Below are 1,123,537 nucleotides of genomic sequence, written 5' to 3'. Positions count from 1 at the left end.
CCTCTGCCTGTGTCTCTGCCTCTCTCTCTCTCTCTCTCTGTGTGACTATCATAAATAAAAATAAATAAATAAAAGTAAGAGAAGGTAAATGTGGCAAAATGCTTAAAATGGGTGAATCTAATTGGAGGTGCTCACTATAACTTTTCTCTAACTTTGAAATTTTTCAAAGTAAAAAGTTACAAGTATAGATTATACTAATTTCTTTCACTTCCAAAATTTTTAATCGGAATTGTTAGTTCCGTGGAAAATGGTAGCAGCTGACTAGACAAAGAAGGATTTTCATTTTTAATAAGATAAATCATTGATTCACAGAAAAAATAAATGAGTTTAAAGTTGGGGGAAATCCTAAGGATGATAGGAGAGCTTTACAAGGGTAGGTTCCTGGGTGGCTCATTCAGTTAAGTATCTGCCTTCTGCTCAGATCATGAGCCCAGGATCCTGGAATTAAGCCCAGTTTGAGGCTTTCTGCTCAGCAGGAAGTCAGCTTCCTCCCTCTTCTTCCACCCACCCTTCTCCTCCCTGTGCTCTCACTCTTTCAACTGGATTTTTTTTTTTTTTAATAAAAGAGCTTTGCTAGGTACAAGAGGATAAAAAGGAGGCGGTACATTTATTTGAAGTCAATGGTGTAAATTAACAGGAGTGAGAGAGAGAATTCATTCACTTCTGTTTTGTCTTTATCATTTCAGTGAAGGAAGTGGTGCAGAGTGAAAAGGGATATAATATGGATAAATAGGGATAGGAACCACAATAAAAGGTAAGGTTATAAGAGTACCTAGTCTCTCTAAAGCACGTTAAATCTTCTGATCTTAAGCCATTAACATCTCAGAGAATACTGAAATAACCTGTGAATGACTTAGATGAGCAAATGCCAGGGAGCCCTAAAAGACTGTTGAGTTCATCTGGAAATGTAGTAGAAGCCTGGAAACAATCAGAAATATTTCCAGTTTTAAGAACAGGAAAGAAGTCTTTAAAACAAATGGTGCTGAAACAATTTTTCCATGTGCAAAAAAGTAAAGTTCCTTACATCATACATAAAAATTAACCCAAACTAAATCATATATTTAAATGTAAGAGCTAAAAATATAAAACTCCTAGGGGGGAAAAAAAAGTAGAACCAAATCTCCATGACTTTGGGTTAGGCAATAGATATGACATCCAAAGTACAAGCTAATAATATATATTATATATATATGGACTTCATCAAAATTTAAGACTTCTGTGATTCAAAGGACACTGCCAGGGATCCCTGGGTGGCGCAGCGGTTTGGCGCCTGCCTTTGGCCCAGGGCGCGATCCTGGAGACCCGGGATCGAATCCCACGTCGGGCTCCCGGTGCATGGAGCCTGCTTCTCCCTCTGCCTGTGTCTCTGCCTCTCTCTCTCTCTGTGTGTGACTATCATAAATAAATAAATAAATATTTAAAAAAAAAAAAAAAAAAAAAAAAAAAAAACAAAGGACACTGCCAAGACAATACAAAGATAATCTACAGAAAGGGAAAAAAAAAGAAGTTTGTAGCAAGGATATGTAAAGAACTCTACTGACCCTAAAGTGAAAAGACAACACTAAAATGAACAAAGCATTCGAATAGACATTTTTCCAAAGAAGATATACAATGGCCAATAAATGATAAAAAGATGCTCAATATCATTAGTCATTAGGGAAATGCAAATCAAAAGCACAATAAGATGCTTCACACCCACTAAAGCTATAGTTAAAAAGATGGACAGTAACAAGTGTTGATGAGAATGTGAAGAAATTGGACTCTTCAGGGTGCCTGGGTGGCTCAGTTAGTTAAGCATTTGCCTTCGGGCTCAGGTCATGACTCGGATCCCCAGACCAAGCTCCACGTTGGGCTTCCTGCTCAGCGGGGAGTCTGCTTCTCTCTCTTTCTCTCTCTCTCTCTCAAATAAATAAATAAATAAATAAATAAATAAATAAATAAAATCTTTAAGAAATGAATTGGAATCTTCATTTATTGTTGTTGGGAATGTAAAACTGTGCAACCATTTTGGAAAAGAGTTTGGCAGTTTCTCAAACAGTTAAACATAGAGTCTCCATATGACTCAGCAATTCTATTCCTAGGTATATATAGTCTAGAGAAACGGAAATTAATTTCCACACAAAAACATGTACTTGATGTTTATAGCAGCATCATTCATTATAGCCAATAAGTGAAAACAATCCATATGTCCATCAACTGATGAATAGATAAACAAAAGGAGTGGGATTCCACAAACTAAAGACAGGGATTTTGCAGTTAACCCACTAATCATGATTCTAGAACATAGGATTTAGGAGCTGAATTTTTAGGAGGTAGTGTAACTGAAATAGCTAACCTCTAAAGATTAACTTCTAGAATTCTATGATTGTAAATCATGTTGTCAGACAACCTCTTTTTTTTTTTTTTTTTTTTTTTTTTTTTAGTTTCTTAACTAGTGAATACAAGCTATAGCGTGTGACCATCAGGACAGACCAGGTCATTCCATGAGAATAAACAACCATAAAATATTAGTGGCTTTTAATTTTTTTTAAAGTTCATTTTTCTTAAAAAAAAATTCATTTTTCTTTCATGTTATATGTCCAATGTCAGTGTTTGGAGCGGGGGGAGGAAGGTTTCTGATCATAAATATCATCCTCATTCCAGAATCTTGACAGAGCATTAACCATCCGTAACATTGTTGATTGAAGTAGTAGAGAGTGAAAAGGCTCTGGAGAATCTCACACTGGAAATTAATGCTCTGCCAGAACTGGACATACGACAACACAGAAAGTCAATCACCAGGTGCCAGAAGGTGAAGAGCCATAAATATTCAATGGGCAATATTAATGGCTGTGGTAGTCAATGAAGTACCAATGTTATTTGTAATAGCAAAACCCTGAAGGTAACCAAAATGTCCATCAATGAGGGAATATTTAAATAAGTTATAATGGGTGCCATGTAAACATCACCAAAAAAATGAAATAGATCACTATGTACTAAGTGGGATATGTATGTGGAGAAATAATATGAAAAGTTTTAACATGATGAATTAGTACAAGTCATTAAGAAAAAGGTAAAAATCCCATGAGAAAAATGGGCAAAGTATATAAGTAGGCAATATACAAAAATGAAATCTAATCAGTAAATATGTGAAAATGTTTAACCATATCAATAACCACAAAAATTAATTTTTAGAAATTTTATTCAGATGTAGCTGACATGCAATATTATATTAGTTTCAGATATACAACAGAGTGATTAAAGCAATGGGCTATCAATAAAATTCCACTTTTGGGATGCCTGGGTGGCTCAGTCAGTTAAGTGGCTGACTCTTGATTTCAGTTTAGGTTATGATCTCAGGTTGTGGGATTGAACCCCACATCAGGCTGAGTGCGAGCCTGCTTGAGGATTCTCTCTCTCCCTTTGCCCCACACCCTGCTCTCCATCTCTTTCTAAAATAAATAAATAAATCATTTTTTTAAAAAATAAATAATAAAATAAAATTCTACTTCATCTAACCCAGCAGCAAAAATTAGTAAAGAATAGCAAATGTTGGCAATAATATGGGGGAAGCTGTTTCTTTAATATACTGCTTATAAGAATGAGATTGATAAAACCACTTTAGAAAGTATTTTGGCAATATCTAGCACAACTGATAATATGCATACCTTATAGTTGAGCATTTCCATTCCTAGATACTTATTCCAGAGAAAGATGTTCATTGATATATTGCCTTAAAATAGGAGAATGAGAACAATCTGATGTTCAATTAAGGGTAATGAAATCCTCTATGCCAGTTTATTATTTTTTTTAATAATTTAATTTTTATTGGTGTTCAATTTACCAACATACAGAATAACACCCAGTGCTCATCCCGTCAAGTGTCCCCTCAGTGCCCGTCACCCATTCACCCCCACCCCCCGCCCTCCTCCCCTTCCACCACCCCTAGTTCGTTTCCCAGAGTTAGGAGTCTTTATGTTCTGTCTCCCTTTCTGATATTTCCCACACATTTCTTCTCCCTTCCCTTATATTCCCTTTCACTATCTATGCCAGTTTAAAGAATACATTAGATCTTTCTCTGTGTAAATTTGGTTAGATCTCAACAACACAGCACCAGGTTAAAAACAAAAAACCAGGTGCCCCAGTAAAGTTTATTTCTTTGATAAAAAAAAATAATAGCAATTATGGCAATACATTACTGTTCCTTGAGTAGTAAGAATATGAATGTTCTCATATTATTATTTGTACTTTTTGTTACATTTTAAATATCTCAAAAACACAAGTTATAACACTATTTTGTTACATGATGCTTTATAATATATTAATATACTTTTATTTTCTGCAGTATATTGTTCTATTATACTGTGAATATAACTGAAATACTTATAAAAAAAAAAGAAAGAAAAAAATAGAGGGGGAAAAAAAAGACTATACTAGTGACCTTCAGAAATTTTAAAGACACATGCACAAGAAAACTTCGACTTGTTGTCAGCCCCAGAGGGTAGTACTAAGGACTGAAGTGAAGATTTCATTTTATATAATAATCTTAATCTAGAGGCAGTCCAACAAGGAAACAGACAGCCTCAGAACAGAGTGAGTTTCCCAGTGATGGAGGTACTTAAGCCTCCATTAGATGAATGTGATAGAAAGGACCCCAAGTGGTCAGTCAGTTAAGTATCTGCCTTCGACTCACGTCATGATCTCAGGGTCCTGGGATTGAGCCCCACTGATTAGGGCTCCCTGCTCAGTGGGGGGCCTGCTTCTCCCTCTCCCTTTGCTGCTACCCCTGCTTGTGCTCTCTCTGCCGAATAAATACATAAAATGGAAGGAAGGAAGGAAGGAAGGAAGGAAGGAAGGAAGGAAGGAAGGAAGGAAGGAAGAAGAGAAAAAAGAAAAGAAAAAAAGTGGTTAGACCAATTCAGTGGTTTGTCAAAGGATTTTCTAAGGACTCCTAGTGGCTCTACTTGGTGCCTCAAGAACCATAGCAGGGTGCAAGGAGAAAAGTGAGGAAGATGGAATCTAGACCTCCAAGCCCACTCAAGGCTGAACGGCACTCCTTTAACTTGCTTAATGGACTGCATTTTGATGAAAGATTTAATCTAAATGAAGGATTCAACAAATAAAAAGTTATAAGAAATATGAGGTTAGATGAATAAACCAGTTATTCATTCAACAGAGATGTATTAAACCTATACTGCCAATCATTGTGCTAGACACTGCAGGTAATATTAGCAGTCTCCAGTCTTGATCACGATGGGCTTTGTCAATTACCTCAAAATATAACAAAATATGAGCATAATTGGACATAAATTCTGCAAAATGAGGTATAAGTGATGAAAAACATTGAGGGGACATTACATAAATATTACTAATGAAGATATCTGGGTGGTCATAGAAGTATGATTTTATGTCCTTTAAATGTATGTGTATTTTCCAAAATTAGCATGTTCTACTCTTATAAAAACATACACAGGTCCAATCAGAAAATGGCAGAGTGAATTTATACGGCATCTTTTATTCTCTGAAATCTCAGTGTTTCATATCTATGTGCAGTATTGTTGGTAGTTGTATAAATTTGAAGATTCTTCTACCCTTGCCAAGGATTTTATCATCTAATATACTGCAACATTTCTTATTATATGTATTTTATATTTCTATTTATATTCTTTATCTTTGTTATTTGTTATGGATGACATGAATTACATTTATATATTTGAAATACTATTTCTCATTTAATACATCACTTGCCCTAAGTCTCCTACATATCCTTTTCACTTAATCTTTTTTTGTTATAAGTGACTGAATACTTCAAATGTCTTTTAGATTTCACTGAACATTTCCAAATCTACATTAAGTAGTTTTGATATTCTACTGAAAGTGCAGTAGATACAGGAGATGTTGTTTCAGGCCTTTTCAGTTTCAATAAAACCTAACTTAGTAAAAATGCAAGAGCTGACAGCCACCAGAGTCCAAGGTGAAATTCCATCTCTACATCTCTGCTGCTCCTGGCACATCTTCTTTGTTCTTTCTCTTTACTTTCTAATTTGTATGGCAGTGTACGTGCTTAGTTCCTGAGTTTACATATTATAGTTCTATCCCCCAGAGAGACCCTCTCTCATCTTAACCTCAAACAGAAATTTCAGGGAAGGCATCTGGCATGGCATGACATGGGTAAAGAGCCCAGCAGGGGGTTGTCAGTATGGTCAGAGGATGGAATCACATGTTACACAGAGCCTGCCACAGGACCACCACCTGAGACAAGCAGGCGATTTGAAGTATTTACCTGAGCAGATGCTCCAAATCTATCTACCACAGTTGCATTCCTCCTAAATGTTCATAAATCAAAATTTTAAGAACCTACAATCTAAAAAAAAAAAATGCTAGTTACACCCACTTATAAAATCGATCCCAATTTAGTGTATTTTCTGGATATAGTCTATTTTTCCCATAATCATTTTTATTTAAATAAAAATCACCGACAGTCACTTTGCAACAACTTTACAATGTAGACAAGTTTCATAAGTAAGTTACAAGAGGAATTGGCCCATTTTGTTTTCTTCATGTCACAAAGTTAGGATGCATATATTCTGGTTATTTTTTTCAATACACTTCAAGCACTACATTCTATCATATTCTGTGAAGCCATTGAATTTACCTTTTAAGCTGTTGGGACAGAGACCATATGGATTTGGTGTCCACACATGAGCTAAAATAGCACACAGGGTGATCTGTTTTTAAAGAGAAATGGAAATTGCCTAGCCAAATCTTTGTAGACTTTTGCTGTAATATTCATACTTAACGAAATTTGCTAAGATTACTTCCCATATTTTCACACCTTTGATAAAACTACCATATAAATATTTTCTAAATCATTTATTCTCTTCAAAGCTTGCCAGTAACACTAGACCTAACATGCAGCTCCCCCTTCTAATCTTCCCCAGAGTTCAAACACTGCCATTTGTCCCTGCTTTTTGGTACTTAAGCCACTTTTCACCACACTGATAAGACTTATCTAAACTAATTTGAATCAATTTTAGAACTAACATTTCACAAGAAAGTACATGAAAGAACACATAAATATCCTTTATTCTTCCCCTTGTTTTCAACTGATGTTAACTCCTTGCTTTAGAATGATAAAATTCAACGTAAAATGTATATTAGCTACATTTCTTTATGGATATTTCTTCCACTCTCCATTTCTCTTGAAGTATTGGGAAGTTTTGATCAAATATATACATATATGTATCTATCAAAAAATATATATATCAAATATATGTATATATCTATTTATTTAGTGAACTCTTACTGACAGGTAATTCAGTTAAATTTGTAAATGATAGAGCTATGATTCCAGAGTATTTTGACTCCAAAACACACCCACACTTAGCTCCAGCACTCCTAAGAAACTGGAAAACAGTGGGATCCTTGACAAGGAGAAGAGGATGAAATGAATGTGCTGATTTTAGATGTGTTAAATCATAAGTGACAAAACCTACCAAGTATCATTTTGAAATTTGGCTATAAACAGATGAAGGGCAGATTTAGAGATGATGATTTTTGGCGCCATCTTCTTCCACAAAATTGTTCAAGCCTTAAAAGTAAACAGGTTGGGAGAAATAATGTAAACACTGAAGAGAGGCCCAAAGATAAAGCCTAAGGCATGACCACAGTAAAGAGCCAGAGAAAGAGGAAGGAGCAAAGAAACAACAGAAGCTGTATTCAGATGCCAGAAGAACTTTGATGAAAGAAGAGTAAATGACATGATTGGATGATTAAGCCAAATAAACTGAATTCAGTTAGAATATATTTGCTTGACAAGCTGCAGACAACACTTTAATAAATAGCAAAAAATATATAGTTTTATCCTGTCCATTGATATTCACATATCATCATCATCATCATCATCATCATCACCACAACAAAATGTATTGAAAGTGCCAAGTATTTTCTTAAATGCAAATAAGGAAATGGGATTATAATGGTAAAATGAACTTCTTGAGGTAGCTGTGCCATTAAATGACAAAGCTAGGATTTAGATCCATGTCTATCCAACACTCAGATCACCTTCTTAACCAATACACCATTCTCAAAATATGGGACAAGTAGAGAAGGAGATCATTTCTAGATTTCTACCATGAAATCTCTATTATTTCTATCATATACGTTTCTGTCATGATTATGGACATGGTTTGAATGCCATTGACCCAATAAATATTTATTGAATCAATAACATAGTGACAAAGTTGCTCCCCTTTTCAATTCTCTTTCAGTTTGTCTAATGGTCTCAAAAAAGTGGTGTCACTTTGAAGCAAGTATTTCTAACATCCCTCCAGCATTTGCCAACCTCCATTTTTAACAAAAATGATAGCAGACCTGAAGGTCAGAATCCTCTGTAGATAATAACATCTAAGCAGAATTAGTAATGTTGCTCTGTTTTCACTGTATGTATGTATTTATTTATTTTTAGAGATTTTATTTATTCATGAGAGACACACAGAGGCAGAGACATAGGCAGAGGGAGAAACAGGTTCCCACAGGGAGCCTGATTCAGGACTTGATCCCAGACCCCCAGGATCATGACCTGAGCCTGAAGCCAGACGCTCAACCACTGAGCCACGCGGGTGCCTCTGTATTAATTTTTTAGAGCTAAAAAACAGCTCTTTGTGGCAAATTATTCTGGTTTTCCATTTATAGCAGTGAATACAGTTTCCTGTCTGAATACACACAAGATTTTAAAAAGTAGCTCTGTTCAAAAACATATTTTAAGCAAATAATAATACAAGAAGTATGTGGAGACGAGAAAAATAGGAGGGTAGCTTGTGGAAGGACTAAATTTAAGAAAAATTGAATTATGTGAAACATCTCTTCCCTTTCTGTGAAATCCTTCATCGTAACATTGATGTCAGGAATCAGTTATTTCCCTCCCTCCACTCATTTCCATCATTCTCTCTGTAACCCTGTACCAAGTAACGCTTTCCATGTGATTGCTGTTCATATGGTAGGTATTGTCTTGACTTCTCTTCTTTTTTCTCTCCCTCTTTCCCTTCCTCCCTCTCTCTCTCTTCCTTCCTTCCTCCCTTCTTTCCTTCCTTCCGTCCTTCCTTCCTTATTCTTGCTCACCAGCTGTAGGAGCAGGAGCTAGCATACTGAGCTCAGATGGAATGTTATTAGGCCAAAAAGTTGAGCTGACCTGTGTGACTGCTCTCACAATCTAAATCCCTTCACTGGCTTTCCAGGGATAAAAATAGTGAGAGCTCTGAATTACCTGCCAGGAGTCACCTCTGATAATTTTCGCTGTAAAGGATTAGAAGGAGAATTTTCTAAACCCAGGGGAAATAAAGCTCATTCACATTCACTTGTATGCCTAAAATGTCTCCCACAGAAATAAAAGGTTGGTGATTGCTTTTCAGAGCTTTGTTGTTTTAACCCTCTGCTCATTCAAAACTATTCTATTATCTGTGTTCCACTTCTCAAGAAAGATCTTTAGGCACAGATGATTTCATGTAGTAGAGGATCATGTAAGTAGAGATTAAGGGAGTTTCTGGCAGACTAGTTCTATCTAGTTAGTGCTTTGAAAAAAACTTGGCCTATAACTCTCATATGAGTTAGGTAATGGGAGTTCTTATGTTGTGCTTTATACCTTTCTATGTATTAGTGCACTTAATCTTAATAACAAAGCTATTAGAGATTGTGTGTATAAAAATCCCCATCTTGCAGGTGAGGAAACAGGCCCGATTTATAGTTGGTCAACAGCAAAACTGAGGTTTGAGCCTAAACTTCTGATAGTAAGTTATCTATCCTCCACTACCTACTCAATCCCATTCCGCTTGCGCAAACCATTTCAACTGCATATTTGTGATTTTTGTAAACTCCCAAAGCTACGCTGGATTTTGGGCAGCAGAAGACTTAGAAGTGAAAAAAAGAAAGGTCAGGTTCTGAGAACAGCAAAGAATAAAACAATAATCAGGGCAGCCAATGGAAAAGGCTGTGGATCTCAACATTTCAACAAAAAAACCTATAATGATGTTTTCAAATAGTTAAATGCTTCAGTAAATGATTTTGAAAAGGGTGATAAACAGAGTAATTTTATAATGCTTCTGCTTGACTCAGAATGAAAGGAAGAGAAAGTAACAGTTCCATGTTTTAGGTATAAGTTATCCAAAACCATTCCTCCAGATACCCATCAAAATTCTGAGAAGTCAAATAAAATCATTGCTAATTAAATGTTAATTATAGATAGCTTATTAGTGGGATCCAAATTTTCACAGATCTTATCTTCCTATGGGTTCAAATGAGGCTATATTAGCATTTATATGCCAATTTTACTGTCACTCTTCACAACACAAGACTTAAGCATTACTTGACTTTGTCCCCTTCTCAATCCCTGCAATAATTGAACCTAGTTTTGCAAGGATTACTCAGACGCTGTGTAACACACAAGGAGCAACAGTACTTCGCTGTCTTCTGTTCTGGCCTCTTATTCCTGTCTCCTGACTCCAATCCACTAGAGGAAAGAATTTGGATATTGTAATTGTCCAACAACCTCTCTGAAAATGCCAGTTCTCTGTCTAGGAGATTGTTTATTATTCCCCTAAACCTAGAAAACCTCAATATGTCAAACAGCAACGTAGTCTCTACACTGTGTCATATACATAAAATGGGAACTGCCCCTCTACCTTGAGTCTCTCAAGCAGCTCTACCTTGAGTCTTGCAGATCCCTTTGAAAAAGTTTTGCTTCAGCTCTTGGACTTCTTACAGCTCAAACTGGAAACCACATGGAACTAGGTTGAGGAACAGACAATATACTATCCTCTCTATTCTTCTGTCTTGCTGAAAACCATCCCATCTCGTTTATGCAAGAAGATGTGAGGGAGGTCACAAGGCAGCCAGTTTGTCAGACACATTTACACCTTTTTAACCCCAGCTGGGAAACATCCTCCCCCAGTATTAGTTTCAAAAATTTAGATTTTTTTTAAATTTTTTTTAAATTTTTATTTATTTATGATAGTCACAGAGAGAGAAAGAGAGAGAGGCAGAGACACAGGCAAAGGGAGAAGCAGGCTCCATGCACCGGGAGCCCGATGTGGGATTCGATCCCGTGTCTCCAGGATCGCGCCCTGGGCCAAAGGCAGGCGCCAAACCGCTGCGCCACCCAGGGATCCCCCCAAAATTTAGATTTCTTGCATATAAGAATTGTATTTCTTTTACATGAATGGTTTTATAAACATTAAGCCCTTTTTCTAATCAAGGAACAAACTCAGGGACGTTTGCTGGGTTCAGCAAATCTGGGTTTGACCTCTGACACTATAATAACCCATTGAATGGCCTCACTCAGACCATTTACTTTTCAGGGACTCCAGAGAGTTTTTTTTCTTCAAAGCATTGGGTTTCTGGATAATTGGATTATAAAGTCCTTTAGGCCCTCCAATTATACTTGTATGGTTTCAATTTTAATTTTATTATTTCAGATGTGTTAGGTTCACAGGTTGTATTTTCAGAGATGGCGGCACCAATATGTATCCCATCCCACATGCTCTTGTTACCATGTGATATTCATGTGTCAGCCTCTACTGACAGGTGGAGTTGATCATTTGCTCCTTTCTTGTCTCTATAACTTCGTTGACCATTCCAATATGGGTGAAGTAAGGCTGCTTGATTTCAGAGGCTTAATCACAGAAGACAAAACAGCTTCCGTGTAGCCTCTCCCTCCCACTCCTACCCACCTGTTCTATCTATCTTATGGGTGCCCTTAGGCCCCAAGCACCATATTGGGAGGAAGCTCAGGCCACATAAAGATGCCACGTGTAGATGTCAAGCTTGGGCCCCCAACAGATAATCACCAGCAGCTGCCAGACATGTGAGTAAATTAACCCTCAGATGATTCAGACTTCAGCATTTGGCTCTTCCAACTGAGGGCTCAGATACCTAGAGTGTCCTGATTTCTAGTTCCTGACCCACAGGAACCGTGAGAAAGAATAAGTGATTATTATTATTTTAAGCCATTACACTTGGGAGGTAATCTGTTAGGCAGCCACAGCAATCAGATCCTGGGATATGAGAACCTACAATTCCCTATCATGTGCCAGGCATGGTGCTTGGTCCCTGATTTGTATCCCACATCCTTTAGTCTGCACTATGACCGAGGATTTGCTTTTATGCTACATTATTGGACATATCTGTATTTTATGCCAAGTTTTTGGTCGGTAATGCAACTACCTGCTATAACGCTGTCCCTTGGGAAAAATAATTAATACTTTAAGATGTTCCATTTTCTAGTGCTGTTCCCAGAAATGCCCTGTGCTGCCTGTTTGTACAAAGGAAAAACTACTGTGAGGTAATGAAAACCCATTTCAGAGTTGATGCTCAGAGAGAAATATTTTTATGTCGAGTTCTAAAAAATATATCTTTAAAATGATTAAAAGTGAACTCTACAATGCCTTCCATCTCTAAGGCTTAATTCTGTGAAAGTATCAATATATTTATTTTTTAGGTGTCTTTCAGAAAGAGGAATTTCCATTACTATTATAAAATATGTCTTCTGCCCCTTCTCTCATAATAACTAATATCCATTTTTTCTTAAGCTTTGCTGAAGGTAAAAAGTATGAGAAAAAAGTGATCAAATTAGATAGCAGTGTTCACTCTCACAATGGAAAAAAAAAACATGTTTTAGATCAGACTCCGATTGTTTACAGAAATGTAGCTGGAGCTTATAGCTAGTGTTTCAGGAAGATACCTATTTCCCCCAGTCTCTATTATGCAGAACCAAAAACAGTAAATTTAGTAATATAGTAAAATTATACATGTACACATAGATATTTATATATATGATTAAATTTATGCATTAATTATGATTGGTGTTAATGAGTACCAGACACAAGTACTATTATTATCAATTACAAATATTTAAATATTTATTACAAATATCATTATTCTTATTGAAATATTTGGGGCTGAAATTCCACTCGTATTGAGTTCAAAGCAGCAATTCAAACTGCTTTGTTTTATCGGTCATCAACAAATGGAACAGATGCAGTTTTTTGTTGACAGATAATATTCAGTGGTATATTGGATCTTGAGCTAGAAACACTGGTGAATATTAAAGTCATAAATAATTCAATCCTTTGTAGCGTCAGTGTATGACCTCAAAATAACCCTGTTCAATCTGAAGCCACTGGTAATGGCCCAAAGTTCGGCAAGGCCAAATCATACTCTGCCATATATAGTAACACACTGTAATATAGAGTTTCAACAAAGAAAATACAGTTAGCATAATAATGAGGCATTAGCCGAAATGCACACGGAGTTGTTGACCTGAAACAAAAAATCTACAGAAAGGATGCGTTCTGAAGGATGCTGACAAAGTAATTAAAATAACTAGAAAAAAGACCTAGCTTAAAACTTAGCAAGTCATAAGTCCTGTCTTAGTCACTTAACCTCTAACTTATGCTCCCTGATCCCTACAGACTATTTTAATATTCATTTATTCAATAGAGTAAATTCAGAACATTGCTGTATTTAATTCTAACACTCCTGCCACCAGCACCTCTACCCCAATACCAAACTTTGCATGATTTCCATAATATGATAATGTCTTTTCCTCTTTGGTGGCTCTTTACTGACTGTGCTCTTAGCCTTGAACACACCTCCCTTCCTTTGTGTGTCAGACTTCACTTCTGGAAGCTCCTACCTGAATGACCCAGACACAACTGCTGCCTCCTCTGGCTGTAGACTCACCGGTCATTTTGTATATCCATTTTCTACAGTCCTCACTGCACCACGTTGATATTAACGATGTATTTATTCATCCATTTCTCCCTTTCCACTGTGAGGTGCTTAAAGGCAGGGACCATTACTTCACTCTTTCATTACCCAGCATGGTCACAAAGCATGGTGGTCAACAGTAGGGACTTGGAAGTAAGACACCCAGGTTAGCTCCTAGCTTTACCTTTTATTAGTAGCGTGATCCAAGGAGAACTACTTAGCTTCTGACCTCGTTATCTCTGAATGGACCATCCTAACAGGATTGCTTGGAAGATTAAAGGAGAGAAAATACACATACAGTACCTGTTACACAGCAAGTCCTCAACAAACATAGGTTACTGAATGTAGTGTTTGCTGTCATCTGATCAACTTGAAGTGTTTATACTAGGTGAGATCACTCTAGTAGGCTCAGATTAGTGCAGTGATACCATTTGTCTTTTCTCGATTAAAAGAACTTCATGCACTTACGAATCTTATTCAAGAATTCTGCAATGCATGGAGATTACTATAAAAAGAATCCATAGAGATATCATTTGACTCAATACCTTCACCTGGTCCAGGACATCCTCAAAACCACAAAACAATCACCGTCATCATAACAGTTATAAATTTATACCAAATTCAGTCCCCATAATCTTTATTAATATAGAAGTGCATTTAAATTAATTTGTCAAAATTAAATATGAAAATGAATTCAGTATTACTACTATAGAAAATATTATTTTATTATATATGAAATATTCAAAATATATAACTATTTAATATCTTTAGAAATGGTCTTTACCTAACGGTAAAGAAGTAGAAACAATAGAGGAATAGTTTTCTATTGTGTTTTCTTGTATAGTAGCACTGTCATTATGCTTAGCCCATTAAATAATGTGAAAGTCAGTATTCCGAAATGGGCAACTACAGGCTCACATGAAACATAATCATGCAACAGAGGCCACAATCAAGGATGTGACACGTCCAGTGTGCGGCCACCCGCATGCTAGACACGTCAAACTGGACAAGTGAACTTGCTATGGAATCTAATCATGCTTTTGCTACAGGGCCAGAAGACTTTTGAAACATTTGGTATTTTTCAGTATCAACCTCACTCTGAGAAGGAATTTAATCTGGATAATTGCCTGGGTACAAGTTAACCTTCTTCATAGTCCTGGACAGTAATAATAATAATGAGCTACCAACTGCTTGAAGCTACAGTCCTGAACACAGAGCAGTGGCTGAATGAAATGGGAATGTCTGTGCAGAGTAGAGAAGCCCTTCTCAGTAAACTGGAGAGGGTTTCTGAAATAGAGAAACAACAACAACAACAAAATACAACCCTGTCTGTCCCATCTATGCCCACCTCTTTGTCATCTAAACACTGAAGATAATTTCCTCCTCTCCACATGAAAATGCAAAATAACACTAAAGACAGCTCCTACTACTTAAAACCAGTGTGCACAAGGTAGGAAGTGAGAACTGAGCTGAATAATAATACCGTTCAATATTTCCCTCCATTATCACTGCTCTTCGTTTCTTCTACTTAAGCTCTTTTCAGAAACGTCAAGCAAATAGCCAGAATGGTAATACCCCAAAACTCACACTGTATTGACAAATAGTGAGGGGTTTTGATCTTTATTATATATAAACTATAAGGCTTTTAAAATTCAAGCTTCTTAGAAAAGCCTAAGTAAATTCATTCATTCTTACATTTAGACCTTCCAGCAGATGTTAGCTTAAAAATTGATTATTCTGACTCTAACAGAGTAAAATAAGATTTCCCAGTAACTATTAATAAGTGGAATTAAATGTAATGGATAAAAATGTAAATATATTTTTAATGCCTTGAATTCATATAATTTTTTATTGCACCTGAAATTATTTATTAAGGATAGTTTTGTCCTTGTTGCAGCATTGTATAGATAATCTTTTATTTATTTATTTTTTAAATTTTAATTTATTTATGATAGTCACAGAGAGAGAGAGAGAGAGGCAGAGACATAGGCAGAGGGAGAAGCAGGCTCCATGCACCGGGAGCCCGACGTGGGATTCGATCCGTGTCTCCAGGATCGCGCCCTGGGCCAAAGGCAGGCGCCAAACCGCTGTGCCACCCAGGGATCCCCTAGATAATCTTTTAAATTCCATGTTAGTCATGAAAAAAATTTATATATACATATGCACATATATATGGGAATTTAGGTAACTGTCTCTTGATCATTTGGATGGTGAAGGAGTTAAAAGGAAAACTCAGGAATCCTGAGCAATTCAAGTCAGTAGATAAATAAGCTCTCACAAATTCTCACCCAGTAACCCTAGCTAATTACCCTGATATACTATTGACTAACTGAAAAGACAAAGGCTTTGTTTTTGTTTTTGTTTTGTTTTAACTCATTCTTGTGGTATCCATAGGTAATATCAGGTGAGGGCTCACTAGAATAGTTACTGGAATGTGAAGGACCCGTAGAGAAATATCTTTTTTATTAAAGGAAATATATTCAGGGACAGGCAATCAAAAACTTAACAGGGGTGGAAGTAATTTTTGAAGCTCTTCTTGGCAGCAAAACCCTGCCAAAGACTTACTTTCTCCAATTCCTAGGACTCCCCCCATTCTCACCTAAGCCCATTCTATTTTGCCCCATGACACCATTGAAAATGTTCTCATGGGGGTCGTCATAGACCTCCACATTGCCAAATCCAATGCTCACTCTACAACCTATCCAGCATTGGCATTTAGCACATTAATCTATCAGCCCTGACAATGAGCACAATTGAACACTTTTCCTCCCTGATACACATTCTTCATTTTGCTTGCAAAATGCTATCCTCTTGGTTTTTCTTCCACGAGAAAGACAAAAACTTCTTAGAAATTGACCCATTTGAAAGAAAAAGAAATCCATGCTCAGGAAGGCACTCTGCACCAATGCCCTATAATCCAAAATGACTGAGGGCCAGGGATCTGAAGGTTTGCAATATTATTAAAACAAAATTCTCGGGATCCCTGGGTGGCGCAGCGGTTTGGCGCCTGCCTTTGGCCCAGGGCGCGATCCTGGAGACCCGGGATCGAATCCCATATCGGGCTCCCGGTGCATGGAGCCTGCTTCTCCCTCTGCCTGTGTCTCTGCCTCTCTCTCTCTCTCTCTCTCTCTCTCTGTGACTATCATAAATAAATAAATTTTAAAAAAAAGATTTAAACAAAATTCTCTGCACCAAACCAAAGAAATACAAACAAAGCAGGAGGTGGGAAACCTAGCATGAGATGAGATTGGCACTTCAAAATGTCTAATGCTCAGATTCCTATCTGGCATCTCCTGTTATGAATTCTCTTCTTGCAAAAGGGGATAATTATTCTAATTGCAAATATTCAGTGGGCTTGCAGCTTAGGGGCTAAAGCTGCTTACTTGTTGTCTGTTCACTTGCAGACCATATGCTCATGGTGCTGTGAGACAAAGGCCAGGAGAAAGGCCTTGCCACTGAGGTCTGGGCAAATGAAAAAAACTTAAGGTAATTGCTAAGACATACAAATTCCCTGCCCAGATTCTGAATTGGAAGACTCTAATTTAACAAGATAAACAGATTTGGTGATTAACCCATGGAATTGCAAACTCAGAGCCAACAAAATTCGTAAATTGCATTGCTAGAGAAATCTCAAACTTCGTAAACAAAAGTTGGTGACGGTTCAACCTTTAAGTCCTATGTCATCCTTGGACCTTCTCTCTGTGATGTTCTGATAAATGGTAAATTTGGCTAGAGGGAAGGGGATGATGATTACTGATTTCTGTAGTATAAATACTCCCACCATGGCCATTTCAGACTGCCACTGTGTATCATAGAATACAGAGTTGGGATGAGATAATACACCATTGGCTCTCACACTCCTGCCTTCTTTGCCACAATGGAAAGTGGGGTGCTAGAGACATACATCCACCAGCAGAGGAGTCTTTCCTAATGCTCATTATCTGTGGAGGATAGAATCTAGAGAGATCCTTCCAGAGAAAGTACCAGAGGCAGCTAGGTTGACCAAAGATCTTCCTTTATTTCCCAAGCAAAAAGTCCATATTGGTCCTTATCTGTGACCACCCTCGGTTGTTTGCTATTCTATCCTCCTTTCTCTAACAGTTCTAAATCAAAATTAGCCAATTTCAGTTGGCAGTTGCCTTGTGAGTACATTAGAAGTGATTAGGTTTTGCATTTATCCATAGGTTCTCAGCCCATGACCTATTTGAAAACACGCATCATGCAGTTATCTTAGAGTGTGATGCAGTAACAGGACCAAATGCTGAGTTGTCCCCCTTTGGGAATGACAAGAGTACACATGGAAGTATATGTCATTATGTGCCAAGCTAAGGCATATTTGGAAGTTTGTGTATGTAAAGAAAGATATAAATTGGTGTTGAGTCTCAAAAGGGTAGATTCCACTTGATTTTCTCCAACATTCTCCCTCTTTTGCTAACTGTATCATATTTGGATTTTTTAAAGGTCTCCATTTCTCTCCCACTCTCATCCATATGGGTCAAGGTACAATTTTGTCTTTCATTCTGCAGAAAACTAGGTGACTCAGGCCTGCCCTATCAAACTACTGCTTTCGTCTAGAGAGTAATTTGATCTAGGATAGGCAGTGAGGTCCAGTATAAACAAAATCTAGGACTTTTGCTGGAGTTACTGGCAGAAAAAGAGATATTTTCTCTTTTCTTCTGGACTAGAATCTTGAAAGATAGAAGCCTAGAGATCCAGAAGCCACCATTTGGAGCCCTAAAATGATGCTCCACAATGGACAACATGGTTGAAAGAGGCAAATTGATTTCAGTGCCTGGATCAAGCCAAACTGAAGAAAGTAGATTATATGAGCCAATAGGTCATTTAGCCACTATGGATTGGATTTTTTTAACCCCTTAGGGCCATTTCAAATACTCCTCTTAGCTTACTTAAAATTAAAGAGAAAAAAATTTGTGCTAAATTAATAAAAGTTTTATCTTTTAACACTTATGCTTCTTCAGATTCCCTTAGATTCCTTTAGCCACAATCTGCTTTTTTAATTAAATGGAATACTACCATTTCACAAAAAAAATCAAATCTCATTTAAGAGTGACAGAACTCTTGGGAAGTCTGGGTAGCTCAGCGGTTGAAAGTCTCTGCCTTTGGCTCAGGGCATGATCCCAGAGTCCTGGGATTGAGTTCTGCATCAGGCTCCCTGCAGGGAGCCTGCTTCTCCCTCTATGTCTCTGCCTCTCTCTCATGAATAAATTTTAAAAAATCTTTTTTAAAAAAGAAAGAGTGATAGAATCCTGATTATTTTCTTCCCTATCTGTTACCTTTTCACAAATCCCATAAAATTAATGCATAAGACAAACATGTCCATATTTTATGTTTACTAAATTAAGTTGAAAAATTGAGATTTCCACAGTAGTTGGTTTCTGTGACATTGCCCCAGCCCTGTCATCTATGATCAAAAATTCTGCTGCCATCAAGATCCTGTCTCTGCTGCATTCCATTCAATTTTATTGACCCTCAGTCCTGTCTCTACAGAAGTCAAGATGACAAATAGCTCATATAATTAATTTATATTATCATAATAGGAGAAGGACATGCTCCAGTAAAATATCCCTTTTGTCATCACATACAGAAATATTTTGGAACAAGATGACCTTTTGGTGTCCTTCAAATGAAAATTGTACTGGAAACTCCCACTTTGCCCAGTTATTGCAACAATCCCAGTGACTTCTTTTTAAGTCCTGAGTTAAACTAAATATGTCTTGAAAGAGCATGGGATTTTGATTATGTAAAGCTTTATTTACATAAGACAAGTATCAACTGACACCAGGAAAGTGCAATCCAAACATAAGTTAATGTGTCTATTTTTTACATTCAATGATCTATACTCCAAAATAATGCATTTGATCTTTCATTGGACAGAGATGTTACATTTTCTTTTTCTCTTTTTTAAACTGTATGTTTCTGTGACATTTCATCTTTCCATTCTCATATTCATAAGGAACGCCTTGTCCCCTCTACTACATGAGGATCAGATAAATTCCCAGGTTGTTTCCTGAACTTTCAGAACTCAGTTGATAGTCTTGGAAACTAGTTTGAACAGAGGAAGGCAGAGAATTTGTGCAGGTCAAGAAGGAAAGAAATTAGGCACGAAATTTTTATCTCAAGAAAAAAAATAGGTACTTAATGGGATAGAAATGTAGGGAACATTTATTCTTAATCAGCTGTGTTAAGGATAGACCTATATCTGCACAGAGAGATAAATTAACTAAGATGTTCCATCTACTCTTCTGGCTTCAAGTTCCTTCTTCTTTAGATAGAAGTGGATTTATTGTGCCTGTTTTGTAAAATTGGCCAAAAAAAAAGAAAAGATATTTTAATCACAGTTTTGGTGTTTAAATGGGGTGTCTCTCTCTGTGAGATGAGGGCTTCCAAATGTAGGGCAGCTGACTGGGGGGCAGTTGGTGTTGCAAGTGGTGAAAGCATTCACCTAAGACAGAACAAAGAAGATAGAACTTGATTGAATGCGCACAGCAAAGGAGCTGCAGGCAGGACAGCAGAGGCAAGGCAGTGGGTGTGGGCTGTTTTTAAAGGGGGGAAGATGGAGAGGTATGGCGAGGTAGTATGGATAGAGTTCTCCCTTTTTTGGCAACTATGTCTGATTATAAATAGTGCATTGGTTAGTTAGGGCCTATGGATATTCTGAGGTAGGGAGCCTGACGAGCCTGTCTCTATTTAGCTAGGGGGCTAAATTCCTTTTTTTAAATTTTTTTTTTATTGGAGTTCAATTTGCCAACATATAGCGTAACACCCAGTGTTCATCCCACCAAGTGCAGGGGGCTAAATTTCTTTAAAAAACCCCTCTCTTCCAAATTGTATAAGCTTCATGAAACACAAAACCTGGATTCACACATGCCTTCAAAATAAGTATCAATAAAATTTTATCTATTTAAATGCAAAGTAAAAAATTCTGCCTATTATCCTGGAGTTTCCAAATATCTGATGATTTACTAAATTTTTAAAAAATCTCTCATCAAAATGACTGTCTCACCAGGTAGTCATAATCAATGACTGACATTATAGGAAAAAAAACAAAAACGAAACAAAACACCATCAAATCTGGTTGACAGTCTCTGCCAATTCCCCAGGCAATGAGACTTCATTTCTTTGAGGGTTGAATCCCACTGAAAATTAAAGAAAGTTTTAAATTACTCCAGTTATCATGGAAAATCATGTTCTGGCTCTTTGCCTCCTTCTCATATGGTTCTTCTCATCTAAACACAGCAAGTTCTTCCTTTACATTTTTATTCAATATCTTTTGGCTAAGCATAAAACAGTCTCTATCAATTTCTCACCAGTTCCTGAACATTCCTAAATTGAAATTATTTTAGAGTAGTTATTCATGGGGCTTGCAAGTTGAAACGAAAAAGCAGTGAAAATCAATTTCATTATAAGCTTTGAAGTAAAGGGATGTTGCATCAAAAACTTGACTGGTTGGTAGGTGGTATTTGCTTATTTTATTCTGGAATGCTACAGCACAGCAGCTTTTAAACCACTGAAAAACCCAGCTGGTGATATTCTGAAATACATTCCCTGTACATAATCAGGGAAGTCTCAGCTTGACTGGGCATTTTTGCACAAAATTCACTGAAAAGAATACATCTGTATTATTTCATGGCAGTGACTTCATTTAGAACATTACGCACTTTCCTTCTCATAGTGGATGCTTTGGTTAATGATCCTGTTCTATAGCAGGTTGGGTATTTTCTCTAGTGAGTATCAAGATAGTGAGACAACAAACGGTTCTCAAAACCCTAAGGACAGTTCAAAATTCAAAATTTGCAGTACTTAATGGGCCAAAAGCCTAAGGTTTTGAAGCTATGGATACACAAGCAATGTGAAATGGAGGATATTTAAAAATTGACACTTAAACATTTTAATAGTCCAATGTGTTACTGACTTCTATGGGAAACCAGAGCTCTTCCCTGACTCCATTCACTCCAACTAGTGAAAAGAGTCAAGGGCAAAGTGGAGTCCCAACTATACACAATATAGGTCTTGATATTTAAAAAAAGGATAATTTAGTGGAAATTACAAAGATATAGTCAATAGAATTTAAATGAAACCATCATCTTTCCTTCCTATGCCAGTGGGCTGGCTTTCTTCACTCTCTTCCCTCACTGTGACTAAATGCATCAAGGTAGAGCTTGAGGGTATTTCCTGTATGGGGACCTTACCCTACTTCAATTTGAACAGTATAGCCCTTTGGAGTACCGGAATATCCTAGAGCTAACAGAGGTCTGTTTACCAGCAGAATCCTTATTGAACGTGCCTTAGTTTTGGAAGGTCTAGTGGATGGTTGGGTGGGGCCACAAAAAAGAAGGCATGAAAGTTCTTCTTCAGCCCTCAAAGACATGGCTCTCTTTTTCTCTGCCAGGCTTCCAAGGTGTTGTTTCAGGGGGCTAGATTCAGTGCTTTAAGCCAAACAAAGAAGATCCAAGAGCCACCCCAATCTGTCTCTGGTATAATCCGAAGGAATTCTCGTGGATCTCGTGTCTACCTACTGCACCAAGCAGATGGCCAAATAAGGATTTTGTCCAAAGCCCAGGCATCAGACTTGCATATTACAGTGCCTGTGGGTATCAGGCGGGTAGCATGACTGAGCCAGGCAGGCCAGGCCTAAGGAAAATAACAGCATGAATGCCATGAAAAATGATTAATGCCACTCACCTTCAAGATCGGGGGAAAGAAGTGGTGGGATTGTGGCAAACTGGAATGCTTGCTCGGTCCAAAGTGATCCACTGCTCCTCTGCTCCAGCTGATTATTGTCAGGCATCCTTAATTTCAAGGGAAATTGGAAATCTGGATTTTTACGTGTAATATGCTGATTTCTTACGTTTTGTCAGTTAATGAAATTTAAAAACAGCAACAACATGCTGGTGGATACTATGCAGGTCAAGCAAATAATAGCTGCAAACAGGATATGATTAATGGGCCAACAATTTGCAGTCTCTGCCAGGTGTGTATCACGTGCTGTGTGATCTTGATGTCCCTGTAACTCTGTGTGGCAGTAAGTTGTTGTTTGAGGAATAGAGATGTCTGGGATTCCTATCTCTTTTTATCAGGTAGTGAAAATAACACTACCCACTTAAAATAATAGATTCTAAAAACAAAATGGGGAGATTAGAATTCATAGTAATATAATTACTATATTGCATTGAATTGGAATTGAGGTGATAATTTTGCTTTCATTTTCATCTCAAAAGCTTGGGTAGAAAGAGAAAAATCAATGAGATATAAGCCAAGCTACAAACTATAGAGAACTCAGAAAGATTAGAGTGCCGTAAAACACTTACATTGACAAACACCGAATGTGAATGAGATTTTGAGGATTAGTTTCTATGCAATATTCAGATTAATTCTAAAAGGTGATGTTAGAGCCCAGAAAAAAATAAATTATATTAGATTTGGAAGAAAGAGTAAGAAGTTCTATCAATAGAAAATCTGAAAGTGTACCACTATTATATGAGCTATCACAATATGATTCAACTCAGGGGAAAACCCAAAAACTATAGTACATTTACTTCATTTTACAAATGTAATAAAATAAGTGCATTTATTAGGGGAAAATTCATGGATTAATTTAAAGGAAATAAGCCACAGGCTCTCTGCAGATAATTTAAAAATAACTCACTGGAAGCTCAAGAAAATGTGTGGCATGAATTAAAAAGACCAGATTTCTGGAAGAAAAAAATTCTTCATGGTTGATTGCAATGTCTAAAATAATGCAATGTCAAAGATGCTATCACAGAAAGGGATAGAACATTTCTTTTAAAATGTAAAGATTGCTCAAGGGAAAGATCAGGTAAAAATAAAATTATGTGAGGAAAAAATTATCTAGAGCTCACCTTGACTTAATATCTCAACGATGTATAGAAGCATGCACGCACGCACACACACACACACACACACACACACCACACTCATGAGTACTAGTGAAATGGGAAATTTGAGTAAGTCAATGGACTGGTCAATGTTAATATGTAAATATCCTTTTGATATTGTAGTAATGTTTTGCAAGATGTTGCTATTGAGGAAATTGGCTAAAGGGTACATGTGATCTCTGTATATTATTTTTTACAACTGTATGTGAATCTGAAACTAGCTTAAAATAAAATTTTAAAACACTAATAACAATGTAAAATATCTACGGTAAATTTTTAAAATATTGAAAGGTAGGAATCTTGCTAGATAGACACTTAATAACCACAGTATACATGTACAGAGCAGAATAGAGAGAGAATAATGAGTTGTTGGCTTCCGTCAGAGAAAGACAATTAGGAAACATCTCATTTCTGCATCGTTTTTTGAAAGAGCAAAATAGCTGGTACTATATTAAATATTGGGAAATATATGTACTAGCCTCAAGTTAGTAATAGGTTATGGTAGTTCAGTATCTGTGACTTGTTGCTGTTAGCCACTGTGAGCCCAAGAGGAGTCACATTACATTATTATCTTTGTATGCCTATTGCCCATGAGAGTACCTGGCACATAATAGGCATTCAATAAATGCTTATTTTTCTATAAAAAAGAAAGAATGAGGGAGTGAAGATCTGAGGATTTGTGAAATGCCATGGTAAGCAATGTTGTCAGGAGACAGTATAACTCAATAATTAAGTGAATGTAAGTGAATGGGCACAGAACTTGGACTGAGTTCAAATTCTGGCTCTGTCAATTAGCCAGGGAAGTGATCCAGGGTCTCTAATCCTTAGACAACCACCCTTGAAATGAGGCTGGTGGCAATAACACCACTCACTTCAAGGTTTTTGAGAAGCTCAAAAAAGGTAATGCAATAAGGGCATATCAGTGCGGAGTCTACTACACAATCAACGATCCTCTATGAATGTTAGTTGTTCCTATCCATGAGCAAGATCCCAATGTTAACTTCAAAAATTATAGGCCAGTAATCTTTTTTTCCATACTGGGAAAATTAGTAAAAAGTAGAATAATACTAATCACTAACAACTAAGATAAATAGAGCAAATGCAAGATAATCCTCGCACATTTACTGGAGTTCTTCACAATTACAATTGTTTATTAAATACTTAGTAAATGGCAGGCGCTTTATAAAGTATTTAACTTAACTTTAATAATATCCCTAAGAGGTAAGTACTATTATTATACACTGTTCACACACGAGGAGAACAAAAGAAGTCAACTGATTATTCAACTAACAAAATCAAATGACTTAAAATTGGAAAAGTCAAACTGAGGGGCTACCTTGAGAGCCCCTGATTTGACAGCCACATGATAGTTGTTCCTTTTGGGGAATAAAGAAAATTAAAGTGTGATCAAGGGCCTAAAAATGAAAAGCCATACTGTAGATTATCTGGTAGTACATATTTTATTAGGCAGTAAACACCAAAAATTGTGAAAACAGGAGTCTTGATTTTTAATAAAAATTATTTCTAATGGCTATGTAACTGGTATAGAAACAGTTTTATATATAGGCAGAACCCATGATTTAACTTTCTAATGCCTTGATGATTCACGGAAGAAGCAGTTAAAATGATAAAGTAATTCCTGGAAGAATAAAGAGAAAATTAGTGACATCAACTGCCTCTGAAAGAATTGTGAATAATAGGAAGACAGAGAGGAGACCTACCTTTTACTATATACCCTTTAGACTTTTCCAACTTTTTTAACCATGTATTTACAAAAATAAATGGTTTTTAAAAATACCATGGTCAGGACTTCAAGAGTATTTTTGAATATACAGTTTGATACTATAGAAAACTAAAGTCTCAAACAAATTATCCCTGGGTAGTTACTAGATTAGATAGAGCTTGGCTTCAAGCCAACATGGTTAATGGTTTTTCTTAAACCTAAAATCTATTAATTATTAGATTAACTCTAGACTTCACATAATCTCATTAGTAAATACCTTAATAATTTTTATTTCTATACAACTTCAGTCTTTTGGTTTAATTAACGTTTTAGAATCTGGTCTCAATTTTATATATTTCTTTGCTTGTCTGGTAGAAGAGTAATGAACTTTGTGGTAGCCTGAGTAAAGTTCTCCCCAAAGATGTCCATGTCCTAATCCCTGGCATCTGTAAATATATTACCTTACGGAGCAAAAGGGATTTTGTAGAGACGTGATTAAATAAGGATCTTGAGATGAAAGATTGTTTTGGATTCTTTGGGTGGACTCAATGTAATCACAAGGGTCCTGATATGAGCAAGGAAGAATGGTCAAAAAAGCAGACGTGAAGAAGACAAAAGCAGAGCTAAGAGTGATGTAGCCATAAACCAAGGAATAAAGGCAGTCTCTAGAAGCTGAAAATGGCAAGGAGTAGATTCTCCTACAGCCTCCAAAAGAAATGCAATCTGCTGACACATTGATATTAGCCCTGTGAGACTCATTTCAGACTTTCGACCAGCAGAACTGTAAGATAATAAATTTGTGTTGTTTGAAGCCGCTAAATTTGTGGCAACTTGTCACAGCAGCAATAGGAAACTAATGCAAATGCTAAGTTTCCAGCTTGTTGAATATTGTAAGTCAGAGAACAGATATATGGATAATAGCAAAATCTAAAGATAAAATACAAGACAGGAAATCAAGATTTTACTATAGGCACCAAGTTTACCTGCAAAATTCAAGATTATTATAACAGGAAGGAACAATCAACAAAATTAATTATATCAATGGCAAATTTATAAACACTAAATAATTATCTTAGAAGTGAAAACTCATTATTAAAATTAATTCTCATTGAATAAATATTTACAGACCTAAGCTGGATGTCTGTTGAGGTCTGAGTCCCAGGTGAGTTTAACAAATCTACAGAACTGAGCAGAGAGCAAGAGCAGAAGGGGAATGAATGGGTCAGCCCCGCAGAATAGAGTATTTGTGGAAGCAGAGCATAGAGGGTGGCTAAGATGCACTAAAGTGCAGGGTGGAGGGAATCTGTGGGTAAGAAGAAAACCTATACCTACATCTGTGGATGAGGATGAACTGTTGGGATTTTTCCAAACACCTAGAATGGTCACCGTGATTTGCCCAGTTCATGAATTCATCTTTATCTACAACTCAATGGTCTATAGAAGGCAAGGAGACTTTCCATTTAGAACTACAGTAGCCATATGTCAGTACAACAATCAGTACTTGGGGAATCAGAACTCTTGTTCCATAAAAGAATAAAAATATTCCTGATAGTTTATTTCTGTGAGACTTACCACGTCCTTTGTTCCCTTCTTCCTCTACTATAATTTGGTTCTTGAGCCCAACAGACGGATTGCAGATCATGTATAAGAACCTATTTGACACGAGTTAGTTATAACTTTCTTTGCCATGAGATTTTGTGAATATAAGTGATAGATGTTCAAACTCTGTGTTTTAGAGCATTTACTAGTAATTACTTAAATTTATCTTCTCTTAGAAGTTAAAAATGGACAGGAGAGAGTGTTGCTCAGTAGAGTTATAATTCATTGGTTAAACAGAATTAACATTTATAAGGTATAAACATGGAGAGATTCATTTCATATAGACTAATAGAATCATTTCTATTTTACTGTTTTGACTTCTCAAACAAATTCACCTAACTTTTGAAACAAAATTGGAAAAGTTGGTGTTCTTAACTCATTTAAAAGCAGGTTAAATATGTTATGATTAAATGAATAAATCTATACTTTAAGGGATAGTTCAGAGAAATACTTATATACACTGTAGAACTGTTAAAACTTAACTTGTACTAATTGTGTTCAAATTAACTGTCCTATTATCTTCATCTTACAATTCTCTACACTTAGTTAAACACATGGTTCACAATATATTAAAGGATGATGCCTGAAAATAAGAATTAGATAAGCTTATGTTATAATTGGTAAATCAAATTAAGTTGACTAGATGAAGGATAATGAGAGAAAAAACTATTCTTTTTTTATTATTGAGGTAAAATTGGTATATAACATTATATAAGTTTCAAATGTACAACATTATAATTTGACATCTGTATGCACTACAAGGTGATCTCCACTAAGTCTACTTACCATCAATCACCATCAATTGACTCCTTTCATCCACTTTGCTCATCTCTCATCCCCCTTCTCCTCTGATAACTATAAATCTGTTCTCTGCATCTGTGAATTTGTTTTTGTTTTATTTGGTTTGTTCATTTGTTTTATTATTGTTGTTATTTGCATTTCATATGAGTGAAATCATATGGTATTTGTCTTTCTCCACCTAATGTACTTCACTCATCATAACACCTTTAAAGTCCATGAATGTTGTCACAAATGGCAAGATTTCATTCTTTTTTTAATGCTGAGTAGTATTCTATTGTGTGTATATATACCACATCTTCTTTATCTACTCATCTTATTGATAAATACTTAGGTTGTTTCCCACTCTTGGCTATGAGAAAAACCATTGTTACAAAGAGATGATGAATCAAGAATGTGAAGTGCTTAAACTCTCTGTGCTGTCATTTATAGAGTTTTGTATCCTAAGATTGAGATTGACCTATGACCTTGACCCATAGTTGCATATTACCTAAACTTCTGCTCCTCTGAGTTGTTTTTTATTTTGTTTTATTTTGACTTGTTTTAGAAATAGAAAAAAATGTTTGCACACTTTGCATGTTGGGACGCAAGGAAGTATCTTGCTGTGGACTCGTGCTCCATGAAATGATATACCTGGGGAAAGTGATGGATCCAGGCAGAAGCATTCAGTCTACGCTGGGCTGTTTATGTCACCTCACCTCCCTGCTACAGTACAATGGACAAGTGACTCAAGATGACTCCCTGGAAACCTTCCCCAGGAGCTGAGGATTCCTTCCTTCAGAATGATGAAACTTAGAGGAAGTGAATTTGGGGTTGGACTTCTGCTCTCCGCACTGCCTGACACTGCCCTTATCAAAAGTCCCAATACATTCAGATTGCCAAAGGACTCACTTTTCTCTTATTTGACTTCTCAGTACATTCAAAGCAGTTGAACACTTTGGCGACAAGTTGACACCTTTATCTTCTATGGAACTTTTCCCTTACCTTCTATGACTCTATGCTTGATTTTTCCCTACATCACTGGCCATTTCTTCTAAGGCTCCTTGGCTGACTTTTCTTCCTCTGCTGCTCTAAATATTGAATATTCTAGGGTTCTTCCCTTTGCTCCCTTCTCTTTTCTGTCTACACTCTTTCCCTAGAGGTTCTTAATCTAGAACCTGGGGTTAAATATCATCTATATGATATTATGGGACCCAAATCTCTCAGTCTCCATATCCATCTTCTCACCTTTGCCTATTTGACATCACCCTTTCATGTCTCTGGAATCTCAGTCCTACCATGGTAGAGCTAATTCACGATTCTCACATTATACTCATCTTTTACCCTAAACTCTTTGTTTCCCTCTCAGGTTTTCGATCTGAGTAAATAATACACCATCAATCCAACCTGGTTGGTAGAATAAAAAATATTGGCACTATCCCCAGTTGAAAACACTATCATTTCTTACTTAGACTACTGCAGTAACCTTTCCAACTGGTCGCTCCACTTCTGCTGTCTAAGTAAATCACTTCTTGCCATAGCATCACTTGGCATCTTGTCATTCAGATTCAGTTTAAATTGCACCTCCTCAGAGAAATTTTCCATGACCAGTCATTGTTAGATAGTCAACCCACCCTGTTTTAATCTTTGGCATAGCTTTTTTCTCTCCCTTTTCATCTCTCTGTCTCTGTCTCTTTCTCCTTAATTTGCAGTTTCTATGCTCCATGTCTTGCTCACCACTGTGACCCTAGCTCCTAGTACAGAGTACAGACTTGATAAACTTGTATTTAGTGCCTACTTGAAGGAGCGATTGTGCTCCCTGGAGCTTCTCTGAATAATTTGAAATTCTCTTAAATCCCCTGGCCACCAAAAACCTTCTATACAATTAACAACAGCTCTCTGTATTCCGTACCAAGTCATCAACCTTGCCCCCATCATAAACTTATTGAGGTGTTTCTAAGAAGCACCCAAGTTAACAAAACTGAGGTCTTTATCTTTTACTTATTGATCTAAAAATCTCTGTATACATTAAGATATTATCTTTGTATATCAAATTGCAATATTTTACCCCCTATTTTGTTACTGGTACTTTGAATTTATCAGTGGTCTTTAATGTTATTTATTTATTTATTACTGTATAGAAGTTTAAATTTTTATGTTATTGTCTTTAGTGTTAGACTTAGAAATACTTTTTATTCCTCCAGATTATATTAATATTTATTTATTCTCTGGTACATATTGGTTTTGCAAATTGTTCTAAATGATTTTCAAGGGTACACAGGTGATTTACTTGGGTGGGACATATTAAAAATTAGTATTCATACTCTTTTTTGTCTAAAAACAAGAAGTTAACAATAGTTTTATTTAATATAGGAGTGAATATTAATGAAGATATGATATACCTCAATACCAGTTACTCATAAGTCCATCCTTTTGCCAGTGATGTGAACTTGAGGCAGTATGTGTGGGGGCCTTGAGTTCAGATGACATGGGTTAAAACCAGGCTGATCCTCTTATTTCTATGCTGTCTAACGCTTTTTAAAGCTCACACTCTTCATCTGCAAATATGAGATAATAGTAATATCTATCTCAAAGAGTTGTGGCAGATAATTGTGAAATTCTCAATATGATCCCTGGCACGTGGTATGCATCATTACAATTCTTTACTTTTAGCCCTTCAACTTCAAATGGAATTTTGGTTGAAATTGTATTGAATGTATAGATAATTTTATAGAATTGCCATTTTTATAAAGTACAATCTTTCCACTCAGGAGCATAGCATATCTCTCATTTTTCAAGACTTTCTTACAAGCTTTGCTTTCTTTTTTCCCATTCTTATTAGGCATCTTCCTAGGAGATAGATAGATGGATAGATAGATGGATAGATAGATAGATGATAGATGATAGATATAATATGTTTATTATTATAAATATATATTGTTGATATTTTTAATGGAGTCTTTTCTCATTCTATTGTCTAATTGATTACTACTTTGAATTCTATCATTATTTAAAGACTTTTCTCCGAATGTATGGTCATATTTCTTCTTTACTAATGATATATATTTCTCTTCTCTTTATTTTATTGGTCAGACTTGTATGATGTTTGCCTAACCTACCAGCCTTAAGATTTTACATATCAATTCTATTTTTGTTTTGTCTATTTTATCGTGCCTCTTTTTAACTTAATTTCTTTTTCCTTATTGATTTATTAATTCTTCCCACTTTCATTTTTTCAAGTTTTAATTTAAATTCTAGTTAGCTAACATACAGTGCAATATTAGTTTCAGGTATAGAATTTGGTGATCAATACCTACATACAATACCCAGTGCTCATTACAGCAAGTACACTCTTTAATAGCCATCATCCATTTAACCCATCCCCCTGCTCACTTCTCCACATGCAACCCTCGGTTTATTCTCTATAGTCAAGAGTCTGTTTTCTGATTTGTCTCTCTCCCCCTCTCTCCCCCACCATGTTTATGTTTTGTTTCTTAAATTCGACATATGAGTGAAATCATATGGTGTTTGTCTTTCTCTGACTGACTTATTTTGCTTAGCATAATACTCTCTCACTCCACCCATACATTGCAAATGGCAATAGTTAAATTTTTATGGCTGAGTAATATTCCTGTGTGTGTGGTGTGTGTGTGTGTGTGTGTAGCCTCTTATTTATCCATTCATCACTCAATGGACACTTGGGCTAGCTCTATAATTTGACAGTAAATAATGCTGCTATATACATAGTAGTGCATGTGCCTCTTCGAATCAGTATTTTTGTATCCTTTGGACAAATACCTAGTAGCATGATTGTTGGATCATAGGGTAGTTTTATTTTTAACTTTTTAGGAATCTCCATACTATTTTCTAGAGTGGCTGCACCAGTTTGCATTCCCACCAGCAGTGTAAAAGCATTCCTCATTCTCTGCATCCTTACCAACATCTATTTTCTGTGTTGTTGATTTTAGCTATTCTGACTAAACTCATTATAGTTTTGATTTTTATTTCCCTGTAATGAGTGACATTGAGCATCTTTACATGTGTCTATTTTTCTGCTTTATTTTTTTATGTTTTTGGGTTTTCCCTCTCTAATGTTTTAGTTGCGTATACTATTTATTTGAAATATAGCTTTGGTTATAACCCACAGAATTTTTTTATTCTCTTGGGAGGTTCTTATTTCTAATTTTTAAATTGTCAGGGATCTTCACTTCTGGTAACTCTAGGCTAGAAAATTCAACATTCCCTGGAAAACAATAATCTCCTTAAAATGTTATTGATTATTGACATTCATATACTTCTATGTCCTGTTCTACTTAATAGTTTCATTTTTTATATTTAGGAATTTAGGTTTTTAGCATGTATTTGTTATCTCTTTTTGTGTAACAAACTACCACAACTACCACAACTCAGTAGCTGTATACAACATATATTTATTATCTCACAATTTCTATGAGTCAGGAGGCCAAACACAGCTTAACTGGATCCTTTGCTCCAGGTCTCATAAGGCTGAAATTAGGTGTGAAGCAGGCTGTGACCTCTTGCAGAGTTTGGGGTTCTCTTCCAAGTTTGCCTGTTTGTTGTAGAATTTATTTCCTTATAATTACAGGACTGAGGACCCTCTTTCTAACTATAGCTATGGGTCACTCTCAACTCTGAAAGGTCCCTGCAATTCCTTACTACATGGCTTCCCCCAGAGGACCTCCCATAAAAGAGATTTTTGCTTCTACAAGGCCAGCTGAAGACTCTCTGACGTGGAAACCTTCTATTAAAAGATTCACCTGATTAGGTCAGGCCCACCAAAGACAACCTTCATTTTGATTAATCTTTTTTTAAGATTTCATTTATTCATTTAAGAGAGAGAGAGAGAGAGGCACCAACAGACAGGAGAGGCAGAGAAAGAAGGAGAGAGACAATTAGACCCCCTACTGCTCAGGGAGCCTGATGAAGGCTCGATCTTAGGACTCAGAGATTATGACCTGAGCCATAGGGAGACCTTTAACCATCTAAGCCATCCAGAGGTCCCTTCATTTTAATTAATTTAAAGCCAACTGATTAGAGACCTTAATCACATCTGCCAAAACTACTCACTTTTTCCATCTAATCTAATCTAACTACAACAGTAACACCCATCATATTTACAGGTCCTGTCCATAGTCAGATGAAGAGGGCTATACAGGAAGTGTAAACTAAGGGACAGAAATCTTTATTATCTTGCAGGAGTAGTTTTATCTCAGTATTTCTTTTTAAAGAATTTTTGTGATTTATTTTTGCTTTTAATTTTTCAGTGTGAAATTTAGGAACAATTTCTCTAGGTAAAAATAAATCTATTGTACTTTTATTGGGATCACATTAAATTAGCTAATTGACTTAGAAGAAACTTATTTGAAATCCTAACCAGGGATATAATATGTATTTTTGTTAATTCAAGTGTTCTATATGTGTCCTTCCTTTGTGTTTAAATTTTTTTTTTCATATAGGCATTGCAAACTTGTGAAAAAGATAGACTTGGAATTTTAATTTTCTTGAAATTGTTCCAATAGCATTAGAGTTCTTTTTTTAAAAGGTTTTCAAAATTCCTGTAAAATTGCCTGGGCCTGGTAATGTTTTTAGATCACACTTTGACAACTGCTATTTTTTTCTTGGAAATTGGTCTGTTTACATATTCTATCTTCTTTATGGTAATTTATTCATTTCATCTAGGTTTTTCAATTTATTTACATAGAGTTGAACAGAGTAATCTCAGAATTCTTTGTCCTTTCTGGGGTTGCTTTCCTACTGTCATTTCTTAATCTATGTAGTTACACTTTCCCTATTTTTCCTTGATTAAGTTAACTTGTTTATGTATTATATATTTTTTTTTCCTCATTCAGGTTTTGGATTTGTTTATCAGTTTTATTTTTCTATTTTTAAAATTCATTGATTCTACTTTCACATTTATTAATACTTTCTTCTATTTTCTTTCAGTTTATTTTTTCTTTTTCAAACCTTTGAAATTGGTAGTTCAATTCATTTACTTTTGTTCCCTCTTTTTAAAATAATATACATATTTAGGGCTATGATACGTTTTAGTACTGTAATATAGTTTTTATTTCCCTGTAAAGTTAAAGTTTAAAGTTCTACAGTTTGAGTTTATATTTCTCTTTTGACCTGTGACCCAAGTCATTTACAATTTTTTTAAATTATCAGATGAAAAGCCTTTTTATTTTCTAATTTATTTCTAGTTTTATTATATTGTAATCAAATTTATTGATTGAGGGTAACTCTAGGGTCCAATCATTATCACTTTCCATGACTGCTCCTTAGGTATTTGAAAACAAGTTGCATTTTATATTTTCAGGAACAGAGTTCAACATGCATGAAATAGATTTATTTAATAATGTTGTTTAGGTCTTTTAGAACTTATTCTTAAAAAAAAAAAAGTACTTACTCCTCTCCACTCATGTTTTTTTGTCTATCTCTCCTTTTAATTCCTATCATTTGTGCTTTATGAATGTCACTTCTGTTTTGATTGGTGTATAGATTTTTATAACTTTTATATTTTCACTATCAAATGTCCCCTTTGGCATTATAAAGAATAAGTATTATATAATCCCTTTTATCCTGAATTCCATGTTATCCGATTTTGGCTTCTCAAAACCTACTTCAGTTTCAACTCTTCTGAAAGTTTTAGATGTGTCTGTTGCATACAGAACAAAGTTTTGCTTTGATCTCTAACTTGAAAATATTTTTTCCTTTAATAGGTAAGCTAAGCACTTACATTTATCAATATAATAAGTATGTTTGATCTTAGTTCTGTCATATTGTTCTATGTGATATTATATGATCACAATTATTTTTAAAGTCTTTCCCATGTAGTTTGTTTAGTTTTGTGTGTATGTAGTTTTTTTGATGTTTAAAAGGGTCTAAATTTTTATTTCTCTATTTATTTCTTTAGACACTATTAGTTGCCTATGAGGATCAATGATAATATTAAAATATTTTCTCTTCTCTTTTTTTCTTTTTGTCCTTTTGTGTTCTATTATTAATCAATAAAATTGTATCATGATGTTTGTTAAATCTTCTCTTACTTCCAGTATTTGACCACAAACTTGAAGTAATATACTTTGACTTCCAAAGACTATTGATGGGACAATCTACCTTTTTCTCCCCTGACTCTCCCAATTTGCTTAACTACTTAATTTCTAAATTAGAAGGACATCATGGTTTATTTCTGTCATTCTAGTCTTATTTCAGTCTTGATTCTACAGTTAAATATATTTAATTCTCACTGCAAGTTGTTGCTTTTGTTTCCCTAGTCTTTCTTGGTTGATCATTAATGTCCTCAATAGAAGCATGGGCATTCTTACTTTTTGAGTTCTTAAATGCTTAAAATGTTTCCCAAGGCCTTGAAGGAAAATCTGGGTGGTTATAAAATCATTAACTTAGTAACTTTACTGGGGTATGTCTTGGTATTGACAATTCTAGGTCAACTTTCCAAGAACCAAGGTTCCATGAACCTTTTCAATAGACTGATTAAAAATTTTTATAACCTTAAGAATTTCTTGTATTATTTGCCATTGATCTGGTCACCTTTAAGCAGTCCAATAATGCATACATTGGCTCTTCTTTGCTTGACTTCTCTATTGTGTTTTTTCTATTTCTTTTAAACTTTTTTTTTTAACTTTTCCCATTTCTATTTTTCTATCCCAAGAATTTTCCAGTGTCTATTATCCTATCTTTTACAATTCATCTTTATTTTTGAAACGGCTTTCCCTTTTCTCTTTTATTATTTTTTTAGTTCTGCCACCTTATGTTTTATTTCTTTCTGTTATTTCACAATACTCATATATAGTGCTTCCATGTGGTTTCTTTTTACAGAAATAATTGTTTCTTTTTGTAAGATTTATTTATTTATTTGTGAGAGAAAAAGAGAGAGAGAGAGAGAGAGACTCTAGGCATTTGAGGGAAGGGGCAAAAAGAGAGGGAGAGAGAATCCCTAGCAGACTCTCTGCTTAGCAAGGAGCTGGACGTGAGGCTTGATCCCAGGACCCTGAGGTCATCCCAGGACCTCAAGATCATGACCTGAGCCAAAGGCAGGTGCTTAAACGACTGAGCCACCAGAATGATCTTACAAAAATGTTGTATCTATCTCCTGCTCAATGGGCAATTAGCTGGTAATTTAACTTCATGGGTCTGTTTTTGTATCTCAAGGTGCCTAGACTTAAATATCTAAAACTAATATTCAAAGAGTCTATAACTCTCATTATCTTTTGAACAGAGACAAGACCTCTTGAATCATATATAAGATTGAATTGCAAGATGAGACTCTTATGGCTGTACTTGTCTATAGCAAAGTTAAGTACAGAGCTTCCTTAGGAGGAGACAGCATGGGAAAGGCAACAGAACATTCTACTGGCTCATAATGTGTTTTGGTCAACCTTCGCCTCCCCACAAACAGTTCAATTTTACCCAGCATCTCAATCTTACACAAACTGAAACTAATGTTCTAGGTAATTCCATTGGACAGAGAGTAGGAAAGGCTCTTCTTCCTCTATTTCTTCTACAGTTTGTCCCAATCTCTGTCTCTCCCCTCATTGCCTTTCTCTGATGTAATGTTGACTACTGTTGTACGTCTTTGACCCAACAAACACATAGTTTGTGCTTAAAACACACCAACACAGTGTTAAGTACTGGGGTTAGTGCTTGAGAAATAACTTTTATTGAAAGTTATAAAATTTTGATTTATTGTGAGGGAAAAAGCTATGGAAATTCAATCAATAAAGGAGAGAGGCTGTCATACTACAGCTTATTGTTATCTCCAATCTGGAAATGTAACAACAAACATACTTTGTGGTTTGCACAGTTTTTATTTATTACATATCATTTTCTCCTTCAGCCAGATTTGTGGCTTGTAAAAATAACCAAATATTTGCTTACAAATTGTTATAATGAAAATCTGTAGCCTGCTGCAGTAAGATTCATGGTCATGGTAACTTTGAAAGCATTTGTTTGCATTTGGAGTGTGGGGGGAATAATTTAAATTTAAAATTTTTGCATAAATTATTTATATGTTGAGTCCAAGATGCAGTGCAATTACGACAACATTTTTTAGAAGCAAGGCAGAAGTTTGAAATTTATAAATACCTCTTTACATTTTGGCGGCACTAGATATAGTTTTCTAGAAAGCTGTATTTTTTGTTGTTTGAATAGCAGTTAGCTGTTTTCATTCTCTCTAACAGATGGAACCAAAGCATTGTGAACATTTTTATTAAAACAGCAAATGAAGCTATGAAAGAAGTGTCACATTGCCAAGTATTCATCTTGCAAATTAAATTCTACAACTTAGCAGGTGGTTTAAGTTCCCTTTAGAAATTTAAAATCAGCTTATTTCATTTCTCTGTGGTTTAACAGAGACACAGGTTCACTTCTGCATTCACTTACACAGAATCTGTTTGCACGTTTCTTAGAATTGACAGTTGGGAAAATATTTGCCAACTCTCACTCAAAACGACTCATGATTGCCATATTCAGATGCTTGAGTCTTCAATTTCCTTCACTATTAAAGTCTTCTATTTGTCTCTGGAATCTGTTTGCAAGGCTCTGATGGATCAAAAATTTAAAGCCCAAATTCAGTTTTTTTTTTTTGCCTATTTTGATATACATTATCATTTACTGTACTGGCATGATGCTATCCAGTATGAAAAACTCCCAGTATTAAGTGGTAATTGCTATGGACTCAAAACTCATTTAATCATAATCTCCAATGTGATGGTATTTGGAGATGGGGCCTTTGGGTGGTGATTAGATCATGAGAATGGAACCCTGATGAATGGGATTAGTGCCCTTATAAAAAGAGATTCCAGGGAGCATTTTCTCCCCTTCCACCATGTGAAGATACTCAAATAAGTGTTATCTATGAACTAGGGAGCAGGTCCTTGCCAGACACTGAATCTTCCAACACCTTGATCTTGGACTTCCAAGCCACTAGAATTATGAGAAATAAGTTTCTGTTGTTTATAAACCATCCAGTCTATGATATTGTTTCAGTAGCCTAGACTGCTTCAAGTTTAGAGAATGACAATGAGTTGGCTTTTCCAAGTCTCTACAGGACTGTACTGATTAACAGTAGCAAATCAGACACATTATAGGGCTGGCTTTAGAGGGCATTTCAGAGGTGATGAATTAGAAGCACTTTTACTCCTTTTAATGTCATTACCATAAGATTAATTTCACAAAAGCATCAATTTTCCTCCAAAAAAGTTTTCAATGTTTTTCTACTACCCACAAAATAAAACTTAAGACTCATCATTCACATACTTCTGTTTCACCCTCAAACATTTTTATGACTACTTCTCAACAGATTTTCTTATTCCCTATAAACAGATCTATTTATGTATTGTCTCCCAAGCAAGTTGGTACTACTTTTTCTACCCCTCTGTTCACTTTTACCCTGTGCCTTCCTTCTTTTTGATTGCCTACATCCTTCTTTTCCCTGTAGGCACAACTTATATCATAATATGCCATATCATAACCCTCCTTAACCATCCTAGGTTGCTCCTATTCTCCTTTAAGCCAGTCTGGAACCACTTATTACATAGTTGCTTGTATTGTTTATTTTTCATGTGTACGTTCTATCCCCCCACCAAGTAAAATGTAAGATCCTAATAGTAGAGATGTCATTTTACACACTGAATTTCCAGCACTCCAATTCCTAGGACATAGTGATCAGCAATCTGTCAATGTTGGTAAGGTACAAGATTTCTCCAGGCCACATCAAGAAATATGCAATACAATTAGGACTAGCTCATAGTCCTTGGGATTTACAACTATGGCTAAAGCTTTGCTTGCCTGGCAAGCTTTCTCATTTCCCTTCTAGCTTTTCTGAACAGTCTACCCTTACAGTGTGTAAACTGTAGTGCTGAATTTGTCAGAACAGGCTAGTAAACAACCTCAGGGTATTAATAACTTTAAACAAAGTTTGAATTCTCATTCACACCATGTCGGTTCAGAGCCTTTCTCCACATTACCCTTACTCTGAAACCCATGTTAAGATTCCAGTCCCTATCTAGAACATTACCAATGAAGAAGCAGAGGAATCAAGTGTGGCAAATTGTGCGCTGACTCTTAAAACTATCACGTAGAAGTAACACACATGCCCTGGGAGAAAGCTAAACATACAAATCAATGAAATAGAATTAAGAATTCAGAATTAAATCTGTACATTCACAGCCAATTAAGTTTTGACAAGGGTGCTGAGAAAATTCAATGGTGAAAGAATAGTCTTTACAATAAATGGCATGGGGATTAGATATCTACAGACAAGAGAATGAAATTGAATCCCTACCTCACGCTGTATAGAAAAATTAATTGAAATAGATTATATAGACTTAAATGTAAAATCTAAATGTAAAATACAAGTATAAAATGTAAATGTAAAATGTAAAGTTAAATGTAAAAGCTAAAATTATAACACATGTGACGTAAGACTAAATCTCAGGCTTCTTATATATGACCCAAACAACAAAAGAAAAGAGATAGATAAATTGAACTTCATTAAAATGAAAATCTTTGAGCTTTAAAGGATACTATCAAGAAAGCAAAAAGACAACCCAAGGATTGGGAAAATATATTTGCGAATTATATTTGACAAGGGATTTATATCCAAAATGTCTAGAGAACTCTTACAACTCAGCAATCAAAACACAACCCAACAAAAAATGGGCAAAGCATTTGAAAAGACATTTTTCCAGAGAAGTTGTCCAAATGACCAGTAAGCACATGAAAAGATGTTGAACATCATTTGTCATTAGAAAAATGCAAACCAAAATCATAATGAGGTACCCACAAGGATAGTTAAATTTGAAAGACAGAAAACAAGTGTTGATGGAGGAATTGAAACCATTATACATTGCTGATGGGAATGTGAAATGGTACAGCAACTTTGGAAAACAGTTTAGCAGTTCCTCAAAAAGATATTCATAGAGTTATCATATGATCCAACAGTCCCATTCCTGGACATTTACTCAAAAGTAATGAAAACATATGTCCACACAAAAACCTGTAAGCAAATGTTATTAGCAGCATTATTCATAATAGCCAAAAAGTAGAGACAGCCCAAATGTCTGTCATGGATGAATGGATAAACAAAATGCGGTAAATCTATACAATGAAATGTTATTCAACCATAAAAAAGGAATGAAGTGCTCATTCATGCAACAGCTTGGATGAACCTTGACAACTTCATGCTAAGTGAAAGAAGCCATTCATGAAAGGCCACATATTTCTAGCAAACATCCAGAATAGGCAAATTTCCACAGAGACAGAAAATAGCAATGGGCAAGGGAGGGAGAAGAGGAAATGGCGAGTGACTGCTAATGGGTATGGGCTTTCTTTTTGGAGTGGTGAGAATGTTTTGGAATTAGATAATGGCAATAGTTTTACAACTTGTAAATACACTAAAAACTACTGAATTGTACAATTGAAGAGGATGGATTTTATGGTATGTGAATTATATCTCAATAAAGCTTTTTTAAGTCAGATCAAATCACTTCACTCACTTTCATTAGTCAAAGAAAGTCATATGTCCATAAGCCACTCCAATAGGACAGGGAAGAGCAATCCTACCATGTGCCTGAAAAGAAAGTGGAAATATTTGATGAACAGTATTAAGGACTAAAAAAGATAAGCTCAGTCTTGAGCCATACAGGGAGTGATGAGCCGCAGGTTAGGCCAATTGTGACCCTACCCTTCTGGATATAATGATTGGTCTGGTAGTAGGCATGTAACTTAAGCAGGCCAACCAATCCTTTGATGGGATGAAGGAATGTTGCAGGCTGAGAAATCTTAGGGTTACTAAGTAGGAGGATGGAGGTCGGAAGCTGTACTACAAGATGTCACCCTTGTGAAGAGAGGCTACATCCAGCTGTGATTTCAACTCCTAGATGTTCAAGATGCAGAAGAACTCTGACTAATGAGTCATTAACAGCCAAGTGGAATCTAATCTTATAATTCTTTGCCCAGCAGAAAGTCTCACATGATTTCCTGAGAAATCTTGAGACTATTTCTTCTCTGCCATCTTCTAGAATTTGCTCTCTTCCCCCACTATTTCCAATGTCTAAAGGGAAGAATTGTTCTCCAACCCAGTCTCTCATGCTCCCCCTTACCTACAACCTCAGCTCCATCTTTAACAGTGTCCCAGAGTGAATGATTTTTAATGGGGCTTATTCTTTCTGTATTTTACTGCCTCTACAGAACAGGTTCTCAAAACTCTCAGTGATCTCCAACTATTCACACAAATGTGTAATCCCATCCTCTCCAGAGTGGGTTGCACCTTGCGACTGCTTCTAGCAAATAGAATAAAGCAAAAGTGATTTATCACCTCCAAAATTAGATTATGAAATGACTCTGATTTCTGATTTGCTTGCCCTCTCTCACTTTCCCCCACGCTCACTCTGATAGAGGCTAGAACCATGCTGTGAGCTTCCCTTTGGAGAGGCCCACATTGCAAGGAACTGAGGGGGGATAACTTTATTATCCCCAAGATAATAAATCCTGTCCATATCACGTGAATGAACATGGCGATGGATATTCCCCAAGTTGAACCTTGAGTTTTCTGCAGCCCAACTGATACTCTGATTTGCATCCTGCCAGAGAACTTGAGAAAGAGGACCCACCAAAGCCATGCCCACATTTTTGACATACACACTTTGATTCAATTGTTTAACTCACTAAGTTTTGGGGTAACTTCTTATAAGAAGTGATAGCAAGTGATTACTAATACAGCACCCCTTCCTCAAAATCTTGACACAAGTTCTCTAGAGGTTAGGGTAAGAACTTGTTACATGTAACTTTGTTCTAAATTGCCCTCAGAAATTATTCTTACTGACTCCTTTCTCAAGACCCTGAACCAAATCAACTCATGCTGTATTTCTTCCTTTCCGTGAGCTGCTTCCTTGCCCTGGTATGCTACCTGGGGAGGTGAAAATGAATTATGTCTCTTCCTTTGCTTGGGTGGTTTTAACCAGAGTTTCAACCCATTGTGCCCCATAGTTTCTTCTCCCAAGGATACAGTATTGCTTTTACACCAGTAGAGCCTCATCCCTCCTGGACACTCAACCAAAACTGTCCAATTTGCAATGAGCATGTAGTTCATCACCCACTATAGGAAACTCATTATAATAAGTTCTGGGCCTGGATGAGAATCAGGATAGTGGTGAATTATAGAACAGGCTTACGTTGGCTTTTCTATATAAGCAAGTGATGGTTCAACAATCAGGATCTGATCATGTCACTGCTAGCTAGCTTCAATCCCCCGCTGGCCTATCAGTCTCCACTAACGATGCCCCAGCTCCTTAGTGTTCCCCCTCTCATGCTGTTCCCCAATATCCATCCTCACATCCTGGGGTCCAGCGATGCTGTGTTCCTTGGCATTCCCTAGACTTGGTAGGATCTCTCAAGCCTGGTGTGTTTGGTGTCAGGTTCCTTCTACTACTAAGAAGACTCATTTCTAGGTTTCCTCACATTCAAAACTTAGGTCATGTAGCACTCTGGGAATCTCCAAGGAGGTCAGGCCTCCTCTCCTCACCTGTCTCTTTTCCACAGGTACAGGCATTGGTAAGATAGGTCATTTGAAGGGCATTTCATTGATCACCACGAGAGCACAAGGGCTTTTCCCTGGGCTGAGCAAAGGGCTTAAGAGGTGAAGCCATGTAAGGCAGCCCTTGAAGTGTTCTGATGTATTGCTAAGAGGAGCAGCGAGCCCAAGACTGCTCTTGTAGCCTCAGCCTGAAGGAGCCTGTGGTAGGTGGGAGCCAGGGTGAAGGACGAGACGGAAGGAGGCAAAGAAGGACACTGGGGTTGCATCATCTCAAGGTAACCTAGCTTGCATGATCCTTATGGTCTGTCCTAACTCATTTCAAGTGATTTAGGGGCAAAGCTGATTATCAGTTTCTGTGTGTATGTTTCTTTCTAGGACTTTGTAAGAAGGGACTACTGGTTTAAAAAGGATTTGGTGATCCAGGAGCCCTTGTCCCAACTATCTATATCTTTTCTTTTTTTTTTTTTTTTAAGATTTTTTTATTCATGAGAGCCACATAGACAGAGGCAGAGACATAAGCAAAGGAAGAATCCCCTACAGGGCGCCTGATGCGAGACTCAATCCCAGGACCCTGGGATCATGACCTGAGCCAAAGGCTCAACCACTGAGCCACCCAGCTGCCCCTAGTCTTTGACTATTCTTTAATGCATGTGTTTCTCCACCAGACAGGGATCTTCTTGAGAAAAGTGACTATGTTATTCATCTTTGTGTCTTCAGTAGCTATTATAGTTCTTGTCCTATGGTATTTTTTCTCAACATGTACTTAATATATGAATTAATGCTCTACAGGGCCTTAGTTCTTACCTAATCTTTGTCAGATTATAGAAAATGATCATATATTATTGTGACTTGTTCTTAACAAGTTAACATTTACAAGTCTCATCCCCTCATTCAGAAATAAAAATCTGTCCACATTGATATCAGTCCCTGTCCCCTTTCCAGATAGTCTTGATGGCCCCTGCACCTGCAGGCTACTCTGCCCTGCCTCAAAATTAAATAAGAAGATATCAAATCTGCCTATCAACTTTCTCATCCAAGGAATCACTAGGATGTGAAAATATTCAAGCCTAAGCCAGCATTACTAAGTGAGCCCATGAATGCACCTAGGAGAACCCCATAAATAACTGGGGGCTAGGCTGCCTCTCCAGCTTCTTCTGTTTGGGTTTCTAGGATTCCTGTGTCCTAGCCAACATCTCCCACACACATGCCTGCTCACACACAAGTAACCTTAACTACACTGGTCAGTGCCCAGGTTTCCCATGGAAGCTCAGCAATGTCTCCTGCCAGCAGCGGGCATCTGCCCATTATTGTGTTCCTGCCAACCCTATTCCCCCCAGGGGATTGGGTCCAGCCTGACCTCCCTTGATTTGGTGACAATAATGACATATAAGACATAGCCAGTGACTAAAATACAATAGGCAGTGACCATTTCATTTCTCCTGTATAACCTACTGGTCACCCCAGGCCCATTTTCCCCTCAGACCCAAGAGACATCCCTATCCACAACTCATTTCCCTCAACTCCTCTGGGAAGGCCTTCATCTTTGCTTCCTTATGTCCTGAATATCCATCTCTACCTCAACACCAATTCCTACAAGAAATCCAGCCAAATAACATATTTTATAATTTTATGTGCATTTTTAGTCAAATTGGGAGGATCAAGGAGCATGACAGTTTCCAACACAGCCTTCTATCTGCCTCTCTGCGTCCATTTCACCCCCTTGGTGCCCTCCCAGGTGATCAAACCTGCTGAGCACAGCCCCAGGGACATGTGTCTGGCCCCTCATAACATCAGGGCTTCCGCCAGCAGTTTTGGTTTAAAAAGTTTCCTCTTCCTTGTTCTACTTGTTTTGCATGAAATTTCTAGTCTGATTTGGTTTGTGTCTCATAACAGTTCCTTCTGTGTAAATCCCTCCATGTCTCACCTATTTGGCTACGCTCTCCCCAGGAGCAAAGCATCAACTTTGGTTCCCACACTTCTTCTGGAACTGGGCTGCCTCTGCCATGCTTGTGCTGGCCTGTTCCCTGAGATTTCGTCTCCCTTCCCCCAGCTGATCCGGCATTGTTTACCACTAAACCCCTGCTTGGGGAAAACCTTAACAATTGACTGGGACAGCAAAGCTTTTTCCATCTCATAGATGTGTGTGCTGAGCCGAGCCCGAGGCGGTGTTTCCTCCTGAATCTGCATGCAGGGAAGCAGATTAATCACAAAGATCTTAAGCAGGCACTGTTTGTTTTGCATGAACAAACAGCAATTGCTCTTTGTTTAAATTTAATAGTTAAAAATGAACAGTTCTAGTGATAATTACCACATATTTATATTGGCATTTTACTTTTTAAGTTCCAGAAGAACAGCAGTTTAACTCAATTGAATCATATTTATCAAACCAAAGGTTAAATACAACTGCCTTTTAAAATTAGAGAAGACTGTGAACTTACTAAGAAAATGCCCCAAATTAACAGTTATATATAATATACACTTTTGTTGGAGAGGGGGGTGGGTGAAGAGAGAAATGAAAGGAATAGTAGATCGAAGGAGGGAAATATAAGATTTGTTTACTAACATGGGGGGAAATACATAGAAAGTCACCATTGCTGCTCACAGTCACACAGGCTGACTTTGGTCATTGGACCAATGAAACACGTTTGTCATAGAAGGCACCGTAGTACAAACCAAACACTAAAATCTTTTCATACCACACAACTAATCCTGTTGATGCAGCACTTACCACACTTATCACTGAGAATGTTGACAGTGGCATTTTTACCAACAATATTGTTCATGATAATTTCATGATTTATAAAATGCATTACTGGCCTATGAATCATGCTTAATTTTAATTCTGTTTCTATTCACTGCAAGGAGGAAATGGCTCTTTCTCATTGTGACAATCTATTTGCACCTCTCTTTAAAATGTGTCTTTCTGGTGCATGGAACATGGACATTTTAATTAAAATTCACCTACATGGGAGCTTCCTACCTGCCTCTAGTAAATAATTCCAAATAGGAATGTTGGAACAATGACCAAATTATGAATTGAAAGCAATCACCAATTTGGAATTAGAGTATATTTCATATAACATGTTTCTTTAAAAAGTGCCTTTAGTTATTTTACTTTCGAAACTGAAGACATAATTTAAACGATGGAATTAGAGGACTGGAAGAGCTTTACATGAGAGATCAACCTCTCCTCGGTTTCCTGGATAAGGTAACGAGAGGTTAATTATGTACCTGAGAACAACAACTGGTAGAAGGCTGGAACTAACACAAAAAGCTCCCGACTCCTAGATTCACATTCTTTCTATAGCCTCAGTCTTCCGCTAGTAAATAAAATTAATCTGAAGTATTAAGCTTCATTGTGTTTTAATAGATCAATTTTCTAAATGAAATTAAGATATCAATATTTCAACCAGTCAAACCATTGACTTTGTGTGGATATAGTTTCATGTTTATAGTATTTTTGCATATTTAATATTCAGGATGGTCTTTCCATAGACCCAATTTTCAATCCCTACAATTACTCAAGGTCGAAGGAAAGATAAGACATAGGCTTTCAATATTTGCGTCTCTTATGCCAAATGAGAATTCAAAAAATTAGTTTCAGTGAGGTTTTAATATTAAAATATGACTTGAGGGATCCCTGGGTGGCGCAGCGGTTTGGCGCCTGCCTTTGGCCCAGGGCGCGATCCTGGAGACCCGGGATCGAATCCCACGTCGGGCTCCCGGTGCATGGAGCCTGTTTCTCCCTCTGCCTGTGTCTCTGCCTCTCTCTCTCTCTGTGACTATCATAAATAAATAAAAAAAAATTTAAAAAAAAAAAATAAATAAATAAAATAAAATATGACTTGAATTGTGGAAGAATACATTAATAGGAAATATATATTCATTCTCAGATAAGTAAAATGCTTAATCCATTATTTCTAAGCTGATTTTTTTTGTTGTCTTATGAGATTAGGTTGCTGATTCCATTTTATTAGAAAAGTGCTTTACAATATTCGTTGAACAATACTTCATACAAATAATCTTTCTTGAGAATTTGTAATAAATCTGTGACTTTCTGACAATTAAAAATAGAAATAGCCTTCATATATCACTGTATCAGATAAGCTGCTTCCAGCTACAAGTAACAGAAATCCTAAATTAAACTGACTAAACAACAGGGAAATGTATTAGCTCACAAAAACAGCAAGTTCCCTTTGGTTAATCAGCAGCTCAACCATGTCACCAGGGACTTTGCTTCCTTTAATCTCTTTGCATGGGTGTCCAAAATGCCAGCTTCATCCTCTGTGAAGTAGGTTTTAGCATTATTCCCATTTTACAAATGAGGAAATTTATGGCCTTGAAATGATACCTGCACGGTCCCTTCATGGTCATAAAATGCCTGCCAGTAGCAATCAGGGTTATATCATTTACATCCAATGGGAAAGGCAGATACTAGCTTCTTGTTGCTCTCCCTTAAGAGGAAAGAGGAGTTTTCACAGAAGTCTCTAGTACATTTCTTGCAACTCCTTGACCAGAACTGAGCCTCAGATTCATTTTTGTACCAAATGTTGGTAAGGGGGAGGGACAGCTTTTAACTCAGTGTGACTGGATTCTTGAGTCAGGGCCAGTTCTTCAACAATTCATCACAGCTACATTCTGGGGCGGGATGGTGGTGGGGCATTCTGCATTGATCAGAGGAAGCCCCAACTCCCACTGAAATGTTCTATCATCTTGATTTCCATGACATTACACTCTTAGTTCACCTTCTGGCTCTCTAGTCTCTACCATGACTTGAACTCCTTTTCTGGCTCCTCTTCTTCCTCCCTCCTAAATGTTGGAGCTCTGCATGCCTCCTTCCTGGGTCCCTCTTCTTTCTTCTTTCTCCAAATCTCTCCCTGGTTTATCTTACCCATTCCTGTGGCTTTGGATATCGCCCTAAGTTGATAATCTCCAACTCAAAACTTTCTTTCTTTTAAAGATTTTTATTTATTCACGAGAGACACAGGGAGAGAAGCAGAGACATAGGCAGAGGGAGAAATAGGCTCCCTGTGGGGAGCCTGATGTAGGACTCGATCCCAGGACCCCCAAGACGATGACCCAAGTCAAAGGCAGACACTCAACCACTGAGCCACCCAGGTGTCCCTCAAAACTTTCTCCTGTGCTCAAGATTCATATATCCTATCCAGCTCTATTCCAACCAAGTGCCACATTCAGGGACTCATGTCTCTTTCGTTTCACATCTCTTTTTTCTCCTACAACCAGTGGTTCTCAAAGTTGAGCATGCCTCAGAGTCATGCAAGGACTTGCTAAAACACAAGTTGCTTGGTTTGTCCTCACAGTTTCTGATTCAGTAGGTCTGAGTGAGTACTAGAGAGTCTGCATTTCTAACCAGTTTCTGGGAGATGCGGCTGCCACTGATCTCAGGCAATACTTTGAGAACAAGTGTCCCAGAGTTTTGCCCTGGGAACATCCAAAGCTGAGTCACGGCCACAGAGAAGGGGTAGCCAGTGGTAAGGGAGGAAAAGAGAGGATAGGGAAGGTACATCCACTGCCTGAGGTATTGGCCCTAAAGTATTATTCATCATTCCCACTGACATTCTATTGGCTCCACCTCAGTGAAGGGAAACTGGGAAATATGATGCAGTCGGACAGTCATTTCCTCGCCACACACATTCTAGTGCCATGAAAGAAGAGAAGAATGGGTTTTGGTGGACCGCTAGGAGTGTTCACCTCTCTCCAGTCTTATAATACCAACTAATAAGCATCCACGCTTGCTTTCTCTTATTTTCTCCAGTGTTTACCAAGGGTTTTCACACTTGCGTCCATACTGTTCTATGCCCAGGTCTTAATTTGTGAAGGTAACTGAGTGACACCTCAGAAAAGCGAATGCCATTGAAAGAAGATTTTTGTATTACTTACATTCCTCAAGAGAAAATAGTACACATACATACCACACCATGCAGGGTCAAAGGGGCAGTGCTAGGTTTGGGTCATGGCAGGAGACAGGAGTGAGAGAGAGGCTGGCTCAGTCTCTGTTGAGGTTTCCATGGAAAGGCAAGACAGGGCATACAGTTGAGGACTGGTTAGTCTAAATCATCCGGGCTATCAAGATGGGCTCTAATTGGCTGGTAACCTGGTCTTGGGATGATTTAGGGTGGGAGAAACATTGGGGTAGTGTGTGAGAACTAGATAAAGTACAGTTTTTGAGAGTACAGATTTAGGTAGGTTGGTTTGCATATGAAAGGAGTGCTCCTGGCCAGGGCCCTTTGCTACCTTTAAGAATTGGCTACTGTTGGGAAGGGTGGTCTTTTCCTGTGCCTGGAAGGCCCTCAAAATGTCAAAACATCATAAGATGCAGAAAATAAAAAACATGATTAATACACCCATGCTCCTCTCCACTTTGTATATGGCTGATTTGTCCTCATTCTTTCATCTCCGTTTAAGTGTCACCTCCATTGAGGGGTCTTCTCAGAAACACTTTTTAAAAGCAGGTATCAGTCTACTTCACAGACCCTATTTATTTCCTATTTATCACTCAGCACAATGCATTATCTTATTTTATTTTTTAAATTTAGTATCAGGAATACTAAATTCCTTGCTAGGAATCCGCTTCATCAGGACAAGAACCATGCCCTTTTACTTACCTCTGTATTACTTACATAAGGAGACCATTTTTGTCGGTGACTCAAAACTATGTACCTTCCTTTCTTTCTTATTAGCAGAATCCTAATTAAGTCCAGGTATTGGGACGTCCTGTTCTCAGGGAGGATGGGACTAGAGGTCTAGGGACAAGCATGTATTCTAATTCTAGCCATTGAGATGCAATGAGAAATCTGGAAAATCTTTTTTGAACTGTATGAGGATGTAATGTCTGGAACTGCAGCAGCCATATTGCAACCATGAGGGAATGACAAGAGAATTGCAGAGACACCAATCCTGAGATCTGACATCATCAAGCTGCTACACTTGCCTCACAACCACCTATCAATTGTTAAGGGAGATAATAAAAAACACTACATTTTTAAACCACTCTCTGTTGAGGTGGTTAGATGGAGCCAAATGTATTGTGACTTAGCATACTACTTGACACATATAAGCAGTATGTGTTCAATTAATGCAGGTATTTGTTGTTGTTGAATGAATGAAAGACTACATAGCTACGGTAAAATGAGAAAGGTTGAGGTAGATATCCATATATTTTAACTCACATAAATGACACAATTTTGTTTTTTGGACTTTAAATTTAGAGGGGAGGGATGTGGATGCAGGGCACATATTACAAAGACTGGCTATCTTTATTAGCCAACTTATGCACATATTCTTTTGTTCATTTAAATAAAAATTTAATGAGGACTTACTACTTTGAAAAGAACTACATTAAGGAGTCATATAGCATACTGTTTGAAAACACAGGCGACATAAATACTTAAACACAACCACTTAAAACATGGTGACCTTAAGGCAAGTCACTAAATCTCACCTAACTATAGTTTACTTCTCTTTAAATAAAGGAAATATTTACACTTAAAAAAAGAAATATTTACACTTTTTAAATGTTAATGTGATGAAATAATAAAGTGCTCAATGTCATCCATACCTAGAAAATAGTAAACACCTGAAAAATAGTTTTATAATTATTATTAAGCATATTTGAAAAAAACATACAGATGAAAAATAGCCCCTTTCCATATCTAAACTATCAGAGAACCCTTAGGTAATAAAACAGCACAAGGAATGTGAAGAAAGGAAAGGTCTTTCTGCCTTGGATGGTCAGACAATGTTTCAGTAGAAAAGACATTTGATTGGGACCATTAAGGAAAAGTTGCATTTTAACCTGCAGAGATGAGCAGGGAAGCATGTGTGTCATGGGGGCTGGAAGAGGGACAACTGATCACGGCAACCATATCACGGGCAATAAAACATGGGGAAAGGAGAGCAGACAGTAGGAGGCAGTTTAGATAGTGACTGATAGAATAGCATGGCACCAGTATAGGGTTACAGAGGAGGCTCATGGAGATGAGCACATGGAAGGGCTACATCATGGAGGAGTCGCAGAACCTGAGAAGCTAGAGATTTTTGGGTAGGCAATGAGGTGGCAAGAAGGGTTTTGAAGCCAGGCAGGAAAGTGATATGATAAAAGTATGGCACTTAATTGCCTCACCATCCTTCCTTTGGTTTTCCAAGCTTTAATGGACGTTGACCACCAACTCTGATAATGTAACACAAGTCTGAGAGCAATGAGCTGTGAAGGAAACCCACTGGGGTGCCTTTGGAAAATGAATTTTTTTTTAAGAGAAAGATAAACAAGGAGAAACTCATTTTGCTATCCCCTTCTGCATCTGGTTCCCCTTGCTGAACTCATGTGAATTCTGTTGTGTGGGGATGTGGTGCTTAGAGCTTCAGCAGCAATCTTGAGTCCAAGAGGAAAGAACTCTCTTAAACACTGAGGATGGTTAAATGGGAAGATTAAAGAAACCTGGGTCTTTGATGACATTATTGATCTGTAGAATCAATTCTGGACCTACCTAGTCCCAGATGACCAGTTAAGTAAGCTGTAAATATATTATGGTTTCAGCCACTAGTGGTTAGGTTTCCTGTTATTTGTGGTCACAGCGTTCTAACTAAAGCTGAGAAGGATATTTAAGGAAGACTCATAAGAGATCAATGGAAATGGATTGAGGCAATGATGAAAATGAAGGCAGGCAGTAGAAAAAAATTACTGAGTATGTCTTGTGGGCAATTTTTAAATTACATGTATAGCACTTAAATATACCAGGCCCTATGGAGCACTGTGCTCATCTAATTCTCATAAAACCTCTATGAGGTAAGCACATCATTATTACCATTTTCAAACGACGAAACTGTATTATAGACAGATGAAACAATTTGCTCAAGGACACACAGGTAGTTGGTAGCATACATTTATCCAAGCAGTCTAGCTCCAGAGTCCGTGCTCTTAACACGATTTATCTTTCATTTACACACAAGCCCTATGTTACTTCCATATAACAATTCCTTTTTTTAAAAAAGATCTATTTATTTATTTGAGAGAGAGAGAGGAGGGGAAGCGAGGGGAGGGGCAGAGGGAGAGAATCTTCAAGCAGACTCTCTGCTGAGCTAGGAGCCCAATGCAGGACTCCTCCCAGGACCCTGAGATCATGACCTTAGCCAAACTCAAGTCAGATAGATGCTCAACTGACTGAGGCACCCAGGTGCTCCCATATAACAATTCTATGAGGTAAATGCCACCAGTAGTGCCATTTTACAAATAAGGAAACTGAAACAGAGAGGTCAAGAAATTTAAGGTAAAACAAATAATAAAAATCAAATAAATAAATAAATAAATAAATAAATAAACAAATAAACAAATAAATAAAAATAAAAAAAGAAATTTAAGGTCACACATATACCAAGGGATGAAGCAGAAAGTCAATCCCAGTTCCACCTGACTCCAGAGTTCTAACCTTGATGCCAAATTCCCGGTGAGAAGGTTGTTCCAGATATCTGCGTCAGAGAAGTGGCTTCAGAAATGTGAAAGGAGAACCTTATGCAAGATGGATTGGGAAGACGGTTAAAAAGAACTAGGGATAGATGATATGTAAGGGGGAAGGATGGAAAGTGATTCTGTTTTTTTCAAAGCTAAGTGAAAACACAGGGATATGATTTTTTAAAGAGGAAGTCTAGAAAATAAATGAAATGTATAGTCTGAGTGAACACTTCAAAATGATTGTCAGCATATCCAGTGAGTTAGGATCAACTCCAGAAGCAGACATGAGGATGAACTGTTACTTCTTTAAGCAGCAATTTCTACAGGCACCTAAAACTGTGGTCTGGGAGAATGGGTAGATAATTCTACTTAATCATTTTACAAATTAAGATCATTGAGTCCGTTCTCTAAACAAAGCTCCCTGATAACCCAGCTCCCCCAGAGGTAGGATGGGATTGTCTGCCCCCCCACCCCAGCTCAGGCCTCTGCCACTGCCACATAGAGTCTCCCTTGATGTAGGTCACAAGCCACGATTTGTTTTCAGAATACAACATATCATACTCCTGTGGAAGGAGTTCATGACAGGAGCTATACTCACAGAGTCTCTGTGGGCTATTTCCAGGGCTGCCTTCCCAAGGGCCCAGTCGGATAGTAGCTCCAATCCTTAATCACTTTGTTCTTTCCTCTTACAGAACCCTACTTCTACCTCTTGGCCAACACAGATGATTTTCCTAGTTTCTATAGTCCCTGTAGAAGTGTAGCTCTAGGTCAAGGCTTGGTTTTGTGTCAAAAAATTACTTTTCTCATCTCCACTGGAAGCTCAATTTGGTGGCCTCCATAAATTCAACTTAATTCATTCAATAAATAAATAAAATTACGCATTAGCTGAGTGCCAGGCACCACACTAGAAGCTTAAGGCCTAGGAAAGCGGTGCCTCAATGTCTGTAATGTGCAGAAGAAACACCTGGACAGCTTGTTAGAAATAGAGATGTGAAGGCAGTAGGTCTGGGGTGGGGTGGAGATGCTGTAGTTTTAAAAGGCTCTCAGGTGAGATCCATGCTGCTCCCACGTGAGATCCATTTTGATAACAATGAAGGAAGACAGGAATATAAATAATTAAGCTAAAGCAATAAAGATTTACAGACACAGTGATACATATGTGAGAAACTGAGAAAGGAAGGGTGTTTCCCAAAACCCTCTGATCTGCACTGTTTCCTCAGGAAACTCCCTTAGACTGCTCTTTGTTCCTTTCAGTATTTCTGATTCTACTCTAAGCCCCCACCATCAACTCCTACTCTAAACGCTTGGTAAACACCCACTCCCAACAAATGTTCTCTCCATGTCTGTAAAAGCACCCCTGCATTTCCCCAATACTCTTCCATTGTTCCACTTTAACTTTTACCTGAATTTCTCATTTTGGCTTCTAACTCCTCATCCTTGGTCATCAGTCACTCCTTAGGAAGGTCCATTTGTCAGACTTTTCATACAATGCCACAGTCTGTGATTTTATCCTGTGAACATTAGTAGCGTATAAACATACACATGCTATAAGTTTACATTTATATGCTGATTCTTTATATATTATAAGAATAATGGCTAACACTTAAGGAAACTTAAAGGATGCCAAGCACTGTGATACTCATAAAAGTCTATGAGATAGGAACTAATATCACCTCATTTTGCCTATTGAATATAATTGGGACAGAGAGGTTGAAGTCCTATTGCCATTAACTGGTCGAGTCATAATTTCAACGTTGCATCAGCAGGTAGATCTTCAGAGAATGGTGCCATTTAAAATAAAAGTAGTTACCATACAACCTACTCACTGTCATGATAAGGTTAAGAATGTGTGTTAACCATTCCTCAGGCATGAGGAATCTCCATCATATAAAAGGAACTGGGACATATTCTCTGCATGTGAGGGGATGCGTATTGGGGAGACTTGGTAATCAGCCTGCTTTCAAACCTGGTTAAGTGGCTGTACCATGGTAACTTAGAGCTCTAGATGAGTCTCTTAAACTCTTAATTCACTTCTGCCTTATATAGATGAGAGATTCACTTTTACCTGATGCTTTAGGTTCTGATCAAGCCGTTCAGTCAAGAGTCTCAAATGCAAATACAAATTTTGGTTTTATAAAATCATCTGGGTTTAGCAGGAAATTTGATCTCACTAGAGAAATGTATCATGTTGGGTTCTTTTTAGGCCGCCACTATAATTGAATTGCCTTTTGCCAAAAGGATTATTTTGAACTCATGGAAAACTCCTTTAAAAAAAAATGACAATGAAAGCCCAAAGGACATTCAATATAAAACCAAATTATTATAGCATTAAAGGATCTAAGTTAAATCCATGAAGGCAAGAAAATTCAAAGCAAGGTTATAGGAATAAAATTCCCTCAGTTTCATGCCTCACTGCATGTGTATGATCACTTCCTTAAACATATAGGAGGGTGGAGAGGCAGTGAAATTATTTAGCTGGCAACATCCATGGACCTTTAGTTCAGTTAAGGAACTCAAAATATTGGTAATAGGAGCAGGATCATAAGGAAATAATCCATTTTTTTTCTTTTTCTTCCCCGAAGTGAGCCCTTTCATTGTTACTATTCTCTCATCTTTTCCTTGTCATTAGTATTTTCTTCAGCATACTTCCCAGAAGCTATCTTTTGGCCATCAAAATGATACCACAAAAATGTGATTCCATTTCAACTGCTATCACCATCCCTTCACCTAATTACCTTATCATCTACTGCCCCCAATCCTTACTGCCTCCCAGATTCTATCTCCTCATGTTCATTTTCTTTCTCTCTTTTGGCTTATCCTAACCAGAACAATCTTTGTTCTTTTTATTTGGCCCCCTGTTAAACCTCAAATACAATCCATTTCCCATATTGGTGCCTTCACCAGATCTATCTAGTGTCCTGATAACCAAGTACAACTGTTTCAACATGCATGCATGTGGGGTTCTGATATAAACAGGCAAGGGAAGAACTCCTGAATCAGGGCAAGTAGCAGCTTTTGTCTCTTGTACCAGGTCATTCAAAGAGACTTAGAACTTAGCTATAATGTGCTTCATATTGAGCCTACAAACATTTCCTGGCTCTTCCTATAACAAATTAAAATAAATATTCTGGAGTCATTTTCTTTTATACAGTATAACTCTTTTCTATAAGTGACAATAATCTCTGTCAACTCCCTGGATTCTTTTTCTATGACAACTAAATAGTGTCCCTGCCTTGTATAGGTTCTGATGAGTACACAGTGCAGTATTTATCCTGAGTTGGAAACAATTCCTTCTCCTCTCAACTGTTTGTAGCACATCTTTGGTTCAATCACATATATAGCTTTGCAATTCAGAGAATCAGACATAATTTATTCCTCTCATTCTTTCTCCCTTTGGAATCAAACTGTTCTGAAATTTGGTAATTCTTCTTACATGGTTTCAATTCAGTGTGTTAACCCTTCCTTTCTGGCTATTATCCATACTACAGAAAAATCTGGGAGAGTAGTGAACCCACCTAGATTCTATTTCCTTAACATTAAATCTCTCTAAGTTAACAGAAATATGCTGATTGATCTTTGTTATGCACACAACTCTTTAACTCAATATCCCTTTCCCCACCTATGTCAATTTATTCAAATGAGTTAATATAGTGCAATTCTACATCTTTTTCACAAGATGGCACTATAACTTTCTGTATTTGTTATCAAGCAGGGAAATACAAAGGAATTCTAAAATTTATAGTTTAAATTACATAAATTGTAGTTGAATATTAAAGGGATTATAATAGCACAAAACTATATGATGATCTAATTTTCTTTAAGATATTTTAAGTCCCTTAAAAAAGTAATCAGTGAAAATCAGAATGAACGCAATGAAATTTGTTTTTTATTTCTCCCTTGTTTTTAATATCTATTAAATCAGGAAAGGCTTTTTCTTTTCTTTAGAATAACATGATATGGTAGTAGATGCTAGGCCTCTACTTAGCTTCCACTTTCTTGGTTCAATTTTTCTAATAATGTAGTAAATATTTACCTGGAGATCAACCATTCTGTTGTTATTAATATATAAGAATATCAGAATTTGTTTTTACAGAAATTTATTCTGGGGGAAAATCACAGAACTATGAGTTCAAATTGAGATCTTATTGCTATCTATGAGTGTGACCCTATAAAGAGTAGACATCTTTTCAAAATTAAGACCTAGATAATGGAAGCAATAGAGGAAATAAAAAATAAAGCAAAAAATAATTATTTTAAGCAAAGGCCCTGAAATATGCATTTCATGTAACTCTACAGAATTATAATAGTCAACATTTATTGAACTCTTACCCTGTGGTATACACTATGCTAAATTCTTTTTTTTTTTTCTAAGTTCTTTACATGCATGAACTCACTGAATTCTTAAAACCCTATGAAGTGGTTATTATTATTCATATTTTACTTGGGAAGAACTGACATTTAGTAAGATCATTCATTTATTCATTTCTTCCTTCCACAAGTGGTTGTTGAACACCTACTATGTGACTTGAACATTTGAATGGGGAATTTAAACCAAGAATCTACTGAGACCAAAATCCAAGACTCATTCACTTAATTACGGAGCTATAAAGAATCAGTTTCTCAGATAAGCTTAACAGGCAATTAAGTGCTGAAAAAGAGAAAAAAAATCCACTATGAGTAAGCAATTTGACACACCATCAACAACAGCATTAGTTTCTTGCTCTATGTGTTTTCCATAATGTTGATTTCAAGCTTCTTTATACAAGGTTCAAGTTGACCAGAATATGATATGTACTTTAATTATATAATAATTCAACAACCATTTCTTGAATACCTAATCTGTACCAGAATAAAAAACACTTTTGAGCTAAAGATAGGCTTGGCATGACTCCCAATTAAGGTGGTAGGCTAAGCAGAAGGGGAAAATTCCTCTATCCCTCTAACAACAACAAAAATATATAGAAATCTTGAAAAAATACTTGAAAATAATTTAAAGTATTTAAATGTAGCCATGTAGCTATGCTCAAGACTAGGAACAAAACATCTCCAGGTTACATAAATGTAAGAAAGGATTCAGAGGCTCAGAGTAAGAAGGAATTAAAGTTGCATAGCCCATAATGCACCAGGTACCATAATTGGGACTTTAATACTTTGTGGAGATAAGATGTAAGGTGCAGATCCTATAGACAGCAAGAACTCCATCTTCTGCTTAAAGAGAAAAGAGAAGAAAGAACTGTTGGGCCATAAGACCACCAGGCCTTAGAAAGACCCCAGAAGCAGCCATCTGCCTGGGGATCAAGAAGAAATAATCCACATGGAAGAGTCTAAGTTTAGCTCAAGTGAAAGGATCTAAAGTCACACTACCTGCATTAGTTAGTTGGTACCTCAGTAGAGGCGATAGGAAACAAGCCCTGAAAGGTCCTCCTAGGCTCAGGAGAAACTGCTAGGGAGGATAACTCTTATGGAAGATTAACTCAAACGCAGTCATTACATGACAAAGCTTAGTGGCAAATAAGAGACCCCCTAGTCCTAGCAAAGGGGAGATTTCACAGTCTAATAACAAAGCAATCTGAAGAGGACTTTAATATAAACATGTTTTAAATGTTTAAAGAGACAGAATGTATGTATTTTTAAATGAGCAGATCCTTAAAGCTGAAAGAAGTTGATCACTGGGGGAAAAAAAATCATAGAAAAGAAACAACAGAGTCACTTTTAAAAATTCAACAGACTTGTTAAATGATGGTTTAGTTATAGTATAAGAGAAAATCAGTGAAATTAAAGCTAAATCTCTGGAGGTAACCCAGAACATAGAGAAATAAAAAGACAGAAACCATAAAAGAAGAGCTAAGAGAAGTAGAAGATAGAATGCAAAGATCTGAGTATGAAGAGAAAATGGAAAGAGATTTCCAAAGGAAATCAGGACATGAGACCTCGGACTGAGGTAACACAAGTATTCTGAGCAAGATAAATAAAAACAAATTCATTCTTAGACATATAATGCAACTGCAAGATAGAGTGTTCAAACTCAAGAATAATGCGAAAACCTTAGGAGTAACCAGAGAAAAAACTGTTTCACTTCCAAAATGGACCATCAACGTGGACATTGACTTTCCATTAGCAAGAGATTTTTTTTATATGTTTGTTTGTTTTATATAGGCTCCACACCCAACCCAGGCTTCAAAGACACAACCCTGAGAGTCGCATGAGTAAGCCAGTCAGATGCCCCAAGAGGTGTATTTAAAAAAAAAAAGTACCATAGACAAAAGGGGTGTTGAGTATATTAAATTGTATTCTAAAGTGAGGGTAAATTAAAGACACTTCCAGCTTTATTTGCTTTATTTGACATCTGAAAGAAGTGTAAGTTGGTCAACATGTTCCTCTCATACAAGCATAGCTTTCTCTTTAATGGAAAAGTTGCCCAAAGTGGAGGTGGGAACTGACAAGTACAAGGAAAGCCCACTTCTGGTTAAGGGAATGTGTACCAGGTCAAACAGTGGGAAATATTTCTTTTATTTTCTGTTCTGCTAAAAAATGTTGTTAATTGCCTTCCTAAGAAACTCCCATTATGTGAGTGAACAAAAGATTAAAAAAACAAAACAAAACTTTTGTTTCAGTGAAAAAGAGGGTTGGACAATTTTTAGACTTCAACATGGACAATTTTTAGACTTCAAAATGTCAACAATAAAGGTTTTCCTCTATGAGTTTTCTTATAGCTTTTGTGTGTATTGCTTTTTCTTTTTTAAAATTTTTTATTTATTTATGATAGTCACACAGGGAGAAAGAGAGAGAGGCAGAGACATAGGCAGAGGGAGAAGCAGGCTCCATGCACCGGGAGCCCGATGTGGGACTCGATCCCGGGTCTCCAGGATCGCGCCCTGGGCCAAAGGCAGGCGCCAAACCGCTGCGCCACCCAGGGATCCCTGTATTGCTTTTTTCTCTGACTTCTATGTCTATCCTTGGGTCAGGGGTAGATCACAGAAGTACAACTTTAGGCATTTTAAATCCCGGGCAAGCTAATTTCTTCTTGTGTGGGTCTGTTCTACACATTACAGGGCATTCAGCATCTCTGGCCTCCACCCACCAATGGCCAATAAATCTCCTTCCCATGCCAGTTACTTTGGCAACTAAAAATTCTCACATATTTTCTGAGGACCAGTTCCACTGCACCACAGACTGCTCTTCTTTTTCCAGTCACCATTAGAGCTACCATCAGCTAGTACGTATCTAAAGATATACTCTTACCACCTTCATCCCCCATTGTCTTATCACCTAGCCATTCAAACAAAGCTGGTTGCAACCAGAACAGCAATTTTGTTCCAAATGATGCTAATTCCCAATCTCAATCCAATAAAATATAATGTTCTCTAATTAATCAATTGTATTAAAGTCAAATTATGAAGACTCATGTTACAGCAGAGAGGCTTGCCCCCTTATCACTGTGTACTCTTCCTGTGCCCCTGTCCATTGACAAATCCTTGAGTTTGTTCTTAATTCTGAGCCCTGAGTATAGTCTCTCAACCTCTTACCCATATACACTGATTGCACTGAGAAATTCAACTTCAGGTTCACACTGTGTAGTACATATTAGGTCAGAAGTCTGGGAAAATTAGTATTTAGGTCCATATGAAAGTCAGTGAGAAAATCTGGGAATAGTAATATTACTTCTTTCCTGATGACAGAGCATTTTTAAAACCATAAATAAATAACAGGCAGAAAGGAGTAAAATGTTTTCTGCTGACCTCCTAATCGCAGACATAACTGAACCAGGCAAGAGAGGAAACCAGTGAGAACCTTAGAAGTGATATGTTCTCTTGGTTTCTTTTCTGAATGTGGTAAAGATCTTCAAACAGGAAACCAGCCTACTTTTATAAACAAAGTATTTCCTCATGGAGATTTTATCCCATTAGAGAGCAGAGTGAGAAAAATGTAATCAGTAACAAAGTGATGAGGCAAGAGGTTGGCTTATTTTAGTGGTCAGGGCTGTTTTGAGGCCTGTTGAGATTGTGTAGTCTTGGCATTGGAGGCAGACAACATAGAGGGACCCTCTGTAAATGCAAGGAGAGGAAATGCAGCAAGGTGTCAGACTAAGCCTGAGGCTTAGAAAGAATCCTACACGCAAGTGACAATGGACAAAGCAGCCACCGGGAAAGCAGCCCCTTCGTCCTGTGTAAGATAAGCATCCAGAGAAAAATGTGCAGGACAGCAAAACTGCCAAAGAAAAAAGAAAGAGGAAAGAAAATCATGCCTACATCCAGGACATTTATACCTAGGCCATTGAGGATCGTGTAAAGATCAATGATTCATTCTTTCATCTGCCCATTTATTCACTCAAGCTTTTATGGCATTATTATTATACGTTTGGTGCTGTGCAAGGTATTGCACAAAGATGACAAGATAAAATCCCTGTCCTTCAAGGTTTGGTGAGGAAGACTGACAAATAAGCCAGCAGAATCAAAAGAATGTGATCAAAAGAATGTGATCAAGTGCTATAACAGAATATAAGAGGCTGAGGGAACTTCGAGGAGAGAATGACTTTTTCCTAGGGTGATAGAGAAGGCTGAAAAATACTTCACTGGCTGTGTCTTTAAGGGGTGAAGAAAAAACCTAAGACAGTGGCACCTGGGCAGCTCGGTGGGGTAAGCACCCAACTTTTGATTTTGGCTCAAGTCATGATCTTAGGCTTATGAGATTGAGCCCCGTGTGGGGCTGGGTGTGGAGCCTGATAGAGATTCTCTCTCCCCCACCCTCTGCCCCCCAGCCCCCCTCCCCATGTGTGCCCTCTCTCTGAGAGAAAGAAAGAAAGAAAGAAAGAAAGAAAGAAAGAAAGAAAGAAAGGAAAGCTAAGACATAGAAGTATAGAACAGGATGCTGTGGTGTAGGAACTGCATTTGGCTCATAATGGTCAAAACTTAGGTTGCCTATGGGATAGGGTGGAGGTGGCGGCGAGGCTAAAGAGGCAAGCAAAGGCCTATTTGTGAAAGACCTGTGCCATGATAAAGAGGTTTGACTTTATGTTGTAAGAAAACCAGATAAAGGAATGGATTCCAAACACAGAAAATATGACCAACACTTATTACTGAACTATCTAATAGCCATTTTCAAATTCCTTCTTCTTGTCCATTTCTCTTTCAAGAAGCTGAAAAAAACCCCCAAAATACCCATCTTGCTGTTCTCCCTTGCAGCTTACTTAGCCATAGGACCCAGTTCTGTTCAAGGTGACCTGAGAGGAAGTCTTCTTGGTAGGCTTCTAGGGAAGATTTTTCCTCCCAGATAAAAGCAGACAGGCAGGAGAGAGAAATGTTCTCATCACCCTGGCCATACCCTTGCTTCTTGTCTCTTAATTCTGAGGCCTGAGGACATGATGCCTGGTGCTCTGGAAAGACCTAGAGAATCACAGAACCATCAACCAAATGTCATAAAATTTGGAGCTGCTGATCTGATCCCCGACCATATGCATTCAGACTTTTGTTACATAAACAACATTCTTATTTCTGGCTTCAGCCACTGTCAGCTGGAGTTTTCTATAATATGCAGCCCAAAGCATTCCTAATTGTTACAGAGAGTAAGTTACTAAGAATTACTAAAACATGGAATTTATGAACTAAATTAAACTTAGTCTAGGATTTACCAAGGACTGTAAATCGGTATTCTACTTGCTGTTAAACAGCTCTGCAAAGTGTTTATTTACTACTTATGTGTTTCAGATACTTGAAATTTCTCCTATTTCTGAAAGTATCCTTTATCATCAGTATAACAATCTTATATCGGATTGGCCACAGTTCTAATTCACCATGATACTTAGTCTTTAATTATACAAGACTATTAGCTTTATCCTTATCAGTTTAGTTTGTTTTGCATTCTTTGGTTCAGTTAGCAGTGTAGGCTTCTTTTCATTTGATCTTTAATTTTCCAAATACTTGATTTGAGTTCATGCATACACTGCGGTTCAAATAGAACTCAACCATACTGCCTATTTTTTTATTTATTTATTTTAATTTTTTTTATTTATTTACGATAGTCACACAGAGAGAGAGATAGAGAGAGAGGCAGAGACACAGGCAGAGGGAGAAACAGGCTCCATGCACCAGGAGCCCGACGTGGGATTCGATCCAGGGTCTCCAGGATCGCGCCCTGGGCCAAAGGCAAGCGCCAAACCGCTGCGCCACCCAGGGATCCCCCATACTGCCTATTGATAAAGCAGTAGCTCTCACCGAAAACTTGTTTGTACAGGGGGATTTTTAATATGGATTTGTGATTTTTAATATGCAAATACTATCGGGGTACCATAAAACTACATGTAGTTACATAAGCTTAAGTATGAAATCATATTTGTATTTTCCTAAAGTATAAGCAACTCATATATGTTATGAAATACAAATTTTCCTAGTTCCTTCTTTTCCCCATTCATAGCACTCTCTACTCTATAGGGTAGCCGGGTTTGGGCCTTCCATTTCTCTAGAATGCTTCTCTATGATTGCTCCCACTGACCACCCAACAGTACTGCCAATCACTACTTGGAACCCTTATCCACAGTCCACTTCCCTGAGGCCACCATGTTTCTTTGGTCTCTTCAGACAAGTACATCATACTGTGCAGGTGTCTGCAAATTTCTCTACTAGAGTGCTAGCAGGGAAAGTATAATTTTCTAGCTAACATAACATTTTTTATTTTGGTATCAAAAGGAAGGGCACCAGAGACATCTACCTTCGCAAGGAGGTCAGTCTTCCTTCGTAGCCTGCCTCTCCAGCTTACAGGAGAAGTCGTGCCCTCTTCTTCAGTTCTCTCCACCTGCAGCTCTCCTCCTGGGAACACACCACATCTCTGCACAGTAAAAGTCCCCATTTCCTGGTCCCTTCTCCTTCCCCATCCCCAAATACATACTGACGTCGGGCGATTAGGGTTCGATTCCATTTCCGTGTGTGAAAGTGAATATAGATTTTCTATTCTGAGTACCCATTCTATTTTCTTGGTGGTGTCTTCACTTGTAACATGCGGATAATAATAGTAGCCGCTCTCAGAGAGTAGCTAGGAAGGTTAGGGTGATAGCTCACAGCTTGTAACAGTGACCGACACATAGACATCACTGTAGAGGAGTTTGTATTGAAAAATAATGTGGGAGCTCCTTTGCCTGGTGTATCTAATTAAGGCGTGTATATCTCCTGATGACAAATACTAATTTCTTTTTGAAATAGAACAATCCAGTCCTAGGCCCGGCTATTAGCTTGTTTAAATTAATGAATAAATAAATAAATACTAAGATTCAAACAGTACTATTCCAGAAAATACAAATGTAAGGAAAAACTAAGATTAGAAAAGGGCATCGGATTATTTTTAAAACAACCTAAAAAGAAAATAATGAAATTCAAGGTGAACTGCAGAATAGGAAATATAGTAAGATAACATACTATGGAAACACAAAGAGAAAAGAGAAAGAAAATCAAGTTGTTTGTTCCATTAAGCAAGCCTCAGAGTTAATGAATCTAGTTTCCTGTGGATTACGGCCAGGAGAAAATGAACAGTTTAGGTAACAGCCAATCCTCACTGGATGCAGAAGTCCAGAAAATTGCCAAGGCAATAGCAGCTATTTATGACATTCTGGGAAGAAACGGATATTGGGAATTTCTTTTTATTAAGCAGCTGAGACAATGGCAGGATACTAGCAAATGATGAAGGTGAGGGACAGAGCATGTTCAAAACTCAGCAGAAATGCAGGCAGCAGCAATACACGTGTCGGGAGTGCTCTGCTCTAAGTGTTTCTTGAATTCAGTTGAGTTGAACAATGAAAGAGATGTAAAAACAGTGCAAAGAAATATGGAAACTAAAAGAAACAGAAGGAGGGGATCCCTGGGTGGCTCAGCGGTAGCAGTTTAGTGCCTGCCTTTGACCCAGGGTGTGATCCTGGAGACCCGGGATCGAGTCCCACATCGGGCTCCCTACATGGAGCCTGCTTCTCCCTCTGCCTATGTCTCTGCCTCTCGCTCTCTCTGTGTCTCTCATGAATAAATAAATAAAATCTTTTTAAAAAATAAAAATAAATAAAAGAAACAGAAGGAGAAACTCTGTGCTTTACAGCCTCTCTAAAAACGGGACATGGCTTTTAGTGCCCAAAAAAGTTGGCTTCTAATCTGAACCATGTGTTATTAGGCAAATTCTTAAATACTGTGAACCTCTGTTTCCTCATCTGAAAAAAAAAAGATAATATTAGAGAATTGTTATTAATCTGAGTGAAAATGTTACATTGTCCCTGCCTGTTTTATAGCAAGTGCTCTATAAATTATAGACCTCTTCCTTTTTCTGTATGTTCACTATTTATTAGCAGAAAATTAGCATACTAAAAAATTAGAGGTCATAAAACAGAAAAAAGAAACATATTTAATGGTTTGTGTTGGATACACTTAAAAATGTAAAATTGTTGAAAGAGGTCTGAGATTTACTTATGTCAGTTCTTTAAGAAATCAAAGAATTAGGGGCACCTGGGTGGTGTAGTCCACTGAGCAACAGACTCTTGGTTTCAGCTCAGGTCATGATCTTAGGGTCGTGAGACCAAGCTGTGTCAGGCTCCAAGCTCAGCAGATAATCTGCTTGAGATTTTTTCTCCCTCTCTCTCTACCCCTCCCCTACCCCATGCTCTTTCCTTTCTTTCTAAAATTAATAAATAAAATCTTTAAAAAAAGGAAACTGAAGAATTAAATCACCAAGCATAATCTTCCATGCTGTATATATTTGTAACTGAAGCCGATCATAGAATAAAATTTGCTTTATACTTATCATATCTACCTCAAACTTCTATATCCCATTTCCTAAATTATATCTTTACTTGAATATCTCATAGACATCTCAAACTTTGCATGTTCAAAACCAATCTCCTGAGTATCTCAACACAGAGGTCTCTTTAGAGATTTCCCAGAACAATGGCACCATGTTCACTTAATTCAAACACTGAACCAAACAGGTTCTCTTGAATCATCCTTTCCGTTAGCTCCCACACCCTTTTCATCCCGCCTCCAAAATCTGCCCATGTCTTCATGTCTATTGCCATTCGCTGCTCTAAGCCAGTTCCAATCTCTAGGCTGGAATCTGGCCATGGGCCTCTACCCAGCTTCTGACATCATCTTGCTTACTTACTGTCTGTACCTTGCACAGGAAGGAATGGTCTTTTGCCATAAGAATTATCTTTTGAACACATCAGATGATGCCATTTGGAGCCTAACAGCCTTCAGTGGATGCCCTCGGACCTGGAGTAAAACTGCATTCCATTCCAAAGCCTACAAAGCCCAAAATGATCTGGCCCATGACTACTGCTCCACCTCATCTCGCTGCACTCTCTGCCAGGCTCACAGACCTTTGACTGTTTCTAGAACATGCCACGCTTGGTCTTATTACTGGGCTTTTGTACTTGCTACATCCTTTGTCTGGAAAGCTTTCTCCCGGCTCCTGACATAGTCGACCCCACCCTTCTTTTAGATCTCAGACAAGCCTCTTCTGAACATCCAATGTAAACAATTCCTCCTTTTCACTTTCAATCACTATCACAACTTGTAATTATTTATTGATTTATTGCTTTAGCTTTTACTTATCTGTCTCTCTCACTAGAATTTAGGCTTTATCAGAGCAGAGACTGCGTTTGGCTGATTCTGCAGTGTATCTCTTACATTCAGAACTTGCCGGGCACTTAGGAGATGCTCAATAACTATTTGTCAAATGAATGCATGTTTCATGTGTTTCCTATATTTCTCTATGAATGTATATGTGTGAGCGTTTACATTTACAGTAGATGCACTGCTTTTTTTTAAAAAAAAAAGTGAAGTCCCTGTGAATCAAGTTTTTCTTCCTTTAATTTTCCCATCATTTTAAGAATATTTGCATTTTGTTGTTTCTGTGGTTATTCAAGCCAGACATGAAGATTCCTTTCTCCCACAGTAATTAGCTCCTTCTGGGAAAACTTTTAAGAAAAATTCCTTGTGGTCTTGCCCAATCTGAGCACTGATCTTATGTAAATCTTTTTTAAATGTTGCTCTTTATATTTCATCTCAACTGGCAAAAATACTGATTGACAGCTTAAAATCCATGTTCCTCTCTTGGAGTGGGAATTGATATAGGGATTAGGAAACCCCAGAACAGAGTCAGAAATCCAACTGGCTGGTACAAAATTGAAGTCCAACAGAACACCCAGGCCAGATGGTTTAAACGTGCCTTGTTACTAATAACTTAGTATAAAGGAGATAATAACTCCCTTGCTAGATAGCATGTTTCAAATGGTTTTAGAGATGGGAATTAAGGCAATAAAAACCAGGTGAATAAACCAATTTTTCTTGTTGAAAATGCAGGTGGTACTTTCCAGTGCAGCTCCTATGTTTTAAGGGAAGATAATAGAAATATAGTTTCCTAATTTTATTATTTTGAAACTTGATTTTTCTTTGCAAAAATTTGAAACATTACACAAATGCAAGAGTTTATTATAGTTAATGTTATTAACATTGACACCATCATTTGAATTAGCTATCAATTGCTGTGTAACGAATTGCTCCCAAAATTTGGTTGGTCAGAGCAACAAGAGTCATTATCTCAGTTTCTGTAGGACAGGAATCTGGGCATGACTTAACTAGGTCCTTGGCGCGGATTCTCTCACATGTCAGCTGCAGAAATCTCAAGGCTCAAGTGGGGAAGGATCCACTTCCCTGCTCACTCAAGTTGTTGGTTAGGAAGATCCAGTTCCACATTCCTGGGCTGTTCTTCATTTCCTTGCATTGTGGACCACTTCATAGGACAGCTCACTACATCATACCCCGCTTCATCAGAACAAGAGAGCAAAGGGGGCAAGAAAGAGCACTAGTAAGACTAAATGAAGTGACGACTGGGTGGTTCAGTGGTTGAGCGTCTGCCTTTGGCTCAGTTGTGATCCTGGGGTGCTGGGATCGAGTCCCACATTGGGCTCTCCGCAGGGAGCCTGCTCCTCCCTCTGCCTATGTCTCTGCCTCTCTCTGTGTGTCTCATGAATAAATAAAATCTTAAAAAAAAAGACTAAATGAAGTCACAATCTTTTAAAATCTGTCCAAGTGGCAACCTATCACTTTTGCTATATCTTATCTATCTATCATCTATCTATCTATCTATCTATCTATTTATTATTTATTTATTTATTATTCTTTTTTATTTATTTATGATAGTCACACACACAGAGAGAGAAAGAGAGAGAGAGAGAGAGAGAGGCAAAGACACAGGCAGAGGGAGAAGCAGGCTCCATGCACCGGGAGCCCGACATGGGATTCGATCCCGGGTCTCCAGGATCGCGCCCTGGGCCCAAAGGCAGGCGCCAAACCGCTGCACCACCCAGGGATCCCATATCTTATCTATTTAGAAGCAAGTCATGAGGTCTATCCCACATGCAGAGGAAGGGGATTCTATGAGGGAGTGGACACCAAGAGGCGGGGATTGTTAGGACTATTTGAGAAGCAGACCCCTCTATCATTACCACTTTCACTATGCTGAAGCAATGTCATCTTGTACTGAAGAAAACAAGTGTTGAAGTTGAAGAAAAGAGATTGAATCCCAGATCTGTTATTTATTAGCCATGTGGCCGGACAAGTGGCTTAACCTCTATAGGTGTCCATTTCTAATCTCTAAAAATTCTTTCCATAGGATCAGGAGGATTAAAGGAGACATCAAAGTGGGCAGCCCGGGTGGCTCAGCAGTTTAGCACCGACTTCAGCCCAGGGTGTGATCCTGGAGACCTGTGATGGAGTCCCACGTAGGATTCCCTGCAGGGAGCCTGCTTGTGTGTGTCTCTGCCTCTCTCTCTCTGTGTCTCTCATGAATAAATAAATAAATAATCTCAAAAAAAAAAAAGGAGACATCAAAGTTAAGGCACTTAGCACAATCCTTGGCAATGATAAGTGCTCAATAAGTATTATTAGTAATTATCGGTATAAGACCATACAAGTGGCAGGACCATCAATATTTAGAATTCATATGTGAAAAACCCAAAACCTGAAATGATGTTGGTTTTCTCAATATACATTTGACCCTGACAATGTGGGAGCCAGGCGGTTGACCCCTTGTGCAGTCAAAAATCACATGTAACTTTTGACCTCCCCCTCCCAAAACTTAGCTACTAGCCTACTATTGACTGGAAACCTTACTGATAACATATGTAGCCAATTAACACATATTTTGTATGTTATACATATGATATGCCATATTCTTACACTAAAGGAAGCAAGAACTGGGTGATACGCTATATGTTGGCAAATTGAACTCCAATAAAAAAAATAAAGGAAGCAAGAGAAAAAATGTTATTAAAAAATCATAAGGAAGAGGGATCCCTGGGTGGCGCAGCGGTTTGGCGCCTGCCTTTGGCCCAGGGCGCGATCCTGGAGACCCGGGATCGAATCCCACATCAGGCTCCTGGTGCATGGAGCCTGCTTCTCCCTCTGCCTGTGTCTCTGCCTCTCTCTCTCTCTCTCTCTCTCTCTCTGTGACTATCATAAATAAATTTAAAAAATTTAAAAAAAAATCATAAGGAAGAGAAAACACATTTATGATACGTATGGTATTTATCCAAAAAATTGTCATATAAGTGGACATGCACAGTTCACATCCACATTGTTCAAAGGTCCACTGTATTAGATAAATTAATCCATCTTTAGGTCCTGTGGAATCTACCTCCAAAAATATACCTTCAATTTATAGGCCTCTTTATTTTTTCATAGATACATTCTCTTGCAACATCCTCCTAACTGGTCTCCCCATGCCTCTCTTTAAGGTCCTCCACTGAAGCTTCTGTATAGCAACCAAGGTGATCTTTAAAGTATTTTAAGAGACTAAGCCACTCTCCAGCTTTAATACCTTCTAGTGACTTCTCATTTTACATGGAATTCAAGTATTTTAATATGATCTACAAGGACCTGCCTGTTTTTCCAACCTCATCTTCTCCCACTTTACCTTGCCCTTATACTCAGACATACTGGCTTTCCTTTGAGTCCTTGAACTTGTCAAAGCCTCATCTGCCTCAGGGCCTTTGCACAAACTGTTTTCATTACCTGAAACACTCTTCCTCAAATACTTCATCTAGCTGACTCTGGTCATCCTTCAAGTCACAGCACATATTACTTTCTCACAATAGTCTCTGTTCCCTTCCTCCTCCAATCCAAATGGGGCTTTCCCATGACTATTTCCTGTAGTATCTTTTGCCTTTCCTTCACTGTTTCTAACATTATACTCTAGAGGATTATATGTTTAATGTCTGCCTCTCGTGAGAGGGCTGAAACCACATCTGTTTTTATTTACCATTTCGTATTCAAGTACAAGACAATACCTAAATCATAGTAGGTATTTGCTTTTTAACAACAGTTCTATGTATTTTGAGAAACACTTAAGCACACAAAGGAAGTTTGGAGGTTAGAAAGATAATGTGAACAACATTCGTGGCTTCTCTGATAGAGAATCTAGTGTCCTTTTAGGAAACGGAAGATGCTCAAAAGTTGCTCCCCAGTTTCTATCAATAATTCTCTAAAAATAAACATATCCATTGGATAGAAACATACAAACTTAAAACAAGGGTGTAAATCAGAATTGCTTACCATTTTCAGATTGCTTATGTGCCAGAAAACATGCAGTCATTAAAAAAATCCCAGGGAGGTGGGGACAACGACTGTCTGGATCTGTACAGCAAAAATGAATATCATCACTTCAATAGGTAGCAATTCATGAAGAAAGAGGCATCCTTGGAGAGCAGTAGCATTGAAAGATGGCAGGTCACAAGTCTGGTGATGGGGGATAAGATGTATGGTATGTATGGAAAATGGTAAGGCCCATTTTCCCCAGCATCATACTCAAGGACAAAAGAACAAAATCTCAATACTTGAACTGCAGTGTATTTCCTAATACTACATCTCCTTACTTATAACCTCACCTTACCTTCAATGAGCATCCTCAGTGAAAAGAGGCACCTATGTGGATCAGAGAACAGCTTTCTCCCTTTTTCATTCCACTTTAAGGTATGGTACTCGATTTCTTAAAACTAAGTGTTTAAAGGGGCGCCTGGCTCAGTCGGTTTAGTAATTATCAGTATAAGACCATACAAGTCTTATACTGGCTCAGTCGGTTGAGTGGCTAACTCTTCATTTCTGCTCAGGTCATGACCTCAGGGTCCTGGGATTGGGCTCTGAGTTGGGCTCCACGCTCACTGGGCAGTCTGCTTAAGGATTCTCTCTCTCCCTCTCCTGCTCCCCCTCCTCCCACTCACACACTTTCTCTCTTAAAACAAATAAATCTTTAAAAAACAATAAAAAAATTGTTTAAAGACTCAGAATAGTCTTGTTATTTTTTATTTTTATCTGAAATCATAATACTAAATTTTTAAAATAGCATCTTTTAGAGGTACACACAATACTTACAGATGAAGTAATATTTGGGAATTGCTTCAAATGATTTAGGGCAATGGTGGGGACTGCCGATTTAGATAAAACAAGATAGATAATTATTGAAACTGGATGATGATATATGGACGTTCATTATACTATTCTGCTTATTTTTATTCACCTGAAGTTGTTAATAATCAAAAGTTAGAATCTTTACAACTTCCTAGATTCAATTCTCCCAATCCCACCTACGATTACAATGCTGACCATAGTACACATAAAATCCTCGTCGTAGAGAGTTTGGTCTGGTCCACACTGCTACTGTTGGGATCTTAATTTTGCCACTTACTAACATGTATTACTGGTATATGCCGAGAGAGGCAGCATAACTTTTCTGTGACTCAGTTTCCCTTTATGTATAATAGGGAGAAAAATGCCAACCTCACGCTATTGTGAAGGTACAATGAAATCATAAATGTTAAATGCACGTAAATGTGAAAGTGGCATATAATAAGTGCTTATTCAGCTAACAATGACAATCATTTATAAATTAATACAATCGATCATTAATTGAGGACTTACTCTACATTGGGCACTATTCTAAAGGCTGCTGTTATTATTCTTAGATTTAGTTATCAGCTAAAATATACAGAAATACTGAGTAAGAAGAGAAATCTGCAGAAACGGAGGAGTTGGAATAAAAGAGAAAAAGCACTGAAAAACCAGAATGAGGAAATAGAAATAAGTCACGGATGCTGGAGCAGCCCTGATGGCTCAGCGTTTTAGCACCGCCTTCGGCCCAGGGCATGATTCTGGAGATCTGGGATGGAGTCCCACGTTGGGCTCCCTGCATGGAGCCTGCTTCTCCCTCTGCCTGTGTCTCTGCCTCTTTCTCTCTGTGTCTCTCGTAAATAAATAAATAAATAAATAAATAAATAAATAAATAAATAAATAGTGTCATAGGTGCTGTGTTTTGACCTGTCTCATTAAGCAATAAGAGGACATCCTTGGTTTCTGAAGGACATAGGACTCCATGGACAGAGATGTCCTTTGGAGGTTCTCCTTATAATGGGTAAGAACACAACTGCCTGGTTAATTAAAAGAAAAAAATCTATTTGCTGGGAAGGAACCCTTATCCATTCAGTAAGAACAAACCCAGGAGAATTCTTATCTCAAATTCAAAACCTAAGGGAAAAGATTCATGAGGATTTGATGTGCATTTGTTTCTGAGGCTGCATCTAAAGGAAAAGCCCCATACCTGGTCATAAGTCTGCTTTGCTTACTTACCTGTAGCCACTGTGGCTGGAGAAAGACTCAGAAGCAAGGGCAGGAAGGAAGTTTTTTCCAAGGATAAAGTTTCATTGACAGGTTGAGTGCCACGCTTCGCTTCTCCTTTTGTAGCTGCCCGGTGCTGTTCCTTGTTCCTGCCCGCTAGTTCTCCCCCACCTCTGCCTCTGGTCAGGGACCGAAGACCCCGTGGTGTCCCAGCCCTGATCTGGAGCCCCCTTATTTTCTTGTCTTCTGCTGCCTGCCCGGCTCCTGGCCCACCTGCTTCGACCCTGTAGCCCTCCCGCCCGGTGCTGTCCACCTTGCCACTCTCCAGGTCACCAGTTCCGTGCACCTGCTGCCACCTCATGCCTTGGTGCTGTCAAGAGAAAGCAAGAACAAGAACCGTGACCTTGGAGACTAAGACTCTCAACAGTAACAGAATTATTGGGAGTTGTATTACACTAGAAGGGGAGACAAGTACTAAAGAAAAAAAGTTTGGTTTTTTTTGACAGCATATCAGGTTTTTTTTTTAATGTGGAACTTTTGTTTAGGAATTCTTTTAGAGTGTATTTGAAAGACTCAGAAAAAATTAAAACTTCAACATAAATCTCGATTACATCATCTATTTCAGGGTGAAGGCGGGGCGAGTCTGGTGTAGGTGGGGATTTGGGCCTCCTCTCGTTGACCACCGTATTCTTTGAAGTCATTTCCTCTTTTATGATGCATGTCAGGATCTGAATTTTATTTTTAAAAATTTCGTCTTTTCTTTGTTTCCTTCCTTAAGCTAACAGCTAGGGAGAGAAGGAGAATCATCGCACGGTCTCTCCTAATGGCATTTGTAGCAATTACAGGGGAGAATTTGACACTCAGTTTGGCTGATATGATCTTCTAAACATTGCTGTGAATTTTAGAGAATAACCGATGCTCTCCAGTGACTTTTTTTTCTTCTAATTTGGGTGTAGGGGAGTAGTGGGAGTCCACAGAACCCCCACATTGAGAATCCTGGGGGGGGGGAACTGGTGGAGTCCAGTTGGGTAAGTGCTCGGTGTTGCTTGCATGGGGACTCTTTACCCCTCCTGTGCTGGTTCCTGTGGAGGTCACCAGAGTGGCCTTCGTGCACCTTGGCCGCTCTCCTGAATATCCCCCCAACCCCCCCCTTCTCTTTGAGACCATCAAGGCTATGCAAGGGAAGCTTCCTCAACTTTCTTCCTTCCCACCAGTGACACTTGGTATCTGTATCATCTCAGCGAAAGGTAACATGTATGTGTGTTAGGGATGGCAGGCAAGAATGCTGCCAAAATGATAGCAGGGGTGTTCACTGGTAGGGAAACTATAAGCGATTGATGCTTTCTTAAAATTTCCATCCTCTGCAAATTGTCGGGAAAGAGCAGCTAATAATATTTCGATCAGAAAAAAAAATTGTTTTGTGGGGCACCTGGGTGGCTCAGCAGTTGAGCATCTGCCTTCAGCTCAGAGCCTGATCCTGGAGACCCGGGATCGAGTCCCGAATCCGGCTCCCTGCATGGAGCCTGCTTCTCCCTCTGCCTGTGTCTCTGCCCAACCCCCTCTCTCTGTGTCTCTTATGAATAAATGAATAAAATCTTTAAAAAGAAAAGAAGGAAAGGAATAGAAAAGAACGGTTTTTTGTAAGCTGACTGAAAGAAATCTTTTTTTCTCTTCCCTTCAATTTTTCTCCTCTTTTCCTTCTTCTGGCACCCTCTTCATTCCTTAGAGGAGAGCCAATATCAAGTTCAGAAAAACAGGAGGGAGAAACATTTATTTTTGAGACCTCGGAAGAAATAGTTCTTTCCCCTCAGCCCAGTATTCAGTTTGCTCTCAGTTTCTTCTGTAGTCCCAAGACTCTCTCCATTTTTATCCCTCACCCTGGTCTTGTTCCCTGACCTTTTTCCAAACTCTGTCCTTCACACAGTACCTAACCTTATAATCCTTTACCCTTTCCTGACCTTTCCTGTTAGTCCTTCCCATGCCTTCTAGATCCATGATCAGCAAAATCCCTTGTATCTACCCCCCCCCCCCCCCCCGCCTTGAATGTATCTGGCTGTTCCCTGAGGATACCGCTCCCTGGTCTCCTGTCACCTCAGGGCTGGATGTAAAGCATAAAATGCTCCTCAATTCCATCCCTAGGCCATCTTTCTTCCTTCAAAGCCCAGATCTTCTGATTCTCTGGTCTTCTCATTTGCCACATTCACTTCCCTCTCTTGGCTGTTATCTGTTAACTCCCTTTCTAGAATCCTCTCTCAGAAGACTTTTGTTCATTGTCTTCTCCATCCTTATAGTTGTCATTATCCTCAGTGATGTTTGACATCCACAAGGATGACACATCCTGGACTCTCTGGTCTTGCCCCACCCCAGTTCCAGTAAGCTTTCCTTCACCTCAGGCATCCATAGCCAGGGCGGTGACCCTGGACATCACCAGTAATGGGACACCCCTCTGACACTGCACTTTCACTACACTATTCTTAAATCCTACCTCCTGTCTTTCCAGTCCACTTGCTCCTCCACAAACAGTACTAATTCTTTGACTCCCTCCCCCCCGACCCAACATATTTAGTAACCATTTTCTGCTATTCATCATTCCTTTTCTGTTTTCATATCCCTGTTTCCTGGATAAGATTTCATGGTCCATCACTCCCTGGCAACCACCCTCAATAAACTTGCCCCTCTAATGAAGACATCACATTCGCCTGTCAGAACTCCAACTTGCTTGAACACATGTGTGCACCAAAGTGGCTAAACATTGCTAGGAAAATGACACACAGGACTACTGGGGTGACTGGTTGCATCCTGATCATGATCACAAACCCCAAACAAACAGCCTAGTACATTTTTCTAGCAAATGCCCTTTCCCACTGCATGGAACCACGCTTGCACCTTCTGCATCTTCCCACACACCTTCTTGCTCCCTCAGGCCCGCTTTCTTCACTCTTCACTGGAAAAAAAAAAAAGAATTAAGAACTCTTTCTTCTTACTGTTACCAAGTAGAAAAACCTACCTACTACACATATTACCTCTTCTTCTTCCTACCTTCCTCTGCTTGTGTCTTGGCTGCCTTCTCCTCTGTCCTTCTCAGACTTCACTCCTTTGACTACTTCCTCTCATCCTAACACTATCAGTCTCTCTGGTTCTACAAGATCATTCCCAGCAGCACACTGGACACACTCAGCTGCGTCCTAATTAAAACAACCATCTCTTACCCTACATTTCCTTTTCACTTTCTCCTTATTTCTCATTTGCTTTTCTCTGCAAAACTATTCCCGGATAGGTCCTACACTCACTGTTTCTACTTATTTATTCTCATTTTTTTTTTCAAATCACATCAGTCTGACTTTTGCCTCCACTGTTGCACTTCAGTGTCTGCTGTGTATCTAAAATGTATGTGTCCAATGCATCCTCCACCCCTTGAAATCATCTGCCTTCCAGTCTTCACAGTTCAGACAGTGGGACCTCTTTCCAGAAGCTCAAGCCAAACATCTAAGGGACATTTTTTTTTCTATCTTGTTTCTTTCTCTGCCTCACTTCAACAAGCATCTGGAATCCGCCTATTTCTTTTTCTGTTTACTATTGCCACTCTCTTCCAGGACAATGTTCTCTTAAAAGAGTTTATGCTTCCACTCCTGACCAATTCCAGTCTATTTTGTACAAAACAGCCAGAAGGAGTAATCTGTTTAAATGTAAATTGCATGTTTTAGCACACCCTTTAATGGCATCCCATTATACATACAATACACTCCTAATCACCTCACCTCCAACTCTTCCCTTAGGGCCCAGCTCAGAAATCACTCTCTCCAGATAAGTGTTCTTCCTCCACTCTCAAGTCTGAACCACTTGCCCTTTCCATAGCCCCAGGGTAGCTAGCTCTTCCCCTACCACCCTATCCCACTCTTGTCTGTTTCTCATAATGCTGTAGATTCTTTTAGAGTGGGGAATATGCTTACTGTGTTTATGATGATGTCCCAAGCTTCGAGCACAGTGTCTAGCAGATAGGATTTCCTTAATAAATAGTTATAAATAGACGAATGATTCTCCCTACTTTCTATGTCTCTCCCTCATAATCATCACAGTTCATGTTTTTAATATCTCCCTCGTAGACCACTCTCCCCACGTGTAATTCATAAAGAATCCTTTTACTGATTTAAGTGAATTTTTTAGCCCATACAGGTTTATTGACACTTATCTGATGAACACAAGGCAAATAAGATAAGCTAGCAATTTCTGCAGTCCGTAGAAGATTCAGAGACATGAAAAGGTTCTGTGAGAGAACTTTCTCCTAGAGTGCCAGCCACCATAATTACATGTGAAATGGTGACATATGCAGGACCTTCAGGGGCTGATCACACAAAGATCTATCCCAAGGGTCTATGTCCAGGAAAGATGAACAGCAAAAAATAAATAAAATTTTAAAAATGATAAGAACAACTAGGATTAAGAACTTTCCAGAACAGGGGATCCCTGGGTGGCTCAGCGGTTTAGTGCCTGCCTTTGGCTCAGGACGTTATCCTAGAGACCCAGGATCAAGTCCCAGTCGGGCTCCCTGCATGGAGCCTGCTTTTCCCCCTACCTGTGTCTCTGCCTCTCTCTCTGTTTCTCATGAATAAATAAATAGAATCTTTAAAAAAAAAAAAGAACTTTCCAGAACAGTTTTTCTTCTAGGTGTAGCTTAAAATTAACCCAAAGCTCAGTGTAAAGTATATTTCATTTGAATTCTTTTTGAACTTTATTGTGTTCTAAACATCTGCAATATATATTAAGGAAGATAGTTTGTTTTATTTTAATTAATTAATTTATTCATTCAATAAATATTCATAGAGAACTTCGAGGCATAAAGCATTGGCCCAGGTACCAGAAAAGCTCAGAGGGAAAGACCCAAAGGATTAGCTGCCTTCCTTGAGTTTGCATTTGAATAGAAAGATAGACAGTAACCCATTAAGTATATAATCCATTTTTTTAGTTTTAATTGTGGCAAGAGCTATGAATAAGAAACCAAGAAACTATGAAAGCACGTAAGGTAAATAATCTTCATTGGCCCTTCCATATGCATCTCTGCTTTTTCTACTCTGCTCTGTGGCCTGGGAGGCTGACCTCTCTGGGCTACACCATGAGTTTCCATGCTGTCAGGCTTCCCTTTGGGTTTAGCAGAAGACAGGCAGGCAGAAGGGGATCAAGGTCATGGTAATTACCCCCCAGCTCCCTCCCAGACCCACCATGGTGAGGCAGTAGTTGCATTGCTCTCTTCAGGTCCTGGGAACCACTTCATTTTTTGGTCACTGGGGCTTGGGGATAGTCACAGCTCCCATGTGCTGGTCTGGCACTCCTCACCATCCTTGTTGGTTCCCCTTAACCCTGCATGTGTCGTTGTGAATCACCTCCACGTTGAACCCAACAGTTTCCAGTTTGTGCCTGCCACCTATATGCTTTTGGGATCCTGATGAAAAGAGCAGAGAGCTGGGGAAGCTGACTTAGTTTAGACAGGAGGGATAAGGGCAAAGAAGACTCCCAGGACAAGTCCTATTTAAACTGAATGTTGACAGATGTTGCTTTCCTGGTTGGTCCTTCTTATGTTTCCTCTTTTCTCTCTGTATCAATCTAGAAACATCCACATGTCTGGATGTGAGTAATGGCATATTCCACCCATTATTCTCTCCTTTATCCCTTTTTATCCACTGTCCTCCCTCAACCCTCGCAGTAGACACTTTCTCCTTCTGGTTTCTCTAGGCCTCTCCTTGAATTTCTTTTTGTCCTCTGAGATCTTTCCTCCTTCCTTGCTCTTCCTCCCCAACCTTTCATGTCCTGCCAACATCCCCAACATACATGCACCCTCCTCAATGTGCCCCACAATGTGACCAGAATGTGCCTTCTCCTCACGGCTCCTCTATATTCAGCCATGTGAGATGCTCGCTGTTTTGTGCCTTTGTTCAGTTTTTCTTCTTCTGGATCATCCTAACCTCATCTGTCCCCTCTGTTGAAATCCTATTCAGTTTAAATGCCACCACTCCACAAAGCCTTCTTAAAGGTCTCAGCAGGAAGTGTTCACTTCCATTATTTTTTGTTCCCATAAATACTTTTTAACCTTTCTTATGCTTCCCACATGATTTATAGTTTTGATATTTGTGGAAATGTCTTATTTCTCTCCCATGTTTATTAACTGTGAGAAGGCAGGGACTAGTTTGTCTATGGAACCAACATGCAACGATGCATCTAATATGATGTAGCACGTAGTAGGAGCACTAAGGCACTTAGTATCCATTGCCACATATTTTATCTTCTATGTTGTAGAAAATCATTCTAAGATTATTCCCTCATACAAGAAAATAAATGAAAGCATTAGTGCGCTCTCTGTGTATGTGGTCCTTGGCACTGCTACTTTCATAATGTGCTTTTTTATTGCGATGTAATTAAATTGTACAACTAAACCAAACATAGCTAAGGGAGACAGAGCTAAGACTATTTCCTCCAGTTGCAACTTGAAAGCCCTGACTTTCTCCCTCCATTTCCAGTCTTTTTACATTCGAGAATCAGTCATGCCAAAATATTTATCATCTCAGGAAAAAGAAAATAAAAACATTTTAAGGGCCTCTAGATACCATATAGCTGCATGAAGCTAGACAAGTAGGAATGGGGCATAGACAGATTAATTGAGGGGGAAATGAAAATACGTGTCCCCTAGCTTCATGTTCCACGCTTCAAATTGAGATTTCTAAAAGTTTTCTTCCAGGAGGTTTTTCTTATGTCTATTATTTGGTTTGACAATGTTGGAAGATGAGGAATTGGGGAATTTTAACACCCAAAAGATTTAAATTTTATGTATTCTTTGTAATTAGATCTGGTTTTAAATGATAACTTTCTTTATTCTGAAGAGATATTTAAAATAGGGCTGCCTGGGTGGCTCAGTCTGTTAAGCATCCGACTCTTGGTTTCGGCTCAGGTCATGATCTCGGGGTCCTGAGATCAACCTTGTATCAGGCTCCATGCAAGTGTGGAGTCTGATTGAAATTCTCTCTTTCCCTCTGCCCCTCCTGCTCCTGTTCTCTCTCTCTCTCTTAAATAAATAAATAGGGGACACCTGGGTGGCTCAGTGGTTGAGCATCTGCCTTTGGCTCAGGTCATGATCTGGGATCCCGAGATCAGGTCCCGCATCAGGATGCCCCCCAGGAAGCCTGCTTCTCTCTCTTCCTATGTCTCTGCCTCTCTCTGTGTCTCTCATGAATAAATAAATATAAATAAATAAAATCTTTAAAAATAAATAAGTCAATATTTAAAAAAGAAGATCTATTGAAAGTAAAGTGCTAATAATACCATGAATTAATCATTTAATGACTTTTTAAACCTTATCATCAGCTCCAATGCAGATATTGTCCCCATTTCATTGATGAGGATACAGAGGCTCAAGATATTAATTATCTAATGGCTCTGTTCCAGGCACAGTTGTCAGATGACAAACCTTCCTTGGTCCAGTGCTCAGGTTCTTAGACGCTATGCATCCCTCCTCCTGGCACTATCACTGGAGTGAATATACATTTGCTTGGCCGTCCTCTGTGTATGCTGCAAATGTCCTACAACTCTCTGAACCCTATATTACCATAGAAAGCTTCTTCCTTAGGCAGGAGAGCTGCACAGAGAGCTAGAGAAGAGATGGCCTGGCCAGAATCATGGCAGGGAAATGGATGCAGCCAGAATGGACCTGTCCTATTCAGAGACCTGATAGGGATTCCTTTGCCTTCTAAGCCAACCACAGCTGGGAAATGAGTCTGATAATTTTCTGGGAAGGAGTCTGTGGGAGGACAATAGAAGGACTTTCTACGCTGCACACACAAGTAAGCATGCTCTGAGAGCATATATCATCGTCTATTTTAAAAATCGCTCCTGTGAAAGTGGGTTTTAAAGTGGTTGGGTGGCAGATGTTTTACATAGCTTTCTATGCATATTTAAATAAATTCCCTCCATCCCTCCCCAAGTTGTTATATAAGTTGTTTAAACCTCACAAGCCTCAAAGACATAAAGACCTGAGAAAAATATTTTTTATTGAATTGAAGTGATATTTTTTTTAATCGAGAAAGCAGTCATCTAAGTGGTTTTTCCTATTTTCTATCTCACGTATAACAAAACACCTCAACAGTAACATGAGAGACAGTATTCAGAAAGCAATTCCAAACACATTAAAAGAGCTGCTTTGGAAAAATGAGTCAAGTGAGTTTTTTCCTCTTTAAAGGCCACAAAAAAAGAAACACCCTTCTAACAGGGTGCTGGGTTGAAAAGGGGATAAGAGGGGGAACACAATATCTCATCTAAAATCTTGCAGGCAAGAGCGTTTATTACTGCAGGAAGCAGAAGGTGAGCCTAGCTTATAAATGAGATCCTGCAGACGAGGGAGATGCATCTTGCTGAAGTATTACTGTACAGAACGAACCTTTAAAGCTTGGACTCTGAAGACATAAAACCACTGTCAAATAAATCTAAACCAATGTATTCATTTTTAATAAAAGAAAATGTGACATAGCATGGCCACAATAGTATGTAATTTCATCCTTGCATTTCAATTCTCAAGGGTTATTTAATTCTCCTTAAAACATTACTGAAAACTGCAAGGGGTTAGATGAAAATAAATATTCTCACCTAGAATGATCTTCATTTCATCAGCATTTTCCCTGCCATGGAGAAACAATAGTGGAATACTCAAATATGGAGGACCATCTACAATTTATCTATATACTAATTTCAAATGCCCAGTTTGACATATAAATAGTTAGGAGAAGGAATGGCTAATTTATTTATTTATTTTTTTGGGGGGGATGGCTAATTTAAAGAAAAAAAAGGCTATTTAAAGGCTTTTTATTGGGATATTTAAATTTCCAACAAGGAAGGTAACTCCCACAGGAAAGGCATAAATATTAATTGTGAAAAATAAAGAGAATTGAATAGACATGGAAGTTTTTTTATTAAAAATGGCTTGCAATATGAATAATCCATGGGGATAATTGCAGCCCTCAAACAAATAATTGACAAAGCTGTTTTAAAAAAATGTTTTCCTTAATGTAACATTAGGTTTTTGACCTCAGGTTTTTTTTTTCTTTCTTTTTCTTTTCCCTGCTTTCTTTCTTGCATTCCTCCCCTGCTATTTCCAAAGTAGGTTTGTTATTTATATCAAAAACACACAAACAAGTTGGTAAGTGAAATAGAAATAAAAATTACTTGAAAATAAGGACTTTGCTACAATCCTCTATGAAACTATAGACTCTTTCTGTCACCAACAATGCAGCTGAGTGAATTTTATGGTGACCAAGGCAATGTTAGGCCTTCTTTTTCAATGACCAGAGTCATTAGTTACATCCCTTTTCCAATGCCCAACATACCAGAGAAAATTCTAACTTCCGTTATATAACTGTATGTCATGTAAGGGTGCCTTTCTTGAAGTTCATATCATTCAAAGGAACAGATAAAACAATCAAATAATAAGTTTGATTCAAAAAAATCTGGATACAATTTAAGAAATTCTAACTTTCAGGGATACCATTTCTAAAACTTTAGTCTCCATGTTGAAGAGAACCTTAAAAAGTTAAGGAGGAAAAACGTTTGGCAGGTCCTTTAAAAAGTTAAACATAGAATTAACCATATCACATAGAAATTCCACTCCTAGGTATATACTCCCCAAAATTGAAATAAGTATTCCAACAAATACATGTACGTGCATGTTCATAACAGCACTCCTAATAGGCAAAAGGTGGAAACAGCTGAAATGTCCAACAGTGGATGAATAGATAAACAAATTGTGTATAAATAAATACAATGGAATATTATTCAGCTATAAAAAGGACTAAAGTATGATTCATGCTACAACATGGACAAACCTTGAAAACATGCTAAGTAAAAGAAGCCAGAAACAAAAAGTCAATATTATATGATTCCATTTATATGGAATATCTAGAAGGGGTCAATCCACAAAAACACAGGTGGACTGCTGATTGCCAGGAGCCGGGAATGAGAAGCCATTGCTTAATGGACACAGGATGATGAAAAGGTTTTGGAACTAGATATTTACCAATATTGTGAACATCCTAAATGCTACTGAAATGTTCACTTTAAAGAGGTTAATGTAATATTGCATGAATTTCATCTCAAAAACAAAAAAAAAAAAAAGCAAGCAGCCTTTCAAAAAAACAACAGCAAAAAAAGTTAAGGAATGAAAACTCAAAACCACTGAAATTATAGCTCAGAAAAATATGGACAGGAAGCATTGGACAGTCAGAATTTTATGTAAATGAGTATGTGATAAGATCAAGAAACAGAAAAAAATATGAGTCCAGTGGCAAGTATATTATGAACAAAAAACTTCCACAGAAAAACATTCTTTTTTTTTTTTTACAGAAAAACATTCTTAACAAAAGCAAGCCCTCTCTAGAGCAAACTTAGGAAAAACTCTTTTTAAATGAATGAAGTATTAATAGTACATGTTTTTAAAATGTATATGTTTGAACCAATTACCTAGTAAACATCCTAATTCGATTATTTTGGTTGGTAATTGATAACTCATTCATAGTTCATTAAATTATATAATAATTATCAAATATATGGTGTACTTCAAGGAGTTTAAATTTGCTCCCTCAATCTTATTTATTTTGGTTTGTGAGCCCATTTTCTGAAAGTAATACAAAGGAAAATTTCAGTCTATCTTTGGTCTGTTGCTTAAAAAAATCTGGACAGGTTAGGTTTAAATAATATTAGCATACAAGGGGAACCTGGGTGGCTCAGCGGTTGAGTGTCTGCCTTTGGTTCAGGTTGTGATCCTGGGATCCTGGGATCAAGTTCTGCATCAGGCTTCCTGCAGGGAGCCTGCTTCTCCCTCTGCCTATGGCTCTGCCTCTCTCTGTGTGTCTCTCGTGAATAAATCAATAAAATCTTTAAAAAAATAATTTTAGCATACGAAACAAAATTGTATCAGAATAAAGGACGTGGAGCAATCCTTCAGCACAGAGCAAAGACTAGAGATGTCTACATGTTGGGTCTGAGTTATAGAGATGGCATGATAGACTTATTTCAAATAATTTTAATGATGAGGGTAAGTTAATCGGAGAAAAAGGAGAAAAGTAATCTGAAAAAATGGAGAGCATGTTGAGTACAATACAGCAGGATAAGAGAGCAAATAGGAAAAGGAAATGGAAAATGTTCAGGAAGCAATTACTCGCTCTCCCAGGGTTCTGTGAGTGATCTAACAGTAGGTGCCCCGTGAGTGGAAAGGGGCCACTGTGAGTGAATAGGACCTGAGGGAAGTAATCAGAGATAAGAATAACGAGTATCAGAGGCACAAGACACAGAATAGAGAGAGAGGATGACAAAGTTTACAGCCTGAACTTCAAAGACATGGCACAATAAGGAAGAAAGCTAAAGCTGAGAACTGAATAAAGGGGCTGCTCACAAATATTATGAAAATGTGAGATGATGGAATACAAGCTCGCTCAAGGAGGCAGTGAGGGCATGGGACGGAAAGCCCAGGGATGATGTGCAAAACGCAGTAACATTGTCAAAAGCATAAATGAGTTTTTAGCCTTCGCGTTCCAATGTGTAGATAGGAAAGGTGAATAGGTGCTGAGGTTCAGAACAGAGTTCTCAGAAGAAACCAGTTTGGAAAAGCTCAGTCCCATTCTGACTGCAAAATACATAATTAGTCACTGGCAATCAGGGCCATGCAGGGGCCGGAGTGTCTCTTCTACAAGTTTCGAGGAGATGCAGTTAACAGAAACTGAAACAGAGAAACTTCGAGCCTTTCCCAAACAGTGACCGTGTCCTTGGGGAAAAACCAAGTAAACAGCACAAAGTAAATCACTGGAGGGGAAGAAAATCACTAAGAAATCACTAAGAAAAATCACTAAGAAAAATGATGAAAGAAATCATATGTTATCCTATATCACATTTAGAAACAAATGTGAAAATCAAGGAGTATATTTAACTATTTATTTGAGTTACACCAAAACCAGACCTACCACTTCAGAACCTGTTCAAAAATATTTATATGTATGCATACATATTGGTATCAAGCCAAGTGTTTTGTCTTAATTACTGTCAATTACGATTTCAAATGTCAAATGATAGGGTTTTACATCCAATTTCGTCTTTTCCAGCTCTGTCACTTAAGACTTCTAAGTGTCAGTTTTCTGATCTGTGAGAAGGAGCTAAGGACACCTCTAGTATATGCCACTTGCCATCGAAAGGACCACATGAGATAGTGTTCTGATGCTCTCTGCAATTGGTGAAACACTATATTAATATTAACTTTTTGTTGCTATTATGCTTACTTATCATTAATGGTCATATTGCCAGTATGTCTCAGTCAATATGGAAAGGGGGGAAAAAGGTTATGATCAAAAACAATATAAAGCTTTTGGGTATAGATGTAACATGATGCAAGAGAAGATAACAAGGTCACTTTCTTCCTACAGAATTGTTTTAATTAAATGCTATATTTTATTAACAACCATATTTTTGTCATAAAAGAGGACATAAAAAATGCCTCACACAGAAATTAAGTCCAGCGTAATTAGTGTGAATTATCAAAATACCAGCGTATAAGGGCACATGTGCCCTATTATAAAAACCAGGTGTTTAAATAAGATAAAACTGCCTCCTGAATCAATAGGGGATTTGAGCTGAGTTATGCTTTTCAAATATAGAAAAGGTTGTTTCTAATTGCTTTTTCCATAGGTACCAAATTTGTGCGTATTATAAAAATGTTTCAAAAAGAAGTTATCAATGTGATGTGAACATTTGTATGCATTTCAGCCACTCTCAGTGTATCTTTGGCCCTAAGAAAGAGAATTTAAATATCAATCTAGTATAGAATAATAGAAGGAGAAAATGCTAACGAAAGTGGATGGGGAAAATATTTCTTCCAGAATCTTGAGTTTAGCATAGAAATGTCTGCATGGATTTTGAATCCTGGGAAGGGCATGGAAAGATGGAACAAGGTCCTGAAACAGGCAGAGAGTAACCATCAAGAGACAGGTGGTGGGGTTGGCCTTAAAAGAAAGGGGACACCTGAGCCCCTGAGACAAGGTAAGGAGGAATAGAGTACAGGGGTGAATGCAGATAGTTTATAAACAGGGGGTCAGAATTTAAGAAAGGTCATACTGAATGGCCTCAATTTTCTTGATTAATTGGAAAGCAAGACTATCTTTTGAGAGTGGGGCGGGAAGGGGCAGGTGGGGGGAGCTAAAATTAAAAGCAAAACCAAATGAACCATTTGGTCAAACCATTGTCACAGATCTAGGACTGGGATTAACCCTAAGAAATGTAAAACTTTTTTTTTCTTTTTTACATCTTTTCCCAAAGATGTAAAAAAAAATCACAATCTGGAATCCTAAATCTTTCACATGATTGTCAGATCATCTTTCAATAGTCTATGTTATTCCCATACTCTCTCTCATACATGTTCTTCACTAAGCTGCTAAAGACACACATAGTGAATGGGGCGTCTGGGTAGTGCAGTCGGTTGAGCAATCAACTCTGGATTTTGGCTCAGGTCATGATCTCAGGGTCAGGGGATTGAGCCCCGAGTCGGGCTCTATGCTGAGCCTGGAGTCTGCTTGGGACTCTCTCTGTCCCTCTCCCTCTGCTCCAGACCTCTGGGTTTGCAGGCCTGCTCTCTTTCTCTCTATCTCTCAAATAAATAAATTATTCTTAAAAAAAAAAGACACACATAGTTTGTGTTTTGCTCCGGTTGAAAAAACTGATGCATTAATCTCCAATTCTCCCAGGTTTCCCATGCTTGCAAAAACTAGTTCTCTTCAGATTGATAAGAGAGGTCATTTCCAGGGCCTGATGCATGAGGCTGTCTCTTAGCAATAACATCATTATGAAACCTTAATTCCTACTAAATATCTTCATCTCTGAAGATAATATTCCGGGGGAAATGCCAGCAATCTCTACTCTAATTACTACAGGGTTTCGAGGAAGCTAAGGGTGAAGTCAGTTTGCCCTTCTACTTTTATTTGCCAAGAAATAATTTCGATATCTTGTCCCTTCCATTTTTACCAACAAAAATGTATTAGATAAAGAAAAGTTTGAGTATCTTACCAACAAAGCTCACCTGTCTGATTAGCAATAATAAGCATCTCTTTAACTTCAAACATTGGCAAAGATTCTGTCCTTGGCCCAAACTCTAATCAGGCTCCTCCCCTGAGCTCTTCCTTTCAACTAAGCCTCAGCTTTTGAACTTCTGTGTTTGTCTCTGCATTGTCCAATCTCAGCAAGAATCCTGCTAAGTCATTTTAGCTAGAGTCCCTCACCCTTTATACCTTGTCACCCCCAGATAGCCAATTTCATTTTCCGCCCTCTCCCAGGTGAGGTCCAATTGCCCTGGCCTGCCTTCAGCAAGGATCCTGTTAGGTCGGTTTTGCCAGAATCACCTTACTCCTAAATGTTTCCTCTTAGTAATCATGAATTTTTTTAAAAGATTTTATTTATTTATGAAAGACGCAGAGAGAGAGAGGCAGAGACACAGGCAGAGGGAGAAGCAGGCTCCATGCAGGGACCCCAATGTGGGACTCAATCCCGGGAATCCAGGATCACGCCCTGGGCCGAAGGCAGACGCTCAACCGCTGAGCTACCCAGGCGTCCCTAATCATGGATTTTTTCTTTAACAACATCAACAGTTAGACGTAGACTTAGAAAGGTGACCAAAGCTTCAGTCCACGTACCATAAATCTGCCAAACCGCAGTGAAGTGGGATCCATAATATCTCAGCATCCAGTGAAAGAATTGCTCTTTTGGGCCAGTCCCCTAGGGACTGTACTGGTTGCATTGGTTTATGACTACATTAAAGGCAGACACAATGATGGGATCTCCAGGAAGAAGTCTGGTGCCAATTCTGTAAGGAAGCCCCCTTAAGTCTTTGATTAATCTTTATCACATCCCATCAGAGTCATTCAAAACAGCTGGTCAGGGAGGATTTTGGACTCCTGGGGCTGGAACATATGGGAAACTATTCAATGTAATACTATACATGCATAAAGAAGACAGGAGAATGTATGTCCGCTATGCCTGACCCATACTGAAGGCACAGTTTCATCTTATCCATAGCTGATCCACATGGAAAATCAAATTTGTGGGTTGTATACACCACAATAGTAAAGCCCTAGATGTCTGGCTCGGAGAAAGGAAATGATGAAGCTGTACGATGTCCTGGAAATAGTCAGGACTGCTTCAAAGAGCTAGAGGCTCTATTACCAGGGCACAGCCTGTCTTCCCACTAACATTCGGCCCATGAAAGGCTGTTGTTGGGACTCCTCCTACATGTGTCAAAGCATTAAGAATCTGTGGTTTGATAGAGAGCACTGAGTTGAAAATGATGCATCTCAGAGAACAGCAAAGACCCAGGAACCAATTAAATGTGCCTACCCAAGGACAGGCAAAATGGGATGGCATGATCGGATTTAAGGACATTGGGCACCTGGGTGGCTCAGTGGTTGAGTGTCTGCCTTTGACTTAAGTCCTGATACCGGGATCCTGGGAAGGAGTCCTGCATCAGGCTTCCTGCGTGGAGCCTGCTTCCCCCTCTGCCTATGTCTCTGCCTCTCCCTCTGTCTCTCTCATGAATGAATAAATAAAATCTTAAAAAAAAAAGATAAAGCAGTTTAAATGAAAAAAAAAGAAAAGAAAAGATTTTTGGATATTTGTCATATGTAGGGAAACAAAGTTCACAAAGCCCATGGTTTATGAGGGTACGGTGCAGCAGGGCCCAAGCTGAGAATACCAGAGCACACGATTTATGACCTATACCTGAACTGGGCCCTTGGTTTGGCCCAGGGACTGGCATCCCTCTCCAGAGTCGAGGAGGGAAGGCAGGCCAGCCTGGTGGCCCTTTTACCCCTCTATTTATATCCTTTCCTTACCCATCTCTGTGAGTGAGACAAAACAAGCCCAGGCCCAGTCTCTGCTGGCTCACCCATCTACCCAAAGGCTGACTAGAAAGTATTCTGAACTGGATAATGCAGACCACTGATGTACCCACATAATCCCCACCGCTCAGCAATGCAGCCTCACCCCTACCCATGGCCAAATCTTTCTCTAATTTCCCACCAGGCCAAGGCAAGACCCTATTGTTAGATGGGGTCTAATTGCTCCTTTAACTTTTTAAATTTGGCCTATCTTGTTTTCAATCATTCCACTTGAAATGACTGTACCACAGTTGCTTGGATTACTTGCTATACATGAGCAGTTCATCAAAGGCAGGTAGAAGAATGCATTAACACCATAGTCAGCTGGGTATGCACTTTGGCCAATTTGGACGCTGATCCCAAGTCTCCCGAAATAGACAAGAGAGATGAATAGGAGAGGTTAGGGTCCTCATCTCCATATGCATCTGACTCCCACAATTTCTCTACTGCTTGGTCACCATGTGTGGCTGATGTGGGAGAGGTCGCAGATGAGCTATGGCTAAAGCATTGAAAGAGAGTATCATGAAATCTATTGGTCAGGCCAGTTCTTCACTGTAACAGTGGCATTGAGGAGTGATGGGTAAGTGTGAGGAATATAAACCAGAGAGGATACTAACCATGAGAAGACAGTAAGAGGCAAAACACAAGAGATGGAAGGGAAACGTACACGTAATATTATCATAGCCATTTGTGTAGATCAAAGCAAATCATCAGCAACTTCACAGTATTTAGCCTAACAAAAGGAGGCTTGGTATGGTCTCACCTATGATATACTTGAAGAAATAAATCAGCTATGTCATGTCACCGATTAGTTTATTCATTCGTGTAGTCATTCATTTGACAATAATTTACTGAGCTTCTGCTATGTGCCAGGTATTGCTCCAGGCATAGGGATTCAGCAGTGAGCAGGATATCCAAAAATCTCTGTCCTCGCAGAGTTGACATCCTGGTAAAGAAAGATAGACAATTAACAAATTATGTGTATATGTGTGCAAGCATGTGCAAAAGCAGTGAATATATATTATGTTAGTATTTACATGTACATGGAGTATTACAACCTAACAAAAATCTAACATTTTTTTTTGTGTGTGTGTGTGTGGTATGTATTATGAAGAAAAATAGGTGGAAGTGAAAGGTAGGGAGGGACAGTAGGTATGGTATGCAACTGTAAATAAGGTAAGAAGGGTTCAGATATTTGACTTTTGAGCAAAGATCTAAAGGAGATGATGGAGTAATCCATGAGAATATCTGGAAGAAGAAATTTCAGGGAGAGGGGGAACAGCAAAAACATCCAGGCAACTCAAATGGACCGAGCAAAGGAGAACATAATTAGGAGGGGAAGTCAAACCAGTAATGGGAACCATATCATACAGGGCACAGTAAAGATGTGTCTATTACTTGAAGTGGCCAGGAAGCCATTGGAGGATCTTGAGCAGAAAATGATGCTCTGACTTACGTTTTTAAAGAATCACTCAGGCTGCTCTGTTGAGAAGAGACCCTGTAAGAGCAAGGGTGGGACCAGGGGGGAGTTTGACAACTATTAATCCAGGAGAATTCAGAGGAGAAGGCGAGTGATAGTGATGGACATGGGAAGGAGCCGCCAGATTTGAGGCAGAATTTTGGGGGTAGAATGAATAGGATTTGGTGAAAGAGTGGTCCTGAGATGTGAGAGAATCAGAGGGGTAAGGAAGACTAAGTTTTGGGTCTGAAAAACTGACTGAATGGAGGAAATGGGAAAAGAAACTATGATGGGAGCAGTAACAGGGAGGTAAACTGTGAAATGCCCAGTTTAGATTGTGTTAAATTTGAGATGTCTGGTAGGCATCTTAGGGCCGTATTATGATCCTGTTCACTCCAGAGCCAGAGTCGTAAACATTTTCACATATGTATAATTTTTAAATCCCCTCAGATGATCGTGTGGCTACATAAATACTTAGTTATTTAAAATTAACTTTATTTTTATGTTATCCCATATGTTAACATATTATTTTTCCAAATGAACGGGAATTATAACAACTGACTGTAAAGAGTGCTATACAAGAATAAACAGAAGTAGAATCTGATCCAACTTATTTAGCATATTAATCACACGATTTGGAAATCTTTGCACTAAAAAAGAAACAAACATGAACACATTCTTCTGTTCTGGCTGATGTTGACTTCACTTTCAAAGTCATCTGTGTTGTCAATACTACAAAGATTAAAATCTATTAATCCTCCTTTATCCATATGTACATGAGAAGTAAAATCTGGCTATTTCTTTTTTTTTTATTTTATGAGCTTATATCTAGCATTCAGTCATGCAGGACTGTAATTTGCTTGTATGTTCTCTATTTTTTTTAAAGTTCAGCCTATACGACTCTCTGGTGTCAGAACAAACGTGTCCAGAGTCTTCCAAACCTGTGCACGTCATCCCTTTTTCTTTTACAGAGTCCCAGAGAGGTCAGGGTCTGAGCCCCGGGAGCTGCGAACACAGGTCGTACTGCCCCCAGGCTGGTGGGTCGTGACAATCACCACGACTGTGGATCAGAGGCAAATGGACATGCGAGGCAGAAATACAGTTATATGCACGTCAGTATTTCTGTGATTGAACTGGTTTGACTTGAGCATTTTATCACATCTCTCATTTGTTTCAATAGCCTTTCAGTAAACACTGAAAAGGCCCTGGATTTCAATTAGCAGGAGAAATTCTTGGATGGCCAAAAGAATGAAAAGAGAAATGAAGGAAAGATGCAGTGCGGGATAGGATAGAATTTTTTTAAGATTTTATTTATCTATTCATGAGACACACAGAGGCAGAGACATAGGAAGAGGGAGAAGCAGGCTCCCTGTGGGGAGCCCGATGTGGGACTTGATCCCAGGACCTGGAGATCACGACCCAAGCCAAAGGCAGATGCTCGACCACTGAGCCACCCAGGTGCCCCAGGAAAGAATCTTTTTTGGAAAGAAAGGAAGGTAGGTGGGAGGGAAGGAGAGAAGGAAGGAAGGAAGCAAACAAGGAAGGAAGGATGGAGGGGAGGAAGTGAGGGAGAGAGGGGAGTAACCAATGACTCCCTAAATCCAGCTCTGTGCTTATCATATTTTCCCCAGTTTTCCCGTCCCTCCCATTTCCTAGCTGCTACTGTGGTAGGTAGTTTCACAGACTCTGACGAGGCTGACTTTGTGATTTCCCTCCATTTCCTCCCTCTCCTCACCTCCCTTTTATTCTATTAACCCCCAGAGAGCTTTGACAGAGATAGGCATGCCTCTTAGCCTAAACGTGACATTTTGATCTAAATCAAAATCCAGTGTGAGTAGCTGATGATGCAATTAACAGCACAGTCCGTGTTAACCTCGAGATGATCTGGGATTCCTTCCCAACACCTCCTGAGGAAAGACCAGACTCCTCGTAGTCAGCGAGAATTGCAATGCATCTGCGATCTTATGCTCAGCCTGCTATGGGAGAGAATAAAGTGGTTGAACAGGGAAGGCTGCAGACTGGTATTTTTAAATTAAATTATCCAGATAATTGCACAATTCTTGATATCATTACGCTAATATAACACACAGACGGAGCTCAGGGCTGGTCTACCGTAGTAACGTTTTGTGCAACCACTTAAGTGCTTAGGTGTCACCACTGAGCTTGCCTTCCTATGGTCTTTTTCAGTTGCTAGATTTAAAAGAAAAGTAAGCGGACCAAAAAAAAAAAAAAAAGCTAGAAAGAAGAAGGAAAGATGAGTGATTTGATCATCACGAACCCCGAAGCCCTGTTAAAAAGTATTTGTACTTTAAAAAATCTTTTTTTGCTGAAAGCTTTTTCAGGAGAAATAAATTATACTGACTCTATATAAATAAAAGCAGAAAGAGCAAAGACGAACATGAACATATATTACCAAAGCCATTCATCAAATATAGTTGACACTTCAATCTAATCCGGCAAATGAAAACACAGAAGTTTATAGAGTTATAGGAAGTAAGCAATTTAAACACACCAGGGCACAAGGTCATCTAACAACACAAGTAGGAAGATGTTCCCCTTTCTTTTCTCTTTTTCTTTCTTTCTTCCATTGGAGTCTCTCAAATACCGGCGGATATCCATCCTTTTCACTGGAGGAGGTGATCTTGAAATCAGATCATTAATAATAGCGGTCCAAATGCTCCTTAACAAGTCCACCTTCCTCTAATGTCATAAACTAAAAGGACATTTCGTGCATTTCATACTGTCATTATGGTGCCAGGTTTCCCTTTCCCCAATAAAGTAATACATTTCTTAACTAATTAGTTCATTAATTTTCGATGTGATTCCCAGTAAAAACTCTTTGAGATAGTTAATCTTTCTTAAAAGCGTGTGAGGTTGTAAAAAACAGCTCTTGGAGCCCTGTCACCCCCAATCGTTAACGGTCTGAAAGGGTGAGGAAATGCAGAGCTGCGAAGACACATCTTGCTTGTTTTTGAAAGCAAACCTCCAAGGCCGCTTTATAACCAGAAATCATATCCATGTCATGCAGATGCTGTGGCAAACTTTACGGTTCCAATTAGGAACGGACAGTTTTCAATGCACTGCTCAAACACTTTGCTAGTCTATATGTAAATACTTCACTAAAACCACTGAACGGTGATGGGGTTCAATATTAATATCGCAAATTAAAGATGACATCGGAATGCCTACTATCCAGAAGAGCGATCAGAGCTCGTGGCAAGGCAATAATCAGCGGCTTAAGCAACTTTCAAGCACCATGGGGGAAAAAACAAATGTGATGGAGCTTGGAAATTGCACTGGTGCATGAAGAACATACCATATTAAAGAGCAAATGCTGATTGACCCGGTGATGAAGTGGAGGATATGACCATATGCTTCCATAAAGGACATTTGGAAATGGCTTCCAGAGTATCCCCCGAGAACTCCTGACTATTACCTGGTGTATTCCCATTAATTGACAGTGTAAACTTTATCTGTAACAGTGACACAAGCTGTCAAAATAATGGCCTGCCCTCCTGGGAGGGAAATATTACCTGAATAATTACCTCGCCCAGCATATTTTCCCAACAGAAATATCAAAGGGTGATGATGGCTGGATTTCCCTTAAGTATCATAGTCATTGCCTTGGAAAGAGGAAGGGTTTCAACTGCCTTACTCGGCTACCTCGGGTGGGGAAAACAGGTATGTTGATGTGGGGGATGGGAATTAACACAAGAGGTAGGAGAGGAATCAGGGCCGAGGTTATAATCCCAAGCGTGAGGCCCTCTGCTGTATGCTAAGAATCCTATTCTGGGTCTGCCTCCTTTGGTAAATCATGGTTTACTCATAGAAATTTTTTTAATAAAGATTTTATTTATTTATTCATGAGAGACAGAGAGAGAGAGAGAGATGCAGAGACACAGGCAGAGGGAGAAGCAGGCCCCATGCAGGGAGCCCGATGCGGGACTCGATCCCGGGACTCCAGGATCACACCCTGGGCCGAAGGCAGGCGCTAAACCTTTGAGCCACCCAGGGATCCCTACTCATAGAAATTAATAACAAAGACCATGTAAGAGAGTGTGCACTGATGGCACCAGGCCTAAGACCTAAATCCAAGGATCTCCGCAGAAGAAACTCTGCAATTCTACCCAAGGCACTGTCCTGCCATTTATTTCTTCCTTGATGCTGGGACAAAGACAAGAAAGGAGGACAAGCACAAACATAAATAGATGTTGTGTGTCCGTGACAGTGTGAGCAGGGGTCTCAGGAACAGACTCTGGAGAAAGGCGGCTGGACCTCAGATCCTGGCCCTGCTGCCAACCAGCTGTGCGGTATTGGGCAGGTTACTTAATCTCTGTGCTTTAGCTTTCCTCGGGGAAATGTAGCTTCCCTACAGGTCAGAGCCTGGCAAATGTGCTATATAAAGGCACCACTTTTTATTAGTGTCTCCTGGCCCTACAACAGTCTAAGGATATTTTGGGGGAGCAATGTAAGAGCCCAGTGGTTGTTCTGGCCTCAGTTCATCCTCTCTTTGCTTCAAAAGTGAGAAGACAAGTGTTGAGACTGTCTCCTGACCCCCTTCAGCTGTGGCTGCCCTGGCTCCCCTGGAGAAGCTGCTGCTCCTGAGGAAGCCGGGTCCAGGCAGGGATGCTCCACCCGCCACCAGCGCCTTCTCCACCTGGGAAGGAGACCCGGGCCATAGGCCGGGGGCCACAGGCACCTTTTGCCCATACTGCCTTTCTTTGAACTACATTTTTCCACAAGCTACTCTGCTTCCAAGCATGGGACTATAGCACCATCCCCACCGGTTTCCTGAGATCACCTCCTGAATACATAGTCTGTGTTAGAAGCCTTGCCCCAGGGTCTTCTTCTGGGGAAACCCAAACTAAGACATTCAGTTGGTGCCTTTTCTTTTCTTCTCTTTTTAATTTATTTATTCATGAGAGACAGAGAGAGAGAGAGAAGCAGGCTCCACGCAGGGAGCCTGACATGGGACTCGATCCCAGGTCTCCAGAATCATGCCCTGGGCCGAAAGCAGGCGCTAAACCACTGAGCCACCCAGGGGATCCCAGTTGGTGCCTTTTCTTTTTTTCTTTTTCTTTTCTTTTCTTTTTCTTTTTCTTTTTCTTTTTCTTTTCCTTTTCTTTTTCCTTCCTTCTTTCCTTTCTTCTCTTTCTTTTTCTTTCTTTCTTTTTTTTTTTTTTTTTTTTTTTTTTTTTGCCTTTTCCGATGGAGAAACAGAGCCTAAAAGTCGGCCAGGGAACTGCAGTGGTTGCGCTGCTTTGGGTGTTACAGATACTGTGTCCACGGCAACGACAAGACAGGTAGCCCGTCAGCAGGTGCACAAAGTAAGACATGACCATAAACAACGGTGTTTTATGCAAATCTGGATGGCATTTATTTACAGCCTCCTCTTTTCCGGAGCATTCTTGTTTTCCAAGAGGCTTTCAACTGGTATCAGAAGAAAAGAAACGGGATATGAAAAGGCATCAAAGAGAAGGTCGCTTTGTACTCTAATCGCCGCGAGTGGAGAGACAGGGCGTGAAGAACAGTTGCCACGTTGTGTTGAGATCCCCCCCCCGCCCCTTCTCGGGGAGGCTGACACAAATGAGGGGATGTGACATGGGAGCAATCTCCCTGTAACGATCATCCACCGCAACTGTACAACCCATAATGGCTGTGATAGAGAAAGCAAACAGTAATAAAGGCCCATCATCGCCTTGCCTCTGTGAGATCAAACAGTGCTCAGGTTGATGGAGGGTACACTTTCATGTCTCCTGAAAAGTCCATATTTCTGGATATCACTGAACTACCAAGACTTTTCCTAAGGTGAGGTTAAAAAAATAATTGTGGTTTAGGCGCCTGCTTCAAAAAGGAGAACACACTGCTATTCGAGTTCTGTGAGAGAACAACAGAGATCCTGAATATAGACAGAGTCTCTGACCCATTGTATCGCACGAGACACATAAAGCTGGGGCTGGCCGTTAACACCTGCCTTGAATGCAGGAGTAGTCAGAGTGGGTAGGACAGGCAGGTGGTGTGATGATTTTTTAATGGCCACTTCAGCAGAGATGGTCACACTGGCATTGTTCTTGGGGAGCAAGCTTCCATTCTGTGAGATGCTTGTCACACTCCAATTAAAAACAGATTTATTGTTAAGGTGCTGTAGATTCTCGGTCTTCTTCCAACCTGTAGTTTGTCTATTGTGGAGAATCTTACATAAAGAGAAAGTTAGAGGCCGAGAAGAGCTTTTTATAAGTGCGGAGTGGGCAAATATTGCCACTTAAAAAAAATACTATTTCTGAAAGAAAGCAGAGGTGTCAGAGACAAAGAGAAAAAGAGGGAGATGTGTCAGTCAGTCAATAGTATTTATTGAGCACTCACTGTGCGGGGAGGACACAAAGGGCATAACGTACTCAGCGCTTGTTCTCTGGGAGCTTGGAAGCTGATGGAAGGACAGGCATCAGCACAAGGAAACACTTGGAAAGCATATGATTAATTGCAGCTTTGAAGAAGAGTGTGTGTGTGTGTGTCTGCATGTGTGTGTGTGTGTGTGTGTACGTGGGCGCGTTCGTGTTTGTTTGTATTTAAAGGGAGCTTGAAAGTAAGAAACAGCCATGGTAATGAAATCACAGACTAAACGCTGCTGAACACAGGAGAAATGATACAGGAATACAAATTATCCTGTAGCCCTTTTGTCTTTCAGTTGACTCTTCTCTGAGTGTAAATCAGAAGTGGAAATACAACGCAGGGTACCTTCCTTGTCATTGGGACATCGAGTAACTGGCGTCCTACCATGTCTGATAGCTAACGCTTCAAAGATATGCATCATGTGTATTACTGTTCCACCCCATGGAAGTGATCTGACTTGAAAATGCAGTGACAGCGAGCCATATTGGGGAACAGAAATTGTTTACGGAATTGCTTGGTCTGTTGGTGAATCCAGGCCCTCATTCAGAATTCATTATTTTATAAACTGCACAAAGGGATTTCCAAGTTGTCAAGCTTGGTTTGTAAAAAATAAAATAAAAAGATATGATAAAATGTCTGGCACAAGCTTTTCTGACTTTAATTTTTTTTCTCTCTCCCCACTATTCATCTTCCCAGTCATAGCGGGTACTCCATCAGCTGTGATAGCTGCTATTTTCTCTGGATTTAGATCAAACAACCTCAGAACATCCATCAGGGCCATTTTTACATCCTTTCTCCTTTGATGCCAAACCCCAAAGATTCCCCATCATGTACAGTCTGCAAGTTGTGGGGCTGACAAGCATTAGTAACCTTGGAATGTCACCCAGACACCAGCTTTCATCCTGGAGGAGGCTAATGAATTTTGCTGCAACCAACTTGGTCTTGAAATGATTTTTCTTCAGGTCACCTTTCATAGTTAAAATAGTTTGCTTTCTTATAGTTTACTTTTCGTCCGCTGAGTGAGAGCAGCCGAGAGGATTGAGCCCGGGGACAGGAGCGTCTGGAGCACAAAATTGTGCTAACCGCTTTTAACACTGTGTATTTTTTGAGCATCTGGGCAAAAACTCTGATTTCTTAGCGTCCTCATCTGCTAAACGTCATTATGAAGGTGTAGTCCACAGTGTAGGATTTTCAACTTTCTAAGCGGATGATTCCCTTAAAAAATAAATACACACCATACACACATAATCTACTTCGAATATATGTGAGTCTAAGAAATTAAAGTTTGGCCCACATGCTTAATAAATGCACAGCGTTGGAGGCAGGGATCAAAATTTCGTGCCCCAGACTCTTGTCCTCGGGTTGGATCTGTGCCATTTTCACTTGGCAGATGAGAAGTAAACTACAAGAAAGTGAATTATTTTAACTATGAAAGATGATCTTTAAAAAAAAATCATTTCACTAGCATGCGTGCATGCACACACACACACACACACACACACCATGTAGTATTAATTATCCATTTGATACACCTTAAAGGAGAAAATGCAGAATGACATGAAGCGAACTTAATAAAAAATTCAATGAATCTGTGTTTTATTAAGCACCAGAGCAACTCCACATACTCTTTAACGGACTAGTACACACACGTGTAAGGTGTGTCAAGGCTCCATGCAGCTTGGGCATGCACAAAAGTTTGCCTATTCTTCAAAATAACGGTTTCACAAGTATAAGAACCACGGCTCGGGCACCTGGGTGGCTCAGTCAGTTGAGCATCTGAGCCCTCAACTCAGCACCTGAGTCTTCAGCTCAGGTCAGCATCTGAGCCCTCAACTCAGCATCTGAGCCTTCAGCTCAGGTCGTGATCCCAGGGTCCTGGGATCGAATCCCGCATCGGGCTCCCTGTTCAGCGGAGAGCCTGCTTCTCCCCCTCCCTCTGCGGCTCCCCCTGCTTGTGCTCCCTTGCACCCTCTGTATCTCAGCCAAGTAAATAAATTTTAAAATTAAAAACAAAAACAAAAAACAAACTACGGCTCTAGGTGTATACCAGGCGGTCCCTTATTCCTGGGTCTGTAACGTGCTCGTGGTAGAGAAGAGTTGAGGTGGGGGGGGGGGGCAAGTCAAAGTGTTCGAACTCAGGATGCATGCGTTCATGTTAACATTCGTGGAAGTGTAACCACATGCATTCACCACCGCTTACTCCCCGGGTGCTTAGGACTGCAGAGCCCCTCAAAATTTCAAATCCTAGTAAACCTCATGAATGCATCTTTGCAAGCTAAGTTTCCTCCCCTCTCCCCAGCGTGGGGCTGCTCCTGCAGTCACCTGAATGCCCGACAGCTTCACGGGCTCCGGGCTCCCCAGCACCCAGCGGCCCCCCCCCCCGCAGCGCGGCTCCCCCTCGGGGCACCTGCACCCCGCGCCCGGCTCGCGCTCCGCCCGGGGCTGGTGTCCCGCGCGCCGCGCCCCCGGATGCGCTAGAGGGCGCCAGAGCCCTCCCCGAGCGGGCGCGCTCCCCGGCCGGAGCATCCCCGTGCGCTGGGAGGCCGCGCTCCTGCCCCGGGACGGGGGTGGGGGGTGGGGGTGGGGGTGGGGGTGCCTCTCCGTCCCACTAGGCGTCACCCTTTCTCAGCGAGGATCCAAGCAGCAGGTGTCTCTCCCACCCCTCCTCCGTGAAAACAGCTCCCCGCCCCACGAGCCCACCCACAGACTGAAATGTGCCCCCTGCTGTCCTCCCGGGCTTTGCAGGCCCAGCCCTGCACGCCCACCCTCCACTTGGGGCGTCTTGGAGCAACCGCCGCAGCACCTCCAAGTTTCAGGCATCCGAATCCCCTGGGGGGGGGGCACCTCGTTAAAAGGCAAATTCTGCTGTAGTCAGGCTGCCCTGGGCCTGCATTTATCAGCAGGAACTAGGCTCAATATTTAAGGGGGCTACAAAACACTTAGCAATCAGGATAAATAATATTCTAATGCAATATGAATAATACCTAATGCAATGTTTGGGATGTACTATTTATTTATAATCAAATTGGTTTAATATATTAAAATCAATGTTTATTACCATTAATTATTAATAGAATAAATATTTATAGGGATATTTAATTAACGCAATGTTGAACATATTTAATGCGCTATTTTGAAAAAAATGCAAATCGATACCCAAAAAATCCATGATAAACAAGATATCCAGACTTTATTTATTTATTTATAAATTTATTTTTTATTGGTGTTCAATTTGCCAACATATAGAATAACACCCAGTGCTCATCCCATCAAGTGCCCCCCTCAGTGCCCGTCACCCAGTCGCCCTCACCCCCCCGCCCACCTCCCCTTCCACCACTCCAGTTCGTTTCCCAGACTTAGGCGTCTCTCATGGTCTGTCTCCCTCCCTGGTATTTCCCACTCATTTTTTCTCCTTTCCCCTTTATTCCCTTTCACTATTTTTTATATTCCCCAAATGAATGAGACCATGTAATGTTTGTCCTTCTCCGATTGACTTATTTCACTCAGCATAATACCCTCCAGTTCCATCCACGTCGAAGCAAATGATATTCCAGACTTTAAATAAAGGATTGAAGATCCTAAGTGATGTTGTCCACATTTTCAGCAGCAAGGCCACGTATCCAAAAAACATTTTAACTTCTCTGAGAAGTTATCTCACCCCCACCCCCACCTCCCACACCATTTTACCAATTAGGCATCAGTCCCTAATTGGTACACCCTTTGGGTACATGCTAAGACCACTGACATATATAGGATGTCTCATCTTACCTTACAACGGCCATGTGAAGAAATTATAATTAGCCAAGGAAACATTTTAGAGCAGTGGTTCTCAACTGGACACTTAGCAGGGCCTGGAAACATTTTGGGTTGTCACAGATCTAAGTGGTCTTCTGGCATCTAGTGGGGAGGTGGCAGGGATCGCACTAACCATCACACAACACACAGGACAGCTCCTCACAGCAAAGAATTATCTGGCCCAAAATGTCAGTAGTGCCAAGGTCGAGAAACCATGCTATAAAAATAGGATACTATACATAGATTATTATATCCCAGATAGTAGACATCATAACTGAATTTGAACTAAAGTTTCCTGACTTTCAAGTTTTCTTCTATTCATCATCTCCCCCCAGCAGAAAGCAAGCATTTCTACTTCTAACCCTGGGCATTGACTTAGTCACAATAAATACTTCCTCTTTGTGTATAAAGGTACAATATAAGAAAATTAATATTCTAGGAGTCTTTGGGGAGAAGCCCGTTGGGTGACAAATAGAAAAGGTTAGGAAGAGTTGCTGTTACCAATTTAGAGCCAATTAAGGATACAAGCCCATTGTGGTTCTATAGAAAGTCAGCTTCAACTATGTATAATGAGAGTAAACCTTGAACCACATTCTCTGGTGTGAAATTTGGAAAAGCTTAACTTACCCTTAAAATTTGTAGCACCCTAGATTTTTTTTTAAAGATTTTATTTATTTATTCATGAGAGACACAGAGTGGGAGAGGCAGAGACACAGGCAGAGGGAGAAGCAGGCTCCATGCAGGGAGCCTGACGTGGGACTCGATCCCAGGACTCCAGGATTGTGCCCTGGGCCGAAGGCAGACGCTCAACCGGTGACCCACCCAGGCGTCCCAGTCCCAGCACCCTAGATCTGAAGCCAGTGGGAACTCACCTAGTTCTCTAAAATGTTTTTATACCTGTCAGTTGATTCATGATGTCAGATGTAAACAAACAAAACAAAAACAAAACAAAATGCTTAGAAACGTGTAAATGTGTAAGTATATGAATTAATAAAACATCAATATAGTATTTTCACCTCAAAATATTTTAGGAGTCCAAATGATAGACTCCAAACTTACTGTGTACTCCTCGCAATCACGAAAGTATAAAACAACTATGAAAGGTTTTAAAGATCTTAAAGTAAAATTTGCCTGCTCTGTACAAAAAATTAAACATAAAGGTAATGTATTAGTTAATAATTATTGCAGAGGGCAGCCTGGGTGGCTCAGCGGTTTAGTGCCGCCTCTGGCCCAGGGCCTGATCTTGGAGGCCTGGGATCGAGTCCCGCATCGGGCTCCCTGCATGGAGCCTGCTTCTCCCTCTGCCTGTGTCTCTGCCTCTCTCTCTCTCTATGTGTCTCTTATGAATAAATACGTAAAATCTTAAAAAAAAATATTACAGAGCTATGGATTGATGATCTGTTTTCTTTCAGCTCCAAAGCCAGTGTTCTAGGATCTGTTCTGTGACCAACTACATTTCTCAGGCCCCCTGATGTCTACCTTGTGTTCTTCAGCGGAAGCAGAGACAGGAGACTGGAAGGCAGAAGGAAGGGAGGGTGTTTCTGTCCTGTTGCCCGGTTTCTGGACACCACTGCTCCAAGAGCCTCTGGACTCCTTTGGCGCTCCCAGCACCGGACATGTCATCTCCCCTCAGGGGACTGACACCAGCTGGGTGACATGGGGACCTCCCATGAATTCCGAGGTTCTAATGACCTCTTCTCCTTTGCTCTCCCAGGCCCGGGATGGGGGTAGCTGCTCCCAGAAGTTACTAAAATCGGGGCTGCTTCAGGATTTCCTTCAGCCTTCAAACTCTTGTGTAAATAGTTCCCTGTATGCAATCCCCTCTGCTTAAAATACCTATTCGGGGCTTCTATTTTCCTGACTGGAACCTACATACAGGGTATTATGACAAATAAGATACAACAACAAAACGCATGCAAGAGTGCTAATTACACCTCTTTGCATACAGCTTATCAGTTGTGCATTTCTCAGTGACCCTATTAGAAAGAACATATGTGAAACATGACATAGCATGCTTGGAACAGAACCGGTGCTCATAATAGGGATATTTATTTATTTATTTATTTTTGCCATTCATGCTTTGCTTTTCCCCCACCGCAAGAAGTTGGAGATTAGGTGGATCAAGATGATTAAAAAAAAAAATTCCAGCTGTTCAACCAAAAGAAGCAAGGTCTGGAATGTATTTCAATAATGTATCTCAACCAGATGTTAACTAGAGTTTTCTCCTCTTTAAAGAGCAATGATGCCTGTCCAAGAGAAACACTTTAATCATCCCATTTTCCCTTTGGGACTATGGAAAATTGCTGCATGCAAATGCTGCAGGCCTAATTGATCATGTGTGAGTATGGATATGTGACTGTGTATAACTTAGGTTATTCCATGTCTGGCTTGCCCGTTTAGTCTTAACGATACTTCTGCATTTTCCTATGTATCCTGGCTGTTCTTAAGTCTTAAAGAAACTTGAATAGTTTGGCAGCCTGGTCTCAGTCATCTAAATTATATGGTGACATAACTGTGAATGTTTTCTCCAAAACACAGAATCCTAGAAATGTTGAGATTTTTCTGACTAGTCTGACAATCATTTTATTCTAAATAAACACAGCAGTTAGTGATTTTATGCCAATTTCCATGACATTTGGTATGTAGGTAGGAGATACATAAATGATTGTATCTTTATAAAGCCAGTTAGACATCTTATAAAATATAATACCTTCTCGTTCATGAGATTCGTGTGAGAGAAGGCTTTCCTTGCCTTCAATTCCCTTGACCATCCTGAGGTCTGCAGTTGATAGAACTATTTATATGGCCACTTTCTGCAGGTTACTGGTGGTCCGACACCATCTTCACTCTCCAGTGAACAAAGAACAACATCTTGGATGCTACTAGGAGTACCCAGGAAACATAAGATATGGGTCTTGCTTTATTAATCAGCACTCTCCAGCAGAATGTGATGGGATAATCATGTGTCTTGACATTAGTGTGGTAAAATGTGTAAATGTATGCCCATGTGGAGGGCTCATTATACTGCACTTAGACACGCATAATGAGAGATAGATAATCCACGGCAGTGAGGCCATGTGGAAGTAAGGGAAGTAATTAGAGTGACCTGGGATATTATTCTGTTTTCTTAGTCTAAGTTCATCCCAGGAGAATAAAGCCTGAGACTTAGGCTTTTTGTAGATAGTTTATTTTGGAAAGTGATGCCAGGGACCAGGAGTGAAGAACCAGGTTAGAGTCAAACCAGGAAGGTGGAGAAAAAGACAAATCAAGTGTGCATAATTGAGTTGGTCACCATTGTGGGCAACTGGAGGTCTACCCTGCTGGTACCCCCTGAGTGGCCACTCACAAGAAGCCATTCAGCAAGAAGCACTTACCCATTGGCTCTCCAATCTCCCTTGGATCTTCTTTGGTTGGGGATTGCCCGTGGAGAATTAACTCCCTCCCACACCTGAGGAGTACCAACCAGAGCACAAGGAGCCCAGGGCAGGTGAGAGAATTGATATTGTCAGCATAAAATGGGTCAGAGCTTGTGCACATCTGTTCACAGTAGCTGTGGCTACAGTAGGAAGCAAGATCAAGAGGATATGGGGCAGTGTCCAAGGGCAATCTGGCAGGGCCAAAGGTCTCCCAATGGAGTTTAAGCAAGGAGGTCTTCTGCAAAAGAGATTTGGCCCTATACGCTACAATCAATATTTTAATAAGGAAGGTCCTGTCAGGGGGTCCTGGTTTATATTTTCCTAATTTTGTAAACCATCTCATTTCCCAAGACATATTACTACTAAGCTCTTGTGTTAACTGATAACGTCCTCAACTTTGAAGAAAGGGAAACTTTCTTGTCTTCTTTTAGTCTGGTTCAGATTGTAATCTTTATTGGTTATCAAACAACCAACAGGGCCCCCCTACTTTGCCGGTGGAGGGGGCAAATATTTTGTTTCAGAAAGCAACTGTCTATATAAACAATTTGAGTTACCCGAGGTCAGTGTGTTGGCACTACTCTGATGGCCCATACATTCCTTTAAAAGAAATACTGAGCCTTGGGTAAGAATGATTTGCTCACCAAGCTACACTCCAGGAATGGGCAGGTGACCACAGAGACCCAGGACAACACCACCGATGTGTGTGTGGAATCTCCTCATAGCATCTAGATAACCCCCAAACCTTTGATGGTGGGGGGGCAGGATTGCAGAGCACCCCAAAGAGGAACAATGGAGCCCAGGGCCCACACAGGATGGTCTGGGTCAAGGCAGCCTGCTGGGATGGCACTGCACCGCCACTCTAGCTGGTCCCAGCCACCAGAGGAGGACTTAGAACATTCTAAGGAAGATGCTCCAAAACACAAGGGAGAAAGAGGCCAGAGGACCTGAGATCCCCTTGGTCCGGGGTCTAAGGGCAGTACTAGCTTTCCTCCTCACCTGCTTTTTCAAAAGCATCTTTTCTAAAGACCAAATCACTGCTGTTCTGGTGGACTGAACACTTGGAGAAATGGACTTTCCTTTGTGTGCTAATGCCAAGCATTTATAAATTGGGTTTTACGCAGTGCAGAAATTATATATATATATATATATATATATATATATATATATATATATATATATGGAAACCAGTTTTTATCTGCAATACAACCAAGGGGCAGCTCATTAGCAGTATTAAAACACAATCTTCATGCTTTATCTATTACTCTCTAGACATTCATATACCACTTAGAATGTAGTCCTGGTTTGAACAGAATGGAATGTATCTCATTTTCATTTGATCTGTAATGGAATCTATAGGTTATACCATATATTCTTTTCTTTATTTTTGAAGACGCCTCTTTATTATTTTAACACTTGGTTGATATTTCTTACAACCTATATTTATACCACAGATCCTACAGAAAACAACGTTGCCAAGGTCAGATGGTACAGATGTCGTCACACGTGCCCTTTCTTAAGACAGCATTAAAATGCTGCTGCTACTGTTGAACTGTTCCTGTTTCCATGAGGTTAACATATAAAAATGCATTATTCATGAAAGAAAATGCATTTCATATATTTTGCCAATTGTTATTATTGTTCTAGAGGGGCAAATAAATGAAAATGGTGGTAGTTGTGGAAATGCATCCTTATTCAGAACTTAATATACAATACCAATTTAGACTACTTACCTTCTTCAACTTTAAACCTTCCATTAAACTGCAAAGCTTGATGTCAGCTAAACTCTATAAATGTTAATTTAAGGTCAAGGTGCTCCTGGGAAGCATTTGAATGCTTAGAGCAGAGCCCAAGAAAACTTCTTTTCAAAGATTTATGGGATGATATGGCTCCTTTTTGAAAAATAGGAACTCTATTTCTACTTTTTCCAATCACATTCTATTTCAAGCTCTAGGACACACTTTTCTTTATGGATCTTTCTGAGATATTTAATAGCATTCTGGAGATGTTAAAATGCAAATTTTTTCCATGCGTAATGTATAGTGTCTCTCCAATTTAAACTTCATTTAGTAATGCCAAATGCTTTGTATAGTGAGGGATGAATCATCCATAACTCGGGAGCACCTTTGTCCATAAAGTAGCCAACACAAATGCATCCTTTTAAATATCCAAATTATCATGAGGTAGGATTTTTAGCCAATAATCACTTTTTTTGAATCTGAATCATGTACCAAAATGCATTCAAGTTTCAATTCAAGGAGGACTAGGGTTTATTTTCCTTTTTGCCCTAGTTACTGTATAGGATAAAGCTGGCCACAAAGGAATCTGAACGTGCCCTCCCCCACCCCCTGGTAGGCTACCAAAGTCTCTTTCAACAGGGATCTGAAATCTTTTTGAGGCAGTGGTTGGGACGAGCAACACAGCTTTTTCTTTCCTGGAAGCCATGAGACCATTCCACTAGTGCAGGAACGTGAGGTGCCCCAAGGGGAGGGACAGCATCATTGCCATATTCATACCCCTCTCTGGGTTATGGACTTGACAGGCCAAAGTTTATGACTCTCTTAGGAAGCCCCCATCCACAGCCCCTGGTCAAGGAAGGCAGGTCTAGATGGTCCCTTATGCATTTATATAACATCGCCTATAACATACCGGCTCCTAGAGCAAGTGATGAAAACCCCAGCAAATATATAGACTATCCAGAGGTTTCGTAGGTGGTTTGACATAACAGCTTTGCTCAGAAAGGGATAATGTTCATTAGGCAGGGCAATGAGATTTTTCTCTCAGAAATTTGAAAGTGAACAACAACACAGCCCAGCGATTAGCGGAGGAGTTGAAGGTGAAGGATACACGGGGAAGGCTGTTTGCAGAGGCCACGTAGCAGGAAAGGTTGTGAGCGAGCAGAAGCTCTAATAATGCCAGAGTCATAAAGTGGAAACTGGGCATGAGAGAGACATTCTTCGGAATCATCAGCGGAGAGAAGTTAAGTCGTGGTAATTACAAATCACCAGAATCAGAACCATGTCCATGAGGCTTGGTTGTAAACCTGTCCCTAGTTCCCTGAAATACTTGCTGCCTTTATTATCTGTTTTTACACATTTCCTGCTAATCAAGATAACCTGAGTTCTTTGCCAGGACCCACAAAAAAGGGGTCCGCTGGTGGCCCAGGGAGCTTCAAGTAAGGCTTTGAAATGGACTACCGAATCTTATCTTCTGAAGGAGGACTCTGGACATCCATGACTGACAAGAGGCTGAATCACACAGACTTAATAATAGTTATTGCATTCCCGAGGGAAGTCCAGTCTAAATAGTACCTCTCTGGGGGGGGGGGTATGGATGCAGCTGGAGGTTAGTAGGATGTGATTTGCCTCAACAGGAATGCAGAGGAACTGCTGCTCTGAGGGCCTGGGGCAAGAACACCAGTCCTAGACTCACCCTAGATGACACTGAGAGGCTTGATTGTCTGTCTTTCCTTCTTTCAAGATTTTATTTATTTATTTGAGAGAGAGTGAGCAGTGAGAGAAGGCGGAGGGGGAGGGGCAGCGGGAGAGGGAGAAGCAGCCTCCCCACTCAGCAGGGAGCCTGACATAGGGCTGGATTCTGGGACTCCGCCATTATGACCTCAGCCTAAGGCAGATGCTTCACCGACTGAGCCACCCAGGCACCTTGAGAGGCTTGATTTTCTAGACAAAAGCACATGGTGAGGCCTCTCTCTCGGTTATCTGAGTGTAGAAGGAAGACTCCAAAATGAAACAGTCTCTTGGAGCTCTTGACACGACAGACTTGTTTGCAACCAGCATTGGCTACCCATTAGGAGCTCATCGTCTGAGAGGAAATCTGGTCTAAATTAGCCAGGAGAATAAGATTAAAATTACAAGGAACTCATCCAGACTTGCTTGTGTGGTGGTGGGCTGAGGTAGAAAGAATGGAACCTAGCCTGAGAGTACCTGAGTTCACTTCCCTGGGCGCCAGTTCCTTCATGGGTAAAACCAGTCGGGGGACTAGATAAACACGAAGACCATAATTTTATTTTATTATTTATTTATCCAATTTATTTTTTTAAAGATTTTATTTATTTATTCACGAGAGACACAGAGAGAGAGGCAGAGACATAGAGGGAGAAGCAGGCTCCCTGCGGGGAGCCCAGTGTGGGACTCAATCCCAGTACTCTGGGATCACTCCCTGAGCCAAAGCCAGGTGCTCAACCACCAAGCCACCCAGTTGTCCCTTTTTATTTATTTTTTAAGATTTATTTATTTTATTTCAGAGAGAGAACGAGTGGAAGGGACAGAGGGGGAGGGAAAGTGAATCTCAAGCAGACTCCCCCAGACACAGAGGCCGACCCAACCACTCAGAGATCACGACCTAAGCCGAAACTAGGAGTTGGACGCTTAACCCACTGCACCACCCAGGCGCCGCAAAGACCATAATTTTATTTCTATTTTTTTTATTTATTTATGATAGTCACACAGAGCAAGAGAGGCAGAGACACAGGCAGAGGGAGAAGCAGGCTCCATGCAAGGAGCCCGACGTGGGACTCGATCCCGGGTCTCCAGGATCACGCCCTGGGCCAAAGGCAGGCGCTAAACCGCTGCGCCACCCAGGGATCCCAAGACCATAATTTTAAAAGATGAGGGTTTCTGTTTTTACTCGGACACCTCCACAGGTTAGAGCCCTGCTCTGCCTGTCACATACTCGGGGATGGAAAGGAATATTTTTTGAAGAGCTTTGCAGTTCTTGGCTTTAATTACCATATGGTAAGTTCTGAGGTTGTGGACAGAGATGTAAATATTGAGCTATAGTCTACTCAGACTCTTAATATTCTGACTTAATCAAATTTATAAGATGCATATGAGAAAGGGTACAATTCTGTTGAGTAGGCAGGGTCAACGATGGCCTAGAGGGCAGGATGGAAGGGCCAGGGAATTGACACCCCTCTTGCTCTTGAACCCTCAGGCAGAGACTGACCAGGGCTGGTATATAACTGCTCCTCAGGAGGGATAACTTTTTATTTCTTAAGATTTTATTTATTTATTCTTGAAAGACACAGAGAGAGGCAGAGACACAGGCAGAGGGAAAAACAGGATTCCCTCGTGGAGCCTGATGTGGGGACTCGATCCCAGGACCCTGTGATCACGACCTGAGCCAAAGGCAGACGCTCAGCCGCTGAGCCACCCAGGTGCCCCCAGGTGAGATAACTTTAAGGCACATGTCCTGTCCCAGGTCCCAGAGTTTCCTTGGTGGGATTTGGCTCCAGCTGCCCACAGCTATAAACTATAAATCTGGCTCTCTGAACCAGCGTCCATCCTCAATCTCCCGCCTCCCAGTGTAAAGTCTCACAAGATGGAAAGGCCCTCATGATAGTTCCCACCTGTCTTAGGCTTCTCTGACAGATTCAAGCTCCTAAATAGAGAACATATGCTTGTTGGTGGTTGTCTTGGTTTGAGTTCCCCTAGAAGCAACCCCTGAGACAAGACCTTGAGTTGATGTGGATTTGGTCCTAGGAAACCTTGGAGGGAAGTAAGACAGGGGTTCAGGAAGGGTGTGTTGTCAAGCCAGCTCACACTTCCAGCTGCTGGAGCCAAATCTCACTGGAACCCCAGGGAGCCAGCGCAAGACACGTGCCCTCAAGTTACCCCACCTGAGGGGCTGTGATAGACCAGCTCTGGCCAGTTTTTGCCTGAGGATTGAAGAGGAGAGTTAATGACCTCCCTGGCCCTCCAAGCCTGACTGGGAGGCTGCCAAGTGGGCTCTGGCAACAGGAGAAAGCGTGAAGCAAAGGAATATGGATGCTCACAGTTGGAAATTATTGAAGCAGTAAGGGTGAGGAAATAGGATTGGGGGGAGAGTGGGTCTGTTACGAAGATGCTAAAGTCTTCACACTTTTATGAGACTTAAAGGGAAAAACAGGAGCCCAATTCTCCTAAACTCAGCTCTGGGGCCCTGTGTTCTGGCAGTCGTGCAGCCAGCTCGAGAGAGCTTGCTAGACTCGGCCGCTCTTGCTATGGAGGGATATTTTGCTTTGTGACTGCACCTTTGGTGTTTTACCCTGAAATCAGAATTTTGCCTGATTCTGAGAAAGAATCAAGGAGTCTGATCATTGCTGCCCACAGGTAAGAAATAATCCATGGCTTATTTACTCATATGTCGCCTCTTTCTAGAAAGATCAGACGCGTTCAGGGTGGTACGGCCGTAGACGTCTGCTGCTGCCTCTGTCTAGAAAGGGTCTAAGACAGGTTCATAGCATCATTGGAAATTTTTACAGAGGTTTTGAAATGATTCCTCCGCTGAGATGAGTGACATATATTTGTATGCTGACAGTGACAGGGATCTTACTTCCTCACATTTTTTGGATAACATTGTTCAAAAGTTTCTTTACTCATTTATTGAAAAAATATAGGGGCGCCTGGGTGCCTCAGTCAGTTGAACGTCCAACTCTTGGTTTCAGCTCGGGTCATGGTCTCAGGGGTCATGAAATTGAGCTCCACATTGGGCTCTGGGCTCAATGGGGTGTCTGCTTGGGATTCTCTCTCCCTCCCTTCCCCTCTGCTGGAACCCCTGTGCTCGCTCTCTCACACGCAAGTAAATAAACAGCCAAGCATGATACAGTGTGGTGAGCTCCTCGATGAGGTGCATACAGAAGGCATACACAGGAGTGTACCCGCAGGAGGACAGCACTGAGTCTTGGGGTGCTACAGGCCAGAGGATTGAACATGAATGACTAGGCCGAAAGGCAGTGTGGGTATATATGGGTGTGCGTGCACACTTCTCTTTTTGGATATTTGTATGTGTGAATTTTGAGGACGGATCAGTTAGTTTCAGGCCTGAGAGCACACACATGTGTAGGGCTTAGAAACTTAGTGACTGTGACTAGAGTGTCAGCTGGGAAGCAAGGAGAGAAAAGATTAGAGGTGGAAGCAGAAACCAGTCATGCCTAGTTGGCGAGATTGCAGGTTTGGCTTTAGTCTGAATGGGCAGTTATCGAAGGTGCTTAAGGGAGGAAACGACATGATCAGGTTTCATTTTTGGAAAAGGACTCTGGCATGTGGATAAAGAGTGGAAGCAGCACACTGGAGGCGAGAGAGCGGCCCTGAGGCAGCTGTGGAAGGTGATGAGAGCTCACAGCCTTTGGGATGAGGTGGTGGCCACTGGGAAGGGAGAAGTAGGCTGCTCCCAGGCTTTCCTTGGCACCCCCAGCAGGGGCAGGAGGCCTTCCTCAGGTCTCTGAGAACTAGACTTACCTCTATGGTGCCTGTAGCGTGACCTATTATAATGTTGACTTGCATGTGTATTTCTCCACAGGATGGTAACATTCCTGCAGTGAATTAATGCTTATTTTCATCTTGTGTCCAGTCCTCCAGCTTTACTTGGCACATGGTCACTTCTTAGATGTTTGCTGAGGGAGAAATACGTATCCCTTACACAGTTCACCCATTTTTCTAGTGTTACCCCTTGGCATCTGTAGGGAACATACTTAAACCTGTTTTGTATTTAAAGTCTTGCCAGAGCTCCCCTGGCTGCTTCCAGTTTCAACAACATAATCTTTTCCAAGGTTGTGTACCCAACTTGGTTTTGAATGCTTTGCCATCCTAGTTCATCTAATGACAGTGAACTCCTAGGCCTTCACATCACACCTCTAGATTCTTTTTTTTTTTTAAGATTTTATTTATTTATTCATGAGAGACAGAGAGAGAGAGAGAGAGAGAGGCAGAGACACAGGCAGAGGGAGAAGCAGGCTCCATGCAGGGAGCCCGACGTGGGACTCCATCCTGGGTCTTCAGGATCAGGCCCTGGGCTGAAGGTGGCGCTAAACCACTGAGCCATCCGGCCTGCCCACACCTCTAGATTCTTGAGAGAGAAAAGTCAAGCTCCAGAAGGGAAGTGAGACAGAAGAATCTAATCAGCGTTATACTGTTGGCCAATGTCCACTCCTATCTGCATGATCCGTTTCTCCAAAGGCCAAGCTGGAGAGACTTAAAGCAAAAAGAAAGTCCTTCATAGGAGTGAACAGCTTCCCCATACATTCTACAACGTTCTCCATGTAAAGATTGGTGAAGGGGTAGAGAGATTGGATGGAGGGCCAGGTGGGCAAGGGTGGATCCAGCCCCTAAAGCAAAGAGGACAAGGAGAAGCCATCAGTTGAAATGAGAACCCGAGAGGGTCTGCCTTGCAGTTTATCCCTTAGGCTGTCAAAGCAGAGTATCAACTTCAATCCCACTGAGTGTACCAGCCGTCTCCTTCCCACAAAACTAAGGCATTTAACATTCCTTGTCATTTTCCTTTAGATATACATGTATAAGCACATACTTTCTAGCAGGAGAAGGAGACAGCAATATTGAAGAATAAAAGTTCCATTGTTCTGTTGCCTCTAAAGTAAATGATGGAAATTATAAGCTAATTTACATATGGGAGATTAGCAGGGTATCCCTTTATTCCTATTAATATATTTTCCCTTCCTAATTATAAAGATTTGAATCTTTTTAAAACAACTTTATACAAAACATTTGTGTGGATATAAGAACTGCATGTTAAATGCTAATTCTGCATGAGTTATTTGCATAACCTCACAAAGGAGCTAAATTGCTTGTATTTAATAATAAATAGAGAGTTTAAAAAGGATTGAGGATATCTTGAGAGAATGTGAAACAGAGAAAAAATTTGCTTCTATTTTAAGATACGGAATTTTTTTTTTCCACTTTGAATTTAAAACTACTTCTCCGTCCTCTAGGGAAAACTTGTCCTAACTTTCCGATAAGCTTAATATTCCAGGGCTCCTCCAACATGGCAATTCAACTATATTGAAGGTGAAGAGCTAATATGTTTTTAAATGAACATGGATAATTTTCAAAAGATGATAAACTGCATCTAAAATAGTTTTACACTTGGAAAGTGGAGACTTTTGAAGATTATAGAGTCTGCATATGCTAGCAAAATGGAAAGAACTGGAGAAGTTATCCAGAGAATTCGAGGAGAATCAAAATTCATAAAGAAGGAAAGATGAAAGACTTTTCTGTAAAGGATGGGATTTAACAGTGTCCCTGACTTGGATATCAGTTGTCATTTCTGCAGGTGAGAAGGAAAAACATGCAAGTAGGGAGAACACACGGAATAGCTTAGATGCTAAACATCAAATCGAAATTAGACGTATTTCTGTTTTGTTGAAGGCTGGAACCAGTCTCTCCTCAGCATGTAGCATGGTAGCCACTTCATCCTTCTCTTTCTCCTCTTTCCCTCAGCTTCCTGCCTAACGGACTCAATATTCTCAATGCACTTTCCATCTCCTTGCTGATTCCTCTTCATTCTCTTTAGTAGGCACCTGTGTCTTTGACCTTTAACCCTTGGCCTTGCATTCAGTCCTGAGCTTGCTTTTCTTTTTCTCCTATCACCCACTTCTGGATGATCTCTTCCGTTTCCATGGCCTAAGTTCTATCTCTGTGCCCCAAATGCCAAATTGACACCCCAGAACCTGCCCTCTGAGCTTGGTTTGCAGATCCATACCAGTTACTTCCTCTCCAGTGTTTCCAGCATCTCCCATGCAGCAAGCCTATTCAAGACTACGCTCTTGATGTGGTCCGCCACCAACACCTCCTCAGACTTCTCCACTTCAGCAACTAGTAGCACATCTGCCCATTCTAGCTGCTGGATAGCCACACAATATCTCTGTCACTACTTTAATTTTTTTTAATATCTTATTTATTCTAGAGTGTGCATGAGTTGGGGGAGGGGCAGAGGGAGAGAGAGCATCTCATGCAGACTCCGTGCTGAGCATGGGGGTCGATCCCACAACCCATGGAATCATGATCTGAGTGGAAACCAAGAGTCAGCTGCTTAACTGACTGAGCCACCCAGGTGCCCCTCTCTGTCACTTCTATGTGGGAAAAGCATGTCGGATTCTTCCATTGTTCGTTTCCACCACTGGCACTCACTCTAGTGTAAGCCACCATCTCACAGGGACAATTTGTTGGCCTCCCTGACAACTACTGGTACTGGCACTCCACAAACCAGTTTTTCCAGCAACAACAACAACAATAACATCTTTACTTCCTAAATTGTTATCAGCTTCCTGTCCTTAGAATTGGGAGTCAGATTCTATACCCTATTGCGAAATGGCTACTCTGGGTTGCTGCAAGTTTGACTTGATCTATGAATATGCCACTTTTTAAAAAAAAACTTTCAATGGCTTCCTAGTGCCTAAGAATAAAATCTAAACTCCTTACAATGGTGTTATAGACTGAATGTTGGTGCCTTACCCTCCCCCCCAAATTCATATGATGAAATCCTAACCCCCAAGGTGATGGTATTAGGAGGTGGGGCCTTTGGGAAGTAATTAGGTCATGGGGTGGGGTCCTGTGAATGTGATTAGTGCTCTTATAAAAGCGACCCCAGATAGCTCCCACATTCCCTTTTGCCATGTGAAGACGTGACAGAAAGACAGCCATCTATGACTCTTATTAAACGCGGAATCTTCTGGCACCTTGATATTGGACTTCCCACCCTCTAGAACTGTGAGAAATGAATGTTTGCTATTTAAGCCAGCTAGTCTATGGCATTCCACCATAGCAACCCAAATGCTCAAAGGCAAATGGTCCATAAGGACCCCACATGATCTGGCCCTTGCCAGAGAAAATGTGCCCATCCTCCCGCCCCTTCTGTGTTTCTGACTTCTCGGCAGCCACACTGATCTTTCAACCCCTCAAATACTCGCATACTTTTTCCAGTGTCTGAGACCTTACACATGCTTTTCCTCTACTGGAAATACCCTTTCTCCTGCTTTTTATGTAACCAGCTCTTTGAATAAGGGGGGGGTTTATGTAACCCCCCCTTAGTGAGGTCTTCCTTGCCTACCAGTTCTGAATAAACTTTCTCCTACAGTTTATTATATATCACTCTACTTTGTCTGTTTCCTTCAAAGCACTGATTACACTTTGTATTTAGTTTTTTTTTGTTTACTTGTCTATTGACTGCCGCTACTACTAAACTGCTAATACCCTAAGAACAGGGATTATATTTGTTTTATTATCTAAAGAGCTTAGTACAATACCTGTCACATACTAGACCTTCTTCTTCTTTTTTTTTTAAGATTTTATTTATTTATGAGTGACACACAGAGAGAGGCAGAGACATAGGCAGAGGGAGAAGCAGGCTCCCTATGCCTGATATGGAACTCGATCCGAGGACTCTGGGATCACGCCCTGAGCCAAAGGCAGATGCTCAGCCACTAAGCCACCCAGGCATCTTCATACTAGACCTCCAATAAATATTTGTAGAATGAATGAAAAAATAAGTAAATGAATTGAGGGCAATTACAGAAGTAAAACTGTCTACAAAATTCTTGGTGAGTGAAACTAGTCAACTGCTTAGTATCTGAAAATTCAGTGGTGAGTCGCTGTAGTTTGCTACTTGATGACTTAATACAGTTTAGGGAAGAAATTGTGACCTATAGCAGTATTTCCATGTCTGAAGAATATTAAAGGTTTTGGAATATAGCCTTTCAAAATGTCAAGTGCCTATCGTTTGAGGTTTTTAATGTTTTCAAATGATTTCAGCTAAATTGCATTCTCGTTATTTACTCACAAAACACTTGCATGGCCCCAAGGAATAGAGTCAAGCCTACAAACGAAGATAGGGAAGTCAGCACACGGAGACCGAAGTGGGCGATCTTTGCACATCTCTAATTTTCCTATCATGAGACAGAAAAAATCATGGCAAAGTGACTCTAGAGTAGAACTATACACCAGTGTGGGTTGGGACTAGACAACTTCAGCTCTGACAGTATATGATTCAATGACTCTCAACATTCAATGAGTTGATATGTTTCTTTGGATTTCTATGCCATTTTTTTGGTTCTAATATAATTTTTCCTCAAGTCCTAAATATTACTTCTGGAGTTATCTGGAATAATTATCTATGCAAGGATGATATCAAACCCTTCGCATTCCCAAAAACAAAAATGAACCCCCCCCCCCAAACCAAGAGCATTGTGACCTGCTAGGGAATAGCCTCTGCCCTGATGATTCCTTTGAGTGACATTTCAAAGCTGATTACTTAGGCCTATTCAGACAGATATCCCACTGCAATCAACATCCTTCTTGTGTTTGCCTCAATAGGGATTTTGCCTTAATAAGAAATATAGAATTGGGTTCTTAGTGATAATTATGATAATAATTTTCAAAGGACAAGTCTTTCCCTTAATAAATAATCCTTCTCTAAGAGCAAGCATCCTTGAATCTTATCTCTCCTGCTTTTCAAATGAACATTTCAAAAAATCAATTTTGATACTTGAGACTGATGCAAGGATAAGTGGAACTCTGAAATGACAGACTCTGCTTTTATGTGGATATGAATGTGTACCTAATGCCAACAGTAGGGGGGAAAGAAGCAAATTTATTAAGGTCTTCTCTAATCTTCCAAAACCAAAGATAATATCAGATTTATATTAAACAAAATACCCCCTCTCTGTCCTAAAATAGTTAATTAAAACCAACAGAGGTTACCAGATCAGCATATTGCTACCGTTGTAGTTTAATACAAGGCAGGTGGTGTTTGGATGGCTTGAGGTGATTTAGAGCCTATTTGCATTCACCATCCCTCGGTCTACCTCCAATAATAGATAATTAAGTAAAAACAGAGTATTTTCTAGCCTATAGACATCAGTCCTCTGGCCTCCCTTAAATTCACATTGCTGCCTCTAAGCTGCTCATATGTAAGAATTCTGGACCCACCATTGGACACAGCAATATGGTGAGGTAGCTAAAATTATACAAGATTCTAAAGGAGTACAAAGTTAAAATAAATGGCTGGCAGGCAGTGGAAGTACACTATGTTCATGACATTGTCTCTATACCATCACGGTTTAAGGTAGATGCCTGAATTTCACTCTAACAATGGTAAGAGCACTAACCAAAGAGTTGAGAGAGCAGGGTTATGCCATTAGCTGTGGATCCTTATCCTAAAATTGAATGCATTGTATTTCTGCTTGTGGAAAAATAAAATAGGCACTGTTTTCTTTACATATCCTGTTAAAATACAACTTAAAGACCCCAGAAAGAAAAAAAAAAGAGAAGACCGTAGACATTGTATATAAAATAAACATAAGACACTGAAAGGTGGAGAGAAAGCAGATCGACCAGAAATTTTGGGACTTAAGACACCGTGGTGAGTTCTCTACTTTCTCTTTTAGCCTCATATGTCCCAGACTGGGAGTTGAAGAAGCCAACAATATGGGAATGCCAGTAGGAGCAAGGGAAAAGAGCCACAACAAAGACCTGCTCTCACTCTAGCCAAAGGACCAGAAAATGACAGCCTGGCAAGACAGAAAATTTTCAGACAATAAAAGCCAAGCATCACAGAAAAGACTTTGGCCCCATCCCCATCCCCACTAGCAAAGACTGCGTAGAGTGAGGAGCTGAGACTTCCACTCACACTCTGCTGTAACAAGGTGCCACAACACCCTTTTAGGGTGATGTCGGACAAGTGGGAAGCCAGGGCATTCATTCCTGCCAAGCAGTAATGAGCCCTCTCCCTCTCATATCATTGGAGATCACATGAGAGTCTGTAGTTCCAACCCCATCCAACAGGAATAAGCTGCCCCTACCCTCGCCCTCCCAGGGTGATGTCGGAGGAAGCCTCGAGGGGAATCAGGACTTTTACCATCAACCAGCAGTAACAAGGCCAGCTCCACAATGATGTAAATACCACAAGGGGAACTGAAAGTCCCACCAGGTGGGGAAGATCCCCTACCAGGTATCAGCCAAGGCTAAATGACTATAGAGGCTACCTCTACCTGGCAGTCAAAAGGAGGTACCCTTGCCTGTCCTTGAAAGAACAGTGTCCAAGAAAGACAGTTAAATAAAAGGCTTAAATAACATCTAGTGTCTCATTATAAAATAGTCCAGATTTCCATTAAAAACTACCCATACCAATAACAAGGAAGATCTAAAATTAAATTAAAAAAACTTGTGGAGGGATCCCTGGGTGGCACAGTGGTTGGCGCCTGCCTTTGGCCCAGGGCGCCATCCTGGAGACCGGGGATCGAATCCCATGTCAGGCTCCCGGTGCATGGAGCCTGCTTCTCCCTCTGCCTCTCTCTCTCTCTCTCTCTCTGACTATCATAAATAAAAAAAAAATAAAAAAAATAAAAATAAAAATAAAATAAAACTTGTGGAGCACGTGGCAATTAAGTGTCTGACTCTTAATTTTGGCTCAGGTCACAATCTCAAGGTTGTGGGATCCAGCCCCAAGATGGGCTCCACACAGAGTGCAGTCTGCTTAGGATTTTCTCTCTCCCTCTGCCCCTTCCCCATTCTCTAAATTTTTTTTTAAAAGACTTGATAAATGCCAATACCAAGATGCAGAGATGTTAGAATTATATGACAAAGATTTTAAAGCACCCAGCATAAAAATGCTTCAATGAACAATTAAAAAGTTCCGAAATGAATGAAAGAAAAGGCCTCAGCAAAGAATAGAAGGTATAAAAAGAACTAAAGGGAAACTTTAGAACTGTTACATACAAATCACTGAAATAAAATGGGCACAAAAGCAGAATGGAAAGGACAGAGGAAAGAATCAGTGAACTGGAAGATGGAACAACAGAAATTACCCAATCTGAACCTCAGAGAGAAAATATACTGAAAAATAAAATGGGGCAGACTGGGTGGCTCAGCGGTTTAGCGCTGTCTTCTGCCCAGGGCATGATCCTGGAGACCCGGGAGTGAGTCCCATGCAGGCTCCCTGCATGGAGCCTACTTCTCCCTCTGCCTGTGCCTCTGCCTCTCTCTCTCTCTCTCTCTCTCTCTCTCTATCTCTGTAATAAATAAATGAAATAAATAAATAAATAAATAAGAACAGAGTCTCCAGATCTGGGGAACTATAACAAAAGATCTAACATTTGAGTTATCCAAATCCCAGAGAAGAGGAGAAAAAGGAGGAGATTGAAAGAATCCTCAAAGAATTAATGACTGGAAACTGCCTAAATTTGGCAAGAGAAATAAACCTACAAATTCAAGAAGCTGAGTGAAACCCAAATAGGAAAAGCCCAATGAAATCTATGACAAGACACATCATCATTAACTTCTGAAAACAAAGGACAAAGACAAAATCTTGAAAGCAGCCAAATAAAAATGACACATTACCAATGGGAGGAAAAGAAGAATTCATATGATCGTGGACTGCTTATCAAAAATCACAAAGGGGGCACCTGGGTGGCTCAGTCAGCTAAGCATCAGACTCTTGATTTCCACTCAGGTCATGAACTCATGGTCATGAGATCGAGCCTCTCATTAGGCTCTCTGTTGGGTCTGGAGCCTACTAAGATTCTCTCTCTCTCTCCCTCTCCTTCTGCTCCCCCACCCCCCGCACTTGCTCACTCTGTCTCAGAAAACTAAAAACCAAAACAAAACACACACAAAAAAAAATCATGAAGATCAGAAGAAAGTGAAAATTAAAAAATGTATTGAACTAAATGAAAACGAAAACAGAACATACCAAAATCTGTGTGATGCAGCTAAAGCAGTGCTGAGAGGGAAATTTATAGCACTATTAGTATGTTAATAAGAAGAAACATTCTCAAATCAATAATATAACACCCTACCTCAAGAACCTGGAAAAAGGAGAGCAAGAATAAACAAAGCAAGCAGAAGGAAAGAAATAATAAAGAGGAAAAGTTAATAAAATTCAAAACAGAAAAACTATGGAGAAAAATGAATTGAACAAAGAATTGGTTCTTTTTTTAATTCAAGTATAATTAACATACAGTGCTATATTAGTTTCAGGTGTACAGTACAATGATTCAACAATTCTATATATTTCTCAGTGCTCATCAAGATAAGTGTACTCTTAATCCTCTTTATCTATTTCATCCATGCCCCTCCCGCCTCCCCTCTAGTAACCAGCAGTTTATTCTGTGCATTTAAAGGTGTTTTTTGGTCTCTTTCTTTGTTCATTTGTTTCTTATATTCCACACATGAATGGAATCATATTTGTCTTTTTTTTTGACTGACTTATTTCATTAGTAATATACCCTCTAGGTCCATTCTTGTTGTTGAAAATGCCAAGATTTCATTCATTTTTATAGCTGAGTATTATTCCAGTGTCTGTGTACTACATCTTCCTTATCCATTTGTCTATCCATGAACACTTACATTGCTTCCATTCTAGGCAATTGTAAACATTATGACAACAAACAGAGGTACATACATCTTTTCAAATTGTGTTTTCATTTTCTTTGGGTAAATACCCAGTAGTGGAATTAGTGGATCATATGATATTTCTATTTTTAATCTTTTCAAGAACCTCTATACTGTTTTCCATAATGGTTGTACCAATTTGCATTATAACCAACAGTGCAGGAGATATCCTTTTTCTCCACAACCCTACCACCACTTGTTATTTCTTGTCTTTTAGCCACCTGGCAGATATAAGATGATATCTCATTGTGGTTTTAATTTGCATTTTCCCCACCATGAGTGATGCTTAGCATCTTTTCATGTGTCCTTTGCCCATGTGTATGACTACTTTGGAAAAATGTCTATTCAGGTCCTCTGCCCATTTTTTGGCCAAATTGTTTGAGGGTTTTTTGTGTGTTGAGTTGTATGCAAGTTCTTTATATAGTTTGGATGTTAACCCCTTATTGGATACATCATTTGCAAATATCTTCTCTCATTCAGTAGGTTGCCTTTTGGTTTGGCCAATGGTTTTCTTTGTTGTGCAAAGGCTTTTTTTTTTTTTTTGGTGTTGTCTCAATAGTTTGTTTTTGTTTTTATTTTTCTAGCTTGAGGAAATATATCCATAGATATGTTGCTAATGGTGATGTCCAAGAGTTATAACCTAGATTTTCTTTTAGGAGTTTAGGGTTTCAGTTCTTATGTTTAGGTCCATTTTGAATTTATTTTTGTGTATGGTATAAGAAAGTGGTCCGGTTTTATTCTTTTGAATGTAGCTGTCCAGTTTTCCCAGCACCATTTATTGAAAAGGCAGTCTTTTCCTAATTGTATATGACTGCCTCTTTTTCATTGATGAATTGACCATATAAGTGTGGGGTTTTGTTTTCTGGACTCTCTTTCCTGTTTTTTTGTTCTGTGCATCTATTTTTTAAAAGCTTTTTTTTTAATTTTTATTTATTTATGATAGTCACACACACACACACACACACACACAGAGAGAGAGAGGCAGAGACACAGGCAGAGGGAGAAGCAGGCTCCATGCACCGGGAGCCTGACGTGGGACTCGATCCCGGGTCTCCAGGATCGCGCCCTGAGCCAAAGGCAGGCGCCAAACCGCTGCGCCACCCAGGGATCCCTGTGCATCTATTTTTATGCTAGTACCTTATAGTTTTGATTGCTGCCACTTTGTAGTATCATGAAATCTGGGATTGTGATACCTTCAGCTTTTCTTTCTCAAGATTGCTTTGGCTATTTGGGGTCTTCTGTGGTTTCATATAAATTTTAGTGTAATTTGTTCTGGTTCTGTGAAAAATATTGTTGGTGTTTTGATGGAGATTGTATTAAATCTGTGGATTGCTTTGGGAAATATAGACATTTTAGCATTATTGATTCTTCCAATCCATGAGCATGGAACATCTTTCCATTTGTTTATATCATCTTCAATTTCCTTCATCAATGTTTTGTAATTTTTAGAGTATAGATCTTTCACTTTTTGGATAAGTTTATTCATAGGTATTTTATTATTTTTGGTGTAATTTGTAAACGGGCTTGTTTTCTCAATTTCAAGGATCTGGTTCTTTGAAAAGATTAATAACTTTGACAAATTTCCTGTATGGCAAAGAAAAGAGAGAAAAGACAGATTACTAATACAGTAATGAAACAGGCTATTGCTAAAACCCTGAAGACATCAAATGATATTAACGGAATACTAAAAACAGGTATGCACACAAATTTGGCAACTTAGAAGAAATGGACCAATTCTTCAAAAAACACAAATTACCACAATTCACCTAATATGAAAAGTTCTGTAACTGTTAAAAAATTGAATTCATAATTTTAAACACTACTGCCAAATACTTCTCTACTCTAAGTGGTTCTATGGAGAATTCTACCAAATGTTTACAGAGTTAACACTAATTTTATACACGATCTCTTCTGGAAAATAAAAGTGCAAGGAGCAGTTCCTAATTCGTTTTATGAAGCTAATATTTTTCAGATACCAAAACCAGAAGAAGACAATGCAAAATGAGAAAACTATACACCAATATCCTTCATGAATATATATGCAAAATCTTTAATAAAATATTAGCAAATAGAATTGAGCAATATATAAAACAGAATGATTATATCATGAGCAAGTAAGATTCATTCCAGAGATGCAAGACTGGTTCACTATTTGAAAATTATTTAATTTAATCAATTTGTTATAATTTACTATGGTAAAGAAGAAAAACATAACATTAAATCAATCAATACAGAGCAATCATTTGACAAAATTCAATATCCATTCATAAAAAATAGGAGTAGAGGGGAATTTACACAACTCGATAAAGAACATCTACAAAAAAAAAAAAACCCTACAACTAACATATTAAATGACACATTACAAGGACGTCTGCCTTTACTGATGTTATTCAACAAAGTGCTGGAATTTGTTACCAGTGCAATAAGACAATAAAAGGAAATAAAATGTATATAGATGATAAAAGAAGAAATAGAACTATGTATTCTACTCCAGAAGACATAATTGCCTATGTAGAAAATTTCAAAATCTACTAGAAAATCTCCTAGAACTAAGTGAATTTAGCAATGTGGCAGGATGCAAGATATACTAGCAGTGAACATATGGACCCTAAAATTAAAAACACAACACCTATACAATAGTTGTGTGTGTGTGTGTGTGTGTGTGTAAATCTAAAGACATGTACAGGATTGTATGATAAAACTACACATGCATGATTTATGACATCAAAGATCTAAATAAATAGAAATACAGTGTTCCTGAGTTAGAAGAGAGAAGAGTCAACATAATAAAGGTACCAATTCTCTCAAAATTGACATACAACTTTGACACAATTTCTCTAAAAATCCCAACAAGTTTATATATATATATATATATATATATATATATATATATATATATATATATAATCTAAATTTTATATGAAAAGGTACAGGAACTAAAATAGCTAAAACAATTTTGAAAAGAGAATAAAGTGGGAGGAATCAATCTACCTTGTTTACAGATGGAAGACACAGGTATGCTGTGGTATTGAAGAGGAATAGACACGCAAATTAGTGGAACAGAAGAGAGAACTCAGAAATACATCCACACAAATATGCCTAATAGATTTTTGACAAAGGTACAGAGAAAGGTGGTCCATTCAACAAAAAGTGCTTCTAAGAACTGGAAATCTTAGGGTTAAAAAAACAACAACACAAAAACCCTTGACCTAGGTCTCACAACTTATTCAAAAACTTATCACAACTTATTCAAAAAAATTAGCTCAAAATGGATAACAGACATAAATGTAAAAACTACAAAACTTTTAAGAAAATTTTCAACAATAAGAGTTAAGCAAAGACTTCTTTGACTTATACCAAAAATATCCTTAAAAAGGAAAAATTGATAAACTGGATTTTATCAAAAAATTTTAAATGTGTGCTTTGTGAAGGACCCTGTTAAGAAAATGAAAGGACTAAATACAGGCTGGCAGAAAATATTTGTAAATCACCTTTCAAAGGTGTATTTAGAACATAAAAAGAAATCTCAAAACTGATTCAAACAAACAATCCTACTAGAAAATTGACAAAAAAAACATGAGAAGACATTTCACCAGAGGATATAAAGTGGCAAATAAATACATGAAAAAATGTGCAACAGTATTTGCGGTTAGAGAAATGCAAATTAAAATGGAAATTAGGTATCACTGTATGCCTATCAGAATGGCTAAAATAAAGAATAGTGACAACGCCAAATGTTGGTGAGGATGTGGAGAAACTGAATCACTTATATGTTACTGGTGGGAATGTAAAATGGTACACTCACTCTGGAAAACAGCTTGGCAGTTTCTTAAAAGAATAAAATAAACATGCAACTACTATATGACCCAACAATTACACCCCTGGGCATTTATCCCAGGGCAATGAAAACTTACAGTCACACCAAAAAACCTGTGCACAAGAGTAGACTGTAGTTTTCTTCATGATCAACAAAAGCTGGAAACAATCCAGATGTCCTTCAGTGAGTGAGGGAGTAAACAAACTGGGCCATCCATAGCACAGAATACTGCTCAACAATACAATGGAACAAGCTATTTATTGATCTATCTAACAACTGGATGACTCTCCAGAGAATTATGCTAAGTGGAAAAAAGCCAATCTCAAAAGGTTAGATTTCTGTAACATTGTTGAAATGACAACATCATAGAAGTGAAAAACAGATTGGTTGCTGCTAGCAGTTAAGGAGTGGGTGATGGTGGGAGAGAAGTGGTGTGGCTTTTACCACAACATGAAATATACTTACCATGATGGAAATGTTCCTTAACTTGACTCTATCAATGTTAATATCCTGATTATGACATTGCATTTTAGTTTTATAAGATGTTACCTTTGAGGGAAAATGGATAAAGTATACACAGAACCTCTCTGAATTTTTTTTTTTACAACTGTATGTGGATTTACAATTGTGTCAAAAAAAAAAAAGGAGGGTATCAGCCTGGGTGGTCTCTTAGACCACTTTTCAATTCTCTAACTCATGCAGTTATTATTTGAGTTGAACTGTTGTAAATACAAAAAAGTATAAAGTTAAGACACAAAGGCTAATTTAAGCTAATAAATTTTTAGCATTTATGACTATAGTAGAAATAGGTCACTGAGTTGGAAATTAATAGACCATATTCAAAATGGTAACTTCTCCTTGCATAATCATCTCAGGTTGAGAATAGTAACTTTAGGGTCAGCTTCTGATAGTCTATCTGAAATAAAGTAAAAATCTCAGGTTCATTTCATGTAATCTTGTAAAAAGCCCGTGGGAAAAAAAATTCTATCACATACGTGTGGCCTGGAGTCAATAGGAAGGAAGGAATGATAATTTCCCACGTGCTACAAAATACTATTCTAAAGAACACAAGGTTAGGTAAATACTGTGTTATCTCTGGCAAAAACAAGGAGAACACAAACTGCACACATCAAAATAATACAATATGGAACAAAACCCAACAACCTATTTGCACAGTGTATCTTTTTTCTGAATGTAACTCATGCATTCATTCTGATCGAATTCTCTTGCATAAGCCAGAGTTTGGTTGAATATAGGCAAAAACAGGACAACCTCGCAATGTGCACTAGGGCTGAACTTGTGTCAAAAATCAGCACCCAGGGATCCCTGGGTGGCGCAGCGGTTTGGCACCTGCCTTTGGCCCAGGGCGCGATCCTGGAGACCCGGATCGAATCCCACGTCGGGCTCCCGGTGCATGGAGCCTGCTTCTCCCTCTGCCTATGTCTCTGCCTCTCTCTCTCTCTGTGTGTGTGTGTAACTATCATAAATAAATTAAAAAAAAATCAGCACCCAGGGGTCAACATGAAATAGAAAGTTAGGCAGGCAATCTAACTAACTGCATTCCAAGGAGTCTAAGATAAGAGGTGAAGTCCAGACTTGAGGCCACGGGTCAGAAATCAGGAGGAGCAGAAATTCTACCCAGAGTAGATGAAGCCTGGGGAAATTATCCACACTATTGTGGCATCACTGAGGATATGTCTATAGAATATTTGTGTTTTCATCATAGGTGAGAGAGCTGCTAAAGAGTCCAGGTTAGTTCAGACACATTTATTTGACAGATAATTACTAAGAACGCCATATATATATCTTGGACTTTCTGCTAAGTATTGGGGGAGCAAAGGACATTAAATGCCTACAGCTCAGTTGAAGAAAAAGATAAGGTAGCAATGACCAAGACCTTGCTACTTGAATACAGATTGCCCTTGGACACTGCCCCATATCCTCTTGATCTTGCCTCCTACTGTAGCCATGGCTACTGTGAACAGATGTGCACAGGCTCTGACCCATTTTATGCTGATAATATCCATTCTCTCACCTGCCCTGGGCTCTCTGTGCTCTGGTTGGCACTCCTCAGGTGTGGGAGGGAGTTAACTCCCTGAAAAGTTGGAGGTAAGCACAGGGTGAGATGTGTGCTCCCATAGAGACATTTGTGTTGTTCTGTGGGTTTGTGATGGTAGAGAGATGGAGAGGACGGTAGGCCTGAGAAAATGTTCCCAAGATCCTGTCACTTGAACTGAGTATTGAAAGGACAAAAAAGAAGAGGAGGGTTGGGAAAGGAATTTCAGGCAGAGAAAAAAAGAATCTGGAAGATACTAAAGCTTGGAAAACTGTGATACCTCTAGAAAAATTATGTTTCAGAAGAAATTGACCAAATAAAGCTGGGGCCTTGAGGGACACTAGATAAAGCCATTGATTAGGGGAGGCAGAGAACTGAAAGAAAGGGCACTAAATGGAAGACTGCACAAAGAAAGTTATGTCTTCAGGTTGTACTCTATGCCAGTCTCCAGGTTTTCCTCCCTGAGATAGAGATTTAGAGCCAGTGGTTCTTAAACTGTAATGTGTGTGTGATTTTCCTGGGATTTTAGCAAAAATGCCCATTCTGATGCTTTAGGTTTGGAGAGGGACCTACCTTTCTAATAGGGCTCCAGATGATGTTCTACTCTTGGAGTGAGCTCTTGGTAGCCATGTAGTGATGTCAAAACAATGATTCCCAGATCTTGAGTCCTAAGTTCGTTAAAACTAAATCAAGGGATCCCCAGGGTGGCTCAGTGGTTTGGCACCTGCCTTTGGCCTAGGGCATGATCCTGGAGTCCCAGGATCGACTCCCACATCAGGCTCCCTGCATGGAGCCTGCTTCTCCCTCTGCCTGTGTCTCTGCCTCTCTCTCTTCTCTCTCTGTGTGTCTCTCATTAATAAATAAAATCTTTAGAAAAATAAAAATAAAACAAAAATAAACAAATAAATCCTAAAGCAAAATGATATTTGCGGTATGGATTTACATCTAATAGTAGCAACTTATTCAACATCTAATAGTAGCAACTTATTCAACACCAGGAGTGTGTATTCTTCCTTGCGATATCAGTGAAACCATCACAATTAGCAAGAATTTTTAAAACAACTCCATAAAGCATGCCTCTACTATTTCTCAGGTACATTTAAGACATGCAGTACTCAATCGGGGACAAAGTTTTATTAAATGATGATACATTTTTAAAAACAAATTTGCATTTTCTTACATAAGAGCAGAGGTAAAAAATCACCTCTTAGGGGATGACTTGGTCTTTCTGGTGGAGTAAGAAATGGCTGCAAGACTCATGAAAATACGGCAACCAACCACATCAAATACCAGTGACTCAAGGACCCACAGGTCCCGGAGTCATCTCCATTGAGTGAGAAGTTGAGAGTAGTACATGGGAGATTTTTGATAGGCCCGGAAGTGGCTGACATCATTTTTGCTCATATTCTGTTGGCCTGAATTCAAAACTTGACTGCAACTCACTGCGCAGAGAGACTGGGAAATGTCATCTGCCAATATTTTAAAAAGAGCTGAGTTTGAAGTTAATATCTCTGTCAAGTAAGACTGGAGGCTGGGAAGAAGTGGGCCAGGGAACTGTTGTATGTCTTATGGTTACATGTGTGCATGTGGGCTTTTTGAGAATTATTTAAAAAAAATAATAAGGACAATAAAATAAATGGGCATCTAGTCAGGCATTTAGAACTGGCAACTAATCTGTTTTGAGTGACTTTTTTAAGGTTTTATTATTATTTTTTTTGAGAGTATACTTGTATTTAGACCTACTTGAAAGTGTAGATAATGAAACAGGAAAATAATGCCTAAGGTCTGTTAATATTTTATTCAAAATACATATAAATGACTTTCTACTAGATTCCTATGAAAATAATGATGACATTAATAGATTTTAGGGTGTACTATGAAGACTAAGCATTAAAATATATGAATCTAGATGGGTTTACTTTCTTTTAAAATTAGTCTATAAACTAGTATGTAAAATACCCATTTCTGAATGCTTAATTGATATCTAATAATATTCTCTAGAATTTAGGGAATTAATCTAATTAATTTTGCTAGGCTGACAACAAAAAGCATAGAAAACAACTCAAGAAATGCAGACCATATAACAGATGACTGTTCTTATTACCTCTGGAAATAATAATTCCCAGGGAAGATAAAGCGTTCATCATACTGTTGTAAAATGAATGAAAGCTGCAATTTAAAATTCCAAACCCTGATAACATAACTGTACAAGAGGGGAAAGTGAAATTTACAAGGAACAATTAGAAAAATCATAAATACTTACATTTTCTAAAATTATTTTATAATGTATTTGATCGCTGAGCTATTAAGATTTTTCTCTCATAAAATTATAATAAATTCTAAGCAGTCTGAAAAATCCTATCAGCAGGAAGCATGTGTCTTTTTTTTAATGCAATGTGGCTTTAAAATGAGCAATCCCCAATTATTAACCTTAACGCATCTCAACAGACAGAAATAGAGATAAATGCTTTGTTTTTCTGGAGCTCCACACCAGGCACTTTCATCCTTTCCCCCTTCCTTCATAGGAAGCAGTTATATCTTTGCATGGAAGATTTTTAAATCTTTGGAAAAGCAAAATTATTAGAACAAAACCATGTAGCCACTTGAAAAAAGTACAGGTTTGCCCCACTATCCAAAAGTAGAGCCTTCCTGTAAGCTGAAATGGTGCCAAGGAAAGAAGCAATTATCATTAGTTTATATGGGAAAATTTTGAGCATTCTGAGACCCAAAAAATAACCTTAGTCTTTTCTGATACCTTGTGACACATCTTGCTAACAGATGCACAAAATCAATTGAGATGAAACAGTTGCTCACAGCCACAGTTCAAAGCTATGGTAGCTTGATGCGGAGTGCAGTTTCCAGGGAAGAAGCTTGTGGGGGGAGCCCTCTCACTGGAAAGAGTGAATGCTGCCTTTATAAAGACTCACCCCAAAACAAATGCTGAATGCTATTTTCACTTTTCACCTTTTTTTTCGTAAAAGCAAAAACCCTCTTCAGATTTCTTTCTGTTAACAAAAACACACTCGTGTAGGTCTTTTATAAAAGCAAAGTGACATAATGTGAACTTTTGAAAAAGCAGGGGAAATTTGTTTCAGGGTAGGTAATAACAATTGAACTTTTGAGTTATTAAAGCAATAAATTTTTTAATCAATTTGGGGAGTATGATGAGTATCTGAAATCTTTACTTGGTATTAAATGATTTTTCTCTCCTAAGACAAGAATTCTCAGACTGACCTCTTCAGGTTTCTTCAAGACCTAACTCAATTATTATATTTTTCTCTCAGACTTTGTAAAGCAATAAAGTATTTTTAAAAATCAATTTGGTATTTGTTATTTGAGGTAATTTTTTTGGTAGTTAGCTGGCACCCAAATCTAGCATATTTATAAACACTTCTTTCAAGCCTGATGTGATGTCTAGAGTTTTGCTAGAAGCGATACCAGGATCCCTGCTCTAAGTAGAGTTCAGGTGCATATGTGATGATGCTTGGAGGTTGTAGTTGATGATCTCATGTTGGAATGATCCCATCAAGAAAAGAATGAAGCAAGGTGCTTGATGGATCCAGTCTGAAAGTAAGCATATTTGAGGTTGCAAACAGGATTTGGGAAACTAAGATTGGAATTTGTTTTAGATCTTCTGGGAAACTCCTTCAGCTCAAGAGAGTGCAAACACCATAAAAAAATCTTTCAGTTGTCGAACAGCTGAATGCTGATGAATGTGCACCTGAAGTGCTCACACCAGCAGATTTACCAGATATGGTACTAACTTGGGGAGTCAGCATATACTGTATACTCACGACCTGCCAGAGTCCAAGGACAGGCCTCAGCCTGAAGACGTAGGAAGCAAAAGACACAGTTTGGAAACACACAGTTGTGAGTCACGACCAACTCAAAAATGTCCCAAAATATTTTCAAGGGGATAGAACCACGTATTTGGTGGCTGCTGTCAACAAAACAAAAATCCTTACAATACTGCCTCTATCCTTGACTTGACCTGCTATGAGCCAAATGTTTGTATTGCCCCCAAACTCATATATTGAAATTTTAACTTCTAAAATAGATGGCATTAGGTGGTGCAGCCTTTGGGAGATGTTTAAGTCATGAGGGTGGAGCCCTTATGAATAGGATTCATCTTATGAAAGAGACAGCACAGAGCTTTCTAGCTCCTTCTACCATATGACGACACAGCCTATATGAGAAGGTGCCAGCTATAAACCAGGAAGAGTCGCTTCACCAGAATGCAGCCATGCTGGTGCCTTAAGGCTTCTTAGACTTCTCAGCCTCCAGAACTGTGAGAAATATAGTTCTACTGTTTATAAGCCACTCAGTCTGTAGCATTTTGTTAGAGCAGCCCAAACGGACTAAGACATGCCCTTCTACCTCTTATGGGGATTACTGACTCAGCTCCCTCCCCCATCTCCTTCAGTCTCTTCCATGACTTCTCACATTTGACTGTGAGCTCTTGCCAAGCTAATCTTCCTAAAAAGATATTCTTATGATTTCCTTTTTTTTCGCATGACTTCTGTACTTCAGTGAGGTTGGCCCATGAGAAAGATCATTTGTAAAAATGGCTGTTCCCTGTGTTCTATACCATTTGTAATGTGACTTTGCAGCTCCTTCCATTGAGAGGTGGAGTCTAATTCCCTACTACTTTAGCCTGGCTCTGTAAGATGCATTGACCAAAATAATGTGGCAAAAGTAGCTGTGAGAGTGCCAGGTTCACGTCTAGGCCTCAAGGGGCCTTGGCATGCTTCTGCTCTTGCTCTCTTGTATCCTTGGCCCCTGCCAAGTGAGAAAAAAAACACACAGCAGCCAACCAGAGCATGAAAGACTGTGGAGACAAGCTTGGGCACTTCAGCCAACAAGCCAGCTGACAAATATAAGTGAGTTTTTCTAGACCAGACCCCAGCTGACCTAGTTGACTGTAGTCCAACTGACAGCAGGCCCAATTAAGATAACACTGAGCTAGCTCACTTCGGCAGAACCACCCTGCCAACCTTAGAATAATAGGCAATAGCAAATGGCCTTTGTTTAAAGTTGGGAGGTGATTTGTCACATAGCAATAACTAAGGAATGTAGCCCCTCTGCATTCGATGCTTATTCCCAGCTCTGTGTTTATATGCTTTTCCTTCTAGAATGCCTCCTTCACTTCCTCCACTTGCATCTGTTCACTTTTAAGACCCAAGTCAAGAGCTGTCTCACAAAGCCCTCTTTGACTACAATCCATATAAATATCTCTCTTCAGTTCAGTAGCACATTTTTCATTTTTCTCTGTAATATTTCATGTATCCTGTATTCAAGTACACAAACCCTGAGTGATATCAACCCCAAACACAGAGCTAGCTCATTTTGGAAGCTCCATAAAAATTTACTAGCTAAAAACAAAAAGATTTTCTGTTCTCCTCACCCATCCAACCTGTGGCATGGTTTGGGCATCAATACCAACTGCCTCAACTGACCGTGTCTTAGAAATGATTCATAAGTGCAAAAGTTTTCCTGCTGAAGATCTTTATAAAGAGAATTGATGGATATATAAATATAGTTTACTTACACCATCAATTTCCTTTAAATAGAAGAACTGTATTGATAGATTTTTCACACATATATGAAATATATATATGTGATATATATATATTCTTAGGAGAATTCCCCCTTTGTAAGGCTATCAGTTTTTGTTTCTGCTTATTAAGGATGTACTTCATACTCATTTTACTTGACACTACAGGAAATTGCGCGTGACTCAGGCTACATAATTCTGAGCTTATTTCTGAGATGCTTTGTCTATTATTTCAAATTGTCACAAGGTCCGTTGACTTTTTACATGCATCAGGTAAAATAAGAAATATGTATATACATAGCAATTTAAATGCCATAATAAATTCCCATACTCAGGATCATCCATGACCACCTCGTGTTCTAACATCCCTTTTTTTCCCCAGAACATATGCTACTTACACATGATACTCCAACTATTATAGCATCGGAGTTTTAGTCCAATAAACAGTTATAGCATATTTAACACTTTGAATTCATCCATTACCTCGGTACAATTCCAACAATTATACTGAGTAATTTATTGAAAAATTAATTTCTTGTAGGTGTAGTTTTACTGGATTTTCTTTAGAAATCAAGAAATGCAAGCTCATTTATTTAAAAAAAAAATCTGTCAGGGGATTCCCTGGGTGGCTCAGTGGTTTAGCGCCGCCTTCAGTCCAGGGCCTGATCCTGGAGACCCGGGATCGAGTCCCACGTCAGGCTTCCTGCGTGGAGCCTGCTTCTCCCTCTGCCTGTGTCTCTGCCTCTCTCTCTCTCTCTCTCTCTCTCTCTCTCTTTCTCTTTCTCTCTCTCCCTCATGAATAAATGAATAAAATCTTAAAAAAAAACAACCTCTCAGCTCAAAACTCTTAATGCTAAGATTAGTGTTAAATAATGATATTACTGAATATTATATATAGACCACTCAAGAAGCAAATTTAAGCCAACTTATAACTTGGCTCAGAAAGTTATCTGTTAGAAGTGGTACTGGTTAGAAGGGATAAGAGTAGATCTTCCTTATTTAAAGGCGACCATTTACTGACTTTTTTGTTACGTATCTGGTATGCATAGAGAACCTTAGCTTTATAATGTGATTAAATCTTCACAATATTGTATTGTGAAGATGAATAGGCATTAGTATTAGTATGAGGTATTAGTGTTTGCAAATAAGGAAATGGAGATTGTGAGAAGTATCTTGCCTATAATCACATAGATAATGAGCCATATTTTTTTTTCCTCGTTACATGCCTCCCAGGTTGCTCTTGTTTTCAAAAGACCAGATCTATCTCTAAAGTTCCTCTTGAGATCATTCTGATGGCAAAGCTTTTCCTGTTTTCACAGCATATCGCTTTATCTAGGTAGCTGTTGACTTCTGTACATAACCAGTACAGGCGAGTGGGTGTGCTCCATGCACAGTTTCCTCACATATATAATTGTAATGCTTGTGTCATGATTTAAAAGTCTGATAAACTTATTAGTGCTAAATTACTAGAAACTTGAGGATTAAATCTTTAAAAGTATTTGTGTTTCAAAAGAAGATCACCAAAAAGCAATTGCTGAATCCAAAGGAAGCAGTTACTAGTGATAGAATTTTGGGCAGCTGTGAGGATGTATAATTAGCTCAGTGGATCTTAGTTTGGGTATATATTGGAGTCACCTGTGAAGCTTAAAAAAAAAAAATCCTTACTCAGCAATCCCCAAAGGTCTGATTCAATTGCTTTGTGCCGTGAATACTGGGTATCAGTGTGTTTTATAAAAGCTGAAAATATAATGATAATGATCAACCAGGGTAGAAGGCCAATAGTTTGGATAAGGAAATCATAAAATACCTGCATATCTAAAAAATAGATCTAGCCTTGGTTTTCCTCAGATGGTGTGTCAATGTGTGGCACTGAACTTGCTCTTTGAATGAGACACAAATTTCTCACCAATATGCCAGTAGGTGCACTTCAAGATTTTTAAAAAACCTTTTCTGTGATACTGCTGGAAGACAACATGGGAATAAATGTTTGTAACTCTGAGATGTGAAATGCCCAGGTTAGACATAAATTCCAGAAGCCAAAACAAAAACAATGGATAAATTGGGCTACAATAGGATCAATTATTTAGGCATAGCTCAAATCACCACAGAATCAAAAGAAAACTCCCAAACTGAAAAAAGCTGTTTACCGCATTTTGCCAAATATGTCATTTTGTTGAAATATAAAGGTCTTGAAAAGGCTGAGAGAGCTGGGAGCAGCAATACCCTGATATCAATGAGCACACCTAGCAATCAAATCTTGGTTTCTAAATACCATCCTCCACTGAAAGGAACTTGGCTCGAAAGAGAAATGGTTGAGTCCATAGCCAGAACAGCAATGAACAAGATAAGCCTGGGACATTGTTGTGCCAGAAAGTAAAGAAATGCTGAAAGAATAATGATGACACATCAAAAGGACACAGGACTCAGGTTCAAGAGAATTCCACTGCCTAAATCTGGGACAATTTCAGTACCCCAAAAATATAGTAACTTATTATAATCCATCTAATAAATAGGAACCCATGAACTCTTGCTGATATAAATTTTAAAAATGAAAGTCAAATGAGGAACAGCATATTTACATAGTCTTGAAGCATCTCCCCACAGAATACATATTAATTAAAATAGGGAACATGTAACTTTATAAACAGGGCAGGCAGACATTAGTTGACTTGGGTGATCAAAGTTAACATCAATCAGTAAGGAGATGAATCAAAGTCACATTCCATCAGATAGGATGCGGTGAGAACACAGCATCTCTTCTGTGGTACTCCTGCCACAGACACGTAACATGAATCTAATCATGAGGAGACAAAAGGAAGGAGACTATTTAAAAAAAATGATCTATAATCTTCATAACTGTTGAGCTCCTGAAGATCAAGGAAAGACTGAGGAATTATTCTGAACTGAAGGACACTAGAGATATATATAGCACAATTAAATGTAAACTTGATTTCAAACTAGATCCCTTTTCTATAAAGGACATCATTGGAAAAATTGGAAAAACCTGAATGCAGGCCAAAACTTCAATGGTAGTAAAATGTCACTTTTGATCTCCCAATTTGGGCATTTGTTGATAAATAGGGATATGCCTTTGAACTAAATACTTGGAGATTATGGAACATCAAGTCAGTAACTTACTCTCCAATGGCTCAAAAAAAAAACTCCATATTGTATTTGCAATTTTTCTGTAAGTTTGAAATTGTTTCAAAAAATTTCAGTGCATTGGAATTTATTAGGAAAGCTCAATGAGGTAGAGACGTGCATTTACATATTTTCCCCCAAGGAAAGCAAGAAAATAACAACCCTCTAGATACTAGATATGCTAAACTATATAAGAATTTGCTAGGTAAGTATAAAAAATCTAAATCTAACCTCAAGTTTCCCATCACTGGTCTTACTTTGCTTCTAACATTTAGGACTTCTGGAAGTATAGGGAGCTCTCATAAGCAGTATGACTGTTTTATTTCCTTCTCAAAATTCAATGGAAGAAGGAAAGCATCTTTCTGAAGGATGGAAGAGAAAGATATGTAAATAAGCAGAGCCCAAATTTTCTGTGGCAGCTTTCTAACAAATTTGAACCCCAAACTGCAGTTAAAAAAATGTTTTTAAGTACATTTATGAAGTTGCGACAAATATTTCACTTTTTTTTTCAGAAGTACACTTTTTTTTTTTAATGCTACCTCTTCTCAGAGATAAGAAAAGCATAGTGTTCATTGTATTAGACCTTAAAGAGACCTCTGGAGCTCATCTAACCCAAATACCTCCTGCTGGATTATAGCCCTAGCCCCTTTGTTCTGCCCTGGTGGGTACAGAGAACAGATGGAAGTCATCCTCTGATCCTGTGAGCTCCAGGGTCTGCAGATTGAGAGCCTGACCCCTGTGAGGGTGCAGCCATGCCATTCCTGACTCCCTGTGGATCCCCTCCAGCCCGTGTGGATGTTGATATTTTGTGGTTCACAGGCTCCACGGGCAGAAAGTTCTTTAGGACAGCAATGCTTACCTCCCAGCTGGTGGTGTTAATCCTCCTGAATTGTGTCGTTTGTGGACCAAGCTAAATGCAAAAGGGCAGAGACTGCCTTTCATTCTGCTCTGAGGATATCTAGGTGACACACAATGGTCATAGTCCACTGCTTCCCAGAGTGTAATCATCTTTCAAACAGAATGGCTTCTTAAAGTCATGTGTTCAGCTTCTCTTCCAGACTTCACCTACCCTGAAGAAAGAACATACATTCAGTCTCATGCTCCTCCTTCCTCACCCCACCCTCCTGTAAGATGTATTAACCAGCCATCAAGTGGATTGACTGAATTATGCTTTCATTTTTTGCTGCTACCTGTTAGAAGAGGACACAATATGGAGAGCACCACAGGAGAGGAAAGCAAAAGACAGAGATATTACTGAAAATAGAGAAATTAACGGGGAACTCTGTCCCAGGGAAATTTGAATTCAAATGTTTTATATCTGAAAGAAACCCCAGGAAATCAATGAATCTTCACAAAATCCGAGTGGGAAAAGACTGTGTAGTCATTTGTTTCAGCTGAACCCTGCTCACTATGGATATTCACAGAAGTTCTTGATCTATAATCCATACTTTTCATTTACAAAAGCTTTTTTCCTTTTTTTCCTTAAATCCAGAGGAAGCAAATTTGTGTAGTATGATCCAGTCTCTGTACTTTAAGTCCTTGTGCTCTACCTGGATAAGGATGTATACACTCTATATTTCTGAAGCCATCCAACCTCATTATGAGTTAGGAGCTATTATTTCCTCCATTTCTCAGATGAGAAAACTTAGAGAGTTGAGTCACTTACCCAGGGCCACATAGCTTACTAGTGGCAGAGGCTAGATTTGAAGCCAGAACTGTCTAATTCTGACCAATTATTTTAGTGACCTCATTTTTGAAAAATCATCACTTTTTTATGTGTACAAAGGAATATATGTAACATATAATATCTGGTTATCTATTCAAAATAGACCACCTTAAACCATGTGACTTAAAACAGCAATTAATTACTATCTCACAGTTCTAAGGATTGATTCAGCTCAGTGGGGTACATCCCACTTGGGTTTCTCACGTCTTTACAGTTGGGTGATGTCTGGGGCTAGAGTCATCTGAAAGCTCAGCTGTGCCGGACACTCATGATGGCTTCTTCACTCTTATATCTGGATGCCTCCACTGGGATAGCTGGCCAGACATCTCCCTATCTCCATGCAGTCTGTCCATGTGGCTAATTTGGGTTTCTTCACAGCATGGTGGTCTTGAGGTAGGTAGACTTCCTACATGGTGGCTTACTTCTCCAGAGTGTGTGTTCTAGGAGGCCATGAAGGCAGACCCAAGGCTTTTAATGACTTAAGCTTTTAAGTTGCACAGTGTCACTTCTGCTGCATCTTCTTGATTTTGCTGCCAGCTTTAATGTGGGAGGAGACTCCACAAGAGCATAAATATTGGGAAGAGTGGTGCATTGGAGGACCATATTTGCAGACTGGTTGCCAAATATAAGTTATAATGTATAATCAAAACAACAGCAGCCATCAGTGTTTCCACCTGACTTACCCCCTTGTGCTCTAGGAGTGGTAAATGCTATCCTGAATTGTATGTTTTTATACTCTCATGTGGTTGAAAAACTGTGTGTGTATACAGGCTATTTAGTTTTGCTCATTTTAAAATTCTGTTTGAATCATGTCATATAGGATGTAGTCTTCCATTATTTATATTTTTACTCTCAAAACTATTTTTAAGATTCACTTATTCTGTTGCATATAGATTTACCTACTCATTTTCACTGTTACAGAATATTCTGTTGTGAGAAAGTACCAAAATTTACCCATTCTTCTATTAGTGGATATTTGGGGTGTCCCTGTTTTTTGCAACTATACACACCACAGATGTGAACATTCTTATTTATTTCCTGAGGTTCATATATTAGAATTTTTTCAGATATATCCCCCAAGAGGGGATGCTGGGTTATGGGTCACAGGGAAAATAGACTTTTAATTGGTCTCCCTGACTCCAGGCTCATGCCTCTCTAGTCTATTCTCTACACACTTGGTGGAGTGATCTTTCTAGAATACAAATATGGTGTTATTCCCTTACCTCAGGGCCTTTAGTGGCTCCCCACTGACTATACTAGTTGTTTTCAAACTTTTGTGTAGATTAGAAAAACCTGAGGGGTTTGTCAAAAACATTAGTGTCTTGATCCTGCCACTGGAGATTCTGATGCCATCAGTAAAGGCAGACATATATGTTTTAATAAGTTTCCCAAATAATTCTGTTGCATATCAAAATTTGAGAATCACTAGATACATGATTAAATCTCAACTCCTTAGTATCATGGAAAATCCTCTCCACGATTTCCATGGAGATTCCTCCTATGACTCCAGCTTTATCTTTTGGCCCACCTTGTCAAATACCCTCAAAGCAAGTAAGGCCAAAGGGCTTGAAAATTTTGGAAATGCCCCCATCCTCATCCCATCCATTTTTTTTAAAGATTTTATTTATTTATTCATGAGAGACAGAGAGAGAGAGAGAAAGAGAAAGAGAGGCAGAGGCAGAGGCAGAGGGAGAAGCAGGCTCCAGGCAGGGAGCCCGACTTGGGACTCGATCCTGGGACTCCAGGATCATGCCCTGGGCCAAAGACAGGTGCTAAATCACTGAGCCACCCAGGGATCCCCCCGTCCATTTCTTAATGTTGCACCTGACCAGACTGAGAACCAGAGTTCTTTATGCTGATTCCTTTTTTTTACTGCCAGACTCTTTTTACTAAGAGGATAGAATTTGGAAGTCAAGGAGTCTTTTCCATTGCCAAGGTATCTTCGAACATCTTGCATAGTACCTAGGTGCTTGAGGAATATTTGTCAAATTCATTGATTTCCCCAAGGTCACAAAACCAGTTAATGGTGAATCTGGGACAAGAACTTGGATTTCTTCATTTCTAGCCCAATGATCTTTCTATACCATGCAGCGGGTCTAATGACTAAACAGCACATTATCGTAGTGTTCTTAGTATCTGGACTGAAAGGAGACGGTTGACCTTCATTCCCCACTCTTAAGAAAAGAACGCACGTTCACTCCTGAAGGATTATGGTGAAGAGAGTGTAGAAATAAATGTAAATCCTCAGGCCTCCATTTCATCTCCAAAGGACTAAATTATTTTTCTCCAAAACATAGGAAATTTTGCTTCTATTTGCTTTGGCGAATACCTTAACTTTGAAAATCTTCCATTATTTTTAAGGTTGCCTTTGGAAAATTATATCGACCTATTTAACCACTCATCTTGTTCTTATTTGTTACGACTTTATTGGCATTCACCTGCCTTATACATAATTGCATTATTTATACTTATTTCCATTGTTTTAATAAAAACCCAGGTGGACAATGTGGAATCTGTATAAAACTACCCATATTTTATCACGCAATTTTGAGAGAGATATTTTGAAGATCCCCCATGGAGCAGAATGTGAATGGGTTGTTATCGCCGTGTTTTGATTTGGCTTCTAGCTTTAGAATTCTCTCCAAAGGCTTTCTCAATCAGACTTTGCAGCACTACAATGTAGTGTTTTCATGCTTCTAAATTCCTGCTCTTTGTAGAAAAGCCATGCTGTATGCAACTTCAAAGAAAATATAAACAACAAAAAGATTTATCTGGAAAATCAATTAAGGTGATTATCGGTTAAATGAGGTTAATGCCATGTTGAAAGAAGCCAAGATATTTCCCTTTAGTGACAGATCCTATTTTGCTAATATAAATTCTTTGCCCTGACCGTGAGCCACGGCAGACAATTTGAGACAAGAATAATTAATTAAAAGATACATTTCATGAAACAGATGACATTGACAGAGTAAAAAATAAGCAAAGCAGAATTCACAATCTAAAGATAAAGCACTAAAAAACGTTCAGCCCTTTCAAGTGCTAGAGGTATTTTCTTCTGAGGCACAAAAATGCAGAGAGCAATTCAACCCTTTAGAGGTCTGTTTTTCATCAGCTTTGATCTGAAAATTGAGACAAGTGTTTGGAGTACTGTCGCTGATAAGGAGGAAAGTGAAGGCTGGAAGCATACTCGAACAGAATGTGGTTACTCACACCCTGAACGATTAAACACTCACTGCATTTTTTTTAAAGGCAAATTCTACAAGTCACACAGTTTCAGAAATCATTACAGAGAAAAAGAACAGCACACACAGTACTTTCATAAGAGCAAAAGCTGTCATGACCACAGAATACCAAAGCATAAGCTGTGCACATATTCCCAGTTTCATCTTTAGTTTTTCTTATTTGTTTCTAGACACTGTTTTCTCTGCCACCGACAGTGTTTACAGTCTCTGGCTGTCACATAATGAAACAGAAGTGGAAAGCCTTTATTATGGTTTTAGTGCTTGAGAAAGATACCAGCATAGCTGGGTATCAGACTTCCTTTTGTTTTATTTTATTTTGTTTTTATTCTCTCTCCTGGGGGAATACTATTATTTCCTTGATCTGAGAGTCCTAGGGACTCCTTGGTCAGCAGTCGTTGGTAATTGAAAGGTCAAATTCACAGACCAGTTGTGTGGTTGAGATGCAATCCAGTTTCTCCCTAGAAGGGGGAGAGACATTCCATGAACCAACCCCTCACTGCAATCCTAAATCTTTGGGTCCAGGCAAGAGGTGGGCCAATAAATAGTGAAACTCCCCCAAGTTGGCCTATGTTCAGCCTGTGGGAAATCTGACCATTTTTCCCAGAGCCTCTTTCAATTTTAGGGAGGTAAGTCTTCACACTCCACAGCTGAAAAATGGAAGCCTCTCACTTAACCCCTGGGCTTTAGTTTCTTCTTTGGCATTAGCCAGAATATGTGAAATCTCTTTAGAGTTTACCTTTTTAGTACCCATGCTAAATGAGCATGGGAGACGAAGAAGTATAGTTAATGGAATCACTGAAACATGACTCAGCACCACCTATGTGGCAGATGCCACATGACAGCGGAGACACGAAGAGCAGTGAGACGTAACTGTGCCAGGCCTTGAGCGGTCAAGGTCTGGCCGGGAAGACAGATCTGCAAACACCTGATTACAATCTAAGGGCAAAATGTGGTTAAGTGCTAGAGTAGGGCCTATGCAGGTTGCTGCAGGGGCTGAGAGGGGATGAACTCATTCTGCTGGATTTTGAGGAGAAAAGGAGCCTGGGACCATGTGACAGGGGAACGGATGTATTTATCAGCTGAACTGGAGTTCTCCAAGTAGAGAAGGCAGAGAAAACCATTACAGGGGCACCTGGGTGGCTCAGGAGGTTCAGAGCATCTGGTTAAGTGTCTGCCTTAGCGTGTGCCCTTGACTCAGGTCTTGATCTTGAGGTCCTGGGATCGAGCCCTGCATGGGCTTCCTGCTCAGTGGGGAGTCTGCTTCTACCTCTCTCTCTGCCCTGCTCCCAGCTCATGCTCTCTCTCTCTCTCTAATAAATAAATAAAATCTAAAAAAAAAAGAAGAAAGAAAGAAAAGAGAAAGCAAGCAAGCAAGCTATTACAGAAAGAGAAACCTACAAAAGCCATGGTCAGTTGAGTGTTTGAAAAGGTGTATGGAAAACAGTTTGTAAAGTTTCCTATCAAGTGACCTCTTCTGATAAGACTTTGAAAGAAAAAATTAATCCCACCTGTAACACTGGCAGAGAGGCGAGCAGATGAGATGAATATCAGAGCTGCTTTTCAAAAGAGGTAGAGATGGCTCAGAGGCAGTGGGCAGCAAGACAGGGAAGGAGGAACAGAGGAGAGAGGAAAGCCAGCTGCAGGCCAGGGCCCTTTCCTCCCTGCTGTTCCCACACTGATCTAGTGGATTTTTATTCAGTTTTGCACACATTACCCCAGCAATCTGGTCTTTGGGGAAGCACTGATCCCTTGAGTGTCTGGATTCAAAGATGTTTCCAGGCTTTACAAAGTCCCAGGGAAAATGTTGTCTAAGTCCCAGGAGGGAGAGATAGGCAAGGGGTCTTCTCAGAAGAACAAGAAAAGAAAGGGACAAACACTGCCTCTGTAGAACTGGGGATCTTGGGACGCCTGGGTGGCTCAACAGTTTAGCACCTGCCTTAGGCCCAGGGCATGATCATGGAGTCCCAGGATCGAGTCCCACATCGGGCTCCCTGCTTGGAGCCTGCTTCTCCCTCTGCCTTCGTCTCTGCCTCTCTCTCTGTGCCTCTCATGAATAAATACATAATATGTTAAAAAAAAAAAAGAACTGGGAATCTGAAGGGGGTCAGCTCTTTGGGAGAACTGAGCCTTGACAGCAGTAAAATTGAAAAAAAAAGCAGAAGCCTGTTACCTGAGTGACCAGGGACCCTCAGCCAGCATTATTACTGGTCATGAGACTAGTATTGAGGACACAGAATTTCCAGTCCAGTGAGGGACCTCAACAAGATTGGGGCAGATGGAAATCTAAATGGAGAAAAGATTTCTCAGAGAAGCCTTCCCTTATCCCATAATGGGTCAAGAGTCTTTGTTATATTCTCTCCAGCAATTGCTCCTCATATAACTTAGCACTTACCCCAGTGTAGGTGATTCAGTTTCATTTTTATGATTATTTCCTTAATGTATTTCTTTGGTCCTCTTAGACTATAAGGTCAATGAGAGAAAACTCTTTTTGCTCATCACCATGCCCTCAAGTGCCTGGCACAGAGCTGGGCACGTTGTAGGTGCTCAATAAATATTTGACGAGTACATGCCAAGTTGGCTTCCATCTTTTGGGAGATTGATCCATAGTTACATACGTGACCATGACTGTACAACAAATATCAGGTGTTTGACCTATGACACCACTCATTTAAATATTGCCTATGGCTGCTTTTTTTGGCTACAATGGCAGAGTTGAGTAGTTGGGCAGAACTTACAACCCATAAAACCTCAGATAGTTTGCTACCTGTCTCTTTCCAGAAAAAGTTTGCCAACTCTCTCTTAGAATTTTCAGCAACTATAGTGGGTATAAAATCAAGTCAAATGATACAACAATGACACAATCAGCCAAATCCAGAATGTGGCACATTCTAGCCCAGTTTCTTCAACAAATCAATTGCATTAAAAAGAAGGGAAGGATTCTATAGTCATGAGACTTAACAACACAAATGCTCACAAGGTTACAAGGAGGAAAACAGATGGGTAAATGTGCCACGTATTTAACAAGAGGGAATGAGTAGTCGGACCTAAATGCATTCAAGTGCAGATTTAAAAAATATATATATAATGGCTCCAACTAAACACGTTGACTGAGTGAATTTGGTCAAACATGACCTGTGAGTGCCTATGTGGCAGATGAATGCCCCTTTGTGCAGTTGATTGTTATTATTATTCTTTTGTTTCTTGAGATTCTTCAGATCAAATATCCGTAATTTCATTGTATTAGTTATTAAGAGGGCTAATTATCACCCCTAAGCCCTGTGGAATGTTATCCTCTTGGATTTCTTTTGACTTGCAATATCAATGTTTTTCCCCCGGGAATGAATACCAGTAGGTGTTTTCCCAAGATGAATCACATGTCATGATCATCTACCCACACATTTGGAACCTTGTTAGTTCCATATGTGCTGTGTTTCTATCCTTCCTTCTGTTGAAAACACCTCATTTAGTACCATCTGCAAAGTTTAATAAATTCTTTATTTGTTCCTTCATAGAATGAACAAGAATATCAAATGAAACCTTTTAAACAGAAATCAGAAGTTGCACACAGCTCGGCCTTTGACTAGGTATGTGATCTTAGTTAAGCTATTAAATCTGGAGGGAACTTTCCATTTTGGTACTTTCCTCCATTCTTTCACTCTCTCCACTTGTTTATTACCTGGAGTACAAGTACTTTTGAGGCCTTCCTGCTTTTTATAAGTGTCAGAATCATTGAATAGCCAAGTTGATATACCTTCCTTTTAAAAAATGTTTATTTGTTCTAACTAAATGTTTCGTGAAGGAATTGCATGAAGGAGTTCTCACATGAATTTGTTTCTTTGGTTCTGCTGTGTCATTTAGCCACATTGTGATAAAAAATGTGTGCTTGTACAATGCAAACAGTATAACTGATAAAATATGTGACGTGCCCTAAATTTCTTCTAAAGGAAAAGAAAAACATGGGATATGTACATTATGTGAAATTATATAAGATAAATGAAAATTTATCACATAAGCAGTAGAATGTGTATAGAATTTCAAAAGACACATCTATAAAAAGACATCTAAATACCCCCTTTGCAAGTTGAGGGACAAAGAACAAAGAACTTAATAGAAAAATGGGAAAAGATACAAATAGCAATTCCCCTAAAAGGTATAAAAATCATCCATGGTATATGAAAATATGTTCCATAATATATTTTTTGTAATTAGAGAAACGCAAATTAAGACAACATTGAGATGCAAGTTGTAACCAATGTGGTTGGTGGTGTTAAAAAGTATGACAACATATTCTGTTGGCCATGCTGTGCGGTGATGATGTTTTAAGTGAAACATCCAAGTGCAAGAGATTATCATAATATATATAATACAACATGGGAAAATACATGTATATGTTCTCATACAAACAGAAAGACAGGAAGGATAAACCAGAACTAAGAAGATTGGTCTCTAAAGGACATGAGAGGGGAATGGGCGAACAGAATGCCAACAGGTATAGGGCTGAAAGAAGGGACACCTCTCTGAGTACACCTTTTATATATATATTTATATACTATATATAGAAATATTTATAGAAAGATATATTTATATGTATATTTTATATATTTATGTATTATATTATTTTTATAATTTTAATTATATATATTTTATGTATTTATAAATTTATATATAAAACTATATAATTTATAAATTATTTATAAAACTATATAATTTTAATTATTATATATAATATATAATATATTATATAATTATTTATAGAAAAATATAAAACAACAAAAAATAATAATAAAAAATATTTAAAAAAGAAAAAGAAAAAATATATATTTCTGACTCTGGGAATCATGATAATTCCATGAGTAAGGTTAGCCATCCTCAATAAATAGATAAATCAGGAAGCAGAGAAAACTCAAAATACACACTTAACAAATTTGGAAAACAGTCATTGAACTATATATTGTAAGGCTAAAGAAAAAAATCCCAGGGGTTATTAGTTACTAAATTTGTTTTTCACTGGGGTATGGGTTAGCAATTCAATACCTATGTGTATCCTAGAATTGAGCAGATAAATAAATATACCACGGGTGATCAAAGACTGGTTTTTCCCTGCTGGGGAAAGGAATGAGGTAGGATGGAATGAACCATGGTGGGGTTTTAGAATCAGAGGTATCAGTATGAACTCATGGTCTTTAATATATTTAGAGAGATAGAGAAAAAGATAGAGGTGAGTGTATATATGTATTACATATATACACATATACAAATTTCTTATGCCTTTTCTCTATAACAGCCCAGGAGCAGTGACACCTCAATGAACCCAACTGGCACTTGATTCTTCAATAAAAAGAGCCAGGGCTCCAGCGTTGAGGCAAGAAAAATAGAGTATCTGAAGTATCTTGTGATGCCAGAAAGTAAGGAAATGCTCAAAAAGAGATGGGGACCTGGGAAAAGGACACAAGATTTCCTTTGAGGGAACTTCCATGGTCAAAGCTGGGAAAAGTCATAAAGTATATAATGAGATTAATAGATTATAACCTGTAGAATAAAATAAAATTCCATGAGTCCATGCTGAGAGAAGCAAATAATTAATATTTTTATGGGAGCCCTTCTTTTCCACAGTATCTTCATCTATAAAGACAGGAGTCAGTAGTATTTAAATTGCGATATCGTTGTAAGGATTCATTGAGACAGTGGATTCAAAACAACAGTTCAAAACACATGGAAAAGTGTCTGTAAATGTTAACTTCTCCCCCCCCTTTTTTATTTTTATTTATTTATTTTTTTAATTTATTTATTTATGATAGTCACAGAGAGAGAGAGAGAGAGAGAGGCAGAGACATAGGCAGAGGGAGAAGCAGGCTCCATGCACCGGGAGCCCGATGTGGGATTCGATCCCGGGTCTCCAGGATCGCGCCCTGAGCCAAAGGCAGGCGCCAAACTGCTGCGCCACCCAGGGATCCCTTTTCCCCTCCCCCCCCTTTTTTTAAAACACAATCCTTTCCCAAAAAGATCAGAGTTCATAGTCTTTGAAGTTAACTAACTGGTAGGGTTTTGATTTAGTTTTAGAAACATCATCTTAGTCATCTTAGTCTTTTTTTTTTTTTTTTTAGAAGCCTCCTTCAAAATGGTACCTTCTACCTCTTGTCCTGGGGGTGATGGCTAACCTAGACTAGTCACTAGAAATCCATCATCACTTCCCTATGTATTCTGCTTCTTGCTTCACCTTCCCTCCAGGTAGAAGTGATGCTCAGCCTCAAATGGTCGGAATCTGTGATTTTGTGTACACCCTAGACAGATGGCCGTTGAGGGAGCACTGCAGGCTTAGAAGAAGTGACTTGTCTCCTCCTTGGAGGACAGGGCTCTAGGTGGAGCAGCTGTCATCTGCATAAAGATGCTGCTCTCCTAAGGAGGAAGTTCACCTTGGCCCTTCAGCATTTTTCTTTTTTCTTTTTTTTCTTTTTTTGCCTTAATATTTGGGTGGCCCCCTTTTAGGGTTGTTAAAGGGTTTGATGGACCTCTATGTGTATTGTCTTCTCTTTCAGAGAGTTAGTATGATCCTTGAAGGCAGAGAATATTTCTACTTTTCTTTGCTAATCCTTTATCATCTAATGTAATAATCTGCACACTGGACTTGATGCTATCAATCCAGCTTTGAGTGCAAACTAATCTTAGCAAACAGATATAAATCCAATTCTTCTGTAGGAAACAGATATAAATCCAATTCTTTTTCTGTTAGAAAGAGATAATACTATCTGTTTTTTTTACATATTATATAGAGATGTGCAGTCACTTCAGTTTTTAAATTAGAAAAACATACTACGATGTATGTATAACTGCTTTGGATTCCTTGGCATAAAGACAGATAATTCACTGAATATACTATTACTTCATTTACTCAATAAATATTTACCAAGCATTCATGAGAGCCCTGACACTGTGTTAAGCAGGATAAGAATGAGACTCAGAGGCCAATAAATGGTAGTATCTGCCCTCACTGGGTTTGCCGTCAAATAGAACATGATAGATGTGTACATATGTGCAGCAAAGTGTCATGCCACATGTGCCATGATAACCATCTGGACAAGATACACTACGACACAAGGAAGTTTCAGTAATTCCACCAAAACTATTGAGAAAGGCTTCCCCAAGAAACTATCAGTTTAAGCCAAGTGGGAAAGATCATCGAGCAGCAGCATGAAGAACAAATAGAGACTTGACTGCAGGGAGACCAGTTAGGGGACAAGTGCGAGAGCCCAGGCTGGAGACCACGAGATCTGGAGCAGCAGAACGGAGAGTAGCTGGCACTATGCAGGACTCACGGGAAGGGCTGAGTAAATATTTATGGAATATGTGCAAGAGATAACATCTTTATTAAGATGATAAATGTTAAAGTAGATGCGATAGGAATTAATCATTCATTCACCTAACGAGTATTTATTGTGCATCTACTACATGTCAAGCACTGTTCTGGGTGATGAGGACATAGAGTTAATACAACAGATTCTGCTGTCAAGAAATTTGTATTCTGATGGGGAAGAGAGAATAAACAGAGAGGTAAACATGTATACGTCAGGTGTGTGTAAGTGCGATGAAGAGAAATGAAGCAGGATAGGAGAACCAGAGAGTAGGAGGCCAGTGGCTTGCCGCTCTTATGTCAGGTGGTCAGGGAGGGCCTCTCGATAGACTTTTCTATCAGCAGACAGCTGACTGAAAGAAGGTGGGGAGCCATGTGGGTATCTGAGAGGAGAAAGATCCAGGGAGAAATAGGAAGGCTAGTATGTGTGGCACAGAGGGAGTGCAGGAGAGAGTCAGCAGAGGAAGACAGAGAGGAACATTATGGTGGGATGACCTTGGGCAGATTGCAGTGGGATATCTTTTTAAGAGTGCAGGTATCCTAAAGGTTCCGTAAGCAGGTATCGAAGGAGAGTTCTGGGGCTTCCACTGACAGCTCCATTTTATGGTGGGGGTATCTCTGGAAGCACACAGGGCTAGAGAGCTCCAGGCCATTGAGGAAAGGGAAAACCAAAGAGTGACTCCAGTAAGTGCCCCTTGATAAATAGACAAAACTGTAACATACATTTATACGTACATGCACGTGTGTGCATGAGTGCACGTGCACACACACACACACACACAGGAATATCATTCAGCCACAAAAACAGAAATCCTGCCATTCGCAACAACGTGGATGGACCTTAAGGGCATTATGCTAGGTACAGTAAGGCAGACAGAAAAAAGCAAATACCTTATGATTTCATTTATAATATAGAATCTAAAAAAAGCTGAGCTCATAGATACAGAGAACAGACTGGGGGTTGCCAGAGGTGGTGGATGAGGGGTGGGTGAAATGAGTAAAGATGTTCAAAAGGTCCAAGCTTTCAGTTATAAATAAGCGTTGGGGATGTAATATACAGGATGGTGACCATAGTTAATATTGTGTTGTATATTTGAAAGTTGCTGAGGGAATAGTTCTCGAAAGTTCTTATTATGAGGAAAAAAAATTGTAACCGTGTAGAGTGATGGATGTTAATTAAGCTTATTGTGGTGATCATTTTGATACTTGTATCAAATCATTTTGTTGTGTACCGAAAAACTAATACAATAGGTCAGTTATTTCTCAACTTAAAGAAAAGGTGACTCCAGGCTTCCTTATTTGGTTCCTGGTGCCATTCAACCAAATCTAGAATACAGGGAAAGCAAACTAGGGGGGCTGCAAATGATTTCAATTTGGGTATGTTGAGTTTAAGGTGTCTAGGGGATGGCCAAGAGGAGATGTTTAGCAAGTGGTTTAAGTAAGCAACTCTAGCTCAGAGAGACTTTGGAGCTGGAAAAGAGAGTCATGTGCTTATTTATGATGGTAATATCACGGAAGTTAATGCGGTCATCAGGGAGATGGGAAGGGGGGAGGCAACTGAGGTCAGTATTTGAGGATTAGCAACATTTTAAGAAATGACAGAAGTAAATGAGCCTGCGAACAGGACTGAGAAGGAAGGCTGAGAAACAGGAAGAGAAATGATAGAAGTGTGGTATCAAAGAAGTCAATGGAAAAGAGATTTCTCAAGAAGACAGGAATAATCAGCACTGGCTGGTGTGGAAATGCCAGATGGGAGGGGAGAGCATAATGACATTGAGCATGGGTTATTTCTTCCAGAAGCTCTGGTGTGAAAGGAAAAGTGAGGGAGGTGCTAGCTAGGAGGGAATCAAGACAACTCAAGGCAGCGTAGTCGTCCTCGTGTGTTTTTTGTTTTAAAGGTGTTTAAAACTTTGAAACTTGAGAAGTTTGTAGGCTTTGGAAAAGAAGCCTTCCTTAAGAGGAAGCAGAAAATCTAGGAGAGAGAGGAAATAGCTAACTGAGCAAACTCACTAGTGCCAAGAGAGAATGGGAACAGGAATGCTCCTCTTGGAAGAGTGGTTTACAAGTGAGAACGCCCACCCTTTTTATTAAATTATGATCTTGTCATTATTTTAAAATTTGATATTTCAAAAATCGTGGGTTCCTTGCATGACTTGATTTTTTTAATTAAAATTTTTAATTTAATTTAAATATATATATTTTTTCTTGATTATAAAGGTTTTCGGTGCCCCTTAAACTTTGCACCAGAAGCAAAGGCCCCACTTGCCTCGCCCTAGTCCCAGCCCTCTTTTACACAGACATACACCTTATCCACCAATGAAAATGTTGTTAGGATTAATCATCCAGAATAGAGATTAATCCTAGAGTAAGCGCTAGGGACTAGAATTATAGGACTTTGGCAGAGAGGGACACTGAGGCTTTGGCATGTGAGGCCTGGGTTCCAGGAAGGGAGAAATGCTCAGTGACTTCCATGGAAGGACACTACACAGAAGAGCACCCACAAGGCACCCCCTCCCCCCAACAAATGGGACTGGCTTTGAATGTAAGTGCACATAATAGTCACTAAGTGTTCACTCAGTCATTCATCTATGATCTAACTCATATCTTCATAAAGTCTTCTTTCTACCAATAATATACTACTGCCCAGAAGAAATATCCCAGACTCTTGATAATGAGCTTATTACATTATTACAGAATTATGAACCCATGTAGTACATTTCCTTATTTCGGTACATTCCTTTCTTTCCACTTACCACAATTTATGTCCTTCCTCTTGTGATGACTTTTTATCCATCTATGTCTGATATATTCATGCAATAGATTTATGAGTTTCATGTCTTTACTCCTTTTGTAACAGTATAAAGTGCTACCCACACAGCTGATTGGCATAGTTTTTATTTCTTGTCGAAACCTAACTTAATTCTTTATTGTTACTGACTTACAATTTTCACTGGTGATAAAGAGAGAATGAGGGAATCCACTTGTGATTATCAGAGTTCACAGCATTATAAAAATAGCTAGTTGATGGCAAAATGCCCCACTAGCCAGTCATGTAAACTTAAGTAATTGTTTTTTCAGGTATCGGCAAAGGAGTAGATTTCTATTAATTTTCTCCTTACCAGCGGTATGATAGTAAACATTTAAAAACTAGCTCTCCAGAAAATAAAAAAAGCCCCAATCTTTTGTGTTTACCAATTTCTATGTTATAAATTTATGATTGATTTCAAGCTGCCAATCTGACACAGCAGAATATGAAATAGGAAGGAATATGAAATTCCAATAGGAATATGAAATATGTGTATCATATACACAATTATATGATATTTCCACCATGCAGATACAAGGAATGTGTAAGGGTATAGGTAGTTATAAAATAACTAGGAAGTGATGAGTTTTGAGCATTTGCTACTCTTTTTTACAACAAATCTTATTTAGTTCCAAGTTTATACAATTTAGTTTTTAATAGTGGCTTGCAAAATTCCTAAAAATTTAACAATCTGCACTAATGAGCTTGTCATTTACAGCTCCAGGACACCACTGCCCCTTACTGACTTTAGTGAAAAGGAGTGGGTCATGAGGAGACAGACCTGAAGCATAAAATTCCTTATTTGAAGGACTAGCAGCAGCTCTGAGGGATGGTGGCTGCGTGTGTAGAAGAAATGATGATAGAGAAACTGGAAGATTCAGGAAAATAATCTTTCAATGCAAGGGGTACAGGAGTAAAATGTGTTATCATGGCTGTCTTGTCCTCTGAGAAATTCATGAGGCTTTGACATATCTAGTTTTGTGCTATACCAGTAGGGCCATGCTATTGGATCTGCCTCATTCCATAACTTCGTTTAGAAACTGGAATGTTTTTCATCTCTAGGTTTATAAAAGCCAAGGATCTCATTCTGAAGTTGGAAAATGAGGGTTTATCATAGAGATGGTGAGTCTTCTTAAAAATAATATAAGGATCCCTGGGTGGCGCAGCGGTTTGGCGCCTGCCTTTGGCCCAGGGCGCGATCCTGGAGACCCGGGATCGAATCCCACGTCGGGCTCCCGGTGCATGGAGCTTGTTTCTCCCTCTGCCTGTGTCTCTGCCTCTCTCTCTCTCTCTCTCTCTCTCTGTGACTATCATAAATAAATAAAAAATAATAATATAAGGGGTTATTATTATTATTTGTAGAGTAATGCTTCTAGGATCAAAGGTTCATTTTCTTTCTTTCTTTCTTTCTTTCTTTCTTTCTTTCTTTCTTTCTTTCTTTCTTTCTTTCTTTCTTTCTTTCTTCTTTCTTTTTTTCTCAAAATAATATTAGGCATGCCTGAATAGGAAGAAAAGTTCCATCTCTTCAGTTTTATGTCAAAGACAGAATAACTTAGGACACTGTCTTTGTTACTGTCTCTGCTATAGGGTCTTCCAGATGGGCCATATTCTGGACATGGGCACATGCAAATTCTATTTATTGGGAGGAGAGTCATTTGGGAGAGAGGTCAGTTGATTCTGTGTTGCTCCAGAGCTCTAGCTCACCACATCTGGAGGAAAGTAGGAAGTGCAGACTTGAAAATGTAGTATTGAACCTATGGCCACTTCTGTTTCTAGTGATGAAGCATAATACTGGAATGCAACTTTTTCATGAATGTAGTTACTATACATTATTGTGTTCTATTTATGTGCAACTCAGTGAATTTCCATTCTTTGAGTAAATTACACTTTGATGGCTTCTCCATTTTGGCTGTGAACTATGCCGGTCAAACAAGGCACTTTTGGTGTAGGGCAGTGCTTTTCTAAAGATCTTCCTGATAGGAGACGCTGAGCAGTTCCACTCTGCTGTTAAGTTCTAAGTAAGATTCTGTTTGAAAAGAGTTTTTTCATTGCTCAGAAGTCAAGTTTGAAAACCACCAGAAAGACAGAAAAGTGGCTCTACCTATGCCACATGACAAAAGTAAGAAAGAATTAATCTGGAAGCATTGGAAAATCACTGTTGGAATTTAGAATATGATACAAGCCCGTTGGTTTAAAGCGTAAAGAGATGTGAATAAAGCCCTTAATATTAAATTGAAGATTGTTGTCCTGATACCGTTTGTACTCAAGGACTATTGATTTTTTTTAAAAAAAAATCAAGCTGTTTAAAAATGTTGTGCTAAGGATGAAACCATATTCAATGACAAATGGACTGCATAAACTGTCTTCACGGGGGCCTTATCAAAGCTTTTCACATGGTGCTTGGATGGTTTGTTTTGATGGGGAGAATCTGAGTCAGGCACCCTTATCTGGCTTCATTATTATGGATATGAACATGGTTCCCGAGACTCTCACTAGTTCCACAAAAGGAGATTTAGAAAAAATGCAGCCTGATAAATTCTCCATTCAATGAGAGCTAGAAAATGTTTTATTCTACTGTACTGTAGCTTAAAGACATCTGACCTGAATTTCTGCAGAAAGTTGTTTTTTTACAGGGAGAATATTGAGGTTACAATGTTCGACTATTACTCTCATTTCTTCTCTTTCTCCAAATGGGGTTTGAGTCCCCTCCTCCCCCATTTAGTAATCCAGGAGAACCTAGACATGAAAAACAGCCATCAGGAGAGATGAGAGTTCTGCCAAACATCTGGAAAAACATCTGGAACATCTAGCTCGCTTCATCACTGTATTAACTCAGATCAGTCCAATTCACTCAGGAAAAAAAAAAAAAGCAAACCAGAAAAAAAGAGTCATTTTAGATCTGAGGCCCCATAGCACCTCATTTTCTGCTACTGATGCTTCCCAAGCGTTGGTGCAGTTGTCTCTTCTGTTTTTTCACGACTAAAAAGCTGGAAAGAACTTAGTGTGTAGGTCGGAAGAAAAAGAAGCCTGTCTTTAGGGTGAACAACTTCGGACTTTCCATTTACTGGCCAGAGTATTCACTCCAGGGCGGAGCATTATGCAGAAATAACCTGATTTATTTCTTATAACAATGCCGAGGAAGGAAACCTTACTATCCCTTCTTTGTAGATTGGGACATTGAAGTTTCAAGGGATTTCAAGTCTTACCCAAAGTCACTCAGCTGGTAAACGGTAGAAAAAGGCTACAAATCCAGACCATGGGACCCCAAGGTCTGAGCACTGAAATGTATACTGTACAACAGTAGAGTCAGAGAAAATGGTGGGCAAGTATCCCGGCCACAGATACCCACGCAGGGACTGAGAGACAGTGGAAGATGGTGAGCAATTGCTCTTCTCTGGGTAGGGTCTATTTTGGGCCTTGCCTCTGGCCGTTCATCTATGCCTAGACTTCTTTTTGTTTCCATACATAATGTGAAATTTTCTACATCTCTAAAATTTTATTATGTGCCTTATGTAATAATTTGTATAAGGTCAAGTTGCACAGGTCAAGTGTTGAATAACCCAGTGAGCATCCATCTGTACATCATCATACTGTAACTACACAGAAAGGGAAAGGAGAAAGATGGGTAGGTTTTTTTATTTGGAGACTCACAGGGGAAGTGTTACATGGCACAAAGGAGTGGGAATGGGAAGGAAAACAGAAGTTATGAGAGGAACAGCGATTGGAGGTCACAAGTTAACTCTTGATAGCACACGTGCTTCAACAGCATCATGGCTTTGGCTTCTTTCTGTGTATATCACAGCTTATGCTAAAAGAAAGTCTAATTTATTCATTCTTTCATTCAAAGAATATTTGGCTTGGATTAGTCATCTCCCTCATACGTTCCCTTAACTCTCATTTCTTCCATGTCTTGAATACTCTTTGGAACATTTGACCAGTTCACAAGAATCCGTCTAACTGTCCCTTCCACCCCTGTAGGTGTAGACACAACAGTCATATAGTACAACATGATCCCTCCAAGGACAGCCAAGTCCTTGTTCCTGGCTTAGTCATATACTGTCATGTTTTTCTCCAACACAGACAGAATTTGGCTCTCCCACTAGTTTCCATTAAAATTTCTGATAATCCGGAATATTTTATAATCTTTATAGTTTTTACAGTAAGTTAGGTAAAGGGGAGAGGAGTCATTCAGACGTTTCCTGCACTCTCCTTTTTAACCATCTTTCCTGGGTCACACTCCTTCTTCTCCTTATGTCTGCATAGTAGTTTAGAGTAATCATCTTTTGCAATTTGAGCATGCCCTGAGGGCTGACCCCTTAAGCCAATCAGCTTATAAAATATTACTTCCAAGCTAGATATTCCCTCTCAGGGGAGTTCTGGTCAATATAATGATCTTCTTCAGAGAGGTTTATACTTAGAGGCTGTGACCACTTTTATAATAGCAGTGTTTGGTGAACAAAGAAGTCAATCTTCAGGAAAAAATAAAGAGAAGTAGGGAGCAGAGTGAGAAAGGGAACACTTCTTGGGTAGGTAATGGCTCTCCACAATTCCTGGTTTCTGTTTTCCCTAAGGTCTCTTCTCCCTTCTGTTCTGCCCCTGGTTCTGTGGAGTAGAAGTTCACGGTTCTGTGAAGTAGCCCATTGCCTTAATAGTTCCCCTTTTAAAGTTAGATTAGCTAGGCTATTTACTTGTCATCCAATAACCTTAATTAAAATATTTCCCTATCAAAAAGCATCACTTTTTATTTATTTTATTTATTTTTATTTTATTATTTTATGTACTTCATCGCCAACTATCTTGTCTGTGTTTTCCACCCGACTAAAAGCTTCTTAAGGGGAAGGACAGCATTTGTCTTGCTCACTATTTTATTCTCAGCACTTAGCATCTTTCCTGGACGCTGAATAAATATATTTTGAATGACTGCCAGCCAGGTACCAAGCACTATTTTGTGTACTGCGATTATAAAGATAAAAGGTATGATCCTAGACCTTAAATTGTTCAGACTCTAAATTACTCCCAAATCAGCCCAGATCTACTGCTATTCTAATTGTCCCTTGTACTAGTTTGAAATCTTTGAGCTTCAGTCAAGGGGACACTGATGGCTCAACTGACCAAATCTCACAAAACAGAGGGAAAAAACTGGACCTTGCAGGTAGCTGGAAATGGGGACTAATGTGATCAGAACTCTTCTCCCTTTCTTGTCTTATGGATTGACTTCACCATGTCAGAGTTATTTCCTTCCAGTTGCGTAATAGTAACCACCAGCAGTTTTCATGTTTATGTTATTCCAGTTTTATCATGATTTTCCTTGGTTCTATTTTGGGGGAAAATCCTGGGGAAGCCCCCCCCCCCCCGCCTGTTAGTCCAGCTTGTGTTAAATGTACTTCTCTGTGCCAATTACAGTTGAGGGAAGGTACTGGGATTATTTCAGCTTGGATCATGACCAGAAGGATCTGTAGGATGGTGGCAGCTTCCAATATCAGCCCCACGAATGAGACATGGCTAGAAAGTGATGGGTGCTTTTCTAGGTAGACAAAATAATAGATATCTACCCACCCTATCCCCTCATCCTCACATCCATCAACTTTCTTCTTTGACTTATTTAACAAAGATCTCATTTAGTACAAAGCATTGTACTAATCTCTTGGACTAAACACTTATATTTTATGTATCAAAATTAAGTTTTTCAAGGAAAAACTATTTTTTCTTAGCTCTTATAATCATAACCTAGTTTTTCCTGCATTTATTTTTCAGAGTCACAGTATAGCAAAACCTTCAGGCACTGGTTTATTTGGACCATCCCAGTGCACATGAATCAGGTGATTTTTATCTTTTGTTCCTATCCTTGCCATCCCTAATCTGTCAGGCAGTCCTGAATCTATACCATCAGACTTGTTTGTTCTACTTCTCTATCCTTTTATCATGGTTCCATTAACTCACATCCAAGGATGTCAAGAGAATAAATAGCCCAATAAAACAAAAGAATATACTTCCAGATTTAAAAAGAAAGAAACATACAAGAAATACATAAATCATGCTGTATGACAATACCCTGGAAGATTGCATAGGAGGATCTTAGTGTTTTCTGTAAAAAAGAAAAAAAAGAAAAGAAAAAGAAAAATGGAATTTCCATACCTGCATCAGCACTTGACAGCTAGAGTTATTGTATACTGGGCACCGAAAAGAAGGGATGGTCATCAGGAATAATAAACATAATTCCATGAAGAATGACTATTTATTTTCTCTGGTGATCATCTTATAATTGGGGATAATTTAAGCATGAATCTAACCTACTTGTTGTCTAAGAAATTCCTAATCACATTTCTTCTTCACAAAGCATAGTTCCCTACAACATGGGTTTGGCATACCAATGTCCTATCATTTAATGTCACACCTATATAATGGAGACTCATGTCCTGATGAACTCTTCCTAGATAAACAGAAAGCGCTTGTCCAAGAGTAATAAACACCTGGCACACAGGTTGCTAAGAGCTCAAATAAAGATAAATTTGTTAGCCTGACCTAAGTGTTCTCAGGACCTCAAATTAATCTAATGTTATCTGACATTTGGTACTTTCTCTATCTAAGCCAAAAAGACCACTCTTTGATCAAGGTCTCATCACTCTTTTTCAAGAAGCAATTGTTATTTTGCCTCTTGGTACTCACCTGCTGCTCCAATCCAATACCTTGTGATTGTCAACTACAGCACCCAAACTCAAGCAGAATATAATTCTAAGGCACTCTGAGTCAAATGTTTGGTTTTTAGAGTCAATACTGATGTAAGGCTAAGCCTAACATCAAAGGGGAACTTTTTTCAAGATTCTCTCATGACTTGAATTAGAAATAAATTATATTAGCATTTAAAAATGCACTTTAGAGATCTCTTAATTTAAGCTCGTAGTTTTACAGTTGAGGAAACTCAGATTCCAAGAAGTAATTTCCCCAAGGTCACACAGATCTTAGTAATAGTGCTGACTTACCCTAGAACATAATTTTGTTTTACCTTAATTATGGAGAAAGTGAAACTATTTAACTGTTCAAAATATGTTCTATACATTTTAATATGTTTAGTTATGAAAAACAAAGAATTTTTTCCCCTGTCAATAGAAAGCAGGATTGGCAGGCAGCCAGCAAGCTTACCTGCCACTTTCTATAGATTCACAAGTTAGTAATTACTCTACCTTTCTAGGAAATAAGGATTCAGTACACCAAGCTCTGAGACAGAGAAGGCAATGCGGGGTGGGAGGGGGTGAGGAAGGGGAACCACTGAAAAGATCATCAGCTGTCCATGCAGAAAACACCTGCCCCAAGATCCCCAGTCAGTATTACTACCTTTACTATTATTATTTAAAGTAAACAATCTAACTTCCGGTATCATCCCAGAACCAGCTGTGAACACTGAATGTTTGCAAGCTCTTAGAAATTTCTTCTTTCCTGACCAAAGCCTGTCTGCTCTTGTCAAAGGTTTACAGAGGCCTGAGGTCACTCCCACTGAAACCTAATCTGATGTGGTGCCTGAAACAGGGAGATGGCTTTCAGTAGGACAAGAATAAGACCACTGGAATCATACTGCATGTACCTCACACCCTAGAGTCCAAAGGGCAGTGTGATCAGGGGGTTTCCTACAAACCCTTCTGGGCTTGCAAATTTCCCTTGTGTACCATTTTGGCCAGTTAGTCAATTCCTCTCTTCTCTGGCTCTGCCTACTGTCTACACAGGATCACCATACAATGCTACAGATTTCCCCAAATATCTATCCATTTTATTTATTCAGAGGTAACAGGCCTCCAGCTGACTAGTCTGACCCATGGGGACCAACTGCATTTAAGGGAATTTAAAAATTATTATTATTTCAAACTTTCTCCTCTCAAGATAGTTGATTTGAGCATGCATTTGTTTAACATCAGAGTGAAATTTAAATAAAAGCAAATTTGCTAACCTGCCTATGTTCTTCAGGAGGCAGATTACAGAAATTGTAAATCCAGAGACAATTCCACAAAGCAATGAAAAAGAATGAATTCTAGCTACTTGTACATCATGGATGAATCTCCCAGATATAGCGGTGAGCAAGTGAAGGGGGACACCAAAGAATACATGCTGAATAATTCCATGTTTATCATGTACAAAAGCAACAAACCTAATCTATGGTGATACAGGTCAGATAGCGGTTGCCGTTGGCAGGGCTATCAGCTGCAAGTGAGCACTGTGGTCCTGCCAGGAGAGTTCTGTCTTGATCTGGGTGGTGACAAAATTTATACTTATATAAATATTCACCCAGTTACAGACTTAAGATGTGTGTGCTTTATTATATATGAATGTATATATTTATATAAGTGTATGAACACACGCAACTATTTATTTACTTTTAATGATTTTATTTCAGAGAGAAAGAGAGCACAGGAGTACAAGCATAAGGTGGGGGGAGCAGAGGGAGAAGCAGACTCCCTGCTGAGCTGGGGGCCCTATGCAGGGCTTGATTCCAGGACCCCAGGATCATGACGTGAGCAGAAAGGAGATGCTTAGCTGACTGAGCCACCTAGGCACCCCACAAATATTTATATGTAATGTACACTATACTCATTTGTCTATACTATATATGTATACATTTACTATGTAAGTGTATATATAGTGTGCTTTAATTTTTAAAATTGTAAAAGTGTATTATACCTCTATTTTTCAGATAAGCTTTTTAAAGATCTAGTGGCATGCTTCAGTCTCAGATTCATATAAGGTGCATTTGTAGGCTCATCATTCCTATAATTACAAATTTCATCTTCAGAGATACAGCTTATAGCCCTAGCTTTTGTCAGTGGGAAGGTTCCTGGCTCACTCCCAGTGTGGTTGCTCCTCTGGGGGCGATCCCAGCCAGGTAGGTTCCCCACCTTCTCGCTCACTTGGTTTGGTCTTCCGGTGTCTCTATGATCATCTGGTGCTTTAATCTTTTAGACACTCCGGATTACCCACACATCATTTTGGATATGCCAGGCATAGGCAAAAGAACCCTCAGAAATCCTCCTTAAATCCTTCAAATATTTAAAACTTGTTTTATTTCAATTTATTTTTCTTAGAGAGAAGGGCAGAGGGAGAAGGAGAGAATCTTAAGCAGGCTCCACGCCCAGTGTGGAGGCTGATCTCACAATCCTAAGATCATGACCTGAGCCAAAATCAAGAGTCTCTTAACCGACTGAGCCACGCATGCGCCCCTAAAAATTATTTTAAATATAACACTATCATAGTAGCAAAGAACATTGTGGTGGATTCATATTCCCCACAAAACTAATATGAGAAACACAGGAATGGGATCCCAGTGATTACAGCACACTAATAAATCATTTCTTTTCCTGTGTCCCTTTTTTTGTTCAGCTTTTCCTATATGTATAAATAATTTAAAATGTGTAACATGCATATCCGTAACATTTTTTATTAACAATTCATCATAGAATTTTGAAAAATATTTCATTACATTGGTATATTATTAACTATTCTCATTTTATAAAATGTTTGGTGTGTTTTCAGTTTTTTTGGGAAGGAGTATCTTAGAGCATGTAACTTTTTCACTGTTTTGATGCTGAGCATGGCCTAATTTCCCAGGTACAGGATTATTGTATGAGAAGACTTGTATGGCTCTTGGAACATATAGGCAAGTTTGTTTTAGAAAAGGACTATACTGGGGCACCTGAGTGGTTCAGTGGTTGCGCTTCTGCCTTCAGCTCACAATGTGATCCCAGGGTGCTAGGATCGAGTCCCGCATCAGACCTGCTTCTCCCTCTGCCTATGTCTCCACCTCTCTTTCTATGTCTCTCATGAATAAATAAACAAAACCTTAAAAAAAAGGACTGTACTAATTTCTCAAGTGCTAGCAATGTATAATATATATTATATATTGTACATATAGTATAAGACTAGTTTCACTTGTCAACATTAATTTCTTTTTTTTAGATAACAGCTTTATTGAGATTTCATATACTACCCACACCCATTAGCAGTGACTCCCCATTTTTCCCTAGTCTCAGCCCTTGGCAACCATTAATCTACTTGCTGTTTTCATGAGTTTGTCTATTCTGGACGTTTTCTATAACTGGAATCATACAGCATGTGATCTTTCATGTCTGGCTTCTTTCACTGAGCCTGTTCTTTAGGTTCATCCATGTTGTAGCATGAATCAGTATTTCATTCCTTTTAATGGCTACATAATATTCCGTTGTATAGATATAACACACATTTTTATTAATTCATCAGTTGATGGACAATTGAGTTGTTGCCACTCTGCTGCTATGAGCATTTGTGTGTAAGTTTTTGTGTGGATATACTTGAATTCTCTTGGATACATAACTAGGAATAGAATTGCTGGGTTGTAGCAACTCTGTTTTAGTTAATGAAGAATTGGCAAACTGTTTTAGAAAACGTGTACCATCTTACATTACCATAGGCAATGTCTAAGGATTCCAATTTCTCCACATCCTGGCCAATGCTCATTATTATCACTCCTTTCTTTTTATTGTAGCTATCCTAGTGTGTGTGAAGTGGTATCTTACTATGGTTTAAATTCAATTGCTGAGTAACTAAAGATAATGAGTATTTTTTCACATGTTTCTTGGCCATTTATAAATATTCTGTGGAGAAATATCTATTCAAATCCTTGTTTTTGATTGGGTTATTTGTCTTTTTGTTGTTGAGTTGTAAGAGTTCTTTATATATTTTGTTTTTTCTTTATGTATTTTGAATACATGTCATATGATTTGTAACTGTTTTCTTCTATTCCTTCAGTTGTTTTTTGCTTATCTTTGAAGCACACGTTTTTAATTTGGATGGAGTCCAGTTTATTTATTTTATGTCATTTGTGCTCTTGCTCTAATATCTAAGAAACCATTCCCTGATCCCAAGTCATGGAGATTTATGACTATGTTTTCTTTAAGAGTTTTATAGTCTTAGCTCTTACATTTAAGTCTATGAACCTTTTTGAGTTAATTTTTGTGGGAAGAAGGGTCCAACTTTATTCTTTTTACATGGATATCCAGTTGTTCCAGCTCCATTTGTTGAAAGACTATTCTTTCTCCCATTGAATTATGTTGGCTTTTTTTTTCTCTTTTAGATTTTATTTATTTTTTTTCGAGAGAGAGAACATGAGCAGGGGAAGAGGGTGGGGGAGGGGGAAAAGCAGACTCCCCTCCTGAGCAAGGAGCCTGACCTGAGGCTTGATCCCAGGACTCTGGGATCATGATCTGAGTTGAAGGCAGATGTTTAACTGACTGTGCCACACAAGTGCCCCAAATGATCTTGGCATTCTTACTGAAATCAGTTGGCCCTAAGTGTAAGGGTTTATTTCTGGATTCTTAGTTTCAATTCCATTGACCTATGTTTTCATCCTATACCAATTACACAGTCTTGATTACTGTATCTTTATAGTAAATTTTGAAATCAAGAAGAGTGTGTCCTGCAACTTTATCAAGATTGTTTTGGCTATTCTAGATTTCCATATTAATTTTATAATAAGCTTATCAATTTCTACCCAAAAAAGGCAGATGAGGTTTTGATAGGTATTATGTTGAATCTGCAGATTAATTTGGGGTGTGTTGCCACGTTAACAATATTAAGTCTTCCAATCTATGAACATGAAGTATCTTTCCATTTATTTACGTCATCTTTATTTTCTTTTCAACAATGTTTTCTGGATTTCAGTGTGTAAGTCTTGCACATATTTTGTTAAATTTATTCCTAAGTAGTTTATTCCTTTTAATACTATCACAAATGTGATTGCTTTGTTAATTTCATTACAGATTATTCATTGATAGTTCATAGAAATACAACTGACTTTTTAAAAGATTTTATTTATTTATTCATGAAAGACCAAGAGAGAGAGGGACAAAGGCAGAGGGAGAAGCAGGCTCCCTGTGTGGAGCCTGATGTGGGACTCGATCCCAGTACCCCAGGATCACGACCAGCCGAAGGCAGACATTCAACCACTGAGCCACCGTGCCCTTGCTAAATGTAATTTATAAGTTCCAATAGTTTTTTGTGAATTCCTTTAGATTTTCTATCTATAAGATTATATGCCATGGATTACATACAATTTTACTTCTTCCTTTCCACTTTCCACTTCTTTTTTTGTTCTTTTTTTGTTTTGTTTTGTTTTTTTTTTTCATTTTCTTGCCTCCTTTTTCAAACCTCTAGTATGATACTGAATGAAGGTGTTGAGAGCAAACATTCTTGTCTTGTTCCTGATCTTGGGGGAAAGAATCTAGTCTTTCATCATGAGTATTATGTCAGCTATGGGTTTTTTAGATGGTCTTTATTAAGTTGAGGGAATTCCTTTCTATTTTTGGGTTATTAAGTTTTTTTCTCATGAAAGTCTATTGGATTTTCTCAAATGTTTTTTCTGTATATATTGAGATTATTGTGTGAGTTTTTTTTCTCCTTCATTCTATTAATGTGGTATATTACATAGACTGATTTTTATATTTTGAACTACTCATGCATTCCTAGGATAAAACCTACTTGATCATGGCATATAATCTTTTTTATATGTTGCAAGATTTGGTTTGCTAGGATCTTGCTGAGGATTTTTACATTTATATTCATAAGAGATATTGGTCTATAGTTTTTTTGTGATGTTTTTATGTGGTTTTAGTGTCAGGATATTGAAGCACAGAGAAGCAACTGGGAAGCATTCCCTCCTCTTCTATTTTTTAGAAGAGTTTATGAAGGATTGATATTAATTGTTTTTTAAACATTTGGTAGGATTCACCAGAATATAATTTCCTTTACACTTCTAAATATTATGGTTTTTAACACAGTGTTATTTTAATTTGTATTTTTTGATAACTAGCAAGGCTAAGCATTTTACCATATGTTTGCTTGCTAATTATCTCTGTTGGCATGTATTGTTTGTTCATGTCCTTTGCTCATTTTCATATCGGGGTTTCAGTGTTTTTCTTATCAACTTTAATGAGCTTTTTATAATAGTAACTCTCTGACCATTATGCTTTAATCTAGTAATTCTTCCTTATTCAGAAATATTAATGTATTTTAGCTGTAGGGAGGATAAGTCAGGCTTTTATAACTTTTGTTTACAATAATTTTCTCACAGTTTATCCTGTTGACACACAAAATTATTTCATATTTAAAGGAGGAAATAGGAAGTGACAAATCTAATTAACATTTTTATATTCCTTGATGCTCAGACCAATTATTAAAAATTTATTTTCTTGAATATTTATTTGTTTTTATGACATCAAGCTAGGCATATATATTGGACATATCAGATCTGTAAAGTTCTATCCTTCCTCTGAGCTCTTGTTGATAATTCCATGTGTGGGTTTGACTTACTGAGTGCATGCTTACACATGCTTACATGTTCAGTTCAACATCAAACTCAACATTCTCTGACTTTTTTACCCCAGGAAGACATCAAAATGGGAGGAAAACAATTTAACCAATATGTACATTGAAAAATTAATTTTGTTCACCATGCTAATGAAGACTTGATGAGTCCTCTATAGTGTCTGTCAAACATTTAATTAACAAGACCAATTGGCATAAAGTCTAATTACAGGATTTTAAGTTACAATAGCATTCCCCACAGACCTATCACAGTGCCTAGGATATCTCCTATTAGAAATGTATTATTAACAATTAGATCTGGAAAAGTCTTATTCCACATATATTGTGTGTGTGTGTGTGTGTGTGTGTGTGTGCATATGAGAGAGAGAGAGAGAGAAAGGGAAGGAGGGAGGGAGGAAGGGAGGAAGAGAGAGGTTGTGTAAATTTAAATGCAGGAAAAGTAAATAACACTCAGAGTCCAAAGGTGCATTTTTGGTAGCACAGATTAGAACCAAATCACTCTTAGAGTCTGCTTTAAGAAAATAAATTAACTAGTGCAGACATTTTTGTTTGTGTGTGTGGGAGGTTGTTTTGTTTTGTTTTGTTTGCTTTTTGGCTCTTTGCATTGTCACCAAAAACAAAACTGTCATTTGTGTTAGGAAGTAAAGGCATGTACACAGTTATATGTCTTTTCATTTCAGACATACACAGATAAGTGTCCATGCTGACTATATGGAAGGTGGGGAAAATTTTGTTTTAATCATCCTTATGTTTTTTCTTCCCCTTTGATACATTTCTCTTGATCATAAATGTTACTATTCCTATAAATTTTATTCCTTTAAGAAGCATCTCCACAGAATACATCTCTATATGTGCAATTCAATGAAGTATGGTAGACACTATATTCAACAAAATTCTTTTTCCCCTAAGTTATTCTCATTCCATGTTTTGAACTAGATAAGGCTATAGGCTCTATCATTTATGTCTACATGGTCTTTGTCAAGGTACCTAACCTCTCTGGGTCTCAGTTTCCTCTTTCTTAAAGGAGATAGTGCTTTCCTTTTAAGATTTTTGAGAGGGTCCACCAAAAATTTGCTCCAGCCCTTTTAGCACATGTTGCAAGAATAGAGGCCATTGGCCAAAGGACAAAAGGATAAAAGGCAGCATAGGACAGAGGAGCATCATCAAAGACACGACCCTGTCTTCTCTGCTGCCCAGATTATTTATAGGCCTTGCCCATTAACCGAAAAATGACTCCAAGTGAAGGGAAGGAGAAAAAAGAGAGAAAAAAAATCCTGAAATAATGTGACTATGTAAAATCATGAGTAAGCCAAGGAAACACAGGGATGCCTGAATTCACTATGAATTGGCTAGATGAACTTTTCTTCATTAATTTTAAGTTGTAAGGCTCCTTCCTTATAGTTTGGTAAGTGCCTCAGTCCCCAATATGCTCTTCAATCATAGTTGGATCCAGCTTGTGAGAATAGCTGGAAGATTTGAGGAGGAGGATTTTAAACACTGTTTTTATACCCTTTCTCCTTATTATAGCCTTCATGGATATCCTATGCATTATTATATCCTAAGTGTTGACTCAGCATTTAGGCATCTGCTTCCTTTTGAAGCAAAAAATCTGTGAGTCACTGCTTGGAAACTTTTCTCCAACCTTTCTTAAGTCACCATTTATTTTGACCTATTACTAATGGAAATATTCTGTCCAAAGTCCAGGACTAATGTAGCCTTTACTCACCTTACTCATTTAATCCTCAAATTATGAAAGCCTCTACAGTTCTAAGTGTATCAACATTACAAATAATTCCAACTAGGTCATCACAACTTCAAATAGTAATAAGCATTACCATTAGCAAAAACCCAGAGAGCAGAGGTCAGGAGTTAGGTTTTCATACAAACTAAAGGCTTCTAAAAGCTTTTACATAGGAAACTGTTTATCAGTTCTACATCCAGTCACATGGATAGGTTTTATTCATCCAGGGAAGTACATATTGATGTGTCAGAAGAAAAACTTCCCTCCCTGAAGACAACTTCTTTATTGCCATCGGTGATGATGCTTCCCGATAAGAGTCAACACTGTGCCTTCACATTATCTGTTTTTATAACTTTGAGAACCTTCCCAGCACATCAGCAAAGGAGGAAAATGAAAAGCAAATGAAAACCCGAGAACAACTTGAAGAAAACAGAGGCACCTCCTGTCTCATTACAGAGTTTAATTAAACTGAGAACTTTTTCCTAAGTTTGGATGCAAATTCATTTGGCAGTGGAAACTGAACTGATATAAAACTGTTTAAAGACTATTTATCCTACTTAGTATGAATATTTACATATTTCTCTGCCTAAATAACAATGTGCTTGATTACAGGACACACACCCATTGGGGATGTTATATCTCCACACATGACATAAGGTATATGCATTTAATTACCTTCCTGAAACTCAAAAACTTCTGAACTGTACAAACTCCTCGTCTCAAAGGTTTTAGATAAAGGAGTGTGAATTAGTGCTAATTTTTCCACTTAGGTTATATAGAATTATTTTAGACATTTTTTCTTTACATGACATTATATCTCCTCATCTGTATCCATAAATTCTAACATATCTAAATGAGAGGACTAGGTAATTAATGATAAGTAAGCACTTCAAATGATAATATGTGTACATACATATAAGTAAAACAAACATATGCTTATGTGTATACAAATACACACAGAGCTCCTATGGCAAACCCCTTGGATTTAGCAAACACAAAGGTGTATCACTGATACTTTCGTTCAACAATCTGTTCTCAGAGGCAAAGCTTAAATCGAGAGCCCTGGCAGCTGGTAGGAAGGATTCCCCCTAAAATGTTTGGCTTTAGAGAAGCTATCTTCAGGCAGAGAACTCACAGATTTCTCTTCAAGTTGCTAAATATCTTAGAGGAGCCTGATATTCATGGAATCTAATGTATCTATATATTATTTAAAGAGCTTATATGTGGCATCTGTATCTACGCTGAGCAAAGCTGAGTGCCGCAAGCATTTCTTCTCGATTCTATTGCAGGAGCAGCAAAGGAGTGAAGGTTTACATTGTTTTGTTTTGTTTTTTCAAAGAGCTGCAATATATATTCTCTGTATTTCATTTTGTATAATGTGGATAATAATAGTCACATCAAGCGTTGTTCTGCACATTGGATAACACATTAAATGTCAATCCCAGTGCATCCCACGGGAGACCTCTGTGCGGTAATATAGTTAGCATTATTATCCCCAGTTTTCAAATGAGGACCAGAAATTGTAGGTGGCTTGCCCAAGGTCACGTGACTAGCAAACTGGGAAAGTGACACTTGATCTCATTCGGCTGGTGACAGGTTCAGTGCTTTTTCCATACCATCTCACCATCTAAAATAAATAACGATACCTTTTACCTGAGTTTTTGAAAATGGAAAGGGCTTTGTTATTTTTGTTGGTTATTCAAATAATACATGCTTATTATATAAACAATTGCACAGTTCTAAAATTGGATAGATATAAAGAAAAAAAAGCACGATAAAATCACTCATCATCAAATCACCCAGAGAGAAGTATGTTTAATTGAGAGTACAACCTTTAAGACAGTTTTTCATGCATAAGCACATGTAGATACAATGCAACAAGCAAAACAGGTAACATATATATCATGTTTGTAATGCAGTTTTTTCATATAAGATATAGACACGTTTCCAATAAGTAAATGTTTTAGTTATGAATTTCAAAATATTTATTAAGATGTACAAGACGGTACTTTTTCAAACAAAACAGAAACAGAATCATAAATACAGGGAACAAACTGGTTGATGGTTGCCAAAGCGGAAGGATTCTGGGTGAGGGGGTAGATGAAATAGGTGAAGGGGATTGAGATGTACAAAATTCCAGTTATAAAATAAACAAGCCACGGGGATGAAAAGTAAAGCACAGGGAATACAGTGAATAACATTGTAATAAATGAGTATGGTGAAAATAAACCTGTACCTTTCTGAAACTCTGCTTAATTTACTCTTAAAATCTGCAAGTCAATCTGTCCAATGCACAGTGGAATCTGTCACTCCTGTGTTTTCTTGCTTATTCAGTGTTTTCATAGTTACATCACTTTATGACTTTTGTTCTCTCTCTCTTTTCCTTTCCTTCACTGGGGGAAATTTTTCGCTTAATGCGCAAGAGCCATGAATCACTTAGGCAGCAGAGAACACAAGGTTGGATACTTGATGATGCTCTCCTCTTCAATGATGCCTTTTATCTGCCTTTTGGCCAACAGTTTGATGCTCACCACATCTGCTAAGAGGGTTGGAATCATTTTTTTGACATCTGGCTGTCAGATTGTACATTCTGTCTACTTTATTCCAAACACAAGGTCTTCTCAAGTTTCCCCACCATCCCATCTGTCTTAGTCTGTTCAGTCTTCTATATCCAAAATAACATAAATTGGGTAGCTTAAACAATAAATGTTTATTTCTGCTAGTTCTAGAGGCTGGGAAGTCTAAGATCAGGGACTAGCTGATGTGTCAGTGGCTAATGAGATCCCATGTCCTGGTTCATAAACAACTGTTTTCTCACTCTGTCCTCACATAGTGGAAGGGTCAAGAGAGCTCTCTGGGGCCTCCTTTATAAGGGCACTAATGCCATTCATGAAAGCTCTACCCTTAAGACCTAATCACCTCTCAAAGTCCTCACCTCCTAATACTGTCACATTTGGGGTTAGGTTTTCACATGAATTTTGGGGGACACAATCATTCAGTCCATAACACTCCTCTCAACTGCTCTCCCCATGCCAAAAAACATTGCGCTTGGGGCCCTCTGCTGACAGTCATTGTTATTCTACTACTAGGGTACCATGTTGTGGTAGGCTGGATAATAATCCCCCCAATTATTCACATTCTTCTTTCCAGAACTTGTGAATATGTTACCTTATGTGGTAAAAAGGACTTTGCAGATGTGGTTAATTAAAGATCTGGGTAAGGAGAGATTTTAGTGGATTCTTTTGGTGGGCCCAGTGGGCCTTTATAAAGGCCTTTATAAAAGAAAAGCAGAAGGATTAGAAGCAGAAAAGGAGAAATGGTGGAAGGAGAGGAAAAGAGAGAGAGACTGGAAGATGTTATACTGCTGGCTTTGGAGATAGAGGAAGAAATCATGAGTCAATAAATGTGTGCAACCTCTGGAAGGTAGAAAAGACAAGACCAGATTCCTCCCAATAGCCTTCAAGAAGGAATGCAGCCCTCCCAACCACCTTGATTTTAGACCATTGAGACCAAGTTTAAAATTTGACCACTAGATGTATAATTTTATACAAAATAAATTTTATACAAAATAAATATATTTTGTTTTAAGCCACTAAGTTTGTGGTAATTTGTTGTAGCAGCAATAGGAAACTAATATACATATGAGGCACAGGGTTTCTTTAAAAGTCCTGCAGTGTCCCTGGGCTTTATCTAGTGAAATAGAACATAGGTGCTCCTCCAGCCTGCTGCCAAACTCCACTGGACTTCTATATATGTGTTCTATTTGTCCTTCTCCCGAGCCAATGAATGAATTGCTTCAGTAATTTGAGGAGAGAGAAGCTGGACACATATCATTGCAATTTAACCTTTTTCATGTAGACCTCCAGCAACATTTTTAATATTTGCAGAATATTTTAGTATGTGTTTGCTCCAGAACTTATTTACTTATTTAATTCCCCTTTGATGAGTATTTTGATTGCTGTCAATTTTTTACTACTACAAAAAATGCAGACATGAATATTCTTGTATATATATTTTTGATGAGTTATAAAATCATCTCTTTAAGGAAAAGCCCTAGAAGCAGATTTTCTAGGTCAAAATTGATGCATATTTACCTTTAGAAACTTATTGCCCACTTGCTTTTCTTTTATGGTTGAAGTAAAAGAGGAATCATCTTCTGGTTGTACCAATTTTTGCTTTCACTTATACTCCAGTGTGTAAGGTCCAAGTTTGTCCATACTCTGTCCACTTACGGGTGTTACTCATTTTTTTTTATTCTCAATGGACCAAAAATATGATCAAATCGGTCTTTTACATTGTCTATGTTAATTATTAGGTTTATAATTTTTTTATGTTTCTGGGCCATTTTTATTCCTTCTCTAGATTCACCAATCATATTTTCAGCCCAATTTTCCATGTCTTCTTTGAGATTAGCCTTTATACGGCACCAATTTTCTCCATGCTTGTCACTTACCTTTCTTCTTTGTATTTATTTTTACTTTTTTATTTTATTTTTTCATTTTTTTAATTGAAGTATAGTTGACACACCATGTCAGTTGCAGGTGTACAACATAATCATACAACTTCTCTATCTATATTGTGCTGTGCTCACCACAAATGTAGCTACCACCTGTCACCATACCACCATTCAACCCTACTACTACACCATCAACTATATTCCCTATTCTGTGCCTTTACTTCTGTGACGTATTCATTCCATACGTGAAAGCCCAAATCTCCCACTCCTCTTCATCCATTTTGCCCATTCTCCCTTCCCCCTCACCTCTGGCAAGTGTCAGTTTGTTCTCTGTATTCCTGGGTCTGTTTCTGCTTTGTTTTGTTTTTTAGATTCTACATATTTTTAATTTTACTTTTATGGTTTCTCTGCCCCATGAGATTGTCAAGTATGTCAATCATTCGTGTAAAGGTTCTGATTTAAGGTTGAGCTTTTCATTTTAGTGCTATTTGTGATTTGCAGAATGTGATATCTGAAAGCTTGGATCAAGTAGGCCTGTTGAAAAAGAAAAACTTTTCCATGACACATGTCAACAGGCTTTATTTCATAATAAATAAATAAATGTACTTTGATTTAATTGAAGATTCAGGCATAATTGAATGACTTTCATAAGTTATACAGTTATTTTTATAAGTTTGTCCCCCAGAAAGCACAGTCATTTGATGTTATGGTTCAACTAATAAGTTATGCTTCACAATTGGCATCTTTCCCTTCTACAAACTAATTGTCTTTCTAAAGCCCATTTACCTGACACTTCTCTTCCTGCCATGTCTATTCTTTGCAGAATTGTTTGGATTTTCAAAAGAACTTGGAACACTTCATCTCTGGACAGTTTCTCTCAATGTAGTGTCTTGCTATTCAGACTTAGGTGACAGGAATCGAATCACTGTTGAGCTTACCAGAACTACCTTTGTGCCTGCTGAGAGGTTAGACTATTTTGTTAGGTAGGGTATATCTCACTGTCTCCTCTACAATAACCATCAGGAAGCCTTGGGAGAGTATTTATACCAGATTATCAGATCAAACATTTTGACTAAAATGAAGGTTAACTCAGGGTATTTACCTGAAAGTTACTGAAGCAGTTGTTTGTGTGAATTAACCGAAACAACCAGCGATTTGGTATTTTGTGAATACAAACTCTATTTTGGATTTTGAAAAATTGAAATCACTGTCCTGGCTTTCATATTTTATTTCAATACACTGTTGCTCTTGGTACTTTGGAGTATGTGTATATGTGTGTATGCATGTGTGTGTGTGTGTGTGTCGGGGAGAGGCAGATGGTAAAGAGAGAAATCCATGCATATAATTGTTTTACAGGTTAGAAGTGTTTTAGCATGGGATTTTCTTAGTATCAGTAACTCCTTCAAAGACATTCTTGATCAACTGACATTAATAAACAATTCTCTAAGTAAAAACTACTGTTATTATGTTCCAGATAACTTAAATGTCCCTACTTAAAATAAGTAAAAGATGCTGGAGTATTACACAGCCATTAAAAGGAATAAACATCAATTTAAAATTCACATTTGTTGAGGTTTTTTTTCCCAAATGTGCTTCTACCAAGTGAAACCTGCTAAATCCAATCGATAAACATTTAAGACTTAAACTATGAATGGAAACAAAACCAATGCATTATTTAAAAAATTATAATTTCTGGCTCAAAAATATTATATTGAATATTTTAAAATGTCAGATAACTGGAATGCTAGAAATCTTTAATTTGATTTTGCTAAAACAGCTTGGTTAAAAATTGACTCTATAGGTACTATGTTTTTCCCCTGATAAATTCAAGTAGCTTGTATGAAAAATATCTGATATGTTTTCATCTTATAATCTTTTCTGTAGACATTCAGAAAGCTTTGGTTCCTCTTGACCACATTCTATCTAAATCAAATTCATTTTGTCCAACAAAAAGTTCAGGAAGACTGCACAGAAATATTATTAATGTTGAAATACCAGACATTTTCTAGATAATTCCATAGAAAAGATAATTCTGAATAGGATTTTTTTTTATCTTGATAATGTGCTGTTATTCATTTCTCTTGGAACTATTTTTTCCTGATAAATACAGTTTTTCTCCTGTGGTGGTAAAACCACTATTTTGCTAATAGTTAACAATGTATCTTCCACATGGTCATTCCCTCTGCTTTGGTTCCTTGACCTTTTACTTCAACAGTGCGAAATTCTCTTCAACAGATTCTTCCTAAAGCTATCCACTAGGTTTAACTATGAGATTTTCAAGGAACCCAATACACCCTCTGTCTAATTGCTTTTCATCTCTGACCAGCTTGTCAGTTTTGGCTTCTGATTTATGTGTCCAGAATACCTAAATTCCTATGCTTGTTATGAATTGTAACTTTGGCAAGATCTTTTCTATTTCTAAATTGCACAAATTCCTTTTCATTTCTCTTGTTGAAGGAAGATTTTTTAGAAACAAATTTCAGTACTGTAGACATTTAAGGGACATAATTAATTTCATGCTTGTCCTCATTTATCAGCAAGCTTGCTTCCTCTTTTTGTGTCTCCTTCCCCTGATATATTTGTTAACACTCCACTGAATAGTGTTAATCCTTTATATTATTAGAATATTTTGCTTACTTGCAAACACATATCTTTGCAATGAAAGTTGTCTTCTTATCTGATGTGTACACTTGGTTTCCTTCTTATCTCCTTATTTCCCAAACGGATTTTATTTGCCACAGTGTTTTAGTGGTGTGTATTCATGCCGCTTGTTTTCCTGAAGGAGTTAAAAGATAGGCTGGGTTTTCATTGAAATCCCTTAAACTGAATAGTTTCTCCATACCTCTTGATTCTTTTTCCCTGAACACTTAGATTATTTGGGATTTTTTTTGGTATGAATTATTATATCCCAAGTTTCTATTATTATACTGGAATCAATGATTATCTGCAGTGTATCTGATTTTTATCCATACTATTCTATAAATACCTATTTATATTTCATCTACAAAATAGCTCTTTATTTTTTAAGTTTTTCTTTAAATTCTAGTCAGTTAACATACAGTGTAATATTAGTTTCAGTTGAACAGTATAGTGATTCCACATCTCCAGTGCTCATCACAAGTGCCCTCCTTAATCCCTATCACACATTTAACCCATTACCCCACCCACCTTCCTTATGGTAACTATCTATGTTTGTTCTCTATAGTTAAGATTCTATTCCTTGGTCTGTTTCTCCTCTTTCGCTCTCTCTCTCTCTTTAACTTTTGTTCATTTGTTTTATTTCTTAAATTCACATGAGTGGAGTTATATGGTATTTGTCTTTCTCTGATTTATTTTGCTTAGCATTATATTCTCTAGCTCTGTCCATGTTGTTGCAAATGACAATATTTCATTCTTTTCTGTGGCTGAGTAATATTCCACTATATATATATATATATATATATATATATATATATACACACTACTTGTTCTTTATCTGCTCATAAGTAGATGGACATTGTGTTGTTTCCACAATTTGGTTATTGTAGATAATTCTGCTATAAACATTGGGGTGCATATATCCTTTTGAACTAGTATTTTTGTATTCTTTGGGTAAATACCTAGTAGTGCAATAGTTGGATCATGGGGTAGTTCTATTTTTAACTTTTTGAAGAATCTCCATACTGTTTTCCAGAGTGGCTGCACCAGTTTTCATTCTCACCAGCAGTGCACAAATGTTTCCATTTCTCAACATCCTTGCCAACAATATTATTTCTTGTCTTTTTGATTTTAGCCATTCTGACAGGTATGAGGTATTATCTCATTGTAGTTTTGATTTGCATTTTCCTGGTGATTAGTGATGTTGAGCATCTTTTCAAGTGCCTGTAGCCATTGGTATGTCTTCTTTGGAAAAATGTCTATTCAGATCCTGTATTTATTTTTTAATTAGATTTTTTACTTACTTTTATAAGCTCTTGTATACTGGATGTTAACCTCTTATTCTATATAGTATTTGCAAATATATTCTCCCATTCAGTAGATTGTCTTTTCATTCTCTTGATGGTTTCCTTTGCTGTAAAAACACTTTTTAGTTTGATGTGGTCTCATTTGTTTATTTTTGCTTTTGTTGCCCTTGCCTGAGGAGACAGATCAAAAATATATATCCATCATTAAGATAGGTATCAAATAGCAAACATATTGCCTATGTTGTCTTCTAGGAGTTTTATGGTTTCAGATCTTATACTTAAGTCTTTAACCTATCATAAGTTTATTTTTATATGTTTTTGTGTAAGGCATAAGAGAAAGATCTATTTTCATTTTTTTTGCATGTTGCTTACCAGTTTTTCCAGCACTATTTATTGAAAAGGCTGTGTTTTCCCCATTGTACATTCTTGCTTCATTTGTCATAGATTAATTTACTGTATAATCATAGCTTTATTTCTGGGCTCTGTATTCTGTTCCATTGACCTATGTGTCTGTTTTTTGTGCCAGTATCATACAATTTTGATTACTACAGCTTTGTGGTACTTGTTGAAATTTGGGACTGTGATAGCTCTCTCTTTGTTCTTCTTTCTCAAGATTTTTTTGGCTATATGGGGTCTTTTGTGGTTCCACACAGATTTTAGAATTATTTGTTCTAGTTATGTGAAAAAATGCCATTGGTATATTGATAGACATTGCATTGAATTGGTAGGTTACTTTGGGTAGTCTGGATATTTAATTTTATTTTATTTTTGTAAAGATTTTATTTATTTTTTCATGAGAGAGAGAGAGAGAGAGAGAGAGAGAGAGAGAGAGAGAGAGGCAGAGACACAGGCAGAGGAAGAAGCAGGCTCCATGCAGGGAGCCTGACGTGGGACTCCCTCCCGGGTTTCCAGGATCACACCCTGGGCTGAAGGCAGCGCTAAACCGCTGAGCCACCCGGGCTGTCCAGTCTGGACATTTTAATAATATTAAGTCTTCCAATGCATGAGCACAAAATATTTTTCCATTTGTGTTGTCTTCAATTTCTTTCATCAATGTCTTATGTTTTTCTGCATCTAATGAGATGATCATTATCCTTTGTTTTATTAATGTGGTCTATCATATTGATTACAAGAAGTAATTCTGAGAATAAAATAAATACATATTATTGAAGGAATTATGTAAATTATAATATACTCTGCATAAATTAATTTTTATTAAAACTCCCTCTCGTTTTTGTAAGGGATCAGAAAATGTGATGTTAATTAATTTATTGCTAAAAGTTTGATCTAGGGAAAGTATATACATTAAAATAAGATTAGGCACAGGAGTTGAGGTTGGATAAAAGAAGGAAAAGAGAGGGCTTCCTATTCTCTTGGAATCTTTAATTCTTTTTTTTCCCACTACTGAGTGGTTATAGTTAATTAAAAGGGCCCCTCTAGTTTCTCCCACCATCTTTGTTTTCTACCTTCCTACCTATTCCATCAGCTCAGAAGAGCTTGGACTCTGAGCTAGACAATGCAGCCAGGTCATATCTACACTGTAAGACAATGTATCATTATCACTACTCCAAGGAGTCTTCGTAGACATTTTATACCAAATCACCTCTCTCACAAAAATATTTAATACTACAGACTTAATGTATATCTGTTTCTGTACTCTGATCCTTTGGAAAGCCACAATTCATTGCAACTAGCTCTAATATTTTTGGCCCCAAGTATCAATTTTTACCCTTTAGAGGGTTATTATTATCCCCATGGAGAATATGTGTAATGAGGGACAGGTGAGAGAATTAGGATTTCAAGTTCAGCATCTTTCTCCTGTTTAATGTCATAACAAAGCTCCCATTAGCTGAAAACAACTGAAAGCCAGAAGGCAAAGGAGTTCACAGATAGTGTATTTACATCAACCTCCTAGGACACAGAGCTGGATAGAGAAGGATAAGGAGTGGATCTGGTTGGGTGGGCAGAAGATATTAACACAGACAAAAGCCAATAGCCATGAAATACATTTTCTATGTGTGGTGGTTCTGAGAACAGGCAAAGTCAAAAGTCAGAAGAGCAGATATATCTAGCAGAGACAGAACAGATGGGAAATCAGGGTAATAAAGAGAGCTTAACACAGAAAACAATAACAATGGCTAGACTGATTCAAGATCTAGCTCTTCTTCTCAAATCTTAAATGCAGGAGTCCTCAAGCTGGAACTGACACTAGTTCATGAAGGTTCTGTTAGGGATGTGGTCCAAAAGAACTGATTACAGCATTTCATTTGATAGATAAAAGAGGCTCAGGAGAAGAAGTGATGTGCAGGAATTAGAACTTGTGTCTAAATCTCTAATAGACCCCAGATCTTTCCTGGTACACCTCATTATACCACTATATATCTCTTGCTGGCCCGAATTTTCCAGCTCTTCTCTGAAGGCTTCTACTTGATTCTTTCCCATTTCCCTTGCATTCTCCTTAGATTTTTATGGGTAGCAGAGTTTATTCTTGAACAATATAGATGTTAGGGGCACTGATCCCTGGCATAGTCAAAAATCCATTTATAACTTTTGACTCCCCAAATACTTACCTACTAATAACCTACTGTTGACTGGAAGATTTACCCATACCATGAACATATATTTTATATATTATGTGTATTACATACTGTATCCTAATGATAAAGTAAGCTAAAGAAAATAAAATGTTTTTAAGACAATCATAAGGAAGCGACAATACATTTACAGTGCTATACTGTATCTATCCAAAAAAATCTGCATATAAGAGGACCCACACAGTTCAAACCTATGTTGTTCAAGTGTCAACCTTATTAATAAGTTACAAGTGCTTACACTGGGAAATCACATGCAGTAAATTATTCTCAAGCATTCACATATTTGACTTTTCAGCTTGTGACTAATTATGAATGACTCCAAGTTTTCATGGCATATAGTGATTTATAATTTTGCTGAGGGTGCTAGTTTTAGTTCTTTGTGTTACACTTAGCTGTCCTTTAGCTATTGAGTAAGACTAGCTTACTGTCCTGCATTCACATTCAAATCAGCTTTGTGCTTTGCAACTTTTATGGCCAAATACAAAGTGAAACATGAGCACAAAACCTTTGTGTGTAGTGATTCATATTGTAATTTTATGATAACAGTTATGCATTCTGGTGGTATTTACAAATGGAGGGATTTGCAAAGATATGATGAGGGTCCACTATAATTGAAAATCTAAGGTTATGAAACATAAAAGAAAGATTTTCTCACAAGATTTTAGTTTTGTCACTGTTTTAGATAGCACATAAGAGAAGTCTTCAAAAATGCACAATTAGAAGGAAAAAAGAAGAGACTGGGTCATTATTTTTTTCCTTATAAAGTCCTAGAATAGGGATCCCTGGGTGGCGTAGCAGTTTGGCGCTTGCCTTTGGCCCAGGGCGCGATCCTGGAGACCCGGGATAGAATCCCACGTTGGGCTCCCGGTGCATGGAGCCTGCTTCTGCCTCTGCCTAAGTCTCTGCCTCTCTCCCTCTCTCTCTGTGTGACCATCATAAATAAATTAAAATTAAAAAAAAATTAAAAAAAGTCCTAGAATAAGCTGAGTTTTCTTAATTTATCTAACACCCTTTATAAGAGGCACAAAAATGAAACAAATGGTAATTTTAAGAGAATAGATACTCTGTTCTGCTTAAGATGAAATTACATATTCTCTTGTAAAAGAAAAGATGTCAGAGTTAGCACAGAAGAATGAATTCATGTTATTAAGAATTCACAATTAAAATATTAAAATTCTGACATTATAAAAATGCTCATAAACCCACAACCATCATTTGATGTCAAGATGATATTGTAGTCATTAAAAAAATAATATTACCTAGAAATTCTATTCTGAACAAAGACATTAGATAGAAGAACTTTATTAAATAAAATTAGCATTCCTAAAGATGTTTGAAATCCACTTTGAGTAACTTTTGTGATTGTGAACTGTAAATATGAACATTAAGTACATATTTAAACTAGGTGAGTTACGTTGACTTTTTATTTTAATCACATATTGAGTTCTGCAATTTGTAAGAAATAGTAGCAAATTTATATTCAGGACAGCTTTCAATGTTTATGTGCATATTTAAACATTAAAGGTACATTTCTAAGTGATGTGACACCTCAATAGGCACTAAATATAGTCAACTTAGCACTGCGGGTGAATTGTATTCATGTATATGTTCATCAGTAAAATAGAGGACATGCTTATTTACTTTTTTTTTTGTCTATATAGTACAACAATATTGGCAGGTGGTTAACCTTTAAATGAATGTCTGAACCTATCCCTTAGCTTCACTGTCTGGCATTAGTAGCAAGAATCAATTAGTAATGAAGTTTATATAGAGTTGGAAATGTGCACTATAACTGCAAGCTTATTTACTAATACTAATGTGTTTAATCACATGGACGATAGCATAACAATATAGGGGCATTTTAAAACTATATTTTCCCTATGTCATGTAAAATTACAGAAAATGTGGAAAAAATCATCTACAACCATTGTGAAAAATCAACTTTTTTCATTTGCCAAGTTTCTTTACATTCTAGGCTATATGCAATAAAATTCTCCAAAATTCATTAACAGAGCTATTATTCTGTGGAAACACATCTTTTCTCTTCATGATGGAGAAAATGATATTTACTGGTTTGTGGAGCATGACATTTGGTGTTACCATATTGCAAATGTGGAAACAAGGATTTTATGAATGGTTTCGTTTTCAGATTTTAGGAGATAGTTAAATTTTGTGCAACAAAGTTACCATTTGAGATATACTCCAGGAAACTTATTCTCACTGTCTTCATACATATGTTGACTCTCTAAGGAAATCTATTTTGAAATCTCAAGGTTCATTATAGTTCTATTGCATACATCCTCAGTTTAATCAGAAATGTCTTTGCAAATCATACATTTCTTTTTTTCTGCACCTATTAGTTCACTGGAACTATACATTTCTTTGAGTTTCCCATCTCCCTTAATTTGTAAATAAGGCAAATATATACGTTCTGCTATAAGAATATTTTAGGTAAATTTAAGTAGAATGTTCTGAGACATAGGACATTCTGACCTCAGTTACTTATTTTACTTCTATGATTAAAGATTAATATTCAGATTTTCTTTTTCATTGCTACCCATATAATACCTTGCTCTTCTTGGTCAAGTGCATTTCCTCACCTTCTTCATAGTCTTCCTGAAGTTCTGTTCTTCTTCTTCTTTTTTTTTTGTATCATTATTTTATAAATGTTTTCCAAATAAGTAGAATTATACAACCACTTTTCCCTGTAAATGGCAACATATACTGACCGCTATGTAGGGCAGAATAATGGTCCACCAAAGATGTTCATGTTCTAATCCCTGGAATATGTGAATATGTTACCTTACATGAAAAAAAAAAAAACAACTAAGGGTGCAGGTGGAATTGAAGTTGCTCATCTGTCGACTTCAAACTAGGGAGATTATACTTAATTATTGAGGTGGATCCTTAAAAGTAGAAAGGGAAGACTGAAGAATCAGTGAAAGATGTGATAATAATGAAGAGACAGGCAAGTTTTGAGGCATAAAAGAATCTCCTATTCCTTCCAGAATTCTATTGAAATATTAGTAAAAAAGTAAATAGGAAAATACATTCATTAAAGAATAAAAAGCAAGAGTGAGAACATCATCAGGTAAGAGATTTTAATAAATTTGTAGAAGGTAGGAAGTAGATGGGAGCCTGTGATGAATAACCTTAAGTAGAAGAATCTACAGACAAAAACCTATGTAGGAAAACGTCTAGTGGAAGTGAGCATCAGTATTCCCTGCCAAGTTCTGGGAGACTTCAGATTCTATATTTGAAAGTTTAGGAATGGGGAGTGAAAAGTGAGACAGAAATTGAGGTGATTGTGTGAAGACAACTTTATAGCTCAGCTATTCAAATTTCCTCATCTGTATCCCCAGGCTACAAATAAATGAGATAATCTGCCAGAGAAGGGCTAAGTATCCCGTGTGAGGGTTGTCCACCAGAGTAAGCCTTCCTCAAACTGAAAGATGGGAGAAAAGAATCCTGCCTATTCCTTCACTTAAAGTGAAGATAGTCAATTGATTTAATTATATTTATCAGGTAAATGTTATAAACATTGTCAATGTAAACACTATAATCTAATTGATAGAAATGGCAAGTGGTCAAGCCAAGAGAGAGGTAGAAGAAACTAATTTCCTCATTTTATGATAGTTGAGAGATTTCATCTACAGATGTTGAAATGAGAAACAAGATTAAGTTTGTATATTATTTAAAATTATGAATGTAACATATTGTGGTAAGCAGCCTCTAAGATGGTCCCCAGTGATCCCCGCCTTCTGGTATTGACATCTTCACGTAATCTCCTCACTTTGAGTGTGGGTTAGATTTATTGATTAACTTCTAAGGAATAGAATACAGCAGAAATGATAGGATGTCACTTGGGATTAGGTTATAAAAAAGGACTGTGACCCCCTCTTCCCCCCCCCGCACCCCGCCCCGGTGCTTTGCTGGCCTGCTTAGCTGCCAGGTTGTGAGACAGTCATGTGGAAAGACCTGCAATGATCCTTTTTCCCCATAGGTGAGCCTTTAGGCACAACTGAAGTCCTGAATGGTAAACTCACTGCAACCTCATGAGAAATCTTGAGTCAGAGGTACTCAGCTTAGCCATACCCAGGTTCATGACCCAAAGAAAACTTGGGATAGTAAATCATGTTGTAACATTATTTTTTTTGTAGTATAAATTTATTATGTAGCAATAGTGAATATACATTTTTATATACATATTTACATATGTACACATATACACACATATATAAATGCTATTGAGTTCATAAAAAATTTTTGCATATAAAAGTTTAATTTTTATATAATTTTTTTTAAGATTTTTAAAAAAATTTTTATTTATGATAGTCACACAGAGAGAGAATGAGAGAGAAAGAGGCAGAGACACAGGTATAGGGAGAAGCAGGCTCCATTAACCGGGAGCCCGATGTGGGATTCGATCCCGGTTCTCCAGGATCGCGCCCTGGGCCAAAGGCAGGCGCTAAACCGCTGCGCCACCCAGGGATCCCTAATTTTTATATAGTTAAATATATAAATTTGACTCATCATTTCTTTTTTTAAAAGATTTATTCATTCATTTTAGAGAAAGAGAGCAAGCACGGGGAGGGGCCGAGGGCGCGGGAGAGAATCCCAAGCAGATTCCCCACTGAGCATGGAGTCTGACTCGGGACTTGATCCTAGGACCCTGTGATCACAACCTGAGCTGAAATCAAGCCAGTCACTTAACCAACTGAGCTATCCAGGAGCCTCTGTCTCATCATTTCTTTCAGAAATTTTACCTTCTCTATCCATAGATTGTACATATAGTCTATTACATGTTGTATACAAATGTTTTAAACATTTTATATTTTAACTTAAATCCATATGACACGTATTTTTTGTTTAAAATAGAGTCCAGGGCAGTCCGGGTGGCTCAGCGGTTCAGCACCACCTTCCGCCCAGGGCATGATCCTGGAGACCTGGGATCAAGTCCCACATCGGGCTCCCTCCATGGAGCCTGATTCTCCCTCTGCCTGTGTCTCTGCCTCTCTCTCTCTCATTAATAAATAAATAAAAATAAAATATTGACTTTTCACACATGACTAGTCAGTTTTGTCTGCAAAACTTATTAATCTATCATTTTCCCACTTATGTAAATAAATAATTTAATGAGTTATCATATATACTTGGATTTGTTTCTGAAGACTGTACTGTTACCGATCCATTTGTATCTTCCTGTAACAATAACTTACTGATCTGATGAATGCATACTCTAGCTAATTAGTAAAGCAAGTTCTGACTTCATCCAAATTGCTTTTCTTTTCTACATTTATGGGCAGTCAGTCTACAATGTACAAAAAGCTCAGATGGACAAGAAAAAGTTCAAGTTAAAAAATCAGCAAAGATCACAAAAAACATTATTTATAAAAGAGCAATTCTAAATGACCAACAGACATAAACCTATGAAAAAATTCAAATTCTCTAATAGTCATTATTAGCTGATTAAATCAACCATGAGATATAACCTTACCCTATCTGACTGGCAACAATTTAAGAGCTCTAATATCTATTTCTGTTGAGGCTGCAAAAGAAAAGGAACACTTTACCTTACTTTACTGATCTTACTGACGAAAAACTGAAATATGCATTGTTACTGCCTTTTGGGAATTGGTACAGCCTTTTGGTGATATCTTAAAAAATTTAAGAACAGTTCTAACTTTAACCTAGAAATTCTACTCCTGGGAATCTATATCATAGAAATAAATTAACTAGTCATTGAGAGTATTTGCACAGAATGTTAATTGAAGTAATGATCATTGAGGTACAGAACTGAAAGCATTTTTCATTCCCATTAGTAAAAGAATGGCTCAATAAATTATGGAACCTGTATATCATGAAATTTTCAACAATTTAAAAAGAATCTTTAAAATTGTTACAGTTGATTTAGAGAGATTTCCACAAAAAATTCTTGACTGAGAAGAGAAAATGCAGAAAAGTTCAGTAGCATGATCTCAATTTTGTATAGTAAGTAGTGGCCAAAAATATACAGGTATTATGCCTATACAGGCATTATCTTTTTGCAAGTGGAGTAAGACCCCTCAAACAAATAAACAAGCATGCAAGCTAAAATCATGTAAATTTATCTTAATAATCAATGGATAGGGCAGCCCTGGTGGCACAGCGGTTTGGCACCGCCTGCAGCCTGGGGTGTGATCCTGGAGACCCGGGATCAAGTCCCACACCGGGATCCCTGCATGGAGTCTGCTTCTCCCTCTCCCTGTCTCTCTGCCTCTCTCTCTCTCTCTGTGTCTATGAATAAATAAATAAATCTTAAAAAAAATAATCAATGGATAAAACTATGTTCTAAAGCCTTTAAAAATGTAGTCAAAAATTAAAACTTCTGGGTCAATTAGTCATAAATGTATGGAGAAATTAACAAATTGTAAAGCTAATGTTTATTCAGTACACTGTAAACTAATATGAAGAAAATTAAGAGTTAAAGCATTTTATTTCTTTGTAAAAAATGTATTAAAACAAACTTATCAAGAATAATTGGAACTAGAACAAGCAATCTCAAAACTTGTGTAGAACCACAAAAGACCTAGAATAGCCAAAGCAACCTTGAAAAAGAAAAAAAAAAAACTGGAGGTATCATAATTCCAGATTTCAAGTTATGTTACAAAGTGATAGTAATTAAAACAGTATGGTGCTGGCAAATAATAAATAAACAAACAAAATTTTAAAAACCCAAACAAACAGATCAATGGAACAGGATAGAAACCCAGAAAAAAAAAGCCAAACCCAATTTATATGGTCAATTAATCTTTGACAAAGGAGCAAAGAATATGCCACGAGAAAAAGACATTCTTTTCAGTGGTGTTGGGGAACCTGAACAGTTACATGCAAAAGAATGAAATTGGACCACTTGTTTATATCATACACAAAAATAAACTCAAAATGGATTAAATGCCTAAGTGTGAGACCTGAAATCATAAAAATCATTGAAGAGAACACGGGCAGGATTTTCTCTGACATTGGTTACAGCAAAATTTTTCTAGATATGTCTCCTTAGGCAAGAGAGATAGAAGCAAAAATAAACTATTGCGACTACACCAAAAAAAAGTTTCTGCACAGCAAAGGAACAACCAACAAAACTAAAAGACAACCTGTGGAATGGCAAAAGATATTTTTAAACAATACATCCAATAAAGGGTTAGTATCCAAAATATATAAATAACTTATACAACTCAGCTTCTCCCCAATAAATAGTCCAATTAAAAAATGGGAGAAGGGCAGCCAGAGTGGCTCAGGGGTTTAGCGCCGCCTTCAGCCCAGGGCATGATCCTGGATACCCAGGATCGAGTCCCACGTCAGGCTCCCGGCATGGAGCCTGCTTCTCTCTCTGCCTGTGTCTCTGCCTCTCTGTGTTTCTCATGAATAAATACATAAAATATTTAAAAAATGGGCAGAAGACATTTCTCCAAAGAAAATGTCCAGATAGCCAATAGACACATGAAAAGATGCTCAACATCACCCATCATCAGGGAAATGCAAATCAAAACTACAATGAGACATCACTTCACACCTGTCAGAATGGCTAAAATCAAAAACACAAGAAACACTAGTGTTGGCAAGGATGTGGAGAAAAGGGAACCCTTGGCACTGTTGGTGGGATGGCAAACTGGTGCAGCCACTCTGGAAAATAGTATGGAGGTTCCTCAGAAAGTTAAAAAATAAAACTATCCTATGATCTATTAATTGTAATACTGGGTATTTATCTAAAAAAATACACAAACACTAATTCAAAGGCATACATGCACCCCTATGTTTATAGCAGAATTATTTATTTATAACAGCCAAACTATGGAAGCAGCCCACATGTCCATCAATAGATGAATAGATAAAGAAGAGGTGATATATATATGAATATTACTCAGCCATAAAAAAGAAATTGTGCCATTTGCAACAACATGGATAGAGCTAGAGACTATTATACTAAGCCAAATAAGTCAGAGAAAGACAAATGCCATATGTGATTTCACTCATATATAGAATTTAAGAAACAAAAGTAAGGGGCAAAGGAAAAAGAAAAGAAAGAGAAATCAAGAAACAGTCTCTTAACCTCAGAGAACAAATGATGGTTACCAGAGGGAAGGTGGTAGGAGATGGATGAAATAGGTAAATGAGTATTAAAGAGTACACTTATCATAATGGGAAAAAAAAGAGTAATTGTAAAAATGCTCTCTTCTTTTCACTGGATAACTTACAAAACAGTGCAGGTATCTCTTCCATGCTTTGGGGAGTTGTCATACTTCTTTATGAGTTTGTTTCAGTTTCTGACACTTTGCCCTTTGCAATTTTTAAAAGAAAGATTTTATTTATTCATGAGAGACACACAGAGAGAGACAGAGACATAGGCAGAGGGAGAAGCAGACTCCCTGTGGGGAGTGCAATGTGGGACTCCATCCCTGAACCCCGGATAACGCCCTGACCTGAAGGCAGGTGTTCAACCATTGAGCCACCCAGGTACCCCTATCCTTTGCACTTTCAATGTTGTGAAATATCTTCAGAGATTCCTTTATTTTATTTTATTATTTTTTTTTATTTACGATAGTCATACAGAGAGAGAGAGAGGCAGAGACACAGGCAGAGGGAGAAGCAGGCTCCATGCACCAGGAGCCCGACGTGGGATTCGATCCCGGGTCTCCAGGATCGCGCCCTGGGCCAAAGGCAGGCGCCAAACCGCTGCGCCACCCAGGGATCCCCAGAGATTCCTTTAATGTGAATTTTTCGATGGTGTCACTCCCTCTGGAGCATGATTCTTTTAATCACACACTTTGCTCATTTCGTTAAATCCACCTTGCCTAAGTTCCTCTGGGTGCATAACTAGAGTCTCCTGAATGGCTGTAGTGTCAATATTTCCATACTCAGTTATTTCTCTTAAGCTCCATTTATATTTGATTTGAATTTCACTTCCAGCATTATTACTTTTTCTATTTTTGCTGCTGTTTCGTCTTTGCAGCTTATTTCTCTCTTTTGATTATTTAAAATTTGTGAAATATCATGTGGTTTTATCACTGGCAGAGAAAGAGGCAACCCAACTATACAGTTTTCCATCTGTGGGTGACTTGAATTAAAAATGTGCAGTGAGGGGATCCCTGGGTGGCTCAGCGGTTTAGCTCCTGCCTTCGGCCCAGGGCATGATCCTGGAGTCCCCGGATAGAGTCCCATGTTGGGCTCCCTCCCTGCAGGGAGCCTGCTTCTCTCTCTGCCTGTGTCTTTGCCTCTCTCTCTCTCTCTGTGTATCTCTCATGAATAAATAAAATCTTTTTTAAAAAATGTGCAGTGACCAATCATCCACAGATTTTGAAAGAAGGGACGTGATTGGTTAGTGATCACATTTGTTACTTACATGTTGCTGTGGACTAACAAGCTAGGCCCCAAGTTTGTACTTCATGCAATTATTCACAGCTAATACATCATGGCAACTGAAATTTGAACCATACTCTTGGGGCACTGGTATTATTTCACTGAATGCTGTGGTAAGTGAAATTGCTTTGGGTAGCACCTATGCAAAGTGAAGACTTCCTATACACCAACATACACATGTGATTATATAATCATTTATTTTAAGAAAAAGTTTAATTGTGGTAAAAACCCATAACATAAAATTTACCCATTTTAACCCTTTTAAAATGCACAGTTCATTAGTGTTAGGTATATTCACATTGTTGTGTAACAGATCTTCAGAACTTTTTCATCTTGCCAAGCTACAACTCTATACCCATTAAGCAAGATGAAAGTTTTATATGTTTACATAATCATGAAGAAATATCAAAGGATTCCTAATAGACTGTAAACATGTGCTAATGGGGAAAGACTGTGTTTCTGAATTAAGGGGGGGGGAGAATTAAGCAAAACATAAAAACAAAACGCAGGAAAAATTGTGTTAAGACAAAACATATACCATATTAGCACATTTATGTGCTTATAAATGCAAAAATATTTGTGTGAATATATATGCATAAAAATAAAGGTAACTAATCGACAGAAATAAAAATTAGATTAGCAAAAATTGAGAGTAGGAGATAGCAGAGGGAGTAGAGGGGAGCTAATTTTCCTTCATAATAAAGTCAGTTGATACTGTTGAGTGCTGATAAATTTAGAAAACAAGGCCTAAGTATAATATTCAGTAATATAGAGGTAATGACCAGAAGAACTTGAAATTAAAATGGCTAAATATGTTTATTTCTGCTAAATAGAACTAGGAGTAAAGAATGGGAGATTTTTGCTTAGTGTCTTAATCTTCTGTATGTTGGATTTTTTTATTACCATATTTATTTTGTTTTTATAATTAAAAAAATGGTAAACTTAGTACCTATTCTCTGGTGCTTACAATCAAGTTACACACCACACGAGAATTAAAGTACCATGGAAGGCAGTATCATTCAATGATATAATTATCTTTTTCTAAATATGTATATAATATGATCATTTCTTGTGAAGAAGTGAAGTTTTGTAGCAGCATTAATAAGGAAAAATGAGACACTACATTTAAAGCTTCTATGATCATTATGCAGACAGTAATGTCTAACACCATAAAATACTAAGATGAATTAAGGTAACAGGACAGCAGTAAGAACATTAACGTAAAATTTGAAACCAATTTAAATATCCTATGGTCAGCTATACTATATAATGGAAAACCAAGTCGGTATCCTCCTTAAGTGGATCAAGACACTTTAGTATTACTAGTATTAGTTAGACATAATAGAAAAATGGATGCTGATCTAAAAGATTTTCTAGAACATGCTTGATGTTGAGTAATTTTAGTATAAGTCATTCATTTCTTTCAAAACTAATCACATTTAAATTATGGCTTTAAATATAATTGTGGGCAAATTTCCAGACTTCCAGGGAAGACGTGAATGTATGCGAATGGGGGGGGTAGTGATCAAATTTTGCCAGGATTTGTGAGTAAAAGTCAAGTCACCTTTTATAGATGTTAAATATAGCATGATAGTGTGGTAGCAGCTGTGCTTGTCTGCTTTCCCCTGCTGTTCTTAAAAGAATGCACCTTGGCACATTTGTATGGAGCTAAAAAATGGTATGGGTTTTTAATTTGCGCATGGTGTAGGGTGGTAGTTGTAATACAAATTTTCTCTAAGTTTTGGTATTGAAAGATGACATATTAATGTGAGAAATTAGATTTTGTTTACCAAGAGGAGCAGAAGATTCGATTACACTTTCTCAATACTAATTTTCAGAATGAATCATGTAAATGGACAGAAAGAATGAAATAAATTAGCAAACCACATGTAGGAGAACATCTGTTGTCCAATCTTATACATGGTAATTAAGGCAGATAGACTATTTGTTTGGTCCCAGCTTTCTCTGAATGCATGTGAAAATCCATCTTGCGGCTATTGCTTTTCTAGGACCATTACAAAGGCTTTGACTCCTCCTAGTTGAGAGCGAGAGAGAGAGAAACATGGGTTGTATATTAAACACTTAGTATGCTTTCTCCATGAGAAAATAAGGATTAAATATATTACAAAGAAGGTTCCATGAATCAGTACACATAAAAAAGTTTATAGTATATTTTCAGTTATATTTTGTTTTGCAAATATGCACATACAAAAACCTACTAGTCATCTACCATGTTAAAATGTTTTTTACTCCTCAATTTAGTTCTGAAGGTATAATCCATATTAACAATAGTAAAAGAGTTGAGGATTAAGATAGTTAAATAATTTTCAGAATGTTTAAGGTTTTTAGAAATCTGTTTATACTGGTGATTGGGTAATTCTCCATGTTACTCTGTGTGGTGAAAGCAAAACGTTGCTCCTACCTTTTATGTTTTTCTTTTACCAGTTCTCTTGTCTGTAATTCCCTGTTTAGCTTTTCCTAGAAATCAAACTTAATTCCTTTCTCTCTGAAGGTGCAGAGAGCTCTTTCTAATCTTCAATAAATTTTCAATAATACATGGGTTAAGGTATACTCATGTGTAAAAGAAAGGAAACTCTGGAATACAGCTCAAAAGTTGAATGAGAAAGACCCAGAAATAAAATAATCTGGATATCTGAATAGGTAATGGCAGCTGGGGAGTGTTCATAAAAGGGCTTCTTAGGATTCTTAGGAAAGTTGTATTTGGTAAATTTTAAAAATTTCCTCTTGTTATCTCCAAATCTTCAGAAGAGTTTTATTTTTTATTATGGACTGTTTGTCTTTACTGAGAGGAACTAAAGGGCACATCAAATCCTTAAAAATAATGGGCACTAGCTGTACTTATGAAAACCTACTCTGGAAAAAAAATCATAGTCTTCATATTATCACACAGGTTTCTTGTCATCTACCCTAGACTTGTCCTCTGGCTTTCTCTCAACCATTCTATATGTCAATTTTTCAGAAAGGTTTAGAACCAGTCAATAGCTGTGCAGTTTCCCAAGTTAATGATAAAATTTTTTATACCCAAGGTCCACACTAACATTAGGACATGTAAAAGAGACTAATGATTATTGAATGTTCATAGTGTAATATTAATCATCTCATTTCATCTTCATAACCATGGGCCAGAAAGATTAAAAAACTATAACCAGTTAGGGTAACAAGTCAATCCCAATGGTTATTACTATTTTTTTTTTTTTTTTAGACAGTGGGGAAGTAGTAGAGGGAGAAGGGGAGAGAGAATCTTAAGCAGGCTCCAGGCCCACTGTGGAGTCCAATGTGGGGCTCAATCCCATGACCCTGAGATCATGACCTGAACTGAAATCAAGGGCTGGTCACTTAACCAACTGAACCACCTAAGTGTCCAAACCCAGTGGGTTTTATGTGGTAATTTCAGTTATCTGAAATTGGCTGTTCAAGATACTGTTCTATCTCGTTTTTATTGGCTCTTATAAGGAATTCCACAATTCCATGTGGCTGTATCTGTGCATCCCAGGATCCCACTTGTAGAACTCTGCTGCCCCTGCTGGGTCCCCTCAACAAAGTAAGACATTTCACTCCAGTGTATCAGTCAAAGCTCTTTCTCAACTTAATTTGCTTGAATTAGCAAAGAAGATTGCTTGGCCATGCCACTGTAAGTAGGGTCTCAGAATGAAGAAATCATTAAAAAAGAAGGAAAGAAAAGTAGATGTGAGAGATATTAGGGAGGAAGAGACAAAGGAGGTCCCGGTTGACTTGAATCTCTAGCAGAACGAGCTTTCTGGGCATGCAACCTGTACAGTCATACAGGATTCTGAATTTGGAAGGGCTAGCACAGAAGGTTTAATGCTTCGCTATAGCCATCCTGAAATTTTGATGACTTTTAAATAAAAGCATCATGGTTTTGTGTGTTTTTTTTTTTTTTTCATTTTGTAAATTATGTAGCCAGTTCTGGTCTCCAGTCTAGTTTCTGAAATCTAGTTCCTCCTAGAATGTGAACTTCCTTAGTATTTTTCTCTGCTTTGTAGGAAAATAAAGTCCTTCCATGTTTAAGCTAGTTTAGGTTGAGAATTTGTAACTTGCAATGGAAACACTTGTGACAAACATGTCTTCAAATCTCTACTTTCTATCAGTCCTCAGATTGTGATACCAACAAACCCTGATTATCTCTGAAGAATAAATTATTCACTTATGAATGATTTATGACACAGTTTTAACACTAAATCTTGTTTTCCTGCCATCTGCCATGCCTTTAGTTGACTTCACAGCATCAATTAGATCGTCCATGGAATGAAAACTAATGTTAGCTACTCTTAAAAAATATATATATATATATGTATATATATATATTTCATTTATATGTAATATTTTAATATATAAATACTTAAAATACATTTTTTGAAAGTAGAAATATATGATACCTATGTAGCATGTAGCAAATGCACACCAGGGAAAATGATAACATGTGTAGAGTAGTTTCCAGTTTATAAAATGCTTTTACACACAATATATTACCATAGGAAGTTCTCTCTTTTGACTAGAACCACTGGGCGATTGGTGGGTAAACCATCTCCCTGATAATGGGTACATTTTCACATTTCATTATGTTGGAAACAAATGAAAATGGTATCTCACTGCCATATAAAAGCAGGGCTTATCTACATCTGAAATTCAGTTTGTGATACTGGTCATTCTAAGTTTGTACAGATAGAGGCAGAGAAAACTCCATCTATGATCAACTGAAGCGACAGCAGAGGTCAGCTGCTGCTTTATTGAGACAGAACTCAAAGACAGGGATGCTTTTACCGGAGGAGTAAAGCCAGGTAGGACGAGGACAAGATGCAAGCAATCACGTGTACTCATTAGATGGAAAAGCCCATGTGCTTCACATTATGAAATATTAGGATGAGGTCCTGTCCTCTGCAACCTCACTGTACTAAGTTTGCTGGAACTGGACTTAATTTCAAAAAAGGCATGTGGACAAATTTATTAAGGACAGAAATACTTGGTTTTAAAAGTAAATAGATCAGGTCTGCACGTGAAGGTTCAGCAGTGATTTGATGGAGGGCTCACACCCTCCACGGTTTTGTGGGTACCTGAACTGTCTTCCCAGCATCCTCCATAATGCTCATCATTTCTTCCTTTTCCAGAGCAGTCTGTCTTCGCTCAAGACCACTGTTTGGGAAGTAAGGTGCCTCTCTTCCTTGTCACAGTGTAAATGAAGAGAGGATGTTTTATTTTGTTTACAACAGTTCACTCCCTCCTGTTAGTAAGAAGTGGAAATCAGGTCTCGGGACTCATATAACCGAGAGAGGTGAAGAATGGAGTTATAGAAATGGCAAGACCTTAAAATGAATTCAGGATTTAGTAACCAGCTGAAGGACAACAGCAGATGGTAAGTTTAGAGGTGTACAAATATAATGGGAGGAGGTCAGATGAATTTCGATAGCAATTGCAGGAGAACTGCGTGATAGTTTTGAGGAATAAAGAAGAGAAGACAAACCATATGGTGAGATGGTAATTAGGCTCCAGTGTTTTGCCTTTAAGAAAAGGAAAACCTTGGAAACTTACTTATGAAGACACAACCTAAGGTAAGGGAAAAGATTTATTGGAAAAGGAAAGAAAGAGAGATGGCAATCTAGGTCTAAGTTGTAGAGTTAGGGGGAGATTTTACGGTAACATTGAAAGTAGGGACAGGAAGACAGGAAATATATAGTAATTTAAACAATACAAAACTATGAATCAGGCTTCCTTATTATAGGAATAGTCGAAGAGTACTGAGAAATGGAACAGAGTTTGCAGATAAATTATTTGTAAAAAGTAAACAGGAACATTTTGACACTGACAATAAATGAGTGAATTCTCTGCTTATTACAATGCAAATCCATTCTTCGTGTCCAGGAAGAAAAGTCAATGTCTTCTTAGAGTGTGGAGAAAAATCTCTGCTGAGTACAGGTGACTAGCTAAGTCTATAAACTCAGAGGTTATTCCATTAGGTGATCCAGGCTTGGGTCTGAGTTTGTTTCTTTTAAGACAATTGAATTCCAAAGTTTCACGCTGTCAAGCAACTAGTGAAAATGTTTTTCAGCTGCTCATTCTCTAGTCAAGGCAGGATTGCCATGCTGATTTGTGTTAGCTTCTGCTTGAAAGGTTTTCCCTCCTATTCTTTTGAGGTCTTGGAGGGGTGTGGAGGCAAAATAGCTGGATTTTACTTTACTTATTTAAAGATTTTATTATCTATTTGAGAGAGAGTGAGAGTGAGAATGAGAGATTGTGAATAGGAGGAGAGCAGGGAAAGAGAGAAGCAGACTCCTCACTGAGCAGGGAGCCCAACTCAGGGCTCGATCCCAAGACCCTGGGATCATGACCTGACACAAAGGTAGATCCTTAACTGACTGAACCACCCAGGTACCCAGAGTAGCTGGATTTTATTTATTTATTTATTTTAAAGATTTTATTTATTTTAAAGATTTTATTTATTTATTCATGAGAAACCCAAAGAGAGAGGCAGAGACACAGGCAGGGAGAGCAGCAGGCTCCATGCAGGGAGCCCAATACGGGACTCGATCCTAGGACCCCAGGACCACGACCTGGGCCAAAGGCAGACACTCAAAGCCACCCAGGTGCCCCAAATAGCTGGATTTTAAACTGAAGGAGTAAGGAGCAGATTGGATAACCTTTGCAGGGTGCTGTGGCCCTGGGCTGCAGAGTGCACAGAGGGGTTAGAGGGGTATCAGGGAAAGTGGACTGAGGCTGGCTCAGTCTGGAGGAGCAGACTGATCAGCAGAGCCTGATCTGAGACAAAGGCAATAGTGTGGAGAGAATGGATTTGAGGGGGATTAAGGAGGAGGAATGGACAGGATTTAGAGGCTGCATGTGAAATGGAGCAGGCCTCTGCCTGGATAACTGGGTAGGCTGTGAGGCTATTCACTGAGGCGAGCTCAAGGGGTGAGAGGCAGGTAGAGAGAGAGATGCTGAGTTCACTTTTGTTTGTGGTGCACTTTAGGTGTCTGTGGGATAGTATCATTTCTTTCCCTTCCTAATTCTGACCACCAAACTCTTGATGAATATTTTTCTTTACGTTGATTAATTAATATACTCTTGAAGTCGGAGTTATCGGTCTTCTAACCCAGAAACAACAATAGCTTCCCATTATCTGCTAATTTAACTAGTTCAGTTCTTAGAGAGGCAACCTTATTTCATTTCTCCTTCCTAGATTTCAAGGTGTCGTTCACTGTTGACCCTATAACCCTTTGACTTGAGTGTAACTTATCAAAGAGAAGGAAAAGTCAAAGAGAGCTTTCAGGATTTCTGTCTGGAATCCTGAAGAACTGTGGTGGTATTGGTAAACATTGGCAGTTGGTAATGGAATTGTGAGAGGCTCAGTTTTGTTAGGTATTTAAACGAGGAATATCCAAGTAGAATTGCGATTTCATAGAATGTCGGACTAGAGGGGACTTTTTTTTTTAAGATTTTATTTATTTATTCATGAGAAACACAGAGCAAGAGGCACAGATATAGGCAGAAGGAGAAGCAGGCTTCATGCAGGGAGCCTGAAGTGGGACTTGATCCCAGGACTCCAGAATCACGCCCTGGGCTGAAGGCAGGTGCTAAAATGCTGAGCCACTCAGGGATCCCCGAGAGGGGACTTTTAAAGTGAAAGAATATTAACACTATTGATCATATACTATATGCCAGGCACTTTGCCAGAACTCCTTCATATATGTCACCTCAATTAATCTTGATGACACGCTTACAGATTATTTTTCCTGTTTTATGAATGGACATAAAGATCCTCAGATATATATATATATATATATATATATATATATATATAATATTTTATATATTTCTCTATATATTTACATGTATTATATATAACATAAATATATAGTATATCTAAGGTATTAAAATTTCATGGGGTGATTAAGGAAAAATGTCAGCAATGACTCGTTAAGGGGGTGATAATAAATAAAAGGTTGACAAACACCGATGTAGACCCGTTTCATTTATAAAGTTTTTCCTTTTTTGCAGAATTCTTTTTTGTTTCATATGAAATCACATGTTAAACACTAATACATACAACAGGTAAAAACAGCATTGGTTTAAATGCCACTGGGGAGATGGGCCAGAAACATGCCATTTCTGATGCCTTTCCCTCACCTTCTGTGGCAGCCCTTGAGGTACTGATATGAAGCTTAGAGCTCTGAGCATCTTAGTTGGAATAGCTGAGAAACACAATTTAACCTCTTTATTATACAGATGAGTAAACTGAGGCGAGCTTGTAATGTGTAAGCATGAACTCTTACGGTGATTTTATTATTCACACAAAGTGGAACTGAATCAGGCTTTCTATCTTGGGGCAGACTATGGAGGAGAGACACACAGAAGATGGGAAAAGAGAGAGAAAAGCCAGAGCAGAGGGCAGGTAAAGAATGTTTAAAGAGATGATGAGAAAAATAAGTGAGATGTTCAAGAAAGATACTCATCACAAGAAAAAAAAATGGGGAGGGGGACTGTGCATAGTGACTAAATGTGGTGAACATTTCACAATATCTACAAATATCTAATCACTATGTTGTATACCTGAAACTATACAATGTGATAGGTCCGTGATATCTCAAAAGATAAATTAATTTGAAAATGGATACTGTCCTCAGCAGCCGCAAATGGAGAGGCCATGGTTTCAGGACAGTGTGTGGGCAGAGCTTGGTTTCACAGGAAACTGGATATTTCAGACACCATCAGCAAATAGGTAAGGATGTTAACTTTGCTAATTATTGCAACTAATTACCTTTCCATGATCAAATAGAAACATCAATACATTAATCACCGCAAATTGAGAAAACAATTTTTAGTCTACTGTATTGATAGGTTCAGCTTACAGAATTAGAACACAAAACAATGTGCAAAATGGATGCCTTGAGGACAGACCTCAAGCAAAAGCAGGTTGCATGTACATTTGATTTTATATAATGTCGGAAACACAGCATTTCACCTGAGGCCAAAAAAGGAAAAACATATATGATGATGAGATAGAGACATAGATGAAAGAAAAAGAAAATTTGAAAACCTCTATTGAGCACCATGGAATTCTTCCAACAGATTTTACATGCATTTTTACCTTTGAGTGACATCATTGCTCTTTGCTATTGTCAGACAAATCGTTATCCAGGTGACTCAACAAATTATATTTGGGCTTTAGTAATTGTGCTTAGTATCAGGGAATTAAATTGTAATCTTACAAGAGTCTTAATAATTACTTAATTCTTCTTTGCTATTTATTTCAAATATTGGGAGTGCAATCTGGTAGTGACATCTAACACTTTCAATTGAACCTTAGTTAAGTGTCTCACACTAACAGGAATATTCCTGTTATCCTTTACACAGCTCTATCATCTACAAACATGGGCAGATTAATTTTCTAATCAAAACATTCTGGGAAACTATTAAGCATGACATTAAACTGTGTTATACTAATTATATTCCCTATGAAGGATTTCTATCTGAACTTACAGCAAAAGACCCTGGAGAAAACTTATCAGAGAACAAATTGCTTAAACGTGTTTTAAGAAGAATCACATATTCCTATAATAATTTTGCTTTTCATACCTACCTTAAATCAACTCTGTTCAAGGTGATTCACTATGGTGGCAAGATCTTGTTGACCTTGCTAAACAGATTTTTTTTTAAAGTGTTAAATCCTGCATAAGTGTGTAACATGGCAAACAGAAGTATTTAGCTCTATTGTGAACATTTGCCCAAAATTAGTATTTGCTTCTTACTAGAATACTACTCTCATCAAGAAAAAAGAAATAACAGAATTAATTGTGATATACCAAGGGGTGGGTGGGGTATGGAAATCATTTTAGCAGGGGTCAGAAATAAAATTTCTATAAAGGACCAGATAGTAAACAGCTTAAGTTTTGCAAGCCAGATGGTCTCTGTTGCAACTACTCTGGTCTACAGTTGTACAGAAAAAGGAGTTCTGGACAATATGTAAAAGAATAGGCATAGCTGTATTCCAATACCATTTTATTTATAAAAAGTAGATGGTTGATCAAAACCATAATGAGATAACACTTCATACCCACTAGCATAGCTAGATTCAAAAAGTCAGGTAAAAAAAAATGTTAGTAAAGCTAGGGCAGAATTGGAACCCTCATGCTCTACTGGTGGGAATGTAAAATGGTGCAGCCACTTAGGTATAGTTGGGTAGTTCTTTAGATATAGAGTAACCATATGACCCTGCATTTCCTCTCCTTTGCATATATCCAAGAGAAATAAATACTTGTGTCCATGTGACACCATGTCCATGAATATTTATAGTGGCATTATTTGTAACAGTCAAAAGAAACAACCCAAATGTCCATCAACTGATGAATGGCTAAACAAAAGGTGGTATATCCATACAATGGACTATTACTCAGCCCTTCAGGGATATTTGGCAGTCTTGCGAGATTTTTGGTGACATCTAGTGGCTGAGGTCAGAAATGCTGCTAAACATCCTACAAGGCACAGGACAGCCTCTTCTACCCCCATCATAAGAATTATCAAATGTCAATAGGGCTGAGATTGAGAAACCCAAGTTTACATATGTACATTATATGATTATATCAGTGAGCATTCTGTGTGTATGATTTGCTTTCTCCCCATCTTACATTATGTTGTAAAACAGCAGCAATTTAAACCAACACAGACAAGCAGGTGGAAAATGTGGACCGAGCCAGGCCGCAAAGCCAGCAGGGTAAGCAACACTAGTATATTTTGCTCCTGAAGGTTTGAAATGAAGGTGCCAAGTCAGTGCTAATGGCCAGGTAATTATTCTGAAACCCTGTGATTAAGTACGAAGTGCTATAGAACTTTTGTAAAATGAGGTACGCCTCCACTGCAGTAAGGTGGTAAAGCAATGGAGAAAGTGGTCAAGCCACATAAATTAGGCCTTGAATTAGGCTCGCAATTATGTTTCTTTTCCTAATCCACTGACTCCTTGGAAAGTATGCACAGCAAAGCACTGAATTTGTAATTTTTTTTTGGTAGTGTTTCTGTAGAACTACAAAACTTCTTTTGTAGAACTCGGATTTGTTGAGAAAAATTTGTAGAAAGAGGGAAATGCAGTGTTTTTTTGTTGTTTGTTCCTGGTTCTCTGCCTCTGTATTAATCTGAGGGAGAGAAGGAAAATGCATGTGATAGGAGAGAATAAAAAAAGTGGAAGACATGTAGTGGGAAGGGAATATTTTATTACTTAAAGTAAAAAAAATTAAAATCCTAAAAGAAAATTAATTATTTCACTTTTCCCTACCAGCATTTAATAGCTCATTGTGGTGTCAATGCCACTAAATTAAGATTTTTTTTTGAGGAATGGAAAGAGTTAAGGGAGAGATCTCCAAAGTTCCTATATTTTTATTAATTTGTATATTTTGTTAAAAACTGAATATAAAACATATCTGACAAACAGAAAATTATAGAAAATAGTAAAATAGACACAAATATACTCACCACTGAGAGGAAATACTTGTCCTAGAAATAAAGTCCTAGATTGACTTCAGATCTTTCCCTTTTATTTTTTATTTTTTTAAAGATCTTATTCATTTATTTATTTATTTATTTATTTATTTATTTATTTATTTATTTATGACAGAGAGAGAGAGAGAGAGAGAGAGAGAGAGAGAGAGAGAGAGAGAGGCAGAAACACAGGCAAAGGGAGAAGCAGGCTCCATGCAGGGAGCCCGATGTGGGACTTGATCCCGGGTCTCTAGGATCAGGCCCTAGGCTGAAGGCAGCACTAAACCGCTGGGCCACTGGGGTCGCCCAGATCTTTCCCTTTTAATAAATAAAACATTACAGATACCTTAGCTACAAAGTTGCAGCTTCAATTACTTACCTCTTCTTTCTTTACTCTCTGGGAGTAGGTGAAGTTTTGGGGTATATTTCCTTCGTGTTTTTACACATACATACACACACACACACACACACACACACACACTAAGTGTACTTGCCACTTGATTTTCCCTTTTATTCTTGAGATAGATCTACATGTAGACCCAGCATTTATTTTTATTTTTAAAATATTTTATTTATTTATTCATTAGAGACCCAGAGAGAGAGGCAGAGACACAGGCAGAGGGAGAAGCAGGCTCCCCATGGGGAACCTGATGCAAGACTCGATCCCAGGACCCTGGGATCACGACCTGAGCCAAAGGCAGCTGCACAACCACTGAACCACCCATACACCACAGACCCAGTTATTTGTTTTCAATACAATCTAGGATTCTATCCTATAATAAACCTCTGTGGGTTTTTATTCTTTTTGTGACTGCAGGATGGTGAAACAGTTTACTCTGTTTTGCTATTATGAAGTGTTCAAGAAGTATCTTTGGATGGGTACCTTTGGGCTTCTCCAAGGAGACCTGTAGACATGGAAGTGCCGGGTCACAGGTACATGTACCTTCACCTTTACTAGATCTTACCAAGTTTGCTGTCCAAAGTGGTTGTACCACTCTAGTCATCTTTGTAGGAATCCCTACATCTTGGCCAAAACTTGGTGACGTGAGACTTTGTAATATTTGCCAATATGATAAGGGTAAAATGGTGCCTCATAAAATTGTCATTAAAAAAATAGATTGGGAATGATACATCCTTTCCCTCAACTTTTCACACCATTCTCTCTTGTCATTAGGAGTGAACCCTCGCAAAAATTGCATTAGTCATTGTCTGGATGTTGAGACTGAACAGAAATGGTAAAGGAAAGAAAGATATTTTTGGATTCCAAGCTTCTTCAGGCCTAGCTTTTGTCTCATTAAATTTTGTTCAACTCCTGGCCCATGGGGCGTGTTTCCAAAACTATTGACTCAGTGGGGTATAACATCTTCTTGCGGGGTTATCAGAATGAGAAGCAATGCATGCTATTGTAAAGTTTAAATAATAAGCAAATTAAAAATGTACTTTTAAAAATGTAAAGCTTAGACAAAAGTATTATTTTTCACAGATGCATTGCAGTTGCAAAGAATTTTTTTTTTAAAGATTTTATCTATTTGAGAGAGAGCATGAGCAGGGGGAGAAGCAGAGGGAGATTGACACACAGAGCCCCACACAGGCTCGGATCCCAGGACCCTGAGATCATGATCTGAGTTGAAGTTAGATGCTTAACTGGCTGAGCCACCCAGGTGCCCCAAGAGTTTCTATAAGAAAAATTTCAGAGTAATCTATGTGAAGCTTGAAAATTAATTATAATAAATTGTTAATAACTTCTGTTAATTTATACTTAGTACCTTCTATATGCCAAGGACTGGAGAAAGAAAAGAGCAGCCCCCTTCACATCAGGTAGCTGGTTTGACACTTAGAGTAAAGGCTCAAGGTTTTTAAAAGCTAGCCTGACAATCACAGCTAAGCCACATTGTTCTCCTCATGGTCATAATCTCTCAGAGCCCCAATATCGGATAAGGTCACGCTGTGTTGAAGTGAGACAGAACAAGACCACTTCTAAGTTTATGCACAAACAACAGCAAGGTCAAGTGCAAATCACAAAAGACCTCCCCCACCCCCCATATTATGAATGACTGTGGCTTTATTGTCAGTTCCAACTCTAGCCTCATCCTTTTTTGTTTAAATTTTTAAAAAGATTTTATTTATTTATTCATGAGAGACACAAAGACAAAGGCAGAGGGAGAAGCTGGCTCCCTGTGAGGAGCCTGATGCAGGACTCAATTCCAGGACCCTGAGATAACACCCTGAGCCAAAGGCAGATGCTCAACCATTGAGCCACCCAGGTGTTCCTCTGGCCTCATTCTTTACCTGCCATTCTCCTAGATAAAACTTATTAGGATACCCAATCATTTACTGTCCCCAATTCCTGACAGCACTGAAATCCAGAGTAACCCTCCTCACTTGGTTTCAGAGGAACCTTCCACGATCACCTAACCAAAGTCCAAATCCTTTGAGTCCTTTCTGATACTTCCCTACTGGGAGGCCCCACAGTTCCCTATAGTGCATGATCTCATTCCCAGAGAGTAATGAATTCCACTTGTTCAGCTACAAGTGGTCCTGGTGGGAAGCCCTTCCTCCTGGTGGTCTCTGGTGGGAAGGGCTTTCACAGACATTTCTGAGAACTTTACATATGCTATCCCGTGTAAGCCTGGCAACACCCCTGTTTGTTAGGTATTATTATTACTATCCCCTTTTGCAGGTGGAAAGGCAAAGAAAGAAAGTGTAAAACAAAGAAGAAGAAAGAAAGAAAGAAGTTGTCATCTTCAACATCCCATAGCTAGTAAATGACAGGAATAAAATTTATACCTTGGGCCTCATGGTCATTAAGACCTAAGGAACTACTTCAGTTCTCTGGACCTTGCTGTTCACCTGGACTTTCCCCTAAATATTATGTGCTCTTTCAAGACAAAGACTGGCACAGAAAGTCTGGAACAGTATAAACAAATAAATATTAAGCAAACAAACAACCCAATGACTATAGCCTGAAGACATACTTGGAACTAAGGACCCTTTTCTGAACCTCCCCAGAGTTGCTAGAGTTGTTTCTTTCTTTCTTTTTTCTTTAAAGATTTTATTTATTTATTCATTCATGAGGGACACACACAGAGAGAGAGAGAGAGAGACAGAGAGGCAGAGACACAGACAGAAGGAGAAGCAGGCTCCACGCAGGGAGCCTGTTGTGGGACTTGATCCTGGGTTTCCAGGATCACGCCCTGGGTCAAAGGCAGGCACTAAACTGCTGAGCCACCCAGGGATCCCCCCTAAAGTTGTTTCTTGTACCCAAATCAGGACTGCATGTTTACCAGAGTCTTGGCCCACACCACTTGCATGTAGCCAGAAGACGGATAACTTAAGGAAATAGTTCAAAGGAAAAGATGACTTTAAAAGAGGGAACAAGCACACTGATGTGTGGGAAAACTGCTTTAGCCTTGAGGCCTGATCTTGGCTATACTCAACAAACTTGCATGGTTTCAGCTCCAGGCCCTTCATTGTACATCCTCAAGATTTTTCAGCTCTATGGTCTTGAGCGCTCTGGGCCTTGCTTCTCACCCAGAACGTCTTGTATCTGATGGCCTGCCACTCTTTCCTGCCTGGTGAAAATCCATGGACTCTTCCTTTTGGCTTTCCAGATCTGCTCCTTCAGATTGGAAATATCCCCCTTCTTTGTTTTCAATGAACCTTTAAAATGACTGCTATGGGGATGCCTGGGTGGCTCAGCGGTTGAGCATCTATCTGCCTTTGGCCCAGGGCGTGATCCTGGAGATCCGGGATCGAGTGGGGATCCGGGATTGAGTCCCACGACGGGCTCCCTGCATGGAGCCTGCTTCTCCCTCTGCCTGTGTCTCTCATGAATAAATAAATAAATAAATAAATCTAAAAAAAAAAAATAACTGCTATATATTTATATTATTTTGTTATTTGTGTAAAGGTTTGTGAACCACTGACTGTGAGCTCCTTAGGGACGTGGCCAAGCCCCTTCTGATTTTTAGCGGACCCTTCTGCCGCCCCAGAGCAGGCCCTCAGCACTTAGGTACTCAGCAGGTGCTCGGTAGGTCCAGAAAGCATCCTTTGGGAGCATCCTGGTTGCTGTTGTTCTCACCTGCCTACCACCTTTTCAGGTTCCGAGATGTGGGAGAGCTAGGTTCTCGTCTCACGGAGTCCCAGAATGAATCTCGGGGAGAAAGAAGAGTAAAGCAATAGTAGTGCATTAAGCAAAGACACAGAGCAAGCTCCCAGAAGTGAGAGGGGTCTGGGCAGGGCTGCCAATGAGGTGTTTTTTTTTTTTAACTGGCCTTTTATAGAGAACCTGACTAGGGAGATTTCGGCCTTGAGATGTCTTGTGCCATCTTGAGTGAATGGCATGGTTTTGTTGTTGTTTTGGGTCTGGGGAGTCTCTGCGATTACTCTGTAGCCATCAAAGGAAGATACTCCCCAACATTTGAGGCCCGGTGGCCGGATCTGCTTCCTTATCTCTGGTTGTGTTGCATCTCGGTGTCCTTGGGATTTATGGGAGTCTGACTCGGGGGCCTTGCCCTTATCGGTCCCGGCCCAGCCCCATCTGTCCCTTTCCTCTTCCCAGCGGCCCATCCCACCAGGGCCCTCCGGAGTGTTGAGCTTTGTAAGCGCATTGCTGCATCTTACCCTGCCTTCCAGGAGGGCCTTACCGGGGATGCTCTTCTCCGCGGTGGTGGTCTGGGGAGTGCCCCTGATTTGGGACCAGCTCTGATGGAAGTAGGACTCTTAAGGGTTGGCAGAGGCCTTCTCCTTCCAGAGCTTCTCAGACGGTGGAGCAGAGGGTCTCGCCCGCCCTTCCAGGTTAGCAGGAACCGGTTCCCCCAATTCCCAATTCCCGGGAGGCTCTCACGCCTTCCGGACCCGGTCCCACCCGGGCCGGGTCACGGCGGAGCGGCTAGGACCGCCAGAGGGCTTGAACGGCCAAACGGAGGGGCCGCACAGCCAATCACGTTTCGCTCTGCCCGGAAAAGGCGGGTCGTGGGCGTGGCGATGTTGGCAACGCCGCGCCTGATTGGCCGGCGCGGAGCCGTCCGCGGTGGCGGGAGTTTTTGGACGTGCTGGCAGCGGCCCCGGGCAGCAGCGGTTGGGCCGTGAGTTGGGCCGGCGCGGCGGGACCGGGCGGGACCGGGCGGGCAGGTCCCCTCTGGCGGGCTCGCTGTGCCGCCGCCTTTTGTCCCCCACCCCGCCGCACCCCGGAGCTGCGGGGAAAGATGGATCGGCCCCGGCCGCGGCCGCACCACCCGAAGCCCGGCTCCGCCGCCGCGGGGGCGCCCTACCCCGCCTCCGCCTCGCTCCGCAGCTGCAGGGAAAGCAAGATGCCGCGCAGGAAGGGCCCCCAGCGCCCTCCGCCCGGCGCCGTCGAGGAGCCTGGAGAGAAGCGCCCCAAGTTCGTGAGTGTCTCCCCGAGCTGTGCTGGGGCAGCTCCTGCCTTCCCCGAGGGCCGCGGCTCGGGTCCGGGATCCTAAAAGTTCATTCAACTTTGACCCACGGGGTGGACCCACGGTGCCTGGGGGATGGGGATGGGGGTGGGGATGAGGATGGGGTGGGGATGGGGTGGGGATGGGGTGGGGAAATTTTGTTCTAGGTTTCCAGAGCTGCCAATCTCCCAATAGATTTACGGGCCCAGGGCCTAATTCCGTTTGGCTGACACTTGCACTGATCATTGAGTTGCCCCAAGTTCCTTCTGGCCGGCAGGAAAAGCAGGTCGAGTATGTATGTATTGACGTCACCGAGGTGAACATTGCTTTTTTTTTTTTTTTTTAAGACTTTATTTATTCATAGAGACAGAGAGAGAGAGAGAGAGAGAGAGAGAGAGAGGCAGGGACACAGGCAGAGGGAGAAGCAGGCTCCGTGCAGGGAGCCCGATGTGGGACCCGATCCCGGGTCTCCAGGATCATGCCCTGGGCCGAAGGCAGGTGCTAAACCGCTGAGCCACCCGGGCTGCCCAACATTGCATTTATTTATTTATTTATTTTTCCAACATTGCATTTTTTTTTTTTTTTTAAGTCGAACTTCTCCCCACCTCTCTAGCGTCTTGAGGCTACCAGACATTGCAAAGTGAACTTTTAGGTGATAGGATTTCTTTTTCGGCTTAATTTTAAGGACAATAATTTTTTATTTTTATTTTTTTAAAGGCAGATGTGATTTTCCCAAGTAGGAACAACTCGTTTTAAAAAAAAGAATTTTTTTTTTTATTGGAGTTCAATTTGCCAACATTTAGCATAACACCCAGTGCTCGTCCTGCCAAGTGCCCCCCTCAGTGCCCATCACCCAGTCACCACCCCCGCCCACCTCCCCTTCCACTATCCCTTGTTCGTTTCCCAGTGTTAGGTGTCTCTCATAGGAACAACTCGTTTTAAAACTTGGCGGGCTGTGTAGTCACTGCTAAGGAATGTTTTGCTTAGATGTGCAAAGAAGCCAAAGTATTTGAAACTCGCCATTCTGGGAAAAGTTTTCAATTAGCAATAATCGCGCCTCGGATAAACCTCATTGGCTACGATACTGCCACTTCGCAAAGCTGAAACTCGCCATTCTGGTTGCTTCTCTTAGTCACTTTGTCTCCCGAGGCAGCTGTCATGATCAGAGAGGCTTGCAGATCTTTTTGTTGGTGTCAGCTAGTGAAAATAGGCGGCGATGATGGTTTTATATATGTGTGTGTAAGTAAATTACAGAAGGGTTGATAGCTTTGGGGTGAATCAAACAATTGAAAATTTAATATTGGACCAGTCCATTTTCCTTAGGAGTATGGAAGACTTTTTAAGTTGTAGGTAAAATTATACATGTGCCTTCTGTAAACAAGACTCATTAGGAATTTAAGTCAGGACACACACATTAAAGGAGTAGAGATTTGTGGAGGGGGTGTGAGTTGCTAAGCCTAACAGTTAGTTAATAATGATGGTTGAATGAAACTGGGAGCTGAGCTATAAATGTGTATCAGAATACTGAAAATGAGGGATAACATGGATTAATTTTGCTAAATTAAATATCCACATGGCCATGGGCCAAGTGAAGTTTTGCGGGAGGGTCAACTATGTTGTTACTGTTATTTTAACAGAGTTGAGGAATGAATAGGATGGAATTAAACTGGCAAATGCAGGATTCTAGCCAGTATGAGAAGAATCCTGGGGCAATGAGTCTTCTTCCTTTTAGAGGCTGCTCTCTGGGTTAATAATGTCATTCCGTTTTGTTTCTCACTCCTGTGCTCCAGAATGCATGAGGTACGATTTTCTGTGACTCTTCCAGCAAGAATGTCTTGAAAACAGAACCTACACTAATATTTAGATTTAGTTTCATTGAAGGATATATCTGGCGATTTGGATCCTAGTCTGTTCATTTCTTTAAGTACGTTAAAAGGGTTGTTGTAAAGATAAAAAGACCTCTAAAAGCAATCCTTTGAGGCTTAAAAGTTAATAAACATGTCTAACACAGTGTTTGCTTTTATTTTTTAAGATTTACTTATTTAAGAGAGAGAGAGAGAGAGAGAGAGAGAGCACCTGAGCGAGTGTGTATATAGGGAAGGGGCAGGGGAAATGGGAGAGAGAGTTCCATGGCAGACTGCTGATTGCAGCGCCTGTCGGACTCGATCTCACCACCCTGAGATCATGACCTGAGCAGAAACCAAGACTCGATCCCTTAACTGACTGTGCCACCCAGGCGCCCCCACGGTGTTTGTTTTTAGATAGGAGTCTAATTTGAATCATGGCTTTATAATTAATTTAGAGGTAATTTGGACTATTCCTAATCCCCGAAACTAATTTGGATTCTTGCTTACATGGTAGTTTCTTTAGCTGTATTTTCCATCTCACTAATTCTGTTATCAGCGATATTTAATCTGCTATTTAACTTGTTTGGGATATTTAAATTTAGCAATTACAGTTGACTCTTGAACAACATGGTTTTGAATTGTGGAGGTCTACTTATGCATAGATTTCCTACAGTATGGTACTGGAAATTTCTTTTTTCTTATGGTTTTCTTAATAACATTTTCTTTTCCCTAACTTTGTTGTAAGAATCCAGTATATAATATAGCATACAAAATATATGTTAATTGGTTTATGTTATTGGTAAGGCGTCCAGTCAACAGTAGGCTATTGATAGTAAGTTTTGGGGGAGTCAAAAGTTATACACGAATTTTCATTGCATGGGGATTGATCGGTGCCCCTAACCCCTAGGTTGTTCAAGGGTCAACTGTATTTTTTCAGTTCTGTAGGTTCCATTTATTTCTTTTTCAAATCTGCCTGGTCATTCCTGACAGTTCTTTGTTTCCTATTAGTTTCATTTTTAAGGCATTTCCTATGTTTGAGTCCTTTTGTTCTTTATCTGATAGTTCAGGTGTGTGCAGTTTTTGGACCATGTGCATTGACTCACACTCATGGTGGCTTATTCCCTTCTGTGCTTGTTGAGCTTTGTAAGCGCATTGCTGTATCTTAACCTGTCTTCCAGGAGGCCTTACCAGGAATGCTGTTCTCCGGAGTGTTTTTCTGGGAGTGCCACTGATTTGGGACCACCTCTTATGGAAGTAGGACTCTTAAGAGAGCCCGGAGTTCCATCCTGAGCCCTTACTCTGTACCCAGCCTTTCTGAGCTGCTCTTCTCAGTTGGCCTGCTTCCGCACTGCTCTCAGTCTCAGCCTCATAACTCTTGTTTTGAGGATGGACACCCATCTCTGGAGACTGTCCCTTGCTTGTCAGATCTCAGCAGTGCCTCTGATAGTGAAGAGCTAGATTCTTTTGTCACCAAGTCAAAGAATGGATCTCGTGGACAAGGAAGAGTGAGCAAAGCAATACAAGTTTATTAAGCAGAGATACAGAGAAAACTCTCAGAAGTGAGAGGGGTCCCAACAAGGTTGCCACTGAGGCCTTTCAGTGTCAGTCTTTTATTGAGCACCCAGCCAGGGAGCCCACTGCCTTGAGATCCTTGTTCAGTCTTGGTTTGAGCAGGGACTATTGATAACACCTTAATGACTTCTTTGTGGTCTGGTGAGTTTTTGTGGTTACTTGGTAGCCATTAAAAGAAGATATTCCCTAACATTTTGGAGCTGGGGAGCCAGGTTTATTTATTTATTTATTTATTTATTTATTTATTTATTTATTTATTTATTTATTTATTTTTTTCTGTTTTTGCTGCTCTATCTCTGTTTCCTTGGAATAGGTAGGAGCCTGTATCTGGGCCTTTTGTTGTCCTTGGGATCTATGGGACCCCACAGATTTCTGGGAGCCTTTCCCTTATCTTTCCCTGTCTAGCCCCATCTGCCTCTAACTCCTTCCTACATCACCTATACATGTGATTCCTCTGTAGCTTGGTTTGCTGGACTGCTAGGTGTTGAGTCAGTTCTTGGCTTCCTCTTGATTTTCTATGGAGCCATGTTAGCCTGTTAGTGATGTCACTCCTGTGGGCTAATTTAGGTGTTTGGTGTTTTGCATGCTCCACAAAGCTGTAAGCTGGTAGTAGAAGTGAGTAACTGGCCGCTTGCTCCAGTCTTAGATTAGGAAGGCACAAACTCTGGTGCCTGCTGAAATCTTGTTTTACTTTGAGGCTTGATAAAGCAAACACATCCTTGTTTTCTACCATAGGTATAGTCATGAGTCTCAAGTTACTTTTGAATTGTATATAAAAGTTTGTAGTACAGAATTTCTCCCCATAGATCTGTATAAATAGTAGAAATTGCTCTATTGTAAATGTGTAATATTTTGGCTGCACAGGAAATTAATGATGTGTGGGCTGTTTGTGAACTAACTGACTTGACTTCAGTAGAAAATATGGTAAGCAGTGAGTATGAGGTGCTGGCGATAGTTACTAGGGGATAGGATGGAACCATTGGAGGCTGGGGGTCAAGGCAGGTACCTGGAAGAAGGCTGTGAGAAGGTAGAAAGAGTTCAGGAGGATCATTAAACTTTGCCCTGTCCTAGGTCACACTCTCAGTACCTGAATCCAAGCCTGAGTCCAATTCCCCTTCTAGAACAAAATAAAACGGTTGCCCTACTTTCATGAAATGCCTTTCAGTGATATTGGGCACTTTGTTTCTACCTTTTACTACTCCTAGAAACAAACAGTACAAGCAGTACAAACAGTGGTGGCCCCCATATCTAGATTGAGAACAGGATGTATGGCTTCTGGAGAAGTCTACATCTCAGGGCTGTGGGCCAGTTTTTTGGTAGGAGGCCTGTGCATTTGGTGATCCTAGTTGGCAGAGTAGCTCTTATGTTTAATTAGGAATATCCTTTAAAAGTTCTCACAGACTTTAGTGTAAATCTTGCATCTAATTTTATGGTTTCCATCAAACAGATTGTTAATTATTATTTAATTATGTCATTATAGTACCTTCAATTTTGGTTGTGAGAGGTTTTTCACCCTGTCCAGTAATATCTGTATGTCTCCCATCGTGGGCATCATCACTAATAACAGTTAACCTTAATGAACCAAGCTCTGTTCTAGGTGTCCTACACACACACACTCTCACATTCTCCTTTAACCCTTACAACAACCCTATGAGGTGTGTATTTTAGCTTTGTTTGCTGGTTGGGAGAAGCAGAGTGCAGAGGTTGAATTTTGAATTGCCTTAGTTCACACAGCTGCGTGTTGGTGAGGATGGGATTTGAAGCCAGGCAAGCTATCTTCCATATTTTTAGTCGTTGTCCTGTATTACTTTCCCATGCTATTGGGAATTTTAATCTTTACTACTTTTCTCATTCAGGAACCATTAAAAATAGTAACACCTTTAATGAGTACAGAATTAGTAATTTCCTGATCCTAGGCAGATTGTGAGGTAGGAAGAGGTAATGAAGTTGGAGTACTATTGTCTATTGTACTGGGAACTTGAGTGGAGTTGAAATCAGAGTAGGCTTGATGAGATTTCTCTCCATAGCAGGGTGGTATTGAAATACCTTACCACTGGGAGTAATTTTTTCAAATAGCAAATCAAATAATCATTATGAACTTAGGGGAGGATTTAAGAGTTTTAATAAGTTAAAATTTGGTGCTGGAATATTTAAGTTACTAGCTTATTAATGAGAACTGTTTGGAAATGCTTGCCATAGGTTGTATTCTCCAAAAATACCCACTGCCATCCTTTCTTAACAGTTTTTTTTTTTTTATTAGAAGAGGCATTATGAATAGCATTTATGAGCAGTAACTTGGTTGCTTTGGGTTTATTTGGAGGCAGGTGTGGCAGGCTGAATAATGAGCACCCTCCAAGGATAGTCATGTCTTAATCCCTGAAACCTGTGTTACCTTGTATCGAAAAAAAGGACTTCAAGTTAAGGTTTTTAGAATGGGGACATTGTTCTGTATTACCAGGCTGGGCCCTAAATGCAAACACAGATGTCCTTGTAAGGGGGAGGCAGGAGAGAGATTTGACCACAGAAAAGGAGAAGGTGATGTGATTCTTAAGGCAGAGATTGGCAATGTAGCCACAAGCCTAAGAATGTTGGCAGCCATCAGAACCTGGAAGAGGGAAGAACTGGTGTCCTCTAGAGCTTCCAGAGGGAGGGAGGTACTGCTAACACCTTGACCTGAGCCTGGTGAAACTGTTTTCTGATTTCAGGCCTCCAGCGGTGAGAGTACGCATTTTTGTTTTAAGCCATCAAGTTTGTGGTGATTTGTTTTGGCAGCCGAAGGAAACAAACACAGACAGTGTAGTTATGAGGGTGATCACATTGAAAGGAGGTGTGGTCTAACAGTTTACATCAGATTCGTCTAAATCTCTTCCTTGTATCATTTTGTTTTGGACTCTGTAATGTGGGTGGGTGGGGTGGTGCTGGTGTGGATAGAAGAGTCACAGTTTGGTCCTCTGGAACAGCGACTAGAACTTGAGTTCATCTTGTTCTGCCATCGTAGTTTTGTAGTTGCTAGAAAGCTGAGAAAAGGTGGAGGTGGTTTCTGGGTGCTCTTTTTTTTTTTTGAGTTTATTTCTTCCTTGAGTCCTAAGCTAAAGTGATGCTTTCAGTTGTCCTGAATTGTCAAGACTTGGAGACAGTGTTCTTATTTGAAGGCTTTAGTCACTTGAGAGTGTCCTTCATGCCCAAATCCACCCAATCCATCCAACATTGAAAGGATCATTTATTTTATTCAGGCCAGTCTTCTAAGTCAATTGCCTGAATTGCCCCAGACTTTTTTTTTTTTTCCTGTTTATCCTTACTAACAAGAGAAAAGAAGTTTTTTTTGTCTGTTTGTGTGTTTGTTAATACATGACTTATCAAAAGAAACAAAATATGCCAATTGGCTTTTGGGAGTATGTTTAGCTGCTGAAAATAGATGATATATGGCAATTATTACTTCTGGATCACTCTGGATCTTTTGTGTGTGTGTGTGTGGGTAGGTAGAAAGGGGTGGGAGTAGGGATAATTGACTCAGATTTAGAGCAAGGCTTAATTGCTTTTTTTCAAAGACTCATGTCTTTAATTATGAAGCAAGCAAACTGACATACATTTATTACACTGTGAAACCTTGCATCTCATCTAGTCTGTCTTGTAGCAATTGCTTCTGAACAGATGTTACCTGAAACACCTTTGTGCAGTTGGTAGAATGCTAAAATTTGTCATGCTTTTATTATTGTTGTCGTGAATTAACTCTACTTTATGGCATAACTTTATTGCTGTGTCCTAGAATCTTTATATATTTATTGCCTTATAAATTGGATTTAAAATTGGCTTTTTATATAGAATGTAAATTAACATGTGTATAACTTGTTTATGCTTGCAGAATAATACAGGAAAAAAACTGCTACGTATTATACTAATGTAAGTGTCTTTAACTCAGCACATAGTATCCTCCAAACCAGGAATGAAATGAGTGCTACAGAAATATGCTTACCATCACACTCTGCTTGTTTCTCCCAGAAACTAATTTGACTTTTAGATCTATAAAATATAGATTAAGCATAACCTTTTACTTCATGGGATATTAAGGATCAAAGCATGAGCTTTCTTTGAACAGGATCTACAAAGGTAACTTTTCTCTCCATAGCAGCAGGGTGGCATTGAAATACCTTACCATTGGGAGTAATTTTCTCAAATAGCAAATCAAATAATCATTATTAACTTAGGGGAGGATTTAGGAGTTTCAATAAGTTAAGTTTTGGTGCTAGAATATTTAAGTTACTAGCTAATTAATGAGAACCGTTTGGAAATGCTTGCCTTCGATTGTGTTCTCCAAAAAGACCCACTGCCATGCTTTCTTAACAGTTTTTTTTTTTTTTTTAATAGAAGAGACATGTGAATAGCATTTATGAGCAGTGACTTGGACCACTGTTAGGGTTTGAATCCTAGCTCTGTTATGCATTCTCTTGGGCAAGTTGCTTCTCTCTGTGCCTCAGTTTGCTCATGTGTAACATGGGATTGTTGGGAAGATTAGAAGTTACTGTGTGATGGGCCTAGGTTAGTACCTGGCTTTTTGTAACCACTATGTAAATATTTGCCATTTATAGGATTGTTGTTGCTGTCATCATCAGTAGTAATAGTAGTAGTACAAATTTTTCCAGTTTTTAAGGCTTCAGGGATACTACATTGGATATTTGAATGACTTTCCTAGACTGGAAACTCCTAACAGGGTCAGGCTTTTTCCTAGTGGTGTGGAAGGGGCAGAGTCCTGCTGTTATCATTCTGTTGTCCTGTTGTCATTCTGGCATGCCAGGTGACATTCAGGTTGATGCAGGCTTGTGATTGTGATGGCCAAATGGTCAGAGCAAGTTTCTCAAGCTTTTGAGAGGTTATGTTTTTATATGTAAAATGGGGATCATGAAACTATGACTCTTGCATACAAATGAAACTTAGAAAAGATACCTATGAAGGAGACAACCTCAAACTTAGAAAAAAAATTCTTGTGATACTTCAATGTGGACTTGAATAATAATAAAAATAATGTTTCTTATATATGTATAGATATAAAGTAAAAATATAACTCCTTATGCTTATGGCTCTTTTACAACTATAAAACTCAAACAGATTTACACATAAAACCCAAAACAAAACTATAAAACCAATAAAATTCAAATGAACAACAACATTAATTTAATGTGATTAATGATGATGTTTTGCTGAAATTAAGTCATTGTTGTTGGATTTAATAGTGGGAAGATATGGTTTGCTGTTTTCCTTTTCGTCAGCTTGACTCTTGGATGAAACTGGAATCCCAGACGCTGAGGAAGCAAAGGACAGTGATAAAGTGAAAGACTGAGCCCCACACTATCGGTAGAGGCCTGTCATCTACCATTACTATCTTTTTCACAAAATCTTAACGTGAGGCTCTGGATGAAGTAGTAAACTCTTATAAATCTGTTTATGATTAAAAAAAATAATCTAGCCATATGTAGATATTTTCTATTCAATTGTATGGAATTGTTGAAAAGGAGTAGGGGCCAAGACCACCAGCATCTCATTTTCAAATTTCTTGAAATTTGACTTGCCATAGCTCTGAGTATGTGGTTCCTTGAATAGTGTCATCTTGGAATTAAGGACAGTCTTTGGAATGGGATTCTTCCTAAACAGAGGAGATTATGAAAACCTAGTGTGATTGTTGTTTGGCCTTCTTCTAGTGCCCTGTTGTGGTACACACACACACATACACACACACACAAGTGTGACCACCACAAACACCACAGGAAGGAAGGACTACGGTTGTAGAGTGGTTGTTCAGATTTCCAGATTATGCTTATGTTACTTTGAATGTTTAAGATAATCTTAGAAAAATACAGCATTTAAAAAGTCTTGTGGACCTGGAGTGTCCATGAAAGGATTGGCAGAGTCAGTTTGAGGAATCCAAGACGTGACTTAAGAAGTTAGTAGAGTACTTGAATCTGGCAAAGGTTTTGCACCTTTATCTAGCGATGCGCTCAAAGTGATTAGTCTTCGTCTAGCAATGAGCTAAAAGTGATTAGTAAGTGTTTCTCAGTTGTGAAGGGTGTATACAGTGTGCTTCAAAACAGTTTACTTCTTAATAATTTATTGAGGGTAAACATTTCCCTTGCAATTAAAAAATATTTTTTCATAAAAAAGAAGTATAGAACGCCATGTACTCGCCAACAGGTGTCAGAAATGAAGCTTTATAAATCCTATTGAAATGTCTGTTTTCTCCTTTCCTATCAATATCTCCTTGTAATCTTTGTTCTCCATTTCCTTGAGGTAAGGGCCTAGAAGGATTTATATTTATTTCATGAGGGACCTTCATGGGTTAAAGATGGATAAATACCTGTTCAGCTCTCCAAGGAAATTATTAATTCTAGATTATTCTGAAAGTTAGAAAAGTATATGCTTCTTTTGGAGTTATGATGTAGAATTTCTTGAAACTCTTAGACACATGGGTTAATCTAATTGTAGGATCCATAATAGTGCATTTATTTGGCTTATTTTGTTATAAAGTATCTTCCCAGGGTGTGGGGAGTTTTATCCTGTAATTGCTGCATTTTCCTGAGGTGGGTGGTTTATTTGGGCATCAGAAAATGAAACTTGGTAACATTCAGTTTTTAACTAGGATTTACAAATTGGTGACATTAATTATGGATTCTACTATAGTATTAAACTGTTTTGTTGATCAAATCCTTGGGTAGAATGCAATTCATGAGGACAATTACAATTCATTTCTAATGAAAAATCTGACAGCCTGAGAAATGAACATAAAAACCAGAATGCGCATAATCTACAATCAGAAATTCAATGCGACAGTTTCATTTCTTTACAAAAGGTGGTGGTCTCTAATTAAAGCCATACTCTAACTTCATTCAGCCTCTCTTCCAAGGGTATTATTTTGCTCTATTGATATGTTATCTTGAACCTGTTTTCCCTTACTTTATGCATGTATTTGTGAGCTTTTGGAAGTCACTTTCTCTCTTTGCAGTGCTTGGCATAGGCTTGAGTTTGCTAGGGTAGGTCTGTGAATGCTTGGCTAATTGAAAATCTATGCAGAATTACTCTTGTAACCTTATACCATCTGGTTCATTAATCTATTCATGATTAATTTAAATTTAAATGTTATTGATATACTCTAAATGTCTATTTCTTTTTATAAAAGATTTCAGTGGTGGTGGGGAAGGGCATGTAGAGGCTACCAGAAACATATCTGGGTCATTGGAGACCTGAACCTGCCCCTTCACTTCAGGCTCCTCCAGGGGCCGGCAGTGTGGCTTCAGAGCCCCACTGTGATTAAAAGGGCTTAGAATGGATTCAGTGGATTCAAATATGGCTGTGTATCCTTGGGCCAATTAATGAACTTCTGTGCCTCAGTTTTCTTTTCCGTAAAATGGAATAGATAACCGCAGCATGTCCTCTTAGAGATTGTTGTGAGGAACATTTGAGGAAATGCATGTTTCTGTAGCTTGGGCACAGTGCCTAGAGGTTAATACATGACAGCTATTATGAGTTTTACTCTTTTGATTCTTTCTCAGATACCAGAGTAGAGGGGGAAATCTCATCTGTAGTGTTGCATTCTCTAGGGCTGGTCATCTTAAAGGAGATGTGACAGGATCTCAGTTATTAGCTGCATTTTGACCATTCTTTTTACCTTCCTACCTCCCTTTCTCCCTGGGTTCCTGCTAGATACCTGCATTGTGTCCAGGAACCCAACCTTAATTCTAGTGGGGAACACACCAAGAGGTCTGGCTCCTGGACATAGATAACCCCCTCCTTTCTGTTTCATCTGGCCCTCCAGTCCCTTCCTTGCCTCTTCTGCCTCTGTCAGTTTCCTGCTGACCCTGAAACTTTTGAACTAGGATGCCTTCACATTCCTTGCCTCCTTCAACCTACATAAGGTAGACTGGAAGTAAATAACAGAACCTCTGGTTTCCTTGTCCATTTGCCTCAGATCTCCAAGCCTGGAGCAACCCGACAGGCTCTCCTGGGTCTTGGGTCTTGAAGTGGGCTGCTGCATCAGGAGGGAAACCCTCCCAGCTCTGTGAACTGATTCCCTTACACTCAGGATCTCTGGGCCCACTGATGAGCTGGGTCCTCAAAGCTGCTAGATAATAATCATCATCACAATAGCTACATTTATTCAGCTCTCCCAGTGGGCTGGGCACCATTTTAATCAATCCTAATTCACTGCTTTGAAGTAGGCTCTCTCACCACCCCTGTATTGGACATAGTAGAACTGAGGCAGGGAGAAGGGTGTGGGGATTTTCCTGAGCTGCCCTAGCGGGGCGTAGGGAGTGATGGCTACCAGCACAGCCAGTCTAACTCCAGAGTTAGAGCTCTGAACTAGCTCTTTGGTTACCTTCTTTTCCATTTCTCGTAACATTTATGCTTAACCGTTATCAGCACTCTCTTTACCTTCGCTATGGGCCTGATTCCTTTTTGTTGCAAATAGTTTTTTAAATTGAAAACATAATGTATGCACCTCTTGAAAAGGCCAGCAGTGTAGGAGTACAGAACGAGATTCACCGAGACTTCCTTACGTCCCAGACCACCAATTCAGCTTTTTCCCCGAACAGAGGCCATGGTGACTTCTATTAATTTCTTTTGTATTCTTTAATGATATTCTGTGTGTATGTGTAAAATACCCACTTGTACCCACATGGGAACATTCCACAGCTTTCGCTTAAAAGATCTTAGAGATAGTTATGCCTCACTCCTAGCACTCACCTTGACACCTTCTTCAGAGAGAAAATAAAGGCCGTTTTGCTTGAACTTGCTCAATTTCCTGCTGTCTGCACCTGTAATCTTCTATATCTGCAGCACTCCCTCCTTTCCCTTCCAATATCTACAGAAGAAATGTCTGTTTTCCTGTTCAAGGTTAATCCCTTTACCCCTGTTCTTGACCCAGTCCCGTTCCATTAGGTATGCTTCATTCTTTATAGGTTGCATTCTCTAAGGATGCTTCAGTGCCTCCCATTATAAAAGAAAAGGCAGAAGCAAAACCAGCCTCCCTCTCCGACTTTCTCTTGGCCCTTCTCCCCCTCTGAACTCCATGCTCTGCTTCCTTCTCTTATATTCCGTTAGTTCTTTTCACTTATTCATTAAATATTTGAATGCTCTTCATACTAAATATAGCACAGGTAGGTACAGTTTGGTCCTTGTCTTCAGGAGGCTCACATTCAGTCTGGTGTGAAGAGAGGTGTGAACCAACAAACGGGAGGTGTTACCAAGGAGTCCACTTTGTGTCACCTTGAAGGACTCCGCTTCTAAAATTAACCTGGATTAAAATCTTGGCTCCATATTTGGTAGCTGCATGACCTTGGGGAATTACTGTGTTTTTTTGTTTGTTTGTTTCTTCATCTATGAGATGGGAACATCAGTACCTATTTTGTACATTGGATGTGATGATTTAATGTGTTAGAATAGGTGTTGACACATAAGTATTAAACAGCTCTTAGCTTATTGCTGCTATTATGATGGCATTGGGGAAGGGTAGAGTGTTCTCATTGAGGAGGGATTCAGCGACCTCCCATTGGTTCCTCAACGTTGCCTTTGCTTCTGTTCATTCCACTGAAATTGTTTTGGCAGATCAACAGTTGCCAACCTGGTGGCTGATTTTCAAACTTAATCTTACTTGACTTCTTGACAGTTTTAGCACTGCCCTCACTTCTTGAAACCTTTGCTGTGACACGTTCTTCTCTTCTGATCTTTGCTCATCTCTCCTTGCACCCTTTTAAATTAGTGTTCCTAAATACTGTCTCAAGTAATCTTCCAGTTTACACCTCCTTTCAGCATGAGCTTGTCCATTTCTTTAGCTTTTACTACTACCTAGGTCAGTGTTTTTCAGTAGGACTTTCTGTGATGATATGCTCTGTTCTGCTGTGTCCAGTTTGATAGTCACTAGCTCCATGAGGGAAATGCTACCAAAGAGCTGAATTTTTAATTTGGATTAATTTGAATTAATTTAAATAGCCATATGTAGCTAGTGGCCAGTGACAAACTTTGACCTATGTTCCTTTTTAAAGGGACTGCCTGTGGCCCTCATTGTCTTCTCCCCTAAGTCAGACTGCCTGCTGGTGATGTGATGATTTAGTCCTGTTGGATAACATACACATCTTATTCTGGGCAAGATGATGCACTTGCCATCATCAATGATAGGTTTATGAGCAAAACATCAGCCATGACAGAACCAGGTGTGGGATCACACCTGTTAGAATGGCTGTCCTCAAGAAGACAAGAGATAACAAATGATGGTGAGGATATAAAGGGAACACTTTATATGCCCTGGTGGTGGGACTATAAATTGGTTCAGCCACTGTGGAGAAGAATATAGAGGTTCTTCAAAAAATTATAAATAGAACTACTATATAATTCAGCAGTCCCACAGAATATATTATCCAAAGGAAATGAAATCAAGATCTCAAAGATATATCTGCACTCCCATGTGTATTGCAGTATTATTCATAGTAGTCAAGGTATAGAAACAATCTAAATGTCTGTCAACAGATGATTGGATAAAAAAAGATGCAATAGATATACACATACACAATTGAATATTATTCAGCTATGAGAAAGAAGGAAATCCTGACCTTTGTGACAACATGGATGGACCTGGAAGACATTATGCTTAATGAGATAAGCCAGACAGAGAAAGACCTATTATATGATATCACTTATAATGTGGAAACTAAAAAAGCCAGACTTGGACAAACAGACAGAAGAATGGTAGTTACTGGGGGCCAGGGAAGGTGAGAGGGATGGGGGAATTGGGGAGATTTTAAAGGTTATAAACTTCCAACTAGAACCTAAGTTCTAGATCTCTAATGCACAGCATAGTGATTAGAGTCAACAGGTATCGTATCATCTACGGCAAAATCGCTGAGAGACCAGATCTTAAATGTTCTCACTACAGAAATAAGTAACAATGTGATGTGATAGAGGCATCAGCTAATGCTATGATGGTAATCACTGCAATATATAAATGTATGAAATCAACACTTTGTACACCTTAAACTTACACAATGTTGTCAGTTATATTCAAAAAGAAAATAAATAGGGAGGATAATCTTCACACTCTTGCTAGATGTGCAGTCTTCAATAATTTGTACTAGGTTATTAGGATCATTGGGTACCTTGTAGCTATGGCTGTCAGCTGAGGACTTGCCCATGATCCTTGTTATTCTGTTTTATTGGTGTCCTTGAATGGTATGATTATCAGCATGAAACTATGTACTTTTAGAAGTCCTTTACAAATAGACTTGGGTTATTGTTAGAGTGTTGAATTTTGGTGTTGCTGGAAGGTTGCCAAGGGCAATTTAGGCTGTAGTTGCTTGAGCTTGCAGTTTGAATGCAGAAATTGGGGTGCTGAAAACCTAACTTGTGACATAGAATGCTATGTGTTGGAATTTCACTGTGTTGTGATATGACACAGTGCAAATTTGGTGCAGTGTTGGGCTACTCTGTATTTAATCCCATTCATGGATTTATCTTTCAAAATTTCTCTGGATGACAAGTGCAAAAAGCATTAAGATGAGGATCCTCTGTATTTCAGTGTGGGCAGCCTTCGCAGTACAGTGGTAATAGTTTTTGAATCACCAGAAAGAGAAAATAAGTGATCCAGGCTCTTCATGTTTTTCTCTGGAGCCTACTGGATTAGGGTAGCAGCTTCAGGGCAGCTGTTGCGTTTCATAGTTGTTTTTTTTTTTTTTTTTTTTTTAAATAAAGATTTTGTTTGTTTATTCATGAGAGACACAGAGATAGAGGCAGAGGGAGAAGCAGGCTCCCTGTGGGGAGCCTGATGCGGGGCTCCATCCTAGGACCCCGAGATCACGCCCTGAGCCAAAGGCAGACGCTCAACCATTGAGCCATCCAGGCGTCCCTCATAGGTTTTTTTGTGCCAGGCTTAGCATGTTGTCTGCTTCTCTTAGATCCTAACTATATCCAGCTTGGTTAATATTTCTAGAAGAAATGTACAGTGAACTACATTTTATGGATATACTAGGACTGCATGTAAGAGCTGGGATTGTGCTCTTTTTCTCTGTTTTTCAGAGGTTAACTTTGTAATATACAATCATACTTTGGGCTAATTTTCAGTGACAAACCAGTGTAGAGAATAGTAACAAAAAGTAGTAATCAAATTATGCAAGAAAACTTTGCAGTGATTTAGTTTTTATAAAGAGTTCAGACTCCTTCAATAATTTAAAAAAACCTTAATTTTCTTTGATTAGCTATTGCCCTGTAATTTTTTATTTAGATATGTTTTTTTTGAACATGGATATGTTTGTGGCTTATGTTTTAGCCTGAATTGGGAGGGCATAGTTTTATATAGCTTGTGGTATATGCTGCAGATTAAATTCTACAAACTGGAAATAAACTATTCATTCCATCTCTATTATACAGTTAAGAGAGCAACTTTAAGACATAAATGGGGAAACTCCCAAGCAAAATATATTCTTATTAGTTTGTAGAAATCACAATCCCCTACCACCCCCAGTTTCTTATATTCACTTAGCTGAACTATTAAGATACAACTTTGTGGTCGGTGTTACAATACTTATTAATCATCGAGTTGGGATTATGCTCATTTTTCTTGTTAAGATTTCATTTTCAAATTTCTTTCCCTCAGAAACTGCTTCATATCCACTTCCATCCCTAGATTTGATAACAGCAGCTGTCCCATCATAGCAGTGAGGACTGAGAGAAGGTGAATGAGTCTGGGTTTTGGAGTCAAGTGACCAAGGTCCCATTTCCAGCCTGGCCACTTTTCACTCAGGCAAATCACTTCTGTGACACTTCATTTTCTTATCTCTAAGATGGGGATAATGGCTAATTAAATAGGATTGTTGGGTATATCAGTAATTATGAAGAGTGATCAGGAAGTGATGTTAGTAATGATGAGGCAAGCTATATCATAGGAGTACTGAGGGAGGTCTTGGGTTTTCTCTCAGTTAGAGGCTTTTTTGGCTTAAAGAAACAGATTATTGTACAATATCTAGTTTGAAATTGAAAAGGGCAATTGTAAAGACAAGGAGGGGTGGTATCTTCTTGGATCAAGCACAGTTAAGTGTAGCTGTCCTCCCAAGGGTTTGGAACCAAGAACTGAAAGCTGGCAGCTTCTCTCATTCTCTTTTCTGGGGTCATACAGCCTTATTTTGCTTCTTACTAGGCATTTGCTCCATTGTTGTATCTCTGCAGAGTACAGCTTCTACTTTGATCTTCACATAGCCAAGCCCAGAGCCTACCAGTTCCAGGTATACATGCTCTTGGCTCATGCAAGAACAGATTCTCATTCTTATCTCCAAATACCGATTTCTGGTAGAGTGAGGATTTGATTGGCTCTGTTTGGATTTAAGGGTTTAGCTTTGCTCACATCTGGGGTCAGGCCCAGCTCACAAATAACAGTGAAGACTCGGGTACATCCCTGTGACATAGAGAAGGGACTTTGTGCATGAGGCAGAGAAACCAACGATATATACCATATCTACACATATGGGTCTTTGGAGATTCCTTGATGATAGTCTTGGCACTGGAAGACTGAGTTCAGAAGAATTTGTCCAGGTCAGTGGTTTTTAACCCTGACTGCACATTACAGTCACTTGGGGGAGCTTTATGACAGGCTCTCCTTTGAATATTCTGATATAGTTGGTTTGGAAGATTACTCAAGGAAGGAAAACAAAAACATTTCAGCTGATTCTCTTGTGTGGCCAGGTTGAAAACCCTGACCTAAAATGTTCCCTGTAGTAGGTCTAGGGGCTCAAAGATGAGGGAAATAGGGCCCCTGGCATATTAAAAATAAAACAAAGTAAAAAAAAAAAGAAAAGAAAATGAAAGACATAAACTGTGAACAATGTTTGTGACTCAAGGGAATTGTAAACAAAGAGCTTTGGATGAAGAGAGGTGGGCTCATAATTTTTTTTTCATATCATTTCTTGATGATAATGAAGGGTGACCCACCCTTACCACAGGTTTATATATACCTATTCAGTATGTTTGGTTACCTCCCATCTCATTCACCCATCTAGCTTGTCCGTGTCCTGAAGTCTAGGTCCTGGGGATGGCATTGGGCAACTGTCACTGCTTGAGTTCTCAGCTCCAAAGAAAAATGACAACACATGAGAGGCCTCAGCCACTGTAAAGAGAATGGTCCAGTATAACTGACACCCAGCAAATAAGAGCTGCTGGCAAAATGATCCTGACAAGCATCTCAGGAGCCCCTGCTCAGTTTGGGAGGGGGACCTGCACACATTTACATCAATAACAAATGGATTTAAGTGGATTAGAGGATGACTTCAGTGCCCAGTGGGAGGAGACTATTGGATGTGGCCTTGAGGATAATCATGGTGACCTGAACCAAGGTGATGCTGGTGGGGTGTTAGCTAATATTTATTAAAGCCTCTTCACTACCAGGTGTGGTACGATGGGAACTTGATGTGACCTCTCCAACTAAAGCTCCTAACAAGCCTATGGGGACAGGTGCTTTCTGTTATCCTGGTACCAGGAGAAACTGAGGCTCAGAGAGCCCAGGGTCACACAGCTGATCAGTATCCAAGCTGGATTCCAAACTAGGTGAGTTTGCGTCTAGAACCCAGGCTGTTAGCCTCTACCTGGGGAACACAGGGCAGTATATAAGAGCCCCAGGAGAGGCATGCTGTGGGAAAGTTCCAGGATCTTCCTGAAGCAGGTGGCATTTGAAAGGTGAGTAGTTGAGGTGCAGGGTAGCAGAAACAGCCTGAGCGCAGGTATTGAGGAGCAAGGGACTAGGGTAGTGTCTCAGTCAGAACCCAGACAAGAAACAGAAACACTGGTGGGTCAATTTAACAGGGGAATTGTTTACAAAAGTGTCAGAGGGGAAAGGGCAAAGAGGAGATACTGTCTGAGAAGGACCCTGTGGCAGGGCTTAGATATCGGTGGGCACTTGACCATTTGTGAACACCTTGTGGGAGGACACCCTAGGGCTGTTGCTCAGGCTCCGGTGGGGTCTGGGGGATTATGCTGTAAGGAAACTGCTGTAATTATACTTTTTTTTCTAACTTCCTTTCTCCAAATGTGCTTGGCTGTTCCTTCGACTACTCCCCTGCTTCCTCCCCCGCCCCATAACTAATTCTACATTTAAAAAGTAGTTTTGTGAATACAATAGAACTAGCCAAGTTGGTCCCAAAAAATGCCTTTGTGGTCTTTACAGAGTTTTGAAAATATTTCTAATACTTTTTAGTAAGTGAGCCAAGAAGCCCCTTAAAGAGCCCTGAAGGAATTGGTTGAGAGCAGCCCTGTTGCTTGTGTTTCCTCTGGGGCATTTTGCATCATGTGCAGATACAACTCTTGTTTACTGGTTAAGTTGATTACTCATAGCGTGTTTTTATACTTCTTGTGTTTGTGACCATTCCCTTAGGGGAATAAAAAAGCCCGTGGCCTTGACATGGTCTGGTGCTCACCTGCTGCAGGGCCCTCCCTTTCTTTTGACTTGTCTTGCTGTAGCTGCGCTGGTTCCCTGTTCCTTGCGCACCCTAGACTCGTTCCTGTCTGGGGGCTGTTTTTCCTCGGAGATTCCTTCCTCCAAGTCCACACAGCTGCCCTGAGTCCGCTTTCTGTTCTGCTCCAACGCCACTTTATCAGTCACACCTATGCTGGTCCCAGCTCCCCACATTGAAAATTGCAACCTGCAAACACTCCCACCTTGCTTTCTGGCCTCCCCTAACCTTGGGCTTCTCTTCTTTTCATAACAAGTGGCCCCTTCTAACACCCTCTGTAACTTGTTTATTGTGTTCTTCCCCAATGGAAGGAAAGTTCTGGGGGGTCTGGGTGGCTGGGTTAAGCAGCTGCCTTCAGCTCAGGTCATGATCCCAGGGTACTGGGATCAAGCCCCACATGAGGCTCCCTGCTCAGTGGGGAATCTCCTTCTCCTTCTCCCTTTGCCTGCCACTCCCTCTGCTTGTGTGCTCACCTGCGTGCTCTGTCAAATAAATATAATCTTAAAAAAAAAATTCCTTTAGGACAGGAGTCCTTTTTTTATTTACTAGTGTACCTCTTATCAAGAATATAGTAATATTTAATAAACATTGGTTGAGCGCATGCCTTAGGATTCTGTTATGCTGTCAGAAGAGGAAATTTTGTGTTCCACGTTTTATCCAAATCATGCTAAAGATTAATTTGACTTTAGTCTTCAATCGTGGCTATAAGATTTGCCTGTTAATAGCATGTATGTAAGCATGTGTAATTAGCAACAAGAGATTGCATTGCCTTCTGGTCACTGTTGAACACTTCTGATACGTGCTTCTTTCAGCTGTCTCGTTGTGGTTATTATCTTGCTGCTCTTTTAGCTTTAAGCTTCTAAGGGCAGGGACCAAGTCCTCATCATTTTTAATGTAGTGTTTTGCCCATGTTGGCAGCCTAATTGTGCAGGAAGAAGATTAGGAGTATGAGATTAGGTTTTGCTTAAAATCCTAAATCCTATTTTATTTTGGTAACATGTCCTTGTTTGCATTAAAAAGTTATCAGGTGAGTGGTATTTACCTTAACATCCTCAACATAGCATGAGATCGTTTACATTTACAATAAAGAAAAATGATAGATTTCTTTTATCTCTGCCATTAATAAGTGTCATAAAATAGAAAAATAAAGCTAAGTCAATATATTATTGCCACAGAAATTGAATTTTTGTCAAAAGGATTTGTGCTTGTGATGTAGTGATTCGTATATTTTTCTTGGAATTAAGTCTCTAGCAGGTGACATCAATAATTCACAAAACCAAGGAGCTTTTTGAAATTGGTTAATTTATATATGTGAATTACAAAACCAGTGAATAATGTGCTTAATGTATTCTGACATATTTGAAAATATGCATTGAAAAACCCCTATCCTATTACAGTCTGTGTTTACAGTATTAGATTTTTTAGGTTTTTTTTTTCTTTTTTTACTTTTACTACTTACATTATTATTTGAAAAGGAACTTATCTGTATTTTCTGCTTGGTGTGGTATTATCCACTGTGATGTAAAAAAGCTTTTCTCATTATAAAAATAAGTAAGCCTATTCTAGACAACTAGGAAAATACAGGAAAATATGGGGGAAAAATTGCTCCAAATCCCACAATCCAGGTATATAAAATTAAATGGTTCCTGTCTTTTTTTCATAAGAATGTATATTAATGATTAATGGAGTGGAATTATATTGCATATGCAATTTTAAATGCAAGGTTTTTTTCCATGTAACAATTGTGAGCATTTTCCTATGTCATTATAGTTCATATGTCAGGACTATGGTTATTTAATCATTCCCACATTCTGGGAAGTTTTAGGTTGATAATTTTAGCTATTTAAGATAAACTCTATATTGACAAGTATTTGTGTACAAAACTCTCGGTGTTATTTTCTAATTCTAGATTCTTCAGGTAGAATTACAAGGCTAAAGAATGTGAACATAGGATTTATTTCACCAGATCACTCTCTAAAAAGATTCAACAAAACTTAATTTCCTTATGGTGATGCCAGAATGTAAAAAAAAAACCAAAATCCTTCTTGAACAGATAGGGAATGAATGATTCATGGTGCTTTTAGCTTCAGGAATATTCAGTCTACATTTGTGTCTTGGACAAGACCTCTAGGAGACTGAATCATGCTCAGAAATAACCCAGTCATTTAGGTAAGCCTCAAGGTAAATCTGGAAGCTTTAGGGCCATTTCCTATAGTGAATACTTATAATACTTTTCCAGATGACTACAAAGGTCTTGGATTCTGGTGACCTAGAACTAAACCAACTTGTAGAGTGGATCAGAGACTTGAATTGCCTTTCCTTGGACTTCTTGCAGAGGAGTTTTTGATCTGGGAGTAGAGGTAAAAAGAAATGGAACGGCTGAGGAGAATCTCTTAAAATTATTTATTAAAATAGGTATTAAAGCTGTTACTAGAATTAGCCATTCTGTTTTCCTTTTAATTTTACCTCAGGGTTGAAGTTTATTGAAGGAAAAAGAACATTGGAGTTCTATTAGAATAAAAAAAAAAAAAAAGACTTGTTAGGTGCTCAGCTCCTGTGATATCATCTAGGACTGAGGTCCAAGTAACAATTTGATAATTTTTCTAGGGAGGTGGTGGTTTTCTAGCAGTTATGTTGCTGCCTTTTGATCCTTTTAAAAACTTTTTCTCTTAGAAATGAATTTTTTCACTTCTATGAATGCTTGAATGATGTCTCTGTCTGAAAGGTAATTTTTCTTGATGACTCTTCTTTCCTGAAGAAGGAATTATGGAGAAGGGAGGTTGGATTCTGCGGTGGGTTAAGAGTAGAGAAGCCCGGGATTATGGCCAGGTGTCTATCTTTCTGAGGTAGGTGGGGTTTGAATAAATGAACAGATTAAAAGTAGCTAGAGAACTTTTACTTATTTTCTCCCGTCCCTAGTCTCTCTCACTTGTGTATGCCTGGAACTAAAAATAGGACCACACGAAGAGCCAGTCAACTTAAAAGCTTTTTTTGTTTGTTTTACATTATCAAAGAGCCAGCTCTACTCTATCCTTGGTGCTATGAAAGCTTCAGTATTATTTTTGGACGCTTCTGAGATGTTAAATATGGAGCCCTTGAATATTTTCACATCTAGGTATGTTGTTTAGTTGCCTGGGAAATGAACCTTTAGGCTCTGTAGTTATGGTTAGTGTCATGATGAGTACTATTCCTTTACATTCCTGCCATCTTTACAGTTGGTATTGACATTAAAACAAACAGGTTTTGTGGACCAGAAATAATGTTAGGATAAAGTACATGTTAGTATGCTGGTGGAAAGGAATAATCTGGAATTTGAGGCAAGTGTGAGCAGTGCTTTAACATCACCTCACCCACATCTTATGATTAAAAGAATACTGATTTTTTTTTTGGTTATAACTTTGTGTCATTAACCCATTACTGATTTATTTTGACAAGCAAATAGTGTCATGTCACAGCTTGATCTAATGAGCAAGCTTTGATAGTTTAGTACCAAATATATTCTTATGAGGTTGAATTATTGTACCTTTAGAGATAGATTAAACATTTGAATAAGTGATGCAGTAATTCACCCTACACACCAGAGAGTGTCGAATTGTCTTAGAACAGTACTAATTGGTGCCTGTCATTACATGGCAGTAAAACCTGTCCAGATTTTACCAGCTCAGTGTTTCTCACTTCTTTGAAAACTTCTTGTACTTCCTACCTGTACCCTTCATTTAGCTTGTTTCAGGGACACCGGTTTCCAAGCCACAAGTCAAGAAATTGGAATGTGTGCAGGCCAAGGGGATTTTAAGGGCTGGTCCTGGTGGCGGTGGCACGTGGAGCAGGGTTTCTCACTGGTCCTGCACTGGGTGCTGCATTGCCCTCAGGGCCTCTAGTGCGCAGGTTCCTCAGCCCCCTACTGAACCAGCATCTTGAGAAGCTGAGACCTTGTCATCTTTCGCAAAGAAAGTCTTGGTGTGCTTCTAGTGCACACTTAACAAGGTGAAAACCAGGTGGCTGAGAGTGTCTAGTTTATGAAAATTTAGTCTGAGTCAGGTGCCTTCAGAGGCTTTAATCTTACAGGTTTTCCTCCTGTTAGTGGTTCCTCGTAATGACCAGAAGGATGTCAATTAATGAAGTAAAATTGCAACAGCTAAAAATCTTTATGTATGTATGTATGTATGATAGTCACAGAGAGAGAGAGAGGCAGAGACACAGGCAGAGGGAGAAGCAGGCTCCATGCACCGGGAGCCCGACGTGGGATTCGATCCCGGGTCTCCAGGATCGTGCCCTGGGCCAAAGGCAGGCACTAAACCGCTGCGCCACCCAGGGATCCCTAAAAATCTTTTTAAATATCACCATCTGTTTGGCTTTGACAGTGATCAAGACTTGCTAGCTTGACACTTGATGTTAGCTTCCACACACCTCATGACATGAATGGACAAATCCTTTGCTCCTTGCTAGTTCCAATGTGCTAACCAATGAAAGAAAATATAAAATTTGCCAGAAGTCTTGGGCTACAGCTTAGAATGTGTGTGTGTGTATGTATGTGGACCTTGGGTTTGTATGTTGCTTTGTATTGTATAGTTTATTTGGTCTTGTTTACGTCCTTGTAAACTAAGTTGGTTAGAGAAGGACTATTTCTTCATACCCTTGATATTTACAGCATTTCGTGGAGTGCTCTGAAAGCTCTAGATCTATTTTTTGACAGCATGTATGGTCTTCAATAAAGGTTTTGATGCCTTGCTTAAATGTGAATATAGAGATCTATGTTCTGTATTTTTTTTTTCTTCAAAAGAACATAGGATCTCCCCCCCCCCCGCCCCCAGCCAAAAACCTGTAAAGAACTTTTCTCTTAAAATTCCAGAGTGATCCTCTTGACCATTCATCCTAGGAACAGTCATTAGCAGAAAACATTGTTTCCTATCTATATGAGATGCTCTTTACTTTTATAAATAGAATTAGCAAATTGAGCAACGTAGGAAAACAGGAAGAAAGAGGAGTTTTTCAGCTTGGGAAAGGAGCCCTAATGTGCTTTAGTACCACAGCTTAACCAATTACCAATGGTTCTGTATACAGAACTGTTTTTTTGAAATTACTCCAGTTTGATTTATTCCATTACCATAAAGCATTAATGACACCTAAACAATCATAGACCAGGTAACGAAACTAAAGGTCATAGAATCGCATTTAGGTATGAATGTTTTAATAGGTGTAAAACTGTATGCTTTCAATTTCTGTGTGTGTCTGTAGGTACACATATAACCCTAAAGGTTGCTATTAGGTTATTTTTCAAGTGCTTCCCTTTAATGTTTCTCTTCCTCCCCACCCCCACCCCCCCTTTCTTTTTTTAAAGATTCTATTTATTCATGAGAGACACACACACACACAGGCAGAGAAATAGGCAGAGGGAGAAGCAGGCTCCATGCAGGGAGCCTGATGTGGGACTCCATCCCAGGTCCCCAGGATCATGAGCCAAAGGCAGACGCTCAACCGCTGAGTTACCCAGGCATCTCAGAACCAAAATTTTTAGATTGGTTTTCCACCTGTCTGCTCTGTTAGTATCTGATCCTGTTGTGGGTCCTTGCATTCACTGTCTCTTCCTGGCCTACTGGCTTCTCTGGATCGTGGTGTGGATAGTGGGGAGAATTGATAGGCAAGTGTGTTGCAGAGGAAGAATAATGAACTTGATCTTGGCTTCTTTCTTTTCTTTCAGACTGTTAAACTTCCTGCACTTGGGTCCCTTTGAGTTTTCTTACTTACCCCTGCATTATAGTTCTGTCATAATTCATCACGCTCTTTTTTGTGAAAGATTGTGTGTAATATAGTTAGTAACTGGGCGTATGTATTTGCCTACATAGTTCTTAAAAAAACAACTAAAGCATTGAACAAATGGAGTCCTTTTAAAAGCTAGATTCTCGGGATCCCTGGGTGGCACAGCGGTTTGGAGCCTGCCTTCGGCCCAGGGTGCGATCCTGGAGACCTGGCACGTCGGGCTCCCTGCATGGAGCCTGCTTCTCCCTCTGCCTGTGTCTCCGCCTCTCTCTCTCTCTCTCTCTCTCTCTCTCTCTCTCTCTCTCTCTCTGTGACTATCATGAATAAATAAAATCTTTAAAAAAGAAAAAATGCTTAAAAAATAAAAGCTAGATATTCTCTCTCTCTCTCTCTCTCTCTCTCTCTCTCTCTTTTTAAGATTTTACTTTATTCATGAGAGACAGGCAGAGACACGGGCAGAGGACAGAGGGAGAAGCAGGCTCCATGCAGGGAGCCCGATGCAGGACCCGATCCCAGGACTCCAGGATCATGCCCTGGGCCGAAGGCAGGTGCCAAACTGCTGAGCCACCCAGGGATCCCCCTAAAAGCTAGATTCTCAGTGAGATGGTTCAAGGATCAAAAGAAGTTATGACCCCAGAAATGGATCTTATGCGTCTTGTTTCTACATGAGGGTGACTGTACCATTCTGAAAGTTATGAGTCCGACTTTGACTTGAAAGGGCTGCTCAGCGTTAGGCCTTCGAAGTTAGACAGAAAATGTTGTTTCTGGGTATATTTGTCTTCTGTATATTGTGTCCTTTAACCGTCACCCCCCCCCCCTTTTCCTGTCTGGTACTTTATTTTCCATATCTTTTATGTAGTTTTTAGATCATAAATCTTGCTTGGGTTCTGCTCTCATTTCCCTTAAAATTGTCTTAGTTCTCTCAACATCGCTTTTGACATTTTCCTCAAGCAACTCAAACTGGCATCTGGGAATATTCCATTGGTGTAAGAAGGTGTTTTTTCTTTACCATGGCATACTTTTCTAAGCAGTATTCCGGCCAGATCCTTTTTCTTTGGCCTTATTAAGTGTTAGGCCACCTAGAATGCCTGAGTTCATAGTTGGCCATATTTCTCTTGTTTCACGAGAGGAAGGTGAAATGACCACTTTCAGGTGTGATGTGTCTTGTGATGGGGGTGGTATCTCTGGCTAAAGAATAGAGAGGTGGTTAGCCACTTGCAATAGGCTGGAAATCTCTGCTGGCAAAGCACGCAGCAGGCAGTTTAGAGGGAAGGGTACCCCACCCAGCCTTTCCACTGCAACTTTTTCGGTGAACTTGAGACGTAGGTGGGCTGGGGTTTAATTTTAATAATGGTCTGTGGGAGGATACTGTGGCCCTGAGTACCTCAGAAATCTTACAGTCCTGCTCAGGAGTACACCCACTCTTACAGACTTCTGTGGTTGCTTGTTATTTTCAAGGGCTGAAGGTAATACTAAAGACAAATTCTAGCCCAGAATTCAGTCCTAGGTCTGTTAATTTTAGTCTTATCCCTTCTTTGCTCTCGGTTTAACAAAGAGTTTAGGCTGAAGCTAGTGGCCTGGCTGGTAAGTGTGGTCAATTATTTAGCTTTGGTTAGACACAAAGCTCGTTCTGCGCGCCTCCAGTTAGTATATTCTCTGCTCTAGAGGAAGGAATGTCTTGGTCAAAGAGGAAGAGAATCTGTGATAGTGATTTGCCCCGTACAATTTTTTAATCTGGATTGTCACTGAGATCGATTGATGAGCATAAAGGTGTTTTCCAGTATATAGACACGAATGACAAATTTCATTCCATCAATGCTGAGTTTACTGCCACTCAGGCTGTTAGAAGATGAATGCTAACACATGTCCTTTTATACTTCTAAAATCGGATCTATTTAGGAATGCACTTGACCCTTTTCTGATCTTTTAAAAGATCTAATGCTACTGAATAAGACGAGGGAACATTGGAAATTGATTCTAGCTCCTTGAATACAAAATCTTGCCTTGACTCCGGAATTTATAAAACTTAGATTTCTGGCCTTCTTTTTTTCCCCTAAATAGTTTTTCTTTTGAACACCACTTTGTAAGAAACTAATTTATTCACTTTCTAAAGTGGCCTTATGTTTGTCTAGCAGGGAAATCAGCAAAAGGGTTCTCAAAGAAACTAGCAATGAAATTGAAAAGTGTCTACTGTCACCACTGGTGATAAATCAAACTGATGTTAAAGATGCAAATAGTCATTCCAGTACTCTCTTCGTTACTAGAATTGTTTAAGTTAATTAAGCCAGCAAAGTACTTCATTATCTACTAGGCTGCATGCTAATGGCAGATTTAAAGTTTCACTGTCTTATGGTTCACATTCCACCCCCCCACCCTGCATTTTAAGTCTCCTTATCCATTGTGTTCTAACTCCATATACTTAATGGAAACTAATATTGCTAATTGGGACTATAGATTTATTGAGGCATAGGTTCCTAATTTGTCAGGTTTGCAAGTCCAAGAAATCTTGGGAAACTACCACATTCAGTGTATCTTTTGTCCATCTTTTTGAGAAGGTGATTAAAGCAATATATAATTTAAGAAACAAACAATATATGATTCATTTTTATTAGACTGTCGGGGATTTAATTATGTTCAACGTAGCATTGTAGAATTTTAAAATATATTTTATTAACTAAAGTAAAAACTTTTATAAATTACTGATATGATTGGTTTTTCTTTCATTTGCAGCATTTAAATATTAGGACATTGACGGATGATATGGTAAGGTTATGCTCAACATTTCTTTTGTTGTGAATCTTAACTAACCATGTAATGTGGATGGTGTGCTATGCTAATACCTTTGAAACTGCTTAAAAACCTGCATGTTTTGGAAATGTGCTCTTTTTTATAGTGCTAAAATAAGAGGCAGAACTGGTAGAAAAAAATACATGATATTTTTTGCTTTTAAGTTGTAAAAGGAACTAGTTGATATGTTAATTTAAAAAATTTGTTTAATTACAAATTGTTAGTCAACTTTGAATCATTCAAATCAGCTCTCATTCTTTGGGGATGAATTGCACACTTCAAAAAGAGGTGTAAAAAAAAAAGTAGCTAAAGACCTACAGCTTTTTTGAAATATGTAGTTGCTAATTAAACCAGACTAAAATCTCATGCATATATTAAAAAAAATATTGCTCAAAAAAGAGAGAACCAAGCATGCCTTCCTGTTCTGCCTGTTGGTAATCTTGCTTATAAGTAATTAACATGTGTAAATTTTTGTCTATTCAAGTACATATTTCTGAGAAATAGATTTTTTGACTGTAACTCTTGGCTAATGGTGTAAAGGATAACAAGAACAGCAACGAGGCCCAAGTAAACAATAATATATATATAAAAGAAAGTCAGCATGCTAGGACAAAGCAGAGTGTGCTATTGACCTGGTTTTGAATTCAAATTCACCTTTAATCTAAAATGAAACAGAGATTCTAGAACACAGCATTCAAAAAAATGTTTAGCACCCTTGTTATCCAAAGCACCATCTTGGGTACTTGGATGAAGTGGACATGCAAAGTTGAATGAGACCTAGATTTTGACATGCAGGATTGAAAAAAATCAATTAGAATGTTCTGTTTTATTCCTCTGGGTAATATCTAAGAAAAGAAGTTAGATGTGAACAATTCTGGATAATGTTTTCCATATAATAGTATTTAGAAAATTGTAGTGATATGGAACGCTTACACAGAGGATGTAATTTCTAACCCTGCAAGGTAGATGTTGTCCTCATCTTTGCACTCAACTGCACTGAGGGTCAGCTAGGTTAAGTACGCAGTTTGCCCAAGTATGCACAGCTGGCCAGTGCTGTAGCTATGGCTTGAATCTTGTTCCACAAAGCTCCAAACCATACATTTCTGTGTGGACTTAGCCTTCAAATGGCTGCTTATGACTAATAATAAAACCATGTGCAATTTTTACAATTGAACATCTTTGAGAATATACAATGGCGGATTCCTTCTTAAAATATAGTTCATATGGCATCTAGTTTACCCATGTAAAGTATACGGTTGAATGGTTTTTAGTATATTCAGGGTTGTACAACCATCACTGACTGAAGTCAATTTTAGAACATTTCCATTACTCAAAGAGAAATGTCCTACTTATAAGCAGCCACTTGCCCCAACTCCACCAGCCTCAGGCAATGGCTAGGCTACTTGGTCTATAGCTTGCCTCATTGGGGCATCTCCTATGAATGGAGTCATGATAAAGAATTTAGTCACAAAAGACCACTTTGCATCGTATTTTCAAGGTTAATCCGTGTTGTAGCTTGCTTTACTACCTTGCTCCTTTCTATTACTGAATGCTATTCTAGGACATTTAAGATTTGATTATGTTTTATGGGGCACTATCCATCTTTTCTTCCTCTTTCTGGTCTTACCTTCATTATGACTGACCTTGCAGATTGCCAACCCACAGCCTCTACCCTAAGTTCTAAGAGTACTTTATTTGCTAAAGAGGCTTTAAGAGGTCCTTCTGGAAGACATCTTGCTCTGATTTTAAGTTAATAAATGGGTTCCTCCACTGTGAAGACTGTAGTCTTCTCTCTCCATTCTGTCTCCATTTCTCTCTCTGCTTGTCCTGGCAATTGGGCTTGGGAAGTTACCATAGTGTCTTGTGAGGTATTTTTATCAAAGCTATATCACCATATGACATTCTCGCCAGTTTAAACATCTTTAGGGAAGAGACAATGTGTTAATTACTTCTAGGTATGTTGTGTGGTACATGTTAAGCATTTTCACTAATTTTTCATTGAAGGAATAAAACAGTAAATCTCTATATTTAATTACTTGCCTAGTCATGTGGCTTTATTGGACTTGGGGATGGCTTGGTCCTGGTTAGGCTTTCCAGGGATGGACCCTTGCCTTTATACAGGATAAAGAGGTTTTTTTGTTTTTTGTTTTTTTTTTAAAAAAACTTTGACAACTTGCTGTCAGACTTTCTGACTACCTGTGTGGATCACTGATGACTGGCTTACCCCTGTCTTTGTCTTAGATGTACACATGACTGTTTCTTATAGATTTCTCCTTGGCCTTTTTTCTCCTTGACCGGCTGACTGAACTGCTGTCTCACTAGTTCTCACTATTCACTTCTGATATTGTGCTTTAGCTTGGCTCTTTTTTTTTTTAATATTTTATTTATTCATGAGAGACACACACCGAGAGAGGCAGAGACACAGGCAGAGGGAGAAGCAGACTCCATGCCGATAGCCTGACGTGGGACTTGATCCCGGGACTCCAGGATCAGGCCCTGGGCTGAAGGCAGCGCTAAACCATTGGGCCACCCAGGCTGCCCTTAGCTTGGCTCTTGAGTGGGTTAGGGCTTAAGTCCGGGGAAGGATCAAGCAGGCAGTCTAGTTCAAGCGGCTAGATCCATTGTTGTGGAGCTTAGAGAAGAAGCCTGGCTATCTTGAATAGACACAGTAAAAAGCAAACCTTACTCATTAATTGATGCAGTGTGGAAAGAGCATTGGATTAGGAATCAGAAGACTTGTTGAAAGACAGAACTTCACCTCTTCTTAGCTCTTTGACTTTGGCAAATCAATTAATTTGTTCACTTGTAAAGTGGGACTAATTATACATACCTTCTCTACTTTGCTCATGGAGTTTTTGTGAGTTTCATTTAAGCTGAAGTGTGTTGGATGGCTGCATTCATTTCTGTCCCTTTTTAACCCCTTTATAAAATACTTCCCAATGCATAGGCAGTGGAGTGATGTGATGCATTTGCAGTTGAGACTTACACGGTCTATCACAGACCAGTGCAGAATTCCAGGAGGGAGGGAGGGAAAGACAGCTGGATATCTTGGGTGCTGTGTAAACTGTTTCTGGTGAGCGAGAGCTCAGGGAAGCATTTGCCAAGGATGCTTTGATGTGTGCTAGCAATATTTTCTAACTAAAGGTGGCCACCCCCACAACATATGTGTTGCATGTGTACTTAATTTAGAACGTCTTCATGTGAGAATAGCATGCTTCAGACAGAACTTGAGAGAAGGTACATAAGAATGGTGTCAGCTTTAGTCACAGGTTTGTATAATAGTATGTTAGAAACATTTAGTCAAAACATTCTGGGAAGCATTAATGTTAAACACCCATCTCTTTAAGTTGCTTTGGTGAAGACCTACAAAAATACTTCACATTTCAAGGTTATTTCTTGAGTTATCAGAATTTCATAGGACATTTGTTGCAGGAAGTATTGCTGTAGTGTTGAGATCCCTAGGCAGAATTTATATACTTGAAACAGTGTTTATTCTGCAAATATCTGAGACACCATGATGTATAAAGTACAGTCCAAGGTGAAACGTCATTTAGTTTACAACCATCCATTGTCTATACCTGGGTTGAAAAGAGTGCTTTCCTTGTGGAGACAAAAAGATTGAGACCAGGGCAGTGAAGGGAGGCCAATTTGAAAAGGTAAACTGGAGGAAATTGAACGTGAACAACATGATGCTGAATTCTCCATCAGTGTGTCCACAGAGTGTTTTGTGGTCTAGAAGTCATTTTTGACTTGCTTATCATCCCTCACAACCATCTGTCTAAAGTGTGGTGCTCCTGCTGATTCTCTTCTTTTATCCCTCCTGCAGCCAGTTTTTACAATTAACTGTTGCAATCTCTGGTATGGCCTGAAGCAGTGATTTTCAAACTTTCCTGGCTGGGACCCATAGTAAGAAGTACCCTTCATTTTGTAGCCCGGCACACATATGCATATAAATTCTCCCTCAGCTGAAACAATTTTATGAACGATTATTTAATGTTTCTAAGCATAATGAACTCTGATCTTTTCCACTCTTTTCTATTGCTTTTTAGTCCTCTGCCTTCCATTTTAAAAAAGGAGTGGGGGGCTTGCAGATCCAATCCACTATATTGATTTCTTGTCCCATACGTGGTTCACACCTATAGCTTGAAAACAGACATTGGCCTATATAGCAACCAGAGGAAGTCCTCGGGTCTCTCCGTAAAGTGTCTGCTCTTCACTTTATGACACATAGTTGAAAGTGGGTATCTGGGTTTGGGTGGCAGCTCTGCTACTTCCTAGCAGTGTGACTTTACGTAACTCAGATTTAGCTGTTGAGCCTTGATATATCTGGTTATGGAGATTTTTAAGGGATAAATAACTGCTGAGATGCTTGGCAAACTATGCATTCATAGTAGTAGTGGTATAGTTAGGGTCATAACATGCATTTTTTTTTTGAGGAAAGATTTATATACAATGCACCAGTTTTATGAATGTAAAATGATGAATTTTGACAAATATATACAATCATGTATACGTGATGATCATGACATAAAAGCTTTCCATCACCCTAAAAGATTCCCCCTGAGCCCTTGCAGTCAATTTTTACCCCCTATCCTGGCTCTTGGGAATCATGAATCAGCTTTCTGAAATATATAATTCAGTTTCTAGGATTTCCAATAAATGGAATCACTTAGTATGTTGCCTTTGTGTCTGTAGCATAATGCTTTTGAGACCCCTCTAGTGCTTTGGGTATATCAGAAATTTGTTCTTTTTATTCCTGAGTAGTATTCCATTATTTGCTAATACTACATATTATCTATTGAATATTATATATTCAATAGTTTGCGTTTCTGTTTTGGGGGGATTGAGTAAATCTGTGAACATTTGGGTACAGTTCTTGTGGACCTGTTTTCATTCTGGAAGGGGAATCATCTGGTAACTATGATTAACTTTATAAGAAACTGACAGATTGTTTCCCCTACTGACAAATTATGTTGAGCATCTTTTATTATGCTTATTTGCCATTCTTGTCTTGTCCTGTCTATCACAAGTTAGGGGGCCAAGGCTTGGGCTTTTAAGGAATTTTTTTGTATCTATATTCTAGAATTAGGAGTTTGTGGTATTTCCTTATTTTTTTTTAAACAAAGGACCTATATTTCTCCCTTTCTAACCCTGATAAATACTTGCATTCCACTCCCTCCCTCCCCCATCAGTCTGGGTAGAGGTTTGTCAATTTTATTGATCTTTTCAGAGAACCAGCTTTAGGTTTCATTAATTTCTTGATAATTTTGTTTTTATCTTAACTTTTGTCTTAATCTTTTTATGATTTCTTAAGGTAGAAACTTACATAATTGATTTGAGCCTTTTGTTTTCTAATATAAAAAAATTACATTATAAATCTTCCTCTGAGAGCTCCTTTAGCTGTATCATTTTCTAACTATTCAAAATATTTTCTAATTTCCTGTTGATTTCTTCTTTCACCCATTGGTTATTTAGGTCTGTGTTTAACTGCTAAAAATGTGGGGTTTTTCCTGATAATAGTACTTGATTCTCTTTTGGCCAGGGACCATACTTGACTTCAGTTGTTTTCAGTTTTCTGAGTTTTGCTCTCTGTTGTAGACTGTGGTCTGTTTTTGTGAATGTCATGTGTGCATTCTGCTTGTATTAGAATTGATCTATAAATCATATTGGTTGACAGTGTTATTCACATCTTGTATTCTGGATTTTTCTGTCTGCTTGCTGTAACAATTATTGAGAGAGAAGTGGGAAGTTTCCCAACTATAACTGGATTTTTATTTCTCTTAGTTCTATCAGTTTTGCTCTGTATATTTTAAAGCTCTGCAATTAAGTGCATGTATACTTGGGATTGTACTAAATCTTTCATCATTATGAAATGACTATTTTTATCCCCAGTAATATTCATTAAGTTGTAGTCGTTGGAAATTTACAAGATTTATTGGCTATACTTGATACAGTTACTGCCATCCTCTTTGAACAAATACTTCTCAGCTCGTGGGACACAAATTATATTGATTTTTGTATCCCTATGACCTTTCCTTTTCTATTTTGTATGGTTTTCCTTTCCCTATCTTAAACTATTACTTATCAGGTTCTTTCCTGCAGCCAGTGCTGTATATAGTGCTGGACTGGGGTGATTACCTTAGTCCATATCTTTGTCTATGACCTTTTCTTTAAGTTGAGACCTATTACTGCATTGGCCTACCTTCCTTTGGGTGTCTCATCTCTACTTGAAACTCTACTTGCTCCACATTAAATCTTTCACTTTCCTCTTAAGCTTGTTTCTGTTCCTATATTCTCATAGAAGATAGCTTCTTGACGATTATTTCTTGAATCTATTTCCTTTCCTCAGTTCCTTCTATCAGAGCGCAAGGCTTCCTATCTCTTATCAGGATTCTCAAGCAAATTTCTGTTGCTCCCTAAAAAGCCAACTTCTTGCACAGCAGGGTGACCTATCTAAATTATATATCTGACCATATTTTACCTTATTTGAAACTACTTAGGTGCACCTGTTATCTGTAAGTTAAGCCTGAGCTCTTTAACATTGGCATATAATAAGGCCTTCAAGGTAGGACCCTGCCTCTCTAACTTGATAGGCGTTTCTTAGTCCACATACAATAAAGATTCTGTAATTGTTAGCTGTGTGCTGAGTAGGGTTCTAAATGTTAGCTTTATAAATACTTAATGCTCACTTAGAAGCTTGTTGTGAAAATTATCATTCCCGTTTTGAAAGATGGAGAAACTGAGGCAAGAGAGATTCAATAACTTAATGTCAGAGGGGTATGAGAAAAAAACTATGACTCATTTCAGAGAACATGGTCTTTACTAAGAGAGTTATATTGCTATTTAAGTACTATCTCTTTCTCTGCTGAGAGTACCAGTGTGAAATCTCTACGTATATTTTGTTTTCTGCTTTTCCTCCTGAAGCTGTCTATATGAGACTGCTGACCTTTAAATTGACTAGGAAAAATTGTATCCTAGCCACTGATCTTAATTCGGAGAACTATAAAGACCTATTTTTCTTTTTTTAAAAGATTTTATTTATTTATTCATGAGTGATAGAGGCAGAGACTTAGGTAGAAGAAGAAGTGGGCTTCCTGTGGGGAGCCTGATGTGCGATCTTATCTGAACCCAGGATCATGCCCTGAGACATGATGCTCAACTGCTGAGTCACCTAGGCATTCCTATAAAGACCTATTCTAAGATGTTTTCTATGATTGGAAATTATTACTTATTTTTTTAGTATTTCCAGTAAACAAAACTGTTTTTTGAGAAACCTTTATCCTGAAGGAATAGTGATGTGAGTGACTGAGGTATGGCAACAGGTTAAGGATAGGGGTATTTTTTTTTTTTTTCTTTAATTGTGAAGGACATGGGAAAACTCTATTGAAACCACTTCACAGATCTAGCAGCAGCAGTCTGTTCCCAGATATAAGTAGAGCTTTCCTGATTCCCCTCAAATGTCCCCTACAGGAATGAGGTCCTAGAGCCATTGGAGATACTACCTACGTGTGGGTTCTAATGAGTGCTTTGGGAAGCTTTCATTGTTCTCTGTGGGCCTTGTGACTAGTTCAATGTAACTGCTACTAGACTACTCCAGAACATTCCTGAATGTTTTTTTTGTGAGACTGGTCCACTCAGAGAGGAGTTCCCCTAGATGAATATGCTTAAAGAACTGGGTTTTGTCTACCTGCAGGCTATTCCTGGAGTTACCTAGATGTGCCATCCCTTCTGGGATATATGCTAAATTGGACATGGTACTTATGAAAGAAAAGAATCATTTTATCTATGTGCCTCAATTACAGTTAATAGAACATAAATCATTAGCTTTAAAAAAGAAAAAAGGGCTTAACTTAGAAGAATTACTTAAATTATTCTTGGCCTAATAGAATATAAAACTTTACTAAAAGTTCATTTTGCATTTTTATGAACTTCTGTTTTCCTTGGTAAGTTTACAAAACCATGAATAATCAAAAAGTGAGATATTTTCCAGTTTTTCTTTGAAATGATATATTCAAAAGAAACACTTCTGTGTAAAGTAGATAAACCATCATTGACTGGGACTACCAAATGTATGTGGCAAAATACATCAAAACAAGTTCTATAAGCTTAAATTATTCACTAAGTCAGGTGGGCTTTTCTGAGCCCATTAATATGAGTTAATTAGAGCTTCCTGTACTTAGGTTTTCAGTAGTAACACTTAAGTACTGTCTTAGAATCTTTAAATATTTATGGGATATTTTAGAGAGCTCCTACTCAAATCAGTAGAAACTTGGGAATAAGATCAAGAGCTCTCAGAGTTGAATACACTAAAATGTAGGGTGTACAGACTTGTTTATTCATCCTTTTATCCTTCATATTAAGCATTTGAGTGGTTAGTACTGTTATAGGAATACAAAGATAAATATGACTGTCTTTGCCACTTGGAACAGTGGGGAAGCAGATATGTATACAGTTTCCAGTTGTATTAGGTAGGTATATACCAATACCATCCTAGGCCCATCACACTGTAGATAGTGTTCATTGGAAGTGGGAAGGTCAAATTTTTTTTAAACTTTTTTAAAAAAATGTATTTATTTATGATAGTCACAGGGGGGGGGCAGAGACACAGGCAGAGGGAGAAGCAGGCTCCATGCACTGGGAGCCCAATATGGGATTCGATCCCAGGTCTTCAGGATCGCGCCCTGGGCCAAAGGCAGGCACCAAACCGCTGCGCCACCCAGGGATCCCATGGGAAGGTCAATTTTATTTATTTTATTTTATTTTATTTTATTTTATTTTATTTTATTTTATTTTATTTATTTATTTATTTATTTATTTATTTATTTATTTATTTATTTATTTATTTTTTAAAGATTTTATTTATTTGAGAGAGTGAGAGAGAGAGAGGACACGGGGCGGGGGGGGGGGCGGGGAGGAAGAAGCAGGACTCTGAGATCATGACCTGAGCTGAAGGCTACTTTTTTTTTTTTTTTTTTATGATAGTCACAGAGAGGGGGGGGGCAGAGACACAGGCAGAGGGAGAAGCAGGCTCCATGCACCGGGAGCCCGACGTGGGATTCGATTCCGGGTCTCCAGGATCGCGCCCTGGGCCAAAGGCAGGCGCCAAACCTCTGCGCCACCCAGGGATCCCGGGAAGGTCAATTTTAATGGTGGGAGAAGACTTGGTAGAGAAGGTGACTTTTCAGCTACTTCTGAAGGACAGATTGGAATAGAAGCTGGCAGGAGAAAAAAAAAAAAGCTGGCAGGAGTTGTAGTAATTTTTTACTCTAAGTTTACTTCCTGGATACCAACCAAATGGATTCCTAATGAAAGTGTCGGGTTGGCAAGTAGAAAGCAACTGTTGATGTTTTCAGGGGACCTTTGTTTATGGGTATTACTCCTCTTCTAAAAAAAAAAAAGTGTAATATTTATCTATAAAAACTAATTTGTATTTCCTTTCATGTATGTAGTATTAATATTTGCATACAAGAAATTAGAATTGTACTTAAAGATGTGAGTAGGCATAACTTTGGGGTTGTTTTGAATATAGTTTTTAAAGGATTCTTTTCCATTGAGTAGGTATTTTTCTTCCCCGCCTGGTGTTGTGTTACAGAACTAATGGTTGTTTTCAGTCTAGGAGACTAATATTCAAAGAATCAGTGTTGGGGAGAGTCTAAGTTATTCTTTTTTTTTTTTTTTCTAAGTTATTCTTAATGAATGTATAAAAGGCATAACATCTGTAATTCTTCCTAATATTGTTGGGAAGGAATTAGCAAAGCAAGAAGCAATGATTTGTATCCCAGACATGGACGATAGATAGAATAGATAGATTATTCACTTAAAACTAATAGAACACCCACTATATGCTTTGAATAGTTCCAGCAGTAGGTCCAGTAGTGAATAAAATAATAACTCCTCAAGGACTTATACCCTGGTTGGATAAACATATGATAGAGGTAGTTTCAGAATACTGTTCATACTACGTAGCAGCAAGCACCAGACTTGTTGGCATCTTGCCTAGTCTTGAATCAGGGAGGCTCTTACCTAAGATGTAGTTCAAATTGAGAGCTGAAGATTGAGTTGAAATGAGCTAGATTAAGGGGATGGGATAGGAGTTGTGGTTGTGGATAGGTTTTAGGCACAACATGCACATTTAAAGAGACTTTGGCTTTTTCATTAAATCTGGATCCTACAGTGTAAGAGGGGTGGAGTGGTGAAGAGATTGTCTGGAGGTTCAGATCAAGCTGGACCTTTTTGAGCCACAGTAAGATTGGAATGTCCCCAGAGTAATGGGGATGCAAAGATTGAAAGGTTTTAAGCATAGGAGCGAGGGGGCAGGATTGGATTTGCATTTCAGTAACATCAAAATGTTGTTCAGTATAGAGAATAGCTCTGAGAGTGGTTGTGGGTAAAGGGGCAGAGCACAGCTAGAGGCAAGCCAGGAGGCTGTGGCTGTTGTCCAAGTGTCCTGAAGTAGGACAGTGGCAGTCTGGCAGAGAGAAGACGATTTAAGAAGAGCTCGTCTATATGGTTTCATTTGTTTCCTTATTAGTTTTCATTAGCCACTACAATTCACAAGACTTTTCTATTGATCTAAGTCAACATCAGAAGTCCTAATCAATCCATATCAGCACCTAGATATTTCTTTCCCTATCCAGGTACATTTATTCTTTTTCTCTGAAATTCTTTTCCAACTCCTCTGGACTTCTCAAGCCCTCCTACTTTGCCCTTTGGTGGTCAAAGCCTGTCTTTGAATGTTTGTTTTCCTTCTTGCTCTAATTGAAACCTAGATGTTCTTTGAAGGCTTTATATTCCTGTTGGCTTCTTCCTTCAAAAGCTTCCAGCTCTTTTTGAGTATTTTTGGTGCAGTTCTCCTGGTTGGTCTAAACTTTAGGTCTTGTAATTTCTGCCACTAATGCATGAAAGACATTAGAACTTGAGTTGTTTTCCTTTCCACCCCTATTTCTGTTATTCTGTACCTACCAGGGGTTCTTAAACTGCAGGCCATGGACCACCAGAGGGTCTGTAGTAAAATTCATGGTATTCTTGAACTTGAATGGAAAAAAGATTAAATATTTTCATTAACCTTTATGTAAAACTTAGGTTTTTAAAATTATGAAATAGGTGAAAACAAAAAAATTCCAAACACACATATACACAGAATTTGACCTGTGACTTGATGACCACAGAAAACTGGTATGTTCTGTGAAGTTATTGAAGATACTTCAAAAGGTAGTTTGTGTTCAACAATATGTTGCAATTAGACTTACTATTACTTCATGTTATATAATGCATTCATGAAGACCTACTATATGATTTTAAAATATATTCTTAACACCCTTTTTTTGGGTAATTATATCTATTTTAGGCATTTAAAAGTATTCTAAGAGGAGCTCTTTAGTCTTCTGTTAAATCCTTATTCTAAAGCTTGATGGGTTAGAACAATAATAAATATATAACATTACAGTTTCTTGGGTTTAAGATTTGGAAGCAGCTTAGTGGAATAGCTCTGGTTTGAGGTCTGTCGTGGGATTATAAGCAAAACATTGGCTCAGGCTGCAGTCATGTGAAGCCTTTGGGGCTAGAGGATCCATTGATAGGATGTTCACTTCTGACTAGGAAGTTGGCACTGATCATTGGTGGGGGCCTCAGTTCTTTCCTATGTGGGCATCTTCACAGGCTGGTTTGCAACACTTGGCTTTAGTATATTACATACTACGTATTGTAATATATTTTCAAGGAATTTTAATAACCTGCTAAGTACGCTTCTCATTTAATAAGCTACCCTATGAAATTTAATGTGAATACACTACTGTAGGTAGGTACAGTTTTGGAGGGTGATGGTAAACTTTCTTTTCAAAGCCTCTGGCTAAAGAAGGTCTTAGAATTTCGCTAAAACCTTAAAAATTTAAGGCTAGGAATGGCCATTTCTAACACTTAGGGCTATGAAAGTTAGAGTGCAATAATGGGTGGCTTGGTGGGAATTGTTAATGAATGATAGGATTGTGGCCTTGACTTGGATGATTAGCTCTTCACACCTGCAATAATGAATGGCTAATTTCTTTTTTAAAAGATTTTATTTATTCATGAGGAATAGAGAGAGGCAGAGACACAGGCAGAGGGAGAAGCAGGCTCCATGCAGGGAGCCCGATGTGGAGCTCGATTCTGGAACTCTAGGATCATGCCCTGAGCCAAAGGCAGACAGACGTTCAACTGCTGAGCCACCCAGGTGTCCCAAATGGCCAACTTCTTACCATGTTCTTTCTTAGTAAGACTGATGTCACCAGCATTTTAGTAAAGTCCATGGAACAGGCAGGTATACTATTGGGCTATCAGTGTGTGCCGTGTCCCATAATTCTCCCGTCAGCCTCACCAGGTTCCCTGATGTATCCTCTTTTCAAGCATTTTTGAGATTTCCTCATCCCAGAATGAATCACTCGTTCCTATCTGTTGCTAATTTACTTGGCTTATGATTTTTCTTGGGGGCATCTATGTATTTTGCCTTTATTTATAGTAGCTTCTCTTATTTTTCTTTCAAGTGGTAAGCCTCTTCAGGGACAGTACAGTATCTTTTATATTTTCTCCAGTAATTGCTCATTCCCTTGTACCTTCACGTGTTGATTGCTATCTCTGCTAGATTCCTGAGTGACTCTAACAGTTACCTGTTGCTATGTTAACAAATTATCCCCAAACTTATGACTTAAAACAGCAAACGTTTAACATCTTGCACTTTTTTCTGGAGGCAGGAATTTGATAGTTGCTTAGCTATGTGGTGTTGGCTTGGGGTCTCATGAGGTTGTACTGAAGATGTTGGCTAGAGCTTTTAAAAGTAGTACTCTCTGAGGAGCTATTAGTCCTCTGTTGCTATGTAATAAGTCATCTGAAGGCTCCATTGGGCTTCCAAGATAGCACTCACATGACTGTTGGCAAGAGGCTTCTCTGCCTCTTTTAGTTTCTGTAGCTTAGTTCTTTGCCATGTGGACCTCCCCTGAGCCTTGAGTGTCTTTCTGGTGTGGCAGCTGTCATACTCAGAATGAGTGATCCAAGAGGGAGCAAGATAAAAGCTGTAATGTCTTTTATGATCTAGTCTTGGGAACCAGCACTCCATAATTTCCACAGTATCCTACTGGTTATACAAGACAGGATTATCTGGGACCATGTTAGATACTGGCTACTACAGTGACTCAGACAGTTGATGGTTTGTCGAGCATGGCACTTATATTTTAGTGGGAAAGAGACCATCAGCCTTTTCAAAATAAATGAAGAAATTACATGTCTTCGTAAGTCTTACAAATGGAAGAACATAAAAGGGGAATAAGCTCTGTGCGGTGATAATGGGGAGTGTGAGGATCCATGTGATGTGTAGAATGGTCACCAAAGGCATTTCAGGCCATTTAACCTAAAGCTGAAAGGTAAGAAGCAGTTTCATTTCCTATTAACAACTCACTGTGATAGGTCTTATCATGGAAAGTTTAAATAGCTTTGTTAAGGTAATACTACAAGCAGGTGGCTGGGCAGGATTCAGAAGTCAAACTATGGAACCAGTTTTTTAATCAGCAAGTTGCTTATTTAGTAATAAAGTTAATTAAAAAGCCAAGTGATTTTGGCTGTTAGTTTTTTTTTTTTTCTTCTGCCCCCCCCCCCTTTTAAAAATATTTATTTATTAGAGAGCAGGGGGAAGGGCAGAGGGAAAGTGAGGTGGAGAGAGAGCTAGGAGATAAGCAGACTCCCTACTGAGCACAGAGCCCAGAACCAGGATGTGGAGCTCAGTCTTACTGCCCCCTACCCTGAAATCATGGTCTTTTTCCAGATTTCAGGTATGCATTCACATAGAATTGACTTAAAATTACAGTGGACTTTTATTTGCTTAATTCTCTTGGATTGCATGAAAATAGGTACTCCCTTAAAGGTTCTAAGGAAGTACATTTAGGATACTTTTTCAGGCTTTTCAAATTAAAAATGGCTAATAATTACAGTATCTTCCTTTTGTTTTAAATTAAAAAAAATCATTGCTGTTAGTATTTAAAACACTGTAATAGAACTTTGTCACTATTACAGTGTTATACTATAGTTTAAAATCCAGATAGTTTTTTTTTAGAGCCTGTTTTTGGTTTAGTTAATTTTATTTAAACTGTAATTACTGATTATCAGTGTGAGATAATACTCAGTAGGGTGCTCATTTAACTTCCTGTGAAGATAAGTGATATTAATTTATAAAATTCGGTACACCCCAGACACAGCTGAAGCCATATTAATTAAGTGTGGTGTACCACCTCCAAATAGCATTAAAATAGAATTCTCTCAGTCTTCTGTGTGTTTAACCAATTCTTCAACAAAGACAAGGCATTGGTGGAGTTTACCTCCTTAGGTTGTGTTCCTAGCTCAACTTCAAGAGCATTCACGTAAAAGGAAAAGCAGCTATGTCCGCGCACAAATTGCAAAACATGTTCCCAAATTGCCACATACAGCACAAATAACTTCTAGTCAGCATAATGGGCATTTCTATTGTGTATTTATGGACAAAAGCTTTTAAAACTTTTACTCTTAGGTTCCATTGTATCTTGCCTCAAGCAAATTGTATGAGCAATTTCATGAAAGATAAATTGGGGGTGTTACCTCGCCCCCCCCCAATTTCTAGGTGGAGTCACAGCATCCTCCCTTGAAACAAAAACAGTCCTCACCCCCAAACTCCCAAAACTTTAGAGCGTTTAAAATGATGTGATAAAGTTCATTTTGCACCTAACTTGTCGGTCATGCCCAGGTTATGTGGAATCTACCTGTAGTGCTCAGTAGAGGATCACTGGGAATGCTTTTACTTCAAGCCTGAGGTCTTCAACAAATTCAATTTACTGTTGTAGCATGGGAGGATCATATGTATTTTCTTCCTATGGCTCTTTGTGCTAATTTTTCCTACCTTGCCTTTAGCTATCCTAGTGGTAATGTGTGAAATTGTTTTCCACTTGAATAAAATCCAACTTTCCCCCAGAGTTTAGGTGCTAAGCCTATGGGGGAGGTGTACTAATTCTGTTTTATTGTTGTTATTGTACAAATTATGATACTGTTTATTGATACAAAAGCAGTTCTACTTCTAAAAGCACAATGGAATTTTTTTCATTTATGCAGTTTTAGAAGTTAAATACTATGAAATTATTACATATAAAAGTGTGTTGGAGCTCGTCCTTTATTATTTAGACAGGCAGTTTTCTTATTTTAAGAATTAAACAGATGCATCCAGCCTGATGCTGCCTTTCAAGCTCTTAACACAGTGTGTAAAACACAGAAGAGGCTCAATGACTTTGAGAGAATCTTATTTAGAAAGTTTTGGTTTGTGGAGAAAATTAAAATTTTTTGAACTATCACTGATGGAACTATTAGGTTATATATTCACAAATTAGCTTGTGAATTGCTTAAGCTTACTATTTCTATTCATTGACATGTTTACATTTATAATATTGATGTTGCATTAATGATGTTTGCTTAATTTCACTTCATTATGAGTTTAACATATTAATTAAGTTACTTTTGTGTGTGTGTGTGTGTGTGTGTATGTATGTGGTGTGTGGAGTCAGCATAGGTTTAACACTCAGGAATTGATATTCTCTGTAGAGAAGTTACAACAATGAAGTAGTGATTCAGAAGACAGGTGGAGGAACCAGTACCACTTCTTAATTTTTTTGGTGTCTCCTCATTTTTTAAAACTAATATCAAGAATTGGGGTACTAAGGTACATAGGGACACTAATTTTTGGACCTCTAATCATGTGGAGACAATTTTATGTTTCTGGCTGGTTATTTTCAAAGTAAAGGAATATGTAGATGAGTTGGATGCCCTCCCCGCGCCCCCTATAATTCATCGTGTGTACCTCTTGCTGCGTTTTTTTTTTTTATATCTATATAGATTTGCCTCTTTATATGCTTGTCTCTGCCACTTGATTGTTATTTGACTTGAATTGAATATAGCTTTTTTTTTTTTTTTGTATTATAAACATCTGATAGAGTAACATCTCTGTTCTTCATTTGGTAGATCTGGGAACCTGATACCATTTTTTTCCCCCCCAGCCTGAAAAACTTTCTTGACACGTTTTGTAGTACAGGTCTGCTGGAGATCAATTCTTTCCGGTTTGGCTGTCTAAAAGTGTATCCTTCTGCTTTTATTTTTGAAAGGCATTTTTACTGGATATAGAATCCCACATGACAGTAGTTTTCTTCCAGGACTTTAAAGATGCCTTTCTGTTGTCTTCTGTAGTTTCTGGTGAGAAATTACTTATTTGTGACATATTTATCTTGTATATAATGGGTCTTCGTATCTCTGGCTGTGCTTTTGTGGTTTGCCCTTTTAATTTTTAGCAGCTTGACTATGAGGCACTTGGGTGAGGGCTTGTTTGTTTTGGTATTCTTAATAGTTGGCTGCGCTTCTTGTATCCAAGAATTGATTTCTGAAAAATCAATTATTTCAGTCCTTACCTCCTGGAATAGATCTTCGGTATCATTTGCTTTTTCTGGTCCTCAATTATACTTATGTTACAGTGCTTCATTTTGTATCACAGCTCTTGGTTTCTCTGGTGTTTTTTTCGTGGTGTTTCAATCTGCATGGTTTTTGTCAATCTAGGTTTAGGTTCACCAGTTCTTTTCTCAGCAGTGTTCAGGTTATTCTGGAGTCCACCTAATGGATTCTTCGTTTGTTGATACATTTTAAATTTCTAATCTGTCTTTAAAAATAATCTCCATGACTCTGTTGCTGAAATTGCCCATCTTACATTGTGTCCACTCTTCTTTATGTTCTTCAGCGTTTTTATAAATATCCCTTGAAATGGTCTGACTAGTAAGTCCATCATCCAGCCCATCTCTAGTTCTGTTGCTTTTTGTCTGTGGGTGACATTTCCTTGGTCCTTTGTGAATCTAGCAGTATCTGATTATATGATGGACATTTTATTTAAATACTGGGGAAATTAACACTTCTAAGAAAGGGTGTGCCTTTTTTTTCAGGCTGCTGGACTTGGGGGCCTAGTTGGTGTCATGTCTAGTTGAACTGGGTTTGGCAAAGGTGCTGTTTTAATTTGATTAGTGTCCTCTGGGGCTTCAGGGTTTCTTAGCACTAATGAGATTCAGGCATTCTGCTTTTGGCTTTCTAACTGAACTATTAGTTTTTAAGGCTGGGATAACTCTTTCTGCTTTAAAGTTCTGATGCCCTTTCCAGGGTTAATGTAGAGTTCTCTTTGTTTTCCATTCTACTTGCAGCTCTGTTTCTTCAGGATATCTCTCTGACCTGGTATCTACCCCTCTCTTCAGGTGGCAGTTGTCATTTATTCTCTGAAGGTCCAAAATCTGTCTTTGAGGCTGCTCTCCTGTCTTTTGCCTAATTGAGAATGTTTGGGAAGACAAGGCTCTTTGCCTGGGGAGAGGCCTCCTGGGACACTTCATGCCTTGAGGCATCTCGCCCTCCCTCCCGCTTCTAGCTCATACACTGGGTAAAGGCCTGAGGGGAAGCCTGGGTAGGTGGGTGTAGACTTGCTTCATACCTGGGGCTCCCTGGAATTCTAGTCTCCTGCCAGAATCCATGCTGTCAATAGTTCATTAAAAATCTGGCAGGTTTTTCTTTATCCTTGTTTAACTTACTGGTCTATAACTGTTTGTCAGGATCAAAGCCCCTTGTCATTTCTTGGTAGTCTTTCCAGGAGTTCTGGTGAGTCCTCAGCCCCCTGATGGGTTGAAGACAACAGAAACTAACTCTGGAGGTTTTCTGGCTTGTTTTTGTTATGAGGATGAGAGCAGTGGTGGTATTTTGTTACTTTCTAAATCCTACTGGAAGCTGTCCTGTTCTTAGTACTTTAAGGATTACATCCTGTTTGATGGACCATGTGTGCGTGTCGTACGTGGCATTTTTCCTAGGCTTTATCTTCACAGTGAACTTAAAGATCTGTTTTGAAAGATAGTGTTTATCTTTGCATCTTACTTAAATCTTGTTTCTTTAGTGAAATAATACTGTGAAGACTTGTCCTTTTATTTTTTATTTATTTTTTATTTTTATTTTATTTATGATAGTCACACACACACACACACACACACACACACACACACACAGAGAGAGAGGCAGAGACATAGGCAGAGGGAGAAGCAGGCTCCATGCACCGGGAGCCCGACGTGGGATTCGATCCCGGGTCTCCAGGATCGCGCCCTGGGCCAAAGGCAGGCCCCAAACCGCTGCGCCACCCAGGGATCCCAGACTTGTCCTTTTAAATTCAGTGTTTTATATCACATTTCTTTAATGGGCTATACTAGCACTATCTGATAGAATTTTCTGTGATGATGGGAATGGTTTATATGTGCTTTGACATGTGGCTCTTGAGGACTTGACATGTGGCTAGTGCAACTGCCAGTCCAAAGAACTGGACTTTTAATTTACATTTAAATAACCACATGTGGCTAGTAGCTACCACGAATAGCACAAATTGATATATACATTATGGCAAAAACAATGTAATGTATAGTTACACTGAACAATTCAGAGTGATTTTTGAGTATACTTCTATTAAGTACTTTAAGGCATTTTTTTTGCCTTTTTGGTTGTTACCACTTGTAACTTTGAGTCTGGGTTTTATGTGAGGAATACAATTTATGAAATCAAGTAATTTTCAATGAATAAACAATTAGCTTTATAAACTAATATCTGTGCACTTTGAAATATCAGTGAACTATTTCATTTAATAGAAGAAATCCCATTATAGCAAAAACCCTGGCTTTATATTCTGAGGCTTTAGCCATCTTACTCTATAGTTGCTCATGAAATTCAAATACAGACCAGCCCGAATGAAGAGAAATGTGGTATTTATCAGATCTACAAGTTCTGGAGGTATAAGTAGAATTCAACTCTTAGAATTCCTAAATCACGGTTCACGGTATGCATTATGAAAAGGGCACTGGACAAGGGGGCTGGGAGCTAAGACACTAAATATTAGTTTGATTGCCAACTACTAAATTAGCCCAGTTACCTTTTATAAAACTGCTTAGTTTGCTAATCTGTAAAGCAAAGGTCGCCTGCCATTAGAATCTTCTGTAATTTAAGATTAGAAGGAATCTTTTGGAGGTTGTCTGATTTTTCTCTTCTGCCTTTAGACAGGATGGTTACCAAAAACATTTTGTGTTTTTAACAATTTTAGAGATTCTAGAGCTATATGGCTTCTGATGAAATCATAGTGATAATGTGACTGACCCTGTGGGTTTTTTATTTTGGCAATTAGATAAATGTTGTTGAAGGAGATATTAACATATGTGCTACTTTATCTTTGTAGCTGGATAAATTTGCCAGCATAAGAATTCCAGGGAGCAAGAAAGAGAGACCTCCACTTTCTAACCTGAAGACTGCATTTGCAAGCAATGATTGCTCTTCAGAGGTGATGGAAAACATTCCAAAATCACTGTCAGAGAATGAAGTCTTAGAACTTTTCGAAAAGATGATGGTAAGAATTCTGACATTTTTCATAAAGTGGTTGATGTAAAAACCTTAGCTTCTAATCATTTAATGGAACAGTAAACTTTTAAGACTTGTGTTCTATAGGGTGATTTCTTTTGTCATTGAAGATAGCATAGCACTTTAGGTGTACAGAGCTTTAGGATTACAAAAAAGAACCAGAGGAAAGTTGGCATGCTAGTTTCCTGTGTTTTGTGTATATGTTTAATATATAGAGTATATAAAAAAACCCTCTCAAGTATCAAATGATAAGTTGTTTATTGGCTATATTGGACATATAGTGTATAAATATAAGCTGTACAACTTGTTAATTTGATACATTTATATATTGTAACATGACTGCCGTTGTACCAATATTAATACCCCTTACTTGCTTCGGTCATGTCATTTGCAAAGAGTAATGCTAACCAGTCCCCCAGCCACAAATGATAATCAGAGTAAAGTGCCTAATTCAGAAGTAGTTCTGTACAAGCTGGACCCAGGAATACTACCGCCTCTGAGTCCTCTCTCTTAGGAAGCTGATCTCTCTTGGGACACATGAACAAGAAATCCATGCAGCAAAGATTATCCACTTAGGATCAGGCCAGATCCCCTGTAAGTTAAAACTAAGCTATTGTTCCATGTCTCCATAGGATTTTCTTCTCTCTTCTTTTTTTTTTAAAGATTTTATTTATTTATTCCTGAGAAACACAGAAAGAAGAGCAGAGACACAGGCAGAGGGAGAAGCAGGCTTCATGGAGGGAGCCCATTGCCAGACTCCATCCCAGGACTCTGGAATCATGACCTGAGCCAAAGGCAGACGCTCAACCACTGAGCCACCCAGGCATCCCTCAATGGGATTTTCTATATTCTAATCACGAAAGGAACCAAGCAAGCCCCAAAGTAACAGGGACCTTGTGATGAGAAAGATAACTTCCCCAAACTTACATGGCATAGGAGTTAAGTTCGGCGATGACTTCTCGTTGTTTCTCATTTCATGACGTGTTCAAAGAGTGCAGATTTTAGAGTTGAAAACCGGACTTTGAAGTTTTCTTCTGTCATTACATTAGCTTGAGCAAGCCTCTTAGCTCCCATTTTTCACTTATACTTTATCTAGTGGAAGATTGATAATGGCTCTTTTAAATGTTGCCTTGGGGATTAACATTTAGCTGTGGAAAGCAGCACTTGGCATAGTACCTGATACTTACCCAGCATTTAATTTTTAATTTTTAAAAATTTAAATTCAATTAATTAACATATAATTATTATTAGTTTCAGAGGTGGAGTTCAGTGATTCATTCAAATGATACATTTTGAATCTTAAAGATTACCTAAGTGCTCTGTTGGGGTTCATTTGCATTTTAGAATGATGATCATGGTGCTGTGTATGTTATGTGTGCTGAATTTGTTGATCTTTTTTTCTTGTTTGATGCCTCTCTTAGTTCTCAGGATAACCAGGTTCATGTGGTCCTAGAACATTTAAATCTGAGGAGACTAGAACTTAGTCATTTGGGGTGTGCCTTTTCTGGTGGAGCCACACAGTGTTGTTAGAAGTTGCCTTCAGTTGGTTCCAAAAAAAAATGGAGATTCTGACTCTGCTCATGGCTAACCTTATTTGACCCACAACCCACTATGTTAAGTATGTTCAAAATCATTTGTCACAAAATGAAAGCTAATTGCATCTAAATGGTTACATATATAGTTCTTACCCTCAAGCTGCTTATCTCCTAGGAGTCAAAACAAATGTTTGAAAAATTAAATAAGAAGTGCTGGAGGGTGGTAATTAATGGTTAAGTTCTTTATAAATTCAGAGTAGGAAGAAATTAAGTTGTGAGATACCTCATTAGCTTCAGGGGAAGCCAAAATTGAAAGGTTATTATAGTAGCTTAGGGAAATTTCAGAGAGAAGATGGACTTAGCGGCAGGTATTGTCTTACAGGGTTGGAATAAGCAGAGGAAAAGGGCATTCTCTTAGAAGGGGAAATGACAGTGAGCCAAGACAGAGCTAGGTGCAAATAGCTCATGGGGAGAACCTGTGACAGGTTTGGAAAATGAGACTGGAATGATAATTTGGGGCCAATTAGGAAAGGATTTTGTATGCCATTCTGAAGAGTTGTATAATATTTCAACTCAGAATTTATTTTCTCTCTTTTATTTCGTCTGCTGGTTTTGACAGCCTAATGAGTTTTTAGGAAAATTCACTTATTTAGAGTGTAAGATTGTTTGAAATTTGAGACTATTATTCAGCTGGAATCACCAAAATATTTACCTTTATAATGGCTTATTTTCTGTTCATCAAATACTTGTGTACGGTGTTCTAAATGGAGCTTTAGAAGGCCCTAGAAAGAAAGCATGCCTAATTTGTATCTCTATAGGATTAATTAGTGTTAGTGATTCCTAACTTTTCATCACTGAGCAATAGGTTTCATTAGTATTGTTTTACCTGAAACCTAGGCTTGGGATATTCTTACCTGTTATGTTAGTTCTTTTTTTTTTTTTTTTTTTTTTTTTTAAGATTTTATTTATTGGGATCCCTGGGTGGCGCAGCGGTTTGGCGCCTGCCTTTGGCCCGGGGCGCGATCCTGGAGACCCGGGATCGAGTCCCACATCGGGCTCCCGGTGCATGGAGCCTGCTTCTCCCTCTGCCTGTGTCTCTGCCTCTCTCTCTCTCTCTCTCTCTCTGTGTGTGTGTGACTATCATAAATAAATAAAAAAAAATAAAAAAAAAATATTTTATTTATTTATTCATGAGAGACACACAGAGGCAGAGACATAGGCAGAGGGACAAGCAGGCTCCCTGCGGGGAGCCTGATGTGGGGCCTGATCACTGGACTTGGGATCATGCTCTGAGACATGTGACGCTCAACCACTGAGCCACCCAGGCATCCCCTTGACAAAGGTGCTAATGTTGGTTTTCATTAACTACACATGTATAATTCTTTTTAACTCTTTTGTCCCTGTGGGTTAATATTATTTCAGACTTGAACAACCGCCTCCCCCCTCCCCGTAATTTTAGCATATGAGCTGCCAAAGTGGGCACTTTTGTTTTCTTTTGGTTTATATTTTGCTAGCTTTTGCCTCTGTTAATGAGGGTTATATCTTGGTAGTCCTCTTCAATACCACCTTGGAGGACTCAAGATGATAAAGTGCCCTTAGCTACACCCTCATTTCATGTACCATATGTGGAACCACTCACTTAAATTACCTAGGAGATTCTAGAAGGATACTTTTTTTTCATTCCCTTGTGACTACTTTAAGTTTTCCTTTTTGATCATAATTGCTGGTACCATCTGAGTATGCAGAGTGAGTAGGCTATTGATGTTAGATCTTCACAAGGCCACATCTTAACACCACAAGCCATTAAAAGTACAACTACCTTGACTACTGAATATAGTTCACGGTATTCTGTACCGACTGTGATTGCTTGAGGTATTTTTCAGTTGCTCTTAGGAGAAGAGTAAGACTCTGAACCTTTTGTAGTTATGTGTAGGGCAGAGGGATATTGGCATCTTTGAAGTGTTTACACAATACATATTTAATAACTGGGCCCGATCGCCTGTTAAATCTTAAACAGATATCCCTGTTGGCAGAAAATTGTTTGGAATCAAACTCATTTTACTCAGCAGAAGTAAGATGAAATCATTGATGGGTCAGGGCTGGCCAGTTTGCTAATAAGTAAGTTTGTGAGAACTAAGGTCTTGTTTTTGTTTTTGTTTTTTTTTTTTTTTAATGAGGAATAGGTTCTTCTCCTTCCCTTTTCTGATTGACCGCATGACAATATATTATAGTGGAAGACCTGCTGATGGTTCTGAGGCTGTGAGAAGGGTCTTTTCCTTTCACTAATGTAGGTAAATGATATTTCTCAGGCTTTTCAGGGTATTGCATTTTTGACAAATTTAAAGCTGTTCCTAAGTCTGTAGAGAATGCTGGATGTAGGTAGTACTTTAAAAAATTTTTTATTTATTGATGGAATGAAAGAGAGTGGAGGAAGGGGCAGAGGAAGAGGGAGAGAATCTTGAGCAGAATCCCTGCTGAGCACAAAGCCCAGTGATGCAGGACTCCATCCCACCACCGTGAGATCATGACCTCAGCCAAATTCAAGAGTAGGATGCTTAATGGACTCTGCCACCCAGATGCCCTTGTTCATAGTAATTTTATTCTTTTGAAGAAGTCCCATTGAATTGCAGTTTTAATGTCTTGGCATTTGCACCTACAGGGGTTTCTTACCATTTAAAATTTGCATCTAAATTTTTAGTTTTGACATTGTGCATTTTTTTTAAGATTTTATTTATTCATGAGAGACAGAGACAGAGAGAGAGAGAGAGAGAGAGAGAGAGAGAGAAGCAGGTTCCATGCAGGGAGCCTGACATGGGGACTTGATCCCAGATCTCCAGGATCACACCCTGGGCTGAAGGTGGAGCTAAACCGCTGAGCCACCTGGGCTGCCCGACATTGTGCAATTTTTAAAGCCTTATTTAACTTTACCAAAGATATTGAAGTAATTTTTAGATAAAGTAAAAACTTTTTATGAACTTTTTTTAAGTCTTCAGTGTGCTGACTTGATTACTTAATGAGAGGTACAGAGTAACACTTGAATATTTGTGATCTCTTCATTTTTATTTTGAAGCTGGATTTACTTGGTCTCTGAGTAATAGTTTCAGTGGGTTTTTGGGTAAGGTTTGGGTTGGGTTTTGTTTTCTAAGCAGTGACCAACACTTAGACTTTTTTTTTTTTTAAGATTTTTTTATTCATGAGGGACAGAGAGGTAGAGACATAGGCAGAGGGAAAAGCAGGTTCCTCACAGAGAGCCCGATGAAGGACTTGATCCTGGACCCTGGGATCACGCCCTGAGCCGAAAGCAGATGCTCAATGGCTGAGCCAACCAGGCATCCCAACACTTAGACTACTTAAGGACTCTTTCTCCCATTTGTATTTTGGTAAAAGTGAAATTATTACCCGAAAGCTCTTCTTGGTTTCTCTGTTTATCTAGCTTTGTGAAATAGCTGTGGGAACATCTTGTATATACACATTTGATTTCTGGAATTCAAGTTCCAGCATTTACTATTGAATTTACTGTAGGTCTATGTTAACTGATGCTTGAATGAGTTGAATGTGGTAGGTACAAGTTGAAAGTGATTTATGTACTGTAGCTGTTGCTCTTTATATCAGCCCCCTTGGCTTATTCTTACCTGCCTCTAGGCGAAATCCCAGGCAGGTCCCAGAACTTTCTGTTGGCTTTGAGATTAAACAGAAAGATCAATAAAAATAATTTTGATCCCCCCCCCCCCCAAAAAAAAAAGCTTCTCCCTTTCCCCCTTACAAGCTGGCTCCACTTCAAGTCTCTAGTAGGGACACTTGTTGGGTAGTGAGCTTGGCCTCCTCTGTTTGTCTACCTTACTTTGCTCTGCTCTCTAGACTGCATCTGTCTGCTCCAGGACTAGATGGGAAGCAAGGAGAGGAGGAATAAGAATATGCTTCTGGCCCAGGGTAGGGATGCCCTGGGGTGGTGTTTTTGTTGTCGCTGTAACAAATTACAGCTGATTTGGTGGCTTTAAGTGTCAAAATACTGCCTCCTAGTTTTGCAAGTCAAAGTCCAGGTTCTGGCCCCCCTGGTTTCTCTGGTTTCACAAGTCTAAAATCAGTGTCTGATGGTTGGGCTCTTAACACATGCTTTGAGAAGAACCTCTTCCAAGTTCAATGATGGACAGAATCTAGTTCCTTGCTGTTGTAGGACTGAGATCCCTGTTGTCATCGTAGGCTGCCTTAGCTTCCAGAGGCCTCCTTCCTATCCTTTGTGTGGGCCCCTACCTCTCAGTTACCTCAAATCTGTCTCCTGCTTAGAATCTGTATGCCTTCTCCTGTGGCATCTCTTGTCTCCATCTTTTAGAAAGTTCTCTGCTTTTAAGGGTTTATGTATTAGATTAGGCTTACCCAGACAGCCCAACATAATACATCTGCAAAGTCCCCTTTTGCCATGTAATAGAACTTATTTATAGCACCAGAGATTAGGGTATGGGTGTCTTTGGGGGACCATTTTGCCTATTACAGGCATAGGAGATCACAAATGCCAATTCTTTTCTCCTGTGCCATTTTGTATCCTCTGCTCCCCAGTCTTGCCTATAATTCCCTTGTCACTGGTGACATCTCCTTTGGTTCTCTGCCCTGGTCTTCCATGAGCCCATTCCTTTGCTGGTGTTGCCTTCTGGATGCAGGATCTCTTAGATGGTCTAGGGTTGCTGCTTCTCTGGGATGCACCCACTATCCATGGGAAGCTAGTGTATCCTTTGCCCCTTGTTCCTGTCCTTTCTCATTCTCTTCAGAATCTGTCCTCTCTGAAGTCTAAACTACTCTGGTTCCTTCTTGCTACTCCAGATGTTTAGCCTTCTAACTGTAAGTTGTTTTCTAATCATTAGATCTTACATGTAACCCTGCTGACCATTCCCTCTCGTCTGCATTTCTCTTTCCTTTAGTTACCATGACATTCCTTTTCTTCAGGTTTTCCTCTTCTCTGGCCAGTCTTTACCAGTTTCCTTTCTAGATTTCCTGTTCTGATTTTTATTTCCTTCAGAGTGTTGCCTCTTGCCCTCTGGCCTTTTCTTTATCCACTTTGGTTCCTTACAGATTTCTCATTGGGCATGGGAGCTCTTCCATGTTAGAATATCCCCAATAGTCTGATGCTTAGCTGTGTCTTCAGGAGAAGAATAGCTATGAAGTGATATCCTCTTGTGGTTTTTGATTTGGATTTTCCTGCTCATTAGTGATGTTGAATGCCTTTTCATGAAACTGTTGGTCACTTGTTTATCCTCTTTGGAATAGAGGTTTATTCTGTTCTCACTTTTTAATAAGATTTCCTTCTCTGCTTTGAGTTGTATGAGTTCCTTGTATGTTTTGTATATTACTCTTTTATCAGATGTGTGGTTTGCAAATTTTTTCTACCATTCTGTAGGTTGCCTTTTCATTTTATCGATGGCTGCTTCTGTGCAAATTTGATGAAAGCCTACATGGTATTTTTGTTGCTTATGATTTTTTTGTCATGTTCAAAAAACATTGCTCAAGACAATGTGAGCTTCCCTCCTGTATTTTCTTCTCGGAATTTTATAGTTTTAGGTCTTAATTTTAAGTCTTTAATCTATTTTGAATTAATTTTTTGAGTGGTGTAAGGCAAGGGTGCAATCGCATGTGTTTTGTTTTGTTTGCTTGTGATTATCCAGTTTTCACAACACTGCTTACTGAAGAGACCATCTTTCGCATTGAGTATTCTTGGCTTTCTTGTCAAATATTAATTGACCATATATGTGTGGGTTTCTTCCTGAGCTCTTGATTCTTTTCCATTGATCTAAGTATCTGTTTTTATGCCAATATAATATTTTGATTATTGTAGTTTTGTAATGTAGTTTGAAATCAGGAAGTATGATGCTTCCACCTTTATTTTTCAAGATTGCTTTGGTTATTCCTGGTATTCTCTGGTTCCATACGAGTCGTAAGATTGTTTTTGTTTCTATCAAAATGTGGTTGGAATGTTGATAGGGATTGCATCGACTTTATAGGTGGCTCTAGGTAGGATGAATATTTTAACAATACTAATTCTTACCTATGAGCATAGAATATTTTCCATTTATTTGTGTCCTCATTTTTTTCATCAATGGCTTTAGACTTTTCAGTGTACAGATCTTTATCTCCCTGACTAAATTTATTCCTGTTTTATTGACTTCCCATTCTATTGTAAATGAGATTAATTTTTTTCAGATAGTTCATTGTTAGTGTACAGAAATGCAACTGATTTTTGTTTATATATATGTATATATATATATATATATATCCGCCACTATACTGAATTCATCTATTCTCAGTTTTTTGATGAAGCCTTCAGGGTTTTCTATATATAATATCCTCTATAAATAGTGACAGTATTATTTCTTCCTTTCCAATCTGGATGCCTTTTATTTCTTGCCTCTGCTCTGGCTAAGACTTCTAGTATTGGGTTGCTTAGGAGTGGTGAGAGTAAGCACCCTTGTCTTGTTACTGATCTTGGAGGAAAAACTTTCAGTAACCAATTGAGGACAGGTGAACTGTGGGCTTATCATGTAGCCTTTATTATGTTGAGGTATGCTCCCTCTCTTCCCAGTTTACTGAATTTTTATCATAACTGGATGTGGAATTTTGTCAAATGAATCCCACTTATTCATGGTGTATGATCACTTTTAATGTACTACTTAATTTGATTTGCTAGTATTTTGTTGAATTTCTGCATCTAATTTCATTGGTCATAGTAGCCTATAGTACTCTTGTATCCTTGTCTGGTTTTGCCATCAGGGTAATGATAGCTTGGTAGAGTTTGGGAATTGTTTGCAGTAGTCTCTTATGACCCTTTGTATATCAGTGGTAGCATTTGTAATGTTTCCTCCTTCATTTCTGATTCTGGGGGTTCTGTCTTACCTAAGAATTGAACATTTTTTTCCTTTTGAACCCACTTCTTGGTTTCATGATAACCACCCCCCCTCTGCCATTTAAAAAATATTCTGTTTTTCTTCTAATCTTTATTATTTCTTTAATTTTGGGCTTAGTATTTTTTCTTCAGTTCCTTGAGCTATAAAGCCAGCTTATTAATTGGGGATATTTCTTTTCTTTTAAAGATTTATTTATTTAGAGTGAGAGCATGCATGTGTGTGCAATGAGAGTTGGGGGAGGGATAGAGAAGAGAGTGAATCCTCAAGCTGACACCCAGCTGAGCTTGGACCTGGGAGCTTGGACCTGGATGCAGTACCTTTAGATCTTGACCTGAGCTGAAACCAAGAGTCAGCTGCTCAATGAGTTGAGCCACCCAGGTGCCCTAATTTGGGATATTTCTGTTTACAGTTTATAGCAGTAAATGCCTGCATTAAACTTGCCTCATAGCACTGCTTTTACTGTATCCTACTGGTATTGGTATGTTGTGATTCTGTTCTCATTGGTCTTCAGGTATTTTTATTTTTCCCTTTTCATTTCTTCTTTGTCCCATTGATTGTGCAAGATGGTATTGTTAAATTTCCACATGTTTGAATTTTCCAGCTTTCCTCTTGTTACTGTCTTCTAGTATCTCACCATCATGATCAAAAAAGATACTTGGAATTTTATCTTGTTGAATTTTTTTTTTTTTTTTTTGAGGCTTGTTTTGTGGCCTAACATGTTAAATCCTGAAAATGGTCCATGTGTGTTTGAGAAGAATTAGTATTTTGCTGCTAATAAATGGTAGGCTTTGTATATATCCATTCTATAGTATTGTTCAAATTTGGTCTTTCCTGACTGATTCTGTCTGGATAAGAGTGTGGGGTCATCGTATTGTGGTTAATTTCTCCTCAGTTCTGTAATATCTACTGGATATTTTTAAGTTCTCAGATATTGGGTGCATAAATATTTAGATTTGTTTTTTAGCTTCTGAATGAATTGACTGCATCATTACATAATCTTCATCTTTTGTGACCATTTTTAGCTGAAGTCTGTTTTTCCTGATAGAAGTGATTTCTTTCTTATTTTTAAGATTTCATTATTTGAGGGTGATAATGAAAGAGAACAAGCTGGTGGAGGGAGAGGGAGAAGCAGATTCCCTACTGAGTAGGGAGCTCTGATGTGGGGCGCCATCCCAAGACTCTGGGGTCATGACCTGAGCTGAAGGCCGATGTTTAACTAAGCCATTCAGGGGCCCCAAAAGTGATATCTTTTGGTTACTGTTTGTTTGGAATAGATTTTTCCATTCCTTTACTCTTAGCCTACATATACCCCTACAGATAAAGTGTTTCTCTTGTAGGTAGCTTATCATTGGAGCTTCATAAAATCCATTCAGCCATTTTGTGTCTTTTAAGATAATTTTATTTATTTATATTTATTAATAAGGATTTATTATTCTTTTGTTCCTTCATTGTGGTGGTGGTGGTCATTTGTGATTGACTTTTTGTGGCAGTATGTTATGATACCTTATACCTTATACTAACCAAAAGATTTCCCCTGGTGGTTACCATGAGGCTTGTATTAAGATCTTAGAGTTAAAATAACCTGGTTTATGCTGACAATTTCTTTTACTTTTTAGGTTGTGTTACAATTTGTATTACTTTTAGTATTGTCTATCAGTAACAAATTATAGTTCATAGGTTTATTAACCTTTTAAAACTAGCTTTGTAAGTGACTTATGCATCACCATTACAATATTACAGAATCAGAATAGGAGTTTTTTAGTGAATGAGTTTTATATTTTCCTATACTTTTTGGTGATGATCAGTGTCCTTTTATTTCAGCTTGAGAATTTCTTTTAGCATTTCTTGTAAGGCAGGTTACCGGTGATGAACTCTGTCAGCTTTCAGAAAGTCCTTATCTCTCCTTTATTTATGAAGGACAGCTTTGCTGGATATGGCATTCTTTGTTGAATTTTTTTTTTTCCTTTCAGCACTTTGAGTGTTTCTTTCATTTGTCCTGGAAAGTGTCCACTGAGTAATCTGCTAATAGTCTTGGGGGTCTCCCTTATATGTGACTAGTCCCTTTTCCTTTTTATGCTTTCAACATTCTCTTTGTGTGTGACTTTTGGCCATTTAATTATAATGTGTCTCAGTTGCAGCCCTTTTTGGGTCCAACCTATTTGGAAACCCTTGGGACTTTTGAATCTGGATGTCCATTTCTCATCCCAAGTTAGGGAAGGATTCAGCCATTATCACTTTAGACTTTCTGTACCTTTTTTTTTCCCTCTGGAGATTTCTACAATGGATATTTTGTTTCTCTTGTTGGTGTCCCATAGACATTTTTTACTTTCATTTTGCTCCTTTGACTAGAAAACCTCAAATGACTTATCTTTGAATACCTTTTGTTTCAGAGCTCTTCAAAGAGGATTATTTGGAATTTTTTTGTCAGCGGATAGACCTCTATTTATTTGGGATCAGTTATTGGAAATTTTTTACTTTAGGTGTCATGAATACCTGATTTTTAATACCATCCTTACCGTCTTTTCAGTCAGGGGCATGCTTCAGCTTTATTCCTGGTTTCTGGGATTTTCATAGTGCTATCTAGCTTATGGATAGTTAATTGCCTTTGTAGGGGGTATCTATCAACTTTGGCAATCAATGACCTATGTCGCCATCTTGTTGACTTCACCTTTCTGTCTTACTCTTTTAAACAAAATAAATTCCTCACAAAACTGCTCCTTCCTTAATTCTCTCTCAGAAGCCCACACTGAGATCTGGGAATCCTTCTTGGTCCCACTCAGGCATTAGTCACATCCATTCATTTCCGTCTTTAATAGGTCCTAGTTTTGTTTCTAATCTGTTGAAGCTTTCATTACCTCTTCCCTGGGTTATTGCACTAGTCTTCCATTCACCCTTCCATGTCTCTGCTAAAGAACTCTTACTCTTTAAGTTCTGGCCCAAACATTACTCTTCTTTGACACTTTTCCATGTTCTATCAGACCTAGCACTCTTTAAACCTGCCTCTCACAGTTGCTTGTGTGTAAATCCCTGGTAGAACTTCTCCTTTGTTATTTTGATCTCCCACTAGATTAAATTCATGCAGCAGCATCCAACTGGTTTATCTTAAATAATTGCCTGTTATTTGCATCTTCCTAACTTTTAAGATTTCTAAGATACCACATTCTTCTTACCTGCAGTTCTGCTTGGATGGAAATTACTTTAATTGCCAGTTTTCTCAGTTACATAAAAAATATTAAAATAATAGGAGAGAGATTTCATGCATTCATCGCTTCCTGTTTTGATTTCTCACTTCTCTCTGAAAGAATGAAAACTATGCAAGAAAGGTCACCTATCTAGATGTGATCACTAATAGACATTAAATGAGTGCCACTGATAAGATTATTCTGGCAAAGTTTTTAAATTCTGGACTTCCTGTCATCACTTCTAATAATGGAAGAAAAATGGTCTCCTAAAATTGTACAAAGTATATAAGTATGAATAGTGATGCCCTAATCTTTTCTTGGGAAGATGTTTGTCAGCTTTATCTAATATAGGAGAGAACACATTTATAAAACCCTATCATTATCTCTTAAGCATGTGCTTTAGGTGTCTACTGGTATTAAGAGCTTAGATGACCTGTTTAATACATATATCAGCTTGTAGTGTGGGGAAACGTAGAAAATAGTAAAGGTGTTCACAATTTGACTTTTGTTTTGTGGTTTTTTTTTTTTTTTTTTTTTTTTTTTACAATTTGACTTTTGAAACTATTTTCATTGTGTAATGTTGAATCTACTTTTGTTGAAAGATGCTTTTGTTAAATAGGATATTTCAAGTACACAAAAAAATAGAACATAACAAACACCACCACAGATATAATTGAAGTGCCTTGTATACTCTTTAATTCCGTTCTTCTTCCTTAATTCTTTTTTTTTCTTCCTTAATTCTTGAAGGTGAACAATACCCTGAATCTGATAGTTTCATTCCTATGTCAAACTTTCTGTGTAATAATGTATAGAAACTTTTTAACGTATAGAAACTTTTTTCTTAACCATTGATGGTAGGTCGCTGACTTCATATCCCATAATCTACTAAGTTTTTAGTATTAGTCTCTACAAATAAAGGACATTCTTCAGCATAACCACAATACAACCACCCAAATAAGAAAGTTAACAGTGATCAATTTCTATCACCCAATGCTCAGACCTTATTCAGGTTTTATCTGTAGTATCAAAAATGGTCTTTATAGGAAAAGAGTACAGTTTAGAATCATATGTTTCATTCAACTGTCAAGTTTTTAAAATCTCCTTCATTTTGGAATAGTCCTCATACTTTCCTTTTATGTTTTGAATTTGACATTTTTGAAGATTCCACTTGGTTAATTTGTAGAATGTCCCTGGATTTTCATTGGTACTATAAAGCTTTTTAATTGTAGGTCTGTTAATTGTAAACAGGTTACCTCTTACTTTAAATAATTCATTTTGTAATGATCATAAGAAGTTTGAACATTTCACACATTTATTAGCCCTTTGGTTTATTCTTTTATAAATTTCTTCATATCTTTTGCTTATTTTATTACTAGAGATTTTGTCTTTTTTAATATTGATTTATAGAATTTGTCACCTATTTGGATTAATATTCATGTCCATTTATAAGCTGTAAAGCATCTTGTCCCAGTCGAGGTCTTGTCTTTTTTACTTTCTTTCGGGGTAGATGGATTAAGGTACAGAACTGTCAAATTCCATGTGGACTGAATTATCCATCTCTTTAAGGTCTTGGCTTTTTGTATATTTAAGAAATCCTTCTTGATCCTGACATCATAAATCTGTTCTGTATTTTAGGATTCCATATCTGTATGTCTTGTAAGATATGGTTACAGTTTTTCTCCTATGTGGATTTACTGATTTTTTTTTTTCTGTTATTGATTTAATAGTCCTTCTTATCCTTCATTTATCATACCTCCCCTGGTAAAACTCAAGTTCCTGCCATGTATGTGGATTTGTTTTGGAGATTTGATTTTGTCCATTAGTCTATTTGTCTAACTCTCATTTACATCCATTGTCTTAACTATCTTAAAACTTTTTTTTAAAGGTTTTATTTATTCATGAGAGTCACAGAGAGAGAGAGAGACAGGCAGAGGTAGAAGCAGGCTCCATGCAGGGAGCCTGATGTGCGACTGGATCCCGGGTCTCCAGGATCAGGCCCTGGGCTGAAGACAGCGCTAAACCGCTGAGCCACCTGGGCTGCCCTTAAATTTTTTTTAAACTAAGAATATTGCCAATTTTTGTTATGAATTTTGGTACCTGGTAACATTACAGAATTCTCACTAGTTTTTATTTGTAGATTCCCTTATATTATTTTGTGTCCTAACAGAATATATGTGAGAAACTTATGTTTTTTACTCCTTTTTCATTGTACTGAGAATTGTACAATAAAAGTTAAAACTGTCTTCTTGAAAGTGATGAGTTTTTTTCAAATCTGAGATTTCATTCCAAACATAATAAACCTTGAATTAGGGGACTGAGAAGCTGTTCTTATTTCTATGTACTGCAGCTTCTTAAAGTCCTCTTCTGGCTCCAAATAAGTACTCCACCTGTTTTTTTTTTTTTTTTTTTTAGTCCTCTTCTTCTGAAATGAAGATGAAACACAATCAGTTCCATAAAGGTTTTTCTAAAAACCCTAGACAAGAGTTAATATGTTCAATTTTTCTCTCCCTAAAGTATTTAGAAAGGTCTTTTCTCATTTTACATTTCAGTTACTTGAGTTATGGTTATTTCCTCACTAGACTGGCCTTTCCAGTAAGGTAGATTCTTGATCCTGCTAACTTTTTTTTTTTTTTAAACTGTGTATTTTCTGATTAAATGAGTGATTCTGATATTTATTTTACTTGTTGATTCATTAGAACTGTAAAAACTTTTTTTTAAAGATTTTATTTATTCATAAGAGACACAGAGATAGAGACAGACAGAGACAGGCAGAGACACAGGCAGAGGGAGAAGCAGGCTCCTTGCAGGAAGCCTGACGTTTGATTTGATTTTGGGTCTCCAGGATCACCCTGAGCTGAAGGTGGCGCTAAACCGCTGAGCCCCCCAGGCTGTCCAGAACTGTAAGAACTTCTTTAATGATAACTCTGCTATATGAACTTTTTTTCTAAGAAATGTATGTTAGTGGACAACAGATATTTAACTTCACTCATCTCTGTCTCCATAGTGGCTTCACAGTGCATATTGCGTGTATTGTCTAGTTATCTGTTTTTTCGGCCTTGGTAACACTGTGTTTAAGCAATCAAATGAAAAAAAAAATTAGCACATGTAGAGTTAAATATTGAATGTCTTTTTTTTTGAATGTCTTTTTATAAACAAATCAGATGTATTTGAAGTATAAGGTCCAGAAGAAGAAAAAAAAGCTCAATGAACTTATAAAATAGAATATGACCACATACATAAGTTTTGATACTTACTGTAGTTGGTGGGAGAAGGATTGATCTTGTTAACTTCTTTTTATATTTTTAAAAACTTATTTGCGAGAGTGTGCACATGTGAGGAGGGAGGGAGGGAGAGAGAGAGCTCACACATGTGGAAGGTGGTGGGGTGGGGCAGAGGGAGAGAAAGAATCTCAGGCAGACTCTGGTTAGCAGGGAACCCCACCTGGGGCTGGATCTCAGGACCCTGAGAACATACCTGAACTTAAACCAAGAGTTGATCACTTAACCAACTGAACCAGCCAGGTGCCTTACCATCTTGCTAACTTTATTCCATGTTCTCACTCTTTGGATACCTGTGAAAGACTCTATTTCCTATTTCTTTCCCTATCACTTTTTTCCTCCTTAATCCTTGGTCTTGAGGATTTATGCATGGCTATGTCTCCATTCAGATAAATGAATGAGTGCCTGTGTTGAATGTGGGGGTGATATCTTACCCATAGTTGGAATGAAAAGCTAAACCAAGAAAGATTCTTTTATGTTAATTCTGTTTATTGGTTGCTATAGATTCCCACTAGCAGTTTATTTCAAGTATTAGCATTCTTTACAAATCTGCTTTTCTGTATCATGAGTATTTTTTATTTCCTAACAACTTAAAGTATATTTAGGGTTGATCAGATAAAATGAGAGTGGTTGTGTGGGAATGGTTTGTTTTGATCTATTAGTTGTCACCTTTCCCTTTCCTTTAGGTAGAAATTGAAAAGTTTAGGGAAAGGTGGTTTAAAAGCAATCCGAATAATAATCCAAATAGGAGGAGGAGGAGGAAAAGAGAAGTATTAAGGCAATTGTCAAGTTGATTCATGGGTTGTGTTTGTCAGGGGGGAATAATGTCAATGCCTAGTTGTTTCTCTTTAGATCCAGATAAATGAGAAAATAAATGATTTAGGAGCATTGGATTTTGCCTGGCGAGAGTTCGTTGAACCAATAAAATGGTTAGAGGAATTTTAAGAAGAATAAGTATTATGATAAAGTTTAGGCATGCTCTTTCACCAATTAGGAAGTGTGTAAGTCTCTTCTTTTCCAACTGTGTGGACTTTTTCTCAGTCTTCTTTCATCTCAGAAAAGTTGGCTTTTGTATGTTCAGTCCAATGACTATTTATCGTTCGTGTAATTGGTGAAGAAATGGCTATTTGTTTAGAAGAGTTGAAAAGCAAATAAAAAGCTACTTTTATCAGTAGCTGTGTTCTTATCTAAAAGATCAGATAACAATTGTTTGTGATTGTACGTTCTTATGTATATGCTTGACCAGTTCCAGTAAGATAATATTTCAAAATAAATTAGTTGTGCAGCTCCCTGCATATTAATTTCATTTCTTGTCTATTCAGCTAAAACTCATATGGAAGAAAAGTGATGCTTGAGTTTCTTTTTTGTTTTTTGATACTGGCTCTGGGACAAATTGAAATTTGGTTTTAAATTGAGATACTTTACACTTCCTATAAGCTCCAGCTAGAGTATTTGGTCAAACATTTTATGTGAGTTCTTTATTAGTCTCTGGATAAATACTGTTTTCTGGCTGCTGTCCTGTTAACGAGCTAGCTGTCTGGATTCCTATTAATTTTAATGGGGATTGAGTAAAGATGCCATGGATAGAACAGTGAAAATCCAACATCAGTATTGGCGGAACAAAAAAAAAAAATCTCTATAATCACATTGAAAACAAAAGTTTACTATAATGTTAAACATAAGAACATAGTAAAAAGTGGTCAAAAGAAAGATCAGTTATTCTGTAAGGTTAGCATATTTATGGACATGTTGAATATAAAGTAGTAATAGTGCTAATTCTGATTTTTTTCCAAGGTGTATTTATCTCTTAAAGGTTTTCTAGTTTTATGTAAACCTAACTTAAGAATAAAACAAATTGCCGAACTAGATAGTAGATTCAGTTAATGTGCACGATTTGAGTGTATATAATGATCTGGAATGAGATCATGAAATCTTTCACCTTATTTGGCACTAATCTGTTCATGATAGTATAAACACTACCCTAGTGTAGGGATAAGCATTAGCAAGACTTTTTTGACATATGGTATGGAAGATGAATTCCATTGTGATTAAGAACAGAAGAACACTTTTAGTGGAGATAGAGGCAAAATTGTGCTTTTAGGATGTTGAGATCTGAAGTCTCAGGAGAAGTAATTAGGGGATCTTGTGGACCTCTGAAAATCCTTAACCAATTTGTTGCTGTAAACAAAAGAGCAAACTAAGCAAAACAGACTATTTGCAAGAACGATTCTCTTAGTTTTAACTCATGAAACAGAAGCTTTAATACACTATTGAAATGAGAGGATTACTTTTGACTTAAGAATTAATGTTTGATTTTGATATTACTGTGCTTCCAGTTCTTACCTTCTGATATTATGCTTATTGATCCACATGAATGTTTGGATCGAGGACTGTCCTGTCTCTCCACAAACATTTTCCAGCTGGCATGCCTCTACCTGTCTGTAGAATTTTTCCTCTCTGGGTGAATTACCTCAAACCTGACCGGCTTCAACTTGCTGCCTGTGCATATTCACTTAATTCTCCAAATAGTCAATCATTTTAAATTTAATCTGACTCTCCATGGTGTTAACTATCCCACTCAACTTGATGTATGTAAATTTAATGAGCATGCTGTCTTGTAAAATCCACATCCGTGAATGAAAATAGTGAGACTAATGTTTGTAACTCAGTTGAAAATATGTCCATTCTGTTTGCCATTCTTTGCTTGATTGCTCCTTAGTGCTCTAACTAGTTGCATGTATTTGCAAGAGTATTAAGATTGTATCTCCTCCCCCCGCCCCACCTCAGTTTTGCCAAGAAAATGTGGGAAATATTTGTACCAGTATTTTTTCAGTAGGATGGAGTCAGGGTGTGTAAAATATAGTAGCAAACTTGTGACTTTTTTGTTGGTGGGAACTTCTGGCCCCATCCAGCACATAGGCAAAATCTTTTGCAGTATCTTAAAAAGCTGCTAATTTGACTATATTCCTTTGACTATATCCTATATCCGGGTCAGAGCTGCTCTTGACACATATGATGTCCTTGTGCAACTTAGAAGAAGGCATAGCCCTCATTCCTCTGGGTGGACATAGAACATCACAGAAACCTAGACAGTTTGAGGGAAGTCTGTAGGATCTCCACTCTGTTCACTATCCCCCACAGATACCACCCTTGTTCCAGCTCACTGAGGTGGTGTGTGGTTTTCCAAGGCTCCGTCCTGGATTTCAGCTTGGCTCTATTTACCGGTGTCAGTACTACTGTCTGAAGAATCCATTTCTGGGGCTCAACCTTGTTTCTGTCACAGTTCTCAGCTAGGGGTGTGAGTATTATCTCTAGCTCCAGCTCCATCCTTCAGAAAATCACCTCAATTTCATGTTTTGTCCTGAAATAAGATTAGGAAATTCTTTTTGGGAACTTTTGTTACATCATATTTATTTAGCAAACACCTGGAAGGAAATCCACTGTGGTGTATGCACTGTGAAAGTGGCAGCACATGTGCAGAAAAAATCCTTTTAAAGGTTACCTGTGAAGGAGAATCAAGGAGGCCATATATAAAGCAGAGCTAGGGTTGAGGGAAGGCTCTTTTTCCTTTTAATTTTAAACCATTAAGGATTAGCATGTTTATATATTGAGACCCAACCAACTGAGAACAATTTAGTGAGATAGGATTGAAAAAGAATAATTGATATGCAGTGCCCTTTCAGGAGGTGAGAGGAATGAGGATCCATAAATGAATGGAATTATCTTTGGATGGATGCAAGAATTGATAAAGATTAGTGTGCAAATAAATTGGTAATATAGGAAATGGGAAATTGGAAGCTTTCTTTTCACAGAGGAAATTGAAATTTGTTTACTGAAAATGATAGGTAGAAGTGGTAGTTTCATAGTTCTTGGGGAAGGGCAAGTTTGAAATAAGTACCTTAGGGAATTTGAGAAGGAAAAACTAGTTGGCTTTTCCATAAGGAAGCGATGGACCATGGAATTAACTTGCTTTGGGAGAAAATGGAGGAGATGAAGAAGCTAGAGGTTTTATTGAAGTGGTCTGGGTGGAAGTAGGACAAGTAAAAAGAACATGGAGGCCAGAGAATAGGGTCATGGGGATTATGATGATACTTGAGTAGAACAGTTTTTAGAGAATGAAAAAGTCTAGGTATAGTCATGAAGACTGTGGTTGAGAAAAATGAAAGTAAAGACTGCTGATGTGGGGAGGCCAAACACTGGATGGCAAGGCATGGGATGGGAGAGGAGTCAACACAAGTTGCTGGCAACATAAATAATAAGTCTAATAGTATTAGCCACAAAGGAAATGGGATTTTAGTTGATAATGGAGATAAATACTATGGGAATAAGAATGGAGAGTTAAGGCAGACCAGAGTTCAAATCTCAGCCATAGTACTATGGGCAACTGAAAGAATTTCCCTAAGCCTCCACTCTCTCCTCAATGAAAAGAGGCTAGTACATACCTTGGGTGGGTTATTCATGATGATTAATGAAAGAGCTTATATATGTTTAGCACTGGCCTGGCCCAAGAACTTAACCATTATTTAAGATGACAAAAATACTAAATCTTTGTGAAAAGCTGTAGAAAGAATTGTGGGAAGAGTGAGGATGGTTTGCAGAGCAGGTTTGGAATGAAAGTGGAAGGAATGTGAGCAACTTAAATTTTGGGGAAAATCCCAAAGGGTGCCTGACCTTTTAGATTTGGAATGGAATTCTGATACCTTTGTCTTAACTCTATCTCTAAGTAGTCTCGGATTTATTCTGATAGTGGCTTTACTTCCTTCCCACTCTGTCAAGTCTATATTTATTGTAGCCAAATACACTGCAAACTTACTCTTCTTACTTAGACTTAAAAAAAAAAAAGAGTGAGTGATGTTCCATTTTTTTCATTCTTAAATGATTTTATGGCAGAGATGTTATGAATATTTCAATTTAGTCTTACGAGAATATGATTTTTTTTGAGAATAGGATTTTGAAACAATCTTAGATTTACAGAAGGGTCACAAAAAGAGCACACAGTTCTTATGTAACCTTCACCCAATGTTCTCAGATGTCACCTTCTGTAACTTGAGTGCAGTTATTAAAACTGAGATATTAATGTTGGTACGATACTAACTACATTATTGAGGTTTTGCCAGTTTTTCTACTCAGGCTTTTTCTGTTCTAGGATCCAATCCAGGATCATACCTTGAGATCAGTTTGCTATATATACTTAGACTCCTTCAGTCAGTGGCATTTCCTTATCTTTCATGACCCCAATACTTGAGAAGAATCTTTATTTCTAGAGTACCCCTCAATTTGAGTTTCTTTTGCAGTGTTTTTTTTTTTCTTTTACTAAAATCTATCCTTAGTTCCAGTCAGCCTCATGTAGTAAAATAGCACAGTGGTTCAATTAAGGTAAAGTTTTTAATTAGAAAGTAATTAACTGAAGGAAAATTAGTTTTTGATGTTGCAACTCCCTGTGTCCCCAGGCAAAACTGTGTCTCAACATGTATATGAAGGTAGCACTATAAATGAGTTAACTTATAATGTATGTTAAGATATTAATAGAACATTAACCATACTCTTCAAAGTTTTGATTTGATAACTGCTTAAGTATTTTTGAGATTATTCAGCTAAATAGCCGACTAATAAATATCTATTAAGTGGGAAAATTGTACACTATACACTATATATCCTATCTGCTATATACTCTTACACTAAATATTAGCCTCACTCAAATTACTCAGCTGGTCTTTTGCAATTATGTTCTGTGTATTTCCTGTTCAGTACTTGATTTGTAATATTTAATGAGTTACATACATCCATCCATTCCAGTACATTGATATGTTGAAGTAAACCACATTTTAGGGTTCTCAAAATTTGTACCTGTAGTATCATTTTGTACCTATGCAGGGTACTAGATGATGTCCCATCCTATGTTTGAATGGAAGAATTGGTTAATACAGTGGCTCATATTGCTTGTTGAGGCCGTGAATATGAGTTTCTGTATTATTAAATTCTGTTTAGAAAGAAGCCTTACTATAAATATAAAGTTATTTTCAAAAGGTGTAGTGGGTGCTGTTGGTACCCCTACAACCCCCACCCCCACCCCTTTACCAGCCTGGTGCTTGCAAACCCCAGGTGATAAATATTGATTCCTAGTGGCTCACAGCTGCCCTATTCAGAGATTTGGGGTTCGGTAACTAGGACCCCGAAGCTAATTGACTGATTTGGAGGTGTGAGGCTGCTCTCTCCCTCTTGGTAGTACTGATAGCTGGGCAATTCAGGTGAAGCCAGAGTCTAGCTGAAGCAACATTTTCAAATATCTTTTGCCCTGCTCTGTCTTGTTTTTTTTCACTCCCCTCTCCTGAGTGCATCCCCTCCATTAGTCCTCTGCACCAGAATCCCTGTCTTATACTCTATCTCTAGGGAACTTGACCTAAGACAGTAGAGATACTGTATCATCTGGAGCAGATGTAAACTGAGTAACATAAAAATTGATGACTTGCTTTCAAGGGACCTATTATAATTACCTGGAAACTGCTCTAGACTGGGAGTCTAAGCTCCAGTTCTCACATTTTGAATAGCCAGCTCTCCGCGAAAAGTCGTTTGATTTCTGGGAGTCTGTATTTTCTGTTCTGTAATTCATGGAGTTGAGACAGTGTGATACTCAATCTCAGGCTGAAGATTTCCCCTTAAGGCAGGGGTCATTAAATGAAGATGCTAGGCTCCTCTGGATCCCCTGCACCCAACCCTCCTACTCCAGTTTCTTGGAGAGCCTTCAGAGGTGCTTAGCTTAGTTCCTATGGGATTAAACATAAAAACGCTGACAGTGTTCAGAGCAAGTTTCCCCCATATGTGCCACTTGGGCATGTGCACTATTTGAGCTGAAGGCAGTTGAGACTCTGGACTCGAGAAACTTTTTGCCCCTCTCTGAACCACCTAGAAGAATCTAAATTGGGAGTCTGTCCCAGAGAGTTATTATGAGAGAGGAATTTTATCTGAGCAATCCGTGTGTATAGGAGGACAAATATCTAATTAACAAACTTCTTACCTCTCTGTGAATTGCCCTTCTTCCCTTTGAAACCCTTAGCTTATTATGGCATATAGACCTCATTTTACCTTTCTGTCTTGGAATCTTTCATGTATGTGGGCTTCTTGTATGTGTGAATCAAATTTGATTTTTCTCCCATTAATCTGCCTCCTGGCAACTTAATTCCTAGATTAATTTAGAAGAACCTATAAAGGGTAGAAGGAATTTTTTTTTCTTCCCCCATAACATAGATGTGCATTTGTTAGGAAAAAACTTCTAATACATTTACCAAGGAATTTGTACCACCGCCAACCCCTCTCCTGCCCCACCGCTAAAACCAGTGTCCAATAAGGCTTTTTTCTTTCAGCCTTTTTCTTTGTAGAGGTAAAAATCATCTATTTTATACATTTTGCATTTTTTATACACAACTACATATTTTTCCTTTTCATTACTTCTGTATTTTCTTTTGTAAATGGCAGAGCTGGCTTTTCCAGTGCCATTTCTTTCTGGCCATATAGAGATGGCCACCGGTGAGTTAGATGCCTAATGTGAAAGGTGTGTGGTACCATGTAGCTAATTCCAAACTTCTTAGTATCATTTCTTCTTTGTTTCTCTTTTTGCTTTTAAACAGGTACTGTTATGAAGCAAGTGCTATATTTGGATAAGAAAGATGGGATAAGGTAGGGTAAAGAGATTGGGAGAACTCTGGGTTTCTTCCTTAATTCCCAATATACTACCTTTGTGTGAGCTATCCTCTTGAATATGCCTTTCAAAAAAGAAAGCAGTAGACTTTTTAAAAGCATATCCCTTAAAATTTTATTTTGATTTTAGCCACAATTAATGGACTTCTAGTTTTTTTTTATATTCTGTATTTACTGCATATTTTGCTGGTTAAAGAGTCTGGGTCATGCTTGGCCATTGGACAGAAAAAAATAAAAGTGAATAATTTAATACAGAGGTTCTCAGTACTCTTACTATATCCCTTGCCCTTTTATAACAACTATTCCCATTACTTTCCCCGTAACTTCCCCATTACTTTCTTTCAGTGAAATTCTTTATAGGTAATATACGCTATCTACACTCATAATTTTTAAAATGTACTTAATGCCTTACTGTACTGCATAATACAATAATATACATTTCAATATAAGCAGTTGGCTTTGACTGCTCAGGAAGGTATAATAAAGTCATTCTTGAATCTTTGCTTCATGTGAGTATAACAGCAGTGGTGCCACATCCAGTGTTGTCCAGGGATACTCATATTTCAAAAATAGAACACGATTGATGGTAAAGGTTATTTAAAACAAAAACAAAAAACCCAGTGTAACTATAATTTGAAGAGTAGTTGAATTCTTAGAAAAATCAGTGTATCTTAAAAACTCACAATGCGAAGTATTTGATCTGTGACAATTTACATATTGCATTTTACATTTAATTCGATTGAATTAGTCTAGCCTTATAGGTTACAGTTTTCTTTAAGATATGTGCATTTGTCTGCGGGACGCAGGACAGTTTCTTATTGTGTAGGATTAGCCCAGGTGTTGAAGAATGTCTAGCACACCTTAATAAATGCTGGTAGCATCCTCTCAGTCACTGACACCCAAAATATCCCAAGACCTTTCTAAAATCCTAAATGGTATTAAGGCCTATTGAAAGCCCTTGGCTTAAAGGAAAAAAAAAAGGGGGGGGGGAGGGGAGAAGAGGGGAACAAAACAAACCCATTATTCACATAATAGGATATTTCTAACCTGAACAGCCAGGAGTGACATTACTAATTACTACCTTTTATTAGAGTGTCAAGTGGAAGAACTTCTAAGATCTTAAATATTTATATCAAGGTGAAATGAAGGAAATTTTGACTTTTAAGTGCTTGAAGGGATTAGTAGCCAAAAACTGAGTCAGCTAAAGGCATAAACTACAGCGTCTGATGAATTGTAGCACTCTTATAAAACTTAGAATAAATTTACCCTGCTGGGCTCCACAGGTGATCTAAAGTTCTGATTTTTTTTTTATGCACCTGTTTCTGCGTGGCAATGGAATTCAGGTGTGTTATATCGTACATCACAAATGACCAAGGGCTAATATCTGGAGGAAATCCATTTGCACTGCCTTCCCTCAGCCTCCTTTGCCTTTGCCAGAAGAGCCTCTAGCTAAAGTACCTCTTACATAGGAATTCCCATATGTAAGTGGATATTCTTGATATGTATTTTTAGTTAGAATGCAACCTATAGCAAGATCTAGGTTACTTAACCATTTATTTTGATTGGTGCTATTGAGAAATGTTGGATTTTAGGGATGTACTCTTTTTACGAGTACAATTTTTATGTGATTTAGAACACAGAATAAACAAAATAGTGGGTATTTTTGATATGCGTAGAGAAGAGACAACTATAGGATGCTTTGCGTTTTGCTAGGATCTAAACCAAGTATTTGATTATATGAGCTTGTAGCTACACAATCTGGAAAGTACTTGGCTTATATATCTTCTAAATTTTATGACAGCTTGGAGCAGCTCTTTCAGAAATAGTGCAAGATGGCTTCAGGTGCAGCTGTTGTTAATTAAAAAAAAAAATAACCTATAGTTGTATATGTGTTTTTAAATTGTGAATCTAGATGACCTAATGAAAGGTAGAAGTCTTCAACTATCTAATTATCTACAGTGAAGAGAATGTAATTTTACTAACTCTCTGAATTTAAAAAGATTTTCTGATAAGCATTTTAACCTGTTAAAATGATCTAGAACATTTTTTTTTTTTTTTTGTCAGTATCTCCTGCTCTTTCTTTTCTCCGGGCAAAACTACACGTAAATCATTCCAAAACAATTAATGCTGCTTTAGTCACAAATTATTGATCCCCCCCCCCCTATTCCTAGGGTATGTAGAATTGCTGTTCTACTTAGATTCTAAAATGAGGCTTTTTAATTGTGTTTTCCAGGAAGATATGAATTTAAATGAAGATAAGAAGGCACCATTGCGGGAAAAGGACTTCAGCATCAAAAAAGAAATGGTGATGCAGTACATTAATACTGCTTCTAAGACAGTAAGTAAAACTGTCAAGTTGAAAAATACTGTTGAACCGTGTTCTAGTGTGGAAAACAACGCATTTGTCTAACGAAGTGCTTACGTTTGTGGGCAGCTGGAATCACAGGGTTTTTGAATGTATAAAGGCCACAAGTAGGATGTTTACTTAATTTAAAAATATTTCTCAAACCTTCTAAAACTGCTTTTGCTTTTTAGCCTCTGGTGTCGGTGAGGAACACTGACTGGGTTGGTTTCCTCACTCCAAGACTTCTTTCCTTGTTAGTGGATTAAGATGGCTATTGATCTCTGATGTCACTTATAAATTGGGGTAATATTTGTATTACAGAAAAGTAAGACTGATTTTACTCTAACTACCTAAATCAGTTCACATAATAGTGGCTGAGAGGCATATCTTTAATGTGAGTTTCCCTACGGATAAAATTATCTTGTAACAAATTATAAATGTAGACATTGAAAGGTGCATTAAGCTTCCACGTGGCTACCCGTTTTCCAGGGAAACATGAAATATGTGGGTGGAAGTAATGAGGGAATGTCTAAGAAACCATGACTGGCAGGCAGAATCAATTACATTTATTTCATGGGACAACAAATGAGCTTGACCAGTCATATAGAAATTGAATAAATGGATTAGATGAAATCTACAAAACGGGAGCTAATGAAGAAGCAATCAGGAAGACAGTGGAAAATGATTTTGGCTGAATTTAAAATAGAACTGGGTCAGAGAAAAATAACACACTGTGGTTTTCACTAGGTACTTTAACTAAAGGCCAGGTTACGAGAACATAAGTTACCTATGCTTGAGTTCAATTTATCTGAGACCACTCAGTGACTTGGAGGCTTTTCTTTTGGAAGACAGACTCAAGTGATGTTTAATTTTTAAACATGCCTTGTGTTCAGCAGTCTGATGTTGAGTTGTAGAAATCACTGAGTACTGTACTTTTTCTGGCTCCTTATATAGATGGGTGCTCTATCCTGCTATTTTGACGAAGGTTGCTTTTTATTCCTTAATGCTACCTGGTTATTGCAAATGAGTGTTAGGGACTTGAGAGACCACTTGTGTTGTTGATGCCCTTTGACATTGGGCATCTTATTTTACCTCTGATTCTCAATGTCCTCATTCATAAGGTGGGACTAATATCTATATCATAGGCTTGTTGTTAGAATTTGTTTATTCCATGAGTGGAACATAAAGATTTTTATAACTGGTGGCTGCCTTTTGTGTTAGCAGTGGTGGTGGTTAGCAATTGTTAGTTTCTTGTTTTTTTTCTTTGTGATTTGTTTGTTCTTGCTGTTGAAATCATTGCACCGTAATTACTGATGTGAATTGACTACATTTTTGAAAATGCAGATTGACCATTAGTGAGTCTACCTCACATTTAGTAAAGTGTCTTTCTATTGGGCAATATTTTAGGCAGTGGAGTTAGAGTGCCAAGATAGGCAGTCTTGTGGCCTATGGAGCAACATAGGACACACGTAACAAACACACAAATGTTTGGTAGATGAAATAGAATGTGGAAAAAACACAGGGGGAGTGGAGATGGTATATTTCCTTTTATTGTATAGTTAACATGCAGTGTTATTAGTTTCAGATGTACAATAGGATTCACTGATTCTGTACATTAGGGCTCTTCACTGGTAAGTGTATTCTTAATCCCCTTTATTTTACCCCATCCCCTCACCCACCTCCCTCTGATGTAACTGTTGCATGGAATAATCAGGGAAGAGTCTCCTGTTAGGGAATTTTAAATCCAATAGGCATGAATTCACTTAATAAATAGAAGGGATATTACATTAGTTAGATCTGGTTTAGGGGCGTCTGGGTGGCTCAGTTGGTTAAGCATCTGCCTTCAGCTCAGGTCAAGATCCCAGGGTGCTGGGATCCAACCCAGTCTCTGGCTTCCTGCTATACAGGGAGTCTGCTTCTCCCCCACCCTCTGCCTTCCATTCCCCCTGCTTGTGCTTTCTCTCTCTTTCAAATGAATAAATAAAAACAAAAAAATCTGGTTTAGAGAACCTTGGCATAATACTGCATTTCAATTCTTGAATTTCAGATAATAAACAGACTTTTTAATAGAAGAACAAACCGCTTTGAACTTCATTAAAGTGGATCTATTTCAGTTTGCATTCACTAATTTTAAACTTTAATCCTCTAATCGTTTTGGACTAAGGTTGGAATTTATTTACTAGAATTAGATAATTAGATTATCAGGATTGAAATAGATTAGTTATCTAAAGTATGATTAAAGCATTCACTCATTTAATTAGTGTGTGGAGGATCATGGCTTTTCCTAGGAGGGTTCTGAATAATTTGGCAGATGGTTAACATTGTGGAAAGTTCAAGCTGACCAGTCATCTATTTTTGCTCTGGAAGTAGAAGCACATTAACTCTTAGATACAGACTTTGTCATACCAGCGTATTGAGGTTAATGAGTACAAAAAAAGCTGTTCTGAAGAAAAACCATCAAAATCCATTGATGGGTTGTTCTAGAGAGTAGAAGGGGTATTTGTATCAGATAAACTTTTATTATAAATGTAGCCTTAGACTTTGCTCTGAGATTCTCTTTTGTGGGTAAGCATTAATATTTTTGAAAATAGCACTGGATGCCTACAGTTGATAATTTGAAAATGTTTTAGAATTATTAACCCTCAAACCAGCCCTAAGTAGTTAAGCTTGGTTTTTGGATTTGGGGGAAAAACAATTCCTTCATCAAGCTAGATTATTTCTAAGACCTTAAGTTTGTTTAAGTAGCCAAATAGTAACGCTGAATTTTTTCAGTTAGAAAAAGATTGTTAAAATGTTAGTAAGCAAAGAGCCTATTTTAGAGGCTGAAAATTCCAGAGTCCCATTTTTCCAGCTTCCTATGGTGTGGATATATGATCCAGATTTGGCCGGTACAGTCTGGAAGCCAGGTATGCTGGGGGCTTCCGAAGAAGGTTTTTTTTCCCCTCCCTCATAAAAAGATCCAGAGCAGAAAACCACTTTTTTTTCCCTTCTACTTGACATGGCTGTGAGAGGGTATGGGATGCTTGGCACAAGACTCCTTAGAGCTGCTGCTCTAGCTGTGTAAAGTCCTGCCTCCAGATTCTTCCTCATGTGAGGTGATGCATTTCTTATTTAAACCACTTGAGGTTGGGATTTTGCTTTGCTGTTGTGCGTGTCTGGCTGGACTTTCCCGATAGCCTTTTGACTACGTAGGGTCTCTATCTCTAATTCATTGTGGAAAGTACTTCCCACGTCAAGTATACTCCAGCTACATGAGAGTGGGTACTACAAGGCCAAGCGGACATTCCTTGGTAGATGACTTGCCTCAGATGTTCAGTAGCAGGTTTATTAAAGAAAACTTCCTTCAGAAAAGAATGAATACGGTCTTGACTTTTATTTGATTACTAGGTGGATGGTAAGTATTCTGCAGTAAGTAGTAAGGACCTTGAAATTAGGATGTAACATGACAGTCCAAATGGAAAAGAATCTCTGGTTCCCAAAGAACAAAAGAAGAAAATTCTGAAATAAAGCAGCGAGGAGCTCTGAAGCCCCAAATTGTGTGAAAATTTCCCCTACTTTCTACCTGGGACTATAATTTAACAAAAATATACCTTATATATGTATTCAGTCATGCTTACCTTGACTTTGAGTGTTCTCATTCTTTATTGTGGTTTAGTTATTTTTCCCCTTAAAATTCTTAAAGCACCCCTGCAGATAATGTTAAGTGATGATTTTGTGTCAGGACTCTAGTGCTTGGAGGAGACAAACCAGGCTTTGAGATAAATCCTAATAGACTTGCTGCCTTCACCCAGTTTTTCTTTCCTTGGTGTTGGTGTATCTATGTCTGTGATTCTCTGACACCAGGTTTGATGTTGGTGTTTGTTTTCTGGTGGGGGCTTGAGTTGTATTCAGGGTGAACCTGCTCTGGGTATATGATGTCTGGGTAATGTGAAAGTCACAGGAAGCCATAGATTACCTTAAAAACAACTGAAGACATGTGTTAAAAGGATACCTGTAGAGAAGAGGCTTTAGATCCATAAGGATTCTTCCCTCCTGCAACCCCCACTCCTGCCCCCATCACAAAGGAGTTGCAAAAATGAAAAATATACTCTACTTTTCCCATATGTTGAGAAGAAAGAATCTTCTATGTGCTATATCATTTTTCAACTTTTTCAGGATAAACTGTGGCAATACAAAGCTGGAGAGGAGTCCTGAGAAGTCAAAACCTGCACCCTAGGAAGTGAAAGCAAATCCCTGGAAGGAGAAAGCAGCTCAGAGGGTGTGAGAGGGAGGCACGAGGCTGAATGAATATAAGGCTTTGCATTCTGTGAACGTGAGCTTTTGCTTATCACTGCTTCCAAGTTCACTGCTCCCCTCTGCCCAAATTATTTTTAAATGCAAGATGGTGAGACTGCCCCATCAGTTTACTTCTATATAGATTACAACTGGACTGCTACCTGTCGCCATGTAGTCTTGTCCTTTGGGTGTATCATTAGATGTGGATAAAAGGCTCTAAGAATTTCTCCAAAATTTATACCTCTTGTTCCTTCTGAATGTGTTAGCTTGGAATCCAAAATCTCTGTAGGCTCCCTGTTCCCTGACTCTCCGTGTCCCCACGCCGCACCCCCCGCCCACCCCAATCTGTATGTCATAGGAAAGATGTATCACAGCTACAAGTAAAGGGTGACTTTTTTTTTTTTTTTTTTTAGGGGTAGCTGCTAACCAGTAAGGCCTAATTTCACATTTCTCAGCTTCTTAATTAGAACATCTATCCTTTATTTCCTGTTTATATTGAGTTTTTTTCCTTTTGTGTCCCCCGCCACCCCACCCCCCCCAAAGAAGCAGACTTACTCTTTTTGCTCCTGGAAGTCTGCTAGCTTCCTTGGAGTTTTTTTTTTTTTTTTTTTTTTTCAGCTTTTCTCTTTCTTAGTCATCTGAGACTGCAGACAGCTGCCTGCAATGCTCCTCTGAGGCATGTATTGGAAAAGTCTGCTTAGTGTTTGACTATACTCCTTCTACCCTTAAGTATTTCTGTAGTTCTTGCTTAGACTTTTTTAGTAAGAAGTAAATATCAAATATTACAGAGCATAACTTTAAAAGGCACATAGACTAAGATTAGTATTTTATGCAATGTGATAAAACGAGTCCAAATGGAGTTTGTAAATGTGGTATTATAGATTCTTGAATGTGTGTATGTGTACAAGTGTATGTATAGTGTATTTTGAAAGGTGTTACCTGGTATTACTTGTTCTAGCCCAGTAGGGTATGCAGTTCAAGTATGGAGGTCATGGTTTTGTCCAGTGTCTTCCATCTAGGCATATTTTGATCAGAAAAGAATTGTTTTAGAAAAATACTAGTGATGTTCAGATTTGTGTATTTTTCCCTAGAGTTCATTTCTTTTAGCCCTAATTTGTTAATACTATATTATTAGGGCATTTTCAGACCTTTCAGACTCTTTGTTTTGGGGTGTCATATGTTAATTTTTGGAAAACATTGTCAGATACAGATAAGTTCTTTTTTTTTTTCTCACTTGAAAGGTTTATATTTTAACCACTGGAAACTTAGGTGAATCAGACAGTTCTATACATTCTTGCTAATTAAAGTTAACAGATTATTTTTTTGGCTTCCATTTCAGGTTAGGGATTTGATTCAAGCACACTTGTAACATAAAAGCTTAGGAAAAAATTGTGGCTGATCCTTTGTATTAGACGTTTACCTATTTATCAACAATGCCCTTGCTTACGATATTTTGCCTTTTTGTCTCCAGGTCTTGCTTGCTGACTAGGAGGAAATATCAGAGCCCCAGGGCAATGAACCAATTTCTTGTTAGGAGTATTTCTTAATAATCTAACTGGCACTTTAATTTCCATTTCTGCCCATATAGGACGTGTTTTATTTATATACAATTAAAATGATCTTCGAACAGCTCAAATTCATCCAGCTTCGTTATGAGTTGTTTCTGGGCAGCACCAGTGGCAGTTAATATGCTTCTGTTCTTACTGCACTGTGTTCTTGCTTAGGCAGGAGATGGTAATGAAGAAACCAGTCATCTTTTTTTTTTTTTTCTTATGAGAAATTATGTTAGGTTTAAATTAGAATTGTATGTTTTTTGATCCTTTAAAAACCTTAGGGGCACCTGGGTGGCTCAGTTGGTCAGGCATCTGCCTTTGGCTCAGGTCATGATCCCTGCTCAGCAGAAAATCTGTTTATTCCTCTCCCTCTGCCCCTCCCCCTAGCTTATGTTTGCAAGCGTGTGCTCTCTCTCCCGCTCTCTATGTCTCTCAAATATGTAAATAAAATCTTAAAAAACCTTAAAGATATCTTCTCTTAAAGCAATTTTTAAAAAGACTCACCAGATATAGAAATAATGTCTGCTTTGGGAAAAGATGCCTGATAGATCAGCATTAGTGAGAAGGAAAAGAGTGTATGCCTGGTTTCAAAGCTTCAGTGGACTGATTTCTCTTCCTCGTTGGGGGTTGTAAACTTAAAACCCTCCTTAATTTAGTTTGGGCTTAAGAGACAGCCTTTCAGTCCTTAATTATTCCTAAATAGAATACATTCTCTACATACTTAAAAATCCTTCAAAGGTTAATCATTTTGATACACAAAAAGCATTAATTCCTAATTTCATGCCTCCCTGACTTATTACCAGTTTCCTAACTGGTGCAATGTAATGGTTCCCCCTACTTTGAAGAAAATAGGGTTGGTATAGCTTCTTACCTTCAATGTAATACAAAACTATTTCAAATCCTTTCAATATCAGAAAGCTTTCCAGGGATAGACCAAGTAAACTGGGAATTCTATCCTTGTGATTCGTTAAGATGTGAAAAAATAGTCCAAAAGTAAATTTAGATAACCCTAGGTTTTGACTATTTCTTGCATATCATTGTTATGCTAGATTTTTTTTTTCTTTTTGGTAGATCTTTTTTTTTTTTTTAAACTTGGGAAAGCTGATCTGTCACTCTCGGTGAGTTAAGTCATTTTCTGGCATTATTTTTGTAAAGAATGGCTTCATTATACTCATTTAGTAGACATATTTGTAGTTTATTTACAGTAGGTGTGTAATAACCGTCAGTTCTCTAGTTAAGAGTCTGTTTCTTGATTTGACTTTTTTTCTTTGCTCATTTGTTTTGTTTCTTAAATTCTACATGAGTAAAATTATATGGTATTTCTTTTTCTGAGTTGTTTTGCTTAGTATTATACTCTCTAGCTCCATCCATGTTGTTGCAAACGGCAAGATGTAATTCTTTTCCAAGGCTGATTAATATTACATTGTATATCACCTCTTCTTCATCCATTTATCTATCTATGGACAATTGGGCTGTTTCCATAATTTGGCTGTTGTAAATAATGCTGCTATGAACATAAGGGTGCATGTATCCCATTGAATTTGTGTGCTTTTTTTTTTTTTTTTTTTTTGATAAATCCCCGGTAGTGTGATTACTGGATTGTAGAGTAGTTCCATTTTTAATTTTTTGAGGAATCTTCATACTGTTTTCCATGATGACTGGTACCAGTGTGCATTACATCAATAGTGCAGGAAGGCTCCTGTCCCTCTTCATCCTTTCCAACACTTGTTTCTTGTGTTTTTGATTTTTAGCCATTCTGACAGGTGTGAGGTGATCGCTCCTTGTAGTTTTGATTTGCATCTCCGTGATGAGGAGTGATGTTGAGTGTCGTCTTATGTGTCTGTTGGCCATCTGTATGTCATCTTTGGAGAAGTGTCTGTTTATGACTTCCCATTTTTAAATTGGATTATTTGTTTTTGGGGTGTTGAGTTGTATAAGTTCTCTAGGTGTTTTGAATACTGTTTATCTAGAAAAAAGTTGTGATGTCCTATGTCAGAAATTACTACCTGTGCTCTGTTCTAGGATTTTTATAGTAACTATAGGCATATAGCTATGTCTCACATTTAGATCCTTAATCCTTTTGCAATTTATCTTTGGGTATGGTGTAAGCCAATTTTCCCAACATCATTTGTTGAAGAGATTGTCTTTTTCCCATTGCCCATTCTTAGTTGGAATACACTTCTGAAGAGACATTTCCTTGCAAATACTAATGACTTAATGATACAGGAATTTAAGATAATTGCTTGATCCTTTTCTTTTGCCAGTTTTCACTATATTGAATTGGTTTCCTATCAACCTCTGAAGGTAACCAATTTTTAATATTAAGATATTATCATTAACATAATTTATACATTATAATTACTATTCTTGGTGAAGCTTTGTTGTCCCATCTTTGACCAGTTGGCTCCTAGTTCTTTTGGCGTGACCTTAGAAGTTTTGAGTTGTTTGATTCCTACTTGGTGTAAGATATGATGATTGAGGTGGTTCTTTGACACTATGCCTAGAATTAATCTTTTCCTTCAGTGGGAAATGGTAACAGTCTGGGTAAGGATGCTTATTGCTGGTGGATTAATCACTGTTTCCAGGCCTCTTCCGTGGAGACATAGCAAAAGAAAAACATTGGGTATATTAAACAGACTTTTTCCTTTTGCCTATGGGGTCTCTACCTGCTGCTGCTGTTGTACTATGTCTGCATGAATGGAGCATATAGACGTTACATTTTATAGTTTTTTCTAGTCTTAGGTAGCCTTTTCTTCTATGAGTAATTCCCTTCTATTTAGCCCCTGCTTCTTCTTTATTTCTAAGTTACTGTATTTTAATGCTCACCACTAGTCTTTAAGCTGGTGTTTCTCTAGACGTTTGTCTGAAGTTCTGTAGTAGATTCTCTGCAGGGCCCCTGGGAACAGCATTTCCTGAGTATTGCATATTGATAACTGTATGTGCCTTCTATCATTTAGTCAGTTTTATTGGATATAAAATCTTCGGCTCACGTGTTTCTATTTTTTTTTTCTTTAGGATGTGAAATATATCCTTTTCTTCTGCCATAAGGCATGACAGTATTGCAGTCAAAAGTTCTGCTTGTAACTATTTTTATCCCTTACAGATTACTGGCTCTCTTTATCTAGATGTCTGAGTTGGGATTATATGATAAACAGTATACTTTCATTATGTACTTTTTAAGTCTTTAAAAATTGTTTTTCTTAAATTTCATGCAAGTGTTCTGTTGTCCTGCTTTGGTTTCTTCTTCAGGGATCCTGTTATCTCTAGGTTAGATTTTTGTGTATCTTCAATTTGCCGCTTTGTCCCAAATTCTTTATATCTTCTTTATTTTTGTTGTTCTGATTCATTCCTTCTAGTTTCGTTTTTACTTCTGACGTGATTTTCTTATTTTAGTTACCAGCCACCCCTCTCCCCTTCTCCCAGTTCTCTGACCTTACTTCTGAGGTTTTTTTCAATTCTGTTTTGATTCCCCCCATCCCCCATGTCCTATACATTGTCTTAATGTCTCTTACCTCATTTTGAAGTTGTAAGTTACTTTGCCAGGTCTGCAGTTTTGTTTTTGTGGTGACTGTTCATTTTCTGTAGGAATGTTCTGTTCAATTTTGATTTCATCCTCAGCACTTGGTCAGAGTGGGGTGCTGTCCTGCAGGGCAGGTTGGGCAGCTCAGTGCTGGGAGTTCAAGGACTGCTCCAGTCTCATTAGGTCTTTTTTTTTTTTTTTTTTTTTGCCGCTTGTGCTCTCCCATAAGTGGAGTGGACCAGACTCTACCCAGTTTAGCCACTGTCTTCAAAATAGCCTACTGAGCTTTCTAACGACCACTTCAGGCCTCTTTTGGGCTTCTGGTGTTTTCATGTTCATCTGGCACCTTCTTGCCTCCTCTGTTTCTTCCTGCATAGACATTGATACTGTGTAGATTTTTAGTCATTAGTGGTTTATCTCTTACTGCTTGTATTTTGAGGATCACGGAGATAAGTTGTTGCTTGGTATTGTTAAGGTTTTGGTTTTGCCCTTTAGTTGTTATTTTCTGTGGGAACCCAGTGAATTCCAAAACCTGTACTGCTGCTGCCATCTGTCCAAATCCTCTAGTTTTCTGATTGTGAGTTTTATATTCTTGACTTGATGCCAATTTATGTCTTTGGTTACAGAACAATTCTGGATTATCCACATTTCTTCTTTCTGGTCCACACCCTCCTTGACTCAGGGCGGGAAAATGTCATCCAGTAAGGAATACCATTTCTCTATGTAACCTTACCTGAGAGCTCCGAGTTTTGCTGTTTATTCTACCCATAAACTTTCATCAAACCTCTTAATGATCCATGACCTACAAATAGATTTAAATAAAACACTAGTTTTAGTTTTAATTTCTATATTATGTTTATGCAGTGCTATCATCTTCTCATATAATTTCAATAGCTTATGCAGAATGCATCCTGTTTTATATCCCATTGATAGTTGGAAAATTCAGACTGCCCTTCAGTTCTTTACCCCACCCCTGGAAAAATAGGTCTCATCTGCTTGTGTGTGTCTATAAATTAGTGAGTGTGTTAAATCTATCGCAGCATGAAATCACTTCAAGCACTGTGAAAGACTATCTTAAAGAATTTAAATTGATTGCAGATGTTGGTGCAATTAAGCAGGCCTGATGAGCTCAGAATCCTGTTTCTCAGATTTGAATATGAATGCATTTTTAAAAATTACAGTGATGTACTCCATGTAAATGGAGTTCATAGGCATCTGAGAATTTATTTCACCTTGGATTTTAAAATGGTTCGGTGATGTGAAAAGTACGGTGTGACCCCTTTTGCAGATACTGTATTACTATGAAAGTGTATTACTAATGAAAATGTATCACTCCTCTTAAGTATATAGTTCTGTGCCATCCTTAACCAACCAGAAGTGATTTTGAACGATTATTTCCTTTGTTATTTCATTTGTGAACTTTTTGTGCCTGTGATTCATTTTAAAATTATTCTATAGACAGAGATGTAGGATATCTCCAACTCATTTTTAAGGGGAAAGAAAAAAAAAGTATAACAAGCCAAGGGATTTGGCTTTGAGAATGAAAGCCAGGGATCTTCCTTCCCCTTGAGGTCACACTTTGTGACTACTAGAACTCCACCTTCCTGTAGTTGCTTTGGGTTTAAATTGCTGAAATGTAAAAGAAATCTTCTATTTTAAAATACAGCCTACTGGGTTGCAAATTAGACAGTGAATTCTGAAACAAGACTAACAAGATTAAGTAGAGTGTACGGTGTGTTCATTTTCAATTTATTTCAAATTGATCTGTGCACATTAAGTAATTAAACTCATCAATTTCTGTAACACATTGTAAAATGTTATGGACATTACGACTTTATTATAGATACAGTAGTAAAATAAATTACAAAAATGGTAACTGTATTTAGATACTGTTTTTAAATACTAAGAAAATTGCTGAAATATTATTTGAAGTATAATATTAATGACTGGAAATAGGAACAAAGACTACATTCTATCATTTCCAGAAGGTATGAATTATTAAACTTGTGTTCTACAATATTTTATAAAAGCTTACTTTACTCATCCTAGCAGTCCATGTTTTTTTTGAGTTCAGAATCCCACTTTGTTATTTTTGATATGAGAAAATTCATTATCCCTCTCTAAGGCATAACTTACTAAATAATAAGATTTTAGGAGCTTTTGTGTTGTAACCTATAGGACGGGAAGTAGGGCAATGATTACATAAGTTTGAGTCATCAAAGTTTAAAGTGTAAAATGGCACTGAGTAAATGGATGATATAGCTGAAGCATTCCTATGTTGGATTAATAATGGAATAAAGTTAAATTAATAAAACTGGCATAAAATTATTTTTGCTTCTACCTAAAAAATGAACATACATATTCACATGCTGGTCTTTGGATATGGGGCCAAGTCCCTTTATTTGAGTAGGGTTTGCTCCTACTTTGGTTTGTTCTGTGTAAGGCATACCTATGAAGCACCATTTGTGCTTTGTAAGTTTTAGTTTGACCAAGAATTTATACTTGTAAAGTAGTCTTTTTTTTTTTTTTTTGTAAAGTAGTCTTAAGATCAAACTTAGATTTGTCTGATTTTTTTTTTTTTTATTTATTTATTTACGATAGTCACAGAGAGAGAGAGAGAGGCAGAGACACAGGCAGAGGGAGAAGCAGGCTCCATGCACCAGGAGCCCGATGTGGGATTCGATCCCGGGCCTCCAGGATCGCGCCCTGGGCCAAAGGCAGGCACCAAACCGCTGCGCCACCCAGGGATCCCTGATTTTTTTTTTTTTAAACGATATGATCTTATCTGGTATCTTCCCCCTATCTAATTTGAAAAGAAGTTTGTTTGTTTTTTTTTTTTTTTTTTTGAAGCACTCATCCTAATCTTGTCTTTTCTAAGCATTAAAGTAATTTATCACAGAAATAACTTCTTTCATTCTCATGTATGGTTATATTAACTAGAAGAGATATCACAGCTCATAAACAGTTTGGGGTACAAAAACTGGGTAGTCAGAAAACTCAATTCACAGGAGTAACTATGTGTGGTTACTATGTGTGGTTACAGCATGCTTTGGGTACCTGTCACTGGAAGTTACAGCATAATAGAAAGCTTGATTTTGGATATCTATATTCAGTACCTTAAGGAAGTCACACTTCAGTGGATTTTTTTTCCTTCCCTTTCTCTCCCCAGTGGGGTCATAAAAATATAATTTTCCATATTTTATCTTTCCCCTACTTAATTGTTCTACCCTCTGTTAGAAATAATGGTCTCTGCTCAAGTGGACTCAAAGAAAATCAGGAACATATTGCCTCATGCATCCAAGAAGCTATTGACTTCAGATGAGCCTAGATATAGGTTCAGTATATTGGGTATTATTGGCTTCTGACAGGCCTAGATCTAGGTTCTCAAATGACCTAGGGACTCAGTCTTTCTATATCTGTTAGCTTTGTTTTACTAGGTCTTGGCTTCATTCATGCAGGCCTTTTCCATGGTATATCTAGATGGATAGCAGAAGCTTCTGGCTTAACTACTATATTTTAGATTATCTCTGAAAATTCTTGGTCAGTTACTCCATCAATTAAAAAAAATAAGATCATATATGCCAATGAATGTTGGCTTATTAATAACGTGTCTGCTGTACTAATACTTAATATACTATTCATTTTATGTAAAAACTAATGTGTTGGGACACCTGGGTGGCTCAATGATTGAGGGTCTGCCTTTGGCTCAGGGCCTGATCCCAGATTCCCAGAATCGAGTCTCACATTGGGCTCCTTGCATGGAGCCTGCTTCTCCTCCTTCTGCCTGTGTCTCTGCTTCTCTTTCTGTGTCTCTCATGAATAAAATCTTAATAAAAAAAATATCAAGTGTGTGATTATGAATTGACAATAATAAGAAATGATTTCATTTGAGAATTTTGCCTCCTTCACAAATGTTTGGTTTCTCTTTTGTTTAGTTATGAACACATTTTTAGCTATGCCAGATTGATGATATAAACGGATAAATAGGCCCTCTTTCTTCTCGAATATTTTTACACAGTCTACAAATTACTTGGTGTGTTGCTGTTTTTAAGAACTATAAGATTTTCTGGGCTTGGTGCCTTTTTTAAGATAAAACTGTTAAATTTTTTTATCTGTTTTCTTCTAAATATTATACTCCTGCCCCTCAATTTTAAAGGTCTTCTTAATTTTAAATTACCCATTTAGGTTTTCTAATTCAATCAATTTTATCCATTCAGGAATGTTCTGGGAGCATGCATAAACCTGTAGTAGCTACTGTAGTTCTCTAAAGCTCATGTTGACTTCCTTCTTGTCCACAAGAAGGTACCATGAACCAGCTCTCATTCTCTACTTAGCCACATTTGAAGACTTGTTTAAATTTGTTGTTGTGACCTGTGCTTTGCCACCTTTTATGCCTATTGTGTTAGTGCCCTGAGTAAGATATGATGTGTCCTCACTCTGCCTTTGTTATACTTGGAGAAAAATGACATTGAGGTCGTGTGTCACCTGGACAAGATAGATCCCTTTAAGAGAATTGTTGTGAATTTGTGATTGCCCACATGTGATGGATCTTGAAGGCTCACAAACTTGGTTTGTCAACATTGTAAGACTTAGTGTACGCATTTTGTGAACCAGGTGTATGATCTAAGCTGTACAAAAGACTGTATAAAATGCAAATGCCACTTTCATAATTTGTAATAAAAATACCATTAAGGGGAAAATTGTTTTGTCATCTCTTTGTAGGTTAGTCTACATAAGAAGCCAAAAGATACAGAATTATTGGTTTGTTGAATGATGTGCTATGAAGATAGTAGGGTGTGCTACCCATAGCATTATATGCTTTTCCTACCTTAACTGTCTTCCTGCTTCATATAGTTATCCACTGAATTAATGTAATAGACTAGAAGCTCCATGAAGGCAGGAACACCCAATGCAGCACAGACTAGATATTTGTGTTAATGTGCCTGGTACTCCCTTTCCTGGAAAGACTCAGTGGAACTCTGCAAAATTTTGTGTCTTTGGGCATGTCTGCAGGTAGCCATGCAGACTACTTACTTTCTCCTATGTTAGAATACCTGTTAGAGTATCCTGAAATTGTTAAGGTCATATTTTTTATGGTAACAAAATTCATTTTATCTTGAGGTCATACTTGAGCTTGGTGCACATGTGTAATTTCTTGACACATTTTAATAGGCTCATATTTGATAAATTTTGATTTTTCTGAATTTGTTTTTGAAGTTAATTGTAACTTAGTTTTTTTTTGGTGTCTTAATGTTGGCAAGATACATCTCCCTTGTGGTTCATTTCTTTTAGAATAGAATGTGACCAGACTGTTCTTTTTATTTTATTTTTCTTGATACACATTTAAGTTCTGTAGCTCATGATTTTTATTTCCCCCTGAATTCTTGAGAGTTTTCGTAGGACATTGAGTGTTTCAATAACTAAAGTGATTAGAAATTCTAAGATCAACTTGTTTAGTAATCAAGTAACATTGCAAGTGTCATTCATTTATTCAGATGTTCAAATTTAAAATTATTAAAATCAAAGATACAACTTAAAAAGATAAAGTATCACTTAATGAGATGGTCTATGACCAATGTGGAAGAATTTCTTACCATCTTAATATTGCTTTGTTCTTTGGTGAAAAATGATAGATGATTTCTAAGTACTTTTTACATTAAAAAGTTCTGGAGAAGGAATGCTTTTCTTGTAAGGTATGATCAGAATTCAAATGCCATCTTAATGCATAATAAATAAAAAATGAATAAATGAATGGAATGGCTTGAAGTAATTACTTCTGTATAATGCTTATTTAAAATTAATAACAAAATCTAAGTTAATGTGAATGACGGGAATGCACTAAAGAAAGGTATTTAAAACAGCGATTTTAAGTTTTTTTTTAATTTCACAAAGGATGCATTGTTCCAGAAAACTTAGTAAATTTAAGACATAAAGAAGGATATTAAAAAAAAAAATGCTAGCAACCCAAGGAGTCAGCTAAAGTATTAAAGTGGTTTTGATTTCAAAACAGCCTGAAAATGCATTAAAACACTAAAACTGAAGTTTCTATAGCAGAAATGTTAAATGTGACTTTTTCTGTTTTGTCAGAGGTTTGGTAGGAGTCCAGAGACTGAAGATAACAGGAGCTAGACCAGTGTGGCCATGAGAAGAGATTGTGAGATTAGTCATGCTATTGTTAACTTCTCATTCAGTTCTAGGCTATATGAGAATAGGTTCATAAATACTTAAAAAAATGGAAGATTAATAGGCTTTCTTTGGAGAGAGTGATGTCAGGGTGCGATGGCATTATCTCCAATTCTTTGTGAGGGAATAAAGCTAAATGAGTGGCCGTTTGAGAGAACCTCTCAGAAGTTGACTGTATCCCTTTCAACATGGGGACCTGGGGATTGGAAACTGTCCCTATTTGCAAATGGTAGACTCTAAAGGCAAAAGGCTGTGTGAGCTGAGCTGCTCTGATGGCAAAGCAAAAAGAAAAAAAAGTTGACCTGTTGGACAAGTTAGACTTGTACCAAAACATCGACTAGATATGGACCTCTCAGAAGGCAGCTGGGTTTGAGTATCCTAAGAGTTTTATCTGAGGAGACTACCAGCCACGACCCCAACAGAGTCTATGTAGGCTATACCTAGAAGTCTCAGCAAACTAGTGTCTGAGTAACCCACTTATGTAAATGTTGCCTCCTGGAATGCTTATCAGCTACAACCAGAGGACAGAGGCACTGGGGTATGACTGCAGTATCTGGTGACAACAGTTTACTGCATCTTACCTCTTTCCTTCCTACTCCCCTCAGCCCTGAATGAAGAAGGTATTGGAGACAACCCAAGGAGTAGGGATAATGGAGTTGAATCAGTTGGGAAAATAGTGAAGATCTGCAGCTGTGTTCAACACTATTTCTTAGTCTGAGTGAGGGTCCCACTGAGGAAAGGGAGGAACTTTAAGATTGAAATTTGTGATACTATACTCGCCTTTTAAGGAAAAAAAGAACTCAGTCTTCCTTACTATGTTAGATAAGTGGTATGAAATGTGAATATTTTAAGATAATCTTGAGGTGAGTTTTTTAAAAAAATATTTGAGAAAGTGAGCACACAAAGAGAGGAGAAGCAGACTCCTCTCTGAGCAGGGAGCCAGATGTGGGACTGGGTGCCAGGACCCCGGGATCCTAATCTGAGCCAAAGGCCAGACACTTAACCGACTGAGCCACCCAGGTGCCCTTTGAGGTGGATATTTTTAAGTAAGTTAAATTTCAGAAATTATGAAGAAAAAGGTTGTGTATGTTTGTTAATGTAACAACTAAAAACTTCTATATGGGTGATGGGAGAGAAAGGGAGTAAATATAAAATTTAGAAGAAATAAAATGGAGTAAAATATTTGCTACGTATCACTACTGGGTAAAGAATATGTACACAAATCATTAGGAAAAAGATGAATAACCTAATAGGAAAAATTTCACTTAGTATGAATAGGCAATTTACCCAAGAAGAAACATAAATGGTGAATAGCCATTTGAAAAGATGTTCAATCTCAGTATGTAAATTAAAACAGGTATGGAAAGCATTTTTCATCTGTCAAAAAAAGAAAAGCTAAACAGTATTGCTGACAGTATCATTTGGTGAGGGAGTAGAAATATGTAGCAACACAGCCTTATTGGAATATAATTTGTCAGTATCTATTTAAATAAAAAACTTCCATACCCTAATGATCTAACAAGCCCCGCTATTTTGAATCTATTTGTATAACAATGAGTTGAAAGTATAAAGATGTATATATGAAGCGGGTCCTTGCAGCACTACGTAAAATGCCAAGAAACTTAACCAGAATACCCACCGGTGGAAAGTGATGAATTTACAGCATATTCGGGGCACCTTGGTGGCTCAGTGGTTGAGCATCTACCACTTTGGCTCGGGTCGTGGTCCGGGGATCCTGGGATCGAGTCCTTCTGTATCAGGCTTCAGGGAGCCTGCTTCTCCCACTGTCTATGTCTGCTTCTCTCTGTGTCTCTCATGAATAAATAAATTAAATCTTGAAAAAAAATTACAGTGTATTCATGTAGTGATGGATAATACAGCCATTAAGATGAGTGCGTTAGATATGACTTGGCAAGTTAGCTGATAAGAAAGAAAAAAGAGCATGTGGATGGTACAACCAGACTGTGTTTAAAGGAAGTTGGTGCTTGAGTGCATACGTTTATATGTGAATGAGTAAGTGGTCTGTGTGTTCTCTACCCATTGAAAAGATGACTCTTGGTGGATTCTCCCCAAACTTGCAAAAGCATTTTCAGTGTCATCTTAGGCTGTGGTTGGGGAAACTGAGGCAAGGACTTTAATTTCCTTATATACTTAAAAAAGTCTAGTAGGACTACTGATGACTTTTAGTTTTTGGTGTTATTGTGTATTTCTTAGGATAAATAGGTTTTTGGGACTGGAAATGAAGAGGATGATGAGGGGTGAAGAGCTAGAAGGGAGAGAGGGAGGGCAACCAGGTTAGATCCCACTTCTGGATGTGGCTAGATGTGAGCAGTGAACTTATGTAACTGCCCCTTGATTTTTTTTTTTTTTTTTTTTTTTTTGGGCTACAGTCATCCAATCTGTGCATAAAAAAATTGGGGCAGCTAATGTGAGCAGATCAGGGTCTTTAGAAACCTTCAAGGTGACTTCAAGGAACTCACGGTTTAGGAGAGACCACATGTGTAACAGTAAGAGGAACTCCATGGGATATATGAGCCCTAAGCATATGGTCAAGTGCAGGATTATTGCCCACAGCACTGTGCTGAGAATGCGTTATACTCTGTCTTGGGGAGCTAATGGGGGAGACCCTGGACTTTCCTAAGTCTCCTAGCTGGCTGCCTAAGCAGTGCAACAGAATGCTCCTACTGTGGGTTCCTTCAGCCAAGTCTTCAGCCTTGGTCCCAGAAATTATCTTTTTAGAGTATTTTCTTAGCAGAAACAAAATCTGATGTTGTTCCGAATGGAACACCATTTTTGTCTTGTTTATGAAGTCATTTTGCCACAGTGCAGATGGCCTGATAACATGGACCACATTTCAATTACAAAAATAAAAACAAATCAGCAGAGCTAATAGTGTGCTGTTTGCAAAGCTTTTAAATGTAACTTGGAATAGCACACAGATTCATTTTATATTCTCGTAGTAAACTGGCACTCATTTAATAATTACTTTTATTTGCAGACCTTAAGTTTTGGAAACATCTGGGTAAATCTGTGAATAAATTAAATGTTCAGTTTGTGATCATTGCCAAATCGCGTTTATTAAGCATTTTACCTATGTGTGGCAATGCTGCCTGCTGTAAATACCATGCTAAATGAAAAATAGAGATAACCTGGAGACTTGATTCATGAAAGAGGTATAGAATTGAAATATATGGAAAGTCTTATTTATATTTGGAGTATTTCATGATTTTTCTGGGCCTTAGAAATTATTACCTAAACTAATTTTTTCTCCCATCTTAAAAATTAGGAGAGTAGATCTGATAACCTTCAAGTTATTTTCCCTTGCTGACAGTTCTTTGATTCCTGCTTTTACCCAGAAATGTCACTCATGTACAAACCCTGCTTTCACAGCCATTTAGTTGAAAACTTGATGTCTGTTTTCACTAAGCAATTAATGTTTTCATTAAGTGATATATAATCATTGTAGAAAAAAAAATACAGCCCAAAAAGAAGAAAATAAAAACCATAATTTCTTTGCAAGAGATAATGGTGGCTAGCATTTTTGGTTACTTTTCTCTGGATCCTGCAAAGCAAGTTGAGAGTATCAACTTAAAGGTAGTTGTGGAGAGTAAGTAAAAGTCTGCATATTGTTACTACATGTGTGGTGTGCAGCATGTGTTAGGTTAAGCATTTAGCAGTACATACCGACGGTAGGTGTGTTTTCTAGTGATTTTTAAAGTGTCGGTCTTATTTCTAATATTTCTTATTCTGATATTTATTTCTGATATTTCTTCTGTCCTGATAATGTTCCAACTGATTTTATTCTGAGGCTTGAGAGACACCCTTAGTAACTGACTTGCAGAGGTAGTGTAAGGAACTCTTTGATAAAAATGCATTTGCCATCTAGTGTTTTCTAGTATTCTCCGTTGCAAGGAAAAATTTAATGTTCACATATATAAAAGTGAAGTCTGACAGACCGTTTAGCTGTAGAGAACAACGGGGTGTACAGATTTTTCTCTGAAATTCATGAAATTGGTTATGGCATGCCAAAGATTAGTTCTCAGGTTAATTGGTGTCAAGACATGGTTGCAAACTTACTGGTAAAGTTAAATTAGCAAGAAGAGAAGAATAGTAGAGACACAGTGAAAGCCTCTGTTCAGTGGGTAGAAGCGGAGAAACAAAATAGAGGATTTTGAGAAGCTGCTGCAGCTGCATTTTCAGATAGGATGTACGGCAGTAGAGAAGGATTAGATGGGATTGTCTAGGAGAGGAGGGCTCAGGTGGGAAAATACAATAGAATTGTGCTTCAGGGAGATTGCTGGCTGGGCCCTGAGATGAGGCTTAGAGATGAGGAGTTCCTTGGTGGTCATTTGTAAGAGAAACTTTAGGAGAGGGTTGATGGGGCAGTTCACCAAATCTTGAGGGCTTAGAAGTGGATGCAGTCAGGAGGGGGGAATAGTGAGATTACACCATGCTTATCAGTTTTGGTGGTGGTGATAGAAAAGAAAACTAGTAGCCTGACGGGGAGCAGAACCAAAGGAGTTGAAGATGGATATGATTGAAGGATTTGTGGAAAAAGTCATTGGAGGAAAAGAGGTGCTTGGATTAGACTGATGATTTAGTGTGACAGTCTTACAAATAAGGAAGCAGACATTTTTGCTGAGTAGGAGATTGAGTAAAGCTAGAGGAATACTGATTTTCTTGATTGAAGAGGGAAATTGAGTCAATACTGCCTAGTTTGGCTATTTTTAGGGGAGGTGAGGGGCAAAGTCCTGTGTCAAGATAGGCAGAGATAGGGATAAGAGCTTCAGAAAGAGCTAATGGGTTTTAAACAGGTATTAAAGGGATGGAACATGAATAAAAATACTAATGAAGAATAATGACTTCTAAATTCTGTTTAGTGAAAGAATCTTTTTTTATAAAAATGTAGTCTTATCCCCCCCCCCCCCACCCCCAAATCGCAGATAGAAGCACTAGTTTGACTTAGGGGCCATGGTTAATCCTCATGTGGTCCACTCTGAGGCTAGGCTATAGAAGCCTAGAGCTCTGAGGAACACTGTCCTAATAGGAGACAAGTAGAATACACAAGGGGATATGATCTAGATAAATTAGAACCTTGATTATCCCCTTCCTTTTGACTATGAATAGGCCAGAACATTCCTGATTGGGCAAATCACACCAATTCAAGTGACCCTGAGATTAAGGCTAGGCTGAGGAGCAGATACTAGAACTAGAAGATCAAGTAATCAAGTAAGAAGCTAGAACACATGCCTAGGAAATCATCCAGAGAAAGAAGCAACACATGGATCTGAAGGGTTCACGTTAAGCGAATGGTTCTACAAGTCTGGGGAGCAAAATCTGTGTAGCATAGGATGTTAATATTGCCTGGTTGATTTTCCTCTCATTTTCATCCATTGGGTATGGATAACTGAGTGTGGAGTGATAACTGTGTGTGTGTTCTCGGGGTACATGAGGTCTGCGGCTAAAGGGAAATGCTGCTTCTGGAATTGTGTATGGCTGTTGTTGGGAGGAGGGCATTGGAAGGCTTTCTCCGGATTGTACTATGTAGGTGCCGCAGACAGCACCAGATGATTCAATGACCCTGTCGCTGCATCCAAGGGTGATTTCTAAAGCTCACGTTGCAAGTAGCCTCAATGACTACTAGGTAAATGGGTAAGTCAAATGTGGGCTTTATTAAAACTTTCTAGAACTCTCGAGAGGGGTTCATGGATTCATTTTTGTCTCAGATTCACAGAGTTATTTCATGAATCCTTTTGCTTACCTGTGTAGTGAGCTTTCATGTCTGATTGCTTCTTTCCTCCCAGCGCGAGATGATCTCAGTACAGACTATTTGGGGCAGCACAATGTTGGTATAAATTTTCTCTTTCGTAGTTGTTACCTAATGGTTATTAGTAGTCTAATTTTTTTCCTCTTTGTCTAAATTTTAAGAAGGTAGAAGGGCACCTGGGTGGCTCAGTTGGTTAAGTGTGTGATTCTTGGTTTTGGCTCAGGTCAGGATCTCAGGGTTGTGAGATTGAGCCACGAGCCTGGTGTCAGCTCATTGCTCAGAGGGGAGTCCGCTTGAGATTCTCTTCCTCTCCCTTTCCACCACTTTGTGCTCTCTCTCTTTATCTAAAATAAATAAATTTAAAGAAAAAAAAGAAAGGTAGAATTATGTAGGACTAAAGCCATTAGGAATGTAGGTTTAGGGATCCCTGGGTGGCGCAGCGGTTTGGCGCCTGCCTTTGGCCCAGGGCGCGATCCTGGAGACCCGGGATTGAATCCCACATCGGGCTCCTGGTGCATGGAGCCTGCTTCTCCCAATGCCCGTGTCTCTGCCTCCCTCCCTCCCTCTCTCTCTCTCTCTCTCTCTCATAAATAAATAAATTAAAAAAAAAGGAATGTAGGTTTAAAATGAGAACAAACATGTAAAATTATAAGTACTTTCTAAAATTAAGTATTAGCCATAATATCCACAGCTTTTGAACCTGGTACCTGGAAGTAAAGCTTATCTCCCTTCTGGTATAAAAATTTAGAACATTTTAAAGGATAAAAATTGTGAGAAATTGTATGTTAAGAAAACGACACATTTGTCAAATGGAAACTCTTAAGTGTATTATTACCATGGTTCTTAGGAGTAATTTAAATAATACTGTCAATTATACATAAATTTCAAGAGCTTTAGCTATTGTGCATTAAGAAATAATTAGATTTCATTTTCCTTAAACCATGTAGTGATATTTTCTTTGTATAAACATGTGGAGACGTAGGAACACTGACATGGGTGGTAAGAATGAGAAATAATTTAAACAGTACTGAATTTTTTCTGATACCTTCATGTATCAAATGTAGCAATTCATTAGGGGAGAGTACATCACAGTGTTAGTCAAACCTGTGCTGGTTCAGTGATAGAAGCCCAATTTGAGCTAACTTGAGCAAGAGAGGCAATTTATTGACTCTTCTATCTGGAAGAGAATGGATAAGCAGAATGAGGGTCTGATGCTAGGACTTTGACACCCTTCTTCCTTTGGCCTCTGAATGTTGGTGTCTTCCCGCCCACTTGGAAATGGAAACCTTGCAGCTGGAAAAGAAAACAAAGGCATAGTTAGTTGTTAAAGCTAAAACCAGTTTAACAAACTTAGCATAGGCAAAAGACAAATAATCCGGTGTGTGTGTGTGTGTGTGTGTGTGTATATACATACACACACGTATTTCTAATGGTTTTAACAAGAGATTAATACCTATATTCTGGAACAAGCTTTTATGAATTGCCTAGAAAAAGAAATCAATAGAAAAATGGGCTAAGGGTCTGAAAAGACCATTCAAGAAGAAATCTAAATAAATGCAAATAGAGGTCATTGTGGATATTCAAACGAAAGTGACTTTATAGCCATTGCATATTAAAATTTTTTTAAAAATTTATGAGAGAGAGAGAAGGAGGAGGAGGAGGAGGAAGAGGAGATAGGGGAGGAGCAGAGGGAGAGGGAGAAGCAGGCTCCCCGCTGAGCAGGATAAGCTGGATGTGGGCTCAATCCCAGGACCCTGGGATCATGACCTGAGCCTAAGGCAGACGATTGACAGACTGAGCTCCCCAGGAACAACCCCCTCCATTGACTATTTTACTATTTTAGTGGGAATGTGGGGGGAAGTACCTTCATACATGGCATTTTTAGAAAGCTATCTGAAATGTCTATGAAAAAGAAAAAATACACATGCTTTTTGACTCAGGGGTTCCACTTCTGGGAATCTATGGAATAGAAATAAAAACCCCAATAGGTGAGGACATTGCACAAAAAGATTTGTTTTCTTTGGTAATATTTATGTTAAAATACTGTGTTAAAAACCTGGAAATGGGTGCCTGGGTCCTGGGATTGAGCCCCGCATTGGGCTTCCTTGCTCAATGGGCAGCCTGCTTCTCCCTCTCTACCACTTGTGCTCTCTCATATGCTCTCTGTCTCAAATAAAATCCTAAAAAGCAAACAAACCTGGAAACAAGGGATGATAGATTATCTGTAACTTTGAATAGTCTGCCAATATTAAAAGGAATGAATCATTTCAGAAACTTCCCTGTGGTGCAAACTAGAGAAGATGCAGAGAATTATAGAAGATGGTGCCATTAAAAAAAGCAAACTCTCTAACTGTATAATTGTTTATGTATGTGTATATTTGGATTATGTGCTCCTGGATTAAAATACAGAAAGTACATACCAGACTTTCTTACATCAATTCCTTTACAATAAGAAGAGGATATAGTAGCTAGGTCAAAGAAAAAATTCACTTTTATGGATTTTTGTTAGATTGACTTATTTATATAAATTATATGCATCACATTTAAACTATATATTTAAAAATGTACATACACACATGAATAAAGTTGTTTTAAAAAATAGGCAAACCATATTAAAAGGGCAATAAAGGTTTGGTTACATTAAAAAAGACTATTAAGGGATTACAGAATATCATATTTTGAATCTGCTCAAAGTAAAGTGAGAAACACAGAAAACCCTAATCTTTGGGCATAAATTGTAGATGGCAGATTGACTGGGAAGGAAATAAACTTGAGGTAATTTCTTAATCACTTTGGTGTTTCCTTCTCCCAACAAGAGATCTGCTTTGTGTGTGTGTGTGTGTGTGTGTGTGTGTGTGTGTGTGTATGGCATTTTATAAATATTGGTTGAAAAGAGAGATGTATAATGCTTATTAAACTGTGTGTGTGTATATAAAATCAGGCCATATATATTGCTTTTAATAAATACTGGTTGAGTAAATGAATGGAAAGATGTAAATTGAGAGAGAAATGGACCTTCATGAAGAAAAAAAATTTAAATATAGTTTGGAATACCAATTATATACATATAATAAGCATGTAACTCTTGAGGAAAGACCTTAAGTTCACTGACAGTTGATACATTTAGGTTAACTTGGTCCTTAATTAGAAGAATAGGGGTAAATGGGATTGGTGGTTGAGCAACTGAAAAGGAGTATAAGCTGTTGCCAACTGAAGATGAAAGAGATTAGTTTTAGATTTTTAAGAGTTTTGGAATACATATGGCATTATGCCATTCTAGTTTACACAAAACGTGTAATACACCCTAAAGCAGTGATTGTATAGTTGTCCTCATGCCTCCAGCCCAATCTGGAACATAGTGTATGCAAACAAAGTTATTGAAGGATTGATTTATGACTATAGCATGTGACCTACACAAATTAGTCTAGCACAGTGTACTTTTCATTGGTGTTCTAGAGGTGGTTTGTCTTACAGTGTTATTGCATTGTTTGCTTGAAGCTGGCAGTTGGGGAGTATTTATATAGATTGGCAAATGTTACCAAAAAGTTATTATTTTTTTTCTAAGAAGTGGCTTTCCAGCAATATACTGTTATTTAATTATGAATCAAGACCTGTGATATGGTGACTGAAAGTTGGAAAACAAATTCTACATTTCAGAGTTGAGTTGTAATTTAATTTTTTTAAAATCAGGAATTAGTAAGTAGGACATACAAAATGATATTTGTTTTATAAAAGTGTTAAATTTTATTTTGATATTTAATAATTATTAGGGGATATGTAAATTTCTGCAGAGGATCTTCAGTTATCATTCTGGAATACATCATTTGAAATGATGATTAAGTAATGCCTCTAGGACCGTGTATTTCCTCCTTGGTTTTTGGAATGCTATTTAGTCCCACCGTCATGCCACCCTTATACCTGAATTTGTGCAGTTCTTTATGGAGCATTTCTTTTTGTTGCTTAAAGCTGTGATGAATGGGCATTTCCCTCCTCTTGAGTTAGCAGTGATTTTAGTAGTTAATGACAGTCATTAATGACAGCCTATTTATAAACTACTCTGGGAATTTAAGATCAAATCCAGAGATGAAAAACATGTTGACAGCTTGACACAGGGCAGACCTCTGAGTCATGATCTTTTTTTTCTTTTTTTAAGATTTATTTATTTATTCATGAGAGGCACACAGAAAGAGGCAGGGACATAGGCAGAGGGAGAAGCAGGCTCCCTGTGGGGAGCCTGACGCAGAACTCGATCCCAGGACCCTGGGACCACGACCCAAGTCAAAGGCAGACACTGAACCACTGAGCCACCCAGTTGCCCCTGAGTCATGATCTTTATATTAAGTCCTTACACAACCAGATAAGTAGAAATAGATGAGTGGAATTGTTTAATCTCATTCTACGTGTCCGTCTGTCCTTCCCATCCCATCCCATCCCATCCTACCCCCACCAGGTAAACAAGTATTTTGTGCCAGGCACTGTTCAAGGCAGCAGGGATATTGTGATGAACAAAGCTGACAGTACCCCTGCTCTAATGTAGCCTACATTTTAATGGAGGAAACAAATGGATAATAAAATTGTAAGACAAGGTCTGGGAACACAAGGAATTTGTATTACTTTTTTACTGTTAATGCTTTTGTTCAAATTCTTCCACAGAACTATGGAGCTTGAGATTTGACTCTACTAGGACAGATATCTTTATTTATTCATGCGATTCATGAGGGTACAGTGCTTGGTAGATAGAATACTGAACCACCCTGGAAAGGAAAGAATTACCCCACAAATTGGTAAAAATCCCAAGAGTGCATTTCCAAAGCTTAATAGGGATTATTGCCAGTATTGTTTATTATTTGTAACGTATGAGTCATTGCTGGCATTTAAGAGATGCTCAGCAAATATTGTTGAAGAAATGGGTGTAACTATGTTGTTTTAACCAACTGCCCTAACATAGTTTTGATCAGGATAGGATTTAAAAAAAATTTTTTTGTACTAGTTTTTGAGCTCCAATATTTTGCAGTTCATATAAAGATGAGCACAACATTTATCTTATTCCCAAGTTTTTAGGAGTCTAAAATATACAAAGGTACTGCTAAAACAAGCTAGAAGTTACTAATGTGCCCAATAGGAGAATTAAACCTTAAAGTGAGAATTTGGAGGTTAAGATCATCTCCTGCAGAGGTGACAGAAAAAGTTTCCATGGGGAGTGGCATTTAGCAGGAATGGACAGGTAATATTTGAACCATTTGGAGGTAGGGATGTGGAAGGCTGTAGGAATTACATCGGCAAAGATGTATTTTATGTGTGAGAAACCATGATGTGCCTCTCTGCATTGGAAGTTGTTTATTTTGTCCAGAGTGAAGTTCCTTTGAAAGAGAACAGTAGGATATGAGACTGAAAAAGTAGGTTTGGAAATTTTTTTTTTTTTACCTCCCCTACTGGAGCACTGAATATTTTCGAGAAGAGTGAGATGGTTAGAGAGAGGCTCCTTTGTGTCTGTTAACAGGAGAACCCATTCTCCCTCTTTTGTCTTTTAAGCACCTTGGAGATGGAACATGTTAGGTTTCCTTGTGTGAGGCAAACACACTTTTGTGCCCAACTCTAGTAACACTTTCCAGCTGCTTCTTTCTTACGGTGTTTTTTTTTTTTTTTTTTTTTTTTTTTTTGTAGTTGTTGTTCTTTGTTTTTTAAAGGTTATAATAAAACTGAGAAGATAATCTTTCTTCCAGTTTCACCTGAACTGGCCTTGTGTCTCTAACCTCGGAGGCTCCTGTTTCTGTCTTCCTGTTGCCCTGTGTCTGACACACAGCTTTTCTGTAACTTGATTTCCAATTATGCAGTGACTTCCTGTTAGCTGTGGGCTAAAGGCACCTTCCATGATGTGGTTCCTGCGTATTTTGTGTCTTCATTCTTTTCACTCCCTATACCATCTGTAATGTAGCCATCTAGTTCCTAAAATGCCCTATCTCTTTCACCTTATTTTGCCCATGTTGTCTGTATAACTCTACTTTAAGCTCCCCATGTTTTAACACCCTGTTCTTGAATTACCTTTTACTGAGAGTCCTTCCTTGATTTCCTGAGTGACAGTTGGGACCTCTCCTCCTGCTCACCAAGGATGGATTCCTGTCCAGGCGCCCCAGCCTTGTAACTGTTCAGGTGCTCTTTCTCACCCGATGATGACTATCTCAGGGGCAGAATTTTCTCTTACTTGCTTTTGAGAATCCCATTATTGACCATAATGGTTGGCACACAATACATTGTTCCAACTGTGTTTATTGAATGACTTATTAGTTGGATAGCTAGGTTTTACAGAACATCCTAGAAATTATGAGCTTGTAAAATTGTTACCATGGCACTATTAAAGTTTTTAAACTTAGCATTTTTTGATGGTCTTTGCAGGAGCATAGTTGTTGAGTAAATTTAGGGACATTACCTTTATTTATCCTCTGATTTTGTTTAATAAGTGTTTATGTAGTATCTGCTTAGAACATAATGTCAGGGATTCTGGGAAATAGAAATTGGGACAGTTTTAGCTTTTCTGTATATGTACTTTGACAAGGAAGAACACAAATGAACAATTAACTCCTTTTTGTTGGACTTCAGTTGCTTCTCTTCATTTGAATCAATTTGTTAGTTCATGTTGCTTTCTCTCTAAACAAACCCTGCAGACTATGGGGCCCTCCTTTGATCTGTAAACTTGCATTAAAAACTGCAAAGTAAAGAGGAATATATACTTTTTGTGACAAAAATCACATAATACATAACATAATGTTACTTAAATTAAGAAAAATCTGAAAACTATTAATTTTGTGCTGTTCTATATTATTTTTTTTTACTAACATACAGATTACATTTGTAGGATAGTATGTGTATATGAAGAAATTGGTTTTCTTCTATAAATTAAGAAAAAAAAACAGTCTTATACTGTAAATGTAACAATGACACTTGAAAGTACTCAGAATTGTGGAGGCAAATAATTGCAATTACCTGGAGGGACTGAAAAACAAATCGCCTAATTTTGAAGACTGAAACAGCTGGTGTTTTCTTACCTCCCTCTCTCCCCCTTCTTTTTTTGGTAAATGCCCAATGAAGTTTTGTTGTTTTTCTTCTTACATAAACATAATCAACACAATAAAGAAGATAATGAACCAATGACTAAGAGCATCAGCACATTTTTTTTTCTCTCTGTTCAGATGTGCCAAATAGATCTTTATCCTTCACTGAACCATCAAATAGAGGCTGGCAAATTAGAACATCCATGTTTATTTAATCAGCTCCTCCCTCCCAACTTTTTTGCTTTTTTGTTTTGTTTTTGTTTTAAAGTACAATTTGTTGTTCAGATGGAACTAAACATATTCTAATTCTAAAAGGTATACTGAAGATGGTAAATAGAAAAAAGTGGCCTCATTTGATACAGTGTAACTTGTTTCATTTAATTTCATCTATCTTTCTTTCTTTCTTTCTTTCTTTCTTTCTTTCTTTCTTTCTTTCTTTCTTTCTTCTTTCTTTCTTTTTTTAAGATTGATTTATTTGTGAGAGACACACAGAGAGAGGCAGAGACATAGGCAGATGGAGAAGCAGGCTCCTCACAGGGAGCCCGATGTGGGACTCGATCCTGGATCCTAGGATTACACACTGAGCCAAAGGCAGATGCTCAAACGCTGAGCCACCCACGTGTCCCTCATTTCATTTTTCAGCAAGAAAATATGACATTTAATGTAAAACATTTTATTTTTTATTATTTTTTTAACGTAAAACATTTTAAATGGAATGCTTTAAAACCCAAAGATTTGAAAGGAATTCAATTTGAATATAACTGTGTAGCCTTAGAAATAAAGCATAAAAATTAGTCAATTTGAATATAGTTTTTAAATACTTTTGAATAAAAATTATATAATAAAGTTCATACATCTTTAGTATACTGCTGGATAAATGAATACAGAAAAAATACACTAGTGTAACCAGTACCCAGCTGGAGCAATAGGATGATGTTAGCCAGTGAATATCTCCTGGTCCTTATTCCTCCTTCTCTTCCAGATAACTTCTGACTTCTAAGACAACAATTTTTCTGTTCTTTAAATGTTTTGTAAAACTTTTTTTTTGGTGGAAAAATCCACATAATATGAAATTCATTGTCTTAATGATTTGTAAGTGTACAGTTCATTGACATATAATATCTTTACAATCTTGGTGTGCTGCCTCTGTCTAGTTCCAGCACCTTCCCATCAGCCCCAAAGGAAACCCCTTGCCCTTGGAGCAGTCACTGCGTATCCCACCCTCCACCCAGTAGAAACCAATAGAAACCCTTTCAAGCTGGTTCCTTTGTCCTTTGGCATATCTCCACCATTCTTTGAACACTTCTCACTGTCTTGTGGGAAATCTCCCAAGATCATACTGTAGTGTCCTAGCCCCTGCCCTGGAATTAGTCCTTTGTCCAAGGAAGTGTTTCTTTTAGTGGAGAATGCTATTGAGAAATCAGGTCTTCTAATGGGCGGTCTTTATCTCTAGGCCCTTTCAGAGAGAGCTAGTGTGTGTGTGTGTGTGTGTGTGTGTGTGTGTGTGTTTATATGTATGACGCAAGTATATGCATGTGTGCATATTTAGAAATTGCATACATGTATGTTAAACATAAGTAAATCCATATATAGAAAACCTATAGTATATGTTTGTACACATACCCATATCTATTTTTTCCCTTAGCTATATCTATCCAAGTACCTCTCTTTCCATCAGGCTACAAGTTTATACTTTTACCTTAGATTTTTACATTCTAGCTTATTTCTCTGAAATAATTATCTAGTTGAAATATAATCAGGTTCACTTATTTGGATTCATCTCATTTTAGGATTTTCTTCCCATCTTCGTTGATCTGATATTTTTTTCTTTCTGAGTGTATGAAAAATTATAAGTCAGAACTCTATAGGGGTATACTCAAAGCATTGTCACTTACCCTCTTTTCTCTTAGGCGTTCTATTCCTCTCTTACCTACCATATCCCTGTTTACTTCCTGAAGGTATACAGTCTCAGGAATGTTCCTGATTATTTCTTCCTGCCTCTTTTTTTTTTTTTTAACATAAGCAGATGTTTATTATATCTTATATCTCTTCATAAACAGAGGTAATAAATTCTCTGCTAATATTTCCACTTCAAACTTTATCATGAAAATCCTGCTGTAGGGGATCCCTTGGTGGCTCGGTGGTTTAGTGCCTGCCTTCGGCCCAGGGCGTAATCCTGGAGTCCCAGGATCGAGTCCCACATCGGGCTCCCTGCATGGAGCCGGCTTCTCCCTCTGCCTGTGTCTCTGCCTCTCTCTCTCTCTGTCTCTCATGAATAAATAAAATCTTAAAACAAAAACAAAAACAAAAACCCAGTACATCCTTTGAAGTTTAAAAGCTAAAAGAACAGGGGTGCCTGGGTGGCTCAGTTGGTTAAGCATAAGACTTGATTTTCACATGGGTCATGGTCTCAGGATTGTGAGATCGAGCTCTGCACTGGGCATGGAGTCTGTTTAGGATTCTCTTCCTCTGCCTGCCTGCACCTCCCCCCATACTTTGCCTTCCCTCTCTCTCCAAAAAACAAAACAAACAAAACAAAACAAACAAAAAAAACACCACCAAAACAACAATGAAACAAACCTGAAAGAACACCTCGGTTGGGCAGACCCAGTGGCCCAGCAGTTTGGCACTGCCTTTAGCCTGGGGTATGATCCTGGAGACCTGGGATCCAGTCCCATGTTGGGCTCCCCGCGTGGAGCCTGCTTCTCCCTCTGCCTGTGTCTCTGCCCCCCCGCCCCCCGTCATGAATAAATAAATAAAAACTTAAAAAAAAATAGCCTCGCTTTTGGTTATGGTAACGAGGTGAAAGTTTTATAATAGTAGGATTCAGCAGTTGAAAGAACACTCCTTAAATATACAAAATAGTCTAAAAATTCAAGTGTTATATTGAAGGCAATGGGCTAAAGCTTTCCTATGAATAGCAGTGATGTCGATGCTAGTTAGGTATTGATGGATAATACGAGAGATGTAATGTGTTGAATTTCTTTTATTACTTCAAGTTAATTTCTGAGTGGCTAAAATTAGTGTTGGATCAATCTGTTTTTTTTTTTTCCTTCTCCTGTAGAGCTATTTTAGAAACTGAAGGGGAGAACAGCAGGTTTTTCTGCATTTTTATCATGTTCCTTTGTAAACTGTATTTGATAATTCAAAACTTTAACATATGCTATTTTTAATGTATGCTAAAAGCAGCCTCCAAAATTATAGGTAGAGTTCTTGGTACATAATTGTGCTCATTAAATATTTACGGAAAAAAAATAACTGCTAAAAGGAACTCTTTGCTAGACTTTTTTGTTGGTGGTGGTGGTAGTGGTGAACGCCCCTTTTGTGCTACTTTTCCTTGCTTGTAGATTCTATGAGTTTGCATAACATCATCTCTGAATAACAGATTTTATTGGTACTGGAGATCTGTTGGGGTTGTAAATGTTCTGAAAACAAGTAATTCATACAGTAATGGCAGTTTAGTGTTTCTGTTGATCAGTGACATTAGAGATGCTAGAAATCATTTGAAAAATGCACGGAAATTGTTGCAATGCATTTTAATAGCAATATACATGATAGTAATTTAGATTATAATTACCCCCTTGGCAGCAACTGTGCTTACCCTTGTTTTGCACAGTGCTGACTCTGCGGTTTTCTTAAAATATGTCATTATCAATGCAAACTATTTCGTTAAATAGTCTGCAAGTTTCATATTATCTTATTTGTCTTCACTAGTCTCATCACCTGAATTAGGTGCCAAAAATACAGGAGTTACAATGCTAAAGAGAAACTGAGGCAGTTAACTTAGAGTTAGTGACAGAAACAGTCATACAGGGGACCTGGGTGGCTCAGTTAAGCATCTGTTTTCGGCTCAGGATTCCAGGGTCCTGGGATCAAGCCCCACCTTGGACTCTCTGCTCAGCAGGGAGTCTGCTTCTCCCTCTACTGCTACCCCTGCTTGTGCTCTCTCTCTGTCAAATTAAATATTAAAAACAAAAGGCACACATAGGCATACAGGACCATGTGTGCATGTACACACAAGCTCATCACCATAAGAACTTAGGCTTTTTCACTCCTTTGGTTTTACGTTGATGGAATTTTTTGTTGTTGTCGGCCCACTAAAAATGACAAAGTGAATGTCATGGAGAAGGATCTTGAGTCTAGTAACTGCATATAAAAATCAGTTAAGGTTTCCGTGGTTTCTTGTAGTCCTCCCCAAAATGCTTAGTTTTTACCTGCTAGAGGCTATGTTTTGGGTCCTGTTAGAACATGCCGAGTTTTCTTTGTGCATTTAGGTTTAAGAGACCATTCTCTGTTGTTGGGGATGTAGTATGGGGAATTTGGGTGCAGGCTACATTCCGGGAGGAATAAGGTATGATTTAATGAGTTTAGTACTTGTTTATAATGATTGGAGTTGTATGTAAGAATATAATTTCTAACTTCTGTGACATCTCAGATAGTGTAGGTAAACTTTTGTCATATGTTAGACATTCTACTAGGGACTAACAGTCATTGTCCTCACCCACATACACCTTAGAGGGTGTCCTCTTCCTCTAAAAGTCTGTAGAACATGCAGACTTTTAGAGATAGCTCATTTTACTATTTTTATTTTTATTTTATTTTTTCTTTTTAAAGATTTATTTATTTATGATGAGAGAGAGAGAGAGAGAGACAGACAGACACAGGAGGAGGGAGAAGCAGGCTCCATGCTGGGAGCCCAACATGGGACTTGATCCCGGGACTCCAGGATTGCGCCCAGGGCCAAAGGCAGGCTCTAAACCGCTGAGCCACCCAGGGATCCCCTCATTTTAGTATTTTTAAAATTAAATTACTGTTAAAGGGTAGATCTCCATATTTGTATAGAAACCATTCAATTATTTGATAAATGAGAGAAAGTTCCTTAATACTTTCTACTGGTAACTGGAAATAGGATGTATTTTTAATTTATCATAGAAATGGTATTTCAAATTCTGCAAACAAGTAAATGAGATAGAATAATGGAGAAACATACCGAAAAGATCTGACACCGGCACTGAGATGAAATGCAGGCATGGACACAGGTACAGATGAAATGACTACCATTACCTTTAATAGTATATAGCAAAAGAAAGAATATTTGGTTTCAGAAATACAGAAATGGTGAAGGAAATAAGTGGTGAAAGTATGTATTACTTTCTATACCTTATTGTTGTACCTTAGAATACATTTAAATAATGAATCTGACAAGGGGAATGTTATATACATTTCTTTCTATCCTGCATTTGGTATTTCAGAATAAAATTTACTAAGGGATTAAAAAAAGATTTAAAAATTATGTTGGATAAATATCCTTCTAATTTTTGTGATGTCAGGCAGACATCCTTATCTCACTAATGTGTTTTGATACCACAGGGGATAAAGCTTTCTAAGTATTTTCATCTTCATGGCTAATGGAATCAGAGATAGGCAGACGTGAGTGTCCTTCCTCTCTCCCCCTACTTCCTGCTTCCTTTGAAGTTCTGTAAAATGAAAGAAACACAAGAAGAGCTGTGCTTAAAAGGAATATTTTTGATTATTCACGTATCCTATTTCTCTCTACAGTTTCGTGTCTTTTGTACCTTTATGTTGATAGTACTCTAATGAAAGGGGAAGTCTTGCTGAAAGCTGATCACCCAAAATTATCTGCTCTATTTCTTATATCTTCAATTTGAGGTCTTCCTTTCTGAGGAAGTATTCATTCTTTCAGAAATTTTTCCTGGTAACTTAACTTCCTCTCCTTTCTGGTTTTAATCCTTAGTCTATGTATCCCTTTGATTTTATTATAACCTCATTCATTCATAAATGCCAGGAATTTTACGAGGCAGTCATGAATGAGGCTGCAGCAGAGACACTGTCCTGGTAGATGCATTTCAGGGGACAAGGCTTCACACACAGGTGCTAGCAGGTACGGACGGACTCCTTATCCATAGCTCCCTTCTTGCTCAGAGGGCACCCTAGCCTTTGCTCTTCTTCCTGCTGCTACTGCTGCCCTCATCCTTACCGATGTTGTCCTCCATCCAGCGTTCCATCCTCTCATTTTTTGGACTTTCTCTGATCCACCAATCTTTATTTTTTTAACCAATCTCAACCACTCATTGCCTTGGGTTAAAATAGCACCCATAAATACGGCTTACAAACCTTCCTGAGCATTATCCATTTCTGCTTACTTCCTCTTCCCACTGTAAGAATTCCATAACCCTTCTAGAACTGCTGATCCATTGACTCTACCAGTTGTGTCCATCTCCATCCAGCCACCACACCTTCCTTCCTTTGTGGACCTTATGGACACATACTCCGTTGTTACCTTGAGTAACAATCTGTTCATTTGCCTCTCTGTCCTTATAAACTCTGTCCTGGATTGAACTAAACTTCCTACCTCTTCGGCCTTTGCACCCCCACACTGCATCTGGGGGAAGGGTGCAGCCACACTAGTGTTTTCTGAGTGACTGCAGTCAACAGGTGAGTCCGTAACACATACCCTACCGCATGGGTCTTGCCAGTACACTTCGTGACTTTCTGAAAAAGATTTCATACCTTTTCTTATACCTCCAGCTCTGCCATGTGGTCAGAATGAAACTTTCACACCTCACTTCCTCATCACCACATCTGCCCGTCTACCTGAACCTTTTCCCTTTGACTCTGCTTTTGCTCTTCTTACAGTGATATACTTTATCAGTGACTGTTTAAAATCAGCTGCCTTCTTTGTATCATAGGTCACATCCTGTGTCATCGGCTTGAGTTTTTTTTTTTTTTGTTTGTTTGTTTCCTTGTTTGTTTTCCTGCATCTGTACCTATCTTATGCATTCAGTTTCTCCCCTGCTTGGCCATTCCCATCAGCACGCAAACATAGTGTGGTTCCAGCAATACTCCCTCCTCCCCAAATTGTGCTATAGGTTCCCCTCCAGCTGCTGCCCCAGTTCTTTGCTCTCCTTTATGGGAAATCTCCTCAAGGAATTGTCCATTCTTCTTGCATTCCCCTGGACCTTCTGACCAGGCTTAATCCCCAGTCCACTTCTCCTACCACTGTTGACCAGATCTCAATGATCAGTAGATGGCAGCACCGCTCACTTAGTTGTTAAGACCGAAAACATCTTTGAATTTAACTTCTTTCACACCTCACTTCCAAATTATCAGCTGCTCTTGCATGACTTAACTTCATATTGAGCTGATCTCATGCCTTCCATCACTGGCTCCTTGTATCAGGCTCCTGTCAACTCCTGACCAGACAGTACGCAAGCCTTTTTTATTTTATTATTTTATTTTTTTTTCCTTTTTTATTTTTAATTTTTAGATCTTATTTATTTATTCATGAGAGACAGAGAGAGGCAGAGACACAGGCGGAGGAAGAAGCAGGCTCCATGCAGAGAGCCCAACATGGGACTCGATTCCGGGTCCCCAGGATCACACCTCCGGCTGAAGGTGGTGCCGAACCCCTGAGCCACCGGGCTGCCCTACGAAAGCCTTTTGATTGGTTGTTTCAGGTTTTGCTACTTACAGTCTGTTGCCACACAATAGCTAGGATAATCTTTTAAAAGTGTTTGATTTTAATAGATCTAAAAAATTATCTGCTAGGTCTCTGCCTGTAGTATTCCATCCACTCAGATCCAAAGCCCTCACCTGTGGTTTGTAAGACCCCATCAGGGACCAGCAAACTTCTGTCTGAAATGGCCTGACAGTCAACATTTCAGGCTTTGTAAGTCACCCAGGGTTTTACTTACTTGTCCTGGTGCCAGTGTTTCCTCTTCCTCCTCTTCCTTTTTACAAGTTTTTAAAAATGTAAGTAACACTCTTAGCTCAAGAGTCCTACAAAAACATTTGGCATTCAGGCTGCAGTTTGTTGTCCTCGGTCCCCAGGACCAGGCACCAGCTTATTGTGTGTCCACTTGTCCTCTACAACTCTGTGTCATGTTCCTTGGCATCTTGAGGTGTCTTTTTGTTGCCTTTGAATCTCCCCAGTTCTTTTCTGCTTTTCTCACATCTCCTCCTCCTCTTCATTATGGTCTTTGTCAAATGCTATTTTCTTTCCTCCCTCCAACCCTTCTCCCCTCTCCCTTCTTCCTTTCTCTCTCTCTTTTCTCCTCCCTCCCTTCCTTGATTTATTTGAGGGGGAGAGAGTGCATGAGTGGGGAAAGGCGAAGAGGGAGAGAGAATTTCCAGCCAACTCTCCACTTAGTGCAGAGCCCGACACGGGGCTAGATCTCATGACCCTGAGAATGACCTGAGCCAACATCAAGAGTCAGATGCTTAACCAACCAGCCACCCCTCAAATGTTATTTTCTTAGGAAAATGTCATTTACTCAGACTTAGGACTCTCAAATAGCTACTTCACCTATCACTTACTTTGCTTCTTTCATCTTCCCGGTTTAAGCAGATAGCATCACATTTTAGCTTAGGCCAAAAACCTAGATAGGAGTCATCTTTGACTTCGACTTCACCCCCATTATCTACATCATGTAAACGATGTCAGGAAAGAATGGGTGCTCAATATCCTTTAAGTAGTAAGTGGTAGTTAAAATAATTTTAATACCGAGTGGTGAACATAAAGAACAAGGAATCCATAGATGGGGGACTCAACTTTTGTGGCTCACTAAGGCCTATCCCAGGAAGTTAATCTCAGCCCAGATCTGATATGTAGGAGTAGGCCTGTATCGGGATGCGTGTGGTAGTGTTGGTGAGGGTTTGAGTGAGAGGGGTGGGTGTTAAGAGGAAGGAATCTCGGGTGAAAATGCAGAAGTTTTTAGATAATAAATTGTTCAAGCTGGAAATACTTAACTATGGCTGAAATAATTATTTTTAGCCAGTGAGATTATTGTCTTTCCCAGTGTTGGTTGGTAAAACCTACTTACTGCCCCATTTAAAATGTCTGTCTTTAATCCCATCTTCCATCCAAACACAACAAAAACTACTTACAGATTTACTTCTATGTCTTGTACTAGAGAGTGTCGCTGGACCAAAGATGGACAGGTTAGTCTTGGTCTTTCTTATGAATTCAACCATACATTACATTGTATTTCTTGCTTGACTTAGTTTATAGATATACCACAACTTGACAAATGCTTGGGTTGTTCCCAGTCTTTTATTCTTAGGAAAAAAACTGCTCAGAACATTGTATGAATGTTGTTTTGTTTTTCCTCCTGCTTTATGCTTAGCTGTTCAATTGCTGAGTCTTCTGCTCTGTGTATATTTAAAAGAAACTGCCAAACTTTTTGCCAAAATGCTGATACCATTTTTACATTTCCACCAGTAGTATAGGTGAGTTTTAGGTACTTCACATCCACCCCATTCTAGGGGATGTGTAGTGATACCGCATTTGTGGTGGGTGGGTTGTGTTTTGTTTTGGTTTTAAGCTGCATTTCCTTGGTGACAGATGATCTTGAACATCATATGATTATTGGTTTTTCATATATCTTCTTTGGTTAAGTCCTTTGATCATTTTTTATTTGGGCTGTTTGTCTTGTTACTACTGAGTTGTAGGACTTCATTAAGTGTTCTTTTTTTTTTTTTTTAAAGATTTTTATTTATTTATTCATGAGAGACACAGAAAGAGGCACAGACAGAGGCAGAGGGAGAAGCAGGCTCCATGCAGGGAGCCCGTCGTGGGATTCGATCCTGGGTCTCCAGGATCATGCCCTGGGCTGAAGGCGGCGCTAACCACGGAGCCACCTGGGCTACCCATTAAGTGTTCTTAATATAGATCTTTCTGAGATACATTTATTGTTGGGAGAGGCTGTCTGCCATAGGCCTTGAATATCCATGTATATTTATTCTGGCTACACCAAGAATGCAAGGGCCTGAGCCTTCTTTACTCAACCATTTCTCAATGTTGTGCTTGCAGTAAGCTGCTTTGAGAAGTGATTAGTTCTCCCTGTACACAATGAGCAGACTTGTTACCAATTATTCAGCATAAAATTGGTGAGTCCCCCAAGCTGAGTGTTCTATAATTCAATGCCCTGCATGTGCAAGCATCCATCAGGGAGGCGTGTGACATCCCTGTGGGACTTGGTGGGTTGGGGAACCAGTAGAGGCATAATAATTTCTAACTGAGGACTCCTCTGTTTTCTGCCAGCACTCACCAATCAGTAACAGGCTTATGTGGCTTGTTATGTTGCGTAAAGTCTCAGACCAGACTGCACACTTCTTAGCTTGTATTGCAGACATTTTCACCTAGTCGTGGCTTACTCTACATTGTCTTAATGAAGCTTTTGTTAGGAGTTGTTTGCAAAATGGAAGGTTTAAATTTTGATGAAGTCTAATTTATCAATTTTAGTTAGTGCCTTTTGTCCTAAGAAATCTTTGCCTTCCTGAAGGTAGCAAGAAGATTTTCGTCTATGTTTTCTTGTAGATATTAAATTCTTAGCTTGTACATTTAGGTATAAGGTCTAGGTTCACTTTTTCTCTTTTGGAGGTCCAGTTTGTTTGTTTGTTTATTTATTTATTTATTTATTCATTCATTTATTTATTTATTTATTTTAGTCCGAGAGAGAGAGAGAGAGAGAGAGGCAGAGACACAGGCAGAGGGAGAAGCAGGCTCCATGCACCGGGAGCCTGACGTGGGATTCGATCCCGGGTCTCCAGGATCGCGCCCTGGGCCAAAGGCAGGCGCCAAACCACTGTGCCACCCAGGGATCCCTGGAGGTCCCGTTCTAACACCATTTGCTGAGGAGGGTCTTCTTACTCCAATGAATTACATTAATACTTTTGTTGGAAATCATTGACTACATATGTGCAGGTGTATTTCTGGACTATCTTCTATTGATGCTTATACTATTTTAACTTGATTACAGTAGCTTTATAGTAAATCTTGAAATTAGGTAACATCCCCCAACTTTATTCCTTTAAATTGTTCTATGTCAGGTTTCCTGCATTTTTATATACATTTTATTATTTTCTGCATAAATTTTAGAAACTGCTTCTCAATCTTGGCAAAACTTGCTAGGATTTTGATGATTATATGGAATATATAGATTATTCAGAAAATGTATTTCTTAGCAATGTCATAATATTGAGTCTTCTGACCCATGAACCTGGCATCTTTATTTTGGTCATCTTTAATACCTCTTCACAATGTTTTGTAGTCCTCAGAATATAGGTATTTCTCTTGTTTTATTAAACATTTTCCTAATTACTTTGTGGGGGCTCTTTCGATATTTTTTACGAAAATGTTAAATTGTAAAATTTTATTTCCTGACTGCGAGTAATATTTGGAAATGAAAACATTTTTATAGAGGTTGAGCTTTTATTCTATGATCTCACTAAATTCATGTAGATAATTTCATTTACAAATAGACAGTTTTCCTCCTTCTTTTCTAATTTCTATTGTTGGTGCCTTACCACACTAGCTAGTACCTCCAGTACAATAATGGATAGGAATGGGAACATGCTTCCCGTGTTCCCACTTTTAGGGCGATCAATGTGTTGGTTTGACCAACATGGGAATAGAGTAGCTGGAAGACTTTATGAATGGGGGTGTATGATATTCTATTTTGTGTCATGAAACAAAGAATTATTAAGTTCAGTTATCCAAAAATCTCTGTATCTCCTAGAGCATGGATCCAGCTTCCATTTCATGGAATTGACATCTTTTGACTCAATTGAGTTTACCTATAACTATAGTCAGATGGTGGAAGAGTACAAATTCCAGTGTTTTAAGATAACTAAATCCTTACCTTTCATAATAGTCAAAGGTAATATTGAAAATTTATAAGTTTAAAAAGATCAGAATAAACACATTATTTAGATATAATTAAGTAGCTATCAGAAGAAATAGTTAAGGGTATTAAAATGATTGCCTCTGAAAGAGGTTAAGTGGTGGGGCAGTTGACTGCTTTTCTTAAATTTTACTTTTATAGAAATGCATTTGTTGCCTTTTATTCTTAGATTTTATAAGTATTGACTATATGGGCTTACCCATTTATTGTTGAAGGGAACCAGCTGATATTTTCAGTTTCTATTTATTTTGATTCCCTTAAGCACCACCCCCCCATGCTCATCATAATTATTTCAATGATAAACCTAGAGAGTACTACAAAAAGAACATTTGATTTAACTTCTTTTGTTATATATTTGGATAAAAATATTGGCCTGATGATATGCACAGGAAACTTGCAACCTACATGCCCAATGATACAGGCTAAATTAGGTAAGTAATAAGATGTGTTAATAGTCTGTAGGGAGGAAAAAAAATTCATTTAAGGTACTGGGATATGTTCATGAAATGTGACTAAAAAGTAGCTTACCAAATAATAATGCATGATAAAAGATTTTTGAAAGTAAAGTACATGTGTTTATGAATGTATACGGAATATAATGTACATATTCTCATGTGAGAAAAAAACACTTCAAGGAGAAATATCAAATTAGTAGTCATTTTGAGGCACTTTTTTTCCCTCTGTTGCTTTTCAGTTTTCCAGATTTTCTGTGTTGAACAGCCAGTTCTGAGTAATTTAAAGCAGAAAAAAAGTAATGCTATGTCAGTAAAAATTGAATGTATTCTCTTTAAGGTACATAACATAGTCACTGAATTTTTTAGAAGTAGTGTTTATTTTCACTTCATTTCCCCTTTCCACTTTATTTTTTTTATTCTGAATTTTGCTTGTAAATTTTCTTTCTCCCCCCCTTTTTAATAAATTACCACTTTGCTTTTGATGAAAACCATCAGTTTTCCAGTTTTCCATAATGCAAAGCTTGTTTTGCATTATTGAGAATGTTTCCTTGAACAATATTATGGCAAATTAATAAGGGAATGAAAAAAAGTGCATCTGATTTCCTGCCATCCCTACTAACCTACTTTTGAACATGGATAATTCCTTCCCCTTGGTTGTATAGTCTGTAATGAAAATAGATACAGTTTTGGACTTTATTGTTTGTTCATCATGCTCATCGTTTTCCATCTGGACCATCTTTGTGTCTTCTTAACAGGTTTCCTGCTTCTGATGCTTCTAATCTGACAGTAAAAATCAAAGTTCTTTTGGTGGCCTGTGAGGATATAGTCCCTTCCATCATAACTTTTCAGTTATCAGTATGGTCACTTTTCTCTCGTTCAGATCTTTATTCTAATACTCAAGTTTGAGGCCTTCAGATTCTTCTGTGACCACCCTATCTGAAATTTATCCTTATTCCTCTTCCCTGCTTTTATGTTTCTCTGTAGCACTTTTTACTAGCTACAAAGCAACCACTTTAACTGCTTTTTTTATTTATTGTCTGCCTGGCTTTCTTCTTCTCCATGGAGAAGACAGCTCCATGCATCTAGGGATTTCTGCCTCCTGTTCACTGTTCTCTGTGTTTGTAACACTTAGAACACTGTCTGGCACTTAGTAGGCACTAAATGTTGAATAATGAGCCAACTCCACCTCTTACAGCCTGAATTTCAAACTGCTGCCAGAGTGGTCCTTCCAAAACCACCCTGGAACATCTAATTAGATAGGCTTGCTCTGGCTGCTATCTTTAGTTGTGCTTCCAGTTTGCTTTGTGGTTTTACCTATGTGCCATGTTTTAGTGAAAAGAGTTCCTAATTCTTGGTCTGCTTAACTGACTGCCCTTCTACCTGTTACTCAAGCATCCCTCATCTCTCCACCAAGTTAGGGCTTCCTTCTCTGAGTGCCTTGGGTACTGTGTTAGAGGAGTTAGATTTCACTGAAAAGCATTATTTCCTGGCTTGCATTTCTCTTTCTAGACTTAGGTTTTGATAATACCTGTGTATACTGTGCTTAGAACTGAGCATTTAATGGTAGTTGAGTCAATTAATGACTTAGTTGTTTTTTTGTGGTGCTTGAAGTATTAACTTTAATAGGACTGTTCCTCTATTGGGTTTTGATTTTTATTTTGCATGTGCCTAAAACTACTATATTTTCAGATATTTCTATGATAAATACCTCATTGTTTTCCATGATATTTTGGATTTAAAAAAGTCATTTTAATTTGCAAACCTTTGATGTTTTTATCTTTTGTGAATATCATGGATGATTGTATTTGTGGGCAGAAGGAAATCATTCCCTCAAAATGATACTCAGAGTAGTTGTGTGCACATGCTAATATAAAAAGTGAGATTAATGTAATTGATATTACTCTAATGAAGATAAATTAATTTATTTATTTTTAATTACAGGGAAGTTTTAAGAGTAAGCGCCAGATCTCACCTCAGGAATTCATCCATGAACTGAAAATGGGGTCTGCAGATGAGAGACTTGTCACATGCCTGGAGTCCCTCCGTGTGTCTTTGACTAGTAATCCTGTGAGGTAATTCAACTCTCTGAACATTACCAGGGCATATTAGTAAATTAAACAGATGTCCTTAATTTGTTCTTTTTACTTAATTCTTTCTTCATGGCACCTGTAAATAGGTGCTATACCTCAATGAGATCTCAAGGTAAAAAGTGAATATGTAATATTTATATGCATGATGAAATATAGTGTCAATAGTAATTTTTGTATTTATTACCGAGTGGTACATAGGCTGTGGACTTCAAAACAAAAACTTATTTTTTTCTTATAGTTTTAAAGAACTGGGGCACCTAGTGTCTGACCTATAATTTCAACTCAGGTCAAGATCTCATGGGTCATGAGATCAAGCCCCACTTTGAGCTCCATGCTTAACAAGTAGTCTGCTTGAGATTCTTTCTCTCCTTTTACCTCCCCCTACTTGTTCTCTCTCTAAAATCTATTTTTTAAAAAGAGAACAATCATGATCACAAATCCATTTGTCATTTTTGAGTTTCACTCTAAATTTTGTTATTGTAAATATACTTGCTGTTTTTTTGTTTGACATAGAAATACCATTAATTAACTTTTCCTTTATTGGAAATGATATAATTTAGGAGCATATAGATTAGTATTGCCAAAATTAGCAAATAAAAATACAAGATGTTGAGTAAAGTCTAAATTTCAGACATACTAACGCTGAAAATTTTTGTTTATCTGAAATCCAAATTTAACTAGATGTCCTGGATCTGGCAACACTAATACAGGTGTCTCTGTAAATCAGGTTTTAGACTTTTAAGCTCAAAACATTGTTGAAAATCTTCAAGCAGAAGTTGTTTTGAAATGTCTGAGCAGTCATAAAATCAGGATTTCAGAGCTGCAAGGGTCTAAGGTAGATCAGATTTGGCTGCTTTTGTATAATAAATGAATGCTTGTTTTTGCATGAGACTATATATCTGTATTAAGTATGTGTGTATTCTTAGGGCTAGAGCTGACTGACTATGGAAGTTAATAATATATAATAGAATCTCTTTGATATCCTCTCTGATTAGTACTTTCCTGGACACTTCTGAAGTTTGGTGACAGTATGAAAAAACCCTTGATGGTACAACTATTTAAAACAAAATCCCTACCTGCTGAGACATGAAAGTGAGTGAGCTTTAACTGAGGAGTATGAAGAGTGAACAAAGTATATTTCGGTATACTTCAACTTAATCTTTGTTTTTCCATCTACTTCCAGTCTGTTCTTTAGACTGTAAGTTTGGTGGGTAGGAGGCCAGGGACCTCCTATGTCTTATTTACCAGTCACAATGCACAGCACGTAAAAAGTACTCAGAGGACCTCTGTTGATTGAAACATGAAGTTGAATTTTAGCCTCTTTCAGTTTTCCCTTGGCTATTGTTACAGACTAAGTTGAATTGGGAATTTGACAGGTATAATCATATATGAAGAGCTCTGGTTTCCAGTTTACTCTGTACCTGTTTAATATATTCATTTAAAAATAATTTTGAGCACCTGATATTTACTAAGCATTGTCTTAGATGTGGGGCTTGGGTCAATAGCAAAGCAGGCCCAGGTGCTGTTCTTAAGAAGTTTAAATGCAGGAAGAGGGTGTTTTGGAGTTGACTGGGGAGATGCACTCATGTCTTAGTTTTTCTGGCAGCCACTGAGCAATGGATTTATTTGTGGCTTTTTAATTTAATTAGAAGTAGACCCTTCCCTTTATCTTTGTAATTTGATTAGATGAAAATGGTAGCAAAAGAAAGACTACAAAAGTATTTTATATATGAATTAATGTATATTCCAGTGGAAACAATTATGTGTGATTTTGCCTTAAACTACTGGAAAATAATGCTATGTTTTTTAACTTGAACTTTATTTAAAAAAAAAAAAACCTGTGGAATTGTTTTTCCAAGAAAGCCAATTCTAGAATATATTATCAGGAATCCACAAGCTGTGGTTGTTTCCTGTAAAGGTCTTTTTTATTGAAAATAATGGAAATCTTACCATTGGAGAAGCTTTTCTGAAATTGTGGCACAAGATGTAGAGAGAAAATAGAGTAGAGACCCAAGAATATCTCTGTGTGCTGCTACAATTTGAGGAATGACTTGCCTGGATATGCCTACATTCAAATATTGGGACTTAGTTTTGTGTCTGCTACTGTTAACGTCAGTTTTTCTTTTCTTTTTGTGGTTTAAGATTTTATTTATTTATTTTGAGAGAGAGAGTGCCTGAGAAAGAGAGAGAGCATGAGAGAGGGGAAGGGTAGAGGGAGAGGGTGAAGCAGACTCCCCACTGGGCAGGGAGCCCGATGTGGAACTTGATCCCAGGACCCTGGAATCAAGGCCTGAGCCTAAAGTAGATGGCGGTAGATGCTTAACCGACTGAGCCACCTGGCATCCTAAAGTCAGTTTTTCATATTTTCTTCTTTTTTTTAATGTATAGTTTGTGACTCAGTTTCAAGAGAAACAGAATTTGACTTTTTGTCAACTTTTTAGATCTGTGGTATTACTGTAAATCAGAGTTAAGATTCTTTAACATCTGTGAATAGAGTTGAGAAAGAAACACATCAACTAATGAATGATGATTTTCCAATGCTGGTTTGGGATTGAGTTTTATTTAGCTCAAAAATGAAGGAACAAGAAGGAAACTTCCCTCCACCCTACCCCCACCCAGATATGCAATACTTTTAGAGCACTGCCTGCCAGTTACGAGCCACGTCAACCTTTTACCATCTAGACAGTGAATTATATGGAAACTAGTGCATTAAATACCATGTTGTTTGTTACCTTTCATGAAGAGTTGATTTGAAGATCACAAAGTTCTTCTGTTTTGAAGTTTTATTGATTATTCAGTATTCTTGGTGACAGTTTTAAGCTAAAAGACATAGTTGCTTTACTTTTGGAACACAAGAAAAGACCAACTTCTTCAAATTGTCAATTACAACTTTTAGGGGATCTTGACATAGGCGACAATTAGGTGTGAGCTATCGAACACTTTGAGATGGAAACATAAAAGAGTAGACCCTAACATTATTATGATTGATATCAAGCATTTGAGTCCATATTCATCTATGTGTATAGCAAATTAGTTACGGAATGGATCTTCATTTTCTCACTTTGATGCAGCTGTCAAGGACACGATTTCTTTCTCAGAAAATCCAGTCTATCAGGTCCCATGTTTTGTGATCTTAGGCATTATTTTCCTTAAGTTACAGTTAACACGTGCATTTTGAAGTTTACAAGACCTGTTTTCTGGCTAACATCCTTTGGTTAAATTTTTAAGGAGCCTTTGTAACCAGGTTTGATAAAGTTGATGACTAACTTCAAAAAAATGACTTTAGAAAAAATGTGCAGTAAAATGTATGTTTACTGCAAGGCAAGTGAACATTGAGGGTCATTATTCCATTTGATCAGTGTCATGTTTGGAATCTAGTTTTTCTGCATTTCTGGGCTTAAACACAAAGCTGGTAGATCAGCTTAATTTTAGAATTGCGTATTTTGTGCCACATACCATTTGTGTGAAGAGACAAATAGAAAAGGTTCTGGCAAGGAATGAGATCAACATACTCATTGGTATCAATATGATCTGTAGAAAAAAGTCGAGACCAATAATTTGAGGTTACTGATTCAAATTCAAAATCTTATTTTTATAAAATGTCAAACATATAAAAAAGGCTTTACATTAGAATGAAACAAGAACCCACTTGCCTACTAATGAGGCTAAGGTAGGAATACTGCTTATAACTTTGAAGCTCCCATGCACCCCTGCTAAATCCTGTGTCCCCTTCTTCCACTATACTGTGGTTTGCACTGTTTAGAATTTTGGGCTTATCTTTTTTTCTTTTCATTATGTTTTCACCACATATGTCTTCTTAATTGGTGTATTATTTGGTTTTATATCTTTTTGTGTAACTGGTGGCATATTCCGTGCATTCTTCTGGGACTTTTTCCTCTCTGTTGTATTTCATAGATTTATGTATGTTGATGTGTGCACCTACTTACATATCATCAGAATTCGTTCTGTTCCATACCTTTATTTTTTTCTTATGTTTTAGGCATATCGTAAGTAGCATGCAAATATGCTTTTTTAAAAAAATTCTGATAGTCTTTGTTTTCATCTGATAGTTTTATCATAGGCACTGTAAAAAAGTATTGGAACCTACATCTGACATTTCATTATGAATTTTCAGTCAATTTATGCTACTTTACCACATTCATCTTCTTTTCCACACCCACCTTCTGCTCTTTGTTCCTTTGCTGTATTCTTCCTTAAATTCTTTTGGACAGATTTTTGATCTTTCATTTCACTTTTTTCCTTACTTACTGATTTGGAAGACATTCCTTTTCTGATCTAAGGAAAGAAAGTTAACTTGTACACAATAAGGAAATTTAATATGCATATACATGAAAGGGACAAAAATAAATAATATCCCTTATTTTAAACCTGAAAATACTTTAGCACCAATCATCCTCAGTTAATTTGTTTGCTAGTTTTGTGTGATTTTTTTTTAAAGATTTTATTATTTATTCGAGAGAGAGAGAGAGAGAGAGAGAGAGAGAGAGAGAGAGAGAGACAGAGGGAGAAGCAGGCTCCATGCAGGAAGCCTGACGTGGGACTCGATTCCGGGACTCCAGGATCACACCCTGGACTGAAGGTGGCGCTAAACTGCTTATCCACCTGGACTGCCCTTGTGTGATATTTTAATTTTTTCTTTTAAATCTCACAAATTAGCTATTACTATTGACTTAAGCTACAGATGAGTGTATATGTATACATGCTTTCACACACACATAATTATTCCTTTTTGGGTCTTTTTGGTTTGCTTCTGATTTTACTCTTGATTCAGGTTATTATTAGGTCCTTTGGTATAAATCTTTTGATGGTGAAACTTTTATTTGTCAGACAAGGACTTTCTTTGCCTCTACTTTTTTTGGGAAGAGATTTATTTATATGAGAGAGAGAGGGAGAGAGAGAATGAGAATGAGCAGGGAGGGACAGAGGGAGGGAGGAAGGGAGAGGGAGGGAGGGAGGGAGGGAGAGAGAGAGAGAGAGAGAGAGAGAGAGAGAGAGAGAGAGAGAGAGAGAGAGAAGCTCCCTGCTGAGCAGGGAGCTTGCCACAGTGATCAATCTCAGAACCTGGAGATCATGTCCTAAGCCCAAGGCGGATGCTTAACTGACTGAGCCACCCAGGCATGCTTCACCCCCTGCCTTTTTTCTTTTCTTTCTTTTTTTTTTTTTTTTTTTAAGATTTTGTTTAATTTTTGCCTCTACTTTTGAAGGATGGTTTTCCTAGAGAATGAAATAGACAGTTTTTAGATATGTTATTACATCAAAAATACTGTTTCTTCTTCTGCCTTTCATTGCTGTTTTTAAGAGGATGGCTCTTGATCTAAACTTCAGTCTTTTCCAGATAATCTGCCTTTTCTTTCTGTCCTGCTTTATGATGCTTTTTCTTTGGTGTTCTATAGTTTTAAGTGCCTGATTGGAATACTTCCTATTAATCCTGCTAGGGGCTTTATGTGGGGGCTCCTGAATATGTGTTGGTGTCTTTAATAAGTTCTGTGAAAATTTCCACTATTTTCTCTTAAAATTTTTTTTTCTAATTTTGTCTATGTTAGAATGTGGGCCTTCTTCCTTCATGTGCCATTACTTATTACCATCTTTAAGGTTTGCATATATTTGTCTCCCTCTACCATAATTAAAAAAATTTATTTAAATTCAGTTTGTGAACATATAGTGTAATACCCAGTGCTTATCCATCCCATCAAGTGCCCTTCTTAATGCCTGTCACCCAGTCACCTACCCCCTCCCCCACCACCTCCCCTTCTGCAACTGTTTGTTTCCCAGAGTTAGGAGTCTCTAATGGTTTGTATTCCTCTCTGATTCCCCCTCCCCCCGCAGTGTCCTTCCTTTATAGTCCCTTTCACTATTTCTTTATTCCACATATGAGTGAAACCATATGATAATTGTCTTTCTCTGATTGGCTTATTTCACTTATATGTGGAATATTTAATACCCTACAGTTCCATCCACATTGAAGCAAATGTCCTTGTTCTTTCTGATGACTGAGTAATATTCCAATGTATACATATACCACATCTTCTTTATCCATTCACCTGATGAAGGATGTCGTGGCTCCTTCTGGAAGCAATTTTTAAAGATTTTCCAGTTTCCTATTTGTTTTTTCACTGATGTTAAATCTGTTGAGTTATACATTGCATTTTAAATTTCCATTTTTATAATTTCATGCCTATAATTTCTCTTTGGTTCTGTTTTAAAACCTCTTGTCTTTTTTTCATAATTGAAAAATTGTTTATTTGTAATAGTTTTATTTCTTTAAACATACTAAATATTCTTATTTTCTATGTTGGTAATTCTAGTAAAATATTTCCCAGGCCTAATCCTGATTATTTGGTTGTTTGGTTATTTCTTTTCATCTTTATTCATATCTTATTTCTTTGTGTGCTCTGTAATTTTTAAGTGACCTCCTGTCCCTTTGAACTTTGCTAGAATGAACTAAATGATTTTTGACTACTGGGCATGTATGGGTACTAATAAGCTAGGACCAACTTAAACTAAAATTTCTGGTTTGAGGTTTTTGTTTGTTTTTATCACACAGGTACCTTACATGTATCTGGCTCCTGAGTTAGAAGTTACCAGAGCATAATTGCCTTGCCCTTTCCTGGGCAGCTGGGCTGGTTTATTTCTGGTTTACTTTCTTACTGCAGATGTGACCCTTTGAGATTCTTAATTTTTGCTGTGTGTCCTAGACTTTAGCTCTTGTCCCTTTGACTCTGCATGATGATCACAAATGAAACACTGATTTCCTTTACATCTGTCCCACAGAGCAGAGCAAGTGGGGCTCAAGGCTGGCTTACCTCTCTGATTCCTCCTCCACCTCTTTAAATCTTTCTTTTAAGGAGGCTTTCCTTTTTTGTCACTTCAGATACAAATCTAAAATCATGTTTCTGTGATGTTTGTTGGTAGTCTGGTTGTAGATCTCTAGTTTAACACAGGAAAAAAAAGTATTAAATTTCTCTACCCAAAATCTAAATTTCTTCGAAAGTTATAAACAGAAAAGTAAAAGCTTTTCTCCTTTTTGTCATTTGATTGTCAGACATGCGGATCAGGGGTGAACTCCTGTTAATAGTTTCTTGTGTATTTTTGCTCCAGATTTTTAAAGTGCATATGTTAGTATGTTTATATACTTATTTTACTTTACCTTACTGTTGCATACTTTTTTTTTTTTTTAAAGATGAACCTAGGAACTACAGTTTGGTTGCTCTGCACAATATTAGTCTTGTATTTAAATTAGCTTTCTTCTATCCTTTAAATCACCTTAAATCCTTTGATTTTTCTAGTTCTTTTTGAAACAGCATCATCATCTTGCTGGTTCCCTCATTAATGTGGTAAAGAAATATTTGACACTGCTCACTATATCTCTGTGAAGCAATGTGCATATCTTTTTGAAAATCATGGTTTGACATTAGAGGTTTGTGGAATGTGAGAATTCCTCAATTATCCTAGAAATTCATGGAGGGAGTGGATGGGTAGAAAATCTGAGTTTTCTACATCCTCTGCCTATCACAGGGTTGGCGGAAGGGACAGTGAATATGATGAAAGGTAGGGTGTTTGTTGAGTGGAGAAGACTTAGTGTCCCACCTTAATTGTCAGTGCGGTCCCACAGGCCATCATCCTTCCTCCCTGCCTGCAGAGCCCCTATTCTTAGTTGATCTAAATGATGTTGTGTGGGGTGAGATGTATGTGTGTATGGGGGCTTGCAGGTTCTTTAAACTGAAATATCGACAAATCAAACCTTTCTCTTACCAATGGACCTCTTCTTTTTTTTAAACTTTATTTATTCATTTATTTTTAATTTAATTAATAAACATATGGTGTATTATTAGTTTCAGAAGTAGAGTTCAGTGATCGGTTGTATATAATATGCAGTGCTCATTATATCACATGCCCTCCTTAATGACCATCACTCCGTTACTCTATTCCCCTACCCACCTCCCCTCCAGCAACCCTCAGTTTGTTTCCAATGGTTAAGAGTCTGTTATAGTTTATTTCTCTGGTTTTGTCTTATTTTTCCCTCCCTTCCTCTATGCTTCTCTGTTTTGTTTCTTAAATTCCACATCTGAGTGAAATCATGTGATAATTGTCTTTCTCTGATTGACTCCTTTTGCTTAGCATAATACCTGCTAGGTGTGCATGGTTGCAAATGGCAAGATTTCATTTTTTTGATGGTTGAGTAGTATTCCATTGTGTGTGTGTTTGTGTGTATAAATATATATATATGTGATATATATGCCACATCTTCTTTATCTGGTCATCACTTGATGAGTATCTTGGCTCTTTCCATAGTTTGGCTGTTGTGGACATTGCTGCTATGAACATTGGGGTGCAGGTGCCCCTTTGGATCACTACATTTGTATCTTTGGTGGAAGGTGGGCCTCTTCTTAAAGCTTAATTATACCATGTTATGATCCTAGAGGAGTCTCTGTTGCTTTTGTCAGTCTTACCAGATGCTTTCCTAGGAAGGAGATGGAATGGAACCAGAATGAGATTATATATATATAAAATGTGTGTGCGCACATGCGCACAGTGTATAAGCTATCAGAATCTTAACAGGAAGACAGAAACCAGAGAACGCATGTAAATTTTTTTTTTAAGTTAATACCAAAAATTGGTTAGATAACTCATGGAGAGACTGAGAAACCAAATAGGAAACAGTGAGGCACTTGATGAGCAGTAACAGGAAGCTGCTCCCCTCCTGTACTGAAAGGAGAGAAAGAACTGTTCTGGAAGCTAATGGGCTGATGTTGAATGGCAGAAATTGGATCCATGGGGAAGATGCAGCTGTTGCCAGAGAAACTTCCAAGGCAGAGAGGGAGAGAGAGCATTATTCCCTGTTTCTTTTTTCTTCCCACTGGTCATGCCTAGCAGGGAACAGCTGATTACCAACCCTGGGAGCTGAAGCTGCCAGAGTCAGCCCCTTTGAAACTAGAACAGAGCAGCAGAAGGGGAAGAAGAGAAAACCAGGACAAGAGTCAAGATTCTGTAAGTTAGTGAGTGGGACACAGTATAGATCAGTACAAGTTAAATTCTTGTAGTTTCATTGGATATGTAGGTAGGTCCTTCGTTTTAACTACCAGGGGCTTTAAATAAGTATTTTCATAATATGCTACAGGACTTGAGTCAGTCATAAACCTTCTAAAACTAAAAAGGACTCTCCTGCTCTGAATATCCTGAAACTACGTCGACTTGAAGGTAGTCAGTTGAGTCCTGCTAATAAATAAAGGGTCATGTGCTGAGCTCCTCTGTTGACTTCATTCCTTTTTTAATATTTCACTTTTGCCTCCCAAAGATCTTTTTTTTTTTTTTTAAGATTTTTAAAATTTATTTATTCATGAGAGATGGGGGGGTGGGGGGTGGAGAGGGGAGAGGCAGAGACACAGGCAGAGGGAGAAGCAGGTTCCACGCAGGGAGCCTGACATGGGACTAGATCCCCGGTCTCCAGAATCATGCCCTGGACTGAAGGCGGCACTAAACCGCTGAGCCACCTGGGCTGCCCAGATCTTTTTTCTATTTATGACTTCTCCCTTGATTCTGTTTAAAAACCAAAACACTTTATCATTTATTTCATTTTCTCTAACAGCTGCTCTGCTTCACAAACACCCATGCAAACTCCTGGTTTTGTGGAGATACGAATAGACCCTGTTGGTGCCCTGGAATTCTGAATGTGTTGCGGTAGATACAGAAGTGAGGTTAGGAATAACAACTTCTGTATTCCTGGCTAAGTTGCAAAGCACAGCTGGGACTTCTGAAGGTTCGGTGTAGTTCATCCCACTGAATCAAACTTGCCATGTTGTCATGAATAACAAGAACAGACAACTCTAGGTCAGGGTCAGGATCCCTTCCCCACTTTCACCAGTTGGATAAATCAGTCTTTCTGGGTAGTGGTTGGTGGAAGAAAATCTTCACATAATGAGTTGGAAGGGGTGACTGAGGGAAGTAATCCCTCCTATTCCCTTCTAGGGAACATAGTAGTAGGCCTCTCCCTGTGTAGAAATGAGATGAGGAGGATAGTAAATGTTCTCACTAATTATATGCTCTAGTTTATTTTTATTCCCCTGACATATTTTAGAATTTTAAAGTAAGACATGAGCTATACAAAAAAATAAGCCTTAGAAAAAAGTTTGAGAATTAATAATATGTACAGATGTATGGTGTTATTAATAGTGATAATTTCTGAAGTGGATGATGAGAGGAGTAAAGGTTTTCCTAGGTGACCTAATTCCTAAATTTCTTGTGTTTCAATCTTTTTCTTTCTTTCCTCTAATTAGTGATACCAGAGGGGCGAGTCATTCAGGTGGCTCTATGTTTTCCTTCCTGTGCTGCTTTGATGAAGTAGCTGCTAGTTACTTGAGGCATTTAAACTAATGAAGGGGGGGGGGAATCCAAAACATTTCAGGTGCTCAAGAGGTACATGTGGCTAGTAGCAAATTGAACAGCACACACAAACCATTTACATCATTGTAAAAACATTCTATTGGACATTGCACCTTGGTTCTTCATAGGTCCTTGCTTTTTTGGCATAATTATATCCTCAAAGTTAGGTTCAGGACTATGGGAATATATAAAGGAATTGAAGTCTGAAAGATTAAAGAATTTTTAAACCTCCAAGGATGATCGAGCATTTGTATCAAAAGCACTGAGAGAAGAAATGAGTGATCTAAGGGAGGCTGCCTTCATTGAAGGAGTACTGTCTTGGAAGGATAAGGCAAAGGGAATAGGCTTCATATCAGCTGTTAAGGAATAGAAATGGAAAGGAGAGGTATGGTGTGTCTGACAATACAAAAGCTATGATCCATGGGCAGCCTTCAGTGTGGCTGGCAGTAGCTGGGATGAGGGAATCAGCAATATGGCACATCATAGAAACATCCCCTTTGATAGGTTAAACATTAGTTGGTTGCATATTTATTTTACGGAACTTTTCTCAGGGAGATGCACTTTTACCTCTTCAAAGTATTTTTTATAGCTTGGTTTCTAATAAAAAGTCAAAGTATAGGTAGGATGTTAATATTCTTCATTTCTTTAGACAATATCATATATCTTAGGACATGTTTTGTATTATTTATGTCTAAATTAACATTCAAGATCCATACTTTTATGGCCCTTAATATTGCTTATTAAAGAAATATTTGTTGAAAATGACCTCTAATTTTAGGTCATTTTGCAGTCTTTTCCAAAGTGTTTTAAAAGAATGAAATATTAATGAAAAATACCCTGAAAGGAAATATTAATGTTTATAAATGAGTACTAACCTGATATTTTAAAGGGCATGCCAGTACATTCCAGTGCTTTCACAGTCCTTCCAAAGTTGCTGTAATTTCTTTGAGGGACTTTCCAGAAGACTGATGTTCCCACTGATAGGAGACTTTCTGTTTTGTGTATTGTCATTCATACTACAGCTTGGTTTTGGCTTACGGATGTATTAAAATGTATTATAATTATTTGGTTTCAGAGTTAACTCTATCTGCATCTGAAAAGCTTTGACTTTGAATTCAAGGTTAATAATAAAAGTACAGTACATTGAAAATATAGTAATTGCTTTTAACTGAGAAATACATATATTCTGTACATGGTGAATAAGAGCTGTGTAGCTCAATTTGTACTTGACCTGAAAGGTCCTAGAATTGTAAAGTCCTCCCAATCTACTTTATAATATATAGATGTCCTAGTCTATTTAAAATAAAATATAAATTGCCATCTGAATAGCCAGGATTAATTTTATAAAAAAATACTCTATTCAAATGTAAAGTCAGTCACAATTAACGTAGTGTCTCAGACCTTTTTAAAATACAGCAGTTTGATATTCAGCATAAAAGAAAAAATATGTGACTGAAAACTAATTTTTCAAAAAGATTACTGTTTAAAAGACAACAAAAGGTAGTGTTGTAAGAATTTGGGAGAAATACTGTTCTTAAAATTGTATAGTTGTTCCTTACTGTAGCAGTGAAATACAAGAAACTTTGCTTTTCAATGATAATTGTCCATGTCCTCAGAGAATGTAAGCCTTCTATGTCCAAATCTGTAACAGTTATCAGAATGATGTTATTTACTGAATACTTTGGTTTCTTTGGCAAGGATAAATATATTTAGTGGAAAAATTGCTGAACTGCAGATTCTAAAACCCCCTAGTTATTTAATATCCTACATACAAAGAGTCTACATAGTTTGTTCTTTAGACTAATTTTTTCGGCCTTGTGAGATGTTTTAAAAGTATTGCATGGTGTGGGGCTCCTGGGTGGCTCAGTTAGTTAAGTGTCCAACTCTTGATCTCAGCTCCAGTCTTGAACTTAGTATCCTGAGTTCAAGCCCCATGCTGGGTATGGAACCTTCTTTAAAAAAAAAAAAAAAAAAAAGTATTTAAAAATAGGATTTTTGTCTTGGTATTTCCTGCTGTCTCTATACCTAAGAAGGTACATCACTAAAGTTGACCTTTGAACAACATAGGTTTATGTGTATCCACCTACATGTAGCTATTTTCTTTTAGAATTTCTCAGTATTTTCTGTAGCTTACTGTATTATAAGAATACAGTATATAACACATATACAACATATCTGTTAATTAACTGGATATGTTATCGGTGAGACTTCCGGTCAACAGTAGACTATTAGTAGCTGAGTTTTTGGGGAGTCAAAGTGTTTACATGAATAAACTTTTCCACTGTGCCAGAGGGGATTAGTATCCCTAACACACCCAAGTTGTTCAAAGATTAACTGTATATATATATAAGGCCTAAATACAAAGTTAGGTAAAATAATATTGATAATAGGAGAAAGTTGTAATTTTTATAATTCAGAAAACCTTGTGAATTAAAACTCAACTTTATCATCCATGTTAGTCATGGATTTCCAAGTATTTTGTTATGGGGTAATCAATATATGTGAGACAGAAGTAGGCGTAGTTTTCATTTGTTAAACATCTTTTATATGTTAAAATTCATAAAAGATAAAAGAAACACTTCAGGGTTAGATCCACTGAGGTCACTTGGAGTGCCTCTGTGGAGCTAAAAAATAGGCTCATTTGAGCATAAGTCCAATAGAGCTTTGTATAGGAAATGTTCTTGGTCTGTGCTGTTCAGTACTCAAAACATAGGACCATTCAGCCCATGAATTGTGCTTACTGTGACTAAGGAATGGAATTTATTGTTTTTAAATATTTTATTTATTCATGAGAAACAGAGAGGCAGAGACATAGGCAGAGGGAGAAGCAGGCTTCTTACGGGGAGCCCAATGAGGGACTAGATCCCGGAACCCTGGGATCATGCCCTGAGCCAAAGACAGACGCTCAGCCGCTGAGCCACCCAGGTGTCCTAGGGATGGAATTTAAATTTAAATCCACATGTTACTAGAGACTTCCCTTTTGGACAATAGTTTTACAGATGAGAAAGTCATATGATATTCTTGGTGTGCTTGTTTTGAGCCTTTGCATTCTTGAGTCTCTATAGGTATGGCTACTTTCTCTGGCATACTATGGATTTCTGAGGAGGTACACAGAATATTCTGTTGTTGTGGGACTGTGATATGGGACTCAGGAGATCAGGGTGCATGTTAAATGGAGTTGAATAGTAAAAAGAACAGGGAAATTAAAACATGAATTAAAATGCATGAGCCGGTATACTGCTCATTTTTCAGGATAGGGGATCAAGTATTTTGAGTGTCGTTATACACCTGTCTGTTGGAAAACTAGTAGAAGTCCAAGGCCTTCTCCCTGTCCTCAAATTGCTGAGATTCCATTTGGAGCAAAATGTCTAACACAGCATAGACTAAGTAATACCACCAGCTCTTACCTAATTTAATCTTTAAGTGTGTGGTATGGGTAAAATGCCACCAGTGTATGGCAGAAGGGTGTATTTGTTAATCTGCTCATGCAACAAGAATTCTCAGGGGCTGTGCTAGGTATCATGATAATGAGACATAGTGAGGAGAGACTTAGACAATACGTAATAAATAGAAGATACCACTTCAGTTAAGAAAAAATAAGGGACTGAGAGTAATAGATAGAGGGCTTTTAGGTGCAAACTGGTCAGAGAATGTCTTTGAGGTGGTAAAGTTTTACGAGCATAAGTAGACAAGGAATTAGTTAAGAGAGGCTCAGGGTTTGGTGCAGGCTTGAAGTATCCCCTGGGCAGCAGAGCCCTTTTGTAGGGAAACAGTGTGGCAGGAGGGTGGAGAGAGGGAGGTGGAGTCCCAGAAGCCATGGAGTCATCAGAGAGTTGGGCAGTGCCCAGGACACAAGAGGCCTTAAAAGTGATTTGGTAGAGAGATAAGATTTTTAATCAAAATAAGTATGAGGCTGTTGATGAGTTTTATACAGGAAATGACATATTTCTAAATATACCTGTTAAAGGAACTGCTGTAGGGAGGATGGATTGAAGTGAAGGAGTAGACAGATCAAGAAGGAGACTATGGCATAGTCACAGGGGTGATGTGTTGAGCATGGCTTGGATGAGTTGTAGTGGCGGAGCAAGGAGTTGGGTGGATTGCAAACAAATTAGAAGCAGAAACTGGAGGACATGTTTAGATTGGATGGTGTGAATGAAAACGTGAATGAAAACGAAGGTGTGAATGAAAATGAAGGTGTGAATGAAACGAAGGTGTGAATGAAAACGAAGAATCAAGAATGCCACCTAGGTTGTGTGTGACCTGAACAAATAGGCGGATAGTAATGCCATTAACTGGAACAGGGGAAGATGATTTTATGACTGGTTTCATGCATTTTAGAGAAAATATTTTTTTTTATTTTTTATTTTTTTTACTTTTTTATTTATTTATGATAGTCACAGAGAGAGAGAGAGAGGCAGAGACACAGGCAGAGGGAGAAGCAGGCTCCATGCACCGGGAGCCTGACGTGGGATTCGATCCCGGGTCTCCAGGATCGCGCCCTGGGCCAAAGGCAGGCGCCAAACCGCTGCGCCACCCAGGGATCCCCATTTTAGAGAAAATAAAGATATTATTAGTCTTAACCAGGTTAAGTTTGATATGTTTGAGTTTCACAATTTAAGATACCAAGCAAACAGCTAAATCATGGAGTCTGGAGCTCTGTGGAGAAATGTAGAGGTATTTATGTATTGTTTGTATGTAGACTGTACATAAAGCCCTGCGAATCGCTGAGAATTCAGGTAGGACAGGTAGGGGTGCGTGCGTGTGTGTGTGTGTGTGTGTGTGTAAAGATATAGAAGAAGGCCCAGAATAAGCCCTGGGGAATCTCCAGCAATTATCCATGGTCTATCAAGGCAAAAGAATCCAGGAAAGAGTGGTCATTTGGGAGGAGGAGAACCCAAAAAGACTGGTTGCCTTGAGCCTAAGAGAGGGAATGTTTCAGTAGGGAAAGTGACAAACTACAGAATCTTGAGACCTGGTGCAAGATATTACTGTCAGAATTGGCAAGAGGAGGGTTGTTGGTGACCTTTGCAAAAAGCAATTTTGTGGAGTCTGGGTGGCAGAAGCCAGATGAAGTGAGATGGAATAAACGGACAGTGAAGAACTACTGACCATTCTTGTGATGAAATTGAGACCCTTTGCTATAAAAGAAAGAGAAATGGACATAACTAGAGGGATATCTGGGGCCAGGCAGGTAAAACCCAGTAAGTGAATGGAGAAACTTAAATTAACGGGAGTTCAAAGAAGAAGGACACTTGAATTGGCTCTTGAAAGATGAAATAGTTTCATTTGCAGCTGAGGATGCAGTTCTGTGGAGGGGAGCATTGTGAGGGAACATGCAATGAACTTGATCGAATCAGCAGCAGATGATAGACTTAATAATGAAGTTTATGGGACGGGTGTTGGGCAGTAGCAGCAAGTACTTAGGATGAAAACGTGATGGAAGACCTGCAATGTAATGATTTTCTCCCCTATACATTGGTTGTCAAATTACTCAATTTAAAATGAATAATTCATTAATGCTTTCCTGAAGTAATGATGTTTTGATTTGATACCAAGAAACCTCCTTACTCATATTTAATACATTCCCAATGATTTCTTTTCCTACAATGTTTCTTTTAATAGTGAACTGAAATTTTGATCAGAGCACATGCTAGGATATGTTATTTTACCTCTATAGTTCTCTTACTTTCATCTAAAGATCAAGAACTCATGTTTCTTATTTTGGTGCTTTGTTTTTCATCACTTCAGTTCATCTGGTTTTCTTTTCACTTTATTTTGAACACTTTCGCTAGACGTTTTATACCTTTCAGTATATTATAGTTAAAAAAGTAACCAGGAGAATAAATTTCTTAGTTTGTTACTCTACTGTTTCATCTAACGTTAGAAGTGAGAATGACTGGTTTTAAATACATAAATTCTTTAAAGTCCAATTCCTAGAAAATGCACATTAATGAGTATATTTTGAAGTTTGGAAGATTTTTAAATCAGAACATTGTTTAGTTCTTGAATTTCTGAATTTCCTTTCTGGCTGTATAATTTAGTGTAATTTTTATGGATGGGCTATCCACTGGGATGTGGGTGTATGTTTGTTTTGCCCTACAGGGCATGTTAATTGCTTTGTGCCCCCCCCCCCCCCGTTCATTTTAAGTATTTAGTCACCTTGCTAAGAGTAGGTGAAAATGAAAGCTAAAATAAGCTATAATTATATTCAGCTTTGGTGATATATTACTCTGACAGAGGAATGTAAATTGGATTTGGATATTACACAGTATTAAAGCTGACCTTCTAAGGTTAAGGTATAAAATTTGTTACTTTGTCACATGTGACCAGTGATATTTTTTTTCCCCTTTTAGAATGTTTCTTATATTGATTTTTTTAGCAAAATAACTTTGTGTTTCCCTAGGCATTTATGTAAGATTATTCTTTGGGGTAATTAAAAAGTTTTTTTCTTACTATGAAAAGAGTGCATTATAGGAGGACAAATAATACACAAAAGCAAAATGAAAAAAAGTGGAATATTATCTACTTAGACACTGTAACTTGGGTGGAAGTATGTATGTGTCTACTGAGGAAACCCTTTTGTTTAATGCTATTGGTTTTTTTGGAAAAAAATGGCTAAAGTGGGGCATGATAAATGATTCACATATATCCTAAACATCCTTTGGATTCAAAAGATTAAAAATCCATTTCTTTTCTCTCTAGGCTTTTGATGTGGAGGCCAGGGTAGTGCCTATCTATTTCTTAGTAGAAATAGATGTGGAGGCCAGCCTGGGTCTACTCTACGTCTTAAAGCAGACACAGGTTGATTATATACACCACATCTATGATGCATTAGATGATGCAAAATCTTCCTCATATTGCTATTTTAAGGTGTAATGGAAATGTAGCATCTCTTACAAAGTATAGAGTATAGAATTCTTCTTTAAGAAGTCTTTTTGATGATGTCTGTCAATTATATACACATGTGTTCACATCTTCTGGGGCACTTTTTAAAATGTCACTGAAAAAGCTTTTTCAAAACATTAGGCTTAGTTTTCATAGAAATAGCCATTTTTTACAATGACTTGTCTGTTTATGTAATTTTAATTATCTAATTACAGTAATTAATACGACTGGCAAAAATATATTTGGAAACAAACCTCACCTCCCATTGGTTGTAGTGGAGATTACTTGATCATAATGAGGCAGTCCTACTTCTCCCTGCCAGGGAGGGTACCATGGAGACCAGGTGGGGAACTCAGATTCCCACTCATTTCCAGCAATAACAAGAAACCTCTGCTTGGGGCACCTGGGTGGCTCAGTCGGTTACATGTCTGCCTTTAGCTCAGATCATGATCCCAGGGTTCTGGAATTGAGCTCCACATCTGCCTCCCTGCTCAGTAGAGTACCTGCTTCTCCCTCTCCCTCTGCAGCTCCCCCTGCTTGTGCTCTATCCCTCTCTCTCTAATAAATAAATAAAAATCTTAAAAAACAAAATCAAACCCAAAACCTCTTCCCAAGAAGTCAGCGAAGGCTAATTGGAGAACGTGGACTTCTGTTTTCACCCAAAGCATTAAGGTGATGCTTTCCTTCATCCACTGGAGAAGTATGATAGGATGGAAGCTAAAAAAATAAGAAGTTGAAGTAAAATCTGGAGTATTATAACGTAATAATCTAAGCTTCCAGCTTTCAACATAAATACTGTCTTACTAAGAAGGAGGAAGATCACAAACTGAATGCTAAAAGAAAAGTTATTAATAGATGGCAACACTGAGTTGACAGAGATATTTGAATATTCTTTTAAAAAATATATTTATTTTAGAGATAGAGAGTGAGTGGGAGGAGGAGCAGAGGAAGAGAGACAAGCCAACTCTGTGCTGAGCATGGAGTCCAGTGCCGGGTTCAATCCCACAGCCCTGCAACCATGACCTGAGCTGAAATCAAGAGTCAGATGCTTAATGGACTGAGCCATCCAGGCCTCCTGAGATATTTGAAGCATCCTTAAAGGATGCTTAAAGGAGCTATCATAAAGATATTTTAATGAACAAATAAGAATATGCTGGAAGAAAAAGAATAATCTCAGCAAATAAATAGAAGAAACTATTCTTTTATAAAGCTCAAAAGGAAATTTTAGAATTGAAAAATACAGTAACTGAAATGAAAAACTCCCTGGAGGAGTACAACAAAAAATGTAGGAACGAGAGGAAGGAATTGGTGAACTGCAGTATAGAATAATAGAAATTACCCAGTCTAAACAGAAAATGAAAAAAATGTCTTGGTGACTTGTGCTATAACCAAAGACTGAACATTTTGTTACCTAGATCCTAGAAGGACTTGAGAAAGAGGGCTAGGTAAAAGTATATGAAGAAATAATGGTTAAATATTTTCCAAATTTGGCAAAAGACAAACCTACAGATTCAAGAGACCAAATGAACCATTAAAGAAACTAATATTAAAATGTAACATAGTCAAACTTCTGGCAACTGAAAACAGAAAAAAAAATCAGGAAAGCAGCAAGAGATGCTACTTTAGTTATGGGGAGAACCAATGGAATGGCACTGGATTTCTCATTAGAAACTATGGAGGCCCAAAGCATGTCGCAAAGCAGTTTTTAAATGAAGAAAGCAAAGAATAGGTCAGAATCTTACATGCTGTAAAACTATCCTTCAAGAATGAAGGGGAAATCAAGACATACTCAGATGAGGGAAAACAAAGGGAACTTGTGGCCAGAAGATGCAACTTAATGGACTGACTAGAGAGGGACACCTGGGTGGCTCAGTGGTTGAGCATCTATCTACCTTTGGCTCAGGTCGTGATCCTGGGGTCCTGGGATGGACTCCTGTATCGGGCTCCCTGCAGGGAGCCTGCTTCTCCCTCTCTCTCTGTTTCTGCCTCTCTCTCTGTGTCTCTCATGAATAAGTAAATAAAATCTTAAAAAAAAAAAAAAACTGGCTAAAGAACATTTTCTAAATAAACCACAAAAGAAGACATCCTTGAAATACTAGGAAGAAAAAGTGTACAGTGTAAATAAAAATATGGGTAGGTATACTTTTCTTGAATTTTCTAAATTATGTTAGTTAGAAGCAGAAATTATATCTGTCTCATATGGTTCTAAATCGATGTAGAAGAAACACTTTACCCAACTATACTCTAAATGGGGAGGGTAAAGGTGCATAAAGGGAGATGTGTTAGCTTGGGCTGCTATAACAAAAGGGCTACAGACTGAGTGGCTTAAATTCATTCTTCTCACAATTCTGGAGGCTGGAAGCCTTAAGATCATAGGGTGACAGCAGGGTTGGTTTCTTATGTGGCCTGTTTCTTTGGGTTGCAGATGGCCATTGCGTTGTAGTATCCTCACATGGCCTTTCCTCTGTGGGTGTGCAATCCTGGTGTCTTTTTCTCTTACAAGGATGGACAGTAGTCAGATTAGGGCCCTATCCTTATGCTGTCATTTAAACTTAATTATCTTTGTAAAGGCCTTATCTCCAAATACAGTCATATTGTGAGTTTGGGCTTCAACATAAGAATTTTGGGGGATACTCTTTTATTTATAACAGGAGGGAAGGTTTGTACAATTCACTCAAGCTTGTAAAATGATGATGCCAATAAACTCTGATATTTTATGATGTACCTACACTGACCTCTAAAAGAGCTATATGAGCTATAAATAAACACAATAAATTAATAAAAAATGGAATTCTATAACATGTTTAGTAAGCCATGGGAAGACAGGGAAAAGAAAGTAAACAAATAGAATGAACAGGATCCGAAAAATAAATACTAGAGTGAGACCTTAACATGTCAATAATTACATTAAGTGTAAGTGGTTATGCCAATTAAAGGAGATTGGCAGAGTAGATTAAAAAATATCACCTGATTATATGCTTACTATCAGAAATTCACTTCAAATATATTGATATAGACAGATGGAAAGTGAAAAGGTAATAAAACATATTATGCAAACATTAATCAAATGGCGGTTGTGGCTATTTTAATATCCAGTGCTATAGATCTCAGAGTAAAGAAAAAGATGGATTTTTATGAGTCATTCCACCAAAAGACCTACTCTTCAAACGTCAGATGCGCACAATGTATGAAGCAAAAATCCTAGAATAGGTAAATCCACAATTAGATTTGGAGACCTGACCACTTGATTCACAACTTAGAACACCTAGACGAAAAACCACCAAAGGTGGAGGAACTCAACACTGATATCAAGCAAAAGTACATAATGTGTATTTATAGAGCATCCCATCTAACAGCAGAGTACACATTCTTTTCTTGGAACATATACCAACATAGACTGTAATCCTGGGCCACAAAGCAAACCTTATCAAATTCAAAAGAATTGAAATCCTTCCAAATGTATTCTTCCACCAAAAAACTCAAACTAGAAATCAATAACAGAAAGATAACAGGAAGATATCCAAACATTTGGAAAGTAGACAACACACTTGTATAGAATCCTTGAGTCAAAGAAAAAGTCTCAAAGGAAATAAAAAAAAAATACACTCAAGTTAATGAAAATACCACCTTTCAGAACCTGCGGCACATATCTAAGGTATTACTGTGAAGGTAATCTGTGGTACCGAATGCCTATGTTAGGTAGAGAAAGAGGAAAAGGACTTAAGTCAATAATTTTAGTTAACCCTTCATCTAAAAAAGAAAAAAAAAACCAAAAAACAAAAAAACCAAAATCAAAACAATTGAAAACAGAGTAACAATAGAGGAAATAAATGAAATAAGGATGTAGTTCTTTGGGAAGATGAATAAAACAGTTAAACCTTTATTATTGATGACAAAAAGAGACAAATTGCCAGGATCAGCAGTAAAGCTTTATCACTGCAGACCCTGTGTCACCAGGGTAAATAGGCAGTACTACAGACTTTCAACAAAATTGGACAGCTTATTTGAAAGACCGATTCTTCAAAAAGCAAAGTACTACAACACACCCAGTATGAATAAGAAAATTTGAATTGTCCACTATTAAGGAAATTATGATCTTAATGCTCCCTAAAAAACCTTCAAGTACAAATGATTTTCCTGGAAAATTCTACAAAGATTAGACAAAAAATTAATACCAATTCTATACAATCTCATCCAGAAAATACAAGATCAGGGAACAGCTCACAATTTATTTTATGATGCTGGTACTGCTAGCAAAACCAAATAAAGACAATAAAACAAAACCCCAAGCCCCAGATTTACAAACTAATGTCTATCATGTAGACATGAAGATCTTCATCGTAATGGGCTTTATCACAAGGCCGAAGAAGAAAAATCTTATATCAATAGATGCAGACAAAGCTTTGACAAAACTTATTACTGAACACTTATTACTGATAAAACATTTATTTTATTACTGATAAAAACTCTGGGAAAGATAGAAATGTTATGGATTGAGGTTTTTTAAATCCTGATACCTTGGAATGTGACCTTATTTGAAAAGTGGGTCATTACAGATGTAATAAGATGAGGTCATAAAGGAAGAGAGTAGGCTCTTAATCTGATTTATGTCTCTTTAAGAAGAGAGAGACAGAGTGCCATGTGGTGAGAGGTATGGAAATCCTGGATTAGCCATTATCCCCAGAAGCTGGGAAGAGGCAAGAAAGGGTTCTACCCATGGTCCCAGAGGGAGCCATGCCCTTCTGACTTTTGTCTTCTAGCCTCCAGAACTATGAGAATGAACTTCTCTTTTATGTCCTCTATTTTGAGGTACTTTGGTATAGCTACTCCAGGAAACTAATAGAGGAAGACTTTCTCAACCGATAACATGAATCTTCAAAAATTCTAAAGTTAACATTAAATGTTAACGGCTGAACATTTCCCCCTCAGGCAGGGGACAAGGTAAGGATGTTTGCTGTCACCCCTCTTGTTCAACATGATGCTGGTAAAGTTCTAGCCAGAGCAAAGAGGTGTAAGCAAAATGAACAAGAACATAAAAATCAGAAAGGAGGAAATATTAACTGTCCCTATTTATAGATGATGTAATTGTTTATTACAGTTGAATCTGCAAAAACTAGAACTAAAATCAGTAAGTTCAGCAACAGTGCAGGATTCAAGATAAAAATCAGTTTTTTTTTTTTGCAAGATGCAGAAGTTTTAGAGCTTTGTCATACCACAGTGTCCATATAGTTGAATATACTGTATACTTAATGGGAAATTTGTTTTTCATCTGAAAAAAGATTTTTTACTAGCAACAAACTTTTAGAAAACACCATTTACTACTGCTTTTCCTTAACCCCCCCCCCCCCAAAAGAAACCCCAACAACTATGAAAAACAAAACTGGTGTAAATCTATCAAATCATGTACAGAACTTATGGTGAAAACTACAAAACCATAATGAAAAAAGTCAAAGTTCTGAATAAATGGAGAGAGATCCTGTGTTCTTCATGTCTGCTTGATTGGGTTCTTGGCAAAATTCAATTCCTTGCAGTTGTGAGACATCTCTTTTTTTTCTAGGTGGCTCTCATGTGAGAGTTGTCTCCGCTCTAGAGCCTGCTCCCGCCCTTGCCATGTTCCTTCCTTCTTTCCTCAGTCTTCAAACACATGAAGGCAGAATGAGCCCGTCTCATACTTTTGCATCTCTCTTCTTTCTTCTAGCTTCTCTTTGATCCCACTGGGAAATGCTTTCAAGTTCAAGGAACAGATAATTAGACTGGATTCACCTGCATAATTTAGGATAATCTATTTTAAAATACGCTGATTAGTAACCTCAGTTTCCTTTTTTATTTCCTCTTTTGCTATATCAGATAATCATAGCTCCTGGTGTTAGGAAATGGTCTTTTCCAGAGGACAGGGGTGGGATGACTCTGCCTACCACATATGCCTAATGGTTTCCCATTGCCCATAACATTGTGTAGTTTTTTTTTTTTTTTTTCCAGAAGCTCTTTCTTACTTTTTTGGTTTTATCTGATACAGCCACTTCTGGTAGTCAGCACAGGTCAGATAGTCAGCACAGGCCATGTCTTTCATATTTAATACATTTGCATGTATTCCCTCCGCCTCAGAAACTGCTCTTTCTTTGACTTTTCCTTCAAGACTCAGGTCAGACCTCAGTGGCTTTGTTCTTAGGAGAAGTAGATCCTTCTGTTCCCTTATCACCAGGATTATAACACTTATTACATTATGGAAATAATTTAGCTCAACATTTGTTTCAACTACTAGTCTGTGATCCTTTCAAGGACAGAGAACATATTTTATTCAGTTTTGTATTTGTCATACCTACTGCTGTATGGGGCACCCAGTGAGCCCTTCCTAAAGGCTGAGTGACTTCATTAATGAACATTTGTTATAGTAGTAATGAAATCTCACCCTTTAAGCTGCAGTCAATCAAGTCCTAAAGTGTGTTGAGAACAGGGACTCTAGATCCATCATCCTTGGTTCAATGTAGATAAGTACCAGTTCTGAAATCAGAATTGATGTTTTTGGCATGAAGTTTCAGTGATGCTATAGAGAGAGCATCACTGCTTTGTGCAGTATATAAAGTCAGGGTGTGAGCCTGGGCATCAGCAGACCTGGGTGCTATTTCTGAGTGACCTTAACCTCTGCGTGTTCTTCTCCTTATAGATAGAAATGGAAGGAAATTCAATTTTATTTTAAAACCATTATGGAAGTACTTATTCTGTCCAGGTGCTGAGGAATTTAAAGACAAAATTAGAAATGATCCTTTTCCTACAGGCATCTGTAACTGGCCAGGTTGGCCTTAGGATGTGGTAGTTTTATTCCAGCTCTGACGATCTATGATGCATTGGTCTTTCTCTTCCCTGGGGCACATTTAGGAGGAGAAGTGATAACTAAGCGTAGTTTGTGGGAAACCTATGTGGGTAGTGTTCCTCTGGTCAGGCAGTAAATCTAAGACGCGATTGTTGCCTCTTTTTTTTCCTTTATTTTTTTAATTTAAATTCATTTTGCCAACGTGTAGTATAACACTCAGTGCCCATCCCATCAAGTGCCCTCCTTAGTGTTGCTTCTTCTGCTCAACAAGGTGACTGTATTTGCTTCGCAAAGCCAACAATACCTAGGAAACCACTTTGCATACCTTTGATTTCATCCTGTCTGAGGAAGCAATAACTGAATTTCAAAGCCTAAGCTGCTTTGAACATTTAAAGATAGTTTGAACGTTTAATCCTAGAGACCTGCTCTCCTCTTTTTTTTCCTCCCCTTCTGTTACCTCTTCACCTCTTCTTTTCTCCTGTGTTGAGCCCCCTGCTAGCAGTGCTACATGGCAATATACTTAGAAGTTTTTTCTTGAAGCAATTAAAAGAGAAGAGTTTGATATTTCCTGTTATAGAATTTTAAGAGGTAGATTTTGTGTTAAATTAGTACTTAACACATTACTTTTTGCTGTTTTAAAGCAATTTTTCCCCAATACAAATGACATACTAATCTCTATGTCATTTCTATTCATGAAGAAGAAACATTTGCACAGTGCTTATTCATCCATGAATGCAGTTTGTAGTTAAACCACATAATGCCTGATGGTACTATGCTGACAGGCACAGAATAAATAGAACAGATTTTGTTTTCTGAAGATTGATCATTTATAGATCAGTTGATAATTTTTTCTCCAGGTTGCTTCTTACATTGATGATGAGAAATTTTTTACTTTTGTAAGGAGCTATGGATTTCAATGAACCCCTGTCAGGACCACAGACCTACCTACTCAATATCACTTTTTATCTTGAACATCTTTTAGAGAAGTAATATTTGCCCCTAGTTTGAAAAATAATGTTGCTGGAAATAGTAAGGGTAGGGGCCAAGGTTTTGAAAGAATGAGTTTGTGAGTGACAGCTTATTAGTAACTATATGCTGGCCTTGCAAATTTTTAAGAAAATAGGGAGTCTTTTTTTGTATATTTAATTTGTGTTTTAAAACAACCTTTCAATAAGTACTTTTACCAGCTTTATATGTGTAAGTATTTAAGTGTTTCTTTGTCATCAAGCACCTTTACTTCCTCCCCTGTGCCCTATCTTACTTTGCTTGTTTTTGATGTTTTAGGTTGTTACCATTCTTTCTGATTTTATTGAGAAATTAATTCCTACCATGAGTTAAAAGACTGTAGTATAATTTGGTATTAATGCCTCTTTACATTCGACTTATTAAGTTTGTTTTATAGAGAATTAGTTTGGGGATCCCTGGGTGGCGCAGCGGTTTGGCGCCTGCCTTTGGCCCAGGGCGCGATCCTGGAGACCCGGGATCGAATCCCATGTCGGGCTCCCAATGCATGGAGCCTGCTTCTCCCTCTGCCTGTGTCTCTGCGCCACCCCCCCTCTGTGACTATCATAAATTAAAAAAAAAAAAGAATTAGTTTATATGTAATATGTATGAGTGGATGTAAGTTTTATTTTAATGACTCATATAGTCTAGTGCAGGAAAGTTATTGGTGGGTCCAGAAATAGCTGATTTGAGAACTTCTGTGGGTTCCACTAATTCTGACTATAACGTTATATTCAGGGTGATAAATTAAAAAAAAAATGGACGTGTTCTATTAATTACTCAGACCAGAAGACTTAACTTGATTTATTTGGATTGATAGCTTCTTAAATTTTATACTGGGCTCCAACATAAGCATATTAAGTGAAACAACATTTTTTGTTTATTAACATTATTTAAAATTGTTTTGGTATAAGGCAGTTTTAGGAATAGTGACTTTGTTTTCCACAGTGATTGGAGGAGATAGCAGTCTGAGTAATTCTAAATCAATTATTAGCTTTAGAATATATTAATGGATATACTTTTATATATACAGATTGTAAAAATTCACTTCAAACAAAATACTGATGTCCTGTTGTGGGGTAATGACCCAGGATGGCCTGATGAACAGAATCTATCCACATGTCTCAGTGTCACCCCAAGGAACAGTCTCAAAATTATTATTATTTTTTAAGATTTTATATATCCATTTAGAGAGAGAGAGAGAGCGAGAGCAAGAGGGAGGTGTGGGCGAGGGTGGGGGGTGGAGACAGAGAATCTCAAAGACTGTGGGCTGAGTGCAGGGCCTGACACAGGGCTCCATCTCAGAACCCTGAGATTGTGACCTGAGCCGAAATCACAAGACGGATGCTTAACCAACTGAGCCATCCAGGTTCCCCTATCAAATTACTCTTCAGATGTTTGATTTCAAGCTTCCCTGCTCCATTTGAAATAAGAATAAATATGGAATAGGATGTCAACAAGGTAAACAGTTAAGTGGATGCTGTAGGTGTTTTTAAGAAACATGAAAGTGAAATTTGAAATGCCTACAGGTAACCTGTGTGTTGCTGATAGGGGAGAGTAAACTCGTTACTTTTGAAGTAGCATCCTGTTTCAAAATACTGACTTCTCTTTAAGTTGTTTTTCTCCCCTTCACTATAACAGTGATTTTTTAGGCTTTTCTTTTATAGGAGAGAATCCGAGTATGTTTTATTGCTTAAATACATTCTTGAATTAGTTACTCCATTGCTTTTACTGGACAAGAAAGAGATGAATAAAATAGTTGACAAGAGTCTGCCAATCTAAATAGCAAATTGAATTTTTTTTTTGGTGGTGGGTAGAATCAGATTCTGAACACTTATAGATAAATAAGCGGTATTCACAAGTGTACAAAATGAGGGTGAATTTTTTAAACAATATTTTTATTTCTTTCACTGCTGCATTTGGTTTTTATCCTTGTCCTGGGAAATGTTCTATTGTATCTTAAGTAAGAAAATGGTGTTATATACTGATAGTGACTTAAACGTGGTCTTCATATTTAAGAACTTCTTTTAATTATTGGATGAAATTTTGCCCATAAGGTTCCATCTTTCAAAGGTCCACACTCAAAATCATACATATAAACATATATACAAAGAAGCAGTTACATATCCTATCTTTTCCTTTCTTCCTCTTTATTGAAGACAGCATATATTCTTTATTGTTCAAGGTTTTCTAAATCACTACTGAAAAAAATGTATTAATTTCCATTAAGGTAGCTTTCCTATAATCAAGTTGTGCTGTTGTCAGTAATGTTCTAATTACATTACAGTACTGTGGTTATATCAATGGGTTTATGAAAAGAGGTGGTTTAATCAAGATGAATATATTTGTTTAAAAATAATGGTGAAGCTCTTTTAAAAAAAATTGTGCAACTTGGGAAACTCGCATTTATAGGCTGCATGTCATTGGTTTGAGAGATTTTCCTAAGACTTTTCTTTTGATAATTTGATGAATTTTTTCAGCAATCTTTATGTAGATCTGAGTCTTCCCTCTTTCAGTCTTGCCCAATTTCTGCTCTTAGGAAAATTCTAAAATGAGATTTATCCAGTTATGTGCTGGTAAATGTTTAACAGCCAGCTCTGGATGGGGGGAGATGCTCTGATTGGCAGCATTTGCTGATTCTGTGGTAGAGTACTTCCAACATGGCAGATTTTAGCTACTAACACAATATCACTGAACACAGAGAATGGAAATGATGGGCATAGTCAGCTCTCAAAAGCTGGTTTATCCCATCACTACTCCCCTTTAACTAGTAAGATTAAAACCATGAGTGATTTTGCACATGGTGTTATTCTTGTATTTATGATTAGAACATAACAAGTATAAAATGTTTGTGACTGTATAGCATTATTGTGATTTTCCAAACTGGAATACTGACTGTGTATAACTACCTTTTTTTCCTGTTTATCAGTTGGGTGGAAAGCTTTGGACGCGAGGGGCTTGGATTATTACTGGACATTTTGGAAAGACTGATTAGTGGCAAAATGTAAGTATATTGTTCATTTTTATTTTCAACTACGCTACATTTGCATGTCCAATTATAACTCCAATATGGATGTTTTTTATGCCAATGCAGGCAAGAGAAAATTGTAAAGAAGAATCAGCATAAAGTCATACAGTGTCTAAAGGCTTTGATGAATACACAGGTATGTACTTAGGTGACTATATTATATTTGTTCTTCATCAGTTCTTACAGAATTCTTACGAAATAGAGTTGTGTATTATAGAATTTGCACTAGAGAGATGTACTGCTTTGATAAGCTATTGAGTACATAATGGAAAAAATATTGAATTGCATTGATTTCTAGTTTTGTATCAAATCAACCATCTCTCAACAGGAGAAACTTACGGATGAATGGATCCTCTCCTGATGCTTAAATCCTCATGGGCACATTAATTGTCCCTTTGTACTCTTTTTTTGTTCCCTTCTCTCTCCTTGCTTTCCTTTTCAATTTTCAAAAGTGTAACACAAACAAGTTTTGAAATCATATCTAGTAATGAAACATGGTCTGCAGTTATACTACCAAAGAATTAAGTTGGAAAGTCTTAGTTTTTATAGTCTAGGAACTGAAATATGCAATGAAATTAACGTGAGTAGTTAGGAAACAGGCCTCAGAAATGGAGCAGTGATGCTTAATATACTTAAGTAATATTGAAACCAAAGGTAATAGGGTGGGTCTGCAGAGCTTGCATATTTGAAGAGGATACATTAGAAGAAATACTTGAAGCACCTAACTGAAGTTAGATATATCTGATAGTGTTTCCTTTTTTTTTTTTTAAGAATTTATACTGTTAATTTCAGAAAATAGCTCTGTCCCATGCCATGTCTTTAGCTTCAACATCTAAACATATCTACCTCATGATGGGTGCAGTAATGACAGGTGTTTTAATTGCCATTAGACAGCAGGGGAGGAATTTTACCTATGGTGTTAGGATGATTTCTGTTTTAGAGCAAAACTATATATTAACTTTAATTTTTAATATTTTTACATCTTTAAAATAAGCCTTTAGAGGACAACACACTTAAGTAAGTACTGGTACTTAAACTATTAACATTCGTATTTCTTTTTACTAAATGTAACAAATACTTGTATTTTCTAATTATTTTTATCTTGTTTTTCAGCATTTTCTTGAGCTGAGTTTTCTGTTTCTCACCAGTGACCTGTTTTTCACCTCTCTGCCTTCTCTAATCAGATATGATTTTCAAGGAGCTGATCTGTTGTAGAAATACTCTCTATGTTGCTATATATTCAAGTATATTCTAGATTTGACCTGATTGCTCTGTGAGAAATAGATTTTAGGTAGATAGTCTTTTGTAGAATATACCTTAAGAGTAAATGAAGAAAGGGAGAGATCTTTCCATACTGAGGAGATAATACTGCTTTTGGGAGGCTCCTTCTAGATTGAGAACATAGATGCTGATATTTTCACTGGTGATGAGACTGAGAGTAGAGAAAACCCAGGAACATAAGTCTTAAACCAGAGAGGCTTGCGGATCATTCTTTGAATTTGAGAAGAATACCATTATTAAAGTGAGGTGAGGTGGTATTTAGGGATTAATATTTGTGTTTGGTTTGAGACTGAGTTAGAGAGGGAGTAAACTTTAGGTATTTAGGCTCTAATTAATGTAGTGTGTTCTCTTACAATAGAATGCTTTTGCTTATACTTGTGGGGCTGGAATGTATTGTCATTTGTGTTAATTGCTATCACCTGTACTAATAAGAGTAAAAAGTTGCTGATACTAGGAATTAGTATTATAATGTCTGAATTATAAACTTAATGTGTGAAATAATTTTTCAGGAAAGACCCCCACCCCACCAAGATTAGTTGATGGTTTTTCATTTATCTCACTGTGCAGTCTTTATAGGAATTCATAGAATGATGAAAAAAATAAAGGTTTTAAGAGAAAAGTGGTACCTTATTAGATACTAGTAATTAGTTATATCCGTAATGAGCAAATCTAGCAATAGGGGAAAATGAATTTTTAATAGTAAACTGGACTACATGGGATTTTCTAAATGGAAGAAGATTTTGAATATTGGAAAAACAAAAGGATGGAAAGTTAAGTCAGTAGCAAGGTAATCAGAACAGGGGCTTCATTTTGGTCAGTTAACTTTTTGTGTGTTGTTTTATGGTATGCGCCCACAGCAAAGGTGCTTAGCCAGCCCTCTTACCTGTTATCTTTGCCCCTGGGACTAACTCAGCATAGATAGTTATTCAGCATCAGTGTTCATGTCCTCTTGAGCATCCTACATGAGGATTTAGGGTATTCCCCTTCTCCTAACTAACACTTTTTCAGTTTCTTGAAATTCTATTAGGTAATAATACGTCTCAAGTAGAATGCAAATGGAACCTGGCTTTAGTCTTCAGTTTAGAACACATGAGTTTTCATATAAACCAGAGTAGGTCCTTGACATTTCAGTAGAAGACATCCTTAGACCTTCCAAAATTTTGTCGCTGCCTCTAATCTTAAATAGGCTTCATTTAATGCACTTTAGATGCTAGCACTGGTAAGTTGATTATTTTTTTCAGAGTCAGCAGTTTTTGTTTTGTTTTACTTTTTTTCTTTTCTTTCTTTCTTTTCTTTTTTTATTAATAACTGAACAAGAGTAATTCTATCCAAGCAGGAAGCAATTCTGTCTGCATTTCTAGGAACTCAGTGGTAAGCTGGCCTCATTCCAGCCTGAAAGTGAGCACTATGTGTTCTTATGTTAGCAAAGTCAGAATACTGCCTATGATGGAGCTTGGGAAGTTAGACTAGAGGGTACTAGTCAAAACTACGAAATCAGAGAATGCTCATATTCTGCTCTCCACACGTAGTAGTTTAGAGCTGGAGGGCTTCACAGAGAAGGTAGGTAGTATCATCTGGAGGAAATCTGTATGAGTTCCTTTGAGTGGTTGGAAGAGCTACAGGATTCTGGTTCCAGAGATGCAGGCATTGGTTAAGGACATCCTGGTGGGTGGGAAATGAAGGGAAAAGGCATTTACTCAATCCTTAGGTTTTTAAGGACAGAGCCAGCCCTTTGGTACTTGGTAATCATTGACTGATTGACTTTTTGAATTGGATCCAAGTGGTACTTTATAAGCTTCTGAATTCCCTGGAATGATTATTAAAGGATATTGTGGTCCTTGGCCCCATGCCTGCTCTCTCTTTCTTTGTTTCCAGTTATGAGAAAGCCCAGGGCATCACAAAAGTGATCGTTTCCTGGCTGGTTTAGCTGTCTATTTGTAAACATTTTCCTATCACCAATGAGAGGGAGAAGTCTCTCTAAAAAGTGTATCCTGGGGCCCTTGGCCCTTTTGCCTGTGCTTCTCCCTTTGTACCTGTGTTCCTTAGATAGCGGTTTAAAGCAAATGTGGTTTTTCAACACAGTGTAACAGCTTCTTTATATAAATGGTATCTCAAGATAGGAAAATTATAAACAAAATTTCATACTCCTCACAGCATTTAGGTCTAAACTTGTTATAGATTTAGCTTTGATTCTTATATCTAGTGTTAATTTTGAGTTAAGCCATAGTTCATAGGTCTGTTATTGGGATTAAGGTCCTTTTTTGTGCTCAGTAGTAATTCTAATCAAGCAATTTCTCACTCTTTAGAAGGATCCTCTGGGATGCATGGAAGATAAATTGTATCATTTTATTGCTTCTATTTATCCTCTGTTATTTGATACTTATCTTCCATAGATTGTAAGTGGGCCCTAAGAGATGTATATATCCTTAAATCAAAACATGAAGTCATTAACATGACTCCTTATCTTCTAATTGGATGTGACATCCTGGCATTAGCAAACAAACTTTATCCTTATCCAGCATCATCCCATTTCTGTAATGTGTTTACAACTGCTTTGTCTTTCTTATGTGAAAATATCATTCTGATTAGAATATCTATGCTCCTTATGGCAGTTTCTACATGGTATCTGCCCAAATCCTCTTTCAACTTGTGCCCATTTTATGAATCTACTGTTACTCTTTAGGTCTGCACTCTGTTATGTGGTTGCCACATGTGGCTGTTGAGCGCTTTTGAAATGTGGCTTGTCTGAATTGAGGTGTGTTGATATATAAAGTAGACACTGGATTTTTGCATACTTAGGAAGAAAAAAGGGTACAATAGCTCATCAATAAATGTTTTATATTGCTTATGTTGAAGTGATCATATTTTAGATATATTGGATTAATTTTATTCAAATTTTACCTTTTGCTTGAGAACTACATTGCATCTGTGGTTCTCATTCTCTTTCTGTGGGATATTTACTTGGGGTAATATGTCCCTTACCAACCTTTAAGAAGTTATTTATATTTGGTTGAACTATATTTATATAGTTCTTGATGTGACTACTTCTATGAATTTCTATTTTGTAAAATATTTCATAGAATGTTATATATTCCTTATATTTTCTGGCTTTTATTAAGTGTAAATATGTGTTATCCTCTAAACTTTTTAAATAATTATATTTCCTCGTGGTGCTATTTTTTCCAATAAACTGACATTTAACCTCTTATTTCCAAAATGTTATAGTATGGCTTGGAAAGAATTATGAGTGAAGAGAGGAGTCTTTCGCTATTAGCCAAAGCCATCGATCCTGAGCACCCAAGTATGATGACAGATGTGGTGAAACTCCTCTCTGCGGTATGCATTGTAGGAGAGGAAAGCATGTAAGTCTTCTCATTTTTCTAATGACATTACAATATAATTTGATTTACTTAAAGTTTTCATTATTCTATTTTAGACTAGAATTTACTGTTAATAAATGAAGTATTAAGTAGCTGATTTAGATTCATAATTGACTTAACAGAAATGTTTGAGTAGCCATTATTTCTCAGTCAATATAGTAGTTATAGGCTAACAGGTTTCTATGAAAAACTGATTTCTTCATCATACTTACACTGTTCTGTATTCAAACCCTAAATAAAATTTCTCAATGAAGACTGAAAAATAAATTCAGATGGATTCTGTTTCTTACATATTTTTGTTTTTCAGATAGAGTTAATTCAAAATCGTGCATATTCCCTTATAAAAGCAAACATCGTACTACTAGCAAATCTATTCGTAAAGTAGATTTACAAGGGCTGTATGAAATAGTAGTACTTTACTGGTTAAGGGTACATAGTCTTTGACCGTAAAGTACATCCTGAAGTTTTAAACTTTAATGACATTATCCATATATGTTAGGGTTGGAACTAAAAGACCATTGCATACCTTTAAAACATAATTATAAAGATAAACCTTTTCTTTTTTTTTGAAAGGTTGGGATACTTACTACAGGAAGCATTTATTTTTTAAAAATTTATTGTTTTTACAGGAAGCATTTAAAAATTAAATGCTTAAAATGCTTTTTTAAAAGACTAAAGATAAGGGGATTTATTGTGATGAGCACTGGGTGTTACATGCAAGTGATGAATCGCTAAGTTCTCCTGAAACTGATATTATGCTATATGTTAACTAACTAGAATTTAAATAAAAACTTGAACAAAAAATACCCCAAAAGGATAAAGATAGAAATGCTGAACAACAAGAACAAAGAAATAGCTCTCTCATAAAGGCTAGGCAGAGATCTGCAAGCAGAACCTCCCGCACACATTTGAAAATTGTCCTGGTGGTGACCGTGCCGGGGCAGGTGACTGTTGGGCTGCTCGAAGTGGACTCGCTGGAGAGTGCCCGGGCACTACTGGCCTCGCTCCCCACCTGCAGGCACAGCTGGGGACAGCGCTTCCCCAGCGGCAGTCCCAGCCTGCAAAGCCAAGGTGCACAACTTCAGCACGTTCCCTTTCCCATTTTCAAAGACCATATTAATTTTATTTGCAGAACCCTAAGGGTGTATTAAATATTTACACATAAGATGCTCTTTATACTCACCCCTCCATCTTTCTCCTCCTCCTCCTCCTGCGTCTACCCCTCCCATTTCTTGTTTCTTCTCTTTTCCTTCTCCCTCTTCCTTTCTTAATGTCTTTTTTTTCTTTTCCTTCTTCTTATCCCTCTCGTTTCTCTCCTCTTTCTTTACCCTTTTTCCCCCTGCTCCTTCACCTTCCTCTCTTTCCACTTCCATATTTATTATTTCTTGACTTCATAATTGGTTATCAAAATGATGTTGATCATGTCTTTGGACCGCATGCCTGTGTCTACAAACTGAGCTTCTACAATATGTTGGATTATGATAACACACTGAAGGAGTAGCAAGTGTAGTTCTTGTGTATCTCTTATTTTTCATGTTTGACTATAAATCCTTACCACTGTATATTCTTGACTACCAGACTTCATTTATACTCACAAAGAAGGAGAGTGTAGTGGTTAAGAAAGCAGAGACGGTGCTCTCCACACATGGTCTGATTTCAGATGCCTCCTCCATTTGGAGATGTGAGACCTCAGACAAATTGCTGAACTTTTTTCTCCTTTTTTCCTAATCTATAATAAGGGATAATAATACCTACTTCATAGAACTATATACATTAAAAAAATTAATATTTGTAAATTGGTTTAAATAGTGCCTGATATGTATAAAGCACTCTATAAATGTTTGATAAATAACCTTCATCATAGGGTTATTAGGAATAAAGGAATAAAAAAAAAGCATGTAGTAGTACTTGATACATGCTATGTACTCAGTAAACTTTCAAAATGTTGCTGTCTGCCTAGGAGTAGGGACTCTGGAGTTCAGCAGATCAAGCAGTTTATTAAGGCTTTTGGATTATTTGCTGTTTGCAATCTAATTATTTTTAAAATTTTTGATAGCCTCGAAGAAGTTTTAGAAGCTTTAACATCAGCTGGAGAAGAAAGAAAAATTGACAGATTTTCATCCATTGTGGAAGGTCTCCGGCACGATTCAGTTCAATTGCAAGTAGGTTTCATGTATAATCCTCTGTATTGTTTTGTAACATTCAAGGATGAAGCCCTGCATATCCTCTAGTATTTGGTAAAATTTCAAATAATGCGGAGAATTCAAATGGATAATAGATCATAATGCATTTTCAGATATAACTTGGCATGTACCTATTATTATTTCCTTAGGTTACTTTCCTAGAAGCCGACTTACTAGAGATCTCTGTAAAATATATAATTATAGTCCATGAATTGTTTATTCTTTGTTATCTCATTAGTTAATGATTACAAATTTTAAGATGTTTTGACAATTAAGTGAATTATGGCTTTTCACCGATTTATTAGTTTTTATGTTGGAAAAGTTGAGTTTACAGGAATAATAATAAGACCAAGGTACACTAAGATTTTCGAAGATATTTAAATATTTAAGCGCTCCTAGAAAGTCACTTTTAGACTTCACCATTATAGTGTTCAAGCTGCATAACTAATATTCATTTAATTTCTCCTTTTTTTAAAGAAGAGCTTTTTATTCTGAAATTGTTACAATTATTGCTAACAACCTGAATATCTTTAAGAAAATAATTGATATCTGACCCCTCACCTCTAAATATTTTTAATATTTAATTGATGTGACCGACTGTTGGGATTTTTAAAGATTCTCAGATGATTCTACTGTGCAGCAATATTTGAAAACCAAGATGTTCTAATAGCTATAAAGTAAATCTATTTCACTCTTAATTAGTAAAAAGTTAGTTTTAAATTTTATTTTAAAGCTCTGTGTAGGTTGGCCTTTGTATTGTTTCTTGTTGTGGTAGGAATAGAAAAACCAAATCTTCATGTTAAAAAAAGAAAGATGGTTTTTGATGAACAATCAGAAAATCTTAGGGATGGTCAAATTAATAAATTTACTGTGGCATTTCCGATGATGGTGTTTGTGATGGTGACCTTTCAGATGACACTGTGAATGGCTAGTGAGGAACCCTTTAGTGATTTGTTTCTCTGCCAGGAGGTGGGCCTGGAAATTCGAGTATATGGTCCCTGTTGTGTAGGTCTCCTTCCTGGAGCTTCTGGAAGAAAGCCCCTCCTGACTTATCTGGGCTTGTCAGAAAGCCTGGGAGAGGGGTCTGGGATATGTTGTCCACCTTTGATGTGGACTCTGCTCCTTCAGTATTTTGATGTGTGCTCTAAAGTCTTTTTATACATCATTGCTTTCATTTTTCTTCTCCTCTTTTCTCATTTGGCTCCAGAGCTCCTATTTACCACAAGCCTTAATGAATAGTAAATTGAGATTTGTAGAGAAAAGCTGAACACTTAGTTTATCTGAATTTTCCTTTAGTACTCAGGTTACCTTTTATCCATATAATATTTGTACAAATGGTAACAAGTTATCAGATTAATTTTGGTCATTTGTGTAGCGTATTAGAGATCATGTTCAATTCTTAAAATCTCACTTAGGAAATGTAAGAGTCACATGTAAACTTTATCCCTTAAGCACTTTTTATGCTAATGTATACTTTTTATATACACACACTTTTCTAATAACACACATGTCCCAAGAGTGGGAGGAGGAGGGTGGTATCTTATGATGCAAGGAGGAGACTTGTGAGTCAGACAGCTTGAATTTAAACCCCAGCCCTTAGCATCCTGGCTCTGTGACTCTGGATCATGTCCCGATCACTTTTATGCTTCAGTTTTCTCACTTGTAAGAGAAGGATAATATTGATCACTATCTCATTGTTGATGTGGGGATTACATAGGTTAGTGTATTTAAAATGTTTAGTTTATTTCACATTAATGTTGAGTAAGAGCCTTAGAAAGTAATTTTGTTAAACTAAAAACAAAGTCGGTGGAGAATGGAGATTGAAGAGGATCTTCCTTCTTCAGAAACATTAGCTATGTTGATGTTAAAGTTGTTATATTACTACAACTCAGCATTATACTATGAACATATCCTGAGATGAACGAAATGCAGGTTCACACACAGACCCATATGCATACTTTTATTGCAGCTTTGTCATAGACTCAAATTGGAAACAATCCAGATGTTCTTTAACAGGTGATTGGTTCAACTGTGGTACATTCATTCTACAAGAATACTAGGTAATGAAGAAGAATGAACTATGGATTCATACAACTTACATGAATCTCCAGGGAATTACCTTGATTGAAAAATGCCAATCATGAAGGGTTACATACTGGATGATTCCATTTATTTAGTGTCCTTGAATGAACCAAGTTTTAGAGATGGAGTGCAGTTTAGTGGTTGCCAAAGGTTTGGGATGGGGTCAAGGAAAATATTGGATGTGGCCATAAATAAATGGCATCAGAGAATTGTGTAACAGTTGTGTTTTTTTAAAAAAATCTTGGTAAAACTGGGTCCTAATTTGTTGATAGCAGTATTATGGTTACATAACATTTTAAAGCTCTGAGGAAAGGGGTACAGAATGTCTTGTTAAGAACTAAGTCATGTTTCATCTAAGTAAATAACATGAATGACTCACTAATTGAAAGGTGATAATTACAACCTTAAAATTCTTGGTTACTTGCATATTAATTTGTTTTGGCTTTCAAACATTGAGGTAAACCTTTAGAATTATAACTGATTGCCATATGAACCTGAAGGCAAACTACATGTATCAAAAACATTTTTGGGTGTGTTTAGTCATTTCTTTTATGGGTGATTACTCTCAATTTTCCATATGGAAAATAGATTGGTATAGTTAAAATAAATTTATATTTAGCTAGTAAATATAAGAATTTCTGAAATCAAATGGTCAGTTAAAAATTGGGAATGTATTTATAGAAGACATTAAGATTTGAAGAAATTAAAATATATTTAAACATTTGGTATGATTTTTGAAATGATTCCTTTTTAAAAACACCTTTATTGAGGTAAGATTCACGTATCATAAGTTACCCATGTAAAGTAGACAGTTCAGTATTTTTGTATAATCAGAATTGTATGCAACTTTCACTATAATCAAGAACATTCTCATAACCCCTAAAAGAATCCCCTCATCCCCCTCCAGCTCCTTCACCATCACCCTGCAATACCCTCATTCCTTCTAGCTCTAGGCAACTGCTAATCTACTGTGTCTATAGATTTTCAATATTCTGGATTTTTGATAAAACTCTTACAACATGTGGTCTTTTCTGACTTTTGCTCTCACTTAATATTTTCAGTGTTCATTCATGTTGAGGTATGTATCACAACTTCATTTTTTCCCCTCCAAATAATTATACTATTTTATGCATATTCAACATTTTATTTATAATTTGTCATTTGGTGTACATGTGGGTTGTTTCTACTTTTTGACTTTTATAGATAATGCTACCCGTGAATATTGGTGGAGATGATTTCTTTTTTAAATGACTGCTTGTTTGCCATATTTAGTGTTAAGGGAAAAAGGGTGAGGGCATCGCTAGCCAGGAACATCTCCCTTGGAGAGTTGTTGAAGTCATCTGTTTGACTCAATTCTTGAAAATTTTTTTTTCCAAGACATAGGTGGCTGATTATATTTGCTCTTATGAAACTAATTGCCTTAGTTTTAAGTAATTATATTTTCTTTTATGGTTAGTTATTTTTTGAAACACTAAAATTCCTTGATGCAGTTTTTAAAGTTTAATTCTTATTGAGAATAGAAAGTTCACTTTAGCATTTTTTTTTCATTTTTCTCATCTGTTTAGATTAAAATTACCCTATTCAACATTTTTGTTCTGCGTTTTTACTTTTGAAGGAAGTTTCTCATTATTACTAAGCCTAAGCTAGCAGGTGTCAAGCTTAAGTTAGGGGCTAAGGGTACTGTTTTCTAGATAGCTAACATAGGGAGATGGAGGGTGGTGGGGAAGTAAGTAGATTGTCTTTTCTGGGATTGCTGGTTGTTCTCTATTTCCTTTAAAAAGATCAAGCAACCCTTTAGTAATATCTAAAAATACTTTCCTCTATGGGTGTTCCTGAATTTTCTATAAGTAAAGTATATTTTTTAGAACTAGCTGGTTATCATTTTTTTCCATAAAGCTATTGATATAAGTGCCCATTTTATACCATTACCTATGTAATTTGCATTTATTGAAATGTACTAGTGTGGTTGATATTAACAAATCACCAAATTAAAAATAAAACTTGTTTGTTGCTGAACAAAATAGAAACTGTTTGCTTTTAAATTGGAGAAAATGGGAGATAGTAAAGTAAAAAAAAAATCATTGGTCTTTTATTGCAAACTACATAACAAAGTACTTTTTAAAGGAAGATTGTTAGATTTTTTTTGAATCTGATAATGAGATAATGTGATTGCCCATGTTTCTGATAGAATTGAACATCCTTTCATTCCTCCCACTCATAGGGTACAGTAAGACAATAAAAAAAATTAGTGCCAGAAACAACTTAAAATTATCTTCAGGCCTTAGAGAGTAAGAAAAGTCTTACTTTTCAAGAAAGTACTAATATAAATATCAGACTTAAATATGTATTTTTCTCAGGTGTATCAGAAAGGGGTTTACAGATCCAAGCAGCATAAGCCACTGTGGGTAATTTAAGCAGGATGTGGTACTGGGTACCATAACAGAATTTTGGCAGGCCCCGGGAACCATGTGTGGATGATATTAGTCAGAAGTAATGTAGAAGAAATGCCAGGCCACTTCTGGGAATGTGCTTTATGGGAGATGCCTCTCCCAATAGTCTACTCTTGTCAGTACCTGACACACTGGGACTCATGGCAATGCGTCTCTCACAGCACCAAACCTTTCCTCCTGGGGCCCAGTCTTGATACGTGTGATTGCGCCCTCGTGTAGGCTGTTTTCCTTACAAGAAGAGGGTTGGAATAAGTGTGGGTAAACCAATCTCTAGTTTTCAACCACATGTTGAATTTATGTTATTTTCATTTTTTTCCCTTTTATTTCTCTTTTCTATGTGTGTCTTATCCCTTCTCTTTTTAGAGCCATACTTTGCTACCAGAAACATTAGATATGATTCTGAAGAGTTTGTTCAAACTCTTGCTGTTGGTCATGGGACTGTTTGTGGTAGATTTTTGTCAGAAAAGGAATCAAGGTGTGGGGATCCTAGAGTTTTTTGGGTGGATGTTTGCTTTTCTGTACATTTATTCTCAGGCTTGTGGTGACAGCATGCTGTGTTTTCCTATGATTTCTCCCTCTTTCAGTCCTCTTGGACTCATGGGTAGAGAGTGTCAAGATCATGAAAGGTCTGTGATTTTACGCCACTTGTATATTAGTGTGTTAGTCTGCCATAAGTTTTATAGGTGCTATGAGAGGACATAATCCCTTGGTCCACAACAAAAGACTTCATTACTCGCAGCAGCAGTAGTGGCTGAGTATAGCTTTGTATCAGCCACAATTTCCATTTGCAGTGGATTGTGTTTTAGGAGAGAAACCATGAGTACAGGGAGTTCAACTCTCACATCATTGGCAGCACTTATTCTGATCAACACAGGCTGTGATGAAATCACTTCGTCTCAGAGTATTTATCTAAGGCTGTTGCTCAGCCAGATTCTGAGCAGCAGGTTGAGGCCAACCTGCAGTATGGACCTCAGCCAGGCCTTCCATGTCCCAGATGCAGTCAAGTGAAGAAATCCCACAGACCATCAGGGTCTAACTTAGAACACCAGAAGTCTTTCTTAATTTTTTCTATTGATCTTTCTACTTTGCCTGAGGTAGTCAGGTACAGAATGATGTATTAGTGATTGCACAGACTTCCCCTCGTTCAGTAAGAATGAAGTCTAGGGCAGTTCTTTTATCCAAAACATCCCTAGCTAGTGAGTTGAAGCTGAGTGCTTTCTAAGGCCAATGTGGTATCATTGATCACTTAAACTAAAATCAGGGACAAATATCTTACCTCTTTTTCTGATTGGGTGACTCCCATCATATGGATAAATGCATACGGATATATATAAATAGTTTTTTTTTTTTTTCTCTAGGACCACTTGTAGCCTTAGTTTGGAGAGCTCTTCATGGTTATCTGATGGCGTAGTGCTAGTGTTTGCTTAGATGCTTGAATGTCTTCTATGGTGACCTCTGAGGTGAAAGTCTGAATTTGGAGAGACAAATTAACATCTCACTTATGTTATGAAACATAGATAGTCTTGATGTTCTACATGGTGCTTCTGGATAGAAAGTATTATTTGCAGTTATTTGGGGTTATTGGGGTCCCCAATTGGGACCTTTATCAAATGGGTGGCTGCTGGGTAATCATGCTTTCAATGTGGCTTCCCAGCTGGCTGATAAACTTTAGAATTCTCAGTTCAGGATAAAATTGAGTCCAATCCTTGCTTTTGGAGGGTCTGAAGATAAGGTGGAGATGCCAGGTTGTGCAACTTCTGAGTTTAGAAGACTCTAATCTTTTTTACTGGATTGTAATAGTGCCTGCTTTTAACTCCAGATAGCTATTGTCATAATTATACAGGACATGAAGCATGCCTATCCATTTACTATTCAAACATCATTCAAAAGATCATCCAGAAGATGGACCACCAGTGCCTCTACTTGCAATGTGTGCAGAAATGTAAGAGACTCAGGGTGAATTGTCGTGCAGTGGGGAACAGACCACTGAACCTTCTCCTGTTAGCCTCTTGACTTCTCCTTCAGTCTGATCCTCTTGGTATTTTTCCTATACATTCATGGTACCTTGTTGTAGATTAAATAGAATGAAACCTTCATTAATTTTGGTTCATGTGATCCTACAAAGTCTTTTCCTACCTTAGTTATAACTAAAGGGACATCGGACAAGGGTGGTAGATGATACCCTTACAGGATTCCATGGACAGGAATGATTGATAAGTCTTTCTAGGATTCTCATGGTAGATCTTGCTGTACCCCAGAAGATGTTTTTCAAAGAGGCAAAAGGCAGAAATATAATCCAAGTTTTGATATCTTTAGAACTGTTATTAGAGGAAAATCAAATTTCAGACCTATTCAGACACCTGGCATGCACATGGTCTTAAAAAATATCTCATGGTTACATATTAAAGTGCATGAGGTGCTCGCATTAGAGAACAGGAGGAAAAGGTGAAAGTGTCCTGTCGAATATGAAGTTTCATTTATAATACTTATGAATCAGATAACTTGGAAGTGATATTCTTGCTGAAACTTGCTTTGTAGAACAAGGATGTGTTAATCTGGGTCTTTTGAGAAGCAAGATATTTAATATGCATGGGACTAGGGAAAGGCCTCTTAGAGGACCAGGAGAGGGCTGGGGGAGGTGGGGAGAAGTCTAACTCACTGCAGATCTGATGCCAGGTGGAGGAGAGAAAGAAAGGTGAGTTGAGGGATGTATCTTTGGCTGCTGTATAGTTCCAAGAGAACTTGGCAGGATCGTTGGGGAATCTTCAAGCTAAAACCCCTGTGTCCCATTTTAGTATTCTTGGTGTGTTCAGACATTGGCTGGGAGAAGCCCGTGGGAGCATGGCCTCGGCTCACCTGTTGTGATGGATTTCACAGGGTAGCAGCTGGGGCTGGACTGTTGGTCATTTATACTCCCTGCAGTCAAGAGATTGAGAATTGCATTTCCCTGGCTGCTGCAAAGACAGTTTTTCTTAAAAACAACAACCACCAAAAAAACCCAAAAACAAAAACCTCTTTAATTTCTGGATTTCATTGAGCTCAATAACAGGATGGATATTTGCGAAATTGGGTCACATTTTGTTATGTCTCAGTAAGTAAAAATTACCTTTAATTGAGTTATAGTCACTGTATTTTGAAATTTGTTACTAATAATTGAGAAATATGACATTGAAATCATGTTAAAATGACTCTTTAGCTACAGTCAAGTTTATTTGCTTCTGTTTCTTTTTGTTTTTTCTATCCCCCTTAAAAAACTCAAAATATTCCCAGGTTTAATTTTACTGGAGCCCAAATAAAGATATTGAATGAATGAAGGAATGAATATAATATATACTATAATGAATAGTCATATTCATTAATTTACTCCTTCTTTTTGTTTCAAATATCTCCACCACTACCCCCAAATTACTAAACAAAGTTATTTTCAATTTCAAATAACTTGTTCTCACATTTAATGAAGAACAGAATGAAGAATAGGGATAGTAGAATGTTTTTATATTTAGGACAGTGTTGGAGCCTTCCAGAAGAATATGGAATAAATTTGTTTGAATTCCTCTGTTTTGACTGCTTCTATTGAAGTTTACATCAGTAGGATTAATGTTTCAATATAAATCGAAATGTTACATGTATTAAAATGGACTGGTAAATATGCCATTATGCTAAGATGTTAAACACAGTGAAGAATAATCTAACGTGAACTCCTGTCATGGGGAACATACATCTAAGTATAAATTAGTGGTAAAAATTTTTGTCTAGAATATACTGCCAGTTTTCCGAGTTTGCATAATAAATTTCTTCACTTATGCTACAGTAGATCATAAGAAAGATAAACTTGCCTCATGCTTCAAAGGTAACTGCACAGTTTCATAATTAAGCAGTCAATTAGTTAATTATTCAGTGACTGCTGTGCAGTGAGTTATACAAGAGCTATAAAGAAGTACACTCCTGCCCTTAAGAAGCATATACTTGGGAATCTAAAGCTAGCTAAGTTTTAGAAGTAAAATACAATAGTAGGAATTCCAGCAAAATGCATAGGGGGACACAGAAGAAATTAATGCTGTCTCAGTGGGAGTATGTCTGAATAAATATTTAAAAATCCGTTTGTTTTTTGAGTAGTCCTGTTTCATATAAATTATAGCCTCTTAAATCCTACAATTTATTTTTCTGTATTTGTATGGAAACGATACAGTTACCTCAAGCTCTGATTTGTTCTCTTACTGTGTCTATCATTTATAGAATACTCAATTGGAAGTCTAAATAAAATAATCATAGAACTTTACATCTGCTGATCTACTTTACTATTCCTGTGTTTGTCTACGTCTCGTAGTCTGATTAGTTTTTATTCTGAATTAACGCGTGTGCTTTTTAAATTCTTTGGGGTTTCTTTGCACTAGAGGCAAACTATTTCTCTGTAAGCACTATGTACTCATTTTAACTTGATAAATATGAAATTTGATTGTGCAAAGAGAAACAGATGATTTCTGCTATGAGGTAGGGAAGATGAATAACAGTCTAAGCTGGATCTTCCAGGCCCAGATAATAATTATTCACAGATTCTGATAGAATTTTTATGTAAGTACTTGACTGGTACTTGTTTATAATGTGAATTTAGATTATAAAGCTGATATATTTTGAGTGTTGTATAGCCATCATTTTACTTGTAAAGACCTCTACTTGTATTCAGGACGAACATGTTAACCAAAGTATGAGCTTTCTAAAGAATACACTTGCTTTGGCTGTCAGATACCTTCTCGATTCCTTCAGCACAATCATGGACACAAAGCATTTGCTCTGGTGGCCTTTGAAAAAATTGGATGGGCTTAATATTTGAGCCTCAGGCATCACACCTGTTAGAGTACCTTGAATTTTGTGCTTCAGGTTGTTTGTCTGAAAGGGTCACAGGTTTTTGGTCAAAATTTAAAAATTCTTAACGTGTTTATTTTTTCTCATATTTTCACTGAGCATGGTGATAGCAGTAAGTTAAATTGTGTATGAGAGGAAATTTAGGTGATGGGTATTCACAGATGAAGAAACGTGACCATTTTCAAGGGCAGAAAACTACTTTGCTGATGAAGTGATGTAGATGGTGGCATGTTCCTTTCTTTGTGTTGCTGATTAACCTCTTTCTAGGTCTAATGATTTTTCCTTGATCATTTGCCTTGTTCCTCAGATTGCCTTTGACCAGCTCTGTCCCTCATATTGAATATCTCTTCTGAGACTTCTGTTTAAGGTTTATTTACTTGGCCCCCTGTTACGCATCTGTGCCTTCTAGTTTCCTGCTTTGCTGACATTTGTTCCACTCTTTGTAATTACGCTTCCTGCTGCTCCTTTTCCTGGACTTGGTCTGTGGGCTTTGCTGGTCCCATCCCTTGCGGTGAACCGTTTGTTTGCTGCTGCTCTTGAGGAAACCTCCCTTCAGCTATATCCTAAGCCTGAGTTGGTCACACACACACACACACACACACACACACACACACCCCTCCAGGTACAGGTTAGGCTAAAAATACTTTTTCTCACGCAAGCCACCTCCTTGATAATTGAGACAAGAGTAACAAAATGAGCTTGCAATATCTGTTAGAATTGAGTCCATGATTTAACACCTAAAGAGAAACACCTTACTTGCTGAAACCAAAGGTTAATAAACTGAAGTATAAAGATGCGTTTGGAGGAAGGAGAATATTCTAGTGCCAATTTTAATGATCTTGGTCGCATGTGGTATATATGAGAAAGTAAATATTTTCCTACTTGAGACAGCAGCTCTGTCCCTTTATAGGAACTGTTCTTGTCAAGTCATCAATTTGCCAAATGCACCTGTAACTTAATAGTCAGCTTAGTTGACCTATTAGAGCCCCTGACTCATTTGGTCACTCTCACTGTCAAAACACTTTCCTTCCTTAATCCCTGGGCATTACAATCTTTCTTCTTCTACATCACTACATATTCTACATCAAAAGGCAAATATAAAGCCTTTTTGCTTTATTTCCCCAGCCTTTAAAGCAAAACCTGCAATTGAAATACCCTATTGGTCTTTTCTCTCTGCTACTCCCAAGTGGTTCCCTGTAGACCCTGATTTTTGCCCGCAGTTGCTGTGGTAACCTCTTTCTTGAACCTGGCTCTCCTAGAGCCAGTTACCTTCTCCACCCTTTTTTTTTTAATGCTAATCTCTAATAGATATTTCTAACTTAACATCTCTAAAACCCACCTCCCCTGATAGGTCTTCTCAAACCTCTTTCTCCATCTGAATCAATGATAATCCCATCCTTCGAAATGCCCAGGCCACAAACCTTGGGGTCAGTCTTGACTCTTTATCTCTCCTAGTGATTTCTGTCTTTTTCCATAGCTGTATCCCTAGCACTGAGAAGTGCTTAGTGGGTACCAATAAATAGTCTTGGAGAGAGTGAAATGGTTGAGCATGTAAACAAAGGGTGAATTCTGTATTTTGATGTTCAGAGATAGAAGCTTTAGTTAAATTAAGATGTTTCTAGGAGAGCAGAAGCTCTTTGTTTTCTTATCCTCCTCTATTCCATAGGGAAGTTCATTTTGTCATGCTGTCGAAACAATATGTTAAGTGCAAATAATGAAAATCATGTATGCTTCATTTTTGGAACATCAAACAGCATGGCGAATATCACAATACCATTACTTCCATGAGCTTCTTTTAATATCCTTAGCTGACATGGGCTAAGTACCCAATAACTATTTTTTTTTTAATGAATGATTTCCTAATGTATATTTATTTAATTTATTTTTACTTTTTTTAGAGTGCGTGGGGGAGGGGCAGAGGGATGGGGAGAATTTTTTTTAAAAGATTTTATTTATTTATTTGAGAGAGAGAGAGTGTGTGTGTGTGTACATGAACAGGGGGAGGGGGCCAAAAGAGAAGCAGACTCCTTACTAAGCAGGAAGCCTGATGTGGGGCTTGATCCCAGGACTCTGGGATCATGACTTGATCCAAAGGCAGATGCTTAACTGACTGAGCCATCCAGGCACCTGGGGAGAGAGGCTCTTAAACAGGCTTCATGCTCAGCTAGGAGCCTGATGCAGGGCTCTCTCTCATGACCAGAGATAGTCAAGAGTCAGACACTTAACGTACTGAACCACTCAGGTGCCCCTCCTAATGTACATTTCAGTCTCAGAATTTTAAAAGTGAAGATTTATCCTATTCTCTAAAACCTGTTTTTCTCCTTGAATTTTATAACTCTGTTGATGGTACTACCTGCTATCTAGTTGACCCCTAGGTGAGGAGTCTCTCGTGAATTCTTCTGAGTCAACCCCATGTCCACTCAGCCCTCAAATTCTCTCAGTTTTTCTTACATTTCAAATATTCAAGCTCTCATTCATCAGTGCTCACTAGTTGATTCTATAGTAGTTTCTTAACTGATACTGTTACCTCTACTCTTCCCTCTCCTTTACATAGAATTCCTTGTGGTTTCCCTTATTTCCAGTTGAACCTGAATTTTCTGACTTGCCACATAAGACTGTGCCTCACCTAGCCTGTCGTCTTGTCCAGGCTCATTTCTCATGACTTCTTGTACTGCTCTCTCCATTCCCACCCTCACTAACTACTCAGGAAATCGGAATTCCTTGTATTTAAGTGGAAGGTCCCATGGCTTCTATAACATGTTCATTCTTTAGTTGCTTAGAACATCTCAGCTTGACCCTTCACTTCATCAGGCTGCTGTCTTACTGATCCTTAAGAGCCTGTGCTGTTATCCATCTGTTTTTGTCTTTAGTTTCTCCATATTCCTTATATGTGGAACATATTCCTTCTATGATTGTATCTGTCTTCATGAGGGTAGGCAATATATCCTGTTTACCTTTATAGTTCCCAAGCCTTTCCCACTCACTGTCTGTAGGAATTGATTTTGATGACATAGATGCTATATTGGCACCTGTTTCTGCTGGTATGCAATATTAGTGTGAAATTGTGTGATAAAATGGATCTATGTATGTCTGTGTACATGTTGAAAACCTAGAGCTCTTTGATCTTTACCTTGATTATAGAATTATTTTTCTGTAAGGAAGCACTGCATTTTGCTATGTACTTGCACATATTCATAGACATGTTTACATGACCTTGATTAAGAGCAGTTATAGGTCATGATAATAGCAAATTACCATTAGAATTGGGAAGGGATTTTAGATAATTAACTTAAATTCATTATTTCAGCTTTTATAGGAAATTGCCTTTTAGGATGTTTCCTGGAAAGAATTTGGATTATCCTTTTCCCTTCTTTCTCTTCCATTTCAGGCTGCTATTGTTCTGCACATATTTACATTTAGGTCATATTTTCTGCTAATTTTTATGCTGCTTATTTTTGCTGCTTTGAGTTGTCTATAATTCACATCTTTTCCAGAAACCTAGCGACTGATACTAATTTAATTGCTTTAAATGTAGAGAAACGTTATTTAAATGTCCTTTGAAATCGTTAATATTATATACTGTTGCTGAAAAACTATTTTTGTGGGTACCAGGTACTTGGCAAGGAGGTGGATAGAAAGCATTTTAAACTTTGTGACCTGAGACGGTTATAGCTGAGTGAAGTGTACTGGAAAGGTAGCCTCAGTTTTAAGAGTTTTAAGTTTATTCTTTCTTTCTATTTTAAATGTTTCCCTTTTTCCCTATTTATCTTCTGGCACATTTCCTTCCTTCAGTTTAAATAGTCTTAAGTTTTGACAGTAGAGGCATGCTGGTCAGATTTTAGTATTTAGACATCAAATACAATAATTACGATATATTTCAACCAGCAGGACCTGAGACCCCTGTCGGTGTCTTAATCCAAAAAAGGCATTTTAAATTCATATAAACCTTGCCTTAAGGGATGGAGAAAGGACAATTTAGGGAACAGCATGAGGTTAAACATATTGATCAGTAAGCCAGTCATTCTTGTTAGACTCTGGTAGAATGTAGAGTTAGAAAAATAGCATCGTCATCAACAACAAAGAATGCTTTGCTTCTCTAGAGACCATCTCTTTTGCTTTCAATCTCTTTTGTTTCGATTACAGGGATTTTAGAGAATGAAAGATTTCATCCAGTAATTTTTAAAAAAATGTAGACCCACTTTTAAATTTGGAGAGTTAAATAAGTGGAAAATACAGTGATTTTTACATTTTTATCATTTAAGGTATATAGTAAAGGATGTAATTAGCTGTGTAATTTCTCTATGCCTTTGGAATAAACATGACATATATTTTGAATTCTTGCCAAAGTTTAAGAACCACTGCCTGGTTAATTTTACCAATTAATTGTGCAGAGCTGGTAAGATAGTTTTTGTTATAACAACCCCATTAACCAAATTCAGGACACTTGCTGACCTTGAAGTGTTTAGAACTTTGGGTTTCTCTTGATGAATGGCAAGTTATTTTACCACTCTATTTTAGGTAAGTATTACATATCCAGTAGAGATAATTTCTCAACTAGGATGTTCAGTTTTGTGTTGTATGTGCGTGGAATGATATTTTTGTACAAGAAATTAAGTTTGGGCTAGAGTGAAATTTTTTATGAAATGGTACCAGGGCCTAAATGTTTCTCTCTCCTATTCCACGAGAACCCCCAAACAGATGAAGAATTAAAAAACAAAACTCCACTGAAATAATATTTCTTGTTTAATATGTAATTGACTAAAATAATTTATATACATCTTATTGTTTTAATATATTCTTCTGTGAAGGAAGATATTTGATAATTCTTAGAATGAAACCTTGATATTTCAGTTCTGACTCTTTAATGTTGGAATCCGAGCCTAAGTCTCACTGCGCAATCTATTGTAGGTAGCGTGTATGCAGCTCATCAATGCCCTTGTTACATCTCCTGATGATTTGGACTTCAGGCTTCACATCAGAAATGAATTTATGCGTTGTGGATTGAAAGAGATCTTGCCAGTAAGTGCCCCGCAGTCTCCTTATTAATATTTAAATTAGAGGAGTACTTGAATAGGGGGAAATTTAGATAAATTACCTTCAAGAATAATTTATCTGTGGGGAAAAAAGGCTTGAGTATAAAAATTTGTGAAATATAGATAAGATGTGAGTATTATTTAACACTTTAAGTGTTTGAATGCTATAAATCCAGTCAAATGGTTGGTTTATTGTTTATGTTTTTCATTAACTTTTTTGCATTATTAAAAAGAAAACCGTTAATTGTCATTTCTATTTAATGCCTGTAGGATTTAAAATGTATGAAGAATGATAGCCTGGATATCCAACTTAAAGTCTTCGATGAGCATAAGGAAGAAGATTTGCTTGAGTTCTCCCATCGCCTTGAAGATATTAGAGCTGAACTTGAATATCCTTTTGTTCTGAATTTAGTGAAATATGGAAAATTGTTGCTAAACCCCAACCAACCTTCCAAAATATTAAACTTCTGAAGCCATTTCTGTATAAACGACATAAAGTCAAACCTTTATGAATCAGATTGATTCTATATAAACTTTTCTTATTAGTTTAATTTTGTGTTTTTCTGAGTAGATGCATATGTAAATAGACATTACAGCCTACAGATGGATTCTATTAGGCCTCTCATGTATGTGTACTATCTGTTTTTTCTTCTCATGTTTGGCACCTCCCCTCTCCTAATACTTTCCAACATTAAAATGAGTAAGGTACCCTTATCCTGCTGGTTGGCTTCTGCCCTATGGCTTGGGTGCACACTCACATGGACCTTTTTTTAACTCTATGGGTCTGCAGATCTCTGTGCTTTTCCAGAAGTCCACCAGGTTCTCATCCTCCCCTGGGGCTTATTTGTCCATGGTGGATAGTGCCTGGCAGCAGCTCTCTTGATAAGGGCACTCTGAAAACCTAATATAGTATTCACAACCAGCTGCCTGTTACCCTTGCCACCAGCAACAGCTTGGCTTGAGAGAGGGGAGTGGTTGGAGTTGATCATGGAGGAGAAGTCAGGGAGTCAGGTCAAATTGTCATTTGCAAAATGTTTTCCTGTACTCTGAATCCTAGATACCTGTGTTTTATTTGACATTGACTATACATGTTACCTATTCTAGGCTAAGGCACATAATAATCTTTTGAAGTCTTATAGAGAGTAGTTTCTATGCCACGTTACTGCAGTTGTTTGGTGTAGAGGATAAATAAATCCATATATTCCTTAATCAGTTTACTGAAGCATATGATATTTACAACATGGTGTGGAACTCAGTTAAGGAAACTAAAGCAGAGGGATATTTCATTTCTATTCTTCAGCACCTTTTGCTGATTCGAAATGATTATAGTATAAGGTAAGAGGAATTATTTTATAAGGTAAGAAGAAGTTATGTTCTTATGTTTTCTTTTGCTAATAAAATTCTATTAATTATGAAAATCACCTGATGTTTGATTTGGGCAAACAAATAAGTTTCAGATTTTTATTTCTGTCTTAATATTGACTCATGGAATGTGGCATTTCTTCTGGGCATATATTTAGACAGGTGATGGTAAAATGATATTACCGTTATTTTTAAAGCTCCAGTGGATTCTTTGGTAACAAGTTTTCATCTAATAAAACTGTGAACTAGCAACAAATTACTAATTTATCATATGATGGATAATATTTTCTGGTTAGTCTTTAGGGTAGTAGGAATGATGTTGATAAGTTTCTTTTTAAAAGTTACATGAAGGGTGCTAAACCTTGCTTTTATTAGTGTTTAAGTAGCTAGAAAGTGCCTTGATAATACAGTTACATTTAATGTTGCTAATGTATCAGAAAAGCTAGACAAATGACATTTCAAGCTTGATTATATCCTAGCCATCTTGAGCTTAACAGATTGTTTATCCTGTCTGTACCTTGTCTATCTGTAGCTGTGTAAGGATATTAGCATCTAAGTTGCTGGGTGGTTATGAAGATGGAATATAGTAGCATGGATAAAACTCCTAGCCAAATAACTGGCACATGGTGTACCCTCAGTAAATGCTCTCTATATCCTCTTCCCACTTTGTTACTGTTTTATGAGGGAACTGAGATCCTTGAATATAAAACCATTTTTGTTGCCTTTAGTTTTGCTGAAATTTCATTCTCAAATACTTTGGGTAGTATGTCATTTCTAGTTTCATGCAGAAAAATTTGCTAGATGTGTCTCATTCACTCTGGGTGACATCAGAGGGTGTAGTTCAGGCTTTTGACATACCTAACAAGTGAATAGAATAATAGTTTAAAAAAAAAGTTAAAATTTAGGTTCTTTGCGATGAGTACAGATCATTTGTCTTATCTCTTTCTCTTGTAAATACTAATATAAAATACTAATACATAGACAAAAGTATTAATAAAATACTAATACATTGATTAAAATACAAATATTAATACATTTATTAAATAATACTTTTAAATATCAGAGGTACTTCGCTGATTATACTACTATATTTTTTCCCAAATGTTCTTAAAAATAAAATCGAAGCTTCCACTTACTCTAAAGTAACCCCATCCTTTTCTTGATCCCTGTATGGTTGGTTCTGTCAACCTCTGTTTGATGCTGCTGGAGTTTTCAAGAATTCAAGAATATTGTTTGCTTTCAAAGTTTTCAGTCAGGGGGGTTATATCTTACTTTTGATCCCTTCATTTTACCCTAATCCCTTAATCTGTGCTCCAAGAGGGTGCATGCAGTTGTGTCTACCTTTAAAACAGATTGAAAAGCTCAACTCTCCTAGCACATGCTCAGGCAATCTTCTCACTTCAGTGGAATTAAGAGTCTCAGAGAAAAATTAAACTTGTAGCATCACCAAAGTGACATTACTGAGGCATAGAGAGTTATTTTGGTCATTTTTCAAGTACCACATTTTTTTTTTTTAATTTTTATTTATGTATGATAGTCACACACACACATAGAGAGAGAGAGAGAGAGAGAGGCAGAGGGAGAAGCAGGCTCCATGCACCGGGAGCCCGACGTGGGATTCGATCCAGGGTCTCCAAGATCGCGCCCTGGGCCAAAGGCAGGCGCTAAACCGCTGCGCCACCCAGGGATCCCAAGTACCACATTTTTAATTTGATTCTTATCTATGCTGGATTCTTCTTTGACTCTGTAAGCCCCAGGACCTTGGTCTTTGTTCCAAATACGGTCCCTGTGAAGTTATTGTTCCTCCTATGACTACTGTAATCAAGACAATTCCATGTTTTTCCCCTATATGCCCAAATTCTCATAGGTATTTATTGTTGTGATTTATTCTTATAGAGCATATATTTTTATTACAAGATTGAATCAGATTATAGTCATTTACATAATTTGTCATATAGTTATTTAAAATTATTTAACTTATATACAGTAACATTCACACTGAGAGATGTGCAGTTCTATGAATATTGTTCTTTTGGTTTTAGCTTCATTTTTGTTTGGTTTTTACTATCTTAAGATGGACCTAGATTTTTCCTTTAAATCTTTAATTATCTGAACATTTTTTGTTTAATGAACATTCTAAATAAATATTGATGATATTCTTAAAAGTTTTTATAAGTGGCATTATTTTAGAATGCAAGGTATTCCCATTTTAAAGAATTAGTGGATAGGAAAAATAGAAATTTAGCTTACTTTCTCATTTAGAACAAAACGAAATTTTACTGAAGTGGAACTTGATTGAGAATGTACATGAAAGGTAGGCCCCTGCCCTCAAGAAAAATGAAGTGCAGAAAGATAATTGGAGGGTGGAGTAGAATATCAAATTCAATTCTGTAACTCCATGGCTTACATATGCAAAATATTATGCTAGTTGAATGTACATGGGAGATAATTCTGATATCTGGTAAAAATACTAAAGAGAAAGTGAAGATGATTTTTAAATTTCTCCAACAAAAATGAGATATCAGTGAACTAATGACAATTTATGTTTATCCCTTAATTAGGTTATCCACTTATTCCTCTGACATATTTACTGACTCACCAATATTGCTCATGGAGATTATTTTCTAGATATATATTTCTGGAATCCAGAAGTACATTATTTATTTATTTATTTTGCTAGTGTTGCCTTGAAAGAGTTTTTGCATGAAATTTCAGTTACTTTGTAAATGAACTTATCAGTGAGAACTGTGGAGGTGAGAAAATATTTACTGAGATTATGATTTAAAGAAAAAGCACACTAAATAGCCTATGTTATTAATTCAAAGTCTGTTTGTATTAAAACAACACTAGGGTAACATTCAGTAAGAGTAAAAAAGAATATATCATCTCAGTTTTCAAATGTGATAGATATAAACGTGTATGCAATTTATGTACCTTAACTGAAAATGGGGTTATTATGCCAAAGTATTAGGAAATGGGAGACTATTTTTTTTGAAAAAAGTTTAGAACTTTGAGGAAAGCATTGGTAATACCATGTTGCTTTGGTATGTACCCAAGATCAGTGTCTTAAACATTTTTAGTTTCTCACAATCAATGACCATTTGCTGTCTTTGCTAATGTGAAGTTGTTGTGAATTTCATTCAGCACAATGGGTCATTTATTAGGTGTGAGTAAGTAGATCAAAGGCAAGTGAGACAGTTTCTAGGGCGAAGAAAAGCTCAAGTGGCTAGATATTCCACATGATAAAAATGAGGAGGGGAAATGTGTGTCAAAAGTCTTTGAGGGAAGAAATGAGTTTTAGGATTGGCTTGGGATGAAAGGCTGACCTCATTGAGATAGCACCCACCCTTTCTGTCACTTTAGTTTGATTTTGTCATTAAATCTGTTGAATATATCTTTTAAATTTGTTGACTTAAGTTTTAAGGGATGTTCTTTTGCTTATTACAAACATCGGTGGACTAAAAGCTATAGTGAAAACATCCCTGTATGGAAATTTTAGTTAAACTTTAATTTTTGGACAAAAAACTGTCATACTAAGTTTTTTCAGTTGTCTTTTCAGTAAGAAATATTTATTTGGAATTGTATATAATTTACAATATCAGTTTTTAATTGGACTCCACAAGCATTCTAAAAATAGTTTATGTAGAATTTTAAGAACCTTCCAAAGAATTTTCTTGAAAAAAATATATTTTGGCTTGTGTTAATAAAATAGTGGTAGCTATTTTAGTTTGGTAGAGTGGTAGGTTGATCTCTGTTGAGGACTGCTTATAAGCACATATCACTTCATCTTAATTTTTTTTTTTATGCTTTGTAAATAAGTCAAGGTTCTGATTTTTGTAAAACAAATCATCATTACGGCACTATATTGGCTAAAATAGTATAAAAATTTAATGTCTTAAGATCACTGGTAGGAAAGTGATGACTGTTGTATTTACTCTCACTCCTGTGTTAGATCTGACCTATCAATTGTGGAACCATACAAAGGTGTAAATTATTGAAGCTTACCAAAGTACTTGATTTTGATGTTAAGTTACACTAATAAGTTGAGTATACATGTATTCTTTTTCTTGGTTTTAGGCAACAATACTTCAAATTAATTGATGAGTGTGTATCTCAGATTGTATTGCATAGAGATGGGATGGATCCAGACTTCACATATCGGAAAAGACTGGATTTAGATTTAAGTCAGTTTGTTGGTGAGTATTTCTCTAATATTTAAATGGAAACATTTTATTATTCCCTACTTTGCATCATTGGTTCTCATATTGTGACCTGTAGAGTCCTGAGGGCCCTTGATACCCTTTCAGGGCATCCAAAGAGTCAGAACTATTTTCATAACCATACTAAGACCTTATTTGCCTTTTCCGTTGTGTTGGTACTTGTGCTAGTGATGTAAACGTTGTTGGGTTAAACTGCTAGCACTTGGTTAGAAATCAAGGCAGTGACACCAAACCGTGTTAGTAGCTGTTGTATTCCTCACTCCGAGTAAAACAAAACATTAGAAACTGCTGTGTTTTGAGTGTCCTTGATAAAGAACTGAAAAACACTATTTTATTAAAAGTCTAACCCTTGAGTACACATTATTTTAATATCCCCATGACAAAACAAATTATACATGTTTATCACTCTGCCTACCAAAGTACAATGAGCTAATACCTGTGTGTTTGCTTGTACTATAAGCTGAATTGGTTGTTTTGTTTTCGTTTTGTTTACTTTTAAGGGATGATCATCATAAAAGCTGTGGCTACTCAGGTGTGACTGTTAGACACACACTTTCTTAAAAAATGAAATAGGTCTGTAATGTCAAGGAAAACAACTGATAGAATTTGTTACCAATGATCAAATTCAAGCTTTCAAGTAAAATTTGAGTTTTGGAAAACTTATATCTGCTATTGTTAGCTTGACAGCTTCCCAGTACTCAAATTTTTTTTCTGATGAGATCATTGGTGATTATTTTGATATTGTATAATGAGATATGTCAGCATTTGGAGAATCTGCATGACCCTGTAAACCACTCTTTTCCAAATTCCAATGCCTGATATAAATTCTGCATGGGTAAAGAATTCATGGATTTTAAAGTAACAGAGAAGAAAATATTCATTGATATGTGATCCCACATAGAAACTAATGTGTAAGGAATATGTATATGTCAAATTTTGGTGTAACATGAAAAAATATCCATTATTTGAGTGAGGTGTTTTTTTTTTTTTCTTCATAGGATATTTGAGTCCAGGAAGATGTATGGAATATATAGAATGAGAAAGGAGCTAGATAAAATTAGTGGCACTGACAAAGAAAGTGCATATTTCTCTCCACAGGGGAGAAGCAATTAGAAGTTCCTCTTAGTAGTGGGAGGGACAGAGAAATGAGGAAAAACATACTGTAAATACAAAAACAAACTAAAATGTGAGACGATTTTGAATAGTATCTGAAAACCAAGTTTATTCCACCTGGCTATTGGGAATGTTTTTCTTGAGCAGATTAGAGATTTAGACATTGAACTCTTTTTTTTTTTTTTTAAAGATTTTATTTATTCATGAGAGACGGAGAGAGGCAGAGGCAGAGACACAGACACAGGTAGAGGGAGAAGCAGGCTCCATGCAGGGAGCCTCATGTGGGACTCAAGCCCAGGACTCCAGGATCACACCCTGGGCTGAAGGTGGTGCCAAATCATTGAGCTACCCGGGCTCCCCCTACGCACTGAACTCTTCAGAAAGAAACAGACTCTGACTCCATGAGTGAAAGATATTTACATAGTTATGACAAATGTGTTGATTTTAAATGTTTAAAAAAACTTAGAAACACAGTGCAAAGGACTTACAGAAGAGAGTATCACTGTATTTACATGGATAGGTGAATGTAAGTACCTGGGGTTGGACATGAGGGTAGAGAGACATTGGAAAATATGAGGCACAGATAACTTCATATGTTAGAGTGAAAATCAGGAGATACTCTTTTCTTAAGGGGAATCAGAGGTTTAAGTATTTATTTAGTGCTACAGAGCCAGCCATTTTAGAAAATAAAATTATTAAAATAAACAGGATTAGACAAGGAATGCCATTTTCATCTTCTATAATAGGAAGCTATCTATAATATATTAAACACATAAATCAAGAAATAATGGTAAATTTTATTAAGAGTTAGGAAGCTAACTGCCAGAATAATCTAATAAAAGAAGAACTGTAAGAGGCTAAATTTCAGAAGTGGAATTGAGTTTTTAGTGTAGTGATTTGGTTGTTACTTTTCATCATAAGCCTTCTTTAACGTGTTTTTAAAAATCATATTTATGTATTCCTTGTATTTAAAAAAGGGATCAAGTACGTTATGGGGGATCTATAGGAATCCCTTCTTCTGCATTGTATCCCATCATGTGCATATATATTGTAGCTTATTTAATCAAACAGTTATTGATGGACATCTATTTCCAGATGTTGGCTAACAATATTTTAATGAACATTCTTGCTTAAAGGCAAAATCCTAACAATAAAATTGTTGAATAAAAGAAAATGCATATTTTAAATTTTAGTACATGTTGCCTATTCATTGGCCAAAATTCATTAATTATATTTCCATTACATGTACTTATGTAGGCAAGTCAGTTTCTCTGTGCTATCTCCAGCACTTGGCATTATTGGATCATTTAATCTTTAATCTGTGTCTCATTAAATAAAGTTTATATTTTTGTATTAGATGAAATGAAATACCTGCTCATACGTGTTAGCAACCATTAATTTTGTTGTTCCTAATTTTTGGTTCATTTCTTTGCCCATTTTCCTAACTTGTGTTGGATATCATCTTCTTCCTTCAAAATATTAATGAATTGATGATAAAAACCTTTGAATATTCCATGTTACATTTGAACATTTTCCTCCTCTTGTCTAATATATTGAAATTATACTTGCGTTTGTCTTTACCTTTATATCTTATGGTCTTGGTATCACACTTGGAAGATCCTTCTCCATTCCAGTATTAGTATTAGGTTTCTGTGTTTTGTTTATTTTATTACTGGCACTTTTTCTCATTCTTTTCTATGGTTTTCTTTCTAAACTTTTCAAGTCATAATGATTTTAAGAAGTACTGGAATAAAAAAAATGTTATTGCAATTTTAGATACTTGCATAGATCAAGCAAAACTAGAAGAGTTTGAAGAGAAAGCATCAGAACTGCACAAGAAAGTAAGTAATTTTGACTAACTTCCCAAGACTATGTGAAGAGTCAGGCATGCTTCTACCTCAGGCATTTTGCTTTTTGTGCCCACTTTCTTCTTTACCTCCTTCAGGTAGCACAAATGCCATCCTAGATGAAGATTTCCTAGACCATTATATTTAAAAATTTTAACTCTCCACTTCCAACCCTGTCCCTCTCTATGCTGTGCTTTCTTCTCTTGTATTTATTATCAGACTTCCTACCTGTATTGTCTATTTTTCCCTCTATAGTAACTTTAGGAAGGTTTTTTGTTTGTTGTTGTGTGAAGGATTTTATTTATTCACTGTCCCTGTACCTAGAATAAACCCTGGCCCTCAGAACTTAAAAAAAAAAAAAAAAAAAAAAAAAAAAGAATGCGTGAATGAATAAATGAACAAAATGTATAGCGTCAGTTTTAGGATTGGAGTATTTCTCAAGAAATTCTATAACTTAGGCTCTTAAGATTGAAATTATATCTAAAAGTTTTAAGAGGTTAACTTGCTTTTTGTTTTGAGTAAAGTGGCTTCATAAGATCTAGTTGAACATGTAAACCTTTAATTTTAGAGGTCAAAGGTATCAGATATTACCAGTTCTACTTGTTTCAGCCTAGTAGTATTGCTGACCATCCAGCCATTCCCTTACTTTTCCCTACTTTAAGGTGATGTTCTAGGATTTCATGTCTGCTCAGCATATACCCATTAGACTTTTTTTCTGTTTTGAAAAACTTATTTTGCCATTGTGGGGTTTCTCACATCTTAAGTAGTCACTTTGCCTTAAATTCTTGTGGCTGGTTTCTCACATTGGAGGAATAAATGGTAATTACTACTACCAGCACCTGAATGAACATATACTAAATGAACATTTACTATGTGTTTGGTACCATGTCTAAGAGGCTACATTTTTTATTTATCCGAACCTAGATGAATCTTGAGAGAGCTATACATTTTTGTAATATTTTAAAATAACATAACTTGCAAATGATAGACAGTTTTTCATAAGTTACTGGGAATATATGAAAAACTTTGTATGTGTCCTGTGTAAGAAGTCCTGAGGTTTACCACTTAGTGAGAGATTAATAACTCCTGAGCCTATGGCTACAGGCTAGGATTATAGCTATGAATATGATACTGTCCTTGCCCTGGAGCAACATAGGAAACAAATTAATGGATCATTTAAGTGTCATACGTGTTACAGTTGATAGGTGATCATGTCGTAGTATGACCCCTCACCTGGACTTTGTATTCCAAACTCTCTACTTCATGTTCTATTTTAACTCTTCAAGAGAAAGTAGTAGAAAACTTTCAAGTACTTGATTTGGATGCATCCCAGATAGTATAAATTTTCTTTTATAATCATTTTTAGGTATATGGTATATATTAATGTTGTTAAACATGATACCTTTCTCAACATATTGTTTTGAAATTGTAAAGTTTAAGTGTAAGTAGAAGAAAGACCTTGTTCAAGGTTACTTGTCTGCTTTTAGTCAGAAGTTATATGTCTTAGGTATATTCAGAAAATATTGTTTGCTCCATAAAAGATTTCTATTGCCATACCATTTTGTATATATCAGCAAGAACTTCTTTCTGATAGCTTTATAAGGACACATGTAAATACTTTGCTTTAGGCAGGAAGCTATCACAGTTGCTAGACACATTCTTTATTTTGGTGCATAAATTTGAAAAATGAAGACCAGAAATGTCAGAAAGTACATAGAGAATATTGAAATATTGAATTATCAACCTTCTTGTACAGATGCACTAATACATTTACCCCAGGGAATGAAATTAAGCAGAGTCTCAGCCTTAACTGTGTTTCTTGACATTTTTGCATGTAATTTTGTAAAGCGTAATATTGCTCTACTAACTCTTTTTGGAGAAGAAGGCTATCATATCTGTTTTTATAAAGTACGTCTTTAATGGAGATTCATTTTTATCCCCAAGGCAACTGTGATTTGACTATGGATATTATAAAAATGCTAAAGCAAAGTTTATATTTTGTTTGATCCTTTTAATAGGTTAGGATGTAGAAATTTATCTCTTTGGTAAGTAATACAGATATTTTAAATATGGCCAAACTAATTTTTTATTTTTTATTTTTTATTTTTTTTTTGGCCAAACTAATTTAATAAATTATTTCAGAGTGTACTAATTATGACTCTGGTGGTTTTGGTAGTTTTATCATTGTTCCAGTAAATAATCCTTTTTCCTTCCAAATCTTATTCCGAGCCCTATGAGGTAGGATTGTGTATATATATTGATATTGTGAAAAAGACTTCATTTTTGTCCTCATAACAATTTAATTTTTTACTTCTTACTAAGCAGCAGTAAACATTGAGCAGTCATAAAACGGAGAATAGAGAACATGACCTCTAAAAGATTTTCATGCTGGGAGACTGGGGAACTTTAATATATGATATTGACATATTTATTCACAACATATAAAGGGAGATTTGACAGGAATTGGCTCCATTTGTTCATTCAACAAATATTTATTGAGTTTAGTTATAAAGGTAAGGCTTTGGAAAGGTAATGAATAAAATAGGTTTTCACTATTAATAAGCTTCCAGGTTGGTGATATTACTGAGGTGTGTGCATTTTGATATTTTTATATTACAGTGTAATAACTGTTATGGTAGGAGTACCCTATGTGGTATGTAACCCTATAGAAAGGATTCCTCATCTAGTCTTGGGTGGCCAAGGAAGGCTTACCTGAAGAAGAGATAGCTAATGTGAGGTGACTAGGTGAGATAGCCAAGAAGGAGGGAGATGGAAATTTATGGTGGATTTCTTATAGGCATCTCAAGGTTAATATTTCTGAAACCAAATTCAGTTTTCTTTTATCCTAAAAATGCCTTTTCAGGGGCACCTGCATGGCTCAGTTGCTCAAGTGCCTGACTCCGTGATTTTTTCCCCCACTTAAGTCACCATCTCATGGGTGAGAACTAATGTTGTTGGGTTCCACACTCAGTGGGGAATCTACTCACAGATTCTCTCCCACTTCCCTCCTCCCTTGCTCTCTCGTCCTCTAAAATAATCTTTTAAAAATATTCTTTCCCCCATTTATTTTATATCCCTATTTCTCCCTGAAAGTTCTAATACTTGTTTCCAGCTTGCAAAGCAATAGAACACCATAGTCATCTTAGATATACTCACCTCACTCATTTCCTTCACTCAGCTGTACACTAAGTTTTTAGATTCTGTTAAAAAAAAAAAAAAGTCCCTTCATTTTTTTTTCCCCGTTCCTCTGTCTCCTACCTTTGTTTGGGCAGACCTTCAGTTCTTGCTAGGATAACTATGGTAGCCTTGAAACTTGCTTTCGTGCCTCTGCTGTTTCTCATTCAGTCCACCTAACACCCTGCTGCACGTTGGGTTTTTCAAAGTGCAAATTTGATCATGTTAATTTCTTATTATAAGTACTCTTGATAGCTTTCCATGGTTTTCAGGCAAAAGGAAAAACATTTTGGTCTATTGTAAAATTCCTTTGAATAATTTTGTTCCTCTCTACATCTGTGACTTAATTCCTTGCAATTTGTTTTCCTCCCTCCTATGGCCCTTAAACACGGTTGCTTGTCATGTATGCACTGGGCTAGACCTTCTGTTTGAAGTGCTAACTGCCCTTCTCAGCTAACTGGTCAGGTTCTTTAATCCTGGGGTCAAGCATCATTCACTCCCATGTCTTCAGTCTATTTCTCTCACTGGTAATTTTCATAGGTTTCGGGTTACTCGCTTGCTTTTGCTTTGCCACCAGACACCACACTAAAAGCGATGGCCATATTCTATTCAACTCTGTATCCCTAGCACCTACCATTTTGAGGAACAAACATCAAATGCATGCTATTATTTATTGTATAATGGGAAATAGGTAGTTTGGGGCCAAGTCCCAGGAGATTCTTAGGTAGTAGATTAATGAATGTGGCCTTTAAATGTAGCCACTGACAGTGTAAGAGCAAAGGAAGTCCTGTCTTTTGGGTCATTCTTTTTCTTTTTAAAGATTTTATTTGTTTACTCATGAGAGACAGAGAGGCAGAGACACAGGCAGAGGGAGAAGCAGGCTCCATGCAGGGAGCCTGACCTGGGACTTGATCCAGGGTCTCCAGGATCATGCTCTGGGCTCAAGGCAGGAGGCACTAAACTGCTGAGCCTCCCGGGCTGCCCTGAGTCATCCTTTTGAGAGAATAATAGTGTTCAAAAAAGTTGGGGGGGGGGGATAAAAAAAAAATACTGGTCTTGTTTTTTGCTTTGAAAAATGTTCATTGAGCATTTGAAAATACTTTTATGGACTGATTAGCAGTTTGGAATTCAGATGAGAAGCTGAGCTGGTGGTAGGAGTTTGGACACCATCAGTGTATGAATGGGGATTGAAGCACGTAGGTGGGGAAGATACCATTCTACCAGGCATACGAAGTGAGGCCAAGAGAGGGGTGAAGAGTCTTGTCACATGGCAATGTTAGAGTATGGCCCTGAAGAATGGGCACCTATAAAAGAATTGATAGGAATAGTCAAGAAGGTAACGGGGGAACCAGAACAGTGTGTTGGAATGCAGCACACTGGCACACAAAGAATGAATATGGGAGCAGATTTGCTTACTGTAATCATGGGGGAGGCAAAACGTATGAGGGGGATGGGTATATGGAAAATCTTTGGAACCTTTGCCTAATTTTGGTGTAAACCTGAAACAGTTCTAAAAAATAAATTCTACGTAAAATAAACAAACTGTAGAGCATTATCTAAATGTTAGTTGGAGGAAGGTGGTATGGTTTCATCTAAACGCCAGATTGGAAGACAAAATCTGGCTTTTACTCTCACGTCTTCACTTACCGGTTTAATGATGAGGGATTAGTTAAGCATCTCTTTGAATTAAGGACAAAATAAGATTCATATATAAGTGCCTTTTGTAAACTGTTGTTTTATATTATTTTTCCCCTACCTGAGATTTGACTGTGTTTTAATATCTAAAGGCTACTTTTGTGAAGTAGTTGGATATTTTTAGATTTATTTTATTTTTTAAGTGTCAAATAAATGTTCTTGACCATGAGACACTACCCTTTTGAAATTCACCTCTGCTAGGAGAGGTTTTTAGTCATGATGATGGCATGATGAAGTTATTTGAATGCAAGATGGGAATTTGCGATGAGTAGCTATATAAATTAGAAAGCTCATTGGATTCACCCAATTTTACTGTTTGCCTTCCTCCCATAAGGTAATGCACCAGGGTTTTTGAAAGATTACCATTAATCTCCCAAAGATTAATTTCCAAAAGATTAATGATCAACAACACAGATTTTATTCTCTTTAATTATTGCTGAAGGTTAGAGCCTACATCAGGGCTCTTAACTCTCCTGACAATGTAAGAGAAAGTGACACATTTACAAAATGGAGTTATTTAATAATAATAAAAAAATACTAAAATGGGATTCTTTTAATTCCTAGTGATAAACTTCACATAAGTTTAAAGTTTTGCAGGTAGAGGTCACAGAACTCAGTACAGTCCTTTGCTCTTTATTATTGTACACAAAGTTGCAATGATATTTAGGGACTTTTAAGAAAAATGTCAATGTTGAAGATACCTCTGGGCTACTTTGCTCCGCCGAGAGGAGAAGGTCACAGACTCCATCTCTGGCTTTGTCTGCTCCCTTGCAAATTGAATGGTTTTTGGTGGGATCCGTAGGGACCTAGAGAAAGGCTTTGGGTGACTTAGCAAAATCTACCATTCCTTTCATAAAATGTTTGTGTCCTACTGACAGATCATTAGAATCCTATTTCTCTATGAAGAATAGTGCTTTTCAATGCCTTCTTTCTGTCTCCTGTTTTTTTTTGTTTGTTTGTTTGTTTTCCCCAGTTTGAAAAAGAGTTTACCGACCACCAAGAAACTCAGGCTCAATTGCAGAAAAAAGAAGCAAAGATTAATGAACTTCAAGCAGAGTTACAAGCTTTTAAGTCAGAGGTAAAATACCATCTCTCTGGATTGAATTTGGGTATTGAAAGCTTACCAGGGAAGCAAAGGTCATGTCATATCTTCGTAGCTCACAATGTTTAAACTTTAATTTTACTTGTATCTTTTCATAGAATTGTTTATAAGTATTTCTATTTTGTAAATTAAAAAAATTATTTTGCTACCTTTTTTTCAATTTGCATTTTTAAGGATGTCTAAACTTTTACTAATTAATCTGCTTCCTTATTTTTAATTTGGATTTTGTTCCTAATGTCACATGTTTTGTATGTAATCATAAAGGGTAAGAAAGTCTTTTTTACTCTTAGATTTGTCATTCATCACTGATCTTTATCCCACTACAGGAAATTATTGCTCAAGCTATTTATTTTTCAAAACCTTCAGCCTATGGGTACCTTGCAGTGAAAGATAACCTCTAGCTGAATGAGAACATTTTCTGATAATTTTTCAATTTCCAAAAGTAAACAGATTTAAAACGTGACAAAAAAAGAGAGCAAATCTGGATTATGAGGCAGATAGCTCACATACACCCTCTACACATAAAACATTGAGATAGCAAGAAATACATCATCTGCATGTTATAAACGGATGACAGTAAGGAGCTGGAATATTCATAGCAAAATTTCTTCATGCAGATTTGCATATAGGATGATGAGCAATAAGTATAGTTTTGCTCATTTCCTTTCATCCTAATTTATGGTTATGTCGAAATAGTCTCAGATGTACCATTTCCTATATCGGTGTACTATTTCCTCTATTATTGGCTACTTCAGTTTTCTTTTAAAAACTTAGTGGATAGTTTTGTTACAGAGGCTGTAAGAAGGTACCCAAAGAGACAGCTATCTGTTAAGTGTTCAATTTTAGGGGAAAAAAGCTCTTATCTGTAAGAAAATGACTCTCACTGATCTTTCTTTAGTGTACAAGGAGGAAGTAAAATTCATCGAAACTTTGCATCTTTCTTGTGTGCCTCCTTGTCTCTCACACCAAAAGAAATGTTTGATTATATTTCAGATTGAGTTATAGACAGTGGCTGAGAGTTTATGTCCAGTTTCCCTTGGTCTGGGCTAATATAATTTTAAAAACTTTTCTAGTTGAAGCATTACTTGTAAATCCAAACTAAAGAATTCCTGTTGATAAAAAAGAAAATAACCACCAACTTTGGATATATTATTGCTACATATATTTTAATATGAATATGGGAATAAATTTGTCTTAAAACTGAGATTAAATCCAGGAATCTCTTATACTATTTGAAAATATGGATAAGGATGACTATTTTGGCCATAAGAAGCAAGCCTAGAATTAGAGACTTCATATTGGCCACCATGTTAATTTTTGAAGAACAACAGGAAAAGGTTTTTTTTGTGAACAATTGTTGTTGTTTGGGTTAGTGTGTGTTTCTCATGAAATCCATTCATTTATCTTAAGATCCTTCTCTTTGATCAAAGCTATAATGAATATGAGGGGTATGAATAAAATATATCCCATTGTCTGATTTTACTTCATTTACCTTCATTCACTTAACCAAGTATTGTCAGGTGCTGGGAATATAATCAAGTTAATCACAGGATAATCTGGCCTCATGAATAATATATTTAAGTCAACCATACTCTACCCAAATGAACTAAAAAGAGAAGAAATTCAACCATATCTTTAAGATGTTAATAATTATAAAATGTATATTGAGTGTGAAAATAACATACATCCTTAATGTTCACAGGGCATACTGTCCATCTTAACAGCAATGCAGCATAATGCTGAATTGCTTCTACTTTATAGTTAATGTTTTTGTTAAGATCTGTTTTTTGATTTGTGGTTTCAATTTCTTTTATGACACGTTTTCGTTGTGTTGATCTCAGATGTCAATTTCAGGCTTTTATACATGATCTGTTTTCCATAAATTTGCCATAAAACTTTTAAAATGATTTATTAAAGGCCACAATTTGCAAGATAGTGTGTTTGTGTCTTAGAATTGAAATGAGTAATTACAGGAAAATAATCCTATCACGAAAAATTACCAACTCTGATCTTCTTTATAATAATCAAAATGCATTTATTCTTACCATGCCATAGACACAGAACAAAAGTGACCAGTGGACCTATTTGGCTCTTTTTCACTCCTGGTTTTGCATTGCTTTTCTGTGACCCTGGACAGTGTAGAATAGCAACCCCCTTCACTTGTGATTCATCACCCTGTACTTGTCTGCTTTTTCTCTCATCTTTAATTCATTCATCTTACACCTCTTTTTTCAATGGCTGTCATTTGCCAGTTGCAACTTTAGGTGTTGGAGAAAGAGGTAGTAAATTATACAGACTTAGTCACTTCCCTCGTGGAGCTTATAATCCATCAAAGAGATAAATGCTAATGATTCCATAAGTACTTACCACTATGATAAGGGCAATCAGAAGAGAAGCACACAGTGCTATCAGGGTAAAAGGAGTGACCAGATGAGGCTTTTCTGAGGAAAGGTTATGCTAAGACTTGAAAGGATTGGCAGGAACTACCATGTGCCGAGACTTAGGTTCCAGGCAGAAGGAATAGCATGTGCAAGGGCCCTGAGGTTGTTATGAGGTTGGCATAAAGGTGGAATTATATATGAAAGCCACTTGAAAGGCCAGTTCATGAGGATTGTTATGTGCCCTTGCAGGGCCTACTTAAGAATTTCAGATTTTTTTTTCTCTTAAGATAAAGACATGTGACAATGCTATTTAAGTCTGATGATCTTATTATTTAACCTCTCATTTAAATGCTAGTATTCCATAGAATTCTGTATATAGACTTGACTTTATGCTGCATACTCTGTAAATACTGATTGAACTTACCTACTCTCGTGACTTTCATTATCACCTAGAAGCTGCTGATTTTCAAATCTTCTAGACCCATGTACCCATATCCTTCCTGGACATCTCTAACTAGGTGGCCATAACTACCAAAATAGGAAATAATATTTTTGGCAGTTATACTTTTATGAAAAAAAAATGAAATTCTTTAATTGAGGTGGGGGGGGACCCAACTTGGTTGGAATTTTGTTTTTCAGTTAATCCATGTGAAATTGCTGATACTGAATTATCTTTGATTTAAAGTAATTATGTTTGAGGAGAGTATACTTTTACATGTTTCACAGATATTTTTAGTCATGTTTCTTTTTTCCTCTTCTCTTCTAGTTTGGTGCCTTGCCAGCTGGTAGAAATAACTCTTTGCCACAGTCAAAAGAAAATGGAACTGGCCCCCCAGCACTTGCTCCTCCTCTGCCACTGCCATCTTGTGGAGGCATGCCACCTCCACCCCCTCCTCCCCCACCTCCTCCACTTCCAGGAATGCCAATGCCTTTTGGTGGTCCCGTGCCTCCACCACCTCCTCTGGGATTTCTCAGTGGGCGAAACTCTCCTCCTCCACCAACCCTACCATTTGGGTTAAAACCAAAGAAAGAGTTTAAACCTGAAACCAGCATGAGAAGATTGAATTGGTTAAAGGTAAAACAGAAATAGAGGGAAAAAAACATAAACATACTGCCACCTAGATTAAAATTTAATATTTACTTATGTTTAATTTCTAGTGGAAATCCTAATCAAAGCGATATTAAATAGACAAGCGTTAATTGAATTCAATAAAAGTGTTGAGACAATGCCCTTTTCTCCCAACTGGGGCTTTCTGGATCAGAAACTTGGTGAGAGTTAATAGTTGTTACAGTGGGATTTGATTTGTTATTAAATTGGCAATTCAGCATTAGCATCATTGAACCCTATATGAAGTGTTTCTTGGTGTTCTTTGGAACTTTCTATATTGGTAGCCATTGGAAAAATTCCTGCTAATTATCACAAGTTGATATTCAGTCAGGACACAGAAATTCTGAATCCTACAGCAAGATTGTTTCATGGTCACGCAACATTGGGAAATGATGTGTAATGTGCACTTGAATTGTTGGAGTGCATGCGAGCATTACCTGAGACTCTGAGAGGAATAATTAAGAAGAAACAAATTTAATTTCACTCTGCTTCAAACCCTCAACTACGTGATGGTGGAACTTTGTTGTTGTTGTTCCCTTAATAAAACCTTAGCTTCCCGGGGAATTTGTATTTTATTGAACACACTTTGGGGAAAAATATTACAGGGATTACTTCGTAAACATCTGCTGGCAGCTATGGGACCCTGGGTCTGAATGTAGTGATTGCGCTGGGACAGTTGAAACACCCAACTATTTATGAATCCATCTCTCTGCAGATCAGACCTCACGAAATGACTGAAAGCTGTTTCTGGATCAAAGCAAATGAAAATAAGTATGAAAATGTGGATTTGCTCTGTAAACTTGAGAATACGTTTTGTTGCCAACAAAAAGGTAAGTTGAGCATCATGCTTATTTGTTAATTTTAGTATGTTAACACTGCCAATTTTTATATATTAACTTCTGGAGAGCTTCTTATTTTAAGAGTCCTAGACATGATATTTTTACTTCACTAGTGGCTAAATAAATTATCTAATAAAAAGCAATGTTTAAAATCCAAATTTTGCTATTTACATTAATAGCATGGGCCATGTTTAAAATGCAAATGGTTCATACAGAACTTTGTCAAATTTTCAGTATAATAGCTTTTTTGAAGATGTTCTAAGTTGGACTTTTGAAAAAAAGGAGGATGTTTTCATAGAGAATTTTGGCATGAGAGTTCCTTTTTGTCAATGGGACATAGAAAAACACAAAAATGAGAGCCTTCTGGTTAGAATTTTACCACCCTTTAATATTGCAGTGACTGTCAAAATAACTGGTATGAATCACATGGGACAGAAGAAATACCAAATTTATTGAAACCTTGAAAGCTTAAAATAGAAGTATATGAATAGGTTATATGGTCTTTCCCTTAAAAATGATAGCATTCATTTTCTTTCCTTTTTTTTTTTAATAATTCAAACATTCTTATCTGAAAATTGGATCTCTACCACACGTTTCAGAGTTGATATCCACTTAAGCTATTGAGTTAATTTTAAGTTCTGTAATGCTTACATTTTAGGCCTATATTACAAGGTACTTAGATCAGTGATTACCTTTTAATTTTCAAAAGGAACCTTTTTCACCATAGGCTATGCCACTTATGACTGGGCTCATTGACCACAGAAAGCTGAAGGAGAGAGGTGCATTCCAGGAGATGGGAAAGCTTGCTATCGAGAGGGAAGAATTAACTTCTTAAAATACATACTGGGGGGCACCTGGGTGGCACAGCACAGTCCTTTACGTATCTGCCTTCAGCTCAGGTCATGGTCTCAGAGTCCTGTGTCGTTGGGCTCTCTGCTCAGTGGGGAGCCTGCTTCTCCCTCTCCCTCTGCACCCCTACCCTGCTTGTCCTCTCTCTCTTCTTTCTCTCTTTTTCTCTCAGAATCTTAAAAAAGAAGATACTATGTATTAGGCACTATACTATGTATCTGATTAAACTTGATAATCAGAGCAATGAAAGGATATTGGCAGATCCTAAAAGAAAAAAATAATTTGCATTCCTTTGAAATGCTTGTAAAATATAACTATAAATTAGAATCTCTTTCTAGAAAATAATTGTAAGTTAGAAACTCTAAAAGGTGATTTTAAATTAAGGTGGCTTTCCAGGATTTGGGATTAACTCCAAACCTTCAGCAGATATTTTTGGGTACTGTTCTTGACCAAAATAGTAAAACTTGTGTTTTGATCTTTGAAAACAGTGGGCGTTTTCCCAGCAGGCTTATCCTAGGAAAACTTGTGAAGTAAGCAGATCTTAATTTTACCTTTTGATTATGGAGAATGAACATTTTCTTTGAATAAGATTAGTGCACTCTTCAGGCAATCAAGGAAAATATATGGCAGTTAAAATGTGTATTTACATGTAAAACACTTCAGAATTTCAGATTTCATAATCTGGAATTGATTAGTTTTCCCTTTGCTTTCCTAGTAGGTACAAATGGTGGTACCTTAAAGCTATTTAAGTTATACTGCCATCCAGCTACTGTCTCTTTTTTTTCTCTCTTTACTCTGATTACTTTCTTAATTAATGAGGCCCAAAAGGGAAACTTGTTAGCATGTCTTTAATTTAGCTGTAGTGCTAGCCCTAAATGAAATAATTGGACTTTTAAAAAATTCTTAAGTCATCTAACTTTAGCCTTGAGATTCAAGGTTGGAAAAAAAAAAACAACAACAACAATGTATTTGCAGGATCTAATACTAGTTATAAAGGTGAAGGTGAGGGAAGGACAACCTTTTTCTGAATATTCTGTACTTCCATCCCTTTCTGCCTTTGGACAAGCTGTCCCCTCACCCCTGAGTCTCTCATTTGACATAGTGGCTGGCCGAGCCCCACAAATTCTATCATTTCTCCTCAAATGCTACCTTCTTTCTTCTGTGATGGTGGATGATTTATTGGAAAACAAAATTGATGCTTGCAGAAAAGCAGGATTTTCTATAGATATTTTGTACTAAAGATCAGAAAAGAAGGCGAGACTAAAGTATTTGGAAAGCTTAGACAAGACTAAGGGGCTGGTGGAGTCACCACCTTGCTCCTTGTCTATTTATTCATGGCCTGGCCCCTGAGGCTTTAGGTCCAAATCTTTTGCCTGTCTCCTGTGACTCCAAAGGTTACTTTGAATCAATTTTGTAATTTCCACAGAATTCAAAATTAAACCTTGTCACTTATTATTCAGTCCAAGGTGGCCAGACAGTTGCTCTCTGATCTCTAGCTGGCAGGGAAAAGTAGAGGCATTGCCTACTGGTTGATTTTCATCTTTGGTTTGCATTATAGCTTCATGGAGAAGGACACAGGATTCTTGTTATTGGAGACGCTACCGGGTTTTTAGAGAAATAGAATATCTGTTTTTTTTTTTTTTTTCCATTGCAGTAATTCTTCTGTCTAAAAACCAGGGCATTTTGTGATAACGTGGATGGACCTTGAGGGCATTATGCTAATTGAAAATATTCAGACAGAGAAAGAGAAATACTGTATGATTTCTCTTATATGTAGATTCTCAAGGCAACAAAAAAAGTAAACCAAGCTCATAGATAGAACAGATTGGTGGTTGCCAGAGGCATGGGTAGGAGAAATGGGCAAAGGGGGGTATAAATTGATTGAACAAACAAAAAACCCAGAGCTATTTCTCTGATTACAAAAGTGAAAGTTCCATCCCAGGAATTTAAAATGGTAAATGCCAATCAGTTGTACTCCCTAAACATTTGAAATAGGTAGAAAGAAAAAAGGAACTGAATTCAATCATTTACTCTCTATCTGTTCTAGTCACATACTCTGTAGTTTTTGGTCACTAAGGTTTTTTGTTTCTATGGAAGACACTGCTTTGGGTTTTATAAACTTTCAGGTTAAGATGCCTGGGTTTTGGTGATTTTATACACTGAAAGTTGGAAAAGGAAGAGGGCCTAATAGTATCCATAGAGCATCTGTGGTGTACCACTCGCTGAACTGGGCCATTTTCACGTTACCTTGTCTAATTCAGGAACACATCTCTACTGAGATTTTTCTCCTGCACAACATGCTAACTCTCCAGAATACCACCCTGCCTCATGCTCTGGTAGAAAATAGCAAGGTATTCTAGGTAGGAGCTTGGACATTTCCTCCTAACTCATCTTCTTTATTATATCTTCTCCCAGTTATATTTTAATAATGTTGTCTTTTAAACTAACCTTCCTGTGATGTTTATAACATTGCTTTATTAGGAAAGTGCCTGTGCCCTATCTTTAGGAGTACAGGAAACTGTCTTAGGGTTTTCCTGTGAAATCAACATGTTTGCCTGATTCAATTGTATTGCTTTTTCTTCTATACCTTATTTTGCTATCAAATACGACTTTGGGGGGCAGCCCGGGTGACTCAGCAGTTTAGCGCCGCCTTCGGCCCAGGGTGTGATCCTGGAGACCCAGGATCGAGTCCCACATTGGGCTCCCTGCATGGAGCCTGTTTTTCCCTCTGCCAGTGTCTCTGCCTCTCTCTCTCTCTCTCTCTCTCTCTCTCTCTCCCTCCCTCCCTCCCTCCCTCCCTCCCTCCCTCCCTCCCTCCTTCCCCCCATCTCTCATCTCTCATGAATAAATAAATATTTTTAAAAATGTGACTTTGGTTTCCTTATCTTTCTCCTACATTTTCTAGATTTTTGAGTTCTATCTTAGCTTTCTATATTTTAAATTCTTCTGAAAACAAAACATAGTCATTTTTCCTGGTCATATTTTTCTTTTTCTCATTCTTCCTCATTCATTCCTCCCATTTTTCTCTCTCCTGTTTTGGCTACCACTCTTCAAGCATATATCTATTGGGTATACATTGTATGTTAGGCCTTGTGTTTGGCACTGGGGAGAGAAAGGCAGACACGTGCCCATTCACGTGTTGCTTTCACAATCTCCATCAAACTCAGTCAAGTTCCCCCTCAAATTGAAGCACTAGAATGAGGAATGGAATGACAAATGTTGATTTTGATTCAGAAAGGACTGCCATGTTTTACTCTCTTGGGCTCCTGTTAAAACCTAACAAGATTATAAAAGAAAATTGTTTATATATCTCTTTGAAATTTAATCACAATATTCATATATTGAACATTTGGTATCATCAAAATAATGCTAATGACCTGTGTACTTTTTTACCGGATTGAAAGCATCTGTTGGCTAATTTTTACAGGCTGTTGGAAAATGGATTAAAATATACTAACAGGTTATTGGTGTTGGATTTATCAACTAAAATTAATATTAATTACTTTCATTATTCACAAACTGTTAATAGGGATTAAAGGGCTTTTTGAAAGTACATGAATAGTCTAATTCACTTAGACTGATTTATTATAAAAATGTGATTCCACAATTGTTAGCTTTCTGAAGTAATCACATTTTATAACAGGTGCATCATATTTGCTAGATAAGGCCAATAAACTGGTTTATAAATAATTTCTCAACTGAACTGTTATGGCATATGGAAACAGTTAATGGATTATGCACTTAAAAACAAATCAAGCTTAGATTTCTGACATCATAGTTCAGTGGACAAAGTATTGGGGTAGGGAGTGATAAACCATGGATTATTCCAGGGACTTGGCTGTGCTCAGGGTGTCGCTTTGTATTTGAAACACAATTTATTCCTCTGTATGAACAAAAGTGTATAAAAAAAATTCCTAAACTAGCTCACAAGCCTAAATGAAGATGAATAATATAATTTGTAGCAGTGTTTTTTTGGAAATATGTGTTAATAAAGAGGTGATGCCAAGACGAATGCAATGTGTCTTAAACTTTTCTGAGAAGACATTTGACAAATGCTAATTTGGAAAGATTGAGGGGGAAGTCAGTGAAGAATTAAATATTTCCCTAGGGATTTATCCTTTGGTTCTTGTCTGTGTCTGAATCTGAATCGAACTAAAGACTTAAGGAAATGATGGCATAGGTCAGAAATGTCTTGTTTCACCATTAGAAAGTATCTCATTGTTACCAATTATTTGTATTTTGTGTTGGGTTGCTAAAGAAACAGAAATTTATTCTGAAAGCTCTAAAGAAATAGAACTTAGTGAAAATGGCTAAAGAGAGTGGGGTTGTTTAGCCTGGAGCCACAGGCGACTTTTAAGTCCCAGAATGCTTCAGTTACACGCTTAGTTATACAGTGTATCTTTGGCATCTGTGATGGGAATTTTAAAGGCCCTTGTAACTAGGCGCATTACTTGTGTATTGTACTAATGCTATAAACAGAAAAGGAGGAGACTTAGATGTGCGTGCATGGGGAGAGGTGCCCATAAACATAGCTTCCTCCCCCTGCTGTTTTCCTCTTCTCTCTTTTCCTTTTAACATTGGAGAGACAAATGGTTCTAGGGAGCACTGGATGCCTAGAGTCACTTGACTAGTAGTAGATCCGGGTAAACTGTGTTCCTTTTAGATTACAAGGTCACCTTTGGTGTTTTAATTCTTGCAGTCTGTAGTGGTGCACTTGTAGCTGTCCTCTCTTGACAACATTGTAAGGTTGTTAGATTTTATTGTCCTCACACATGTTTTTCACTCAGGATTTCTCTTCAGATCCCCATATCTTCTGTCTTCTCCCCATTTACCTAGGTCATCTCTTGTTGCCCTCTGGTTGCTCAAAGTCCACTTCCCTATTTTAGGCAATTACTCTTTGCTTTGTCTGCATTATGTTCTCAAGACTCCCACTCATAATTAGTGTACAGTATTAGTCACCTGAAAAAAATAAAGGAGACACATCCTTCTGAATGCATGGTTTTATTTTATTTTGCTTTAAAGATTTTATTTATGTCTTCATGAAAGACACAGAGATAGAGAGGCAGAGACATAGGCAGAGGGAGAAACAAGCTCCCTGCAGGAAGCCTGATGTGGGACTCGAGCCCAGGACCCCGGGATCATGACCTGAGCCAAAGGCAGATGCTCAACCATGGAGCCACCCAGGTGCCATGAATGTGTGATTTTAATCTTAAAGCAATACTTGTAAATCTGGCTCTTCACACTGCTCCTTCTCTCTCCCTCTTCTGCATTCTTCCCTGTTCCCTCTGCCCACCTCCAAAGACACTTGCTAGGCTTGGAAGAAATAGGATCATGTGGAGTTAGTATTGCAACCTGATGCCATCACTAGAGAAGAGTGGGGGGTCGTGGTAGGAGTGTCATAAGGAGATAGAGGTAGGAGGCTTCTTGCTGAATTGTATGCTGTTGGAATTATAAAATAATGTAGCAAAGTCTTTTGTAATAGGGAAAAAACCTTTAATGAAAATAACTTTTTTAACCTTGAATTTCATAAGTTAGTTTTTGAGGTAACTATGTATTTGTGTTTTTGTGAGTTGGGTGTGTTTTGTCCCTCAAGGCTAAATCATTTAGTCACAGCTTATAATTTGTAACATGTCCTATGCATTTAACACAAGCAATCATGGATTTTCTGGCATCTAAGGAGAGCACCAGATTAGAAACCTTTGGTTATCACAGCTTTCACTTGTGTAAGTGCTTGTCTGTGTCTTAAAAGAATGGCTGTTTCCAAGGCAGATGCATTCTAGTTCAGGAGTTAACTTAGGGTCTTAGAACTTGGATAAGAAAAAAAAAATTACTTTCACTAATCTCTAAATGAAATTTAGCTTTTCCTTTGGTTATAAATACAAGCAACAAACACATTAGCACCTATGCCATTTCTACTTATTTAGTTGATATATACTTTTATTTATATCCCACTAGAATTATTTCAGATATGTTAAAAATATTATTGAAACTTCTCACTACTTCAAAATGCGGGTAGCTGCGAGACCTGCAGCTGGCTTCTGTTGTTCAGTACACTAATAAAGAAGCATATTTTGTCAGTTGGGTCCTCCAGGAGCCAATGCTGAGAGATGTTGGTGTACCAGGTTTTTTTTTTTTTAGGACTTGTGCTGTGGGCAATGCAGGTGAAGCGTGAAGGTGGAGAAAGCAGGACTAGGGAGGGAGAGCCTTCAACCGTGATGGAATATGACAAATTCTCAGCCATCCTAGCTGGGAGGGTGCTCTGAGGCAGAGGGCATGTGAGGGGAGTCCCGGGTAGTGCTGCTGTCATGCTCAGCCATTGGCTCGGGTTGCCCAGGAATAGCATGGCCTGGACTCAGGAGGATTCTGAGGCTGCTAACGGCTTGACTTGCCAGCCAAGTGCACTCCTTGCAGGTATACTCCCTTCATAAAGGGAGATCTCCTATGTATTTTATTTTCTGCACTTAAGAATTATTCTGAGAAGCAGTCCACCTCTCTACCAGTGGGACCCATGGCAGCCAAGGTTATGAAGCCTGCCATAGCCTTTCTACCTTGTACAGTGCTGGGCATGAGGCCCAGGCCGGGGGCCTAGGCCTGGACTTGACTGCTGCCTATTTACGTATATGCAATTTTATTTTATTTTTTAAAGATTTTATTTATTTGGGGGAGAGAGTGTGTGCACACCCACAGGGAGAGAGGGAGGGAGAAGGAATCTCAGGCAGACTCCCTGCTGAGCGTGGAGCCTGATGTGAGCTCGATCTCACCACCCTGAGATCTGGACCCTGAGATCACCCTGGAGCCAAAACCAAGAGTTGGAAGCTTAACTGACTGAGTCACCCAGGCACCCCCTTCCCCTTCTTTTTAATTCAAGGGGCTAATACATTATCTGTAATGAGAATGAGATATTTCATTCAACTAGGAATACCTTTTTATGGTGACTTTAACATCAGGTCGTTCATTTTTGGATCCTCTTTAACAGATGAATGTATTTGTTAAAGTATGTCAAATCTGGCAAAACTAAGAAACTCCTTAATGAGATAATAATACAATGGCATTGATGATAATTTTTTTTTAGCAGTTGTGTTTACCTCATATCATTTTATTTGCTCCCCAAAACAATCCTGTGGGAGAACCAAGGCGAATATTGCATAGATGTTATATGTAAGAGAAACTTGCACTCTTCAAGCCAAGTTGAGCTAAAAGGAGCTGCCCCTCTGAATGGAATACAGATCTGAGTCTAAAGCCAATGCTTCTCTGCTGTGGCATGCTGCTGCTCTGATTAAAAGAAATCCTATTATGTTTTATTTAAAGTGCTCTTCTTTGATTTAAAATAATTTCCTTCTCATCTCCTGCCACCTTACCGCTGCCCCACAGCAGTTCACCCTCAGCCCACAATTTATATTAAAGGCTTTAAAAACTTGCCATTTTTTATTAAGACCATCTTTCATCATTTGGCCCCTCTATTCATTTTTGTAAGTATTTGAGCTGTAAATACCAACACCCTGCTGTGGAGTGTGGAAGGGAGAGGGACTGTGGAGTCTCCCCCACCACACACACACACACATGTGTGACCCTGGCTTTTGCGGCTGTAGTTCTTTATAAAATGGGGGAGATGATACCCATCTCAGAAGGTGATGTGAGGATTATATCATGAAGATTTTAAAGCATCTTTAATGGCCAGCTCATTGTAGTTGTTCAGGAGTTATTAGCTGAACTTAAATTTTGAGAATGCAGGCTCATTTCCACTTGTAAAATTTTGTGTGCCTCCTCTGAATCTTCTGGATGACCTAGCCAGCTTTAGCCCCACTTTCCACATGAAGTCTTTCAAACCCTAGAACTGCTGCATTAGCTGCCATATGTTAGTGGCCACTTGAGAAGAATTCTGTAGCACTGATTGGTACCATCAGTTTTAGAAAGTATTAATAGATTCTGTACATCCTGTTTCTTTCATTTTTGTGTATGTCTTTGTTGTCAGATGCTTTATTAAATTCCTGTAGAAGGAGGGATCTATTGAATCAGGAAAATCAGACTGGTTTGTTTTTCTCATTTTTTCCCTAAGTTTGTCCATGATTTTTTTTTCTTTCAGTTTATAAATCATTAATGGAGTTGAGCCAATAATTTCTGTGATATTATGAGATTTAAAAACTGAGAATTTTAACTTGGCGCGATTGAGCTAATGCTTTGAGAGTGAACTTGAAAAGCTCAATCAGCACTTGGTAAACTCCAGTTCTTGTTACTTACTCATGATTATTTTTGACAGTTATTTACAGTTTCAAAAATTAGCGAGGATGGTATGTAAGACTTAATGTAATTATAGAACTGGGATGTATTAAGGCATAGGGAACCTGCATTTGATAGGCCATAAGCTTTACTTGGCTCTTGTATTTGCCTAAATTCTCCCCAGGGTTTGCAGGAAGGGTGATAACTGTTAATTTTCTTATTTTCATAGAGTGCTAGAAAAAGGTTCAGAGGAGTGATAATTTTTTAGGAATATATTTTTCCCCCTCCTCCTGCTTTATGGTGTAAGCTAAAGAAATTATTAGGTGAACCTTATACAGTAGTTGAAATTCTCCTGTTTTGACATACTAGGACTTCCTATGGTTTAGCTCCATTCTTGTTTCCTAAAGTGGTGACTAATTAAGGAAATACATAGAGCTGTCTTTATAACTTAGTTGATAATGAACATTGGTATTTCAGCTTTTCTAACAGCATGTCAAATAATCGATAAGGAGGGAGTGAAACCCCTGAAGTGAGAAGTCTTTATTTTGGAATGTCTTACAGCCCCCAAATCTAAGATTGAGAGACACCTTTGGAATTTTCCATGCTGTATTAGTGTTTATAAATCAGTGTTTTCTGGTGAGTCGGTAAGGATCTTTGCCTGCAAGGAAACAATAACTGGCTAAAAGCAATTTAGACAAGAAGTCAGGTGGTTGGTTTTCTTAGATTTGGTAAATTCAGGGTCCCAATGATGTCAGGACTCAGGATTAGCTCTTCTTTACTTTCTTAGCTTTCCTTCCATTTCTAGCATAGCTTAGCTAGTGAGGGTAGGAGGAATCATGCTCACAGATGGGGCTTTGTATTAATTTTGTATTGTTGCTATAACAAATTACTGTGAATTTGGCAATGTAATGCAAGTTCACTGTTTTACTTTTTTTTTTTTTTTTAAGAATATATTTTTTCGTGAGAGAGAGGCAGAGACATAGGCAGAGGGCAAAGCAAGCTCACTGCAGGGAGCCTGATCTGGGACTCGATCCCAGGACCCCGGGATCACTATCTGAGCCAAAGGCAGACTCTCAACCACTGAGACACTCAGACACCCCACTGTTTTACATTTCTGTGGGAAGTGCCTCATGGTCTCACTGGGCTAAAATCAGCGTGTCAGAAAGGCTACATTCTGGAGAGTCTGGGGGGGCAATCTGTCTCTTCCTTGCCTTGTCCGGCTTCTAGAGCTGCTCACATATGTGGCTTCCTTAATGACATCCCTCTCAGACTCTGACCTCTGCCAGGAAAGTTTCTTTTGAAGAACTTTGTGATTCAATTGGGTATACCTGGCCAATCCATGCTAGTGTCCTAGTCTTCAGGTTTCTCACTGTCATCACATCTGCAAGGTTTGTTTTTCCATGTAAAGTAAAATATTTACAGTTCTAGGGATTAGAACATGGTCATCTTCCGCAGAGGAGGATGAGGGTGCTAGGATGAGCGGTCCAAAAATTGAAACATTTCACAAGGTACTTGGCTCTGTTTATTCCACTCATTAAAATTATGTCTGTCTTCTTTATGTGTATGTTCCTTTCACAGGAATGCCATATTATGGTCCTGGGGCATTTTAACTCTGTAAATTTATTTGTTCTGTTCAATAAATGTTATTGAGTTTCAGATTTTTAATAATCACGTTAACATGTTTTTGTTACCACTCCTAAGTGCTTTTCTGGAGTTTTAGGAAAAATCCTTACAAAATGTCTTTCTAAGTACCAGGAAAGATTTTTTTTTTCCCTTCTTTAGTCAAATATACTATATTTAATGAATGGGCAACGGGTATCACACACAGTCTATTAAGGTATTTTCTAGTTTGTAATGTATGCTATAAATTTTATTTTTCTTTCTGAGAAATTACTAAATTCTGTATATTTATACATGTATTTTCAACCCAGAAATCTAGGGTAAAGAACCATTGGCATTTAAAATCAAATGGGTGTGGCACCTGGCTGGCTCAGTTGGTTAAGTGTCTGCCTTCAGCTCAGGTCGAGTCCCTAGTCAGGCTCCCTGCTCAGTGGGGAGTGTACTTCTCCTTCTCCCTCTGCCTCTCCCTCTACCACCGTGTTCTCACACACGTGCTCTCTTTCTCTCAAATGAATAAAAAAAGTCTTTTAAAAAAAGAAAGAAAACAAATTGGTTCTTTGCTCTTATTTGTTGCCTTTGTATTTTAAGAAAGAAGGAAAAAGTGGTTCTAATTTAGAAAAAGAAATGCATTATATTTTATACATTATTAATTTTTGGGAGATAACTTATGATTACATTATTAACTTTCTACACTTCCTGTTGAAAAACAATTTCCTCACTTTGTTGTTTAGTTTAATATTTAAAAATGCACATTATGATTCTTGTTTGTGATTTTCACAACATATTTTCATCTGAATAGTGTTTGTTTTGTGATAGAGACTTTGGGAAGAGGGACGTTTCCTGGTCCAGATATTACTCAGACCTAATAAGCATCTATAAATGGATATGAACATACAATTTCATTACAACCTAGAAAATATATGTTGTTATAGTTGCATATTTCACTGGGCAATTTCAAGTACAATATATAAAAAGTTTATTTTAATTGGAAAAATTTCATCACTGAGGAAATCCCATTTATCAGAAAGATCTCATGCAACCACATTTCACACAAAATAAGCAATTTATTTTAATTTAATTGTTGGCTGTTAGTCATTTGCCAGTCTACTCTTCTATCATAATAGTGCCTTAGACTCATTCTTTCTGAAGCAGAGCTCTTCTTCCTCCTTTAATCTTCTTTTCTTTGTCAATTAGAGAACCAATTATTTTTCAGGGTTTCACAGGTCACAGTGGGACAGTTTGGCGCTCTGCTCCCACAGCATAGGATTCAACCCAGAAGAGTTGAAATAGCCAGTGGAATAATTGTTTGTTTTTAAATGAGGAGTATTAGTGTTTAGAGATTTAATGTTTTTCTTTTTTAAAATTATATTTTTTTCTGAATAATACTTTTCTCAAGTTTTATTGTGCTTCATTTCAAACCTTGCCCATCTATATAAAAGTGAATATGAGCTCTCTGACCAATCATTTGTGTTTCCATTACCCACTTTAGTAGATTGCACAGTGTTTCCTGGACTGATAGGGAGTAAAGCAGCAGTCTGTGCTAGCTTCAGTGTGGTAACAATACTTTTATAATAGAATTTCCTAGATGTGTGTGTATGTGTGTGTGTGTTTCATAAACTTACATGTTTATGAAAGCATATCCTTCCATGAACCAGATAATCCAAAATTGATAATCATTTTTTACCGGCTGCTTCATTTTTTACCGGCTGTTTTGCTCTGCAAGATTGTTGAGTGCAGAGAAGGCAACTGATGGGATCATCCCATGCCCATTTTTGTATCTCTGAGGTGTGCTTTATCAAAAAAGCTATTTTCGTGAATGTGTTCTTGATGAATAAGCGTAACTTACCACCTCAATAAATCAAAATTTCTCATTATTCTTGATTATATGAGGGTTGTAAGAAGTCCAGAACAGCTGTTGGAAGCAAAAAGCAATGAGAGAAAGGAGCTGACTTGAACACTAAGAGGGAAGAGGAGCACCTGCTTGGCCCCGATAACCATGCCTGATTCTTGTATTTTAAGATTTAGGCCTTCTTCCCATTTTCATGTGTAGAGGCTGAGGCTCAGAGAAGTTAAAAATCTGGCCCTTGGGGTCACATCATTATCAAGGAGCTAGCAGTCAAGAATTCACTTCTTCCGGACTCCCTACCTTGTGTTCTTTCCTCTCTCTCCTGTTTATTTTATTTTTTTTTATTTAGTTATGATAGTCACAGAGAGAGAGAGGGAGAGAGGCAGAGACACAGGCAGAGGGAGAAGCAGGCTCCATGCACCAGAAGCCCGACGTGGGATTCGATCCCTGGTCTCCAGGATCGCGCCCTGGGCCAAAGGCAGGTGCCAAACCGCTGCGCCACCCAGGGATCCCCTCTCTCTCCTGTTTAGACCAGAAAGGGAAAGAGTCCGTGGAAGTGGATGCAGACTGGTGTGGAAATGACCTTGGTATCAGCTCCCCTGACTACCTGTGTGGTACACAGTGACCTCTTTTCTTTTCTTCCTTTAACCTTTGGAAGCTCTAACAGCTATTTCATCCATTACATACGTATTTCCAACTTTTTTTTTTCCTCTTAAATACCTTTTATATTGTTTTCTCCTGTTCTTCCTCCTCATTTTAATTAATTAATTAATTAATTAATTAATTAATTAATTTATTTATTTATTTATGATAGTCACAGAGAGAGAGAGAGAGACAGACAGACACAGGCAGTGGGAGAAGCAGGCTCCATGCACCGGGAGCCAGATATGGGATTCAATCCCGGGTCTCCAGGATCGCACCCTGGGCCAAAGGCAGGCACCAAACCGCTGCGCCACCCAGGGATCCCTTGTTCTTCCTCTTCTTAAGAAAGTAATGCCAGCTGTCTTCAAATTTTTCACCCCTACAAATAGCACATTTTTCCTATGCCATGTGTGCATGCGTTCTAAAGGATTAAAAAGAAAAAGAAAATCTTCTCTGTTATTGGTAGCTTTTTCAGGGTCTGGTCCAACTTGTATTTCTAGCTGTATCCTCCTTGTTATTTTTCTGCTCTCTACACTAGACTTCAGTAACTTTGGTCTATTTTTTCCACCAAGTATGGCTGTGCATTTCATTGCCTCTCCCTGGGTCATCATTTACTCTTGAGTGTTTTAATTTGCAGTCTTTACCCATTCCTCATCTCCTACGACAATTCCCTGTGGGAGCTACTGCCACCTTATTGGCAGTACGTCTTCCACCAGGTTCCACCTTGGCGAGCTTGCCTGGGTTCTGCCCCTGGCTGCCACCTGCTGTGCAGTTTTCTGCTTTCACATGGTTGAACCCTTTCTCTTTCACTGGGAGAGTGCCAAAGCCTCTGGAAACCGTTCCCTCTCCTGCTGCTCTGCTTTCTCTTTCATCTCCTACTACCTTCTCCTTTGTTCTTTTACTTCAGCCACACTGGAGACCCCCCCCCCCCCCAGATTCGCTGCAGAGGTTCCCTGTCTTGGACATGGAAGGGGAAAAATTAAGTCTTACCATCTGTGACTGTTGACTCCAATGTCGCCTTCTCTGTGAGGCTCCTGCCTTAGTACTGCCAGGTTTTCCCATGCGCTCCACCCCTGCATCCCCATGCCAGCTCTTTCTACCTTGTTTTTGTTTGTTTTTTTTTTTTTTTAGATCGTCTGTCAACTTCTAGCATATCATTATCTACCAAGCATGTGTTTGTCTTTTTATTTCTTTGCCCTCATTGGAATTCAAACTCTTTAGGGGAGAGATCTTTGTTTTCCTTTCCTGATGTACTGGTAACCCCTAGCAGAATGCCTGACGCATAGCAGACAGGGAATTAATGTCTGCTGAATGAATGAATGGGCTCTCATTCCTTTAAAAGAGAAATACAATAATTTCATCTTCTCCCAACAAGCTATCTTTTTCTTTTTCATTTTAAGCAAATAGGAATTTTGGATGGAGAGTAGAAATATTTAAGTGATCCAGATTCCAGTGAACTCTGCCACTGATGACTTTAGCTCCAAGTGAATAACAAGCTCTTCTGTAAACTAGGTTAAAAAAGTTCAGAACTGTGAAGGTGATTGAGGGTGGGATAGGTTCAGGATCTAGATGCTGAAATGATTGACCTTTCTTGCTTGGTTTAGCAGCAAGGATCTGTATAAGGAGGAGGAAAGAGTTGAGGTAAGTTCTGTCTTACTGTTGGATGGACCTTGATTCCATGTGTGCAAACCAAGAATAACTGTTAACAAATAGATTGTAACACATTTTATAGGCCCCCCCCCCGAAAATTGCACCTTTGTTGGATATTGATTTTTTTTTTGTAGGAGATGAAATTCATATCACATAAAAACTATTTTTAAGTGAATAATTCCGTGGCATTTAGGACGTTCACATTGGAGTGCAGCCACCACTTCTGTTTAGTTTTAAAACCTTTCCGTCAGTCCAAAGTGAAATCCTGTACCCATTAAGCATTTTTCCCCCTTTGTTCGTTTTCTCCAGCCCTGGCAACCACCAATCTGTTTTCTGTCTGTGTGAATTTATACTGGGTGTTTCATATAAATGGGAGACCTGCAATATGTGACCTTCTTCTGTCTGACTTCTTTCACTTAGCATGGTATTTTTTTAGGACCGGACACGTTGTAGCATGTACAGTGCTACATTCCTTTTATGTATATACTATGCTATGTATATATGAATTTTTTTTATTCCTTCTTTGCACATTGAAACTGTTTCCTCTTTTTCTGGGCATTTGTGAATAGTGCTGCTGTGAACATGTATTTGTTTAAATACTTGTTTTCCATTCTTTGCATAACAGACTTAGGAGTGAAATTGCTGTGTCACATGGTAATTTGGTATTTAGCTTTTTGAGGAACTGCCAAACTGTTTTTCATTGTGGCTGAGTCTTTTTACATTCCTTCCATCAATGCATTAGGGTTCTAATTTCTCCACATTGTTGTAAATGCTTGTTTTTTTGTTTTTGTTTGTTTTTTGGGGGGGATAGTTGTTGACTTTAAGCTTTTAAAAATGTCAAAATTCACTGGAACTGTTTTTATGTAAATATTTGATTGGGCATTACAAAATCAAGTACATTAACTCTTCTTATAGAGACTAATGCAAGCTTTAATCAAGTAGAGAAACTTGGGATACAAATAATAATATAGAAAATTTGAACAGTGGTAGGATTCACAGGTGATTACGCCTGGGAAGCTTGCAAGTTTACATGAAAGATAATGTGTTATGGGTTATTCTATATTATATCTATAAAATATTACATGTGAGTGAAGTAGACATGTAATATTATGTTCCTTAAAATTTTGTAAGGATGGTTAACTATTTACACTGCTATAGTTTATTATTATAAAATAATTGTTACAGAAAACTTAGAAATAGATGAAAGAAAAAAGTACCACCCTAAACTCTGCTACCTACTTTAAATCAGTGTAGGGTTTGCCTTTATTCCCTTTTATCTTTTTGAAATGTGTATAAGCAATATAATTTTGTATTATTTGCACAGATGCATTCTATGCTATTAAATAGGTTTTATAATATTTTGGCTGGCCATTTAGTATTATGTCAGTCATATCACAACTCTTAGACATATTCAAAAATCTATTGATTGAAACTGGATTAATTAGAAACAGCCTCATGAGGGGAGGTAGCTTCACCTTGTTGACCCCATGTGAACTTTCTTTCTTTGCTCTGGTGTCATTTCCTTTGTGGTATGCTCTCTATGACTTTCCAGATTGGGATAGACCTCTCTGTAAGTCCCACATAGCTCTTTTTCATTCATAGTATTGGTTTGTGATTCTCATAAAATTCTTATTTGTGTATTTATTTAATGTTCTCTTTCCTTAATAGACTCAGTCTTTCCATGGATAAAACTAGATCTGCCTTCTTCCCTCTCTATTCCTTTCACTGAGGCCAGTATCTGATGTTCACTGATGCTTCATAAGTTTTTTGGATGGGTTAGTGAATAAAAACACAGGGAGAAGGAGAAAAAGTGTGAGTAAAGGCACACTTTTGGATATGTGCCGAGTGAGTTTGGGGAAATATGTAGGCTTCAGAGTTAAAGAGTAGTAATGGTGTGTACTTCAGTTTCTGTGGGGATGGGTGCAGGGGATAGGTGAAGCAATGTCACTGAAAGATGAACCAGGAGAGTTGTATCCATATTATGGAGGTCTTTCTATGTAAAATTCATGCATTTAAATTTAGTTCTATCACATCAATATTAATAATTTAAAATGTGAAATATATTAAATTTTGTCAAAAACATTGAAATGTGTTGAAGATAGATATACTGTGACACAGTCTCTGTTTTAGTATGACAGCTCAGTATTGGGCAGCTCTGCGTTGTAGAAGGCAGAAGCCATAGGCTGGGCTACCATTCAGAGGCCACCTGAATTACTCAGGGAATTAATGATGAAGTCTGGAATCTAGGTTCCTTCCATAGGAGTAAGAGAGATATGAGAGAGATTTTGGAAGTATAGTCAACCAGGATTAGACAATTATTAGCGGGTGGACTTTGGAAAGCATTGCAGAGCCTAGGCTGATGTCAGGTTAATAGCGTGAATTAAGCTGGTGTCTGTAGATTTTAGGCTGATGATAAACAGCTTTTATTTTTACCCAGTTGACTTGAGGCACTGTTGTGGATCTTCATTTTAGGTTATATCATAGGTTCGCAAAGCTTTTCTGCTTAAGTCCATATAGTAAAATATTTTAGTCTCTGTGGGTCATAGGGTCTTTGTTATAGCTACTCAGTTGCACTGCTACAGTGTAAAAGCAGCCGCATACTCTATGAAAACTAATGATCATAGCTGTGTTCTAGTAATATTTTATTTACAAAAACAAGTGGCAGACCAGACTTGGCTCATGGGGCTATAGTTTATTGACTACTGAGTTATATAATTGAAGTTTTATTTCAGATTATATTATTAAATTATACTGGATCCCAGTGTGCATTATGTGACTTCCTTTGACAGTGATCACTAACTGGAAGTAGGACTGGAGAGATGGACTGTTGTATTTAGTTAGGTTTGGCAATTCACCTCACAGACATTTGTGACTAAATGTCAGGTAAGTAAATGGAGAAAGGGCATAGTAGCAACTACCTGAAGAAGTTTGGAAAGTCTAAGTTGGGTGGTGGAAGAAATAAAGGTAGGGGATGTTAAAGGGAAACTAGTTAAAATACAAAGACTAGAGATTTTTGTGAATTTTAAGAGCAGGCTTCTTGGACATTAGTGAGAAAATGTGGAATTCTAAGTGCTGTATCTTAGAAAAAGACCTTTCAGGAAGAGGTTTAATTCTAAAGAGTCAAATAGTTGTATAGCCAGAATTCTGAAATAAAATAATGGGAATAGAAGCAAGATTCTGAAATAAAAAATTAATAATGAAAAGCTTCATTTTTGGAATCAGAATGCCGGGTTGGAATCTGGTCTCTCAATTTTTTTTTTTTTTTGGAACTTGATGAATTTGTAATATTTTTCAGATTAATTTTCTCATCTGAAAAAAGGTTAATAGCTACTCACAAGATTTTCAAGAGACCATGTCTACTGAATGCCTAGCATGATACCTGATTCACATTACTTCATAAATGGCGACTCTTATTATTGGTTCACAGACTGCCTCCCTGTGCACAGAGGGCAAGGAGAGACCACTGAAGGAGGCAGACCACTCCAGACTGATAGATGGCATGTTTAAAAAGCAAGGGAACTTAACTTACGAGACTTGTTTGGGGCAGCTGCAAGATGAGTAGATGTTTGTACCTACCCATCAAATCTTAAAAATTTATATAGAGGCTTTAACTGGATCCAGTCATGTATACATCTGGATGGTTTCAACAAAACCCTACTCTCTCAAGGCTATGTTCTTGGACCAGCCTCCACTGTGGGAGTAGTAGAGCATATATTCCAAGGACAGCAGGTCAGGAGTCCCTAATCACCTGGGTCAAGCTCAAAGATCAGCTGGTGATCATGTCCTCTTGATTACCTTTTCCAACAATTATACTAATTTCACTTGTATTCCTTTATGACAAAGAAGAGTAGCTGTTATGAATCAGGCATTTGGACTGGATATTCTCTAAGTTCCCTTCCATAGCTAAGATTCCTTTTTTATTGCTTTTTAAGGTTTCTTCAGTGACAATTAACTTGAATTCATTTTTAAAAATGTTTTATTTATTCATGATAGAGAGAGAGAGGGAGGGGCGGAGAAGCAGGCTCCATGCAGGGAGCCCAATGCGGGACTCAATCCCGGGACTCCAGGATCAGGCCCTGGGCCAAAGGCAGACACTTAACCGCTGAGCTACCCAGGGATCCCCTTGAATTCATTTTTAAGACCTAGTATTCAATGCCACTTTTTTTGAATAGTAAAGACCTTATGAGATTTAATACAAAACAACTGTTAGAAAGATGTAAAATATTCCCTTCCCTCGTGGTGGTCTTTAATTTAGATCATAAGTTTAGTTTCTGAGTATACTACATCAAAATTACTGCTTCCATTCATGAAATGGTATAGTAACTGGGGTCAATTTTTGTCATTGATTTATATCAAAATAGTGAAGAGTTAAGAGAATCAGGCAGTGAGCCATGCAGAGTTAAAGTTAGAGGGGAATGCTGTTTTTGTAATGACATTTTCTTAATTTTTTTTGAAAACTATTGAACATGAGCATACGACTCTTTATACTAATTGTAATGCATTACTGTACCCCATAATCTATGAGAGTGTTCACCTCTGCACTCTGCCTGTCCAGCTGTTGTCTTGAACAATTATCAGCGAGTTATTATTCCGGTATGAGCTGTGTCATGCTCGAAAGTGGGATAAAAAATGTTAATGAGCATGCATGAATGTTGGTTGATGAAGGTTAAGTGCTTGCAGATATGCTCTCTGCATTCTTCCCTGTGAATGTTCAGATGGAGGCAATGGGTTCTGATGAGGGATTACAAACAAATGGTGCTGATTGACAGTTCTTGATTTAACATTAAAATGGTATCTAAAGGCAAATTCAGTGTTTCCGCTGAATAATAGACACAGTGTTGTTGACCTCTGATGCAGCTCTATACTTCATCATCAGTTTATTTTACAATTTTCCTTTTCTTTCTGTTGTACCAGATTTTCAAATTCTCTCATTTTGTATTACACAGTATTTTAAAGTTGTGCCTGGTGATCGTGCTATAGTTTAGAAAGAAACACTAACATGTCCATCATGTACTTGGGTTTTTAGAATAATAACTTTTCTTTTTTTTTTGAATAATAACTTCAATTTTAAGTATGACCAAATTAAAATATTATATACAATAGCTATTCAAGCTGATAAGCATGGTCCAGTACTCATCAGCAATATGTTCTTTGTCTTTGTGTCTGTTTTCATGTATTTTTAAATGATGCCCAAGTGCTTTTTCAGCATTTGTCATTTGTATGCTAATTAAAATTAGCTACATATATATTCTTTAGAATTTTCAGAGTTGATTTTTGCAAACATTGTGTTTCCCATGCTGTATATTGAACACGAACTTGAAATAGTTTTTTTTTTTAATGACAATGCAAGGAACAGTATTAAGTAGTCTTGATGAGGCATTTTTTCTCAATATTGTATCCATTATTAATAATACAAAACTTGGTGTTCCGACTGGAAATTGTGCTTTATATAAAGTCTAAAATATTATACAAATGTTTGTTTTTAACCAATTTTAGCTGAAAGGACTACACAGCAGGATCACAGTGCTTTGCATCTTGTAATGGAAATGGAAAAAGTGGGAATGTTGGTTAGGTAGACATAGAATTGTCAGGTTAGTAAGATCTATAGTGATAATTTTATCATTTGATAGATGAAAAGTGTGATGGCCAAACACAGGATTAAAACCTTTGCCAGTAGAATCATCATTGGATTATTTGTGTTCTATGGAGACAGCACCCTGTAATTCAATGCTTATTTAGGAGATTTTATTTAAGATTTTGTTTTATTTATTCATGAGAGGTGCAGAGAGAGAGAGGAGAGAGGGAGAGACACAGGCAGAGGGAGAAGCAGGTTCCATGCAGGGAGCCCAGTGCGGGACTCGATCCTGGGTCTCCAGGATCACACCTGGGGCTGAAGGCAGCGCTAAACCGCTGGGCCACCGGGGCTGCCCCCCCTATTTATGAGATTTTAATAATATGCTAGAGTGTTCTGTTTTATATATATATGCATATTTTGAGTATGTGAAGCTTATTTTATAACAATTTATAGGTTTTTTTTCCTGATACTATAAATTCATGATTATTAGAGGAAATACCGATGTGTTAACTCTGAATTCCAAGGGAAACAGCACAGGAATACCCACCTGGACCTCTTGGCCCTGGTTCCCACATGCATTCTATAGATCGATATTCCTCCACAGAAGAGGGCCTCCTTATCTCCTAGCCCAGCAGCTTTGTACTTACGGACTATTTCTCCTTGGAGCTCCATAATCCCTATTGTATTAAGTGCTTAAGACTTCGTGTTCGTGTGGCCTTTTTTTTATGTCAGCAAGTGAAATTGGATATACAAATCATATTCCCTCAAGGCTAGCTACTTCTCAGTGTTATGCCTAGGATTGCAGTTATCCACCATCAATCAGCAAGCAGAGGCTCTGGTTTTGGTTATTGAATCAGCCATGGCAAATCATGCAGCACAGCCAACCAGCCAGTCAGCCAAACGACAAATATTGGGTGCCCCTCCTATGACAGGTACAGTCCTAGCTCCTGTGATGCAGTACCAAGCAAGACAAAATTCTTGCCTTTTTGTGGTATATTTTCAAATAGAGAAGGTATTAAATAAACAGCCAAAAATAACTACAGTTTTTTGAATGTTCTATGAAAGTAATGAGCAAGTTATGGCGATAGCTGCGAGACTGACTAAAGAGGGTAGTCACTGAAGGCCTCTGAGGTCCCGATGTTTCATTGGAGACCTGAAGGGGAATTAGGAATTTGCCAGGCAGGAATCGAAGGACAAGCTCCACAGATATGGGAAATAGCATGTTCAAAGTCCCTTAGGTTGGGAAGAATCTGTTATCTAGAATCCTTCAGAAGCTCAGTGTGGCTGGAGCATATTATGTAAAGGGGAGAATGGTGGGGAGTGGGGTTTGCGTCCTGGATTGCTTGGAAAAGCTTCAGGCAAAAATTTGAGTTGTTTTGGAGAGTGAATATGGTTTATGAAAGCAGGAAGGAAAGGAGAAGGCTAATCCTACAGAAGGTATGATCAGGTCAGCGGAAGATTTGCCTCACTGTTGCAGTATATTCAGGCCCAGGGCATAGGACTATAGAAGGGCGCTGTGGTGGTTGATGTTACAGCCTAGGAAGTGGCCTGCCGCGATCCTAGAATGATTGATACTAAAGACAAGTTCTTTCTATATGCTTTGCCACTCTGTTTTCTAAAAAAGTGTGTAAAGAAAGGACTATAGCCCCTTTTCTTTGTAACACATAAGAAAGTTGTTTGAAACAAGTTAGTGTCAAACGTAGTGGTTTTTGACTTAGCTATGCTTTAACAAATAATAGAGACGTATTTCAGTAAACTCTCAAAATCCCATTGCATACAAGGCATGGATGATGGTAGAAATCCAATGTGACCACTCCCCTCTTCAAATTCTGTTATTGGATTTCTGCTTCCCTGTGCGGATTGGGTTTGCCTTCCATCTCAGAGATCTGCTATGAGTTCACGAGTAATGGTAATTCTTGAAATAAACCATTCTGTTCTTCAACTGCCTGTGCAGAATGAGACTGGAAAAGACTGAAGCTCTTGCCTTTTGGACTTCTGTTTTTACTAAGAATTTTTTTTCTACATTCTCAAAAAACATAACTATTTTACTTCTTTGTGCATATGTATGTAAATTCATATATTTACATATAGAAAGTGACTCTTCAGACAGAGGGGAAAGAGATGCTTTCTAATCCTGTCTCCTATTCAGTTTTCAAGCCCCACACCTAAAACCACTTAGTCCATGAAGATTTTCCTGATTAATTTAGTCAGATATTTTGCTTCTTTTTTTTTTAATTTAAATTTTTTTTTTAAATTTTTATTTATTTATGATAGTCACAGAGAGAGAGAGAGGCAGAGACACAGGCAGAGGGAGAAGCAGGCTCCATGCATCGGAAGCCCGATGTGGGATTCGATCCCGGGTCTCCAGGATCGCGCCCTGGGCCAAAGGCAGGCGCCAAACCACTGCACCACCCAGGGATCCCGATATTTTGCTTCTTTAAACCTCCCTGTGTCTTTTCCCTGGATTGGTCTCATTTCTTTTAGTCATTCAAAAATTCACTAATTTTTAAGTAAACCCTTTTAATGGGCTTCTGATGGGTTGTCTTTTAAAAGATGCCTGACTCCTTTAAAAATATTTCACTTTATATAAATGATTCTATGATTGTATAATTTTTATCTTCGTACATATTACTGGTCCAGTTTTTTTTAAAGATTTTATTTATTCATGATAGAGAGAAAGAGAGAGAGAGAGGCAGAGACACAGGCAGAGGGAAAAGCAGGCTCCATGCCGGGAACCTGACGTGGGACTCGATCCCAGGTCTCCAGGATCTCGCCTTGGACCAAAGGTAGGCGCCAAACTGCTGAGCCACCCAGGGATCCCCTACTGGTCCAGTTTTAATTGAAATTTTTTAAGGACCAGGATGATGTTTTACTTTCTCTATCTTTCCTTGGATATCTCAGTGCCTTGTGAATGAGTGAGTGAATGAAACTGCTTAAAATTGTTCTTTGTGGTGACAAAGAAGCCCTTGGAGGAGCTCTATATTGACAACTCTTTTTTTGTTTTTTTGACAGCTCATGTAATTTTAGTTGTTTTCATTGCTCTAATAGGGCTTTCATTGCCCTGGGTGTCTTCCTTCCAAAAATGGAGTTTGGGACTGTGAGAATAGCCTAGAATCAAGAATCTGGTTTTTAGTCTCGAATCTGCCACTGGGTACTTCTTTGGACTTGGGGAGGGCATTTTTCCAGGCTCTATTACATATCTATAAAATGAGAGTTTCATTTTGGTTTAATATTCTGGGATTTTTTTGAAACTACTCATCTTTGTTAAAACGAAGAACTAAGCTACCAAAATAAACTTTGGGAAAACTGCTGTAAAATTCATGTATCTAGGCTCAGTAGAGGAAGAACTGTACTAATGGTGGTAAGTTTGATCATATTTCTTTTCTCAAAAGAAAATGAGATTATCACTTAGGCATGCTACACTGTAGATGCATCAAATGCTTATATACATATGGAAAAATACAAGGATGTTTATTGTAATAATACTGGTGGCAAAAATTTAGAAACCCCTTAAATAATCATTAAGGAAAGTCATTGATTATGGTAAATTAGGACATGTGGGTGACATACCGTGAAGCTCTTTCAAAGAATGTGGTTGATCCAAACATAGGAACATAGAAGAATGTCTAGTGTTTATTACCTTGTCAACAAGTAAAATGTAGAACAATATATATAGTAAAAGTTTGATTAAAAAGAAAAAAAAAACCCTAAACCATATATTTGTATACATGTGTATGCATCTGTTTTATATACACACTTAAATATGTATATTTATATTTTATGTGTAGCTCTTTAGAAGATGACTAGCAGGGGCTTTATTACTAGTAACTGTTAACAGTAGTTTGCTTTGGAGGAATATTTACAATAACATGTAGATAAGGGAAAGGAACCTTTGCTTTATTGTTTGAATTGTTGTACAGTGATTTTTAAAAATTCTTTCTCCTAGAAAACATTTCTAGCATAACAGAACAATTAGCTGGACTAGCATGCTTAGGTTTTTGTTTTTTTGTTTTTTTTTAAAGTCTATATTTTATATGTTTAACCGGAAAGTAAAAAGGTGACTTTGCCCTAGTCAATGTAAATGAATCTCAAAAATTGTAACAAGATATGTGAGTCATTTGTTTGATTTTTTTTTAAACAGTCACTGCTTAGAAATGACCTTAGCTTTCCAAAGTGAAAGAAATTTTTGTCAAGTATATTACACACACAGGGTTCCATTAATTCAGTAAACTGCATTCAGAAAGCAGTATATTCGATAGTTAATTATTCCAAATGGTGCCAGTGATCAGAAGGGACACCCATTTGTAATGAAGGGAATCTGTGTAATGGTTATCCTGAAGAATGTTTGCTCAAGTGTGAGGCTAGAAGTAATTGATGAAGTGGAAGTTGTATATATCTTCCTCTGGCTTAGAAGGAGCAGCTTGTGAAAGGCTGAGAAAGCATTGTGAGTATTCAAGTAGCCAAGTAAAGAGGGCTAAGTAGAGGAATAGGATTTTAAATTTTAAATGCTTTCATGTCACATATTATGTAAGTCAATAGAAATGTGTGTGTTATAGGTGACTTTCCTTTTGGGCATTTTTATGTATACATGATAAGAGTTTTTGTGATCCTCATTGGCTTTTTAAGATTCGGAATATGATATTTGTTGCTATAGATATCCTTTCCTACTGGAATTGTAGGGGAGTTTATATCCAATATGAATTTCTCTATGAATTGAAGAATCTAATGTAATACAGCCCATATTTTTGAAAATAACATGTCTGCTCACCTATTAGCACTTGCACGTCTCCCATTCACTGCTTACAGAGCAAGATAGTTTAGTAGGCAGGTGCACTCGCTGCCTAAACATGCCGTGTACCGCGCTCACTTTCCAGAGCTTGCCCTGCTTTGGTTGAGGACCATCCTTCCTATGGAGTCCCAGACCGGAAGCTGGGCCAAATACCTTCTACTCTTAGGTTTCCAAACCCTATTCTGTTGTCTTTTACCTCAGACCCTTCTCCCTATAAGCCATTTCTATCTGTGGGAGGAGGAGAGGAGTATAACCCTCTATGGTTGGGTCTAAATTCTGATCCTATCTCCTCTGGTCATCTGCAAGTTTTCTCTTGGTCCAAGAAGTTCTTTTTGTCTTCTTCTGCCTGAGACTCTGTCCTTACCTTCTCTTCTGCATCTTTCCTTTGCACTGTGGAAAATGGGATCCTGTCCCCTTTTATGTAAAGGAAAACCGTGAGCTCATTTAAACGTATTCTCCCTGTAAGTTTCCAGTTCTTGAACTGAACCACATAGCTTTCAAGACTCTTGTCACAGTGTGGATATTAACAGAAACCTAATTTTACACTCAGTGTTGAGGAATGACCTCTTATTCTAAGCATTATCTTTCCCCCAGAAGAAATAAATGCCATTGATCCCGAAATGGCAAGGCTATGGGAAAAATCTCTGAATAAAAGAAAAAAAAAATCTTCAGTTATCGTCTCCATTTATTCTCTGGCCCTACTTTCTCTTCAGGGTGGAATGAATCTTAGTCATTCTGCCTTTAATTCCATTCATCTCACATGTTATCACATTTGTAGTTTCTGCTGATGGGCCAGATAGGCTCTGAATGGCCAGGTTGATCAGATTTCCAGAGCAGAAAGAGCACAAAAAAGGGAGTCTAGAGTTCTGATATGCATTTGCCAGACTGTTTTCTATTTTCTGCTTCAATTTTCTTAATATAAAGTAAGATTTTTATTAGGTGATATTTTACTAATCATTTTAATAGGGGAGAAAGGATTTGAAACTTTGAGAAATTCAAGTAATCATTTGAAATATGTATTACATGTTTCTTGGATAAACAAAAGAGTAAAATAATAAGAATAGTGATATTATTTATTAAAACATTTTAAAGACTCAGAATTTTGACATACACCAGAGTCCCCAGTTAATGGGTGTTCCTAGACGTCAAAAACGTTCCTGGTATTTCATTTTGTGTTCTACGTTGGCTTATTGGTATATGTCTTTTGAACATTAATTTTCACTGTCTGACATTTTCATGAAGCACTTAAACCAGAGATAGTTTTTAATTAGTAAGATTGGGTAGTTTACAGTAAGGGATATTTCAGTTTCCTGTAAAGATTGTTCTCTGCTATGATGTTAATGCTTCTCTGCTCGAGTGTCAGGTGGCCCAATATAATGTGAAGCAATTGAGTTTAAAGGAGATTTTCTAATAAGATTTAAACTGTTGCACTCCTATTAATGAAAAGTTTCTTCCCTTTCCCTTTCACGGAATGGTTCTGTTAAGTACTTTCTTCTTTTTCATAGCACATTTGGTTAGTGTGCTAATAAGCATACGATGTTTTTGTGAGCCAGTCTGGAAGATAACTGGAAAATGATGGTTTTATAAATACCCTGTAACTTTAAATATGGATATTAGGAGGGAGGTTATCTTAAATTTTAGAGTTTTTATGGGAGTTTGGGGGATTATAAAACATCAGGGGATTTCAGAATCCTGTCTTGGTTCAGCCCTCCTTTTTCCTTAGTAAGATATATCTATAGGTATCCACAACAAAGGAAGATAAAGCACCTTTTATTGTTAACGTGGTTATCTGCAGATACTAAGACCTAAGGCTGGCTCCTTCTCTGGGACCCAATATGGTAGTTTATCCATGTGCCAGCTGCTTATGTGACTGGAGATGGAGGGTTGGTTTCAGTGCTAGAAAATGTCAGGCTCTCCTGATGGTGCCAGGTCTTCAGAAGGGAAGGAAATAAAGGATGAGAGGGCCACACTCCATGCTGGACCTTTTAAAGTGGAGGAGTAAGAAGAGGGTGGAAAGAGGAGCTAAGATCTGCCTTTCATGTAAGGGACTACCTTTGCTTCCTCGCTTGTCTTCCTTAATGACTGTAGTTGACCAGGCTGACATAGTCTTAGGAATAGGAGAGCTGGGCTGTGACTTTGGAGAAGCTGGAAGAGTGATTAGGTTCTTTGAAACCCTGTATTGCCCAAGAAGCAAACTCCTTCTACAGTTTGGAGAGGTAATCCAGAGGGAGGTACTAGAGGAAGGATTCTTCCATAGCTGTGTTATCTATGCCATCACCTACGCAGTCATACCCATATCCATATTAGAGATGCCCTGTGCAATGAATAAGCACCATCTGTGTTTTTGAGCAGCCCTCAGGAAAGACTACATGCATTTTAAATAATCCCAGTTTGATCTGGCTTGAGAATTTGGGGGTCACTTAAGATTTATTGTCTTTTCATTAAAAAAAAAATCCCTTAATCCCTCCATACATTTTTAAATCAAAAAGAGGTCAGATTCACATTATTAAAAAAGAAAATGGTTTGGAATGCAGCCTTACTTTTCCTCTCTTTTTTCATGGTTAATTAATATAAAATTTTATCGCTTAAAGCACATTTAAGTCTGCAGCTCTGTGGCATTTTATATACTCATATTGTTATATAACCATCGCCACTGTCCATCTTCAGAACTTTTTCATCTTCTCCTGCTGACACTCTGTATCCATTAAACACCAGCTCCCCATTCCCTTCTCACTCATATAAAGATCATTTTAAAAAACATTTCCCTAATCATAGTATACACAAACCCTACTAGTCCTCCCTTAACCACTTCCCTATAGTTGGAAGGTAAATGAGAGACCTTTGGGTTACATTTAGGAAATGTGGCACTCTGGAAGAGAGAGCTGAACAGGAGCCAAGAGTTTTACATGACTATTTAGGATCTACACAATCCAAGATCTAGCTTGAAGGGATGATAATATAGACACCTAAGTATCAAAGGCCCAGATTAAAAAAAAAAAATCATCCTGAGTTCCAATGGTTGTGGCATGGAAAAAAAAAGCATAGGCTAGTTGATTCTAGAAAACAGAGTAGAACTCTAGGTAGACCAGTTGGAGACCAGAATGATCTGGAATATTAGCTGGGAGCACTCTTGATCACAGAGGAATAAAGATTTAATAACTGAGAAATTGGGGAAATGACTTGAATTTTCTATTGAGCTATCAGAGATAGGAACATGATATCAGAGGGACAGAGTAACTGCTTATCAGAACATTATAATGTTCAGTTGAATTGAACAAATACCTGGAAACCAACACTCTAAAGTATTTTTGGATCAGAGAAGCTATGTATACTAAAGTATTTTTGGATCAGAGAAGCTATGTATACTCCTTTCTAGGGCAATGTTAAGCCCATGATGGAGACAAGTCCATGGTTCTTATGGTAGCATGAGTGGGGTGACAACTTTATTTTTCTAATACTAAAACAAATGTTAATGTGAAATATGCATTGATGCTCCACATTCTGATTAGTTTTTTTCAAAAATACAAGATCCTAAAGAATATAAGCATGCTGTCATTGAATCTAATTAAGATAGTAAAATTCTACTTCTTAAACCTGAAATTTTTTCTCATTATTTTGGAATAATGGTCATTTTTGTGTCTGATCAGATTTCTTCTACTGAAATTTCGATAACCACTCTGGCCATTTTGATAAAATTCTGTCTTTGCTTTCCCCATCCTCTGATACACCAGGGATGGTCTGCTCACAGTTTAGTACGGCATTGCTTCTTATCTGTTAGTTAATACAATTTATTGTTACTTTTTCTATTCCCTGGTTGCTTAGCACTGTGTGTACAAATACTAATAAGCTGGCTTATTAAGACTTTCCATTCTCTACAGCATGCTAGATATCCTGAATTACCTGTGTCCTCATTTGGATTTAATCCTCCTTTTAAATTAGGAATGTACACCGAGTTCTCATTCTTTTTATAATAGGTTTCCCCCCTTTAGTACATTCTCTTGTGTATGCATTAGCATGCCATGCATTAACTTTTTGAGTCTTTGCTCTGTAATTTCTTTTAGCAGGGATATATTTTTACTTTCTAATATCAGTTGAGGATATATGGGAGTAGGTTGTACTGGCAAAAACAATAGTTAGTAGAAAAATTATATTTTATAAGTACATGTATTATTCCAGGACTGGGAAGTAGCAACATTCAAGAAGAATTCCTAGGGGGAGTTAGTTACAGTGGGGAGATTTTGAGGATACATAATAATAATAATAATAATAACCCCTGAGAGATGTTTTTATGAATTGTGATGGGCTGAGAAAGATCATGTGACAATAGGTCTCTGTTTTTTTGGACTGAATTTTTTTTTAATTCTTTCCTGATTCTTTTAGTTTCCTCTCTGACAAGGTGTCACTTTTTTGGTCTATTTAATCAAAGGTCATCTCAATTTGTAACTTAATTATAACATTTAACACTAAGATACACATGATAAATAGACCTAACTGATTTGGTTATTATTCTCCCCAGTGCCTGGCTTATTAAGTTAAACATTTTGTTGAATATGTGAATTTGAAAGATATTGATCTTGCCTTTGATTTGAGCTCTTGTTTTTCTGTTCTTTCAATTTTGGTTAAGAAGGGGTGTTTACATACAAGGGGACCTAAAGAATGTAGTTCTTTTAGTTTGTGGTGCAAATACATTTAAGATGGGCAAAATTGCTTAATTTCTTTGATTGTGAAGGTCCTTAGAAATCGCTTGATTTGTTATTTTATATGGGAATAAAGAAAGGAGGAAACATACTTTTAGGTCAGCTATGTAGAGACCATTATAGTTTTGAAGCATAGTTTTCAAGTTTTTTGGCAGACTATATTCTCCTTACCTTAATGATCCTTTTGTAGTAATGGTTCAAAATGGTGTAGTAATGGTTCAAAAATTTTTTTTAAAAGATATGACTCTAATTAAAGATTTGTAAAATAATGAAATCCTTCTCCTTGTCCACGTAAGGTTTGAGTTGTAGAGAAAAGTCCTTGAAGACTATTTGTTTTGTGATATCGGTTACTGAAATAGGATGTCATATAAAAAGAAATATGCATTTATTGGCTGCACTTTTGATGATTGCTCTGGTTGAAATAATCTAATCCACAAAATTTTAGTTAGTGTGTTAGCCACTCTTCTTCTTATATCATTCGTAGCTTGGAATTGCCAGGCAGACATCTCTTTGCTAGTAAAATACTCTGATTAGTAATGACAGTCATATATTAATATTTGAATAGAAAGATAGCCTATCTCTTTCTCCTCTGTTTATTTTCTGTGTAGTTAGGTGCATCGTCATTTATTTATGTGCCTAGAAATACTGAAACTGGGTTTGACAGATCAGATATGACTAAAGCTGTTTATACAATTATGGTTTTCAGTACCAAAGCATTTACTTTGACATTTTGCCAAGGGGGGTATTGCCAACTTAAAAAGTAATTCATTCCAAGTTTTCACTTTTTTCTATGTATTCCATGTCTTTTACCTTCAAGCTACCTAAATCTTCTTTGAAATAATATTCTCCTATCACAGTCATCAGTAGCGATAACTGTCAGAAATCTTATTTTCCTTTCCCTGCCATTAGGTTATTTTCAAATTCTGACCCTTGAGATTTCCAGGTATATTCCTTTCACAATGTATTGCTGGATAACTGAACCACATTCAGGTAACCACCATTTGGGGAGAGGTAGTGATGGGTGAAATTAAGATTTCCCTTTGGAACTATACATTCTTTCCATAGCATTAAATCCTCCTTGTGCTTAAGAAACCAAGCATTGCTCTCCCTCCACCCCACCCCCAAGTCCATTCACCTTGAATGCTGAACATGTTCAGCAAGGGAAAATCCTATCAAGTGTCAATGCAAAGCTTGAGGAGTTACCTTTCTCTTACATGCTGGGTTGCAGACCACTTTTCTCATATGGATTCCCTGCCTCAGACACTGCTCTTGTCCGTGGTGTGACTATCAGTACCCGTGTCACCTTTTGTGTGGCTGTGGACAAGAAACTCAAACCCTGTGCTTAAGCTTCTCATCAGTAGAATGGTTAGATTTCAAGGACAGTTCTTCTAGAATCTAGACCCTACAAAATCCCGATACTCTTTGTTAGCCTTTTAGAACCTCAACAGTTAGAAAGCAAGAAGAAAAACAAGTGTAATTAATGCAAAGAAACTCCGATTTATGGATGTCTTCCTGTCCCTGCCTTTTACCTTATATGAAGATTGTGCTCGGCCTCAGTTGTCATTTCCCAAATGTGTGATATATGCTTGCTTTATTTCTGTAGTTGAGTTGATTTTATTGGCTTCTCTGAGTGTCACAGAGAATGCTTATTTAATCTGGTACACTTCCTTTTATCTTCTCAAGGCTGGTGTAATCTAATGAACAAAGGTAATTTATTGTGAACACCTAACGTGTAAAATTTAATAGCATTTGTGCCAAATGAATACCAGAAAAAAATTGAAATGTGTAGTATTTTAAAAACATCCTGACATGAGATACATTTAACCAGGAAGCACCAATGAAAATAGAATAAACAATTATTAGTAGCATTCTTCGATTTAGAATATTCATTATGGAAAGAGAAAACTGTGCTATTACCTTTTGTGCCTTAGCTACTAGCTACTCACACATTTAGAATTGCATATTCTAGAATTTTTGCAGTGGTGAAATAATGTATGATAGAATATGTTGGATCTTACTTCTGAAAAATGTCACATTTTTAATCAATCTGATTAGAATATAATGGAAAATGAACTGGAATAAACTGCATAACCATGTACCATGGAATTATGATTTTAATGGAAAATTTAGTATGAAAGCAAAGATTTTGAAAGGAGATTCTTTATATAATTTTGCTGCTATTTTTGAAACTTTGAAAATAGAAAAAGAATAAAGAGAAAATGTAATTAAAAAAGACTTTTTCAGTTCATGGCTCTTGGAAACATAGAAAGTTTTGTCATCTTTGACTTCATTCTGACATAAAACCCTCATAAAATGCGGCATATGCTGTGTTAGTGATCAGAACCATTTTTGAACAGTATTAATCTTCTGTTGGAAAAATGCCATCTTACACAACATCTCTAGGAAATAAGATTAAACACAGACCTCTAATGGCAAAAAAAGCCAGATCACAAGTATAGATGGCACTAATAGTCTGACTTTATGATTCAGAGTTTCATCTTGTACTTGAGAAAATTTTGTCTTTTAGCAGAAGTGTATTTTATTAGCCTTAGAAGAAGAGCTCTACCAGTGGATGGGATGAGTCCAAAATGTCCTCTGTCAGCTTGTGAGCTGTAGTTAGGCACTCCAGTTCTTGTCCCTGATTTCCCTGAGCCCATGGAGCCTGAGGGAAGGTTACAGGAAGGTAATGATGGTCCTATCTCCTTCTCACAAGTTCTCCTAGAGGTCCGGTGTCCCAGGACCGGGACCAGGTCATAGATAAGGGATGTAAGCCACAGTGAGTTAAGTGGTAGGGCTTGGGATGGGGGATTTGATTGGAGATGCCAAGCTCGAGTTGCCTGCAGGACCCTGCACTCTGTTCTGACTAGTATCTCACAGAAATGACATCACCATGGGTAAATGAAATAGGATTTTGTATATGAACTTCATTTCCACTAAGCATCTTCATTTGCTCTTATTCCTCTTGAATGCATTTTCAATGTTGCTGCAACATTTGAATCCTGCTTTATCAGGACCTTTGCATAAACATTTCTGTTGGTATTACACTGATTTAAGGCAATCTATTACCTAGGTTCATTTTTTTTTTTCAATCTCACTTTTTGTTAGTTTTCCATGTTGAAGCTAAATCAGTCTATTTGGCTAATAAATTATCTGATTTCTAGGGTGTGCGTGTGTGTGTTAATCCTATTGTCTTTCTCAGAAAACTTTGCTGCTGCTTATCCCTTTGTCTATATTCTCACTATTTGAAAACTTTTTTTTTTTAAAGACTTTATATACTACTTGAGAGAACAAGTGAGAGAGAGCATGAACAGTGGGGAGAGGGAGAAGCAGGATCCCCACTGAGCAGGGAGCCCAATGTGTGGCTCCATCCCAGGATTCTAGGATCATGACCTGCACCGAAGGCAGATGCTTAACCTACTGAGCCACCCAGGTTCCCCTCTGCTCACTATTTCAGTTACATCTTTTCCTAACCATCCTTTGACTATATGGTAATAGGGAAGAGAGAAGAAAATGTAAATATTGTACTATGGGCATGCTGATACATTAAACTCAGTAAACCTCTAATTTGTTACATCTATGAAAAGGCAGAGAATTAGTTAAAACTGTGTCAGCCTCTGATTTGAAGGTTGAAGTGGTCAAAATCACTTGGTCACCACCCCCACTCCCTTTTTAATGTGACACCTAATATATTTGAAAGCTAGTGGAAAGAATTTGGAGAGAAAGTCTTGTGATTGCTCTTTTATCAGATTCATTGCCTGAAGTTACTTGCCCAAAGCATTCATTTTCTCATCATGATCATGAGGAGAGCAGTAGTATGACTAGTGATGAAAATTATGTGACCGGTGCAACCAAATGTGTTCAGTGGAATGCCTAGGAGATGGTCAGAGGATGTGGCTTAAAATTAAAGGTTACTAAGTTTCTTTGACTTTTTTCTTTAGACATGCTGGAACATATTTCAGAATGTCAGAGGATATTGGTATTGAGAAATGAACTGATTAAAAAAAGACTCTGGCCTTTTTTTTTTTATTATTTCTTCGCAGATAAAGATAAGAAAAATATACGTTTTCTGAAAAAAGTAGAGAATTGCCTTTCTCCTTTGGTCTGCAGATTCATACATAAAAACATACACCCTACAGCTATTTATTGAATACCTGCCATGTATGTTCCAGGCCTTACTCTGGGATACTAAGATATAATGATGAACAAAGTTTCTTCATTTAAGAGCCTTATTTCATGGTGGAGGGAGAAAGATAAATGCCATGTTTAAAGTATGTGAAGAGTAGGTGCTTTGGAGGAGCAAAAGGGGCAGAATGATGGTGTTAGGGGATACTGAGTGGGGGGGTGCTATTCCATGTAAGGCAGTAAAGGAAAGCTCTTCCGTTAATGTTGAATAGGATTCTTTGCCCTTTGGTGAAGAGACTGCAGTTGATCAAACCAGGAAGTGGGAGATGTGTTAGAAGGAGTTGTGATGCAGGTGGGAAAGGATGGTAAGCACGAGCAGAGGAAAAGTAGTAGCCAGGGAAATGGTGAGGAATGCTTAGCTTAGGTAACATTTTGGAGTTAGAATTGCCTGGATTGAATGATGGATTGGATATGATTTTGAGGGAAATAGTGGAAAACAGGAGGACTTCAAGCTGAGTTCAGCAATTGCAACAAGAGCATCCCTGTTTTTTTAAATTATTTTTTTTTATTATTATTTTTGAGATGAGGAAAACTGCTGGAAGAGCAGGTATGGAGGGGCTGTATGTGTCTGGTTTTGGACAATTTAAATTGAAGATTCCCATTAGACATCCAAGTAGAGATGCTGAGAATAGGCCCTTGGGTATTCAATCTGGAATTCAGGAGACACATGTGGGCAGGATTCTACTTTTGGAAGTCATACCTTCTTTTCATCCCAGTGGCTCCTGCTCTAGATGAGGGCACCATTTATTCTCCTTTGGGTTTTTAGGACTCCCTCTGTCTTGGACTTCTACTGTTTTACTTTTGCCACTCTTTCAATTCACTTCGAAGAGCCTGAGTTTTTTCTAAAATGCAACTTTTGTGATGTCTGTCACATACTTAAATCTCCGTGGCTCCTCATTGCTTAGAGGATAAAATCCAGACTTCTTAACCTAGCTTAGAAGGTCTTGCATGATGTGGCACCTGCTTAGTTTCTGGTGTCATTTACTTGCACGCACTCAATAGTCTCTGCTCTTACTATTCTCACTTCTTTCTGTGCCTATCAAGTTCTTAGATCTTTAGACCTTCAAACACTGTCTTTCTGTTACCTGATCCATCCTCCTACCACCCCAAACCCTTCTCTCCTGCCTAACTCCTTTTCTCTTTCAAGCTTTTGATTAAGTATCACTTATTACATGAAGACACTCATAAATATGGGTTATGGAGTTCTTTATTTACTGTGGTTCTTATCAAAACATTGGAGACTTATCTATATATTGTAGTTGACATTTGCTTTGCGTTCACCGTTGTTGGTCTTTAAATTCTGTTGGGCTAGGATGTCTCTATTTTGTCTAGAATTATGTCTATATCGCCTAGCACAGTCCCTTTTAATTGGTGCTTAAAACTCATTTGAAAGAATAAGTAAAGTTACTTATATGCAAAATTCAACAGTTTCTACATTCTAGCAGTAACTAGTTACAAAGTATAGTGGGGAAGGGTAGAATTAACCAATCTCTCTGCCCCCCATCCTCTTACTTAAGAGTATAATTTAGATATACTTAGGACACCTAACTCTAACAATGTGCAGGTTGCCTACAAAGAACACTGTGCTAATCTGAATAACTGTAAACACGTGTCATGTTGATGGCTGGGAATTTTGAATATTGTCAACATATCAAATCTCCTTGAATCTATTTACAAATGCCTCATGAGTCAAATACAATTCAAATGGATTTTATTTTTGGAAATTTTGAATTACTCTAAGGTTTGCATGGAAAAATACATGAGAAAAAGGAAGAAAATTTAGAAAGGGAAGCAAAATAATTTGAACATACAATTAAGATACATCATGCAAGGCTTAAGACAGAATGATAGCAGCACAGGAACAGTACTTAGAATAATGGAACAGAATTAGAAGCCCAGAAAAACAATTAAGGATAAAAGTGTAATATAAAATCAGCTGGGAAAGAGGACTATTAATAAAATGGTAGAGGTAATTAGTTAATAAATATTTTGAAAAATTTAAAAATTGATCCCTGTCTCACACTATGTACCAAAACATGTGATTATGATGGTCTTTTTTTTGACATAATGTAATTATATTGTGCCATCTTATATATATGAAGATGCTTTTGGAAGCTATTTCCCCTAATATTAGTGATTTATTTGTACATATGTAACTAAACACTTTGCTCCATTATTCTTTATTATCAAGATCCTATTTTTATAAGATGAATGGCTTTGACCACAGGTGCTATCCATGGACACAAAGGAGAGGGAAAATGATAGGATCATTATTGGTTCCAGCTCTTAACCTTGACTATCATATACTTTGCTGTAAGGACACGTCATACATAGGTTGTTGTTTAGCATGATACACTTATTCTCTTATTTTTTACTAAGGATAGGGAGGTTAGATGCATTTGTTGATTTTAAAACTCTCAGATACAATAAGCTAAGTATCAAATTTTGACTGTTTTCAAAGATTTGGAAAACAAATTATAAACCACCTACTCTTCCAGTTTATTAGGAACTATATATTTAAATAAGCATGGTATATCAGACATAAAATAGCCATGTGTATGTGTTTGCTTAGCCCTCTTAGAGCTAACTTCTCAACCTACCCTAAGTGTAAGTATATTCGTTTATGTAATCATACATAATTGAGTCCTGTATACTGCTCAAATGTGCTAAGTGTACTCATTCTTAGACCCAATGGTATTGGTTTCTATAATGAACATCAGTTTTGTTTTTCCTGTTTGACTTTCAAGTATTTACTCTTAGTTTTTCTAGCATAAAACCACCAGTGCCTATTTGAAACAGTTTAGGTCTTGAGATATCTATTCTTTTTATAACTATGTTTAAAAGAATTCTAGCTTTTTAGATTCTTTGATAATAGTTCACGACCTGTCCTTTTACTGCTGAATGTTTTACTGACATGGATCTATCCTTGGTTTTACAGAGAGAAGAGAAGAAGAAGATTTTGAAGAAAAGAAAGCTATTAAGAAAAAAATTAAAGAGCTTAAATTTTTAGATTCTAAAATTGCCCAGAATCTTTGTACGTATGAAACTTCAGTACTATTACATTAGCAAAACACTGGAGGTGGTTCCTGTAAATTATTTGATTTTCTTTATGGCTTGTTTTTCATTATTTTAATATTTTATTATTTGCATAACAACTTCAAAGATAATTCTTTTCCTTTAGGCAATCTATGGGTTAAATTCTTCAAAAAATTAATGCATGTTAGAAAATAAAATTGCAAAAAAATAAAATAAAATTGCTAAGGAAAGTGTTTAAAATGAAAATAAGTCTATAACTTACCCTTTGTCTATATAAATAATGAGTTAAGAAATTTAGGTGATAACATCATATTTTAAAAAATGGTAGTGGATTATTTCTTTTATACCTCTGAATCTCTATTATTTTTGATACTTGATCACACACAATAGAGGTTGGAATATTAATGGAAATTAGGATGATGAGTAAAATGAATTCCATTATCCCATCTGAGCAGTTCAAAGCCTTTCCTCAGAAGTAATGACTGGAAATATTTTAGATTTAATTACTGTTACAGGAGCTAAATACTTAGTTTTGAATTGTCTCCCTGACTGAATTACCCTGGGAAAAGAGGGCAAAGAGTTTTGCTTCTAACTCATTTCCAACTGCAACTTAAATGCATCAAAGATAGTTTGCTTGGAACTGAGATAATACCATATGTATGTATTACTTTCTAAATTTGTGAGAGGAATATAATGTCGAGAATCTAGAGGCATGGAAAGTTAACATGGCTTTTTAGTCTGCCTTTCAATTATTACATGCCTCTAGAGAGCTTTAGCAAGTATTGGGAACAAAATTCTTTGGTAAGAGGATAAAGATCCATGCTATCAATGGAAGAAGGAATTATGCTGGGGGCAGTAAGTATAAAAGATAGAGCTGGGGATCCCTGGATGGCTCAGCGGTTTAGTGCCTGCCTTCGGCCCAGGGCATGCTCCTGGAGTCCTGGGATCGAGTCCCGCATCGGGCCCTTGCGTGAAGCCTACTTCTCTCTCTGCTTCTCTCTCTCTCTCTCTCTCTCTCTCTGTCTCTGTCTCTCATGAATAAATAAATAAAATCTTAAAAAAAAAAAGGGGATCCCTGGGTGGCGCAGCAGTTCAGCGCCTGCCTTTGGCCCAGGGCGCGATCCTGGAGACCTGGGATCGAGTCCCACGTCGGGTTCCCGGTGCATGGAGCCTGCTTCTTCCTCTGCCTGTGTCTCTGCCTCTCTCTCTCTGTGTGTGACTATCATAAATAAATAAAAAAAAAAAGAGCTGACACTCCTATGGAAGTTTTGAGACCTCCTTCCTTTCATGCTTACTATGACAGAGGACCACCCATTTTTGCAGTCTGGATGTACCAAGATCCCCACAGATAGTGTGTAGACATCGATGTGCTTGGCCAATATACTACTCTATTTCTGGGTACAAGTTGATTGCACATCCTCTACATTCTTGAAATTAGACGTCGCCATGTGACTTGTTTAGGCCAAGGACAGCGTAGGTGGAGATGAGGTAGCTTTTGCATGGAAGCATTTATTGCTGGTGTGAGAAACTCCAGTGCTCTCTCCCCTGCACGCAGAATGGCAGTCAAAATGGTGTCCATCACCATGATGTGAAGATAGTATCAGAGCTCTTTCTGTTGTGTAATAGAATGTAGTCTGAATTAGAAATGATTTGTATATTGTATATGTACATGGACATGCTTAGACTACTGAGATTTGGGGGACTGTTACATGATATAGTTTCAGGGAATTTTCCCTTTAAAGAAATGTTGACTTCAAAGCATTATTAACATAGATAACATCTAAAAGTTCTGTTCTCTGTGATCTGAAAGAGAGAGTTTTTCTTGAAAATTGTCCATGACTTGCATTACTGATTCCTAGGCTTAACTCTCAACAGCCTCGTTAAGGTCCTGAAGAAATCAATCTATTCCTTTTCCTTTTCCTTTCCTTTCCTCTTTCTTTTTTTTCTCTCTTTCTCTTTCTCTCTTTCTCTTTCTCTTTCTCTTTCTCTCTCTCTCTTTCCTCCTTTCCTTTCCTTTCCTTTCCTTTCCTTTCCTTTCCTTTCCTTTCCTTTCCTTTTCCTTTCCTTTCCTTTCCTTTCCTTTCCTTTCCTTTCCTTTCCTTTCCTTTCCTTTTCCTTTCCTTTTCCTTTCCTTTCCTTTCCTTTCTTCTTTCAAGATTTTATTCATTTGAGAAAGAAAGAGCGCACACACATGAGCAGGGAGGAAGGGCAGAGGAAGAGGGACAAGCCAGACTCTTGCTGAGCAGACACCTGGACTCGGCTTGATCCCAGGACCCTGAGATCATGACCTGAACTGAAGGCAGACCCTTAATCAACTGAGCCATGCAGGTACCCCCAAGAAATACCATTTTTAACAGAATTCTTTTCAGATGGATCAGCCATAATAAGTTAGCATAAATAGCGATCTCAAAGTTGAATAATTGACGTTGATATTATTTATGTGACAAAACATGTGCTAAATGGGATTTGAAATTTAATTGTAATAGCTAATAATTATTGATTACCTTTATGTTCTAGTTCTATGTTTGGCCCTTTAATCTTTATTACAAGCCTATCACATAGGTGGTAGCATTGATATTATGGGTGGGTATAGCAGTTCAGTGACTTGAATAAGGTTGCTTATTTTGAAAATGGTCAGTAGGAATACAGTATGCTATTCCTGTTTGGAAATAACAAATCATATTATACAGAGGATATTGTTTGTCTTTTTGTTTTAGCTAGAGGATATATATTCATTCATTTATTTGTTAAACATGTTTTAAAGTATAAGACCGAACAGTCTAGAATTTATACCATGTCATATTATGATGTAATCCATTTCTGGATTCTTCTTGCCCTCTTTGATTGTAGCGAGTATTATGACTTAAGCTTTAAGAAGCTTTAGCAACCTATAATCTTGACCGTAATTATAGTCTGATTCACAGCTGGTTTTTGTCTGTGAAATTCAGTCTTTTGAGATACTGAATTCTGAAAAGAGTCTTGTGGTAGTGCCAAGACTCTATGTTGTCACTTAGAAACCTGAGATACTTTCTCTGAGATTTCTCTTAACTGAAATCTTTGATAGAATTTTTGGGAAAGGATCTAAAAATCTCCTTTGTTTACCTATTTATTCAAGGGTGTATTAGGTTCTCCCATATTTGAGTTCATAATTGGTTTGGCAGAGACCCTCAGCTGAGCATAAAAGGTACAGTTCCAGCCACTCTAGGCTTGAGAGATGTCTTAAGAGTTTTACAAAGTTCATATGCTTTACCAGATTTTTGGAGTATTAGAGCTGTAAAGGGAAGAACCCTGGAATCTATGAATTAATGTAAAGGTTTAAATATTTATAAGTTCCCTTGAAGAAAACATGTGTGACTGGTTCCAAAATCTGCACACTTTACACTTCTTCACTGAACTCAAAGCTCCCCACTGGGATCTATATAATCACATTTTGAAGGATAAGATGCATGCTAGTAAAAATATTCACTTTAATGGGTCTTTTGGAGGCTTTAAATGAGTATCTCATTCTCAGTAACTTTTAATTTGTTTTTTAAAGGTCTAGGCTTGCCTTCTGAATTGTGTGTTATGCATTAGGCCATTTTCAACTATTCTGTCACTTTTTTTGCCCTTAGAGCAACTGTTTCCAAAAACCTTATTCATAAGCGATAAAAACAACATAGTTAAGAAAACACAACAATAACATAGTTTAGTCTTTGTAAATATAGGTGTTTGATGTGCATGTTATTTTGACTATATAATCATTAATACCTGAAAGCAGTGGATGAATTGCAAATATAGAAGAAAGTAAAGGAATAAATGATGTCCATTTGCAAAATAAACTCTTCTATTAACATTTCATTTTTTTATATGTTACTTATTGATTATGCAAGTTGTGTAGTTTTGCTTATTCATATGGTTTTTATACTTCAAAAGTGTGTGACATCATAGAAGGTTTTTATCTGTAATTTTTTTTTATCTCCAAGATCATTTTCACTTCGGGCACCAGTTGCAAGTTTGGGGGTCCCCAAGGCCACTCTTAAGTATGATAATTTGTTACAAGATTTCCCAGAACTGACAGAAAGCTATTTGACTCACACTTAAATGGTACAGATTAAAATCAGTCAAGTAAAGAGGTACATGGAGCAGAGTTTAGGAGAATTCTGAGGGTGGAGTTTTCAGCCATGGAGAGCTTTAGCTTCTCCCAGCAATGATGCATAATAATACTCACAGATTATTGCCAACCAGGGAGGCTCACTTAAGCCCTCGTGTCCAGCATTTTTACTAGGTCTTGGTTATATGACCTGAGTTTTCAGACCCTCGAGTGGTAAGGCTAATACTGTGACCCAAAGCCCCCACCATAGTTCACATTATTAGCGTAGACTGTCTGGTGTAACCCGGTGTCTCCAGTAAATAGAGACACTCTCATCACACAGGACAAAAGCCCCGGGGCTTTTGAGAATAGCTCACAGGAACCGGACCTCACTCGAGCAATCTGAATCATTTACCACACAGTCAGTGTCACCTTTTTCCACCCCATGTGTTCTGTTTTCATATTATTCTTTTAAAATTATTTTAATTGCATTGTTATGACATATTATACAGGAGTGAATATATAAAATGCATGCTACAGTTTAATGATCTAAATCAAACACCTGCAGCTAAAGAAATAGAACGTGACTCCTACTTTGGAGACTTAATAGGACCTTTTCCAATTTTATCTCCCTTACTATGTGAAGTATCATTATCTTAAATCTTGGTTTAAATATTTCTTTTCTTTATAGTTTTACCAACCATGTACATATTCTTAAGTAAGTTGTTTGGTTTGGGCTGACTTCGAATTATAGATGAATAAAATTATAGCATATTGATACCTCTAACTTTAGTATATTCATTTTTATTGTGGTTATGATACCATGTCTTTGAATGCTATACTCTATTCATTTACTCCTTCGTTGACTCTTGGGTTGCTTCCAGCTTTGGTGGTACTAAGGCAGAGTGTGGCAAACTATAGTCCTCATGCTAAATTTTGCCCTTGCCTGTTTGTTGAAACACAGTCTTTTGGAACTTAGCCAGGACATTTATTCATATATTATCTATGGATGCTTCTGTGCTACACTAGCAGAGTTGACTCGTTGTGATAGAGACTGTATGGCTTACAAAACCTAAAATATTATGTAGCTGTAACAGAAAAAATTAGGTGACTATTGCTCTAAGTTTATACTGTTCTGTGTTTGTACAAATTTATTCCTTGACAATCACTGCTTGAATATTCTTGCTTCCGTACCTTACCAGTGCCATGTGTTTTACAAGGATCTAGTGTGGCTTTAAAAAAATTTTCCTTGTGATTTGTTGAGCATTCTTATTGTGATGATTTGTGTGTCTCTCTGTAATTCTAGAAAATTCTAACATTTTCTCTTCAAATCAAATTTCCTTCAACTGTGTTCTTTTTGTGATTGCCTGTTGCAACGCCAAGTTGACATTTTTAAGGTACCTTTATTCCTCTTCTAGATCTCTTCACCTAGTATTTTCCCATCTCTTTATAATTTGTGTTTTGGATCACTTCTTTGCCTATGTCTTTCATATTTTCAGTTTTCTCTTTATCTGATGTCTGGTCCATATGTTGTTTTTAATGTCAGTAGTTTAATATATATATATTCACATATATATGCATATATTTTTTTCCAAGTTTTTTTCTCCCTCAAATCTTGTTTCTTCATAATAATCTTTTTCTTCCTTTCCTGGCCATTATTTCAAACTTTCATTTTTTAAAATATTTTTTTCTCCCAGGATTTCTGTTTTCCTTCCTTTCAGGGCAGCTCAGTAATTCAGTTCATACGTACATGCACATATATATGTTTTTTAGGTGTTTCAAGGTTTTATTTTTTTATTCTTGAAGTATAGTTGATGCACAATATTAAAATTAGTTTCAGTTCTACGAGAGAGTGATTGGGGAGCTCTATACTTTTTGCTGTACTGAGGGTATTTCTTGATTAAGATAAAAAATATCCTTTCAGGATGGAGTAGATAGATATTTCAAGAGCTTTTCTCTTCTTTTCCATAATAACTAAAATATATAAAAGTATAATTTTTTTCTCTCAATGACTATATTATGCTTCAGAGTAACTTTATCCTTTGATCTTTGTATTTAATGTTATAATCCTTTCTATATTTCTGTGTTGTATCCACAGACTAGGTTTCTTGAGTGAAATTTATTGCTTCCTAAAGGGAATTAATAATTTCAGAATTTCTGCTTAATCTTAGGAAATTTGCAATTCAGGTGTATTTTAACAATTGCCTTTTCAATTTGCCTACTCCTAAGGTTTAACATATTATTACTTTCTTTTTTCTTTGGTCTTTTTTTTTTCTTAATCTTTTAATTAAGTCTATATACATTTTGCTCATTTTTCTTTTTAGATCCCTGGGTATTCTAAATGAACGAAAAACAAATGCTTTCGATCTTAAGGCAGGTTTATCCACTCAGCCTCCTTGCTTTTTAATTGTTTTGCGTGCTTTGATGGTGTTTCCCTTTTATGGTATCAGATATCAATCTTTTCACAGATTTTCCATCAACTTATACGATTAAGATGTTCTCTTACTGGGGCACCCCTGGTGGCTCAGCGGTTTAGCGCCACTTTCAGCCCAGGGCCTGATCCTGTAGACCTGGGATTGAGTCCCACGTCAGGCTCCCTGCATGGAGCCTGCTTCTCCCTCTGCATATCTCTCTCTCTCTCTCTCTCTCTCTCTCTCTCTCTCTCTCTCTGTGTGTGTGTGTGTGTCTCTCATGGATAAATAAAATCTTAAAAAAAAAAAGTTCTCTTAACCATACAGGAGCCAATTTGGCACGTTAAATTTCTTTTAGTATTCATTTGTATTAATATTTACATTTAATTCTACAATCATATGCAACTTGTTTTGTACATGATATACAGATTTAGATTTCTTGTCCCATCAATTGTTTATTGGTGATTTCTTTCAGATCATATAGTTAATATATTTTTGTGCTTTTTTTATTGTCTTCTACAGGGTTATCCTGTTATAATTTCATTAATCTCTGTTGCATTAATATTTATGTCATTTATTCTATCTTGTTGGGATACTGAGGATTATACCGATCCATAATTTCTAGTACCATTATCTCATATTTATGACTGAGTTCAGAAATGTGTCAATGAAGCTGATGATGAGAATACAAATGGTACCCTTGTTGCTTATCTGTAGATGATCCATGGTATCCTCAGGTATATGAAATAAAGCCTTCAGGAAAGAAGTAGATCATATTTTCTCAATCTTATAAAAAATACGGTCCTTCTATGAAAATACGTACAGACAAAATGACCTACGTTCAGCATATAAAATAAATTAGTGGGCTAGTGGTAGCAAATTCTGAGTATGTTCAGGAAGTGACATAATGCCACTGAAGAAGAGATAGAATAGTAGAGTAAGGTAGGAAACAGCAAAAGCATTACATCTAATACTGTGAAAATACACATATTTACCTCAGTAGAGCTTTTGAGATCATTGTGTTTTATTATTAGATATATGAGGTATTTAAAAAATGTAAATAATGTTGAAACTCTTAGTAATAACATATTATACATTTGGGTAGTTACCCAGGACAATTTATCTTCTAGTATTGGATATTCAAACTTTAGTTACAAGCAAAAGCTATTTTTCTGGCATATTGTCTAATATTTTTATTTTTTATTATTTTTTAAAGATTTTATTCATGAGAGAGAGAGAGAGAGAGAGGCAGAGACACAGGCAGAGGGTAAAGCAGACTCCACGCAGGTAGCCCAATGTGGGACTCGATCTAGAGTCTCCAGGATCATGCCCTGGACTGAAGATGGCGCTAAACCACCAAGCCACCCTGGCTGCCCTAATATTTTTAAACTGGGAAATGCTACTATAATTTGCAGTAGTATTAATGCACTACTTATGAGTTTTCCTAAAATATTTTTTGTTAACTACTTAGTAGGGCTAGAAGATATTATTCAAGTGAATAACACGTTTAGACAAATATTACATGTGCATATTGGTGTTTCATGGCTCTTTTTATTACAATGTGATATTTTTATGGCATACCAAGTATATTTCAGGGTTTTTTTTAATCACATATAAATTGGCACCATTCCATGATAGGCTAATAATGAAGTATGAAAAATCAACCTTGGAACCAACATAATAATATAGGACCATTGCTTAAATACTAGTTCTAAAGCCACAATAGAAAATGCGCTAATGAACGTTTCTCCCGTAGTAATTATATATAATGTTTAAAGTCTCTCATTTTATGAATTATTTTTGATTTTATATATAGAACTACATCTCAAATTCTTCTCTTACTCATTATGAACCTCTCTTTTCTCCTTTTAGCCATCTTCCTGAGCTCTTTTCGGGTGCCATATGAGGAAATCAAAACGATGATATTGGAAGTGGATGAAACACAGTTGGCAGAGTCTATGATTCAGGTAAACTGGCAGAGAGCTTAAATTCCAATATTTCATCACAAGCTTCTCATTAAATAGAAATCTGTAAGTGAAGCAAAATTCTTAAACCAAATCATTCAACTGGAAAATCATTGCTGCATAATTAGTTTTAGCATAACTTCTGCTTTGCCAGGAGATAAAACTCTGCATCTTCTCTTAACTGCAAACCAAATATAATGCTATCAAAATGATTGCATTTCAATTATTTTAAATGCCTGTTCTGAAAGGCAAATTGTTTAATTTTACATATATGTTTTTGTTTTGGTTACAGTTAAAATTAGTAATATGTTCATTAAAATTTATTTGTATAATTCTTTTAGAATATGTTTTTCTTTGACTTTTGTCTTATAAAGCTCTATTTTGATTTGGTCTAGAAGATAGAGGGAGTGTTCTCTTTATTTAAAAGTTACCTTTATTTAAATGACCCTTCCTCGAGTCATTTATGTTTGTAGGAGTGCTAGAAGTTGTAAGCATAGCATTCTGAATTCATTCAGGAGGCTGCGAGATTTTTTTAATGGCTTTTACCCAGAATAGCATATAAGGAATACTAGTGTGGTGCCAGAGTTACTTCCTGAATTCCACATAAGGCATCAATAATGCATATCTTGATAAAATATAAAATCAGAGTATCAAGCCACAAATTATATAGTGAGAGAATAATATCATGTTGACTGTCTTTCATTTTTATAATGGATGGTAGTTAGAAAAATGATTTTTTTTAGCAATAAAAAGAAACCAGAGATTATTAGTGTCAACATATGTTTAAAATTATTTTAGACATTTAATCCATCAGTAGATGGTACCTTGAGCAGTTTTTAGTTTTGCCTCTCCTACCTTGTCTTCTGAATGTGGTTGTAATGTAATTCCAGTAGGATTTTTTGCTGTGAATCATTGGGACTCCTAAACACCTGATCCAGTAACTCTTTAAACCTTTATTCTCCAGCACTTTCTTGTTATGAGATCTTTGTCTTTGTTACTGTTGGTTACTGTTGGATTGTAAATGTGCCTTGTTGTTGGGAGTAGATTTCAAGTTCCTTAAAGAACATTTTTCTCCTTAATACGTGTTGTATTTGTTGAATATTTACAGAGTAGCTTTTAACTTGATTACATGAATGTGTTGGATGTTCATTTGGATTTTGTTGTGTAGAGATGGGGAAAAATGTGGATTTTTAAAATTCATGTCAAAGATCATCCAGGTCCATACAGTTTCTTAATATATTAGTTTTCTATTGCAGCTGTAATAATTTACCACAACTCTAGTAGCTTAAAATAACACATTTCTATTGAACAGAAATCTGGCACGTGTCTTACCATGCTAAAGTCAGGTGTTGGCAGGCTTGCGTTCCTTTCTGTAGGATTTAGGGGGGAAAGATCCTTTTCTTTGTCTCTCCTGGTTCTTCATGGATGCTCACATTCCTTGGTTTGGGACAGCTTTTCTTCAACTCTGGAGCAGTGCTGCCTCCCTCTTCTTTTTACTATAATCACATCTCCTTCTCGCTCCATTATTCTGCCCCTCTCTTCCACTTTTAAGAACCATTGTGGTTCAGATAATCCAGGAAAATTTTCCTATTTGAAGGTCAGCTGATAATAACCTTGATTCCCTTTGCTGTGTAACTTAATATTTCCACAGGTTCTTGGGATTAAGTGTGAACACCTTGGGGTAGGAGAATGTGGTTCAGGTTGTCATTCTGCCTACCACATCTACTAAATATAAAACTGGTTTTAGAAATTTAAAATCTAAAGACTTGGTTTGGGTATTTATATATTGACTAAAAAATAAGAATTTCATGCTATTTGAAGTCTTGTTTTAATTTTTTTAATAACTTTTTTTTAAATTTTTATTTACTTATGATAGTCACAGAGAGAGAGAGAGGGGCAGAGACACAGGCAGAGGGAGAAGCAGGCTCCATGTACCGGGAGCCCGATGTGGGATTCGATCCCGGGTCTCCAGGATCGCGCCCTGGGCCAAAGGCAGGCGCCAAACCGCTGCACCACCCAGGGATCCTGAAGTCTTGTTTTAATTTTAAAGATATGTACCTAATTGTAAAATGAAGAACTGCTGATTTTGAACAGAGCATGAAGAAAACATTATTTTATAATAATCATCATTTTGGTAAGCTCTGTTCACACTCATGATTTTATTTTGGCATATCTAATCACTTATTCATATATAACTAGATGTCAGTAGTATGTTATTTTTGATGTCAGATTTCTACCTCATTCTTTGCCCACTTGCCTTCATTTGTCTTTTGTTAATTAATTCAATTAGCAAATATTTTATTACACCCACCATGTTCAGGGCATTATTTCAGGCTCAATTATACATAGGTTTTACCTTTTTGGAACCTGTAGTTTGGCAAGGAAGATGACATTTACATATAAAATTATAATACAAGATAAACATGGATAGATCAAGATTTTTTTTTTCCGAATTAGAGGGTGTGTTAGAGGAGTACTGTGCCATGTGTGAAGGTGAGGGTACTTCCATGTGTGCATGTGTGGAGGTGAGGGTTCTTTGGTGTTGAAATATGGATATAGAAAGGGCAGTAGGATTGTATGAGTTACATAGCAAGGATCAGTTATTCTGGCACGAAGAATTCCCTGTGCTGTGAGGGAAAAGCTGGAGGGTGTGTGGGCAACTGCTAAGAGTTTAGTCTGATAGGACCTTAGGATTGGTGAAAGGATGGTACCTTTGATAAAGGGAAAGACAAAGGAAGTTTGGCCTGTATTCTTACAAATCATAATAGTTTTAATACTTCACAAAGCAAAACTGAAGAAGTGAAAAATTGATAAATTCATGACAAAAGATAATTATATATTAACTACAAATATTTAAGGGGATTTGATATTTATCTAAAAGGATACTGAAGAAATTCAGAGACCTGATTAGTAAATAACTCAAATAATCCAACTGTTGGCTAGAATGGTTGAAAGAAACATAAATAACCAGGTCTTTCGGCCTCAGGCAATTTTAATTAGAGAAATTTTTCTTATATGGAAAAATCTTCTACCTGTATTGTTTTTATTCAGTTGGTAGTATTAATAGTAAATACTTTTTTTTTACGGAAGATCTTAAATTGCCACTTTTTGTTTGTTTGTTTTTGGCCAGTCAACCAAGTTTTTGTCCAAAGGTACACAGTGAGTCCAAAACTTGTTCTTTGATCTAACTACTTTGATATGTAACATTCTCTAACATTATTTTTAACTAATGACACTTGGGGGGGAGTTTTTCCCGATATATATATATATATGGCATGGTATAGGCTTAATTATAACTTGTACTTGACTTTGGGTTTGTACAGAGTATATTGATACTATAATCTGGGGTTGTGAGCACCAACCACTCTTTTAATTTTAATATAGGGACACTAACTTGTTATAACACTATTATAGTCAATTATAATTGGATACAGTGGATCTGTATAGACTTTGTCCACAGGATTGTGTTATCATTTAAGTTCTAACAGGGAAGATAAGTTGTGTGTTTATTTGGTCTTTCTCTATTGGGAGTATTTCTTTTGTCTAAATGTATGTCTTGGGAAAGGCCATGCACAGACAAAGAAGACAGAATAACCCAGAACCTGTGGTTTCTAGACTGCAGATGATACAGGCAAAAGGCCATGGGCACTTAAGTTCCTAAAGGATTTCTTTATAAGCTTTTTATCTGCAAAGTACATCATCCTGTGTCTTCAGTGCCTTTTCAGATTTTCTTTCCTATCAGAAAAGTTAGTTTGTCTTTGTTTTAGAAATATTTTAATTTTTATTATTAAAACTGTAATCGTGTTGATTAAATCTTGCAAGCACTTTCATTAAAACTCTCTGGATTTCATTTCTTTCTCTTTCCTTTTAGTACCAATATGATAATTTCTTTTATCCCCTCAAATGAAGTGTTAAAATGTTTGGCTTTGCTGAAATTTCTGACATTTAATTCCCTAAAGCTGAAATATAATTGATCACATTTACCCAGGTGAGAAAGCTATTCCTTTGGTGTAGGTTGAGTTTTTCTTTCTCAGTTATATAGTTAATCAAATAAACATTCAGTAGTGCTTGATATGAATATATAACTCTGGAGAGAGAAAAGGGAAATTGACTCTTTCAAGATGCAGAGACTGTCGTATAAGGCTGAGGTTACCTAGAAATAAAACTAAAGATTGACTTTTTCAGTGGTTTCTTTACCATAGTTTATTAATAAATCTTTCTAGATTTCAGGAAGCGTATATAGTGAAGATATTTTCTTGTGGTTTTCATTTTTAGAACCTAATAAAGCATCTTCCTGATCAAGAACAATTAAGCTCACTGTCTCAGTTCAAGAATGACTATAACAACCTATGTGAACCCGAGCAGTTTGCTGTTGTGGTAAGTACTGTCTCTCAGCGTTAGCTTTCCTGGGCGGGGAGTTTTAGACTCTGTCACACAGGAAAGGAACTGTCAGGCCTTTTCACATCAGGATTGTTTCACAAATCTTTAATATCCATTCTGCCTTTTTTTTTTTTTTAACCTAAGGATATTTATGGGAAATTATCTTGATTTCAAATATATATGTTGAAATTGTAACCTCAAAGGAAGTCCAAGGAGTTTTTTAAAAGTATAAACATGATATTTTTGCGTGTGTTCTCTATTTCATGTCAAAAGGTAAGATGAAAACTGCACTGCTGTGACTGAAGAGTATATTTATGATTTATTCTGGAACTATGTATTCCAGCATATTACAAGAGTAGCTTCAGTTTTTGGTTCTAATCTCTTACCTCCATTCATCTTCTATGTTAGACTCTGGAATTAGAAATACAGTCTCTTTCTGGAAAATGAGGGTGAAAAAATGAATATGTTTAAAAAAAATCTTTAAGATACCTTGATAATCATCTTGTTTCAGCCTCCAATTTTATAGAAGTTGGGGTCTAAAGGGGTGAAAATACTTGTCAATGTTATATATTAGCTGTGTTGCAACTTAAGATTTTATCAAGCTTGCTTTCTTTTCTTTTTTCCTATCATTAAATTATCATTTTGAAGTTGATTACATTCAGTCATCCTGACAATACTTTAGTGTTTCATTTCTTTTTTATATGTAAGGTTATTTTTTTTCTCTTTTATCTTCAGTTCTATTACCAATCACCAGGGTATGATAGAATTGCTATTTGATATAATTTTGAAAACTAGGGCTGGGTAACTGCAGGGCTGTCTGCCTACCATATTTTGCATGTGGTTGGCATTTGCTGAAAAAACCAAGATTTTTCCTTTTTTTTTTTTTAAGATTTATCCAATTTATAGTCTTACAATTTTGATTATAAAACTTTATAACTTATAACTTATTTTCTTTACAAAAATGTTTTTCTTTTTTTTACGCAGTTCTCTAGGGTTCCATTTTTTTCTCCTCTTTTTCTCTTTTCTTCTGTATTTTCTTATTTGCTTTATATTCTTTTACCTGATCACTTTGTCTTTATTTTGATTCCTGTTTGATGCTCTACCTGTAATATCTTCCACTGGGAATAAGTGAGTAAGGGAGAATTTGCATTAAATTTTTAACCACAAACTACTTAGAGATTTGATTTTTGCCCATCTTTTTTGACTTGAATGAAGATTACAAAATGTAAAGTTACAATTTTAAGATATTTCCCATTCACATTAGATCTGAAATACATATGTGAAAAATGCCTTTTTAGCAAGTAACTTTTACATTGCACATCATCACAGAACAAATGTAAAACTCTTGGCATGTTTTAGTGATTTTCACAGAAGAATGAGCTTAAACTTGCAGTTATTTTAGGTGTATTTAAGATAGCCAAGCTATGCCCTCCTTTGAAAATCTGAAGTTTGCATCAAAGAGCCATGATTTACAAGCGGTGTTGTCATAGGGGTCAGAAAGCTAAAACAATTATATTTCTAGATACTAATGCTAGAGGTTATAGTTTTGATTTTAAGACAGAGATGGACCACTTCCATTTCAGGAGGTGTCAACTCAAACTTGACCTTGAATCTACACATTCCATGCCAGGTCATACCTGATTGCAACTGGAATTTAATGTAGAAAGATTAATGTTATTGAAAAACTTCTGCTATGGACAATATGAACACTGCTTTATCATATATTTGTGAATATTCTTGAACACATTTTCATAATTTCTAGTTTGTGTGGTACTAACATTTTAAGACCTAATTGCTTTGGTGAAGAAATGAGAAAGTTGAGGGGGAAAAATACCGTAATACAAGCACACGCACTATATATATAAATATATATATAAATATAAATATGTAGGAATGTTAAAATAGAAATATATATAAATGTTTTGGTTGAATAATAATGTTCTTCAATTATACCTTCTTGCATTCCAACTTTTCACCATTCCCAATCTGTCTCCCTCTACCTCTCAGACACCTCCCTCACCAAAAAAAGAAAGGAAACCTGCTTAAAGTTCTAAACAATACTTGAGAATTACCAAAGGAACATGATGGACAAAACTTGTAGAACAGTGTGGAATGCCTCAAGTTTTTGCTCTTGCTGGATTAAAAGCTCAATATTAAGTTTCTTTAAAGAGTGATATGATATATTTTCAATTTACGAGATTATATAAGTAAGGTGATTTGGTGTTTTTAGGTAACTGATTATCATGTGTATTTCTATGATTCCCATTATACCATTTCAGTTTTAAAGTAATAAATTATGTTTGTAATGAAGGTGGGCTATTACCTTGAGGAAAGATAAACTACAGATTCCTACACGACTTTGATCTTGTAGAACAACATTTACTTCTTGACTAAACTTTGGCTTAAAGTACGAATCATTTCTACCTAAAAACCATCAGTGTATCACAGACAAAGAATAGGCAAGGATTAGGATAGCTTTTGCACCCCCAAATAAGGCCAACACTTGCCTTTTCATTTTCACCCAAGACAAACATACTTTTAGTTCTGTATCATCTTCAGGCTTTGTAATCTGATAGTGATTTCTTTTTTTTTTTTTTTTTAAGATTTTATTTTTTTATTCATAGAGACACAGAGAATGAGAGGCAGGGACACAGGCAGAGGGAGAAGCAGGCTCCATGCAGAGAGCCTGATGTGGGACTCGATCCAGGGTCTCCAGGATCACGCCCCGGGCTGCAGGCGGCACTAAACCGCTGCGCCACCGGGACTGCCCTGATAGTGATTTCTATATTGTTTTCATTTTAACAAAAATCATTTAACAATAGCTCAGTTGATTAAGCATCTGATTCATGGTCTCTGCTCAGGTCATGATCTCTGGGTCATGAGATTGAGCCCCGAATCAGGCTCTATGCTAGATGTAAAGCCTGCTTAAGATTCTCTCCCTCCCTCCCCCTCTCCTCTCTCTCTCGCTCTCTCACTCTAACTAAAAATATATATATGTATATATCAGTTAAAACTCTAGTTACATTGTTTACCAGTTTAACTCTTTCTTTTATCCAGTTATACAAATTTACTAATTTGATACATGTGATTTCTCAGAAAGGTGTGTTCCATTTCAACAAACCTCAAAATTTGATATGCTAAAACTTACTGTAGTTGTTTGCATTAAATAATGAACCTTAATTCCTTAAAGAATTATGTAAAATTCAATAAACAAAAAGCATCTCCACCAGGACATTGGTATTTGTTTTATTTTCTCTTTGATAGAAAGGCAGTGTGTAAAAGTAACACATCCAAAATGCTAGTAACCAATGTCAATTGAAGACCAATTAGAAAAACATGTAAATTAGAAATATGTTTTACTTTTGTCATGTATTATTTAGATAGAACTTTTTAGGACTGTATTGCCTATATAGAGTGTGGTATATAAATAGACTATTGAGAAATACTATGCCAATATTCATTAAATTGTGTGTCCTTGAAGCTTTCTTTCAATCATTAAACCATTTGCTATGTCTGTATTCTTTCCAGGTTTCCAGTAATAAAGTGTTTCATGTGCATTTTATTTCTCCCTTGAAATTGGAAGCACAATGTTTTAATGCAAGTACTATCATTATTCCTTTAAAAAAAAAGGACCTTTTAATTCATGAATACTAGATATAGGTACTTTTATGCTATGAAGGATTTAGTCACTCATATGTTACTTTTAATAATTCAGTCTTAAGGTACCAATTCTCTTCACAATCTTTATGTCTTGGACATTGGCCAGTATGAGCAGGAAAGTTCTTAGGTGTTCTAGACCTGGTCCTGTCCATGCACTGTAGTCTAATTCGCGATGGTGACATTGGTGGTAGTTGGTGGTCTGGTATCTTTTGGAGTTGATCTTCTGGTGCTATGAATTCAAGGCCTAATAGTTTCAAGATACTGTTAATTTGTTTTTGTAGCTGGGTATAGTACACTTCTATGCCCTATGTTTTCTGGGAGTTTTTGACATATGAAAAATAATACTCCATCCAAAATCTGAAAAAGTTGTCATTTAATGCTGAGAGATGAAAGGTTCTAGTCAAATGGCATTTTACTTTATTTTATTTTTATTTTATTATTTTATTATTTTTTGAAGATTTTATTTATTCATGAGACGCGCGCATGCGCGCGCGCGCGCGCACACACACACACACACACACACACACACACACACAGGTAGAGACACAGGCAGAGAGAGAAGCAGGCTCCATGCAGGGAGCCCGACATGGGACTTGATCCCGGGACTCCAGGATCAGGCCCTGGGCCGAAGGTAGGCGCTAAACTGCTGAGCCACCCAGGGATCCCCTCAAATGGTATTTTAAAGGAGTGCTCTGAGAGGTGGTCTGTCTCTGAATCTTTTTGTGTGACTTGAATGAGACAGTTTGCATGCTGATTTTATTTATTGGTTTAGGTTCTGGGCAAAAAACACTGAATACTGACTGATGTGCTTAATTTGAAATATCCTTTTCCCTGGGCAGTTCAGGACTCTCTCTCTGTTGTTGAGAAATTGCTTTATATTTGGTATGCCCTATCCTGGTGCTTTTATTCAACTTAATTTTCTATCAGTAAGTGAAGAAGTGAAAATATACGTGCCTGTCTCTTTGTTTGGGTTCCTTCCTTCCCTCTTTAGTTCTAACACCTCCTCACTTATCCTCCGCAAATCCTGACTTCTTACCAAAGGTTGGCTCCCATTGAGTGGGACTTGATTTTAGTTGCGAGACCAATTTTTATATTTGCAGTTTTTTTGGATCAGTAAACCATTAGGTAAAAATCACTGTTTTCACACAATCGTGGTTTAACTGTATAAGAAGTAACATAAGTGATTATTCATTGGGATCAGAAGATGAGCTAAAGTTTGGAAAAATGTCTAAAAATTTGCATTTGAAACTTGGTGTAAAAGTTTTTGAGTATTTGTCTCCATATTATTAAATTCTGTTAATCTGCCTGTTCTTCAAAGGGATTAAAACATTTATAGGAAAGTTTGAATTGAACAAATGTCCTGTTTGTGTTCTGTATTTCGAGCTGCCACCATTTGGTGTCACTGTAGGGCAGGGCTTTTAAACTTTGTGCAGGAGAGACCTCCGTTGGTTCTTTTTTTTTTTTTTAATCAAAAAATGTTGTAGGAAGTTTATGCATATTTCCCTGCATTAAAAATGCCTGTTTTAAAATATATGCTCATATTCTTGTAAGACATTTAAATAATGTATAAAAGTATTGAATACAATGTGAAAGTTCCTTGTATCTCACTACCTCCATTCCATACAAATTATTTTTAACATTTTGTTGGACTTCCAATCCTATTTCTTTCTATTCACAAATATATATGTGTTCATATGAACATTTAGAAAAAATACATTGTTTTGAAACTTTCGTTATAAAAAACCTATTTGGAGATCTTTATTTTCATGATGTACTGGTTTTAAATTCTTAAATGGTATTCTTTGGTCTCTCCTGTGACTTTTTTTTAAACTTTTATTATTCTAATGAAGGATGGTTAGTTGGAGGGTTTTTAAGAAGTTTGGATACATCTTCATATATGTATTTGAATATACTGTTCAGAAATATTATGCCAATACCCATTAAATTTAGGTCTCCAGCGTTTTTTAAAAGAGTGATTCTACATTCATCCTGATATATGCATTTGAAGGCAGTGTATCTTATGCATTGTAAGTGTGGTCTCTGGGTTGAAATCCTAGACCAGCCTTATTAGCTGTGTGCTCTTGAGTAGTTACTTACTTTTCGGTACCTTAATTTTCTTATTTAGGAAATGGGACTATATTATTTCCTGTTGCTGCTATAAAAAATTACCATAAATTTAGTGAGTTGCAAACAACAAAAGTTTATAATCATTTAATTCTGGAGATCAGAGGTTCAAAGTGGGTCATCAGGGCTACAGTCCCTCAAAGTCTGTAGAAGGGGATTTATTTCCTTTCTCCAACTTCTAGGGGCTGCTCATATTCCTTGGCTCATGGTCCAGCATCTTAGTGGCTTTTGTCATCATGTCTCCTCTGTCTCTCTCCTCTCCTTTTATAAGAGCCCTGTGATTATATTGGGCCTATTTGGATAATCCAGGATGATCTCCTCCCTCAAAAGATTCTCTATTTAATCACATCTGCAAAGACCCTTTGGAGTGTAAAATAATATATTTGAAAGTGTTAGGATTAGGGCAGCCCCGGTGGCTCAGCAGTTTAGCACTGCCTGCAGCCCAGGGTGTGATCCTGGAGACCCGGGATTGAGTCCCACATCAGGCTCCCTGCATGGAGCCTGCTTCTCCCTCTGCCTGTGTCTCTGCCTCTCTCTTTGGGTCTCTCATGAACAAATAAATAAAATCTTTAAAAAAAAAAGTGCTAGGATTAGTACATGGTTATTAATTAAGGGAACATTATTCTACCAATCACAGAGACAGTAATAGTGCCTACCTCCATTGTGTTCTCCTGAGAATTAAAAAATTGATATAGTGAATATGTATAAATCCTCTAATAATAATAAACTCTAAAGGTTAGCTTTGTTATTTTTTTAGGAAAGAGTCACAGAATTTCAATTGCTAGGTTAAAGATACTTTTAATCTTGATAGTTACTGCCAAATTACTTTTCCAAGAGGCGTGTCAGTGTATACTTTTGTGAACAATGTATATGTGGACTTTTTTCTGGTATGGTCTCCAGTATTTAATTTTTTTGTTTTTATATATTATAGTTCTTGATTATGAGATGATATTGAAGCAGTTATTATATATTTGTTATTTATTTTTCTTAAAACTGCCTGTAATACCTTTTTTCTCCTATCTTTTCTGTCCTTCATTTGCAGGAGCTCATTATATAATCTGAGTGTTACTTTGTAAATATTTGCCACTTTTCTTAATACTTCTCACTTGTCTCTTTGCTTTTATTTATGTCTATTGTATTTTTTGGCAGTTTTGAAGTTTGATTTTACTCAACTGTCAGAAAGGAGGAATACTTAGCATTTACATTGATGTGGATAGAACTAGAAGTTATTATAATGAGTGAAATAAGTCAGCCAGAGAAAGACAATTACCAATATCTGAAATATAAGAAATAGCACAGAGCATCATAGGGTAAGGGAGGGAAAACTGAATGGGAAGTCATCAGAGAGGGAGAAAAACCTTGAGAGACTCTTGACTCTAGGAAACAACCTGAGGGTTGAAGGAGGGGAGGTGGGTAGGAGTTTGGGGTAACTGGGTGATGGGCATATTAAGGGGGGGCACATAATATGATGAGCACTGTGTGTTAAATAAGACTGATGAATCATTGACCACTACATTTGAAACTAAGCATTTACTTTATGTTGGCTAATTGAATTTAAATAAAAAAAAAGTGAGTTGAGATAAAGAAAACTTCTGTTACTTAGTGATAGGAATGTATTCTTGGTGTATGGACAAATTTGGTCCTTTGTATATAATAGGACCAGTTGATTCTGTCTTTATTTTTTAAAGATTTTATTTATTTATTCATCAGACACAAAAAGAGAGAGAGAGAGGCAGAGACGTTAGGCAGAGGGAGAAGCAGGCATCATACAAGGAGCCTGATGTGGGACTCGATCCCAGGACTCTAGGATCACACCCTGAGCTGAAGGCAGGCGCTTAACCACTGAGCCATCCAGGCATCCCTGATTCTGTCTTTAGTTTGATTGTGGGGAACACCTGTAAAGATGTAAAATGAGTGTGAAATGCCACAGACTTTACTGCGTCCCTAACATCCTTCAGTTGCTTTTCCATAGCTCTTACATGGATGTCTTCAGTTCTTCTAAATAGCATAGACTTTAAAAAAAAATCATTGAGGTATAATTGACATACGATAAAATGCACTTCTTTAGAATTTGTAGAATTTGATTAATTTTGACATATGACTATACTCTTGAAACCATCCCCATAATCCAGATAATGAGCATGTTTCCTCAGGTCTTTCTAGAAGCCCCTCCTTCCCATCCATCCAGAACTCAGTCTTTTTTTTTTTTTTTTAAAGATTTTATGTATTTATTCATGAGAGACACAGAGAAAGAGAGAGGCAGAGATACAGGCAGAGGGAGAAGCAGGCTCCATGCAGGGAGCCCGATATGGGACTTGATCCCGGGAGTCCAGGATCACGTCCTGGGCTGAAGGCAGGCACTCAACCGCTGAGCCACCCAGGAGTCCCAGAACTCAGTCTTTAATGAAGCATTCCTGCTGCTCCTCCTTCCTCTGGTCTCAGTTTTCACATATACTTCATCTTTCTTTAACTTGCTGAACTCTGAAGGTACCAAACTTAAGCCAATTGGTATGCTGCCCTTTCCTCCTCCTTTCCATTTTGAGAAAGACTCCTCTGAAATACTTTCCCTATAAAATTCAGTATCCCTCCTCTTTGTTACCTAAATGTCCTGTGCATATCTCCGAATGGTTCTTATACCACTAGAACATAATTGTTCTTTTACGCATGACAGTCTTCATTTATGCTCAGAACTTTCTGCAGGCTGAAGTAGCTCATGTTCATCTTCATATTCTCAGCACATGGTATATCTTCCAGCACATGGTGACCATAGGATATTAGCTAAATGAATATGTGCAATAAAGAAGACATAAACAGAAAGTAAGGAAAATATATGGTAAGAACAATAAAATAACAAAGTTTGAAGAATTTTTTTAAAGAAGATTTTGTTGTTTTGGAGCAGTTTTTAGTTCATAACAACGGTGGGAGGAAGATAAGAGATTTCCCATATACTGTCCCGCTACCACATCTGTGGCCTCCCTTATTATCAACATCACCCCCACCTCAGAGTGATACATTCATTACAGTTGATGAACTTACTCTGACATGTTATTATCATCTAAATTCCATAGTTTACATTACAGTTCACTTTTGGCGTTGTACATTTTCTGGGTTTCGACAAATGTATAATGATGTGTATCCATCTTTATGGTATCATATGAATATTGTTATTGCTTTAAAACATATGTCTTTTAAAATCACTTTAAATTTTTTTAATTTAAATTTCAATTAGTTAACATACAGTGTAATATTAATTTCAGGTATACAATATAGTGATTCATTGCTTCCATACACCTGGTGCTCATTACAACAAGGGAACTCCTTAATTCCTATTACCCATTTAAACTCTCCCTCTAACCAACTTACTCTGGTAACCATCAGTTTGTTCTCTGTTAGTTAGGAGTGTTTATTAGTTTGCCCCCCCCCCTCTATTTATCCTTTTGCTCCTTTGTTTTGTTTCTTATTCATTCACTGGTCGATGGATACTTGGGCTGTTTTCATAATTTGGCTATTGTAGATACAAGATTGGGATGCATGTATTACTTTGAATTAGTACTTTTGTATTTGGGTAAATATCTACTAGTGCAGTTGCTGGATCATCGGGTAGTTCTATTTTAACTTTTTGAGGAACCTCCATATTATTTTCCAGACTGGCTGTACCAGTTTGCATTCCTATCAGCAGTACAAGAGGGTGTCCGTTTCTCCACATCCTCACCAATACCTATTGTTTCTTACATTGTTGTTTTTAACCATTTTGACAGACATAAGGTGATATCTCACTGATTTGATTTGCATTTCCCTGATGATGAGTGATGTCAAAGCATCTTTTCATGTGTCTGTTGACCATCTGTATTTCTACTTTGGAAAAATATGTGTTCATGTCTTCTGCCCATTTTTTAATTGTATTATTCATTTTGGGGGTGTTGAGTTTGATAAGTTCTTTATTTTGGATACTAACCCTCTGTCTGATATATCATTTGCAAATATCTTCTCCCACTCCATTGGTTTGCCTTTCAGTTTTGTTGTTTCCTTGGCTGTGCAGAAGCTTTTCGTTTTGATATCCCATTAGTTTATTTTTGCTTTTGTTTCCCTTGCCTCAGGAAACATAAAGTCACTTTTTAAACTAAAAATCTTAAGTATTTTTGAGATAATTATTTTAATTTTTGTTAAAATTAATCTCTCTAGATAATGGCTTCTCTGAATTTGAATGGGTGAATTCAAAAGCAAACCAATAACTTATGACATAAAAGTCTGAATTCACTCTTTTTTTAAAAAGTGGAACTTAACCACCCTGTGTAATGCTGCCATTTGTTCAACTGTCACAATACACTACTGTTCTTTTGATATCACACCTACCTTGGACTTTTACCATGATGCTCTTTGAACTCAGAAGGCCATTTTTTTTTCTGTCCATTAAATATTCAGGGTAGCCTGTAGAGTATTTCTTATGATACCTAGTGGTTTTATTTTATAATAGATGTTGAGGAAATTATGATTTGTTGCAAGAATCATGGCTTATTGAAACACCTTTAGGAAAAACTGAGCAAGATAGGTAAGGAATCCGAGAGAATATCTCCACTGAGCTATTGCTTTCCCAGCCTGAATATCTCCAAGTCTGTCTTTCATGCTTTAGGTGTTGATTATTTCAAGAGCTTTGCAAATGTTCTGCTACAAGATCAGTAATGTTTCACGGAGTTACCACTTTAAAACATAATAAAAGACGTGAAGTTAGTATGATACAATTTCTTTTCCGTTTCGGTTTCTGTAATTACTTCTTCCTTTTCTCCTTGATAATTCATCTTCACTCTCGCCTGTCAATGAGCGAAATCTCGCCAGTCTCTCCTCCTGGAAGATAGAGTTCTGTTTTGTCTTCTGCTTTTTGTGCCTGTCCTGGAGTCCAAGTTCTTTCAGATTCCATGATGCTTTAGACAGCGCTTTGGCAAACTCATCTGCAAATCTTTCACTACCCAGGGAGGACATTTGTTTAGAATAATAAATGATTATAACTAGATTCATAGCTATTTAAATCTTAGAGGTCTGCTTCTCTTAAGATCCTAAGCATTCAGCTGTTGTTCGGTTATTCTTGTCACTCTGCTTTGCAACCTTCTTGACATGCTTCTACCAGGATCCAGGACTTAATATAGGCTCGCCAGCACAGATGGTTTTTCTTTCACCTAGTTCAGGGCTTATTAATTTAGCTTGCTTTCGATTCTCATTGATTTGCAGCTAAAATTCTGCAGACATGTAGTACTTCCATAATTTTTCTCATGCTCTGATTTTTGTCTTCTGTCACCTTCAGTAGTTTAAGCCAAAATAGTCACAATGCTATTTGAAGTTAGATACATTTTGTTGGTTTGAGGAGTTAAAATCAGTTGTCAGTTGGAAGGTATCTTCACCTTGCCCACTCGACTCTAATAATTTTCTCAGAAGATCTTTTTCCATTTTTCCACGCAGATTTTTTTTTGTAGTTCTTCCTACACATGACACAATGGAATTAGAAATTGATAAAACTTGTAAAAGTCCACTTACTTCTTCTCTATACAAGCTTAACAGGTAGTACAAAATAATGTGTAATACATGTGTCGATTCAACCAAATATACCGAAATACACAGAAAATTGGAGGTTTTCTTATGTTTGACTTAACATGGCTTCACTGCCAATAGATTGAGTATATTTAAGAACCATTCTACTATTGATTTGAGCCGGCATTAGAGTCTTATGAAATGGCTCCAGGTAGCAATTTTCCCATTAATGTAGACCCTGGCCTTTTGATGTTACAGGGGACTTAGGTTGCCAGATATTTTATGGAAGAATTGAGACCTTGAAGTTAAATTGGTAACTGCACCACCATCTGATCTTTTTATTTTAATACCTTGCTCCCGGGGTTCTGAAATGATTTATTGATTTGTGCATTTATATGACAAATATTTATGGAACACCTACTGTGCACTGGGCATTGCTCTAGGCCCTGGGTGAGTTGCAGTGGGTGTGTCTCTTATTCCTTATTGGTCTTCCATTTCTGAAGATGCTAACATACACATAAACAGTAAAATATCAAGTAATAATAACTACTCCTCAGGAAGTAGTGGGGTGAGGGTATGTGTATGTGTGTATGTGAGATTGACAAGACTTGGGAACACTTCTGAAGAGATGATATTTAGCCAGAGCCACATAACTGTAGTTTGCTGTGTCGCTGTCTTGGGGAGAGCACATCATAGATGGAGGAAACCATGAGCAACCAGGCTTTGAAGGATAAGTGAGCTTGGCACATCCAGGACAGTGGCTGTGGCAGAGTAAGGAGTGGTAGGGGATGAGGTTAGACTTCCTGGGCCTTGGAGCCATGACGTGAGGCCCATGTACTTTATTCTAAGAAAGCTGTCAGGGTTTTTAACAAATAAGTGAAATGATCAGACTGATGCTTTATGAGTATTGTTCTGGCAGCTATGTGTGGGAGGACAGATTGTGGGGTGGGGGCATAAACTGAAGTCAGTGACCATTTAACATGCCATTCTAACTAATTATTAAGGTGAGGAATAGTGCTGGCTTGCCAGGCTGGATGGCATGGTCTCTGTGTGAGCACTGGTCAGATTCTGGATGTATTTGGATAGATTGGATTGGGGATATGAGAGAAATCAGGCTGACTCCAAAGTTTGTGGCCTGTGTCACTAGAAAGATAAGCATTTCCAGTCACAGAGATGGGGAAAAAGGCGTGCCAGCGGAAGAGACTGGGAAGGAGCCTCACTTAACATGTCTGTAGACATCCAAGTGGACACATCAAGAGTGTAGTTGGGATGTAAGCTAGGAGTTCAGGGCTGGAGGCATAAATCTGGGACCATGGCATTTATAGCTGTGGCTCTGGGTGAGATCACCTAGGGAGTGACTTAGAAATGCCACACAGGAGGCAGGGAAGGGCAAGGTGAAATATGCAAACCCTACTGATTTGGTTTTGTTTTGTTTTCTTCCCCCATCATCTCCCAAGAGAGGGACTCACCAGCAGCAAGGTTTTGTTTTTTGCAACTACCACCTCTCTGAGGAGAATTATCACCACCGGTCTAGGGAATTGTACCAGGTGATTTTTATGGTATGACACTATTGCAGTTTGTTTCAAAAACGAAGTGTGAGGTCTATTTGGCATTTGTAGAATATAATTCATCAGGGACTTTTGGAAAGAAGCTACTGTTCATAAGAATATGTATCTGCAGAAAGAAAGAAACCTCTTTTGCCTCTGAACCTTGCTCTTTATATGAAAGAAAATGGAATAATCTCTAATATATCATAATACTAAAGGTATAGTGACTATATCATAAACTAAGATAAAGTTAAAATGCCTAAAGTATGTAGGCATATTCCATGATACAATAACCCTCTCATTTAATCAAGGGATTGAGTTCATTTAGTTCAAATCGACATAAAAATAGTAATATCAAATCCTGCCAGTAAGGGGGAAAAAAAATCACTCACATACTACCAATTGTATTCTCCGTAGAGTGGGAGGGTAAGTTGAATTGAGCTCTAAACGAGTTCTCTTATGAGCTTTTGTTACCATCGTTCCCTTGAAATTAGTAGAATGTCAGCTATATTAAATAACTTTGCAATTCCTTAATTTATTAGAACTAATGAAAACACAGCATGATCAGAATAATAAGCTCTTTCACTGAGTTACTAACTCACAAAGTTTGAATTTTCAACTGTGATTTATCTTGATCTTCCCTCTTTATTCACTTGACGGCAAAAAGGTACAATGTTTGCTTGTGTTTTATATAACATGCTGGAAAATGTGAGAAAGATTTGATATCAAATAGTATCTACCTCAGTTTATCTTCAACTAGTCTATTTTTCACACACCAGCCAGTGATGTAAGTCAGATAATATTCTCTTTACCTATAATCCTAGAATGGTTTCCCACCTCAGGGGAAAATCCCAAATCCTTGGTGGTTGACCAAGCTCTATAGAATTTACCATTGCCTCCATATTTTTTTTAAAGATTTTATTTATTTATTTATAAGAGAGAGAGAGAGAGGCAGAGACACAGGCAGAGGGAGAAGCAGGCTCCATGCCGGGAGCCCGATGTGGGACTCGATCCCAGGACTCCAGGATTGCGCCCTGGGCCAAAGGCAGGCGCTAAACCGCTGAGCCACCCAGGGATCCCTGCCTCCATATTCTTGATTCATCTTCTACTGTGTTTTCTCAGCTAACTCTGCTTTAACCACACAGCCTCTGTACTGTTCCTTGCAATGCCAATCACATTCTTGAGGGTTTTATATTTGCTGTTTGCTCTCCTTGGACCTTGCTTCCACCACATAACCAAATGACTTATTCCTTAATGTCCTTTCAGTCTTTGTTTCATATGTCAACTTCTGAAGGTCTTCTCTGAGCACTCTGCTTGAAATTGCATGCCTACTTGCCCAAAGCACTTCTTTTCCTCATCCCTGCTTTTTCTCCCAAGTATTTATTGTCTTCTCATTATATTATGTTCTGTCAATTAACCTATCTATTAGTCTATCATAAGAATGTCTGTCACATCAAGAATCATTGTCTCTTGGTGAATTCCAAATGTCTTGAACACTACTTGGCATGTAATAAGCACTCCATAAATATCTGATGAATGAATGAATAAATGTTCCGTAACGTACTTTATGATTTATTTTAAATATTGAAATAAAGTATGTAGGCTTAGTGAGGCTTGTTATACAACATATTCCTATCATTGAGACATGGATCTGGGTTTAAACAACTTGGTATTCCAAATTCCTTCGAATATCCTTCATTGTATTTCTAACCCAATTAGACAGGTCTGAGTTTGAATACTTAATTTACCACGTACCAGCTATGAAACTTTGAACAAGTCTCTTAACACTCCTCAATTTCATTTTCTTTATTTATAAAACATGTGAATTTAGAACTTATCTCATTAGGTTGTGGTGAGATTTAAAGGAGGACATTTGTGGGTGGTCCGTAGAGAATCAGTACCCAGTTATGTTAGCTGCTGTCCAACTCCTCCTCATACTTGTGTTTTAAATGTTCTCATGCGTTGAGGTCCAGTTGAGAACCCACTTTCTTGCTTTGAGTCCTTTCCTAATTTACAGTTGGAATGCTCTCTCTCTCTCCGTTCTCTGATCCTCTTTCATGTTTTACACTGAGAGTTACTTTCAGGTTATGCACAACCTCATAATTCCAAATCCAATGTAATCCTTTTGTGTCTTGTCTGTGTACTCTCGACCTAGGGTCAGTATTTCACCCTGTTAACTCTATCTACTTGCTTGTCCTCTCCTTCAGCTCCCATGTGCTGCTTGTCTGATTACTTCCTGGACTCTTTTCCCATTTCTTCTAATACTTAAACCAGCATCTTACTCAGGTTCTGTTTTCTTCTCTCTTTTCATACACTCCTCTTTCTCAATGATTTTATCCACCCCACAATTAGTTATTAACTCCTTTTGGACAATGTTTAGACATTCTAGACTTTTTGTACTTTGTATATTTTTTAAATATGCAGAATTCAGTGTTGCACAAAGCAGCAATGGGGATAAGTAAAGGTGTGATGCAAAAGTAGCTACCGACTGATGAACATTTTGGTTGCAATTAGTTATCCTAACTCCAGGATCTTCTGTTGAGACATGGTGCCAGATTAGTTGTTTTCTGTTTGTGGGAACAACCTTCAAGAGTACAATTCTAGTTACTGAAAACCTGATTAGGTTAAGTTCCCCTGCTGGTATTAGTTGCACGTATTAGAGTCAAATATATGAGCTACGTAAACTTGACTAGGTCTATTCAACTGAAGACCTTAGTCTTAGAAATCCCCTGAAATTAAAATCATCCAGTTGCATACAGTAACAGCTTGATGGTTATTATTGAAAGCATAATCAAGGACAAAAGATACTAGAACTTGAATTTAACTCTATGAGATATTACAACACAGCAGGTTAGACTTGTGCTTATAAGGCAGCCCATGCAATGGGGTAGCTAGAGATTAGAATCTGACTCAATGTTAGTTTAGTCTATTTTTTTAATATATCTGAGATTTGTTGCATTTAGATGAGGGTTTGAATGATAGCAGAGATAATAAATTTTGGAGTTTCAGTTCAATGATGTAAGTGTCGCACTCAAATGAGTAACCGTAGAGCAGCCAAGTAACTACATGGCAGTTAAATTAGTTGACTTCTGTATAGTAATATACAGTTCACAAAGTGGGTTTATATACATTTGCCTGATAGATCCCTCACGGCTGCCCTTTAAGGTTGCAGGAACTGAAACTCTCATATAGAGTAGGTGCCTTAATCTCTGTATCTTATAAACAAAAGAGAAGGACTCATATTCAGGATTTCTGTATTTTGTTTCAACCACACTATGGTGTTTTGAGATACAAGACTCTTGACATGTTAGCAAAGAAGTGGATGTATGTATACAGGAGGTGGGCAAAAGGCAAATGAAAGGAAAGGTTTTTAAAAAGGCTTTAGCCTACATTGCATTTCTGCTTAAGACCAGTCCTGTCCCTCCTTTTCTTTGCAGAAAACCAAATATCATTTTGTATCTTCAGAAACTCAGGGCCCAAGTGGGAGGGAAATCTCTGTCCTTCCTTGAAAAGCCTGATGAGTGTATGTGTTTTTGGAATGTGAACTGCCTTATTGGGCTCATTACTCCTTAAATCTGACCACTGAACTTCATTAAGAAGCCTTTCCCTCATTTCCTGTCCTCTGGTTGACAGAAAACTGGCACTGGGATGCTAAGGATGAGAGCCCTTGAAAACTTTTCTGGGATACCCAGAATCAATTTTAAAGTTTCATTTAACTTATTTTGCACAGTGGCTCCTGAGACGGAAGATGATGGTGTTCGGTGCTGTGTTTTTCTGGCTCGTTATAGTACTTGTCTGAGTTTTGTTTTGTCTTTTCCTTTTCTCTCTTTGCTTATATTTTCATTTTGTGTTGAATTGTATGTTTCATTAAGCATTCTTATCTTCCATACCAGACGTGGCCTTTTTGAAAGGATAAATGTGTTTGTTTTCTTTCCTCTAACACTGGGTCAAGTTTCCTGTCCTGCAACTCAACTATTATCCATTATTAATGTTATTTTTCTTTCTTTACCAAGGATGGCAATTTTGTATCTAAGTCCACGTATTATATTTATTTAAGGGATGGGATAGGGAACAAAAGGATTTCCTAGCCCCCTTTATTGGAAAGCAACTTTTTATGTACCCTTGGCCTAATCACTACCAAATTATATGACATTATATTTGTCCAAGTTCCCGTCTGCTAGGAAAATCTAATTGTGTGTGTACTGTAGCATTCACAGTACATTAACTTATATTGATGCGTTAAAAAGTCACGATTTAGCATAAATTTTAATATGCTTAAGAGTTCTCATGGTTGGTGGCTTTATGCTAATTGTGATTGAACCCAGTATTCTGTTGATTCCCCCCCACCCCACCCATGTCACATTATGTGTCTTCCTGCAGTAAGCCATGTGCCATTACTAAAGTTTTATGCTGTGGGCAAGTAGAGTTTTTCTATTCTCTTTTATCAGTGTTTTCTTTGAAGGTAGCTGCCCTTGGAATGACTAGCCACAGTCAAGCCCCTAAATCATTCTGATCAATTCAGTGCTGGTATGTTCTGAAAGGATTTAAGGTTCTAGCAGCTTTGTAGTCTCATTTTGTTTTTTTTTTTTTTTGACGTTATATTTATGCTTCGCCTAAGTTCAGACCCGGCATTTTTTTTTAAAGCATTCCATAGTTTGAATGTAATTAAGAGAAAACCAGTTCACTTCATGACAGTCCTTCTCTTGATTAATTTTCTATCTGTTCTCTTTCATTTTACTACTTGACACACTTTTTTGCCTTGTTTACTTTTCTAATTTTATCTCTTAGGAGGGCTGTGTTCTTAGCCCTTTATTTCTCGCTAGGTTCTTATAATCTCCTTTGGAATGATTTGTAATTCTGACTGCTGCTAGTTCCCTCTCTTGCCAGTTAAAGACTACCTTTTCCCAAACTTTATCCTCCCCTGAGATGCAGGTTTTCACTTATTTTTTTCCTAACCATGCTCTGTGCCGGAGCCTGAATCCTGCCATCAGACTGCCCTTTGTCTCACCACACCTTAATCAGTATCTCCCTAGTTCCCCCATTTCGCCTGCAATGCAGATACAGACCTGGCCCCTCCAACACCTTTGGGCAAAGTACAGACATACTTTATGACTGAAGGGCAGAGATGTTGACAGAAAACCGTATCACAGTGACTTGGTTGGATTGCTCCCGAATGCACCCACCAAGTCAGTGGCTTGACTATAACCTAAACCTAAATGCTGAATGAATCTGAAAGGCCATTGATTTTATTTTTAGAAGCCTGTGAATGAATTTTATTTGTCCATGTGTAGAAACAGAGAATAAGAATTGCAAACAATTGATACTAAGAGACATGGCAAGGTGTGTGTCATTCTTAATGGGTTTATATTTGGAATAAATATAGAAAAACCTTTGCCATTAATATTCTGGCATCAGAGAAAGAGCAAGATTTTGTAAAATAGCATAGGAGAAATCAAAGTGAAGGCAAGGAATTGGTCATTTAAGTAAGAGTATTTGGGGACACTTGTTACTTTAAAATATGAAGTAGTTAGCAAATGTCACAGGAAAAGGCCCTCTTATTCTTCATCACTTTTGAATAATCTAATCTACAACACAGAGCTTTTCCTGTGTCCCTGTCTCTTCCCTCCAGTATCCCTGACCCTGCTTCCCCTTAGTACCACCCAGAACTTGAATGTCTGCTAGTGAGATCAGCTTCCGGAGATAGAGATAAAAGGGTCAGCTGGTTAGAATTACATCCAAGGATCTGACTATGTTATGTATGTACATATATTTGCAGGCAGGTGCGGGGGGGGGGTATCTATCAATTCCAACTTTCTCTTTTACTCTGTGACTATTTTTATCTGGTCCACTGATCAATCTTGAGCATGTAATTAATTAGCCACTTGCAAGTGTAGAGGATTTAGCCAAAGTGGCTCTTAAATGTAAGTATCATGTTTATGGTATTTTGATGATTTCTCTTAATCCCTCTTTTATTAAATGAAGGCCTGCAAGCCAGGCAGAGGGATTGCCATACCTGGAATGCTTTTGTTTCATACATGTTAATGAATGGTAATGGGAAGCCAACTTTAACATAGAATAAAGTGTGGGCATTAATTTTAGAATGATACTGAGAAAAAACAAACCTTCAAGGATGGTGATACTGGGCCAGTCTGTCATAACTGCATTTTTTTTTCATTTTTACTGTTGATTATTTACTGTGTTTTGGGCCCTGTGCCTCACACTTTTTTTTTTTTAAGAACTAATTTTTTTTTAATTTTTATTTATTTTATGATAGTCACACAGAGAGAGAGAGAGAGAAAGAGGCAGAGACATAGGCAGAGGGAGAAGCAGGCTCCATGCACCGGGAGCCCGATGTGGGATTCGATCCGGGGTCTCCAGAATCGCGCCCTGGGCCAAAGGCAGGCGCCAAACCGCTGCACCACCCAGGGATCCCATGCCTCACACTTTAAACGTACTGTCCTTTCCCACAGAGCTGCTAGTGATCTCTTATGATAAAACTAAATGGATGAAAAAAAAAAACTAAATGAGATTATGTCACCTCCAAGCTTAAAATACTCTAAAAGTTTTAAAATTTACTTTGTGTTGTATTAATACAGCCACTCCAGCTTTATTTTAGTGATAACATAACCTATCCTGTTTGTCCTTTATTTTTTAAGCTATTATTATTATTACAGGTAGCATATGAGTTCTTTAGTCCAATCTAATGATTTCTACTTCTTCAGTGTAGTATTGACTGTTTTCTAATGTGGTTATTGATATGGTGGGATTTGAATCCATAATCTTGCTATATCTATTTTCTTTCTCATGTATTCTTTGGTACTCTTTCTCTTGGATCAAGTATTTTAGTGATTTTATCTTTTTCTTGACTTATTAGGCATTACTCTTTGTTTTATTGATGGTCGTATTAGTGTTTATACTATCTATTTTTTAACTCCAATTGATATGCTGTTTTATGTGTGGTATAAAGTCTTAGAACAGTGTACCCCTGTTTTCCAACACCTGGGGGCTTTATGCTATCGTTATCCTATATTTTCCCTCAGCAAGGGTTTAAAACTCCTAACACATGGTTATTTACTTCCAAGGATCAGTAGTCTTTTACATCTACTCACATAAATATTTCCAGCATTCTTCACTTGTCTGTGCAAATCTTTCTTGCATTTAGAATCTTCCTCCTTCTCCCTGAAGAAATGGCTATAGCATTTCTTCTAGTGCTAATGAATTCTTTCGGTTTTTGTATGTATGAGCAAGTTTCTTCCTCACATTCATTTTGAAAAATATTCTCATGGATATAGAATTCCAGACTAATACCTTTTTCTTTTGGTCCTTCGAATGTGTTCCTGCACAGTCTTCTTGTTTGAATTATTTTGGGCAAGCAATCTGCCATCACTCTCCTCTTTATTTTTTTGTCCATGTCTCTTTTATTCTTTATTGTCTGTCTTCAAAGGTTTTCTCTTCATCACTAGTTTTGAACAATTTGATTTTGATGTACCTTGCATAGTTTTCTTCATATTTGTTGTCCATGGAGTTCATTGAGTTTGTGAATCTGTAGGTTTACAGTTCTCATTGAATTTGAAGATTTTTACCATTATTTTTGTTTTTTTCAAATACTTATTCTCTGTTTCAGGGACTTAAGTTGCATATATTTTATTATTACATATATTAGTCCTTTTAAAGGTGTTCCATCTCACTGATGCTTTTTGTTTTCTTTTTTATCTTTTTCATTTGTGATAATGTCAATGACTGTGTATACCAGTTAATTATTTTCTTGTGTGGGGTTTAATCTGCTTTTTTTTTTTTTCATTCATTCATCTCAGACATCATAATCTTTTTCTATACAAATTCAGGCCTGGGTATTTTTAAAAATATCTTTCATCTCTTTAAAATTCTTAATTTTTCCACAACCTTCTCAACATGTGAATAGTTTTATAATAACTTTTCTCTGTTTATACTTCTGTCATTTTTGCATTCTTGTATCAGTCTTTCTCATCAATAGTTATATATTCTTATTACTTTGAGTGGCTAATAATTTGTGTTTGAGTACCAAAGGTTTGTTTGTTTTACCATGCTGTACTCTAGATACTTTTGTACTCTTATAAATATTCTTGAGCTTTATTTTCGGAGGCAGTTAAGTTACTTGCCAACACTCTTGATACTTAACATGGCTTATATTTAAGTTTTGTTCCATGGAATTAGAGGAGCCATCAATCTAGAGCTTATTTAACCCCAAAATTGAGGCAATACTATTCTGAGTATTCAACTCAATGTCCCGTGAATTGTGAAGTTTTCCCATTTTGGCTGATTAGAACAAGTACTCTTCCTACCCTGTGTGAGAATCAGGCATAGTGGCCTCTGGTGTTTTTAGCTGATGGTTTTCTCACATGCATGTGCAGGTCAACACCAGAGCTAAAAACATATGGGGAACCTCTCGAGATCTCCAGAGCTTTTTCTCTGTGCCCCTCTTTCTGGTACTCTGTCCCAAGAACTCCAGTTGCTTTGGCATTATCAGACTCCTCCCTGCCTCTCCTTAATTCATGGAGACTTCGTGACTCCACCTGACTTTCTTCTCCCTGTGCTGCACTTTGGAAATTCTTTCCAAAGAAGTGAATTGGCATGGTCACGGTCCTCATCTTTTTTCCCCTTTTTCAGGCACCACTGTCCCATACTGCCTGGTGTCTATCATCTAAAAACTATTGCTTCACTCAGGGTGTTAAGTCTAGTCCGTTTTCCCATCTTTGGCCAGAAAAGGAATTTTCCTTTGGAATTGAAAATGGTTTCTAATTTTATTATAATTTGTAAGATGATGGAGTACCTATTTCTTGAAACCTGTAGTTGACTATTCCCTTCCTTATTTACCATGTTGCAGTCCTATTTATTTACTGTCCCCATCACAGATTTGCCTTTACTCTGGCAGTTCCAGCTGCCTCAGCTTAAATGCCACTTCATAATGGAAGCACACATCCTAATGATGTCCCGCATCATTCTCTATTTCCTGTACCCTACTTAGTCATAGCACTTGTCTTTATCTTAAAGGATATTGTCAATTTGTTTCCCTTTTTTGCTTCCTTTCTCTGCTTTCTTAGAGTACTCTGCATTTGGACCAGGTCCTTCCTTGTCATCTTATTTTTAATGTGAATTTCCAAGGCCAAAAACTGTGTTTGGCACATAATAAATATTTGGCACATAAATAAACAAGTAATTGTATCTGACTCCAAAAGGAGGCACTACCATTTCATAGATGAGGCAACTTGTTCACTCAACCAGTAACTATTTCTGCTCAGCTGTGCACTCATTCTTTTCTGACACTAAAAGATAATATTCCCATTTCTTGTGGTGGCCACTGCTCTTGTGTTTCTCTTTGCTGTAGGCACTCACTGTACCTGAAGTTGTTTTTAGTAGTGGTTTCGGTATGCTTCATTACTGGAGCAATTTATTTTTAATATTTAAAGATTAACTTTGAGTTAATAATAGATACAAATACTTAGAACATTCAAGTAGGAGCTGAAATTATTGAACTTGAAATTAAGTTTTTAGAAATTTGGGATTTTAAATCTTCTAAATAGACAACTAAAAAGTGGAACATTTAAGCCTATAATAGGAAATCTGGTTTCTTTGTTGCTTTTTGGTATGGAAACATGATGCTTTCTAGTCAGACCCTCTATGTAGTATTGAAATTTTATGGCACAATCTGCTTAATTTGTTTCATTTGCAAAAACAAAACATCATTACAGTCACATACTAATTACTAGCCATACATCATTCATTTGAAATAAAGCCTAAAGCATTTTGTGGTTATAAGCAAAAAAGGTCTCTTATGATTCATCACTTTGCAAGCAACATTGTTTTAAGGTTGCTTTTTTAGATCCAAGTATCATCTAGTGCCTGGGAAGCATTTTCTGTATTCTGCAAATCTCATTATCTAGGTTTTCGTGTTCTCTTCTTGAGCCTGTTTTGGAAATAATGGAAAGGAGAAGCTGGACTCAAGGAACTAAGTTACTATAGAGCCAGGCAGTTGCATCAAACTTGTGGCTCAAGGTACAGTTGTGGCTATTGGCTGCTTTCTGTCTCATTCGTGAGGCCTTCAGAAAAGGTCTTAAAGTGCATTTTTAATAAAATTGTGGGAATACTACAATATTCTACTCAATGAACTGACCCCACTAATGCAAAGGTGAAAGTTTGATGAAAATATATTATATATGTACTATTTAGGTAGACTTCAAGTATCTCCCCATAAACTGCTTATTAGTTACAAAGGAAAAGTACAGTAACTTTACATTGGAAGAACTGGCGAGCATCACTTTAACCGTGTGTGTGTGTGTGTGTGTGTGTGTGTGTGTGTGTGTGTGTGTGTGTGTGTAAGATAGAGAGTATGATAAAACAAATGGGGCAAAATAGAAATAGCCGGTTAATATAGATAAAGTCTCTTTTTTTGGTGTTATTAAAACTGAAATTATAAGTTTTTAAAATTCCATTTACAGTAACATAAAAACATAAAACACTTAGTAAATTCACAAAATCTGTATAAACCACTAACAAAGATAAAAGTAGCAAAATATGTAAATCATCTGTTATAAGGCAGTTGACAAGCAGTAGAAAAAAGCTGCATGCCTTGAGAAAAGAAACTAATCCTAACTTCATGAATGCCCAGCTTTTAGCCTGGTGAAAGTTTTACAGTTAATAGAATGGAGTGCTGGAGTTTAAGCAGAAGCTGTGTTTTTCTCCAGATTTGGGATTTCACGTGCAAAGACTTTATATGGATATTATGAGTATGTTCAAAGAACTAAAGGAAATTATCTTCAAGAAATTAAAAAAAAACACACAAAACAATATGGTCTTAATTGAGAAATCTCTGCAGGAAAATGAAAACTATAAAAATTTACCATATGGAAATTCTCAAACTGAAGTTTAATAACTGAATTGTAATATTTAGTGTGTAGGTTTAATAGTAATTGGAGATAGAAGAATCAGTGAATTTGAAGGCAGCTCTATGGAGGTTATTTTATCTTAAAAGTGTAGCTAAGAGAATATTGTGTAAAAAATGAACAGAACCTTATATTTTGCTGGATAAATACTGGTCATTCCAAAACACCTATAATTGGTGTCCCCAAAGTTGAAGAGAGTGAGATTGTGGCTCCCAAAATATTTGAAGAAATAGTGGCTAAGAAATTCCAAATTGAGTAAGAAATAGAAATTTAAGGCTCAAGGAGCTCAGCATATTCCAACCAGGGTAATATAAAGGAAAAGACACCTTGGTACATCCTAGTCAAACTGCTAAAAGCCAGAGATAAAGAAAAAAATTATGAATGTAACTTGGTGCTAGGTGTTGGGGTGAGGGTTGATTGAGAGATTGCATAGGGAAAACGAGAGATTTTGCCAACTTTGTAGAAATAATGGAAAGCAGAAGTCAACAGAGGGGCGTATTTAAAGTGTTGAAATAATAATAAGAAAAACCCCTGTAAACTCAAAATTCTCTCTTTAGGAGATATGCTTCCCAAAAGAGGATATTTTAGAATAAAGACATTTTTAGTGAACTGAAAATGTTGGCTTAGTATGTGGCTATCAGACCTGCCCTACTAGAAATGCTAAAGCTTGGGGCACCTGGGTGGTGCAGTGGTTGAGCATCTGCCTTTGGCTCAGTTCGTGATCCCGGGGTTCTGGGATCGAGTCCCACATCAGGTTCCTCACAGGGAATCTGCTTCTCCCTCTGCCTGTGTCTCTGCCTCTCTCTGTGTCTCATGAATGAATAAATAAAATCTTAAAGAAAATGCTAAAAAGGTTATCCTTCAAGCCAAAGGGAAACGATACCAGAAAGAAGCTCAGATCCACAAAAAGTAATAAAGAGCACCTGAAATAGTAAGTTGTTTTCCCTTCTCATAAATTACTTAAAAGAAAACTGATAATTAAAAAAAAATTACTGCAGGATGGGGTTTATAATGTACATAGAAGTAAAAGGTGAGATAATTGCACAAATGATAGGGTTGCAAGTGAAATTTTGCAAATAAAACATTACACATCTGAAATGAATCACATGGTGTGAAATGGAGGAAGGCTGAGGCAGGAAAAGAAAAGCATGTACAGGTGTCATATTTTGACTTAATAGTAACTCTAAGTAGACTGATACGTAGGGATGCATTTTACTAGTCCTAGAGCAGCCAGAAAAAATAAAATGAAAAGAGACAGGACTCAGAAGCCAGTAGAAGTAAAATGGAATGCTAAAAATTGCTTGATTACATCTCTCTTATCTTTTTCCCGCTTTTGTAGTTGAAAAGCAGAAGGGACAAACGGAAAATAGCAACAATAAGAAAAGTAGCCTAGCTATGTATATTTCAGAGAATATATACTTCAAGGCAAAACATATTATAAGAAATAGTGATATTACACAATGATAGAGGAGTCATTTAGTAGGAATAATTGTCTTCAATATATAAGCTCCTAATAACAGCATCAAAATTCATCAAGCACAAACTGGCTGAGTTAAGTGGAGAAATAGATAACTCCCTAATCTTCACCTTTAATGTCCCTTTTTCAGTAAATTCTAGAAAAAAATATTTAGAAAATATATCCCCTCCAATAAATTAAATATATAGAAAATCAAGACTATTCTATGAGCTGCCTTGTTCTAGTGTTTGGGGCTTCCTCAGAACAACCGCAGAATATGCATTCTTCTCAAATAGACATGGAACCTTCACCAAAGTAGGCCATATGGGAATGTAAAATATATCTCAGTAATTTTCAGAAGATTGAAATCTTAATGAGTAGGTTTTCTGTTAAAACTAAATTGGACAATAAATAATAATGGAACATCTCTCTGTTTGAATATCGCATAATGTGGTTTTTAATTACTTGTAGGTCAAAGAGAAAGCTATTTTGAACTGAATGCAAACACTGAAAAACAAAATCAAATTCTTAAATTACTGATATCAGGAAACAAAGAATTTCAGTACAGAAAATTAGACTTGAACATCTATGCAAAAGTTAACAAAATATTTTTACATCAAATATTTCAGGGCATAAAGAGAATATGTCATGACCAAGTGGTAGAAGGTTGACTTAGCATTTAAAAATTAATGTAGTTAACCATATTACCAGGAAAAAAAAGGGGGCAAAAATCACATTATCTAAGTAGATGCAAAATAACAAGTATTCAGAATTTAAATTTATGATAAACAAAAATTCTTAGCAATGAGAAACAGGACAAGCTTCTTCAACCTGATAAAGGACATCTACGGAAAACCTGTAACTCTCCTCATAACTGATGGTGAAAGATTAAATGATTTGTCACTTTTGACTGAAATCCAGGCAAGATTATCTATTCTTACACTTCTATTCTGCATTATAATGCATGTTTTAAGCTGTATAGTAAGAAAAGAAAAAGAAATTAAAGGCCTGTGCATTGGAAATGAGGAAGTATAAACCATATTTTGAGTGACCCAATTGTTATGAATCCCTTATGGATTCACATAAAGCAATGTGCTTAAAGTTACCAGTGAATTTAATAAGATCACAGAATAGTCAGTATACCCGAATAAGTTGTAATTTTCTCTATAAGCCATGGCATATTGGAAGCCAAAATAAAAATAGTACTATTTACTCCAGTGTCCAAAAACTTAAAATACTTATGAAAAAAATTTCACTAAAACCTGCTAATTTTCTGCAATGAAAACCGTAAGATATTTCTGAGAGAAATTAAAGAAATTGTAAATGGGAAATTAGGCATGCTCATCGAGTGGAAGGCTCAGTATTGTTAAGATTTCATTTTTCCCTCAAATGATCTTAGATTTCTAATATGATACACGTTCCCAATCAAAATCCCAGTGGGTTTTATTATAGTAATTGACAGGAAATTACAAAAAAAAAATCTTATGGAATGCAAAGGACCTAGAGGAGTTAAAATGAGTTTTGAAAAAAGAACAGGCTTGGAAGATATAGACAACTGATGTGATAATCAAGACAGTAACATTTTGGCTTAAAAATACACAAACTTTTTCTAGAAAGTTTAGAAGTAAATCTGCAAAGATACCATCAACTGATTTTCAACAGAGACTTCAAGGCTAGTGAGTGGGGAAAGGATCTTTTACTTATTTAACTGTACTGCACTGCTTGGATATCTTACGAACTGAAATGAATCTCAAGTCTTGCATCATACCACACAGAATAATTAATGAGGAATGGAATATAGATCTGACATGCAAAGATAAAATATAAAATACCTATCAAGTGGTGTAAACCACAGCAAAGCAGTTTAACAATTTCTTATAAAGTACACATTCATATTCTATTTTTTAGATACTTAATTAAAATGAGAAGATTCATACAAGAATATTCATAATGTCCTGTATGAGTTTCCACAGGCCTCCATAACAAATGCCCACAACTGTGGTGGTTTAAAACAACAAATTTATTCTCTCACATTTCTGGAGACCAGAAATCCTAAATCGAGGTGTTGGCAGGTTGGTTCCTTCTGGAGGCTTTGAGGAAGAATCTGTTCCCTGCCTCTCTTCTCACTTGTGGTAGCTGCTCACAGTCACGACTTTGTTTCCTAGCTTGTAGGATTACTCCTCCTCCCTTGCATTGCCTTCTCTTGTGTGTTTCTCTCGCCCTTCACTTTTTTTTTTAATTAAAATGACGTCAGTCACTTAATTTAGAGTTCCCTAAATCTAGCTCGATCTCATGTGGAGATCCCTAATTCCATCAGCAAAGATCTTATTTCCAAATAGAGTCATGTTCACAGGTACCTGGGATTAGAACTTGACATACCATCTATCCAGTTCCCTGTTTAACCCAACCCCTATGTAGCCCCAGACTAGAAAACAAGAGTCCCTCAACATGGTATATTTTGGGTATATTTTTACACTGAAATATTGCTCATTAATAAAAACGAATAAAGTATTGCATCGCATTACATGTATATGAATCTCAAAGTCCTTTTGTTCAGTGAAAGAAGTCAGACACAAGGAGTGTTTACTGAAAGTTTCATTAATATAAATTTGAAGAACAGGCAAAACTTAGTTATTGTGATAGAAATCAAAACATTGGTTTCCTATGATAGGGTGGGGATTGTCTGGAAGCAGACATGAATGAATTTGAGACACCAGAATGGTTCTGGGTTTTATGCCAGCTTTTTAATTCATCAGATATGAAACTTCTGTGTTAAGAGTATTTGCTAAGACTGCCAAATTAAATAAGTCTCTTGCTCTCTAGCTTTCCCACTTGCAGATCCTAAGCATTGACAGAACTCATTTGGACCTCCTATGAAATCCTTAGTGGTCTGGAATTGATAAGTACTTGTAAACAAAGATAAAGCAATATCTGATGGCTATAACTAATTTTCTATTTCTTGACTAGCTAGAGGAATATACATTTTATCCTTTTAATATTTTTTGTATAATTTTTGGCTTTGCTCCTACAAAAAAAAAAACTGTAAGAAAACATACCATATGTACTTTGCTGTTATGTGGTTTTTAAAAAATAATTTTAGCTTCAGAGCTTTAATATCATAAGGGCACATTTATTAAAACTCTTTTTTTGTATTCTGAGCACTGCCCAGACATAAGGTACTTAAAGAGCTATGTTTTGATGCATTTTTCTCTCTCTCTTTTTTTAAGATTTTATTTATTTTGAAAGAGAGACCAAGTGAGTGAGTGGGGTGAGGGGCAGAGGGAGAAAAATCTCAAGCAGACTCCTCGCTGAGCACAGAGCCCTACATGGGGCTCCATCTCAGGACCCTGAGATCATGACCTGAGCTGCAATCAAGAGTGGATGCTCAACCAACTGAGCCACCCAGGCACCCCTTTGGATGCATCTCTTGAAAATGAAATGAACTGTCCTTTTTTCCTGAGGATTCGGGAAATCTTGAAGAAAATAGTGGCCAGCTAACAGTAAAGGATAGATATATTTTTATGTATAGTTCAGCTTAAGAAATCTAGTTAAAAACTTTTTTCTAAGAGTCTTAATTCTGCTAATAGATGTGCATTGCTTTCTTAGATGTCACATTCCTCCCTCAACCCTTCCTCATTTTCTCTTGGACAATGATGCCTTTGTTTTTTCACATTCTGCTTGCTTATGGCACCTCTCCCACAGAGAACGGAAGAATTAGCTAATGAGGAAATATGAGTGGAGAGTGCAGTGTGAGCGGACAACAAACACGAATCTGGAAAATACTAAAAATTCAGCACAACAGGAGGTAGTTGGGAAAGGAATGGAGTCTGAAGTAGTAGCAGGCAGTGCTCACAGCAGGGTCATCTCTATAGTGTTTTGTCTTATAACTATTTTGGTGCAATTAAAGTCCATTCCTACTCCTGGGAAAACATAAGGGTAGTTTGAGGATCCGATGGTTTTTAAGTTGTGATTATTTATTTCCACACTGTGTTGTTCAGAGTGGCATGCACACATGATTGGCAGCAAGTTAGCTCGAGGGCCGTGTCCTACTGGCATGTGACCTCAAAAGAGTCCTTTAATCTTTGTGAAACATTATTGTGTTATTCCCCCCCTCCTTTTTTTTTAAGATTTTATTATTTATTTATGAGAGACCCACAGAGAGAGGCAGAGACACAGGAAGAGGGAGGAGAAGCAGGCTCTATGCAGGGAGCCCAATGTGGGACTCGATCCGAGGACTCTGGGATCATGCCCGGAGCTAAAGGCAGACACTCAACTGCTGAGCCACACAGGCACCCCTATTGTGTTATTCCTGATACATGTACAAAGTGTATGAAGTCAAGGTTTAGAGCAGCCAGTTAAGACTGAAGTGAATGGCTTTTCAATCTGTTGGTTACTTGTAGTGTTAACTAAGTAAATGGTTAAAATAGTTTTAAAATGACTTTAGGGAAGGATAGCAAAGATATAGAGCATGTACTAAAATTTCTTTTGAGGTAAGCCTATTCAAGTTTGCAGGCAAGAAGGTGGGGAGGACCCAACAGGTTTTAAATAAGCTGGTTTCGGGGATCCCTGGGTGGCTCAGCGGTTTGGCGCCTGCCTTTGGCCCAGGGTACGGTCCTGGAGTCCTGGGATCGAGTCCCGTGTTGGGCTCCTGGCATGGAGCCTGCTTTCTCCCTCCTCCTGTGTCTCTGTGCCTCTCTCTCTCTCTCTCTCTCTCTCTCTCTCTCTCTCTCTCTCTGTCTATCATAAATAAATAAATATTTTAAAATAAATAAGCTGGTTTCTGAATATCTCTTATCTATAAAAGAAGTAATGAGGACTAGATTTGGCACTAAACATAGTTGGTATAAAAATGCCTAATTCTATTTTCTCCCCAGTAAATCAATGGATAACATTAAAACTATATGTGAAAAACATAATCGTAATAAGGTGATGGAAGTTGACATCTTCCTGGACTTTTTCTACTTTTTACCCTTTAAGATAGATGGAAAGACTCAGATGATCCAAGGGTGGCAGTCATGACTTATATGACTCACAGCTCTGAGAGGGCACTGAGTCAGTACCTGTTGGTTCATTATTCTCTAAAGGTCTTTCATTTCATCTCTTTTCTGACAGCACTCATGTTGCCAGCAACACAAGACTATAAAGATTACCCTTGGAGTTCTGTATATTGCTTGTGGTTTGATTTTCACCAGCTACTCTTTTAAAGGTGTTCTCATTGTGACATGGGACATCTATGGTCATGGGGTGGGGAGATTGCAGGAACCCTGCCCTCTGCTTTCAAACAATGAAATACTTGTAATCCAAGTATTTTCACTGTATTTTTCATGCCTTTAGATTGATCTTCAGATTACAACTCCTTATTGTCAGAGTTTGGTGATGTGAGTTTATATTACGAAGACTCTAACAATTGGAAGTCTACCTCTGTGAAAGCAGAATTCTGATTTCTTCTAGAATTCTAATTATTATCTCTCACCATTAAACTTTTATGACTCATTCCCCTCTTCCTCCTCCTCTTTGGTGACTTTTTGTTACCTTTGAGAGTATTGAACACTACAGTGCTCCATTTCTGCATCCAGCCTCGCTTGTGGCTGAAATATGAGAGGTTCCTTAGCAAGCAAACAAAATGCAAATCTTGTGTTAACACATCATGTGAAGTGACAAACATCCTTCAGGAATTTAAATAAATTTTTTTTTCTAATTTATAAACCTTTTTCCTTTGATCCTATGTGAAGAAAGACTTTGATTTGATTAATGACAAAAAGGACCCTGTGATTATCATAGGTCCCAAGATCTAGATCTTAGAAGGTTAGTGTTCTTTCAGGGCTTTGTTTTGTTTTTAAATAACAGGGACAGATTTCCTGGAGGATCAGAGTCGGGCCATTCAGTGGTGGACTCGAGACTATAATGAGCTCCAGGTTATTTCTCAGGTTCTTTTTCAGCTCAGTGATTCTGTTCACTAAAATAAATGTATTTCATGTTAGAATACTGTTTGAAATTTGGAAGGAAAAACAATATGAAAAGGACATCTAATTTTAAAAGATGTTGCTCAAAGATGTGTTCTTTAGGATTCCTTTCCTGACTTTGCTTTGTAAGGCATTTTCATGAACTCGGAGCATTTTGTTCTGCATTACATCATACACTTACTCTATCTTTTCAAGGTACCTGTCCCCAGTGCCAGGTACACTCATTACTCATATAAATCTAGGTTATATTTTTCTAGGAAAATTAATTACTTTATACTGGCTACATATGGTTAGCTTGTCAGCAGGAAGGCTTTAACATATTTTGGGGCAGTATAATATAGCATTTAAGCAAAGTTTTTTTCTCTTTGTGCGTAAGGTAGTACGTTAATATAGATTAAAATTAACATATTTCATAATACAAATATTTTCCTGGAATGCTTCCAAGTTTACTGCAAAGTAACAAAGTATCATGAATTGAGGGCACAGGTTGAAACTATGCCATGGGTGCATCATATACCTTTTGAATGGCCATAACCATGTGTACTTAAGTGATTACTCATGTGGCTTACTATTCTAAAGGATATAGTAAATGTAATAGAGCATGATACAAAATTGACCCAGGATAATATGAATACCATTTGCAACATTTAAGGAAAAAAAGGTAGGGAATTTGGCCCATTGGGAACATTTAAGACACCTGAAATAACGTTGTGAGACATAATCACTGCTTAACTTTACTTCATGTCCTGGAAAAACAGGTCCAAACAGAAGGATTCATGCCCAGTAAGAATTGGTATTCTAACAGGGCTTCATTTTATCTTTCTAACATTTTGTATTTATTCCATGAAGCCATTATTTTTGCTTTGTTTTTAAGTCTTTGTTGAGCCTACAGTCTTTCTACTTTCTTGTAGGAAGAGAAAAAAGCTTCCTCTACACAGGCATATTGGAAGACATTCCTTGAACTGTGGGAGTTTTAAGATACTTAAAAGTCTTTGTAAAGAGAAGTCATTACAATAGTCAAACTCTTAGCATCTTGGCCATGTACACTTAAACATTTAATCGGTCAAGTAGCTGGGAAGAATACTAAATGTGAATTAGCTATTTATATGATTTACTAAAAAACTTTTCAGTCACTGTGTGGATTCGGTCCATCTGAAGATGTTCTCTCAGAGGTATCTGTGGAGAGCTAATCCCTTATTGCTCAGTCCTGGTTAGATGGGGATGCTGGGCTGTACCATTACATCGAGCAGTGTCTGTAATATCCTTTTGAATCGAATAAATTCAGGCTTTGGTCTATCTCATTTTAAATAACAGTCATTATATTATGAACAGATAGTCTTGTGCCTCCTGAACAGAAATCCTATAAGCTTCATGTGAAGCTGTTGTTCTTTAATTTTTTTCCTTTAGGTTCTGTGACTGATGGAACTAGTCCCTATTTTAACCCTATGGTGTCTGTCACTATCTTCCCCCCCACCCCCGAACTTGCTTCACACTGCTTTTGATATTTATAATAGTTGTTGACGTTCAGTAGTTTTACTGTTACTGCCTCATTGAGGTGCTTCACCTCTCAAATCCCTTAGTGTATTTGGCCAAGGGATTCATAGCTTAAATGCTCTCTGTCTCCAGCCTTTAGTTAAATGGCTCTTCTCTTCCCTTGTGATAGAACTGGAGGGAGTAAGCTCCAGGCAAGAACTTGCTGACGCTCTAGCCTTTTTGTTCTTTTTAAAGATTTCAACCCCCCTCCCCCGCCCCATTCCCAACAAGGAGTCCCAAACAGGGTTAACTTGGCATAGGATGGACCTGGAACTTTGCATGGCTTCTGTCTTTGGCTTTGCCCACATCCCCTCACACCGACTCTGCTAATCCAGTGTGTGTCAGGAGTCATTCGACTTCGTGTGTTTCTCAAGAAAGTCAATTTAGTACAAATTGGGACCTATTTACTTTCCCTCCATCTAACACATACTGTTAGTCAGCGGGGCTTCTGAGGACAGCCGTTGCTATTTGAAGAAAACAAACTCTCTTTAGACCTTTCAGAATGTTTTAAACATGACCCAACAGTTTCAATATTGAACAAAAATTAATGATAGAAATGCTTGGTGATTTGTGGCCTCTGTACCCTGTTACTTTTTTACAATGTGGTTTCTGTTAAGAAATTATATGCACTTTATTACTCTAACATTGTCCTTTAATTAAAGCTTGCTTTTCATGGGGGCATCTAAATTGTTAATTTTTTCTTTGAGGACTGACTCTTGATTGCTTACAAAAACAAGCAGGGCTTTTCTCTCTCCCTGCTATCAGTTTGAAGGGACATATTGCTTCCTCGGCACTGTCATACCAATAAATCATCCCAGATTACTTGCAGTCGTACAGTACTAAAGTATACCATGCATTTTAAAGGAAATCTGCTATTTTCTTTTCAATCAGATGAGCAATGTGAAGAGACTACGGCCACGGCTCAGTGCTATTCTCTTTAAGCTTCAGTTTGAAGAGCAGGTGAACAACATCAAACCTGACATCATGGCTGTCAGTACTGCCTGCGAGGAGATAAAGAAGAGCAAAAGCTTCAGCAAGTTGCTGGAACTTGTATTGCTAATGGGAAACTACATGAATGCTGGCTCCCGGAATGCTCAAACCTTCGGATTTAACCTTAGCTCTCTCTGTAAAGTGAGTTTGTTTTTTAAAAACACATATTTACCTGACCACTTATTCTGAAATGTCAGCCCTGATTACATTATTTAAATATTTTTATTTTGATGTGCTCATTATCAAGAACTTGAACTAAACCAGGAACCCAAACCCAGAGTGAACTGAGCTAATTTACTCAACCTCTGAGCTAAATCCAAATACTAATTTTCTCTGATCTGCAAATCCAACTGAAGGATTTTGTTTAATAACAGAATTATGTTGTAAACCTATGCTTTCCCAAACTAATGAAATGGAACATCAAAATATTATTTAAATCTAAAATTCAATTCAGGCCCCTGCAAATGATGGTATATGTGTATTGAGAGTTGCTTAGGATTGCCACTACGATTTTTACCTTTAACTATTTGAATATTTCTTTGCTGCTTTTTTTTTTTTCCGCAAGCTGTCTAAAGGGAGAAAAGAATGAGACTGCTTTATATAAAGGGAAAATTGTTTTACTAGGAATAAACATGCCTCAGATGTCATTGATGATTTTGAAAAGTTTCTATCTAAATATAATTTTAAAGGATGTGAAAATTGAGTAAGTTGAGAGATTTGGTTTTTTCCTCCTTGGTTCTTCTACAGGTTAAATGTCCTTACAGCAAATATATTCACTGTTTTATGTAACAGAGTTCTTTCCTCAGAAGTGGGCCATGGTAATAGCGCTTTATTGATCTGCTTACAACAAACTCTTCTCCGTTATACATCACAAGAAAAGCTTTCTTTTGTTCTTGACCTGCTAACATCTATACTACCTGATTAAGGAGTTTGATGACTGGTTTTCCCTGCTATCCAGAAATTTCGCCTCATGCCACTTCGCTTGTACAAAAGACCGATGTTCGTATGAACCTGTTTCTAAACTGAAATCTGAAGAGGATTGCTTCTCTGCTTTACACCATTTGGCTTCTGAAAGTTTTCATGGCAACCCTATAACTTTGGGTAGCAGGAGAAAGTTGATTGCTATTGCCAGTTAGATAGGGAAGGTGAGAAACAAGTCCAGTTTAAGCCAAAGGTTTGCTCTCAGTGCTTTCATGACTTACCTTGTATGATTTTCCTGACCTACGCTGCCTCTTGGTATCAACACCTTGTGAATTTGCTCTACTCCATCTCCATCTCCATCTTTGTATTTTCCTCTCATTTTCTGAGTCTGATAGATCAGTTAAGATTCCTAGCATGGGGATGCAAATCCTAATACATGTGTTGAAGACTTTGCACACTTAAAGAGTGCTTACTTATTTCTACACCAGATGCTTGACCTCATCATCTCATTGAGTGGATGCAATTATCATGTGGCATACAGGGACCCCTGTTTTTCCACTTGTAAACCATTATGATTAAAATTTTTAATAGTACAATATACAAAAAGTTATGGCAACAGAGTTGAGAGAGAAAGGCTAACTCAGTTACCGGAAGAATGTTAAGCATTGAGAAGAGGAATAGGAATTTAGAGCTGGATCTGCAAGTATGAGTGGATGTTCCTGAGAGGCAAAGCCATTCTAGGCTATAGTCATCAGTTTGCATAAAGGAACATATAGTGGCATACATGAGTACACCAAGTGATCAGAAGCCTAGACGGGAGAGGAGTGGAGAAAATGGAAATGGAATAGAAAATTGGTCTAGATTGAAAAGCATCTCCAGTGGCATGCCTTATGGTGAAGATTTAGTCAGTCCTTTATTTCAAGAGCAGTCTCATAGCAATGTAATTCTAATAGCAGTATGGAAAGGAGTAAGCTGCACTGTCCAGTACCGTTACCATTAGCCATGTGTGGCTGTTTACATTTAAATTAATTAAAATTTAAATAAAATTCGGAAATACTTTGGTCACCCTTGCCACATTTCAAGTGACTAAGTGTCCATATGTGTTGGCAGTGTAAATATAGGACATTTCCAAAACTGTAGAATATTCTGGATAGCGCTGGGTGAGAAGGTTATGCTTGGGAGAGACTTGGTGACTGGCTAATGTGTAGTGAGTAACCCAGGAACTCAAGCTGAGAACATAGATGGGGAAATAATGAGGGGGGAATGAGAGAAAAGAGGGAGGCATCAAAGATAACTCCTTGTTGCTGACATGTTTGAAGTGGTTGCTCCAAAAGGATTGATTTCACGCTGTTTTTAGTGTTTCCTACCCCTGGTTTACCTAAGTGTCTTAAAGGGAATCTGATGGAAGCTGCCTTCATTATTTAGCAAATATTACAGAACAGTGTGTGTCTATTATGTACTTGAGATGATGGAAATGCAATTAGGGTAGCAGTGAAAGGGTTTGGGATAGGATGGGAGAGGGGGCGAAGGGGAGTGGTGTATACATTTGAGGAACATCTAGGGAACTGTCAGAATATAGTCATAATGAACGAGGAGGTGGAAGGGCAAGGAGGCAAGTACAACTGCCAAAATCAGGCTTTCCCTGAACAGGGAAGCAAAGGAAGAAAAACAAGATGAAGAGCGAAGTCAGGGAGAAGTTTACATCTGCAAATCAACTGGAGTTTGTTTCTTAGTATTAAGTGTTTATTCCTCTTTAGAGCTTGCATCTCAGAACTCCAGTCAGCTCACAGAGAGTTGACCATATGCCCTCCCTCATGCCTTCCTTGCAGAGGAGCTGTGACAAGAGATTAGGTCTGATCCATGAGGTTGAATAGCCTGATACAGTGCCGGATGCATAGTAGATACTCAGTAAATCGCTATTGTGTGAATGGCAATGCAACAGACAAAATGGACACAAAGTTGTGCCTCTTAATTATGCAGTTGAAAGTAGGCATCCTCTCATACTGATGGACGGTGGCTGATGCACAGTAAGTCACAAAGGTAATGATGCTGCTATTACTTTAGTTAATCTTTAGACCAGTCTGTCTCCAGATAAGAGTCGACTGTATTTTCAGGCAATGATACCAGATATTTTGATCATCCCTATTAGAAGTCTTCTGTTGTGCAAGAAACAAAATAAATACTACAACTTTTTGTTTTTTATTAGCCTACATGTCAAGTTGAAAGCATATATTGAACAAGATGATATCTCATCATGTTTGTTATCTGAAGTAGCAGCTTGATCTTTGACAATTGTGATTGAATTTTCACACTGAGTATAAAGCATTTGGTTTGATGATAAGCCCCCATAAAAGGAATTCCATATTTATTTGACAGTAGAAAGACAGGATAATATTTTAATCTGGTAAAACATGCTGGATAATTATATGTCATCTAATATTCTATATTCAAAATCTTTACTTTTAAATACCCCTTATAAATTTAGGTCTGGTACAAAAAGTATATGAAAATTTGTATTGTTAATTTTGCATCGTTTAAAAATAGTTATGTGAATCATGAAATATGCATACATTATTAATTTTAGGGGCTATACTACATCTTTGTATACATTTATAATTGAGGTAGCTAAATGCAGTAACTGAGTTCAGAGGGAAAAGGTTTGTGTTCTCTTTTTTCCCTAAAGATTTGATTTGGTCTATGATAAATATAAAAGTAAAATATGGGACATAAGATAAACATGAGTAAGAATCTATTAAGATATAAAAAATTGGGGCAGCCCAGGTGGCTCAGCGGTTTAGCACTGCCTTTAGTCCAGGGCCTGATCCTGGAGACCCAGGATCGAGCCCCACATCGGGCTCCCTGCATGGAGCCTTCTTCTCCCTCTGCCTGTGTCTCTGCCTCCCTCCCTCTCTCTGTGTCTCTCATGAATAGATGAATAAAATATTAAAAAAATAAAAAATTGAAGTAGGCATTTAGGTTTGAGGCTTAGTGAAGTGCAAACACGGTAATGAAACTTTTCATGAGCTAAAGATGAGATTTCTCTTATTAGCCAAAGCTGAACTGTATAAGAAAATGTATTGTTATAAGAGAAAAATAAGATGTTGAGCTATGGTCTTTAATACAGTAAGTGAAAACATCAGTTACATTAGAATCTTTCTTTTAGAGCTATCTCCCCTGCCCCTCCCTCTTTTCTTATCCTACAAATATGAACAGAGCCTCTTAGGGCCTGACACTCCAAGAGAACCCTCAGGGTAAAATACAGATGCACTTTTCAGGTACATAATGCTATTCCTAGTTTAAGTAAAATGGTGTAAGTACCTTGCTTTCTTATGGCTTGACCATTTAAAAGTATAAACCTTAGAATATATAAAAGAGTGGATGGACTTCTTATCATTCATGAAGTCCTCCAAAGATATTGCTAGACTTTAAATAATAATTGGATAATATGCAGTTGGAGATTATATTCTCTTTTTTCAGGACCTGCTATTGATTAAATGCAAATCCATTTCCTTAGAAATTCAGGCAGTAAATGGTAAGTGATTGCCTGACCAAAATGCACACCTAGAAAAAATGCATATGTGGTTGTGTTGAAGTTAATTTTCTTAGAGAACCTGTTGGTAGGGCAAAGATCTTTTTTCTTCAAGTAGATCAGTAGTCCAGCAGAAGAGTGAGTTGACTCCCATCATCAAAGTTAAACACCATATTAAAGTATATGAAAGGATTTTAACTTGTGAGTTTAAAAAGCAGATGTTATTAATCCCTACACTATGGCTATAACATATGTTTAATATTTCTTAATGCTTAATGATAGGTAATTTTGAATTGCAAATTATCCTGATCAATACAACTGCATGATATAGCTGTAAAATGTAGGTCTTTGTTCTAAGTAATTAAATAAACTATATCTGGAGAGTAGATAGAGATTTTGGAAGAGTTTACGGATTGCAAGAATTTTGTCAGTGTTTATGCTGTTTTGGGGGAAAATTGCAGAAACAAGTAATTATTGATTCCATTATAAGTGTATCAGTATTATCATTTTGTAGGAGACTTTTCTGTTCTCCGTGGTGGTCGACCACACAGTGAGTTCTTCTCAAAGATGAAGTCATCCAAAGATATGTAGTAATGGGAGTGTGGAGGGCTTAGAAGTTGGGTATTAAAAGGGTAGGCGGTTGGAGGCAAGATTTGTTTTTGCTTGATTTTGATTTTTTTTCTGTTCATTTAGGTGCATGAAATTTCTGTCTGATCTCCTATATATTCTCTTTACAAGTGCAGCCTAACCAAAAGTAGAATAAAGCTGACCAAAGCTGTGATGGAGAAGATTTTTATATTTATTCTTTCTTTATTTTTTAAAGATTTACTTATTTGTGAGAGAAAGGGGGCTTGAGCAAGTGAGGGGAGAAGCAGAGGGAGAGAGGGTCCTGAAGCAGGCTCCCCACTGAACATGGAGCACAACTGGAGTTCTGTCCCATGTCCCAGTTCTGAGATCATGACCTGAGTCGAAATCAAGAGCTGGCCGCTTTACTGACTAAGCCACCCAAGTTCCCCTGGAGAAGATTTTTTAAGGAAAAAACTCCCCAAAGCAAAACTGTTTAATTTCCTTTTTTTGTATAATGCCCCCACCAACTCCAGTGAGTGATTTCTTGAAATTATGAAAAGCTCTTCTGGTAGTACGTTGATTCTCAATTTCTACAGTACCTTTAAGAAATACTGATGTGTCAGCTCCACATTGAATCAATTACTTCAGCATATATGGATATGGATGTTTAGTGGCTTTTTAAAGGTCCCCGAGGTAATTTTAGTGCACAAACCGAACTGAGAATCACTGTTTTCTACCCTACTTCATATCCCAGAATGGAAAATCCCTGATTGGTGGTGTGGAACCAGCCAACAAGCAAACATACAAAAGCAAAACCCAACCAACATAGGAACAAAAAAAAGAACCAGCTCCATGTCACTTAAGGATGAGTGGTGAAAATATTTAAAAAAAAACTGCCTTTTTTTTTTTTTTCCATGCCAAGCTGAGCACTATTCTGAAAGTGAAGGAAAGGAGTGAGTGGAGTGTGAATCTCAGGCACCCAGCGGAACTGAAATAAGTTGATGGCCAATGTCCTGAGTTATTTCGCAGGGCTCTATCTTGTATAGGTAGAATTTCACTCATTATAAAAAGCAGGAGACAAATACCTCTGCCTGTCACCTGTTATTGTCATACAGGGTAATACTGTGAAGCTTTTGTGAAATTTTACTTCTGATATATCACCTTTTCCCTCGCTCTATGAAGTTATTTTAAAGAAAGACCTCTGCCAAACAAATCCATTGTTCCATCTGCATTGTGTTTTAGAAGGATTTTAGAGAGGTTTTTATTCTTTATCAGATTGGCAAAATCACGCCAGTGAATTTTGGCACCCTTTGAAAGTAAAGCAGTTTTTGGCCAAAGACTTGCAGATAACAAATGCCATTCTTATTTTACATCTAGTGAATTAAGTCATTGAAATATTTACTTCCAAAGTAATGTGAAACTATTTAGGATTCTTAACCCCTTTGATTCATTCATTAACACAATTAATCTGTAGCATTTTTCAATAAATACTTAATTTTACTAAGTAATGTTTTTGATAAATTTTACATTTTTTTTCAGTTGCTATTAAGCATTGTAACTTGGAATTATTCTTTTACTAGGATTAGAGTGGCTTTGCTCATAAACAGCAAATACACTGTTTACTGTCATCTCACCATTCTCATGAAGAGCAAAGCTTATCCATCAAAATTCCTTTATCCCAAACACAGAGCCTCAGCATTGTCCTTAACACTGTACTTGTAGACAGCTACTATCCATTAGAGGTATTAGAGGTAGCACCCAAGATGAATCTTACCAACCATCTCTGTTTTAGTTCAGTCTCCTATTTTTATACATTTTAAAAATGAAAAATCAAAAGTTGAATAATATGCTCCATTCCTGATACTCTAGGAACTTATTGTTTACCTCTTCTTTGTCAAGGATCTGCATTGTACTTACGTTTTTGGGATAGAGGCAAAACGTGTGCCATTATTATATCTATAGTTATAGTTAGACAGTGGCATTTGTGAACATTTGTTCTTAGATGGCAGATGTGAGGGAGTACGATGATAAAAATGGGTGCACACCCAAGGCAAAGACATTACAAGAAAGGCAATTATTGGTTAATATCTCTCATAAACATAGATTCAAAAATTCTTAGCAAAAGGTTATAAGCCAAAACTAATGATGTATAAAAAAAATTACATGCCACAGCCAAGTGGGACAGGTACAAGAGGCTAGTTAAACATTTGAAAATCAATTAACAGAATTCATTACACCCACAGGCTAAAGAAGAAAAACCATTTGATCATATCAGTATATGTAGAAAATGCATTTGATAAAAGCCAACTTCCATTCATGTGAAACACTTAAACTAGAAATATAGGGGGGACTTCCTCAAATTTATAAGAATATCTATAAAAACTACAGTTCCCATTATACCTAATGTAAGAAACTGAATGTTTACGTCTTTGGGAACAAGGAAAGGCTATCCCTGCTCACCATTCTTATTCAACGTTGTATTGGAAGTCTTAGCTAATACAGTAATACAAGAAAATTGAACAAAAGGTATTTAGATTGAGAAGGAATAAATACAAGTGTCTTTGTTCATAAGTAAAATGATTGCCTATATAGAAATCACCCCAAATTGACCAAAAAGAAAAAAAAAGTAAAATACTTCCTGGAACTAATAAGTGATTATAGCAAAGTTTCAGGATATGCCATAGACATAAAAAATTTAATTACTTTCCAAATACCAGTTTTGAACAATTGGAACTTGAAAGTAAAAACAGTATCACTTATGTTAGTACACAAAAGAGTAACACTAAAATACATACAAGATTCATAAGAGAAAGACTATAGAACTTTGATGAAAGAAATCAATAAACATCTAATAAGGAAATAGATATCCATTTTAAGGGAAAAGAATATTCGATATTAAGATGTCTCTTCTTCCAACTTAATATGTAGATTCAATGTAATCCAAATCATAATCCCAGTAAATTATTTTGTGAATATTGTTGAGCTGATTCTAAAGGTTATATGGATATGTAAAAGATCCATAATAGCCAACCCAACACTGAAGAACAGAGTTGGAGGACTAATACTACTGGACTTGGAGACTACAGTAGTCAAAACATTGTTGTATTGATTTAAAACATAGATCAATGGAACAAAATAGAGTGCTCAGAAAAAGCTCCACATTGTCAAATCTTTAACAAAGAAATAAAGGCAATTCAGTGGAGGAATAATACTCTCTTGAAGAAATGGTACTGGAACAATTGCACATAAACATGCAAGAGAAAATGTGTGTACATATAGACCTCACGCCTTTCCTAAGAATTCACTCAAAATAGAGGCTTAAATGTAAAAATGCAAAACTCTACAACTTCTAAAAGAGAAGAGAAAATATAGGTGACTTTGGGTTTGGCAGTGACTTTTTAGATAGGATACCAAAAGCATGAACCTTGAAAGAAAAATATTGCCAGGTTGGATTTCATTAAAATTAAAAATCTCTGCTCTGCAAAAACCACTTTTAAGATAGAAGACAAACCACAGACTCGGAGAAAATCTTTGCTAATACCTAACTGATAAAGGACTTGTATCCAAAATATACAGGTAATTCTTAAAACTCAACAAGAAGTGGTCAAAAGACTTAACCAGACACATCACCAAAGAAGATTTACAAATGGCAGTAAATATATGAACAGATAACCAACATCATATGTCAGTAGAGAATTGCAAGCTAAAATAATGTGACAGCACTACACACCTAAGAGAAGGGCCAAAATCTGAAACACTGGTAAGACCAAATCCTGGCAAAGATGTGGTACAATAGGAACTGTCATTCATTACTGAAGAGAACGCAAAATGGTACATTCTACATTGGAAAATTGTTAGGCAGCTGTCAAGTTAGACACAGGTTTTTGTTTTTTTTTTTTTTTTTTAAATATTTATTTTAGAGAGCACGAGCAGGAGGCGCAGGGGGAGAGAGAGTCTCAAGTAGACTCCATACCCTGACACAGGGCTCGACTTAATGACTCTGTGATCACTACCTGAGCTGAAACCAAGAATCGGATACTTAACTGACTTCACTACCCAGGTGCCTCATGTTAAACATATATTTAACAGAGGATTCAGTGATCACACTCTTAAACTTACTCAAAGAAGTTGAAAACCTGCACAAAAGGGCAGCCCTGGTGGTGCAGCGGTTTAGCGCCGCCTGCAGCCCAGGGTGTGATCCTGGAGACCCAGGATCCAGTCCCATGTTAGTCTCCCTGCATGGAGCCTGCTTCTCCTTCTGCCTGTGTCTCTGCCTCTCTCTCTGTGTCTCTATGAATGGATAAGTAAAATCTTCTAAAGAAAACCTGAACAAAAATATTTATAGCAGCTTTATTTGTAATTGCCAAACTATGGAAACAACCAGGATGTCCTTCGGTAGGTGAATGAGTAAACTGTGATACCTCCATACAATAGAATATTATTCAATAATAAATGATCTCCCAAGCCTAGAAAAGACTTGGAGGAAGTAATATGCATTACTTAAATGCATATTAAGTAAAAGAAGTCAGTTTGAAAAGCCTACATACTGGAAGCCATACATATGTGGCTTTTTGGAAAAGAGAAAATTAGATAGTAAGCTGTGTTAGGAAGGCAAGAAGAAAGAGATGAATAGATTGAGTGCAGGAAATTTAGGGGGGGAGGGAGGACGTATTCTGCATGACAGGGTAATGGTAGATACATGATATTATGCATTTTTTATATACAACTGTAGAAGGCAGAGTGAACCCCAATGTAAACAGTGGATCTCAAGTTGATGTATCAATATCAGCACATCATTTGGGATGTACAACATACTAACAGGGGAATTTTGCTGGAGGAAAAGGTATATGGGAACTCTGTTATTTTCTGCTTATGTTTTTTCTGTAAAGCTGGAGCTGCTTTAAAAAAAATAAAATCCAGTGTTTAAAAAATAAAGGTAAAACTTTTACTTTAAAATTAATATATTTGACCCAGTTATATTAACTGAAGAACACTGAACTGTTTTGTATGTCCTGTGGAATGAGAAGGCTGTGTAAACAGAACATTGAACAATACAGTAGATAATGTAATAAGCTAAGAGTTTTACTACTGCACAGAAATGCTGCAACATTGCAGTTTCTGTGCACCAAAATCCAAGAGAAATAAATTAAAAACATAATTCAGGGAAAGTTGAGGGGGAATATGAAAGAATTCAGCTTATAATTATAGGAATCCACATTATATAAAGCATTTTCTTCCTTATTTAATGTTTGAACTCATCATTTTAAAATGAAAATTACACAATATAAATTATGTTTACTAATGAATATCACAAATTATTTGTCTAATGTTCTTTTTTTTAAATCTATTATCAATTGATCTCTACCTATATTAAAAATCATTTTGAAAGTTTATGGTATTAATAGTTACAGCAATGACATAGATGACATTAAGCATCTTATTTAAATTAAGATTTTATTTCCATTGTAGAGATAACTAATCTCCTTCAAAAGTTTAACCAACATGCTGGTTATTTTGTTAATGTGGTTACACATATCAAGAAACATTATTCATTGTATAGTTGTGATTTACACTAGTGGGTTTTTACTGGTGCATTGAGCTTCCTGTCCAAGAAAATGTGTTATATTCTATGTCCGTATGTGTTAACGCATCTACTTCTGTGTGAATACCTTTAATCTAAATTTAGAGATACTATTTCATAAGTACGCAAATCACTTTATTCTGCACAGGATTTAAAATGGAGTATGATATACTTGTTAGAGGATATACTTGTTCAAGGCTGTTAAAGGTTAAACTTTACAGCCATCTTTTCATCTAACCATATTCCTATAATGTTTTGTCAGCACTAATCTATCAGCAATGTTGAAAGACTTGTTGTTTGAGTGATAAGATTCAGGTGGCATTTTATTAAATTTATAGATATAACTCTAGAAAGAATGTCATGCTCTCAGAACTAGAGAATGACTCAGGGTAGAAGGTGTCTGGTTTTTAGAGGCTTTCCAGGCTAGAATTAACAGGTTACAGGACTTCAGTATTTTAAATGTCGTTGTTCTTTTGTTGCTTACTATTATTTTTGTCCACTGTGGTTTTGAGAAAGTTGTTTATTTGACACATGATAATCTCAAGATTTTTGTAGAGAGACTGTTTTGTAGTGGTTACCAACTTTGGATTTACACAGACATGGGTTCAAACCTTGGTTTTACCAGATAGAAGCTATGTTATCTGGGGTATGTTACATGATCTCTCTCCAAACTTTTTTCTCCTCCTTAGTTATGGGTATAATACTAGTTCATCATAAAGATATTATGTGTTTTAAGCACTAAATATTTCTTTGGCTAGTTCTGGTGTCAGGATAAGTGCCATATAAGAGTTGTGGCTATCGGGCAGCCCCCGTGGCCCAGCGGTTTAGCGCCGCCTTCCGCCGAGGGCGTGATCCTGGAAACCCGGGATCGAGTCCCACATCGGGGTCCCTACATGGAGCCTGCTTCTCCCTCTGCCTGTGTCTCTGCCTCTCTCTGTGTTTCTCATGAATAAATAAATACAATCTTTAAAAAAAAAAAGGAGTTGCGGCTATAATAGTATCAGTGATATTAGTGTTAATGGCAATAATATTAATAATAATTATTTATAATTAAAAATCAGTTAACATTGATCATTACCAATATTAATGGGTCTTCTAGATTCTCATAATTTTGTCATTTTATGATGTTCAACAATGTCAACAGCTAGAGAGTCTGTGCTGTTTTGATACATACTTAGATAATAGAAACACGGTAATGGGACCAAAGTTAATAATTTGGCAGTACTCTATGGCTTAAGTGTCATTAGTCAAAGAATAAGGGGCCTTTGGATTCTGAGGATCACCAAAAAGATACTCAGCTTTTATTTTAGGAATTTGCCTTGTGATTAAAACAATGGAATATTCTTAAATGTCATCCAAATTTGTGCTGAATGGCTTAAAAATATTTCAAAACATTGCATTGTAGCTACAAAGGAATTCTACTCCAGAGTGACAAGTAGGCCATGATTTATTACAGGATCTTCTTTTAACATTATTTGTCTGGAATGAACAGAGCAGTTGAAGAAACTCCATCCATCTTTTTGTTTATTTGACATTCATACTGCATTATATGTACCTTAAAGAAACAATATACAAATAAGAAATTCTCCTTAACAGCCATGATTACTCATCAGCAAGATACATCTCTTGGCAATAAAACAAAAGGAAGCCTGTCAAGCAATGTCTCTTAAAATTTAAATAAAGCAGATTTTTTAAACCTAACCGAATTTTTAAAGCAAATATTTTAGCTTCATTTTCTTTCCAAGAGTTAGCGTTACGAAGTGTGCTCAAGTGAACTATTCTTTCTCTTCAACAAAATTAGCACCATCCCCCAAGCTTTCCTTATTCTGCTAGCTCAGATGCTGATTATGTAGGATATGAGTAATTAGTGGAAATAGAATGCACCTTTTTGTTTATCAAAAGTCAAAAAAAATTAAGCAAATAGATAAAGATGTTGATAAATATCTTCTTGTGCATTCATGCTTTTAGAAGATGGTCTTCATTCTTTTTTATAAAGCATTTTGGGGAAAGGAGGGAAGGAATAGAATCATTGGGGGAAGAAGAATACCTTTGTGCACTTTGTCCTGAAAATGTTAGGATCTGAATGAAGATTCTCCACCCTGGAATTTAAAGCAACAAAGCAATTTATACATGAGACACCAGATGTTATCGACAGTTGGTTGCCATCTTTGTTTTTTTTATCTAAACTCCTCATTTATTAGTCCTACTTTCAAATTTATTTGGAAATTTGATTTTTCTTTTGTCTTACAGTTGTTGAATACAGATTCTGAAAGGATGGGAGAATGTTGCTTCCATTTACTATTCAGTAGATATTCTTTTTAATATTAGGCTGTTGCCGATTCTCTCCTTGCTAACCAGTTGATGTTTTCAGTAATACAGCCAGCAGAGAACCCTCCTCTGTGAATTGCCGTCTAGCTCTGTAATGGTCTTTGAATAACTTGAATCTTTGTTTGACTTGTATACTTAACATTTACTAAACTGGTGGATGCTATAAACTATCTTAAACTCCAGAATTCTAAATCTGAATTTTTATTGCTCATGAATAAAGATCAAGATTGATCCAGCTGGTTGTTGTTAGATCAGAGAGTTTTCTTGATATATTAATCCTAGCAGTTGCTGGCTATTTAGATATGTCGTATCTAGCACTGGAAAGCTTTTTCCAGTCTTTACAGATTATAGAGGTAGATGATGCTTGTGCTGATCAACATTCCATATGGGCTGCATGTCTAGTTTCACAAGAAAGGAGCATTGTGAAGAGGGGATGTAACCAGTGGGAGTCGGGAGCTGAGAGTCCATAGAAGCGATGCTATTCCCCACATGGTCATTGCTGTCACGGGGATGGAGGGATAGAAGAGAGAGTTCACTACTAGGGTACTTGAAAAAATAAATAAAAACAAAGCCAAAGACAGCTTTTATGTTGTCTTGGTCGTACAAGATAAAATTATTAAATTTATGAAAGTTTGCTACTTTTACTCTGGCCTTATCCACTCAAGATGATAGTATGAAGGAAATTATGGACCAAAGGTAGCTTAATAAATCAGATTAACATTCTCAATATATGTGAATACAGACTGAAAGATTCTAAATGTCCTTATTAGCATGTAAAAAATAACTGTGAACTGGGATTATCACTAGGTTATATATTTGCATGTAAATATATATATTTATATAAGTATATATACACAGGGACATTTATATGTAAAAACATACATACATATATATATATACACACACACATGCATGTATATATATGTTTTCATTCTGTGCTCCTGTTTGGATTCATTTGATCAACTTTTGAGCTTTGGGCACTTAAGGGCTCACAAAATGGCAAGCCTAGACCATTATACTCCTCTGAGTTCTAGCCAGGGCTGCTCAACGGTTTATCCACCACCAGGGGATAGGAAATTCATTCTTGGGAAGCAAAAGTATCTGGCTGTTTTTATGTGTAAAGCATAGATATACAGTATGTGAACATATATATGGTATACTTATGATTTTAAAATTTCATAGATGCATATGCTTAGGAAAAAAAATACCTAAAAATGCTCTTGAGCCAGCAATGATGAAAGAAAAAGATCAAGAGATACTTTTGTACACCTTTATCCATCTACATCCTTTGTGGGCATTTTTACTTGGATGCTCCTTAAAAGCTTCAACCTCAACTTGTGCAAAACTGAAACCAGGCTCTTTGCATACTGCACTGCACCTGCATCTGTTTCTCTATCTTTCCGTTAACTTCAATCCATTGCATCACCTGGGTCTCTGTGCCCCCTCTGTCCCATTGTTGCCATCCCCGAGGCTCTGCCCTGGGTCAGGCTGTTATCTCTCCCTGCCTGGACTGTTGTTAGGGGTTTGTGAGTTACTCTTCCTTCTTCTGTTCTTTGCCTTGCCTTTTTTTTTTTTTTTTTTTTTTTTTTTTGTCTTTTATCCACACTGTGCTAGAGGGAGCCTTCTAAACTGTGGGTCTCATCATCTCTTACCCAATTTAAAAACTCCCCAGTTCTTAGGGATCAAAATCTTTCTACTACTGCATGGCATACCTTTCCTCCTGTTGTCTGGTCTTTTCCTGTCTTCCCAGACTTATCTTTCTACTCTCTATTGTCTTCCTCAACACACACTTCTTTTTCAGAGTCACTCAGCCTCCTCATATGTGTCGTTTTCTTCCTCATCTGTGGCCTTTTTCAAATACTGCTCCATCTGCTTGTGGTATAGCACTTCTAAAGTTTCTTCTTCCCTTCCTCTCTGTCCCATACAACTTCCTGTCTACCAGTGTTCAGTCCAGGTGTCTAGTCCTCTGAGGCATGCTTTGTGATTGTTTTAGTATACTGTTGGTCACACCTGGGTAAATGTCCCTGTGTGTGTGTGTGTGTTTATGTTTATTGTGCATGTGTATTTCTCCCCCCACTAAACACTTCTTGAGGAACCAAACCTGTGTCTTATTTTGTTGTTGTATCTCCAACTCCAGCATCTACTAGGCATTCCATAAATACGTGCCAAATTAAAAAAAAAAAAAAGGAACAAATGCCTGGGGTTAAGTACTACTATATAGACTTTCGGGTTCTTCTGTTTTCTCAAGTGTTTGTCATGTATTTTCCCCCATAGAATGTTGCATAATAGATTGGATTAAGTTTATACTTTCTTTTCAACAAATGCTAATGACTTGAAACAACAATACTTAGAGAGTAGCTTTTCAAGTATTTAAGCATTTGCGATTCAAAAATAGAATTAACTAATTTTACAATTCATTTACTTCTTACCTACAAAATACAATATTAACATTATGTAAATAGACATATTATCAAAATATTTTTAACTGTTTTTTTCTCCCTCTCATCTTGTCTAGCTAAAGGACACGAAATCAGCAGATCAGAAAACAACACTACTTCATTTTCTGGTGGAAGTATGTGAAGAAAAGTATCCTGATATCCTGAATTTTGTGGATGATTTGGAACATTTAGACAAAGCTAGTAAAGGTTTGTGCTTTTATAGAAAACATTTTATTGTGCTGGGTCTTCAGTTAGTACATAAAGACAGAAAATAATGCCTTTTATTTGAACATACTTGATACTTTGCCACAGTGTTTTCATACTGAATCTGTCATTCTAAAAGCAGAATGTTGTAGGACATTTATTTTATGAGTTGTCATTATTGGAACTCTGAATTTAATTTGTTTTATTACATAACAAGGCCCTGAATTTAAAATATAAAAATATACTGTTGTGTAGTTTAAACCTTATCAACACCTGCCAGCCCCACCCCCTGCTGCTCAGCTGCTTCCACCGTAGCCATGGTGATGCTCTCTTGATTCAGTATCCTTCACTTGGGGGCTATCATTGTGTCTGGGCCACGCCCCAGTAATCAATGTCCCCACTTAGCCTGAGTTCTAAATCTATCTCCACCCACACCAAAGATAGAGACTGCATCCTTTGTCCTAGTAGAGCCTAAACTGCCAGAAATTCCATTCAGCCCTTTATAATGCCCAGATATCTAATCTTCTGGTTCCTACTGGATTTAGATCAGGTTTAAAGGATCATGATAGGATAGGACCTGTTATTAATAGCTCGTTATGAATATAATTTAAATGCAATTTTTGACCACTTGAAGAATCCAATTTTTATATATCGATTCAATGGAAAAAATTTTATTTGTTCCAACAACCAATTTATGAATACATGAATATATGCATGCATACATACATGCATGCATCTTGGAAGACAACTCATTTGAAATGGTGAGCTATCTGTATTGTCATCGTGTTGAAAACTGGTCATTAGAAATGTCAGAGTATTTTTGTGATGTTTATTGTCTTAAAATTGGAATTTGTCAACTTAAGAGCGCTTCCCCTCACCCCCATATTTCAGTGAATATTCATTCTTTAAAAAAGTCACCTTTGTCATTTTCTACTCCCTTTAAGTTGTTTCTTCTGTAAGACGGGGATTGCAGCACTCTATCTGCAGAGTGGCATTGTGGTTGGATGAGATGGTCTTTGACATTTTTCCTGAGATGTATGTTTCTTCGAAGTATGTATCTCATACAGCCAGCTGAGGTGAGGGTGGTGGGTAGTTAGAAATACTTAGTCTGAATGTTTAAGACCAAAAATAGGCTTTATACTCTATGCTCCTGCATGCTTAATGTTGTAATGATATTGGAATTAGTTACTTCGCCCTTGTGCTACCTACCTTAGAATGTCCTCGGAATAAGAATATAGTGACCTAGGGGTGGTGGAAGGGGAGGAGGGCGGGGGGTGGGGGTGAATGGGTGACGGGCACGGAGGGGGGCACTTGACGGGATGAGCACTGGGTGTTATTCTGTATGTTGGTAAATTGAACACCAATAAAAATTAATTTATTAAAAAAAAAAGTAAGATGGCAAGCATAAAAATAAAAAAAAACTGGAAAAAAAAAAGAATATAGTGACCATATATATGGGTGTGAGTGTTTTAATGGAATTTAAAAAGGGAAATAATTAAATTATTTTCTTAAACAATGATTGGTAGGGCAAAAGTACATGAGGGGAGCAGCATTAAAAACAACTCAGTGATACTCAAAATAGCTTTTAAGTGATTAATTCATTAATTCAGGGAAGGTAACTTCTCTAAAATGAGATTTCGGAAATTTTGGAAAAAATTTAAGTAAACAGGCCAAAAGAGAATTGAAAGTGATGAATGGTAAGCATGATAAGTAAAAGAATAGTAGATGAAAAAGTTACTCTTAATACCTTGAAATATAGAGAAAGCTCTTTTTTTGGAGAAAAGATAGCGGAGTGGAGTGATAGCTTATCAACATTAGGTCCTTGGGAAGAATTAAATCTATGTGAGCATTTTATGATAATGACACTTTGCATTCCTTGACCACTTCACCATTGTTTCCTCCTGGTTCTAAAACTGAGCAGTAAGCTGGAACATACTTCTTTTCAGATGTATGTTTTAGTATAGAATTTATTTTCCAGCAGTTTTGCTCTAAATTAAGTTTTTAGAATATCATTTATCTATTTTGACTCACTTGATTGTACTAAAATTCTGTATAAGTATTTCATTATTTTGCCTTTGAAAACAAACTTTAATAAGGGCTTGTAGAGTTGTAACTTGGTAATTAGGTACTTCTGTTTGTTTTCTTTTTTAATGTTTCTATCGGGGGCATCTAGGGCCTTGGAGGTTTTTCATTTCCATCTGTCTTAGCGGAGGCATGCATATGTGTATAGGTCAGCAGATCACATGAATGTGTTTCACCGGCAGCAGTCAACTAGATATTTGAAAGAGAAAAGCCATCACTGAGATGTAGCAGATATAGATGGATATAGATTTTTTTATACAGTATAAGTGGTTATTGAGTATAATTTCTTCATGTGATTATATTATCCTATTAATGAGTGAGATTTTAGAGGAATGAGTATAATAGTTTTCTATGAAATAAGTCTGAGTTTGCTTTGGAAAATTTCAGTGGCTTTATATTATATATCATCATTTAAAAGTTTCCGTATTTGAAGTCTCCTCAGTGAGCTATCACATGAATTAAAAAGTACCTTTGTTTTTGAGACATAACAAAATCCTGGCCATTAAGTCCTCGTGGATCAGCAGGGGGATCTTTCAATGCAACTAATGAGCTTACCCGTATGACAATTTTCAAAAATCTACTTCATTAAGGCTGTTTCTTTTCTAAGAGATAATGGCTTACAGCTTTTCTGTTGTATTTCAGTGAAAATATTTTGGGTCATTATTGTATTTCTATATACCATTGCAATATTTCTTCCTTTTTTTTTTTCCTGGTCTTTTAAGGGTTGAATACATTGTTCTCTTGTCTAAACAGTTGAAGTTAATGGACTCTAATCTGTGAAGGTTTTATTGATTATTTCACATTAACCTGCCTCATTATTAACTTGGAATGGTATTTTATTAATGAGTAGAAAATATGACAGAACTCTGGGGATTTGGGGGAGCATATTAAAGTAAAACCAATATAAGTTTATAAGTGTCACCTTGTTCAGCCTTGTCTCTTTTAGGGTCATCGTATCTCTGCTGTATATTTATTTCTCTTCTTGCCTAGATAGTCTGAATTCTAGGGATGCCATGCAAGTCCAGTCTGTTACTCATCTCTTCATTTGATAAGCATGTGTTGTTTGTTTGATAACTCAGTGTCCCCTGACACTGTGCCCTTGTCTTGTCGCTGGTCCAAGGTTTGGTTCCTGCATTATGGTGCAACCCAGGTGACCATACTGGCATGTCCTCACTGGCTCCTCTTGCATTATTATAATATAATCCTTTACTTCCTCCTCCTCTTCGATTCAGTCTCTTAGTATTGCCAAGTGTTATCAGACTAATCCTGAGCCCTTCTTTTCCTTTCTCCCATTAACTCCTTAGGTGATCTCTTCAGTTTCCAAGGGCTTAAATACCGTCATTCCATTAATGACTTACAAATCAGCACCCCAGTCTGCCCTGCTAAGCTCCCCATGTGCATACCCAGCAGGGTCTTTGCCATCTCCAGCAACACCACAACCCAGAGACCATACTACACCCCTAAAGCATGGCTTTTAATTCCTCTCCTTCCTGTAACCTCTCCTCCCCAAATTTTACTTACTTGAGAAAATCCTTCTTAGCACCCTTTCTTTTGATTTCCTTCTTCTCATTCACCTGGTCCCTTTCCAGCCTTCAAGTCACCTAGAGCCCTGTGGTAAGTTCTAAGTTAGATCTATGGCAAGTGGCGGCTGCAGCCTAGAATGTTGCCTCATTGCCTCCTTCAGCAGGCAGCTTAGTGTAAATGTCACCTTCCCTCTGGTGCTTTTTCCTGGCCATTCTGAGGAGCCTTACCTAAGCTACGGTGTGCTCTACTTTTTCCTTCAAGATAGATTCATGTTTTCCAAAAAATCTGAGACCTCTCTCAGAGTCCAGGTTAGAGACTATTCCTGGAACTACTGAAAGAGCTGCCAGAGAAAGAGCTGACTTCCTTGTATTGTCAGAGTGGATTTAATGGTTCCCCATTTCTGATGTTTTTCACTTTTTTCCATTTCCACATGGTTGGCTTTCAGGAGCATTCTTTGATATCCTACATTTGATATTTGTCCTCTCCATTTTATTGACTTCTCTGCTTTTAAGATGATTTGTTTGCTTTTAGCTAGTAACTCCTTGATCTGACCCAAATATTTGTCTACTCAAATACATCACCAATTCCAGTGCCTTGTGACTTTCCAACATTTGATGATAAATGGCTTACTAAATACCAAATGTTTATCTTTTATTCACCTACTGTGAGCACTTAGAACGCTTCATTTCCAGGTGGCTGCCACCTGGAAATGCGTAGTGTTTGAAAATTCAAATTCAACTGCTGTAACAGGCAAAAAGCATTTTCAAAGGCTCCCATTAACCTTCTTATACTATATGCTTCTAAAAATGCCAATTAAAATGTATTAGTTTGATGTATATATTTTCAATATTCAGGATTAATTATTCAATTGCATTTTGTACATTAAGTGTATACTGTAAATACATAAAAATACTTGTGCAATAGACTTAACATAAATAACATTATGTTACTTGAAACCGTTATATCAGGGAAGTCATAGGTTGGGGCCTCAAAATTTTGTGAGATAAATAATTCATCTGGTATTTCAGGTCAGTTGTAGGATATTAGAGTTTTATGAAAATACTCATTTGTGTGCATTTTCGTCAATATAGTGAAATAATTTAAAAGAATAAAGTGGGGGGCGTTTATAATAAAATAATTTAGAGAAGACAGCCACATAGAGTATCACTTTAATTAAATTGTCAAGAAAGAACACAAAAATATATTCTGGTAGAAGCTGAATTCTCCTTTGTGTCCAAGCCTTTTCCTATGTGGATTCTTAATCCTTAGTCTCTCAGATTGTGATTGAATGTGGAGGTAGGTGTTTAAAGAGGCGATTAAGTAAAATGAGGCTCTAGGGTAGAACATAATCCAGTGTGAATTGTATCCTTATAAGGAGAGGAAATTTGGACAGATAGACACCAGGGATTTGCACGTACACAGACTGACAATGTGAGGACACAGCAAGAAGGTGGCCATCTGCAAGCCAAGGAAAGAGACTTCAGAAGAAACCAAATCTACTGACACTTTGATCTTAGACTTCAGAACTATGAGAAAATAAGTTTCTGTTGTTTAAGCCACCCAGTCCATGACATTTGTGATGCAGCCCTGGCAAGCTAATAGAATACCCTAAGGCACTTCTCTTGCTTAGAGTTTCTTTCTTTCTTTTTTTTTTTTTCTTCTAAACATTTTATTTATTTATTTATAAGAGACAGAGAGACAGACAGACAGACAGAGATAGGCAGATGGAGAAGCAGGCTCCATGCAGGGAGCCCGACATGGGACTCCTGGATCAGGCCCTGGGCTGAAGATGGTTCTAAACAGCTGAGCCATCCGGGCCCCCCTGCTTAGAGTGTCTTTGACAGTAGAATAGAGTACGTATGTGGAATGATTTTTTTACTGGATCAGATCACTTAAACAGTTAAAGACCTGCTGTGTTAGGTGTTCACTAGTAATCAAGTTTGGGAAATCAAAGGTTCTTGTACAAACCATGAATTATCACATGACTTTATGTAATTATAAGTATGCCTCAATTCCTTTTTTGAATAGACCTAACATAAATTAGTACATGTATAAGGAAATATTGAGGCAATCTAAATAAATATATTCATGAGTATTCACATTTAATTTCAGGGTTAGATCTATGGTATCTCCTAGATTTTATTTTTGGAATGAGTTTGTTTATACTGGTATATTAAGTTTTTGTTCTATTTTGCCTTTTTTTTTTACTTGCTGTATCCCTCTGTATATTTCTTTACCACCTACCTCTCTTTTGCTACTTTAATAGTTGTAATTTTATTATAAGCAAGTAGTCAATAAAGGCTAGTAACACTCTGAATTATCTTTTGACTCTTTTCTGAAAGGGAGGTGTGGATGGATGGTTGTACCTTTTTTTGCATTGTCCTTATAGAAATAGTGAAAACAGGATACCTGGGTGGTTCAGTGGTTAAACGTCTGCCTTTGGCTCAGGTCGTGATTCTTAGGTCCTGGGATCAAGTCCTGCATTGGGCTCCCCTTGAAGAGCCTCCTTCTCCCTCTTCCTATGTCTGTGTGTGTGTGTGTGTGTGTGTGTGTGTCATGAATAAATAAATGAAATCTTAATTAATTAAAGTTTATATTGTAGACTTGCACATAAGGTTGTATTGCACGGTTTCTCTGTGCGAATATAAACTAATTTGAAAAGCAGCGTAATGGAATGTAGAAAGACCATTGCCAAAGTCCCCAGAAGGATTAAGGATTCTCTAGACTGACATTGAAGAACACTAGGCGTGAAGGAACTATACTTCCAGCTAAAGATTGCTTTTTGAGATACTGAGCTGAGAACATTTCCTGAATCGGCTGCTGCTGGGGCTGATAGATGATGATGAAGAAGAAAAACACATCAGGAAGACCCCTCTCTATCTTTTTGGAGGTTAGCAGACTGAAAATGGCATCAATACAGCATTAATCTTTTCAAGAAACTAACAGTTTACAGTGTTTGCAGATTTGGGGCCAGCTGCAGATTTGAAATAGCTACTGGAACAATTCTATCAGTGTCACCCGTGAGCCCTAGCTAACATCAAGTAACAGGACATCAAGTAATAGGGCAGGATCAACAGTGACAACCAAGGTCTTAGAGTTCTCTTAGCTGGCTGACTGCAAAGCCATCTAAGTTTACTGCGCCTCAGTTTTGTAACAGGAAGTGGAAAATTATAAACAAGGTGGATGAAAGAAAATTTCAGAATGAGAGCTTTCTGAAGGATAGCTTCACATAACAAATCTGTACACTCTGAAGAAGCCTAAGCAGTGGATGGAACTAACTCCCTCACCGCAATCTGCTGAATGTCATTGCTCACTAGGTTGACAGGTAGCCAGCTGGTTGAAGAGGCATGGGGTGGCTCAGCTGCTGCAGGTAAAACTGCCAACTGCTCCCCAGAAACCAGGCTGTACACAGCTTGCAAAGTCTTGAAATAATAGTTGTGTTAGTTTCGTTGGGCTGCCATAACCGATTACCACACGCTAGGTTCCTTTAAACAGTAGAAATGTAGGAATTTGTTCTCTAATTATTCAGGAGTACAGAAGTCTGAAATCAAAGTGTTGGTAGGATGAGTTATTTCTGGAAGCTTCTCAAGGAGGAGGCATCTCATGCCTCTCTCTTAGCTTCTTCTGGTAGCTGCTAGCAATCCTTGGTGGTATCTTCTCCTCCATGTCTCTCTCACCTTTCTTTGTAAAGATACTGGTCATTTGATTTAAGGCTCACCCTAAATCCAGGGTGATTTCATTTCGAGATCTTAAACTGCTTCCTTGTGCAAAGATCCTATTTCCAAATAAGTCACGTGCTGACGTGCTTTGTGGCCATGGATTTGGAGGTGAGAGGGAGGCTGATTAACTCCCTCTAGTCATCCTTGTTCTCACTCCCATAACTGCATGGAAATTAGCACCATCTGAGTGTCATGAAATGGTGAAGTGCAGTCACACAGATAGACATATATATATGGAAAGTATTTAGCATTATGTTGCGAAATGTTTGGTTGTTTAAGGGTTATTGTTGATGAGCTTATGAAATACTCTTTTCTTTCATCGTTACATGCATTACATGCAAATACTAAAGCAGTTAAATCCATGGGACACCTGGGTGGCTCAGTGGTTGAGCATCTGCCTTTGGCTCAGGGTGTGATCCTGGAATCCTGGGATCGAGTCCCACATCAGGCTTCCTGTAAGGAGCCTGCTTCTCCCTCTGCCTATGTCTCTGCCTCTCTCTCTTTCTCTCTGTCTCTCATGAATAAATAAATAAAATCTTAAAAAAAAACAAAACTGAAATCCATTATATGCCTCTGAATTTAGGGAATTTTTACTAACAAGTAGTGACAGTTACAATAACTCCAATAAATCATTTCAGTGGGCAAAATAAAAATGTGATCCCAATTAGATCATGGAGGCATTATATTATGGGGGAAGCTGTTGTAGTCACAAACTCTCAATTTAGATGATTAGGAATCAAGCCCCAGCTCTGCCCATTGCTAGAAGTAAAACCTTGGATGAGTTCCTTGTCCCCACTGGGTCTCAATGTTCTTACCTGTAAAATAGGGATAATAGCTAAACTTAATTCAGAAATTTGTTGTGAGTTTATAGGTTAATATGTGTAGATCATTATAAAGCTTGAATAGCATACTATAAGAACTATATAAATATTTTCTATATTTGCTATAGGTGTAGCTGTTACTTTTCAGTGATTATTTCTTGTTGACACATCTGCTTATTCTATCATTAATGATGCAGATAAACATGAGTCTCTGTGAATAATATAATTACATAATTTTAACATGTATTCTCAATAGTTACTTGAACAGATTCCAACTGTGTCTTGCCTGAAACTTATGCAAGCTTTACAGTTTCTTAGATCTATGTTATTGAAAAATGTATTTACCTTTCTAAAAATTAAAGACTGATATACATGTAGGAAACTGTACAGATTATAAATGCGCAACACAATGCATTTTCACCAGTTGAGCACACTAGCAAAGGGAATGAAATTTGGAAAATGAGTTCAATTTTCCTTCAGCCTGAGTCACTATTTTTATTTCCTGTTTTGAACTTTGATAATAAGATTTCTTTTGAAAGAGAGCTTCTACTATTAAAAAGCTATATAAAAAGTTGCTAGGGTCCAGCAACTCTTCAACAATTTGGAGCAGATTTTTTTCTGTAAGTGTTTGCATGTTATTTAAGTTGTTTTTTTTTTAATTTTTTTATTTATTTATGATAGAGAGAGAGAGGCAGAGACACAGGCGGAGGGAGAAGCAGGCTCCATGCACTGGGAGCCCGACGTGGGATTCGATCCCGGGTCTCCAGGATCGCGCCCTGGGCCAAAGGCAGGCGCCAAACCGCTGCGCCACCCAGAGATCCCTGTTTGCATGTTATTTAAAAAACAAACAAACAAACAAACAAACAAAAAAACAAATTTACCAGCCTGGAATTGTTAAGGAATTAGTTACTTGGAAATGTTTTCCATTTCCATGTGAAAATATGAAATATGAGCTAACACTTAAGATAAATGATACGTGATAGAAACATTGAAAAAGATATTTACCTTCATAGAAAAACCTAAAGAAGATATGTTCTCAATAATCTTCCCCTCTGCTCTCAGCAGAGGTCATCTTCAAGTATAGATTTAAAATTGATCAGCAGTGAGGCTCTTTTGTCAGTAAACATGTGTATCACTATTAGGACAGTTTCTCAGCAGCTGTCTGTCAAACTATGTATTTTAAGGAAAAAAAAGTACTAGTGTTCATTAATAGTTTGGGATATGTTTTGACCCCATAAGGAAAGAAATCTTTCCAAACAGTTTATTAAATTCTCACTGTACAAACAATGTGCTAGGCACTTGTGTTAGTAAGGATCAGACTTGACTTTGACAGGGAAAAAAAAAAACAGAAACAATGACTTAAAGAAGATTGATTCATTCATTATTTTAAGAGCCATTTAAGAGCCACAGTGAGTGCCTCTTCTGTCCAGGCACAATTTAGGATACTGTATAGAGCCATGAGGGCATAAGAAATGTATCTGCCCTCTTGAAGTTTACATTTTATGGAATGTATGCCAAAGGAAGAAGCCCATATATATTATGAAGGATGGTTAGCTCTGGAGTTCCAGGACAGGGTTTTGGTTTTGTTTTGTTTCACAGTTAAGGTCAGGTGGTCAGAGGACACCCCATAGAGAAGGTGGTCTTTGTGAAAAACGGTGAAGAAAGTGTGAGGGAGGAGGCAATGCAATTTGGGTGTCTGAGAGAAGCACTCTAGGCAGAGAGAAGAGCAATGTTTAAGTCCCAGGATATAGAAGTGAGACTGGAACAGAGGGAGGGAGGGCAGGTGAGGAGATAAGGTCAGAAAAGTAGTAGCAGGTTCTATAGGACAGATTCACCATTATACAGATTTGGACTTTACTCTGAGATGGGATGCCATTAGAAAGGTTTCGAGTAGAAGACTTGCATCTGACGTTTATTTTTAAAGGATTGTTTTGACTGCTGTGCTGGGGAAAAAATACAGAAGTACAAGGGCAGAAGCAGTGAAACCACTCAGATGCTGTAATAATCATCCAGGGAAGAAAGCATGTTGGCTAAGGCCAGAAGGAGATAGCAACAGTGGTGGGAAATATTCACGTTTTGAAGGTAGAACCAATAGTAGTGGGCGTGTTGGGTATGAGAGAAAGAGGAGTCACAACACCAATCATTTACTGAGATGTAGAAGCAGATTCAAGGAGGAAGATATGTTCCAATCTGAAAATGTGAGGTTAAGATGCCTATGAAATATTAAGGAAAGATATTTAACAGACAGTTGGAGTTTAGGGGAAAGATACTGGCAGGAAAAAAAAAATTTGCAATTCTTCAGGTCTAGAGATATGCAGTCCAGGATTTGTTAGTCTGTGTGGTCCCTCATAGTCATATGTGAAAATTTGTCTTATAATTTGCACAGCATCCAGTCTGTACTTAATATTTAACCATGGGCCACAGTAAAAGTGGTGACATCTCCCATACGCATGCACACAAAACCATTATCCTGAGGGGACATTTTGAATATTGTGACAAAGTTCTCTCTGATGGACCTCTTTTGTGTAATATTTACAGTGTACTTGAACATCTTATTTGGAGAAGGAATTTTCAGATTCTTAGAGGTAAACATAGTGTGTTAACTAGGTTTGTATGTACCACTGCTACTGGTTTCTAAAAAGCTGATTTACCTTAACACCCTCTTCATAGTTGTAGAGGACAAGGCTGTAGAGGGCAAGGCTGAACTGACCCGAGGGAGACCTTCCACTGGGCTGCGTTCACCCTTACTCTGCTTGTCTCCCACCTTACCTCCTTCCAGGTGCCATAGCAGATGTAGGCTATTCCTTTGCAGCATGATGTATTAAAAAAAATAATAACCACATTATTTAAAAAATAAAAACTCTCATTGCATATAATACAGTTAATTAGGGAATGCAAGTTAGGACAATTTATTTAATATATGGGGTCCCATTAAGAATTAGAACAATGAAATGGCAGAAAAGCTGAGCAGAGGAAGGCCAGTGCTTGGTGAGGACAACTGGCCCCTCGTTTCCCACTACTTCTTTCAATTTACCTTTGCCTGTTATGAACCAAGCTGCAATTCATTTTGAGCTTGTGCTTTTCTGTCCTCTTGCTTCAGTTCTATACTTTTTCAAAATAATAATGGGTTTCATAATGCTCTTCTAGGACTTAGATTTTGTTATAAGCCTACTTGATGTTGAGGTTTTTATAATGCTACTGAGGTCTTCTCCATTTTGTCCATCTACTTTGCTGTTTTCTTTAAACTTGCATTTATAAAACGTTCTTAGAGTTATATAAAACACCTTTATTTGGTTGGAAGCCTGAAATGCTCTAACGCCTAGTTTGTTGCCCTTGCAAAACAACTGTGTTTGTGAGCACAGGAAAGTTCATTTAGGTTGCGTGTCTGAATTGTTTTACGGTAATGTTGTTACGGAAGCATCCTTTAAATCAATTTACCTAGACTGTTCCATGATATGTAAGGATGAATGTGACACTTCTTAGTAAGCTTGTTATAAAATAATAACCAGCACCTTCAGGAGATAGCCACAGAGGATTGTTACTTAATTGCAAAAATTACTTAAATGTATGTACTTTCTACTCTCTTTCTTAAAATCTTAGTAGATGGTGGTGGAGGCCATCGCATTACAGAAAGCCTATATTCATGATTACTTTAAAGTTAAATATTTATGCTTGTGACTTTTAACTTTTATACTTAACACCTCTAATGCATAATTATCGTAATGACAAGGCACTTGAAGACAAATCTGTGTGTTGAATTTTAAGATTTTAGATATGTACTCTTATTAACCTCAAGAGGTTAAAGCTAAATCCAAAATCCATTCCTTCAGCAAATATTAGAGTGTCTGCAGTATGTTATGTAACTGAAGATGCAAAAATAAATAAAATATGGTATCTTCCCTCGAGGAATTCCTAGTCATTTGGGAGAGGAAGACAACACACAAAGATAAAAGTAATGGAGTGTAGTAATTGCAAAGATAGAGATAATTACCAGGTGTGATGAGTGGGGAAGGCACCTCACTAGGGGGCTAGCCAGAGATTTTGACTCTTGTTATCATGTATGAGTAGGAGTGATGGAGGGGTATATTGGACAAGATGTATTTTTTCCAGCGTCAGTACCTACAGAGTGTGTGAAAAGGGGTGGGGAGAGGGAACTAGGAAGAAGATGTTGCTCTGAGAATAAAGTGTAGCAGAATACGAAATAGTCAAGCCAGGTTGTGGGTGGAGCTCCAACGTTGTCATGATTGCAGTTTCCTAGCTGGCTTTTAGCAGCGAAAGGGCATCTGTAAATTAGTGTTTGTCTGAAAACTCCTCTGCAGTGTGGAGGAGGCACTGAAGAAGAAAAAGGAGACCAGAGATCAGAGAAGAGATTAGGATCCTGATGACTTGAATGGTGCTCCAGTGAGCAAGAACTTAAGTAGCAGGCAAGAAATTAAGAACTGTTTGCCAAGTAAAATGGCTGTGATGTTGTGATTGGATCTGAGGGCTGCAAGGAGAGGGAAGAGTAAAAGCTAGCAATTTTCTACCACAGGAAACACAATTCAGGGTTCTGTTGCCCACCGGGATGTGGAGATTACAGATGGACAGTTGCCTGGGGGCAGACATACCTAGCATCTGAGGTGACAGAGAGACTTCCCATCTGACTGAATATTAACTGAGGAAAACACAAAAGTGAAAATTGCCCTTAAAATAATCTAATCTATTTCATTTGATGCTAGCTATGTTTTGTTACTTCCAAATAATGGAAAGGAATGAAAAAAATAAGATTAATTTCTTGGTCAAGGAATGTGACAACGTGGAAAGATAAAATTCATACAGGTCACATACAAAGATACCAGTAAATTAACACTTCCTTGAGAGTGTACAATTTAAAACTTTGCTGTAGTTGAGATTTTTAAAACAAAAAATGCATATAATCACTGGCTTCAAAGAACTTGACACTTACAAACAGTGTGATTAAAATTATGTTTGAAGATGTATAAAGGAATTATCTGTGGAAATAGAATTGCTGAAAAAGAAAGACACCAATGAAATTCCTCTGTATTCTTTGGTTTTACCCAGTGGTTGGCCCAGGCATGGTTAGCCTGGAATTTGCTCACATACCTTCTCTCTTCCAAGTGTGCTTTGGTCCTTATTTTAAAAACCAGTGAAAGTTGGTCACTTAACACTTAAATCCTCTTAAGCATAATGTACAAATACTGTAACCAGAGACCGATGATGAAGCATAAATAATGGCTTAGTGGGATTTGTAGAGTAGCTGCAAGAAGTGTTTTTGAAGACTACCTGCTTACTCTTTGTGGCATCAACATGAAATGTTTGAATATACCCCAAATGGTCTTAATATTTTATTCTTGAAATTAGCAACTTTTCTTTTTAGACTGACTTCCACAACACTGTTCCTGGCCTGATGATGATGGTGATGTTTCTTTTTACTTTGTCTTTGAGTCTACCATTACTTATTTCAGCCTTTAAGCTTTTCATTTCTTATTGAGTGCTAAGAATCACACTTCATCATGTACTCTCTTAAAAAGAATATCCTCTTTGTCCTACGTTACAGCATTTGATCTTTTATGAAATGCCTATGAAGTAAAAGTAGGAGGTAGGATTCTTCCCATTTCACTGATGCGGAAACTAAACCAGTGAGAAATTGCTTCAAATCCTAATGATAGTAGAAGATAGTTTCTGACCCACTGGGTAACAAAGAGTTGGAAAAGGCTCACAGGATAATTTCATACGGGCTTTTTTCTTAAACCTCTCTCTCATCACCCTGGGAAGTGCTCATCACTCACGGGGATGGCTCTGTGTTCAATTACAAGCATTTGGCTCTTCAGGGGGCAGCCCAGGCTGTTAGACCCCTCTGAGCAACACAGCTCGTGAATCAAAAAATGTACTTGTTTTACACCTCCTCACAGGTACTGGAATTTTGCCTTCTTTCCAGACATGTACTTCTGTATATCCATGTGGCATATTTAAAAATATGTACTTGGTCATTTTCCAGGTTCCTGGTATAGAGCTTGTAAAACCTTTGGAATTTCTAAAGTGATAAAAGTGTATTTTGTATGCTAATGAGATGACCCAGGCAAATGAGGGGCGGGGAGGACCCTAGATAGCTCCAGGGTGAGGGCCTGGTCCCCAGAGGCAACAACATGTGATTGGAGGGTTAGAATTATCACCTACCCTCTGACATCCAGATTGGGGAAAGGGTCTGGAGATAGAGTTGAGTCACCAACGAATGTTTATTTATTTGATCAGTCATGCCTGTCACATGAAGTTTCAGTAACTCTGAAACAATGAGGCTGAAGAAGCTTCTCTTTGGAGAACACGTTGAGGTGCTAAGGTATACCCATAGAAGCCATGGAAACTATACTACCTCCCCACCCCCATTTGTTTTATGCATAGCTTCCCTATGGCTGTTCCTGAATTGGATCCTTTATAATAAAACTGTAATAGCAGGGATGCCTGGGTGGCTCAGCAGTTGAGTGTCTGCCTTTGGCTCAGGGCATGATCCCAGAGTCACTGATCGAGTGCCACATCGGGCTCCCTGCATGGAGCCTGCTTCTCTCTCTGCCAGTGTCTCTGCCTCTCTCTTTGTGTGTCTCTTGTGGATAAATAAATAAAATCTTAAAAAAAAAACAAAAAAAACAAAACTGTAATAGGTATAGTGCTTTCTTGAGTTCTGTAAAACATCAAATTGTGGAAAATAAGTGGGGAGAGGGGCATTGAAACCCCTGAATCTATAGCCAGTTAGTCAGAAGTGTGGGTTATGGGTGGTCCCTGGGTCTTGTGATTAGCTTCTGAAGTGAGGACAGTCTTGTGAGGCAAAGGCCTTAAACTCCTGGAGTCTGCATTAATTCGAGGTAGTTAGTGTTAGAATTGAACTGGAAGATGACCCAAATGGTTTCAGAGAATCGGAGAACTGATAGCTGCTGGAATGATGTTTTAGGTGTCAGGAAAAAAAAAAAAAAAAGAATTCAACTATATTCTCTCCCAGTGTTTGCCTTGTGTTTTTTGTTACATTGGAGTCCCCTAGACTTTTATTCATTGTTTCTTTAGGTATTTCCCAAATACAATGTGTATGTATAATAAGTTGGATTAGTTGATGAAAACATAATATTTTAAGCATGTGGTTTTATTCCATGGTGTATTAACACATTAAGTTGAAATGTTCATTTAAAAAATATGGTAGCATATCTATCTGCCACCCAGCCATCCGTCCGGAATGCTTACATCTAGTCCCCTGGGTTTGGCCATATGTGGATTACTTGTGACTGCACCAGGCAAGATTATACAAAAAGACAGTCATTGTGTGAAAGCCACATCTGTACGTAAATATTGTTACCAACAGATAGGTGGCAGTTGTAAAAATAAAATCTCTGTAGAGCAAAATTGTTAAAAATGAAAAATGAAGTCTGGAATGGAATTGCCTGAGTTCAAATTCTGACGTTACTACTTTTAGTTGTTTGACTTTTCCTTACTGAACTGTGGTTTTGTTATCTGTAAAATGGGATAATAGCTATATCTATTTTTGTGATTATCTTGTGAGGATTCTAAAAATTAATGGAAAATGCTTAAGACAGGACCTCAGGACACGCAGTACATTTTAGCCACTGTTACTTTTATCCCTACCACTACCACTACAACTGTCACTACTAATATTAGACTACTAATGGGTTTTTTTTTAACCTGATTTATAGCATAAAGTAAAGCTGTCCAGCTTATAAACTGTTCTGAGCACATATTTACTCAAAATGATTTTATGTGTTTTTGAACTTTTATTTATTTAATGAGAAGTTTCCTAGTTTAAGGAAGTATAAAAGTGAGCCAACTGTAAGATTTCTTGAGAAATGATAGAGGAAATGCTAACGAAATATTAGATAAGAGATCAAATAGACTAGCAGAGCAAAAGGAATCTTCTTGTAGTGCAGATAGAGACCTTAAAAAGAAGCAAAAAAAAAAAAAAATTGAAAATGAGAAGAGTAAATGAAACACCCCAGGCCTAATTAAATAGATGTCTTGGTTGTGAATAATTGACAAACATATAAAATTGGAAGAACATAGCATAGGAACCATGTGTTACCATCATGAAACATGTACAGCAAGATTTGGGCACTTGAGTTAAATAGATTGAATTAATTAATGCACTAAATGCTGCCATGATAGAAATATTTTATGTACTCTTTTATCTGTGTCATTGTCTTAAACTTAAGGCTGACAGAATGGGGAAACATGAGCAGCAAAAAGCTAATGAGAAAATATGCACCCGTATAACTTCAGAAAGACTTCACTACAGTAGGAGCCAAAGGCTAAAGTAGCATCACTTGGGCACAAACAGCTACTAGGTTCTCTGAAGAGTTCATTCGTTCATTGGCCTCACTGGGCATTGATGCCTGGGTGGCTCAGTCGGTTAGGCTAGGCGTCTGACTGTTGATTTTAGCTCAGGTCATTATCCCAGGGGAATGAGATCCTGCTCCCTGCTGAGTGTGGAGTCTGCTTTTCCCTTTCCCTCTGCCCCTCCCTCTGCTCATGCACACTCTCCCTCCCGCCCTCTCTCTCTCTCCGACCACCACCCCCCGCAACATGAATTAAAAAAAAAAAATCAGAAACTTGTATCTGTAAAGTAGCCTGTAATTGATTTTATAACAAAATATGTCAAGGTTTTATTATCACCTATTAATATGTTAGAATAGCAAATGTTATTTTGCATACAGCTAGTTTAAAAAACAAAACTCCATGTTCTTATGCAACATTGTTTTTCATGCTTCCCTTCTAATTCCATTTTATTGAACCAAGACTATAAACATATATATATTTTTTTAACTCAGTCCCATTTCGTTGGGCATTTAGGTTGCTTTCAAAGATATTCTCGTTCTTACAAATGAAATCTGACTTATATCCAGTCCTCAGGATTGTTTGGAAGCCTAAAAATGGTAGCATGGTTAGAATTATTATATGTATTTTAAACATTATTTTGTATCATTCACAGTAATGGGAGTAAAAGAAAAAAAAATTTTAACTAAAATTCAATCTGAACCCCAAAATTTGATTTGGGTCACTATATCTTTATATAGTGTTAATTTTTTTTTTCTTGATGTCATTTCAAATTACACATAGATTTTAGGCAGTGACTCTTAAACATCCTGCTGGGTGACCAGTACGTTCAGATTGTGCCTTAGTGCCCTGCTTTACCATTTGCTCTTTCATGTGCACTGTGAGAGCAACTTGGAGTCAAAGAAGGGAAATTGGTGTTAGATAATAAACACAGATTGTGCTCAGGGTACCAGTAAAGCAAATGTGACATTTGTTCCACATGTTGCTCAAGTAGCTTCTGATACCTTTACATTCCTGTGGCAGATTAGCTCGGACAAGAGAGCACTCTTTTTCCCCTATCTTTTCCACATGTTCATTGTTTCTTCTCGAGATCAAGATTTTGAAAAATATTAAAATTATATTGAAATGAGTTTAATGTTTAAAGGTCTGTATTTACCCCTCTTTTTCTGAATATACTGATTGTTTTGTAATGTTTATGGAGGTCAAGGGGCCTAATTTTAAACAAAACTTTATTAAGTGTGGTTTGTTTGTGTGAGCATTTCCTAAATTTCATCTTATGTTTATTGAAATATGAAATTTCCTTTATTTTTGCATTTGAAAATCTAAAGGTTTAAAAACAAATTAGTGACATTTATTTTGTGTTTAGTGGAATTTTCTTACTTTATTATTGTAAGGGTTTTCACAAATATTTTGTTCCTAGAGTGTTTTACCTTTTATATATTATAATTTTGTCCTTTCAAGACATTTAATATACTCTCTTTTAGTCTCTGTAGAAACGCTGGAAAAGAATTTGAAGCAGATGGGAAGGCAGCTTCAACAGCTTGAGAAAGATTTGGAAACCTTTCCCCCTCCTGAGGACTTGCATGATAAGTTTGTGACAAAGATGTCCATATCCTTCTGATATCTAAATAACTTAAGTCACTAGTCAACTAGAGTTACAATTTATTTAATGTTGTAGGTATAATTGCATAACCAGTGGTTATTCTGTAGTGCCAAATAACAGTTTAACTTTTGCCTTCTTGCAGGAAAATTTATCGTGTGTTTACCTATCATGAATAATACAGAAATGTATTCTGCTTTCAATTCCTTTTTTTTTTTTTTTGGTATCAATTTGGATATTTTCTCTCCTCTCTTCCCTTCCATTTGCTTTGTATCCTTCTGATGTTCATGGTAAATTGAAAGGATATGAAAACTCAGTTCGAATCTAACATCATGATGTGATTTAGATACTTTTGAAATGTTTCAAGAAGGAAACAAAGATTTTATAAACTGGTATGACTCTTCAGTCTAATTTCAAGGGTTGGTATAAAAATTATCTCATATTCCAGAAACTTTAATATTTCCTTTAGAAATACTGCATGGTTCCAAAACTAAAATGGAATTTGTCATGATCACCACTTGTGTAGGTCTTCTCTAAACCCAAAATAAAATCCCTGTGTGTGTGTATTTATATATAAATGAGACTTGAGTCCTGCCTAATTTAAGGTTTCTTTTGAATTCGATTATCTTTGGTTTCACTAACTTTGTGGCTTAATCTCTATTGAGTAATTGAAGTAATAAACTTTTTTTTAATTTCCTGAAATGAATGTTGAGTTGCTTTGCAAACCATTCTGTGAGATTAGAGACTGATATCTTTTGTGTTATAATAAAGTATCACTACTATGCATTATTAAAATCCCATATGGACCTCAGAATTTTATATGAAAGGATAACCCACTTCCAATGAGCTCTTATAAATAGACACTCCTAATATTTTAAACTGTGAGACTTGAAATAAAATAACTATTTTTCCTCTTTTCATATCTGTTCCCCTGAGATTTTAGCAAATCAAAAAATTATTATTTGGTTTGTCATAGATTTTATTGTATATGCTTTCAGCTTAATTGTGAATTAGCTCAATTTTTAGCTTTCTTTACTGTCTCTTTTGGGAAATACCATAAAAATGTACTCAAGCAACAATCAATTCAGGCTAATGTGTTTATTTCCTTTCATATCTTTCCTCCCCATTCAGTTTCTTCTTTTATTAGGCAGGGCACCCTTATTACTATGTTTGAGAAGGTGTTTTTTTTTTTTTTGTTTTTGTTTTTGTTTTTTTTTTAAACTAAAAGTAAAGTCTGTTTACTCATCAAAAAAATATTTTCTCAGCACCTACTCATGTGGTGAAGTATGCTTTTTAAAACTAAATTTGTTATTGCAGAGTTACATTAGCTTCATCATTCTTAGCTTTCCCCCCCTCAATCATTTTATCATGTTAAAATATTCATATGTGACAGTTTATTTTAATCACTAAGCACTATTAATTGAAGTACTTTCATCATTCCCTATAGAGAGAATGCATTTTAGAAAAGGGTTTACTTGGCATACAGTTTCTGGCAATACACTGTGAGCGTACTAATTAGGCTCAGGTTTCTGGAACCTATAACCTAAGATAAATTCCTGAGCTTAGAGAGAAGGTGATAGAATCCTGCTCAGCAGATGATCCCAGGACCTATCCATACTTGTATTCATATGACACAAGAAGCTGAATGATGTCGGTTTCTTGAAAGGTATGCAGCTCATAAAAAGCAACCAGCAGGAAATCAGAATCAGGAAGGATGAGGCTTTGTTGGAAACAATTTTTCATTCAGAGTACAATTATACTCCATGGACAAGAAAGCTACTACATCCTGTCGCTAAATATCACAACCTAGAAGCCTCTAATGAACTGATTAGCATTCATGTATCTCTTGGAAGTCAGATATATGAACAGTTGGTGCACTTTGCTATTGACAAAGCTTATAATCATAAATATTCTTTGCTGAGATTAGATTGCACTCGTTTGCTTTTCATCTTGGTTAGACATACTAGTTTCGAAGTAATTAAATTCATTCATTGCAAAGCTTTGTTTACTTTAATTAGGACTGACAACAAGTCACATTTGGAATATTAAATGGACTTATATAGATCTTATTAACATGGCAAATTGTGAGCTTCATATCAGATCTTAGAAAGTGAAAGAATTTGGAAACTAAAATGCACAATGAATAAAAATTATTTAACTAAAATGTGGGTTATTAATGCTGGAACTTTGTTTACATTTTAAGTTTTAGTGCTTATTATTTGAAACACATGTCAAGTGGTTTGGTTCATCAACCAGTTCTGAAAGAATTGATATTATCTAAGTTGTTAGGGATGCATTTTTACAAGTAGATATTTAAACAATCATAATTTAGTAACGTAAATAATCCATTAATTGAATTGTTTCCAATTATAACAATAGAACTTTGTTATCTGAAATTTCACTATTAGCATTCAATTATAGTATATTGTAATTTTACTCTTCCAGTGCATGCTTTTTATTTACATACACTACTGAGTATAAAAAGATGAATTTAGTTCATCCTTTAAAGCGCATGTACAATTATTTCATATATATCACATTAACTTTTTAGTAATAATTATGTTATTCTCCAATTGTTAAGCCAGGGTCAGAAATATAATTGGAGTTGACTATTTCCACTGTAAATATTTGCTTGAAAAATGTGTGACACGAATTCGAAGCAGGGCCACCGATATTGGTATGTGCAAACTATTACATGTGAAATATACATACTTAGCTCCTAAACGTGAGAAAATTAGGAAAATGCCAGGATTTGTGTCATGTGGTACCTGTTCGTTTCTTCTGAACTTTAGATTCTAGAATATTTATTTTAAGGAAACTAACAAATAGATCCTAGATTGTTGCCTTTGAAGACCTCCTTGTGCAGGATTTGCCTTTTCTTGTCTTCCTACCCCATCTCCTGAGTTTCTTAGAAAAAAAGTTATTCTGCCCAACATTTATATATTTTTCTATTTGTCACAACTTATGTTACAATACCTTGGCTTTTTCCATGTTACAATCTTTACATTTCTTCATTACAGTCCTACTTTATTTTCGTATTTTTTTCTTGTTCTAGTATATTGCAATGTTTTAGACATTTTTGGAATTATTACATAGATGCTAAAACTATTACAATAAATTCCTTGAAAGACTTGAGTCATATATCTATATTCCACACTGTGTAAAACACAGCATCTTTTAGGTAAAGGAATTCAGTACGTTTCTATTTAATTAAACAGTGGTTAGGGGGATCCCTGGGTGGCGCAGCGGTTTGGCGCCTGCCTTTGGCCCAGGGCGCGATCCTGGAGACCTGGGATCGAATCCCACGTCGGGCTCCCGGTGCATGGAGCCTGCTTCTCCCTCTGCCTGTGTCTCTGCCTCTCTCTCTCTCTCTGTATGACTATCGTAAATAAAAAAAAAAATTTAAAAAAAAAATAAATAAACAGTGGTTAGTAAAATAAGGAATGGGATCTGTGGAACATAAACTGTATAATGTACATTTGTAAGAGTGCAAGTTTGGGTAATTGGATGATTTGTATTAGCAGATTTTTCTTTTGAATTACCCTTCTCTCTCTTTTTCTTCCTTCTTTCGTTGTCTTCCATTTACATTTTTTTTTTTAAGATTTTATTTATTTGACAGCACAAGTAGGGGGAGCAGCAGAGGGAAGAGAAGCAGGCTCCCCATTGAGCAAGGAGCCCAACACTTGAGGCTTGATCCCAGGACTCCAGGATCACTACCTGAGCTGAAGGTAGATGCTTAACAGACTGAGGCACCCAGGCGCCCTTTCCCTTTACATTCTTAACAAACTTTTAAAACTCTGGTTAAAATATCCTGGTTCTCATCCAAATTGGTAATGATCTTTTCCTCCCCTGAGATCTCACAGTGCTTATAGAAGGTACTACACCACGTGGCGCTCATTGCTTTTCATAGTTACACCCTGGTTGTTCCTAGTAATGTCACCTTAGTCAGGACTTCCCTGACAACCCAATGTAAACTAGCGTCTCTTAGTCTGTATAATATCACACACATTTTCATCATCCTACTTCTCAACTCTGAACATCTCATGCATTGACTTCTTTATCCTCTGTCATCACACTCCAGAACATGTGTTTCATGACATCAGGGATTCTGACTACCTCGTTAACTAGTATTTTCTCTATTGGCCAGAAGAGTAGAATGCAGTGGAGCTTAGTGAATACTTATCAAATGGCTGGCTGGATCCTGAGTACTTAAGATGATCTATAAAAGGTATTAGACATATAGGACTGACTGAAGCTGGTCCTTGTAAGATGTGTTAATGGAAGTAATGGATATCTTTCTTGGGGGAAGCACTATAATGAGGGCGGGACATGAGACTAAATGTAGACTGTGTTTGTGCTGGGAGGTTTCACCATCTCCCATCAGTAATGATGTAGAGTGCCTCGTTAATGTAACCATTTATTCTGGCCTATCAGACAATCATTTTAAACCGAAAATTAATTTGACTATTTCCCAAATTGTTTCTGTTCAATCACAATTTTACCCATTCTTGTGGGTAATTCCAGTTATTCAAAGCTCCACTTCATTCCTTTGGAAGCAAATTGTTTCAGAGATAACAATGATAAGAAAATTAACTTATAAAGCACTCTAGATGTTAAAACAGACCATGTCATTTCCATGGTTTTGGCTTTTGGCTTTCATTCTCATCACATCTTTTTACTGTTTACAAAGAACTGTACTTTGATTAAGAATGCTCGGGGGTGGGGGCGCCTTGGTGCCTCAGTCATTTAAGCATCTGCCTTTGGCTCAGATCATAATCCCAGGGTCCTGGGATGGAGTCCTGCATCAGACTCCCTGCTCAGTGGGGAGTCTGCGTCTCCCTCTGCCTCTGTTTGCCTCTCCCCCTGGTTTGTGTTCTCTCTGTCAAATAAATAAAATCTTTAAAAAAGAAAAGATGATCAGGGTGGCACCTGGGTAGAGTAGTGGGTTAAGTACCCAACTCTTGATTTCAGTTCTGATCTAATCCTTAGGGTCGTGAGATAGAGCCCTGGAACGGGCTCCACACTCAGTGGGGAGTCTGCTTGAGTTCCTCTGTCCCTCTCCCTCTGCCTTTGCCCCTCTCCTCAAATAAATAAATAGATCTTAAAAAAAAAAAAAAAACTTCTCTCTCTCCTTCTGCCCTGCCCATATGCACCTTCTCTCTCTCTCTCTCTCTCTCTCTCTCTCTCTCCTCTCAAAAAAAAAAATGTTCAGGCATATTTCTGAAGTTTCACTAACTTGTGATTACTACCTGAAAATCTTAAGTGTTATTGGATAATACTTACAGTTTTATTTTAACCTGTTGACCAAATTGATTCTTGAGAATGGGCATATTCCCAGGTATGAGGATAAAATTACTAGTATTTGTAAAGTGCCTATTATTAAAATGCAAAACATTAACACACAAGGAGGGGAAAGAAAAGGAGTAACTTTAGGGCAATACAATTAGAAACCCCCCCTTAAAGTAGTATACTTGGTGTGTTGTCCAGTACACCTAATTTTCAGGGACACAATTAGCCCTTAGCATTACAACCAAACTGTATGTGTGTGAACGCATAGATGTGAAATATTTTCAGTGGAAGTTCCATGGCTTTCATCGCACTTTTGAGAAGGCCTGTTACCCATGCCACCAAAGTTTAGGAATGATGACACACTAGGGGAAAATGAATAATTGGCACCAATGTAGTGGCAGATGAGTAGACTTAATGCAGCAGAGAAGATGGAACATAGCATCCACAGACAGGGCTGACAATCAGAGGTGACCATCCTCCAGAAATATGGCAAGAACAAAGGACAAGTAGGGAATTGAACTAGAAGAGAAAACTCAGCTGTGTTCCAGCAGAGTACAATGGATTACCAATGCTATGTGTTCAGTGGAATGAACATAGCTGAAGAGATGAGAGAAGGCTTTGTGGAAAGGGAAGAATTGAAGGAAGCTTTGAATGATAAGATAGAAAACAGTTTCTCTTTTAAGCAAGAGTTAAGGATGTATAAATAATCCATATGGCGATAGTCTGTATCTGAGACACAAATGATTTTAGGTGAGAGTTAATAGATTGAATAAAGAAACCAATATTGATTTCTGACCTTACTATATAAATGAAGGAATGATTATTTCACATTACAAATGAATCACCATATGGTCCATTTAATGTTAGTTCCTGAGTGCGTTTCAAATGTGATTTTTAAATTTACATAAATTCACTTTATAATATTTCATGAATATGGATATTTCATAAGACAGAGTGATTGGAAATCTGTCACGTGTGACTGTATTGTTAAAATTTCTTGTGATTTTGTGATTTGAGTAATTATACAAAATCTGTTCTTATTTAACCAAGTATTAAAAAGTGATACCACACTTAAATTCATCAACCACTGCTACTCTTATGATCTAGATTCTAAAAAATGTAAGGAGGCATTTTGCTATTCAGATGATTATAAACTGAGCCACAGAATGATCTATAGATTTTTCTTAAAGGTTGTTAAAAAGTATCAACTCTTGCATTAGAATCCAGACTTCCTACATTCTAGTTTATTCTTTTTTTCCTAAAATACTATATATAAAATAACGTAGTATGAGGGTGGGGGGAAAAGGAGGAGAAAGAAAGAACCCGCCTAGAAGGGCAAATAAGTAATCTGTAGACTGACTAGACATAGATACAAGTCAGCTGTGATTGCCTGAGATGTCTTTCCTTTTGGAGAAGTTGGGTTCGAATTATTAGAAATTTTCCATGCTCCTTAGATGTCACCACCCATGTGGCAGCAGTGCTACTTCTTTCTTTCTCAAAATAAAGGGCCCCAATCAGTTTCCTTATTTTATCTTCCACTGAGGAATACTCTGATTAGAGGAGCCCTAACTTTTGAAATTGTGGAAAACCTTTCCTTTAGGTTATAAACATTCCATGTTTGGTTTCCTTTTCTTAGTCTGAATCTATTATATCTAACTTTTTTAAAAAAAGTCACACTATTTTGTTACATTCAAGACAATAAGATGGCTTCAATAAGCTTAATTCTGTATGTTCCATTTCTTTTAAATGTCCCAGTTTAAAGGAGCCATAGAGGATTATGGATGATACTCTTTACAGAGTCATCTTTTCAAAATGAGGTATAGTATATCTAACTGCATTAGCAATTTATCACACCACAAAGGAAATTCTATGGTTTGTTTAAAAATTGTTTTCTAATGCCATCACTACATTCACACTGTTAGTCTTCTGAAAATCAGTGTGTTTTGAACTGTGTTGTCATAAATAAGAATGAGAGAAGAACATTTCTGTATGTGCACGTGTTTGTACCAGATCATAGTTGTAAATCAAGCAATGCATAGAGTAAGGTATGTAACCACTTTTCCAAAGGAGAGTTAAAACATGAAGTTACATAATATTTGAAGTTTTTAATGTAACTCTTAATTTGTTTTTTAATAACTTTAGGAATTTAAAACTTAAAATGAGCAAGTGGGCAATAAAAATACTAAGTATTCACATTTATTACTAAATTCTATTTAGTTCTCTAAGAACTTTGCCTTTTTAATTCCTGTAGTCCTCACAACAGCCCTGTAAAATGAGTGGTATTCCATATTACAAATGAGGAAATTATAGCACACAGAGATCGAGGCATTTGCCCATAGCCACTACCACTAGATGCAGGAACCTCAAATTGACCCCGGTTGTCCAATTCCACTTCTATGGTCAGCACCCATGTAGTTGATTTCAGTATCATTGGAATTACTCAATTTCAACTACTGAGCTCTAATTTAAATTGTGTTGCGTGATCTGGATAACAGGCAAGTTGGAAGTAGAATTTTCTTAAACTCAAGTTGTAAAAGAAAAATATTAAATAAATATTCAACTTTTCTGATAATTTAGACAAAGTTAAGAGATTGAATTTAAGATTTCACTGCTGTATAGGATAGATTGAATTATAAGAGCAGTGAAACCGGTAATTTTGGCATTTGAGAAATGTTTAACAGTGACTGACAATTCAAACATTGGACTCACAGGGTTTATTTATTTATTTTCTTCTAAAACATCACTTTGTAAACTTCAGAATCCCTTAACTGTAACATACAGCTTTGTTATCAGTGCAAAAGAACAATATGAGAAACTTCTAAAGTTACATGAAAATATGGAGAAGTTATACCAGAGTGTGATGGGATATTATGCCATTGATGTGAAGAAGATGTCCGTGGAAGACTTTTTTAATGACTTGAATAATTTCAGAACCACATTCATGGTATGTTAAAAATTTTAATTTTTTTTAAAGTATTTGTGTCTATACTATCTCATTGATGATCATTTTAATTTCATTACTTTATTCCATTCTTCTTGTCTGCAGTAAAACCTACCTTTCTTGATGTTGAAAATTAGCTTTAAAAATTTCAGATTTTAATACTATTGAAAACTATGTGGTTTATTCTCTTGTTGGTCTTCCCAACATTAAGCTGTAATTGGAAATTTTGATTGAAAATGTGACAAATTCTGAAGTTTTTCATAAAGATTCCCCTCCTGGCCAATTATAGAGCACTTTTGTAATATGTTTTTGGCTATGAATTTGTTTCTTTATACTTAATATCAATTTGTATTTTTGTGGTGTAATTTTACCAAATTCCATGAAGCTTTTATGAAGGGTTTTTTCCCTTCCCTTCCCTTCCCTTCCCTTCCCTTCCCTTCCCTTCCCTTCCCTTCCCTTCCCTTCCCTTCCCTTCCCTTCCCTTCCCTTCCCTTCCCTTCCCTTCCCTTCCCTTCCCTTCCCTTCCCTTCCCTTCCCTTCCCTTCCCTTCCCTGCATTGTACAATAAGCTACCTGTGATTTGCCTTTGAATGGATTTTACATTCCTAGGGTTTCCTTTAGATACTTTAATAGGGAGGTCAGGTCTTTGATGTGGAATCCTTTCATTTAGGCATTAAAAAGATCTTTTGAAAAGTATTAGCTGATTAGATGAGGGGAAAAAAAGCCACACACATATTAAAGCAAGAAAGCATTGCTGCCTCCCTGGGGAAACTAGTGATACATTTCTGCAACAAAAAAATATATTATTGTAAATAGATGGGTAAATTATTTCTCTATCTCAGCAGATGTTTGTGGGGCTTAAAAGTTTCGAAGGGTAAAGAAAACTTGAATTTTAAAGAAGTGGCTTTTTTTTACTCTCAGGAAAAATTTATTGCTGAATTTATTGGACTTGGTTATAATCATTTGGTTATAGAGATAGTCCTTTAATAAAAACTCAGTATTTTAAAGGAAAACTACAATAAATACACACTTGGCTTATAGCTTTAGTTTTTTCCCTCTGCAAGTTCAAAATGATTCTTTAATTTTTTCACTACCAGAAGTTGAAGTGGATTTGATTGATAAATATATTTACTATGTGCCTATGTGTGTGATATATTGTACAATATATGTGGCCTAGTAGAGTAGCAAAGGCCTTGCAGTCTGAGAGAGCTAAGTTTGGACTCCATACTAGTTATGTGACTGTGAACTTATGTAACCTTCCTGAGCCTGTTTCCATATTTATAAATAGAAACATTAATTCCTCTCTCATAAGAGTATTTATTAAGTCAGGTAATATAAAGTATTTATCACAGCTCCTTGCACATGGTAGTTGCTTAATAAAGTAGTGTGCAGTGAAGGATCAATTTAATAGGCTTGAGGTATTCTAACCCTGCATATATCAAAGAAAGTCCTCACCTTCTACTGGCTCTAGGCAGATCACCTGTAAGCCCTTGGAATATCTTGTCTCATAAGGATGTTTTTGTATGCCTGGGGACTTGGACCAAACTACAGATAGTTTTTTGCTAGAAATGTGATTTATGATGAGCACCTGTTCTTGCTCACCTGAAGCACTGGACCCCTCTGTTCAGTTTCTCCTCCAAAGGAGGCTAGAGGCTGAGTAGCTAAGGTTGTCCATGTGGAAGGTCCACTGACCTTCTTGATAAAAAACTCTTGACACCAAGGCATGGGAGAGTTCCCTTGGTTGGCAGTACTTCCTATGTGTTGTCACACATCATTGCTAGAATAATGGAACTCCTCTGGGAGAAGTCAGTGGTGATTTTGATCTGTCCCCTTTCACTGTAATAAACTATAGCCATGAGTACAAGAGCTTTCTAAGTTCTGGATCCTTCCAACAAATTGTCAGACCAGAGGGTGGTCTTGGAGACCCCTGACAAAACTATGCATAAAAGTATAAGATAGATCTATGAAGTAATAATACCTATCATTTTTTAGTGTTTCGTGAGCCAGATATTCTTCCAAATGCCTTATGCATGTTATCTTAGTCAATCCTGATAATAATCTTCCACCTGTCACTCTTATCATCCTTCTGTGGCACAGAAGTAGAACATAACTAGCTCAATGTCATCTAGCTACGAAATGGTGGAACTAGAATTTGAACCCATACAGGCTTCTTCCAAGAGCCTATGCAATGAAATACTATGTAGCGCTCCCTCCCATGTTTTATAGCTTGTGTTCTATTTTGCAAGTAATATCACTGGCATAGGAAGGGTTTTCTAATGAAACCAAGGCCATACTGTTATCAGGCATTCAGATTGGCATTTGAATCAAGTCTAATTGCAAATTTTCCTAAGATCTAATAGGATTAGAGGACTTTGGGCATTCTCAGAGTAATTTAAGCATTGTGTTACTAGGTGGTGGGCAGAAGGAGAAAGTGTGTGAATGGAGAAGCATTCAAAGGAGAAGGGTAATACAGTGACAGCTATACTTGGTCTCTTTCAGAGTTCACGTGGGTCCTAGAAATAGATTCTGTCACATACACATACATACATTGTACTAAATTAAACTCATTAAACTCATTAGCGCTAAATATTAAAATTATTATTATTTAAATGAATAATTTGGAGAGGAAATTTTTTGGGGGGGCAAAAATAAAAACTGGGAGGAGAGTGATTCTGTCAAGGTCAAATTTTATTCTTTCTTCCTTTCTGGTAAATATGGTTATACTGCTTGAATTTTAGATAGTGTATGTTGAAAAAGATCCAGTGTCAACATTGGTGAAAACTTTTGACAAATGTTTCTCAAATTCTCTTGATCTCTTAAGTTGCTATTTAATTCTACACTATTCAACTTTGAAAATTCAGTTAACTTACTGAATCAGTGTGAAAATATTAGCAACAGATGTGGAACTTTAATGTGTTGAAGGTCTGTTCTGGAATAGCATATTAATACAATAGGCAAAAATATATATTTCCTTTTTAAGAAATTACTGGTAAGGTACGTTTATATTATTACTCATCCACTGGTATTTAGGAATACTTTTTGTCATGAATGAGCAAATCTTACCGTTAAAGTGGAGGTCCATTTTGTATTACATACAAGGAGTTGGAATCACTGTCCGCATTCCATACCTGTCCCTCACCCCCTCAACTATGGCAATTTTCTTTTTTTTTTTTAATTTTTTTTTTTAACTATGGCAATTTTCCATGGAATATTTTCTCTCAAGTTTTTTTTTTTCTAAGATTTTTTTATTTATTCAGAGAGACAGAGAGAGAGGGGCAGAGACAGAGGCAGAGGGAGAAGCAGGCTTCATGCTGGGAGCCTGATGTGGGACTCGATCCCGGAACTGCAGGATCACACCCTGGGCTGAAGGTGGCGCTAAACCACTGAGTCCCCCGGGGTGCCCTTCTCTCAAGTTTAAACCATTCTACTTACAGTTCCCTAGGCCTAGAACATTCTGTCCATACTTTGCTTGGCTAAATTACTATCTTCACCTTTCTGATCTCTGCTTAGACTTCACTTCATCTAGTAAGACCTGTGTCTATCTTGCTTACCTTGGTTTCTCTAGTGTAATTCATGGCATATAACAAATTTGTGGAGTTACAAATATTCTCATCTACAATGGGTGCCAGGCTTTAAAAGCTAATATATACAGTGCTAGCTAAGTGCCAGGTGCCCTAACAATAACCAGATGTGGTATCCATACTGTTATTATTCCCATTTTAGAGTAGAAAACTGAGGCTTGGAAAGGTTGTGGCTTGCCAGCAGTTGATGGAGCTGAGGGACTAACCTGAAGGAGTTTTGCACAGTCTTTGCTGTATATGGCTGAAGTCTATTAATTCCTATTAAACATGGAAATTACATTTAATAGAACTAACAGGACTAATCTGAAACCTAATCCCTACCCAAAATTTAAAAAAATGCGGCTTTTATTTTTAATAGTGATTTGGTTTGTGAATACTTTATCCAGAAATCTTTATATTTTAGAATTGCCCCAGAATTTACTCTTAAGCAATTAAGGCCTGGCTCATTTTTATTTTGAGCCCTTACTATACCTTTTACCAACCCATGTAATCTCTTACCAGTGTTACTAGGATCTCTTACCATTTGTTTAGATATAGCTGTTCAGGTTTTTTGTTTGTTTGTTTGTTTCTCCCTTTCCTTTCTGAGAGCCCTTACACAATAGCTAAAGAAGGAACATCTGTTCTAGACTGCTGCCTCAAGCCATGTAGGCCAAGGGGGAAAATGTCTATGATCATGTAACTTCCTCTGAGGAGCACCTGTTCATTGTGACAGCAGCTTAACTCACCTCTTTTCTAGGTGGAGATTCTTAACAGGCAATTCATTTGTTGTTGTTTTAACAATATACTCTAGGTAGATGGTTTCTACTTAGAACTGCTGATCAACTTCCAAGAAATAGGGAGTAAGTTTCCATTGTCATTTTATTTAGTTCCGTTTTTATTACCTTCTTCAACAAGACAAATCCAAAAACAACCTCCACTAATTGAGGGCCTCCTTCTTGCTATACTCCATGCTACAGGCTTTATATATATGTGTCATCCGACTTTGTCTTCCAGCATTCTTGTGAGGTACAGAATGTCACCCGTACAGTAAGTAGGGGTAGAGAATCTTAGTGCCCTTTTGCAGAGGGCTTCAGAATTGGTAGAGGCTAGGATTTGAATGGGAGCCTGGGTGACTCCAAAGCCTGGACTTTTGAAAATATTTCCAAGTAGACTGTTCATCAGAGAGTTTGGAAGAATTGTTGAAATGTGTTTTTTTTTAAAGGCATTTTTGGTAACTTATTAGAATCAGCACAAGACATACTTTATTTCCTCACTCCTTGATAGAGTAACTTTCTATTTACAGCGATGGGTTCATGATAGAAGAATGTTTGTTGGTCTGGTTTAATTTCAAATCATTGAATGTTTTCTTTCAAAACTAGAGGACTATTAATATACCCCCAAAATCAGAGTGAAGGTTAAGCTGAGGGATAGAGAGTCAGTATCTTTGTGTAATAGATTTTTTTTTTCCCTGTAGGATTCATTGGAACCATTGAGTTCTAATTGAAGATACTTGATCTTGTACTATAGGCTGAGTACATTGGTGTCTTAGCAGGCATCAAGCTTCATTCACCAAGTGAAGTTCATGCCTTCAGTTGTGTAGTGTTATAAAACAAAAATCATGCTTTTCCACTTCTGATTGGCTTTAGATACATTGTTACATGCAATTACCAATGTACCCATTACTCACAGAGGTGCATGCTTCTACAGGATGAAGTGAGTCCATTATGGAATTCTTGTTGGCTTTTAGTAGGACCTTCCACCTCCCCCTCTATCCTACCTAACAGCTGTAGCATGTTCATGTTGGTCCTTTGAGTTTAAACTTAATTTTCATAGGTCTCTTTGGTCGCTGTGACCTTGAAGCATAATGTGTGTCCTCGCCTCACTTCTCATTTATACTTACATTGAGAATTTTGCTCAAAGTGCCTTTACTCACCTGAAATATGTGGTCTCTTCTTTAACATTTTCATTCCTTATCTTGGTGATACTTTCCTTTTCCATCACTGAAAATTCTTTTGCAATTCTTTCTTTAGCAGAATTATTAGCACAGTACAACAACACTCTTAACTCCTTAAGCAAATTTCATCTGGAACTTTATTTTGCTTAACAACCTCATCTTAGAGAAATACTCCTGAATGCTTCCCCTCTTAGCTCTCCTTTGTTATTTGTTCCCTTATAGATAACATGTTTAAAAACAATTTCCCAATTGAATTATACTTATTAAGAATATGTCAATTTTCTGTTTATTTGGAGTATAATTGATACACAATGTTAATTTAGTTTCAGGTGCACAACATAGTGATTCAACACCTCTATACATTATGCTGTGTTCACAAGTGTAGCTGTGTAGTTACCATCTATCATGACGCAATATTGTTGACTATATTCCCAATGCTGTATCTTTCATCCCCGTGACTTATTCATTCCATAACTGGAAACCTGGATCTCTCACTCCCCTTCACTCTTTTTGCCCTTCCTCTCAGCCCCCTCTCCTATGACAGCCACTAATATATTTTCTTTATTTACAGATCTCTCTTTGTTAATTTTCTGCTTTAATTAGACATATGTAACCACTATGATGACCCTCTGAGTTTATAATTTTATATACTCCCATACAGAATTGGTGTCATTACATGTAAAAAAGTCAGACTTTTTTGGTTCATGTAGCTATTTTTTTTCTGAGCACGTGTAGGGATTTTAAATTACTGATGAAAAAGATCACTGGACATCCTTCTTTATCATTCCTCATAACCTGCATATCTAAGCACCCCACTTTCAGGTTAGGATTTTGATGATGAGAAGAGCAATCCCTGCCTTAAAGAGGATTACTGTTGCATACACAAAAGGTTGGGGTAGCCTCTGTTAGGTTTTTTGTGCACTGGGTTTGGGTATATGTGCCATACTTTGCAGTTTTTCTTGTCCCTAAAGTCCAGTTGTTTCCTCCCTAAACCTCCTTCCCCACATACATACCTCTCATCTGAATTGTGTAATGACAATCACAGAGAAAGATATCACTGTGATTTATTCAAATCTGATGTGATTTATGAACTTGGCCTATGGTAAGCCTCACCCTTTCTGCTTGTTTTTAAGAGTGGTATTTTGCCATCTGCCTTATTTTTGGGAAGAAGGCAGTGGCTGAGAGTGCAGGCTCTGGCATCAGAGCATCCGGGGTGATAGAACTATGGCAAGTTACTTAACCTTACTGAGCCTGTTTTCTGTTAATAACACCATGTGTTTCTCAGTGATGTTACGTTTTGAAGATCAAACGACATAATGTACATACACCCTCAAAACACATTAGCTATCTGCAAAGAATAGAAGTAATTTTCCCCATTGCCATTTCAATATAACAGAATCGATATTTTATGTATTTTGTCCCTTTTTTATTTTATACTTCCGTATAGATGCTTTGAACTAAATAAATAGCTGTTTTTTATCAATAGCTCCATGTTTAGATTATTTCTACAATTTTGTTAAAGTTATGTTTCATCCAGTTAAAGATCCATCATTCATGCTACTTGAAGACTTTAAGTTAATTTTTGGTTCATACAATTGAAATACACTGTATAGTGAACAAATATAAAATCAGTTATAACTCATTTAATCTTGCTGCATGGGTTGATCAAATATAATTTAGTCTTCTACTGAATACTGAGACTAGTGATTTGCCAAACAAAAATGAAATCATCTGATGAAGGGATATTTTTATTATAAAATGTTCTTGATAAAGAGGACAACCAGAACAAAACCAATTATTTAAGTTGTACAGATTTGATGCTTGTCAACTTTAAACATCATTTCTGATGACCATTGGTACGGACTAACTAGCTGATGAACAGAAACTCCAAAACTGTAAAGTCCCGTGGTTGGATGTTGAGCCAACTTGTGTAATTATTGTAGGAAATCTCTTCTCTCCTCCCTTGTTTTGGTGAGTTTTACAGCTTAAAAGATGTCTCTAGTAGCACCATTGTTTTTCTGAGATCATTCTGGGAGATATAAAGCTCCAAACCTAGAACAAAACAAGTGTTTTAACTATAGGATGTTTTCTTTTTATCCTTTAGTATCTGATTATTTATGGAACTAGAACTATTCCAGGTGCTGAATATTTGGGGTTTGCAACCTTGAAAATAATTCTGATAGATTCTTCTAATCTTTACGTTTTATTTTTTTTATTTTTTTTTATTTTTATTTTTTTATTTATTTACGATAGTCATACAGAGAGAGAGAGAGGCAGAGACACAGGCAGAGGGAGAAGCAGGCTCCATGCACCGGGAGCCCGACGTGGGATTCGATCCCGGGTCTCCAGGATTGCGCCCTGGGCCAAAGGCAGGCACCAAACCGCTGCGCCACCCAGGGATCCCAATCTTTACGTTTTAAATGACTTTTCACAGTAAAAACTAATTGACTTAAATTTCCTCTTTACTGATAAGATTTATAATCACTATGCAAATACATCTGACAGGTTCTATATGATTAAATGACTGGTAATTTGTATTTCCCTTTGACATTTTAAATATTTTGTTCACTGAAATAATATTAGCAAAACGTAAAGACTGGATTGTTCTCATAAAATGTTAAGGTCAACAATTGATAGATAATGGAGGGAAAAGAAGTAAACTAATACATAATAATAAATATATTAACCTACGTAATTGTAAAGACAACATAAAACTAGGAGATCACAAAAAATAAATAAAATGGCATGTTCTATGTATATCTGATATACTGTTCTTCTACATTCTGTACTAGAGAGAATGCACACACTGTTGACTTAAGGCTACTTTTAATGTTATGTTTTAAACATGACCTGGTTTACATGGAATATTGTAGGGCTTTAGTTGAATGTTTTCCTTGAAGAGGTGATTAGCAGTAGCTCAAAAAACAAAATTACCTTATCACCAAGCTACCTTTAAGCATTATACTTCATGACTACCGTCTTATGCCTTGCTACACCTTTAAGCCTCACAACTGCAGAATAAAAAGAGTATTTTTATACTACTATATCACTTCAGAGCACAAAGGAAGAAAACATACTTAATGGAAAATCAAACTGTACTTTGGGAAACCATAATTGTGAATATTGTATATGCTTTCTGTTAAAAAAGTTGTAGAATAGGTTGAACCATCTCATTGATTAGAGAATTGTGCAAAATATTTGAGAGAATCACCAACAAATTCATTACAAAGTTATAAAGGCTCAGTAATGTTAAGTCCCTGATAGGCTTATAGGGAATTTGCTATTTCATCTGAGACTGATCTTACCAAAATGAGCAATTTGCAGCTGAAATAGTTTAATCACCAGCACCTGCACATTCTTGGGATATTCTCAAAGGATAGTTTCCCATTTCCGTAAGTTTTATGGTCATGAAAAGTTCAACTGACAACACCTTATATTGAATGTTAAGATGATGAATTGTTTGTGCCAGTGTATGCTCTCCTCTTCTCATTGATAGCATTTCTTCATTGAATTTGTTAATACCAGAGAAATTAATTATTTATTAATAAATTTTATTAATATTGTCATTTTAGATTCCTCTCTAAAGCATCTACTTACAATTATTGCAAAGAGAGATTTCTAAGAATAACTCATTTTCTACCAGGTAGTTATAATTTATTGTTTATTTTTTGCATGTGGGAGAAATTTTGTATTTAGTTATAAAAGAAAATCTCGATGGAAAATGGACAAATAGGTCACATACCTTTTATATTCTTAAAGATTTTTGTGACTGGTATTATAAGAAAACTTTTTAAAAATCTTACTTATTTATTCATGAGAAATACAGAGAGGAGAGAGAGAGAAAGGCAGGCAGAGACACAGGCAGAGGGAGAAGCAGGCTCCATGCACGGAGCCCGACGTGGGACTTGATCCCCAGTGTCCAGGATCATCCCATGGGCCAAAGGCGGCGCTAAACCTCTGACCCACCCGGACTGCCCTAATTATAAGAAAACTTTCTTTCATGTTTCAGTATAGGAATAATAGGGATACATATTTAAGATTTTCTTAGTTAAAATGTCTTCCATTTCTTCCTGAAAAATGTAGTCATCAAGAATTTCTAGAAAGCAGTCATTTAGTATATTTGGACATTGCCTGTTCTCAAAATTGAGTAAACTCCTAAAAAAAGCATTTAATGGGAGTGTCTTGGACTCTTCCTTGGTTGTTTACTCTGAGAAAGTTAGCCTGTGTTTTCACAGTACCTGATATTCATCCCTCTGGGAAGCACACAGATTTAAATTCAGTTTGTCTAATCTTATTTTAGGGATCTGATAAAAAAATTAAATAAGAAAAGAATATTTTGAGCCTAGTGGAAACTGAAGAGATCCCTGGTTTCCATAGTTTAAATATTCATTAATGTTGAAAGAAATATAACTCTGAACAAGAAGACATTTATAAGCATTTCAATGTTTTTCTTCATATAAGATCTCCAGTAGTTTTAAAAGTTACAGAAATATGTAGAATATTATCATATGCTGAAAATGTTGAGTAGACAAAGTTATTCAAATGAGCTAAGGGACGCCTAGGTGGCTCAGCAGTTGAGCATCTGCCTTTGGCTCAGGGCGTGATCCCACGGTTCCAGGATCAAGTCCGGCATTGGGCTCCCTGCAGGGAGCCTGCTTCTCTCTCTGCCTCTGCCTCTCTCTGTGTGTCTCTCATGAATAAATAAGTAAAATCTTAAAAAAAAAAAAAAGTGAGCTAAGAGTCAGAAATGAAGATGAGGTATGATCAAAAAGTTGACATCTGTGGAAGTCCACTTGTGTTTTATATCCTTATTTTTATGTTACAGTTTTTCTCTTATAAGACTGATTTTTTTGACAAAAGATATATTTGGAATATAGACTATAAAGCTTTTTTTGGAAAGAGGCAATGTGCACATTGATTTTTTAAATTTTTCTTTTGAGGGAAAAAACTGAATTGTGTCATTGGGCAAAGTTTTAAGTTAATTTGTCAAGAATGCCTTATTTCAAAACCAAGCAGTACTTTTGGGGGAAACAGGGAACTAAACCCTTTTTCAGAGTAAAATCTCTGATTTTACTTCTATAGAATTAGAAGTATTAAAAACAATGTGTCTATGAAAATATAAATATACAAATATGTAAAATTTTAGTGGTAAATAGCTAGACTTGTGGTCAAGAGTGTATCTTGTCTTTCATATTTAATTCACCTCTACCTTACCTGTCAAGTAATCCTGCTGAGTCAGATAGAATGCTTTGGAGGAACTTCCATCGAGTCAGTGTACAGTCATATCCCAACACTTCTAAATGGAAAACACTTATAGGCTCATAGGGACTATGAAAATTGACACTCCCCTATATGCTTGATAGAAGCATATATAATTGATGCAAGCTAGAAAATGGCTCTTGCTTAAATTGTTGCTAGATAAATAATTGTGTGGGGCATTTCACTAATGATATAGTAACAGAAGTAATATGAATTAGTAATATTACTACTAATTACTATTACTGCTAATAATAATTGCTACATTTATAGAAGTTTTACTCTGTGCCAGGCACTTAATTCTTATATCACCATAAAGTAGGTGTTATTTTGCCCATTTCACAAAAGAAGAAACTGAGACACAAGACTTTAGATTTCTTCCTCCTAACCATGTAACTGCCTTTCTAGTAAGAAATAATAAACAGATTTTTAAAATACATTTCTGAAAGTAGTAAAAAGTTATACTTACTATATTTTTGATGATATTCTTTATTGTCCAGTCAACAAACTTATTTGAATGACTGCCCAGCACTTTATGGTCTTTCAATGTCAAATTGTTTACTTTTGGATCCTAAAACACACAGAAATATATATGGTGTATAAGAATTGCCACATTATTCAAAAGTATTTAAGAAATAAAGATCTAGGTGTCGGTCAGCCTTCTATAAGAACACACTTTTGAGAATTTCCTCACAATATAATAGACACTCAAAGATCAATCCCACCACAATACAACAAGTTATTTTAAAACATGGCTGTCTTGTGAGAAAGTTGGGGAAATCTTCAAGGCAAAATATTGTTTTCCATGAACCTTTCTCTGTTAAAGAATCTCCCAAAGCAGGGTTTGACTAACCATTTAATAAGCCAGATAGTTAATATTTGCAAACCAGATGTTAACAACTACTCAGCTCTGCAGTAGCAGTGCAAAAGCAGTCATAGGCAGTATGTAAATGAGTGGATGTAGCTTTGTCCAATATAACTATTTACAAAAATTGCCGACCAAGCCACAAATATAGTTTGCCAACTCCTGCCCTAAAGGATGTATTTAAAGAACCAACACTTTTTTTCTTCAGAAAAAAATAGACTAGAAGGCATACCTACTATGAAACTAAATATAAAGAAAGTATACAGTAAAATAATGTCTAATTTGTTTTGTAGAAAAGGAGGTATAGAGCTTAACTACTGCACAAGATTGTGAAATAAACTGAACCAGGTATTTGGAGTACAGGTGTTGCATCTTTTCTGTATTGTTCAAAGGAGAGGAAGGGAGATAAAGCTATCCGTGAACTTTCAGGTCTTGTTAAATTTATGTGATAAAATTACAAGGATAACCAGTAAAAGGATAATATCTAGTATACATTCCAAACCACAAGGGGAAAAATGGACCAAGAAAGACATGCAAAGAAAATAATAAGGTACCTTGATAAAGGAGGACAAATAAAAGGATTAATAGAAGGTGGTAAAAACATATTTTATAAATCACAGTAAAATTTTTAAAAGACTAATATTGGATAAACAGACATAGCCTTAATGCTATTTGAGACCTACCTGTAACCCAAATACATGGAAAAGTTTGAAATAACAGAACAGTTAATGAATATGATATTAAAGGAAAAAGGAACCTAATGTTGATAACAGAAAAAATAGACTTAAGAGAACATTACTTAATGATAGAAAGCTTATTAATTCATCAGAAACATACAATTCAAAAATTGGCATGAGCATAATATGGCACCAAAACATGTAAAAATTTATAATTTCTAGAAATAAGTTGACAGATTTATCATCATATTGGGAAACTTCAACAAAGTTCTCTAGTTGATATGTCCTTAAAGATATGGGAGCCTTAAACGATGCAATTAATAGAGTTGATTTGATTAATAAAGAGAGAATCCAACTTAACAATTAGAAAGTACACTTCTCAATCACAAGTGGTACTTTTATCAAAGTAATCATGTACTAGAAGACCATAAGTGAAATCTTGATAAATTTCTAAGCTGCAGCTTTGATAACTACAATAATATGAAGTTAGAGATAAATTTTTTTAAAAAGATGGAATTTTAAAACCTCCTTTGAAAACTCTAAAATTACATGAAATAACTCCTCTTAAGTATTATAGAGAAAAATTAGACCTGAACAATACTGAAAATACTCTAGAATTTATGGGATGCAGTAATGGTGGTATAAGGAAATTTACACCCTAAGTGCATACGTTAAAGAATCAGAATGATTGAAAATTAAAGTAAGCATCTGATCTCACAAGTTAAAAAGGAATTGTATAATCCTAGAAAAAATAGGAAAATAAAGGAATGAAGGAGAAAAGCGAGAATTTTTAAAAAGCTGAATTGTCATTTTGAAAAGACAATATTTCTGAAAAGATTAATCAAGACAAAAGAAATATTGAGTACATATCAAGTATTATAATTAGTTACAGAAGATAGTAAAAATAGACAAGCCAATTCTAAAGAAGAAAAATCTGTAGAAGCTGTTATACTGAGGAAAGAGTTACTGATGCAAAAACATAGCTACAGTGACCAAGTAAACTAGAACGGTTCCCAAATAACACCACCACAAAAATGGCCACTCCACATCCAGAAGAGATGGCTTTGCCAATCAGTTGGCAAAGGATAGGTTAGTTGTGAAGAGTTATGGTTCAACTCTTTTTTCCATGGATAAAAGTAAATAAGGTCCCCACCTCCTACCATTCAAAAACATTGATTCCAGATAAAGTAGGTACTAAAACGTGAGTAGCATCATTTAAACTTAAGAAGAAAGTAGAGAAGAATCTCTTTGTCTTTGAAGTAGGGAAAGATCTCTTAAATAAGCTATAAAAGGTGCTAGCATTAAAAAGATATTTTTGACTACATTTGAGAACTCCTGTTTACTGAAAGACTACATAATTAGATGAAATTTGACAGTTAAAATCCAAAATATATTTATAAAGTAAACCAATAAAAAGATCAGTATCCAGAATATATAAAGAATTGCAAATTAAGAAAATGATAACCTAATGGAAGAGTGAATAAAAGATATGATGGGCATTTTACAGAGTAGGTAATAACAAATGTTTTATATAAACATGTGAGAAGCAGCTTGAACTAATGAGCAACCACAGAAATGCAAGCTAAAAGCACCATGTGATACCATTATAAGCCTGCCAAATAGAAGACTGGTGCTAAGAATTTGGTTGGTATGGAGACTATGATTATGCACTGATGATAGGTCTATGTTTCAGCACAACCACTTTGGAAACACTTTGACATCATCTAGTAAGATAGAAGAGGAACTTCCCTTATTCATCACCCACTCCACTCTTACCCAGGAAAGCAGTGGCCTTCAAACTATGTCAATCATAGCCCACATTGTCAAATATTTTATAAGGGGATCAAGCACTCCTTAGAACAAAAACAAAAAGCATCAACAAAGAATATTTATCATTACTGCTTGTGTCACATTCTAAAATGTTCTGTTTTCTTTCACTTAAACTGTCAAGCATTTCTAAACAGATTAAAGAACCAACTAATGGGACCTACCATTAAAAAACCCTTACACATAGGCAAGGGAGACCTGTGCAAAAATGTTGTATCTGCATTGTTTATCATAGCCAAAAATCCAAAGCAGTTTAATTCCCACTGATTGATAGGTGAGTAAATAATAAAATGACAATATTATAAGCAGTGAAAGAGAGGTGCTATATATACATTAAAATGTGACTAAGTCTTAAAATACAGTGTTGAGTGGAAAAAGCAAGTCACAGAAGTTTATAATAAAGATGATGAATTAAAAAACAAAACTCAAAGCTAGTGTTTAGGAGAGGAGCCACAGGGCAGCCTGGGTGGCTCAACGGTTTAGCGCTGCCTTCGGCCCAGGGCGTGATTCCAGAGACCCGGGATCGAGTCCCACATCGGGCTCCCTGCATGGAGCCTGCTTCTCCCTCTCCCTGTGTCTCTGCCTCTCTCTTTCTCTCTGTGTCTCTCATGAATAAATAAATAAAATCTTAAAAAAAATTAAAAAAGAGGAGCCACAACTTATGGAGGATTACGCTCTCCTAGACTGTTCTAAAGTCTACACACACACACACACACATACATACATACGCATGCATGTGCTCATTGAAATTCACTGGGTTTGGGTCATTTCGGTTTCTCTGGCACAAAATGTATGATGCTGTAATGTATATTTAAACTCGTGGCAAAGTTCTTGTTATGCAGAAAACAAATTATAGGCGGGAAATAATTGTGAGCTCATTTTCTTTCAGAATATACACAAATATGTACACATATTTGACATAGCTATCTATATTTTTGTATACACTTATTTGTTAACATACCTATGTATTTTTATGTGATATTTTAGAGTCTGCTGTTAGGATAAAATGCATGTGAGCCTTAGGAGCTCAGGTAAATTGATTATGACTTTGAAATGAACAGTCAAAATGTGACTGAAGTTTTAAAACCCTCTGTGGTCATTGCCCACAGATCTTTTAGACAGGAGCATGTGCCAGGCTATCTATCTCTGGGACATTCTGCAAGCACCCAGAGAAAGTTTTTTGGCTTTGCATAGCTGAAAGTAGTTAGTAGCAGTACAATTTATTTGCCAATTAACTAAATAGAAAACCAGGTCAAGAATAAGGTAAATGTAGCATAATGTCTATAAACTTGTCAAATCACTAAGTCTTACACTTGAAACTAATGTAACATTTTGTGTGAACTATACTAAAAATAAAAAAATAAAATAAAATAAGAGGATGAAGAAAATCAATGCCTTACAGCTATCTTTAGGAACAGCTCATCTTTAACTTTTCTTTCTAGCTTTGAATTGAGAATTGAAGTAACTAAGAGGCAATTGTATCTGGAATAATGTGGTTCTCTAACTGTTCATCTTTTCTGTTTTCGGCTACTTTTGCTTCTCAACATTTAGAATAAAAGAAAATTCCCAATTACTGTTTGAACTGGGATATTAGTTTCAGACTAAATACCTATTTCTATGCTGTCTGTTGGTATTTTTCCAGCTAAAATTCTTCTAGTAGTTATAATGTCAGAATAAGATATGTCTTAAATGAGATTGGCTTTTAAATGAAAATCAATAGTGCATTTTCCATAAAACAAAATAGCTCTAAGAACTACTTCAGACCTTATCCCTTAAATGTAAACATTATTTTTATAGGTCCAGGAAGTAATTTTGATTTTTTATTGCCCAATGGAATACTAAAAGGGTGTGGCAATTATGTCTGGTAATAGGTTGTCTATTAAATGTTCTCATTGAAATGCACCCAGTCATTAAAGTAGACAATTTACATCAGAAAATTTTGTACTTTAATAAGTTTCATAAATAAGCTACATGATTTTTTTAAATCTCTTGTAGGTTCCTCGTATTCATTTCCCTCAAGCAAGAAATACAGTTTTGATTTCTGAATTTTTGCCCATCTTTTTCTCCACCACAATGCAGTCTTCCCCAACCCCCTTACCTATACACATGTGGGTACTCATGCACATGCACATACACACACGTACGTATACACACTTGTCTTTGAAACCACACTTGTTTTCTACTTTTAGGCTGCCTTCTCCTACTTTCCTTATGTTGATTTTTATAATAGCATTGTCTTATAGTTGGTGCTTAACATACGGCCCCATATGTATGAAGCAGCATAGTGGAAAGAACGTACACTACAGGTAGCTTTCCCATCTTGCCTCTGCCTCTTCCTGCACTCATTATAGTGAGCAACTATTGAACCATTCCATGCCAAATGGAGAATGCAGAATCCATTTAGAGGATTGGGAAGATTGCATAGGAAAGCACCTATTACTGCAGTTGGCATTTCGTAGCTTAGCAGTAATAGTGTTAATATATGTTGTGAACTGTGAGAAGTAGGAGAATTTACCTTATTAGCCTGCCATCATTTCATGGATGTTGGCAGAAGACACAAGACTGTGGAGTCAAAGAATTTATTACAGCAATAGCACTAGCCAGAGTAAACTGTTTTGTAGATTCCTAAGTCTAAATTCCCACAGGACAATGTGAAGAAGGCCAGGTTTAATACCTACGTGCCCAGTGGTTTGATTTAACTGGAGTGAAATCTTGAACCCATCTTTTTTAAGAGGTAATGACTGCCTGGCCTTTGCCCCAGTTTACATATTGGCTGGAGGACAAATCCATTTGCTTAAGAGGGAGACCCTACCTCTGTCTTCCAAGACTTTTCATAATATATAAGTATCTTTGAAAAGGTAGTTTGAAACATAGGTGCTTAATTAGCACTTATGTCTTAGAGTGCTTGGTCTTGTACACTCTCTTGAAAATCTGATTGTTTTCTAGGTCCCTTAAAAGAAAATCCAACCTCCTGATCTTGGTTGGAAGACCCTAAGTGAACAGGCTTCAGCATATCTCCTGACTTCACCTTATATCACCACACTGGCCACCTCTCTCTCAAACCCACCAACAGCCTTTGTGTTTGTTCTTCCTCTAGATTATCACTGAGTTAGCTTTTTTGACATTGAAGATTCAGCTCAAATCAATCAGTGAGTGAGGCCTTATCTGACAGCCTTAATGTAAAGTAACTACCCAAGTGTCTATCACACCACTTCTTTTTTTCATGGTACAATGTTTATCAAACTTTTTATTTATCGTCTGTCTTTGCCTTCTGGCCCACCCTGTCATGCAGAATATAAACTTGTTTTAGAACTATATATACATAAATACATATATAAGTCATATATATGTGTGTATATACACACACACATGCATATATATGTTAAGTGCTTAGAATAATACTATTCAGTGTCTCAGTATTTATTGCATGGATGGATGGATTAATTAATATTGCTTCTACTTTAGGCTTTTTGTTCCTCCTCTTTTCCCATGTACTTCTCAATGGTTTGGTCAATTCAATTTTGCTATTTGATTTTTTTTTTCATTTTTTAAAGATTTTATTTATTCATGAGGCACAGAGAGAGAAAGGTAGGGACACAGGCATAGAGAGAAGAAGCAGGCTCCATGCAAGGAGCCCCGATGCGGGACTCTCCTGATCCCAGGTCTCCAGGGTCACACCCTGGGCTGAAGGCGGTGCTAAACTGCTGAGCCACCTGGGCTGCTCGCTATTTGATTTCTAATGAAGACCATGCACTCTCTCCAGGGTTAACAAAAACAAGACTATGACAGTAGAGAAAGTTTCCCCCCAAAATTACATAAGCCACCTACTTGTTAAAGTTTAGTTATGCACTTTTCTATTTAATATTATTAGTGATAAACAAGCAATTAGGTCATCTGTTTGCATTCCTTCATACTGAGAACACAGTCTTTATAGGAGATTGTAATATGTGCTATGCTGTTTGTTGGCTCATAGAAAATCCTTGTCTGGCTGTCAATTCCCATTAATGCCATGTGAGAGGTGCTTCTTGATTTGTATAAAACTTACAAAGGAGGAATTAAATCGCGTATCTATCAAGGCCCTATAGTTCACATATTACTGGTTTTGAGGAGAAGTCAGAGGTCTGGCTTTGAAATGCTGAATATTCTAGTCATCTTATGACACTTGTCTTCATGTGAGAGAAATTGTTAAATGATGGACTGTAATAGGAAACAATCATTGCAAAATTTCAGCTCTTTGCTATCATTTCTTTGCTTTTCTGATACTCAGTGGTTTGCCTAGCAGAGGATGTATGGAAGGCTCTAATACATTTGCTAGACCCTCTTTTGGAAATATATATATATATAGGGAACAGTTTTGATTTGTAAATTAAATGCTTTTTTATTTTTAGTTTCTGTCTCCCTTCTCTTAGTTGATTCCACTAGGATGCAGGTGCTTTAAACATAAGTTGTATTTATAGATCCATATTTAACAAGGGTTCCTGTGCTAATCTTTTAAAAGACTGTTACTAATATTAGAAGTAACCATTATCTAAAAGATATTTAATCATAGTTCTACAGATTAATAATTTTTCATTTTCTTCATGGAATCAATGTGGTTGAAATCGATCATTTTCCTAAATTTGTTTGTAACAGCAAGCAAGAAAGGAGAACATCAAAAAGAGAGAAGCAGAGGAAAGGGAAAAACGTGCCCAAATAGCCAAAGAATTGGCAGAGAAAGAAAGACTTGAACGCCAACAAAAGAAAAAGCGCTTGTTAGAAATGAAGACTGGTGAGTACTGTCAGATTTGTTATATGTACTGGTTATTAGCAGTTTAATAAAGTTTTGTGAAAAAAGATATGAAAATTTATTTGTATAGTTAAACCATAGAACTTTTTCTTTTTTTAATGGCTCTCCCCCTTTAGTTTACTACCAAGTGCTTTTATTCTAACTGGTCATTGGTTGTAGGTAATATTGGTCTCCTGGTCTATTCTTGTAGCAGCAATATATTTGCACTGTTTTGACTGCTACTTCAATAAACAATCTGTAATAGTTTATATCAATCAGTAAATTAATAACTGTAGAAAACTGGGAAATTCTGTTGGACAGGTACCTTGTTTTTTTTCAACAAAATATTCTAAAGGAGGGAAAAAGTGATGAAGGGGAAATGTATTGATTGAAAGAATATGAAGAGACTTATCAACCAATTGCAATAAATGGAACTTACGTATATTCTTTTTTTTTTAAGATTTTATTTATTTATTCATGAGAAACACAGAGGCAGAGACATAGGCAGAGGGAGAAGCAGGCTCCATGCAGGGAGCCCGATGTGGGACTAGATCCTGGAACACCATGCCCTGAGCTGAAAAGGCAGATGCTCAACTGCTGAGCCACCCAGGTGTCCCGGAACTTACATATATTCTAATCCAAATCAATGTAGACAAAGGCAGTCTGAAAATTTTGAATACTTTTTTTTCCCCTGTAGACATGACAATGTTGTCATGAATATATTTTAAAGTATCTTAAAGAAACTTACCCTGAAATATTACAGGCAAAAATATGTCGGGGATTTCAATCAACATGGTCTAGCATGACCAGGAGAATAGGCAGTTGTGTAGATGAAACAAAATTGGCTATAAATAATAATTGCTGAACTTGAGTGATGGTGCTTGGAGGAAAGGGTATGTTCACTATGCCATTTTCTCTACATTTTATATATTTTGAAATTTTCTTTAATAAAAAGCTCTTGGAAAAAAATTAAAAGAAAAAATAGAAAAATTACAATTTTACAAAGATATGTATGTATATATTCCAAAGCTTAAAGACACCACCTAATTTAGAAGCAAGAATTAAGTAAATTGTAGTTACATTTTTACTCCCTCAAAATTCTGGCTCTTCCACCTCTAAGCCACTAAGGATTGCAGAAGGCTTTAATTAAAATCCATCAACTTCACTGCTAAATTACCATAGTTTACAACTCAGGGCTGCAGATTCACCTAACGTTCCCCCAGGGGTAGACAGAGATGCCTTCTTTGCCTTTTTTACTCTCACTTTTAGAGACATATTTTATCTTTAATAAAGCAAACTGAGTACCTTAATGTATCACACATGTTTCTTCCAGGACTAAAAAATAATCATCTAAGCACGGGTTCTTGTTTAGAAGAGTACATTTGAAATTCAGGAAAAGTGTTAACTAAAATGGAGATCAGAAAGGTTTAACATTGATTTTTAAAATATGTTCCTGGAAATCGTTTTAAAATAATTGACTTCTGCCTAATTTACCAAACATTCTTTTATTTGAACATTAATTCATTTAGTATTGGCCAAAGAATCATCTGGAGTGAGTTACTTGATAGCACGTGAGCTGTTTTGTTTGTGGGTTTTGCCCAGACCCTCTGGTCTGTCATACAGTGCCGCTTAGCAATTCTGTGTTCTATCAGCCTGGAAAGTTAAAACCTGATAGGAAACAAAAATTTTAACAAAATGTTAGATCCAATGTAATCTCAATAATGTGTTTGTTTAAATTTACATTTCTCCTGAAGGCATTTTATTTGTAAGAATAAGTTCATTTGATTTTTCCAATTTAAAAACAATACTGTTATGTTACAGAAAAAACCTAAAAAGTAGTTGATTAGAGGCTCTTGGGTGGTTCAGTCAGTTAAGCCTCTGCCTTTGGCTCAGGTCATGGTCCCAGAATCCTGGGATGGAGCCCCACATGGGGCTCTCTGCTCAGTGGGGAGTTTGCTTCTCTCTCTCTCCCTCTGCCTGCCTCTCTGCCTACTTGTGCTTGTTCACACTCTGTCAAATAAATAAAATCTTAAAAAAAAAAGTAGATCAAAAGACCATTACCAATAATCCTCTTATCCAAGCAAGTAACTTATAATATTTTGACACATCTTTCTTTCAGTTTTAAATTTTTCTACCTTTTAATAATAGCCATGATAGTGAATATGCAATATTTCCTGACCTTTCTGAATGTTTCCTGTTATTATTGTGATTCTTAATTTGTAATTTGCAGGACCTGTGTCATTGCCTTCTCTAGATATGCCATATTTAATTGCATTAGTCATAATGAGATCACAGAACAATAGTTATTTCCATCTTTTCAGTGTGATACACTTCTGCATAAATGGTTGACATATTTGTAATTATTATTAGAAAAGAGTAGTTTTAAGACTTTTTGATGCATGTTGCAAATTGATTTGCAAAAATATTATTCTAATTTCACCAACTTTGCATATTGGTTTATGAACATGCTTTGGTTGAATATTCTCATTTTTAAAGATTTTTGTTAATAAAGTAGAAAGTTGCTTTATCTTAATTTGCCTTTGAGTACTAATGAGGTTGGACATTTTTTCAAGTGTTTATTAGTCCATTTATATTTTCTTCTTTGTGCATTGTGTTGTCTTAATCTTTTTTTATTAACTTACACATTTTAGCCCATTAAGCATCAATATTTACCTTTTAACTTTATTTTCTCACCTTGACTATGTATTTTTATAACTTGAAATATTAAAATGTTTTGTTATAATTATTGCTTTCATGATTTTTCTCATCTTTAAGTTTAGAAAGTCATCTTTATAGGATTTTATATCCATTTTCAATTTTTTTCTAGCTTCAGTTATTCATAATACAATTCTGCTCCACTTAATTGTAATTCTTATTTAATCATTCATATACTAAGATCTATTTCTGAAATTTACTAAAACTATTCTAATACTTACCCATCAGTTATGGTTAATAATTGGTTTATTTTGGTTTCAGATAGATAATTTTGTGTTGAGAACATTAGTTCTCTTTTCGTTCTAATATAGTTAACATACAGTGCTATATTAGTTTCAGATGTCCAATATGTGATTGAACAATTCCATGCAACACCCACTGCTCTTCAGGACAAGTGCCCTCCTTAATCCTCCTTGCCTATTCGCCCATCCCCCACCCAACTCCCCTCTGGTAACCATCAGTTTGTTTTTGTAGTGAAGAGTTTCTTGGTTTGCCTATCTCCATCTGTCTGTCTGTCTGTCTTTCTGTCTCTTTCTCTTTCCTTGGCTCATATTTTTGTTGTTGCTTCTTTAATTTCACTTAGCATTATACTCTCTGGCTTCATCCATGTCCTTGCATATGGCCCGATCTTATGGCTAAATAATATTCCGTTGTATATGTACGTATGTATATGGCATATATGTATATATTTATATATATACACACACACCACCTCTTTTTTATCCATTCATCTGTCGATGGACCCTTGAGCTGCTTTCATAGTTAGGCTATTGTAAATATGCTGCAGTAAAAAGGTATGTATGTATCCCTTTGAATTAGTGTTTTTGTATTTTTTGGATAATTACCCAGTAGTGAGAAGACTGGATCAGATCATAGAATAGTTCTATTTTTAACTTTCTGAGGAACCTCCATACTGTTTTCTACAGAGGGTACAGCAGTGTGCATTCTCAAGAGGACAGTATTTTTCTATTCTTAATTGTTAAAGGAGATATGAATTATTTTAAATAAAGTTTTCTTTTGCATCTTTTGTAAATCACAGATCTTATCTTACTTGACCTATTGAATTACTTTATAAAACTTTATACTCTATCTCCCTGAACAGGATCTGGGTCTGAAGTATAGGGCTCCTGCTTGATAAAAGTCCCCTCAAAACCTTAATATGCTAAGGTTCATATGTGCCAAGACATTTTGACATTTCCCCAGACAGTGTTCTTCCAAGGATAGTCAGAGTAAATTATATTAAATAAATAATTTCAGAAAATAGATCTTTACTCATGTGAATATTTTAATAGATTTAATCAGGAAGTCTTTTGATTATAAAAGAAAGCTCTCATGTAGGAAGATACTTTTGAAAACACTTGAAAATTTTGGAAATCAACTTTGAATTTCTTTTTTTCCTGTAGCCGATGGAATTTTAAGGAATCTAGAAATGTATTCCAAATTTCAGAGCACCTAAACATGTAATATTCTCACCAAAGTGAAATATCTCTTCTAAAACCCTAATAAATGATTATTTCAAATAATCATAATAAGGGTCTTTAGTTTACCTTTAAACATCGGAAGACTGCTAATAGAGAAGAACAAAATATTCAGTCTCTTAATATAGCTGTTATAGCTAAGTTAGTCATGTAAGTATCAAATATGTTTGTTACCTTTTTTACATTTAAAAATAGTACACAGGGATCCCTGGGTGGCGCAGCGGTTTGGCGCCTGCCTTTGGCCCAGGGCGCGATCCTGGAGACCCGGGATCGAATCCCACATCGGGCTCCCGGTGCATGGAGCCTGCTTCTCCCTCTGCCTGTGTCTCTGCCTCTCTCTCTCTCTCATTCAATGTGACTATCATAAATAAATAAAAATTAAAAAAAAAATTAAAAAAAAAATAAAAATAAAAATAGTACACATATGCAATCACCTTTTCCTTTCCATATTAGATGTAGAATATGCTTTTGTCAAATTATAATTTTCATAACATTTGGAGGCTTTTTGAAGTAGAAGTCAATAAAGTATTATATCTAATTAACAATTACGGAAAATATTCTTATGCAAAGTATCAGTGTTTGACACTCAACAGATACACTGGATTTTATGCATTTCCAATATTTGACAAATACTATCTTAAAACATTGTATCATGAAAAATATAAGTTCTACTGTTTTCCACTTCATTGGTATAGAAAAAGATTTTAATAGGTCACTTTTATTTTATTTAACAAGAAATGTTTTTTGTATTTATTTGCTGGGATTATGCTGGTAAATAAGGATAAATAAAGTCCCTGGTGAAATGAAATTTGTCATTCTAAAGAGTCAACCAGACAACCACATATATAAGATAATTTCAGGTTATTATCAGTTAGATAAACTAAAACAAAGCAGGACAAAGAGATTGAAATGGAGACTGGCTGGCATGGTGGGTAGTGATGATAAAATTTGGTCTTAGAGATCTAAGAATATTAATGTATTTGGAAATTACTAATTTAAAATACTGATTCTAAAATTCCTTAGAAATTGATAAAAGAAATGACTAGGTTCATGTTCATATCCTATGCTATGTATGCTAATATGGTTTATTTTCTAAATGTCTTATTGTGAGCTAAAAGTTTATATTATTTTTCCTTATGAGTGTTCTATTTTAGTACAGAACATAGTACTACTTCAATCTTTGTAGAAGTTGTCAGCCTGGCTTTCCTAATCTTAAAAAGAAATGTAGGCGGGCGAACTGTTGAATTACATTAGGGCTTTGTCACCTCTCCAGACCGGGAACTTTTTGTTTTATCTTATTTTTGTATGTAGGGCACGCAGCCCTGAATGATAGAAGGAGAGAAAAATGTTCACATAACCCCGTCATAAACCCACAGGGAGCTTCCTTCCATATATTTTCATGACTTTAGTATTTTTACCATGCAAATAAGAACTGTGTTTTTCACAGATGTACAAATTCTTCTATCACCACCTGAGGTAGTAGAGTAAATTAAATCTCTACTCTTTCTTATCCGCCATAAATCATTACTTGCCCTTGGCAAAAGAGCAGGTAACTATTTTCAAGTCTACTATTTATTATCACTATCATTTCAGGATGTGATTTTTGTTAATAGAATGAACATAAAAATAGAATAGTGAGCTAAATTTCCCTAGGAAGAAAAATGAAGCATTGAAAATCCTTTTGAGCAGCAAAACTAAGCAAGCACAGAATCTCGTATTGTCATATTACAGCTTTAAAAGGTCATTTTTCTCAGTTTTGTTTTCTTTAAAAATGATGAGCCTGGAGGTCTCTTAAATATTCACACATACAGTTTTGGTTATTTCTGTTGAATGATTTGTTATTACATTAAACAAGGAAATTAACTATTTTCATGATGTCTTCATTTAATCAGTATGTGAATTTTGAATATGTTTTCTGAGGTTGGTGTTTAAATTTGAATCATTTTAATTGAGAAAATATCCAAAGTATTAAACATCCGATGTAAAAACTAGATGTATAGACATTAGTATTTGTTTGAAGTGCACAGCTATCCTTATGTGTAATCATTTCTAGTAAGACAAATAGTAATAGCAATTTTATGTGATTATGTGCAAGTTTTTCGAGACTGCATTTCTGTTTCTTAATCATGGAAACGAATAGGGCATTTGATAATAGAATTCAAATATTATGCTTTAAGACTTCCTGAGTATGTAAGTTGATTCTCATAATTTTTAAATAGCACATCAGAATGGCCTTCAAATGGACCCAGTGTTGTATAATTATGTTTTGTGAGGGAAGTAAATAAGAGCTTATTTAATGGAGCAATAAAAACTATATGAGCAGCTCCTATATTTCAGTCTTTAGGTTACAATTTGTTTATTATTTATTAGACTTAAATGTCTCATTTGGTACAACTTCAGTCTATTAAATAAAGAGATAATTAGCTTTTAGAAATCTGTTGTTTACCCACATGGCCAAAACGGCTCCTTTGTTTTCCATTCTGCAATTTAGAATAACTAAGCAATTAGGCCTCCATTTTAGAGGAAATGCATATTACATAAATACTACTTGGGAATGTCTCTGCCAATCTCTACAGATAGGCAATTAATGTGTGTACTTGCTTTCATAAAGGCTTTGACAATTACCCTGTCCTCTGCAGATATCATAAAACTTAGATTATTTTCCATAATGGTGTATATTCTAGTTTTGTTCAGTGGTGCTTTTAGCTTTCTAGCATGTTTGGAAATTGGTACATATAAATAGGCCAATGGTTTTGATCATTTCTCTATTTAGAAAAATATAACAAAAAAATTACACTGGCTTTGATATATTTCTCTTACCCTCATCTTTTATGGGGCAGTAATAATAGCCATACCCGCTTCTGCCACCATTTATTAATCACATATTATTTGCCAGGTTCTGTGTGTCTCTTATTGCATGTAACACAGCAAATTTATGAAACCATTTTTATCAAAGGTCGCTTAATGTCGTTGTATGTGATCACAGATTTAACAAGCGCTGAAGCCAGATTTTCTTTTTTTTTTTTAATTTTTTTTTTAATTTATTTCTGATAGTCACAGAGAGACACAGAGAGAGAGAGGCAGAGACACAGGAAGAGGGAGAAGCAGGCTCCATGCACCGGGAGCCCGACGTGGGATTCGATCCCGGGTCTCCAGGATCGCGCCCTGGGCCAAAGGCAGGCGCTAAACCGCTGCGCCACCCAGGGATTCCCCTGAAGCCAGATTTTCTGATGAGAGGACATATTTTAAACTATTCTGCTATTCTTGTAACACTGATGGTCTAACCATAGTGCAGGAAAAGGGGACCAAAACCAATTTTCGTAATTAATAACGAGTACTAGACCATACCTATGTATGGAGGTTGAGAATTATCTTCTCTGGAAACCTTGGGTGAGAGGGACAGCTCCGTCTTTGGTAACATAGTCAATGATTTTAAACCATGGATACCCTCTTCCTTTGCGTTGGGAAGTTTAAGGAGGATTGTCAAATTAGGAAGACTTTTCTACTCTGGTTCAGATTCTACTTTAATTCTTCTGATTTTTCAAACATTAGATTATCCCAATGCCCAGAACCATGAGGGGAGTAACATCAGTACCACTCTTCCCCTCTGTAGAAGGGTTTTTTGATGGTCTGAAGAGTTCTGGGCCCAACCGAGTAGTCAGAGCTCAATGGTTCTGAAGGGGGTAGAAACGTCTCTAGTATTTTCATTACTTGACCCAAGTTAGAAGTGAAAGAACCAGGGAATCTTGTAGGAAAGTAGTTTTTAGAAGGGGCACAAATACCTTGGTGTGCTTTATTTGAGAACAAATGCCCTTAGGCACCCTCATCCCCACCACCAGATCTACCATTTAACAATTTATTTTCTGACAGTATTAGGAAACCAATAATCTATGAATAGTATCGAGGACTGTCCGTGGGAAGTTTTCCCAAGAATATTGCTAATAGTTTGTTTTGTTTTTTGTTTTTTTTTTTTTAAGATTTTTTTACTTATTTATTCTTGAGAGAGAGAAAGAGTCAGAGACACAGGCAGAGGGAGAAGCAGGCTCCATGCTGGGAGCCTGACGTGGGACTCCATCCCGGGACTCCAGGATCAGGCCCTGGGCTGAAGGCAGGTGCTAAACCACTGAGCCACCCGGGCTGCCCAAATATTGCTAATAGTCCTACAGGTTTTCATTTGTGTGCAGGAATCTCTTTCACTAGAATAACACGGTTTCATTGTGAAAACTCATTCAGAGTCCAGCCTTTGTGTGCACTGATACATGTCTATATGGCCGTGCAAAGCCCACATACCATCCTCTGTCTCTTTACAAAAAGGAGAAAAATATGGAGAGGAGGCTCTCAGACTCCCCTAGCACAACATATCTTGAAACTGTGATTTTTTTTTTCTTGAGTTGTGTGTGTCATTCTTTATTAAACATCTTTATGATGCATCCTCATACTAATTGGCTTACAGTTCATCCAATATTTAAGAATCATTTTGAAAATGGCTTTCATTGCCCTTCTGAGTATTTTGTAGTATTTGCTATATGCCGAGTAAAAAATGACTCCCAACTTTTGTTGTTTAAATTCATTTCGTAATGCAAGATTAAATGCTAATTATGCTAAACATTTTGGGGAGCAAAATAATTTCGATCTTTATAACATTGCATGGGTTGCTTCTAAGAATTTTACCAAAAAAAACCTGTTTACACATGTCACTTAGTTATGACTTTTCTCTTACCAAGCCTTACCAAGCCCAGATTCACCCTGGGTTCATATTCGAGGGCAGAAATCCTAGCAATCTTAATCTTTGTACCACGTGGAGAACTTTATAACTTCAACAACATAGGCTACAATCATGGTGCATATTTTGTGCATGTAACATTGACTACTCCTTGGGTAACTTTCCCTCCCAACCCTTTCTTACATGGTGTATACTTTCCAAACCAGTGGGCCATTGTCATGATGAGCTCTCCTATGTCACATTACCAATTCTGAGTAAAAGTAGTATTTGTATTTGAAGTTTTTTTTTTTTTAATTTCAGAGGCAGACTGTGAGTATTGTCTTAATTTCAGGCGTAACCATAGATCTCTCCATTTTTTAAGAAACTTATCCCACTCCTATTACCTAATGCATACTCTTCATGTATTGTGTATGTCTGTCTTTAACATTTACCCTGTAGAAACACAGACATCCAGAGAGAGCAATTTTTGAACTTGATTGGTGCCTGCGTAGAGTCCAGTTCAGCACTTCCAAAAAAAAAAAAGAAAAAAGAAAAAAGAAAAAAAAAATTCTATCCCAGTTGAAAAAGAGGTAAAATATATGCCACCCTTGAAGCCTGTTACATATTGGCACCAATCAAAAAGCTAATAATGACCAGTCAGACAAAGTTGTAAAAGAAACTGGATTGCTTAGGGCTTGGGGCAGCTGAATCTACTCTGTGTCTGCAACCCCTTTGCAACCCAAAACTATAAAATGCCCTGAAAACCAGAAGTTTTTAAGTAACTTCATTCTCTAAGCTCATTCGATGCCAAACCTGGCCTGAACTGAGAGGAGTCCCCATCGAAGCAGAAATATAATGAGTTTAATTAGAGGATATTGCCCTAGGTTATTCTGGATATGTTGTTATTTTACAGCATATGCATGTTCTTGACCTTCCTACAGTCTGCAAAACAGATTCTAAAACATCTGATTGTAGAGTTGGTGGATAAGAGACTGAATATGTACTTCTCAGTGCCTGTTCTGTCTTCTGTTGAACTGGTTATAGCATCCACTCTACCTCAGGCACACTCATTCCTACTTCTCTGAGCTTATTTCTGGTGTCGTCCTTGCCATAAATACCTTCCCTCTAATTCTTAACTGAATCAAACAAAATCTTGTTTAATTCAGGCGTTCTCTAAAATGTCTTCTCTGAATATCTGTCCTTGATAATAGACAATCTCTTTTTTGTAAACCATTATAGCCTTGCCACAAAACTTAGTGTATGGACTGTTTGGTTATACTCATTTCATTTGCTTTAGTCTCATGCTTCTAATAGATTGTACATTTTTCAAGAACTTGGCCTTCAGCATTCTTTATCTCATAGGACCTAGCCCATGGTGTGGGCAAGTAAATACCACAGAAGACATGCATAAGATTTGTCAAACAGTTGATAAAAATGTAACTGGTCAAATGACATCTCTTCATTTTTGTGTTCAGTTTAACATGTTGTTATTTATGTGTAAAGTAAAAATACACATCAAACTACAGAACCTTGAGCCCTATTAGCCCTGCCTGTTTTTATAAATAAAATTTTATGGGAAGATAGCCACACTCACTCCTTCACATATTGTCTATGACAGCCTTGGTGCTGCAGGTGGAGAGCTGAGCAATGGGACACAGTGCATATGTCCCAGAAAGCCTAAAATATTTGCTATCTTGTGTTTTACAGAAAAAGTTTGTCAGCTCCTGATACTGATCAATAATCTATAGAGACTATTCTTTAATTTTTATGGCACAATATGTGGGGGGGGGGGAAGACCAAAAAACTACTCCATTAACTTTTTTCATCCTCCTGTAACCAAAAGCATGCATTTGCTAAATGGCCAATATGTGTAAGAAAATGAGGATCTTGTAGTTAAGTAAACAAAAATATTGATGAAAATTAGTGGTGATTGTTAGGGAAAAGTAAATCAGCACAGAAAGAGAATCATGTGATTTTTAGATTCTATTAATTTAAAATGAAAAGTTGTGCAGTTGAACTTTTGAAATGCTAGCAAGCATCTGGACTGCCAATTGTTCAAGTTACCAATCCAGCACAACTATTGTGCTGTTATCCTTTTATCCCAGCTCATAGTCCCCAGTATTGCTGTACTATTGTTTGTATATCTTTTGAGATGAAAATATCAATGTGTCAGAAGGTCATAGGGGAAGCCAGGTTTTTATTTCTTTATTAATAGGCTGTCTCTTTTCTCTTCCTATTTTTGGTCATTTTGACATTAAATTCTTAAGGTTGAAGGAAATCCATTCAGTGGTTGCTGAACTTGGACATGAAGGTTGCTAAGTCTAAAGTGATTATCTTGCCATTTTAAAAAAGGACCTCAGTAGTATTTCGCTTTTGATGATGAATTTAAAAAATCCTAGGGCAGATGGGGAAAATTAAGCAGAGATACTGAATATTTATGTGTTACTACAAAATGGTATAAATAGGCATTAATGTTTAGATGAAATTAGATGTTATTTTGTAATATGATTTTAAAATATTGTTTCCTGGATAGCTTCCTTCCTCAGATATCTAGTGTTCCTCAAGAAAATTAGAAGCAGCATAATATTAACAGAGTTAACATTGAGGGCAGCCTTACCACAAGCTAGGATGCCCCAAGGCAGGAAGAATTTGACAGAGTAGTGTAATAATAGAAAACACATGACTGACTGTTTTTGGAACAAGCAATTCTTGGGAGACCATTGCCTGGGTAGAATGAACTGTCACCGTAGAACTTCCACCAATAATTATCATTAATGGTTAAAAGTGACAGTAATTTCAGTTCAGTACAATCCTTTGAAGGTTTATTTTTAAACTTGTAGTACTATCCATGCAGTAACTCTTGCAAAGTTGAAACATTTTTTTTGTCAAATTAGTGTTGAGTTAGAGGCTTCATCAGGAACTTGTAAGTGTTGTGTGAAGGTTCAGTGCCTTTAGAAGCTGGATAGTTTTCCCCCAAAGTCATCCTGACTTTGATTCTCTGACTTGCCATTAGTTCTAAGATTCTAAATGTATAACAGTTCCTCTTTTTAACTGCAAAGTAGCCCTCAAATGTCGTGAAGTCAAAAAGGTTGGTGAACAAAAGGGATGATCTTAATTCCAAAGCCAAGACTTAAGAGAAAGGCAGTCTTTTTATTGTACTTCAGGTATATTTTATAAGTATTGATTCTGCTACTGCTGAATTGCAATTATGATCTCTTATTTCTAGTGGATAGTTTTAATGCTCATTAGATTGTATTTGCCTTTGTAGTCATATATCAATAAAAGGGATTTTTTGTTTTGTTATACTTTGCCTTTATGTAGTTTTTTTTTTTTTAAGATTTTTATTTATTTATTCATGAGAGAGAGAGGTAGAGACCTAAGCAGAGGGAAGGGGAGCTTCCCCTTCCCCTGCGGGGAGCCTGATGCAGAACTCCATCCCAGGACCCTAGATCATGACCTGAGCCAAAGGCAGACTCTCAACTACTGAGCCACCTAGGTGCCCCGCCTTGATGTAGTTTAATATTTATTATAGAACAATGTTGATTTTTCAAAAAAGTGTAATGTCTTTTGATAGTCAGTTGGTATTATTTCTTGAATGTGTGGAGTGTTTTTATTAAATATTAAATCAGTCAAAAAATAAATTACTAAATATTTTAATTGATTATCCTACCAAAAAAAAGATTATCCTGCAATTTTGCTATACCTCTGTTGGTTATACTCTTATTTCAACTTCGGTAGAGGAAAATATCATTTATGATAATTAGAAATACCTTTCATTCTTGCAAAAAGACCCTGCAACTTTTTTAGGGACCTTTACCCATGGGATTCTAAAAGAATGTGGTCTAAGGCAACATGGCATTTGGGTTATACTGTGTTCTGATTGACTCAGATTTTGACACTTTTAAGACACACAGCATTGCAATCTGAGGAAATGCCATTTCCTAAATCATGGTATCTGCTGGGACTGAATGTAAATGTCTCAGTGTTACATTTGGAGGCATAATGGAGAGTTTAAAAACGGTTCTTGTTCCACTTAGAAAATTAGGAGAGCCCAAATGATGCTGAGCTCTGTTCAGAACTGCTTGATTTACTTGTGGTGTGGGAAAGCTTGGGAAGAAGTACTGTTTTTCAGATCTTTCCACTCCCCCATGAGAAAATTTCCATTTTATGTTTGGACCATCTTATTTCTAAAGCATTACACTTGAATATAATAGAAACGGAATACCAACCGAGTAGCCATTCACCAACTCTAAAAAGGGGAAGGAAAGAAATGAAAATTATCTCCAGTAGTGTTTAGCAATGTTAGAATCTTAGGAACTCTTGGAGGTATAAAAATTTCCATCGGAGTATTACGACTTAGCTAGGCTAGGCTTGAATGTGTGCGCATGCTTTTAGCCTGCTCTCATTTAAGCACAGTTAATATTGAAAACAGAAATAAAACGTCTTAAGAATTTGGTGTATTCCTCCTAGAAACTTTTCAGAGGCCTCTGTGGAATAAAGGTTTAGCTAAATTCATTAATTAGATGATATTTATCTTTTATAAAATACAAGAAAAGAGGAAAGTGACTTGAAGCATTTACTATAGTTACTTTACATGATATTTCAGCTAATGTTCTAATTTGGCTATAAAAGATTTGCTTCTTTAAACATGAAAATCAAACATAATATTATTTCTCAATTAATCTTACGAAAATAAGACTCTTTTATACAAAATTAGCCATGTCTTTAAAAAAAGAACCTTTTAAAGTGAGCTGCTGTTTCTAATGTAGTATCTTTCTGTAGCAGGTGTTTAATAAGCACTGTTAAAATATGTATGGAATTCACGTCTGTGAAGCAGAAATTCCTCAGTTGTCCACATTCTAATTGAGCCGGCCACTTAATGGTGTACTTGGCCCAACTCTAGGACGAGATATGGCATCTGTCCAGTTTGTTTTAGGTGCTCCTTATGGTATCAGTAACAAATAGGTATTTCACTGTCAGGAGAACAAACTCAGATGTGCAAAGATATAAGGTGTTATAAATGAAGTTTAATTTCTGACTCTGAAACATCTGCCCGCATGATGGCAAACAGCTTAGTCATTTCTCTCTGTATATGTGTTTCAGCTCAGTAATTCCAGCATCAGATTCAGTTATTCTTATTTGAAATACCCTTCCATGCTCTCGTCTTGCTGTCCTCTCTAAAACAGATTCCAAGCTCGAAAGCCAGCTTGCGTGCCCTTCTACAGGTGGACACTCTTCTTGATTCAGTTCTGTCTGGGCCCAAACCAGCCTCCCTACCTTGACATACTTTCTTGTGTCTTCTTTTGGGAAGGGTGATGTCTCTTTTGCTCTTGAGGGGTAGTCCAGGCGATCTGTTTGGCTGCTCTTAGATGCCTCCTCCACTCCCTAATATTGGTGATTCTCAGAGATGTCTCCATGTTCTTTACGTGGACTTGTTCTTTCTATCTGCTCACTTCTTTTTCTCCCCAGCCAGTGCCCCTAGAAGTCATTCATCTGTGAGGACTTCTGTAGGCCACTTCTCTGGAGTGCATGACGCGTCTGCACGGTGCATCAGTGGATCTGCCCTCTCCCAGTTCCCCACATTGGACACGAGGTGCTTCCACTCTTGGATTCTACTCCCTGTGATTCCATGTGAAATACTACTCTGTGAGCCCCATTTCCTCCTGGAACTGGGAGCAGTGCATGGCATTCCTACACTGCAGGAAACCTCCCTTCCCAGTTTCTCTCCCAGCAGATGCGGGCTTGTTTTCCATTTACGTACAACCCAAGGATGTGATATACATTCTCTCCTATGTGAATAGTTCCAATATTGTGAATAGTCCTGGCTTCCACATTAGGGTAGAGCTGGGGAAGGTGGGTTGGCATTTGAGCAGTCATGCCCAGACTTCTATTGGTCCTTTGAAATGCAGAATCTTGAATTAGGTGGGTACCAAATGGACACAGTAAAATGAGCCAGGACTTCTAAGTCTGGAAATCCACTGGGCTGTGTAAATTAAGACACAGAGGCACGAAATTCATATTTGGACAGCAGCAAATAATGTAGCGGGCCTGAAATGCTCTTTGGGTAGAGCTGTAGGGAGCGGCAAGGCTAAAGTGGAAATCAGGATAGCAAACTATGCTTTAGAGTTTTGCTTTATCCTGTAGGCACTTTCCAAGGGCATTGAGCAGAGCAGTGATAGGGTCTTCTTTTAGAGAGATGGCTCTGGTGGCAACAATGCATGCAGATGGTTTAGAGGATGTGGCTTAAGTAGAAAGAGTGAGACCAGTTAAGACACTGTTGGAATTTTTTAGGAGCTAAATGCCAACAACCTGAACTAGGATGTACTGAGAAAGAGAAGACAGGGTGGATTTGAAAGGCGGTTTAAAGTGGTACCAAGAGGGCTTTGTAGCTGAAAAAGTGTGAGGACCCAGGGAAAAGCTTTCATGACAGGGTAGGTGGTACCTAGATGAGCTTCAGGACATGTGGATTTTACCTCTCTAATTTAAAACCTTTTTATCTGGGGTGTAATTTCACCTGAAAGGGCCTGGCATAGGATATGAAATATAGCTACACATAAATGCTAACTTCTTTCCTAAAAGAGGAGGACGAACTTCTTAGTTAACAAAGACAGTTTGGGCATCTGTTTGTAGCTACACCAACCAAAAACATTTGAAAACAAATCACGTTCACTCGTGAGGGTAAACTGGGGGTGATCCTCTTATGGAGCTGCCAACTGAGGTTTGAATGTGTGTCAGGTAAAACAATATATCCCGTTATCCCCTCGGAGGAAAGAGGGGCAATCCCACTCCTTCCTCTTCAGCAGAAACCAGCACAGGCATTCAGTTCCAAGACACTGGGATTTTCATCATTAAAGTTTGCTTTCACATTTATCTTTCTGTACTATGTGACACTGTTCTAGTTCGTATTTTGTGAACGTTAAAAAGCATTGATCACGCCTTACTTAGCATTCCAGAAGACATTCCAAAGGTCTCCTGTATGATTTGCTCTCATGGTTTAAAATTTCTAGCAACAAATTATAAAAACTGGCCTCAGAGTACCTCCTTTATTAATAGAACTGTTACTATAATGGTGAAAAGAAATTCTTCCCATCAAAAGGTTTTCTCCAACAAATATTTGTTGAGCACATATCATTTTGTGGTACTTTCCAAGGCCCTGGGGATATAGCAGGAAACAAACCAAGCAGATAGCCCTGCCCTTGTGGATCCTGATGGAAAAGACAGACAACATTTAAGATATCTAGTGTTAGAAGTCAGTAAGCTCTTAGCAGGATAAGATAAAGCAAGGATGAGGGATAGGAAGTGTACAAAGGAGTAACATTTTAGATAGGAAAGTTTTTTGTTTTTTGTTTGTTGTTTTTTTTTTTTTCCTTTGCCACAGTTCTGATCCTATGGACAGTGTTGTTATTCTCTTAGAATGCAAGTGGTGTCCTGTACTGTTGAGTGCTCCAGCCTAGGGTGTTGGGGTGACCAGTATTCCAGCCCTGGCTCTACCAGTAGCTAAGTGATAGTAAGAAGGCCAGTTAGCTTCCCAGAATATAAATCTCCTTCTCTATCAAAGAAGGTTCCTTGTAACCCTGCAAATTCTATCTATACTCTATAAGTCAATTTTTAAATCAATACATGCCTTAGCAGTCAAAATTTGTCCAGGCCCTTCACCTACTCATTCTACAACTTATCCTCTATTAAAATACAGAGTCTATTGTAAGACACTTTTCATTTAGCTGTAAATAAGAGTCTCTCTCTCCATGCAGTATTTTTTTTCTTTGGTTTTGCTTTCCATTTGGTTATAGGACAACTTTATTTGAAAGTACCTGTTTAGAATATAATGTGTTCACCCCAGTTTTGATTAGTAAAAAAGGGAGACATGGGTTTAGAAGAAGTTGCTAATTTGGGGAACTTAGGCAAATGCATATGTATGCAGGTATGTAGAAGGACAAACCCTTTCATAAATGAATTCTGCTTTTGTCAATTACTACTGTGTTATCCATGGTTTCCTAATTTTCTGAATGGAATGTGTTTAGTATACATGTAGAACAGAAATGAAAATGTTATATATTACAGAATTGGCTGACCTTTTTTACAGACTGACAACTTCGCATTTTCCCTGACAAATACTCAATCAGCACTTCAGTCTATTAAGAGCAGAGCTCATTAACATGCATAAACTAGCAGCCTGATCTAGTTATAATGCATCTTTAATGTGTGCCTTATACACCATAGTGTAGCTCCTTAGTCTTGTAATAAAAGGTAGAGTGGCCTCCAGTGATCAACAGGGTTCCGAGATCAATTTAACCTGGGTAAAACCTTTATCCATAACAACTGTCATTAGGAATGACTAGCATTTCAACTAATTAGCCCACCATTTACAACCCATAAGCTTCTCACAGATGATAAATGTTTATAAACACCCACAGATGTGTGCACAGCTGACTCTCAGTTATCCGCAGGACTAGGGGACATAGATAATTTGGATTCACTTACAATACAAACCACTCATTTTAGCTAGTTTCAGTCTCCTTTCTCTTTGGACTTTTTACCACAGCTGTTAATGATGTAGCAAATTAACTAATGTAATTTCAACTTCTCTTATTGATGCACATACTCTGTAGTGGAAACATTAATGTGTACACATGTGGTCACAAGATGGCTGGCATGAGGATGAAAATAGGACCCACAGCTTAGATAAATATATTAAGGAATGGAGAATTGTCCCTATGTACTTAGAGCTGTATGTCTCATCACTACCTGAACCCCTTGGAACGGAAGAGAATATCTCCTTATATTTGAGATAAAGGAAAAAACACCATTTCCCTTGGCACTTTGCTTCCTGTGTTAACAATTTTTTCCAGATAATTCTTTCCATAAGTTAGTCTCAATTTTTCATTAAAATGTCAGCCTGTCTAATGTCTCGTGCTGAATGAAGATGAAGAGATATAAATATAATAACCCAAACACCATGAAGTTATTTCATTGCCTTATTTCCTTCAGCCTGAAGAGTCTTGAGTCTTGCACTTCTTTCACACGTTCATAATCTAAAACTTTCATTTATTCTCCTTTGTGCACTGGATGTATTTCACTTGTCCAGGTGAGTTTAAAGGCAATATTTGATAGAGCTCACCCAGAGACAGGAGCCACCTGAAGATAATAGACTCTACAGAATGTATTGTGAATGGCAACCATTTTGTTTCCTGGCAACCTACAGACTGTATATTGTCTTCAGGCTGAGGCATCCTTAAGTTAATACAGTTGTTTTCCAGAGTTTCCTTACTGGAGGAATATTTCTTTATTTCAGCTTCCTGGAGAGGAAAATTAATCATTCTATAACTGCATGTTAGGAATATTACAAAGTGTTTAAAGAAGAAATTGTATAATACATTAAAGAGTGGCCAAAATTAGTGTCAAGAACTTGAATGGTGGAAGAATGTGGCACTAAAGAAAGAAACCTTGCACTACTGAGAGCTCAGCAGTAGATCTGTAACTTTTCAGATAAGTGATATATACTGGTTTTCTACTGTTTTTCATTGATGAGGATTTGTAAGTAGTAATAGGTTATATAAGAATCCTATCGGATATTTCCCAGAAAGAAAAGTGAGTGGGAACTCAGTGCTTTGAAATACAGAGATCCTTCTGTACATATTTGCCTTTGACAGTTTCCTCTGCTTGAATAGGTGATAACCATTCACTGAGATAAGAAATATAGGAGGAAGTGGAATTTGGGGGAAAATAGTGGTGAATTCCATTTCGTAGATGCTAACCTTTGAGATATCTATAGAACACCCGAGTTACCTTTTCTCAGTGATTGGGTAGGAGCAAGAGTAACTCAAGCTAGTTTTCCCTGAGACTTTCCCAGTTTTGGCACTGCAGGTGCTTTGTTCCAAGAAGCCCCTTAGTCTTCGGCAAATGTGGATTGTTGGTTGCTGTAGTTGGGACTCAGGAGTAGAGCTTGCACTCTTGATAAAAACTTGGAGTTCTTCACTTATATGCTGTGGGATTTAATAAACTGCTGATGGAGAATGTGAGGAATGGTGTACGTGTGGGCCAAGGAGGAGGAGCCAAGAAAAGTGCTTGAGAAGGAGTCACCATGGAAGTTGTAGGAAACAAAATTTCTGATATCATAGAGCCCAGGGAAGAGATCATTTCAAAGGAGAAGAGGTAGTCTACATTGTCAAATGCTGCCAAGAGATCATATAATAAAGAGAATGACAATTGTCCCATTGACTTCGATTCAAAGGAGGTTAGAGGGTTTATAAATGAACATGGGAAGTGAGACTGACATGTAAGAAGGGTAGTAACTAGAGGAGACTTGGGGTTAAGAGAGGGCCAAGCAGGTGTTCAAAGTTGTTTGAATGTAGTTGGGGGAATGAGAAAAGAAGGGAGATTGGGAATGATACTCAATAGAACGAGGTCCTGGAGGCAGCAGGACCAGTGCAGAGGGTAAGATTGCAGACACTTCAAGTGGAGGAAATTGTCTTGGAAAGCAAAGAACGCTCTGCTATTGTGATGGGTGGGAAGGAGGAAAGGCTGGGTCCAAGTGTAGATATATTTGTTGATTTGATGCTAGGAAGTTACACTATTTTTGTCAAGGATTTTTATTTTATATCTGAGGGAGTCAAAGAACTCATTTGCTGTTAGATTAGTTGTTCACATGGGGTTGAATTCATGCAGGATAATGGCAGGCCTTGGCTGGAAAAGGAAGATTGAATCAGATGACCAAGTCTATCCTGAATAGAGGGGAGACTAGTGTACAGCCAGGTGACATTGACCCAGAGGGATGGCAGTGATATAACCAAATGACATGTTTCTCAAATAGTTCTTTTTGCATCAGGGAAAAGAAGTAAAACTGATATACCAGTAAAGATGAGAAAATAAATACTCCCCTCTCCACTACCTACACTCCTACACATAATGTACCAGAGGATGAGTGACATCTACTAGGAAGGGGCAGTGGAGATACCCAGTGAGAGGGTTGTAGAGAGGGACCCTGAAGCCACAGGCTGACTAGACTGATTCTAGCATTTCCAGATAGTCCTGGTCTTAGGAGAAGGAAGATGTCTCTGGCCTTTCTCTGTGGGGAGGAAGTCTTCTGTGACCTCCATTTCATTTATTGCCAGGTTCTGGAGAATGGGAGCAGGCTTCTAGTGAATTGGGAGAAACCTAACCTGTGCTTGTTGGCTATTACCAGATTCAAAAGCCACTGTCTATCTGTACCTTGGGGCATTTCCTGAAACACCTCTGAGTACAGCTCAGCAAAACTAGGATCTGAGCACTACTCTGCGTACAACACCTCTATATTGAGAAAAGCATACAATGGAAAGAATCAGAAAGATACTGTGTCTGACCTCCCCTTAGCTACCTACCCATGGTTGTGCTTTGGGGACATTACTTCACCTCCTTGAGCTTCAGGTTCCTTGGCTTTAAAATGGCTGTGATAATAGCTACTTTGCAGGGTTGGAGTGAGAATTAAATCAGAAAATTTAGGTAATAAACTCCACACAGACGTTCACACAAAGTGATGTTTCCTCGTATATCTTAATTCATATTTAGATTTTTTTCTCATGCATTCTTTTCTAAATAAAATTGTGCTCAAACATACCTAATAGCAGGTTTTATTGGGGAGCTTCTGTGTTCATTTTGTCAGGTTTTTTGTAGTTGAGAGGAAAATCTTCCATTGTTCTCTTGAAAGAGTTTGGCACGTTTTTGCCTCCAGTTTCTTTGCAATTGTTAAGGAGTTCATCAAAAGTTCAGTTGTCTCCCACTTTCTTTTCTTTTCTGTGTTATTTGCTTTCTCTGGAAGCATATGTCAATTCCTTTCTTCCCCACTTCCCTCTCATTCAGAGTTGCCTATTGTCTTTGCTGACTTCCTTTCTTTGAATAATCTGTTGCTGTTACTCTGATTAGGATTTTTGCATTTCTTCGGTGTGTACTATTAATGCCATGCATTTGTGTCTGATTGGGAAAGGAAAGGGGAAGGAATGCCATATTTGTGCAGAATAAATCTGTATTTCTCCTACGAAAAGAGCTGGGGGAAAAAAAACTTTATGTCATAATAGAAACAGTCATAATAGAAATGACACTAGAGCTTGAATCTAGTAAACTTCCTTGGCAAAGTTGGCAGCAGGGCAGTGGCATTTGAGAACATCCCTGTGCTAATACACAAAATGCTAATACACAAATTTCCACTGTTTACTGTGTCATCCGTAGAGTATTTTATTTTATTTTTATTATTTATTTATGATAGTCACAGAGAGAGAGAGAGAGAGAGAGAGAGAGAGGAGAGAGAGAGAGAGGCAGAGACATAGGCAGAGGGAGAAGCAGGCTCCATGCACCAGGAGCCCGACGTGGGATTCAATCCCGGGTCTCCAGGATCACGCCCTGGGCCAAAGGCAGGCGCCAAACCGCTGTGCCACCCAGGGATCCCCTGTAGAGTCTTTTAAACTGCAGTTGAAACCTATCTTCAGAAATCTAAGTGCAAATATGGGTATTAAAGAATAACTCCTGCAATCATCACTGGGCGGCCATAGCTTATACTATCTCTACAGGAAGCAATTTCCTAGCACTCTGCTCTCTGTTTTTGGAACATTTATCCTACAGGTAGTCACAAATGAAATTGCCCTTAGACTGTAAGTCCCATGAGAGCAAGGGCTGAGGCTGGTTTCAGTGGCTGCCACATATTCGTTGGTGTGTACGTGTAGGATTGACTTGAACTACAGATTTTATAGTCATGTTATTTCCAACTACTTCTTGGACAAAGCAGTTTGACTCTTTGCCAGCACCTCAACATCAATTCATCTAAAACCTAACTTATCATGCTCCACATAAAACCTGATTTTCATGTTCTCATTTTGGGTTAATGATACCACCAATTTCCCAGTCACCCAGGCTTGACACCTTCACACTATGCCAGCTTTAATCATGGTGAAGTACAATTTTGATTATTTCACACCTTTCAAAACCATTCTATGGCAGTTCTTCAGCCTTGACTCTCAGCTCCCTGGGCCTCACTTCCTGACCTTTCTTCCCCCCTCTTCTTGTGTGCACCATATGTTGCTGTCAGCAGCACTTGGCTGTTGGGGCCCCTCTGGGCGCCAGTCAGTGTCCAGGTACACTCACCGAGAGTGGCCCCTCATGACCTCAAGTCCATTTATCCCAGCTTGTCCTGAAAGAAATTCCTTTGAAATGACTACTATCCCCTAGATTACCCTCCCTTCTTTTTTTCATTCAGGGTATTGAATTAAACATTTTCATTTTCTGTATCTGAAATCATTCCATTCTTTGCTCAAAACCTTGAGAAGCACAGCCATTGAAAGATATTTTTCAAAATTTCTTACTCATATAGTGAGACAATATTAAGGAAATATTAAAATAGTCAAGAAAAGGGACGCCTGCGTGGTTCAGTGGTTGAGCGTCTGCCTTCAGCTCAGGGTATGATCCCAGTCTGGGGATTGAGTCCCACATCTGGCTCCCTGTGAGGAGCATGCTTCCCCCTCTGTGTCTCTGCTTCTCTCTGTGTCTCTCAGGAATAAATAAATAAAATCTTAAAAAAAATAGTCAAGAAAATATTAAGGAAAGTATTTAAATGAGTCTAAAGTATATCCTAATATATTTTTAACAGGAAGGAAGCATTTGCCAAGCTTAAACAGGCTTATTTCTCAGAGTAAAGTGAAGCTCTTGTGGGTAACAAGTGAAGCTTCTCCTCACAAGTAGTGGTGTTAGGCCATGTAATTAACCTTTTCCTATCTGGGTTACTGTGTGATGAAAGGGTCATGGGCGTTCACTGTGTGTGAGTCACATCTTGTTAAATGCCATTATCATTTCACATCTACATATATATTTAAATAGATAATTATCTTCCCTTGACATTCTGTGTTTTGCAACTGAAGACATCTGTTCAGCATCCTAGTCCCTACGTAATACACAAGGACAGCTTTGGCAACGTATTTTTTTTTAAACCAGAGTCAAAGCTGATTTTTAAATGTTGCTTTCTTTGGTAATTGCTGGAATAGGTCACTATGAACAAGCTAATCAGAGCTGAGCACTTGAGTACTTACATGGGAGACATTTTAACAAACATTTAACACTGGAAGAATGATTACGTAATGCCTTTTTCAGCACCATGTGGTAGAGTGATGGCTAATCAAGACGTCCAAAAATATCCTCTGTTTTATAGCTAATATCTGTGAGTGGTCATAGAAAGTTCTATATCCAATATCTTTATTGATCAAATAAGTAATTGAGTTTTCACTTACAAGTGAGCAAGTTCACTTGTTATGTTTTGGAGGTCGTCCATATGAACAATTTAAATATGCTTCAGGGTGCTCGAGTGGCTCAGTCAGTTCAGTGTTTGCCTTTGGCTCAGATGGTGATCCCAGTGTCCTGGGATCAAGCTATGCATGGGTCTCCCTGCTTGGCGGGGAGCCTACCTCTCCCTCGGCTCCCCTAACCCCCTGCTTGTGCAATGTGCTCTTCAATGCTCTCTCTCTCTCTCAAATAAGTAAATGAAATCTTTGAAATAAATAAATATGCTTCATTATTTTTTCACCTCTCAATATATTTTCATATGTGAATATCGTAGTCTATATTTTTTTTATCGTAGTCTATTTATATTTACTCTGTCTCTTGCTGATGGGCATTTAGGTTGTTTCCAATCTCCTGATATTATAAACAATGTTATCATGAGCATCCTTGTATATATTTCCTTGCACACATGTGAGTTATAAGTAGGATAATTTTCTTAGAAAAAATTATTTCATCAAACGGTATGTGCAATTTAATTTCTGATAGATTGCTAAATTGCATTCTAAAGATGTATTAGTTTTGTATTTCTACCAACAATGTGTGGAGTGACCTGTTTTCCAGCCTATACCAATTATCCCCATTTTTTTATTGCCATGATGATAAGTGAAAGATGATCTCTCACTGATGTATTTGGAATAGCCTGAATTATGAATGAGTTGAAGTATGATATTCTCTCTTTAAAAGCCTTGCTTATTTATTTTTATAATGAGTTTCCTGAACATATCATTTGCTTGTTTGGAGGTTTTTTTATTGAGTTTTTTTCTGAGTCATAATTTCTTCAAGAAAACCAGTCCTAAGGAATACCTATGTTTAAATTTTTTTTTCTAGTTTCTCCTTTTATTGTTTGTGTAGACTTTGCTTTTATTTTTCTTTCAGTTTGCAGACAGTAAAATCTGTATGACATTTGGATATTTAGATTTTTCATAAGGCAATCTTCCCATTCCAGAAGTAATGAAAAATACACTTTTACATACTGTCTGCTGTACTTTTGCAATTTAGTTTTTTAATGTTGAAATGTTTTACCTACAGTGCCTGGGTGGCTCAGTGGTTGAGCCATCTGCCTTTGGCCCAGGTTGTGATCCCAGAGTCCCGGGATCGAGTCTTGCATCAGGATCCCCTCTGCCTGTGTCTCTGCCTCTCTGTGTCTCTCATGAATAAATAAATAATGTTTTATCTACTTAGAATTCATGTTGGTGTATGTAGCAGAGTGGGAGCTAGATAAAATATTGTCACTATAGTAGTTATTGAACATTTTCTTATCCTCTACTGACTTGAAATGCCACATTTATCATAAATCATGAATTATATTTTTATGTATATTTGATATGAATTCCCATTTTTAGTATATGTGCTGCTGAAGTGAGCACTTGATATGAATTCCCAAGGTCAGTATATGCAACACATTATTTTCCAAGCTTATTTGACCACAGAACCACCCTCTTTTCCCCCACAACACTCACACAGACACATGCATTCCTCATGGGACTAGAATTCTGTGATACACACTTTGGGAAACTCTTACTGAAATTTTTTTTTAAGATTTTATTTATTTATTCATGAGAGACAGAGAGAGAGAGAGAGAGAGAGGCAGAGACACAGGCAGAGGAAAAAGCATGCTCCAGGTAGGGAGCCCGATGTGGGACTCGATCCTGGGACTGCAAGATCACACCTCAGGTCAAAGGCAGGCGCTAAACCACTGAGCCACCCAGGGAGCCCCTGAAATTTTGTTTTTTTAATAGGGGATGTTTATCTAATGCAGCTCAGCTAAGTTTTTCTATATTATTTCTAATAACAAACTCATTCATTGATTATGTGTGGTTAGTTGTAAATCTTGTGCCTTAAGTATGTTGACATCCTAAAAATGGTGTATTTGGTGTATTTATTTGGAAGGAGAATTAAATGAGCATATACATAACTTATTTTCCTGAATTTTGCCATTTGTTTACATTAGTTTTAAAAATAAAAGAACTCTAATAAAAGATTTCAGAAGATGATAGACTGCATATCTTCATGAGTTTAACTAAATGACTGTGATACTAGAATCATTTTCTTACAGCAGACTCTAAAATGCAAGAACTAGAAAACCAGAAACTAGCAATGTAGTATGATGTGTTACAGTATATTTATATTACCTTTTTTTTTGCCTGGGTGTTTACATAATTAAAATAGAATCATACTTTAGGCATGACATCCAATATGGTTTTTTTTTTTAAACTGGAGAGTTTATATGAGAAAAATACTTTATTTCACAAACACTTTCTTATTTTTATTTACTATAACCTTATTTACTATAAGACATGAGGGATCCCTGGGTGGCGCAGTGGTTTGGCGCCTGCCTTTGGCCCATGGCGCGATCCTGGAGACCCGGGATCGAATCCCACGTCGGGCTCCCGGTACATGGAGCCTGCTTCTCCCTCTGCCTGTGTCTCTGCCTCTCTCTCTCTCACTGTGTGCCTATCATAAATAAATAAAAATTTTAAAAAAAGACATGAAATTATTTAGATTCTGATTTGCATAAAATGCAATAAATAGTATAATAATCATGGTTTAGACATCCAAATGTACCTGTGAAATATGTTTATACTCAAGCTTTGAAAATATAGCTTGTATTATCTCCAGAGCTACTATAAGAATGGCCCCATGGTCTGGGTTCAGAGTTATAAGATGACCGCCACAAGTCCAAGCATATTCAAGATAGCAAGAACTAGGTAGTAACATGTGATTGAAGACAGAGCTATGTCACAGCTCCAATAGATACTCAAGATAGTAAGCAGAGGTAGAGAGGTTATCAACTGTTCTATTTTTTTAAAAATAAAAACAGTAAGAACTTACTCCTTTGTAAAAGATTCTAATTTTTTCCTTCTAACTTGCAACAGGAAATATGTTGAATTCAAGTTGTACAAATAATGAAGTAGGGAAGAATAGGTTGAAATATTGTGTGTTTTTTTAAATATAAAATTCTCCTTATGGTTGAGCCACTTAAGTATAGTATAAAAGAGAACTGTTCTAATTATCATTTTATCAGTTAAATCCCAATGAAAATTGGCTTTCTAACTCCCTTGACTCAAATTTTCAGTTTCACATCTAGATTAAGACAAGTTCAAAGACTTTAAGTTATTCCTGTCTTTTTGCTGTCTGGTTTAAGTCATATTTTGAGCTTTGTTCTAGGTTAAAGACTGAACTGGGTTACCAAGTAAAGCAGATACAATCTGGTTCCCAGAAGGTCTATAACCAGCAGCGTTGAAAAATAATTCATGTAATTTTGTAAGGGCAACTGTCACTGTTTCTTTTAGAAAGAGTTGGGTTAAACTATGAGCCTCTGAATTTTGCGCATCAGCTGTGCACTTTTAACACTTCTTGGGAGACACTGAGCTTTTTCTTCCCTAGCCCCACTCCTGATCCCAGGCATTTAACATTCCATCTTTTACTGCTACTGAAACCCTATAAAATGTGGTGGGAGTTAAAAGAAGATATACAGGGGGCAATGGAGTAAGAAGGGGAGCTCTCAAAGTGCATGCACAGTAAATACGATGGACACTCAGACTGCGAACACTCATTTCTTCCAAAAATCCCCTTTACACAGTAGTCTACCTTGTGGCTTACCCTCGGCGCCCTTGTCACTGCACACACTCTTCCTAAGAGCTTGCACTATGCCAATCAACAGCCTACCACAACACAGGTCAATTGATAGGAAGATCATACTGTGTGCCAGGCACTCTGCTGAGCATTGCACACCTCGTATCTCTTTTAATCCTCCGATAACCTTGTGAGACAGGTACTATTCCTATATCTACATTAAAGGTGAGGAGAAAGAAAATGAGGGTTAGTAAGGTTAAATAATTTGCCAAGCGTCATACCTGTGGCTTACTGGAAAGCCAGTATTTCAGTCCAAGTTGTGTGAATTCAAAACTTGTGTTCTCTACTTGTCACTATGCTTACGCTCTTTTCCATAGCTGCAAGTGTAACCACTATGCTTCTAAGTGAACCCTGTTCGTGTGACCAGTTCTCCTCCCCCTTGTGTTAAACCTGTGAAACCATCAGCCTTCTGAACACCTCTAATCACAGTTGGATGTCTCCTGAACGTCCCAACACATCCAAAAGTGAATTCCTCTCTGGGCTTGGCCCCATCCCCCTACCAAACAAGAATAATTCAGTACTTGGTGAATGATATCACTACATACCCAGTTAGCCATGCTGGATACCTAGGAGTTAACCTCAACTTTATTCTTCAGTGCTCCCATCCGTGCTCACCAAGGTGTTTCTGTTCTTTCTCTCTACATTTTCACCACTTCCCTTCCTTACTTGGGCCCCTGCGATCATGTTTTGCCTAGATTTAAATCCTCAGACCTGCTCTCACCTTATTTTCCTTGCCCCCCCATCTTATCTCTCCTCAGAGTATTCTTTCTAAAACAGGAATTTGATCATGTTTTCAAAATAATTTGATGGGGGCACCTGGATGGCTTAGTCGAGTGAGTGTCTGCCTTTGGCTTGGGTCATGATTCCTGGGTTCTGGGATCTAGCCCTACATCAGGCTCCCTGCATCAGGCTCCCTGCTCAGCGGGGAAACCTCCCTCTCCCTCTGCTCCACGCTCTCCCTCTCTCAAATAAATAAATACAAATCTTTTAAAAATAATAAATAAAAAATAAAAAATTTTGATGGCTCCCTTAAAGATAAACCCCAAATTCCTCTGGCCTATTTAGTACATGGGGTGCTGGCCCCTCCCTGTGCCCACAGCCCCTCTCAGCACAGCCCCGCAGGTACCCTGCTTTCCACTCCCATGCACATCTGAGTCTCCCAAGTGTTTTGTGACACTCTGGAACCCCTGCCTATTCTGTGAGCTTGAGTAGGGCTTCCCTCTTCAGGAAGCTGTGACAAACAGAAAGCTCTTTAAGTCTTTGGTATCCAAGAGGCCTTCTATGACTGCTGTCCCTTCTCCCTGTGCCCCATACCAGGTGTCCTTCTGGGCTGGAAAGCTCCATCACAGTACTTGTCATGTTGTGTTACACCATTTGTTACCTCTCCTCTTCCCTTTATCTGAGGAAGGCACCCTTATTTCAAAATCAACTTCTTCCTTCGTCTCTGCCTACTTGGTCATCTTTCCCTGTCATGAAATCTTTTGTTGTCCATTTTTATCCATGTAATATCTGCAAATTCCTAAATGAAATAAGTTAAGCTCATAGCATGATAAAATGTATTTTCCCTCGCTCCTCTCAACTTCTTCCACTTCCTTCCACTTCCCAGAGGCAGCCACTTTTAATCCTTAGGGTTCTTTTTCTCTGTATTTATTTACCTCTTCTCTATTTCTAGATAATATGCTTAGACTGTTGTTAATTTATTTTAGGAATTACAAAGTTCCTGATAAGTGAAGATTTCGTTCCCTTTGTTTTCTCCCCACCTTGTAGTCCCCTTGTCCATCCCTCTTCCTCCATCCCTACCGTCCTCACACTACAATTGTATTGCAATTGATAGAAAAATAGCCAGTGTTTATAATATCACAGCCGTGGAAATATTCCTTACCCATACATTTAGTATTCTATGATTATTTCCTGTTGGGTAACAATGTCCTTTCTAGATTTATACTCAAAAAAAATTTTTTTATTTACTCAGTAGTTGTGTACACCTGTCACGGTTTTATCTGGACTCTCAGGTATGTGAAATCAGCAGCAGTCATTTGTGCAGATGGTTCCACACAGTAGATTTGCTCTTAGTTCCTTGGCCACGGTTCTCTCCCCCAGTGCAGTTTTCTTCGATGTCATCAAACTGGCTGCTCTGGGCCTGGGACACAAGTCATCCTGGGAAATATTTTTGCCACTTTGCTGTTTTGTCCCCTCCCCTTTCCTAGATCCCATGTTTGTTTCTTTTTCTTAACTTTCTTCCCTTCTTGACAAAGGCACCCCTTCCAGTAGCTTTCTAAGAACCAGTGCTCATAAACTTGGATGTTCCTGTTCTGTCTTCCTCTTAAGACAGTGTAACCATTTCTTCATTGGAACAACTTTCTCTTCAGAATTTGAAATCCATACCTTGTTTTCTGGAACTCAGTGTTGCTCTTGAGAAAGCCATTTCCATTCTGATTCTGTACTTTGTACGTAAGCTATTTGGTTTGTTTTTAATGTTCTGGGGCCTTTCGGGATCTTCTCTGTATCTGGGGTTATCTGTACTTTCTGTGTTGTACCTTGGCTTGGGAAAAGTGGAACAAGGGAAAGAATATGCCTTACTGTGTCCCCCACTGCCTCTTCCTGGTTCTCAAGGTGCTGCCTCTCCTGATCCAGGCCTATGCACTTCTAGAGTACCACTGGCATTTATGAGGCAAGGATAAAGTCAACCCCGGTATTTTCCAGGACCTTTCTCAGGGTCTGGCCCCTAGTGCTGAATATCTTCTGTAATATAGAAATGATTTCTGAAAATATAACTACAATTTTTGTCTGAATTTGAGGCCAGAATTTCCAGCTTATTATCAGAAGTTATCAGGAGGTCGCTGCTAGCATCGTGCACTCACATGTCCAAAAGGAAGCTCATTATCTTCAACATTTGTTCCCCACCAAACTAAATATTATTTTAAAACATTTTCATATTTTCTACTCTTCTAGTCATAGGCCCCTGAGACCTCAGACTTCTCTGACTCCTCAGTGGGCCACCCTCTGCTTGTCTGCGTGTCCTATTGATTCTTCTTTAAGAGATAGCTCATCCTGAGCTCCCCCTCCTCCATTTTCCTTGACACTGTACGATTTTTGTAAATACCATTTACTAATTAAACAAGGTGAGGTGCTATTCAGGCACAGCAAAGCTTTGACCGTTAACAGCTAGTCTATTGATTTAAAAGAGTTCACAGCAGGAGAAAGCCTATAAATATTTTGGATATGAACTGACTTGTAGTTAGAGAAATTGAATTCTAGTCTACAATTAAAAAATAGTTAATTTTTGTTACTCTTTGTAGAGGAATAATGTATTAGAATGATATAAATATGAATTATTAGGTTTCTATTAGAATCATGTAAATATAAATCATTTAAATACTCGACTCAGGTTGTTTTTTATCCATATCTTTTGCCTTTGTACCTGCTATTCTTTCTCCAGGTATGCTATTCTCTCTATATGCTAATTCAGTAGGACACGTTACATCTCCAGTAATTCATACAAATCCCTCTCAATACCTATCACATTGTTCTGCTTTTTGAGATCAGAGAACATGTATTGTTGACTCTTGGGACCTAGGTATTTCTGGTGCCTAATAATGTCCTGGCACATAGTAAGCCCTTAGTAAACATATTGAATTAATATTCTAAATGCACTTTTAACATTTGGAATAACATCTCCATTATGTCTTTATCTTATGCATTGGATTATTTAAATACTATTTAAAGGGCCTACTTCTGATAGGTACTTCTGATGAGTTTCCCTTAGAAATGATGATAAGCACATAACAAAATACACTATACAAGTCCATTTATATTGTATCTAAAACAGTGCTTGAAGCATAATCAAATATTTCATAAACTTCCTTTAGTGCCCTATGGAATTCACTTATGAATTTATTTTCCTACATTTTTATATCACTTAGCAATTTACCAAATGCTCTAATTTGTATTATCTCATTTGATCCTCTCATTAACCCTAGATAGGTATTCTTTTTATTACACTTGCCAGGAACAATCATGTAAGGAGTCCAGTATCACACAGGTAGTTAGTTGAGAGCTCAGACTAGAACCAGTTATCTTCTTACTTCCATATTATATTCTTTCCATTATGCACATGGGAATGAAGGCCAAGAAAAGCCATCAGTTCTGGGAAACAGGGGCACAGACATTCCAGCTACATAGTGAAGGATAGGAGAGAGAAGGTGTGTGAAGAAAGTTGCCCTTAACTGAAGAACAGTTTGTGAAATTGGAAGAGATAAGATTAGAAACACAATTGGAATCAAGTGCTGGGGCAAGTGAAAGAGTTGAGACTTTATATTGTGGAAAGTGAGAGATATTGAAAATTTGTGACTGGAGGATTGAAGATCCTAGCTTGCTTTTGAGTTTACGTGCCGTGTGGGATGAATTCAAATTTGGGATTAACTAGACGCATTGTAACTCCTGGCAACTCAGGCAACTCTTGCTATATTTCAGGTAAAAAGTAACTCAGTTCTGGGCAGTGAACTTAAAAGTTAAGTCAGAAAAGGAAACAAACGATCAATTCTTGAGATATTGGGGAGTGTGCACAAATAAGGTCTGGCAACTGAATGGATGTGTGAGACAAAGGAAGAGGAAGAAACAATACTAGGCTGTTTGCAGTGGTGGTGGTGGTGTAGTACTCATACCACTTCCCTGGTCTTCCTTCCACCTGTGACCTTTATTCTCCTGCATGAGTACCCCTTCCCATTGGCCATATTAGTGCCTCCTTTGTTAATTTAGTCAACATATATTAATAAGCACTCTCTAGGTAAGACTGTCATTTTGCTAGGTATTAAGGATAAACAAAAGCCATAACCTCTGTCCTGCATGAACTCAGTCTAGTGGCAGGAACTGTCAAGTAAATTATATTGTAAGGGATTTATTGTGTGGCTACCTCATGCCATTAAGACACAGAGGGGCACCCGGTTCAGCCCACATGGATCAGGGAAGGGTTCTCCTTTCTGTCTTGGAGGAGGAGTTAGCTTGCTGAAGAAAAGGGAAGGATGTTCTGTGTAAAGAGAACAGCACATTCAAGGGCAAGAAGTACAGAATGTGATACTGGGACATATGCTGCTTAGTGAGTCTCAATGTGTCAGCATCTACCTCCTGAGAACATGGGATTAATCTACCTAATGATAATATAATTATCGCACTCAGGGAACTGAACATTGGTATAATACAGTTTTGTAATATCCAGCCCATTTCTAAATTTCCCCAATTATCCCAACAGTATCATTTATAACTTTTTTTTTGTAAGTTTTTTTATTTATTTATGATAGTCACAGAGAGAGAGAGAGAGGCAGAGACACAGGCAGAGGGAGAAGCAGGCTCCATGCACCGGGAGCCCGATGTGGGATTCGACCCCGGGTCCCCAGGATCGCGCCCCGGGCCAAAGGCAGACGCCAAACCGCTGCGCCACCCAGGGATCCCTATAACTTTTTTTATAGTCCAAGAGCTAATCAAAGATTGTGTATTGCATTTGGGTGTCCTAGCTCTCGAATCTCCCGTAATGCCCCTAATCTTTTTTTTTTCTTTCCCTCCTTCCCTCTCTCTGTCTCTCTCTCATTTTTCATAATTGATAGTCCTGAAGAACCCAGGCCAATCACTTCACAGAATGTCCCTCCCTTTGGATTTCTATCATACTTTGCTCATACTTAGATTCAAGATAAATATTTTTTTGTGCAAAGTACTACACAGGTTGTGTCTTTCCCAGGGCACGCTTTCAGAAGGCAGTTGTTGTCAGTGTATACCATTACTGTTATATTTGATGTCAGATTTATTTATTTGGTTGAGGTGATATCTGCGAGATTTCTCTAAATCCTGTTCCCTCACAGCCTTATACCCAGTAGTTTTTGCACCCATTGATTTCTGCCTCAATCAATTCTTACTTTCTGAGTTGTAATATAGTAAATTTTCTATTTCCCCCTTATCTTTGGCACCGTTTGGTTGACATTCTTCTCTAAAGAGGAACTTTCTCTTCCCCCATATTAATTTTTAATTTTTTAATATCAGTATGGATGCATTATGGTTTCCCTCCCTCTGACCATGTATAATAATCCATCCCTATTATCACTCATTTGGTGCTCAAATCCTCCTAAACCTGGTCAAGGCTAGCTTTCAGTCTGGCTCCCTTCTGTCCTTTTGACATATCAGTGTCTATCTGTGAGCACCTTAAGAATTTTCTGGTGCGTCAGTACATTCCTGGCTTTTTTTACACTTTTGGTCTCAGCCTCAGAATCAGCCATTTCTCTTAAGTTTTCCGGTTTTCATTAGGGTATTTAGAAACCAAGATCTGGAGACGAGGCGTGCTCATTGCTGCCACAGAGTCATTACTTCTGGGTTATTTTGGAAAGCTAGAAAAAGTGGGGGGTTTTTTGTTTTGTTTTAAATCTCTGAGCTTATATGATGCTTGTAAATGCAATCCAACACTTTATGGTTCTTCCTCTCCTCCTATTCTATATTTGTACTTCCTTTCCCACTATGAGTTTACTTGTCTGCTCAGTCTTATAATACACACATAATGGTTTTCAAAATCACACTGTCAATACCACTACCAACAGTAAACTTATGAAAGAAAGTTCATATTTTCTTTGTAGTTCTTTGTTGTTGTTTTTTTCCTTGAAGTGTATGCCATTAATCTCATACTTGCTTTCTTAACATTTTAGGTTTTTAAAATGTTGCCTTTTACTAAAATTATATACACAACCTTGAATATGGGGCATTACTTGCAGTTCTTTTTTTTTTTAAAGTTCGAGTTTAAATTTTCAAAGATAGTTACTAATTAAGGTGTCTGAAATTTTTAATGTATTTTAATTAAAATAGCCATCAAGCCACTTGAGAATTAAATTTACGTGTAAATTAACCTCCAAATACTCTACTTGTCACTCACCTTTTTTTTTTAATTACACCTACAAAGTTTAGTACTTTTCTAAAAATATGAGATAGAACTAGATGGAAAGGGGCCAATACGTATTTATATTCATATATCTGCTTATAAACTGTAAATGAGTTTGCTATCTGTACTCTACTGCATTCATTTGTCATCTGTTCCCAATCAAGGGATTGCATCTCAATAAAAAAAATTTAAAATCCAAAAGAAAATAGTTTTCTATTACTTTAGATGTAACTATACCAGCCATACAAGTTCATAGAGAATCCTACAAATAACGTCTTTCTGAAGGACAAAAAAGTGTATTTCCTTGAATTGGGGTTTAGGTCAGTAGGTTCTTTGAAGCTCTCCCCCCCCCCACACACACACACACTTTAATAATATATTTGAATAATATATTTAGCACTGACAATGATAAGTAACTATGAATATTACAAGATAATCTGGTTTTGGAGAAAGGATTGGCTCTATCACCACATCCTTCATTAAATATATACGGAATATCAATTTAAACTAATCATAATGGGATGAAAAAATACTTTAGATATTTGAGAGCCTCTTTGGGTTTATTTTTCATTATAGAAGACAAACTTTTCATACATTCCATGAAAGTTTGTAGTGATTGTTCTGTGTCACCGAAAGTCAGGAGATGGTTATCCTCTGATATGAAAAGGCAGTTGTTGGGAGCATGTTCACAATAGTTAACCTGGAAATATAATTTTGTACAATAAGTTTAGGCAGCAGAGTCTTGATAACAGCAACAAAAACATTCTCCTGCACCTGGTCGATTTTAGAATGGAAGCTGATGCTTTGAAAATAACCCATTTCTACAAGGGAAATGTGATTTATGATAACCCAAGACACAGATATGACTAGAACCGCATCCTATTTAAAGTTATTGTGCTGCCAGACTATAAAATGCAGTCCTCTGAAGGGAATCAATGGAACCCAGTCCTCCTTAGTGGACAGTAACACAGGCACTAATGAGCCCGATTTCATTAAAAGATACTTGATTTATGAGAGAGTTAAAGTCCTATCTTGGTTTGAAATTGCTGGCTGAGTCCTGGCATCTGATCTTTCCTCCCCCTACCATCACCATCACCAGTTTCTGTGTATGCTTTGACATTGCTATGGTAACCCTGAGGGCTGATGGAATTCCCTGCATCTCTTTTCACAGAGGGTGATGAGACAGGAGTGATGGATAGTCTGCTGGAGGCTTTGCAGTCGGGCGCTGCCTTCCGCGACCGAAGAAAAAGGACGCCAAAGCCAAAAGGTGAACATTATACTTGTTTCATGTTACTTTCTAGGGAACTATCACAAAGAACAGCCTTTTCTTTTTTTTTCCTTTTAATTCTTTTAAAGTCCTGTGTCAAGAATGTAGTGCTCTGGGCAACAACTTTCAGAAGTTTCATGAGTTTACTTAATCCTTCCCTTGCAATGACAAATGTCAGAGAGAGAAGCATTCCAGTTGGCCAGTGTCAGTAGCACATTAACAAACCAAAGCACTGAACATTGAAAATCCTGGTTAGTGTGACAAGTCTCATCTAAAGAACCATATGCACCTTATCCCAGTGGAGTTTACAGTAGCATAATTAAATGGGAAGTAAAAGTCATAACATCATGGCTTCAAGTATTTCAGGGTACTGAAGCATTGCTTTGGGTCTATCTAGATATATTTAACCTTTGAAAACAGTCTAATACTGTTAACACTTCTTGAGATGAAGAGACTTCTATATTAATCTCTCTTTCTTTCTTCTTCTTTTTTTTTTTTTTTTAATAGATATTCGGCAAAGTCTCAGTCCCATGTCCCAGAGGCCTGTTCTGAAAGTTTGTAACCATGGTAATAAACTCTATTCATAAATTGCACTTTCTTCTTATCTACTTTTATCCTGTTGATCTATTATTTTAATAGGCTGCTATGAAGGTTCTCATGTTTAGATATAACTATAGGAATAGAAATGTGCAGATGTACCTATTGCCCTGAGATTGTATTTTCATATATTCCATACATTATTGCCTGATGGTAGTATCTAGGGTTCTTCTTTCAGTTCTCAGATGAATTTTTAAAATTAGTGTTATTTGGAATTATTTGAAACCTCACATATTTTTGATCAGTGTTGTCCAATGTATCCTTTCAAAAAAGAGTTTGCTCTCAAAGTAATATTGTACATAGTGGATTTGCTTTACATTTAGATACAATTTGAAATATCGAATCTGTTACCCATTTTACTCTACCACATTTGCCAGTATGGTTTGAAATACTGTGACCAGCATTTTGGCAAAATCATGAATACGGATGAGCTTCATGTGCTCATTTTGTGGAAGGATGTACTAGAATCACTGTAAAGGTGAGTTAACTTAGTTTCAGATGTTTATCTGAGATTGATTGCTTTCAAAAGTCCCTAACCAATGCCTGCACACCCCTCTCCCACACAGAGCACTCTTTTTCTCTTCAAGGTGCCAATTCATGCTGGTTGGGTTTTATTTATGTTGATTCCCTTTCCCTCATTATTATGTTTTATGGGGTTCTGCTTACCTTCCATAGTCATAAACGAATTTATCAGTTACTATTTTCATTTATTCAGAGTGAGATTGTCATCAAAGTTAGCCAGTTTTATACATGGAAAAAGACTTGACAGATTTTCATTTAAGGATCGTTTCGGATACGGATGAGTTAAGTTCTGAAAGTGTTAATATGCGACTAGGTACAGAAACTTGTGTCAAATTTCTAGGGTAGACTAAAAAAAAAAACTATGATGTGAGTAAGAAAAGAGAAGTGAATGTGGGTAATTAATCTTAATAGATGGGTAGATGCATATTGTTCAAGGTAAAATGTTTAAATAGGTCTTTCTGGTATTTTCAACAGTCTGTTTTTTTACTATTGTTTGGCCATTCCCTTCTCTAATAGCAAAAGAAAGGAGCTATAGTATACCACAGATATTCATTGTGGATAATTAAGTAATTCCTAACTTTGGGTTTATGATTTGGAGGCATTGTGACATGGTAAATAATGGCAAAATGTCTAGAGAATCGAGCTACCTTGAACCCGAGATTATTTTGTTTTGTAGATGAATAAATGGAAACTCAGAGAAGCTGCAAGCCTTCCCAAGAGTACAGGGCTAGTTAGTGACACAAACAGGACCATAATGCAGTTCTGATTCCCATCACATTTATTTTTTTGATTACATATGGGTATTTAGTATTATTTTTTATTCATTAAAAAATTGTATAACATAATACAGCCCCCGTGGTGTGTCATTAAAGACCCACAGCCAGCACAATGATCATGAAATGATGATAATGGCATACATATACCCATGCTATACTCAATTTAAATTAGGTATTTTAGGTATTATGTGAGGAAGATTATTTAAGATAATTTTGTGCACTGGCCTTGGGGAACCCAGTCCTTTTCTGACAGTAATGTCGGTAGAGTTACCAGGCTACAAAGGCTCTTCCATAATTATAACCTATAAATTGTGCTGTTTTGGTCCATTGCATAAAAGCGGACGAACCTTGCATTTCTGTCTTTACTCAAGTTGACATGTACTATCTGAAGTTCTAAGGCTATTGTGATAATTAAACTAATAGGTTATACAGCAAGCCAAAGGAGATAAATCACAAAGGTCAAATTCTTTTCTAATATAAATGTAGTGGAATAAAATGTTTTTAACACTTATTTTCTATCAGTATTCCTGTTATGTTTTACTTTCATATATATAACCAAGTAGGGGAAAATTCAAATGACCAGTTAATCTTTAAGAACTCTGTTTATAAAAGTAGATTTATTAGATTAGATGTTGAAAAGTGCAGAATTTAAGGAAAGTATCATCATTGCAACAAGGATCATGATGATTGTTAGGAAAAGATGATATTTCAGAGTATTTTGTAATCTTGCTATTTCTAAAAGTTGTTTTTTGTTTTGAAAATGCTAAACTTATAACTCAACTATGTGAGTGAAATGTAACTTGAACCTATTTTACTTTTTTATCTGCTCTCATGTACTTAAAACTAATGTCTGATATTTTCTACCTGCTAATAGTAGTTCATATTATCTTATAAGCTGTTTTTTGAAGACATATAAGATTTCCTACAATTATTTTAAACTTACTAATATAATAAGCTAATGTCTATTGAGTTATTTGACTTACTAGATATCAAGCACCATGCAGAAATTTTATACATATCATCCTATTTCGTCTTCACAATGACCCTATCAGATGGTCAGTATGCTTATCTCCATTTTATTGTTGAAAATAACTAAAGATTAAACAGGTCTGATAGTTTGCTTGTGGCCCTGTACCTAGTTTTAAACCTGAGCTGAGGTGGACCCGGTAGTGCAGTGGCTTAGCGCTGCCTGCAGCCTGAGGTGTGATCTTGGAGACCTGGGATCAAGTCCCATGTCAAGCTCCCTGCAGGGAGCCTGCTTCTCCTTCTGCCTGTGTCTCTGCCTCTCTTTCTCTCTGTGTCTCTCATGAATAAATAAATAAAATCTTAAAAAAAAAATAAACCTAAGCTGACTTCTGATTCCAAATTCTTAATCTATCTGCCATGCTGTACTCTGAATACATGGCTTAAATCAGCATCTATTTCTCTTCACACCCTTGGGCTATGAGCAATCTATGTACCTTTTTTTCTCTTCTTGATATAAGGTTGACCTATTGAGATAAATCTTTTCAGAGGTTTTCTAGCCTCTGGTATATCGTGTCTCTTGTTCCCAGATTTAACCACTAGGTATCACTCTTTTCCAAGAATATACCATCTTCTGGAATTATGACCGCTTTTATTTCTTTTAATAAACTCTGTATTAAAACACCTATATTAATTTTAGCCAACTTATACTCAGAACCGTGGAACACTTATTTTGTATAGATTATAAGTACAGATTTAAATTATACCTGCAGACACAAGTGTAGTTGCAGACATAGGTCATCCTTTATTTCAGAATTAGAAGATAGATCCTGGTAGAGTATCCTCTGGGACCTTGCGGCTAAAATATCCCAGTGTATATTTTGGCAAAAGATGACCTCAAGCATTCCATCTACTACAGGCTTCAGAAGCACAGAAATTTTACATGCTGAGTAATCCAGTCCTTGTGCTATGCTCCAAACCCCTACCAAAAATACTTTGGTTAAAACCGTTACTTGTTTTATCTTTTGCTTTGCCTTTTTACAGCCTCAGCCAAAATTAAATATCCAGTATTTTTCCTTGCTAAACCTTTCATTCATTCATTAATTTAGCAAAATTTATTAATCACTTCTAGGCACTTAAAATATAGAGATACTCTCTAAGAGTTCATCATCTAGTTGGGACAGATGAGTAACAATTCCCATATATTTGGTTAATGCCAGGATAGAGGCAACAAAGCTTTGGGAATGCCTACAGGTGTGGAAGACCAGTCCAGACCTTATGAGGACAATCACCATTCGCGTGTTCTAATTGATAAATCCGTGTTTAAGATTCTTGAGTGAATATAATGAATTATAACATAATCCAAATTTCAATATATATATAACTCCAATTTCATAAATTATTTGACACATCATATTAAATTACCAAAATAATAAATAAATTTTTAAAAAAATCATAATAACTAAAAAACTACCGATACATCCCATTTAACATATAAAACTTTACTTTCAATTCCACCCTTACATCATCAACCAGCATACCTCTCACCCATCTATTTATATCCCATTCATAAACCCCTATATATCTATCCCTCCAATAAACATAACCTAAAAATCCATTCCAACCATAACAAACAATATCCCCACCTTATCATACATAACACCCCCACCTACTTCAAACCACAAAACCAATCACAAACTCACCTATATCCCATAACCAACAAAACTCCCATAAACATACCACTCCTTCTCACAATAAACCTATTACATATCAACCCCTTATAACACACCCATTTTCTCATTTAACCCAATCAATTCAAAACCACCAACTCAAATCATTAATCAAAAACCCATCAAAAAAAAATACACCCTCCCCATCTAAACCCCACCATAAAAAAACAACCACTTCACATTCTACTACAATCTACCTTGTCAAACACACATACATAACCCACACCCTAGCAACCCACATCCTAAAAACATATCTACATATTACAACTACTCTCAAACCTAAAAATTCAATAACAAACAAATAAAAAATCAACAATCCCAAAAAACACCCTAAACCCGAACAATAAATTTTAAGCTCCACACTGTCTTACACTCCACATTGAAGAGGAACATCTAGTACTAATAAGTATCATGCAAGTATATCAACGTTCCCAAATGACTATGTACCCATTATCTTAATTAATTCATGTGGCCACATGATCCTCTGTCATTTCTTGTAATTTTCTGGAACCAACCAGTGACCACAGTGCTAGGATTAAAGGGTCCCCCCACAAAAGGATTGACAAATCCACCAGATGTGACAATTTAATTTGTGTGTGTGTGTCTGGGAGAGCTTTTCAAGGTCTTGAGGAAAGACTCCTGTCTATCGAATCGCGCCCGTCTCTCGAGCAGACACACATCATCGCGTTCGCGTCATTTAACCACTTTCGAAAGTAGGTTCTCTAAAAGGAAAATCTTTAAATCTCAAGAATGGCAAGTCAAAGGTTACACCTCATGTGGGTAACAATGTGAGCAAGAAGCAAGATGAAGAAATGAAGAAGATTGCATGATAGTGGAGCCAACACTGCAAAGGTTGAAAGAAGACTTTCAAAGATTTGGTTTCCTCATTTTTCTGTCTACTTTTGTTGTTTGTTTCTTTGTTTCCAAAACTTGATGGTATACCACTGAGTGACTAGTACTTTTCAGGATATGTTACGTCCTGCTCTTTTCCAGGACATCTCTTCCTCTTCATGCCATAAAATGTTCCCAACAAAGGTTTCTCAATTATGAACGGTGTAGCCACACCTTGTGGTACATCTGCCTGCAATTTGATTGCATCCTCATTAGAAGGTTCTCTTTTCATTAAGTAGTACAGTGGATTTTTTTTTTCCTCAGTTAAATGGATATAGAGTAATCAGAAAGAATTCTATAAACTATATGCAATTAAAACCCCTAATGATAAAACTATTTAACTGTGACAAAATAAGATAAAACATAATCAAAATTTTAGGCAAACAAGTATTACACATTTTTAGTGAACATCCATAACCTAAACAAAATCTTGCTATATTATCTTTACACTAAATCAATTCTTAATAGCCTTAATTTGGATTTGATTATCTATTTTTACTCTTCCACTTATATATGGAGCTTTGAGAGATTTTTATAGAAATAAGATTGTATTGCCGCCAGGCACAGCTGCTCTGCTACTCTAAGATTTGAAGTCAGAATTAAATGTGAAGCTAGTTAGATATCTTTGAATTAGCATATTTCTCCACAAAATAAGGGAGGCACATAAGACAGGCTTTGTTGTTGATCTATCAAAACTTCACACATAACCACCCCACCCTTCCTAATCCATTCAGTCTTGGGTCCTCTTTATTTATTGACCTGCCTTCCCCCAAACAAGAATTCATCCTGAGGCAGAATTCTGAAATTCGTAAGGTTTTCAGTAGTGTCTACTGAACACCAGCTGCCATAAGGCTTGTTTGAAAACAATGAGGACAACAGCAGACCACTCCTTGCCTAGAAAACCTTATCTATCAAAGTGAATTTTGACAACTACCATTTTTATTTCTTTAACTTGTATTCTGATTTAAAGCAGAAAGAGCCTAGAGAATAATAAAGTAAAATCATACGATTTTTCCAAATGTCATTGGCTCGGATTCTTGAGATTATTTTGTGTTCTCTTTCCCATGAATTTGTGCCTGCTAAATACCTAGGAAAGAAAGGAAGCCATTAAAATACTAATTGTTTTTGACACCCTTAGGCTGGAGCTTTCAAGCAGAATCAAATGCTACCTGTAACTGTCAAAGACTTAAATATTTTTTAAGATTTTTCTAGGCCAGGAGTAAAACAATTTGGGTGATTTCACATTTTCAAATATCAGTCTCTCCTATTTACTATGTAGTCAAGCAAAAGGAAGAATGGACTCAGCAGGGCTCCTGCCTAGGTAAGGATGCCCTGTGGGCATCAGGGAAAGGCCTTTCTAATTTATAGTCAAGGCAGGGACAACCTCCTAGCTTAGTCATTAGCATATAAACTCTTAAACACGAATAGGTTAAAAAAATCCTCAAGCAGTGAGGACTTCAAGTTGTTTTAAAAGGACATTTATGCAAGAAATAGCAAATGCCTTTCATTTAATGAGCATTCAGAAATGTATGCTGAAGGCTGGAACTAAATTGAGTGAAAAGGGATAAAGGACTACTGCATAAGGAAAGTAATGTCCTTGACTTCCCTGAAACAGTTGTTAGGATTAATATGTCTTTTGTTCTGTTTGTGTGCCATAGTGGACTATAATTACATGATCTTTCAAAATTTCTGGCCCACTCGAAATTTCTCCCTTTCTTCCTAACATAGGTTCAGAAGGAGTCAGTGCATAGACTTTAGAAACTTCTTGAACTCTATCCTTGTGTTTTAGATTTTGTATTTGGGGATATTTTCTTCCCTGGTGACAGGATCTCTTGATTTGATCAAATTTTGTTCCACACCCCACCCCCGAAAGATTAAAGGAGAATTATTGATTTTGTTGCTTGGTTACTGGCTTATGTGTTGTTTGATCACTTTATTACTTTTCTCTATTTCCACATGTTATATGGTTACATGTATATCTTTAAAAGGAAGCCACTTTTACTGTAATTTTGTCACTTGAGAACTAAAGTTGCATTGACATTATCACAAATGGGGAAAACATGTCAAATCATTGGCAGATCTACCATTTTAATGACAAATAAATTAAGATAAACATTTATGGTTCAGTGAAATGGTGCCACTACTGTGAAGCTTCCCCCAGGATCCGTAGAGGAGAAAGAAGGCAGCACTTGTGCCTAGGATGGTCACTAGGCTTCCTGGGTCTTCCAGGCAGGATGGTGTGCAGGGCTCATCTGAGCTACACTCTTGGAGGAGGAGGCAAGGGCAAGAGGAGCCAGGGAAAAGCAGTCAGCAAAGCCATACGTGTCAAGGAGGCCTGGCAAGAAAAGGATAGGGGAGTGCCTGGATACAGATGGGCTTGAGAACATGGGGGCTGTTGTTCACCTCAGGAAGAGCAGTTTCAATAGAATGGTAGAAACTGAAGCCAGACAGCATTGGTTGGACGAGTGTCAGCTCCTCTTTCTAAAAGCCTGGATATGAAAGAAGAAAAAGAAGAGAAATAGCTAGGAATAGCTGGAACTAGAATGAGTCATGGTATAATGAGTAAGCTATGTTTCTTTGCCTTATGTGTGGCATTGGCTTTACCATCTTTGTATTCTGAAGGGAAGGGTGCTTTGGAGGGAGGGGTGAATATTTATAGTGGGGTAGTGGTTAGAGTGAGGTTCCTGGGGATGACATGAGAGAGCACAGGTGTGACAGAGGAAGGATGTACAGAGAGAAGTGGATATGAATACAGAGTGAGGGGGGATCTGGAGGTCTCACCTGATGACATCTGTTTTTTCTGAGAACTAAGATAAAAGGTCTCCTCCTGAAAATCTCTGAGTGGAAAGAGAGGCAAGGGTAATGGGGAGGCCAGGTGGCACATGACCTGCATGGACAGGGAAACAAAATCATGTTTGCATCAATGGTTCAGCTGAAGAGGAAGCCTATTAGGTAATGATAGCATTCTGTAAAGTCTGGGAAGAAGAAAAGTGGCTAAGGTGCTTCCCAGGTGCTACGATGAAGGGCAGTTGGTTTCCCAGTAGCCTAAAAGTTCTAGAAGTTCATCTCCAAATGTAACCATACTGCTCAGTGTGGTAGAAGGCAGTGTGAGCGTGCTTCAGAGTACCAGTCAAGCAAAGTCGTCCCATTTTTTAAGAGGATAAGATATTTCATCCTTTAAAATAGTGTGGTAGTTCTTTAGGAAAGTAATGGAAACTGTTGGGGCATCTTACATGATGTGTGTTTCAGCATTGTTGGGGTGCTGTGTTATGTACGAGGCAAGCCTTCATTCTAACAGAGAAGGATGGTGGCTCGTCTCCTTCACAGAGCGTGTCAACCATATTACGAGTCTGAGATCCTTTCCTATGAAAACAACCCCTGGTACTAACCTAGTTATCACTAAGGTACCATTCAATTTATTTTTATATTTTATTTATCATTAAATGTCAGTTTGGAGGAGCCAGATACAGAAACCACTTTTCAAGATGGTTGTATTAAAACTGAATCTTTTGTGGGGGCACCTGGTTAGCACAGTCAGTTAAGCATCCAACTCTTGGTTTCAGCTCAGGTATAATGATCTCAGGGTCATGGGATTGAGCCCTGCATTGGGCTCTGCACTCAGTGGCGAGTCTGCTTAAGTTTCTCACTCCCTCTGTCCCTTCCCCCATGTACCTGCTCTCGCTCTCTCTCTCTCTCTCGCTCTCTCTCTCTGTCTCTCTCAAATAAATAAATAAATCTTTTTTTTAAAAATCTTTTGCAAAATGCCTGCCAGGCACGTAGTAGTTACCTTAAAAAAGAGCAATAGATGTTCTTATTCACTATGTGTGAAAACATAAAACTGGCCAGATTTCTGTCTGTAGAAGCCTTAAATTATCTAGCCAAGCAGTCTGACCTTGAAAGACAGCTTGGAGTCAGGCTTGGGATTTAGAGACAGGCCTTGATTTGACTTTTTGACTTACTAAAAGGGTGATGATAGTGGTTATTTAATCTTTGAATGTCCTCTTCCTCAGTTGTAAAACTGAGAAATTACACATTTCATAGACTATTAGGAAGATTTAGTAAAAGTATGGGAAAACTCTGTACTATATATAGTATCTAGACTGGAGTAGATGTTCAATAACTTCAATATCAGTTTTTCCTCATTCTTACCCCTTCTCTACCTATCTGCTGGGCTGCATTTTTCACTAGAAAGTTATAAATGCATGAACAAAGTGACGGTAGTATGCAGAATGGGTGCCCTAATTAGAGAGGTTGAAATTTTCTTTCTATGAATAGTTCCTATATTGCATTTAAAATGCATTAATTGGTATGAGCTAGTTTAGAAGGGAAAAAAAAGAGGAAAAATTAAAAGACTATAGAGATTTTTAGTTTTAAAATGGGACAGTAGAGATGTCCCACAGAACCACTAAGAGAAGGAATCACAAAAACCATTCTCAAGTCGTCTGAAACCAGGACATCTTTCACCTGGGACAACAACAACTAATGACAGAATAGAGTAGAAAATTCTACAGAGGGCAGCCCCGGTGGCTTAGCAGTTTAGTGCCACCTTCAGCCCAGGGTGTGATCCTGGAGACCCAGGATCGAGTCCCACGTCGGGCTCCCAGCATGTAGCCTGCTTCTCTCTCTCTCTAATAAATAAAAAAATCTAAAAAAAAGAAAAAAGAAAAAGAGAAAGAAAGAAAGAGAGAGGAAAGGAAGGAAGGGAGGGAGGGAGGGAGGGAGGAAGGGAGGGAGGGAGGAAGGAAGGAAGAAAATTCTACAGGAAGAGAATGCTGAAATCCAGATGTACTCTTTTCTAAGGTTACCATGACAAATTACCACAAAATAGGCGTCAGGGTAGGGGAAAGGCCTTAATAATTCTGGAGACTAGAAGTCTGAAGGTGCTGACAAGGTTGGTTCTTTCTGGAGGCTCTGAGGGAGAACTGTCTCCATCCCCTTTGTCCTTTCATGTTGCTCGTGGTGGCCAGCAGTCCTTGGTGTTCCTTGACTTACAGCTGGGTCACTTGAATCTCTGCCTCTGTCTTCACATGACCTTCTCCCTGTCTCTGTCTCTTGACATGGCCATCGTATCAGAACATTAATCATTTTGTTACAGGCACACTAATCAAGTTTGAGCTCCTTAACGTGATTACATCTGCAAAGGCTGTGTTTCCAAATAAGGTCACATTCACAGGTACCAGGCCTTAGGACTTCATAATTGTTGAAGTGACAACAATTGTAGAGTGACACAATTGCTGGGGTGACAACAATTGTGGGGTGACACAATTGAATTCAACATGGTTGTTGACTTCAACATAATTGTTCAAATGACTATTGTGGGGTGACAACTATGGGGAAACACAACGGGGTGACACAGTTCAACCCATAACAACATGTGACCCCAATGAAAAAACAGACTAATCTACTCACAGCTCCACACGAGTGTTCAGGAACCACAGGCAGGAGGAAGGAGGCATAGAGCTGAAAATGCAAGGATAGTGAGGGAGCAGTTCAGCCTCCAGCCAGACTTGTAAACAAATCCAGATTTGTAACCACTATGCTGCACTTATTCCTCCCCCACTCCCCATTTTGGCCTTTCCTCCACACCTCCAGGAAGTGAAAAGTATGCTGTTTATAAAAAATGTGCTAGAAGCTCTAGAATTAGAATACAAGCCAGAATTGAGGTACTCCACCAAAAACAGATTATGTGAATATAAAGGAAGGTCTTGAGAAATGAATGGCAAAATCCTCTTTTGACCCCATCCTACCACCATAGGAGCCCATGTCTCCAAGTAGATGTCTGAATATCCCTTTTGAGGTAATGAACAGTCCAGAGAAAATGCCATCAGATATTAACCTTTGGGCTCCCTTCCCTCAAAACGTGCTAGCTTGCTGCCAGAACATCCCATGGAGAAGCTCACTAGTTAACAAACCTATCCCTCACTCAAAATGTTTGTTTGTTCTTAAATGTTAATTTGAGCCAGGGATTCATCATCTGACATTTGAGGAAATCATTCAGCATGAAAAAAGAAGAGGAAAAAACAAACCAAAGGAACTCTTAGTAGACAGACAAAATGTAGGGAATAGCACCATAATTAATATATATTAAACCATAATTATATACACACACACATATATATACATATATAAAATCCTTTTTGTCATTGAGATATAAAATGTGTGTGTGTAAAAAAAGATTTAAAAAATTTTTCAGGTATGAAAAATGTAGCAGAAAATAGTACATATTTGGAGAAGCATAAACACAAAGTTCAGGGCAAGATCAAGAGGAAAATGAACTTAAAGATAATCTGATCTATTTGGCTGTGTGTACAATTATATTGATGTACACACAGCCTTATTTGTACAATTGTGTATTTGTGTATAAATGTATAGTGAAATTTGGGGGGCAGGTATGGGAAGAGTAGCAGGTACTAAGCAAAAAAGAAAGAGGCAGTTTTAACTCTAGGGAAAAATAGAGATATATAATCGTGGTACACTGCTTGAATTTGACATAGCCTTGTGTGCGATTTTACAGTCTTACTAATATAAACACTGTGGCAGCCAGACTGTAAGGTGGCCCCAATGATTACTGCCTCCTGCTGTTTGTATCCTTATGTAACCTTATGTAACAGATAGTTTCTAGGGTTAGTCTGTAACCAATTGAATATAGCAAAACTAATGATATGTCACATCTGAGGTCAGGTTATAAAAGATACCATGGCTTCCACCCTGGTGGCTCTGTCTTCCTCCCTCTCTCTTGGTCCTGGGGGAAGCCATGTTGTTAGCAGCCCTTTTAAGACAACCAATCTGTAAGGAAGCTAAGCTGTGGTCTGTCATAACAGGAAATCAATAAATAATGTCTAAAATTGATTAATCAAGAGATAGCAGGGAGTCAGAAACAAGGAACTGCTAAAAGACAAGGAACTAGAGGCCTTTTGCATTTCTTTGTAAACTAAAAATTAACCTTAAAATTAAATTTGGGTATATTAAAGGTCTAATGGGCAGTGGGCAAGCAACTGAGATAGGAAGACATCTCCAGGAGTAGCTTAGTTTGTCCCCATTAAAATACAACCAGAAGCCAAATCTCTTCTCTCATTCATTAGTTATCTTTTCTCCTAAAAGCTGCTGCTGCACTTGTATTTTTCCTTTTTCCTTTTCTCTCTTTCAGCACTGTGCATAAACCTAAATGGAACTTCTGTTTATCCTAGCTCTTAGCTTTTCATCTTAATGTGATCCAGAAATGAAAGGGACTCTTGACAGTGCATTCCTAAAGACGGTAAGGCATGATGAAGAGTCCATAATATAGTGCCTCTAGCTCAAGATAATGAATGTGTCTCTCCACATAACATGGCCACTCTCCCTACCTTTTTGCATGTGTTATACCATTGCCCAGCGATTTTGTAGCATGTATCTGAATCTTCTTTCCCATGTAATTCCTAATGTGAGAGAACATGGTGATGGGAATGAGTAATACAGAAAGTCAAGTACCACTCTAGTTTGTTTCATAGAGTAAAGGTGATCTTTACTAGTGCTGCATGCTAACCTGGACCCACTGAATCCATAGAAAGCAAGAGACTGAAATGAGATCGGTATTTTGAAATAGTAGCATTGGTTATAGTCATTGGATCTTTGTAAATAAATGTCTTCATCCATTACACTGGAACTATTTGTGCTTTGAAGGGAAATGGTGGTATGACTACCTATTACACAGTCCAGGTAAAGAGATAAATATTTTTTACTTTAAAAGGCTCTATAAATTTATTGAAGAAAGCATTGACATGCATTAAGAAAGCTGCATGTCCCATTGATTCCCAAGTAAATTAGAAGTTATTAGCGTTAGCCATGATGTACATTATTGTGATGTGACAGCATTTGGCTTAAACAGTTTCACCATTTATTACCACTGATATTAGAATAAATGATAATGATCATTAAGTGCTATGTACATCATCATTTAACTAATCATGCTTGCAATCTCCTTCTATTAGTCAAATCTCCTTTGGTTAATTAGTCAGAGGAGCTGTCTAATCCAGATTTCTAGAGGAATAATGAAATAAGGGAATATTGAGATATAGTTAAAAAAAAGTGCATCACCATTTACCTCATATATCAATTTTATTTACCTTCACCGAGTCCGTTATAACAGCCTCAAGGTTAAAAGATTCTGGCTTTTTCTTTTTTTTTTTTTCTTTTCTTTTCCTTTTTTCTTTTTTCTTTTCTTTTTTTTTTTTTGAAATACGATGATAAGGCCTATTAAATTATATGTACATACTTTTCTCATTAAAACACTTATGCAGCAGAAAAGTGCTAATATGATATGCAAATAAAAACAAAATCCTCATTTACCAACATATCCACATTGAAAGATGAACCAATAAGTACTGTTTAGATTTAGCATTAAAAATGTTAATAGCATCTTATATTTTAGTCCTGACAAGCCAATAACTCAATCTATAGAACTTCAAGGCTACAAATATAAGACACAACTAAGAAACTTTTATCATCAGTCCTTTTATTACTTCTTATTAATACAGTTAGCCTGAGGAATTCTTAAGCTGATGTTTGATAAACCATGCACTAGGTTTTATTTAATTCAAAGCATATTTTATCACTGGGTTAAAAGAAAAAAAAAAGCGTATTTTCATATCTTTCCCTTAGTATTCCCCACGGCCCAAAAGAGGAGAAAAAAGAGAAAAGGATCTTTTAAAATTAATTGTGATCTGTCACCAGGCAACTGCTTAAATAAGAATGGTGATGCTCCATGTTTGAATGTGCAGACACCAGTAAAGGAAGGACGGAGAGCACATGAGATCCCTGGGATAGTCTCACAGGGCTCAGGGCCGAGGAAGGTGTTGCCCAGAGGTATTGCCCTGGATCCTGGGCTGCCCTGGCTGCCTGTGGTGGTAGCTTCCCCTCCACTAAGCCTCAGGTCTCCATCACTTCTTACACTCTGGTTCCTCCCCACTTGCTGGAGACTGAACATAACCTCATTACCCTCAGTTCTGTTAACCTCTACAGTCACTGATCCCCATTTGCTTCTGTCATATAAACAAAAAGACGTGATCTCAGGGTGCGAAATAAATATATTCAGTCATGGAATGAGGTAAGGAAAGTTAATAACTGTAGGTACTATGTTGTTGAAACTTGTAATATTTCCTAGAAATGAACTCTGTGTCTCCTACATATGTGCTTGAGAGTCAGCAAAAGAGAGGGTTTTGAGAGTAATTTTTTAAATTATTCTTTGGTGATGAGGTTTTATATCCTGCTGGTATACTCTCCTTGTGGTAGATTCTGTGCCGCTGCCCCCATGCCTATCTGTTCTGAAAAGTGTAATTTATTTTTTTCTTATTTTAGACCCATATGGTTCATCACATGTTCCTCTTCTAAACAGATCCCCAGCCCTATCTAGAATCTCTTTGTAGTTTTGCTCTAAGATCTTCTTTAACCCTGTTACTATCGTTTTTCTACAAATACCAAACACTATTTCCACTTTGAAAATCAGGAATAAAAGACTATAAATGTACAAATTCATGCCTCAGCAAAGCTCTCTCTGCTTTACTTAAGTATTGCACTATGTATAGCACTGAACTGGGAGGTTTTGTTGTATTTTGTTTAAACTTTCCTTATACTCTTTTGCTTCCTCCCTCATTTTAAATGAAGACTTTATATTGGGAAAGAACATAAATAGAAGTAAGTACACAGTGCCTAAGTATATGGCTTGATGAATGCTCACAATGTGAACTTACCTCTGTAACCAACACAGATCAACAAATGTTAGAATCCCAGGAGCCCCTCTTGCTCCTCCCGTTCATAACCTCACGTCGTTGCACACATATCCTGACTCTGACAGCATCAATTCATCCTGCTTTGTTCTTTTTATAAATGGGATCTATGCTTTGTATCCACCTTGTGTGAATTTGTAATTTGTTCATTCTTATTGTGTACTCCACTCTGATTATCCCATATTCTCCCCTGCCCTTTGTTGTTAGGTATTTATGTTATTTCTTGATTTTTGGCTAATACAAATAGTCTAAGAAAAAAAATAGTCTTGCTAAGAACATTCTTACATGTGTCTTTGGGCTCTGTCGGGTGTATACCTAGGAGTGCAGTTGCTCTTTCATTGAAAATAAATAAATAAATAAATAAATAAATAAATAAATAAATAAATAAATAAATAATAAATAAATAAATAAATAAATATTTTATATATATGTAATATATATAATATATATTCAGCTCTTGTAGATCCTGCACAATGCCCTTCCCTTCCAGAATGACTGTAGCAATTTATGCTTCCAGCAGCAATCAATGGGTGAGAGTTTCATTTGGACAACTTTCCTAGGGTATCTTATTGTGGTTTTAATATGCATTTTCCTCATGAGCAACTCGAACACCTTTTCATATGCTTATTGGCTTCTTGAATATCCTGCTGTGTGAAGTGCAGTTTTTTGCCTATTTCAAGTTTTTTGCCTATTTTTCTATTGGTTCACAAATGTTTTTCATATTGAGAATAGATTTTGATACAACTTAGAATTCCACCCTAAAATGTCTGTTAAACTGCCCATTAAAGGAAAGATTGTGTCATTTTATGGTTTTATAAATTTTATCGGTCCCTCAGATCTTCCTTAAAATGACAGATCTGCTCAGTATTACACAAAAAAGAGCGAGCATGTTGTAGACTGCCGCCTGCTTATCCTCTTCAGTTAACTTGGTGTGTCTGTCCTTGTTGTCATGTGATAGCAGTCCAGAGCCTTTCTAGATTCTCTGAACTGCTGACACTCCAAAAACATTCTTCAAGAAAAGCTGACCAGGCCTCTCTGTACACTCAATCACGTCTCAATATTTACTACTAATCAGGAAATACTGCTTAAGTGTAGTCAACTGTTGTCATAAAATCTTGTCCTCAGCTTGTAGCTCACCTCATGAATGGGGGGTGACCTCTCCAAGTCACAAACTTAAAAAACATTTAGGTTTAACTTATGATAAAATATGAGTGATTTCTTCTATAGACTACTTTTAAATACATAGTCTATAGCCAGTGAAAAAATCCTTCATATTGACTCCAAACATGTTGATGAGTTTGGTTTAGAATTAAGTGACTAAATGTTTAAGGTTTCTTAGAAGATTACTCATTTATTTCTCTCAAAAAAATATTTGCTGTCGGGCAGCCCGGGTGGCTCAGCAGTTTAGCATCGCCTTCAGCCTAGGGCCTGATCCTGGAGACCCGGGATCGAGTCCCACATCGGGCTCCCTGCATGGAGCCTGCTTCTCCCTCTGCCTGTGTCTCTGCCTCTCTCTCTCTCTGTGTCTCTCATTAATAAATAAATAAAATCTGTAAATAAATGAGAAGATTATAAAGGAGAAAATAAAATTACCCATAACCTAACTACTCACATATAAATATTATTAGCATATTAGTATCACTCTTTCTAATTTTTAGCATACATATTAATTCATACATGTTGTGCATAGTAACTCGTGTTAGGAGTTTTTCCCATATAAAATGGATTCTCTTTGAATAGTTTTTAATGGCTGTGTAATATCCCCATAGTAAGCCTGGGCTATACATTATTTAACCAGCTTCCCTAGGGTTTGACCTTTTCATGGCTTTTAAATTTTCATCATTATAATAAATAGCACCATTTCTTTAGGATAAGTTAACAGATAGGAACAATTTTAAGGCTTTTTATACATATTGCCCACACTGACCTGGGTAGAGCAAAGAGATTATATTGTTATACTCCTCCCAGCAGCCTATGGCTGTGTCCCTTGCTCAAACCCTCAACAGCACTAGATGTGTTTTAAAAATTTTAGTTGTACAAAATTATATCTTTTTCTTTTTTTTTTACATTTTTTAATTAGCAGTGAAATTGTATATTTTTCTATTTTTTAATAAAACTGACCAAATGTGAGGAGCAGGGAGGTGAGGAACAGAGGGCAGGGGGAAAGAAACTTTCTGCATATTTTTTATCAAACTGTCATCAATTAAGGAAAAATCATAAACTTTAATATTGTTAGCTCCTGTCTTATTTCTCCACTAGGAGCAATTATTATTACTGTTTATCTGTGATGATTTTTCAGTGCTGCCAGTCTAGGGATAGGTTTTATTTATACATTTTGACCCATGATACTAATACATACAACTAATACTTGATTTACTGGAGTGATGAGGAGATGGGGGATGGAAATCAGAGAGAGACCCACATCCCAGCGGCACCTAACTGATTAAGGAAGGGGTAGCTGGAATATCACCTGGACTGGTGCTTCTTTCCCAGGGATTTTGGGTCATTAGGTAGCAGCTTAACAGATCTGTAAGGATACTCATGACTAAACTTTGTCTACTCAATGCCAACAGAGCTATATAAAAAGAAACTCACCCAACTAATTAACTTTTCTTCTAGTCTATTTTAACACCAATTTTAACAGACTTTTTTTTCCATTGAATTTACCACATGCATCCATTTAATAAAAGCTATTGCAAAAATAAAGGTATTTGTATATTAGGATCACTGCTAAAATGGGATTCTTTAAACTTTGAATTGATATATATATTTCTAGGTAGAATCTGAGGTGACTTACAACCCAAGGCATATAATATGCTTATAATTGTAAGAGAAGACATATACTATAAGAAAACAGCAGAAAGTTAGCTCTTTTGCTTAGAGCCTGATTCTCCTCTTTAGCATGTATTAGAATCACACAGGGGGCTCATCACAGTGCAGGTTGCTGGGCCCAACCCAGAGTTAGTAATTCAGTAGGTTTGAAGTGGTCATGAGAATTTGCATAACAAATCAATTCTCAGATGGTACTCATCCAGGAACTGCACTTTGAGTACCACAGGTCTAGATCATCTTGTTTTGGTTTGGAGTGTCTGGAATCATTATTGATATTGTGGGATTTTTATTAAATAGTTTGTAAGTCGTATATCTGATCATACATAATGATAGCTATGTTATTAGTTTCATAAGGCTGTTCATATGGATATAAAAGCTAGGATTGATTATATGTCCTGGTGGTTCTGAAACGTGGCTGCATTAGAAACACCTAGGGAGTTTTTAGTAACACCAACATGGAACCTTATCTCTATATGGTCTGATTTAATTGGTTGAGGACAGGGCCCAGGCATTATATTTTTTTTAAAACTCCGCTTGTGATTCCTGAATACAGCCAGAATTGTAAGCCACCGATGGAGAGAAAAACAGCCTATACTGCCAAAAAAGAGCATATTTCTTTGTGGCTTGGGTTTTGTTGTGGGCTTTTTTTTTTTTTTTTCATCAGTGTGGCTAGCTACTTATTCCCATGTTTTACCTATGTGATGTCTTCTTGGTTCTTAAGCACACGGTTTTGTTCTTTTCTTAATTGAACTTCATCCAGTTTTTGATGAACCATTCCTCTAATCTATCAAGGTCATTTTAAATTCTATTTCTTTCTTCTAGAATGTTTAACCCCTGCCCAACTAAGTATCATCTGCAAATTTAATGAGATTTTCAATTTCCTAATTGAGACTGTGCTCATTAAGTTTTAATATTTTATAGTTTTACTGCAAATTATTTCTACCATGTGGGTGATGCTACCTTGACTTTGCCCTGGTCATGCACATTTTCTTCATTATCATTGTACATTTATTTAGTGCTTAGAAGTTGTATTAAGTTCTATGACTTCGAAATTGTTGAAAATAAATGCTGAATCTGATTTCATATAGTTTTAACTCTAAGGAGAATATGTACATTAGCATGAGCTGCATGAGCAACACAACATACAAGCATATATATACAAAAATTGAACATTGATAATATAGTTCATAGGTCAGATGGACGTAATGAGCCTAACTATGGCTACATAGAAGAGTACCAGCTGCTACTTATTAGCTGTGTAACCTTGAGCAAATTTTGGCGTCCATTAAGTAAGATCTTATTAATTCCTGCCTTGGTCTGTTGTGAGGATTTAAGTCAGATAACGCATAGAAAAATCTCAACGGAGCCTACCACATAACAACAGTTCAAATAAATGGTTGTGATTGAGAGTCAGTTAGTTAAAGAATTGATAGTAAGAAGATATTTTAGGTTTGGTTGGACAAGACTGATAATAATCCAAGTGACACAAGGATGACTGATCTGGGATCTGCCTTATTTGTTGATGAATGAGACTCATCTTGGAACCTTTGATTTTTTTTTTTTTACAAGTTTAGGCAGGTTTTTCGATAAACAAACAATTAAAATTTTCATTCTCTGTGTGCTGTGTTTCTTATTGGAAATATGCTTTTGTAGATGATTATAGCTACCAAGTGGCAGAGCCAGGATTCAAACTCAGGACTTCTATCTACAAATTGATAATTACTAACTGACAGAAACAAAGGGAAGAGATTGCCCCTGACAGAAGGAGTGAGGGGAGTGGGAATCTTTTTTTATAGAAATAAGATTCCCAAAAGCATAAAGTAGCCAGTATTTGACCACTTACTGTGTGTCAGACCTTGTTGACAGCATTATTTACATTGTTGCAAACTGAGACTTAGAAAGCTTAAGGAACTTGCCCCAAATCATACAGCTGATAATGACAGAGCCAGGAATTAGACTCAGATCTGTGACAGCAAACTCCATCTCTGAGTCACTTCCATAAATTGCCTATCTTTGGATGGAATCAGGAACTTACTTTTTCCTGGAGAAGATAACACTCAAAAATACCAGTTAGACTACAGAAAGATAAGGTAGAGACAGGAGTTCTGTTTAACGTCCTAACTATATTGTGACAGAGTAAACGGGGAAAATCAGCTAAGGGATTTTCCTCTGGAGTTTAGCATGTATTTAAATGAGTTAAATGGCTAAAAAGTAAAGGTGTCCCAGAAGGAGGAGGCTGAAAATGGACCAAATGAGGGTTTATAGATTAGAAGGGGCGGGGAGGGAAGATGAGTTAGAAAGGTAGGCAATTTATATACTTCCTTTCTCCATTGATTTACTTAAAATAAGTAAGCATCAAGGGTGATCTCTTTGAGCCCATAAAAGCTAACACTTTTTTTGGTGAAACACACATTTTTATAGCACTCTACAGTTTTCAGAGTGCTCTCACATGCATTATTTTGTTTGATCTTAACATATTGGTGAGCACTTTTACAATTTTGCTTCTATTATCCTAAAATATCCATAAGTACAAGAAACATGTCTATACCCAATTGGAGAGAAGCCACAACTGTACTGGAGTTTCTTTTCACATATCTTTTTAATGCATATATCTCATTATAAATGACAAGTTTAGTTATCAAAATTTAAATTTAGCTATTATTCAGAAAATAATGCCCATCAGGCAGTGTCATGGAAGATCTTTGCTTTTCTTCCCTCTCATTTTAACACCTTCTTTTTCGATCTCAAAAATCTCAATACTGCCACTGCTCAAACATGTTCAAAATGAAGTAATTTTCCTTGTATAATATAGTTTTGAATCCTAAAATATCAATTTAATTAAAAAAAAACTTTTTCAGGTCTGCATTACTATAGCAATTGGAATCCTAAAAAAGACTTTATACTACATTGCATTTTATCTGAAGTTTCATTATTTACAAAAACTTTTCATAAATTAAAATTAGCCCTAAAATTCTTTTTTTGTTTTCTTTCACCAAGCTTGATTACCTTTAACCCAGGAGCTAAGTAATATGGTATGCTTTTAACTATCCAGATAGCATTTACAGAGCTATAAAGTGGGATTATTTCTGCCAGGCAGTAAAATTCTTACCTTTCATTAGTGGCTACTTCTAATAAAGTGTTTACCTTTTAAAGTAATCTTTTATGAAATGAAAATAAATATCATACATGAGTTATTAAGGGATACAATTTCTGTTCAGACTATATGTATCTTTTCAAGCATTTTGTTCTGAAACTAGTACTAGCAAAGTGGTCAGGGAAGAGTTCAGTTCTCTGTTTTCACTCCCCCCACATTCCTATATAATTATTTAAGAAACTTGATCAAACTGAATGTCATTATGCTCATCATATATACTACCATCATTTTTTTTCACTTAGACCTTTCCTGTTATAGAATCTGTACTTTTACTATTATTCTGAAAAGACTGCAGCTTTAAAATGAATACATTATTACTACTTGTTGTATAACTCCTAGAACATCTTTGAAGAAAATACTAGAGGATAGACGGTTTCAAATTCCAGCTGTGCTCCTTAGATGCTGGCAGTTACTGAATCTCTCTGCAGCTTGGTTTCATCATCTGTGTATGGGCAGAAATTAGACCCACTTTTTAGTGAAGACGAAATGAAACAAGCTATGCAAAGCACTATGTATTCAGTAAGCGTGAACTATTATTACTGATGATAACATTTGGCCCTGTGCTGACAAAGTTGTTGGCTGGGAAAGAGACAATGCTCTGGAAATGTTTTGAGTTTTGGAAATTATAGAAAAGAAGGAAAAGGAGATCCTCATCTGCCAAATTATTCCAGCTAGCCACATTGTCCTGTTGTTGCCTGAACATATCCCCCTTCTTGGCTCATTAAGAAATGCTCCCAGCTCAGATCTACAGAATGACTTACATGACTAAGAGTGGCAATGATCCAATTATATAGCTTGACTGCAGAGGTGTTTAACGGTAACCAAGGTAGCTTATTTTTGTCATTTAGATTATTTTTTTCCATTTCACTTGTACTACCACCAAACAAATATCAAGATAATTTCATTTTTCTGCTTTGAAAGTTTATTTCAAAAGCAGTATAATAGTCTCCTGTTTGATTTTAAACAATATAGAAGACCTACAAGATTGTAGTTCCTGATATAAATTGCTCGAATATTGTTGCTCTTTCTTTCCAACAATTACAGACATCTAGAGTTTGGCTGAATATCCAAGCATAAAGAAATGTGTGTTAATTTTTCACAGGTTGTATACATCTGTATCACGGCAACTGACTGAGGCAAAAAATGGGTTTGTAAATAACACTTGTAGAAATAAAAGGGGCTGCTGCTTCTTAAGGTCAGTAATAGGAAAATCAAGTTAAGAGGAATCTAATTTAATCACTCTGATGATTTTACTGGATTTTAAAAGAATGGATCAATAACAGTATTTTGTTTCAGGCTATTAACAGCCAGAACCTTGGCTCCCAAAATTAAGAAATCAGTTCTTGTTAATTAAACCTAAATATGATGGCCGAGATCTTTGTGCCGTGAAGCGAGAGCCTGATTTCTGGCTATTTTGTTCAGTTCTTGGTAGAATGCAGTACACTGTTCTCAGCCAAAGCCCCGTGTTGTCTGGGCAACTCCCGTTGCCATAGCAATGAAATTCTTTTGCGGGGAGCTGGGCGGATGCTAATTGTAGCCATTTGTTGTTCCTTCTGTCGATCCCTTAACTAGCACAGTTGTAGAGCAGCCAGAGACTCTGGGTGAACAGCACAGAGTGCCCCCAAAAGCATCACTGCTGAAGGCAACCGGCTGCTCTGCTTAAAAAATCATTTGAGCAGCCAACGATTGCTGACAGTGCCACTAAGTGGGCAGAAGCGCAGCCTGACTCAGACCCTGACAACTGTTGATCTGGGACTAAGAGGGAAAGAGAAGACTGTTTAAAACCTGTTGAGAAGGTACTGATGACATGGAGATTAATTTGACACCAATCCCTCAGAGGTAGGTGCTAGGCATATCATAACAACTGTTTATCCAGGCTCAACTCAATACTAGAATGCCCAGAGGCTGTAGGAGACAGATCAATGGTTCTTCCCTTATTTCCATCTGAAACTGCGTTCCCGTGGCCTAAGGTAAAAATATTCATTCGGTTGAAAGCAACCAGGTGTAATTCGCCTAGGTATTGGATTCAGCCTGTATTGGTAACTCCCTCCTCAAATGCCAGAAAGGAGCTGAAACTGAAAATCAACTCGGTGTAAATGAGAACAGGCACCCTTTGAAAAACAAAAGACAAAGTGACATCTACCGATCATATGGTCTTTCATGCTAGTTTATTTGAGAAAATGTTCTTAAACCTGGCATGCAGTAATTCATTGTAAAATCTAACCTAATTGCTACAGGTACTTGGGAAAATTATTATAAGGTGGAAGTACCATTATATTATTATATCATATCTCCCTTTAAAAAGTGTATTGACTCATAAAAATGGTCAAGTTCATGAGATTTTTAAAACCAGCTACTGTGTAAACATAGTGATAAATATCAAGGTGTTTTTTTTTAAGTATAAATTTAATGTACATGTCTCCTAGCCGAGTAGACTAACAAAGGTGCATCCTGGCTGAAATGTTCTTAAAATTCAGAGGAACTGGTATCACACATTTGTTAGATTGAGCTGTTCTTTACTGTAGATTTATGTATGTTTGTATTCAGATAGTCAAAATTGATCTAAAAGTGGCCCAATCATAACTACAGATTCCTCTTTTTATTGGAGACCAGGGAAAGAAGGCCTTTCAGTTCAATATGTTTTTTTTTTCCTTGAAAGAACTCCATGTATATTTACTGTTTTTTATCCCGTGTCCTGCTTTTTCCAGGGAGATAGCCACCAGGGTATCTTTCAGTGCCCTGAAGAAATTAAGTTTCTGATGACAGTGATCATGAGTCATTAGTGTGCTTCAAACACTAAACAAATTAATCCTATCTCATTGATTAAAATAGATACTCAACCCGTAAATTCCAAGGAGAAAAATCTTGAAATCGTTGAAATTTTCTAAGATATTTTTGTTTTCTTTTTTCCTATTTTTTAATTAAGATGAAGTATCTATAAACTATGTAACAGATACTATTACTTAAGTATTATATGTATATCTTATTTGTGAGTTTCATATGAAAGATATCTTGGATATATTCCTTAATAAGCCCTATGGAATATAATTTTAATAGGTTGTTTTTATTATAGTCTCAACTTTAAAATATTTGGCTCTACTCCTACAATACTATATTCCCAGCATGATAAATAAGAGAAAAGCTCTAAAAGGTAAGAAATATTCTTAATTCCTCAGTCAAGAGAGATCAAATTACTGTCAAATTTATCACCAGTCATGGCTTCCAGCCTCCTCAAATGATGAGGTCGCCCATACGGTTCTGAGAACAAATGAAGTCTAAAATACCAATACAATGAGGCTGCACATTCATTTCTCCTTGGCAGGGAGAATTTGTGTTAACACAAAACTTAGCAGTAGACTGGATGATAACTGGCAGGATAAATTTCCATCATGATCAGGGCACAGTAGCCCTCTGGAGAAATAAGAGTAGACAGTCCATCTTCACTCTGCCAAAGTTCTTTTCCTTAATGGCCAGAGAAATGAAAGGGCTGAAACCTGAATATGGGATGAGGAGTGCTCTAATGTCAAGGAGTGTTCTGAAAGCACATAATATTAATATTAAACCTCATCAGGAAAGCAGCTCTTTGTGGTAACCGAGAGCCCCTCCTCCCCAACATTCTTCTAGGGGCAGACTCCTAACCATGGCTAACTGTGTTCCACAGCCTTCCAGGGTAAAAAGGTGCTGCCCAGTTTGTCTTACTGGATGGTTTGTAGACCTTTGTTTTTGGGGATGCAGCATGCCCACCATCTGGCTAGCTAAGCTCATCTGGACCAAGACAAACCAAAGCCTCCCCAAGCAACCTCTAGTGGAAGGTGACAGCCCCTAGGCTTTTAGAATCAGATCACTTGACTGGAATGAGACTTATCCAAGGACTGTCACCTGGGAAGGAAGAGTTGACTGTGAGGAAAAGGCATCAATCCAGGGGCCAACTAGTTCTCTTGTCCTCAATCTGGTGTGGATTTTATTCTTGAAATGAGGATAGTCACCCATTAATCAAATGTGCATCCATTGTAGGGTGTAACTCAAGAAAGCCAAGAGGAAATATTGTCTGTCTGCTTATGAAGTTAGATTGTCCTCTTCTTTCAGCTTGAGATTCATTCGGAGGCAGGCCCCAGACAGGACCCAAGGTGGCTTAAAAGAATCACTCCACTGGGAAAATGAGAGAATGAGTAACCTGAAATTTAAAACTCTATTTTAGGGCAGCGCGGGTGATTCAGCAGTTTAGCGCCACCTTCAGCCCAGGGCGTGATCCTACAGACCCGGGATCCAGTCCAGTGTTGGGCTTCCCTGCATGGAGCCTGCTTCTCCCTCTGCCTGTGTCTCTGCCTCTCTTTCTCTGTGTCTCTCATGAATAAATAAATACAATCTTTAAATAAAAAACAAAAAATAAAACTCTATTTTTAAAAATTCTATTTTAACCCAGGCTCAAAACACTCATTCTTTGTCCCTCCTCTTAAAGGAAGTTTGAAGGACCTATGTCCCATTAGGTCAATGAACCATTCTAGCAATGCGTACATGGAAGCAGGCTGGTTTTTAAATCTTGCTGCAAAATCTCTATCTTATGTGAATAAAAGACCCAGTCTCCCTTTATCTTTGCCACAGTCGAGTTTTCCCAGGATGTTACCTGGAAATCCCTCCCTGAGTACATATGCCTCAAAGACAGTCCTGACTGAATAATGGTGGTAATTTTTTTCCCGTACATATTGGTGATTGGTGATATGGATCAACTTGTCAACCTGCTAGATTTTTTTTTTTTTAGTAGTTTGGTTCCCTTTTACAGTTATTTTCTCAATTATTTTCAGCCAAATAGGCCTTATTCACAGTTTAGCAATATTTTCTGACTTTTCAATGTGCCCAGCATTAAACAATTTGCACCTAAGAAAACCGGTCCAAAGTTTTTCCATATACTAAGTGTGTGTGTATGTATATATATATTTTTTATAACTTTGGGTGATGGTAGTTCAAGCTTTTAATTTTTAAAGCTTAGATTTATTTTTCCCTTGTCAGTCAGTGCCTGAAATGACTAGTGAGGGGTGAATGGGTGGCTCAGTCAGTTAAGCATCCAACTCTTGATATCCACTCAGGTCTTGATCTCAAGGCTGTGAGTTCAAGCTCTGCATTCAGAAATAAATAAATAAAAAGACCAGTGAAGCCAGAAGCTGACACTATTTAAATTATACATAATGAGAAAAACTCTGTCGCAAACCTTACTGTGTGTCATAATCAAGTGGGCAATTTCTTTAAAAAATAGTTTTATGTACCTCATTTAAGGCCTACTGAATTAGAACTCCTGAGGGTAAGAAGCTATTAAACAAATTTCTCCAAAAGTTATTATGTGTAGCTGAGATGTCCCTGGTTGGAAAAAGGAGCATTTTGGAAATGGTCTAGAGTAATATTACTCACCTTTTAATGCCAGGTTTCAGTGGGAAAACAAAGCTTAAAATCTTGATATCAGTTCCAGAGATATTCAAAAGTAACTAGTTTATATTTTTCTTTTTAATCCTTTATTGATATTTTTCTCTTTAAAAGGAAAATATTTCATATATTTGAATATGAAAGATATCTGCAGTAAAACGTGTTAAGTTGATCATGTATTAGTGACTAAAAGTAAATTTAGAGTATAAGTAATATAGAACATAGACAGAATTGCTCTTTTTACAATGTAAAGATTTGTTTTTTTAACCCTGAAATGCAAAAAAAAAAAAAAAAAAAAAAAAAGAAGAAGAAAAGAAAAAGAAAAAGAAAAGAAAAGAAAAGAAAAGAAAAGATGCCATTGCATGAACCGGTGCTTGGAAAGATTTGTTTTCCATCCATATCCTTCCAAACTATTTACTTAGAGCTTGAAACATAGTTTCAACAGTAATGAAAACTATAAAGCAGAGCATATATAATTGGCTAAAATTTAATTAGAAAATTTGTTTGAAAAATAGTTTTTAGAAAATCCTAAAATGTGCATTGATACATGCATTCATTTTTGATCAGTTTGCTAGTAACAGGTCCCCTAGACCTAACAATTCTAGGTCCAGCCTGCTCTCCCTTTGCTAACAGCAACTCATTGTTCCAGTAAAGTCTGGGCTGCTGGATAGTGGGATTATAATTAAGGCCAATTTAATTTTTTTAATAATAAATTAATTTTTTATTGGTGTTCAATTTACCAACATACAGAATAACACCCAGTGCTCATCCCGTCAAGTGTCCCCCTCAGTGCCCGTCACCCATTCACCCCCAGCCCCCGCCCTCCTCCCTTTCCACCACCCCTAGTTCATTTCCCAGAGTTAGGAGTCTTTATGTTCTGTCTCCCTTTCTGATATTTCCCACACATTTCTTCTCCCTTCCCTTATATTACCTTTCACTATTATTCATATTCCCCAAATGAATGAGAACATATGTTTGTCCTTCTCCGATTGACTTACTTCACTCAGCATAATACCCTCCAGTTCCATCCACATTGAAGCAAATGGTGGGTATTTGTCGTTTCTAATGGCTGAGGAATATTCCATTGTATACATAAACCACATCTTCTTTATCCATTCATCTTTCAATGGACACCGAGGCTCCTTCCACAGTTTGGCTATTGTGGACATGGCTGCTATAAACATCGGGGTGCAGGCAGGTGTCCCGGCGTTTCATTGCATCTGTATCTTTGGGGTAAATCTGCAGCAGTGCAATTGCTGGGTCGTAGGGCAGGTCTATTTTTAACTCTTTGAGGAACCTCCACACAGTTTTCCAGAGTGGCTGCACCAGTTCACATTCCCACCAACAGTGTAAGGGGGTTCCCCTTTCTCCACATCCTCTCCAACATTTGTGGTTTCCTGCCTTGTTAATTTTCCCCATTCTCACTGGTGTGAGGTGGTATCTCATTGTGGTTTTGATCTGTATTTCCCTGATGGCAAGTGATGCAGAGCATTTTCTCATGTGCATGTTGGCCATGTCTATGTCTTCCTCTGTGAGATTTCTCTTCATGTCTTTTGCCCATTTCATGATTGGATTGTTTGTTTCTTTGCTGTTGAGTTTAATAAGTTCTTTATAGATCTTGGAAACTAGCCCTTTATCTGATATGTCATTTGCAAATATCTTCTCCCATTCTGTAGGTTGTCTTTTAGTTTTGTTGACTGTATCCTTTGCTGTGCAAAAGCTTCTTATCTTGATGAAGTCCCAATAATTCATTTTTGCTTTTGTTTCTTTTGCCTTCGTGGATGTATCTTGCAAGAAGTTACTGTGGCCCAGTTCAAAAAGGGTGTTGCCTGTGTTCTCCTCTAGGATTTTGATGGAATCTTGTCTCACATTTAGATCTTTCATCCATTTTGAGTTTATCTTTGTGTATGGTGCAAGAGAGTGGTCTAATTTCATTCTTCTGCATGTGGATGTCCAATTTTCCCAGCACCATTTATTGAAGAGACTGTCTTTCTTCCAATGGATAGTCTTTCCTCCTTTATCGAATATTAGTTGACCATAAAGTTCAGGGTCCACTTCTGGGTTCTCTATTCTGTTCCATTGATCTATGTGTCTGTTTTTGTGCCAGTAGCACACTGTCTTGATGACCACAGCTTTGCAGTACAACCTGAAATCTGGCATTGTGATGCCCCCAGCTATGGTTTTCTTTTTTAAAATTCCCCTGGCTATTCGGGGTCTTTTCTGATTCCACACAAATCTTAAAATAATTTGTTCTAACTCTCTGAAGAAAGTCCATGGTATTTTGATAGGGATTGCAATAAACGTGTAAATTGCCCTGGGTAACATTGACATTTTCACAATATTAATTCTTCCAATCCATGAGCATGGAATATTTTTCCATCTCTTTGTGTCTTCCTCAATTTCTTTCAGAAGTGTTCTGTAGTTTTTAGGGTATAGATCCTTTACCTCTTTGGTTAGGTTTATTCCTAGGTATCTAATGCTTTTGGGTGAAATTGTAAATGGGATTGACTCCTTAATTTCAAGGCCAATTTAACCCGTATTTAGATGTGCAGCCTTGTTTCACCAGATATGTTACATGCCCTTGGGAACTAGCAACCATGGGCTCGCAGGTAATTCTCTTGAGCAAGTAATAGCTCTCTGGCACATACCAGCCATTAGTGCATATATTTCTTTTTTCTATTCCCTAAAATCATGAGAGAAGTCCACACCCTAAACTCACTTGATTGTGATACTTCTAAGAAATTTTGTTCCCCCGCTATTGGAAGTACCCTCTCCAGATACACCAGAAGAAATCGCTAAACTTTTGGCATTCTCTTTTTAAAAGATAGCTAACCTCCAGGTTAAACAACCTTCACACTTGAAGTAGTATTGGTTCCTGCCATGTTGGGTTTTGGTCTCCCTTCTATTTTGCCTTCTCTTTCACTTTCTTAGCTTTGTTCTTGTAAAACGTGCTGACAAACCTCAGGCTGTGTGTTAAAGCTGGAGGAAAAAGAAAGACAAAAAAGTAACTAAGTTTTAAAATACTTCCTTCCTGGCAGGCTAAAGTTGTCAGTTCTTATGACAGCAACTACTTCAAGAAACCTTTCTAGAACAAAAAGGCTTTGAGTTTTACAAGTTGTCCATAAACTCCACACTAGTCATTCCTAACTAAAATGCCACAGTCCTTCCACACCTCGGGTCATTCCCTCTGATTTAGATTCTTTTCCTTCCTTGTTGCAGGCACACTCTTAGTTTCAGACTTGCCTTTTCAGATGTCACCTTCCAGCCCCACTCTTCCCCTAAGAATGATAATCCCTGCTGCTCTGGGCTGCAATAGTAGGTTCGGTCTCCATGATCACTTGGTGAGTTGTTGTTGTAGTTGTCTCTCTTGCTGGAATGTGAGCTGAAGGCAGAAGAAGAGGAACCGTCTTTATCTTAGGTTCTTTGATGCCTAGTAGAGTGCCCAGCAGGTAATATGTATTAAATGAGTTTGTTGGTTATTATTTCTGCCCACACTTTGTCCTCTGTCCCTAATGTCAGGGATGAGAGAGTATCTGTCTGCATTGTATGTATGGAGGTCTCCATCCTTGGATTCCCCACAAGAAGATTTACAGGGGGAATCTGTGCTCAGATTAAAGACAGCCAGAAGGAAAGCAGCTTATTAAGGTGAAAGTACATTCTCAAGATGGGAGAGCGGACGGGTTCTGAGAAGTGGAACCAGCCCCTATGTTGTTTGGAATTGGATATTACTGGGTTTCTCTGGGTTGGGAGGAGCTGTGATGTTCAGTGGGCTGAGCTCTAATGGAAGCTCCTTCCACTCCTTTGGGAAACTCCTCCAAAGGGAGTTTTTGACTCTGCAAGGTTTATACCAGAACCTTCATGTCAGCCTTTCGTATGGGGGAAAGGGGGAGGTCTTACTGTCCCTGCCTCCAGCTACCTCTCTTCTCCATCATTCCTCCCTTCTAGGATTTGGGACTCTGTCTCAGGGTGCCCCTTTCAGCTGTTCACATCTAGCTTCTGCCTAACACTAAAACCATTTTTTCAGATAATTGATTGATAACATCAGTCTAAATATTGGATGTTACATCTTCATCTGGTATTGGACTTACTCATAATCATTTTATTTTATTTTATTTTATTTTTATTTTTTACTCATAATCATTTTAAAAGTTGAGTTTTTACTTTTGGTTGTGTGGGGTTTTTTTAAATTGAATTATTACATACAGAAAATGCACTAATCATAAGTGTGTATATAGTTCAATGTATTTTCACAGAATGAATTCACATGTAACCAGCACTCATATAGTATTTCAGTAATATAGAAGTTACCAGGAACAATAAAGAAATGGATCCATTTATAAATTCAGTGTAAGAAGAGTATGGTCCACCACCATTTTACTTAATTGTCTGTGTGCAAGCCCATGTATATTTTGAGACGAGGAAGTGACAGTGATGCCTGTGGTATACAACCTTTTCCTTCTATTAAAGTGCTTTTTTATTCTCCCTGTTGCAGTCCCTTGGCAATTTCAAAGGAAATTGAATTTAAATATGCTTTTCTAGCTGCATTTAAATGTATGTAAATGGATTGTAAATAAAAACTTTAAAGGAAATGAAAATGCTTTACAAATATCTCATTAATTCCCCAAGCATCCTTATATGACTGTGAAAAAGACAGTTGTCATAGAATCAAAAGGCTAGAAGGGACCCTTCAGTAGATCTATGAATAGCCATTACAGAAAGTTAATTGGCCACTTTTTCTGAAGTGTTCAGAAAAGAATACTTCTTCTTTTTTTTTTTTTTTTTTTTTTTTTTGACAGTCCTCAGTTTGGGATGTCATGCAGACCTCCTAAGAGATAAGGCAAGGGTGAGCATGTTCTCTCCATGGGTGATCATCTCTCAGATACCCCAACAGGATGCTTCTTATCCCAACAAGTTCCTCTTATCTTACCTCCTAACTCCAACCCAACATGTTCTTTATTTGTTCCCCACCCAAGAGACCTCCTCCTCCCTGACTCACTACCACCACCACCACACATTCATACCACCTTGGTCACCAGTACAGTTTTTCCATTGCATAAGGTTGGGTAAGCCTGGCCTTCCCTCTGAGTGCTGCTGCCTTCTTTCTGTCCATAGTACTTTCTAACGCTTCTACTGCAGTAGTCATCCTGTTCACACTCCTTTCCTCCAGTGTCCCCCCCAATCCAATTCATTCCTTCATACTGCTACTATTAAAGAGATCATCCAAAAGTACAAGTGTTTTCCTGCTTTGTGTAAATTCTAGTAGTTTCCAATATAAATTCCCCAGTGACCCCTTGGGTTTCTCCCCAGGCTCTTCTTTGTACATTCCACCACTTGGCTGTACTTGGCCATTTGTAGTTCCCACTGTGACTCAACACTTTTCAATATGTACAATTCTTTCATCATTTAGGAATGTTGCCCCTGTAAATCACATTCCAACATTTCATTAGGATTAAGAATGTTAATCTTGGGGCCCCTGGGTGGCTCAGTCTGTTGAATGTTTCTTGAATTCAGCTCAGGTCATGATCTCAGGGTCATGGGATTAGGCCCAGAGTGGGGCTCCACACTCAGCGCAGAGTCTACTTGTCCCTCTCCCTCCCCACTTGCCCCCCTCCCCTCACACTAGAACTCTCTCTCTCTCTCTCTCTCTCTCTCTCACTCAAATAAATAAAATCTTAAAGAATGTTAATCTTCATTAACATTATGATAATTTACATTAAGAGTTATTAATGCTCTCTTTGAGAACATCCACCCCCCCAAATCTGTCATTTCTTCAGTTTTAATGAGTCTTGTTATAATTCATGAAAGGTGAATTGTCAAAGCTGCTTAAATATAAACATAAAATGTGATAGAATAAAGTAGAAACATGACCTACTGTGTAGATATGTCTTGATCTGTTCTTTTTATACATTCCTTTTCTCTTTTTATCCCTTCCTTTTAGCAGCATCTATGCTTAGATCACATGCTGGTCTTTTGAGATTACTACTCATTCATGGATTGCTGAAAATAGTATGGGGAGGAATTGAGATGGGTGGGTGGTGAGAGCGAGTTTGTATAATAATCTCAAACTGAGATCCAGATTTCTTCAAATATTTTCTTTTTGTTGCCCTCGGTCTTCTCATACTTTTCAGTGTTCAAGTAGTTGTGGCACTTACTAGCTAGTGCCTCTTAAGTCACAGACTATTTGTGATTGAGCCTAGTGGGCTCACTTCTTTACCTATAGCTTTCTTCCTTGGTTAGGAGGGTGTATGTCACTATTACTTCTCCTTCAACCCCATATCCTGCACCATACTGCATAATGAATCTGCTCTCCCTTCCTCAGCCCTTCCCTCAGTTGGCCGTCTAATCACATGCCTTCCAGACTCTGAAACCTTTAGAAAATCTGTATTTTGCTGAAAATCAACAGAGTCTGTATCAGCAATTAGCATCCCCGACTTGGGTGTTTTGCAGATATGCCTCTCAGTACATTATGATCCTTCCCATTTTTCACTGAAAATTGAGGGATTTTCACATTTTCACTTAACCCATTTTCTGATTTTAGTTTTAATAATTATGGATTTGTTCTTTCATTGTTGAACTTTTTACTGAAATATTACATACATGCAGATAAATGCATAAATTGCAAAAGCGTATAGTCCATGTATTTTTTTTCAAAATGCACACAGCTATGTAACCCCACCCAAACCAACAAATAGCACATCACCAACACCTCCAGAGGCACCATTTTTTTTGTCTTTTCCCAGTCACTAACTTCTCTCATTCCTCACCTCATCTCCCAGTGATAACCATTCTGTGCGTTTTAGAACCATCAGTTCTTTTGCTTGTTTAGTAACTTCATATAGATTAGTAACACAGTCTGTTCTCTTTGGAAGTTGCCTTCTTTCACTCAACCTGCTAGTTTCAATCATAATGTTGCATAGAACAATTGTTTGCTGGTTCTTTCTGCTGTCTAATATTCCATTATTTGAATAGTGTCTAATTTATCCAACCTGCTGTTGAAGTGCATCTCGTTTGTTTCCCATTTAGAGCTGTTCTGAACAGCGCTACTCTCAACATTTTCAAACATACCTTTCAGTGAACATAATTTGGCATTTCTGTTGAGTGTCCACATACGAGGGGAATTGCCGGGTCTTAATATGTGCTTATGTTTCACTTACATGAATACTACCAGAAGATGTTCCAAGGAAATCTTTTTTTTTTTTTAATTTATTTATGATAGTCACATGGGGGGGGGCAGAGACACAGGCAGAAGGAGAAGCAGGCTCCATGCACCGGGAGCCCGACGTGGGATTCGATCCCGGGTCTCCAGGATCGCGCCCTGGGCCAAAGGCAGGCGCCAAACCGCTGCGCCACCCAGGGATCCCCTGTTCCAAGGAAATCTTAACCAATTTTGCATCCATCAGCAGTGAATGAGATAACAGTTGTTTCATATTCTCAGTAACTTGGTATCACCAGTGTTTTAAAGTTCTTTTTTTTCAGCCATTTTGCTGATATATATGGTATTACACTGGAGCTTTAACTTGTATTTCCTTTAATTTGTAACCTCTTTTTTGAAGTGTCACGATTTAAGTCTTTCTCCAGTTTTCTAATGAATTGTCTTTTTCTTATTAATTTGAGTTCTCAATACATTCTGGATCCAGGTTCTTTAGTGGATATTCTGTAATGCAAATAACTTCTTCCTCTCTGTAGCTGTCCTTTTCACTTTTTCCTTGGTGCTTTTATGAACACCTTAATTTTAATGTATTTCAGTTAATTAACCCTTCTTTTTATGGTTATCACTTATAGTGTCCTATTTAAGAAATCTTTGCCTATCTCAAGGTCATGACTATATTCTGTTTTCTTCGAAAGTTTTTTTTTTTCAACCTTCCATATTTAGTACTATTATCAAGAATATAGGGGTTTGGGGGCACCTGAGTGGTGCATTTGGTTAAGCATCCCACTCTTGGTTTTGGCCCAGGTCCTGAGATCAAGCCTATGTTTGGCTCCTTGCTCAGCTCAGTGGCTCTTAACACCTTCTCTCTCCTTCCTTTTCCTTCTTCCTTTCCCTCTCTCCCCTGCCCATGCTCACACATGTTCTCTTTCTTTCTCTAAAATAATAAAAAAAATAATATAGGATTTTAATTTTCCATTGTTTACAATTTTATCCTGTATTTTTCATCATTTTTTCTTATATAAAGATTTTATTTATTTATTCGTGAGAGACAGAGAGAGGCAGAGACATAGGCAGAAGGAGAAGCAGGCTCCCTGTGGGGACCCCGATGCAGGACTCAATCCCAGACCCCAGGATCACGCCCTGAGTCTAAGGCAGATGCTCAACCACTGAGCTGCCCAGGCATCCCTCTCATATTTTTTTAACATATTTTTTATTTTGATGAAATATACATAACATAAAATTTATCATTTTGGCCATTTTTAAGTGTACGATTCTGTGGCATTACATTCACATTGTTGTACAGCATCACCACTGTCCACCTCCAGAACTTTTTCATCGTCCACAATTAAAACTCTGTACTCATTAAACACTAATTCTCCATCTTAAATATTTTAAAGAATATTTTTAATACTTTCCACTTTTCTTGTAGCAAAGTTAACAATTCCAGATCTGAATACAAAAACATATTTTAAAATCTTACCTTTTTTTTTTTCCAGTTCTCAAGTGTGAATACAAGCTGTCAGGGAAGAATATAGCTTAAATATTTGAAAATGTTTTACTTTTTGTTTTATGTATTTTTAATTTGCTTTACATAATTTTGATTTAGCACTGTTATGTTGAAACTAAATAGAGGAGGCAGAAAAATATTCTTATGTCAATTTAAGACTCTACTCATGATGAAAAAATAAGAAACTATGAACATGATTGGTATACAAGTAATTTCCACAGATATTTTTTCGATTTTAAAATCGTTTTATGTTGAATAATATTCAAACAGGTTCAATTTTAGAACTTAGGAGACTTTATAAATGTTTACTATAAATGTATTAATTATACCTGAATTGGGCCATAGATCTTATTCTGGCATAAAGTCTTTATTATCTACCTAATAATTTTTAACTTACTTAAGATTATATAAATAATTTAGCATTATAGAGTGGAATGTACCTCTGAAAACATAGCATTTTGCAACTCTTTTGCTCATTAACAGTACTTCCAGCTTTACCTTCCATTGGTATTTTTCTCCCTGAAACACTTAAATCTGTAATATTTTATTATGTAGATATGAGAAATTCAAGTATAATAGCAGAAGTGCTACTAGGATATGTTTTTTTCATTCCTCTTTATACATGTTTACTTACATTTTCTCTATATTTTTCTCCCCCACATATACCTCCCAAAATATCCCTGTAATGTCAATAAATTCAAGAAAAACACCTCTGTATAGATTTCCTCTTTCTTAACTACCCTATTCCTTGTACCTTGTATCTGTTCTCTTTCTTTTAAAGAGCACCTGCTTCATTTTAAAGTTTTCTTTAAGTTGATCATATTTGTCTCATCAGGGGTGGCAGCTTATTAAACTGTAAAAATGATCTGTTACTGGCTGGAGTGGGACACAGGAAATAACTAGCCGCCTTGCTTTCCTACAATTCTAGGTCAGCCCTTGTTGACCAAACCTGCTCCTCATCCCCATGGCTTATTTTCTCTTCCAAGCCTTGGGCATGGATTCCTTGAGCTACTCCACTGTTCTCAAACTTTTTTGAGAAAATGCCCTCCATACTCTCAGGGGACACCCTCTCCATTCATCTTCTTGCTCCCCCATGCCCTGTTCCTCATCCTCTTAATATAGTGTGAAGAACAAGAGGAAAGGAATAACTAATTTAGGTCAAATGATTTTAACATGTAAAAGAAAAGTAGATTTGACCTAATTTAGGTCAAATGATTTTAACATGTAAAAGAAAAGCTATTTAATTCTAGCTCATTGTAAGTTTCTTGATCCTTTATATACAAAATTGTTGAAGGTTTTCTCAAGATACCGAAGCTAGAATTTTTGATTTTATTCTCCTCCATAGCATTTTTAGTCACTCCTTTACATGTCCACTGTTTGCTATTTTTACGAGCTGTGGAAGGCCTTGGTGCACAATGTTACACTTAGCATGTGAGAAATCCCAGCACACGGGTTACTTAAATGTCATCAGGACAATCATTACAATTAGTATTAGCAGTTATCATTTACGGAGCACTGTCTATGTGGCAAACACTGTGTACTTAACTCTCACAGTGGTCCGATAAAGCAAGATAAACTATTCCTATTTCCAAGGTAGAGAGAGGTGAAATCATTTGCATTTGGTCTCATATGTAGAGTACAGTGGAGGTGAATTGACACTCAGATCTTTCTGACTCCAAACCCGCTATTTCTTAAATTCTGTGTTTAAAATGTTCCTGAATGATGCTTAGACAAAAACTTATTTTCCAAGGAATTAAGGAAAGAATATTCTGAAAGAATTCTGCAACCTACCCTTGAGTAGGTAGGGAAGGTGGGCATATACGTGGTATCAAAAATGTGAATGTTGCAGGTCTGCTAAAGTGTCATGATTGGTAGTAAATACAGCCTTGTATATTTTCTGGTGTTCTCCATTGCATTTTGTAGTGCTTAACCAGAGTCACTGTAGCACTGTAGTAAGAGGACATGCATTGGCATAAGAAGACCTGGGTTCAAATTCCAGATTTGGTATTAATTTTAATTTTATTATGTCTGTGTCCTTTTCTTTAAAATCCATAAATGAATGTAGTCTGTAGGTACTAAGTCAGTTCTGTATTTAAAAGCTTTTTGCAGAACACCCGACCCAAAGTAATATTTATAAACATGAATGAGCATGGAGGCTATTGTACTTCTGATGCCACCAGTACTGGTGGTATTGTCATTGATCCTCTAAACAACACTGTGAGGCACACATGTTGATATAGTATTCCCAAGCAATGAATGAAGAAAGGGTAGTCAACAGTAGTTAACTGACCAGCTCACATTACCCCATACAGAATAAAGAATTTTATTTTTCCATCTGATGTGGTTTTTCTACTATATCATGCAGCCTTCAACAGTTCAGTATTAGATTGCTAAATACATTCAAGATCCAAATTACAATTCAGTAAGTGAAGTGTGGTTAGTTATTTTATACGGCATGTTATTCTACAGGATCACATTCTTAACAAAATGCAAATTCAAAACTTCAAATCCGTATACTAATCCCTCTACTAACAGTTGTTAATTTTGATACTTTGGACCCTGAGCCTGAGGGATAGATTTTTACTGCATGGTCAGGAGAGACAAAAGGCTGGTAAGGAGCATCTTAACCCTGCCTCTGAAACATTCTTACTACATGAAATTATATTACTTCCCTGCTGTTAAAAAAAGGAAAAAAAGAAAGGCATCATGAAGTGGAAAGCCATTGGTTGTAAACATGTAAACACAGTCAGATTTTTGTGGACAGATGATATGTTGGTGAAAATACCCCAATAGACAAAGAGGTATATAGGTAATATGTACGTGGTCAAACCAAGTTTTTAAAATTTAGAAAGGTACATTTAGAGTCAGTCTGTAACTGCTCTTGGAAGAGAGGCAGAACTGACTTGATCCACAGAATTCCCTTTTGGGTGCTGCAAGCCATTATTTTAAAGGACTAGATTTTTAAAGTGGTGCCACTTTTAAAATATCTTCATGGATTAATAGGATTATAGCATTTAATCATGTAATGTTGAGGAATATATTCTCGTGTGCATATTTTCTTCTTGCTAGTCTTAGTATATAACAGTAGGTCAAATCTATCTTGACCTAGACACAATAGCCCTTTTCTCCCCCAGGAAAAATAGAAGGGAAGAAGGAAGCTAAAGAGAATCTGACCATTCTTAAGCAACTTAGGCACTGCTGTCACTACTCAGTAGCATGCTCTGGGCAATGTGTAAAGCCCAGTCTGTGTAGAGGCTGCCCTGCTGAGCCCTTCCTTCTGCAGCAAGCCATCCCTGGGTTCCCCCACCCCATTCACCTGTACCTGCTTACTCCTGTGGTGCCCTCACTTTAGCAGAACACCTTCATGACCAGGATCTTTATTAAAATGACCTCAGACCATTATTGCTGGGATTTCACTCTGGTCAGGGAATTCTATAAATCAGGTAATTTTACGTTTTAAATGAATAAGGTAGATCTTGTCTATTTCTGAGGATGGCAGCTAACTTGGAATGTGTTTTGAAGGTGAGAATTTGTATATGAAGAGTGAGGGTACTATTTAACGATCGTCTACCATATGCCCAATGTTTTCTGATACAGGTTCATTCATTTTGAACTCAAGTCCGTCTTTTTGGGGTGAATCCATTTTTTCAGATGAGAAAGAGGTGGAGTTAAGAGAGCAACTTACCCAAGGTCACCCAGCTTGCTAGCTGAATTGAGATTAGAATCGAGCTTTGAAGCACACACCTATTGGGGTTTGGAACTGTAGCATGGTTACTGCCTTAGTTACTGTGATGTTCTTTTTATATGCCACGGCTGGCATGCCACCTCCTTGGTTTTGTTGTCTGCGTTGTTTATCTGTTGCCCCAGTGTGTGAGCTTCATTCCTTTTTCTACGTGTAATTCTTATCTTAGCATACACTATATAGTAGGTTTTCAATAATAAAAATAGGTGAGTAAGTGATAAATGAACACACAAAGAATATAGGCTTTAAAATCAAGCAGAACCGACTTCAAGTACAGTTGGATGGACTCTATGCCTGTTTTCTACATTGAAATAAAATTGCCATTTTAGAGTTTTAAGGAGCCGATGAAATCATGTATACAAAAGCCCTGTGGGTGCCTTATACAAAGTAGATGCTTAGTATGTTTCTTCCCTTTCTGTCCCCTCTCCCCCTGTATAAATGCTTCATGTTATTATCAATTATCTTTGTTTTACTCTTACTGCACAAGATCCCTGCAAGTCTCATTCATTCCTGCTTATGTTAGTATGCTACCTAATATGATATCAAATGTAGCCAAATATTTTATTAAGTATTTTTTGATGTCAAAAATTGCATAGTAAGGTGTTAAAGATTCTCAAAGTGTTTTCCAAGCTATGCAAAGTAGATCAGTGTTATTTTCTTTCCCTGCAAATGACCAAGGTGTTATTCATCTCTGTAAGATACAGTGAACTGGCTTCATCCATATGTAGCTTTTTCAGAAAATTGTCTATTTTCATATCTGCAAAGTATGTCCTTCTGCATGCAGTTAATATTAAGTGCTGATTGATTAATGCTTATAATAATGTATTGAGTTTTTACTTCGTTTTTGCAATGACTTTCCCAAATAGTAAAATAAATCCTCTTTTTTGAGATATTTTGAAATAGCTAAAATCATGCCATTAAACTTGAAATAATCTGAAAATAAAGGTCATCTTCCTCTACTAAATGTAACATCATCACAGGATTCCAGAGTGTACAGTTTTGTCTTTCAAAGTTTTAGAGATGTCTTAGGCGTTTGGAAATCGAATTAAACAATAGAAACGTTGAGTAGTATTAAATTATGTGATTACTTACATGTAATATCAGATACTTCAAGGAATAAACTTTTGGCATTAATATTCTTAAATAGTTACATTTTCAAAATTTGAAAATAAAGTGAGACTACATGGGCTAAGAGTGGCCGGCCCCTTTCTGCAGGGTGGAATTGCTATTGATTTATGACAAATGCCAGTAAGAGCAGGCAGGGACTGGCTTGTTGCTGTCAGATGAGAACTGAAAGCAGATAGGTTTTGTTATCAATCACTGGTTGTCGGTGTAAGACAGCAAGGGCTGTTATAATTGATTTGATGGCTTCGAATGACTTGAGCTTTAGTAGCCAAAGCGGATTGTGGCAACTCAGCCATGCAAGACATTGACATGAAGAGGAAGTGACACAACTCCTTGGAGGCAAAGTCAGATGGTTTCAAGGGGCAAATTTACTCACCAATTCAATAATTCATAAACTTTAACTTTTGATATGAGATGATGTTGATGAGCCAAAAAGAAAATCCTGTATTTGCTTTTAACAAGCTTTAAGATGCTTTTTGTTGAATTAGACTAGTCTTGTGTGTTTTATTTTTTTCACCCCCAAGACTCTGTTGTCCATAAATAATACTTATTATATTTATTTTCATGCAGAACACCACATATTATGGGTCATTTTCAGGACTAAGCCATTTGATGGGAGTGTGAGTTTTAAAGGGAAACAGCAAAAGGGTTATTTTAAGAACCAGATATCTACTTCCTTACATGACCTTGATTCTTAAGTTGGATTTGATTAAATCAAGCAGTTTCAGGAATGAACATAATAAAAGGTTAGAGTTGATGGAGTGTATCAAGACTCACCATTACCTAAATCAGACCAGATTTCTGAATGTGTGTATCTTTCAGTCAAGTGAACATACAAGGGTAGCAGTGTGTATGTAGTAGTAACTTGGTCTCCGTTATCAAAGTTTTCTGACATAAAGTAGATTCTGACTGGGCCAGAAAAGGAAAACGTTTCCTCTCAACAACTTACTGACTTGCATTGGCTCCCTAGAGTACTGGCTTTGGGAAAGGTTCAGGTGGAAAGAACACTGCTCTGCTCATTTAGTGATGTCTCTGATGGTCCTGTATGGGGAAATGACATGCTGTATCCCACGCATTTGTCCCCTCTGAACAGCACTAGCACTTTAACCTGTTAAGATTGAAAGTGAAAAGAGATTGGAATGAACATGAACTTAGGGTTTTCTTCATCTGAGCAAACGTATGTCTGAAACCTAAGGACTGTAATTCTGAAGGCATAGAAGACTTAAGTATAATTAAACCCTCCTATTTTGAATATCCTTCAAATGTTATCTGTAATGAATTCATCAAGTTTATATATTTTCTTTTGATAAAGACTTCTCCCAGAAACCTTCCAGGGTATTTTTATTTCAAACTTTAGAATAAGATGATAGGACACACTAGTTACACTACCTTTTCAGCAGGAGATTTTATTATTGTCTTCTCAGTAGTTATAGTTAGATGAAGGTGTTTCAAATTAAAACTTTTTAATGAAAATTAAGCTCTGGCTTTGTTTGTTTTGAAAAAAGGAAATAGCTAGAAATCTATTTCTTTCGAGTTTTACTCCATAATGAACATCTTCTTATCATGAATGTGCTTATGTATTGGAATTTTTCTTAATATCTCCTTTGGGTAAAATTGCATGTGATTCAGTAGTAGTCCTTAATGGGCAATGATACAGGAAGAAAGGTTAACACCTAGGTGAATGCCTTAGAAATTATAGAATGTAGATATTAAAGGAACCTAAAGATCTTCTATCCCCAGTGTCTTTCAAACTTTTATGATTTCAGCCCACATTTAAAAATAATAATACACCAAGACCCAGGACCTATATCTGCATACACACCTATCAAAAAATCTGAAAACAAAAATTTCACAATTTTTACCTTTGTATGAGGTAGTTGATTTTCTAATCCAATCTGCTCTAATCTATATTCCACTTAAAAAAGAATATATAATGCCAGCCTTGGTGGATAGGGGCCTGAAATGTAGGAAATATCTTTCTACTCTCTTTGTTACAAAAGGAGAAGAAGAAGAAAATGCAAAGGCCACAGTCTCCTACTCAGAACAGAAATTAAGTTCCAGACCCTCGAGGAATTTATAGACTCAAGTGTAAATGGGACAAACACAATTAAATATATTACATCATTAACAATCAGTCCCCTTAATACCAGCTGATAGCACATAGAATTGCAAAAAAATGCTTCAATTATACTAATGAGAAGAATATAGATAGACTAAAAAGACTATAAACAAAATATTTGGACTAAATTTTGAAGAAATGGAAAAGCAAAAGCTATATGTTTCAGAAAAGGACCTTTTTAGGAAGGTGTTTTAATAGTATTCTGTGCAGATATGAAAACATGACAAATCAGGTTTTACAGAACAATGAATGAAGGTCAAAGTTGGAGTCTACTGTACTCTGGCTATATCAAGAACTTTATACTATTGCTCTAAATTAATCTATAGCCCACAAAGATTCAGCATAGTTTAGCATTGTAGATAAGGTTTTGCAATAACAGGCTTTTAAATGTTTTCACCAATATTCTGACAGATGACCAGTAAAGACCATCGAGATGTTAAAAAAAATCTTTAAATTCAAGTGAAACCAGCAGAAACCAAGCTAGAGCTCTTTTTAAATTTAAGCACAAAAATTTTCATTTCAGCTATAAAAAGCTAAACAACCTTTTTGGTGGTTCTTGCTGTTTTCATGTAACTATATTGGACTATAGATAACAAGCAGCCTTGAATGGTCTTCGAATATGGCAATTATGTCTTCTACGTTTATTTACTGGCTCATTCTCTTTCTAAGCTTTTTAACTGTAGTGATTGGTGTAATTACAGAGCTGCCTCTACTGTGTGAAGGCACAATTTGCAGGTCAAAAATGTTATACAGAAGTAGGTATGGTGGCTGTCTAATTAGATTGCTTAATATTTATCAAAATGGCATTCTTTTTTGTTGTGCTTTGCTTGTCTCAGTGTTCCAAATATTCTTTCTTAATATAATTATATGATTGGATTTTCTTTTTCACTTTATGAGACATTAATCAGAGTTAAACATTTAAGTTTGAAATATGATTTGCTGTTGAACATGAAGTCTCCAGTTTCTTCATCAATATTTTGTAATTCAAAGACATTCACACAGTAGATGTTCATTGTGTAGCTCCCAGGATAATCTGTTGATACTGGGGTTCTGCTATTCCTGTCCTTATGGACCTTACAAGTTCCACCTTCTCTTGGAACAGCAAGGAGATAGAGAAAAGAAGTATCAGCTTATTATAAGTGCTGAGAAGGAAATAAAAGAGGTGTGATGATTAGCTGGAGCCTTTCTTAGTGACATTTGAGCTCTAGCATGAAAGGAGGCCCCAAAAAGTGACAGCTAATCAAAGAGCCCAGAAGGAGCAATACTGAAGGAATAGAGGTACGAGGGATCTGGACTTGTTAGAAGAATCAACAGAAGAATAATGATGAATTGGAGCACCTGGGTGGCTCAGTGGTTGAGCATCTGCCTTCTGCTCAGGTCATGATTCTGGGATCCTGGGACTGAGTCCTTCATAAAGCCTCTGCCTATCTCTCTGTGTCTCTCATGAATAAATAAAATCTTAAAAAAAAAAAAAAGAATGATATTGAATAAGAGGTGATCATTGAGCAGTGAGAATGAATGAATGGAGAAGACAGAGAGGTAGGCTGGGACTACCTGGTCTTTGTAGGTAAGGTAAGGAACTTAGTTTTATGCTGACAGCAATAACCCTATCTGATTTTCCTGGGTACGTACTACGTGCCAGGAACTATACTAAGTGTTTTACACGTGTATCCCTGTGGCGTAATTAAAAAGTAAGTAGAAAGCAAGTGGTAATATCTCTGCTTTATAGATGCTTTATAGGTGGCAGAAGTAAGGAACCTGCTGATATAACATGTAGTGTAACCTCTAGATTAAGGAGGAATCCCAGTGGTCAGGTTCTAGAACTCAAATTCTCAGCTACCATAGTAAACCTTTCATACCAACTTCATTTTACCTTTAACTAAGACTACATTTGCCTTCCCCTTGATATTTTTCAATACCTTACTGGGGTTGCTAAATGTATGAGCAACAGGGATCCCTGGGTGGCGCAGTGGTTTGGCGCCTGCCTTTGGCCCAGGGCGCGATCCTGGAGACCCGGGATCGAATCCCACGTCGGGCTTCCGGTGCATGGAGCCTGCTTCTCCCTCTGCCTGTGTCTCTGCCTCTCTCTCTCTCTCTCTCTCTCTCTCTCTCTCTCTCTATCATAAATAAATTTAAAAATTTAAAAAAAAATAAATGTATGAGCAACAAATCAAATAGCAGACTTTACCTTGATGAATTTCTGCCCTAAATTTTTCCTTCCATACTAAAAATAATTTAGAAGGTATTTCTTCCCAGCTTATCATATTTTTGTTTTATTTGCCCCTTATGTAGTCAAATGCAATGTTTTCCATTTGTAATTTTTTCAAGTGCCTCCAGATTTATGAGACCTGAGGATGTAAAACTGTCATACTGCTGGAGTAGGGACATAAACGAATATAGCACTCGAGACTGGACACAAACCAGAAAGGGGCATCCAAGCAGAGGCTGGGGGAAGTGGAGACTCACGCCGAAGAGACAGCTGCCAGTCAGTTCAGCCACATGATTCCTGGGGTGCCAGTTCTTCTGGTTGCCATGACAAACTGGAAATCTATATTTTTAGGTGAAATCCCACAATTTAAAAATTTTAGCTCTTTTTTAAAGCACTCTAACTACATGAAACTTGTCTGCAGTTATGTGTGCCCCATGGGCTGGTCCCTTTCAACCGCTGCTGAAGAGCCCAGCTAAATTTTCCTCCGATTTTTTAAGAAGCATATTTAATTCTGTGATCTATCTTAATTTTATTTTGATTCATATAGTGTTTGCTGTAAGTTGGAAAATGATTAAGCCATTTGGAAATAATCATACTCACAAGAAGTGGTTTTAATTTACTATAGAGAGAATCCATGGACCCTTCACCCAGTTCCCCCCCGTGGAAATGTTCTATGTACGTTTAGTACAGCACTAGGAAATTGGCAAGTTAACATGGGCACATGCCACAGACCTTATTCAGTTTTCATACATTCATCCGTGTATGCGTGTTAGTACGTGTGTATAAGTCTGTGCAATTTTATCACATGTAAATTTGTGTAACTACTACGGCAATCAGGATATGGATTCTGTTGCTACAAAGATCTCATGCTACCCCTTTATGGCTCATTGATCTTTGTGTGTCCCCTCCCCCCCCCCCGCCTCCCTCCACACACAGAAAACTGCCTGAAACCATTATAGCATGTATTACTCAATAATTCATTTCTAATCTTTATTGAACTATTGATTACTTCTTTTCTTTCTTAAAGATTTTATTTATTCATTTGAGAGAGAGCACACAAAGAGCAGGAGAAGCAGAGTCACCACTGAGCAGAGAGCCTGATGTGAGGCTCGATCTGAGGACCCCGAGATCATGACCTGAGCTGAAGGCAGATGCTTAACCGACTGAGCCACCCAGGCCTCCCTAACTGTTGATTGCTTCTATATTAGTTTTTTCTGGTTTATATTGAAGTTCCAACTCTTATCTGTCTACCTGTTCAGGCTTACTGTAATCTTCCCAGCCCAGAAAGACAGTATGTTCTCAGACCAGCTGTTCTCAGTAACTGACTGATTGATACATGGGCTCTTGTTCCTTTGAAGCTAAGCCTATCCTGGGCCGTGTTTATTGAGCTGGTACACCTGCTACAGTTAAGTTTCCCATTCTGTGCTGGTGGAACTTCTAAAGTCCACACCTTGCCAGGAAGCCTGATGCTTCTTTTCTTCTCCACGTGAACATTTCAGGCTGTTCACCTACATGTACTTATTGTGCCTTCTGAGCATCCTGTAATACGTGAAGTCATTCAGAGATTTCAACTTCTGGGAGCTAGGTGGGCTTCAGGATGCATGGTCAACTCTCCTCCCAATATGTTATTTGACCTCTTACATCATTTCTCTGGAATTCTTCCTACCTCTTATAATATATCCTACTTCTGTGAAACTATTTTCCTTATTTATAGGTCCCCATGTGTATGTTTTTCTGCTTCTATAGACAGAGAAAAATCATCTACGTAAGTGTATCGGTTCTTCTCCATTAAGTATCAGTACACCCCTAAGTATTAAATTAGTAGAAAACTGAACATCCTATTATAATATCACCTGTTTTTATGTTCATGTCCTAATATTAACATTTTTGTAAAAGCAGCATATATGCTGTAATTAACTAGTTTTATACATACCTGGTTCCAGTAAACCATGGTTATATTCATTTTATAATTTATTTTTAACAGGTACCACATTTTTAGGGTTCAAACCTTAAAATTTGCAAAAATTTGATCCCACCTTGTCCTTTATGCAGTTTCCTTTTAAAGTCAACTGTTACCAGTATCTTTTCTATCTTTTTTTTTTTAAGATTTTATTTATTTATTCATGAGAGACACAGAGAGAGCGAGAGGCAGAGACATGGGCAGAGGGAGAAGCAGGCTCCATGCAGGGAGCCTGATGTGGGACTTGATCCCGGGACTCCAGAATCACATCCTGGGCCAAAGGCAGGCGCTAAACTGCTGAGCCACCCAGGGATCCCCCTATCTTTTTTTTTTATATCTTATGTTTCTTTACATTCATTTTCTATCTCTGTGTTATTTGGTCTTTTTCCTAATTATTTCCAGGACTTCCTTGTGTATTAATTCATAAAATTATCAGCCAACATTAAGCCATTTACAATAAAATTAGCTACAGAATTTTACCTAAAAATAGATAGGCTAATGCTAAAATTTAAATGGAAAAACAAGAAGGAAAAACTTTAAAAAGTAAGAAGAAAAGCAAAAAAGAGGGCAGCCCTGATGGCTCAGCGGTTTAGCGCCACCTTCAGCCTAGGGTGTGATCCTAGAGACCTGGGATCGAGTCCCATGTCGGGCTCCCTGCATGGAGCCTGCTTCTCCCTCTGCCTGTGTCTCTGCCTCTCTCCCTCTGTATGTCTCTCATGAATAAATAAATAAATAAAATATTAAAAAAAAAAAGAAAAGCAAAAAAGAGAGTGACCAGTGGGGGTCTCGGCTTAGAAGATATTACAACATGAAGCAACAAACCAGAAAGTAGAAAAATACATTTTGTCTCACAAAGGACAAATTTCCCTTTTCTTTGTGATGTCCCAAATATCTGGCTTATCCAGTAAGAACCCTCTTCAAGTCTCTGTGTCCTTATAACACCATCCCAGGCATTTTTTTTTAGTATGTCCTTCCATTTGGACAACAAGATGTCCCAAAGTCCTTTTGACTGTTTTTACCCCTGCTGCAGTACATGGAATCAATTACCCACCACAGACACTTCCTGTAATGGAGAAGCCTCCTAGAGACCAAAATGTGAGCCTCAGGGCTGCATGTCAAATTGTGTGTGAGGTTACGGTCTAGGTGTGTAAGGCCACAGCCAGGCCCCTTTAATAACAACTGGACAAGGGCAGCCCGGGTGGCTCAGCAGTTCAGCGCCGCCTTCAGTCCAGGGTGTGATCCTGGAGACCCGAGATCAAGTCCCACATCAGGCTCCCTGCATGGAGCCTGCTTCTCCCTCTGCCTGTGTCTCTGCTTCTCTCTCCCTCTGTGTCACTCTCATTAATAAATAAAATCTTTTAAAAAAAAATAACAACTGAACAAGAATTTCCTTTAAAAAGTTCCTAAGTTTCCAGTGATTCATTTTCTCTATATCATATCTTCTTAATAGTAGAAAAAGCAGCCAGCATATATGTAGCTCCTACTGTATAGAGGCAGTGTTTTGCCCTTATGTATAGTGACTCAGTCCATCATCACAAAAATACCATAAGGCATAGGTATTATAGGTGTGTGTGTGTGTGTGTGTGTGTGTGTGTGTGTTTCCTATGCATGTATATTGGAGTGAGAAGCGCTATAGGCACAGAGAGGTTATTAATAAAAATGCGAGAGTGGGATTTGAACGTTGGTCCATATTCTTAAGATGGATGGATGAGGATAAGGTCTCCTAGGAAAGTTTCCAAATTCCTGGGTTCATTTCAGGCAGGCATTTGGGAAGGAGACAGACTGTATATCAGCCCCAGACAAGTTCTAACAATCCTCTTCCCTGGATATCAAACAATTGTTTACTATGTTCTGTGTGACCTCATGGATATTGGACCTAATTATCATCCCAGTTTCCTCAACAACAGCCTATCCCCCTAAGGAACGGTAGGCTGAATTTGACCACCTAGCTGTTACCAGGGGAGAATAAACACCCCCTTTGTTCCTGTAGGTCACACTGACCTTGTAAGAAACCTGCAGGTATTGGCTTTGTTTTGAAGAGCTTTCTTCAGATAGAACTAATTCGCTGCCTCCATTGAGAGACATGGTAAGGAATAAAACATTTAATGTGAAAGAAGAAGGTCTTCGATCTTTTCATAGAAAAGATAATTTGTATGAAAGGCCTTTATCAACTGAGTAATATTTTATTATCATCATTGATTTCTAACCTCTAATCTTTACTGCATTTTCTGAGAGCCCTTAGCCAACAGTCCTACATGCTATTATTTTTAATATGTTTGTATTTACTTCTTTGTACCTAAGGCTAATTGTTATTATTATTATTATATTTCATTTTAACACCTACTTGCCTGTTTTTCTGAAAAGTCTAATGAAAATAGTTAACTATTAGTTGAAACTGAAATACTGAGGCAGGAAGAGTCAGCCTATCACTGCTCTTGTGAGTGAAGGGGCCACCAAGTGAGCCGTCTGGGATAGGTGTTGGATCAGTGACTAAGTGGAAATGGAAGTAATATGTAAAGGATTAGGGATTGCTGAGTTGGTTAACTGGACCAGGGGTCTCAATTACCTCATGGGGTCCTGAAGGGATGTATCAGGATCTATACCCATGGTACAGAGCGTACCAATGGAAAAAGCCAGGGAAATAAGAGCAGGCCTATGGACCCAGCAATTGCCTGGGGGACTGATGGTTACCCTATCCTGAAGTGTTATGTTCAGATTAAATCATTTTATCTGTGAACAGCATAGTCACACAAATTCAGAATTATTTGATGCATTAATTCCTGTCTTACTGTATGTGCATGCTGGAGAAAACATCAGTTTCATATAAAGAATTACTAATGTGTGCACACATATGTAGGTCCATACACCCCCACACACTGACCCCACATACACATCATTTTTTGTAGGGATGGAAATAATGGGTTTTCTACAAAATTCTTTCTGTAAACTTGTTTATGTAAATAATATATGCAAATCTATATATTTAATTCTAGAATACTCGTAAAGTTCTAATTTGTGTAATAGAATGGGCTTTACAGTCTATTAAATGTGGCAGCTATGTTTTCAAAAGAAATACTTTCTCACCAAGTTAATAATAATCAGATTTGAGTTTTAATAAGTAATTATAAACTTTTAGCAGAGAAAAAGGCATCGGTCAGCAAAGCATATGATGCCATTTTTTTCTTCCCCATCTTTTACCTTTGTAATAAAGCTTTTTTCTCAAATTGCTTTCTGCCTTTCAAAATGGTAGCATTCGTGTTCTAGCAATAATTGTAAAGGTTTGAGTTATTATAAACTTTGAATATCAATTCCTCCCCTTCTGTGACAGTTCTACCACTAGGGAAGCCAGGCTTGCAAGGTCTAATTACTGCCGCGTTTTGATATCCCCAGCTACAATATTGGCAGGAATTTAAGCTATGGTACAATTCATTGGTGACACCGTTGTAACTAAAAAGCACAGAATCTGTTTTCAAGCTTGTTCAGGATGGAATCAAGTATCGGATGATGTCAAATAGTCCTGCTGTAAGTTCAGAAGTGCCTTGGATGATTCTAATATGAGATGCTAATTATTTGCAATAGAATGTAAATAAGGTGGCACTAAGTCTTATTTGCAGTGACTAATGAAAGCTGTTGTACTGTAATCAGTGAGATACAGAGCAACAGGGCAATTCATTAGGAAAACCCTAGTTGACAAGCAGTTAATGCATGCCAGTCCGGACCTTTCCTCTCGCTTCTGTTTGCCTCTATTATTTCTTCTTGTTGATAATAATAAGTCCCATATGGAAATCGTATAACAAGGATAAGAAGAAACTAGCAGCTAAATTTTGCCAAGCTATGCCGAGTATCTACAGACTATAAGTCTTCCTTAGCTTTTCTTTGCCTATGAAAAACAACTGCCATATTAGGCTGATTGAAAATATAGTGATTTTCTAGTCAGCAAATTGCTAGTCTGAGAGTTTTTCATGTTATCTCTCCAGACTTGAGCAAAACTTAACTATGCTGCAAATTATTTTATTTTCCAGATATATATTACATTTCAAAGTTAAGCCACATTTTCACTTCTCATACTTTAACAGCAGAACACTTTTAACAAATAAAAAACATGAAATTGCTTGATACTGCTCTCTTCTCTGTGTTATAGAGTACATTCCTTGGTAAATAAAAGTTGAAACTCTGGAATAGCTTTTCTGCTCTGGGGCATGCATTCTCAACAGCAACGGTGGTGCAGGGATACTACACCGCTTTTAAACTTGGATAGCCAAATTTCTAACTTCTATAACTATTAAAGTAGCATATTCATTATGTTTTATTTCCCACAGATGGAAAAATTAGGAAGATGGTTTCTGTGATGTGTAACTTTTAGAACTATTTCTTTCACTGGTTATCCATGGCTACCATAGAGGAAAGCCAACTCATTTGATTTGATCAATATTATATGATCCATCTCTTGTTTTAAAAGAAACTGAGGTGGTTTGTCTATTTAAAGGATGAAGAAGAAACTGAGCAGTCAATACTGTGATTTATTTTGGAGCTTCCAGGGAGCCAGGAGATAAAAGGAAGCAGGGTGGTTATAGAATGCCAGAATGTGAGCTACATCCCCTCAGCAAGAGTGTATTTGGATCTAGGTTCAAGGAAAGAAAACCCAGGAAATAGCAAGAGTCTGAGGCCAATTAAGAGTTCCATTTACTCTTTATCCCCTGTCATATAAAATGCCATGAATCACCCACACCGAGCTCTTTGCTTCGGAAGTGGGGTGCCCTATATCCTTTAGACACTCTCTGGCACCTACACTCACCCTGAGAAGATCACTCTGCAGCAGTACTGCTTGCAAGTGGTTTTCCAGAATTAGGATCATTTAGTTAAAACACAGCATGGTCAGTTAAATTTGAATTCCAGATAAACAGTGAATATACTTGTTTAATCACTTTTTAAATATAGCTGTGTCCCAAATATTATGCAGGATATACTGATACTAAAAAATTATTCAGGGGATGCTTGGGTGGGCTCAGCAGTTGAGTGTCTGCCTTTGGCTCAGAGTCCCGGGATTGAGTCCCACGTCGGGCTCCCTGCATGGAGCCTGCTTCTCCCTCTGCCTGTGTCTCTGCCTCTCTCTCTCTCTGTCTCTCTCTCTCTCTCTCTCTCTGTGTGTGTGTGTCTCATGAATAAATAAATAAAATATTTTAAAATAAAATAATAAATTATTAATTGTTTTTCTGAAACAGTTGTTAATCTGAAATTCAGAATTAAGTGTTTTCATTTTTGTTTTGCTAAATCTGGCTCCCTTACCCACAGCCTGCAGGTAAACCTCACAAACTGTCATAGGGGATTGTCTCTTTATCTAAAAAACCAAGGGCCCACAGTGACCGTCAATCTTAGTCATGTTTTCTTTTTTCTTTTAATCTTTGTTAAAACTTTTTAACTTTTGTTAAAGTTAAGGTAAAAAAATAAAACTTTTTAACCTTTGTTTTAACCTTTGTTAAAAAAGGTTAATGGGAATAGATAGACTATTATGTTCTGGCAAAGAGAGACTTAAAGAATCTTTAAATAGTACATAATCACCAAACCAAAAAAGGAACTTTTATCAAAAGACTTGAATAGGGATCCCTGGGTGGCTCAGCGGTTTGGCGCCTGCCTTTGGCCCAGGGCGTGATCCTGAGACCCTGGATGGAGTCCCATGTCTGACTCCCTGCATGGAGCCTGCTTCTCCCTCTGCCTGTGTCTCTGCCTCTCTCTCTCTGTGACTATCATAAATTAAAAAAATAAATAATAAAAGACAAAAGACTTGAATATTCAAGTGAGCTATGGTTTGGTTAAGGAAGTACACATACTCATACATACACACACATCAAGTTTCCAGTCAAAATAGCCAAGGAAGATAGTGGCATTGGGAAGTTAGCTGGCAGCATGGCAGGAGTGGACGTAGCATATCTCAGAGCCCCATTGCCTTTAGGAATGAATGGGGGCCTGTAGCTTCTAGGACTCTGCCCTAGAAGTAAAGTCTCACTGACTCTGAGAAGCTTGGTTCTTCTTGCACTTACTATTCTATAATCCTTAGGGTTTTAAATCTTGGATATTACTTATACAATAATCTGAACACCTTGTGTCAAGGGAATATTTTAAACATTGGCTTCCCCTGGTCTTTGAGCACAGCTCAGTGTGACCAAGAGCACAGCTTCGTTTTGAGTTAGCACCCATTAGTCCCCCAATATCATTTCAGACTGTGCCATTCCCTGTAGACCTTTAAGCCCTGTGTTGTTCTTCGTCTGTCTCCACTACAAATTGGAAACCCATTTCTTGGAAAGTTTATGTACACACTGCCATTAGGTAGAGATCAAGGTTCAGCTACAAAGACCAGGATCCAGTTTCAACAGGAAAGCATTTATATTGGCTGGCATATTAAACAGAATACAATCTTACTGGGATAAATGAAGGAATGATCTAGACTGAGCTTTGTGAAGTAACCTCCAGAGCCATAACACAAGCACATGGGCAGCCACTCCCTCCTCTGTGATGCAGAACTGCCTGCTGAACTGGGCAGCCGTGGCTTCAGCTACTGGCTCCAGAACCTCAAGGCCTCCCCAACAGGAGGTCCCTGTGTGTGATCAGGAAATGGCCATCGTTCCTGCCAGCTGCATGTTCCCCTCCAAAACCAGCCTGGCAGATAGCCGTCTTCCTGCCTTGCAGCACCCTCAAAGCTAGGAAGCAGGTATTGGGAGCTCCGCTAATGCTATAAGAGAACTCCAGATGCTTTCAAAGTCACACTTGTAAGGGAAACCAGCAAAAGCATGGCCTCTACTTCACTTCCAGCTCACTAACCCTGAGCGATATGGAGACTGGCCAAGCCAGATCATATTCAAACTGCAAGAGGATCCTTGATGTGCTTTTTAGCTTTCCAGCCAATACAGTACAAGACACCCCAGTGGGTGGTTAAAATGGACTGTTGAATGTCAGTGCACCATAACCAGGATGTGTAACCTTGTTTATAAGTGATAGTTACATCATCTTAATTCATCTGCACCCTACAGAAGGGAAAAATCAATAAAGGCCATGTCATAAGAAGGTCATGTCATAAGAAGGAAGGTCCTTCCTGTAAGATCATTATTTCCATCTATAAGGTCATATACCAATTCTTGAACAACGGCAAGCTTTTTTTTCTGGCCTTAAATTCCTAAGCCCTTTGAATGCAGACCTTTGGGGGAGATAATTCATGTCTTATTGTGTTTCACAACTGTTTGATATACAATGTAAAGCTTCTGTGTATGGTTGTATCTTTATTCCAAAGCCTTCGCCTTGCTTTTGTTATCAAGTGAAGCCTGACTCCGGAAAGGAGTCAAGCAGGCAGTGCCGTGGTGGCCACTACTCTGAATGGGGCTTAGAAACTGATTTTAGAATTAATCTACCTTAATAGTTCTATGTTGGTTCCTCCAGACACAAGCAAGTAATATGATAGGACTGGACTTCCTTCCCTTCTTCACCTAGTCTGATGGCTGGATTGATGTCAAGTGGGGCATACTTAGATCCACTCTATTTTGTTTTGTTTATGGTACAGCCACCTTCCCCACTGTCATTACCATTATTTTGTCAGATGGATGCAGAGCGGGAAGGTTCCTCAGACAATGAGGTGAAAGGCAAACAGGTTAGAATTAGTGATCATCCAGAAATATTTATACGGCCATTACACCTGTTTTTTTCCTTGGCATTTTCATTTTGTGGGGCATAGAGAAACCCACGTCATCAGTTCACCTAGTTTTTATACAGATGTGGAAATGTTGACAAATAACTTCAAAAGAAACATGAGTTAACAGCTCGAGTATTGAAGTATGGTTCCTCCTTTTATATTACTTGAGGAACCGTTGTTGTATAAAAATCACAGTGCAATAAATGCAATAAAAATCATCTTTATTTATCAAAATAACATTTATTACCAAGACATGAAAAATGAAACTGACAAAGTAAGTTATATATTCCTATCAATCTTTTGAAATTTTCATGGATATACTCAATAAAAAGGCCTTACTTGCAAATTCCATTTGAGCTATTCTAATCAAATTTTCACATAAGCTGCTTATAATTGTTAACAGCCCCTTTTGAGAAGATGGGTGATTTTTTTTATACATATATAGAGAGAGGGACAAAAAGGTATTATAGTGTTAATGTAAAATATAAATCAAAATTCTTGATTTATATAATGTTTAGAGAGTTATTTTGGAATTTTTTGGTATGAAAATTTTGCCAAGTAAGTTCTATTCTTTTGATTTGCTATAAAAGATTTGCTATTTTTATTTTACAAAAATAAAAATCATGAGAATTGGGGCTGAGTTCCTTACCATACTTCTTTAATAGTAAGTCTATGCCCCACTCCACATATTTTTAAATTTTCACTTAGGACTATTACATATATTAGTCAGTCAATGAATACTTGCAGAGGAAAATTAGTTATTGGAGCAGATAAATCATTTGGCTTACAATGTTTGCTTACTGGCTTTTAACTACCAATAACTGTTCTGCTAAGCTTCTACTCAAAAATTCTTTTTTTTCTCTGTGTTTGGCTCAAGTCTTCGTCACACATTCAATTTTATAGATTACTGTCAGGTACGTTCTGAAGAGAGCACTTGCAACAGTAACGTATTTTCTGGCATTTTATTCTCAACTGGCATTTTTGAACACCAGCCACATGCAGAACCCCTGACTAGCCGCTCTTGTTACAAAGATGAACATAATGGCCCTATCTTAATATACTTAGAAGTTTTGAGAAGAATCTCTTGAGGTTTGTATCACATTGCCAATATTTATTAAAATATCTTATATCCAGATTTTCATGAACTTTTTCATAGACTAAAATGTTTTCATTAAACAGTAACAATTTCTAATATTTCAAAGTTTTAATTTTTTAGAATTGTTCTAATGAAGTATAACTTAATTTGATGTCATCCAAGCAATTCACATGGTTCAAATTGAGATTTTTAAGAGAAAATACAGTGAAAAATCCCTCTTTTTCCCTAGTCTTCCATCCAGCCAGTTTCTCTTCCCCAGCAAAAGCCTAACCTCAGCTGGCTTACATTAGGTTCAGGCACATATAAAAGAAAATTCACATATCTTTGACTTAAATACTCAAACAGAGAAATTCAGAGGTGTCTGTTTGATGCTTACGAGGTAGTGCTACATATCATCAGGGACTTGGATTACTTCTATCTTTTTTGTATGCAATTTTCATAACTTTATTTGATAGTCAGTGGTTGGTTCTCATCCATGGTGACTGTAAATTTTGAAAGGTGATGACAGGTAAATAGCCAACATACAGAGCTTGTTTGCTGAATCCTCATCCTCATTATCTTTTATGGACAATTGCACATGGATACAGTATAGGATATTCCTGTTCCTTTGGCCCAAACTGGTGTCAGTGTGCACATGTAGATTTTCCATCTCCTTCATGGCAGATTTCCAAGCTCCCTGAGTGTCCAAGGGGCATGCTTTCAAATGTCAATGATGTGTTTTCTCGTCACCACTAGCTGATGGCAAACACAACCCTTCTCACCATCTTTCTTCGTGGAGCCACTCTGTCAGGCCCAGGTTAGAAAGGACACAAATGAGGAATTGTGCCTTTCTGTCTTTATCTTCCTCCCTTAGGTTCTAATCTCAAGGCTTCCCCTTGGTCCATTTTGGCTACTGGCAGGCCATCTGCTATTTCTGTATTACAGAGAGGGGAAAGAAGTCAACAGGAGACAAAAGGCGTGGCTCTGTAAAGAGCTATTTCTGATACGAGGAAGGAGGAGGTGGAAGGAGAAGTTCAGATCACAGGGGACTTCATATGAAAGGATCGCCTGTAGGAGGGGGCCACGAGCAGCTTGCCAGAAAGTTGTACCTGGATTGGAATGTACCAGGAACAGCGGTGGCCGAAGACAGGCTTCACATATTTAACCAGTTTGCGTAGACTCAGCTTTTTTTCATAACTTCCATGGATCCATTTATGGATTGCAATTTAATCCACTCTTCATTAAATCAGAATGTCTTATTAAGTAATATGTTACCTAAAAATATGAAAGAGAACTAATATCAAGTGTTGTATTTGATGGATTTCTTCCATAAGTTAAAATGTAGCTCTTTATATATGCTTCAATTCAGCCCAGATTACGCATGTACCTGTGTCCCATTTCACTAATATCCTTTTTCAAGCAAAACCTTTTATGTAATGGCTTAATTTCAAGGGAAAAAAATATTCTGGAAGGAAGGAGTAATATGAGGTATCAGAGAAAAAGAGCAGTCTACTGTTTATTTGTTCTAAAAACTATGAGGGCTTTTTAGAGACCTGCATTTCCTTTCCAGAGGCTCCATGAACTAAACCTTGGGAAAAGAAATGGACTATCAGTGGTTATTACGGTATACTTATTTCAGGGCTGGATTCTGAATATTTATTTATTTATTTATTTATTTATTTATTTATTTATTTATCAGTAGAGTTGGGGGAAAAAGCTTTTTTGGAAATGGCAGTGTCACTAAAATATATGAATGTGAATATCTGTTACTTCTCATGGAAACTTTAATAAAGCGTATGGAAATCTGTTCCTTAATCTTTAGTAAGGGATAATTGACAAAATTGTAAGATATTTAAAGTGTATAATGTGATGATTTGATATCTATACATTATGATAGAATTCCCTCACGCAGTTAATTAAAACATCCATCAGCTCACACATATACCCACCCCCTACCCCCCACACACCTTTTTTGGTAAATACTTTTAGGATGTGGTCTCTTAGTGAATTTCAATTCTACAATATAGTGTTATCCACTTTAGTTATGTTATACATTAGATTCTCAGGCCTTATTCATTCTATAAGAAAGTCTGTACCCTTTCACCAGCTGCCCACTGTTTGCCCCATCCTCCAGCACCTGACAGCCCCTTTTCTACTCTGTTTTTTTTTTTTTCTGGTGTTTTCTTTGATTCCACACATAAGTGAGATCATTCAGATTTGTCTTTCTCTGTCCAGCTTATTTCATTTAGCATAATGCCCTCCAGGTTGTTCACCTATGTTGTTGCAAATAACAGGATTTCCTTAATTTTTTTTAAGGCTGACTGATAGTCCATTTTGTGTGTGGGTGTATATACATTATAAGGAATATATGTATATACATACTTGCATGTAAAATGGACTAATAATGTTGCAGTGAACATGAGAGTGCAGGTATCTTTTCAAGATAAGGATTCCATTTCTTCTCTACTCTTTCTGATAATTGAAAACCAGCTCAAAATGTTACTCTTTTGGAATACAGCTTACCAAAAGGATTTAACAAATAACAATTACTTTATAAAAATCGTACTTCTTTCTGCCTTTCTCAACATTTCCCACCAAAAATATCTCAATTACACATACTGTATGGCATTTATATGTGTTCATTTTTAGGAGATATTATCAGAAGACATTACCATTTGACTTTGGAAACTTGCTAATGGTGGTCTCCTTTCTGCCTAGTATCATCCTAACAGGGACATCACACTAAGCTAATTTATTAAGCACTTAACATTCAGTAGCTATGAATAGGATTAGGTAGTCTGTTTTTTTAGGCCACTTTGGTGTTTATAACTCATAATGCTTTTCCTTGAATAAAACACTGTCACTATTTCTGCAAATTTGAATGGATTGTCAAGTGCTAAACATATTTGATTTTTTTTTGAGCTATTCAAATAGATTTCAGAACAAGAGCAATTTCACTTTGTTAATTAAAGGACATACCATAGTACCGTCTCTAAAGGTTTAGAACCGTATTAGGGTTGTTTATGTTCTGTGACAATCTTTTTAAACAGAGGAAAGTGAAGGGTGGGGTTTTTCCTTACCACACGCAGCATGGTATCAGGAAGGTGGCCAACAGCATGACCTTGGCGTTTAAGCCCATTTCCTCCCTGTAAAACTGTAATAATAGTTCCAAGCCTGAATGGTTGTTATGAGTTTGAAAATGAATTGACATATAAAAGGACCTGGCTAGTGTCTGGTATATACTAATTCAGTAACCATCGATTTTTCTTTCTTTTTATTGTTAAAATTCCGTGTTGTGTGTTTAGTGATCTTTGTAGAGATGATTAGAGATAAAAAGTTCAGTACTGACATATAAGAGTGTCCATTTTAATAACTTACTCTTTTTTTATTTGGAACTCTAAAGCTAGTGCTTTTGAAAGATTTATTCTCCTATACCTACAATTCTCTTGGTTGCTACTTTATCAATGGTGGCAATGATAGGCTAGGTTGGTGGTTATGTGGGAAAGTCACCAATGTTTTTCTTTCACAGATAATACATCATTATGTTTTTTTTTTAGTTCTGTAAATATATTTTTACTGTATAATATCCATTTGTAACCTAATGATAGACACGTGGCTAGAAAGTAAGATTTCTCCTGAAGAGTCTGAGTGGCTGGTCAGACTATGGACACTTGGCCTTGGTTGGACCAGGATGAGTGGGCCATTGGGTGATAAATTAATCCAGGACTTGGAACTAGACAAAACAGTAGAGACCACAAGTTCCTGCCACCATGGATCACTGGTTGGCACTGAAGGCAACCAGCTGACAGATAGCTATCCTCTGTACAGACTGTTCAGTAGGCCCCTGGGAAAATACTTAAAAATACTTAAAGTATTTACAGCTTAAATCAATGCATATAGATTAAAAATGGAAAATTTAGAAGTTGTACCAATATGTTAAAAATTGTTAATATTCTAGTAATAAGATTTTTTTAACTGTCTCATAAAGGCAAAATAGTTATAAGATCACTGTAAACTTACTGTGTCGGGTTTTTCTTTTCCTAAAATTATACTAGCCCTCATCAGTCCTCTATCTTGATTCCTATTTCAAATATCAACTCTCCTGGATTGTTCCATTATAGATCTTTTGATGTGTTTTGAAGGTAGTGTGTGCATGTTTGACACACACTGTTCTGTGTTTCTGCTGCATCTCGTGATTGTTACCACAGGTTAGAAAATTTTAAAGACAAAATTAAATTACAATTTTTTTATTATCATTGCCTTTTATTTTTTAATAAAATATTAAAATTTTTTTACATATTTTTACATATTAAAAATATGTCACTATAGTCACGGTCACTAAGAAGAAATGCTGGCATAATAATGTGCTTTGCAACATTATTAGTCATAATAAGAAGAAATGCTGGCATAATAATGTGCTTTGCAACATTATTAGTCAAGTATTCCCCTGTTGATAGATAGTTCATCTCATTTAAAACGGTATTCATGGAGCAAACATATTTTATAATAATTTTGTCAGACCCACTCATTTTTATGGATTAAGGAACTTTACAGAAGGAGTATAAAATCAAGGAGCAGGTTTCAAATCCAGCCTTACTCACTTATAGTGTGACCTTTTTTGAGTTATTTAAGCTAGCTTAAATTCAGTTTCATATTTGTAAGATGGAGATAATAACTGTAATATCTATTTCAAACGGCTTTTATGAGCACTCGAAGCTATTCAGATGTGAAGGGTTTAGGATGTCACCTGGCACTGGGCGTATCCCCAGGAGGGGCACCTGTATTTTTATTGTTGACATCATCTTCATTATCATTTTTTTTAAATTAACATTTCTTATATGCCCAAGCCTAGCGCTATTCCTGTGAATGTAAGAAAGATGGAATCATGAATATTCATTTTATTATAAACATTTTCATTAAAAGATTAATATGTCCAGGGCAGCCCAGGTGGCTCAGCAGTTTAGCAACGCCTTCAGCCCAGGGCCTGATCCTGGAGACCCAGGATCAAGTCCCATGTCAGGCTCCCTGCATGGAGCCTGCTTCTCCCTCTGCCTGTGTCTCTGCCTCTCTCTCTTTCTCTGTATCTCTCATGAATAAATAAATAAAATCTTAAAAAAAAAGATTAATAAGTCCATAACCAACTTCTTGTGATATGTAACTGGAGACATCTGTTAAATGACATTTAAATGCACTTGTGCATTTAGATTTTAATTGTAATTGGCATTCATATGCCTGGTCCACTAAAAAAAATTTTTTTAAACTTATTCTTACCCTTTTGCAAAGTGTAGTCTTTATCAAGAGCTCAGTGATACCATTATATTCTTGCACACCCTTAAAAAATGTATGGTAAGCAAGTGCTGTGTGCTTTCACTTACATATCTTATTCTCATAATGCAGCAGGTGAAGATTAGAGTATCATCATCATCTTCAAGAGAGTATGAGTCTCAGAATGCTTATGGGACTTGTTCAAAGTTATGCCTGGTCTTGTGTCACCAGGTCACTATTAATTTCATTAAACTGCCTTACTTTTTGAAAGTGCTAAAATTGGGACAAACTGTGGGAATATCCTTTCCCCTGTTAACTGGGGAACAGAACTCTAAAGAACGTTCTAATAGGACTATACAATGATGGGCTGACCTGCCTTAGGACAAAATGACCTTACTGGTTTTAAGATAGCAGAAACAGAATCATTGCATAACAGAAAAGTTAATGAAGAAATTGAGGTTTATATGAATGACTGAGTTTGTGTCTAGTATAGACCTTCCAAAACTCAAAATTAGGACTTGCTAATGAGTTGTTTTCTCATGCTCTCCTCTAATCAGATGTCATACCCAGAAGATTTTGCCTTCACAAGGTTTCTTTAGAACCCTTAAAAACATAATGCTACAGAACAAATGCATTAAACAAATATTTGATTACCAACCATGTGCTGGGAACTTTGCTAAGCAGGTAATTTGTGACTTCTTCTTGAGGTGAATTCTGAATAATTCTTTGAGGGCAGAGGAAATGATGTGCCCTCATTAACATCTAGATAATAGATGGTTCTGTAATAAACACTAAACAAATGTTCACCAAAAACATTTTTCTTATAAAATTGAGCTGTATGTTACTTGCTAGCAAATGGAATTGCATGCTCTCCATACCCCCCAGCCAGCTCCCTGAGCACTCATCAGCCCTTTAAAAGACAAAAAAAGCTTACATTTCTCGATAAATGAGATAATAAATGTACCTCTTACCTAAGGCGCTTAATCACAATCTGTCACTTAAAGTGGGAGCACCCTCACCAATGGAGACGGGAGGAGTGGAAGGAGCACTCTGAAGGTGAGATTGAGGATGTGGCATCTTGTTAAAGAGGGAGAAGAAAAAAAAGTAAACATTTAAATAGACTTGAGATCTTGAAATTCAAGTAAAACTTGTTTTCAGTTTTCATCGAGGGTGTGACAGCATCATCAAAGTTTTGGACTCTCTTTAACCCTCCTCTTTGCTCCCCATGGCAGTTGTCCTTGGATTTGCAGATGCATGCTTGCAAAATAATTGGCATCATGGCCACACTCAGCCATGTCCAAAGACATCTGGGTCTTCCCCAGAGAGCCCTTCCGCTCTCTTCTCTTGAGTATGTGTTTTTAGTAAGGCAGATCTTTCTCAGAAGTCCTTTAACAGACTTTTTAAGTCTTAATGGCCAGAACTAGGTCACAAGGCCATATGGGCACTGGCTCTTTGACCCAAAAAGCCTCTTACCTAGAGTACTCTAACAGCCCCCCAACTACTCTTCCTTCTTCAAGTCTTAACACACTTGACTCCATCCACGGCCACCACAGTTTTTTACTCAAGACACAGATCCAATCATGTCATTCCATTGTTTAAAAATTGGAGGAGGCTTCCCTTTGCATATCGTTGCCCCTACTCCTTCCTTATCCTAGATCACCCTGCAAGTGCATGCATAATCCTCAATGAAGTGGGCTAGATTTTAGTTCTATTAATTGTGAAATATTCATAAACACATTTTAGATCAGGGAATCCCTGGGTGGATCAGTGGTTTAAGTGCCTGCCTTCAGCCCAGGGTGTGATCCTGGAGTCCTGGGATCGAGTCCCACGTCAGGCTCCCTGCATGGAGCCTGCTTCTTCCTTTGTCTGTGTCTCTGCCTCTATCTGTGTCTCTCATGAATAAATTAGTAAAATCTTAAAAAAAACACACACACATTTAAGATCAGATATTGAGGCTCTTTTTTTTTAAATAAAAAGATCTTCAACTTATTATAGATGGTGTATTATACAAAGAAATAGAATTTACTGAGCAAATATTTATTGCACACTTCTTATGGGCCACATACTGTACTTGGAGTCCAGGATTAAAACAGAGTATTGACTTCAAGGAGCCTGTAGTCTAGAGAGGAAGACTTATTAAAATGGACAAGTAATTTTAAGTGTGATAAATGTGAAGAAAGAAGAGGGTAACAAAAGACCCAACAACAGGAAGAGTTTGAGCTTCTCCAAAGAAATGGTGCATTAAGTAAGAACTGAACGTGTCTATGTGCAGAAAGTGAGTATGTGGCATAGGGATTGGGAAAGGCAAGAGTGGATTGGCTAGAAGCCACTAGGGAGGAAACTGCAGTGATTTAGATAAGAGATGGCAGTGGCTTGGACTAGATTTTTTTGAAAGGTTTATTATTTGGGGGAGAGGTGGACGGACAAGGGGGGATAGAGAGAATCTCAAGCAGACTCCCATCTGAGCGCCAAGCCCTACCATGGGGCTTGATCCCACAACCCCAAGATAATGAGTCAAAATCAAGAGTTGGACACTCAACTGAGTAAGCCACCCAGTGCTCCTTGGACTAGAATTGAAGCAGTGAGGGTAGATTAAAAAATATTGAACATGGTAAGGGGTTGTATGTGCAGAATAAACAGGGGACTCATGAGTTATTGCCTTGAGCAGATGGATGAGGCTATTGTTTCCCAAGGAAAGGATCACGCTTGGTTAGAGAAAGAGGAGCCCGAAAATATTTGAAAAGATCACATCAGCAGCTACCCAGTCAACCACTTGGGGAACTAGAATATGTACAGGATATTGCCATTGCCACAAGGGTGCCATGCCATCCTGATGATGCACCCTCTTCCTGTCTCTGCCTCTGTTTCTGCTGTCATTGCCAGTAGATGTAATGTTTATACCTTCCTGGCATATGTTGCTATATTTCTTGACCCTATGGCTCTAACCCATTACTTATTTCTGTTTCTTGATTTTAATGTCCCTATACTATTTGTGCCCCTCTATGTGTGTTTCATGGTCCCACAAGGGCAGTTCACAGGGTGAGTTTGAGAATATCAACTACACAATGTCCTGTAATGCAGCATTCCTGGCTGCCGCCCAGGGCGCCATCACCGCTGCTGTAGGACACAAAGCATGGCGACTTTGTTTTAGCCATTCATGCTATAAATTGTTTTTAGCATTAATTCTGTCCAAGTGATACACTAGGCCATGGAATGAGCACATGCCTTGCAGTTATTAAAACGTCGATCTAACTTCTGGCTTTTCCATTCATCAAATACATGAACATGGGCCAAGAATTATTCTCTGTGCCTCGATTTTCTCATCCATAAATGACGTACGACATATCTCCAGTTCTGAGGATTAAAGGGAGTAATACAAGTAACGGGTTTAGTGTATTCGTATCTAGCATTAGCAGTGGTGGTGGTAGGAGTGATGGTGGTGGTCGTGATGGCGATGGAGGGAATCATTGAGGCAACGGGAATGGGATAGTAGGAATGTAGGTAATGCAGTTTTGTATCTTGGTTCTGTGGGGGGTGGTGACTGTAGATTGTGCACACAAAAAACTGCCCTTGGCTCAGAAGGACTATGGATAAGAAAGACACTCAAAGCTTCAAGGACTGTCCAGTACAAAAGAGTTTTTAAATTTAGTTGTGCTCTATTGTTAGGAAACAAATCACTATGCTCACTTAAACTTGGACCTTGGAGAGTGTATTTTATGAGTTCAACGCTGAATTACTTTCACAGTTCAAGAACACTGACAAAGTGACTTAAAAGTGTACAACAATTATCTAACTATTTCAGAAAGTCAATTTAGGGGTGGAAACTCTATATTAAAATGGAAAGAACAATGCTCACTTGCATGTACTTTAGAGAGCAAGTTAAAGCCTCGCTTCTTGGCCAGGGTGCATTATAGTCATTCAATTACATCCTTTGAGCTTTTTTGTCTTTTTGACAGAACAAACTGATTTCAAAGTATAGCTCTGTTCTCTGTAATAAACTGTTTTGTATAAAAACTTGCAGGCGGAATTCAGAGCACAGTGTGAATATTCTCTTTGTTTTAATTATTTTTGATACTTGTTCATTTGAACAGTTTTAGTGGAAAAAACTTCTTAGGAATAAACAATATGTAGTAAGCAGCTTTAAGAAAGTAAATATAAGGATATTAATGGCTAACACTTTTTAAGCCCTTGCTTATAGACCAGTCAGTATGCTAAGATATTTACATATATTATCTCAGTAATCATAACAGTCAGGAGATGGAAGTCGCTATTATCTTCATTTTACAGATAAAGAAGCTAAAACTTAGATTTCACTAGGATCGCACACCTCTGGAGAGACAGAGCCAGCGTTCACACCTCATGTTTTTAACCACATTGTTGATTGAACAAGTTCTGTATTATTCCCTCTTCCTTGATTGTTTAGCAATAATTAGATTAGTAAAGATTGAGTTCAAACTCAATGGAAGTCGGATCCTCTACTTTGATAGCTGAGTTCAAACTCAATGGAAGTTGGATCCTCTACTTTGATAGCTGAATCACCATTTTATTAATATGCCTCCCCAGTTTACTTCCATATTTGTAGTTGCATGCCTTTTTTGAAATGCATTTTAGGTTATCATTTGTTGTATTATTTTAAAGCTAAGATTAAAGGCAGAGAATACACTTAGAATAACAATAATAAAGTTTGGCTTTTTTCCTTGAAATCTGTAATAATAAGTCAGTAATAATAAGATATTTGCATGGTATTTTTTTTTAAAGCACAACTTTTCTACCTTAGTTGTCTTCAATCTGTTATTCAAAAAGACCAACTTAATAAAAGTAAATCATGTTAAATCAATAATTCTATAAAATTACAGGCTCATTCAGAAATAAAAGTTACTCATTATGAATATGAAAGAGTACAAGGTATGTGCCCATTTAAAAATTTTACTCAGGTACTATTTCATTTCAAATGGCTATGGACCTACATTTTTTTCATAGATTCTAATGAGTTTCTATGTGCCTGAATATAGTTATCTCTAGGTTGTGGGAGGACAAATGATCTTTAAGTTTTCTTATTCGTTTTTATATCTCTCATACCTAGCAATTAAAAATCTTGTCAATAATGTTTTTTTAAATTCATTTTTAAATTAGTTTTGATTATTCACAACGAAGAGATTTGTGTTTTACTTTTTTTAATCCAGATGAAAAGCAAGGTTTTGTTTTGTTTTGACGAGATGAGATAATTATAAAAACAACACATCTTTAAAAAAAACAAAACACATCTTAAAATATTCAGAAAATGCATTCTAGAAACAGGTCAGAGCTATGGAGATACAGATATGGGCATTCTCAGTAGACAAATGGTAGTCAGACAACACAAGTACAGAGATTACTTTGGAAATCAGTGTGGATTGAAAGGAGATAATTTTTAAGAACTGAGCCCTGAGACTCACTAACATTTAGGGCTCAGGAGGATGAGGAGGACACATCAGAACACTGAGAAGGAAAAGCAAGCAAGGCTGATTGATATGATGGAAGCTAAAGAGAAAGACATTTCAGGAGGGACACAGTGACAGCTATGCCCAATACTGCTGAGCCGTCAAAGGAGCTGAGAACCTTGAAACAACCATTGTATTTATGAATGAGGAGACAGGTGACTGAGGAGGCTGGTTTGGGAACAGTGGGTAGGACAAATACCGAAATGTGTTCAAGAAAGTGTTCAAGAAAAATTAGAAACTGAGGTTCTAAATCACTCTTCAAGGCAGTTTGTTATAAAACAAGGGAGAGAAGTAGAAGGAGTCAGGTTCCAATGAGGAAATAGCATTTTGGTTTGCTGAAGAGAACAGTGACTTGGGGAGAAATTGATGTTAGGAAAAGAGTGGATTGCTGGAGCATTGTCCTTGTATGAGAGGCTGAGGTCTAGGGTTGACCCTGTTAGAGTCTGCACCGTCTATGGGTAGGAATGGGAGGGAGGGTAGAGTATGGGGGCCGTAGTGAGGCAGGTGGAAAAACATCACCCCTGAAGGGGGGGTTTGTAGAAGCTCTTTTTCTCTCTGGTGGAGTAACTAATTTTTGTTTCTTCTCCTGTAGTTTAAGAATTTTCTAAAAACCTTTTTCCAAATGGCACGGTTTATTTAAACCATCTTTACAGAAATATTGAACCTTGCTATGAGATGTATCACCCACTCTTCTGAGTTATAAACCGGGGGGGATTTAAACTTTCCAGAAATACCAGATTTTCTACTTCAGTCCCTTTGATTCCAATTGCCTTTAATATGTTCACCCAATTTTAACTTCCTAAAACCTTATTCTGCAGTTTTCTTCCTGATATGTTGTAACTGTGAGAAAGTCCATTTTATTTCTCTGCACTTTCAGATTTAACTTGAGAAAGCCCTGTTTTCCAGATATTTAACCAGTTTCTAAATTACTTAACCAGGTGCCAGAGTAGTGCATTTAATGTACCAAGTAATGATTACTGATTGCTGGTCAATCCATATTCTAATTGCTTTTCCCCTCAAGGTATTGTTCTCTTGGGGGAAATTGTCAGCTGTTCAATGTTTTGAGACCAGAAACATTTAAAAATGCATTAAAACTTAAACTTGGAGCTTGCCAGAAACACATTTAGCTGGCTTTACTACTAGGTTCTAATCACTTCTCCCATGTAATGAATATGACTTCATTTTGTGTTGAAGTCTGTTTTCTCAGGCAGATGGATATAACCATTTTCTGAAATTATTGCCACAATAACTGCTAATAATATAATCATAATTACTTCCTTGCATTTATATGTATGTGTCAATTCTACTCAATCAAGATATTCCCCTGGAAAATATGTTACTAATATAAAATATTAACATAGTTTTGTTGGCCATTTCATTGTGAGGAAATCAACTTAACTCTATTGTCCAAAAATGCTAATATAGCTAACCTAAATTATCAATAGTAATCTGAATGACTAACAGGAGAGAAAAAGGAAAAGGAAAAATATGACCTCTTGGGGCTACTTTATTTCCTGTTACTGGCAGCAGATCTCTCATATCCGAAGCTTATTTTGTTCAGGAATCTAGATAACAAAAGAAATAGTCTCTTAAAGTGGGGGCTTAGGGCTTATGGACACGTTTGAGCATCTCTTCATTTTGGGTCTTTTTGATAGTCAAACAAAAATGTCACAGAGATGCCTGGGTGGCTCGGCAGTCAGGTCATGATCCTGGGGTCCTCAATTCGGTCCCACATCAAGTTCCCGCAGGGAGCCTGCTTTTCCCTCTGCCTGTGTCTCTACTTCTCTCTGTCTCTCATGAATAAATAAATCTTAAAAAAAAAAAGTCACAGCATTTTGCAAAGTGTATTAAGAAAATATAATGAAGTAACTTAATCACCATTGTTTGCAGCTAACGTTCTGTTTTGTGCATTTTTTATTCAGGTTCTAGATGTTTCTCTTTTCTTTCTGCTTTCCAGTTTGACCTAGTAACTTCTTACCTGAAAAATGGGAAATGATGACCTGCTTCTTTACCACTGTCTTTTATTAGACATATTATTAAGTTTGCAGGTGATTCAGAATCAGAAGAAGTAAAAAATATATGTATGCATATGTCTTAAGTGGGTAACAACATATGAGGGAAACTGAAGCATTATGGGCACAGCTCAGTATGAGGAAACACAAAATAGAATTGTTAAAGACCTTACTAAGATTAGCACAGGAAAACATTGCCGCCTCAGCTGTGAAATACAGGCTTTGTGAAATCTAGAAATTTCTTTTACCATTCTTATTATACTTCCACATTCTTAATATAGGAGTTGCTCTGCTACGTATTCTTTATTTCTCCCTTTTCACCAGCATGGCATACTCTGTACATTGTTTAACCATAGACTGAAATAATGAAACAAAATACTAGAATACTTATTTCAGCAATGTTTTCACCTTCACAAATGTCCCAGTTTCTTGAAATTACCCTTCGGAGCCAGTTTACAAGCCACACAAGTAAAGGCCTGTTTACTTCATAGTCTTCCCTCATTGATGAGAAATGATTTTATGAGATTCTTCTTCTTTTTTTTTTTTTTAAGCAAACCCTCCAAAGGGCTGCTAATTATTTTTCTATGGTCAAATCTACTCTCAAGGGGAGAATTTCTTGCCACCATTGAAAACATAGATGCTATGGGCAGTGAGGGCAATTACAGAAAAATCGGCAGATTGCTCTGAGCAGAGTGAGAGGAGCATCAAGGGAGGAAGTATAACTTGCCAGAGAAATTTTTGAAAAGGTTTCTTGTTAAATAGGGTCCTCAAATATTTAAAAATCTATTGTTGCTCTTTTGTCATGAATCAAGAAAGTACATTTTGGGTTTGGGGATTTTTTTTTTTTCTGATTTTTTCTTTGGGGTATGGAATGTGCTGCATTCATTTCTGAATGTCCAACCCTTAACATACTGTATGGCACATAGCAAGAGCACAGTAAATGATGACAGAATAAATATCCATTTTTTGGGCAGACATACCAGTTCATCTTTTTTTTTAAATTTTTATTTATTTATGATAGTCAAACAGAGAGAGAGAGAGAGAGAGAGAGGGCAGAGGCACAGGCAGAGGGAGAAGCAGGCTCCATGCACCGGGAGCCCGATGTGGGATTCGATCCCGGGTCTCCAGGATCGCGCCCTGGGCCAAAGGCAGGCGCCAAACCGCTGCGCCACCCAGGATCCCCATATCAGTTCATCTTTACTTAAGAATCACCTTTATTTAGGTTTTTCTTGTTTTAGCAATGCAGTGCTTATTTGTTCTTTCATTCTTTCCACATTTTTTGAGAACTTGAGGATACCAACGTGAAAAAAGAGACAAAATCCCCAGTCCTTCTAGAAGATAAATTCTGAAGAAAGAAGATGAATAAACTGTATATAATATAAAATGCATAATATGTTAGATGGTGAAGTAGGCTATGGGGAAAAAAAAATCTGCTTTAGGATAGGGGTGGACCTAATGCCTGCTGGATAACAGAAGCACTAAGTACCAGAGCAACTAACATTTGGAGAGGAGTCTACCCATTTTTCATACCTACAGCTGAGGCATGTGTACCTGCCACTGTGAGGTGATGCCAATAGCTGCTCAGGCTAGGGACTGGCAATCGGGCCATGGCCCCAGAAGTGGGGTATCAATTTCAGAGCAGTGAAACCAGCCACATTTTGGCAGTTGTGTGCAGCTGGACCAGCAGAAAGCAAGACTGAAAAGGCCTCAGCAAAGAATCGGTTCCCCTTCATAATGTTTACTATATTCTGAAGTTGGGAGCAGTGAGGAGTTGCACAAGATTAAAAGTTAGCAGAAAAGTCTTGTTGAGGAAATAACCTGCTGGGAAGTCACTTGAAACTCTGGAAGACTATATCCTAGGAACCAGGAATTGGGGCAAATCAGAATAGAGTAAGTCTTACTAAGTCTGCAACTTACCCTAGAGTCAGTTTAGTCCCTGAATGGATTAAGGTGATCATTTACTCTTCCTAAGAGAGGAAAGTGTGAGCCCTCATGTAGAAGACTGTGTCATCTGAGGCATCCTGTGTCTTGTTATTTTGTTTTTTGCTTTTTAATATGTATATAATGTCCAGATTTCAAAACATTCCTAGGCATGTCAAAAGATAGGACATATGAACGCACAAACATACACATACAAAATAGCAATATGCAGATGATCCAGACATTAGAGTTATTAGACAAGCACTTTGAGATTAAAATATTCAAGAAAATAAAATAAAGATGGAATGTTTTACCAAAGAATTAGAATCTCAAAAATAATCAGATGGAAATTCTAGAATTGAAAGATACAAAATCTGAAATTAAGTGGATGGATAAAATGATGAATAAATGTCAACTTAAACAGTAAACAAAATTGATAAGCTGGAAGACAGCTGGAAAATATCCAATAAGAAGCACAGAGAGGAAAAAGAGGAAAGAAAAAAAGAGTATAATAGACGTGAGATACACAAAAGAGCTTAACAGCACTGTCCAGTAGATGTGTCATCACAGGACACATATATAACTTAAACAGTTGAAATTAACCTTAATTTATTTAACCCAATGTATTCAAGAATTATTTCAACATATAATTAGCATATAAGTATCAATCAGCTACTTTGCTTTTATTCATCCACAGTCTTTGAAATTGATATGTATTTCCTACTTCACATCTTGTTTTGGACTCTCCATTTCATGTGCTCCACAGTCATATGTGGCTATGGCTACCATATTAGCTCAGATTTACATGCTTATAATTAGAATCCCGGAAGGAAGAGAGGAAAGGAGTCAGAAGCAATATTTTTTTTTTTAAGTAGGTAGGAAAGGGGATAGAGAATGCTAAATATTGGCAGTGGGGAGGACATGAGGAGGTATGTAGTTTTAAATAAAGACATGAGAGGAGGTGCCTGAGTGGGTCAGTAGGTTAAGCCTTTGGCTTAGGTCATGATCTCAGGATCCTGGGATCAAGCCCCACATCAGGCTCCCTGCTCAGCAATGAGTCTGCTTCTCCCTCTTCCTCTCCCTCTGTGATCTCTCACTCTCATTCAAATAAATAAAATCTTAAAAAAAAAAAAGAAGAAGACATATGAGGGCCTTCTCACAGGGCAATATTTGAGGATAGACATGAGGAGAAGGGGAAATAAGTGAGCCCTGCAAATGGATAAGGGAAGAGGCCCAAGGCAAGGACCTAAGGCAGGATATGATGGCATTTTTAAAAAACATCAAGGAGCCTAGTGTATGATAGAGGGATTAACTGGAAGACAAGGAGATTAGATCAGAGAAACACAGTAGCCCAGATCATATAAAGCCTCAATAGACTTCTTAAAATTTATCTAGAAGTAAAGAATATATATATTTCTATATTTTGTTTATGCACTTAATATTAAGGGAGGGGGAACTCAAGATTTAAAAATTAACTGTTTTTTCTGCTGTTGTTAATTAAAAAAAAAAATGTGTCCTGAAAGTGACTAGTAAAGTCCTATATAAGTCCTTCATAAGTACACCACTATACAGGCAGTGGGAAGAGTCAGGAAAGGTGTGGTTTGTTTTGAGATTGGTTTTCAGAAATCCTTTTCCCCTAGTTTGTTAGATTATGATCAAACTCTGTTAGCGTAAATTTTTTAAATAATACCTTTTCCACACTGTGACTATATCTAGCAAGAAAATACAGTTATTCATTTCCAAATTTTTAATAAATTTATTTTTTATTGGTGTTCAATTTGCCAACATATAGAATAACACCCAGTGCTCATCCCGTAAAGTGCCCCCCTCAATGCCCGTCACCCAGTCTCCCCCACCCCCCACCCACCTCCCCTTCCACCACCCCTAGTTCGTTGCCCAGAGTTAGGAGTCTTTCATGTTCTGTCTCCCTTTCTGATATTTCCCACTCATTTTTCCTCCTTTCCCCTTTATTCCCTTTCACTATTTTTTATATTCCCCAAATGAATGAGACCATATAATGTTTGTCCTTCTCCGATTGACTTATTTCACTCAGCATAATACCCTCCAGTTCCATCCACGTGGAAGCAAATGGTGGGTATTTGTCGTTTCTAATGGCTGAGGAATATTCCACTGTATACATAAACCACATCTTCTTTATCCATTCATCTTTCAATGGACACCAAGGCTCCTTCCAGTTTGGCTATTGTGGACATTTCTGCTATAAACATCGGGGTGCAGGTGTCCCAGCGTTTCATTGCATCTGTACTTTTGGGGTAAATCCCCAGCAGTGCAATTGCTGGGTCGTAGGGCAGGTCTATTTTTAACTCTTTGAGGAACTTCCACACAGTTTTCCAGAGTGGCTGCACCAGTTCACATTCCCACCAACAGTGCAGTTCCAAATTTTTTTATATGCACTTTTTTTTTAAGATTGAAAATAACCACATTGAATTAGGAGTTAAGCATGGATTTTTTTAATTTAATTTTTTTTAGTCATAAGTGGCTCAGTGTGTAGTATGTGTTAGACAGAAGGAGATGTAGTTAGAAAGGTAAGACACTTCCTTATCTGACAAATGAAGGTTGTAAAATTGAGGATGCCTAGGTGTTACTATTGTCTTCTTGCTCAGAAGTATGTAGCAATGTAATTCCTATAGCAAATCTGGGAAAATAAAGATGACTCTTCATTTTCTGAGGTTGGGTGAGATGATAAATTATTATAAAGGATCTGTCTTAGAAAAAGAAAAGTGGTGAGAAGAAAAGGTTGACAAGTGTGAGGACTGAGTTTCTTCGAGGATTGGTATTAGCTCTAGGTTTTTAACACTTCTACACATAATCTGGAGAAAGGGTAGGACTCAGTTAAATATCAGAGGTTTTATAGAACACAGAACTTTCTAGTAGAAAGTCAATAAATTGTTAAGAGTCCTCAGATGCGGGACGCCTGGGTGGCTCAATGGTTGAGCGTCTGCCTTTGGCTCAGGGCATGATCCTGGAGTCCCGGGATCAAGTCCCACATCAGGCTCCCTGCAAGGAGCCTGCTTCTCCCTCTGTCTCTGCTTCTCTGTGTCTCTCATGAGTGAATAAATAAAATATTAAAAAAAAAAAAAGTCCTCAGATGGGCAGCTAAATATTGAAATGGGCAAATGCAATGCTATATAGCTGGTCATTGAAAATCCAATATATGTATGTCTGTGTATATGACTTTGAAGCAGTGGCTTTTTTCTTTTTCAAAGGGTACCCCAATTCTTTTGAAAATCCATGAAAATTATGAACCATTTCCCTAGGAAAAACTCTTAATCCCCACAATAAAAAGTCATGTTTTAAGGTGGTGGTCTTGAATTAACTAAAATGTTACAAAGTGACTTTCCTCAGTCCATTCATTCAGTAAGTGAACAAATACTTATTGAGCTTCAGTTATAAACTTGGTCCTAAATTAAGTACTGAAATACATAAAGACCAAGACAAACTTGACAGCTGACTTCACATAGGTTACAATTTAGGGAAGGAGATAAATAAGAAAGCATTTATGTCATAATGTGATAACTGTTCCCACACCCTTGCCAGAATGCCTTAAAAGACTCTGGAGGGGCACCTAATTCAGACTGTATGATGGACAAAGGGGTTTCAGAGATAGCTGTGAGGGGCACTAATTAACATCCAATGGTTACTTTCAATCACATTTTTAAAAATTCACAGACACAGGGATCCCTGGGTGGCGCAGTGGTTTGGCGCCTGCCTTTGGCCCAGGGCGCGATCCTGGAGACCCGGGATCGAATCCCACATCGGGCTCCCGTGCATGGAGCCTGCTTCTCCCTCTGCCTGTGTCTCTGCCTCTCTCTCTCTCTGTGTGACTATCATAAATAAATAAAAATTTAAAAAAAATGCACAGACACAGAATGTTATATCTGCATTTCAAAGATTTAGTGTCTATAGGTCTGACATACCTCAAGATGAGTAAATGCAATGAATAAAGAACGAAAATGAACAGAAGAATAAAAGCAGTTTTTAAATGTATGATTTCTTTTGGACCCTAAGACAGGCTGAGAGAGACCATGATAAAATAGACATATATATGCATATATGTATACACATATATAAAATAAGTAAATTTATTTTTATTTATTTTCAACAGGGATGGAGAAAGAGCTGATATTGTGTTAACAAAGACTTGTTTACCAAATCCCCCAATACTAGAATAAAAGATATGTATCCTTGAAGCTTGATCTGAGTAACTTCCTTTAAAAAGTAAATATTTTTGGACTCGTTATCCTAAAGATTGTAATAGAAGGGAATTAAAATTAGTGGAAATGAAGATTTCTGATAAGTTTTAGAAAGACAGGAATATTAAAATAATGTATATCACGTTTGAGGTTGATTTCACAAGGATAACCAAACAATTTTTATTAGTATAACAAAGACTTCCTGTCTTAGCAGACAAGCCCTGTGGAATCTCACTGATATAACATAGTAAAGGTTGATTTCTCTCCCCGTGAGATCCTGTATGGGCTAGGTAGTTTACCTCTATCATGCAACTAAATCCTCATTCTCTTCTGAAGGGAAAGAAAAATAGATGAGATGCTTTGGATCTTAATTGCCTGACCCCAAATGGGACACATGTCACTTCAACTACTAAGAAATCTGAGGTGGCCACATGGTCCAATGTAATTGCAGAGTAGTCTAGGAAGTGTAGGAAGGCCTATGGAATATTTGGTGACCACTGTGTCTATCACACCTTTCAATACTATGTTCTTTGGGGACACTTGTCAACAGAAATATTATTGTGGCCTGACAAAGGAATGAATATATATGTGCCTTTATTATGCACCCCTGCATGAACATATGCGTCCTTCATTTCCAGAGTTCTCCAAAACAGGACGTATCCACCAGAGAAATATTTGACTACTATAACAAAGCTTTGTAGCCAAGCGATTGCAGGATAAGAGGGAAGGGGCAATTCACTGTTACGGTGTAGAGAGATATGCTATTATGAGAATTGCTATTTCTTCCCCTTTGTCCTTCCTCAGGATAGAAATAATGGGTTAAGTAGGAAATGGTGGCACCACTAAACAAAACAGGGAAAGAGCTGAGTTTCCCCCCCAGGAGAAAATAAGTCTGCATTTAGACATGAGGAATTTGAAGAGGAAGAGGGAAGAGATGGAGGCAACATTCTGTACACAGATAGAAATGAGGCCTGCAACCCAAAAAAAAAAAAAGTGTTTAGCATAGAGATGTAAAATTTGGAGCCAAAAGCCTAAAGTTGAAGCCATGGAGCCCCATGCACTTCATAGAGGAAATACCCACATTTAGGGTCGATAGTGTGAGAGGATGGAGGAGTAAGAGGATCACGGGGCAAAAAAAGTGAATGAGCAATATTGCTTCAGGGCCAGCAAAGGATCTGCTAAGAAGTTTGGAAGGAGACAGAAAAAAAAAGAATAGCTCTTTCCACCCAATTTAGAGATTATAAAATCCAAGTGCGCCCATCATTCTGATTCCGCTCCAACGGCCCATGCAAGGTCACCAACAGCCAGCCCTTCCCCAGTGAGCTCTGCCTTCAGCCACCAAACTGCTCACAATCCATGAACCGTGAAGAAGTCCTGGAGAAAGTCCAGCTACAAATTAAGATGGAGTAAATGACAGCATTTTCTAATAACAATCTGGAATTCAGACCAGTCTCTGCCTAAAAGTGTTTCTAGAAGACTCGGATGCAGGGAAGTAGATTAAGAAGCTAGTATTCAAATGATTGTGGTGGAATTAACATCTCATGATCTCTGTGGACCTCTTAAGAAAGAGAACAAATTTAGTCATATCATCTCTCATGCAGATTATTGGAGCTGTCTCTTAACTGGCCTCCTCACTTCTTCCTGTCCTCTGGTCTGTTCTGAACCCAGCAGCCAGGGTGAGCTTATTGGAGTGCAGGTCGGATTAGGTAACTCTTTTCAGAACCCTCGGTGGGATAAGAAATGGACAAGGCCAAATCACCTGTCCCCATCAGGTCTCCGGCCTCAGTTCAGCTGCTACTGCCCTGGCTTCCTCCTCTTCAGCCAACCAGCCACCTTGCAGTCCCCAGAACACATGGGTCTATACTTGCAGTTCCTGCACCTGGAACATTTTTCCTTTAAAATATATGCACGCTCACCCTGGGATCTCTGCTCCATTTTCACTTTATCAGAGAGGTTCATTCTGACCATCCTTTGTTAAATAGCAAGCCCAGTCCTCAGTGTGTCTGCCCTGCCTGTCTCTCTATTTATGCTGACCACCCTCGGACATGTGTTTGTATTTGTCTGTCTCTGGGAGCCCCCTCCTGCCTCACCCCCACAACACGGGCTCCAGGAGGACAGGCACCCTTTCAGTTTTGCTCTCTGCTCTTCCTAGAACAGAGCTTGGCTTGTGATAGGAGTTCAGTAACTAATTGTTGAATAAAGGGATAAAGGGATAGATATAAGAGATGCTTTGAAGTCACCCACGTTTTTTTTTTTTACTAGAAAAATATATATATCTACCTATATTTCACTTTCTCTTTTTAAAGATTTTACTTTTAAGTAATCTCTACACCCAATGTGGGACTTTAGCTCACAACCCTGAGATCAAGAGTTACACACTACTGACTGAGCCAACCAGGAGCCTCTATGTTTCACTTTCTTCTTCTTCTCCTTCTCCTTCTTCTTCTTCTTCTTTCAGATTTTATTTATTTCTTTAACAGAGAGCATGCATACAAGTAGAGGAGTGGCCGGCAGAGGGAGAGGGAGAAGCAGGCTCTCCGAGGAGCAGGGAGCCTGATGTGGGGCTCGATCCCAGGACCCCCAAGATCATGACCTGAGCCAAAGGCAGACACTTAACCGACTGAGCCATCCAGGCACCCCTGTTTCATATTTAATAAGAATATTTTAACAACCCCCAGAAGAGAACATAATGTTAATTTAGATTTGTATACATTTAGCTTTAGGAATCATTATTTTGTTTCATTTCCCCTCAGCGAACACTTGGGAGCAGCTGTTAGAGACCACTGCACTCTGCCGTCCCCGTTCTTCTAGGCCTATTAATCCTTGCCATGTACTATTTGTGGTGTTCATAGGAAATAAATTACCTCAAGCTGATTTAAGGAAATAAGAATATTGCTTACTTTCTGTTTTTAGGAAGGTAGGAATATGGCTTATTGCGCTATTCCTTTTGTCAAGATATACGACTACAACACTTTTTCAGGCAGGAATCTAATGACACTTGTTTTTTGCACATTTGCACCATAATGTTTGTACGACAGAGATGTTTAAAAAGATAAGAGGGATATTTGCAGGTGTTTTGTTATCTTTCATTTCATCAGGTATTATATTCAAGTTGCTTCAAGAACTGCTGTTCTAAAGTTCAGACTTGCAGATGTAACAGGTTGTCCTAGAAGGTTTCTTGTCACTACTTTTATTTTGTACTCCTTTAATGGTTGTTTTGAGGCAGTAGTCCTGTGTTTCTTCATTAGAAAGACATTTTAAGTTATTTTAAGTCCTTGAGAAGACCATTTACCACAGGGAATCAGAGTTAGCATACAGGAAAAGACTTTAAAACCCCACATTAAGCTCAGAGTGAAATTGTAATCAGACAACCAATTATTTAATTTTCTTAATGATGCTCTTTATAAATGTCAATGCAATAACTTGTCATAGGGAGAAAAATATTAAGAGCATGAAATGTATTGATAAATATAAAAAGCAAGAAGACAGATCTTTGAAAAGATGCTGCCCCTATTTTAGTAACCATAAAAGAGGCATTCTTTGGCTTATGCACGTTTGGGCATATGTATTTTATTAGACTTTCCTGAGTGTTTAATTTTTGTCAGTACATAACAGAGTTCTCCTTTCTTTGACTACTGTAATTTAAGACATTAGAGATTTTTTTTTTAAAAGGCCAGGAACACTGTTTACTTCTAAACCAAATTTTATGTAGAAGCAACCATTGTTTACAAGCACAATTAACATCTTAGAATGAAAGCATAATTATCCACTATTTCTAACCCCTTTCATGGAAATATAAAATCATTAGCACAATAAACAAGTAGCTGTTAATCAGTTCCATGATTTAAAGTTGTTTCTAAACATCATGAACACTTGTTGTTCTTTGCTTTTATCAATAGGTAGTCTTTATTCACAGCTTGTGTAGATGTGAAAACCCAGCTTTTGGTCCTCAGATTCAAGGCTGTTCCAATTATCAAACAGGAGTCACATTCACTAAAGGGAGAAATGATTCTTAGATCTGTCACATGTTTACAATCCTACATCTGTCACAGCCAGAGAAGCAGTACGGTCTCCTGGTAGCTATGATGACTAGTGGCCCTTCTCTCTCACACACACTCACTCACACAAAGAGGGAGGGAGAGATGAAATAATTAGAGATATTGCTATATAAGCCTCAAGTCCTTCTTTGGAAAACCTTTCTGCCCTCTAACCTACCTTACGGACAGCATGCTGAGTACTCTGAGGGGGGTATTATTGATTCATTTTGATGTGTCTAAATTTTTTCGACCGTCATTACGTTACACAGCTATCAATGTACCACATGCCAGTCAAGTTTTTAGTCAAGTTCAGTGATTCAGTGGTTTGGAATGAAATCATCCTAATCTCTTGGGAATGTGTAACTCCTTAAGTTATTTGTAATATAATTAAAAGTTCATTTTACAACTAGAATGGAATTACAAGTTTACTTTGACTTTCTTTCAGGAAGTAAAAGCAAATACATCTCAATTAATACAATGAGAGTCTGTTTTTGGTTTCTTTATTAATGGTTTACACAAAATCAGGAGCCTCATCATTTACAAAATAGGGAAAATATAAAGCACTATAGAAAATTCAATTTAGCGCTACGGAGATTACTGCAACACAGCAGCTCTTTATCTGTACTAGTATATAAAAGCACTCCTAACAGTGCATCAATTTTCACAGCCATTTAGTAGATTAGAAAGCAATTGTAAACAGCGTAAAACCCACATTAACTCCTGTCAACATCCTGCCTTTTGCTCAGTTATGGATTTGTTTGAAATAACAGTGAGATCTAAAGTGATTGCATCGACATCACAGATTGTATTATAAATATGAATGAACCTGCTATAATGAGATGCATAGCACTATATGGCAGGAGTTTGTCCTCCCTGTCATGGTAACAGGTTTGTGACATAAGGGAATATGGCATTGTCTCTAAGAAATAACTCCACATGTTCCCAAATGGTAATCATATCAACTGACATGTTTTCAGATTGCCCTAAATTTTATATTCTAATATTGTACCATTAATAACCATCTGCTGTTTAATGTTCAAAAGTCAATCCAGATGATGTGAAATCCGTTGAGCGATTCCTAAAAAGTGATTATTAATTTAAATGATATTTTTGATTTTTAGTAGATTATCTTCATTGATCTCTGCCGAAAAGCATAAGATCAAATAACCCTCTCATCTGAAAAGAAACTCGTGAGTGGGATTGGGTACAGTTAAAATGGAAATTCTTTCACATGAGAAACAAGAACTGCATCCTTACCTTTCAGGCTTCTTCAGTAAGGATTTTGTAAGGCGTTTTCTTCTGTTTGGAAGATGAGGGTGTATATCTTTCTAATTTTTGTTTGTTTTTAAAGATAACCACACTGAGAGGTTTTGGTGGTGGAACAAAGAATGTTTTTAGGAGACATCTTTTCATACTATTAGAGTAGAAGAAAGGGTTACCAGTGCATATCTTTTTAATTGCTTGATTCAGCTCGAATTGTCATTCTTTTTTAGATAAGGGTCATTTTATTCTTCTGCTTAGTGTCTTTCTTGTTGGAATACTCTTATTCTGGAAAAGTTTCATACTGACTTCTGAAGCACACTTTTTAGTCTTCAGCAAGTGTAAGTGCACATTTTAGTATCAAAATTATGAATCCACTTGGATTGTGACAGCTCACTTATTAGGTGATTTACCAGGTTGTCAACCACCCTTCTTGGTTAGGAAATTTGCAGGTATGGTTTTCTGGGGCTTGGAAGTGGGGGCAAGTAGTCACGTGATGTTGTTTAGTGACTTACTTGTTAGTACTGTGCTTTGTACTTTCTAGACATTGTATTATCTCATTTAATACAGTCTCCTTCTAACTGGTAAATATATGAAAGGGGAAATCATCTGGATGTATTGCAATACTTGTTTTTTCCAAATACACAGTTAACTTGCAAAAGTAAATTCCAGGAGAGAGAATATAGGATTGGCATTGTTTCCTTGGCTTTTTGGTTCTGACCAAAGCTATGGCTCAAGGTCTGGTACTAGGAAGAGGAGGAAAATACCATGGTACACATCTTTCATGGTGCTTGCCTTCAAGTAAATAACAGCTATGCCCATGAATATTTGCCTTCACCCTTTTTTCCTATAAAGAGTATTTATGGGACTGGCCACACAGAGTGTGTATGTGTTTGTGTGGGTGTGTATGGGAATCCTGTTTTGCATGATGAAACCTAACTAGTAACCTACAAAAATATATTCACTAGAAGCTGTGGCAGTGGTTCCAAGTTAGAAAGATGATTAGTATATTCATTTTTATCAACTGTAACACTTTATGATGCTTATGGAAATATTCTTAGTAAATTATTCAGTCAAATAAATTTTACATGAGGGTTTTACTAACAAGTCTAAAAAATTATTTTCAACTAAATTCAGTCAGACAGATGGATTTTGTTCTCCAGGTGGTTGCGTATTTTTTTGCTTGATAACCTATTTGGCAGCACTCTTTTGAACCTGTGAATATTTATATTTCAGGGCCCTCTCAATAATTAAGAAATCCACATTCAGTACCAGATGTTTCAAATGACTAAACAACTTTTTTTCATCCTAGAACTGCGACATTTTTTTTTGCTCTGTTTTCGTTTTTAATAACATTTTCCCAAGAATCAGAAACAAAGCAAGTATTTCCTAAAGTCTTAGGTTCACTAAGAAGCTATGTTAAGGTTAATTCACTTTATTAAGCAGAAATGTAGGCATTCCAAGAGCATTATTTATTTTAACAATTAAGTATTTTAGAAGCTTTAAAATCAGCTATTTTATAATGTTTTCAGTTACTTTTCCCTTAGGTTCTTAAAGTACCCAACGAATAAACAAATTTAACTTTTAAAAACTGAAAATATGCTTTCCTGCAATGTATTATCTTTTTGACAGAACTTTACATGTTTCTTGTAAGAATCAGGGAATAAATGGGGCACCTGGATGGCTCAGTGGTTGAGCATCTGCCTTTGGCTCAGGTCATGATCCCGGGGTCCTGGGATTGAGTCCTGCATTGGGATCCCCAAAGGGAGCCTACTTCTCCTTCTGCCTATGTCTCTCTCTTTCTCTCTCTGTCTCTCATGAATAAATAAACAAAATCTTAAAAAAAAAAATCAGGCAATGAAGAAGGGCATAGCTGCCTTTCTAGTACTCTAGACTAAAATCAAAGTTTATCAACGTCATATACTTAGCATAAACTCTGACCTGAGAGGAGATTCTTGATTTCTATAGCCAGGAAGTCTTAAAAGTATTCTATGGAGGTCAGGGTTCATAAACAATTCTCTGATTTTTTTTTCAAGCCGCCTATCTTATTTTACCTTGATTAGATCATTCCAAAAATCATTTTTCCTAATATTAGTGAGATTGGTTATTGGTATTAATTTCAAAGCCAAAAATACTTAATAGGATCTCATATCTGACCATAGGCAAATCAAAGGTGGAATATTTAGGGGAATTGGTTCATAAATAGCACCACAAGAATAATTCAAGATCAAAAAAATAAAGTCCCTTTTTTGAAAAGTCAGGTTTCAGGATATTACTAAGGATTTTTCTTTATGATAACTTTGGAATATTATATACCAAATCATTTCATCATTTATTTCAGAAACTATTTCCTTGAAAATGCACTTTGGGCCTTTTAGAATGAGGATTATAAAGATCATTTGAAATTCAGATTAGAAGATATAATTTCCAATATAAATTATGATTCCAATTTGATTTTACAGATGAGAAATTCAAATTTGTTATATAATTTTGTAACAATTTTCTTTGTCTTTTTATAAAAACACTATATTGTTTTCACCATTTTGAAAATGTCACTACTTCATGAATTTTGCTACTTCATGAAAATTTGCTACTTTTTTCTAAGTTGAGGAAGTGCAACTATTGCACTGCAATTTGTTCTCATGTTGAGTTATACTAGTATACCATATATCACGATACTATATAAAGATTGTCAAAAAGAGCATTTGCTTCATTTTGTTTTTACAAGTAGGAGAGAAGAACTTACACTGATAATTCTCTTCTTTGTTTGGACTAATGGCCTATCCTTTTAATTTTTTGAAAGATTTTTATTTTTCTTTTTTTAGAGTGTGTGTTAGCAGGGGAAGGGGAAGAAGGAGGGGGCAACAGAATCTCAAGCAGACTCTGCACTGAGTTCAGAGCCTGTCATGGGGCTCATCTCACGACCCTGAGATCATGACCTGCTCCAAACCAAGAGCTAACTGAGCCACCCAGGGTGCCCCATCCTTTGAAAACTGAGTTCTATGACAAAGACCATTAGAGAGATGCATATCTGGCCAGGTCACACTCCCACCTAACATCTTTTTAGTGGCTTCCCATGGTTCTTAGAATAAAATTTCAGGCCTCTCCAGTCTCTGCCAAGTCTCTCCTACCTTTGGTCAGTACATTCCATCCAACCAAAGAGCTTTCCATACATGGGCTTCATGCTGTTCCTTCCACCTGGAATGCTGTTCTCTTGCTAAACCTGTCTCACTAACTCTCGTATTTTTTTTGGTCTCAGGTATTATTTTCTTATAGGAGTGTTCCTCTCACTGCCTTGCCTCGAAAACTTAAATCAGGTCCCCCGTTACACTTCATAATTGCATCCTTTACTTTTCCTTCATTGCACTTACAAGTTATAATTACATATTTGTTTATTTGTTTAATGCCTGCCTCTCCCAATAGAGTGTAAGCTGTATGATTAAAGAAAGAGTTGGAGTCAGAGGAAAGACTTTATTATAATCAGTATTTCACACTTTGACAGGTAAATTAGACCAAAATAACTCCCAGGGAGCAACCCATAGCCTGATAACCATGAAATCAAGGAGAGGCTGTATGGTATAATACAGAAGGTACACAGACTGATTTTCAGAGGCCTCAAAGAATAGGAAGGTGGTGATGGGGGGGGGTCAGTTTTATGTAGACAAAGTTTACCCTTATCAGTCATTTGGGCTTGTCTTTTGACCTCTCTGGGCCTCAATTTCCTTGTCAGTAAAAGGAAACCTAAAGTTCTATGACTGTAATATTGTCAACCACAGATAGAACAGGATGAGGCTTGGGCTCCAGTATTCTTCTAGAAGGTAGGCTATAGTTGTGAATTGTACCAAGGATTCCAGATACAAGGAAGAACTTAGCGCTTCTGGGGGTTCTGGGGTGATGTTGAAAGGCCAGAAGAAAGGGTACAACTAGGGATTAATTATGACCTCTTCCTCTTTGGCTCCAAATTGACACCCTTTCTTAGCCCCCTAGTCTTTGAACCTCAGTCTTTTCTCCCACCAAATTTCGTAGATAAATTATCAGGATTCAGGAAAAGAGCTAAGAATTCAAATATGAAAGCTAATATTTTCTTTTACAAAAAAATAGAAGAACCAACCAGTAATTTCTCAAAGCTATAAGGAATCTGTACCAAGTAAGACTGGGGAGGGGGGTTTATTTTTATATCAAAAGCATAGAACAAAGAATACCATCAAGTACAGCTGTGGTATTCTACATACTAAATTCTATTCTTGGCTTTTTAAAACCCTTTTTAACTCGTCTTAGGCTGAATGAGGTATTTTAGTCCTAACATGTACATTGCATAAGCTTTATGCCAAAGGTCAGGATTATTTTTAACTAATGTTTACAAAGGATCAATGGACTGTATCCTTTTGTTTGTGTTACACATGAAAGGAATACGGTTTACTTTGTCCTAAACACCCTCAGTCAGCCATCTGCAAGTGGATTATGTACTTGAATATTAAAAAGTTACTTGTAAACTTAAAATGTTCCTGAACTGAAACATTCTTTCCTCTGTTTCCATCACTTACTTCATTAATTCTACATGTGTTAATAACTAAAATTGATCTATATACAGACTGACCTGTCAGATGAACTTTTATTCTGAATTTTTCTGAAGCATGTATTTACAGTGGGTCAGTTTCTTAAAGTCAGAAAGATTATACCTTTGCTAATATGAAACATATTAGGTTAACAGAAGTGTGAGGAAATGGTTAAAATATGCCAGAGTTTAAGTTCTGATCCTGTACTGTATTTTCTGAAAAACTAAATATCATTAGGCAAGCTTTATGATCTTTGATTTGATATAGTTCAACAAAAGATTGGTGAAGGTTGATGATAGAACATGAGGAGACAAAAACAAAACTGAATGAAATGAAATGACATGAAAAGCAGAAATTCCAATCTTTCGTACAAGGCACGGGTCTACATAATTTTCTCAGTCTAGTCATCCTCTTTCTTTTAGAAAATCTGAGATTAGCTAATTTAAGATGACCCCATATGGATCAATTTTGTTCATATACAAAAATTGATCCTTTATCAGTCCTTTCTCCAACAATTAATGTTTTTTTATAATTAAAACACATCTGACAGTTCACAGACCAACTTCCTTCCCCAATACTCCTGTCATTTTTCCCCCGTATCCACTAGACCTTTTCACAGCTGAGTACAGATCTTCCTCATCTTAACAGTGGAATTGCATCCTTACATTACATTAGCCTACAGTTGGGCTACGTCATTGCATACGAAGGCTATTTTATAATAATTTGTTGAATATCTCATGTAATTTATTAAATACTGTCTGGAAAGAGAAAAACAATGACTATATGGGTACAGAATGGTCGTGAGTCTATTGGTCGCTGACCGTTTTAATGGCATGGATGACAGGGAGCCACCACTCCCCGCCGCTGTTGCCCAGCATCATGACAGAGTTTCCTACTGCATATTGCTGTCCCAGGAAAGAGAATAATTCAAAATAGGAAGTGTGATTACTTTTGAATGGGTATCACTTTTGCACCATCATAAAGTTGAAAATTCTAAGTCCAACCATCGTAAATTGGAGACTGTCTGTATTTTGTATCACCTCCAACTTCTACCTGAGATGTTCTTCTACACTTCGTTAGTTGATAGGCTTAGACTTGCATATCAAGACTCAATACGAATATTATTTCTACAGTCGGTTCTTTGAAGGCTTAGTTCCTCTGTCCTATATTCTTGCAGCATTTTTTTCTTTTATAGCTGTTTTAGCAGTTATTTATAATGTATTTGTTTTAATAATATGCATTTTCTCTTCTACATCTGAGGGCCTTAGGGTCTAAGACCTCCTTCATCTTTGCATCCCCAGCACAATGGCTGGTAGGTAGGTAGGAGGCAGTCCAGTATTGTTGCTTCAATGCATGAATTAAGTAACCAATTACATGAAATGTCTGACAGACAATCTTCTACTTTGAAACCAGTTGTATTCCCAAAGTTAATTTTTAAATCAGTTGTTTTGGAACTCACAAAGCAATTTCCCACAGAAACAATGTTATAAATGTTATAAATGGTGGTTAGGTTCCCAGGCTAGCCCTCAAGAGTCTATTTAACCCATAATGTAGCTGAAACACAATGCAGTTGTAATGAAAAATAGCAGAAAACAGCACTGTTACAAATGTGCAGTGTTTTCATTACATTAAGTAAATACAATTCCTCTTCTGTGTAAAAACTGCAATCCAGGGCAAATTATACCAATGGGCCAGCATAACATGACCTAGCGACAAGAACGTGATCGCTGAATATAAGCCAAGTGCTTTCACTAACTTGCCTTGTAGATCATTTAACTTTACTGTGCTTGAGTTTCTACATCCCCCTCTCCCAACTTGCCATTTCTTGCCTGCTCCCCCTGAAGAAAAAGCAAGATAAAGTGTTTAAGTACATACACACTGAAACATTTAGAGTACTCTGCAAATGCAGTTTGTATCATAGCATATTTCACAAATGAAAGAAAACTGAATTATGAACAGGGATGAGGTGAAAAAATAACACCTGGAGTTTAAACTTCCACTGGCCTGACCCCCAAAGCCTGGGAACTGGATAACCACCACGTTATCTTTCTTCCACCCTGACCAGTCTTGAGACACATGAGTTAATCTCTCTGGACCTTAGTTTCCTCTTGGACAAAATGACATTTAGATTAGATGACTGTCCAGTTCTTTTGACCTGATTGCCTGTATTTAACATTATTTGGACAGAGTGGTAACTTTGGTGACGTCAAAAATGTCCTTAAAGGGTCATAAATATGATCTGAATTTCTTCATTTTCTCTTCTGTGATTAGTTTGCTTCAAGAGCCACTTAGGTACAGGATCTCTTTACTGCTTGGCACACTTTCTTTCTTCCTTAGTCTGCTGATATGTCCGCCTGAAAACCAAGTGTGTTCCCCAACATCTGCCTTCAAAATCTGCCTGAAACAGTGTTCCCAACTGCTTCAAATGCCTGAAACAGTGTGTTCCCCAACATCTGCCTTCAGAATCTGCATAGAAACTAACTTCTGTCATGTAGCGTCTCCATCCAAACTTGCAGAATAGCAGTCTTCTTATTCCACTCAGAACCCTGGTTTCTCCTATGAAGAGTCAAGTTCTCCTTCATGATTTGCCTGAGAGAGTTGATTCCTGTGCGGTAGATAGACGTTCCAGCTAACTGTCTAATCAGACTTTGTTCTCTATTAGGAGCCATCTGTTTGCCGATGACTACTGCTTTTTATTTTTGTGCAATCCATTTTAGTCTGTTTTTACCATACCACCTGCACTTCCCACTTTCCTAGCCCTTCTTCCTTTTGTGTGGGTGGCAGAGGGGACAGAGTGTGGCCAGCAGGGGTCTGCTCTCCTCCAAACAAAATGCTTCATGTACAGCCCTTCCTCTCTGACCGGAATGCCTCCTTCCTCAGCTGTCAAGCCCTCCTATATTTAAGCTCCCCCAGAAATCTTATGAGCCTTTGAGGAGACTTTTCTGGAACAAGGGAAGAAGTTGGTAAATTCTTAGAATATTAAACTTTTTGTAACAAGAAATTCACATTAGTCCTCAGGCATTACTTTCCTTATGTGCCTGAGTACTGACTAGTAAATAATAAATATTGTAACATAATAAATATTGTTCTGTGTGAAATGTCCAATGCAGTTTGGTACTAAAAATAGTATTAGGTGACCCATATAATGTGTTCTCTTCATTGCCTTCATCTCTTCACCAGCAAAAGTGTCACTTGCTCTAAATCCTACCATCTAGGAGATAGGACATCTATAGCATTTTTAGTAGATTTCCCTTTAGGTAGGGTTTCCTGCACATTATTCTGATGTATCTTAAGTCCTATTGTTATTGAAAAGCTCCACTGAGACTCTGTTGTGAAGCTTGCCTTCACTTAAACTATCCTGGCTTAGACCTCATTCCTCTAACATCCTCTTGCATTTATTGTGTGCACATCTCATCTGGCATTTCCATAACACTAAAGATGAGCCAACATGAGCTCTTTTGTTCATGGTACTTTTCAAGTCAGCAAGAATGCCTTAAACTTCTTGGTAGTATCTAACTTTTGTAGCTAACACATATACGTGCTCAATAAACATTTATTGATTCGTTATTCAATTACTTATTGAGTTATTTGTTAAGTTGAAATTTTCAGCTGATCCGTTTTTGACCTTTTCAGTTATTAGTTTTTTTTTTTTTTTTTTTTTTTTTTTTGCCAGAGTTCTGTTTCCCCAGTGGCATTTTTACCATCAATAGGTTATGTCTATGAATAGAAGTCTAGAGACATTTTTAATGTGTTTGGGAAAATAAATTGAATAAAGAAGTTCAGATTTTAAAATTGCAGATGACTATTGTGTTAGTGATTAACTGTAGCAAACATATTTTGAAACAGTTTATCTAGCTGAGAAAAAGACAACAATAGAGCCATCCCTTGTGACCATTTTCAATGGCTTCCTTCAAAAATAGTCATTTTAAAGTTTTTGTTTCCTTCTTCCTTTAATCTCTCATGTTATGAATAATATTTAGTTGAACTCCCAAAGCAACTAGGGGAAGAAAATCTTTGGTGTTGATTTTGGATAAAATATGAGACATTTGCTTTTGTGAATTTTAATCTCAGAAGACTTTAACACAGTCTTTTGTTCTGTGGGCTCTTATGTCATTCAAAGATTTAAATTTAAACACCAATGTGTTTTTGACCACAAAAAGCCCACTGAAACACCTAAGTATGAAATTTTTAGTTGTTAATATCTATAGAATTTCAGTATTCTCTTAATTACCAGTTCAGCAATTCTCAGATGTGTAATAATGCATTTGGTTGTCCTGCCCATCCTCTGTAGGTAGTTCACAGAATAAGCACCCAAATGTTATACCACTTTGTAGTTTATTATTTCTCCAATTTTTTTTACCCATATTAGCTTGGCAACCAAGTTAATTGATTAAAAATGATATTCTAATTAAATACTCAGTGAATCCTTTAGATATATCATTTCAAAGCACTAAAATATGTCAGATTTTGCCCTGATTTCATGTTGAGTTAAATAAAACTCTACTTCCTGAATTTTTGGCCTTATAACATTCTTCTTATGAATTTCCAGATCTTACTCATCACAAAGCACATTAATAGATCCAAAACTTCATGTGCTCTTTAAAAAAAAATGTATTCGTCAAGGGTGAATGCTTGTTTTAGATCAAAAGTTTGATCAGCTCTGTAATACCTTTTATAATTGTTTTTTTAAAAGTCGAGACTTAGTTATTTCTCTCTGGTTTAAACATCTTGGCTGATTTTTAGAGTTGGATGAATTTCACTGTAAATTGCTGGTCGATGTGACTCGAGTACCCAGGAGCTGTCAGGATGGCTCAGTGATTTAGCGTTGGTGTCCTGCAGCTTTGACTGTAATCAGCAGATGCTGTGGTATTACCATAAATGTTTTCCTAACTGCTTCTGTCAAAAAGAGAAAATTCTTCCTGCACCGAGTCTGCTTCTTCTGATTAAATTCAGTTTGCCTTCTTTTGCATAATTAATGTCCCATGATGATCTCTAACCTTTTGTTTTTAATATTGCCTCTTGGTCTAGACTCACTCTTTATGGGGAAGCTCAACTAAGAACAGACAAAGAGAAATGGATGGTGCGTTTACATGAACCCCCAGCACCTCCATGGCTCTGAAGTTGTTACTATTTTATACACCATCGCTTGTCAAAGATCATGAAAGGTTCTGGTCTTTGCGATGTTTTTCATTGTTGTGCCACTGCTCTGTTCTACTTCTGAAGGCTGTTTCTGCAACGCTTTGGTGCACATGGTTTTGCCTGAGGATGTGGGATGATAGGATCTGCTTCAGAATGTGCTTACCCCGGGTGTGTAAACTGTGATAAACCTCAGGCACAAACCAGGTACAGGGCTCCTATTCTTCTGGTAAACTTGCTGTACCTGTAGCTCAAAGCAAATCAGACACTACACTGGCCACAACAAAGTAAATGTATAAAGAAAACATAAATATGTTAAAAATAAACGCCCTATTTGTCAGTGAAAACATTTTTTACATTTTCCCAATGGGAAGAGATCTTTGAATTTGTTCAATAGCAGTCCCTTTTTCCTGAAAAGCCCAAAGTGCTTCATCATTTTCCTATTTATCCTTTTAGAACCTATGAGTACTCCTACCCAGTAACCACCTGTGAGTTGATTTTTTTTTTCTTTTTCAAGTGGAACATTGATGTGAATAGATATCCTTTGTGATTTGATTCTTATAGTTTAACATTAAAAAAAAAAAGTACACATGATGTCTCCTAAGGTACTAAATCAGGCCAGCAGTAACTGGCAAATTTATAGCTTAGAACTGCCCTGGAATCATATTTTCTGAAGTTAGGATTCCATCTTTTCCCTTTGTTTCAGAAGAAAGGACAAATTGCTGAGCCTTCACATTTTCTACAGCTTACCTCTTTTCTGTAGGAAATTCTACGAGCAAGTATTTATCACATTATTTATAGTATTTATAGTATTATTTTCTTCCCAGAATTGAAGAATTTTAGAGTGGAGAAAGATTTTAGAAAAGTAGTAATTTCATGATTGATGAAGCTAAGCTGAAATGAGGAAAAACCACAAATCATGGCATATTTGGTTTGCTGGGTTTAACCTTTAACTACTAATATGTGAGCTTCAAATGTAAATTTTAGTTTATCAGATTAAAACCAAATAAAAAGGAAACAAGAATTCTGAATTAAATATATCACTTCCTCTGGGGTGTCCCAGATCAATCAGATGGGGGCTGGCTCTGTGAGTGGTAAATGAATTCACCCAAGGCAGAACAAAGAAGAGAAAGAGAGAGAAGTTTGTTGATACACTGCAAGGGAACAGCAGTCAGGACAGCAAAGGAAAGACTGTCAGCCACGAGGTGGTGGTGAGAGGCTATAGTTACAGGGCTGAGGGAGGAGCCACAGTAGCTTATGGAATTATCCCTTTTTTGGTAACTGTGCCTGGTTGTAAGGAGCCCATTGGTCGTTTAGGACCTATGGCTATTTCAGGGTTGAGCCTGTTTGCATTTCAGCTCTGGCCACTGTGGGTCCTTTTGCCTTGCTCTGGCTTCCATTGTTCAAGCCTATTGCCTAAAAGCACCTTATATACTGCCCAAACAGAGCCCACATAAAATCAAGAGTTATGGTCAACATTAACTTTATTTTTTCTTACTCAGACTCTGTTACTGCAAACTCTTTAAGCTTATAGTTGCTTAGATCTCCTGCAGGTCCAGTATTTATACATACATTATGTATGGGTGTGTGTGTGTGTGTGTGTGTGTGTGTGTTTCCCCCACACACCCACCAGCCACCCACTTTTCCCCATAACCACTATACCACTTTTCCATCTCTGTTCATCATCTCTTCATATTAGCCACTACTTCTACAATAGAGAGTACTCCCTTCAGCAAAAGAGCTCTAATCGGTGACCCAGAGGATGATGGCAGTGTGCCAGGTAAGACAGAAAGACTGTTAAGTCTTCATTCTGCATCCCCTTTTCTTTAGCTCTGTCACTAAAATAATCCACTTAACTTCTGGTCTCAATTTCCTTGTCAATAAATGGAGATAAACAAAAACCACCTCACAGGAGGATTAAATGTGTGCTAATGTGTCCACATACCTGCTTCTTTGAGACCTGTGTATCTGATAGTCAAAAGCAGGAAGACACTTGGAAAAGGCAAGGCTACAAGAACAAGAGGGCTTATATTTAATTAAACAAGAGATTTCAATGGTTCTTTTAGTCTGTTTCCTTATTTTCAATTTATTCATGAATATAATGTGTTAGTTACAACCCACAACAACAGAAAAGTCACAGATGTGTCTCCTTCAATGATATATTTTTTTAAAGATTTTATTTATTTATTCATGAGGGACACACAGAGAGAGAGAGAGAGAGAGAGAGAGAGAGGCAGAGGCAGAGACAGAGGCAGAGGGAGAAGCAGGCTCCATGCAGGGAGCCCAACGCAGAACTTGATCCCGGATCTCTAGGATCACACCCTGGACCAAAGGCAGGTGCTAATCCACTGAGCCACCCGGGCTGCCCTCCTTCAATGATATTTGAAGGTGACCGCAGAAGTCACTTGAAAAGCACCAACATTTTAGGAAAATGGGAAATGTTTTTCTGACTCATAGAAGAATGTCCTTTCTCCTCCTTCCTCCCTACCCCCCCCAAAAAAAAAGCTTTTCATAATTTCTTTCTTAATAACTCTAGATGCCCTGAAATCCTCAAACTTGGTTTTAAATGTATTGTTGTCATCATGCTTTAAGGGAAAGCTGTCAGATTATTTTAAATGACAAAGAGCTTTAATGCATAAGTATTACAGCTGCCATTCTCTTCGAATATATTCAGAATCTGGATATCCACCCACTTTATCCCCAGCAAATTAACACATAAATACACATCACCGGATTTATCACTTTTACTGTGAATTTAATGATACTACATGTAAGCATAAGCCAGTTTGCTGATGAGACAGATTACATTGAAAGTATTAGAAATGATTTTTTTCTTTCATTAACTTTTCTTTTTTTCTCTCTCTCTCTTAGCATTAAAAGACATGTCTTTATCAGTTATTCCAAAAGCATCCATGGCTCTGTTTCACCCAGAATTATAGGACCTTAAGAGTGTCTGTTACTAATACTAATCCATCTGCTGTAACCATCAGAAAAGAGGCCCAAACACAGCCACTTTCATGATTTGTGATTAGAGGACACCTTACAGAGCCTTAGAGTTTTATAATGGTCTGTATTTATCAAAGAGTTCTTGCATACATTGTTTTTGTCATAGAAATCCTTTGTAGAGTTGGTTTATTTAATCTCCAGTAAACCAAGAAACGTGCTAAAGTCTACAGAGATTACACGAATTATTCCAGGGTATAAAAAAATGAATGACAGAGCTAAGAAGACACACTTACTATTTTCTTTTAAATATAAATTAAGCCCATAATAGAGCACCTTCTCATCTACAGATGTAGAGATTGCAACAAACCAGATGAACCAGGGAAAACTGTTTTTGTTTCTCTTTCATGTAAACCCAAATAACAAATCAATGAGCATACACCCTGATAAATGAAAAGGTTGTTCCGTGGTAGTAAGCTCAGTGAAAATCACATCTGTAGAGACAGCAGGCAAGGGAGTAAAGCTACACTTGCCTCCCTCCAAAGAGCCTTTAATGTGCTTGAGGAGATCATCCTAGCCCTCTCCAGGAGACCCAGAAGAGAGTCACAGCAGGAAAACCAGAAACATTGTCATGGTGTCACACAGAAGTAGCTGACCTCTCAGCCTTGACTTTTTCCCTGTATAATTGGGATATTAACACCAAATTCATAGAGTATGTGGGAATTAACTGGGGAAATGTTATTAAAGCTGCTTGTCCTTTCAGCACACAGAGAGGCACAATAACTGGTAGGATTGTCACCACCATTCAGATAAAGACCTTTATCTTGTGTAAAATGTAGTAAAGGAGGCCAATGGAAAAATGCAGTGAATGAAAGCAAAGTACAGGGTGCTATGAGAGTGGGTGCAGGTCAGAGGTCACCCAGAAGTGACTTCCTGCACTGAAGCACTTTGACCTTGTTTCAGACTGACTGGAACATCACTCTCTTGAGAGACTCAGGTAGAATGATGAATTCAGATCATCCTTCTGTATTTAATACAGCATTAGCAATAAGGCAAAAAATATAAATATATATATATATATATATATATATATATATATATATATATATATATATATGGCATTAGCAACAAGGGAAATAATAGGTCAACTACATTGAAAGAAAGATGCCAAGGGAGCCTTTACCATCAACCGGATCTGGAGCAGAAGTGTCTCAAACTCAGGATTTCCAATTGCAAGTTCGTTTCCTTTTTGATATGTTCTGTAAACCCTGTCCAGTTTACCTTTCATAAAGTAGGCCTGATTTGATCAACTCCATACCTGTACTTCTACATAGCCTCCTTTTTCCTCTTCCTGTCTCTTGTCTCTCCATCCCCCGAATTGCCTATTTCACTAGCTTGCCTTAGATGTCCTCTAATTAGGCACTGTCCTCCTCACATTGCTTGCATTCCCTTCATGCATAGTCCACCGTTACAAATGACACCCCCACCAAACCCTAAGCATCTTCTTTTGAAATCTAGCATACCCATAGGACTTACTACACATTTGTGTTTTGTATTTACAAGGCATGGATCCTAACTTTGCTAAAAGCCATAACAGATACCAGGTTCCAGATGCATCTCTAAAAAGGCGTGACTACTCACGACACTTTGAGCGATCCTTGCCATCTCTCCTTGTTACATAGGAAAGATAATAAGCAAATACCCCATTTGCTGCCCACATATCTGCCCATTCTTTGCTACAATCCTGGCACACAGCATGGCCCCCTGTACATACTCAGCATTTAGTACTAAATGAAGCAAAGTATGTTGTTCATCCTGCAGTATGCCAAAGAATTATGAAACAAGGCTTCTGCCTCTTGAATATAGAACCTTTTATTTTATTTAAATTCAATTAATTAACGTATAATGTAGGATCTTAAGGTGAAATGCCCCCCCCCCCCCCGCGTACATGTGAACTACTGCTTTTAACACCACAAGGGAGGAGAACACAGACCCTCCTCCTAGTAGTTTGAGACCTTATCACTTGACTCTCCTGTGAGGCCAGGACACAAAAAACTATTAACACCAAGCAGACCAGGATACACAATACATGAGAGAGGTACAGTGAATGTTCATTGGAAAGTGATATCACCACCTTTTCAGGGAATGTGGAGGTAGCCTGGTGAGATCTGAGGGATCATAGGTTATTATAGACAATGGTTAGGACAGAGGAATAGAAGGGCTAGTGTTACATAGAAAGCTCACTGCCTAAATGCAGCTAAAAGAAGTTAAAATGCATGTCTTAGTTTAAGGAATTGCACCATTTCTTAAAGGAATAGTAGGTTCCATCTGTAGATTAACAGGAAATGATATGCTAAAACTAACATTTTAGATAGATTAAGGTATTGGTTGTTCATTTCTTTAATTGTTTTTAGAAGATAATTTTTTTAACTCTGGGCTCTCTACTGGGCACCGATTGAGTGGTATTTAAAATGTGTTTTTTCTTTAATGTGTAATAATGTCAAAATAACTAGCTTTGGGTACTTTCTAATATACTGGGGAATCTGGGCCTTACATTTTGCTTCCTCTGTGAGTAGCTGGTTGCAATTTTAAGTATAAGCAGTACCTTATACCACACAAGCAAAGGCCCTAGAAAAAATATATGTATTCCTGGTTCTGTTTAACTAGAGAGCTCAATAGATGTTTAAGGCATTTGTCACAAACAATATTGGTAAAAATGAAATGTCTCATAAGTTACCTTTGGCTCATTGTGCTAATAGAGGAATGCTATCTGCTGCTCCTTCAGCATTTATAGTTTCTTTTTTAAAAGTTAAATATAACAGGGGCGCCTGGGTGGCTCAGCTAGTTAAGCGTCCGACTCTTGATTTTGGCCCAGGTCATGATCTCAGGGTCCTGAGATGGAGCCCCACATCTAGCTCCTCGCTCAGCAGGGAGTCTGATTGTCCCTCTCTCTCTCTGCTCCTCCCCAGCTCATGCTCATGTGCTCTCTCTCTCTCTCCCCCAAATAAATAAATAAATAAATACAATCTTAAAAAAAATTAACTATAACAGCTATAGTGTGGTGCCTGGAGCTGAATCAGAGGTTTTGGGCTTGCATCCGAGCACCCCCCTAATTTGCTTCCTGCCCTGGAGCCAGTCTCTTTGTCCCTCAAAGCTTCTCCTCCTGGTCATTTGTGAAATGGAGAGAAGAAAAATCATCCACTAGGCTTCCTGGAGGTGCTGGTAAGGCACCTCCTGTGTCTGGGACACCTAGCAAATGCTCAAACATATTCACATTGTTTCTGTTAGTAGTCTTTTGTAACATAAAACTTGAAATGGGGGAGGGACTTGCAAACAGTTATCAATAAGATGGAGAAAAAGTGAATATATTTTTGTTAGAACTGAATCTGAGTTCCATCTCTTTGTGGATTGTACTGAAAATTTTGTTATTTTTTTAACAAAGTATTTTTAGTTTGTCACATGGTAAACCACATTGGACAGAATTACAAGCAATTCTTTACTCTGATACGTAGGGCCATAAACCATATGTACATGTAAGTACATAAAACATATAGGACTTGTATATTCCTAAAGAAAATAGGCGCAAGGTAGTACATGAGAAAAATAAAATGATACAGATTGGAATTCCCATGAATATTATTAGGGGAACCGAGTAGACTTGATGATACTATAGAACACATTGCTTCTATGTTCCACACCAGAAGAGGCCTTCTCATGCCCTGGGATACCATTAGTTCAAAGGTTTCTTGATGACATTATTAATGAATTGCAATTTCTTTCCTCTTCCAATTAAATGAGAAGCAGTATAGAAAGGTATTACAAAATCTTGGACCTTTAGAAACAGGATGAATTAGCAAACATATTGTTATTACAGTGTAATAGTTGTAAAAATGTATTATGTTCCATATTTTTAAGTCACTAAAAGTTAAGGTCCTATGTATCAGGCCAACATAAATGTCATGGTTGGTGACAGGTATAAATGTCTGACCTCTAGTGGCTACAGCTTGTAGATGCATCTCCGTTGATGGGGTTTTAAAAAGAACTAAGGCTATGGAAAGAAATCTCAGATTCTAATAACTGAGTTCAAAAGGCAAGTATACTGTTATCTTTCCTGAAGTTCTCCTCGTCTAATTGTTGAGGTAATAACTCAAAGAACGTAGTTCAGAACCAGCTTTGTTCATCGGTCAGTTCAGGGGCTTGAAACATCAGGCGGTCCCTGCCCTGAGACCCAACAGCCAAGTAATGTCTGCAGCATTTTTAGTTGACATTCTGAGGTTCATAGCAAGCTTCCAGCATCAACATTCAGCATTATTTTATTGGCTTGCCTGAAATGTTTTTAAAATATCGACAGACTGGCTATGTATACTTTTATTAGATGTCTGTGTAAGTAATATATCTTTCATACTATGTAGATGTGTGGGTTTTTATGAATCTTTTCAGATTCAAATTGAACAGCCTTTCTGTACGCCATGTACTCCATCATGAGTTAAAGACGCTATTTGTGACCAGGGAACAGATTAGAATTAAACCCTGATTATTCTGAACCGCTGAGCTAAATGGACATAGATTCTACATTTAATATGATGCCCCAAATTGAAAAAGAGTAAAAACAATTTATCCTGAGGCCGAATTAAAAAAAAAAAAAAAAAAGAGTGCTCTGACATGTGATAGTAATCCATTTTCCTTTGTCTTTGACATACACCATATTGGAATATTTGAATTAATTTTTTCTATTTATACTTTGTATCTCAACTAACAAGAACTTTTATCTCAGTAGTTTAGCGAACCATAAATTGCTACGCATTTATGGCTACTGTGGATCTCTGATCATTTTTTTATTTCAAATACCGTGTGGATTATAAAGTTCCATATATTTTAAGGCTTCTTCTGTGCTAACACTTGTAGCTCCTTAAAGAGGATATATGAGAAATGGAACTACTCATGATTGCTACATCTTGTCCTCAGTCCATTTACCTGCCGTCAGCACCTTCTTGAGCTTACCAAGAGTACTGCACTTTAATTTCTTTCTTTTCTGCCTGCTGTATGATACATTTCCACTGTTTTGTGTTTCGTGTTACCATAGAGACAGGAGGTGCTCCAAAGCCCTGGGAAGACGAATAGAAGCCGGTCTTTGAGGAAACAGTCCCTGCTGGCTAGAGAAGCCTGAGGCAGGAATCTATAGCAGTAAATGGAAAGAGGGAGTTTGTGTGGTCAGATCCAACTGGGTGTCCATAGGGTCTTAGGAAGCGCACAGGCCCAGCCATGCTGCATGCAAAATGAGTTGTTTACAGAAACCAATTTTTCATAGATCTCAGGGCAGCCTGGGGTTTCTTAGGAACCAAACTTAGTGTTTTATTTGCAAGAAAACAACTGAAGTGACATTGACCTATTCCTTTACCTGTTTCCCCATTAAAAGGGAACAGCTTCTAAGAAAGGTCCTCTTTGCCTGACTTATTTTGCCGATCAAAAATCTCACCTTTAAAACGCAGATCGATATTCTTTGACTCAGCCGAAACCATCAGAAGTCAAATTTCAGTTTGAGCACAAGAGAGTCTAAAACTAGCACCCAAATCATTGATCCAAATATGCTAGTTTTAGAAATAAGTAGTTTATGTTTACCCTGAACTGCCATGCACTCCTTCCATGTTTTAGATCACAGCAAAGATTTTATGCTTTTTCCCCAATTTGATGAATTGTAATACCTCCTACTATATTAACTTATAACTGCGAATATCTTTTAGATAAAACTGCTAAAAGAATTTAAAATAATATAGTTTTTTTTTCTCTTCCCTTTTCCAAACAGAGAAGTATATGGTTAGCCTTTGAAAGAAAAGGGGAAGAGAAAAATTAAAAGCTTAAGGAAAAAAATATAAAACAGATTTTTAAAAGAACAAATGTTATTTTGTGAAAAAGGGATCTTACCTTTTTTTTTTTTTTTTTTTTTTTTTTTGGATAAGATCCATACTCAGAGTGTTTGCTGGATTTTGTTACAGATCTAGTATCTAAGCACAGGAAGAATTCTGAGAAATTAAAAAAAAAAAAAAAACAGTGTATCTTCCCAGGTTACCAGTCCAAGGGCATACTATGCAAAATTGTACTTCGGAGCAAGAGGGCCAGTGAGGTGTAAATCTGCAAATGGAAACAAGTTTTGAGTGAAGACCTCGAAGGCCTTCATTGTCTTCCAACTGACAGTAGGAGGCAGGAGTGTACCAGCCTGAGCTACTTTCTTTAAGGTACTGCCCATGACTCATGCCAGATTTCTTTTTTTACTCATTTTCTAGAAATACATGAAACCAAAATCTTAGAGGTAGTGTCAGATTTCCTAACGAAACTTAGTACCATCAATCCGGTACAAGATAATGCTGCTGGGCTATGAATAGAACACTCAGAAAAGGCAAGTCTATCAGTTTCTGAGTGGCAACTCTGTATACCTCGGGCCCCGTTACAGGCCCTATTCCAATTTGAATAAAAAGAATGGCAAGAAATAAAGGTCAGTCTCATTTTGGAAAGAAAGTCACTTTTATTAAGTTAGATCATTCTAATTCTCACTGATTTACTAAAATGTATACAGGACTATGAAGTAAAAGAAGAGTCCCTGAACGATAATGTGGTCTCCCTATGTATGCTTAGGTGTCTGGATAAACACGTCAGAACACGGCCAGTAGCAACAGGAGGCACTGCCATTATTAGCATTCAACTTTAATGATTGTATTGTACGTCTCTTAGCCACTGTCTATTCTACTTTTCACGGCAGCTACATAAATCCTGATTGCCTAGGAATATACAGCTGTTCCTTCTTTATGTAAAACACAATCACAACGAAATGTTAAATTATGAAACGTTGCATTCTTTCACTTGTTTTTCACGTAGCTACAAAATGATGTTGGAAAAGCATTTTCCTTCTTTAATAACAGATTTCATTGATAGGTTATCTCTTATTCATTGTCCTAATCTCAATATGTTACATGTTTTGTGATGTGTGTGTGTGTGTGTGTGTGTGTGTGTGTGTCAGCATTAGGGATGTATTTATACCTTAAATTTATTTCTCTATATAATTCAAACCATACTGTTTATTTGACAACCACGATTAGTGTACAATCTGTGACCACAGAACAAAGCCAAGTTTGCTAGTTTATACAGGGGTGGAGTGTGCTTATGATCTTGATTTTGTAACTTCTGTTCTAGCCAAATGAACTATACATCCTTATATAATGACTTATAAATAATATATAGAAGTATTTTTAGTAAATATGGAGAAAAGAACTATGTTAATTTCCATTAGGATATGGATGATTCGAATTTGAACTTTGTTTTGTTTGGTTGGTGGGTTTGATTTTTGGGGTTTTTTTTCTAGATTTTATTTCTTTATTAGAGAGCAAGAGAGAGAGCACAAGTTGGGTAAAAGGCAGAGGGAGAAGCAGATTCCCCACCAAGCAGGAAACCTAATGTGGGGCTTGAACCCAGGACTCCAGGATCATGACCTGAGCCAAAAGAAGATGCTTATCCAACTGAGCCACTCAGGTGCCTCTGAACTTTTAAGTTTTTTTTTGTTTTTGTTTTTGTTTTAATTTTTATTTATGATAGTGACAGAGAGAGAGAGGGGCAGAGACACAGGCAGAGGGAGAAGCAGGCTCCATGCACCGGGAACCCGATATGGGATTCGATCCCGGGTCTCCAGGATCGCGCCCTGAGCCAAAGGCAGGCGCCAAACCGCTGCGCCACCCAGGGATCCCCTGAACTTTTAAGTTTTAACTAAAGTTCAAAAAGCTTTATTTTTGTCATAATTCCTAAACCATTTTTATTAACCATTATTAGCTTTCTGATAGTAGAATATCCAACTTGAGATAAAGTTACTAAAATTTTCTATAAGGATCTGACTCAAAAATGCTACAGAAAATATAGCATTGGAAATACCCCAGGTTCTAGACTTTTGCAGTCCTGTACAGTAGCCAATAATAGCCTTTTTGACCTCTCGAGATGAGGCTAGCCTGAATTGAAATTTGTTGTAAGTATAAAATACATTTTTTATTTTGAAGACTTAGTACCTAAAACAAATAAAACCAAGGATTTCATTAACGTATTTTAAATATGCTTACATGCTGAAGTTATACTATTTGACATTTGATTAGGTAAAATACATTATTAAAATTAATTTCAGGTGATGATTTCCCACTATTTAATATAACCTCTAAAAAATTTTAAGTAGCATATGTAGCCCACGTTTGTGACTCTCATAATATTTCTATTTGATGGCATTGTTTAGACTCAATTCTAGGTCTTCAAAAGGTCAGAAAGCACAAAAATATATATTAAACAAAAATGTTTTGTCCTCAGTTTGTTACCCAGGTAATTTTATTCCAAAGTATTTTCTTTGGAAAGGACTGGTATAAAACATTAAGTGAAAGAGGATAATAAAATTAGGCCCTGCTTAGGTTCAGTTAAGAAATTATGTACTGAATACTCATAAAGCAGGCACTGTCTTAAGTACTTGGAATACACCAGTAAATAAAACAAGGATCCCTACCTTCATGGAGCTTAAGTCAGAGCAAGTTAGGTCAGACTCACATGGATAGGAGTTTTTTCTACTCTTTGAACATACTGCTATCTTTTAGATATGGCTAATATGTCTTTAATAACAGACTGGGAGCAAAGTAAAGGAACATTTCTATGTATACGATCATACATTAAATTGAGTTTAAAATGGTCTTCAACACAAATGTCTCAGGATGGAATTCTACATGAATAAAAACAGATTGTTTAAGCAGACTTTTATTGGGCACATACTGAAAACCAACCTCAGCTATTAAGTCTACATTGAAATTTGTTAAAGTTTGTATTCCAAATGATGATTCTATGAAACATAGAATTCTATTATTTTATGGTTTTGGATATGGTAGTTGGGTTTGTTCCCTCCCCCTCCAAAATTTTGAACTACTAAATATGATTTTGTATTTTTATAATTTAAGTGACAGGATCCCAAATGTTTCAGCGACTCAGCACCTAGCATGGTGTCTAAACACTCACTGAATTAACTAATAAATTGACATAATCATAACTTCAACTCAAGATCTCTAGAAGAACAAAGAAATATTGGCTATTAGGCTTGGCAAGGAGGCTACGGATTATGATTATTGTCTTTAAATACCGGAAGGGCTGGTGAGTGGAAGAGGAATCGGATGCACTTACTACATCCCTAATGGAAAAAAAAAAAAAAATCAGTAGGGCCAGTGATGAAGATTTCAGGGAAATAAGCACTAGATAAATGTAAGCTAAAACATTTCATTATTAGACCTGTCCAAAAGAAGAATGTACTGTCTTTTGAGAATTTGACTAGAGATCTTCAGACTGGACAAGATGACCGCTTACAGGATGCTGAATAAATTGAATTCAAGCATTGAATAGATGGTTCTACCAAGTAACTCAAGATCTTTCCAATCCTCAGATTATATGACTCTGTGAGTCAAAGTGAAATGGAGTCAAAATAGTATAAATTACTTGTTCAGAAGGAACATGTGTACATTGAAAATATCTAAAGGTGTTGAATTAGGAAAGATAAGAAGTAAAGGAAAATACTTGAAAACACACTATAAGAAACTCCTTACAAATAGCTTCAGGGGGCAACTGGGTGGCTCAGTAGTTGAACCTCTGCCTTTAGCTCAGGTCATGATCCTGGTGTCCTGGGATAGTCCTGCATCAGGTTCCCCGCAGAGAGCCTGCTTCTCCTTCTGCCTATGTCTCTGCCTCTCTCTCTCTCTCTCTCTCTCTCTCTCTCTCTCTCTCTCTCTCTCATAAATGAATGAATGAATGAATAAAATCGAGAAAGAGAGAAAAGAAAGAAAAGAGAAGGCCTCAGGAAAATGCTTAGGTCCCATAGTATTTCTTTAGCTGGTTATTTTCCCAGATAGCTTCCAAGTCATGAGCACTGGAAATCAGCCTTTCCTCAAGTTTTCATTGTAGTGAGATGTTCTTTATATCGCAGTGGGTCTATTTTCTATGGTCTAATCATGCACCCCAGAGCCATAGGGGTGTAAGATTACAACTGAGCTTGCCAGAGACAAACAGCAGAGTCTCTGTGGACTTCACAGTTTATGGACTTCTTAAAACCTCAATTTCCTCAATTATAAGACCAGGTTGTTAATACCTATCTTTTAGAGTTGCTGCAAAAATGTTTAAATAACATATAAAGGGTTTATCAGATATTTGTATGTATTCGATAACTATAATATCAAACCATATCCCTTATTGGTTATTATTTAAAATAATATTATTATATTATTATTATTATATTATTTCTCCACCTCTTCCTCATGAAACACTAGAACAACTGATCAAGTTATTTACTATTTGGTATTATCTGACAGACAATTGCATACTTGAGAAATATTATCTTAATAGTTGCTAATAAGCCTCACAATGTGACCACAAGTGCATAGTAGCATGAGACTGCTGTCAGGCACAAATAGGACTGGCAAGCAGATGCTATGGTTGGTTTTAATATGCTAGTATAAAGCGGAAGCTGCTTTGGACAGAAGTTTGGTTTGGAAATGTGTCGTTTGAAGTAATGGTAAAGCATCTAAAGCAGAAATGCTTCAGGAACCTAAGATGAACACAGGGGTGAGGCTCTGCCATTAGGGCTGCAGATGCAGATGTGAGAGTCTTATTAGCAGAGGTGGTTGGAGCTGTGAGATCCTGGTGAAGGGAAAGTGGAATGGACAGAAAAGTGGGGGGCTGAGTATCTAACCATGAGAAATGGCCACATGGGGAAGGCATAGCGTTGTGTTTGGGAGGGGCTGGGAAGATGGAAGAAGCTACCAAAGAAGATTAAAAGTAATCATCAAAATGTGGGAGAATAAGCATGATAAAGGGCATTACCATGAGAGAACATTCTAGCAAGTGGTCTGAAGACTAGAGTTTTGTCTCTGGCTCTGCCTTAAAGTTATGTCTGCTTCAGCTTTATGTAAAACAAGGTAAATATATCACTTCTCTCATGGAAGTGTTACAAAAATCAAATGAGTAAAGTATAGGGAAAATGTTTGAGAACTACAGAATAACCATATATCAAGGTAACATGATGATTTTGATATTATCAGTGTATATATTATTAAAAGTTATGAATAACATTCTATAATGACTTATGATACCAACTACCCATTGTTAGTCCAAACTTTACAGATCACAGTTCTCTGAAAAACTGCCCTCACTTCAGATACCAGCTGCAAGTTTGGGGGTCCCCAGGCCACCCTCACTTCTGACTAGCTGGCTATAAATTCAGGGGTTTTCACTACACCCTCTGGTTCAATAATTCACTGCAATGAGTCCTAGAATTCAGGAGCTTACTATTCAGCTCAGCTTACTATTACAGCTTTATTATAGTAAAAAAAGACACAAGTCAGAACCAGCCAAAAAAAAGACCACACATTGAGTTCCATAAGGGTGCCAAACATGAAGCTTCTATTGTCCTCACTCATATATTATTTGTCCCCAAGATATCAGTGTGTGAATGTACACATCATATTGACAACCAGGAAAACTCTGCATCAGTGTCTAGACTTTGTATTGAGGCTTCATTACTTAAGTATAATTGACTGAATCATTGGCCACATGATTGAACTCCGTCTATACCCTCTTCCTCTCCTAGAAGATCAAGTTTATATCACTTAACTCAAAACCCTAACATTCTAATCATATGATTGGTCTTTTTGATGTAGCCACCCCCCACCCTGAATCACAATTACCAGTTTATGCCTAGGGGCCTACCATGAATAGCAAAGAGACTCCTATCACACTGGAAATTCCAAAGGTTTAGAGGCTACCTCTCTGGAACCTGGATAAAGGCAAACCAAAAAAAGTTTTAAGTTGTTTTTTTTTTTTTTTTTTTATTTGAGAGAGCGAGCAAGTGGGAGGAGGAGTGGAGGGAAAGAGAATCCTGAAGCAGATTCCCCAATGAGCACAGAGCCCAAAGCTGGGTTTGATCCCAGACCCCAAGATCATGACCTGAGCCAAAATCAAGAGGTGGCTACTTAAATGACTGAGCCCCTCAGAGGCCCCCAAATTCCTTATTATACATATTCAAAAGTGTTGCAAATTCCACTGAGTTTAAGAATTTTGAGGTACTTAGATATCAATAAAGAGATATAGATAAAAAACAAAATTTGCTAAGAATCGAATAGAGATGTGGGAAAAAGGGAAGCAAATATGAAGAGGGACATTCAACTCAAGAAATATATTACAAACAGATTATATATCAGAAGGATAGGGAATTGAATGGAAGGTTTCACCTTACTTCACTACAGAAAAAAAGAAGCTAAACTTAACCTGAACACCCTGTAGTCAGGATCCTGCAGCATCTTGAGTTCCTTCCAGTCTTCTGAGCAATTAAGAAGGCCCACTATAGGAAGTTATAAAATGGAAGTGCTGTCTTGAATTTTTATTTAAAGGGCAATGATATAAGACTGAATAGAAGTATGCATATGATGGGTTTCTGAAAAGCAAACAAACAAACAAAAAAAAAAACTATAGTTAAATTATGTTGAACAGTTCAACCAAGTAAATTTGAAGATGAAACTGGCTTTATTCAGCAATGTATAAATCAGGCAACATCTCATGTAGCACATAGAAAGGAGCTTCTATGAGCTATATGAGCTATACAAAACAGGCAGAAAAGGGGAGACACAAGCCATATATTGTTTTAGACAAGATCACCTTCCTTTGAAAGGGGACAGAAAGGGGTCTATTGGGCAAACCACCTCACTAGTGCTGACCAGATAATTCCAGATTGATTGGTTAATGGTTACATTCCTGGGTGAGGCTAAGACTGCTATTAGGTTAGGTATTAAGTTTTGGTTTGCTGACTTGGGACTCACCCACCACAAGTGACTCCATTTTGAACCTTTTGTTTCCTTTTTTAATAGTTTCGATTAGACTTTCTGCTAGAGAAATGTAGATTAGACTTCTCAGGCGAGAGAAATGTAGATAAAATTAAATTTCCTTACAACTTGTAGTCCATTGATAAATACCTAACACCTGCAGAGTGTGACATTCCTCAAGGGACTCTCAGCTGCCTTACTGTTAATGCTTTTCTAGAGACTAAAAGCAACTTTATCTTGACAATAGCCAGACATCCAGGATCCTATAGGTGTTCTTTAACATACAGAAATCTGAAAGTCCCTTTAGAGGCTTTTGTTATCTCTACCTCCCCCCAAACTTAAAAATATATAATCAGTTGCTCCTCACAATCACAAGTGCAGCTCTTTCTGCCCATGGGTCCTGCCCCTCTGATATAATAAAAGCACTCTTTTGTACCATAAAACTTCTCAAAAATTCTTTCTTGCCCCTTGCTCTGGATGATCCTGCTTAAGTGCAATCAAAATATAAGGCATTTAGTACCACTCTCTGCTACCTCTCTGTAGTTCTCACAACTTTTGTTGATCTTCTGTGTGGTATTCACAGGTCCTGATGGGTTTTGCTTAATCTTTGTGATATTCACAGGCCACAACTTCAGATTCACAATTTTTTTTAAGTTTTTTAAGTTTTCTTTGTTCCTCTTCTGACATTCTTGTCTTAAGTGGATCATTTGGTTGATAGTAGGTAGCTGGGAACGTACATTGAAAGCTTTTCAGAGGAAAGAGCACTCCAGGGAGATTGCAATAATTATTTTAAGTAGGATAATTCCCAATGTCTGGAATGTACTTGAGAGCCTGATCCCCAAGACCCAAAACAGTCAAAAATCAAATAAGTTAAAGAAAGAGTCTCTTGGGACACCTGGGTGACTCAGCAGTTGCGATCAGCCTTTGCCCCAGGGCATGATCCTGGAGTCCTGGGATCGAGTCCCACATGAGGCTTCCTGCATGGAGCTACTTCTCCCTTTGCCTGTGTCTCTGCCTCTCTCTCTCTCTCCCTCTTTCTCTGTGTGTGTGTGTGTGTGTGTGTGTGTCTCATGAATAAATAAATAAAATCTTAGAAAGAAAGAAAGAAAGAAAGAAAGAAAGAAAGAAAGAAAGAAAGAAAGAAAGAAAGGGTCTATTGAGGAGTCACCTTTTTAAGCCACGTGGCTTGCTCAATGATCTTATGTAACTGAGTTTCAACTTCCCCAGAACGGTTAATCAAAGTGCAGCGTGGTGGCCACAGCACAGATACCTCCTTCTTTGAAGATAATCAGGAACTATCCCAGAATCAAGATCTAGACCAAGGAGTCTAAGACTTTATTGCTTTAGCAGCAGATTCTGCAGTACTTGTCAAGAATTAAGGAGGAGTTCCAGATCATAGCCTCATTTAAATTCACTCCTAACCAGGAAAGTAGGGGACCTGTCCAAGCAAGCAAATACCTAGTCATGAACTCTTCCTGATAGGTCTTTTCTAACTTGACATTGTAAATTCAGGGGAGTTGAGCAATGAGATGTCGTACTCTGTTTATGAACGGTTAGGAGGCAGTTCAAAACCTCAGAGGCATTGCCCAGTATGTGTCAGCCACCTAAGCATTCCTAACGCCCAGGGAGAATGAGAATCCCAACAGTCAAATATAAATTCTGTAGGGGCACAAAATGTATTTAATATGTTCTAGCATCATGAACAGATTGGAGTTTTTGAGGACAAATCCAGCAGTCTGAAAAGTTACTCCTTAGCAATGGCCCGGGAGGTGTGGGTGATAGTCATCTTTCAAGGCCATTGCCAGAGTAAAGGAAAGAAGAGAAGACAGCATTTTCTGTTTAAAGTAGGAAGTATTGATGTAGCATCTTTGGAAGAAGCAGTCTGACCTTGATGTGGGCTACTGCTCTTCCTCATCAAGTTGATTCAGAGGTCTCCAGCATCTCCACAGGACCACATGCCAGGTGGAGCCTGCCCTGGCTGTGAGATGTATATATGAAGTTCAAGTCCCTGGAGTTCGGCTGCCATCTAGGGAGTGAAGGGGATCTAGTGTAAGCCTTTCCAAAGAGATTCAAGGACAGTCTTTGTTCTCAATTATTCCAAATCAAAAGGGTGGAAGGATAGTGATTGGCCATATAAGTTTTTTTTTTTTTTTAAGACTGCTTTGATGGAACTTTTCAGAAGGAATCTCAGATAGACCTCTTAAAAGCTATTAGATTTTACCTACAAAATCTGTAGTTTGAGTGAATTCCGCTCTTCTCAAGCTCCCTGCGAATATCCCAAGGTTCCTGGGCCTGCCAGGCAGTGACCATTCTTATTGACCAGGTAAGGTAGTGCCAGGAATCCTCAAAGCAAGATACCAGATTGATCTTTCCAGGTATTTCCTCAAAGCTGTCTAGTCATATCTCAGTCTACCCACATTTCTTTTAAATATGGCATTCCAGTCAAAGCCCTGCCAGTATAGGCAATGTTTCTAGTTGTATCCTGTTATGAGGAGAACAGATTCTTACTGCATTTATGCAGATAAGCAGTTATATTGCCATGTAAAAAATATTCAAGAGTTTCCAAATTCAATTAAGTGTCTGACTCTTGATTTTGGCTCAGGTCGTGATCTTAGGGTCAGGCTCCAAGCCCACCACAGAGTGCTTCAGAGGTTCTCCCTCTCCCTCCCCACAGCTTGTGCACTCTCTCGCTCTCTCTCACAAATAAATATTTTTTTTAAAAAAAGGTATACTTTAATAAATTGCTGTCATAGGTCACTTAAGAAAAGATTTCCTTAAATTTGAAAATAGCAAAACATGATAGAACCAGCAATGTTTCAAACAAAACATCATAAAGAGTTAGAATCATCTTCCTTTAGTTCATTCAGTCCTATGTATTAATTACTTGTTCTGTTTGAATCTGATTTTTCTGTCCTGAAAATTCTTACCCAGCTCAATTTGTATGATCTTAAAGTTATCAGAAACCTGTACTTGTCAAAATGCTTTATATGGATCTCCTTGAAGATGAAGCACTTTTTCAGGAACACTTTTGCAAAAGCATCTGAGTAAAACAATAACTGTCTGCAAATGACAAAATACTTTAAAAATTCCCATTGTTAAAGATGTGATGAGAGTTGATTATAATGAAATTGACAAGGAAATCTGGTTATTTCTGTGACACATTTTAAAATGATAACTGGAATTATGATAATATTATAGCAGGACATAGGAACTTAGAAGACTTTAGGAATTTAGAAGACTCAGTTTTTCTTAGGAAATCAAAGACCTGGGACGCTTCTGCCAGTGGTTAAGCATCTGCCTTCAGCTCAGAATTTGATCCCGAAGTCCCATGATTGAGTCCCATATTGGGCTCCCTGAATGGAGCCTGCTTCTCCCTCTGCCTGTGTCTCTGCCTCTCTGTGTCTCTCATGAATAAATAAATAAAATCTTAAAAAAAAAAAGAAATCAAAGACCCAAAGATATAGTTTATCATGAAGCACACGCAATAAATTATTTTAAGATATAAAATCTTTGCTTCTAATGCAGATTTCTTAAAAGATAAAGAAATTTTCACAATCCGTTACCAAAAGCAGACTCAAAGTTCAGGAAAACTGTCCTTTTAGCAGAAAGCCAGTTATAATTTTGCACCAGTGTACTTTTGATATTAAAACTTCAAATTGTACAAATCTTAGCCAGCTTGACTGCCATAAAATTCCTTTCCCAAGATTCCTTTCTCCTAAGATTCAAACCTTTTACAATTTTGTCCAATTTTTTTACTCTTTCCCATTCCAAAATAACTAGTCTCACTTTAGGACAAAATTACTTTTTCTTTAGCAAAAATACATCTCCATTTTCCAGACCTTCTTTTACTGAAAACACACATCCTATTTTTCTTACATATGGAGATGTTTCCCTTATTATTTCTAGCAGCTTTAATTACATATATTGGTATTTTTAACACTAAAAACTGCAATTTTTAGTGAAAATAAAGAAGTAAGCAATTGTGAACTTTTACATGAGCATTTCCGTGGCTTGACAAATTATAAAAAAAAAAATTTTAATTTATAGAAACATATGCTTTCTTCAGTGTGGCACAAAACATGTTTACTAATATACCCAAATATCTTTAGTTCCTCTGTGAAAGGAAGCCAAAAGCAAGTAAACCTGTGTTCAGTATTTGTTTCAGTATTTAATCTTCTTTGGAAAAAAATGTCAATGTCTAATGCCTATCCATCATTTAAATTAACTTAGGAAAACCTTAAGGTTTCAGGCTACCAAAAAGATTTGGGGACACTATTGAAAAGTTGACCTAAAACCTTTTTTCCCCTTTTATATCTATTTAAATTACTGTTCTCAAAAATGATGTTTAAATTACCCACAAAAACCTCCAGAGACAAACTCAACCATCATCCCTTGTTCTTTCTTGCTGACAAATTTTCTAACAAAGATAATATGACCCAATTTGACTAATAAACCCAAGTAGAATAAAGTTATACATCTACATTAATTTTAATGCTTATAATTCTGAAGACATATCTATTTTAATTAATCCAACAAATTTCAACTAACTTCTATTTACCAAAGATTATCTCAGATCACATGAACTTTAAAAGCATTTGCATTAGTTTCTATTATATTTCTGGGAGTTTTAGGAGTCCTTAATGCACTTAAGTGCTTAATTCTCTTCAAGCCAATTACATAGAGCTCTTTTACAAATTAATTTTAGTAATACTATCCAGAGGTAGAAAATACCACAGCCCTATAGCAGATATATAAGGAAACAAACAAAGATAAACACAGAGACCTGTACCTTCCACTTATAACCATTAGTTACAAAAAAGGTCGAATCGAAATTACGTTTCTGGCAGATAGAATAATTTGATGTCACCTGCTTAGATGGCAAAAGCCTTTTATTAATATTTGTGGGAAAGATATAAAGTTTTTCATTTGCCTAAGTTTTAGAATAGCCCTGTCCCCTTTTGTTTTTATTTTTTTCTGGTAATTTCCTCCTTGAAATTGGTATGTTATTTTTATTGAAGAATAGTTGACATACAATCCGACATTAGTTTTAGCTGTTCAACGTTGATTTGACAACTCTCTAGGTTATCCTGTGCTCATCATAAGTTATCTACCATCTCTCATCCTACAACACTATTATAATACCATTAACTATATATTCCCTATGCTGTGCCTTTTATCCCTGTGACCTATTCATTCTGTAACTGGAAGCCTGTACCTTCCACTCCCCTTACCCCATTTTGCCCATCTCCCTACCCCTCCCCTCTGGCAACTCTCAGTTTGTTCTCTGTATTTATGGGTCTTTTAATACTTTTTTGTTTGTTCATTCATTTGTTTTCTAGATTCTACAGATTAGTAAAATCATATATTTGTCTTTCTCTGACTCATTTCACTTAGCGTAATACCTTCCAAATCCATCTGTGTTGTTTCAGATGTCAAGATCTCTCCTTTTTTTTTTATGACTGAGTAATATTCTACTGCACATATAAACCACAGCTCCTTTATCTATTCTTCTATCAGTGGACATTTAGGTTGCTTCCGTATCTTGGCTATTGCATATAATGCTGCAATAAACAAAGGGCTGCATAGATCTTTTTGAGTTAGTATTTTTGTTTTCTCCCATAGTGAGATTACCGGGTTATGTGCTATTTCTGTTTTTAATTTTTTGAAGAAAATCCACATTGTTTTCTACTGTGGCTATACCAATTTATATTCTGCCCAACAGTGTACGTCCATGCTAATACTTGTTATTTCTTGGTTTTGGAATGAGGTGATATCTAGGTGTTTTGGCTTGCATTTTCCTGATAAATAATGATGGTGAATATATCTGTTGGCCATCTGTATATTTTCTTTCAAAAAAATGTGTATTCAGATCCTCTACCAATTTTTAATCAGAGTATTTGGGGGTTTTGGTATTGAGTTGTGAAAGTTCTATATATTTTGGATATTAACCTCTTATTGGATATATATTTACCAGTATCTTCACCTAGTCAGTAGATTGCCTTGCCATTTTATTGACAGTTTCCTTTGCTGTGCAAAGGCTTATTTTGGTTTAGCCCCAATAGTTTATTTTTGCTTTTGTTTCCCTTGCCTGAGGAGACATATTTAGCTAAATGTTGCTAAGGGTGATATCCAAAAGATTATTGCTATGTTTTTTTCTGGGAGTGTTATGATTTCAGGTCTCACATTTAGGTCTTTAATTTATTCTTAGTTTATTTTTGTGTATGAAGTAAGAAAGTGGTCCAGTTTCATTCTTTTGCATGTAGTTTTTCAGTTTTCTCAACACCATTTACTGAAGAGACTGTCTTTCCCACACCCTATATTCTTACCTCTTTTGTCATGGATTAATTTACCATATATGCATGGGTTTATTTGTGGGCTACTTTTCTGTTCCATTGATCTTTGCCTATTTCTGGCCAGTGTCATACTATTTTGATTATTATAGCTTTGTAGTTATAGTCTAGGATTGTGGTACCTCCAGCTCTGCTCTTCTTAACATTGCTTTGACTATTTGGGGTCTTTGGTGGGGCTATACAGATTTTAAGATGATTTGTTCTAGTTCTGTGAAAAATGCTATTGGCATTTTGATAGGGATTACTTTGAATATGTAGACTGCTTTAAGAAGTATGGATATTTTAACAATAAATCTTCCAATCCATGAGCATGCTATGTCTTCCCATTTGCATCCCTTTCCATTTTTTTTTTTAAGATTGATTTATTTTAGAGAGCAAAAGCATGTGCAGGGGAAGGCCAGAAAGAGAGGGGGAAAGTAGACTCCCTGCTGAGGAGGGAGCCCAACGTGGGACTCGGTCTCAGGATCCTGAGATCTTGACCTGAACTGAAACCAGGAGTTGAGCCCTTAACCAACTGAGCCACCCAGGCACCCTATCTTCAGTTTTTTTCATCAGTGTTTTATAGTATTCAGAGTACCAATCTCTCACCTCCTTAGTTTTTTCCTATGTATTTCATTTTCAGTGCAATTGTAAGTGGAATTGTTTTCTTAATTTCTTTTTCTGCTACTCTATTATTAATGTATACAAACAACAGATTTCTGTATATTAAGTTTTCTGCAACTTTACTGGGTTTATTCTAATAGTTTTTGGTTGGAGTCTTTAGAGTTTTCTTTTTTTTTTTTTTTTTTAATTTTTTTTTTATTTATTTATGATAGTCATCAGAGAAAGAGAGAGAGAGGCAGAGACATAGGCAGAGGGAGAAGCAGGCTCCATGCACCGGGAGCCCGACGTGGGACTCGATCCCGGGTCTCCAGGATTGCGCCCTGGGCCAAAGGCAGGCGCTAAACCGCTGCGCCACCCAGGGTTCCCATCTTTAGAGTTTTCTATGTATAGTACCATGTCATCTACAAATAGTAACAATTTTACTTTTTCCTTATGAATTTGGATCATTTTATTTCTTTTTCTTGTCTGATTGTTGTGGCTAGAACTTTTATTTCCACCAATAAAAATAGTGAGAGTGGACATTCTGTCTCATTCCTGATCTTAGAGGAAAAGCCCTCAGTTTCTCACCATTGAGTATGATATTAGCTGTGTGTTTGTCATATATGGTCTTTATTATGTTAAGGTATGTTCACCCTAAGCCCACCTTGTTGAAAGTTTTTTATCATAAACAGATACTGAATGTTGTTAAATGCTTCTTCTGCATTGTTTATTATTTTTCTAGTTCCTTTAGGTGCAAAGTTAGATTGTTTATTTGAGCTTTTTCTTGTTTTTTTTTTTGAGGTAGGTCTGTTTATATTTCCCTCCTAGAACTGTTCCTGCTGTGTCTTAAAGATTTTAAAGCATTGTGTTTTCATTTTTATTGGCCTCTATTATTTTTATTTCCTTTATGCTTTTTTTCATTGACTCTTAGGTTATTTATTAGCATACTGTTTAGCCTGCCATGTTTTTCCCAGTTTTGTTTTTCATTTTTTTGGTTTTTTTTTTTTTCTTCTAATTGATTACTGGTTTCCTACCATTGTGGTTGGAAAAGACTTAATTTGGGTTTCAATCTTCTTGAATTATATTGAGTCTTGTTTTGTGGCCTAACATGTGATCTATCCTGGAGAATGTTCCATATGCCTTGATTTTTCTGCCTGGATGATTTCTCCATTCATGTAAGTGGGGTGTTAAAGGCCCCTAGTATTATTGTACTGTCAATTTCTCCCTTTATTTCTGTTAATATTTATGTATTTAGATTCCCCAATGTTGGACACATAGTTAAGCAATTGTTATATCCTCTTGTTAGATGGATCTCTTTATCATTGTACAATGCCCCTTTTTTTTTGTCTCTTATTGTAGTCTTTGTTTTATTAAAGTCCATTTTTTTCTAAGTATTACTCCCCTAACTTTTTTTCCCTCTGAGTCCATCTGCATGAAATGTATTTTTCCATCCCTTTGATATGGGAGAGCTTGGCTCTTGACTCACAGAGTCGAAGAATGAATCTCACAGACACAGGAAAGTGAGTAAAGAGATAGAAATTTATTAGGTAAAGATACAGAGAAAGCTCTCAGGAATGAGAGGGGTCCCGACAGGGTTGCCACTGAGGGCTTGTAGGGTTGGTCTTTTATTGAGAGCCTAATCAGAGAACTTAAATCCTTTTTTTTTTAAGATTTTATTTTTTTTATTCATGAGAGACACACAGAGAGAGAGGCAGAGACATAGATAGAGGGAGAAGCAGGCTCCATGCAGAGAGCCCGATATGAGACTCCATCCTGGGACTCTGGGATCATGCCCTGAGCCAAAGGCAGATGCTCAACCTCTGAGCCCAGTCTCACCCAGACTTCCCAAACCTAAATCCTTTTAACATATCCACCATGGTGGATGATATCACCATCAAGTAAGGACTAGTGATAACATCTGTAATGGCTTACTTCCTTTTTAGAGACTGATGATTTTTTTGTTGGTTACAAGTAGCTGTTATAACAAGACACCCTCCCAGCCTATACTTAGGGCAGGGTGGTCTGGCCTGTTCCCTTATCTCTGGTTTCTTCCACCTCAGTATTTTTGGATTTTTGTGAACCTGCTTCCATGGCTCCCTATCTAGCCCTGCCTAGCCCCATTTGTCCCTAACTCACCTGCACTTTGTCTATATGTGTCTTCAGGCCTGAAGTGAACCTTTTGTAGACAGTACATAAATGAGTCTTGGTGTTTTCCATTCCACCATGCTATGTATTTTTATTGGAACATTTAGACCATTTATAAGTAATTTGGCAGGTATATATTTATTGCCATTTTGTTAGTTATTTTCTGGTTGTTTTTGTACTTCTCTTTTTTCTTACTCTCTTTCCTTGTGATTGATGACTATGTAATGTAATGCTTGGATTCCTTTTTATTTTGTGTATATCTATTACAGGTTTTTGGTTTGTGGTTATCATAAGGTTTATGTATAACATCCTATGTGTATAGCAGTCTACATTTAGTTGATGGCTATTTAAGTTTGGACACATTCTAAAAGAGCTTCATTTTCACTCCCTGCTTCCATGTTTTATGTATATGTTGTCATGTTTTACATATTTTTATTCTGCAAGTTCCTTTTACCAGTTGTTTACATATAATTAGTATTATTGCCTTTGTCTTTGAATATTTATGCTAGTTTTATAAGTGACTGCTGTACTATTTCTTCTGTATATTTACTTTTACTCACGAATTTTTTTTTCCTTTCATAATTTTCTTCTAGTTATGACCTTTTGTTTTACATTTAAGGAAGCCCTTTTAATATTTTTTGTAAGGCTGCTTTTGTATTGATGGCCTCCTTTAACATTTGTCTGGGAAACTCTTTATCTTTCCTTTAATTTTGAATTAATTAATTCTGAACCTTGCCATACAGATATTCTTGGATATAGGGTTTTTTTTTTTTCCCCTTTCAACACTTGGAATATATTATGCCACTCTCTTCTGACCTACAAAATTTCTGCTGAAAAATCAGCTGATAGTTTTATTGGGTTTCCCTTGTACATAACTAGTTGCTTCTCTCTTGCTGCTTTTAAAACTCTGTACGTTTAAGCTTTAACATATTAATTATGTGTTGTAGTATGGACCTCCTTGGGTTCACCTTGTTTGGAATTCTGATTCCTGAACATGGGTATCTGTTCCCTTCCCTATGCTACGGAAGTTTTCAGCAATTATTTCTTCAAAAAAGTTTTCTACCCCTCTTACTCTTCACCTCTTGGGACCCCTCTAATGTATTTGTTCACTTGATCTAGATCCCTTAACCTATCCTCATTTTTTTTAATCCTCATTTTTAAATTTTTTTTTGTTTTATTTTGCTATTCACCTTGAGTGCTTTCCATTACCCTGTCTTAAGGCTTGCTTATCATTCTTCCACATCCTCCAATCCACTGTTGATTCCTTCATCTGTATTTTTTATTTTATTCATTGTATGTTCTGTCTCTGATTGGCTCTTTTTTTATGAATCCCACCACTTTGTTGAGGTTTTCTCTGAATTCATTCCTCTTTTCTCAAGTCTGGTGACCATCTTTATGGTATTCTTTTTTTTATGATTTTATTTATTTATTCATGAGAGACAGAGAGAGAGAGAGACTGGCAGAGACACAGGCAGAGGGAGAAATAGGCTCCATGCAGGGAGCCTGACGTGGGACTCGATCCTGGGTCTCCAGGATCAGGCCCTGGGCTGAAGGCAGTGCTAAACCGCTGAGCCACCTGGGCTGCCCCTTTTCTTTTTTCTTTTCTTTTCTTTTCTTTTCTCTTCTTTTCTTTTTAAGATTTTATTTTATTTATTCATGAAAGACACAGAAAGAGAGGCAGAGACATAGGCAGAGGGAGAAGCAGGCTCCATACAGGGAACCAGATGTGGGACTCCATCCCAGGACCCCAGGTTCACTCCCTGATCCAAAGGCAGATGTTCAACCATTGAGCCACTCAGGCATCCCTATGATCATTCTTTATGTTGAACTCTTTACCAGATAGATTGCTTATTTCCATGTTGTTTATTTTGTCTTATGTTTTGTCGTGTTTTTTTTTGTTTGGACATATTCCTCTGTCTACTCATTTTGCATGACTTTCTGTGTTTATTTTTATGAATTAGGCAGACAGTTACTTCTAAACTTGAAGAAATGATCTTGTGTGCAGTCATCCCTTGTGTAGACTATGTTTATCTGCTGACTTTGGCTGACTGGAGCTTGGGCTGCCGTGGGCTGGGGGTCCTGGGGCACTCTGCTGAGGCTGCCCTAGTAGGATGACCATAACTGAAGTGAGCATGCCAGTGCAGTCTCAGGGCTCTCTCCACAGAGGGTACCCTGGCAGGACAGCTGAAGGTGAAGGGGTGCAAGCCACAATGTCCCAGAGCCCAGGAGTGCACAAACCAGGACATCCCAAGGTGCTCTGTACTGAGGGTGCCAAGGCACGTTATCTGGAACTAGAGTATGGGCCTGGAATGTTTCAGGGTATTTTTTACCTGTGTCGCCTTGGCGAGAGGGCTAAAGCTATAGCAAGTGCTGAGCAGGGGTTTCCTAGTGTGTGCCTTGGTGGGATGGCTGGGGCTAGTGTGGACCATGGGACCCAGGGTTCACTGAGGTGGTAGGCCAGCTAGGGTGCCTGAACTCTGCTTCCGTCCACACTGTCAAAGTGGAGGAGAAATGAAAACCAAACCACTTCACAGCCCTTTTGACCTAGAGAGCTCTCCTGCTGTTTGGCCAAGTTCTAGGGCTAGATCCTTTATAATCTAGTGGATTTTTAAGCCATGCCATTTGGGATTGATATGGCTGGGGTATCCAGGGCTCCCTAAGATGGCAGTATGGTTACTGAGCCTGGACCCCGCTCCTATCTGCACTATCAAGGAGAAGTAAGAAGATAAACAGTGGCACTTGACAGCTTCTCTGACCTGAGAGAGTTCCAGCAGCTCTGCTACCATTTGACAGTTCTCTAGGGCTGATTCCATTATATTCTAGTTACCTTTTTAAACTGCAGCTTGTTTTTTTTCTCTTCTCTTCTCTTCTCTTTCTTTTCTCTTTTCTCTTTTCTTTTATTTTCTTTCTTCTTTTTTCCCCAGAGCAGATGAATCTGCACAGGTCCCTTTGTCTCCATCTCTTTCATTCTCTATCTGGTCTCTTATGTTGTGCAGAAGCTGTCAGCCCTCAGTTCTTCAAGTGGAATTGTTCTATAAAGAGGTGTAGATTTGGTGTGCTTCTGGAGGAGGTGAGTTCGGTCTTCCTACCTCCACCATCTGTAGCCATTCTTATTCCTAAAGTTAGTATTTTTTTTTATAAATTAATTTTTATTGGTGTTCAGTTTACCAACATACAGAATAACACCCAGTGCTCATTCCGTCAAGTGTCCCCCTTAGTGCCCGTCACCCATTCACCCCCACCCCCCACCCTCCTCCCCTTCCACCACCCCTAGTTCATTTCCCAGAGTTAGAAGTCTTTATGTTCAGTCTCCCTTTCTGATATTTCCCACACATTTCTTCTCCCTTCCCTCCTATTCCCTTTCACTATTATTCATATTCCCCAAATGAATGAGAACATACACTGTTTGTCCATCGAAAGATGAATGGATAAAGTTAGTATTTTAAAGAGATGACCTAGGTAAGAATTCCTGGAGGAATCAAGTAGAACATTTACATTTCAAAGGCACAGGAAAAGAATGCAAGTCCCTTCCCCTGTGCCTGACTTTTGTTTCCTAGGACTAAAATTTTTATAAGATTTACAAGCCTTTCAGGATAAATAGAGGAGGTCTGGGGAATGATTGAAGGAGTGGGTGGGTTTAAAATTTTTTTCTGGAGCTACTTTTCTGGTTTTATAAAGATTTATAAGTTAGGGACAGTTGTTTTTAATTCCTCAAGGAATTGGGTTGCTACTTAAATGACATTGTAGACTGATCCACCCATAAATCCTTTTATGAAGTGGATCTGCTAGAAAGTTTTTCTTGCCTTCTGGGTACATTTTAATTTTAGCTAAGGAGAAAAAGCCTCAAAAATGTTCCCATCAGACTCCAATTATCAGCTTCCGACCAAAAAGCTACTTCTTTTGAGTTGATGTTAAGAATTTGCATAGGACCTTTAAAAGTACACTTCTTTTTCCAGAGTCCCAGGTGATTACCAATGAAACATCAACCTTTGAGCTATCATTCTAATGGTGGGTACGTTAGAGGGTGTGATGTGGACAGCCAGGGGTTATCTCAAGTGCACGTTCTTGGATCTGTTGTACAGATCCACTCTCACTGGCAGACTTTTGTTTGCATTTGTGTTCCTAAGACCTCACACAGTTTTAAACTGTGTTGCTTCCAAGTTCAGACACTGGTGATCTCCCATTCTATGTTCCACCTTTTTACCAATCCATTCAGGAGATAATGCATTTACTACTAGGGCAGCAAGAGCAGGTTGGGTGATGTTTATTGTGTGGAACTCGGAATGCTGTAAGAAGACAGCTTCCAGATAAGCTTTAAAGTTGGCCACAGATTTATCTTTTGTTTGTGTGTTTGAATAACAGACCAGTTCTATAAATGGTTTGTAAAAAATGAGTTATTTTGTGTGCTTTTACTGGTCCATGAGGGGGCCACACTGGAAATCAGGCATCTCAAAAATCATCCTCCGTGTTTTGCCATTTTGCCTCCACATATATTCTTGGGCTTCACCAGGTCCCACCATCACTTGTACAAGCTGATAAGGATCTGACAAATTAGGGTCATAGGCCTCAATAATGACTAAACTCTTCAGAATAATTTTGGGGATCCTCCCTTTAGGAAAATTCTCTAATTTCGAACCTATTTCAATTTTTTACCAAGGAGGAGAGATACCTGAGAAGGATCACTCATAACTTTGGGTGGTTTTCTTGTAAAGGTAACTGTCTAATAGTCCCTGCAGAGTGGAAGGGCGGTTCAGACAGAGTTAGAATGTGAGTACTCAGGTAATGGAAGGTAGAGAACAGTAGGAGTCTGTCAGTTTTATCGTCCTTTGTTTTGGGTACCTCTTATGTCTTTTTTTTTTTTTTTTAAGATTCATTTATTCATGAGAGACACACAGAGAGAGAGAGAGAGAGAGAGAGAGAGAGAGGCAAAGACACAGGCAGAGGGAGAAGCAGGCTCCATGCAGGGAGCCCGATGTGGGACTTGATCCCCGGACCCAGGATCACACCCTGAGCTGAAGGCAGACACTCAACCACTAAGCCACCCAGGTCTTCCTTGTGTCTAAATTTTCATGAGCTTTTTGCTACAGAATTTTTAATGAAACAATTTGGAATATTGAAGCCTTTTAGAAAGTATTCTGTTCTATTTAATTCAGGAACTTTTGCTTTTGAGTGCACTTTTTGAATGAACTATCTTGGTTGCCTTTAGTAAGATTTTGCCATTTTTGTAGGTATTTATACGTTCTGTAACCATAGTTTTTAGACATGAAATAAGCAAGTGTGCTGGAAGGTGGTACACCAACTTTTTAAGGATCTCATTTTTAAAAAAAAAAAAAATTTAAGCTAAAACTTTAGTTCTCTTGGAGCCAAACTGATACTTAATTAGCAAACTAATACTTGGAGCCAAACTTGACTTGGAGTCAAACTAATATTTAATATACCTCTGGTTTAGGGGTTGTGTGGGGTGTGCCATATACCTCACTGCCCAGAAATTGAGGTTGGCCTGTGACCTAGGGTCAATCTGACCTGCCCCCATGACCAGTTTATCCTAACATGAGAGTCTTTGGATTAGGTGGCAAAAACTGGTAACAGCTTTTAAATGCTAGACTTTTCCCTGCCAATTTTGTGACTGCTTCACAGATTCCTTTAGTAATAACCTTTATCTACATACAAGACAGACAAACCTGTGCACCTTAACACACCAGCAGTAACCAAAAGATGTTGCTGTAGCCTGGACAAGAAAAGGCCCTGTGTGGCCCGTACCACTTCCCACCATGGAACGTCGGACCAGGGAAAGTACTAAAGCAGCAGACTTCAATGAATGCAGCTTGGGGGCTTCACATAATCGGGGAAGTGCAAACTCCCACTGACAGTTCCTATGTGGATTTTAAGACAGAATCAAGGGGAGAGGGAGTTTCTACCAATTAAGTAAGAAGTGTGGCCTGAACTACCAGCTGCTCTCAATGTCGGATGACTGGAAAGCCAATTAGATCAGAAGCTCAACGCAAGAGCTAAAGTCAGAACCAAAAGGAACTCAACAGCACTCAGTAGTGGCAAGGAATAAACTCAGAAACGTTCATGAGTACCACTCCTGCGTTTCTGGTTGTTTCCAAAGCCCCAAAAAGTCTACTTCAGGTCTTTTTTTTTGCCATCAATTCTGTTAGAAAACAAAATTCAACTGAGTGAATTTTAAGATCAAGCTGCCTTTACTCAGAAATTTACTAAATGGGCAGCATCCCATCTAGCACATAGTAAGGAGCTTTAAGGAGCTGTAGGAGATGGAAGACTTTTATAGGCTGAAAGGGGGTGAGATGAGGAAAGGCTTTATTATTTCTGGCAAGGTCACCTTCCTTTGAAAGAGGACAGAAAGGGTCTATTGGACAGATTACCTCACTAGTCCTGGCCAAGTAATTCCAGATTGCTTGGTAACCTTTAGTTACATTCCTGGGTGAGGCTGAAACTGCATTTAGGTTATGTCTCGGCCCAAGTCATGGGGCTTAGCACAAGTGACTCAATTTTGTACATATTTCTTTAACATGTGTCAATTATCTCCTCTATTCAGAATTCTCCTTTATCGCTCTCTTTGTTTTGTTTTTTAAAATGAGGGAGTAATTGTTTTGTTTTTATTTTTATGTAATGGGTTTCAATAAGAGTCTCTTGGCACTCCCAAAAGATTTTGACTATACAACATGCCCTTTTGCTCTTTTTGTCATTTTTACACATTTTCAATACAAACGGTAAAATAACAGCAAAATGAAACTGAGGGAAGACAATTATTTATAGCATCAGTAAATCAACAGTAAGGAAAACCACAGGGATACGGGCTGCTGGCGGCCAGCACTAACTTCAGTTATTGCATAGATTAAAAACATATATTTGCCACACACTTTACTACCATGTGCACCCAGTAGTGCTTTAAAAATTATATTTATAGGTTATTTTTTTTCTCTCACCAAAGTAAAGGCATTTCTGGGGTGAAACAAACAGCTACTTAGTAGGTCAAAGTAATAGTTAAGAGCAAAAGGTAAAGAACTGGGAAGAGAGACCAAACTTCAGGAAAACAGAACAGAGGCAGTCAATTTAGGACATCAGAGTTTTGTGTTCTTCTTCCTGTCAAAGCTGCCACAGGCTCACCAGTGACCACAAAAGGCAGGAGCTCAATTTTATATTTCATCTGAGAGTTGGCGCTTCTAAGAAGCCAGTGCCCATTAGAACCACAATGTGATGGGGGATCAATACTGACTTAAAGGGAATAATAATACCTCTTTCTAAACCATAACTGATATTTCCTGCAGCTGAGAGGGTTTTCCCCAAGGGCCATCAGCCTCACCTCAGCATAGCAACATAACAACTGTTGGCTGAAAGATTTCCTCATTTGGAGGCCCAGTTGCATATATTTATGTTTATTCTCTTGTCAGCAACTTTCCTAGTTTTCCCTGTCTTTTGTGTTACTCCGAAAACAATGAAAAAATGAGCTCAGGACAGTGGGTGGTTTTTTTTTTTTTTTCAGTGGGTGTTTTTTGTTTGGGGTTTTGTTTGTTTAGCTTTGTCATCCAAATCTATAGTCTGCCAAAGGTCCTGTGGGAACCAGCCCTAAATCTAGTTCAAGGCTTTTGTTCTCATGTGTAAGTCCAGGGGGTTCTCTGTATTTAAGAGCCATTCAACTTTCCAACAGTTTTCAACTTTTTATTCAGTTTTAGGAAAAAAAGCTGTGGTGGGACTCCAGAATCAATTATTAGAGTGAGAACCATAGGAGGAATTAAATTGAAATAAGTGAGGTGGGTTTTTTTTTTTTTTTTGTCTTAAAGGAAAAACAGCATGTATTCTCAGTTTATTTCCACATAGAAACAAGATATGTGGATTAGATTCCCTTACTGACCTACTACTAAGAATAGCAGCTGGTCCTTGCCATCTGTACCATAATCACCAATGGCCCTGGGTATTGGCCATAGTCCTAGATATATCATACTTCCCTTCACAGACATCAACTGTAACATCTTATAAAGCCCTGGATTTGATTCATAAAATAATAGCACAGGCCTTCTCTCTTTGGAGAGTTAAGCAATGATTCCAATTTGCCTTAATAATTTTAGTTTCCATTTAAAAATGTGTATGGTAAGGATTTGAGTCGACAGGTACAGAAAATACTTTTTTTTTCTTTTAATACCCCAGCCTTATCTTTCATTTGAAGAGTCCAAGCATGTCACCTTGTATTTGGAATGGTCTAATTTCATAGGAAAAGGCTATGAGTCCATTGGCTTCAAATTATAATTTATTTTATGATTCTGAGCACACACCTACAGAGAGTTCTCTCCAACTTAAAACCATCCCCCAATGTTTGAAGTGAACCATTTAGAAACCAAGTGTCTGTTTTTGTGTGGAATTTGTATCTACAGTTCAGCCCACATGAAGCCACCAATAGCCAACTTTTAAGATAATAGTAATGGCAAAAGACACCTGGCTTTGAACCCAACATTATAATAAACATGTCCAACTTGGGAGCTTCCTCCACCTGTAAACATTGTCACTAGTTGCAGTGGGATGGGAGACTCCTCCCCCTCGACTTCCTCAGCTTTGCAGTTTCAGTTGAGACTTTCTCACAGTTCCACAGTTTGGGACTCCCATGACTGGGAACAAAGTAAAAAGAAAGAAACTGCAGCCCCACCTGGAGACTATTGAGGTGCTGAGAGATAAATGTGAGGGTTGGAGTGAAGAGTTGTTATCTAAGAGCTCTAAGTTCAGTCTTAAAGAAGCCCTTGTGCACTTTCTTTTTTATTTCTTTGGTGGTTTCAGGAATGGCCACTTTCCGTTTTGTGTCATCTTGTCTGTTGCTTCTCATAAAAGATTTTCCACCTGAAACCACAGAGGAGTTAAATGCCAGCTTGGTTTTTCTCTTATCTATGGGCGTGCTATAGGAACAAAATAATATTTGGAGTTCTCTGAAAAGGGTAGAAATGCTCTTGCCTGTGTTGACCCACCCAGTGTTATCCACCTAAGCCTCCAAAGAAGTTCAAAGAGCAAACAGTTAAAGAAAAGCCCAGGCTCTGCTAGGCATTTCATCCTTGAATCTGGTATAGGTTGAGTAAAGGAGGACTAAAATATCCAAGTGGATAGACAGTCCTTGCTGTTAGCAACACAGTTTATTAGTGACCTTGACAAGAGCTGTTTCAGAAGAGTAAAGGGTCAAAAGCATGATTGGAGTGGGTTCAAGAGAAAAATAGGAAGAGAAGAACTAAGATGGGAAGAATGGGCAATTCTTCTGAGATGTGTTTGCTATAAAGGCAGTCAACAATTGAGGTAGTAAATGGAGGATGTGGAGTCAAATACATATTTTTTCCCCTAAAGATTGTGGTTATGACAACATACTTGTATGCTGAGGGTAATGATCACATGAGGAAGGAAACCTTTCCATAGAGGCCACAGCTGTCAGAAGGATGTCCTTGAATAGACAAATGACAGTAGTATGTGGTGCTCACTGTGCAGGTTTGTCCTCGGGAGGTTGGGGGGCGGGGCACAGAATACCCTAGGGAGGTGAGGAGTATATGTGCATGTGGTGAGTAGATAGATACTGGGGGCAGGCGGAAGCTCATGGGAGTTTTCTTCCGATTGCTTCTCTGAACGAGCTAAATGACAGCAAAGGAGAATATGTTGGACATTTGATAAGAACAGAGGAGGTGTGAGATATTTTTCTAGGAGAATGGAAGAATGAACGGACAAGGGAATTGCAGTAGTATTAAGGTCATCCTTGAAATTCATTGTCATGGATTTCAGTAAGACTCAGAAAGAAATGGAGCACACGTATGACCTTGGACATACTGTACTGAGGTAGTTTACATGAGTCTACAATCTGCTTTACAAAGTGATTGAGAAAATTAAATGTGACAGAAAAGCATTTTGAGGTATAAGTACAGGATATGATTATTATGAAACTTAGCTTTGAATTACTTAGCACTTTTCCTTGGCAAAAAGCTTTTCAAATTTGTTTAAGACAGCCTTAGTATCTCTAGAGACAGCATTTGGCTTCTGCCACTGATTTACTCAGTAGCTAAGTCTAAGCAAATGACTTAACCTCCTTTTGCTTTTACCTCTCAATCTATAAAATGAGGGTGGTAATGTTTAAAGTGAAAGAAATACTTTATAAATAAAAATGCCATATAAATGCAAGCTGTTAATAAATTTGAGGCCTCACCCATACAGTCACCAGAAAGTCAGAAAGGTCAGCCCTGGGTGGTAGATGCATCCCTTAAGAAGCTTTAATAGAGGGGGGAAATAAGTATCTTGAAGCTGGTGTCACCCACGTTATTTGCATTAATTCTCACAACTTCTCTAACGTGGATTATTAAAACGTAAGACATGAAAGGTTAACTTGTCATAACTTGTCAAAGCCAAGCAAAAATGTGGATTTCAATTCGGATTCACCTTAAAATCCCATGGTCTTTTTCATTTTGCCACATACGGAATTGGGCTTCATACATTTTAGCCAGAGAAGGTATAGAATACTTACGCTGTGTTTATTTTACATCCATAGTTTACCCAATTTAATGTCATCTTTGCCATCAAAACTGGAGCTAGAGTCGCCCAGTAGCAGAATAGCAGCCACTTCATTGGTGACATCATCATGATGGAATCGTTTACAAGAAATCCAATGACAAGAAGAGATAGGAAGATCTGGGGGAAAGGAACAGTAAGCTGACGAAAGACTTTTAGCTACAAATGCAGTTCTCAGACATTCTGGGGGCAGGAGGGTGGATACTATGAAAAAAATAAATAAATTTGTGTGGTCATGGGAACTACAGGGATACTATGTCCTCTGTCTTCTTTCCTGCAAACACAGTATGTCCATTATAAATTATAAACAGCTCTAAGAAAATCCATACTCTGTTAGGTTTGATTTTTGAGTAACAATTGCCCACCTGATAGAGAAGGTGATAGGAAAACTGTATTTATTTTCTTCCAACAGCTAAAAGGTGATCATACTTCTAAAATTTGTTGAGATTGTCCAAGAAAGTGTGTAAAATACTCATCCATCACTGGAAGCCCCTGGTCAGGAAATGACAGTGCAGTAAATATCTTCAGCAGCCACCTTTTAATGTACAAGCTGTTTTCGGTTGGAATTTTCAGCACTCACATAAAACACACTGTCATGAGTGACTGCTTGTGCTCCAAAGTCATTACTATTGGGATAATGGAACATCTCTCAGAGAATAACCAAAAAACTTTAAATGTCATGTCAAGTTTGTTGAAGCCATTTTCAAGCCCCGTTCAAGGTTACATGAATATTGAGGGTGTCTGTTTCTTCAAAGTTTGAGGCCTATGAGAAATACCTTATAAGATTGCATGATAAGATAGGCCAGTCAGTTAATTAAAAGAAAATCTAGCATTCCCTGTGAAAGTCAATCAGCCAGCACCATAAGTCATTAGCTATTGCAACTGTCCCCCTTCCAGCCTTGCACGCCAGGCTCCCTGCCAGTCACCAACAAAAGGATATATGTGTGCCTATGTATACATGTCTATGAATATATGTGTGTATATCTGACAGATTATGACATAATTTTGATTTGCTAGGATGTTTTAATTTGCCTACCAAATACAATAGTTCTTTTGAAGGAAATCACTGAGTTTTTAAAGACCTATTCGAAATTTTCCTTTTTTTCTTAAAAAAAACTTTTTTTTCTTAAAAAAAAATCTCATTATCATTCCAACAAATGCTTGTCTTGGGTCCTAGAGCATGGAGATGATTTCTTTACCCAGTGCATATTGATTGAACACCACTTTGCCCCAGGGCCATTTTGAGGCACTGACATTAAAGCAGTACTTAGAACAACATCCCTGCAGTCTTGGAACTTACATTCTAGTAAAAAGACAGACAGTGGGCAAGTAAACAGGTTGATGTGTCTGGTGGTTAGGAGTTCTATGAAGGAAAACGCGAGGGGTAAACGGGTGATGGAAAGGGGCGGGGCTATTTCTGCTGGATGGTCCTAGAAGTGCCTCTCTAGTCGTATGGCATTTGAGCAAAGACCAGAAGGAAATCAGCATGCGTGCTAAGGAAAGGGTTACCGAGTTATATTTTCATTTATTCTTAAACTCCTGTGTATTTATTTTCAATCTACCTTTCTCTGAATATTTTAATTTATCTAAGAGGACTTGAGCATAATTATTTTAAATTAATGTTTCATAATGTGCACAGTCCTTGCTTATCACAGTGATAAGTTTTCTGTTTCTTTCCTCCCTACTGCAGAAAATCAGAAAGTGCAGTTGACAGAAGGGTCACGTTCACACTACAATATCAATTGCAACTCAACGAGGACTCCAGTCGCCAAGGAGCTTAATTATAATCTAGACACTCATACGTCTACAGGGAGGATCAAGGCAGTTGAGAAGAAGGAAGCCTGTAATGTAGAAAGCAACAGAAAAAAGGAAATGGAACTTCTTGGCTCGGTTTCTAAAAACGAATCTGTTCCCGAAGTTGAAGCCCTGCTGGCAAGATTACGAGCTTTATAAATTAAACTGGTAAAAAATGATTAAGCCAAATGTAAAGCCATGCTCTAAGCTATATCACTTGAAAAAAAATTACTTTTTATATAAGTGACTTTATATAGTTTAAATTATGATATATATTAGAAAAATAAAGCTAAATAACATGATTGCAGTGCTTTTCCTATGTACGTGAGGTTTGGGCTTATTCAAGACTGTAATGGGTTTTAATGCTTTTCTTGTCTCCTGGTATTCATGTGTTCTATATTTGGTGGTTAAATTATACATAATGCTTTAGAAAACAGGTAGGTGGCCATGTGTTCAGCAATGTGTCCTGAAGAAAGTACCATTTTTCTAAGTCACTGTAATTTTTACCTTTCTGTTTTCAGCATTAATGAACATCAAATCATCAATGTCAACTCTTGATATATACATACATACCCCATGCATGTTGTTTATATGGGCCCACGTTTCTCATGCATTGGGATCTTCATGCTATCAACATGGCATCAGAAACATAAAACTGAATAGAACAAAGCTGTGAGGAAATGAATGTAAGCTCGTTATTATCATTGTTGAATTCATGTTAATTAGATCCTGCAGGAGACTGGGAGGCCATTGAGCACATTTCCAAAAATGATGTACTAGGAATGAATGCATGCACTCTTTGTAAAACGCACATGCTTTTGCATCAAGTAGAGGTACATGGTATTACAGCGCTGCCGAAACTTAACCGAGAAAGCATTTTTCCCTTGGTGATTATGATTCTGGGATAGAACTGCCATTTTGAAACTTCCCAGGTAACAAAATTTTTTTTTTTTCTGTGAACAAACTTGAAATTGCTGTTTCTTTGATCTGACAATCAATATGTTTAACAAAGGTCTAAAGTGTGTCGAGGAAGGTTTTCCTATGCAAATGTTGCAATTTTACCTCATTTGGGGCATCAAATTAACTCTTAATTTTATATTCGAGGAAATAAACTTGCTACTTGCACTAAATGAAAAACGTTGGGGCTTTCTTTTTTGTAGTTAGCATATTCTGTGGATAAGCTGTAAATAGCCTGTGCTCCGCCGTCTATCTTAGCATCTATTTTGCTTTATTACGTTCAGTAAGTAAATGACTGCTCTTTTACCTTCAGTTAAAAGGCAGTTATGTGGAACCAGTCTGGCGAGGTCCGCTGCTTTTTATTTCCTTAAGTTGCCACCTCCTTTCAGCTCCAAGTTAATAAAGTTAATTAATTAGAACTATGAGCCAGGCCCTGTTTATAGACTTTGGGGAACACTGTTATCCCCAGCCTGTGTAGGAATAAATTGTTCTCCTATGCATTGCTGAAATAGGAGTTGCAACTGGAGGGCACAAATGCATATTTTCCTGAAAACAGATCTTAAAAAATCAAGAAAGGTGAAGGACATTTACACGTTTTAGCAGACAGGATCCTAACCGCAAGAAAAGAAGTTAAATGAAAGCATTCTGACTATCGGTTCTTCACGGGCTTTTGCAAAGACTTGGGCTTTTCAGAAACAAAACTGAAATTCAACCAGATAGTTTGGACATACCAGGTGGCAGATCAACACTCCAGAAACTTGGGGCCAGGGAGCAGCCGCACGGGAGAAGCAGCCTGGCAAGTAAAGGGAAGCGAAGATGACAGAGACCCCCAGGGGCAGAGACATGCAGGCAAGGCCTAAACTGGAGCCGTCAGGCCCCAGAGCATTGTCTGCAGGAGCCCAAGGACAACCACCCAGCAGGAGGACCAGAAGCCTGAGGCTAGCAGAGCACCAGCCGGGGCTGCCCCCCACTCCCCCAGGGGCCCCAGCCTCCCATCACTGACAGGAGTCTGAGCAGGCCCGAGTAGGGGACCGTGTTTTGGATTTCCTCTCTGCAGCTAAAGAGTTGACAGAGGCAAGAGCCAACTGAGAAACAGATCATTTTCTGCTGCACATATTTCACTGATACATGTGCCTTCAGCAGCAGGCAGGAGGGTATGTGTAGGGTTTTATGAAAAACTCTTAATATTCCTTTAGCCAACTGTAGCTGGAAACTATAGTGATGACCTTTAATTTGAGGGCAGGCATTGAGGTACAATTTCATGTTTCTGAGCAAGCAGTCTATTCATTTGAATTAGGTAAACTGGAAGCCAAAACAGAGCTCAGCACCCTCGATGAGGGTGTTCCATCCAGTCTGGTGACAAACCCCAAATGGGTTCTCAGCCTCTCTCTGGTCAGTGTAGAGAATTTGGCAGAAACACACAACCAAATGATCACTGAGTTGTCCAAAAGCAAAGACCTGCTGCTAATATTCTGAAGTGATTTAAAAATAAGGGAAGCAATCTAATCATGCTAGCACATCCTGTCTCCCCCCACCACCCCCTTACTTCCCCCCTTATCCTCAGGGGATACATTCAAAGACAGCCCCCCCACCCCACCACAGGGAATGCCTGAAATTGCAGATAGTACCAAACCCTATATATATATATATATATATATATATATATATATATATATATATATTATGCTTTTTCCTATACAAAGCTTAATTTATAAATTAAGCAGAGTAAGAGATTAACAGCAGTAACTAAGAACAACTAACAATATACTATAATAAAAATTATATGAATGTAACCTCTATCAAAATAACTTAATGTAGGGGTACCCGGCCGGCTCAGTTGGTTGAGCATCTGACTCTTGATTTTGGATCAGGGACGTAACAATCAAGCCCTGAGTAGGACTCCATGTTCAGCACAGAGTCAGCTTGCATTTCTCTCCCTCTTCCCCTCCCCCCTCAAATAAATCTTTTTTTTCCCCCTCAAATAAATCTTAAAAAAAAAACTTAATGTACTATATTCACCCTTCTTTTTGTGATGGTGTGGATGATAAAATGCCTCCATGATGATTTGAAGTGAGCGGAATGACACAAGCATAGTGTTAAGCTACTGTTCACCTCTACATTACGCCAGAAGAAGGAGCATCTGCTTCCAGACCATGGTTGACCACAGGTAACTGAAACCAAGGAGAGTAAATCAGAAATGGAGACAAGGAGGGTACCACTCTATATGCATGTATTTCCTTTGTTAACATTTAAATATTTAAACAAAATATATCAAAGTTTATATGAAGAAGTAGATATTATAATAATTTATATCAAAAATTTCCTGGTAGATCTAGAAAATGCAATTATTTATACTAAGTTGCTCCAAACTCCAATTGTTACCATATTATTTACTCAAAAAGAAGAGTTGTTAATGACTTTGAAGTGTTAGTTTGGCCACAAATGATTATTGCCTGGGTTGATTTATTGTGATTTTAAAATATCATAATCCAAAGTAGATCTGAGTTTCCTAGTTAAAAACTAAATCAGGTAGGCTATAATTTGTATCTATGCTATATTTCATCTTATTCAGCTCTCCTTTATGGGTAAGCGCAGGTAGACTGGGAGCATATTTCATGGTTATTTATGTACCAACCTTTTGTGCTGACTATGTAACTTTTGGAAAGTAATAGGTCCTAAAAAATAAACTGCTAATCTGATTGAAACTCGAAAAGTGGCATTCATATTCTTTTTCTTCATATTAATTATTAAAATTTTTGAAATCCAGGAATTGTAAAGCTGGCAGTGTAACAGTACTCCATTTTCTCTAGTCAATTGTTAAAAGTAGTTACTACATGTTCGTGCCAGGCCTGAGTGTTCTTGAAATATGTCCTGGGGCCAAACTGTTAAGCTGTTTTTGCTCTAAGAGCTGCATTTGAGCAAAACTCAAGTGCTGAAGTTGCCAAAGAACCACAAAGACTGAATTGGCACGTCAAAATTGAATCCAGATCTCCCCATAAAATAAAAATTATGGAACCTAAACCATAAAATTTATTATTCCTAAGCAGACCTTTGCCTTTTAAAATGTGTATAAGGAGAGTATACCTTGGTATTTGGAAAGATGATGGCAGAGTAGGAGCATCCTGAACTCATCTCCTCACGGCTGCAATGACGTATAGTGTGCAACTGGCTCTGAGAACACCCTAAGCCTAGCAGAACAGCTATTCCACAGCTAAAGCTATAAAGAGCCCTGTTGAGAAGAGTAGGTGAGGCAGAGACACAGTTGTGAACCAAACTCCCAGCACAGCGACCCACAAACAAGAGTTAAAACACAGGCAGGAGGTCCTCCCTGAGGAGCAGAGGGATCAAGCCCCACATCAGGGAGACACACACACACACCCAACATGGGGATCCGCATTAAGAAGATGAACCCTCATAATTTCTGGCTTTGAAAATCAGCAGGGCTTAATTCTGGACAGCCTGTGAACGACAGGAAACTGAAAATCTGCTCTTAAAGGGCTAAGGCACTCTATCTCTCAAAGACCTAGCACAGAGACAGCAGTTTGAAAAGCACCTGGGTTATAACTGCAGGAAACTTATTGGCTAATTTTAGGTCATGTGTGCCCCTCTCAAGCAGATCCTGCCCCAGGGAAGTGGAAAACTAGCCTTCACAAACCAGCATACCCAAGAACTGCATCCAGGCCTCTCAGCCAGCCACACTATGGGCTACCCCTCTCCAATAGTGTGCCCACAATAGTCACAGTGGGCCATTGCAGCCAGCCAGGCTGGAGGTCAGCCCTACCCACCATGTACCTAGAGCAGTCATGGCCCAGGCGCAACAGGAAGACACACACAACCCACACAGGAGACACCCCTAAAGAGCCTGGTTCTGGTGTCCAGGGAGGTTGTGTTACTGGATCCACAGACACCATTATACAAGACCGCTACTTTCAAGACCAGAAGATATAGGTGATAAACCCAATACAAACAAACACAGCCAGACAAAATGAGGAGACACAGAAGTAAGTTCCACAAAAGAATAAGACAAAACCTCGGAGAACTAAACAAAACAAAGATAAGCTATTGACCTAATGAACATAAAGAGGCTCCCTAGACTTGAGAGAAAAGGGATGAATTCGGTGAACACTTCAACAAAGAGATAGAAATCGAAAAAAATCAGAGCTGAAAAATTAGTAGCTGAAATGAAAAATACAAATGAAGGAATCTGCAAGTTAGAGGATCCAGAAGAATGGATCAGTGATGTGGTGGAAATCATCCAAACTGAACAGAAAAAAGGATGAGAAAAAATATGTGGAGAGACCACTGGGACAATATCTAGTGCACTACGATTCACATTAGAGGGGTCCCAGAAGGAGAAGGGGAAGGGGGGCAGAGAATGTACTTGAAGAAATAGCTGAAGACTTTCCCAACCTAGAAAAGGAAACATATTCCAGTTCAGAAAGCACAGAGAGCTCCAAACGAGTTGAACCCAAAGAAGTCTACACCAAGACACAAGAATAAAATTGTCAAAAATTAAAGATTCCTAAAAGCATCAAGAGAAAAAGAAATAGAAACTTTTCAGGCCAGAGGGAGTGGTATGAAATATTCAAAATCCTGAAAGGAAAAAACAACCAAGAATACTCTAACTGGCAACATATTTATGGATATGTTTCTCCAGGCAAGGGAAACGATGTCAAAAATATGCAATATGGTCTACATCAAAGTAAAAAGCTTTTGTGCAGTAACGGAAAGAAAACAACAAAACAAAATGGTAACCTTCCGAATAGGAGAAGATATTTGCCAACGGTATATCTGATAAGGAGTTAATATCCAAAATCTATGAAGAACTCATGTAACTCGACACCAAAAGAACAATCTAATTCTTAAAAATTGGGGGAAAAAAAACTGAATAGATATTTTTTTTAGAGACGACATACAGATGGCCAACAGACACATGAAAAGATGTTCAACCTCACTTATGTCAGAATAGTATCAAAAACAAGAAATAACAAGTGTTGGCAAGGATGTAGAGAAAAAGAACCCTGTTCACTGTTAGTGGAAATGTAAATTGGTACAGCCACTGCGGAAACCAATATGAAGGTTCCTCAAGAAATTAAAAACACAAAAAAAAAATTAAAAAAAAAAAGAAATTAAAAACAGAAATGCTATACAATCCAGTAATTCCACTTCTGGGTATTTACCTGAAGAAAATAATACTAATTCAAAAAGATATATTCATCCCCACATTTATTGCAGCATTAGTTACAATAGCCAAGATACAGAAGCAGCCCAAACATCCATCTGTAGATGAATGGACAAAGATGTGAGATAGATGATAGATAGATGATAGATTAGATAGATAGATAGATAGATAGATAGATAGATAGATAGATAGATATAGATGATAGATGATAGATAGATGATAGATAGATAGATGATGATAGATAGATAGATGATAGATGCTATGGAATATTACTCAGCCATCAAAAGGAATGAGATCTTACCAATTACAACACCATGGCTATACTTAGAGGGTATTACACTAAGTGAAATAAGTCAGAGAAAGACCAATACCATACAATTTCACTTATATGTGGACTCTTAACAACAAAACAATGAATAAATAAAATGCTGAATTGGGCCTATCGATACAGAGAACAAATGGACAATTGCCAGAGGGAAGATGGGTGGGGGATCAGCAAAATGGGTGAAGGGAAGTGGGAGGTACAAATTTCCAGTTATGAAACACAGCACAGGAATGAAAAGTACAGCATAGGGAATATAGTCAATAATTCTGTATAGTGACAGTTGGTAACTACACTCATGATGAGCATTTCATAATAATGTAAATATGTAATCACTATGTTGTACTCCTGGAACTAATATGATGTTGTATGCCAACTACTAAAATTTAAAACAAAAGAGGGGTGTGGCCTGGGTGGTAAAGTCGGTTAAGTGTCTGCCTTCGGCTCAGGTCATGATCTCATGGTCCTGGGATCAAGCCCCGTGTCATCGGGCCCCTGCTCAGTGGGGAGTCTGCTTGTCCCTCTCCCATTGCCCCTCCGAATTTGTTCTCACACTTTCTCAAATAAGTGAACAAAACCTTTAAAAAATTGTTTTAAATAAAATGGGTGTAAGGATGTTACAACTAGTATGAGAGACGGGTTTGAGGTAGAATGAAATTGAGCTGTGTCCTCTAAGGCTTGACTGTAGATGCCTCTTTGTCTTCTATTCACCTAATTAGATTTGAGTGTCATGTTTGACACATCAATAGTACCCCCCCCCTTTTTTTTTTTCATTTTCTTTAAAGACTTTATATTTCTAGGCAATTTTATTTTTATAACAAAATGTGAAAGTACAGGTTTCCCAAATACCTCCTGTCCCCACACATGCATAATCTTCGCCACTACCATCATTATTCACAGAATAAGTACCCTCCCCGTAAGCATCTTCAAGAGACAAGAATGTAAAAGGAATCTTGGTTTTTTCCAGCAAATCTTAAAATGACACTTTCCCCCCTCTACTATCCACTTTGAAACTCCAACCATTGGACAAAAAGATGTTTTTAAAAGTTCCAGATATATCCTCCTTACAATTAATATCACCAACATTCTCCATGTTCTCACAAACCTACATTTTTATATTCATGTTTGAAATCTAAGTATTTTAAAGGCAATCTGATGATAGAATTAGAAGCCAAATTTATCTCCTCAGGGCAGCTTATTCATTTTCTTTTACAACATCATTCTAAAACATTTTAATAAATCCCCAATTAATGTAACTTTTTTCTAATTGCATCTAAAGTTTGTAGCTATCAATTTTTCCCCTGGCACTTTCATTCCATGTTGTATTTAGGCTATAAACCTATTTTTAAAACTTTCTTTTTGCCTTGCTTTCTGACCATGGCTTACTAAAAAATTATTTTAATGATGAATCTCTAATTGGTGTCAATCTAATCTTAATATTTTATGTATAATCTCACCAGATGCGATTGATGGTCAAACATGAAGCTGTATTAAAATAAGCAGATTGAAGGTGTCTGGCTGCCCCAGTCCATAGAGCATGGGACTCTTGATCTCAGACTTGTGAGTTCAAAGCCCCATAATGGGCATAGAGCTTACTTAAAAAAAGAAAAATATGAGGTCACTTCATGGGTTGAGCACTAGGTATGATACTATATGTTGGCAAATTGAATTAAAAAAAAGTAAAAAAAAAAAAAGTGAACCCCCCCCAAAAAAAAAACTAAAAAAAAAGGAAATGTAAATAAAAATAATTAAACAGATTGAAATAAATAATTCTGGTGAATTATTTCTTGAGAGCAGGACCAAGTCCTCAAATAGGTACATCCTAGTTAATCTCTCCCCACAAGGTCTGTTGTCAGACATGGCTGCGTTCTTATGGAATAGGCATATCTTTGTATTAGAAAGACAGTAAATTAAATATAAATAACATGGTTTTTTTTAATTTAAATCGCTTAACATGTATAAAGACAAGCACAGGTATGAATATATATTAATAATATGAAGTGTCTATTTGTATCCCTCCTAATAATTTCAAGGGTCATCATGTGTAAAACATTCCCTATTAAAATACATCAAAATTAGACAACAAAAGTTTAGATTTCGTGACTATAAGTACTCAACCTCGGAGGGAAGATTAATTTTAAAACGAGAAATTTCTTTCTTTCCTTTGTATTAACCACAAATACTTGGCCCTTACACTGCAAAAACTACCAGTTACCTAATAAGAGCAAACAAGTGGCTTTCCATAGGAGGGGTAGTTTGCAGGGAGGGGACGGTGGCATTTCCTTTGGAGGTCTCGTCTTGATTTGCTTCCTTAATGACCCAACCAGAGCCATTGTGATGATCATAAGCCATGACTGACATCTCTCACCTGTGGCCTACCCAGAACATAAGAGTCCAATTTGACTGGGATAATAAATAAAATCTAGTCGTACTGTTATAGGATGTTTGGCAAGGACAAGAATTAAGGCACCTTTATAACTCCCGAAGGAATCTGGTGATATTTCTAAGGTGATCTCACACATCATTCTGTCCTGCCTGACCTTCCTTGTATCACCCTCCTGAATTATAGCTTGTATCTGTTACCCTCTCCTTCTTCCATAGTCTCTCCCCAAAATAAAGGATTGCTGACCTGAGAAAACAAATCTGATTTTTTTTAATCTTTATAAGACAGTCCGATAAAATGTCCTGCAAGTCACTCCATATGTTTCCCGCAGAACATTTACTGCAACAATTGGATTAAATTGTCTCACTTTATGAAATGAATACTGAAGGCCTCTGAGATTAAGAGACCTCTTTAAGAAGGGTCCTGCTTTATTCCTTAATAATTGCTGGGGTCCTAGAATGGTATAGGACACATTACGTATTCACCAAGTTCACCCATTTGCCACCCACTTTTTCAATGATTAGTTCCTTTATCCTGGCAGTCACTGGGGAGAGTTGCCTCTCAGGCACTTCCTCGTGAATCCACCTAGAAAGGGAGTTTTTGATATGTTGTAATAGCTTTTCTCAGACTCTCTAGAGAAGCTTAACAGCTTCCGTCTGATGAGCCAAAAGAGAGTACACTTATATAAGAACAGACACACTTCAAGGACACCGGTAAGCATGAAGATACTAGTGTCACATGAGAATGGCAGGCATGCCCGCGGAGGCCAGATGCCCCATTCGATAGGATGACCTCATTTAGGATGACTGTTTGTGGGGCATGTCCCAGGTACTACACAAGGGATGTTTTTAAGAAGCTAGGCTTTCATTCTCTTTATGGCTTCTCTCTTTATATCTGAGCCTCCTTTGAGTTCTTTAAATGGATGGTAACAGCAAAGTGTTACCCTTTCATGAGAATATTTGCATTTTAACTTACACCTGATCTAAAAGGCTTGAAAGTTTGCTAATGGAGAGCTGGGAAGCCACAAAGTGAGGGAATCTGCATTCACTTATGGAGCTGAACCCTGAGCTGAAACTTCACCTTGTTCTTTCTGTCTGAATACCCTTGTCACTATGGCCTTCACTTCAAGGGAAGCTACTTCCATTTTAATGCTGGGGTCAAAGCATGGACAAAAAATCCCTTTTTTTCCATTCTCTTTTGCAGAGTTGAGACATGATGGGGCTTGTGAAAGACTTTACAAAGCTCTGAGGAGAAAAGCGAAGGGACAGATAGAAGCCACAAGGAACATAAAGAAGCCATGTTAATAAACAACAGTCCTCATCCTCCACAGGAAAACAGCCCCCCTCCCCGATTCTAGACGGTGGGGAGTTTAGTCCTCCCGTAGGACAGCAGGGGATGAAGGAGTCTTGTGATGCCTTCATGGACAACTCCATACTCTTCTAGCTTCAGGTGTCCTACAGAATGGCAACCATCCATTCAGTCTCAGAATGAGAGCTCACATATCCATGAGGATTGTCTGGGCACTCTAGCCTTTCCTGAACCTCAGAAATGAGACACCAACCTTGCCCAAATGATAAAGCGTTGTCAGCCATACCAGAGTCAGTTGAACCCTTGGGGTCTTTGCTGAATACGGGTATGCAGTTCTTTTGCTCTACGCTGCATGATGCTAAATGGCAACCCCATTCAGAAGCCACACTCGCCACTGGGCCAACGCTGCTGCACTGACTGCAGGGTATGGTGTGGACAGAGACCACACACAACATGGGAAAATAGAAGAGCAGAATGGGGAGAATGGGATTGGAGGAAGTTTGCTGAGTAGTCGTCCATGAAAGGAGTCCTCCATGGTGAGGACTGGAAGCAATGCTGATGCACAGCATGTCTGACTGTGTTCAGAGAGAGGGAGGACTCAAAGGACAGGATACCTGCCTTCAGATCCTTAAAAAATTCATATGAAAAAGATACTGAACTTGTGTGTCTCTAGAGACTAGAACTAGGGCCAGTACATATGAAGCAGTGCTTTAACTGTAAAGCTGCCCAGTGATGAGAGGCCATGCTTCAAGATTACGAATCATTGAATCCTAGGAGACAAGTCCTCGAGAGGGCTGCTGGGGGTCATCTGATTCAAACTCTTGATTCTCCATCTAAATGGAGAAGTGACTTGCCCACCATTAGAGCCCACACCTCCTTGCCCTCTGCACTCCCTCCCTCCTTACGGAGATCCATTAGTGAGTTACCATGTTACCTTGACAAGCAGAGGCCAGACTCTGCTTGATTGGGAGATAATAAAAGAATCTATTACTCAGGTAGAAGGTTGGCATATATGAGCTCTGAAGGACTTTATCAGTCTTAGAATCTGTGTTCTGTGATTTTTATAGAATCGTAAGTGGGCACCCTTGTCTTGGGGCTTATCACCTTCTACATGGCATCACATATTCTGCTTGCTTATCTCTTTGAGGGACATAATAACCATCTTAGTTTATTCATGTTCCAGCGCCAGGTCTTACAACTGAAATAAATCAGCACCACTCTGGAAAGAAGTGATCTGAAAAGGCAGAAATCTTTGTGGGAAAGAATACCCGCTTAGGACCTGGACTGGTGCGTTGTCTCCATCTCAGTGATATAAAGGCTTTTTTTCCAGCATCTAGAAATGTAGCAAGTAATGAGAACATGAACTAATGTGAGTTCCACACGTTCACGCCAGGCACTGTTGTAAGCATGTTTCTGCGTTTAACAACCTCATGAAGGGGAATTGCTGTTAGAGCCCATTTTACCAGTGGAGAAACTAAGGGCAAAAGTAATTTACCCATGGCCGGAAACTAGCGAGGAGTGAACTTGAGACTAAAATCTAGGCAATCTGGGACACCTGGTTGGCTCAGCAGTTAAAGTGCCTGCCTTCAGCCCAGGGCATGATCCTGGGGTCCTGGGATCGGGTCCCACGTTGGGCTCCCTGCATGGAGCCTGCTTTTCCCTCTGCCTGTGTCTCTGCCTCTCTCTCTCTCTCTCTCTCTCTCTCTCTGTTCTCTCATGAATAAATAAATAAAAATCTTTAAAAAAAATAAAAATAAAATAAAAAAATAAAATAAAATAAAATCTAGGCAATCTCAAATTCTAGACCTCATGATCTTAAGCTATGCTGTCTCCCTGCATAATTCTAAGCTACGCCCTGGAAAAAAACACCAGGTAAAAAAAATCAAACACTTTGCCTCCCCTGCAAATCTTGCTGGCACTTTTTTAGTTGCCCTTATACAAGACTCATCACTCAGCTTCATTATTTTGGACCAGAATGTTCTGATTTCCCAGAATCTCTAATACTTGTATACTAAAGATGAAAATGGGCAAATTTTATAAAATATTTTCTCACATAAATTCTTGTCATTGCTGCTTCTCTTTGAATATGATACTGTCAAATAATCACTCATATAAATTTAAGGTGCCTACGTTTAAACATGAACATTTGCTGCCAAAGTTGGCTAAAATGACCAATAGTTCTCAGGAATTTAGGGTTCTCAGAGATTAGCCAACTTTCCATGCACTGGTCCCAGTAGGAATGCTTTTCCTGCACAGATGAGCAGCTTGTCAAACCCTCTGTGTTTGGGAGACTCATGAGATTTCTTTAAGTATGGTATGTACAAGAGATGAGTTCTTCCCACACCGTTAGCCTCTCTGCAAAATAACAATGTTCATCATTTTTGTTTTTCCCTTGGCTTCCTATTTCTTTCCTCCTTTTCTTTCTGAACTTAGTGGGAAATAGAAGCACAATACATAGGAATAACTTCGACAAGATGTGTTTTGTTTTGTTTTTTGCTAAAATAATTACTTTGTTTAGAGTAAACTTTTAAGATCTAGAAATTTGAGTGCATTAGAGTTTTTGCTTCTTTAAAAAAGAAATTCAGAATGTGTCAAGGTTTTAGATTAGTCCACTCATCAAGGTATTTCTTTGATTAGGAGTAAGCCATACATTTTGGAATAAGGTATCTTAAGAGATTTCTGAGTTTCATCGTTTGGACAAAAGGCGACTTAAGTTCCAATCATATTGAAGTTAAGACATTTATTGTGGATGAACCGAACTTGGTATTGGCCTCCCATAGGTATGCTTTTTCCATTCCATAGCCAGCAATGCTGACAAATAAATAATCAAAATTTTTAAGACAGCCTAAATGAAATGCAAATTTGCCTGCTATTACTAAAGCATTGCAGGATAAGGTTTCTATTAGTCCTTCCTTTTCATTTCCACAGTTTAATCCTTCTAAAGTTAGAAGTTGCTGACATTATCTTTAGCACACAAATCTAGAAGCATATGTATCCATCATCTGACTTGCTTACAGGAACCAAGGACAATGTATTGTTAATCACCATATCTTCATTGTCCTATACGATACCTGCCATAAACCTCAATAAAATTTACTTCAACTCTGTTGAAAATAATTCATGAACAATCTATTTAATGAAAGAAGACCAAAGGATCCATTAGGGAATGGTCTTGGTTTATTCTTGGACAACTCTTATTCCTTTGCTAAAAGGTCCATGTACAAAAAGCAAAATAACAATTATATACGAGAGCCCATCACAGACTGTTCAGATGTCAGCAGCCCATTAATCCAATAATGCCAGGGACCATGCAAAATACTGGAGATATAAAACTTGACAGACAAATATAGTCCCTGCTCTAGAGGGGTGTATAATACATCAGGGAAGATAAACACAGAATGAGGATGTTGGCATAGGAACCCAGGCTTTAAAGAGGCAAATATAATGGGAGGCTACATTTTGGGCTGGGGAGGGATGGATCAGCGAAGCTCTCCTAGGTAGTGACTCAAGTTGAAACAGAGAGGATGGCCAAAACTAGGCAAGCAGAGAGAGGACCGGGTAGAGGGAATAACATGTATAGAGGCTTTAAAGAGGGAAACAGCATGGAATGTGGGGGTACAATACAGATCTAAGTTTGAGGGAAAGCTAATCAAGCTAGCGTACTGTTTCCTCTATAACACAAACACTCATACTATTTTTCCTAAACCGTAGGAGAAAAATTTTTAATGGGACAGGTTTGTATAAATTTTGCTAAGCCACCTACAAAAGGAAAGTAACTAACAATTACTTGTGGTAATGAAAGTCCTTAAGTTTTGTTTTGTAAAAGCAAAATATAATGAAATTAGGAGGCTTCAACTTTTCATTAATTCTATATGCATCAAAATTTCTATATTTAAGGTATTCCAAGGCGAACATCTGGTCTATTAATTGTTGCAAAAATTATTCTGCACTAGATAACTTGATATTTAAGGCAAGCCTGTCACCTTCCTACCTGATACATTCTCAGTATATGCTTTCATGTGTTTATTTTAGAAAATAACTATAGAGTTGGAGATTAAGTATGTCACTCTAATTTTTAACACCACTGGTACAAAATGCCATTAGATCACCTACATCACTGTGGGATGTACATTCTTCAGAAATGATTTTTCAGAGAACTCTTTTTTTCTCCATAGATGCACACTTTTCTGAAAAATACTAACAGTGGTGTTTTGTGTGGAATCCATGCAGGCAAGGTTGTAGCCACTAGGGATTTTCTCGGAGACGGTAATTTTCAAACAATAGAGCAAAAATGCATAGATCAGCCAACTAATTTATGCTACATCAATTTTATACACCCAGAAAGCATGAAACTTGAATATGATCTCACCAAAGTCAAATAAGCCAAACAGAAGCTACCAAAACAGGCCTGGCCCTTTCATCTAAACAAGCTTATGTCATGCTGCCTTTGAGAACACAATGTATTCTGTAAAGGGCAGGGCAGCCATGCTTCTAAATGCATGTTCTATTAGACAGCAAAGAACTACAAAAGACGCTCAAAGCAAAGTGTCTGGGAACCCAAGTTGATTAATGTGCAGCTTTATTTCACTTGGGGGTAAAGGACTGGAGGGATAAAAGACCATAAGCTCACTTGACAACTGTAAAGGTCACACAGGAAATGATGGTAGGTAACATGAAGTTGTCAGGGAGACCAGAGACCCAGTACTCAGACATGTGTGGCAGAGGCTCCAGCAGTGAGGTTGCCAGGTGGGCTGCCAATCTTCAGAGGGTTCAGTCCAAATGAAAAGGGCAATGAGAATACAAGCCCCTAGAACCCCAAGTTGCAATTCAGGGCCCTCTTCCCCAGTAAGTGAAATGAAGCAGATTAGGGGGTAGGATTCTCAGTTGCTAGCTCAGAGGACTTCGGGTCTTCACCATGGTCAGATAGCTCACATTCTGCTCTCACTGGCTCAGGGCATTCACCCTTCACAGGCTTCTGGGTCCACAGAGACACAGAAATCGCAATGCTAGGTAATCACCATCATTCTCTATTATAGAGCAAGGACGTGGACAGAACCACAGTCATTCGAGGGCTGGGGCAGGTGTTCCCACTGGTTTGCTTTAGGGAAAGCTCTGGGCAACCAGCCAGAAGGAGTGTCTATCCTCAAAGATCATATAAAGAAGACCAAGCATTCCTTACACAACTCCTTTTTAATGAACTCCATAGAATAAGAGTCCCGGGTGGCATGGACATAAAGTGAACAGTTCTCATTTGCCCCTCGACTTCGCACCCCCCCCAAAAAAAAACCCTGATAACTAAGAATTATAATAGATATTGGAAGAGATCAAAGCTTCACCTTTCCTAAAGCCTTCCCAATTCAGTTAAAGGCTACGGGGCTGTTAGAGGACTAAGCTTCTTTTTAAAAAGTTGAGGAAGCATTAAAAAAAAGAATCATATGATCAATAAAATCTCATGAAGTGTACATATCATTAGGATAGGGACGAAGAAAAAATTATGTAAGAATTCACATCTTCTTTCCAAGCCTGCATTCACCCTTTCACTGGACCCTTTCACCTTCATGCACCTCACCTCTCATGGAGGTGAGAATTTTGAGTGAGGAGTGGGATACACAGGAGTACTGTGGGATAGAGGAACAGGGCTTATACCATGAAGAATAGAGAGATACTAGCACAAAAGGAGGGAGAGGAAGAGGGAGAAAAGCATAAAGCAATTACCGTGGGGAGAAATCTTTTCGCAGCCGCTGCAGGGATTTGGTGGAGATGGGTGAGCGAAGAGGAATCTGAAGACATTCTCTTGTGCGGACCATGTGTGAAGCCCTGCAGTACTCCTTCCACAAAACCGTTAAAAATTATCTCTATTATTTCTCAAGGCTTAGAGAGTCAGATTTGTGGGATGTGTATAAACGGCTCTACTATACGTGGGTAAGATCTGAGACAGGTTCAAGAAAAGTGATCAAAACAGCAGGCTTATTCAAGAAGTAGAAGCTCTTCTGAAATTTCTGCAGGCTATCCCAGAACAGCACATGTTAGTTTTTGTTGCAACCATCATTTCAAACCTTTTGTTTCCTCTAAACATAAGACTTGTTGCTGCTATTTTTGTACTTTAAAAAATGCAGGTTCAGCTTCCAGATCGCATTCCCCATCCGTAATTGTAACAGACCAAATGGCTCTGGTGGAAAAACGCTGCTCTGCTTAACTTTTGGCATCTGAGATGTACCCCACAGAGTGTGCCTCTGTATCACACTGAGCGAAAAGACGAACAGTTTCGCACCCAGGAGATCAAATTAACTAATGAGGTAAATCTGACATTCATGGGTGAAACAACACACAGTGTTTAAGGATTCATCTGAAAAGAACTTTACAAAAAGTCATTAAAGAAATTTCATTCTCAGGCCATTATGAGCAGCTCTAGAGAATTTGCCACTATTTCAGTTAGGGTAGATGAGACGGTGGAAACAAATAGACTCAGACACTCATGACTCAACTTGATAGCAGTCAACTTCCTGCTCACTCAGTAATCTAGAGAGGCAAATTGAACACCAATAAAAAATAAATTTACGAAAAAAAAAAATTCTAGAGAGGTTTAGGTTGGCGTGAGATTATACTGATCCGCACAGCCATGCTGAGCCCAGCTGAGTGGAGTTTTGTCATTTTAGCCTGTGGCTCTGCAGTTACTATGGGTGGGGAGATGGGGAGGGTCAGAGGACAGAAGGAAAAAGAGCATGAATGAGGGGAAATTGGAGATTTTCAAGGCTGTGCTTAGAAGTAGCAGATACCATTTGCGGTCATGTTCTGTTGATACAAACTTAGTCCCTTTGCTATAAGAAAAGCTGAGAACCACATTCTAGCTATGTGCCCAAGGCAGGGAGAACAATGTATAATCTGATCATCTCTACCAAAGCCATTTCTCTGATCCTATTTTCTGCCTTGAGAATATTATTTACACGTATTCTCGTTCACCACCCTGAATGAGCCAGATCTTGTCTGATCCTGGAAGCTAAGAGTCAGGCCTGGTTAATTCTTGGATAGAGGATTATTTTTTACATGTACTAATAGTTACAGAAAGCCCATAATGTGTAGGTCCTCTGTCATAAGATGACATTGTATTATGTAACAATGTGACTTACAGACATGTTTTATTGAAATGATCTCTTGAAGGAAGAATGATTGCTAAGTACTATCAAAACAATATGGTAGTAGCACAAATACAGACACATAGATCAATAGAACAGAACAGAAAGCCTCAAAATAAACCCATGCTTATATGGTCCATTAATCTATGACAAAACAGGAGAGACTATCCAATGTGGAAAAAAAAAGAATTTCTTCAATAAATGGTGCTGGGAAAACTGGACAGCTCCATGAAAAACAATGAAACTGGACCACTTTCTTACACCATACACACAAAAAACCTGAAAATGGATTAAATACCTAAATATGAGAACTGAAACCACAAAAATCCTAAAAGAAAACATAGGCAGTAATATTTTAGATATCAGCCTTAGTACCATTTATCAAAATATGTCTCCTCAGACAAGGAAAACAAAAGCAAAAATAAACTATCGGGACTATAAGAAAATTAAAAGCTTTCACACAGAAAAAAAAATTTAAAATGGCAAGGCAATCTACTGAATGAGAGAAGATATTTGCAAATGATATATCCAACAAAGAGTTAATATTCGAAACATATAAAGAACTCATACAACTCAACACCAGCATGAAAATAATCTGATTAAAAATGGGCAGAAAACTTGACTGGGTATTTTTTTCAAGAGACATACATATGACCAACAGACACATGAAAAGATACTTAACGTCACTAATCATCGGGGAAACACAAATCAAAACCACAGCGAGATATCACCTCATGTACGTCAGAATGGCCAATATCAAAAAGACAAGAAATAGCAAGCGTTGTTGTGAATGTGGAAAAAAGGGAACCCTCCTATACTGTTGCTGGGAATGTAAATTGGTGCAGCCAATGTGGAAAATAGTATGCAGGTTCCTCAAAAAATTAAAAATAGAGGGTCTCCTGAGTAGTGCAGTTGGTTAAACATCCAACTCTTGGTTTTAGCTCAGGTCTGATTGCAGGGTCATCAGATTGAGCCCCGAGTCAGGCTCCATGGGGAGTCTGCTGGAGTTTCTCTCTCCCTCTCCCTCTACTCCTCCCCCTGCTCTCTCTGTAAAATAAATCTTTTTTTTTTTTAAATTAAGAATAGAAATACCATACAATCCAGTAATTCAATTACTGGGTATTTAGCCAAAGAAAATGAAGACACTAATTCAAAAAGATGCATGCACTCCTGTGTTTATTGTGGCAATATTTACATTAGCCGAGATATGGAAGCAAACTTAAATGTCCATTGATAGATGAATGGTTATCAGCCCTAAAAAAGAATGAGCTCTTACCATTTGCAACAACAACATGGGTGGACCTTGAGGCTATTACGCTCAGTAAAATAGGTCAGGAAAAGAAAAATACCATATGATTTCACTTACATGTGGAATCTAAGAAAGAAAACTACTGAACAAACAAAAAAGCAGAAACAAACCTGTGAATACGGAGAAGAAACTGATGACTGCCAGAGGGGAGGGACCAGAGGCAGGTGCAAAATGGGTGAAGGGGAGTGGGAGGTACAGGCTTCCAATTATGGAAGGGTCATGGTGTCCTTCTCAGTCCATCCTGCCAGTGTCTCCACTGACCCCAGACTAGTGAGGACCCTGCAGAGAAGCCACACTTCGTGTCCAGCCTCCACAGGCTTGCTGAATCCCCTCACTTTTCTTTGTGGTTTTTCCATATACGTATACATGTAATATATGAATATACATGCATACATAAATGTGCATATGAATATGTATATTCCTAAACAATGCATTCTAGTTCCACTCCACCCCACCCCTAACTTTTTTCATTTCATTTCTTTCCTCTTTAAATTGAAAAGTTACACTCTATTCTTTTAGTAGTTTCCCTAGCTATTTTGATAGTTAAACTTTAAAAGTCTAAAGCTAGTTAATTAGTTATATTACTCTTCCTAAGTGAAAAACTCAGGTTTTTGGGATGCCTGCGAGGCTCAGTGGTTAAGCACCTGCCTTCAACTGCTGGGGATTTACCCCAAAGATACAGATGCAATGAAACGCTGGGACACTTGCACCCCAATATTTCTAGCAGCAATGTCCACAATAGCGAAACTGTGGAAGGAGCCTCGGTGTCCATGGAAAGATGAAGGATAAAGAAGATGTGGTCTATGCATACAATGGAATATTCCTCAGCCATTAGAAATGACAAATACCCACCATTTGCTTCCACGTGGATGGAACTGGAGGGTATTATGGTGACTGAAATAAGTCAATCGGAGAAGGACAAACATTATATGGTCTCATTCATTTGGGGAATATAAAAAATAGTGAAAGGGAATAAAGGGGAAGGGAGAAAAAATGAGTGGGAAATATCAGAAAGGGAGACAGAACATGAAAGACTCCTAACTCTGGGAAACGAACCAGGGGTGGTGGAAGGGGAGGTGGGCGGGGGGGTGGAGGTGACTGGGTGACGGGCACTGAGGGGGGCACTTGATGGGATGAGCACTGGGTGTTATGCTACAACATAACATATATGTTATGCAATATAACATATATGTTGGCAAATTAAACTCCAATAAAAGAAATTAAAAAAAAAAAAGCACCTGCCTTTGGCCCAGAGCATGATCCTGGAGTCCCTTGGATCGAGTCCCACATCGGGCTTCCTGCATGGAGCCTGCTTCTCCTTCTGCCTGTGTCTCTGCCTCTTTCTCTTTCTCTGTGTCTCTCATGAATAAATAAATAAAATCTTAAAAAAAAACAAACACACTCAGGTTTTTTCCTGCTGATGTAGGAAAAAAACCCAGTTCTTCCCCCCAGTGTTTTACCCCACGTGTCTGTCTTCTTTGTTTCTCGGGGGAACACTTCACCTCTGACACTTCGGATCATCACATGTGTAGACTCTTTCCCCCACAACAGCTAGCCAGTCTCAGACACCAGGTAGGTTCAACTCAATTCTGTTACTATTTACCCAGAGACAGCATCAGATCCTATAGGTTAAGAGCTCAGTCCCACAAAACTTCCCTCCTACTCCCCCCCACACACATATATTTCAGACACCTGTCATAAACCCAAGTTTGGGCTTCTGATCAACAGGCTATAGGTCAGAGGTTTCAACACCCCCTCTCTGCTTTGGGTTTAATTTCCTCAAGTGGCTAACACAACTCAGGGGAAAATGTTTACAGTTTATTAAAGGATAGGATAAAAGATACAGATGAACAGCCAGATGAAGAGATACAGAAGGCAAGGTGTGGAGCATCCTAAGCACCGGAGATGGTTTCCCGTGGAGATGGGCTGCATCACCCTCCTGGTGTGGATGTGTTTGCCAATCTAGAAGCTCTTTGTACCCCCTATTATTGAGACTTTATGAAGGCTTCCTCATGAAGGCATGATCAATTATTAACTCCATTTCCAGCCCCTCTCCTATCTCTGGAGGATGGGAAGGGAGATTAAAAATCCCAAGCTTCTAATTATGGTTTGATCTTTTTGGATGACTACCTCCCCCCCATCCAAAAGCTGTCCAGGAGCCCACTCAGATGCCTCATTAGAACATAATTTGCTCCCAGTGCTCTTATCACTTAGGAATTTACAAGGGTTTTAGACGCCCTGTCAGGGATGAGGTCAAAGACCAAATATTAGAACGAGAGATGTTTCTAGTGTTCTTATCATTTAGGAAATTATAAGGGTCTTAGAAGTTCTGTGCGGGGAGCTCGGAGCAGAGGCCAATATATATATGTATTCTTCATTCTCTCACACTTTTTCCAAATAATGTAACTCTTCAAATTTTTTGACATTAAAAAATTCCAAAGCTACATGTTTATTTTATTGCGATTTCCCTTTAACTCCATAAATTAAAAGTTATCACTGTTTTACACATTTTTTTGTGTGTGTGTCATATACGTACTAGTATCTCCACTTATTTTTCTTTTTTATATCATATCCTTCTGGAATTATTTGGTATCTGCCCTCAGAACCTCCTATAAGGAATTATGAGTGGTAAACTCTTTTGATTTTTGTTTAATTAGGAAGTTCTTTTTATTGCACTCTCATTCTTGAAAGATAGATTTTACATTTGTGTGTTTTCTTTAGCACAGTGATATTACTCCATGAGTTACATCATTGCTATTGAGATATCAGTTGTTGGTCTAACTGCTAATCTTTAAAGGTAATCCTGCTAAAAAAAAAAAAATGAGGATTTTTTTAATTATATTTTTTATTAAAGATTCTATTTATTTGAGAGAGGGGGAGCACAGTGGGGAGGAGCAGAGAGAGAGGGAGAAGCAGCCTCCCTGCTGAGCAGAGAGCCCGATGTAGGGCTCAATCCCAGGACCCCATGATCATGACCTGAGCCGAAGCCACCCAGGTGCCCCTTTTCTGAGTGTTTTATTTTTGGGGTTCTATAGTTTTGTTGTGACTTACCTACATATGGCATTGTCTTTATTTATTTTCCCCAAGATTCACTGAATTTCCTGAATTTGAGCTTTGGTGTCTCCACAATTCTGGAAAATTCGGGACATTTTCTCATTGAGTATTGCTTCTTTTCTGTTCCATAATCTTTTGGAACTCCTATTAGATTGGTACGAGACTTTGCCTATCTTCCAGGTCTCTTAACTGTGCTTTTAAATGTCCTATTTGACACTATGTGGTACTCTGGATAATTTCTTCCACTCTATCTTCTGGGACACTAATTTCTTCCCAGCTGTGTCTAATCTTCCATTTAACCCACCTACTGAGTTTTTAATATTAACTATTATATGGCTCATTTTAGAAATCCGTTTGCTTCTTTCTCAGGTCTGTTTGGTTGCTTTTAATAACCTCTCCTTCCTTTCCCTCATTTCCAAACTTCTCCTTTATTTACCTACGTGTATTAAATATGTTATTTGATACTTTAGGTATCAAAGTCCTCAGACACAAACACTTTGCCAGTTTGTATGTGCTGGCTCTTGCTTCTAGTGCCTTATTTCCTTTATTTTTGCCCGCAAGCTCATTTTCTTTGGAACTTTATCTCTGAGAATTCACTGAGGCTTGGGGTTGAATTTTCATGCCCCCAGAGAGGATTTGCACTTGCTTCCATCAGTTGCCTGGTGCCACTGCCAGCTTGAAGTTTCTTGGACCAACTACCACACACAAGGAGAACTCCCGATTATTTTAATATTTAAATTTAAGTTTGCCAAATGCCAAACGCAATGGACTTCCCATCCAGCACCAAGATGGTCAGAGGCAACTTTCCTTGCTCTCGCCTTCCATGCAACAGGGCTTGGTTCTTACGCATCCTTGCAATAAGGGTGTAGCCTTGGCTTGCCTTGCTTTGTCTTGTCCCCTTTTCCCTGTGTGACCACCAAAAAGAGAAGATCCAGGGCAGCAAGGTTGGCAGACACCCTCAGAGTAAAAACTGCCCTTACTTAGCTCACAGGGTCCTACTTGAATTTCTCCTTAACCTCCCCCAACTCCTTATTCTTTAATCCAAGCTTGACAATACATTTAAAGAGTTTTAAATGTTTTTAATCCAGCATTTTTAGTTCTTTTTAAGATTTTATTTATTTATTCATGAAAGACACGGGGGGGGGGGGCAGAGACACAGGCAGAGGAAGAAGCTGGCTCCATGCCTGGAAACTGATGTGGGACTCCATCCCAGGTCTCCAGGATCACACCCTGGGCTGAAGGCAGGTGCTAAGCCGCTGAGCCACCCAGGTATCCCTTTTAGTTGTTTTCAATGGAAAAAAAAATTCAGACTATTCCACCCAAAGTGCCAGTAGCTAAAGTTTTGGCAGTAATTTTTCCTCATATGTGTATTCTTTTTAAGTATACGAAATTCTGTATTTTACTTAATAACAGTGCACCTTTTATTATCCTGTATTTTCTTGACATACTTAGAAACACCCAGACACATTTGTTCCAAGATTACAAAAATGTTTTAATATGTGTTCTTCTAGTATTCTTATGATCTTTTTTTCTCATTAAAATCTTTTATCTCTTTGTGATTTGTTGGGATGTAAGTAATGAACTTGAGAATCCAGTTGCATTGTTTTTTGTTTTTTTGTTTTTTTTGACAAATGACTAGCCAGTTACCCTAACACATTTTATTAAGTAATCACTTGCCCTAATGATTAGAAATGCTACCATTTTCATAAACTATCTTCCTGAGTCACATTCCCATCTTTTCTTGTGTGGATTTCTAGGGTCTCTGTTCTCTTTAACTGATCTGTCTTCTTGCACAAGTGTTATTTTTTTTCAGTTAGTGAAGTTTTATAACCAATTGTAGTGTTTGCTAAATGGAGAGCACTGTCATCACTTTTGCTTTTAATCTTTTTTTTCCTCTGGAATGTTCCTTGAGCATATTCTTGAGAGTGTTTTCTTCCAGATGAAATTTAGAATTATTCTATCAAATTTCCCAATGCACCTGTTAAAATTTTGGCTAGGATATGCAGAGTTCTTTCCATACTCCCCTTTACATTATTTTACAAATGGTATCATTAAAATATGGCTGTTTTTTCCTTCTGGGAGCAGTCAGAAAACAGATGGCACCCGTAAAGGGTTTCACTGAAGAGAGTTAATGAAGGAACTACTTCCAGAGGTATGGGGAGGTCTGAAGAAAGGAGCAGGGGGTGGGGAAGCACCGAGGGGCAAGCAATGGGACCTCTTTAGCATCCCTGAATCTGCAGGGGCAAAGGGAGAAACCCTGTGACCGGAGCCCAAGAAGGGCCAGTTGGCATGATACCGCCACTCCCCAGATCTGGGCCAGGAAGGAGGGAGTAGAAAGGAAACAGGGGCAACAGTCTTCTGATTTGCTGGTGCCCTCCCCCCCACCCCCCAAGGAACCTGATAGTGAAGCCAGAGAATGAGGAGCTTTGGTGAAAAGGTTTCTAAAGGTCAGCCTCCCGCAGCACAGGTAGGGCCGGAAAATGGATCCAGAGGGGTAAATGGCAAAGGACTAGCACAGCTCAATTTACGGCCTGGTGGCTTTTACACTGGCAACACTGTAGTGTTGTTAAAATTTGAAATGTATTCACAGAGAAACTCTATTGAAAGTCATTCCAGAGAAATAACTGACTCATTATCCTGTAGCCAGATGACTTTGAGAAAATCAGATGCATTGTTACCTGAATTGGTAACAGTTGTTTTTCACTTGAAGTATGACATGTTCCAGGCTGCAAACCTTCCTTGTCAGATGGTGAAGCTGAAATTTTTCTGGTGACAGAGAACAGCAGCAGGCAGATTGCCTGTTTCCTCCATCCCTTCACTCTGCAGACACAGGGCCTTATATCCCATCTATTACAGGATGATCTCTCATTAGCTTCAACTTTGAAACACAATTTTCTACTTCCTGATTGCAAAATCCCCAAAGAGGCCTCGGAAGTTTTTATTTTTTCTTCCAAGAGATGCAGAACGGTAAATCTTTCCACAAAGAAAATCCACAGAAACTAATAAACAGTAGTTTAAATTCAAGAGCACTTGGAAAGAGTGCAGAAATCAGCAGGTGAGAACAAATTGGGCCCTTTCCAGGAAAGGTTGTTTGGGATCATCGCTCTCCTCCTTCCGCTAATTTCTCTGCTGGCCTACCCACACGAATCTGTGGGCAAATGCCTCTGACTCAGAGAGCAAGAATTAAATATATATATATATATAGTGAAATCAGCCTTTTCAGTGCTCTACTGGATCAGCTCTTTCCCTCCTGATTTTACCTAGGGCCAAGGAAGATTCGGAGGCTTTGTTCTAAAGAACAGGCCAAGCTCACTCCTCCTGCAATGCAAGGACAGCATGGGAATGTAGGGCCCACCAGCTTCAGTGGGAGGACAGGGGTGGGCTGCGGGGAACCCTCCCCCTGGCATCCACCTGTCACCTCCCTATTATATGCCAACAGGGTGGTAGGAGCCACGAGCCGTTGTTTTCCACAGAAGAAATGGCCTTCGGTCCTGCTAATGTGCTTTGGCATCGGGGCATCAAAGCAAATGCAGAGAATGCCCCCGTGCTGGCCCTGGCTGCTCTGATAAATCACCCATCAATAGAGTCGCAGAAAGAGGCTCTAGCAAACCAACAGATTATTGAATTTTTTCAGGTCATTTGAAGTATGGGAACCTGCCTAGGGTAAAGAAAGCAAATAGGTCTGTCTCTTTTCTGTGTCATGTCCTTTGTGATGCAGTTTCTTCAATAGAAAAGGGCGGTGCCAACCCTAAGACCTGGCTCGCTCTGGCTAATTTTAGTACATCATTTCTGGTTAAGGCACCACGTTGTGGATATAAGTTTGAACAATTCCAGAGATGGAATGGTTTCTTGTTTGCTTTCTGGAGATGCATTGGTTTGGGCCTGATTTCACTTTTCCTTCTTGAAACTCTGTTTGCCCCCTGTGGCCCTCTGCTATCCTGGGTCACTCACTAATGCTTCCCTTCTTTCCACTCTTTCCCTTCTTTCCACATGTCTAAATGAAGATCATCTCCAAGGTCTCCCCTTGGGTCCCATGCCCCCCTCTGTCCGCTGTCTTGGCCTTTCACTTTCACCTAAGTCTGCGTGCACAGCAGCAATCCTTCATCTGAGCCCTGAATTCTCTTGTGGATACCCCACTGTAGGTCCTCCTCACACCTGAAACTGAGCATGTAGGGAACTCAGTTGGCCATTTCCCCCCAGTGCCAAAGCTGTATCTCCTCCTCACATCCCTGCTTCTCCCCCTACCAGCCCCGTGCCATTTTCTAACACCCAGGATGAAAACAGAATTAACTTTTCCTTGCCTTGTTTCTTTCAGTCGCTTCAGGTGAAAAACTCTCATCTTTTGCCAAGATTATTACAATGGACTCCTAAGTGCTCCTCTCTGTGTCCCTAATCTCTTCTGATTCGCTTCATCAGAGGATGCTCATCAGAGGATTCTATCAGATTAATCATACCAAAGAATCACACACCGTCTTTTCCCAAAGACTTGCTATGGCTCTCTATTACCTGTCTTAAAAGTAACTAAGTCCACAGCTTAGCATTAAGGATGCTGACCAGTCTCCGATTAACCCTATCCCTCTCATTATTCCCTGAACCAGGGACTAGCAAACTGCAAACCAGGAGCCAAATTTGCGTTTACCAACAGTTTTTGCTAATAATATTTTGTTAGAACACAAGCCTACCCATTTTGTTCCCTTGGTCTTTGTCAGTTCTCACACTACAATGGCAGAACCAAGTAGTAACAAGAGACCATATGAAAAAGAGACCAGCAAAACCTGAAATATTTACTATTTGGCCCTTGTCAGAAAGTTAGCTGATTGCTGCCTTAGACATGTCCTTATATTAAAATCAAACTCTATTTTTTGCCACATTCTAAACCGTAAGCTCTGAACTTCCCATTCACACATTCTTCACTTTCCTGGAATATTTTTTCCTGCCTCATCTCTACAACTGCTTCAAAATTCTCCTCAAATGTCACCTCGTTTGGGAAAATTCTCATCCAATTACTCTCATTCATTCACTGCTGAATCACTTTGTCTTTATTGCACATCCTTCATCCAGATGCTCTGGTAGGTCCTGCGGGCATTAGGAGAAACAGGCCCTAATGGCCCTTGCCATCCAATACAGAGAACCACGTCAAACAGATAATCACACCAGAGCCTTATGATTGCAAACTACAGTAAATGGTATGATGAAAAGTCAAGGTGCATTGAGAGAATAGGACAGGGGACTTGATTTAAATCAAAGAATCAAGACTCTTCTTTGAGGCTGAGATGGAGATGATGAGCAAAGAATTAAAAGTGAGACAATTTCACACTCGGGGAGAAAATGGGGAGAGAGCCGTGGTGCAGAACAGAGCTTGGCACTTCTGAGGAACTGAATGCGGGCTCATGCGGCTGGTCCAGAAAGCAAGGAGAAATGTGGAAGTGTGCACATGTGTACCAGGCTGAGAGGCAGACAGGGGCCTGATCAGGGGAAGCTTTGGAGGCCATACTAGGGGTTTGATTTTTTTGTTTCGAGCCTGGAAGGACATGCTCAGTTTTGTTTGGTTTTAAACTCCATGTGGCTCCTGTGTAGAAAATCATTTGGAGGAGATGGCAAACCCCCTCTCTATGGTCTAACTCCCACTATACCGTGTTAATTCTCTAATGAGCTCCATCACCTTCTACCAGTGTTATAGTTATTTGCATAATATTGTACCTTGCACTCATACATACATATGTCCTATTGCTCTGCTAGATGGTAACTTCCTAGAGATCCTGGACTCTTAACTATTTTAGAATCTTCTGCACATTGCACAAAGGAAAGGCATAATAATTGATGAATTACGTTGAATTAGTTGTCCAGATTGCCCTGTATTCACCAACTCCCATATTTCTCTGACCTATACTATTTAGGCTCAGCTTTATTCATTAGTCTCTTTGGAGAGGAATTGCATGTCCCTTGGGTATCTTTAGAGGCAGACACAGAACTGATGGGGGAAAGTGACAGAGTTGACTTGGTCACAGTATCGGGTACAAGAAGAATTATATCTCTGATGAAATTAGAGTTGAGCAACTCATCCTGTGAGGGAAAGAGTTGCAGATCATTGTAAGTTTGAGTTGTGATGGCCAGATATGCTATGACTGATATCATGGGTTGAATGATAGCTCCCCAGAAGATATGCTTACATCCTAACCCCCAAAATATGTGACTAAGACCTTATCTGGAAAAAGGGTCTCTGCAGATATAGTTAACTATCTCAAGATAAGATCATTTTGGATTATCTGGATGGCCCCTAAATCCAAGGAGAAGTGCTTCTGTAAAGGACAAAAGTTGAGAAGACACAAAACTGAGGGGGAAAGGCCACATGAAGACAGAGACAGAGGTTGCAGTTGTGGGGCTACATACCAGGGAATGCCTGGAGCCATCGGAAACAGGGAGAAGCAAAGATTCTCCAATAGACACTTTGGAGTAAGTATGATTCTGCTGATGCCTTGATTTTGAACTTCCAGCTCCCAGAACGCTGAAAGAATAAATTCCTGTTTTTACGTTTGTGGCAATTTCTTACAGGCGCAGTAGGAAACTAACACAGATGGGATTCCTGCATGAGGAAATAGGTTGGCCTAGATCCATGGTTTTTAAGCAATTTTGTAAGGTTTAGGTCCCATAGTTCAAGTGGAACATTGCTGATAAAACATATAGAAATTTCTCCTGCTCTCGTTGAAGGAAGTGGCCAGGGTCCTGCCTTCCTGCCCTTTCCCCCCACCGTGAAGTCTATATGGAGCTAGATGATGTGGAACATCCAGTCCAAGTACGATTCAATGGGTTAGTGTTTTATAAGACAAGAGAAGACAAAGGCCAGGAAACCTGAGTGTGTTAGGTTGCAGTCCCCCCAAAACAGATTGAGTTTGTTAGGGAGGTTATCCCAGGAGGTACTGGCAGGGAGAGAGAAAATGAGACAGGGAATTGAAGGAATCCAGTGTAGGGTGCATCAGTAAGCCAGTTACTTCTGTAGGTGACAGAGTTAAATCCTGTAAAGGCCAATGGAAGAAGGTGTAGAAAATGCCTCAGAAGGGCTCTACCTGAGAGGCAAGAAACATGGAATATTGATCCACTTGTTACAATTCATCACTGGTTAGGGTTGCTCCAAGGGTGGTAATGCCCCAGTGTTTCTGACCTACCCTCTGCTCAGGCTCAACATGCACGTGGCCAGTGGATATTCTTAAAACCCTGGGTGCTGGCAGTGTGAAGCTATTCACACATACTGGAATGGTGTGGAGTGAGAGGACATGACTGGGACTCTGCTGGCATGTCTGGAAACACTCCAGTTGGCTGCAAATACCCTAAGAACCAACACCATGTAAGTCCTGTCCAAGAGGAAACAGGCTGAATAAGTCCCTGTCTCTCCATCATTAATCTTAATCCCTGAATGGAAACTTTGCTCTAAAATGTGCTTCTGGGCAGCCTGGGTGGTTCAGCAGTTTAGTGCCGCCTTCAGCCCAGGGCCTGATTCTGGAGACCAGGGATCGAGTCCCATATTGGGCTCCCTGCATGGAGCCTGCTTCTCCCTCTGCCTGTATCTCTGCCTCTCTGTGTGTGTGTGTGTCTCTCATGAATATATAAATAAAATCTTTAGAAAAAAATAAAAAATAAAATGTGCTTCTGTCCACCCAATTCACTACCTGCATAAATAAGTCCTAGAACATCTGAGCATTTGCAGCACACCTGTGACACATACAACCTATAGGTGTAGGAAGGAAAGGAATAGAAAATGATAGTCATCCAAATAAATTGACCATTTTTGTTCTGAGTAAGTTCCCGGGAAAAAAGACCTAAAAACCATGTTCCTAATATTTTATGGGGGATGTTGAGGATAAGAAGCCCTTAAATTAAAAGAGAAAAAGAGAAATGGACCTGCTTATCAGGCTCAATGATGGGATACCAAAGACACAAAGAACAAACAAAGCTGCACATATAACACGTGCCAAGAGGACAGTGTCAGGCTGGCAGATTCCGTGGTCACAAAATAGTTGAAAATTCACAGAGCCTAGAATATCAAAACATAGTGTGGTAGTTAAAAGTAGATAGAGAAGTCCCAACAGACCTGGGAGCCTCGAACAAATATCATTTCCTCTTGTGGAACAACAGGTGGGGCCTAAATTCCCATGAGGCCACAGGAGGGACACACGGAGACTAATGCTTCCTTGGAGTGGGTGCTCCAAACATCGCTTTATCCACCTCTATTGCGTGCAGGGTACTCAAGCCTTCAGTTCTGTGTCACCAAGGGCCACACGATCAAGAGAACAAGCAGAAGGAATGAGATTTTAAACCTCCCACTCCTGCGAGGGCACAGGGCAGGGATAAAGACTTTAGGTTACTGTAGGTTTCTATCAAGAAGGTCAAACCTGGGGTATACCAGTTGGATGAAAGCATGTTAAGCAGAAGCTTAAGCACCAGGGCAAAATCTAGGTCTGCAGAAAAGCGGAGTAACTTCTGTGGCGAGGAATGGGACTTCCAGAAAGGCCTGGAATTCCCTGGACCGAGGGGAGATGGGTGGTCCATCCTGGGATCAAGTCCAGGGGAGCTGGAGGCTTCCCCGCCAGCCCTGTTCCACCTCCCTACACCATGTCCCTGTTGGCTTCCACCTAGAGCATCCGCCTTTCCTACCAACTTTGCAAAAATGCCCCCACTCTGAACCCTTCTCTCCAACCCACCAACTGTTCATAAGTATGTTAAGCAGATGTAGTGGAATTAACAAAATCTATTTATAGGATTTTTTTAGGATTTTTTTTTTTCTTGAGGAACTCGAAGATAAAATTTGAGTGATACAGAAGTCCTCCTGGAGCTATTTCTGTACCTGCAGAAAGGTAGATTAGAAAGATGACTGTCATCTGATGAATGGCACGAATCGTCTTCAGGCTAAGAGCCTGGAGTCTCCGTGCAAGCTGTGCTGCCAAGCCCCTGGCGGCCAAGGCAAATTGCTGACACTCGCTGTGCCTCAGTTTTCCAATATGCAAAGTGGAGATAAAAATATACCTCCCCACCAGGGATGTTCTGAGGATTAACGAAACAATATCAGTGAAGCACTTTGCGGTGTTACATACCCCAAAAGGTATTACCATTATAAAAATGCACAATGCAAAACTCTATTTTTTACTTTGTGACTTTGATGGCATGCACAAACTTTACCCTCCAGCTTTTCAATATGATTATAAGCCCTTTACAAGAATACAGCTTTCACTCTGCACAGCAGGATACATAATATTTCTTATAAATTTAATTTAGAAAACGGCAGGAAAATAATGTTAAGGATTTGCCTTAAACCTACTAAAGCAAGGCAATTCCATTAATACCGCCACTCCATCTTTAACTCGACACATTGTGCTTTAAGATGACAGTCTTCTAAGATCCCTGCTTTTCTTTGGAACAATAAAGGTAAACTTGAGATACAGGACACATTTTGTCTCTGAATTTTTGCCTCCCTAATGCCGCCTCCTCAGATCCCTAACAAACCCCTTAATGTTCCTTTCTTCTTTTGAAGTGGGGGTCTGAAAAGTTCTGAGGTAAGCTTCATGTTGACTTCCAATAAGGGACGCACGTCCCTTAGCATTCCGTTGCTCACCTGGAACTTTTGAATGCCTGCAGTCACAGGCCATGCGTCTGCCTTAAGGGAATGTGGAACTGGGAAGCTTTTAGTTAAAGATGCAAAGGTCCTCACTTCAAGGACTGAAAAAAAAATGATCCACTACTTTGGACAAATTGTCCCCGGTGGGAGGGCCCCTGCATCTCCAAATGCAGGTCCCTTCTGAGGTGTTCTCTAGGACTACTGTAATAAATTTTCACAAATTCAGTGGCTTAAAACAGCACACATTTATTATGTTCCATTTCTGTAGATTACAAGTCCAAAATGGGTCTCACTGGGCTCAAATCAGGGTATTGGCAGGGCTGTGCTCCTCCTGTGGGTTCCCCGGGGAGAATCTGTCCTTGATTTTTCCTGCTGTCTGCATTTCCTGCCTCAGAGCCTCTTTCCTCCATCCTCGAAGCCAGCAGTGGTACTAGAACGACTTACCTATCACTGGCATATTCTGCTTCCCTCTTCTACCTTCAAGGATCTTTGTGGGGACACCTGGGTGGCTAGTGGTTGAGTGTCTGCCTTTGGCTCAAGGCGTGATCTCGGGGTCATGCAATCGAGTCTCATATTGGGTTCCCTGCATGGAGTCTGCTTCTCTCTCTGCTTTCTCTCTCTCTCTCTCTCTCTCTCTCTCTATCTCTCAGTGTCTCTCATGAATAAATAAAATTTTCAAAAAAAAAAAAAAAAGGATCTTTGTGATGACATTTGGCCCACCCACATCATTGAGGAGAATCTCCAGGTAATCCAATCTTTTGACCTTAATTCTCCTTTACCTTGTCATTTAACCCATTTACAGTTTCCAGGGTTAAAACATGGACATCTTTGAAGGCAGGTGCTGTTCTTCTGCCGCAACAGGGTATACACATATTCCTCAGCTCTTGCTACCATGGACAGCATGGGTCCCATCAACTCCAGGGATAGTGTGATAGGATGTCATTCCTGCGGCTGGAAGGTATGCTGGACCATTGACCTTCCCTACACCTCAAGTTTCTTGTTCATGAGTGATGACTTTTTCCTTACCAGGCCTTGTATTCCCCAAATCTCCATCTCCACTCTATTCACGGGTGAGAAGCTCAGCTCATCAAACCCAGGTCAGTGCCAACCAGAGTATATCACGTAGACAACAGTCATCTTCCTACATTGATCTAAAAACGTTTCAAATGTTCTAAATACTGAACACTGAAGCTGAATCCTCATTCCAGATCTCTGCCGTCCATTTGCTAAAATAGCAACTGATTTGTGTTTTTTGGGACCTTGACTGAAGCCAAGTCTGGCCACAGTTAAATTCAACACTGAATGGTATTTGTCTCTCTTATCGCACAGCTACATATACCCAGGCACTACGGTAAGCCCTTTCCGTAGGAGATTATACAATATCTTTCAGATGTACGTGTCTTCAGAAAAGTAACCCATCTCACCGAAGCCACATAGTTTCATCACCTCGAACAAACTCGTATTACTCTGGCTCTAGGATCATGTTGTCCCCTCAGCTGGGCCCCCATGACTTATAGGAACCCACGGCCTCATTGGTCTCAGGACACTCAGTCCCTCCTTCAGCATATTTTCTCATCCTCTTCCCCTTATCCTCGCATGGAATCTGTCTTAGGGCAGACTCCTTGCTTGGATACAATCAGTTAATTATCCTAGGAATTTCTTATCCTTGCAAAGAAGCCCCAAGGAGCAATGGAAAGGGGTAGGACTTCCTACACCCTGACACTCTGACGAGAAGACACCTTTGGTCGCCAGGGGTCCTTGAATCATTCCGTAGGGCAGCTGTCTAGGCTTCGGCCACAATTCATCCCACATGGAAGCAAATGAAGCCAAAGCATCCCCTCTGTGAGCTTCTATAGTATTCAAGGAGGGAAGTGAGTTAGATTGACTGGCAACCAGAGATTAATTGGGTCTGTGTGGGTAAGTGGTTGATGGGACAAGGTCAGCCTCTGCTCTGTGTCAGCTTGAAAGAGGATGTTGGGAGTGGAGTCAGAAGGCTGTGAAGGGCAGCCTCAGGGTCAGAATGACAGCAGCTCGGGGAAGGCTCTGGGCTGTGAAGTAAAACAACCACAAGTGTAAATGACCCGGGGCTCTGATGATGTGCAGCAGAGATGTTCGTGCTTTTAGACTGACATTCAAATGACTGAAATATCACCCGCCTCAGCAGCCTGATCTACGCCAAGGGAAAGTGAACTCAGATCATCAACCGAGGGTTTGCCGTTTACTAAACAGAGTGTTAAAAGGTTTCTCAGTCCCTAAGGTCTAAGGCCGTTGTGATAATGTCGCAGTAAGGTACCGTTAGTGCACCGCATGGGTGGCCCGTTTAAAATATTTACCTCCAAATGAGCCTATTAAATTTCTAAAAATATTAAGTCTCTAACAGATATAGCTCTTTCCCCCAAAGACAGATTAAAAGAAAAACACATCAAATGCATCGGCGGGCATCACTCCTGATCCATCTGAAGCTCAGTGCTGTAAAACAGCACCAGCCAGTTCTTCTATGTGGATATCTGTCTTCAAGGGAAGACTTGGGAGAAGGAGGTAAAAGAAAAACAGGAAATTTTTAAGTGCTGGAAGAGTTCTCGTGTAGAATGGCTACGTCCCAAGCACAGGATTCCACGAATGGTTGTCCGGAGCAGTCCGGTGGTCAGTCTCCCAGGGGTGAGCCTCCCCCCTGCTGGAGCCACTGGGCCAGGGCCTACCCTTCAGCCTTGGAGACCCGATGTCTCACTATTTGTTTTTTTTTTTTTTTTTTTTTTCTGGAGATCAGTAAGTTCAGGGGACTGATTCGAGCTAACCAAACTTGAAAGAGACTACATAGAAACCCAGTGTTATCTTATTAATATTCATTGGAAAATATGCTTTTATTGACAGCCAGGATACTACTCTATCAGGTGTGTAGGAAGTCAAGGTGATAATCCGAGTTTCCTGGTTTGCAGAGAATCACGTCAAAAGAGGCGAGGGCTATTGGGGCACAGTTCATCCAGGCCATGGGGTGACTTAGTAGAATTAAGCAAGCCCATAATAAAGTGCAACTAAGAATAGGATGCCTATTTATTTAGCCCCATACTGTAACAGGTAGAGCACTAGGCAGTTTACGTGTTCACAATTATTATTCCTACTTTACAGAGAAAATTGTGGCTTAGGATTGATAACCTGTGCTAGATCACATAAACTACAGAGTGATAGATTTGAGGTTAAACCCAGGTCTGTCTGACTCCAAGCCCAGACGCTTAACCACCATTATATACTTCCTCTGCACTCACTGGAATGCTCCGATTCTCAGATTTACTGCCTCTTCCCTGACAGTGTTGGAAAAACACTGCCAAATCCTTGCTTTCTGACTCCTCTTTGTATAAGCTGCCACACTGACCATTCCTTTCTGTTAACATAATTTTTCTTCTGTCTTCCCTCTTCTAATTCATGCTTTACACCGCAGCCGTAGTGATCTTTCTAAAACACAAACCTGATCCTATCACTCCCCTACTTAAAACTCGTAATTGGGTTCCACAGGATAGAGCACAAATGCCTTTGCTTGGATTTCAGACTTCTTGATCCTCTGCTTGCCGCTCACCTCTCCATCTTCACCTTTCCGCCCTCTTCCCCACCGCACTTTATACTCCTGCCATATTTAACTTTCTGTTCTTGGAATCTCAGTCTTAAACTCAGTTCACTTCTCTTACAGTCTCTCTGGCTCTCACACTTCTCCCTGCTTGGTCAACATCTTTCCCCAGCCAGCTCTCAACTTTTCTCCCTCCAGCTCAGTCCACCGTTCCTTTTTGTCCCCCCACATTCCCCATTCATCCCACAAATATTTGCTGAGCACCCAATGCACCATCGTGTACTGTTGTAGGCACCATAGTTACCCAACAGACTAGATAGACATGGAGCTTCCGTTTTAGTGCTGGTAGACAAACCAACCAATACGCCAATAAAGAGGGAAAACCCCAAGGTTGTGAGAAGTGGCATGTGGGGAATTAGAGTGTTAGTGATAGGATGGTGAAGGGAGAGAACGAGGAAGAGTTTTGAGGATGTGACTCTACGTGGTGACCCGTAAAGATCAGAAGCACCAGCTTTGCACAAAGGCTCAAGTTTGGGATGGAAGTTGGTGAATTTAAGGCACCGAAAGGCTAGTATGGCTTGGGGTGGACCATCATGGTAGGAGTTGAGCTAAGAGGGAAACTCTGAGGCTCAAGTTCCTATGTACCTCAATAGCCCTCAAAGGAGTTTGAATTTTATTCCATATACAGGGAAGCCACTTTACACTGGGAAGTGGCACAATCTGGTTTCCTTTCTTGGTTTTGCTTTTATTGAGATATGTTAAGAAATAACTGGATTTGGGTAGCCCTGGCAGCTCAGTGGTTTAGCGCCACCTTCGGCCAGGGCCTGATGCTGGAGACCCGGGATCAAGTCCCACGTCAGGCTCCCTGCATGGAGCCTGCTTCTCCCTCTGCCTGTGTCTCTGCCTCTCTCTCTGTCTCTCGTGAATAAATCAATTAAATCTTAAAAGGAAAAAAAAAGGATATTCAAAGGGAAATAAAAGCATTTAAAAAAAATAACTGGATTCCATTTTTAAAAGGTCACTCTGGCTGCTGAGTTGAGAATGCATGATGCATGTGTTGGGGATGGGAGAGCAGAAGTAGGGAGACGGTGGGGACTCCATCGGGTGGGTCAGCGGAGAGGCGGAGCTGGAGAAGGATGGAGACTATGGAGGTCAGAGAAATAGGTGGACTCAGGGTGTGTTTGGAGTTGGCAAAGTTTGTTTCTGGATCATGTTGAGGATGAGAAGTCGGGGGGGTGTTGAAGTTAAAGGAAAGAAGAATGGAGAAAGACTCTCACCATTTGGTATAGGGAACTGCAAGATATACTGGTATTTTTACAGCTGGGAAAAACTGAGGGAGAAATTGGTCAATAAGTGCTCTAAGTTTCATGAGCACAGGGAAAGGTACACAAGCAATAAATATCTGGTATGAGGAAATTCATTCAGGTAATTATTTCAGCTTCTCCTGTTCACTGCATCAGGGTTAGATAATAGCCCCGACTCGATAGCAGCATGTGTGTTTATGGGCTGTGTGTTTGAACATCTGAGCCGTGTGCAGACTGTTTCATGAGACCTGTCATTTCTTTGTCTATTCCACCTCCTGGCTTTTGATTCTAATTTTACTTATAGCAGCTGCTGAGGGTCCTGTAGAGAGCAGGGGCTATGGTTTGTTTTATCACCGGCCCCTTGTGCAGGACCTAGCATGTGACAGATGTTCAGTAATAACTCATTAAATGAACAAATTGACCAATGTCTAAAAAAAAAAATACATGGAGGCAGACTTTGTCTTTATCAAATATTTTATAATAATTGAGGTTTTAGCGATATCAATCTGTCATCCTCCAAATCTGAGTTTTGTTTTTTTTTTTTTTTACAATAGAGATGGCTAGGTGAGGTGACATATGTTCTTATGAAGGGATATTATTTAAAGGAATGTATTATTTACAATGAAACAAAATGAAGTTTCAAACATTCCTATGACTCTATTTATCATCATCTCTTTTCTTAGGGGAAAAATCACTTGAAAACTCATACTGAGGAGGATGCCCCCTGGGGAACAAAAATGATGTTCTGAACGTCCTGGGCTTAGATTTCCAAACCGATTTCAAGTAGCTCAGTTCTTCTGGGGTAAAGCAAAGGATCATATCACTTCCTACCTTCTACCTACATATTTCATGGGGACCTTGATGTGAGGACTGAAAAATGAGTGTAAAATAAATAACTCTGCCTTAGCAAGTACTAACTGTGACACGAGACCACCCATTGGAGCAGCGCCCATATTTATCCAACAGAGTTTGCCTTCTGATAAGCACTCAGTTATTCTGTAATTCCACAGCTCGAGTCATTTTGGTGGCAAGTTCTAAGGTTGAATAAATACAAACTGAACTCCAGGACAACTTTGGTCTCCATTTCAATAATCAGCCTCAAGAAAGACTCGATTACTAAACTGTCATACACTGAGGTTTGTTGCGATTATAAAATAGGTGACAAAAACCCAATAAACACTTGGGGAGACAGAATAAGGCTCTTCTGGGAGGGACAGAAGTTTAAGTTCCTTCCAGGACTAATTATAGGTTTTTAACATAAAGGAAGGAAATTCCAGGCCTGACAAAATTTTCCCTGGAACAGTGACATTAGAATGGCTAAAGGATCATGTAAATAAAGCATCCAGATTACTTCTTTAGTATGGGATATAAACCTGTCATTTCTGAAGTTCTTATTTGTTTCCCAGAAAGAAAACAAGACTTTCCTCTGAACTGGAGAATGGATACCAAGACAGACTAACTGGATAATTGGGGAGTTATTTTTTTTCTTGCGGCAAAGAGAAAAAAACAACAGCAACAAAAAAGCAGGAGTTAACTTGTTTTCCCGTGTAGGAAAACAAAACAAACTTCAGTGTTGCAAAGTCTTGATGATTTTGTCTTCCAACAAACCCCCAAACATAGATAAAGTGCTTTAAGTGCCAATTTGATGTTGGCAGGCAAGTTGGGCTGCAAATGATCTAATTCATCTCAATTCAAATCAGCTTAGCAAATTTGGAAGATGCTACATGAAAATAGGTAACATGGGAGTCACAAACACATGAATTTTAAGGTCTTTAAGCAAAAGTGACTTCCCAGGACCAACCACTTGGTGTTATTTTTCCAGTAAACAGTGCCACGCGGAAACCAGAGAGACAGGACAGGCTACTGGGTTAAAAGCTTGCCTATCTAAATGCTTGGCTCAAAACTAAGAATTACAAACCACCTGCCTCCTTTTCAGAAGCAAAGAAACTTTCAAAAGGCAACAATCTAGCTGAAACCCTAGGAAGAAGTGGGAGTACAAAGAGAGGGCACAGTGGGAGAACACAGTAATTATTCAATAATTATTGGCAGTGAATAAAATGCATGAAATGCAGGTGTAAATTATAATGCAAGAATGCCATCATATTCTAATGGCAGTGCTGCCTCAGTCCAGGAAAGAGCACCCCCATGGCTTCCTTTTCCAAACCCTTTACTTTGCTTCAAGGAGCTTTAGAAAGGGCAGCAGACTGGGTTTATGAAAGTCACAGCAAATTTAGTAAGACGATTGGGGCTCAGGTCACCTGAGAATTTTCTACCTTCCCTTTTCTGAGTTTGGCAATTCTCGTACAAAACTTAAATGGTAATGGGTGATTTGGTTCCTTCACCTAAAAACAAGAACACAAAACAGACCAAAAAGAAATTGTCCCCCCACCCCCCACCCCAAATGAGTCTTTCAGCCATGGGCAAACGCGTTGGTATTTTTATGGCAATTAAGGTGCTGCAAACAATCAGTGCCCTACGTGCCTTGTGTTGGCATGTTGCTTTATGGTTTGCACAATGCTTTGGTAGCCACCTCGTATGGGGCTCTCACGGAAATCCTATTCCAGAAAGGAATTATTTAATGACACAAGAAGCATACAAGGTGTCTGGCACATGCTTGGCACATAGTTGGCGCTTCATAAGTAAAAACACGGGTGCAGAGAAGTGAGGAACCCAAGGTCACAGGTCCTGTTTGTGCTCAGACCACCTCAAATCCAGGTCTCCAGATTCCCAGTACGAACCACCCTTCTACTACCTACCTCATCCCGACTTCCTGGGTTCTCAGGGCAAAGAGACAACCTGAAAACATGCGCTTAGGAAAAGGTTTCCCATTGCTTCCCTCTTCAGAAGCTGTTAACTGGTAGGAATGTCTAATGATTTACGTATCATGTCCTTATTTCTTTGTCCTCTTCCAGAGGTGATGATGGGCCAGAAATGAGCCATCCAAAGTGGGGAGGGAATTTCAGCCCCTCCTCCCATTCATTACTGATTCCTGCTCTACTCAAAAACTATGGAAGATTCAAACTTTTATCCATGAGTCGTTTCTCAGGACACATCCTCACTCAAGTGCACCTCTGCCGTCTGTACATGGTGGAAACTTTGTCTTCCACCCTGCAGAATCTTGGTGCCCAGCTAGCAGAAAATGAGGATGGCAGGTGAAAAACATGAGATTGGGTTTATCGATACATAAAACGAGAAACCTCAGGACTCAGATGTGTGCCTCCGCCTGCCCTTCAGTGTTCCAGGGAGATGGCCTCCACCTGGCGCCTGTGTGAGACTTCAGTGTATGTCCTCCCCAAGGATGATGCCTTCTTCTACATGTCCCAACCAGCCAGCTTCTGAGCTCCAGATCCCAGTCCAACCAGCTCCTGGTCATCTCTACTTTAATGGGTCATAGACAATTCAACATCAACATCATAATGAAATTCATCATCTTTCCCTCAAAAATGGTTCTTCCCCCCATTGCTTGTGTCTTGGAGAAGGACTGCACCATTCACACATCATCCTAACTGAAACCCAGGAGGCCAAAGCAGGGTCTGAATGGACACATGGAGATCCAAATGCCACACAGGAGAGTGCCTGGCAGGATGGAGGGCCCTGAAAGAACATGAACGTCCAGTGGAAACACTATTCCTATCACCCTTCTCCTGTACCCTCCCTGTAACTACCTAAATAACAGTCCCCAGAATTCATCAACCAACTCCTCCTAAGGCAGGGGTTAGCTAATTGCCAGTTTATTCCAGTGAAGCTTTATCGGGATTCTTGTCACCCCCATCTATTTATGCATTGTCAATGGCTGCTTTTGCTCTGCAATGGCAGAGCTGACTGATCGTGACAGAGAACTTAGGTTCCACACAGCCTGAAGTGTTTACTGTCTTTACAGAAAACATTTGCTGACCCCTGCCCTAAGAGAACATCAGATTAATCCCACAATTCCCTACATCTGTTATGACCACAGTCCCCACAAAAAGCCCAAGCCTCCTAGGGCATTAACCCCATTACAGCTCTGTGGAGCTCTCTCCTGGCTTAAGCTCCTACTCCTCCAAGCTCCTAAATTTTGCAGCTGTGTTCTCTAGAACTCACAGTGTCATCAGCAAAATCCCCTAAATCCTCAAAGTTCCTTTAATCTTCTTACTCTTATGAAAATCTGGCTGTCCCTTGAAGCCAGTGCTGTCCCTGTAGCTCTCTTTAAATGATGGCTGTTTTCTCTCCCACCACCACCGTATGTAGCACCATAACCAGAGTGGTAGTGCTTTCCATTACCATTTATTACCATTATTCTCCCTGCCTCCTTCAAATGCCTTTGTACTATTTCATTACCCTCCTTTAATAATCACTTACCATCCTTCCAATCTTCTGTTTTCATGTGTTGAAGAATCTCGCCCTGGATTAGGGAAAGTTTCCCCATCACTCTTCTGTTATCATCCTTTGTGTTTTTAAATATCTGTGTGGATAATTCATTCAACGCCTTGGCCTTGCTCCCATTAATGTTATCTTCCATCGCACCTTAGTTATCCACATCCATGGTATGCTTAGTTGCGGGTACATATATCACCTCCAAAATCTCATTTTGAGGCATCCCGCTCTGATCACTAGCTCCTATTTTTCCAGGTCTCTCACTTTAATACCCCCATACCAATAATTTTTTACCCCTCTGGGACCTTCTATCCATTGACTCTACCTCTTTCTACTGCCATATGCCCTCACTTCTCTTTTTTTCTTTAAATGTTTTATTTATTTTTTCATGAGAGACAGAGAGAAAGGCAGAGACACAGAGAGAAGGAGAAGCAGGCTCCTTGAAGGGAGCCCAATGTGGGACTCGATCCTGGGACCCCAGGAACATGCCTTGAGCCGAAGGCAGATGCCCAATTGCTGAGCCCTCACTTCCCTTCTTTATCCAACTTAGACACCATAGTCCATACTTAAAATTGCTCCCTTGCATCAACTTCAAATCCCTTCCCTTCTCTCTCCTTTATGTTCACTCATTTGAAACTATGATCCTGATTAAATCCATCTTATTACACACTCTCCATTACTTTCCCCAAAAAGCTGATCATGGCTTAGAAAAAAACCCTACATGCTGCTGACTTTGTAGTAATGACTACAATCCTCAAGCGCTTTCAATATTGCCCAGGACATTTTCATAGTCCATGCATTCTCTCACTTTCTTGGATAAATATTTCACAATTACTTTTCTTTCTTATAGCTACCTCTCCTCCCCCCCCCCCTTCTTTAGTGATGCCTTTGCATTTTGTTTCCTACCAGAAAAGTAGATATAATGTACTGGTCTCTCTGCATCCGTCCCTTCCCTCTTGTTCCACCTCCCTCTCCTTGTTAACAAGGAAAAAAGGGTCTCTGTACCTACCAAAGACTAATGCCTCTACTCATGTGCCGGATCCTACGGTCTTCTTGCCCAGTTGAGAACTTTGCCTCTGCTCTAACCCTTTTTCTTCCTGAATCATTGGGTTTCCCCTCTTTACTACACTATTCCTGTCAGCACATAGACTTGCTAAAGTATCTCCAATTAGGGGCACCTGGGTGGCTCAGTGGTTGAGCTTCTGCCTTTGGCTCAGGTCATGATCCCAGGGTCCTGGGATCAAGTCTCATATCCAGCTCCTGGCAGGGGAGCTTGCTTCTCCTTCTGCCTATTTCTCTGCCTCTCTGTCTCTCTCATGAATAAATAAAATCTTAAAAAAAAAAAAAAACAAGTACCTCTAATTAAAAAAAAAAAATCAAAACAGCAACAAAGATGCCTTCCTTGACCACACATTGCCTATTAGTCCCTTTTTTCTGTTTCTCTTTGGAATAAAGTTCCCTGCTGTTCTTAGACATCATTGTACCTCATTGTTAATTCTTTTCTTCCCAGTCACACTTTCTATCTGCTTATGTTGTTTCATCTTTCCTCATAGTAATCAGAACTTGAATGCAGTTGGCTGAATAATAGTCCCCAAAGATGTCCACATCCTAATCCCCAGAACCTATCAATAAATTTGTTACCTTACACAGTAAAAGGAACTTCGTAGATAGGATTAAGAATATGGAGATGAAGAAATCATCCTGGATAATCTGGGTGGGATAAGAGTCCTTATAAAAGGGAAGCAGGAGGATCAGGCCAAAGGAGGAGATATGACAAGGGAAGAAGTCAGAGTGATGCCATCGTGGAAAGGGGGCTGTAGGCCAGGGAGGCCAATGATCTTGAGAAGCTGGAAAGGCAAGGAGATGGATTCTCAGAAGGAATACAGGCTTGCTGACACTTAGATTCTAACCATGAGATCAGTTTTCAGACTTCTTAACTCCAGAACTATAACAGGTGTATTGTGTTCCAAGCTACTAAGCTTATAATATTTTGTTACGGCAGCGAAAGGAAGCTAATACATTGATACTGTGTTGTTTCTTTACCAGTTTAATTATCTATATTCTTAACTGCAATATCAGCACCATGAGCCAAGGGGTTTTCTTTTTCTTTTTCCCTGCAATATGCCCAGCAGTCAGAATGATGGATATTTACTGAAACAACAAATAATGTGCAAGATTGTAGAGAAATGAATGAAAATCACTTTCTTCCTGGCTGAGGTATGTCCTTCATGCTTCCTTTTTGCTATGTGTCACTGGATCTGGGACCAAAGACCACAATAGGCAGCCCAGGGTATTCCGTTGACCGCCGTGTGTCTGGATTTCCACATGGAGTCTAACAGTATCAAAAAACAAGTCTTAAACTCCCCCAAGCACCCAGATAATGCCTCATGGATCACCATTAAAATATTAAATTAGGAGTTCATTTCACTTTCTAGAAAATTGTCCATTTCTCCTATATACTTCATGATAAATGAGAAGACAAATTAATAAGAAAAGCATTAACTGGAAATTGAGTTTGAAACTCACTTAAACCCATTTGTTTTTCTTCCTTACTATATAAGCTCATGAGGGTCCCAAATGTCTTATTCACTGCTTAAACCTCAGAGCCCAGAAGCATGCATGGTGCTTAGTAGGCTCTCAATCAGAATTTAATAAATGAACGAGTTTTAATTTCTCCTCACCTCAATCTCAAACCCAGACTATCTCCAAGTGCTATAAATTGTCTTTCTTAGCATGTTTAAATCTGCCCTCTCCCCTTCATCTCCTCTGTTCTCACCTTACTCCAGGGCCCCTATCCTCTCCTGCTGGGATGAGTAGAGTGTTCTCTATCTTCTTAATCCTTCTGCACACTGCTGTTAGAAGGGCTTCCCCAGATCTGATCATATGATGGAGTCCACATGATAGAGTCTTTCCTCCTTGATAGGGCATTAACAAGCCTCCAGGTGCTGCAGCTTTATGCCACACACTCCTTTTTTCCTCTTTCATCAGTCTCTGTGAGCCTGTGACGCCCAAAGTCTGTTGTTTAGTGCTCCCTGTGCCCTTACTTGGCTTCCTCCATTGTCTGTGTTCTAGTTTTCTATTGCTACATAAGAAGTCATTACAAAATGTTAGGGCTTAAAACAACAGTGATTTACTGTAGAGGTGGATTGGGCCCAGGTAGGTGATTCTTATTTCTGTTCTCTCGTGAGTTTGTGGTCAGATGGTGGCTAATGCTAGACTTATCTCAAAGGTTCCCTCCTTTACAGGTTTGGTAATTAATAGTGGCTGCAGTCTGGGAGCTCAGCCAGGGCTAAGCTCCAGTGGCCCTGGGCTCCTCTTGACGTGGGTCCCTCTCTGCGGCCTGGGCTTTCTTACAACATGGTGGCTGGGTTTCAAGAGCAAGCGTCCCAAACGGACTAGGTCAAAGTGGAATGATCCTTTCTTCCCTGCTCTAGAAGTCACACAGTATAGTAGGGCCCCATTTTACTCCTTAAGAGGAGTCACTAAGGTCAGCCCATATTGAAAGGTAGGGTAACATCATGCATGTACTCATGTGATGAATGTATGTGACACATGTACCAGGAGGGAAGGAATTGATGGTGACGGTCTTTGGAGACAAGCTGCCAGTCAGGAATGATCTCTTCTACTCCACCACCAAAAGCAAACATCTCATTTACTCTTTAAGGTCCCCTTCATCCCTGACTCCCATACCACGAGGCAGAACTGTACCCTTCTTTGTAGGCCTACTCTCCCCTTTTAGGGCTTCTCCCACTGGAATCTGACATATTATTTAAAATACTGATTTACACTGATTTTACTGATTTACTTCTGCCTCTCCTAAACACTTGAGGACCTGACTCTATTTTCTCATCTGTGCTTAGGAAAGAGTCAGATAGAAGGTAGGTGCTTAAACACATTTGAAGGAAAAAACAAAAACAAAAACAAAAACATCTGGGTTTGTGGTTTAAGTTAAATCAGAAATATGCTTCACAATCAATGATTGAGAGAAGGAACTTCAGGTGGAGATTGCTGACAGGTGAGTCCCAGGAAGCACGTACCTGAGGCACACACACCTGGATCTCCATGAATATTGGTAGGATTTCATGGGATTGTGGGCATAGTCAAGACAAAAGAGAAAAAAAATTATGTCTGTCAAAAGGTATTTTCAACTCATTTGAAGAGGTCGAGGGTCATAGCTGTAAATGGAACTTCAGCTGAAATAAAGGGGAATTTTGAATGTCGCTGAGCATTTCAAGTGCTCATGAGCTGGAAATGCCTTTGGAGGTAGAAAAAGCTTTAGTGCTTCCCCCAACCCCAGTGGACTCCCGCTGTTTGTGGTGAGTGCCCACGGGGCGCCAGGGCACCCACAGAGATAATGGGCAGGCTCTGGAGCTCCAGCTGACACCACCACTACAAATTATCCCCAAAGTTTACCGACTGATCAAGTGCATAATAAATTAAGAAAACGTGTAGCCAGGAGTGATAAGAAAATCTAAAATACTTCTCTGTTCAGATTTAATTTTCCAAGCAATAAAGTTTCTAACATTAACAAAGGTTGTGGAGCTCCTAAATTATTTTTTTAAATCTTTAAAAATTTCTTTGAATATCTTATTCCAATGACTAATCAGGAGATGACACCAACATAGCAGGTGACTTAAATTTCTCCATCAGCATGACAAAGCCAACATTTTACGGATTCAGTCCTTTTGGATTTAATTTCCTAATTAGCTTTTAAAAGAGAAGTACAAAGGTTAAAAGCTGCTGCCTTTCTAGAATTCAAGTATTTAAAATTCCACTGCCAACCTGGAAACTTAATTTCAAAATTAAAGGAGTCTGTACAGAGCATCTAAATAAATATCTAATAAAATCTGTTTATAGATTAACCAGACTGAGACTTAGGGCAAAGCTTGCTATGATCGCCTCCTTTTTAAATTCAATGCTTTGTGGGCATAAATAGGGTCTTCATAAACCCTATATTAAGGCTTATTCTACGCTGTTGGCAAGGTGTGAAACAGCAATTTTATGCATCTGATATTCTTTCAGCTGGTGCTCTAATTCAGACTAACAAAAGGTGCTGAATTTTTCTAGCAGTGGTTAGAGAAACAGGGAAGAGATGAATGGGGAACAGCAGGTTTGGAGACATAATGACTTGTATTCCTTGAGAAACTTATCTAATTAGTACAATCTTATTATTGAGTTTGACTTGCTAAATTTTAAATATTTTTGTCCATCAAGTGTATTTATCTTTTCCTCTGGTTTCTTTCATGAATTTGTATTTAGAAAACTTCCAAATTCAGTTTTTTTTTTCCAAATTCAGATTTTAGAGAATGTTACACCTTTATTTTTTTCTGTGATTCTATTCATTTACATTTTTACTGAGGTGAAATTCACATAATTAAATTACCATTTTTTAAGTTTATCCACAATGTTGTATAACCATCACACCTAGTTCCAAACATGTCATCACTGCCAAAGCAGACTCCAAAATGATTAAGCAATCACTCCTCACTTCTACTGTCTCAGTCCCTGGCAACCAAGAATCTGCTTTCAATGGCTGTGGATTTACTTATTCTGGATATGTTGCATAAATGGAACAACACAATATGTGACCTTTTTCTGTCTGGCTTCTTTGACTTAATGTTTTGAGATTCATCCACCTTGGAGCATGTAAAACTACTTCAATACTTTTTTTTAAAAAGATTTTATTTATTTATTCATGATAGTCACACAGAGAGAGACAGAGAGGCAGAGACAGAAGCAGGCTCCATGCACCGGGAGCCTGACGTGGGATTCGACCCCGGGTCTCCAGGATCGCGCCCTGGGCCAAAGGCAGGCGCCAAACTGCTGCGCCACCCAGGGATCCCTACTTCAATACTTTATATGATTATATGATATACCATATTTTGTTTATCCATTCATCCACTGATAGACACTTGTGCTGTTATGAACATTTGTGCACCAGTATTTGTTTGAATATCTTTTAATTATTTTGGGTGTATACCTAAGAGTGTAGTTTCTGAGTCAGGGTAATTCATTTTAGCATTTTGAGGAACTTATTTTTAGGTTTAACTTTCAAAATGTACTTGTAGTTTCTAAATGGATTATTTCTAAATTATCAATTTTGCCCAGATCGCTTATTGACTAATCTCTTCCTTATCTTACAGATTTGTGTTTGTATTGTTTCGCCTGAATCTTTTTTCAGAATCAGACACTTTAAAAATTACTGCTGTGGCCCTGAATATTTTAAATATCTGCTAAAGAAAGACTTCCTTCAACATTCATGTGTTTCAAGATTTTCTTGGCTAGTCTTGCCTTTTATTTTTTCAGATTAAATTTGGAATCACTTCTGTCAAGGTAAAAAAAAAAATTCATTGCAATTCTAATTGAAATTGTACTCGAGCTCTATGTTATTTTGGAAGAAATTGAGATCGATATTCTGTTTAGTTCGGTATGCCTCTCCACTTAGTTGTTTTTTCTTTGGGATCTTTCTGTAAACTTTATGCTTTCCTGTTAGAGAAGGTAAAACAAAAACAAAAACCAACCAAACAAAAGAACCTCTTCCTCTACCCTCCTAGGTTCAGTGGCTGGGGCCTGAGAATCATGCTAATGAAGACAGACTAACAAGAGAAAAAACCATCTTAGTTACTTACAATAACTGACGATTGGGATTTTATGAAGAAATGAGACTCAAAGAAGTGGTCAGATGATTGGAGCTTCTGTGCCATCTCGCACGAAACAAAGGCCCAGGGATTGGGGCTTTGGGGCCAAGGAGGCAAGTTATGGAAAGGGGAAGGGGGGAAATGTGGTGGTGGGGGAGGGGTAGCAGGTAAATAAGGCTCGTTTTAGGCAAACAAGAGTCTCAGGTGGTGAGAATCATCTCAGGACTAGCTTTCTTCCAAAATGTGAAGAAACATTGACAAATGGAAATTTTCTTTGTAAAAGGGGAAACTTATACTCTATTTTTAGGCAGTTAAGGGAGAGGTAAATAGTTTTTCCCACCTTTGGCAGCACTCACTGGTCTTTAGCTGAAAATAATCCACATGCCAAAGAGGCATATTTTGGGGTGGCTTATTGTGTCATCCCTTCACCTTCATCTGGTGTTGCATATTCCTTGGTAAGATGCCTAGCTTCTTTATTTTTTTATTAATTTATGAAAAATGTTCCAAGTATTACTTTGGAGACATTTATGTTTTTAATCTCGCTTATTAATCCTAGTTCATTTTCGGTTTATTAGATATTTTCCATGTAAAGTACTATCTACATAAATGGTCTGCATAAAGAGGTAAACTGAGACCAGCTCAAAATTGTCAAAAAGATGAGCTTATTCGAGAATAGCAGAGGAATTGTGATTCCGGACATGCCAACAGCCTCTGTGGAGGGTTTGGCGTTGGAGGTATTCACCGGCTGGGCATGTAAAGAGGAGAGAGTTGAGTTAGAGTCTGTTAAAATCAAAAACAAGTGGAGACCAGCTTTGAAAATTCCCTGAGCAGACAAAACCAATCCAGTCACACAAACAAAGCTCAGTTCAGTTTATTTGGTGACACCAGCCTGACCTGGGTTGTTTCTTGTTCAAGCCTCTGGAAACCATAAGTAAACCTTCCCAACGTTGATATAAGGCAACCCCTGACCAACTGTCTCATCATTTTTAAGAAAATTCCAATATTATCAGTTTTCTGTAAATCAAGTATTTAAAGGATATCTGTTTTTCAGTTCTTAAGTTTTGTTTTCATGAGGGCAACTAATGCAAGAGATTTTTAAATTTTATATCCGCTGGTTCCATCTGAGATTGAAATTCTATCACAGTAATGATTTCCTTTCTCTTTTCCAATAGCTGTGTCTTTTTATCTTTTTTGCTTGGTGAGAACTTTTAAGACTACAGACTATTTTGTTCATCTTTATACCCTCAGTGCCTGGAAAAACGTATGGGTTTAATACATATTTTTGAATGGAGAAATGAGTTCTGTGTAATAATTTTGTAGTAGGCATTCTTGCTTCATTCAGATTTTACTAGAAATGCCTATGGTATTTAACCATTGAGTATATTGCCTTTCGGTTTGAGAAGGTATTTATTGTTACAGGAAGGAAAATAGTCTTCTATTCCAAATTTTTAAAGAGATTTTAAAATTAAGAATGGGAGTCAATTTTTATCAAATATCTTTTCAGAATGTGCTATTATCTTACAGTATTTCCTACTGATTTTGACTTTTTAAATGGTGTGCTAACAAATTTCCCGTTAAAAAAAAAAAAATGCTTGATGGGATGCCTGGGTGGCTCAGCTGTTGAGCATCTGCCTTGGGCACAGGGTGTGATCCTGGGATCCAGGATGGAGTCCTGCATTGAGCTCCCTGCATGGAGCCTGCTTCTCCCTCTGCCTGTGTCTCTGCCTCTCTCTCTCTCTCTCTCTCTCTCTCTCTCTCTCTCTCTCTCTCTCTGTCTCTCATGAATAAATAAATAAAATATTTAAAATATATATGCTTGAGGGTTGTACTGTTGAATTTAATACATCAGTACTTCATTTAGAATTTTCACATAAAGTTTCAAAATTAGTTTGGAGGGTGGAAAGTTCAAGCGCTTGCCTCAGCTCACTTTCTTCTCTAGGGAATGTGGTCTGTGTGTTCCTGGAAGGAATGGAACTGATATCAGAACACATAGGATTAACACAGCCCCTTTAGGAAATAGGGCCCTGGTATTGCACACTGGAAATCAATTCCCATTTTCCTCCAATTCTTGGAAACCACAGACAGGCATCAGCTACAGTAAAGTTTGATGTCTGTTGTTAGCTCAAAGCACTTCCACCAATCCCTAATTGCCTGCAGATTTTTCTTCTTTTTTCATGCTCATTTCCTTGAAAGAGACTTGAGCTGTCTTAAAACTTTTTTCCCGTTTCATGGGGTAGTTTTATTATTGTTGCTTCTTTGAGATAGGTTCAGCACCATTATTTACAGACATTTTGTTGGGCATCAGGTATCGAAATTCATTCATCAGAAGCCAGAATAACTGGTAGAAAGAGGACTGGACCATTCATATGCAGAGCACAACCACACAGGGTAACCTGAGAAGAGTGTTACCTGGCCAGGTTAACCATCTGGTGTCCCCAGACCCAGAGCATAGTGCCAAGAATGTATAGCGCCAAGAACTCATAATGCAATTTCCCCTGCAAATTTTTGCAGCCTCAGAGTACAGAATAGTGTTCAGGGCTTGGGGAAAATCATCTAGTAACCATAGGTAAAAGAAATTTCCTGCTATAAGCAGAACATTTTTGTCATCTGCCCCATCTCTGCTTTCCCACTGCTAAATCCATACGTTGAAATTCTAATGCCCAGCACAGTGTATCAGTATTAGGATGTGGATCTCTGCAAGTTGCTTAAGTCATGATGGTGGAGCCCTCATAAATGGAATTCACGTTCTTACAAAACAGACCTCACAGAGCTCCCTCTCTCCTACCATTTGAGGACTAAGATAGTTTCAGACATAATTTTTTTGATTAATCAGTGCTATCCATGGCATCATTGAGCAGAATATATTTTTCAGAACACACCCCAAAGACAAACAGAAATGATTATTTTTAATAGTACACCAACTTGAATTATAGAAGATATTATTCCCTCCTTGTAGATAATGTAAAGTTGACTATAATCTAGGTCCATTTTTTTTTAAGATTTTATTTATTTAAGAGAGAGACACAGAGAGCAAGAACAGGGGGAGGGGGAAAAGGAGAGGGAGAAGCAAACTCCCCGCTGAGTAGGGAGTCCCATGGAGGACTCAATGTGGGGCTTGATCCTGGCACTCCAGGATGATGACCTCATCCCCAGGTGGACACTTAACCAACTGAACCACCTAGATGCCCCTAGCTTTATTTCTATATGAACTGTGGATGTGGAAGAGGCTAAACTAATTTGTGCTTAATAAACCTTATCTTTCAGCCATACTGTAGATGGGGTTGTTAAAAACATTTCTCCTATTCTCAAGCTGTTAAGACCTGCCTAAGCAAGCTGTCCTGACCCAAAGTTAATGCCACATCCACTTGATATGGTATTCAGAGTGTCTGGCACATTCTAAGTGTCCAAAAAATATTTGTAGACTAAATAAATTGGTAATTTTACCAAGTGCTGCAGCTGATTGTATTTGAAAAATACGAAGAAAGTGACCAATATTTTCTACCCATTTGACGAATGCTGTAACCTTTGAAATCAAAGGACTGAGGGAAAAAAACACCAATTTCTATGAAGCTTCTTAAATAAAATATCATGGCCAGAGACCCTGGTAGGAACAGCCCAAAACAATTATGCATTCAAGGTTTTTGTTAGCATATTCCCTTCCCCTTATAACATCTTATTAACTGAGATGGGGACTGGAGGGAGTGGGGGTGGGGTGGAGATTCAAAACAGGCTTCAGGAAAGAGTAATAAAAATGATGAGCTTGGTGGCTATATGATTATAAGGAAAAGTCGAGGGAATCAGGACTCAGGTGAAAAGAAGAATGAGGAAAACCTAATCTTTTTCTTCAAGGATATGAAAGGTTATAATGAAGAAGTTGCTGACCAGCTGTTCTTTACTGTCGCAGAGGACAGAACTAATAAAAAGAGGGATACTTTATAGAGAACAGAACTTCCTAGCAAGGCTCCATTATGGGGGTGGGGGGGAGGGGAGGGAGGGGATAGTATAGAACAGTAGATCTCAAGTGTCGTTAGTGGACCAACATCATTAGCATCACCTAAAAACTTGTTAGAAATGCAAATTCTCCAACCCTGCCCCAGACACACTGAATCAGAAACTCTGGGGCTGGGGCTCAACCAGAGGTCTTTTAACAAACCTTTCGGGTGATTCTGATGGACATTAGGTTTAAGAATCATTAATAAATTCTAGTGGAGGGATCCCTGGGTGGCGCAGCAGTTTGGTGCCTGCCTTTGGCCCAGGGCGCGATCCTGGAGACCCGGGATCGAATCCCACGTCGGGCTCCCGGTGCATGGAGCCTGCTTCTCCCTCTGCCTGTGTCTCTGCCTCTCTCTCTCTCTCTCTGTGTGACTATCATAAATAAATAAAAATTACAAAAAAAAAATTAAAAAAAAAATTCTAGTGGACATTCTGAATACATGGTTTCCAGGTATCTTTGAAAAGCAAGTGTCATGAAGAAATGAGGACTTAAGCCTCTTCCAGATTAATATCATCTGTCTCTTATCAAGAAGACACTCCCATCAAGATACTTTATATCCATTATGTAAATCCCAAGGGATGAACTGACTGCTTTGGAAGACAAAGTTAGTGGCTGTATTGGGGTATGCAGTTTGTAATTAGTAATAGTGAAAATTGCCCCAATGTAAAAGGAAATTCCTTTTGTTCCAGAAGTTATTGAAGCTACCCCACAGCGTGCCACCTTAAAAAAAGAAAGTATGCCACCAAACCCAATTTTCAACATTTTCAGGATCCAGCAAGAGAAATGGATATGGTGAAAGGTGCTCTTATGAAGGAGAGGTAATGAAGAAATGAGTATAAAAATAATCTGTGGTAGGGAGGATGTTCTCAAGAAGGTCTTGCATACTCTTCTAGAAAGACTGAAAAGACTACACCACAATCTTTCTGGTGAAAAAGTTGGCCATGGGCATTTAGAATCTTAAAAATGTTCCACTTCATTAAGTTACCTATATAACTCTTAGGCATTTAACCTAACAGAATAATCAAAGGTATAACCTGGAATGTTTATTGCAGTCTTATTTATACTGCTGAAAAATTTTAGAAAAATCACCGATTGCCTACAGATTTTTCCTTTATAGTCAAAGACATAAAAGTGCCAATATATAAAGGACCTATGTAAAAGGATAAGCATTCATGGATTGTTTGTAAGGCCAAAAACAAAACAAAAAGCCTACCAAACAAACCTTGAAACAATGGAAATGTCCGTCAGTAAAGGGATGGTTAAATTCTGGTGATTGATACCATGGAATATTATGCTACCATTAAAGAGAATGAACAAAAGATTATGATTTTATTTCAGAGAGAGCATAAATGAGAGAAATCATAGCAGGAGAGAGAAGCAGACTTTCTCCTGAGCAGGGAGCTGGATGTGGGGCTTGATCCCAGGACCCTGAGTTCATGACCTGAGCTGAAGACTGAGGACGCTTAACTGACTGAGACATCCAGGTGCCCTGAGAATGGAATTTAAACCACTGGCTAGGAGAAATTTCCATAATGCATTGTTAAGTGATAAAAGATGAAGGGAAGAATTTATAATGTTTTTGTTGAAAACAACAGCTCTCCCATATATATCTGCATATGATTATATTAGAATGTGGAAGTGTGGAAGCAAGCCAAAATATGTTAACAAAAAAATCTAGCTATGATAAAACTAACATGTTTAATAAGGTCTTGTTTATGTAAAATTACACAAATTTGTGTATTTACATCTAGCGAGATAATTAAAAGTTAGTTTGCTAACAGTAGTTGTCTTTGGGTTGTAAGATTTAGGGTGATTATTGCTTTACGTTTTATCTTTTTATATACATAGCTGATTTCTTTGTATAATGAATCTGCAAAAAATGACTTTATTGTAACAAAAAAGAAGACACACCAGTAGAAGTATAAAGATGAACAGAACCCACTAGCTGTCATGGAAGGTGGGAACAGCCAGCTATTGCTTCTCCAGAGAAGCGATAGATGAGGCTGGAGAGAAAGGATGGGGCGGTGAGGAGAACCTGCGGAGGAGGAGGCAGGTGAGAGCTGGTTGGTGGGAGGAAGGAGGGCTCTCAGCGTGGAGAACTGCATGCACTCTGGTGTCTAAGGCCCACTGAGACTGCTCGACAAGTTCTGCTGGTCCTGGGGAAGGTATGAGCTGTGGTGTTTTCAGGAAGCTTCCCAGTTGGTCCCTGGCACTAAGGTTATCTGTCCTCTCTGACTTTCATGATTCCTGTTCCCCCCACCTTCCTGAACATTCTGTGCTCTGCCCTACTGCTTATACTGCTGAACACCTGAGGCAGTAGGGCTAGGAGAAAGGAAATGGAGGAGAGATGATCCTCCACTCTCCAATCCCCTTCCCCTCATCCAGCCGTGCCCCACCCCCAACCAGAGGGAACTGGTTTGCCTTCTACTTCTCTGTCAAAACACCCTGTAATGGGGCTGCTTTTACAGTACTTACCATGGTTTCTATTTTCCTATTTGTTGTTGTTAGTGTCTGGAATTATCTTTTAAGGTTCTTTAACATTACAATATGATATGATAAAAATGCAAAACTGGGGTTAAACCAATGCCCAGGGATTGATCTAGAAAGCAAGGTCAAGAGGTGATCAGCTAGTGTGCTAATTAAGTACAGCTGAGGGGTCAGATAACATTCTATCAGAAAGGATTAGACTCGGGAGGTAGCTATCACGGGCCCTCCTGTTATCCACATCTCCATCAGCAACAGATTGTTTTAATTAACATATTTGATGTCAGAAACAGATTTCTATTTACGTAAAATGTAGCCTGTTGCTTAATGCGGGGGAACAGTAGAAATGAGCTGTTAGTTGTGAAGTTAAGGCATTTAATATACATTGAATGTTTCATAAAGAGCACGGATAGGGTATAAGACTCCAACAAGTTTTGACTGTACCCTTAGGGTTTGCACTTAAAAAAGTTCTGGTTTGTAGCCATGAACTCTAGATTGTCGGGATGTTGGGGTGACAGCATCCTGCCTCTGGAAACTTGCCATTAAACCAGAATGAGGCTTTCATGGAAGGTTAATGGTTAAAGCATCTGACAGGAAGGAGAATAGAGGCCCTCTCTCGTCTGCCATGTAAATTGTTTTTTGACACTTGCTTTGCTAATAAAATTTTAGGTAATAAACATCTATTGGTGGGGTGCCTGGCTGGCTCAGTGGGTTAAGCATCCAACTCTTGGTTTTAGTTTAGGTCATGCTCTCAGGGAGGTAAGATTGAGCCCCACGTCAGGCTCAGCGTGGAGTCTGCTTGAGATTCTCTCTCTCCCTCTGCCCCCCCTCCCCTGCTCACTTTCTCTCAATAAGAATAAAATAGATATCTATTGGTCTGAGACTTGCTTTTAACATAAACTCTTGTAAAGATGTAGCTTACTCTACCCCCTTCACGCTTCTTTGGTGGCTACCGTAATCTATAAAAGACCCCAAGGATTGCACATATGATCGCAAGTCAGTTTGCAATAGTCGATATTCTTGTTGATTATCTCCCTCCTTCCTTAAACTCCTCCTCTGGTTTCTATGCTGGCACCTAACAGAGGCTCCTATAGCGAACGGGTGGGAATAATTTGGTGCATGCTGTGCATGCAAATAATTTTGTGCATTTGTGCACCAAATCAGTCGGCTGGCCTCTCCAGCTTCTTCCCTACTCTTTTCCAATCCTCCTGCTGAAAGTAACCAAACTGAAGCTTCCTCGAGTACAACCCAAAGCTTCACTGGGTTCTGACAGGAAGAAGGACTCTTTCTTCTTCCTGTCAGAGAAGGCTGAGGATGTTATTCTTGGGTCCTTGGTATTGTGCCACATGTGTACTCGAGCTTCTTTTCAGGAGTGGTGGTGATAGACTGGGCAGATGGAACGCGTGGAAATGGAATAATGCAGTGCTGAAGAGTGGCATTGAATCAAACAGCCTACTGATCCTCCACTTACTGGTATGACTATGGGCAAGCAGGTGCCTCAGTTTCCTCATAAAAACCATAATGACTTTTAGGTCTGGTGGGAGGATTAAAAGAGATAATATATGTAAACTACTTAGAAAAGAGCCTACCAGACCTGAGGTCAGCCCTAAGGGATAATTAGCATTTATGACTATCATTATTTACACCAGGCAACACAGATTTGGGAATAAAGCATTCGGTACCAGGTGTTCATTTCTCTAAATAAGTGTTTTCAAACTGGGAGGAATATTGAATAATCTGGAATGCCTGTTAAATATGCGGATTTTTAGGTCCTGCTCCTGGAGACTGATTCCCAAAATCTGTGATCTGTAGCCAGAGTCCCCTCAGGTGATCTTTCTGAGAAGCCAAGATGGGGAAACACTGCTTTAAATGAGTTAAAAGATGAATTTCTGCAATCATCTAGTTTAAAGTTGCCTTCTGATTAAGAAACCTGCCTAAGGCAGTCCTTGGTGCCTCAGGGCAGCCTTTGGTGTGGAAAGCTAATTTTCTTTCTTAAAGCACTATGACTATGGACTTTGGTCTCCAAAACACTTGAGTTTGAATTTGTTACTGGAGTATGACCTCCGCCTTTCTCAACTTCCCTTGCCTTCCTGTAAAATGTCAACAGTGGCACTTTCTTCTCTTCTGGGATTCTTATAGGATTAAATGAGATAGAGCATGGGTCCTGTACAGAGCAAAAGCTCAGTAATTATAAATCATAATTAAGATTAGTCAGGGGTGCCCTAGCTGGTTCCGTCGGAAGAGCATGAGACTCTTGATCTCAGGGTCATGAGTTTAAGCCCCACGTTGGGTGTGGAGATTACTACTACTACTAAAATAATAATTAGGATGAGTCATAATCAGACTTCTCCTTCCAGTATGGCTGAGTAGCTCTACTGAGCTTCATCCTCCTGCTGATAACTGTAAGTTCTGGACAAAACAGAAAAACCAATAATTTAAAGGCACTGGAGAGTGAACAAGGGCAGACAGATTCTTGAAAGGAGTTGACACTTTATATGAGGGCACTGAATGGATGAAATACCCAGTTTTCAATAGTATTTAGTTTGTGCGCAGGCCAAAGTTGGCATCAACATGTCACTAAGATTCTGAAAGAAAATTCTCAGTTCTTTTGTGCAAAGAACCAGAAGACAGTGTTGGGGACAAGCCACAGCTATTGGCAAGTGAAGGGGAAATCCCAGAGATTTCAAGAGGGAGAGCAAGTTCTATCATAAACTGTACCTAAACCTCTGGCTGTCTAACCATGCATGCATGGGGCAGACTCTAGCTTAAAGTTAAAGAACTGAACTAACCTATAAGGTGTTGCTCAGGAGGCAATGTTTTTAGTTGAGTGCAACCAAATAATTGCTTGCTAAAATAGGAAATCCACACTCTCCACAGGAATATAAAAGAATTTAGTGTCTAAAATATAATATTCATAATGAGGATACAATCCCAAATAACTTGAAATTCAAAGCATCAGGAAAATATGACCCATTTTCAAGAAAAAAGACAAACTCTGATGTGAGCAAGATGTTAGAATTAGCAAAGATTTTAAAGCAACTATTTAACATGCGTAAGACCGTTAAGAGTCACAAGTTTGCAATGAATGAAAATACAGGTAATCTCAGCTGCCATAGTGAAGAATTATTTGTGTATTCTAGAATTGAAAAATATAATACCTGCAAATTTAAAAAAATACTGGATGAACTTAAGAGCAGAATATGGATAATAGAGAAAAAGGAGTTTCAAGAGAGATTAATAAAAATGATCCAATCTGAATAATAGAAAAGATGAAAAAAAACTGAGTAGAGCCTCAGGGACATATGGCATGATATAAAAAGGTCTAACTTATAGAAAATTGGAGTCTTGGAAGCAGAGGAGAGAATAGAATAACTCTTAATTCTAATCGTCAGGTGAGTGAACAGAGATGGGTAAAGATAGAGGAGGAAGCCTGGAGAAATTTCCCAGAACTTTGCCCTGTGGGAAGAAACTCTTCAGGTGTCTTACTGTATTGTCTGTTAAAAGCCTTTAAACTTTCAAAGTACAAAAGCATTTCCTATTTGAAGTGTTGATTTTTTTTTCAAGTTCTCTTTCTTCCCTCCCTCCATCCCTTCTCCTCTGTCCTCTCTCTCTCTCTTCCTGCTAGCAAATGTTTATTGAGTCCCTACTATATTTTCTGAAGAACAAAAGCTTTACTGAGTTCCCATTGCCAGCCCTCCACTGGAGAGTACCTATAAAGCTCTTTGGTTGCAGAGGCTCAATACTGCTGGAGTTGAACTGGGCAAGTGAGCTTTAGTAGTATTTTTCTCTTGAGAGACCTCGCTGAGATGTGAAAGGTTGAAGGCAAAGGACTGCCACTGGAGATGGACTCCAGCACCAGATTCTCTCTACAACTTCCATCTATCCACTTAGAACTGCTCTGGAGATTAGGCTCCCCGGCGTCATAGATGTGGTTGCTCTAGATGTTGGTCTGGTTTTGTATAGGACTGCTGGGAGGCTTGCACTTGTCTTCGCATCCATCTATCATCTTTGGTCTATTGCCGCTAGAAGCTTTCTGTCCTGTGTTCCTTACTCTCTAGCAATCCACCACTTGAACTTCTCTACTGGGCAACTGGAGTCTTCTCTTTTTTTAACCTTGCAATATCCTCTATTATAATGTCTGGGGCTTTTTTAAAAAAGAGATTTACTTATTCATGAAAGACACAGAGAGGCAGAGGGAGAAGCAGGCTCTATGCAGGAAGACTAATATGGGACTCGATCTCAGGACCCCAGGATCACACCCTGAGCCGAAGGCAGATGCTCAACTGCTGAGCCACCCAGGCATCCCATGTCTGGATTTTTAAAAATTATTTCTTCAGTCACTCCATACACAGGCAAAAGTAAGTATATCATGTTTAACATATTGGAACTTGCAAATATTGATCATTGTCTACAGGAGGGAAAATTATCCCTAAAACATGCTTATCCAGGAAGCCAACTCATCTGCTGACCTTCAAGAACATGGGGATTAACAGATAGACAGACTGTCCTCCCATCTGAGCCTTCTTTCACTGCCATTCGATAACCCTTCTCCAGGCCAAGATCAGCAGCATATTTTGTGCCAACAATCATTAAATGTCCAAGAAGACTTTCATCATCACCTTCTGTTACAGAAATCTGGGTATATGTTTCTTGGATATCACCAGAAAATGTGTTGGTGGTTTAGGGGAAATGTCATGGAAAGTAAAGCACTAGTCATCCTCAAAAATGTTTTTGGCTGGGATTTCCTTGCAAATGATCTTCCCAGAGATCGTGTAGCTACCAGGCTGGTGGCCTGAGCCTTGATGATCTCATCTGCTGCTTTGGCCTCCCCCCTGTGTGGCTGCCTGGGGACTGGGGTGTTTTTAATCAACCTAACTCTGCTTTAACATTTTAGTTACTTATAGAGCCTGCCCAACAAAGTCTAAGCTTCTTACGTTTTTAATTAAAATATAATTAATATAGAATGTTATATTAATTTCAGGTGTACAATATAATAATTCAACAATTCTCTATATGTATCAGTACTTCTCAAGATAAATGTACTTTTAATCCCCTTCATCTAGTTCATCCATCCCCTCTACCCACTTTCCTTCTGGCAACTACCAGTTTGTTCTCTGTACTTCAGAGTTAGTTTTTTTCTTCTTTTTCTTTGTTCATTTATTTTCTTTCTTAGCTTCCATATATGAGTGAAATTATACAGTATTTATCTTTATCTTCCTGACTTAATTTCACTTAAAATTATGTCCTCTAGGTCCATCCATGTTGTTGCAAATGGCATGATTTCATTCTTTTTATGGTTGAGTAATATTCCACTACATGCATATATGGGTGTATATATCCATATATATCCACAATACCATCTCTTCTTTATCCAATCATCTATTGATGGACACTAGGAATGCTTCTATATCTTGGCTATTATAAATGATTCTGCAATAAACATATGACTGCATATATTTCAAGTTAGTGCTTTTTCTTTGGGTAAATACCCAGTAGTTAAATTACTGGATCATATGGTATTTCTGTTTTTCATTTCTTAAGGAATTTTTTTTAAGATTTTATTTATTTATTCATGAAAGACACACACACACACATACACACACGCACACACACACACACACAGAGAGAGAGAGAGAGAGAGAGAGAGGCAGAGACACAAGCAGAGGGAGAAGCAAGCTCCATGCCGGGAGCCTGATGTGGGACTTGATCCCAGATCTCCAGGATCAGGCCCTTGGCTGAAGGCAGGCACCAAACCGCTGAGCCACCCAGGGATCCCCTTCTTAAGGAATTTCTAAACTGTTTTCCACAGTGGCTGTACCAGTTTACATTCCCTCCAATGGTGCACAAGGGTTTCATTTTCTTCACATCTTCACCAACATTTGCTATTTCTTCCCTTTTTAATACTAGTCATTCTTATTTGTTTCAGGTGATATTTCATTGTGACTTTGATCTGCATTTCCCTGATTATTAGTGATGATGAGCATGTTTGTCATGCATCTGTTGGCCACCTGTATGTATTCTTTGGAAAAAATGTCTATTCAGGTCTTCTCATTTTTAAAAAAAGATTATTAGGGTTTTTTTTTTTCATGTTGAGTTGTATCAATTCTTCATATATTTTGGATATTAACTCCTTACTGGATATATCATTTGCAAATATCTTCTCCCATTCAATAGATTGCCTTTTTGTTTTGTTGATAGTTTCCTTTGCTGCGTGAAAGCTTTTTATTTTGATGTAGTTCTGATAGTTTAATTTTGCTTTTGTTTCCCTTGCCTAGGAGACATATCTAGAAAAATGTGTTTATGGCCTGTGTCAAAGAAATTACTGCCTGTATCTTCTTCTAGGAATTTTATGGTATCAGGTTTCACATTTAGGCCTTAATCCATTCTGACTTCACTTTTGTGTATGGTATAAGGAAGTAGTCTAGCTTCATTGCTTTGCATGCAGCTGTCTAGTTTCCCAACATCATTTGTTGAAGAGACTCTCTTTTCCTTATTGGATAGTCTTGCCTTCTTTGTCATAGATTAATTGACCATAAAAGTGTGGGTTTATTTCTGTACTCTATTCTGTTTCATTGATCTATGTGTCCATTTGTGTAGCAGTAAGTACCATACTGTTTTGATTACTATAACTTTGTAGTGTATCTTGTCGCTCTGTTCTTTTTTCTCAAGATTGCTTTAGATATTTGGGGTCTTTTGTGGTTCTATACAAATTTTAGGACGAATGTTCTGTTTCTATGGAAAATGTTGTTGGTATATTTTTAATAGGGATTGTAAATTTTAATAGGGATTGTAAATCTGTAAATTGCTTTAGGTAGTATGGACCTCTTAACAATATTAGCTCTTCCAATCCATGAGCATGGAATATCTTTCCATTTGTATCATCTTCAATTTCTTTCATCAGTATTTTATAGTTTTCAGAGTACAGATCTTTCACACCCTTGGTTAAGTTTGTCTCTAGGTATTTTATTCTTTTCGTTGCAGTTGTAAATAAGATTGTTTTCTTAATTTCCCTCTTGATACTTTGTTATTAGTACATAGAAATGCAACATATTTATATTAATTTTGTATCCTGCAACTTTATTGAATTCGTTTCATTTATCAGTTCTACTAGTTTTTTGGTGCAGTTTTTAGAGTTTTCCACATATAGTATCATGCCATGTGCAAATAGTAAGTTTTACTTATCAACTTTGGATGCCCTTTATTTCTTTTTTTATCTGCTCTGGCTGAGACTTTCAGCAGTATGTTAAAAGTGGCAAGAGAGGGGGCATTTTTGTGTTGTTCATGGTCTTAGAGGAAAAGCTCTCAAGTTTTTAAAAGATTTTATTTATTTATTTAGAGAACTAGCAAAAGCAGGAGGACGGGGAGAGGGAGAGAGAGAATCTCAAGCAGACAATGTATTAAATGTGGAAACTGACCTGGGACTTGATCTCATGACCCTAAGATCATGGCCGGAGTTGAAATCCTATGCTTAATCAACTGAGCGACCTAGGTGTCCCTGGTCCAGGACTTTTGTTTTTTGGGAGATTTTTGATTACTGATTCAACGTAATTATTAGTAATCAGCCTGTTCAAGTTTTCTATTTCTTCCTCATTCAGTCTTGGAAGGCTATATATTTATAGGAATTTATGTATTATTTATTTATGTGGTTCAAATTGTTGGCATATAATTTTTCATAATATTCTCTTATAATTCTTTTTATTTCCTTGGTGTCAATTGTTTCTTCTCCTTCACTTCTGATTTTATTTCTTTGAGTCCTCTTGCTGTCTCTCTTTTTTTATGAGTCTGACTAAAGATTCATTACTTTTGTTGATCTTTTCAAATAACCAGCTCCTGGTTAGATTGATCTTTTCTACTGTTTTTTAAGTCTCTATTTCATTTATTTCTGCTCTAATTTTTATTAATTCCTTTCTTCTACTAGCTTTGGGGCTTCATTTTCCTTTTTCTAGCTCCTTTAGGTGAAAGGTTAGATGGTTTATTTAAGATTTATCTTGTTTCTTGAGGTAGGCCTATTGCCTTTCATCTTAGAACTGCTTTTGCTTCATCCTAAAGATTTTGGATTGTTGTGTTTTTATTTTCATTTGCCTCCATGTACTTTTTGATTTCCTCTTTGATTTCTTGGTTGACCCATTCAATGTTTAGTAGCATATTGTTTAGCCTCCATGTATTTGTGTTCTTTCCAGAATTTTTCTTGTGATTGATTTCTAGTTTCTTATAGTTATGGTCTTAAAAGATGCTTGATATGATTTCAATCATTTTGAATTTATTGCAACTTGTTTTGTGGCCTGACATATGATCTATTCTGGAGAATATTCCATGTGTGCTTAAAAAATGTGAATTCATCTATTTTTAGATGAAATGTTTTGAATATATGTGTTAGGTCCTATTTGTCCAATGTGTCATTCAAAGCCACTGCTTCAGTGTTGATTTTCTGTCTGAATGATGTATTCATGGATATGGGTGGGGTGTTAAAGTCCTCTACTATTATTGTATTATTGTCAATTACTTTCTTTATCTGGTAATAGTTGCTTTACATATTTAGGTACTGCTATGTTAAGTGCATAAATATTTACAATTGTTATCTTCTGTAGGATCATTCCTTATCATTATGTAGTATCTTCTTTGTCTCATTACAGTCTATGTTTTAAAGTCTATTTTGTTTGATATAAATACTGCTAATTCAGCTTTTTTTCTGCTTCCATATGTGCTATAAATGCTTTTCCATCCCTTTCTTTTCTTTCTTTTCTTTCTTTTTTTTTTTTTTAAAGATTTCATTTATTAATTCATGAGAGACACACAGAAAGAGAGGCAGAGACCTAGGCAGAGAGAGAGGCAGGCTCCATGCAGGGAGCTTGATGTGGGACTTGATCCCAGAACTCCAGGATCATGCCCTGAGCCGAAGGCAGACACTCAACTGCTGATCCACCCAGGCATCCTTCTACCAGGCATATTCCTTATCTCCATTTCATTTAGTTCTTTTGCTGTGATTTTGTCCCATTCTTTCATCTAGGCATATTCCTCTGTCTCCTTATTTTTGTCTATCTCTCTCTGTTTTTTTCTATGTATTAGGAAATTCAGCTCCATCTCCTGATCTTGAAAGTAGTGGCCTTGTATACAAAGTCCTGTGGTGTTCTGTAGAATAATGTCTCCTGTTCACTAGAACCAGGTACCTGGGAGGTATCTCTATGTGGGTTGCATGAACCCTACTCTTGTGGCTGAGCTGTGCTTGCCTGTATTGCAACTATGGAATAGCCCTTTTCTAGTTGTTGGGAAGGTTTGGTTTCTGCGCTGTTAATGTGTCACTCTGGAGCTGCCATGGGCTTATAGTTGGGTGCTGTCAGCAGTTAGACAGATGCCTGCCTCAGCCCATCTGCTGAGCTGCAGTAGCACCAACCAGCAAGGTGCTTGCCCTGGCTTGTCTCCTGAGAGGAGTTTGTTGGTAGGCAGGGCCAGCAGTCAGACCAGATGCCAGTCCCTAATCCATCTGTCGGGGATCCAGTGACCCCAAGCTACACAGTTCTCTTCCTGTCCTTCCCACTGAGAGGTTTTTGTTTTTGGGTGTGCTGGCAGCCAGATCACATCTGCTTCATCTATGTGCTGGGGCTACAGCCAAACTGGTGTATATGGTTATCTTTCCTTCTTTCCAGGGCAGAGAGTTACTCTGGAATGGCACCGGTCCTTGCTAGTGCTGATTGCAGGCTATGTCAGGGCAGGAGCAGCTTTGGAAAGATGCCTGTTGTGTGGGGTGGGTTAATGGGGCAGATCTGTAGAAGAATGTGGGGGCTGGGTATGCTATATTATCAAGATAGTTGGAAAGTGTTCTCGCAAGTATCTGCCTATCTAGTCTAGGATGGTGGTGGTGGTGGGGATATGGCATCTCTCAGCTCTTTTGTTCTTGAAGAAATCTCTGAAGGATCTCCATCCCACCAGCACAGGTTCTGAGGTTAGTAAATGAATCTCCTTCACATATACCCCAGGCACCTTTCAAACTGCTGCTTCTCCATTGCAACTCAGCAGGGCTTTTTGTACTGTTGTCTCTAGATCTCCCAGGGCTAAGTGCACTAATTTTTAAAGTACCCATAGTTAAGCCCTGCTGAATGTAAAAACTTGCATAGTTAAACCCATCTGTTTTTCAAAGCCAAATGTTATGGGGACTCAGCTTCTCAATGCAGGTCCTGTGCCTGGGGTGGCTGGCAGGGGGTCTGTTCCTCTCTCTTCTCTGTGCTGTGGTGTCCCTCCCCTTTGTGGTTAGTCTCACCAGGAGTTTGGTTCCTGTTCTGGTCTCAGCACCTCCCACCCTCTTCAATGTGGTTTCCTCTCTGTGATTAACTGCGGAGAGTCTCTGCTGCCAGTTGTTGGGTCATCTTCTAGGTTAGTTACTCTGATGTGGCTGTTGTCCAGGTGTGTCCACAGGATGAAGTGAGCTTAGGATTCTTCTATTCTTCCCTCTTTTCTAAGAACTTAAGCTTCTTATTTTGAGATCTAGGGTCCTTGTGATTTCCAGACTCAGTTTAACCTCATCAACTAATTTATACCCCAGTGTGTCCTGTTGCTTCCAGTCTCCATGTTTTCTCCTTCCCTTCCCTTTACTTACTTGATGGAGACCTATCCAGCAACAAAACAAAAAACATATTCGGGTATGACCTTGCCTGAGAGTTTATCCCAGACCATCTTAGAGAAAATTAATCATTTCTTCATTCATATTATCATATTAAATCAAATCTAAAACACACTATTTGCCCCCTGTGTTTTATCATTTTTTAAAATATTTTATTTATTTATGAGAGAGAGAGAGAGAGAGAGAGAAAGGCAGAGACACAGGCAGAGGGAGAAGCAGGCTCCATGCAGGGATACCAACATGGGACTCGATCCGGGGACTCCAGGATCATGCCCTGGGCTGAAGGCAGCACTAAACTGCTGAGCCACACGGGCTGTCCTGTTTTATAATTTCTTAAATCAGGATGCCTCTATCATTGCTAGCATTCTCATGATCTCTGGTGGCCAGGCAGCAGTGATAGCATGCTTGTTTCATGCATATACTCAGAGTTAGTTACGGTTTATGGAATCATAACTGAACAACTGCAAACCCTCATTGTCAACAGACTATTTAAGGAAGGCTTTCAAGGAAGGATCATGAGTATTAACTGTTTGAAATCTTTTGTTGACAACTTCTCTATAAGGTCTAGAAAGGGTCAGCATCAAAACCTGCAGATACTTGCAGAAAGAGTATCAGCAGCTTGAAAGAAAATCCCATACTCTGTTGAAGGACACAGACTTTAACAAAAATCTGACTCAAAAAATGATATTAAAGAGATAAACTTTGAATGGGAAGAAGAGTCAGGAACACTTCAAACATTTTATTTCACTTATATTTTCCTTTTAATATATATGCAACATGATAAAGCTCTACATCTAAACAAGTTTAAAAAGTTCTTTCAGTATGTATGCAATAAAGATTCAAAGTGATAAGAAAGTATTGTGTCACTATTTGGGTGGTAGTAGTTTTCCTTAATCGTACATAAAATAATGGTACATCTTATAACCCATGATATCTTAGATTTGATAAAATACAGTGTTTCTGTATATTCTGTTATGCACCTTTCCTTCAGTATTTCATGTACTTGAAATCTATTAGCTACAAGCTTCTTGAAAGCCGTGTGTGTGTGTGTGTGTGTGTGTGTGTGTAAAATCTTCTTGCATGAAGTACCATGTCTAGTGTATAGAAGATTTTTTATTTTTTATAACTAATTATTAAACAAAATTTGTAATGGAGATCAAGAACTGAAAAAGCATTAAAAAGATCAAAGGGGTCAGAACTAGTCCTAGGTCAAATGTTCTCCAGATAGAAAACCTTGATAAATTCCTCCCATTTACTTTTTTTTTTTTTTAAGATTTTTCTGTTTTTTGAGAGAGATTGAGAGGGAAAGCATACAAGCAAGCACAAGTACGAGTGGGGAGGGGCAAAGGAAGAGGGAAAAGGAGAGAGAGAAGCAGACTCCCCCTGAGGTGGAGCCTGATGACCGTGGGTTGGGGGGCTCTATCTCATAACTCGAAGATTATGACCTGAGTCGAAATCAAGAGGGGAACACTCAACTGACTGAGCCACCCAAGACACCACCCTCACACATTTACTCTTTCTTTAGATGACACTGAAATTCTTTTGTCACCATGCCCAGAACACCTGACTCCAAGATGGGCCCTAGGAATGGTCTAGTAGTGACTATGACAGAAGTGAAAATAGGGGAGGAGTTGAATCCTAGAAGTCCAGTGTGAGCGGCTATGCAGTCATGTGGTGGTGATGGATGGTCAGCACGCAGAATGGTCTGAGGTCAGTGGGGAAGAAGGGAATTCCTATAGAAACTGGGCTTTTGTACACGGTCTTCAAGCATTTTTTGCTTAGTTGACCTCCCACACATTTTCAAATTTTTGCAGAGACTTTTTATTATAAGTTTAAATAGCTGCAAAGCATGCAATTTCTGTTACTTTGTAAATACTTACATTTAAATATGAAACTACTACATCAATATTTTGAATGTACCCAATAGGATACATGTATCAAATCTTTAATGATTTAATACCAGTGATCATCTAATTTAAATATGTATGATTAGCTCCTCTTTAAATTTGGAAACTTTTACAATCTTCCCTTGTCTTCCTGAACTTGAGTTTCTAATTTCAGGATATCACAGTAAACCAAAAAGACTCTATCAGACTTATCTAATGACAATTGTACCTATTATTTAAAAATTTATAGGCAATCTATTTACTCAAATCCACTACGCAGAAAGGATATGGAAAATAAATATATTGTTAATTTTTATTACATTTTTCTAGTATTATGCATTTGATAAAACACTCTTATCATGTGGCTTAGTTTTTTCTACTTTAAAGTTTAGAGAATTTTGCTCATTAATGATAAACATAGAGCTTATTTAGAAGGCAATAGCACATTGTCAAACCAATCAACCAAATCAGACTTACTTCATCTCAGAAGATGTCTAACTTCATTTTTTTAATCTAAACTAATTTTGAGATAATTATAGATTCACAGAAAATTGCAAAAGCAGTAGAAAGGGATTTCATGTACTCTCCACCTAGTTTCCCCTAGTAGTTGCATCCTATACATCAAAACCAGGAACCTGATATTGGTATAATGTATGTTTATAGTTCCATGGCATTTTCCACTTGCATATATTTATGTAACCACTACTACAATCAAGATACAGAGCCGTTCTACTGGGGCACCTGGGTGGCCCAGTGGTTGAGCGCTCTCATGAATAAATAAATAAAATCTTTAAAAAATAATTTATTCATGAGAGAGAGAGAGAGAGAGAGAGAGAGAGAGAGAGAGAGAGACAGGCAGAGGGAGAAGCAGGCTCCATGTAGGGAGCCCGATGTGGGACTCGATCCCTGGACTCCAGGATCACGCCCTGGGTCCAAGGCAGGTGCTCAACCACTGGGCCACCCTGGTGTCCCCCTCATGAATGAATTAAAACAAAACAAAACTGTTCTATCACCACAAAGATCTTCCATATGCTACCCTTTTTTCCACTGCCATCTTTAATATTTCTGGCTAAAGTGCGTCATTTTTATTTGTTTGGTTTTTGTTTGATCCCTCTGCAGTTTTGTTGTTTTTCTTATTTTTCTCCTGTCTTTCTACAGTTTTCTTAATGTATTCTAGAATTCCATTTTGATTTATGTATGATGCTTATGAGTGCGTAGCTTTGTGTAGAATTTTTTTGGTGGTTATTTTAGGTGTTATATACATATACAACTTATCACAATTTCCTGCCATTGACATTTGATCAGATTGAGTGAATTGTAGAAACCTTACTTCCCTTTAAGCCCTTCTCCATTTGTAATATAATTGTCTGAAATATTTCTTCTATGTACACTGAGAACTATATCAGGGAACATTATAATTTTTGTTTTGACCATTACATAATTTAGGAAGCTCAGAGCAGGGATATCTCTTGTGTTTACTCCTGTTTTTATTCTTTCCCTTGTTCCTTCTTCTTTTAATAAATGAATTTCTTCTTTTAGCATCTCCATGCTGTTCAGGAAGTTCCTTTACTATTCTTCTAGGATAGGTTTACTGGTAACAAATCCTCTTATCCTTCCTCGTTCAGAGACCATCTTAGTTTTCATTTCATGCCTGAAGGATACTTTTGTTGCATAGAAGATTCTAGGTTGAAAATTCTTTTCTTTCAGCATTTGAAAAATATTTTACTATTTCTTTCTGGCCTCCATGTTTTCTGATGAGAGATTTTAGAATTCTACTCTTCTCCCATACATTAGATGTTTCTTTAATTTTTTTTTCTTTTTCTTTAGTGCTCAGAAGTTTGATTACATTGTATCTTGGAATGAGTGTCTTTGGGTTTAATCTATGTAGGGTTTGCTCAGCTTTTTTGGGTGTGTAGATTTATATCTTTTCCCAAATTTACACAATTTTAGCCATTAATTCTTTGAATATTTTTTCTCCTTCTTCTCTTGTTCTGAGACTTTGACAACATGAATGTATGATCTTTTACTTTAGGCACAAATCCCCAAGGCTCAATTAATTTATTTTGCGGTCTGTTTTTCTGTTGTTGTCCAGATTGGGTAGTGTCTATTGTTCTATTTTCCAGTTTACTGATTCTTTCTTCTGTCCTCTCTATTCTGCTGTTGACTCCATCCATTGAGACTTTTATTTCAGCTATTACATTTTTTTAAATCTAAAATTTTCATTTGGTTCTCTTTCATATCTTTTAATTCTTTGCTGAGATTTTCTATTTCTTTGCCGAGACTTCCTTTTTTTCCCCCATTTGTTTAAATTATGTTCATAATTGCTCAAAGATTTTTATCATGGCTGCTTTGGAGTCTTTATCAAATAACTCTACCACCTGTGTTATCTTGGCATTGGAGTATACTAATTATCTTAACTCATTTAAGATTTTTTATTATTATTATATCCTGAATAGTTTGAGTATTGTGTAATGAGACTCTTGAGTTTTATTGAAATGTTTTGTTTTAGCAGATGTCTTCTGATACCATACTGGTAGGAAAATGTGGACATCACTCAGTTGTTCTCAAGTGGGGTATATGTTCAGGTTCCATTAAGACTCTGGGAGAGGGTGCCTCCTTGTTGGGCAGGAGTGGGCGTTTAGGCTCTTCATGCAGACTTTGACACCATGGAAGAGGGACCTCTCCTTACCACTAGGTGGTAGTGAAGTCCTGGTTCCATACTTGGCCTCCTCTGCTAGCACCCTTGTCATAGGGAAGCACCCCTTGCTATATCACTTGATGAGCTGAACTCTAAGCTCTCTCTATGGCCTTTGATGCTGAGGAGTGGGAGTATGGCCTCATTTTTTTTTTCCATGGTAGTTGAAGTAGGGCAGTTGTTCCCTATGTTTTTCCTCTTGATAACAGCCCCCCCTTTTTAAAATTTTTTATTTTAATTAATTAATTTATTTTTTGGCAGCCCTTTTTTGATCCTTGGATAGAAAGAGCAGTTTTTTTTTCCCCTTGTTTAGTGTTTTTGTCTTCTTTAGTGCCCTGTCCAGGGTATACAGGGCAAACAGAAAAACCAGGGAACTCATTGTTCCATAGGTCCCAAGGTCCTTCACTAGTCTGCCGCCTTCTTTGCACCTTTCAGAGTCTTCTTGTGTTTTTTTTTTTATAATGTCCAGAGTTTTTAGCTATACTTAGTAGGAAGAATATGGAGAAGTGTGTCCTACTCTATCATTTTCTAGAATTGCAAATCTCTCTGACTTCATTTTTAAATGAAATAAATGTGCCAATAAGTAGCTTTTGAGTTATATAATAGAAACTGTGAAGAAATTAAGGAATTCATCATCTAAAACTGGTGAATAAAGCAGTTGACTCCATATTTAAATATTTTTAATCTAATATATCTAATTTATTCTGTTTGTACTAACATATATAAACAAAATATTCAATATATAGTTTCTTTACTTAATTTGTAACAAGGTAGTGTAATATATAGGTAAAATTGAAGAATTACCGAAAAAGTAGAGATTATTATTATTTTTTAAAAGATTTTATTTATTCATGACAGACACAGAGAGAGAGAATGAGAGAGGCAGAGACACAGACAGAGGGAGAAGAGGGCTCCATGCAGGGAGCCCGACGTGGGACTCAATCCCCCGTCTCCAGGATCACACCCTGGGCTGAAGGTGGCGTTAAACCGCTGGGCCACCAGGGCTACCCAAAAACAGAGATTATAATCAAAGTCATGCCATTTCTGGAGTGTGTGTACATGTGGATATGTGGTATATGTGTTATATTTTGGTGTCTGGATTTTAGGTATATTTCAATAATATTCAGGTATAAACATAAATAACACTATAATTTTAGTTTGACACTAAAAAAAGTTTGATAAAATCAAAGTTCTTACATATGAGACAAAAGAGAAAAATATATAAACTGCTGAAAATGGATCAGTCTGGTAGCTAGCATAATTTTATATTTTATTAATAAGGGGTGGAAATAGTAAACCTTTCATAAGATAAAGATGAGACTATTTCAAGGTATGCCTAGATAAAATAGATTTAATTGCCTTGTTTAATATTAGCACAAACAAAATCCTAAAGGAAACCGTACAGAAGTTTATCTGTCAGTTTTAGCTAATATACCTTAAAATATTAGAAATCTCAGAAAACATTCCAGTAACATTTAAAAGATCTACAGTACTAACTCATACCATTTCAGCTGATGGAAGGTACCTTTTCTTTTGGCTGATGGAAGCTGCTTTTTACCCAGCTAATAACATATCTTAGGGACAAGCATTGAGAATACTGAAAAGAAGTGCTTACATTGAAATACATAAAAAAGGGACCATTTTTGGTCTTGCTCTCAACAAATTCTACTTCCCAAATAATGAATTCTTTGATAATAGGGCATAGAAAAAGTGAAGTCATTAAATAAAAATTATCATTACTCACACTTTATTTCATTTTTATTTTTACTACCAGCACCTTTTTATTGTATATTTGCGTTTAAGACATCTAAACATGGACTCAATTTTTTTTTTTTAATGCTCACCTTCATTCTTATCAGGACTACATAAAAGAGAAAGAATGACTGGAGCCCTAATTTATAGTGTATTGAGTAGTCATTAAAGGAGGTACTTTCACTTTTATTTGGTACCCTGACAATTTTGACACTGAAGATGGGGAGTCAGATCATGGCTCAGTTTTGGTAAAATGAGAAAGGGGCTATTGGTGAACACAGGTGCATAATTAGGCAAAGTTGTCTTAGGGATGGATATGAGTGGAGTTTGAGAAACTGGAAATTGGTTTTCCAGAATTATAGAGGAATTCTGGTTCAAGGTGACAGCATGGGATCCTGAACTCACCTACTCCCACAAACACACCAAATCCACAGCTACATTAGGAGTAACTTCCCTAGGGAAAAATCCAAAAACCAGCTGACTGCCTCCTATACATTGGACAAGCAGAAGGCGGCCCCAAATGAAGCAGGTTGGATAGGCTGGGACACAATTTAGCCATGAATCTCAGCACAGCATGGTGACTACACTTAATAATACTCTATTGCATATTTGTAAGTAGTTAGGAAGATGGATCTTGAAAGTTCTTATCACAAGAAATGCAACTATGTATGGTGATAGATGTTAACTGGACTTGGTGTGGTGATCATTTTGCAATATACACAAATGTCAAAATATTCCATTGTATATCTGAACCAATATGTCAATCCTACCTCAATTAAAAAAAAAAAGAGCAATGCTTCAAAAAAATTATAGGAATTCTTATATCCTTTGGAAAGGCTTTGCATATTCCCAGATCTGTGAGTACCCCAGTTTGACCATCCTTGCACAGATCACTGCACTGGTGCATAGGCCTTGGGATGTGAGAAATAACAAGAGAATCAAGCTGATGTTAAGGACCTAGGAAGAGTGACTCAATAACTAAGGACATAACTTGTTTTATTGCACTTCACTTTATCATACTTTGCAGCCTGCCTTTTTTTAAAAAAAAAATTGAATATTTGTGGCAGCCCTGCATTAAGCATATCTATTAGCACCATTTTTCCCATGTCATTTGCTCACTTCACGTCTTCATGTCACATTTTAGTAATTTTCACAATATTTCAAACCTTTTCATTACTATCATGTTGTGGTGATCTGTGATCAAGTGACTGCAAATCACTGAAAGCTCAGGTGATGGTTAGCATTTTTTTTTTTGCAATGAAGTAATTTTTAAGGTGTGTACATTTTTCAAGACAATTATTGCACACGTAACAGACTACAGTATAGTGCAAATTTAACTTTTATTGCCCTGGGAAGCCAAAAAATTCATTTGACTTGCTTTATTGTGATATTCACTTTATTGTGGTGGTCTAGAACCAAACCTGCAATAACTCCACTTTATTAGATTATCTGTGTGTTCAGTGACAACACTAATAGAGAAGCTGTGGAAGATACAAGGACACCTGCTGAGTTTAAAAACAGAATTGGCTTTTTTCACATTGGTTAGAATAACTACATATTCCCTTTTTGAGAACTCTTGCTTATTTCTGAAATTTTGTCTCTCTTCATTAAAGTTATATGGGGTAATCATCCATTGATAGAGGTTTAAAATTAGCTGGAAAGGTACAAAGGTCACTAATTGGATTAATTAAATCACAGGATGAAGCTCTCTCAGGTCTAAAAATACTATATTATGCTTCCTTTCTCATAAAGGTGGTGAGTTCGACCTTTATTGATAACATTGGCATTTGTGAAGAAAAAGGACAAAAGAACTTGGCAGTTGCTTGTCCAGCAGTTAGAGAATTCTTCAGAATTTTTGCAGCTCGAATTAAAATCTATTGGTTCCAGATGATTAGCACTGTAAAAATCAGAGACTGGAAGCTGATGGTGCATAACATCCTTGAGTAGGAAAGAGTGAACTGATATCATCACAGTTTCTGAAAAGCCAAAGTAAAAAACTTGCACGCCAGAACCTAGACATTTATTTGATCAGCCTTCCCGTCCTCCAAACCCCCACTCATTAGCTTAGTCCAGGCTCAGGGTGGTTAGTTTGCAACTTGTCATTTCCCTCCTTTGCAAAATCTTAGGAGAAAATTATCAAAACATTTGAAGAGGGCATAGGAAGGAAATTATGTGGAGTAACAACCAGGCAGCCAAGAGCAAGAGCTAGGGTGGTCATCACTAAATATGGACACTTTTGACAGAGTCAGAACTCCAACTTCCAAGGGAGGAGAAATTATTCATGGAGTATAGGATCTTTGGTTCTGGATGTCATCTATTCACCCACTTTGTTCTGTATCCAAAAAAGGAGGATTTGTTTAGGGAGCAGTATATCTACCCAGCCTGGAAGAAGAAACTTTCTAAAGCTGGGAGTAGCATGGAGTACTTGGTGCTTTTATTTAAAACATGACCAGGACTACAGTTTTGTTAGGTCCTTCATTAAAAATTCCTTTGAATAAACTATAATTAATTTATGCCAGAAGAACAAGACAACAGAAATTGTGCTTCTTTTCACATGTTATGGCTGAGTGAATTGATTCTAATCAGTGAATCTGTATATTTGAATTGTACTTTTGTGCTTTTCTCAGTAAGCCCATAGTAGTGATGAGCTTGGGATGGAGGGTATATAGAGGTATCTTTTAATGGAATTGATGTAAAGCACCAAGAAAGTTTATAATAATTTTAATTGATAATAAGGAAGCAGAGGAGCAGAACAGAAGATAGTGTCTTAGTGTTTAGAGACCTTGAATTTATTGTTGCTTTTGCAAAATCTATTAGTCACCTCTGACAAGAAGCCTGCAATTTCAGGTGCTTGCAGTTGCTTGACCCTTCAAAGGTACTCTCTGTGGGCTCTTTATCTGGCCTGGCTGCTGGAGGCACTGGCTGTTTTATATCCATTATTTGATTAAAGATTTAACAACTTTATTAAGGAGATATTTTCCTCAGTTTGCATCTGGGAAGAGGGAGGTTTAGAAAGGGTTTGCCCATGGGTCACAGCTAGAGTCGCTGTCAGAATTAGGATTAAACCCAGGTCTGCTCAACTCAGCTTGACATTTTTGTCCTCCTGTGTTATTGTATCCACCATCCATTGAAGCAAGGGGCAGGGTAAACCCAGTCAAAGGGTTTTAGGAGCTACCTGGCACTCTCTGTCAGACATGGCTGAGAGCAAGCAAATCTCAAAAACATCCCCCACTGAGCAGTGAGTCCCAACTACTTCCCGTAGTCCTGGCTTGTAGAAGAGGGTTGAACTCTAAATTAGGATTCACTGCCCTAGTAGTATGCCTCCTGCTCATCCTAGACTTGATTCAAGAAAACCTCTCTGACACCCCTCTAAAATGGGTTTCCAGATCATAACGCTTATCGAGTCATGTCTACTCATCTGTGTCACCCATTAGATTTGTGAGTGCTTTGTTTATTGTTATTTTCTTGGTAGCTAGCAAAATGTCTGGAGCTCAAATGTTTGCAGGATAAATGAAGAATGCCACTAGCTTCCCAAGATACTTTGGAAAGATATGTGTGTCCAGGTCTCAGTTTCCCGTAGTGAAAAATGAAGAGCTTACCCTATACGACCTCTAAGATCATTTCATTTTTTAAAAAAGATTTCATTTATTTATTCATGAGAAACACAGAGAGAGGGACAGAGACATAGGCAGAGAGAGAAGCAGTCTCCTCACAGGGAGCCTGACGTGGGACTTGATCCCAGACCCTGGGATCAGGCCCTGAGCCAAAGGCAGATGCTCAAACCTTGAGCCACCCAGGCATCCCTCTAAGATCATTTCAGATGCAGAGTTTTGCAACACTAGCTGCAAGCTGTGCATTCTATTAGAGGATGTTTGAATTCCTTGATCTAAATTCCTGGAGCCTTTTCTTGCTTATTCCCACAGGGAGGGGAAGGTGCCCTGTCTTACTCCCATTGCTTCCCAGGACCTATGGTACATGCTCAGTATATATCCCTTGAATGGATGGATCCTTAGTCTTTAGTTCCCAGTGTCCAAAGGCAACAAACTACTTCATTGGCATGACCACGTGGCCTCATACAGGCAGGATTTTACATCTGGCTTTGACACAAAGTCAAAATGCTCCGCTGCTGCCTTCATTTAAAGAGATCTAGTGAAGAGGTGGTGGGCAAAGGCTTGATTCCACATTAAGCCATAGAAACGTAGGCCTCTAATGACTTTGAATATTGATAGGATCCACATTCATAGCCGAGGAACTCCGAGATCCTTGGAACTGGAGTGATTTGTCTAGGGTCCCACAGGCAGGGGAGGCAGAGCTACAAATCAGTGCCAGGCCTTCTGACACTAAACCTAACACATTTTTAATTTTTCATGTTGCTTATAATAAGTCAATTATTTTGGCTCACCAAGCCTAGCTTTCTGAATACGCATGTCACGGATCCCTTATGAGAGTGACTTGCTGCAAACTCATTACCATTCCTTGAATCAATGGCAGACATGTACCCTGCCCCTTAAAAGGATGCCTTCACAACAATGACATCGAGAGGAACACATGCTTACTGGGACAGCTGTCCATATAATGTCTTTTTCTGATACTACTGAAATTCCCACTGGGAACTGGGAATTTCTTGCTTCTCTTTATCTCCTTCCAGAGGAACACTAAACTAGTTTGTTCTAGTTTAGTATAGTATAGAGATACCCAAAACTAACATTACACTGTCTGTTAACTAACTGGAATTTAAATAAAAACTTGAGACTACAAAAAATAAATAAAATAAACTAGTGTGTTCTGGCAATCAAAATATTGTGTGTTTTCTCTGGACTGTCAGATTCCTGAAGGCAGTGGCCATGTGTATTCTCTTTGAAAATTCATGTCCATCACAATAACTGTCACACTGAAACGTTCAACCCATAGTTGCTGAAGGGCCTGAAGAACTGAAGTGACTTGTCTCTACTAAATTAGCAGTGAGGAAGTTAAATAGTGTGTTATTGAAACAAAGCAAAAACTTGAAATAATTGCTTATTTTAAAAAAATGCCAATTTCCTTCAGCATTTGGGACCCCCTCCAGGCTTGCCGATCTGACTCCTGAGACTGCAGTTTCATCGGCTGTGATTCTGTGGTTCAGTCTCTCCTGCTCCGTCAATTGTCACGCTGCTTCTCTTTTAATGCAGCATAACAAACTATTTTAATAATGCATTTGTTATACAATGAGATCCTCTTAAATCTAGTTCCAACGGCCATTTGGAGACACAATATGCTTATATTCTCAAATTTTACTGTTGGAGAAAACTGAAATCTGAATATTTCCCTATCATTCTGATAAATTTGCATCATGGACCCTCATGTGAATAGTACAATTTAGCCAATGGCCTCTTATAGATAATAGACCAATATATCAGAATTAAACAGAGCTGAGTCCATGCATCTTTTAAAATCATCAAATACAAAGTCCTCCTGGTCACATAAATATAAATGAAAGCTTGATTATATCATAGTCTGCAGGCATACAGCGTGTGTGATGATAGCTGGCATGCCAGCATAAGCTATTGATTATTAAAGTCAGATATGAATTTTTTCCAGCAGGGTCTCCAAGCTTGGACTCTTTAGTTTCCTCTTGTTGGCCACATTTTGCAAATTCTGTATTTTTTCCCCCACTGTATGCAGGAAGGAGGGATCACTCTTAAGAGGCTAGGAGGATGCTTTGGATATCAGCACCAGCCCTGGTGATGTGAAGGAAATGTGTTCTCCCCTCATACTGCCATGGGCTAGCACCGCATCCTCAGCCCAACAAGGCCACCGTGGCTCTCACTGGGGGGCTCCTGGGAAGCTAGAGAAGGATTGCGTACCACTGCATTGGCCTGAGACAGGCTAGATGGCAGATGGCTTTTCTTTGGTCTTTTCCAAGAAAATCTTGAAGTTCTTCAGAACTCCTTTTCATTTGTCCTACACCTCAACACAGACTTTATAGGAGGGAGAATATTCAAGTGGAGCAGGAGGTCCTAGAGATTCAGAGATGAGCAACAGGTGACACTGGCAGGAAAAGTAGTTTAGAAAGCCTTTCTTCGGGATCCCTGGGTGGCGCAGCGGTTTGGCGCCTGCCCTTGGCCCAGGGCGCGATCCTGGAGACCCGGGATCGAATCCCACGTCGGGCTTCCGGTGCATGGAGCCTGCTTCTCCCTCTGCCTGTGTCTCTGCCTCTCTCTCTGTGACTATCATAAATAAAAAAAAAAAATTAAAAAAAAAAAAAAAGAAAGCCTTTCTTCCCTATGATCTCGAGAAGAGGCATATTCTGGATGGGAGTCCAGATTTCTGACATTAATTTGAACCATGTTTGGTTTGAAATAACCATGCATTATTTTCATTCAACCCTTCTTGTCATATAAAAAAGGGTTATTTAACATGGTTCAACTTAACAGAAAGGGCTTAAGAAAAGTAAATTGGAGGTGGGGACTTGGGAGACTTGTAATTGTGTAAGTAAGTAAATAAATATATGGCAAGGAAAGCACTAATGGAGATTATTGGGTCGGGAGTGGGGGAGCACCGACACCTTCTGTGTAGCCACCCCTTGACACCACCACCTATTCTGGGCTTGATGAAGAAAATGCAAGTGAGTGAAAGGGCCCTGATATAATCATTAGTAGTTTACACTAGTTCAGGGGACTTTCATACACACAGTACTGACCTTTCCTTTTCCTGTTTGGTTCTTATCTTTCATTGGCCAGTGACCCAAAGAAGAGAGAAAGAGGGGATTCACCAGGAATTAGAAAATATCCTCCAAGTATTTCAGCTATAAATAGAGTCAAAATTCAGTGAAGCAGAATCAGGCATCTGAGTCATAAGCTGTGATTTTACTAGTGTAAGCACTTACAGGATTAATTTTTCAGTATGAAAGAAAGTATTTTGAAAATTAAAGAAAACATACTTTAGGTGCTCAGTGGCTGAGTTCTGTGTAGTGCAAGAATCCTGACCAAACAGACCATGTGTGCATGGCACTGATAGGGTCTTCTCTCCGCTCCTAGGGCTCGGCTTGGGTGTGTGCGCCCACACATGAGTATGTATATGTTTGTGTGTGATTTAGGAGACTATGAGTAGAGTATATAAACCTCTTCATGAGTCCCCTTTCTTTACCCTGCCTCCGAAATATTTCTGCTTCAGCCTTGGAAGGCACTTTGTGAAATGAAAAGTTCTGGTGTTGCGTCCTTGGCGCAAGACAACCTAAAGCCCTCAGTGGGATGGTCCTGGCATTAAAGCTATTCATTCTACAATTTAAATCCTCTGTAAAAACATAAGCCACAGGAAGAGTGGCATACATTGGCATTTTCACTTCCAATCTCCACTCCATTATCAAGTCCAGCTCTTTTTAATTTCCTACATTGGCTTCCTTCCCCGCCCCCGCCCCCCCCCCCCTTGCTGAGTCTAGTATCTGCTTTAGTTCAGTCGTCTTATCATCTTTGTCCTGGACTCTTGAAGCCACCTCCCAGTGGTGTCTCTGCCTCGCAGATTCTGGTCTTGTCTTCCTCAAATGCATTCTCACCCTTGGACCAGGGTGATCTCTCTAACATGCAAAGCTGACCAGTTACTCAACTATTCAAAATCCTTTCTTCACAGGGTAAAATCCAAGTGCCAGTCACTACATACATCGGCTCCCTCACCAGCCCTGTGGAATGATCCCCTCTCTTATACTGCCCCTTCATCTTGGTAATTTGCCACACCCAGCATGGTGCTTCACACCTCCTTCCTTTGCCCAGGCCCAGAATGACCTACTCCAAACCTGGGCCCACAGTATTTGCACATGGTTACACCAATGAGGAACTGTGCTTGCATTAATTCAATCCTTTCCTCATTCTTTCTTTCTTTGCTCGTTTGTAATGGATAGAAGTTTAAACCATGGGTGGCATTGACCTTCTACCTTCTACCTCAACCTCGGTTTCAACAAGTGGGGCTTTGGGGGTAGAAGAGGAACAAGAAGGTACTTTGACTAGGATTGTCTAATATTCTGTAGACATAGGTTTTTAGAGTTCATGGACCTTGTGTGTGCCTTTCTTTCTGGGGAGAGTTTCCATAGCTTTATTTAGATTCTTAAAAGGATTCAGTATCTAACAAGATTAAGAATCATGACTCTAGAGAAAAGTGTGTATATTTATGTGTATGGGTATGTTTCCAACTACTCCTTTTTTTATTCTCAGAAAATTTCCTTCCATTTCAGACCATTTCTACTCACATGCTATTTGCAATAAATTGCTTTTTTTGTACCTTCCCATTTATGACTCAATTGAAAAATCCTTACTGAAATTTTAAGCCATTCTTTATCTTTTCCATAAAACCATATTATTAGTAAAAACAGATGTTTGAGAGTCAATAGAGAACATTTACGCCTGGGCTTCAAAGTTTGTGAAAGATGTCAGATTATAGAAATAATGATCACTTTTATCACAGATCTATTACTAAAATCAAAGTCACAAAATAAAATTTGTCAACACAAGTTAGAAAAGGGTAAAACAACAATAGCAGCAGCAACACAAATATAGGAAAATGCTCAAAGTGGTTAAAAGTACTGTTCTTGAAAATACACTTAAAACATGATAAAACCAACAAAAGAAGTATGTAGACAGATTAAAAGCCTATCAAATGCTCAATTAAAACAATTATCTAATAAGACTAAGGGTATGAAGGATTCTAATTTTGAAAAAAAAATATTATCTTAGAGGTTGACACTGAGAAAATTTGTAGAGATTGTATGAAAGAATTTGTCAACATGTCCCGTGATGATCTAAATGCATACATTTTACAGAGAAAAAAAATGAAAGTTTGGAATTTTAAAGACAAATGAGAGAGGTTGATGTTTTTATGCTAGGAAGGATAATTTCATAGTCTCAAGGTTATTTTATTGTTGTTGTTTTTCTCTATATGCTGAGTTTCCTCTGACCTAGTATGCCAGGAGTGGGGGACGGAGGGGTCTAGTGGGATAAAGGTTGCTCTGGGAAATTTAGGGGGATTGGGCTTCTTCCAGAATGGATAGGCAGGATATGGTTGAAACTACAAAAATGACAAAGAAGTGCAAGGTGAAGAAAGAGAAGAAAGAATTAGAAGGGGAAGGAAGAGGAAAAGAGAGAGTAAAGGAAAGAGAAAGGGTCTAGAAGTAAAGGGAACAGGGGAAGAAGAGGGAGAGAGAGAGGTAGGTGGGGAGAGAAGAAATTAGAAACTGCTGGGAACTCAGCCTCTCTGAGCCCTGATGGTGGGCTGGAATGCCTTACTGTGATTGCTGTGTGATTCTGAGAAGTCTTGAAAATCCTGTTTTCAGGCCCCCTAAAGTGTCTGGAAAATTTAAGGAGAGAACTACGTAAAGGCAGAATCCCAAAAGGCTGCCCATTTGAGAAATGCAAGATAATTGCCCTTTCATAAGGTCTGAACTGGGGTCAGAATTTACAGAACAGAACATTTATTTCAGAGCCAAAGACAAGAGCCAGTGTGCTTGGGCCATGGGATTATTGGTCCTACTGTATACCCAACCATCTAGAAGCAGCTGACCTGATAGCTCAGTGGAATGGTCCACTGAAAACACAGTTACCGCTCTGGTTGGGTAGGTAACAGCTCCTTGTGCAGGCTGTGTGCTATTCCACAGATGTGTTTGACCCCAACCAGGGACCAATATCCAGTGTTGCTTCCTCTGTAGCCTGAACACCGGGGCCTTGAAACCAAGGAGTGAAGTGCGTGTGGCAATCCACTATTATAACTAAATCACTCTGATGGCCTTTCTCTCCTTGCATCTTTGAAATCTGGCTTAAGGGTGTTAGTAACCCTGAGAGAAATGTTCCTTTACCAGGTGATGCAACAAACAAGGTTGGAAGCTGAGGTTGCTACTTGGCCGTCTAGCATTCCTCTTGCTTCTGAAAAAACAGGCAGAAATAACACCAGATATTCAGTTTCATGTTGACTGAAGAGGTTGATCCATATTATCAATGGAAAACAGGGTTGTGCAATGGGGTGCCTGGGTGGCTCAGTTGGTTAAGCAGCTGCCTTTGGCTCAGGTCATGATCTCTGATTGAGTACTTTGTGACTCCCTGCTTCAGTGGGGAGCTGTTTCTCTCTCTCTCCCTCTGCCCCTCCCCCTGCTTGTGCACACGCATGCTCTCTCTCAAATAAATAGATTAAAAAAAATAAATTAAGTGTTTTTAAAAAGAAGAGGTTAGCGTGGTGCAATGGAGACAAGGAAGATTTTACAGGGAACTCTGTGGGTGTGATGTCTCCTAGTTTTTCTTTATCTGGTGCCAAAGATATGAAACTCCAGCAACTCTTTACAAGCAAGATTACTAAGGATTTATCTACTTTGGGAATAAAGTTTGGGCTATCTACTGGGCAAAGAATCCTGACCAGCTGAGGTACTGGTTGATGACAATGGGAACGTGAAACAGGTAGAAGAGCAAGGAAATTTAAAAATAGTACTATAACCTTGTGACAAGTTCAGAAATAAGGACTGTTGTAGCTACTCATTTTTTTCCTTACCGTTTCATGCATATACCTGTATATTTTAACTAAGTGTTCCTTTCCATGTTTTATTTAGTGAGTGAGGTTTACAAAGTAGTGCATAGCTTAAAGACTCCAGACAAAATTGTGAAAGATGTAGAAGAGGAACAGGCTTGACTCAAAGAACTTGGATTTGGACCTAAAGGCCGATATCAGTCAAGACTTTGTCTCTTTGGGGATGCCTCATACAAGAGACTTATTAGGTCGCAGTATTTTGTGCTCCATAGTTGCTAAATCTGTTGCTGTTTGATTTTAAATACAGAAAAAGTATGTGTACATTAGTGTTTCAGAGCCAAGTCCTTCAGTAGATGTTTGTCATGTTTGGAGGCTGCCCAGCATCTCTTGAGAGCTTGTTTGGATGTTCTAGCAGGGGAAAGGAGCTACTCTTGACTGAAGAATGATCTTCCTCTATCGGGGAAGGTTGTCCTCTTGACCAAGGAGTGCTCAGCTTGGGTAGGGATGCACATAGAGTGATGAGGGAGGAAGGGAATACTTGCTAGCTAGCCAGATCAGATGAATCAAGATGTCACAGCCAGATTGCCCTCATATCCTACCCAGCATCTCTTGAAACTCTTATGTCAGGAGAAATATTCAGCCTCGTGAGTCCTGCCTCCCCCATGTAGAAGTCACAACACCTCTTTTCCCAGCTTCCCTTACAGTTAGAACACAGGCAGGTATCTAGGCCCTGTCAATCAGACATGGGAGACTTGGATTCAGAACTAACTGCACAAGGAAGCAGGCTGGAAGTGGAATCCGTTAGATAGGAGATGACTGCCCAGGTATTTGGCTGTTGCTATAAGCAATGCTACAAGGTGATTTTGGGGCATAAAAGTGGTGAAAGTGCTAATGGCAGCCATGGTTGCTGTCAAGTTGACTTTCTGGCAGGTGCATGAATGATAGCATCTCAAGATGGCAGGAGACTTTACTGTTGATGGAGATGATGATCATATCCATGATGGACTAGTTTTTATGGTGAGATTTGAGCATCCAGAAGTTTAACCCTGAGCTCATTTTTCTGTCTTGACCCCCCCCCCCAATTTTTACTGATATAAAATTAACATATAACATACAAGTTTAAACTGTACAACGATTTAAAATATGTAATATACTGTGAAATAATTACCACATGAAGTTGAATTAACGTCACCCCACATATTTACAGTTTTTATGAGAACTTTTAAGATCTATTCTCTTAGCACTATTTGAATAGTGAAATTCACTATTTAAATAGTGAATTTGAGTATTTGAAAAATATTCAATAGAGTATTATAATCATCATCCTGCACATTACATCCCCAGAACTTATTTATAACTAGATATTTTTACCTTTTGACCACCTTTACCTATTTCTCTAACCCCTGCTCTGGTTACCACCAATCTACTCTGTTTCTGTGAGTTTGACTTTATAAAATTCCATGTATAAGGATGCTAATACACTATTTTTTTCTGACTTAGTGTACTTACCATGATACCCTCAAATTCTGTCCATCCATGTTGTCACAAATAGCAGTATTTCCTTCTTTTTACGGGTAAATACTATTCCATTGTGTGTATGAGTCTATCTTCTATATCTTATCTATTCATCTGTTGATGGACACTTAGGTTATTTCCATGTCTTGACTATTGCAAGTAATGCTGCAGTAAACGTGGTAGTACAAGTGTCTCTTTGAGATTGTGATTTCGTTTCCTTCGGATATATACCCAAAAGTGGGATTGCTGGACAATATGGCAGCTCTGTTTTAAGTTTTTTGACCCTCCATACTGTTCTCCATTAGCGGCTGCACCAATTTATTTAAGACATTATTTAAGACTTTACCAACAGTACCCAAAGAATCCTTTTCCTTCATCTAGTCACCAACCCTTGTTATCTCTTGTCGTTTTTGATAACAGTCATTCTAACAGATGTAAGGTGATAGATCACTGTGGTTTTAATTTGAATTTCCTTGATACTTAGTGATGTTGAGTACCTCTTCATGTACCCATTGGTCACTTTAATATCTTTTTTGGAAAAATGTATGCTTGGGTCCTTTGCTTACTTTCTAATCAGATTTTGTTTTGTTATTGAGTTGTAGGAGTTCCTTACATATCTTGGATTTTAACCCTTTATCAGGTATGTGGTTTGCAAGTATTGTCTCCCATTCTGTAGATTGACTTTTCATTTTACTAGTCTTTTTTTTTTTTTTTTTTTTTTTTTGCTGTGCAGAAGCTTTTTAGTTTGATGGAATCATCCTTATTTTTGCTTTTGTTGCTTGTGATTGAGATGTTGTATCCAAAGAAATCATTGCCAAGACTTATGCCAAGGAATTTACCACCTATGTTTTCTCTAGGAGTTTTATGGCTTTGGGTCTTACATTTAAGTCCGTGGTCTATTTTAAGTTAACTTTTGTGAGTGGTGTGTGAGAGAAGTCTAGTTTAATCCATTCGAATGAGAATATCCTATTCTCCCTCTTACCCGATTCTTTTTAAGTATCCCTTTTTAAAAATCCTTAATTTTTTTTTTTTAAATAACCAGAGCTGGCTTTTGTTGCATGTGATCAAGAATTTTGCATGATGTGCCATCCATTGTCCACCTCCTACCTTAGGAAATTAAATTATTTACAAAATTAGTAGTTTATGAAACTATTTAGGTGCTTAGGGAGATTCCTAGCTCTTGGGAATTATAGACAAATGGTAGTTTTAAAATATTATTATGATGCCTGTTTTTATAGATGGGAAAACTGAGGCTCTCCAAGGTCAGGTAACTTAATCAAGATACCATATTCCAAACTAGGGGTGGTGGAAGGGGAGGAGGGCGGGGGGTGGGGGTGAATGGGTGATGGGCACGGAGGGGGACACTTGACGGGATGAGCACTGGGTGTTATTCTGTATGTTGGTAAATTGAACACCAATAAAAATTAATTTATAATTAAAAAAAAAAAGATACCATATTCCATGGCAGAGCTGAGGCCTGCCAACGGTGTTGGGCTGCTCTGTGCTCCAATACTTTTAACTATCCAGAAGAGATGGGAGGAGGAACTGTCAGATCTCAGTCTGTCTCAACTGCACCATAAGTTCATTGTTGTCAGAATGTATCAATATTCACTTGAGGGCAGCCCGGGTGGCTCAGTGGTTTAGTGCCACCTTCAGCCCAGGGTGTGATCCTGGAGACCCGGGATCGAGTCCCACGTCGGGCTCCCTGCATGGAGCCTGCTTCTCCCTCTCCCTGTCTCTCTGCCTCTCTCTCTCTCATGCTCTGTGTCTCTCATGAATAAATAAAATTAAAAAAAAATTTCACTTAAAAGATTTGTCTGTTCTCACTATACTTGCTGCTGTGATGGGAAAGTTACTTGCCATCATAGGAGAATTAATTCTTAGAGAGCCCCAGGAATATGAGTCAGAGATCTAAGCATTTCACTTATGAGTAGAGTTTTTTCAAGACTGGAAGGAAGGGTTCTGGAAATCATGAGTCTTCTTTTTCATAACGCATTCCCTGGGCTGTGTAAGCCCAGGCACACAACACAGCTCCTCATCTCAAGGCCCCCACGGACTTTTTTTTTTTAATTTTTATTTATTTTTATGATAGTCATAGAGAGAGAGAGAGAGAGAGGCAGAGACACAGGCAGAGGGAGAAGCAGGCTCCATGCACCGGGAGCCCGACGTGGGATTCGATCCCGGGTCTCCAGGATCGCGCCCTGGGCCAAAGGCAGGCACCAAACTGCTGCGCCACCCAGGGATCCCGGCCCCCACGGACTTACGGTTCTCCTGAGTCTTTGCTTTCCCTGCTCTTTGCTCCCTGCTGAGTTAATGCTCTTCCTTAAATTACCTTACATACCTTTCCATTACTTCTCCTCTTCCTCAAAGGATGGAATGTTCTGGAAGAATGTACTTTGCACCTATTGCTTAGATCTTACAGTTTTTTTGTGGCTGAGGAAAAAGTCTCTGGATATTTCTGAAATAATGCCATACTTAACTTCATTATTTCTAATTACAGGCCCTTTTTCCAGACTAAATAATCGCCCTCCTTCATAGTGTTGGTATCTTTCAAATAATTGCAGACTTTTTTGGTCTTGAAATTGTAAATATTTATTCCCATTAACCTTTTTTAAAAAAAGATTTTATTTATTTATTCATGAGAGACAGAGAGAGAGAAAGAGAGAGAGAGAGAACGAGAGGCAGAGACCAGGCAGAGGGAGAAACAGGCTCCACGCAGGGAGCCCAATGTGGAATTCAATCCTGGGCCTCCAGGACCACACCCTTGGCTGAAGGCAGGTGCTAAACCTCTGAGCCACCCAGGGATCCCCCTCCCATTAACCTTTTAATTTGCATCACACTTGGTGATTCTCAGTTCAGCTTTGTTCTCTTTCCTGACTTTTTCAGGTTGAGTACAAGGCTCCAAATTAGACCTGCTGTTCCAAGTTCAGTTATGTTGTAGAGGAAGGGACATGGAATTTCCTCTTTCCATTAGGTACTGTCTTCATATTTACCCTAATACAAGTCTCCTTTGTGGGGGAGGGTAGCCTTCATATACCATCACAAGATGTGCCTATTCTGTATCTTTTCCCCTTTTTCTTCCCTGTATTTTTAACCACCATGAGTTTATTTATTACTGTGTTGTCTTTACCGGTATTAGCAACAGCACTTAGTTTAGCATCATCTGCAAACTTCATTTAAGTACCATTTGCTGTCTCTGCAAGATCATTAATAAAGATGTCAACCATAGCAGCTTGGAAAGTTGCTACCACACTTCTTCATCTTCAGGAAAAAGTGAAGATATGGAGAAAGTTTTCCTTGACATAAAATATTGAGATCCTCCTTGTTTGCTTGACTTTTGAGGCCCTACCAAGTATCTGCTGAGAAGCAGCCTGTGCCTTTAGCAGAGCCTCTGCTGCACGCTGCTTCTTGTCATGTTTTCACTGTGTTAAAACGAGTTTTCTTAAAAAAAAAAAAAAAAATCACCGGTTTGTGTTAAATCAACAGGAAAAATGTCAAATATTTCTAAAAATTTGAAATGTTGATGTTTGGGAAGTCAGGCAAACAATTGAGAAATAAGAGATTTGATTCCTGAAAAACTGATTTTGAGAGAGAGGGTTTTATTCTCTCAAGGGGTGGGTATGGGTAGAAAGCTGCCACAAGAAAGCAAGGAGCCCATTTACCTGCCTGGGTTGTGATTTGGGTGAAAATTATATATTTTTTTCACTCTCTTCTCATGCTCAGGTCTCCGTATGCTATTTCATATCCATCTGGTGATCTCCGTTTTGGTAATAAATAAATGCTCTCCAAGCTTTATGACAGCCTCTAGATTCTTTATTTCAAACTACAGGCACACTTTGTAGTTACAGCAGTTAAATAAGTAACCTTTTCCTCTTTCACATTTTCCTCTTGCTGCTCTCCCGTTTTCATCCTCAAGAACCTCAGACACAGATATATCACTTAGGTGCAGGTTATCTGACCTTTTCAACTCTCCAATGACACGGAACCAAGTACACTGGAAAAATCTCTGTGAATTTAAAATAGTTCCTCCATAGACCTACGCATACCCACAAATGAATGCATGTAAAACCTGGTGAAGTTAAATAAGGTCTGTAGTTTAGGTAGCAGCTTTCTGCCATTGTCAATATACTGGTTTTGAAGTTATACCATAGTCTGTAAGATCTTAGCACTGGTGGAAACTGAGTGAAGGGTACATGGAATTCACTGTACTATTTTTGAGACATTCTGTATAATTACTGCAAAATAAAAAAAATAATCCATATACTGAAGTATACATTTTTTTGTAGGTGATTATTTGTGGTGTGTTTGCTATATTTTACCCTCCTTTTTCATTTTAAGTCAGTAGAAACTTTGCAGTGTGGAAAGCAGTCCTGCTTATGGGCTAAAGCATCTTCTGTCATTTGTAACGTTAGTCTGGACTTCAGGCTTTTACAATATTTCCCTGATCGTTACTGAGGGAGAAAAGAAACTTTTACATGAAATTAAAAATGTCAAAGCAGATGCCTAGATTGGGAGGGTGGTAAGGAAGACGGTGGGGCAGGAGCATCTGAGTTCACCTCGTCCTCTGGATTCACTGAGATAACAGCTGCATTTGTACAACTCACTCTGAAAATGACCCAAAGATAAGAAGATCAGACCTTCCACAGTTAATGTAGAGAGTAGGCCACATTGGAAAGAATAAGATGGGCAGACATATGATTGGGAACCAAACTCCTGGCAAGACTAACCACAAACAGGAGGGACACCACATGCATGGAGAAGAAAGAAGATCAGACTCCACACCAGGCACCCCAGGCACTGGGGACCCACACTGGGAGGAGAAGTCTCTACAACATTTAGTTTTGAAAGCCTGGCTTAATTTCCACAAGCTTTAAATGTCAGCAGGCTTAGTTCTAGGAGAACCAGAGGGCAATGGAAACTGAGTCTCTACCCTTTAAGAGCCAGTATAATAAATAAGGGGAAGGGCAGTTTAGGAGACTTCTCCAATAACAAAGTACTGGCAGGTGCCATCATTTTTCTTCCCCTCTCCCTGCCTAGGTAGCTAGACATTTGTGGCAGCCAGAGCAAACACTCTCCACTTACCTTGTTAGTACCATGTGCCCCACCCTCACATTCCCCTGTGGACTAATCCCACCCAACCTGCCCACCTCTCTCCAAAGCAGCTGCTACCCTGCCACATCATGCAAGCAAACCCAGCAGGGACAGGCACCACTCCAAAGTGACTCCTGCCCTGGGGAGTGGGGGAGATAACCTCACACACCAGGGTGTCTGCAGTTCCAACAGCAAGCCTTTTAGCTGGCCACACAGGGAGAAAGCCCTGCTGTTTGGTGTACCTGCAGCCCCGGCAGCGAGACCAAGTGCAGACATCTAGTCTGACTGCCAACCTTGCCCATCAACAAGCCCACAGTGGCCTCATACAGGCCCCTCAACAGTATAGGGACTTACCTTTGCCCAGTGCACTGGCAACATGCAAAACAAATGATTGCAGTGAACTGGACTGAAGGCAAATGCAAGTCATCAACAACAGTAGGACATACACAGCCCGCAGAGGAGTTACCCTTGGAATGCCTGGTTCTGGCAACTAGGAGACCTTGTGCTACAGGGCATCACAGGGTCTCTTTTATACAAAATCATTATTTGCAAGACCAGGAGACATAGCTGACCCTCCTAATATCTGTAAACAAACACAGAGAGACAAAATGAGATGGAAGAATGTGTCCCAAATGAAAGAACAGGACAGAATAATAGCAAAAGAGCTAAATGAAATGAAGATCAATAATATGCCTGATAAAGAATTTAAAGTAATTGTCATAAAGATACTTATTGGATTTGAGAAAAGAATGGAGGATATCTCTGGGATCCCTGGGTGGCTCAGCAGTTTGGCACCTGCCTTTGGCCCAGGGTGTGATCCTGGAGTCCTGGGATCCAATCCCACATCAGGCTCGCTGCAGGGAGTCTGCTTCTCCCTCTGCCTGTGTCTCTGCCTCTCTGTCTCTCTCTGTCTCTCTTTCTCTCATGAATAAATAAATAAAATCTTAAAAAAAAAGCTAAAAAAAGAATGGAGGATCTCAGAACTTTAACAAAGAGTTAGAAAATATAAAAAAGAACCAGAGATGAAGAACTCAATAACTGAAAGAAAAAAAAAAAAAAACTAGAGGGAATCAACAGCATATTAAAGGAATCTTAAGAACAGATCAAAAAAAAAAAAAAAAAAAAAAGAGCAGATCAGTGACCTGAAGATAGGGTAAAGGGAAGTAACCAAGATGAACAGCAAAAAGAAAAAAATAAATAAATAAGAATAGGTTCACTGAACTCAGAGACCTCATCAAGTATAATAACAGTCACATTAAAGGGATCCCAGAAGGAGAAGACAGAGAAAAGGGGGCATAAAATTTATCTGAAGAAATAATAGCTGAAAACCTCCCTGATCTGAGGAAGGAACAGGAGGAACAGAGGGCTCCCAACAAAATCAACCCAAGAGGCCCATACCACATAACAATTAAAATGGAAAAAATAAAAGTAGTGAAAAGAGAATTTTAAGAGCAGCAAGAACAAAACTTTTACATACAAGAGAAACCCCCATAAAGCTATTAGTAGATTTTTCAGCAGAAGCTTTGTGGGCCATAAGAAAGTGGTAGGATATATTCAAAGTGCTGAAAGCAAAAAACCTGCAACCAAGAATACTCTACCCAGCAAAGTTATCATTTGAAACAGGAGGAGAGATAAAGAATTTTCCAGACAAAGAAAAGTTAAAAAAGTTTATCACTACTAATCCAGTCTTAAAAGAAGTGTTTATGGCAATTCTTTGGGTAGAAGAAAAGGCTATAACTAGAAATAAGAAAATTATAAAAGGGAAAAATTTCACAGGTAATTACAAACATATTAAAGATAGCAGATAAATCCCTTTAACATAAAGTTAAAACATTAACTTTGACATTTAAAAAAATCAACTTTAATGTAAAGTTAAAACTAGTAAAACAGTTCTATTGAAAAAAATCAAAGGATATACAAAATAAAAAGATGTAAAATAGGACATGATGTCGGTAAAATGTGGAAGAGGGTAAAAATTTAGTGCATTCAGAATGAGTTCAAACTTAAGCAACCACCAACTTAATACAGACTGCAATATTTATAAGACATTACATATAAACCTGATGGTAACGACAAATAAAAAACCTGTGATAGATATGCAAAAATAATTTTAAAAAGGAATCTAAGCATAATACTAAGGAAATCATGAAGCCACACGAGAAAAGAGCAGCAGCAGAAGAAATAAATAGAGAAGAACTATAAAAACTGAAAAAGAAGCAACAAAATGGCATTAAGTACATACCTATCAATAACTACTTTAAATGTAAATGGACTAAATGCTCCAGTTAAAAGACATAGGATGACTGAATGGATGAAAAAAGCAAGACCCCTTTATATGCTGTTTACAAGACTCTAACTTCAGACCCAAGAGATTGTAGTAGAAAGATGGAAAACATAACATGAAAATAAAAGTGAAAAAAAGCCTGGCCTGGCAATATCTATGTCAGTAAAAGTAGATTTTAAAACAAAGACTGTAGCAAGAGACAAAGAAGGGCACTACTTAATGATAAAGGGAACAATCTAACAAGGGGATATAATAGCTGTAAATATCTATGCACTGAGCATAGGAGCACCTAAATATATAAAGCAATTATTAACAGATATAAGGAGAGAAATTGCAAGTGATACAATAATAGGAGGGGAATTTAGCACCTACTTTTATCAATGAATAGTTCTGCTAGATAGATTAATCAAGAAAGAAACAATGGCTTTGAATGACATATTAAACCAGATGGACCTAATAGATATATATGGAACATTCTATCCAAGAACAGTAGAATATATGTTATTTTCAAGTACACATGGTATATACTGCAGAGTAGATCACATGTTAGGTCACCAAACAAGTTTCAATAAATTAAAAAAAAAAGATTGAAATCATATCAAGCATCTTTTAAGACCACAATAGTATGAACTAGAAATGAATCATGAGAAAAATTCTGGAAAGAACACAAATACATGGAGGCCAAACAACATGCTATTAAATATGGATGGGTCAACCAAGAAATCAGAGAGGAAATAAAAAAATATCTGGGGATAATGAAAATGAAAACACAACAGTCCAGGATCTTTGTGTTGCAGCAAAAGCAGTTCTAAGAGGGAAGTTAATTGCAATACAGGACTATCTCAAGAAGCAAGAAAAATCTCAAATCTTACACTTAAAAGATCTAGAAAAGAACAAAGCCAAAAGCTAGTAAATAAAGGAATTAATAAAAATTCGAGAAGAAATAAATGAAAGAGACAACAACAACAAAACAATAGAAAAGATTAATCTAACCAGGGGTTGATACTTTGAAAAAATAAACAAAATTGATAAACCTTTACCCAGACTTGTCAAGAAAAAAAGAGAGAAGATTAAAAAAAAAATCAGAAATGAAGGAGGAAAAATAAGAACCAATACTATAGAAATAAAAAGGATTATAAGAGAATGTTACAAAAAATTATATGCCAACAAATTGGGCAACGTAGGAAAATGGGTAAATTTCTAGAGCCATATAATCTTCCAAAAATGAATTAGGAAGAAACAGAAAATTTGAACAGACTGATTACTAACAATGAATTTGAATCAGAAACACACACACACAGTTTTCAACAAGAGTGTCTGGGTGTCTCAGTAGGTTAAGCATTTGCCTTTGGCTCAGGTCATGATCCTGGGCTCCTAGGATTGAGTCCTGCATTGGGCTTCCTGCTTGGTGGGGAGTCTACCTCTCCTTCTGCCTCTCCCCCTGCTAACTCCCACCGAACCTCAAATAAATAAAGAAATCTTTAGAAACAAACAAAATCCTCCCAAGGAACTAAAGTCCAGCTTCTAAGATGAGTTCTACTAAACATTTAAGGAAGAATTAATACTTAGTCTTCTCAAACTATTCCAAAAAATAGAAGAGGAAGGAAAACTTCTAAATTTATTTTATGAAGCCTACATTACCCTAATACCAAAACCAAAGATACTACAAAAAAACAAAAACAAAAAACAGAGGCCAATATCTCTGATGAACATAGATACAAAAATCCTCAACAAAATATTAGCAAACAAATTCAACAGTACTTTAGAAAAAAATCATTCACCACTATCAAGTAGGATTTATTCCAAGGATGCAAGGGTAGTTCAGTATTCACAAATCAGTGTGATATATCACCTTAACAGGAGACAGGAGAAAAACCATATGATTATTTCATTAGATGCAGAAAAAGCATTTGACAAAGTGCAACATACATACATGAAAAAAACTCAAAAAATAAGTTTGAAGAAACATACTTCAATATAGTAAAGGTCATACATGAAAATACAGCTACTGTCATACTCAGTGGTGAAAAACTAAGAGCTTTTCCTCTACATTCAGGAATAAGACAAGGATGTGTACTCTCACCACTTTTATTCAACATAGTACTAGAAGTATTGGCCACAACAATCAGCTAAGAAAAAGAAATTAAAGGCATCCAAATTGGTAAGGTAGAAGTAAAATTGTCATTATTTGCCCATGACATGATACTGTATATAGAAAACCCTAGAGACCACCCCAGAACTACTGGAACTGATAAATGAATTCATTAAAGTGGTAGGATATAAAGCTAATATACAGAAATGTATTGCATCTTTGTTCACTAATAATGAAGTAGCAAAAAAAAAATCAAGGAAACAATTCTGTTTACAATTGCATCAAAAAGAATAAAATACCAAGAAACAAACTTAACCAAGGAAGTAAAAGGCCTGTACCCTGAAAACTATAAATCATTGATGAAAGAAATTGAAGATGACACAAACAAATGGAAAGATATTCCATGCTAATGGATGGAAGAATCAATATTGTTAAAATGTCCAAACTACCCAAAGCTATCTACAGATTCAACGTAATCCCTATCAAAATTTCAACAGCATTTCTCGCAGAACTAGAAGAAATAATCTTAAAATATATATGGAACCACCAAAGACCCTGAATAGCCAAAGCAATCCTGAGAAAGAACAAAGCTGGAGGTATCACAATTGCAGATTTCAAGATAGTAATCAAAACAGTATTTTCCTGGCACAAAAAGAGACATACAGATCAATGGAATAGAATAGAAAACCCAGAAATAAACCCATGCTTATGTGGTCAATTAATCTATGACAAAGCATGAAAGTTTATAAAATGAGGAAAAAAAGAGTCTCTTCAATAAATGGTGCTGGGAAAACTGGACAGCTACATGCAAAAGAACAAAACTGGATCACTTTCTTACACCATACACAAAAGCTAAAAGTGGATTAAATATCTAAGTGTGAGACATAGGTATTAAATTCCCAGAAGAAAAATAGGCATTAATCACTGACTTCGGCCATAGAAACATTTTTCTAGATATGTCTCCCAGGCAAGGGAAACAAAAGCAAAAATAAACCATTGGGACTACACCAAAATAAAAAGCCTTTGTACAGTAAAGGAAACCAACTACAAAACAAAAAGGCAACCTACTAAATGAGAGAAGATATTTGCAAATGATATATCCAGTAAGGTGTTAATATTCCAAAATATATAAAGAACTCCTACAAGTCAACATCAAAAAACAAATAATCAGATTTTAAAATGGGCTGAGGATCTTAATAGACTTTTTCCAGACGTCTTCTGGCCAACAGATGTATGGAAAAGATGCTCGACATCACTAATCATCAGGAAATTGTAAATCAAAACCACAATGAGATATCACCTTACATCTGTCAGAAAGTCTAGAATCAAAAAGGTAAGAAGTAACCAATGTTGGCAAGGGTGTGGAGAAAAAGGAAATCTTTGCACTGTTGGTGAAAATGTAAATTGGTATAATCACTGTGGAAAACAGTATGGAGGCTCCTCAAAAAATTAAAAATAGAAATACCATATGATTCAGTAATTCAACTAGTAGATATTTACCCAAATGAAGTGAAAACACAAATTGAAAAAGATATATGTACTTTTTCATGTTTATTGAAGCATTATTTATTACACACTGCAATATTACTCAGCCTTAAAAAAGAATGAGATCTTGCCATTTGCAATACCATGGACAGACCTAGAGGGTATATGCTAAGTGAAATAAGTCAGACAGAGAAAGACCAACACCATTTGATTTCACTTATATGTGGAAACAAACAAACACCCACCCAAAAAACAGACTCTTAAACACAGGGAACAAACTGGTGGTTGTCAGAATGGAGGTGGCTGATGGGATGGGTGAAATAAATAAGAAATAAATAAAGGGCATTATAGGTACAAACTTCCAATTATAAAATAAAAAACTCACAGAAATGAAAATACTGCATGGGGAATATAGTCAATAATATTGCAAAATGCTGTTTGGTGACAGATGGTGACTCTACTGTGGTGGTGAGCATTGAGTAATGTATAGAGTTGTTGAATCCTTATGTTGTTCAGATGAAACTAATATAACATTGTATGTTAATTATACTTCTAAAAAGAAAAAAGAAAAAAACAAAAACAGACCCAGAAGCCCTGCCTACAGGTTTCTGGGACTTGTTCCCTGACAGTGCTAGGGTTAGGGTGGGAACTGATGGCAGAAAGATCCCAGAGGTACGACCTGTGTCATGCTCCCGTGGTCTAGGAAATAATATCCCTGTCCTCTGTGCAGAGTCCAGCACTTGGAGGAACACACACCTAATGCTCATTGACAGCTGATGACCATGGGGGCTTGGAGGAAGACCTTCACACAACCCCAGGAGAAGAGTCCAGTAGTATCTATGAGTGAATTCTTTGCCTGCCAGGCTGCCTGGGTGGAAGCTAGATTTAAATAGATTTGAAGAAAATAAAGGAATATGGTTACTTTTTCCCACCTAAGTTTTTGATCCTTGAGGATCAAAAGGTTTATCCTTGCTATATATGATTATCTACTTGCTCAATTAATAGAAACCCAAAGGTGGTGGCTGGTTTACTGACAGTTTCCATTATTGACATAAAGACAAAAATAAAAACACTTTAGATCTTTGAGTTACTAAAGGTTTCCTGAATAGCCATTATATTCTAGCAGATATGGAAGATATTATTCTTAATTATCCCCTCTCTTCTTCCATTAAGTCATGGAGCACATTCCTGTTGTTATATCTCTTCACCTCCTTTACAGCTAGGTGTGACCATGTGATTGAATTTTGGCTAATGAGATATGAACAGAAGTGATGCAAGCAAACTTTAATCCTTAAAAATAAAGTTGCTCAAACTTGTTCTTTTCTCCTCCTTCCTTTAGTCTAGAACGTGGCACCAACTCAGCTTTCCAGAGGAAAGAAAAATAACCCAGAGGAAAGCCGAGCACAAAATAAATGAAATCTGGTTCCCTGCAAATACCTTGCAAAGTGGGGACTACCCATCAGGCCTACAGCCAGCCAGACACATGAGGTAGAAATAAACCTCTTATTGAAGCCATACTTTTTTGGTGTTTTTTGTTGACAACAACAAAAATGTTCAGCATTTACCTTAACATATATTACAGATACCAGTATTTGCTTGTTATATCTTTGTCAAAAACATAAATAAAAAAGAATTAAACAATAATGTTAATATCCTCCGTTGAAGAAGTAGAGACTGAATTATCAAAACTTTGAAAGATTTAAGTTTTTGGCAGTACCATATACATAAACATTAGCTTTGTCCTTGAATTTTGAATTTAATATATGATGAGTAGCTTCACCTCCCTTCCCTCCATATCATCAAATATTCTTTGGAAACATTCTTTTTAATGATACAACATCTGGATATACATAATTTATTAATGGATCTCCATGTTGTTGGGTATTTAAATCATTTCCAGATTTTTGTGTTATTTGTGCTGCCATAAATATTTTGGTACATAAATCTTGGGCTTTATCTTTTATAATTTCCTAAGGGTGGAGTCTTAGAAGTATAGTATGCTATATATTACTGTTCCTCTTTTTTCCAACCTTGGACCATCCAAGAGTCATCTTCAAATAGACCCAATACCAAAACTTCTCCCCATGTACCCAAAATAGAAAATATTTTATAACCAAGTCTTTTCCAAATTTGCCTCCAGGATAAAATCTGTTCTCTATAATAGGGAGGACCCTCTGCAATTAGCCCACAATTTACCTTTTACAATCTTCTCTTTTATTATACCTGTATATTAACATTCTATTGCAGTACAAATACTCTGCTCTGTGTACCTTAATATTTGCTACATTTATGGCTTTTTGTCTGAATGGGATACCCTTTATCTTCTTTCCAAATAATCATACACTATCCATTCTTCAAGATACCATTTCATATCCACCTCATCTATTCAGACTTCCTGAAGCTTAAGCGAACATGGGTATCTGCTACCATGAATTATCAAAGGACTTCTGTTTTTACTATGTATTTGGCATTTGCCTCCATGGCACCTCCAAAATAGCCCTAAATGACTGACTGCCTTTGTAGGGTTCTTGAACATTTGTACATGTATGTATACGTATAAAAGATATGTTTGGGGGTATTCACTTTCCCACAGCCCATGAGGGTCAGCTGTAGATTTAGGTGTCCACAAACCTCCAGCCAAACCATTTGACTTCTGAGCCAACAGCAAACAATGCAGATGGACTAGAAGAGTAAGGAGGAGCTGCCCACCAGAAAAGAGAGACAATGCTGGACATCACAAAGTGATGGACTCTAGAATTAAAAGCCAGGCTGTATTGGCTATGTTCAGATATTCAGTCAGGGGCAACGAGGCAATACAGAAGGGAATTTGAAGCAAAGAATCCAGAAAGGTAGTCATTAGGGAACTTATCATCATCAGAAGAAGAGATGAAGTGTCCGCCTCAATTCCCTTTTTTTAAAAAATTTAAATTTTTTTCCCGCCTCAATTCCTAATGAGGAATCCCTCAATCCCTAACGAAATTCCTAATTGCACTTTCCAATTCTAGTTGCCCTGAGATGCGTCCATATTCCTTTTCTTCTTTGAGATAGCTGTACAATAAATCACCATTTTACTTGAGTTCTCTTGAATGGGTTTCTATTTCATATGATTTAGAGAAACTTGAATAGGACAAGTACAACCAGGGGTCCAAGTGCTTTAACAGTAGGAAGAATATCTTATACTTTATTGCCTCTCCTGCAGCACTGCCCTATAAATTAGTTCGAGCAATTTCTTGAAATTATGTTTGTCTCTTTATAATCTCTCATTTCTATCACAAATGATATTCTCTTAAAAAATGTATCATCTATACATTCTTACAACTTCAACATTTATATGGGTCTGATTGGATTGGAGTCCCAGTTCTATCATTTACTAGCTGTGAAATCTCACTCTAAAGTGAGATGATTATGCCAGAAGACTGCCAGAAAGCCGTTTATACCGCCGGGATTAGAAACCATGATTAACCACCAGGGGAAGAATTTGAGTTAGTGGCCTAACAATTACATCCATAATTTTCCCACTGAGCAAGAGCCATGCATAGAATAAAGATATAGAGTATATGAAAATATTACTGTTTGGGGTGGGAAGATGTAGCACTCTACTCAAATACAGTGTGCATTTATATAAAGTATGATTTAAAGGAAAAAAAATAGAAGGTGATTGAGATAATGCTACCAGATGAAATAAAATAAATCTGAGACAGATAATGAGATCATTAAGGCACTGCATTACCCAGTTTGTTATAAATGTGCATATTTAACAGATATCTGCATTTGGGGAGTGGGATAATGAGAGCTCAAACCTATAGAATTCTTCCTACATTTTCATCATTGTGCTTACCTATTACGTGTATTGCACAAATCGACCCTCAAGCAATCCTATGATGGGAATTTTGTAATAGTTCCCATTTTACAGAAGAGAAAAATCGAGGGGTAGGTAGTTAAAATGATCTTTTCAAGGGTTTAATACAATTTCTGCCTTATATTCGCGTCAAAAGATATCACTTCATCCATAACTTCCCTTTTACATGTAAGAATGAAGAACAACAAAGTCTTAGATATATCATGGTGTTTTCTTGCTCACATCCGCTAGTGGGGGACCTCCAGAGCCTGGTGAAGCTCAACCTAGTCATTTCTCGCAGCATCCTGGGGGTGTTTTTTGTGTGTTAATGACCAAATCTGATTGGCCACCCATGGGGTACAGCAATTACTCGGGGTCAGATAATTGAAAGGACTCACAGGATTCTAACAAGGTATACTCATGAAAGATTTATGACAAGCAAAGGCCACACAGCACCTGGAGCAAGAAAGCACAAAGCAATATTATAGAGCTCCGGAACACCTGGGCACAGCTTCCAGCGTCCTCTCTGAGCTGAGCAGAATATGCCGCATCTGGGAATCATGATCCACCAACATGAGAACAAGATATCTGTTTCAGGGAAGATGAGGCACAAATTTGCTTGGAGGTTTTTATACCGCACTGATCTCACAGTCAGAATCAGCCTGAGTGGCCAAGTAAACCAGGTGGGGATCGTCAATCTATGCATTTTCACTAAATAATACAGACTAGCTGACACTGGGTGCCTCCAGGGGAATTTGGGGCTTTAAACAGCATATTATAATTCATTAGCTAGTTACCTTTCATTCCTATCTTGGTCAAAGGTTTATACCACGATTCTAGGCATTCCCTAGAGATGCTTGGAGATGAGCTGCAATGTAATCTTATTTCTACATATGTGAATTTATCATTTAAGAACTTCCCTCGGGGGGAAAAAAAAACAAACAAACTTCCCTTGCTCTAGCCCAGCGCTGTCCAATAAATTTTGTAAAGATGGAAATGCTATATGTGGTGTACACCATGGTAGCAACTAGTGGGGTTTGTACACTTGAAATGTAGGTACTGTGACTGAAGAACTGAATTTTAAATTTTACTTAATTTTAAAGAGCCCCCCCCCATGTGGATATTGGTGATCATATTGAATGAACACTGTGGCCACAGTCTCCCCTGCTCTGGGCTTGGCTATGTCTGTTGGGCTCATGGTGTCCTTGGCACCAAGGAGGCTTCCATTTGGTACTGACTTTGCTCCTGGGGAGGGTTGCTTCTGGTAGGCATTACCACCACTTCTGCTAGATATAGCTTGTCTGCTGGGGACTGCTACGCCCTCTCCAGGAGATGGTGGTGGATGTTCTAAGGCCCTGAAGGTCAGTGGTAGGCACTGGGGATTACCTATCCAACAGCTATCCCCTCCCCCCACTTGCTTGCTCCTAGAACCTGCCTCCCACTGTAGGGATTGAAAATCGTAGATTCTTTTTCCCACCTCCCCTTGACATGTGACTGAATCCTGGTGAATACAACCTGAAAGAATGTCTGCCTTTGTTGCCAAGAAAAGTTTCCTCTGTGAGGAAACGGAGATTCATAGGATGAAACAACTTTCGTCAAGTAGATGTTGGAACTGTGGCAATCCCCATAACACTGCAAGGGGCAGATCTGAGGACAGAGTCAATGCTCTGAGGATGGCCCTGTGGAAGGAGTCTGGCTCCTGATGGCAGCATTGCATGACTGAACCCATCCTAGCAGTAGCTCCTTCTGTTTTCTCATTATGCTTAATAATACAACTGGGTTTCAAATCCCACAGTGGTTTGAGCTAAAGCTCCTGCGCTCCAAAGACATGACTGCATGGTGGGCTGGGGTAGAAAGCAATTTTAATTGGAAACACTGCATTTGACTCAGAATTACTCCTACTGAGGCCTTGTTACTTAAAACCCAGGCCACAGGCAACTTTAAAAGCAGATGGGAGTTAAGAAAATGGAGACCCTCTCAAGCAGTGTGATAGCATTGGACTGTCACTGGAGGGAGGTTTAGTCACTGCAACAGCTTGTTGGAAGGCTGATGGAAAACTCCAACACAACACGCAAAATAACATGCAAAACAGAACAGGAAGAAAGAGAAGTGGAAGGAAAATACAGGGACTAAACGGAGGGCCCAAGTGTCATCAGAAAGAGGTACCTATCTCTGATTTTAATGTTATTATTGACGTTCATGTTTACCCTTCTCTTTCTTGCATCTTTAACTGCTTCCTGCTTTGTCTAAATATATTACGTCCCTCCCTTGCTTGGGAGAAATAAAATATTCCAGAGTGGAAGCACTTCAGGGACCACTCTCTGCTCTCGATTGTCCTCCCTCCAAGAGGCAATCACATTCCGAATTGTTTATTCCACACCCCCCCCCCCCCGCAAGTCCTTATTCTTTAGCACGTATTTATGTGTATAAATAAAATGTAGTATTGCTTTCTAGGTTTTTAAACTTTTTATAAGTCTGTCATACTGTATACCTCTTTCTGCAATTTGCTGTTTTGTTTTTTTTGTTCAGCATTGCTATTGACCTTTATTGAGCCTAAAACATAAAAGTTTCACCTGATTACCGTAAGAGTTTTACAAAATCCAGTGATTAAATATACCATTTGCTTATTTTCCTATTGATAAAAAACTTATTCTTAAAAATTAACTTAAAAAGTTAAAGTGTTATACAGAGTTTAAAAGAGTCAAATTATTCTACAACTCTAGTTAACTAACTTGCCGTCCCTAGTCCAGAAAACCCAGAGACAATCACGTTCAACTTTATAGCTGATTTGTTTGGCATTTATCTCCAAAACTCTATATTTTTTGGCAGTCTTTATTTTTATAATTTAGGCTATATCTGTTATCTTCTGATTTTCCATTAGTTCTCACTAATGCAAAGTTTTAACTCCCCGTTCTACAAACACCTGCCTCTACCACACACAGCCCTCCCTTCCCTCCACCTGTTCAATATAGTTCTATCATAATTATGATTAGATCAATATATAATACTATGACTCAGAGTTGAATTATATAGTGACCAATCATTTTTTTTTCTGTGCGACTTTTTGTTTCCTATGGAGTTAATACTGGTTGTTTTATTTAGTTTTCCATGTGCTTATAATTAATGCACACCCAGAACCTCCCCTAGTTTTATAAATACTCCCTGAATCCATATAAACACAGTTGGCATTCTTTCAATTTCATCTTAAAGCAGTTTCTATCAAAACCCTGTGATCTGCTCCAATGGAGAGTGGTTGCCCTCTGTGCTGAATAACTTGCGGGCTTGGTATTTTGCATTATCATAATCTGAGTTCCAAGAAATGGAACCTAATTCCTGGTTTCAGAATCCCACATCTTTTTTTTCTTTCTTGATTTTCTTTCTGATTTTGATGAAGTCCACTGTTTAGTTTCCTAAGTTTCACGGAAGATTACATTTTGAGAGCTCATTCATACCTCACAGTTGATAATTTCTCTGAGAATAGAATTCTGGGTGAAAAATAATTTTCTTTCAGAATTTTACCAACATTGAGCAATTGCCATCTAGTCCTCACTCTGTTTACCACAGTCTAATATCATTCTGATTCTTGATTTTTTATGTAAGTCAGAGGTTAACAAGTCTAGCACACGGCCTGTTTTTGTTAATAAAGTTTTATTAGAACACAGCCACTCTCACTCATTTACATATTGTTTATGCTTGTTTTCACTCCATAACAGCAGAGTTGGATGGTTTTGACACTTACTTTATGGTCCTCAAATTCTAGAACGTTTATCATCTGGCTCTTTACAGAAGAGTTTGCCAATCCCAGATATGAGTCCTGTTTTTTTTTTTTTTTTTTTTTTTTTTACAATTTTGTAAGAGGTACACCTGGTGGCTAAATGGTTGAGTGTCTGCCTTTGGCCCAGGTCCTGATGACAGGGTCCTAGGATCGAGTTCTGCATCAGGGTCCCTGCAGGGAGCCTGCTTCTCCCTCTGTCTGTCTCTGCCTCTCTCTGTCTCTCATGAATAAATAAAATCTTAAATTTTTTGTATGATTTTTGTGCCCATTATTTTAAGTATTTTGGTTTATGTTCATTGTGTTGAGTACAGTGTCCTTTATTTCTAAATATTATCTTGAATTATTCCCACTAAAATTTCTTCTTTTATAATTTCTTTAAAAAAACTTTTTTTTTTTTTGAGCTTCTATCATTTGAACCATTCTCTATGCTTTCTTTCCTCTGAGAAAAAAACCTGTCAATTTTTTACTCTAATTTTTGGGATAGTAACTATTTTCTAAAGTTTCTATTAAGGCTTTTAGTTCTGCTATCATGCTTTAATTAAAAAGAAAAAAGTTTTCTGTTCTCAATTCAATATATCCTCCTTGTTCCCCAAAGATAGTTACTGTTAGTTTTCTTTTTGACATTTTTCTTTCCTTCATAGCCTCTGTCTTACATGTTTTTTTTTCTTTTTATTTTGGACTGTGATTTTAATGTTTGCTACCTTCCTCAAAAGTTGATGATCCTTGGCTCATATTTAATGTGGAAATAAATAGTTGTTTAAAGCTTATGCTTGTTCATGTGCTTGCCATTATGCATTCTCTATAAATTGATCTGACAGGCACTTTTCCTGGAGAAACCCATGAGATTGGTATCTCTGAGGCCTTTTCACTTGGGCTGGTCAGGTTTTCTATGGAAGGCTTGTCTAGTGTCTGGCCCAGAGAGTTTAAACCCAGAGTTACAAAGGTCTAATATATTCATTTTTCTCTCACCCTGCTCCCCCATGAACTTTCTCCCATTCATCAGTCATGTCTGATGTTCTACTCTAAAGACCATCTGTTCTACGCCTCATCTTCAGCCTAGAGAGGGCAGGGCAATGGCCCAGTTACACAAAGCAGGAATGGGATCTGGGAGTGTGGCTCTATGCTGGATTGATGGATAACAACTCAGTTCCAACTTTCCTCCTATTCTCCTTGCCATCTTGACTTTTCTAAGCTCCTGCTTGTATTGCAGGAGCTAGAACCCAAGGAAATAATTTTCAGAATAATTTGCTAGCCAAATTCTGAATTCAAATCTGCCAGTGAGAGACACACAAGATTGGAAGGCATAACAAAGGTAGAAACCTTATTATTGCCTTCTAGCAGCTGAAGGCAATTTGTGGACTTCAAACAAATATGAGATTTTTCAGTAGCCAAGGAGCATTTCTTTGCAAATCACTCACTATAATGCTTTAGATAGCCATGATATCATTGGCAGTTTTCTGAAGTTCCTGCAATGCCTGATTCTCTGGAAACTGCCAGTAAACCTAAGAAGTAGCCATGGCTTTCTCTGATCTGTGCCTCTCTAGTTTTTCCAACTATTTTATAAGCAGCTCGTGCTCGGTATTGAATCCCCTTCTGATTGGTACGGAGTCTAAGTGCTCCTTGAACGGGCTTTCAACTACTCCTTCTGTGTTTAGCCTCACCTTTACCCCAATTCTAGAGGGAACTTGGTAAATTGAGTCAGTCTTAACTTTCCCCCACTGCAGACTTTCTTAGATTTGATAAATCAATCACCACTTGCTCACATGCTTTGTGAAGCAAAAAAATGTTGATGCTAAGGATGCCTTTGAATCTCTTTGTTCTTGGGGGCTTATGCCTTTTATAACAATTTTCTTTTCTGTCTGTCATTCTGTAGTGAGGTTTCAGGAGGAAGAATTCAATCCTGCATTCAGCCTACTACTGCTCTATATCAACTCTTCCATTCACTCTTCACCTCTTCCAAGTGGGACACTGGCTTTCTCTCCAGCCTTATTTCATACCATTTTTTCCTTTGTTCCAGCTACACTGAACTTGGTGACCTTGAACCTAGGTCTTCCCTGCTTCAAGATCTTTTGCATATATGCTTGCTTTAGCCTGGTTCCTCTTCCTGTCTTCTTCAAGCCTAAATATGCACCTGCTCTCTACATCTTTCAGTGAGGCCTTCCCTGACTACTTTCACTTATAAATTAGGTTATCTTCTTTATCTGTCATAGAACACAATTCTTTTCCTTTATTGCACTTCCATTTAAAGTCATATTTGTTTATTTGTTTAATGTCTATCTCTCCTATAAGAGTATAAATTTTATACCTAATATACATAATAGGATCTCCATCAATAACCAAATAAAAATTATTTGTAAGAAAACTTAGAGAAAAAGAACATTATGTATTGCCTTGTCTGGCTGCTGGGATTGCAGCAATATTGTTCAAGTAAAAGGGACACTCTAAAAGATCGATTTATTAAAAGACTCAACCTCAAAATATAGTTTTTCCCATCCTGTTTTAATTCCATAAACTATCATAAGGAAAAAAAAGAGAACAGGACCAATTTATAGGCTATGAAGCTTAGTATTCCAATAAGCCTTTTCTTCATGTTATTTTTTTTTTAACCAAAGAAATCCATTCATTTTCTCTTTCATCCCCTTAGGCTTAAGCCTGTTGAAAAAACTTCCTTAATAATGTTGAAATAAAAAAAAGGAAAAGTGATGAGAAAATTAATATAATGAAATAATCAATGCAAATGACATTCTATTGTCCAGGAAAAACCCTCAATCAACTCTCTTAGAATTACTGAATCTGATGGGTAATTGTGGCTTAATTTCTAATTGTAAGATCAAGGCACGCTGTCAGAAGTACTGCCAACATTAAATAGACATTTTATGGTGCTCATTTTAAGGTAGAACTTTAAAGAAATCGAAAACCATTAATCAAAAACATAAATCATCCACACCAAGTATTAACTGAAAATCCCTAAATCTGGTAAAACTAAAATTTATATTCAGCATCAAAGAACATGCATCAGTGTTTTATTTTTCTCAAGTCTTCAAAAGCAGGAAAAGTTTGGGAAAAACTTATAATTTCAAAGTATATCATTATAAGATGACTAGCTTGAAGGGCGTCTACACAGCTAAGAATCAGTTTTAGTAAGGAGGAGGAAAAGAAATTTATTTATAATATTTGTTCTATGAAAATATAGAATGATGTATCCATTGTTTAAATTCTCTTATGTTGGGGGAAAACAATCTAATAATATTTTCCATACATACACACATAGCAGGTTATAGTTTATAAAATGTTTTCTTTCCCATGTATCATTCATTTGACAAGAAATTTTATTTTTATAATGATTTCTTAAACTCATTAGATCTTATAAAATGACATGAATGGGTTAAACAATCATTAGGGTTCTTTCCAGCTTTCATTCTATTATGTTTTCACAGTGGCTCTGCCTAATGGCAAACACAGCTCAGTAAATTCCTCTCCTCTGTGTGTTTCTGTTTGTCTCCGTCACTTTGGTGTTCTCCCAGTAGACACATGGAGGGGCATGCTGATTAAATTAGTCAAATTAACTCTTTGCCTGACTCCATCCTCATTAGGCTAATGAGCAGACTCAGGGGTACATCTGTGTGTCTCAGTCGTCTTAGGTCAGAAGTACTGTCACTAGGAGCGCCAATGAAAAGTTGTGATTGTGACACTCTAGGAGTTGTGTGTTTTTTTTTTTTTTTTTTCCTGGCAGCTCATTTTCCATCCTATCTCAAGAGGGAGCATGTGGCTCTGCTGAATAGAAGCTGTAATGTGTTGGGCAATCTCATTTTCTCTGCTGGATCATTGTCAAAGAAGGTGTAATTTTGTTTTCTCCCCCAGGAAAGAGTTTCGTGGGTAGGCAAGTGTGAGAGATGTTGAACAAGAATTAATCAAAGGGGGGAAATCCTATTATAACCATAAGGTGCTGTGAAGTGATAGATCTTAATGATGGAGTAGCCATGCGAGTAGCTGCTCTACAGATTTGTTTTGATTAAGTGTGTGTTTGTATGTAGGGGATGAGAGAAGGTGACTTGGAGATAGATTTGGGGGAAAGACAGATGAGGAAGGGAGAGGTAACAACCAGTTTCAAAGCTTGAGTGCCCTCTGATTCTAAAAGGCATACTTCTGTCTGAATTACACAACAGAGTATGGGTTTCCTCCGCTGTCTGAAAACAGAGCCTTCCTATGAAAACTTTCATAAGCCGAAATGGTGTAAAGTGAAGAAAGGATTACTATTAATTCATATGGAAAAATTTTTGAGCATTCCCAGACCCAAAAATTAACCTCTCTTAGCCTCTTCAGATACCTTAGGACACATCTTGCTAACAGATGCAGAGAATAAATCAAGATAAAGCACAGATGCTCACAGAGCTCAAAGCTATGACAGCCTGAGGCTGAGATGCTGAGTGTAGCTCCCAGGGAAGCAGCATGGTGGGGCCCCTTGCTGCTCTAGGGGCATGCTACCTCTATGACTGCTTGCTGCAAAACAAATGCTAAGCACTATTTTTGCTTTTTGCCTTTCGTCATACTAGTGAAAATCTCTTTGGATTTCTTTCAGTTAGTGAAAACGGGTACGACTGTAGGTCTTTTGTAAAAGGAAAGTGGTATGAAGTAAACTTTTGAGAAGGGGATACCTGTATTCGCTTGACTGACATTTCACAGACATATTAAGCATGAATCTTAATTTTTTGCACTGACCAAAAGATTTTTTTGTACTTGGATAAATTTGTAAAACGTAAAACACTGAGGGTTGGTAGCAAAGTGGACTATACCTAGTAGGTGCCAAATACACATTTTTGAACGGACAGAAGGATACCATGAGCAGTAGTTAAGATAGTACAACTGGCTGAGTCCCAGGGGGAGCTGGTGGTAACCTATACAACAGCTTCTTCTGGATGAGCAAATACTGTGGCTGGAAATACAATTATATAACCGGGATTGTGGTCCATTTATGACCAAAAATGCCCTATTTTGGCTTTCAAGGAGGGAAAAACGTTTGCCATCTCTAACCCTATGAATACCGGGTGAAGTAGAAGGTTCTTTTCTCAGGGGTACAATTTTATCACCACATAGGCTTGGGAGTAGAGAATGTGCATATATACAACCAACAAATGTCTAATATCCTGGAAATTATGAGAAAACTGAAAAATATTAGACAATTTTTTTTGAATTATGATGTTGTAGTGCACAAAAACCTTTTTTTTTTTTAGTTCAAATCTTAATACTTCCTTGTTGTGTGACATTCTCCTGGACAGCTCAGAGCACTGATCAGTAGATCCCAGAGCTGTGTTTATAGTTCTGTGGCAGCTGAAAAAGTTGTCTGTTGGGAGCTATAGCTGATCCAGGGAGTACCTGGCACTATTCCTATATCAACAGAGTCTAAGTTTCTACACCTCTTGACTTTTTATTTGCCCACATCTTGCCAAGATGCTTAGCTATTGTGGAAGACCTAAATCTTTCTCTACAGAAGGGATCAGCATAGGGACAACTCTCATGGGAAAAACAAGTGTTTTTGGTAACAGAACTTTTTTTTTTTTTTTTTTTTTTTTTTTTTTGTCACCAGACTGTTTCAGATTTTACTAGATTTATGTCCTGGCTCTACCTCCTACCACTTGTCTTTTCTTCCTGTCAGTCTCCCTATCTATACATTGGGGTAATTAAACCCCCTACATCATAAGGTTATTGTAAGGATTAAATGCAAGAATCCATACAGGATGCTTTACACTCTGCCTAGCATGTATAGGCACACAATAAATGTTAGCTGCAAGTACAAATGTAATCCACGGGGGCTGGGCCTCTTCCTTGAATCTCAAAGTATTACAGTGATTAACGACAAAACTTTTTGATTTGATGAAATAAAATCCCCTTGGCCAAGAGGAGGCCCCATAGCTACTGTGGGCCTATCAAACTTGAATGGTTCCTTGAAGATGGATTACTACATTGTCATCCTTGCAAAATGAGGAGGATGATTTTCTCTATTTTTCTCCCTTAGAGGAAGGACTATGCCAGCAAAGTGACTTAAGCCCTACAGTACAATTGAGTTTGGTAATGTAGCTCTTTTAGTGAATACTACTAGCCGATGCCTACCCCATGGGCACAGAGGAATGGACTTTTAAAGTGGTACTGAAAGTTTTGTAGGAGTTTATTGGATATGCTGAGCATTCCAGACCAAATCATGTTCATAGGCCCAGAAGTTTAAGAGCACAGAACAAGCTCAGGGACATAGAAGAGTTTTTGGTGATATATTATGTGGGGCAATAGTGAGGTACTGCTGAGAACTTGGGAAGATTACCCTCCAAGTGTTTCTGTGAAGCAAACATTTAGTATATCAGAGCAAAGATACAGGGTAACTTTAAAGAGGTAGAACTCCCAGGTGGAACTGGAAGAGAAAATATTCATATGACAAAAGGAAAACAATGTCCTACTCTGAAAGCCTCTTGGCCAACAATAGGGCAGGTCAAAGGGGGCAAAGATAACATAAACACCTGAGCCAATCTAGCCACTCTGTTTTCCAACTCTAGCTCTTTTTTTTTTTAAAGATTCTATTTATTTATTCATGAGAGACAGAGAGAGAGAGAGAGAGAGAGAGAGAGAGAGAGAGAGGCAGAGTCACAGGCAGAGGGAGAAGCAGGCTCCCTGCAGGGAGCCTGATGTGGGACTCGATCCTGGGTCTCCAGGATTACACCTCCGGCTGAAGGCGGCACTAAACCGCTGGGCCACCAGGGCTGCTTGAACTCTAGCTCTTTGACCAGAGTACATTACAATTAGCATTAACTGTATTGACTGGTCTCTAACCAAGCACCAACTTTCCAACTCTAGCTCTGTCTGAAAGACTGGGTTTTGTGAACTGTGAGCCCAAGGACCTGGCCTATGTCACACAGATGTCCCAAAGAACTCTGGCAACTTGAGCACCATTCAGGTTAGGCAGTAAGCTTCTGATGAGCATTTTGCTGTCCAGATCTACTCATGAAGAGTTATAGTGTTGATTATAAGTGAATAAATTGACATTTTGGATTGTTAATGTCAGACTTATGAGTTGTTATAAGTCATGTGCCAGAGCCCAACCATCTCTGAATATATTGACCCTGAATTTCCAACCTCCATATCCATGACCCAGACCCTTGACAACCATACCAATGTTCTTCCTCTCTTTGGGAACCTATCTGAGGCCAGCTGGCTTTTCCCAGGAAGTATTGCTCGGTCTTTTTTGAACTGCAATAGACATAGGACATGAGCAACAGGGAAGTCAAGGCTTTTATCAATGCAGGTAGTATATTATTGTTACCATCACCACTGAAATACTTATGGAGATTTAAAACATGTCTCTGAAGTTGAACTTCTTTCCAAAGTCCTCCAGATTCTAAAAATGAAAGTCTCTACAATAGAGCTTTTTCACTTCTAGCAACACAAGGATAAAAGACATGTCATCTATGATTTTTGAAATCAGATTGTGTTAAGGTGAAGTTTGAAAAACAATTAAACTAATACCAATGCTGTCAATTGCAATGAAAGCAGAGCCTTGACCAGATGCAAGAACAATCTTTGGCACCAGTGATCAATAAAGACTATCAATCTCTTACATTTTAATCTTTTCTAAGGTTCTTTTACTTTAATTCATATCATTTGGTATTCACAATAACCCAGTAAGGTGGTATATCAGTGACTATTATTATTCCTATATGAATGTTGAAGAAACTAAAAGGGAGTTTATAGGCCTCCCCTATATAGGACATCAAAAGGCTAGTTAGTGGAAGAGTAGAGTAAGAGGGTAAAGCCTCACCTCGATTCCCTTTGCGTTTCTCCCCTGTGCACCATACTTCTTGCTCATGTTCACTTTGGTTGTTGACAGTACTCATGGCTGTGGAATTGACGGAAGAACAATCCTCACAGATAGCAACAACGAGTAGATTTTGCCATAATTTGTTTACTTCATTGTCTGTAGACTGTCATATAGCCTAGAAAAACTTCAGCTCTAATAATCATTCAGGTTAGTTCGTGAGAACAGTTCTCCGTTAACATGATCACTATGACCCTTAATTACACATTGTTTTCCCACAAATTGTCATGGATCAACTCTGTATAATCAGTTCCATATTTCCATGTCTTTTCAAGAGGGAAGTCTAGTCTGTTGTCATGGAAGAGTTTGATTCTCATAGAGGCATCAAATCTGTAATTCTGGTCTTTTCATTACAGACTTAAATAAAAAAATAATATCACCTTATCCTTTCCAACACAACTCTCAAAATGGCTATGTATTCTTTTATAAACCCTTTTTACTTTGTTGCAGTTTCCTTTGGAGACTTCTGTTTTCCACTGATTCTACTCTGGTCGGTTGAAAACGCTAAAACATTTTCCTTTTTCATCAGATCTGTTCTCTTCAAATCCCTCTGCTGCCTTTCCAAACCACATTTAAACTTTGTGGGATTTTTTTTCCCTTTAAGATTACTATCAAACTGAATTTTTAAACTAAAAGAAATAATGACTATAATACAACTCCTCAATTTTTCAGCAATAAATAATTCTGGCAAGAGAAGGAAAAGAAAATTAAACTACTGAATGTATTTCCATACTATGTTGGGAAGAATAACTACAGGAAATTATTGGATTCTCTTCTGTAAATGTCTTAGTATAGAACCTGGCATTTTGCTAAGTTTTATTTTTCCCCAAAGTGTGTGAATTATCTAGCCAAGAATTTCTATAAAGGTAAATGTGAACTAAATGGGGAAGGGGAAGGGAGAGGTGGGGGGAGAAGGAGGAAGTGGCTCTCAGCACAACCAGGTGTTATGTAATCATCTGACATGGCACTGCCTAGTGGAGGATCGGGCAAGATGTTTTTTTTTTTTTTTTTTTTTTTTTTAACATCCATAGAAGCAGGAAGCTCTGAAACTTTCTGGCTTCTTTAGAATAGCATGTGATGGATCTGGCTCCTGTAATTTCTGCATTTGTCTCAAGGCATAGGAACTGGTATATAAGGAACAACCACAGAACAGTTCACTGGAGACTTGTAATCAAATAAAAAAAAATTGAATTTTCATTCTTCTTCCATTTTGTAAATGCACCGCTTACTGAACAAAATGATCAAGGCACTCCACACGCATTATAAATATTTCCATAGGCAGTCATAAAGGATATTGCCTCTGGAGACAAATGCTTATGGTGTTTTCTATAAATAGGCCTTAGGTTAAGATACGTCGATCACTAGTATTTTGAGCTATGTTACTGGAAGTCTGGGCAGGTGGGATATGATCTAGTAGACATCAGTCCACCCTGAACTAACAGCGATTTGTAACTGAATATTCAGGATAAAATGATATTCAAGTCATATCAGTCTTCCTTTAGTAGGAACTGAATGCAATAAGCTTTAAGTTTTCAGAATTACTTTATGGAAAATTACATACATCAGAAGAAATTAAGATAAAGCACAATTTTGACCAGAGTACATTACAATTAGCATTAACTGTATTGACTGGTCTCTAACCAAGCACCATTTACCAGTGCAATCTAGATGCATCTGCTTTTCTGAAACTGCTTATTTCGGTGGAAGTTTATGAGTTTTCTATGCTAAATGTCTTGCTTTAAATCTTTTTCATTCATGTTAGTAAATAGAAATAAGGCTTTCCCTTACAAATTCAGACCAGAAGATCAATGGAATGCCAGTAATGTTTTTCATCATTAATAGAGGTTAATAAAACGAAGGCAATAAAATCGCTAATTAAATTCAGAAGGTAGAATTGTGACAATAAGCTTTTCAGAGGGTTTTAAAAATTACTTTTTATTCAAGAGAGGGAGGTTGGAGGACAGTCCTAATGTTGGGATCTAGAATGGCCGAATTTTCTTTGGAAAGTCTCTACTTGTTGGTTTATTGAACCCTGTATTTGTAACTTGTTTAGAGGAGGGTGCCCAGATTTCTTAGATTATCTTCTCTGTTGCAAAATGACAGGGCTTGTAATTACTTGATTTTGATTGATACTATTTTCTCCATAAAGCTGCAAAAGGCAGCAGGCAGTAATTATTTATGCATTTACTATTTCACTGCCTGTGCCCCATACCTTCCAACTGGAACTCCTAAAAACAAACATTTCATATATGTCAACCTTCACAATGATGGTAATCGTAAAATTAAGTACTGCTACCTTTGCAGATGTGCCTATGTGCATACATATAGGTCTCTCTGAATATAGTTGGAAAAATGTAATTAAAAATGGTTAGAACTTTGATTTTAAGTTAGAATGCAAAGAAATACATTTTTAGCGTTAGACCTACCGTCGAGATACTTTGAGGCCTAAGCATGACAAGCCTTTCATTAATATACTTACAGAAAAATTCTTCCTGAATATTTAGCAGACTAGGAATTCGGGGACAGCGAATGAGTCATATACCTTTTCATTTGCCATAGTATCGAGTAAATGTTCTCAGTATCTTACCTGGTAATCTGTTTGCTTCTTGCCTCAAAAAAGCATTTAAGGTAGATTACCACTGAAGACACATGCTTTCTCTATGGAGAATTGCTAAAAATACAAGTAAAAAATTAAAATTTGATAAGCGAGAGAATTATACCCCAAGCCTGGGCTAATATTGAATCCTGTAACTTCAGCTCTAAGCTTCCTGAGACAAGAAATAAAACATGATGGATAAATATTTCTCATTATTGAATGCAAGTAAGTAAATCACTTTGACAAGAACAACAAAGTTTTACTAATAAAAAAAATCTGAAATTGATTCATCACATGGATTTGTATAGAGAGAGTATTAAGCTGCATAAAGTCTATCTTGAAGAGGATTTTCTTTTTCTTTTTAAGCAGGAGAGGTTCTTGGTATGATTGTTTCATGTATCAATACTTGGAAAAAAAATACATGTGCTTGTCTACTATTAACATGTAACTCAGCAGTCATCATGAACAAAAAACGCTGCTTGGAAAGACTGTCACATCCTAGATGTGAGATGTCTGCCCAGAGAGTTACATAAACAAAGAAGAGTTGGAAAGACTTCAGCGTAATAGCAACAGCAATGAAAATAAACTCTACCAAAGGGCACCAAACAAAAGCCTCACCTGGGCAAGCAGCCAAGGGAAGTTACTCAGACCGGGTGGAGCCTTTCCTGAGAGACCTCTGCTTCCGATGGGGAAAGCTTTCCCCTCAACTCTGAAGCTTTTCTGGTCCTTTTATCTAAGAATTCCACCCAGAGCAACAATTGTTAGGCTCCACGTTGCTCATCTCATCCCATACTGACACCGGTAAAACAACCCTCTTACCTCAATTCCTTGGCCCACACAGTAACCTCTGTTAAAAACCTCCATCTTCTTCCACCCTGCCCTCACCCCCACACTGGACGAAAAGCTATTTATCACTTAGCAGTCTAGGGGTAGTCTCTGCTTAAATGCCTGTACTTCACGAAGTCTTCCTGGCAGCCCAAATCCAAATCAGGTGACCCCAGCTCAGTGATTCTCATCCCTGGTTATATATTAGAGTCACCTGGTATACACTGGGAACTCAGCAAGGCCTAGTCTCCACTTTCAGAGATTAAAACTAAAGGTTCCTTTTGAATGAGCTGGGTGAAGCATCCCAGCATGTAGAGTTTTTAAAGTTTCCCAGGTGATGACAACGAACAGGAAATGGTATGAAGTGTTCCATGTGATCTATTAGCTCTCTGGACGTCCCTATCATGACACTTGCCAATTCAATTTACTCCAATATTAATTTGTTGAGCATTTACTGTGTGTAAAGGATAACTTAGTAAATAGTAAAATTGGATCTCTATTTTCTTTTTAAAGATTTTAATTTATTTATTTGAGAGAGAGAGAGAGAAAAAGAGTGCATATGGAAGTAGGGGGAAGGGGCTGAGGGAAAGGGAAAGACAAATCTCTAGCAGACTCCATGCTCTAGTAGAGTCTGAGGTGGGGCTTGATCCTGTGAACCTGCAGAAATCAAGAGTCAGGCACTCGGGATCCCTGGGTGGCGCAGCGGTTTGGCGCCTGCCTTTGGCCCAGGGCACGATCCTGGAGACTCGGGATCGAATCCCACGTCGGGCTCCCGGTGCATGGAGCCTGCTTCTCCCTCTGCCTGTGTCTCTGCCTCTCTCTCTCTCTCTGTGACTATCGTAAAGAAATAAAAATTAAAAAAAAAAAAAAGAGTCAGGCACTCAATGGACTGCACCCAGGCACCCTCAGGATCTCTATCTTCACAGAGCTTACAAAAGAGTAGGGAGACAAGTACTGAACAAATTATTTATGATGAATAACTTAAAGGGTAGCACTACATGGTATGATGGTCAGCTGTCACAAAAACAGTGATCTAGTGTAGTAGATTGAATTACATTTTGTAATTTCCTATTGGAAATATAAATCTCACCTTTTACCATGTAACTTTGCAGTATCCTTGTCCATGGGGCCCTTTCCTGCTCCATTGACGTTGAGTTTGGTCATGAGGCTTGCTTTGGCTGATGGAGAATGAATGAACATCACAGAGCAGACGTTTTGTCTGCCCCTGAATCTGACATTTTGTGTTCCAGTGATCCACCATGAGGAGAACATGCTCTGAGAAGTCTGTGCCCCAGGGTAAATGCAAGTGTCTTAGACTTGAACCAAAATCACAGTGAGGAATCAGTGCCAGCCATCCTTTGGCCTGATGCAGAACCTCCCAAAAGGAGACCAGCCTGGATTGAAATTATGGAGAACCTGCAGACTCATGTGCATGAGAATGCTTGCTTGTAAGTCATTGAGTTTTGGAGTGGTTTGTTACACATTACTGTGGCAATGGCTAAGTAATATAACAGCCTGGGGTTCAAGCCACACTGCCCTTGCCTAAATAAGCAAAATATTGTTCATCATTGTATTTCCTGTTCCTATCACACTGTATGATATGTAGCAGGTGCTCAAAAAAAAAAAAATACGTGTTGAAGGAATGAAAATACGGTTCCTGACCTTGGTGATCTCATAGATGCAAGGCAGTTCTGTGAACAAATAGTTACAGTGAGAAGTGATAAATGCAGTAATAGAAGAGCTATTATAGCATGGAAGTAGAAAGCCTTCATGAGTGTGTTACCTACACCAAGGAAAGTGTCAAAAACCAAGCACTCAGATTTGAACATAATAAGAACCACTTATTCTATCATCAGAAGCTTTTTATTAAACTTACTGGTGCAAGCTGGCCTACTTTCAAAGTCACATAAATAGACTTGTAGTTCTTACCATAATGCAATAAATTATGTGGTTAAAGATTTTCAACATATGTACTGAATAAAACGAGATATTTATAATCCATTGCATGCAAATTAAAAGGGCAGGGGACTTGGAGGCAGGGTCTAGTGAAATGACATATCAGAGAGTAGTAGATTGGAACAGGTGTTTACCCAAAAAAGGCAAGTTTTTACTTTATGAATCAAAATGAGAACTCATGAGAAACTGGACAGAGGGATGGGGAGTAAGAGTTGGAAGGAGGAAGTGAAGACCGCAGTACAGGACTACGTCCTACTTCTTATGAAAAATAAAGGGCCTTCTCAAATAACCAGCGACCAGCCTGTGTATTCTCTCTTCTGACTGAGAATTCTACCTGACCTCTTTGCAGGTGGCCCTGTGAGAGTTTATTGATTCTTAACTTGATCATCACAAATGTGATGTCATTTTTTTAAAGGTAAAAGGAAAGTAATTAATCAATCAATTATTAATTAAATCAGAATATATTTGACATGTGACACTGTAAATTCAAGGTGTGTTGTCATTCTTTGTTTTTTATTTATTTTTTATTTTTTAATTAATTAATTTATTTTTTTAAATTTATGATAGTCACACAGAGAGAGAGAGAGAGAGGCAGAGACATAGGCAGAGGGAGAAGCAGGCTCCATGCACTGAGAGCCTGATGTGGGATTCGATCCCGGGTCTCCAGGATTGTGCCCTGGGCCAAAGGCAGGCGCCAAACCGCTGCGCCACTCAGGGATCCCTGTGTTGTCATTCTTGCATGGGGAAGGGAGAGATGCTTAAGAAAAGTTATCTCCAGGGAAGAAATAGCAAGATATTTTCATGGGCTGAGCACATCAGCATTTGCTGGGTTCAGTTGGTTGGCTTCTCACTGGGACCTGCCCTGCAGGCCTTTAGGCCAACTCTTTGTCGTCTTCTTCTTCTTCTTTGTTAAAAGATTTTATTTATTTATTACTGATGACAGTGAGAGAGAGAGAGAGAATGGCATAGAGGGAGAAGCAGGCTCCATGCAGGGAGCCCGACATGGGACTCCATCCCGGGTCTCCAGGATCAGGCCCTGGGCTGAAGGCGGTGCTAAACCGCTGAGCCACCCGGGCTGCCCAACTCTTTGTCTTCTAAGAAAGTTACTCTCCTCTGTCTTCTTTCAATCTTCCAAGGAATTTATTAAAATCCCTAATTTACTGAGGTCTCCTCTCAATCTATTTTTTCCTTGTGAATTAGTGCCCTCTTCCTGAAATTTTAATGGGGTTTGGGGAAGCAGAAGGCTAAAGTGTGAGTAGTCAATCTGCCATTTTTTATACCAGAAATCCATAACATTGTTCATTATGACTAACAATTGCAAGCAACATGCATTTCCCTAAACCAGGAAGTTGTTGAATAAATCAGGTGTATGGGTATGCTGAAACAATATGCAGGCTCTAAAAATCATTTCAAAGATTATTTAAGAACAAGGAGAAATGCTCAGAATAGAAAGTGATTACAAAAGTCAGGATATAGAATTCTCTGTATTGCCTGACTCCCATGTCAAAATAATAGTTGTTAACACATTTGGATAGTGGATTGTAGTGAATTTACTTTATTTCATCGTTTTTGCAATTCACGATATCAGATTTTTCTCATGTGTTACTTTTGTCATCTTAAAAAAATAAGTTTTCCAATCTTTTCTTCATATCTACTTTTTCAGAGAGACTTTTATCTTGATTATAGATATTATTATCTCTTGGTGAGTAAAATGATTACAATTTGATTATTTTACTGTCCAATTTCCAGATGAATTGATAACATTTTTCTCAAGGCCTCAACTTCCCACAATTTATATGTTTAGAAGTCTCCAAGATACCTTTTCCTCTGGGACATTTTGCTGCTTCACACCACTTTCTAGATAAATAAGACGTGGTAGGGTCATGGAAAGGTCTTCAAAATTATGCATTGCTAACACAAATACACTTTTTCAGTCATTTGCTCTTACGTGTGTGACTTGGCACAACTATGTATGAAAAACATTCACATTTCACCTGTATTAAATGTTATAAATTACATTCTCAAAAGTCCCTGAGGTACACTTAAGAGTCACACTAATACTTTAAAACAGAATGACCAAAGCAGGAAGATGCATCCCTAAATAAGACAAGAGGTTGTGCTTAAAGTCTCACCATGAGACATTTCATTTTTATTTTGAACCTGTGTGCAATGATTTGTTCATTTTTAGGTTTTCAGATTTCAAGCAAGTCTTCTAAATTATAGAGGTAAGAGTAGTAATGTTTTTGTCTAGGTTGTTACTTTTCACAGCTCGAGTGAGAAGTATATCTATAGTCAATTAACTTAAATGTCATGATGGTTCTTCTTATTCTCCTCTTCCTCTTCCTCCTTCTCCTCCTCCTCCTCCTCCTCCACCTCCTTTTCAGAGTCTATTGCCCTTTAATGCAAATCCAAGCTTCTTTCCATGTTCTTCACGGTCTGTGTTTCAAACTGTAAAGGTAATGTGAGAGGAAAGAGCAGGGTGAGTGAGGGTCTTGGTGGGATGGCCAGAGATGGCTTCTTCCATGTGAAAGATAGGAATAGTGTGGTAGTGCTTGGCTGGCTCAGTCGGTAGAGCATGAGACTCTCAATCTCAGGGTCATGAGTTCAAGTCCCACTTTGAGTATGGAGCCTACTGAAGAAAAATAGTGTGGTGAAGAACTAGGGAGCTATGATGTGGTAGAGCTTGGCGTTTCAAGGAAAGGAGAGAAAATCACCGTGGCTGAAGCACAGGTAGTAAGGGAATGAATGGAGAATCATTCAGCCTGTGACTAGAGAGGTTGTAGCTTTTCCACATAACCAAGATCTCTGACTTGGACATTATTTACTCCTATGTAAAGTGTCAATCCATGCCCTGTGTTCCTAAGAGTAAATGCCACATGCCTCCTCCTGCCAGCTTTGTTCCCAGTAAGTCTGCGCTGAGGCAGGTGAGCAAGAGACACTGGGGTACACTCTGGTTCCAGGACAGAGCTCCCTGTAAAAACCTTATCTGCTGGCTGAAGACAACTTTTGACTCAGAGCTACTTCTAACAAGCCTACAAGATCACCTGCTCCAGACTCTGTCAAGGAGAAATTTGGAGATAACTAGAAAAAACCCTTAAGGCTCATTCGGTAAGTATGCAATCCAATTTGTGAGAAATTCGTGTACTTCACCACACAGGGATAGGATGAATGAGTGTAAGACATGGGGAAAGAAAATTTTAATGTCCATATCATCTACTTAACTGTAAATTCCATTAAGGAAAGGACGATGGCAAGATTTGCTTATCACTATATCAGTGAAGCCTAGAAGAGTTCCTGGTACATGGCAGATACTAAAATAATGTTTGCGAGATGAATGAATAAATAGCTCATTGCAGGGCCGAGAAGGCGCAAGATGAGTCTGGATCATCCTGCTATGCTGGAAAGTAAGGAAGTGATCTGAAAATGCATGGGCATAGTAAAAGCATACAGAAGCCAGCTTGAAGAGGCTTTTGCTGGCCAAATCGCAGACAATTTTAAGCATCAAAATAAGTAAGGTCAGTAACCCAGTGAGTAAAATAGGAACCTATGATTCTATATTGACAATAATTAGATAGTAAAAAAAATTGAGGAAAGGGAGGGTTCTTCCTTAAAGGATAATTCAGACAGATAAATGTGGGTGGAGCAGTAGAATTAGAAATTCACCATTTTTAAATTGTCGTATCAAAGATTGATTTGGGCGAGAATCATCAATGGATGCTAATTAGGGGAAGAGTGTGATGAAGACCAGGATACTTATATGTACTTAACACGACTACCTTCAGAATGCTTATTAGTTGCAATGATAAGTGCCAACTAATGACATGACTTAGATTAAATGTACTCTAAATTCAATGTGTGATCTTAGACTGGATTCTGCACCGGAGGTAAAAAAAAAAAAAAAAAAAAAAAAAAAGTTTAATTTAAAGGACTTGATTAGCACAATTGACAAAACTGGAATATAGTGTCAGTGTTAAATTTCCTGAAGTTGATTACTATTCCATGTTTCCATAAAATAATAGCTTTATTCTTAGGAAATACATGTTGAAATGTTAAGGGATAAAAGAACATGATAGATGTAACCTATCCTAGGGAAGTTCAGAAGGGAAATATTATACATAAACACATGCATACAGAGAAAGAGATAACAACAAATATGGCAAATGTTAAAATTTGTGTATCCAAGTGAGGGTATTATGCTCTGCATTATTTTTGTAACTTTTCTGTGAGTTTGAAATTATTTCCAAATGAAAGGTTAAATAATATAGCAAATGCATAATGCAAAACAAAATAATGTCAGAAAGGGTACAAGTCAAGTATTACTGCTGGTCAAATAATGGGAGAAATTTTGACCAGAGGAAATGAGAGAATGAGGAGGTCTTAAAGTCAGGAACAAACAAACAATCAAAAACTCCAAAAACTTCAGAGCAAAGGTAGGAGAAGGGATAATAAAGGTATAAGGGAGAAAAGAGTCCTGTTTAGCTAAAGGGTATGAAATTATAGAGATAAATCAACAATAGTAATTCGGAGATATTTTGTGAGAGGATATCTTTATCCAAGTGCATATTATCAGCTCAAATTCATGCAATGATATTATTAATAATGCATCCCATCTTAATGTATGACAAATTTCAATAAGAGCCATACAGTAATTTCTGCTAATAAGATTTCAGAGAAGAAAAGATTATTTCTAGCTCTTTCTAAATCTAAATAAACAATAAAATAAAGAAGTCCAAACTGCTGTTTGTATATTTAGCTATGAAACTAAAACCCAAATAAGCCGCTCAGAAAATTAACCACAACAACAACACAGAGACAAATTATTACAGTGAGTTTGGAATTCAAATTCCCTCCAAAATTTCATTTTCTACAACAGTTTGTTAAATTACTGAAGAATTATTTGGAAGAAGGTCTGCATTTGCTGATCATCGACGTCTCTTTTCTTTCCTCGAGTTACTTCAGCCTGCACAATCAATCCTTTATTCGGCTTTTAAATGAAAAATTAATTCTCATCTCAAGCCTCCCCTCTTTTCGCTGAAAGCTCCTTTGCAGCCTGCAAAATACTCTGGGTAGCCAGCTGCATGCTGACTCCTCCACATTCTAGGCAAGGAACACATTCAGCCTGGCCCTTGTGGGAGTTATCAATTGACCCAAGGAGAGAGTGTTTCACAAGATCAAAGGCAGCTGTGAGGTCCGAGGGGGCTGAGGCTAGCACAGAGGCCAGGAGGCTTAGCCCCTCAGGAGGACGTAATTGGTAGCTTTGTGTTTCAATGGAGTGAAGTGGGTAAAAGCCGGATTAGAGAAGGTCAAAGAGAGAATTGAAGGAAAGAAACTTGGGGGAACAGGTGTGAACTTTTGCCTAAGAAGAACCACTTAACCAAAAGAACAAGGTTAAGGGGAGAAGTAATCAAAGCCCGTGGAGTTGACAGGGGATATTGTGCTCTCCCAGGATGGAGCTCAGAGTCTGGGCAAGATGAATGTAAGGGAAATGTGGTCCAACCAGATGAGGGGGTTGAAAATGAGGGCTACAGGAAAAGCTACTGATTATGAAACGGAGTTGGGAGAATCAGACCTGGGGAACTTGGACCCAACAGAGTGTAATAAGAAGGGCATTTAAATCCATATGTCAGAGTGGTTAATGGATTAGAAGCTGTGAAAAGTACAAGTGGGACAAGGATAAAAGAGGAAAGAGTGTTACTAAAGAAAAAGGAACAGAGGCTTCCAAGAGGAAATATTTTATGTTAAAAACAGTGGCTAAGCCAAAAAATGGGAGCTCAGCACAGTGTTTAGGTGCCTAGAAGATTTGTTATTCAAAAAAGTGTTAATCATAGAATGTTGGCTTCGTAAAAAGACAACGTTTAACATACATATAAAAACGTAAGGTATGTGCCCATAAACCTACCCCTTACCTAAGAACTAGAACATTATCGACACCAACGTGAAAGGAAAGCCTAAGCTCTTTCTCCTGACTCCTTGCATGAAGGTAATGCGAATTCATACATATGGGGCTTAACCATTCCTTTTTTTTTTTTTTTTTAAGATTTTATTTATTTATTCGAGAGAAAGAGCACGAGCAGGGGCAGAGGGAGAAGAGAAGCAGATTCCCACTGAGCCGGGAGCCTGATGGCAGGGATCGATCCCAGGACTCTGAGGTTATGACCTGAATTGAAGGCAGATGTTTAGCTGACTGAGCTACCCAGGTGCCCCTAACCATTCCTTTAAAAATTTTTTTTTCATATATGTATACTTCTCTCAACATGATAGTGTTTAGTTTTCCTTCTTTTTAAGCTTTATTAGTATGATACTGAAGTACCACTGTTTGTAGTTTTATATACTTTATTGCTGATGTTTATGTTTTGTATTAGTCAAAGTTCTCCACAGAGGCAGACCCAGTAGGGGATATTATACATATAGATACATAAAATTTAAGGTAAAAACACATTTTTATACATATTTAGATTATGTTATATATATATATTTTAATTTTTATTTATTTATGATAGTCACACACATAGAGAGAGAGACAGGCAGAGACATAGGCAGAGGGAGAAGCAGGCTCCATGCACTGGGAGTCCGACGTGGGATTCGATCCCGGGTCTCCAGGATCGCGCCCTGGGCCAAAGGCAGGCGCTAAACCGCTGCGCCACTCAGGGATCCCTATTATGTTATATTTATATCAATTGCTGTTAATATCAAAATAGATACGTTTTAAGGAATTAACTCCTAGGACAGTGGGGACTGGCAAGTCGAAAATTTGTAGGCCAGGCTGGAAGGTTGGAAATGGAAACTCAGGCAGGGTTCCTACGTTGCAGTCTTGAGGCAGAATTCTTTCTTTGAGAAACCTCAATCTTTGCTCTTAAGGCCTTCTACTGATTAGATAGGGCTCACCCACATTATAGAGGGTAATCTGCTTACATTAAAGTCTACTGATTATAAATTTTCATCACATCTAAAAGGAACTTCACAGCAACATCTAGACTAGTGTTTACACTAAATAATTGGGCATAGCCCATAGCTTAGCCAAGTCGACATGGAAAATTTACCATCACATATTTCTAAAATTCACCCTTACTCTGCGTAGCATTAGTTCGTGTCCACTCAGTCACTACTTTATCATTTCCACATTCCCTTGTCAATATACCTTGGGTATTTCCATTTCTCTGGTGTTATAAAGAAAGCTGCAATAGACATTTGCATGCATGTCTCTTTGGGCACATATGCAAGAGTTCCTCAAGACTCTAGGAATGTGATTGCTGGATTGTAGGCATAGGACATAAATTCAGCCTCAAAAGACAGTGTTCAAATGTTTGATTGTATCAACCTACATTTCTCTTAATACATCTAAGTAGGCGGAGTTGTGGTTTTCAATATTCAAGTTCCAAGAATGGGTTTTGATACATGAAAGTAGTCAAATTCACTTGACAATTTGATCTGTATCCACTTTCTCTGCCCCCCCCCCATACATCCATACTTACTCCTAGACTATTTAGAAGCTGGTGAGGCAAGCTTTATGAGAAGATTTAATGAAGACGTTGTAAGCCACTCTTTCCTGCACCAAGTATTTAGTGAGTATATGGTATGTACCCAGCACTGCGCTAGGCATTGGGCAGAGCATATAATAGGTGCCCCATCTATGGCTTCAAAACTAAAAGTCTGGAAGGTAAATGAATGTATTAATAGGCAATTATAACAGTGTGAAGAAGGAGTAATACACAGTAGGGGTTCTTTCTTATGGTCTTGAGGATTGAAGGACATTTTGTAGGATAATTTAACCACTTATGGCAAGTTTAATGTACAGGCACGGGTAGATATGGGTAGTTGGCGGCATTATATCTAATAAATATTGGAATTGCTACATGTGTCCACTGGGGTTTGTACTAAGCCGACTTCCCTTGGATTGTACATTATATAATTTCATACACATACAGAGAAGTTCAGAAAAGCAGCATTTCAGTTATTCACAGTAAGAAATCACTACTGTCAGGGGGAGAGTGATTAGAAATAGAGACCTCAAATGCCCCAGGTTATGCTAGAGCCATGTCAAAACATGCTTTCTGGATGCTTCCCCTTAACTCTTTGAGCAAAGTACCAAGAAAGCTGTGGAAATGAGTTTCACCTTGATCCTGACATAAGCCTAACTTGAACCAAGAGTCCAGAAAGAAGGCAGAAAAAACTTTCTTTGTTCCCTCCTAGTGATGGCACAAGGTAAAGCCCTCATGGGCTAAACACCTTTCATCTGCTCCAGTTGTAGGATGTCATTCACATGCGTTTGCCAAATGATACAGTTTATTTCTAAATGAACCGCTCCTTAGAATAATGAGCATTGATTTCTAGCATAGTGGTTCTCAGCCTGTTGTTTCTTTGCTGCATATTTGTTAACAACTATATTTATTAAGAATGCAAGATCTTTCCTTTGCATAATTTATTTTCTGCAGCTACTCTTCATAATCAGGTCTTTGCAGTCTGTAATAAGCATCTTTATAGGAATGCATGACTATAAAAATAGGCTAAAATTCAATACACAGAAACAGTGAGCTTTAGACGAGCTACCAGGAAGATTTATTTTAGCAATATAGCTCTATGTGAGGCTGCTGCCTGGTACTTTTTATCCAGCTTACAACATTTTATCTCCTTATGTTGGCCAGAGTTAGTCCTGAGAGTAGGATTCATCTTTAGAAAACCTTAAGTGTCAATAAACTACACCGGTCTTACAGAGACTCCAGGCCCACACATTTTGAGGAGTATGGCACACTGTCCCAGTAACATAACAGTTTCTTCAGGCTCTACACTTGACTGTCAATTTGTCTGTCTCCTTTTTGTAGTAACACGAGGTATCATAGGACTTGCAATGGCACCACAGAAGGTAGGAGGAGTGAGTGGGTAGGCCACAGAGCTGAAAGCAGGGCCATTAAAATGCACTAATCTTTGAGTCTTCAGAAGGCTTCCCCTGCCCTACTATTCCAGAATACTGATAGCCAGTTGTATGATGTCTTTTCACCAAATACCCTTGCACTCACCAGAGGATTAGACAATTTTTTGAGAAACATAATCCTTCCAGGGAAGACATCTCATACTGATAGCATTTATTTCTCACCAAAAGCCTTGTTTACTTCACAGCTAAAAATCTTCCAGTTTAGATAATAGGTGGACAAGTCATGCACATGTACATCATCCTTCCAACGGTGGGCAAGTCACACTCATGAACGCTGAGTTTCTAATCAGCAGCTTTGGAATTGCCAGCCTTAAATGTAAACGTTCAGCTAAGGATCACTATATTTTTGAGGAACACATCCAACATTAAAGAGAAAAACAAACAAACAAATAAAAAAAAAGGACCCATAAAAAAACAGAGACAATGCAGAAGAAAACAAACAAAAATCTATATTTAATATCTTCAGAGCAATAAAAGATACTACCTCTATAAAACAAACACAAGGGGCTATAAAAAATCAAGGGATTAGAAAGAGCCCTTAAAATTAGAAATATGGTAGTAGAATAAACAATTCGATAAAAGGATTGGTGGAAGAAATTGAGGAATGCTCAGAAAACAGAACAAAAAGAGACCATAAATGGAAGAGACTGAAGGAAATTAGAAAATCAACGCAGAACATCTAACATCAAACTAATAAAAGAAAATTAAAAAGGTGAGGAAATTACCTTAAATTATTATGAGAAGTAAGAAATGATTTTCCAGATATACAGTTAAAAAAAAATTCTTCCTTTTTTTTCCGTTCTTGGGAGGCTGCTGGAAGATACACTCAAGCAGAATAGGGAATAAACAAAGAAAGAGGAAGATGAAGAAAAAGGAGTGTGTATCAAACATGAGAGAAGCAGGCAAGGGAAGCCCTAGGAAGTTCTTTGAGGAGGAGTTAAACATCTGGAAACACAGGAGAGTTATATAAAAAAGAAGCAGCAATGATTAACTCTAGGAAATATACTGTACATGAAAGGGAATGTAATAATAGGTCAGTTTTTGACTCAATCTAGTACTTGCATAGTTATACAAAAGGACAATAAAGATTGTGATATGACAAGACTGGAGGAAGAGGGGACAGGAAGTAGGGATGAGTGGGGATGATGATGCAGGAGACTTGAAGTTTCAGCCACCATAGTAAGATCAACATACATCTAAAACTGATGAACCAAGAAGTAGCAGGATAAGCATAGTATGGAAAAGGGGGGCACCTGGGTGGCTCAGTCGGTTAAAGCATCTGCCTTCAGCTCAGGTCATGATCCCAGGTCCTCGTATCAAGGCCAGATTCAGGCTCCCTGGTTGGTGGGGAGTCTGCTTCTCCTTCTCCCTTTGCCCCCACCTTGTGCATGTGTCTACACACACTCTCTCTCTCTGTAGTGCTCTCTTGCGTGCATGTTCTCTCTCAAATAAAAAAATAAAATCTTTTTTTAAAAAAAAGAGAAAAATAGGGATCCCTGAGTGGCGCAGCGGTTTGGCACCTGCCTTTGCCCAGGGCTCGATCCTGGAGACCCAGGATCGAATCCCACATCGGGCTCCTGGTGCATGGAGCCTGCTTCTCCCTCTGCCTATGTCTCTGCGCCTTTCTCTCTCTCTCTCTGTGACTATCATAAATAAATAAAAAATAAAAAAAATAAAAAAAAAGAAGGCCCCTTTTTTTTTTTAAAAAAAGAGAAAAATATGGAGTAACGCATCAGAAGAAATAGATCTAGAGGTGGAATCTGAGGAATGGGCTTAGGGAGATGGGAAATGTTGGAGCAGGGCCTGCTGTATTCACCATAAGCCTTATAACCTACTTCATGTTTAAACTGTGCATGTATTCTGTTGATAAAAATAAAAATGAATTTTGAAAATAATGTGATAGTTCTTTTATATAAATTGCTTGGCACAGCTGTAATTTTTTTTCACAGAAATGGAATTACTGGGTCAAAGGATTTGATCATTTTTGAGACTTTTTATGTATATTAATCAGTTTTCTCCACTGCTCACTGGCAATGCAGACTACCCATTTCCTTACATCCCCCTCCATGTAAGGAAAAAAATGTATCCCACTCAAAAAATGTATCCCCCCATTGAGTAAACCCATTTAAAAATTATTTTAGGATAAATATATATAGGGAGGTGGATGGGCAGAGGGAGAGGGAGAGAGAGAATTTCAAGCAGGCTCTTCGCTTACCATGGAGCCCAACTCAGGGATCAATCTCATGACCCTGAGATCATGACCTGAGCCGAAACCAAGAGTGGGACGCTCAACCGACTGAGCCACCCAGGCGCCTCTAAACTTAATATTTCATTTTGTTTTATTTTAATTATTGGTAGTGCCTTAGACAAACATAATACATCTGTGATAAATGATTCAAGCCTAACATAAGTATGCAGAGTGAAACAAGATGATGACCTTTTTCTATTCTCTATTCCCTTGCCCAGGAGTGAACAGAGTTAACATATTTCAGTTCTTTTCTTAGGTTTTATACACACACACACACACACACACACACACACATACATATATACAAATCGTGTTTATGTATATAAACATATGCAATACTTATTTTTGTATAAATGGAATCATACAATTCATGCTGTTTTGCAAATTGCTTTGTAAGCTTGACTGTATCTTGGAAATCCCCTCAGGTCAAGTTTTTCAAACACTTGCTCTTATGCATTTTAAACAATGTGCTGTGGTCAAATCATGGAGGTACCATCATGGATACCTCATATTAGGTTGTGATAATTTCACACATGCACCAAGAGGGTGTGGAAGTTTACTGTACACACATTAAGGGTCTCTGGGAAAGAACAAGACAGGCTCCCAAGCTGGTCTGACAATGGCTTGAGAAGGCAAAGAAGCGAGATTTTATGGTGGTCATGGGGCGCGGCTGGACTAAGGTTTCCCAGGCCCAGACTGTGGCTTGTATGGTTTGAATTTGCTGCTGGTGCCAAAAGATGGAGCACTGGGCTTTCGTATTAGCTTGCTCCGCCATGGGGCAGGGAGGAGGGGAGTGGTGGGCCTTGAAAACTGTCAGCAAACATCAAAAATGGAGTTAGACTCTTTATTACACAATGTTTGCTATTCCTCGAGAGCTTAGTTACACAGATCTTCTTTACTCTTGGAAAATGATCTTTACGATTTCAAAAAAGTAACTGGAGCTAAGTGACAGACTAAGGTAATGAATTTGTGTTTTTTGTTGGCTTAGTAACCTTCCATGCATGACGGCCGTGCTCCCGATGGCAAATGAATGGCAGTGATGAGCCACCGTCAAGCCGGCATGCTCAGCAGCATACAGCACCACCGAGAGTCTCCATCTGGAGAGGCCGATGCCCTTGTGCTCCTCTGGCTCTGGTCTCATTTTATTGCTTGTGCAAACCAACCCACCTCATCCCTGAGAGTCCATGCCGCCAGCCTGGTTGTGCCCAGCTTCCTAATGTGGCCAGTGTTGCTTCAAACCTGTTCTCTGTCTCTTTTATGGAAGTGAGTTATACCCTGCTTTGGTCCCAGGAGGAGGACTCATCTTTGGTCTTCCCCCCTCCGAGTTCTGTAGGCAGAGATTAAAGGTGGAAGGAGGCCTTCTATTTTTCCAATCTCAGAACCACAGGACTGACTATTGTCTACTTAGCAAGTGTGAAGGGCTAAGTGAGAGTATCCAGAAGCCATGCCGACTGAGGCCTAATCACTGAATTTTGGGTAAAAGCTTGAAAATGGCCTGTTGATAGTACATAATAGCCAGAACAATTATTCTCTCCCTTGCAAAGAATTGTAATTAACATGGAAACGTAAAAGAAAAGGCTGAGTTATGAACAGAAGGGCTAAGGCATCAAGAGCTTGGCTTCCCTAGCCCCACTAAGAGCCCTAGGAAGTGTTTAGGCCCAATTTGACATTTCAGATCAAGCAGATTAAAGCCCATGGTTTTGTCCACCTGGCATAATCCTAGCCTGTGGAAGCCACAGTTAATAATTATTTCCCTGAGCCTAGAGAGAGTTCCACAATAGAATCTCTTTTATCTTGGCAAACCGAGGATGTATTGTGGCCAGCGCTTTCAAAGCTGGCAGACAAAGGTTGGGCCTGCTCCGTGTGAAAATGTCTTCGGCATGACAAATGCTGTTGTTCTCTTGTCCTCTACCACTGGCCGACCACCTTTGCATCACTAATCTCTCAGTTCCATTGTGCTCTTTGCACTTTAGGGTGACTTTGTGCTTGGAGGAACCTGTGGGCCTGTGGAGAAGTAAGGAGTTTTATGGCTGAATATGTTTAGGATGTATTGGCCACAGGTCCACGTTTAGCCATGTTTAAACCAAGTGTTTTGGGGACTTGAAGTGCTCATAAACTGAAGGGCAAGCATTTGACCAATCACTAATGACAACAATGCAGGGTCACTCCCCAGTCAAGAAGTTATAATCCAAGCCGACTGACAAATGAACAGAGGGCACCTGCCCTGTCCAGGGTGCTGAGCCAGGTGTGAAGGGACATTCAAAGCAAAACTGAGAAGATGGCAGATGATGTTCTTAGAGTAAGAAGCTCCAAGACAGAGTTTCTGCGATTGACTCACTCTTATCACACCACAGGCACTGGCTTGGCTTTGTTATCCTTTAATGATAAATCTTTGCTCAGTTATTTTTCCTAAAAGAAAGTCTTTGAAGACAGATACTAATCCACTGATTATTGCAGTTTCTTCCTGGAGTTGCAAAAAAGGTCACAAATACCACCAAAAAAGATAGCGTGTATAAAGCACACACTGTGCTGGGAACACAGTGCTTAGTTAATTGTTGTTATCATTTACTTAAAGATATCTGTCCTATCCCTTCTATTTTATCCATTTACATCTTTCTTTCCCACTCAAGTCTCTTGTTCATTTCCTTCCTCTCCCCTTTCCTCTCATTGACAGATCTTAATATTAGTGTTGGCTATTACACAGATGCTCTCTCTCCTTTACTGAGTCATAAGCTCCCGAGGATAAGGCCTGTGTTCCTTCTCTCTACTCGAATCACCTAGGACACTAGCCTCACTGGTGATTTGATTTAGACACACCAGAAAGTGACCTATAAATATAATATCTTATCCCAGAAAAGGGTTGCCTCTCAGTGGGAAGTGCCTACCCCTTATATTTTTAACCAGTTTAAAGTGGGGCTGGATACTGAGCCCAGAGTCCCTAAGTGTCACCACCTTGCTCCACCCAGCATGTGTAAGATACGGAGATGGAGAAGGGAGGAGGCAGGCCGAGGTGTTCCTAGGCAATCGCTACCACTCTTTTCCTGTATTTTATGGACCTCGAAACTGATCACAGCCTTCTCAAAGAAGCTTGTAGCAAATGGATGGGAGGAGGATGGTTTATTTGGGAGCTTTCTCTCTGCTGCCTGAACTCAGAAAAAGATTTTCTAAAATCATGGACTTTCTGGCTAAAGGATTGACCACCTGCAGATAATACATGCCCAGAGAAAAATCTTGGGCAAGAGTGCTTAAGAAAGATGCAGAAATGTGCTTCCTTTTTCTGAATAAGAAAGAGATGAAAAAGAAAAATGCTGTGTGGATATAGAATTTTCCTTTGGAAAAGAAAATACCAGTCATTGGTCACTATTCCTGAGTTCTGGTATGTGGGTTATCAGTCACCCACTCCACTGCTCTTTTATCAAAGCCTCTTTCCCTACATTTCCCAACCTATTAGAAACTGCTGCCTCTCTGAAGCTTGTTTCCTATCTAGACCTTCAGATTCCAGGTACCCACCATGGTCCCCCACCGTATCCAATGTCTCCTCCCTCATGCTATCTCATCAGTTACCTCTGTCAAACATTATCTGTTTCTTGTGCCATTTGTTCAGGCCCTGATTGCTGACTTGAAATTCATGCAAAGGATTCCTTGGGCCATTTCAAGGGATAGCCTCTGTGGTATATAATGCATTATTTCTATTTTAACAAGTTTCTCCACAACTCAATGGTTTAAATACAAAAAAACAACATAAAGCCAGACTAGTGGGGGTGGTCTATCTGGGTGGGGAAGGAGACAAGACTTGAGCCTTCAGTGTTCCACTTCTCTGGTTGGGGCAAAACTTCAGGCTTTACTTTGTACCACTCAGCTACAGTTACTGAGATGTGCTGTAGTGTATGCTGAAAATGAATTCCTAGCTTGAGCATCAGGAAACCTGAGTTCCAGTTCCAGTCTGTCTCTGTAAAGCTGTGATATTAGGAAAGTCTGGGTCTGAGCTTCTCATCTCCAAAATGACTGTGAGAGATTAGGTAATCTGCAAAGTTCCTTTCAGCTATGATTCTATGACTTTCTGATATGGAGCTTCATAGGATTTGATTTAAACATGGCAGTAGGAGATAATCAAATGGTACTTAGAGAGGAAGGATGAGTGAATATGAAATGCCACTGTAAATCTGGTAGTCTTGTCGGCTCTGTGAAAGGCAACTGCGGAGGCAGTCCTTCCCTCAGCAGCTCTAATTTGTATGGAACTTCTGTTACTGAAGTAGAAGAACTCAGTGCGAGCACTTTCAATTAAGTTAAATGACTTCATGTTCTGTTAAGTTCAGGCTGGCTAGGAATTTCATGACTTTTCCCTGACTTTATTACAATAATGCTTAGCACTAGGTCCACATGGGTGATGTCTACGCAACAGTATTCTCGTAATTGTACAGCTATCATCAAATTATGTTGATTCATGGCTGAATGAAAAATGACAGTGAATAGCATAATTGTGAAATTTCACAAGGCACTGACACTTGTGTTTAAAACACAGAAAATTTAGCAAGAATGACTACTACAATGGAAGTGCAATTGTGAAAACTTCATGGAAAAGTTCACGGATTCAAATGTAATTAAGCATGAATTAAACATGATGAGCTACAGGGCTAATTCCTGCACGGTGAAGCTACATTATGGAAATCTGCTTCAGAAATATGACCAGCTCTTTTTTTTAACATATGTCAGATGCCTAACATATGGTCTCCCAAGGCCTCCAGCATACCTTGGGTGATCCAGGGCAGCCAGCGTATGCTTGGCACTGTTGAAGGTCTAGCTTATTGAGCCAAGAAACTAGGGAACATAATGGGAAACCAACCCATGCTTGTCAGAATCTCTCTTCTCCTTTAGAACAAGTATTATAAATTCAAAGAGAAATTTGAGCCTTTGCAGGATATAGTGCTTTCTTCTGACTTTTCATGCTGGTGAAATAAACAGCGAATCATGAATGTAGACTAATGCCTACTTATGATTAATTGTGAGATGATGACGAAGCAAAGAGGTAAATTTCCTAAGCCACACCCACAAACAATATAAAGTGTTTGACAGCAATATACTTTGCATAGGCTGAGGAATTCAGACATCCAGAAAAACAGCTTCCTACACCATCTCTCATTCCCTGACTTCTATTATGTCACTGTCCTGCAACCTCCTCTGCACCCTTCCTTCAATTCCAAAGAGAAAGGGTGAGAAGGTAAGAGTCTGAAAGGCAGAATGACAGGCTCAAGTCTTTCATTGACGGCTGTGATCTGCTTCTTTTGGTGTCAGTTTCCTTATATATAGCATTAGGATAATTCTATTACCTTTCCTGACAGACAGGGCTCCTTAGTGAATGTGATGTGATAAATGCAGAAGTCTTTCATCTATATCCATCTATCCTTCTATCTCTATCTCTACCCACATCTATTACCTGAATAGAAGATACACATGTGGTTGGCTCTGCTTTCTGGTCATATCCCCAGTGGACTAAGGGAGATGATGATCAGAATAATGAAAATAACAACATCAATGATGACCATTTATTACATTTACTCTGTGCCAGTCACTATACTAAACACCTCATATTTGCTTTGTATGTTTATGTAGAGAGTTTAATTATATGATACAATTCCTCCTGAATCCTAGAAGAGTCAAGAGTCAGAAGATTAAAAATGTCTAAAATCTAATATCTCAATCTTCTTTTTATAATAATACTTTTCTGGCCATAATTACTAAAGTAAAATAGGTTTCCTGTTATCAGAAGTGGTTTGTGGTCCTTGTGTTAAAAGTTGTGGCTGTATCCTGCCCCAGTGAAAGATCTGGGTAAATAATAAGTCTTTTGTTGTCAGATCTCATACTACAAAGGAAGTTTCCCCATTCAGCCCCTTTAGGTTTCTTCTCAAACCCAAGTACACCAGAATGATCCCTTTCAATTTGAAAGAGAGAAGTTTGGAGCTTGAGAAGCTCACTACTCACAAATGGTGAAGGAGACTAATAACATAAACAGCTTGTAGGCCTAGTTTAGATAAATAACAATGACAGATCATTAATGGAAGTTCAGGCATGTCTTGGAGGTTAATGTGAATGAGCACAGAGAAGTCCTTTTGCAGCATAAATTTCAGTGCCTCTGACAGAGATGGGATCTGCCACCTGTGACCCTGCACAACAACTGTATTTTTAAGTAAAATCTTCCTTAAGGTTATAAGGATTATATGCTTCTTTTGGCAGCTTTATGAAATAGAGGTGGGTGGGAGAGGGGGGGTTCTGTTAATTAGTGTCTTCACAGTCATCATTTGAGTGTGTTATCATCATGTGTCCAGAGAACATCAGTTAGAACTTGAGTTTCCACTGTATGCAGTGTAGTTCTTACCATGTATGTGTCTAGGCCCAAAGATTTCAGATAGGTGAAAAAGAAAAAAAAAATGGAGACAAATAATTTCCAATAGAAATAAAAATAAGAAATAAAGAAAATAAAGAAGAGATGGTGTAATGTGCTTTTTAATCTCAAATTGTCTTTTGATCCTTATGTGGGTTGCAAAAACCAGAAATAAAGTTTTGAACCAGCGAGGGCCTTAACCTGGCATCATGTTAGCAGTTTTTCCCTATTAGCCTTGAATCTGAAGCCAATTGCACCCATACTTAGCTTTCTGTGTGCCTGCATAGCACTAGGATACAAATCATGAAATCCTCTGCAGATCATCTCAGTTATCATTTATTTATTGAACATTATTAAGTTCTTGCTAGAATATTATCTAATTTTTCTGAGCATTCTCTTTGTATGAGACACTCTTCTCAGCATTTTATATGTATTAACTCATGTATGCCTCACAAAAATCTTATGAAGTAGGTATTATTAATATCCAAATAATATATTAGAAGAAGCAACGGTGTTCTTGAGATTGTAAATCACTTGTATGGCATACTAGGAAGTTTTACTGTTTTCTTTACAGTATAAGTTTTAAGGAATAAAAGCAGAGAAGAGCTCTGGAGGATATATTTAGAAGGAGAGACAATGAGATAGGAGTCCAGTGCTACATTTCAGGGGAGTAATGATGAGAACCTGACCGTAGCGATACAAGTGGAGACAGACAATAGTAGAGCTGTTAAGTATTTAAGAGGCAGAATCAATAGTGTTTGGGGACCAATTGGGTGTGAAGGGCAAAGGATAGCCAGTTAACTAGGTGGATTCTCAGGCTCCTGCCTTGGGTGACTAGGGGTGACCCAAGGAATGGTCAGGGACAGGTTTATCAAAGTAAGCATTTTTGTGAGGAAGCACATTCATTCAATTTGGGATGGGATGAGTTTGAGATAGTTCTGGGAAATCCAAATAGAAATGTTTACTAGATTCTTGTGCAGAGTGGCCTGGAAATAAAGGAGATCAAGGTTGCTATTCGAAAGTTCTATGTGTATAAATGGTCTGTGCTAGCTGGTGTGGGTGAGATTTTGTAAGTAATAGGTGTACCGTGAGAAGAGAAAGGGGGCAGAAGGACAGATGTCAGCAAAGGAGACCACAAGGGAATAAGACTAGGAGAGATTGGTTTCACAGAAGCCAAGAGAAGAGAAAGTGGCTAACATTTTCAATTGCAGTAAGTTAAATAAAGAGAGAAGTGTCCATTGGGTTTGATCACAAGCAGGTTGTTGTTGATCTGGTGAGAGCTGGTTCAGTTGTGCCAAGTGAACAGGAGATGACAAAGTAGAAAGCTTTAAATACAGGCATACCTCAATTTATTTTTGCCATACTTTGCCAATACTGCATTTTTTACAAATTGTAGGCTATGGTGACCCTGTACTAAGCAAGTATATGGGCACCATTTTTTCAACAGCATTTGTTCACTTTATGTCTCTGTGTCACACTTTTGTAGTGTTCACAATATTTCAAGGTTTTTCATTATTATTATTATATTTGCTATAGTGATCTGTGATCAGTGATCTTTGATATTACTATTGTAATTGTTTTGGGGTACCACAAACTGCACCCATATAAGACGGTAAACTTAATCGATAAATGTTATGTGTGCCCTGACTACTCCATCCACCAGTCACTCTGCCATCTTTCTCCTTCTTCTCAGACTTTTCTACTCCCTGAGACACAACAATATTGAAATTAGGCCAAATAATAACCCTACAATAATCCAAATAATTGAAATGGCCTCTAAGTGTTCAAGTGAAAGGAAAATTCATGTCTCTCACTTTAAATCAAAGGCTAGATATTATTAAACTTAGTGAGGTAGGCATGTTGAAATCCAGAACAGGCCAAACCTAGGCCTTTTGCACCAAACAGCCAAGTTGTGACTGGAAAAAAAAAAAAAAAGTTCATGAAGGAAATTGAAAGGACTACTCCAGTGAACACACGAATGGTAGGTGAAACAGCCTTTTGCTGATATGGAGAATGTTTGAGTGATCTGGATAGAAGATCAAACCAACCACAATATTCCCTTGAGCCAAAGGCTAATCCAGAGCTGGGCCTCAAATCTCTTCAATTCTAGGAAGGCAGAAAGAGGCGAGGAAGCTGTAAGAGAAAATTTGAAGCTAGCAGGTGTTGGTTTATGAGGTTTAAGGAAAGAATCAATTTCCATAACATAAAAGTGCAAGGTGAAGCAGCAAATGTTAAAATAAAAGCTGCAGCAAGTTATCCAGAAGATCTGGCTAAGATAATTAATGAAGGTGGCTACACTAAACAACGGATTATCAATGTAGACAAAACACCCTTCTATTGTAAGAAGATGCCATCTAGAACTTTCATAGCTAGAAAGGAGAAGTCAATGCCTGGCTTCAAAGGTTCAAGGGACAGGTTGACTCATGTTAGGGGACCAATGCAGCTGGTGATTTAAATTGAAGCTATTATTCATTGACCATTCCAAAAATCTTAGGGCCTTTAAGAATTATACTAAATCCACTCTGTCTGTGCTCTATAAATGGAACAACAAAGCCTGGATGATAGCACATCTGTTTACAACATGTTCTACTGAACATTTTAAACATGCTGTTGAGACCTACTTTCAGAAAAAAAAAAGATGGCTTTCAAAATATTACTGCCTCTTGACAATGCGCAGATCACCCAAGAAATCTGATGGAGATGCACATAAAATTTATGTTGTTTTCATACCAGTTAATACAACATCCATTCTGCAGCCCATAAACCAAGAAGTAAGTTAGACTTTAGAATCTTTATTTAAGAAATATATTTCATAAAGCTATAGCTGCCATAGATTCCTCTGATGGGTCTGGGCAAAGTAAATTGAAAACCTGGAAAGGATTCACCACCCTAGGTGCCATTAGGAACATTCATGATTCATGGGAGGAGGTCAAAATATTCACAGGAATGTGGAAGAAGTTGATTGCAACCCTCATGGATGACTTTGAGGGGGTTAAGACTTTAGTGGAAGAAGGAACGGCAGATGTGGTGCAAATAGCAAGAAAACTAGAATTAGAAGGCGAGTCTGAAGATGTGACCGAATTGCCGCAATCTCATGATAAGACTTTAATAGATGAGAAGTTTCCTCTTGTGGAAGAGTAAAGTTGGAATCTACTCCTGGTGAAGATGCTGTGAAGATTGTTGAAATACCAGCAGAGGGTTTAGAGTATTACACAAATTTGGTAGATAAATCAGTGGCAGCGTTTGAGAGGATTAACTCCAATTTTGAAGGGAGTTCTTTTGTGGATAAAATGCTATCAAACAGCATTGTGCACTATAGAGAAATCATTTGTGAAAGGAAGAGTCAACTGGTGTGCTAAACTCACTTGTCTCATTTTAAAAAATTGCCACAGGCACACTACCTTTCAGCAACCACCCCTCTGACCATTCAGCAGTTATCAACATCAAGGCAAGACCCTTTCCCAACAAAAGCATTGCAATTGCTGAAAGCTCAGATGATGGTTAGCACTTTTTAGCAATAAAGTATTTTTAAATTAAGGTATGTATGTTGTTATTTTAAGACATACCGCTATTGCTCACCTATAGTGTAAGCATAACTTTTGTATGCCTAGGACACCAAAAAATCATTTGATTCACTTTATTGCGATATTTGCTTTATTGCGGCTGTCTAGGACTGAACCTGCAATATCTTCAAGGTGTGCCTGCATAAAAGAGCCTTTTAAGTCACCTGGGAAAGTGGGGAATAAAAAGTTAAAGGGATAACTTAATTCTTTTAAATAGGGAGAGACTTATTTGCTAAGAGTATGTAGTAAGAAAGAAGTTGAAGATAGAGAAAAGGAAGGGAAAACCTTTGATGGAGCAAATTCTCTGAGGACTTGGAAAGAGTGTGATCCTGCCTGCATGTGGGGGGCTTAGCTTTAAGCAGTAGAAGAGCTGCCTCTTCTAAAGTAGAAAAAAGAAAGTAAAGATCTAGGCACCTTTTCAGGTCAAGTTGTAGGGGCAAGAGTTTGAGGTATTTCTTGCTCTATGGCTTTTATTTTCTCCATAAAATAGAAGGTGCAGTTAGCCGAGAGTCGGGGTGAGAATGGGGCCTGATGGGAGCAGAGACAGTTTAAAAGAGCCGACTTGGATATGAACATTTTTGAGTGGGATCTTGAGAAAGATGACTGTGTATACTGGGAGCTCAGATGAGAGGGAGGTCATTAACTAGTAATTGTACCATCTTGCATAGTAAGGAGAATTCTCTCTTGAGGTACATGGTCACCAGGCTAGCTATAGAAATGGAAAGGTAGGTGGCTGCAATGATCTAATGCTGGGGGTTTTCCCAGTAGTTTCACTGGAGGATCAAAGAACAGAAAATGACCCATTAAGAGCCTGAAATCTTACAGAACCTCAGTAAGATTCAAGGACAAGTGACAAGGAGGGGGAGAGTCTGCCTTGCTGACATTCTAAACTCTGTTTCTCATTCTCCCCTTCCCGCCATTCACAAACCATTTGCTTGGCTATGGACCTTGATCCCATTTGCTTAGTTCCTACTATGCTTTGTTTCAACCTTGAATTCTACTTCTGGCATCTTTCATAGTCCACGCCTCAGGAACCACCTGATACACAGAACTTCTACCACCGGGAAATCTCTTGTGATGCTCAGTCAGCTCCCTGGGAACAAATCCCTGCATATTGACTCCATTCCAAACTGGGCAAGCATTTACTACACACCCTGTGTGCGGTGTTTGGCCTATTGGATCCTTCCTGGAGGTGGTGTGTCTCCTCTCCAAGGGGGTGATTCTCCTGCCATCCATAGTTCACATGGTCAGGATATGATATTTTCATAGGAACTAGAAAAGAGAGGATCAGAAAGCATTATCCTCATTTTTATCTCACTAAATATGTCATGTGGAAATGGCAGAAAGAAGAAAAATCACTGTTGAAACGTGTAGTCTCCTGCTTTTTGAGATTGAAAAGATTACAGCAAATTATCAGGTAATACTGAGTGGCTGACAAATGGTCTTATATTCAAATTTTCTGGAATAATTCCAGGAAATTAGCCCATTCCTTCTCTGCATCTTTACCATGTTTTACTGGACCTGAGAGGGTCAAAGCTAGAGCTAGTCTTGTATTTTATGGATGTCAACAGGCTGCTGGCTCTCTGCCTTGAGTGTTCTGCTCTCTGCTTTGTATGCAGGTCATATCTGAGAGCCATTCTGTGAGGATGCTGCAGGGTTTCCATCTGTCTTGAGCTCAGCAGAACTTCGGGGATCGCAATAGGAGATTCACGTGCACTGACAGGATTTTTATTCCACCTGCTGTTGATGGTTGATAAAGAAGACAAAAGTGAAAATTCCATATAGTTAGACTATTCTTTTTCTATTCAGTATTTGGTCAATAAATATTTATTGATCACCTACTAAGTGCCAGGTACTTACTCTCCTTGGTGCTAAGAATGCTATAGAGAACCCAAATAGACATAATTCTTTACAGTCGCTAGAAGGACAAACAAGAAACAATTTTTCCAAATAAATGCAGAATTTCAACTATAATGAATGCTACGAAGAAAAAGTCCATTGTGCTTTGAGAATATGTGAGAAATAACCTGCCTTATTATGTGGAAGTTAGGGATGATTTCTTAGAGGAGGTGACAGTAGAGTTGAGATATAAATGATCAGTAGGAGCTAACCAGATGCAGCAAAGTGGGAGGGATGGGCAAAGGACCTGAGCAGAAGGAAGCCTTCCAGAAACTGAAGGATGGTTGTGGGTTTGAGTTCAGAGAGTGAGGTGAAGTGTCTCTGGTGACTCATCTTACATAGTCTCTCATCCACAAGGAAAGAGGAGGCATTCAACATTCTTAAAAAAAAAAAAAAAGAATAATATGATCAGCTTATATTTGTGAAATATCAGCCACTTGGCCCCAGTACAAAGGATGGATGGATTCAAGGTAGGAAAAATGAATATTGGAGAAAAGAGCAAGGGGCAACTGCACTGGTCCAGCTAATTAATGATAGTAGGTTGGATAAGGGTTGTGTCAGTAAAGATGAACTCATGCTACATTTTGGAGATAGAACAAATAGGATTTATTGATTGATTAAGGTGCCCCAGGGCAGAGGGAAAGTGAGAAGTAATGGGTGATTTCTAGGCTCTGGCTTGGGTGACTATGTAGATGTTAGTGGCAGTTAGCTAGTTAGTGTTCAATCAGAAGACTAGGGGAGAAGCAACTTTGGTTAGTTAGATCCTAAAATTAATAAAATATAGGGTCACCTGGGTGGCTCAGTGGTTGAATGTTTGCCTTTGGCTCAGGTCATGATCCCGGGGTCCTGGCATCGCATCCCACATCAGGCTCCCTATGGGAAACCTGCTTCTCCCTCTGCCTATGTTTTTGCCTCTTTCTCTGTGTCTTTCATGGATAAATAAATAATTAAAATCTTTAAAAAATAATAAAATAAAATACAATAATGTGGACCCCCCATTTTGTGTAAAATTCAGAATTCATAAATTATTACTATTAATTTTTAGAATTGGAAACAAGTTATTTGTGAAAAGTGCACTTGTGGTCATTTGACATCATCTTTGGAAATACTTGTAGTCAGAGACAAAACAACTCCATTTACTGCAAGAGACAATATTTATATGGAAATGGGTAAAAAAAAAAAGGAAGTGGGAATTTAAGGCTCGCATGAAGGAAGGGTGTGTGTGTGTGTGTGTGTGTGTGTGTGTGTGTGTGTGTGTGTGTGTTTTCCTGTGTGTAGGGGTATATGTGGGCAGCTTATAGTCAATAGATGAGCTTATTTCTTTAGCTACTACATCCATAAATTTACTGTAGTCTTCCCCCACCTTAGTGTGTCATAAATATAGTAGACCTTATCCTCCTGTGTAATGATAAATTGAGACAGATTTTCTTCTTATTGGTTTTATGGATATTTCTTCTCCCTAAAATCTGGAATAATGTTTTTTCTTTAAGTTACTGTAAATAACCATTCAACTTCAATGCTGAGTATTTTGGCTCTTCTTTTTTTCCCTCTAGTTCATTGCTATTGCTATTTCATGTTAGATGGGGCACTGGGTCCAATTATAGCTTTGCATTTAATTACAAACTTTGCATATGTATGCATTAATTAGAAGATTTTATTGCTTTGTATTTTATGGCTGGAGGTTGTGAACTATAGCAATCCAATATACCACTTAAGGGGATAATACAAATTTAGAATAATAAAAAGAAATTTATAATGATCATCTTCAGACATCCAAACTATTGTATAGAAAAATAATAAAGCATAAATACAATATACACAGAAGTCAAGCCCATTCTCCTTCTTTAATTAAGAGGTTTTATCTTGTAAAGAAGACATTTAAAAATTTGGCACAATATATATTTGACACTTACTTAGGCTAAGGATCTTAGCCTAAAAGTGGGACCTTAAAAGTGTGTTTAAATGTGTCTGCCTTTTAGAAAAAAAGGGATCATGATGTTAAAACCCAAAGCTCTACATACATTTGCATAGGATAAAATGGGTCACAGGACTATGAGGAGGACTGCTGGTTGCTTGAAAAAGACTTCAGAGTCAAGAATCCTACTGGTAGCAAAGAATAAAGCTAAGTAGCTTTGGAAGATGATGTTTTGACCAAATACTATAAAACTAAATACAAAAAATAACTGTATACAAATGTTGTAATCTAGTTAATAAATGTGTTTCTCACAGGGGAATGGGTTAGAAATTCTAAAGTACTTTACATCTCCTACAGTTGAACAAATGAGATCATAAACTTACTTATATAATAAATAATAAGGCAGATAATAACCCAAGTTGTTCGCTATTGGGGAAAGATATTACAGATAAGAAAAGGGGGAAGGCTAAAATAAAACCTGTAGTGTTGGGCTGGAATTAGAGCTATTTGTTTAAGCTCCTGGAGTTTTATATATATATATAAAATATATATAATAATTTATATATATATAATTATTATTATTTGATATATATTATCATATGTATAATATATATATATATCAAACTGTCATGTCAGTTACATTGTGTTAGGGGTTTGGAAATTTTTTTTACCTAAAATATTGCCTGGCACATACTAAGTTTCTCTCTCTATTTTTAACTAAATGAATAAGTGATATCCCTTGGGCTATATTATATATATTACAAAAATACAAATATGTATGTATGGATGGATTAATATGCACATAGCTCTGTCTGTTATGAGGGCCCAGGAGCAATGATACTGCAGTAGCAGTAAGTATGCCTGATGTCCAGGTCTTGGTTCGAAAATACCATTCTCTGAGAAAAGCAATCAGGGCTTCACAAAGAAATGATTAATTCCTGAGGTGGGGCAGGAAAATACAAAATTAATCTGGATTATTTTGTGTTATAGAAAAGTGCTGAAAAAAGGAAGGGCACCTATTGTAAGGACACCAGAGTTGACCTGAAGGAACCCTTATTGACCAAAGCTGAAATAATTTGAGAAAAAAAAAAATAATGAAAACATTGGATTATAAGTAGGTGTCCTCAGAGAATGCCCAAAAAATGTCAGGCTTCATTGAGAGAAGCTGATTCTAGAGACCATAGGGAATTCCAAAAGAGAGCTTGGGATTCAGGGAAGGAGCTTGGGCAGAAGTTTTCTGTGGTTGCCTGGGAAAAAGGGGACAGAAACAGTCCCTGAAAAGCAGAATCTGAAAGGGACAATGATGACAATGGCTAAATGGGGGAAGAGACTCTTGAAATCTGAGGAAATCCAGCATTATATAGACAGAATGGGTTCAAATGGAAGACTCTGGGTTATGTTGGGTCATAGTGGTTGTGGCAAGACTGTCCCCCTCTCAGGATTTGGAATGGATAGGCCAAATGGTCCACCTTGCATCTTCCCAAGGATAAAGAAGACAGGTTCTTTGGAAGGAGAGTGGGAAGGGGTTTTGGGGACTGGTGTAAACTGGATTCCTGATCTGTACCTCTCCATGATGAACATATTGACTCCACTCTGAGGGCAGGGCCTCCAGAAAGAGGCCTGAGAGATCTGATGGTCCCCTACCTTGAAGCTCCCAAGAACTCTGAGAGCAGAACATGAGGAGGAATATTATGAATTATGCTAGAGAAGTCTGATGTTAATCAGAGGAATATGGCCACCTGCTGTCTTTCTTCAAGCTCTACTCAGGTTTCCCCAGGTGGGGTAGTTTGAATAGCCAAACATCAGACTAATGGCTTTCCTTAGTTCCTTTTATTGCTTCAACTAATTGCTTTAGTTTATCCTGATTATTTCCAGGAAAAAAAAAAAAAAAGAAACACCTCTTCTTATTACTATGTCAACTTTAGGTAAATTACCTCTTCAGAATTATAAGAGTAACTTATATAAAAATATTACAAATATCAGAAGAACAAAGGATTAAATAAAGCCATTGGACTTGATAGCATCGGTAACCTCCCTTAGATGCCAAATGATGATAGGATGGTTGGATGAATGGATCTGTGATGACAAATTTCTAGAAGCCTGGTTCTTGGATCAAGATTCTTAGCAAGAAGACCTGAGACCAGTAATCCCCTCTAAGACTCCATATGACCTAGTCTCTGTCTTTTCAAAGTTACCCCAGGCCAATATTAGCGACAGTGGTGGTGGGTAAGGAGGGTTGAGTAAGGATGTTGGTTGCCTATTTAGCATTCACTTCCAAGCCCCCCATTTACTTTTAACATAAACTCAGTTTTGTTCATTAACTGCAGCCATACGGGCAAGTGGATCTTACCTGTAGCTCCAAGGGCTTCATTGGTTCAAGGAGTGTCACTTAGTCACTTACTCAAAAATATTGAGAGAAACTTATTATGTGCCAGGCATTGTTTTAGATAAACAAAAAAGTTCCAAATCCCTAATACAATGCAGTTGACATTATAGTGTGCGTGTAAAGAAAATGTACAAATAAAGCAAAGCATATGGCAATAAAAGCTAAGGAGGAAAACAAGGCCTTGGTGAATTCAGAAGACAATGCTGTGCTGGAAGACAAGCATTGGGGAATGGTTGTGATTTTAAAAGAGTGATCAAGGAAGGGCTTGATGAACTGACATGTTTTCTTTTCTTGCCTTGCTTTAAAATTAGGTCAATTCTGCTGATGAAACAAGGAGGGAAGCCTACCAGGGAACCTATAGGAAAATGTTTCCTCAAAGATAGAGGCACAGGAAGAGACAATCTCTCTTCTTCCTCCAGATGTAGTTATAATTGGATAACGACGCCAGGAAGAACTGCAGACACCTTGCTACCAGCTTGATGACAACAAGAAAGGCAGGGGAGAAAGAGAGAATGAAATTGGGACCTTGATTATTTTTCTGAGCCACAGAATTAATTAGTCTTGAAGTCTGATCTCTGTGCTCCTTGTGATGTGAAATAGTAATTTTTCATACTGTGTATGCCTGTTTAAATCAGGATTTCTTTTACTTGCAGCTGAAGGCATTCTAACTGATATAGTTAGGAAGAGTGTTGGTAGCTTTTTTTTTTTTTTTAAACATTTTACTCTTCATTTGTTCACTCAATATTTATTGAATGCCTACTAGTGCGAGACAGTCATAGGCCCTTAGGTTTTTTTTTTTTTTAATTTTATGATAGTCACAGAGAGAGAAAGAGAGAGAGGCAGAGACACAGGCAGAGGGAGAAGCAGGCTCCATGCACCGGGAGCCCGACGTGGGATTCGATCCCGGGTCTCCGGGATCGCGCCCTGGGCCCAAGGCAGGCGCCAAACCGCTGCGCCACCCAGGGATCCCAAGAGTGTTGGTAGCTTTAATCAACTACAGTACACTAGTTTGAGAAATTCTAAGTAGATAGGCGTAGGAACTTGTGACATTGATTGTAACACAATTTTTCCTATATTAAGCCTAGCCACCTCAAACTTAAAGCAGTTGGGCTGAAAAAATGACGACTCGTTAGAGCTCATTTGCCCAAGATACTGACAAAAATCTCATATTGAGGGACATGGCCCACGAACCCTAATTTACAACTAAGTATGGAGAAGGGCTGTGAGATAAAGGGGTACACAGATGTAGGTGGAGACCGCTCTGCCAGAAGTAAGACTGGTGATTCCAAATGATTCAGAAGCACCAGGGTGGCTGTCATGGTGGTTGTGGTGGGAAGTAGGCACATTGAGAGTCGGCATTTAGCTTTTTAAAAACAATTCTCAGTGTAACTGAGAGACACTAGGAACTAATTTTATTGCCAAGTGTAGTAGATAGAATAACTGGCCTCCTCCTCACAAGATGTCCATACCCTAAGGCCTCAAACCCATGAATAGACAATGGTATGTGGCAAAATGGACTTTGCAGACATTGTCAAGGTTATGGACCTTGGATGGGGAGATTATCCTAGGTTATCAGAGTGAGGCCAATCTAATCACATGAACCCTTAAAGGCAAGAAACTTTTCCTGACTGGAGTCAGAGAAATGTGATAAATGAAGATAAAGGAGAGATTCTAAGTGTGGAAGGGACTTGGCCCACCTTTGCTGGCCTTGAAGATGGAGATAGGGAACCACGAGGCAAGACACATGGGTGCCTCTAGAAGTCGGCAATAGCCCTTTGCTGACAGCCGGCAAGGAAACAGGGATCAGTCCTTTAGCAACAAGAAACTAAATTCTACTAAGCACATGGATGATCAAGGAAACAAATTATCCCCTAGAGGCACTAATAAAGGAACACAGCCCTACTAGCATCTTGATCTGCCCTGGAGATATGTGTCAAACTTCTGACCTACACACTTTTTTAATAAGCGTGTCTGTGTGTTTTTTTTTAATTTTAAGGATTGTATTTATTTATCCATGAGAGACACAGAGAGAGGCAGAGACATAGGCAGAGGGAGAAGCAGGCTCCTTGAAAGGAGCCTGATGTGGCACTTAATCCCGGACCCCAGGATCATGCCCTGAGCTGAAGGCAGATGCTCAGCCACTGAGCCACCCAGGCGTCCAAAGTGTGGGTTGTTGTAAGCCACTAAGTTTGCAGTAATTTGTCATCACAGTGTTAGAAAATGAATACACCCACATAGCAGAGAGTTGTGTTCAGGGTGAATGAAGTGCCTGGTTGAATTACTGGATGGTGTGGAGGGAAGAAAGGCTGGAAAAATGAAACACATCTTCAAAGCAGAGGATGGGGAAACAAAGAGGTTAGTCTGAGTGTTGAGGTGGAGAAGGCATGTAAGCGGTTAGGACACATATCTGTCGTAAATAACAAACTACCCCAAACTCAGTGACTTAATATAACAATTTTCTTGACTCAGCAACTTGGACTATCTCAGCTCTTTGGTCGTTCTGCTGAACTCATTTGGGCCCTTGTGCAATTGTGGTCAGCTGCCAGTCAACTAGGCAGCCAATGCTGGGGTTCACCTCGACAGGTGCGGTGATGAGCTGACTGCTCCTGTGTTTCTTACTATCCAGCAGATGAGTCCGGATTTGTTCGCCAGATGGCTCAAGAGCAGCAAGAGATACTGTTCAAGTTGCTGCTTGTGTCATAATTGCTATTGCCCCATTGGCCAAAGCAAGTTGCATGTTTGGCCCAGAGTCACTGTAAGAGCTTGGTAGGGCCACCATAACAGGATACCACAGTCTGAGTGGCTTAAAGAACAGAAATTTATTTTCTGGGGCCCCTGGGTGGCTCAGTCAGTTAAACATCTTCCTTAGACTCATGTCATGACCCTGGAGTCCTAGGATCAAGCCCTGCATTGGGCTCCCTGCTCAGTGGAGAGCCTGCTTCTCCCTCTCCCTCTGCCCCTCCCCAAGCTCATGCTCCCTCTCTCCCACTCTTGCTCACACTCTCTTTCTCTCAAATAAATAAATTAAATCTTTAAAAAGAAAAAAAAGAAATTTATTTCCTCACAGTTCTGGAGGCTGGAAGTTCAAGATCAAGGAGATGGCAGGCTTGGTTTCTTCTGAAGCCTCCTCTCCTGGGCCTGTAGAGGGCCTCCCTCTTGCTGCCTCTTCATTTGGCCTTTTCTGTATGTGCATCCTTGGTGTCTCTTGCTCTTCTTATAAAGACAGCAGTCATAGATGATTAGGGCTTCACCCTAAAGGTCTTATTTTTCTGTAATCACCTCTTCACAGGCCTTATCTCCAAATTACAGATATACATTCTGAGGTTAATTGGGACATTAACATATGAATTTTAGAGGGACACAGTTCGGTCCCTAGTAGTCCTTACGGGAGGAGACTACCCAAAGCTATTGACAGTGAAAGGCATGAAGGGAGGGGGGAGCATGACTAAGGATGGACCACTGAAGGTTATCAAAATGTGGGAAAGGAACAGAAAATTCACGGTATTTGCCAGGATTAATTTTGCTTAAGACACAACATCTTACAGAAGGAATCTGCAGCTATGGCATTGGACTACATCTGGCCCCCAACCTATTTTTGTAAATAAAGTTTTATTAGAACTCAGATTCCCCACTCAGTTGCGCACAGTTTGTGGCTGGCTTCCTACTCTGAGGGCAGAGTTAAGGAGTTGTGGCAGAGGCTGTATGATCTGCAAACTTTCAGCCTCCTCACTAATCACAGGAAAAAAAAAATGTGCTGACGCAGTGTTAGAGAATTCTAAGAAGGGCAAGCGTCCGGTAGAAAAAGAGTAAGTAATCAGATAAGCAACAGCAGAAAACATACGGTCCAGGGGAGGGAAGGAAGGTAGCAGGTGCAATTTTCCTTGCTTACTTCAGGTAAACAAATTACCAGATAAACAACAGCTCTGGAATTGTGACAAGGCTGGGTCCTCCCGCACCACTTAGGAAGGGCACTGAAACTCATAGAGCATTGTTTTACACAAGCCTTGGCCACCCACCCATCTGCTGCCCACACATCCTCGTCCTTTCAAGTATTATCTAGAGATATCCAATTGTCATCCGCAGAGAACAAAGCAAGAGTCTCGGCTTTGATAAGGGATTCCCCCTCCTATGCTATTTCCTACTAAGCCTCATTCACACCCAGTACGAAGGCAGCGCTGCTTTTAAAACCCATTTCACATTTTAAAGCCAATTCTGTTAAGCATGACTTCAGCTGTCACTTCTTGTTATTTTTGGAGAAGCTTGACGCTCATAGGTTTGAAACATCCCATCCATTTGTTCAATGGGCTTCTGATAACTATCCCTGCCCATTGGGTATGAAGTCGACACCAATTATGCAGCTGACTGCCTTAACGATAGAGCATTTTAGAGCAGCCAGTGTCTTGTAGTTCTTACCGTTGTCTGGGTGCGTGGTGCTTAAAGGCCTCCCAAACCGGTGCAGTTTTACTGGTGCTGCAAGCACAAGGTGCAGGAGACCTGGGGAGTGAATGAAAGTTGATAGTGGGCTCGGGGCTGTCTGCACGGCAGATGTGGTCTATGACCCCAGCGGCATCAAGAGAAGCAAGCTTTTCAAACCCTCGCTGCATAAGCCTTGTTATCACTGAAAACACCACTTGAGATGGAAGTACAGACAGATTGCTGCTGCTGACAGCTCACTAGGACCCAGCTCTCTAGGCAGGTACACTGATATGCATATTCACCTTACTGGGAAAAAAAAAAAAGTCATCTCCCCTTCTACCCTGGGACACTCCTTCCCCAGGCTCTGGATCTGCTATTTTACACTCACCTGCTGGTACCATATAAGCAGCCCGCAATAGGCATCAAGCTCTGAAAAGCTCTGAGGAGCACTACTGCAGCGTGAATTGCTTCCTTGCTCTGTACTGTTCGGTGATTGTAAGATGGGTTGCCAGATTAGCACAGGCACACGGTGTTTGTGTAAGGAGCAGGGAGGGTGATTGTTCCCTGCTTCTCCTACCAGCTATTTCTTACCAGTCCCATTGCTTCCTATAAAAAGCAAGATATTTGTTAGTATCATTTCTTAAGTGGAAATCCAAAGGACAGGATCACGGACTCAACCCCAGAGTGCAACTACTCTGTTTCTTTCTGCCCTCATACTGCCAAATAAGAGCTTCTGAGTGAGGCTTCCTGGCCGAACAGGCCACACCGGCCTATGCAACTGCTGGCTCGTGGAAGCTTCCAGAAGAGCAATTTGCTGTCCTCTGATGTTCTATATCATGGACTAAATCAACATAGCCACCCTTCCCGAATGCAGAAAGTTGTTTCCGAACACAAAAACAAGTTGATGAAACAGAACTCCAGGCTGCCTGGAGGCTGCCTCCTTCTTCGGAAGACTTCTGCAGTCTGTGTGGGTAATCTATGTTAACATCTTGTCTTTAAGACGTTGACCTCACTTTGATTCAGATATTCTAGAAAAGGATTCATTTCTTCTCCATTTCAAAGCTGTTTATCTGGCTCAGAAAATAGCTGCTTTAAACAGAAGCCTTTACACTTGTCTGGGTAAATTCTGTTCCAATTTTTGTTTTGGCCACAAGTCAAAGATAACAGCTGTGCGCTTGTGGGTTCACTGAACTCTACGTGCTTGTTGGCTGCATCACCAACCAGAGGGAATAACCAATAATTAGAACATTTCGGGTCATCTTGGGAAGAACAGAGTTTTCTCATGTTTGGAAAGGTGATGCGACCTCCCTCTGATTTTCCCAAATGTGAATCTGTCAGTGAGTATGTGTGGCGCTGAATAGACGAACTCGGACTCGTGGCCACCATGTCCCCCCACCCCCAAAATATCACCTGATAAATGGAGTTTTAAAACTATATTTAATGTTTTCCACTTCTCTCTGGCTCTGCAACAGGCCTAAACCATGATAACAAGCCAAAGTACTTGTGTATTCGTAGCACTTCAGCATTTCTGATCATAATGATTTGTGACTCAGACCTTGAAAGCTGTGGGGTTTCTTCCTAGTTGAATCAATACAAGTTTACATAAATATATGTTTCTGTTTTCCTTTTGTTCTTGCTTCAGCATTTATGTTTACTTGCTGGCAACGACAGACTATGGGAGGGTGGGGGAAAAGAGAAATGGAGCAGATAGGGAGATGACTCAGAAGAAGTTACTTGGGTGGGTCCTAATTTTTTTTCCCTGATTATGACTTTTTTTGTTTGTTATGTTGGAGTTTTCATTTTGAAAATATAAATTTTATCCTATATATTTAAAGAATATAACCATTCATATATTAAATTTGGTTATCAACTAAAGCCATTCCTATAAAGTATAACAAATATTACCACCCATATGTTACATTTGATTATAAACTATAGTCATTCCTACACAAACTGCTCATGTATCAGGGTATTTGGTGTGCTAGAGCTTTTCGTATCAGTGACAGATACTCTAAAGCATTATTAATCCAACAGCAAAGTAGAGGCTAGTTTGCTGCTGATGCAACGAGCCAAGTGAGCATTCCTTCTGCATTTAAAATCTCTCCCAGTCAAGGAGACAAGATTGGCAGGAGATATGGTGATTATTTTTTGCTTGATTTTATGCCATGGATGGGAAAACCTTTCACTTCTGCTTGAATAACCACAAGGATAAGACAGAGACCACATTTTTAAAGATTTGCCTGTAGGGCAGTCTCTATTATGAAGCAACAGCCCACCACTGATTTCCTCATTCATTCTGCTATGGAATGTGCCCTGAGCACATGAAGGGCTTTCCGTGGCTGTGCTGTTTGTGAAGCATACAGCCCCTGGCTGAGGTCACAGGTGAGGTCTGAAATTCAGACCCTCCCCACTGCTCAACAGACTGGATCCACAGGGCTGCATCTGCTTAGGGTTGAAGTGAGGACACGTCCACATTTTCTTTTTTCTTAATTTTATTTATTTATTCATGAGAGACAGAGAGAGAGAGAGAGAGAGAGAGAGAGAGAGAGGCAGAGACACAGGCAGAGGGAGAAGCAGGCTCCATGCAGGGAGCCTGATGTGGGACTCGATCCCGGGTCTCCAGGATCAGGCCCTGGGCCGAAGGGGCAGGCACTAAACCGCTGAGCCACCCAGGGATCCCCCACATTTTCTTTTGACTAATGGCATCTCCGAGCATGTTTGTGCTTTCAGGCGTCAGTTTGAACCCAAGACCCACCCCTGACTTGCCTAGCTTGATTTTTTAATTCAATTTTATTTTATGTTTATTTCACTAGCCTTAAATTCTATCCCAATATGAAAGCAAATGAATGACTGTCATTATTGTCTAACATAGATATATTTTCTATGTCTGGGTTCATTTAGGTAAAGTCCAGCTACATATAGATATTTGGGTAGAGTATCCACATATTTCCCATTTATTTAAGAATACTTTCAATGACACATTATACTCCAGGGAAAAATTAGAACTAATCTGAAGGCTATGTGCAAATACTGTACTCACTCTGTGAACCAGCATGTGATCACTGAGATAGATTCTTGAAGTGTGACCTAGACCAGGGCTGATAGTCCTGGTTGGTAACAAGGAATCATGCCTAAAAAGCCATGATAAGAAAATATCAGTAGCATATCCTGATCCTTGAAGATATATATTCAGAGCACAGAGCATTCCACCAAGCAGTTTATTGTCTTTGTGTCTCTGAGGGCTGTTTCCTAAAGTGGTCTTGAGAACAAAGGGCCAGGACTGTTCAAAACTTCCCTCAGAGATGGAATGTGTGAGTTCAACAGCACGAGACTGAGAAACACTCATCTTCCTGAAACAAGACACAAATGTGCTACCACACTTCTGGGTCACATTTCCTGTCTGCTTGGAGCATCCCTCTAGGATTGAAGGAACAAAGGGAGGTGGTAGGGAAAATTTATCGAATCCCAGAGATGCCTGTGCTTGCAAATTACTTCTGTACAAAGATTTAGAATCTCAGGAAAGACAGGAAAGTGTGCAGCGGGGATTTTTTCCCTCCTCAGCATTTCTAGCAACAGACTGATTGGTGTGAGAAATTAGCTGTCTTGCTGAGGGTTAGGTGTAGCATCACAAACAGTACTTCAAGTAAGCCTTTGTTTCTAGCATTTTGGTCTTGAAATGGCAGGTCCTCTCTAGTGGCTTCCCTCAGTATCTCTGTCATGTTGCTACACATGGGATATAATAAACAGATTGTGGGTCTCTCTCTACTAACATGCTTCATCTGATTAATTTTTATGCCAGTGCCTTTTCTCTTTTATTCCTCAAAGTGCCTCTATTTCTTTCACTTCTGGTAACACCACATAGGTGCTCATTTAATGATGAAAAAGGCCCTCCAGAACGTCTCCTTCTGTTGTGTGAGCTTAAATGAATTTAATGACTATGGCAGAGCACATCTCTTCCTAACACGTAGGAATAAATGATGATTTCGTTTTCTAGGGACCAAAAGAGAAAAATATAGACATATCCATTAAAGAAACAGAAGCCAATTTTCTTATATATCTAAAATTAGATATTATTGATGATCATTACTATTATCATCCTCATTTTATTCCTACGTTGAAGGCATTCTTTCATACATTATGAAAAGCAAGCATTTGAGGAAGGAATAAATCAGTAGGTATGGTATAGGCAGCAGTGTCTTAAGATAGAACCAATTCCCTGCTTCTTATGGGGTCTTTTACCTTAAATAATTAGTCCCTTAACAGTGTTTAATAAGTGCTGTATTTAGCTTAAGGAAAGAAACAAGGAAATAATTCTTTTTATGACTTACTACGTGTCAGGCACTGTGCTGGGTGATTTTTATTTGTTAATCTCATTTAATACTCAATGATCCTGTGAGGTGGGTCATGTTTTTATTTTACTCATGTGGGAACTGAGCAAAATAGAAGTGGGGATAGAGGAAAGGGGACCTGGGGTTTTAATTGTTAATCATTTGGGTTCTGCCTTTAACAGACTTTGTGATGCTGGATTTACCGGTACTCATGTGGCATTTGGAAATGGCAGAAAAGGGTTTTGTAGCAAAGTCAAGACCTGTTCCCACTAGGAAATCACAAGTAAATTGTTGGATCCTTCCAGAATGAATTATTTCTGAGCCCTAACAGGAAGATCTGCTGGTGCAAGCTCAGATGTGGGTGCAGGCGTGCACAGACTTCCACTTCGGGTGTATGATAACATAGCTCGACCCAACTCAAGGGCTCTCAAATACTGTATAAATAATAACTAAGTACATCCTCTGGGCCAGATACTGTTCTGATGGCTTAACAGGTATCAGTTCATTTAACTCTCAGAGCCCTATAAGGTAGATACTAACATTATTCCCATTTTACAGAAGAGATATCTGAGGTAGGAGATGAGAAGCATAGATGTTAAGACACTTTTCAAAGGTCATAAAACTAAGAAGTAGTAGAATTGGGGCTTGATCCAAGGCAAACTGGCTTCAGAGTCACAGTTGTTTACCACTTTGGTTGATTGTCTTTCACCCAGGCCCTTTAGAGTTGTCCTTTGGGAAGCTGACTTTTAGAGATGAGGTTCCTGTCCCCATGACCCTTTTCGTATTCACCTCCTCTTCCAAGTCACTTCCTTCTGGCTGACTTTCACTCTGAGGGACTCCTACCTCCTCCCTTAGAGGGACTTCAACTGTCTTAAAACCCCATTTTCCTTTTCTTACAGAGCATGGCCTATTCTTGGGCTCAGCACCCTTAGCACTCAAATTGTTAGGAACTGATAAGCTGGTTTCCCTTTCTTAGAGGGCAGGGAGGTCTCAATCCTCGAATTAGCTAAGAGGTGAGTTAAAATATTTGCATTCCATCCTTTTAATGTACAGAGAAAGAGGGGGCTAACAAAATAGTTGAATTTAGACAAGTCACTACATGACCCACTACAGAGATAATCAAGGAGTAGTACCCACCACTTTAGTAAAAACTTAGGTTCTGGTATCTGCCTGGATTTACATATCCACTCCTCTACATAACTAGCTGGCTGACTATATAACCATTCTTAATTCTGGGCTCATCAACTATAAAACAAGTTTAATTTTTATTGATTGTGAGAATCAATAGATACAGTGTGTATAAAGTGCCCATCACAACGCCTGGCAGGGGTGAGCTTTAAATAAAAGACCTTTTCATTAATTATGATTGTTAAAGTCCTGGATGACTAAAGACGTGGTTAGGGCCTTTGCATTTTACCTCTACAGATGCCTTGAACACACACACTGTGATTTGGAATATCTGAAGTTGGTACTTCCCAAGCTCTGACAGCCCCTCTCATAGTGAACACTTGGCTGCATGGGAAGCACTGGGCAGAGCGGTGCTTTCCACACACCTTCTAATCTTTGTGAACTTCCTATGGGGCATGTGCCTCTCTAGCTGCATTTCATTCAGTGGTTAAATACTTCTTCCAAAGTGCCACAGCTGGGAAGGAGCAGAGGTGAAATTTGAATCCAGCCTTCAGAACTTGACCATGTATTTCACTTAAGGCTAGAAAAGAGAAACAAGATGGCTCAGTTACTGGAACCCAGGTTTCCTGATGTAGACAGCTTAGATTCCAATTCCTGATAGCTAAGTGAGCTTAACTCCTATGAACCTTCTGAGTCTCAGTTTCTTCAATGATAAAAAGACAGTAAGATGACCAATCCTGTAGGGCTTTTTTCAAGCAACAAATGAAGTAACAGAGTCAGGCATGGATGTTCAATGGGCCTAGTGTAGAACAAAATTCATTTCCCAGACTACAAGGCACTCGAAGCTGGAATAGGTTGGGGTATTTTCTGTCGTCCTGCATCAGGGGAACTGAGCAGTGAGTTTACCTAAATGCTACTAAAAAGTTATCTGCTTGCAAAATAGTAGGGCAGGTAGTATATTTCCACAAAACCCCCTTTTTAATTTACGGAAGATGACTAAGAGACTATTCTAAATATGGCAGACAACCATCAATGACCAATTATCTTCTTGAGGGTAAACCTGATTCTTTTATGATGTGAAACTGTTAATTACTTCTAATTCAGCAAATAGAATAATGTGGTCATGAAACTAAGGACAGGCTAGATCCTGAAGGCATGAGTCTAGGGTTAAAAGATGTCAGTTTAGGGCAAGTGAGAACTTGGATAAATGTATAAAATATTGCCCAAAGAGCCTGCATTTTCTACTTGTTCAGCCTTTCGATGCCATTAAATGCATCATTTTGACAACAGACATAAAAGGGTGAGTTGAGTAGGTGAAAATTTTGCTTCCTCACAAGGAATTTTACTGGTTTGATTTCAAATATGTAGGGAAGGCTTATTCATACAATATTTAAAATTTTAAAATGTGACTAAGGTAGTAACTGAAAAAAAATCACAATTCTTTAAATGTCGCTTCATTCAGCAGCACACATTGTCTGTGTTTCTCTTCAGCAAGTGGGGAAATGGAAAATGTCATGTACACGCAAGGTTGACAAATTGATTTTTCTTTGTGAGTACACATCTTTGCGTTAAGAATCAGAAAAAAAAATATTTGTACTTTGTAGGTTTAAATGCTGAGTTTATACCATTTGGCCCACTTAAAAATTGCTAAGAAGAGCTTAGAGGTAAAACATCAATATTTCTGTGATGTTTTGATATTTACTGGTGATGCTTTCTTAAGTATCACCTGCTCCACTGAAGCTGAATTCAGAGGGTACATCATAATTTTCAGGTATTATTATTTATTTTCAGTGTTTCTAGATAGAAAATATAAAATGTTAAGGATACTTCAAAAATGACTTGATATGTAATTTTTTGCTCTTTCAAAAATGGCTCGCTATGTAATTTTTGTTCTTCTTCACTCAGAATTCCTAGATCCACATATGATTTTTGCTCTAACCCTGCTCCTGTGAAAGCCCAACAGCCCTCAGGATAAATATAAAATAAATAATTTTCCCCTGAGGCCATCCGTACCATGATTTCCCAAAAGAACAAACAAGTTGCTTTTAAACAAAGGATAAACACGGAGTTTGGGAAAGTCTGATTCAACTTCTTTGGAAGTTTTAAGCCAAGGCAAAAGGGGACAAGTGAGACTGTAATAGAATTCATCTTGCCAGCAGCATCATATAGCATTTGCTCTCCTGAACACTAACTTCAGCTGTGATTTATTAGGGGACCAAGTTCATGTCACTGCACCTGATCTTCAGAGACCTGGCTTCAAATTCTGATTTTACTCACAATTGAAAATGAGGCTGGTGGTCAGGTCCTAGCCCCGTTTGACATGATTGTCAGCCTGCACTCGGGAGAATGGCCCTCTGGAAGAACGGGGAGTGTTAACTTGCAGGTCAGGGACTCTAGCGCCTATCAGTGGAGTGTTCATCTGCTGTGAGACTGGGAGGGGCTGTGGCTCCTGACCCTCTCTGTGGGACATTTATTAAGCTGCCCGACAAAGGAGTGTAACACAATCCTATTGTCCTCCTAGGAAGCTTCTTTCAGTTTAAGAACGTGACTAATTATTAAAATTTTGAAAAAGAAATAGCTCTGGGACTTGGAATGTCTGCGTAAAATCTTAAAGGCAGCCAATTTTGCTTCCTGGCATTTACTTGCCCTGTGCAGCTTATAAATAGTTTCGTTGTGGCTGCTGCTTCGGTACAGACCTCTGATAAGAGGATGGGGAAATTAGTTTTGTCGAAGTCTGTCAGTCCAGGGGTAATGTGTATGCCTAAGTGTAATTTTTATTTTTATTTTTTAATAAATCGCCTAGAGAAGGAAGGTTGTTTGCTACCATTTGTGGAGAACAATATAGGGAAAGCAAAAGATTTATAAAATACTAGTTTTATGATTGGAGATACGACAAAGCCAATCAATGTAATTAAATTCAATATTGAATTTAAGAGAACGTATAAAACGATATGTCTAGACAATCTGAGAAAGACAATTATTATATGGTTTAACTCATATGTGGAATTTAAGAAACAAAACAGAGGATCACAGGGGAAGGGAGGGGAAAAGAAAATAATATGAAATCTTCTTAGCATAAGAGACTCTTAACTATAGGAAACAAACTGAGGGTTACTGGAGGGGGAGGGGTGGGAGGATGGGGTAACTGGGTGATGGACATTAAGGAGGGCATGCGATATAAAGAGCACTGGATGTTATATGCAACTGATGAATCACTGAAATCTACATCTGAAACTAATGATACACTATATGTCAACTAATTGAATTTAAATAAATAAAGTTTTCTTTTTTTTAAAGGATATGACGAGAGTTTCATGCTAATTTGTGATCAGACCTTGAGATCTCTATAGCCTTAGTATGGGACTGCCGCTTACCTCTGGTTGAATTTTAAAGAAGAGGGGAGATGATGAGACCCACCACAGCAAGAGTCTCTTGGGAAAAATGTATCCCATTCATTATGCCATAACTGGGGGAAAGGGGACCATAGAGCCATTTTATTTGAATATAATATGAGTAGAACTCTTTTGATAGAGAGGGAGGCTGCTTGGAACAGATGGTCCATTTCCCTCATAGAAAGGTCATCTCATCCACAGAAAAAGCAGATGCTATCTGGAACAAATTATGGTTCAGCTACTCTATCTTGATAGGCATTAAATGGGGGTCATGATATTGACTTTTATTTAACATAACCCCTTCAAAGTACTTTCTAAGGGCCGAGCGCTATCTTAACTCATTTACTCTTCATAACATCAACTCATTCATTCTTCATAACAACCCTATGAAGTAGGTAGTGTTTTTTATCATCCCCATTTCCCAGATGAGGAAACTAGCACAGGGAGGATGGGCTAAGGTCAAATATCTAGTTAACAGGAGAACCAGGATCTAGACCCAGGCAGTCCAAGCTCTGGAGTCTTGCTCATTCTAAGCTGCTTGGTGGTGATGCACCCCTAACTAGCTTTTCCCACTAACCCAGCCACAGACTGCCCTAGCACATACTTGCTACTTGAGAACTTTCTCCAGTGCTGCAGGGGTCACCCTGACTATAGATTTTAACCCTTTCTGAATTTGGCATGTGATACTGGGATAACTCATCTTCTACATGACCATGACTCTAAACTCTTTAGGTCAAGCTGTCAGAGCTGGTTAACCCTGCCTGAGCATCTACACTACCAAAAACCTCCAGCAGAATGGATTTCAAAGAACAGTTAACTTTTGGAGGGATTTTTTTCCCCTCCTATAGGTCAGGAAAAGCTGCCCCAAAGCTGTTATACTGATAAACATATATTACAAATACCCTTTCCTTGATTTTCTTTCTCAAAATATGTAAGTTGTGTGAGACAGGTTTCATGCCTTATTTGTTTTCTTATAGCCTCTGCCTAGCAAAACCCCTGATCTGTAGTAGGTACCCTTGGAGGCTTATTGACTCCATCAGACCAGTTGAACTTTGCTGCCTGGTTTCTGTGCACTTCCAGGCTGTGTCAATGAACAAAGACGGTCTCGTCTCCACCTCAAGGGATAGAGTTTGCGACTGATTTTTACAAAGTTAGGAAGTAAATTTAACTTGTGGCGTTCCTTGCCAGACAAAGTTTAATAATTATTAGAGATCTCGAAGTAGACATGGGGCAAATGGAATTTTTATTTGGGGAAACACCACAAAAGCTATTAAATACCAATTTCACTGAATTAACTAGAGGGACTCTTAATTGCCTCTGGACACATTTTTCCAACTCTAAGGTGACTTAAGAAATTAAAATAGTACCAAATACGAGGTTATCGTGAAAGTAGAAGTCATTTAAGAGGAGAAAAGCTTCCCTCATATCTGTGCTATTTGTGATTTGTGATGTCTAAATTATAGGACGTGGCATAGTAACAAACCTCCCTTGACCTAATGTCCAACATTTCCCAAATAATCTAAGTACTCTAACCTCTTAGCCCTCACCCGACGTGCCTACTCACTCTAATCATCTCTGCTCTCTGCAGTCTTCCAAGTCCTGTCTCCTTTACTGTCATCTGAGGTAATTTTCAATTTTTATGTGGTTGCCCGGCTCCCTCCTACATGACTGACTATGGGCGCATGCTCGGGCACACACACACACACACACACACACACTCACACACACACACAGGAGAAAGAGAGAGATTTTATCTTCTTTTAGCTCTTTCCTCTCCACAGTTTCATAGTAAAGATCAGAAGATAGCAGGGCTGTTTTGTGGATGTGGAGGGAGGAGATAATTGAGGATTAAAATTGGCTACTCACCTTCTGGATGTGTGGCATTTTCTTATCTGCTTGTAGGAGATGGTTAAGGTTTACTCAGCTAGTAAGGAGTTATTTTCGGGAGGCCAGAGGATTTTCCAACAGGAGTGGGTTGGACTGTTTGGTGAAGCAGTGGAGATTACAGGCAACCCAGGGAGGGCATTTGTAGAGCTGACCTCCAAGCAGGGATGCTCATGGTAGCTATGGCCTTGCTCTAAGCTTTCTAAAGCTAAGCTATTTCTACATCTGGTGAGTACATCACTGTTTAAAAAATAAGCTAAAAATTTGAGAATAACCACATCCTTGACAAGATATATCCTTTTCTAAGGAGAAATGCTGCAGCTGTCTAACAAAGAATTGCAACACTCCACAGCTGTCTGGGCAGGAAATGAAGAAAATGATCCTGGCTATCTCAAAATGGGTGTTTGGGGGATGGAGGAGAGTATAAGAGTTGCCATAGACTATTCTGGAAGTAGGGCTCTGAGCCTGCCTGATTAATTTTATCTCATATTACAGGATCCTTGGCTATCAGATTTCAAGTAGCATTAAAAAATTTGAACCATCTAAAATCAAGCAGCAGCATGATTACATAGATTCCAGATAAGGAATTAAAGTGAAAAAGAAATCTTTTTTTTTTTTCAAGCAACAACCAGGTTTACCTTCTTCATCTTCCCATCTAATGAATAAGTTACATTAAAAAACTAATATCTGAGTTACTTCAAAGTCATGGAGCTCTGACTACAGAAATATCATTTAATAATCATCATTTTAGAAGACACCTGTTCATCTTTTTGCAAAGAGTGTGGTCATTGGGATGCCTGGGTGGCTCAGCAGTTGAGCGTCTGCCTTTGGCTCAGGCCGTGATCCTGGAGTCCTGGGTTCGAGTCCCACACTGGGCTCCCAGCTTGGAGCCTACTTTTCTCTCTGCCTACATCTCTGCCTCTCTCTTTGTGTCTCTCATGAATAAATAATAAAATCTTTAAAAAAAATGTGGTCATTGAAAACTGTTTATTGAATGGCCCTTTTGTGTGCCCCTCATGCTGCTTTACAAAAGTGCATTTCCCAATCACAGCTAAGGTCAGATTACTCCTCTCCCCTAGAAATCTTCAGTGGCTCCCCATTGTCTTCGGTGGTCTTTCTCAAAATATAACACACTTATGAATCACATAGCGACCAGGTAAAGATGCAGATTGTGATCCTGTTGGCCTAGGGCGAGGACTGGGCTTTTACTTGTCTAACAAGTTTCCAGGTGTTCCTGAAGCTGCTTTTCCTTTGACCACAGTCTGAGTAGCACAGGTCTGCAGGATGGGCCTGCCAATGGCAGCAATGCTCGCTTAGCTTCCAGCCATCTTCCCAGGGTAACTGCTCTGTGTTCTCTTGGCTTTTCACAGCCTCTCTACTCCCTGGTCTCCTTGGGTCATTATTGTTTTTCCAGATATACACATCTTCTTCTGTGTTTTTGAGATGTTAGTCCTATCAATGTCTTACTTGCCTTTACCAATCCAAAGGTGCTCGCTTCAGCAGCACATATACTAAAATTGGAACGATACCAATCCGAAGAGCCCACTTTTTCCACAAGCCCTTTTCAGACTATCCCTGTATACTCTTTCGCTGTCCTGCTCTCCTCCTGCATTTTATTTTTTTATTTTTTTCCTCCTGCATTTTAGTTGAAAATTGATTTTGCAACATACTACTGTCTGCCAGATTACGGGTAAGGGGTGTGTATCTGTCTCTCTCAATGAACTATGAACCTATGGTGGACATCCTATACATCTTCGCCTCTTCTGCAGTATTTTGCACAATTCCTGCACAGAACAGGTGTCAATAAAAGTTTGCTGGCATGGAATAAAATTCACAAATTGTGTAAAATCACTTCTCTAGATGGTTTTCTCTTGAATAGCTGAACGTCACTGGCATTCAGACAAACCTCTACAGTGTTCTTTCCTGAGAGGCTATGTCTTACTCCTTGGTAGTTAGGGACCACTCCTGGGTGTTTTTTGAAAAGGTTTTGATTTAGAGGATCTATGAATGTGACTATGTGGGCTAAGCTTCTTAAAGGGGCAACCCAGCTGAGACTCACAATAGAACGCCAAGGCTGCTTCCTTTGTCGACCACACAAGCTGGATTTTTATTACTGCTAATGAGAGGCACTTGTGTTGACAGTCTAACAGGGAGTATCTTAATCCTTTCTCATTACACTTCTAAAATTAGCCTTATTTTGCCCTGCCTGAAGAATCATGAGATGTGTCACCTTTCTAGTTTTAGCTGGGATGACTGGAGATTTGCCTATGGTCTGGAAGGACATTACTAGCTGGGCATATCAATGTATAAGCTGTCAGAGTGACCTGGGCTCTAATTTTTGTACTGCGGTGTGTTAACATTGTTATCTTGAACACATTATTCAGCCAATTTGAGCCTCAGTTTTCTCATCTCATAATGGGGTAAGTCATCCCACCTGAAGAACTGTTATCAAATGGAAGAATGTGGATCAATTGCTATGTATGTGAGTGTGCAATAAATAGTGGTGGGTGGGTGTTATTATAAGTAGCTTTCTGACATCATCAGTGCTTAGGTCCTTCATCCACGTTTACCAAACATATCTCAACTATTAAAAGTTGGGGATGAGACAGGGGTTCCTGACTTAAGCATTCAAATTCTTCTCTTTATAAATCTGTGGACACTGTGTTGTGCCCTATCACTGGCCCTTTCTCATGGCAGAAGCAATATGTCACTGGTGACTTGATTACATTCCAAGTCTATTGAAATTGGGACTTTTTAATCTCCTCTGGATCATGGATTCATTTCAAAATCTCATGAAAGCTATTAACCTTCTCCTAAGAAAAAAAAATGCATGTATTCATGCAATTTTGCTTTTATCTTCTGGGGGTTGATGAGTTCCAGGATAAAAACCACTGGTTCCTATATCTGCTTATAAACTTCTGGTTTCTCATGAGGCAAAAAGCCAAGAATAACAAAATGAAGTTGAATTGGCACAAGAGAAGACCAGGAAGCTTAGGGAAAAATAACCTAACCATCCCTCAATTCATTTTCCCTGCTCAGGAAAACCTAGAACAAAGATGGCTACTTGAAGTGGGGGAAGGGGGTGGTCTGATAACCTTTTTATTTTATCTTGTGTTGAGAATTATCATTAAACATATCTGGGTTTCTGATATAAAAAGGTTTATGATGTAAAATAATGATCTCAATAAGGTTTGCAATGAAAGTGAACAATATCCCAAGTTAGAAAATATCTTCTGTTTTAGATGTGGAAGGGAAGTTGCCCAAGCAGCAAGGTATGCTGTTCACCATTTATCTTGGTCCAGGTGGTAGATCTGTGTGCAGGCTGACTTGCATTAATAAACATTAACACAGTGGATGTGGAAACATGTCCAGGCTTTGCTCATCAGTTCCCATTTTCATACTTCCTGAGTAGGTTGGGAAACGTGGAAGGACAGCATGAATTCAATTTAACAGTCCAGTAAGTGCCAAAGAAATGATCACATCTCTGAAACTAAGTGTTTCAAACAAGATTTTTCAGATGGTAAAGAAAAGACAAATCCCTTGTTTAGTAAACAGCAAACACTTTATACATTAATCATCCACCAGACATTAAGTATAATCAAAGGTTCCGTTTTAGTTCAAATACAACTTATGTTCCCTAATTAATTACTTACAGGACTATGTAGTTTGCATTTTTAAGTGAATTTTCTGCTTCCCAGATGTCTTCTTACAGGGATGCTGTGACCCTTCAATAGAGAGGCTGCCTCTCTTATCACAGTGTTTTCAAGGCCTCTTGGGGTGTAAAAAATACAGTTTAAGTACCACCTGCCATGTTGGACCCAATAAGGAATTTGTGAAGTTGGAATGCAGTTCCTACACTTAAGTAGGTTATATTCTTGGCAAAGAGGCTGTGAGTTGAGATGATGTAATTCAAATTTGATTTTTTCCAGAGAAAGATTATAATGGAGTTATCTTCCTGACCAAGTGTCAAGTCTTAGTGGATTCACAGAAATGAGGATCATACTAGGAAGGAATCTCAAAGATGATCTAGGTCAGTCCTCTTTCTTAAGTCAAAAAAGGGTTATTCTCACTCTTCAGATGAGACAAGTGAAATTTATTTAGAAGCTCAGTGTTCTGTTGATACGCCAACTAGGGGGTGGGACTTTGGAGGGTGAGGGGACGCTCTAGTAGGGTACTATCCAATGGCACTTTCTGCGATCATCAAAATGATCTATATCTGCATGGCTCAATTCAGTAGCCACCAGCCACACGTGGCTATTGAGTTCTTGAAATGTAGCTAGTATGACCAGGAAAGTGAATTTCAATTTTATAAAATATTAATTAACTTAAATGTGAATATAAGTAATATGTGTGGAAAGCACAGGTAAATTAAACTGAATTTCAGGTCTTTTGAAAGGCAAGGGCTAGGTAGCAAAGTGAAAAGTATAACCAAGAGAATAAAACCTGAGGAGATAACTACCTCTCTGACTGAATTGGTTATTTTATAATGAAGTTTAAGGATCATCAATCTGCTGGTCAATACCAAGGAATTTTAGTAGTTTATAGCATGATAAAGTCTCAGAGCCATTTAACAAATTTTATAGTACAGGGAAGAAAAGATACACGACGAATCCTCAGGGCATGGCCAAGTACCAAATCAAACATTTAGACTTAGGACAAGAAACAAATGCTGTATCTCATGATAGAGTTAAGAGCACTTTAAAGACAAATTTCCTAAGGATAATGGAGGAAGTTACCATGAAAAATTGTGGAATATATTTTGAAAAGCAAGACCAAAAAATGGTTTTGACTCTGGACAGCCATAAGTCCAGAAGCAAAAACTATGCTTCTTGTAATTCTTTCTACTAATCTGATTTCGCTTTCAATTGAACATTATCTACTTTAAAAAAAAAATTGTGGTAAAAAGCATGAGACTGATCTTATGAATTTGTAAATGTACATTACAATATTGGTAACTATAAGCACAAAGGTCACTAGAATTTTTTCATTTACATGATAAACTTTATACCCATTCAATAGCGACTCCCCATTTCCCTCTCCTCCTGCCCCTGGCAGTCACCATTCTACTTTCTGCTTTGAGAGTTTGACTATTTATATACCCCCTATAAATGGAATCATGCAGTATTTATCCTTTTGGAACTTGCTTATTTTAATTCACATAATGTCAAGGCTCATCCATGTTGTAGCATATGACAATATTTCCTTACTTTTTAGAGCCTGAATAATATTCCATTGTATGTATAAATCACATCATTCATTCATCAGTTGATAGACACTGAGGTTGCTTCCACCTCTTGGCTATGGCAAACAGTGTTGTAATAAGCATGGGAGTGCATATATCTCTTGGAGATCCTGATTTCAATTTTTTTGATAAATACTTAGAGGTGGGATCACTGGATCATGTAGCAGTTCTATTTTTAATTTTTTAAAGAAACTCCAAACCATTCTCCATAGTGGCTGTGCCATTACTCCTGCTAACAAAGTTAGGGTTCTAATCTCTCCACATCCTCATCAACACTTGTTATTTTGTGTTTTGTTTATTTATTTTTATATGGCTATTCTAATAGGTATAAGGCGATAGCTCATTGTGGGTTTGATTTGCATTTCTTTTATGATTAGTGATGTTGAACTTCTTTTCATGTAACTGTTGGCCATCTGTATGTAGGTCTTCTTTGGAGAAATGTCCATTTCCATCTTTTGCCCGTTTTTAAGTTAGTTTATTTGTTTTCTACTATTGAGTTGTGGAAGTTCTTTGAATATTTTCGATATTAAACCCTTATGATATTTATACACTTTGCAAATATTTTCTCCCATTCTATAAGTTGCCTTTTAACTCTGTCAGTTGTTTTCCTCATTGTATACAGAGATTTCTGATTTGATATAGTCCTATCTCCTTAATTTTTGCTTATGTTGCCTATGCTTTCGGTGTCATATCTAATAAATCACTGCAAGATCAATGTCACAAAGTTTTCCCCTTACGTTTTCTTCTCGGAGTGTTACAGTTTCAGGACTTGCATTTAAGTCTTTAATCCATTTTTAGTTGTTTTTTTTTTTGTGTATGGTAAAAGGGTCCAATTTCATTCTTTTGCATGTGGATATAAAATTTTCCTCAACACATTTGTTGACAAGATTATGCATTCTCTATTGTGGTTTCTTGGCGCTCTTGCTGAAGATCAGTTAACCATATAGGTAGGGGTTTGTTTCTGGGCTTTTTATTCTGTTCCATCAGTCTATATATCTGTCTTTATGCTATTGCCATACTATTTTAATTAATTTTATTGTAGGTTTGTAATATGTTGAGAAATGAGGAAGTGTGGGATTCTTTCTCAAGATTGTATTGGCTATTTGGAGGCCTTTGTTGTTCCATGTAAATTTTAGGATTGTTTTTATTATTTCATTTCTGCAAAAAAAAAATACCATTGGGATTTTGATAGATATTGCATTGAATCTGTAGATCACTCTGGGTAATTATGGACATTTTAACAATATTTTCAATCTAAAAATACAAATATCTTCACATTGATTCGCATCCTACTTAATTTCTTTCAGCAAAGTTTGTAGATTTTAGCACACAGGTCTTTCACCTGATGTCTTAAGTTTAATCCCAAATATTTCTTCCTTTGATGCTATTGTACATAGCCTTCTTAATTTCCTTTTGGATTATTCACCATTACTATATAATAGACAACTGATTTTTATTTGTTAATTTTGTAGCCTACAACTTTACTGAAGTCATTTATTAGTTCTACCTTTCTGGGTATGGAATCTTTAGGGTTTTTTGTTTGTTTGTTTTTGCTTTTTACCTATAGGATCATGTCACCTGCAAACAGAGATAATTTTAATTCTTTCTGATTTGCATGACATTTGTTTTCTTGCCTCATTGCTCTGGCTAGAACTTTCAGTACTTTAAAATTGAATTAAGACAGTGAGAGTGGGCATCATTATCTTATTCCTGATTTCAAAGGAAAAGTTTTCAGTTTTTCACTATTGGGTAGGATGTTAGCTGTGCACTTTTCATATATGTTGAGGTACATTCCTGCCATTGTTTTTATGATCAAAGGATGCTAAATTTTAACAGATGTTTTTTCTATATGTAGTGAATTTTCATTCTTTGATTTTGTGTGATTTCTGTTCTTTGTTTTCTTAATACGATGTATCGCATTAATTGATTTTTGTATGTTGAAGCATACTTGCATCCCAGGTATAAATCTTACTTAGTCATGGCGTATGACTTCATTTTTTTAGGTGTGTTGAATTTGGTTTGTTAGTATTTTGTTGAGGATTGATATATATATATATACATACATATATATATATATATATATATATATATATTTAACTTGTATTCATCAGGGATATTGGCCTGTCGTTTTCTTAATAGTGTCTTTTTCTGGCTTTGTGATCAGGGTAATTTTGGCCTTATAAAATAAGTTCTCAATTTTTTGGAAGAGTTTGAGAAGAACTAGCATTAATTCTTTAACTGTTTGGTAAAATCTTTCCGTGAAGTCATCTGGTCTTGGGCTTTTCTTTTTTGGGAGGATTTTGATTACTGATTCAATCTCCTTACTAGTTATGGGTATGTTTAGATTTTCTATTTCTGCCTGAGTCAGTCTTGGTAAGTTGTATGTTTCTAGGAATTTATCCGTTTTTTCAAAGTTATGCAATTTGTTGATTTATAATTGGTTATAGTTGTCACATAATCCTTTTTATTTCTGTGGCATCAGTTATCAATATCTTTCGTTTTCTTTTTTATTTGAATCTTTTCTCTTTTTCTCAAAGGTTTGCCAATTTTGTTGATCTTTTTAAAAGAACAACTCTTAGTTTTGTTGAATTTTTGAATTATTTTTCTGTTCTCTATTTCTGCTCTAATCTTAAGTATTACCTTCCTTCTACTAACTTTGGTTTCCTTTTTTAAATTCTTTGAGTTGTAAAGTTAGGCTACTTACTTGAGATCTTTTTTTCTTTTTTAATGTAGGCCTTTGTTACTATAAACATATTTTTGAGTACTGCTTTTGCTGTATCCCATACATGTTGGTATGCTGTATTTTTGTTTTCATTTGTCTCAGGATTTGTTCTAACTTCCCTTTTGATTTCTTCTTTGTCTTATTGGTTGTGCAAGAGTGTGTTGTTTAATTTCCACATATTGTGAATTTTTTCAGTTTTCTTTCTGTTATTAATTTTTATTTATTTTTTTTACTTTTTATTTTTGTTATTAATTTTTAGTTTCATTCCACTGTGGCTGGAAAATATGTTAGTATGATTTCAATCTCCTTAAATTTGTTAAGACTTATTTTTTGTGTTGTGATCTACAATGTGACCTGTCCTGGAAATGTTCCATGTATGCTTAAAGAATGTATATTCTGTTGCTGTTGGTTGAAATATCCTTTATATGTCCATGAGGTCCATTTAGTTTTTCGTGTTGTCCAAGTCCTCTGTTTCCTTTTTGATCTTCTAATTAGATATTTTATACATTATTGAAAGTGGAGTATTGACATCTCCTACAATTATTGTGTTGCTGTTTATTTCTCTTCAGTTCTGTTAGTATTTGTTTTATGTATTTAGCTATATATACCTCTGATGTTGGGTATATATATATAACTGTTATATGTTCTTGTGAACTGACACTTTTTATTATTATATAATGTTATGTCTTTGTCTCTTTTGACGGTTATTGTCAAAAATAAGATAGAAAAGTTCTTTTTTCCCCCTGGATATGAGTATGGCCACTCTTGCTCTCCTTGGTTACCATTCACATAAAATATGTTTTCTACCCTTTCACTATCAGCCTATGTGTGTCCTTAAATCTAGAATGAGCTGTAGTAGATACCACATAATTAGATTTTTTAAAAAATCCATTCAGCTACTCTATGTCTTTTAAGGAATTTAATCCTTTTATATTTAAAGTAATTGTTGATATGGAAAGACTTACTATTGCCATTGTTTTCTGTTTATTTTGTAGTTTTTTTTTTTTTGTCCCTTAGTTTGTTTAGGCTGTTACAACAAAATATCACAGACTGGGTGGCTTATAAACAACATGAATTTATTTCTCATAGTTTTTTAAGCAGCCGTTTTGATTACAAAATTAGTAGGGTAGGTTGGAAGGCTGGAAACTCAAGCAGGGTTTCTATCTCATAGTCTTGAGGCAAAATTACTTTATGTCTATGGAACTACAGTTATTCTTTTAAGGTCTTCAACTGCATGAATAAAACCCACTCACATTATTGAGGATAATCTACTTAAAGTCAACTCATTGTTAGTATTAATCACATCTAAAAGATATCTTCACTGTATAGTCTAGTTTTAACCAAACAATTGGACATCATAGCTTAGCTAAGTTGACACATAAAATTGACCATCACAATAATCTACATTACATAAATTGATCAACCTAAGGTCACAGAGAATAAAAGATTGTTAGAGCAGAAAAGGACATGGGAAACCACATGCTAAAGTCTTCATTTCATAGATGGTGAAACTAAGGAATAATAAGTTGGAGAGACAAATTGGAGGCAATATGAATTAGTAGATAGAGGACTTCAGAGTCAGAAAGATATTAGCAGATAGAGGACTTTGGAGTCAGAAAGATATAAATATGAGGCTCAGGTTCATCTTTTATGAGTTGTGTATCTTTTGGCAAGATATTAACCTCTCTCTGTCTCAGTTTTAACATCTGTAAGATGGTCAATTATCTACAATTCTTAACAATAACATTTTGTAAAAACAGTCTGTGGTAGAGAGTAATTACTCAATAATTAGAAATTAATTATTATCATTATTGACAACATCATGGGGACTTAATATGTAGCTTTTAACTTGCTTACAAACTCAGCTAGGAAGTGAGAAACATAATCACCATCCTAGTTCTTTGTTCCTTATCACAATGGTGCTTTCAGTAATAATGTGAAATTATACTACATGTGATAGATGACCCAATCAGCTACATACACTTTAAAATCCATATATTCCTCACTTATATATACTGAAATAAAATCATGCAATGTTCTGTCAGTTGCAGATTCCTATCAGGGTTGGGAGCTTCAGGAAAGTATTCCCAGGCAGATTTTGAAAAGTATGTTACGACTGTTCTGGCAGAGAAGCCTGAGTCCACGTTGGATGAATTTCTGAGATGTTGATCCAGGGCTGTTTGTTTTGTGACTCTCATTTTCTCATCATGAATGCACCTTTGTAAGCATGGGCCTTAGAGATCATGGTACTGTCCTGTCTGCTTAGAATCAGAATGTCTGCTTTTGCTACCTTGAGCCATTGGCTCACCAATTTACGAGCTTCCCCATGCCTGTGGATGTTGTGTAGAGGAAACCTGTGTTGGCAGAGGCTAACCTAGCTCTTACTTGTGGAGAATTCTCCATCCTTTGATCCTTTACTATGTTGTTGCTTTACAATGTCAAGAGCCTAAAAGCTTTGTTTTGAATGGTGGCCAAGCGCATAGACATTCAGGACTGAGTCTGATCCCTAATCCACAAAATCAAAGATTCCTCTCTCAGCCACAGGTCTTGCTTGTTGCCTCATAAAATTGGATTACTACTGTCAGTAGAGCACTGCCTTTTCCTTTTATCAGTCATTCTAAAAGCTTGACTATAGGTGTGCCAATAAAATAATGAGACAGCCCCACTTCTCACAAACATAGCAGAAAATGTGCCAACTGAATTTGTCTTTGAAAGTCATTTTTCTTCAAACATTTTTGAAACTCGCTGTTTAGAACTATTTTTAAAATGTCTTATAGTGACAGTTCTAACAAAAGGAAAAAAATTAGTGTTGTTATGTTGTAGTCATAGGACATTCTTCTAGGCTCTACTGTATTTCTTCCCTTTCATTTTTTTCCTCTCTTTCTTCCATTTCTTCTTGGAGCATGGGAAGTGGAAGAAAGGATGGGAGTCAAGGCTAAGGAGTCAAAGAGAAGTTGGGGGACCTGGATGGGGAGCATTTAGCAGGACTACATAGAGTAATTCTTCTCAAACTTTAATGCTCATTGAAATCTTTGGGGAATCATGTCAAAATTTGGATCCTGATTCAGTAGGCTAGGATGCAGATTGAGGGTCTACATTTCTAACATGATTCTGAGTGATGTCACTGCTGCTGGTCCATGCTTAGTATTCTGAGTAAAGGACACAGGGAGAAAGGGAAGCCACAGTATAAGAACCACTCTCAATGAGACATCTTACATGTTCACTCAGGTATTCCTTACAACATCCCTGCAAAGTTACTTTTTCCTTGTTACAAATAAGGTTGTAGACTCAGAGAGGTTAAGTAATGAACCAAGCTGGATACAAATGTGGCTTTTGGTGATGTCAAGGATCCCACCTGGCCTCTCAGTGCTGCCTCTCCTGGTGTGCTGCCCTCCTTGCTACTGATGTTCAGTCCCCAGCAGGGTGCCTACATAGATTTCTCACAGCATTTTCCATCCTCCTCACTTATCCAGAGGGTTTAGTTTGGCTGCAGCCCCCTTCCCTGTCCCCATTCTCTTTATGCTCCAAATACCTTATATGATACTGCCAGAGTGATTTTTATTTATTTATTTTTCTTCTTCTTTTTTTTTTAGAGATTTATTTCTTTATCTTGAAGGGGGATGGGGAGGGACAGTGGGAGAAGGAGAGAGAATCCCAAGCAGACTCTTAGATCTGAGCATGGAGCCTGAAGTGGAGCTCAGTTTCACGACCCTGAGATCACAACTTGAGCCGAAACCGAGAGTCGGACCCTTAACTGACTATGCCACCCAGATGCCCCCAGGGTGATTTTTAACATGCAACTTTCATCAAGTTCCCCCTTATTAAAAAATCTTCTGCATATATGACATTCTTTGGCTTGACATTCAAGCCTTTCCATGATATCATCTCTGCTTCCCAGGTCTCTCCTGGTATATCTGCTGGGTTTCAACTAAATGGGCTACTCTCGTTTGCTTGAACAGACCCTGAACTTCCCTGCCTCCCAACCTTTGCTTATTGGATCTTTCTCCTGTAATCCTCAACACTCCATGTCAACACGTGAGGATCCCTTCCATGTCTTATCTATCCCCCTCAGTCAGATACCAGTGCTCCCTTCTTTGGAAATTCCCAGAGCCATTTCCTGACAGGATGTCTCTTATTCTACCTCAGGTAGTATCAACCCCATTCTAAAGCAGGATGTGTGGCAGTCTTCTTGGACATTGCCATCATTTAGTACTTGTGTAATCCCCTCTCCTTCTGGGTACCAGGGGCCCAGAGATCAGAGCAAGCTCTAAGGAATATTTTCTGAATTAGGTTGTATGATACTGTAAATTGAGAATCATGAATAGGATTAGATAGTGAGTAAATTATAAGCTAAGTACTCTCAGAATATTAGCTTTTTGGTTTTTATGTGGTTTTTTTTTGCTTTTTTTTTGAGTCTTTATGAGCTAACTAAAGCTCAGAATAAAACCTATACATTAAAACAATATGTAATGTGTCCAGTGCTTATTCTCATCATCACCTGTAAAATGCAGCAAAGAAATCCACCGTTCCCAAGATGGCAGGGAGGTTCTCTGAATGTGCAGCCATAGAACAACTAGAACAGTGCCTGGCATGTAGGAGAGGCTCACCAAATGTTGCTTTCCATCATTTGCTCTCTAACTTAATTGTATAGGACTGTTGAAGGGATTTCTTTGATCTAGAAAGCTTGCACAGCAGTGAGAAGGAAGCATTTGGTTTTTAGCTTTTTTTTTTTTTTTAACTGCCAGGTGTAGAAATATCTTGTGAAATAGAAAGTGGGAAGCCACATCTCCCTGGAAACCTTTTGATATTCTTAGACAAATCAGAAGAGCAATGAACAGTCACTGGTAATAACAATAACTCACTAGGCACCATGTTCCTTTGTCTTGGCAGAATGTTTTGGAATGATTGCCAGTCTTTGTAGTTCTTCCATAAAGCAATCCTCCTGCTATGATTCAGTGTAAGGGAAGACTACCACTTCTTCACCCATAGAGGAAGCTAAAGAAGGAAGATGAAATGCAGTTAGATGGCAACTTAATAAGAAAATTATTCAAATCACCAGCCCTCTGTGTTACTAGAACTGACCTTCATGTCACTAGTGTCGATGTTAAGAGAGAAAAGATTGTTTCCTCTGTGTATTGACAATAGAAATGTGCATAAGACTCATCTGGGAAGCTAGTTAAAAATGTAAATCTCTGAGAAATTCTGGCTCAGTAGTTACAGAATAGGACTTCCTAAGATTGTCATGTAAGTGGTTCTTGGACTACTTTCCAATTTTCATATAGAGTTGAGGAAATTGAGGATCAGATTATTATCCAGGAAAATAAAAATAGAAATGCCAAGCGATTTTCCAAAGGTCACATGGATAGGAATATAGGGGAACCAGGAATCCAGCCTAGGCTTTTCAATGCCAATCTACAGTCATTTCCTCTAACTCAAAACTGCCTCCAAATATCTAGGGATGTGTGTCTCAAAATTAATGTACATACACATCAGCTGGAAAACTTGTCAAAATGTAGATTCAGATACAGTAGGTCTGAGGAGGGGCCAGAGATTCAGCATTTCCAACAGGCTTCTGGGTGCTGCTACTGCTGTTGCTATTCTGTGGACCACACTTTGAGTTGCCAGAATGTAGGACATCACTGGGTCTGGATTGAAACATTTAAGGAACTGAGACCCGGCCATGAGCTAAAATAAATTGACCTTTTCTGACTCTGTAGCCTCTACTGTAGATAACACGGGACTAAGAAAATAGAAGTCTACTAGATTAATAATAATACAATTTAGTTGCTGAAAGGTCCTGGGGAATCAGATGGTGGCCCTGAGTAAATCTTGCTTTGTCTTTTTTCCCCCTTTGGTGTAGTTTTCATGGTGATCCGTTTCCCTGGGAAGCTATTGAGTGAATCTGATGAAAGCAGATGATTGTTCCTAGAAATATGAGTGAAGTTGCAGGAAATGAAGAAGATGCATGAGAAGAAATAGAACAGGAAGCAGGGTTGGCGTTAATGTGAACTTTTTTAGATTATGAAATGACCTAAAAACAAAAATGAAATGAAAAAATTTATGTATGTTCATAAGGATAGTTAACAGGGTTTCAAAAAATACCATAAAATTAGGTTATGGAGTTGAGATTATTAACCAGGAAAATAAAAATGAACACATAAAATTACCTGCTTCTTTTTCTAAAGACTTCGAGACTGGTTATTTTATACCTTTTCAGAAAAGGAAGAAGAAATAAAAATTGAAGTAGAATTACTTCTGCATTGAAGGAGAAGTATTTCATTTGGCATAACAGAGAAATTCAGAGTCTCTAAAGTCTGAAAATAGTATATTGGGGGAGGATATAGACACAACATTTTTAGAAATTTTTAGAAAGCGATGTTTCTTCTCTGAAGAACTTTAATCAATTAAGATTTGAGTTCCCATTATGTGCCAGACACTAGGCTGGGTACAGGAATACTGCAATGATAAGATACGGTACCTCCCATGAGACAGGAAACAGATGTGCAAATAGATGACTATAATGCAATGGAATGACTGCAGTTGTGAAATTGTAATCCAAAGGCAGAAAGTAAAAAAAAAAAAGAGCTCATTTCGTTCGGGTGAGTTAGGGGAGTCTTCAAAGAAGACATAATATTTTACTATAAGCCTTTAGGGACAGTTAAGAGATGGCCTGTAGAAGTTTGTTAATATTCACTTCAGCAAGTATTGTTTATATTACATAAAATGGGCAATAAAAGACTCCTTAGGAAAGCTGACAGCCCTGAGTTCAAATTCCAGCCCCACTGCTTCATGATTGCATAGCCTTAGGTATATTATGGAATCTCCTTGAACCAAGATTTTCTCTTTTGAATAACAGTATGGTATGTCCCATGAGGAAGTAAGTGAGATAAATGGGAAGATGATAAGTGCATGACTTCCAGTCTTCCAGATATACCTGTATCCCAGTGTCAAGAAATTTAGGCCCTAACTAAATTCCTGAACACATAATTCTTTGGAATGAGGCTGTTCCTTTTATAAGTGCCATACTTGTTGGTTAAATTCTCTGTTCTAAAATTTCCATTCATTTCCTGATCTAGATTTTCCTCATGACAGTTGTACTGGTTCTAATAGTGTTTCCTACAAAATTCATATTCACTCAGAACCTCAGAAAGTGACTTTATTTAGAAACAAAGGTCTTTGCAGACATAGTTACATTACAGTGAGGTCATACTGAATTAGGATGGGCCCTAAATCCAGTACGACTGGTGCCCCTATGAGAAGAGGAAAAGGCGCACAGAAGCAGAAGGGAGAAGTCCATGCAAAGACAACGGTGGACATTGGAGTCATGCTGCCACAAACCAAGGGACACTGAGGATTAGTAGCATCCACCAGAAACCAGAAGAGTCCAGGGAGGATTCTTACCTAGGCTCTGAAGGGCCTTTGGAGGAAGTGTGGCCCTGACAATACTTTGATTTTGGATTTCTAGCCTCTAGTATTAGAAGAGAACATATTTCTGTGTTTTAAGCTACCCAGTTTGGGACACTTTGTTACTGCAGCTCTAAGAAACTAACACAAACCTATATGTCATCTGCCTTCCACTTAGAGTCAGGCGGTTAGTTCTAAAGGCACTTGGTGGCTTTGCAACGTGTTGACTAGGCTGGGCTGCATTCCCTAGAATTCTCTTCCTTATATGCTTTTGGTTAAGGTGGGCCATAAGAGACATTTTTGCACAAGTTTTGAGGGTCACAACTGTAACAACAGTAGCCATACTGTTCCTGTGTTCAGAAAGTCAGGCCGGGGTCACCTGGTGCTTTTGTAACTCATACATACTGATGTGGGGCAGCAGCCAGGCCCACAGCTTCTCTACCTTCTTCCCTTGGACACTCTCAGCTTTCCTGACTTCTAGGCCAAGTATGTTTATCCCTGTGAGGAAGGATCCATTTTCTCCTGTAGGAGACTATGAGTGACTCTACATGGGTTCTAGCTTGTCCTCTCTCTCCCCACGTCACATCCTTCTTCCTTCAGAGCTTCGTGGTCTGCAGACATCAAGCTCCTGTATTAGATGCAAAGGCAGTAGCCTTGCAGAAACTATTTCCCAGCAATTTCAACTTTGTAAGGTCAAATCACTATAATAAATCACTATTTTGATTGGGTCCTCACATCCTCACAGGTATAGGCAGTCAGTGTCCTAAAGTTTAGTCCAAAGGTTTCAGGTCACATAATCTCTCCTATCCACAGATGAGATGGCTATATTTATAAAATCTGTGCACCTGAGGCTCTTGAACATTCCAGGTGAAATGCCAGTGTTTTATGTGAACTTACCTTTTGGAATTTTCAGCCTCCAGGAAATTTAGTGGTTCAGAATAAAGATCTCCCATTTCCTCTCCCTCATGTTTGAGGGAGACTCTTTTTTCTCCTTGCTTTGCTACCAGAGAGAAAGAAACTTATAGTCAGCTCCTACTGTTCCCTGCTTCTACTCTTGCTGGGAGCAGTAGGCTCCAGGGTTCATATTGTTTTATAATGGCTTTTTCAGCCATGATTTGGGAAGACCTTGGCTCAACTGTCAGCATGGAGCATGGCTGTCTACAGCTGGAGCCTCAGAGGAGAGCCTCTGAGTCTGTAGTGACAACCCCTTTCCTTCAACCTTGTCCTAGATGTCTTCCCTGAAAGCCAGACAATGTAACCAGAGGATCCTGATGCTGATGGGAAGAGGATGAATCATGATAATGGGTGTTACATTTTTTTTTTTAAAGTTTCCATTCACTTTGTGCGTAAAAGCTGGCCATGACATTTGCAGCTGGCTCTACCAGGCAGTTCTTCTTGTGCCAGCCCTGAGTATACTCTCATAATATGGCCCACAATGAAAGCTTCATGCAATTATAATGAAGATCTTGTAGCCAGAATGAATGACTCCATTCACTGCAAACATAGAACTTGCTATGGATGTTCAATTACATTTGATGCCTCCTGGATAGAGTAGAAGGGGAGGTGAATGGTGATGTCATCTTGGGAGAAAATGGGTTAGAATAAGCAAAAGGAGCCTTGCTGATCTCAGTTCTAATCAGCATGCCAGTAGAATGATGTCTGCAACTTGGCACTCTGCACTTAATAAGTTATTGATAAGATTCTTTACTCTTTTTTTTTTTTTTTAAAGAGAATCCTTCCGTAGCTCCCCTTTGCCCACAGAGCTAAGCCTCAATTCATTAACTTAGCATAAAGGGCCCTTCCCAACCTAGCCTCAACTTAGTGTTTCTAAACCATTGACCATTTCTTTAGAATATCATTTGCCTGGATATTTCTGTGCTTCAATTTGCCTTGATTTTTCTGTAGGGATTTTTCTTGCCTCTCTTCTACCTTGAGAACCCTTACTTAGGTTTTAAGAACTAGCTCATACATTAGTACCTTTGACATCCTCAGACAAAATTAAGAATTCTTTCTACTGAGTTCCCCGCAGCATATTTTATAAACTTCTATTATAATCCACAGTACAAATCATGTAATTATTGATTTATATCTCTAACTTTTTAATTTTGTGGGGTTTTTTTTGTGTGTGTGGAATTGATGGATTCATTAGAACTAGAATAGTTCCTGGAACTAGTGTGGAATTAATAGCTTTTCTTTTTGAAGAGCATTGAGCAGCATTGGGAAGAGAGCAAATACCTTTAAATTACAAATTTGGTCACCTGGGTTCCAATCTCAATTGTTCATCTCCACATGACCTTAAAATATCTTTAATAGCTGGTCAGAGCAGAGTGACACTGACAAATATGAAAGGTCTCAATTTTTTCTTGCCTTGATTTCTTCATTTGCTAATTGGTGAATGTGGTATCTACTGGTGTTACCTCATAGGTACGTCTTGTGAAACAAATGAAATACAAAATATAAAAATGACAACACTTCACTACCCATAGAGCAATGCTGGTTATTTTCAATAATGCTTTCTTTGTATCTTGAGATTTCGGTAACTCTCTGACACTAGGCTGTTAGGACAGGCTGACCCAGACTGATGGTTTGTTCCTCTGACACCCATGACTGGAGGGAGGAAGTCCAGTGAAGGCCAGTGGCTTCTGAAACTTAGGAGAATGAACTTTGGCGTGTGGTTGTTTCGTGGCAGGCTTTTCCTATTCATTCCCCAGGCAGGCTTGTGCCACATAATTGTTCAAACTAGTGTTGATCAAGAGGAAGACATCAGTTTGAAATTCCAAGTCAGTTAATGGACTGCACTCCCTATGAATAGTTGTGTAATCAATAAACATTTCTTGGGAGGTTCTGAAGATTGCTGAGGGTAGTGTGGTTCTTCCAGGGTCTTTATGGGGGAAGAGATTCTTATTGGTCCAGGATGGCCCAACACTCTTTTTAGTTGAGGCTGGATATTTCTATTTCCCTCTCAGATGTGGGCTGGCATAACCATTTTCTTTGGCAATTAGGTTCACGACCCAGGCAAAACTTTTAAAAAGCAGATAAAAATGGTCTCTGGTGTCTTTATATCCCCCTTAAGTACTTTCTTCAACATTCCTATAGTCTTTTATCCTTACTTGTAGCATGCAGGGGCCTCATTTTACCCCTTAGCTGTCCAAATATCACTCCTTCCCTTTCGTCTTTCCCCAAACAGTAGAAAAAGAATCAGTAGCTTATTGTTCTAATTATAAAAGCTGATCACTGCTTTATAGATTAAGGTGCCTTTATTTTCTGGGTCTCTAGGCTTTTATTGGGGTAATATAGCAATAATTTCAAAGCAGACTACAGTGATATAAACCACAGAAGAATGTTTTTCTCTGATAATTTCAATACCTTTGCTCATTAATATTTGTGGACATCTGCACATTAGATTATGATGTGTATTGTCAGAGTTTCGGTGATTTCTCTTGTGTCTATAGAGAAAAGGTGAACTTCAAACACTCTCAAAATGGAGATTCTTAAAATCAGGAAACAGTTCATGCCTCTTGGGCAAGTCAGAATAAGATGATTACTGGATGGGGGGGGGGCAGTGGTAGACATAAGATAAAAGCAACAGATTTTGTTTTTCTTTTGTATTAATAACCCAGATGGTCACACTACTGAAGACAATCACATCTTAATAAATTATAGTTACACTGGTAGTCATGAAGAAACTGAAAATGAATACAAAGAGAAGGCATCATGCTTTCTCATGAAGTTTAGTAATAGGAATTGCCATTAACATGATGCGTTTTCAACTGGTCAGGAAAAAATGAAATTTGCTAATGAGATATGACAGCCTTAAATAAGGCACATGGAGAGAATTCATATATTAGGTACAGAAAAAAAAAGATATTTGTATCTCATCAGCAAAACTAAGCTTACCAATAGGTGATAGCCTTGTTATATCAGTGACATCAAGAGTGTCTTAATTCTGTAGAAGTGCTTTCTATGTATGTTAGCAAAATAGACTAAAAATATCTTCATGTGAAAATGAATGATTTATTGCTATTCTCTAAGGGATGGTTTCATTTAAAGTAGTAATAAACACCTGGCATTTGCTCATCTCTGCTTTTTCTTTTGGTCCAGTTTCTCTCTCCATTTCAGAGGTTCTTGGTTGCAAAGGAATAGTAAAAGAGTCACCTTGTTCATCCATTCACTGGATGCTTGGATCCTTTCCAAAGAAGAACAAACAGAAGGCCTTGAACTACTCTGACAAGTGACCTTTTGAGGTCACTCATTCTGCCTTGGAATGCCCCTAAATACCTGGGGTCTCTCTTTACTGAACCTCCTTCCACTGGCCCTGGCTCCTCTCACTGGCACTTCAAAGGATAGTGCCAAACCCTCATGAAGACAACAGCCCTTCGAGTATATCCATCAGGTGATGTGGAGCCTTTTTCTCCTACTCAGACTAAACATTTAGTGTCCTTCTATCATTCCTCTTATGACAAAGTTCAGAGTCTTTTCACCCCGCAGTCCACATGCTTCTTAAATGTGGTATCAAAACAGGAATGCACCACCCTGGACGTGATCTAACAAAGCAGAACAGGATTATAATTTTCCTTAATCTATTTTAAAAGAACATATATTAATGCTGTTTGAACTCAAAGGTCATATGAGACTTCACTGATCAGTGATTTTTTTTTTAATCATATAGCTGCTAAGCAATGTCTTCATTCCATCCTGTTCTCATATAGTTGTTCATACGGATCCACACATCAGATCTTTCATTTATTTCTAATAAGATTAATTTTAGGTTTGATTCGTTATTTTCACCTATCACATTTAAAAAGAAATATTTTAAGACAATGAGAAACCTAGTGTAATCCCAGCTGAAGATGTAAAGTTGTTGACCCCAAGAAGTGACAATGTCAGAGCTCCTGACATTTTATATGCATCTTCTTCCATTTCATGGTCCTTCATTTCCTGTAACAATCTTTGTGCTCTCAGCAATATTGCTTTTCCCATTGGGTTGTTGAATGATTGATTTTAAAAACCCACTAACTTTAGCTTAGACAACAAGGATAGAGCATTATTATGAAAGATGCTTTCTCCTTTCCTTTATAGAAGAAGTCTTGAAATGACATCCATTCCCTAAGATCCAGTCTGCTCTTGACCTTTTGGGAGACAAAGTTAATAATCATGCTGATTGGTCACTACCACTTACCTCAAAATGTAGTTGCCTTTATAATAATTACAATAGTAATTATTATAGTGTTGAGATTCAAGAAATATTAGTTCTAACCCTGGGAGCATCTCCTTGGACAAGTGAGATAATCTCTTGTCAGTGCTTTGGCTGTTTATAGAAATTCCATAGTTTTCTTATTAGGGAAACATGTTTAAAATCTCACCATTAAGAATTATATTCTCTATGCTAAGCAAGAATTCTCCATTCAAAACCAAATACTCCATGAGAGAGTTAGTACATCTAGATCAGTGGCTAATGCTTTAGAGTACAGCTTTTTGGAAGGTTGCCAATTAAATAGCTGAAGAAGCTTTGAACTGGATGAGAGTCATAGTAGGAAAATATAGGTAGGAGATAGCAGAGGAGTCCCACACTCGGGAATTACCTGGAATCAGAAGGTGTAATATGCAATATGGGGATATCTCACCAGCTAGAGATGGACTTGGAAGCTGTGAGCCCCAGTATGGACGGGATGTTGACAAATTATTGTAGGGACTGGAAGGGAATTAGGAAAGCAGCCAACTCAATCCCCTCATTTTACGGATGAGGAGACTGAGCCATAAGTGTCTTGCCCAAGGTCATACAGCTGGTTAGCGGTGGGGTCAGGTCCCTGATTCCTGCACAGTGCCTTTCCTCTATATCATGAAGACAAACTACACAATTTTGCTTAAAATGGCACTGCTCTCAGGTTCCAGCACCATGCAAAGTGAGCGAGATTGATGAGGTGGTTGAAGCAGTCTATTTGGGAGTAGAAAATACCTCTCCCTGAGGCCGCACAGCCATTCTGTCAGTAATGTTTGGGTAAATGCATCAGTGTGGTCTGTCTCTGTAGAGATTGGCAGAGAACACACAATATCCACACTCTTATATTGTTCTTCAGTGGAAACAGATCTTGCTGATTAATTGGACTCCCAAGTCCTGGTTGAGGACATTCACAGAACGATTTTGCTGCCAAACGTAGTCCCTTCATGTAGATGAAGACAAATATCATCAGTCAAATGGATCCTAGATGAGTAGAGAACATCTGTGGGATGGTGTGTGGAAGCCTTTACCTGTGGAGTCTTTGGGGAGGTGACCAGCCACATCATCTTTGCTCTCTCCTAGGGCAGATGCTGAGTACCTTTGGCATTGGCATTTTTAGAATTTATTTCTGAAGGATTGCCTTTTTAGAATTTCTCTTGAAGCATCAAGCTTGCTCATTGTGGCTGAATAATCATTGGTCGTCTCCTTTCTACCTGCCTTACTATCATTTTAACTTTCAAGGACAACCCTCACACAGACCTAGCTCTGTGGAACTTGGAGCCAAGGATGGTCTTGTGTCTTGAGCAGCCATCTAGAGAGGTCTTCTCAAATATGAAGGGTCATATGAACCACCTGGGCATCTTCTTATGACGTAGATTCTAATTCAGTATGTCTGAGATGGGGCTCAAGATTCCGCCTTTAAGACAAGCTCCCCAGAAGATGCCAAAGCTGCTGATTTGCAGACCATATTTTGAGTAGCAAGGTTCCGGCTTAGCCTCGGCCTGACTTGGGGAGACGCCTCTGAGGTCTGCTTAGGCTGGCCTTTCCCCACTCCATTTCTAGAAGAGTGTTTAACCAGGACCTTCCTGGGCCCAGGGGGAAAATTATTGAGCCTATTATACACTAGCCGTGAACATGGATCTTTGCACCTAAGCCTTCTTAATCAAATCTGCAATATTTGTGGGTGGGACTGTTTGCTTGCACAAACACCCTGCACTTGCCCACAGTAATTAGGTAATTGAATTGCAAACAGTAATTAGCTGCCTAACTGCCTGCTTGTTCATGCAGGTATCCAATTTGCTTTTGAAATGTGGGCTTATACTGGTGAGAATGGAGGCTGCCGTTAAAGACTGCAGACACAATTAAGAAGGCCCATTGAAAACCTGGCTCTGAGTGAGCCGGCTGTGGCTTACTTTTCCCTTATTATTATTATTATTTTTTTTTTTTTTTGCTCCCTATTTCAGTTACTCTGATTACATTTTTTTTTCTCTGTGACTTGGAGAATCTCAGTTCTATTGTGTTACTTAAGAAAAATGAGAGGTGGTATTGGATGCCTGTTTTCATGTCTTCGGGATAAAATTAAAAACTAAGTGTTGTGTAATAGAGTGACAGCTGGTCTGCTGCTTTCTTAGTGAACTGACAAGCTTGTTTACTTCCTGAGAGCTTGTCTCTCTGCATAGCCCATCGTGAGAACAGGTGAGGGCTCCTGATGCTGTCTCTCCCACACAAGTAGGATGCGTGCTCCAAAATGTGGCCCCCCAAAACGCAGTTCTCTTTTAACCCGTGTTCATTTTCATAACAAAGAAGAAACAACTCGAAATCAAAAACATCTGCCTCTCTGATGAAGGGAATTCGTGTCCAGCCTTCCCAAGAAGCCTCAGGGAGAATGTTAGGTGACTTCCCTCCAGCCATTTGGAACTGTTAATTCTTTTAAAACATGCTTCACAATCCACTCTATCCACTTACCTCTAATGTCTGAGATTCAGACTCTCGGGTGTCCTGAGCTGTGGGTCCCTAAGCATCAGCCGGCCTGGCTCTGCTGAGGGCAGTGGTTATCTAATTCACATCACACCCTGGGGCTCTTCTGAAATGGCTTGAGAAGCGCGACCTTGAACCTGCTGACCCACCAAACCATGTTCACCTGAGCTGGCCCATCCCTTCTAACATGTGAAAATCTTTGGAACACACAATTATTCCTAACGTAGAACAATGGAGAGTTTTCAGTAGCATAGTGCAATCTTTGCAAATTATATTATTATAGTATTCATTTACTAATACCACATGCTGCATCATGGGTCTTTTTGGTTCTTTGATGTAACAATAGTTTTGACTCCACTGGAGTACAGAGGCTAAGTTTTGAGAAAAAAATATCTTGCAAAATCTCCCCTTCCTTTTCTTTTTTTTTTTAAAGTAATTGGCACGAAGACCATTGTGTGGTCCCCAGCTTTAAAAAAATGTCTATAAAAGAGGACTTAGAAACATTTAAACTAGATTGTTGAAATCCATTTAGTTTTAATTTCTTTATGAAGTGTACTAAAGGGCCAGTGGTCAAGGCTGTTGAGCTTTCAGAGGTGGAAATCTGAGGCATCATTAGGAAAAAAAATTAAAAGGAACAAAAATCAAGGACATTTTTATATTCAGTGCAAAAGAAAACACTCGGGTATGGAAAACTATGACCACTCAAAATAATATGGAGGCAACTTAGATGTGAAACTGAGAAATTAGAGTATCATGAGGGTTGCTCCCATTAGAAAAAGAAAGAAGTAATGTGTGTAATTTTAAGACCCCTCCTCCCTTCTTACAATAATCTGCAACAAACACACTAAAAGTCTCCTTAATATAGCTTTTTATATATTAGGACAGCAAAGGGACACCTGGGTGGCTCAACGGTTGAGCATTTGCTCAAGGTCAAGTCGTGATCCTGGGGTCCTGGAATCAAGTCCCACATCGGGCTCCCTGCATGGAGCCTGCTTCTCCCTCTGCATATGTCTCTGCCTCTCTCTCTGTGTCTTTCATGAATAAATAAATAAAATATTTTTTAAAAAAAAAAAAGCACAGCAAAAATCCTGAGGATTCCTCAGAGAGTTTCCTTTTGAATTGATTTTTTGCAGTGCAGGGAGGAAGCTTTCCTGGTGTCTAAATCTGACCACAAAAGTGCGAAAGTGAACCCGGTCCTTCCTCTTCACCCCTGCTTGGGGTGGCCTTCGTTTGGCCTTTAGCATTTTTCTGCTGGACCGTGATGATCTCACCGTATTAGCCATCCCCTCATCTTTTTTTCTCTTCTCACTTACGTTGTCCACAGTGTCACCAGAATTATTTCTTTAAACAAAAATCAGCAAGTTACTCAACTGTTTCCTGATGCTCAGAGAGAAAATCCTGACTGTAGCATGGAAGGCCTTTCACAGCCTGGCCCCTATCTCTAGGCAGCTCTCTTTCAGCAGGGCCCTACCCAGCCACGCACCCAGCACCCCTATCACATCAAACCTCTCAACACTCCCTGAATGTCATGTGTCCTTGTTATACTCTGCCACTTGGCCCAGTGGTCAGGGAATCAGACTGGGATAAAAACAGGGACGAGTTGTGGGGAATGGTCAGAACTCATAGGAAGGGGAGAACTTATGGGCAGATAATTGGGAGTGATTGTACTTTAATCCTTTCAAAGGTTTATTGAGTAGAAAGAACACTTGTCTAAATAAGCTCAGTGCATAGCAGTTACCCATATCACATTGCTTTATAACCAACATTCAAGGAATTATATTAGCCTCTTGGCTACAGAGCATATGGAAGTCCAGATGGGTGTAGGTTTTTTTTCCCTTTTCATTTTGTTTAACTTGTGCTGACGGTATCAGATTTTCCATCTCCAGAGTCATAGCTTATACTTGTAAACATAGTGAGTTCAGTGGAAGAGGAGAGGAAAAGGCAAAAAATGTGTTTTATGAGGAGAGGACAGCATTTACCTTCCTTCTTAATGTCTAGTGATGCACAGGTACCCGTGAAGATCAGCTCCTCTCTAGCAGGAAAAATTCAAGGTTTGGTGCTCTTTAGGAAAGAGACAGTTTATAACATCTGCAGCTTCATAGAGCTGAACGAATGTTTTGATTGAGCTAAATTTTTCTTTTAGACAATCTATAATCTGGGAACGAGAGTGAAACTTTTGGAAACAGCATCCAATCTTTTCATTTTGCTGCTTGCTCCGCCTTCTCTTCCCTGCTACCCTGCAGATCAGGGGCCCTTGGTCTCCTAGCAAAGGGCAATGACCTTCATTTCCGGGAAGCCGGAGAAGAGAGAAAGTCAAGGATCAGTGCTGATACTGGGATCCTTCTTGTAGTTGGGAGATGTCTCTAACACCTGTTCCGTGCTTCTTTCCTGGGAATCTAGGCAAACAAGGGAAGTAGAGGCATCCTTCCACTAGGAAATGGATCCTCGCATGTGCACAGACTTTACATTTGCATAGACCACAGTAAAAATGCAATGGACAGGGATCCCTGGGTGGCGCAGCGGTTTAGCGCCTGCCTTTGGCCCAGGGCGCGATCCTGGAGACCCGGGATCGAATCCCACGTCGGGCTCCCGGTGCATGGAGCCTGCTTCTCCCTCTGCCTGTGTCTCTGCCTCTCTCTCTCTCTCTCTGTGTGACTATCATAAATAAATAAAAAAATTTAAAAAAAAAATGCAATGGACACAGTCTCATCAAGGTCTCACAGTGTAAGTGAGCACATGATCACCCACCAATTAGGAGGGTACTTTGGGTCACTTTTCCTGAGAAATTTATCAAAATGGGTAATGTCAGATGTTTAATTAGAAGGAATAAAAATTACCTGTACCATGTAAAATATAAAAAACACACATACCCTTACCGCCAGCTGACCTCTAGTGAGGGCCTTCCCGTGATTGGGATTCAGATTACTCAAAACAAGCAAATTAACTCAGTAGAGAGTCAATCGTGTTTAGAGTTGTCTTCTTTATCTAGCTAAGAGTGTGGCAACTAGACTGTGAGGAGCAATGGGAGAAAAAGTGAAATATCTGTGATTTCTCACAAAATCAAACTTTCTTCCAGCTAGAATGGGCAGAAAGTCTGAATCAAATTACTCAGAAAAGCCAAAGGCAGTAATTTGGGAAGCACACAACTTGCCTCACCTACACCTGTGCTAGCTCTAGAGCAGCCCTAAAGGAGGGGGAATGTTCACTCATTCGGCAGGTTCTACCTAGGTTCTAATTAGGTGATTGCTATGTATCTATGACCATGCCAGGAGCTGGGAAGCTGGGAAAATCTAATGCATTTGCTAAATCTCTGTTCTTATAGGCAGTCACTGTCTGGTGAGAGATATAAACAAGGAGGAGTGTGATGGTGGCCAGTCTGCTTAAAGATATGCTACTCAGGTCGCTCCTAACTGTACCAAACACTGCGCTAGTCAGGGCTTTGAAATCCAATGGTAGATTCCATATTCTAGTTTGAGATTTCTAAAGTTTTGACTCCCATAACCCCCACTGTGTTGATATATATATAGTCATCCCATCTTTATTTCAAGAGCAGAAGAGGGATGCTGGCAACCTTCAGGTACTGAAGAAGGTAACATGGCCTTTGTAGTCTGTGTTTTGCTAATTCCTCCTTCATTCAGGCAGATCATAGTGTTGTAACTTGGACAGTTGAATAAGATGCCATCTACAGTCATCCTTCAAGCAGGAAGAATCTGAAAACTTAATAAACAGGGGAGTCATGATCCCTGGTACTAACAAATGATTCCCACCTTGCTTGCTGTTACAGCAGAATTACTCCCCGCGCCATCGTAATTCATATGGCGAAATCTTAACTCCCAGTACCTCAGATTGTGACTATATTTGGAGAAAGAGCCTTTAAAGAGGTAATTAAGATAAAATGAGGGTGTTAGAGTGTGTGCCCTGTTCAATCCAACTGGTGTCCTTGTAAAACAAAGAGATTAGGACAGAGAGAGAGAGAGAGAGACAGTGGGGGGGGGGTGAGTGCACAAAGACCATGTGAGGACACGGTGGGAAGGTGGCCATCTGCAAGCCAAGGGGAGATGCTTGGAACAGATTGTTCTCTTACAGCCCTCAGAGGAAACCAACCCTGCTGGCACCTTGGTCTTGGACTTCCAGCCTCCAGAACCATAAGAAAATAAATTTTTCTTGTTTAAGCCACTCAGCCTGCGGTATTTTGGTATGGCAGTTCTAGCAAGCCAATATACTTCCCTTTATATCTTTTGAATATTCTGTGGTTCAGTAACCTGATGGACTAACCCTTCAAAAGAACCATACCTCTCCTTAGTTCCCATTCAGACAAGGAGAGGCGCTTAAATTATTCTAATATCTCTCATGGTGACTAAACTGGACACATCACGAACGCTATATTTACTATTTGGCAATCTCCCAAACCCAGGGGGCACTATTAACTTTGTCTCACATGGATTGAGTTCTTTAAGAGTAGAACCTGCAAAGTCTCCCAATATTTGATATTTTAATATTGACATGCTTGAAGAGAGGGCTCAGAAATAAATGACCACTTCAGATCTGTTCTGGCTCAGTGATCCACAAGTATATATACCTTGAAAGGACTTTGATCTTCTCCAAGCCTTTATATAAATTCAAAGTAGTTAGTATTTTTAAAATATCATCTGCCATTAAAATTATTTTTTCTATTGGATGCGGTTGAAAATCACATAGATAATATTTAATAATCGAGAGATTGACATGTAAATCACCATTGTTTGAAAAAAGCTCACTGATGCAAAGATGTAATTTTCTCTCTTCTCCCCAAACCAGTAAGAAAGCAAATAACAACCTTCTCGTAGTCCTGTGGTTAATAGATTGAAGATTTGTGTTGGGGGAGGGGGTGTAAAAATGCTTTTTTTCTGGTGCTTTCTGGTTGATAAAGTGTTAGATAACCCAAGCTTTTCACTGAAATTCATTTCCTCTGCTTAATGACTAATTGCGGCAAAATAGACATGGCTTCAAAATCATGTCTTTTCTATTTGCATTTTTTCCTTCTGATTCTTAGATTTAAAATTCCAGTTGTGCTAGAAATCATGATATGTCTAACACTTTTTGAAAATTATATAGATCAAAAGAGAAAGCATGTTCATAAAAAGCTTTGATAGTCTCCTTCTAATAACCCCCCCTTAGACACTTTTAATTTATACGGAAAAGCAATGTTCAGTTGGGAAACACTCAGATATTGTGCTTTAAAGCCTTAATTTATGTGATCAGCTTGATCCACATGGTGCACATTATCCCTAACTTGTTGGCAGAGGGAAAAATTTAGCTTGATAATATTTTCTACCCTTTGTGAAAAGAGAATATGCTTATTAAGGAACCCGGGAGGCAATGTCGGGCTGCTACCAGCACAGGGATTAAGCCCAATGTGTGCAGAGTTGCTGTGGGGGTGCTGAGGAGACCTTTGCCTGTCCAATTTCCTGCTGCTCTGGTCCCTGAGAGATCACTAATTCCTTTCTTATGCAATAGCCAAATCCAATAACAACGAAGACAACATCTATGTTCAATAGGTATATTTTTGCCAGCTTACATTAAATAATTCATTAGAAATGTTTGAAGAGCTGAAATTAGCCTTTATTAAATATAGAAGTAGGCATCATCAGCATTCCCTGATGAAATTGACCAACCCCTTTAAAGATTCCTCTCTCCAAGTGGTGTTGTCAAGACTTTTAATTTTAATTTTTTTAGAGCATTTCTTATGGGTTATAGGTTACGAATCATATCCCCCACCGAAAAAGGTTTTGAAGTTCTAAACCCCAGTACCTATAAATGTGATCTTATTGGGAAATAGGAGTTTTATAATGATCAAGTTAAGATGAAGCTGCTTAAGTGGGCCCTAATCCAATATGACTGGTGCCATTCTAGAAAGGGGGAAATTTGGACATAGAGACAGACATGCACAGAGGTAAGATGGCATGAAGACACAGGGAGAATTCTACCAAGAAGCCAAAGAAATCCTGAGGCTACCAGAAGCAAGGTGAGAGGCACAGAACAGGCTCTTTCTCATAGCCGTTAGAGGGAATCAACCCTGTAGACACCTTGATTTCAGATTTTCTAGCCTCCGGAGGTGTGAGCCAATGCATTTCTGTTTTTAAAGGCACCTGGTTTGTGGCACTTTATTATAGAAGCCCCAAGAAATGAAAACACCAACCAACTAAGTCTACTCTACCAGGGTGAGGATATTTCCACACATTTGAAGTCTTTGCATGGATCCCATGTGCTCCCACATTAAATAATCACTTCATTTAAAATGGCACCACCAGACATTTCTTTTCTCTAATTTTTCTCCTCAGCATTTACTGTAAACTAATCAATATATATTATTAATTTACCCTTTTTTGTCATCTTTCCTCTTACTAGAATATGAGTTCTACAAGGGGAGTGAGTGCTGATGATTTTGCTTCACAGTTTGCCCAGAGTGTACAAAGCTGACACTCAGATAGTTATGAAATAAGTAATTGAAACAAATGATTGCCTCCTCACCTCACTCCATTCCAAGTAAACTTCAACACTTATCTTCCTCTGAACACAACCACTCTACGAAGACCACTGCAAGAGAAAAACAAAAAAGAAGGAATGAAAGAGTGTTGCCTGTCTTCATGGATGATTTTTGGGCTTGATTTGTATGTATTTTGTCAGCAAAGCATCAGGTTCAATAAAGGAGATTATTTTTGCAAGATTAAAAAAAAAAAAAGAAAGAAAAGGTATTGCATAGGAGTTGCTGGGAAATCTGCCTAATCTAAGATGTGGGTCATTTGAAGTTACAAGTAGTAGGAGAGTAAGACAGATCTTTTCATCTTTCTTTTCCATTCATCCCCATACCTTGGTGTCGGCGCATTTCAAGTCTATGAGATTTCAGTAATTTTTGAATAAGTAACATTTCCTAAAGGATGGCACAGCAATTGTAAATGTTCTTGTTTTATCTGAAATCTCTGGTTTTTGATGAACTGTGCATGGGGAAAAGTCATGGGTTTGTAATCTGCTTATGTTCAGATTTTCATCCAGCACACTTAGGCACTATGTGTGAGTAGATGAGTGATTGTTTTTCATGCCTGTGACCCTACAGTCTCATGGGAGAGTGAGCAATGCTCCATGATACTGGTGCCTGGGGGCAGGCTCTTCTATTATTTGGATAAGGTTATGGTGTCCCAGGCTGAGCCCCTTCTTCAATCTCTCCTTACCTAGAAGAGCATGGTTGGGGCTGCCCAAGGGTTTTGTTTAGTTTCTCCCAGAGCTGGTTCCATATAGTTATACCTAACTGATCACCATATTTTTATGTTGCTTAAAATATAATTTTTAATTCACTTGTGAGTTTTATTTCTAACCCTAGAACAGAGAAGAGCAGTGGTCTGGGAGCAGAAAGTCTTATCACTCGTACATATGGCCTTGGGCAAATTATCTAGTCTTTTGAAGCCTATGAAAAAGAATAGAAATTGTTAACCCTACAGGATTATTATTTAGAGAAAAAAATGTATATAAAGTTCTGAAACATGGTAGGTGGTCAGCAAATGACAGAGATTGCTATTTTCCCTGTAGGCTGGCAAATTCAGTGATGTATTTACTTAGCCTACAGGCTCTAGGTTGCTCAGATTTCAGCAGAAATATTAACAGTGGAGCCCTTCCTCATAGGTTCAGGCAGTGAGGTTATGCCTCTGATCCAATTTGACTCTTCCATATTACAGATATGGATGTGATTCTATGCAGGAAATTTGGGTTGCAGGTGCCAAGAGAAGAAAGTATATGTGCAAATGCTCAGAAAGAGGCTTGAGAACTCTGATACAGAGTCTTCCATAAAATCCCACTTGGACAACATCCCAGTGACCAAAACACAAACAAACAAATGAAACCAAAACCACCCCAAAACCTTTGATAATCGCTAAGGTTGTCCCAAACCCACAGTGGATTTGTGAATCCTTGGCTGTATTGCTTGGGCAGGAACAGTTAGTATGTCCTTGAGCTACAAGCTCCCCTGTTTTTCTCAAACAGTACTAACTCCCAATTCCATTGAGGTGGGTATATGTTCATTAAAGCATTTCACTAGCATACAGAGAAAAAGGAAATCAACTTGAAAGATAATTTATGAGCAACCTTTTTTAGTGTTTGAAAATATGCCAGCACATCTAGCAGGAGCCACTCAGGTTTTTATGGATTTTTTGTTATTGTTGTTTGTCATTTTGGTACGATAACCACCTGTAGTCATTAACTCTCCCTATTTCTAGCACAGGGTTTCAAACATCTGCCACTGCAGCCAAAATGTCCCTCAACGGACTTCAACTTTATGTCCCTGAAATGGGAATTTCATCTCCCATCGTTGGAATTATGCATATGTCTTCTGGAGCTTGCAGCCTGATGATTCTCAACTCCAGTTCTGTGTTCCTAAAGCAGTTTGCACCACCCCACTCCTCCTCGTAACTGCTTTTGTTTTTAGGTAGTCCCATAGTATCTTCTTGCTCCTGCTGGACTTCAGGCACACTGAGGGCAAATATGGGATTTCCTGCAGTTTTATGTCTCATTCTGCACCAGCAGACTGGGGGCTCAGTCAATGCTTATTGAATATATTTTGCAGATAGTTCTGTAGACATAACAATACTGCACAATAACAGGGGAGGAAGGAGAGGGAAGAAACTAAAGGAAATCGCTTTGGTTGTTCCTTTCAATGAAATGATTTTAAATTGTCCCGTGTTGGTCAAGATCCTAAATTTTCACAACTATTTGAATTATCCACACTTAAAATAAAGGATGAAAACTCTATGTTTTTACATAGGAGAGTTTTTTTTTTCTTCCACCCTAAACATACGTTCTCAAAATAGAGGATGCTAGATTAAATTTTCCCTGCTAATGGTTTATCTTGGAAATTTTTTCTTTCCTAAGCACAACACTGAGTATTTACAGCTGCTACAGCTCATCAGTCTCACCCCAGTAAATTATCCTGAGAGATCACAATATTGAGTCTCAGAGGTTTTAAAGATATTAAGATTCTGGTATGATACTTTCCCCCCTTCTTTTCTTTCTTTCTCTTTCTCTCTTTTTCTTTCTTTCTTTCTTTCTTTCTTTCTTTCTTTCTTTCTTTCTTTCTTTCTTCTTTTCTTTCTCTTTCTTTCTTTCCTTTTCCACTGGAAAGAAACTGATGTAATTTGACCTTAAAATATGAAAATGTGATCCTCCGCTCGGACCAAACAGAAAGTCCGTATCTCATGGACCACATTTCCTGTAAACGCCCCATGTGCATTCTAAAGGATGTATTTTTCATGGTCCCTAAGTGAAACTCAAATCATATGTGCTCATAAATGTTGTTTTCCTTTCCAGAATATCCTGAAGGCTTAAAAAATATTTACAAGTATGAATCTCAGTGCGAATATAATTTACCATCTAGGTGGCCGATATCCTGACTAAAGAATAAATGTTTTTATTTTCTTTAAATACCGATATATTATTTGTTTAAATGATGTCTGTTATACTTGTGTGTTTCTAATACAAAAAAAATGTAGAAAATTAGGCAAAAAGGCAATTGTATAATTAAGTCCACACATAGCTCTGTGGGATTCCCTGGCAGGCTGCAGTCACTGTCCTGATGTGTATACTGATGTGTCCAGGCTTAACATAGGCAATTTCTAAACAGGAAACCAGATGAAGCTGGAAACCAAAATTTATTGTTTTTTCTTAATTTAAGACATAAGCGATCAGGACGTCATCTGTGGTCGCCAAAGACAATGCTGCCCAGGGCCCCTTTTTAGGCCTTCTGAGATAGCCCTCCTGGCACACTTACTGAGCTTCAAAAAGATCCAAATTAATCTGGAGAATGAGAAATGTTTCTAATGTCAGGTCATTAGAAATGGAATGTAAGGGAGATTTGCACTATTCCTTTGCTGCAGGCTCAGGATTCCTGACAATGTCCCGTCTGTTCAAAGAGACAGAAAATAAAGAATGTAAAGAAATCTTAGTGAGCCTTGCCTTATGGAGTTCAATTACCTTAGGATTGAGGCCAGGGGATAAATGCGAGGATTTATGGGAGTGTGTGTTAATATATGTGTTGTGAATGTGTGTGTGGTACCTATATGTGGTGTATATGCAGGGATACGTATACACGTGTGGCATGTTTGAGTGTATGTGTATGTAGTATACATGTGTGTGGAGAATGATGTGTATGATATATGTGTGAATGCGTATGTGTGGCATATGTGTTTTATTTTTTTAAAGATTTTTAAGGATGTGTATATGTGTGTAGGTGTAGGTGTACGTGTGTGGTTTATGTTTTCATGTGTGTTTAGAGTATGTGGTGTTTGGATGCTTATTTGTAGTGTGTATGTGTAAGTTTTGTGTGTTATATGTAAGTGTGTGGAGGGTTACTTGTAAATATATTTTTACTGAAAGAAAAATACCTCCAATTTTTATCCCCTCCAATCCATGCTCTGCTTTGCTCCAGAGTTATCTTTCTAAAGCACCAAAGCTGAGTTTAGCTCATCCCAGCTCAAAAAATAAAATAAATAAAATAAAATAAAATAAAATAAAATAAAATAAAATAAAATAAAAAAATAATAAAAGAGAGAGAGAAGGAAAAGAAAATGAAAGAAAAGTGGTTCCCTAAAGCCTAGAGAAGGCAATTGAGGGCCCTTCTCAGCCTGGCCACAAGCTGCAAGCTACTTTTCCAGCCTTCAGTGTCAGGTGCCAGTTACCTGGTCCTGCCCTAGCCCTCTGCATTTCATATGCAGTGTCCAGGGAGACAGGCAAGTACAGGCAATAGGTTGCCTGAAACTTTGGGCAATTCTTGCCATTGACAAGCTGCTTTGACTTTGGGCAAGTTACTTGATCTCTATGTTTCTTCCCTTATACAGTGGGAATGATGATAGTACCTCTTCTCACTGGAGAATGAGGATGTCTTTGTGAAGATAAAAAAGTTAATATGTAGGAAGCACTTAGAATAGTGCCAGATGCCAAGTGAGTGCTGTGAAAAGATGTAGCTATTATTTATATCACACAACTGGACTCCACATTTCTTTGGAGTGCCTTTTCCCTTTTCCCTTCATACACATGTTAAAAATCCTTCCTGCTCCAGCTTAAATATCATCATCGAAGCCAACTATGATAGTTGAACAAGGAAGTACTAGAAGTCAGTAGTTTAGTGCTTGAGTAGGGATCAAAGAGATCTGGGATCAAATCCATTCACTATTCTACATCACCAACTCCTTTTTATTTTATTTTTTTAAGATTTTATTTAGTTATTCATGAGAGACACAGAGCGAGAGAGGCAGAGACATAGGCAGTGGGAGGAGAAGTAGGCTCCATGCTCGGGGCCCGATGTAGGACTTGACCTCAGGACTCTGGGATTACACCCTGAGCCAAAGGCACTCAGCCACTGAGCCACCCAGGCTTCCTTCAACAACTCCTCTTTACAGTACAACTTCCTCATTCCTGAATCACAAGTATTACTAGGCCCTAGTACTGGCCCAACACTGGCCAATACTAATACTATTTTTTGGTATTGGCCATGTTAAATGAGCTAATGTATGGGAAGTGTTTAGTGGAATTATCTCCTTCATTTTGGATTCCCTTGGCATTCCTTTTTCTTTTCTGGACACATACATACGATATCCACTGTCTGTTATACTTGCCTGGTGCATGTCTGATTAGATCAATTATTTTTCTTTCCTTCCCTCCATTGCTTTGTCCCGTGCTATGTTCATGATACGCCGTCAGAAAACGTTTGTGGAAAAAAACAAATAAAGAGAATGAAAGAGGAATCAGAAAGTGAATCATGAACTTCAGGGTCAGCCTAAAAGCCATCACTGTAGGAATATATAACGATATTGATAAACATTCAAAGAGCTGCCTTTAAAAGTTTCATAGCTCAAAGATACCCTGAAATCTTTGGAAGGCAAAAAAGACTTTTAAGAACCTACTTTAATTTGTTTTCATCCCCCATTTCTTTTGTTGTCATGTGGTGAGGAAGGCTGATTCTCAGGGTCATTGCAAATTGATTTTGTGCTGTGCACTTAAAAGAACTGAAGTAGATTCTTAGAGTTTTGTTCACTATGATTGCTCTTAAGGATTCTCATTCTGATCATTGATTTAATTTTTTTTTCTTTTGAACTACACAAAAAATTATTTTAGCAAAAGTATTAGCCCTGTGGATAGTTGCTATGGGATTTTTTGGTGTTGCAAATATATGTGTAGATATATTATAATTCATACGATTCTCAAAAATCAAATTTGTTGAGTACAATAAATACGACATGTTTCTGCTGGTTATGTTTTAAAATGTCTTGAAAGATCTTTATATAATTTGTTATGGAAATTTTTATAATCTGTCACAGTAATCAAAATGTAGAAGGTACGAGGGAATGTATATAAAGTATTGTATTTTATCATTTTATTACTTATATACCTTAAAGAGAGTGTTTTTTAAACTGCTATTTTGTTCCTAATTTTTCTCATTATACTTGAAAAGGGCTTTCAGTTTGTCTGTTCTAACAGTTTATAGCAAAATCCAGCAATCGCCTTTGTAAATATCAGAACTGGTGCATAAACTCCAGAGGGACCCAATCTTTAGCAGCCGGAGTTGGTCACTGGGAGATTGATTTTATGAATTGGTATTCAAAGTGTTTCTTGCCCTGATAAAATGTAGCCTCTTCCTCCGCCTGAATAGGGTTCTGTAATCCACCATTTTCTCAGATTCTTCAGCTGTTTTTTCAGATAATATTCTACTAGGAGGCTGTGTCCAGCCATCCTACGAAACAGTAATAAATGGACTGTTTGCCCTTTGCTGTGGTTTTAGTCAGCACCTTGGAGAGTGAGGTTAAACCTTAAAAAAGGAAGTGATGGAAAATAAAAAGAGAAATTTAGCAAGGTGATAAAAAAAAAATCATTCCAATTATAAGTGGGAGATGTATACAAATGCTCCATTGATGAAATGGCTTTCCTTACTGTGTGAAAATTAAAGAATCCCTGGACCCAAACCCCTTTAATACCCACAAACAAGACTCCTGCCACGGCAGGAAGTCAATTATCTCCATGGCAACCAAAACAAATAGTGAATATTGCCTTAGCAGACAAGATGGATAAAAGGTGCATCTAAAATTAATTTATGTCTTGGGATCAGACACTTGAGATGAGAGAACTGGTCCATAAAGTACCCAAGAGGAGCTATTAAAAGAGAAACAAAATAAGTCCCTTGTTGAGGTCCCAAGGGAGCTGTGGTTGGAGCATATAAATCCTTTTTGCTCTGCCTTTAAGGGGAAAAGTTGTCAATATGTCCCCATTTACATGGCAGCTTTGATGATGGCCCCCTGTAAATCTCAGGCCTGCCAAAGAATGTTTATTAAGAAGTGCCTTCAAGAGTGATCTCTTAATCCATCGTCTTGTACAGTTGGAGAATTATTATTATTATATACCTCAATTCTGAGATGCAGAGATGCCCCCAAAGATTAAAGTTCAGAAAATTTTGAGACTATAAAAATCTTGCATTAAAACACACACACACACACAAAAAAAAAAAAAAAAACAGGGAGAGATAAAAAGAGAAAACACCATCACCAGCACACAGAATCCTCAGAAGCAACCATGGAGCTGTAAATTTTTCATTAAGTGCAAAAATTAAAAACACTAATTAAACCACTGTTTGGAAAATAACTCCAAATATTAAAAGGAAATTTTCAGGAGAGAAAAAGTGTGTCTATTCTTGTGTGCTTGGAGATGTGGCTTTTGAAGTCAGGGAGACTCCAGCAGGGTATCTGCTTTGAGGGGAGTCCATTTCTTACCCTGAGTAGAAAGATGGTGGGACAAGAAGGCTGAGCAGGATGCTGATCCCAACCATTCCCTATTAGGACAGAACTTTTCTCCCCAGGCTGGAATCACATTTAATGCTTAAGCTGACTCAGGTTTCCTCTTTCTAACAGATCCATCCCACACCCTTGTCCAAGGTCACAGTTCCCTCCTTCAAATGTAACATTTAGCCAATCCCACAGGATTGGCTCCCTCTCCCTTTCTGGGATCTTTTGCCGATTTCCCCTCCTTTCTATTTGCCCTTATAATTGCACGGCTGGATGATTACTACAGTTCCCTAATTTACCTGGTCACCTTCTTGCTCTGCTCACTTTTATCTTTCCTGTACACTCGGATTCATTTTCCCAGAAGATCACTTTTTTTTTTTTCATTCCTTTACTAAAAACACAAGGACAGGATGCCTGGGTGGCTCAGCGGTTTAGCGTCTGCCTTTGGCTCAGGGCATGATCCTGGATTCCCGGGATCGAGTCCCACATCAGGCTCCCTGCATAGAGCCTGCTTCTGCCTCTGCCTATGTCTCTGCCTCTCTTTCTGTGTCTCTCATGAATAAATAAATAAAATCTTTAAAAATAAATAAAAAATAAAAACATAAGGACGAAACAAAACAAAACAAGATGACTTCCTGTTGCTTGTAGCATGGAACCCAAATTCCTCTGTATGACATTTATGGTTCTCCACCAGCTGACCTTAGCCTGTACACTTACATATCTCCCTGTCAATTGCTTCCACGAATCCATCAGTCTAATCATTATCACTTACCACAAATAAATGTCTTATGCTTTCCCATGTGTCCTTACTCCTGCAATTCTAGTTACTTACTGGAATAGCCCTCCCCCCCCATGGGCTTTATTTCTTTCTCCCCAACACAAAGATCACCTCTTATACATCTCTTAAAACCCAACTCATATTTTACATTTCTGAATGCCTCCTACCATCCCAGCCTTTGTGGTCTCATTTTCCTCTGAATCCAGTGATACTTCATATCTGCGGTAGGCAGAAAAACCTCCAATCCCAGGACTCTGTGATGTGTTACCTTACAGGGCAATAGGGACTCAGCAGGTGTAAATAAAGTCACAGAACTTAAAATATAGAGGTTTTGTAGATGGTCTCAACCTCACCACAAGAGATCCCTTAAGAGCAGAGATGGCTGCAGTCAGAGAGATGTGATAGAAGGAAAGGGTAAAGAGATTCTTAAGTGTGAGGAGGATTTGAGGCACTGTTACTGGCTTTGAGACATAGGGCCCCACATGCAAGGAATGGAGAATGTTCTCCTAAGAAGTCAGGAGCTAGGAGTAGTCCATAGTTGGCAGCCCTAGAACTTAGCTCAGAGCCTTGTACATTAGCAATACTCAAGTGTTTGTCAATGTAATTATTATCTGCTCTTTTCCTTGAATTTTTTCATATTCGATTTTTCATTAAATTAATATTTTAATTTAATCTGGTTATAAAGAAACCGAAACATGTATTTGCAAATGGGTTTCATCATTTGGGTAAACACAGACTAATCCATAAACCGTATAGTCGGGACAAGGCAAGTAAGAAAGGTATCACTGAGTATAACTGGATAAATGTGTCAGTAATATATCTTTGACTTATGCTGGTTCAGTGCAAGTCATATAGCTTCTATGAGTCTTGGCTAGCTCATCTGTAAGTTGGGAGACTTGTATTAGAAGCTCTTCAGTCTTTTCCCAACCCCACATTCCACCGTGCAACCCGCTCTTTATAGATCTCACATAGACAGCCGTGGCCAAAGGGTTAGAAGTGCTGAGTTCATTCCAAGTTTTAGGCAGTTGTCAGAGAGGAGAGACTAGCCCTTGTGGTACAAGCCAAGACCCAGTGGTCACTGGTTTAAGCAATTCTGCGTCATGATAGATTTTGTCATTTGTTGGGAAGGAAATTAATTGGTGATCTTTGTCTAGCTTCCTCTGTCCATATCATAAAGTACATCACAACTGGCATATGGCTGGCAGCCTCAGCAGGGAGAAGAGAACATGGAATCATTTTAAGAATGAATGAGCCTCTTACACCTTGCCTCGTGGCACTTTCACATTTTTGTTGCAATAAACACATGATGCAGCAATACTAGAAGATGCTAAAACTTGTTCTACCTTTGGTCAGTAAGGGGAAGGAAGAGGATAATTTTCTTAATCTAAACTAATCTAAATAATGTCTTATACCTCTAGGGAGATAGTTTATGAATACAGATTATTTTCTGTTGTATGATTACCGTGCTCCTAGTAAGTGCACCCTGCTGATCACAACAGAATGAAAATGATCTGTCCCTCTGGACAAAGTATCTAAGTGCCTCCTCTTGGAGAGTCACCGAGGTGTTCCATCCATTCTCAGGTCTGAGGATATACACAGCTGCCACCTCTGGCCTCCTACTCTCTACTCTAGACCTTCTAACTGTGGCTGGCTTCTCTGGTCTCCATCCCATAGCCATGAATGTGAACCTTCCTTCTTCCTCTTCATCATTCCCACCCCCTCTTCTAATCCTACCCTAGTGATCTACAGCTTGAGAGCCACTGACCTTCCACCCCTGAGATGAGTCCAGGCTTCTGGAACTTATATCTTATCCCTGAACTGGGAAATAAAGATAAAACAGCCCCCCCCCCCTTTTTTTAAAGAAAGAGTGCGGAGCAGGGAGGGGCAAGAGGAGAGGGAGAAAGAATCTGAAGCAGACTCCATGCTGAGTGCAGAGCCCCATTTGGGGCTCATCTCACCACCATGAGATCATGACCTGAGTTGAAACCAAGAATTGGACACTTAACAGACAGCCACCCAGGTGCCCCAAGATAAAACATCTTTTAAAGTTTATATAGCAAAAGAGAAAACTAAACTAAATCTCTTAAAAGTTTTCTATATCTCCAGCATCTCTCATGCAGACAGAATATACTTCTACAAATCAGTGCAATGGAAACAATTGCAAAATCTAGCAATTTCTGGTATCTTTCATTATGAATTGTTACAGTCATGTGACACACACTTGCACATTATATATAACTTCAGTTCAGTGCACTTGACATAGCAGTCTTACAAGTAGTTACCAAATATTTTTAGGCTTGATTTTTTTTTAATTTACTTATGATAGTCACAGAGAGAGAGAGAGAGAGAGAGAGAGAGAGAGAGAGGCAGAGACACAGGCAGAGGGAGAAGCAGGCTCCATGCATCGGGAGCCCGACGTGGGATTCGATCCCTGGTCTCCAGGATCGCGCCCCGGGCCAAAGACAGGCATCAAACCGCTGCGCCACCCAGGGATCCCTATTTTTAGGCTTGAAAACAGCAAAATAATTGGTCACCAGGCCATCAGCAAAATGTTAATATATATTTAAAATAGTACTTTTAGGGACGCCCGGGTGGCTCAGTGGTTTAGTGCCTACCTTTGGCCCAGGGCGTGATCCTGGAGACCTGGGATCGAGTCCCACATTGGGCTCCCTGCAGGAGTCGGCTTCTCCCTCTGCCTATGTTCTCTGCCTCTCTCTCTCTCATTCTCTGTGTGTCTCTCATGAATAAATAAATAAAATATTTTAAAAAAAGAATTATAATACTTTTAGAAAAATTTTGATGACCCTCTTCCAAACCAGTGAAAATTGAAGTAGACTAAGGAGCTTGCCATGGTCACTGAACTTTAAAGATACAAACACTAGAGATAAAAATAGACTTCAAAACTCTTGCAAGTACTTATGCTTCCAGCAATAATGGATCACAGGGACCGTAATTACCCTTAAACAACTAGATGACTGGATAATATGCATGAAGCAATGATATTCAACCACTGGTCCATATGTAGAACATGTGAGTGATTCCTGAGAGAAGGAAAACAACTGAAGTATTTTCTATAATCGCCCCAGTTAACTGACTGGAAAGAATTTTCAGACAACAGAGCAGGGAGGGAGAACCCAAACAGAGCCTACAAGTCCCACCAACTTCAGGAAACATAGCTCAGAATTTAGGAAGGATAGATCAGGGCCAGGATAAGGGTGAGGAAAGTAAGCACTTGCCTTAAACACAAAACTTAGAGCAATGCCAAAAAACTGAGGAATCAAGATAATTAATATTTTAATACAAAAATTAAAAAATCTAAATTAATGTCAAAAATCACAATGGACAAAATATCAAACTTTTAAATAAAGACAGAATCTGACTCTGAACTTGCATGCTTTTGCTTTGCTTGCTTCACCCTAATCCTAGCCCTGTCAGAGTTTTTAATTTTGATGAATCCAATTTATCAACTTTTTATTTATTTATTTATTTATTTATTTATTTATTTATTTATTTATTTATTTATTTATTTATTTTTAAGTAGACTTCACAGTGGGCTGGTGTAGAGCCCAATGTCGGTCTAAGATCAAGACCTGAGCTGAGATCAAGAGTAAGGTGTTTAACCAACTAAGTCACCTAGGTGCCCCTATATCCATTTTTTTTTTTATGCTTAGAGCTTTTTGTGTGCTGTTTAGAAATCCTTGCCAATCAAGTTTACAAAGGTTGTCTTCTATATGGTCTTCTAGAAGTTTATTGTTTCCATTTTAAATTTAGATAAGATTGCTATCAAAAAACTTTTATTTACAGTGTGAGACAGGGGTCAAGATTCGCTTCTTTTCATATGGACATCTAGTGGCCAAAGACTCATGGGAAAGCCCATCTCAACCGTTTGGAGCTGCCTCTCTCTGCAGCTTCCACCTCTGTGGGCTTAGCCTATAGAATTCAGTGGCTTCAGCAGCCCCAACTCTGATCTCTGCCTTCCCAGCTCAGATCAACTGCCACGGTCTGCTGGGACTCCAGCTTACTGCACTGTAGTCAGAAATTTGTCCCCAGTAGGACAGCTGTGCTATAAAAAAGACAAACATCGTGAGTTCTTTTTCTCAGGGATCCCAGCCGCACACTGCTTGTGGTCCAATGCCTGAACACAGCTGCCTCATATTTGTCCCAGCGTTATGCTTGTTTATGATGAGAGTGCTACTTTGGTACCAATCACTCCACCATTATAAGAAATCATCTTTATACAGTATTAATGAAAGAGCTCTTTTATGTTTATTTGAGATCATATTTTTAATCACATTGATCATCATACATGATGATCATATATCACTCCTTTGCATACATGACAAACAAAACGTAGGTGAAGTTGGAAATTCCTACAATTTCAAGTTTTTTTTGAATTACTTAATTCAAGTTGTTGGTGCTTGTATTTTTCCATGAGGTTGTGCTTCTATGCCATTGAGATCACTGGCGATGCAACATTCCTCAAAAGACTGATCTATTGATTCTGTGATTCTCTTCCAAGTTTCTGTCACTTCTGAATTTTGATATTGGTACTTTTAGAGAGTTTAAATGTGCCAGCAGTGTCACTGTGTTATGTCACCTGGTCCACTGTAATTATTAGATGTCATGGACAGCAAGAATGCAACCAGATTTCAAATATATTAAAATGTAAAAAAAGTGCATATTTGAATCAGTGTGATACACCATGTGATGATTAAACTATATGCATCTTAATCATGAGAAAAATAGAAACCAACTATTAAAAATGTAAAAATACACCGGGTGTCATACTATATGTTGGCAAATTGAATTTAAATAAATATTTAAAAATACTATTAAAATAGTTTAATGCTATAAATGCTATGTCCTTACTTTATTTACTTGAAGTTCTCAATCACTTCATGAATAAAAAATTTTATATCATCAAGAAAAGGTCAAAATATTTTTCTTATATCATGGGGACTATATTTAGCATAACTCTAGAATTGATTGCCAGTCTTCACTGTGGCAACAAAGACTTATTCCACTGGTAATTTTTATTAGTGTGGCTAAATGGAGAGTAAAAATTAATTTTGAATGTCAGTGTGAAAAAGAAACGTGTAGAAGAAAAAAGTATTATCTACATACAAGAATCGTCTCCTGACAAGAAGTCAGGAAAAATGAGTCCTAAACTTGTATATTAATAGCTAACATGTGTTGCCACTGTTCAGTGAGGTTTCACCAGAAGCTTCCCTAACCACCTGCATTCATTTGTTCATTCATTCATTCATTCATTCATTCATTTGAGAGAAAAAGAGAGAGTGCACATGTGTTAGCAGGGGGATGGGCAGAGGGAGAGGGAGCAAATCTCAAACAGGGTCCTCTCTGAGCATGGAGGCTGATACAGCTGGATCTAACAAGCCTGAGATCAGGATCTGAGCCAAAATCAAGAGTCAGATGCCCAAGGTGCTCAGGTGCCCCAGGTGCCCCAACCACCTGCATTTAAAAGACTACTTGGCTTTCTGGATTCCATTTGTAAAGCACACTGACATACTTATGGCACATCAACAGTTCCAGGGTAGGTCTGTCTCCAGGAAGTGGATCATCATTGCTTCCCCAAGTCGAGGTGTATGTTATCAAGAGTCGGAGGTGTTTGGGCCCAAATCTGATTATAACAGTTGCACCTGTTAATGCAATTGCATATTTTATTGAATACAACACTGTTCAGTGAAGTAAGAATCCCAAGAGAAAAAAGGTTATTTTTATAAAGACTAAGTTGAATGCACTGAAAAGATTCAATCAATACGATGTGTTTTAAAAAATGCTGTTGAATTAGGTACAGGTGAGACGACCACTACAAATTTGGAAACTGTAAGAAGCTGAAAGAATCCTGTGCTTAGATTAACTCATAAATGTCTTTAAAATTTTTGCTTTCTTTAGAAGGGAAGAAACCTTATGGATGGCTAGAAACCCAGAGAGCCCATACTCGAAAAGATGTTGGCTCTACATAAAAGATAAGTAAATGAATACACACATGCACAAGCACACATAAAATACATATATTTTATATTTAAACATACAAAAATATATAACATATATTAAAATATACTACATAAATGTGTTAAAATATAATAATTTTATTAATATATTAGTTTGTATGCATACATTAGATTAGATATATAGAAATACATATAATAGGTTAAAATACATCATTTAGTGTTAGTATTTTTTTAAAGATTTTATTCATTTATTTATTTGTGAAAGACACACAGAGAGAGAGGCAGAGACACAGGCAGAGGGAAAAGCAGGCTCCACACAGGGAGTTGGACGTGGGACTCGATCATGCCCTGGGCCAGAAGCAGGTGCCAAACCACTGAGCTACCCAGGGACTCCCTAGTGTTAGTATTTATAGTGAATCACTGCTTATACTGACATTTAGATACACTTGTCTTGATTATGTTGAATATGAGGGCTTCTACACTACAGTTATTATTGATTTTATAGATGAAAAAAGAGATCGAAACCAAAACCAAGAACGCAATTGGGTCATGACCACCAAATGATGAAGAAAGGACGCCCACCAACCAGTCCAATTTCAGAGCCCTTCACCCTAAGCTTCACAGCCTCCCACTGACTTGCTATGTATGCTTAGAAAAAAATATCAGCTTCTTCAAACTTGATTTTTTTCCTCTGTAAAATAAGGGAGTTTTATCAGATATTCTTAGATCCCTTCTATGCTATAATTCTAAAAAATTAGCTTCTATGACCTAATTCTCTTCTATGACCATGTAAGTATGGCTCTGATGCTTATGTTCTTCATGAGCAGATAGGTCCCTACCAAGAGCAGATGAGGAAAACAACTTCAGTCTTTACTTGAGTTTCCTACCTCATACTGATAACAGCATAGTTACATCGAAACGATCCTACTAAGAGATTCTGAGCTTTTTTCTTTGGTGATTTTTCACTTATTCCAAGTTTCAAAATCTTTTTTTTTTAGAGCACAAAGTCAGAACAGTGGTGGGGTAAATGCGCTGGAGTCTTACCAGTGATGGGTTTGAGGTATGAATCTCTGACATAGAAAAAATGATTCCTACCCAGGATGGCCAATATTAATCTGTGGCCTCTCCTTGGGACCTTTCTCATAATAAAGCTTGCTTTAAAATTACCCTTGTCAGATGTCCTATAACTAATGCCATTCAAATTTTTGGTACATAATTTCAAATATCTTTTTTTTGAGTAATGGTCACATGCTACTCCTTTAGTGGCCTTATTAATCTTCTCTGACTTTGAGTAATGAATGTCCTTTGGTGACTGTCTAATACCACAGTCTGGTAGCACAGCACTTGTTACAGAATCTTCCAACAATCTCTCTATGTTGGTCAATATGTATTAGGCACCCTCATTCACTTTAATCATACTAAAATATTCACCATTATTTAATTTCCTCAAAGATTTAACATTGTTAGTCCCTATTGGGCAGCATATAAAGATGACATTTTTCCATAAAACTGTGCATATTTGGGGGCACCTTTGTGGCTCAGTGGTTGAGTATCTGCCTTTGGCTCAGGTCATGATCCCAGGGTCCTGGGATCAAGTGCCACATCAGGCTCCCTGCAGGGAATCTGCTCTCCCTCTGCCTATGTCTCTGCCCCTCTTTCTATGTCTCTCATGAATAAATAAATAACATCTTGAAAAAACCCAACTGTGCATGTTAGGAATCCTAAGTATCCTTATAAGTAAAATTAGAATAAATGTATATATAAAATAAATGATGTTGATTAGTATAGAATATCATTAAAAATGTATATAACACTACATAATAAAACAGATATCACCAGGAAAGTGCAATTTTGCAGTGTATGAAAAAATTCTATTTTCACATAATTTATCATTTGATTTAGGTCAGAGAATTTTCTAATTAATTCCCAATCAATTTTTGGCAAAGTTTGTTGCTTCTACTTCCAGAAGATAAAGTGCATAGCAAGAATAAGCTAGTTCTGAATTTTTTCCATGTTCTTGTATTCTATTACCTTAGCCCTGCATTTATCTCTAGGTGTTCATGTACAATGATCTAAATGAAATTTTTGAGATGAATATTAGTTTTTCACATCATACCAACATCTGTTCCCAGTCGCAGTAATAGGGTTATAGTCAATGGGATATAAACACCTCATGGAAACATTCATGTTGAGAAAGAATCTTCTGGGAAAATTGAAAGATAGATTTGTCGTTTCCTAGGTGAGTGCCTTCCATTCGAGGCTGGGGAAGCATTGCTACTGGAAGGCAACACAGATTAGGGCTGATACGAAGATAAATCTCAGGCAGGATCTAAGATCAGCCACCCACAGAGCTTTGTTTATTTTTAAAATGGATTGTTCAGATATGGTGTTCCTTATGTGGGAAAAATGCGGTAAATGAAAAGACAGAGGGAGAAGGGTGACTATTTTCAGATAAGCCTGAAAAATTTATTAAACACTGTTTTATCTTAAACATTTCACCAGGAGAGTATACATGTAACATAGACTTAATATCAGGATGGGGACTGAGGAGACGAAACAAGCGTGTATCAGAATATTTATCTTTAAACACGTTGTTTGGTTTTTTTTTAAAAGGAGACTTTGGATCCATATGAAGTCATAGGTTTGAGGAACAATGCAGGATGTTATTAGCAAAGAGAACTGAAATAATTATATACCGCCTTAGCTTTTCATACTTGTTAAGTTTAATTCTATTTTAAAGAGCTTTTGTGTCCAATGGCATATTGCTTATTATTTTCAGTGTAAAACCCACGTAAGGATGAGGCCATGTGTTCCTGGATGCTCTGGTGTCAGGGACATTGTTTTCTTCTGTCCTGAGACAAACACCATAGGAATGTTTTGCTGCATCCCTTTTCCCGATACTCCTCACTCTCGGACAGAGATCACAAACTATGCCTGAGGATATTATAAGTCCTGTTGTTCCTGTATATCTGTGAGGGTTACGTTCCAAGACCCCGAGTGGATGTCTAAAATCACCAATATACTGTGTTTTTTCCTTTCTATACACACATACCTATGATAAAGTTTAATATATAGCCTAATAAGAGGGGAGCACCTGGGTGGCTCAGCAGTTGAGCATCTGCCTTTGGCTCGGGTCATGGTCCTGGGGTCCTGGGACCAAGTCCCACATTGGGCTCCCCACAGAGAGCCTGCTTCTCCCTCTGCCTGTGTCTCTGCCTCTCTCGGTGTGTCTCTCATGAATAAATAAATAAAATCTTTTAAAAAAAGAGTTTCATATATAAATGAGGCCCACAAGAGGTTAACAACAACAACAACGACTAATAAGGAAACAGAGCAGTTACAAAAAAGACTACTAAACGCTATGTGAATGTGGCCTCTCTATCAAAATTTCTTACCATACTGGACTCACCCTTCTTGTGATGATGTGAGATGATAAAATGCCCACGGGATGCGACGAAGTGAGGGGGAAGACGTAGGCACTGACTGTGATCTAGCATTAGGCTACTGTTGGCCTTCTGACGCTAAGTCAAGGGAGGAGCATCTGCTTCTGGACCAAGGTTGACAGCAGGGAACTGAAACCATGGACAAAGGGGACTGCTGTGCTCGCTCACATTCTGGTGAGCTGCCTTTGTCAGGGTTCTTCCATCAGGGTGACTGGCTCCATCTCCTCAAGAAAAAACAATGTGCAAGTCTATATTCCTAGGAGCATGCCTAGCGTCTGGAAATATTTTTGAACAAGCTCTGGCTCCCCTCAGCCCCCCATGACTTTTTCCCCCTTTACCTCTTTGTCATTCTAGGAGATTGATATCCTGATATCTCAGGAGCTTGGCTTTGAGGCTCTTCTTCTTGCTGTTTGCTCTTCTCTGCAAACAGCGCCACTCAATTTAGGTAATCCGAGCAGGGAAAGTTCCTTGGTCACTTGCTTGAGACGGACTAACGTAGGCACTGCTGAGAATTTCTCCTCCTGTTTAAAGGTATCCAAGTTGGTGGAAAACACAGCCTCCTTCCCTCTGCCTTTAGCCATTCCTGTCTATTCCTGTCGTAAATGGAAATAACGTATAGGTTCTGCGACAGTAACTTCCTGAGCTGTTCACCTTTGCATTCCTCTCTCTGCCTCAAACCAGAAAGCCCCTTTCTGAAGCCAGGATTGTCTATAACCAGAAACCTCAGAAGTGAACTCTACAAAGGAAATGTGTATGTGTGCGTGCATGTTGGGGATAGAAGGAGAATAATACCTTTTAAGAATGTCTTACAATAAACTGTTAATTAGAAAATTTCAGAGTTCACGTAGGTCCTAGGGGAAGTACAGGGACAAAGGCAGGCCCAAAATAGTTGGATTCTTCCAGGACCTAAATTATTCTTAGGGTTTTATCAAATGGCTTTATCCCTTAATTATATGAACGGTTTTTGAACATGGGGTAAGTCCTGGGAGGCACCACTTAGTTCATTGTAGTAGTAATTTCAAAAACGGCACCCAGGTGACTTGACAGATTTTATGCCATTTTTAAAAGTGCCAAGTTTATACTCAGACACAGGAAAAATCTGGAATGTTATCTGCATATACCTTAAACAGCTCCTTCCTCTCAAAGAGACTGCAATTACCAATGCACTAGAAAACCAGGGTTTCTGAAGGTGTTGTCAATGCCTTTTCACTGAGCTCTCAGGAGCAGTGACCTTGGTTCACCTGAAAACTATGATGCCTTTGCTCTGTGTTTTACAAGGGTTTCACCTCCACTACGCTCTTTCACTGCCGGGCTCTTATCTCAATGGAGAGAGTCAGTGCCAGAGCCCCACTGACATTTCGGGAGGCAAAGGAAAGAACTCTCAGCTCGGGTCAGGGGTGTCAGGATTCAGAGACCTTAACACCAGGCTCAAGGCCTGAAATCTGGTTTGAACAGGACAAGTCAAGACAAAATGGTCCAGCGTTGCCAAACCTTTGCCTACCAAGTCACTGTTACTCGGAAAGCCGTTTAGAGAACACACGGGCATCACACAGAACAGGAGGATCGAGTTGAAGGGTGAAGTATAGAGAGGGTGAGTGTGGCATATTCAGAATTGTTAGCATGAGTCTAAATAACTTCACTCTCCTGAGCTCTAATCCTACCCTCAGAGCTTTCTTGTTCCTTACAACTTCGCTTCCCCCAGTCGTTGTAATAGCCTCCTTGCAGGATTCTGATGACAAAATAACAGAAATGTGTTTATTTATTTTTTCCTCTGAAACAAAAACATTGCTATTTAAACATGAAATAAGGGTTTCTGGTTTCATAATTTATTTTTCTCCATCTATGGTTGGAGAGGCTTTTGGAGACCGAAACTATCAACCCATTAAAGATCTTATTGCATCATGTTCACCGTTCAGCCTGTTGGCAAGAAGTGTTTCCAGAATGCTCCATAGATATCCGGTAAAACTACTTATGCTTTAAAGTCTGTAACACCTGGCTAGTGATTAATTTTTTTTAAGTAACTAAAAAAAAAAAATCAGTTATAGTAGATATTTTACTTCCTTACATGATATACTCATAGCAGATCTTTAGTAGATTTCTAGAAAACTAGATTTCTTCTAGGTATCTAGATTTCTAGTAGATTTCTAGATTAGTAGATTTCTAGAATGAGTGGTGTACTTACCTGTGTGCGTGGGAATGAAACACACACAGAATCAATTTCAGCCTTCAGTATAAAGGATGCATCATCACATATTCTTCATACTTTTCTTCCCCAACTCCTATTACCACATTATACATGATAAACGTGTTTTGGGAGACTTGACTTGCTTCCCTTCACCCCAAAAGAAAGAAAGCATAAATTTTGTAGAGTTATTACCATGCTTACGATGTTTCTGTACTTCTATTTATGGGACTTTTTGGTTATAGAACCAGCTCCCCTCCAAGTCTCTGTGGCCAAGAACTTGATGATTAAATCTCTGAGGGAAACCCATTTTTGGCTGAGGCTTTGTCAAAGGGCCATAGGACTCTTGGGGAGTCTAGGTATTCATGGGACCCAAGTATTGGTGGTTCCTACCTACCACCTGAGCCCATCTTCTTCCCTGGAAAAACAGACAGCCTTGTTTAGGATGATATATGGGGATTAGGTTTACTACTGAGCAGGAGAATTCTTTGTTGTGGGAGACTTGTCCTGTACCCTGCAGAACACTGAGCAGCCTCCCTGGCCACTCTCCTGGAGATGCCGGTACCGCCTCTTCCCTGCTCCCAGGTGTGGCTATCAAAAATTTCTCCAGACATTGCTGAATATCTCATGGGTGGAAGAGTCACTCCTCCCACGTCCCTCACCTGAAAACCATTGGTTTAAAGGACTATTTCACAACATCCTGGTGTTAGTACTTGGATTTTCCATCTCACTGGAGTTAACACGTAGTAATAGTGTATTGCACATATAATTTGCAAAATGCTTTTCACTTAGAGCATTATCTCTAAGTCTCCCAACAGCTCAAGACACATTTGTTGATATTCTTCTTTTAAAACTAAGACACTGGCTCAGGGCAGGTAGGTAAGTAAGCTCTTAAAGTGACAATGACAAAACACTTAAAATCAGATTTCTGGGACACTCATTTTGGCCTCAGCCCCCACATTCTCATGGTTTTGTCTAATGTGACTGTGCACTGGTTTGTCTTATTAGTTTCTCGTATGCTAGTGCTGGAAGAAATTGTAGAGTTTTTCTGGTCCATCTTCCATTTTAGGAGGAAACTGAGTTGTAGAGGAAGGAATTAAATGACTTGTCCAGGTAATGAATGTGGCAAAGTCCGGATTTAAAGCCAAGTCTCTGATCTTCCTAACCAGTGTTTTCTTTAGGTGCTGTTTGGTCAATATTGCAGAAATAAGGGAGGAAATGAGATACAAATAAATACATTTCAGGGTGTGTGTGTGTGTGTGTGTGTGTGTGTGTGCTGATGAGGGCACAGCTACTGGCCACGTTCTCCAGTGTTCAAAATGGTTGTGGCTAATCTTTTCCACTATTATTGGCATCATATTTCTGCCTTGGAATGAATATCAGAGGGGGGAGAAAACGTGGTGGGAGGAAGGGAGCCCCTTAGGGAAAGACTAATTACTGTGCTTAAGAAGACAGCCTTTCCAGTAAACCTCTTTCCACACCCCAACTCCCTAACCCCTTCCCTTATTGTCGATGAGAAATTGTCAAATCCTATAAACTCAACGGGTGTGGTGAAGGTGCCGGATTGTTTGCCAGACTGGGCTGTCTGAAAATCCGAATGCTCTATGCTAATAGCACTCTTGTCATGCACACTGATCCTTTGTTTCCGTGCCCCCAAAGTCTTTGCTATGCAAATCAAACCACAGGGGCACTTTAACATGTAAATCACATAATCTCCCTCACGTGGGATGAATTGACAGGATTTTAAGCTCCTTGACTGTTGGGAGGCAATGAATGCTACTTATTTAACCGGTATTATTGCACTGGGCACATCTCCTACACTGGGCTTTCCTTGGTGCTGCTGCCACGCCAGGGGAAAACTGGTGCGATTATGAACATTGCTGTCAAAGGAACCAGAGGCCCTCCAACCTCAGAAATTCTGACCCCCTTTGAGGAGGAAAATAAGGCACTCCTCAAAACCGGTGATGAGTTCTGGGTCCCCCTTGAGGGTGAGTGTTTCTTCTGTGATTAGTGAATGAACACCAACTCTTCCTGGGAATGGTTGTTTCCAGCCTATTTCACAGGTCGACGAGCCAAGGAGAGTTAAAGGGACATTTCGGACCCCAGAGCTGGCAGGGAGTGCAGGTGGAGGTGGGGAGCCAAGCCCGCGTGGAGGTTGGGGCAGGCTGCGCTTTCTCACCAGCTGCCTGCTGCTGACTTGACCCCAGGTTTGGGACTAAGTCACTTCAGCACCTCACGCCAGCTTCCTTCCCAGTAAAACAGGGATAATGCTAGGGCTAGAGGGAGCCGTGACCAGATCCTGTTTGTAATGACAGCTGAGCTGCCTGGGCAAGATGTGCTTGTTCCAGAAATGAAGTGTGATTCCATTAAAATGTGTGATCTCAAAACAGCCCACCTTGCTTTGGAGTGTGTGGTACTGGATTTATTTGTTGGGAAAGAATTGATGAGAACGATATTTTGCCCTCCAGTGTCAGTTTGTACCAGACACAGTTTAAAAGGCAACTTCAGCTTTTAATGGGCTGATGCACTCCCTACGTGTGTTTGAAGGGCTTGACAATTGTAACATGGTCATTGCAGCCATTACCTGTGTGGCCAGCCCTACCTAGGCACCGTTCCAAGACTTCTTTCAAGCTTTTGGAACTCAATATACATTGTCTCATAGAAACAATGGCTGTAAGGCTTCTTGGACGGTGGACAAAAATCGATTGGATCCAAATGTAGCCAAAATACTGTGCATTTGCAATTAAAAGCTAGCAAGAAAAATTAGAAGCGAGTATTAGAAATTCCTTTCTTTTCTTAAAAAAAAAAAAAAGATCACACAATCTGTTTAAACCTATCAAAGCACTGCATTAAGTATTGAAAACGTAACATCACAAGACCCATGGCCTAAGACACCTGCCTTAGTCTGACACTTTTGAAGGTGTGGAAACAGGAGTCCTTGGGAACACTCCCCTAACCCACTACCAGAATTTAGGATGGAGGAAAGGGGGTGAAGGGGCTGCTGATCTAAACAGAGAGGGGAGAAAAGGCAGCTAAATCAACCACAGCCAGATTCCATCCACCCCTTGGGCTGCTCCTTATGTTACTGGGGTGAAAGGTCATGGTGGATGCTGTGGGGCTCTGTGTTCCCCTTTGGTCCAAGACACCCATTCCCTAGGTTCTGGGGGTATCTCTACTGAGGCCTCACAGTTGAAATCTTCCCATGGATTGTGGAGCTGCTTTGCTCAAGGTCATGACTCTTTCCTGGAGCAGCCATCACCTGATAACCTGTCAATTTAGGAATATAAAGCCCCACCTCCTTACCTTAATATGGGACAACTCTGAAGGGTCATTCTGGCTTCAGAGTTCCCTGTAGGACCTGCCTCTCCCATGATTCCATATCAATTCAACTTCTTCCTCCACCCTAAACCAGTTTGCTTCACTTCCTTGCACAAGTTGGTAGAAGGACTGCTAACTAATCAGTTCTGCTATAGGAGAACCTATAAGGATGGTAGAGAGAATATAGCACTAGAAGGGATAATAGCTATTTTAGCAGGATACTCATTTAATATCATTTCTATATGAAATAGATCCAGTGACTTGGCTAAAGCTACCATAGATCCTTCCACAAACACTAGTAAAGAATTCAAGTGATCTGGTCCTTTCTACCCACACTGTCTGATCTTCCTCCAGAATTTCAGCTGGCTTGATTGACATGGCTCTGTCTCTGAAGCAATTTGGGAGTCTCCTTGCTTTCTCAGGAAGGTTCTCTTGATGAGATCCAAGCCTCATATTTCGGAATAGGCTATTCAAAGATCATTGCTTCCAGAAACATCTCTTCTCCAAATGACTCCTTGGTGCTAGCTGCACTCAGTAGGGGTGCCAGGTTAGTGTGGGGTTTTTCTCACCTTGTCAACCTGAGGTTTGAGTCACAGTGTTACTCATTCTATGTTGTTTGAAGTCTTAGTTTTATTCCTCTGAATTTTTCCTTGTGCACCAGAAACCCACTATAGGAAAAGGACAGTTTGAAACAGTATAGTGAAGATTTCCGAAAGCTAGCCATCTTCCCCGAATGCTGAGACTAAGGTATGTCCCCCATGTAGTGGACTCCCAATAGCCGTGAGTTCGTAGTGCTGTGGGAGGATTCTGGAGGCAAGTTGAAGGATCCTGAAGTCAAAGTGTAACTATCTCACATGCTTGGGTGGCTGGAAGGATACACCTAAGAAACTGGCTGTCAGGGTCCATCAACTCTTGTTTTCAAAGTCTGTTTTCCTGAAGATCAAATGTGGTACAGTGCTATTACGGGAGTTCACAAAACAATTCAAAGGCCAAAAAAAAAAAAAAAGAATTTGACCTGACATGCTTGGTAGACCCCTGAACAAAACATTATTTCATGCTCTGATGTTTAGCTATTGTTTTCCAGAAGGATAAAAATGTAAAACTGGAGTGGTGATATTCATCCAAGGATCAGTAGCTTGCAGAAGGTACAAGAATACACAGGATTGTTCTGGAGGCCAGAGTGGATGGTTTAAACTTGATCTTCACAAATCTGGCACTGTATTGGCTGGTCTGCAAGGGTTCAGTTTTAGGAGGCAACCTGAACATAAACCTGAATGTTAGGGCAGAGTTATTATATGGATTGTGTCAGAGAAGGGCTCTCTTACCATGTCAATAACACATCATTAAAAAAACTCTCTGATTTGGAACGGTGGGCACACTGTGATGGTAAGACGAGGATTATAATATCCTCAGAAAAGGCCTAAACCCATCATTTATTAAACAAATGTCACTGAAAGCTAACCATGTGGTGCTGAGCAAATGTTTGAAAAACTGCGAAAGTGGAAATTTCCTTCCAGATAGTTTGCAAATTACATAAAACAAATGATTCCACTTATTATTAATTTTTAATATCTTAGGAACATTATAGCATTTTTATGGATCTCAGGATAAAATACACACTTCTTATGAAGGTTTATAAAAGACCTATTGTGACTGCCACTGCTGATCTTTTCATGTGCCGTGCTCTCCCCCCCGCCCCCCTACTTTATAATCCACTCTCACACCTGCTCTTCTCTTTCCTTGGCAAATCATCTCCACTCAGTACCTTCCCCCAACCCCTCTACCACCTCTCCCTTTGACTTGATAACTCTTATTCATCCTTTAGATCTAAGAGCAAATTTCATTTTCTCTTAGGAGGACTTTTAGGAACTCCTAAGATGGGGTCAGGTGCTCCTGTAATGCTCTGCGTTTTCCCTATTGTATTAGTCTGCTAGAGCTGCCCTAACAAAACACCACAGACTAGGCAACTTGAAGAACATAAATTTATTTTCTCAGTTCCAGAGGCTGGAAGTTTCAGATCAAGGTCTCCCAACATTTGGATTCTCCTGAGATCTACCCCCTATTTGTAGACAGCTGCCTTCCTGCTGTGTGCTCACATGGTGGAAAGAGATCATGAGCTCTCCCCAGTTATGGCCCTTCAGGTAAGGACACTAATCCTATCAGATTAAGGCTCTACTCTTTTAACCTCATTTGGCCTTACTCACATTCATAAAGACCCTATCTCTGAATATAGTCACATTAGGGAGTGAGGCTTCACATATGAATTTTGGGGAAACACAAATATTCAGTCCATGATACCTGTTATATTTCATATTCAGAGTACTGCTCACATTATGGTTTATATTTCAGGGAAAATGTAAATGCCTACTGACATAGAAAACAACGTGCCCTCTAAACCGTACACTCGGCCATGATACTGGACTGCAATGGGTTGTTGACTTGTCTTTATCCTTCGCTAGAATTTACGCTGCAGGCGGGCAGGATGCTGCTTATCTTTTTTATCATGGTCTTTTCAATACTGCCCAAAGAGCTTCATCGATACAGACACTCAGTGAACATTTACTGAGTAAATGACCTGGACAACACACATAATGGAATCAAACCTGTTTGCAACATTTGCTCCATTCCTTTGGGGACCGTTTATTTACTTGGATCATGGGTTCTGGTACAAAGTCTTTAACTACGTCTTCCTGTCCTGTTATTTTCCTCAAATGGATGTCTTTATCAGTTGCACTTTCTCTAGAATGTACTTTACCTTCCTTCCGACATGTTATTTCCTCTCAGATGTTATCTTCCTCCACCAGCTTACTTTTTCCTTTTGTGCCTCACAGGTTCTGACTATCTTGACTTTTAATCTTGACTTCTCCAGATATTTCTGTGGGAGTTTTTATACATAGAAAGAAACCCATAGAGGTTGAGACTTCCCCCAAAGCCGTTTGGTAATGCAGAGGCAGTGCTAAAACTGGAAGCCGGGAGAGTTTTGAGCATTGCAGGACAGAAGTATTCTCAATCCTTTGGAAATTTCCAGGCCTGCTTCTCTATATTAAGTACAGGGGTGGTGGGGGTAGGGCAAGGGAACCAGGAACAAGGTGGACAGTATAGTGTACTGGGAAGAGCACTCATTAATCAGGGGCTATTTGAATAATTACTACATACAAAGCACAGAGCTAGGGGAATAGAGCTATTAAAAAAAGTGTAAAACCAAGATTCTTGGAGATTATAACCATTTGGAAGATGCACATTTATGAAAAGTTAATCTTTGGGGCAAGACAGGATGTACAGGACAGAATGATTATCCAGGGAACTAGAATATTAGGAGTTAGAAGGAGGAAGATCACCCTGGGCAGGGGTAGTCTAGAGAAGAGTAACGTATGAGATGGAGCTAGAACCTTTCCTAAAGGATGGCTTTAGAAAGGTCGATTGTAGATGTCTTTCAATTTCTTCCTTTCCATTTAAGCCCACAAAAGTGGGTCACTGGGTCATTATTTCTTTAATTTTCTTTATTTACATTGTATAACTCAAAATTCTCATTCAAAAATAACCAGACGGAATGTATATAGTAAAATATAAAATGACACATAGGCACATAAATAATGAAGATTTAAAAACTAAAACAAGATCATATTACACAAATGATTTTGCAATGAGATTTTACCCATTAAAAATATTCCTCTAAAAAATATATATATTGACTATATTGATATATATTGACTAAATATATATATATATACATATATATATATTTTAATACTATACAGCTCTTTCTTTTGTCTTCCCTTCTTGTGTGAACTCTGATGAAAGACTATTCTACTCACTTCTGGCCTCTCCCAGAACATTCCTTTTCCCAGTAATTACAAGTAATATTTTTATAAAACATATATACAGTTTTTAAAAAATAAAACATATATACAGTTATGGTACTTTGCTTAGAGTCTTTTGCTGGCACCTGTATCTATTAAAAATCTTTTTCTTGAAAGTAACAGAAAACAGAATTTGTTTATCTAATAAATAGAATTTTATTGGTTCACATAACTGAAAATCCCAAAGTAGGTGGACTCCAGGCAAGGTTAGACCCAGATGTTCAATATAGTCAACAGGAGCTTGGTTTCTTCCTCTCTCTCTGGTCTGCCTGCTAGGATGTCAACTTTATTCTAAGGCCGTTCTCCCTCTTAGCCACAAAGCTTCGTGTACAGTTGTTTCGCCATCGTTAGTAATGTTATTGGGTTTCATTCTGTTTGTACAATCCCTGGACCTCTGTATATCTCCAAATGAAAACTAGGAACTGATGGAAAGAAATGAAGGTATGTTAAGGCAACAACCACGTGTTTGCACTAAATCACTTTGTTGTTTTAAGAGTAAAATGAAAGTTGGTTGGCGTGGTTTACAAGGCCATTGACCATGTGGTCTCTGTTTATCTTTTCAATTTTCATCCTGTCTTATATACACCCTGTCTACTATAGCAGTGGTGGTCTTGCAATTCCATATTCATTTCATATATTCTCACGCAATTCTCTTTTCTGGAATGACCTAGATTCCATATGACCTCTATGAAGCCTTAATTAACCTTGTTCTGTTACCAGCAAGATTGCTGTGTATGGCTTCTTGGGTGGTGCATTACACACCTCTAGGGTTGTCACTACTTACACATACGGTGACATGAAGGTTGTCCCCTGGATTGTGCAGTGTAAAACCTTTACAACTATACATGGTGGCCCTGGCCTGCTTTCCTTAATACCACACTGTATTCTAATGGTTTATTTAAATTTTTACCATCCTTCACGTCTGTGAGCTTCATGAAGGCTGGCACTGTATCTTAATAGGGTAGCTATATTACTTGCCTCCTCTCGGTCTGTATTTTTCTTGTCTGTCAACTACTCAAAATAGTAAAGTATTTGTTGGATGAGTGAATGAAAAAATAGCTGTATTTTTTTAGTGCTATTATTTCTTTTAAGTTTGACTATCACATCATCCTTAAGAGGTAGGTATTATTTCCCTTATTTTGCAGCTGGGGAAACTAAGTCTCGGAGAAGTTTGGTCATTTGTTCAGGGTCACACAGCTAGTAAGTAACAGAACTGAATCTCTTTCTGTTTCTCTCTCTCAAGTCAAGGTTTTTCAGTTGTGATGAATAGCGGGCGTAAAGTTTCAGCCTTGAGAATGATCATGTCTTGTTCAGTTGCTTTAACTAGATGGTGGAAAGACTAATCATGCAATCTACCTCACAGAGTTCCCAGGATTAAGTGAGATTATGTCTGTGACTATGCTCTGAAGCACAGAGGTACATAACACTATGCAAATATAAGGTATTATTTCATAATGATAGCTTGGTATTAATAGTTTCCAACTTCATAATTAGCTTAAGATGCATGTTTTAAAGAGATGCATGTTTTAATATTTTTATGGATGCACAAATGGATCTCAAAATACATTTGCAGATTGGTGCTGCAGCCCCAAAGGGAAACAAGGCAGCCTAATTTTATGGCCCATGTAGGGCCAAGACCAAGCAGCCTTGCAAGAAGTCTTCCTTTGCTGTTAGTTCTCATTAGCTGAATTCAAATTCCAGTGGTGATAATACATATTTCTTCAGCTGCATATAGATTCTGCAGGATTAGAGGATTCATATTCCTCTATAAAAGGAAAAAAAATCTATAAATGTAATCATCTCTCCCTTGTCAGCTAATGTAACACAGTAGTAACTATAAAACAGTCTTCTTTAGGTTCTTTTGAGCCATTTGTTCCTCCTGGCATGGATGGGGATATGAGCAGCACTTTGTTTCAATAGAGCCATTCTGTAGCTTTTAACCAGTTACAAAGGGTACGTGTCTGTACCTGGACACAATCTGGCCGCAGAAATCAAATAGGCTTTTAAGTCTTGAAAGAAAGGAAACTAGAAGGCCAGTGGCAAATATTTCATCATTTTGTGGGGCAAATATTATATATCTGGGAAAAAGATTTTTTTTTCTTAAAGTGTATAATTTAGTAGTGTCTAAAGGTGTTTTGTTAGGTCAATTGTGTATCAGGAATTTAAAAGGGAGGGCCGATAGATCTTTAAATGCCCCCCCAGATAAGGTGAGCCTAATCTATTGTAAATTATACTTCCCACTCTCTAGTCTGGGAGAAAGGCTTTCTGTCTCGCTTTCAGTATTTAAAATCTGAAATAATATAGACCTGACTACCCAGGGGTTTGCCTCTTGGCCTGGTGCTTTGTCACCACAATTGAGATGGGCAGGTTGGAAGCAGCAGCATGTCCCCCAGTGTAATTCATGAGAGCAAGAGGCAGTGTTGTCTGCGTTTTTTCCAGAGGCTGGCTGTAACTATACTCCCCTTGAGTTTCTGCCAAGGCACATCACTAAATAAGAAGGAGGTAAAATAAGGATAAGATTTAACTGCTTCTTTCCAGGGAAGCTTGGAGACACTCTCACTTCCGTTTTTACAGTTGGAGGCAATTTTATTTGTTTAGGCAAATCCTATGGGAAATGAATAAGTAAAGTACCAACTGACATGCTTCAGTAGGCTGAAAATAGATCCCAGTACACGATTTCTTTTTTATTTATCAGCCATATGTATTTATTCCAGGTTTCCTTCTCACAGACTCCCAGATTGGGAGAATCAGAGATAGTAATAGCTAGCAAGCACAGATTTTTTTTTTTTTTAGTTTGTTTGTTTTGGGGTTATGTCCCAGCCTTTTTTACTTTGAAAAATTTTAAACCTATAGAATAGTTGAAAGAATAATACATTTTACATATTTGCTTTCTCCCTCTCTCTTTCTTTTTGCCTAAAGTATGAAAGTAAGTTCCATGCAGAATCATGATATACATTTCTAAATACTTCAGCATATATCTTCCAAGAACAAAGACACTCTATCATGATCATACCCAAGGAACTTGAAATGGATACAATATGCAGTCCACATGCAAATTTCCCCCAGTTGTCCCAATAATGTCCTTTATAGCTATTCTTCTGTTGAATTCAAGATCCAAAGAAAGAACATACATTATATTCAGTTATCCCATCTCTTTGCTCTCTGTACATCCACTACAGTCCCCCACCATCACCTGCCATCTATTTAGTCAAATGCAACATTAATATTTTTGAAGATTCCAGAGCAAGTGCCCTATAGAAAGTCCCACAATTTGGAATAGTCTGCTATGTTCTCACCAAGTGTGTTGTCAGACTACTGTGTTCAAAACCTACTAATTTTCTGTGTGGTTTTATCATCAAGTTGATGTGGTTAGGTTCATTTGGTTCTATCTGTATTCAATTTTAGGCTTTGTTTTGGGTCTATCTTCTTACATTTAAATTTAGTTTTTGGATATGTAAAACATTTACATGGCTCAAAAGGCAAAATTACATTAAAAATAACTACTAAGAGAAGTCTTCTTATTTCTGTCTTTCTCCCAATTCTCATCTACCTCTTATGAGCAACTATTTTCATTAGTTTCTGGTTTATCCTTACTATAATTCATTTTGTAAAAGTAAGTAAATAAGTTATATATCTATGCATGTGTATATATGTTTATATGCATATCTATTGTTTATATATTGTAGATATATATTTCTGATTTTCTTATGATAAAGGTTATATAGATAATATGTAGTTTTGTTGTGTACTACAAATTCCTCTCCATGGGGTTGTGTTATTCTGCACCTTCACAAAGAATGTATGAGTGTATCTGACACAATAGGAACACCTTATAGTATTGTACTTAATCCTCTTAACAATATTCTCAGGAAGATGCTTTCATTACCCTCTTTTTATATGTAGGAAGATAAGGCCCAAAGAGCTTGACAAATGTCCCCAGGTTCACATAGCTAAAACTAAAAAGTGGCACGGCTAAGATTTGTACCCAGGTTCATGCAACTGACCACCTCATTGTACCATGTGTCACCTGCATTAAGCTACATGAATCATAATTTTATGCCTTGATAAGATTAATGGGAAATCTTTAGTTTTAGAAATGGTGTTTTGAAAATGTCAAGGAATATTGGGGAATCAAGAGAACTTAAAATCTCAATGAGAAGTAAAAGAATAATCTTCATGTTTCTTTTTTTTTTTTAAGATTTTATTTATTTATTCATGAGAGACACACAGAGAGAAGCACAGACACAGGCAGAGGGAGAAGCAAGCTCCATGTAGGGAGCCTGACGTGAGACTCCATCTCGGGTCTCCAGGATCAGGCCCTGGGCTGAAGGCAGCTCTAAACTGCTGAGCCACCTGGGCTGCCCCAATCTTCATGTTTCTTAAGGAGGTCAGTGTTTAATGAAAATTTCTAGGTATGAGCCAAAGATTCTGACCTAGTGAGTTTAGCTCAGATGGCAAAAGTCTCTTAAAGATATGAAATATCAGAAAGACCTCTCTGTGGAGACAAGGCATGATGATAGAGGTTGCATATCTAGTTCTAAGACAGAGGGTGCTGGTAGGGGGGAAATAGGGTTCAGGACCAAACATGATTGGCTCAGGCCTTTAGACAGTTTCAGTCCCAGCAAGAGAGTGAGGGAAAAACCAGAAACCTGGAGAGAATCTAGGGATCAGACTTAGATCAAGATAAAGGAGAAAGCCTCCCAAAGTGGAGAGAATGAGGCTATTCAGGGACTCATCCAAAGGCAACAATGAGTAAATAAATGATGTGAAATATAGATCAAGGCTCTGATACAGGGCAATGGAGTATAGTTAGGATGCTTAGAGACTTCTCCAAGGAGATGTCCTTTGAGGTCAGATATGAATGATAAAAAGCAGCTGGCTATCTAAAAATTTGGAGAAAACAATCTTCCCAACAGAAGGAACAACAAATGCAAGCATTCGGGGTGGGGGGGGGGCTAATTAGCCTTGCAAGTCTTGTAACAGAAAGACTGCTACGGCTACAAGGTATTAAATAAGGTGGCGATTATTTATGAGGGAGGGGATGCAGGAATACATCAGGCAGGATCTTATCAGTCAGTGTAAAAGAGTTTGGATTTATTCTAAGTGCATCTAGGCAAGTTTAGGGGAGGCAAGTTCCAATGGACTTCTGGAATGAGTTGCATTTCAGTCGTTAGAGACTGCATTTAAATTCAATTCTATGAGGTATGATGAGTTCCAAGGAGATAGAAATAGAAAGGAGTGCTATTGATTGCCATATATTTATTTATTTTTAAGTCAGAGTTATTTTTTTGGTCAAGCAGCCTATAAAATGAAGCTGAACATGAAGTTTGGCCAACAGCGTGGGTTAAAGGACATTTACACAAACATAAATACATTGCTATTTACATTTACCACCTCCAGATGATTCATCAAGAGATGCATGCTCTTCACATTTAAGTATGGATATTTGTTTCAGAGATATATGCATAGTAAACATATTTCATTTCATGGAAATAAATAAGAATTTAAAAAATATTTTGTAGGGATCCCTGGGTGGCGCAGCGGTTTGGCGCCTGCCTTTGGCCCAGGGCGCGATCCTGGAGACCCGGGATCGAATCCCACGTTGGGCTCCCGGTGCATGGAGCCTGCTTCTCCCTCTGCCTGTGTCTCTGCCTCTCTCTCTCTCTGTGTGTGTGCCTATCATGAATAAATAAAAAAAAAAGAAAAAAGAAATGAACTTTAAAAAAAAAAAATAAAAAAAAATAAAAAATATTTTGTAATGTGCCACATGTGAAGCTCAGAATGTATGCCACTGCTGAAGTGAAGTAGACAGTACCACGTCCCCATCCTGTTCATCAAATCTTCATATTTTTGTGAAATCAGGTAACAGAAACTTTCTTTTGATTATATCCCTCATTTAGCACTTGGTATTTTTATAGATCCCTGAAATCAAGAAAGTGTGTAACATGAAGTAAGAAATCAAGCTAAGTTAAGGACATAAATCCTTCAGAAGTAAAGAGTGAAAAAAGTTTTGTTTTTTTTTTTTTTTTTTTTTAGTGAAAAAAGTTAATGAAATGAATGGCAGTAAATATATTTAAAAAGTCATGAGACATACATCAAAAATAAGGATAATTTAGTATCAAGTCAACTTATAAAAAAAAACCCAAACATAATCTTTGACATTAAAGCAAAAATCATAATTAGCCAAGTAAAAATTCAGCAGGAACACTAAAAATATATAAATATGTTTTGCATATCCTAATTATCTTTCTTTCTTCGACTGATCTATAAGATATATCAAAGATCCAGGTATTTTTATTTTTTTAAAGATTTATTTTCTTATTTGAGAGAGAGAGAGCAGAGGGAGGAACAAAGGGAGAGAGAAGAGCAGACTTGGCACCAATGCAGAGCCCGATGTGGGTCTTGATTCCAGGACTCCGAGATCATGACTTGAACTGAAATCAAGTGACCAACTGCTTCACCCAGGCACCCCAGGTATTTTTAAGTATCTAGGCATATGGTATCATGTAGAACAAAATGCAGACATTTGGCTGAATTTTGTATTTTCAGCTGGCTACTTAAAATCATATGGAAATAACCTGAGCCACCTCTTTAAATCTATAAATTAGGCACAAGTGATTTTTCTTGTAGGTAACATATAGTGTAATGAAACCTAAAGGACAGACATGCGATCAGTTAAAAAGCGTTAACAACTGGTTGATTATGGAAGAAAGCTACCATAGATAATATTTAATAAATATATTTTTTAAAAAAGTATTTTTTGTGGAAATGGTTCTGGTAGATAAGTGTGGTTGGTGGAAATACCCACTGAGACAAGAAAAATATTCAAGTTATTTTCAAATTATTTCAATGCAAGTACAACTTATTGTATATAGATGGCCTTCTATATAGAAGTATAATAATTCTTAGGGTCAGAATGAATATTTCTTGGCCCTCAAATCCTCCTGAGGCTGCCTGATGGCTCCTGACAGCATGTAGCTGGGTTGAGGATCACTTCAAAGTCTTCGAAGAGACTTTTTGGAGAGAATGCCTCTTGGCCTCTACATCTGTGGATGGCTCTCTGTCTTCTGGCTCTCTGTCTTCTCTCTCCCCAGGAGAGCACCTTCCAGAGTGTTTGCTGTGAGACTGGCTGAACCATGGGTCAGCTTCCCAGGCATCTCATTCTTCTAATACGTCTATTCCTACAAGCGATTACTAGTTCTTTTTAAAATAATGATCAGATCTACAAAATGAAAGTCAGCTCAAGACTATAAAATGTAGTCAGTCTAATTGGCTGAAGTCTAATGATACCCAGAATCTGAGTTAAGAGTTTAGATCTGGTGTCTGGTAAGTAATAGGGAGTCATTGTATATTCTTGAGGAAGGCAATGCTAAGATGAAAATGATGTTTGAGGAAAATACTGATGACTTTTGTGGAGTGACCTGGAGATGAGAGAAATGGAAAGAGGGAGAATAAATGATAATCATGATATGTATAGTTCTGTCTACCTATCATTACTACCTTTGGTTTCAACAATTTTTTCTGCTATGTTATAAGACTGAGTCAATAACCTTTTACAGGTGAGATTGCAGAGTGGTAAGAAGCAAGGCGAAATGGTTGGTGGCACCCGGGTAAAAGCAAATGTGTCTGTCTCTAATAGCGTTGGCAGTCATGAGTGGAAAGATTAGATGTGGTAACAAGTGTTTCTTTGAGAGAGGGCTGTGGTTAGCATGAACAGTCATAAAGATCAAAGTTATTTGAAAAATGCCTATATCTAATGGAATGGGAAAGAACTGACTATGTTTATGCCACAAGATTATTCACAGAGGGGATACTGGAATAGAGTATAGAGGAATCCAGGAAGGATGCATAATGTATATGAATCAGTCAGGAGGTAAAACACACATCTGTTATCTCAATAGAAAAATTTTGAAGTAAAGAATTCTTTGACATCTATTGTTAACAAGTACTAAAGAAAGGAAAAGGCAAGAAGAGAACAGGAAGCACAACTGTAGAGGTGTGGGGGGAGGGAAGGGGTTGGCATTACTGATGCTGAGTGGCTTGGAGGAGGGGCTCTGCTGAGCTCCTGTCTTTGAGGGGTGTGAAGAGGCTGTTCTTTGCATGTTGCAGACTGGAGTCAGCTACCAATCTGGAACAAAAGCTGCTCTCAGAATGAAGAAGTGTTACTAGGGTGACATGGAAGAGGAAAGTAAAGCAATAATGGAAAACCGAAATGAGAGTAGGGTGCAAAAAGGAAGGAGCAACTTCCCTCCAGAGCTTCCTTGTGGCAGAGCCTAACAAGGAGCCACTGGCAAAGGCGAAGGACAGTTTTTAGTCTCAGACCTAGTATTACCAAACAGAATACAGAAAGTAGGTTTTGATGCCGAGAGACAATAATCTAATAACTAGGAAACTTGGCATAGGTACTAGTTTGTGCACTGGGCGTCATAAATAAAGTGGAGTGATCAGAGGACACTTGCCATGGGCATTCTTTGACAGAACATGACTAAGAAAAATGATGAGCTCAGGGCCTCTTCCAGAACCAAGACCTACACATCTTGAGATTAGGAGAAGCTAATGGTGAATAATCATAATGCTGTCAATAGCACCCCTTCAAAAGCAACCTTTATATGCTAGGGAAAGTTATGAATATTATCTCACTTACTTTTCATATCCACGGGATGAGGGTAAATAATATTATCCTCATTTTGCAGATGAGGAAATTGGAATCTGGAGGGATAGCCAATATGATTGGTAGATCATGATTCAAACCAAAGTCTTTCTGATTCTAAAGCCTTGGTAGTAAACTACTATTTGGGTTTGATTCATGATTTTTAGCTCTATCAAATCTCTTAAAAATAGCTATTGGCTATTGCTTTAGTAGGTTTCAACTATCAATAAGGGAGAATATGTCTAGAAGAACATGGGGAGAATCAAAATTCAAAATTTGTCTTGAAAATGGAAACTCTAATTTTAAAAACAGTGACTATTGCACATGGGAACTTTGTGGCAATCCTGTGAATGCTCCATAATATTGTTTAAAAAAATGAAGTAATGCTTTCTTTTTTCTATGTATATTTTTTCTTCTGGGTTATTTTGTCCTTTACCTGTTTGCTTTGGCAGGTTGTAAGTCTTCCTCGAAAGTTTGGTGATATTTGATTGATCACTCATACTTTAGTGTGAGGCACTGAAAATCTGATGAAACCTGTGTTTTGTTGATAGAGCTTGTTGACTGGGGTCTTCTGGCAATTTACTACTTTTTTTTAGGGGGGTCTCTAAATATCAGTAATTATAGGTATTTTCTCTGAGTACTAAAGTAGAAAAAAATTAAATGTACAGAAAAAAATTAAGAATAGTGCAAATAAACCTTTTTTTCTCCCCTGCACCATTTGAGAGTAAGTATCTGCCATGGTATTTTTGTATTTCCTATATGTAGTATAACCAAATTGTATCCATCAAAATCAGGAACTCAACATTGCTACCATCTGATCTTTAGATCCCATTTAAGTTTCTCCATTATGTGTATTATTGGAAGAGTCTAGGAAGAATTATGTTTTGCCTTTTACTGTCATATCTTTTAGTTCCCTTCAGTCTAGAAAAGTTCATCAGTTTTTCCTCAGCTTTTTTTTTGGGGGGGGAATATTTTTGAATGTCAGTTATTTTGTGAAATCTTTCTGCTTTGTGTTTTGTAAATATTTCTTCATGATTTTTTTCAAGTTATCATCTTCAGCAGGAATATTGCAATGGTAGTTTCTTCCATCTCCTCCTTGTGGTCATGCATAATTTTGATTTGTTCTATTATTAGTAATATTAAGTTTGATCACTTGAGTATGGCAGTGTCTGTCAAGGTTCTCCACAGTGATGTTACTCTTTTTCTCTGTGTAATTAAGTGTTTTGTGTGGGAGGTACTTCAAGATTTTGTCAATACCCTCTTTTTCATCAAATTGAATTAATTAACATTGGTATGAACTCACAGATTTATTTACTGTTCATTGGTTATAATTTGTTACTATATTATTTCTTTTGATGCTTAAATCATCTTAGATTATATGAGTAGGAGCCCTTACAAGATGGTCTTTTTTTTTAATTTTTTTTTATTTATTTATGATAGTTACAGAGAGAGAGAGAGAGAGAGAGAGAGAGAGAGGCAGAGACACAGGCAGAGGGAGAAGCAGGCCCCATGCACCGGGAGCCCGACGTGGGATTCGATCCCGGATCTCCAGGATCACGCCCTGGGCCAAAGGCAGGCGCTAAACCGCTGCGCCACCCAGGGATCCCACAAGATGGTCTTTGTTTCATTTTTTGAACCTCAACTGTTCTCATCCTACTTATGTTCTAACTCCCCATGTGCTGTGGCTGTGGCTTCCCTCGTTTTTCATGCAAAGCTACCTGCCTATCTAGCCCCAACTACCAATTTGAGGTGAAATTTTCAAGAAAGGAATAGAAGAGGAAGATCTAAGACCAATATTCTATATGAAACTTTCCAACTTCTGGAAATTGGAATGGGAAGGCGGAACCACACTGTTGAGCTCCACTATGATTTCAAATTTAAGAACACATACACACATACGTATGTACAAGTATATATAGTGCATAGTCTCTAAACCAAGTCAATTATATTACCAGGTCCTCAGCCAAAAAGGAACAATTTGTTTCCATATTCACTCAATGAAAATATGGATTTATCTAAAGGTGTCTTACTTTGGATTCCCCAGAAGCTGACTCTGAGACAAGGACTCAAGTCTAACTAATGTATGTAGAAGGTCATCCCAGGAGATGCTGGGAAAGTGGAGATGTAAATCAGGAGAGGGAATGAGGACAATAAAAGGTGTGTAAATGAGGAAAGGGAACGAAGACAATAATAGGTATGTTCTGTGCCAGTTATCTCTGAGGATATCAAGCTCGGCTTCTCAAGGGAACTCAAGAAGACAGCAAGAACACATCTAATTTATCCCGGCTGATGTCAAAAGAAGCAGTGATATTTACCTTTCATCTCTTTGTTTATCATTTGTTGGGGATTCTGAGAGACATTAACTCTCCAGACTTCTGGGTGACTCCTACCACAGGCGAGGGTCCTCCACTGTCAGACAAAAGAAAAGTCCTTATGCAGAGAGTTGCAGGGGTTTACATGCAGTAAGTAACCTAAGACATACAGAAAGGGTATCAATGGGCAATGACAGTTTGTTGTATCTTTTCAAGACACGACACCTGAGGGAGTATATACTACTTTAGGGAGATTTTCAAGATCACGTTAGATTATGCTAGAATTTGTGTTATACTCTGATGAGACTCTAGTGAACCAGAAAGAACTAATAAAATATACATAGAATATGTATAATAATAGCTTATAATATCTCATATTTTGAGTGCTTACTATAGTGTTGTCATGTTTTATACAGATTAATGGTTTTTTGTTGTTGTTTTGTTAAGGATTTTATTTATTTATTCATGAGAGACACAGAAAGAGAAAGGCAGAAACATAGGCAGAGGCAGAAGCAGACTCCATGCAGGGACCCCAATGTGGGACTCATTCCTGGTACCCCAGGATCATGCCCTGAGCCAAAAGCAGACAAGCTTAACCACTGAGCCACCCAGGCGTCCCTATACAGATTAGTTAATGACTACAGCAACTCCTTAAAGCCAGTACTGTTAAGTATTTACATTTAATGTAAACTATGACTTTGAGGGGATTATCAACTCACTCAAGGTGACACTACTGGCAAGGGGTGCTGTTGGCTTATAAATCAAGGCAGAGTAGCTCCAGAGCTCACATTCATAGTCTATTTCTTGGTTTATTAAAGCGAACCATCAGAGTTTCCTCAAAGGCAATAGAAAGAAGACCTCTAAGGAGGAACCTCCGAAATGCTCTCACAATCAATCATCTAGTGGAGAAACATCGATCCAGTGATGAAGAGAGCTAGGATTTAGACAGGAGGGTTCTAAATGCAAGTAATCAGCCTTAGGTTCTAATTGGAACCCTGGTGTAAAATTTTACCCTGAAGAAAACTATTGAGTTCAAAGCATCGGTCCCTTCTGTGGAACTCATGTCCAGCTTCTGGGAACCACTAATGAGAGCATCCCAACAAACGCAACAGGGAGCTCGAGGCTGGGGGAACATTGTTTGCGGTTCCAAGACTCCGAACTGAAAGTTGATAAGTACAAGCCATACATTTGGGATCATTCACTCATTTCTCAGTTAAAAAAAACAACAACAAAAAAAAAGTTGCCATGTGTGTGCCTTTTGATCCAGATTCTGACAGGGTAGAAATTCTTTAGACAAGTAAGACTCTTATTTGCAACATAGAGAAATAATTCTTGTCTCCAAAAAAATCTAAAAAGAATGGAAGATGAGTATTGATTGTAAAGTCAATCTAAGTTTAATTCTGAATGGAAGTGATTGAAATCGTGTTAAGATGCTACAGAATACAGATTGCATTTTAAATGTCTCTAAGAAATTAGCAAAATTCCTTGGCACATAGGTACGGTAAGATGTGAATATATTTTTGGTTGAAACTAGGTCACTTCCTATTTTAACTAGGAAACTTTTGTTTCAGCTTCAGTGTATTTTTAAATACTGTATTGAAAAATACAGTTGTTCCGTCATTACTTATACCTGAGCTGATGATCACTTTAAGTATGTGCCCAGGAAAATGAGTACAGCTATGAATCTGATAAATATGGATCTGAATTGAAGAGGTTTAAGGAGTTTATTAATCCATCCTCAGCAGGTGCATTTATTAAGGGAGAGTAGATAAAAATTACCAGGGAGTCATGAGGAAAAAGAAAACTATGGAAAGGATGATGCTAGCCTGACATCAAAAAACTATTTCTAACATCCATACCACTGTCCACCAGACTTTTCACACTGTAAAGGTATCAAACAATTATCTAATTTTCCAGGTCCTCCACTGGACTAGTTCGTAAGTCATTTATCTTTGGTCATAGCTGGGACCCAAATGGATCGGGAAGCTATTTTTTTGGTTGTATTCAATCCTTTGGGGAAAAAAGAATGTATACAAAAAAAATCAAACATATCTGCCTTTTTTTCTTGAGGAAGATGGATACATTTTGAAGAGCAGATCTTGGCTTTACTGAGACATACACTCTAGTGATCTAAGTGAGTAAATGCTAAAAATTTCCCACTTCCCTCCATAGATTTTGATCAATTGTCTTAGCTTCTTTCTTAACCCTGTACAAGGAAACTTTCAAAGAGTAACCACTAAAATCCCAATAAAGTAAAGAGATAATAAAAAAAAAAAAGAAAATGTTTCCATCTGTAATCTCTTCAGATTTCAGGGTGAATAAATTGGCAGATACCTGGTAAGGCCCTGAGGCCAGAAATTGAGCTTATTTTGTTTCTGTTTTCATTTTTCCTTTTTCTGCCTTGTCAGTTGAATAACATCTCCGCTGATTTTCTGGAGACTCAAGTCTTCCCGATGGCCATTTGTCACTCCCTCAGCTTCCATGGCTGCTGGCTATGGGTACTAAAAAAGCACCAAGGTGAAGAAAAAAAATCAGGGAATAATGTTTATCTGAATGTTCTCTTCCAGAATTTCTACTAAATTTGGGAACCAAAGCCAAGTGGCAAAGTAAAGATTTTCTTTCCATGGATCCTCTAATTGCCCCAAAAAGGCAGCCCTTGGTAGCTTGTGGATTATAAGCATTCAAGGTATGTTGACTGTAGACTGGTAGTCATAAGGCAGATGGCAAGGAATTTGCTGGAAGGCTGAATTTTCACTGGTGCCAAATAGGGCTGAGTGCACAGTAGTTAAGTGGGGTAGCTGTCAAGGAAAGAGACGCTTTGCTTTCCCTCCCCTACAGGGACAGTTGAACCACACACTTCCCTCCTTCTCTGGTTCCCAGTTGCCCTGGGCATTTTTCTCTGTTACAGCATTTCACTCCCGAAATGAATGGCACTTAGCAGGGAAGGTGTCTTTGGTAAGTATTTTACAACAGTGCAGGAGTTAACAGTTTCTTTTTTCATTAAAAGTGAGTTTTTGGTGGCTTTGTGACTGGCAGCCTGGAAACTTCTTACTTCCCTTTGATGCAGTGATCTCATAAAGAGTCTCCTTTTCCCAGACATCTGCCAAAGAGAAGGTTATGCTCCTTTCCTCCCTTCCTTCTGCCTTTGTTCCCTGCTTCCCTTCCCTCCCAAGAGCCATATGAGAGATTTTTGTAAAAATCCTGTGAATATGCACCAGCGATGGATGCCAGGTAATGCCACAAACAACACATCGAAGGATTCATTTACTAAGGGGTGTGTGTGTGTGTGTGTGTGTGTATGGGAGAGAATTTCCAAAAAAGCTTGGGTAACATGGGAGGTAGTTATAGATCATTAAAAAAGATAACATGAAGAAGGAGAGAAGAGAAAAGTAGTATTTTGTCACCTTTACAACGTCAGTGGACATACCAATGGTAACTTTTAAAAATGTAGATCTGCTGCTGTTAATATTCCACTTACAGCCAATTAAATATTGACAAGGCAATTCTATTGCAAGGCAGATAATGTAGTGTTCCAAAGTCAGAATGTGTCCTCCTTAAGGACGGGCATTATATCACACTTATTACTGCTGCCCAGAGCTTACCACAGGGTTTGGCACAAAGAAAGCGCTAGATAAAGATTTGTTAACTTGAATTGAAAAAAAGTTAGTAGATCACTACATCATGAACTCTGCAAAAGTATTTATGAGAATTAGGATAGTGATTATGTCTAAGTGGAAGCTGATTTATCTGTTATTCTTTTGACCTACACTTCATTAGCACAATCAGTCTTCTGCAGGATGATGCACCTGAGACATTACAAGGGCTTAAAGTATCATCTGAAACGTCCAAGAAAAATTTGATTATATTCTGTAGAGTTTTAGAATTTCTAGTCTAAAGGGTATTTTACTAGACTTTAATTCTTTGAAAATTAGCAATCCATTAATGATATATAGGATAAATTGCTACAATCAAGAGTCTATAATTAACCAGAACGCCGAATGTGCAGCAATTAAAAAAATGTTTTTAGGTTGACAGAGCTGGGTTGGAATGTGGATTTGGCTGTCGCTTGATTTGTGATCTCGGTCAGGCCCTTTAGCCTCTCTAGACTTTGGATTCCTCATCTCTGAAAATGGGAATAACAACACCTTCTCCCTCCAGGGCTGTTGAAAGATTAAAGGAGATAATGTATGTGCTCAGCATAGTGACAGGTACTTGGCAATCCTTCACTAAGCAGTTGGAATAGGAACAAGTAGCCTCCCTGGTGTCTCTTCTGTGTTCCCCACTTGTGCTGTGTGATTATTGTATGGATCATGTACCGGGAAAGAGGAAACCCTGGGTGTATGCCATTAAGCACCCTATAGTTCTGCTCTAGAGCTTTCAGCCTTATACTAAAAAGGGAAGTGTTAGGTACTGAAAAAGCTTTTCCAGTGTTTGGCAGCATGTTATTAGTATCACAAGTGGAATTAGTCTAGATGTATATTTTCCAAATATAATTTGTTATTTTCAAGGTGGATCTATACACATACCTGTATTTTTTTTCTTCCAGTCCCACAGGCAATTTTAGATCAGTTCACGGAAAATGCCATCTGTTCTTTGTAGTCAGAAATGAAAAGAAACTGAGTTTTAGGCACCACTATGAGATTTGCATTTGAATAATAGGTGTCAGGTACGTTGGTACCCATTTCTTTTAAGTGTGAAGTTAAATGCTTGTGACTTCACTAAGTGTTGGGAAGCAAGATGTTAATATTGTAATTATCTTTCTTCTTAATGAGATGATATTGAGAAGCAGGTTTGGAAAAATTTATTGAATAAGATGCTGAGTAGGAAGGAAAGAGGAGTTGACTGATTTTCCCTTCTTTCTCTCCGTGGGGCCCAGGTTAGAGGGGTGGAAGAGAATCCATGTGTTGTTGCTTGGAAACTTGGGCCACCTTTCATGGATGTCCAGGCCCCTTTCTGTGGGCCAGATAAGGACTGAAAATCTGAGGAGACTCTGTCTTCTGAAAACAGTGGCATTCTGTGGAGATAAAGCCCCCAGAAAGTCACTGCAGGCATTCTGGAGACTTACAGATTCTCTCGCATCCCTCTATCCATCTCCACCTGCAGGCTCAGGAGTCCCCAAGACCACCCTCACTTCTGACACCAAATGCAAGTTCTGAGTTCCCCAAGATCATCCTCAAGTTCAGTAATTTGCTAGATGGACTCACAGAACTCAGAAAAGCTGTTAAACGTAGGGTTTGTTTCAGTGAAAAGATGCAAATAAAAATAACAGAGGAAAGAGTTGAAATGGGCAGGATCCAGGACACAAGGCAAGACGCTTCCGGTTTTCTCCCAGTAGAGTTGTGTGGACAGCGTCTGTTTCTCTCAACAACAGTGTGTGGCGATACACATGAAGTATTGCCAACCAGAGGAGCTGATTTGATCCTGGGTGGCCAGAGTTTTATTGGGGCTTGGTCATAAAGCCATGGTTGACCGGATATGCATGCAGCTAACCTTAGTCTGCAGCCCTAGCCAACACCATGTGGAGCAAGGCTCTCTACCGCAAATCACTTTCTTAACATAGCCTATCTAGCATGACTCAAATCCCACTGATGAGCAAAGACATTCTTATCAGAGACGATATTTCAGAGGTTCAGAGATTACTTCCCGAGAGTTGAACGGCAAACACCAAACCTTGATCTGGGCAAAATTAATCCTGAACTGCACACTACCTTGTCTTTTTCCAAAACAAAGCCATAATTTAAGATCTTAATACAGAATTCAAGTGAGGTAGCTACATAAAGCAAGTCAAGAAGTATCATATCCAGTCTAGGTGCAATTTATTTCTGGCCTTGGATTTCCTCAAAGAATTTGCAATTAGTGACACTTTCTATGTAGGTACAATCCTGCCGAAATTGAGGAAAAGGATAAATTATTGTAATTTCACTGTCCATTTTACTTAGACATTACCTTACCGCACCATAAAAGGCAATCAGAGAATCCATGCAATTTGATTTAAGAGATTATTTATAAATACTTTTTTTCCTGATCCTTGAGCCAAGTTGAACACTGGAAAGCAACATCCTTGTGTTCGAGAGAATGTGCAAATCCCTGCTAGTGTCTACTAAAGGAGAGAATTCTTCTAAGTCTGCAGGTTTACTCATCCCCAACTCTGCAGAAGGCTCTCTTGGGAATTATCAAGAGAATAGAATGGCTTCCTTCCCTTAGGTCACCCTATTTATTCATGCATAAGAAGAAAGTGTGGAGAAGGTGTTGCATTTTCTTACTGCATTTCAAACAAACGTAGTGTTAGGATGCTTTGAGCTATTATCAAAAGCTCATGTTCCTCCATATCTCACCTCCCACTGGGGTCCAACTTTATACTCAATTTAGGAATCATAAATACAAATGCTTATGGAACTAGGTGAGTTTATCAATGCAATGTGTAATGTGTAACAATGTGTATAATGTGTAATAAGAATGTGACAGTAAGTATTGCTGGAGAGTGTAGCAAAGTGGAGATTATCAGTCTGTGTGAGAATTCACATAAGGGCAGCCCTGGTGGCTCAGCGGCTTAGTGCTTCCTTCAGCCCAGGGCCTGATCCTGGAGTCTTGGGATTGAGTCCCACGTCGGGCTCCCTGCATAGAGCCTCCTTCTCCCTCTGCCTGTGTCTCTGCCTCTCTCTCCCTGTGTCTCTCATGAATAAAATAAATAAAATCTTAAAAAAAAACATTAAAAAAAATAAAAACATTTTACAGGCAAATCAGACACATCTTTTGGTGGACATGGCCCATGAAGCACTGGTTTGGGACTCCTACAACAGAGGGATAGAAGAACAAATACCCAAATATTAGTAGGATAAAAGATAGAGCTTATTCTTTGCCTTGACATTTCAAATATTTTCATATTACGCAATCTGGCCTAATGTTGACTATAAAGATTCAGTTTTCCAATTTTCCTAAGAAATAGAAAGAAAAGAAAGTTAAACAAAGAAATGTACTCAATATTGAATGGGAACATCAAGCAAAAAGAATTACCTTTGTTATCCTATTAATCTTTTATTCTTTATGGTATGGATTTGACCCAGAAAGAGTCAATGAAGACTTTTGATTTAAACGCACTTAGCTGCTCTGTGATAGGAAAAATAGAAATACACATTTTAGGGTAATAAGAAGTAAGTAATAATACCTAATCTTTAAATTAAATTCTAGACAGTGAAACAAGAGTGGTAGGGAGACTTATGCAGTATCATTTTTGACATTTCCATATAATTTAAGGTCACATGAAGTTTATAATCTGTAAAATATATTTATGGAGAGTAAATCTGGAATTATCTCACGGAGATTGAAGTCCATCTTTTTGCATTTCCAGCACATAGTAGGCATCCAATAAATCTTTACTGAATGAATTTTTAAAAATGCTTGTTTGTATCCTGTCTCAGAGCTCTATTGGGTTTTCTAATCATGCATAGCCCATGTCAGATGAAAGATAAACTGTGCCCAGTGAACAATGACCATTGTCTTTTCACCTTACCCAAAATAAGAAGAGGAAAGGCCAGTGTTTGAGGGGAAATTATTCTCTTGATAAAACTCCAAGTACTTGAACTTTTATAAGGCTGGCCTTCCCAGTAAGATTTTAGATCCAAAGAGTTTCAGTAAAGAATCAGAGTAAGCACTCACAAGTTTGGGTGCTTATCCAAACTGAAATTAATCTCTGAACCTTTTGAGGTTTTCTGAGTTCTAAAGAAAGCTGAGAAAGCCAGAAAGGGCAGAGAAATCACAGAGAAGAATGGAGGAGAGTGATCATAGGAAAAGCTGCAGAGGCCAGAAAGATCACATGGGTGAGGGGGAGCAGAGGAGGGCATGGAGAGGGGTTACTGAAATGGAGGAGGAGGAAAACAGAGGAGCAGAGGGAGCTTGGAGGGAGCCAAGGAGGCCAGAGCAATCACAGCAGAGATGTGGAGGGCAGAGGGAGCGCAAAGAAAACAGAGCTGAGTGGAGAGATTACAGAGGTGCAATCAGTACAGAGAAGGAGGGCAAGAAAGATGCCCTCAAGAAGGGCTCGATTCCAAACTCCGACTGCTTCAAGGGAAGAATGGCAAGACCTTTCATTTGGATTGTGATCGTTTGAAATCTGGAAAAAAATTTCCTCTCCCTTCCTTTCCTGTCTTTTCTTCTCACCTCCCCCATCCCATCTCCCTTAAAAAAAGAGGTAGGAAAGAAAGGAGGTGGTTTGATTTTTTTCCCCTAGTTGTTTTGCAGTTTGGTTACCAACATGCAAGACTTAAAATGCAACGCAATTTAAGGTTTAAAAGATGAAACTGACTTGAAATAGAATATAAGCTATCTTTCTTCCTTTGGAAAATTCAATGTGAATAAACTATATTTGAGAAGGGGCAAAAAAAAAGCATACTTTTTAATAAACAAAATACTAGTAATACTTTAGCAAACTAAGTGTGCGAGTGTTTAAGTATTAAACTGTAATATTGTTTACTGGACAGACTCCCTTCATTACATGATGAGAATAATTTGAGTGGATCACCTAGGTGAGATGCAATCTGTTGCGGACTATCTAAGTGTGCCACGGTGCCTGGCATCACAGCTTTAGCTGATCTCCTTGGAGGGCATATCTTTTCCCAATTCAATCCCCTCTTTTACAGGTAGAGAAATAGACATCCAGAGAAATTGGCATATTGTCTTAAGGCCACGCCTGAATAGGAAGACTTTCAGCTCTATCTGTACTAAACGCAATTCTGACGAGATGTGTAACTTTTTACACCTTCTCAGTTTCTGAATCATGACTCATTTGTGGGTTGTGTTGAGGTAGGCTGTCAGAGGTAATTGAAATTAAAAGCAGAAAAGCAGCTATTTTAGTCTGACCCATAAAATAACCCCCTTGGCCTAGCTTCTGGGTACTCTTGGTGGGATGTCTGTTCCATTGTAACATGTTGATAAAAGCCAGCTCTCTTTCTTTTCCCCAGGTAGGTCTCACATGTACACCCTAACCCAGTCCATCAGGATTTGTTTTGTTCTGCTCTGTGATTGTAAATGTGTGATGTTTATGGAGACTTGAGGTGGGAGGAAGGGTTCAAGTAAGAGAATGCATGAATAAACCATACCTATCACCAGTATAAAAACATGCAACTGAGATCATAACAGGGAAAGGTAGTCATCTTCATATTCAAAGTACCATATGGAATCTTTATCATTATAAAACCTTCCTATTCTCTACCTTGTTTTGCTGCTAGATAAGAAACCAAGAGGGCACAGTCCTTACTCTTTCTGAGTTCTTAGACTTTCTGGGTAAGCACATGCCACTGTTAAACTCCATTGCTAATTCTCATTGGTCCTGAGTTAACACCATGGAAATTTTTTCTTAAAAGATCTTGTTTCTTTTATTTTAAGGAGGAGGGGGGCAGCACAAGGCGATGGGGGAGGAGAATTAGCAGACTCCTTGCTGAGCACCTAACCTAATGTAGGGCTCAATTCCATGATCCTGAGATCATGACCTGAGCTGAAATGGAGGGTCAGACACTTAACTGACTGAGCCACCCAAATGCCCCCAACACAATGGGAACTTTTAAAATGGCATCTAACTTCCAGCAGCAACTGGATTATAATAATTTCTGAAACTACAGCATTATTGTACTCATCAAAACAAAGCTGTTCCCATCCGTTTTAAGATTCTTCCAGTGATTTTATCAAGCTATTTATTCTTCTCTCAATAATAATTAAATAATTTATTCAGTAATAATCACATGCTAGTTACTTACTGGAGTGAAAGGATTCAAAAAGTTGGAAGGCGGTGACCATTTTCAAGTATCTTCCCAGGAAATACGATGGAACTATGTGAAACCTTGTTCTTATTTATATTGACTTACATACATCTATCTCTTCTTCAAACTGGAACCTCTTTCAGGTTAGAGAGTTTGGTTTCTCCCCCTTATCTAACTCCCCCTAACCCGTGGTATGGCATATAGAACACAATCATTGTGATTTGTTGGCTAATAGGCTTCTGCCCAGCTTCTCCAGGATATGCCATCACTTCTGCTCAATTTGGTATGGGCAAGCCAGCCTGACCTTTTTCAGTTACTGTTCTCTTGTTTTCCTTCTTCTTATATTTCCTAGAACAGATCCTGGTTAGTTTTGTCTTTGATTTTCCCATGCCTACTTCTTTGTCCTTTTGTTCTGAGAAAATAACACCTACAGTACTTTGTGGACTTGCTGGGAGGACCAAACGCAATGCTGTATACGTTTGAAAGGTAGGTATAGAAAGCTTTACAAGCAGGTGTTATTTTTATAGAGCTGTTTCCTTTGGTGTGAAAGTAGAGAATATAAGCAATGTACGTGTGAAACTGGGTACAAATATATTATTCACAAATTTGGGACATAGAAATGTCAGCAATTCGATACATTTAAGAACAATTAGAAACAAATTTTTATCAGGCCACCTATCAGTAACCGGAATCATGAAAAACAATGGGTAATAGAAAAGCAATTTTGTTTTACTGTTGAGTTGACCAGAGATGTGCAATTAGATACAAGCACCACTTCAATGTGCGTGATGCATGATCATGTGCACACTCAGGTATCCTTGTAGGTTCAGTAAAAATTGGCAGGTAAGAGGTAGACTCTGGAGCAAGATTGTCTAGGTCAGAATCTGGCTCTGTCATTTGGCAGCTGAGAGATCTGTCTGCCCCTTGTTCCCTGCCTGTGAGTTGGAAGTGATGGATTTAAGAGTACCTAACGTTTCAGGCTGTTGAGTTGATTAAATGAGGTATCTATAGAGTAATAATCTTAGAAAAGAGTCTGACATATCGAAAGCACTATATAATCATTAGCTGGATTTATTCTCATACAACAAATGGTCGGAAGTGTAGCCAACCATTCTAGGTTTTGTTCTTCAAGACATTAAACATCAGATCAGGTGAATATATAGATGGAAAGGCAGCACTGCTCACTCACTTCCAGCTTTGGCCAAGCTTTCCTGGGGATGGTGTCAGATTCTGGATTCCACTAAACGAGGATGAGGTTGGTAAGGAGCAGAATACAGTAGACTAATTCAATAAGTGAATGTTGTACAAGATGAAATCAATCTAGATCACCTGCCATTGCTAAATGGCTAAGAGCACAGCCATTGGAGTTACTCCTGGGTCCTGATCGTAGCTCTATCCTTGACCAGCTGTATGGATGACACACATTCCAGACTGGGAGGTTGGGTTGTTGTGGCACAGCACTGAGCACAGAGCACGGCCACTCAGGCATTCTGTGCGGATGTTAGTTTCTGCTCAATTTGGCCCACTACACATGGTTCTGTTTTGTTTCAACTCTCTGGGTTTGCTTTAGTGACTTGAGAGAAACAACAGATTTCCATTTCTTTTTGCAAATATTTTAGCACTTAAAATTGTCATTCGCACAGTTGTTATATCGATAACAAAGCGAGCCTGAGCCCTGCATGAGCAGGGTCTGTTTCTGGGGAAATAGCGTATCTGTTTCTGCTTTGCCTCATCTGCCATGTATATTTCAGTTGTTAATTGGAGATGAAAACGTTTCCAAGTTTTCTTCTTCCCTAGGTATTGATCCTTTGGGTGAACATAAAGTCTTAACCCCTTAAGCTTTATCACCATGCTTTTTCTACCTTATCAATTCAACTGGATTTAGCATGTATTATCAGTATTTAGATCTTGACTTTCTTTCTACTTCTTTCTCCTTTAAAGCAATCTGTCTAGCTGCAAACCTCTTGTTAGAAGAGATTATATGATTGTTTTTTGGTTTTATAATCTGTTTGAAGAAGAAGTGGCTGCACACTTGAGGATTTAAAATGATGTCTCAACAGGAAACAGCTTCTCTATTGAAAACCTGATTTCTCACAGAGCTGCTTTTTCTTTCTTTATAACAAAATTTTCAGATTTGATCACACTGCTACCAGGACATTTCGTTTTATTTAAATGCAACAACACAAACATCACTAATCTGGTTTCCCCAAATTCATTTGCGTACTCCCTGTCAACAATGGTTTTATCAGCCATCAAAATCTAATTGAAATGGCAGTGCTGCATGTAGTCATCCAATAATTATAAAATAAACAGACTGAAAATTCAGATGCATTTGAACAAAAGCCATCAAAGTAACATAAACAGGAGAAAAGGTAATTAAAGAGCTTTCTCTTTTTCAGCTTTCAACATTACAGGTTTATTTAAATGCAGCTCTGGTAGGAGCCCTGAGGTGGATTGATTGGCCAAATTTGTTGGCTGACACTATTCTGAAATGTGTCCCATTAAAAATGTGGTAAAGAAAATCCAAAACACACAATAACCATGGCACCTCAAAAGCATTGCTTTACTTTCTCCTCTGAGAACTTCCGTGGTCATGCGCACATGTGACAGTTAATAATAGATGACAAAAGGCACTGCCCTTTATCATTTAAACACCAAAGCATCAGACGTTTGGGCAAATAGAGCAGTCTGGTCCCCGACTATAAAACTGTGACGTCAAAGGGTTGCTCAACATAGGCTGCAAAACCTCCACTTGAATTTTTTACCTGCTGGAGACAAGCAAGCTGCCTATCAGAGGCTGTAATGCTCGAATGCAAGCAGTTTAGCAATAAGAGATTCAAACTTTTGAAAGAGAGGTAACAAAGCCCTAAGAATAAGCCCCGGTCATGAATGTATATATAGTCCTAGGGCTGGTTGGCATAGCAACTCTTTCTGAGAACCCTGGTGCTGCTTAAGTAAACAGCTGAAGCACAGAGCGTGCCTCAGCTAAGCTGGGTCCATCTGTAGTATCAGCATGTGAGGATCAGAACAGGAACATTTTCTCCAGTGAATTGATGATATTTTGGTATCTCCACCTAATAACTCCATTGTTCTCAACACTCGGTGGCAAGCCTCTGGTTCTTTCTCTTTTTCCGTATGGCCATTTTGTTGAACAATCTCAACATAGGTGAATCTGACTGAGTTGGTTTTGGGATAACTAAAAAGGATCTAAGCTCAATATCTTTCCTCTGTTACTTGTCAAGAACTTCCAAGGAAAACAAATCGATGTTTCTTTACAGCAACTCATTATAATGACCCAACAGAAATGATTGCTGCCCAAGTTTTTATTTCAAAGTTCAGCACACTGGGCAATTAATTGCAAAGGTTTGGGAATCAGACAAACCTAGCTATAGTTTCTGGTTCCACTATGAAAAGTGGTGTCACGTTGAACATATTGGGCATGCTATCGATCCTTTCGGCAGCTATTTTCTCAAATGTAAAATGAAGATAGTAATAAATACTTCATGGGCACTGGAGGATTAAATAAGCTACTGTATTTAAAATGCTATATGCAGTACTCAAGAAATGGTAGTACTAACACGCCTTGCTGGGTTTTTACCCAATGGCATTTTAGAACTTGATGTGTTCAGTGCCTGCTCTTTTTCATGTGATTCAGCAATAACTCCTGACTCATCTAAGCCAAGTGTTGTGGTCTAATTCCCCTTACCAGGGGCTGATTTGTGGTGGGTGTGTGGTCCTAGTTCTTGCCACTGATAAAGGAAGGGAGTTCTTGGAGGACAAGTTAGTGGTAAGTTATTAGATCCAGTTGGATGAGAGTAGTAAGAGGTCCCCACGAGTTTCAAGGTTACAGAGTAGATGAGAAAACACATTATGAGAGCTTTTAGGTACTTTTAAGTGGACACTCTTAGATAGCTAGGATTTGTGACTAACAATTGGAAAGTTCTATTTGGGCTGGGCTTCATTACATGTGATACTCTTATGAAACTAAACTCTGCAAACCATTGTCTTATAAGGATTTTAAAAGTACAGGCTATAATGCTTTAAAAAAATATGTAGTTGAATAATTCACCTTTCTGTGGAGAAAGTGGGGAAAAAAGCCCCTCTATCTCTTGGAAACTTGATTTTTTCCCAGAAAGTTCTTTTTAGACATGTGAGAAAATGGTAGGGTCATAACTAATGGGCTTTTTCCTTCCTTGAGGCTCTATCACCCATTTCTGACAAAGGAAGAGACTTTAATGGGAAAGATTCAGTAGTAAGGTCAATTGGAGTCTCTTTTATTGATATCAAAACATCTGTGCTTCCTGAGAAATATGAACTGAGAATCATCATAATTCTGAGTATCTGGTACCGAATTCTGAATGGCTTAACTCACACTCCCATTCCTTGATCCCCCTTATTGATCTTTGCCCCCCAAATAGTCCTTCTCAGTCCAGTGATTTTTCTCTTGCTTTTACTCCTGATAACTTGAAAGTGTTGTGTTTCCAAAAATTTGTATTGTTTTCACGAATCACATCTTTTTTTTTTCTGATTGTTATAAGTTAAGATTTTTCTTACTCTGTACAACTCAGGATTCTACAAAGAAGGTTGAGATAACAAGGGATGAAAGCTGGTGTGTGTCTGTGAGCCATTGAGTTCTTTTCCTTGGGAGTTTCACTGAATAATCTGCCACTAATATGATGCATGATATTGTCTTGGCAGTTTATTATTTTGAGGCAATAGAACATAACAGATTGGAAGGAACTATCTTGATCTATGATATCAAGAATCCACAATTTATAGCTCTGTCTATTTGCTGGTAAAAAGACACTCTCTGAGAGTAGGTGTGTGCATCTATGTAGTGATAAGAACGTGGTCCTTTAAATGTTTTTTGATATCCTTACATTTGTACAGTCAGTGCCTATGATTAGGGACCAAATTCCTTGTATTTTATATAAACACACAGAATGCATGTATTTGTTCAATATGTACTATTACATTGACTCTTCACAATAACCCTGTGATGTAAGTTATGTGAATTCTCAATGCAGAGATGAAGAGCCTGAGGTACAGAGGAAGTTAGATATCTTGCCTAAAGTCACATAGCAAATGAGTGGCAGAGGGACTCCACCCCAGGTCTTTTGATTCTTAATGGTATTGTTTAATTTACTTTTTTCTTCACAGCTGTTTCTACAGGTATGTGTGATTTAGCCTGGGGCGAACACTGTTTATTCATAACCCACTTGCAATATAATTTTTTGGAATGCTGTCTTTGCCTGGTTTAAAGCCATGGCTAAAGGCTGGTCTGTTTCCCGTGATAAAGAACAACTAGTTAGGTCCACATCTCAACCTTTTCCCTTCTGGGGCCCCACACTCTGGGGCTACTGCACATCCACCTTAATCACAGGTCAGACACCAGACAATTAGGGCAGCCCCTATGCTCTGGAACCTGAGGAATTATTCAAATCATCCAATTCACAGGAAGCTCAGGAACACAGCTAACCCCACCATACCTGCTTTACTTAAGCCACTTCCTCCATCTCCAGCGGGGTGTTATTCTTTCTCAGTCCAATCGCCTACGCAACCCTCCCCAGCAGACTCCTCTCATTTGGAGTCCAACTAATAGAGTTTTGCCTTTCATCTATCCGAGTTTCATTGGGTTATGTCTTGCCCTCAAAAGAATCCTTAAATCTTATACAACACCACTTTGGAGTTTAAATTTGTCTCTAACCTTTTCTGATACACTGTGATATAACTGGAAAAGCTTTGGATAGAGAGACAGGTGTCTGAGCTTCTATCATAGGCTTTGTGTGGCCTTGAGCAGGTTTGTTTAATCCCTTGAAGTCTCAGCGTTCTCATCTGTAAAATGAACAATCACCCTCAATGCAGTGGTTCCTGTTCTGGGTTAATCTATCATTTTGTGGTATAAATTGGTGGGATAAATCATTTGTGGTATGCATTTCTATCATGTTGTGGTATAAAATGGCCAAAGTACAAAGGTATCTGAGGACAAATTAAAGAGGGATATTCAGCTGGAAGGCGGTGTGTATGTCCTGTAGATGTGAATCTTTCGGTATGGTTTATTCACATTGAAGTCATGATAACATGATAAAAGATATCATGAAGAAATCCTTTTGTCAAAATGATAGAATAGCACACAAAACTGGACTGTACCTAATAAAACAATAATGACTGATATCTCTCCAGGCTGGTTGGTAGCCCATCATTATAGCACCAGAAACTTGCTTGTTATAGGATTTTGAAAGTCTCCTTTCCAGAATGTAACCTATGAATTCTGAGACCATTTGTTAAAGTTCCTTTGAGATTGTAGTTTTTTTTTTTTTTTTCATTCTCTCTCTCTCTTTCTTTTTCTTTTATTTTTCTGGTCAGGAACTTCAGAAGCTGCTGAAGCTGCAGATTTTAGTGTCATTGACCTGCCTTCCTCTTTGTTTGGTGGTTGATGAATCCTTGGGGAGAGGTGTCTGCAACCCTGATGGAGAAAATAGAGCTGCTGTGAACGGCAGTTCCTGAACGCCTGATTTTTCTGAAAGATAGGCTCTTGATCAGGCAAGCAGGAACTTAATGATTTATGCCTTGATGCTCAACTCCAGATAAAGTTAGACTATATCCTAAAGTGTATATGGAAGGAAAAGTTATTACAACACTTGGCTTGTCAGGGATAAATTAAAAAAGAAAAGAAAAGAAAAGAAAAAAGAAAAGAAAAGAAAAGGAAAAGAAAAGAAAAGAAAAGAAGAGAGAGAGAGAAAGAAAGACATTAAAGAGCTTGTATTTGAAATGATCCAAATTTCAGCAAATCTAAGAATAATAATAGAAGAAAGAGTCTTAAAACACTTGCATGGCCTCATCCTCTTCCACCAGGCTTTCTTTTTATTCAAGGTTGAGCTCAGGGCTTTATGGTGCATTTATATTTTAGTACCAGTATGAATAAAAACTAGCATTTTGAAGGCTTGGAAGTAGCATGAGATTTTTTTTTTAACCTCTCCCTATCTCTTTTCCAAAGACAAATGATTGTATTTTAATAACCTAAATAAGAGATGGGTTCAAGATCCCTCATTGGGATTAGAAATAGAATTAAGAGTCAAAGTTATAATACCAAATCATTCTAGACTGCCTGAGAGGTTCTGCTAGTTTTGTAATTGGTTAGTTCTCCCATTTAGATCCTTTAAAATACTTTCTCCTTCCTGTCTATCCTAATTTTCCCTATCCTGCAAGGGTCGGTACAGGTGAAGAGCCATCTCCTTGAAAAGAAGTTTCTCTAATAGAGCAGACCTTCCTTCATACTCTATGCAGATGGTCTCACATCTCTTCACCTTGTCTGTGTGTTCTCCATTGGTTTCAGTATGCTCTTCCTTCTGACCACAGAGCCTGCTTTCTTTGGAGGACTTCCCTCGAACTTCCCAGTTCGCCTGCATGCTCAAGAGGCTCTGCAGACAGCTGGAGTGCTGGACACCCATCTGTCCGTCAGAGGCTCTTGGACATAGGTGACTAGCATAGAAGTATGGAAGCTCATCTCCTCTGCCTCCATGACTCCAGACTTCCCATGTAGGATCAAGTTGAAATTATCATCTCTGAGACTTTGAAATATTACCCTGGCTTGGCTTCTTCCCCTTCCCTGTCCTGCTTTCCTCCTTCCCTTAGCAGTTTATTTTGAGAGTAGTTGCATAATGCAAATCTCATCTCAAGGTTTGCTTCTGGGGAACTTGACTTAAACCACAACTTTTCTGCGATCCATTTTCTTGGAATTCTACTAGCAATCTCTATGTGGTTGAGCACTAGTATTAGACTATGTCATGTGACTTGCTCTCTTTTCACTCCAAGGAGATTGTGATCTCTCTGATGGTGGCTGGAATCCTATCTGACATCTACTATTTTTACTTTATTGTTTTATCCTGCATCTATTTCCAAAAAAAAAGTCTTTAGGAGCTTTATAGTAAATGAATAGGTAAAATAAAACCAAAATCAGTGCACAGAAGATAAATGATAGGAACCGAAAAATGAAAGGAGGAGGAAGGAAAAATCAACAACTTCAGTCTGAGGAAAGCAACCAAAATCAAGAATAATATTTTGCTTGTACTTCTTAGCAGCTAGGATAAAGATGGAAACATGATTTTTTTTTTTTGGTGGTTTTCAATGTTTAGTAGCATGAAATTGTTTTAGTTACCCATTTCTGTGTAACAAATTACCCCAAAAGAAACCAGTTTGAAACAACAAACTTTTATTAGCTCTCACAGTTTCTAAGGTACAGGAATTGGGGAGCATCTTAGCTGGATGGTTTTAGCTCATGGTTTCAAGCTGCAGTCAAGCTGTTGCAACAGGTGCAGTCACATCAACTCTTGACTGGGGGTGGAGAATCCATTTTGAAGCTCACTCATTTGGTTGTTGGCAGGTCTCAGTTCCTCACTGGTTGCTGTCCAGAGGCCTCCCTTCTTTCTCACATATGCCTCCTCACAGGTGGCCTGAATATCCTCAAGATATAGTAGCTGGCTTTCCCCAAAATGAGTGATCTGACAGAAAGCCAAAGCAGAAGTTGCAGTCTTTTCTCATGTACCCTGGGAGATGATAAACCATCACTTCTGTTCTATGTCACTGGTCTCACAGACAAACCTTCATACGGTGTTGGAGGGACTACACAGTGTATGAAGGCAAGGGGGTGGAAATCCTTGGGGCCATCTTGGAGGATGATGACCATAGGAGTATATCACATGTATTCATTTCTCCCAAAAGTTGAAAGAGTGAAAAAAAATATTTCAGAGGAAGACCACGTGTGTACAATTATTTTGTATGTTCCATACTTGTCATATAAAGCGTTCTCAATGAATATTTATGGATACACAAAATACACTTCTCTTCCAGAATTGTTTTCTCCATAATAAAGATTAAGTCAACTAAAACTATTGAGGACAAAGTATCTGTAGTAGATACTACATTGGATGCTGTTTTGTGTACCTATAAATCAATCTTTTAAAAAGTATTGTAGGTATGCCACTTCCTCTATGTTTCTAATGCTTGCACTCAAACAGGTGCTCAGATTGCTTTCATTTGAACTTCAGCAGCCTCTCAATGCCCCTTTCTTAGTCTCAATTCTCTTCATCCTATATTTCACTTTCATCATGTTGTTATTGCTTAATGACTCATTACTAATATAATAAAATCCAATCTCCTTGACTCTTCCAAAGAAGAATCCATCTACTCAAGTCTCTATTCCATTGCTTACATCATGAACCCTTGTCTTCAACTTGGAAGAATTGTCACTTCACCATGGAAGAAGTATTCCCAATCATGCTAATTTTTAACTAATTACTTGTTCTTATTGCCATTTCTTCTACTGAGAATCTCTTATTCTATTATTTGTTGTCTCCAAGTCTTTGTTGAATTGTCTTCCTCAATATTTCCTTATCTTCACCACTTCTGCCTTAGTTCAAATCCTAGTATTTCTTAGGTGGATTATTATGTGTCTTTTTTTCTTTCAATTTTTATGTACTTTCTGCTCCAATCCATTCTCCATATTGCTGCATTATTTTTACAAAACATCATACTGATTATATCATTTCCTTGCTTAAAATGAACAAAACACTTTAAGGGCTCAGTAACTGTTAATTGCGTGAATGAAAGGACCAGGTAAAGTTCCACTCTATTGCCATCAAGTTTTCCTATAATTCTGACTGTCACTTAGATCTTTTACTCTTTTAAGGTACTGTGATTGTCTATGTTATCTCTCACTCATTTTGATGTTCTATAATGTGTTTCTGCTGTTATCACTTAACTTTCTTTTTTTAAAAAAAGATTTATTTACTTATTTAGAGAGAGTGTGTGAGCAGGGGTAGACAGAGAGGGAGAGGAAACAGCCTCTCCACGGACTACAGGGCCTTCCTTACTCAGGGCTTGATCTCAGGACCCTGAGATCATGACTTGAGTTGAAACCAAGATTCTGATGCTTAAAAACTGACTGAGCCAACCAGATGCCCTAACTCTTTCTTTCATTCATTTATTCTTCATTTGCTTATTAAATCAACACATTTCTTGAGTACCTTCTATATGCCACACACCATGCTAAGTCTTGAGGGTACAATGAAGGAAAAACAGATAGGCTTTCCCCCTTCATGACCCTTAGAGTCTAGTTGCAAATGAACATAAAATTAAATAATCACATCATGGAAGGTATAATGACAGACTGAGGAAAGTGCTACAAAGGAGTGGTTGTATGAAAGCATATAACAGAGGAACCACCCCTAGACTCAGACTTCAGGGATGAAGTTAATTATTGATGATGATGATGATGATGATGATGTGATGATAACAACAACACTTCTGAGGAAATGACTTTTGAGCTAAGATCTGAATGATGAGTAGAAACCATATAACAAAAAGTCTGGGGCAAGTAGTGAGACTAAAAGACCCTCTTTTAAACAATCCAGTGGAATACATAAAGACTGTGTAATGGGATAAAAATTTAAAAGGCTGGCTTGATTGGATCCAAGAAAGAGAAAAAGGACGTTAATGGAAAGACTGGTGAAATCTGAATAACGTATAGAGTTTAGTTAATAACAATGTACTAGTGTTAATGTTAATGGTCTCTAAGTTTTGACAAACATTGCAGTAATGAAAGATGGTAATGTTAGGGGAAACAAAAACTGAGTGAGCAGCATATGGGATCTCTCTACTATCTATTTAACTTGTATATAAATCTAAGATTATTCCCAATTAAAAGTTTATTTGAAAAATAATAGGGATGCCTGGATGGCTCAGTGGATGAGCATCTGCCTTTGGCTCAGGACGTGATCCCAGGTTCTAGGATCAAGTCTCACATCGGGCTCCCTGCATGGAGCCTGCTTCTCCCTCTGCCTGTGTCTCCGCCTTTTTCTCTGTGTCTCTCATTAATAAATAAATACGATCTTTAAAAAATTAAATAAAATAATAAAAATAATAGTAAGTCCAGAATGAAAGAAGTTCAGTGTGTAAAGGAAGAAGTGTGCAAGATACTGTTGAAGATTAAGACCAGGCCAAGGTTTCCACAGACCTTGTGCACCATTTTAAGAATGTTGGTCTTTGTCTTGCAGTAAAAAGAGGGCTGTGGTGGTTTAAAACAGAACACATCACAGCAGAGTTTCATTTGAAAGTGTCACTGTCCTGGGGGCAGTGTGGAGAGTGGATTAGAAAGATACTGGGCTGGGACATTTTTGCAGTTAATCAGACAAGAAATGAATTAAATTAAGGTAGAGCAGGCTTTTCTTAGCAACATATATGTTTTTGGCTTCATTTACCTCTTATTTATCTTTAATGTCTGTCACAGAATTCTGCACATTGTATCTATGGAACAGATCTTTATTGAATGAATAAATGAATAAGTAAATAAATGAATTAATGAAAAAGGATTAGATCAGGTTAAGCAGCCCCTTGGCAATATCATGGTGACCCTGTCCAAAACTCAAGGGCTGGAACTGGTGATTTCTGACAGAGTCGATAGACTTTCCCTCATAGTTTCCCTTCTTGCTTTCAAAAACCCTTCTTCACTCCCGAAATGAGTGATTTCTTGTCTTATTTTTGGAACACCCCGTGCTTGCACAAAGGTTTTGGGAGGAACATTGATGAAAAAGCAGAGGTTCAAGAACCCTTTGAAAGAGAACTTGGAAGTGTTTGATACCTGAGAATGCAAGAAGTCAAGATGTGGTGAGTCATCAGCACAATGACTTCTTTTTTTGAGCATATTCATTCCACACATAATTTGTATTTTCCCCTTTTGGCAAAAGAAGTAATCTTAGCTTTCTCAGAGACATCCTTAATTAGGAGTTCTTCACCTCCTGGGGGAAAGTTTCTAATTTCCCAATAGAATAAGGAAGCCCGGGAAACCAGGCAGTAGCATGTGTATGAGGAAGGCACCATACCAAGAGTTCCGCTTGCTCACTTCTGGTGAAAGCCAATGGGTTAGGCAGTGGCGAGTCTGAGTTTTCTGCAAACCTTTCTCATTTGAAAAGACAGTGCAGATTTCTGAAGAACTATCTCTTGAGCTAATTGGTTTGAAGATCAGGAGACTGCTGAGTTCTTTCAACCTAGAGGAAGAAGCGACTAAGGATGATTAACATTCCAAGATTATTTCAGCCAGGCAACCCTCAGGATCCCAGTTCCTCTCCTAGAATCTTTGTTCTAACATTCACACTCAGTGTTTGGGGAAGGCTATCCCTACCCATGTTTTTTTTCTAACACATGACCAATTTTAGCCAATGGAGTCTATATCATGGATCTCAGAGGTTAATCTTTTCCCTTTCTTGTCTCCTCTCCTTCCCAGACTTGCATTCATTTGACTGGCAGCCTGGAAAATTGAAAAATGCCACAGGGGTTATTAAGGTTGAAATCGTTTCTGCTCTTTGAAGCTCTGCAAGCTAGTTATTGCTGCACCTATAATATCCAGGCATCAGAATAGCACGTATTGTTCTTAAGCTTGCCTGACACAGGCCCATATCAGCTGTAACACCCAGATAGAATGAAGGGGTCTCAAGATGTCACTTCTCCACTCTGAAATATATCCCTTTAGTCAATTAAAACAGAGTCCCCGAAGTTATTAGAATGTATTCTGTGTCTTATGCACACACGTTTGATTTACTTTTGTTCTTATTAAAAGGGTAAGCCTAGAGAAAAGGAAAAAAAAGAATCTTCCATAATCCATATTTTAATAATTGCCTGAGTGCACATTTACTCTACAGAGATTTCCTGTTTCTGTAACTATTTACTTGGCTCTTCTGCAAAATGTGTATTACTTACCTGGCCTGGTAGACCATGACACAGCTTCTGGCCTATCATGTAATCCTGCATTTGGCTCCCCCTGAGCCATTATGGTGTTTTGAGTCCCTCTGTAGGATGGAGATATTATTTTAATGGGTATATTTTTTTTCACAATAATGGCTCCATATTGTATAAATTGTATTGAGTCATTATGATGTTAACATATAAATATTAAGGAAACCATTGAGAAAAAGTAACTGTGTAATTGAGATAGCCTATTTTCCAATGTTAATAACTTCTTCTTTAAATTTTTCTTCATAAAAATATTGAGGGAGTTTAAGCCACATTAAAAATTTACAAGCATTTATTAAAAAAAAAAAAAAAAGAAATCGTTTCATACCCCACCTCAATAATAGGGAACAATACCACCTTACCCACTGGAAAACTTCTACGAATCATTTAAACAAAACAAAGAAAAGAAAAACACCCCAAAGCCAAAGTACATCATGATAACAAGAAACTTCAGAGATTCTTCAGGAGAGAGAATTTGTTTCAATTTAGTTTTAGGGCAATAATTTGTTTTTACCATGTTGCTTCAGGCAAATGATTCAATATTAGCAGTAATACCTGCTTATGACAAAGAAAAGGAAGATATAAAATAATCTATATTAATAAAAAACCCTAATCATGAAAGTGAACTTAAATTCATGTTCTTCAAGGATGCCTGGGTGGCTCAGTTGGTTAAGCATCCAACTCTTGGTTTCAACTCAGGTCATGATCTCAGGGTCCTGAGATTGAACCCTGTGTTGGGCTCCTTGCTCAGCAGAGAATCTACTTGGAGATTCTCTCTCTCTCCCTCTCCCCCTTGTCCCATTCGTGCTCACTCTCTCTCTCAAATAAATAAACACACTTAAATAATGTTTTTTAAAAAATTCAATGCATGTAGTTGGCCTACTACTATATTGCTATATCAGTCAGGGTTCTGGTAGGGAACAGAGCTCATTCCAGATGGTCCAAATAAGACTTTAATAAAAAGATAACTTACAGAGGTATGGGGCTGCAATCCACCGGGAATGCATGAAGGATAGTGAAGTGTTCCCCTCAGGGACTGAAAGTAGGAAGCTATTATCGCACCCACCAGTGCTGAAGGGCAGAGAGGAGGAAATGGTATACTTGGAACCCAGTAAGCACTAGGAGTATGTAGAGAGGGCTATTGTCATAGTAGATCAGTACACTTGCCACCATAGCTGTGGTATGAAAATGGGATGAGTGGGGAAGAAATACTCCAATTTCTGTCCTTTTGCCACCCGTCTCCTGCTATACCTCTGTTGGACCACCTCACTCAGGAGGCAGCCAGAGAGAGATGTAGAGTGCAGGGGCCACCTCCTGAACATCAAAGTAAGGTAGAGCAAAGAAGGAAGGGGCAAAAAAGTGGGAAATATTCAAAACAATTGGTTTTTGGATCACTAGGGTTAGCACTATTGGTGTCTAAAGAATTAAATTACTACTAAGGGATTATACTTTTTACCCTCCATGAGAAAGAAGCTAGAAGTTTCACATTTTCTTTCATATGCGATAAGAATTTCAAGATGACCTTTGGCAATTTTTTCCTGCTTTTCAAAAATATTCAAAAATTTATCCAATAGTCTAATTTATATCCATATAGGAAATTGCTATTTTTAAAGGATTTTTATCACAGAGATTATCTCATTTAACCCTAATAGTAGCCCTAAGAGGTAGAAATGATTTCTACCTTTTTTGATATCTTTGCCAGCTGAGGAGACTGGAGCTTAGAGCATCAAATGACTTTCTCAAAATCCTAAGTCAAAATGTACAGCATCAAGATGCAAACCTCGGTCTCCTGACTCCAGCCACCAGATTCTTGGCATTATACCACTCTGCCTTTCTCAAAATAAGAATGTCATACACTTGTGACAGCAGATACACTGAAAGAACAGAACTGTCTGTACCTTGCAGGAAATTGCATTTGTAGGGGAACTAGTGTCTTGACATCAGACAAGCTCGGTTTCAGGAAGTCAAGGGCAGTCTGAAGTATCCAAGCCAGTGGAAGGAAGTGGTGCGGGGAGAGATGCAAGATTTGAGGCAGAGACTGGAGGAAACAGTAAGGAGGAGTCTTTCATGAGGCGCATACATTTCTTAGAGTGGCTGGGAAGAGAATATTAAGGATGTAAAGCAAGACCTCTCAAGTGTTAAACAGACAGCTGCAACATTTCTCAAAATATTGTTCATGGACCACTTTCATCAGAATCACTGGGGTTACTTATTAAAAAAGGTCCACACTGGATCCCCCTCTGACTTACAGGGTCAGAGTCTATTTGAGAGGCGCTACATGGTATAACATTTTGACATGTCCTCCCCTTGAGCCCCCTACTCTCCCACCCTTACCGCACCCCCTCCCCAGCTACACACACAAGGGTTGAGAACAACTTAGAGAAAATTCAGGCAGCTTGACTAGAAAGAGCTCTGTAACAGAACTGTAAATATTTGGTCTGGTGTGGCTGAAAATAAGCCATCTGATTACCCATCTATCATACCGACTTCTGTTTCTTTGCTTCAATCATACCTTTTGAATAAGCTTTTGAAGATGTATTTTCTAATTTTATGCTTTAATAAACAAGGTCTATTAAAAACAAAATGACTTTTCAGACTCTTACAGGGCCTTACGTTAAATATTTTAAACATCGATTATAGTAAATGTTGAAGATATTTACATCTTTAGTAAATCTGTAATAAATTGAGAAAATTGGTTGAAACTGTATGGATGCTAAGATTGCTTTTTAAAAAGGAATCCCTAAGACAGGCATGTGTTCTTGTTACTTAACCTCATTTTCATAAAAATAAGGTGAAAAATAAGCAACTGCAGGACCTCTAAGGTGAGATAATATGGCTGCTTTTTTATTTTATTTTTTTTGTAAAATTAATTATCAACAACAGATGAAGTCATCTGCAAGATGTTTTCCAATCAAGGCTAAAAGCTTCTTTTCTGTTTTTATCATCATCCTTTTGCAGCATTCAAAACATTATGTATTGTTTCAGCATCAATAACACTTCAACTTCCTGTCAGCTTGCTTTAGGACTCCAGTTTTTGGGTGGCAGATATCTGGGGTTAGAGTGTTTATGGTATGGAATGGAATATTGATTTTAATTGTTTTCAGTCAAGGTTTTGTTGTCATTTGGAACTTCATTCTGTAGAATATAGGTGCTCTACCTTCTTGCCCTCTGAGAACTTCCTTGTCAGTTGGAAACCCTATAATAAGACACATGTCTCAAACAAATGTCATTTCAAATCCTGTTTAATAACAACTTTAAGACAGTGACTGAGACTGGCTATAATATAGCTTAACTGTGAATCTACAAGCCACATCTACAATCTGCCTTGCTGATTTATAGAGAAACACTGATACTTTATAACTAGCAATCTTGGGTTGAGTTTGAGCCAATTGTCAAATTTTCCTTTTTTATTGCAATTCAGAATGGCAACCATATAGTTCCCCCCCGCCCCACAAATGATGGTAACATTATTGATCAGCCACAAGAATAAGGTTTGCTGGTTGATTTTTTTCCCCATTAATGGATCATTAGGGAAGGTCTATATACTTGGAATTGATTTTAGGGAAGGTCTATATACTTGGAATTGTTCTTCCAGTGATGGTTGTGAGTTTGAGTTGATCCATTTATACTAGAGAGTAGTTCCTCTTGGACTAACATCTGTGGTTTTGAGTTGGCTGGCCTGGTGTGAAGCTACAATTTATAGTCATGGAAATAAACCAAAATAAACTTATTCCAGAATTAACTCAAGAGTTTGACCTCATTTGCAACATGCTCTACACCAGAGTTTATTGGTTTTAACCTAATGGCTATTTTTTAAATTAAAGCCCTTATCTTTGGGGACTTTTCCAGAAAATCCAGCAATTACTTTTTCAAATATCCATTATTTCTTCAGGGACATATTTGATAAGAGACAGAAGAAAATATAAGCGTTATATATTTTGGTATAAAGATAACACCGTGCAATCTCTGTAGTAATTTCCTGTAAGTTCTTATCAAAGCAATTTAGAGCAAACAATTGGAAAGTGAAAATTAAATGTGATCACCTCTTTTGGAGAGGTGTGTTCACAATACCAAATAACCAATTTTATTGATTTTTCCCCCTTGCTGAGCTGATCAGTTGTTTTGGTTCCCTATAGTAGCACCTTAGTATGTATCTCTGAGCACTCTCTATCAATCAAGAAATCTTAACAGGTGTTACCATTGGACCAGGCCATTATATCTACGATAGCACATTTATAAGACATGACACTTACTTGAGCATTATTAATGCTTAGACTGGTACAAAAAAAAAATCACTCAGCTATTCTTTTAAGGTTTAATTACATATATGCATGGGTATATGATATTTCTCACACCCAATTTTCTTTGCCGTCTGTTACACTATTACAGAAAAGCAGATGTTTATTATGAATTATATTTCTTTAATATATAACAAAGTAAAGATATGGGGTTGAATTATTTATTTTTTGAACTTCTGCCTAAAACATTAAAACCATACTAATATCAACTCTGCAGAATCTGTTTAAAAATAGGAGCAACTGGGGTGCTCTATTTCATGACTGAATGCCAAAGCTTTCATACTGGAAGAAAGCCGGGAGGTAGGAACAATTGAAAGACTCCAAATGCATCATGTCTAAAAAAGCTAAAAGACAAGCTAAGTCTATAAAGACTTCTTGTCATATTCATTTCTTTTTTCCATCCATACAGTAAGAGTACTGTAAGCCTATTGAGTTCTTTCAAATCTCTTGGCTGGAAATTTATTTTCAAACGATAACAATATTTTTTGAAAATTTCATAAGTAGACATTCTTTATTCTTAATTTGGTCCTATCCTGAAATTAAATAAAATTGAAGTACACTCCAAGAGTTTCTCCCAAAGTCATCTTTCCTTGCACTATTGCATGGAAAATCAACAAAGAACTGCTGATTCCCATCCCCTTAAGTTGACAGTCATTGCTATTTTTCTTTTTTCTGTTTACCGTTTGAAATTTTGGCATTTTCCCCGTTTATATTGATATGAAACAGAAAAGCTTGACATGACAGAAATTGAAACTATTTATATATTTCTTTCCTTGTGGTTTAAAACGCACAGGGGTCTCTGCATTCTAAAGCAGTGGCTTTCAACAGAGAGTGATTTCCTAAGACATTCCTCTTTCCCTACCCCGTCCCCCCAAGGACTCTGAGCAATGTCAGGAGACATTTTTTATTGTGACTTTGGGGTGGGAGAGTCTACTGGCATCCAGTGAGTAGAGGCCAGGGATGCTGCTAAACATTCCACAATGCACCGAACAGCTCCTACAACAAAGAATAATCTAGGCCAAGACATCAATAGCACCCAGATTGAGAAACCCTGTTCTAAAACAAGCCCTCCGAAAACCTTGCTTGACCTATGTCTGCAACTCTGCCTTTCAACTGCCAAGCTTTCACTGCTTATTCGGCCATTTTCTAGCTATCACTGGCAATTCCATTCCACCTCACTCTTGGGAGTAACCGTTTTGTGAAATTCAAAGGCTTTATTTATTTATTTATGTTTTAAAACTTCACCTTTTTTAATTGTGGAACATTCGATCCTTCCCATGGATCTTTCTCTCTGCCCCCCCCCCCCCGTTTTCTTCACACCTCCCTTACCACTCCATTTTTAGGTCCTTTCATCTCTCCGTTCCCTAAACTGTTGGAATCTTTGACATCCTCTCTACTGCATTTCTTGTGTGCTGGAACACTTTTGACACTAGATTATTTATGATCTTTTCATTAGGTGGCACTGAACCCTGGATTGCCCTATTCTGGTTTGTCAGGGACCTGGGGTACTGTCCTGCTGACTCTATTTCCCTCTTGGTGTCACACCTGGGGAGGTTCTGAACCCACAGAATATTAATCTGTGGAGACCATGGTGATAACAGAGGGCTTACCCTACTAACATTTGTTGTTCTTCGTAGAGCACCAACCATGTGTGTTGGGCACTGTGCAAAGTTCTCTTCCTAATTCTCTCCACCAGGTAGGCATTATCAACCCTATCTGTACACGAGAGGAGAAGATGACTCAGAGAACTTCAGCAAGTAGCAGAGGGCACTAGTTAGCAGTAGGTAGAGCTAAGAGTTACATCTAGGCTGTTTATTTTAAAGCTCCCACTCTTTCCATAGGGTCCTGTTGCCTCCGTGTCCTGTTAGGGACATCCTGACATCCTTAGGTTTGTCTCGATGATGTTCCCTGAACCATACATACAAAGGCTTTCAGATGACCAGAATGACTTGAATCAAACTCACTTGGTATTCTTAAAATTGGAAAATATTTCGTTGGTTTTACTCTCTCTCTCTCTCTCTCTCTCTCTCTCTCTCTCTTTTAAAGACTTTATTCATTTATTCATGAGAGACACACAGAGAGAGGCAGAGACACAGGCAGAGGGAAAAGCAGGCGCTCTCTGCAGGGAGTCTGATGCGGGACTCAATCCCTGGACCCCGGGATCACGCCCTGAGCCAAAGGCAGGTACTCAACCACTGAGCCACCCAGATGTCCCAGTTTTACTCTCTTTTTTGAGGCCAAAGTGGAATTGGATTCATTCACTTATTCAGTATCTAGCTTAATCCAGCAATTATGCTACTTGCTGCAGTCCTTGGCAAGTCCCTTAGAATTCCAGAGTCAGGGCAGTGCCCAGGAAGAGTCACAGACTCTGCAGTCCAACTGGCTGGCTTGTGCACCAGGCTGCATCTTCATGATGGGCTCCTCCTCAGTCATTTAACTTTACTTCTCCACCTCTCAGGCTGCTCACCTTTCAAAGCAAAATAGTAACAGTTCAAATGACAGCATGGTAGGGAGCCTCCAAAGACCCAATGCGTAAAGACTCCATTGACAGGGTGTAAGCAGAGGGGAGCACTCCCATCTTCCCACCCATCATTCAAGGTAACAGGACACGGGTACCAAGTAGGGAGTGCCTGTGAATATATAAAACATCCACGAACAAGACAAAGTGCCTTGGCACCACATAAAACAGATGTCACTTGTTTGATGACAGAGCAGAGAAAGGATAGGGTGAAATGTGGAACTTGCGCGGGAGATTCTTTAAGTAGATATATTCTATTCTTACAACCCATTTTTGTAGGTTTGCTCTGGTGAAAGTGGTTTCTCTCTCCCTGCTTAACCTGTGTCAGAGAATTCCTGCGTGCAGCATGGTGAATTACTGCCATATCCTGTTTCAGAGATGGATGCCCTTCTGTCACGGGTGGAAAGTTTTCCAGTGCATAAAAGTGTGAAAGTGTAATATAAGGGTGTGAATGTTTTTGTAAACAAGATATTCTAGATGTTATTCCTACCCACAATTTACTTTTGTGCTTTGCAAGATCTTTCGAAATACCATCCAGATAGTTCCAGTTCCTCAAACTAGTCTCATTGTCTCCTGTATTTCCTATCACGTGTGCGTCCAATTATAGCAGGCGTTGACCCTTGGTGGATCATCAGGCATTCCCAACCTCTCTCAGCCCGCCCTTCTGGAGAATGGAAAAGCTCAAGGCTCACCTTATCAGACTCTCTGTGATAGAGAAGTGAGAAAAAATTCTGGCCAGTGAGCTACAAGTAGTAGCTTGCAGAGGGAATGGGGGCTCAGGGATTGTTTTTACGTTTCCTAACAACAGTGCCCTATACTACATATACCGTGATTACTATTCATTCCTTCTTTCCTCACTCCCATCTTCTATCTTTTATTTATTTATTTATTTATTTATTTATTTATTTATTTATTTACTTATTTATTTATGAGAGAGAGAGCGAGAGAGAGAGAGGCAGAGGGAGAAGCAGGCTCCATGCTGGGAGCCCGATGTGGGACTCGATCCTGGGTCTCCAGGATCACACCCTAGGCCGAAGACAGTGCTAAACCACTGAGCCACCCGGGCTGCCCTTCTATCTCCTTTTTATTCTTTCTTTCCTTTTGTTGTTTTTACCTTGAATGAAGTTATGACTGGAGCTGCAGCAGCCATCTTGTGGTCAAGAGGAAGGGCCCAGAAAGTCACAGACATTCCAGCTTTCATCTTCTGAGACTGCAAAGCTGATGCCAGCAGCTGCCCCCCTCCAGACTTTCTGTGTTTTGAGACGCAGGAATCTCCATTACTTTGAATTGCTGTCCATCATATTTTTCTGTTACCTGCGGCTAAATGTATCCTCGTATAGTACCTTTGAACAGCACCTTGCACTCACCTGTGAATTCTCATGGATGTTCTCCACCGATTCTTTCTCTGCTGAAAACTCCCCCTTTTCAGGGAAAGCATAAATGATTGAGTCTACATCCTCATCTCAAGTATACTCTCTTCATTTCATGGGACTTACTGAATACTACCAGTGGGCATCTCTTTACTTTTGACTTTTCACTGTTAATACATTGCACTCTGCAATATTAATACCTTCTATTTATTGCTATTTTTCCCTGAAGAGATATTTTTCTTTTTATGTTTTGCTTTTTGTCTTTGAGTCATAATGTCTAGTGTTGTTTTTTTTTTAATTCCCTTAAGATGCATAATGCTGAGCTCTCTTCTTGTTAGACCTGTCAGTAGGTATTTTTGATGGATGGACACACAGCACGTTGAATTTTGCCAGCTGCTACTAGGCAACCAGAAAGGGTGTCAGTGTGTGCTGAATTCACACACACAGCTAGGCCTAGACGTACTTTCATAGTGTCACTTACTTCAGCTGGGAAAGAGCCAGACTTGAATCTAGCTTTGCACCCCCCCTCCTCTTTTGCTCAGAGCTGCTTTTCTCAATAGCTCCCCACTGCAGGATTCCTTTCAGAGCTCAAGCCCTGAACGTTTATGTGGCACGTACATTAAGAGAGTTCTTTTTTTCAAAGTACAGATCCTTTCTTCTTGATTTGGCATCTGACTGTGGTTATTTCTATTATTAAACATCAATGATTCATATTATATAACAGTAGTTATTTAGAATGAGAAGATATAATATAAAGTAATAAGGTACCTTCAGCTGTGCCTTGCTTCGTGGTACCTGGATGATTTAATTTTTTTTCAGGTTTCATTTCTAGCTATCCCTATCATTTCCATTGGATTGTACACATAGCATTTCCTTTTTTTTTTTTTTTTCTTAAAGAAAAAACATTGAAAAGGGCAAGGGATTCCAACCCTTTGAATGTCGACTTTTTTTCTTTACATAATACTTGAAAACCCTTGTTAATTAGAAGCAAAACAGTACCTCCCACATTCATTTGGCTTCCCTGCGTCATCTCTGACAGGAGAGGCAAATATGTTTCCGCTCATTACAGGCACTGTTCAAGCAGTAAAGCTAGGGAGAAGAAGGTGTGAACAAATCAGTGAAATATGGTCATGGCTAACACACACAATGATTCAATTCTACAAGGAGACCGGAAACACCCAAGATCATCCTATTTTTCCACATCATCAAGAATTTAAAGTCTTACATAGCTTTCCTATGTCATACTTCTTCAGGAACTGACTTAATATCCTTGTTTCTGATCTGCAAGTGATAAGGGCAAGACAGAGAGAGCCTGCCTTTTTCCTTTTTAAATTCTAGAGGAATGCAAGCTGGGAAAGACCAGGTGGAACAAATTGTTCAAACCCATGATGAAGACCAGGACACATCTTTCAAAATGCTCGTGTCCTTGGGACCCTCAGCACAGGGTGGTCCCACGCTTGTCCTCACGTAGATGGAAATTTGGCTTCCAGATAGTTTCCTTTTAGCAATCGTCCTGCTAGATTCCCTCTTGAAAGGCAGGAAAGCTGCTGGCAAATGCGCATGATGTACAAATGTGTTACAAGTTGAGGGTGTTGTGGATCTAGCGCTGCTCTCACACCCGGCTCTGTCTTATTTTCACTTGCACCTCCACCAGCTACCTACTAGTGGCTTCCTGACAGTCCACTCTATCACCGTGTAGAAATGACAAGGGTCAAAATCAGGCTTATGTCCTGTGGAGGTTGTTTTGCCTCCCTCTGTATTCTGCTTTGTTTTGACCTCTTTTAATTAAAAAGACCGAATCTTTTGATTTCTGGATTCCACTCCCTCTTGATGTTAATACATGGAAACATCACAGCAAGGCTGCCTGGAAACGTGTTGCTGAAGAGAAAACACTGCTGCCTGGAGCCACCTGGGCATGTCTGCCTCAGATATCCATCTGGAGATCAAAGGACCACCACCCATAGCACTCATAGCACCCATAGCCGCCACCACCACCTGTTACTGCTGAAGTGACATTTCTTTGTAACCAACCTTCTCTGCTGCATTTCCATCTCATTATACTCAACTGTCTTTGTAAGCATGGCAGGGGCACTGATTATGGGCACCAAGGCCTCCTGACCAGCTTACTTCACTTGTTGTTCCAGAAGGGGATGTTTCCTGGGAACACAGTTCCTTGAAGTGAGTGGGGACTCTTCTGAGCCAGTTGTGGGAGAAAATGTTCGAGAATTCATTAATAATAACTGCTTTCACCAACATCTAGAAGCTCTTTACCATTGCAGAGTACCATTTCATAGAGCATGTCATTTGACTCCTTATACAACCCCTGACAGAAAATGCGATAATTAAGATGGTGTTATTGTCCTCACTTTAAAGATGAGAAGACTCTTTTAGATAAGTCACACAACTAGTGAAGTTAGGACTGGAATGAAGTCTATTGTTGATAATCTGCTCTCAGCCATGACATCCCATCCCATCTCATCTAGAATAGTGATTCATGACCTTTCTGAGGCCATCTGTGCCTTTGAAAATCTGATAAAAGCTATGAACATTTCTGAACAAATAGGCACATATAATTCTACACTCAACATTTTCATACATGGTTAAGCTGTCTATGGTTAACCGTACCCTATTTATGGGCCCTGAGGTGGAGAAAGACAGACACATTTTGGGATGGAGAAATGGAAACAGCAATGGGACCACCCAGGACACCAATAAAGCCTACCACGGAAGGAGAGCCATGCTAAAATAAACCAACTGCCTATGTATTTCAAGAATTTTTGTGATTACATAATATTATTATTTGTATTAAGTGCTTATTCGTGTCAGATGTTCTACTAAGGGCTTCCGTGTCATGTTCATTATAACTCTGTAAGTTAGGTGCCTTTACGGTCCCATTTTTCAGAAAGAAATGAGGTTTAAGCAATGTACCCAATGGCACAAATTCATTGAGCTTGTGGGTGACTAAGCTGGAATTTGAACCAGGTAGTTAATTTCCAGGTCCTACCTCCTCATCTACTATACAAACCTCCTCTTTGAGTTATGATATGAAGCCAATTTGTACTCATTTATGATTTAAATGCAGGTGTGCCGAGCAGAGAGCTCATTGTCTTTTGCACACAGTACCTAAATTAAGTGCTCTGTGTTCTCTAAGAAATATCACATTATTTTATTCTCTATGGTTTCCAATTTACATCAATGCTGTTCTTCCTTTGCCCTCATATTGTTTTATAGTGCTAATCTACTGTATTTTATAACCAGGATGATTTTTCTCTTTAACTTAGATTGCAAGTCCTTTGGGTGGGAATCATATCTCCATATATATTATATATTCTAGAGTTAGAATATTCCATTTTCATCAAGTACACTAATCATTTGAGGATCTTGATGAAATGCAAATTTGGATTTAGTAGGTCTGGGCAGGGTCCAAGATCCTGCTTTTCTAACAGGCTCCCTGGTGATGATGATCCCGCTGGTCCCTAGATCACGATCTGAGTAGCAAATGTTCTAGAGTATACAATGCTCATTGTCAAACTGCGCAAGTGGCAAAGAACACAGGAGGCAGGGGCTATCCATATGCTAGGACCAGGTTGTTTATTCAACAAATATTTCTAGAGCTCCTACTCTGTGCCAGATACAAGAAGCAATAGATTTTAACTCTGATTCTCTCGTCATCTAATTCAAGGATGACAGAGTGAATAATCTTATCTTTGTTTTATGAATGGAGTAAGGACATGTATCCCTGATTAACTGGGAGCTGGTATAGTAAGTACACTGGAAGAGGAGTGCCTTGGAAGTCAGATAGACTTGTGTCTTAATCCCTCCACTGCCCATGATTTCATAGCCATGTGACATTTATTTATTTCTGGGAGTCAATAAACTTTTACTGAACACCTTCCAAGTACCAGGCATTAGGGTAAGCACTGGGAGTCTAAAGGCTTGTGGCCTTATTCCAGACTAGAGGAAAAACGCTCAAGCAAATCAAGCAGTGCAGATGAGCTTGATAAGTGCTGTGAAACAGGAATAGGCAGCCTGTTTAGAGAGACTACTGAACAGCATCTAAATCAAATTATGGAGTAAGGAAAAATTTGTTTGAGGGTTGAGTTAGCCAAACAGAAGGCAGGGCATGGCATGATACATGATGAAATGGACTTTGGAGGCAGGTTCTCAGAGCGTTAGCCCTTAATTCAACTCACAGCTGCAAATAATTGGGCAAGTGTCTTAACTCCTTAAGCCTCAGTTTCCTTGCCTATAAAATAGTAATAATCGTTGTAGCCTTTTCATGCGGAGTATATGAGCAATTCACATTGAGCACTTGGCACAATGCCTAGCATATGTGAGAACTCATCAAACAGAGGCTCGAGTGGAAAGATGTAAGCGTGAAAGAGCATGTTGCATGTGCAGCTCTGAAATTGCTTCCATCTGGCTGGGGTGAAGAGTGAGAGCAGAGAAAAGGCAGGAGGTGATGAGAAGGAATGCACTGAGAAATCTTTTTTGTTCTAAGATAAGGGATTTGAGCAGAAATGCACAAAGATTGGAACAATGATGGGGTGAGAGTAGGGTGACCTGGGAGCTGATGGGTGACTAAGCAAGATGGAATCTGCCTTTGGTGAGCTTCAGTTTCCCCCTCTGTGATATGAGAGCTTTCCCGAATTTAGATGAAGCACCTCTCTGCAAAGCCTGGTGGATCCAGTGGTTCCAGGGCCCAGGTTCTTTCCTTGGCTTCATGACTTTGCTCAGGCATGGCTGATCCTTGTCTTTCTCCTCATTAGCCTGAATTTTTGATTCCTGCTGACTGCCTCTCAGATATATCACCTTTGGCCAGCTGGATAAGGTTATCCTGGAGCCACTGAAGGCAGGGCTTAAACATGGAATATTGTAGGTCCTCGCTATTTATGAATGATGAATGGTGAGGTATGGATATTTAATAAGGTCTTGCTGATTATTTGTCTGCCCCTTGCCTTGGCTGATTTTCTTTTTTTTCTTTTTTCTTTTTATTATTATTATTATTATTTTGACTGATTTTCCTAAACTGACCACTGCTTGAATTATGACCCTTGTTCGACCATCTCTAATTCAGCTAGACCCACACATAGCCCTACTTGGAAAGACTCCCACCCCACCCTCCCCTGCTCCCCCAATTCTAGCATGAAACTCTCTGAGCCTGCCGAATCAGGTATATTATTATTTAGTAATTACTAAGTATTTGAACATTACAAAGAATGAAAAATATGTCCCATCTCTTTTGGGGTTCTCTTTTTGTGGGTTTTGCTATAATTTTTTCTCTTTCACATGAGTGTGTGTGTGTGGGGGGGTGTATGTGCTTATGCCAGGCCAAATGAAAAAAGTCACAAATTCAGAATTTGCTGATTAATGTGTGTGTGTGTGTTTGTTTGTGGGGGTCTACTATGTTTCCACAAAAAGAAATCCATAATTTATTTGAACTTGGTGTCAGTGCAACACACAACAAGGAATTTTGGTTTTGTTCTCTCCAGGACTTCAAAGTGACTGGTCCCAAGGCTTCAGTTGCCTGCTTGTAAAGATTTGTTGTAAACTTTGCCCATTTAAATCGTGGGTACAGACTTCCTCACAGAAGAAAAAGTCAGAGACGAAGTTGCAAGATGGCTGCAGAGATTAGTATGTGTGAAATGAGAAAGCCCAGAGAAAGAATGTCATGCTTATTTTTGGTTGATGTCTTCTGGCTGTTTGGCTGATGGCTGCTCCTGGGACAAGTTTACTTCCTACAGTTCCATTGCTTGACCTGTCCATGCATCCCCTCTAACAACGAGAAAGAAATGTCTCTCTATTAAAATTTTGTTGTGTCCGCTCATTGAACAGAGTTTCACGGTTTTCTCCATCCCCACTGTCTCTACAAGAAGGCCAGGTAAAAGTTTCTGTTCCTAGCTGACTGCTGAGTTTCAAACTGAGCTTATGAGTGCAAAAAGAAAGGATCCAGGCAAACCTAAGACAACTAAAATTAAACCTTTTTTTTTGTTTGTTTTTAAAGATTTTATTTATTCATTCATGAGAGAGACACACACACACAGAGAAAGAGAGAGAGAGAGAGAGAGAGAGAGAGAGAGAGAGACAAGACACAGGTGGAAGAAGAAGCAGGCTCCATGCAAGGAGCCCGGCTCGGGACTCGATCTTGGGACTCCAGGATCACACCCCAGGCCAAATGAAGGCTGGCGCTAAACCGCTGAGCCACCCAGGGATCCCCAATTAAACCTTTTTTTAAAAAAAATATTTTATTTCTTTATTTGAAAGAGAGAGCAAGAGCAACACGAGTGGGGGTGGAGTACAGAGGGAGAGGGGGGAAGCAGACTCCCCATCCAGCAGGGAGCCCTACTTCAGGCTCTTTCCCAGGACCCTGAGATCATGACCTGAGCTGAAGGCCGATACTTAACCAACTGAGCCATCTAAGTGCCTCAAAATTAAACCTTAATATAGATATGATTTTAGTGATTGGGTACTTGAAGTCTGCAGTGAATGACCTTTTTCTTTTTTGGGTTTGTAATAGGGTGTCCTGTTTCTTCTCACCGATCATACAAACATTAAATGAGGAATTGAGACTACTGTGACAGATTTGGCTCCTGTTATTAAAATTTTTCACTTTACATATTATTTTTGAGTCCGATACACAGTAGCAGCTCCTGAGACATACACATTAGATTCCTTTATGAATGAAATGAAATAATTTCCACCTGCCACCTTTAAAGACTGTCATAGCTTCAGTACGTTTTTCCCTTCCCCATTCCTCATTTTATTCTTTTCTACCGGGCATTCCTTAAACTGGTGTTCTTTATTACATATAAAAAGAATAATCTAAATTCCAATATTTGAAAACTCCACACAAAAGTTATGTTAAAAATAAATTGTTCATAAGGAAGAGTATAAATTTTTTTCTGCATTAACTGTCAGCACAGCTTGGGACTTTTTTTTACATGGTCAGTTCATACATCAGCATCTGAGGGTCCATTGAGAGTGCCCTGGTGTATGGTGTGTGTGTAGGTGTTGTGTGTGTGTGCGTGCATTTCAATGAGATAGTGAATTTTAATTCATTCTAGGAAAATAAAGATTCTCGACTCAAAATCAACCTAAACTTTTTATGCTTAAATCATTTTATATAATTGAGCCAAACCATTAAATCACCATATGAAGTTATTTAATTTGATATTTGTGTGGCAAAGACTTAAGGGTAATGCTTATAATTTGCAAATTTAGTGTATGTAGAGTCAAGAAACCAAGGTAAAAAAGACTCCGTTGTGGATAATTGATCCTACCTTGCCCTGGAACAAAGGTCAGACTTCGGTGTCTTTGTCTTTACTGTCTGAATGAGTCGATAAATATATGCTCTTGGTAAAGATGGAGGAACGAGAGAATCATGTATAATTTTAATGCTTTCCCTGCCATTTACCAAAATGTGTTTCAAATTTTTCTGAAAATGCGTTTACTTTTCTGAATTGTAATTGCCCGTGCTTATGCAAATATTGCATAAACCTTAATTTCTTTTTTGAATACTTTCCACATCTGGTCTTTGCCCTTCTCTTTATTATTTAACTTCACAAGGCTTAACCTTACTACAGACAATATTCTCCCCCAAAATTGCTGTGCTGAAGTAGACTGATTATCATTGCATAAATATCATCTCCAGATAAGATTTATTGACTGCCCACCCGTGGAAGGCACTGAACTAGGCCTCGCAATAAATGTTATTGAATAGCTTCCACCTCTGTTCATAAGATCTGTGCTGTTCAAAAGTAAGGCAAAAATTACCTCATATCCTATTTCCCCCGCTGTTCTCTGAATATAGATTTATAGTTGGATTTCTTCTTTCTACTTTGTGATCTGGAAACTCTCATTATGAAGTAGTTGTTCTTTCCATAAACTTTTTAGATCTTTGTGAGCTCTCTTTTATTACTTTTTTATGCTGATATGCTCTGGCATCAAGGAGTCCTTACAAGGGATATCTACAGGCCTATTCCTTGGTCATTATAAAAAATAAGCTTTTTATTTTTTCATCAAATAAGAATCTGGTGCAAATATGAATCATAACTTAAAGTTTCCTTCATTTATTAGAAAGCTCATCACTGTCCATCTATTTGGTAATGTTTCAGGTACTTTTGATTTGAAAAATCATTTTACATCTGGGTACAAGACTTAGATTATTTGGAACAGTAAAATGAGTTGAGTTTAAAAGAAAAAAATTAAAAGTCAGGTTTGCTGACATGAAATGTTTGCATGAGTTTAACATCATTTGGGAAGCATATTAAATGATTTGTATGAGAACACTTTGGATGGAGGTAAGTAACACATATACCCATAAATTTGTATCTTGGAGGAGGACATGGGAACATTGCCTCATTTGCTTTTTTGCTTTTAGAGAGTATTTTATTCAGTATCACACTCAGGGCATGGCACTGAACAGGCTAATTCAAATCGTGGTTTTGTCCTGCTTTATGGCATGACTTTGGACAATTCAACTTTTCTGACCCTCAATTTCCTTACCTCTAAAATTGGAGCAGTGGTATCTATTTAGCAGGGAGGTTGTTATGAATATTTATAGGTGGTGTAAAATGCCTTATAAGTAGTCAGTCTTAGATATATTGGTAACTATTAGTATAGCTTTTAGCAGCTCTTGAAATGTGTTTAAAAATCATTTAGGCCTCCAAAATTATATTTGATCTGTAAATTTTATTAAACCTATTGTGTTCAGAGTGATGTCCTTCCTGCTATTCTCTTAGTTTTCTTATTGCCCTATATTGCTTTCCCTAACCAATTAGTTTATAGAAAATATGCAGTGTGTAATCACAAATGAATTTTTTAAAAGCCTACATAGCAGGACTTAAACATCCAAATGAGTCCTTTAAAGTGCCCCCAGAGGGAAGCTCCACGTTACGCTAACATCACTGCCATTGTTTAAGATCATTTTTGAGCCTCCCTTTGAAAAATGCCTTCAAAGTCAATATGCAAGCCACCTAAGAAAATCGATGACATTGCTTTAGAGTCACTCCTTACCCGTATCGAAAAGGAAAAATGTCACCTAGCTTGACTCTTCACTTTATTAAGATAATGTTTACCCTCAATTACGTTTAGCTCGTCCTTTTATCTTTCTTTTATTTTTTCTTTTCTTCTTTTTGTATGTGTGATGGTGAATAGTTAAAACAGCTCGAGTAGTAAAAGGCATCAAGTAACTTAACAAGATGGAAGTCCCAACATTTACCTGAATGGCTTGATATGAAACATAGAATGCCCAAACCTCCAAAATAACCCACAATTAGACCACCGTTCCCTTTAGGCATCAATAATACTGGGGACTATCTGGAAATCCAGGCTTTGAAATTTTAAGTAGCACATTTAATTTCTCTGGTCTTCAGATATATGCTTGACCAGGAAGTACACATTCAACCTCTTTATTTTTCCTCAGAACAAGAGATTGAATGAGGGTGTGTTGATACTCTTGGGGGCAGTTTTGTGGGTAGAAAAGACTAGTCAGTAGTTAACATGCTTTGAAGGCATAGTAGTCAATCTATTCAAGTTTGAGATTTAGAAGGCTAGTTCTTCTTGAAGCTTTTAGGTTCATTTTACAAAACTGACTGTATGTTTGTACGTCTACAATAAATTTTAAGGACCTTTGAACATTTGGAACTGCTTGCAAGTGTATACACCTTTGAATTACTGAAACTTCACTGATAGATTTAACATTTTCTTGTCTTTTCAACTGTGACAGTGATGATTGGAAAGTCTCTAGAATTTAATAAATTCTTATGAAATCTAATAAGTTAAAATTACAAATATGGAAAGCTTTAAGTTGTTTCATAATGATCTGATGTTATATAAAAGCCAAAATATCCACTTAAAATCATCAATCTATTTAAATTCTGCTTATGCATTTTAGCTCAGAATTACAAGGCTGACATATTACCCTAATAAACTAAGTCGTCTTAAATGTAACACATATTTAAAATACTAATTGTTCATCGATTCACTGATACAAAAATAATAATGCAATGGGTGTGATTCTATCCTGATCTTTGCCCTTCATGCTAGATGAGATATCTCAAAATTCTCTTGACTACTGAATACACGGCTCAAACTTATATTCAAAACTAAACTCTTGATCTCCTATCCTAAGTGTGTTCTAACTGCAATCTTCCGGTACCTATAAATGGCATATTTATTCTTATAGTTGCTCAAGCCTAAAACTTTGGAGTTCTTTTTGACTCTTCTCAGTGACATCTGGTCCTGAAATTCTCTTGACTCCACCTATAAAATATGCCTATAAGCCTACCATTCTCATCCCTTTCCTTACTAGCCCTTCTGGTGCAAACCATTATTATTTTTTTAAGTATTTTTTTTTCTTTAAGATTTAAAAAAAAATCGAGATGAAGTTCATATAACACAAAATTAACCATTTTAGAGTGAATAACTTAGTGGCATTGAATACATTCCCAATGTGGTCAACACCCTATTTATCTAGTTCTAAAATATTTTCATCATCTCAAAGTAAAACCCTATACCCATTAACATGTTACTTCCCAAATCTACTTCCACCCAACCCCTAGAATCTGATCTTCTTTCTGTCTGTGGATTCACTTATTTTGGATATTTCTTATACATGAAATCATGCAACATGCAGTCTTTAGTGTCTGGCTTTTTTCATTTATCATAATATTTTTGAGGTTCTTTTATGTTGTAGCATGTCTCAGTACTTCATGCCTTTTTATGGCTAAATAATATTTTGTTACGTGTAAAATAGCACACTTTATTAGTCCATCCATCTATTGATGGATTGCTGCATGCATTTTTGTAAGAGATGTCTATCTGGTCTTCTTGCTTCTGTCTTTGACGTCTTGTAGTCTTTTCTCAACAGTAACTAAAGAGAAGCTTTTAAGATGTGTCAGATTATGTTACTACTCTGCTTAAATTCCTCATATCACTTAGTCTAGAATCCCAAGTCTTTATAAGACCTTATAAAATCTTTAACACCTCCCTATGTTACCTCTGTCATATCTTGTTTTCTATGACTCTCTTCTTCACACACTCTATGAGTCACAAGTTCTCCTCCAAGGTCTTAAATTCACCGTATATACTCTACTTCAGGACTTCTACATTAGCTTTCCTTTAGACATCCTCATGGTTTAACCCTTTGTCTCCTTTGAGTCTTTGTTCAAATGCCCTCTACTACAGTGTCCCTTAGCTCCTCATCTAGATCCTTCTTAGGTGCTTTATATTTTTATTTATATTTTCTATATCTTTTATGACATCACCATTTAATATGCTATACAATTTATATATCTAGAAGTAGACAAGTTCTCTTAGAAGCAAATCCTGAGACAAAATTTGAGTGCAATCATTTACTTGGGAGATGACCTCAAGAAAAACAGGTAGGGCAGTGGGGTAGTGAGTCAGGGAGAGCTAGGTAATTAAGCAGATTATCTTTGTGGACAATTAAGGCTCAACTGCTTCCCACCAAGAGATGAGGAAACCAGGGTAGGTACCTATCAGTATGCTTTCTGCCATTGGTTGAAGGCAATTTTCGTGGCTTCACCGCTCATTTCTGCCTGTCCTCTAGTGTGGGAAGAGTGTGCTCTTGGGGCTCAGGTAGCACACTGCAGTTGTTCATTCAATAGAAGTTCTGGTCAGGAAACAACTGATTCTTTGTCTGTGATGTGGCTAGGATGGACTGACCCTTACATATTGTATGTGACACGGACTTCACAGCTTTTTCTTTTTTATTGCAGGCTAGTTGACACACGATGTTACATTAGTTTCAGGTGTATAATATAGTGATTCTACAAGTCTATACATTATGCTGTGCTCACCACAAGTGGAGCTACCATTTGTCACCATACAATGCTATTAAAATACCATTGACTATACTCTCTATCCTGTACCTTTCATCTCCATGACTTACTCATTCTGTAGCTGGAAGCCCATATCTCCCACTTCCTTTCACTCCTTTGCCCACCTCCCCACCCACCTCTCCTCTGGCAACCATCAGGTCTCTGAATTTATGGGTCTGTTTCTGTTGTTTTTTTCTTCATTTATTTTTTATTTTTAAAATTTTTAGAATCCACATGTAAGTGAAATCATATGGTAGTTGTCTTTCTCTGAGGGACTTCCTAACTCAAAGCTACAGCTAATCATATACTCCACAAGTCAGATTACTCTATAATCCTCTTGCAAGTGGCTAAACCTCTTGATTGGATTTTGCATTGCTTTGACTCTTAAAATATGCAGAATATTTTTCCTTCTAACATTAGAGACCCCTGAACTTCTCAAAATTGTGCACTTTTTTTCAAATACTTAAAGAATTTGATATTTCAACTCTAAGAAATATATACATATATATATTTCTTCAACTCTAACATGCATATATATATGCATATATATATGTTTGAATTTTGGACACCTTTCATAAGTTATTCTACTAAAAGAAATATTCTATCAAATAAAAGTTTATGTGGAAGCCCAGTGTCCCAAACAATAAACTCTGAGATTTGTTGGTGTAAGAAGTAGGGAGTTTGGAACACTGTACTCTTGAAACTATCTAATCAGTAAAGAAGTCATAGAGGCACAAAGTAGGTCCATTGGAATGGAATATTGGAAGAGACCCTCCCAATCTTAACTTCCAGATTTTCTATGCAAGAATCTGCTACCTTCTTTTGGACTCTTTGGCTTTCTAATGCACTTTAGACTTAATTAGGTTATAAATATAATTTTAAAATCTATCATTCATTGTCTATCTGCTATATGCATGATGCTATAGTAATTTTGATTTGATCTCTAACCTTCAGGGTCATCATGCAACATAAGTAAAATTAAACTTGCAGAAATAGATGAAGAGTTGTCAATTTATATGGCTAGTAAGTGGAAGAATCAATATTTGAACCAGTCCTGTCTGTTCTAAACCTTGCTAGGTATGAACAATGTTTTATCAATTAGTGGATATTCAGTAAAGAACAATGAAAAAACAGCATTTTATATAAACAATGCTACTGTTTTGTTGTTGTTGTTTGAGAAGTCTCTGGATTTAGATTCCAGAGAAAACATGCTATTCTTGACTCTGGTGTCCAATTCATAAATTCATAGTATTATATGTGAGAATTAAAAATTACATTGGACAAAAGTTTTAAATCCCCAAAATAGGAGTTTTAATGATGAAATTCCTTGAGCAGAAAGGGAATGATCACTTGTCTATGCAATTTTATCCAAAATGGGCAGATGAATGAGCCCATCACTAAAGAATATGATGTTGTTCTAGATGTCCTTCAAGATCTTGATAGAGTGGGGAAGAACAGAATAATGGGGCATGTGGGGAAACATCCCCAGTGAAATAGAGATACTGTGTACATGTTCCAAGTGGTAATGGACATGAGAGTTAAAAAAAAGAAGTCCTATATCAATTGTAAGATCATTAGTTTGACCAGAAATGAAATATTCTTTCAATGATACCAGTTCAGGGAAGGGAGAACAAAAAAGAGAGAGAGCGAGAGATAGAATACCAAGGCATATTGAAATATCTGGAAGCTATATGGCAAGAGGAAATTATTTATAATCATTGGGTTTTTATAAGAAGCAGTATTAACGCAATGTCTGTTTTGCAACTAGAATTCTTATATCATAAATAGATCTTTGAATAATGGTTCTGAATTTGGTGTGCTTGTACTATAAGTGATATAATTTAGGTAATTGTTATAATCATGACCATGTTCTAGATTGCTTTCCTAGTCCCATTTCTTTCTTTCTTTCTTTCTTTCTTTCTTTCTTTCTTTCTTTCTTTCTTTCTTTCTTCTTTCTTTCTTTTTTAAGATTTTTATTTATTTATTCATTCATGAGAGACACACACAGAGAGAGAGGCAGAGACACAGGCAGAGGGAGAAGTAGGCTCCATGCAGGGAGTCAGACATGGGACTCCATCCAGGGTCTCAGGATCACACCCTGGGCTGAAGGCGGCCCTAAACCACTGAGTCACCCGGGCTGCCCCCTATTCCCATTTCTAACTGCCTGTTCTTTCAAAGGGACCCAAGAGATGCAAAATTTGGGGGTATGATTATGTAGCCAGCTGCCTCTATTAATAAGTTTAATCTATAGTAGACAGAAATTAAAAATTAAATTAATCTATATTAAACAGACATTAAATATTCCCTTAGAAGTCCCCTAGCGTGATGTTTCCAAAGCAATGCTATGATTTATGTAAATCATATGTGGTAAAGTGTTTAGGAGGACTTAATGTAATACTCTACATCCCCCCCAAAATTTCACAGATGATCACAAAAAGATGAGAACTAAACTATTTAGAATTTTAGAAAGTGTCTAGAGAGACTATTCCTTAGCCTTTTCCAATGTGTATGCTAATGTTAATTTCATTCATTAAGCATAAAATTATCCTTATTCCTGATTATAATTTTCTTTTCTGCATCGTAAGGTTATTTCTTTAGTCACCAACTATAATTAACTATGAATACTGTCCTCCTAGCCCACCCTAAATAGTTCCTTCAGAGTCTGTGGTACATTCCTAGGTTACTGAGGGACAGTATATAGCCTTCTAGGCCTTGCAACTGGACCACCAGAGTTCAAATTCTGACCATCAGAAGTTGTGGGCAAAATTACTTAATTTCCTTATACCTCAGATTCTCCTTTGTAAAATGGAGGTAATAACAGTATATAGCTCTTATGATTGGGTACTAAATGAATTTTTCCAGTAAAAAATATAGGACAGTGCTTTATATATGTAAGTTCTCAATAAAATTAGCTAATATTTTCCCTATCTTTTGATTCTGAGATAACTGATTTTTTACAAAATGGGGATTCATTGATCCTTGGAGTATATAACTTTAAGTTGAATTTCTCCAGCTGTTTCTTTCAGTTTTGCTCTTTTAAGTAATATGACTAGATGTCATATTACATAGGCCCCAAAACAACTATAAATATTTGAAGGTATCATCAGCCATGTGCTCATTGATCCAGATTATTTTTGAAAGGTTGAGGACACTAATTATTTTGAATATATCCAATGATTGGGATCCCAGGCATACCTTTAAATCATTGCATGCTCAGCTATGAGCTAGGGATTTTCTTTTCTGGTTAATGTAAATCATTGTCTGAAATAACCAGAATCCATTTGTTGTTGGTTCTACCACTGTCTGATAAAAGCAACTGGTCCCTATCTTCTTTTTGGATCTTTTTCCCTTTATGCATTCAGTTTTACAGTCATTATGTCTTCCCTTATCTGATTTTGGCTTTGTTTTTGACTGAATGGAGACTTCGTTCTCTTGATCTCTGAAAGCTGGTCTGCTTTTTTAAACTTCGTGTTTTACAGTTTGTCAATCAGTCAATCAGTCTATCAATGTATCTTAATGTATTTATTTTTCTTTGTGTTTGTTCTTGCTCTCCTGCCAAATCTATACAACCTTTTGTGCAACATTTGGGCCCCAAAGTACAGGTACTCTTCTAATTTTGGCCTAACCAATAGTGTTCAGAACTGCTGCTGCTGCTGAAAAATCACCTTGCTTGTTTTACATGATATATCTATTAATGCAATCCAATATAGCATTTGCCTTTTGGTGACAGTGTTACACTGCTGAATCATATTCAATTTTTCATCCATTATTTCTTCCCTGGTGAATCACAGAACATTTGTCTTTATTAGCTCTCACAGTATTGATTTCCGCCCTTCCCTTCTTCTATCGATATCAAACCACATTTTAATCATATCTTCCAAACTAGATTCTTGTGTCTTAACATAAAAAAATGTCCAAATGGAAAAGATTTTCTTAAATGGATTTAAGCAAGGTATGTTCTGTTGCATTCCATTGTGAAGTACTAGGTATTCATAATCTTGGAGGACCGTAGGAAGACTTCAATAAATGACTGACACTGATTTTCTTTTGCCCTGAAAATGGCTTCATAGACATAAATTGCCAGTGACAACTGGTTTAAGCTAATTTACCATGAGGAAATAAGTTGAATTTCATGTTTACAAAGTTCATAGAACGGGCATAATTGTGCTTACCAGCAGCCAACATTACTGAGTGCTTACTGTATGTAGGGCTTCAACCTGGAAGTACTGTTGAAGGGAATAGTTTTCCTTTCATAAGGATTTTTATTTTAAGATTTTATTTATTTATTATTTATTTATTTATTTATTTATTTATTTATTTATTTATTTCTCATTCATGAATGAATGAGAAACACAGAGACAAAAGCAGAGACCTAGGCAGAGGGAGAAGCAAGCTCCCTGTGGGGGACCTGATGCAGGACTCAATCCCAGGACCCCAGGATCATGACCTGAGCCAAAGGCAGATGTTCAACCACGGAGCCACCCAGATACCCCTAATAAGGATTTTAAAACATACTTCTAGAGTTATTTGAATGTAATTGGAACAATTTTGAGATTTATTTTTAGCCGATTAAATGTTAAAAACTATGCAACAATTATAGAATGTAATGCCTTTTCAAAATATAAACATAATCATGCTATGTTACATACTTTATATTTCAGAAAAGAGTTCCTTTTCCATTTTTATTTATTTTTTTTTCCTTTTCCATTTTTAGATAAAATAGTTGGATGTTTATAACTTGGCCATTAGAAACTTTCAGAAAATTTTCAATGAAAAGAAAACCCTCTCATTTTGAAAAATTTTATTTGATATTAAATAACTGAGTAGGATCCAAATTACCAGCTAACAGTTTCACATCTCAATAGAAACAAAACATTAGAAAGTTTCATGACAGAGTTACTACAGAGAATGATTAATTGGATTGGGTTTCTTTGACATATGACTATGCTTTCTTCGCGGCCTCATTTATTTGTGGCCTGTAAAGGGGCGTTTCAGCCATAGTAGCTATAGGCAATTCATTATTCCTTTTAAGAAAAAAAAATCAAAATGACAACCCTTTATTTTTAAACGATCAACTGCATTGTCCTTGCTATTTCTAATGATAGCTATTTGTTGAAAGTGACTGTAAAAGCTGGCAAAACCTAAAAAGACTACTGGTTGTGTCTATTCTAGCTGTGAATATTTTTCAAAAAGGAAAAGCCTAATTTCATTTGGTTCTCCGTTTTTGATATTAAATTCACAGAACTTGACAATAGTCTCAGGTGGGCTCAATCACAAGGTGCAGAAGCTGGATGCATCATTGTAAAAATCCAACACCATCTCACAGGGCAACCGCAGCGCAGCGGCTTGTACTTCACAGACAAAAAACATGAGGCAAAAATCTCCGTCTGTTTCTTTTGAGTATAATTTACTGTGCAACTTAAACTCTGGACCTGTTTAATGGTCCTAACAGCAGAGTTTCTAGGCCAACGACTAAATCAGCTGCAGTGCTCTGCATTTGCAGACAAGCCTTGTGATTTACAAAATTTAATAAGCTGGGCCCTCATGACATTTCCCCCCAAGATTCTGCTTTTATAGTCACTGCCAAGAAGGTTGTCAAAGAAGCATATACCCATTGGCATAATGAAAGCTTACTTAAAAAAAATTTTTTTGCACAAAAGCATATAAATATACTCCTACTATTGATAATTCATTAACAATGAATACATTCTAGAGCATTCCCCTTGCCGGATACGGTAATACATTAGTGACTTTTTTGCATTGCTTTATGGGAGTGATATTTCTTGGGTAATATTTTTGTGAATGTCTGCCAAATAGAGTACAGATGAAGGTCAGATGCCTTAACAGTTTCTCATCTGCACACTGATTCTTTAAGTCAAGGTTTGCCATAAGTCAAAGTCCCTTGTCACAACTTGAAAGCTTCTCTTTTGTATTGAGGAATATACAGTGTTTTGTTTTGATTTCTTCATCTTTATTTTCTTTAAACTCTTTAGCAGCTTTGCCTAAGAGGCTTCTATTCTATCAGCCTGGATTGTATTGCTTTGTTATATCAGGATGGCTCTTTGGGGTCAACTTTGATTTTCAAATAAAGAACACAAAAATGCATTGGGATGATTCTGTTTTATTAAAATAGGCATTACTCTCACCAATCATGCTTTGCTGGCCTTGGGTGTCCTGGTTTGTCCGTCACGTGATTTTGCTAAGTGAGAAGCTTGCAAAAATCACGACCTGATCCACCTGGAATACCTGGTTTGGTGAATAGTCTCTTGGTAGCTGACATACCTGGTGATGTTATTTCCTATTAAATAACATTATGCAATTCATCAAACTTGAATTAGAAGTAGCCCCGAGGTTACTCTTTTGAAGGGATGTTGTTCCTGTTGAGATCGCATACAAAAAAGAAAAAAAAAAGTACCTTCCATTGTTTTAGGCTTAATCACCCTTCCTTTTACAGATAGATTTCCTGATACCAAAATAGGCACATACTCCAAATCTTTAAATCGGTTTGTCTTCTATGTCCTGTTTCCTGCCTCCCATTGTTCTTGTCTCTTATTTCTCCCAATCAACGTCTTGTTTTCTCTGTTACATGATTCACATTTATGTAGATTAGTTCTGCAGCTTTTCGCCCCCCTATTCAACCCAGTCCTGGGGGAACTGCAAACCTATTGCAAATGTATACATTTTACACTGTTTGGGAAGACTGACTTACATATAATGATAAATGTGAGGGAAAATAGGTATATTCTATTATCATAACCTGTCTGCTCTATTTTCTTTCCACTACAGGGAGTTTTCATGGGTGCATGGCAAAACAAATTGCAATCACCTGGGTGTTTTCCACCCTGGTTCTGTCATTCTGAATGATAAATGTATTTATTCTTTAGTTGAGAATTAATATATTTTTCTATCTATCTATCTCCATGTACACACATTTATATCTTTGTATATGCATGGGCAGATGATAACAGCTAAAGAGAACAGGTTGAATTTTTTTTTTTTCCTTGGATCAATGAAAAAAAATGTTTTATGTTCACATTTAAACGTTTAAGGCCTGGGGTAAGACAGCTTTTAAGGTCAACCAGACAGGAAGATTTTCCTCTCCTAAGCATCTATCAACAGTCCTTGAAAGAGCAGTCAGCACTAGCATAATTTAATATGCCTTCTCTGTGAAAAGAATGCCTCTTTGACATCATGTCACAACTTGTGCTTCAACTGAAGATTTTCAGGTGGTCTATGTTTTGCTGCATTGATTTCCTTTTATCATTTTAGTCACAAACAGTTTCAAATCCCCTTTTTTTTTCTTGTGTTCTAGAAACAAGGAAAATACTCATGAAAATTATGCATTCCTCTGGTGCTCCCTTTTTACACTGAAAATAAGGAACAGTTGCTACCCTGCAGAGGGTAGGCAGCCCTGTTCCAGGATCTGTTGAACCTGCAGGTTATTTGTGGCTAGACAGTGGCATGGTTTGTCAAGGATTAAGCACCAGGCTTGATGGGCACAGCTGGAAAGGGACGGATAAATTGGATGATGTCTTTTATCAGCAGGGGGCGTTGCAGAGCAATAATAGTTGGGGATGTTCAGCTGGTTAATCCAAAATAAAATGTGTAAGCATGTTCCTTCCGTTGGGGCAAGAGATGTAGGTGGGGAAAGGGCAGAAGATGATACAATTGAAACCAATCTGGGAAGTAAATGTGTGTGTGTGTGTGTGTGTGTGTGTAGAAATATATAATAAAATTCTTGGGAAAAGAATGAAGCAAAATCAGAAGAGTTCAACATTCATACATAGCAAAGACAACTTTAAAAAAAATTTTTTTTAAGAATCATAAATATTTTTGCAAATTTAACTAAAGATGCCAATGTAAGACTGCCAAGATATGACTCTCCCCTCATCCCCACCCTCTTCCTCCAAAGACAAACCACATGCCTTGAAGATATTGCAGCACATTTTCTCCAGGGGAGGTACCTACTCAGAGAAATAAATCAAACATTTGTATAGTTTTCCCATTGTTTGTTTCTATAAGACAGTTTTCTGTGAATTATGGTGCTTTAAAAATATGTGACCGTTGCACAGAGAGATAACACGAGTTATGTACTTACTGAAGAAAGTTATCTGGAATATATGGACTTATGCTGGTATGACATATTTGGAAGGGGAAAATTAAGCTATATTTTCTTAGAGCAGGGTTTTCCTCTGTGTTTGGAACACTGAGAATGTATTTTGTGAATATAAAGACATGTTTCTGGAATATCTTTTCTTCTCTCAGAACCTCAGAGTTGAGTGAGGGTGTAGGAAAACAAACAAACAAACAAACAAACAAACAAAAACTTCACTAGGATATTATCTGACCGTACATCATACAATGCTGGGGAGAAGTTGGTCCTTAAATTTTCAGTCTGCATGTAATCCAGGAGAAACTTATTTATTTAAATAGATCCAGTCTTCATAGCAATCACAGTAAATTCTTTAATAAATAATTCTAATTCTAGTAATAAAGCAAGTAAAGGGAAAATGTACATAGGATGAAGAAGCTGGAACACCTGTTGGGAGAATCTCGTGGGGGAATACTGGTTCTAATATAAATGCATTTGCTTTACCCAGCAGTTCAGGAATATCAGCTAAAATGTCATGCTAAATGAAGGAAAGGAAATGGAAGAAACTGTTGAGTTTAACTTTATATAAATACTGCAAACACTTATGTATGCATTGGATTTTGTGATATCTAATTTAAACTAGTATTGATCAGAATTCTTTAAAAATGACATTTGGTACCTTGAAAATGGTCCAGAAAGTCTTTATGAAATGATATGTTATCATTCCTTCCAGGTATGGACAGGGATTAGTTGGAAACTGGCTGAAAGCTAATGCATGAGTGAATCAGGTTATAAAATTGATACCATCTATGAAAGTCTTCAAGAATTCAGTTCACTTCAACAAAAACTTATTTAGCATCTACTAAGTGCCAGATACTATGTTAAGAATTAGCAACCATTAGAAGAATAAGACAATTTCAATGGCCTAAAGGACCTTAAAGAGTGGTAGGGAAGACATCAGTAAATTTCAAAACGATAGGACAAAGTGTGGTTTGAGATATTTCTGCAGTGCAGCAGAAGTTCAGAGGGTGGTATTTGTATTTGTGTTGGGGGATGTGGTGAGTACTTCACCCAGGCTGGGGAGTCATGACCAGCTTTCTGGAGGAGATGATGCCCAAGTTGGTTTTCAAGGATGAAGTTAGAGGGTGACAAGAATTGCTATTGCAATTAACTAGGAACATAGGTCTTGAGGTTATATTAAAGGGATCTTTTGTGTGTTTTACCCTCTTAATTTTAAAAAAGCACTTCATATATGTGACTGTCTTATATTTCAGAATCTTTCAGATAAATCCCTTTAAAAGCAGTGTGACACTTCAGAGAATAGGATTCAATCATTCAACAAAGTATTCCATTAACTTAACTTATTTTATTTTATTATTTTTTTAACTTATTTTAATATGAAGAATAGCCATTTGTTCTTTGACAAACAATTAGTGAGCATCTACTACATGTCAGGCGCTGTCCTACACACTGAATTTGAATTGAAAGCCTTTCTCTTCTCTCATTAATCTTATATCCCATTATATAGAGTTCACCCAAATCTATGAACAACAGAACAGCTATTACAGCACATAAAACACTTTCTCATGCATACTTTAAATTTTACAACAGTTCTGTGAAGTGGTAGATTGTCCTTGCTTCCTTTCTTTGAGGCACACTGCACTCACTTGCACATCTTACTTGCACATCTGTGAAATATTAAATGTGAGGTACAGAACCCTCGGACTACTTCTCCTCTTGTTTGATCCCAACCTAATCCTAAAATTTGAGTTTTAGAATTGCAGCCTCTTGATCCACTTTAACAGATCAAATTCAATAAATATTTGTTTTTACCATGGGCCAAGCCCTGTTTAATATTAGGAATACCATCTCAGGGAGCTTACAGTATAACTAGAGAGGCAAAGAGTCATATAATCTCAAATAAATGTATAGTTACAGACTCTGATAAAATTTTTAAAGAAAGTCCCATTGTGCTATGAGGGGGTATAATGGGGTAAGGGAAAGACAAAGGGAGGTATGTTAGTGAGGATTTCCAGTAAGACTTTATTCATGTGTTCAGGAAGACTGTGTTGGAGTCAACTTAGGAGAAGGTGTGTACGTGGTGTGTGTGTGTGTGTGTGTGTGTGTGTGTGTGTGTGTGTGTATGTGTGTAAGACAGAGAGGCAGGGAAGAGGGAAGAAAATTTCAGAAAGAGATAAAAAGTGTGGGCAAAACTTTAAAGGCAAGTTGGATTATACAAATAGCATTCAGTGGAAGAAAGAACTCTGTAAGAAAACTACATTTAGAATGTGGGAAGGTCTTGAGTTCATTTGGGGGCATGGTGAGCTTGAAGAGTCTTTATACTAATAGAGATTTCATTTTAAGTAGGAAGTTGGGTTTCTAGGAGTAGAGGTTAGAAGGAGCATGGAGTGAGTATATAGAACTGGAGTCATCAATATACAGATGTCATTGAAGCTACAGTCATGAGAAAGATAAGTTGGAGAGAAAGAGAACAGGGCATGGAAGTGATGCTACCACACCAGTAGCCAAATACTAATAGCCAAGAAAAAAAAAAGATGATCAAGGAAGAAGATGGAGAAGAAAGAAACAAAACAAAACAAAATGAAACAGAAGAATGTGGGTCCTGTCACTCAGGCTAAGGAAAGAGGGTTTCTGGAGTGAGGGAGTGACCAATGGTATCAAATATTTCTAAGAGGTCAAATAGGATGAAAGATGAAAATGCCTATTGAACCTGGCCCAAGGTAGGGTGATCATAATGAGAACCATTTCAGTGGTGTGATGGCAATGGGCTGGGGGTCAGTGGAGAGGGTTCGAGAGACTGATGACAACAGAGGGCCAATGAGGTCAAACTTCTCTACTGATAAATCTGGCTTTGAAGAGAAGTGAGAGATTAAGTGGTAATGGGGAGGGGGAGTAGATGCAGGCCCCTGGAGTGTTTCTAAAATGGAAAGAGAGGCTTAGGCTTTTTTAAGAATAAAAAGAATCTGGTTGAAAGGGCAAAGATGAAGATGCGGGAAAGAGAGGTTATAGTAGAAGAAAGAAGGTTCCTAAGAAGGCAAGTGGGATAGAATCCAAAGTGTGAGTAGAGGGATTGACCTAAGATAGGAAAAAGGACCCTCCCATATAATGAGAGGAGAGAAATGGGGAGGAAAATGGGTGCAGTGCAGGCAGTTTTTAAGAGTCTGGCAGTGGGAAGTGATGGCATTCCCCTATAGTGCTTTCTATTTTCTCTGTTAAGTGGGAGTGGAGGCCATTAGCTAAACTTGAGATGGTGATTGATGCTGTTATATGGCTTTTACACTGTTTGAATCTTAGTTTCCCCTAAGGAGTTGGTCTGTTTCTCCTTTCTCTAGACATCGCAGCCTACTTTTCCCTATCAAAATCTGGCCTTGGAAGTTGGGGTGGCCAGATGGCCAGATGGGGATCCAGAGATATCCTATTCCAGACCAAAGCCAACTTACCCAGTGAGAGAGATATGCAATAAGAAATAATGAAAGGGGCGGGGAAGGGAACATCTTGTCAACCTGACTTGGGTTAGACCTTAACTTGAAGGATTCTGGAGGCTAGACTGGAGCACGTGGCCTATAGGCTAAACCCTACTCTGTCCAGCCTTCTGTTGCCATCATCAAAACAAACAAATAGCACACTTGAATTTCAGATCCTCTCATCCTAGCAGATCACATGTAAATGATAAGGCTGAAACTGTGGAAGGAGCCTCGGTGTCCATCGAAAGATGAGTGGATAAAGAAGCTGTGGTCTATGTATACAATGGAATATTCCTCAGCCATTAGAAATGACAAATACCCACCATTTGCTTAGACGTGGATGGAACTGGAGGGTATTATGCTGAGTGAAATAAGTCAATCGGAGAAGGACAAACATTATATGGTCTCATTCATTTGAGAATATAAAAAAATAGTGAAAGGGAATAAAGGGGAAAGGAGAAAAAATGGGTGGGAAATATCAGAAAGGGAGACAGAACATGAAAGACTCCTAACTCTGGGAAACGAACTGGGGGTGGTGGAAGGAAATGAACGTGGGCGGGGGGTTGGGAGGACTGGGTGACAGGCGCTGAGGTGGGCACTTGATGGGATGAGCAGTGGGTGTTATTCTATATGTTGGCAAATTGAACACCAATAAGAAATAAATTTATAAAAAAATAAGTGATAAGGCTGTAGGAGGGTACATGTGTCCTGAGTGCCTTGGACAAGCAGGCTCCAAGCCCAACATGGGGCCAAAGTCCTGGCTTAGCTGCACAGCAGTAACAGCATGACCTCTTTTATTCCAAGATGGCCCCATGTATAGGGGCAGCATCGAGGGAGGGGAGCCCTGCTCAGCAGGAGAGGCATCATAGTCTTTTATTTTTGGGACATGTACCCTGAGTTTTCTCCTGCAAATGTATACTTCTCTGAATCACACAAACAAAACGCGTCCATGGATCTTAAGTTTGGTGAACATTTCTGAGCTTGAGTAAATTGTTTTATAATTAAAAGAAATTATTATGCTGCCCCACTTGCTTAGTGTTAGCCAAGTACCCCAAAGACAGTAGCAATTAGAACACCTTCCATTAACTGTGTTGATCTGGTGCTGCTACCTTTCCACCCCTTTCTTTTACAGCCAAACTTCTCTGAGCTCTCCATCTGCTTCCTTCCTTTTCTTACTGACTTCATCAGTTCCTATCATCTGCCTTCCAGCCCAGAACATACTCTCAGGATTCATCAGTAACTTTTCAATTATTAAATTTAATTTTTCCTTAGTGTATATTATCTTGGATGCATAAAGAATTGGACTCCACTCATTTGCCTTCCGTGGCAGCTTATCTTACTGGTTCTGCCTCTAAATGCTCTCAGCTATGTTTACCTGTTCCTTCTTCCTCCCATTCCACCCCTGTGGATACCTGCCCTCAGCCTCTGTTCCTTTCCCACCCCCCTCGATTTTCTTCCTGGAAGACATTTCATGACTCCAACTATCACCTTCTGTGCAAATAAATCCAAAATTTATTTCTCGACTTCTGACATTTCTCCCCAGGTCTGGTCTCCTATCTCCAGCTAAATTATGCAGAGATCCCACTAGGTGTCCTGCCACTAGATGTGTATGTAATAGATCAAATGCTGAATTGATTATCCCTTGGACTTAGTTTCTTTTTCAGTCACCAGCAGATCATCTGGATGACAGTAGAGTTTCCCACACCTGACTGGCCATCAGAGTCATTCTGTTGTGTGATGCTGGACTCCATGGTCCAAAGAGCTCTTCAGGTGTTTCCAGTGATCAGCCAAATTGGAAGCACTGTTCGTGGGAGAGGATCATCCAAGTAACCAATCTTAGGTCCTAGGATGTCATAAAGTAATTCTGTACCCTGTCTTCCTCCAAATTAGCACTGATATTTAATAGCAAAGTGACACTGAAAAAGCTATTTTATCTCCTTGAGTCTCAGTGCTCTCATCCTTAAAATGAATATCAAAATATCTACAGCAGATTATTGTCATGATGAGAAAGTGAGACTAGATGTGTAAAACATGCAGCATTGTGGCTTGTATACAACAGGGGCTTTCGAATTTACTTGCTCTACCTCTAGTCTTTCTAGTTCATTCTCCACACCACTAGCAAATTGATTTTCTGTAAGTGTCACTTTTATTTTGTCACTCTTCCTCATGACCTCTGTGGTTTCCCATTACTTTCAGCAATAATACCTGGACCCCGGCTCCAAAGGCAAAGATGTTTCTTCAAGAGTAGTTTTGTGGTGTTTAACTATCTTTAATTTCTGATTTAGCATCCGTGTAATTCAAAATTTAGAAACAGATTGTTTTTCATAAGTATGAATGTTAGTAATTCTGAAATTTGAGTTGCAGCCCCCCCCCCCCATGGAACAATATAATCCTTATCTTGTCAGGCTAGTCCACAGAAATACAATTGACCCTCTGTAGCAAAAAAAAAAAAACCCATACGCTTGTCATAAAAATATTAAAAATAGAGGAAATAGGAAAAAGCAATGGCACTGTACCTGTATATTAAATACTTGAGCTACATCTACTTTTCTAGCCCAGGATCTTCTGGGGTTAGCCCCCTGAGCCACGATGTCCTTCGACAGATGAATGGATAATGAAGATGTGCTATATGTACACAAGAGAATATTACTCAGCCATCAGGAAAGATGAATACCCACCATTTGCTTCGACATGGATGGAACTGGAGGGTATTATGCTGAGTGAAGTAAGTCAAGTGGAGAAGCACAATCATATGGTTTCACTCATACGTGGAATATAAGAAATAGTGAAAGAAATTATCAGGGAAAGGAGGGAAACTGAGTGGGAAAAATTAGGGAGGGAGACTCCTGACTCTGGGAAAGAAACAAAGGGTTGCAGAAGGGGAGGTGGGTGGCTTGTTCTCACTAAACTGTGAATGATTGATTTCAGATTAGCCTCTGAGCTGATAGCAGGAAGAGAAAGAGCATGAAAATGGCAGAGGCTAAAAAAAAGGGATCCCTGGGTGGCGCAGCGGTTTAGCGCCTGCCTTTGGCCCAGGGCGCGATCCTGGAGACCCGGGATCGAATCCAACGTCGGGCTCCGGGTGCATGGAGCCTGCTTCTCCCTCTGCCTATGTCTCTGCCTCTCTCTCTCTCTCTCTCTCTCTCTCTCTCTCTGACTATCATAAAATAAATAAATAAATAAATAAATAAATAAATAAATAAATAAATAAATAAATAGAAAATGGCAGAGGCCTGGATGGAATGAAAGGTAGCCACAAAAATACATGTCTTCTAGCATGGTTTTACCATGTTGGCCTCCTTTAATCCATGAAGGCCATTTACATTTTATATTCTCAGGTGTATTGTCACTTTACTTCTTCCAGTTCCCCTTCATGATTAGTGTTGCAGAATAGCGATATTAGCTGTTTGGGGTAAAAGGCTGTTCTCAGAACTACAGAACAGCTTGCTGATGCCTCTGTTTAGGATGGTCTTTCCCAAACCAGGGAAAGAGAAGCTTTCCTCTCAGCACGGTGGGTGTGCCCGCTGCACACAGACGCTGTGTCACTCAATAAATTTTTCTTCCAAAAGGAGTGTTCACTTCCAAATTTGCTTTTGTAAAGAAGTGATTTGTGGGGCCTCAGGCTTTCCAAGCTAGTCACTTCTAAGAGAGTCTCTTTGTTTTTACATTTTTAAAATTTAAATTCAATTTGCCAACATATAGTATAACACCCAGTGCTTATCCCATCAAGTGCCCTCCTCAGTGCCCATCACCTAGTTACCCCATCCCCTCACCCACCTCCCCTTCTGCAACCCTTTGTTTCTCTCCCAGAGTCAGGAGTCTCTCATGGTTTGTCTCCCTCTCTAATTTTTCCCACTCAGTTCCCTTCCTTTCCCTTATAATCCCTTTCACTATTTCTTATATTCCCGTATAAGTAAAACCATATGATGATTGTCCTTCTCCACTTGACTTACTTCACTCAGCATAATACCCTCCAGTTCCATCCATGTCAAAGCAAATGGTGGGTATTCGTCTTTTCTGATGGCTGAGTAATATTCCCTTGTATATAGAGACCACAGCTTCTTTATCCATTCATCTGTCCAAGGACATCGTGGCTCCTTACACAGTTTGGCTATTGTGGACATTGCTGCTATGAACATTGGGGTGCAGGTGTCCCAGCTTTTCACTGCATCTGTATCTTTGAGGTAAATACCCAGTAGTGCAATTGCTGGGTCGTAGGGTAGCTCTATTTTTAACTTTTTGAGGAACCTCCCCACTGTTTTCCAGAGTGGCTGTACCAGTTCACATTCCCACCAACGGCGCAAGAGGGTTCCCCTTTCTCCACATCCTCTCCAACATTTGTTGTTTCCTGTCTTGTTAGTTTTCGCCATTCTCACTGGTGTGAGGTGGTATCTCGTGGTGGTTTTCATTTGTATTTCCCTGATGGCAAGTGATATGAAATATTTTTTCATGTGCTTGTTGGCTTCTTTGGAGAAATTTCTGTTCATGTCTTCTGGCCATTTCATGATTGGATTGTTTGTTTTTTGGGTGTTGAGTTTGATAAGTTCTTTATAGATCTTGGATCCTAGCCCTTGATCTGATGTCATTTGCGAATATCTTCTCCCATTCTGTAGGCTGCCTTTTAGTTTTGTTGACTGTTTCTTTCTTTTGCTATTCTCTCGCTTCAGCTCTGGGAGATGGAGGAGGAAATGGGGAGTTACTGATCGAGGGGTGTAAAGTTTCAGTGAAGCAAGATGAATAAACTCTAGAGATCTACTCTACAATATTGTACCTAGAGTCAACAATAATGGGTTGAACACTCCCAATTTGTTAATAGGGCAAATTTCATGTTAAGTGTTCTTACTACAAGAAACACAATAAACTTAAATAAATTAGTAAAAGTGCTACTAAAAAAGAACCCACATGAATAGAGAAAACTGGCTACAAACTCCAGCCTGCCACTAATGAATTTTGCTGACCTGAGCAAAGGACTTAATTGTTCAGAGCCTCAGTTTCCCAACCTGTAAAATGGTGTTGCAGGAATCCCCCTTGAACAGGGTTCAGATGAGAGAGTCTATGAGATCCTAATGGCAGTTATCAGTTATCTAAGGTTCCTGCTATGGCTCCTGATGCATACTGTGTACTGGGGACAGATTTTGGTGATTTTTTAACCTGCAATTGCATTAGTTGATACCAAATTGCTTTCCCTTTTCTTATAACACAGGCTGCTGACGAAGGGGGCAAAGGAAGCAGGAGTAAATAGCAGAGATTATTGACGATTTCTCCTAATTCCCTGAGGCTGCTTTTACCTCTCTCCTTTGTTTAGGGGTCTCTTTTACGTTTAACCTGCAGGCAAGGCAAATAAACACTGTTTACAAGATATTTGAGTTCCTCCATTCCCTGACAACATTTCCTTTCACTTCCTCTCCACCAGAAGCCAGAGCAATGACCAAAGTGGCAGGCACAAAAGGAGACTGGCAATGGAGAGGCGCCTGTCCATTAATTCACCCAGAAAGGATTCTGATTTAAGGTAGTATTCTTTTTTTTTTTTTTTTTTGGGTGTGATTTTATTTTTTTTTATTTTTTTTTTTATAAATTAATTTTTATTGGTGTTCAATTTACCAACATACAGAATAACACCCAGTGCTCATCCCATCAAGTGTCCCCCTCAGTGCCCGTCACCCATTCACCCCCACCCCCCGCCCTCCTCCCCCTCCACCACCCCTAGTTCATTTCCCAGAGTTAGGAGCCTTTATGTTCTGTCTCCCTTTCTGATATTTCTCACACATTTCTTCTCCCTTCCCTTATATTCCCTTTCGCTATTATTCCTATTCCCCAAATGAATGAGAACATACACTGTTTGTCCTTCACCGGTTACTGTGGCCAAGTTCAAAAAGGGTGTTGCCTGAGTTCTTCTCTGGGATTTTGATGGAATCTTGTCTCACATTTAGATCTTTCATCTATTTTGAGTTTATCTTTGTGTATGGTGCAAGAGAGTGGTCCAGTTTCATTCTTCTGCATGTGGATGTCCAATTTTCCCAGCATAAGGTAGTATTCTTTACGAGGACATGGGGAGTTACTAATTTGATGTTGGTTTTCTCTGATTTTGATCTGACTCTATCTGAGCATAATATAAACATAAAATTCTTCCCAAAGTGAAAATGTCCCCATTAGTTTTTTTCTCATATACAGACACATGTTCTTTGAAAAAAAAAATCAAGAAACGAGGATGAAGTATAAGAAGGAAATAGAAACAACCCACAAGAGTATCATCTAGAAATTATTTTAATTAGCAGAAAGAATTTCACTCTATGCATATGACATCTCTTGCTAGACTCCTATGGATGGATATTCGAGTTGTTTACAGTTTTTAAAGATAAAAACCTGTACATCCATGCCTATAGCAGTATTGTTCACAATAGCCAAAAAGTGGAAACAGCTCAAGTGCACATCAATAGTTTAATGGATAAACATTATGTGATATATTCATGCGAGGGAATATTATTCAGCCGTAAAGTTCTGACACACGCTCCAACAGCGTGAACCTTCAGAATACGCTGAGTGAAAGAAGTCAAACACAAAAGGCCACATATTATATGATTCCATTTATATTGCCATATTTGTGTTTTTTTTTCATACTCCTCCTCACACCCCTACCCATACATCTAAACAATAAACCTCCATTCTCCCTACCCCTTTGCACGTATCATATCAATTCACTTTAAATACACATCTTTTTATTTTTTCTCTTCTCACACATCTTCCATATCACTATTATATATCATCATCCCAAATATCCACACCACCCCTCACAATACAATTCACAAACACCTTTATCCAAAACTATTAAATATACTACCAAAACCAACAAATAACAAACCCCCACACACACCTTTCCACCCATCAAAGATAGATGAGATATACAATTATTACACCATACCCAATCACGCCCACCCACTCTCCCCCACCATATACACATACACCCATACTCAAATGCACCCAATATCTTTATTACAATTAATAGCATAGTAAACCAAACACAAATCTTATAAATTTTAGTATAAAACACAATATAATAGTATAGCCACATCATACTGAGACATTAATTGTAAGTTTTACAGTCTTCTATAATAAATTCAATATCTATTAGAGTACTAGTGCCAGATTCACTAAGAATTTAACTAATGTTATACTAATTATGTGAATTTATTTTCGCGCAGTAGAGCGAACTCATCATTACTCATTTTTATGGATACTTATCCAGTCGAGGTGTTAATTTACATGCTTCTATTTAATAGTAAAATAAAAAACAATTCACATCATTCTAACTACTTATTAAAGTTCAAATATAAATAGACACATAATCTACATAAGAAAACAATGCTTTGAAGGTGAAAAAGGCAAAAGCGCAATTGACTAGGATGCAGGAACCTCTCTCTCTCTCTCTCTCTCATTGAGCAGTTCTGGAGGTCTCATCAAGGCCTTGAATTTATGGTAACATTCATTCATTCATTCATTCGTTCATTCAGTCAGTCAGTCATTCACAATGCTACTCACCTATGCTATCCTAAGGACAGCACACTAAGTCATATGCCTTGCCAGTGGTGTGTGGTGATCTAGGGCGTTTTGCAGGGAGAGTGCAGTGGAAGCACCGGGAAAGAACTGAGGTTGTTGGCAGGAAAATGATCACGATGAAAGACCACACCAGTTAGGACAGAGAGGGAGGGAAGTACTTCAGAAATGGGTAAATATAGAAGAAATTAGAAGAGTGATTAGAGGTCTTGGTATGGTAAAATAATAATAAAAAGGACTATGATTTATCCCATGCTTTCTCAGTAGTGTCATGCTAAACATTGTGGGGTATATTATCCATTCAGCAACTGTTATTTTCATTTTAAAACAAAACAAAACAGGGGCGCCTCGGTAGTTAAGCAGTCGGTTAAGCCTGATGGTTAAGCATCTGCCTTTAGGCTCAGGTCATGGTCCCAGAGTCCCGGGATTGAGCCCCATATTGGGCTCACTGCTCAGCGAGGAGTCTGCTTATCCCTCTGCCCCTCACCCCAACTCATATTCTCTCTCTCCCTCAAATAAATAAATAAATAAATAAATAAATAAATAAATAAATAAATAAAATCTTTAACAAAACAAAAACAGAGACTTAGATCAAGAAGCTTGCTCAAGTTCCTAAGTCTAGAACATGGTAGAATGGATATTCAGGCTAGGGCATCTGACTCCAGAGCACCTGCTCTAACTGTTGGGCTACTTCACAGCTACAGACGTAATTCATGTAGCCAAGGCAGAGAGTTGGAAAGAAAGGAGTTGTGCTTGTTAAGTGGTGATGTTTACAATTAGGAAATCAGGCATGAGCATTTTAAATGCTGAAAAGGACCCAGGGCCTTTGTCCATGGGATGTGGGCATCAGGAATAGAATATTAAGGAAGACCATTGAAATTATGGAAATAAAGGGAGGTTTGAGACCAGCCTTTGGATATATTGTCCACCTGTATGCTAAACTCTCTAGAAATGTTAGCAGACCTTGGAATGGAGAGGAAGACTGTGAATCAGGTTCTAGTCTATAGTAAACAAAAGGCAATGAAAAGGAAGTTGGTGGAGGGGAGTGATGCCAGAAGGGCAAGGATATTATGGGATGATGGGTGAGAATTGGTTTGGAAGTGTCAGTGGGGACCATATCCCAATGCTGAGGTTTGTGAAGTTTGAGAAGATTAACAGACTCTACTGGAAAGAGCAGAAGAACTATTCTCAGAACAGAGCTAGGGTTCATTTTTAGGCCTTGACTTTTTTTTTTTTTGATTCCTTTGAAAAGTACTTGAGAATTTGATGGAAGCCACAGACTTGTTCCCAGGAAACTGCATGTAAACACATACGTACACAAAAATTGCATACAATGTATTCTATTGGATGGAAAATTGATTTCTTTTCAGAGACAGAATGTAAAATCGATCTGCATCTTTAAATCTTGCTTTTTCGTACAAACAACAAATGGTCATTTCCTAAAAACTTAACATAATTCCAAACTATGCAAATTTTAACAGTAAATTTTAATGTGCTTTAAAGCAAACCTTTAAATGGGGATGCTCAGGTTTATTCACAAAAAGGAGAGAGTGAAAGTCAGGATGGATGGAAGGGGGGAAGGAGGGCAGGAAGTCAGGGAAGGAGGGAAAAAGGAGGAAAGGAAGGAAGGGAGGAAGGAAGGGAGAAGAGAGAAAATGTTGCAGGACTTAAATGTGGAAATACACTTGTGCATGGATTTATTGTACATTTATCTTTATTTTGATGCCAAGAAATAGAGAACACTCTGATTTTACTTATTTTATTTTATTTTTTTGGAGCACTTTGACTTTAAAACTAACCCTCTCATAATTCACTTTTCCAGATGAGGGTGGGTTTATATGGGGAATTCCAGAGACCATCTAAGCTTCTGCATTGAGTAGCTGAATTCATGTAACATCATTTTCTTTGTCTTCAAGCCAAAGAAGCTACCTTTAAGAAGGGCTATGACATGAATGCTGCCAGTGTCAGCAAGAAAATTATAATGTTTTCATATTTTGATTTCAGTTCCCTAAGTAGAAGTAACTTCAAAAAAGTTATTTTTTGTTTTGTTTTTAAAATTTCCAGGTATATCTGCAACTTTCTGCTTACAGAGACATTGAAGCTTTGCCATTCTTAATTCCGGGCTGTAGAAATACTTCATTACCGTGACATATATAGTCCTCTATCTCCAATCTTCTCTGAATGCACATATTCTTGCAATAGACTCCGTGATAGTGAGGAAAGACCTTGAGTACAATGATATGCCACATGAATGCGTCTAAACGTGGCTTCCAAATAAGGGAAATCATTAATGGACTTTGTTCTGAAAAGCTGTTCTTGGAATTGTCTTTCCTTTTCTCTGTCAAACAAATAAAAATAAAAATGTAAATATCTGCATGGAGGTTAATCAGATGCTTCAAGATTCGCCTTGTGGAAAATCAGAAAACTCTGGCATGCAAGTAAGGAATTTCACATTCTGCTTCCATTTCTTGATGAAACTTTGGGATAAGCTGGCCAATCCTGTTCAGTTTCTGATGAAGTTAATGACTTTCTCAGTGGAAAACAAGATTCGGTGCCAATATATACTGATGGAGATAGCAGTGAGTCACATGGACATATGGAGCTTCTTTCTTTACTTAGCTATGAAAAATATCAGGCACACTCCAGTCTCAAGTCTTTTCCACTTGTTCCCACTGCCTAGAACATTCTTCTTGCAGACATCTGTATAGATCACTCACAACTTCCTTCAGTTCTCATCAAATGTCATTTTCTTAGAGAGGACCCCCTATTCTCCTTTTATAAAATGGCATGGAGCCCTCCCCCCAGCAGATACTCCCCCCAATACCATGCTTTGTTTTCCCTATGGCTCTTATCACCATGCGATATAATTTATGCTTGTTTGTTTATTGTCTCTCTCTCCCACAGGGACCTGCGCTCCACAAAGCCTGAGCCATGGTAGTTTTGTTCATGTCTGTTGTCCTCAGCACCTAGAACAGGATTAAGCACAGACAATATAAATTTGTTGAACACGTTTCATCTGTTTAAAGTACAAATTCTTGTCTAAGTTTCTCCAAAAAGGGAGGGATTCTGTGTGTGTGTGTGTGTGTGTGTGTGTGTGTGTTTCCAGTTGTTGCCCTTCACTGTTCACTCCTTACTCCTGCTTGAGGCTTCTCACGAACCCTTCTGGGCTTTCCATCACGGCTCTGCAAGCTGCTGTCCTCTCTCCATGCTGTTCTGCCTCAAGCATAAATAGAGCCTATTTATTTTCTTCTCCAAGGCTATACTAACATGTTTTACTAAATATGTGAGGCTTTCATAAGAGGATTATAGAAGAGAAAAAGAAAACTTGGAAGTCAGTTCATTTGTCATTATCTGTCATAAAGGGTTTCTTGCTGACTTCTTCTCTTGGCTCCAGCCATCCCATAGGTCAATGCAAACTGTGATCTGTTCTTTAGAGCAGAGCTTTTTCTCCCATCTCCTCCCTTTCCTGAGCCTCAACTACCCCCATGAATCTCGATCCCAAAGTAAAAGAGGAAACGACTCCTTTCTCTGGCTGAATAAGTGACAAATTAACATACTCTAGCACCAAAAACAACAACAACAAAAACAAAACAAAAATCACTTCCATGATTCACACCTTCCCCAAGGTTAAATACAATCCTCCCCCCATGCCTAGGATCATGAAGCTCTCTACATCATCACAGTGTATACATATTTGCAGATGAAACTCTGATTCTGTACATGGAAGTCACATCACTTTTTCCATGCATTCTCTTCATGGCAGGAAGTTTTTTTTTTTTTTTTTTTTTTTTTTTTTTTTTTTTTTTTTTTTGTCAAGGCCACATAGTTATCTTTCTTTACCTGCTTTCAGATCTCAGAAGAACTGCCGTCTTTCATGTCATCACATACAAAGAGTGTGGTCTAGCAGCACCTGAGTGGCTCAGTTGGTTATGATCTGACTTTGGCTCGGGTCATGATCCTGGGGTCCTGGAATGGAGCCCTGTGTTGGGCTCCCTGCTAAGTGGGGAGTCTGCTTCTCCCTCTGCCCCTCCCCCTGCTCGTGAATGCTCTCTCTCTCTCTCAAATAAATAATTAAAATCTTAGGAAAAAAACAACAACAACCAAAGAATGTGGTCTAACCAAAATGCAGCAATAACCAGATCATTCCATGAGTCAGGGAGCTATACTTGGTGGCCATCTGATAGAGTGATGGGAACTCATCTTTATCACTTAGAATGGGATCAAAATGACCGAATGTGAACAAGAGAAGAACAAGAGAAGAAATAGTCTGCTTCTGTGTTTAGTATGATATGGGATTGTTTCCTTTAGTTGGTCAGTAAGGTAATCTCTACACAATAGGAGAGGTGTCTGAAATAGAGGATGAATAGAAAGACTACTATACAGATGATCCGGTTTTCTCTTTCTGGGCACATAGGGAACCATGCTTCCCTGCCCCATTGCTTTTAGGAAGGGACATCCAACTAGTTCTGATGAATAGATTACTACCAGACCGAAGCATGACAAAAAAATGTGAAAGGACACCATGTCTATGCACCCTCTGCAGTGAGTGTTGAAGAAGGCATACATTTTGGATGGCACATCACCAAAGTGGTGGAATCTCGATCAGCATTGGCCCATGCAGCTGATGGAGCAGAATCCACTCTGCCCACCCCTCCACTGTGATCAATGTTGAATGTAAACTCTGAGACAGAAATAAATCTTTACTGTAGTAAGACAAGACAAACAAAAGTCAACAAACTTTCACTGCCCCAAAAGGCACCGTTAGATTTCTTTATTACATTATTGTACTTGTGATTATAGTACAAATTAACTCCAAGGACTTTCGTCTTCCATAAACAAGGTGATTAGTTTTCTTCCATCTCAATACGGTTCTTTCTCCATGATATCTCTCTCCCAGAATTTCTAAGTAGTTGCAGTTTCAAAATCAACCCCGGTGATGGCACAGTTTTTCTCTCTTTCTCTTTTGTCTTGTAAGATAAGAATCATCCTAGCTGAGTACAGAATGAGGGTGGTGAGGAGTAACTCTAGAGGCCCAGAAATGATTGTGGTAATTGTATTAATGGAGGATATTGGTTTGGGCAAGAGTGATGGCTGTGGGTATGAAGAGAAATGGATGGATTTGAGAGATGTTTCGGTGGTTCAATCCATAGGAGTTGAAAGGTAAATAAACATGGTGTGAAGAGTGAAAGACACAGAAAATCAAGGATGAATCTTGTTTCCTGGCTCAGGAAATTTTGAATAATGTTTTAGTCATCCCAATGCAGTGTTTTCATTAAAAAACCCTAAAACTAGAAACCAAAAACAGTCTACAGATTCAAGGTAAACATTTATATTTGCTAGATTCATGATTCCTTTCATACAAACTTTCAGCATAAAAAGATATTGTGGCTTCTGTGTCCCACTTCAAAGATAAAAGTATAACCAAAGGAAATGGAAGTGTCCTTATAATGTATTTCCTTTGAAGTTTTCTGTAACTTTATGCTTACAGTAAGCAACGATAGATCTCTTTAATCATAAGGCAGAGACATTTATTTAATTTTTTTCAAAGGTAAACAATTCTAGACATTGTAATATGGTTTTAATGACGATCTTATATTATTTGATTATATATACAAACAACATAGACCTTTTCTAGTAAGACAATATTCTTATAATAATGGCAAGGGTTTTTTACAAAGTCATATTTCAAAATAGCAGGAAGAAAATGTAATAATTAATCTTTTTAAGCATGTCACTGAGCCCATGAAGCATAGTTCATAGACCCCACATTAGAATCTTTGAGTTCTAGCCAAAGTGGAAGATGGGTTTTTCAGGAACTTAAAGATGTAATGGTCAATCAGATTGGTGGTTCAGAAAACACAGTTGAAAGATTTGGGAGGGAGATGGAAAAGTCGGGCATGGGTTGAAGAATAACTACCAAGCAATTTGGAGGTTAGAGGACTGGATGGACAAGAAGCCTGCATATGTTGACTAACAAAGATGACTAGAATGTGAAGTAGCTGATTTGAAGATTGACACACTATTCATCTTAGGCATTTTTTCACTGAGGGGAAAAATGCATGAGGCTCAGAAATTACCAAAGACTTGGATCGGTTGCAGCTCCAAAGAAACCTTTGTTTCTCAGGATGGGAAGCTTTGCCTTGTAGAAAGAGTAAGTAGGTTTCCATATTGATAACTTGGAGTCTTGGGGACAGCCAACATATCTTGGAAGCACTTCAGAATTGTTTGATGCTTCACCTTGGCCTCGGTAGTCTCTTTAAGGACATGTAAAGGAAGCACACTGCTCCTTGTTTTTATTAATCTAGAAATAAGAAACATAAATTCCTTAAGAGAAAATCCACCCTATTTCCCTTTCACATCTGTTACCAAACTGTCTTATCAAATGCATCTCTTTTGAGAATCTCTTTTTACTCTAAGATTCTTGAAGTGATTGTACCTGGCTTGTTGAAAGGATCCAGACATTTCCTCCTTTTATACAAATGACATACATTTCTTATGTCACTTCATATAACGACACTAGATTATGTCGTTCCTGTTTTTCGCTGCCATGGTTCCCTGCTCCTTTCCTCCATATAGTTATCATAATTTAACAAATAAATATTTGCAAATTTGATTAATATCTATCTCTATACTATAGATGTCAAGGGAGCAGGAATGTTTGTTCTAATCCCTCTTGTATCCTCAGTACCTAACCCAGTGCCAGTGTGGGTAGTTGCACAAGAAAAAAAAAATCTTGATTTATTAAGTGTATGTTTAAAGAAATATTTTGCCCCTTTTCTTTTTTTTTTAATATAGTTTCTAGGAAGAAAAACATTGTAATCTCACTGTAACAGAATGTTTTCTCACTTGCTGGGGAAATCTGACCATGTTTACAAGGAACAAATTGTGCAAGATGGTTAACAGTACATGTGTACATAATTAATTAAAAAATATTCGGATGTTCAGTATTCAAGGCAGATATTTGCATTGTCAAATTCCTATTGATATGGTTTGATTTTTCCCTTCTATAGGATTACTGAACTTCTATATGTTGCTGAAAAGAGAAAAGAGGTGTCATTAGGTCTTGGTTTCATTGTTGGCTTTATATATGACTTAGGGTAAGTCATGAACTGTGAGCCTAAGCCTTGTCAGCTGTAAAATAGAAAAACTCACATGACTGTATTATTTTCCACAGAATGTTGTCAAGATAAAATAAGACATAAGACATTTGAATATTTGGTTGATAAAAGTATCATTTATATATCTATATATATCACTCAATATCTATTCATAAAAACAAATATGTACATATATATTAAATATTTTACCGGGGATCCCTGGGTGGCACAGCGGTTTGGCGCCTGCCTTTGGCCCAGGGCGCGATCCTGGAGACCCGGGATCGAATCCCACATCGGGCTCCCGGTGCATGGAGCCTGCTTCTCCCTCTGCCTGTGTCTCTGTCTCTGTCTCTCTCTCTCTCTCTCTGTGTGACTATCATAAATAAAAATAAATAAATACATATTTTACCAATAAAATATCCATGTATAAATATACTCACACAAATAATTATTTAGCTTGGTCTGGCTATGCATATGGTTAATATTCAAATGGTAGGGGATGACTATATAACAATGATAAAAATAGTGATGATAACTATTTATTGATATTTTATAATATGCTAAGCATTGGGCTAAATGCTTCACATATATTTTGTTGTTTAATTCTTACAGAAATGTGTTAATCATTTTTCCCTTTCCACTTCTACTCTTCTCATTCTCTCTCGTACTCACTCCATGAAATTAGATGTTGTATCCATCAATCCACTGAATCTTTTCTTCTCCAGGTCACCAGTGGCCTCTGTGTTGACAATGTCAATGTTCATTCAGTTCTGCTCTCCTCTCACTCAACCCTTCTGCAGCATATGACAGTAGATCATTCTGTTTTGTGCAGCACCTTATTTGCTTGGCTCTATGACAATACCCTCCCATGATTTTCATCTTCTTGACCTCTAAATATTGGAAATACCTAGAGGTCAGACCCAGGACCTCTTTTCTATTTTAACACATTCCTACTGGGATCTCAGTCCTGATAGCTTAACTATATTTATACCCTGATAATGCCCAAATTTTAAGATACACTCTTGACTTTTTCCTGAACGCATACTTGCATATTCAATGACCTACTGAATACTCTCACATGGATGTCTAATGAGCATCTCTTAACTAAACTCTTTATAAACATTTCCCTCCTTTTTACCTCTTTCTTCAGTTTCCATTCACCCAGGTGCTTAGGCACAGAACTTTGGAATCATTCTCATTTTCCTTCTCACAACTCACATTAAATCTATCAGATGTTATATTAAATCTGCCTTCAAATGCACCATGAATCTAACCACTCTTAGCAGCTGCCAAATGCCATCTTCCTACTTGAAGCTACCACTGTCTCTTGCCTGCACTATTGCAGTTACCTTTACTTGGTCATCCTTTATCTATTTCTGGTTCCCTAGAGTCTATTCTCCACATAAAAGCCAAAGTTATTTTTTCAAACCATGATTTGGATCATGATACAGAGATCAAAAATGTCCATGGCTTCCTGTCACAGAGTAAATCCAAAACACTACTATGGCATATAAGTTTCTACTGTTATTCTTTGGACTTTTTAATTCAATTCATAAGTCATTGAGCACCAGTCTCACAGATCTTACTTTTTCTCAAAATTGCCAGAGTATTTCAGACTGAAGATGTTTGCATTTGTTCTTTCTTCTGTGTGGAAAGCTCTTTTCCACATATTCACATGGATCACTGCCTCGTTTCCTTCAGGTATCAACTGAAATGGTATCTCCTCTGAGGCTTTATCGGCCCCTGCTCTTGTCTGACTACTATCAGATTATCTAGAACTATTTTCTTCTTTGGAACAATTATAGCTACTTGAGATGATATTTCATTTTAACTTTTTAATTGTAAGGTGCATGAGAGTAGTTCACTGTAGTATCCTTACTCTCTAAAACAGTGCTTGGAATATGGCAATATAAAATTAAAATAAACATTTTATTTTTAGAGAACCCTCTGTGGTCAATCTGATTTACATTTTTTTTTTTGAATAGGAAAGATAACTAAGACTCAGAATAGTCAAGTCATTTTGTCAAGATCAAGATCACATCATTGTTAAGCGGTATAGTCAGGATTTGAATACTGATCTTGCACTTTAAACCACTGTGTCATACTATAATATACTGCCTTCCCATTCTATGTAATTATCTTACAAATTCAGGAGCCCCAAATTTCCGTAAACATTTTGTCAAGATATTTGTGTGTGTGTTCACATTTCAGCACTCTTTGCCTTTCTAGGATTTTTTTTTTTGAAGGTTCATACACATCTGCACTCAACAGCTTATGTTTCAGAGTCCCTGAAGGGAGATTTAAAGAGGAGAAAACCACCTTCTGAAACACGTCAATGCAAAGATTGTTAAAAACAATCAATGACACTTCCCTGACAATTGGATAAATGCACAGATGCTAAGAATTTCAGACTACAAAGTGAAAGTGATATAGTCAGGTGACTTTTATCTCTCTGATCCCGTGTTCAAGCTTTGCAGAGGCCTGAAGCAGTACTTAAACCATAACACCGTTACAGGAAGAGCCATTGACTTCAGCATTAGACAAGACCTAAGGCCAGTTCCTGAAGTCAGGTTTTACTGATTTTTAATACTAAAAAGATTTCTCTAAAAGCATATCTGGCAATTGTCTTTTTAAGGTGCTTTTAAGAAATGCTAAATTTTCTTCTCTTTCAACCATTATTCCATTTTCATTTTGTGTACATTTAAAGAAAATCTTGAGTCTGGAAGTCAAAGCATGCAACCTATCAGTTTTGTCTAGATGTATGTCAATGATTGGATGAAAGTTGAAAGACCAATTTTTTGGTTATGTGATGCCAAGAGTTGGATATTTGAGAATATCTGAATATTATCTGAATATTTTTCACTTGCCCATGAAACATAATAATTGTTAACATTGAGTGTATTATGCTATGCAAAATAAATCAGGCAAAGACAAATACCATATGATTTCAGTCACACATAGAATTTAAGAAACAAAACAGATCAACATAGGGAAGGGAAAGAAAAATATATTAGATAAAGAAAGAGAAGGGAGGCAAACCAGAAGAGACCCTTAACTATAGGGAACAAACTGGGAGTTGCTGGAGGGAAGATGAGTGGGGGATGGGTTAATTGGGTGATGGGTATTAAAGAGGGCACTTAACGTAATGACCATTGGGTATTATATTCAACTGATGAATCACTAAATTCTACCCCTGAAACTAAAAAGAAAAGAAAAAGAAAAAAAACCTAATCATTAACATTTATGAAATCCTGGTTCTACCACTGCTAGTTGTGTGACCTTGTGTACATTACTTAACTTCTTTTTTTGCATGTCAGTTTCTAATTTGTACACTGGGGATAATACTAGTGCCAATCTCATGGGATTTTGGTGAGGGTCAGATGAGACAAATGTTAAGCACTTAGTGTTCAGCAGGGTGTGAGGGTTCCAGAAACACCAGCTATTATAAGTATACATGTGACTTCTAGATCAGAGTTCCTTATCCTTGACACCATTGACATTTTGAATCAGAAAATTCATTTCGTGGGGTGCTATACTGTGTCTTGTAGAGTGTCTAGCAGCATCCCTGGGCTCTAAATATTAAATGACAATAACAGCCACCCCCTTCCTGCTGTGACAACCAAAAATGTATCCAGACATTGCTAGATGTCCCCTGGGGGACAAATCACTCCATGATGAGAACAACTACCAACAAATGATTTATATATAGTTTCTCATTAGATTTTTCATAACAAGCTTAGGGGGTAATTAATAATTTCATATCATTTTAATGAATGAGGAAAGTAGACTTTGGGAACATTCATTATTTGCCTTAAGACACATAAGACATACTTGTGAAAATTGAGTTGTTACTAGAATCTGACAGCCTGACAACAAAGCTGCAATCGTATGTTCATTAGGTGTGTCCCCAGTTGATGGGTTGTTCCCATGCACAATGCCAAGAAGTCAACATTCCATTGCATTTCCAGTATCCCCTGCTCAGGAGCCCATGGTGGGCTTGCTCCATGTGGCTTTACAGCTCAAGTGTCCTCCTTCTTTACGACTTACTGTTCTTCTCTGCGTTAAAGAATGCTATACTTTTTTGTTAGGATCAGCCTATGAGTGAGGGCTTCTCTCTCAGGAGCATTCTCATCTTAATGTCAAAGCAGAAGTTTCCACCCTTATCTGTGCTCCTGAAACTTCTCCAATGAGAGAAATAGTGCACTGACTTCTGCTTAATAGTTATTGCAAACTTAATTGAAAAGAATGAATTCAGGAATTTTATCTGAAGAATTTGTGGTGCGTTGAGAACAAGGTAGAGAATAAACAAATTAACAAAATAAACTGATAAGCCCCCCTTCCCTTGCTTAAAAGTTAAGAACAGACAATTCCTAAGTAATCTGTGAGTATTCTGACTTCGGCCTTTCCTAGATGTTTCCTGGTCTTAGGTTTCTAAGTTCTTTCTCTTTTTAATGATGTAGATTTGTAGTTAGGGGAGAGGAGGCAGAGAGGGAGAGTAATTTCTTTTTCCATCTTCATCTTACTGGATTCATCTGCTGCATTTTTCACTTTTGTGGCTCCCATAATAGTACTTTGTTATGGCTTCTTCTCTTATCTCTGGTCAACTACTCACTGTTCCTTTCTTGGCTACTTCCATTTTGGCAATCTCTTAAATTATTGAACCCCAGGGTGGGATCCGTAATCTGTAACTCGTCTCATGTTCTATATTCTTTGGGCAATCTTACCCAGTCTCATGGTTTCAGATACCATTATCTTCCAGTGGATTCCAAGTTTGTGTCCTTAATTTGGGCCTGTGCCCTGAGCTTCAGAATCATCTATCCAATTACTAGCTGAGCATCTCTACAGGAATGTTCCATGGGCACTTGTTTCAACATGTTCTCACTAAAGTGGATCCCTTCCCTCAGTTGGTGACAAAACTATCCACCCAGTCGTTCAAAGTAGAACTTGTGCATCATACAAAGTCTACAATGTCTCATCTCTCTGTGAGACAATCACCTAAATGTGCTTTGGTAAATGTTTTCTCAGCTTGTGACAGAGATCCTGAGGTATCAAACTGGACATTGTAAGCCTTTTATGCCACAGGGAACGATGTGTGGTCACTGGGGTTTGATTCTCAGTGGGAACGTGGGAGTTGGATCCTGGGCCAGCACTCTTGACCAAATCTCTTTGCATCGACATGCTGCTCTTGAAGCCATACCTCTCAGTGTTACTTCCCACTGAAAGAGTGGGGAAAAATGCCAACAACAAAAACATGTTCTGGCTTTAAACTTGTTATATTAAGTACACTATTTTAAAATCCTAAGTATAAAAATTATAAAACAGACGTAGAATAGTTTTTCATATTGCACACGTATTTCTGGTTTTCTTAAAAGGATCATCACAAAATTTTTTTATTTTATTTATTTATTTATTAATTTATTTATTTATTTTTAATTTTTAAAAATTTATTTATGATAGTCACACAGAGAGAGAGAGAGAGGCAGAGACATAGGCAGAGGGAGAAGCGGGCTCCATGCACTGGGAGCCCGACGTGGGATTCAATCCCGGGTCTCCAGGATCGCGCCCTGGGCCAAAGGCAGGTGCTAAACCATTGTGCCACCCAGGGATCCCACAAAATTTTTTTAAATAGTGAGGTCTCAGTAAATTAAGAAAGTAAATGATTAAAAAATATTTCATACAACTTTTTAGGGACAGATTGGACATATTAGAAGATACCTCCTCTTTAGATTCATAAATGTACATTTTCTTATTGGTGCTTATATTGCTATATGAATATGTGCTCAATATCCACACTTACATGTGACTTACTTCATTTATTTATTTATTTATTTATTTATTTATTTATTTATTTATAAAATATTTTATTTATTTGAGAGAGAGAGTGAGAGGTGTGTGTGCAAGAAAGCACAAGCGGGGAGTTGATGGGATTGAGCAGAGGGAGAAGGAGAAGGAAACTCCCCGCTGAGCAGGGAGTCTGATGTGGGCTGGATCTCAGGACCCTGGGATCATGACCAGAGCCAAAGACAGATGTTTAATTGACTGAGCCACCCAGGTGCCCCCTAAATGTGACCACATTTATAAAAAAGTTATGTATTTGTATATTTTGTTCATACAAAAAGTAGTAAGCTCTTTTAAATGTCATTGTCCTGAGTATTTATAAAATGTCCTGTCAGTGTTAGAAACAATTTTATGTAATACGTATTCCGTATACATGCACCACATGGGACAGTTGCTGAGCACATCGTTTAATGTGTGTGATGACATAAAAATTATTGGAGTTTATAGTATGTTTTGCTATTGACCAGTTTTTACCCCCAGCTCAAGACGTTTCATGATTGTTTTCTTTGTCAAAAGTCTCTTCCACTAATACCAGAAAGACATCGATGCAGCTGAAAATAGCGTCACAAGGATGTCAAACTTGACTCAGGTGGATTAACAAACCATTCTTCCTCTCATTTGTACTCATTTTTAATGATCGGCAACTGAGCCTGACAGTATTTTTGTGACACTTTCAATCTACAGGACTGAGAGAGCTGCTGTTTATCCCTACCTCACCGGAGACATTAGCATTAACAAGCTGACTCCTGCACTGCCTGGTGCCAGCCACAGGTCACGTCGGTGTGAAGACAGCTGTCTCTTGGGTGGGCCATGCCATCTCTATTTTCCCAACAACAGCTGGCTGAGGGATCTCACACTATTAACATCAATGTGAACCGAATGCCAGCTACTTGCATTATGACCTCAGGTGTAGGAAGGGAAGCATGGCGCTTCTAGCAGAACCCACCCACGTTGCCCATAAGAAGCGGGAGTTACGTAAGGCAGGGGAACAAAAGAAGTCATCAGACTTCCCCTTGTCCATATCCAGTCAACTGACACTCTTGCCCCCACTGTTTTAAATCAAGATGAACAAATTCAGGGTTACCAACACATTGATGTTAGAGTGGCATGGTTTCCTTTCCTAATAATTTATAGATGTCTGCAGCAAAACAACTAGAGTTTATTCACTAAAACAATTGCTTTGATTTTCAATCATGTACATTCTTTGAGATCTACTAATATTAATTTTTTTGTGCTTCGGTGTTAAAGAGGAAGGAAAAGAAAATTACCATATTCTTTTCAATATGAGAACTGTCTCTGTTCCTTGTAGACAAATTAAGCTCTGTGAGCAAATATGACCCTGAAGAACAGTTCTTAACAGAAAAATACATTATTGCATTACTATTTATTGAAATTTTTAAAAAGTGGTTCTGATTGGCAGATCTTTGCATAATAAGTGTTAAGTAGTTTCTTCTTTACTTCCTGTGAATCTCATGGTCCTTTGCACTTTCAGTCTTAGATTAAGATAATATCTGATCAGTTTGCTAATTGTTGGTGGTCTAGGACATCTCCCTAAAGTTTCTTCCTACTTCAAGCAAAGGATGAATAAATTAGGAGAAGAGAGTAAGTGTTCTTTAAATTTATGGTTGCACAATGCCAGAACAAAGCAGTTGGAAGTTGAAAACTGGTTATTTGCCTTGTTTTAGGTGAAAAGAAAGGGAAAAAAATCCATTATTTGAACTTAATTAAGTTTAAAAAACTTAATTTTTCAAACGCTCTACACTAGTTACTTGTTGAGATGCACGTTTAAGCTGGATTAGATATACATGTTTTGAGGGAACATTTTTCTTACTTCAAACTTGAAGAAAATAGTCATATATCCATTTTTTTCCGGTGCGAATAGACGAGTTCTTTTTGCTATTTTCCTCATTTGGAAAACAAAACCATCAGAATCGCTTGTTTATTTTTTGATCCCCAAGGAAACAGTAGTGTTATCAAATTTAGGAAGTGGATAAATGCTGGAATAACATAAACAGATTCCATTGTATATAAATAAGCCAATTTAAAGTAATTTAGTAAAGGAAAGGCTCTATTGCTTTCTTAATTTTTTCCTAAACACTTTGCTTTATTGTAACATGTACCGGGCCTACATGTTTCAATGTTCTTTTTCTCTTTACCTCCCCCTCTGGGGTTTCAGTCCAGTAAATTCAAAAATCATTGCCTTTGGGGGATTTACTGGTATTTAAAAGCAGATCTCAACATCATACAAATTGCAGTTGTAGTCTGTGTAAGGTAATGGTCAATAAATAAGGGAGAATCAGAACACTAAAGCTAGATTGTGAAGAAAGAAAGGAAAAAAAGCTTACTACATTCTTTCTAAACAAACAAAAAGGCGTAATTGGAAAAATTCATTTTTATGTTTCCTTACATTAGATGAGACCACTGAGTGAAACATTCACTGATGAATTACTCCTGTAATCTGTGTAGGAAAACAGCTACTGGCAAATTAAAGAGTCCTGGAACAGAGCCATGAGAACTAAATGGCTAAAAATGAAAACAGGCAAACATTTGAGAGTATTCTACGGAATACAGATCTTTCAACACCTCCCCCTTTTCACTGGTTAATTCATCGTCATGGAAACAGAATTTATCAAAATGTTCTTGCTCACTCCTAGTGACCCAGTGAGTAGACTTACAGAGCTGGTGAAAGGTAACTCAGGCTGAAGCAATTTTTACAAATGATATGCTGCAGTTCATAAATTGGTGAATTTTGAATGGTGCCATTGTGTCGGTTGAACAGGTTTCCAAGTCTCAAGGGGTGTACTTTTTTGTTTTTTTTGTTTTTTTTTTCTTTTTTAAATCTGCCAGCCAGAGAAACCAGAAACCTTTGCTAGTGATTGAGCATGGATGACTAAGCCCGTGGAAAGTGGCCGGTTTTAGATTTTAACTCACCTTTTCCCCTCAATTTGTTCTTTCCCCCCTTGTCTAAAGGATGCTCAAATCCAGTGTTTGGTAGCATTTCTTTGGTTTGTTCATCTGCCACAGCGGCAATCTTTGCTGTTCTGTATCTCAAAGATGCAAAAATCCTTCACTCCTCATCATAACCATCTTCTCTTATCTCTAGCAGAAGCTAGGTGTTGGCAATCACAGCCTAACAGATTTGGACAACTTTAGGCTGACACCTTTCCCAGATCACAGTTAACCCCACGATGGAGGGGTTTCTTGGTTTTGGGAAAACGACTTGAGGAATTCCCTAAGCAAAAGTGCCATTTTTTTAGTATTAAAAAAAAAAAAAAGACATCATCCATGCAGCTGCCAAATTCAGGGAAGGTTGATTTTTTTTTTTTTACTTTATTTTATGTTCACAATTAGTGACTTGTTGTCATGGAAACCACGCTTCAGATGATTCTTGAACTTAAATGGCTGGATGTGATCAAGCAAAAGCCCTCCCCCTTTTTAGGCTCAGGAGTCAATGTCTCTGTCTCTGGTTATTCTGATAACAGAATCACATAAAACATCTATAAACATGCAAAATAATAGCACGGGGCAACATCAATTAAAACTGAATATTCAATAATTCATTCTTTAATTAAGGCTCTTTCCCTTTTTTCCTGAAGCTGTAACCTTTCAAGTGTTAAAACAGACATAAGAACTAAATCATTTAGTAAAAGAAATCTTTTCTAATTAGCAGTTTGTGATACACTAATGAAAAAAAAACCAAGATTTAAAATTCCTTTTGGTTTTTAATGTTTAATACAGAAAGCAAAGTGAAAGGGCTTCATTTGGAAATAACTATGGATTGGGGCACTCGCCTTTTATGGCGAGTGTGTGTGTGTGTGTGTGTGTGTGTGTCTGTGTTTCTTTTGTCTCTGAGTAGGAAGGGTTGGGGTTTATCAGAGAAACAGCATAGCCCACTCGAGGTTCCTGGCAGCCAGAAATAATTATCTATATTGAGAATGCAGGCATAGTGTTCATGTTTGCGTATGTGACTACCCTATGTCAGAGCTGGGAAATGAAAACCTCCAACCATAAGAGCAGCTCATCTTTAAAAAGGAAAAATCAAACACTCAGGCACTCTGGATTTATTTGCTGACCTCTGTTTGAATACAGAATTCACTACTCTTCAGAAAATACTATTATGCAGCGTGTACACTTGGCTCTCTGTGCGTATCTGGGTTTCTTCACTCTCCAGGTATGGGGAGTTCACTTTCCTCACTACCTCTATTAATGCTAATTCATGGAAAAGAGGCCCATAGGAGAGGGAGCAAAGTAAGTCTGGCCAATTCTCTTTTTCAATTTAAAGGGCCTACTGGCTTTTATTTATTTATTTATTTATTTATTTTTTTGCTAGTGGAAAATACAGTTGACTTCAAACATCTTTTCAATTAATTAAAAGTGACTATAAATTCACACTAAAATTTCTGTAGCTAAAGGAAAGAAAAACCACATTATGCTGCATGAGATACAAGGTATGTGACTTTTATGTTGCATGATACACATATATCATGGATCCTGAAGTATGGTGATATTTGTAGCTATTGTGTGAAAAGGTAAGTGAAATTATTTGGCTGACAGTTGGTGAACCAGACTCCTCATTACTGTAATTATACTCCATTTCTTGGTTTAGATAGATCAACTGACCTCTCTGTGATTTGGTTTCTTCATCTTTAAAATGGGAAACCTCTCTGACCATTCCACAGTTCCCACAGACGTGTATTAAGGCCATTTGTGTCACAGCACTTAATACATTTTGATGAATAAATATGACTTTGGTACTTTCTTTTGCAAATTGAATGGTGATAGTCTAACAGTGCATTTTTTTTTTAACAAAGGTGCTTGCCTTTTCTCCCTTAAAATTCTGTCCTAAGAAACAGAATAGGATGAAATGCCATAGTACTGCTGCACATTTTGGGTCTCTTTCTTAAATACAGATCTCTACTAGGAAAGCAGAAGGTTTCACTCTATTTTGCCAAGAAACAGTATGCACAGAGGACAAAGATAATAGAAAAGATGTGATGCATGAGGGCACCTCTTTTGATGGTGAGGCCAGAGAGAGTTAGTTAAACAGAAACAGGTTCTTATCTTCTATCTTGTAGCCTTTACTCGTACCCTGCCCTCTACGTGGAGGAAAAGCAACGCACACTTTCCTCTCTAAGAGAGGTGCCCCTGAAGGTCAAGAACTAAGAAGGATGCTGGTGCCTGGTGCCTCTCCCTCACTGCTGTGTGTCATACTTGTGGAGAGAAGTTAGCTGAATATGATCCCTTGAAAACTAGTGAGGAGGAAGTATATTCATATTTAATCTGAATTCAAGCGAAAAGTAAGCACTAAGAATACTGTGCTCTCTTCCAACATTGATTTTATCTGCTTCTGAAAATTCACAGCCTACACTGAAATCAGGGAGATGAGAAACACATTTGTTCAAATGTATTGTGCTCTGGGGGAGAAAATTACACACACACACACACACGTACACACACCCCTTTGTTTTAGCATGCATCTCTTTTCTTCTCTTCCTCTCTCAGCCACATGTTTGGTAGAGGATAGTTAAAAGTATTTGGGATGGGTCACAATGAAATAACTAAAGGATGTCACATCTATCTCTGTACCCATTGCAGCTGTCTGCTCTGACTTTGGGTGACATGAGCAGCCTAGTCCTGGCTCTGATGACTCTCAGAGTGTACCGTGGGGTGGTCATCAGTGGTGTTATGTTGTATACTCCCTGTCCCCCTCTCCCTGTCCATTGGTGGTGGTGGTGGGGGTGGTGGGGGTGATATGTAACATGGTATAAACCAGAAATGAAACTCAAGGAGAAAAATGATACGTTAAATCAAAGTTGCCATTTTCTTCGGGAACTAAGTTTGCTTCTTGCAACCCGCTACCAAAATGCCTGGGAATTCAGATAAATTCATTAACATGCTAAGTAAGAGACTACCTTGCTAATAGTTCCTTCTTTTTTTTTTTTTAAAGATTTTATTTATTTATGATAGACATATATATAGAGAGGCAGAGACACAGACAGAGGGAGAGGCAGGCTCTATGCCGGGAGCCCGACGTGGGACTTGATCCCAGGACTCCAGGATTGCACCCTGGGCCAAAGGCAGGCGCTAAACCACTGAGCCACCCAGGGATCCCCCTAATAGTTCCTTCTAAACATGAACTAGGAAGCAACTCTTGCTCTTAATTTATTTTATTACATGATCTGTTTGTTTAGCTCAGGGATGACTGGATCAAGAATTAGCACCTGAGCCAACTACAGCCAGCTTTTGGGTTGGGCAGCAGCCTGTTACGTGGTTTGATGAAGTGATTCTGTTTAGTATGGATGCTGACATTGGAGGGTGAGGAACCAAGTTGGATTCTCTCTTACTGAGTAGAGTAGGGACATATAGAGAGGGACACAATCAATTGATCAGAGGCTAAGAGACACACAGAGAAAAGGCAGGCATGATGAGATGCCTGGGTGGCTCAGCGGTTAAGCTTCTGCCTTCAGCCCAGGGCGTGATCCTGGAGACCCGGAATCGAGTCCCACATCGGACTCCCTGCATGGAGCCTGCTTCTCCCTCTGCCTGTGTCTCTGCCTCTGTGTGTGTCTGTCATGAATAAATAAATAAAATCTCTTAAAAAAGAAAAGGTAGGCAGGAGGTGGTGAAAGTCATGTAAACAAAAGACATGAGGTAGAGAAGAAGAAAGAAAATACAGTTGACCCTTGAACAACACAGGGGTTAGGGGCTTTGACACTCCATGCAGTTGAAAATCTGTGGATAACCTCTGACTCTCCAAAAACTAGCCTGCTGCTGACCGAAAGACTTACAACTAACATAAACGGTCAATGAACACATATTCTGTATGTTATATATATTATATACTCTATTCTTACAATGAAGTAGGCTAGAAAAAAGAATATGTACTAAGAGATCATAAGGGAGAAAAAAGTACATTTATGGTATCACATTGTATTAATTGAAACATCCAGGGATCCCTGGGTGGCTCAGTGGTTTAGCGCCTGCCTTGGCCCAGGGTGTGATCCTGGAGCCCCGGGATGGAGTCCCATGTCAGGCTCTCTGCATGGAGCCTGCTTCTCCCTCTGCCTGTGTCTCTCCCCCCCTGGCCCCTCTGTGTGTATCTCATGAATTAATAAATAAAATCTTGAAAAAAAGAGAAAAAAAAATCCATGTATAAGTGGATGTGTGCAGTTCAAACCTGTGTTGTGTAAGGGTCAACTGCAGTCAGAAAACAGACCAGACCCAATCACAGTAGAAAAGTGATGTGTGAGGGGTGCCTGGTGGCTCAGTCGGTTAAGCATCTGCCTTTGGCTTAGATCATGATCTCAGGGTTCTGGAATGAAGCCTTGAGTGGGGCTCCCTGCTGGGTGGGGAGCCTGCTCCCCCTCTTCCTTTGCCCCTCCCACTCGTTCTTTCTCTCTCTCTCTCTCTTTGCCTCTCCCTCTCTAATGAATAAATAAAATATTTTTTTAAAAGTGATCTGTGTGAATTATGGTGGCTAGATTATGATGTGTGGCCCGTAGATTGTGTTGGTGCTATGATGAGACAAAAGACATTTTAATTCTCCATGAATCTAGTTCCCTTGATGGCCAAGAAGGTTTCCTGCACTCCCTCATCTCTCCTTGTATCCTCACAGCGCATCCCCATAACTTGAACGTTCTCAGCTATTCATATTTCAAATATTTATTCTGTTCTGTTCTCTCTTTCTTCTCCTTCTGGTATTCCTATTATGTGTACATTATATCTTTGTGTTTGTCCCACAGTGATTGGATATTGTGTTCTCTTTTTTGTTTTCGGTTTTTAAAAATCTCTGCTTTTCAACTTGAGAAGTTTCTATTGACCGATCTTCAAGTTCTCGAGTTCTTTCCTTGTCTGGGTACAGTCTACTGAGGAGTCCATCAAAGGCGTTTTTCATCTCGGTGATGGAATTTTTTATTTGTAGTCTTTCCCTTTGACTCCTTCCTGGACTTTCCATCTCTCAACTTCCCTTACCCACCTATTCTTCTTACCCATTGTCTCTTTGTTCCATGAAAGACCTTAGCATACAAATTATACTTCAATTTCAGGTCTGATCATTCAAAATATCTACTATATCTGGATCTGGTTCTGGTGCTTGCCATGTATCTTCAGACTGTGTCTTCTTTGGCTTTTAGCGTGTTTTGTAATTTTTTGTTGTAAGCCAGATGTGACGTCTTAGGTAGGGGAACTGAGCTAATATGACTCTTAGTGTGAGATTTTCTATTTATCTGGCTAAGTGTTGAACTGTGTTTACTGTTTGCTATAGCTGTAGATGTCAGAGACTGAAATTTCTCATGGTGTCCTTGCTTTTGTCATCTCTGTTGTCTTTGAGTTTACCTGAAGGCTCCTTTGCAAAAAAGGTCTGAGCCATGCAATTCCTTATAGCTGTACTCATTTGTTGTTATTCAGGGGCCCTATTCATGTGGTGCTAGATGTGCATGTGGGGGTGGGCAAAGCGTTTTAGCGCCCCTGATTATGTCTAAGTCTCAATTTTATTTGGTTCCCCCCACCTCCTCAGGTGAGACCAAAAGGCTAGAGGGTACTGGAATTGAGTGTTGCCCTTCCTGATTAGACTCTGATAAAACCCAAGTCAGTTTAGCTTTACCCTCAAGGAAAGATTTTGTTAAGTAGAACAAAATGCTCTAGGTATATTTCAGAATGGTCACTTCTCCCTTTTTGGGAGCATGCGGAGATTTTTCTTCGATTTCTCAGTTAAGAACCTGGTGGGGCTACTGGAGTTAAAACTCAAAAAAAGTGTGGGGATCATCCCAAAGGCTGGGTCTCCAGGTGTTTTTATTTCTTATGCCTGTCTATGCTCACTCTTCAGCAATTAGTCAGTTACCCTTCAGGAATCCCTAATGGAAGCTGGGTCCAGCTGAGGTTTCTCCTCAGTATCCAGTGAGCTGTGATTCCCTGTACTGGGCTCTCCCCAGGTTTTGGGGTAGTGATTTGCTCCATGATCTAATTCTCTGATGGATTTGAGAAAAGTTGACGATTTTCAGTTCATTCACTTGTTTACTTGTTGTGAGGATGGGAGTGATGGCTTCCAAACTCCTAACATGCTGGACTGGAAACTGTAAGTGAACCTTGTCACTTGAAATAACCTAAATTCCTCTCTGTCCTTTGCAACCAATAAAAGTACAAAGAACAAACGTTGTTTAAGCCACTGGTTAAAGCTTGTTTGTTCATTTCTTTAAGTCAGCCTGACATGATCCCTCTTATCATATTTGAAAATTCTTTTATTAGATGTTTAAAACACTTGTCTTTATTCAGTATGAGCTGAAGCAAGTTACTTAACTCACTTTCTCCTCAATTTCTTCATTGGCAAGAGAGACAGACACATACTCATGTGCACACACACACACACACAGATTGATCTAATACATAATCAGGTAATCATAGAAGAATGCTACTGAGAATTCATGCATAGATGGTATTTGAAAAAGGTGGGGTACTGTATAAATTTATTTAATGTAGTCTTGCATGCCACTTTTGGGCTATTTTGAATGAAGCACCTTTATACAAAATACTAAAAAAAAAATTTAAGAGATGTATTTTAGTGTCATTTTCTTCCCTTAAATTCCTCTGCCCACCTCTCATTTTTAGATAGGTCATTATTCCAGAAAACTCTCTCATGTCTACAATTGTATAGGAATAATATACGGGCAGGTATACTCTTGAGAAAGTATTTTCTTATTATCATTTTTGACAATAGACCTGTTCTATAAAGGGAGTCTTTGAAATAGAAGCTATAATATCAATCATCATTTTAACAATGTAATTTATAAACTACAATAGGGACTCTATCACTTTCTCTGCAGTTTGGTTTGTTTCATGCATTTTCGGTGCCAATACTTTATTAACACCTCTTACTTGTTGTACTAAAGTGATTGTTCTCATGAAGTTAGCAAATTTTATCTCTCTGTGCATTAAAAACATGCTGGTGAAGAGGATCAACTTACTAATTCAGGTTTATAAAGGATGAAGCACTTGCCCTTGAATTTATATCATCGTGATTGCTTTGCAGTGGCTTCAAAGAGGAACAAAAGTCCTTCAGAATAGCAATGTTTCTGTTTTTATTTATTTAGCCACAAAGTAGCCTTGAAAGATCAGCTATCACACAATCCTGGAGATGTTTTTTTCTGTTTATTTATTTATTTAATACTGGGGGGAGGGAAGATGTGTGTAAAGAAAAAGAATTAGGTATGGCAGGCTATTTGACAATTTGTTAACACAAATTAACCTTCTTTTAAGACTAGCTGTATGTGAACATCTAAGTTTCACTCCAGCTGAACAACACAGTCTCTGTTTGTGGGACTGTCCTGAAAGAAGGTAATGTTTGGCAGGTGGCCGTGACAAAGAGTGATGACATTTCTGCTCTATTCTGAGCTTTGTGAAGCTTTCCATGAACAATATGATATTTTTGCTTGGTTTGGGATCTATTGATGTGCTCATCTCAAAGCTATCTCCAGAGGATAGGAGTACTTTGGGCAAGAATGTCATTTTTCCTTTTTTATTTAATGGTTGAAGAAACTAATGCACAGTGAAATGATGTGGCTAAGGCAGGGCAGTAAAACAGATCTGCACTCACTGGGCTCTTGTTTGAATCCTGTTGTTTCACCATTAGCCATTGTCTTAGTCCATTCTTAGCAGCTTAGACTGCTATAACACAAAACCATCAGCTAGATGGTTTATAAACAACCACAATTTATTTCTCACAGTTTGGGATACTGGGAAGTCCAAGATCAAGGCGCTAGCTTGGTCACCTTCCGGTGAGATCCCTCTTTCTGGTTCAGAAGTCATGCCTTCTCACTCTGTCCTCAAATGGTACAAGGGGTTAGGGATCTCTCTGAAGCTTCTTTTAGGGACGGTAATCTCATCTGTGCAGGCTCTCCACCCTCATGACCTAAGCACTTCCCAAAGGCCCCACCTTCTGATATCATCACATTGGGCATTAGGTTGTCAACATACGAATTTGGGGGGAACATACATATTCACATCACAGTAGCCAGTTTGCTTATGGTGTTCATGAGTTCAGAATTAATCTCTCCTTTCTCTAAACCTCTGGGCTCTTTATATCTCTCTTAAGGCACATGTCACACTACAGTTTATGTATTAGGTAGTCATGTATATCTTATCTTCTCTCTAAGTCTGTGGGGTCTTTGAAGATAGAAGAAACATATCCTTACTCTTGTACATAAAATGTCAATGACCCATAAAGCTAATAATAAAAATAACTTATTTTCCATATAATAGTTATATAATTTAAGCAATTATTTCTTATGTGCCATGTGAATGAGGATTCCAAATAGTATTTTACTAATATGTTCCAACATGTCTTCTTCTATTTTTGTTTTTGGTTTTTACAAGAAGAAAAAGTGAATCAATGCTGAAGCTTTCATAGGACGGACAAGAGGAAACCCACAGACCGAACTCATCTTTCCTTCATATGCCTTCAACAGCAAACTTCTGGGATCATAAGAAATGACTTTTTCAGGAGGCATACGATTCAAAAACAATTTCTTATAAGATTCAGTAGGGGGCGGAAATCAGTCCCAGAGCTTGTGGAGGCTTTATCTCAATTCTGAGTATCCATTGCCTCACCTTCTATGGACCTAACTCTCTCTAGGCACATCTGTCTCTAACATCAACAGCATAAAACTCAAATAACCCAACTCTCATCTTCTCCTGATCCCATCTCAGTTCATACTTATCAGGTGAAAAACTGATCACCAGTGTGGTCATCATCAGCTTTCCTTTTTTCCAGCATGTCAGCATCTGACCTCTCCCCTCCCTGACAGCTTGGTTTGAGGGATTTGAAGTTTAAACTATATTTTATCTCTGTACCTTCCTGATATTGGTAATAAAATAGGTTGGCTGGAAGACAGATTGTGAATAGAAAACTATGTTTCTCTTAAACTGTGAGCCTGGCTTTATACTCTTAAAAATGTAGTCTGAAAAATGACTTCTGCTTTCCTGGTATAGGGTAACTGCAGTTCCTGACCATTTTCATTTTGCCTCTTTGACATAACACCAGTGGTAGAAGCAGAGAAAAGTGGCAGAAGTTCCCTACAGGATGTCTGCCCTTATGTGTCAAACCCAAGGATTAGTTCCAGATTAAATTTACAATGGCCTAGCTACTAGCTAAATTTCTATTTCATTTAAAAAAAATTAAAAACAACTATTTCAGGTTACATTTATTTTGATTATTACATCCTATGGACTCAATATATTTGATTCTAGCAGGTAACATAGCAAATTAGATATTGTAACACAGATGGTAAATATCTCCCTGGTGTCACCAAAGTTTGGTGAGTACGGTCTGTTTGAAATATGGTAATGGGAGAATAGATCTAATTGACTAGAGATAGTTTGTTGAGTAGAGAAATTTGCAATGTCATTTATGCCTGCTCAGAAATCCAAAGTCCTAAGAGCAGAAATTTACCAGAGATAGCTGGGGTGTGAATGAAAGGTGAAAGGATAGGTATGATATCATTGTGAAGATGTATTTATTAAGTGTCATTTGGCCTGATGTAGGAAATACATGATTTATTTCTGATTTAAGTCAGACATGTTGCACAGGTCTAATATATTATAAAAAAAGGGGAATTTCAAGTTCTGTGGATGTGTAATGGGCCTCTCATCCAGCTAGAAGTACCACATCTGACAAGTTCTTTACCTGCTCTGTCTCAAAATGCATCTCCCAGAGTTATTGAAAGCAATTGGGAATGATGATGACTTTGTATCTGTATTTGAATAACTCATTTTTGGCAAAATAGAAGTTATATATCCAGGGAAGACAGGGCCATATTCTTTCAAGGTATATGATAGCAAGGAAAGAAAAGAGTAGGTACAGTCATACCTATTCCCTGGATTCTGGGAAAGTAGACCTCAACATGTTCAGAAACATGGTCAGTATGATTTCCTGGCATGAAAATCCAGAAGGGCAGCTGTCTCAAGAGGAGTGTGATAATTGAAGCCTTGTCATTTAGAACAGAAATTGGAAGTACTGAATATGGCTCTGAAGATGAAAGCTAGAATGAGTGGATGGAAGCTAGAGGAAAACAGATTTTCAGCTCAATGTAAGAAACAACATTCTAACTTTTAGAACTGTCCAAAGATAAAAATGGGCTGGCGTGGGAAGTAGAGAGTTATTCATCACTTGATGTAGCCAAGCATAAGCTGGATGACTTCTTACCTAAATATTCTGGAGAAAAGTTGAGCATCAGATGGATAATTGGACTAGGTGATTAATGATTCTTTTCAATACCGAAAGGTGTCAATTATTGACAAAACCACTATCATACAGCTCAATTGTTTAACAATGGGCAAGGTGCTCTTACAAGAAGTATTTCTTTAAATTGCACACCATATTTTCCTCTATCCTCCTAATAATTACCAAAAATATCAGCTAAAAATTCCAATTTCCTTCTTTCTTCAAAGTACACATATTTTGCTTTTTCTTAGGCAACTGTACACACATGTCACCTAATGGAGCACAACACAGAAATTGTGTTGGCTACTGACCTAACTATAGTCACATCAACAAGACAGAAATTTGTTTTTCTCCCACACAAATTAAGTCTGGAGATAGATACTGGTATGGCAGCTCCAGAAAATCATCAGTGACTCAGCTTCCCTATATCAAAATCACTAAGATGACTCTTGCAACTCCAACCATTCTATGTTCATTCCAGGCAGGAATAGAAGAGCAAGGGGCAAAAGAGTTTCCTGGAGGACTCTTACATCTCAGGAGACACCTCTATTTACACATGTGCTTTGGAAATATAGTTCTTCAGCTCGGCATGTTTCCCAGACTTCTCTTATTAAGCACGAAAAGGAGAAAAGCAACTTCTGATCTTTGCCACAGGCATCTTATTGCACATTTTCATAGTTGGACAAGCAATGACTGCTTTTCTTTGTACAGATATAATTTTCAGTGACATATAGCCAAGGTCTAACAGATTCATAGAGATCCTGAGCAAGTTTATAATTTGGCATTGTTTTAGAGAAATCATTATTCTTGGGGCACCTGAGTGGCTCAGTCAGTTAAGCATCTGCCTTCAGCTCAGGTCATGATCCCAGGGTACTGGGATCCGGTTTCGTGTTGGGCTCCCTGGTCAGTGGGGAGGCTACTTCTCCCTCTCCCTCTGCCCCCACCCCAACCCCTTGTGCTCTCTCTCTCTCTTGCTTGTGCTCTCAAATAAATAAATAAAATACTTTAAAAAATAAAATAAAAAATCATTATTCTTTATTTGTTCAACAACTATTTAGAGGAGATACTGAACCCTTAATGAAGAAGAGGGAGATGAGGAAAGCAGCCATAGGTGGTCCCAAGCTTGTTCCTATGGACTTGAAAGAATCAGCCCTGCTCCCTAACCTGCTTACCCTTTCAGCAAGAAAGAGGGCCTGTAAGGGACACATCCTTTTTCTTAAGCAGCTACGTTTGGTCTTTTGAATTTTTCAATGTATTCATTCATTTATCCAGTAATCTAATGGTTCTATTGAATAGTTACTATTTGCTAGGCGATATTCTAGACCTAGAATATGGAAGTGACTGAAATAGACAATTTCTTATCCCCATGGTATACAGATAAAGTGCCCTTCCTGAGAGATGTTCTAGGGAAAATTTTCTTTCTTTACATTTCATGTGATGTGTTAGCTGCCTGCTATTTATAGATTGGCAGCTGCAGCAACTCTTCAGCTGGCCCATACTTTTATCTAGCTCTAAGGAAATCAGACAAGGTGATAGTTCACACCCTCCAGCCCCCTTTCTCCCTCAGAGTCTTTATGTACCTGTCTAGCAGTTCCAAAACTCCTGTACACACCCATGTCATCTGAGGGTCATCTGACTTCTAGGGGTCATATCCTCCAAAATTACCTCTCTGTCCTTTTCTCCAACATTTTCTTAAAAAGTACTCATTTTGGGACGCTTGGGTGGCTCAGTTGATTGAGTGTCTGCCTTCAGTGCTGGTCATGATCCCAAGGTCCTGGGATTGAGCCCCATATTGGGTTCCCTGTTTAGGAGGGAGTCTGCTTCTCTCTCTCCCTCTGTGTTCTCTCTCTCTCTCTCTCTCTCTCTCTCTCAAATACATAAATAAATAAATAAATAAATAAATAAATAAAATCTTAAAAAATTTTTTTTAAGTACTCATGTCTTGTTAGGTGTTAGGCAATTTGGTTACAGTGTTTTTTTTTTTTAAAGATCATAATTAATGATTACTTGTGCCCCTGTGCTGAAGCTCATTGGATCCTCACAAGAAAAGTCCATGGAGTTGGCATTAATATTTGAAATTAACCATTAGGAAATTGAACCTTAAAGAGGTTAGATAAATGTATTCAAGGTCATTGAGTAGTTTGCTGGACTCTGACTCGGTTCTACCTGGCTCCAAAACCCACTTCACCATTACATGCATACGCTCAACACTTGATGAGCTTTAGTCTCTCAGAAAGCACTTGGATTATATTTCTTTAAAAAGATTTTCTATTAGCCTAACTACCTAAATGTATATGATATGTCATTTTCTTTCACTCTCATGCTATTTTGCAAAGATCTATTGTCCAGGCGAAGGCCAAAATTCAGTTGGCATCTACTCTTTACCCTTTAGGAAGGTGACTATCAAGAAGTTCTGAGGAAAAAAAAAAGTGTCTAACCCTGAACTGATCTAGATAGCAGCTGCAGATGATTGGAGTTAGTAGAGTAAGCTTTAAATGGGGCAAAGTTTGACATCAAGAATAGTGAGCTGAACTTAAAAGGAAGAAAGCTGTGGCAATGGAACAAACAGATTTCAGATATAGGCAGCTCAGAGCTTCTGTCCTGCCTTCACTATTTCCTAGCTGTAAAAACACATGTTACTATGTCATCCCCAGTGTCATTTTCCTCATATTCCAATGTGAATAAGAATACCTGCTTATTATCGATATTGAGTGAACCAGGGATAATATGCTTAGAAAATTTTCATTGAATTTGTCTGTAGTAGGTTTTTAAAAAAAAACACCTCATGTGGAATCCAATTAATAAATGTAGAAGGAAATAGGGAAATAGAAATTCATTTCTGGACAGAGGCCGCAGCAATACTTGTTATAGATAACATCTACTGATGGATGTTAAAATAGTGGGTAAAAGTTTGAGGAGAAATAGGATTTGTGTGGTTTCAGAGTATCAAGGTATTTATTAACTACTAAAGGAAAGATAACAACTTAACAGTGGAGAAACCCATTGGATATAACTTTAACCAAGTTATCATAGTATAACCAAAACATAACAAAACAAAAATAACATCAACATTTGCACTCTTTGATATGGTGCATTGAGAACGGTACATCACTTCTGTGGTACTCTTACAAAAATGCATCATTTTGTTCTGATCATGAGAAAACATCAGACAAACCCAAATTTATTCCAAAATAACAGATTAGTACTCTTCAGAAGGATCAAGGCTATGAAAGATATGAAAAGGCCGAGAAATATCACAGATTGGACAAGGCTGAGAGGAAATACCAATTCAGTGCAATCCTGAATCAAGAAAAAAAAAAGGAAATTAGTGGAACAATTGGTAAAATTCTAATAGGATCTGTAATTTATTTAATAATATCATGTCAGTAATATTAATTTCTTGGTTCTGCTAATTGTATAATGGTCATGTGAGGGGTTAATGTTACAGGAAGCAGGAGGGACATGTGATAAATCTCTGTACTATTTTTGCAACTTTTCCATAAGTCTAAAATTAATTCAAAATAAAAAGTCTAAAAATAAGTCTGCAGTGATTCTAATGCATAACCAAGATTGAGAATCTCTGGTTTAGGATGTAGCAAATTCTCAACAAATGATAGCTATTACCAAATCTGGCTAAATGTCATGCACATCCAATCTGTTTTACTGCTCAGGAAGCATGGTTCATTTTTTATGTTTGTCTGACCTGGATTTGTCTTTCCAGATAGTAATACTAGAATTTACTCAAATATAAAATAGTCTTGAAAAATATAAGTAGTCAAAGGGACTTTTTAAATGATTTTTAAATGATTCAACTTTAGAAATTGAATGTTTTTCCAGATAACAAGGGAACAAGGAAACACTCCCAATTTCCCTGTCAAATTTTCCACATTAAGAATGTGAATGACCTTCACCTCTGTACAACCCTTGCTTTAAACTCTGAGTTCTCTCATTCTTTGCTAATTTTGGTGATTTTTGATGAATAGGATGGACTGCCTCTTTAAGTTTCTCTCATAGGGAAAAAAAACAAACAAACTACACAGTAGTATCTGTTAGTCACTGGACATTTTCTAGGGCAGAACAATTACCTTAGTTTGATTAGCAAGCAAGGAAGGAAGAGGAGTTAAGGAGGGAAACTTCTGTTTATTCTCCAGGCCTAAATTTAGAAATTCAGATTATTTCTCTAAAGTAGAAAATGTTAGGTAAAGCATAAATATTTTCTTCAGCATAGGTCACCCACAAGAGAATTTGGGAAGGAAGGAGACCAGAGTAGCTGTTTACCTATTTGCAGAGTTTTAAAATAATTACTTGCATAGTGAAGACTGTTCAATTTATAAAATTAGATAATTTGGAATAATAATTTCACTCACTCAGGTTTATAGAAGAATTTAAAGTTCTTCTTCCAAAGAGACCTTCAAATAAAAACCCGGCTGCTTATGTACTAAAGTGAAAATGACAGATTTAAAATATTTTAATGGGAAATGTTACATTTTCCCCCCAAGTGATAAAGACTTAATCTGTAGAAGCAAGGGACTCTAAAGCCAGTGGTTCTGAAGGTGATATTTTGAGGTTGCTCAATATCTTCACATTCTTTTTCCTCATCTGCAAGTGGGGCTAGTAACAGTAATTTTCTCATAGCATTGATATACAGAGTAATAAGAGCATTTTTTTAAAGGCCTAGCATAGTGCCTGACACATGGCAAGTATTAAATCTATATCATCAATTTTTGTCTGTTTTTTGTTTATGTTTTTTTTTCCCAAGAAGGATGACAAGAGAAGACAAAGGAAGGATGAGTTAAAAAAAAAAATCTGCACCTGATTCTGGTAGATCCCCTAGACACTGCACTTATATCTCCCTATCACTTAGCTGGGCATTTTTTACTAGTTCTCAATGTATATTAGGAGTTAGAGGATTATTATTGAATAAGTGAATACAATCATACTCTTGCAAATGCCCTCAACTCCTTCAGCCCTCTATTTCTCCTCCATCTTGAGCCAGTGATAATCTCTATTGACTTGAAACCACATACCTAGCTTTTCCTTGGATATCCTTGAGCATCTGAATATTGCTAGAGAAAGCGACATGGCTGGGCTGACTGGTTTCACTTTAAATTAACACACCTCGGACGGACCTTCAGCACCACTCAGAAATTGTTTCCTCAGTAACTTTGCTTCTCAGCAAGATTTTAATTTCAAACGTTCTCTTTTCACACCTCCCACCCTCTCATTCTTAGCTGAATACTTCACTTCATTTTTCATTCAGAAAATAGAAAACATAGAATGAAAACTCCATCTGCCCACAACTAAATTGAGAAACCTAAGTTCCTTTGCCCCCAACTCTGTTATGTTCCCACCTGTTACTATAGCGGCCTATCTTTCCACTGATGCTTTGAATCCTATCTGCTGACTCCCAATCACCTTTACTGTGATACACAACCACTTTCCTACATCCCAATATCTCCCCTTTTCCTTCATTATTTTCATGTACATGTCAACATGTCCCATTACATTCCCTCTTAAAACCTAACCTTCCATGGATCTGATGATTCCTTTGGCTATTACTTCATTCTTCATTCCTCTTCAGAGCCCAACTTTGTGAATGGTCAAGTCTTATTTTCTATCTCTGCTTCTTCACCTTTCTCTTGCTCTTCACCCCAGTCTAATCTAGTGGCACTTTCACCATTCCAGTAGAGGTGGTGGGTTTGTAGTTTGGTTCAGTGTAGTTAGAAAAGATGTATTAGGAAAGCCATTTGCCTTAAATCCAAGCCACAGTCTCTGGTTTAGATCCTTAAAACTGCAGCATCTTTGTGAATTGGTTAGGAACACTGACAAATAGATAAGGGCTAGAAATTGGAACTCAAAATAATTTGGAGATAGGGTTTTCTAAATGGCTGGTTATTTGGCTTTGGTAAGTAGGGATCATGTTGGTTTGACCTTGGTGAATCACAGAAGCTAAATATGGCTGATATCTCAGAAGCAAGGATAATTTTGGTTAGATGTGGGCCTTGGTAAGCACAGGCTTTATGGATAGGCTGGGATAGCAGATGCTGACCTGAGCCTGGCAGGTGCGAGTTCCACCTAAATGGCATAGTCAATGTCTGGATTAGATTATCTGGAAAAATCATCCTTTTCATCCTAATTAAGATTTGCCTCAAAATAAGCAGCGCTTTAACATATGGAGTGAAAGTAATTGGAGTTGAGGAACTCAAGAAATTGACAGAGAATGTGTCAGATGGCAGACAAAAATGGAGAACAGGACCCTGAGTCAAAATAGCAGTTCATAACTTTGGTTGGGATTTTCCATAGAAGAAGATCAAGGAATGTTTTGTATAATTTGGAATTATTTCCATGAAAAATAACAAGAATATTTTAAAATAATTTTGGTGTTTAGAGTGTGCTAGCTATTTGGAAAATTGACTCAAATGAATTCCACGCAGCATCCTAATCTCAATGGGTGCTATTGACTCTACCTGTAGCTTTTATCTTGAATACAGTCACTTTTCACCATCTCTACTATTTCAACCACAATTCTAGCATCCTCATCTTTTACCCTACTGCTGCAGTAACCTCCTGGTCTCCCTCATATGCTTGTCCCCCTAGACTCTATTCCTCTGCACAGCAGCCAGAATGACCTTTCACAAATGTAAATCAAATCATACCACTCTCTGGCTTAAAATCCTACAGTGGTTCCCATAGCAATTAAGTTCAAATCCGTATTACTAACCATGATTTGCAGGGACCCTATGCAACCAGTCCCAATCATCCCTTGTCATCTCTCCTCCTGACAATTATGTGTCAGCTACAATCCCAGATCATTTTCTTATCAGAGATTCTGCATGTTTTATTCCTTCTGCTTTGGAATGCTTCCTCTTCCTTCTTTTCTTCTCTCCAAACCTCCAGACCTTAGTTCAAATGTCATCTTCTTTGAGAGGCATTTCCTGACCTCATTAATGAACGCAGTACCTAACCTCAACTTCTCATCTTGTCACCTTCTAATGTACGACCTTGTGCTCTTAATTTCTAATGCTTATCACTCCCTGAAGTCATCTTTTTTTATGCATTTGTTTATTTTGCACCTTGTCTTACTAGAATGGAAGCTGTGTAAGGACAGGGACTTTGGTTCATGCTTATGCCCCTGATATCTAAAACCATGCCTGACGGACAATGACTACTTGTTGTGCAAATAGCCTCTCAACATCAAAGTTATCTTTTCATATTCTGCTTTGTCCAGCTGGGCCTGGGACCCTGCACATCACATTTCTCCCTTAGAGTTGAGTCTTCCAGTTGAGCCTTAAGTTCTGCCAGCTGGCGGGGGGGGGGGGGCAGCAGAAGAAAATAGCAAGTGGGGAGGGAAAAGACCTCTTCCTCCTTGCTTTTCTGGTGCTCCTATCGGCAGCATTGCAGTAGCATTTCTTTGCTGTGGCAGGGACAGTTGATTCATGACATCAGCTCTAATTTGCGAATTTCACACAGCCTGAACTAGCCCCATAATCCTCTCTCAGATCTACCAATTCCGTCCTGCATCACTCTTCTCAAACAAATGAGTTTCAGCTCCATGAGGTCCTTCTTCTAGGCTTGTCAGCCAGAGCCATTCAATAGAAAATGCAAATCACATATAAAATTTTAAATTCCAGTAGTCACATCAAAAAAGTAGAAAAAGAAAAAAAATAACCCAATGTACCCCTAAATATTGTCATTTCAACATATGACCAATATAAAAATTATTAATGGGATGTTTCACCTTCCTTTTTTCGTACTTAGTCTCTGAAATCTGGTGTGTATTTTATACTTTTGGTGTATCTCAACTGGGACCAGTGGCATTTTAAGTGCTCAAGCCACATGTGGTTGCATTTGGACTACCATGTTAGATCATGCAGCTCAATGCAGTTTAACATTTCTAACATCTCTCATTTCAGGCGTAGGGGAGGTCTTAAACTACTTGTGATTCCTCCATGTTACCAGTTTTATAATACCTAATTGATAATTATTTGTGTAAGTGTAAATCCCCTTTGTTGAAATAACTGGCCTACCTTCTATTCCTTAACTGGATCCCACCCAATTCTTCTGTCCAGTAAATGAATGATGCTGCTGGGAAAATAAGATCATTACATCTTAAAATGCTACACAGATGATACAGTTTAATCATCCATCTGGGATGGGGTGAAAGAACTGAATACTAGTGAAAAATCAGAGCATGGCAGAGTGGCTTTGTAATCTGAGATCTGCTCACACATGAGCTGGGGAAATTTTGTCTTTCCTTTGGACTGTGGAGCAGTACAATTTTGTCCCCTTCCCTCTGTGCTCCCCATTATAGCTCACATCACAAAGAGAGATGTGACTATTATCTGATGGATTTTGGCCAAGGTTTTTATAAAACCATGAGATGGATTTTGGAAGTGTCTAGCACAAAAACAAAATGAGGTATATAATACCTTTGCCTCTAACAATTTAGGTGAATTTTAAAATGTTACCTTTTGTAGGCTCTATTGTCAGCTATATCTGTGTAAAGCTTAGACAATTTAGATTAAAAAAAACAAACACAGATAAACAAAAAACCCTAATAATTTGCTTGATTATAGGAGCCTGAAAGCCAATTTAATTGTATTCAACTTTTTAACGGAACTCTACCAAATTGTTTTTGTGTGTTTGTGCATATACTGCTTGGGTGGTCAGTGTATTTTATGTTAGGAGCTCTGAATGTGAGTCAAATATTTCTTTTTGCCATATGCCAAGAGGCTAGACCATATCTCCATTTGGTCTGGTCAAATCACTTTTGAAGCAGGAGGGTGACAGCATGGACCAGCTCTGACTTCATAAAATCAGGGCAACAATGCTTGCCCTTAAAATGTATTAGGAACTAAAGGACTCTTCTCCTAGATCCTGTTATAGATGCTATGAATTTCATTCTCTATTGTCTTATTATGTCCCTTACCCTCTCTTAACCTTTTTGTTCTTTGACCTCTTTTTTCTTCTGTCACTCCCTTGTATTCTCCTGCTGCCTTTTCTCCACTTGGAATCATTGTTCTTTTGTTGCTAGAGGATATACTTCCCGTTAGGACTTGAAGAGCATGCCTAAGCCAACACAGATGGAGGAAAAGTCTTTCTTTTTTTGGCCACTTTTCCTACCCCCTACCTTCTTGCATCGGATCTCTCATCTTTCCCTTAGACCTGCTTCAATTTATATTTCTCATTATAACTTTCTGTAACTTTCTATTCCTTTTGCCGTTCTCTAGTCTTTCCCCTCCCACTAATATAAATTTTCAGCACTTAAATCAAGACTTTTTCTCTTCAAGGCAGTATGTGAACTTTAGTTAATCCTTGGTGTACGCTCTTTTATTACCACTGCTATATAAGGCAGGGAGGAGATTGAGACTTTTCCAGCTCCCAGAGGGGTCAATTTGGTGTCTGAACTAGAAGGCTGATAGGCCTTATGCTTAGTTCTTTATTAAGACCGGGAGATAAAGGCTCTGTCTCTCTCACATAATAGTTCCCTGGATTTATTCAGTGCCCTTTTCCTGAGGATCCAAAAGCATCTGAACACAATTTGCCAACTGCCTCAGTGTCCAAGGAAATAAATGCTTACTGGTATACTCGTTCGCTAAACAGAATCAGAATATGCCAAATAGGGTTTAGCCAGTGGGACCAAAACGAATGCAGTAGTCTCCCTCTTCCTTTCTTTCATTTTATTTGGATCTCACAGGGAATCTGTGTTTTTAAGGGAACTCTGCATTTGTACTTAACTGCAGGCAGATGCTTGTTCCCTTGGCAGAGCTGCATGGTATGCAAATCAGTCGCTCTGGGAGATAACAAATCTCACAGGCTGAATGGATTTTCTGTGGGCCAAAGGGCATTTACAAATTAATTGCAAAGCTGCCCTATGACACCGATGTGAAGTAGGTTAGCAACTTGCCCAAAGTCACATTGCTTCTGAATCCTGGGCCTGGGAGAAGTTATCTTCTCTGGAAGCCTTCCCATCGCTCCCCACTTGGCCGCCTGATTTCTCCTATCCACTGAGTCATACAGACGGACGTGCTCCCAGAATGGTTTCAGCTGCAACCAGCAGCAGTGAACTGTCCTGAAAGGGATGCAGTCTCTTTCCCACCACCCGAACCCACTACCGAACCCACTACCGCTACCGAGTGGGGTGCGGCTGTTCTGATTGCAGGGAAGTTTCCATTGCCTCTGGCCTGAGGGTGCCCAGGAGCCTGGCTTCAGTTATAGGGAGTTAAAGTTCTGCCTCTTTGATGAGGCCCCAGGTGCAAAGGCATTAAGTTCTGCCTCTTGGATGAGGCCCCAGGTGCAAAGTCATAGCCTCGGAGAACTGCTGAGTGGCTCAGTGAGCCATGAGGATTGTCTCCCTCCCCTGCTCTACACACCCAAGGCATCTGTGTGACCTTCCTGTGGCTGCTGTAATAAGGCAACCCAAACCTCATGGCTTCCAATGGGAGAGATTGATTCTCTCGCCATTCTCCAGGCCAGGAGGCCCATGTCAGTATCACTGGGCTGAAAGCAAGATGTCAGCAAGGCCAGAGACCTTCAGAGGCTCTAGGAGGGGAGCATTCCTTGCCTCTTCCTGCTTCTGGTGAGGCAGGGGTTCTTGGCTTGTGGCTGCATACCAGCTCTCTCTGCCTCTGTGGTCACTTCAGCTTCTCCTCTTCTGTATCAAATCTCTTGCTGCCTTTCTCTACAAAGACATTTATGATTGCAGTTAGGACTTGCCCGGATAACCCAGAAACATCTTCCCATCTCAAGTCACATCACCAAAGATGCTTTTTTTTCGACATAATGTAACACTCACCAGGGCCCTTATACTCTACCAAGGTAAGATGCTAAATCAAGGTGGGTGTTTGTCTAATTTCTAACCTCTCTAAAAAAATAGTGTTTTTTTTTTTAAACAAAGTTTTACGTCAAAAATTTAAGCCGATTTCTTTCTTTAGGGTTGTTATTCCAATGAATACCGATTAGAGAAACATAAAATATTCCTGGTGTTTATTGTACAGTTCTGATGTGACGGTTGAAGAATTTTCTGGTTTGGTCATATATTTGCTGGGCTATAGCCAAGGGTTGTAAAGTAGAAGATTATTTTTCCCAGACTCAAACCTATTAGCGTGTCTTTAGTGGATTAGTACTTTTGATCATTCAGAGAAGGGGCAGTATAAAAATAAAGTTCTTCAAGTATCCTGCAGATTAGTTTGTTATGTGGGATTTGGGGAAGTTTTTTCTCTATAAAGAACTCCCTTGCCTCTTCTCCCTTCTTGTTGTATAACTCATATTTTTAGTACCCCGTGGCATTTATACCTTATCAGAAGTCCGTGTTACTTTTATTTCCTTAAAGGAGACTATCAGGGTGGTATGTTTGTTTGATTTTTGATTTTGCTTATATTTAAAAAAATTATTTTAAATTGCAACCTAGTTGACATACAATATAATATTAGTTGTAGGTATACAACATAGTGATTCAACAATTCCGTACTTCATGCAGTACTTACCAAGATAAGTCTAGTTATCCTCTATCACCATACAAAGTTATTATAACATTATTGATTATATTTCCTCTGCTGTACTTTATATCCCTGTGACCTATTTCTTTCATAGCTGGAAGCTTGTGCTTCTAAATCTCTTTCAGCTATTTTGCCCACCTCCCAATCCCTCTCCTTTGGCAACCATCAGTTCTCTGTATTTATGACTGTTTCTGTTTTGTTTTGTTTATTCTTTTGTGTTGTTTTTTTTTTTTAGATTCCACATAGAAATGAAATCATATGATATTTGTCTTTCTCTGAGTCATTTCATTTAGCATAATAAAGGTGGTATGTTTAGATTTTCACTGTTATTCCTCTTTGCTTGCTCAAGGCACAAAGTACTTTTTTCTTATGTTTTTGGTGTTGTTTGTTTCATAGTTGATAGAACAAAAAGAAGACTGGATAATGCTTGGGACATTTTGAAATTTGCTTACGTTTATTTTTGGTTGAGAAGTCTCTTAGTAGGGAGCCATGCTTTCCATATAGATTTCATGCAAATGTGAGACGAATTTAAATTTATTCTCAGATTTTAGAGGAAAAAAACCCCTAAAGGCTTATGATTAGGTTTGAAGTTTGTCTGAATTGTAGGTCCAAGGAAAGAATCATAAGACATGAACTTATATGAAATAATAATTATAGAAACTCCCTTTTGTTTGAGCAGAAATAGCAACACTAAATTCACATCAGATTCACCGAGGTATGTATGGCTGATTTATAAACTATTAGTAATATAGATGGAATAGTAATAAATATCAGTTATTCTTCTTTTTAAAAAATATATATTTTGGGAGAGAGAGAGGTAGAGAGGGTGTGAGCTGGTGCGTGAGTAGCAGGAAGGGGCAGAGGGAGATGGAGAGAGAATCCTCAAGCAGACCCCATGTTGAGGGTGGAGCCTGACTCAGGGCTTGATCCCAGGATTCTTTTTTTCATGACCTGGGCCAAAATCAAGAGTCAGCCACCTAACCTACTAAGCCACTCAGGTGCCCTTCATTTATTGATATTCTTATCTTTTGGGATATTTTTCATTCATCTTCCTTGGTATAGTGTCGAACATTCCATTTTCCTAAAGCAATGAAAAAAATACCTGCTAACTGGATCAAGAGTTTCATTTTTTCTATCAGTATTCTTAGACCATCTTTAGAAACAACTGGAGGTAGCCTACACAGCTGCCTTGGGTGACTTCATAGGATGTGTGACCACCATTAATGCTTAGTTAGGTTCCATAGATCATGTTAAAAAAAAAAAAGAGAGAGAGAGACAGGATATAAGGAGCCTGGAGAGCAATTTCTTCCTTTATAAATTCCCACACCTACATAGCAAGTCCTGTTACAGCCTCTTCTCCTTGATGCCATTCCAGCTTATCCAGGTCTTTCCACATCATTACTACTTTCTTGAGTTAGGCCATCACCACTTCTTACCTAGGTGATAGAATGTTCATGATCCTGTTTATCTTTTCAGACTCCTCTCCTGTCTCTTCTTCTAATCACAGTATTTATTACAAGATACTGACATGTTTGTAAATCTCTTCAAAATATGTTTCGTTTCTTTTGCAGATGCTGTTCCCTCAGATAGGAAAATCCTCTCTGTTCTCTGATTTCTGTTTGCCCTGGCACCACTGCTCTCCTTTGCTTGATTAACTTAGTTTAGCAATGACCTTCACCTGGAAGTCCTCACTAAACCCCTTTCCCCAGATTAGATTATTTTCTCTCTCCACCTGCTTCTTCAATTTAGTCCTTATCACACCTTGATTTTGTCTGTGGTTTTTTTTAATTTACCTGCTGAAGCTTCAGGGCAAGGCATGCATTTTGTTAACCATTGTGTTCATAAAATAGGCATGCAATAAACATTTATTGACTGAATGAAGAACCCTAGTCAAATAGGTTTGTCAGGAAAATGAAAACAGACAAGGAAAAGACAAAACAGATGCTGATTGGAAGTGTCAGCAGTTACATATTTGTTATCACTGGGAGGAACTTTAATTTTCTTTGTTCTGCTTTCTCCTCCAAAGAAGCAAAAGTGCTAAGAGCAGAACTTTGCAAAGCAAAGCTTCTTGTTTTTTTTTTTTACAACTTTCTTATGTAGCACTCTAAATTGGTCTTAATAGATGATACAGTATCACCCTAAGCTCTTGCTCCAGTTTAACTTATTTAACTACAGTGACTTTTTTGAAGTATTTCATGTGCTCTTGTTTTTTCCTGTAAGAAGTTTTTGAAGGAACTTTGACTTTCATCAGAGAAAAAATAGACTATAGCTCAATTTTTGGAAAGTTGTTTCTTGTGATTGTGACCATGATTATGAAATGTAGCTGCCCAGGGAGGAAGCAGCAATGAGACAATGTACTGAAAGGACATGATACTTTTCCAGTGGTATAGGGGATTGCCAAAAACTTCATAAATATAGTTGAATTTGACTTTACTTATTTTTGATAGTTGCATCTTTTATTTGGGTAGTAGACATTTTCTGACTTGCCTAACTCCATAGGCCTTAAGCCAAAACGAAGAAAGTTAAGTATTTAATAAAACATGGCTTTCCTTAAAAGATTTGTTTTTTCCTTATTTCCTAAAAACTTAAAATGCAGCTTAGAATGAACCCTCTGGTTATTGAAATGTTTCTGAAGATCTAGTAAAACAAAGTAATTAGCAGGAAGAGGAATGGATGCTCAACCTTCTGTCCACTCCACCCTGTGGATCTTTGGACACTTCTTAATGAATGTTCTGTTGAAAAACTCATTATGTAAAATATCCAGCTTGCTTTTTCTTCCTTCCTTCCCTCTGTTCCTTCCTTCCTTTTGTTCTTTTTTCATTTACTGAATATATGTGTCATTCAATCCCACTTCTAGAGATGAAGGCCTGTGAACCATTAAGGAACTTGGCATTTATGTGGAAAGAAGTGAACCACTATTCTTTTTTTTTTAAATTTTTATTTATTTTATGATAGTCCACACACACACACACACACGAGAGAGAGAGAGAGAGAGAGAGAGAGAGAAGAGAGGCAGAGACATAGGCAGAGGGAGAAGCAGGCTCCATGCACCGGGAGCCCGACGTGGGATTCGATCCCGGGTCTCCAGAATCGCGCCCTGGGCCAAAGGCAGGCGCCAAACCGCTGCGCCACCCAGGGATCCCGTGAACCACTATTCTGAAGTGGTTTGATAAATTCAGTGTTAGTGATATGCATATTGGAAGAGTCATCTACTCAGTCTGGGCTCAGTGATGTGATGAGAAGGAAGAATGAAGATTAGAAAAGGCTATTGGGAGAAAGGGAGGCATGAACTGATAGTTGGGAAAAGAGATAATATATAGGAAATAGATCGAAGTGGAAAAGGGGGCAAGACAGGGGACAAATAAGGAAAAGAGAAGAGAATACCCAGGCACCTTCAAGTAGTTAGGTATCTCTAGAATTAGAGTTTGCATGAGAATTATTAAGCAGAGCTTGTTGGGGCTGTTGCAGACAGAACACAAGGTAGGAGAAATGAGCAGGGACAGATGTAGAAGGGTTTTGTACGGGTCAAAATATATTTTTGAACACTTAGATGGCTTGCAAGGCATTGGCAATACACAAATAAATGAGAAAAAGTCCCTGCAATAAATGAACCCGACATTTGGTAGAACAGGAAGACATGACAACAAATAATTGCAATATTTCAATACCGACAAGTATTTGGATGTTATTCAAATGACTGGGAGCATGTGGAGAGTTTTAAGTGTCAGCAGAATGTGATTACATTGCATTTGTGTTTTTTGGCATTGTACAGAATGAAATAGAAGGTTGTGAAGCCAGAGATTAAGACATCGCTTAGGAGATTCTACTGCACTGATCTAAGGGAGGTGTGAAGAAACCACCAGTGGGGATGGGCAAGTGGCCACAGAGTTGTGTTGTGTTCAAGAGAAAGAACTGGTAGGACCTGAGGATTATTTGATTGTTGTGGGAGAAGGGAATGTTGTAGAAGAAAGTGACTTCCAGATTTCTGATTTAAGAAATGGAACAAGGAAGTTTTCTTTCTCTGTTTCCTTTGAGGAGGAGGATTGGCTCTTCAGCTTGGTCAGAGTTTGATACTCACATGTAGTGATTTATGAGGGACTACTGTCCTCAAAATGAAGAATTAGGCAGAAGACCTCCCCTTCCTTCACCTGGTCTTATGAGGAAGGGTTCTCCTCTGCATCCTGTCTCCATCTAGGTTGTGAAGCTGCCCTTGATGCTGACTGGGAAGGTGATGCAGGCTTTGCCCTGTAGATATATTACCTTGTTGCCCAAACAGTTGACTTGGAGAAAAAAAAAAAAGTACTCTTGGTAAATCTCTAGTACTGTGCCCCAAATTTTATTTTTTGTTGTTCTTCACCAGTCATGAATAAAGGAGATGTTTCAGCCTCATTCACCACTGATCTTTGCATGTACGCTCTAAGGGCCAGACACCTGGAGCAGAGACTTAGGTTGCAGCCTCTCATGAGTGACTGAGTGTCGATCACCGACATAGGGGGACACAGTGTTAACCGTTTTATCCTTCTAAGTCTTTTATTCAGTCCCTCTTTCCTTTCCTGGGTGATGGGGAAGCATCTGCCTTCCCTCAGGCTCTGGAGCTCGATCATCATCTGTAATTTTTTGCTCTCTTTCATCACCAAGTTGCAGCAATTTCATCCTTGAAATGACACTTGAATCCATCACTTCCTATTTCAGTCATCACAATTCTGGTTCAGGCTCCCATTATCTCTGACTTAGATGACTGCAGAAGCTTTTTAACCAGTCTTTCTTTCTCCAGTCTCTTCTCACTGCCTTTGGAGTTTTCCTGAGTATATGAGTATCTCATATCACCGTCCTGCTCAAAAACTTCAAACTTGTTATTGCTTATAAGAACCACCTGCCATGATGTGATGCCAGACTGTTCATGGGGTGGTGCAAAAGAACTGGTTTGGGTGGTGGAAGGTTTGGGTTCAGTTCTGGCCAGGTATAGTTATCCTTGTGACCTTACAAGTTTCTCTAGTTACTTCTTGTTTCTTCATCTACAAAACAGGAGAGTAAAAGGAAATATTCTCACAGGTCCTCTCCAGGGGTACATTTCTCAGTGGCCACATTTCTACTTTCCTAGCCTCATAGTTGCCAATTAGTCTTGACTTACAACAGGATAACTGTGGTACCATAAACACCCTCTGCACTTTCTTGTGTGTCATGGCCTCAAGTGCATCCTTTCCTACCCATCATTGATTTCCCCTGTTGAAATCTTACTTATCTCTCAAGGCCCATATCAGATTCAACTGTCTCCACCAATCCTCTCATGATCTCTTTAGTTGGAATTAATCATTCCTTTGTAGATGCGCTCAGAACATTTTGTTTATAAATCATTGATGGTATTCTGCAATTGTCCAAGTATCTATTTCTTTCTCCCCAGTGTACTTTAAAATCCTCAATAAGGAGGGTGCATGTGTATTCTTATTTATATGTTTCCATCCTGACACTTTACGCCTGGCAGGATCTCAGCTGATGGATGTTGCTTAACTGAATGGACATAATAAACATGCTATTCATTAACGGGTGTTGTTTTTCAGTGTGGTCACTTTGGGGGCTCTCATTCGTCAGACTTGACTGATGGATTTCCATGTGAATTTTGGAAGTTTTAAAAAATCACATTCGGCATTAAACGGCAAATGTTTAGAGAGTGAATATACTGTAATCTTTAAGCTAAATTCCGAAATAAAATATCAGAAAGGTCTAGCACAGTGGAAGAAAGCTTGGATTGAGCATAGCCTCTTAGTGTAACACTAATGGATTAATATCCTCTTGGTTGCACGGCCTTTGCACTGTTTTATGAAATCACTAACAATATATTTTTTAGTAGTTTATAATCCTCCAAAGATGATTCAATAACTCTTGTCTGTTTGTTTTTTTAAAAACCTTTTCACTGAAATGACTTATTCTCGTGTCGGTTAAAAATTGCTTGGTCATTATACTCTGCATAAACTCTCATTTTAATGGTGAAGATTCTGACCATGTTGATGATTCTTTACTCTAAATACTCATCAAATTGGAGTTAGACTACAAAGCTCTAATCGTCTTTGTAAGCGGAGAGGAGTGATTAATTGCTGCCTATTCAAAAGTCAGTTAATGGAAAGAAAAAGAAACCAGCCCAGTGTGGGATTGTGTCCTCCTTTTCTCGACCAGAAATGCTCATCGGGCACTTGTCTGTTTTAGGCTTTTTCAGATGTTGGAGATAAAAACTTCGGCTAATTGTAGCTTTAGAATGGGATAAACACTTGGACCTTTCTCTGAGTTTCAGCAGAGAAGTTCAGTGTCATTGATGATGCTTGCCATCTGAAATTGTACTTTCGCAATCAGAGTAATTTTCCATTTAGGAGCCTCCTTGCAGCAGCTGAATGCTAGCAGAACACTCCAGTCCCCTGTGCTTCATAACTTCGTGGCCTTTGTAGCACTGGGGGTGAGGAAGAGGGTAGAGAAAATCTTCTTATATCTTAGCAACTAATTGATTTAGTAGGATTCATGACATTCAACAGACATCCTTATTACTTACGTTGTCTTGTCCTAAATCCATCTCAGACCACTGTGACATGGAAATGCAATTTCTTGCTGGAGCTACTTAAGTAATCCCACAGTGTCTAATAATGTCCACTGTTCAGTGTGTTTTCCCAGCATGCTACTTCTTCAGCTTTGTGACCTGATTTGAGTGAATGACATGCATTTGGGGGGAAGAAGGGTTGATGTGTAGATGATTTAAAAAAAAAAAAAGGAAAAAGGAAAGGAAAAGGAACTTTCAGAAGGAGATTTCATTTTAAAATGTGAGAAATGATGCAGTACCAAGTTTCAATATGCAAATCAGCCAAAATAAACCGTGCTGTACAGTGTTTGACATGCACAATGTCATTTAATGAGGCATAGTTATCCAAGTTATTTGAACTGTTTAAAAATCATTGTTAGCATCTGGTGAGAGTCAGCTAAGTTTTACAGCTGATCCTCACATACACAGGGCTTCATATGGCTTGCAAGACGGAATAGATACACTTGCTCATTTTGCCAAGTGGAGTTCCTTCTCCCCTTTTCCCATATATTTTAAATTAAATTCTCAGTGGTCATTCCCTGATTCAGGAAATAGTACTTAGTGCCAAAGCCCATTTTACTTATGATCCTATAGTTAAATATCAGGAAAGGGGTGTGTAAGTACCTGAGAAAGCTGGCTTGAGGTGGAATTAAGTACATGGTGTGAGGGTGAGAAAAATAAAAGGGGGTTAGAATATCCAATGAGATGAGGAGGAGTTACTGGGGGTTCCAGACACAAATGCACAGATATTCCATTCCCTGCATCAGCCATTATTTATTTTTTAAAGAGATTTTATTTATTTATTCATGAGAGACAGAGAGGGGGGGGGGCGGGTTGCAGAGACATAGGCAGAGGGAGAAGCAGGCTCCATGCAGGAAGCCCTATGCAGGACATGATCCTGGGAATCCAGGATCATGCCCTGAGCCAAAGGCAGATGCTCAACTACTGAGCCACCCAGGTGACCCCCTGCATCAGCCATTAGTTATCAGTGATACAAATAACCATCTTGGCTACATTGTTGGGTAGGGTAAGATCTTGGAGTGTAGGGAGAGGATAAAATATTTGAGGTGGAAGGCTCATAGAGGAGCCTACATTAAATGATTTATTCACTTGGAAAACACATTTCCAAGTTGATTTTTTAATAGTCACATTTTGGGGAGTTGCCACGTTAACTTAAAAATACAAATTTATCTGAGTAGCTTAATCTATACAAGAATCTTGGTTCCCTTTCCTATATAAATGTCGTCACAATTTTTCACCACATTGCCAAACCAATTTCCTCTTTCCTGGAGCATGTAAAATGGTTTTCTAGTGGTTCCCACAAGTGGAGCTTGTTTGAAAACATCACTCTTTTGTCCTGTTGGCTGGCCTTAATTATTTTTTATTTTCCTCTGGGGGATCAGAAGATTTGGCTGTTTTCTCTCCTTGAGGATAAAGCAGGAACTTCCAAATGCCCAGGAAAATAAATGTGTTCCTGACTAGGTGCCCAGTAGAATAATGTAGCTGAAATTATTGTTTTTTTTATGATTATTAATACTGAATTATGCTGGTAAAATGACCTAAGATCCTATGATGAGGAGAGCTGTATAAATATGAAATCACTGTGTTTAACAACAGCTGCATCCTCAAAGGATATTGGAAATCCACTTATCTAGATTTAAATATGAGAAAGAGCATGAAATGTGTTAGCTTTTGAGATAGGGATGTGGATAAATTTTCAGGTTCATATAGAGTGATTATCTGAAGTCTATTCTGATTTACCAGCTGGCTCTTCCCTACTGGATTGATAGTAGATTTTAATATACCGCATTTCTTTCATGTTTTAGCTACCATATGACTCCTGACATTAGGTAGTATGACACAGGTGTGCTCTGGTAACTGCTGACCTTCAATAATCAGGGAGCATCATCTTTGCTCTAAGTAAATAGAATATAAGGGGCAGGCTTACTGTGCTGTCTTAGATTCTCTACATTTAAATTAGGAATTTTAAAACATTTCATTAGAAAGATTTCTTCCATCTTTCCTTTTTCTTAAAAACTGTTTAGGATAAAAAGGTGTGGAATATTTATTGATCCAGGGCTAAGCTGGAGAGCCCACTGGGGAGGCCAGTGCTATGAAAGGCCATTGCAGGATGGGGGTCCATGCCTAGGAGCGTTTCTTTACTGTCCCAGTCCTCTGGACCCTCATTGACACTATCTTCTAATGGTTGTCACATCCAATCTCATGTAATGCTTCTCTCTCCATGCCCTTAACCATCACTTGAAATTGTGGGGACATAGGGAACTAGGGAATGTACTGGGTAAAGCAGAGCAGGTATAGATTACGTGACTATTGTCTTATTTCAGCTTTTTCATGTATCTTTCCAGGTATGTCCAGTTAGTGACATAGGGCTCCTAGAATGGGTAATTTGGGAGAGGGAGGCTTTAAAAGTTTTCCACTATTTCTGAGGCAAATTCAATCGGGGTTTGCTACTTTATTATTTATTTATTTATTTATTTATTTATTTATTTATTTATTTATTTATTTATTTATTTATATAAATTAATTTTTTATTGGTGTTCAATTTACCAACATACAGAATAACACCCAGTGCTCATCCCGTCAAGTGTCCCCCTCAGTGCCCGGGGTTTGTTACTTTAAGACAGACTCAAGTTTAGCTATTCATACATCTCTATTAATTTTATAAAATTCTTTTGGGATAGGGTTGTCAAATACAGCAAATAAACATAGAATAAATAAAAAATATTGCACGGGGCATACTTCTACTAAACAAATGCATAGTTTCTCTAAAATCCAAATTGCATTGCCCATTCTATATTTTTCTAGCAACCCTGTCTAGGAGACGTTCTGGAGTTTACTACCACACCCCAGGTTCCTCAGGTTTATCTTGATGTGTTAACACCTGGAAAACATTTTGATAACCAAAGGAAACCAGATCGATCAGGGTAGGAGTCAGAATTCATTTGCATCACTGGCTATAGGCCTCTTGATAGTCCCTCCTTTTGGAATTGTTTTGGGTAAATAGTTCATATACCCTATTGAACAGAACAGAGGTACATAGTTGGGGTTTTCTTTAAAACTCTCCTGAAGCTTCCTCAGCTATTTCACTTTCTACGGACAATGTTGGCACCACTGGAAAGAGAGGTGGAGACCATGGGGACAGCCGTCACTTTGGCTTTTGCAGTCTCTGCAGTCTAGAAGCCTAGAAGAGTCAGGCTAGGGACTGCCACTAATCCGCAGGCCACAGCAGCAGGGTTTAGGAGAATAGCTGTGATGCAGGGATATGACTGTCCCTATGCAATGTCCATGTTTTCATCATTAGGAGTCTAGAACTCTTCAAACCCCTGAAGAAGAGCTCATTTACTTGAATAAGAACCTACTCGCAAAGGAGGAGACAGCTCATGACCCATCGAGGATTCATCTCACCATGCCCTTTCCTCATATTCAGGTCATTTACCAAAAGAAGCACAGAAATGTCAAATTATTCCAGATTCATGCCCATTGCCTCATTTCTTGTCTCCTGAGCCTTGTAAACTTTTCTGGAACAAAAGCTTAATCAGCTGAAACATCCTTAGGTCTTCAACCTCTTCTAAGTCCCTTTCACTTTTCTTGTCTAACTGAAGCCTGGTTTTCCTTCTGTGGCATTACTGCCCCTAGAGGCCTCTCAAATAGGGCAGTTTTCTCTCCTATATGCCTCATAGAAAGGGATGAGGCATGGGTTAGGCAATTTGCTTGCTCCTTCTGATTACTTCTAGATCATTCTTTCTATCCTCCCCTTCTTTAAAAATACTTGACTTTTACTTCCCTGTCATCAGAGTTCAGTATCATCTGTGCACTTTTTGTTACAACCATCCACTTTGAATAGCGTACCTCACCTCTTGAAGATGTTAGCTTTGTGCTCCTTATACCAATGCCACTCCTGTCACCTTCCTCATGGTTTCAAATCCAGGTATATGATCTCTCCAGTACTCTGTACTCTCTGTTTCTTTGCCTCACTGGACCTCAGCCAACCACTCCTCTGGCTACAATCTGATCTTTTCATTACCTATACACATCTGTTACCTCAATTTCAGACGTCCCATTAACTGCTTACCACCCCATTCCTATCTCCCCAGTTTACTCCCTCAATTACAGGTTTCCCTATTATCTGAAAGTAGAGCATTCCTAAGAAACCTTTCATAAGCCAAATCACATAAAACAAAGAAGCAATTGCCATTCCTTTATACAGAAACATTTTTGAGTGTTGAAAGACCCCTCCTTGGCTTTCTGATACCTTAGGACACATCTTGCTAACAGATGCACAAAATAAATCGAAAAAGCACAGATGCTCACAGACACAGTTCAAAGCTACGGTGGCTTGAGGCTGAACTCCCAGAGGAGGAGGGCAGTGGTGCCCCTCTCATTGCTCGGTGTATGTGCTGTCCCCATCACTGCTTGCTGCAAAACCACAATTTTCATTTTTCTTCATAAAAGCAAAAATCCTCTTGGATTTCTTTCAGTTACCGATCCAGGAACTAATGTCGCTCCTTCCTAAGAGTGAAGTGGAGTAACAAACTTTCGAACTGTCAGAAAGCAAGGGATACCTATACTTCAACTGCAGCAATTTTTTTTTTAACTGCAGCAATTTTTAAACCACCTCCCCTCCCTTCCAATTACCTATTGCCTTTTCACTATCCCTAAATCCCAAATCTCCTCTCCCAATCCCTTATCCAGCTTGAGATATACTCATTCATTGGCATACTCTTAACTCCCTCGCTCACTTTCCCTTTGTTATAGTGGGCTAAACCATACTTGGCTAAATCACAACCTTGGTTAAAACAAGCTTGCTGAGTACTTCTGTGATTGAATCCAGGCTGATACAAGTGGGACAAAATGCACAATCACTGATGACTGGCTTCACATGATCATTACTTTCAAGGTGGACCTTAATGCTACCAGCCATCCTACCAATCTACTCATTCTCCCAGGCTCCTGGATTAGCTCTGCGTACTTCTTCCTGTCTTTCAATCTTCCCAGCACCTTCTACCCTCTCTAACTCTCACCTAACAACCCTGCTTTCTACTTCCCTGGTAGCATAAAACCATCAGAAGAAACTTCTGCATGCTCTAATCTCCTGTTTACTTCTTAACCTGTATACTCTTCCTTCTTTTCTTTGATTATAAATAAGCATGATATTCCTGGCAAAGACCAAATACTCCTTGAATGATTAGACCCCATCCTCTCTTCCCTACTCAGAAACATTTCAACAACTCACCCCTTTCTTTTGTTGCTCACATATCCTCCCTCTGTTCTATTATCTAATTAGCTTATAATTGTATTGTTATTTTCCCAATATTAGGGAAAAAAACCCTCATGATTTCTGTGTCTCTTCTAGATATTATCCCATTTTTCTGCCAGAGGGCTATCCGTGCTTACTGACCTGCTATTTCTAATTACTCCTTTCTCTCTTTTATTTTTTTTAAGATTTTATTTATTTATTCATGAGAGAGAGAGACAGAGAGAGAGAGAGACAGAGACACATGCAGAGGGAGAAGCAGGCTCCATGCAGGGAGCCCGACGTGGGACTCGATCCCGGGTCTCCAGGATCACGCCCTGGGCTGAAGGCAGCACAAAACCACTGAGCCACCCAGGCTGCCCCACCTTTCTCTTTTTAACCTACTCATCTTTTAACTCTCACTCTACTGCTGAAACCGGTCTTATCAGAGTGACCTATGATTTCCTTATTGCTTAATCTAAAGATTATTTCTATATCTTGCTTTACTGGAGTTATCAGAAGTATTTTGACAGAGATAACCTTTCTGTCCTTAAATATTTTCTTCATTTGACTTCCAAGACACCAAATTTACCTAGTTTTCTTTCTACTTTTCTAGGTACAGCATTACTATGTTCTTCATCCTTTCAATTTCTTCTTTTTAAAATTCTATTTATTTATTCATAAGAGACACACAGAGAGAGGTAAAGACACAGGAAGAGGGAGGAGAGCAGGCTCCATGCAGAGAGCCAGATGTGGGACTTGGTCCCAGTACTCAGGGATCACGTCCTGAGTCAAAGGCAGATGCTCAACCACTGAGCCACTCAGGCGTCCCATCTTTTCAATTTCTAAACGGAATGTGCCAGGACTTACTCCTTAGCCTTTTTCTCTTTTCCATTCATTTTCACCATTCCTCCGAGGATGTCATCCTGGATCATGATTAAAAACAAAACAAAACAAAAAGCTTATTTATTTCAGAGAGAGAGAGTGAGTCGGGGGAGGAATAGAGGGGAGGGGAAGAGAGAGAATCTCAAGTAGACTCTCCACCCAGCCCAGAGCACAATACGGGGCTCAATCTCAGAACCCTGAGATTCACAACCAGAGCCCAGAGCCAAAATCAAGAGTCACTCCCTCAACCGACTGAGCCATCCAGGTGCTCCGCTGATTCATGATTTTAAATACCATCTACATATTTATGATGTCTATATTAATTAATGTCTCCTGCCTGGAACACCTTCTCTGAACTTTAGTATTCAGATGCATCCGAATATATTCCATACACACAGTGTCTACTTGGTGTTCCACGGCGATGTCACGGCGATGTCTAATAGACATAACATACTTAACATTTCCTAAATAGACCTGCTGATGTCCCCCCCGCCCCGCCAACTCCGGATCTGTTCTTACAGTTGTTTTCCTATCTTTATTAATGGAAAATTCATTTACCTGCTTGTTCTAGTCAAAATCTTTGTGTTATCCTTGACCTGTCTCATCTTCTGGCATTCCACATAAGATTTCTCACAAATTCTACTGACTTTACCTTAAAAATATTTCCTAAATATATCCCATTATTATCACCCCTGCTATAACTCCTGAATCAGATGCCTGAATGGATGCAGTAGACTCCTAACTGGTTTTCTGGCATCTGCTCTTGCCCTTTTTGGCCTATTTTCAACCAAGCAGATAGAGATGTTGCTACATATAACTTAGTTCATATCATCCTCTGCCCATATGGTTCTCCATCTTTTACCAGGCCCTATATTATTGTCCACAGTGCCTCTTTGCCTTTACTTTCTACCACCATTGTCCTCATTTATTCTGTTCTGACCACTCAGGCCTCTTTGTTGTTGCTTGAAACACAGAGACACTGCTACACCTTGGAGCCTTTGCACTTGCTGTTCTTTTACCTGGAATGGTCTTCTGACGAAGACCTGTGACTAGCTCTTTTTTTTTTTTTTTCTTCATGTGGCTAGCTCTTTTGCTTCATTCAGGTTTTCATTCAAAGATGAAATTGAAGGCTTATTTACCCAGTTTATCTAAATTTCATCTCCTTGTCTCTGTCCCAACACTTCTTTCCTTCTTTATCAAATTTATATTTTAGACTATTAATTCCATAAATTTCTTAGTTATTTGATTTACTGTCTGCTTCCCTATGAGAATCTAAGGTCAATACAAGTGAGAATGTTAGTCTGTTTTATCCTCTGCTACATATCCTCAGTGTCTTGGCACATAGGAGGTACTCAAATATTGAATAAATGAGTGAAAATAGGAACACCCATGGAAGATGTTCCTGAATCTGTGAAGCATACAAAATGAGCAACCTTGTGGGTTTTATTCAGTTTATTCTTTAGTACGTTATGGATGCAAACATGCTAGTTCAGAACACTTGGAAAATAGCCCTAGAGAAATGTGTGTATTAGGGATCATTGCTTAGGATATGAGATTATTTTAAGAGAATGAAAGTTGTTTTTGTGAAGTAGCATTCCAGGGGCTAAAACTATTAGAAAGAAAAGGGAGGCCATTCTAAATGTGTTACAACATTTAAATTGAAGTGGTGGTGGCGGGAGGGGGCGAGGTGGGGGAGGTTTGTGAATAAAAGACCAACTTGCTTAGTAAATACATAGTAAATCATCTTTCATACTGAAAGGAACCAAGAATCAGAGGATGGAAGCACTTGAGCAGAAATAAGGCTTGATTTCTCATTTTTCAAAAGGAGACATTCATATCTGGCCTACCTTGGCTTTTGTAGTGAGCTTCTGCTACTATCAAATCATATGGTTATAGAAATATACTGTAGCTTCTGAAAAGCTACACAAATGCAAGGGATTATTTTAGGGTACCACTGTCCAAGAAATGATCCAGTAGGGAGTGTGAAGCAATCAAAAGTCAACAGAATGAAAATCCCAATTTATCTAAAGGCTTATTGTTGGCTATTAGGGAGAGGTAGAATGTGGTTAAACCAGCGTGGTCTGATGGATTTTTGTGGTCTATGGTGCGTAAGAGGTTAAGGCAACTGATTTGAAATCTAATGGAAATTCTGTGTGCAGTCTGGAGTCTGCTCCCAGTAACTCCTCGGGGCTATAATGTGATTTGAGGTGAAGGAGGGATTGAAGGCGTAAAGCAGGTTTCAGGAATCTGTGTGCAAAGTAAACAGCATCCGGCCAATCACTTTGGTGGGTACGAATTCCAGAGAAGGGATCACCCGAGAGTTCGCGATAAATGCCCTGGTAATGTTATAAATGTGAAAGAACAAAAGATGGTAGCACAACATGGAACAAAACAAAAGGTCATGGGCTCAGCAGTTGAGTGGATCTTGGGTTTGGCTAATAGGGGTGACAAATCCTGGTAGAGCTACAGAAAATGTGGCAAGTCAAAATACTCTGATTATGCCCACACCCGGGTCTTACTACCTTTGTAGTTATGAAGTTTTTCCTCATTTCCTACCCTCCTGCAGCAATTTAAGCCTGTCTCCTCTTTTATAGTGGTCATAAAATTATTCAGCCTCCTTTTAAAATACAGCTCCTGCATTTGACTCTCTGATCTCCTGCAGCACTGAATTCCACTGTGTGCAGAAGTATTTCATTTTATTGGTTTTTAAATTTTCTTGCTGCGCCATTCATATGAGTACTTATTCTCATATTGTGCAATGGCATTTTAAGCTTGGAATTGATAACTTTGTTCCCCCTGTACCTTTCCTAATCTTAAATGGTGCAATTAAGTTCCTTTCTAACTATGCTCATTGTCAGGCTGGAGAAACCAGGTTTTTATAATCTTTCATTGCATGTCAGTCCTGCCAGACACCTTACCTCCCTCACGGGCCTAATCTGGACCTTTCTGCTAAGCACACTGTGCCCTACCCTATAATCACCACCAGGCAGCAATTGTGAAATACTCTGAAAATTGTGAGGTCATTACCCGACAAAATCTTACATTTAGGTGAGGCTTTTAGCCCTTAAGATACCTGTTGTTCTTTGCCAACAATCTCAACACTCCAGACAGCGAATGTATGTGTCAAAAATGTACGTGAAAAATGTACATGTCAACGTGTGTCTGCCTGCAGCTCCTTGAAAGGGGTGTTCTCCATCTTTGTGCCCCTGCCAGGCAGGGGGTACGAGGATGGATAGAATGGTCATGTGGGTCTCGTGGAATTAGAACCATGTTTGCTGTCGCCGCAGGCTGGTCGTTGTGGGTGGCCAACCAAAAACCAAATAATAAAACCAAATAAAATAAAACAGAACACTGAGCAGTTGCTGGAGGCAAAGGAAAGTGTCAGTCTAGGCTTTTGTTATGGTTGTGCTGTAAGCCTCCGTGCACGGTAGAAGGCCTCGACTGGCACTAGGAGGATGCTGTGTAATTGGAAGCAAGCAAAGCACAGATGCTGGTTCTTATTAAATATCTGCAGGTTTTAGTAGTTTTGTGTACCCTTTTTTAAAAAAAGAAGAGAAAAAAAAATCCCTCCGAAGGGGTTCACAATTTTCTGTTCACCTGATTTGGAGCTCTTTGACGTGTCAGCGTGGCTCCCACCTCAGGGATGGTTTGACCAACTCGATGATGAACCTGCCTAGGGAAGGGAGGGGACTTGGATTTTTGAGGACACCAACAAAATTGCTTTGATGATCTTTAACGCCAGCCTTTCAGAGATCACGCGTGGCACAGGCTTTTCCGATGATCAAATAACACCATGAAGCAAAGAAGCCTCTGCTGGTATTATAAGTTCTAAGGTCCAGAAATGCAGATGAATTTCAACAGGAGTCACACAAAAAGCCAGAGCTAGACTCCAAAATGCAGAGCCAGGGTGAGACCATTTTATTTACTCTCAGGCATTTTTGCCTTGGGGCCCACGTTTAGGGAGGAGCTAATAAACTCAGCACTTGAGAGAAGTAATATCCCAACATAAAACTTAAATCAAATGTAGTATACAAATCCAAAATGAAGAAAATATAAAAGGTTTAAATAAAGACAGCCTAGGATAACCAATTTTTTTTTTTCCTTTTTCCTCCGGCTCCAATATATGTTGGCCCGATACCCTTGCAATGGTGCAGACCTCCCTATAACCTCATCTACTGGGATGTAGTAACACCTAACTAGGCTCAGCTGTGTAAGACTTATTCTCTGGCACACATCTTAGGAATATCTCAAGTTTGGTATCTATGTTTCCAAAAAAAAAAAAAATCACTGGACATTGGAATTTGACTCATGTTTCCCTGGACATTACCTTCCTGTTGGTATCATTGAAGACATAGCTCAGTGGATTGAAAATGGTACTATTTTGTGGTGCCTGTTCTCAAGCTCAGATCTCTAATATACAGAGTGGTGATGCTTTTGAGTGTTTTATTGGATATATTTTCCAACATAACACACACACACACACACACACACACACACACACACACACACACTGGCCCAAAGAAAAGGAAGAAAGAAGAATACAGGACTTTTATGGAATTTTTATAGAATCGAAATTAAAATTGAACAAATATGTAACATTTGAGAATTAAAGGCCACTAATGTTCCTGATGTGACTTTGTACTGATATACTCTGGAAAAGCTCAGAATATCATTTCTGGGGTAGCCTCATCACTCAGTCCTCTTCTGCTTAAGTCTCTACCTAGATTGATAAACCACAACAGGGCAGGATGGGGATTAAAGTGACTGTCCTATTCATAGTTTAGCTCAGTTGCAAACTTGGGCTCTGCCCAGAGGCCAAAATGGGCCTTTCTCTTTCATCCCCACTGTCATAAATTAATCTACCCAGTTACAAGAGGGTACAGGATGGGGGGGCTACTGACTGACTTTATTCATTCTTGGGAGACTGAAGGATGAGAATAAATGTTCATTGTTTTCAGTCAGACAGAACTAAGAAATTGGACCATGAATGAATAGAGCCATCCCCATGTTAACTCCACCCAATAGATAGATGTGGCCAGGGCAAATGAGGTTCTTACCAAAATTAGTCACTAGGAGAGAGAGCGTAAAAGTATAGACTGATGGATGTATTTCTATAGAAGGCAGAGATATTGATGAAAAAGCCATTTTTTTTGTAAGTCTGGCTTCTTTTCCTAAGCAAGAGCCATGTACTAGACTACTATCCAAATAAACAATTATCAACAATTTCAAGGGTCATGGTTATCAGCACACCGCAGAAAAGATCAGGTTCAGCTCTCAAAGGTAAAACAAACAAAACAGAGTAGAAGAAAATTAACAGTTTCTTAGACAAGATGAGAGTATATTTATTTTCACATTAAAGTCTAGAAGTAGATAGTTCACGGGTGATATGGTGCCAGGACTCATATCTCTTCTGACTTGTTCTACCATTTGTGTCTTCCATTCTTAAGGTCACGTTACAGTACAGAATGGTCAGTCCACCTTCTGTCATCAAACCAGCATTCCAGACAACAACCAGAATAAACATAAAAACAGGGTAAAAGGTGGACATTAGCTGATTCTTTTAAAAAGCCTTAAAAAAATTGCCATTTGACTTGTGCTTATATCCCACTGTGTACACTTAGGCCCATAGTCACACCTAATTGCAAGGGAGGCTAGAAAGGTGAAGTATTCTGGGTAAGCAGGCACCTAGAAAAATTTGAAAGAAGGAAATATTAAGGAAGAAGGAAACACCCATTGGGGTACAGCTAGCAGTCTTCACATGAGAACTACTATTGGTTTCAGAACCTTGAAACATGGAACTTATTTTGGCAACAGCTCACACTCTTCACTCCTTGTTGAAGACTGAATCACCACATTCAAAGGGCTGGATTCTCAACAGCAGCAGCCCAGTTATTCAAACCTTAGGTGGTTGAAATTGTAAATTTTTTAATTTTTGTGTCCCGTTCTTTATCTTTTGTCTTTGATAAACCTGTTTTTGTTATTTGATTGCTTTTTTAGCCCATGATGATACTAAATTCTTGCTTCTTTGATATTTCTTAATGATCATTTGTCTGTTTTCTCTTTGTTTCCTTTAATGTTGTCTCTCTAGGTAAAATTAGATGTGATCTTGTTTACTACTACATTCTAGTTTAGTACAACTTAGAGTTGAGCCTCATCCACTTCTTATTTTGTAGATTATTTTAATAGATTCTAAAGCAAGATATAAAAATACCATATGGAAACAAAACAATACCACAAGGATCTATATACATTAATATGTGAAACATGAAGGGTTATTTTTTGGTATTCACTGCAAATGCATATAACAATATCTACTTTAATGTGACATCATGTTTAAGTTATTATTGCTTTAACATTAAAAATATATTTGCTTCTACCAAAAGGAAAAAATATGAAGTTTAGGGCTTTTGTAATTGTTATGTTTAGTAAGTTAAGCATTTACGGTTCTTGCATTTCCTTTTTTTTTTTTTTAGATTTATTTATTTATTTGTTTGTTTGTTTGTTTATTTATTTATTTATTTTAGAGAGAGAGTGGGAGCAGGGGAAGGAACAGAGGGAAAGGGAGAGGAGAAGGGGGAGGGAGGGGGAAAGAATTTCCAGTAGATTCTGCACTGAGCACTGAGCCCCATATGGGGTTCACCAACGTGGGGCTCAATGTAGGGTTTGATCTCATGACCCTGAGATCATGACCTTAGACCATGACCTGGCCAAAAGCAAGAGTCATATGTTTAACTGACTGAACCACCTAGGTGCCCCTGGTTGTCACATTTCCTGAGGGATCCAGAAGTCCATAGGTAGAATGAGGAAAAACATACCTGCTTCCTAGAGATGCCAAATTATATACCCCTTGAAAACACCAATATATTTTGAGTCATATGGCTGCTAGACTAGAAACTGGATGAATTTGATTTACTGGTGAGGAAACCCAGCCAGATGCCCAGCATCTGTATTTCAGTTAATGGAGTTTATAATTTTGAGGATTATAGAGTTCTAAGGATGTGTCCATTGAGAATGCTAAAGATATACAGCATCATTTCAATTTCATGAAGGTCAAAACCTGCATAAGATAATGTCTCTTATAATTTAGAAAAAAAAAGAAAGTCAATTATGTTAGAAGCTGTATGTTTATGATTCTTCAGCTCTTTGCTAGAAGGAGTTCTTAAACAGCCAGGTGAATAAGAGAGAAAATTTGTCTGCTCAGGTAAATAAATGACAAATTTAGCAATTTGGGGATGGGGCAATATTAAGATGTGTAAGAATATTCATTTTTAATATTCTTTCAATATTCAGTATACAAATTCTATGACCTAATAATAACTTTAATATTAACCATTATTAGGATTATGGCAGCAAACGTCTTTTCTTAATCTTTGGTTTAACTCATTATTTTGGTCGTCATATGGTCAGAATCTATTCTGTGCTATTCTGTTCAGTCTATTCCTGCATAATTAATGATAATTAATAAATTGGCAGGAGGTAAGACAATCAAATAGAACCAATTACTATTGAGACAACCTCAACTTGTTACAAAGCTATATCCTATATGCTTTCCTCTGGTGGGTTTCCAGTTTCAGAATTCCTAGGACTTGCTGCCCCTTAAAAACTTACTTTACCTGGATGAGAGTAATGAATCTTATGTTTGAGGGCCAAACATAAGTGGCTATTTTTTTTTTTTTAATTTAAGCTCCTCTGATAAAGGTAGGATCTGCGCTTATTAAAGTTAGACCTATACTCTATAAATTGTGACTTTGCATCGTCAAGATTAACAGTGTGAGGCCAGTGAGATTTTTGTCTTCCATAAATAAAAAATAGTCTCAAAGTCAAGATTTTAAGGATAGTCCAGGAGGCTTAAACAAGCTTCTTATATTTTGTGGATCTTATTAATGTTCCCTCTGGATAATTGCAGCTACATAAGCTAAATTTATCTGCCAATGAGAAAAAACTAAATCAATACAATTGGCCAAAAGAAAGAAAGCATATGATGCTCTTGACTGTGGAATTCATTACCTAAGTTGATAACAAGTAAGTAAATAACACTGAAATACAGCCAACCTCACCACATACTAAAAAGTAAAGAGAAACAGAATGATTGGAGCGAACTTTGGAGCTTTGTTATTTGTCGCTTTGATTAGCACAAAGCTTGCTATGCTGGTCAAAGGACTTGGAAGCTTAGCTTAACAACACACTGATGTTTCCAGTTGTGCTATCTTTGGTTCCAGTTTTGAACTTTCAGATCTCTTGTTTCTCTTTGTATTAAATGTTTGTGACCTTTTCTAATCATTATAAAATTAGATTGGTTTTGAGTGTCGTGAAATAATATTAATTTGCAACTGTCTTTTACACTTTTACCCTGCTAACATTTTATTATTTGTAAAGTAAATAAGGAATTTATAAAAACAGCAGTGGGGCAGCATGAATTTTTGTTTTCCTTGAGTAAGAAAATCCTTATAATCTGAGACTGCCTCTAGCAGTGTTTATGATAAGTTCTTGATAAAGGGAGTATAACAATCCCCACAAAAATCTTTCTTAAGGCACTATGAATATACAGAGTCGAAAAATTTCTATTTTCTCCTTGTTTGGAAATTTTAAGCAGATCTTCCTTACTTAATACTTTTCCATTGCTTGAGGGGCTATATAGGACTGTTTCAGTATTTTTGGCTTTCAGAGAGTTTGTTTCTCAAGAAGCTTTTTGTCCTGAAGAAATGTTTGGAGATCCATGGCTGTGATATAAAAGGAAGTGCTATGCAGTGAAAACATATTTTATGATAACTCATTAGCTGGCAATGCCAGAAAATGTTTCTAAAAAATGAACATTCCTGTTTTGTTTTACTTATTTTTTAATTTTCATTTATTTTTTATTTTATATATATAATTAATTATATATATAAAATAATTATATATATATATATATATATATATATATATATAATTTTTTTTTTGCCAGGGAGCTAGTGTCAAGCTGTATAATGAGGACTTTTACACACACACACACACACACACACACACACACATACACTCACATTTAGAAACAAAGCTAATTGAAGATACAATCACAAGACTAAATATAATTTGCTATCACCTTACTAGAGTCTGCTAGTGGCCACTTTGCTACAGGCTATCATTTTTATTGCCAGTGGGAGTCAGTGATAGGCACAGAATTATTGCCTGATAATGACACCATTACTGTGTGTCACTACTGTATTTGGACTTGGGGCTATTTGTAACTTGTTTGATTCCCCTAGCACAGAGCTGTAACTGAACAGAATATTCTAAATGTGCACATTTGTTATCCAGATACCATAGATCAGGGTCAGCTGGGAAGCAACAGACAGTACATTCAGGGTGGCTGTAAACTCATGTTGAGTTATATCTGTGCACCCAACTCAACACTATTCACTCTTGGCATTTTTCAGGTGGTACAGCCTCTGCACTGGTAATTTGTGTGTATTTGTGATTGAAAGTAGGTCCAGTATGGGAAGCCATATGGTTTGTCGTTCAAGTCTGATGCATTCGTGAAGTAACAGCTGCAAAATCGAGCACACCTGGAATTCAGAGGCAGAAGCCCTGACAGAGCAATCTGTTGTATAACACCATATATGCTTGAGGATTTGTGGGGAGGAAGTCCCTACAGAAAAAATCTGCCTTGATATAACCCACATCTTAATACATAATCTACGTTGGCTGTTGGGCATTTATTTTTCATGGTTGGATACATTTATGCTCACATTAGTTGTCTGTGACAATTGAACAAATATGGTAGCAAACAGTTTATTTGAAGGAATAAAGGAGTAAGATGTATCATATGAAAATTCAGAAAGTGACTTAGCTACTTTATTTTGCAGTGTTAAAGTAGGGTCTTTGTGAATATAGAGTGCATTTATATAATGTATATATGTGATGAGTGGTGTGTGTGATTATTGCAGAGTTGTGGAACTACAGTGCTCCTTTTGGATTATTTTTGTGTTTACTAGTAGTGGGAGTGCCTCTGGTACAGAGGTAGACAATGTGCAGAATGTCACATGGGTCACACATACTAGATTATTGAGGTCAAATATTTCTGTATGAAGCTAAACTCAGGAGGGAACTGAACCAAGGCACAATCTAGTTCTAGTGCATTTGGCAGTTAAAATTCCCACTTTTTTTTTCTCTATTGCATGTTAAGGCAGTAACCCTGAATGACTGTCAGAGGGGTAGTATAGGCACAGACAGACATAGAACTATCATGATGTGGGGATATGTAGAAAAGGTTCCTTTGGTTAGGATGGTATATTAATATCTGAGCTGACCCCTGAGGGTACATTAGCCCACTTGGAAGAAACTTCGAGATTTGTTTGCCTGGAGAAAACAAGAAAACAAAGAAAAAGTGCAAGGATAGCCATAGTGGTCAAAGTTGTGCTTCTGAATCCAATAATTGTGTTAGGTTAGGGGAATGTCTCTGTGTAGATGAAGAACAAATGTCAGGTTTCAGCAAGTTTTATCTAGTTTTATATGAGAATCATAATGAAGGAGAATATTATTCTTTAGTTGAGACTATATTCTAATAGCAGTGATAAAAGGTGAAAAGAGTGAACCAAGCAATTATTTTATTTATTTATTTTTTTAAAAAGATTTTATTTATTCAGTCATGAGAGACACAGAGAAAGTGTGAAAGAGGTAGACACACAGGCAGAGGGAGAATCAGGCTCCCCACAGGGAGCCCGATGCAGGACTCCATTCCAGGACCCCAGGATCATGACCTGAGCTGAAGGTAGATGCTCAACCACTGAGCCACCCAGATGCCTAGGAGTTAAGTTCTTGATCAGAGTTGTCCTGTTGATGAAAGATACCCCATTCCTGGTTGCCTTGGCAATAGGGCATTTATCTTATGTTAATGGCATTATGATTAGGAACAAAACATGCATATTTTTAAGAGGGTGGGGCATCTGATCACCTCCACTTTGGGTAAAGTCTGGGAGTAATTTGGGAGATTTTTGTCCCACAAGGTATTTAATTAATGGAACCAATATTACTTTTATATAGATATATTAATGAGAGTACCTGCATAAGAGGGTTTACAGGTACTGCCGATCCATTGCTACCCTACTGAATTTTATCATGTCAACAGTTTATATCCACCCTATCTCCCTGGTACTCACTATCACCATGAAGCCAAGAAACCAGAAACTCTGGACTAGGAAAGGCAGAATTACACTCTTATTTTCCTGAGAAGGGTTGGGGAAAATCTAGGTGGTTGCTGCTTGAGTTTCATTCCCATCCTTGACATCACAGCCATTAACATCACCCCCACCTCCACCCTAGCTCTGTGTCGTCAACTTATTTCATGCTCTTTTTTCCCATTGTATTATGCATTTGGAAAATAGTTACCAGAACATATATTTTGTTTCGCTAGTAACGATGCCATGTAGCACTGATAGATCTTAAGCAGCTACAAAGAGGATCAGGGTTATTTCAGAACAGTTTTATTTATCTAATGTATTTGTCAAACACATATAGTGCTCAATATGTACCCGGCACTATTCATAATATTTACCAATATTAACATACTGCCATAGATCTAAGTAGAAGGATAATTCCAGGTGGGTTGTAGCAGAATTTATTTTACCTTGGATAATTCAGATTATTGAAAAATTCATTATATCTATGTTGAGAGAAGTTCAAACTATTAATGTGGAGAAATGGACCTAAAATCCAAATCCACATTAATTCAGGGCTCCTTACGTGTGGTATATGGTTCTCAAAGAAGTCCATGAATGGGCTTTCAGGACACTGCATTTATGAGTCTGCCTATAAAAGTCTCCCTTTTTTTTTTTTTATGGGGGAAAGGGTGTATCTTCTCTAGCAGATTCTCAAAGGCATCTGCAACTTGCAGCAGTAGTGGTCTCATTCACTTTGCTTAGCTTCCACCATCATCTCTTCCTTTTAAGTTCAGTCTTATGCAAACAAATTGAAGAAGAAAATTAAAATATTTACTGTGTATGCAGATGCAAATTGATGATGTTGGCTTGGAGGGATTTTAGTTACATTTCCTCTAAAAATGCACCAAAGCCAATAATAGCAAGAAAAAGAAAAATAGAGGTAATCTCTGTAAAAACTATCAACAGTTCAATGAGAATAGAGAAACAACCCCAAACTGCAAAAAAAATGAAGCATAACTCTCAAATCCTTGATGCCCAGCTTGAGACAAGAGTGTTTGCTGACATCTAACACAAGTCTTCTCCAATCTGAAGAAAGGTATAGATTTCCTCAAAAGTGTCACAGTGAAGGGCACCTGGGTGGCTCAGTCAGTTAAGCATCCAACTCTTGATTTCAGCTCAGGTCATGATCTCAGGATCATGAGATCAAGCCCCGTGTCAGGCTCTGTGCTGGGCATGGATCCTGCTTAAGATTCTCTCTCTCGCTCTGGCCCTCCGCAGCACCCCCACTCCCCACTTGTTCACACACATTTTCTCTCTCTCGCTCTCTCTCTCAAAAAAAAAAAATGACACAGTGAATAGAATTGGTAGACAAAGCATTCCTGCTATCATGGAATTTACATGACAGTGTGGGAAGGCAGAAAATACAGGCTCAAGGGAGTTTCTAATCATGATACATACTCCAAAGAAAATAAAACTAAGTGCTCTCTGTTAAGTATCTGAGGATTTGTGGTCTCTGAGATGGTAACATTTGAACTGAGACCTGACTGACAGCAAAATGACAGCCTGACAAATATTTGGGGCCAGTTTGCCAGAAAGGGGGAAGAGGAAATAAAAGGAATCTAAGGCAGGGATGATCTTGGCGGGGATAAGGAATAATAAGAAGGTCATTATGTCTGGCTTAAGCCAGTGGAAGAAATGGTAGGAAATATAAATATTACAAACCATGATGAAATATTTGAATGCCATTTATTATTATTATTGTTTTTCCTCTGGAGATGGAAGGGATTCGTAGTTGACTAACATCTTCTGTAGCAGGGCATTTGTATGTACTTTTAAAGTTAACACATGTTAAATAGCATAATAATTCCAGCCTCTTAAAAATTTAGAACTAATTTCTTAATAGTTAAATATTAATATCTGTGATAATGAAAATGTTAAAGTTGTTCAGGATCTCCTTTAGTTGCATTTTTTCTTCTTTTGATAAACTCAAAGGAAATTTAATATTTGTCTGTTAAAAGTAACATTAGTGTGGTTATAGTTTTATAAAATTATGATATTTCTTTCTTTCCTTCCTCTTGTACAAGTAGACTATGCACAAGATATCTGGAATGATATACATCTAATGGCAATATGACTATTTTCACTTCTCTACTTGTTTATTCTTGGTTTTACAATAAGCATGAAATGCCATTTAATTATGTTATTCATCAATATTTTGGGGGGTTTTGTTGCTAGAATTTTTGTTCTTACTTTCTTTGGCTTAAGAGATTGAGTGGTTTTGTTTTTGTGTTTCTTTCTAACTTCATTTCTAGCATTTAAACATGTTACTCAGAATCTTTAATCACCTTTTATAAATTGTAGCTTTCTTACTTTTTTCAGACACATTGCAATATGAACAACTTTATCAAGATATTTCCTAGCCTTTTCTACACCATGAATTTGAACACTTTCTTCCAGCCCATCATATTAAATAGAATCTTATTATTTTTGCATTGATCTTTAATATCTTTCTACTGGTGAGACCTATAAACTAACACCTTATGATAAATTTTAGTAGCTAATGGCTATTGATATGACAGGTTTAAAAATAACTCTTGCTGTTTATCCATTTTTCTTTGGATATGGGAGTTTTAGAACTGCCTGCTTCTACTTTTGATATATTCTGTTTAATAATATTCTCAAAACAGTTGTATATGATTATTTTTGAGTTTGTATGTAAACACATGTTTTAGAATAAGCATTTGTCACTAAATTAATTTTAAAAGGGCTGATCTAATCTATTCATTTTATCTCATTTTTTAGAAAAAAGTTTTGTTTATTTATTCATGAGAGACACAGAGAATGGCAGAGACATAGGCAGAGGGAGAAGCAGTCTCCCTGTGGGCAGCTCAATGTGACACTAGATCCTAGGACCTTGGGATCACGCCCTGAATTGTAGGCAGGTGCTCAACCACTGAGCCACCCAGGTGTCCCCATTTTATCTCATTTTTCAGTAACTGGATCCAAAATTGCTCCTTGAACTCAGACTAGAATTATGAATGCTGTGGTAGATTGTATTATTGTTCTTATGTCTTCACTTTCTTCACATTTTAGGGTTATACACCCATGTCTTTTACTATATATTATTGTAGTACCTCACATAGTCCACTAGATGAAACATAATTCCTTGCCTACTTGACTTTGGACCTGGCCATATGACTTGCTTTGGCCAATGAAAGGTGGAAGTAAGCCAAAGCTTTAAATGTGTTTCCATTTGTTGCCATTTGGTTTAGTGTCTTGTGCTTCTGCTGCCTGTCCCAGGTAGTTCTTGCCTCAGAACGATGAAAAAAACAGAACAGACCTGAATTTGACCTGCAGTTGGAGTCCCATTAGGCACAGAGAATCAAAGTGAGACCAGACAAGATCAACCAAACTGCAGTTGGCAAACAGAACCATGAATGAAAAGAAACCAATGCTTATTGCTATAAGCAACTGAGATCTTGGGAGATGTTTTTTTTTCTGCAGCATTGGTACCACAGAGGGTGATGAATCTGATCACTCAAAGAACTATGTATCTTTACTTATATTCTAGTCCCATAAGCACAACTGAAAAACTAAGATTGTCATTCATTAAATTGACTCCAGTTTGTGATTCCAGTTTTGGCTCTGCCAGTTACTAGCCGTATGCAACTGAAATTATCTTCTTGATCTCAGTGAGCCTAAGTTCTCTCTTTGGTAAAATTTGGATAATAGTATCATCTCTATTGGATATATGTGATATAATTTAACATAAATATAAATATTAAATAGGTTTCAATAGATATTAAATAGGTATCCAATAAACTATTATTTAATATTCACGTGGATTTATTCTTAACTGAACATAATTTTTAAATATACTGCTCACTACTTCATTTATATTTGAAGATTTTTATTGATTAATTAATTTATTTAGAGACAGTGAGAGAGAGAGAGAATGCTCCCACAGAGTGAGGGGCAGTTGGGGAGAGAGAGAGAGAGAGAGAGAGAGAGAGAGAGAGAGAGAGAAAGGGAATCTCAAGCAGATTCCATGCTGTGTGGAGCCCTACATAGGATCCTACTTGAGGCTGGATCACTGGACCCTGAGATCATGACCTGAGCTGAAATCGAGAGTCAGATATTTAACTGATTGAGCCACCAGGTGCCCCAAATACTCACCACTTTATAAGTCCTTACCTGGGATTTTTGAAAATTAATGCAAATATTGTACAAATAACAATTTTAGGCTGGGTACATGGAGAATTCTGAAATAAATTTCATTAAAGAAAGAGATTTATTAGATCCTATTTTTTATCACACCATCAGTAAATATTTATAAAATATCCGTAAGGCCTTTGTCAGGAGAGCAGCTCAGACAAAGAAATGCCAAGATACTTATTTTTGTGAGTGACATGTCAGTCAGGATGAGACCATGTGACATTTCAGATCAACCCACAGCCTGTGGAGAACAAAGCTTAGGGAGGGGCACAGAAGAGAGAAAAAAAAAATGAGTCATGGATTCATTAAATGGAAGTTAAGTCTGAACCAAGATAACAAAATTATGCACAGATAAGCACCAGTGAGTACAAATAAACCATGTATATATGAGGTAGTTAGATACAAGTTTCTGCAGAGAACACCACATATTTTCTATACTGTTGAGAAAAAGAGATTAAACTGAATAAATATTAATCAGTAATGTCTAAAGCGACTGTTATACTTGATTTCAAAGGTGATAAGTCGTGTCCTGCATGTGTACTAGGTGACTCTTCTGTATTGGGCTCTGTTTTTATCAAACTAAGTGAATAAGTGTCTTGCAGGGAGACACAAAGACTCTCTTTAAAATGTTTGTTTTCAGTTTTTTTGAATATACAGAGCTCTCTTACCTCTGATCAGAACCCTTGCGCATGTTTGCAGCTGCTCTTACCTCTGCCTGGAAGGCTCTTCTTTTTCTTGGCAGTCAGCTAGATGCAGCTACAAACTGGAATTGTTAGAAAGCAACGGAAATGAGTATAGAGACGGAGAGGTAACGTGTAGGTAGAAACTGGAAGGATGACAAGGAGCAGAGCATCTGAGGAGGGGAGGGAGTGTGATATCCCAGAGAGGAAGGAGCTTTGTCTCTCCTGGAAGTGAAAGGATGCCACTGGTGCATGGAGGCTAAAGGTGAGAGCAAGAGCCAGGTCATGCCCGCTTATACGTAAGTGTACCTTCCTGAAAAGGGTAAGGTTGTTATTGGATGAACAGGGAGAAGCTAAGGAAGTTATTTTAAGGGAAAGGCTTGTTCATCATTAGCTTCCACTTGAAAAATCTTACTTTGTTAAGTATTGAATAGATTGGGATTGGGAGAAAAGAGAAAAATGGGGAGAAATCCAGGTGACAGGTGATTGGTGACCACAAGTAGGATGATGGTCATAGAAATAGAAATGGGAATATTCCAAAGATATTTTAGCCATAGAAACAACAGCACTTGATGATGGATTGGACGCTGGCAGTGACTTAGGCGGAAAACTTAAAGATGACTTCTGGGTTTCTACAAAGTTGAATAACAGTAGTCAAAGGAGATCGCTGGCTAGATTTGCAGACCAGGCTGCCGGCTGCAGACATGCTTAGATGACTGATCAGGAATAACATTGATTTAAAGAAGGGCTTTGATCATAAAAACTGAAGTACAGACAGAGCACAGTGGCAGGTGGGACTCAGAGAAGAGAGAGGCACAGACAGGCAAAAGTCTAGACAGGTCATGTTCACAGGCTATTCTTAGTCTGGAGACCTGGTCCCGCCATCATGTTTCAAAACAGCACCAGGCCCCCAGCGAGGGTGGGAAGCAGCAGCAAGGGAGTGAAAGAGTTTGCAGGATCAAGCATGGCTGAGAAACAATTACGGTTGCATGATCTTGTGTGAATTACTTGAATTACTTAACCTTTCGGAGCCTCCGATTCCTTATTTATAAAATAGGATGAAAATATTTACCTTGTATGTTTGTTATGGAGATTAATTTGAGCAACATTTACAAAATACCTTGCATATAGTAGATGCTAAAAACGTAGTTCTCTTGGCCTCCCCACTGCGTAAATTAATTCATATCATTGAGAGCTCTCACTCATTCAGCTACATGACTAATCAACCTGACACTAAAGGGCTTGGTTCTCGTCCAGCTCCCCTCAAGCTGCGGAGTGGGGAGTGGGGAGATAGGAGAAAGGAAGGATGGAATGAAATATTACGGTATATTCCAAATCATACGGTAGAGTCTAAATCCCACCTCATCATACACCATATTACATGGTGTTCAATACTTTAATATTTATATCTTTACAGCAACTTTGTGAGACACAGTATTACTTGGCTTCTTTTATAAACAAGGACACTTGGGCAGACTTTGGGAGATCTGAGCAAGGTTACTGAGCACCTGCCAGAAGAGCTGGGACTGGAACGTGCTGAGCCCGATGCTGACACATTTCTCCCTCTATAGTGCGCAGCCTCTGAAAAAAGATAGGCCCCAACACAAGTCCAATTCCCGAAGGAGGAAACGTGTCATGCATAAAATAATGTTTTGTTTTGTTTTTTCCTGGGGTGGACAGGAGGACTCTATTTGAGAGGAATGGTTTGGGGGGATTTATATACTCTTTGAACTTAGAAGGGCTGAGTGGGCTTTAACTATACATCCTTATTCTAGAGAGGAGAGACTTCTGCATCCTTAAAAATTGTTTGACACCCTGAGATCATTCAGCTGGTGGCATTTTGGCATAGTCACTATTTCAGTTCAATAGTCTTTCAGTGTTTCTCTGATGCCTTGGGCATTTCCTCCTCTGACTTTCTTCTTCCTTTGTTCCGTTCCTTTCCTTTCCTTTCCTTTCCTTTCCTTTCCTTTCCTTTCCTTTCCTTTCCTTTCCTTTCCTTCTTTCCTTTCATCCATGATTCAATCCTTACTAGCAGCAACAGTGATTTTTGGCAGTGATATGACCAGTGCAAGACACACATGCATACACATCTCCTCTTGGATAGTTAATCATCATCTCAGTTTTGATAAGATCAAAATAGAACTCAATTTCCTTGCCTCAGATCTGCCACATTTCCCCTATAGTCTTCCCTTCTTCACAGGTCGCAACTCCAGGACATGAACCTCAGCCATCCTTGACTCCTCCTTCACTATGGCAATAGACACCCAGAAGTATGTCAGTCCTGTCTTTGAACTGCTACATCCCCCATTGATATCTCCCAACAACATCTTTTGCCTGGGCTACTCCCATAACCTCCTAAGTACACCTGCCTTTCTCCTCCCAATCCCCTTGTTTCCATTCTCTTGAGCCAGCCTGGTCCATTCACAAAGGGAGAGGTAAAGTCTGGACAGTGGTTGCCAGCACCCTGCTTAATCTGAAGTTTGACACCATGACTGACTTTTCTCTCACACCCTCTTTGCTCCAGAACTGACCACCTTTTAGTTCCTCAAATATGCTGACAAACTGCCATTTCAGGGCTTTTCTACCTGCTAATCTTTCTGCATGGAATTCTCTTTTCCCAGATAGACAAATAACTTCTTTCTACACTTTATTGACATTTCTGCTAAAATATCACCTTGAGTATGGTATGCCTGGGTGGCTCAGTCCGTTGAGCCTCTGACTCTTGGTTTTGGCTCAGGTCATGATCTCAGGGTGGTGAGATTGAGCTCTGCATTAGGCTCCTCTCCATGTGGAGTCGGCCTGACACTCTTTCCCTCTTCCTTGCCCCTCCCTTTGCTCATATTCTCTCTCTTTCAAATAAATCAAAGAAATCCTAAAATATAAGCTTGTCAGAAAGTCTTTCTTGACCATTCATGATAAGAAGGCAACTCTGTCCCCTTACCTCAGCTCTCTTTCCTCCACAGTGTTGATCACCACTTAACACTGTATAAATTTGTTTACTGTTTTTCTAACAACACCCTCCATCCTGCTTTGCATGTACGGTCCATGAAGACAGGAGCTTTTGCTCAGATTTGCTTACCATTAGAATCATGTGTGGCTTGATCCAGGAATTCAATTCATATTTGTTGAGTGAATACGTTGATGTTAATATTTGTGATATAAGGGCAGCCCCGGTGGCGCAGCGGTTTGGCACCGCCTGCAGCCCGGGGTGCGATCCTGGGGACCCAGGATCGAGTCCCACATCAGGCTTCCTGCTTGGAGCCTGCTTCTTCCTCTGCCTGTGTCTCTGCCTCTCTCTCGCTCTCTCTGAATGAATAAATAAATAAATCTTTAAAAAAAACATTTGTGATATAAGTTGTCATTCTTGTATATTGGGTCCAAGTTCTTATGTATATTAATTTTAACTATTTTTTTCTTTGATTGTTCCTGTCCCCCTGACCTCTGCCTTTGTTATAATTAACCATAGCTTTGACAAGAAATACTCTCAATTTTGGAGAACAGCAATTTCAACAGTAAAAACGTTAATATTGAATAGATAATATGAACAAGTCATATCTGGAAAAATACTGTGAAATAAAATACATCTCCTTAGAGCATATTTTCTTTGTGTAGAATATTTCCTTATCCTATGCAACACTAGATTTTGCTACATTTATTTGCTTTAGAATTTAATGCTTATTGTATTTGGGGAGCTAGAACCGAATAAAAATGAAAACCCCTTGTAATGCTATCAACATATATGTTATCAAGGATTTTAAATCTATTTTTAGTAAGTTTTAACATGTAATAGAACCAGTAATTCTTTTTTTTTTTTTCCTCTTGACTTAATTCCCATTGACCATCATTTGTGCTGCAAAGATGAAGCTGGGTACTTTAGCTTGTCTTCAGACAAACTAAGACTGTTATATTGAATTCCGAAGCATGTGCACTTGAAATTGGAAGTCCACTGTCAGTGAGGAGAACCTTCGGTAGCTGCATCTCACCTCCTTTTCTGTGATGTGATACAGCTAATCTCAGCTGAACTACTTGAGATGCTTGTTATTGCTGCAATCTCAATGAATTTAGAGTGGTAATCAATTAACAGTAAATAGGTTTCTTTGTCAATTTGGAAGCATCCCAATGAAGGTAAAGAGAGAGTGGAATAAGGTGATAAATAATTTATAGCTAGAGAGGATCTTTAATTCCTTCTGCCCACTCATAGGTCCTAAATTATTTTTTAAGGGTAACATGAGACCAATAACCAGAAACCTGGGACACAAATGAACTCAGTCTAAGAAAGAGATTTTTAGACTTAAAGATGTGCCAGTTTTGCTGCTTATGCCTGGATTTTATACGAATGATGCAATTGCAAAGGGCCACTTGTCTGTGACCCTCCCTAGGTCTCTTTTTGCCATTTCTCTCATTATTTTGATTTTTCTCTTGATCTCTCCTCCAGGATTATTTTCTGACTTGCTTGCATCTCATTTTGTACGAGTAAAGGGCATGTGTTAGTGCACACATGCACGATTGCTGCTTTTATTCTCCTCTGGTAACTCTTTTTCTGTGCCTCTCAGGATCTCATCTTGGCTAGTCTTTCCTTTTATTAGTATCTTGACAGCTTGGAGGTGGTGATTAGGACATTTAGAGCTCTGAGGCTTGGATGCCCAGCATGGATGTAATTCCCCATTCATTACCTGTCTTCTTTCTCCTGCTCTGCGTAGGTATGGGTAATAAAGGCCTGTCTTCCTTTGCTCAATTCCTAAGGCAAAAGGGAGTACCTGGTAATGTTTCAGCAGCTCCTTCCTCGCCAATGACATCTGGCCTAGTGAATTCACAATGTAGTTTGCCTACCCTTGTGATGCTCCAATGAAGTCAGTATGCTGATAAGGAGGTCTGGCTTCCTGGTGTTCTCCTCCATCCTCTACCCTTGCCCCTAAGTCTAGAGGCTACCTCTAACTGTTGACTGGGGCTCTTGTTCATTTTTTTAGATCCTAGCAGCCCTTTAACCTGGTTTGAATCCCACTTTTGATCTTTTTATTTTTATTTTCATTTTTGTTTTACAGTCCTATGTGGACTTCCCTTATCTGGAGCTCTCATATACATCATATTGAGAGCTGTCCCCACCTTGAACTTCCTCACTGTATAGGCACCTGCCCTTCGTACTTGAACTGAACCCTTAGATTTTGACCTGTGGCCCAAGGTAAAACATGAGAGCTCCCTGGCTCAACTGAACTTGGTGATTTTGTATTCTAGAAGGGGGGTAGCTCTTCTGTTTTTCTAGATGTACTCATTCTATGCTAGTTTTAGTTATCTGAGAGCTTTGGGGATTTAGAAGTGGGATTAGGTCTCAATGCTAGGGCATGTCCAATAAAAAAAAAAAAATCAGCATCACCTCCAGAAACAGAAGGAGATTTATGTGAAGCTAGAGAGTCTTAAGTTTCCAGGTCTTCATTTGCAAGCCCCTTCTGATGTCCTGGCAGGGACTTCAGCAATGTGTTCACATAGGCATGTGATTTTGTAAATTTGCAAAAGTTAGATATTTTAACTGTAACCAGTGATAACATGTTATCATGTCTTTTCACTTCCAATCTGTCATGTTTCTACCCATGCCTGGTGAGTAGCAATGGTGGCATTTGGTCTGGCTAAGGAGAATGTGAGTGAGATACATTTAGTTTGGGTTTATTAGCATGGATTTATGTGCATGGAAATTCCTTCCGTGAGTAAGCCATGGCCAGTGGGCAGCCCTGAAGGTACACAGCTCCCCTGTCCCTTCAAGAAAACATGTCATACTTCCTCCAGCCACTGTACCTTCAACATCACACCAAGACCATGCTCTCCATAGGTTACTTTTAGTCAGTGACTCCGTGTGATCAGAGTTCTAGAGCCAGACCATTCCTGCCCATTATGGAATGGGCAGTCTTTGCCCTGGAACCTCAGACTTCTCAGGGCCATACTGCAACTATATAATCTTCTACCCAATTCTTCTTCCTTCTCTTTTTTTTCCTTATCACATTTGCAAGGTTCTCTCTATCTTCTGTTCTTTCTCTTTTTTATCTTCCATGGGCATTCTCCCTCAAGAAATCTCTTGTACATCTAATTCCAATCTGGTGTCTGCCTCAGAGGACACGAACTGATGCAGTTAAAGGTTTCACAGGAGGCCTTGTGTCAGATCTTTGTTAAACTGAATTTTGCCTATTGACCCTGTTGCTAATGATCTTCATACCACACTATATTGCCTTTTATGTGCCTAGTGGTCCATCAACCAATCTTTGATTCCTTAACCTAAACTTCAGATCGTGGTCATCTATTTTTAGTTACTTGCTAGCACTTGACAATATTTCCCATCTCCCCTCCTGATTCCATAGTATTTTTTCCAATGTTCTCATCCACTACTGCCCTGCCTATATACCATACTTTACCTAAATAGATTTTATCATTGATAGGGCAAACTTTTGCTTATGCTCTTTTCTCTGTCTGAAATAGCTTTGCCCAAACTAGATGTATGCATATTTCTTATTAATTTCTTGCTGATGTGACATTGACAACAGAAACATAAAACTCATAATATACTATGATAATGAGGACATCTGTGATGAACTGGTAAACAAGCATCATTAATTCAAGAAGCATGTGAGATTAATCATTGTTCCAGAAAATTTGAAATGCCCTAAAATTTTATAGGCTATTTATGAAAGAAACTTGATATTTTCTCAAATTTGATAATCATTATAAAATTTACATATTATGAAAAGAGTTGTGAAGCTTATAGAAACTTTCTCCAAATACTATTTTTTCCCCCAACCATAGCAGAGAAAAGACTTAATTATTATCTGCTTTCTATTGAATTGTGTTGTCCCCAAACTTCATATGTTGAAGCCCTAATCCTCAATATGACTGTGTTTGGAGATGGGACCTACAGAAAGGCAATTAACATAAAAATGAGGTCATAATAATGGGTTGATAGGATTTGTGTCCTATAAAAGGAGATATCACAGAGCTTGCTCTTCTCTATTTTCCCTTCTTGCCACCCTGCCATGTAAGGACACAATGAGAAGGCAGCTATCTGCAAGCCAGAGAAAGGGCTCTCACCAGAAACCAGATCCTGTAAGAACCTTGCTTTGGGGTTTTCCAGCCTACAGAACTGTGAGAACATTTTTGCTGTTTAACCCACCCAGTCTAAAATATTTTGTTATGACAGCCTGAGTTGACTAAGGCATTATCATCCCCTTCCTTCTAGAGAACAGAGATTTTTCAATTGGGTATGGTATTTGTCCTTACAGGGAATATTTGATGATGTCTGGAGACATTTTTCATGGTCAAAACTGAGGGGATTCTACTGGAATCTAGTAGGTAGAGGCCAGAGATGCTGCAAAAATTCCTATAATTCATAGGGCAGCTTGTCTCATCTCTTCCCTCCACCTACTCCTAACAAAGAACTACCCGGTTTGCAATGTCAATAGTGAAAAGATTGAAAAACCTGAGAAATCCTGCTATAGAAAATCATATAAAATCATGTCTTATGAAGAGCTGATTAAAGAAGATATAGCCAATTATATGAGAAAAGTATTGTGGGGAGATATTAAGCAGGTAATTAATAAATATATTTGCTAAGTTTTGTTTGTGATATTTTCATATTCTTAAAACTTAAAATTTATATATTTTTCTTTTCCTGAGTAAAAAAATTATTTTTTATACCTGATTTGGTACTCTTTTGTAGAAGACATCCCTCAAAATTTTATAGTCTTTAGTTCCCCAAATCCTGACTTCATCCCAGTTTAGCATTATGATAACACACTTAGATACAATACTAGTAGATTTTTACTTCATTATGATTCTGAATCTCAGCATTATAATTCTATTTTTTGGGGAGTCTATCTAAAAATGCTTAGTAAAGTTTAATGTAAAAGAACATTTTTATAAGTGGAATAAATGCTGTCATTATTGTATATGTAGGCAAGAGATTTGGCCTTTCTCACTAAATCCGCTTTGCCCTTTGCAGAAGATTTTCCTAAGCTGTTAAATAATAGAGCATTCATGCAATGTATTCTGGGGTCTCTTCTTTAGTATGTCCACATGGGAGCTATCCATAACTCACCCACATCTTTCACCTCACTCCTGAAAATTGATTAGCAAGTCATACCTGCTTTGAAATTTTTCAAAGTATTTCCCATTATCTTATTATTTTATTTAGGGCCTCCATCATTCCCCCACTGGACAGCTGAACAGTTTCCTATTTGGATCACCCAATTCTACTTCGTAGTCTACACGAGTACCAAGGTGTAGACCTTGGTGATCTATGATCCATCTCTCTATCAAGGTCATCTATCCATCTTGAGCATGTCATTGCATGTTTAAAAACCATTCAATGATTTTTCATTTTTATTTGATTCAGAACTTGTTTTTCAGAATCAATCTCTAGCGGAAGCCCACTGAATAACTTTGATCAAATTGTATCAGGTGAAGGATCAGAGTCTCTCCTTAAGCCATCTTTTACCCATTACCCTTTTCTGTGGTCCCTTAAGCACCTTCACAAAACCCATGTGTGACTGGAATCAGAGTAGTAATAATTTATTACCGAAACAAGTACACTTCTGAGAGTGAATGGTCAAATCATCACTAGTTATCCTGGGATAATAGGTGAGAAGTGAGATTGTCCCAGGCATACTGGAATGTATTGGCACCTCCAGTGCTTCTTAAAGTATAATTTGTAGACCTCATCTGCAAATCAATCTAATCAACTTGGCCTGCTGATTTCTGGGCCACAATCTACATCCAGAGAATCATGATATTCAGCACATGAGAGGCACAGAGGGTGGCTCTAGGAAACACAGCTACTGCTGTTCTACAGGATCCTCAAATGGATTTGCTAACCCTTTCTGAATGCCTTGACCATGGCCTGTGCTCTCCAAACACCATATTGATTGTTGAGATTGTGTCTTTATGTACGTTGCCTCCTCTTTCTGGATAGCTTTCATTTTCTACTGTCAATTCCTCTGGGGAGCCATTCCTGTGCTCCTCAGGTAGAGTTAAATGCACTCCTCTATGGTCTAACAGAACTTATTGCATTTTATTGCTGACTTTATCTTAGTGGATTATTCTTACATTATTTTAGGTATCATTTTTTTCCATTAAATTGTGAGCTTCTCAAGGGCAGGGGCCACATTTTACCAATTTTAGAACATATCACAATGCTTGGCACATAGTAATTGCTCAATAAGTGGTTGGTGAATAAAAAAGTTGGTACGTGAATGAATGAATATAATGTTCATTACCTCTCCTAATTTTGGCTCCCTGAGTAACTATTCTAGCTTTAACCTCAAACACTCCAACAATTTATTTTTACTGAGTGATTATATTATTACATTATTAGGAAGTTATTTAAATGAATGTATGGATACTAAAATCTTAAATCTAACATATATGTTTGAATAAATCATCATTGGGCATTTTTAGAATCAGAAAGGGCTTAGAAATCCCTGAGATTTCCACATCTTACAGATGAGAAATTGTGGCTCAGTTTCTTTTTCTATCAGAAGTAGAGCAAAGATGAATCTCTAGCCCTCAGGTGGCAACACAGGGATGTGTTCCTGACACTTTTTTAAGTCCCTGCGCTAAGAGATAATGCCTGGCACAAATATTGGGGCTAGATACTGAATAAGATAACATTATTATGTCATAGTATTATAGGCTGGGTTCCTTAGGAAGCAGACTCTGGGATGGAATTTGCTGGGAATGTTTGTCAAGGAGCACCTTTTAGATGAACATCTTGACATGAAAGGGGGGAAAAAAAAGTAGGATTGGGTAGAGAAAGAGATTGAGCTTCAATACAGTCCTAATGGTATCCTCTGTTGATCCCAAAGAAGCTCTAGAGCAAAAACAGCCTTTCAGTGTTGTCCTTAGTTGGGTTAGGATGTCCAGCACCTCAGAAAAGGTGTGACCTTGGTGAAGCAGTTTTCTGCATCTGAGATAATCCCTAGAGGCTGAGAGCCAAAGGCTCTCTGCTGGTAGCACTCTAGTATCTAAGCAACAGGTTCTTCCTTGAAGGGAGAATCTAGGCAGCTAAGCACAGTGTTACCACAGTAAGCTTTCTAAAGGACAGGTTTTTACATGAAGATAGATGAAGATTCTGGTTTGAATAAGGTAAACTCAGTTAATGGAGGAGCTGGAGTTGTCAGCTGGGTCTCAGTTCATGATATGGCTGTATATATAGAGATACAATATAGCACATTTATGAGAGACTTCTGAAATTCTTGCTGTGATCTTTTGGAGATTTTCTTCATTAATATGTTGGGGTATATGTAGAATTTTAGCAAATTCTTTTTCATATGTACTGATGAAATTTTTTCCTTTCAATTACTATTTGACATCTTAACAAACTTCTTAATGTAAAATAAGCTGTTATTGTATTATAAGAATAAATCTTGCAGTCATGGTGACAAATCTTAAAAATATAATGTTGTAATAGATTTTTACAGATTTTACTTAAAATTTTCAAATGCATATCTATATATACATATATAGATATATATGGTCCATATATATATATATATACACACATATGTATGAAGTTGGCCTGAATTCCTATTTTGCCTATTTTTAGATTTAGGCATTAAGATTATGCAAAAAATTATAAACTAAGCTGTAAAGCTAATCATGTACTTTTATTTTATACAGAGGGATTTATGCAGTATGATACCTTGTTTTAATTTGGCTCATTTTTGCCCACATAATTCACTAACTTTTAAATTCTTCACATGATTTCTATCTCTTCTGGGTCAATTTAATTAACTACATTTCCTATGAAAAAATGTGAAGTATGTTGATATTTTTAAAGCTTTAGCATAGGCTAATACAGGTATTATTTTTAATCACCTCTGTACTGTACTGTATATGCTTTTTCATTCCAAATTTGTGTATTAGGATTTTATTTTAAATTATTATTTTTTTTGAGAATAGTTATTTTGAGTGATTATTTTCAAAGAACTATTTCTTAGATTAAATAATTGTACTTTCCAATTTTTATCTTAAATTGAAATTTGGACATTTAACAAAGAATTAGTTTCTTCTACTCTTCTTAAAATTGCTGGGTTGTACCTCCTTTCCAGTTTGTGTTAAAGATTTAGTTAACATATTCTCCCTTTTTTGTAGACAAATGTTCATATTTATTCATAATAGCAAAAAATGGAAACAATCAAAATGTTCTTCAATAAGTAAATGACTAAACAGACTCTGGTATATCTATACATGAAATAGGACCCAACAACAAAAAGGAATAGACTGTTGATATATATCACAATCTGGATAGATCTTGAGATAATTATGCTGAGTGAAAAAAGTCAACCTACTGAGTGATTATATAACATTCTCAGAATAACCAAATTATAGAGATGGAAAACAGATTAGTGGTTGCCAGGGGTGAGAGATGGTGGAAGAAAGGGGAATGGGTGTGACTATAAAGAAGTAGAAGGAGGGAGATCATTGTGATAATGGAATAATTCTGTGTCTTTGTGTTGTAGCAGTTATACAAATCTACACATGTGATGGTATAACAATACAACTACACATATGCATTGCCTCAATGTAATTTTCTGGTTTTGATGTTTGTTCTATAACTTCGGACAACATGACCATCGAGGAAAACTGGGTGAAAGATCCTCGGGACCTCTTTTTACTATCGTTTGTAACTTCATTGAATCCATAATTCTTCTTCTTTAATAAAAGCATTTTTTTTTAATTTTTATTTATTTATGATAGTCACACACACACAGAGAGAGAGAGAGAGGCAGAGACACAGGCAGAGGGAGAAGCAGGCTCCACGCACCGGGAGCCCGACGTGGGATTCGATCCCGGGTCTCCAGGATCGCGCCCTGCGCCAAAGGCAGGCGCTAAACCGCTGCATCACCCAGGGATCCCAATAAAAGCATTTTAAATTAAGACTAGTTTTGAGTAACTTTGGCCACTTCCCAGGTGTTTGGTATGTATAAAATCATTAGTGCTACTTTAATATTTTTCTGTAATTGTTATTTTTTATCATAAGTTGTTTATGAGGTTAATATTTCAAACATTTGATATTTTTTGTTTGACTCTGATATTAATTTGTAGGGTTGTCACTATTATTGTTTTTGAATTGGTTTCAAAGAATATATACCATGGAATTTTTGAAGTTTTAATATATATATATATATATATATATATATATATATATATATATACATATACACACACACATATATATATATTTTAAAGATTTTATTTATTTAGCGGGGGAGAAAGAGGGAGGGTACATGCATGCATGATCAGGGGGAAGGGCAGAGGGACAAGCAGACTCCCTGCTGAGTGGGGAGCCCAATGCAGGGCTTGATCCCAGGATCCTGAGATCATGACCTAAGCCCAAGTCAGATGCTTAAACTTACTGAGCCACCCCACTGCCCCTATACTTTTTTTTCATGGTCTCATATGAACTGCTTTTGTAAAAGTTCCATGGACACTTGAGGAAAAAAGTGCATTATTTCTGTTTTCCATATGGAGTTCAATATAAATATGTTAAATAATATTAAGTTTTTAGGGTTTTGTATCATTTTTAATATTATTTACTTATTAAAGCCTATTAATGTATCAAAATCTGTACTTCCTGTGTGCTTCTGTTATTGCTTATTGTATTCTTAACAGTATTTGCTTCCTGTATTTTAATATTATAAAGTACAATTGCGGGCAGCCTGGTGGGTCAGCGGTTTAGCGCCGCCTTCAGCCCAGGGCCTGATCCTGGAGTCCTGGGATCGAGTCCACATCGGGCTCCCTGCATGGAGCCTGCTTCTCCCTCTGCCTGTGTCTCTGCCCCCCCCCCCCAGTCTGTATCTCTCATGAATAAATAAATAAAATCGTAAAAAAAATAAAGTACAATTGCTTGACGCCAGTATCATTAAAGATTACATCTCCATACAAAAATAAGATTGCATATTTCATTTTTGTTGAAGACTATTTTTCTGTTATTAATATAATTTGGCATTTTTCCCCTTGCGTTTAATTGCTGTATTTTGTCCAAATATTTACTTTTACTATTTCTTTGTTATTTTGCTTTAAGGAGGCTTGCTTTTGTTATATAGACAAGTTTAAAGGTTATCTTTTAGCAGAGGTGTTTAATATGATGTTATGTTTGATATCATTTTATCATATTGTTTGGTGATTTCTATAGTTTGTTGGTTGTATGTTTTGCCTTTTTAAAGATTATTCTTTGTTTGCTTTTTTTAATCAAATGAAATGTGTTTTCTTTCTCTTTTTTCTTTTTTTTTTTCCCTTAACAATTTGGAAGAACTTCCCCTCCCCGCCTTGGAAAGTAGTATTTTAGAAGTTACTATTAAAATTTAAGAATAGCATGTTTAAACATCTATTTTGCTGACTACAGCAGAAAGCAAGCTGCAAACACATAGCTGGAGTCTTCCCTTTATTGCTTAGAAATGTCTCCGAGACAGGGACAGAGCTCAAGTGCTAGTGAGCCTCATTGCTACTGGCCTTAACCCTGAAGCCTGCCAGGGTTAATCCTTTAGTTTCTGACTCTCGGGGAGATTAGGAGACCCTAGGTACGGGACTGGGGTACTCAAGGGACTAGAGCAAGTGGCAATTAATCAAACATCTGAGAAACATTGCAATATTTTACCAATTCTTACAGCCATAGCAGTACAGGCATCTGCCACATACCTCCTGCCCCCAACCTGGCATTTTTCTTCAGAAAAGTGCCTTAATTCCAGTTATTGTTGGAGTCACTAGTTATTTCTAGTTTCTTATGGGGATAAAACTTAGCAGGATTTTTTGAGTTTTCAAGAGTGCTTCATTGTGGGATACTATGCGGAAGATTAAGTCATGACGTTTTAGGACTATTTAATTTGTTTCGCAGAGGGGGAAGTAGAAACTCAAGAGCTTTGTCTAAATTAACATGATCTGTGACTAGAATCCTTGCTTCATTTATTCTTCTGCCTCCTGCCATATTGAAATCTTGTGTCATATACTGTCCTATGTGCAGCTAATCCTGTAGGAAATAGAACTATTGCCAAAGAAACCTTGGTTAGGAACCTATTGGTTTAAACCTCAACTCTGTCACTTACCTAACTCTCTGATTTTTAAGTGACTCACCCTCCCTGAATTTGATTTTGTTCACCTGTGAACCATTCCATCTGGAAGATCAAATAAAATAAAGAGTATGAGAAAACTTTGTATGTTTTAACATTGCAGTGTTAGGTGTTTATGAACACATGTATGCTTTATGCTTTATGAGGTTTAAACATCCCTAATGGTATTTGTTTGATCGCCATGTGAAGAAGGGTGCCTTGTGTCACTAATATACATATTTGTTCACTAGGTGAGTGCATTCAGGGCTTGTCAGCGTGCTTTTAAATGGCTAGAATGAGCTTATTTCTTGAACTTATTTCTCCTCGATTTTCAGATAAATTCCACAAAACCCAGGAGGAAATATTTAAATTGAGATTTTCACAACTGCATGTATATAAGTAATGTTAATATCCTATAATTATTCTTGTTTATCTCTTCTCATTTACTGTGACCTTCATTATTTAAGCATACACTTATTGTATTACTTTACACTTATTGGACTTGCTGCTCATCTCATTAGTGTTAAATGGCAAGTTTCCTTTATAGTATGTTTTTGTTTCCTTCCTTTACTGCAGTTTTAAAAATCTAGGCATTCTTGAGTATAATGAGGGAGAAAAGTTATCTTTTATAAAATGCCCAAACATTCTTTCTCTCTTGATCGTGTGGTTTCCTTTTTGGTACAAAAGGAGACAACTTACCCCTTCCTCTAACAAAACAAGTGCCAGATGTTCTATAAGACCGACCGTTAGGGAAGTGTGTTCATAGTGAAAGAGCTGCAGGATCTAATAGTCTGACTCTAGATCCTTTCCTCCCTGGTGATTTCCCACTGGACTCTGTTGTCTCAGCTCTCACTTCGGGGTGTTTTTTCCTCTTTCTGTTCAGACCCCAAAGTGAGCATAGCTTAGTTGAGAGGACTCTGAATTGTTTAACCAGACTTTATAAATGAGAATTGATACAGTCGCAGCCATGGGACAGTGGCATGCTAGTTCCATTTGTGTTCAGTTTGGGGTCTCTCTCTGGGCCCTATGCTGGAGTCCATGCCTCACCCTAGGATTGCTGTTCTAACCAGCCCCTGGTGTCCTGACCCTATGGCCTCAACCTATGTACATAAGGATGTTCTAGTCCTTTCTAAATAGGAAGACAATATAATTTATCATCCAGACCAGGACATTTATTAGAATAAAATGTTGGTGCTGTAAGTAATTTCACTGGGGTAAGAAGAATAACAGTCCTAGGAAAACTGGGATACGTAGTTTCCAAAATAATAAGAGAATCACACACAGTAATGAGAAGGAGGGACAGATTTGAGGAAGATGTCATTTCCTTATAGAATAGGTTGTTTTTTTAAGGAAGTCACCTCTATAAAAGAGTCAACTAACCATGCTTAGATTCAGCCACCCATAAGCTTTTTGACATTCACATTTAGAAATAATTATTTTATCTTGCTAGGAGGACACGAACCTAAAACTTGAGGTTTGGCCTGCCAGCTGTTCTTTTTCAGAGGGCACACAGAAATTTCAAGAAATTTACATTATATTTAGATATTCCATTTGTAAAAATATTAACCCATAAACTTAGAAAATGTGGCTTCATATTCAGAGGTCTAATTTATAAAGTCCCACTTTGCTACCCACTTTTAACTGTGTCTGCTAAATGGAAAAAATATCGTGCCCGATAATGACTTCTGGAAATGCATGTCTCCATCCTGGCTTATTCTTTAATTCTCAGACACTTTTAGGGTTTATACTGCTCATGGAACTTTTGAAGGAAACCTTACCAAGCAGAGCCCTGAACCATTCCCCTCCATTTTTCATCAAATGCTTCCTTCACTCCTTACCTTCTTTCTTCCCCTCTACCTGACATGGACCTTTATCTGGCAGTGGAAAGAAAAATACATCTTATGAAAGCTTTCGTAAAGGATTCAATTCCCTACATCAGAGCTCCACCTCTCCTGGGACCTCATTATTTCTTTGAGGTTCTTGCCCTGCAAATCAGGTCTGTCCTGTTGGCCCTCCTTCTTGCTTTTTTAGCCTTCACTGCCATTAAGTTTGTCTGGATGGGTGCAATGTACTGGTTTTCCAGCACTGGCCAATTCTTGGATACTGTAATTGTACTTGTAATGTTTAAAGCAACATATTAAAAGTACTAGATTTTTTAAAATATAGAAAACACCTATGAAGACGAGATGTTTGGAGCTTAAGAAATTTCTTAAGACAAGAGGCTCAGAGGACACATGGGTTTGGGAAAGTTTGGTTTCTTGTTAGGTGCAAAACAAACAAGGCAGCGGATAAAAAGGCTAGGGGTGGAAGTAGCTGACAAATGTTACCAGAAGCCTGGAACCAAAGAACATACTTAGAAATCCTGTCTGCTCAGGTGAAAACTTGACAGGTGGCACCCCGAAGGTAGCTTGGACTTACTCAGTCTGCCCTACCCTGTGGCTTCTGACGTTCCTGAGCCTTTCTCCAGTAGCCAGACAGCTCAGGTGGCACCTGGATGTAGCACAATGCTCCCATACACTGTTTGCAGGACATTAGTACCTGGAGGCAGTCGGAGGCTCCTTCTCAGTGGAGGACGTCTCTTCCTTTTTGTCACTGGTGGTGCGGAACTGCTTTTGCTCATCGTTCTCTTTTAATCTGGCCCGGTGATGAAAAAGACCTACTGGGGCATGCCTGGCAGGTGAAACATCCAGATGCTAAGCTCCAGGATTAATTTTGCTAGCAGTGGCATCTGGGAGTCAGCTCCTTTTCCCCTGGCTTGGCTGGCAGACTGGGTTAACCCCTCAGAGTCCAGAAGGCTCATTTGATGTGTCAAATTAGCAGTCCAGCTCTCCTGGCAGGAAGAGCCACACCAATGTTCTTTCAATGCAGAAATCTGTATTTAAACATCAGAGCCTTGAAGTTTTATCAGAGCCTTTGTCCCATGAGGGACAAAGAACAAACAGTCCCTGGAGATGATAAGGAGACTGAGTGATGTGCGTGCTTTTCCAAGCAACACCTGCAGAGTGTATTCTGAGCAAAGGAGGCCATTGTCAGTGTCCATCAAAGGAAAGACAGAGCCTGGAAAGAGTGGTCCACTAAGTAAGAATGAAAGTGGATGGAAATATTACTTCAGAAGTTACTGTATGCCCTCCCCACCCCATTACCACGCATGTACACACACACACACACACACACACACACACACACACACACCCCAAACAGGCACACGAGTAAATCCACACTGTGCTCACCTCACACCTTTTTTGCATTTGAATTTTGCTTTTGTTCAGTAAAACTGTCTTTCTTGTCCCTAAAAGTCAAGGGAAAGATTTATAATCTGACTCTGCCTTCATGAAATCTTGCCTCCACCATGGTGTGTTTTTTTTTTTTTGTTGTTGTTGTTGTTGTTGTTGGAAAGTTTATGACTGAGTGTCTGCAAGCAACAGTACTTTTGAAAGGGGCTCTAAATATTAAACTCATTTCAAGTGTGACTTGAGACTCAGGCAGACTGCAGGAGTGGTGACAATTTATTACTCTTCAGAAGCCCTAAAGCAGAGTAAATATAGATTTACCAGTGATAATATGAGAACAACAGATCAATTTGATTTTAAGTAAATCCTTCCCCCCAAAAGCCAGAATTTGATTAATCCATCGAAGCTTGCTGGAGTCACCAGGAACTAATTGAAACATAGATTAGTTCGTCTTCTTCCCACACAGTTAAATGTATCTGGCTGAAGAAGGGAATATTCTGAACTTTTTTTGTTGGCACAGATTGTCGGTTTTTCAGTAATTGCTTGCCCCAAGTTTAAGTGTCATATGCCTAGCTTCAAAACAGTTGGGAAGCCTGAGATAATTTATTCATTACGATGTAGGAAAAAAGGCCTCATCCAGCAGTCTCATAGTGGAATACTGAGGCTCTGTAGCCAGCTTTGGCCCCAGTCTGTGCACCTAGACGGCTGTCTGGAATGGCCTTCAAACACCCAAATCCTTACCTAATTTATTCTGCTAGTGTCCTAAGGATAGAAAAGCCCTACAAATTCCAGAGAGATGTGGTAATACTTTAGTGTCATGACAATCTTACTGGAACTTTGAATTTGCAGTCAGCTTTTTGCTCTGAGTCTCTCAGAGCACTTTTGAAACATTTATGTGTTTCACAGGTATTTGTGACTGATGGAGATCAACTCAGTTTTATACCAGGGAAGAACAAGAAATAGAGAGGGTAGGGATGTACCCAGCAGTGCCAGAAAGCCAATGCCAAGATGGTCTAGAAGTAAATATCCATAGGGTCAACTGAGGAGTCAGTATCTAAGAACTCAAGGTCATAAGAACTTGATAAAAGTGTGGTAATGGGGGCCCCTTAGATTTAGAGTTTTACGGAGAACGCTTCTGTGTATATTCTTGGATTTGATGCTTGAACAATTCTAGGATGAGATTTGATTCCTATTTTCAAGTGAAAAAACTGAGGAAAAGAAGCTAACAACATGTCAACTAATAAACTGGTGTATTTAGTGTATCTTGGGGCCAAGGTCTTTGAATCATTGCCCAGTATTTTTCCTCCAGTTTGGCCCATTAGTAAAGTTGATTTGGGGAGCTGAGAGGCTGCTTTTATCTCTTCGTAGAAAGTGGTTAATGATTATGAGTTTTTTTAGCCAAAGAACTTAAAAAAGTTTTTTTTTTTGGACACTGAGACTTTAGCTTTATTTATGTTCATGGGTTCTGCCGGTTTATTTACTGTTTTTCCTAGGAAGTGATCACAATTCTATTTATTTTAAGTAACAATGATGGCAATGGTATGAACTCCACTAAGTCAAAGAGTTGAAGAATGTTTGTATAATGGCAAAGTCTTCTCATTTAGACCTGATTTTTAGTCTAGGGAATTTGATAAGCCTTCTTTCATAGGGTTATTCTTGAGAGTTAAGTGGGTGTTTTTTGAAAGTGCCATGAAGTTCTGATTCTATTCATCTGAAAAAAAAGAGGAATGATTTATGCACAACTGCATATAAATGATATGTGCACTATATTCCTGTGTGTCCTGGAAGCTCTATTGCTTTTTAATATTGCTTAATAAAATTGAATATGAGTTCTTTAAAAAAGGTCTCACTTTGCTTTGCAAAATAAATAATAGGCCCAGGTGGCTTTTGTTCTGCTATAAATTTCCTCACAACTTCAAGAAATTTCCCCAAATTATGTTGCTGCCCACTTTTGTAGATGAAATATGGGGTGAAGGATTTGCTTTTCTTTTAACCTGTTCATCCCAGAATTTCCCAAGTGAGAAAACTAATTGTAGGAGAGGGCTATAGAAGTGTGTTTTGACTATTAGAAAAGGAATGTCAGGGAAAATGTTGACTAATGAATTTTTCCCAGTGAATTATGAGGCCTATAGTTAAGCCGTGTCAGTCGGCTGCTCCATCAAATCTAGTTAACCAACAATTTTCACCACTATTAATCCCTGACTGGGTTCAGTGCTTGGATTAAAGCTCTGGCCCATATAGAAGAAATAAAATATAGAAAGGTAGTCTACTTTCTTATTCTAGGCATTGACAATCTGGGCCTTCATAGGCCAACAACTCAGGGAGATGTATAGACCTTGAATTAATTTCCAATGACCTGAATGCTTTGAAATCTCCACTTCAGATTTGTTAGAAGTAGTTCAGTTAAATTATGCTGCCTAAGTGAGTGGGGAACACTTGAGAGCAGATTTTTTTTTAAATTATATTTATTTATTCATGAGAGACACAGAGAGAGGCAGAGAGGTAGGAAGAGGGAGAAACAGCCTTCCCACAGGGAGCCTGATGCAGGACTTGATTCCAGGACCCTGGGATCACAACCTGAGCCGAAGGTAGATGCCCAACCACTGAGCCACCCAGGTGCCCCGGGAGCACATCCTAAAACATAACCCGCTCTTTCCCTTCTGCCAAATATCAGGGGGTATTGATGAAACACATGAGGAAAATGATGAGTCCTGTTGTTGGGAGAAGATTCTGATCAGAGTGACATTGAAGAGACGGTGACTCTGCCTCCTAATGTGGATTAGAGCCAGGCTCACATGTGTATTTCCTACCTGTCTTCAAGACCCAGTTTAAATGTACCTGTTCCATGACCCTTCTCTGGTTTTCCTCCATTGTGACTTCTCATTTTTCAGATCTTGCATATCCTTTTATCTATATCTGTCTGATGTCATTTATCAGTCTTACATTTAATTGATTACATGTGATACACTTTCTATTTTTAGATCTGAGGGTTAGTTCTGTGTCTTAATTTGGAACACTAGTGGCATTTATGTCTTATTGTACTTATAATATGTTTCCATCATATATTTGTTAAATGACTCAGTGGGTTTCCATAACTGAATTCTTCTTTTGCCCTTCAAAATGAATCCTATGAAATACAACCAAATAATAAAATTTGAAAATAAGTGCATATCAAATTAGATATAAATATAGCATACTTTTTTCTTAGTAATAGATACGTTCTAGTAAAGTTTAATGCATTTTTTTCCTTTTTTTAAGTTTAGTTTAATGTATTTTAAAGACAAATATAATTTCCTCATGTGTTTTCATTGTAAAACTGAATACAGGGTCCTATGGGGGAAATTGCTTAAGAATTGAAAATTTATGACTGGTTAAAATATAATGAAGTATGTTATTTCTTTTGTTGCCATATTTTTACTTTGCTTTCTATTTTTCATGTTGTTATTGCTTTGGCAAGGTCTTTTTGCACAGGAGGAATCTTTTAAAATCATGTATTTGATAGAAAAATAATTTTTTTAATGAAATAAATGAAACTTTAAAAAATATACATATTACACTGAAATGTGAAAACTAGGACTATAGTAAATGAAGGGAGAAAAGTCTGATTCCATAAGACTTTTTTTGGGGGGGGTGGGCAATTAAATTATAACTACTTCCTTTCTTTGTGTAATTTCCTATAGTCATAACTTATAGCTAATTCATAATTCAACTTAGTCTAACTTACTTTGTGTTTACAAAGTACTTTTGCAAAGTACTTGGCTCACACAAGTAACGGTTCTCACTTACATGTCCATTATGGATCGACCATGGCTCTGCTCCATGTTGTCTTCATTGGGGGACCCAAATTGACAGGGTAGCCCTTTCTGGTCATTTTTAAAAATTTCATGTGTCAAAGGACGAAACCATCTCTCATTATCTGAAACAAAAAGCTTAACATCGTATTTATTGCTTATTTAAGTCAGGGAAACTATGTGGATCGGGTATATGTTCTTCAAACAAAGCAGGGAACTGATCTCTTTTAGGGCTTTTGGGAATGGATGGAATTTGGGGATTGATCGACTTTCAAGATGGGAGTGTGCTGACATCAGCTGTAGAAGCATGGATACTACAGTGAGACGGTTGACTAATTGACATTCAGAGAATGTTTCTTTTAAAAGTCCAGTCTCTACTGGATGACTTTTAGAAGCAAAATGCTATCACTGATTGGCTGGTGTTCCTAAGCAGTTGTGATTATTGTTTTGGCTATGGAACTGTCATTGATTGATCAGATAGATTTAAAGAATTCTGGTCGTTACCTGTTTCCATGGTTTCAGAACTTTTTTTTTTTTTAAGGAATATGGAGACTGTTATTTCATTCTCTCTTGGTAGTCAGAAAAGAGAAGATGGTGGAAGTATGAGAAGACTTTTATAGTGACAAGTGTCACTTCCATTCCATCTTATTGGTCAGAGAAAATCACAAATTTAATAGCAATCTCCAATCTATTCCCAGGGAGAGATAGGAAATATGGTTGACCCTTAAACAACATGCATTTGAACTGCACAGACCTCTTTATAAGCATATTTTTTTCCATGATACAATACTATAAATGTATTTTATCTTTTTTATGATTTTCTTAACATTTTCTTTTCTCTAGCTTACTTTATTGTCAAGAATATAGTATATAATACATATAACATACAAAATACATGGTAATCATTGGTATTGATTCCAGCCTTATTGGTAAGGCTTCCAGTCAATAGTATGCTATTAATAGTTAAGTTTGGGGGGAGTGAAAAGTTATATGCAGGTTTTTTACTGTGTGGAGGGAAGGGATCTTTGTCCTTAACCCCTACTTTGTTAAAGGGTCAACTGTATTTTGAACAATAATATGATCTCCTACAAAGAAGTTAGGGTAGAAGGTGAACACAATGCATTTATGTCAGGAGAAAAGGTATAATATTTCTTTTAGAATAGAGCCAAACACTATTACATGGAAAAAAAGTGCATTTCTGATAGGTTTTTTAATCCATCTCTTGTAAGTGTCTTCATGTGTAGTGTTATATTAGGGTGATTGTTAGCCAGGGAATCAAGTTTATAAATGTCACAAATTGTTTTTAATGTATATTTTCTACAGTAAATTCTGAGGAACAAAAACATTCTAAAGAGGTTTATTTTGTGATCTCATCTGCCTTGCAAGAAGAAGAGCATGACCCAGTAAAAATAAGGCCACATAATAGCTGAAATAGCAACCCACTGGGAAACCATTTTGATCATCCCACTTCTTAAGATTTCTTCACTGGCTTTCCATGGGCTAGAGTGGAGGGTTCAACTTCTTTTAGACTGGTATTCCTAGTTTTATTTATTTTTAAACTTCATTTTAAGGTGATTTATGATAGTAAATCAAATAAATGACAACAAATCAAATGGAGTTTGATAATTCCATTATTATATTCTAGTCTTGATGCATCTTAGAAAGTGCTTTAACATAAAATTGCTCAATATCACATAACTTTGCTTATAGTAGAAATGAAAATCAACAAGCCCAACATTGAGGCTCCAAGAAATCCAATATTCCTACTGCAGGTCAGGGAGTGAAAGCTAGGGTTTGTCTTAGGTCCAGTGTGATTTGAATCACCACCTGCTGAGCCAGACAAATTGACCTATTTCTTATTCTCCCTCAGTACCTTTGGTTTTAGTTACTCTTTATCTTTAATCACGGTATCCCATCCTTCATAGCATGAAGCAAATGGTCCATAAATGGGTAGATGAGACAATGCTGATCTATCCAAGTTGACTACCTGACGAGATTTGTCAATATTGAGCGGACTTTCTCTATTTAACTGGCCATCTGATTAAGTTTGAGCTTTGAGACATTTTCCTGAGTTTTATTTTATATATATTTTTGAAGACCTCATTTTTTTTGAGCAGTTTTGTGTTTTCAGGAACATTGAACAGAAGGCCCAGAGATTTCCCATATGCTCCCTGCCCCCAAACATCATAGTCTCCCTCATTACTGAGATTGCACACCAGAATGGTGTATTGTAGATGAATTAACATTGATACTTTATAATCACCCATAGTTCATAATTTATATTACAGCTCAGTCTTGGTGCTGTCCATTCTATGGGTTTGGTCAAATGTATAATGACATGTATTGACCATTATGATGACATACAGAGTAGCTTCACTTCCCTAAAAAATTCTCTGTGCTCCACCTGTATGTCCTTCTCCCCCAAAGACAACCACTGATATTTTTACTGACTCCTTAGTTACACCTTTTCCAGAATGTCAGATAGTTGGAATCATATAGTACTCAGCCTTATCAATTGTCTTCTCTCACTTAGTAATGTGTATTTAAGTTTCCTCCATGCCTTTTCATATCTTGATCATTTCTTTTTAGCTCTGAATAATATACGATTGTCTGGATGTACCACAGTTTATTCACTCATTCACCTACTGGAGGACATCTTGGTTGCTTCCAAGTTTTGGCAACAGTGAATGAAGTTGCTAGAAAAATCCAGGTGTAGGTTTCTGTTCAAACACAAAGTTTTCCTTTGGGAAATACCAAGGAGTACAATTGCTGGATCCTATGGTAGGAGTATGTTTAATGTAGTAAGAAACCTCCAAACTATTCCAAAATGGCTATCCTTTTTTTTTTTTTTTGCATTCCCGCTAGCAGTGAATGAAAGCTCCTGTTGCTCTATATCCTTGCCAGCATTTGGTATTATCAGTACAATATTTTTAAAGAAAAAGTTAATATAATTCCCCCCAGTTCCAATCCAATCTTAAGCTCATAGGCCCCTAAGTTTGGATGCCATTACTTGTACAGACATACATTAATAACCAAATATATTTGCATGTATGTAATAGCAGTGATAACGATGGTGATGATGATGATGATATAGGACACTTACTGCCACTTATTCTGTGCTTCTGATTGTATTTTGCATACATTATCCTCTAATGCTCATCACAATAGTATGTATGATATATTAACTATAATCTCTATTTTACAAATAAAGTTTGCACTGCAGGAAATGTTAAACCTGGGATTCAAATCCAGGTAGTCTAACTCCGGATCCAATATTTTAACCACAAAGCACCATGTTTTTTGTATCAATATGTGAGTTTGTGTGTGCGTGTATGTGTGTTCCGTTAGATGCTGTTTGTTACAGGAGAAACGGCAACAAAAGTGGGATGAATGAATCTAACAGATTGCCTGAGGAGGCTATCAGTTCTGTATATGTGGTTGAGTCAGTATTTCCGTGTCACTGTATTTAACTCTGCCATTAAACCAGTTATTTAGCAAACTGGGTACTAAGTTTCTTAGATTTTATCAGTATTATTTTAAGGATAGCTTTATTTGTCCGACATGAAGCAACTGCTTCACACTTTTTGCTCTTGCCTGTCTCTGAATTATTTTGGACTGCTGCTCTCTGGTACACAAATTGCCAAACAATCTAATCTTTGCATGGTATGCTGCTAATATACTCCAGACACCACTATGTGAGTTTAAATTACCCAATGCCAATAAAATACTCACTTTCCGTGTCAAACAATGTGTGGAAGAAACATGCTTCACTTCCACTTATTGGTGGACATGATGAATAGGCTCTATAAACATAGTACTTAGCATGAAAAAACATAGTTTTCAGATAAACAGACTATTTTATTCTCTTCATTTTTCTTCCCTGCATATTTTTTCTCAAAAGTGTATGAAATATGTTTTGTTATTGCCTCACTTGGCACTTACGGTTGGTTTCTTTTAGGATAAACAGGTTTTAGATTCCCAAGCAGAACAATGAAAAGAACACTGTGAAACCTGCCTTCTGCATCAGCCCAAGGGGATGAAGCAAAGTCAGTTGCCTGGTGGAGGTGGTCTTTATGAAAAGGTCAAATAAAATTGTACTGGAAGCTTAGAGATTAGCTTCATGTGGCTGTTTTAGGTAGGGGGCTGACCTGGAGAGAATTGGAGAGGAAAAAAAACAATATTCTAAAGCTAAAGCTCTGTTCCTCTCTTCCTCATTCTAAGAAATATTAAATGCCGGTTTGTCTGTGATTCTTTTTCTCTTCATTAGATTATACAAGGTAGTTCACTAGGGTATTTATTGTGGAAGAAGCTTTTCAAAAATTGGAAGAAGTTGAAAGGCATGTCCTAAGGCTGCTGTAACAAATTACTACAAACCTAGTGACTTTAAACAACAGAAATTTATTGTCTCATAGTTCTGGAGGTAAGATATTTGAAATCAAGTTATTAGCTGGGCTGTGCTCTATCTGAAGGCTCTAGAGGATGATCCTTTCTGGCCTATTCCTAGCTTCTGGTGGTTGCAGCAACCTTTGGCATTCTGAGGCTTGTAGATACATCACTTCGATCTGCCTCAGTTGTAACATGGTGTTCTTCACTCACTGTCTCCAGATCCAGATTTCCCTCTTCTAAGGACACTCATTTTCGGATCAGTGGCCCCTCTTACCCAGTATAACCTCATTTGAACTTGATTACAACCATAAAGAGCCTATTTCCAAATAAGATCACCCCACGGGTACCAGGAATTAGGACATTGGCATAGCTTTTTGGAAGACATAGTACCACTCACTACAAGAGGCAAGAGTGTATAGTGGGAAGAGCACTGTATTTGGAGCCAAGGCATTAATTACCAAGTATTGGTGAAGGGGGTGATGGTTCACTCTCTTCATAACTGCCATTGACTCCACTCAATTTTTTGAGTGGAAGGTGAAGGTCTTTTCAAACTTATGTTAAGTGCTATGCAAACCTAGCTTTCAGAAAAGTCTACTAGTTTCTCTTCCTGCTGAGTGCCAATCATAACTACCTGAGTAGAGAAATTCTAGAACTATACTTGGAATCAGGAGACTTAGGTTTAGTTTGAGCTCCAGGCTGTGTGCTCCTAAGTTCTGGACCTTAATCTTCCAAAAGTCAATCTGATAAATGAAGTGAAATTGCAACTCCATCAACCCAACCAGATCAACTGATATAATAAGACTATAATAGTAAAATGTGGAGTGGGAATATTATTTTTGCCTCAGTAACTATATACCATAGTTAAGGAAATACAAATGAATTAAAATGTTTAAAAACAAAACACCAAAACTGGGGCTACTTTCTAGAGCTGTGACTCTATATTGCAGTTCTCAATCATTGCTAACGTGGTGCTTCATAAACTCCCACCTGTTTCTGCACCTTTCTGGTCCCCATTGGGGATGGGAGCGGGAGCTGTGTCCTTAGGCTAGGAGGGATTCTCCCTGTTGCCTTCACATGCTTCATGTCTAGCAGAAAAATTGCAAAGGAACACCAAAACATTCCCCTGCCTTGTACCCATATCCTTTGTGATGTGACCTTTCCGGTTCTTCTAACAACAGGTAGAATTTTTCCCCCATTTTTTTTTTGTGTGTTAAATATATAACATAAAATTTGTCATCTTAACCATTTTTAAGTGTATAGTTCAGCAATACAAAAACATTCAAATTGTTGTGCAGCCATCACTACATCCATACCATAACTCTTATCATCTTGTAAAAACAAACTCTGTACCTACTAAATAATAGCTCCCCGTTCTAAAAAAAAAAAAAAAAAAAAAACTCCCCACTCCCCATTTCTCCCCTTCCTGTAGCCCTGGAAATCACCATTATATTTTCTGCCTTTATGATCTTTACCTCTGTAAGAACCTCAATAAGTGGAACCTCAAAAAGTGTCTTTTTTTGATTGACTTCTTTCACTTAGCATGACACTCTCAGGGTTCATCCGTGTTGTAGCATATAGCAAGATGTCCTTTTCTAAGGTTGAACAATATTCTGTTGTATATATACACCTCATTTTCTCATCCATTCATCTGTTGATGGACACTTCAGTTTCTTTCAGGTTTCATCATGAATTATCATGAATAATGCTGCTATGAACTTGGTTGTACGGTGGTTTCTTCAAGACTTTGTTTTCAATTCTTTTGGGTAATATACTCAGAAGTGGGATTGCTGGATCACATGATAATTCCATTTTTAATTTTTTGAGGAACCACCATTCTGTATTCCATAGCAGCTCTCCCATTTTACGTTTCTACCAACAGTGCACAGGGGTTCCAGTTTCTCCAGTCCTCATGCATGCATATTGTTTTCTGTTTTGTTTTGTTTTGTTTTGTTGATAAAAGCTATCCCAATAGGTATGAAGTGAGATCATATTGTTGACTTTTGATTGTTTGCATTTCCCTAGTGATTAATAATGTTGAACATCTTTTTATGTGCTTATTGCCCAATTGTGTATCTTCTTTGGAGAAATATCTATTGAACTGCTTTGCCCATTTTGAAATCATTTTTTTTTCTTGTTGAATTTTAGGAGTTCTCTATACATCATTCTGGATATTAATCCCTTATCAGGCATATGATTTGCAAATATTTTCTCTCATTCTGTGAGTTGTCTTTTTACTCTGTGGATAGCTTTTTTTTTTATGTATAATTTCCATTTTTTTCCCTCCATTAAGTCCAGTTTGCCTTTACCTGTGCCTTTGGAATCACATCCAGGAAATCATTGTTAAATCCATTGTCAAAAAGCTTCTGTCCAGTGACTTTTTCTAAGAGTTTTATTGTTTTAGGTCTTACATTAAGTTCTTGATCTATTTTGAGTTGATTCTATATATGGTGTTAGTAGATAAGGATCCAACTTTATTCTTTTGCACATGGATATCCAATTTTCTCAGCACCATTTGTGAAAAAGACTGTGCTATTCCCATTGAATGGGCTTGGTACCTTTGTCAAAAATCAATTGACCATATATACAAGGCTTTATTTCTATTCTACTTGTCTATATGTCTCTCTTTATGTCAATACCACAGTATTTTGATTATTGAGGATTTGTAGTAGGTTTTGAAGTCAGATAGGCCCTCTTATTTGGTTCTTTTTTTTTTTTTTTTTTGGTTCTTTTTCAAGATTGTTTTGTCCATTCAGTACTCCTTGAGATTCCATATGAATTTTTAGGATGGGCTTTTCTATTTATGCAAAACACATCATTGGAATTTTTTTTTGAGACTTATTTATTTCTGTTAGAGAGTGCACATGCATGAGTAGGAGGGGCAGAGGAAAAGGGAGAGAGAATCTCAAGCAGACGCCCTGTTGAGCACAGAGCCCAATATGGGGCTTGATCTCATGACCTTGAGATCATGACCTGAGCTGAAACCAAGAGTCAAATGCTTAACCAATTATACCACCCAGGTGTCCCATCATTGGGATTTTGATAGGGATTGTACAGAATGTGTAGGTTGCTTTGGGTAATATTGACATTTTAACAATATTAAAATTTTTAATCCATGAATCTGGGGTATGTTTCCATCTATCTATGTTATTTTGAATTTTTCCCCCTACAATGTTTTATAATTTTCATTGTACAAGTCTTTTACCAGCTTGGTCAAGTTAATTCTTAAGTTTTTATTCTTTTTGATGCTATTATACATGGAATTGTTTTTGTAATTTCCTTTTCAGATTTCCCACCCTAGCTCTCACAAGCTGTGTGCAAGATGCTCCAGGAACACATGCAGAGCTGACTGCCATGTGGCTGGGGGTGGGGAATGGGTAGCTGCTACTGTGCTAAGAGCTGAAATTGACCAAAATTAATCTCAATTTATCCTTCAAGACTTCCCCTTCAAGTTGCAAGCCTTCAACAGACTACAGAATTCCAAAATAATCATATCAGACAGATTCAGTGTAATTACTGTCGAGGTGGGGAGACAGAGTCCTGGTGCTTCCTACTCTGGCATTTGCCCAGACTCTTTGACCCCTCTCCTCCTTACCATCTCTTGTATGTGGATTTGTATATTCCTGATTTGTTTTGGACCTTAGAATATAGCAGAGATGAGTTCTGAGCCTAGGCCTCTTGGATATTTTCACTCTCCCTCTCTAACCCAGGTGCCACCCAAGGTAGAGAAACAAGCCCAAGATAGAGAAACAAGCCCAAGATAGAGAAACAAGCCCAAGATAGCCTCTCAAAGAATATGACAGACACAAGGAGTAAAGTAGATCTGAGTTATCCCAGGTGGGTTTATCCTCAGGTAGCCCACCCTAGCCTGACCCACCAGCTGACTATAGATGCACCAGTGATTATGGGAGTTCAACTGAACCTAGACTAAATAGGCAGAAATCCCCAACCACCCTTAGACTTGTAGAAGTAATACATGGTTTTTGTTTTAAGTCACTAAGTTTTGAGTTGCTTTATTATGAAGCAATGTCTAATTGATACAGAAGCTGATACCTAGAAGCACAGTGTTGCCACAACAAAATACCAAAATGTGTTATAGGGATTTTGCAGCAAGATGGCAGGTGGCAGTTGAAAAACAGTCATGACCCTTTTTATGCAGGAGCAAAGCATTGGCTACAGTTGTGGCCTGTGGTAATTTGGAAGATAGAAACAGTTTATAATGCACATTTGAACTTGATCAAGATTATTTCCAGGCAAAGTTGAAATTGTCATCTGGTTGTTCTTAGAGGCAGATGATATGTAACCTAAAGAAAGAGAGGAACTAAAGAAAGATTGGCCACTTAACACACGGAAGTTAGAGTATAGAGGACTTCCTTGGTTGGAAAATAAAACTATTTCTTATCTCTAGCCTCTTTTGCCACTAACAGATTCTCAAAATAAGATGAAGCCTGGAGGCAAAGAGCAAATCAGAGTAAGGCAATGGATCCTTACTGTTAAGACTTCTGGAAGAATTATGACCATGCTTAATAGACCTTCTCAGCTGGATAGAAAGGGCTTTAAGGAAACCTAGGAATGTGGTCACACAGAAGTCTGATCTCAAAGTAATAGTTATTAAATCTAGAGAATGAAACTAAGAAGGAATTTGGGGTATGATTTTTGCAACATTGAGAAGAATTAGATATATGGAAAGCCCACAAAATTTTAAAGTGGGTTATATTGACAAAGATCAGCAAAATTGAATTAAAAGGAACTAACACTGTTCACATTGCAAAAGTTACTCTTCATCCTCAACTTTCTATGCATAGAAATCAAGTTGATGAAGCTGCTACTCATCTGTAAGATCAAGTTCTTAAGAAATAGGATAAGATGAAAAAAGAAGGATATCCAGAAGAGTGCTTGGGTGGCTCAATTGATTAAATGTCCGACTCTTGGTTTTTGTTCAGGTCATGATCTTGGGGTCATGAGATTGAGCTCTGCTTTGGGAGTGAAGCTTGCTTAGATTCTCTCTCTTCCTCACCCTCAGCCCCTCCCTCACTGCCCACATGGATTCTCTCTCTCTCTCAAAAATGAAAATAAAGGATATCCAGAACCAAGAGACAAGAGAGTGGTAGTAAGATCTGAGTAGATCACTGGATGAGAGAATCATTCCCAAGAAGTAGAACCAGGGAATAATCAGGCAATCATCCAAACATGGAATGGGGAGATCCTGGCATATTCCCCTGGAAGGATTTCAGAATTGACATTGCACGGTGATTACTTTGTGCCTCTCATACTCTAGATTTTTAAATGGGAGTGTTGCTCTGGTTATTTTATGTTCATTTTTGTATTTTAGGTTATGAGGGGCTTGTCTTTTTAGTTTAAAAATCTCTACATGACATGGGACCACAAGATCTAATGTAAGATCATGATCACAATGTCATGATTAGGGACGCGTGGTTGGCTTAGTGGTTGTGTCTGCCTTCGGCTCAGGGCCTGATCCCGGGACCCAGAATCAAGTCCCACATCATGCTCCCTGCATGGAGCCTGCTTCTCCTTCTGCCTTTGTCTCTGCTTCTCTGCCTTTCTCTCTCTGTCTCTCATGAATAAATAAACAAAATCTCACTTCTGGAATCTGGGATGACCTTATGATTTCTTTTTGGCCAAAACATAACAGAAGTGGTGTTATTCCAGTTCTACCTCTGTGCCACAAAATGCCTCCATCTCTCCCTCTTGGGACCCTGCCACTGTCAAGGGAATAAACCCAGTTAGCCTGCCAGATGAGAGAAACATGGAGGAGAGCTGAGCATGCCAGCTGGGGCCCTAGCAGAGCAGTCAGTCTCTAGCTTATGTACTAGTGACTGCAGATGCATGAGTGAATTCATGAAAGAAGCTCACTCAGCAGGACTCTAGTGAGATCTAGACTTGTGAGAAATAATACATGTTGTTTTAAGAACACTACACATTTTGGCAGTTTCTCATGTAGTAAGAACTAACTAATATACAACCTAAACCAAACAAGGTGGGGAAAATCCAACAGAATCTTTCACAGATTTTGGGGATGTCCATAAGAAGGGATGATGAGCACCCATGCCATCATGGAGAATCTGGTTACGGTGTAGACTTGCCAATCTGCCTCTGTAATTATTTGGGCTATTCTCCTAACCAGGAAGGATGACTGGCTGCTGGGCTGAGGGCCCCAACAGTAACTGCCTGTGGCTTGAACCACTGGTGCAAGTGGAGGAGGTTAGAACACTCCGTGCTATAGCTTACTCATCTATTTCGGAGAAATACACGGTAGGCAGGTGGTGGTGGGAGAGTTTTCAGGGAACACCTCCACGGCAAGGAGAAGAGCCTCAGGGCAGGTCAGTGTTAGCTGGAGTACAGTGACAGCCAGTGTGGGATGGCAGCCAAGTGAAGAAACTCTTGCCCTTTTCCCTTCCGTTCTTCTATGTCTTCATCCAGAGAGAATCTAAAACCAGAAAGAACAGTAGGAGGCAGATCATTCTCACCTCCCTCTCAAAGACTCAGGGTTGGTCTTGAGGAGAAAGGGGAATATGTGATTGGAGTTTTAAATACTCTGAGTTATATTTTATGGCTGAGAGTGATGCCAGATCTATAGGATCTGTCTAAGATAATGAACAGAAAAGATCGGATTGACAAGGATTGGAGGAAAAAAAAAACTATTTCAAGGCATAACTGAGCAAGTTAAAATTGTTCAATAAAATGACTATAAATAGCTACTGATATTTTACATTTGCATCTGTGGTTTACAGTTTATGAAAATGCATTACACATATCCATTGGTATATATCAATAAATACATATAACATTCATTTAAGTGTCTTGTAGACTGTAAAGTTCTATGAAAATGAAGCTATAATTTCAAATATTTGTTCTCATACATGCTATTATTTTAAAAGTAGAAATAGAGAGATACTAAATATCTGAAACTACCTTGATTTGCTCCAAAATTGAATGATTTTTCTTACTTCCTATGATGTTCCTCCATGATTGGTGATGATATATAAAAATAAGAGGATTTCTGACTTTCTGTAGAATTTATACTGTTCATATATTTCACGTTTTGAAATCAATTTCAACCCACATATATTCAGTTTTGTTTATAGACTGAATTATTGAATATTTGCTTAATATCAACTTTGCTCAATGTTCACATGTTTTACCCACTGCATATTCAATACTGGGGTGAGGCGCTAAGGTGTGTTTTGCTCTCTGTGTTAGCCAGGGTTCTCCAGTTAAACAGATTCACTAGAACCATATGTGTGGAATCGGCTTATGCAATTGCAGACTAGCAAGTCCAGAATCTTCAGAGGAGGTTGCCAGACTGGAGATCCAGGGAAAAGCTCATGTTGCAGTTCAAAAATCGTCCCTCAAAAACAAAAAAAAATCGTCCCTCTAGCTTGGAGGAGGTCAGCCTTTTTGCTCAAGTCTCCAACTGATTGGATGATGTATAATCACATTATGGAGGGTAGTCTGCTTTACGTTAAGTCCACTAATTTTAATGTTAATCTCACCTAAAAACACCTTCACTGAAACATCCAGAATAATGTTCAACCAAATATCTGGGCAACACGGTCTAGCCAAGTTGCCATATAAAATTTACCATCACATTCACCTTCTGTGTGTTTATTTCCAGTTTGGGTGTTGGACTTCCAGTTCACTAGCTTCTTCCAAAAGCTTTTGGGATGACTTATCTGGCCTGTTTTTTCCTCTTCTTTAATTAAGAATCTAACAATTCTTTAGTGATAATTTCAGAGTGAATACAGCAAAATGCTGACATTCTACTTTTTGTAATTTTTTTTTTCTATTTGTAATTATTCTTACATGGACTTTTTCACTCTTCTCATTGTGTACTAATCTGTTGGGATAAAATTTACATATTTGGGTCTTATATCCAGGTGTAATATTATTATGTTCATAGCATTTAAATATAAATAAGATATTGATGTTCCAAAGCTGTATTCTCAGAGTGTTTGGATTCCTCTTCTATAATGCTATATTCATGTTTAATTACCCATAGTCAATAAAGACTTGATATCATGGGCCTCTTCCTGAGAGTTATTCATCCTTAATACTGATGGACTCACCACCATACATCTGGCCAATCAAGCATGCCCTACTCTTGTGTCCTAAGGCCACACTCTATGTATTTGAAGCTTATACTAACTCCAACTCCCTACTTATGAGGTTGAATTCATCACTATTCCTCTTATTTCCCATCAGTACTTTACACCTTAAGCATTTTTGGGGTCTTCATTTCTGAATAGACTAGAGTAGCTTTCCTCCCTTTCTTCCACTCTACCATCCTTCCTTCTTTCTCCTCCTCTCCTTTCTTTCCTCTCCTGTCTATTCCCTCCGCCTCCCCCTTCTCTCTCCTTCCCCCCCTCCTTCCTTCCTTTCCTCCTTTTCCTCCTTCCCTCTCTCTCTCTCCCTCCCTTCTTCCCTCCATCATTTCTGCATGGAAATAACCTTACCACCAATCTCTGTGCTATAAATTTTCATCTCTAATCTAGTGGATATAACTGGGTTTATTTTCCCCAAATTTAGTTTGCCTTATATTATTTTTCCACATGAAATATGTTATCATCTACATGAAAAAGTTGAAATTTGCTGACTTTCAAAGTCCTCCACACTCAGAGCCCTTTAGCTATCCAAGTTCATCTCCTATTATTTCCAAATACCAACATTCAGTTCTAGCAAGGATTATTTTTTTTTTTACTCTTCCCCAAATAATCTGCTTGTGCTACACTTTAAGCCTTTGTTCAGAATGTCCTTCCTGCCTTTTACCTGTTTCCCATTCAAGACTCAAGTCTGACTGCTTATAGGTCTTGTTTTCTACCTACTTCCATTGTATCAATCTTACCTGTCAATCTCTCTGCACAAAATAGAGCTTTCTGTCATCAGATTTTCTTTGTTAAGTGAAGATGCCATCTAATAGTTGTTTATAACCTATCTTTTTGAGTAAAAGTTTATAGACATTTCCAGTATGTATATTTCTAAAGTTCATATACATTCTAATGTACTTTTTCTCATTTGATCCTGACCACATTCCTACTAGGGAGTCAGGACAGATATTAATCTTGTTTGAAGATGAGAAGACAGGCTGAGAGTCACAGCCTCAGGTCAAGTGGCTGGTAATGACAGAGTTTTGAGCACAGGTCTTTTGACTGTCTCTGTCATGCTAACACATTCCTCAAGATTGTTTATAGATGAGACGAATGGAGTATGTGCATGGAAGCATTTTGTATTCTGCATAGAATTAAGTGTATGAGTTAGAAAAATTATATTTTATATGCCCCATTTCAGAAGCAGGAACCACAGTTTATATTCTAAATATTGATTTGTTCAACATGTACTTATTGTTAGTTTATTGTATGTTTGAAATGCACTCATTTCTAAGGATATAAAGATGACAATGTATGTTCTTGGTCTTACCGAGTTTACAGTCAAGTGTTAAACAAATAAGGACAAATACAATATATGATAATACTGTAATGGAGTGATGAAAGACTATGGTATAGTGGGAAAATGGAAGGGGCCTAAATTTCTGTTCTTTTTTTTTTTTTTTTTGTCCTTCTGCAAGTCAAGAAACTTATTGTCAAAAAGGAAGAAAGGAAATAAGGAGTAGGATGAAGGAGGCAAAGGAGGAAAGACGGAAGTGTGTACTCAAAGCAGAAATAAAACCATTGTAATGAGTATCTGTCTTATGTCTGGAAGTTAGTCTCTGTGACATATTTAATTATCAGAAATTGTTATGGAATATCATTATCACTGTCACTATAACTGAATTCAAGAGAAATTAAATAACTTCCCCAAAGTCATACAGATAATGTTGAGTTCATAGTAACGATAACAAACTTGAGTCAAATACTCCCTACAAATGTATTGTCTAACACATATTTTTTTAATTAAAAGGAACAAACCTAGGTCTTTCCCTCATCTATTTTTTATTTTAAACACAGTATGTGAACACTCCTGAAATATCAAGAGCTTGAAGTCCATTTTGGCACAATATGGTCTTAGTTATACTGAACGAGAAAAAGACAGATATATCTTAGCAAATACAGAAAACATCCAGAAAAGCTTCACTTTGTGATATTACTATTTTAGAACATTTTGAGAACTTCTGCATACTTATCAAAGCCACACTTAGTCTACTTTGAGAGTTCAACCAGCCATTGATAATTGAATAATAAGCCAGATTTTTGCTAATAATACATCTTTGCTGTACTTAAGTGTTCAGCTGCCACCAAAAGCAATCTGCTGAGGGTAGAAAGAGTACCATGTATCTGAAATATAAAGATATCCACAGTAAGATTAGCTGGCTGGTGATGTTCACCTGCAAAATTACATATTAGATCTTTGTACCCTGTCAAATATTTAAGTAACAAATCAAGCAAGAGAACCTTTGTCAGGCTCTTATTTGGAATCAGATGTACCCTAGACTTTTGTCACCATCTGCATATTTAATCTTAGATATGAAAACATCATATTAATTATAACTGTCCCATTAATTACATCGGATTGTTTAGGACATGAGGTGGCGAATATATCTTTCAGTGCAGGTGGTACATTTCTTAGTAGAACTATAATATGCATGGCAAGCTGGACAATTTATTTATAATTCACCCTGAGTGAAATTCATTTCATCAAGAAAGTATGTAGTAGATACTTCAATCATTAGAGAAATCACAGTCCCTTTCATTGTAGTAATTTTTCTTTATATAATACAATTTTTTTTTCTTATGGAAGAAAAACGACTTTGCCGTAATTGGTTTCTACTATACTTTATTCTTTTATGCATACACCTGTCTTCTTATCTGCATGTCTCTCAGATTTAAGGCTGCAGCATTGGCTCTAGTTCATGGTGGTATTTGTGATGCACTATGGATTGAATTGAAATCCTTTGAACTCATTTAGGCTGTGACATTTTATGGCAGATTAATTAAAATGATTCGTAGTTACTTTAGCCTCAGTGGGAAAAGAGAACAGGTTTCTGATGTGAAATTCTCTCTTTGGCCTCCTTCGCTTCCTGCCTGATTATTTTAGCACTCTCTGCATTACCATATTTCCTTTGCAGGTTATTTAACATCAATATTTGGGCGCCATAAATAGGGAATTTAGTGTTTGTGGATAGAATCAGAACCCTTGCAATACCAAGTGTTTGTAACCCAGTATCTATCCTTGAATCAAGGGACATGCTAACTTGCTGGGAATGAAGCATCACAAATGCTCGATCAGGCTCTGTTGTTAAAATTTGTTCCAGCAATGCTTCAGACCAACTTGCCTGAAAAGTAAAAAAGTGGAGAATGCCTTACGCCACAGCACCAAGTTGCTAAGAAACTAACTCCCAGGAACTATTTCATTCTAGACAGTTCAAATTCACCACAGGTAACATGAAACTCTTCCACTCTCTTATCTCAAACTGGTGATCCTTCCTATCATGTCTGGATCAGGAAGTGATAGTTGCCTCCTGTCTCATTATCCATGGACATTTAAGCTTCATTTGTAATTTTCAAACATTTTGTTTGTTCTGGGCAATCCAGCGATTATGTGAAATATATCTAATAGAATTCTGTATTAAGAAAGATAAACAGAACGTTAACTCCTGGTTATTTCTTAGCTAATTTTTCAGTCTGTTTCTCTTCAAATTTTTGTCCTCTTCTTTCTCCTCCTCCTAGAGTCTTGCTCCCATTTGGTTATTGTACTCCTCATTAGCTCAGGTAGAAAAATGAAAATAGACTATGCTCATACTTGTTATCAGTCCTAATAAAAGGTGTTCTGAGAGTTAAGGGAAAAAGATAGTATCAGAAAATCACCTATTAAGAGCTGAAGGGAAATTTAGAAAATACAGAATCTGGGGGCACCTGAGTGGCTCAGTGGTTGAGTGTCTGCCTTTGGCTCAGGTTGTAATCCTGGGGTCCTGGGATCAAATCCTGCATCAGGTTTCCCCGCAGGGAGCCTGCTTCTCCCTCTGCCTATGTCTCTGCCTCTCTCAGTGTCTCTTTAAAATAAATCAAATCTTTAAAAAAAAGAAAATACAGAATCCAGTCCCCCCATTTGGGTAAGAAATTTTAGATGAAAGTTTTAGAGGAATACTCTAACAATATTCTGAAAGAGACCAGCTGGCCAAAAACTTTTAGTGAGTAGAATAAGACTTGTTGTTATATGGAATTTCTTTTTCTAATACCTCTACCAAAATTGAAGAGTTGAGTAGTGAATTTGGAAAGACTAGTAATAGTATGCATGATGATAGGACATATATTGTTTATTACAATTGCCTGTTTTTGGTGGGCACGATAATAATTACTGTTCTTTTTTTATTGGAAAAATAATTGCCATACAATGTTGTTTTGGTTTCAGGTGTACAGTATAGTGATTTGATATTTATATACATTATGAAATGGTGGCCACAATAAATCTCATTGCCATCAGCCACCATACAAAGTTGTTACAATATATTGACTATTCCCTATGCTACACATTACATCCCCATGTCTTACATATTTTATAACTGGAAGATTGTACCTCTACCTCTTAATCCCCTTCACATATTTTGTCCATCCCCCACACTCCCTCCTCTCTGACAGCCATCACTTTGCTCTCTGCATCTATGAGTCTGTATTTGTTTGGTTCTGTTTTGTTTTTTTAGATGCCACATGTAAGTGAAATCATATGGCATTTGTCTTTCTCTGACTGACTTACTTCACTTAGCAAAATACCATCTAGATCCATCCATGTTATCACAAACGGAGAGATGTCATTCTTTTTTATGGCTGAATAATATTCCAGTGCATACACTATGGATCTTCTTTAGCCATGCATCTATTGATGGACATTTTAAGTTGCTCCTTTATCTTGGCTATTCTAAGTAATGTGATGAACATAAGGATGCACCTGTCGTTTTGACTTAGTGTTCTCATTTCTTCAGATAAATACCTAGAAGTAGAATTATTGGATTGTACAGTTCTATTTTTAAATTTTTTGAGAAACAGTAATATTACTCTTAATTCACACATGTAGAATTATGGCTCATAACAGTTATATCACTTGTCCGGTTTTTAAATATTTTGATGGGTACTAGAATTCAAGTCCCTGATTCTAATTCAGAATGTTCTTTTTCATATCACGATGCACTTATGATAATTCAAAAATGAAAACAATTATTAATATGTACTTTGGGATTATATTTGCTTTATTTTAATTTTATCTTATGTTTTTGTTCCTTTTTTTAAAATTTAGTCTGTCATAAACATGTTTACATTTCAGACTTAAAGTTGTCAATGGACTGTATTTCTAAACCTTCTGATAAATGTTACTCTTATTTTATAACACTTTTGGACTTCCGGTTTGGATCAGTTAACTTTAGATACACTCTCTAATTTGATGTTTTCTCTCCAAGACAAAGAGCGGAAGTTCTGCAAAGCTGAGGAGAAGCTGACTTTAAATTGTTAAAAACTGATGCTTGGAAGAGAGTCAGGCCTCTCTCAGCTCCAGGCACTGCTAGTGGCTATAGAAGGGGACAGTCCATTCTTGTGGTTGTTTTTCAGTTGTCTACCCAATGTGGCCACTGGTTCTTTCTGGACACCCCTCCAGGCCTCCAAATGGTAGATTATTCATGGGATTTATTTTGGTGGTTCTTGGGAAGTTTGGTGGTTTAGTTCACTGGTCTGATGACCTCACTGAGATAGCCTCTTCTCCCTTTGTCTCCCCAGATGGCTATATACCCTAAAACCTCTTGCTTCTAGGTTCCTTTCACTCCAGCTGGTGACTGGAAAGTTGACATAAGTCCCAATGTGTCATCCTCCTTGACTCCTGTCAAATTTATGAATCCTGAGGTGCTAATTTCTGGGAATGCAAGTAAGCGTCTCTCTTGTGTTCACTTTCTTCTGGCCATCCCCTGCTCATATCAGGCATATCTGCTGCTTGATCACAAACAGAAAGCAAGTGCCAGTCTCCGCTTCGGGAGTTGATGGCCAGAACACCGTTATGGGAGAAAGTTAAATGTTCCACCACTATCAGTCTTACCCCATGGAGAAAAGGGAAGAGCTAGTTACCTCATGATTTAATTCTCCCCAGGAAGACAACCCTCCCTTCCTGGCAGGAAAAACTACTTTTCAGAAACTTACTTAAACTGAGATTTTTAAGACCATGACTCAAACTTCCTTTGAACATGAATATACAGAATTTAGCATCTTTTATTTTTAACTGTGAGCCATTTCAACAGATATCCTCTGACCAGTTAGTAGCCCCTTGGGAAGCAGAAAGACATGTCAGCTGGTACTTTCCGTGGTACTCCGTGGTTTAGGGAGATATGAATAGATAGATATGCAATATGCCCGTATGCAGATTATTATATTCCTATGTTTAAATAAAGTGGTTACGAGTCTTAATGACACTTAGTAACAAGTGTTCAATGTTCAGGTTTAGATTCCAAGAAGGGCTGATCTCCGTCACAAGACTGTCTTCAAGGAGCTCAGTAATAAAACTAATACCAAATTTTGTATGTTAACAAGTGAAGGTTCTAGGACCCCACCACAACTGAATCAGAAAAGGAAAGGGCATACTGGAATCTGAGTTCTAAGTAAATATGAGACGCGATTTTCATGCAGATGAAGTTTGAGAATCCCTGTCTATAAGCAGGGGAAGTTGTTGGTGAATTGTGAATAAGAATGCAACAGGACAAAAGCAGTGGTTTCTTTTATGCCAGGCTGGTATGGAGGATGCACTGGAGGGGGTTGGGGGTGGGGGGGTGGAGAGGGTAAATACCTCAAGGGAAGACCTCCGGTAAGGAGCCTTGTAATTGTTCAGATGAGAAGATAGATTTGTTGGTGTCTGCATGAGCGGAAATGAAAAGATGAGCATGAGAAACATGATGAGTTACTGTGAAATCCTAACACAGAGAGAAGGCCTCAAAGGTGATTCCAAGCTCTTCAGCTTGGATGGTGGGAACACTGATACTCCCCTCTTCGCAGTGAGCATAACTGCAGGGGAGGACGGTGGCAGCTGCTGCCTGCAAATCCATGCTGATCTGTAGGCGGTTTCATATCCCACACGTGTGAGTCATGCTCTGTTTTGGAGTACGTGTACCCATAACACAACTCGAGCTCTGCTCTGCATGTGGCCATCTCTCTACTCTACCCAGGATGTAGAGGCAGAGCTAGAGTTGGATAGAGCTCAGCGGTGCTGATGCTACCCTGTGTAGGCCGAAGTTGGCCTTTAAGCCTTACCTAGCATTTATGCTACTAGGTGATTTTATTTCAGAGCAATTTTTAATTGTTCACAATGGAATTAAAATATTTCTTATTTACGTATTTTATAAACCTTCTCCATCTAGTCTCGATGCACCATTCTGAGTTAGGCTGAACAGGAGTTCTTATTATATCCATGAGGAGAGTTCCCATGTCTGCTCCTCGTTTATGTGGCATACATCTCAATTCCCTCCTCTCTGCTACGTGGCCTTAAAAAGGCCCAGTGGAAATGTCACCTCTTTGAAAGTTTACCCAGTTTCCCATGATGATCTCTTATTATTTTATTTCAGTTGCTCTAAAACTTCCTATACATTTATATTGTGCTTATTTCATTGCCTTGCAATTATTTATTAGTTGTCATTCTCTCTCTCTCGTCAGACCCTGGACCAGGAGAGCATCTCTGAAACGAGGCTGTGATTTTCTTTGTTCTTAGCTAAGACCAGGGGTGTCAGAGTTGAGAAAGTAACTATAAACTTTTTCCATCAGATTCTGGTGGAAGAGGCGATCTATTTAATGGGCATGATCAGATTCCTGCCATGCCATATTTAATCCTACAGTCTGGTTTGGGAAATGAATCCCAGACAGTAAATGAATCACAGAAACTGCAATTAGAGAAGATGGAAAGAGAACACAACCCAGGATTTCTTGATTCTTGGTCCTGAGGGCTTTTCCCTTAACTTGGTCTGTTTGATTTTAGTGAGGAGAGAGCTGTTGCAGGGATCTCACTTAGGATACTTTCAGATTATCCATTGTATTTCAAAATCTACCTAATTGCATTTTATGAAATGTGCTATTCACTAAGTATGTCATACCCAATTCTGATATACCTTTTCCCTTTCATCGGTTTTAGGAAATGCAGTGAATGAGCTTTATTAACTTGAGCATCTCACAACGGCCTACATTGTCATTATCTATGACATTTTATGATTTTTTTTAGGACTTTTTAGAAAGCATTCATAGCTGAATCAATTTTATCTATGGTTGAATTTAAAATTCACAGGGACCATTTTAAATGCACTATGATAGTGCAAATAGGCAACATTTACCTGATTCCCTTCATCCTCTAATTTTATCATTCTGCTGAAAAGAGCTATTGATTGTGTCGGGCATGATTTGTTCTTTATAAAACCATGCTGCTTATTGCTCATGATTCCATCATCCTCTGGATTTTGATAAATTTCATCTCATTGGGCCTGTTTCATTATTTTACTGTTGATATTAGACTTACCAGGCCATCATTTTCAGCTTCACTTCTCTTGCCTTTAGAGAAATGTGTACTTGCCCCCCATATACTCTGAGATTATCTGTCTCTATTATGCAGTTGATACTATAGTGACTGAAATTTCACTGTTTGAGATTTACGCAATATAGAAAGCATGACTGTTACAGAAAAGCCTCTTTTAAAATGCAAACGTTGTGGGAAGTGTGACACACCTATAATACTTTACTGACAATTAGTTTTAATCACCTTGTTTTATATTGAAGTACCATCATGAGGACACAGAGAGCCTGCAGGAAGTGGGGATATTAAAAGCAGGGAGGAATGGCAGGAAGGAACAAAGGGCAAATGAAAGGTTGTCAATGCCAGGTTCTTGCCCTCCAGGATTAAGGATTCCTTTTTTTCAAGGAAGGGATTTTATTAAGGATAATTCTTTTACCCTCATCTTCCACAAACATGCCTAAACTAATGCTGGAACAAGAATTAAATACAAAATTATAATCAATATTAAATTTAGCAAAGGAAAAAAGTCCTTAATGCACAAATCAACTTTAGGGCAAGCAATACTGAAAAAAATACGTGTAATTTAAAAATGTTGTCTATATCCAAAACAAGAGTATGGATTTTCTATAATGATAATAATAACACTTTGTGGAATACTTATTGTATGCATGTTTCCACTTAATTCTCCTGGTAAGTTTAGGGGGTAAATGCTATTATTTTCTGCTATTATTTTCTGCAGTTTAACCATAGAAAAGTGAAGCACAGAGTGGTAACTTGTCCTCTCAAAGCTAAAATGGAGGGCCTGGGATTCAGACCCTGTCTGACAGAGCACGTTCTTCTCAGCACCACCCTCTTTGCTCAAGCCATGGTGGGTGGTTGGTGATTCTGTCTTCTGATCAATTAACGCTTAATTTTCTATTGCAACCTTGGAAGGATTCAGGCCTTGATCTGCTACTTACACTCACTTATTCTATTTAGCTTTGTCTGTTTACTGCTATTAGTTAAACATAACCTTTCAAGCTATGGTACATAAAATGAAGAGGGGAAAATGGACTTACTGTATAATGGAGGTGGCATTTAATGAAAACCTATGGAAGAAATTAAAAAGCCTTCCAGTTGAACAATCATTGTTAATGCAGTGAAACTTTATTAATTTGAAGTGAACAAAAGCAAATTCTTCATGGTGGTTGTTCAGAGGAGTAAGGACGTTAACTATTTTGTCTTAATAAAAACAACAAATCCTTATGTAATGCCTAGAATTTGAAAATTACCATACTGGATGCAGTAAGAGATATGAAGAAGCAGAAAACCTAATATAAGATTTTATTCAGTCCTGATTAGGCATAGTAATATTTATATTTTTATTCAGTCATTTATCTACTTACTGTTTCATTCACTTATTTGATAAATGCTCATAAGAACCCACTGGGTACCAGTTAGCCATAGGATATCTAGTTCCATCTAATAAGAAATAGAAGAAGATAATAATGTATTTATGTCTGGAAAGAGCTGCAGTATACATAGGACTTATAAGCAAAGGAAGATCTAGCCATTATACGGTCTGTGAACACTATTTTAGGAATTTCTTACATTTGCTATCAAGTCAAATGTTTCCAAAACATACATATCATGTCATGAGTTTTCCATTCCCATGAAAAACTCACAATGTAATGGTCAATTATTGTTTGTGCATATTAATGTTGGCCAAATTATGTGGATGGTTTTATCGATAAAATAATTTGCTATGTAGATACATTAGAAATTGTGCTCAGGGATTCTGGGCATAGAGATTAAACATCTACAGCACAATTAAATACCTAGCAAAATAGTCTACTTTTCTTAGAAATATGTGTTTGGTTTGATTACTCAGGGCTTAGACTATGAATAAAGAGATTATTATTATTAAGATGTAATAGTTCATGATAATTTTCCACAGTCTTATTTGTTGTCTTTTGCACATATTATACTTTGACACTTTAAATTTGGCCTGGGACACTAGAAAAAAATGCAATTACGAAATTATGTATCAGCGTGAGCCATTAAAATTGTGCCTAGAACCTGAATTGGAAACATAAGTACAGTTTTCTAATGTGTGAGATTTTAGAGCATTAGTGTTATTTATTTTTATTTTTCTTTTCCACAGTAGTAGACGGAATCCATTGATATAATTGCACTGGTCAAGATAGCAAATGATTTTTCATAGTTTTGATCATATCCCATTTTTTTATTTATATGAATAAGCTTATTAAGACATTTTATTTGCAAGTACAAAGACTCCCATAACCCACTCTTTACAGCCTCCATCTTTTATTCCCTTTGTGAAAATGTGAAGTCCTCACAGCTGCTTTGGAGACATAAAAAGCTCTGATTTGTTTGAAAAAGCTTCAGTGCACATAGGCAATGTTTAAAGAGGCTTTGGCAAAATTAAAAGTAGAAAGCTTTTAAAGCAGATGTAGGGGCTCTGTCAACTGTGAAGCTAGTCCAAGATGGCAGGGTACATTGGAAAGCCATCTAACTTGAGTCATCAGTTGCTTCTTGAGGTTCGTCTAATATTTTGGTTATTGACTATGGGTCCTTACCCACAAGGAGTAAATTCAGCTCTATCTTCAGGGTCCTCCAAAATGCTTTGCTATAAATAACTGCAGTGGTCCAAAATAGGAAAAAAAGCAAATAAATGTAACTCCTCTTAGATATATTTTGCCAAAGCAATAAAAACTGATTTCTATGTTGTTGGAAGGTTGTTTTAATCATCAAAGAGAGTTAAAATTACATTGTCATATTTTTCTTTCGGTATTTGAAATGTTTCTTTCACTCTAACGTATTATTTCAGTTCTCCTTGAAAATATTATAGTATGCAGAATGTTTCAACTAACACTAAGAGAACTGACGTCAGTTTTTTTATTCTGTATTTACTGAATGTGGATTTATATTCTGCGTTAGATGCTGTGGAGGATATAAAATGTAACGGGCAAAATCTCTGCCTTCAGAGGGGGTATGCTCTCCTAGGGGGAAAAATGCATAAATAAATAATTAAATAGCAATGGAGGGAACTCTAAAAAATGTTTTGAGGTGTTTATGCTAGAAAATGCTGACAACTGCATGATTTATGTAGATATAATAATCTTTTTAGAATATTGTTGCAGATAGAAATGGCGTAGAGAACATTCAGATTTTGAAAAAAAAATTGGGATTTAATATCTGGCCCTGCTACTTACTAGTTGACTGACTTTGATTTCTCTGAGATAGTTCCTACTTTATGAAGTCTTTTAACCATTGAGAAAGTATAAGTCAAGCATCAAACTTGACAAATGTGCACCTGCCTGCCAATTTTTTTTAAAAAGTTGTTTATTTTTTTTTCACTGAGACAACATGTTTGTATGGAGAAACAGGTAGACAGGCTTTTTCTTTGCCAAGGGCAGAACAGAGTAAAGAAAGTAGAGTGGGTAGTCTACAGGTGAGTATTAAAAAGGATTAAGGAAAGGAGGAAGGGGGGCACCTGGGTGGCTCAGTGGTTGAACATCCATCTTTGGCTCAGGTCATACTGGGGTCCTGGGATCAAGTCTTACATCAGAGAGCCTGCTTCTCCCTCTGCCTGTGTCTCTACCTCTCTCTCTCTGTGTCTCTCAGGAATAAATAAATGGAATCTTAAAAAAAAAAAAAAAAAAGGAAAGGAGGAAGAATCACTAGTTGACAGAATGTCTTTTAGTTCAGCACTGCTTGAAATGGGATGGTGAACTAATGCTGGCCTCATGAACTAGCTACACTGAAATTTGCACAGAACTGAAAGTTAAATGGTTAGAGTTTTTTATAGCAATTTCATAGAGTAATTCTGTGTTGATTTAGTAATAAAGTTTGGGTTGCATTTTTTTATGTCGAGTTTTTTTTTTTCATTTTTCTAATAATTTATTGAGTTTTACAGATGTGTCAGTCTGCAATTGGTTCTTCAAGTAGTTTAAAAAGCCCCGTTCTAGTAGAAAATTTGAATTCCACTAATTGAAAGTTGATATTTAGCAGTGATTTTTTTTTTAACTAATTGCACAGTTCCTCCTGTTTTCCAGTTGCGATGTGGACGATATGCTCTTGTCAATATGATATTGGCAGCTGGGGCTTTGAGGATTTCATGGCACCAGCCTGTCTACGACTGTTGAAATGAAAGACTTCCGGGAGACAGGGGAAATACATAGAATTTTGCCAGTGTCATAGATGAGATGGAAAACTTGTAAACAAATCGGTGGAAGTTTAATAATGCAGAACATCACAGCAGCAAGGGAATAGCAGTTGCCCAACAAATAGCACCGAGGCAAATGCCAGGTCCTCTAGAATACTCACAGGACCACGGACACATTGATTCAGGCTGGCCCATGATACACAGGCAAACACCAGCAGCCAGCATTTCTTTCCCCAGTGACTTGCACAATCCAGTCTCTGTCTGGTAAATACCTTGAGGGAGTGAAGACCAAAAAAGGAATGTTTGGCATTGAAGTAAACCAGATGGGAAGGGCAAGAAAGACTTGTACAAACAAAATCTTTGTTTCCTGTTCCTATTTCCTTCTAACTTCTGACTGCTTTTTCTGTGTGTGTGTGGTGTGTGTAAGTTCCCATGCACAATTGTTGAGATTCTTAGATTATAGATGTCAGGAGTTTAGGATGAGCTATTTTTGGATTTGGGAGTTGAAAATCAGGCAAGTCTGCACTAACTGACAACACTGTCTATAGACTGTAAGTTAACTGTCAATGAATGCCTAATTTTGCTTCTTCCTTTTCAAAGGAAAAACATAGTTGGCAAGTCATTTATTTGCCTATCAATTCTAAGCTTACTTTTTTTACAGGATTTTCAATAACTATACATTTTTGCCAATACATTCTTTTATTTGTTGATTTTTCTCAGGTGTCTTTCTTAAGAAAAGGCCAAAGATAGAATGACTCAATTATAGGATCCCCAGAAAATCATGTTAGTGTTATTTTTTAAAACTTTTTGTTTGGAGATAGCCATAAATTCATATTCAGTTGTACAAAACAATACAGATATTCCACGGACCTTTCACTCAATTTCCCCCAAAGGTAATATCTTGCATAACTGTAGTACAGTAGCACAACCAGGAAATTGACATTGAAATAAATCCATAGAACTAATTTAGACCTCATCAGTTTCAAATGCACACACATTTATAGGTATGTGTATACTTAGTTCCCTGCAATTTTATCACATCTATAGATTTGTGTAACTACCACCATAGTCAAGATTCAGAACATTTACCCGTAAGGATCCCTTGTGCTATCTTTTTATGGTCCGAATCATTTACTCCCTTTCCCTCCTCTAATCCCTAGAAAGCACTAGTTTGCTCTCCATCTTTATTATTTTGTCATTTCAAAAATATTATATAAGTGGAATCGCACAGTATGTGAGATTAAGTGACCGGCTTTTTTTTACGTAGGCTTATTCCTTTGAGATCTGCCAGGTTGTTGTGTGTATTACTAGTTTATTCTTTTTTATCACTGAGTAGTATTCCATGGTATGATGTACCACAGTTTTAAATCTTTCATTTCCTGCTGAAGGGCATTGTTTCCTTACTGTCTGTTCTTTATAATTGAAATATATTCTCCTCCATTATCTTCTTTTAGAAACATAGTAGACATTTACTAAGTGCTCATGTGTACCAGGTAGTATGCTAGACATTTTTCATGTACCGACTTATTTAAAGACAAACTCCATGTAGTGGGTTCTATTATCTCTGCTTTGTACTTGAGAACAGCCAGGTTCAGATAAGTTAGGTAGACCTAGTCCAGGTTACCATGCAAGCAAATAGTAGAAATGGTATGTGAAGTCAGGCAGTTTAATCCCAGTACCTATGATTTTGTTTCATCATTTCCCAAAGTAACAAATTAAATGCAATTATACTTTTATGTTTAATTGCTCTTTTCTCAATGTATAATTTCATATATTTGTACAAAATTTCTGGATGCAAAAGTAAATAATGAAAGAGATATCAAAACATATCTGACATATAAATGGAAAAACATTTACTTAAGATGACTGTTGCTTACTCCTGAATGCCAATTTTATATTATCATTCCATAAAGAACTTAGTTAAGCAAAGGGATTTGTAAATGTTAATATCCTTTAAGCTATTTCTTGGGCTCCAGGACTGAGTGCATGGGTGGGAAAGGAGAGGAGTGTGAGTGCTGGGAGGTAGAGGTGGAGAAGGCTAAGTGTAGAATCCTGATGAATTTATAGTTCTCTCAGGGGCAGGGCCCTTCATTGGATTTCTCTTTTGCATTGGGTGATGTCTTCTATTCAGGAAGGAAGGTCAGATCACCCTGGGAGACTTGGGCTTCTCCTTCTTTGTTTGATGATTAATCTTCTTGATCCAAAGTTTCCTGTTTAGTAAGTATCTCTAGCCTGAAATACTGGAGGTGACCTCAGTCCCTAGTAGAAAGTCAGTGTGTGGGCAGCAAGGTGGCACTCATGGAGATTAGGCAGCAGGTGATCCAGGCACTCTTAGAAGCTGCATATGTACTGAGATGGCAGTGGGGCCACCACTAGCAAGCTGAGGTTTGTCTCTGTGTGGAGAAACTGGAAAGCCTTGTTTGGGCGATTCCAAAACACAAGAGTCAAGGCCTGTATGCTTAACCAGAATTTAGGGATACAGTGGGTGAAAGGGAGGGAACGAAGCTGTGAAGCGCACCCAGCAATTAGGCGAGGAACATGGTGGAAAGAGCATTACAAATTGAGGGAATGTGAGTTCTACTAGTTCATGTCAAAAACCTGAATGATGAATCCTGAGCAGGTGAAGGGACCAAAGTGGATGTCACCTGTTAGGATATGGGAAGTACAAAGTCAGGAGGAGGACAGGAACCCTGGCAGGTTCTCTCTTCTCTTCTTTGTCTCTTTTGATTCTTAATACAGGTACCCTGGCCACTGTTAGGCTCAGCTTGATAATTTCAATAACTAGTTCCCGGTAAGATCTATAACAAGACCCTAGAGGTCTGTGATTTTGTGTAAGACACACACAACACACACAGTGGACCTCAACTCTTACTCTGATTTTGCAAACTCCTTTGGACAATCACCTCCTCACTCAGGATTCTTACATAGAAGATACGCTAAGCAAAGAGCACCAGAGGTCCCCACGGGCCCAAAGCATATGCTCTTTGATGCACTGAAGATTCCTTTAGAATGAAGGTGCTTGCCGAGGGAAGAATTATCATATCCATACATGGAAGGGAGATCTGTTAGGGATCTGACAGACGGAGATGAGGAAAGACAGGACCATAAGGGAAAAGAAATGAAGGTGTAGCCAGCAGGGGTCAGGCTTTTCCAGTCCTTTTGCTCTAAGCTTCCCCAGCACTGTATTGGGTGTTCAAGGATTCCTTGCTTGAGGGAACCCCTCCAGGGAAACCTAGAATGAGATGCTTCTATTATCATTCTGTCTTAACATTAGGTAAAAATTGCAATTGATAAAAATTACTTTACAGGAAAATTACCTTAAAGAAGAAATTTGTTGTCTTCATCTGACTCTGAATAAAAGCAATAATGTTCAACAAAAAGCTTCTTTCAACACTAAACTCATTTCACCAGTTTTTAAGTGTCTAAATCCAGCAATGTCTTTTGTGCTCATTAAAAGAAAAGTTTGATGTGCTTTTGTTTCCAGATGCTTTACATCTAATTTTTGCTAATTTCAATTAAAAAAAAAAAACTCACAAGCTGTCTTTTTTTTTTTTTTCAAATGTTAACAGGTATTTTTTTTTTTTTAATGCTTTGTGGATATTCTGATTAGCTTCAATGAATAAGCTGTAATAGCAAATTTTGACTTGGTGTTTGCTTCTGATTATTTCACTGACCATTCCACCATTCAGATGAGCAAAGTAATTCACACACATTAGGAAGAAAACAATATATTGGACTACTTCTGCTTATGGAACAATCAGTTGTTACAATAAGGCTAGCTTATGTGGAGATAATGTTTGAGGCAAGGAAGTTATCTGTTTATTATAACAGAAGAAATAGAACGGTTATTATTTATTATTCCAACTTCAGATCAGGAAACAGAAGCCTAAGGAGTTTAAGGGCACTGACCAAGGCATAGTAGTAACACGGTTTCAAGAGGAATCTTGGAGTTTTGGTTCCTGATCATCTGAGTCTTGATCTGATTATTTGATTCTCTGATGAGACATGAAAGACATCTTCAAAGTGGGAGTCTAAGAATCTTATCAACAGCTTTTGCACCCCTTGACCATCTCAAGAGCAAAGAAGCTGGATAGAGGGAAAGTGACTTCTGGGATTTCTGGGGAGGGATGCTGCATGTGTGGCTCCTAGCCTCCTAAGGAGCTGAGGGGTGCTGCTGCCTCCACTGCTTCCTCTGCTTCAAGCCAAAGAGCCAGGCTTCTAGTAGCTCAGAGTGCTCTGGGTGGCTTCTCTCCATTCCTATCTCAAGCCTGGAAGGCAGAGAGACTGGAGTATTACTTTTGGCTACTGTAATCCCTGTGGAGTGAGGATGAGTGTGTGTTTCCCATGGACCAAATGAGGCCAGGGAGAGAAAGAGCTCATCAAAATTCTATCCAACCAAAGGTTAGGGATAAATAGGTGGATCCCAGAATATTTTTAGGGCAGTGAAACTACGCCTTGTGGTACCAGAATGATGGATACATTTTATTACACATTTGTCCCAACCATAGAAGTGTACCACCAAGAATGAACTCTTATGTAAACTATGACTCTGGGTGATGATGATATGTCAGTTTAGGTTTATCAGCTGTAACAAATGTCCCTGCTCTGGTGAAGAATGTTCAAATTGGGGGAGGTTATGTAGGTATGTGGGCGGGAGGTTATGGAGAATTTCTTTACTTGTCCTTTCAATTTTGCTGTGAATCTAACTTTCTCTTAAAAAAAAAAAGTCTATCAAAAAAAAAAAAAAAGAAAGAAAAAAAAAGAGAGGACTACTTCTAAGGGTGAGAGAATACCAGCAGCAAGAGGAACCTAAATCCCTAATTAGCAATCTAGGGAGAAGAAGTAGGGAACAGTTAAGAAATCCTTTTCCCTCCCCAGACCCAGGTTCCTGCCCCAGCTGGGGTGGGAGTAAGGGATGTTTTATTTTTGAGTGAGGAATGGCGCGCAGATTAATATATTGAACTTTATTACTTTTAATTACTGACTAGGGATTGTTAGTTTAGGACTTAAAGGAATTGGATATTCTTGCTATTATTAAAAAATGAGCTACTAGGTTATCAGTTTAGTGCATTTCTTTCCATTTTGTTCTTTTTCTGCTATGTGCCTCATTTTATGTTTTGGTTTTGTGTTTTCCTATGATAAAATTATCATAAGTATTTCTGTGCTGTTATATAATCTTCATAATCACCATTTTAATGACAACATTGAGTTCCCTGTATGAATGCCATAATTTGCTTTCTCATTCCTGGGCTGTTGGATTTGCAGGCTATTTAGAAATCATAAAGATAGCCTTTTCCATGTTTTAAGGTTATATATATGTTTGTTTGTTTTTAGGATATGGACTTACTATCATTAAGATATTTACAACAATTTAAAAGTATTGCTTATAATTATAAATTGCTCTCCAAATTGTAATTTCGATTTCACGGTGCCAAATACAAATAAGAGAAGATTTCTGTTTTACCCAAGACAGCTTTGGGGTTTATCTTTTAAAAAAATTTGATAATTTAACAAGCAGATAGACATTCATTGTAGCTTCGACTTAAATTTCTTTGATAACTAGCAGGGCTTGGTGCTTTTAAAACTAATTTTGTACACCAGAAGTATCATCTGCTTTGTTTTATTTTTATTAAAAATATTTTTTCCAAGTGTGACATAATTAGAAAAATATTAAGACTCTAATAGACATATGGTAAAGTAATATAAATAGGTAGCACACTAGGGTAGAATTACAGCTATGAAGTAAACGTGCTGATTTCAGTAGCTGTCAAATAAATGCAAATTAAAACAATAGTTTTTAGTTTGTAAAGGTACTACCTCTTTATTACTTTGTTGTGAATTTGAACACAATCTTTTATTTACCTTTTAGTCTATGAACTTCTGCAGATGCAGGAGTTTTTATTTTTTAGGAGTTAAATATGGGATTATTTCTTCTTTTTTTTTCTATTTTTTTTTCATTAGAAAATCACTCTCCCTTCAAAGAAGTAAGTATTCAGATCAGTTTTATATGATTTTCCTTACTAAAACTTTTTAATTAATCAAAAATGAATTATACTGTATGGTATGAACTGAGGGTATATGTGGTGAGGATATATGTGGGTCCCCTTCCCCCTAGATCATATATTAGATGATTCTTTCATTCTTTGGTTTGTGATGCCTCTTTTATCATATATGTAATATAATTTCTATTTGGTCACCTCTTGCTGTGCTCTGTATACTTATCTATATAGACAAGTAGATCAATGTTTTAATTACTGTACCTATACAGTTTCAAATACATCATTGGCTATTTTTCTTCTGAAAAATTTCAAAGATATTCTCTAATCTGTTATTCTAATAGATAAAGTTTAAATTATTTCCTCAATATTCAAAGTAGGTCCCATTACAATTTTAATCTGATCACATTAAACCTTTGGATTAATTTGGGAAGATTTAAAATATAAAATATTAATGGATGTACTTTTTTTCTTAGATATAAATATAAAATAGTTTTTTTATCATTTTACCCCTGTAGTCTACTCACTTTTTGAATTTGGATAATTCCCACTTTTTTTTGTTGTTGTTGTTGCTGTTTCTTTTTATTTTTTAAAAAAGATTTTCTGTCTTTCTTTAGAGAGCTCACAAGTAAGGGAGGAACAGAGGGAGAAAGTGAGAATCCTCAAGCAGACTCCCCTCTGAGCTCAGAGCCCAATGCAGGGCTTGATCTCATGACCCGAGATCATGACCATTGACCTGGGGTAAAATTAAGAGTCAGATGCTTGATGCACAGCCCGGGTGGCTCAGGGGTTTAGCGCTGACTTTAGCCCAGGGCCTGATTCTGCAGGCCCTGGATCAAGTCGCATGTCAGGCTCCCTGCAAGGAGCCTGCTTCTCCTCTGCCTGTGTCTCTGCCTCTCTCTCTCTCTCTCTCTCTCTCTCTCTCTCTCATGAATAAATAAATAAAAAATCTTAAAAAAAAAAAGAGTCAGATGCTTGGGATTCCTGGGTATTAAACCTCCAGCTCTCTTGGTATAAGCTCATGTTGTGATCTTAGGGTCATGAGATCAAGCCCCACATTGGGCTCCATGCTCAGCGAGGGTCTGCTTAAGACTCTTTCTCCTTCCTCTGCCCCTTCCCTCCTCCACCCCACTCTCTCTCTGTCTCAAATAAATAAATCTTTAAAAAAAAAAAAAAAGGAGTTAGACACTTAGCCAACTGAGCCACCCAGGCATCCATTGTTGCTTTTTTTTTTTTATTTTATTTTCAAATATTTATTTAATTATTTTGGAGACAAAGAGAGAGCGTGCACACTCGAGCATGAAGAGGGCCAGAGGGAGAGGGGGAGAAATCCCCAAGCTGACTACTTGAGCACGGAGCCCAAGGCAGGGCATGGTGTGGGACTCAATCCCAGGACCCTGAGATCATGACCTGAGCTGAAATCAAGAGTCAGATGCTTAACTGACTGAGCCACCCAGGTGCCCCTCCTAGTTGTTATTTCTACTGGGAATTCTTGAATTTGGGATATGGAGTTAGAATTGATGTTTTCTGTATTTACCTTTTACTATTTCTCTTTGTTTCCCTATGAATTTTATGTTTCAATTGATTACTTTTCTAGAGCTTCTGCATCACATCTTCTGCATCTAGCAAATATATTTTCTACTTTTTTCCTAGTATAGTTTCACTCTTTTTGGTTTATAATTTATGAAATTGATAAAGATTTCTTAAATATCACTGATTTTGAATGAGTAAGAATCTTAATTCTTTTGCTTCTGATTTTGAAAGGAAAAGACCTTAGCACTTTCTCCACTCAGTATGATGCTAGATGCTGTTTTGAAATAAACACTCTGAACCCATCCTTCTTGTCTTTGTTAAAGGGTTTTAAAATATAAATGGGCATAGTATTTTATCAGACATCTTTTTTTGCCATCCCAGTAGAGAAATAATACAAATTTTTCTTATTTATCTGTTTTATGTGACATGTTGTTAATCAATATTATAAACTTAAGCACTTTTCATTCCTCTGATGAATGTACTTTGGCATAATAAATTGTTGACTTCTGTTCTTGTGCAAAGTGATCATGGACACCGCTAGCAAAGTAGATTTAACACAAGGTTTAAATTTACTGGTAGAAAAGAGTATAGCATGGGTGAGTCACCAAAAATTTCACTGTTCCACAATTTAGGGGACCATACAAGATTCATGGTGCGTTGTGGTCCATTTGCCTGTAAAGGGAAGCCTCTTCGTGGTTGTGCTGTATGTATTCATATTGAGAGCCAGGACATATCTATGTGAGCGTGTAAGAAATTTAAGTTCCTTGGTCTGGAATGGGCATTTTTAGAGAAGGAGACTCCTAGAATGTAGTGGTTGGTATTTGCCTGTTCTTCCCTTGAGGCAGTTCAGATCTGAGCCTCTTCTCTGCTTAATTATCAAAAGGGAGAGAAAATAAACTAGGGCTATGTAGATTTGATTCTCCTCTCTTCCTTATTACTTCAATTACAATTTTAGCATCCATGTTCATCAAGAAGATTGGGCTGTATTATAATAGTTTTTTCTTTTAATTTTTTTATTTTCTATATAGTCCTGTATTTTGTACTCTGAAATAATAGTCATTTAAGACTATTCTGAGGCTCTGGGGGTATTTTTGTTTGAACCATATAATTAATTTTGAATTTAACTTTATTGAAATTGATTCTAATTGTTTTTCTGCATCTGACTTGTGTTAATTTTATGCCTCTTTTAGCCAAGCTGTTTCTTTTTCTATTTTGTGTTCTATTATATAGAAAATACTCTGTATGTTCTTGTGTTCCACAATAATTTGGAAAATGGAGAATTTGGCTTTAACTTTATTAAAGGCAAACTTAACAATTTTCATAGATTTTTTTAAAGTTGTATTTGTGATGCTCTTATGAAAACAAAAATTACAACCTATCTTCATTTTATGGAAAAGTAAGTATAGTACTTCTGCTCTTTTTCTCTCTGCCTTATGTACTTTTCATGAATTTAATCTGGGTTCACAAGCCCTGTTATTCAAGAAAAAAAAAAGTATTCTTCTATAAAGCATATTTTGTCACGTGTATCCTATGTTAGTTACCATAGTTACACTGATTATTTAGACTTATAACATCAACCTTTCTCTTAATGTTTAGTGATTTCTGAAGTTATTTCTCTTGCTACTTTCAGTGTTTTATTGCTAGTCCTTTTCTATTCTGCTATGACTTCCAAAGGATAGAGATTTGAATTTGATTTTTTTTCATTTTTCCAGTCTACTAACATCTTTAATTTTTTTTTCATAGACATATTTGAGTGTATTTTCTGAAACATTGAAGCTCTGAGGTTGCCATTCTGCTTTCAACCATGAATGCCAGCTTGACTGGTTACCATGTGTTTTGTGTTATCACTTCTATCTTCACTGCCAAAACTCAAAGACGTTTCTCTATTGTTTTCTGCAGAAAAAAGAACAAAAAATGAAACCATTTAGATTAACTTTTGGAGGATTACTGTTTCTCAGTTTTGAAAGTTTCAAGATCAGTTCTATTTTCTTGGAATTTAAATAATAAAATTAATGGGAAGTACATCACTTATTAAATTGCCATGAATACAGTGATTTTTTAAAAAAATTTTTTTCTACTCTGGGGAAATTACTTTTATTAGAATTAGATTTAGATCCATTATTTTTTCCTTTGGAAATGACCACTATTTCTAAGTTGAGTATCTGTCATTTAACCCTCAATATCAATTATCTTTTGTCACTTTAATGTCTTCATTCTGAATTGTATGATTACACCTGAGGCTTATCCTTTATTCCTTAAAAACTTATTTTTCTGCTTTGTCAAATCTGCTATTTAGTACTTTGAGTGGAGATTTTATTTCAATTCTTAAAAAAATAGTTTTACTCTCTTATTTTTGTCTATTTGATAAAAGTATGCTTTTTGTATCTCATTGAGAACATGTCAGAAATTACAATTTTTTTTCCCATTTCATTGAGTAAATCTATTTCTGGGAAAGGATTCATTTTTAATATTTTAAATGTATAGTACAGATTACATGCAGAGAAATTGCATAAAACATGTGCAGTATAACAAATTGTTTAGAGTTAGCACTCATGTAATTCTAATCTAGGTCAAGAAATTGAACATAGCTGGCACACTAAAGCCCTTTGCATCACCAAATACATAATTTGTAAGGCCCAGCACAAAATGAAAATGTGGTATCCCTTGTTTTAAAATTAAGAATTTCAAGACAGCAAGAACAGAGCATTAAATCAAGCCTGGGCACCTTCTGAGCATGTAGTCCTGAACAAGCTGCATGCTTAGCTTTCAAAGATGCTATGAGAAGTAAATGAGATAATGCATGTGTGGCTAGTATGTTGGATAAGCATGATGCATGGATTTTGATCAAAATGTAATTTTATTTTCTTGTCTCCCACATCAAGTCAGGGTAATATTCTCCTTTCCTTGAAAGAAAACTCCAGCAGGCTCAGGACTATAGACAAGACACAGTCCTGAAGAAATGTCACAATTATTGTGCTAGTTACATAATTGGAATGTATAATCCTGTATAATAATTGGAACTCATAACTTTTTAGCTTAAACTTCTCCCCCTTATTTGGATGTACTTTGGGTTGGAGAGCTGTAATGGGGAAAGTGGGACTTCCCTCCAACCCCCTCTGCCACCTGTTCTCCTTCACTGTTCTTTACTTTGAGTTGAAGTAGGGAAGATAGTAAGAGGATAGGATAGTATTGTTTGGTTCTGTGGCTTAGACTGTTGGCCTCAGAAGATCATCTGAGTCGCCTTTCTTTTTTTGCAGTGTATTTAAATGGGCACTTCAGTTCAGAGGTTCTCTGCTGGTTCACTCCTACAGTCCTCTGGTGGACTTGTGCTTCCTTTCTAGGCCACTGGATATCCACCTTTGCTATTGCTGTTTCTCTCTACTAAAGTTTTTGTAGATCTTTAGGCAGCACTATTAGACAGGGCCCAGGAATAGCCCATGCCAGTCTTTTCTCCCATATGACCCACATGTGGTCTCCGGGGAAAGGTTCAGTTTCTCCTGCTCTGATGAATTCAGAAACAGGCCAGTCTGAACACTCTGCCAACCAATAAATTAAGCTAGCCCTCTGTATCACCCAAGTAAGGGTAGACATCCGTTAGTCAGACATCAGTCAGACGTGAGCATAGTCTGCTGTGTGCATGAGTTAGGTTCCAACTATTGAAACACACTCCCAAACACTTAAACACTTTGTTTAGTCCTATTGAAGACCATCTTGTCTTTCTCATACCATCCCTCTCTTCCACCTAGGCTCCAGGTCTTCAGAGGACTGCAAGGAGAATGAGAGCTGCCTCCAGAGATACATAGCAAAATTCCTACAGTAATACAGAAGTTTGGCTCCAGAATTCAAATGCATAAACCATGGGTTGTGTTGTTATGAGTGTAATGAAAAACAATAGTTTTTTTGGTCTGGATATAAAGGTAATAAGTGTCATACTGGGTAAAGCTGACCCTATATTGCTGTTGAATCATCAAGAATCATTCGTGTACTACCAAACCTCATGTCGTGTTCTGGATATTTTTAGAAGAGAGAGAGAGAGAGAGAGAGAGAGAGAGAGAGAGAGAGAATGGGAGCTAATTATGAGTAGTATTAAATCTGTTATCTTACACTACCTTATATTTTATGGTAATTCTCACCAGTCTCCTCAAATCCCTCCTTGACTGCTTTTTTATAAGCTCAAGGTCTCCAGAAGTCATGAAATGAATAGGTTTTCCTACACCTCTTTGTAAATCCTGCATAATTTAGAGTTGGGAGTTGTTTTACTGCCACTCTGTTATCTGCTAACTATCTGCTAGAGCCTCAGCCCTTCTAGTGTCCTAAAACATATATAGCATTTTCAGAATAACTAATAGTAGGTACTTGTATTCCTCCAGAGGTCCTATGCAATTTCCCCCTACTTACCCTTAAATAAGGAGTGAGCCACATGGGTTTATTGGGAAAGTTACTGTAAACCACTTCACAGTGGTGGAAAAGATGTTCCTTTAACAACTGAAGCAGAAGTAAAGTATGTATCACTTCTAAAACAATTGTGGTGCACAGTAGATAGTTTAAAAATGCTATTTCTTATTTCTAGGGAGCATAAAAAGACTAGTGAATATCCTGGGAGGAAAAAATGGGGGGGGGGGACTTTTACTTAAGCAGCTTGATGAATTCCAAAGTTTCTGCATAAAGAGCCAAAAAGAAATTTCAAGTAGGAGACTTTATATGGAACCTGAAGGCAAAATGCAAATTTAATGTGAGGCAACTGAGCTTCCACCCTAAGTAGTGGAACTCCCAAGAACCAGTTAACTTGAGGGAGAGAAGTGAAATTAAGAGAACAGTTCCAAAAGGGATCCTAACTCATGAATAAGGCATAAGGGGGAATGGTTGGCAAACCCTAGGAGAACACATTTCCTTGATCTTTTTTTTTTTTTTTGTCTTTGAGATACATAGATAATCCCTTTCAAAAATAGTTTTATGAGTATTTTAATGAAAAATTTGGAAATAGATATCTAAGACATCTTCTAGAGTATTCTTCTCACACATCAAAAGCTATTTCTTAACAATAGAGAAAAATTAATTTTCATATTAGCACATCTAATATCAACATTCACTTTCAGTTTATTGCAATGTTTATTTATTTAATAAATAGTTTCTGAACCTCCATCATATCAGGCACTCTGTAAGAACTGGGCCTGCAACAGTGAACACAGCAGATGAAGCCTTGTTCTCATAGAACTTGCTATCTGAGGGCAGCAGGGGTTGAGAATAAACAAGCAAACACATAAATATGCAATAGAAACATTGGTCACAAGTCCTAAGAAGAAAAATAAGTCTAGGAAAGGAATGGAGCACTAAAGGGTGGAAAAGCAGAGTAGGGTTATTTAAGACAGGTTTGTCAAAGAAGTGATGTTTTCAGGGGTAAAATTCTCAGATACCTAAATTAGGTGAGAAAGCTCTGAAGATAGCTCTGAAGAAAGAGTATCAGGCATAAGAGCAAATGCCTGTTCAAGATATTAATCACAATATTTATAGAAGTTGCAATAATAGTGACAGCAGTAGCAGCAGGTACAATTTATTAAGTACATACTATATGTTCATCCAGTATTCTAAACAATTCATGTACAACTTTATCCTACTATAAAAGTTTTTTGTTTAATGCTCTAAAGAGATTCTTTTGGTGCATGTGCACAGAAGGGTCTTTTCAGAGATTTACTTTTTTATGTTTAAAATTTTCTAGTTTTCCTTAAAAAATCAATTGTAGATTTATGTACAATTATAAGAAATAATACGGAAATGATGGTTACTCTTCACCTGGTTTCTCTCTGTGTTAACATCTTGCAAATGTAGACTTGAATAAGACAACCAGGATATTGGTACAGCCCATTGATCTTACTTGGATTTTACCAGTTTGACATGCACTTATTTATAGCATGTGTACTTAGTTCTGTGCAGTTTTATTATAAGTGTAGATTCGTGTGACCACCACCCCATCAAGATACAGATAGTTCCCTCGCCAGAAGGATTGTTCACACTGCCCTTTATAGACCTACTGCCTTCCTTTCCACTCATGTTGCTAGTCCCTAGCTCTTGGCAACCACTAATCTGTTCTCAGTGTCTACAGTTTTGTCATTTCCATAATGTCATATGATTTAAACCTTACTATATGTAAGCTTTTAGATTTTTTAGATTTATTTAGCATAAATCTCTTGAGATTCATCCAAATTGTTGCATCTTTCAGTAGTTCATTCCCCCCCCTTTTTAAAGATATTATTTATTTATTCATGAGATACAGAGAGAGAGGCAGAGACATAGGCTAAGGGAGAAGGAGGCTCCTTGCAGGGATCACACCCTGAGCCAAAGGCAGATGCTCAACCACTGAGCCCTCCAGGCATCCCAGTTCATTCCTTCTTGACTGTTGAGTAGTATTCCATGGTGAGGAGGTATCACATCTTGTTTAAACATTCACCTATTGAAGACATTTACATTGTTTCCAGTTTTTGGCTATTATAAATAAAGTTGCTATGAACACTTATGTTCAAGTTTTTATGTGAACCTAAGTTTTCATTTCTTTGGAATAAATGCCCAAGAGTGGAATTGCTGTGCCATGTGTTAAGAACATATTTAGTTTTGTTAAAACTGCCAAAATGTTCCCCAGAGAGGTTATATTGTTTTACATTTCCAATAGCAATGTATGAAAGATTGAATTTGTCTGCATCGTCTCTAGAATTTGGTATTGTTGCAATTTTTTATTTTAGCTATTTAATAGGCGTTACTTTGTTCTTTAAAATTGGTGTTCAGTTTATCAGATTTACAAATTCAAATGACATATTTCATCTTTAAGCCTGTGTGAATCACTACCTTATTGATGTGTCTACAATACTTTAGCAGTCACTTTTAAGAGGACTTTTAATAGTATTTGGTGGTATTAATGTATTTAATCATTTTTCAACATTTTTTTTATTTTTCAACATTTTGAATGGTACTTATACATTTAATATAATTGATCTTTTTAAAATTACATCATCAGACTAAGAAATGAAATCTTTGGACTATTTAATTTAAAAATATTTAAATTCAATTTACAAACAGTGTATTATTAGTTTCAGAGGTAGAGGTCATGATTCATCAGTCTTAACACCCAATACTAATCATATCATGTGGCTGGCCTCCTTAATGACCATCACCCAGCTACCCCATCCCCCCACTGTCCTCCCTTCCAGCAATCCTCAGTTTGTTTTCTATGATTAAGAGTCTCTTGTGGATTTGTCTCCCTTTCTGATTTAGTCTTGTTTTATTTTTCCCTCCCTTCCCTTATGCTCCTCCATTATGTTTCTTAAATTCCAAATATAAGTGAAATCATATGATACTTATCTTTTTCTGATTGACTTATTTCAATTAGCATAATACCTCCAGTTCTATCAATGTTATTGCAAATGGCTAGATTTTATTTTTTTGATGGCTGAGTAATATTCTCTATATCTATACCACATCTCCTTTATCCATTCATCTATTGATGGTCATCTGGGCTCTTTCCATAATTTGGCTATTGTGGACAGCACTATTTGGATATGGAAGGAATTGAATGTGTAGATTGCCCTGGGTAGCATAGACATTTTCACAATGAACATGGGATCATTACATTTGTATCTTTGGGTAAATACCTAGTAATGCAATTGCTATTTTGTAGGATAGCTCTATTTTCAACGTTTTTTGGGAACCTCCATACTATTTTCCAGAGTGGCTGCACCAGCTTGCATTCCTATCAATAGTGTAAGAGGGTTCCCCTTTGTCCACATCCTTGACATCATCTGTTGTTTCCTGACTTGTCAATTTTAGCTGTTCTCACCAGTGTAAAGTGATATCTCATTGTAGTTTTGATTTATATTTCCCTGGTGTCAAGTGATTTTGAGCATTTTTTCAGGTGTCTGTTGGCCATTTGTATGTCTTTTTTGGAGAAATGTCTGTTAATGCTTTCTACCCATTTCTTGATTGAATTATTTGTTTTTTGGGTGTTGGGTTTGGTAAGTTCTTTATAGATCTCGGATACTAGCCCTTTATCTGTTAAGACATTTACAAATATCTTCTCCCATTCTGTAAGCTGTCTTTTGTTTTAGTGGACTGTTTCCTTTGCTATGTGGAGCTTTTTGTCTTGAAGACCCAATAGTTGATTTTCGCTTTTCTTTCCTTTGCCTTTGGAGAAGTGTTTAGCCAGAAGTTGCTGTGGCTGAGGTCACAGAGGTTGCTTTCTGTGTTCTTCTCTAGGTTTTTGATGGATTCCTGTCTCCATTCTTTCATCCATTTTGAGTCTATTTTTGCATATGGGGCAAGAAAATGGTCCAATTTCATTCTTCTGCATGTGGCTGTCCAATTTTCCCAACACCATTTATTGAAGAGACTGTCTTTTTTCCATTGGATATTCTTTCCTGCTTTGTCAAAGGTTTGTTGACCACAGATTTGAGGGTTCATTTCTGGGTTTTCTATTCTGTTTCCTTGATCTATGTGTCTGTTTTTGTGCTAGTACCATCCTGTCTTGATTACATCTTTGTAATATAGCTTGAAGTCTGGAATTGTGATGCCACTGGCTTTGGTTTTCTTTTTCAACATTCCTCTGGCTATTTGGGATCTTTTCTGGTTCCATAAAATTTTAAGATTATTTGTTCCAGCTCTGTGAAAAATGTTGATGGTATTTGGATATGGATGGCATTGCATGTGTAGATTGTCCTGGGTAGCATAGACATTTTCACAATATTTATTCTTTAAATCCATGAGCATGGAATGTTCTTCCATTTCTTTGTGTCTTCCTAAGTTTCTTTCATGAATGTTCTATAGAGTATAGATCTTTTACCTCTTTGGTTAGGTTTATTCTTTGGTATTTTATTATTTTTGGTGCGATTATAAATGGAGTCAACTCCTTAATTTATTTTTCTTCTGTCTTGTTAGTGTATACAAATGCAGCTGATTTCTGTGCATTGATTTTATATCTTGCCACGTTGCTGAACTCCTGTATGAGTTAAAACAATTTTGGGGTGGAGTCTTTTGGATTTTCCACATGAAGTATCATATCATCTGAGAAGAGTGAGAGTCTGACTTCTTCTTTGCCAATTTGAATGTCTTTTATTTCTGTTTGTCTGATCGCTGAGGCTAGAACTTCTAGTACTATGTTGAACAACAGTGGTGATGTGGACACCCTTATCAAGTTCTTGACTGTAGGGGAAAAGCTGTCAGTTTTTTCCTATTGAAAATATTTACTGTGGGCTTTTCATATATGGGTTTTACGATATTAAGGTATGTTCCCTCTATCCCTACACCTCTGTCCCTATGCTGTATTTTGTCAAATATTTTTTTCTGCATCAATTGAGAGGATCGTGTAATTCTTGTCCTTTCTTTTATTAATATGATGTATCACATTGATTGATTTGTGAGTGTTGAACCACTCTTGCACCCAGAGATAAATCCCATTTGGTTGTGGAGAATAATCCTTTTAATGTACTGTTGGATCCTCTTGGTTAGTATTTTGGTGAGAATATTGGCATCCATATTCATCAGGGATATTAGTCTGTAATCCTCCTTTTTGATGGGGTCTTTGTTTGGTTTTGGGATCAAGCTAATGCTGGCCTCATAGAATGAGTTTGGAAATTTTCAAAATTTCACTCTTTTTTTATAGTTGAGTAATATTTTAGTGTATACCACATCTTTACCTATTCAGCTTTTGATGGACCCTTACACTGCTTCCATATCTTGGCTATTGTAAGTAATGCTGTTGTGAACATAGGGGTGTATATGTCTTTTTGTATTCATGTTTTCATATTTTTGAATAAATACTAAGAGATGGAATTGCTAGATCATTCAATATTTCTTTTTTAAATTTTTGTGACCCCCCCACTGTTTTCCACAGTATAAAAGTATATAAATTGGTGACTTGCACCAGTTTATATTCCCTGCAGTGCACAAAAGTTCCCTTTTCTTCAGATTCTCATCAATACTTTATTTCTTGTCTTTTTCATACTAGCCATTCATTCCTGATATATACGAGATAATATTTTATGTGATTTTGATTTTCACTTACTTGATTAATGATTTTGAACATCTTATCTTGTATCTTTTGTCTATCTATATTTCTTCTTTGGAAAAATGTTTGTTGAAATCCTCTGCTCATTTTAAAATCAGATTGTTTGTTTTTGGGTTGTGTGAGTTCTTTATATTGTTGATATTAATCCTTTATAGAATATATCAATTACAAATATTTTCTTTCATTCTGTAGGGTGCCTTATCGTTTTGTTAATAGTTTTCTTCACTACGCAAAAGTTTTCTAGCTTGATATAGTCCCAGTTGTTTCTTTTTGCTCTTGTTGCCCTTGCCTGAGAGATAGGTCAAACAGAATCAAATATAATATAATATAATATATAAATATAAATATAAATAAATATAAATATATATATATTGCTAAGTTTACTGCCTATGTTTTCTTTCAGGACTTATATGACTTCAGATATTATATTTAGTTTTTAATCCCATTTGAATTTGTTTTTATATTTAGTTTGTATTTTGTATTTGGTGTAAGAAAGTAGTCCAGTTTTATTCTTTTGTATGCAGCAGTCCAGTTTTCCCAACATCATTTCTTCAAGAGATTGTCTTTTCCCTATTGTATATTCTTTGTTTTAGGTTAATTGACCATAAAATTATTTTATTTCTGGGCTTTCTATTCTTTTCCATTGATCTATGTATCTGTTTTTGTGATAGTACCATACTCTAGGTTACTAAAGCTTTGTAGTATAATTTGAAATATGAGATGTGATACCTCCAGCTTTATCCCTTTTCAAGATTGCTTTTGTTATCCAGGGTCTTTTGTTATTCCATGCAAGTTTTAATATTATTTTTTCTAGTTCTGTGAAAAATACCATTGGTATTTTGACAGGGATTGAATTGAATTTGTAGATTGCTTTGGATAGTATTGGCATTTTAACAATATCAGTTTTCCCAATCCATGAACATGGTGTATTTTTTCATTTATTTGAGTCATCTTCAATTTCTTTCATCAGTCTTACATTTTTCAGAGTCTTTCGCCTCTTTCATTAAATTTATAAATTCATTGTCTTAGTTCAGAGTTGTGGGTTTTTAAATAAGTAATAAACTTTATAACTTCAATGATATATTAATTATTAGAACATAAGGCATATTAGGTAATTTTAGAAATATATTCAAGAGCTACAAGAATAAATATCAACTATGATCTGGATATAATGCTGTTAGAATAAGTAGTGGTTAAAATAACTTTGAAGTTGTTTCTATAGCTGCTTTGTTTCTGATATAGTTTGCTGCTGAATCCAGAATTATTTTGTTTCATTGTAATCACTTTTCTAAGTCGTTCTCCCCAATTTTTATATAGCCTTTAATATTATAATTTGCTTCATAGCTATTTTCTCCCAACCTTCCTATAAGGTAAATTAGAATAAATTGTACTACTAAGGGGTAGAGAGGTTGAATGACTTGATCCGTATCATGCTGAGATCCAATTATATAAGCAGAATTTAAAGGTATAGGCTTTGCAACCATAGCATTGCATAGCATAGCAATAGAACCATAGCAATATTAATTAAAAACATCACATTTTAAAATCAAACTTTGATTTTTTCCAAAACAAACTACCAGTAATACTCCTGATTTTATTTCCTTTTCTGGCTTTTATCAGTTAAAAATCAAGTCCAAATACACATTTTCTATTTCTTATTTATGACATCCTATTATGTATCCTGCATTCTGGGTACCATGTTGCATTAGACAAGGTCCTTACCCTCCAGATGATCATGGCATGTAAAATGAGACATATTTATATTAAAAAAAAAAAGTACAGTAGGGGATCGTGGGTGGCTCAGCAGTTTTGCACCTGCCTTTGACCCAGGGAGCAATCCTGGAGTCCCTGGATCAAGTCCCACATAGATCTCTCGGCATGGAGCCTGCTTCTCATTCCTCCTGCCTCTCTCTTTCTCTCTCTCTACGTCTATCATCAATCAATCAATCAATCAATCTTAAAGGTTTATTAAAAAAAGTCAACATTAAAAAAAAGTACAATAAAGTGCTATGTGCTATGAGAGAATATTGAATGAGGTATAAAGCGGGGCATGGGTGAGCGGTATGTATGTCAAATTTCCCCAGGTGAGGAGAATTAGATAGACACTACCAACTTTTAACAGTCATATTCATTAAAATGATTTTTCAAGAGTTATTAGTGGTTGTTGAAGAAACGCAAATACTTTATTCAGTGTTTACAATGATGCTCCATTGATTTATGTTTGACTCAACTTTCTAAAATTTTAATTTTAGTATATATGCCAAGGAAAAGCCTATAGCAACATTGAACAAAACAGCCATAATTATGATGCTATCTCTCCTAGAGTAAGACAGTGTTTTCAAGTTTATAAAAATATCCCGCTCTCTCTCTTTCCCTCATGGTTTTGTTACCTGAGAAAAACGTTTCCTTTTCTGAGTGTGCTGTCTTGTTTCTGTTGATGATCCATTCACTCTCTATTGATTCTTGGTATTTCTCTGGTCTTCTGACCTCTTATTCATAATGAGAAAACCCACACATCACATGCCTTTTACAGTAAATGATGTTTCCAGTATATAGTCTATTAATGTGTTTTGAATTCTCTTTAAGTGCTTAAAATCAAATATGAAAAGCCTAATCTTACAATAAAAAGATACATTAAAGGTAGCTATCCACATTTCTTTTGATAGGAGTACCTGGCATTGATTCTACCTGTAGTTGGCTTTCAAAAATATTCATGAATAAATAGGAGGTAGTCTTAGTCGGTGTGGGTATCCCTTGAGAATAAAGGAAAAATTATGTAAGAAAATATGTTTCTATTTGAAAAACATAAAGTTTGCAAGGATTAATTACATTGAAGTATTTTTAGAGTTATGATTGAACTATTATTTTTATAATGCATGCATTTAAAAGTATTGCAAATGTTGATGTTTATTGAAGATTAATTAACCCAGTTGTTTTTATGAAGATCATTTGTAATGTCTCCCTGTTCTCTCTTTTCATACTCATTTAGTCCTCTGTTTTTTTTCTTTTGTGGGACACTTTCCCTAACATTTTATGTGGTGTAGCTGCTTTGCATATTTATTCAATCATATTGCACATTTGGGGACAAATATGGTTAAGGGCATTAGGATAGAAAACTTAAAAACTGATAGTGTTTCAGAAGTTGAAATCTGTATCTGGCTCTGTTTCAATTTTTATTTATTTTTTTCACAATTTTGCTTTTGGTGTGATAAATAAAATGTATGTCAATATTTTCACTGTTTTTGGGATGACTGAAAAAAATTATTACAGAAGGTGGTGGGAGGAGGATTTGAAGGAACATTAACTACTAGAGCATGGGTGATTACACTCAGAGATTTGTTAATAATATTTGTGGAAAGAGAATAGTTAACCGTCTACTAAAAATACAGAGAATTTATGCTTGCTAATTTTTTTATATTGTCATTCTTTTTTCCCTTTTTCAATAGTGGTTGATTACATCTATATTTTCCTTAAGAATCAGTTCTTTGCAACAGCTGTTCATCCTGATATCAGGTTTTGTCAGAATGGTTGCTGACTTAAAAGGTCTTGCAATACACTTTATTGTATACCTAATGAGAACTGACATATTCCTACTGAGAAATAGGGCACCACATCAAAACATCTAGATTTGTGCTTGGATAGATTTGCTGAACTAATGCAGCCTCACTGTGAACCAGGGCTATAGCATTTTCTCAAATATGGCACTACCATTTAACTTTAGAAATAGTTTATGTTTGGAAGTCATAAATCTTGGTGTAGCAATGAACATGTTTATAAAGAGAATTAAAAAATAACAGGAATAACCATCATTCAAGAAAGTATTATGATTATTATTACTATTATTATTACTTTTGAGAGAGAGAGAGTGTGTGCATGTGCTCATGAGAGTGGGAATGGGAGGCCCTGGAAGGAAGGGGAAGGGACAGATGGAGAGAGAGAATTCTAAGCAGATTCTGCCCAGCATGGAGCCCCTTACGGTGCTTAATCTCATGACCCTGAGAACATGATCTGAGCCAAAATCAAGAATTGGAGGCTCAACTGACTGAGCCACCCAGGCACCCCTATTATTATTATTATTATTATCATTATTATTATTATATATATTTTTAATGTGGTCTTTGTAGTGATCTGGCTGGAACTATGGGATAAATTTAGAGTTCGTGAAAGCTGTGAGCTTTTTATTTGTTTCTCGGGTATTTGAGCTAGCCGGTTTCATGACAGCAGTAAGTTTAATAGTGAGGGTGTGGTTTGTTTTCAGTATATTCAGGTTTTAAATAAGGCCACAGGCCCTTAATAAAACATGATTAGCCTGTCTGACAGGTTGACTAAATGATTTCCCAGAGGTTTGGTGTGGTTGGACTAAATTCATTCTGAAAGCAATTTTCCTTAACATGGTTAAGTAATGTTAATAAAATGATCCTAAAAGCCAACTTATCTTAGTGTGAGTTAGAGAAAGTCCAAGATGAAATGTGAGGGAAACACTCCTATACAGTCACTATTCACTTTCACTAAGGATTTTTGGATGACTGTAGAGTCAATATATTGGAATTGACAGAATGCTGATGAGCAGCCAGGAAGTCCTATAACATACTATAGAAAAGATAAATAATTGATAATATTTTCCTTGATGTATTGGAAAAGAGTGAAAGAGCTTTTTTCAGATAATTGTGGATGGAGCAATGCTTTTCCCTTAAATATGTTAGGTGTGCAGCAAGAATCATAGGTGTGCTAGTAATCTTGGGCTTTAAAATTAGGTTGAGAGAATTTTTTTTTAATAATGAATTTTTTTGGCTAATTTAACTTTAATATTAAGTGATATGTTTCTGTTCTACTAGTGTCAATGAATAATTTGCATAAAAACCCTGTACTCATTGAATGTGTCATCACACCTTGCCCAGAAGAGTAAAATGTTTCATCTTTTCTGAGAGAATGATAATGTAAATTAGGGGATAGGCAATTGATTTGTTGAAAATATAAAATCTATTTAATTCATTATGGATGCAGAGGAAAGAAGCACAAAGTCCATTGAGCCATCTGCAATCAGTAGTCCTTTGTTTTAATAATTATTAAAGTATAATGGCAATGTAATGATACTAATCTTTATATCTTTTATGAGAGCTTTACAAAATTAGTGATGCATTTTTGCTCATCTACCCTGTAGAGTGAAGGAGATTGCACTTTGACCCTGAGCAGGAAGTCATATTAAGCATATACCAGCATTAGCCATATCTCTAAGTGAAGGGAGAGGAAATCCTTATTGACTGCTCTTACTATAAATTTATCCTCAACCAAAGGAACCTTTATTTTAGTTATTAACTATTGACTTTTATCAAGAACATCCCTTTCTTCATGGTGATATTCCAGGAAATAATCCATGAGTTTGTGCATGCGAGGAAGACATGGTGATCCCATGTAAGTGGTTGTTTCTTTGCATTGTTTAGAAAATTTCTTTTGTGGCATATTTAAGAGATTTAGCACATTCAAAACCTTTTTTTCGACAGTAGAGTGATGGAGACCTGCTGAACTTCTGTTTGCCTTGTGTGTGATCATTATTTTATTCTTTATGCCGTTTTGCAAGTATTCATAGTAAAATATTTAAAAGAACTAAACAGCAAGTAGCATAAATCTACTCTCAAATACTATGGGGAAAAATAAATATGGATTCTATTTTTTAATTGGAAATGTTGGTCTGAAATCTTTAGTTCAATCATTCCCCACTATTTTCCTCTTTCTTTTACTCCCACAATTCTCTTAGGTTACTTAACTGTTTTATGTTTCTGTGTCCTTGCTTATTATGCTTTATCCCTTTCCATGGAATGTTCTCTTCCATTTCAGGAAATCTCAAACAGCAGCTTTATGCTACTAAATTTCTTTGCTTCTATTTACCACTTTATATTCTATAACACTTTTAAATTGCCTTGAAACTCATATATGATTTTCTTCTGATTTCTCCATATGTCAAGCATGGAACAACACTATCACTTCTTTGCACTCTCCCAAAACAAAGCATACTTCCAAAGGCATTAATGAGAAGTGTGGAATTAATTGAAGCGTCCATAGAGAAACTGAAGAATAGTCCTGCATCACACATATCGAAAATATTTCACCTCCAAGTATCCACTGGCAGTTTCTTCTCCAATGCCAGTTATGGCGTCTCCCTCTTTCTCAGTCTTTCCCCAAACCCCTAATTGTCTATATTTCCTCTAACATTCCTGTGTTGGATGGATATTCCATGTAGTTGGTTGCCAGGTTTGTAATTCCTAGTTACCAGCCCAAACTCTAAGCAGTTATCCAAATACTCTCAGAGCAAATCATGGGATATCCTTAAGATGTTCTCTTTCTTCGGCTCTTAAGAAAAACAAGGTTTTCCTGGATATTGTCATCATAATATAGGTAGTGATAGTATATCATTTATAGATTGTACGTCATAAAAGGCATTTATCTCCACAGCACATTTTCCTCCTAATGTGTCCATTGTCTTGGTAAGTTCTCTTATGATCCATTCAGTCTCCCAAGCTAAAGGAGAAACTTGAAAATGAAAAAGAAGGGATCCCACTGTGTTCAGAGAAACTGTAGACTAGAGTTCTTTGAATAACACTTCAGTTCCTTGGCAGTTTCATCCTGGTCTACTTTGTTTTATCTTGCATCATACCCCTCCATAAAACACATGTTCTAGATACAGTGAAGTGGTCATGTCAGGTAACTTGTACCTGACATGCATGTCAGTGCCTTTTTGACTTTGCCAATACTGTTCTTTATGCCTAAGATATCTTTGTCTCAATGTCTTCACCTCACAAACTCCATATTATCCTTCAAAGCCCAACACAAATGTCAGGTTTTCTTTGAAGCCTGCCTGCCCTGCCCCTTCATATGGAATTAATTGGATCTTCCTTTCCACAAACTTGTATGGTACATTTCTTTATTATAATACTTATCACACTGTATGATGCCTTTAATTATTTGCCTAGGTTTCTTTCCATCAGCAAGGAGAGCAGAAACTGAGATTTATTTATCTTAAGATCTCTCTTGCCACCTCAGTACCTAGTACATATTAATTGATTAATTATTCATGCATTTATTCATAATATATTTTAGGCAGTAAAGGGATTGTAGCTACAATTAAATTCACAACTGTGAGAATTACCCTGAAAGAATGGGTATTACGAGACTTGATCTATGCTAGAGGAGATTGATTTTGAAAAGTCAACATAAGTGATATAAGAATGTAAGATATATATATATATATTAAGATGTAAGAATTGAGTAAGAATTAAATAATAGCAATGAGGTATCTTGGTGATGAGCATTTCAGTTAGGAGAAGATACAGCATGCACTGTGAATGGGTGGAATTGTCTTGTTTAAGATTTGGAAGATGATTAACATGCCCTAAGCAGACAGCAGACAGCAGATGGAGATGGTAGGAGAGGCAATGAAGAGAGAGGCAACAGCTAGGAACGTGAACGGTGCTTTAGAACACATAAAGAGATACTTAATGAGCTCATGGAAACCTAGCAGAGGAGGACATGATCAAACTTGCATTTTGAAAATAATCTGGTTGCAAAATGGAGATTAGAGGGAGGCAAGAGTGAGGGCAGCAAGACCAGTCAAGATGTGGTAGAGGGAGGAAGAAGTAGGTACCTTTTGGGAAGCAAACATCAGCCAGATTGGATATTACATTGGTTAAGGAAATAATAAGGGGTGTATTATGAATGATGCTTAAATATATGGTGTGTGCAACTTAATAAGATTTTACCATTCCATGAAATAGACAGCATAAGAATAGAGTGAAACTAGGGGTAGTAGTGGTGATGGGTGGGGTTGGTGTGGCTGATCATAAATTTGGTGTAATTCTGAGGTGTCTTTTAAACAACCTTGTAGAAGTGTTAATTAGGTGCTCGGAGGAATGGCTAGAGCTTCAGATAAAATTGGTAAAATTCTTGTAGGGTAATAATTAAAGCGATCAGCATGAATCAGATTACCTGAGGAGGAGGAGTACTATATTTAAAAAGCAAAGACTCCTGATCAAGCCAACATTTGAAGATCTAGTGAGGTTTGATCATTATAAAGGCGATAGCAGGAATGGCCTAGTTTAGGAACTTAGTCTGAAATCATGGAAGTTGAGGACAGTGGGTGTGTTTCCAAAACATGGGGAAGGATAGGGGAGCAAGCATCAGGGTAAAAATAAAAAAAAAGATACATAATAACATAACCACTAAAAAATATCTCTTGGACTTAACCATGGGTTGAGAAGTGACTGGGAGAAAATGCAATGTAGACAGGAACTACAGGAAATTCTTTCAAGATGTTGTGAAAGGAGTTAATAGATCCAGTGTTTGCTAGAAGGCATATAGAGGATTTTGCATTTATTATTTTTTAATTTATTTTATGGGAGGAAAATTCAGCCTGTTTTCTTGCTGATGGGAAAGAACTAGTTAAGAATAAAAGTTTAGAGTTTAACATACAAAAGAAATTGGTAATCTAAAATCCTGGGGAATTTGGTGGGTTGGGCTCATAGAAACAAAGATGGGAAATAATAGATTTAGTCATAACTTAACCTTTTCAGAGGCTGGAAGGCTTGTCTCTGTTGGCTCAGTTGTGATTTTGTATTCTACTTTTTTGTTCTCCTAATAGCCTTTTATCACTTCATTGATCATGCATTGAAAACATCATTTCAATAGTTGGATAATGTGCCATCACGAGTATGGGGCATCATTATTTATCCATTCCCGGACACTTAGGATGACTTCAAATTTTAATGTAACAAATAATATAATATTTGGCAAATTTACTCTAAAACATTCATATTTCTAGTAATTTCAGTGGGATAGAGTCACAGAAACAGTTATTGGGAGATTATGTGTGCATATGCCTTCAGGAGAAGCTAAACCAGTCGCAGGCCAATAAGCAGTTTGTGAGCTTTCTCATCTCATTACATCCTCACCAGCTTTGTGTATTTCAGCATTTAGACACTCATTAAGTACTCCTATTTTCTTTTTTGCCTTTTCTAGGATTGATGTTTTTTGCTTATATTTATCTTAAAGTACAGCATTCACTACGTTTATTTGCAAAAGTCTTTTATTGAGTATTTCTATTTGTCATATTCAAGCAATATTTGCCAATTTTTTACCTTTTTAATTTTAAAAATATTTTTATTTTTATTTATTTTTAAAGTTTTTTTTAAATTATTTATTCATGAGAGACGCACACAGAGAGAGGGGCAGAGACACAGGCAGAGGGAGAAGCAGGTTGCGCGCAGGGAGCCTGATGCGGAACTCGATCCCAGGACTCCAGGATCACACCGTGGGCTGAAGGCAGGCACTAAACCACTGAGCCACCCAGGGACCCCCTAAAAATACTTTTTAAATGTTCATATAGTTCAAGAATCTTAATAATAATCCTTCATTTCACCTTATTTCATTAAGTATTTTCTTTCTACTTAGTGATCAGAAAATATTTCCTTAATTTCTTGTCAATTTTTATTGGACTTTTTAGTATTGAGTTATTTAATTTATCTTGATTTTTATGGGTTTTCTTTTGTTGTGTGTGTGTGTATGTAAGACATGAGCTCTTATTTTTTAGGATTCCAAGTTTGGTGTAAAGTATTTCCATTGGTTTCCTAGACATGAAGTCAATTCATCATATCCTAGACATGGAGTCAATTTCATCGTATCACATATCACATTTCACATATCAGCTACTGAGTCCAGACTTAACATTTATATTTTGCTCAGAATCAGTACAAGAATAGAATTCTACTTTGCAACTGGTTTCAAAAAGAAACTCACACATACTAAATCTTTCATAATTTTGTCAAATTTACTTAAAAAAATGACATGGTCATCCATTGCTGTGCTGAAATCCATTGCCTCATTTGCTTTTTGGTGTGTACTCCCCTTTTTTTCTTTTTTTTTCTTTTTTTTTTTTTTTTTTTTTTTTTGGTCTTTTCCCTCTTTCCAGTCTCACCATGAATTCCCATCCTAGACATTTGCATCTTTTATTACCTGAACATGCCTGGGAGTATTACCTTCAGTATGATTACTTATTAAGCTATTTCTTTCAACAAATACAGAATTCTTTCTAAAATGAATCCTGTTAAACAAAATTTTCTCCATTGGTTTTAAAGAATAAGTGTGAAAATGATTCATGGAATTTCTTATCGCTTAAATACATCAAATGTTGAGTAAAAAGGTTGAGACCTTTGCAGCTGGAACCTTCAGGGTTACTTTTTGGGTAAATTGCATCAGTACGTCTGACTTTCATTCCATTTAAGAGAAATCCATCTCATAGTTAATGACACGACAACTAAATAAGAAAGAAAATCCCTGTATTCTGTGCGTGAATAAGCATCTTCATGTCCTACCATGATGCTATCATACCTATGGAAAATGAATTTGATCCTGGAGACCAGCATGAGGACAATTGCTAAGGAGTTGCTAAGCTGCATCTGTGTTATTACACTATCTCTACAGAATAGAAACTATTGCTCAGCTACGAGCTTTTGATGTAGCCACAAATACCGTAAGTGATGAGACCTAAATTGCCTGTTCTTCAGTAAGTTTTTGCTCAGGAACCAAACCCTTCATGAACATTCCTGTGAACTGTATGCACAAAGCATACATCTTAAAGGGGGGAAATTATACTGCTGTTCTCAAATGAAGTGATTGCATTATGTTTGCCACACTACATACACACATTCTGAAATGTTTGCTTAAAAGCTTTGACTTTAAAATAGTTGGTCTTATGGAAGTGATTCTGATATTTGTAAGTCTTTAAGGGCACACAGCACATGCCAATTTGCCGTTGTAACATAGCCAAAGCACTTACTTTGCTAGGTAAAGAGATGAAAGAAGCCATGGTTAAGAACTCAAATTATTTTGCTGGATCATTGTAGAAAAAACAATTTATGATTCTGGGAGACTATTCAACATTTCTCTGAGTACTCCTAGTTCTAAATTAAATCTCTGCTGCCTGGGCACAGCTGCCTCTGTGTCACTTATTTGAAGCACCTCAGATCGACAGACATTATTGTTTCTGTTTTTCTTTTTCTTTTCTTTTTTTTTTTTTTTATTTTAGTTCAATTTGAGGAATGTGCAGACAGCAACCTTATCTAGGTTGTCACAATTTTGCCTCATCACCCTCAGACAAACGGTGAGGCTGAAAGTAGAACCCAGACAAGTAAAGGCCTTCTGAAACAGTTGTTGAAAAAGATTGGCCAAGAAGACTTGCCAGATTTCTCATTGCTTAACCTTTCACTCCACATTTAATAAGAAGGACTCCTCTTGGTAATGGTTTGACAACGTAAGTTGCCCCACACATTTCTATCCACATTTAACTAAAGGAATATAAAAGAAGTAAGACCATTTTCAAGAAAACCTTTGTCTGCACCTTTGCTTATGTGGCTTTCATGGCAATGTTAACTCTTTACTAAGAACTATACACTTGCATTAGGGTAGGTTCTTTCCACTGCAGGGAGGAAGCTATGGTGGCTGTGCTACTTTAAGTTTAGAGTACCTATAATCAGGATTACCAGGTTGATCACCTGGATAACTTTCAAGACTTCTGGCTTTTATATTGTAGTTTCAACGTGTTGTAGATTCAGTGGGTAAAATAAGGAGAAGCAGAAATTTTTCTCTGATCATTCAGGGGTCTGCAATGGCAATGCCTCCCATCCCTACGACTGGTCCACAGAGCAGAGGCTCCTCACACCAGTCTGCTCCTTTATGGTTGAAAAATAATTTTAGCTTACGAGTAAAGGATAATTTGTTTGCAAGGGGCACCATGGTCCAATGTTTGTTTATTCCCTTTAATTTGTTTTGTTCTTTTTGAGGACTCATTAATGCTTTAGAGATGCAGAGACAGCTTAACTATAAGCGATTGTCATAATAAAGTGCTATTTTTCTGAAGACCCTTTCCCCACTTGTATAACTGCTACCAAAAACAAGCTGATATGAACATGCAACACAAACAAACAGTCAATAAAAGTTGTGATGAGGACTTCAGCATAACTTTGTTCTTAGCATATTCAGGTGTTATCCAGCACCTAGTAAGGAAATCATTTCCTTTTATGCCTCTCCCTTACATTTTCTCTTTACCATTCCCAATTCAGATGATCTTTGTGATGATGATTATTATTCAAGTTGTTTTATAGTAGTAAAATAATTTTATTATTATCCAGATGTTATATTTTTATGTACATAAATTTCTAATAGCCTCTGAGGGCATTGGGAAAGAGACTTCAAGTTTTTAAATTATTCTAAGAAACTGCCTTGTGCTGGTGGATGGGAGATCATGGGTGGAAGGCAGGCAAAGGGCAAAGCCAGCATGCCCATTCTGTAGCCCCTTAAACCAGAGGGATGTCTCCTCTCTCTCTCTCTCTCTCTCTCTCTCTCTCCCCCTCCCTCCCTCCCTCCCTCTCATATGAGACTTTTGCTTAAGTGTTGGTTCAAAGCAAGTGAATGAAATCACAGAACTATTCAGTAGTTACTTGGTCTCTGGACCAGCTTGTGGTGGTTGTGAGGGCCTATATGTGTGTTCACAGAGGTGTGGTGGATAGAGGTGTGTGGTAGTAGAGACAGGTACATATCTGTATTGCCCTAAGAGTTGAGTCAGCTTGCACCTCCTAATCCCCAAATTCAGATCTGTATCCCTGTGGGGATGTGCATGTGTATGAGACAGAGAGAATCAGAGTGTGGGAGTGACAGAGTTTGAATATGCAGGAGGAGAGGTACAGAGGAGGATGGGATACAGAGGTGGCAAGTGACCTCCAGTACAGCGTCAAAGGACTTGTAAGTATCCTCCAGGGCTCCCTATCACATGCTTAAAGAAAAGAATTGGATAAAAGAATGTCTGGCCCATGATCCATGAAATGGGGCACTAAACTAAAAGAAAGACATGAGCATTTATTTGAGGATTATTAACATGGAATTATCTAGCAGGATTTGGAAAACCTAATTACTTGTGAGTGGAAAAGTAATTATAGTGAGAACTATTCTGATTTTCTGACATCTCTGTAATATGTGTTTGGAATACAAATGTTTTTGCCCAGGAAAAGGAAACTAAGAAGATGGAAGCAGTTGATAGGGAAACAAAGCTTTTTCCTTAGATTGTCCTCTTCCTGACTGGAAGGGCCAAAATGTCATTCAAACACTCAGTACTGGGTGAATATTGATATGAGGAAGGCACGCATAATGCATAAAATCACATTTGCTTAGGATCTTCCTCCTTCCAGAGGGCAGGTGCTCTATCCTGGTACCTATTTGTTGTTGGCATAAATTCTTCAAGTTACAACTAAAGTTCTTTATGTCCCTTTGGAAGCAACACAGGGAAGTCAGACTATAGTTATTGTTCAAAAATGTATGCCATTTACCTCTTAGTAAATAGTGAAATTATTATTTAACTGGATCTTGATCATCATTTAAAAATAAATAGAATACATATAAAAGAGAAGCCACAAATCCCTTGGTGCATCATATGTAGTAAGTATTGTTTCAAGAGACTTTTGTGTCTTTTCTTGGTTGTGTGTGTCTGGTAATGATGTGAAATCTGTTTCTCACCATATCTTTAAAGATGTTTCAAAGCCACTGACTTTGGTTTATAAAACAACATTACTATTAAGTATGATGGAGGAGAGAAAAACAAACCCCAAAACCTGTTAATGGGATAATCAGAAGATTTGAGTTCTGCTACTGGCTATACTACCAAATAGTTGAATGACTATGTTGATTCCCTTTACTCAACTATAAAATTAGGCATTTAATTAAATTATCTCTGAGACCCTGAATTTTATGCATAATCTTACTATTAATTGAGTGGCTGACACAATGATGAATGAAGAATTGTTCAGAGATTAAAGATCTGAAGCATTGCCTTGTTCAGTGTTGATTCTCAGTACTGTTCTTAGCAGAAGAGAAGAGCTTCAGACTCTATTTTAATAGATGAACAGAAAAACTAGTGATATTCTTTTTTACAGGTTTTTTAAAAAAAATCTCTACATTGAAAATCCAAAAGACTTATACTGATTTTATATCTGTTAATAAGACTCTTGCTTGGTAGCCAGGGCCCAATATGCTTTTACCGTTTTTTTTTTTTTTTTTTTTTTTTTTTTTTTTTTTTTACTTTAACTAGCCTGTCACTCACAGAGGTTGAATCAGCAGGCTAGTCGTTTGTCCAGTCTCAAGTCCGATGGAACAAGGGCTCATAGCCACTAAGCTTTCTGACTATGGAATTTATTTTTTTATTTTTATATAGAGCACTGTCTTTGGATCTGACTTTAAAACTAAAGTGAAAGTCAATCGGAGAAGGACAAACATAATATGGTCTCATTCATTTGAAGAATATAAAAAATAGTGAAAGGGAATAAAGGGGCAAGGAGAAAAAAATAAGTGGGAAATATCAGAAAGGGAGACAGAACATGAAGGCTCCTAACTCTGGGAAACGAACTAGGGGTGGTGGAAGGGGAGGTAGGCAGGGGGTGGGGGAGATTGGGTGGTGGGCACTGAGGGGGCACTTGACGGGATGAGCACTGGGTGTTATTCTGTATGTTGGCATATCAACACCAATAAAAAATAAATTTATTAAAAAAATAAAAAATAAAACTAAAGTGAGAACATAAGTGTCTGGCAGTGAATTTGAAATCTTAGGATAACATATTTTAATGCATCTTGCTAGTGTTGAAAAATACAGCATCACCATGTATTGAAAATGTAACAAGTTCTTATTTTTTAGATTATGATATTTAAAATGGTAGTTGTTATAATCTCTCAGTCAAGTGATTAGGATTTATCTTAGTATTTCATATATGCTTTCCTAAAAAAAAAAAAAAGAAGATGGTCTTCAAAAGTGGGGAATGGATGAACAGCAGTAAGAAAAAAATGACTATCAGCAAGACAAGAAATATTGTGCTCGTGCCCTTTTAAAGATGCAGTGGAGAAGCAATTCTTTTGTTAACATTTAAATATTTCTTAAAGGTGTTTTTGTGTGCTAATGCACATAAATTCTCATTTCTTAATTAAACCTCCACCGTTCAAAATCTGCAATGTGATAGCACAGTAATATTTATATTCTTGATAGAGCTTTTCTTTTGGAGGTAAGATGGTTGGAATATGCTGTATTTTGGCACTTTGCCTGATTCCCTTCCCTAATCCTGAAACTTAACACAGCTGTCAAAAGTTATCAACTAAAAAGATGAACCTGATACACCATGTACCCACCATTCCCAAGAAAATTCTGCATTTAATACTAAAGTGTTCAGAGGACGGAAACAACATAGTTCAGCTATTTTTGCTTTCTATCTTATCAGACAACTCTTTCTCTAAATAAGTTACCTATTTCTCCATGCTTAGTCATTTCCTATGCAAGCATTTGCAATATATTATGGACAGGCAAATTGTGTGGTTAACAATGACTTTTGATCAGAGTTGAAAAAGATCCATTTCATTCAATTAAAATCTCTTTAAGAATATATTAGATTCCACCCTTCAAGTTAAACTCCAAAAATACAAAAATGATTACAAGATCCTGCCATAGAATAACAGACCATAATTAGTAGTTGAAAAATAAAACAGTAAAAAGGCATATCTCTTTCTGCTGCAGGTCTAGATTTTATCCCATGAATACTGCATATTTATTTCCATACAACCTTTCAATGTGTTATATTTATCAGCTAATACATGGGAATATTTTCCCTATTTACATATAAAGAACTTGACAGTGCTTTGCCTGATGAAAATTTCAAAAAATCGTATACTTGCTAAATTTCCTGCAAGTTCTACAGCTACAAATAAAGAAAATTCCAATTACTTTCAAAACTGCCTCCCTTTGTATTAGATTAGAAAACCACTAATAGCTTTTGAGCATGATTGTCTAATATTTTATTCAGGTCTTGCTTAGAAACACATTGAAATCATTACCTGACTTTTAAGAAAGAGGAGTTCTTTTTTCCAATTAAAAATAAACCCACTGGCACACCCAAGCTCTTATTTCTTTTGCCTGGAAATGCTCATTTGACTTTCAGATTAGGGTATAAAGGGATTTCAACCAGAGAAAAGTGATGTTTCTGGAGGTGACATTTTTAAAAGTTGGTTTGGGTAGTACTTAGCCATAAGTTAACCTTTTTGTTTTCCTAGCATGGTCAACAAAACCAACAAAAAAATACTTACCAGATAGCACCTAGCATTCTACTTTATGTTTTCCAGGGATCATTTATTTTGTTTGGAATAATAGTAAGCAAAATCTCGGAAGTGAAATGTTCAAAAATATATTAAAATGGAAGCTCAGAGATGAGCTTTTGGAAATTTTAAGCTAACTTAATGTAATTTGTGACAAATCAGTATGTCTCTATTCAAGTAAACTGTGAAATCATAAAACATAAATTGTTTTGTAGACATACCAAACCTTAGCCTTGATTAATTGGTGCTTCGCAATTTGAGGACACTAGGGGCAAATTTTAGCTTTGATATTTTAGCCCTAGAAAGATAAAAACCAGATGCCTTAATATACTGTGTGGCACTTAACTGGACACTGATAGAATTCAAAGTCTTTGTTTACATATATAGCTTGTTTGAGAAAATAAATTTTCATTAATGATACATGACCTTGAATATATTGTTTGCTCCCCCGCCCATTCAACTGGATTTTTGTATAAAATGCAAAGAATCTAAGAAAAATGTAATACAAGTTATCTTTCTATTGTTTTGCCAAAAGAGGTAATTCACTATGTGTATTTTGGAGATAATTTTATAGTCCAGAGTGACACAATCTTATTCCTTTAAAAGATGGGTACATGTGTCTTAGAAGATTGAGAGAGCACTAAATAAGTGTAAGGCTGTTGGGTGTGCTGGGTTCAGCTTTGCCCCAGCAGACAGATGCTTTTGTAAGATCAGTGACTATACTATATAATTCTTGTTTTCTATTTTTGTACAGTATGGTTCATGTCTATGGCCTAAAGATATACTGTAATTTTGCAATCTCACACTTGATGGAATAACACTGGAATAGTTCTATTAAGTTTTGTTAAAAATTTTTGGAATCTTAGAATAAGGCAATATCTCAATATGACATTATAGGCACACAGGAAATTCCAAATCAGCGCATTGATCACTGAACACATCTTAATGGCCTGTTGAGCAAACAACAAAATAAAATACATAACAAAGAAATTCCTTCAGTGAACTTTATTTTGAACTTCTGATTATTTTGAGTCAAAATAAAATGGAAAACATTTGAAAAATAAATAAATGCACGAATCTTATGCATTTATCCATACATTTATGGATAAAGCCAAGTCCTGAAAAAATACTTAGACAAATATTTATGTTTGATTTTACATTAGTCATATACATTTTAAAATATAGACAATCTTTCCCCTGCAGTTTTCTTCCCTGATGTTTTTATAGCATTCTGTCTTCAGTTCCTTCATAGTGGTTTTTATTACCTTTTATGGATTATTTTTATTTACTTTTTATCTTGTTAATATACCATTAATTATTTGAATGTGTCAAAATTTCAGAAATAACCAAAGTAAAACCAATGAATCACCGAAGTAGTAATTAGTGAGTTTATTGTGTACACAGTAAAAAGATAGCTTGTGAACTAGGAGCCCTCAAACCAAAGCATGGATTGAGGCTCAGAGGTGTATTGTTATAAAGCAGCTTATCCTTGAGAAAGCAGTGACTGTTTACTCTTCATGGTGACGTGACTATTACCAATATTAGATATTGGTACATATGGATATTAGTTATATTAGAAAGTTCTTCAATGACAGGCAGTTGTTCAGTGGTTATTTCGTATTAACCTTGGGTGAAGCAGTTTAAGATTTGCTTATGATTTCAGAGACATAAGCAAGAAATGATTGAGGTCAAGTTAGTCTTGCAAAATAAGCTAAATTAAGCTTTGTTTATATGCATTACACTGGTTTTGTCCACTTAAGTAGTTTTCATTTGCTTTTTTTATTTTAACAATACCCTCCCCGCTGCAGCCCCATATCCTGCCCCTTCCTTTTGGTTATTCTCTTTGCAGGCTGAGAATGGGACCAACCAATGCAGCTTTATTCTCATTTACCACCGTTGATGTAATCAGGCTGAAGAATCACCTATGTCCTCTTTCCATTAGTTGAGTCTTTAGGCTAGAGGGCCATGTAGTCACTATCTTCATCATTTATGTGGTTATTATTGATTTCATCCAGTTGTGGGAACCTGATGGATACATCTGGCATGTGAGTGGCTATTGCAGGCATTTAAAACCCTCAAGAGTATACAATGCACTAGAGAGGTTACTATGATGACTATACAGAATATAGTAACCAAGGATTGACAAATTCCCTGGAACAGAGATTACCAGGAGTCAAGATTAACTGGTTAAATAACTCAAATGGGTTGTAATTTTAAAAAGTTATTTACATATGCACAGCATGATGTATTAGCAGTCACATATTGTTATGACTACTTAGGATAGGATGAATATGAGGATGTTTTATTTTGAGAGGAGAGGTTGTAAGTCAGCTCCATATGATGTGAACAATCAGGTAATTTAGTT

At 37.9% G+C, this 1,123,537-nt stretch overlaps 1 protein-coding gene and 2 non-coding genes across 3 annotated transcripts; 2 read left to right on the top strand and 1 right to left on the bottom strand.

Moving 5' to 3' along the window:
* The first annotated feature begins 200,391 nt into the window (after positions 1-200,391).
* On the top strand, positions 200,392-690,271 carry DIAPH3 (diaphanous related formin 3). The gene is made up of 28 exons (XM_055336191.1): positions 200,392-200,661; positions 228,065-228,097; positions 247,389-247,556; positions 272,381-272,485; positions 314,940-315,070; positions 343,120-343,194; positions 343,285-343,354; positions 347,725-347,861; positions 349,936-350,045; positions 364,370-364,476; positions 364,761-364,879; positions 365,709-365,825; positions 369,930-370,048; positions 372,962-373,026; positions 378,875-378,979; positions 382,151-382,459; positions 383,208-383,322; positions 420,337-420,432; positions 428,787-428,881; positions 433,154-433,255; positions 466,872-467,111; positions 482,412-482,541; positions 500,497-500,622; positions 508,682-508,845; positions 527,613-527,748; positions 562,656-562,751; positions 563,259-563,318; positions 688,959-690,271. Exons 1-28 carry the CDS (start codon positions 200,482-200,484, stop codon positions 689,219-689,221), a joined length of 3,573 nt encoding a protein of 1,190 aa, XP_055192166.1. The 5' UTR covers positions 200,392-200,481; the 3' UTR covers positions 689,222-690,271.
* On the bottom strand, positions 201,655-201,790 carry LOC129516693 (U4 spliceosomal RNA). The gene has a single exon (XR_008665830.1). It is a non-coding gene; the product is annotated as a U4 spliceosomal RNA (small nuclear RNA).
* A 115,667-nt stretch (positions 690,272-805,938) lies between the features above and the next one.
* TRNAE-CUC (transfer RNA glutamic acid (anticodon CUC)) lies at positions 805,939-806,011 on the top strand. The gene has a single exon. It is a non-coding gene; the product is annotated as a tRNA-Glu (tRNA).
* Positions 806,012-1,123,537: the final 317,526 nt, after the last annotated feature.

Source organism: Nyctereutes procyonoides, unplaced genomic scaffold, assembly GCF_905146905.1.
Source record: "Nyctereutes procyonoides isolate TBG_1078 unplaced genomic scaffold, NYPRO_anot_genome, whole genome shotgun sequence".
Classification (NCBI taxonomy): Eukaryota; Metazoa; Chordata; class Mammalia; order Carnivora; family Canidae; genus Nyctereutes; species Nyctereutes procyonoides.
Note: the sequence above shows the minus strand (reverse complement) of the source record. Positions and strands in the feature narration are given on the sequence as shown.

What these genes read in the sequence shown, in the direction of transcription:
- DIAPH3 (XM_055336191.1), top strand. Translation starts at nt 200,482, where the DNA reads ATGGATCGGCCCCGGCCGCGGCCGCACCACCCGAAGCCCGGCTCCGCC. An exon ending in AACTTTTCGAAAAGATGATG is followed by an intron (nt 247,557 to 272,380) that starts GTAAGAATTCTG and finishes TGTGTTTTCCAG; the next exon opens with GAAGATATGAATTTAAATGA. An exon ending in ATTTCAGAACCACATTCATG is followed by an intron (nt 508,846 to 527,612) that starts GTATGTTAAAAA and finishes TGTTTGTAACAG; the next exon opens with CAAGCAAGAAAGGAGAACAT.